This window comes from Myotis nattereri (genome assembly GCF_964212035.1).
Source record: "Myotis nattereri genome assembly, chromosome: 4".
NCBI classification, from domain to species: domain Eukaryota; kingdom Metazoa; phylum Chordata; class Mammalia; order Chiroptera; family Vespertilionidae; genus Myotis; species Myotis nattereri.
Window position 1 is genome coordinate 34769487 of NC_138079.1, and position 1153433 is coordinate 35922919.

The 1153433-nt window shown below is 41.6% G+C and overlaps 2 protein-coding genes across 2 annotated transcripts; one reads left to right on the forward strand and one right to left on the reverse strand.

The window, feature by feature from the left end:
• Positions 1 to 140634: 140634 nt before the first annotated feature.
• On the forward strand, positions 140635 to 653194 carry MAST4 (microtubule associated serine/threonine kinase family member 4; the record flags this gene model as incomplete). The annotated part of the gene is given in 32 exon segments (XM_081090007.1): positions 140635 to 140982; positions 280286 to 280439; positions 305369 to 305493; positions 404721 to 404752; positions 417777 to 417812; positions 550266 to 550354; positions 555462 to 555593; positions 575554 to 575623; positions 581000 to 581078; positions 587534 to 587691; positions 589597 to 589672; positions 591641 to 591850; positions 597197 to 597298; positions 599717 to 599849; positions 604876 to 604943; positions 607181 to 607266; positions 614242 to 614450; positions 616140 to 616278; positions 617623 to 617755; positions 618592 to 618757; positions 620587 to 620688; positions 626599 to 626721; positions 626908 to 627020; positions 629274 to 629401; positions 629784 to 630019; positions 634295 to 634495; positions 636865 to 637094; positions 637686 to 637808; positions 643960 to 644096; positions 646288 to 646345; positions 646349 to 646469; positions 646788 to 653194. Coding segments are annotated over 32 exon segments (8001 nt in total). The 3' UTR covers positions 650672 to 653194.
• Positions 653195 to 662968: 9774 nt separating this feature from the next.
• CD180 (CD180 molecule) lies at positions 662969 to 678768 on the reverse strand (the record flags this gene model as incomplete). Its single annotated transcript, XM_081090008.1, has 3 exons — positions 662969 to 665314; positions 667406 to 667572; positions 678679 to 678768. 3 exons carry the CDS (start codon positions 678766 to 678768, stop codon positions 663589 to 663591), a joined length of 1983 nt encoding a protein of 660 aa, XP_080946134.1. The 3' UTR covers positions 662969 to 663588.
• Between the last annotated feature and the right edge of the window lie 474665 nt (positions 678769 to 1153433).

Consider the following 1153433-nt stretch of genomic DNA (forward strand, 5'->3'; position numbering starts at 1 on the left):
TGGGCAGATCTGGGTAGATCTGTCCTCTTTCCCCAACCTCGTGAGCTCTCAGGATAGTGGGGAGCTGGGCTGATGCACTAGCCATGGGCCCCAGTGCGTGAAGATGAGCAGACCAGGGATGGGGCATCTCCAAGGACACATGTTGGTGATGAGCTTTGGCTGTTCTTGGTGAGCAGAACCATGGAACATAGAACCAGAAACCAGACAAGGTTCAGAGGTTCTGCCAAATTCCTGCCTTAGCATTATAGAATGTTAGCAGAGGGAAAGACTGCAGAGAGCGAGACCCCGTCTTCTACTCCGTGTTCCACATTCCTGACCTGCTCGCTCAGCATCTGCTTGCACACTTCTAGTGGTGGCTATCTCACTGCCTAGGAAGGAAGTCCATTTCATTTTGGGTCCCCCTACTACTGTCACCTAAATTGATCTCCTTGTGACTTCTAGTTAATCCAGGGTCTACTCATGAATAACACAGAATAATTTATTTTCCAGATGATAAGCCTTTAAATATTAAAAAGGAGAAACCAGGTTCCTCCCTATTCCTATAGGCTCTGCATCTTTAGTTTCCTAGACACTCTCATTTGGACACACTCTATTTTATCAAGAGAGTATTAAAAAGTGGACAAAGCATAGGTTTTGGAGTTAAACAATGGTTCATACCTAGGCTCTGCTTGTACATTCACCTTGGAACCTCAGCACCGTCATCTGAAAATGGAGATAAAGCACTATAATGGGACAGTCATTACTGTGTAAGCTCAGGCATTCTTGACTGGTTCAGATTAATCCCCATCTGTACAGGCATATGTGGGCTCAATGGTTCCAGTATGAATCAGAAGAAAACCAAGAATGATCTTGATCACATGTTGGGTGGCTTCCAGTGAAGTGAAGTTCCCCTTGGCTCTTTCTCAAGGACTGGCTAGCATAGTCTCTCAGGATAGTGATGGGTATGCTTTCTTGAGTGGAGGTTCCCACTCTGAATGCTCAACTGGTCGTTTTCACAATGCTCCGTCCCCCCACTCTTCCTGAGTAGAGATCTCTTTGTTTCCTTGGACAACTCCTCTTTGCTCAGCTCCCAGCCTCCTGGGCACAAGAGTTCAAGTCATTGGAAAGATAGGTTACCTCCTCTCAGTGAGTGGAATGGGATGGGCTTAAACTTCAAATCTAGCTGGTGTAGTAAAGAAAGGAAAGAAAAACAAAAGTTATGTTTCTATATTAAAATAGTCTGAAGTTTAATCACCACCACAGCAGCCACCTTAGCAGGTTATTAGGAGGGTCAGTGATGTGGTGCCAGAAATGCCCAGCACATGCTCTGGCCTGGCCATGGAGGATGCTCAGTGAGTGACAGCCATTATCCTCCCTAGCAGTAGTTCTTTGCCTGGGCAAAGTGAGGTGGAAATATAATTTCCCTTAATTAGAGCACTCTTCTTTCACTGAATCATGTGGAGGCTGCAAAACCATTGTTGGGACCTGCATCAAGCTATTAACTGACAGTGAGCTGTCATAAACTAAACTCCCTAGAGTTATATTTGTATATGAACCACATGCAGTTTAGTCAGGTCTCTCCTGTTCATACTTCTATGATTACATTTAAAACTTGTGGTGCATAATTTTATTTTTAACCCTTATGTAATTTTGTTTCAGAACTCTCTAAACCAGGGGTCCTCAAACTACGGCCCACGGGCCACATGCAAATACAAATATTGTATTTGTTTCCGTTTTGTTTTTTTACTTCAAAATAAGATATGTGCAGTGTGCATAGGAATTTGTTCATAGTTTTTTTTAAAACTATAGTCCGGCCCTCCAACCGTCTGAGGGACAGTGAACTGGCCCCCTGTTTAAAAAGTTTGAGGACCCCTGCTCTAAACCTTAGCTTTCTTATCTGAAAAATGAAAAGTCTGGGCTTAATGATTCTGAAGGCCTTGTCCAGCTCATATTTCAAAAGTCTGTGTTCATCCTTAGACTCTTTCAGAAATTTAACAAATCTCTCACATTCAACTTGTTTTTCAGGTCTGCCTCCTCAGTGAAGTGGGGACTTTATGCTTATCTGGCAATTTCCAGCCCTAGGATCAAGGACAGAACTTTGCCAGAGGTGACATTTAATTTTATGTGTCAACTTGATTGGGCAGCAAGGTACCCAGATATTTGGTCAAATACTATTCTGGGTATTTCTGTGAGGGTGTTTGGGGAAGAGATTAACATTTAAATCTATAGATTGAGAAAAGCAGATTGCCTTCTCAGTGTGGGTGGGCCTCATCCAATCAGTTGAAGGCCTGAATAGAAAAAAAAGGCTGGCCCTCCCTGAGTAAGAAACTTTTTTTGCCTAATTGCATTTAGATTGGGATGTTGGCTTTTTCCTGCCTTTGTACTCCAATTGGAATATTGGCATTTTGGGGTTGCAAGCCTGTGAAGTTATAGACTGAAACCACACCAATGGTTCTCTTGGTTTTCAGGCCTTCAGACTTTGATGAAGCTAACTTATCAGTTCTCCTGGGTCTCCAGCTTGCTGATTCACCCTGAAGATCTTGGGGCTTGTTACTTCCACAATGACATGTGCCAATTCCTCATAATAAATCTGTGTGTGTATGTCTGTGTATGTGTTGTGCAGGCAGAGTGATAAAAAGTAGGTTTACAGCTGTATGTGAAACACATAATTTATTCTTGTATTAGAATTTATTAATTACTGTATTTTCCATACAAACAACTGTAACCTACTTTTGCCCACCCCTGCATACATTTATCTCCCATTGGCTCTGTTACTCTGGAGAATCCTGACTAACACACCAGGTGAGGTTGTCACCTATATTGACTGAATCTCATCAATCAACACACTAAAACAGGGTCAGCAAACTATGCCCCCCTGGCCTGCTTTTGTAAATAAGTTTTACTGGAACACAGGTAGCTATGCCCATATGCTTATGTACTGTCTGTGCTGCTTTCACAGCCTTCACACTCTAATGAAGGCATGAGTAGTTATGGCAGAGACCATCCATCCTGCAAAGCCTGAAATATTTACTATCTGTTTTCTTTTTGTTATTGTTCTTCAGAAAAATGCTGGCTGACTTCTGCTCTACAATGAAGTTGTCCGCTCTATCTCACCCACTTATGCTTTTTTTCTTCTTGATTTCCTTTTTTCTTTATTGCCTGTGTAGAAAATGTGGGCCGTATCCATCTCTGAACTGGGAGCCTTTAGCTCCAAGCTGGTTCCTGAGACGCTACCTAGAAATTGCTGTAGTAGATGAGAGGGACTATTTCTAGAACCACTCATGGAGCCAGCTAGATTTCCTAGCTCTGCCACTACCAACTACAGATCGAAATATAAGGAAACAGACCCAGCGTGAGTGAGAGATTGAAGCGAGATGTCAGAAAGAACTTCTCAATGATACTGGTACCCACAGACATTGCTCCCCTTAGAATTGTTGGAACTTTACCCAGAGCAGCTTGGGAATGGCACAGGAGCAACCTATGGCATGCAGTTCAGGTGGGACTCTGTTCTGAGCTGGGAGGATACCTGAGGTCTGTGTTTTCTAAAACACAGTATGGTTTGCATTCAACAGAGAGCGTATGGCATTTTTAGGGACTATGTGAATCAACATTTCTTATTTTAATGTTAATTTCTTAATTTTAACGAATGAAATAAATATTCCAATTTCAATATTTATTAGAAAAAATAATAACTAGCACACCTAAGCTCTAATTTTCTGGTCATTATTGCCTAGAATAGGGTTACACAAAAGTGAATCAATAGACAGTTGATTTAAACTATTAAATGAATAAAAATTACAGGTATTGCACAGAAATGGCAAACATCTCAAAGGTAGAGCAAGACCACGGAGGCTGGGGAAACGCGGGGCTCAATTACAGGGCTCCTGCCCTTGCCTCTTGCTCCCATGACCTTTGTAAGGGATCTAACACAATTTAGATCTTTGAGGTCTCTTTCTCTCACCCACTGTCAGTGTGACAGGAGCCTTCGGCCTGGCTAATGTGATTTCAGGTATGCGGTGAGGAGGCCCCATGGCCCGCCTGCGTAATGAAGAGTTCATCTCCCCGCAGCGGTGCAGCGAGAGGCGCGTGCCCCTGATGAAGATGGAATGGCCAGGCCTGCGGCGTTATTAATGCCAGCGCCGGGTCTGTGAGCATCTGCAAGTGAAACAAAGTGGGATGCCCTTCACTTAAGCCCACGAGGACAATGAAAGCCAGCGTGCCGCTTGGATGGGAGCCAGAATTGGGCCTGTTGTCAGAGGAAAGAAATTCATTAGAGGAGATCTCAGACCAAGGACTGAAGAGAGAAAGAAAGCGAGGGAGGGGTTGGTCGGGCGACGGCAAATTAAAACTTTGCCTCTTGCTCCAGGGTGCACTGAGGTCCCTGCTTCTTGAACAGATTTATCACACAGAGGTCTGAGATCATCTGGCCACACCATGGGCGCATTTGCTTTCTGGAGGCAGAAGAAAGGGCTGTCCTGACGTCTGAGTGCAGATGGTGGAATTATGGATGGGAGGATGCGCTGCCAACAGAAGGTCTCTAAAGTCCAGGGACAGAGAGCAAAATGAGAGTTTGGGATCCAGATGTTACTACGATACTTGGTATACTGGTACATTTTGCAAATTTAAAGGGGGCAAGGCAGGTCACCTTGAAGAGGGCCAGGAGTCTGTGGTAATAGAATGTGGTGGAGCCCATGGCACCCTTTTAAAGGAGGAAGCCATGCTTGGCACCAGCCCATGTTTAGATGAGGAAATCAGGCTCTTCTTCGATCTCCTGAGGTTTCCAGAGAAGCTATATTAAGAATATATAAAATCTCCCAATTTAAACACATGTAACTTAGTTAAAAATTTTTAAATATTTAAAAAAAAAGAGGAAAGAAAACACCAGGCTGATGAAACAAAACATGTCCATGGCCTGGGGTTGGTCTGTGGGTCTCTATAGTAAGCAGAATAATGGCCTCCCAAAGATGTACATTCCCAGGACCCGTGACTGTTATGTTACATGGCAAAGGAGGATTAAGTTGCAGATGGAATTGAGTGGCTGACCTGTAGATGGGGAGATGGTCTTGTATTATCTTCTCTCAGTGTAATCACCGTGGTCCTTAGAAGTGGACAAGGGAGACAGAAGTGTCAGTGTCAAAGTGATAAGATGTGAGAAAGAATCAGTGCAACACTGCTGGCTTTGCAGGGAGGCCATGAGCCAAGGAAGGTGGGCAGCTTCCGGAAGCTGGAAATGGCAGGGAAATGTATTATCTCCGAGAGTCTCCAGAAAGAAAAACAGCCATGCTGATATTTTGTTTTTAGTCCAAAAAGACCTATTTTGGACTTCTCAGCTACAGAATTGTGAGATGATACATTTATGTTGTTTAAGCCATTACATTTGTGGTAATTTATTACAGCAGCAAAAGGAAACTAATAGAGTCTCTAGTTTCAAACTTCAATCTAAACATAAAACTGGGATAAGTTATGTACATACAGTGAAAGTAGAAAACACTGGAGAACTCTATTTACCCGTTATAATAATGAGGGACACATGGAGAGAATGAATACAAAGCTTGGCTGCTTGAATTCCTTAGAGACCATTTTGATAAAAATACTTGTCCAGTTAAGCAGATACATCTGATCTTTTAATTCTGAGATACCCAGCCCTGTCTCAGGGGCAGTTTTGGAGCAATGTCCTAGGGGATCTGTAGGTCATTAATGCCTAGTGCAGGGGTGGGCCACCTTTTTATGAGTGTATGCCAAAACCCGCAAAATCTCTGACTCAAAATTCTTCTGCGTGCCAAACCTAATTTTTTGAGAACATGTTACGCCTACTTGATATCTCTTAAGGTGTACGTATGTGAAGAACCTTGAAGAAATAATAAAATTCATTCGAGCAACAAAAACACAGTATATGATGATGAAAAATACATTTATTTTTTAATGTATACATGTACACTGATAGTCCAACAGAAAACTTTATGACTCTGTTTGATATTATCAGTGGGAATTTTGCTGCTGCATCATTGATGACAGAGATTTTACATCAGGTTTATATTTCGTGACCTTCAGAGATATGCACGAGCTACTACTTTCATCCGTCAGGCTACTGCTATTACAAGACTTAACAAAATTCATCACTGAGAACAAAGATTCACAAGCGTATGTGGATGAAAACATGAAGAGTAACGCTGTTGCAAAGTTTTTTAAACAGAAAAAATTTTCTGGAATGGCATTCCAAGTCCTCAATAGTTTGTTTTCGACACTTCTCTCTGGTACTCCTGTCTCTAATCGCTTTTTTATAATGTTTTCCAAGTCAACTCTAAGGTCAATAAATTTCTGCTTCCAAATTGAGCTACTCTGAAATTCAATCAACTGCATTTCAAAGTCAGCCATGTCTCTCCATGAAAACATTTGTAAGTTTAGTTCCTCCAGTTTCATGTTGTCTGGAAACCTCATGAATTTTGTTGTCTCTTCCAGTTCTCTGAATTTTGCAAATCTTGAGAAGAACTGCTCAATAGTTGACTCGATGATGTTTAAAAACAGTTTTTGAAGGCTTTGACAGTCTGTTCTATCATCTTTTGGGAGGTCTTTGATGTGCTTCTTGAGGTTTGGAAAATATCTAAAGCTCTCACCATCCACATCCCTCTTAAAGACTTCCAGTTTCTTTTCAAAAGCCTTTATGTAACCAAACATAACATCAAGTGTCTTGCCATTTCCTTGTAATTTAACATTTAAGTCATTCAAATGTTCACAAAAATTGTAAATGGAATATTATAAGAGAGGGTTTCGCGTGCCAGCAAAAGTTACTGGCGTGCCATGTTTGGCACGTGTGCCAGGGGTGGGCAACCTAGTGTATCATGATGGAGACCCTCAATGCTTACCAGTATCTATGGGATTGGCTGTATTTCTCAACCTCCCTTGCATTTGGGTTGGTGCTACTTGGCCAATGGGGTGTGAGCAGAAGTGACATAGGCTACTTCCAGGCCTAGCCCTTCAAGAGGCCCATATGATCTCCGGCTCTTTTCTCTTTGCCCACCATGGTGACTCTGGAGACCTTGAGTTCCAGATGATTTAGATACAAGAGGAGGATGGCTGTCCCAGCTGTGCACAAGCAGGAAATAAACTTTATTTTGTTGAGATATTTAGACTTGTCTGTGGCAGCATTACTTACTCATCAGTTACTGAGTCCAAAAAAGGACAAAACAAGATGGGGAAGTGATTGTGAAAAGATCAGTGAGTTGGGAACCCAGGAAAGAAGATATCTCTGAAGTTCAGAGTAGGACCATGTTTTTTTCCAAGTGTTATTGGTAAACCACTAATGGGAATAGACAGAAGAACACTTTAAACATTTTATAGGCATGCATTGATTTGACTACATATCAGAAAAAATTTTACCCTGCATGTATGACTACCCTCTAATTTCACAGATTTTTTTTGGCTTAGAAGTCAATTGGGAATAGACTTAAAGAAAAATATTAAAGAAGTATACAAGTAGTACATAGAAATGGAATAAAATGTGAATAACTAAAATTTAGGGGCATGAAAGTAGGTCACAGGGAAATAAAGAAGGTTTGAAGTATATCTCTAAAAGGAACAGATAGCTGATATGGGTAAGCTACATATTTAGTTCTAAAATTATATAACTTAAGGGAAACCTAAAATTACCAACTTTTGTTGCCTTTATAAAGATGACCAATTTCCTCAGCCTGGCATTTAAGATCTTCTAGATGTCTAGCATGTAAGAGTAATTCACCCAGCCAGTTTGATTTCTGTTGGCCTCTGTACATGGTTCTACCACTAATTCTACCCAACTTATAAGCCACAGCTCAAATCTTGTTTCCTTTATAAAACTTTACCTTATTGCCCCCCAGATAAAAATAATCTCACTCTCTTTAAAAATCTTAGGAGTACCTATTCCTGGTATCAACCAGACATATCGTCTTGAAGTTGAAGTTATTTGTATAAGCACATTGCCTTCCCATTTAACAAATTCCCTTTTCTTGTCTGGGAAGCTCTTTATTTCTCCTTCAATTTTAAATGATAGCCTTGCTGGGTGAAGAAACCTTGGATGTAGGCTACCTTCCCATATAAGGTGGACAAGACCAATCTTATATTTACAATATTTCTTTAAATCTTTCATACCTCCTGAGAATTTTCAGTGACATACAATCAACATATTTGTTGTAGCTTTTCATTGTAGAACATCTGTGTCTCATGCTTCAGAGCTTTTTAAAGCATAGACAAGAATTGCTGGATATCGCAGAATTGAACTGTCCTATGACCTGAGGGTAATTGAATAAGCTTTTTGAAGAAACTTCTAGGCTGTAATGAAGATGTTTATTAGAAGTCTCATGAGGTTTGCCATTACCTGGTTTATTAAAATGAACATATTGGTGAAATGTTTTCAGGCAGGATGCTGGAACAAATCTCAAAATTTAATAATAAAAATTTATTTCTCATTTATATAATAGTCAAGGCAAGTTAGCTTTCTTCAACATGGTTATCTGTCCACTGGATGGCTCAGCTCTTCTCTAAGCCATGCCACCATCTGCATCCAGCTGGAAGAAGATAAAACAGAATGTGAAGCATTCTCCCACTTTTAAAAAACTCTGGTCAGGAAATGACAGACATGATTCCAACTCATAGTCTATGGGTGAAAACTGGTCACATGGTCACATCTGGATGTCAAGGGGCCCAGTAATGTGATCCGTAAGTGCTTCCCATCACAATGTTTAATTATAAATTGAGAGTGTGGACTGTGTGTGGGTGCATGGCTAACCAGCTCCGGTGCACAGCTAGGGTCAGCCCACCAGCTGTCTTCCAAATTTAGCCACCACTTAATTTGATTCATAAGGAAATGTGGAAGAGTTCTGGAAGTAATTGGAACAACAGAGGAAAACAGTGGAATAAGATAATCTGAGATATAAGTGAAACATAAACAAAGCCCATCTGACTCCCTAAATTACTGTTTTAATCTTCCAGGAGATGAAGAAAGGCCTCGCATAGGTCCTGGAGCCCAGGTATGCCGAATTCTGGAATGGGGAAGCATGGTTGGAGTGTGGCTCTTCGAATCTATGTGCTTTTAAGAGTTGTTTTCAAATTCCAGCAGGTGGAGGAGTAAATTTGCCAGACACTTCCACCAGGACTGCTGGCCAGGTTGTGCAGCTTCTGTGAGGACTGGATATGGGAGAGAAGAAGCAAGAGCACTGCCTTTTAGGTAGAACATTATCTTTTTTTTATTGCATGTGTACCTGTTCTCTAATTTGAACTTTAGAATAATTTTGTGTAATAGGGAATGTTACCATCTAACAGACTGGAAGAGTGAGGCATGGAAATGACTGAAGAACTCACATGAGTGTCTGAGTCGGGAATAGACCCTAAGTTCCCTGAGTCTACATTCAAGGCCCATTCCATTACAATGCAATCTCCCCTCTGGGAAATAGTTGGCTTTAGGTAAAAATGAAAAGCTGGTCAATTCTGTCCTAAAATCTTCCAGGTTCTCTCTTCTATAACCTTTTGCCCCTCAGATAGCAGTTCCTTGATTTCAATCAAAACTTACTCTTATCCCGTTGGTAGTGCTTACTTGTGCCTCTCCTAGAGATGTTGGCATTTTCTCCTAGGCTAAGTACAGGGCAGGACAAAGGGAGGTTTACAGTTGTTTGAAAATAATCCAATAATCCTATATAATGAAAGGCTAATATGCAAATTGACTGAAAGGCGGAATGACCTGTTACTATGATGCACACTGACCACCAGGGGGCAGACGCTCAACACAGGAACTTCCCCCTGGTGGTCAGTGTGCTCCCACAAGGGGAGCACCGCTCAGCCAGAAGCCGGGCTCATAGCTGGCATATGCAGTGGCTGTGGCCGCAGTGCTAAGGATGTCCTACTGCTGGCTTAGGCCCACTCCCTGTCAGTCAGACATCCTCCGAGGGCTCCTGGACTGTGAGAGGGTGCAGGCTGGGCTGAGGGACACGCCCCCCACCAATTGCACGAATCTTGTGCACCAGGCCTCTAATCTATAATAATAAAAGTGTAATATGCTAATTAGATTGGACGTCCTTTCGGATGAAGCAGGGGCTTTGAGGGAAGCCCAGGTCCTGGGTGCCAGAGGGAAGCTGGTGTTGGCAGCCGGGGGAAGGAAGGCCTACTCTTGCATGAATTTCATGCATTGGGCCTCTAGTTAATAAATAATAATAGGAGAATAAACTCTGTGGTTTGCATGAGAGTCCATTCCAGCACCTGTGAAACATAATGAAACAATCACATGCTCCACATGCCAGTTTTGACTTCAGCCAGCATTGTGGTAACCATTACTTCTTGCCAGAGCATAAACCACACAAATCAAATTTATAGCTACAAAGGATTTTAGAAATCACATGTTTGCATAATAAATATATGAGCACTTGAAAAGATGCTCACTCTCACTAGTGATCAGAGAAATTCAAATAAAACACAAAGACAGAGTTCTCCCGTCAGGCTGGCAAACACAAAAACATATCCAGGTTTGCAGGGATGTGAGAAATCTGTTTATCTCATACTCTTGTAGGATTGCAGGTTAGTAACAACCTTTTGGGGCCACTTTGGCAAATTTCAAAGCAAAACTGGAAACAGCAAAAAATTAAACAGTAATTTAATCAGCAAATATTTAAATAGCAAAAAAATTTAAAAAGTAAAAAAATAAATTGACATAGCAATTTCACATGGAAGAATCCTTATACCTATGGAGGGGTGGAGGGGTACAAAATTAGGTGTTTATGAATGATCATGATGAGTTGTGATCATGAAAAAATGGAGACAACCTAAACGTGTTTAATAGAGAAAGTGTTACGTTAATTATAGGACATCCATATTGCTATATTGTGGAATTTTGTGTAGCCATTAAGAAGAGTGAATTAGAAAGTTAAATGGCACAGCTCCTTGTAAAACACTTCACAGTTGCTCAAAAAATTAAATAAGGAGTTACCATATGACCCAGCAGGATATAACCAAGAGTAGTGAAAATATATGTCCACAGAAACACTTGCACACAAATGTTCATAGCAGGATTTTTCATAATAGTCAAAAAGTGAAAATAGACGGAATGCCCATTTGAATGGATAAGCAGAAAGTGGCATATTCATATGATGGAATATTATTTAGCCATAATCTTTATAACGTTGATGAGAAAAAGAAATTGATTCCCAGTGAGGGCCACTGTCTGTGTGGAGTTTGCAGGTTCTTCCCATGTCTGCGTGGGTTTTCTCCTGGAACCCCGGTTTCCTCCCACACCTCAAAGATGTGCACATGAATTGGCGTGTCTACATTGTCCCAGTCTGAGTGAGTGGGGGTGTGTGTGGGACAGTGCCCTGTGATGGAATAGCGTTCTGTCGAGGGTTGGTTCCCAGAGCTGCTGGGATAGGTTCCAGCTACTTGAGACCCTGACCTGCAACAAGCAGGTTGTAAAAAGCTTATCTTACTTGTTTATCTTGCTTGCAGCTCACATTATTTCAATGTTTAATATTAGACGTGTTTTGGGTCTTTATTTAGAAGTTTGGTGATATTTTTGTGATCATGCCCAAAAAGTTTAATGTTTGTTTATATTAATTAGGCCATGGTAAAATTGATTTCGTTAACATCATTTCATTAAAGTTGCAGTTTCTAAGAACCATCAATGACGTTCAGTGAGAACTCTGTGTATAAAGTGTCCAGAAGAGGCAAATCCATAAAAACAAAAAGTATATTGATAGCTTCCGGTAACTGGGGGAAAGGCAAAGAATGGGGAGTGATTGCTAATGAATACAGGCTTTCTTAGGGCAGAAATGAACATATTCTGGAATTAGATGGCGGTGATGGTGCCACAACTTTGTGAACAATATACTAACACCCATTGAATTGTAAACTTTAACAGGGTGAAATTTGTGGTATGTGAATTAGATCTAAAAAAAGAGATCTGTCTGGCTGAAATAGCAAGGTGTCCTTGACACAATGTAGGGTTAAAGAACAAGTTGTTGAACAATATATAGCCAATTTTTATATCATAACAGAACAAACTGTATTAGTGATGGTCTAACCAGAAAAATAAAAAGCCCTAGAAATATTTAAATGAGAGGGAATTTAACACAGGGGCCTGATTACAAAGGTGAGAAGCAACCCTGCACTGGAGAAAGTGAGGAAGACCGTGTTACCAGCGCCCAGTTGGGAGTTCACTTACTTGCATGGAGGGCGTGTCCCATGGGAGCTGAAGCCTGGAGGCATTGCAGCCACCACAGAGATGCCGGAAGAAGAGGGTGAGGAAAAGGGGAGAAATACCCGTCTTCTCCCTTCTTGCCACCCTCCAAATCTTCCCCCATCATAGCCTATTGGCCATATCTATTCAGAAGCTCCGGGTACAGAGAAGCTGAGAAATGTAGTTCCCTGAATAGAGAATAGAGCAAAAGAGGAGCAGAGTGAATATCAGAACTAACAGGCAGTTGACCTACACAGTGTATCCCCTTTGCAGCCTGGTATTTATTCTCCTCTGCCTGACATGAGGCATGTGTCATCTAAGCCCAAACTGTTCTCACCTCCTCAACAAGGGGAGACCCAAAGTCCCATCAGTTGTTATTATCCATTTTAACACATAATTTCCAGTTGATATGATCCTTCCCAAAGGTATGGATGTGGCTTCTCATAATTTTGTGGTCTATTGACTTAATTATAAAGTCAAACACCACTGATACTTATCATAAAAAATAAGGGAAGAGGAAAGAAACAAGCAAGAATTAGCAAGTGGCATATGACCCACATTATGGGTCATAATATGCACATAGCAAAATAATGTATTCACGAGAGCACAGTTGATATTTATCACTTCCTCCTTCCACCATCCATTTCCTGTCACTTTCCTAGCCAGCTCTCCACTTGGTTGGGTTCTCCATCATGTGAGGTGACTGAAATCACAATTCCTAGAGGCTCTGAGTCTTTAGTGGCCATGTCTTTATTGGATTGTTATATTATTCTACTGAATTTTATTTGGAGGTAATGAGAGACACCTGAGATTATCCCCTAAGATCCAGTGATGGCCTCAGCCTCCACCATGTGGTAGTAACCCAATTTCCCCTTGATTATTTAAATCAAGATTCTCTGTCTGTTTTTCCAGTGACCCAAGGAAATCCAGATAACTAGCTGGCGGCCTCCCTTTCATCTTCCCCATGGAAGCAGTCATTCCTTGGGAACAACTCCAAGATTATAGGGACAGAAAGCAAATCTCTGAGAATGGAGCCAGTCCTTACCCTTTGTTTCCCAGGTACTATGTCTACAGGATAAAGAGCACCAACCATTTTTTGCAGTTAAAATCATATATTGCATCCTATAGGACAGTACCCAATCTGGCAGGGTGTTGTCTCTCATCTGGCACTGTGACTGGGGCTGTACAAGCCATTCTATCAGGCTAGCTTCTTCTGGGCAGTTGAGGTATATGGTAAGGTCAGTGAATTCCATAGTGTGAAGCCACTGCTGTACCTCTGTATTATAAAATGTATCACCTGCTTAGAATGTTGTGATAGATCCATCTAGGCCCTCTAGATCCATCAGCAGTGGATGACAGAGGTATGCAAAGCTCATTATACCCAGGAAGTTTTGGCATCTTGATGCAATTGATTGTAGGCAGTTGAATCCAAGGTTCAGTCAGCCAATCAAGGAAACTCTCGGAATGATTTCCAACTGCATGAGCTAGAACATTGTCTGGAGTCTTGAGTAAGTGTACCCTTAGTGACATATGCAGCCTAACTTAATGTGATCTTCTATTCTTGGGCTGCCACCCTTGGGCTTGCCCAGCTGCTCTCCAGGCTCATGCCCATTCGAAGAGCAAGATCTTACATTTCCTTTGGGGTAGAAGATACCTTTTCCTAGAGCACACTTTGCATCCCCCCCCCCCCCGAGTATAGTGGGATTGGATTCTATTTATGGGTCCAGAGACAACAAGAACTAGTAACAGTGGGTCTTGAGGATAATAGTATTCTATTGCAAGAAGCTGCCTAGAGTAAGATTATGACATTACAGAGACTTAAGCTGGGGAAGGCTAGTTTACTGAGAGAAGGAAAGATGGATTGCTCCACGGGAAAGGGGGGCTCAAGAGTTTGTGGGTTTAAGATTCTGAACATTGTCAAACCACCCAAATGTCCCCCTTTCAAGGCTCAAGATCCCACTCCTTCTCAACATATAAAACATAGCTAGGTTTTGTATTCAGCTCATGATGTTATTCTGTAAAGGACACCATTAGACTTTGGGCCAAATCTTCAGACGTGTTTATCCAGGGCTACTAGAAATAAGAGATTCTTTAAAGACACCGAAACAGCTCAGTGGTTCTGTACCTGTGTCCAAGCATATAGTTTCCTGTCTGTGAGCTCTCAGCCAGCATGATTAGAAGCAGTTGGCCACATAACAGCTTATACTAGCTGCGTGCGGGAGGTGTATGCGTTTCCAATGCCTTGTCTGAACTGGCACATTGTGCTGGGCAACCTTCAGGTAATAATTAAAGATGTGGCCACTGCATGCCACCTATTACTTCCATTTGTGAGATCGCCACGCTATTCATGCTCTAAACTGTGAGCAACCAAAACCAGAATTCTGTTTTGAGACTCTGTTTTGTAAGACCACTCCAAGAGCCACATCAACCCGAAGAATAGAGATTTCTCTAGTTTTAAAGTACATAGAATGAATCTATAATAAGGTGAATGTACTCAACACCACTGAACTGTGCACTTAGAAATGGTTAAGATTATTTTATGAGTGAATCAAGTACAGAGAATTGGTTTCATTAGATGGAAGAAGAGGGAAGCAAAGAGAAGAGCTGAGGACACCTAGTGATTAGCAAAGTGGGAAGCTGCTACCATCCTTCTGAGAGGGACAGAGAAGACCATATTGACAAGCCTTCAGAATCAAGGTCATAGCCCTGGAACTGAACCTGGTGGCCTGTCACATGGGTCCTGAAGCTGTGGAGAAGATGCCATAGGAAGCAGAGAAAGGCTTCTTTCCTTATACCTTCCAATCTTCCACCAGTGCCTTACATGGTCAGAGCTGACCAGGAGCCCATAGCTACGGAAATAGATATGTAGAAGTGCACAGAAAGGAGTCTGGACGCATACTCCCCATCAACAACCAGGCTGCATCTCCCAGGAAGGCCCAGAGACTTCCAGGCAGCCCCTCAGTGGAGCAACTCATGCCCTTGAAGAGAGCGCCAGAGGCCAGAGCAGAGGCAACTCTGGGCAGGCCGATGGGCCCAGCAAGAGGAAGTGGTGAGGGGCCACTGGACTCTCCAGCCCAAGTGGTCATGACACCCTGTCTCCTGCCCCAGGAGGAGCAGAGCGGCAGTGCTGGCAAGGCTGAAGGCAGAGGAGGAAGGTGGCTCTGCTGCGTGGGCGGAAGTGGCTCCCCAGGAACAGAGGTGGGGAAGGAGGTGGGAAGTAGGGAACAGCCGGACACAGACCCACCACTGGCTGTGTGTCAGATCCCACCCCACCTGCACCCCTCAGGAGAAGGCAGGAGGGGGAGGCGGGGCGGGATGCAAGCCTCAGACTCTTTTGGCCATCCTTATATTTGACTATGTCAGGCAGTCAGTGCCTTTACAGCCACACAAATCAAATATTCCATCGGGTCGATGCAGAGCAGTCATTAAGCGGCCTGTCCGGGGGGAACTGGATGATCACTGGCGTCAAACGCGTGCTTTCCTGTCAAGCAGGCACAAGTCCGGCCAGGAAGGCATGGTTAGGTCATGACGCAGACTCCACCAGAGGAGCAGTGGCGGGCGGAGGCCCCTGTAAACCCCAGGCTTCATCCTGCCACCATCAGCACGCTGCCCTCATGGAATTATGTAAATATTCAGATTTTAATGTAACAATGAGGCAATTGCTTAAACAGAATACATATATTTGTGTGTGTGTGTGGCTCTTTCTCCCCAGTATTTAAAGTGTCAGGGCAAGGCAGTCCTCAGCACTTTGCAATCCTGGGAGTGCCAGCAGGGCAGGGAGGAGGCCCAGCTTCCACAGGCCTGAGATTCCCCCGGGGCTTACTTACCCCGTCCTGGGTTCCTCTGCTGCCGGCCAGGAGCCAGCGGGGGAGGCATGGACAGCCGCTTGCATCGTCTGAGCGTGCTCCTTCCCATCCTGGCCCCAGCTCCAAGGGGGAGCGGCTGGCTCCTGGGCCCCAGGAGGACCAGGGGAGGCATGGTCCAGCCTTCCCCACACCAATGTTGGTGGCCACTGAGGCGGGCCACTGAGGCCTGCCATCTGCCACGCTGCCTTGGGCTTAAGGAAAACTCCACGTGCTGCCGCTCATTCCTAATTATCGGCACTGGCCTGGCTGGCTGGTGTGTTTATTCTGTGGCTGCCAGGCTGGTGGAGGTGTTTTTCATAAAGAATCACACCCCAGTAAAATAAAATTATAGTTCTCCCAGGTCAAAAAAAGAAAAAAGAAGAAAAAGAATCACACCCCTTTTAAGCGGAGTTTTCCTTCTGCCCACCTTTGGTTTCGCAAACATTTCAGGATTAATTGAACACTCTTCCCCTCTCCAACCAAAACACGTGCTCGCCTTCCCTGCGCAATCCGGCAATCTTGGCATCTGGGCGTCGGCACCCTCATCTCTGCTGACAAAGGGCTGGTCTCCAGTCACCTCAGGCTGCTGCGGTGGAGAAAATTGAGTTTCATTTCTGATTAGCCTCTTCAGCTTCTGTCTCTGAAAAGCTCATTTTCTGTAAATCTAGGTTTGGATATCTTTAGGCCCACCTGGAGCATGTGACTGCATATCTTTTGCTCATCTTTTTAATTACAACCACGGTTTGGAAGCTTCATACGATGTGTCATGTTTTGAGTACGGGGATAAGGGGAAAAGAGGCAGCTCCAGGCAGGCTTTAGAAAGTGCCAACTAAAAATTGTTCTTCTCTAACATAATCTCACCAGTTAGACTCCCCTGGAAAAAAGAGAGGGAACTGAAATGATTGTCTTCCTTATTTCTACTATTGCCCACCTCATTTTAGAGAGCAAAACAAAACCAAAAACCTCTCTGGCAACTCCATTATCATTCTTTTTCTCTGTTTGGGTAGCCTAATTCTGGCTGCTCAGAAGAATCATGTGGGGTGTTTAAAACCTTACCCCTGTGGAGTCATCAGAATAACGACCTCCTAATGATGTCCATGTCCTAATCCGGCGTACCTGTTCCCTTCCCTGGGATTAAGTTAGCAGTGGCTCTCAACCTTGGCTGCACATTAGAATCACCTGGGAATCCTTTTAAAATCCTGATTTCTGGGCCTCATCCTCCGGATATTCTGTTTCTTTGTTACTAATGTTGTGGCCCCAACCCATAACAAAGAAACAGAATTTCCAGAGGATGAGGCCCAGAAACCAGGATTTTAAAAAGTGATTCTAATGTGCAGCCAAGGATGAGAACCACTGAGTTAGAGGGCTTGAGGTTTGGAGATTGCCTTGGATTATCCAAGTGGAGCCTAAATGTAATCACCAGGATCCTTAAAAGTGGAAGAGGGAGGCAGGAGAGAACAGGGGGAGATGTAATCACGGGAGAAAGGAATGCAAAGATTAAACATTGCTGATTTTGAAGATGGACACAGGGGGCCTCTAGACAGTGAGCAAGACAAGAAGACAGATTTTCCCCTGGAGTCTCTAGAAAGGAGCAGAACTCTGCTGACACCTCCCATTCACTCAGTATTGTCCTGGTTCAGGCTACTTTCACATCTCCCTGAATTACTGTGATGGCCAAAGCCATCTCAAAAATGATACTGTTATAACTCTATGTAAAACACTGACATCTCCCTCAGCCTCAGGAGTGAACTCCAAGCTTTTCGCCATGTTCCAGACACAGTGTCACCTTGTTCCTGTTTTCTGTTTAACATCGTCTCCTCCCACTCTTGGCCTCTTGATCCCCACCGCACCCTCTCCCCAACTCTATGCCCCAGCCATAAGGAACTACGTTACTCTCAATTCACCACTCTTCCTCTTGCTATTTGCAACATCATGAATGGATCTTGAAGGCATAATGCTAAGGGAAATCAGTCAAAGAAAGACAAATACTGTATTTGTCTCACTTAGTTATAAAATCTGAAAAACCAAGTTCATAGAAATAGAAATCAGATTTGTGGTTGTCCAGTTTGGGGGTGGGATAGTTGGAAGGTTGTCAAAAGGTAGAACCTTCCAGTTATAAGATAAATTCTAGGGAAATAATGTACAATCGAATGACTAGTTAACCAGAAAAAGATATATAGTTAAAGAGTATTCTCTATTTGGAAGTTATGGAGAGAATAAATCTTAAAAATTCTTATCACAAGGAAAATGAATTTGTAAATATAGAAAGTGATTGATGTTAACTGGACTTATTATATAGTAGTCATTTCACAACATATACATATAACAAATCATTACATTGTGCACCCTAAAATTATAGCATGTTATATGCTAATTATATCCCAATAGAACTGGAAAAAAGAAAATTATAAAATAATTTTTGGATTATGAAATAACCATAAAAATATAAGAGTTTACATTCAAAATAATGTGTAATTAGTCATCAGGGAAGTGCAAAACCACAGTGCAACACTGCTACACACCCACCACAATGGCCAGAAGGGAACAGTGCTGGTGAGGAACTAACTCGCATGCATTTCTGGTGAGTGTAAATTAGGACAACCACCATGGAAAACAGCTGAGCTTTTACATACACTGTGACTCTAGTCTAGATAAATGGAGGGGTTTACTGTGTTTGTGGATTGGAAAAGTCAACATAATAAAGATGTCAATTATCCTCAAATTGATATATAGGTTCCACACAATTCCTATCAAAATTCCAGAAGAACATTTGGAGATATAGACAAAATCATTCTAAAATTTATATGTCAAGGGAAAGAGTCTAGAATAGGAAAACATGATCTCAAGATTTAGATAACTACAGTAAGCAAGATTGTGGTATTGGTGGGAGGTTTGACCCGTAGATCTATGGAACAGAGTAATAGAGAACCCAGAATTAGGCTCGTAAATATGCTTACAGACTTGACAAAGTTTCAGTAGTAATTTACCAAAGGAGATATAGCTTTTCCAAAAAAAAAAAAAATGACATTGGCGTCTGGATATTCATACCCTTTTCCCCTCCCCCTCACCCCCCTCTAAGAAAGGAAGAAAGAAAGAAAGAAAAGCCTTGATTTAACTCTCATAACTTAATATCAAACTTAAGTCAAAATGGATCATGGATGTAAATGTAATATGTAAAACTGTAAAACATTTAGAAAACAATATACCCCAAAGCCAATATATAAATTAAAATGAAATATTAAAAATATTGAAATAATCCAAAGAAGGTTGGAAAGGAAGAACAGAGCAACAAAATAAAATGAGAGACCTAAATTCAAGCATATCAATAATTAGATAAAGTAAAAATTTTCTGAACACATGAAGAGACCCACTTGAACTATAAAGACATAAATACACGAAAAGTGAAAGAATAGAAAAAGATATATTGTGCAGACAGTATCAAAAGAAAGCTGGTGGCTATATTACTATCAGACAAAGCAGATCTGAGAACAAGATATATTACCAGCAGTAAAGGGATATTATACCATGATAAAAGTATCAATTCACCAAGAAGATATAACAATTCTAAATGTGTGTTCAGAATTAGTTGTAGTTTGACAAAATAATAGTTGGTTAATTTTTTATTATTATTTTTAACAGCTCTGGGATTGTAGGCAGAGCCTTAAAAAAATTAGATACTCATTATTATCAGAAATAAAAAGTCACATTTTTTTGTATCCTGTAATAGCTTTCAAAACAAACTCCTAGTTGTTTCTGTCACAAAACAGCCCTTGGAAATGTGTGTCCTCTGCCATTATACAGGGTAGGAATTTTGAGCAAATATGGCCAATGGCTTCTGATAGGCTGGCTTCTGATTTCTGACCAAAAAATGTGAGTGTCTGAAGTTGTAACTCAGGCCTGGAGTGAGCAATTCTAGATGACCTCGCACTTATTGCCCAGAGTCCCAGTTTGCAGCACTTTCTGCCTTCTTTTTTATTTTAAAAAAACACCCTTGGAAACCAAAACAATAGCTGTAGAGATTCTCTCAGGTCCCACCTGACATTTCACTAGGAAGTATTTCTTCAGTGTTCTTCCTTCATGGCACGGAGGGTCATTACCTGATTCTGAATTCTATATTTTCTTACAAGGTAAGGCGAGGATATAGGCTCATGGCTTTTGACACAACTGCCAACTGTTTTTCTTTTTTTAATATCTCCCTTAAGTTTATTTTCCCTATATTCTTTTTTAAAAACCCAAGGATACATTTTTTTTAAAAATTGATTTTAGAGAAGGATGGGGTGGGGAAAGAGAGAGAAATGTGAAAGACACACATCCATCGATTGCCTCTTGCACATGTCCCAACCAGGGTCAGGGATCAAACCTGCAACCCAGGAATGTACCCTTGACTGGGAATTGAACCTGAGACCCTTTGGTGTTCAGGTTGACACACTAACCACTGAGCTCACTGGCCAGAGCTCCTGTATTATTTTTTGAAAATTATTTTGAAAAAATTTTCAATTACAGTTTACATTCAATATTATTTTCATTAGTTTCAGGTGTATAGCATAGTGGTTGGATAGTCAGATACTTTACCAAGTGTTCCCCCTTATATTTCCAGTACCCACCAAGCACCACATAGTTATTACAGCTGCCAACTGTTTTTCAAATTGCAGAGTAGAATATATGGAGGGAAGTGAGGAATCAAAAAGATATTGGTAGATTGCTGCAATAAAATCAAACCATAAGATGAACTTATCGAGGAATAAACATCAAGTCCAATATTTATGTTTAAAAAATCAATTTTATTGAAATCAACCTCTAGGTGGCCACCGAAAGGAACCCCAATGACACTGGAACAAGGTCACTCTCTGAGAGTGAAGCTAGTAAAATCACCTTAAAATGGATGAGGACAGAAAGCACATATGTGCCCACAGGTACACACAAATCTACAGGCCAGTTTCACTCATGACAATCAGGGCAACAACACTAAATAAAAGATAGCATATTAAAAGATTAATATTACATGACCAAAGGGATTTATTCTATGAATGCAAGGATATTTCAATATTTGTAAATTTGGTAATATATTTCACATTAATAGATATAAATAGAAAAATAATATGATTATTTCTATAAATGTTATAAAGGCTTTTGAGAAAATTCAACACGTATTCTTGATTTTTATGAAGAGTTTCAATAAAGTTGGAATCAAGAAGTATTACTTTATTATGCAAAACCCTAGAATTATGTGTAAGTGGAAGAGTGGAAGATTCCTATTAAAATCAGAACAAGGGAAGACACACTCTCATGAGTGTTATTTATCATGGTCTGGTGGTGTTCTTCAGCCAAGTAGAGGAGAAAAACGAGTGGTTTAAAGCTGAAATAGAGGACATAAAGTTATAGTTATTAGCAGATGACTATTTGCCTCAAGAAACCAAGGGAGAGTAAATTGAAATACTGTTTCAATCAGGGAATTCAATGAGACGAGTAAACAAAGATCATATATTGAAATCAATAGCTTTCATATATGTGGGTGATAATTAGAACAAGAGGCCCCCAGAGCAATTACAAAATACATGAAATACTTATGAATAAAGAAGAAATGTGCAAGATCTGTAGAAAAAAAATTTGAAATACTAGTGAGGATCACAAAAGGAGAATTGAACAAGTGCATTACATACTGAATTAATATATAGGAATGTGTAATACCGTAGAGATATTAATTCTCTTTAAGATATGCTAAATTATAATATACCTTCAAATAAAATACAAACTGGAGCTTTTAGAATTAAGCAAAATTTATTTGGAAAAACAAATAATCTGGGAAAGCTATAATAATTCTAATAATGAAAGGTAGTGAGAGGAGACTGTCTCTACTAGATATAAAAATATAATATTCAAAACAGTGCAACACTGAACTTTAAATAGACTAATAGAAAAAACCCCCAGAAAGTCAGAAATAGAGCCTCATGCATAGAGAAATTTACTGTGTGATAACCATCGCTTTTCAGATCAGTGGGTGGGCTGACTGTTAGCACTCAGCTGCACGCTTAGCCTTCCAGGCTCTCCTGTGTTAGGAAAGTGCTGGCTGGAAGACTGCACTGCATTTTCAGGTTCCTGCACCGGCGTTCTTTGCTTAGGTTCTGTGAATGGGAGGCGTTGGTTGGAATTGAGGGGCAATTCCTATCACCTGCAAGAAGAAGCCATTCTATGTGTCCGGTGCCTCTTCTGGCAGCAGTAGTAGCATTCATGGCAGGCAATTTGGGCTCTGCCAGCATTAAGGAGAGTGGTAGTAGTTTCCACAGAATCATTCAAGTTTAAGTTCCTGGGACCCTGCTCAGTGTCCGCAGAGAGATTCCACAGGAATCAGTGACCAGGCTACCAGCAGGAAGCACCAACTGGTGGTTTCTAGCCGGGGGCACTAGCAGCTTCATGGTCACTGAGTAGTAAGTAACATCCCTTTCTTCCTTTGCTTATTTTGCCCACCTGTGTCTTTGTCACTAATTCATTGCATTCAATGCCCTCTGCTTACAATAGCTAAAGTGCTTTCAGATTTTCTGATAGGACACTAACTGATACAAGGAGAAAATAACAATTATTCAATAAATGATACTGGTGAGTCTAGTAGTCAGCCTTTGGGGGAAAAATATGGGTTCTCCACATCACACCTTATACCAAAACACATTTTAGATAAATCAAAGATTTGAATGTAGAAAACATAATAAAAACAGAAGGAACCATAGCATATTTAAAAATACCTCAGAGGGAAGGTGTTTCTGAGATGTTCTAGATAAGTAACATTTGAACAGTTTAATTCCATAAAAAATGTTGACATGACCAAAAAAAAAAAAAAAAAAGTGCCAGCACAAAGGAAATCAGCAAACAGAAAGATATTTGCAGTGCATATCCGTGACACCAAAACCCCGGTAGAATAATCAACAAAGTTTATAGAAAGGATACATAAATGATTCTTTTAAAAAATACTCAGAATTTGCCGAAACCGGTTTGGCTCAGTGGATAGAGCGTCGGCCTGCGGACTGAAGGGTCCCAGGTACGATTCCGGTCAAGGGCATGTACCTTGGTTGCGGGCGCATCCCCGGTGGGGAGTGTGCAGGAGGCAGCTGGTCGATGTTTCTTTCTCATCAATGTTTCTAACTCTCTATCTCTCTCCCTTCCTCTCTGTAAAAACACAATAAAATATATTTTTTAAAAAAATACTCAGAATTCAGTAGTGAAACATCCGGTCCTGGGCTTTTCATTGCTGCGAGGTTTTGATAATGGATTCAGTCTCCTTGCTCGTTATCGGTCTGTTGAGATCTTCCATTTCTTCATGATCCAGTTTTGGTAGGTTGTATGTATCTAGGAATTTATCCATTTCTCCTAGGTCAGTGGTCGGCAAACTGCGGCTCGCAAGCCACATGCGGCTCTTTGGCCCCTTGAGTGTGGCTCTTCCACAAAATACCACGTGCGGGTGTGCACGTACAGTGCGATTGAAATTTCTCGGCCCATGCGCAGAAGTTGGTATTTTGTGGAAGAGCCACACTCAAGGGGCCAAAGAGCCGCATGTGGCTCGTGAGCCGCAGTTTGCCGACCACTGTCCTAGGTTATCCAGTTTGTTGGCATATAATTGTTCATAGTAGTTTCTTATAATTCTTTTTATTTCTCTGGTATCAGTTGTAATGTGTTATCTTTCATTTCTGGTTTTATTGATTTGAGTCTTCTTTTTTTCTTAGTTATTCTAGCTAAAGGTTTGTCAATTTTGTTCATCTTGGAAAGTGTTGGGTATGTCTATTACCTTGATTGTGGTAATGATATCATGGGTGTTTGCCTGTGTCCAAACTCATCAAATTGTACACATTAGATATGTGCGGTCTCTTTTTATATATTAATTATACTTCAATTAAGTTGTTAAAAATACTTAGTCTTACTCATAATAAGGAAATGCACATTAAAATCACAATAGATACCATTTCTACCTATCAGAATGGCAAGAAAAAGTTTGATTAATACTGTGGTAGTTTGAAAATATATCCACAAATTCTTTGATATTCCTCTTCTTCAAGAGAGAGAACGTAATCTCCCTCTGAGTGTGGGCTAGACTAGTGACTCACTTTTAATGGATGAAAATAGTAGACATGATGGTTTGTGACATCTGAGACAAGATCATGGAAGTTCATGAATGGCATCACTGTTTCCTCACTTGCTCTGGGGAAAGCCAATTGCTATGTCATTAAGACACTCAAGGAGTCCTATGGAGAAGTCCACACAGCGAGAAACTGAGGCGTCCTGCCAGCAGTCAGCAAGGAAGTGAGGCTTTCTGCTAACAGTCATGTGAGCGAGACGCTGTGGAAGTGGATCACCAGCCCCACGTAAGACTCGTGAGACGGTCAGGCAGAACCACCTACCTACACTCTAAAATCGCTGTCTCACAGCAACTATGAGACAGCACATGTTGGTTTTAGCTATGAAGTGTGGTGCTAACTTGTTACTCAGCAATAGATAACAAGAACTTGCTCTGTGCTGAGTGTGTGGGACTACTAGGCACTGCATAAATTCCTGGTGGGAATATAAATTGGACCGATGCTTTGGAGACATATTAGGCAATACCTATTACAGTAAAAATGTAATTCCACACGTGGAAATACATCTGAAGATATACTTGCACTGGTGTGAAATATTAATTAAACAATTTTGTTTATTGCAGCATTGTTTATTATGGCAGACTAGAAACAATCTAAATGTGCTACTGGGACTAGTTAAATAAATATACATTCATTTAATGGAATTCTATGCAGCTGTTAAAAAGAATAATGTAATGCTATAAACAAGGAACAAAGCAATGCTCATAGTATACTACCATTTGTGTAACACAAAATGAGAGAGTATATATAGATGATTTTTTTAACAAATATATTTTTATTGATTTCAGAGAGGAAGGGAGAGGGAAAGAGAGAGAAACATCAGTAATAGAGAATCATTGATCAGCTGGCTCCTGCATGCCCCCTACTGGGGGCTGAGCCCATGCCCGGGTGTGTGTCCTGACCAGGGATCAAACCATGACCTCCTGGTTTATGGGTCGATGTTCAACCACTGAGCCAGGCTGTAAAGATTATCTTTAGATGGATACATAAGACACTGGTAACAGTGGAGGAGAATGGGGATCAGCAGAGGGAGAAAACTTTTTATTATATATCCTTTTTTGGTATCTTCTGAAAAAAATGTCTTTTACCAAGTGCAATTTAAAAAATTAAACAATTGGAAAACTAAAATAGATGCAAAGTCATCTGTGTTAAAAGATGGTTTCTAAGTGTGTAGCTGATGTGTGGAAAACTTCCTAGTACAACTGTGATAGCAAGGAGAATATCCTCATGCCTGGAATATAACTTAGGAAAGTTATAAGTCATTGTATTTTCTTCTGCATAGAGAAAGAATAGGTTTCTAGGAGGTGAGTGGTCTGTTTAGAGCCGGGATAAAGTGAATTAGTAAGGGTTTGTCAGTGTTTACCCGAACCAAGGAGAAAGGCAGCAGCTAGCAGACGTGAGCACTTTAATACTAGGAGTATTTATATGACTCAAGAGCATTCAGTTTCCTTGGGTTAGATTCTGTGCTCAATTGAGCAAGCTTTTAATGACTAATTAAGCTTCTGTAGATTTTTTACTAGCAATCTCTTTCATATTAGAAACAGTATTGTAGTCACTGTAATACTGGAGACCCCATTAGAAATTTAAAAAGGGCATTTCAGTTTACAGATAAGCCTTCCAGGAGGTAGATTTCTGGGAATCGAGTCTGAGAGCCTGACTGCACTGATGCCACGTAGTTTCTCTACACAAAACTGAGGAACAGTGTCTACTAGTAGGTCCCACCCCCTGGGACGCCAGCAGAGCAGTCAGCCAGTCTCTCTCCCTTAGGCAGCTGAGCCTCCTATTTTAAATGCGATAAGCATAAGCAAAGCAAAAAGGGGAGCATGCTGAGCAGAAGTTCCTATGAAAAATTCCGGTGTGATCTGATGGTGTCACCCAACTAAGAAAAGAAGGCTAATGAAAGCACGGGTTCCACAGTTATCATGGGAACTCATCAGCGCATGGATTTTTTTTTGTTAGTTTCCACTTGGAAAATCTTTCACCTTCATAATTCAAGAAGAATATGACTGAAGACCCTTGCCAATTCCTAGCATTTCGGATGCCATGTTAGACTATCATTTGTCCTATAAGACACACACATAATACAAGTGAGATTGAGGTTTGGATGTTGGAGCATCAGCTAGGTTCACTCACTAGCAAAGTGATTCAGATGACAGATGTCACACCAACCTGGTGGTAGCCATTCAAAATATTTTTTTTGCCATAACCAAATGACAAATTACTACAAGGCATAGGCCTTCGAAGTCAGTCACTCACGAAGAGTTAAAACAGCAAATGTTAACTTGGTGATTGTGATAAGTCAGGTGTACTGAGCCTGGGTCTGGGCACCCCACTTAAAGAGGACAGCCTGAAAGGGTGGGAAGGTTAATATCTGTGACCACCCAGGCATTTTCTACCTATGCACTTATTCATTTATTTCACTGACATTTATTGAATGTCTCCTATGTGCCAATAGCTATAGTGTGTTTTGGGGTAATCTGCTATGAGAAACAGCTGAGGGAATGTCTGACATGCTTCTAAAAGAGAAGATTTAAAAGGACAGGACAGCTGTTTTCAAGTGTGTGAAGAGGGAGGAGGCTTATCTGTGTTTTTCCAGAGGGCACAGCTAGGGAAAGTGAGTAGATGATAAAGGGTGTCAGATGTGGGTGTAAATTACGGAAGACTCTTTTGACTTTGGAATGAGCTGACCAACGGTGGAATCCGCTGCCTTGCAGAACTGTGATCTTTCGGCCAGTCGGGGGAACTGCAAAGCACAGATAAGGGAGACGGGGTGCAGACAGGTGAAATGATGGAGTGCAGAAAGGTGAAAAGAGTGCGTGGCCAGATAGTGTGGGGTCTGGCTTGGCACCCCGAATTCGAATCAGCCTATCACCCCCTGGCATGTAATGATTTAACTTTTGTTCTGTCAACCTTAAGGCATCATGCTACATTGTAATTTATAATTTTGGTGAAACACATGCTGCAAGGCTAGGGTGTGGGAGTGAATCCCTGAGCTAGCGAGCAAATACCCACATCTCAAACAGATTCTGACTTTCTATACCTGTGGAATACAGTCCTTCTTGTGATGTATTACAACTTTTTTTTCTATTATGAAAAGTAATTAATGTTTAGGGTCATGAGCAAAAAAAGTAAAGATACAATATTTAAGAAAGTGAAGGTTCCTATCAGAAATATAGTTTCAGATAAATTAGAGTGGCATGTTAAAGTCAGTAGCAACGTAGATCTGTGACATGAAGATTCCACAGTTATTTTATTTATTTATTTATTTATTTATGTAACTTTGTTTTAATCTTTGTTGTTGAAAGTATTACATATGTCCCCCCTTTTCCCCCAATGATTCCTTCTAGTCCACCCCTACCACTACCCTAGGCCTTCACCACCCTATTGTCTGTGTCCATGGGTTATGTGTATATGCATACAAGTTCTTTACTGATCTCTTCCCACCTACCCACCCACCCCCACCTTCCCTTTGAGATTTGACAGTCCGTTTCACAGTTTTGACAATCTGCCACCAAGGTTAAGGGAAATGTTCAAGAAGAGCAAGCAGATTCTGTACTCAGACAACTATATTCCACCCTCTCCCTTGATCTTTTGCTCTAAACAATTTGAACAACATTGGTTCTGAGGAAGGAGAAAAGATTCCTAGTCAAATCTTAGTATTTGTAAGAAGTGTAGGGAAAGGAATTGAGGAGTGTCTCTTGGTCTGTGGTTTCCCCGTTGGTCTATGCAGGTAATGGGAGAACCTGGCTCTACAGAACTTGTGTTCCAGGTTGGTGTGATACCAAAAACAATCCCACAAGTCCGAGATGTTTCTGCCTTTCCCTTTAAGGAATGATGTGCCTGTCAGCGCTAGGCCCGAGGGCCCCGTTTCAGAGGCAACCACTCTTTCCCCTTTCCCCGGGATACCACAGGCAGTTCAGACTTAACTACTGAAGACAGAGCAGGAGTTTCAGGGGGCAATCCCAGCTCCCCAGGTTTCCCTGAGGTAGAAGTTTTCAAGGTGCAATCCCTGGACTGGTGAATCTGCACCACTTGAGAACCTGTTAGAAATGCAAATTTCCAATCTTCCCTCCCCCGAGGCACTGAATGGAAAACTCTGGGAGGTGGAAGGGGTCTGTGCAACTAGTGGACAAGCCCTGCCAGTGACACCCATACCTGCTGAGTCAGGAAAGATAGAAGACATCAGGAGCAGGAGAGCGAGTTGGGTCTTACGGTTGGTTTCATGCCCAACCTTGACTCTTCTCCGCTGAAGAGAGTGCCCGGGAAGCCAACAGTGGTCTCTTTCTGCGTCCAGAACCAACAGGGAGCCTGGGAGTTCCTAGAACACAGTGGTAAGTGAAAATGCTGTTAGATGCTTTGTCTGGCTCCCAGTGGCCTTGCCAAGGCCTAAGTGGCACCCAGATTTTCATAAACGGAAAATAGAGATGTCAGCACACCCATGATAGGCCACGAACAGTGAGTCCGTTTGCAGAAAGCGTGCAGAGACCCCCAAACCAGCTGCTTTTTGCATCTTCCTACCTGCCAAGCTGTCAACGCAGCACATTTGCCAGCTCCGGTTTTACGTGAGAAAACTACAGCCCTACCATTTATGAGTCATGCCTGTTACCACTAGAACTTTGCCAGATGAAATGTTTAATAACTAAACTAACAAATTCTCTGCGCGTGTATGTGTGTATGCTGATCGCCTAGTAAATACTTCAATCTCAGTCACTTCCCCCCTCCCTTCACCAGTCGGCTCTTGTTTGTCTTCTTTATGGCGGGCTGTTCATGTGACAGCTGTTTTATACTGATATAAGCAAGCACCCCACTCAGACTGAATAAACGTCAGGAGAACAGCAGGAAGCCCACTGCTTCCTGTTACCACCTACCCATGCTTCAAATGTGTGCGCTCACTAATGACAAGCAACATCCACAGAGTCCACACCTGGAGGCTGAGAGGTTGTCCACGGTCCAGGAGGAGCCACGCGGTGGGAGGTCTGGGTTAGAAGCCAAGGCGGGTAAACACAGGCTGCTGGAGGGAGGGGAGACGCCAGGAAAGGTGTGGGAGAAGAGTTCACATGAACAGCCTGGTAGCCACCTCCCTCATGGAGCAGTTTGTGATTCTGGGGGGATGTCGCTAGCACAGCGGTTCTCAACCTGTGGGTCGGACCCCTTTGGGGGTTGAACGACCCTTTCACAGGGGTCGCCTAAGACCATCGGAAAACACATCCATAATTACATATTGTTTTTGTGATTAATCACTATACTTTAATTATGTTCAATTTGTAACAATGAAATTGGGGGTCACCACAACATGAGGAACTGTATTAAAGGGTCTTGGCATTAGGAAGGTTGAGAACCACTGCTCTAGCAGTTGTGGATCTCACCTGCATAAAAACCTATCCATTAGCTCTGATGGGTGGCATCCCAGGTGGTGCCCTGGTTAGCAGATGGTTAACCGTTTAATGAAGTTTGTTTCTCTCTTCATGAATGGCAGCTGATGGCCGACCTTCACCCTGAGATCTCTGCTCATTTTCCTGTGTCCTGCAGGAAGGAAAGAGGGAAAGAAGGGGGGAAAAATACCACCATTTAGATGTTATGTTGAGGAATTCTACTCATGGGGTCTTGAATGTAGGTTCTCCTTGGAAAATGAAATGTGAAAGTTGGAGATGTGGTTCCCTCTGGCTGGAAAGGGGTAAGGGAGGCTCCTGGCGTGCTCCCCTCTTTGCTCCTGGCCAGAGGCCTGGGGGACAGATGAGGACCTGCCCTTGTCTGCTGCTGACAGTCTCCAAGAAGTAATTCTGGGATTGTGGACGGAAGTAGGCCTCTTCCTATAACCCTCCCTCTAGTGGTTAAAGAAAGGGCAGTCTTTTGTGAGCCGGCCAATCGGGGCTGGCCTTCGCTTGGCTGGCAGAATTCAATTTGGTGGCATGTGTGTTTTTATACAAAACCTCTGTGTGCTCAAGAAAGGTCAGCGAACAGCGGGCAGCCGACTGCATCCCATTATTCCTTGTCTCGTCACAACCCGGTCTAGCTTCCAAACCTTCCTGACAATACGAGGCTTTGACGGGGGCGGGGCTGTCCCGCTGTTCTATTGACAGCCATTTTCCTGAACAGCATTCAGGATCCTGGTGGGAGCTGGGGCGGGTGAGATTGTAGCTAAATCATGGGGCAGGAACCAACTGAAGTTCTCGGAGGGTCTCTTGTGCCCCGGCAGGTATCCCTGATGTGGAAACTGCCCCCTCCCATGCAAAATGTCAGGGGGAGGGGAGTTGGGAGGAAGTTGGCTGGAGGAAAGTTCCATGAGGGTATCTGGGTTATGAAACAGACATTCCTAAAGAAATGGGGGCCTCAGGCAAATCAGCATGTTACTGTCCAACCATCTCACCATGTAAAGTCACATGAGAATGAATTACAGGAGCTGCCTGAAGGTAACAGGTAATGAGCGCTTGCTACTCGGTAGGCACTGTTCATGATATATTGTGTGAAGTGTCTCTCCTTCTGCTTAATCCTCCTAATAATCCTCTGATGCAGACCGTCTTATTGTCTCTAATTCCCCGGATGAGTGAAGGAACGTGCCTGGGGTCACATGGTGCTTTGTGTGGCGGACCAGGGAGTTTAATTCATGTGCTAGAAATCCAGCTCTAAACTTAACCACGTCAGGGTGAGTCTCAAATTTACTGTGCATGCAAGTCACCTAGAGATCTTGTTAACGGCAGAAGCTGATTCTGTGGGTCTCAGGTGGGGCCCGGGATTCTGTATTTCTACCAGGCTCCCAGGTGCAGCTGGAGCTGGTGGGCTGCTCCCGGCCCCTGGCTGCCTCTGGGCAGGAGGTAAACGATTTGCCCAGGGCCTGGTTTCCCCACTCTGATTGGAGCTGCTGCTTCTCATTGTGTTACCCTGGCCACCCCCCTCCCTGTTAACCCAGGAGGCGGACAGAGGAAGGGGCTTCCAGGATTTCCACTGTGACTCCCACGTGGGGAGCAGGCCTTTGCTTCCAGGACTGTGCAGTCACCAGCTTCCTGTCTTCATGACCCAGGGGCCCCCCCCCCCGTGTGCAGGAGCAAGAAGATAACGGCCATGCTGCTTAGCGCGTAGGTGCACACCCTGCATCCCTCCCTCCCCGGCTCTGTCCTCAGAGTCTCAACCCCATCTCACAGCCACAGAGACATTTTTGTACATTTTCCACTTGTTCTAGTGAAATAGAAACAGCCCTGGAGTGGAAGGCAGGGGCCGTGAGTTCCATCCCCAATTTACATCTTCATTTGCTTGGTGACTGGAGGCTAGAAACTTGGACTTTCTAAGCCCTCATTTTCTCTGTCTCCAAATGGAGCTAATAAAACGAATCCCCATTTTGTAGTTTAGGAATACTTCCAAGATGAAGGAACTCGCATTTATAAAACAATTTGAGCTCCTTTGGAAATAAGTTCTTATTATGGAAATGTATAAATAATAATATAATTATGGCTCAAGTCCATGAATGCCTCCTATGGCACTCAGCCACTCGTTAGGGTTAATGACCAACTCTCCTTTTTGGGTTTAAAAAGCTCTCCTTATTACAGCGTTTCCCTGAAGTAGTCAAAGGAAATGGCCTGCTTGAAATTCACACTCGATTTCGCCATCAGTCAAACCCCACTTAAGTGCCAAGATAGTTGTGGGGAGAGAACGCCACATCAAAACCCAGGCTGGAGCAGTGAGTGGCTGGGAGGCAGTCAAAGATGGGACAGTTCCACCAGATGCACTCCTTGCAAATGCGCTGCAGTGGAACCCAAAGTATTTCTTTGTTTTTCTAAGAATCGTCAGTCTTTTGGCGACTGCCAGGCAGGTTCATTTTCGCATCACCAGTTTGGGGGGACTGGGTCAGTTGGAACAAGAAGAGAGAATCTGGAAAGACAGCAGGCAGCGCGAAGATGTCTGACAGGCACTTTCCATCCCTGATCCAAAGCGCCACTTCTCGCTTCCTCGGCAATATGCAGGGAAATTGTTCTTGTCTTAGGGCAAGATTGCTCTATTTGGAGAGGGAGAAGTTTGCCTGGAGTATTGTCTGCTAGGGAATCAGGCAATCGCATTGTTGAAACCATGATTTATCTTGTACACGGGATGTCTTAACAATCTTTCAATCACTTCATTGCAAGGTTATGTTTTTGCTTCCCCTGGCTCTTGACACGCAGCATGGAGTTCTCCTGCCTTTTCCCATTTGATTTTCATTTGTTCCCCTGCCGCCTGCGAGGGGTTCACATTGCACGTGACAAGGCTGAGGGCTCAGAAATCATTTATAAGTAGCTGGGGCAGGGCTGCCCAAATCCAAGTGCACTCACAGACCCAGAGGATTGGTTTCTTTGTTTCCTGCCAAAGAGATTATCAGTCACTCTCTCATAAAGAGAGAAAATGGTAAATGGAGTCCACAATTCTCCAAACAGCCCTCAATCTAATTAGGTGCCCCTCACACACACCATCTCCTGCGGCTGGCTGCTCAGTCCATTTTCTCATTTGTAGTTTTAGTTACTCTGGGTCCCCCCTGCTTCCCCCTTTCCCCACTTTCTTCTTTTGTTCTTCTTCCAGACCTTATTTTGTATCTGGGACAGCCTCGCATTTTCCCTGTCACCTTAAAATTCTTGTTTCCAATTTCCCCCACCTCCAATCTTACAAATAAATCTAGATGTAATCCACTCTGCAATCTTAGCATGATCACCTCAATTTCCCTTTCCCCTTTAGTTTCCAAAATTACCTTTAAAAGTCAGCATTGACTATTACTTTTCTTGGTAAGTTTGAATCCATCATAGTGCCTGAAATATGAAAAGATGGCTATGGATGCTGTGAAAACAAAACGGCCCCCTTATAAAGTGCACACGTCTCCTCTGCACCTGATTGCGTTCTGGTTCTGCCTGAATGGACCAGTGCTCTCTTCTAGGAGCAGGACAATCAAGGGCCCGGGGAACTGGCTTACTCCAAAGTTAGGGATGGCCCATTTTTTAAAAGCTTTGATGTACAATTATTTGACATGTTACCTATTTATTAAACTAGATTAGCAAAATATGCCATATTTTTTTTATTATAGTTGACATACATTATATTAGTTTCAGGTGTACAACATAGCAGTTAGACATTCATAAAACTTACAAAGTGATCACCTCAAGAAGCCCAGTAAGCATCTGATACCATAGTTATTACAATATTATCTATCCTATATATTAACACATTGTATGCGGAAAACGTGTTTACACGTTTTACGTATTTATACGTTCTACCAGTGTAGTAGAGCGCGGGACACATATTAATACGTTTTTTATAGACTAGCGGTAGAATGCGGGTAACATATAAATACGTAAACTAAAGTTATCATAATTTTACTGAATGTTGCCATTTGCGCAAAAAATTAGCAAAAATGGCCCATGCCACCTGTTAGCGCGCGATAAAAACTATCTGCAAACAATGTGTTAACAGCCCAGCAACCAAGTGGCAGAATGACTGGAACGACCGGAACAACTGCGCCCCCTCACTCCAGCTGGCCCTGCCCCCAATCGGCCCCCATCAGGGCATGCCAACTGGACCCCACCAGTGCATGAATTCATGCACTTGGCCTCTAGTATATATATAAAAGCCTAAGCGACCGTTCGACCATTTGACTGGTAGCTATCCTATATAATAAAAGGCTAATATGCAAATTATCCCCTTGGCTGGGAATTCAACCAGGAGGAGGGGCTGGCCAACTGCCCGCGGCCCCTCCCCCTGGCCAGCCCAGCCGGATCAGCCCCAATCCGTGTGGGCCAGCGGGACTCCACCCGTGCATGAATTCATGCACCAGGCCTCTAGTCTATATATATAAAAGCCTAAGGGACCGCTTGACCATTCAACTGGTAGCTATGATGCGCACTGACCACCAGGGGGCAGATGCTCAATGCACAGGCATGGAAACATGAAACAGACTGATGAATCTCAGAGGGAAGTGGGGAGGGAGCAGGGTGGGAAGAGATTAACCAAAGATCTTATATGCATACTAGAGGCCCGGTGCATCCGTGCACCGGTGGGGTCCCTCGGCCTGGCCTGTGGGGATCAAGCCAAAACTGGCCTAGTGCATGGATTTGTGCACCGGTGGGGTTCCTTGGCCTGGCCTGTGGGGATCGGGCTGAAACTGGCAGTCCGACATCCCCCTAGGAGTCCCGTATTGTGAGAGAGAAGAGGAAGATACAGATAAATGGAAGGCTATATTATTTACAATATCTTGGCTATTGTAAATAATGCTGCAATGAACACAGGGATGCATGTATCTTTTGGAACTCGTGTTTTGATTTCTTTGGCTGACTACCTAGAAGTGGGATAACAGGGTCATTTGGTGGCTCTATTTTTAATGTTTTGAAGAACCTCCATACTGTTTTCCATAGTGACTGTACCAATTTATAATCCCACCAGCACTTGTTGCTGTTTACTGATGATAGCCATTGTGACAAGTGTGAGGCGATATCTCATTGTGGTTTTAATTTGCATTTCTCTGATGATTAAACATCTTTTCATATGCCTATTATATATTTTGGATATTAACCCTTTACAGGATGTATCATTGGCAAATATCTTCTCCTGTTCAGTAGGTTGTCTTTTTGTTTTTGTTGATGGTTTCCTTCACTGTGCAAAACCTTTTTTAGTTTGATGTAGTCCCATTTGTTTTTCTTTTGTTTTCCTTGCTCAAGGAGACATAAAAAAAAATATTGCTAAAAGCTATGTCAGAATTTATTACCTATGTTTTCCTCTAGGAGTTTTATGGTTTCAGGTGATATATTTAAGTCTTTAATCCATTTTGAGTTTATTCTGGTATATATGTAAAAAAGTGGTCTGGTTTCATTTTTTTTTTTTTTGCATGTATCTGTCCAGTATTCTCAGCACTATCTATTGAAGAGACTGACTTTACCCCATTGTATATTCTTGCCTCCTTTGTCATAGATTGACCATACAGATGTGGATTTGTTTCTGGGCTCTATTCTGTTCCATTGAGCTATGTGCCTGTTTTTATACCAGTTCCATGCTATTTTGATTACTTGTAATATAGTTTGATATCAGGTAGTATGATACCTCCAACTTTGTTCTTCTTTCTTACAATTGCTGTGGCTATTTGGGATCTTTTGTGGTTCCATACAAATTTTATGATTACTTGTTCTAGTTCTGCGAAAAATGCCATCGGTATTTTGATAGGCATCGTGTGGAATCTGTAATTGCTTTGGGCGGCGTGGACATTTTAATGATGTTAATTCTTCGTATCTGAGCATGGTATAGCCATCCATTTATTTGTATCTTCCTCAGTTTCTTTCTTCAATGACTTATCGTTTTTTGAGTACAAGTCTTTTACCTCCTTGGATAAATTAATTCCTAGGTATTTTATTCTTTTTGATGCTGTTTTAAATGGGATTGTTTCATAACATCTCTTTCTGATAGTTTGTTACTGCTGTATGAAAGCACAACCAATTTATGAATATCTATTTTGTATTCTGCTACTTTACTGAATTCATTCATTACTTCTACTAGTTTTTGGTGGAATCTTTAGGGTTCTCTCTACATAGTATCATAAAATCTGCAAACAATGACAGTTTTACATCTTTTTTTTTCTAATTCAGATGTCTTTTATTTCTTCTTCTTGTCTGATTGCTGTGACTAGGACTTCTAATACTATGTTGAATAGAAGTGGTAAAAGAGGGCACCGTTGTCTTATTGCTAATTTTTTTTTAAAAAAAGCTTTCAGCTTTTCACCGTTGAGTGTGATGCTAACTGCAGGTTTGTCATATGTGGCCTTTATTATGTTGAAGTATGTTCCCTCTATCACTCTTGGCTGAGACTTTTTATCATAAATGGGTGCTGGATTTTGTCCGATGCTTTTTCTGCATCTAATAATATGATTATATGATTTTTATCCTTTCTTTTGTTTATGTGGTATATCATGTCCATTGATTTGCAGGTTTTGTACTAACCTTTCATCCCTGAAATAAATCCCACTTGATCATGGTGTATGATCTTTTTAATCCTGGATTTGTTATGCTGATATTTTGTTTAGGATTTTTGCATCAATGTTTATCAGGAATATTGGCCTATAATTTTCTTTTTCTGTAATGTCTTTGTCTGGTTTTGGTATCAGGGTAACACTGGCCTGATAAAATGAGCTTGGGAGCCTCCGGATAGTCCATGCTTGATGGTAGGCCAGAATCTGCCTCTTTCTGGAGAAATCTTCTTGAGGTACTGGCTATGCCTGGGAACATGAGTGTCACCATCAGCTGCCTCTATTCGTAATGATTTTGAGCTTAGTATCCCTATCTGTAGCACAGGAATAATACATACCACGTGGGGTTGTTGTGAGACTAAAACAAAATAATTTATGTGAGATAGTTAATACAAAGCCGGGCATATATTATGAAAATGATAATATATTAATGCTTTCAGTCACCAAAATACCTATAAAGCATGGAAAGGAGTTCCATTTATGGCATAAAGTACCCCACCCCACCCCAGTCTTTCATCACTCTATACTGAACCATTTGAACGAATCAATTCACAAGTCAATTCTCCCTTCTCCACCTCCAGCTTTTGTTTCTGACCCTGGATGCTCATCATTTTTAGCAACCTGGAGAGAGCTGGCATTGACTCTATACAACCTAACCAACCCCTAGAAGAAAATATCTTTTTCCTCAACAGAATATTTTTCTGACAGTGCAGAACCATAATAATCATCATCTTTATTATATGAACAAAAGCCCCCACAGGGCTTTTGGGGAGGGCTTTGGAATGCTCCGTTTTCACATTTATAACCACAAAGGCATCAAGCAAACAAAATAGGTCACATTTCTTATTATTAAGGAACCTCTCTCACCTAATTCAATGCATTTGGTAAAATATATTTTCGAGATAAAGTTTTCCTCTGGTGGAGCCAGCTGCTACATCATTTATATTTCTTCCTAATAACTCAGGAAACTGGCCTGGTCCTCATTTATATGTTTCTGCTGGTAATATACGTTAGAGGCACCATTTCATTTTCATTGTAAGTGCTTTGGATTTTAGGGAATTGAATTTTGTTTTGTTTTGCTTTGTTTTAGATGTGGAGTGTGTGTGTGTTTTGCTGTCCTCGTTCGTCCCTCCCTCCTTCCCTTCTTTCTCTCTGTCTTTTCCTAAAGCTTCTTTTCCCAAACGAGTGAATGGTACCTACATGCTTCTCAAACACTCAGTAATATTCAGCACTGAACAAACTCTAGAAAGTCCTTATTTACTTAAAATAATTATGCAGAGAGCATGGTCTAGTCCAGGGGTGGGCAAACTTTTTGACTCGAGGGCCACAGTGGGTTCTTAAACTGGACCGGAGGGCCGGAACAAAAGCATGGATGGAGTGTTTGTGTGAACTAATATAAATTCAAAGTAAACATCATTACATAAAAGGGTACGGTCTTTTTTTTCAATAGTTTTATTCATTTCAAATGGGCCGGATCCGGCCCGCGGGCCGTAGTTTGCCCACGGCTGGTCTAGTCACTAGTGTCATGAGCCCTGTCCAAACTCTAAATTAGGTGATTCAGCGGTCAATATACTGACTGCATACAGGTCAATTGCTCCACAATCACTAAGCCCTTGATTTGATCTGACTTGCCTGCATCAGCCATTTTGCCTCAACGACTTAATTGTTCTGCATTTTAACATATTGTTTGTTTTTCTGTTATTAGTTATGTCTGTGGAAGCAACCAGTTAGAGAATAAAATTGAGTAAGTCTACCAGGAGGACACTGTTAAACCTCTGTCACCATCTGAACAGGTCTAAACTAAGGCTGGAAGTGAAATTCCTGAGTTGGTTGGTCATTCTTTGATTCATTTGACTGCTTAATTTGACAAAAATGTCTATCAAAATGATCACATGACCAATTTGACTGCTAATGTATAAAAGGCACGGAATTTATGCAACAGTTTATTCAAAATGGTCACCATAGCAACTACAATCATTCATTCATTTTCACATTCATTCATCACAAACAATTGAGCATCCTGCTGTGTTCTGGGAACTGGGGATAAACAGTCCCTGCCCTCATGGAGTTACATTCTACTGGACAGACAGACGATTAGCAAGAAAGCAAATAAGCTGTTTAGTCATTTAAACAGAGAGCAAAGCTCTACAGAGAAAGGAAGTGATTGGGAAACAATAAAGGGATCATTAGTATAGAGTGATAAGAGCGAGCCAGCTTGCAAAGGTGATGTTTGAGCTCCTTGCCTTTAACTATGGTGAACCCCCCGTGCTGTTCTCCCTCTCTCAGTCTGCCTTGATGCTTCCCAGTGTTCCAGTCTCAACCTACTTCTCTACTCAAAGAATACATTCAAATACATTCTTCTAGTTTTCAACTGACTTCACTTCATTTACCACGGACACATCAATGATCTATATCTGTTTCCCCCCCAAAAATATTGACCTTTATTTCAAGCTGTTTATTGCCTCAATGGCTCAAGCTCAACATATCCAAAAATAAAACCCATTATCTTCCCCCCAAATCTAATCTTCCTCCAGTATCCTTCCTCCATAAACCCTGTCTTGGTTACTGCCAGCATTATCAACCCAGCATTTCAAATTCCATGACTCCTGTCTCTCTTGCTCATGTTCTATTACTTATAAAGCCTTGTTGATTTTCTTTTGAAACCTCTCAAATCTGACTTCTCTGTGCCCCAACGTTAATGTACATTTCCTTATCTCTCTCTTGGATTTTTTAAAACACTGAGTTGCAGTATAATGAGCATACAGTGAAGCGCACACATCGTTAGTGTACGACTGAACTCACCCATGTGACCATCACCCGGGACAAGAAGCATAGTGTTACTTGGAGCCTCGTCTTCTCCATTACTGGGTCTAAATTCCACTGCTGATGGTTTGTGACGTTAAGGCTCTAATACTTACCAAAATTCAAGTATCCAAGGAGGCCTATCATTTTAAGCCATAGTCAGTATGTCTAGCTAAGTGTGTGTGAATGATTTAAGAACAAGGTGCAGTAAATGTGGGAGGAAGGGCATGGGCCACTGAGCAACTGAGAGATGGAAATTTACCAAACAGGGCGGAGAGTTCTGAGAGATACGGTTGGGGATGTTGACCTTTGACTGCCAAAGACAAACTGCCTGCAGCACAGCTTTGTAGAGGACAGGCTGCCATGGGAACTCGATAGGGTCATAAGACCCTCTTTTCTGGAATGTTCTGCTCCCTATTTGGATTCAGTTATTTGTTATAAATAATAATAATAATGGGAACAAAAGTCAGGGTGAAATTCATGAGGCTTTCAAGGTTAGAGTAGGTGACACCAAGGAATTGAAAACCCACTTATGTGAATTTGCCTAATTCATGTTATATGACATTCATTCTCAGCCTTATAATAAATCAAAGTAAAAATTCTCCGAATGGAACTACATTGAAGGAGAGATTCTGAATAGCACATTCCTTACCCATAATTAGGTCCACTGGGAAGAAACTGTCTCAGAACAGCCTCTGTAGTTCCTCCTTCCTCTTCTGGAGGGCCTCCTCCTCCTCCTCCTCCTCCTCCTCCTCCTCCTCCTCCTCCTCCTCCTCCTCCTCCTCCTCCTCTTCCTCTGCCTTAGGATTGCCATTTCCACCCTCAACTAGATGTATGCTTTTGGCAACTACTATTTAAATAACTATTTGTTTAAAAAAACCCTGTTTAGCTTTCTTTATAGCCATTAAAAGAATATTCTGATTTATTTTTGATGACTAGAAAATAGATTAATATTAGTGGTCAAAATATTGTTTAGAAGGGCCTCCCCTAGGCTGGCTTTCATGCAGAGAACACTGTTACAAGTGTTACATGTTATGGAGTTATGCCATAATAATTTTTAAGCTCAATTGAACAGTGAGAAGAAATTTTCAAATGCAATTGGGTTGCTCCCAACTCTGTCAGACACCGTTCAGCTGCCTCTGAAGAGATCGACAAGCAACTCAGTTGCATCCATTTTCTTCAGGAACAATTGGATTGCTTCTGAGAACCCAGATGACTCTCACCTTACCTGGGTAGAGCTTGGTTGTATAAAAAATGAAGGGTATGTGGTTGAAGGAATACTCAGTGGATGTGAGCTAAGAATTCATCAGATGCCTTTTGTACTGTGAAAGCTGTTGGGCCAGAGCAAGGAAAGGAAACTCTAAGGATGCTGCAACACTTATGTACCTCACATTATTCTTTTCTCAAACAGTTCACACTATGCCAGACACTGTACTAGGTGTTAGAACTATAGACACTAGGTAAAAAGACCCTAGTCACCTCCCCAGCTCAATTCTTTTTCTGCTTATGAGTCTCTGAGTGTAGGAGCAGGGAATTCACCCTCCATACTGGATCTACACAGTCTGAGAGGCCTTCACCCCAAGATTTAGGGGTGAAAACATGATTGCCCTTTAAGCCAATTACTAGATCACATTCCCACTACATCACAATGGTTGATTTAAGAGATGTGAGTGGCTTAACCCGGTCCACTCAGCATGAACCTCAGACTTTTAAGAGAGCTTTTCAAAAAGACTCTTGCTTTTTCTGCTTTCTAAGAAGACTCTCGCTCTTTTGTCCACCTGAGTGGTTTTAGTTGCTACATGCATTTAGCTTCCATGGTGAGAGAGCCCAAGCTGTCAGGGTCACCGTGGACTTTGAGCACTAAGCTTGTGTAGCAGGAGGCTCAGTCAAGGAATAATGAAAAGACAGTTACAGCGAATTACTTTATCTCTGACTCTAATTGCACCTGGATCCAGCCCTCTACCCCATAGATCTTCTAGCCCCATATGCAAGTTTTCAGTTTAATAGATATGGGTAAAATGCTCAGTGTATTTATATGGAAAGAAAGGCTGAGCTGAGTGTGACTTCAATATGAATTAGCTCAGGATCAAGAAAATTGAGGCTGGTAGAAAGAAAGCAATGAAATAGAACAATATTTATGGATAAAGAGTGGTTGGATTCTTTTGTTTCTATATGTGCTCTCCACCTTCAGGTTGGTACTGACCCAACTGGATGAAAAGTAAAGAAAACAAAAAATAGTCAAGATTTTCCGATTGCATTGACCCCTAGTGACCAATGCAGCTTCTGTGTTTTTTGTTTTTTCTTCTTCAGTGAATTGATTTTCTGTGAGAGTGACCTGGCCAAACCAAGTAGAAATAGCCCTAGGATAAGCCTAAAGAACGCAAAATACATAGAAGGTAACCAACAATAACATATCGAGGATTTCATGTAAAGCTATAAAACAGAATGGAATAGAGAACCCTCTTGATTTTTTCCAAAATGCTTTCTTGTCCTAACAAAAAATTAGAGCAAGAACTCTTACATACAACTTGAAGCAGAACCGCAAAGGACTTGGCTTCTCAGAACAGCCTGGAGACACCGTGAGGGGTGGATGTGATTTGAGGGCCTCAGAGAAAGCCACTTCTTTGACCTTAGGATTTATTCCAGTGGGAACCTTGTGAGTCTTCACCTTCCTGGCTGAGACAGGACTAGCAACTCCCCTTGATGCCTGGGACTACAACATTCTCGGAGGCCCAGCACCTACCCCTCTAGTCCAGCTTTTCTTGTAAATTTGCAAACATCTATGCCGTCTATTAAACCTGTCTCCACCGAAAATAGCTAGAGACAATTCTGTTTGCTGCTACTGAAATTTGATTGATGTAATCACCATGAACAAAAGTGTTTATAAAAAAGGGCTCTAGTTTTGAGTACTACAAGAAGAGAAACAAAACCTTTTGTCCTTCCTTTGTGAAGCTTATGCTCTAAGACAATAAATGTATGCAGATTTATCTAGGATGAAGAGAAAAATTGAAATATTATGTGTATGTCAAGGAAGTAGAGAATCAGTGAGGCGGGCAGGGAGAGAATGCGGAAAGTGTGACTGAGTTTGGTGCCCAGACTGAGTGGAGTGAGAAGTAAGTAAAACCAGGAAATCCACAGGAAAAAAAAATGAAGTAGGATTCTTCTTACCTTATAGTATAAAAAAGTTAAATGGATCAAAATTCTACACATAAGAACTATAAAATTCTTAGGGAAAAAACAGGTGAAAAATTTCACATTGGATTGGACAAGGATTTGTTACATATAACACCAAAAAGACAGATAACAAAATTAAAAATAGATAAGTTGGATTTCATCAAAATTAAACACTATTGTGTATTAATGGACAATATCACTGGAGTGAAAAGGCAACCTACAGAATGGAAGAAAATATCTGCAAACCATATATCTGAGATGGGATTGGTGCCTATAATATAGATATATATCCTAAATATATATACTTATTTAGGATATATATATATCCTAAAACTCAACTACAAAGAAAACCATTTAAAAATAGGTAAAGAACTACTTGACATTTCTCCAGAGAAGATATATAGATAGCTAATAACTACATGAAATTGATGCTCAACATCACTAGTCATTAGGAAAATATGAATCAAAACAACAATGAGACACAATTTTTTACCCATTACAATGACTATTATAAAGAACAAACAAACAGAAAATAAGTAGTGAGATGGATATGGAAAACTGGAACTTTGGGGCATTGTTGGTGGGAATGTAAAATGGTGCAAACCCTGTGGAAGACAGTATGGTGATTACGCAAACCATTTAACAAAGGATTCCCATATAATCCAGCAATCCCACTTCTGGGTAATACTCAAAATATAGTGAAAGAAGCAGATGTTGGGGTATTATGTGGAGAAAGGAAGAATTAAAGGTGAAAAAACCCCAAAATAATGGGAGAGATTCTTGGGTAATTTAGAGAATGGTTTCATTATTTGAGTCACCTTATTTGAGAGTTAACTCTAAACTTAAAAAGAGCAATATGTGTATATACTTAAGTTAGTATTTCTTTTTAAAATGAGAATACATATGCACACTGTTGATGTATGCTACACTCAAGGCAGAGTTTCTAGATCCCATATATCCATGTTTAAGTCTCAGGCCTAATTCCACAGTAGGACATTTCAAATTCAACTTTACAATAAGAAAAAGGGTAAGAATAGCATTTGAAAACTGGCATGGAGTAATCGTCCAGGTTGATTTGTAGTGCCTCGCCATGTATTTTTATTGCTCTAATTCTTCTCTCTGATGTCACGGTGAAAATTTGATTCAATTATGGAAGATAATCTGTTGGGAAGAAGTGCCAATGATGTTTTTAAAAGGACCTGTGAGTTCAGGAATACTTTGATTTCAAAGTAATTAAGTCCAAGGGGAACCTTTCTGAGATGAAATAGTGAGGTTATTTGGTCATGAGAGCTTTCACAGTCATGAAGAAAAAAAGAAGCACAATTCTTTTATTAAATTGACATTACATCATGAAAAAGAGCTAAAAATGATTGATTGCGAATATAATGTAAAGGATAGAAGCATCTGGTTCAGGCATAAATAACAAAGGCTCTTCAACATATGGCACTAATTCGCGTTTATGCCTCTATAATCTCACCTTTTCAAATTGCAATGCCTTTCGCAAGATGGGCCGTCCTGGGTACCAGTGTGGAATGTCACCACAGGGGAGAGTATCTTCTGGCCCGTTTCTGTAAGGAAAAGGTGTGCAGTATGAATCTAGGGCCTGGGCAGGTGTGTGTTTCTGGCTCTAATTCACCCACCATCACAGCTGCAAACCCAATGATGGACCGACATTAAGTCTAGAGGCCTTGATTAGAAACCGGACTCAAAGTGCTGAGAGCAGAAGCCCTTCAAAGGTTTAACTGAGACTTAAATTCTCCTCATTTCTAATGCAAAATCGAAAACCGGGTTTTGGCAAAGCACGAAAAGATGAGATTGTTTAGGCTGCCTCTCCATACCAAGGGGTGTTTGACTGTAGTTAGCTCTCAGGATGCAGCAGAGGACTAAACAGCTCCTTCAGATGGTGGCCTGAGGTGAGTTTTCCTTTCCCTGGAGGCTCATAAAGAAGAGGGCAGCCAGGTTCCTTCTCCCCTCCTCTGGTAGTTGGCTGGTCATTAGGCATTCCTAACCCCCAGGCAGCCACGCAGGCCTTGCGCCTCTGCACTCTGCTCCTCACTGAATAAGAAGCCAGGAGAAATATATTCGCAGAGAGGACTGTGCGTATCCAGTATAGCTGAGATAACAGAGGATAATATTTCCGTTAGATTGAACTATTGAGAAATACGTCCCCTCCCTCTTTCAGGAAATGCCACTATTAAACCAGCCTTCTCTCAATTTTCTAAGGGCAGTTCTCTAACCCACAGCAAGGTCTAGAGAGCTTCAGCCTGACCCTGACTCAAGGTAGCTCAGTTACTCAGCCCTTGCCGGCGGCAGCCGTGACCTTGGCCATGATTTCAGGTTGCATCCTTGAGAATAACAGTCTTTTGAAAATAACAAGTCCTGTTCTTGTACATAGCTGTTCTGTCTTGTCCTTGGAGAAACTGCTCACATTTTCATGACCCTTTCTTATAAATCTAATTTTTAAATTAAAAAATTTTTTTTAAAACAGAACAATAAAAAAAGAGTTGCTCTCTGTGCTGACTGGTTTCTGTTTCCCGCTGGCCAGCTACCCACAATTCCCTGGAGCAGAAGTCTGACTCAGTGTCCCCAGTGTCAAGTAAACACCTTTACATAGATTACTTCTAAGTTTTAAAATGAATATTTGTTTTTTAGTTTTATAGCTTTATTGCTGACACATCCAAATTTTCCTGACAAAAATACTTCGTCTTATCTCTTTGCTGGGGCAGAAACTTCTGTTTCATGTTCTGATCTAAGGAAACACAGCAAATGATTTAAATAGAATTTTCTCTCTCAGAAACAGCTTAAGTGGGTGGTTTAAGGTTGTGTAGACATAGCATATAGTTCCTCCACTTTTTTCATCCTTGAGAAGCCTCACTTTTCTGTCTAATAAACTTTAAAATACTGCGTTCAGGTTAGCTTTTTCTAATTATGAAATTCATCTCATATTTTAAACTTATCTTCCAAAGATTTATAATTTCTATGAATATCCATCAGCTGAATAGTAAGTGAAAATATGTTTTGACCCATAATAATTTTCTACTGCAGGGAAAATAAACAACCAACTGAAGTATAAACAACTTTATTAGGCCCAGTTAATTTTTTCCTGTTAGTGTGATGGTTGCCAAAACACTTTTATTCCTCCAGGAAATGCCCTTCTCAAAGAGCTGCACCCAATCGAGTGAGAAGGACGGTGGATAATTTAGAGGACCAAAGATGAATTAAAGAGTAGCTATGTTTGCCCTGGCCAGTTTGGCTCAGTGGATAGAGTATCAGCCTGCAGACTGAAGGGTCCTGGGTTCAATTCTTGGTTTCAGGCTCGATCCCTGGCCCTGGTAGGGGAGAGTGCAACTTTGTGTGACTGGTCTTACTCTGGAAACTGAATGATATTTACCCAAATTATAGAAACTGATTGTTTACACGCATTTCTGACAAAGCGTTGGAAATGCAAAATTACAGCAGCAAGGACTTGTAGGCTGAAAATACAGTCACATGTATTTGGTAAACATAAAGCCACCGTTGTCTCTGAGGCAGCAAAGGCTCTGGCGAAATCTGCCAGGAGAAGGGGACGAGAGGCTCTGGGCACCAAGTGCCTTTGGAATGGAGTCAGGCTCTGTGTCACAGTCCAGAAAGTCGGCAGGGCAAGGGGGAAAGTACATGAAATACACTCAGTCTGAGCTGCTTTCATTGTGATGCTTCATCGTGGTGGGTGCTAAATCTTTGATTAAACCTAATGGAAGGAATTTAAAAAAATCTCTGCCCTGGCCGGTGTGGCTCAGTTGGTTGGGCATTGTGCCATGCACAGAAAGGTTGCCGGTTCAGTTACCAGTCAGAGCACATGGCTGGGTTGCAGGCTCCATCCTTGGTAGGGGGCGTGCAGGAGGCAGCTGATCAATGCTTCTTTCTCTCCCTCTTCCTTCCTCTCTCTGTAAAAATCAATAAAAAAAAAATCTTAAAAATAAATCTCTATGTGTATTAGCAGAAGTTGTTATAAAGGATATCTATACCAATGATGGTTACTCATTCATTTAGTATTTTGAGGGACATTGCATGTTTGCTAGGAGACAGAGAAAGCAGCCTTATTTCCAAAAGCATCCCACTCTACAACTTTTCTCCCAAGCTTTCTGTTTCATCTATCACTTGCTCCAACTGTTATTCATTACATTGGGTAGTAAGGACTAAAACATTTGCCTATCAGTGTTTTTGACAAGGAGTCCTTGTTCCCACATAACTTTAGCACAGATGAGCTCCAACCAGGTGAGATGAAGACAAGCCTTATGGAAAGTTCCTCCAGAGAGCCACGGGACAGATCAGCTGGGAACAATGTGTAGGTGATATCTGTTCTGCTCTCTGCTCTTCCTACGTCAGGAATACAGGCTGTTATTTCCCAGGCTACTGGTGAGCTGGAAAATGGGGAATGGGATTACTGTACCTTTAAGAGGCCACAATGATCACTGTTTTTACTGTAAATAAACACTCCTCAGGCTGCTGCCAGCTTTGGGTTAGTTTTAAAAGTCGATTCTTACCGTTTTTGGAGTTTTGTATCCCACATTTTGTCTCAGCAATGAACTTTTTAAGAGCACACATTATGTTTAGTAAAAAAAAATAAGACTGACTTTTTAATTTCTCAGTACAATCAATGGTGAACGTATACTCTGAGCAAATATTTTTTTTTCAATTTTACTATTCACCATAGAGTCAGTGGTGACATCTCTGACCACTTGAAATAGGAGATAAAAATTTGCCGAAGAACTATCAACATCTGCTTGAAAAGGTGGTAGTCATTCTAAGAATACTTGCTGTGTTTAAACACAATTTAGCATGTAAGGCTGGACAAAGTGTGCTTACACATCACTCAGTGAAGTATGACTTTTCTTTGGATAAAAAGAACAGTGTTTTAAATTATTTTCACTCATTTTAAATCCCAAGCTCTCTTGTGCTTGCACAAAAAATGAAGTGATAACTGTCCATGTGCCATCTCCATTAGCAAAGGAAGACTTTGCAAAAGATAACTGATGTCTGTTTTATGTCTGTGACATCAGATGCTTCAGACAGCTATCAGTCAAGTTCATATCAATAATGGTTTATTTAAAAAAAATCAAATTCATGGAGTCAAAGTAAAGCTTTTGGAAGTTCATTGTGTTGAATTTGAAATATATGACATTACAGTGAATTTCATGGTACATATAGTTCAAAAGTTTAACATTAAAGATAAAATGATTTGTTTTTGTATTCATAATACAAATACAAATTGTGGTAAGGCACAGAATCAGAGCAATAACAATGTTCTTACTAAATTAGGAAACTATGAAGCAGAACTGTATTTGGAATTGGTTGTGTGCATGCATAATTCACAACTGTGTGTTCAAACAAGCTGCAGCTCCACCAGTCAAAATAGAGTTGTACTTGCTAAGATTTACTAATGTTTTTATATGTGCATAGAGTAACTGAACTACAGAAATCTAATGCTGAATTCAGAAAGATATTCCAGTCTGGCCAGATGTGTATTCTCTTTTTATTGTCCATCATTAGTTGGAATTTAGAAAAATTTGAGCCTTTGAAGAACTACGAATCCACCTAACTGGCCTGCAATGGTATATGATTTTGTAAATGAGCTCTTTAAATCTTGGTTGCAATTTTTTTTTTTTTGAGAAAATAGCATCCTATATAATAAAAGGCTAATACGCAAATTGACTGAATGGCAGAACGACCGGTCTCTATAACACGCACTGACCAACAGGGGGCAGATGCTCAATGCAGGAGCTGCCCCCTGGTGGTCAGTGTGCTCCACAGGGGGAGCGCCGCTCAGCCAGAGCGGGCTCATGGCTGGAAAGTGCAGCGGCAGTGGCGGGAGCCTCTCCTGCCTCCGTGGCAGTCGGACATCCTCTGAGGGCTCCTGAACTGTGAGAGGGTGCAAGCTGCCTTGAGTGCATGAATTTTGTGCACCGGGCCTCTAGTTTAATAATAAACTGAGACAACATATTGACAAATTTTATTCTATAAATGTAGTTGCCAAAGAATATTACTTTGAATAGAGGCCAAAGACAGTACTCGTAAAAATACTGGGCTCAAAAATATACACACATTTCAATTTGAAAATGTAAAATGGAGAATATCTTCCATTTATTAGGATTTGCTCCAAGCTTTCCATGTACCTCAGCCCCTTTCCAGAGTGTACTTTCTTGTGTAAATATTATGGTCTACAGAGAAATTATTTGAAGGTGTCAGCAGTTTCAAATTTAGCAACTGTAAATAGAACGTTGAAAATATTATAGTAAATTTTATGAAATATTAAGAATAATTAACTAAATAATTATGCTTATAAATGTATGTTATTCAGAAAAGTAACAGTGACATGCTGTTAGAAACAGGTACAACCAAAAAACTCATTAAAATATATGAACATATTCCAGGAATGATTATTCTGTTTTATAATGTTTAGACTAATTTTTGAAATTTTTAGTGTTTAAGGAATTTTTGAAATTTTTACTTTCATCTATGGATATGTCATTTTAGTTGTAAATACATTAATATAATTTTCTAGAAAGGTTTTATATCTAAAAATAGTTTGAGTACAACTTTTTTTGTAGATCCACTAGTATCATAATACCAATTTTTTAGTTAATAGAAAAAAGTTTGTAAAATTATATAATTGTAATTATTTTAAGTGCCCCTTTTACTCTCAGCGATGTCCTCATTTGGCTGCTCAATTACATAACCCTACTTAAAAGTATTAGTCATGTATCCAAATAACTGGACATCTGGGTTATCGTGGTAAATCGATACACTCCTATAAACCCTACCAAAATGACTGTAAGGGAATAAAATGCTTTAAACTCGTAAAGCTGGAGTAGAAGCATGGAGACAAAGAATGCGCAGTGGCAACAAATTGCTCTAATGGCTAAGGCAGATGGATGGTGGTAACTGATGAAGCAGAGTCCGGAGGCGTCAACCTAAGTGTCTGCAGAGGGCAAGCCCATCAGCTGCAGAACACCAACAGCTTCAGGACTCATAGGAAGATGGGGTGCGGTGTGGGCTGAAATCAAGGGGAGAGTCTGAGGGTCTGGACATGCAGCCATTACCAGCCTTTCTCAACCAGGATTCTGCAGAGTGAAGCCCTACAGACAATGGTGTAAGTGACTGTCCTCTCAATTCTCCCAAGGATGGCACAACGTCAGTGCTACTCTCAAAGCATAAGAGTGAAATTCCTTTATCACTTGCGGTGGATGCCTTAGTGCATTAGAACCAAACCCCTTTGCAGGCTCCAGCAGAGAAGGAACAGCTGGACACACCAGGGCATCTGTAACCTTCAACCACTATTGAAAATACTGATTTCTGAGACCCTCCGGCCCTTTCCCCGACGGACCAAACATATTTATACCCTTGGAAGCACAAGATTAGGAGATGCTTCCTTGGGGAGATTGAAACGCTTAAAAAAAAAAAAAAAAAAAAAAAGGCCTACAAGCATTGTCCAAGAAACCCTCTAGTCAACAAGCCCTGCCCAGATCCAGCGTTTTCAAATCAACATTGTACTGTCTCTCTCTCACAAATAAAAAATTGCATTGGCCAGGGTTCTCTAGAGAAATAGAACCAGTAGTATGTGTATGTGTATTAATTTTAAAATTAATTATTTCAAAGGATTGGCTTGCATCATCGTAGAGGTGGGCAAGTCCCAGGATCTGCAGGGTGAGTTGGAGCTGGACACCCAGGAAAGGCCATGGGTTAGTTCCATTCTGAATCTGAAGACCTGAGCACTAGGAGATCCAGGTACAGTTCCCACCCAGAGGCCAGCAAGACTGGGAAGAACCCATGTTTCTGTTTCAGTCCAAAGGCTGGAAAAATTTCCCTCTTGCTTGGGGGAGGGACAGTCATTTTGTTCCCATTCAAGCTTTCACCTGGTGATGGGGCCCACCCACATTGGGAGGGCCACTGCTTTACTCCACCTACCCATTCAGACGCCTATCTCCCCCAGAAACACCCTCACAGACACACCCAGAGTAATGTTTGACCACATGCCTGGGCACCTCCTGGCTCAGGTAAATTGACACAAAAGTTACCCATCACATCAGACAACAAGCCTTGTGTGTGAAAGACAAAGGCCAATATAAACAAATAGAAGAAGGAACCCTGAGGAAACAGAGGCAAATTTAACTCTTAATTGATAGCCTCAGAGAGGTAAGAGAAAATACTGCATTCACAAAACCCAAGGAGCCATAAGTATAGCAGAACTTGAGACAAAATAGCAGACATCATTTGAGAAGAACATTTGGAAGATAAAGTTGATGAAATCTCCTAGGAAGTAGTAAAAAAGAAAGAAAGAAAAGTGAGAGAAAAATAAGAAAGGCAATGAATTAAGAGATCTTATACCTAGCTAAGAAGAATTATAGAAAGATAAAACAGCTAAAATGGAGAGGAAATTGTTAAAGCATATAATAATTTCCGGGGATGAAGAACCTCACATCTCCAGACATAAAATTCCTTGCCCAAAGAATAATAATGTTGTGTTTTTTTTTAATTCACATTAATGCACATTAAAGAGAGGGAGAAGCACATGTCAAATGATAAAACTAAAAGCATTTAATAAGGAGTTTGCTGTCCTGATTCAAGGGAAACCAGCCCGGGATTGGGGAGGGAGTAGCTCACAAGCAGGGGACACTGTTCCCCAGGGATTCGGGCAAGAGCGAGTTTTATAGAGAAGAGGTAGCAGAAACAGAGCAGGGTTGGCTAGGAGAGCAGGGGTTTCCTTATGAGTCCAGCAGGTCCTGTTTTCTTGGGAAAGGTAGTCTAAGTAAAGGTGAGCTGAAGGACAGGGATTGCTGTTAGGTTTCCTTGACAGTGAAGCCTTTCCCTTAAGTGCAGGCTAAGTTGGGTTTGGACTTGTGACATGGGCTAGGACATGGGGTGGCCTCCATTTCGGGTCCCAGTATATGAGTTAAGTCACATACGAAAGATCCGAAATCAAATGACATCAGGCTTCTTATCAGCACCTAGAGAGCTTGAAGACAGTGGAGCAAGGCCTTCAAAATCTGAGTCACAGTGATTGCCAACCTAAATCCTAAACCAGCCGAAGCAGGAATCAAATGTGAGGGCAGAATAATTTTCAGACACTTAACATCTCATGCACCTTTTCTTAAAAAACAACAGCGACAAAGAAAAAACCTAGGAAATGTTCTCCAGCAAAACAAGGGAGTAAATCAAGACAGGAAAGGACAAGAGTCCAGGAAGTGGGTCCCAGGAGAGCAGCTAAAGAGAAACCCGAGGACAGCATCACAGCAGCCTCATGTGAACCAGGTCCAGGAGGGAGGGATCCCAGAGAGAAATGGCCCAATAGAAGGTACCAAGTTGGACCTAATGTAGAAAAGTATGGGACCTGCAGAGGTGTTAGAACTGTAGAAAGGATCAGTGAAAGGTACATGGAAAATAAAGACATGGGAAGACAGTGAGGTCAGTGAAAGTAAGTCATACACATTACTTGGCTCAGCAACACACAATGTTTGTACAACCATAATCATGTAAACCTTCGTATTAATTAAGCCAAAACCTGTGGTTTAATTATGTTGGGAAGATGACAGCAGAGAGGAACCATGGATATAAATGAATCTGTTTGTGAAAACTTTCCTGGCTCCTGTGCTGTGTCCGGCTCCAGATGGCCAGTGATGAAGACGTGCCTGCAAGGCTTGCGCAGTCTGAAGGCAGAGATTGAGAAGTAATTTGTGTTCATGGGATGCTTCCAGCAAACTCCCTGGGGCCTTGCTTACAGGTATGCCCTGTTCCTTCCCGAAAGCCTTGATCCTTAAATTTGTGATCTTTTCACTCCATGATTTTTTTAAAACTGTGAACTTTCATTCTTTACCTATTTGTTTATGCTCCATTAAGTGAGGTTTATGCATAAAGTGAGGTTTCTTGAGGAATTCTAAGTTTCTTCTAATGAGAGAGCAGTCATGCCTTGTTTAAGGAAGGGTATATGTTCTGAGAAATGTGCTGTTAGGCAGTTTCATCATTTCCTGTGAACATCATAGAGTGCATGCACACAAACCTAGATGGTCCAGCCTACTACATGCCTAGGCTACAAGCCTGCACAGCATGATACTGTACCAAATACTGTAGGCAATTATAACATAATGCTAAGTATTTGTATATCTAAACATACCTAAAACATAGAAAAGATACAGTAAAAATATGGTATAAAAGATAAAAAAATGGCACACCTGTATAGGGCACTTACATGAATGAAATTTGTAGGACTGGGAGTTGTTCTGGGGGAGTCAGTGAGTGAATGCCGAGTGACTGTGAAGTCGTACGTGCGTGACTGTAGACTTTATAAACTGTCCCACAAGCCCTTTCCCTGCTTCCTTCTGACAGGGTCAGAAATAGAACGTCAAAGCTGTCAGTGCTGCTCCGTGAACAGGGATATGGGCTGACTGATTAGAAATATGGAGGAGAAACTGGCTGGGTAAGGAGTGGATCATCATGATAGTGACCGCAGGAGGGAGGAAGAGGGGAGCAGAGGACCAGTAGAAATAAGAAATTGAGATGGAGACATAAGGAACATAGGGGTTGTCATGACAATGTGGTTTTGGCTATGGCATGCTGGAGCAGAGGGCAGATTAAGGAACTTTGTGGTATTTGTTTTTAAAAGGTGTTTAACATAGAGAGGATCGGGAACTGATGATTCAATATTTTGACTTTGGAAATTTGTGTTTGGTTCCCTTTACCCTGTCTGGCACAAAGGGCTCTCTCCGGCATTGAACTGATGGAAGAAATAGAACTCACCTGTGCTCTACATCATTATGACCTGAAAATATTTCCAAAGTACAGGGACAGGCTGGCTCCACCCTGCACAAAAAGCTTTTACTCAGTGGTACTTATACTTGTTAAGGGAGCTCCTGAGGACCTGTGTCCTTGTACGGGGTCTTAGGTGCTCAGAATTTACAGCAATGTTCTTTGAAGACCGTCAAGCTCGATCTGGGGGGCTGTAGCATCCTCTGAACATGTTTGCTGGGGGCTGGCAAGCCCCTCTGTTGAAGCAGGTCAGTGGCTGGCTGGGATGTAACCTGTGCCCTCAATATTGAGGTGCTGTGAGTGAGGGAATCTATGGCCAACCCCACAGATATTGCTCCCATCAGAGGAAAAAGAAATTCCTCCTGAGCCACATATCCTTTCATTTCTTACAGGAAATTCAGCTCCATTAAATCTAAAGGGATCAGGGTCATACATGTGGTCTGTTGTTGACTGAAACGTCATGTGGTGTATGACTGTACTGTACCTTTGGATCTTAAATATGCTCCCTGAATTGCTTCACTGTCTCTTCCCTGCTCTATTCATATCTTCTGGAAATCATATCTTCTTGCTGATTTCCTAGGGGCTCTCTGGGCACTAGAGTTTCCATACGATTCATTCCTATGGAGCGCCTATGATGGCCTCTCACCGAAGCATCTGCAATCCACTTGATTCAGAAAGAGAATAACTGTCCTGCTTGAGCAGGAGGAGGTCTGGTGAGGCCTGAAGGTGTGTGACCTCCTCAACAAGAGAGAGGGCATTTGCTGAGAGGCAAAATGATCGAATAAAAGCACTTGGCCTCTCCTTCAGAGAAGGTGATCTTGATAATACCCTGTTCAATAGAACTTTCTGTGATGATGGGAATAGTTTGTGTCATCCAGTATTTTAGCTGTGGCTGCTGAATACTTGAGATGTGGTCAGTGAGACCAAGGAACTGGCATTTTAATTTCATTTAATTTTAATTTTTTTAAATTGACATTTAAATGGCCACATGTGACGACTGGCTACCATTTTGGATGAATCAGGTTTAGAAAGAAGCTGTAAATGTTTCTTGCTCAATAATTTATGGATATAGCTTTTGAAGATTTTCTGAACCCATTATTTCCTTCCATTTAGGGACTAATAACAAGAACATAGAATTACAAGAGATAGATTAATTATTTTAGGGAGAATGAAGAGAAGAATAGAATAGGCTTAGGGAATAAAATAACCCAGGGGGAAGCTATAATCGCAGCTAGAAATAACTAACTATCTTTGGAAAAAGAGAGAGGGCAGAAGGAAGGATGGGAATTTGGAAAATCTGTCAGGGATAAATGACCGAGCCTGGGGACTGCAGGCTGCCCATGGCGTGGGAGCCCAGCTACTGAGAGATCACACTGCAAATGGAAGGAAGTCAATTCTTCTATTCATTTTATTAAAGTTAACCACTCATTTATTTTAAGTAATATCTTCCCATTTAAATATTTAAGTTACCATGATTAAATACAATGTGTTTCACCTTGCTTAGTATATCAAGGCTGTAATTCTTCTTTTTATTTTTTTAAAATATATTTTATTAATTTTATTTATTTATTTATTTACAGAAAGGAAGGGAGAGAGATAGAGAGTTAGAACATCGATGAGAGAGAAACATTGATCAGCTGCCTCCTGCACACCCCCTCCTGGGGATGTGCCCGCAACCAAGGTACATGCCCTTGACTGGAATCGAACCTGGGACCTTTCAGTCCACAGGCCAACGCTCTATCCACTGAGCCAAACCAGTTACAGCAAGGCTGTAATTCTTTTTAAAATTAAAAGGTAAAGTCTAATGCATGCATTTACTAATTAATGATTTGAACACTAAAACGTGCACAATGGCACATTTGTGCACACATATGGACAGTCTTAACTGATGTTTTTTGGGTAAATTATTTGGATCCTTCTTTAATTTATTGACTGAATAAATAAGAAGATTTCAAGGAAACTCCTGTCATTTCCCTGGAATGCATGATGTCCTTTCCTCAGCTTGGCAGTAAGGGGCCCTGACCTGCAGTGTACAACTTGGACATATTTTACACACACACACACACACACACACACACACATGTGCTGCTCAGTTTTTTCATAAACCTTGAATAACTTGAGTCTTCTGGGAGCTTACTTTCACTCAGAAGAAATATCACATTTCTTTGGTCCAGATTCAGCCAAATGACTTTTGTCTTCAGAAAAGTATCAACACGTACTGTAAACTATCATAGATCTGTAATTCCAGGACCTGAAAGGTACTCGCTTTGGAAAGTAAACGTTAATAAAAATGTAAACAATTCCAATTTGATTCACAACATTATTACCAGGGCTCATTGCCTCAGAGAAACCATTACGATATCACGGGGGACTGTGGTAAGAATGCGTAACAACTCTACAGGTTGATGAAATGGTGTTTGCTTACAAAAAACAAACAAAAAACCCCACAAATAGCTACAGCCATACTCAAAGCAATATACTTTATTACATTTAGGACTGTAAATTGGGTTCTGAAAAGTCAAAACTCCCTCCACAAGTCTTTATTTAAACAGCTCAAAGATTGGCAGGTTAGCAAATTTCTGCAGATTAGGGAGGAAAAACAAAAAAAGAGCACCATTCAGGAAAAGAAAAACCGACCCTTGGGATAAAATGTTCTTCAGAGAGGCTAGACATGTTAGCATCTTTCCTTCCTCAGCTCTTTCAGTTCTCATACTAGAAAATTACAGGAGTCCAGGCACACACAGTCACAGACATTTGTCAGTGACATGTATTGGGTCTGTCCTCTGCGTGGAAGTGGGAACGGGTGGTGGGAGAGATTCAAAAGAATGGCAAGGTCAGCTCTTCCTCTCAGACTATTGATGAAGAGAAATAAACATCCTCATAGAATAACACAGCAAGAACACATGATAGAGTAAAATCTCTAGGTACATAATTAATGAGGGCTCATTGAGTAAAGGAATTAAGAGAACTGGGCCAAGTTAATCAGGGAACGTTCCTATGAAGTGATTCTGAAGACAGACTTGAAAGGTGAGCGAGAGTTTAATGGATCTGTGTGAGCAACCACATCCCTCATTGCTTGCCCATCCTGCTGGAGAACAGGTGTGATATGGGCTGTGTGTGTATCCAATGTTACTTGTATTGGCTAATGGTCTGACTGAAGGGAGATGGCATTATACCGCAGATGCTGTTGAAATATCCGCAGTCTGAGGGGAACCGGGGGATGTTTTGTTCCACAGGGGACAGGGGGTTCTCTCTGATCCTTCTCTTCGAAAGCCAAATTCCAAGCCAACTGCAGATCCCATGATGGTGCAGATCCTTCTCAAGAAGAGGCAGCCGAGAGCAGCAAAGTTTGCTGGGCAATTGGAAACAGGAGTTTCTTAAGAGAAACCTTGGGGGCACCAGGAAAGGAAGAAAGGCCCTTTAGGGGAACACCCCCTGTGGACCGTGAAGGTGAGGAAGTGATAGGAACCAGGTGTTCCCTACAAGGTGGGATGGAAGGACATTGCCCACACCTGCATCCACTCAGATACTATGGTCACTGCTAAGGAGCAGGCACGTACGTGGTGGGAAAGCTGGGTGCTGGGAAAATCCCTGATAGGGTGTAGCGAGTGCTGTGACAGCGAGGACTGAGAACACGATGGGGACCTGGCGGCGTAATCTGCCTAGGAGACCTAGGAAGATGTCACAGACTTGGTGAGTGACCTTTGACTTTCGAAGGGGGTCCTGAAGACCGAGTAGTCGTTTTATGGGTAGAGAAAGCAGGGTGGGCGTTTCAGGTGGTGGGACAAGCTGGTAAGAAAATATAGAAGCACGAAATGGGGGAGGTGTCCCAAAAGGCTGAATCTGCACCTTGGAGGGAGAGCCCCTGCCTCCTGGGTGGCGGAGAGAGAAGGAAGAAAATTTGGCTCCCAGACTTGTTAAAGCCAAGCAATAGAATGAATCCAGCTTCTAATTTGTGGAAAATCCCACGGGCAGGAGGACGTGTTGGATGCACCATCAATGTGCCATCAGCAAAATCCAGACTGTTCAAGCTATTGACCCACCTTCCCGAGGAAAAGAAAAGGGCCAAGGGGGTATTTGCAGGTTTAATGAGACCTAAAACACATACTTTAAATAGGTAAGAGTAACCTATAGTTTTTATCACTTGGGTAAAAAACTGTAAAGGAACATAAGAAAGACTTCTATACAATTCAGAATGATAATCACTTCGAGAGGAAGGAAAGGGCTCCTGGGGTTGCTGGCAAAATCATTATTAACCTGAATGATAGTTATAAGGGTGTTTGCCTTAATCATTCATTAGCTATAAATTTATTTTATGAGGTTTTTTGCATTTCTGTATAAAAAGTTTTTAAAATCAGGTATCGACTGATGCTTTTCTAAGAGTGAACTGACTTTCATGCAGAGATGGGTAGTACATATGGAAGAGATCTTGCTGGAGCCAAACTGAGCACCAGGTTCTTTTTTTAAAAATAGAGTTTATTGAGGTGACATCGCTTCACAAAACCATACAGGTTTCAACACAACATCATCTGCACACTGATTTGTGCACCCATCGCCCCAAGCAAAGTCTTTTTCCATCCCATTTCCGCGCCCCACCCCCCCTTTGCCCACCTCCACCTACTCTCACCTCCTTTCCCTCTGGCTATCACCACACTGTTGTCTGTGTCTATATGTTGTATATATATGTGTTTTGCTTAATCCCTTAATTTAGCCCCCTAATCCTCTTCCCCTCTGACAGCTGTCAGTCTGTTCCATGTATCCATGCCTCTGGTTCTTTTTTGTTCATCAGTTTATTTTGTTCATTAGATTCCACATATAAGTGAGATCATATGGTATTTGTCTTTCTCTGATTGGCTTATTTCACTTGGCATAATAATCTCCAGGTCTTTCCATGTTGTCACAAAAGTTATCTTTTTTTTAGTAGCCAAGTAGTATTCCACTGTGTAAATGTACCACAGCTTTTTACCCACTCATCTACTGATGGGCACCTGGGCTGTTTCCAGATCTAGGCTATTGTACCAAACAGCACTGCCAGAATCATGTTAACTGAGCCAGAGTGACAGTGGCAGGAAAGACCAAACACCGAAGGCGGAGACCAGTTCTGCCTCTCCCTGGCTGCTTGGAGCTCCAGCGCTGAGGGTACAGTGTGCTCTGCCTACTGAACCATCCAGCTTCCTCACTTGCCTTTTCAAAAGCAGAAAATTGTATTAAAAAACAAATATATAACAAACAATATCTTTGACCCCAGGTTCCCCTGACCAGAAAGCCTCAGATCTTTACATCCTTCTTTGGTCCAGTAAGTTAATTTTAGGTAACTGAGCGGAAAGTATATTCATTAACTCTTCAGTTTGCCTAAGATGAGGATCAGGGTCTAGGGCAGAAAACAAGCAGGTGCAGGGAACCCCATGTCTTTCTCACTAACCATCATCTCGGCGTTGAGCTGCAGATCACATCTCCCAGTTCCTCAGACAGTCACGCACGTTTGTTCTGTAGTAAGAAGTTAAGTATCTCAAACTGTGGATGACAGAGCTGGATGTACATGAGTGCAGTCAGATGTCAAGCAGGAATAATAAGAAAGCAATAAGTAATGTGGTTAAATAAATGCGTTCCCAACTCCCTTCGTCTTCTTCAAACATCGAATGCAGGTGTATTCTGTCCTTATTAGCCAAGCATTTGCTCCTCTCTCGCACCTCCCCTGGCACTGACGGAAGGAGCAGCATGTCTTGAAGAGTGCTTTCCCATAAACAGGCTGTCAGACTCTCTTAAATATAAACAAGTAAAAGTAACTAAGGACTGCTTACGTACGTTTATGCTTTTGATACTGGTCTCTGTAGAAATTCTGGTGCGCTCATTTTAATGAATAGGGTGCGGGCCTTGCTGTCCTTTACTCCTCACGCAAAGGCAGGAGGATATGGTGTGAATAACAAATCTAGGATCGGATGCTTGCAGTCAACAGAGCCTTTACAATGAACACTGTTCAATGTCATAGACAAGGTCAATTTGAAATTGTAATACCACTTGTCAGAGGAAGAAGAGACCGAGAAAGAGCCTTCAAACTTTGAAGGGGATTAGCCATCAAGAGTTAACCAGTATGTGTTAACTATTTTTATAAAAGAAGGCTCACTTTGAATGGTTCTCATGCTGAAAATCTGGGCAAGTAATATCTCAGCTTTCTAGTACCCTTTTGAAATGAACAGGCCATTCCAAATAGCCAGACATTCTGGATAGCCAGAAATTCATCTAATTCAACACAAAATATTTTTAAAACAATGTTGAGTGAAAAACTTTCTGGAAAATGTTTTACACACTCCCCTGAATGTCCAATAGAAAGATTCCAGACTTTGGAGGGCAAGAGGGCGGGAATACCTACAGCCCTATTTACTAGTTGAGTGCCCTTTCTTACTATCTTTATTGAGCCTCAGTTTCCTAATTTGTAAATTGGGCATAATTGCAGTATATAGTAAGTCTTGGTTAATTGTAACAAACAGTAAGTACTCCTTACTATTGGGTTTTCTTAGGCCACCAGTCTGTTCCCACCTTCTATATGTTAGACATGGTCTGGGGAAACACCAATACCTGGAAGGATCATAGAAAGGATAGAAGGATACACTTGACTAAGTTGGAGGGTCCCTGATTTGAGAGGAGAGGGAATCAGGGGGGTTGGGTAGGGCTGGCTCTGAGGGCTGAGTAGGCAGCATTATGTGTGTGATTGAGAAGGTTCTCCTGGCCCCACTCTTTCCCATCTACCTACTGTAATCAGGATGCCTCCCTGGAGGTCAGACCTTAATTCTTTAGAAATTCCCTCTTAAACAGGGTCTTGGAAGATGTGGCAGATACCCATACGGATCCCCCTTTGAGGAAGGTCTCACTGCCCAGCTTCAAGTAGTGTTGCAGACTCCAGTTCTTTCCTCGGGGTCAGCTGCAGCTTTGGAGCCAAGATCATAGTCTTTCCGGGGCCAATGCCTGAGCAAGTGGATGGTAGTTGAGGGCATACTGTTTTCGAGGTGGCCCCCAGCCAATGACTGAGGAAGACGATGGAGCCAGGGCCTGGGGATTTCTGCCCAAGGTTATTCTGCCCAAGGTTGTAGTTCTTTAACAGCAGCTTCCTGCTGGGATGCAGAGAGCTGGTCATATCTGCATCACAGTCTGAGAGTTCTCTTTGCCTAATCCTGTTTCGTTCCTTTCCCTTTCATAGGTGTTACTCCCTAGTAAACCTTTTGTACTTACTCCTCTTTCTCAGAATCTGTCTCCTTCCTGGTACAGAGGGAAGTCACACATCATCTGGGAAAGGGAGGGACTAGCACAGCTTAGACTAGTGAGTCAATGACCAAGTGCTATGATCTGAATGTTTGTGTCTCCCCCACATTCATATATTGAAATCCTCACCCTCAATGTGATGGTATTAGGAGGTGAGGGCTGTGGGATCTTTGCCCTTATGAATGACATTAGCGTCCTACAAAAGAGGCCCACGAGAGCTCTCTTGTCCCTTCTACTATGTGAGGATACCACCAGAAGTTGATAGTCTGCAACCCGGAAGAGGGCCTTCAGCCTCTGGAAATGGTCTGTCAATCATGTAGTCCTGCCTTTCCCATCATGGGGGTGGGGATAGGAAGGAGGTTGCATGATTCAGGCTGGCCAATCAGATTTCTCAGAATCCCTGGGTTTAGTGAATTCTCTGGGAAAGCATGTAACCCAAGGTGTGTGTGTGTTCGGGGGGGGGGGGGGGGCGCGAAGGGAGGGAGGCGGGTTGTGTGTGTCAGGGGTGGTGGTGGGAAGGGAGTATATTCAGGGATAAATATGGATGCTGGGGGAGAGGGTTATCTTTTTTCTACTGGGATTGGAAGCCAAAGGGTGGTGTAAACCCAAAGCCTCTGAGGGCATCTTTCCTACAATTTAGAGAGAGCCTGTCTGAGGATGAAGCCACTGTGATGAGATAACTTGAGGACACTTTAGATCCATAGGAAAACTGAATTCTTATGTATCTGAAATGTGTAAGGGAGGTGTAAGGACAAGTCTTTTCTGTTTCCTTGAGCTATTTGGACTTGGGTCCCCGCTATTCATTATCTATGTGTAATTTAACTCAAATGATACCCAAATTTATCCTGGTGCTAAAACTGATATTGCATCTGAAAAGTGTTCAGCTGCTAATCAAAAGCTAATGTGATTCTTTTGAAAAATAAAACATTTTGTTTTTAATAGGGATGGCCTAATACTGCATACTCAACATTTCTTAACAAGAAACCAAAAAATAACTTTTCTTAGATTTGTCAAGTTCTATAATACCTTATTCTGACACAGAGTTAAGATATCCTGTCTGGGAAATATCTAAATTTTATAAAGAGTTGAGCATGAAAAGAAAATAACTAAAATATGGCCATTGGGTAGCAACACTGAGCTGGGTTTCTCAGGGTCTGAAAGAAATGGTGAATGAAGATGTTTTAGATCGTAATCCTCTGTCTAAAATGATGGACTTCTTTCTGTCAAGGTAAAAGAATGTCCCCTGTTGAAATTGCTCATTAAAGATAGGTCCGAGTAGACATTTGAAAAAGCATCCCAGGAGTTAGTTCAACTGTGAAGTAATTTGTTAGTGCAATGCTGCTGAGACGAGGATGTTTACGAATGTCCAGAAAGGGGTTTTAGGTGACTCGCTTAAAAGAAAACCATCAACTTAAGCACAATTACTGTGCCCACAGATACCCTATATTCTTGGAAACAGGGAGGTGCAGGGACAAGTCTTAATGATTCAATATAGAATATTGAAAAAGGAAGATTGTTGAGTAATAATCCAGACCTGTTCATGGGATAAAGATACTGTCTCAGCCTGAAATCCCAGACTCGAATAACTGGCTTACCACACCTCTCCCGGCTTCTTTAGACTCCACTGAGCTGCTGCTGCATTTTTCGTTGGCTTGATAAGACAGTTGCATTAGCTGGTGGTTAAGGTGGCTTCACTCTCCCAAAGTGTGGCTTCATCCTCCCTGGTTCTACGTTAATATGTCCAAAAGCGTCCTTGGAAGGGCCCTCTAGCACTTCTTGTTGAAAGATTGTGGTTTCTACTGTAAACAGCTCCTCCCTCCCCCCAACCTTGCCACCGAGGTTTGATTGGAGAGAAGCAGTCAGCCCTTGAGCTCACTTGTAAAGTCCCATTACCTGATTGTTAACTTCCTTAAGCTCTCTGTTCCACTGTCTCCCACTCTCTGTCACATCACAGCATTCAACAGCTCAGTTAACACATTAACAAGTAATTACTGTACATTTACATGTACCTGATACTGTTTTAGATACTGAGGATATAATGGTGATAAAATAGGCAATTATCTGATTTTTTAGAGTTCATATTCTCTGGATAACTTAAAAGCAAATATAGATGACAGGGGATTCCCCTCAACTAATTGCCCCACCCTATTCCATAAATAAACACCTCTATATTCACATGTATCCTTCCCCACTTCTTAGTGGAGAAGCTGTCCCTCTACCTGCGTAAGGCTAATCTCACTACCGTAGATATTTCCTATTGTTTCCTGGTCCCTTAATCAATTTCTCACTCATAAACCTTTGCCTTTTCTACTTTACTCCCTAGTTTCCCTTTGCATATAAATATAATGCAATTACAAGTAAAGGCCTCATACAGTTCTGTCTTTGGGTGGTGGTAGACTATAAAAACAGGTAACGCAATACAGGTGGTGATTGCAATAATAGCAAATACACTGGTACTAACCACTGTACGCGAAGGCCTGTTATTTGTGCTTGTGCATTATTAATCAGTTTCATAGCACCCTTCTTGAACCGAAAAAAATTAAATTCTTGACCAACAGTGATCCCATGAAGACACTATCAATTGGTCAAGTTTTTCTGAAATAATTAGCTCTTTCTAGCTATCTTAGTTTAGGCTGCTATGATAAAATACCAGACTGGGCGGCTTAACCGATACTTAATTTTATTTCACAGTTCTGGAGGGGAGGAGCCCACGATTGAGATGCTACTTTTTACTGGTTTTGAAAGTTAAACATTTTATTTTCATTGTCATTTATTAATTTTTAAATTTTAGACATGTATACCCGACTTAACAAAATCTAAATTGTTGTTGCCTAGTATTATAGTCTCATTTTATTTTTATGACTGTCAACATCAGTTATTGTTATTAAAGCATATTTAATTTACCCACAGGAAATGGGTCTCTTTGCTCAGCAGTGCACTCAACTTCTTCCTTTGGGTTGAATTTCCTTCTTTGTGAAGTATATGAGTTGAATCTTTCAGTATTTGTTTCAAAATGTCTTTATTTTGGCCTCACTCTTGAATGATAATTTTTCAGGGTATAGAATTATGGGCTGCCTTGTTATTTTCCTTCAGCCCTGTGAAAATTTGATTGTATCATTTCTTTTTTTTTTTTTTTTCATTCTATTTGTTGCCAATGAGAGATGTGCTATCAGCTATTCCTTTATAGATACTCTGTTCTCTCTGGTTGTTTATAAAATTTTTCTCTTGATTTTGGCATTCTGAAGTTTCATTAAAATGTGACTCAGGGTGCTGTATTTATAATTATCTTGCTTGAGATTCAGTATGCTTCTTCAACCTAAGGATTAAATATTTTAAAATTCAGAAAAATTCTCTTCTCTTTTCTCAAATATTGACTTCTATTATCTCTGGACCAGGGGTCAGTAAACTATGGCCAGTGTCTGGTTTTGCAAATAAAGTTTTATTGAACACAGCCATGTCCATTTGTTTATGTACCTGTCTATGGCTGCTTCTGCACTACTTCTGCTTCTGTACTACAACTGCAGAGCTGAGTACTTGTGAAAGATTATATATCCCACAAAACCTAATAGATTTACTATTTGTTTCTTTGTAGATAAAACTTGCCAATCTCTGTCCTAGACTTTCATTCTGGAGCTTCTATTAAACATAAGTGGATTTTCATTCTATCCCTTGTGTCTATTAATCTCTAGTTCTAGTTTTCTATAATTTTATTTCTCTGTGCTGCATTCTTGGTAATTTTTTTTAAGTTTGGCATTTTTCTGTTATGTTTTGTGTAGCATTTTTATACAGATTTATCAGAAGTTGGGGGTGGTTAACTCAGTTTGTCATGTTTTCAGAACCAGAGGTCTGATCTGTCTATTCCTTTCACACATCATCCTAACCAAAACACTTATCGTAGCTATTAACACATGATATGATCATCTGTTAGTTGGAGTTCTCCTAATAAACAGAACCAATAGGATATCCATGTTTACTTTAAGGAATTGGCTCCCACAATTATGGAGGTTGGTAAGTCCAAACTCTGCAGGTTGGAGTCTGGATACCTAGGAAAGAGCTAATGTTGCAGTTCAAGTCCAAAGGCAATCTGCGACAGAATTTCCTCTTGCTCAAGAGACATCAGTATTTTGTTCTATTCAGGCTTTTAACTGGTATGATAAGGCCCACCCATATTATGGTGGGCAATTTGCTTTCCTCAAAGTTCACTAATTTAAAATATTCATCTCGTCCCAGAATAATGTTGACCAGCTATCTGGGCACTGCAGTACAACCAGTTGCCACATAAACTTAACCATCACAAGTTCACCCCCTGTCAACTTGACACCTATATTCACCTCCTTAAATCATGCTTAATTTCCAAATAAAGATAACAAGGTCATACTTATGCTTAACATGATACAACTATCCCGCAGACAACCAAAATGCACTAATGCTTTCCACAGAAAAAGATGTAAAGTCCTTGGTGATGTTTTTTCTTCTTGATATCCTGTAACTGAAATATTATGATGTAAATTTAACAATACTTAAAAATGATAAGATATGATATGATATAATGTCAATACATCTTATGCTGCATTATTAGGGAATAAGAGGAAGGAGAAAACAAGACATTTGCTGTATACATGCAAACATATTCATAACAAAATAAAGAAGAAATACTCATGACAATTACATTGCTTGTTCTTATAACTGGTCATGTGGTTGTAGCTAGTATTTATAACTATTGTTTTCCACTGTCTATTCCATATTCCTTTCTCTCTCAGCAAGCACCTCATATGGTCATGGTTCTTTCTTTGCCTTGTGGGTTTACCTAAACCTTCTTTCTTGAGGAGCTGGGCCATTAGTAGTACTTCTTGAATTGGGCTATAGTAGTTTTTTAATTGACTTTAATCATAGGACCTGGTAATACTAAGAGATGTCCTAAGAGATTTCCTGTATTGCAGACACTCTTCCTTACCTTCAGTGTAGCCTAGCAGTCCAATTTCTCCTTGGTGGTCAGGATTAATTACCCCAGCCAACATGGTTACTCCTTTTTGCCTATTGATTTAGAGGTATAAGGAGCCCAGAGTGACTAGGTGGCAGTCTTCACTCCTCCTTCAATGGAATCATTGTTGTGTCTCCTGGTAGAGGTATTCCTCATTTTGGAGCTAAGACCTCTAGGCCACCAGAGGATAAGGTCTCAGGGATAGGAAACAAACATTTTGCTAGTCAGTCACTAAGGGTAATAGTGAGTGGTGCCAATCCCATTTCCACCCCTTGATTCCTGGACCCCTGAGTGCTGGCTGGAGGAGAAAAGGGGCCATATATTGGACACTGATTCAGAGCATATACCATCTCCTGGAGAACTCTGCCCACTCCCACTAGACATTGCCATCTAGCTGGTGCTGCAACTGAGTCTTCAAAAGACCATTCCATTGTCCTATCAAGCCAGTTGTTTCAGGAAGGTGAGGAACATGGTAAGACCAGTAAATTCTATGAGTATGGGCCCATTGCTGCACTTCATTTGCTGTGAAGTGATTTCCTTGATCAGTAGCAAGTCTGTGTAGACCAACACGACCATGGATAAGGCATTCTATAAGTGCCTGGATGATAGTTTTGGCAAAAAAAAAAAGGAAAAAAAAGGACTGCATTCAGGAAAGGCAAATCTGTACCCAGAGTGTTTTTATTTTTTTCTGGCACACAATGTACTAAGTCAGTTCTCTTTTCTAAAGCGGTATATAATCATAAACATAGCTAATTAACTTGTTGCAGTTACCAGAAATAAACTGAAACTGGAGAAAGCCTATGAAAGAATTAACAGTGTTTAAAACCAGGAAAAATGTAATAAATAACACCATTGAGTCCGCAGGAGTATTGGAGCATTCATATTCCAGAAATCAACCAGAGCACAGAAATGATTGAGTTAAACATGTACAATATATACTCATTTCCCCTTGTATGAAACACAGATGACCCATATTTTAAACTATTACACACACTGCTTTTAGTAAAAAAGCAAAGTCATTTAAAGCAGCTAATTAAAATCCACTTGAGCAATTACAGTGGGTAACAGGATCATAAGATCATTAACAGAATAGAAGCTTGCCTCTGAAACTTCCATATGGTCTCATGGACTAGAGGTTGGCTGGTCCGGCTCCGCAGACATCAGATAGCTGAAGCTGCTAAACTCCATTAAGTCCTCAAATTTCAGTGTCCTAGTTTTTTTCTGCGAAGAACTAGAGCAAAAAAGAAAAAGCTATGGTAAGGCAAACATACCATGACCTGTGGTAAGAACTGGCCTGAAGTTTTAGGCATAAAAGCTTAGTGTTGGTTCTATATATATAGACACCATCTAGGTCAAGTACGTACTGAATGCTACATGTTTGTGCTTTGCTGGCTACTCTGGGGAAGGGCAAGAGAGGGATTGAATACTGTGAGATGCTTCCACCTAGTTGAAAAGACTTAGATATGTGACAATTAAAGCCCAGGACAGTGTGCATCACAGGGCTAAATCAAGAGCACCAACTACTAAGGAATGAGTGCCTTCTGCGTGACAGAGCACCGATTAGCTGAGAGGCAGTCAATACTGGGGAACTGTGAGATGCTGACCGACAGGGTTCCCCACCCTTTAGTTGTTATTGACACCAGGGATGAACTCACATCCGGAAATATTATGTATATTGGATTCTCATTTATAAAGATAAAGACTTTTTATAATTTAAAGCACCGAGTTGTTTGTGTTGCCTGAAGTAAGAACTCCCGAGGAGCCCTGGCACTCCTTCCCGGCTTCAGTAATAAATTACACGCCTCAGGGGGCTCCTCTTCTTTCTCTGGCTATAAGTACATGCCTTAAAGGCCTGGACCCGGCAGCCCAGAGCAGGTGATACAAAGTGTGAAAGGACAGCATGGCAGGCAGCTTTGCCTCTGCCTGCCCTGGGAGCAGCATGCATCTTGGTGCACCCTCCTTGCCAGGGCTCTCCTCCCTAACTCTGGCCCCCAGACTCCCTGTGCCTAGACCTTTCAGCTGTGCCGGATCCTTTCTGTCTTTCCTGGTCTTCTGCACGCTACTTGCCAGACTGCTGAGGTTAATCCCCTGCTTCCAATTCTGTTTACTTCCCTTAATGGCCTTCATGGTTTCTCTGACCTGAGATACCAAGAGATCCTTCCTGTTGGTGGGACTCTGAGTCCTAAACATCACAGAACTCTGAATCCACTCTGCTCTGGGTCACTTCACTATGATGAACTGATATAAGAAGATAATTCTTTAAGGGATTGATTCCTTCGGGGCACATTGTTGGCATTCTGCTCTGCTCTGCCTTTAAATGAGGCTATTCCTCAGAGTCCTGTCCTCAGCCTACTTCTCTTTTCACCCCCACATGCTCTCCCTGGACAATCTTATTCACCCCTTCCCACCTTCATCTCCTCTCTGCTGACCTCCCAAGTCCCTCTTCCAGGCTTCAGAGTATGTGCTGGTGTGAGGAAGTCTGTGCAAGCCTTGAGCAGCAGTGCAAATGATCAAAGAGAAAATGGGTAGCTCTTAGAATTGTTGGAAAACAAGACTTGGAGAATGTGCTGGAAGAAGGGGAGGTCAAAGCTCAGCTCAGCCGTAGTCCAGAGAGGTCCCTGCTGCCACAAGCATTGGACCCTGCAGTTTGCATTATTGGTGTTGTTCTTTGGAAAATGGGAGTTGTGGCTACCTTCAGAATGGACCCTCCACTGTCCTTGCTTCTTTGAGTCAGTCACTCATTCCTAATTCAAAGTCTCAGAAGGGTGCATTTGACTGGTCAACCCTAGATTATGCGTACGTATCCTTGTTATAAGGGGCTAGGAAAGTAAACATCTAGCCTTTTAAGATTTTGCACTGGGAGGTGGGCTGTCTCTTATCAGGAATACTGCAGTATGAAATTCCCCATCTACACAAAGCAGGAGACACGGACAGTGGAAATGAATCAGGGAAAAAGGGAGAGAGTCAACTGAAAGGAACAGATGAGAGGCCAAGTCCATCACATTTCCTATCACTTCAGCCTTCTCTTCTAGACCTTGACTATGGAGTGGTGCTTATTCTTACTGTTGAGAGAGAGAGGTGTGGTAATAGCTTCTTAGATGGTATCCAGTGGGCCATACCTTCTAGTATACATCCATTGAACTTGGGATGGACTGGGTCTCACTTTAACTATAGAATTTGGCAGAAATGACCTTATGCTAATCATGGGACTAAGTCTTGGGAGGACTTGGCAGCTTCCACTTCTGTGCTTTGGGGAATCCTGAGCTGCCATATTAGACGTGTGGCTACTCTGTTGGAGAGACCACAGGGAGAGGCCACAGGGAGAGGCCACAGGGAGAGGGAGAGGCTTCTGGCACTAGAGACAGAAAGCACCCAACTGTCCTAGTGTCCCAGCTGCACCCATCTTCTGGCTGTCTCCCGAAAGGCACCCATCTTATGCGAGAGCTAACCTGAATGTTCCAGTCCGATCAGGCCCCCGAAGACTGTGGCCCCGCTGATGTCAAGTAGAGCAGAACTGCCCAGAGGAGCCCAGCCATGGACCCAACATGGTTGTTGTTTAAAGTCACTGTTTGGACATCGTTTCTTACATAGTGAGGGAGAACTGAAACAGGGGCCATTGATTGTGTGTGTGGTCTTGTTCAATTATTCATTTGGCTGAATTCCACTCCCAGGCATTTAGTATGTTTTCCTGTGAGTTAATATTAGCCATTGAATGCAGAACCCTTCTAGTTCACAACCAGTACAAGGCTTTGATTTTTTAAAAAAAAGATGGGCTCATTTGCTGGCCCTTATCAATATTTGAAGCACAGACAAGCACATACATAAAACCATAAGCTTCAGGCTATGCATTGAACTGGTTAGAGTCCTCCTGGTCTTTTCTCCATCAGACTCAGCATAGCACAATTACCTTTGCCCATGAAGATAGTTGTTAAAGACTCTGAAATAGAGTGATCTGAAATTCCTTTGGCAAGAAATACAGACAATGATAGGTAAGAGAAATGAAGTTTTAATTTGAAGAAATTTTATGAAATAAGGAAATAACAGAAACCCGCAAAATCAAACAATGTCCCTCACCTTTACAGATGCTGTCATTTGATTCACTGACAGGAGGGAATAAACCCTGTGTTATGTTGACATCGTATCCCCTTACATAGAATCTAGTTGTTGTTGAGAAGCAGCTGCCTGGCTAAGGGACTATATTTCCCAGCACCCCTGCATCTAGATGTGGCCACGTGACTAGTTCTCATCAATGACGGTCAGTAAAAGTGACGTCTGATGAGCCAAGGCTTTTCAGAGGTCATTCTACCTCTTCGTGCTCTCCCTCCCCTTGTGCTAGCTAGATAGAAATGATTCCCAGGCCTTGGATAGCAGAACTCCCAGATGGAAGAAACCTTGATGTCTGAGTCACAGCAAAGAGAGTCATTTGACAACTAGGAACACCCACCGTGAAAAGTGATATGAAAGAAATAAATTTCTGTTGTATTTGAGCTTTTTAAAAACTTGAGGTTTATTTGTTACAGCAGTTAGCATCCCCCTAATAAATATAGTTGTTCGTTCATTTGAAAATTCACTTATTTATTTTTTACTGATGAGATCACTAGTTTTGAAATTGTGGAGGCGAAAGATTCATTTTTCTTAGCTTTTGTCATATATATATAATGGGGCTAACTCTATATGTCATAGGATTGTTGTTATATTAAATGAGATATTACAGCATCACATGTATTGAATGTTGCCGTGTGCCAGACCCTGTGCTAAATCCCATTGAGTCATCTCAATAGCCCTGTGAAGGAAGTTCTGTTAATATTTCTGTTTCACAGACATGAAAATGGAAGCTTAGTGAGGCTAAGTACCCATCCGATGTTATACAGCTAGTAATGGCAGGTCAGGATTTCAACCAAAGCCGCCTAACTTCAGAGGCCACGTGCCTAAGCACTTGGCTGCTTTGATTGGGACCAGCACAAAGCCTGACACACACAAAATGCACAATAAACATCAATTTTGTTTTCCTTCCACTTTAAAGAAAGAGGCAATATAAAACATAACTATAAATGTATGCTAAGTGCAACACACACACACACACACACACACACACACACACGGCCTTACCTTTATTCATACTCCTATTCAGCTTGGTGTGTTTAAACTAGAAGTAAACTAGACTTTACTCGTGTTCACTGTTACTACACAGCATAACAGGTCTTCTCTGCTGGGAATGTCAGTATTTTGTGCTTACAGCCCAACAGCAATCACATGATCCGAAGGAGCAGTAGAAACACAGAAGAAATGAATCCCAAAATGATTAAAGCATTTTGGAGTTGCTTGTGCAACATTCATGTTATCGACCTGCTGGGTGAAAATTGACAGAAAACCCACCTCAGGATGGACTTACCACAGGAAGGGCCGGAATGCTGGGTCCCTGAAGTCTTTTTCATTTCATTTAATATAACACATATTTTTTGAAACAAACTAGGTTAACACATTCAGTCAGAGGCATGTCTTGGAAATAGACTGACCTTTATATGCGGCATTTTATACACCCGAAGTACTTTTTTAAAAAACTTATAAACCATCATAGGACTGCTAGTGCTTCCTCTAAAATCACATCAGCGATCATTAGATTGTCTACAGAACTAAGCTCAGAGTGCAAATTTTGCAAAAGGTGCAGCAATTTGCCTCATTCTCATTGCTACACCAAGAGCAATTTGTCTTCTGGGCTACAGAGCTGCTGAACCACTTTCTTCTTTCGCCTGAAGTTTCATCAAGGCAATATGCTTAATCAATGTTTGCTGATGTTTATGGTCTAATGCTTCCTGACAGCAGGTGCAAAAAAAGGACTAAATTCCCATCTGCATAAACATCTTCCTTAAACCCCCCAGCATGCTGTTTTGCTGTAATTTTAGGAGACAGGTGATTTTTCACGGCACCTTCATGAGTGGCGTCGCCCCATAGCTGGCTCCCGTTCCCTACCTGCTGTTCTCAGAAGCTGTGCTTTTGTTGCACCGCTGCGGGCGGCTCCTCCAGGCTGTCTGCTTGGCTTGCGGATGAACTCTCCTCAGTGCTCAGTGTCTACACTCTGGTCCAGGAAATGGACTCTATTCCTCAGCGATTTAGAAGTTGTTGTTACTCCATCAGTTAAGCCAAGCCTGACATGGGCTATGGGGTTGCACCTTTTGGATATCAGCAGAGATCCGAAAATAGCTTCATTGACCCAAAGGATCTATTTCCAACCGTCTACAATGGACGGGAATTTAACCGGGGGAAGTCAATTACCCTTAATGTAGTCACTTGGCTAATTACCCATCGAGAACCCTGGAAATGTGCATCTCACTACAGCTTTCTCCTCATTATTTGTTTACTGACGCAAAAGAGGTGGCTCACCTTTCTGCTCCCCACTAGGGAAGGGTGGTTTGTAAACTGAAGACGGCAGTCCAGGCTCCAGGCGGGCTTTTCTTTTTTTCACTGTGGCTTCTTCACTTCAGTTCATCTTCGATTCCTTCAGGCAAAGGGAACAGTTCACCATCCCTTTCTGCGGAGGAGGGAAGGAAAGGAGGAGGTCCTGGCTTCCTGGAGAAACTCGTGTTGACCCCCGTAGGTTATCAGTGTTTCCATGTAAATTCCTGACCCCCTCATGTGCAGTGTTGTGCTAAAATCGTGTGAGCTCCAATGCACATCTTAAATTTTAAAATATTATACAAAGTTGAGGCACTATTTAATTCTGTAGAACTAAAATTTTGCACCAAACCTGGACAGCAGTCTTCTTTGAATGTCAGGCAGCCCAAATAAAGGCAGCAGAACTAAACCACAACATTCGAAGACTTTTATTTGCTTGCTCTCAAGATGAGGAAAATAAACAACCTCCCTCATCAGAAACCTTTAAAGACTTTGTGAAGATATAATGCACATTTAAAAGTGTAACTGAGTGATGAATACACCACTGTTTTTACTCATGCAGCTTTCCTCCTACCACCCGTAATTTCTAAAACACCACATGAAAATCTTGCTGAATCAGCTTAAAAATAAGAAACAAAAGAAAATGGGATGGGGGTGGGACTCAAGACCCTGCCGGGGGGAGGGAGGGCAGGGAGGGGGTTCAAAGGCCAGACATAAAACGACAAGCTAGAGAGAATGAAACAAAACCCGTGAGAGAAATCTCAAAAGAAGATGCATCAGAACCAATAGAAATTCAAGATCAATTATGTCAGCAGATCAAAGACCAGACCTCGCCTGGTGAAGGGCATTAACGATCATCAGGGGAGATGCATCCTACTTCCCAGAGTGAAACAGACACTTTGCTTCTTTATGGCGATCAGGCTGGCTTTTGAGGAGATAACAAAACTGGGCAAAGCAGGTACACTTACCCATAGACTGGGGTTAGAAATGGAGGGAAAGGTATATTAGCGTTGTAAAAGGTGTTAGAGCTCAGGTACTAGAGATCTTAGAGCAGTGATGGTGAACCTTTTGAGCTCAGTGTGTCAGCATTTTGAAAAACCCTAACTTAACTCTGGTGCTGTGTCACATATAGAAATTTTTTGATCTTTGCAACCATAGTAAAACAAAGACTTATATTTTTGATATTTATTTTATAGATTTAAATGCCATTTAACAAAGAAAAATCAACCAAAAAAATGAGTTCGCATGTCACCTCTGACACGCGTGTCATAGGTTCGCCATCTCTGTCTTAGAGGCCAGGGTTCACTGTCCCATCAGAGGAGCTGTTCTACCCAACGGGATCTCTATCCCATTGGCAAGTACTGTGCAGGAAGAATTCCTCTGCCTTGCCTTCATTGAATAACCCTTGCTGCTTATCTGGCAGATAAGCAAGAAACCTGTTCCTCCATTTTAATGTAGCAGACTTAAATAAATGTATTGTTGGCGGAGAATCAAGACTGTGGAGCAATGGTAGCAATCATGGTAGAAAGACTTGGCAAAAGCAACTGCACAGATTTGTCCAGACTCTATTTAGAGACCTGCATGAGATGAGAGTGATAGACTGCCAGTACTCTGCCTCACTGCCAGGAGTCTATATTCATCTCAGTACTGGAACATTACAACAATGCTCAAAATGAGCACTACTGTTCTTGCAGTATGGGTGTTATGCATACCTGGCAAAAGCTTACCCAAGTGTGACTATAAAATGGAAGTCAGTTCTCTCTTACCTCAATAAGACAAGGGCCCATGTTCCTGATGGCCCACAGTCAACAGTAAAATAATCCTTGATTCCTAAGGAACAGAATGGTGTAAACAGCTAAAACATCATGAACAAGTGGGATTAAGCAGGTAATTCAAAACACAACTGAACTGTCATATAGTGGTTATCAATAAGGAGAATAGGGGACAATCGGACAGTTTATCTGTTAATTGAGTATTTTTGTAAGCTCTGTAATGATTATTATTGGAAACTAAACGATCATTGGGGTTAAAGGAGAAAACTGAGCCACAGAGGGTAAGATCAGCCAATCTGCTCTACAGAATGGGTAGGTGTGTCTTGGCTGATGATGATTGTAACATAGTGCCACACTCCTGCTAAGTACATACAGTATTAGGAATTTTTTTTACAGAGATAGTCCCAATAAGTCCACAAATAGGTTTATGTGGGAAATTATCTCCATGAGACTGAGCTAAACCTTCCCCAACCCCTCCAAATACCTATCAGTTAATAAAGGTTAGGCAGAAGAGGGGTGAGAAATCTTAAAATTTGAGATTAAACTTGGGCTCCCTTAATTTCTTTGGCTTGAACAAAAAGAGAATAGTGAATCATCACTTAGAATAATTTCTTCAATAGAGAACGTGTAACATCCACAGCAATCATCTAGCACCCTTCTTACTTGTTGAATGAGGATTCAAAAGAGAGAATAAATGAGCTAATTTATTTTCAAAGTATTTTAAAATCTCCCAATCTGAGTGTGGACTCATCTATTGCTCCATGAAATACTTTACATTTTTGCTTTATATATTTTAACACTATTTTATTATATGCAGGCACCTTTTAAATAATTTTTCTTTCGGATGAATTGAACATTTTATCATTATAAAGTGAATGCCTTTATTCTTTTTTTTTCTTTTTTTTAATATTTTTATTGATTTTTTACAGAGAGGAAGGGAGAGAGATAGAGAGTTAGAAACATCGATGAGAGAGAAACATCGATCAGCTGGCTCCTGCGCATCTCCTACTGGGGATGTGCCCACAACCCTGGTACATGCCCTTGACTGGAATCGAACCTGGGACCTTTCAGTCCGCAGGCTGACGCTCTATCCACTGAGCCAAACCGGTTTCAGCGATGCCTTTATTCTTAATAATACTTTTTGCCTTAAGTTTGACTTTATCTGATATTAAAAGTTCACCGTTTTTAAAAAAATTATGGTCAGTGTTTATCAGTGGTTCTCAACCTTCTGGCCCTTTAAATACAGTTCCTCATGTTGTGACCCAACCATAAAATCATTTTTGTTGCTACTTCATAACTGTAATGCTGCTACTGTTATGAATCGTAATGTAAATATCTGATATGCAGGATGGTCTTAGGTGACCCCTGTGAAAGGATCATTCGACCGCCAAAGGGGTCGCAACCCACAGGTTGAGAACTGCTGGTTTAGATGCTATATATTTTTCTATTATAGTTTCAATCTTTTTATCTCTTTATATATATATATATTTAAATATATTTTATTGATTTTTTACAGAGAGGAAGGGAGAGAGATAGAGAGTTAGAACCATCGATCAGCTGTCTCCTGCACATCCCCCACTGGGGAAATGCCCGCAACCCAGGTACATGCCCTTGACCGGAATCGAACCCAGGACCTTTCAGTCCACAATGTGACTGAGGCTCTATCCACTGAGCCAAACCGGTTTCGGCATATCTCTTTATATTTTTAATGGTATCTCTCATAAGCATCCAATGTGTTTTTGTTTTATTTATTTTTTTACATCTTGGCTGATGATCTTTGTCGCTGAGACATTTAGTTCATTTAATGTAATTGCTGGTATATGGAGATTTAAATCTACCATTTTACTATATTCTTTCTATTCTCATCTTTCTTGCCACTTTTGGCATTGAGTAGTTTTCATTATTCCATGTCTCACCTACCTCCTAGCTTGGGAGCTATTCTGATGATTTATTGTTACATAACAAACCAACCCAAACATAATAACTTATAATAACAGTTTTAGTTTGGTCATAATTTTGTTAGTCAGGATCTCAGGAAGGACTTAACTGGGCAGCTCATTTCTAATTCACGTGATATGGCTGTAGGATCAACTTGTAAGATGACTTCTTGACTCTTATATCCAATGCCATGGTGCTCCTTGGCCTCTTTTCTTTCTTTCTCTCTTTCTTTCTTTCTTTCTTTCTTTCTTTCTTTCTTTCTTTCTTTCTTTCTTTCTTTCTTTCTTTCTTTCTCTCTCTCTCTCTCTCTCTCTCTCTCTCTCTCTCTCTCTCTCTCTCTCTCTCTCTTTCCTTCTCTCTCATGGGTTCTCATTCTCTAGTCTCTTCACTTTGCTTGTGCTTCGATAGCATAATTGTTCAGGATATCTCACTTCTTACATGAAGACTGGCTTCTAGGTGGAAGCTGTCAGGCTAGTTCACAGCTTTCCCAGAATTGACACATTATCACTTCTGTCATATCCTACTAGTCAAAGGAGTCACAAGCCCACCCAGATTCAAGGGCGTGGAGAAGTAGAGCCTATCATGTATGAGAGAAGGGGCAGGGTCACATTGCCAAAAAATCATGTGGTCAGACAGATATTGCTGTGGCCATCGTTAGAAAATACAATTTGCTACAGATTATACACAGATGTACATGTTTTACTGCTTTTGTTTGTTTTAGTGCTTACTCAGAAATGAAAACATATATACTGACTTATATAGTTAAGAAATTAATGCTTTTACTTCTTCCTGGCTAATGAAAAGAAATTAGAGCACTTTAAATGCCTCCATTCTTACATATATGCTATTGTTGTCATGTATTTTAATTCTATATCTACTTTAATCACACCAGAAATTATTATCACTGTTTTATATATTCTGTGTTCATTTATATTTTGCCCCATATTTCCTCTTTTGTTACTTTTCATTCCTTCCTATATCTTCCAATTGCTAGTTGAGATAATTTTCATTGTATGTCTTTTAGTGGTCCCTATAATATGTTTCTGCCAGTAACAAATCCTTTCTCTCTCTCATATGAAAATGTCTATATTTCACTTTTATTCTTGAAAGATATTTTTTTTTATATAGAATTCTATTTTGCAGGTATTTTCTTTGAAGATATCAGTCCATTGTGTTTTAGCTTTCATTGATTCTAGATATGTGTGATGTCAATCTATTTGTTGCTTCTTTAAAGATTATATGACTCTTTGGCTGCTTTTAGGATATTTATTTTTATTTTTTGTTTGCTTGCTTTTAGCAATTCTATCATGCTGTACCTTGTTGTGATTTTCTTTTTCAAATCCTCACCTGAGGATATATTTATTGATTTTAGAGAGAGGAAAGGAGAGAGAGAGAGAGAGAGAGAGAGAGAGAGAGAGAGAGAGAGAAACTTCAATGTGAGAGAAAAACATTGATCATTTGCCCGTTGTACTGACCCCGGCTGGGAATCAACCCCAAAACCTAGATATGTGTCCTGACTGGGAATCAAACCCACAACCTTTTGGTGTATAAGACAGTGTTCCAACCAACTGAGCTACCTGGCCAGGGCTTGTTGTGATTTTCTAATGAAGTCTTATGCTTCACATTTGTAGAGCTTCTTGAAAAGGAGGACTAATGGTTTTCATTATTTGGGGGGGGGGGGTGTTAGCCATTATCTGCTTAAATATTGCTATTGTCTTTTTATCTTTATTTTATCCTCTGGTGCTTCCACTACATGTACATTAGATATTTTTCACTAAACTCCTATGTCTCTCACACTCTTTCCTAGTTTCTTCATCTTTTGTGTGTGTATGTGTATGTGTGTGTGTGTATGTGTATGTGTGTGTATGTGTGTGTGTATGTGTGTGTATGTGTGTATGTGTGTGTGTGTGTGTGTGTGTCATGAATTCTTTCCTCAACAGTATCTAACATGCAATAAGTTTATTATTTCAGCCATTACATTTTTTTTCAGTTTTAGAATTTACATCTTGTTCTTCTAAAATATAGTGTCCAGATTTCACATGGAATAATGACTATTGTTTATCTTGGTTTGAGATTACATTGTCTTGTCTGTTCATTATGTTTCTGATTATGATTTTTTTATCTTTTACTTTTTAAAAATGTAGAAATAATTTGAAGCATGAGGAGATTTACATTTAGTTTTGGTGGGCAATAAGGAACGTGGCTATCCCAGATCACTTTACTACTAATGTAGGTATTGGTATTAGTTACAGCTAGCTCAGTCCAAGGGAGGGTGAGGCTATTCTAGTCCACTGTTATTCCTAAGGTGTAGCCCTTAGGGGTTCCAACCAAAAGCATGGGAGTTCATCAGGGTTCCCCCTCCTTGGGGGGGTCTTAGACTTAAATTTTTATTCTCTTGGAGAGGCTGACAAAAATCTGTATTTAATCTCTCAACTTCTCAGATGATTCTTTTAAGTGCCAGATGCTCCTAGGGGAGACGCAGTTTTAAATGCTGAGCTGTTTCTTCTTCTTTTCTTGTATCTTCGTCTCACAATTTTTCATGGTCTTATTAGGTCCTCTATGCTCTCTAAGTTCCTCAAAAAGAGGGTTGTTCTGCATTACTCAGTCCAATACTAACCAAAGCAGGAGTCCTATTCTCAAAATATTTAATATTTATAAAATAAACTGAATTTTATTTCATTCTCACTAGAACTGGAATTGATTCAGAAAAAATACTAATAGTAATGAAGTATTTTCCAGCTTCAAGTTACTTTTTAAACATGATAGAATGTGTCTTATTTTCACAAAATTTAAAGCAACCAAAAACTGTTAAACAATAAATGGACTGACTCATTTTAAGTTCTATACCACTGGCACTCACCCATGTAAAATCTACATGACAAATTAAGCCTACTTTTCAAAATGAACTTTTATGCTTGAAGATAGAAGCAGAAAGTCAGTTTCCCAATCCAGAAAGGATAAATTCAGCACTGCCAATGGAATGGGCAATAGTTGATAACTATATAACTGTCTGTGATGTTCACAGGCCAAGTGAATAGCAAGATCCAAAGAACACAATTTACTGTATGTGATCTATATATATAAAATTCTAATATGCAAATTTTCCCCTTGGGAGTTTGACCGGGAGACTGGGAGTCCAATCGCTCACTATGACATGCAGTGACCACCAGGGGGTGGTGTGGAATGAAGGGAGGCCCCGGCTGCAGCCGGAAGGCCCTGATCAGCCCTGATCACCGGCCATTAGGGACGCTACCCGTGCAGGAATTTCGTGCACTGGGCCTCTAGTCTATAATAATTATTGAGCAACACCTGGCTCTAAGACAGTACAGGCATATCTCATATTGCACTTTGCTTTATTATACCTTGTAGTGGTTGCATTCTTTTTTTTATTTTTTTATTTTTTACAAATTGAAGGTTTGTGTCAATCCTGCATTGAGCAAGTCTATTAGTGCCATTTTTCCAACAGGCGTAGATGATGATTAGCATTTTTTAGCAATACAGTATTTTTTAATTAAGGTAGCTATATCTTTTTAGACGTAATGCTATTTCACATTTAATAGCCTACAGTATAATATAAACATACTTTTATATGCATTGGGAAACCAAAAATTTATGTGAGTTGCTTTATTGTGATATTCACTTTATTGAAGTGGTCTGGAGCTAGGCCTGCAATAGCTTCAAGGTATACCTCTATCCTAAGTCCCACAGGAGTAATTATCTGTTATCCAAATCAGATTGCTACCTGACATAACGTTTTATATGACTTGGTATATCTATAGTACAATATGACAAAGGTGTGATGATTGTCAGAACAGGCAAATACCCCAATGAAACAAAAAGGAAGCCTAATAAAAGACTCCTAAGTACCCGAAAACTTGGTATATAATGAGGTGACATCTAAGTAATTTTGGGACTAATGGCTTTCTGTTTGAAAAATGAAAATTGATCCTCCACATCAAGTAGAGTAAAAACCTAAGTGTAAAAGGTAAAGTTATAAAGTTAATGGAAGAAAATGGTGGAGAATATCTTTGTCACCCTGAATAAGAATTTAACTCAAAAAAGCACAAATCATAAACGGAAAAAATGGCGAGTTACATAAATATTAAAGACTGCCTAATAACAAAGGGAACCATGATTAAAGTTAACAGATGAGTAACCTTCCAGGAAAATATATTTACAACATCTAAAACAGAAAGAATACATAGTGGACACAGCGTGTAACTACCTCTAAGAGGATTTCCTGGACTGTCTGTCTAAAATACTACTGCCTCCTTACTATTTATTCCTTTAACTTACTTTATTTTTCTTCATAACACTTATCAAAACCCAACATTATTTGATTACTAGAGGCCAGGTGCATGAATTCGTGTACCAGTGGGGTCTCTCGGCCTGGCCTGTGGGATCAGGTTGAAACTGGCTCTCCGACATCCCCTGAGGGGTCCTGGATTGCGAGAGGGCTCAGGCCAGGTCGGGGGATCCCACTGGTGCACGATCAGGGCCAGGGAGGGACGTGGGAGGTTGGCCAGCCAGGGAGGGATTGCAGGAGAGCTCCGGGGCGTGTCCAGCCCAGCTTGCTCAGTCCCCATCAGCCAGACCCTAGCAGCAAGCTAACTACCCGTTGGAGCATCTGCTCTCTGATGGTCAGTGCACATCATAGCAACTGGTCAACTGGTTGACTGTCTGCCCCATGGTGGTCAGTGCACGTCATAGTGAGAGATTGAGGGGATTTAGCATATCATTAGCATATTATGCTTTGATTGGTTGAACAGCCAACCAGACAACTGGACACTTAGCATATTAGGCTTTTATTATATAGGATTTGTTCAATGTTCTTTTCCTAAATATATTCTAAGCTCTATGAAATCAGGACTTCTTTTGCTTACTTTACTGTCTTAGTATCTAGAATAGTAGATGTTCAATAAAAATTTGTTACGTGAATGAATGACTAAAAGAACTCCTCCAAATGGACATGAAAAACACCAGAATCCCATAGAAGAGTATCAAAGGAGATGAGTAGGCAATTATCAGAAAGAGAAAACTTAATGGCTAATAAATACATAAAGACATGGTTAATCTCACATCAGAAGGGTATAAATGAAAAAAGTATGAAATAACATTCTATGTCTATTAGATTGGAAAAAATTTGACAGTCAGAAAACTAGGGAAGTAGAAACCTTCAAGCCCTGCTGGTGGGAGTGTAAATTGGTGCAGCCATTCTGGAGAGCCATCTGAAAGTAGTCAGTGAAATTAAGTATGCATGTATCCTACTACTCCCGTGATCCCACTCCTGGATGTATACCCAAATAACTCCCACACTGATCCAAAAAAGGAAATGTCTGTAGATATCCATTGAAGCATTGTTTGTGGTTGCAAAGAGTAGAAAACATCCTTTATGTCCTTCACTAAAGAACTTGATCACTCTAGTGTTACATGCATACCATGAAATATGCAACAGTCAGACATAAAAAACTAAACTTAAATATAGCAACATGGAAAGAGTTTTTATTTCCTTTTTCCTCATTAAAATAAAGTAATAGAATATTTAAAACTCTACATGTGTGTGGCTTGAGTGGTATCATCAATGTTTTTGTAAATACTATGTTTTCCTATTTAGCTTAATTCCAACAATTTTATACTTTAATAGAACATTCTAAAGATTGCCAAAAAACCTCAAAAGTTATCTATAAGCAGGTAGACAAAATCAGACAAAATAAGTGACTCTCTGTTGATTACATATTTCCTCTGAGTCTGTGGCTCTTGATAGGAAAAGATCCCCCAACTAAAAAAAAAACCTTCTCCCCCTAGCAATTTTAGGATCCTAAAACCACCAGGTCTAATCAATTTGCTTATATACTTATTTTAAATTGAGGAGAATCATTTTCATTAGCAGTCTCTGGTTAGTTTTAGATGCTGTTCAATATCTACTTTGGGAAATTATGGGATACCTGGTGTTGTTCCCAGGTCTTAATTTGTGTCATATCTTTCAGATTGGATGGCATTCACTAGATAAGTGCTTCTCCAACTGGGAATCTTATTAAAATGCAGATTTGGATTCAGTAGGTTTGGAAAGAACCTGAGAATCTGTATTTTGGCAAAATCCCAGATGTGGCCAACACTCTGGATCCTCAGACCACACTTTGGGTAGCGAGGCTCACCTGGAACACCCATGGAAGGAGTTATTCTTAGGGTATCTGAGAGCTCATCCTGGGCCCAGTACAATCCTTGGATCCACACATTTATCAAAAGATTGATGAGAAGACAGCTGCACTCTGTGGTATTGCAAGGGCTTGCTCCTCAGTGCTATCCTGGAGAAAGGTGAACATGGTCCTCCAAAGAGCTCAGGCTCTAATCTCTGCTTATTACACATCTGAGCCGTGTTTAATAACATAATGTTGATAGCTTGAAATCAGCCTTGGTGGTAATATTTCCACCATGGAAATCGGCACCATGGAAATTGGCAACTGCTACCAATCAGGGCTTTTCCTCCTGAGCATACCACTCTGACCCCAGTGCTCAGCAGGGAGACTCTGCAGGTCCCTTTGAGGGACTGATCCAGGGATGGAAGTGTAAGTCCCAACCATGGTTTCTGGTTGGAATAAGAGTCTAATTGTAGAGAAAACACATAGTAACTGGTCCACCTAGAAGGATATAACAGAAAAAGAGAGAGTGTTACATGGAAAAATAGGAAATAGGGCTTTAAAAATACAACTAATTTCCCCTACACCCCTTTCATTCCTTTAGATCTATTGGGACTCATCAGTCCTCTCTCTAGTCATATACAGGCCAACATTAAAAGAACATTATGCCTGCAGTGAGGGGTCTGTAGTCGACACTGATGAACACTTAGGAACAACTATATCATTTTAAGTATTCATAGAAATTAAAAACAGGGAAGAAAAAATAGAGAAAATATATTATTTAAAACAGGAACACTTTCATTAAAGAATTAGTAAGTCTTTAGTTAGCTAGGAGCACAGCGGAATCCGTGCAGTAACTAGGGAGTTGAGTTCTTATTAAGAGAGCATTATATGGGCTTATTTAATGGCTTTAGAGAAGTTCTATACATTTTTTTTTTTTGGCCACAATTTCCTAACATGTAAAATATGGGAGGCTATTTTCCAAATTACTTCTATGATTATCTTCAGGGCAGTGGGATTATGATACTAATTTATTGTACATGTTAATATATATTAATACCTATATTAATGTCTTATATGTTAAAAATGAAGATATATTATAAAAAGAATAACACACACACATATACATATATATTTTTTGTTTTCTGTGTTTAAGCCTGTCACTTTCAACACTATAAGACCTCAGAGTCATAAGACAACGTATACAGAAAAGAGAATTAAGGGATGAATTTGATTGTCCTTCAGTATTGCTGTAGAACTTCGTATCTGAAATGTATTTGGAATGCAACTACTAAATAAGACTTCTCACAGTTCCACCAGGCTTCCCTTAGATGACACATTGAAGTTTCAGGGTGAGCCGATTCATGGAGTCTGTTGAAAGTGAAGTTTTCCTATCTCACTGTCCAGTACTTCATTCCTGGTTTATGCTGCTTCTGTCAGTCCTTAAAACCCTGTAACTTTCACAGGAACAGGGCTTGCCAGCTGGATCCAGGGTTACAGCAAACTAAGTATTGACATCACCGGGCCAAACACAGAGCCAAGGAAATGAACATGCCTGATATATGTGTGTCCTGATTTACTTTGGAACCTATTCCATGGCTCACAAGAAGTCTGTTGTACTTTTTCCATTTTGCATCCCAAAACCCACATACTGGCCCAAGGCTAGAGTGTTATAAATGGTGAGGAAGGACAGGAAAGCCCGTCATAGCCTATGTACTTTGAGCTGTCTGATTAGGGAGAGATTATATATTTGGTGTTATGCTTTGAATATTTTAACTCCAGGATTTCCATGCTTGACTGTGTGACTTCACCTGGCTATAATTTGCATTTTACTGAAAGAGTCCACAGAGCACGAACCCCTTTGGAGACATTACCTCATCAGTCCTCCCTGTGGTCCTTTGGGAGACATGGGGTCAGGCGTTTTGGGGACGAGAAAGCGGAAAGCAGGCTTTTCAAAAAGAAACTCAACTCAGAGATGTGGGCCCCAATTCAGAAAGGAACGTGGTGTCCATTGTGAGACACCGGCAGGAGGGTAACCCCTTCATTTCAGTTCACCCCCCGTTTCTGATCCACACAGTGGGTCCAAGATACTTTGTGGTGGGCATTCTGCTCTTTGTCTTTTTCTTTCCCCACAATTTCTTTCACTCCCCAGCGTATCCCAATGTTTTTTTGACTTCAGCTCAAACATAGAAACTATCTGATTGGTCCCCTAAATGTCAACCTGTGGTGTTTAATCTCTTTGTCCAAATTGTAAACTTTTAGTCACAGAGATGGTATTTCATGATTTAAGCCATTACTCAGAGCACGGGCCTGGAAGAGCACAGCGCATGCCCACCTCTGTCCACTTCATCCCTCACGATCCCTTTGCCCAGCATTGTTTTTCTAATCTCTGCTTATTGCTCAGCATGTCTTCCCTATTAGAATGTAAGCTTCTTAAAGACAGGAACTTTTTCTGTTTTGTTCATTGCTGTCTCCCAAGTGCCTACTATAGGGTCTGGCACATAGGAGACCCTCAGTAAGTATTCATTGAAGAAAAGAATTAATGTTTCTAGGAAAAGCTTAGTAAATGCCTGGATATATCTTTTTATTATTACTGATTGTTGGGGCTGGTTCTCCAATTATTCTGTTCTGTTTCTTTTCTCTTCTCCTCAGAGTGGCCAAACAAGAGAGCACAAGTGATGACTTTTGGGTTTACAGAGATGATGAGTTCATCCTAAATGGCTTAAGAAAATGTACCAACTAATAATGGGTCCAGGGAGGGTGGCACTGAAATGCAAATAGGGACTAGAGTGCGTGGCATTTCCTTGGACTTGGCACAAGCAAGATTCTAGTTAGGGAACCTGGGGTGCAGAGATGAAATAATCTAGTCAGAAGTGCACAGCTAAGTGATGTCTGAGCCGCCTTCTAGTGGGTGCAGAGTCATCTTTAAGAAGTATTTACTTAAAATAGATCTACTGGGACTCACATTGACTAAGCTTCCATAGCTTCGCAGAATCCCAAGAGTATCTGAGCTAGTTTTACAGTTGGTGATCACAGAGAATCACAGCATTTTGTACAGATTCTGGTCACAGTTGCTTAAACCAGGTTACACCTGGGTTTAGATTCGTGAAGGAAACATTTCAGGAAGACAAAGTCTCTAATATCATGGGGCACGGAGGTACAGATCCACCTGTTCCGGTAGATACTAGGATCGCCAGGGCCTGTGCGTCCACGAATCATCCCCGTGGCCAGTGCTCTTTAGGACCCACACTTTGCAGCTCTCTTTTGGAAAGCTGAGCAGGGATAGAGTCAGACACTAGCCACCAGGTTGACAGTTCGAGTGCTGCTTCTTGACAAGGAGCAAGGCAGGAACGCTGTGCACGTCACCCAAGTGCGCTCTGAACTAAGGTCAATGCTCTCCTCTACTCGGACTCGTGGTAACCCCTGCCTGTGGACGGCTTTCTGGGCCTCATCTCCTCTGAGGCTGGGCATGGGGACAGAAAGAACACTGGAGTGAATCCAAGAGGTCTAGAGACAAATGAAAACCTTCGTTCCAACTTGAATCAAATTAATACTCTTTGAGGGTATGGTATTATGGACATATTAACTTTGACATTATAAGTCCATTCAGGAATAGGCTACTTAGCAACATATGTCTTTCTAGCAGAAAGAAAGATACTGTAATGGCAAGGTACTGCTCGTTACTACCTGTATGCTAGCCTTTCTCTCCCCTCTGCATTCACTCTTTAATCCATCCTTTTCTCTTGATCCCACCTTCTTCTTTGCCTCCTCCCCCTCCCTCCCTCTCGCCTTCCTTTCTCCCTTTTCCCTCTTTCTTTCTTGGATCTTAGGACTGCCAGGGTCACTCACAATCATCTTAGTTGTCTCACCAACAGGCAGGACTGAAAGAAGTTCCTGGCCTCTCCACTAATATAGTTGTCAAGATATTCTTCAATGTGGTAATTTCTCTTTATTCAAAGAAAGAGAATATCCAAGGCTGTACTTTCTTGTTTCTGTAAAAAATTACCACAAACTCAGTGGTTTAAAACAACACAAACTTATTATCTTATTTTTGGAAGTGAAGAAGTCCTAAAAATCAAGGAATCAGCAGGGTTGAGTTCCATCTGGAGAATCCATTCTCTTGCCTTTTCCAGCTTCCAGAGGCTGTCTGCATTCCATGGCTGATGGTATCCTCCATCCATCTTCAAAGCCAATAGCATAGCATCTTCAAATCTCTCTCTCTCTCTCTCTCTCTCTCTCTCTCTCTCTCTCTCTCTCACACACACACACACACACACACACACACACACACACACACACCCTCTGCTTTAATCATAATATCTCCTTCTCCGGCTCCAACCCCTCTGCCCCATTCTTATACGGACCTTGGTGATTACAGTGGGACTACTTGGGTAATTCAGGTTAATCTCCCCTTGCCAAGCTCCTAAGCTTAATCACATCTGAAAAGTCTCTTTTGCCATTTCACATGGACATCTTTGGGAGCTGTTATTCTTCCTACCACAGCCGGGAAGCCAGTGATCCCAGAAGTAAGTTATTGGCTTGAGCATTCTCATTCAAAGGACAAGCAGCTTGAGGACCTCTTGTGGGAAGGAGCTCAGTTTCCAAAAATAAAACTAATAAAACACACAGGCAGGGTCATGCCTAGAGATAGGATTTTAGTTGCTTCTGGGTGAGTTTCAGTCTCACAGTGGTTTGGTTTGGGGAAAGCTGTGGCAGCAGCATGGTCAAGCAGATCTTCAGAATAAACCAGACTCAGGGTTTGAAGTTCAACTCTGGCACTTGGGACGGGACCTTGGGTATATTTGCTTAATTAGTAGCAAATCTTTTTTTGCTTAACTATAACATGGGGATGATAATTCTTCCCTATAGAGTTAGAAGACTGAAAAGAATGTTGCATACTAATATGCATACTATTGTGCCTGGCACATAGAGGATGCTTCATAAACATTATTTCTTTCAATCTTTTCTTAGTGATTAGACCAAAGGTCAAGAATAGAAATGCTAGTGTGGCCAAAAGTAATTAGGTTGGGAGTATCAAACAGATGTTGAGCAATGGAGTTTAAAATAAACTCAGAGGATTCATCAACACAATCCAATGGGAACTGACAAAATCTATTTCTTCTCATGTAGCTTTAGTCTAATTACATTTTATGTCTCTAAATTGAATGAGGATGTGTAAGGGAAGGCTTGACCTGTCTCATGCCTATGCCTGAAGAATTGTAGAAACCAAAGAGAATTTTGGTCATTTTTAAATTAGACAGAAACATATTCTTTAGGATTCAGTGGGTCTTTAGGTACCACCCAGAACATCCTCCTAGTAAATGTCAGCATATTATACTTGTCTTTGCTTAAACACTTCCCACATGAGAAGTTCACCATGTTTTGAAGTAATTCATTGCATTATTGGCTTGTTCTAATTAGAAAGTTCCTCCTTCTTTTAAGCCAGGAAACTGATTTCCACTTTTGATTTGAATTCTGTCCTCTAAACTTATAAAAACCTAATATAATTTTCATAACAATTCTACAGCTACACCCACCTTGAGTCTCCCTTCCTCCTTCCTTTCCCTTCTTCCCTCCTTCTTTCCTTTCTTCCTTCCTTCCTTCCTTCCTTCCTTCCTTCCTTCCTTCCTTCCTTCCATCTTTTCTAAATTAGAATTGCAAAGTTTCTCCAACCATTTGTTATTTACCACTCTTCAGATCTTTCAAAATCTTCAAGCTGTTGTTCTTTTATTGTACTCTAGTTTATCAATGTTTCCCATAGAAGATATCACCTAGAACTAAACATAATAGTTCAGATGTGCTTGGATTCATGCACGGTATGCTTAGACTTATATTTCTGTTGGATCTGGATTCTATTGCCACAGATGAAGTCTGATTTCATCAGTTTTTTAAAAAGTAGCCTCATAACACTGGCATTTGGCTTATTCTGAGCCTGCAGTCAATCAAATCACCAGGTGCTTTGTAAACAACCTTTATTTTCCCCATCCTTACCTGTCCAATTGATGTATCATAATGTTTGTCCTACAAACAATATCATAAAATGATAGATGAAAATTAAATAGGTGACCCAAGGTCTTACTGCTCTGACATCAGCAATTTTCAGTTGTCCATGTTCCTTTTTAGTCCTTACTCATCAGTTTTCATAAATTTTATATAGTTTTCAATGTAATCTAGATAATTTTTCACATCTTGACTTTAAAGGCTAACATATGAATATTTTCCTAAGTGACTACATTATTTTTTATAATTACAGTTATGTGTCACTTAATGACAGGAATACCTTCTGAGAAATAAGTTGTTAGGCAATTTCATTGTTGTCTGAACATCATAGAGTACACTTACACAAACCTAGATGGTACTGCCTACTACACACATAGACTACCTGGCACAGCCTATAAGCCTGTGTAGCATGTTACTGTATAAAACAACATGAGATTGAATCAAGCACAAGAGAAAATTTTTTTCATAAACAGAAAAAATATACTCCAAAATAATAAAAAGTATAGTAAGTACATAGACCAGTAACAGTCATTTATTATTAACTAGAGCAGCTGTGGGCAAACTACGGCCCGTGGGCCAGATCGGGCCTGTTTGAAATGAATAAAACTAAAAAAAAAAAAATGACCGTACCCTTTTATGTAATGATGTTTACTTTGAATTTATATTAATTCACACAAACACTCCATCCATGCTTTTGTTCCGGCCCTCCGGTCCAGTTTAAGAACCCATTGTGGCCTTTGAGTCAAAAAGTTTGCCCACCCCTGAACTAGAGGCCCAGTGCATAAATTCGTGCACAGGTGGGGTCCAGCTGGCTCGCCCCAATGGGGGCCTATCGGGCTGGGACGGCGGGGGGAGGGGCTTCAGGCAGTTGGTTGGCCAGTCCCGCCCCCATCAGGGTGTTGGGGGCTGATCGGGGGCGGGGCTGGCCAGGGGGAGGGACCGATTGGGGCCCGGATCAGGCTGGTTGGCTGCCACAGTGTGTGCCATAGCCACCAGTCGTTCTGGTTGTTCTGGTCATCCTGCCATTCCAGTTGTTGGGCTTTTATATATATAGATGGGACCACTGTCACATATACAGTCCTTTGTTATGTGTGCATGACTATATACATTTCAATAGCTGCATTAGATTCCATAGTAAGATGAACCATATTTATTCAACCAGTTCCTATCTCAGAATTTATAGAGAAAATGTTTTCTTTTGGGGGATTTTTATATAGTCCCTGAAATCAAGTGACTTTTTGGACCTAAATCAGGGTTTTATATTTCTCTATTTTAGATTTCTTCCTTTTTAGTTTTATTCCTGCTTCCAACTTTTATGAGTCCACTCTCTAATTCCCCATCCCTTTGCTCTTAACATATCTCAATTCATAGCAAATGAAGAAGTAGACAAGACTCTGTGACTTTAAGCTCTACTTTCCATAATAATTCCTACATTGAGTTCATAACTGTATCAGCCTGACACAATAGCCCCTCTCAGCGTCAGCCTATGAGCTCCTATTTCAGGAGCAGTTAGGAAATCCATCCCCACCCCCAAACACTCCTTTTTGGCTGATGTCTGCAATTAATGGAGGCCACATTCTGTAAGTTCCTTGGGGCAGCCTCTGTGTCACTTTCACTTACTGTATTTCTACTTCCTCAGGAAGGTTCTCAGCGAATGCTTATTAGTAGAAAGAATGAAAGAATATAATTAAAGATAAGACTTAACAACTAAAATCAGCCTGGGGGAGAGACCACTTCATTCACACTAATGAGTAAATTGCTGGTATTAGATATTTCCCCGGGCATTGGCTTTACTATGAGGAAGAGGGGGTGGGAGGCACTCAGGTCCTGTTTAGGAAAAGACAGTGATAGACTTGGGACACCTAAAATAGGTAACTCATAATTTTGCCCAGGGTCAGCCTTGGACTTTATAAACCCAGACTATTAGTGCTGTGACTAACCACAGAGACCTGGAACTTATAGAGCTCATAGATTCTGCATTCAAATGTGTGGGGTGCTTTGTGGCCTCTTTATCTTGGGCTAATGCTACCGAACAACAAAAGTTGCCTTTGATATGACTACAGAAATGTTGGTGGGGGTGGGGGGGGGGGTGCTGAGGGGGGGGGTAAGAGAGGGAGTAAGGAAAAATGGGAAATAGTAAAAACTGATAGTATAAATACTGAGCGCTACTACTTCTTTACTGAAAAGCTAGTAGGGTACAGATGGTAGATCAATACCCTCTCCTGGTATACCTCACTCAAGTCAGGGCCTGATGTAGGTGAGAAGGTATGTTAGAATGACCAACTATCTGAGTTAGCCTATTAGCCTAGGATTCTCATGGTTTAAAGACCAAAAGTTTCATAACCCAGGTGCCCTGCAGTTCTGGGAAAACTGAGACAGCTACTCACCCTTCTCCAAAAACTGCCAGCAGTCTTCGTTGAATTGTCTGAGAATTAAATTGAGAAAGGGTAAAATAGCCCCAGCTCCCTGGCCTATGGAGAGTAAAGGGAGGTCTCCTCTCTGCCTTCCTTATTGGAGCTGAATCAAAGTTCTATATGGAATGCTCTGAGAAGTCATGCCCGGAGAACTTCCCTGTCCAACCTTGTCTCCCCCATGGACTCATCAACTTGCCTGAGACACCTTTGGAGCCTGAATAGCTACTCCTAGAAAATCATCTTTAAATATAAGTGCCACTGCAGGTGAACTCACTAGTACTCCCATCCCCATTTGTGTGGGTGAGTTTACCAAACCCTCACTTAGAAACGTGTTCTGAAATTAGAAGACAGCAGACAGGAGAATCTAATGGGGCCATGGCAGTAAGTGTATCTGGGAGTGGTACTTCACTGGACGCCTCAGTGGTACCTGCTGTCCAGCCAGGGCAGTGAAGAGACTCCAGGTACCCTGGAAGAGACTCACCAATTATTTATAATCCAACTTGGATATATGTTGACTCTTCTTTGGATTCCAGAATAGAGACACTCTCCCAGTTACCATCTTAGACCTTGAACATTTGGATGATTAGCTGGAATCTGATTTCCCTCTTGCCACTGCACGACTGCACTGCCCTGTGTTTGCTCTCATTTATTCGACCACCACCAAGCATCTCCTGGAGGCAGACTTATCTTTATTGTCCTTTCTTTCCCCCTTCTGCTTTGCTATTCACAGATCAATTCATTCCTTCTATACACACACGCTCTTTTTAACTCCTTTCCCCTTATTTATAGTTTCTCGGAAAGATCTTTTTGCCATGTTATCCTCTCTTTCCCTTCCTGTGCTCCTTTTTTGAGTACATGTATTCATCTGTGTGTGTTCATACATGTGCACATCTGCATCGATATCCTTCCAGTCTACTTATATACACCTGTTTCAAGCAAAAAGGAGGGGCAGAGACTTGAAGTTAAACATAAAGACTCAGAGCCCCCACATTTTAGAGAATTTAAAGGTGCTCAGAAGATTTCCTTCATAATTTTTATAAAAATCTTCATCTGCCCCTATATTCTCCACAAATTCAGCCAGCTTTTCTTAGACGCTGCTATTCAATATAAACAGGAGAAAAAAATTTCCTACTAATTTTCCCCATTTTGTTTTGTTTTGTTTTTGCGTGTTGTTTTTTTTTTTTAATGAGAGCTAGCATTGTAGTAGTACACTTTCCTATTTTTCATTATAAGTCTAAGGCACATGCAGCAATATTATATGTTAAATAAGGTTTTGTGGCCAGTGTGAAAATGTAAGGCACCAATTTATTAGGAATGATCAGAGACAGAGAAAAAGCAGGTGTGAGGTGCTTTCTAGGATGAGACTAGATGTTTGAGACCATAAAAGAGACAAGCACATCTGGCTTTTGAGCTTTGGCCCTTGGTTATGGGAGGAGCCTCAGAAATCTTTAGGAGAGACCTGAAACCAGGCATGTGCTTAAAAAAGAGCAGCGGGCTCCAGTATGCTCTCGCAAGTTCCAGCCTGGGACCATCACTGAGGGTTGGACTGAGAGAATATAAACCCTGTTTAACAGGAAGTGCTGAGAATTGTGGGTCTATGTGCAATCTCGACGTGTCCCAGACCATATGGAAAGAGCATTCGTTGGTCTCACCTTTCCAGCAGATCTGCTTCCCAGGGGTCTGACTGCTGGGATGCGGGGGGCGGTGGTGGGCCATTGGAGTTTCAAACAACGGATTTAAGTTGCATTTGTATGCGGAGACTTCTTGTGTTTTACAAAGATCTTTTTATTAATTCACACGGCAAACCTGTAAAACATAGCTATTGCCATATTTTATAGATGCTAAGTAATTTGCCAGAGTTAATAGCATATTTGACTTCTCCCCCTCTCCCTCAGCTTCAAAGAATCAAAGCCCTGCTGAATTTTCCTTCAACATGCTACTCACACTCACTGTTCCCTTTTCATTCCACTGCTACCCACTCTACTCCGTCCCTGCGTCACTTCCCCCTCCACCCCTGCACACACTCCTGTCTCCAGCCTGCCTCGGCCTCAGTATATCCAAATATCCAAATATCGCGGCTAGGGCTCAATGCGAGATTCATTGTCATAGCACTGCTCTAGCTCAGTTCCCCATTAAAATCATCCAGGGACACTCCCATCCCGCTACAGGATAAGGACCAGGCCCTTCCGCCTGCCCTTCGGGGTCTGTGGTGGCATTTCTCAGCCTTCCCTAGGAGTTTCCCTCACCCTGCACCACAGGCAAACGCTTACATTCGTTGCATTTCAAGTAACACTCGCAGTCCATATTCGCACTTCTGCTTGTCATGGTTCCCACCTGACATTCCACCCTCTTCTCCCCTCTCTCCAACTAAGCCTGTGCGGCTGGGACCTCTCCTTCCTGTGAGAATCCACACCTGGCGTCCACAGCAGCCCCCGGCTATTAATAATGCAGACCCGGCGACACCTCTTTCATAGCTGTTTAATATTGTTGCTTCGCTCTTTATGGTTATTAACTTTTCATGAATTTCCCCATTTTTCATGTTCTCGCGGTTGTGTAGGCAAGAATCATGCTTTCGCCTATTTTGATGTAGCAGGATAATATCGTGAAATATTCATCTCTGCGCCTGTGTTTCCCTCTTGTCCTTGCCCGTGACTTTCCTCCTCTCAGCAGAGGCATCTATGTCGCCTCGGGAAGGAAAACAAGAGCAAGAGAAAAAGCAAGAAACCCTTAAAGGTCCAGGTTTCCACCTTTAGCTTTCCAAACAGATTTTCTGGTCATCCAAAGGGGAAGTCTGAGGGCTTTCTCCCATACCCAGGATTTATACTGTAACCATGGAATTGGAAAGTGAATGTGACATTTTGCCCATGGTCCACTCAGCCCATGGAAGCCAGCATCTGCCTCAAGATTTTCTGAGACCCAGTCAAAATGACCCACATGGCACCTTCAGCCAATAACATGGTCCAGGGAACGCATAACAAACACCAGCCCTGAAAGAGGGTGGAGGCCTTTGATCCCCGGGGGAGAGGGAAGCGGGAAAGGAGAATCCCAGCTGGAACACTTGGGAGGACAGGCAATGGGACCCCCCCCCCCCCCCGTAGTCCCTTACATCCTGGATCGGTGCTGGCCAAGATGGTGGCCGCTGGCCACCTGTGACTAGTAAGTACTGGACATGTAGCAAGCGACCACGGAATTGAATTTCAGTAGCTGCACGTGGCCAGTGGCTATTGTACTGGAGAGAGCAGCTCTAAAGCACCTGACCACAGTCTGACTGATTCCATGACTCACAGTGTCTCCACCATTTCTGGCACATAATAGGCGCTCAATAAATATTTCTAGAATGAATTCATGACACACATTCTAAAAGCAATAAATACGTATTGACCACTTGTTCAAAATAGACCTGAAGCCTCTTAGCTTCACTGCTCTCTGTTCTACTGATCATATAGAAGCCACTGCAGCTTATTCCATTTAAAAAAATGTTATAGGAATTGATTTTTCTCAGGTGCATAATTCCCAGGCCATCAACATCAACAGATAGGCAGCTATTGAGCCTGACAATCACAGTGCTGCTTGGAATTTGAAAGCACCTAGATCAAGTTGCCAAGGTTTCAAATCACTCCCTATGTAACACACTGAAGGGAGCTCCCGGTTACCTGCTTCCTCGCTTCTCCCAGTGTGGTTTCGTGTTGGTTTATGTTACATTTGTAACCTGATGGTCCCAGGCCTGACCAACCTGTGGATAAAGAGATACAGTCATATTGATATTCAAATCACAGCAGCCTCAGTAGAGCTTCAGTCCCTCTCTGGGTCTTTGGTGCTCTTACCATTATTGCTGCTGCTGCTGCCTTGTAAGACATCACACAGGAACTAGGCACGGCTGCTTCCCCCGGGAGCTGCTCGAAGCCCCGGGATGCCCAGGCTCCCTGGTGGCCCAGGGCTGACCTCCACGTTTCTTCCTGGAGCAGCTGCTTATGTTCTGAGTCCCATCACAGTTTTCATTTTGTTTTATTTTGTTTCAATGAACATAAATCTTTCAGATTCTCGCCCTCCGCACTCCTTTGGGGGATCAAAACCAGTTCATTAGGCAGAAGGACTAAGCTGAATGAAATGATCAACAAATACTTGTGGATTCTATTATGTGTAAAGCTTTTATTTTTTTGAAATCAATGTATATTGAATATATACCATAACATTTAATATCCAGACATTTTGCTACACTCCCATCTTCGATGTCTCTTTCCTTCATCTAGAAATTCTGAAACTTCTGTGCATGGAGCGCGATACGCATAAGGATCACCAGTTACACAGGCAGCCAGACACTGAAACCAAACTTGGGCTCAGCTGGGAAAAATGATAAATCATTCCTTTAATCCAGGGGTTGTCAGACCTGTACCGAATTACCTGGAGGGCTGACTGAAACACAGCTTTCTGGGCTCTACCTGCAGAGTTTCTGATTTAGCAAGTCTTGGGTGGAACCCAAGAATTTGCATTTCCAACAAGTTCCCAGGTAATGCCGATGCTGGTCTGGAAAACACACTTGAGAACCATTAGCTCTTTGGGAAAACAATTTACAGATTCATGATAGTCCTCCGACTTCATGTCACCTTTGTTTTTACATGCCCTGAAACATCAGTTGGTAAAGACCTTTCTTGCCTGAAGCCAACCAGATGATGAGTTTGAAACATGAGGAGAATTCTCAACACCTTCATTCATAGTTCTAAACAGATGATCGGTTTAAGGTTCTTACACGCTTTTGGATGGCTTAGTGTAGAGGTGGCAGAAAGCAGTGATTCACGGAGGAGTCAAGGCACTGAGGGCTTTCAGTAAGCCTCACTGTCATCGAGGTGAAACACTTGACTAATTAGGTGGAGCTCTGTCTGCTGCAGGAACCCACAGGAGATTGTTGTCCTAATTATATAACATAAATTATCCCCAAACAAGGTCAGACAGAATATGACTCCTTTGCTTTTCATTATTTAGGTGAAATTTTCCCAAAGCCACAAAACATTGACTCAGTTCAATTAATTCATTAAGAAATCCAGTTATCTTACAGATGTTTTATCCACAGTTCAAAGGTCAGATGGATGAAATTTTAAACATCAACAGATACTTTGCTGTCAGGAAAAGACAGCTTCACTCGAAACATTTTAGGAACCTAGAGTTTTCTGTGTTTAATCACCCTTCTAATCAATAAATTCTTTGTTTAGTGGCCAAACTTCACTATCGCAATTTAAACTAATTTCTTCTTGTTTCTATCTTGTGTAGGGAATGAACAATGCTGGTAATTATCTTTTGGTAATTACTCTTAATTTATTTGAAGACAGCCACTCTTTATCTTTTTCTTTTTCATGCAAAATTACCTCTGACCCTATTTAAAGCTTCCCTCATAGATCCTACTTTTAATCTTCTTAATTTGTTCATAACTGTCCTATAGAACCTATTTTTTTTTCCTCCTCAGGCCCTTCTTTTAAGGCCCTCACCCAAACTCTGAATCCCTGGCTCCCACAGATGTGCCCACATCACCTGGGCCCCCAGCTGTGAGAGCCCCTAGCCCTGTGATTCCTGGGTCCCCAGCCTTGTTCTGCTAAGTCTCCAACCTGTGAAGTACCACACCCACATCTTTTCAGGTTTGGAATATGCTCATGTTGTAGAGTTTTATTTTTAATAATTATTTTTTAAAAATATATGAATTAAAAGAAGCCATTAGATTTATAGAAATTGACTCAGTTCACAGTTAAGTAAAATGTGTACTGGGTTTGATTAATGAATGCAGTTCTGGTTCATATTTTTTTGGGCTCACTCTGATTTGTTTTATATTTTACATAAACAAAAGTTAAGGCAGCTCTCATGGGTGTGTGATAAAAATACTTTTTAAAAAATCATGAGAAATCTCTAGCTCTAGGCTACCCCTAGGGAAACATCAGGATATAGCTAACAATTGCAGTGTCCTTTGACCTGCGGTCTCTCAGCCTCCTTTCTTCCAGTGGGTTCTTTGTGGCTCAAGCCCTTGACAGCATCACCATGTGTTCATCTCATAGTGATGATGGTACTTGAAGAAGAGGTCTTTTCTCACAAATCACACTTGCATCAGCATATGTTATAAGAAACTTACACCTGGCACTTTCATTTCTGCCTGCTTCTCTTCTATGATATTGTTTAAATTTTACTCCTTCGTATGCTATCTTTTGCATTTCCAGAAAATGTTGTTTTTATTTTAAACAATTACTTCTTAAAAGAGAAAAATCATTTCTATACATCCACATAATTACATTTCTGGCTCTCTTTATTATTTTATGCATTCCATCTGGTATGACTTCCCTAGTGCCTGAAGAGCTTCCTGTAACATTGCTTATCATTCACATTGGCCAGCAGTGAGTTTTGTTTGAAATATCTTTAGTGCACTTTCAAATTTGAAAGTTATTTTTTAAATAGGTAAGAATTTATGGTTGCTGTTTATTTTCCTTTTCATATTTTAAAGATGACTTTTCACTGTTTTCTGATTGAATAGGTTCTGATAAGAAGCTTGTTATAATTCTTGTCATTATTGCTCTGTACCTACAGTATCATTTTCCTCTGACTTCTTTAACATTCTTTTCTCTTTATCACTGGCTTTAGTGATTTAATTACAATGTGTGTTTTTTAATACTTATTTTGCTCAAATTCATTGAGTTTCTTGAATCTGTGAGTGTACAGATTTTATGAAATTTGGAAAATTTTGACCATTATTTCCTTACATATTTTTGTTCCCTTCCCCCTTTTTTTCTGAACCTCCAATTAGCTCACTTGATAGTGTTCCATGGGTCACTGATGCTCTCTTCATATTATTTTAGTTGCTTTTCTGTTTCATTTTGGATATTTTTATTATTATACCTTCACGATCATTGAATTTTCCTCTGGTCTTCTGTTAATCCCATGCAGCGTATTTTCATTTCGCATGCTGGATTTTTTTTTTTTAGTAGTTCATTTTGGTCTTTTAATATCTTCCATTTTTCTTCACATCATGATCGTGTTCTTCTTTACCTTCTTAAACATATGGAACATATTTATAATAGCTCTTCTTCTTCTTTTTTTTTTTTTTAGATTCTTGTCTGCCAGTTCCACTCCCTTTGTCATTTTTGGATCTGTTTCTATCAATCAAGTTCTCTCCTGACTTTAGGTCTTATTTTCCTACCTCTTTGCATGCCTGCTAATTTGTTATTAGATGCTAGTTGTTGCAAATTTTTGGAATTAGTTGAAAACTTTATAGACTTCCTTTTAAATTTGGTTAGGACAATTCCAGACTGGCCTTTAGTAGAGGTTAAAGAATAGGGGAGGATTCTACTCTGTCTTGTAGATTATTATGACTTTCTATGCTTGCCCTGAGTGAACTCTGGAAGTCATTTTGCTTACTCCTCCTTGATGATTATTTTTCTGGATTCAGGTAGTTTCTGCTCAGACATGCACAGATCAGTACTCAGCCAAAGGCTCAAGGCAGAAATGCCCTCCTGGCAGTAAGCTTGTACAATCGTTCAGTCAACTTCGCTTGTTTTCATTCTGTTAGAAGCCACCGTTCCTTGCTATCTGTTGTTCAATGTCTGAGTGTGAGACAGATTGTAAGACAACCCTCAATGATCTCACCTTGGGGCATCCACATTTTGTGTAACTCTCCTCTCTCTCTTTTTTATTCTTTACCCAGGGGTATTTTTCCATTGATTTTAGACAGAGTGGAAGGGAGGGAGGGAGAGAGAGAGAAAGATCAGCACTGTGAAAGAGACACATTGGCTGCCTCCCACTTGCGCTCTGACTGGGACCAGGGATCGAACCTACAACCAAGGAATTGAACCTGAGACCCTTTGGTCCTCAGTCTGACATTCTAACCACTGAGCAAACCAGCCAGGGTGTAACTCTCTTCTCTTGAGTGGGAGTTGGATCTAGTGACTAGCAAGTAGGACATTGCAAATGTGATAAAATATCACTTCCATTTTACAGAAGGCTACAGAAGACTATGACTTCCATCCACTAGCAGACTCTTACTGGTTTTGATGAAGCAAGCTGCCATGTTACACAGGCCTACATGGCAAGGAACTCAGATCAGCCTCCGGCTAACTCGCAGAGAATAGCGGAAGCCCTTGGTCCAACTGCCCATAAAGAGCTGAGTCTTGCAACATGAGTGAGGGCCCAGTAGAGCATTCAGATGAGACCATGGCACTGGCCAACACCTCAGCTGCAGCCTTGGGAGAAACCCTGAGCTAGAGGATCATTCTTGACATTGATGATCTTGTAATTTTGTAATTTTGTAATAGGTAACCGCGCCTGAACTCCTGAACCATAAAACTGTAAGATAATAAATGTGTGTTGTTTTAAGCTGCTAAAATTTGGGGTAACTTGTTACTCAGTCCTTGATAACTAAAACATTCTGAAAATAATCACCTCACATATAATGTCTGTTTTTGTACTGTCATTTAGGGCAGGAGGATAAATTAAGTCTCTTTTACCCCATCTTCGTCAGAAAGAAGTCCCAGACCATTCAAATTAGAACCCAGATATTAATATTTTGTAAAGCTTCTAGATCAGCTGTGGGCAAACTACGGCCCGCTGGCCGGATCCGGCCCGTTTGAAATGAATAAAACTAAAAAAAAAAAAAGACCGTACCCTTTTATTTAATGATGTTTACTTTGAATTTATATTAGTTCACACAAACACTCCATCCATGCTTTTGTTCCGGCCCTTCGGTCCAGTTTAAGAACCCATTGTGGCCCTTGAGTCAAAAAGTTTGCCCACCCCTGTTCTAGATAGTATCAATATACAAACAACTATGAAAGCCAATACCTTAGATCAGTGATTCTTGGCCTTTCATGTGCATTGAATCACCAAAGGATCTTATTAAAATCAAGATTCTGATTCAGTAATTCTGAAGCAAGACCTGGGATTGTGGATTTGCAACAAACTCCCACATCATGCTGATGCTGCTGGTTTGTGGACCACACTTTGAATAGCAAGGACTTAGATTATTGGGCGCCTTCTGTTTTTCAATCTATTGAAAAATTTGTAACAATTTTTCCTTAGTATCTGTACCAAAAGATATTTGAATAGCTCCACTCTGTCTTATTCACTCTCCATTAACTGATGTCTGATTCATTAATTCAGCAAATATTTATTTTAAAGCTCTTGTGTGATAGATGAAGTAGCTAAATGAATGAGACATAGCCCCTCTATCCCTTGCAATCTGAAGCCATTCTCCCTTTGGTGGAACAAGCAGATGTGTGAGGAAATACATTGTAAAGCAGGCTAATAAGTGCAAAAGTAGAAGCACAAATGAATTACAAATCCTCTTAGGGTGCAGTGGTCAAGAAGGCTTCTAGCAGAGAGGATGCTTGAGTTGAGTTTGGAGAGGTGGATGGCCTCCCCGGGGTGTAAGTTGGAGAGAATGGAATACTGGAACTTTACCTCTCACTACTTGAGCACCTTAATCCTGGTGGCTCATTCCCTCATGCAATTGATTCCTGGTGGTCTGCTCTGAGGTCTCCGAACCCTGAGATCAGTATGCAGATTAGGTCCCTTCCTCTGTAGCCCTCGCTGTCTTCACCCTCTGTGTTTAAGCAAACAAACTTAAGAAATAACTTTTTATTTTTAGCCCCAAGTTAGTTTTATTACAGAAAAGTTACAGATGTCCAAAATTACCATTCTTCATCCTTATCTCTACTCATTTTTCTCACGGTGGGATGGGGAAGAGAGCAGATAGACAATAGCATGCTTCACACGTATTGTATCCATAGTCCCATCCCTGACTTTACCTTGAGGAGAATTATTTGTTCTGAAATCCCTTTCAGCACTTTTCCAAAATATCTCAGTTGGGCGAATGAAAGTAACAGGTGAACTTTATGTAGAAACAAAGCAGAAAAATTTTAAGCTTTGCTCTGTTAGGATCATAAGTAAGAGACTATTAATTTCCTTTGTAGAACAGCCAGTGCAATATAGGCTTATGAGTCTACAATAACCCAAAGGTTTTTTTTCCCTTGAGGTGGAAAAATCAGCCCTTCAATATCTCTCAAAAATTTTCTTGATAATAATTGGAGAGTAGAGCAAGACTCACTCCTCCTCATAGTTAGACTACGAGGCTCATTTGCTGTTATTATACATCTGAGGCTAACCCCAACTCAGTCCCCAGAAAAGGTGTGGTTAGAGACCAGAGAGCTGGTAAGTAGTCCAGCAAAATCCTTGCACCTGCTCACATATTATAAGGGCACTGAAATCGTAGAATCAAACAGGGGTTTGGCATCCATCTTTGGTAGATTAATTTTCTTCTCATCATTAAGGACTCACTGGTTTACCCTCCCAAAGTCTAAGGAAAGAATCCAAGTGAATAATTGCTGTTTGATGTTCATCACCCTGATTGTGACCATAATGAAGAGAGTAAGTAGGGCAGTGTATTAGTGAGCTTTTGCTGTGTAGCACACCGCTCCAAATTTGGTGGCCTAAAGCAATACCATGTATAATTTCTCACCATTCTGTGGATTTTATGAGCATTTCTTATCTAAACCGGATTATCTGGGGCTGCATGCTTTAGGTTGGTGTCACTCAGCTGTCTGGATGACTTAGGAGTGGCTGGAATAGAGCCTCTACCTATTAGGTCACTCAGCTTCCAGAAGGCCAGCCTGGACTTGGTCACACAGTGGTGGAAGAGTTCCCAGACAACATCAAGAGATGTAAACTCCAGTCCTAGAGGGTTTGGCTCAGTGGATAGAGCATCGGCCTGCAGACCGAAGGATCCAGGTTCCCTCGGTTGCGGGCTTGGTCCAACATGCAGGAGGCAGCCAATCAATGATTCCCTCTCATCATTGATGTTTCTATCTCTCTCTTCCTCTCCCTTCCTCTCTGAAATCAATAAAATATTTTTAAAAAATAAAAAAGAGATGTACACTCCAGTGTGCAAGCAGTTTGCAAGCTTCTGCTGGCATCACATTTGCTGGTGATCATTTGCCAACGTGAGTCACATGGCCATGCTCAGATTCAAGTAATGAAGAAACAGACCCACCTCTTGATGGGAAGAGCAGCAAAGTCACATTGGAAAGAGCATGCATGTGAGGAATTGCAATCCTTAGCAGCCACAGCTTGCTTCTCCTGTTCTCAACAGCCTGGGCACATCATCTCACACACCAGTTACTACAGGCAGCAAGTAAGTACAGACTGGTCATTAATGGTAATTTTCAGAATTACTTGCTATCAGTCTCCAACCAAGTACCACTAGGTTTCCACTCTGCCTACACCACTCTTGTCTTTTACCCCAAACACCCAACATCTCCGGCCTCTGTATGTGCAGTTTCATCAGGCCTGAAGGCCCATCTACAGTGCCTCATCTAATGAACTCTTAGGTGTATGTTAATCGCTAGCTGAAGCATCACTGCTATTGAAGCCTTTCGTGCCCTCCATAGTCGATTTTCCTGAGCTCCTACTGCTGTTCTCTCAGATCACAGAGTTTATCAAAAATCCTTCACCAATCATTCCCACTGGGCTATGGATCTCAAAGGTCAGGAAAGGCATTTTGTTTTATTCATCTCTGTATTCCTGGAGCCTAGCCCAAGGTCTGGCTCACAGTAGACGCCCAGTAATTGTTGCTTATGTGATACATAGCATAAATAATGCTGCACTCAGCTCATTTGCAGTCTGTTTGGAAAGAGAAACATTCACATGTGAGTCATCTAGAGAACAATAGAAATTATTTGCTATAAGAATCAAGAGGAGGGAAGCATATCTCCTGATTCAATTTACCCACCTTAAGTCCTTTGCTTTCCATTATTTCTTTGTGTCTCTCTCTACCCCCAAACCTAATCTGTCATCATTTTTCATGGCTCTGGAAACAAACACTTTGTGTTCTAATTTCACTCACGTACTGCCTTTGCACAAGTTATTTAACCTCTGAAAGTTGCAGTGTCCTCATCTATTTTCTGGGGATCTATGAGGATCGAATAAGTTAAGAGACCTACAAGTACTTAGCAAGGTGCTCAATAAATGTTAGTTTTTATTGATGCTTATAATATTATTGTAATTATTAGATTTCCAAATGTACCTACCCTTCCTGCTTTTGTCCCAGCCCTTATCATTCCTTTCTTGGGCCATTGCAATCACCTTCTCAGGACTATTCCCCCTAAACCATCCTCCAACTTTTACCTGATTGTCTTTTCTGAAGAACAAACCCGACCACTTCTTTTACATGCTTCAAAACCTCCCTTGGCTGCCCTTTGCCTGAAGAGTCAAGTTTAAATTGCTCAGCATTCCTCCAGCAATACCAGACAATCTGCAGTTCCCCGAATGTGCCCTGCTATTTTAAACATCCTTGCTTTGCACAGAGGCAGTTTACAATGATGACATGAGGCTTATGAGACAGGGTCCCTCATTTGCACATGCACCTCCAAATGCTTGACATCTTCTCCAGGACTTAGAGAAAGTAGCAGCTCAGCTGGGCATCTGAGCCAAAGAGCATTGTGGAACCCAGGGATGGCAGTCCCAAAGGTTCAGATGGGGCCAGTGGGCTTCCAGCACTGCCTCCCCTTCTGTCCAGCCCTCAGTGACGCCCTGCCCCTGCAACCCCATTGTGCACCCAGGCCTTGTCTTTGATCCCCAGAGAAGATTTGAACTAGAAGTGTCTCCACCCCTGCTTGGGGACCACTGTGACTACAATCCCACCCCCAACCCAGGGCCACCAGCAGAGGATGGGGAACCTCTCAGGCTTCCCTCTGGCTGGGAAAGAGGCTGCAGAGGAAGTTACAGAGGAGTCATGGCTGATAACAAAGTTGTGAATCCAAAACAAACTTCTAAAACTCTCAGTAACAACAGCCAGATTTCTCCTGAGCATACCAGAGGAGAGATGGAATCATCTTCCTAGTCTCTCCCCAGAAAAAGATATTACAAAAGCAGTGAAAGAGCAGGAGGCCGAAATGTAGGGGGGAAGGATCACAGCGGTGGTTCAGGCAGTTAATTCACTGATCATAGTAACAACATCAGCAATCATAACAATATGTTGTTCTTCTGGAATTTGTGGTGCTCCTGGTACTTAGCAGCTTTTGAAATTTTTAAATTTTGCCTAACTCCATAGTTGTAACATTGCATTTTTTCTAAGTCATGGACCCCAAATGGTATTAGGTTCAGGCTCCACACACTGAATCTGTTGCTATAGCACATGGGGCTCCTTCTTTGCAGGGCACTCATTTCCCCTGAAGACACAGACCCCCTTTCCTGGCTGATCACTGTACATCGTGCACGCACCATTCCTGCTGCGTGGAGCACTCCATCAGAAATCGTTGACCACCGCCCGCTCTGGACTTGCTCAGGACAGACGGCGCTTTGGCCCAGCTTTGTAGTCCCTCTACCTAACTTCTGTCTGCTCCATCACAGGGGCTTCACAAATGTTTCTTGAATACATGAATGAATACATAAGAGGATGAAGTAAACAGCTGGATATAATGGACAGTGAATGGGCATAATCAGAGACAGTTTCATGGAGACATGGAATCTGATACCTTAGAAGATGATTATTGTATGACTTGGAAGAGAAGAGGTGCGTGGACATGCTTGGTAATGAGATCAGCACAAACAGAAGGCAGGTCAGGTTGTCAGGGTGATGGTGGAAAGAAGGGGTGACACTAAAGGGATAGCACTATACAGGGAACTTTCTGGAATGATGAAACTGTTTTGTATCTTGACTTTGGTGGTGGTTACATGAACCTATCTATGTGTTAACATTTGTAAAACTGCACGTCAAAAGAAAAAATAAACTTTACTGTATGATAATTTTAAACAAAATGTGTATAGAAACTACCAGGATAAGAAAGACATTCACTTTAGGATATTAATCAGGGACAACAGTGGGCTCTCTGCCCTCACCAAAGCCAAGGCTGAGTGAAGCAGGGAGTCACATCCATGGTGATCAAAATGTTTTCTGGACATTTTTGCAAGGGAACCCACAGAAGATTGTGTTTCCATTCTTTTAGCTGATCCTTCTTACACAGACCAACATCAGAGCAAAGGGCTGTGCGTCACTTGGAAATGACGAACAATGGCCTCAGGTAGAGAAAGGGGTATGATAGATGTGTGGCTTTTCTAAACCTAAAATATTTGCTTTTAGTGCACTCAGCAGGGTTATAATTCCAGGGTGTTAAACCCTTGGAAGTGTCATGCCTGCTCAGCACTCCCCTTGATAATCATTAAAAAAAACAACAGCTTTATTGAGATATAATTTACATAGTCCCCAAGTATGCTATCATAACCACTAATCTAATTTCAGAAGATTGTCATACCCAATAAGAAACCCAGTATACATTAGCTGCGACTTTCCATACCGCTCTCCTTCAGCCCCTGGCAACCACGAATCTACTTTTTGTTTCTATGGAGTTGCCTATTCTCGACATTTCATATAAGTGGAATCATATGACACATGGTCTTTTGTAACTGGCTTCTTTTACTTAGCATCATGTTTTCAAGGACCATCTGTGTTGAAGCATGTATCAATACTGCAGTCCTTTTTATGGCTGAATAGTATTCCATTGTTTATCCATTCATTAGTTGACAGACACCTGATTTGTTTCAACTTTTTGGCTATTATGAATAATGCTTCAGTGAACACTCATGTATAGTCTTTTATGTGGAAAGATGTTTTCAAGTATCTTGGATACATACCTAGGACAGGTATTGTTGGGTCATATAGTAATTCTATGTTTAGCTGTCTGAGAAACTGCTAGACCATTTTCCAAAGTGGCTGCACCATTTTACATGCTCACCAACAGTATGGAGGGCTCTCCGAATAAGAACTGAAAAATATATGTAAGTGTAAGGATGCTATAGACTACCTGGGAGAATATCCTATTCCTACTAACAACCCTGACAAGTCTGAAACCCTGTGTTATTTTTGGAATTATTATATTGAACTTCGAGCTGGTAGGTCTATTTTTTAGGGCCGCAGCTGTATCGAACGGAAGGAATAGCATGCTGTGCGTGCAGCCCTGGGTTCTGGTTCTTCTGCTGCAGTTCGCTTTAGCTTGGTTCGTGTAAGCTGCTTGAGGTCTCAGGGCCTGAGCTGAAGAGATTGGACTGAAGAACCCCTGCAACCTCTGATCCTGTGAGATCCTGTGAATGAGAAGGGCTCTGTGCAAGCCAAATACCCTGCCTTTGCAAGAAGTACGGACACAACTTTCGGAAAGCGCAGTGTACATGCAGTGTAGTCACAGCTACCAGGCCACCAGGGCCTCCTGATGGAGGACACGCGTGGGGTTTGATTTTAAATTCCTACTTACGAGCTTGTATGGTCTTGGTCTTCAAAGATCACGGAGGGGAGGGTGATCATATGACAAGATGTTGTACTGGAGCATGTGTTCTGGATGAGGATTGGTTTTTCCAGATAATTCATCAGAGCAGAGGTAATATAAACTCACCATCTCCTGCATATTGCTGACACACAGCCTAGGGAGCTTCTCCTTTAGGCTCCTCCTTCCCCAGCCTCATGACTATCCTGAAGTAGGCTGGGGAAGGCCCCCTGAAAGGCCTGTAGCTATGGGCTCAGAGCCTCTGCTTAGCAGCAGGTGACTGCACATCTTGACTTGCCCATGACAGAGTCTGTTTATACATGTTATTCAAGACCAATTATTAATGGGCCCTTTTCCTCTCTTAACTCCCCTGGCTTAGATAGTACATTATATACAGTAAACCCTTGCTTGGTTAGGGGTTTTTTAGTTAGGTTCTGTGGCTTTAGACAAAACAAAGTATGGTGAAACCAGTTTTTCCATAGGCTGATTGATATAAACAAGAGTTAAGTGCCTACAGCATTTCATCAACCTTATAATAAAACAAAATTAAATGAAATGACATATTTTAGGACCTGGTGTAATCACTATAAGAGCATATTATTCCTAGGTCCTTTATCCCAATGTTGTTGTTTTTTTTGGTAGTAAAATAATTTAAAATGTTATTTAATTAAGTCCCCTCACTTGCTTCATTTTCTTGCCTTAATAACATATTAGCTTTCATTTATTTCATACCCACATGCAGCATACTCTGGGCCAAGATTTTATATATGAAATCTTGTTCACAGCCCCTTGTTAACCCCCCTTTAAAGATGGAGAAACTGAGGCTCTGAGAGGAAAAGTAGCAGATCCAGAACTTGAACACAGGTCTATTGGCAACAGTAATCTTTTATCAGTGTGCCTCTATGTGTTCAAAAACAAAACGAAGTATTTTAAACCTTCAGGAAATGAAATTTGTCTTATTTGTGATTCATAGTGTGCTGAAAACAAAATTAATGAAGCACTTTAAATCCTTGCATGGACACCCATTGTGCATTCTCTCAGTTCCTCAGTCCTCTCTTCGGAAAAATGGGGCTATTAATAGTCCCTCTCCCTGTAGGGTATTGTTGGGATTAAGAGCTAATATGTGTAAAGTGTTTACTTAGAACAGTGCCCGGCACATTGAAATCCCTCCATAAACATTAGTGTTACCATTGCCATCACCGTCACCATCATCATTCATACTTGGCTTAAGTTCCACCGTTGTGTGCGATGCTCAGATAAAGCTGCTCCAACTGCTCTCTGCCATGATTAGCTGTTCCCGACTGCCACACCCTCCCCTGCCTGCCACTTTCCCCTTACTTCGCCATCTGTCTCTGGTTATATTAACTTTTCATTAACATCCCTTTGCTGTTATAATTTCCGTGAGCACAAAATATGTAGGACATTTGTGTCTTTACTGTAGAAGCATGTTTTTGCTTTATCTACCCACTGATTTACCCAACTTTGTAAAACTGGAGGGTTCTGTGGTAACACCTGAAACATAACTTGGAAAAGGAAACTAAGGGATCCAAGACAATTTCTCAATTTTGCAGTAATTCAAAGTATCATTTCACCCCTCAGTTTCTCTCTATATAAAACAGATAGAACAATGGTTTCAGGATTCTTATGTGGACATTATAGTCTTAAGATGAAGGAATGGTATTTAACTATTGACTTGATTTAGGCATCACAATGGTTGAGAAACTTGAAAAGTTATTGAGACTCATATAGAAAACATTTTTAAAGTTAAAAATAACTTTTCCCTATGACCCCAAAGAATAACATGTTCGTTGTTATATGAATTGTTTGTGTGTATTTTTATGTGTATTTATACATATGCATATATGCAAAAACAAAAGTGAGATGAAACTGAAGTAGTTTTGCTGCCTTTTTTCTACTCTACAAAGTATTCTAAAGCTCTTTCTGTTTCAATAATATTCAACCCATTTCCAATTATTTTTGGCAGCAGAACTAATTTTCCAAACAGAACCACCCTATATGAAACGCATAAAGCTGAAGCTTTTGAGGTTGGAGCAGAAATGTGAGATCCAGGCACCACCCACTCAGGCTTCCACTGGGTTTCTTTCTTCTTCACCCTTCACCCCGTTGCCCCTGAGACAATATCAAGGAACCTTGTGGATCCAATCAACAGTCATGATGGATGTGCCATAATATATTTAACCAATCTCTCTTCATTTAGATTATGTCTAATTTTCCCCTGTTATAAACAACACTGCAATGAACATCTTTATAGCTTATCTTGGCACATACACTTCTTGGCATATATGCTTTTTTATATATTTATTTATTCCTTTGGACATTTTTTAAAAGCAGAAATTCTAGTTCATATTTTAAGTGTTTTTTTTTAAATAATAGTGTGAAAATTGTCCTTTAGAAAGTCTGTATAAATTAACTTCCTAACCCTAGGTTTTTTTCATTAAAAATAAAATCCTGGCCAATGTGTTGGTTAATAGTGAAATCAGAACACTTAGAACCCACACTGACACCATTAAACTAAGAGAGGAAGAGACAGGACCTCCCACCCCAAAAGGATTTTGTTTTTAATGCTTGCACACAACTTCAAAGCAAAAGTTCTACCCTCAAAGAGCTTGCATTTTACAGTTAAAAAAAGAAAAATGTGGAGAAAATCCTGCATATTTTATGAACTGGACGCAGAACAGGTCTAACATAGCAAACACTCTTTTTTAAAAAATGTTTTTATTGATTTTAGAGAGAGAGAAAGGGAGTAGAATAGATAGAAACATCGACGAAAGTGTAACATCGACCCACTGCCTCCTGTACACCCTCTATTGGGGATTGAGCCCTAAAACCCAGGCATATGCCCTGACCAGGAATCAAACCTATAACCTCTTGATTCACGGGTCAATGTGCAACTATTGAGCCACGTTTGCTGGGCAGCAAATAATCTTGGAGTAGGAATCAAGAGTCAACTTGGCTTTAATGATGTTGGCACTTCTGTAGGTATTGCTGGTAAGAACAGATACAACTTGATAATAATGTAGCTTTACTCACCATCATGATCATACATTTGGCCCAGTGGGCACTGGGCCTATCAGTTTAGTGGTCTCACTTCAATGTGAGGAAGAGTCCTTGAAAAAGCCACACAGGACACCCTCCACTGAATCACTACGGTTACCCAGAGGTCATCTGTCATATCACCAGCCCTCTAATCTTGAGATACTATAGTGTCAATAAAGTCACACTAGATGGGGACAGCAGCCTTGGATGCTATAGAAGGGAAACGTCATCTCCTTCAAGTTGGGTAGAATTTTTCTTCCCTTTTTTCCTCTTAAAGAAGAGATCAGCTTAATTTTCTAAGGAGGTTCTGTGTTCTTTGCATTAACTGTATTGAGAAGTTTGTGAGGTCTCTACAGATTTCTCTGCAGAGAGAAACTAACTTGATGAAATAGTTGGTGTTGAGAACCTTGGGTACATAGCAATTCTTTACTTTTTATTTGCTTCTTCCTGTTATAGTAGGTCACCAAGGGTCCCTATACTAGTATTGTGCATGAATTTGAAAAGGCTTTTTAATTAAACCCAGTAAAAGTCTTTCCATAGATGATTTCCTAAATATAAATCATCCTAAGTTTCCTTTATACCATAAGTTGCAAGAGACTCCTATCTCCCAGCCCAATGCTATACCTGGCAGGGCAATTAAACTAACCGCTCTTTTGATGACCCAAAGCACACCTCATCCAATTGACTAACTGTCCTGAAGATTCTCAACATTAGCTGCACACTGGACTCTTTTGGAGAAAATTAGAAACAGATACCTGGGCCCAGCCCCAGGTCTTCTGACATAACTGGCCTGGGGGGTGGGGAGGGGCCTGGACATAGGGTTGTTTTGAGAGCTCCCCATGTGGTCCTATGTGGAGCCAGGATTGAGAATCCAGACTTAACCCAGCACTTCTCTGACTTCATATTTTTGTCTAAGAGTTGGGTTGAATATAAAGTAGCCACTTTAAGGAGGCTAGGAAAAATAAAGAAAGTGATTGGAGGAGAAATTTTTTCTGTATTTTAAGAATGTCTGTTTCACTCAACTAAAATGAAGCATAAATATTGGGATAGGTCAGGGTTCTCTGTCATTGACTTACCTGGAGGAAAGTTGAGCATTGGGCGAGGACGTGGGCAGTGTGGGAGGAGACAATATGAAATTCATGTCAGTTTAACATACGTAACGCCTCCTTACAGCAGTATTGCTAAGTGGCCAGAGTGGTTAGAGCAATCATCCAAGCTAAGTAGTTCTTGGCACTTCAGGAGAAGGCCTTACTTTTTCCTCAATCAAGCGCTTAATTGCTTAATTTGTCTGGAATCTCATTGTGGAACTCATTACTAAATCCATCAGGGCCCAGAGGGTGTCAGAATGATTTAGCAGTCTTATAAATTTCTCTATATTCTCTAGTAATTCTCATTGTCTGTTAAATGCTTTAGAATGACAGGAAGATATAACTTATCAAAATGACTGGGAATGACATTGAAAACATCTTTAAAAAAAAAAAAAAAGAGGAAAGAGCTTTGAAAAGAGCCTTTTAAACACCCCAAATTAATATTTAACTAAGTTAGCACAAACCTGTTCTTATTCAAACCCTTGATTGTATTATTAGAAGCAATTGCTTATCTGGGTTTCCGAAGCTTGGTTCAGGCAGGTTACTCACTTCCATGTCTCATTCATATAAACTTTATATTAAGTTATATTAATTGCATTGTAACTGTTAAGGTTTTGCAAATTAGACAGGAACCTTCAGAAAGGAGAGGTATGCTCCTTTTTTATTTTTCATCTTCAAATATATTAGTCCTATTAAAAACATCATTCTCACTAATGTCAAATGGTCTTTTGGTACCTAATGATCTTGACAAGAACAAAAACAACCATGTGGATTTGGAACCAGGAGAGAATAGGGTCATTTATCTGCGGTGCTGTGGGAGAGACATTTTCTTTTTCAATTTTCTTCCTCCTTTTTCATATTACAATTACTGTTTGGGTTCATAATGACAAGTCCCATCATTATGACTTTTCCAGCTCACAAGCTGGAGAAAGATTAATGGTAGAAGAAAATACAGTCTTTGAGCATTAGCGCTACATCGAGCAGAAGTACATGAAATCCATTTATAAGATTTATGCTTGTGATGGAGAAAAAGTGGCACAAGGTATAAAATGTTAAGATGTAGAACCTGAAATGTTTGCAGGTGACATGCAAATTTCATTCATTCACTCATTCAACAAATCTCGAGCATCAATACTGTGTGCATGTCACACATGAAAATAAAAATAAACCCTGGTAAGACCCCATCTGAAAGGACAAGGGGTGGAGAGCATGCATAGGGTGCTAGAGGAATGGGGGAGGTACTAACTTGGTTTTACCTATCCTAAAAGCTAGAATTTTAATTCTAATTATCTTTGTTTACCCTACATAATAAAAGCCTAATATGCTAAGTGTCTGGTCGTCTGTTCAACCAATCAAAGCTTAACATGCTAATGATATGCTAATGCTGCTCAACGGCTTGCTATGAGATGCACTGACCACCAGGGGGCAGACAGTTGACCGGTTGACCAGTCACTATGACATGCACTGACCACCAGGGGGCAGATGCTCCTACCAGTAGGTTACCTTGCTGCTGGGGTCTGGCCCATCAGGACTAAGCAAGACAGGCCAGACATGCCCTGGAGCCCTCCTGTGGTCCCTCCCCGGCTGGCCAACCTCTCGTGTCCCTCTCCGGTCCCAATTGTGCACTGGTAGGGTCCCTAGGCCTGGCCTGTATCCTCTCGCAATCCGGGACCCCTTGGGGATGTCAGAGAGCTGGTTTCGGCCCCATCCCGCAGGCCAGGCCGAGGGACCCCACTGGTGCATGAATTCATGCACTGGGCCTCTAGTGTGTTTATTATAATGGTAGCTAAAGGTTGTTTACCACAAATCTTTGTTGAGAATAAATGAATCTATAAATGAGAACTGTATATTTACTAATTCATTGTAGTACACAATGAGTCTAATATAAGCCTTTAATTTCTTCACACTAAAAAAAAATAGGTAAGCCTTCTTTAACTATTATAACAAAGAACACGTTTGGATTTTTCCCAAAGTGATTGTGTGCCTCTGTGGTATCCTCCTATGATGGGTTTAGAGGTGCCTCCTGGCTGCAGGTCTCTTATTACTGCGCCAGAGAATTATTAGACTTTGTCTGTTCACCTTGGGACGGCCTGCTCTACCTCTGGTTTACTAGGGCTCTCTAAATGTCTCCGTGGGATTTTTTCTCTCAGCCTTGTAGCTTTGGGTGGGGCATTTAAAAAACCCTTTGAAGCAAAAGAGTCATTTCCTGCTTGGAGGTCTAACAATTATAAAGAGCTTTGTCATTGCTCAGAAATAGGGAGTCCATGACAATTGTGCAACATCATTTAATACTATCCCAGGTAGAAGGAGGTTAGAAGTAGCTTAGAGGTGTTGCCCTTTAATCACTTCTTGCTCAATATCATTTGGAAGACAGTCAACACTGTGCTAATCACTGGAGACGCAACAATTCAGAGCAGTAGCCCTGTCCCCAAAGACTCACAGTCTGGTAAGGCAGTCAGGTGGTGACTATAATAGAGGAATGCAGATGGTGGTGGTGGTGGGGAGGGGGATTTGCTATAGGATCACAAAAAAAGGTTACATAACCCAGAAAGGCTAAAAGCATTTAAAATTTTGCTAAATAGCACAATTTTAGAAAATTGATCACTCCAAAATAAGCTGGGAACTTTCTCCAAAAATGTTTAATTCTATATTAAAATATAAACTGGTAAATCTTGTGCTCTGTTTGTCATAGTGGTTTCCTGTTATTATTTAATTTCATGAACCCTTAAAATGTGAAGTATATGATTAGAAGGATATTAGGAAAGATTTCCCACAAAGATCCTATCAGAGCTGGGGCGTAAGGAACCAATGACAGCAAGCCAAAGAAAGCCAAGAAGCAGAGAGGGAGTGTTCTTTGCAAAGGAAATAGCACTCACAAAGGCTGGGACACCAGCGGTGGTGGGTTAGGAAAGTTGGGTGGATGCTTTCTATCAGGCACTGGGGAGAGGAAGGCATAGGAGTGAGAGGGAATGAGGCTGGAAATGTAATCAGGGGTGTGGTCATGGAGAAACTTATGTGCTCAGTAAGGAGTTAGAGTTTATCTTGAGGACATTGGAGGAAGAAGAGATGATAAAGTCCTTTCAGGAATGGGATAAGACCAGGTTTGTATTTAAGAACAGCCCAACTGGTATGGCTCAGTGGTTGAGGGCAACCTATGAACCAGGAGGTCACAGTTTGGTTCCCAGTTAGGGCACATGTCTGGGTTGCGGGCTCAGTCCCCAGTGGGGCCGTGCAGGACTCAGCCGATCAATGATTCTCTCTCATCATTGATGTTTCTCTTTCTCCCTTTCTCTCTGAAATCAATCTATATATATATATATATATATATATATATATATATATATATATATATATATAATTTTAAAAATAAAATAAAATAAGAACACTCTACCTGCAACTTGGAGGACGACTGGGGGGGCTAATACTGGAGAAAGACCAAGGGAAGGCTGATGCAATAAACCAAGGAAGGGAAGCTGGTGGCCTGACCTTAGGCTAGGAGAAGAGTAGAAGATAAAAAGAAATAATGGGCTGGATTGATAATTACTTGGGCTCGATTTGGTGACCAGCCAATGAAGGAACGAGGGAGAGGGGGAAATCTCATTCAGCCTTGGCCATCAGCCTATGAGTACTCAATCTGATAGACCAACAGTAAGGAAAGAAATGATAACACTGGAAGGAAAGAAGTGATAACAAACTGAGTAAACAGATACATTCCCCTCCTTTGTCATCAATACCACATTTTGAGTATTTTTATATCTTTTTCTCCCTCAAAATTTTATTATTTGTTCTGAACAAGTAATATATGCACATAGCTCAAAGCTCTAAAAATCTGAACAAGGTATACATTGAGAAGCCTCACTCCTTGCCATTGACTTGTTTCTTGTGTACCTTTCCAGGGTCTCTATGCAGATGCCCACGTACAAAGGTTTCTCCTTTGGCCAGCTCCAGCCCATAGAGGGAACAGTTTGTAGTTCTGGAACCCAGAGCGCCCAGCTTAAGCAAGTTGACACAGCACATTCCAACCTAGGATTGTATGGTTTGATGCATTTTCATCTGGCTTCCCTTCCAATGGCAAGAGCATTTTCCTATATCATTGAATATTCTTCCAAATTAACTTAGAAGAAATTCTGATGAACCATTATTTATTTAACCATCCCTCTAGTATTGGTAAGTTAGGATATTTTTCTGTTTTTCCATATTACAGATAGTGCTGTAGGAACTCTATGCATGCAAACATTTGTCATGCATAGAGTTTCCTGGAAATGGATTCCTAGAAGGGTAGTGCTGAGTTAAAGGAAGTGAAATTCTACAGATCCCAGTGGTTCCTGCCAAACTGCTTTTCAGAAATGATGTGTCAGCTTTCATTCCCATTAACACTAGGTCCTGGCCAATACTGAATACTATGCCTTAAATCTTTCCAAAGAGGCACTTACTATTTCTGATGTTAGGGATCATGGTTGCTTGAGAACGGATATGAGGTGAGCTTGCTGCAACCCTCACCTCGGCTGGCTGGCTGGGCTGGTGACACCTTCCTTCCTTTATCTCCATGGTGCCTGCACCTTCAGAAGCTGCGCTCTTGCCAAAAGGGGACTGCCTCCTCTGAGCGGGAATCCAGCATTTTCCAGTCAAAAACTTTGGGGAATATATTGCTTAAAATTAAATATGTCCTCACTTGTGTACAAGGAAAACTGAGAAACATATAGAGAAACAGAACCGAAATGAGAGCAAGGAACTTTTCCAATTATAACCAGCAAGTTCCTAGCAGCATCTCCATTAGCATTTCAATCATGACTGAAGGCTTTTCAAAGTATCTACATTGTACCAAAAACTAGATTCTGCATCAAACATAGCAAAGGCATGATCTTTGACTTACTGCTAAAACACTAAAACACATTACCTGGCTAATTCCCGTTGCAAATCTTTGAATTAATCAGGATCTCTTTATGGCACACTATTTTAAATCATCTTCTTGATTCTCAGCTTTATTGCAGAGCTTAACCAGCAAGAGTACCCACCTCTGTGGCACAGCCAACCAACACTTCACATAGATGAATGAACTATTACTACACCTCTCGATCAGATATATTAATCATAAGCATTTGGGAATGTTCTAGATTGAGATCACAACCGTTCTCATAGAGGTCTGTAGGAATTCTACCCACTTATTCATTTGATAAAACATTAAAAAACTGTGTAGCTCTACTCCTTTTGGGGAATTACCTTGTTGGAATAACTTTGTTCATTGAGGGCAGGGGGGGCAAGTGGGCAAGTTTTTCTGAATTACAACCACACAGTTTCTCTCTATGATCTCCAACCAAATAGAACTTCTCTATTTCTAAAGGGAAGCTCTTGCAGAATGGCAATGAAAAGAGAATTTGGTGTAAATGATGTTTGTAGTTTATTAAGAATCTCATAGATGATAAAAAAATCTAGTCATCTCTAACTCATATTGTGACCTTATTAAATAATTAAGTTTCTCTTCATTTAATCAAGTCGTATATCACCAGATGGAAGAAGGGATTTATTTGATTGAACTTTTTTCAAGGACATCTTGAGTCTTATAAGTACCGAGGATACGATACTTCTATTTTAACAGTTTCCCAGTTCAGCAAGGAGCAAATGATCCATGGGGCATTGTCTTTACTAAAATATAGGTCTGTCTGTACAACGTAAACACGTAGCTAAAACACGAAAGACATTGGCACTTGAAGTTGTGGACATGATCGATGCTTTAAGAGAGGCTTGTAGCAAATACCTTTGGAATTAGCATATAAATTCAAGGATACTGTAATATGTCACAGTGACATTTCTGGAAAACTAGGATGAGACCGTGGGCAGAGCATTAAAGTCAACCCAATAGAAATAGAATGTGAACCACATATGTAACAAAATTTTCTAGTAGCCACATCATAAAAAAGTACAAAGAAACAAGTGGAATTAATTTAATAAGTTTTTATTTATCCCACTATATCCAAAATATTATCATTTCAACATGTAATCAGTATAAAAATTATTAATGAGAATTTACTACTTATTCCTGTATTAATTAATTATTTGAAATACAGTGTGCATTTTATACTTACATACATCTCAGTTTGACAAGTTACATTCCCAGTGTTCAATAGCCTTTGATAGCACAAGGATAGACTTACTAGTAAACTGAACATATTTCTAGATGCCTCCCTAGCCTATCTTCACCCCAATCTTAAATTTCAAATGGTCAGCCTTACCCTCACATCTCTATAAGTAACTCTTTTGCAATGCCTCCGGGTCTCATTCTTTTATTATTATTATTATTTTTCCTCTCCTTTTTTCCCCCTTTATTGAATAAGATATTACAAATGTGTCCTTATCCCCCCAATGTCCCCTCATCCCCCCCAATCCTGCCCCCCCTCCCCCCCCTGTTGTCCACATCCATCACTTAGGCTTATATGTATGCATACAAGTCCTTTGGTTGATCTTTCCCCCTCATCCCCACCCTCCCCTGCTTTCCCATCCGAGTTTTGAGCATCTGATCAATGCTTCTCTGTCTCTACATCTGTTTTTGTTCATCGGTTTACGTTGTTCATTATAATCCCCAAATGAGTGAGAGCATGTGATATTTATCTTCCTCTGACTAACTTATTTCACTTAGCATAATGCTCTCCAGCTCCATCCATGCTGTTGCAAATGGTAGGAGTTCCTTCCTTTTTTTACCCTATTCTTTTTTTCTCCACTTTCTCTCCTTAGGTCTTAAGGCTTTATTTAAGTGCTGATGCCTCCCAAATTTATGCCTCCAGCCCAAACCTCTCCTCTGATCTCTAGACCAGTTGTTCTCAACCTTCCTAATGCCTCGACCCTTTAATACAGTTCCTCATGTTGTGGTGAGCCCAACCATAAAATTATTTTTGTTGCTACTTCATAACTGTAATTTTGCTACTGTTATGTAATGTAAATATCTGATATACAGGATGTATTTTCATTGTTACAAATTGAACATAATTAAAGCATAGTGATTAATCACAAAAACAATATGTAATTATAGATGTGTTTTCCAATGGTCTTAGGCGACACCTGTGACAGGGTCATTTGACCTCCAAAGGGGTCACGACCCACAGGTTGAGAACCACTGCTCTAGACCCTCATATCCAATTAAATACTCAACATTTCCTCTTGGACCTATAACAAACACCAAAAATATAATGTGACCAAAATAAGTATTGATTAGCAACTCCCAGCATAATCACCATATTTGCTCTCCCATAGCCTTCTTAATTGTACCACTGCCTACACCAGTGATGGCGAACCTATGACATGCGTGTCAGAGGTGACACGTGAACTCATTTTTTTGGTTGATAGTTCTTTGTTAAATGGCATTTAAATATATAAAATAAATATCAAAAATATACATCTTTGTTTTACTATGGTTGCAAATATCAAAAAATTTCTATATGTGACACAGCACCAGAGTTAAGTTAGAGTTTTTCGAAATGCTGACACGCCAAGCTCACAAGGTTCGCCATCACTGGCCTACACAGTTGTTCAGCTTAATACTTCTCTTTCCCACTCACCCACACCTAGTCCATCAGCCACCTCTGTTGACTTCCTCCATAATGTATCTGTTTTCAAACTCCTCTCACCTCCACTATCATAACCCGAGTCCAGAATGCCATCATCTCCCTCTGGATTACTACAGCCATCTCTTCACTAGTCAGTTGCCCATGGCCTAGTCTCCATTTATCAGCCAGATTGAGCTTTAAAACATAAGTCATCATATCTCTCCCTTGCTAATAAGGCAGCGGTTCTCAACCTGTGGGTCGTGAACAATGAAAATACATCCTGCTTATCAAATATTTACATTACGATTCATAACAGTAGCAAAATTACAGTTATGAAGTAGCAACGAAAATAATTTTATGATTTGGGGTCACCACAACATGAGGAACTGTATTAAAGGGTCACGGCATTAGGAAGGCTGAGGTCTCCATTGGTAATAGGACATGAAAAGATACTCAACATCATTAGTCATTAAAGACATGCAAATGAAGTCCACAATGAGATACCATTTTACACCCACTAGAATGGCTTTCCTAAATAACACACAACCACAAATGGTGAGTATGTTGAGTAATGGGAACCCTCATACACTGCTGGTGGGAATGTAAAATGGTGCAGCCACTTTGGAAAACAGTTTGGCAGTTTCTCATAAAACTACCATACCACCTAGCTTTTCCACTTTTAGATATCTACCCAAGAGGAATGAAAACATAACCACATAGAGACTTGCATGCAAGTGTTCATAGCACCATCATTCACAGTAGCCAAACTCTGGAGCAACCTTGATGTTGGTGTTTATCCATTCATCAATAGGTAAATGGATAAACAAATAGTGGTACAGCCACACAATGGAACACTATTCCCCAATAAAAAGGAACAACCTACTGGCATGCTATGGAACCTCAAAAACATTATGCTGAGTGAAAAAAGCCAGAAATAGGAGACCATGTATTGGGTGATCCCATTTATATGAGATGCCCAGAAAAGACAAATTTAAAGAGGCAAAAAATAGGTTAGCATTTGCATGGGGCTGAAGGTGGGAATGGGGAATACCTTACCTGGAAGTGGGCATGAGCGGTCTTATTGGGAGGATGGAAATGTTCTAAAACTGATTCATGCTGATGGTTGCACCCCTCTGTTAAGTTATTAAAAAAACACATGTTGAATTGCTCACTTGAAATAGATTAATTTTATGATATGTAAAATATCCCTTAATGAAGATTTTTATTTATTTTTTTTCATTTCACTTATTTTTTTACAATATACAAAATGAATCTATTACCAGATTGTAGCTACAAAATAATTAGCCATTTACATGCATGCAATAAACATTAATATTTCAAGAAAAACAATTTTAAATATAATAATGTTACATGCAATAAACATTAATTGAATTGCTCACTTGAAACAGATTAATTTTATGATATGTAAAATAGCCCTTAAAAAGATTTTTAAAAAAACACACAAAAACCTCCATTATGCTTAGAATAAAACTCAGACTCCTTACCGTGGTCCACATGCCCTATCCGTGGTTGGCAAACTGCGGCTCGCGAGCCACATGTGGCTCTTTGGCCCCTTGAGTGTGGCTCTTCCTAAGCCTTAGGAGTACCCTAATTAAGTTAATAACAATGTACCTACCTATATAGTTTAAGTTTAAAAAATTTGGCTCTCAAAAGAAATTTCAATCATTGTGCTGTTGATACTTGGCTCTGTTGACTAATGAGTTTGCCGACCACTGCGTGGTTGACCTTTATCTATCACTCAGACCTCGTTTTCTGCTGGCCTCTTTGCTCATAGCGCCAGCAGCTGCAATGTTCCTTTAGTCTACTCCTCGAACATGCCAAGTGCATTTCTGTTTTTAGGCATTTGTTCCTTTGCTAGGATTGCTGGTCCCTCAGATTTTCACAGGCTTGCCTCCTTTTCAACGTTCAGGACTCAATTCAGAAATCAACCCCAACTCCATGTGAGCCGAAGCAGCCACCTACCCGCCGGAGTCCAATTCATCCTGTCAATGCTACTTGCTTATTCTCTTTATGTCAGTGCCTGAAATTTTTTCAAACTTTTCTTCTGAAAAAATAATAAAGAATAATTATGTCTGTCCTTTTGCCTGCTGGGGCTGTCTTTGAGGGCCGGTTCAGAATTTATGTGGAATCACTTTGAACACCGAGCTTACTGCTATTATTTTTCTAAGAGGATTACCTCATGGTTCCTTGGGACCATCCTTCTGTTTACACATGCTGGGGTCAAGAAAATACTATAAATTAACGACTGAGTTGTACACTCTGTATACACTGAGATAAGTGAGACAAAGCAGAGAATGGTGGTGGTTCAAGGAAACCAACGCTCCACTGCTGTGTAAGGCACACAGGGTCTCTGCTTCTGTAAGTGAAAGAGGACCTCATGCAGCCTCATAGGAAACCATCTATTCTTCTGGTGACAATGAGCAATCTGTAGGGAAGTAGATCTGTTTGTTTGTCTGTTGCCCTTGCTATGGGAAGTGGGACAAGGCCAGAGCACTTGCTATATTTGCTGAGAGAATAAAACCCCAAATTCCAAATACAAGAAAGTGGACTTCAGAACTGGATTATTTCACGTAAGTTGCTAAATGAATATCCAGAGGGTTAACAACTTTTCATGGCCCTTAACTAAGCTGCTGAATAAGAAGTTATCCTCACCTCTTTTTTTTCTTGCTCTCTCTCCCTCCCTCCCTCTCTCTCTCTCCCTTCTCTTTCTTTCTTTCTTTCTTTCTTTCTTTCTTTCTTTCTTTCTTTCTTTCTTTCTTTCCTTTCTTTCTTTTCTTTCTTTCTTTCCTTCTTTTCCTCCCTCCCTTCCTTCCTTCCTTCCTTCCTTCCTTCCTTCCTTCCTTCCTTCCTTCCTTCCTTCCTTCCTTCCTTCCATAATATAATTTTTAAGACAATTTATTCAGAGTAGTTTTATTTTTACAGAAAAACTTAAAGGGAGATTTCCCCTATAATCCGTACACCCACTCATGCATAGCCTACCCTATTATCAACATCAGAATTTGAACCTGCATTTGAACACATTATAATCACCCCAAGTCCATAGTTTACATTAGGATTCACTCTTGGTGTTGATATTCTATGGGTTGAGACAAATGTCTAATGACCTGTATCCATCATTGAAGTGACACACAGAGAATTTGCACTGTTCTAAAAATCCTCTGTACTCTGTCTGTTTATCTCCTCTGATCTTTTTACTGTCTTCATAGTTTTGTCTTTTCCAGAATGTCATATAGATGGAATTATATATAGTATGTAACCTTTTCAGATGAGCTTCTTTTGCATTTAACACTCCTACTCCTCATTTTATGGCTGGATAGCTCCTTTTTTTTTTTTTTTTTTTTTTAGCACTGAATAATATTTCATTGTGTGAATGCACCACAGTTTATTTATCTGTTCATATATTCAAGGACATCTTTGTTGCTCCCAAGTTTTGCCAATTATGAAAAAAGTGCAGTAAACTTTTAAGTACAGGTTTTTTTTGGACATAAGTTTTCAACTCCTCTGAGTGCAATAGCTGGATATGTGGTAAGAGTATGTTTAGTTTTGTTTAAAACAACCAAACTGTCTTCCAAAGTATCTGTACCATTTTGCATTCCCACCAGCAGTAAATCAGCGATTCTGTTACTCCACAGCCTCACCAGCATTTGATATCAGTGCTCTGAATTTTAGCCCTTCTGATAGGTATGAGTTGTATCACACTATTGTTTTCATTTGGATTTCCCTGATGACCTATGATGTGAAACATCTTTTCAAATGCTTATTTGCCTTCTGTATAGCTTCTTTGCTGAAATTAACAAAATCTGGATGTCTTTCTAGGTTCAGGTCTCTGGCTCATTTTAAAATCTTGTTTTCCTTCTTGTTGAGTTTTAAGAGTTCTTTGTATATTTGCAAAAGACACATCTAGTCATATACTATGTCTAGATGTGTCTTTTGCAAATACTTTCTCCCAGTCTGCAGCTTGTCTTCTCTTTCTCTTGGTATTATCTTTCACGGAGCAGAAGTTTTTAATTTTAATGAAGTTCAGCTAATCAATTGTTTCTTTCATGGATTGCACCTTTGGTGTTGTATCTAAAAAGTTATCACAATACCCAGGGTCATTTGGGGTTTTATCTATGTTCTAGGAGTTTTATAGTTTTGCATTTTACATTTAGGCCTATGATTTATTTTGAGTTAATTTTTGTGAAGGTATAAGGTCTGTGTATAGATTCTTTTTTTTTTTTTTTTTGCATGTGGATGTTGAAGTTGTTTCAGCGCCATTTGTTGAAAAGACTATCTATTCTTTATTCTTTTTCTTTTTAAAATGTACACCTTTAGCAACTATGCTGGATGTTCTCTTGGTAATTTTTTCAAAGGAATCAAAATCCTCTCCTTCTCAAACTAAAATACAATTTCTCAACTGCCTCAACATTGTAAAACTTTAATTCCCTTAAAAATTCAATAATGTGACAAGTGTGTCTTGTACTTAAAATTGTAGTTTCTTGTTACCCTTTAACTTGGATATTATTTTTTCCAGAAAAAAAATACTCCATTCAAAATGTTCCTCCGTTACAGCATTGGGAATATAGTCAATAATATTGTAATAACTATGTGAGGTGTCAGATGGTACTAGATTTATCAGGGTGATCACTTTGTAAGGTATATAAATGTCTGATCACTATGCTGTACACCTGAAACTAATATAATGTTGTATGTCAACTGTAATTGAAAAATAAAAAAAATATTTTCCCCTTAAAATTTTGAGGAGGTTTCCTAGTGTTTGTTAGTATCCAGTGTTTCTGATAAGAAGTCTGATGCCAAATTGATTCTCATTCTGAGTCATCTTTTCTCTCTTTCTCTCAATGGAAACTTTCTCTTTATCCTTGGTATTTTGCAATTTTGTTAAGATCTGCTTGGCGTTCTGTGGGTTCTTTCAATCTGAAACATGTGTCATTTTTTGGCTTTGAGAATTTTTCTTGTATTATTTCTTTGATTTCTGCCTCTTCATTTTTATTATTCTCCCATTCTGGAGATCCTCTTAAACCATTCCCACTCCCATGTATTTTTTCTACTTGATTTTGGCTATGGTTTTTGTTACCAATGTGATCACATCATCTTTGATTATTACAGGGTTTCTTCAAAATTTCTGGGTTGCTGATAACACACTAACTTTTCGAGGACAGACAGTGTGTATGTGAGTGAATTTGTTTCTTGTGATTTGAAGCTGGGATTAGAACTATGTGACTAATATGCCATATTGATCCAGGTTCCCAGGTGACCATTTCTTTAAGGCTGGATCCTGTCTGTCTCACATGTGGAAGCTCCATATTTTAGGATTTTGGAATGCCTCCCTCAGATAAACTTTATGAAGAAGTATGATTTTTATGGACATAGAATGAAAAAAATTATTCTTTTATTGCATTGGTTCCATTCTAGTCTGCCATGTTGCTTTTGGGGTTCTACTTTCTGTTAATAGTTGTGACTGTTCTTAATATTCCATTATTTTATATGGAATATACATATAGTCTTCATCAGGTTCAAGTTTTCATTCTGTAATTTTTCAAAATCTTGAAATGAAATGTTCCTTTTATGCAGTTCAGGCCTGGAGGCAGGGGCTTTTTAAAACATGCTGCCTGGAGACTTAACCTTATGTCAGCAGCACCTTTATAACTTCTGAACATATTAGGGGGAGAGAGAACATTAAAGAAAGAAAGAGGTCATGCGTCTCAACTCTATAGTCCTGGGAACCAGTCAAAGGAATAATTATGTTCCAGCCAGAGTAATCAGAGCAGATATGGCTAATAGGTTTCAACTTGAGTTGAAATAAATGATTGATAGGGGCTGCCTGGAGCACAGCTGTGTTGGAAAAGATTTTGAGGCCACATCTGGGTTCACAGGACAAAGTGTGATTAATGATGTCTGCCATGGCTGTGAGAGGGGGCAGCAATGGTAGCCATGCCATGTATTTCTAATCCCTGAATAAGAATCTCCTGGCGAATAGAACTGTTCATCCATAAGGCTGCCAGATTTTACTTGGGAGAGTATGGGCATATTCTTCTGACAGCATTGAGATAAGATGCTAATGGTATTTGGGCTGATTTTATTCAACTAGTCGTCAGAATGATTTGCTGACTTGCCGGAGCCAATACGTTGAAGAATAAAGTATGTCGGATCTGTGCATCTACTGCTTGATTCCAATATAAGCATAGAACCGTAATGCCTCCCAGTGCAGGCACAAACAGGATTTTATTCAGAAAAAAATGGACTATTAGATGGTCTGAATTATCAGTCTAATAAAAATTGTCCTGTGCCTTCGAAGGCAATTTTTCACTTGCTTGATTTTATACTTTGTTCAGTCAATATACAAAGGTATGAAGAAGAGAGTAGTATTGACTTATAATACTTCCCTAGATGATATTGCTGTAGAATCTTCTAGTCTCTTTTCCATGTACACGTTCAAATTTAATGGGATCAGACTATGCATCCTATTTTTCACTTAAATTTTTCATTTAACAAAATATCGACCTCTTTCTAAGTTAAAAATAAATATGACTGATTATAGTATTTAATGACTAATATATTACCATATAAACATACACCATCATTTATTTAATCAAACTTCATAGGTTGTTTCTCATACTTTGGCATTATAAACAACACTTTGGTGAGTACCGTTGTACATAAATATTTGCGCACTGATTATTTCCTTATAATAATTTTCTAGAAGAGCATTTGCTAGGTCAAATATATAAATTTATGTTTTCATTTTAAGAGTTTTGATGCTGTCTTCAGAAGGTATTAACAAGATGTGTAATAAATCTTAAAGAGAGTGACATAGCACAATAACATTTTTAAGATCACCACGCTGAGTGAAGAGCCTGAACTATTATTCCCCACCCACCACTGACAGTCTCTTTTCCTCCTTCATAATGTTGTGTATCTTGATTGTGGAAATCATTACAACTCAGAAGTACAGCTATGCACTTGGGGCCTATGGAGTGGAGCCAGGTAGAATCGCAGCTGTTTGACCAAACAGCTTCCCAGGGCCAGCTGTCCCCAGACCGCTGGGCTCCAGGGAGGGACTGGGCATTCTTCCTTGTACTTTCTAGGACATGAGAGGCTCATGTTGACAGAGTGTGCAGGCCCCCAGTTCCATCCAGTCTCTGAGGTTCCTGCAGGGCTCTGTTTGGAAGGCTGGGGAATGGAGGGTGGTGAAGTCTGGAAGAATCTAGGGTACAGCTTCAAAATTTTCATTCTCCCCATTAATTTTTGTGTTGTTGCCTTTGAAACACTGGTAACCAAAGCAACTAGGATAACTACCTCTGCACATTGGAATGCACAGTGAGCTATCATGAAGGCGTGATGAAAGACTGTTAGCACACATGATTTACAGGGCGAGTTTCCAAACACACCCAGTCTGAGCAGGTGAAATGAATGGACAGTCATTATCAGTGATAACTGAATTTAGTTTCCAACCTAGAAAATCTTAGTGGTAAATACACACACACACACACACACACACACACACATCTCCCAATAGATGAGAAAAGTACAATTTTTCACATTCCATTTATTTTTTTAAAAATGTTGATAGTAGAAAATTATTTTTACAAATTCTCAATATAAAACTTCAGGTAAAAAATTTCCAGAAATAAATTTCAATATATTTCTAAATTCCCAATTGTGTATGGGGTTTTTTGTTTGTCTCTCTCCACCCCCAAGCCCCCCACCCCCGCCTCCCCAGCTCCCCACCCAGTCTGGTCCTCTATAAAGTCAGTAAGGGTTTGTAGAGGGTGGTGTGCCATAGACCCACCCACTTTGAGCATGAGCAGGAGACTAAAGCTGCAAACACATCCCTAAAATACTTAGGTAGTCATAAATCAGGTATCAGTAACAGACACTCCCCTTCTTGTAAACCATCTGCATTATCTCATACAGAAAACTGTCAGCTACTCCCTCATCTGCACTCTCCCACTCCATCTAAGAACCTCTTTTCCTACCTTTTGTTAGTCAACAAACATGTATTCATTTCTCACAGGGGACCCAACAAGGTATTAGGCATTTGCTATTAAGTCCTTTCACTCACCATAAGTATTACATCAAAATTATTTTTTTCTGACCATAGGACCAATTATTTCCTCTGTTCTGTTTTTTTCTTACCCGTTTTGTTCTTTCCTCTTTCATTGACTTGAAGCACCCCAATTTGAAGCAATCAGTTTAGCCTTCTTTTTTTCTCTTGTTTTCTTTAGTAGCTTTTTAATTTCTTATTTATTTCTCTCACCATTTATTTATTTTCAACAATTTTATTTTCCCAACTTTGCTGCATTCCCAGATCGCCACATAAGATTTGATTGGTTCTTACCTTCCAATCAATCTCTCTACCTTCCTTGTGAAAACAAAACAGAAACTCTGTCAGGGGCCAGTATTTACCTCTAGATTAACGCTTTCCTTTCCTACAAGTGGAATATTCACCCAATAAGGTGACATCATTCTCTATTTCTTTTTCAAAACCATCTGTTCTAACTAGAAAGGGTAGCTTTTGATACGCTTTGCTTTGTAACCTTAGCCCATTTAAAGCAGTTTTACATGAAATCATGCTGGATTGATTGCTGAATGGGAGAGTCAGGTTTCCTCCAAAGAGAAAGACAGAGTTGGAGAGGTGGTAGAATGGACACTTCCAGTTCAGGGCAGGGTGTTCCAGGGTACTCATGCTGTGATTGCAGAGCTGCTACATGTCTATATTCTCTCTCTCTCTCTCTCTCTCTCTCTCTCTCTCTCTCTCTCTCTCAATTTCCACTAAGATTTCTAAAAAAAGAAAAGAACAGAACAGAAAAAAAGAACAAGAGTGTGCTATAAACAGAAAAGAGTTAGAACTTGTGGAAAACTGCTTTTGCAGTAGCCTGGGAAAATATCCAATTAGAAGAATATTCCTTAATCAGAAATAGCCGAAGGTGTGTCAGTTATGGAAGGTGGTCCAGAAACATGGGGTTTGATTCTTGGGAAGGTAAAGAGTAATTAATTCTATTTAAACTCAGGATAAACCAGGGATTATATTAAGCAGTGATTAACAACAAAAATGATGGGAAAGAAGGACGTAATTGTATCAAGAATCTTACATTTCCTTAATTACATCCTAATTATATGTCATTTTTAAACAGAGCAATTAGTAATGTGGGCTTGTCTGTTTTAGTAAAGAGTTGTACTTTCTTTTAAAGAAGCATAAAGTCAGGGGACACATACTAATCTTTATTTATTATTTAATAATGCCTATGGGACACCATTTTGGGAGGAAGCAAAGTCATAACCAATAATAACACTCTGACAACTGAAACTATTTATAGTTTAAATGTTTATAGTTTAAGTTCTAGTCATGGAATAAAGAGTCCTTTAAGAGTTGACCTTGGAAACCCAAATTTGGAAAATGGTAGCAAATCTTAGGCCAACTAAGTTGCCTTTTTAGTAACAAAAATTCATAGCAATGTTTTAAATTATATATGATTTTATTATTAACTCTGTGCATAACCAACACAGGGTGGGTCAAAGTAGGTTTAATCTTATATATTACTATTTATTCTTATATATTACTATTTATCAATCTGTATTATTTTCCATATGAACAACTGTAAACCTACTTTTGACCAACCCTGTGTAATTAATTGTATAATAGTTTTGAAATATTATTTGATTTTTTTTGTTGTTGTTCCTGGAAAATCTTAATTGTCCTGATTTCTCCCCATTGTATCAATGGCATTTAGAAATGGCAAGGACAATCTAAAATAAAGCAATTTGCACTTTCAAAAAACTTATTGAAGTGCAGAGTAAAGAAAGTAGTCTGAAAGCAAAATCAGGTTTGATTTTCAAGAGCTCTTAAGGCTCTTAAGAGAGAGTAGATTTAGATTCTGAAAACTTGGCTTCATGTATGAGAGTCTATGCCCTGCCTTGGTGTTGTGACATAATAAGAAATCTATAAGTGTTTTTCTTTTTGTGTGTGTAAATTTAGAGGATTTATACCATGAGCTCTGAAGAAGCTCCGTGTCTACTTTGGCCAGTGGGTAGTAGAGTGGCGTGACTGAGGGAGCTGTGCAGGGGCCCAGGATCCTGCCCACCAGAGCGGAGAATAAGGTGAGCAGCTGAGAGGAGGGAAAAGGAGTGACTAGCAGAACAGTTGTGACCTTAGAAAGAACAGTTGGGCATGAGCATGAGATTTGTGGAGGGAGGCCTAGGAGGTGGCCCTGGAAAGATAGAGGGGCCTTGCGTGCTAAGCTAAGAGTTTTGGCCTTTGTCTATTGACATGCAGGGGAATGGCATGATCAGGGCAGTATTTTTGGAAGGTTAATCTGACACAGGATGCAAGATGAATGGGAAGGGCTGGACTATCAACTAGGAACTCATTTAGAGGGCTGTTGCAGTAATCTTGGAGGTGATGAAACTTAGGGAAGCCGAATTTGACATGGAAAAGAAGGGACAAATGGGAGAGTTATGTGAAGGAAAAGCAACAAGACTTGATGACCAACGGGGTAGGGAAGGGATCATGAGAGCTGGTGCGTTGTCTGCTTCCTACAGAGGAAAAACAATATAGAGCAGGTTTCCTGTGCCAGTGGCAAGCTGAAGAATTGTTTAACTCCCAGGGTGGGAGGTAGTATCTGATTGAGCAGGTAAAATTAATCTTCATCCACGCAATCTAATGTGTAAAAAAAACTAGTTTGGAATTAGAAGTGGCTATAGTTGGAAGAAACATCATGGGAAAAGCAGTTTTCAAAATTTTCCCTTGGTCTCTCCCCCATGCCACCTGCTTAATAAATATCACATGTTGAATTCTCTTATCATAGATACCACCATAATTGTTCACTTCTTTATACTTTTCTTTATGAAAACCACTCAAGAAAAAAACAACAACAGCACAACTATAACATCAAGAACAACCATCAATAATTGAACTTCACACTACCTCAAGTTTCACCCTATTTGAGAAGTGCTCTCTGCTTCCCTTGTTGATAATCCATATTTCCATTGGTATGAACAGCCTGAGCTATGGAAATTACTCAATGGTTTTTTTTATGGCCTATTCCACAGCTTTGAAATTAAGTTTACATCCGGTGTTAGTAGCTATTCATTACCTTTCTAAAATGCCATTTTAAAAACTGATTGCTTGGGGACTAGATGGCAAAGAAGGGGACATTTCACACACAGATGGTTGGCCCTGTTCATAAAATGCTACATTTAGACATTCTTCTATATTTATGGTGTGTACTGCTACTTCTCCTAGAGGGCCAGTAAACTCTCCTGGGTTTCTTTGCATCTCCTTGTTTTAAAACAGTCGTTATCTTGTTTCTGGAGTAAAGCTTTTGTGTTCTGTAAAAATAATATGCATGTTGACAGCAAGACATAAATAATGAACCATCTAAAGCAACATTCCAGCTAGCTAACACAATTTGAGAGACTTATCTATACTGGAATTTAAAAAAAAATGGAAAGGGGAAAGAAGCAACCTACTAGAAATGAAAAACTAAGAAATAAACATGTTTTTCACAAAGAACATCCTGTGTATGGATGCCTGTGAGCTTCAAAAATCACTCAGTCCTAGAAGCTGTAAACCTAGTCTTGGCTGAGGTGCTTTCCTTTTCCCCGAAGAGGTCATAACAGGTGTATATACAGATCTATGGAGCCTTTCTGTTGGAGAAATGAAAGTACTTCCAAAACAATCTTATAACATTGTGATGGAGGAAATGATGGCAGGTTTTATATTACTCCCATCACACAGGTGATGGAGGCCCGGATAAATGGTGCTGGTGACAAAGTCACAAATAGATGCTAGGCCTTCTGATATATGGCTAATACTTCAGTAGTTAAATGAAAAATATGTTCCTATTTTGCTCAGCCCTTTCTCATCTTTCAGAAAGCAACTTTTTAACTCTTGCTCATTCCTACACAGACATGTATTTCCCCTGCCTGGAAATAGGTCTTTTGACTTATATTTAAAATTTGAATCTTATATTGAAAATGATATCATAGTCAATAAGTGCAAATATCCAAAATAAAAACAATTAACTGGTGTACAAACCCCTTCCCAACAACAGCTTTATGATTATAAACTGATCTGGAACTTTGGGTAGTACAGTTGTCCACTAGTGCTTGGGGGTCATATATGCCCCTTTGGGACTGATAAAAGCTATATATAGATGACCTCCCCAGAGAGATTCACATCCATAATTACAAGGGCTTCTGAAGCCAGTACTACCTTCAGCAGGTCCATGAAGGCCCTGGTTAAGAATCCAATAGAGTAGAAAGAACATAACTTGGGAGAGAACTTAGATAAAATCCGAGCCCCACCTTCCTATTGACTTTAAGAAAAAGGATTTCTTCATCTATAAAATGGGAATTGTACCCTTGAATTGGGATTGAGGAAATGAAATACTTAGTGCATGTAAAGCACTTAGCACAGTGTCTAGCATAGGTAATGTGCTCCATACATGAGAGTTCTTTTCTCTTATGAGATATTTAGCAGGGAATGACTGATGCTGGCACAGGCATCCTGAAGCTGGCACTCTGGCCCACTTCTACCTGATGGCTGCAAATATTATGCCAGGGGGCAGATTAATGCAATGAATCAAGAGTTGGAGCCTTTTAAAGTCTAAATCATCCTGGTTGACCCTGTTAGTCAAATCTTTTGACACTCTTTCTACATTGCGATGGTTCCCCATGGTGTGAATCCCATCTGCCCAAGATAGAACACAAAACTCCCACGTTTCTCACTTTCCGTCGCCTCCCTGATGCAGCCATGTGACTCAAGTTCTGCTAATCAGATGCACATACAGGGATGTAGATACAGAAGTGATTTATGTGAGGAAGCAGGTGGGATGCAGGGCATCCGTTCTGCAGGCACAGATGGTGGGAAGAGGCAGTGTGGTTCTGGAATCATCAGGAGCAGAGAATTCCTTCCCAGCCAGTTCTGCACGGAGGTTCTGGGGATTGTTCTTGGAGGCTCACTTCAGAGCCTGTTTCTTCAGTTCTTCCAAAGATTGTGAATATTCTTAATCTTTATTAAATTACTTCCTATTCTAACTGGATAGAATAGGTTCTGTGGTTGGCAACTAAGAACCCTGACTTTAGCAATGCTGAAATGTCTGTTTCATTTCATCTTCCTCCCTGCCACAACAATTTCTTTGCATTAATTTTGCAGCATAACCTAATGTAATAAAGGACCCTAATTTCTTTCCATAAGAATAGAATTGCCATAAGAATGGGGCTTTCTATAAATAAGGCACAGACTCTTCTCACCCTGACTAGGATCCTGAGTGGTGCCTCTGGGCTGCCCGCAGGGAGGTTCTTGTAGCTCACAATAGCATCTCAAGAGGCTGGACCAAATTGTCTCAATGACTCCTCAAGTTGTTTGTTTATTTGTTTCGTTTTTTTTCCACCCTATTCTCATTACATGCAGACAGTTCTTACTCTTTTGGCTGTTTTAGGAAGGCAAAGAATTGGGAAGAAACTTCTGTGAGCATGGCAGAAATAGTGGTTTGAGCTGAAGATTTTTAAGGCAATTATTATTTTATTAAAATGAGGGACTCTTCAGGAATGAGGCCACCTTGTTACATAAACAGATTTTTCCTCCTAAAATATTTTTTGATGGTTTTAATCAACCTATACATGTTTTAGACTAAGCAAACGTCAGATACATAGAGTTTTAGTAAAGCTGGTTTAATGTCATATGGTGGCACCTGGGCCGGTGTTGCTCACTTGGTTGGAGCGCCATTCCATATACCAAAAGGTGGCAGGTTCAATTCCCAATCAGGTTGTGTGTTCGATCCCTAATTGGGGCACATGCAGTACACAACTGAATGATGTTTCTATCTCTCTCTTTCTGGAACCAATAAAAAAAATTTTTTTTAAGTCATGTGGTGGTAATGTCTTATGCATTCATTCAGTAAGTATCATGAACTATACTCTATGTCAGAGATTGTGCTAGGTTTTAGCAAAATAAGGTGCTAGATAAATAAGATTAGGTATGCTTCTACCCTTAAGAATCTCATAACTTAGTATAAAGACAGACTGATAATTCCAACAGAGTGTGGTGCTAGAATCTGTTTCTGCCATAACTGCAAATAGGGTGTTTTGTTTTTTTTGTTTTTTACCAGGGCACTCTTTTTCTCAAATATTTTAGTAAGAGTGATCCCTACTTATAACTGAAACAATAATGATTTTGTAAAATGTGATGGAAGCAGCACTGTTATTGAGGTCAGGAATACTGTATCTTTCTGTTTAGTATCACTGATAGCTTTTGGATGGCATTCAGATGTCTTTTTCCCACCTGGTCTGGGTGACCAGGGGATTCAGGACAGCACACATGTTTCTTAAGGTTCCTTGGTGGCAAGCAATAGCTGATTTTAACTAATTCAATCAGAAGGAAATTTTACTGGTAGCTCAGAAAATCAAAGGGAAAGCCCAAGAATGCAAGTTGGAATAGTACTGGAACCACAGTAGCTCTGGATCTAGTCAATGGGTGCTAATCAATAGCTCTGTCCAGACACCCCGTCCCTGTATTTTCTCAAGATTCAGAGTTCAAGGATAGCCCACTCCTGGATGAAGGTCATCAAGATTACTCAAAAGGAAATAAGTAACTCCTTAAAAATAAATTCTGCTTTTACCAAAAGAAGGCAGAATGAATATAGGAAATCCAGATACCAAATATGTCTACCATGATGTTTATGCTCCAAGTGTATGGTCCCCATGGATGTTTTCCTGGATGTAGCATTGATGTTGTTACAGCATTGCTCCTTATTCAACCACCTTAAGCTATTCCACTTGATGAGGGAAAGATAAGAAAAACTGATTTTCCTTGAGTAAGAAGAAAGGAGGGAAGGAGTCCAACCACTGACTTCTGGAATAGTAGTTTTCAACCTTGGCTACCATTAGATTCACCTAGGAACTTCTGCTTTTTAACTATTCATTTTATTTTGAACTAATTTTAGATTTTCAGAAAGTTTGAAAAATAGCACAAAGAGTTTCCTAATATCCCTTCCCCTGCTTCCCCTGATTATAACATCTTATATAACCACTAGAGGCCTGGTGCATGAATTTGTGCACGGGTGGGATCCAGCCGACTCGCTCTGATGGGGGCCCATCGGGCTGGGCCAGTGGGGAAGAGGGGTTATGGGTGGTTGGCTGGCTGGATCTGCCCCCAATAGGGGTGTTGGGGGCCTATCAGGGGTCAGGCCGGCTTGGGGGGTGGTGGTGATCAGGGCCTGGATCAGGCTGGTTGGCTGCCGCAGTGCACATCATAGCCACCGGTCGTTCTGGTTGTCCTGCCATTCTGGTCACTGGATATCTACACTAATAAAAGAGAAACATGGTAATTGGCATACAACTGCTACCCTTTTCATTGGCTAATCAGTGAGATATGCAAATTAACTGTCAGCCAAGATGGCGGCCAGCAGCCAGGCAGCTTGAAATTAACATGAGGCTTGCTTGCCTCAGTGACGGAGGAAACCAATGTTCCCCACCTGCAGCTGCAGGCCTCTGAGCGGGCAGTTTAAGAAACTCTGTAACAAATACCTCCGGACTTCAGCCAGCAGATTCGCAACATTGTAAGCAAAGCCCAGAAACCTACTTTCAGCCTAAGAGCTGGAGCCAAGCCTCAAGCTAAAGCTGGCCCAGAATAAAAAAGAAAAAAGGAGCAGTTGGGAGCTTCAGTCACCCCCAGCCTGAAAACAGCTCTCAGCCCCTCATCCAGACTGGCCAGGCACCCCAGTGGGGACCCCCACCCTGAAGGGTGTGTGACCAGCTGCAAACAGCCATCATCCCCTCACCCAGGCTGGCCAGGCACCCCAGTGGGGACCCCCACCCTGATCCGGGACACCCTTCAGGGCAAACCAGCCGGCACCCACCCATGCACCAGGCCTCTACCCTATATAGTAAAAGGGCAATATGCCTCCCAGCACCAGCATCAGTGGAGCCGCGAGGTCTCCTGGCACCAGGATCAGCGTGACAGGGGTCAGCGCCCAAACCCCCTGATCGCCCTGCGGCTCTGTGTGTGACAGGGTGCGGTGCCCCAACCCCCCCCCCCACCCCCCCATGGGCCCTGCTCTGTGTGTGACAGGGTAGAGCCATAACCTCCCCATCGGCCCTGCCCTGAGTGTGAGAGTGGCGGCACCCCAACCCCCTGATTGGCCCTGTTCTGTGGGTGATAGAGGGCGGCGCCCCAACCCCCTGATGGGCCCTGCTCTGTGCGTGACAGGGGGCTGCGCCCCAACCCCCCGATTGGCCCTGCTCTGTGCGTGACAGGGGGTGGCGCCGCAACCTCCCCATCGACCCTGCCTTGAGTGTGACAGGGGACGGTGCCCCAACCCCCCAATTGGCCCTACCCTGAGCGTGACTGAGGGTGGCATCACAACCTCCCGATCGCCCTGCTCTGTGTATGACAGGGGGCAGCGTTCCAACTCCCCAATCGGCAGGCCTAAGCCAGCAGGTCGTTATCTCCCGAGGGGTCCCAGACTGCGAGAGGGCACAGGCCGGGCTGAGGGACCCCCCTCCCCTCCCGAGTGCACAAATTTTTGTGCACCGGGCCTCTGGTATATATACATATATATGAATTATCAAGAACAGTCTTTAATATTGGTATAATATTATTAACCAAGCTATTGATTTTATTCAAATTTCACCATTCCCCTCCCCCCTGACCACTAACATATTTTTTGTTCCAGGATACTATTTAGGATCCCACATTGTATCTAGTTTATTTAGTTGTGACTTTTTAGTTTCTGAAACAGTTTTTCCCACTTTCTTCATCTTTCATAACCTTGATTTTGTTGAAGAGTACTGATCAGTAATATTGTACAATGTCCCACAATTTGGGTTTCTTGTGTTTTGTTACAGTTGGAGTGAGGTTATGCATTTTTATCAAGAATGCCACAAAAATAATGTTGTACATCGTAGCAAGAGATTCAGGATGTTGAGATGTTTTATTACCAGTGATATTTACATTGTTAAGTTGGTGTCTGCAGGGTTTCTTTGCTGTAAAATTACTGTATCTTACTCTATATTGGTAAGTTTCATGGGAAGAGTACTTTTTGAATCTATGTAAATCCCTTTTCTCCTCTTCTGCTTGCTAATTTGAGCATACATTTTTGGGTGTTGTCTGCAACAGTTATTCCTTTGATGTTTGCCTAATTCTCTATTTCCCTCTTTCTTTCTACATTTATTAATTGGAATTAGTTGTGAGGAAGAGTTATCTCTGCTCCTCCATTTACTTTTTTATTTCACTATTTGTATGAGTTTGGACTTATGGATTTTATTTTATTCTATGGTTGAAAAGCCAACACTACCATGATTTCTTTTGTTTCTAAGATTGTTCTAGCTTTGACCATTGGGAGTTCCTCTAGGTTGCACCTGTGTTCTTCTGACGAGTCCTACCTTTCTTTGAGAATTTCCTTAACAAGTTGTTCCAGGCTCATCCCTGCCCTGACCCTAAAATACACCTTTTCCCAGCTGGGGAATTTGTTAAATCCTAGTGTGGAGGCCCCAACCCAAACCAGTAAAATCAAAAGATCTGGGGATGGAACACCAGTATATCTTAAAGTTCCACAGGTAATTCCAATGCAGCGCCAAGTTTGAGAACCAAATTAGAGCAGCGCTTTACTAACTTCAATGTGGCTATGGGTTCCTGGGAATTTTGTTAAGGATCTGGCAGAGTAAGTGTGGGATGGGGACTGAGATTCTGCATTTCTAAGAAGCTCTTAGGACGGCTTACTGGCAAACCACTCTTTGAGGGGTAAGGGACTAGAAGACACGATTTCCTTAAGAACAACAACAGCAACAACAACAACAACAACAACAAAACACCTTCAAATTACCCCTAGGGCTACAAACTGGCTGATGGTTGTGGAGAGAGTTGCTACTTGCTAGGTTACTATTCAGCATCATGTTATTTTCTAATGACTTGGTGTTAGTGGTGAAAGGAACTGCTTGCCATGCAGTGTGGACAGGGTCATGGAGATTGCTCTAAGAACTGGACATGGAAGAGGAAGCCACTCTACTCTGAAAGCAAACCACTAGAATGAATGAAAATGAGTGAAAGTGTTTGCTTGTCTTCTATTTCCCAAACAGGCAGAGAGTACTGAATAAATCTTTTTGAAAAATGAAGAGTGATAATAAAAGAACATTTCATGCTGGAGGCATAACAAAAAAAAAAAATCCCAGATGTGAATATCCATCTTACCCATCTTGGGAGGACAAATACAAAAGACTGTAGTCTTCTGTGGGAAATAGGTCACCATTTTGGATTTTGTTTAAACAGAATCCTCGAGGGAACATTATCCTCAGTTCTTTTTGTGTATTAGTTCAGTTTTTCCAGCTGTTTTCAGTGCATATTCCTGTCCAGCTGCTAAGCCGCCTTGGTCTTCCCTAGGTAGCTGTTCTCTGGGAGATAAGAACAAAGGGCCCTGAAGAGACATAAACTACAGTCAGCCAAGCTCCTTTAGTCCCCTTCTATAGGGCCATGCACATTTGCTTCATACAATGGCTCTTTGATCTCCAACTTAGGATCATCTTTAGTAATCCTCAAGTTTTAGTATAATTGGCACTTACTTATGGGGCTTAAAATATACTGATTCCCAAATCTTTGGGTTGGACCAGGAACCAGCACCCCATCTTCCCTTGCTTGCATCCTGGTGATCTGATGAGGTGTTCCACATACAGAACTTTGAGAAACGTTGATCTAAGAGATGAGATCAGCAGCATTCTCCCCTTTGGCCCATTGTAGGCTTATTTTAATTTGCTAACATAGCTTAGTTTCCCATTCTTTTTAACCTTTACGTCAAAGACTCCAACAGCTGCAAATCGCATTATTACTCTCCTGCCCTATCCTTTTAAATAATCATTTTAAAATCCTTCTACTTTCCTTCTGGAACCTTGTCCTGTAACCCTTCCTTTCGTAGAGCCTCAGACAAACAAAAGCTATGAGGGCGTTTCCTCCTGGCTGGCTGCTGGTCAGAACTGCCATGGTCTGCAGCGTGCTACACCCTCTCGTGCAAATCAGAAACCCCCATCTAGGTAGCTCAGGGGCCACCTTTTCATCAGTGCTCATTTTCTCTCGAAATTGTACTTCATTGGTCATGGACAGCAGGCAAATCCAGCACTGATAATAATAATAAAAAGCCTACCAAGGATGAATAATTTCATCATCGTCATAAACCAAGATAATATATTTAGGACATTTTAAATGTATTTCATAGGAACATATTTACTTATAATTTTGCAGAAATGCTCATTCTGAGTTTTGATGTTCTAATTTTAAGTATGTAAGAAAGAAAGGTAATTTTATTTCAATCGTATTAATTCCCAAACCTAAGTAAGCCTTGGGAGAAAGGCCATGACACTGGAAATAGACTAAGGGTGTGATGACTTGTCTTTGAACACCCTCCATCTCTCAGAGAGGAGCTTGCCATTCTCTCTGAGCTGCACACACATAGTAGAGACAACAGAGACTCCCCAAGGCAATGTCTCCCATCACTTAGGACAGTGGTTGGCAAACTGCGGCTCGGCAAACCGCGGCTTGTGAGCCACATGAGGCTCTTTGGCCCCTTCAGTGTGGCTCTTACACAAAATACCGGCTCTTCCACAGAATACCAACTTCTGCACATGGGCCACGAAGTTTCAATCACACTGTATGTGCGCGCCCGCACGTAGTATTTTGTGGAAGAGACACACTCAAGGGGCCTAAGAGCCACATGTGGCTCTCGAGCCGCAGTTTGACGACCGTGGACTTAGGAGAACTGAGGCAAGTGATCACACAAAACACAGCAAGCACTTTGTCAGTGCCCAGGGGTGCACGTCCCTGAACCAAAGGACTGGGAGTATGTCTGAAAGAAAGTCTGGACCCCATTACCTTGGAGTAAGCTGACCTGTCCTTCCTTGTCTGTAGGCGAATCTGGTTCTGCCATATAAAGCTACACTATCGGCTTCCCAGGAGTTATGACTAAGTCCTTTTTATTCTTCTGACTCTTGTCTACAGTGACACTGCAGGAAAAAAGGCCATGCTATTATACCCATCTCTGGTCCCAAAGTCTCCAACATTAGGGACATTTATGAGAAGTTCTCTTGGCGGATGCTTGCCTAGCCATGGAAAAAGATGTTTATAACTTAATTACAGTAATAAGAAAGGTGAGCTGTAGGATTTAGATAAAAACTGATTTGGATCTAGTGGTCTGGCTGTACCCCAGTATTTGTCTGTAGGTATAATCAGGATACAGTTGGGGAACTAGTCTGACCTTCTGATCATCTTCTATTTAAGAGTCTATACAAAAGACTGGAGTCTTCTGTGGGAAATAGGCCACCATTTTTGAGTTTGCCCAGTTCTGGTCTAGAAAATCTCGCCTAAACCATAGTCATACTTTCCTCCTGGGTCAGCTGTGGAGATGATCAAGTACTGGTACACTGCTTTTGCTTATGTGTCAAAGTGGAGTGTGACATACATTTAGCTGATAGTAACCAGCAGTTTTATTTTCCATTAAACTATCACAAAAATGTTAGATTGCAATGCTTATAGGAAGGGTAAGTATTGTTTCATGGAATTTCAATTTTTAAATCTATTTTATTGATTTTTTACAGAGAGGAAGGGAGGGAGATAGAGAGTTAGAAACATCGATGAGAGAGAAACATCGATCAGCTGCCTCCTGCACATCTCCCACTGGGGATGTGCCCGCAACCCAGGTACATGCCCTTGACCGGAATCGAACCTGGGACCCTTCAGTCCGCAGGCCGACGCTCCATCCACTGAGCCAAACCAGCTTCGGCGTCATGGAATTTCATTTATATTTGTATATATGTATATATGTCATGAAGTGCAATGTCAAATATATTGCTTATTTGGAGTTAACATTTAAAAAGTTCAAGAAATATTGAGCTAGGACTTGACTTTGATCTGTAGGGATTAAAAGCATGAATGCTGGGGCCTAACTGTTTAAATTTGAATCCTGGCTCCATCTCTTGCCAGCTGTGTGACTTTGGGAAAATTACTTAACTTCTCTGTGCCATAGTTTTCACACATTTCACATATGTGTATGTGAAAATAATAATAGCTGAGTCCCCAGTAGTGGATTGTGTGAGAGGCAACCGATTGTTGTTTCTCATCTCTCTTTCTCTCTCTCAAAAAGAAATCAATAAAAACATATCTTCAGGCGAGGATTAAAAAAAAGAAAATTAACATTTGTATAGTGCTTAAACTCTTGCCTGGCACATAATAAGTGCCTTGTAAATTGCATGTGTGTGGGGGGGGTGGGAGGGGGCAAATCTGTTCCTTTTATATTCTTTTACATACTGAATCAAGACAACAAAGTCCCTGCCTACGGATATTTATAATTAACATTATGCATATGTACTCAAAAAAGTTTTATGTTCTGAGTGGCATTATACTGGAATGTTTTAGAAAGTGTGCTTCAGAATGAGACTGCTGGGTTCAAACCACGGTCCTACCACTCGCTTGCTGTGTGACCATTGGCAAGTTATTTGACTTTGCAGACCCTCGGTTTCCCAATCTATAAAGTAGGGCTAATAGACTCTAATAAGGTTGTTGCCACGATTACATGAGACCATCCATAGACGATGCTTAGGGCTCAGACTATAATCGCTATGATCATTCCTCCGGTTAGTAGTTCAGATCATGTCATTGCTTCTTACTCCCCTCCTGCTCTTTCCCGTGCATGGCTTGCTTAAGTCATCATTTCACTTAGGCTGCGGTGAATCGGCCACATAGGGGCTCAGATAAAGACCTGTACTGCTGACTGGAAAAGTGACTGTGAAGCCTAGGGTTGACTCAGACTGCCCCACTGTGCTCTCTCTTCAGCCTTGCTCTCACAAGTAATTCAAGTCACTTAGAATCATCCTTTTGCCTCAGCAGGTCTTCACAGCCCCGCAGATAATTCTGAAGTGTCACAAAGCAAGCCTGAGAGCCCAAGTCCATTTTGCAGTATGACTACTGTGGCCATGGGGTCACGCCCTATTTCCTCCCCCTTCATCTCTGGGGAGGACACTGATCAGGGCAAAGCATGCTGTCTAACATGATGAAGCGTTCTGTATGATGTATCACGTTTAAATACCGTGATAGCATAAAAGGGCTCATTAGCCGAAAGGGATTTCAACTCGAGTCCTTCAGTTCTTAAGGACCTTTGGGAAAACTGTTCTGACAAAGAGAAATCTAAGATTCTCGGGCACCCAGCTTGAGGAGCTGGTGACTGTTTTGCTGTAACTCTCTCCTCTTCTCCATGGCACATTGTTCCTATAGCACTACCCAGCTTTCAAAAATTGAAAATGGAGCTATATTATGCAGCATCAATCTCTTGCTTGACCATAAGCTCCTCAAGGGCAGAGAACCTGCCTTATTCATCTTTGTAGCCCCTGCAAGCACCTGGCACACATCTCAATCAACGTCTGTGGAATTGAATCTGTTTGAATTTATATCCCGGGTCACACTGCCAGAGCTCAGGATAGAACCGGAGCTGAAAGCAAGTGAGGAATCATTTATTTCCCACTGCTGAGCCAAGGGCTCGCCTCTGAGTAATTCAAGTCATCCCATCACCCCCAAAGCTGCCTTCTCCAGCCCCAGAAAGGGCCTTAACATGATTCTATTGGTGCCTTTGGTGAGAGTTCTTTCTCCTAATTGTGAGAAGTAAGGAAAATGAAGCACCCAGTTCTTCATCTTGCTGATTGATAATCCAGGGCTAGGAGAAAGAAGACGGGAAATGTGAACCTTTTCCATCCTCTGCTTCGCTGATGTGGGGGTGACAGGCCATGGGAAGCCACGGAGCCCGTTCTCGTTCAGCTCTGTCTAGTACTGGGTGCACTCGTGGTCCTAATTAAATATAGGAGCATAACCGGTTATTTCCCTCCCTTTCCAAAGGTACAAGTCTTGGACTTAACTTTTTATTCTGTAAACAGAAATAAAGACAGGAAGATGTCTTTTTGAAAACTCTCCATGTGTCTAAGCCAGGCCGCCTGCTGAAGCTTTATATATATTTGCTCTAATTCTGCCCATAGTCAGACAAGTATCAATGTCTCCATTTCCAGTTGAGGAAACTGAGGTCCAAGGAACTTAAATGAAGAATCCGGGACTGGAGATCAGCTCTGATTGGACCCACTCCCTATACCATGTAGTTTCCCCCCTTTCTCCTCCAAAATGCGGTTGGATGCGTGTGTGCGCGTGACCGTGTGTGTGTGTGTGTGTGTGTGTGTGTGTGTGCTTCCTTTTCTCGTCAAAGTCGCGCTACTTCTCCTTCTGGTCAGTTTCCTCGGATCTACTTCTTCTAAACAAAGTCCAGTTCTCCAAGGTCTCACCGCCTCCGCGGCCATCTCCCGGTGGCGTTCCGAGGGCCGCCCGCCACTCCTGCGCTAAGTTCGGAACCCCAGCCTTTGGCTCGCACCCGGGAGGCGCGCGCCTCGCCCAGCAGCCGCGGCCCCGGCGAGCCAACCGGACCCGGCGCTCCCGCCGGACCCCGCCGCCTCCGCCTCGGCCCCGCCCCGCTACCTGACGCCCGTGCGGCCCGGGCGCCGCAGCCCCCGCCCCCCGGCGCGCCCGCCCTGCCATTGGCTTCCCCGGCTGCCCGTCTCCCCGCCCCGCGCGGTCCCGCAGGCAGGTTTGCTGGGGAAGCCGCAGTCCCGGCGGCTGGGGCGCAGCGCGGGAGGACTGTTCGGCGCGGAGCGCGGACACCAGCCGGCATGTCCCCGCGCGCGGGAACCCCCACCGGCCCGTGGGCCCGGGCGGCCGCTAACTTGGCGGCGGGCTCCGGCGACCGTGCCGGGGCCATGTAGTCGCCGGCGGGGCTCCCCGCAGCCCGGGAGCGACCACGACCGCGAGCCGGAGCCGAGCAGCCCGCGGCTTTCCCCAGAGGCGCTGAGTGCGCGCCGCGCCCCCGCCGCCCCTCCGGTGGCACTTTGGGCCGGAGCGGGAGATGGGGGAGAAAGTTTCCGAGGCGCCCGAGCCGGTGCCCCGCGGCTGCAGCGGCTACGGCGCCCGGACTCCCGCCCCTGCGGCGACCGCCGCGTCCTCGCAGGGCGCTTCCTCGGCCGAGTCCTCGTCGGGCTCAGAAACTCTGTCGGAGGAAGGGGAGCCCGGCGGCTTCTCCTGCCAGCGGCCGCCGCCGCCGCCGCCGGGCGGCGCCCTGGGCACCCGGCCGCCCGCCGCGTGGGCTCCCACCCGCGCGCTGCTGGAGCTCGGAGTCTCCGCGCCGCCGCCCGGAGGAGCCGTGCCGCCCGCGCCCCGAGGCAGCAGCGCGTCCCAGGAGGAGCAAGACGAGGAGGTGGGCGCCGCCTCCCCCCTCAGCCCTCGGGGTCCCGGCTGCCCGGCGGACCCTGTTCTCCGCTCCGCACGCGGGTGGTGGGCTGGGCTCACTGGGGCATGGAGAGGGGAGGGACCCCAGGCGCTCTGTCCCGAGCGGGGCTGTACCAGGAGCCTCCCGGTGGGCCGGTGCTGCCGGACGGTGTGCTTTGAAAACGGCCGAGCAGCAAACTTCTCACCTTCTGTGTTTGCTGTCGAGGCTCTGTGAATGGATGTGATCTGCAGACCGGGCTTGTCCCCACAACTAACATCTCAGTCTCCGAGTGGGTGTGGCTTTCCACCGGAGCGCTTGGGTGGAGGGGGAGTGTGTTGACGCGATGGGTGTGAGAGGGAGAGATGGGGTGTTGCGGGTGGAGGGCGGGTGGAGCCGTCCCCGCGGTGCGTTTCAGCGGCGCCTCCTTCCCGGGATCGCCCCGGGGTGGTTTTGGCTGGTCCCCGCGGCGGCCCTCCTGCGGACTCCCAGCCCTTGGCCCGCGGCGCCGAGGGGAGGGGCGCATCGGCAGCTTCCATTTGGACTTGTTTCAGGGTGCCCAGATGTGTGCTGGTCGCCAAACTAAATAGGGACCACCTTCCCGGGACAGTGCCATCCTAGTTTCCTGGGAAGGATGTTCCTCCAAAACTTGTGGGTTGCATCCTAGACATTGAAATGCACGTGACTGGTGTCTTCTGCCTGCTTTCTCTGGCCTCCTCTCCCCAGGCCTCCCACCCTCCCCTCCCCCTTTGGAGGGAAGACACTTCAGGAAGCATAAGGTTCTTCATGCCTTGAAGATTGTTTGCTTTGGACGTTTCTTGCGGGGAAGTCATCTTGATTAGGCAGAGCCATAAATAAAACATCACACTAACACAGCCTCCTTGTGAAGTTAATTCCTCAGTGCCAGAGTGGTATTTTCCTTCTCTCCGATGGGATTAGCTGTAGTAAATGTCTTTTTTTTTCTCTCAGAGATTCTGCAAGCTGAGGCCATTGCCCTGACAGTAGCCCCCTGAGACCTCAGCCTGGAGGCAAAAACTAGATCTGGCACAAGGTGAGGAGTCCAGGTCCTAGCCTGGCAGGGAGGGGGCAAACCCTAGCCGGTGCTGGGTCCAGCCCAGTCTCTGGCAGTAACCATGACCCATCCCCCATTCCCCTGGAGGAGGGCAAGGATGCTGGTGTGGAGGCTGCTTTCTAGAACTGCCTCTGCTCCTGAGCTGTGACATTTTGGGCGAGTTGTTTCCTTCCCCTGAAGTTCAGTTCAATAATTTTTGACCAATGAACTTCAAGGTAAAAATCATTTATATGTGTCCACGTCTCCATGGTCTGATCAGGAATTTAATTTGGATCCAGAGTTCAGGTTGGTTCTTGGGACCAGATGGCAGGAGTTAGGCTGAGCGCCACACCCACCATGGAGCTACCTGAGCAGACCGTGGACTCAACCAGGGTTCCTTAGTGGTTGCATCTCCTTTTGAAGATGCCAGGCTTGTGTTTTTCACGCTTTTTGTATTTGTTTGCCCTGCGACACCTGCCTCAGTTTTCAGAAATGTGCACGCTTGTCACTGGCAGCTGGCGGTATGCCGTGACGTTGATTTACCGCGAGATTCTAGTAACTATTGTCATGGGTAGAGAAGGTGGTAGAGTTAGTTGCGCTATGTTTTCTGTGTAGCTAGGAAGGTGCTCCTTGGTACACGCCATGGTCTTGCAGATCCTAGGCAGGGGATGCTGGGAACTTCTCACTTTTGACCTGGATTCTGTAGCTGATGTATTGCCTGGCCCCAGGGTGACAGTGTTTTACTTTTCCGGAAGTGAACGTAATGACAGCTTATTTCACAGGCAATGCAGGTGAGGATTGGTTGATGGAATCACATTTTGGAAAGTGGAACGGCAAAATGACATTGGTCAGTATTTGTGAGATCTCAGAATTGGATGTAAACTGACACACTGTTGCAATTTATTGTGTAACTTCTGGTAACCTGTAGCAGGGGGTTCGGGAATTGTCCAGAAGTGGGAATCTTGATTTGCTTTGAGAATTTTAAAGTGAAAAAACTGAGGTTCCCCACCTCCATCTCCCTCAGGTTTAGGGAAGTGATAGTCGTGGTGAAAGGGGTTGAAGTGCAGTGCACATTTGTGGGTTCGTACACTGGTGATGGTATGGTGCAGGGGTTCTTAACCTTTTGGGAGGAGGGCCTTCGGGAATCTGATGAAAGCTCTCCACTCTCTGCTCAGAAAACACACTATTCTAGAGGTTTCACTTTCAGGTTTCAGTTCAGTGAAAGACCTGAGCTTGATTCTCAGCTCTACCACCTTAACTAGATGTGGGGTTGTGGATCATTCAACTAACATAAGCCCCAGTTTTTTGCCTCTTATGTGGGAATAATAGCAATAGAGTTGCTACACATTTTATACACACCATCTAATTTAATCCTAGCATAGTATCTAGCATATAGCATTGGGTGCTAGGTAAATAGTAATTTTTCAAGTTCATTTGTGATAAAATTTGTGAAATGGAAGTATAAGCTTGGGCAGGCTTATTTATGCATAATTAATCTACCGTATACTTTCAGAGACCCTGAGGTTGTCTATTCAGTTTATTTCCATTTTATTAGCATGAGGTGGGGAACAGTTTTTATTTGTATCCGGTTGTATTATAGCAAGGCACAGAGTATGCAGCACTAAAAGGTTTAAGTACAGTCAATAAAATGCAAAGAGGTTCATTTAGATTTTTAAAATCGTTATGTCTAACTTGGGAGAGTCATTGTTTTTCCAAAGTTATTTTTACACTAACTTACTGCATGAATTTTATAAAGCCACAAAATTAAAGTTTCTAGCATATTAGTACAGTCCTAGCTTTTTTTGACAACTTTGTTAAAGCTGTTTTCAATAAATCTAGTAATGTTAACAGTGTTTGATCAATTTTATATATTATTTTACTGTTACTATTTGTGTAAATTTACAAAGTCTTGTAGACTTCAATCAGCCCTTTAAGCTTTTGGTGCTTAAAACAATACCAGTACTAGTGTCTTGGTGCACAGATTTGTGCACATTGAAAGGAAATTAATTAGAATAAATATTTTAATATCGTTATTTGCCCTTTCTCTACAATAGAAGTGTCAACCAAATTCACGGGCGACAATGACAGATTGAAACACATGCGTGCGATTGGCGCCAGTGAGAGCTTTATATGTATTGTGCATGTGCGAGTCAACTTAGCCTTTTATATAGAGAGAATAAACTTGCTTAATTAGACCTGCTTTCTGATGTAGCTAAACTTTTTTCAGCCAAGTGAAGCAACCCAACTTCTCTTTCAGGTAATTGTCAGCAACACAGCAGTAAATATCAACATGAAGCACATTATTATTGTAGTTCAAGTAGGGAGAACAAAGGGTAAATATTTAACTGCAGCAGTGTTTGACTATATTCTGCGCAGTGAGAAAACCTGAAGTCATTTTCAAGGTCCACCATTTCTTCTTTTTAGTTGGGTCAAGTTTCTAAACTTTGTAAATCTCTGTTTTCTGGCTAATGAAAACAGAATTCAACTGAGTCTCCTATCTACCTACTCCAGGACTTCTGTGAGGACCAAATGAGATGAGGCATGTGAAAACGCTTCACAAACATTTGGTTAAAGTATAAAATGTTTGCACCTGGCTGTAAAGCAAGTTGTGTTCCTGAGCTGAAGAGACTGCAAGGACGCTAGTGGTAGCTAGAAAGAGGAAGCCAGGCATTGCTACGTGATGTCATTACCCCGTGCCCACAGTGACCGTTTCTGGGCTGGGCTGGACTGTGGTCCGCATTTTGCGCCATGGGGTCTTGGCAGCGTTGGCTATGATTTCGTGGGGTGTCGCTCCAGGGTGGTGATGGGTCCTGTGTCCCACTTGGGGTTTGTCTGCACCAGGCCCGTGGTGCTGTTTATTTTTAAATGGCCAGTGTGCACCATGGCAGCTTCTGCATTGAGCATCTGCTCCCTGGTGGTCAGTGCACATTATAGGTACCGGTTGGATGGACACTTAGCCTTTTATGTATATAGATAGGTAGACCTGGGAGATTTTACAAGGACAGTTCCAGACCTCCACAATAAAGCAAGTGGTAATCTTTTTGCTGGTGGAGGGTCTTGTCTTCAACTTGTAAAACAATGCAGTATCTGTGAAGTGCAATAAAGTAAAGCCAAATAAAAGGAGGCGATAGTTTTATGTGCTTAATTAGTGTCAAACACATGAGAGTTAGCGATGGCACATGATTTTTTGTTTAAATAAACTTCATCTGACTTTAGCACTTCTTCCTGAAGCCTGCGGATTTGGGGTTTGTGGGTGTTGAGGGGTGGTAGGCTGCGTTTCTGACAGTTAGACAATCTGGATTGGACTGTTGTTCCTCTGACCACATCTCTGAGCTTTGCTCTAGGCATCCTGCCCTGTCCCTTCCCAAAGAACCCTGTGATGACTAATAAAATCCTCGGTGCCGTTTGCTGTGTGTCAGTGAGCGTGGGGCCGTTTCTGTATGCCTGGCACAGTGCCTCTAATATATTAGTGGGGGCTCAGTAACTGTCTCCTGAATGATGAGGAGAAAGCGACATCTTTGAAAATAGTTACACATTTGATGGAAGGGTGACTGTGTGTGTATTTAATTGCTTTGCCCATTGTGATTTTTGTTTAAGTTTCTTGATCTTTATATATATATATATATATATACACACACACACATATATATATATATATATATATATTTTAAAAACCCACCTCAATCATAGTGAAAATGTGTGAACAGTTTTTCTAGGTAATTTTTGAACACAGTTAAATCCCCGAGGATCCACTCAGAATGCCTGTGAAGGGACTTGTGTGTTATCTTTGCTTTCCACTGTGTATTCGAACTTGAAACTTTCAGGGATTCTTAGAATGGCAGAAAAAAAGGCTTAGTAGTTGAAAGGATTTACAACTCAATATAGAGTGTCTCCTGTACCCTCTGCTACACTAAAGGGTTTATTTTATTGGCTTACGTTTGGAAACAGTGTCCCTTATTAACAATAGGCACAATCATGGGTTGTCTTGTAACTGTTCTAGTAAAAGGAGTTTGAGGACTGTTTCTAATATCATTTTGGATGTGTGTGGGTCCCTCACGTGATAGTAATGCAGTAGATGAATTTCTAGTGCTCACTGGTTAAGAGAATAAATAGCAAAAAACAACCATCAATTTAGTAAAGCTTCTTATTGAATTTGAGTTTTATTAATCACAGCAGCTACATGCTTTGAGAAAAAAAAAGTAGTGCATAGATCTTGGCATATTTATTATTATTTTTTATTTATTTATTTATTTTTTTTTTATTGCTTAAAGTATTACAAAGGGTATTACATATGTGTCCATTTTATCCCCCCGCCCTAGACAGTCCCCCAGCCTCCCCTATCATATTATTTAGTCTGCTTTTTGACTCATTACTTCCATAAGAGTTACGAGTTCAGAAAATCAGTCACTGAGCTCTGAGCACTGAGGACACGAAGGCAGGCAAGACGGAGATGGTTTTGACCTCACAAAGCTTCCAGTGTAGTGGAAGTGATGGCACTAAGCACACGGTTATTAATTAATGGGGTTCAAAGGTCTTCACTGGTGCATGGGGAACAGGCTGTGAGGGGTGTATGTGTGACGGTCCTGTGTAACTCATGTAGTCCGGGGGAACTGCCTCCCTGAGGATGCTGACATTTGAGTTGAGACCTAAAGGACAAGGAGGAGTTAGGTGGGAGAAGGGGCGAGATAGGACTGATGCAGGTAGCAGGAGGCTCCAAACCAGAAGAGAGGATGGTGGGTCTGCTTGGCATGGTGGAGAAGAGAGCATGGCGTCAAGTGATGCTGTAAAGAGAAGCAGCCCCTAGGTCAGTGATGGCGAACCTTTTGAGCTCGGCGTGTCAGCATTTTGAAAAACCCTAACTTCACTCTGGTGCCGTGTCACATATAGAAATTTTTTGATATTTGCAACCATAGTAAAACAAAGATTTATTGTTTTGATATTTATTTTATATATTTAAATGCCATTTAACAAAGAAAAATCAACCAAAAACATGAGTTCACGTGTCACCTCTGACACGCGTGTCATAGGTTTGCCATCACTGCCCTAGGTCTAAGGGCATGGGGAGCCACGGAAGGATTTGAAGCAAGGCAGTGCCATGACCGGATTTGCATGTTGGAAAGGCCAGGCAGCATGAAGGCCTCCTGTTGGGAGCTGCTGGTGTAGCCTGTTTAAACGTCCCAGGGTCGGAATGGATAACCTGAGGAGGTGGCATGGTACTAAATGCTTTGTGGAGGGTACAGGGGGCTCCTTCCTGGTAGTTCAGGCACTCCAGGGAAACACATGGGAAATACAACAGGAAAAGAATTTAGGTCTGTTCAAGAGACTATCTTAGTGTGAACACTAATTCTACTTTCCATTGTGATATTGCGCTGAACCTAGTATTTTCTTGAAGGAAAACTAGTATATTAACATGAATGGACTTGAGAAGAGGGCCTCGAAAGAGGGTTCATTTCCATAGGTAAATTGCAGGGGAACGTTTACTTGAGGTGAGCAGCGTGGAGATGGCTCTGAACTTGTGTGGGAGTCTCCGGTGACAGGAAGGGTGATGTTCTAGGCCAGCACACATGACCAGGGTGTGCTTGTTGGCTTGGATTCTCCTAGAGAAGGAAGGGTCAGCATCAAAGAACTAAGGCTTTTCACTCTTACCCCCTTCTGGCCTGAGCTGTTCTCAGAAGCGTCAACTGTTTCTATTTGCCAGTGCTTTGGGGCCAGTGACAAAGGCTGTCTATCCCCTCAGACTTAGTGGGTACTGGATGTGAGTGCAGTTGATTTTAAGTTTGTCCCTGTGAGGAAGGGTGTGGAATCGGTGCCATGCATGGTGCAGAGCACAAATAGTGGGAAGAATCCTGCTCTAAAATGTCTCCCAGTGAGAAGGGTCCTTAACCAGGTGGCCTGGCATGAGAGAGAACTGAGTACTGTGTGTGTGTGCGTGCGTGTATGTGTGTGGTGTGCACACATGCACAACATGTAGAAGAGATGATTGTACTTTTTAGATGAAAGACACCCCATGCCATTGATAATCACATTCTCACATCTGTAGTGTTGCCTGAAGAGGGCTTGTGCTCCTCCCTTCATCCCTTCAGAGCCGCAGCCAGTGTTTCCCTGCTCTGGGATCAGGGTCTGTGGAGAGAGCCAAAGGGTACAGACTAATGACCTTGGTTCAGCCACGTATAGGCCATGTGACTTTGCAAAGGTTATTACTACTGAGACTGTCCCCTCATTTGTAAATGGGCATGCCAATATTTATTACAGGGCTTGTTATGAGAATTAATGGAATTTGCTATTGTTACGGAGTGTGGCCATGCTGGTTAATGCAGAATATCAGTGCCATAGGCAGGACTCGCCAGAGCCCAGAGGTCCCTTCGCTGAGGGAGCATGCTCCCAGCATGTTTGTTGGTAGTCCTGGCAGGTCCTTTCATTCATGAGTAGGTCGTGTAAGTTATCACTTTTAATTTCATGGACAGAGCATTCTTACGATGCACTCACAAGCAAAGTTTTATGGTGTATGGTTCATTAACCCGTTTATTAAGACACTATCTCTCCTTTGCTCATGGAACCTGCTCTTAGGGATCATTTATTAAATAATGCCCTAAAAGACTCTATGAACATTTTCATTACTAGCTACACCCCTGGAATTAGTCGGAAGGCAGCATGTCAGCCATGTGGTGAGGCCGGTGAGAAGACCATGTACTTCACTTAAGCTTCTAAGGTAATGATTTAGAGGCTGAGAAGAAAGTAACAAGGAAATTCAGTGATTTTCTGGAAGCCAACCTTGGTTCATATAAGCATTGCAGGCGGAACTGGGGCGGGGGGGGGGGGGGCGCGGTTAGGCAGGTGGTCCAGGGGCCACCCTAACCTTGCAGAGGGGAAATATGTTAGAAGTGCAATAGATCATAAAAATGCAAGAACTCATGTATGTAAATTGCCTCCCCCCAAAATTCTGTTTTGTCCCTTTGAGACAGTGTAAACAATTCACATTTTAAGGCAAATATGCAAATCACCCAGGAGCACTTTTGATATAACTCAAATGCTGGCACCTCCTGAGACTGCAATTCATTTCCCTTCTGCCAGCCCTGTGCTCTGCCTCCACACCTGTTCAGTTGATATTTACACAACTTTGCATTGTTTAGTTCAAAGATTCTTGCTCTCTTTTATGTCTCCGATATTTTGTCTGGTTTCTTATCTGGCAATGTTATTTTGGGGTGAAGCGTAACACAAAATATGATTCAGCAGAAATCTCATTCTCTGGCAGCTGCTGTGTACTTGTTTCCTTTCCTCTCTTTGCCCTTCTCGTTAGTTCTCTCATCTGGTTCAGAATTCCTAAGAGAGATTGGACAGTAGTCACCTGTGCTTCCAGGGTTGGAGAGAAAACTTCCCTAAATGTGTACTGTTGGTTCAGGACCGTGGTCAGCAGTGCACCCCTGAAAGTCACATTTAAATGTATAGAACTTGTGTGACATTCCTGATGGCTCCTCCACCTTCTCTTATCGAAAAGCTTCACTCTTATTCAATGATTTGAATTCATAACCAGACACATGTCTTTGAGACAGCTTATAAATTTGTACCCCAAGCCTGTACTCCTTTGCTAGCCCATCAATTCCCCTCTTGGACACAGTCGATATAATTTTGATTATGGTACTTACTTCCAGTGAATCTGTCAGCCTAAATGTTTTGAACTGATATTGGGGAAAGGAAGAGGTGGGGAGGTGGGAAGGAGACTCGCAAGACTGACATATTGGCTTTCTTTTCTTAAATTTCATAGGCTATCATGTGGACAATGAAATTTTTGTAATTTTGCAGTATTTTTGGTGAGTGGCAAGCTCACAGGTGTTTTGGCTTCTGCTGTAGAACTTGATCAGCTGCTTTTCTAATAAGCTGAGAAGTTAGGTATGTAGTTCAACCCTGGATGATGATTTTTTGCCTTTCTATGTTTATTTGAAAAATAATACTATCATTTCTCGGGCTTCTGGTGTTAACATTTGTCTTTTCGGGTGTTTCTTTATGCGGAGATGCCACACCTTCAATGAGTGATACAGCACGGGCCCCAGTGCCTCATCAGTGGTAGGGAAATAGAGTAAAATTGGGTTAGAATTGTGGTTTAACATCTTCTGTCACTGTACACTGCCATTGAAACATATTCACAGAAATTGCAAATTTAAAATGGCTTCTTAAGGCAAACAATACTGGCCAAACTATATTAAGGTATTGAAATAGACTGCAGTGTGGGGAAATCCATTTTGTGTAGATGGTTAAGTGATGGTTTTTACCAACAGGCTCTTTATGAATACGTTGGTTCCATAGGAATCTGTCTGGCTCCCATACACAGAAACTCGTAAGATTTGTTTTGTCGCTCTCTGAGTTGTAGCCGCAGTGCTTAATTGAAATCACCTGAGGTTTAGTTTTAGCCATCACCCCAGGCTTCGTTTTAAAAGGGCAGCTCAGAGGAGCCTCACTTAGAGGCTGCCACGACGGGGAGCACTGCTCCAGAGAAGAGGGCAGCTTGTTTGGAGAGAAAGGACCACTGAATAAGACGAGAACTTCAGACTCACCTCAGGTGGGTAACGCACCTATGGGGAAGACCCAAGAAAATGCCGACCTTCCTGTTCCTGTGGCTTTTATCAGAGTAGTAAGTAGAAGCGCCCTGCTGTCTGTGCCACCTTAGTTTAAAGACTGAGCAGGTGTGTGAGCCCGAGAGTGAAGGAGATTGAGAAGGAAAGTATTTGTCAAGTAAGGAAGATAGTCATCACTTTGCCCTAGGTTCCGCTACTTTAACTTATTTATCTATTGTTTGAAATTTTACCCTTGTCAACTTTATTTAATGTACCACCTTATTTCCTTGGCAATTATTGGGTCTTATTTCTCCCTAATAAGCGACCCCAGTTCTCTTTCATCGTGGGCATGGGTGAGTCCTAGCCATGGTGCCCATTCTCTAGCAATAGGAGGAAAAGAGATAAAATGGAAATTACTTTGAACTCCCTTGGTTTTCTCTTCTAAAACGTCAGTATCACTTTTGTTTTCAAGAGTTCTGCTTTTGAAATTAAAACATTTCTCCCTGGAGAACACTGAAGGATACAGTTTTAGGATTTTGGAATAAGACAGATCGGCTAGTAGAGTAGTGACATGATACTTTGGTAACCTGCTAACATCATAGTTTTTTAAATTCCCTTAGAATTATTTCCCAGTCATCACTTTCTGTGTATTAGGTTACCTGTCACTCCTTGTTCTAATTCATCCATGTTTCCTTCCACCCCTTCTATAGCTGGGTCATCGGAATTTTAAAAAGAAAGGCGGAACCACTTTGGTGGGGAATTGTAATAAAACGTTTGTTACACAGAATGTTTGGGGGAAAGGCCTTTTGGTTACTGAATTTTATGATTTCACCAAAATGGGAATTTTATGATTCACTAAAAATTAATTTGAAAGCTCTTTTTGTTCTCACTTTGTTGCTTACCCTTTTGCCTTAGAATGTCGTGGCACGGTGTTCCTGCCTTATTATTCTGTGCTGAACAAGCTAGATTTTAAAAACATGATTGGACATCTTGTAGTGCTTTAGGGCTCTCCCTTTGCACATCAATCATCTTTGAAGACCATCGAAGACATAAAAGTGTGTATGCAGAGGTAGAAAGTGAGTATGAAATGGCATGTGCTATTAACAAGAGTAGACAATCTTGATTGCTTTTTTTAACTTTAAAAGTTGAAACTAGCAGGGTTTTGCTGCATTACCTTTGTTCCTGGGATATGCCACATCATGTATGTATTGTTAGTATTTGTATGGTGTTTAATAGTTTGTACAGCCTTTTCTGATACTATTTCAACTGTTGTCTCATTCCCCTTTTGTACACATTTCTTTTTGTAGTAGAGTCAATAGTAATCTCTCTCTCTCTCACTACACTGTGGGCTCCTCAAGTGGGAGCAATGTCCTATCAACTCAGATCTCTGCAGCAGGGAGAGTGTGTGGCATATAGTGGGAATTAATCCATTGCACCAAATGGCAGTTGAGGCATATTGTGTGTGAAGACAGCTTTCTGAGTGTTTTACATGCATTTGCTCATTTAATTACCATGCTGTAGCTAAGTCATCTTCTCAATGTTATATAAACGAGGAGGAGAATAGTGGGAAGAGATTGGGAGAGGACAGGTTTACAAAGACCATTGCGGGAACTGTGCATTCCCCAAGGCCCCAGCCTCTTGGCCATCTTAGTATCTCAGATCTGAACATAGATGTGGCACGCAGTAGATGATGGTTGAATGCATGATCGTTGAGGAATGAAAACACCACTTGCAGATAGGTCCCTGTGCACTTGGAATCTAAGAGCTTGAATTAAGTGTCTGTAGAACATTCGTTGAGGTCCCGGCTAAGATTTAACAGGCCTCCGATCTGGGTTTCAGATGGTCAGTTTAATGGGTTGAGTGGGTTTGTTCAAATGAAAGGTTTTGACTATAAATCAATACTTATTTTCCTGTTAACTTTGGTAAACTGTTTTCTGTTTAGGTAATTTTTGATTATCCATTATAATCATGCTTGTAGCAGTAAGCCATTTTGGCTACATGTTTAAAGGAATTAATTTGTGATGATATGTTAACAGCTAACCTTAAAATATTAGCAGTAACACTGGGTTGTACTCATTAGTGCTCAGGATAAAACTGCTGTCAGTGGACATGGGTTAGGATTTCTGGCAATTTTATGGGGAGAGTTGGCGTAGGAGTTAGGAGGCCTGAACTTTGCCTTGGCTTCTTGCTGGGCAAATTATCAGCCCCCACGGTCTTCACAGGTGATGAAGTAAGAGGTCCTTTCCACTTCAGTGCCAGTGGGATTCCCTCTTACTATAGAAACATCAATTTAAAAACTTAAAGTTCTATTGGTATGTCATTTGTTATAGAACTGTTCAGTCACATGTTTCTTTTGACAAACCTGATAGTTGTGTTTTCTGATTTGTGAATGGAAACATATAGTTAAAGGAATTCTCTCAAGGACACTTACTCATGGATTCTTCCTTTTAGCTTATGCTGATGTGAACATGCAGAAGAAATATGGTTTACTTGTATGTTCCATTTCTATTCATCTTTTAAAGTGATTTGTATGTTCCTGTCAGTCATCAGAATACACGTGGAGGGTACCTGCTAGTCCCTGCAAGGGAATTTTATTGTGGATGACGTGCATACTCTTGACAATACACCTTTCTGTTGGGGGCACCAGGCATTATTATTATTATTGTTCCAGGAAACTAGGAAGCATGGTTCTTGGTGCTAGCTCCTGGAGACTGCAGAACTAGATCTTTCCTCAGAACCACCTGCCAATCCTTCGGTCCTTGGCAGAACCTGCTTTCTTACTACAGGCTCCAAACAGAAAACACGTGGGTTTGTGATCTGCTTGCTGCCTGGAATTGCTCTAGTGGCCACATCACAGGTCTGTCATTCCCGTGTGCCGGACCAACAGCTTCTGATGTTTAACAATCATTCTTTCATTTCAAAGATTTGTATGGTCTCTGCTCCCCCAGGCAGCAGGGCCCTCCTATACTGTTCTGGACCCTCACTGCTCAGGCCTGGAAGTGGATTAAAGTTTGTTTGCAAAGTTAAATCTGAATCTGTCATATAGAGAACATTGTGATGGTTGCCAGATGGTGGTGGTAGGGGCGGGGGGCGCGGGGGGCTGGGTGGAAAAGGTGAAAGGAATTAAGATGCATAAATTATCAGTTATAAAAACAGTCACGGGGACGTAAAGTACAGCATCAGGAACATAGTCAATAATATTCTAATAACTGTATGATGTGAGATGGGTAATTCTAATAACTATGTGTGGTGTCAGGCGGGTAATAGACTTATGAAGGTGGTCACTTTGTATGCTTTGTAAATGTCTAATCACTATGCTCTACACTTGAAACTCATATTATATGTCAACCATAATTGAAAAATAAAGATTTAAAAAATCAGAATCTATCAGGAAAAGTTGCTTTTTTCAGTCAACTGATTTTTATTATTATGTATTACTATTGTCTTAACCAGAGGCTGGTGGCTCCATCCTAAGCTGTTAGCATGAGCTTTCAGAGTTGTCTTCCGTTTGTTTGAGAGTCAGTTGTGTGCAACATGGAGCGTGGAGTCTCATAGAGGTAGATTTAAATAGTGATTCCGCTTCCAAATCAGCCTACAAAAGCCTACTTAACCTCCAGAATGGGTGATAAAGTCCTAGTAATGCGATGATGGTGCTGGACATGGTGAAGAAAGTGTTTTAGGTCTGGAAGGTCAAGGCTGCTTTGCACCCTGCCTTAAGTTGCCCTTGGCCAGATTGGGAGCAGAGCCTGGGCCTCTGGCTCTGTCAGTGCTCCTGCCCGCTGGGCAGTGCTGCTGCTGGCTTTCTGCTTACCGTAGGTTCCTTGTCGTGGGCGAGTCTTTCTTTTCTACAGTGTTGGGGGCACTGGAAGTGGCACTACAATGTGGCACGAGTACATTGGCTGGTAATTCTCAACATTGGCACACCTGGATGAGCTGGACCTGCCTCCCAGGTGTTTTGGGTTAGGGAACAGGTGAGTTGGCGGAAAGGGAACCCACACACCAAGTCTTCAAGCCAGCCACATAGTGGCTCTGGGTGAATGCCTGGAGATATGGCAGTGCCCTTTCTTAGTCTTTAGGACACCGTTATGGGTGCCCAAGACTCCTTCCTATTTGGGGCAAATCCTTTTAACCTAAAGCAATATCTCCTGCCACTTTCCTGTTCATTTCTAAGTCGTGAGGATGTATTGTACAGCTTAATGACTATAGTTAATACTGTATCACATATTCAAAAGTTGCTGGGAGAGATTTTTTTTTTAAATTTTATTTTATTGTTTAAAGTATTACAAATAGAAGTACATATGTCTCCTTTTTCCCCCATTGACCTTCCCCTGACCTCTCTTACCACCCCCTCCCCACCCCCCCACATGCCCTCCCCCTCACCCCCAGTGTCTTGTGTCCATTGGTTATGCTTATATGCATGCATACAAGACCTTCGGTTGATCTCCTACCTCCCCCCTCCCAACCCTGCTGGGAGAGATTTTAAAGGTTCTCATCACATGAAAGTAAGTTTGTAACTAGGTATGATGATGGATGTTAACTAGACTGATTGTGATGACTATTTCACAATATACATGAATAGCAAATCATGTACACCTGAAACGAATATAAAGTTATATGTCAGTTATACTCAATTAAAACATAATGTAGAAGGTGGTGATCTCAGAAAACCCATCAGAATGCCTTAAATTAACCAAGTACTATTAATGTAGGGCCCATTTATGTCCAAAACATTTTTTTGTGTGTTATAAAATTTGTTCATAGAACACATGAAGTTCTAATTTGCAAGGTCTTGTCTCTTGTCTCTCCCTCACCAGCAGACATTACATTCTCCCATGCTTTTTCTTTTAGTTTAACTCAGATGGCAGGATAGTTCCTGTAGATCAGTGGTTCTCAACCTTCCTAATGCCGCGACCCTTTAATACAGTTCCTCATGTTGTGATGGCCCCCAACCATAAAATTATTTTCATTGCTACTTCATAACTGTAATTTTGCTACTGTTAGGAATCGTAATGTAAATATCTGATATGCAGGATGTATTTTCATTGTTACAAATTGAACATAATTAAAGCATAGTGATTAACCACAAAAACAATATGTAATTATATATGTGTTTTCCGATGGTCTTAGGCGACCCCCGTGAAAGGGTCATTTGACCCCCAAAGGGGTCACGACCCACAGGCTGAGAACCGCTGCTGTAGATGAAGGTTTAAGTAATTGCCACGTCCTCATGCCACTGGGGACCTGTCACTTACATGTGTGTTTTTAGGGACCCCGTTCTCTTCTGAACCTTAACCCACAGTCTGAGGATGGGTGGCCTCCTCACTCTAACCAGAGGATGTTTTTATTCATTATGCCAGGAGCTGCTTGTTTTCTTTTTTCTTCTTGCTTCCTGTTTTACCCTGCCCTCCTCTGGGTAGATGGTTAAGGCTGTGTGGGATTAGTGTAATTTGTTCTTTTAAAGAGATGGGGAAGGGCCATCAAGATTGTTTATAGCATTTCCAGCAATGGGGCTGACTCCAGCAGAGCCCCGCTCAGTGTCTCCTTAGAGATTGTCTGTGGTAATTAAAAAGAAAGCAAAACAGATTTTTAAAATGATAAATACAGGCTTACCAAGTGATTCCATAATGGTAGGTGTGAGCCCTGCTGAGAAACACCAGGCGTGCTCACTTTCTGCTCCTGAAAAACCTGTAATCAGATGGGTACTTTCTCCAATTGTTCAGATACCATTACCTGCAGTTTTTAGAAATTATTTTGACACTTAAGGACATCTAAGGATGTAAATTTAATTACCACTGCTGCTTTCTCTGTGGGCTTGGATGGAAAGTGGCAGATTCTGTAATAGAATTGCCACTGAAATGTAGTGTTTGGTTTTTTTAAAATATATTTTTATTGATTTCAGAGAGGAAGAGAGAGCTAGAAGCATCAGTGATGAGAGAGAATCATTGATTGGCTGCCTCCTGTGCACCCCCTACTGGGGATCGAGCTGGTAATCCAGGCATGTGCCCTTGACCAGAATCGAACCTGGGAGCCTTCAGTCCCCAGGTGGATGCTCTATCCGCTGAGCCAAACCAGCTAGGGCTGAAATGTCATTTTTTTTTTAAAGTTAAATTTCAGGAGTGTTCTGAATTTTTTTCTAAACTGGCAATACGGACTGATGACTTTGAAGCATCACCGCCTTACGGTCTGGGGCAGGCAGAGTAATTTGGCTTTTGAAGGAGTAACTTTCAGTTGTGTTAAATCAGCTGCTTGCTTATGATACCATACAAAACTAGGGCTTTATTGCAGTGGGATTTTGGGTGTGGGGCTCATTTTAACCTACATGTGCAGGCTGGAGCGACGTATCTGGCATTATTGCAGTTCAGGGTGGTGAGTGAGCTGAGCGAAGACACCTTCCTGGATTTCTTTTTTGAAGTACTTATCTTTCTTCCCTTGCCTGTTGGCCTACACATTTGAAGGCAGAAAGGGAGGAAATATTATGGAGTACTGGGTGGGTGGACATGGGATACTGGGATGTAAGGGCGTTACCTTAGCATGCTGTTTCAATAAGAAGTGCGGGTCAAGATGGCCTTGTTGGAGGTGAGATCCTATTCATCCTTCTTGCTGTGGGCACAGCTGGTGTGAAAGTGCACATTGTTCTCCTTTGGCACATCAGTAGGTATGTATTGAACCTTCCTGCTTGCAAGGCTCTGTAGGAGTTGGAGGCTTGGAGGGAAGGGAGATGCAAAAGAAATAAAAAATCTGGTCAGTGCCTAAAGCAACGGGCTAGCAGTCAGAGTGCACACAGAGCGAGTTGGCCTGAATGTGCACAGTGCCTTGTCAACAAGTGAAAATGGGATTCAGACTGAAGTACAGAATCATCGACCTGACGGGCTTCATCTGGAAGCGGTTTTCCTGGTGGCTTGAAGGTGTAAGCACTGGACAGGAGAAAAGAACATTGTACCAGATGAAATGATTGGCCCTCTCAGAATATTCCTTCTATATATCTGCAGTTTTAGGAACGTCTCCTTTTTTCTCTTTAAAAGTAATAATATTTAGAAGCAATAGTAATTGGCAGGTTGGTTTTTCTACATGCGTATGGTTAACTCTTTGTGCCTGTGGAATTTAAAATGGTACAAAAATGTATTACCAGGATGTAGAATTTTCTAAAACCAGCTTACTCATGGCTGCATAATTTCTAATCAAGAATATTTTTTAAAGGTTCTTATTTCCCTAGATACTTAAGCAATGTTTACAACGAATATTTTCTTAGCCACTGTCTTAAGTAACTTTTTGGTTTTGTCTGTGGGGGTAGAGTCTGGGGAGAGAGTATGTTTGGTGAGAATTGACCAGGTAAGCCATTTTTGGTAGCATCTCTTGAGGCCAGCCCTTTTCCTGCTTTGGGATATCTTTCGGTTACTCATTACTTGAAATTTGCCAAGTTTAGGGCAATGATGTTTTTGGCCCAGCTGGAATTTAAAACACTCCATCTTTTTTTTTTCTTCTTCCTCCTCCTCAAAGTGCATTTGAAACACTTCTTAGAGATGCTCTCACCATCTGGGTCTTTGGCAGAATCATGGCCTCTGCCAGGGATGTGCCCCCACCGCTGAGGACTTACCCTGTGCCCGAGGCAGCCCCTGACCCGAGCTCCCCAGGCCTCTGAGCCATGTGGAGTGACTGTAAGTCCTCTGCTTCCACAGACTGGATTTTATGAGGCACATCCTGTGATTTTATAAGGCAGTTTCTCCAGGGTTCAAACCTGTCAGGGTAGCTCATTCCCAGTGTTTGCAGGCGGGGAGGGAAGTGAGCCAGCTGACAATAAAGCCTACTCTTTACAAAATTCTCAGGGTGTTATCTGTCTCCTTCAAGTTTCTGCAAGCGTGGGGGGAAATTCCTTCACCAAAGCATTAGTGATTGCCAATCATGGTCTACCAGTGTGGGGGGCCCTGTGTGACATGCAGTCCTTGTGTGGCATGGGGTCCCCTGTGATATGGGAGCCACTTCTGAAAGCCACACAAAATTACAAAGCAAGACAGCAGGGGTTCTGGGGGAAATGAGTTTATAGCATGAGCGGGGACAATGCAGAGGAGATGATGCTACTTATAGGCGTCCAAGCCAAGGTGGAATGATTAGGGCAGCTCTGCTCTTATAATTAACATCAGTCTCCCAAATGAACTCACGTGGAGCTTCATTCTCTTCCCTGGCCCAGCACACCTTATCCTTCCCTCTTCCCTCAGGAAAAAGAACGAAGCAGGCAGTCTGGGAGGCCCTAGGCGAGGGCCTGGCTGGTTCCTCTACTTCTTCAAAGAGTCTCTGTCCCAGTTATTTTTATTATAACCACAGTGCGCACTCTGGACTCCTGAAATTGACAGTTACAGCTGTGCTGTTCACCTCACCTTGGAAAAGGAAATATTCTGCCTCTCCACATATTTCTTGCAGACAGCTGGGGAACGCAGGAATTGGCAGGGGAGAAGCTGTTCTATAAGACTTATCTTCTCGCAGGTGGAGTTTAAGGTGTCTGTGTCCCTTCTTGACATGTATTTGGGGTCTGGATTCTTTGACTCATGAGGAGGCAATGAGATCCCACTTTTAGATTAAGCGTTGAAACAAGTCTTATTGGCACGTTTCCATGTTGCAGAGCAGAAGACCATTCAAAGGGCCCCGTTTTTTCCATCCCTTGGAGAGCAAGTTCCTCCTATTTTTGGAGCTGACAGATCACTTTTGTGCCAAAAAGACTTGGTACTTTGCACACCTCCCAGCGTGAAGGGGCTGCGAGGACAGTGGTTTGGGGAGAGCAGGAGCCTCATGGTGCCCACGCAGGGAGAGGCCAGGGTCTCTTCTGCTGGAAGTGGTGGGGTTGCCTCCATGAGGGGTGGGTTTATTTGCATCTACAGGCAGGGCCTCCTTTCTGATGCTGTGTTCAGGGGGCTCATGTGGCAGAATAATTTTTTTAAGTGATTGAAGCTGTGCCTTGCTCTTTGCTTTTTCTCCTCTCTGGTTTTTAAGCAGGAACTGTGACGGTTGTAATTCCTTGCCTTGGGGATATTTGCTTTGCAGAAAACTGAAGCAGTGAGAAGCAGAGGTTCTTCTCCATCTCTTTATAAAACGCCTAAAGCCTTAGAAGAGAGACCGCCATGCCTCCTGGAGTGCAGGCTGGTTTCTCTTTGAGTGCAGGGAGAGAAAGGGAGCAGGTTCCCGGAAGGGGTTAAGGTTGGTGTGGGTTCTGAAAACAGGGTTTGGGATTCGGTAAACATCTCTGGTGGCAGCATGAGGCGAGGAGGAGGCCACTGGCCACTTCCTGGGAAGGCTTGATTTTAGGTACCTGGGCTGCTTGCCTTGGCAAGGATTCCAGTGCCATGTGGGGGGCCTGGGAGCACAGCTGTGCTGGATTTCTAGGGCCTTTGGGGTCTGGTAGACCAGAAGGCTCAACAGTGGGCATGCTAGGCTTTCCTTTGAGTGACATCCAGGAGTAACTGCATGCCTTACTATGGGCCTTAGAATCAGAATTAATTTGATTTCAAGAAAAGAGTGATTTTTTTTTTGTACTCCTGACTTTGTGAATTGAGGTTTCAGACCTCCTCTACTCATGAACATACCTAGAGGAGGTGTGATGATAGCCCATAAACTTAATCTGGGTCCTGCCCTCCTGTGTCCTGTTACTAAAAATTATAGTATGGTGATCCAGACAAATCAGAAGAAGGCACCAAGGGCTCAGCTTCTCCTAGCTTAGAGGCCTTGCCTCCACCCTTCCCTCCCCTTGTTTGGCCCCCAGCAAACACTGACTTCTTGCTTTGGGCATCGCCCTGCCTGTTAGTGCACTGACCTTGTAGTGTTGGGATGTCTTTTCCCCTCGCTCGACTACAAGCTACACACTAGCAGAGACGCTGTCTTATTTATCTTGGTAGCCACAGCAGCTCAGCGTGCAATAAATCTTTGTTGAATAAATAAATGCACAGAGGAAACTTGATACCGTAGTAAGGGAGGTTGAGGCTCTAAGACAAGTGCCAGGCTGATGCAGGTGGAACAGGATCCAGGCAGGGACAGAATTTCCCCCACTCATCTTTCCCCCACTGTCAAGGTGAGTGACTCAGAGTGGGATTCAAAGGAGAGATGACTTAAATTTTTTTGTTTGCTTTAAGTATTATGTATTCAGTTATATGTAAGAATCAGTGACTAGGAGTCTGCACTGCTGGCTGGCCAGTTCACCAGTTAGGCAGAACTGCCTGGAACAAGACCAGTTCAGGCTGGCTGGACATCAAGGGAGATATACAGGGCTCCTGGTTCTCCTACCTTAACTGCTGCGAGTGCTGGTCCAGGCGAGGGTGAAGCCCACAGCCCCCACGTGGCCTCCTTGGAAGTGAAGGGTGTCCTTCCTGGATTGCCAAGTTCCCAGAGGCCCTTGGGGGCCAGGGTTTTGCTTTCTCAGGCTCCCATGAGGAGCAGCTGACAGGGGCCTCTGTGTGAGTGAACGTGGGCTCTGTGTACCTCATCCCAGGAAGGGGCAAACGCTTAAAAATGCTTGCAAAAGCAAATTCTGAAAAGACCAAGACTTCCTTGTGTAAATAGTTGGTAAGTAGCTCCTTTTTCTTTCCTGTTACTGATTAATTTCCCGAACAGCATTGCTGGTGGCTCTTCTTCACAATTGGTTGCTGAATTGCAGCGTTGAATTGTCTGTGTAATTCGGCACTATAACAACATATAAAGCCAGAAAAAAATGGTTTATACCCGGGCAGCTGAGCCTTGAAAACTGACACCTTGCACTTTCACATCTGGGCTGAAGGAAGAGCATTAAATGTCTTTAATGATCTGATCGAATTTCTTCCTGAAGGTAAATGAACACATTCAAGTTGAGCATGAGGCACTGAAATTATCAACTGCGACCAGGGGCAGTACCTCACTAAAAGATTTGGGTTTTCTGATGCTGTTAATTAGATGTAACTCTCTGGCTATCTAGCTTTTGAAAATGTTTGTAAAGCATTTCGGCATATGCCTTATTGAGGGCCTACTATGTGCTGGGCACCGTGCTCATGCTTTGTGTACATTATAACTTTAAAACTTACCTGTGATCTTGCAAGGCAGGATCTCCATTTCACAGTTATGGAAAGGGAAGCTCACAGAGATTAGATAACTTGCTCACGGTTTGTCTGTTTCCAAAACCAGGGTTCTTTCCCACGGTGGGTCAGAAAGAGCAGAAAGGAGTTGACTTTTTCCCTAAAGTTATTCATGAACAGCTTTACCCATTTACTGTCAGTGACTTAAAAAAAAAATGTTACAAACTACGTAGAGCAGAATTGCAGAGGCCTGCCTGCATTCCTGGCTCCCAGAAGTGTGCGGGAAAATGAGATGGTGTTTGTTGGAAGCCACTAAGTTTGGGATAGCATGTCCCACACAATGGATAACCAGCTCAGGTGGCCCTTGTTCTTTCTGGCCCTTTTGCCTGGGGTGCTCACCCTCTCCCCCCACAGTACCACCGTGAGGGGAGCATACCCAGGAAGCACGGAGGAGCATTGGCCAGGACCATTAACAAAATAAACACCAGTGCAAACTACTAAAGGGAGAAAGACAAAGGCAGGAGCACAATCAGCAGGATATTTGGCATGTCTTTTTGGCAGCTGGGGTTGAGAGGGAAATAGGTGCCACGGCAGTGTTTTGGTGTCGGCTTTGAGCACAGTTGGTTCGCGATGGCGCTTTGACCCGTGCCTGTGCCTGCCAAAGGCTGGCCAGTGGTTCTGGGAGGGGCCCACGGTGAAGAAGCATTGGCCTGTGGAGGAAGACTGTTTACTGCCCAGTGCCATCCACTGAGGGCTTTTATGAGCAGGAGCTGTGCCAGATGCTTTTTCTGCACGTGTCATCCTTTCCATCCTCACTGCAGGTTCCTGAGGTGCAGCCCCGAGTAAGTGAAATACATTCCCACTTTACAGGCCAGGAAACAGGTGTTTCAGGGAACTCAGGTATGGAGTTGGTACCTGGTCTTCTGGTTAGTGACAGGGATAGGATCTGAACTCTTCTGTTTGTCTTTCCAGATTTCTGCCCTTGCTAAACGTAACATTTGGACAGACATTAACGTCTCATTACAGAAACAAACAGTTTTGTCTGTATTGCCATTTAAAAGACTTCAGAGTTACTAGTTATGACTTCTGATGTTTACCCCCATCATTTTTGATGGATCTTCAACTAACAAGGCGGTTATTAAAAAGTGTCATTTCATTAGGAGTATTGTGTCTTCCTTTAGTAGTATGAGGTTTGCTGGTGCACATTTTACAAAAAGAGAAGGGTTGATTTTTGACTCAATTTTGCTGAACTGAAGGGTACTAGAATTGGGGGATGTGAGGACAGAGAAATGGAGAAGGAAGCCTACCTCTCACCCTTCCTAGGGCATCCATGTCTTTCTGTGGTTTGTAAGCCAGCAAAGTTCAACTAAGTTCCATTTATGAGTACAATATTCTCTTCATGGCAATGCTCTAAATGCCAGCCTGCCACCCCAAGGCAGGCCGATAGCCTATGTAGAGGATGGTGTGGATAGTGCAAACAGTGGCAAGAGATCAGTGGGTGAACAGACTAACACTCAACCCAATATACTTTTGTCATCATTTATTAGTATTTTGATCCTCAAATAGAAGTGTGACCAATAGCGAGAATAACTTTCACAGGAGTGACTGTAGTAGATGGTTTGTGACACTTGATAGGGTTCCTGTGCCTGAACCTGGATTCCCTAAACACGACAGGGCCTCCCTGGCGCTGAGTTACAGCCTCCCCACCTGTGAAGAGGGGATTCGGTGAGTGAGAGCCTGCGGGTGAATGTATTTCACTTACTCTGGGCTGTCAGGTCTTATCAACCTTTTGTTAGAAATATTTCTTCTCCCTGAAAACTCATAAAAATTCATGTTGTAATATCAATGCCTGCAGGATCCTGTAGAATTTTGTTGAGCTGCTTATACCCTTTTCTCCCTAATAGATATATCATCCTCCTCATATATGGGCATACAAATGTGTGCTTGTGAATTGATAGAGGCAGCTCATGTCTATGCCAAAGTGGGTTTGCTGAGGGAAATGAATAAACTAATTTCCCCCCCACTGGTTCAGTGTGACTAAGATAATTCTATGTATATTCTCAGGAGATTCCATTCTGGCAAATATTTTAAATTTCATTAACCTTGTATACATTTCACCAGATGCCTTTTCAGCACATCTGTGTATTTTGTTATCATAATAATGCTTTGCTGGTGTATCAGGAACAGTACAAAAGTGATTAATGGAGTTAACATTTTGTTATGATTAATATATTTAGCGAGGTCACCTTTCGTGATATTAGAAACAACAGATTTGTCAATTCTTACCAACACTGTGCATATTCTTATGCCCTTAAAAAGAAAGTATGGTCTTAGCCTAATGCATTATACCAGAATTTTAGTGTTTTAAATATAGGTCTTTAACTGAGAGAAACATTTAGGTTACTCTTTCCTTTTTTGTTTTAAACAAACAAAGAAAAATTGATTTGTTGGCATTTCCCCCCTGTTTGGTAGAGGAGAGGGGTAAATATTTAAAAATAACGGTGACTCACTAATTGTAGTGCATCATTACCAAAACATTCTGTGGGGAGAACTATGTCCCATTATGCTTAACTATGTAAGATAGAACCTTGATATGTGTAGGGTGCATAGCTAGTCCTTTTCTCCAGCACTTTTATTATGCAGCAATTGTCCAGTATTGTGTGGGTATATTTGTGAATGGGGAACATATGTAGATCTCTACTCTTTTTCTATCTTAAAACCATATAGAGCTATGCCTGGAAACTAATATGTTTTAAAACCTCAGTACAATTTCAAATTTCAAGTACAGTTATGTAGGACTTACCTCTTATTAAGAACAAAGAAGCTATCTTGTAAAACAAAACCAATGTGTAGCATTTCTGGTAGTGGAGAAGAATTTAGCTCAGTGGACAGTAGTCTCATTTATGGAATGTTAATTACACATTGTGACTTAAAGTTTTTTATGAGTTTTATAAGAAAATATTTCTGGTACTTATTTCTTATGTCCTTGCGTTCCCTGCTTCTGTGTGTCCTTCTTTTCTCCCACCTGCTACGAGGACAGTTCTGTTTTTACAGGTCCTGATTTTTTCCTCTGTCTCACCAGAAATGATAACTCATTTTGTTAGAATGGTAGTGATCTCAAAAGTGGAGGATTATGACTCCAGTTGGGGCTTGATCAGCCTGAGCAGGTGCATTCTAAGTAAGAGAGATACTGTTTTAATGCAAATGTCCCCCCTAATTCAGAGGAAGGGAGACATGGATAGGAATTGACATAGCAGTTAAGTCAGAATTGTTTCTAAATAGATTGTTTTTTTTTTCCTGAATTCTCAGGGTACCAGCAGCAGTATCTGTTAATAAATGAAAGAAAAATCTAAAGGAAGAGAAGTTGAGGGTAGCTGTCTTAATTTCTTGCTCTGAGGGATCACAAATGCTTAAGATAAAGGAAGTCAGAGGCTCACATGAGAACTTGGGAGCCTCCGTGGTACAGTGCTCATTTTAGAGGGGAATTGGATTCTGGGACCCAAGATAAAGAGCAGATGATTACATTAAAATACCCCAAGCCCCACTATATGGTGACGGAACATGAGCCTTACCAGGGCTTTAGAGTGAGCCTTCAGAATTTTCCCTGCTCTTTCTTTGTTGACGTGTGCTAGTGGGTGGAAAGCAGGAAAATGTTTAGTGGTGTCTGAGGATCACAGCATGCAGAGTAAACCAGCACTTCTTGTTCAGTGAATAGAATCTTTGTGGCAAGTAAAATTGTACTTTGAATTTTAGTTAATTTTGGATTTTAGACAAATACTGGTGTAGTGTTGTGATTGAAAAAAGCATTAGCCATATTCTCCTTCCTGGGTGGTTACTTGAGTGTGTGTAATTATTTATTATATTTATTATAATAATAATTATTATATTTTATGTTTCAGGTGTTTTTCTATACATTTAAAAATAAAAATGGTTTAAAGAAAAGCCACCAATGAGTCCCAGATCTTCTAGCAGCTAGAATCTAGCTCAACCATATGAATGCATTATTCATTCCTCCATCTGTTCAACAATATTTACTGAGCACCTACTATGCACCAGCCACTGTTACTGACTCTGGGAATATGGTAATGAGCAAAAGAAGTAAAAGTCCCTGATCTCATTGAATGGAGACAATATGTTAAACAATGTGTTAGAGTCAGGGAGGGAGTCCAGCAAACTTTTTCTGTAAAGGGCCGGACAGTAAACATCTTAGGTGCTGTGGGCCAGGGGTTTCTGTCACAGCTGTTCAACTCTGCCATTGTAGTGTGAAAACAGCCACAGACAACATGTACATAAATGAATATGGCTGTGTTCCAACAAAGCAATATTTACAAAATCAGGTGGTGTGGCCACAGCCCATAGTTTTCAGATGGTAGTATGCCCTAAGGAGAAAAGAAAATGAAAAGCCGTTTGGACCAATGGGGTATGGGGTAAGGGGTGTTGCAATTTTTGACTGGAAAGGCCTCACTGAGAAGATGATTTATGTAAAGATCTGAAAAAAAAAAAATGATGTGTTCAGCCATGTGTATATCCTGGGAAAAGAATGAGGGAATAGCAAGTGCAAAGGCCCTGAGGTAGAACATACCTGGAGAACTGAAGGAATGGTAAGGCCCCAGGGTGTTTGGAGCAGAGCAAGTGTGTGTGTGTGTGGGGGGTGGGGTGGGGTGGGAGTGGTAGGAGATGAGATCACAGACAAAGGCTGAAGATGAGGGACAAGGTCCCATCATGTCACCTTGTAAGGCATTTAAAAAAATTGTAAGTCAGTTGGGTATTCCTGGAGGGTTTTGAGTAGAAGAGTAATATGATCTAATTGTTAACAAGATCACTGCTTCTGTATGGAAAACAGACTATTGGAGAGTTAGAGTGAAAACCCAGACAATCAATAAGAGGTAATTAAGGAAATCATGGTGGTGCTGGAGTGGGCTCCCGGAAGTGGAGGTGCTGAGAAGCAACCAGGCTCTGCATGTACATTGATCATAAACTCCACAGGGTTTGCTCATGGAGTAGAAGTGGGATATGAGACCTGGCGGAGTCAAAGAGGACCCCAACGTTTTTGGCCAGGTAAACTGGATGGGTGGGGTGCGATTTACTGAGTGGCAAAAATGGTTGGGCAGATAGCCCAATAGCCAGCAATCTTACTGCACAGAACCCCTGGCCCAATAAAGCACACAGCCTGAGGTTCAAGACTAAGCATGTATGTCATCTCCTGGATTTGCGTGGGCCGAGGTCAGTGATGGCGAACCTATGACACGCGTGTCAAAGGTGACACGCGAACTCATTTTTTTGGTTGATTTTTCTTTGTTAAATGGCATTTAAATACATAAAATAAATATCAAAAATATACGTCTTTGTTTTACTATGGTTGTAAAGATCAAAAAATTTCTATATGTGACATGGCACCAGAGTTAAGTTAGGGTTTTTCAAAATGCTGACACGCCGAGCTCAAAAGGTTCGCCATCACTGGTCTAGGTGGCCATAAGTGCCCTGTTCCTAAAGCTGCAGTCCATACTGTCCATGCTGGGACTTATTCACAGGTCCCAGACTGTTGCTGAAGTTCATGCTTTGTGCTACTGTGGGTTTCCAAGAGTCCTGAGCTCTTATGGGGTAGGGGAAGATTCCATATACAAATCTTTGCGTGAGTCCTTTTTGATCTATAAAGTTATCCTGATATTCATTGGGTCACCAAGTGATCCCTCAAACTTAGGGAGATGTGTGGACTGACATCTGGTGGCTACAAGAGCCAAAGGTCTTATATGAATCATGGATTTCACACACTATTGATGGTTCTGACTGTGTTGAAGAAGGTGCAATATTCTCCCACTCCACTGTTACTGTGCGTGTGAATAACATGTAAAATTCAGTGCCAATAAGCAATTTAGGACAGTCTTGTCTGCTTAGAGCAGTGATCGGCAAACTCATTAGTCAACAGAGCCAAATATCAACAGTACTTCAAAATAGACTGGCCCAGGCTGAAAACTGACTTCTGCGCATGGGCCACGAAGTGTCAATCACACTGTACGTGCGCCTGCACATGGTATTTTGTGGAAGAGCCACACTCAAGGGGCCAAAGAACCTCATGTGGCTCGCGAGCCGCAGTTTGCCGACCACGGGCTTAGAGCATTCTGTAAGTTGTCTGCTAAAATATCTGCAGGGTATTTCACGAGTACTTGCTCAATTTATGGCAGTTAAAGTGCAATACTGATTTGAAGGCAGTGAGTGGTGGTTCTTGCTTCGAATAAGACAGATGCTTTGGTCTTACCTTTATCTCATTAGGGAATTGTCTGTCGGTGTTCATAATGCTCTGCTGTATGGTATAGAAGGAATTAAGTCCTCTCAAGAGGTGGTGGTTGAGATTTCTATTAGTCATGGAAGTGGAGAAGTGAAGAAGGTAGTATAAATGAATCTGGAGGTGAGGAAAGACTTTCAGGCTAGAGAGAGACATTCAGGGAGTCATTGGTGGTAGATAAAGTAGTGGGTCAGTGCGATCAGCAAGGGAATTAGCGTAGGTAGAAGAGAATGAAATGCTGGGGTACATTGGAGCTTATAGTTCAGGGAGATGAGCAACTGGCAAAGGAGATCAGGATGGGTGGCCAAAGAGTAGATTTAAGAAGAAATCCAGTGGTGTGCTGGAGGCCCAGTAAGGATGATGTTTGAGGAGGATGATGGGTCGCCATGTCCAGGGCTGCTGAAAGGTCAAGGAAGGCCAGGCTGAGAGGTGAGTCTTTACCAGGGCACAAGTCTTCGATGACCTCAGAGCAGTGTGGATCGAGTGGTGTGTTCATGAAGAATTTTTAGATCAGTGGCTGCAAATAATGAAAACTTGGCACATATGATTTGGGCATCTGTGACCTGCCATTTTTCTTCTCACCACTTAGCAGCATCATTACTTTGTATTAATGGATAAAGAACAGATAACCTTCTGTAGTACAGTTCAGAGCCTGTCCACTAAGGAGGCTGAAATGGGAAGAGGTGAAGCTTCTTTTCACAAACTTGCGTTGGTCTTTCCCGTTTCAGCCGTGTGACTTTGGGGCCCTGCTGTTGTCAGTACAGGTTCAGTGGGTTCTCATCACGCTCTTTCAGAGTTGTTAGAAATCTGGACAGATTTATTAAAAACCCTCACGTCCCCTCGGGGCACAGTGCCAGCTGTGCTCCCTGTGTTTTTTGTTTGTTTTTTTCCAAGTAGTAGATCACAGAGCTATGAGACAAGGAACAAGGAAGGCTCTTGTCAGTAGCTCAGAGGTGTAGGGGACATTGTAACCCACCTGTTTAGCCAGAATCACATGCTGCTTATGTAAAGATTACTTCACCTAACAGGGGCAGGTTGAACTTCTCCCTGTCGATTGTACAGGGAGTTTTCACTTGTGCTTAGAGGATAAATAACTAGATCAGGAAATTGGAGCAAAGGGAAACTTAAAGGTAGAAGGGGGAAAAAGTCATAGGGAGTCCTGCCTGGGTGGTTCTCGTTCTCAAGCATATCCTTGGTGAGGATTTACAAAAGAAAAAGTCACGGAGAAGTTAGTGCACAAGAATATATGGGAGCAGGTCCTAAGTAGTTGCTGGAAGAGGGCCAAGACTCAGTTATGAAATTCATAGATTTAAGCAGCCTGGGCTTGGAAGGAAACGCGATTGTGAAGTGACTCAGTAAGCTGAAGGCAGAAACAAAACAGTTACTCAGGCGAAACAGAGCTTTGCTTGGTATGAGACATTTTCCTACGACATAGGGAATGTTGAATTATGAGTCTACAATCTCCTCCACAGTGTCTCTACTATCGATATTCCAGAGTTACCCAGAATTATATCTTACACTGATGGATAATGCGAAAGCATGATTATATTCAGGATCCAAACAATTCTATTGTGTGTGTGTGGTTTTTTTTGGGTGTGTGTGTGTGTGTGTGTGTGTGTGTTTGAGAAAACCTTCATTACTGATATTCGAGGTTGTCAATTTGTCATCTCCATGTGTTTTGACAGTTGAGTGAGTGGAGTGCAAGCTGAGGGCTTCTTGGGTTATTAAGAAGCCTCGTGGGGCTGTGCGCCTGCATGGATGACCACCATGATGGGGAGGGGAGGCAAGGGAGGGCTGTGTTGCTTTCTCACTGGAATCCCTTGACACCAACAAAAACATACTTGGCACAGAAAACTATCTTCTCTTGGCCCCAGAGTCCTTTAGAAGCCCCTTTGTAAGTTCTGGTTTTGACACTGATGGCTTTAGTGAAAACTAGGAAAGGGGAGGTTGGAAGAAACACACTTCCAGGGAGGCCCTACATCTGATACCTGCGTGGTTAGCTCTGTGATGAGCCTGCCAGAACTCTGACTGCCACACCCACCCGTGCACCAGCCTTTTCCTTTGTTAGCGTTTTTCTCTTCAGTCCCACCTCTCTTACTCTTTTTAAGTTTTAGCAAATTACTTAGAGCATTTCATATTAACATTATGAACCATTTCCACCTGGGCCCATCCACATCTCCATTTATCTCTGTGCAAGGATTTCAGATAAAGCTTCAGTATGTTTTACAGCATATACAGCTGCAGTCTGCCTGTCTCTCATTGGTTTCCTTTGGTATAACACAGTATTTAGTGAAACACTCGGAGGTATTGTCAGACCGCTAAGAATTGCCTGGGGGCTGGGCAGGAATGACTGAGAATGTGTGGACTAACATTAAAGCAACTTACTAAAAAGCTAGAACTTACTAATTTTAACTGTAAGGAATGCCTATGAGTCATTCATATTCACATTTGAATAGGAATGTGTTTTTATTTTGAAACTTTAAAATATTGGAGCCCTGGCCAGAGTGGCTCAGTTGGTTGAGCATCGGCCTATGCACCAAAAGGTCTCTGGTTCAATTCCCAGTCAGGGCACATGCCCAGGTTCCGGGTTCAGTCCCCAGTTGGGGTGTTTATGGGAGGCAACACATCGATGTTCTCTTTCTCCCATTCCCTTCCTTTCTCTCTAGAAATAAATAAAAACATATTTTAAAAATATTTGAGTTAACTATTTTATTCACTTTCAAGTAACAAGGATGGAATGGTGGGCTTTTTCAGAATGAGGTGAAGGTTAGATCACCCATTTTTAACTCATGTTAGGGCAGCGGATCTCACTCCTGGTTGCCATTTGAGTTTGGGGGTAAAAAAATTCCCTGGCCCTACCCCAGACCAATTAAGTCCCTCTCTCTGGGTTGGAGCCTGGGTATTGCTTCCGTTCCCAAGGGACTGGAAAGTGCAGCAGGGCTGAGAATAGCTGTTCAAGGATGTCACAAACTCTGGCCATCGGAATGCAGATTCAAACGGTAGTTGGATGTAAAGCGTAAATGGAACCTCCAGATGATCCATTTTGTTCTACAGAGTTATGCTCAATCCACATTCTGTGTTCATGGGTGTATTTAGGAAAAGTATGACCTTTTGACATGTGCAGTGGGTAATAGTAATAATTTGGATTTTATGCTGGGAGTTGGTTTGGGTAACAGCTGGACTGAAGTTTGTCCCTGTTCTACCTTGAAGAAGACTTATAAGCAACATAAACAAGGTTGGGCAGGGAGTTGAATATAGTTGATAAAACCAACTCATACGCACTTCACAGCATATATAAAATTCAAACTATTTGTGCGTTAATTATATGTCACTTTCTCTAAAGGTTCCTGGAGACTCTGCCTGGAAAACCTCGTCAGTGAGTTTTTGTCACAGTGTCTGTACAGTTAAACTTGGCTACTGGAGCTGTTTCAGGTGATTCAGTTTTCCCAGCTAGCTCAGAGTTTACCTGTGAGAGAGCATCAGACTTAAGAAAAGGAGGAAGAAGAGGTGGCTGCAGAGAGCACTCTCTGCATCTCTGCTGCCTTAGAGATTTCTAAGGATAATTCAGCTGCGTCCTGCTGACTCAGACCAGCGTTGCGGACAGTAACCTGGCCGGGTGGCGAAGGTGCTGCGCCCAGGAGCGCGGGGAGGGGGGGAGGGCTGCTGTCCTTTCACTCGGTGCCCTCAGACTGCTGTGCTTTGTATTCCGTCGTATTTCCATCGTTTGTCTATAGTTGGCCCATTTTTCCTTTTAATGTATTCCTTCTAATCTGCCCTGGACCTGGAAACCAAGTAATTATTAGTTAGAGTTGTGGGCCAAATAAGAATAAATAGGCTGTCAGTAAAGAAGACCTTTTAAAGAATAAAATCTATTAATTGCAGTGAATAGACTTACTTTTTTTTGTTTGTTTGTTTACTTCTGTTTCTGCAGCCATGTGCTAGGAAGGTGGGCAATTTCTAAATTGGGGGTAAAAACCTACTATATGTTAAAATAAAGGCAATGAAGCAGGGCCTTAAAATGAAAAATATTCTGGAATTTGGATTTTTATGTTTTATATACCCATTTATCTTGAAATCTGAATCCTGCATTTCAGAATGTGAACTTGCTGAGGAGATATACATGGACACAGAAGAAGGGGAGAAGCCAAAAGGGGACCCAGCCCCCACCGGTGTGGCTCAGTGGTTGAGCGCTGACCTATGTATGAATCAGGAGGTCATGGTTGGATTTCGGGTCAAGGCATGTGAATGGGTTGCAGGCTCGATCCCCAATGTGGGGCATGCAGGAGGCAGCCAGTCAGCGATTCTCTCTCATCATTGATGTTTCTATCTTTCTCTCACTCTCCCTTCCTCTCTGAAATCAATAAAAATATATTTAAAAACCAAATAAACCAAAATGGGACCCAGTGCCACAGTGAGCTAGCTGTGGGAGACCAGGGTTAGGAGAGTGAGTTTGAAGGATTTATTTCATGTCCGTTCTGTGATAGGCAGTGTTCTAAGTGCTTTACATGTGTTATAAGCCCCTCAATAACATGCTCTAAGATGGTAACTTTAGCTCTACAGCTATTGGTGATTCTTGGGCATCGTGGAGCTAGTCAATGGCAAAAGCTTGCCCTATACATAATTCCACAATAACAATATTTTGTATTTTTACGTGATTTAATGTTTGGACCCTCCTAATAATGCTGTGGTGGGATTTTATTGTATTGATTAATTTAATTCTTGAGATAGCCTGTGAGGTAGGTTATAACACCATCCCATTGTATAGATGAGGAAACTGAAGCAAAGGGAATTTAAGTAACTCCCCCAGAGTCTCTCAGTTAAGATTTGGCAGTGGGGGTTTGAACCGAATTTAGGCAGTCTCATGACCCTGTGCTTTCACAAGCTATCTCTATTGCCTTGAGAAATGTGTGGGGGTGTTATATTTACTAGGAACCCAATTCGGAGTTTTTATTAACAAACAACAATATACTAAACCTTTCCATGAATAAAATTTTCTTCTTTGAATTGTTTTCCTGGGAAAAAAAACTCCCATAAACAGAATCGTAGGTGTTATAGGTAGAATTGTAACTACCAAAAATTTGTATGTTGAAGTCTGAACCCCCATACCTCAGAATGTGACCTTATTTGAAAATAGATATTGCTGATGTAATTAGCTAAGGATGAGGCCATCCTGAGGTAGAGTGGGCTCCTAATCCATTATCACTGGCATCTTGATAAAAAGGGGAAATTTGGCCACAAGTGCCCCGGAGGAGAATGCTGTGAGGGTTGGAGGTATGCTGCCACAAGCAAAGAATCACCAAAAGCAAGGAGGGAGGCCTGGAACAGAGCCTTCCCCAGTGCTTCTGTGGTAGCTCAGTTCTGCTCACACCCCGACCTCAGACTCTAGCTTCCAGAACTTTGAACAATAAATTTCTGATGTTTAAGCCACCGTTTTGTGGTGATTTGTTACATCAGCCATAGGAAACTAATACAGATTCCTGGAAAAAAATTCTCCTAGGTCAAAGAGTAATCCTAAACTCACTGCTATGCAGTATCTCTCCAAAGCTCTGATTGAGAAACTAGTAGAGATGCCTATCATTTCCTCATGGCCCATACCCTTCCCACAGTCGGTCAGTGGTAGCTTTCAGTACCATGTGACCAGCCCCACAGCTGATTGGACTAGGCTGGGCATCTGGCCCCAGGAAAGACAATCAGTTAGACTTTTCAAATGTTCTGCAATCAGGATCTGAAGAGTTGTTAGGGAGCTGAGAGGAAAGGTCATGAGAATATGAGGATTAAGGCCACTATTTGGCAGGAGCCTTGAAGTGGTTGCTTGTAAACAGGTGAATGAATAGAGAAGCTAAGATTTTGGCAGCAGAGGAGAGTGAAGCAGACATGGGACATTTATAGAGACCGATGGCTGCTGGGTATGCAAGAGAATTGTAGAGCTGATGCCTTGATTGTTGATGGTGTACAATTTTGGGGTTGTGTTTTTCTTGGTGCCCAGTTGTCCTTATTGCATTTGAACTTGGAGAGATGCCTCTATTGGCTTTGATTAAATTCCTTGTGCGTTTCAATTCTGATAGCCAAATGAACCCAGACTAAAATAGGAAAGTGATGTGTGGAAGGTTGCCTGAAGGATAGGTAGTATATATGACCTTGTGTAATTTCCAAAACCTATCCCTGGATAGAGCCCAAAGAGCTGTGTATCCGGCCACATCATATTGGCATTCTTAGAGTTATATTGACACATTTGTCTTTGGTTGTCATGAATGCCCTCAGTATTCTTGTGGCTCTGATCAGTATTGTCAAACGATTTTTTAAAAGGGATGTATCACTGCATCTTACAAAGTTTGAGCGTAACTGTTTTACTGCAATTTACCATCAGTGAATAATGTAATGCTTTAAAATTGTTGATAATTTTAAGTGTAAAATTAAGTCTATTTTTCAGTATGTATTTTTTTTTTCATACAAGCAGTTTTATGTTTTTTCCCCCCTTTCTATTTGCTAACCAATAGTTTATATTAATTTCCTTTGTAGCCTACTAATCACTTATCTTTTAATAGTTGGGTCTGTGTCTTGCATATTTGTGGATTTGACTTAAGAGATCCATAGAATCCCTTCCCCCAAAGCAATTATTCGCACATTTATCCAGAGGGCACACTTAACTTCTGGTTGTTTTATATGAGGAATTGTGTTTTGGCCAGTGGCATTCCACAAATCCGGAAGGAAAGGTAGGAAGGAGTTGACACCTGCCCTGGGACTGTCCCCCAAAGCCTGGCCTTGGGAACACCGTAGTAGCTTTGGATCTCTCAAGGGGCAAACCGGTTTGAATAAGTTGTGTCCAATTGGAGAGCATTTTCAAAATAAACATCCCTACAACTCTCCTCCCTTAGTCTTTAGAATCATTTTCTGGGGGTGAATGTGATTTTCATAACAGTTACATTCACTTCCGAGGGTGTTTGTGCTTTTTCTAATTGGATATGTGTCTTACAGGCTGATTTTTAATTTTTATCCTGCATTTCTTACACAGAACCTTACATAGAGTAAAAAATGACAATGATCCATTGACTCCTTCCAATCTGGGGAGATTTACTGCTCTGTTCTCTCCCGAAGAGACTGCTCTTACTTTACTCAAGGAAATGTGTGATAGCTGCCTTATTTTTAAGTTGTAAACCTGGTTATCTTAGGCTCGTGTTAAGGAGAAGGCAGGTTTGAGGCATAGCCATGCTGCTATCAATAGTTCTGTTGTTGATTGCTTTCTGAAGAAAGCTGTAGGAAAAAATGCAGAATTATTTCCTTAGCGCTTTCCATTTATTCTTCTGTAAAGTACACCTCCTGGGTGTTAGAGAGCTTGGAGTATTTTAAAAATACCAACCTTAATGATGCCATAATTAGTACATATGATGGTAATATTACTGGGAGACACCATAGTGGTTGAACAGGGACTTTGCAGCAAGCTGACCTACTATGAAGTGGGGGTGGGATATCTCTCTCAGAAGGTGTTTCTTGAATAGAGGGAAGCTGTTAACTATTTTATACTCCCCTACATCGGTCTGGCATAGATCTTATCCCCAGGTGCACATGTGTGCAACCTAGTCATCTCTTTTCTGAATAGTGTATCCAGGTAGTTTGTTTAAAAGTTCTATTGCTTAACTTATACTAGTAGTTTCATAGAATTCAAACACTATTCAAGTAGTGTTTATTGGAGACTTGGTTAGTTTTTGTCTGCAACCGGGGTGCCTGCCTTTGTTTTTTAATTAACTTTTTTATATACATGCATATCATCTAATTTCTTAGATATTTAAAAAATTTGTTGCTGGAGCAGTTCAACTCCCCAGATGGCCGAGTTCCTGAAAACCTAGCTTTAGACCTGTGACAGTCAGTCTTATCCAAAAGGCCAGGAAGTGATTTTAGACTCTTGAAATGAATTCTTCGGAATGGTGCTTGGTTGGAGGCCGCTAGCTTCCGCCATGGCACACTCCCGGGAAAAGTCCCCTAAAACCTTTCTTTGCTGGGAGGATCCTGTTACACAGTCTCCTGTTAGGAAGACATAGGGAAGAAGTTTCCCCTGAGAGCTGAGTAAGCAGTTTGTTCTGAGGAACATTGTTTTTCATGCAATGGAGCCTGTTTCTTTCCCATGCTGCCTATGAGCATGCTAAAGAGCCTAATTTCTGGCCTGCCTATCTATAGAGCACAGAACCTTAAATCATATGTTTTTATTTATTTTTTTAAAAAAAACTTAAACTGTTTCAGCCTCATCTTTTTAAAATCTAAAAAAAAAAAATAATAATTTGTCCATTGTCCCCCTTAACTTTCTAGTAGAAAATTGTCCATTTCCCCCCTTCTTCCTAGTAGAAAAATGCACACATTTTATGCACTGCTTTAAGTGCTTTTGTGGACATAACCAGGGAAAAATAATTGTAAGAGGCCCTAGTGCCTGTGGAAGCACATTCACTGCAGCCTCCTGAGCATGATCAGCAATGCCCGGTGGAAGGTGTTGCCCCTGGGTGCAGCCGCCTCACCCCCGGTGTGAATGCGCAGGGAAACCAAGCGGAGCCTCTCTGCTTCCCTGCCCTGGGATAGCCCTCACTGCTCCCTGTCCCCAGCGCCTGCTGGTCCTGCCCTATCAGGTCCCATCTGGGCCATTTCCGAAGTGCTGAGCTCCGAGTCAGCCTCCAGACCCAACCCTGTCATCCCAGGGTTTACTTTGGAAAGCTGAGGGTCTGGGTTCACAAGTGAGAGAGGCGTACGGTGTCTCGTTTTTGTACATCAGGTCCATCGATCCACATCGGCTAGGCTGTACTGCAGATACAAACACCACCACATTTTCCTGGCATAACACACCAGCATGATACCTGGCTGTCGCAGGTCCACAGGGGCGTTGTGGTCACCTGGGGAACCAGACTCCCTGAGCAGCCTCCCTGTCTAACCTTGCTGGGAACGGTGCCGGAGGTAAAGGACTCTGGGGATTTCCATCAGCAGTTAAATGTGCTGCCCTGGAAACGGCACTGCCACTTCTGCTCACAACTTGGCTGGTACTTGTTACGTGCCCTACAACCAGGAAGTGCAGTGCTGTTCTGTGCCTGGAGAAGGAGAGAACTAGAAATATGTGGTCAGTGACACCAGTAAGTATCACACTAATGAATGGGTTTTGAAATTAGCATGATGGTTTGTTGTTTATACTCTTCTCCTTAGCTTTGTCTCCTCCCCCACAGATTAATATCCCAGGATATGTAAACTTCAGCAAAACAATACATGAAAAGGTTGGGGTAGAAATTAGTACACAGATGTAAAGTGGAACCAGGTATGCAAGTATTGCAGAATGCATGTCAAAATGAACAGTGTAGCCCTGACCGGTTTGGCTCAGTGGATAGAGCGTTGGCCTGTGGACTGAAGGGTCCCAGGTTCGATTCCGATCAAGGGCATGTACCTTGATTGTGGACACATCCCCAGTGGGCAGTGTGCAGGAGGCAGCTGATTGATGTTTCTCTCTCATCGATGTTTCTAACTCTCTATCCCTCTTCCTTCCTATAGTTTATGTAAAAAATCAATAAACTATATTAAAAAACAAACAAAAAAACCCCAAACAGTGTATTTGTTAAAGAAGTGAATTATATGGGAAGTTAAACTTTCTCACAGCCCATGTGAATGGAGACGCGTGAGAAGGAAACTTGGACCATAAGATGGGAGTTCTCAACCCAGATTATGAGAAGTTGTATCTGAAGTCCTTGAGATTGTTTGTAAAGTGGAGGGTGTGCATGGGCAGAGAGGAGCTATGGCTTTCATCAGATTCTCAGGGGCCTATGTGATCAGACCCCAAGATTAGAAACCACAGTCATAAGGTAAAGGTAGGCCAATTAATTAGAAGAAACACTACCGATATCTGATCTAAGCCCAGGCAAGGATTCGTCCCAGGAATAGTAGCGATTCCCCTCCCTTACAGCAGACACCGTGATGAATTTTATAGGCATGTTTATGACAGCATGCCACAGTATATAGACTGATGGATGTCCATGGAAGCGAATCCAGGAAGAGCAAGCTTCTAAGGGGCAGTAGGTTTGATACCCAGTGGTGGTGGTGGTGGTGGTTGGGGCCAGATTGGTCTCTGCTGATCTGGCCTATTGTAGACGCAGAATCCAAAAGAAAATGTGGATTCCATAACCTTACTTTGTTTCAGCCAGCGTTTGATAAGTATTCAGTGGTTATGACAGTGAGATTATAGTTACTAATAGAACCTGGGGTATAGCTTTCCTTGTGTTGCATATTTAATATGGACATACGGCCAGGATATATACCAAAGAGAAGGGCTTGCCATCTCTATCGGGAGAGAGCTAAAGGTGTATCACTTAAGAGGATGCTTAGTTTTCATCTTATTCTATAACCCAGAACATTTTAACATGGGAATTGCACTTTTAAAAGATAAAAACTTTTTTATAATTATACAAGTAACATGTTATTTTTGTTAAAAATATTAGAGCTGTGGCCAGTGTGGCTCAATTAATTGAGCATCTTTCCATCCACTGAAGGGTCCCCAGTTTGACCCCCATTTGGGGCATGTGTCCAGTTGTGGGTTGTCCCTGGTTAGGGTGCATTGGGGAGGCAGCTGATTGATGCTTCTCTCTCTCTCTCTCTCTCTCTCTCTCTCTCTCTCTCTCTCTCATACCTTTTCCCTTCCTCTCTCTAGAAAAATCAGTAAAAACATTAAAAAATTAAAAAATGAGACTATAAAAATAAAAGTTATTTGTATGCAACCTAGAGGTGACACTATTGTGGAAATGTTGGTAGCCTTCTAGATATTATGTACATATACATACTTAAAAAAAACAACACAACAAGACGTGCTCAGCTGGAGTAGCTCAGTTGATTGAGCTTTGTCCTGTGCACCAAAAGGTTGCCAGTTCGATTCCCAGGCGGGGCACATACAGAAGGCAACCAAGTGATGTTTCTCTCTCACATGGATGTTTCTCCCTCTCTCTAAGCATGTCCGTGGGTGAGGGTTAAACAAAAAAGCAAACAAACAAAAAACAAGGTGTGGCTTCATAAAAGGCTCATAAAATACAGACATGTTAGTAGTCTAGTTTTTCCACTTAATACATCTTAAGTATTTCCAGAAAAAAGTATTTTCAGAAAAAAGTAGACGTTTGTTTTAAATGATTTTACATTGTATGGATGTACCATAATTTAACTTACTTCCTTTAGGATGTGTGGATTATTTTCATTCATTAAAAGAATGACAGTTGTAAACAATGTTTTATTCATACGCTTTGTGTAAATTATTGCACACTTGTGTTATCTTCCTTTTAGGATAAATTTTCAGATGTTGAATTGCTGGGACAAAGAGTAGATATATTTTTTTAAGATGTTGGATATGTATACTACATTGTTCTTCAGAAAAGCAATATAATGTATATTAGTATTTCTCTCACACTTTTACTTATATTAAGTGGTATTATCTTTTCTTAAAGTGTGTTTATCTGATAGATGACATTGTTTCAATTTGCAGTTCTTTGATTACTAGTGAAGCTGTAAATTGTCTTATATTTCTGGGCAGTTTATTTTTTCCCCTCTAACTTGCTTATCTGTGTCCTTTGACATTTTTCTATTGGGTCTCTTTCTTAGTAATTTGTAGGAGTTCCGTGTATTTTTAGAGTACTGAGCTCTTTCTGTGAATTTTAGTAAGCGATATATTAATGGGGGGATTTAGCCATTTTATTGTAGCTTGAAAGTTTTAGCTTTTATGTTCAAACTTTCTTTCATGCCTATTGACATATTTTCTCTGTTTTCTTGATTAAATTTGTATTGATTTTGTTTCTGTTTCACTCTAAGAATCTTCCAGGGTGCCTTTCCTTGTGGAAGCTCCTGCTCAGGGATTCTTTAACTTTCCACGTGTTCTGAGCCCGTTGGCAGTCTGGGAGGCCGGGGGTGGTCCAGGCAGTGGAGTTCCAAGGAAGGGGTGGTGGGAGCAATCCACTCTGGGTGTAGGCAAAATCGGGATGCATGGCCTGGAGAGAATTTTAAAATAATACTAAAAGTGACAAAAGGGCAGCCTCCTCTTCATTGTCACCATGTGCTGTGAATTCTTAACAAGTCAGTGATAGAATTCTTCTCCCAACTGGATGAGTTTCTTCCACTTTTTTTTTTTTTTAAATTTCTGAGAGGAAGGGAGAGGGAGAGAGAGATAGAAACATCAATGATGAGAAAGGATCATTGATTGGCTGCCTCTTGCACGCCCCCCCACTGGTGATCGAGCCTGCAACCCCGGCATGTGCCCTTGACTGGAATCTAACCCCGGACCCCTCAGTCTGCAGGCCGGTGCTCTATCCACTGAGCCAAACTGGCCAGGGCTCTTCCACCTTTTACCTCTTCATTATAGTCACTCATAGTATGTGGGTCCTTGCACATTCATGACCCCCTGAATTTTATCTTTGGATTGTTTGGGGGTCCATGAACCAAAGGGCCCTTTATAAATAGAACATTTCAATATTAGTCATATGTAAAGTTCAAGGCAGCAAAAGGAATTAAAAGGAGTGAGAATCTAAAACGGAAACTAAACAACATGGAGATTTGAAGGGTTTTAGTGTCTTCTGTGTTAATTTATTGGTGTTCGGATATGCCATCACCATCAGACACGGCAGCAGGCTGTATCTTTACATTTGTTTTTGGCTTCAGCTGCTTTTTTATACCAGGTTTTCCCTTTTGACATTCTGTTTTTGTTCTACTAGTCAAATGAGTTTTTCCTTTTTTATTTTTTTAAGAACATATTCCTCTGGGTTCACTCTGTCTCCAAAAAAATGAAGCTGTTTTCCTTCTGTTTAAGTCATCATTAAGTATAAATGCAAATGGAAAATCCATTCACATTCCTAACTTGTTGCTGATGCTTCTAAGGGATTTATTGGGAAGGAAAGAAGAGCAGGGTTTGATTTGTATCATAGTCAAGTGACCCAAGTAGTTTTCAGAAGTAGAAAATGAATTTTGACCAAGAGTTGTGATATTTTTTGCAGTTATGCATTTCTTAATAGCGGGGATATGTTCCGAGAAATGCCTCATTAGGCAATTTTGTCATTGTGTGAACAGCACCGTACGCGCACACAAACCTAGCCAGCAGTCGCCAGCCTTTCGGACCTCACGGACCACCAGTGGTGACCGCTGGACAGACTACTACACACCTAGGCTATATGCTGCAGCCTGTTGCTCCTGGGCAACAAGCCTGGGCAGTGTGTGACTGTACTGAATTCTGTAGGAAATGATAACCTAATGGTAAGTATTTGTGTATCTACACATAGGAAAGGCACAGTAAAAAATGCAGTATAAAAGATAAAAACCGGTACACCTGTATGGAGCACCAACCATGACTGTAGACCACAGGACTAGAAGCTGCTCTGGTGAGTCAGTGAGTGAGTGGTGAGTGATGTAAAGGCCTAGAATATTCCTGTACACAACTGTAGACTTCATAAACTCTGCACACTAAGGCTACACTAAATTTATAAAAAAAGTATTCTTTGATAATTAACCTTAGCTTACTGTAACTCTTACGCTACAAACTTGAAATTTTTTAAAAAACTTTTTGACTCTTTTGTAACAACACTTAGTTTAAAACACAAACACATTGAATTGCGGCACAAAAATATTTTTATATCCTTATTCTATAACCTTTTACCTGTATTTTTTTTACTTTTAAAACATTTCTGTTAAAAACTAAGACACTAACACACATTAGCCTAGGTTAGGATCGCCACTGTCACTATCTTTCGTTTCTCCGTCTTGTTCCACTGGAAGGCCTGCTGGGGCACGGAGCTGTCATCTCCTGTGATAACAATGCCTTCTTCTGCAGCACGTCCGGAAGGCCCTGTTAAGGTGACTGTTATCGAGAAGATAAAAAATAGCATGTTGGAGAGGATGTGGAGAAAAGGGAACCCTCTTACACTGTTGGTGGGATTGTAAAGTGGTACAGACATTATGGAAAATAGTATGGAGTTTCCCCAAAAATGTAAACTAGAACCACCATATGATCTAGCAATTTCTGTTTTAATGAGATAAACACTGAGCTGGGGCTTCAGGGAGGTGGCAGTGGTGGGCAGTCTAGAGTTATAAAATATTTGTTTGTTTTTTTATCAACTACATATGTTCACCATTCACAACTGGTGGAACATGGTTAGAGAAGTTGTTTTAATGGTTTAACTAATTTAGAGAATGCCTGCATGTAAAGAGAGACTTTACTTAACAAAGGTTTTTCTCCCGAGTAAAATGTCTTAAAAGCACTATTATAGTATTTGCTTAGCTGCCTGTTTGTTATTAAAAGAAGTACAGGCAAATTAAAGCTGAAGTTATATGCTTTTATGATAATAAGCCATTTTGAACTGCTTGGAATTCTCTGACAGAGTTTGTAATTTTATTTTGAATTTTTACTTTTCAAACATTGAAAACTTATTTTGTCCTTTAAATTTTAGTTCATTTCACATTTCTTTCTCTTTCCTTTTTCTTTGGTAGGATATTCTTCACAGATTTGAAATTTTTTCCATTTTTACCTGGTAGTTTTAAAACATTTTACAGAGAAATATTTTCTTTATTCATGTAAGACTTAAAATAGTTGTACCTTTTGTTCCATATTGCTCGTACTCTGATTTTACTATAACAGGCTAAAATGTTCTGGAATGAAGATTGATAGCATAGGCAATTATAAGGCATTTTCTAACAGTGGAAACAGTGTCCTTTTTTTGTACATCTCCTCCACCCCCAATTGTTTCATATCATTCCCTCCACAATGGGCAGTGGATAAATGTTATAAACCCTTCTTTTTGTCATTCAGTCAGATAACTGGTTGAGGAAACTTTATCATCGATAAAGGATATACTTAAAAATATTTTGTGATAAATCATTTTGATTGTTTTCAGAGCTCTACTTTTAATAAGGGATGCTACTGGTTATAGTAGACATCAGAAATTGAATTGTGACAGCAACATATATTTTAAATCTCAATTATAGACTCTGATTTTAATTCTTCTTGCTGAGCTTTGAGCTTCTCTAAGTGCTAAAAATTCCTTCAATTGCTAGCTTTTAAAAAGTGACATTCTGTGGCTACTTAACTTGTCATTTTTGCTCATGTAGGAGTAACAAAAACATGGTGATAATGTGTAAATCTAATGTAATTTTTCCAGAAAGCTATTATTATTATTTTAGGGAAGAATACAGCATTCATTATCTTTGTTCATAGAGATACTATTAATTTCTTTATTAATCTGTTTTAACACCAAGTATTAGAAAATCATTGTACCCTTTATTTTCTATTTAACTCTAATTCATGTCTCACTCACTCCTCGGCTTCAGTGGGGGATGATGTCAGATGTGCCACGAGCACTTTCTGAAACCATTTATCACGACTGTGGAATACAGCTCAATAACTCAAGAATGCGATCGCCCCAAGCAGCTACCCGAGCTGACAGAAGTGCATGTCAGGCTCCAGGCTGCCGTCATGTTTCTTTGCAATGCCCAGGCTTGCAGCCTATAACTTTTAAAAGCCTATTGTTATCAATGTGACCGAAAATTTAAATGACTCAAAATAACCTTTAAATAAGGTGTCCAACTTAGCTATTTGTCTAAGTCATTGCTGTGAATTTCAAGCATGGAGCTTTGCCCCATGCTTCCAAATGGAGTATAACACCGATTGGCTTTCCCAGTGCATGCAACTGCCACTGTAGGACTAAAATCTGGGATTATGAATGTCAGGACTTCATGAACAAATTTCCAAATGACCTTCATATACAGAATTGCTGGCCAAGTAAGCTGCCTGTTCATAACCTGTGTCCCATTCTCTTCTGAAAAACTTGGGAGTTTTTCAAAAGTTGGCTCCAGGATCACTGATGGAGACATCATTGAAATATTTTGTCCTCCCAAAACAAATTATAAAATCTTTAAAGAAATGGTTATTTAAAACTGCATATTTTGGCCTCTGGTTCACCCCTTCCTCCCACTCCCAAGTGGCTGCTCTGTGTCTGTCCTTGAGTCCAACTAAAGAATTAATTTCAAAATATCTGGTAGGATGCTTTTACCAAATGACTTAAGATATTGAATAAAAAACCGATAGGAACAAGAGCTATGTATGTGTTTACCATATACTGAAGGTTGAAGGTGATCATCCAATGTTTTGCATAGATCAACTAATTCTTAAAAAGAAAAATTATCTGTAATGTTTGCATTGCTTCAAATTAGGAAAAAATGATTTGAATAATCCAATAGAACTGGCCCAAGTTGTTTGCAGTTTGATTGAAGACTTAGTGTCTGCAGAATCAAGCAGAATTCTTGAGGCATGGGGGGATGGGTTCCAGGCTCCCTGGATGAGGTGTAGGAAGGAAAGGCCCATTATATACTCACACACTACGGCGTCTCTCGCCACAGGCAGGCTATAATTGCTTCTTGAGAATTTACTGAACCATTCAGAGAATTTACTGGACCATTCAGTTTTCATGCCTCCACCTTTGCTGTCTCCAACATAAGGGAAAAGACTGAGTTTTTGAGTTGCAGTTTAGAAATATAGGAGTCAGGTAGGAATTAGACCTACCTCTAATAACCTGCAGTTTAATTATATGTGATAAATCATTTGCATATTGATATTCTACAATTTGCGAGAAATTCCTAATTTTGAGTGGTGAATGTAGCCAGTGAGTGTGTGCATGTGTATGTGTGTAGTTGCACTCAGTATTTACATGCTATTTCAGGTTTTGTGGCCATGTGGTGACTTTGGCCATAATATTTTTAAAAAATCTGAATTCAGAAGCTGCTTTTTGTGATAGGTCCTAGTCATTTTAAGGAAGCCTCACTCAGTTATTTTATTTTATTTATTTTTTACCCAAGTTTGCTGTGCCGTGATTAGAACACGAAGATTTGGGAAAGTTTAACTTGATATGGCAGAGATTCTGCTGCGGAAAGAACTATTTGGTGAAAAAGAATCAAGTGCACAGGATGCTCACGAGTGAAGTTGAGCCGTAGCAGGAAAATGAAATGGGGTGCCTATTTTATGTGTCTCCAACAGCTTATATTTTAGATTGTATGCCGGAAATGCGTTAGGTGCATATTTAACAATAGCAGAAAAAGACAGTAATGACTTAGTGATTTAACTTACTTTTTTTTTTTTTTTTAATTAAATGATTCTATCCTGTCTGGCATTTCTACTGAGTTTTTTTTTTTTATAATTTATTTTTTATCCAAGTCTCTGAAGAGAATGGGCCTATTAATTTTAATATTTCATTGCAGGCTAACAATCTCAGAAGGACAGACTCATGCTCGATTGAACTGTACCCCGAGATATTTCTACATGAAAGCCTTGTCAAATATATTTTCCTCCTGTGTTTCAATATTTGAATTGTCATCTAGTAAGAATGACTTTAGTTGGCTGGATTTACAGTGTGGCCAAAAATGAAGTTTGTTTTTACATTATTTGCAGGGTAGTCATATTTATAGAATTAATTATTGAATCAAAAATCTTAGATTAAGACTTGTTGTTTTGTGATTGTGATCATCCACTACCAATTGGGACTGTTTAAATTAAAAGAGCCAATTTTAGAATAGCTTGACATTTCATTTTTCTACTTTAAATTGCTTGTTTTAGCTGGCTGGTTTTGGACATACCTTTGTAAGTGTAAGTAATAGGCTTACACTTTGGATTTTCAAAAGTCTATAAAGGAAGTGGTATCCTCCACCAGTGTGTCCTCTCCCTTGGTTGGGAGCACAGGGCAATCCTGCTTTTGTGATGCAACGCTTCCTAGAAGTCCTGGGCCAAATGCTGAATTAACCCACTTGGATGTCCTCCTGCATAGACAGTACTTGTGCATAAATGCTCTTCCGAAATGCAAACTGAATTTGAGCTGCTGAGTTTTGCTTCTGGGACATGTTCAGGGTTGTCTGGCAGGTGAATGGATAAAGCTGCAAATGAGAGGTGAGAACAATGGCAGTAATCAGTGTCTGAGCACAGATGTTGGACAGTCTCTAGGCTTTGTGCCTGGGTTGCATAGATGAATAGGACCTCTTCCTGTGAACAGCCCCCACCTGATACAGGGGGAGCAGAATGGGCTGTTTCCTGGCCCAGCTGGTGTTCCAAGCCAGCTATGATGCCTTGTGATCCAATCACCTGTCAAATCCTGCTCATTGTTCCTGTAGATTTTTTTTTTTTAAATTATAGCAGCCTTCCTCATCACTTCAGTTGAATTTTTGGGAGTATTCTCTGCTTAGAGATCCCATGAACGCCCCAAGGGGCCTTTCCTTTGTGCTTGTGTACACCCTGCCACTGGCCTTTCGCTGGCCCCTCAGCACCAGGGATTACATAATAGCCCCTAGAGCAGTGGTTCTCAACCTTCCTAATGCTGCGACCCTTTAATACAGTTCCTCATGTTGTGGTGACCCCCAACCATAAAATTATTTTCGTTGCTACTTCATAACTGTAATTTTGCTACTGTTATGAATCGTAATGTAAATATCTGATAGGCAGGATGTGTTTTCATTGTTCGCGACCCACAGGTTGAGAACTGCTGCGAGTCTAGAGTTACATATTTATTCTCCTAGTCTGTAAATACGTGGACTGCATCTCTCCTTTCATTGCTGAATCCATGGTGCCTGACACTGTGCCTGGTGCGTGGTAAGGCTAAATAAGTTCTTGTTGCGTTCCCTGCGCAGGCCACCCTTCTGTAACATCACATTTGGTCCTTAGTACTGCTATTTCACTATCCTTCTCTTTAAAAATTAAATTTATTACCCTGGCTCTTTTGGCCCCGTTGATTGGAGCGTCATCTTGTATGTCAATGGGTGGCAGTTTTGATTCCTGGCCAGGGCACATGCCCATGTTGCGGGTTCAGCCCCCGGTCGGGGTGCATGTGGGGGGACAGCTGATTTTTGTTTCTCTCTCCCCCCTCCCTCTCTCTCCCCTCCCTCTCTCCTCCCCCTCTCTCCCCCGTCCCTCTCTCCCCCTAAGGAAAAAATTTAAATTTATTGAGGTGACATTGGTTAATAAGTTTCAAGTGTACAATTCTATAATACATCATCTATATATTGCATTGTGTACTCACCACCCAAGTTTGGTTCATTACACTCTTTGAGAATGGCATTGATATTATTCTCTGTGGGTGCCCATCAGCTTCTCACTTCCAGGGCCTAGACCACTTCACCTGTTTTTTTTTCTGTCCCACCTTTTCAGATAGACTAATTGACCAAACCCCAATTTACCATGTGTTTCAGTCAGCCATTGCCACAAAAATGTTGAGTAACTAACTCTCTCCTTAATCTGCTCATTCAATCAGGATTTGTTCTCAGACTCAGGTTCTCTTGGTTGCCTGTGAATTGGCTGATCGAGGCTGGGCTCAGCTAGTGGCTCTGCTTCTGATTGTGGTCTGGCTGGACTTGCCTCCTTGCTGTGAGCTGGGCTCAGATCTGCTGCATATGTGTTCTTTCTGGGGCCCCAGCTGAAAGGGTGGACGCTTCCAGGAATCACTTCTGGTGATAAGAAGCTTAACCAGCTGTCCAGAAGAAGAGATCTGCCCATTCCTGTGGTGCATGTATTCTTCTCATGACTGATTTCAGACTACCTGTATGACATCACTGGGAAGAGCTGCACAGTAGCACACCATTATATAGTATTTTTCATCACGCAGGTTCAACAGATAACTTCAAAAGCACATTTAGCAGTAAAATGTCATAGAATAATTAGGAAGTTATGAATTTGAGTACCTTTTAAAATATAATTTATCTTTAACTCTTGGTAATTTAATTCTTATTAATGGAGGTTTTTAACAATAATCTGTAAATCCCTGAAGACTTAATCAGCTTTCCTGAACTGGTATAAGCTGGCTCCAGTACATCACTGGGTAACCCACACGATGTGCAAGAAAGCCTAGGCCTAGGACCTCCACATTGTCACTTCTGTTCACACTTCATTGGTCATAGCAAGTCCTATGGCAGAGCTCAAAGTAACTGGGTGGGGAAGCACCCTGCCTCCAGAGGGGGGCCTGCAGTCTCATGACAAAGGGTGTGGCTAAATGGAGGGAACAATGGGGGCCAGTGAGTCAGTCTACTAAACATGTTGCCTGCTGGCCATGGCTACCTGTTGAAACAATATCTGTACTATGTTAATTGCTCTTAACCCTGTTTTTGAAATGCTTAAGTCATACTTCTTATGGGAGCACCTTTGAATATCAATTCTGTTAGCAGATCTGCTTCTGACAATTTTTTGAAGTGTGTCTCATACAGTGTAATTTGGGAAAGATTTAGGGTTAAAAATTGAAGTCTGAATTTTTGCTTTGTATGTTTATAATTTTGCCAGGCAGTGTCTGGCAGCTATAGAGGCAGGATTGTCATTTTCTAGTATGCTGCTCCTTTATCATTCAGTATATTCTTATGCTAATTTTTCTCTCTAAAGTCTTTTGTCTGATATTAATGTTTAGTCTTGCTCTCCCTTTATGTTTTTGCCCTCTGTGTCCTAAGTAACACTGATAGCTTCATAAAATTTGCCAAAAAGTTTTTTTGATGGTTGATTCAATTCTAATGTTTTTGATGGTTGATTGACTTCTAATTTACTTTTTTGATGGTTGATTTACTTATAAACACTACTAATGATAGTATTCATAATGATTGGTACTATTGATGTGTTCATTGGATAAATTTCAGATATATTAGATAACAGTAGATAAACAGATTACTTTTATTCAAGACAAGGAAGGTCTTAAAAGTACTTTTAAAAAATCCCTACTTAGAATTGTCCAAGATATAATTTTTTAAAACCATATATAGTATATTCCGTTTTACAAATTGCATTTATATTATTATGTATATATTTTTTCCACAATTCCCCCAAAATTAGTGGCTTAAAAACAACAAACATTTCTTACCTCCTAGATTCTGGTGATCAGGAGCCTAGCTGTGGGTTAGCTAGGTGCCTTGATGTTTTCATACGACTAGACTCCTCAAAGTGTCAGCCAGGCCTGACGTCTCCTCTGAGTCCTCAGCTGGGAGAGGAGCCACTTCCTTGCTCACTCACAGACTTGTTGGCGGGATTCCGTTCTTGGCAGCTGTTTGAGCACCTCAGTTCCTCACAGGCTGCTGGCCAGAGAACTCCCTCAGTTCCTTGCTGTGTGGGGTATCCATAGGGCAGGCAAGACAAAAGCCACTGTCTTTTCATAACCTGACCTTGGAAGTGATATCCATAGCTTGCCTGGCTCTGTTCATTAGCAACAAGTCACTAGGTCCAGCCCACAGTTAAGGGGCAGGAAGCATTACTGAAAGGCATGGATGTGAGGAGACGGTGATTGTTGGGGGCTACGTTAGCAGTTCCCCACCACAGTGGGAAATCCCTATTTTTCAGGCTAGGAAGTGAGTGACTGGAGAGGTTAAATTATTTGTTTCAAGGTCAGGATGCAACAAATATTGTAACTGGTTCTTCAGGTTGGAATCTTCTCCATCCCAGAAAACAATTTGAATCACTGCAGTCAAAGCTAATGCTGGGATGTTAATTGCAAGAAGGAGGTGTTCATTGTACCACATCACCCTCTACAGTGCCAGAAATGTAGTCAGTATTCCAAAAATACTTGCACTGATGAATGATTAAATGGCAGTGTAGTATGACTTTCTTAAATGTTCTGTCCCTGTAGTTTTCTTTGTGTTTAGTTCTTTAACTACAGACAAAGATATCTTATAACAAATTCACTTAAATATTTTTCAAGCTTTTAAAAACTGCTTGCTCTCCATTGCCCGAGTCTGAAGACTAAAGTAATATAACTAATTTGTTGACAAAGCAGTTTCAGTTAGAATTTTGTGTTTATTTCAGAATAAGGTATAAAGAACAACTTGTGATTTTCCATAAATATCCACTTATCTACCTACTATCCATATTGCCTAAGAAATCGAATTCAATCTTTAATGCCACCTAAGAGATAGTAACATAGTTTTTCTGTCCTTTGACAGCTAGTTCTTTGGTCATAATTTGTCTTAAGAATCCAGTGTTTTTCTTTTTAGTAATAAGGATGGCTTTTGGGATTTGGGCGTAAACGAGTATTACCTTTAATTTTCTTTAGGTTCTTTTTTTGTTTAAGGAAAATATATTGTTTTATTTTAGGCAAGTACCCCCATTGCTTGCTTCTCTGCTTTAAGTACCAGCCTAGAACATTTGGATTCATGTGATTTTGAGCTTTGCCTTGTTAGTGTGGATCCTGGTGCCTTTGAGAGGCCACGTGGCTCTGTTCTTTTGCGCGTCTTTAGGGAATAGTTTGTGTAGGAGTCTGTGGCTGTTCAAAGGGGCAGAGCTGTGACAGGTTTTCAGTGGTTCTTTCTTGTGATCAGCCTCATTTACCTAGTGTGCAGTGTTACTGGTTGGTAGAAGGATTTAACATTTGTCATTAACAGTAAGTACTATGTTGTTCTCATCTCCCAGGCATGTAGTGTATATTCATCGAGGCAAAGAAAACATGTTTTATAATTATTCCCACTGAAACCACATAATTTCTCCCTTTGGCTTTTCTTCTTTTCCAACGTAGAAAGGGCCGTTGTGGGCACTTGCACAGTTGTCAGTATTTGTTACTTCTCTCTTCTCCCTTGTGACCGCCGCCGCCTCTTTGTTGGCCTCCAGTCTTGTGTTACTTGGTTGATTGTAACTACGAGGCTGATATTAACCAGTGCCACCAGCATACTCCCCACTGACCCTGTGGAGGTTTTCTTTTGACAATGGCATCGAATGGAAAGGCTTCCTTCTTGTGTTCAAGGCTCTTCCTAATTTGGCCTCTCATTTAATAATCTGTTTCCAGGCTGCCCAGCCGGTTCTCTTCAACAGCGTGAGTCTTGCATGTGTCATTTCCGCATAGGCCAGGCTTATTCACATCTCCTTCCTTGGCATATGCTCTGTCAGCTTCCTCCATTGGGGAATGCCATCTGGGCTGTTCTCTAGCCTAATTTAATTCATCCACCAAAGACCAGCACAAGTCTCACTTTGTCCATGTAACTTTCTCTGGTGGCTGCTTTCATCCATCCATTCATCCATCCATTCATTCATCTCTCTCAACCCTGATTCCTTTCCTGTTAGGTGCTTGTAATTGATACTATGCCTTTTTAGTGTATTGTGTCTTGTTTCCCAAATAGATGGTAAGTTCCATACAATTATAAGTTTCCCGAACAAAATTGTTGGTGTTAAATTATAATTCCATATGGAGGACCATGTCTGTTGTTCCCCCATGGAGCCTGACACTATGTGGAAGCACATAAACATCCCAAATTTCATTGATTAATTCAACGCATATATATTGAGTACTTAGTGTTTTATGAGACACTGCACTAGATATTTGGCCTCCATTGAAGAATGACTAAATAAAGTCTCTGTCCTCCTGTGGCTGGAAGACTGGTGAAGGAGACAGATATTAAATAAATAATGTTGTGCTACTGCTATGAAGGAAGCAGTGTGCTGTGATAAAGAAGGGACTTTAGATGGTACAGTCAGGGGTGACCTCTCTGCGAGATAATGTTTAATAAAGTACTGATGGTAAAGCTTTGTGCCTGAAAAAACAAACAAAACAACAAAAAAAGAAGAAATACCAGGTAATTCTCCACTAAGTATCCTGAAGGGAAAGTGGTATCCATCAAGCATCCTATATTCTTGGTCTCTGTTGTAGGACAACCAGAGATGGTTTGGTTTTGAAGGACTGTGGTTGCTATGGAGTAGATAAATCTCTTTAGGAGCTTCATGAAGGGACTGGGGCTCCAGATGGTGATGGGCCATCAGAGAAGAGACGGGAAGGGAGTTTGAGGGGAGGAAGTCGAGGATGCCAACAGTGGCAATTGTTGATTCAGAGAAGGCATGAGGAGGTGAGGGCATGGTTCAGATGGACAGGGTAGGTAGGAAAAAATGGAAGGTTTAACTGTTACTGAAGTCTTTTTTGAATACAAATTAAGTATCAAAGATAAAAATGAAGTTTAGAGAAATGAACAATTTAATCACTGTATGCTCATACAGTGATTAAATAGAACAAATAAACGTTTTCACTTTATTGATTGGTGGCTTTATTCAGAATTATATTCAGACTAGAGGCCCAGTGCATGAATTTGTGCACTGGTGGGGTCCAGCCAGCCCACCCCGATGGGGTCTATCAGGGGCAGTCTGGCTGGGGCAAGGGGCCATGGTCAGGGTCGGCCAGGGTGAGGGACTGTGGGCAGTTTGCCGGCCAGCCCCACCTCCGATTGGGTGGGGGTGCCCACTCAGGGGCGGGGCCTCCAGGGTGAGGGGCCACAGGCATCCCAGTTGTTCTGCCGTTTGGTCAATTTGCATATTACCCTTTTATTATATAGGATTATTTTTTTAGCAGGAAACAAGATTCAGCAAAAAGATGAGAGAATCACCCAAAATTAAATAGGAAGGTTCTGGGTTGCTGGGATGTGCTTTCTCTTTATTCTATGATGCTTAGTGGCCAAGTGAACATGTCATGATTTTTTTTAAAATTTAAATTATTTATTGTTTGAAGTTTTACATATGTCTCCTTTTTCCTCCATTATCCTCTCCCTGGCAGCTTCCACCCCCCAGCACATGCCCTCAGCCGTCCCCCAACCCCTACTGTCTGTCCGTTGGTTATGCTTATATGCATGCATACAAGTCCTTTGGAATTTCTAAACAGATTCAGTTTGTCAACTTGCTGACACTGAAATTGGGACATTTGATGAGAAATCTATAGAACTAGTTCTAATTATAATTATTTCAATATTAATAATAACAGCTAATATTTATTTAGGGCTTGACTAAATGTCAGGCATGGAGCTAAATGATTTTTATATTCATTACTTGATTTAACCGTAACCACTCACAGCAACATTCTGAGGTAGACACTGCCTTTAGTGCTGTATCAGGTCAGGCATGTTGCATTGTAATTGGAGTCTTAGAACTTAGGTATTAAACGCTTCAAAACTGTCTTTAGGGTATTAATGTTTTCATTAGAAGATTGCTACCTTTTAAACAATGTTTTAAATTTAGAATCGAGGAACTCTTCCTAGAAGGATAGTCCTTAAGCACTTTGTAGCGGAGGGAGCTGAAGGACAGAGATGTGAACTTCAGTCAGTCACTAGGAGGTGGCAGAACTGGCACCGGCCCAGTTACTTAGTTCCCAGTCAGGAATAAAAGGAGGCAAAGAATCCTTTTTGGAAATGAAGTCACTAGAAAGAGTAGTAATCTGTAGGTCAGTGAATTTGCCAAAGACCAATAATCTTGATGCTGAGGTAACCTTTTGTCACAAGCTTCTTTTTCAGGAAACCAATAGGGTTCCAGGCTGCCTTGCAGCAAATACCCACTCTGAGGGTGCTCTGAGGAGAGAAGGCAAAGGGAACACTCAATAGAGTTCTCTCAAGGTGTTTACACCTCAATTTGGGAATCAAGATGCATCACTTGGTGATTATGCTGTAGTTAGTCATGTATCACAGTCCAGTGTAAAGTGCCTGTGTGTTAACGTGCAGGTGTTAACAGTGGCAATGTGGAAATTGGCTCATGAATAAACAGGCCCACCCAGCTGACACATGATAATGCCTTTTCTGAGTGCAAAGAATGGCGTGATTCGGAACTTTTACTGTGCTAACAAAAAATGAAATTCACAAACCATTAGCAATATGTCTCCCCCCTTTTTTTTTGAACTTGAAAATGTTTGTTGAAAATTTCAGCCCTTGGAAATACAGGATTGCAAAAGTTGGTTTACAGTTCGTATGGAAAAAAGACATGCAGGTTATGATTAGTACAACAGCTTTAGTAACTTTTGTGAACTCACAACTGTCAACCTACTTTTGCCTACCCTGTATAAAGGCTTTCAAAGATCAAGAGAGGTTTATGAAAGTTGGGAATGGCATCTTCAAATAGATGAGCCAAGAACCTTGTCATGAAAAAAGTGGTGCATGTGACTTAGCAGAAGAGGCAAGCAAGGCAGGCTTGCTGGAGGCGGCCGCACATGGGCCCAGGTGTGGAGGTGGAAACTCTGTAGGGCAGTGGTTCTCAACCTTCCTAATGCTGCGACCCTTTAATACAGTTCCTCATGTTGTGGTGACCCCCAACCATAAAATTATTTTCGTTGCTGCTTCATAACTGTAATTTTGCTACTGTTATGAATCGTAATGTAAATATCTGATCTGCAGGATGTATTTTCATTGTTACAAATTGAACATAATTAAAGCATAGTGATTAATCACAAAAACAATATGTAATTATAGATGTTTTCCGATGGTCTTAGGCGACCCCTGTGAAAGGGTCGTTCGACCCCCAAAGGGGTCGTGACCCACAGGTTGAGAACCGCTGCTGTAGGGGCTATGTGAGGGCAGAGACCTTTCTGCTTTGTGCTTGTCTTAACAACGGGCCACTGCATGTCAGTTATTGTTCAGGGTTTGGTTTTTGTGTGTGTTTTTAATAACTCTGACATATGAATGCTATCTCTGTATTATTTTTTTATAAGATTTATCTTCTCTAGCATATTTTCTACAAAAATTGCCTGTTTACTTGCTGATGTGGTTGGGAATGTTGTTGAATCCTGTTCCATTAAATTCCACATTTAACCCTTTTCCATTTATTCAGTAATTGAAATAGCTTCTCTAGGTATGTTAACTCTGTTTCAAACAGTGGAAAATAAGCTTGTGTGCATACCCATCAGTCACAGGGTTATCTGGTCCTTTGTAATTGGAGAAGAGGAAGCCTTGAGGAATATTGATGAGATGACAGTGTGGGTGGGACTCTACATTCGATTAAAGGAACTCTGATAACCTCAGTTGATTAGGTTCATTGGTTTCCCCATGTAATGGGGAGACAATTCTAAGATAGCGTGCGTTATTGGCTAAAAGAATGCTTTTTGCATTGCATGTACATTTCCTTGCTTATGTGACTTGACTTTATGGAAAAAGAGTATCTCCCAGTTTAAAAATACTCTAAAGTGTTAGGCTTACGTATATTTTGAAAATTGCTAAATGCAATGTTATCTATTTCTACTGCCTTGGGAAGGAAAAATGCCTTTGTTTATACCTGTGAGACCTAATTCTTGGGCATATAGTGTATGTCAGTTCAAATATTGTGTATATTGGTTTCATTTTCCCAAGCAAAATTGTGTTTTGAGAGCGTGCATGCCCTACTTTGCCCAGTAGTATCCAAGATCTCTTTCTTTTTATGTATTTATTTATTTTGCAGTTGTTGAGTATTATATATGATGTCTTTTTCTTAATTTTTAAAATCACTTTTAAATTATAGTTGATATATGATATTATATTAATTTCAGGTGTACAACATAGTGATTAGACATTTATATACCTTATGAATGAACACCCCGATAAGTCTGGTACCCATTTGGCACCGGATATGGTTATTACAATATTATTGACTGTATTCCTCATGCTCTGCTTTACACCCCTGTGACTGTTTTTATAACTGGCAGTTTGTACATTTTAATCCCTTCTCCCTTTTCATCCACCCTCCCAACCCTCCTCCCATCTGGCAACTATCAAAATGTTCTCTGTATCTATGAGTTTGTGTCTGTTTTATTTGTTTATTTTGTTTTGTGTTTTAGATTCCACATATAAGTGAAACCAGATGATATTTGTCTCTCTATCTGTTTCACTTGGCAAATTATTTACCATATTTCTGAGAAGATTTAGTAAAGGTAGGAAACATAAATAAAACTTCCAGGGGTTTTTTGTTATTTCTACTTTATAGAGCGATTTCTGATCGGCTACACAAAGCTGATCTGTCTTTGCCTTCTATGAACAACTGAATTTATTCACCGTTCATTGTTGTTGGATGTTTGGATGTCCAACCTAAATCAATAGCCTATCTAGTTTACTGGGTGACAAGCATAGATAAAAAATTATCATTGTTTTAACAGAGGACATTGTCTTATCACCAAGGAGAATATCTGCAGCATCTCTAATAGGCTAGAAACCTGCCACCTGATCAGAATTGGACAATGCTCGGAGACCCCTTAACATTCTAATTGTATCCTCATAAAATAAATGTAACGCTACCCCAATTTTGCTTAGAGAAGAAATTGCACGTTCTGTATTCATGTGCTGATATTCCATCCCCCCCTTGATTCAGTAGCAATATTTTTCTTCAGCATTTTATACCAAAGTGAAATCCGTATTAGTAATATAATTCCCCATATACATTTTCAGCTAATCGAATTTTGCTTTTGTAAATGCATGGCCCTGAATGAAAGATGTGTGTGTGTGTGTGTGTGTGTGTGTGTGTGAGTATTATCAGCAAGGGAAGTTTAATTTCCATTCAGCTTGAGTTCTGCTTATTTCTATATGCTCTTTCTTCCTACTTTGCTGCCTGTCATTTTCCTTGTTAACCATGAAGACGACTGGAAAATGTGCCTTGGTTACTAATGGGTATGAAGGTTCTTCAGTTCTATTCCAGTGTGATAAAACATAGAAACAGTTAAAAAATGGAACCTACCCACACAGGAGGTGGCAAAGGAGGAAGGTTAAAAAGTTGAAAGATGCTTTCTTAAAATCTTCTATGTGCTTCTTTATGGAGGTCAATGTTTGTGTTAAATTATACAAAGAACGATGGTATACAAATTTAGTGTCTGCATAGAAACATTTATTTTATGGATACTAGTAGGCTTTGGATTATCCGTTTGCATTTCCAGTATAAGGTGCTGCCACTTCATTACCCGCTGACCGCTTGTGAAAAGAAGCACTAATAGGAATGTGTATGATGTATGAAGAGAGCTGAGGAATAGCAGTAACTGCAGGCTGCATTATCCTGCTTTTTAAATTTGCATCATGAAAATACATAGGTTAAGTAGATGGTTTTTAGGCTTAATTGTGAATGTACCACCTTGATTCCCCAGCTAAACAGTTTAGGTTGGCCTGTCTGGGCTAACTAGGGGTGCAGTTCCTTTCTAGAAAAGACAGTGTCACAAAGACCAGCCTGTTATGTAAGTGAAACTGTTAATTGTAGAATGGATATAGATACCCCACCTTTCTTTCCTTTTAAATCAATATCAACTTAAATATAAGCAAGTGGAATTGTCAAGGCAACAACTGGCATATAGGCTTTCATGAGAACACTGTACTGAGCAGAGAACCAGTAAGCGATATTTTTAACTGAACTTGTAAAAAAGTGGTATTTTCTAATGAAGCATTATGAGCCTGCCAGGTGTGGTGGGAAAAGGCCTGGTCTCTGAGTCCAGACACCAAGTCTTCTTTGGGTCATTCACGCAGTGACAGTTGCATGCCATTAGGTGCCAGATACTGGGCTCTAGCTCAGGGGTCAGCAGCAAAGAAGTTGTATTCTCAGAGCAGCCTGCAAGATAGGTGGAAAAGCTCTTGCTGTCTAGTGCTGGGAAGTAGCCAGGCTGGGACTTGAACTTGGTCATCTGATTTCTAATCTGCCATCTCTGATACACCATATTGCCATACAATACCCACCTCATGTGGATGCTATAGTTTAATCAAACAATGCATGTGCAAACAAATGCTGAACTACGTGTTAAAGTGCTTTTCCTATGTAGAGTGGCCTTGGTATCCAGGATTGAAAGATTTCTAGGCATGTGGTGACTAAAACAACCCTTTGCTTTCCTCTAAAGATTTTATTTAAAGTCAACTTGGCTTTGTGTATAAGCTATGCAGTAAATTTTGATGCATTTTCTATAATATTGGTAATAGTGAATGCCATCGTATATTCATTGAATCATTCATTTAATCATTAGCAAACATTGGTCGATATATTTTTCATGTCTCTCATAGACTCTAGGGATGCAAAGATGAAGAAAGCTTAGGCAACATGGATGGTTTATAGCCATGCAAGAGATACATGGACAGCGCATGATGAGGCTGCGTAGAGCATGATGTTGTACAGATGTGGCTGGAGCACTGAGGGGCTAACCTTCTCTGAGAGGTGAACCCCTGGTCTGGGTCTTCTATGGTCAGTGGGTGTTTGCTGGGTAGGATAGTGGTGGAAGGACTGCCTCAGCGTATGGCAGAGTGCTCGGGAAGGCAGAGCTGTGGTTCACCTCGTGCAGTACCCAGGGCTGGGGAATCTGCACAAACATGACACCCATGAGCAGTAGCCTCTCTTTCCTCCAAAACCAGAGGGCCATGGGATTGTGCAGGTCAAGCCTCAAAGCATCTCCAACCCTACAGTGAGTAGGGTTTAGTAAAACTTGATTGTTGTCTGCAGTAACCCCAAATCTGAGAGAAATACAATAAGGCTGGTCTGGCTTGCTGACCGTGGTGTAGGAAACATTGTCTTCACGTTACAAGTCAATGTTTTTTTGCAAGTTTTGGGAGGGTTTTTAATTTCTGAGATTCAACTATTTTTTTTATTTTTGCAAATATTTTAGAAGTATTATCCTATACTAATAAAAGGCAAACATGCAAATTGACTATACTTTTGCTATGCCTTAAGCCACACCCACCAGCCAATCAGAGCGACTATATGCAAATTAACTCAACCAAGATGGCGGCCGGCAGCCACGGAGCTGGGAGCTGGAGCGAGCAGGAGGCTTGCTTGCTCTAGTGATAGAGGAAGCCAAGGTTCCCCGCCTGCCGCGGCCCAGCTCTGAGCTCCACTGAAAGCAACAAAGTTTCAATTATAGAAGGTAAATAAACCCCAGATACCTGCTTTCAGCCAGCCGTGGCCAGGGAGCTGGAGCGAGCAGGAGTGGGTTGCCCCTGGCGATGGAGGAAGCCAAGCTTTCCGCAGGCCTCCGCTAAAGGCAACAAAGTTTCAATTATAGAAGGTAAATAAATCCTAGAATAAAAAAAGAAAAGAAAAAAAGGAGGGGCTGGGAGCTTACATCGCCAGGGTGCTTGGCCAGCCTGAAAACGGCCCTCAGCCCCTCACCCAGACTGGCCAGGCACCCCAGTGGGGACCCCCCCACCCTAAAGGGGGTGTGGCCAGCCTGAAAACAGCCATCAGCCCCTCACCCAGGCTGGCCAAACCTCCATGGGGTGAGGGTCCCCACTGGGGTAGACATCCTCTGAGGTCCCACACTGCAAGAGGGCATAGGCTGGGCTGAGGGACCCCCTGAGTGCACAAATTTTTGTGCACTGGGCCTCTAGTTTATATGTAAATAACTAACTTATTAAATACCAGGTTGAAAGGAATACAATTAAATTCTATAATTCAGACTTTTTATTAGTGATGTTTGAATTTTGCAAACCTCGTATGAATTTTTTTTAGCTAATTTTATTTACTAAAAGAATGTGTCATCTTTAAAGTTTAATCTCTCTTTGCATCAGACAGTAATTTGTCTTGCAGAACTGCTGCCTTGCTAAAATGCGTGAAAAATCAGAGATGAGCATGCATTTGTTTTTGTTTTTATAAATATGCCAGGTTAATAAGTTGAGGGAAAGCACTATCGAAATTGGTTATTTCCTTGCATCCACTTATCCTCACTAACAACTGTATCAATTGAGGGTTTGATTTGGCATCAGGAAATGCAACCTAAAAACAGTGGCTTTCATCTAGTGAGAGTCTGTTTCTCTCCCTGAAGGAAACTGAGGAAGGCAGTGCATACCTGAGGAGCTGGCTCTGGGGTTGGCGTTCCCTCTGACCCAGACCTTTCTCCCCTTATTGTCAGCTGCCCTTGGGGTGTGCCTGTCTACCTCACGATGGCTGCCCTGCTACCGGCATTGCCTCTACATTCCAGGCAGGACGAAGGGGATGGGTAAAACTCATGCTCCTAAGCCTGCCGACTAGAACTCCACTTAACCACTGTTTTATTCATGTCACTGGGTGGAACTGTTATGTGGCCATTCCTAGTTGTATAGGAGACCAGAGAATGTTGATTTTTTTTCCTTTAGCTGGACATCTTGCTGTTCTGAAATAAATCAGGGCTCTGCTAGTGAGAAAGAAGGAGAAAAGGATATTTGGTAGGCAACTATAATGTGTGTCACCATACCCAATCGAAGGATCTTCAGATACGCCTGTTCAGATCTTTCATGCATTTGCCGCATCACCTTGGAGATGGAATGAATATTCCCTTTGGTGAGAAGATGGGCTGAAAAAGAAAATATAAATAAAGCCAAAGCAGATATTTGTCTTTTCTATTAATAAATTGGGAAATAAAATAGGCTACACAAATACTTTTTTTGAGTTTTTTATTGTTGATACTATTAGATGTCCCCCACTGCCCATCTCCTTTCCCACCTCCACCTGCCCCCCTTGCCCTTCCCTTTCTTAACATTTTAAACTGAAGGGTGTATTCTGAAATATTGAGCAAGATGGCATTCCAAGAGCTACGGTCAATTTTAGGTCCACCTCAGCTTTTATTTTGCAGGAAACGGCAGGATGTAATAATATTCTCCATTACAAGCTTGCTTTTTGTCCTATAAATAGCACTTTCTGGATGCTAACCAAACCCAAAGGAAGGCATGCATTATAGGTGGCATTTTTTTAGTGGTGGTGGTAATCAAAACAGGTAGGTTTTCCCTATACCGTGCCTAGTATTCAGGGTGGTGTTTAGCTTTTAATTTTTTTTAAGAGCACCTAACATGTGTCCGGGCTGTTCTAGGCTTCGGGGATACAGCAGTGAGGAAAGCAGACCAACATCTCTATCCTCACAGAACTTGCAATCTAGAGTGTTAAATGAGCTCTCCATTACCTAGTAATTGAGGTTGTTAAAAATTCTTTGGACTGTGACTGCCCTTCAGTTTTGCTTTTGTATCTTTGAAACTTTTGTTGGCTATATGTGAGACATAATGGCTAATTGATTAAGCTATAGTTTTGGATTTCAGAGAGGTGGCACACAGGCAATCAAAAGTTGTGAGCAGAAAGAACACTTTAGAGTCTGTCAGATTATTTCATTTTAAGCTCTGCATTTCACATTTCCATCATGTAAAGTGCCTTAATTACAGAATCCTCTTCTTTTCCTAATTAAATATTATAATACAGTCATGGATTTTAGTTCTGTAGGCACTTCTTTAATGTGTTGAAGAGCACTTAATAGTCTGAACTTGGGCCCTGTAAATAGTTTATTTAAAATTAAGGGGACAGTAGTATTACAAAAGATCTATAGTCAGGTCATTAGAAGGCTAGGCATGCTGGATGTCTCTTACTGCTTCCCCTTGTTTAAAGACAATGAAAAGAAGTACTTGGAAAAAATTCTTCTAGACTGTAGATCGTTAGCAGAGAATGTAATTTTTATAAAGAAATATTTGGGTGATCTCTGAAAGATATTTATGCCTCAGCCAGGTGGCTCAGTTGGTTGGAGCTTCATCCCATACACCAAAAGGATGCAGGTTCAATTCCCATTCAGGGCATCGAACCTGCCTAGGTTGCATTTCAATCCCCCCAGTGGATGGATATGGGAGGCAACTGATTGATGTTTCTCTCTCTCACATAAATGTTTTTCTCTCTCTCTCCCTCTCTCTCTCTCTCTAAAAAATAAAATAAACACATCCTCAGATGAGGATTTTAAAAAAGATATTTATTCAGCTATGCTTCTTTGATAGTTTTGATCTTTGATTGCCGAACCCTCAGTTTTGTATGCTGCTTTGGGCGTGCATGTTTAGTATTTAACAAATTCTATATTCTAAGAAAGATATACATTTTAGGAATGATTTTCACCTGTTCATCTAAGTCAGACAGATACAAATTAATCAGTTAACTTGGTTCCCCTCCCTCCCTTTCTCCCTCCCTCCTTCCCTCTTTCCCTCCTTCCCTCCCCACCTTCCTCCCTCCCTCCCTCCCTCCTTTCCCCCCTCTTTCCTTCCTTAATAGTTATTTGAATACCTTCACAGACCAGGCTCTGATTTCTCAGCACTGAGCCAAGCAGATAAAATTCTTGCTTACAAGGAGCTTGAAGTCTAGAAGGGGAGACAGTTAAACAAAATTAATAAAACATATACTTAGTGCCAATTGGTGATAACTGCCATGGAGAAAGCAAAGCAGGGCAGGAGGGATAAGAACTGATGGAAGGAGTTGCTGGGTTTTTTTTATTGGTCACTTATGGGGAGCCTCCTTGAGAAGGTGACATTTGGATAAAGACCTAAAGGGAGTGAGGGAGGGAGTCCCATGGCTGTCGGGGGAGCATGTTTAGAATAGAAGGCACTGAAGATGCACATCCTGAAATGACAGTGTGTCTGACTTCTTACTGTGGCTGGAGTGGAGTGAGCACGTGACAGGAATTGGGGGATGAGCTCAGAGAGATAACCGGAAGAACGTAGGGCGCCCTGTGGACTATTTTAAAAACTTGGCTTTTTATACCAGTTGAGAAAAGAGGCCGATGGAAAGTTTTGAACAAAGGAGCAAAAGGTATTTCTTTAGTCTTAAAGCCAAGATCATGCTGGCTACTGTGTGAACAGATTGTGAGAAGCCAAGGTAGGAGTAGGAAGGCCCAGCTGGGAAGTTAGTGCAGTAATACAGGTGAGAGGGGGTGGTGCCTGGGCCAGCCAGGTGGCGGAAGCAAGGGCTGTGAGAAGTGGCTGCATCCTGGCTATATTTTGAAAGTAGATCCAAGGATTTGCTGATGGGCCGGATGTAGGGTGTAAGGAAGAAAGGAGACAAGGAGAAGTTCTAAGCTTCTGATCCAAGGAGAATTGAATTGGCATGTACTAGGATGTGGAAAATTGCTAGAGGAGAGGGTGATAAAATTAAGAGTCTGGTTGCAGACATATTACCTTTGATACCCTTATGAGATGGTCAACTGTAGATATCCAGTAGGCAGTGGGGTATAAGAATTTGAAGTTAAGGGGAGATCAGAGCTGGAAATACTGATTTAGAAGTTATTATCATAGAGGACATATTTAAGGACATGGGACTGGATGAGGATATGAAAGCAGTGAGTGTAGTTAGGAGAGAGAAAAACAAAGAAAAGACTTGTCTAAATATTAAGAAGAGGAAAGAAATAGAAACAAATCAGCAGGGAATTCAGAAAATGAAACTTTAAAATGACTAAGTATCTTTAAAGTGTTAAAGGATGAGATTGAGAATTTTGTCAGAGTGCCAGAAATTAGAAAAACAAGAGGAAATGTTATAACCAAAGAATGAAATAATAAAAAATAAAGAACTTAATGGATGGTTTTAATAGAAGATGGTACTCATTTGAAAAGTTAGTCAGGTAAGCATATTCTTAACATATGATCCAGCAATAGGGCTCCAATACCAATCCCTGGGGTTTACCCCTTGAAGTTCTGACTTAATCGGTCTAGGTTCAGATCCCTAGACCATTAGTACTTTATTAAAAACAAACACACTTCACCCTGCCAGTGTGGCTCAGTGGTTGACATTGACCCATGAACCAGGAGGTTGAGGTTTGATTCCCGGTCAGGGCACATGCCCGGGTTGTGGGCTCCAATCTGGTAGGGGGCATGCAGGAGCCAGCCGATCGAGGATTCTCTCTCATCATTAAAGTCTCTCTCTCTCTCTCTCTCCCTTCCTCTCTCTGAAATCAATAAAAACATTTTAAAAAACAAACAGACAAACAAAAATAAACAAACAAACAAACAAACATACTTCAATTATTCCAACTTGTAGCCGAGGTTGCCCTGGCTTTTAAGAAGGTGAGATGAATTCAGCCACTCCGTATTCCCTCCCTTGAGAAGCTTCGTTCTAGGCTTCAGTTTGCCGAGACCATGTTTACAAATGTGCCTTGGGTTGTGCCTTTAAGACTTGGCTCATATTTTCATCCTAGATGACTTTGAAATGTGGGTGATGGTAATGATGTTTATCTCTACAGACCCCTAACCAGCTGAACAAAGTATGTATCGTTCTTGTTTCCCATGCCATATCTGGTCATCTATATTCTGCTGTGTGATTCGCTCTTATGGAACTTTGTAGTCTGGGAAAAAATTGCACAAATCACAACAAATGAATTGCGAGGCCTGCCAAAATCAAATGGAATATTCATTCCTGCACATTTGCTTTTTATGTGACATAAAATGTACAGCCTTTGGGACAGTTGCTCTCACACTGACTGTGTTATGGCAAGGAAAGCTAATTTAGCAGAGAAATTGGCTGGAGTGTCTCCTCTAATAGAAATAAACACAAAACCACTTGAGTGTCTCTTCTTTTCAAGGACTGCTGTTTTTCCATAAAATTTACAAGCCTACAGATCAATACAGAAGCCCCTGTAATTCCTGTGGCTGTGACTTTATAATTTTAAATATTATTTCCCCATAAACGAATAGGACTGCGAACTATGAGGCCATTTTAAAATCACAGCATGCAAATGAAATTTAGGAATCAACTTTTGGCATCGTTAGTCAGGGGCCAAATGAGTGAAGAGACATTTATTGCGGTGTGGCAAGTGCTGGGGTTGCATGAAGGGAACACTACCTGTCTGCTCCGTACTTTTAGTCCAGGGAATGGGGCTGCTGCTACTAATAGCGAATCCGACAAATGATAATTGAATTTCTGTCCTCCAGCAAGTGGTGAAAGGATTTGGTATTCACATTGTCAAAATGCAATTCATTTCCACCTATTCATCTGAATTTGAAAATGGTCAGGGCCAGCTCCATGATTGATCAACAGTGAGACTAGCTTTTAAAACCGTTTCATTTTGGAGTTTTCGTTAACAATTGATGACTTAATTTTTGCCTCATGCATTGAACTTTAGATTGCTTCATTCATGGAATCACTTTCTATTCATTCCGTATTAAGGAAAATCTCCCACTGGAATTCCAACGAGGGGGAAGAGGTTCTTTGGCCTCAGTGAACTGGCTCCTGGCTTTGCACCAAACCTGGCCACTTAGAGTGCAGTCACAGTTGTGCTAATCTGCAACGATTTTATTTTGTATTGACCGCAATTTGAGATGCAAGGAAAGAACAAGAGTTATAGTTTTATTTTTGGTTTTTATATTCTGTAAATTAGACATCAGTACCCATGGTCAGGAAACTTAATGTAGTTAACTCTAAATTTTAAGTGGGATTTATGTATAGTTTGTATCCTGAGAAAGTCTCCTTTACTGCCCTTTTGAGTATTAGCATTACCTTTGTTTAATGACTTGCTTTGACATTTTAGGTTTCTCACTTGTGGCAAGTACTCCAGATGTTTGAAACCCCATCTCCAACCTTTTCTTCCCCCTTTTTGGAAAGGGTTTGAAAGATGGCTTTTTGGGAAGGGTTTGAAGATGGCTTTTCTGCGTAGGTGGGTCGTTTGTACCCATGCAAGAAAGGGCTGGTGTGGGTTGCGGGAGATGCCGAGGGGGGATTCTTAGGGAGAACTAAGCAGCTTTACCACCCATCCTACTACTTAGTCTCCCAAGACGGCCAGTCTCCTCTGTGAAATGGGACAGTAATAGTACATGCCCCACAAGGGTGTTGTGAGGCCTGAATGTTAATTCATGTAAGAGCTTGGAAGAGTGCCTGGCATGTAGGAAGTGTGGACATGTTAACTGCTTTTGGTTTGATTTCATTTTGTTTAAGAGAATCTTCAGGAATCTAGACTTACTATATTAAGAAAGCTGCCCATGCCTGTAAAATATGGTTTGCTTAATATTCAGAGGTAGTCGGAGGAAGAAGCTGGGGGAGGAGGAAACGTAGCCTTGGCCAGATTTAATCACCAGCTGCTGGTTGCTCAGAGACTAGGAATGGGAGACGTTAGCCGGGCTGTTGTGGCAGAGAGGTGAGGAATCCCGTGGGAAAGATATCTGAAAGCTACCCTAGACTTGCAGAGGAAGAAAAGGCAGGAAGTGTCTGAAAGCCCTAGGAATTAAGAACTCAGTGGCTATAGTGAGAATGCAGCATCCATAGAATAATTTCCTTTACGTAAATCTTATTCTAGTGCCTGTATAAAAATTGTTAGAGGAAAACTGGAGAACCAGCATGAGAGAATGTTTCTCTCTCCAGCATCTGTTAATCTGCTGAGTTTTCAGAGAAGCTAGTCTTGAAGAGATAAAGGGTAGTCTTCTCAGATAATCTCTAACTGGTGTGCCCTGGGGCTGAGTTGCTGCCTGCAGACTCACATGCTAGCATTCTAGAAAAATGCTGCTAGAATGGGTGCTCCTGGTGGGGAGAGGGAGTCACATGGATCAGTTGTTAACGTGAAAAGTGTCCGTTTTCACACAGTCTTTGTTTCTTTGTGAGGCTGCCTGGCTAAAGCGGGGCTGGGCTGCTTGGGGTGGGTCCCGAGTTGGGAACGGTGGTTGAGAGAGGGAGCTGGTGAGGTTGCGTACAAAGGATTGTAGAGTGTCGTATTAGTTTGGAGATTCTCTCCTTGGGCTCAGCAGTGGTGGGGGGATAGGGAGCAAAGACCCAGAGAGCAGGAGTGAGCCAAGGCTGGCAGCTGCCTGGGTTGGGCACGCTGACAGGTGAGGGGAGTGTGGACCTGATGTCATTGTGTGGAGAAGGTGTTGGAAGTGATTCTGCACAGTGCCCATCGGGAGGACAGGAACTTGTTGAGGGCTTGAGAGCTCTGCAGGCACCAAGAAGAACGATTCTTGGAATGAGTGAGCTAGTGCAGTGGGGAGCATGAGGGAAGAATTATACTTTTGGCCTCGGTTACTGGGGTTGGCATTTGAAAGAGGGTGACATTGGAGTTGCGCCCCGAATGAAGAATAGAAGTTTGCCAGGAGACAAGGGGGCAAAGGCAGAGGTAGAGAACACAAGCTTATCTCCCGAGTATGGGCTTGCATGTCTGCCCAGCATTTAGGGAGCAAGGAGAAGTGATCAGAGATGAGCCTGGGAAGCCAGGCGACTGCTGGGATGTGCGGGGCTTTGCAGTGCCTTGTTCGGGGTTTGCTCGTTTACACTGCGGAATTGGGGTGATTCCCAGGGAAGGTGTGGCAATTAACCTTCTGCACTATGTGGTTATAATTTCTGTGAAGCTATTACAGAAGTTGACAGTCCTGTGTGTCCTGATCTTACTCAAAAGCAAGTATAAGAACAATTGCTCCAAGGTCAGATATAAATGGCTGTTGGAACAACTGTTATTTAGAATTACTCATGGCTCCCTGGATTCTTCTCCAGTGTGTCTGCTTGGCCATGTGCGGGTCTCAGTTTTAAGAAACATATAATTAAAATCTTCAATTTTTTAAATACAGTCATATTAATTTAATAATTTACCAAGCCCTAATCTTTGCTTTACTTTGTCCTGGGGGGAGAGGGGGATCACTTCTAACAGAGTTTGTTGTAAATCAGGACTCTGGAAGCCACTTAATTATGCTACCTGCTGCACATAATCTGTCATCTTATTACCATATTTTGGATAAAACATGCTAACTAATGAGAAAGTTTTGGCTGGAGAAATCTCAGAAAAACTTTGAATTGAAGGGGTATAGAAAATTAAGCGAAGTATTTTTTATTTTTCATTGAGGCTTGCACCCAGCCGATGTCACTAGAACTATTTTGTACTGCTGATCTCCTAATAAGGAGAGGCACAGGATCCCTTCCAAAGAAGATGAAGGGCTACTCTTAGAGAAGGGATTATGCATTTTTTTTTGCTCGTTTGAAATGGAAAAGGTGACATAAAGATGTTAACTTGAAATTTTTGAACAAACCCCAAACATTACTCATGTACTGCGCTTGCCTGGGACAGTCCCCATTTTCACTTGTCTCAGCATAATTATTAATAGCGCCCCTTTCACTCTAAAATGTCCCAGTTTGGAAAGATAAATTATTTGGTCACTTTATCCATACACAGGCCTACCTCCCTGGCACAACTATTTTTACTTTGTTTGTTGTTATTTATACTTTGACCAAATGCATTGCTCTCATAGTGTGCATACCATCTCATAGTCTTTGCCACCTAATACTGTCTTATAAATATTTTTCTATATTGCTGCATAGTTCCTGTGTATTCTCATTGCTATTGTATCATTTAGGAACACAGTTAGCCAGAACTCAACTCATAGTTTCTTACCCAGTAAGGATTTTGTTTATTTTACTCAACAAAAATGTAGACATAGATGGTCTCGGGCTGCTTAAGGACGTTAGAGACACTGTCTTCCCATTCCGCCTTCTTTAGGGTAAGGTTTTTATCTTGCCTCATTTCAGTCATTGCCTCTATTTCCAGTGGGAAGATGGAAGGAACAAAAGAGGCCCTGCCAGCTAAGTCTGTTCCCTAGGGCACTCCTGTGAATGTCTCATTGGCCAGTAATAGATCCCATGCTCACCCCTACCCACAAGAGTTTCTGGGAAACTTTGAAAGGCTATGTTAAAGGATGACAAGGAAGAAGGGGCTATAAATGGTCACCAGTCCACAGTCTACCACAGCTGTAAAAATTCTCTTGTTTGATGGGGAAATGTGGTTTTTGGAATAATAATTTTCTTTCAAGAGTTAACCATGCCACACTGCTAATAACCCTGTAACATCCATGACTGAGCAAGAATTATGAAAAGTTAAATTGAGTTTCCTCAAGTGTGGTCCAGTGGATTTTACATAATGTCCAACTTAATTTCCCCCCTAATTTCATTCTGAAAAGAAAGCTAACTGATTCAGCAACTGTTTCAAGGGTGTGTGTTTCATTAGCTTAGATTGTGTTAAGCATGACCAACTCTACAAGGTACTTAATGTCATTAAAATTTGGAAAACATGCTGTTTAATTTTTAAAAGCATCTTATAATCTCAAATATCTACGTTGGCAAACCGATTTTAATTTCTCCCATTTTTAGCTGAACTAGAAACTCACCAAAGATGTGCATGAATATTTTAATTCTTTCATCTCCTTTTAAGTGCCTTAATTTTGTTTGATGTAAATACACAATGTGTTTTATGATACCTGATGCTGCTGTGAATCCAAACCATGTTCTGTTGATGTTGGCTGCAAGTCATGAAATATAATTGAATTACATAGACCTGGGTTTTAGCTTGTGTATATTTGTGCATAGCCTTCCCTAGCTCCCTCTCTCATTCCCAAGGGAAGATTGCCCCTAACCATGGACGCCTGGGAAATAGAGTATTTTTGCAAGTTGAAAGTTTTATTAGATGATATGTTCTTCCTTTTTTCTTCGTCCTCCTTTTATCCCACGGTCAATTCTTATTTTCTCCTATCCCCTACAGGCTATCACTTTCACTTTAATGTGCATCTTTTTTAGTTCAATAAGCTATTGTAAAATAACTATCATAAAAATAATGCATCTGGATTTTATGTTTTATTATACTTTATATTGCACCTATTTATATTATTTGCATCTTTAAATAGTCTATGTCCCCAAGGATGATGGAATAAAGTAGGAAAGAGAAAGGATACATAATATTTTAAACTTCGTATAATATAAATCTTTTCTACTTTTTTTCCACCCCATACAGTTTTTCTAAGATCAGTTCCTTGTTGCTCTGTGTATACGGAGTCTGTGTTTCCAGCTGTGCCTGGGCTGCATCTACCATAGTTTACCTCTCTACTTATCACAGATGGGCACTGAGGCGGCCTCCTGACCACGCCCAGCATTTTCCTCCTGATTCCTGTAGCCCTGTAATGGTATGGCGGTCTTTCCCCCAGGCCTCTCTCATGTGCCCTGGGCACGCCTTCACATTTTGTTATTTCCTTGCTCATTTGACCTTGGGAGAGGTGCACTTGCCAGTGTCAGGGGCCAGCTTTATCAGAGCAGCCTCACCCGAGGCCAGGGGCCTCCACGAACAATGCTCCAATGGGCATCCCTGTCCATGTTGCCTTATGGGTCTGGGAGAGAATTTCCATGGGACTTACATATAGAAGGGGAATGGTTGGGTCATGGGCTAATGCTACACATCTTTTTATTCAGTAGGGTCTGAGTGCTCTCTGTGGTGGTCACACAGGCACAGTTCCCCTGGCAGTTACATGAAGTTTCCCCAGTCCCCACATACCTGTCTGCACCTGATATCTTCCAGCTTTCTGATATACGCCAATCTGATAGGTATAAAATAGTAACTCTTTGTTCTAATGGGCTTTTCTCTGACTAATAATGTGTTGAGCATGGCATCAAATGCAATATTTCGTGTGTGTGTCTCTTCAGTAAATTGCTGGCTCATATCCTTTGCTCTTTTTTCTATTGGAGTTATCTTTCTTTTGTTAATTTGTAGAGGTGTTTTTTTTTATATATTGTAGAAATGAGTCCTTTGTTATTTTTCTTTTTTTTTTTTTAATATATTTTATTGATTTTTTACAGAGAGGAAGGGAGAGCGATAGAGAGTTAGAAACATCGATGAGAGAGAAACATCGATCAGCTGCCTCCTGCACATCTCCTACTGGGGATGTGCCCGCAACCCAGGTACATGCCCCCGACCGGAATCGAACCTGGGACCTTTTCAGTCCCCAAGCTGACGCTCTATCCACTGAGCCAAACCGGTTTCGGCTATTTTTCTACATTAAGAATATCTGCTTACATTTTCTCAGCTGTTTATTAAATTTGTCCATATGTCCTTCTTTAGACAGAAATTCTCATTTTTTGGTGTTTTCATTGTTTTTTCTGTTGCTTTTGTTTTTGTAGATTCCTAGGCCACCAACCTTGTTCATTTCTTTTTATGGTGTTAGATTTTCTAAAAGCATTTATTATATCTTAAGTTTGAAGAAACATCATTTTTACTTGGCACCTTTGGAAGTCACTGTGCCTCTCTGATGTATAAATTTTATTATTTTTTAAAATATATTTTATTGATTTTTTTACAGAGAGGAAGGGAGAGGGACAGAGAGTTAGAAACCTTGATGAGAGAGAAACATCAATCAGCTGCCTCATGCACACTCCCCACCGGGGATGTGCCCGCAACCAAGGTACATGCCCTTGACCGGAATTGAACCTGGGACCTTTTAGTCCACAGGCCGACGCTCTATCCACTGAGCCAAACCGGTTAGGGCTAAATTGTTATATTTTATCTGTTGGAACTATAATGGTCTAGATTTTTTTAAGATCTGCAGGCAGAGTATTTTAAACCTAATTGAAATAGAAGTTGAAAGTTTTAGCTTGTCTTATGGTTTTTGAGCCTCCATCTTTCATTAGCATAACAAAGTGGTCATCTACATGAAACTGTACCTTGCATTTTTATGTTCAGTTAGAATTTTAAAAACAGCATTATATAGTGGAAGGCTCTCTAGATTACATAAAGTCTGAAAAAGTCATGAGATAGAAAAGTATATTAATTTAGCCTTGCTTTCCCAGAAAAGAACTTAGGTATATAATGTGAAAGCTAAAACTTGACAAGAATGTGGCTAGCAATCAAGTCATAGAATCTGATGTTCTCTTAAAAACAGGAATAGATATACTGCTGGGAGTTTTGAGAGTCTAAACTTGGGAAGGATGACTGGGGAATACAATGTTTTATTGACTGTGCTGGAACAAAGTGTCATGATGAATTTTAGGTGGGGAGGGGAGAGATGAGAGGTTTTAAGAGAGTGTCTTCTTTTTTACTACATCCAGAGGGCAACTACCTGCCTAGTTTGTTGTGAGAGAGTTTTTGGACCCTTGTGGTCTAAGACCACTTAGCTTATTCCAAGAAAGAGCACGGAGATACAAGCCTATTTCTTGGAGTGTCTAAATTTTTGGTTTGCTTGTGCTTTATTACAGAGAATGATAGGGTGGAAAGGGCAAGAACAAACTTTGTAAGAGGGATTAGAAACCTAAGATGAGTGAGGAACTTGGACAAAAGCACCTTTTGGTATAAATGAGTCTAGATTCTCTGTTTTGGATGAATTACATCCCAGTGTCCCGAAAAAACCTGGAGATGGAATTTCTAAACTTAGATGCGACCTATTTTTCCTGCTGGGGAGTGAGAACGGTGCCAGGAGTGGAGATAGTGGTGTCTAATTTTTAAAAGGGATAAGAAGGGAATTTTTCCACATTGGTATTGTCTCTAGGCAGAATCCTAGACTGATTCATTGATATATCGTGAGGCTGTTATCAGTAAAGCATTCTTGGCCGTGGCCCACAGAATCTGATTCTGAATAACTTTTTCAAAAAAGTGTTGGGCATGTTGATGGGAAGACTGGAAGCCTGTCTCAGGAAATGGCAGACACCCGGGGAGGCCAGGTTGCTAAACACACAGCCAGCCTATGCTGAGGGAAAGGGACTGTCAGAAAGCTGCCCCTGGGGCCCGCTACTAGACATCCACTGCTGGGCTCTGCCAGCAGTACGCATTCTGAACCGCCCTGGCTTCTCTGTGCTCCAAGCAGAGTCCTGGATAGACACAGCTGCTTGCTGAGCTTCAGTAAGTCAATGCTCTAGTTGCCGGTGGGAGAATATGCATAGATTTAGCTTCGTTTTACCTTTCTTAGAAGAAGGTGAAGTTTCCCCATCTCTCCTAAGTCTCTCTCACTTGGTAGAACCCTCAAACACAGGACGCGTGTTCAGAAATTGGAGAGCCCATGGGAACTGTAAGTGGTCACTATGGTGGTCAGAGGAAAAGAAGAATGCCAGTGAGAAATGGCATGGCTAACGGGCCATTCATATCCCATGAAACTCATCCTTATGGATGGGATTGCTTAGTTAGAATGGTACAAAACAGTTACTCCTGAATTTTAGAAAGGCCTTTGCTAAACTTCCTGACAAAAGTCTCATGTACAGGTCATGCTGATCGGACATTGACCTCAAAAAGCATTGGGTAATGTGAGCAATGCCTTGAGGCAAATCAAGTTGGGGAGCCTGTGCTCCTTACTGACCTGGCCAAGAATATCAGGGGAGAGCACATCTGGGGACGCTCGTCAAGTCTGCTCTTGAAGTTAAGTGGGAAGGGATAGTGAGTGCACTGGGAACAGAGTGAATCTAACAGGATGAAATGTAATGGGGAATAAATATCACATCTTGTTCTGAGGTTCTGAGCAGCAGCTTCATTTTGTGATGGATGGGGAAGTCCCCTCTGCGCAGCATCAAAGCGAAGATGTCACTAACCTTTAGTTGAATGGGAGCACTATTTACGTCGGTAGTTCGATGTCTTAAAAAACACTCCTCAGGTGACCTACTGTGTGTTAGTGAAAATAGAGTGTCTATCCCAGGGGAGAGATTTTCCCGATTTTCTGTGTGGAACAGATGACATAGGTGGTCATCAATTCTGGCCACACTCAAGAATGCCTTTTTTTTTTTTTTTTTTTGGTAGAGAGTGACCATAATGCAAGCTGATATAAAAGCCTGGCTTCTGAAGGGCAGAGGAAGGACTGATTGTTCCCTTGGAGACCTGGGAGACGGGGTAGGGTTGCTATTTGCAGATACAGGCAGGTATCTGGAAGCAGCAGCAGGTGGCATAGAGGGTGAACTAAAGGCAGTGGATGTTAGTTCCAAAGCTGGAGTTTTCTCACACCAAGAGCTGGCTGCAGCTTGAAGGGCAATAGTAAGTTGCATGTCACTTGTGTCCACTCACTGTGACCAACGAGGCGTTTCACGAGCATTTTTGCCCATATTACTCTCGCAGGCCTTAAGATTCCCTGATTGTTGAAGCTTCCCAAAGCGCTTTCTTCACAAGGCTATTGAAAATTTTATTATCTGCATGAGGCTGGTGAAAGACTCAGAATAGCTTTCAGATCTGGGAATATTAATTCATTATAAAGCTGGAAGGGAAGGTCTAAATAAAGAGTGACATGAGATGATAAATATTTGATTTGAAGAGGTAGGATCCTAAACCAATCGGCAGAGCACTTGCTGAGAAGGAAGTTTTTTCTTAATTGGTACCAGGCTGCCATTACACAAGTGGCAGCTCTTCAGGAGGCTCGTAGTTTTCACATTAACGGTGTTTTACTTTCAACTTACTTCCATCCTTTAAGATGTCAGTGTGTTGGAATTGCCTGGCTGATGAAGTAAATTCTGAAGATAATTGTTATGGGAGTTTAACTTGCCAGAGACCTAGACAAGTCTCTTTCATACTTTAAAACATATAAACAAGTTGCAAAATAATGGCTCTGTCAAGAAAATTACATCTTGATTCATCATCCAGTGTTGGGAGTTGGGCTAAAGAGTTTGCTCATAAGACATCTCCTTTTTGAAGGTCATTTAGTGGTGGAGCAGCTTGTAGGGTTTTGTATGCTTTATACCTGCGTTGCTCGTGATGCTCTGAATGAACATCCATGAGTGCCTCCTGCACCCATTATTGTGGCTGAGGACTTCTGGCTCAGATACCCAGAATGGGAATAAAAATTTTTTAAAGTGGTGGTGTTTTTAAGGTTTTGGGCCTTGACGATGCAAACAAGTGCCTGTGTCTTCTCCAGCAGTAATATTTATTGAGAGAGATTAACATAAAAATAGCTAGCTTGCAGCATGATTTGAAAATTACAGCCTTGTCAAGGATCCCCAAGTTATAACGGCTGGAGATGTGCAGACACTGCATTGGAGAAGTCGGTACTCAGCCCTGTATTAATTTCACTCCTTTGACATTTCTCCTTCCCATTCTGTAATCTCTCTTTTAGGTTATTGTTCCTGGATAATGAAAGACCATCTGAAGATAAACACTGCTGGTTCTCCATTTGGGGTTTGCTCAAAGTGTATGCATTTGTTCATTTATTCAAAATGTGGTCAGTATTTGAGTGCCTACTGTGTGTCAGGGCAGCAGTGGTGATTAAAAAAATAATTTATATCTCGAGGCTAGTAAAATTAGAAAAGGAATTCTGATCTCTGTTTTAGCTGCTTTGCAAAGGGAGCTTGGGATGCCCAGAGGAAGGGTGTCTGTCTGGGGAGATCTTCCAAGGAAGGCTGTTTGAGCCCAGTCTGGAAAGGTGGGTAGAAACGAGCCAGGCACACTTAAGAAAGGGTAACCCAGTGGAGAGATCAGAGCAGCATCTGCAGAGGTTTGGAGGAGGAGGAGAAGGAGGGGGAGGGGGAGGGGGAGGGGGAGTGGAGGGGGAGGGGGAGGAGGAGGAGGAGGAGGAGGAAGAGGAAGAGGGAGAGTCAGGAGATGCCACTGGCAAGGATACAGTTTAAACTTGAGGGTGGGGCTCTTGCAATGTAGTTCAGTCAGAATCACCCAATGAACTTGTTGAAAGTGTAGGTTCCTGGACCCCCCCCCCCCCCCCAACTCCCGCCTTCCCTCAGATAAGACTCTCTGGAGGTGTGGCCAGGTGTATCTGATTGTGACATCTGACAGTTTTCGAGCCCTCTTCTGTGGGAGTTGGGGCATTGAACAATGTAAAGCAGGTGAGTGCCATGGTCAGAGTAGATTTTAGGAAGGTTACGCTGACAGTGGAAATAGATGAAAGTGATTGAGACTCCAGGCAGACTGGATATTGTGATAGCTCAGGAGACAGAGGAGGGCAGGAATTAAAGCAGCAGTGGCTTCAGAGAGGAGGGGGCAGATCTACAGAGTATGTAGGAGCTAGAGTTGGCCAGATGCAGTGATCAAATAGTGGAGTGGGGTGAGCTCCTGGTTTCTGGTAGATATCAGGGGGCCTTTGGGTTCAGAGAGATGCTCCAGGAGCCCTATGGCAGGAGCCGTGCTGGGGCAGGCGGGCTCTGAGCATCTTCTGGGTGAGGTTTGCCCTCTCTGCTTTCCTAACTGAGGAGAGAAGCAGTTAGAAGGCCTGTGTGTAGACCCCACAGAAGAGGAGGCTTGGTGAGGTTTTTTCTTTCCAGTTGCCTTAACCTCTTACCCCTCTTCCTTCACCACTGCTGAAGTTTGATAAACATGTCAATCTTAAAGCAAACGTGTTGTAGGAAATGCACCCAAAGTTACACCGGTCCAGTGATTCTAAAGACAGGGGAGTGGTAGGCGTCTAGGCAGGGTTGCTGACTTTCCAGTGTTGGGGAGGCCATTAACTCCGCACGTTGGAGCGTGTACGCTCTCCCTGTGGCCCTGCAGCAGGTGCGCGGGCGGCTCTGTGCAGGACTGTCCTTTGGGTCTCACCTTGACTGATGCTGCTGTTGGAATTCATTGTACTCCAAAGCCCATATTCTGACTCACTAAGCTCAGTGTGGGCTATTTTCTTCACGTTATTTTATGTTTTATTATGTCCTCAGGATTTAATGTTTGATATTACTTCCATATTATTTTTCTATTACACACAAATTTACGAATTCCCTGAGTCCCCTTTGGTAATGACTGATCATGTGCACCTTGAGGAAGGAAGCACCTTCCATCCTTAACAGAGAGCCAGGCTTAATGGTTTGGATCGGGCCTCTGGCATCAGTCGGAAACGGTGTGTTTACATTGAAGGCTGGGCCGGGAATGCACTTTGCTGTGAACCCGGGTGTATGAGTTCTTGACCCCTTTCATACTGGAGAGATGCACTAAATTGAGGCAGAGTTCTGTTGACTTTTTTTGGTAGGATTCACTGGTTTGTAATCAAACGTAATTGGTTGTCTGAGAAGGAAACAAGGGAAGAGCGAGGTAGCAGATGCTAAACCTGTGTGTGGGCTGTCATTCACTGTCCTCCAGGGTGCCCCTGATCGAATTGACAGTCCCCTCCATGCCTGCTGCCTGCGCCCTCCCTCGGGAATTAAAGAGGGAATGAGAATGTCAGTTCAGCATCTCGCTGAGAGCTGGTGCTAACCACAGATCTTATTTTAGGGCAAGGCCTTTCCCCTCCAGCTTCCCGAGTCCCTATTAATTCAGACACTTTATTTACTGAGCAAACAGCTGTGCTTTCACAGAGAACACTGAACGGGTGCTGTGCTCCGGGGGGTGGGGGGGCAGCTCTTAGGTTTTCCTCCATTTTTGTGGTGTCACACCCCCACCGCCCCTCAGAGGCTAAATCTGAAGTAGAAAAAAAATCAAGACCACAGTGATTCAGTGGTCTTGATGGAAGCTCTTTTCACCTGAAAGGTCTCCCAGGAGCCTTCTGCAGAGAAGGAGTGCCCTTGACCTGGAGCAAGTGCACTGGAAGCTAAATGCTCAGTCTGAGGAGCCTAAGGGCATGGGCCCTGCCACCTGGGCCAGGTGTTGACACCCTCTGTGCGGGGAGCTTGCACCTCCAACCTCCCAGTCAAGGTGCCAATGCCTTTGGCCACGGGGTTCATGGCAGAGTATGTTTTCTTCAATTCCATGAGGTACGAACAACCTGATACTCCCCAATCCAGTTCTCCCTTATCTCTTCATGAAGAGGCCCACACATATGCATAGCAAAGGTGCTGACTTTGAGAGTTCATGACGCTAAAGGTACAGGTCTATTGGGCTTACTATCAAAAGCACATTCCACAGTCACAGTATTTCCAAGCTAGAAGGGACCCTCAGAGATCACTTCCAGTCTTCTCATTTCACAGAAAAAGAAAGACCCAGAGAGTTCAATTGACTTGCCCAGGTACTGTCACTTCTCAACAAGAGAGTCAGGACTTAAACCCAGGTCTCCAGCTCTTCATCGAAAATTGCTTCCCCAGCCGCTGGACAGGGTGACTCATGTCCGTGTTTGGTCCGGTGTGGCCTGAGCTGCCTGCAGCAGATCACCTGGGACCCACTGAGAATGCAGGTTTCTGGGCCCCGCTCAGGAATGACTGAGTCAGCATCCGGAAGGGTTGGGCTCGGCGACCTGCATCTGAAACAGACTTCCCAAGTGACTTTTGCCACGCTGATGTTTGAAAACTGCTGACAGAAGACCCTGGGATTTAACTTTGGCTCTGACCTTCCCGTGTTCAGTCGAAGACTTAATCCTGAACGTGCTTCTTTGGCCCTAATTGCTTTATATTTGTGCTTCTCATACTAAGGGGCCAAGCTTTGCTGATGGTAGGGAATTGCAGGTGGGGTCTGGATGCTTCAGGAATGGACTGTGGTGGTGACAGTGCAGTCATTTGACGCTGATCTCCCTGTACCTCTGTCTTCTCTCTTCTTCCAAATTGCCTCTTCATGAAGCGACAACAGCAAACTTATTTTCAATTGTCACTGCTTTCCTGTATGTCTCTTCCTCTTAATGGCATTCTGTACCCACCCTTACTCTACACCCCCAAATAATGTTACCATCATCAACTCCTCCACTTGGGATTGTTCCAGGGGATGGGTGATGTCGGGTGAAGCCTCAGTTAAGGCAACTGGTAATTCAGGATAATATGGGAGGCTGGGATAGCGGGACAGTCGTGTGTGTGTGTGTGTGTGTGTGTGTGTGTGTGTGTGTGTGTATTTTAATTGTGTTTATGTGTAGACAGGTGTCAAGGCTTCACTACAGATCATAACCATGCTTGTTCCCTGACCTGTATGAAAGCATCTGGGTTGGACCGGTCTGTGCTGCTCCCTACTTATGCAGGGACAGAAGTTTTCAGGGTGCCCAATAGATACATCAAAGCCAAGAGTGGGTATGAGTGGACCCACAGTCTAGGAAAGGATTAGAAGGTGTTAGGACGTGCCTGGCCTGGGGAGCTTGGTGCCTAAACTGTGGGGTCACAGAGGTTAATTTCACCAGCATTTTCATTAATCCAAGTTATAGTTTAAGTGCTTTGATAGGCTATGAGTTCCAAAAGGACAATGTGAGGAATCACCTGGACAGGAAAAGCTTTCACACGTGAAAGGTGCTATGTCACTGCTGATGCTATAGCAGTGAATTACATCAAGAGAGAAGCTAAAAATAAAGGTGAGTTCTGTTTAGTTTGGGCTCTGGAGTCAGACCTGGTATGAATTTCAGACCGCTGTTTGACTAACATTATAACTGGGAATAGAGAACTTTAGTGGGCCTATCTCTTAGAATTGTTAAATTAGACAGTACGGAAAAGAATTGGGTATAGTGACTGGCGCAGAGTCACAAGGGAATAGATGCTACGCATTATTATTGCCCAGGGGGGAGCGAGTGCCTTTGGTAATAACCTGCTTATCTGAAGAGGTAAAAGGCATTGGGGGGCCAATAATTGCAAAGGAAACAAAACCATCTGGTCTTATTCCCTCAAAAGCCAACCTTTCAAGAGGTTTTGTTTGTTGGATTCTAGCTTGTTCGTTGGCTGTTGGTAATGGATGGAGTGAAAGATGGAGAAGGGAGGGTGGGGCCTTTGGGGGGAAAGGAGGAACCCCTAGCAGAGACCCAGCAGCCGAGGCTCACCTTGATTGGAAAACGAGATCCCGAGTCTTAGAAATGGGCCTTCACTTCCTTCTCATGATGAGCAGCTGCCTCACTGTCCCAGCACACAAGCTGCTCTTCTCCAGGGTCTTAGCACCTTCATTCTGGCTGCCATGTAAGAGATTAAACTCCCTAATATCCACCCAACTCTAGCTATGAAGTTAACCCTTTGGTGTCACGTAGGCTGAAGCAAGAAGACTATCACCATGAGAACTGACATTTGGATGTCCCTTTTTTATTTCTTTTGACCATTATTCTGGTACTTTGGAGCCTTAGATACTTTCTGCTAGCGGGGAGCATTGGTATTTAAAATGTGTAGGTATCCAGAGACATAGAAGCATGGAAGAGACTGACAAATTTCAGAGAGAAGGCAGGGGTGGTGGGGTGGTGGGGCATGATTAACCTGGGAACTTACGTGTGTTTATGCATTGCCCATGGATACAGCAGTAGAGCGGTGAAGGCCTGGGATGGGCGGTTGTGGGGTCAATGGGAAAAACCCCCAAACAAACAAAGGGGACATCTGTAATATTTTCAACAATAAAGATTAAGAAAAAGGTGCAGGTAGTAGTGTTTGCCAGATTAACCTGTCTTCAAACTGCTGTTCTACGTGTACTGTCCTGTTCTCTCTCAGTTGACTAGCCTTCGCGCCTTTCATCTGGGATCAGTGCTGATGGGTCCCTAAAAGCAATAAAAGAAGATTGTTCCCAGGGAGACTTGCTTAGCATGCTAGCAGGCCTTGGCAGACTTCCCTGGTCAGCTGTGCATACCTAAAGGCCATGTGCCAAATATGTGTTAGGTGGCCTGCCTTGGGGCCTCTAAAGGTTACCTGCCTCCCAGAGGCTTACCTGAGGCTGGGATGTGGATTGCCCCAGAGCGAGCTGGACCCCTGGAGCACATCCTCCAGCTCCCTATCTGGCTCTGAGATAACAGGTGGGTCAAGATTGAATGTCATCTTCCCCTTGGCACTGTGAGGTGTACTGACCTTTGATGCAGAACCTGGTATCACATTGGCTGGGAACTGAGCATGCTCTTCATGATGAAAGAAAAGTTGGAGTGGAGCCAGGGGTGTGAGCTGGGAAGACAGATATTACACTTGGGAATCGCGGTATCCGAGCACACAAGTCTTGAGTGGTTTTCATCCTAATCTCTTGGATTTTGGAGAAGAGGCTTGGCTGCCTTAAGCACTAATGCGGCGGCCTGTTTGAGAAGGAAGTGGGTCAGTGGGTTCTGTGCCTCATCTGACGAAAGTGAGGCGCTTGCTCTGCAGAGACTGTTTCAACATCTTTCCATCTAAATAGGGCACAGATCAGAGTGACCAGCCTGCCTGTCGCACTTGAGTCTAATGATGAAACTGGAGGAAAGGGGAGGAGTCTGGTTCACAAGCACTGTGGGGAAAATGGAGTCATTTCTTGAATATTTCAGCTATACCGGGAGCTTTTTTGTTTTGTTTTGTTTTGTTTTTTATGTTCTGCTCTCAAAGAGCACTGATTAATTATTCACAGACAGTTAAAAATTAAGAATTTCATTTGAAACAATGGTGAGTTCAATTTAACTGTGTTTGGAAATCAGATGTATACATTTCTGTGGAAGGAATTGAAAAATACATGTATGCATACATATACACGTGAATGTGGGTGTGGGTGCATGTGTATGTTTTATACACACACATTTGGCCAAAAGACAAGGTTGAAGAAGTTGCCTAAAGGGCTAGTTGCCAGTAGGATGTCTAATTAGTCGTGCATATAAAATTTAAAAAAGGCTTTTTCAATTGTGAGCAGAAGGAGTTTTCATTTCCATGCTGGTGTTCCTGAAAAGAGTAAGGGCTGGCAACGTTGAGGGTTTCTAGAAGAAGAGGGAGAGGAAGAGCTATGCACAGGGGCCACTTTCTTGACGGTTTAGAAAAGCTGCAGAGAACCAGTATTTGTGGGTGTTGAGTCAGCACCAGCTGATTCTTGCTGGAGATAAAGGCCATGAAGCTGGCCTCTGGGACTCCACTAGTTCTTATAGTGTAAGAACAAGAACAAATGGGTGTGGGCATGTGTCCTTAACTAAATAATAGCTACACACATGGGTAAGCAAGTCTACACAGATAATCTGGTAAATGATAAAGCAGTGATGGCGAACCTTTTGAGCTCGGCGTGTCAGCATTTTGAAAAACCCTAACTTAACTCTGGTGCCGTGTCACATATAGAAATTTTTTGATATTTGCAATCATAGTAAAACAAAGACTTATGTTTTTGATATTTATTTTATATATTTAAATGCCATTTAACAAAGAAAAATCAACCAAAAAAATGAGTTCGCATGTCACCTCTGACACGCGTGTCATAGGTTCGCCAACCTTTAGCAGCTAAAGGTTCAGAGAAGATGAAATGGGAGGAACTGGAAGCAGGGTATAAGAACTAGGAAATAAAACATTTGCATAGTCATTTTCATGGAGACAAGCATAATTGACCACTTTGTTTTTCTTCTTAGAGATTTTTTTTTTTCTAAAAGAAATCATTTGTAGCCCTAGCTGGTTTGGCTCAGTGCATAGAGCGTTGGCCTGCGGACTGACTGAAGGGTCCTGGGTTTGATTCTGGTCAAGGGCACGTACCTTGGTTGCAGGCTCCTCCCCAGCCCCGGCCCTGGTCGATGTGTTTCTCTCACATCAATATTTCTGTCTTTCACTCTTCCACTCTCCTTAAAAATCAATGGAAAAATATCCTTGGGTGAGGATTAACAAAAAGAAAAAAGAAAAATCATTGATAAAATAAGACAGTGGATAGTGAAGAAAAATTCCCCTACAGAATGGCCATAGGTGAGTGCATCATAGAAACAGCGAGATTTGTCCTTTGTTTCATCGTGGAGAACCGTGTTTGGGAGAGGGATCTGATCTCTGTGTCCATCACTACAGAGGGAGAATGTCCTTTCTACTGAAGGTTTCTGTAGAGGAAAGGGTGATGCTTGATTCCATCAAAGCACAGAGGTTAAAAATGTGGGCACTAGAGCCAGACCACCTGGGCTAAAGTCTTGGCCCAGCAGTTTTGTGATCTGGGGGGTACTACTAAACTCTCTAAGCCTCAGTTTCCTTACCAGTAAAATGGGATTAATCATGTTACTTAACCTTATAGTGTGGTTATAAGATTAACTGAATTAATATGTTTAAGTGCTTAGAACAGTACCCAGCAGAATAATCTGAATTTAACAAATGTTAGCCATGAGTCATTACTACTGCTATTATTATTGTTATTACGTTATTTTTATAGCTGTGTGCACTTTCAAAAGTATATGAAATTTTTATAATAATGTCTTTTTCTGAGTAAGCAACATGAAGATTTGTAATGAATTTACTAATTTGGAGATTTAAAAATTTGTCATGAAAGTAAAGCTATTTTAATAAGATTTCAAGGAAGGCCTCCGGTTTATAGTTCTTTCACAACCCCCCCCCCCCCCCCCCCGCCCCAGGAGTTTTCCCCCTATTAGCTCTGCTGATAGTCAGGGACTTAACAGCAGCACATTTCACAACATCAGAATTCCAGTTGCATGCTTCAAGTTGGGCAGCTTCCTCGTTAGCCCGTATTCAACTCTTCCCTATGAGTCTTTCCCCCTCCCACCCTTCTTTTATGTACTTTATTTAAAAATTATTTTGCATACCCCAGTTTCTCCCCACTTCATTTAAATAGTCTCCCCTATCCCAGCCTTGTAGGAGCTTTTCGTGGTCAAGAATTACAGCATCTATATTTTTTTATATTGCCAAATAACTTAATTTGGTACCTTATACATAGACAGTGTTTATACAAAGTAATGTATAAGCATTTCAGCTAAACTTTTTCTTTTATTGCTAGAGGTTTTAAATCAGTTGCTTTTTGTAAGATTAAAGTCAAGTGTGCAAAGAATGTTCTTTCCTAAAAATATCAATTTTTTAGCAGATTGGTGGAAATCCTAACTTCAGTTACCTACCTGAAGTTGATTTTGTAACTTTCTAGTTTTCTAGCAGCTATTTTTTTCAAAGGCAAAACTGACTTTAAAACAATGATACTAAATTCAATTGATATTCTAATTCAAATGAAAACCCTTTTGCTTATAACATCTGTCATTTTTGAAGGCCATGCAGCAGTTTTCCGGGTGCATTTGTGTGGCACCAAACATTAGCTTGTGAGTATACTGCATAACTAGCCACACGACCCTCATGTCCAAATCTTATGTCCACCAGGATTGTCAGACTTTTCTAATGTGGTGCCAACCTCTGGTTTGGTTGGACGTTAATGCAGCATGACTCACTCCCCAGTTAAGTTCATACGAGCTTCACATTCATTTTTTAGCACAGTTTCCACTAGGTGCAGATGTCTCTGCCTCGGAGCATGTCCATGCCAAGTAGACTAAAGGGGAGGACCTATTTCCAAGAGCATTATAATATCAGTGACACTGGCCACATCAGTAAGGGTGACTGCAGCTTTGACATGCCCACTCCTATGGGTATGAAGTAACCTTAGGAATGTTCTGGCAGTCCTATCTCCTGAAGTACCATTACTGTTCATGGTTTCAGACCAAGTTTGGATAAGCTGAGCCTTCCTGGCCAGGCCAATTCCCAGTTTGTAGGGCTGAGTTCTGCAGAGGTTGAACCTGTAGCGATGGCTGGGATTCTTTGTTATGGTGCGAGGGTAAGAATAAAAGGGATTGCTGGCTCTTTATACTTTACTAGAGGCCTGGTGCACGAATTCGTGCATGGTGGGATCCCTCAGTCTGGCTGTCAATCAGGGCCAATCGTGGCCAGCTGGCCAGGGGAGAGGGACTGCGGGAGGTTGGCCAGCTGGCCAGGGGAGAGGGACTGTGGGAGGTTGGCCAGTCGGGGGGAGGGGCCACGGGAGGTTGGCCGGCCACAGGAGGTTGGCTGTGGGAGTGCACTGACCACCAGGGGGCAGCTCCTGTGTTGAGCATCTGCCCCCTGGTGGTCAGTGCATGTCATAGCGAATGGTTGACCAGTCGTTCGGTCAACTGGTCGTAAAGATCGCTTAGGCTTTTATATATATAGATTCTATTTTCTCAGACAAGAAAAGTACCAGTCTTTCCATAGATGCTCTCAGATGGTTAGTGAAAAGAGTGATATCTTTTCTAGAACTCTGGAATGAGACAAGAAGGAAAGTATGATTGCTCTATTGTACATGATTAACTCGTGGGGAAATTATTCACATTCAAGGTTCATCGATTTTAGAGGCTGAGACATAAGAGATGGGGAAGAACCTTTCTTGGCCCAAGACTGGCCACTAAGAACAACAGTACCACCCAGTGAGAGTCTTCCCATGGTAGCCCCTCTAGCATCAGTGGACCAGGGATGGAATTAACTGAAGAGGAACAGTTTGTAAAATTTGGTATAAAAGATCTACTTTTAAATTCGTATTCCTAACTTCTCTTCATCAGAATGGAACCACAAAAGGGCCTCTTCCAGACTGAGTAAGTAGTTTATTTTAAGCATTTTATACTAACCTTGGAAAATAAATTATAAAGGAGGATGTGAGGGTCTTTAGTAACATTGTTTTAAGAGTCGGCAATGGCTCTGCTTAAACGGTTTAAGCTTTTTGCAATTTAAGCTTTAGTGAAAATGAAATGTTGGTTACTTTGATCTTCATAAAAATTCTTCATATTCTTGAAGACCATTAATTGCTGCTCAGTATTCTTTCCTTTAGGCTATCCAATCTCATGTTGCATTATTCTTTTATCTTAGGTCTCCTCTGAAACATCTGTGAGCTCTTAGAAGAGAGACCAGGGCCAGATTTAGTCAGTTCTGCCTCCTGATCAGGGCTTCTTCAATCCCAAGGAGAGGGGGTGACCGTTCTCCAGGAGCACCCACAGTTACCATACCCCAGTGACAGCTGTGCTTGTGTCCATTCTCTTCACTTCTGTACACTGACTCTTCTTATTGCTTTTAGTTAAGTGTTCCCTTTCCAGAGCCTTCACGTCCTCTTACTTCGCTTTCTTCCTAGACCTGCCACTGCTCTATCTTTCCTGTTAAACTTCAGCCTAGCACCTTATAGTTTGTTTGACCTACCTTGGTCTTGAAATCCACTGGCTTCCAAGTCCTTGGGAATGCCAAGCCTGCCCTGGTCCAGCGTAGGCTGGTTACCTTCAGGTTTGTCTGTCCCTGAGGTTGATGAATAACATCTGCAGTGACTACATAACCTTAGCTCTGCATTTCAGATTAAACAGTTTACTTTTTATCCTAGCAATCATTAAAGGGACAGTGCCTGGTCATGTAGTATATTGTACAGTACTATCCTCATGGAAAGCATATGTGTTACGAGGTCTCAAATTGCATTCTATAGAGCCACTGAGTAACATAGATCTTTCAAGTTTTTGTTTTTTCACGTGATCTCAAATTACATTCTGTAGAGCTCACTAACATAGATCTTTCAGGCTTTGTTTTTTCACGTGATTTGGGTGCACCTAGAATTGGCCTTGTCAGTTGGAAAGCGTTAAGTGCGTTATGGTCGTGTCCTGTGGAACCTTTTTGGAGCAGTTAGAGCCCTTGCAGTTGCATTAATCATTATAAGTAATAATTAATCTGTGTGGGGCTATGAGAAAGCTCTGATTTAGGGAAACTCTGTTCCCCCACTTGCTGGGCATGTGTGACCTTGGGCAAATCACTGAGCTTTTAATGTCTCAGTTTCTTTGTAAAATGAGAACCATGCTAACCTGCCTTGTCCACCTCAAAGGATCTCTTCTCTAATTTGAGAATAAATAATGAATAAAGAAGTAGTTACAGAACTTGGAATATTTTCTCTGTGTAAGGTATTTAGTGCTGCTATTTAATAAGTATTTATAGAATTGAAGTCTGGGCAGGAGATGAATTTTTACGATTCTCATATTATTTTAGGAACCACATAATCTTACTGAGGAATTACATGAGTTTGTTTTCGTTGTCCAAGGTTAGAAAGCATTTGCTGTAATTTTCCTTTAGTTACTGCTCCCCAGCCGTGAGCTAAGACTTCACATGCCCTTGGGTATCAGTTTTCAGGTGTCCCCACTCCTTCTCTCTTTCTTTAAATCTTAGAATGACACTACGTTGCTTCCTTCGTTTGTCTTGATTATGAGTTGTTCATTCCAGAAGTTGACCCTTTATGGGCCTTTTTTTGTGTACTTGTTTGAGTTCTGAGAGAAGAAAACACCATTGCTTAAATAACTTTTAAAACTAGCACTGTTGAAAATGTGAGGAGGTGACTTTTAAGAGAGCTCGAGCAATAGAACTTATGGTGAAGGTGTTGCCTCTACTTTACCGACCTTATTCTTGTTGTTATGGAAGTGGGACTGTGTCCATGGGTGGCTCTGCTGACAGTATTTTATGCAGGATGGCTGCATTTTCTCCAGCATCATGAGAGCTGATGGCTACTCTTTCTCCAGCATCTGAGGGCTGATGGCTACTCTTTCTCCAGCATCTGAGGGCTGTGGGATGTCTTGAAGAGGAATATTGAGTAGCTGCTTTCAATTTAGGCTAGTAAATATGAACTGGGCATTTTTCAATAACTTATTGTGTGACTCTTATTGGGTGCACTTTGCAAAATGACTTATATAGTATTGTTTCATTGAACTTTATTTTATGCTCCCAATAACTTACCCAGAGTGACAGTCACTTAGAAGGTAATTTAGGTTAACAACTTGCCTAGGGCCCCAAAACAGGAACTGCAATTATTATTATTGTTGTCAAGCATTAGAATTGAGTTGGTTTTCTCTTCTCATAAATTTTATATCCTAAGAAGTTTTTAATAATTAAAAATTACTTTTGGAAAAAGTAGGGAATTTCAGATTCCTTTGCAGGAAAATTCTTAATTAAGAAATCATTTTAAATCACAGCTTTTCCCAACTATCTTAACTCCCCTAGGGTTTTTGTTAATGACAAAGAAATATATGATGTTGAGACTATTTTTAGCGCGTAAGATTAAATTAAATAATTTTTTCCAGATAGGTGGGTTACAATAGGTAAAATAAAAAAGTCTAGCCCTAGCCCGTTTGGCTCAGAGGATAGACTGAGTGTCAGCCCGCAGAGGAAGGGTCCCAAATTCGATTCCTGTCACGAGCACATACCTCGGTTGCAGGCTCGATCCCCGGCCCTGGTTGGGGCATGTACGGGAAGCAACCAACCTATGTGTCTCTATCACATCAACGTTTCTCTCTCTATTTCTTCCTCTCCCTTTCACACTCTCTAAAAGTCAATGGAAAAAAAATATCTTCAGTGAGGAAAAACCAAAACCAAAGCAAACGACCTCCCCCAAAGTTTACTTAGAAATTGAGTTTGACAACAGCCACCTTTTAGTTATTCATGATGATGATTGTGATGTCCCGGATTGAGGGTCTATTGGTAATGTACAATTAATGGTACCCAATTTTATTTTTACTCAGATCAAGGGAGAAATTTTATGTGTGTGTATATGTGTTTGTATGTGTATATATACATATAACAAAATTATTACATGTAAAATTATATATAATTTTTGTTATAGGAACCCAAGGACATATACAGAATATCCCTAGTTGAAAGCCTTATTTTAGTGTAGCTTTGAAAGATATTGAATGTTATGCTATACCCTTAGGTACATTAAAAGATAACTCATTTTCTCTCTCTCTCTCTCTCTCTCTCTCTCTCTCTCTCTCTCTCTCTCTCCTTTCTCTCTCATTTTCTCTGTTGAGAATTCAGTCCCACAGAAAGAGAATCCCAAAGAGTTATAATACTAACTTAGCTGTAACTGAACCAGAGACTCAGGCACAGTTATTCTTTTCATTGCTTTTTCACATCCGCCTTTTCCTATATAAACACTTTTGTGCTCAGAATCTTTTTTTTTTTTTTCTTTTTTGTTCAAGCCCACCTTTCTTTTGCTGTATCTCTTGTTTGCCCTTATTTTAGGCCTATCCTGAATCACATAGGCAAGACCTGGCTTGCAGTTTAGCTCATGTTCATCTTCCATCCCTGGTAGGTGTTCTTTGTGTAAGGCATTGGGTGTGTTTTACCATGAGAACACTTAAACTTGCCTTTTCCTGCTTGCGGAGAGTGGAGTCATTAAATTATTTTGCTGGAGATTCTATTATATAAAACAATCACCTTGTTAGTAATTCAGTCATCATCTTTTGATTCTTAGCCATTCCAATAGCTGAACTCTCTCCATCCGAATCCTATACAATTTTTGTTGTCTCTCTTTTTTTTAGTATTCGAAGTGTCTTTAACCTTGGTAAAACTCTCTAAGCCTTAAACTTTGATGTGATATGCATACACATTTTGAATTTTGTGGTAATCTTATTAGGCTATCCAATTTTAACAGATTTCTTCAGAATTTTAGAAGGCAGAAAGTCAGACAGAAGCCAAGAAGAACTGCTTATTGGAAGGCTCTATCAATAGTAAAAATATTTATTACTTTATTTTTCTTTTTAAGCTTGCCAGTGTATTCTTGTGTGGTACACTTAGCACACTTAGAAGCCTGCCTTTCTAGCTGGTTCATCCTGGATTAAGATTCTCCTGCTTGGAATGAAGTGTCTCCTCTCTGTGGCCTTTGCCTCTGAATATTCATCAGTTGTGACATGAAGCACAATAGGCTATGAGGACTTGCATTCCCTGTGAAATCTCTTTTAAAAGTGTATACATTAGTGTATTAGAATTTCTGGATAACATGTTCAAATGTCCTTTCATTTTTATATAATGGATTGCTTAATTTATAGCCTTTTAGGTCTTTAAATATTAACATACTGAGAAGTAGAACTTGGTTATGACTTAAGACTGAGACAAGCAAATGAAATGTTTTTAATCTTTTGTGTTGCATTATAAATGCTGTTTACATTAGCTATTTTTAATATAATGAAGTACACTTATTACTATATAACTCATTAAAAAACAATATAATGAATAATTAAAATATAGTTTATCATTAACTACTAATACTATTGAAGTCACTACTGGTACGTATTTTAACTATGATTTTAACAAGTACTGATTAGCTGAAGTTTGAGTTTTAGTAACCGAACAACCTTGGCAGAGATTGGATATCTTTCCAATGATCCTTATAACCTTTGAGATAAGTTATACAACTTGCTTCTCTGTAAATTTATCTGAAACACAATCTGAGAGATTATGGCACTGATGCTTGCTGTCTTATAGCACCTGGCTGGGTTTTCTTTTGTGTTGTTTGCCCCTGGTCCATTTCATCATTCGTACAACCTCTGTACCTCTTAGAACTAATTTTCTCTTTCACTTGACTTTCCTGTTGCTCTGCGTCTCATGCCAGCAAAGCCAGCATTGGTTTTGCTTTTCTAGTTCTTCGTGGTCCATTAGACCTTGATTTTCTGACCTGGCTCCATGAGCTTCTCACGGGCTTAAGGCCACCGCTATTTGAACTTAGATGTTTCTTTAGTTAGGGCTTCATTTCAAAGATCATTTTCCCTTTTTTTAGAACTTGGTTTTCAGTCAACACAACATAAATAATGGAAAAAGAAGTGGAATAAGGTCAAGTCCTAATGCTGGAATTTCACGGCCTTGAGCAAGGCACTTAACCTTTCTTAACCTCTGTCTGCTCTTTCACCAAATGGAAATGGCGATCATACCTACCTTTTAAGGCTGTTGTTAAAGTGAAAATGTCCTATGAGTATTATTGCCTTTCAGAGGACTCTGATTTACCAAAACTATGGACTTTTCAAGGTAAAACTTTCCTTAAAAAATATATATATTTTTTTATTGATTTCAGAGAGGAAAGGAGAGGGAGAGAGAGATAGAAACATCAGTGATGTGAGGGAATCATCAATTAGCTGCCTCCTGCACACATCCCACTTGGGACTGAGCCCATAACCAGGGCATGTGCCCTGACCAGGAATCAAACTATGACCTCCAGGTTCATAGGTCAATGCTCAACCATTGAGCCACACCAGCCGGGCTCAAGGTAAAACTTTTTTAAAAATTAAATTCACACACAATTCAAATTTTACTAGACTTTCATATTCATTTTTATTTTATTTTCATTCACTTTTATATTCACTTTTATTATTTTGTGTATTTTTTTCTGCTACTAAAAAATATTTCTCACCTTGGAAGTGTTCTGAAAGAGGACTGTTTTTGCTCTGATCATTGAGGGTCCTGAATGAGTAGGCTAAGTAGACTGAGCTTTGATGATTGGAAAAGTCCCTGATGTTGATTTGCTCCTTGGCCCTTTCCTCTTTCTTCCATAAGGAGATGGAGCGTGCGACTGTGGACCTGCTGGGAGTGTGTAACGCCCGCAAGTAAAGCAGAGCATCTTCACCCCAAGCGGTCTCTCACCTTTCTGACATAGGATTCACTCTTTTCTTTTTTTAATTCACTCACTACCACCCAGAATTTTTTTGAGACCCATCTGTGGTCCAGACTCTGAAGGTAGCCTTCTTCTCATGGAGCTGACATAGAGGTATAGGAATGAAGATGGACAACACACAAACAATAACAGTCAGTGTTCAGGGGTGTCAGTGCCAGGATACACATTGAAGCAGGGTAGAAGGGGCAGAGGGACACTGTGTGTGTGTGTGTGTGTGTGTGGGGGGGGGGGTGATATGTTAGAAAAATTGGTCAGAAAAGGCCTTTCAGGTAGGGTGACATCTGCATAGAGGCCAGAATGAAGTGATTGGGCCAGCTGTTTTGATATCTGTGGCAGGAGCCCCCCAGGCAAAGGAACAGCCAGTGCAAAGGCCCTGAGGTGGGTCTGTGTTTGATGCGTGTGAAGAAAACAAGGTTAGTGTGGATCAAATGAACTGCGCAGGAGGGATCTGATGGTAGGAAAGGAGATCAGTGACTGCATGAGGCAGGGCTTTGAGGCTATTGTCAAGAATTTGGACTTCTATACTGAGAAGAGGTGAAGCAAATGGAGGGTTTGGTCAGAGGACTGTTGTGATAAGGCTTACATTTTATTTTATTTTTTAAAAATATATTTTATTGATTTTTTACAGAGAGGAAGGGAGAGGGATAGAGAGTTAGAAACATCGATGAGAGAGAAACATCAATCAGCTGCCTCCTGCACACTCCCCACTAGGGATGTGCCCGCAACCAAGGTACATGCCCTTGACTGGAATCGAACCTGGGACCCTTGAGTCCACAGGCCAATGCTCTATCCACTGAGCCAAACCGGTTAGGGCAAGGCTTACATTTTAGCAGGATCTCTCTGGCTACTGTGCTGAGAATAGACTACAGGGAAGATGGACGGAAGCAGGGAGATCAGTGAAGAGTCTGTTGTAACTCTTGAGAAGGAAGACGACCATGACTTTGACCAGGAAGCAGTGACATGGGACCAGAAACTGGACATATTTAAAGTTAGATCTGTCAGGATTGGTTATGGACTGAATGCACGGCCTTGTGGCTCCCCGCTTCCTGGCCGAGTGGCTGGCGTAGCACACATCACCTCACTTCTCCCACCCTTTATCATAGGTGGGCTGGGTGGTGAAGGAGGGAGAGTAAGTTCTCAGCTTTGCAAAAATGTCTTCGGTACTTGGAGAAAGGCTCATTTTCCAGCAAACTGATCCAGGAAGAAGATGACACTGAATTGATAAGAGTTCTTCATTTTACGCTCACTTTGCACAGCATTTATGACATAAGCAACCTTAAATTCTTTAAAAAAAAGTCACTAAAGCACTAGCCAGATGGCTCAGTTGGTTGGAGTATTGTCCCTTGCACCAAGAGGGGTTTATTTCTCGTCAGGGCTCATGCATATGTTGTGGGTTTGATCCCTGGTCGCAATATGTGTGGGAGGCAACCTATCTCTCTCTCTGTCTCTGTCTCTCTCTCTCTCTCTCTCTCTCTCTCTCTCTCTCTCTCTCTCCCCCCCCCCTCCCCCTTCCTCTCTCTTTAAAATAAATAAAAGTATATCCTCAGGTGAGAATTAAAAAAAAAATGAAGTCATTTTAAAAAGTCAAGATAATATTGGAAGTAGTACATGGTATCTGAAAGAAGTGTGATCATTCTTATAAAAATGGCTCTACAATTTGAGGAATATCTGGGTTTATTAGTTAGACCTCTGGTGGGAATGGGGTGCAGGATAAGGAATGGAAGCAGCAAGGTTAAAGCTTTCTTTTTTTTGACAGTAAACCTGCTTTCTTGGGGTGAACTCTACAGGTATGTACTAATGGTGTGTGGTTGTTGTTTTAACAGCTTTATTGGGGTATAATTCACATACCATAAAATACACCCATTTTTAGTGTATAATTCAATAATTTTTAGTAGATACATATACAGAGTTGTGCAACCATCCCCCTAATCTAATTTTAGATCATTTCTCAAAGATCCTTTGCGCCCATTTGCAATAATTTTCTGTTCCATCTATGCAGTGGAGTGGTTATGTTCTTTTGAGGAGTGTTCGAAGTTCAGAAATATCCGTTTAATTTGTACATAAAAGATCAAATCAGGAAAAAAAATTGTGTTTGTGCTCCAGTTTGAACTCTTGAGGCAATCAGAAAATGTGAGCTGTCTCGAAAAACAAAGATTGTAGTATTTTTAGTCACAACTTTTATGGGAACCTGAAGCATTAATGCCTGTGAACACCATCGGGACGTCCATATCTCATGTAAAGTGCCAGAATACTGCAGATGGATGAAGTTGGTTGGTGAGGTTTTAGTGATTGCCAGAGTGGAAGAGGCCAGAGGCTCGAATGGACTAATTTTCATCAACAATATAATTTTGTTCCAGGACTAGAATGTTCCAGAGTTTATTATTGAGACACAGACTTCTTGAGTACCCGATTTTTCCCCTGTAAATATTTATCTCATTTTATTATGCTACTAGAGGCCCGGTGCATGAATTCGTGCACCGGGTGGTCCCTCGGTTTGGCCAGAAGGATCGGGCCAAAAGTTGCTCTCTGACATCCCCTGAGGGGTCCCAGATTGCGAGAGGGCACAGGCCAGGCCAAGGAACCCACCGGTGCACGATCAGGGCTGGGGAGGGATGCGGGATGTTGGCCAGCTGGGGAGGGGCCATGGGAGGGCTCCAGGGGATGTCCGGCCTGTCTTGCTCAGTCTTGATTGGCTGGACCCCAGTAGCAAGCTAACCTACAGGTCAGAGCATCTGCCCCCTGGTGGTCAGTGCACATCATAGCGAGCGGTTGAGTGGCCTTAGCATATCATTAGCATATTGCCCTTTGATTGGTTGAACGGTTGAACGTTCGACCGGACACTTAGCATATTAGGCTTTTATTATATAGGATATGTTCGGAGTATCAAAGTCAACCTTCTTAAAGTACATTCAGTTGGGTTAACTAGTTTGCTTATCAGAAATGAGCTGTAGTATACTGAGTACTTACTAAGTGCTAAGTGTTCAACCTCAGTTTCCTCACTTGTGAAATGGGGATCCTCCCAACTATGTCATGGCTTGTTATAAAGACTATATTACGTAATGTATGCAAAGCACTTAGTCATGGCTATAAACAAATAACTGTTTAATAATCAGTGGCCATTATTATGCCATTATTATAATTAATAACTGTTACTCTTGTCTATAGTGTTGGGCCCCAGTTTTGAACTACAGGCTAGACTTTGTATACCCTGAAGCTGCTGTGCCAGCCTTCTGCCTTCTCCCCATGCTTGCTGCTCTACTGTCCCATTCTTCAGAGCCTGCTACTGATCACGACTGTTTCCGCTTCTCCACTTGCTTCTTTTGTGTCTTTTCTTCCCATGTGCTAGAGCTCACTGTCTTCCAGGGAAACAGTGAGAGAGAAGATATATATATATATGTTAGGGTGCTGGGTGCTCTGAAAGAGGGCTCATCTAATCCAGATCCAGAGCTTCCTGGTCTGGGATCAAGCATAAATGTTGGTTGCCCACCATACCACAGAAACTGCCCTGCCACAGTCATGACTCCTCTGGGAATCTAGTTCTTGGATGGGGATTCATTCCAGAAATGCTCTGGAAGCCATCTCTGGAGAGCAGGTATTGGAGGGGCAGGTTTGGTGCTTTTTATTGACATGTAGTCATTTGGAATTCTGCTTGCACAGATACATTTGAGATTATCTAAAGATTAAACTTCCTGTGTGCTGTCTGCATGTCCCTGTAGCTTTCTTTTTTTCTGTTTTTCATGGGTATAGCATGAGCATGTTTAGAATGATAATGCCAGAAACCTCACCATAATTAAATACACGTGCTGCTTCAGGTCTATAGAAGTCCCAGGTGTGTTTCTAATCTCTGCCTTACTAGTACACAGGGATTTTTTAAAAGATAAAAACAAAAGATATAAATGATAAAAAAAATATCTGAGCCAAATACGTAATTATCCAGGCAAATGCTGTGGTTGTGCTACTGGATGGCACAGTCAGATGTTTCATAGGAGCGGTTTCAGGTTCCCCCAAGTCGGCTCTGACAGCTCCATTTAGGATGCTGTAAAATGAAAGCCCAGTTGACTGTAGAACTGCATTTTCAGAATGCATTCTTATAGCCATACTAGAGGCCCAATGCACAAAATTCATGCAAGGAGCTCAGCCCTCCCACCCCCAGCTGCCTTGGCTGGCCCTCGCAGCCCTGACTTCATCCAGAAGGTCATCCGGACAGTCGGTTGTTCGGATGGTCATTCTGTTCAGTCTAATTAACATATTAGCTCTTTATTATATAGGATGCCTGCCATTTGCCATTAGATATTGTTTAAAATCCAAGCACTCATACTTTTCTATTTTCAATCAGAAGACATGTTTCTAGGGTTCCTTTAAAATTTTTACTTTGCTGTAATGAAGGGTCAATCAGTCACTCAACCAAATGTAATCAGAAAATTAAAAGTTCTTTTACATATAGTAATAATAATAGCTAGCATTTTAAAATATTTGCAGTGGGTTGGGCAGTGTGTTGAAAGCTTTATGTAGATTATTCTGTGTTGTTCTCCAATACTCTTGGAGGTAGGTACTGTTGTCTCTATAATACAGGTAGGGAATCAAGACTCTGGAAGGTGAAGTAACTTTATTATGGTCACACACGCTACAATGGCAGTGCCAGATTCCAAAACCCTGTGGCATTCACAGATACACATGTTACTTTGGGTCTTAAACTGTACACAATTTGAGAATCAGTTAAGGCCCTGGCCCATGCGGCTCACTTGGTTGGGTGTTGTCCTGTGCACCCAAAGGTTGCTGGTTTGATTCCTAGTTAGGGCATATGCCTGGGTTGTGGGATCAGTCAGCTGATTGCTGTTCCAAGCTTACATCAGTATTTCTCTCTTTCTCCCTCTCTCTCTAAAAATCAATTAAAAATCATAAAACAAGTAGCATCAGTGAAGGAGTTTGATTAATCGGAAGATGCCTGGGCAGTACTCTAAGATTCAATTAGTAAATCTAGGTGTGGCCCAGGAATCTGCATCTTTACCCCCCACCCCCATGCTAGTTGAGTTGATCCAGACTTCTCTAAGAAATATAGCTATGCTCTCCCCGGTGTCTTTTTCATCTTCAGTAGCACAAAGGACTTTAGGGGGACACAGAGACCTTCATGATCTAATCTATGTATGTGATGATGACTGTAAATCCATGCCTGGGTCAGAGAGGACTCAATAAATATCACAAGGTGAGTTGGAGGACAGAGTGAAGCCCTAAACCCACCCTTTATTTGTGAAACTATGTGACATAGAAAGACAATTTATAATTTTAATTCATTGCAAAAGGAAGCAGCCTTTGAGCTTAATAAGACATGTTATCTATATGTTCTTTTCAGGAATGTTTATTACTTGTCATAATGAATCTTATCATAACCTTCTGTTACTGAATGACATTCCACAAAAATGTAGAATTTTCAAGGAAAATGTGTTCTGAGTAATAATGGAAGAGAGAAAGAATAATTTTTTTTTGTTCCTTAAAATGATCAGATAAAACCCTCAAACTAATGATTCATAAACATTCTTCATCTTTGATTAGTCCATTTCATTCTTCAAGACAGGCATTTTGAATAATTGCCATTATGTAAAAAGGGAATTTAATTCTCTGGGTTTGATTCACAGAGTTTGACTTAGATTTATAAATATCTAAAGCTGAATTACTTATTGTCTATTACATGTTTTGACCACAAGAAACTTTTCTCTTAGGCCTCATTTGAATACATAATAATAATAATAATAATAATAATAATAATAGTAATACAATAGCTTTATGGTAAGTTGTAAAACAAGAAACTACAATGCAGTGCTAGCCTTTCAAAGCTATTGTAATTTTTTTACTTGTAATTATTCTGACTGTAATTCTGAAAGCTTTGAATTATAGAAACCATGTGATTTTGCTTTCAGATTCATTCTGATATGATTTGCCAGAGGAAGCAATGGTTGATTTAAAAACAAACAAACAGGGAAATATTGTATGTTTGTTTTAACCTCTACCATGATATATGTTGGTTATCCTATATAATAAAAGTATAGTATGCCAATTGTCCCCTCAACCGGGACTTCGTCTGGGAGTTCGACCAGGGGGCGGGCTGACCAGGGGAAAGGAGGGAATATCCAGCTGGCAGCCACTAGGGACTCTACCAGTGCACAAATTTCATGCACTGGGCCTCTAGTGTTTTATAATATATACTGGGTCAAGGTTAAAGTATTTATACTTTTTATTCTTTCATTTGATAAGAGAACAAAAGAAAGGATACAGTAGTAGCATCATGACCTTGTTGGCTGGGCAGGGCTTTCCTCAGTGGTCATTGTCTTTCCCATCATCTTCTCTAGATGGGAGTCTACAGGCTCACCTGCATCTTCCTTAGTCCAGTGGAGTCACTAGAACATCTCTAGTAAATTCTTACTCTCCTTTTGTTACTATAAAATAATAGAATGGATTTTTAGAAAAAAAGGGAGTCTAGCTCTAGAGTCCTTTTATTTGTAAACACATATTATATTCTTTCTGTTAGAAACATTGATTTATTTTTGTTTGCCAGAGACCTAAATCTTCCTGTTTCCTTATCGACTGTTTGGGTGCCGCCAGGGCCTCCTTATCTTTGTTTCTTTCCCTCACTGTGTGAGAACACAGGCTCTGGGATTGCTCCCAGCCAGTACTTCCCTGAGAGGGGTTTATTTTATGAGTCATTTGGATCTAATGCTTAAAGAGAAAAAACAACATGTAGTTCTTTTTTTTGAGCAGAACTCTTGTTGATATATAATATTTGGAGAGAAAAGTATACACATTATATGGGTATAATTTGCTGAATTTTCTTAGAGTACGTGATAGCCCTGTAATCAGGACCCATAATAAGAAAGAGACTATTATCCAAATGTCCCCTTACCTCCCTTCAAGTCAGTGCCACCTCCTGGAGACACTTGCTGTTCTAACCGTGTGCATTAGTTTGGCCTGTTTTTGAGCTTTTGTAAATGTCATTATACAGTATGTCCCATTGAGTCTTGCTGTGTTTACCAAATGCTATCTATGCCTGTACGAAACTTGCTTATATGCTCTATTCTTTCTCATTTCTGTATAGCATCCCATTGCATTCGTTTCCTAATGCTGTTGTAAATTATCACAAAGTTAATGGTTTAAACCAGCACAGCTTAATCCTTTTGCAGGTCAGAATTCTGACATCGGTTTTCCTGGGCTAGGGTGGAGGGATTGGCAGGCTCCTCCCTTTTTTGGATTCTGAGGAGTGAATTTGTTCCTTTGTCTTTTCCAACTTCTAGAGGCTGCTTATTCTCCCTGGCTTGACATTGCTTCTTCATCTTCCAACCATGGCACTCCAGCATCTGTGTCCTCTTCGCATCCCCTCTTTTCTTCCTTCTTCAAATTTCTTTTGCTCTCTTTTAAGAACACTTTTGACTATATTTAGGCCAATCTAGATAACCTCTACATCTCAAGATTCTTAACTTTATCACACCCCCACAATCATTTTGCCATGTAAGGTAGCATTTACAGGCCCCAGGGATTAGGATGTGGAATTTTGGAAGGAGGGCATTCTTCTGAATACCACACCCGTTTGTGAAGGTACTGTCATTTATTTATCCATTCTACCATTACTGGGCATTTGTGTTGTTTTCAATTTGGAGCTATTATGAGCCCTGTTGCCATGAGCATTATTTTACATAACTTATAACCGTGTGTGTGTGTGTGTGTGTGTGTGTGTGTGCGTGCGCGTGTACACATGCACTCACACTCATTTCATGGTGTATATATCTGGGAGTTGGTCATATAGTAATGTGTAAGTTCAACCATAGGAGTTAGTGCCAAAAGTGTTGTACCAACTTATACCCTTCTTAGCAGCATAAGAGATGCTGAATATCCCATAAAGAATAGAGCATAGTTTGGACCTGGAAGCTTGTTCCAGAATTTTTCCCATTGATATAGCCCCATTTTAGACCATTTGTTTATAATCCAGGATTTTCTGAAGTTTGTTTTGTGAACAGGGACCTGAGAGGTACGGTCAGAGAAAAGGCCTCTTTATCTAATGACTTGGGGAAATGTTGAATCCTGCTGGGATGTTCTCTTTGCAGATGGACATGTTAAAGGTTTTAAGCTTGTATTGTTTGTGTTTGACTTACGTTTTCCAAGTGGATTTAACTTTGACTCAGTTTCCCTTCATTGAGGTCTAAGAAAAAAAAAGAGTTCCAATAAATACTCTTTGAAAATTCTAAAATAACCTATAACTCAGAGTGATTTCTTATTTTTGAAAAAGAAGTTTTAGGTTCATAGAAAAATTAGGAGGAAGTTACAGAGATTTCTTATATATTCCCTGCCCCCACACATGAATAACCTCCCCATCATCAACATCCCCCACCTGAGTGGTATATTTGTTAAAATTGATGAACCTACAATGACACATCATAATCACCCACGCTCCATTTTGTACCAGGGTTCATTCTAGAATTTAGAATAGATGTTGTACATTCTCTGGGTTTGGACAAATGTGGAATGACCGGCATTCACCATTACAGTATCATGCAGAGTACTTTCACTGCCCTGAAAATTCTCTGTGTTCCACCTACTCATCCCTTACTTCAACCCCTGGCAACCACTGATCTTTTTACTATCTTCCTACTTTTGTCTTTTCCAGAATGTCATGGAGTTAGAATCATAAAGTATACAGCCTTTTCAGATTGGCTTCTTTTACTTGGTAATATATATTTAAGGCTCCTCCATGTCTTTTTCATGGCTTGATAGCCCATTTCTTTTTAGTGCTGAATAATGTTGCATTGTCTGGATGTGCAAAGTTAATTTCTCCATTCACCTGGATATTGCAGGACATCTTGGTTGCTTCCAAATTTGGCAATTATGAATAAAGCTATAATAAGCGTCCACATCCAGGTCGTTGTGCGGTCATAAGTTTTCAACTCCTTTGTATAAATACGCGGGAGCATGATTGCTGGATCATATGGTAAAAGTATGCTTAGTTTTGTAAGAAATTACCAGACTTCCTACCGAAGTGGCCGTACCGTTTTGCACTCCTGCCAGCAGTGAGTGAGAGCCCCTGTTGTCCCACATCCTTGCCAGAATTTGCTTTGTTAGCATTTTGGATTGTAGCCACTCTGATAGGTATGTATGGCATTTCATTGTTGTTTTTTTAATTTACATTTCCCAGGTGACATAGGACGTGCAGTATTTTTTTCTGTTTGCCATCTGTATGTCTTCGATTCATTTTTTAATTGGGTTGTTTGTTTTGTTTCATTGAGTTTTAAGAGTTCTTTGTATATTTTGGATAACAATTCTTGATCAGATGTGTCTTTTGCAAATATTTACTCCCAGTCCGTGGCCTGTCTTCTCATTCTCTTAACAGCATCTTTCTCAGAGTAGAAGTTTTTAATTTTAGTGAAGTGCATGCAGCTTACCAATAGTTTCTTTCATGGATCATGTGTTTGGTGTTGTATTTTAAAAGTCATTGCCATATTCAAGGTCATCTAGGTTTTCGCCTGTGTTCTAGGAGTTTTATAGTTTTGGTTTCACTTTCAGGTCTATGATCCAATTTGAGTTTATTTTTACAAAGGTTCTAAGGTGTGTGTCTAGATTCATTTTCTTGTACGGGGATGATGTTCCAGCACCCTTTGTTGAAAAGACTATCTTTGTCCCATTGTATTGCCTTAGCTCCATTGTTAAAGATCAGTTGACTGTATTTATGTGAGTCTATTTCTGGGCTCTAGGTTCTGTTCCATGGATTTATCTGTCTGTTCTTTCATTAATAGCATACGATCTTGATTACTGTAGCTTTGTAGTGAGTCTTAAAGTCAGGTAGTGTCATTCTTCCAACTTTGTTCTTCTCTGTAAAGTGTGTTGATTATTCTGGGTTTTTTTTGCCTCCCTGTAACACTTTAGAATCAGTCTGTCAATATCTAAAAAAATTCTTGCTGTGATTTTAATTGGGATTGCATTGAATCTGTAGATGAAATTGGGAAGAACTGACATCTTGGCAATAATGATTCACAATAAAAACTTAATGGAAAGTTTTACAGCTTTCTTTTATAAGGTAAAAACTCGAGTTATGTCTTTGACTATTCTCTCCATGATGTAAAGATCTACCTATAGAAAATTAGAAGCCATCAGAAAATGGGTTGAATTTGCTTCTATTTAGTTTTCTTTTAGTGAGGCCTATACTTTTGGCACTGATTTGCATTACTGTAATATTAAATTTTGTACCAAGTATAAAAATGATTTCTGTTCACTTAGAGCAGCGTTGGTGGGATTCGTCCAAAAGTATCTGCTCCTGGTGTACTTTGTCTTCATACCTGATCTCACCTCTACCTGTTTCTCTTCTCTAAACCAGCCTGTGGTGGAGGGACCATCTTGCCTTTGTCTGTTCTTCCTCTTGGTCTGTTTTGTTTTGATCCTTTTTCTTGTTCGTGTTTGGATTGCCCTCCTTGTACCACTTTTAATGTTTTTAAATATGTTTTTTATTGATTTTAGATAGAGAGGAAGGGAGTGGGAGAGAGAGAGAAACATCAATTGGTTGGACCTCATGAGCCCTGACCAGGAATTGAACCAGCGACCTTTTGGTGCATGGGATGATGCTCAACCAACTGATCCACACTGGTCAGGGCAAAAAAAAAAAAATCTGTTTTAGATGGTGCATTCTTGCTTTGATGCACTTTGAGTGGGAGGCCTGGCTCACTGGGTCACCTGTGCACTCAGGTTGGGTTGCTGTACTTTGTGGTGGCGGTTATCCCCGTGTCTCTGCTGGGCTTGTTTTTTCTTCTCCACTAAAGAGATGAGGGAGAGGCTTCTCTGTTATGCATTCTCCCTCCCCTTCTGCCTGTATTTGAATGTTTCCTCTACCTCAGGACAGGCTTCTGGCGCACTTGGCCCTTGAAGTCAGCAAACTTGGGCCGGGTGTTACTTCTGAGGTACTTGGAGACTTTCCAAGATGTTCTAAGCCCATGAAGAATTATAAGGAAACTCTTTCAGATCTTCACCTTCTCTGTGCATTCTTTCCTAAAATGGATCTGCCCAGGAACAAACATATACTAACGGGTGGCCTGACTTTACCTCTCGCCAGTCTCATCGAGGTGTATTGTCACAGGAAATAACCTGCCCCACCCCAAGGTGCTGGACAAAAGAACCATTAGAATATTGGCTTGACCTTGAGAAAGAGAATGAATTTATCTATTTGGAAATTAATCCTTTTACAAATAAAGTGGCTTCTAATATTTTTAAAAAATATATTTTATTGATTTTTTACAGAGAGGAAGGGAGAGGGATAGAGAGCCAGAAACATCGATGAGAGAGAAACATCCATCAGCTGCCTTCTGCACACCTCCCACTGGAGACGTGCCCACAACCAAGGTACATGCCCTTGACTGGAATCAAACCTGGGACCTTTCAGTCCACAGGCCGACACTCTATCCACTGAGCCAAACTGGTCAGGGCTCTAATTTTTTTTTAAACTGAAGATGACCCTAAATAATTTATTCAGGAACAGGGATTACTATATAAAATTTTGTTTAATTATTTATGATTAGGGGGCCTAAATCTTAGAAGGTGCTCAAAGAATTAAGTGCTGCTGGTATAATAAAACTTCCATTCCCATCAACTTACTTACATGAATAACTTTTTTAAATTTATATTTCTAATACAAAGAAATGGAATAGAATGGCTATTGAAAACTTCTTATTCTAATCATAAAAAATAGTCATGGTTACATGAAATACTTGGAGAAAAACCTATCACCATTTATCTCATTGAGAAATGTGTTTCCAATAAAAAGTCTTTATTTTTTAATTATAAAATTAGACATTTGTTAAAATACATTCTATTAGATACATTCTTTAATTATAAAATTAGACATTTGTTAAAATACATTCCAGTTGTGATAATTGGATAAAATGAAATTAGAACCATTTAGAATCATTTAGTCACAGTGAACAAAAATATTTGCTTTTTATAACTATTTTTGTTGTGCAGAAGTATGATAGTGTAATTAATAAAAAAACTAAAAGCATAGATGTGTTACATTAGGATAAACTTATGTTGAGGAAATGCAAGTTAAAGGAAAACAGGAACTATAAATATAGGTGTCAAATCAGTATGGTATTTTAGATAAGAATGGACACATTTGCACTCTTGAAATGAAAGCAGTTTCATTTTAAATGTCAATATTTATGAAATGCTAGAAATTAGATCCATGCCATTATTTAAACCTAGGGTGAACAAGTTTATATGTCTACTTTAAATTATGTTAGGACATAATTCCTTGCATGCGTTTGGAAACAAAGATGTTTGTAGACTACTTCTGCAAGGAACTTAACCTGGGCAGGTAGGACTCATGACACTCCTTGTTCTGTTTTTCTGGCCCATCACCTTGACCACTTTAATCAGTGTAGTGGAGCCCCATTACCAGAACTGATGTCTCGTTTATCAGTTATATCTTTCCCTTCTGTTTTGACTCAGTCGCCAATAAGTCAACATTCATTCAGTGATCACCTGCCTCTTATGTGCTCAGTATGGGTCTCTGAGATGGAGAGGAAAGAGTTCTCTCTTAAAGAACTTTGTCTGTCAGGGGAGACTGGCCGTCCGACCGTTGGCTATGACCACTCAACTAGAGGGAAGCAGAGGTTCCCGTGGTGCAAAGGATCCTAGAGGAGGGCTTCCTAGGGGAGTTTGGACTTCATCTTAAGCCAAGTCCTCAAGGATTAGGACCCAGGACTGGACCAGGACTATTAGCCAGGTTGAGGAGGATGGAGAGGAAAGCTTCACTTCTGGTGGAAATGCTGCTATTGAGGTAGAAAGATGGCCAACATTCCTGCCCCATTCTCTACCTCCCCCCAAAAGGAATGCCTATTTTTGTAGCCTTTTAAACATTTCCTCTTGAAAAATGTTTCTTATCTAGGCAAAGGACAAAGTATTTTTAACATTATAAAGTCATAGTTTATGCTCCTATCCATAAAAAAATGACTCCTTTGGCACTTTTATTTTTGACTATTTTCTAGCAAATTGTGGGTGAGGAGCATATCCAATGTATTAGTTTTGACATATGGTTACACCCAGTCAGCCTCAGCCGAGCTGTCTCTGGGGACTGCAGAGGCAGAGCTAAATTTCCCAAGTTGGAAAAGAAGCTTTCAGAAATGAATTTCTCGCTTCATTCTGAGTGACTTTGCTGCTATTTCCCGGGGGAAGTTGCTAGGCATTTAATAGATCTCCATGTTAGGAAAATTCTTCCGAGCACTCAGTCTTAGGTGTTTTTCCCCCTCTGTTGGCCACAGTTTTGTGTTATGGAGCCTGTATCTAATTTCCTTTAAGTTCATTTTTGTAAAATGTTCCTAGAAGATGATCTCTACCCATTATCGTTGGGGTAGCACTCAGGTATTAGTTGTCTTATCATTCCCAGTTAGAGAAAGTCCTGCCACCTGGTCCAAGGAAGGGAAGAGGCCATGTGACAAGGGCTCCAGGCCTGGTTCCCACCACTCTGCACAGCTCTCAGCCTTCCTCCCTCCCTGAGCTCTTGCCGGGACATGAGAGCCTTCCTTTCAGCTGTGACAGTGTGTTGTTGCTCTTGGCCATTGTATAGCAGCTCATATCCTGTGTGTTTCCAAAATGTCCTTCTTTCAGAGACTCTCTTCAGTATCTATGGGCTTTATATGGAGTGACCAATATGTATATTTAAAACTAGTGTTTTGTTAGCTTTTCTAGGAAAATAAAGCATAAGCAAAATGAAAGGCGCTATATTGGGTAGCTTTTTTTAAAAAAAAACCCTTAAAGCTAGCCTTTAAATACAAGTTGTTTAATTATCATGCCTTCTTGCTCATAAAATCAGACACATGGCCTGTTTTATGTGCTGGTATTTTGTTAGTTCAGTAGGGGCTTTTCTCAGCCAAGGCTCTTTGGTATCTATTAAACCTGGCAGTCCTGTGAGGGCTGGGAGCCGGTTCAGAGGTATGACTGGCTGAGGGTGTGGAGGTGGCAACCTCAGGGCCACTGGCTCTGCCCTGGTCACCTGGGACAGGTATGGCTGCTGCATCTCTCAGGAGGCTATTTTCAGAGAAAGGAGCTCTGGGCTTGTTGGAAAACTTCAGATATATCCATTACTGGGTGGTTGTGTATGTTTGAAAATAATACATTGGGTTGTTTCAAGAAATATTAATGTTTGGGTTTTTCACTATTCCCTAATCTCCCCAAATTTATCTGCATTGTGTCCAGTACGTATGCAGCCTGCATGTGATGTCACGCTCCCTCTTGGTTACACTCTCTGCTGCTCCATTTCTCTCCTGTGACTCTTGCTTGACTTGCAGTTGAGTTCTTCAGTGAAGCCTTGCAGTTTGGAAGAGTGCATTTACCTTATTCTTAGGAATACCTTTGTGTATATTCGTGTGCTTAACTGTTTGGCTCTGAACTCCCTCTTCTTTTAGTGGTTTACACCAATTACAGTTATATCCTGGCATTTTTTTTAAAAAGAAACATCAAATTTCCTGAATTCCCTGGAGGAGAAGCAGAGGATATTTTAGACATAAAACGGTTGAAGTGAGTTACAGAAGTGAGCTGCATGTTATTTTGGAAATTATTTTCCTTTAGGAAAGCGAAGAATCCAGCCACCGTGGATGACATACAGTTGCCTTGCATTAGGGTTAATTATTACCAAGGGACACCACCGTGGTTACTGCCCGGTGGTAGGCGGTTTAAAAAGCTTTCTCAAAGCTCAAGAGTTGCAATCAAGGATGCAACTAAATTCTTTCTGGAGGGTAATGAATTCAACTCCTAATGAGCCTTCTTCCCCATAAGCAAAGCTGGAAAGGGAAAACAAGAGTTTTGAACTTTTATTTTTTTCTCCTTAAGCTGAAGAATTTCCTATTTGGAAACTATCAGCTGAGCAAACATTAAGACCAAATGTTTAATGGGTTACACATTATCCTGAATTGTTTACAAAATGAGATGAAATATTCTTGCTTTACTGTTTAGTGTTTTACAGATTGGCTATTCTTAATTCATTGGAATTTAGGCAAACATCAAGATCTATTACATTGTCAGAACAAAATGCAATTAAAGCAGATTTTTTTTTCTTAGAGTGTTTGTGTTTTGTGTTACATTTCAGAAAGGTTTGTGATCAACCTTCCTGAATTTATCTTCAAGTGTTTTGAAGCATTGGCTGTAGTCATTGGGCGATTACCTCCCCTGAGGACAGGAAAGAGTTACTTTTATAGAAATATTAAGTGTCAGAGTCAGGAACACACATCCGCATTTTAATGTAGTACTACCAATAATATAGCAGTTAAAGTTTATTCAGCACTTACTATGTGTTTCTAAAGTTAATGGCAGGCCTTCAGTAGTTCATTGTGAAATAAAATCTCAGATGTTGGTTAGTAATAAATATTTTTATGTGAATTTATTACATTTTTTAAAATCAGGAATAATTTTTAAAAGTTTTTCAAATGCAGTTTTACACCTAACTATATTATCCATTCTAGCTATGTGTGATTCGGTAATTTTTTAGAATTTTTATTTATAAATAAGATGAATTTATATTGTCATATTTTTTGAAGTTTTAATGTCATTATACTGAGTTTTATACAACGAAGTGGGAAACTTCCTTTGATTTTTTTAAATACCCTGTAACATTGTAAATTGTATGTAAAAATTATCTTAAAGGTTTTATATTGCTTTCCTGTAAAATCATTGTCAACATCATCTCTTTCTGTATTGTTATTGAAGTGTTCAGTCTACATCAGGAGTCAAGTTTGATAATTTATGTTTTCTTAGGAATAATTTCATTTACTGTTTCAAATTTTCAGCATAAAATTGTATATATTCCCTTATACTTGTATTAAGTTTCCTTTGTCTCTTTGGCGATACATATCCCTTTTTTTTTTTTTTTATTTCCAGTGTTGTGAATTGTATTTTCTCTTTCTTGATGAGCTTTGCAAGAGGTTTGTATATTTTATTGATCTTTTCAAAGAACCAGCTGTTCTACTGTTTATATTCTAATCCCTTCATGCTTTTATCTTTTAATAATTCTTCCTTTTGCTTCCCTTAGGTTTATTTGATTGGGGTTTTTTTAAGCTTATTGAGTTGAATGATTTAATTTTTTTGATTAATAATGAAAATGCCTTTTTTTAAGGTGACATTTTCTGACCTTCTCTCTCCTCAAGCTTTAAACATATCTCCTCTATTTTCACTCTTAGCTGATAAACAGGTTCCTACATTGGGAGAAAATTGAAACAGTCAGAAGGGAGCTTCTGGAGATTCCCAGACCCATGTCCGAACCCCACATCTGCATCCCTGTCTTCTCTCTTTCTGCTTATTGCATAGATAACAATTCATGCTATTCATAAAATAGTCATAGTTAACTATTCATGCTCCTGTTTAAAGCCAGTTCCTCTGCAAGTGCCTCCATCCTGTCTCCTCTAGTGTGGTAAAAAAAAAACTACCCCACAAGGGGTAACATTTAGCGTCTTGAGACGCTGTTTAAGGGTATAAAACTGTAACTAGTAGCCCAGCTGGTGTGGCTCAGAGGTTGAGTGTCAACCCAGGAACCAAGAGGTCACCGGTTCGATTACCAGTCAAGGCACATGCCCGGGTTGCAAGCTTGATTCCCAGGAGGGTGGGTGCAGGAGGCAGCTGATTGATGAAGTTCTCTCTCATCGATGTTTCCATCTCTCTATCCCTCTCCTTTCCTGTCTCTCTAAAAATCAATAAAAATATATTTTAAAAAATTGAAACTAGTAGATAAATAAATCCTGGAGATCTAATGTACAGCCTAGTGATTATAGTAAACAATACTGCATTATATACCTCAAAGTTGCTAAGAGACTGGATCTCAATTGTTCTCACCACAAAAAGAAATGATAATTATGTAAGGTGATAGAGGTATTATCTAATGCTATGGTACCGATCTTATCAAATCAATACATTGTACACCTTAAATTTATGCAATATGTCAATTAACCTCAAAGATAGAAACCACCGAGATATTCTCTTACAACTCAGATTTTCCTTCTCCTAGATTATGCCTGTATTTACCAAGCATGCCTTTATGGCTCCATCTCTCATAAACCTTCTCTTGCTCTCACTTTTCTATCAGATACCCACAATTTTATTGCTCTACTGAGCAGACTATGCCAACGAGTTATTTCTACTCACTGTCACAGATTCATCTTTCTCTAGTCTGTCTTGAACCTACTTTATAAGGCCTTCATCCCCTCACTCCATAGAAACCACTCTTGTTGAGGTTGTCAAGAACCTCCATTGGTCATTGAACTAGAGTGGTGATTACTTTTCAGACCTCATATAACACAGTCCTTCCTCTTTTGTCCTCTTGTGGTCTTCACTTGGCCTCTAGGGCACCTCAAACTTTCGGTTGTCTTGCAACCATATTGGTTGCTCCTTGTCACTCTCCTTTGTTGGTGCCTCCTTTGTTCTCCGACCTCTTAATATTGGAGTGCTGGAGCACCCCAGAATATATTCTTAGCCCTCCTCTTTTGTCTTCTACAATGGCTACCATCTAAGTACTCGTGGTCCCTGCATTTATATCTCTAGTCCTGAACTCTCTCCCACATTCCAGAGGAGCATGTCCAACTGCCTGCTCTTTATCTCTACTTGAATGTTTAATAGGCATCTCCAACTTAGTGTGTCCCAACTGAACTTTTTACCCATTTCCAGTCTTCTCTATCTTAGTACATGGCTACTGCATCTTTCTGGTTGCTCATGCTATGCTGAAACCATCCTTCATTGTTTATTTTCTCTTATACCATGTCCAGGTCATTGGACAATTCTCTTGGTTTTTACCTTCATATACATCTAGAATCTGGTTACTTCTTACCTTTTCTACTGCCTCTACACTGGTCTGTGTCACCACTGTCTCTCACTGTACTGCTGTAATCTCCTAAGCGGTCTCCCTGCCTGCATCGCTGCCCGCTTTGGTCTGTGCTCAGCCCAAGTGACCCTTCAACAATCTTGGCGAGCCCACCTTTCCGCTCAAAACTTTGCTGTTGGTCTACATGGCAGAGTGAATGCCAAAGTCCTTACACATGACTCACCTTCTCTTTCTTCTCAGACCTTACCCACTCCTACTTTTCCCTCCCTCACTCCACTCCACCCACCTGGCTTCCTTGATGTTCTTTGGATGTGCCAGACCTACTGTTGCCTCAGGACCTCTGCTATGATTGTTTCAAGGCTCTGTTAGAAATTCTCCTCTAGCTATTCAGGAAGCTAGTTCCCTCAACCCCATAACTTTTCTCCAAACACCATCTTCTCCTTGAGGCTTATGCTGACCACTCTTTAAAACTGCAGCCCCCTGCCCTCAACTCCCAGCACCATTTATCTTACTCTTTTTATTGTCTACCAAATTCTGTAACTTACTGTTTTTATTTATTGCCTAACTTCCTCATTAGAATGTAAATTCTAGGAGGGCAGGGATCTTTGTCTCTGTTTTTCATTAATGTGTCCCAAGCACATAGAATAGTGCTCAGCACATGGAGGAAACTCAATGATTATTTGTCAAACACATGATGAACAGGGGCTGTGATTTCGCTGTGAGAAATATTGGCCACAGCTCATAAATTTTGATGTTCAACATACTCATTGTCTAGAGTTTCTAAATAGTTTTTTGGTATTTATAGTCTCTTTCTGAATGGAGAGAGATGACCATTTAGGGAGGCAGTCACAGTTGTGGTAGCAAGGACAAGGTGTTCGGGAGCAATGCCCTTCTTACTTCCCCAGGGTGGAGAATAGGACAACTGCTATATATTTTAGTGGAAAAGGGATGTGCTTGAGTCAGGGACATGGTAGAAAAATGATGAAGCACTGTCCCACCTTTTAAAATGAAATCCATTAGTGAAGTGAAGTGAGGGTGCGCTCTAAAGCAGAAGCATGGGTGTATTTCTGTCTTATTACAGTGGGTACTTTCCAGATTCTGGCAGTGGTGTGTGTTTGCAGCAGGCTTTGCTTTTGGAGGTGCTGGGAATAGTCACTCCTTTCTACATCTTCAGTGACATTTTAGCAAGAAGTTGGGAGAGACAGCACTAGCAACTTAGACACACACCATTTTTAATCAGAAATCTCATGTGAGTTCATGGATAAGCCTTTGTCCAGAATGTTGGTCAACCATGTTTAGGTCCTTAAAGTGTCTTCTTCCTGTTGCTTAGTCAAATGGTTATTCTCAAAAACCATGAGGACTGTTTTTAGAATCCTTGACTTTAGCTCTGCCATTAAGTCCTGAGCAAGGGCCCAGACCTGCGCTTGTTTCATGACTGTAGAAAGGGCAGTGCTGCAGGCTGATTGGCTGACAGGAGGCTTGGCTATGGCTCTGCTGACATTGCCTTTTCAGAGGACTTCTTCCTAGAATTCTCCAGAAAGTACGTAGAACTTTAGTGATATGAAAAAGGCTAATTATTTTTCATTTTGGATATTGAAGAAAAGTGTAAAGAATACGATAAATTAAAGGAAAGTGGTTATTCGCTTAGGAAAACATTGAGCTTTCTTTGTGGCTCTGTGACTATAGGACAATGGAAATCTTCAGAGGTGATCCTTGTGTACTTTTCCCAAGAATAATCTCAAATTGATTGTTTCTTCTTCTTTCAAATCAGATCACATATTATTTTTCTCACTTAACCAGGTCATTTAAGAGGAAAGACCAAATTACTCACTACCAAATCACTTTTTATATTAAAACATTATTCTTCATGAAGCTGACATCTCTTAGTTAGTCTCCTCTTAAAAAAATGAAAATGCTTTAGGAAGAACATTTGGTGCTGGTGAAATTTACACCAGGCATAGTCTTCCCTAAGCAGTTGGTGGAACACCTCCGCCTTCTCCTTTTGCCAAATACATGGTCAGGATATTTCTGGGGATGGTGAGGTGGAGGGAAACAAGAGAGATATTTTGAAAGATTGACTCAGGGATATAAAGTATGAAATTGTCCCTTTTAGTGGAATTATTCTCATTTCCAATCCGACATGGCAACTCCACATTGACACACCTTCCTAAGCAGGGTATTAATTTTCTTCCTTGTGGAGGAAAGAATTCTTATTCATTCTTTTCTCTTTCATTTTACAACAGTTACATCAATATTTAATCCTCCATATTTTGGTTGTAAGTTGTTGATTCAAAAATATGCTTATAAGATGTGGAACACAAAAATATAGGCAGGTTTTGTGTATTGAACTGTATTCCTGGTTAACCAAGATGTCACAGTGAGAGCACATTTTAAACTCAGATAGAGTCAACTAGACAGGTGGACTTTTGACTGTTAGTGATGAGTTCTGGATTTGGGTGTGGGTCGTTCTAACTTAGTAACTGGCAGCTATATTTGTGTATTATGAAATGTAAAAGCCTTCCAACTAGTGTTATCTTAATGGTCCTTCTGTAGGCTACAACCATCCATTTGCTTCTCTTTAAATGTTCAATTGTTTTTCTTTTTGAGAACAATGAAAAATGGTTGTTTTCTTAGTTTCACCTAAATCTTCCTTGTGCTTAATGAAATATTATGTCATTTTTAAGAAATACTGGTATTTTTTTAGTCATGTGTTTTTACAGAGTTTTTTTTCTCTCTTTAAGTTTCTGCCAGTTTTGTTTAATTTATATCTTCAGGATGAAGTGATATACTTTTCTTATTAGGGCATCTGTATTAATCTTTTATTTGATCAGAAGAAATATTTTTTATATGGCTTCATTTCTTTGCTGGGTTCTAGTATTGTTTACAAATTTGTGTTTAACAGAAATTGCTGTAGTACATGTGTGAGATTTAGTTTTAAGCTTCAAGAACATATGCATATTTTATCATTCTCTTTACATTCTTAATCTGATTTTTAAAATGATTATAAATATTGGATGTGTCCATGACTTGTTATCAAGCAAAAGCCCCTTCCTTCAGAAAATAAGATGCCAGATAATTCATTTGCTTCAAATGCCTGCAGAGTTTTAATGGTTCTAATGTCAACAAATACGAATGCTGAAAATGTGGATATTCAAAGCTCTTTATATTGTCATAGCAAATTAGCTCTTTATATCTTCATAGAAAATTAATAGTATTCACTTCCAAAAGACAACAGATACCTAAAAAATTTTTAAATGGCCTGCCCATAACACAGATATAGTGATCTAAAATTTCTGCTTTCCTTTTGCTTGGTTAATTGGTCTGTTGAGCCTTATGTCTTTGTGTCCTTGTGTCTACTAAAAGGAGGAAAGTATAAGGCAAAAATTAGAATGCGTTATATGTGAGTTTCTAACCTCAATTCTTAAAATGCAAACAGTTATTGTGTACCAACGCTGCAGCAGAGACAATGATATGTGCTAGAGACTCAAAGTAGAATTACTTGCAGCCTCTGATCTTGATGATATTCACTCATTTATTCATTAAACAAGTATTTATTGATTGCCTCTTCTGTGTCAGGTACTGGAATATAGCAGGAATAAAACAGAACAGAAATGGAACTGACGTTCCTCTTTGGTGGAGACAGACATTAAACAAGATTTAAGTTAAAAATATGCATACATTTACTAACATTGTACATGTATATGCATATATATAATATATCAGGGGTCCTCAAACTACGGCCTGCGGGCCACATGCGGCCCGCTGAAAACATTTGTTTTTTTACTTCAAAATAAGATATGTGCAGTGTGCATAGGAATTTGTTCATAGTTTTTTTAAAAACTATAGTCCGGCCCTCCAACGGTCTGAGGGACAGTGAACTGGGCCCCTGTTTAAAAAGTTTGAGGACCCCTGCAATATATGTTTACATATAACTAACATATATGTAAATGTATATATACATAAATATAAGCTAGGAAGTGGCTGGTGATAAGGAGAAAAAAAAGAAGCCCATGAAGAGAGCTGGGAAAGGGGTGGGGAAGCAATGGTAGGTTGAAAATTTAGTTAGTTAAGGTGGTCAGGTCAGGTCTCATTGAGAAGGTGACATTTGAATAAAGACCTAGCAGAAGGAGATTAAAACTTTCCCTAGTGGAAGAGATAGGCATTCAGGAAATCTAATCTTCATGAGGTAAGAGATCAGACAGGGTGTGCCAGGTGCCAGAAGCCCAGAGAGTCACATAACCACATGCAGGATTCCGGGAAGACTCTGAGTGCGGTTCTAGAGGTAGCACATGACCACAGGTACGGAGGTGAGAGACCGCAGGTTACACAGGACACGATAGCTGCTTGGTGTTTCTGCTGAGTAGTGATTGAGGCTGGCGTTGTAGATGAATTCGGAAGGTGCTTGGGGTTGGTTTGTGGGGTGCCTTGCACACCATGCTGAGGGAGCTTTGCTTTGATTCTGTAGGCAATGAAGACTTTTAAGCTACAGATTGAAAGGGTCAGGTCTGCCTATTGAATCGATCATTCTGGCAAAGGAGTGGAGGTTGATGTAAGGAGACATGTTAGTATAATGGAGATCTGTTTGGAGGCTGTTCTAATGGTGCTGGTGAGAGATGTTGACCTAGGAAGGGGTGTACAGGGGGTCGGGATTTGGGGGTATAGAGATCAGGATATTTAGGAAGTAATCTCAGCAGACCTTGGCAGTTTCACGTAAAGGTGAGAGGAGTCAAGTACCTTTTCTAACCTACAGTAAGAAATACATTTTGTATCACAACTTAGTACACATGCTACAGATATACATCTAACTGGTAATAGAATATGTTGCTGAAACAAATGGTTAATAAACCTTTTTTTTTTTTTGCCTCACTATATGTAGTATACTCTGATATTTTTTCTTCTCCTTCAATGTCTTTGAAATGCTGGCCTTGACTTGCTAAATTGATTGTACTGATGGGCCCTGACCCGTAATATGGAAAACGCCTACACAGATCTCTTCAGGTTATCTTCAGTAGACAGGATATTTCCCCCCGCCTCCCCACCCCCCCCACCCCCTCAGTTCTTTGTGGTCTCATATCTCCAGACGCCTTCCAGCCTTCCACTCTGAGCAGGGGGAGAGGGAGGAGGCAGTAAAAAGTGTTGTTTCCAAGTTCAGGGCACTGTGGAAACATTCATTTGAGGAAATAGTGTGTGAAATCAACTGATACCGCCTTAGTAGGACAGTTACAGAGGTGCGCACAGTGTGTCCTTGCCAGTTGCCTACATAAGTTCTCCCTGCTGCAAGGGTGGTTCATTGTGCTGGAAACATTGTTTACGTGGATTTTTTGCGGGGAGGGGATGGGGGAAAAGGGGATGTCCTCTTTCTTTTTCTCCTCTGTTTGTTGCTAAAATGTAGATTCAGAATGGCAGCAGTTGGGGTCCTGGAATATGATATTTGCCTATGGTACTCTGGTTGGACTCATGAAAACATTGTTGGTTTTCTCTGACCGCATAACTCAGGTTTTTCAACTATTTGTGGGAGATATAATGCCACTGCATAGGAAGCATTTTTAATAAATGGCTATTGTCGTTTTCCTCATTAATGTGTTTTGGGCACCAAAATACTTTCACTTTAATTAGCACTAGGACAGATGTGGAATCTTTCTGTGCTTAGTAGATAGAATAAGCTAAAATTAAAGTTATCCTGTTGGTGTGTACGGGAATTTTTACCGGAGTATAAATTTCCATGAAAAATAAAGATGCATTTGAATTCAGGAAGAAAGATACTAAAATACATCCCAGTTGAGATGTTTCTAGAGGTGGCTTCTGAAGGACCTTGGTTCTGAATATGCTTAGTGTGAGCAAAGCTTTTAACCAGTACTGGCTTTCTGCCCCCTAATTGACATACATTTACATATCATATTGAATATCTTTGCGTAGTCCTTTGCATAGGTTTCCAGTGAATTTTGGGTGATTAAGGTTAAATTTTATAATATACAATTTCTTTAAATGATGGGAAAATCATGGACATACAAGATGGGTTTTTATTGAAAAGTGAAAGACTTTAGCTCAAAGAAATTACTGGTAGAAGTCTATGGAAATAGGTAGCAGAGGACATCTTCATCAGAAGAATTTTACTGAGACCAATTTTCACTTTCCCTTTAAGTAAAATGTAGAAAAATGGTTGAAGGAACCTCGTTTTATTTTGGAAGGGGTTAGCAAAGTGCTCCTTAATGAATGCCATGATGTCTTTCTTTACCCCAATAGATGCTAAACATAACTTTCTAAAGAATAAAGTGGAGGGGATGGAGGTGTAAGCTAAGAGAGGAGGAAGGAGAGGGGATTGCTGAGTGTTCGGTGGTCCCTGGGTTTTCTTCAGTACCATTTGCTATTTGGTAGTTTTTGTTCTGTCTGCTTTATAAATACAATACCATATTTTCAGTGGAGTTAAATGAAGCAAAAACATATTTAGCTCTTCAATTTGCTTTTTGGAAAAGGGAAAGACGTGGAGCAGCACTTAATTGACCCATTGAAAAGGAAGGATAAGATAAACGTGTGTTTTATTCCAGTGAATACAATGATTATGCAATTAGGGATATTTAGTTATGGATTTTGCGCTGCAATCTGAGTGAGAATAGAATGGTTTTTATTGATGCCGGGCTCTTACGGGGAGGGCTGCCAATTAAATGGTGGAGTACCTTAGGAACTGTGTGTGTATGTTTGTGTGTGTGTGTGTGTGTGTGAATGTGAGCATTTAAATTACAAATAAAATAATTTGAAGAAGCTTTGTTTCAGTGAAATTAAAGAAATGATGGTGTTGATTAGCTTAGTTAGACTTCTATATATTTACACAATTTGGTACTTGTCTTGCTTCTGTTATACTGCACGCCCAAGCACTTGGCCTGACTGTAGTGCTCTTTTTTCATAATGAAATGTGTATTAACTATGCAGGCCCTTTATAGAGCAGCGTTTTAATCATTCTCTATTGATTTATACGTCACTTCATGCTGGTAGGAAGGGGTTCTCATCCTAAGTCTGCTTTGCTGGCTTCTCACTCTCTCTGCCTGACTTGCATAATGCTTTGGGACTCTTAAAATTTTCCTCCTGTGGGAAACAGTCATGATTAGGAAGCCACCAAAGGTCAGCTGTGTTGTTGCTTTCTCTCAGCTTTCTGTGGAACAGAAGGCAAATAATGAGCTTAGAGAAATATTGTCATTGTCCATAAGGGATAATGGGATCAGAACTTATTTTAAATTAATAAATGCTGAGTTTCCAGCTTTGGCATGAGCCTGAATGATTTATTGCAAGCCCAATGCCAAGAGAATGTTTTGCATTTACCAAAGGAGTTGGGGTAATGACGAGAGGACTCTCAGTGGTGCCTGAATTTCCTGTTGGAAGAGCACTGTAGCCAGGGCCCAGCAGCCTGTGAACAGAGGTTGGTCTTTGAACTTAGGGTTGTTGCTACAAGCAGGCCCATACAACTGGGAATATTTTATTTTTGGTCTTTTGTCTTAATATTAACTTGAGTGAGAGGATATGTGCATCTGGTTGATGTGGATGAAGGAGGCCTACATGGACTTGAATAAATAAACTGAATCCCTTGCCTTCCACCTGCAACTTTGAGAATCTCATTTGGATTGAAAGGCTAGAGCTAGATTTTGCATATGGAGAAAACTCTGCTCACTTCGTTGTTATTCATAGTCAAATCCCCAAATCTCCTCCCTGAAGAGATGTATTCTTCCCAGCAAATTAAAACATCCTTGGTTTTAGAGGCCAAATGATGATGGTGTCAACTACGGATGAAGACAAATAGGTAATTCTTTTCTCAATTTATACAGTCCTCCCCACTTCTGTTCAGAGTGGGGGAGTTTGCTCATTGAAAAGGAGTCCCAGTGTTTCATTCCTCTCCTCTCCGTAGGTTATAGCACTGTGTTAATCTCCTGGTGAGGTAATGGAGGGAAATGTTTGAAAATGTGATAGCTCATTATAAGGGCATTTGACATAAGCATATTTGCTGATGACGGATTGCCCGTCTGTTGTAATTTAAAGGGATTCTGAGCATTAGTTAAGGCAGTCATTTTCCTCACATTAATCAGTTAGGATCAGGGTGGCCTAAATTACAAATATCTTTCAAAGTCTCTAAGTAAAATGTAGATTTTGGAAGCTGGTTATCATATGAAAATACTTATACCTTATTCTTATCTACTGTGGTTTTTTTTTTCTTTTCGCTTAATTGAATTCTTATGGAAAAAGACATGGGTTAACAATATGCCATTTTATTTCATGTACCCAAATATACCCTCAAAATGGTAAAAACAGTATTTTTGGACACATTTTAGGAAGTAAAAACAGGGGCTAGAACAGAATATTGACTTAAGATTTCCAAGATATTGTCAGTAGAAGCAGCTATCAAAATCCTAATCTAAATAGGTATTGGAACTTTAATCAAGTAAGTCTTTAGTGAGACCTAGTTACACAAATGCCTTAAAATAGACACTAGCCTACCTGTGAAAATGATTGGAGTAGTTATGTTTTCATTTATGGAAAAACATCATGGATGTGCCCCAGGCGAGTAATTGTTGTTTAGAGGCATTTTGGAGCTCCCAAAGAGTTGCACAATTGCATAATAACACTTCAGTTTCCTCGTGACATGCTTTATGATAAAGCAGCATTGGGTGCAGCTTAGCAATATCCAAAGATCAGAACAGCTGTTATGTGCAGAGCCACTGGGGTGTATCTGTCAGATGTTTGCATATAGAACAAGGTGTTGCAGTTAACGTGTCATGATAGTTTAATTACATCACCTTTCTTGGGAGTTCGCTTGATTCCTGGTTCCAGAGCATCCAGTGAGACGGAAACTTATCAATTTTTCTCTATGTAGTAGCATTTGCTTCCATTATTGTTTGGCTAGGTTAGAGCTGCTCATTTCTAAAACATACACAGAAAAAAAAATAAGAAAAAATATGCACAACATTCAGCTCACCTTCTCTATGGCATTTGCTTTCCAACCACTCTGTCCTTTTTTTCTTCCAACTTTTCTTTTTAAAAAGAGTCAGCTTAGCCTGGCTGGTGTAACTCAGTGGCTGAATGTAGACCTATGAACCAGGAGGTCACGATTTGATTCCTGGTCAGGGCACATGCTTGGGTTGCGGGCTCAGTCCCCAGTTGGGGGTGTGCAGGAGGAAGCTGATCAATGACCCTCTCAACATTGATGTTTCTATCTCTCGTTCTCTCTCCCTTCCTCTGAAATAAATAAGAATATAGTATATTTATATAACAGATTCAGCTTTTCCTCTGGTTATAGTCTTCTCGTCATCCTGCTCCTGACTGTTGGTGGCCTCGTCATTGTCTATACTCTCATTTTACTTATTTCTGTATTGCCAACTCCCAAATGGATTGCTTCTACCAGATTTCTTTCCCTGCTCCTCACAGCTGGATTTATCCCCGCTTTCTTGACTTAGCCATTAGGGTATCCTAGAGACAACTTCAATACACCTTGTTGAAGAATGATTTTCTTATTTTTTTTCTTAAGCCCACCACACCTGCGCTGCCCATGAGAAGCCCATAGGGTAAGGACCCCCCCAGGGATCTGTGACTTTCTGTTTCCTGTTGCCTTCTGTCCCCTCAGGCACAAAGACGTGTCACTCTACTTTAAAAACATCTGCCTGTCTGCTCTTCCCCTTCCTCACACCGACTCTGCTTTCTCAACAGCCTTCCTCACTGTCCCCTCTCCTGCTTCCTCCACTGTCCAGTTCACCCCTACACAGCTGCTCTGTCTTCTTTCCAAGGTGTGTGACTAATTTGTTCTATGTCCTGGCTCAATAGTGTTCAGTTCCCCATTGTTTTCAAGATGCAGCTTGCCCTTGTCAGCACCGTGTGCAGGACCCTTCACAAGCCGGTCTTCCCTTCTTATCCAGCGGCGGCTCCCTCCCTCTCCATCTCTCTCCCAGCCCTCACACTGAGGCCCCACTGTCTTCACCATCCATCCCTCTGCGCCCCACTCATGCCAGGCGTCCTTGCTTTGCACGCATTGTTGCCCTGAAGGAAAAGCTCCCTGATGTTGCCTTGTCTTCCTTGAAGCTTCGCTGACCTGGGCCCTCTTTGTTCTCTAGCACATTGTATGTATCTCTCTCCTAGCACATCACTCTGTGCTGTAGTTACTTACCTAGGAAGCTGACTTTTGACTGGTTTCTTGAAGTCAGAGGCTGTGCTTAATGAGCTTTGTACCTGGTACAGGATGGATAGGCAACATTTGATTCATTGAATGAAAAACACCTGCAGATGGCTCAGCATCTGGATGTGTTGGGCATGGGAATGGAGATCGTCCCTTTTCAGGGCCATGGTCTGTTCTAGCTCACTAGGAAAGAAGTGGATCGGGGTGGAACCAGTGTAGTTTGTGGACTGGGTTGTTGATCAGCTTCCTTCTTTCTCCTCCCCAACTACATCTTCTCTTTAGTACTTATGTCATTCAGTTTCTAAAGGCCCTCTTCTTTTTAAAAATGTGAAATTCATTCTTATGTTCCCATTGGGAAGGCCTGCTGTTCTCCACAGTCCCCCCCCCCCTTTCTTACCATCATATTCAGGTCATTTTATTATGTTTATGTTTTTTATGCTTCATAAGCAGCCATGGATGGCCTTCTAAGACAGTATTTTCTGTACCACAAGTCTTCAGGTTCACTTTCTACAGAGCTACCGACTTTTGTTTTCACCAAATACAAGTGGTTTCCTCTTGTCGGGCAAACCTAGAAATCACATATTACATTCTCTTTCTCTCTCTTACACACACACATATACACACACATACACAACCCCTCCACACGCACACATACACAGAGTTGTCTAATTCTGTGTTTTCTAGTTCTATATTTACAAATATAATTCCATATAATTCTCTTTCTTCAAGCAGACCATTTATTTCCCAATTTCTACCATCTGAAGTTCTTATCCCTTATGGCAAGGGATATCCCTTATCCCTTATCCCTTATTTTTCTTGGAACCCATTATAGGTAATAAAGTATATGTTTATTTTTTGTTAGTTTTATTAGTTTAATGGGTTTAGTTTATTGGGTTATGATTATATCTTTGTTAAAAATGAAGTCATAATAGGGAATATTCAAAAATGCATATTGAAGTAAGGCTGAATTATTGCCTTGTGAAATGTTTCAGGTATATGCCTACTGGAAAATTATCTAAAATACTAGAGGCCTGGTGCACGAATTGGTGCATGGGTGGGGTCCCTCAGCTTGGCCTGCGCCCTCTCGCAATCTGGGACCCCTGGGGGGGATGTAGCAGTGCCGAAGCGGCAGGCGGCCGGGAGGAGCCCCAGCTGGGGCCGGGCACAGCTCCTCTGCTGCTCATCCGGCCCTGCTATTTCTATTGCCGCCATCGCCTCTGCCCGGTAGCGCTGCCAAGAAGGCAGGAAAGGCTCCCGCCACAGCTGTGCTCACCAGCTGTGAGCCCTGCTTCTGGCTGAGCGGCACTCCTGCTGTGGGAGCGCACTGACCACTAGGGGGAAGCTCCTTCATTGAGCGTCTGCTCCCTGGTGGTCAGTGTGCATAATAGCAACTGGTCGACTGGTCATTCCGGTCATTCTAGTTGTTTGGTTGTAATGGTCGCTTAGGCTTTTATATATATAGATCTTAGTATCACTTGTGGTCAAATAATTTTGAAAGTTACTGACATATAGTAATAGAAAACAATTGGTATCTTTAGTATATATTTCATAGCTTACTTCCTTCTTGTCACAAAATAATAAACTGATGCATAACTCCACCATACAAGCGTTTGCCATCACCTTCCTTTTTACCAAATCTCTTGAAAAATTATGGCTTAAACTTTGCTTTTTTCTGTACATTCTTTATGAAAAGTTGTTGCCCTGCTTTGATTATTTAATCACATATATTTTGTAATATATGGGAATATTTTAATCACATTATTTAATCACATATATTTTGTAATTCTTCTATATTTCCTGTGTAAGTCTTAAAATTCTCCAATTTCTCAAATTACAAGCTTTTTTTGGATTTTTTTTAGAGCATTCTGAGCAACAAATACAATAATAGAACTTAGAGGACCAAAAGGAGAAATGAACTTAGATGATTTGTCCAATCCCTTAACTTTCCAGGTGAAGAAAGTGGAGCTTTCCAGAAAGGTCATATTTTCAAGTAGACCTAATTTCCAGTGATGAGCCAAAAGGAATTAGGAAGCATATAATGAACTGAGTCTCTGGGAAAAATAATATGAGAATGAAAATCGAAATTATATCTCATTGCAGTAATGGTATGACTTTTCCACAATACTTATGACTATGTGCAGCATGACTTCATGTGTGACTATGGAAAATAGGTGGGCCATAAATATAAATAAATAGGTCTCTCTTCTAGAGATAATTTTTTACTGTGTTACTCCACTGAATTCTTCAAGGCTAAAGCATGCCTTATTATGTTAGTACTCTTTCTCTGAAGAGCGTATATACATATTAGGAATTCAGTATAAGTTATCTTTGGTATTATGGGCTGTATTATGTGGTGTGGGGCCATTTATCCATTGTGCTCAAAATTCTTAATTTAACTGTTTCCTATTTGCTTAGTGTCAATTTCTGTTCTTTTATAAGTAGGAGAACTTAGCTGAAAATAGTTCACCTCTGAACCTATGTGCTTTCTGTTCAGGACTAATGAGATTCTCAGTGTTTCCTGGGTTCTCACTTCCTGAGTAGAGCTGTCCATTGGAACTCTCTGAGATGACAGAAACGTTCTGTATTCTGCAATCTCCAGTATGGCAGCCATAGGCATAGATGGCCTTTAAACTCGTAGAAGGAGGCTAGTACAAGTGAGGAACTGGGTTTTCAGTTCCATCAATTTAGACTGGAATAGCCACATGTGGGTAGTGGCTACTCCATTGGACAGCACTGTGCTGGAAGCTTGGAAACATATCACTGTATGTTTCTTTCTTTCCTGTTTTCTAGCCCTGTCCTAACTCTCCTCTCCACTACGGTGTCAGTCTGTCTCTCTGTTCTCATTATTCCTCACTTCTCCCACCTGACACCACCTCTTGGCATCCATGCTCCACCCTAAGGTACCTGGTCTGCCCTGGGTCTGAGAACATGTTTCCTGGAAGACATTGCAGAAATGAGATGAGAAAGAATTTTTTAAAATCTCTGGTGCCTAATGCACTTGTCATTTATGTTTGCTTTTTGACAGCATAAATACAGTGTATGTAGGGAAACTGAGCTTTAAAAAAAAAAATTCACACGAACTGTTTTCTACTAAGAGCAAAGCCTAAAATTTTTTAAACCATTGTAACTAATGAGGAGTGCTCAGCTTGCTATTTTGGAGCTACAGAAAAATTTTTATATTCAGAATTAATCATACACAATAACTGCACCTCATATAAGGATGAGGTTGAAAATGTGGATCTTTCAAATTTAGCTTTTGTGCAAATTTCATTTCAGTTCACTTATTATTACCTGTAAACAGTGATGCCAGAAATCTTAGTAAATGTTACTTTTATATGAATGTATTTTGTCTTCTGTAGTATCTGGTGTTTGATAAGAGCAAAGGTTTTTTTTTGGTGTTGTTTTTTTTTTTTCTGCTTGGAAGAGAGGTTAGGTTAATATCTAATGTTATATTATTTAGTAAATTTATTAAATAATATTCTGCATGCTTTTTTCCTAGTAGATCAAGAAATGCTTACCTAAAATCCTTGACCTTGAGGATTTACAGATAGCCTGAGATTGTTAGCAAAATTATGTATTTACTTGTATGTGTATTTATGGGGGAGAAGAGCTCTAATTTTTGAAGAAGCTGGGACCTCAAAGGTTAAGAGGCCCTTGTGCAGTGAGCTGTTGGTGGTTGCGGGGCTATGTGCACTGTCACTCTGTCCTGCCATCCCAGGTCCAGGGCCTTCAGAGAGACAGTAAGCACTCAGGAGGTACCTTCAGAATAGAAGCGGGAACCACTTCTTTCATTGCGGATACACTGCTTTTCTTTTAATCGAGGCCAGAGGAATTGATGATAACTTTTACTTTTCAGTGCTTCTGATGTTAGGTTTTCGTTGTTCTTGGTACCATGATAGGAACATTTAATCCTAGAGGAAATAGCTATGGGATTTGGGGGATCTGCAGAAGTTAATTTTCCCATTTCCACGGCCTACGGCTGGCTTTCTGGTGAAGCTAATTCCTCTATAAACCTCAGCACCATCTTGTTTTAACCTCACCTGATCCTCATCTCATTGTCCTGTCCTCATCCAGGCTGGGACTCAGTGAACCTTTTTCCCAGAAATTAGACCTCAGACTGTTTAATGACCATCTCCTGCTCTCACTTACACCCTGAGCTAGGACAGAGACAGAAGATGCAAAATGCCAGAAGGTGGAGAATACTTTGGTAACCACCGGTTTTATTTTCTTTGCTTTTGTCCTTTTGTGTGTATGCCTTGGCTTATATGTGCTTCCTGCTGGGACACACACACAATTGGAGCTGGGTTTTTATTTAACAAGATAGTAAATTATCTAGAAATCAAATGCAAGTTCTGAGGAGAAATAGAAAGTCAACAACTATATTTAGCTGCTGAAGAAGGCAATGGCTTAGGGCCAGAAAAAGGGATTCCTGCTAGAGTTATTCTGCTACATTCTTTAAGTCTTTTTTGGAAATAGAATAGGAATGAAGAAAGATACAGGTCATCATTACACAGTTCTATGTTTGGGTACTGTTACTTGTGGCCCAGACATCTTTTTAATTTAATTTTTAATTTTCTGGTTTGCCGTTCTTCAAGAGTTTCTTGAGCCATGCGTAGTGAAAGGCCTATCATAGATGGTGTGATACAAAGACATGAAACTGGCTTTCTCATGTGATACATGGAAGGCTATTTTCAACATATCACGACAGCAATGAAGGGAAGTACTATCTTACACTTCAATGACAAACAAGAACCCTGAGGATTAGGGACCCCAGGAGTGCTGTATGTGATTGAGCATGTGTGTGGTTGCTCACTTATTTCCAGACCATCAGGGTCAGTGTGTCATCCATCCCATGTAGTACTGTGAACATGCCATTCACACAACATACACACACCTGCACACACTCAGGCCAGAGGACGTTTAATATATTTGTTACATTTTTCTATGTAAGGGATTATCCCCCAAATTTAGCAGCTTAAAAAAAAAAGTAAAATCAAACCTAGTGAATTATCATCGCAAAACTTAGAAAAAAAATAGCTTATTGATTTATAGAAAGAGAGGAAGAGAGATGGCGATTAAGAGAAACATCAGTGGGAGAGGGTAACGTCGATTGACTGCCCCCTACCTGGGATCAAGCCTACAACTGGGGCAGACTGGGAATTGAACAGTCAACTTTTCAATTCACTGGATGATGCCACATCATTCAGGGTGAAAAGCTTTTTGTGTGAGTAAATCAGGGGCAGCTTAGCTGGTTGGTTCTTGCTCTAGGTCATTCATTAGGTCGATATCTAGCACAGTTACTGTTCTAGCCTTCCGGTGTTCACCAGAACAAAACATACCCTAAACTCTCCCTTTCTGAAATTTATATTCTAATGGGAGAGGGAAACAATAAGCAAACAAATAAAATGCACAGTGTGTTAGATGACAGGTGCGGAGGGGCGGGGGGGGGGATATAAAGCAGAAGGGTAAAGTGTGTGGGTTGGGGAAGGTGTTTCTCTATATGGTTTTCTTGTTATTTTATTTATTTATTTTTGTTTCTATATTTTAAAGGTATTTTGGGGAGGCCAGAGTAGGTAGTTGTGATGTTTCCTTTCAGTGTGAAGATGATGTGGCTCAGATCTGCCTTCTTACTTTTGATGGTGGTGAATATTTAGCTACTGCAGGCCTTCTGCACTACCAGCCCCATCATACTCTTAAGCTTCAGGCAGGTTCCTTTCATCTCCCCTCTTTGACCTTTTATTTCTACCAGTAACTCGATCATATACCCTTGTTGATGATTAAATTCTGGTTATGAGATATGTAACGACATAAGATTCTGAAATGTAAGACTCCACGAGAGATTTTAGGTAGATTGCTTCCCTCTCTCAGGGCAGTTATTGAAGTCTTGAATTATTGATACTTTCCTTGTCATTTTCCTACAGATCTTATTTTTTTCCTTGGTGTTAATTAGCTGCAGAGATGAAGGGTGCTTTATTATCAAGTGAAAAAAGTCACTTAATTATGTTGCTGTGATTTGTATAAAGTCTTTCCTGAATTTTCAAAAATGATTCTCAGAGTTGACTTTCCTGTTTTTTTCCTATATTCTTATTCCTTTGGGAAATGTGGAAATAAGACATAAATGCCCAGTTTTTAGTGAAATGTTATTTATGTAACAACATGTAAAATTATTTTACGCTTCCAGATAGTCCTGTGGTTACGCCTCCCTCCCTAGGTAGAGGGCACCCACCTGTTTCACCTCATCTTTCTCCAGTTGCTGGAATAGAAGCTATTCTTGTTTACCCTCCTGACCTCGCCACCCCTGATGGCAGGGCTTCTTGGGGGAAAAGAGGAGATGGGAGAGACTGGTTCGCCTAATCAGAAGGGAATAGCAACAGCGTGTACAGAATGACAGGGCCCCTTCCTCATCCAGCTCCAGGGAATGTTCTTACATCGCTAATCGTAATCCCCCTCTCATTTTACATGAATGGAGCGATTTTAACCTTCTTTCAGTCTTTTCATTCCCTGTCAGTGGTGCATCTCTTAACCTGTTAGTGATACCTGCCACCTAATAATATTCTCAAGTATAAGCAGACATTCATTTTTGTGACATATGTATTAAATGTTGATTATGTCAGCTCTTTTGCTAAACTTTGGGAGGCACAGATAAGAGATTAGAATTCACAGGGGGCAGCAAACATACTAACCAAAAATGGGATTATGTTTTCCCCTTAAACACTAAAATGGGGGAATCAGCAAAGTATTTTTATACTTTTTCCCCACTGAACAGAGAAAGTTATTTTCCATCACTCTTTCCATTTTTCCATTCCAATTTCTGTGTGCTTCTTGCTCACTAGTACATGTTAGAATTTTGTTGTAAATGATTTTTATAGGTTCCTTAGTATTATTATATATTGAGGTCTACACTGGGGAAATGACTCCGTCTACCTGTTTTGGGAATGCTTGAGAAATTGTGGTGGCAAACCAAGAATCCAACTGCCTGAGGACTCCTCAATCTCTGGGAAGAACTAACTCTGTATCCATGTAAATGGTTGCTTTAGGACTAACCAGTTGTGCTCAGGAAACCATCTTTACTTGTGAGCAAAGCAGGAAAAGCTGATACAAACTCTTGAAAGAGAGAGAAGACTGATGAGGGCACCAGAGCTGTGTTGAGGCAGGAAAGAATAGGAAGTCGCTGTATACCTTGTCTCAGGACGTTGGCTAAAGATTGATCCTGAGGAACCCAGGGCAGTAGTACATGGTTTCTCTTAACTTGATATCGTGCCTGCTGTGGAAACTCCTCAAGCAGCTCCTGCGTTGTGCCATGCGGAAAGCCACATGGGAGATGGAGTATTTTTCTACTTCATCTTCTCACTAAGTTTCCTCTCCCAGCAATAGAGTGTGCAGAGTGTTTGTGTCAGAGCCTGGCATGCAGAAGACCTTCTGTAAATATTAGTTCCCTTTCTCCTTTTCCTTTTGCAAGCTATTTCCCTCCATCGGTGAGTCTTCCATAGCTCAGTGATATTTTTTGGGGGGAGGTAATCTTTGGAGGCTATGTATGTTAGGGATGGTGGTCCACATACAGAGTGAAACAGGAAGCAGGCCCCATGCAGCCTCTCTCATCCATCCAGGTGGCCTGCACCTGGGACCAGGTATAACAGTGACATAAAGCTGTGTGTATAGCTGGGTGCTAGTGCTAGTGCTGCCTGCATGGAGGATGGAATGAGAAACATGGTCTGACAGATAACCATGGGTCACAATCTGTATTGCTCATTAGCTCTGATACCCTGGGCAAGTCACTTAAGCGAGTGCTGTGCCTATCTGGGGAGGGTCTGGTGGATTGAGACCCTGGGGAAAGGGGCCATTGTCCTGCCACCTTGCTGGCTTTTCCTGGAAGCTCTTTCCCCTGCCCAGCTCTTTCCCTCCTTCTAGGTCTCTTCAAATGGCCCTGTTTCAGAGAGCTGACCTCTGACGACCCTATAACGGAGTGGCCCTCATTCTCTGTCCCATATCCTGCACTGCTGTTTCACAGCACTCACTACCACTGAAAGAAAGGGATGTTGCTTTGATCACCGCTCTCTTCGTAGTGCTTGGCAAATAGTAGATGCTCAGTGAATTTACTGAGGACATCAAGCTCTGGCAAACTTGTTCAGTAAAGGTCCAGACAGTAAATATTTTAGGTTTTGCAGACCATGCAGAACGGCTCAGCTGTGCTGTTGTAGGCAGAGTGTGGACAGTATGTAAATGAATGAGCATGGCTGTGGTCCGTTATTTTATTTGACATGCGGTCCCAGGAATATCAATAAATGGTGAAGACCAGGGATGGACCTTTAGTGGCTGTGGTGGTTTGAGCTTGTGGGAACGGGGCCTCTTAGCAGTAGAGGTGATGATAACCATTGGAGGAATATGCCGAAATAGAGGACAAAGAAAATCCACAGTCCTGATGGGGAGGCCATCTGGCTTCTGAAAGCCGTGATGATACAGTTAGTTGGGGGATCGTGTGCATCACCAGCCAGACCAGTCAGTGGGCATGGCCGTGTCAGTGAAAGTTACGCTTTCATATACTGTGACTTGCTTTTTGTTAATCTTTAAATAAACACTTACATGGCAGAGGGAGGAATTCATTGTTTACAATCCCCTTAAATGGAGAAGAAATCTAACTCACCTACCTGGAAGTACAGGTTCTGACATACGACAGTCCTAGATTTATTGAAAGGAAGACAGACTGTTGTACACCCATCATTCTCTGTTCTCCAGCAGATTTCAAGCTCACACTTGAAACTTTCACAGTAATTCAGTGTGTCTCTTGATTCCAGCCTTTAGAGTCGATGTTTTCAATGCACAGCCTTTTCCACTGTGAGTCTCAGGCAAGAATGGGCAGACAAAGGCCTGGGCGTGGGAGCTGGGCCTGGGTCAGATGCTCACTGTCAGGTTGCTTTCTGGGTCATCTGCCTGAGTCTGTTTTAGACGGCTGGGAACATCGTGGTTTGTCCTTCGGTAACCTGGAGAACGTTTTCTTCCTGCCAGATGGGGAAGGCGGTGGGGGTCACAGCAGAGGGCTCTTGGTTGGAGCCACGTCCTTTCATGAGGAATAGGTAAAAACACGTGAGGAGGTTCCTGTAAAGCAGTGGTTCTCAACCTTCTGGCCCTTTAAATGCAGTTCCTCATGTTGTGACCCAACCATAAAATTATTTTCGTTGCTACTTCATAACTGTAATGTTGCTACTGTTATGAATCGTAATGTAAATATCTGACATGCAGGATGGTCTTAGGCGACCCCTGTGAAAGGGTCGTTCGACCGCCAAAGGGGTCGCGACCCACAGGTTGAGAACCGCTTATGTAAAGGGTGATCAGCCAATCCGACCTTTAGTTGACAGTGTAATCAGTGATCAGAGTGATTAAGTTACTCACGTGCTCTTGACCCAAGTGAATAGTAGAACATGAAGAAAGTTAAGATGGGTTCATTTTCTGCAGAATCTAACGAGCTATTAATTGCTCTCCTTTCCCCTTTTTCTTCTGTCTTCCTCATTGCCTTCCCCACCTCCTTCTTCCTTCCTCTTATATGTTTTTGTGTGTCATTTTCTCTTTCCATGTTTCTGTAGTTCATGTTCTCCTGGGGCCTGGCAGTTTAAATTTGGCCTGACAGTTGGGGCCTGGGAGCCTGGTGGTGGATGATGACTTGGATTCAGCCCTGGGACGGTGTGAACTGAACACAGGAATGCTGGGATATTAGTACCATTACCCGAAGCTCTAAAGCAAGCCCTCAGCCCAGGTGTGACTCCCAGTGGCGGCAGGGCAGGTGTGTGGCAGTTCCCTGGGCAGGCAGGTAACACTGGCCCTTAGGAGGCTCCGTCTCAGAGGCAGGAAGCAGTCAGTGCAAGACCCTGGGCACAAGGCAGCCCCCAGACCTCGAGTTCTGAGAGTACAGGTCAGGGAGACTAGTCATCAAGACGCAGAGGGCACAGCCCAGGGAAATGTAGACACCAGGGTGGGAACCAGGTCAGGTAGAAATCCAGGCGTCAGATGGATTTAGTGCTGAGCCGGGAGCTACTGACTTAAGGTCTCAGAATTGATTTATTATTATGGAATATATTTATTTATAATTATTTAATGATGCATTTATGATTTAGTATAGTTATTTATTTATTATTGGTTATTTTTGCTAAGAGAGATTGGTCGTAGGCTGTATGGTGGGACACAACCCGGAATGGACGGAGGAGATGACATGGGGACAGGAGCCAGGCAGGCATTCACTTCCTTGAAGAGCTCTTGTTCATTGCATTCACCTCATCCTCTCCCTCCCCTTTCTCCCTCGGCCCTTTCCTTCTCTTTCTTCTCTGGTCCCTTCATGCTCTCTGGTTATTTTTTCCCTCTTTAAGAAGTCAGAGTAGATAATTACATGGCCCTGCACCCCTTTGCCCCTAGCTCTCCTTTTAGTTTGCTTACTATCTGCCAATTTCTCAGTGATTGTTTTTCCTGTTCTTCTAAGTTATTTCCATTTTAACCAGGTGAGGCCCTTAAGCTGCTGAGAACTCGTGACTCACAGTTCTTAAGAAAGCTTTTCTTAAGAACATTTATTTTGCCTCTTGGGTCAGAGTTCAGTTTGTTCCTGCTACCCACGGGAATCTTGCTCAACAGCCCGTTTTTCCTCTTAGTGTAAAATCATGAGATGAATATTCATTTATATGTTTGTCCAGTTGAGGAGTTTAACATTATTTTACAAGAAGAGTGTATTTGGAAGTTTTTCCCAGAACCTTGTATAAAGATTATTTTTAGCTTTCATGGATGTTATTGAACAGAAGTTTCAGCCCTTGACTGTTTTCTTTCATGGTTCTGATAAAATGAGCTAGGCTAAGAAAGGCTAGGGAAGGGGAAGAAATAAACATTTGAGTGCCTTTTCAGTTAATCCATCAGAAGCCTGTGAGGAGAGTGTAATTATCCTTATTTTATAGTGAAAATGTAATTTGTTCCCTTTATATGATAAGTGGCTGGATTCGAACCCAGCTGTGGGCCTGTCTGACGCCACGGCCTTCCTCCCCTGTACTGCTTCTGGTTCCCTCAGGACACGGGATGTGATGCCCTGCACTTCTCCAAGAGCCCCTGGCCCTGCTCAGAGAGTTGGTGTCAAAGAGCAGTAGGTGGTTAGGATCATAGAGGCCCAGTCATGCCACATGGTGCCGATGGTGGGAGAAACTCTGCTCTCCCTCTTACACCTTAAGACAAGGTGGGGGCCTTTGAAAAGCCCCAAACCAGAAGGCATATTAGCAACTGTTTACACACCACTCTGTGCCCTCTCTGGACTGGCTTCTGGATACCTGAGAAGATCATAGTCTATGTGGGTACATGCAAGTCAACCCCTTCTACATTTCAGCCATTAATCCCAGCATTGCTCAGCTAACCCAGCAAGGAAAAGAAATCAACTAGGTGTTGGCCACAACGCTGCTCAAAGCCGCTGTAGTCCCAATACCTGGCTCTACCCCTGCATTTGCCATATTGTGTTATGGTTGCATTGGTGTGTCTGTCTCCTACATGCCTGAGGACATGCCCTGAGGAAAGTGCTGTATCTACTCTGTTCTCTGTTCTCTGCAGCCCTTAACACAGTATTCAGTCCACAGTAGATAATTGGCTAAAAATTGTTTAAAAAACAACTCTGAGTGGAAGGCGTGTATGAATGAAAACTCACAGAAAAATCATACAAGTTGATGATAATAGAGTGATGGGTGTCAATGGGCTGCAGAGGCAAGGTGAGTAAGGAAGCAGGGGTGATAGGCAGCAGACTGTAGGTCTGGAAATGTGGGTCCTGGCCTGGATTTATGCACCAGGCGTCTTTGTAAATGTGGGCAGTTCATGGGCCTCCATCTTCCCCCAAACAGCAAGTCAGACTATAGGTGATTTTTAGGTCTTTTCCACTGCTAGTATTTTGTGATTCTATAATTCCAATTTAAGGATTGCAGCTATAGAAGCCCTGGAAACTGGTAGTGTAGGCTGTCAATTAGGACTGAAATGGACCATTTGAATTGATTGACCCAGCGTCCATGACCCACCCAGTCTTCTCTGGGGAGTCTTCCCATTCCGTGATGGAAGAGGAAATTAAGGTTAACTTTCTGGGGCTTCAACTGTAGAGCAGTTTAACAGTGGCTTTGATGTGCTTCACCACTGAGAGCCCCTCTCTAGGAGACCGTTGGGGACAGTGGAAGGAACTCGGGCTATAGAGTTAGGAATCTTGGGCTTGATTCCTTTTGCGCCACCTATGGAACTGATAGCTGTGGAGGGTTCATCTTTCTGAATCTGCTTTCTCACTGGTGAAATGGAAATAATGCCACTACCTAACTGGGGGTCTATCCTCTGCCAGAGGGAGAGGTGGACGCATTTTCCCCTCTGACTTTCAATGGAAGGACGATGGCTGGTGAGGAGTATTCTCTTCCTGCTTTGTAAACCGTGGCCAGAATCTTTACTTATGTCACTGATGGGGACATGACGGTACCAGGGAAATTTAATGAGTTCAGATAAGTAAACAACTCCAGGCATAGATTAGATCCCTATATAAAGGTCAGGGAAACATCTAGAATATTAAAGCGACAGAAAACAGGTGATGCGTGTGTAAAGTCAAATCTGTACACCCTCCGAGCCTTCCCCAGTGTCATTGTTCCTAAACTAAACTTTGAGAAGTGCTGCGTCTTAAAAAAACTGTAATATAATGTTTTAAAACTGTAGCTCTATTTTTTTTTTTACATCTGTAGACTATTGAACTTATTGCTTAATGTAAACACCACAGTAACAATTAAACGCCTGCTGTGTGGTGCTCTGTCCTTGGGACTGTGATGATATTGCTGGGGGTGGACGTGTGTGTAGAGATGTTCATAAGCAAAGGAATTGACTTTCTTGAAGTTGGGTTGACAGACAAAAGTGAGATACTGATATCAAAGTGCTAATTTACATATTTCTCAGGGAAGGGAAGAAAGAAAATCAATTCTCTTAAGGAATGAAGTGTGATGCAGCTCTGTTTAGGTGAATGCAATTGTAGTTTGCTCTAATAATGTGTATTAGGATGTTTCTGAAACACTTTTTGTATTGTGAATTGAAGTTTGTGATTCAAAGAATTAATTACAAAACTAAAGATGGAAAATGATATTGGTATCTAGTACATCTAGTTTAAACACATTCTATTGATGTGTTAATTTTTCAAAACATGGATTCGTTGAGAAAGTGAATTGCAATAAACTCTTAATAGGTTGGGTAAATTAATGTGGCTCAGGAAATTATTCGCCTAACAAATCTTGTTGACATTGAACATTTTTTGCTAAGATTCTATCTGTGCTCTTCCTCTGTCCCCCTTCTTGTTCTCAAAGGGTTTTAGGACGACCTGCAATAACAGATAACTCAGCAAGAATCACTTAAAAATAGGTGAAGATAGACAAAAAGAAAAGTAAGCATAGAGCAGTTTCTTAACATGGCTTTGCTGGCATTTGGCGACAGATAGGTCTTTGTTATTGGGGGCTGTCTTGGCCACTGCAGATTGTTCAGTAGCGTCTGTGGTCTCTAGCCAGTAGGTACTGGCAGCATCCCCTGTCACTGCTAAGTTGTGACAACTAAGGATGGCTTCAGACATCTGGGTGACAAAATTACCACAAGTTGTATAGAAAGTGTCTTAGTTGAAGCTGTGTAACAGACTACCACAGACTGGTGGCTTATAAACAACAGAAGTTTATTTCGCACAGTCCTGGAGCCTTGAAGTCCATGATCAAGGCACTGGAAAGTTGGATATCTGGTGAGGGCTCGCTTCCTGACTCATGGACAGTCATCTTCTCACTGTGTCCTCACACGGGGGATGGTGGAAGGCACAGGGAGTTTTCTGGGGTCTCCTTTACAAGGGCACTAATCCCATTCATGTGGGCTCCCCCTCATGAACTAATCACCTTCCAAAGCCCCTATCTCCAAATAGCATCACCTTGAGGGTTAGGGTTCAAAATATGAATTTGGGGGTGGGAACATGGCATTCAGTTCATAGCAGAGGGTGAGGTGAAGCCAGAGTGAAGGTAGTGCAGGAACCAGACCCATGAAGTCTTGATAGAGGTTGGCCATGCCACACTCACCAGGGTGGTGGACTGCAAGTGATTTCCAGCGACTGAATTGGAAAAGCCTGATGAATTATGTGGCTTATGGGGTCCCCAGGATGAAATATACCATAACCCAGCAGAAGCACATCTATTTCTAATGTGGACACTGACAGCATTTTCTCCAGGTTTCTGTCTCCCTGAGAATGAAGCTCCAGAACGGTGGAATTTTTGCCTATTTTCTCCCCTTCTGTGCCCAGAGGAATACCTGGCACAAAGTTGCTTAATAAATATTTTTAGAAAGAGATAAATATTGACAAGGAAGATCCTATTTAATAAAGGCCCTTCCTTACATGTTTATAGAACAGAATGGCAAGACTTATAGGGCTAAATATTACAGTATCATTAAATGGAAGCATGCTTTCTGGGTGGCGTGATCTAAAGTGAATGTTGGCAAAAATCAATTAAATGGGTCCCAGCACAATGTGGTCCAGGATTGTAGTAGCTCTCTCAGTGTCTGACTCAATCCGTAGTTAGGTTCTAAGATGCTGGGGGCCAGGAGCTGGCATGTTCTTCAGGTAGTGGTGAGACTTAAATGTTAGTTAAGACTAAGGGAGGAGGAGACTCGAGCTGAGCTATGGTGACAGTTATCACCAGCATTATTAGCTATTGAGTGCTTATATGTGCTGAATGCTGTGTCAAGCCCCTTTTGTCCATCATCCCGCTGCATCCTCACCGCCTCTGTGGTCTGTACTTCAGAGAGGCGGGAACTGGCTTGCCCAAGGCATGGCCCTGCGATTCTGTCCCTGACAATTCAAATTTGGACCGGACTCCTCACCTCTCTACCTCTCTGTCTCATGCCTACTGCAAACCTCCTAGCGCTGGGTGATCAAGCCCCAGGGGTTCGTGCTCTTGAACATGGTGTGAGAGGTACAGACAGAAATAATTCTAAAGCAGTTCAAACCATGTTCTCATTTGAGCCATAAAGGGAAAAATGAAAACTCCGTACAATTGTAATCAGTTTAATTTTCTTGGAAACAATTTATGATGAAATACACCTGCAGTGATGTTTGTGGATGAGGGGACTTCCTCTATAGAAATGTCATAACCAGCACAACTAACATCCATTGTGTGCTTACTGTACATCACACACTGTTTTAAGTGCTTTACACATATGAATTCCTTTCATTTTTAAAACAATCTCAGGATATAGGTAGCATTATTACTAACATTTTGTGAATGAGAAAATAGGCTTAGAGATAATTATGTCTTAATTACGATAGTAAGTGTTGGTGTTTCTAACTGTGGAGTTAGTATGAATCCAGTAATGACTGTCTTAACTATATAACCTTATTGCATCAAGTTTTAAATGTTGTTTATAGGCTTTGGTTTAAAAGTAAATATAATCCACATATAAGTGAAATCATATGGTATTTGTCTTTCCCTGACTGGCTTAGTTGACTTAGCATAATACTCTCCAGGTCTATCCATGGTGTCGCAAAAGATAAGAAATAATTTTTTTAAAAAAGTAAATATAATCCAATTTTGAAATAGTCACTTCAGATTGCCAGTTTCACTCAATTTTGGATGTTGGTGATGGAGCAGTTCATTAATTATAAACATTGTCTATGCAGTTTTATAATTATTCCTATACTTTCATATCTTTGGTTTCTTAGAATATTTAATATCAAGAAACAGAATAACTGAACAATGTCTTTGTAACCCTATGGTGAGGCTCTTTCTCTCTCCCATTTTTAATCATAAAAAAAGACTTTACTGGTGAGCCCTCATTATGTATGCGGATGACATTGTGATCCCTTTGAACTAATGAACTTTGGCCTTAGGGCACATGCATTCTGAATGGGTCTTTAAAATGCATGTGCCACACCATGAGAGTAAGTGAGGAATTACAGAAAGGAGGACTGGGGGTAGGAAAAGGCTTGGATTGATAGACACAAGTGAATATGCTAGTTAGGAGATAGTTAAAAGGTCGAATAATTAATTATTTAGGAATCACCTTCAAAGGTAGCAGTGTTCAAAAATTAGCATATTAGTTTGTATATGGAAAAGATTCTTTGAAAAGATGTCATTTGCTATAACCTAAGGGTCTTTTCTTATACCTGACATGTTCGATTTTGTCAGAATACTATAGATTTCACTTTAGCCTTTTCACCTTGAGTAACATTTAATACAACTTTATTCTGATTTTTCCAACAGTAAAAACCCTTTGTGGCATGTGTTCCTTATTTATCTGTTGTTATATCTTTTACTAAATACTAGATATTTGCAATTCATTTTTTTCTTAAAACAAGTTTTTAAAATTCTTTATTGTCTAAAGTATTACATAAGTCTCCTTTTCCCCCATTGACCTCTCCCCGGCCGCCCCCAACCCCCTACTGTCTGTGTCCATTGGTATGCTCATATGCATACATACAAGTCCTTTGGTTCATCTCTTACCCCCTCATACCCCCCTATTCCCTTGTAGGTTGGACAGTCTGTTCAATGCTTCTATGACTCTGGTTCTATTTTTGTTCATCAGTTTATGTGTTCATTATATTCCACAAATGAGTGAGATCATGTGATATTTATCTTTCTCTGACTGGCTTATTTCCCTTAGCATAATTCTCTCCAGTTCCATCAATGCTGTTGCAAATGGTAAGAATTCCTTCTTTTTTACAGCAGCATAGTATTCCATTGTGTAGATGTACCACAGTTTTCTAAACTACTCATCTGTTGATGGGCACTTAGGCTGTTTCCAAATCTTAGCTATTGTAAATTGTGCTGCTATGAACATAGGGGTGCATAAATCCTTTCTGATTGGTGTTTCTGTTTTCTTGGGACATAGTCCTAGAAGTTGGCTTTTTTTCCCCAAAAAATATTTACAGGGTGCCTTTTATGAAGAGCAGTGGACCTAATAGAGCTGTGGACAAAACAGACTAGTGTATTATTTCATGTAATCTGCATGCTAGTGGGAGGAGGATAATGAACAAATAGAAAAGATCTAGCATATCATGTGGTGATAGATGCTCTGAAGAAAAACAGAGAAGGGAATAAAGTGGTGGGTGTGCTGTTTCATGTGGGGTGATCAGAGGAGGTCCCCCTGAATGTGTCACAATGGAATAGAGACCTGGAGGTTGCAGGGAGCACAGTAGCTAATCTCTGGAGTGTGTGCCAGGCAATGATCAGTGGATGGGACCTGGGTAGGAAGATGCCTGGACCATCTGAGGTCTGGCAACAGACCGAGGTGGATTGAGTGGAGCAGTAGGGGTGAGGATCAGAGAGGTAGGGGAGGTAGGACTTTCAGGGCATCATCAGGACTTCGGAGCCCAACCAGTGTGGCTCAGTTGGTTGAGTGTTGTCCCATGCGCCAAGAGGTCACTGATTCAATTCTTGGTCAAGGCACATGCCAGGGGTCCCAGCTTAATCCCCAGGAGGGAGCATGTGGGAGGCAGGTGATTGATGTTTAAGGCTTTGCATTTTGTTGTGGGTAAAGGAGAAGCCATGGGGGACTCCTGCAGAGGATTTGGAACCTCTGCCTGGTGCTCTCCAAGGGCCTTGGCTGCTGTGCTGAGACTAGGGTGGAGGCTATTGCAAGAGAGATACCCTGATGGCAGGACAGAGTGGTAGCAAGAAGTGATTGGATTCTGGATATATTTTGGAGGTTGCGTTAGAGGATTTGCTGATTGGATATGGAGTAAGAAGAGAAGTTTCCAAGAACTGTAAGGTTGTGATGGGTGTAGCTAGAAAAAAGGAGCTCCCATTAATTGAAATTGGAGAAGCTTGCCAGAGGGGGAGGGAAGGAAGGGGGGTGGTTGGGCGACTGGGTGAAAAAGGTGAAGGGATTGAGAAGTACAAATTGGTAGTTACAGAATAGTCACAGGGATGTAAAGTACAGCCTAGGAAATAAAGTCAATACTTTTGTAATAACTGTGTACGGTGCCAGTTGGGTACTGGAGGTATCGGGGGATCCCTTTGTAAAGTATATGATTGTCTAACCACTATGCTGTACCCCTGAGACTAATTCAAAATAATATTGAATGCAAACTGAAATTCTGAAAAGAGTTAAATTAAAAATATGTTTATGTTCATATCAACATTGTTAATATTTAGAAACGATAAATTAGAGAACTCATGTACTTGGGCATGAACGTGTCTGGAGATAAGGTTGGAGAAGTTGTCAGTTAAGAAGGCTGCAGGTTCAATAGTCATTGAAAATTACTACATGCCTTTAAGAAGAAAATTACTATGTGCCTTTTACTAGGGAATAGCCATAGAATAAGAAACCCCTGGACCCTGGTTGGAGATGGTGGTGGTGGTGATGGCAGAGACACTCAACAAAAATAGGGGCCAGTCTCGTGAACCATGTACTTTGCTTTTCATTTATCTTCACCGATGGCAGAAGCTACAGTGTAATGGCGGTGAATTCTTCTGTGTTTTTTTTTTGTGTTTTTTTTTCCTAGCCTGATACTTTGTAAAGCAGAAGACAGTGGGTGGAGATGTAGAAAACTGTAGACATTGAATTGTGGTGATTATTATTTCTATAGGACTGATAATTTTAGAAACCTTCCCCCAAACCTGCGTTAGACTTAGCTGTGCACCTTTCGTTCTCTAAGATGCTTATATGTTTCCTGTGATAAATGGCTAGCAAGAGCAGTTGTGTAACACTCACATGTAAGTGATATGTTAGGTCCCTAGCTGTCTGACTTCTAAATTTATTAATATGCCTCTTCCAGTGGTTTTGTGGCTCTTGGAACTACAGGAAACTGACATAGGAAGTGAGGACCAAATCTAGCACACCACGAAGCAATATTTGCGATTGGTGAGTGAGGTAAGGACCCATTTCTGGAGAATGCACGCCAATCCAGGACACTTTGTGGCTCTCGAAGCCTGCTAGGGAAGCACACGACCAAGGAGTCCGTCTGGCGCCGTGGAGTCCACTGTCTGCTTAGTGCGGGGAATTAGAAGTGTTTGAAGCAAGAATGACCATCTCATGCTTGGATGTCCTTGAACATCAGCGAAAGTTCAAAGACAACCTCTGTCTTTATAGTTGAGCTCCTTGTAGTATGAAGACTTTGGAAAAGTTGAAGAAGATTAAACGGAAATCATTTAAAGAGCAGTGTGTAAAGTGATAGGTTTGATGTAACCTAAAAGCTGTAGGGTGTGATGGAACGTTTTTAGAGGGATCCTGAGTGTTTGAATCAGGACAAAGCATGAAAAATAAATTGCAGGGCTGCAGTAGACCATTGTGAGAAGCTTTGACAAACTGTAGAAAGAAAAGCAGAGCCAGTGACAACGCGGCAAATTTGGAAAAATGATCTATTTAGAGAGAGCCCTGTTGGGAGAGGGATTGGATGTGAAGAAGGAAGTGGATCCTGGAACATTGCACTATATTTATAGTTTTTTCTGCTTGTATTGTGTTTGGAACATTGGCAGCCTGCACAGGTCACTGCCTCAGTTTTTCCAGATTTAAAACTCTACTCCACTCTTGGGGTTGTGATTCTGATGAAAAACGCTGGCTTATTAATAGTTTTTGGCAACATATATGTGAGCAAACATTTTCTTTTTTCTTTTTCTACATTTTCTCCTTCATCTCTTTCTCTTCTTTCTACATGTGTTTCACATTTTTTATGGCTTTTTTTGGAAATATGTAAGGAAGGCTCATAATTCCTAGTTAGGGATTATCTTTTTTTTTTTTTTCTCTGCTGGTTTTTCCACCACTGTTAATTTGTGATATAACAATCTTCCCTAGAGTCATTCATTGTAATTTTGCAAGCTAATTTTAACGTCAGGTGAAAAATATGTGATAGAAGTTGATGAACCTTAAACAATAAATATTTGTATTTTATGCTGCTGCAACTAGTAATTAAAAGAAAATAACTGAGTAGAATGGACCTTAACATGCTTGATTGCTCTGAGGGGTTCTTGATGCATTTACAGAGTGAGTAGCTATTATGGAACATTTTGCTGAATGTCTATAACACATTGCCACCTTGTGGCTGCAAGTTTTCTTTCTACATGTAAGAGCACATTTTTAATATGAAGTGTATCTGATATAATCTTATATTTTTCCTAGTATTTATACTTTACTTTGATAAAATATTTGAGGCATAGAGTATAGGGAGGGAGCACTTAAGAGCACATCCTTGTTCTTAGAAGAGGCATGATTAAGTATCTAGAAGTGAAGATCTACAATGTCTGCATCTAACTGTGTGCTTGGGATAGGGACAGAAAAAGAATGAGAGAGCTAAATCAATATGGGAAAACTTAGCAATTCACCTTTGGTAAAGGGAATATGGGTGTTCATTGTATTACTCATGACTTTTCTATTTTTGCAAAAGTTCTTCTGAAATTTAAAAAAAAATTGATAGTTTAAAAAAATTGGGGTAAGGATATAAATGGAGCCCAGAAGGAGACAAAAAGAACCTCTGCATTGTGTAATGACCTGCTATGTCTGGACCACTGACTGGGCTCTACTCTTTCTAGTAGCTGATATCACTGTTCGGGTTCCCTTGTTACAATTCATTGTCCAGGGGGCTTCAGGGCAAAAGTGTGTAAGACTAGATAGAAATTCCTCCTTGTAGGACGCTTCATGCAGTGAACAGCAGCCTCAAACCAATACCTTCCAGAAGTGCAACCTGGAATCCCTTTGTCCTGATATGGCTTGATCCTGAAGTGACTACACTGCTAGCTTTCTGGATACCTCTCAACAAAATACCAAGTGGCGATGAAATACAGTAAAATACTGACTTGCAATGAATTCGAGATTGTACTTACTGACAAGTTCTTGAAATCCAGCGGTTCCAGTGGAGCCTGAGGGAGAGTTGACATCTGGTAATAGCTGATCCAATACGGTCTCTTCCATCTCAACCAGCTTGGGAGGAGTCACTCATAGGCAGGGCCACATTTCTTTGTGTGCCATGGATTTGAATGTGCTGCGGTGCATAGACGGGCAAATGGATGACTTTATTCCTGAATGTATTCCTCCAATAAATACATCCGTGATAATATCAGTCGAAAACAGTGCAGACAGATATAACCAGATGACTATCTCTATCATGAAAACAAAACATATCACAATCAAACACCCCTAAAAATGCCTGGTCTTATGTGCTGTTACCCAGTCCTTTCCTATTTTTAAATTTCTACAAAGTTGGCCCTCTTCTGTGGCCATTTAAATTTCCATGAGTATCTTTTGCACTTCCTTTAAATTTCTTAATAACTATCTGGATATATAGTATGTGCACATGAATATTTCTGTCCTTAGTAACTGCCTAGACACATATATATGCACATAGGCTTACTTGAAGGTGATCATTTAAGGAGATAAGGCCCTATTCACCTGTGAAAGGTTTTCTTATAAAAGTAGGACAGATCTTGAAGTAAGTGTTGTGACACAGGGGACTCTTGTAGAAAGCTGTCTCTTGAAGGGATGTTGGTTTCTCTGATTCTTGTGACAGGTTTTCTTTTAAAAGCAATAAAGTGATATAGGGATGTATTGATTTCCATTATGGGCTGTGGTGCTAGAAATTTCCCTCCCCTATGTCTATGAGCATCAAAAGCTTGTGAATTTTTGTGGGAACAACTAAATTAGTAATCTATTGATTCTCTGTAGACTAATATTCTTTATTTTGGTGGGGGCGGGGGATCAAGGCCCACAGAAAGATACATATTTTACATAGTGACTCAGGACACACATATATACATGGGTAACTTAAGAAAAAAATGTCATGAAACAAAACTTCCCCTTCCTTCACTGGATTTTGATAATTTCTGTTCTGTTGTGTTAAAAATACTGATCACAATCTACTAAACCTGCTTTCATGATCCACTAAGGCAGCAATTTGAAACATGCAATACCTGACTATTTAGTCAGGGCCTTGACCTCTTTCACCGTAGATTGTCAAATAAAAAGAAATCACAGCAGCCAACACAATAGCCGTCTGGTGTGAATGAATCAAAATTATACCCTTTTTAAAAATCAGATCGGCAAAAAATATTTTTTTTGTGTGTGTGTGCCACAGAAATTTAGTAATTAGTATATGTGTCATGAGTTGAAGAAGGTTGAGAATCGCTGCACGAATGCTTTGTGACCCACCGCTTGAAAAGCCCTACTAGTGAGGTTTTGAGCCAGCCAGACTCTGTCAGATGGAAGACACACAGTGAAATCCTGAATGCTCTCAACTGGCCAAATTAAAAACAGGGCCAGGAAGGAAGGACTTAGAGAAGGAAAAGGAAGGAGGAAGGTGTGCCTGGTTGGTCTCTCATTCTGGTGGCGTTGGGAGCGTCCCCAGCGAGTGATGCCCTGTCTTTCTCTCTGCAGCTTGACCACATACTGTCCCCACCACCCATGCCATGTCGGAAGTGCAGCAACCCGGACCTGGCCGTGGGCCCTGGAAAGTCCCTGAAGTTCAAAAGCCAGCTGAGCGAGGATGGACGACAGCTGCGGCGGGGGAGCCTGGGAGGTGCGCTGACAGGTGAGTCACCAGTGATATGTGTAGGAGGGATTTTGTTTATACCCTGGAGGGTCCTGAACGGTGCCCATGTCGTTCCAGGTGCAAACATCAGCCTGCTTAAGAATGGTCTTGCCTCTCTGCAGACCATGTGGTAAAATCTAGTCCAAACCAGAGAGCAGTTAAATTGAGGATCTTATTAGTAAGCTTTACTGAAATATAATTTACATGCAGTAATATAAACTCATTTTCACTGTATGTGTGGGTGGGTTCTGGTGAATTTATATGCCAGACCACCACCAAAACCCAGACAATAAATATTCTCTGTGCCCCTTCCTAGTCATCCCCTCCCCCTCCCCCCCAATCCTTGACCTCAGGCAACCATAGCTGTGAGTTCTGTCACTATAAATTAGATTGACAGTATCTTAAGAATTTCATATGGATGGAGTCACACAGGCCATGCTCTTTTGTCCCTGGCTTCATGGGCTCAGTATAATGTTTTTAAGATTCATCCACGTTGTGAATGTCAGTGGTGTATGTTGAACTGTATAAGGAACTGCCAAACTGCTTCCAAAACTGTGACATTTTACATCCCCAACAACAGGCAAGTGATCTAATTGCTCAGCATCCTTGCCAACCTGTGGTGTGGCCAGTCTTTTTGTATTTTAGCCATTGTAATGGGTAGATAGTCATATCACATTGTGGTCTTAATTTATATTTTCTTGACAACTAAATGTGGTCAAACATCTTTCCATATGCTTATTGGACATCATATATCTTCTTTTGTAAAGTGTCTTTTCAAATCTTTCACCTGTTTTTCAATCCTGTTGTTAAAATTAAATTAATTAAAAATTTCAAATCTAGAAAACCCACAAGACACTATTATTGACTTGAAAGATAGCCAAATTAATATAACTTGGGTTTTTAATAACTAACTCATCATGTAAATTTCATGTTATTAAACTTAACTTTAAATCACTAAAGGTTAGATACTAAAGATTATTGGTCTAATCCAGCCGTGGGCAAACTATGGCCCACGGGCCGGATCTGGCCCGTTTGAAATGAATAAAACTAAAAAAAAAAAAAAGACCGTACCCTTTTATGTAATGATGTTTACTTTGAATTTATATTAGTTCACACAAACACTCCATTCATGCTTTTGTTCCGGCCCTCCGGTCCAGTTTAAGAACCCATTGTGGCCCTCGAGTCAAAAAGTTTGCCCACCCCTGGTCTAATCCTTATTTTATGGGTGGGAAATTAAATCTTAAAAGGTAAAAGGCTCATTCATCCCTATGCTTATTAATTTCACTTAAGAAATTTACTTACTTTGCTTAAACTTTTTTTGTTACCAATAGGAGGGGCAGGAACGGTTCTTTCCAATTTTCGCTAAAGCAGTTTATTTAAAGTTTTAAGATAATGCGAGGGCATAACTCTTGATGCAGACATATGGCCTGGAACATGAAATTGTCTTTAGCTTTAAGCGGGGGAAAAGCTGGACTTGATTATCATTTCATAATTTACGCAGCTCTGGCAATTCCATACTTATGTAATTTAGCTTGCTATATAATTACTTTAGGTAGTTAAGTCTTTGGTCAGAGAATTTTAAAAAAAATATTCAGTAGTATTTGGAAGAACTTAGATGCATTGGATATCAGCCTGTTTATCAACATAGTTGTTTGAAAATTTTTTTAAAAAATATACTTCTTTATTGATTTCAGGGAAGAAGGGAGAAGGAGAGAGATAGAAACATCAATGATGAGAGAGAATCATTGATTGGCTGCCTCCTGCACACCCCACACTGGGGATGGAGCCCGCAACCCAGGCATGTGCCCTTGGCCAGAATCGAACCTGGGACCCTTCAGTCCACAGGCTGATGCTCTATCCACTGAGCCAAGCCAGCTAGGGCTGTTTGAAAGTTTTATTGAAATATAAAGAAAACATTCTTAATTGGTCATCAATACATTAATGAAATAATGTATGCAAAGCATTTAGCCCAGGGATGGGTGGATACTAGCATTCTGTGTATAACTAATTGAATTTGGGGTATTTGCAGTTGCTAGAGAACTTGGGCTTGTGGACATCACTGTGGAATCCTCATCCACTGAGTTTCTCCTTGGAGTCAGGCACCGTGCCAGTGTCAGGAGTGAGCAGGGGAAAGGAAGCATCATCTCTGATCTTTAAGAAACATAGTTTCCACTTGTTTTAGGCAACTATTAATAATCACATAAGATCTTACCTTGGGACATACCCTACTTAAATCAAGTCAAACTGATTTTGCCATAAAAAATGTATCCCTGATATATTCTGTTACTTAAAGACCAGCTACCTTCCTATTGCGAAACTTTGTTTTAATCGAAGGATCTTCTCTTTGGCAGTTTTCTACTGGTTCCTTAGAACAAAGACTTTGTGAAGGACTAGTTCACAGTTTGAAAATTTTGCCACCTAATTATCCTAAGTTATGATAAGTTTCCTTAAACTCTTAACTCTTTGAAAGGAAGATCTGTGATCTTTTCATCTACTATCCCTAATAACATTGACAGCTAACATCAAGAACTTAACTATGCAGAAGGCACTGTTCTTAGGAGGTTACATGTATTGACTTACTTGATCTTTACTACATCTCTATGCATTTATGAGGGAGGAACTCCTACCCCCCTTTTGTAGATGACAACACTGAGGCCCAAACCAGTTGAGTCAATTGCACAAGATCAAGGTTTGAGTCCAGGCATTGTGGCTCCGGGGCCCATGCTTGTAACCATCACTCTGTTCTTAGCGCAGTAAACACTCACGAGGTTCTCAGTAAATTCCAGCAGGATTAATTGGAGTGAATCCTAGGTGGGAAAATGTTTGCTCAGTTGGAATCTGGGGCTGACTCAATCTGTAGGTCCCCTACTCCCTTATTTGCAAAAGTAAATTAAAACTAGGCAATTAATACATATTAAAAACCTTAAAATTTATACATTTGTTAACCCAGCAAATCTAATTCTCAGATTTCATTCCCGGGAAAATAGTCATGAATATATGCAGAAAATGAACTCTAGTTATATTTAGAGCAGCACCATTTATAATAATAAAAAATGCATATCATCTACATAACTAGCAAAAGAATATTGGTTAACCATAATATGGTATACACATAAAATGAAAAGTAATCGTAAACATTTAAAACCGTGTTGTAAAATAATATGTTTTAACATTGAAAGAGCCTCACTACATTTTTTATGTGAAATCCCATTATTGAATGGTCATGTAGTAACTCTTGCTTCATAGGACTGACTGTAATTGTAGTGAAATAATTTTATATTTCATAAGAGAAGGGGAAACAACCTCTGCCTGCTGAAGAGTTTTCTCAAACTGGATGATGGTTGACTGGTTCCCGTTATAAATGGGCATGTGGGGAATGCTATGGCCTTTTTCCAGCCCGCAATTCAGTCCATGACACACTTTTTCTTCCTGATTTTTTTGTGTGGCACTTGGTAGTGCATCAATTGGTGACATGAATGCTGTATAACCACAGAATTTCAGTGGTAGACAACAATAAGTGTTTTTTGCTCACGTGGCTGCAGGTCAGCTGGGTTTGGGGTGATTTAGCCTGAGTTCTGCTGGGGTTGGTTTTAGATTGCAGTTTGGGTTCAGCTCTCCTCCGTGTCTGATTTCCTTGGGCATCACGTTCTCCTGCTAAAAAACAGGAGCATGCGGGTGCACATCCTCCTGCATAGGCATGTTTAAAGCTGGCATCATAGCTGCTAATTTTCTATTGGCCAAAGCAAGTCATATGGTCAAGCCCAGAGTCAAAGGGTAGAAGCATGCTCCACCCACCTTGACACCTTGGCAAAGATACAGATGTAGAATGCAACTAACTAGAGGGGAGGGAAAAATTGGGACTCATAAGTCCGTCTGTCATAGTTAGCCTCTCACTCTCTTATTTAAACGTCTTTTACAGTATAAATACTTACATTTTCCTATTTTTAATGATAAATATAATATGTGTTCAATGTGGAAAATTTCAAAAAAGACAGAGCACTATAAAGAAAAAAGCCCATCATCTCAGCATGCATACAAACTGGTTGAACTCTGACATTTTCTAACTTAACTAAAGTTTTGAATCAATCTCTTAAGGGTATTAGATGAAAAGAAAAAGCAACCAGTACCTTTTTTGCAGGACTGGCATTTAAACAACAGACCCAGAGTTGATGGTGCCCATCACTGCTTACCTATATTTTTTGTTGTTGTCAGCTGATGGTGCTTTCTGCCTTGCTGGCCTGCAGCATGCTAAATAGGCCCCAGGAAGCATCCTGTAAACATTGACTGAGCTCTGGAGCCCCCTGATGAGGAAGGCAGCATTATTCTAGTCATTATTCAAGCCCTTCCAGTCTGGGCATGGGCATGTGGTAATGCACCTGACAGTTCACAGCAAGGGAGCTGCAGCATGAAGGGCAGAACCTCAGGATCCAGAGTCCTGGCTTGTTGATATGCAAATATGCCCTGAATCCTAGTCTTGCCTTCCATGCTGTGGTATACGGATGTGGCAGCCCTAACAGTCAGAAAAGGAGGGCTTCTCTTCCTCGGGAAGAGTTGTATTTTTCAAAACACGTTTGAGCTGTTTGGAATGTAAAACAAAGAGGGATCTATGTATGTGTGTGTAACTTGCATATAATAAGGAATCAACTCTGCTGACAGTATAAAGTAGAATTATGGTGCTCTGTCTTGGGAGGAAAATTGAGAAATTTTCTCTTTTGGACTATGGAAATCAGTTTGGAATAAGATTTGGAAATACAAAAAAAAAAAGAAAAAGGCATTTCAGAGTGAATTTTGTTTCAAGAGGGAAAGTAAAAACAACACAACCTCAGAAAACATCCTTTTCTTTAAAATTAACCTGGGGGACATAGGGTTTGCATGCAGTGTAGAGTTGAACAGGTTTCTCAGGCTAAAAGTCTCCCTAGCTTAGCGGGCAAGTCTGGAAGAATTCAGATTAAAGCAAATTTACATAAAATGTGACTGTTTTATGGGTAGACTTGGTATTTAGTAAATATTGCCGTAAATACCTCCCATGCTGACTAGATTTCTTTACTTTTGTAATAATACCGATGGAAAAATGGTGTGTTGTTACATTACATGCCATAACAAGCAAAGCCTCCCAAATCAATGTCTTAACACAGCAGTCATTTATTTCTTTCCTATGTAAATGTTTTGGGTTGCTGACAGCTCTCTTTCTCCTGGTGAGTGAGGGACCCACACTCCTTCCATCTTCTGATTTTGCTCTTTATGGCCTTAAGATACTCTACTTCCAACTGGTGGAAGTGGAAAGAGAGAGGAGAAACCTTTTTAACTTCTTAAAAGTCCCAGCCTGGAAGAGCCATACTTTTTATCCATTTACATTCTTTTGGCAAGATCCCAGCACATGGTCACAGTGGAATGCAAGGCTGTTGTGGGGCTACTAGGATGGTCCCTGCTGGGGTGTTGCCGCTGAGTTCACTGACATAAGAGGCAGGGGCAACATAACATTTACTAAAGGAAAACCAGGTGAAATAGGTTTCAATAAAGAAATAGGAGGTGATGAACTTCGTCTTTAGTGTGTTAAGTTTGAAATGCTTACGAAATATAGTAAATAGATACTTCAAGTAGGACTGTGGAATCACAGCAATAGAGAGAGTCATATTTGGAGGAGAAAGGATTGGCTTCATCTGAGAGTGGTGTGAGAAAAGAACTCACCCTTGGCTTTAGCAGGGTAGTCACTGGTTACCGTATGAGAGTAGTGAAGTGTGGGTGGGTGAAGAGCAATGGTAATGAAAGAATTAGAGGTAGCTGATGTGTTGGTGGTTAGGTCTGTAGATGGCTCTTTTGAGAAGTCATGCTGTGAAAGGGACAAGAGAAATAGAGTATGAGCTGAAAGGGCGTGAGGCTCAGAGGGAGGCATCGTAGCATCAGGGTCATGCAGGCATGTGTGTAAGTTCGGAAGACAGAGATGGTAGCCAAAAAGTGAAGTGGTTTGGAGGAACCCAGCAGGGTATCCAGGGAACATGTGATAAGAAGAGAACCTTTTGTAGGAAGAGAGCCACTTCCTCTATTGTGACGGGGGAAGGAGGAGAAAACGATGCAAAAGCAGGTAGTTTAGGTACCTCCACACCATGGAATACTGCTCGGCAATAAAAAGGAACAAACTATTGATGCCTCTGGCAACCTGGGTGAATCTCCAGAGAACTATGCTATTTGAAAAAAAAAAAAAAAAAGCCTATCCTAGGGGGTCCCGCACTCTATAATTCCATTTGTATATAACACTCTTGGAACGACAAAATTATCGAAGTGGGGAACTCACTAATGGTTGCCAGGATTTAAGGAGGGCAGTGGGAGGGAAGCAGGTGTGACTGTAAGTGGGAAGCATGAGTGGTTCTGTGGTGTTGGAAATGTTCTGTAACTTGGCTGTATCAATGTCATTGTTCTGGTCGTGATAGTGAACTATAGTTTTGCAAGATGTTACCATCAAGAGAAACTGGTAAAGGGTACCTGGGCCTCTCTGCATTATGTCTTACAACTGCAAGTGAATCTACACTCCTCTCAAAATAAATTTTATTTTTAATAGGGAATATAGTCAGTGATATTGTAATAGCTATATATGCTGTCAGGTGGGTACTATACTTAATCTGGGTGATCACTTTGCCTGTTATATAAATGTCTAATCAATATGTTGTACTCCTGAAACTAATATATATTGAATATCAACTGTAATCGAAAAATATTCAAGATATCCTATTTTTAAAATGTCCCCTTTCTAGATCACCGATTTTAATAAATTTGCCTTTAATAAAAAGCAGGTATTTTAATAGATGGCCAGTATTGCCCCAATACATTTAATTTTAAAAATAAATGTGGTGGCTTCACTTTTCTCAATGCATGATGAGACCCCTGGGTGTGGTGGGGAGGGTCAGGTAGGAGTTGAGTAGAGAAGGAAGTTGAATAATCTTGGAGGACAGGGCGGATTTCTTGGATGCACTGACCAGCCATCGAAGGTCTGAGACTATAAAAGTGAAAAGTCTGTCTCCATATTTGAGGAAAGCATTAAGAGACCAGGGAAATCTGTGTACCAGAAACAGTGGTTTCACAGAATATAACAGAGAGGCCTGGTCAGGGGTCATCGAGACAAAGGTGGGGAGGGTGGAGCTGAGCTACATAAGCATGAGCAGAGTTTGGTGTCTCTGGTGGGAGTTCTCAGGGGTAGAGCTAGAGCCCCTGGGAATGTGGAAGGAGAGTGGAAGCAGGGACCTGGGTATGTGGTGGGGTTGGGGCCTGAGCAGTCACTACCCAATTTTCCGAGTCACCAAGGGATCAAGAAGCAAATCCATTTGCATCTTCTTCCTGGTTTGGGTGTAGGATTTTAAGTAGCCTTTAAAACCACTTGCTGTCTTCACCACTCCTATGTCAGTTTGTGTCGAGAGATTTTGCTCTCTAGGTGTTCTAATTTGAAGATGACTCTTTTGGCATATTTTTATGTTTGCAGTTTCTCCCAGTCAGGGCAGGAAGATCTTGGGAGACTTAGTCTTAATGGGGCTCACATCTGTTGGCCAGTTCCTTTGGCAGATGCTGCCTCCCAGTGGCTTCCTGTCAGGGAGCCTTCTGTTTAGCTCCTCTCCCCTGCAGATGGCCTACCAATGAGCCATTGCTCCCTCTAAAAGGGCAGTCACATGGTGTTTCCCAGGTTCCTGGTTACCTGCTGTCTAGGAACTGCCCAGCTCACCTTGCTCAGAGCCAAGGTACAAAGTCCTAACGGAAGTTCAGATCTCTCCTTCAGGCATTTTACACCAATGAAACCTACCCAAGAAGTGATGATGTCTAGCATGATGAGAGAATTAATTAAGGAAAGAATCTAAATGAGGACTTGAAAATCATTGAGTGCATTTCTCTTGTACTGGGAATCAGATGAGAGACTGGGCTGTTTGCTTTGATGTGTGTGTGAGCTCCAGAGAGTGCTGGGAGCCAAGCTAGATCAGCAAATCTGGCTCTCTAGAAAACTGTTTTACAGTTCTGGACCAGGTCAGGCTTAAAAGACTTAAAAATTAGTCCAGAGTGTTAAGATGTTGTTGATAGAAGGCCCAGTTTCTCTTAAGAATGCTGAAGTACCTTCTGCAGAGCAAAAGGTAACTCGGGTCTTAAATCGTTGTTTACAGAATTTTAGAATTGCTAGGACCGGAAAGCATTTGCATATTGAGACTCAGCTAAACCGTTAACACCTGCAAAATAAGTGTGCCTTCTTGATCTTTGACCCAGTATGTTGGATGTGGCAAATCAAATATAGTAATGGAAATTCTTCAAAATACACCAAAGATGAAAGTGTTTAATGGTCATTGATAGTTTTGCTGGCATTATTTTAAGTGGTTTATATCTAAACATATTTATACTAGAGGCCCAGTGCATGAAATTTGTGCATGGGTAGGGTCCCTAGGCCTGGCCTCGATCAGGGCCGGCTGGGGCCTTCCTTTGTTCCGCATCGCCCCCTGGTGGTCAGCACATGTCATAGCAGGTAGTCAAACTCCCGAGGGGACAGTTTGCATATTAGCCTTTTATTATATAGGACAGCGGTTCTCAACCTGTGGGTCGCGACCCCTTTGGGGGTCGAACTACCCTTTCACAGGGGTCGCCTAAGACCATCGCAAAACACATATATAATTACATATTTTTTTGTGATTAATCACCATGCTTTAATTATGTTCAATTTGTAACAATGAAAATACATTCTGCCTATCAGATATTTACATTATGATTCCTAACAGTAGCAAAATTACAGTTATGAAGTAGCAATGAAAATAATTTTATGGTTGGGGGTCACCACAACATGAGGAACTGTATTAAAGGGTCACATCATTAGGAAGGTTGAGAACCACTGATATAGGATAAGGAGGCTGTCTTTACTAATTAGGTTGATGAAGAAGCTTTACAGAAACAAACCAAAGATGTATGAATATTTTTAGGATCCACAAAGCACTAGATATTCCTCTTTCTTTCCCAGTTTCTCCCAATCTCTTCCAATATCCATCTCTTTCCCTCTTTTCCTCTCCCTTCATATTTCTTATGGTCTAGAATGATTCTATAAATAATGGATTTCAGTTATTCCTGAGAGACAAATGAATTTATTGAATCCATATATGAAAAATTTAAGTTGTTCTTAAAATTCCCTTTATAATAGAAAATTGATTTCAGGTGCCTTAAAAAATTTTTTTTTTAGCATTTTATCAAGGGGTTGAATTTTTTAAAGGGGTATAATCATGTTCCTTTTTGTTTTCACTCCACTGGTGGTTTTTTCTACTTCCCTGAAAATATGTTTTGTTCTGATAGGATGTACTGAGGCCTACTCACGGCTGGACATGGTTTTCCTATCTTGCATGCACTGTGTATTTTTAGGTTCTGAAAAGCATGCGGATTCAAAGCTTATCTTCTCAGTTCCTCATATATGTAATTTACAAGAAATAAAGTGCTTTTAGCTTGCTGTGACTCTTTAGCATATGTGAGGAAGCCACAAAAATGCAAATGATTATATTACAGTTAGTGTGAAATATAAATAATGAAAAATTAGTATTGACTATTAAATTGCACACACCACACTCCTTTAGTTATGATTGGGGAGAGGGAGATAAGGCTGGGGCAGGCAAAGCAGATGGTAGGTGCTATCATTTCACGTCACCCTGGACCCCACATACGCAGTTGGATATAATAACTGGCTCTTCTGCTGCCATTTTCTTACGTGCAAACTGCAGTGCAGTGCAGCGGTGCAGGGGAGGCGCTGAGGTGCTTGTGCTGGAATTGGTAAATTAGACCTATGTCATTCCTCCGGTCAACACCCACGTGGAGGTGGTGTGTGAAGTAGCAGCTGGGGTGGGGGGCAGGAGGAGAAGTAGATCAGAGAGAGAATGGGGTGTACAGATAGGAAGCCAGTGGCTTGGCTGAGTGGAAATAGCATCCCGACGTCTCCTACACCACCGTTTCAAGAGGTGATGGGAAGGACAGGAAATGGGGAGCTGAGGCCCAGATTCTGGCCCCAAGTCCACCGCTGAGTAGCCATACCCTTGTTTCTGGTTCTCAGTTTTCTCATCTGTAAAATGAGTGGGTGGGGCCAGATACTCTCAAGGCCCCTTGTTGGAATAGTAAATTTTCAGCTGCCAAGAAGAGAGGGAAAGTCTGTGCAGGCTGGTTTCCCTTCATTTCCTTCCATTTACACGCCCATTCTTTCACTGTGGGTGGGTGAACACCCCCAGGGCCTCCCTCCCAGGAGGCTGGCTGTGATGTCCTGTGGCTGTCCTCTGAAGCTGGGCACACCAGCACCCATCTCTGTTTAAAACTTATTTTCAGTGGCTGATCAAAGGTCAGGAATGGAGACTTTTTTTAAACTTCCTGGATGGAGACTGATAATGAAGCTGAGTTTATGTCAACTCCCCAGAAAAAAAGAGGAGGCCAAGAAATGCAAATGCCACCAACGGGATTTTAAAGATTTATAACAATTAGTGTTTCTGATACAGTAATGACGCTGGTGGTGGTAGCGGCATTTGTCTTTGTCAAACTCCATTGTCATTCAAGCACTTAATCTCCGCATACTGCCAGGACTAAATTCATTTCCTTGTGTCTGCCTAGTGGATAATTTTTCTGCCCTTTGACAGTCCTGTCTCAGGTGCCTGCCTCACACCAGGGCCTGAAGGGAGAGCTGAGGGTAAGTCCCCTCCTGGCCTTTAACTCATTGCTGACGTGCTCGCTGGGTGTGTGTGTTGGGGCGGGGGTGGGGGGAGGGGGGGAGGGGAGTAAAACTTTTGAAAAGAGAGAACACTGGCATTTAAATGTCTCTTTCCCTCTTTTTGAATAAGAACACAGGTGGAATCAGGACCGCTATAAATGATGAACCTGGCACCAAATTAGACTTGAAGATGGGTTTTGCTTAAGGTAGCACAGCTTCCAGCCTCCAAGTCCCTGTACAGGGAAGGCGTGTACTTACGTTAAGTAACATACTTGGAGATTCACATACATGGAGATTCGTATGTGTTTACATGTATGCATGCATACATGGCACTGTGCCCTTGGTTTTTATTTCCTGTCCTCTAAGCAGATGTGCCTGCATTGTTGTCATAAATTACTCTAGAGTAACAATTGTGTCATTTCCCTTTTATTAAAATCCTGAAATGAATTTCTCTGAGCTCAGGAGAAGGAAATGAATTGGCTTGGTCTAATAAATTTGAATTCTTTCTTTTAAGTAAAGAGAGCTGGGCATCGCACTGTGTATCTGTCTTTGCTTCGGTTACCACAAACCTCTGTTCAAAAGAACTCTGCTGTTAAGTCTTTGCTCCATTTTACTAGCTGTGGCTGTACAAACCCAGAGCGGCGAGACCCCACAGTGGGAGTGTAATACAGGGAAAGAATCTCTAACATCCCTTATCACATTCCCATTCCATTCCAAACACCTTCATTTCACTTTTGCTGATTGCTTCTCAGGAATGCTTTAGGATTTCCACCCCACTACCCTCTTATATTGTTCTCTTATTACAAGATGGATCACTTTTAACTTCCTATTACTTATGTATCTATCATCCCTTTTACTCGTTTATAAATTCTTTGAAGACCCATTCTTTACATCTTAAAGCAATACCCCCTGCTTTGCAAACTCTGAATGATCTGTAAATGGAGTTGCCATGCAACCTAGAGGGTAAACCTTTTGAAAAGAGAGAACAGTATCATTTAAATATATGTTTCCCTCTTTTTGAGTAAGTGAAATAAGTCAGACAGAGAGAGATGAATACCATATAATTTCACTTACATGTGGAATCTAAAGAACAAAATAAGCACAACAAAGAGAAACAAACTCATAGATACAGGGAACATTTGGATGGTTGCCAGGTGGGAGAAGGTTTGTGGGGGAGGGAGGGAGGTAAAAAAGGGGAAGGGGTTGAGATGTACAAATTGCCAGTTAGAAAGGCGATCTCTTTGTGAGTTATATCCGTGTCTAATCACTCTGTTGTACACCTGAAACTAATATAATATTGTATGCCATCTGTAATTGAAAAGAAATAAAAAAAATGGGGGGAAATGGTATTGCTTATAAAATACATGGCATCTAATTAAATGTTAATTTCAGATAAACAGCTAATATTTTTAGTATACTTATGTCCAATGTAACATTTGGGGCATGTGTATTAGAATTTGTTTGAATTCAAGTTTATTCAGGTGTCCTGTATTTTTACTTGTAAAATCCGGCCACTCTATCAGTAAATGCTGGGCTGGTTCTGGACGTGGGCATTATCACATGTCCTCTCACAGGTGTGGGTAGGAATGATGTGGCAGGCAGGCGGTCAGAGCCCCTGCACATGGGCATTAGGACAGTGTCCTTTTCTTAATTCCCCCCATCGGGAGGGGGGTCACCTGGGTGGTCCAGGTCATCAGGGAGTTGCTGGCCAAGGCTGGGTCTCACTGCAGAATGGGGGAGTGTGCTGGGTGCTGGTCTGCTGAAAGGCAGCTGTTACAATCCCTGCAATATCGAGGCTTCCCAAGCTCCCGTTCAGATGTGAACTCCCGGGGCCCTCATCTCCGCCCTTATTGGAATTTGACTGGGAGAGGTAATCTCATTGGATAAGAAGAAATATTTCTTTTCTAAGAACAAGTGAAGAGGAAAGAAAAGAAAGGAAAGGCCAGATGCACCTTGGAGAAGGACCATCTGTGAAGTTGACCCTGAGCAGATCTGATATATGATATACACTTTGATGTGGAAAACTGGGTGCATAAGCCCCACTGCCATGTGATCTACAGTCACAGTGCTCTCTGTGGATTCAAATAGTAGGAGATTAAGTGCATTTAATGGGATGGCTAGAAAAAATAACAACCAGGCTCTCCGTCTTGAGAGATGGCCATTTGGAGGGTGATTGGAATCACCAAAAGACCATTCCCCCACCTGAGCACCGTAACACACTGCTTCCCCATAAGCATGGCTACAGTCTCTAAAAAGGAATGTTGGGCAGCCTAGTAGCCTAGTGATACTGTTACTTTAAGACAGAGGTTGGCCCTGGACTTTGTGGCTGCTTGATGTCATCCGAGCTTTCAGAAGAAGCCAGTGGCTGAACGATAGACCAGAAATGGAAACGTTGAATTCCAACCCTACACTGGTCATTACTCTCCAAGCAGTGCTGAGGCAATCGTCACCCTGATCTTGGCTTTGATTTTTCTCTTAAAAACAAGGGCAGCCCTAGCCGGTTTGGCTCAGTGGATAGAGCGTTGGCCTGCGAACTGAAAGGTCCCAGGTTCGATTCTGGTCAAGGGCACATGCCCCGGTTGTGGGCTCGATCGCCAGTGGGGGACTTGCAGGAGGCAGCTGATCCATGATTCTCTCTCATCATGGATGTTTCTCTCTCTCTCTCCTTCTTCCTTCCTCTCTGAAAAAGAAATATATTAAAAACAACAACAATAAAAAACAAGGACAATGTTCTGTTCTGTTTTGGAGAGCACTTAGTGATTTGTTAGAATTTCATTCAGAGCACGGGGTTGCAGTTGGGATGACAGTGGTCACTAGATTCTGTTGCTTTTAAACCAGGTCGAGTGAACATTAGGCTTTTAGTGAGGGAGGAAGGAGAACGGGGGAACAGTCCCTGATTGCGCTCTCTCACCCCCAAAATTGGGGCCTGTAATACGCTACCATTGGAGACGCTAGAGGCGATCTATACAGTATTTTTAAAGAGACATTTTATAGTTGTTCTAGATTCTTTGCTTATTCAACCATCAGTATCAACAAACATTTCTTAAGGCAAAAATATTAGATTTTTTTTTAGGGAGCATACACAGACGTTGTTATTGAGGAGGAAGAATTTGAAATCTGTTTGGATTAAAAGCCAGCATGGAACAAAAACTGTTCCAAATAAATACATGTGGAAATACACTGTTAAGTGAATTAGATTTATATAGATGTTTCCTTGCAAAAATAGAGGACTTGTTGGGAAATTTGGACTTGTGTAGAAATTCCTGTGTAGATGGGAAATGTATTTTATCTCCTCTGTGGCTACCTTGGTTCTTTTTGTTTCTTTTATGAAACTCCTGATCCCAGCTCCTCCGTGGCCTCTGTCACAACTGTTTAGATGTAGGGCAGTTGTCAGAAATGTTTAGCATCTCACTGCTGCCAGTGACATTTCCGCGTGTCAGTGAAAGCATCTTAGTGTGCAAAAGGACATTATTGAGTAGGATTCGTAATTTCTCCAAAAAGTGAGATGCTAAATACAAATTGTCCTCTAGTATCCCGACAGTTAGTCAGCTTACTTTGAAAATACACAGTACTTTGTGGATGTGTTGGACTCTTTTGGAGATGGGTTTTGGAAGAGAAAAATCGAAGGCAGAGGTGATGTGATGTTCTCTGTATCGAGTTTAAGGACGCTGACTCTTTTTCATAATTGTTATTGTTACAAAACAAACAACTGAACCAAAATTGAATACTCTTCCAGGCAGACTGGAACTAAACAATGGAAAAATGGGAGCCCTGGTAGAAATACAAATGAGAGACAGAATGGAGAGTTAATATGCACAGATCTAAGTATGTGGTTCTGTAAAAGTACAGGCGGTTCTGTGTGCGGGCTGTGATGGAGGGGTGCAAGGGCAGATGACTTCGGTCCCAGGTGACACAGTTGACAGCGCGGAAGAGCATGCTGTGCACAGAAGTAAATGTCACTCTGTACACATGCAGGCGCATGGAAGCAGATGGCTGTGGATTTCATGCCCGTGATGCCAAGATGGGCAAAGCATCCTGGATGGGGACCTGAACCCACCAATGGTGTGTTCACAGGGATCTGGGGCACTTGACCTGTGCTACCCCTGCCTTTATCACTAGGGATTTGGAAGCTCTGAGGGGAAAATAATGTATCCAGGGTTCCCTAGCGAATACATGGTGAAACCAGGATGCAAACTCGTGTCTTGACTGGTTTCCCACTCGGTGCTGCCGTGTCCATTTGCCAAATGGAATGAGAGCCAGTTTTCCCCGAAGTGCCCTGGGTGGAGAGGTGCTGAGCAACGGAAAGTCGAGGGGATAAAAAGCCCTTGTTTATTGCTGGCCTTCTATTTGCCAAATGGTAGGATAGCCTCCCTATTTATATTCTAAATTAGTCCTCACAATCGCCCTATGAGGTTGACCAGTGCTCTCCACTTTACAGAATGTCTGTGGGAAACTGAGGCTTAGGAGGCTAAGAAGCCGGACCAAAGTCGCACAGCTACCCCATGATGGTAGTTAGCCTTTGAATTTTGCATCTGAACCTCGTGACGGGTTGTCGGATGGACTTGAATTTAACAGTGTCATTCCATGGGTTTAAAAATTGAATGTATTTCCAGGATCCAGAGGAACCCATGAACATGTTGGGTGGCATGACATTTTGGAAAGGATTTGACTAAATGGGCTGAGAAGTACAAGTATCACAGGGGAGGAGGAGATTAGTCTTACTGTTTTGAAGAGGGCAAGATACCAGTCCTCAGGGAGGTTTTAGGAAGGTGGAGAGGAGGCAGATGGGGGAGCAGAAGGAGAAAGAGGAAGAGAGGACGGGAAGCTGACAAGGAGTTTAGCAGCTGCTCCCCTTATCTGCAGCTGACTCTGAGAAAAAATGGTTCTATTTATTTGCCGTTTCCTTCCATATATCTTCCCAGCAGCATTCATCAATATCTGTCATTTCCCAGGGGGTTTGGACATGTCTAGCAATTCATTCTGCTGCATTATATTTCAATACGCGGATGGAGGCAGCCGGATTGCAGATGTTAACTCTGACCTGTGCCCAGCCTCACTTAGATACCGCCAGCACCCAGCCCAGCGTCTGGGTGCCCTCACTTAGACATTCTGAGCAACACTGCTTGATGCCCATCCTTGTTACCATGTTCTCATTAGAGTTGGCTCTATTTACTACTTCCTCAGAAATCAATTTGAAGTTGTCACGTTAGCCTTTGGTCTCTACAGCTAGAGTTTTACAGCCAAATCATTATGTTTCATGTGGGGTTTCTTTTTGGTAAGAATGTTAAATCCAGAGACTCGCCATCGGAGGGGAGGCCACCTGGGTGGTCCAGGTCATCAGGGAGTTGCCGGCCAAGGCTGAGGCTCACTGCAGAATGGGGGAGTGTGCTGGGTGCTGGTCTGCTGAAAGGCAGCGGTGATAATCCTAGCAACATCGAGGCTTCCCAAGCTCCCGTTCAGATATGAACTCCCTGGGCCCTCATCTCCGCCCTTATTGGAATTTGGGAGAGGTAATCTCATTGGATGAGAAGAAATATTTCTTTTCTAAGAACAAGTGAAGAGGAAAGAAAAGAAAGGAAAGGCCAAATGCATTTCTCTATAAGTATGGATTCAAATTGGGTCCCTTTAAAACAGTGTGTTGGTATCGTTGTCTTTTTGTCATAAAATGGCAAGAGTGACAGGGTGGCTCTCTGTGACTGAGGGTGACAAGACCTCTGCTCCTTTGCACCATCTTTCCACGTCACCCACGCCGAGTCTCATTTTAACTGAAAGCTGCAGCCACAGTGGCAGTGGCAGTGGCAGTGGCAGTGGCAGCACAAGATACAGCTCACTGCCTCATGTTTGTCCAAAGGCTTTGATTGCTGTGGTGGACACGTGTGTTTGCCATTTTCCCATAGTCGCCAGCTCTCTCACAGGAGAGCATTGGGTGTTAGTAACTCTTGAAATATTGGCCATGTACCCAGTCAGTCTGGGACAGCCCTAACTTACGTTCTGCTACCTGCCCTGCTTGCAGTAAGCCTCCTTTTATTTTTTTTAATTTTTTTAAAAAATATATTTTATTGATTTTTTACAGAGAGGAAGGGAGAGGGATAGAGAGTTAGAAACATCGATGAGAGAGAAACATCGATCAGCTGCCTCCCGCACACTCCCCACTGGGGATGTGCCCGCAACCAAGGTACATGCCCTTGACCGGAATCGAACCTGAGACCCTTGAGTCCGCAGGCCGACGCTCCATCCACTGAGCCAAACCAGTCAGGGCAGTAAGCCTCCTTTTAAAGTGGCCTCCTAACTCTGTCGCCAGGCCTGCGGTTGGTACTGTTACCTTGCCATTTAATATTAAACACAGAATGCTGGTGATGAGTGCGCTTGGGCATCTCTGTGGGATTGGTAAACAAAACAAAAGGAGTTCAGAGACTGCTGCGGTGGGCGGTGAATTTGATTCAGGACTTGAGGCCCCATTGGCATCACCCTATGCCCTGACTACCAACCTCCCAAAATACATGCATGCCCTCTCCCTTCACCTTGCGGTTTCCTTGTGAAGTGGGGAACCTCTGGCTGGTAGGCAGTGGTAACTTCAAGGTCTCAGGGTCCAAGCTCTGCTTTGGACTTTTCTTGTGTGAGTAAACACAGACCACTTTTTTTTTTTTTTTTATTTTAAGGATAGAACAGCAGCACAATATAGAAGTCAGTGAACGTCAGCACCCACTGGTCACAGGTCTGTTGGTTTCTCAAATTATATTTATTTATGCCATTAAGAAGAATGATTTAGCAGCATTATTGATGCTGTCTAGGTATAGTTATTCTTTTGCAACGGGGACAAGAAATTGGAAGCCAGTCATCCATGTGAGAGGGAGATGAAAGGAGCCATGTCTCTGTGGTAGTAGCACACTGAGGATGAATAAGGGGGCTGTAATTGCCTGTGGGCGTGACAGCCGCGATGATGAGGGACCCAGTGTTTAGGAGTGAGCAATGGGGCGTAGAAGAGGAATATCTTGATGATGATGGAGTGCACTCGAGGGCAGTGGCTGCTGACTCATGGATTCCATCCACATTCAGCCAGTGACTTACCATGGTCTTTAACCTTCCTCCATGGAGGGTTCTTAAAACACACAGTTCCTCTGACTTGTAAATGATCCAAAGGACTTAAGTCATTAAGTGTGATTTGTAAGAGCAGTTGCTGATGTAGTTTAATGTGGATAACTCCTTTTGGACCACAAAAAGGACCCCCTGATTTTTTCCTCTGTAAGGTGCAGTATTTTGGGCTAAGCCAGAGATGGTGGCTTTGTGTGTGGTAAAATATACATAACAAAATTTATCATTTTAACCATTTTTATGTGTACATTCAGTACATTCACAGTGTTGTGCAACCGTCACCATTATCTACCTCCAGAACTTTTCATCATCCCAAACTGAAACTCAGTACCATTTAAACAATGACCCCCTCATTCCCTCCTCTCCCCAGTGCCCAGTAAACACTTATACTTTTTGACTCAATGAATTTGATTATTCCAGGAACCTCATGTAAGTGAAATGTTAACAACATTTGTCTTTTGTTGTCTGACTTATTTCATTCAGCATGTCTTAGGGGTTCATCCATGTCGTAGCGTGTGTCAGAATTTCCTTCCTTCTAAAGGCTGAAGCACATTCCGTTGTATGTATATACCACATTTTGTCTGTCCATTCATCCATCAATGGACATTTGGGTTGTTTCCACATTTTGGCTATTATGAATGATGCTGCTATGAATATGGGTGTACAGGTATCTGTTGAAGTCACTGCTTTCAACTCGTGTGTGTATTCGCAGAAGTGGAATTAAGCAAGGGAGGTGTTAGTTAGCAATGGAGAGGATGAAACGGTGGGACTGTCCCTCCTCCCAACTTAGTGGTAGAGGTGAACTTTCTGTGAGAGCTTCAGTTATTTACCCAGGTGGGCAGCATAGGGTGAGAGCTGTGAGCATGTGGCCCCATCTTCCTGCTCATGGTTCCAGCACAGGGCTAGCTTCCCATTGCTTTTTGTCCCAGCCCCTTCATCTCTGTAATGCTACCCCCATTCTCCTTCCCTCCCTATGTGTAGCTCCCCCACCTCACCAAAACCCTCAAGAGCAACGCAGTCGTCCCCTGAGCTTCCCTTTGCTCCTGGTTGGTACCTTGGAGGGATGCCAAACCTTTTCTGAGTTCTGTGTGGAGCTGAGCACCAAAGCCTTAGGCTGCTTTGTGATGTGGCCACCAGGTCTTACTTTCCCTTGAATGTCCTGTTTGTGCTCCAAGGTAAATAACCGGCAATGTAAGACTGTGGACTGACTGATACTGGTAGATCTATGTTGTAGTTCAGGTGCTATGGAACTTCTTTACTGGAAGCTTTTAAATCTAGTCAGGCACCATTATTCCTTGGTGGTAAAATACATCTCCAGAGGCTATATTTAATTCTTTATACAGCCATTCTGCTAAAATTATTGCTGGCCTGATATTTTTGTACTTCAGAGGGATACTTTAAGCTTAGGGGTGCTTTGAAAGCATGGGTATATCTCCTGTTTGAAAACATGCATTTATGGAGGATTTGCTTCTTGTTTCTTGGAATTCAGGATGGCAACAAAGGAAAACACATTTTAGAAAAGAAGCTATGAGTAGCCTAGGCACAATCTGGGTCTAGGCTCAGTAACCTACTTATTTTTATGTATAATCTTAAAAGGCTCCGGACCTTCTTACTCACTCTGTTAAGTAGAGGCCCCGTGACCAAACAGTAACACACGCCAGTACAAAAAGGCCATTCAAAGAACCCACACCTCTGTGGTTGAAACCTGACCAGTTCTTCTGTCACTCTGGCCAACTGACTCCAGCTCTAATACGGACTCTGTTATTGCCTCTAAAGTTCTTGTTATGCCAGTAGAACATATTTATTAAGTGTTTCAATAAACTCACAGGAGTTTTAGAGCTGTATTTCCGAAAATCACAGAGCTGATCAAAGTTACAGCTGTAACAACAGGCCCCATTCGGTATTAAAACATAGCTGCCAGATTGCCAGGGAAGCTCACCTCTCATACAACTAATTGGGAATGGTGTTATCCATTAATTTCCACCCTGTGCAGCTGAATAATGTGGTTGACAGATGCTAATTTTCTTAAATTGTAGGCAGCAAATGATGCATGAATACAACAGCAACACACTTTTTTAGAGGCTCTTGGTAGTCATCAGAAAGGGAATTTATATAAAGTTTGATGTAATCACTACCAACTATGGCACAATGTTAGTGCCTTCTAATGACTGCCTTAGATCCATCTGTTGTCCTTTCTTCCCTAACAACACTAATGGGGGTCTAGGCAGGAATAAAACATCCCATGTGTTAGGCTAACCAACCCTCCAATTTGTAACATTCATATGATTCCTAAGGACAAGGCTCATACAAGAATAATGACATCTAAAATCTAGCCCGCGATGGCATTATAAACATTTCATTATAGATGTGTATACACGCTTCCTCATTGAATTGTTTTTTCCAGTGGCTTAACACCATTTTATTTCTTGCTCACCTTATAATTCATTGTGTGTTGGGTAGCCCTTTGTATTTCTTATTTATTTCAAAGTTTACATTTATTGAATGTTCCTTGTGTAAAAATCCTTTCTGTTTTGATTTACAACCACTGCATAAATGTACCCCTATTTTACAGCTGAGGAGCCTGGGGCTTGGAGAAGTCTATGAATATGTGATGGAGTCTGTGTTGGGGCAGAATTGGCACTCAGAAGTCTGACTCTAGAGTCCACCATGACTTAGAGACATTAATTTTACTGTTAACTGCCAAGGACCTCTATGTCCTATTAAACTTAGTTCAAACTCTGTTCTAAAATTGATCAACTATTGACCATCTAAAGGTCTCCTTGTGGGTTAGGATCTGTTAAGTCACAAAGACTGAAAGGCTGATAAGTCTCTCCTCGACCAAATTCTAGCCATGCATTTTCAAGCCCTCTTTCTCCACTAGCCCTTAACCTTGACCATTAAAGATTTGAACACACACATAGTTTCTAACAGCTCAAGGCTACATCCTCAGGATGACCCTAACTCCCTTATAGTGCCTACCTGAGAAAACTCAAGGCTGCCAAAAATTTGCTGCTTGTTCTGGCCACCAGGTAGGATCTGTGTCTCCCTGACTCTGTGGGAGGGTGGAATCCTAACTTCCATGATCGCCAGCTAGCAGACAGAGCTGGCTCGATCGCAGTTGCACTGACTAACCCTTTGCAAATTTTCCCTTCCCTGACTCAGCTGAGCCTCCACTGGCTCCCTGCCCTCTTCCCTGCTTCTCCTGTTAAAGCACCCAGTTACTTCTGTATAAATTGAAGGTGAATTCAGTTCACACTGGACTCTTTTTTCCTGTGGCAGTAGTTCTTACTGATTAAAATCTGTCCTTACCACTTCAAGTAGTGTCCAGCTTTGCTTATCTTTGACAAGGCACACCTATGGTCCTTTTACCAAGATGAGACTCATGCAAGAGGTAGCAGCAAATGAAATGTATGTGTCGTGTTGGCCTGAGGGATTTCAGAGGAGAGGATGGCATGTGTGTCCTGTTAGCGAGGGTCTCTGCTTGCTGTAAACTGCCCTGTGAGAGCTAGCAACAGTGAAGTGTTCAAAGTATGGTTTGAGTCTATAGAGAGAACAAAGTGGCCCTGGTTCCTGGTGCCCCCTCCCCTAGGGCTTTTTCTAGGTCTGTCCACAGCAAGCATGTCAAACTTGTGGGCTGCAAGTCGCATGCCTTGTTTATTTGGCCCGTGTTAGCCTTTGAGTTTGACATGCTTGGTCCAGAGTCTGACCTCCCACCTGAACATGCCGGGCTCATTGAGCTTGGATCCTAGCAGATGAATTTCTTGCACTGAGGATATATTCAGAAACTGTGCCTGCTCCTGTCCTGCTTTCCCACTGGGAGAGAGGGAGCCTTACCCAGTCATAGCTGCCATGACTCTCAGGTTGGGGCCATAATGAGGGTCCTCATTCTCCTTAGAACTTCTCCCCTGCTTCTTGCTTCCTCACTCCACCCAGACCCCGTGGAGAGCCACGGCCATCACCCACGCCCCTCCCTGATGTGGCCTCAGGAACTGCCATTATGAGGAGTGTGAGGAATATGCTCTTGGCTTGTTTGCCATGTTAGATTTTGGAGCATTTTTTTATAGGAATCACTAAAAGCAGTATTATACAGGGTATCCCCAAAAGTGTATACACACTTTTCCTTGATAGCTCAATTGATATTTCTTTCTTTTCAGATTTAACCCGTTGGAATTAATAACTATTCAAAGTATGCATACATTTTTTGGGACACCCTTTATAATGTCATATAAAGAATTAGTAGAGAATAATTTAATACAACTGCATATACCTGCCAGCCAGCTCTTTCAAAGCTTAATATTTGCCACATTCTTTAGCTACATTAGAAAAACTTAATATTAAATTTATTAAAACCACAAGTGAAAACTTATTATTCCCTGCAGATAATTTTTAAAACAATGAAATATTATAGCATACTTCTCCCTGGACTCAGTTCCCATTTTCCCTGCCAGAGAGAACAACAGTTTTGCAAGAAATACTGTTCTTTATTGCAATATTGTTCAATAGTTTTCTCCAGTTCTTTTGTGATCTGGCCAAGGAGTCCATTGCCATGGTTTATTTTGTTGCTGTGGTGGTGAGGGTGTATCGGTGGAGTTGTAAAGCTCTTATGAGCATGTGAGTAGTAATAGTATATTGGCTGCCTTCCATGTCCCAGGCTGATTGCCTTAAGTGCATTATCTCATTTAATCCCATCTGCATGTTATTTTCTTTTAAATATAAAGTTATCCTTTCTTATACCTAGTTTTTCACCTTAGCATATGTGATGAATATTTTCCTGTGATAGGATTTGGGCTTCAAAGTAAGAATCCAGGTTTTGCTCACTTATCAGCTATGTGCCCTGGTCTAATTACGTAACCTCTCTGTGCTTTAAAGTGGAGATAATATTACCTGGTACCCCATAGGGTTGCTAAGACGTGGCAGTGTCTGGCATATAGTAATGTCTCAATATATTTTAACTATTATGCTATAATACAAATTAAATTTAAGAAGATAATCTGGTTAGTTTTATGTTTCCCATTTAAGTGCATTTTAGTCAACAAATGTTTATTGAGCACTTACTATATGCCAGGCACTGTGCCAGGGACTATGCCAGGTACTAGGAATACAGAAATGAATACCTATTTCTTCATCTTGGGGATTATAGGGAGATAGTCTAATAGTTATTTTCTAGTAAAAGAGAAAAGGACTGAATTACAGAATTTTTTAGTGACTTACAATATTTAGCCTTTACACTTTTTATGATGATGTTACATTCTTCAAGTGTTCTTGTATCTACCTTGCTTGGTTTTAAAATGAAGCATCTGAGCCAGAACAGTGATGAGGTTAGACTCTCTCCATCATATAAACTTTGACTTTAGGTAGCTTCTATACCTCCTATCAGGCCTCTCTCTGAAATGTGTACAAAGAAAATACAAAGCATAGAATACAGGAAAAGACACAGGAAGGACCAGAAGGAAAAAAAAAACCACCAAAAATGTATGGGTTCTGATTACTGGAGGTTGCTATATTTTTAACATATGATGCTTTTCAAAAACTGAGAGTTAATTCTCTGTTAAAGAAACCATTTATTTATGTAATAATGGTTAGCATTCCTAAATGCAGGCGGGGCAGATTTCCCAAAGCCCCTATTAGTCTAGCTTTTAGTTCACGTTTCAAACTAAGGCAAGAAAAAAAAAATCCTATCACAGGAAAATATTCATCACATATGCTAAGGTGAAAAACTAGGTATAAGAAAGGATGTCTTTATATTTAAAAAGTCCATGTCCTTGTCCATGTAGAGGTCTAATCTATATATATAAAAGCCTAAGTGACCGTCACCACTGAAACAACCAAACGGACGGCCAAACAGGCTGCATGGGGCGACCAGGCCAGCGGGGGGGTTAGTGAGATATATGTTGTGTAAGATATGTTACATTAAAGTCTAGATTTTTTGGGGGGGGAGCTTCCCCTAGCTCCTATACTTTGATATTGTTGGTAGTTAGAATGGATACTAATAGCTAACTAGCTAATATATTGCAATATTTATTAACCAGTGGGACATGCCTGTGAAGTGTATGCCACAGGTACGGAGTGAGCCTCTTTTACAAGGAACAGATCTGTTGGGGGAGAATCCAAGGAACAAATGTCACCTCTGCTCCAGGACTACTAGCCACACATGTGGCTGCAGTCCCTCCTGATTCTGAGTGGTATGAAGCTGGAGTCCCCACAGACACAGCCCTTGGATGCGACACCACAGACTACCTGCCATCTTATTGTCCCTATATGTTTTATGGGAAAGAAGTGCCCACTTGTTCTTTTATCACCCAAGAAATATTTAATGAGCACTGACTACGGCCAGTCATTGTGCTAGTATTGGAACAAAGCAGATAAAAATCAAACATGGCCTCTGCTTTTACTGAGCTTCATTACTATGTGAATACTCATAACTACATCCCAACTTCCTGAAGTCAAAAAGCCTTATTTCTTGTGCATTGATAACTGGTCCTGTCCCTGTACTTAGAAATTAATACAGTGTGAATTGGTTTAACTGTTTGACTTTCAAAGGCATACATATATATTAGAGTTCAAGGTTGATGTGAGTTGCTCAGTGAAGCTCAACTGACATTGATGTCCTGATTTATGCAAATGGATACAATTATGTGTCCTGTGGACATGGTTGGATGACCAACCAGTACTTCAGAGAGAGAAGCACCAGCCCCATTTCACTGAAAGAATTCCAACTCTTCCTTTTGTTGGTCATGATCTCCACTTTGAGGACTCTTTTCCAGATGAATCCTCAATCACTTTTCATATTAGACATTTTAAAAGTACAGTTATAACTGCATAAGCTTATTTCTAAGATGCTAGGAATGCTTTGTGTATTATATTCATCCTCAGCACATTTGGTGGAATAGGCAGCAGTAACAAGATACTTCATTCTGCCTTGGCTGAAAGCTACAGATGCTGGGGATGAAGAGGTACTCTTGGGTTTATGTGGGAAATCAGGGTCGGAACTTGTCTTAATTAAAACAATTTGCCTCCGGTTGCTTTTGGTAAATGTAATTATTGGCAAACGTTATATAGAAGAATGGTCAAGAAGAGATCTCCCGTTTCCATGGAGGTGTTACTGTTCTGCCTGTCACTTACATTGTCTTCTCTTTAACCCCGACAGGAAGGTACCTCCTTCCTAACCCCACCGCAGGACAGACCTGGTCAGCATCTGCGGAGACGTCCAACCTCGTGCGCATGCGCAGCCAGGCCTTGGGCCAGTCGGCACCCTCGCTCACGGCCAGTCTGGTAAGTGTGTCTGTGGGCTCTGTCTGTGGTGGGTTGGGTTTTACCCGTCTTGCCACCTCGCTAGGGACTATTTTAAGTTTATTGACTTTAACTAGATTTGAACCTACATTTAACATTGAGCACAGATTTGGCAATGTGAAATACCTTGCTTTCAGTGTGCTCATTTTTCCAAGCACCAACCCCTAACCCCCCAACCTAATTTGGAGTATTTCTTTCAATTTTTCTCTGTCTGCACTCTTCCCTCAAAAGAAAGGAAGATGTTTCTAAGCTTTAAAACAATTCAAAGTAACAGAGAAGTGGCAAGAGTAAGAAAAATAATAGAACACCAACTGATCCTTTACTAGATTCAACTATTAACCTCTTGCCCAACTTGCTTTATCATTTGCTTTCTCTCCCTCTATATAGACACAGGCATATACATATATGTATACATGCACACATACTTTTTTAAACTGTTTGGGAGTAGCTTGTATATATTATAGCCTTTTGTTATCAGTTTTCAACTTTAGTAAATTTATGGCTGATAAAAGCCCTTTATCTACTCTTCCATCTGCATTTCAGTTTTATCAATTGGCTCAATAATGTCCTCTATAACATTATCCCTCCCCCAGAACAGGATCCAGTCCAGAATCATGCATTGAATTTAATTGTCATATCTACTTAGTTCCCTTTAATCTGGAATTATTTCCAGAGCCTTTATTTACCACTTTGACATCAAGATCTTTGAGGACTATATACTCCCATCCATGTGTTTTAATAGAATATTTCGCATATTACATGTTGCTTATATGTTTGATATTTCCTCATGGTGAGATTTATGTCTTTGCATCCCAATCTAGAATATCCCATTGGGTCTGCCATCTGCAGACACATATGTCTATCTGTCCCTCATTGTGAAGTTAATTTTTCCCCCTAGTCAAGGTTTTGACAGATGTCTCCACTGTAGTTAGACTTTTGCTCTTGTATTCAATAAGCATTCTGTGGGGAGATACTTTCAGGCCATGCAAACATGTTTCTCCTCATCAAAAATTACCCCTAGATTTCCAGAACATGGTGGTTCTTGCCAGGCCCCTTCTTTTCTGTGATAATTGAAAATGGTCATTATTACAACTCTAGCACTTTCTCCATATTTACCAGTTGGCACATGATACAAATATTTGCATATTTTTTGGCAGCATGGACTCCCACATTCCTTTTATTTTTTTCAATGTACACCTTTATTTTTAACCATGATCCTTCCTAGAATTTTGTGTTCTAGTGGGCTCATTACTTTTCTACTTTAACCTTTGGCCTAGGAGTGTTTACAAGTTATTTTTGCATTGGTGGGAGGGGTTGTATGGTATGGGAATAGATTTTTAAACATATTTTACTGATGATGCAAATAATATGTAAGTCGGTGCATTATGATGCCTTTTAATTTGATGTATTGATAATAGGTTATTTTGGATATATGGGAATCATTCAATAATGCAGAGAGATGTGAGTTAGGTCCTGATTTTGCCATTAGATAGTGTGTACACTTGAGCAAGTCACTGAGTTTCTCAGATTTTATCATCTCATCTGCAACTGCCAGATGAAAAGAGGCATAAACAGTCTCTGGAATTCAACTTTGGAATTCCCGAATCTACTTTTCAAATAATAAAGATTCTGAATGGTATTGAATAATTATCCATAAAAAGTTTCTTTCAGGATATATTATGATTTCAAAATTGACTATGATCTTTAAGCCAAAGTTTACTGTCTTCCTTTTATGAAAAATTTGGGACTTATTTTAAATGTGCACTTAAAGTGATGATCACATTTTCCTCCGTCTCATCCCCAAGTTCAAAGTTACTTTTTCTTCTTGGGGAATTTTATCAAAAGCTTATTTTACTGTAAGTATTTACTTTTTAAGGAACATTTCTCACAATTAGTGATTTTTTTTAAAAAAGTGTCTTTTGGGGTCAATGCAATATTATTCTTAAGACTTTAAAATAGTAATCTTGTATGTTTGTTGCCAAGAAAATCATTCTGATTAAAGCAACACTGTTAAAAGTAAGATATATACTGGTATATACAGTATGTCTCATTCCGAAGTTTCATGATTTCCGAGTTGTAGTTTAAGGAAAACTATTTGTGAGCCGTTTGACCAAGTCTCTGTCCTCCAACCTGAGAGCAGCCGCTGGAGGAGGGCTGCCGGGCTGAGACCCTCCTGTTTCCCTCGTTGTTCTGCTTGAATTGGTCGAGGTTTCTCTGCCATATCATTTATTCCCGTGTGTCACCGTATGTACCCTTTGCAGAAGTGTTATTAGTTAACCCCTAGAGTGCCAGGGAGCGCGATCGAGCACCTCCTGCAGTGTCACTATTAGATGCTAGTAGTTCACTCTTTATTGACAGATGGCACCTCAGTGCAGATTGCTTATGATGCCAAATGTTTGTAGTTCTACAATTGACCACTGGCATTTATCTGCCTAATTTTTTACAGGTACTACGATTTTATGAAGTTTACTCAGATTTTGTAGCCCTAAAGCTTCGAAATGGCGTCCAGTTATAAGTCTGCTTTTATTAGTGATGATGATATTGCTAAAAATGTCAATTCTTGCTGTGAAGATGACGATTTTGTGGAAGATATTGGAGAAGGGCGTCCCTCTATTTTAACATTATATGTTTTGTTCAAATTTTTTTTTCTACTACTAGTATTTTATAATACAATCAGCAAACAATATATGTCAAAGATGAAAACAAATGTAGTAAAGGTTTCCTTAAGTTTTTGAATATGTAACTTCACTTACTTGTGATTCATAATTTTTTTCCCTAAACTGCTATAAAATCAGCAAAAATGCCTTGGCAATTTTAGCATAGTTCCTAGGATATTGGTTGGCACTCAAAGGGTTAATGTTTTTGGATTGGATTATGTTTAAAGTGCCTCTGCTGATTACAACTAACAGATTTAGTAATGATGCTGAGAGGTGGAAATATACACCTGTTAGAATTTACTTTCTTTTTCTTTTTTTTGGGGGGGGGGGTAACATCCTATATAATAAAGAGCTAATATGCTAATTAGACTGAACAGCAGAACAACCGTCCAGATGACCTTCTGGATGAAGCTGGGGCTGCGAGGGCAAACCCTTGCACTAATTTCGTGCATTGGGCTTTTAGTTGTTTAATAAAATTATATAGGTTTCAGGTATAGAATTCTATAATAGATCATCTGTATATTGTATTGTGTGTTCACCAGCTCAAGTCAAGTCTCCTTCCATCACCACTTATCTCCCCTTTACCCTCTTCTATCCCCTTTCCCTCTGCTAATCATCCTACTGATGTCTGTGTCTGTGAGTTTTGTCTTTCCTTTGCTGAATCCCTTCACCTTTTTCATCCAGCCCCCAACCCACTCACCTATGACAGCTGTCAGTCCTCTGATATCTATGAGTCTGTTTCTGTTTTGTTTGTTAGTTCATTTTGTTCATTAGATTCCACCTATAAGTGAAATCATATGATACTTGTCTTTCTCTGACTGGCCTTTTCTCTCTTCTTCCTCCTCCTCGTTTCTTTTTTTATTTTCTAAACAAGCTGATGTTTTTGGAGGTGCTCTGTACAATAGAACATGATTCTCTTGGACCCTCTCCTGGCTACGACTCTCACCCCTAGCCCCCCATCTTAGAGCTGTAAGCCAGCCTTCTCCTCCTGACTCTCCTTGGTGTGTATCATGGCGCACCGTTGTTTTAATTCTTTGTGTTTACGCCTCACATCCCCCTGCTAGACTGCAAGCTCCTTCAGGGTAGAATTCCTGTCTGGTTGGCTTTCTGCTCCTCACTGCTCCTAGCACAAAGCCTTGCGTATAGGAGGCATTCAATAAATAATGCCGATGGGACAAATAATTATTCCTAGGAAGTGACAGATTCCTTTACTTGCAAGGCGAGAGTGATGGTGCGATTCTCTCTGCTGTAATGGGTGGCCTAATAAGATCATCCATCTAAAACCTCTTTGGTTTTGTTGTTCACGGCATCTTACAATTGTGATTAGCCTTAAAGTCCATGTAATGGGCCAAATCCCATTTAGTTCTACATCAGCCGTTCAAAAATTAGGCTGACAAAATTATGAAGAGATTACAGTGTCCACATTCAAGGAGATTTTATTAATCTGCCTGTAAGCAGTCATGTAGCAGATTGGCTTAAATATTTTGTTGATTCACTGAAAAAGTGAGTCGAAGCAAAGTGTGTGTTCAAGTGTGTAAAAATGGGAAAAATAGGGATCAATGCGGCATATGTCCAAATAACGGCATTGCAAGTTGATTTAACAAAATTTTATGTTCAGCACAACATACATTTCAGAAAAGTAGAGACCTGAGAGGGATTCGTATGTTAATAAGATATAAATGAAGGCCCCGTGGCTGGTAGGTATTCATATGTTAGTAAGATATAAATGAAGGCCCCATGGTTTGGTCGGTATGAATTTTAGTAAATGCATGACCTATAGTGATTTAAATGCCATAGGCAAGCTTGAAGGTAATACTAACTACCTTCTCAAAAAGGAGATTAATTCCTAGCCCAAAGTATCTAGTTTTCCTTGGCGATGCTAAATGTAGCTGTGCTCCCTCTCCCAGACATTTGGGGCATTTCAGATAAATGACATGTTGCCAATTCATCCTAAGTAGCCTGGTTGCTGGCAGAATACATGCTCAGCCAGTGTCCGCCTGCTGGGACACCAGCCGGGAGTGCTGATGAAGTGTCAGATGTATACTTCATATACATTAATCTGGAGAGGGGAAAACTCATTTCCCCATTTGCTTCCTCCATCTTTCTGTCCCTCCACACACACATGGGTAGTTTATCAAAGAAGTCATAGTCGTCAAAAGCAGGGGGGTTTAGACAGATGCTGCTTTCCGGCAACACATGGGCATTTCAGGAGGCAAAAGCAGGACCAGTGTGACTTACTTTTCTTTAGGAAAATAGGGTTGTGAGCTCGGATGGTTCAAGTTTAGAAATGGTGTATGTGGTCATCCACTTCTTTTGTACTTTGGGTAATAGATAGGTGGCAGAAACACAGTGAAAATTAGTTTTCAGTTTTCCCCTCCAGTTTTCTGTGTGTTTTGAATCATGAGACTGATGTTTTGTTTGTGTGAACATCCTGTCACATTCTTTCTTATTGGGTCTTTCTTGACCATCCTATTTGAAACTGTTCCCACATTGTATGCCCCCCCTCCCCGTGTTACTCATTCACATTTCTCCATAGCTTTAGCTCCTTCCAATAGTCTACATAATTTACCTTATTGTATAGCTCTTAATATTTAATGAGAAATTCATGAGGGTGAAGATATTTTTTTTTGTTTTCCCAGTTACTTCTTCAGGTGCTCAATGAAGACTTATTAAATGCTTGAGCATGTATATTTCCTTTCTATAAATTTTTTGTACCCTAAATGGACTCCTGTTTATTTTTTGTTGTTTTGATCTGTGATTAACTTTTGGGGTTTATATTATTTATTCCACTGAAGAAGCTATTGTTCAAGCCCAAGAGCAGTTCACTATGCAAACTGAATTCAGGAATTAAACTATAGTTGTTCAGTTGGAAAATGAGAATGGGGGCGGAGAGGGGCGGAAAGCAGTGTGGTTAAGAGATCAACTCTAGTTTCTGCTACTTGTTAGCTGTGCGAACCTCAGTGTCTTCATCTGTGTAGTGGGTCTAATGGTTGTGGTAACCTCATAACGTTATTGCGAGGATTAAATGAATGAGCTTTTATGTGCTACTTTGCACAGTGCCTGTCACTCAAATGCTGGAGTCAGTGTTCCTGGGGTTGGTAGGAAAAATGTTTCTTGGGGGTTATCAGCTGGGCGTGGCTGAGATGGTATTATCAGAAGGGAGGGAGACAAGCACTTACCTCTCAGATCATTTGATTTCATTTTTGTCCTTATCCCTTGCATCATGGTGGATTACTTTGTTTCTTTCTTCCTCATTTTCTCTCAAAATTCATCAACCCAACCAACTGGAAGATATCTTTCTAGAAGAGTTAACTGTATTGAAGCAAGGGTGTGCTTTTAAATATTGTTTTTCAACTTTTGATATTAGGTTAAATGATATAATTTTGTTTCTTCAGTGACCCTCTTTTGACATTGTATCCATTCCTTTTAATGGAAAATTTATGTTTCATGATGTACAATAAATATTAAAACCAAGCTATTTAAAGTAATCTATTCAAAGAGCCTTGATGAATATTCATCTTTTCCATTTTCAAAAATGCATTATGAAGAGCCAGGGCAAATTCACTAAATGTATGCAAAAGTGCATTTTTCTTTTTTAATTCATTCAGAATGTACTGACATAATGTCAGCATTTATTTAGGCTAGAGACTTTATTTGCAGCCATTTAATATTATATCAATACTTCATTAGCCTTATAGCTCAAAAACAAAAACCTGAGCTGAAGTCCAATTAGTGAACTCAGAGAGAGCACCTGCTAAATATTGATGTTGGGACAATTTGAATGCCCTTGGATAAATTGCTTAACAAAAGTTGCAGAATACAACTATGAATTAACATCTCTCCTTAGCCATTATGACTCAATTGAAAGGCTGCATAATATTCTAATGTATGGATTTCTCCCAGTTTATAAAGCTATGTCACCCTTTCGGTTATTTCCAAGTTTTCCCTCTTGCAAATAATGGTGATGAGCAGGCTTTTAATAAGTCCTTGTCACCTCTAATTATTTTTTCAGGGTATATTCTTGGAGCAGGATTACTATGGTAAAGGATGTGAGGATGATGGAGCTTCCTCGGACTTTGGCTGAATCGTTTCTTGGAATGCTCTGCACATTTATATTTCCATACATTGAAAAAGTGTGTCTCCCCTATACTCTGGCCAGCAGTCAGTATTGCCTTCTTAATAAAAGGTAACCTTGCTAGTTCACTAGGTGAAAATAATCTTTTTTACATCTATTGTTGATTTCGAGTGAAGTCGATATGTTAATTGGACACGTTGAACTCGTAACACCAAAGCCCTCAGATAAAGCAAATATGAAACTGGGCTTATCCACACTTCCTCCTATAACGTCTTCCTTCCGTGCCGGGGTCCAACCCCAGCAGGTCCAGGGGTTCCCAAAGGTGTGGACGGAGTCGGCGAAGAAGGAAGGACACGGAGACAGCGTTCAGTTGATCAGCAGCCTAGCCAGGATCTCCAGCCAAGTTCTGGTCTCGATCTCCAGAGAGGTACTGCTTAGGATCTCCAGGTTCTCCAGTGAAGTTCTGGTTAGGAGCTCCAGCCAAGTTCTGGTCTGGATCTCCAGAGAGGTTCTGCTTAGGATCTCCAGCGAAGTTCTGGTTAGGATCTCCAGCCAGGTTCTGTGGCCATGTTCCCTCGCTAGGTTCTCCAGCCACGTTCTGTCCAGGTTCTCAAGCCAGGTTCAGTCACCAGGTTCTAGTCAGGTTCTCTTGCCAATTTCTGTAGTCAGGTTCAGTCCAGGATCTTTTGCCATGTTCCCTCGCTAGGTTCTGTCTCTAGGTTCTGAGGCCAGTTTCTGTCCAGGATCTTTTGCCATGTTCTCTCCAGCGAAGTTCTTCTGTCTCTAGTGAACGTTCTGTGTAGGTTCTGTGCCAATTTCTGTCTCTCTCTGTGTCTCTTAAGTTCTGACTTGTTACATCTGTATTTATACCAGTTGATTCCAATCCTATCAATCTCTATTTCAAAGGTTAGGGCGTTTCTTATCTCCATTCCAGGGAGTAAAGATTATGTAGCTTAAGCATGATTATTCATAGTTAAAGTGATTAATTACCCACCTGGCACTTAGTTAAGGGGTTTTATTCCCTCCCTAACTTCAGGGGAAAATCCCTACCTGGGGAAACAACCTTTCTCAGAGACCTTGGTTAAAACACATAGTGCCAAGAAGGTGAGCAAACATATTAAGAACAGTATGCCATATATGCCGGGTCCCTTGAAACAGCAAGGATGGACCGGCTCCCGGCAAATTCCCCCTTTTTTATTTTTTAAAAGGAGGTATTAAAAAGAAAAAAAAACACAAATGCTCTCTTGTATCCATTTTAAGAGTAGGATTGGCGCTTTCCACTATTACCTGAGGCCTGATCTATCACCCCAGGGAGAGCTTGCCAATCCTGCACTTTCCCGGGGTGGAAAGGCTGCAGTGGGGTTAAGGATAAGGCTCCTTGGGCCTACCTCCTCCCATGCCTTTACATTTACCTTTCCTTCCTCAGAAAAGCATGGACATACTTCTTGTATAAAACCTTCTGTCTGACTAGGAGTAACCTTAATTCCTCTGCTAGCAAGCATATGTGTTAAAAGATCAATACAGAGTCTTATTTCTTTAGACTCAGTATGGCACATCTTCTTAATCTAAAGATCAATACAGAGTCTTCTTTCTTTGGATTCAGTATGGCACATCTTCTCAATCTAAGAATCAATACAAAGTCTTCTTTCTTTGGACTCAGTATGGCACATCTTCTCAATCTAAGTTCTGTACTATCCACCTTCTTACCCTACTTATCCCCTATAGGGGGGTCTGAAGTACCCTGGTGGAGTCCTATCCGTCCCGAATGTGGGGGTTCTCAATGGGGGGGGCTTACCTAGGGGAATCCTGTTCTAGGGGTTCCCAAAGGTGTGGACAGAGTCGGCGAAGACTATCCACCCTCTTCCTATGGTGGAGTCCGATCCGTCCCGAGTGAGGGGCGCTTACCTACGGGTCCCTGTTCGGGCGCCAGATGCTGGGGTCCAACCCCAGCGGGTCCAGGGGTCCCCAAAGGTGTGGACGGAGTCGGCGAAGAATGAATGACACGGAGATAGCGTTCAGTTGATCAGCAGCCTAGCCAGGATCTCTAGCCAGGATCTCCAGCCAAGTTCTGGTCTGGATCTCCAGCAAAGTTCTGGTTAGGATCTCCAGAGAGGTTCTGCTTTGGATCTCCAGCCAGGTTCTGTGTCCATGTTCTCTTGCTAGGTTCTCCAGGTTCTCCAGCCAGGTTCTGTAGCCATGTTCCCTCGCTAGGTTCTTCAGCCAGGTTCTGTGTCCATGTTCTCTTGCTAGGTTCTCCAGGTTCTCCAGCCAGGTTCTGTAGCCATGTTCCCTCGCTAGGTTCTCCAGCCAGGTTCTGTCCAGGTTCTCCAGCCAAGTTCAGTCACCAGGTTCTAGTCAGGTTCTCTTGCCAATTTCTGTAGTCAGGTTCAGTCCAGGATCTTTTGCCATGTTCTCTCGCTAGGTTCTGTCTGTAGGTTCTGAGGCCAGTTTCTGTCCAGGATCTTTTGCCATGTTCTCTCCAGCGAAGTTCTTCTGTCTCTAGAGAACGTTCTGTGTAGGTTCTGTGCCTAGGTTCTGTCTCTCTCTCTGTGTCTCTTGCTGTCTTGTTACATCTGTATTTATACCAGTTGATTCAATCCTATCAATCTCTATTACAAAGGTTAGGGCGTTTCTTATCTCCATTCCAGGGAGTAAAGATTATGTAGCTTAAGCATGATTGTTCATAGTTAAAGTGATTAATTACCCGCCTGGCACTTAGTTAAGAGGTTTTATTCCCTCCCTAACTTCAGGGGGAAATCCCTACCTGGGGAAACAACCTTTCTCAGAGACCTTGGTTAAAACACATAGTGCCAAGAAGGTGAGCAAACATATTAAGAACAGTATGCCATATATGCCAGGTCCCTTGAAACAGCAAGCATGGACCGGCTCCTGGCACTTCCGTTTCCTAAACCAGCTTACTATAGCAACTGTGGGTATCCTCTCCGGCTCTTGGGATTCAGGAACAGCTGAGTGTGATTATAATGTATGTAGCTGATGGCATTATTCCACAGTTCAACATTTTTTTTCATCTGGAAAGTAGTAATCTCAATTGTGAAGTAGTGCCTTCAGCTGTGGACATTATACTTGGAGTCTCAGGGGTGCTTGTATTCCAGGAGCAATACATCTTTGAATTATTACCCTCTGTGCTAGGTTCTGTTTATAGTGAAGGGATGAATTTTCATAACTCAGCTCCAAAATAGCGAAAGGGAGCCCTGAGCAGATTATTACAGGGCAGGCCTAATCCATGAAGATAAATCTCATTATAGGCTCACCTGGGCCCAGCCACAGAGTAGTTGGTTTAACCGAGTCTGTAAATCAAAGATAGGCTTAAAAACAAACTATAAAATGCTCACTGTAATCTAACTACTGCCTCTATGAAGAGATACTCTAAATGTGCATCCTTACTCTATACATGCTTGACTGTCATGAGAATAATGAGCAGAAAACATGTGAAGTATGCTGTGATTCAGACTATGAATGAATAAACTACTTATTTGGGAGGAGAGATTTCTTTTAATGGAAATCCACCCAGAAAAAGTCACTTAAAAGTTCCCATCCCAATTTTCTCTTTCTCACATTTTGCAAAGATTAAAAATATTCATTACCTTATGTATGGGTCATCCTTCCTGGGAAGGATGGGGTGCCTGCCGGAATAGCTCTGTGTGTTTGGGGGCCTAGACAGACTGGTTGAGTGAAGACTTACTGTTATCAAAGGCCATAAATATTCTATGAGATTTAAAGAGAAAAGATGCATGCCCTCTTTTCATTGTTTACAATCATAGAGGGGAATGAAACAAATTTATTACTGCAATACCATGTGTCTGTGTGTGTGTGTGTGTGTGTGTGTGCGCATTACCCAAATGCGGACCTATTTTAAAAGTGGCCAACCTGTTCGCCAAGCATTATGAGTTGTTGCTGGCACTTATTCCTCACTGTGACTTTAGCATCAAGGACAGTGCCTGGTATGCCTTTGGTACTCACATTTTGGTTGTTTTTTTTAACAAACTAGAGGCCCGATGTATGAAATTCATGCACAGGTAGGGTCCCAGGCCTGGCCGGCAATCAGGGCTGATCTGCGGGGCAACCTGCAGCGCAGTTGGGCGGCCCTTGCTGGCACCTGCCTTGGCTGGCCTGGCGCTGCCCACTCCCCAGCCCTGCCCCCCACCGCCACCAGTTGTGTCCCTCTGCTGGCAACTGCCTTGGCTGGCCTGGGACATGTGGGCTGGGGGCAGCTCCTGTGTTGAGTGTCTGCCCCCTGGTGGTCAGTGCATGTCATAGCGACTGGTCATTCCTCAGGTTATTCTGCCATTAGGTCGATTTGCATATTAGGCTTTTATTATATAGGATGTTTGAGGAGGTCTTGATTCCAAGTTTCAATAGTTTTCTGAGGTTCCTGTTGTTCTGCTTCCAAGCCCAGACTAGTTGAGTGGTTGGGATATCAAGGATTTGATTGGGTTGTGTGTGGGGGGGGGGCGTGCTTGGGATCAAGGTGATGAAGCAGTCATGGCAGCCATCATGGAAGTGTCTCTTGGTGTAGTGATGATCAGGTACCACTCTGGTGGACTCCTGGTGTGACACAGCTTGTCCTTTCTGGTGTCCCTTGGCCTCCATGGTAAAGTATCAGCACTTGCCTATTTGCTATCTTATTGCCAAAAGGATTCTACAGCTTAGGAGAAACCAAGAAACCCATAGTAATTAGACAGTGGCTTGTGGGAGGGAAGATATTAAGATGGAACATTTCCCTTCTTGGAAAAAATGAAAAATTATTTTAATTCATAGACTTCTTGAGCTTCCTGGTTATTATGGATCTGGAAAAGCCAACATACTTCAACATCTTATTTTTTTTAGATATACTTTGGTGGTTAGTGGAATGAGCATTAGTGGTAATTGTACTTATTCCTTGTATCTAGTGTTGGATTCTGAATCAGTGTATTTGTTCATAAACAGTGGCTGCTAAGTAGCAGAGAATATGTTTACAAATAATATGCAGAGGCATAAAGCCCTTGCTTAAGTCTAACCTCACACCTGGACTGATCATCATTCCAATTTGCTTTCTACGAGCCTTACCTTCTGTTCCTTCTTTCATTTACCTATTTTCTTTATTTCTATACCTTTCTTTCTATCCAAGATGATTCTCTACTAAAACTTAAATTGTTCTCTGGGTGGTGTATATCCTAACAATTTAGGAATCTAAGATACTACATTATTGTTTGTACTGTAGAATTCTGCATTCACTAAGTAATAATAGGGTTTTAACATGTCATGGGTATATATATCCCCAAGAAAAGAGGAGTATATATTTAATGCTCTTTTTGCAAGAATGAATGCTTCTTCTAGAATTCGTGTGAAGTATCTCTTCATTGCATGAAACCAACTTGTTTTTCTTTCGTCTTAGATGTCCCTGGCTTGCTTATATAGGTGCTCTTAAGTATTTGTATTTCTTTCTTTGTTTCTTTGTATAAGTGTGTTTTTGTTTGTTTGTTTTGGTTCCTAGACACAAGCATTGATGTTTTAATCTGATAAATAATATGAACCAGTGATATAATTTTGTCCCCCTCTCTTTACATAGCTCTGATCGAAAATCACTAATTAAACTTTAAGGAACTTCTGTGTTTTCCCCATTTGCTAGAAAACATCCATGCCCGTGACAGGTTCCCTTGATGGAGAGTCGAGGGTTTCTCATCTTAAATGCTTCTAAAGTTTGGCAAAATAACTTGGGCAATAGTGAACCACCTGCCATTCCTCTAAGGGCCTCGGATTCCTCGTCTCATGCCCTTCCTTGTTCTGGAAAGAAAATGCCTTTGTATGCAACTCCCTTCTTTTTGCCTGGCCAATGCCTGTGTGCAGTTTAGAATAACGCTTCTTCCAGGAAGTCTTCCTTGACATCCCTGCCCACCCCCACCCCCACCTGGGTTATGAATTGTGCATATCTGAGCCAAAGCATTTATCATATAGGACTGTAATTGTCACTTTACTTGCCTTCTCCCCCTTCCCTCCTCATTCCCCAAACGTCTGATTGCCTGGAGAGCACAGGAAAATGATCTGAGCTGATGAAGATGTGAGCCTGGAATATTAAATTGGATGGGCTCTTAGAAATGACACTGGATGAACTATCATGGGCTTATAGGAGTTGTGCCCATAGCACGTCTGTGCATTTTAATTGACCTGTGAGAGCCTTGCTTCTGAAAATGAATCCTGGAATTGGAGAATTTTATGGGAGGAACAGACCTCTCTCCTTGCCTAGAGAGATTGTGTGTTGCCATGGCCTTTATCTAATTGTGAGCATTTTTTCACAAGCCTCGATTTAGAATTTAACGATTGTTGGTAGTTAGAGTGATGTTTAAGAGCATGGGCCCCAGAGCCAGGCTGCCTGGGTTGGAGTCTGGAATTTACCATGTACTAGATGTGTAACCTTGACCTTCCGAGAAACATAGCCTCTGAAAAATGGGACTATTACTGTTACCTACCTGACAGGGTTGTTGCTGGAATCAAGTGAGATGGTACACGTAAGGCCCTTGGAACCCACAGGAAGAGCCCAGTAATGTGGACTGTTGTTATCTTGTTCAAGAGCAGTAAGCTTATGTATTTATTAAACCAGGGAACTTTAGTTTTATTAAATTAATATCTGAAGTGTATGGATTAAAGAATGGATGAAACTGGCTTTGTAAATATGAGTTTCTCTATGATTATTTTCCAATAAATATAGTTCTACTATGTTTTCTGCAGGATAATTTGTAAGGCATGAAGCTTGTTTGAAATGAAAAGTTATGGGGGAAAAGATAATGCGGTATTTTTAACATGTAATAAACTTTCAGGGTTGATGGCATTAAATAGTAAAAAGCAAAAAATGCAACCAGAAAAAGGACACCTCAACTCCTTTCTTTACATTCCTTTCATTGGATTACATCAAAGACTAGGGTCTTCTTTTTGTATCGAATATATGACTTGCTTTCTTTTCAGTTGACATTTTGTAAACCACTTATCACAGTGCCTGTATATTTGGACATTTATAATATGAGCATCTATTTTACTGAGAATATTAATATTGCCTTTTTTTTGCCATTGCTAAATGTTGCTATTGTTCATCCAGGTGTAACAAAGGATACCTGTTTGGCTTCTAACATTTCTGCTGGCTGACCCCATCAATGAAACATTTTTTAGTATGCATGCCTAATATGTGACTATATTTTAAAGTGATTTACATGTATTTAGTGGTGGTATTTAAAGATATTTTAACAGATAGAGAACGTTTATTATAGGGTTCCAGCATTGGCCTGAAGGCAGCTTCGTTTGCCAGGTGTTAACCATTTAGTTGCCACATCATGGATAGGTCCTGGGGAAGGAAATGGCACTCACACTGCCAACCTGTAAGGAGGTGTTTGAGCCATCAGAACTGGTGTGTATCAGCTGATTATCAATGTGAATATCAACTTATGAATGTACTAAATCCCACACAAAGAGGAGACGGAGAAAATGGAAATGGAACCCGGCCGGCATGGCTCAGTGGTTGAGCGTTGACCTATGAACAAGGAGATCACGGTTTGATTCCCGGTCAGGGGGTACATGCCCGGGTTGCGGGCTCAATCCCCAGTGTGGGGCATGCAGGAGGCAGCTAGCTGATCAATGATTCTCTTTCATCATTGATGTTTCTATCTCTTTCTCCCTCTTGTTTCCTCTCTGAAATCAATAAGAATATATTTTAAAAAATAATGGAAATGGAAACTGATAATCTAATTTTTCCTAAATCCCATTTGGGAATATTGTGTACCCTTCTGGTACCCATATTCCAATTTATGTATCCTTAGAATACTCTACAAGGTCTGCCTTCTGAACCTACCACAATAGAGCTTTATTGATTAAAAAGAGTTTTGAGCCAAAACCAGTTTGGCTCAGTGGATAGAGCATCAGCCTGCGGACTGAAAGGTCCCAGGTTCGATTCCGGTCAAGGGCATGTACCTGGGTTGCGGGCACATCCCCAGTAGGGGGTGTGCAGGAGGCAGCTGATCGATGTTTCTCTCTCATCGATGTTTCTAACTCTCTATCGCTCTCCCTTCCTCTCTTTAAAAAATCAATAAAATATATTTAAAAAAAAAAGAGTTTTGAATATTCATTGAGGCTGTCTCTTCTTTTTTGGAAAGGTTTATTTATTTTACTTGTAAGAGGAAGGAATAGCAGATCTTTGCTACACATCATTAACTGCCACTAAATTGACACAAATGTTAACAGTTATTACAAGAACTGTTTCAAAGCTAATTATGTTAATTAGAATGTAACATGCCAGTAATTGCATGTATTCAAATATCATACCATCACTTTTTGTATTTTCTTCTCCAGATGTAAGACAATCATTCATTTGTTGTGTGAAAAGCTGTAGAATTATAGCTAAGATAACAAATAATTGCCAGCAAATCAAATTGGTTCTTTAGAAATATGCTCTAATTGGTTAGCTGTGTAAAAAACAGAAACAAATGTTAGCATGTTAAGCATATAAAATAGGAACATTGCTTATGAAATCCTTAGTTTAGGCTTTTCATTTAAATATTTCTTCTTATTGCAATTAATATTATCATTTGGTTTATGACCCCTAAAAATATATTTCCTTTCAGCATTTCTTGGAGTTTTAATTTAGCTTCCTTATACATGTTAGTGGATTTGCAATTTAGATTTTAATTTGATTTCCATTCTTTAAAATGCCATTTTTCTTGTATTTCATTTTTATTTAAAGTATGCTTCTCTCTGTATTCCTGGAAGCTAGACATAAACAAACTACTAGAAAAATCAGGTTTTTAAGTGAGCTGAGAATATAAAACATTTTAATAGGCATTTCACATAACTAAACTAAGTATTTGAGAGCCCAACTAGAGAATAATGGCTCTTTGGAAACAAACTTTATGGGATGTAGTGTTCCTAATTTACCCTCTGTTACAGTTCCTTAAAGATAGCATTTCTGTGGTTGATTTTAAATCCTTGCTACTTCTTGTATGTGTAGAGTGTTTACTATGCCTCTATCTGATGATTTTGGTTGGAGTCATATCTACTTGAAGACAAAGTTTTAGTCTCTGGTTTTCTTAGAGTTTTGAGTATATATATGTTTTTATTAATTTTAGAGAGGAAGGAAGGCAAAGGGAGAGAAACATTGATGAGAGAGAAAGACATGGATCAGCTGCCTGCCACACCCCCCTTACTGGGGAATGGAGCCCACAACCCAGGCGTGTGCCCGCCCTGACTGGGAATTGAACTGCCCCTCTCTCGGTGCATGGGATGATGCCCAACCACTGAACCACAGTGGCCAGGACAAGTATATATTTTTTGATGTGTTTCCTCCTCTAATTTGAGTGCCTGGGGGTGTGTTTTCCATTTGTGATCCACATAAATCGGCATAACTCTTTTCATGTCATGGCTTTAATCTCTAGGATTTGCAGCATACCTCTCTCAATGAACTCATGGTCTGGCCCCAGCATGATGTGCTCAGAAGAGAAGAGCATTTTTTCTTAATGCCGCCTACAACCATCACTGTGTAATTCTGCTGGCAGATGCTGTGTTCTGCCTATTTTTCTGCTAAGGTTTTTGTTCAGCATTTATAGAGCTCTTGTCATCCTTTGCGTATAGGCCCTTTGTCTTGCTTTCTTAATAACGGTTCTTCAAAACATGGCAGATGATGAAAACACGGGCCTGTTGGAGTTGGGAAACCTAGGACTGAATAGTGACATTTCTTGGCTCAGTAATTTTGGATGGTTGTCACATAAGCTCCATGAGCCCTGGTTGTCTTCATTAGTAAAATGGGAATGGTTAAACCTGACAGCACTGTTGTACCAATTAAAGAACATAACATGTCAGAGGTGATTGCTAAGTATTAGGCATTCTTTGTGTGTTTCTCTGTTTCTGGACTCTGTACCCTGAAATTGGTCAGTTTGTCTATCTGTGCCAATATCACTGTTTTCTTAATTATTGTAACTTCATAACAAGTCTTAATAACTGGTCAAGAAAGTTCCCTTATGTCATTGTTATTCTTCAAGAGTGTTGGCTATATTGGACATGTTTATCTTCTGTATAAATTCACTTGTAAAGTTCTGCAAGCTGATTGAGATTTTGATTAGAATTACATTAAATCCGGAGATCAATTTGGGAAATTGACATTTTTATGATGAAGTTTTACTATTGGACAGCATAGTATATTGCTTCATTTACTTAGGACTTCTTTAATGTTTTGTAATAAGTTTTTATTATTTTGTGTAGGAAGAATTTGTGTATTTTTTGTTAGATTTATTCTTAAGAGTTTTAAATAACATCCCTTAAAAATAAATATGTATACCTGTTTGCTAGTGTATGGAAATTCAATTGGCTTTTGTATATAAATTTTTAAATTAATGAACCTTGCTAATCCTTATTGATTCTTATCTGTAAACTATGGGAATGGGAATATTTTGTAGACAATGGAAATCTGCAAATGGCAGCTTTCTTTCTTTTCCTATCTTTGTGTCTTTTATTTATTTATTTTGCATTAATCCACTAACTGGGACGTCTCGAATGATGTTGTATAGAAGGATGATACTATGCATTTTTTTTTAAAAAAAAATACATTTGTATTGATTTCAGAGAGGAAGGAAGAAGAAGGGAGAGAGAGATAGAAACATCAGTGATGAGAGAGAATCAGTGTTGGCTGCCTCCAGCATGCCCCCGACTGGGGATTAAGCCCCCAACTGGTCATGTACCCTGACCAAGAGTTGAATCATGACCTCCTGATTCATAGGTCGACGCTCAATCACTGAGCCACGCCAGATGGGGTGATACCATGCATTCTTGTCTTGTTCTTAAACATAAAGAGAATATTTTGGACGTTTCAGGTTAAGTATGATGAATCCTATGGTGCCTTTTTTGGGGGAGGGGTACTCTGTATCACCTGAAGAATGCCTTTTTTTGTTTGCTTAAATTATTTTTCATATCAAATGCTTCCTCTGTGTTTGTTGATGGCCATTATTAATCTTATACTTTTGAAGAATTACAATGTCATGGCAACTTAAAAAATACATGCCTGTATTCAGTTTACTAGTATTTTGTTTAGGATTTACCATCTATGTTTGTAAGTAGTATTAGCTTATAGTTTTCTTTCATTGTGTTTCCTTTGTTAGATTATGTGAACTCAACAAAATGAATTAGGAATGTATCAGCCATTCCTATGATCCTACAGTAATTGGCTTTTTCAGTGGCTCTTGTCAGTGATGTTATTTCCTGCTATGGTTGTGTGGGGTGGCTGGGGTGGCTGCTTTTGGGCTGTGATTCTGTGGGTTGGGCTGGCTTACTTGCAGACTGCTGGTCAGAGTCCTGCCTGCTCTACATGTCTTGCTCTGGGACCCAGGACGAGGGGCAGCACTTACCTGTGGTGTGGTGTTCTCATGCTGCAGGTTGGAAACCCCTAGAGGGAAGAGCAGAAACACTGACTGATTCTTAAGACCTGTTTTGCTGTGGCCATTGGTGAAAGCAAGCCACATGGTTAAATGCAGCATCCGTGAGGGGGAGAGTGGGAACAATGGGGTATTTGCTAAACAGTGATTTTTTTTTCCTACCACAGGGGAAAGTTCCTTCTCTTTCGAATCTCTGTAAAAGTCTGTGTAAGAATCATTGATTTGGTTCTTGACGATTCCCAATGTTACCTATCTGGACCTGGTCATTTCTTTGCAGAGGCACTTTTGACGGATCCAAGTTTTTAAATGATTATAAGGCTATTCAGATTTTTTAATTTCTTCTCAAATCAACTTTGTATTTTGTAATTTTGTGTGTTTATTTAATCTCTAAGTCTGCAAATTATGTTTATTGTGTGTGACATCTGCAGTTTTAACTTCCTTTTTAAATATTGTTTAGTAGTGTCTTCTCTCCCTTTTTTTCTCATGATTAATTTTACCAGAGGTTTATTTTATTAATATTGGGTGGCTTTTAGATTTCAGGTCATGCTTAAAAAGATTCTGTTTTCCTTCTCAGATTCTAAAAATGTTTTCTTCTCATATTTTTATGGGCTCACCAGTTATTCCAGCACTGTTATTAACATCTCTTAACCCCTCACCTAAAACATCACTTTTGTTGTAAATGCAAAATACATATGGGCCTCTTTCTTGACTCTGTTCTATTCCTTTGATTTGTCTCCCTGTATGTATAGCCTATAATCTAATTCTTAAAAAAATTTATACACACACACACATTTCAGAGAGGAAGGGAGAGGGAGAGAGAGAGATAGAAACATCAACGATGAGAGGGAATCATTGATTGGCTGCCACCTACATGTCTCCTATTGGGGACTGAGCCTACAACCCGGGCATGTGCCCTGACTGGGAATCGAACCCGTGACCTCCTGGTTCATACGTTGATGCTAAACCACTAAGCCACGCCAGGTTGGCTAATTCTTATAGTTTTGTGCTATTTTTAATATCTAGAAGGCCTGGTAGAAGAGCTTCATAACTCTTGTAGTAAAATTTATCTTCAGTTACATTTAGAGAACTGCCCCTCATTTTAATATTTTTCTATCTCTGGAAATAACTACAGTATTTTCTTTGAAAATCAGTGAGAGAGAGAAAAAAAATCATCCCTTGTGAAACTATTAAGCATTCCCTGCTTTATAAAATTCACTAGAGGCCCGGTGCACAAAATGTGTGCACTTGGGGTGGAGGGGTGGGGGGTCCCTCAGCCTGGATTGTGAGAGGTTGCAAGCCAGGCCGGTGCACTATCGGGGCAGGGGAGGGACGCGGGAGGTTGGCCAGCTGTGGAGGGACCATGGGAGGGCTCCAGAGTGTGTCCGGCCCGTCTTGCTCAGTCCTGACCGGCCAGACCCCAGTAGCAAGCTAACCTGCAGGTTGGAGCATCTGCCCCCTGGTGGTCAGTGCATGTCATAGTGATTGATTGATTGGTCGACTGTCTGCCCCCTGGTGCTCAGTACACATCATAGCAAGTGGTTGAGCAGCCTTAGCACATCATTAGCATATTACGCTAATCTGCCAGGGACAGGAGCTGGGATTGCAAGGTCCGGGCCTCCCTCTGCACGTGCAGATTTGTCTCCTTGGCCAGCATCCGGGGCTGCCACTGAGATTTCATGAAGGGAGTGACGAGCTTCATTATCCCTTGCAGTTGTGAAATCATAGATGCCACCCACGGCTACGCTAGCCGTAGAGATCCTCTGCTAGAGAAAGGTTTTCTTGGTGGCAGTGTCACAAGAGCCAACAGAAGGAGAAGTGAAAAGTTAATGACCGCACCACTTTGCTGGCATGAGCTGTTTTCTCAGACTGCGTTTATTCTGAGTTATTCAGAACATCCCCTGCCTCTGGCTGACATGAAGGCTGTGTGCAGAGGGGGATGGGCACTGACAGCGCACAAGGAATAATTCCCTCATCCATCAGGCCTGACAAGCCTTGGACTCGACTTCTTGTCAGAGACCTGAGCGGGATGGAACAGCCTCCACTTGTCTGGCATTTTCAACTAATCTGAATCTGATATGAAATTAACTAGATGCCACTGAAGTTGCTGGTGGCAACAGTTCTCACTGAAGTTCTATGCTTACAACCTGTCTGCCCAGCTGGAGGATGTGACAAATGGGCGTCTGAATTAGCGCCCATCCTCTGAGCCTGTCAGAAAGCTCTTCATTACAAGGCAAAGATTGGGGATCCGATATCAGGGCCCATGACCCCACACCTTTGCGCAGGTAGAACTTTATTTGGCTTTCTGTCTCAGGAATCTTCGATCCAGCTGGTCAAGTGGGAAATTCAGGATTAGATAACTTCTGTGCTCTTTATTTTTTATATTGAAAAGTTAAGTTTAGCCCTAACCAGTTTGGCTCAGCGGATAGAGCGTCGGCCTGCGTACTCAGGGTCCCGAGTTTGATTCCAGTCAAGGGCATGTATCTTGGTTGCGGGCACATCCCCAGTGGGGAGTGTGCAGGAGGCAGCTGATCGATGTTTCTCTCTCATCGATGTTTCTAACTCTCTATCCCTCTCCCTTCCTCTCTGTAAAAAATCAATAAAATATATTAAAAATATATTTAAAAAAGAAAAGTTAAGTTTATTCTTCTATGATAAGATGGTACCTTCCCATAGGAAATTTTTTAGCAGTAGGGATAAAAATCATGCATAATACACAGCCATTCTTAACATCTCTAAATGTAGATTTTCTTTCTCTTTCAGTGCCTCCCAGTAACTTGTGACAGCACAGACGCACTTTTTATTGCTCAGATCTCCTGTTTCTCCCAGGACACCAGTCTCAGGCTGATTACCTGTCTGAATTACCTTCCCCCTCGGCTTTTTTTCTGCCCACTTTCCTGGTCTGTAGTTCATACCTCAGGAACTCAAGGGGTTTCCTTCTCTCAGCAGGTGCTAACCTTGTCCGAAGGCATGTGGCCATTCCTACCCATATTTTATTCATGTCATTTCTTCCCTCTCATTCTCGTAATTCCTTGCGCCCACATTTCCTGTCACAAAGGAGTTTACATTCTTCTGCTTATGGGAATTGTGCTGCTGAGCGAGCTCTGGGTGGTCGGGCATTTCCTTCCTGTATGCCCTCTCCTCAAACCAGTAGGGACCTGGCTCCTGAAAGCGTGTCCCTGGGGCAGCTCTTTTCCTAAGGCTGCAAAGTGCTCCACTTCCACTGCCTTTAGCCCTTTTGCATCGGCTGCATTATCATCAAAGGCGATATCCCTTAGGTATCTCTAGATGGCAGCATCTACCTCTCTCTGCCTCCAGGCGAGGCTAGAAAAGAATAGTAGACTCTAGTCCCAAGGATGATGTATAGTGTCGCCCTGTTCTTTACAGCGCGTGCCTCCCTTTGCCTTTTCTCCCGTTTCTAAGTGCGTGTTGAACTTCGCAGTCATGGAGTGGGGGTGTCCAGTGCGTCATTTTCCTGGGTTCTTCAACAGTCTCCTACTTCTGCAGCCAGAGAGAGACATGCATTGAATTATTCAGTCGTGTTTAATTCAGTGGGATCTAACTGTGAGGAGTGTTGCTTGAAAATGGAGGTGTTTTGGTAGTAACTTCTTTAAGGAATGCTCCCGAGGGCTGGTGGGGATACCGGTGGAAGGTGGCCGCAATGCCCAGTGCTGGGCCCTTTCCCCTCACAATCTGGGACCGCTGGCTCCTAACCGCTCACCTGCCTGCCTGCTTGGTTGCCCCTTAACCACTCTGTCTGCCGGCCTTCTCGCCCCCAACTGCCCCCCCCCCCCCTTGCTGGCCTGATCGCTCCCAACTACTGCCCGTCCCCCCTTCCCCTGCCGGCCTGCTCGTCCCCAACTGCCACCCTGCTGGCCTGCTTTCCCCCAACTGCCCTCCCCTCCTGGCCTGATCGCCCCTAACCGCCTCTGTCTTGGCCCTGCCACCATGGCTTTGTCCAGAAGGATGCCTGGAAGGTCTCCCAGTCTAATTAGCATATTACCCTTTTATTAGTATAGATATATATTATTATGCTAGACCAAGCATGTCAAACTTGTGGCGGGCGGGTGATAGACTATTTGGCTAGTTGTAATTTTTTTACCCGTCTGCTCCCCCATGAAACTCTGGACTCTCGGCAGTCCGGCAGGGCCGTGTTTTGTGTCTTCCCTTGGCCTAGATCAGGCCTGACACCAAAGGTGCCCTGGAAACCATGCTTACACTTACAGCATCCTCCTTGCCCTACATTTGATTGTGGTGCCTGACACCATAGCACAAACCTTTAGCTCAGAATATTTACACACACATTCTCCCTGCCTTAACTTCTGTGTTCCGGTGGAATTGTGTTTAGTTGATTTAAACAAAATATCAGACAGCTCAGCAGGTGCCTGCCTTGCATTGGATGTGGTGGCTGCGTCCCAGGTCAGCCTTTTCTCCGCTGCTGTGCAAATTAAACCCCAGCCAAAGAGGTGAGCCAGACTCTGACTCGGAAGATGCCTCTTTGTACTTTATTGGGAAATGTGCAGGTTGAAGGGGAACTTCTTTCTGAAGGATATCTTTGAGATGAGACCCGGGATTTCTCCCAGGGTTAGGAGAGATCATTGCTAACTGCAGACCCACTAGAGCCTGCCTGTAGGCCTGCATATGCCTGTTTACCCTGCGTTTTTCTTATTTAGTGCCTTTCTCCAGACTTTGAAACTGATGTGCACACAAACTGCGGCATTTAGACAAAGAGCTTTGGGCTCAGAGGGAAAGGCGTATTAATTTATCTGGGAGAGAACGTCCATGGAGCTGGCTCTTCAGGCATCTCTCCAGTGATTGCTAATCAGAAATGCTTTTGCCACGTCACTTTTCTAATAAACCGGGGAGCTCCAAGTTTCAAATAAACAAAAGAGAGAGCCTTTGGTCATTCGTGATATTAATACAAATTCGGCACTGTATCGCCCTGATTGGCAATTGATCAGCAACAACCTCACAGTGTCCTCATTTGGGGGCTAATCTGCCTGGGAGGAGAGAACAAAGCTCATTCATTCCACCGATACGATCCTTCCTTCAGTGCTGCCTGGCTTATATTGTAACCATAACTATTTTTTAATACAAGGATGTAGGAAAAGGGAAAAATTAATTAGCCCACAGTGTTGCTACCCCCTGTGACATTTTTTTATAAAAAGTAATACCTATGCAATATTAGGACATTCCAAGAATACAGAAAGGTATAAAATGCAATTCATTGCTCTTCCTGGTCCTTCTCCACAAAGGTAGTCCATTGTTACTTGTTTCTTGTCAGTCATTGCAGGAAAAATAAGTATGTGTCTGACTCCATAAATATACACAAGAAAAAATGTATACACTGTTTGAGCCTTACTTTTTAATTTAATATGGAAATCCCTCATGCTGGAATATACAACTCTTCTGGTCCCTTTTAATGGTCGTATTTCATCCTGTGGAGACACCAGCAGACTCTCCCCCTGGTGGGAAAGCCCTGTGACCGGGCCCACCTGACCTCTGCTGTGAGAATGCTCGCACACAGTTATTTTTAGTTGTAGGATGATATGTGGTTGTTGGTGAGGTCAACTTCCCAGTGTCTAATCAGGATGACTCAGGGTGCATTGCGTTGTGTTAAAGAAATGCTAAGCTGTCATTACAGATACACTCAGAGCTCTCACTGGCTTAGAAGTGTATTTGCTGCTGTCATTGTTTACTTCAATAACCAGTAGAAGTTCATTTCTTCTTCACCTACAGGCCATGCTGGCAGAGATGTGTTCTGCTCCATGCAGTCATTCAGGGATTCAGGCCGACGTGATTTCTGCCATCTTTATGTCCCTTCCAAGGTTCCCCTGGGTATTGACACTCAGAGAGTAATAGTTTTTGGCGAGGGATTTCATGGCAAGTGCTAATGGTCCACATCTTGTTGAGTGGCACACATCTACCCCATGGTCTGTTGTCCTGAGCTCAGTCTTGTGACCACACCCAACTGCCAGAGAGGCTGGGAAATGAATTCTAGCTGCGTGTCTGTAGGCCAAAGGAAAAGGTTTGACGAGCAAGTAAATTGCCAGTGAGCATGGCCAAAAACATGGCTGGGAATGCCACCAAAGGCTCTGTTGTCGCCAGAAGTGGTGCCTCTGGCTGCCTGTCTTCTTCGCTGTTCCCGGCATTGAGTCTATGGGCAGTAATCCTAGAAAGGGTGCTTTCTCTCTGTTCTGCAGCTCCTCCACCCACCCTCACCCCGCACAGTTCTTTAAGGACTGGGATGGAGTACTGGCTGTATGCAGAGATCTTAATCCAAACAGCTGGCTGAACCTGGGAAGATAAGAGAGGAAGCAAAATGAGATGGGAGGGGTTTTCTGAGTCCCCCAAAGGCCTTTCCCATGAAAGAGACATTCAGGGAAGGCTGCTCTCAGTCCATGGAGCAACTGTGTTCATTCCCTAAGTGCTCCTGTTGCAGGAAACACAGCCGGGGGTTTTCCAGGTGATGAATTTCTGGAAAAGAGTAGAGCTGAGCCTGGACAGGAGCCCGGCAGAGGCCCAGAGACTGCTCCGGGCAGCGTGGTGCATGCTTGGTCTCTCTGTGCTGCCACCCGGCTCCCTGGCAGCTGGTCCCTGAGCACTGGAGAGAGGTATCAGCTATGCTCCGCTGCCCTCGCCTCTGCTGCCCAGAAACCCCGTCCGGTTGTGGCAGAGAGGCATGGTTACGGCCACGTGCAGCCTGAGTACTTAGAGCTAGGAAAGACAATATATTGCTCTGTATCAGCACTCTGTTTTTTTTTTTCTTTAATGATAGCATTTTAGGGTGGCGGTGAAAAATAAAAAACTGCCAGCGCTAGTCTTGGTGTATGGGTATGTTTTCAGAGTGAGGAACACTTAAAAGACAGACTCGTCTAAACATGTTCAAACGTTAACTGAGAAAATGATCCAGGAAATGTTGGAAAATAGGTATTTTGTTCCTTGACACACCCCCTTCCTTTGCCACATTTTCTTGTGTTGACTCAGATAAGTTGGATGCATATCAAGGCTGGGGAAAGCCTCAGAGTATTTCTGATGTCTTCATAGAACATGTGCCACATTGTGAGTAGGTTAACACCCGCTATCTTAAGCCTTTTAGTAGTCAGTTCTGTCAAGAAAACATAATCTGCTCAGCATCTTGGTTTAGTCCTGTGTTGGGTCCTAGAGCAGGTGTTTGTAAAGGAGGCAAATGGACACATTAAGAAGCTTATAAAGACCTTTCCTGTTACACTTAAATGATGAAGGCACTGCACACTCCTTAAATAATGGTGCCTGCCAGGTTTTTGGACACTTTTCTAAGAAAGGAGAAAAGATATTTAAAAGATAGCTGCAAATGCAACAGGCCCTGACAGGGAACCTGGTGACTTCAGGAATCAATACCGTAATTGTGCACCGGTGCTATAATTTATCAAAGTACTTCAAAGTATTCTGCAAAGGAGTTCAGGGGCGCTCTGATTTTACAAATGAAGCCACTGATGGCTGACGGTAGACTGCCTCTTAGCCACAGCGTAGGTCTGTGTTAGAGTCAGGAGGCAGAGAACAGCTAACAACAACATAAAAGGCCAGAGAAGGCCAGTTGGGTAAACGTGTGGCCTTCTGCATCAGCCTACCGTCGATAAGTAAGATGACATCACAGCCAGGGGGTGCCGAGCTGACCACACCAGACCAGGAAGTATGCCAGGAGTCAATCGATAGAAGATGTATTACTGAAAATTAATATTCTGCTGCTGAATTATCCTCATTGATTCAGGGATTTTGAAAGTGGCCGTAGATAATTTCATGAACAAAAGCATTCGTGTTTCTTGAGCAGAAGACCAAAATAACAGCGGAAATCCCATCTCTCACACAGCACCTTGATCCTTGGAAACAAAGCTTGCACTGCGCATCCCCAGGAGGGCCTGCCCGGGTTTGCCAGGAGATGTGGCCATCTCGCAAAGCCACTGTGGTCAAGCTTCGTTTGCCGTGGTCGATCTTCGCTCTGATAGAGCCTGTGTTTACTCATTACTCAGAAGAAGCATCATCTACACAGAGGAAGAGTAGATGTGCTGGCCATGCGGTAGGAAGCAGGGCCAGACCTTCTGCGTAGAGTGATGCAATGCTGGGGGCGGAAAGGGGAATTCTGAGAGTTTGGGATTCGAAGATTCCCCCACATTGCCCCTGGGAGGGAGTGATGCTGAGTGGCTGCTGATGTGTCCGTGGGTTTAGGGAGCCGCTGCCCTTGGCCATGCATGGCTACTCCTCATACTCCCCCCGCCCCCCCGCCCCCCTCCCCCCCAGCCCCGTCCCCGTCTTCCCTGTTCTGTCATTTTCCTTCTGAGGTCTCCCCCTCTCTCGTAGGGAAGTGTACTGTTAGAGTCCCTACAGGGAGAATGGTGCTGAGAGGCAGCACCACAGGGTCTGGTGCTCACATCTCTCAAGGAAGGGTCTGCAGTGGGTGGTCTCCTGGAGCGATTCCAGGGCTTGGCTGGGACTGACCGCCCTTGCCGAAGCATTTTCTGGGAAATGTCAATGAGAACAACCCTTTTGCTGGTTTCAGTTTTTAAAGAGGCCAATTTCTGATAAAAATATTCTTGGGAAATCTTGCTCAATATATAGTTATTGACTGTTTACCACCTCAGGGAGCTTTTTATCTCATAATTTTTCTACTAAGTTGAAAAAAAACATTTTTGTTTGCGCTGTATTTTCATAAATATCTATAGTAAGAATTTTAGAGACATGTTCACAATTGGTGAATTAAGATGGAGTCTGTTTGTTTTTGTATTCTTTTAACTTTTCTGTAGGTTTGAAAAATTTCAAAATAAAATATTGGAGGGTTAAAACAGGCAGGTGTATTTTCTCGCTAGTGGAAACTAAGACAGATGAAATGATTTATTAAATGACTTTCCTGAGGGCAATCAAGAGTTCATGGAAGCACCTAGAATAGATCTCAGTTGCTCAGAAGCCATCCTTGTGCTTTTTAGGCTATATCTCCTCCCGAAAGGAAGGGCAGGTGTGGGAAGGCTTTTCCTCCAGGTTCTGCTTCTGAACAAAGTGTCTCTGAGCCTGGTGACATTGCTGTGTGTTTCCACAGACAAATCAGCCAAGTGGGCAAAGCAGGAGGCAGGTACCTGTCAGCTTTATAAACTGCTATTTGAATGGCATTAGGTGGGTATTTCATCCATTGAGAAGAAACGGGTCGTTCTAGTTCTGAACCGAGAGAATTTTCATTTCGGACCTTCTTAAATAGAAAAAGGAGTTCATGATAAGCAGTATTTAGCAGAGGAGCAAGGAATGTTCGCTACAAATCTGATAGTCTGAAGGGGAGACAAAATCAGAATCGCACAGTGAACCCCTCCCTTGTTTTTGGAATGGAGGGTTTCCTTGGAAGGGCATCAGGAACAGTAGACAGAGCTGAGAAGGTCTTTAATCATCGTCCTTGTCTAGCACCCCTGGGGCTTTAGGACAGGGACGTTGAACATGTTCTGTGCTCCGCCCGATCCCGGGCCTGTGTGGGTTTCCAGGGCAGCTTCACATGAACCGGCAGTCCTACTTGCCTGGTGCACCCCCCATCCTGCCCCCCATCTCAGATCTCTCCACGGAGCCTCAGAGAACAAGGGCCCCCAGACATTTTTCAGAGTTTGGTGGTGTTACCTGGCCTAGTAAGCAAGCGGAAATGAAAGTATCTGAGTACGGTTGGTGTGCGCCTCATTGACGTCACGGCATTTGTAAAAAGCTGAGATTCCATTACTCTGTGTAGTCAGTGCTAGGTGAGCCTCTGGGTGGACCCTCAGCTTGGAAGGGAAGCAGTCACTTGCGTCCTAGTTTCAAGCAAGCAGCGTCCTCTTGTGGGTCTTTCGTGACCTTTGGTTGCCTGCCTTTAGCCTCACCAAGCATGGCGAGCAGCCATAAGTATGCGACAGAGGACCGCACTCTGCTCAGTATCGTTCGTAGCATCACTCCTACCACACCCTTGAGGGGACAGACTCTGCTTCTTGTTAGATTATCCTCCTTTGGAAAACATTTTTGCTGATCTTAATCTCCATTAACTCAGAAAATCAAGTTTTTTTCTTTACTTTTCCCCCATCATCATTTACCTCCTCCCCTGCAATCGCCACACAGTTATCTGTGTCTATGAGTTCTTTATCTTATTTGCTCAGTTCATCCACCCCATCCCCACTCCCTGACCAGCGCTGTCTGCCTGCTGTCTATCTATGAGTCTGTCTCTATTAGAAAATCAAGTTTTAAAAGCTAGAACAAGGTGAAGTGCGCTGATGCAAATTGCATTTTGTCCAGTAGGTGGCGCATCAGCAAATCTCGTTGGCCAGGAATAGAAGTCAGTATGTTGAGGATTCTGTGAGAGAAAGGTACACCCTGTGTGCAAGGTGGTTCACTAAGTCAATGGGACCAACAGTTGGGTTATTTAAAACTAATTTTCTTGTAAAAAAAACTCTCAGGAAGAACCTTTTTAAAGCTAATTTCCAGTTGAAACTAAAATGTATTATCATGTCCTTTGGAGATATTTTCCAGGACATTTGGCTGCAGATTACAGCTGGAAGTAAAAGAATGCTGTTAATCTTCATAGCATTTTGAGTTTTAGAGAAAAATCCATGGTAGACGTTTGGCATCCTAAATTTATGTATTTGAATTATGTTCACAAAGTGGTGCATACTTGAGCTGAAGAAAGTCCTTCCAGTGACTTTAAAAAAAAAAATGTAGTGGAACTTGTTAGGTGTAACTTCCTGAAGGAATGGGCTTCATGTCTCGGGAATGCATTATTAGTAACTCTTACTGCACCGAGCTCAGTCAGTGACTTCATGCTGAGAGTGTACGAGTTATGGGTCTTATACTCCAAGATGGCTGCAAACGCTTCTTTGGAAGGAAGCAGCATGCTCACTCCTTAATACAAATGTCCCCTCTAAACACGGAGTAGTGAACTTAGTAACCTGTAAAACAGAGGCAAATAAAGATTTACAAAAACAACAACAACACAAAAAAACCTGCCTTCCAGTAAAGTATCAGAATTTCATTATATTCCCCCCCCCCCCCCCAAAGATATGTATATTTTTCCTGATGGGATTTAGGCTCAGGAATCTATGTGTATTATTTCACAAAAATAGAATCAGATTTAATCTATTAATTTAGTCTGTAGCTAAAACAATCAGGATACAAACATCCTATTGTATCGGGTTTTCTGTAGAGGACAGTGAAAGCACACAATTAGCGGGCTCCTCACACGTGTCCTTTCTACAGTCTCCGAGGAGAGTGGTGACAGGCTTTCGGGGTTGTCAGGCGAGGTATGAAATCATTACCAGAGTTCCGGTGGCATTGGACAAACCGTGAGAAGGAAAAGATGAAGGGTCCTGTCTGCTTTTAATGATTGAGTTGTGTAATGTGTTTAGAGAGACTAAGGCAGCAGGGACTCATCCAGTTCACTGAACTTCAGTTTTAGAAGAAGAGTGTACAAAAAGTGCCTGTCTTTCCGTGACAGTGCTAGTCTGTGGTGAAAGGGAGACTACCAATCCTTCCTTTGCCTTGCTATTTCCCATGACCCTTTTCTCAAGTCGTATACTAATCCCCCAAAGGGAAGATAACAGGACCTCAGGGGTAAGAAGTTCTCTACTACTAGCCCTGTTAGATCAGTGGTTCTCAAACTTGTCGGCAAGGTGGAATCATCACCTGGGGAGCTTCAGGAACTTCTGGCGCCTGGGCCCACCCTGGAGATTGTGATTTAATTGGTCTGGGTGTGATTGCAGCTTTTGGAATTTCTAAAAGACCTTCCAGTGATTCTAATATGCAGATAAACTTTAGAGGCCACCTTTACCTCCTCTCCCAAAGCCTGCTTTATTCTTGGCCCATCTTCTGAGTCCATCCTTCCTGGGAGTACCAGGACCTTGAGTGTGTGTATGTGTGTGTGTCCCAGTGTCTCCACCAAGCTCCCTGTATTTTGTTTATATGCTCATGGGTCTTGGGATCCTGGTGAGACTGAGTCATTTTTCTCTTTCTATTCTCAGCATCCATCTTAATGCCTGGCTCACAGTAGATGTTCAGCGATTGGTTTTTGAATCAAGGGTATATTGTTTCTTCGAAACACATTGTGCATTAAGGGTGCATAGTAATATAATGACATATATATATAATAATACTAGAGGCCCGTTACAGGAAGATTCCTGCAAGAATAGGGCTTCCTGAGACCGGAGCGAAGCAGAGAAGGGAGTGAAGCCCACCGAGGCGGCCTCTGCTCCCTTCCCCGCCGCCTCGGCTCCCTCCTGTGTCCGCCGCCTCACTCACGTCCTTCTCCGCCACTTCGCTCCCTCCCGTGTCCGCTGCCTCAGCTCTGCTCCCGTCTCTGCTACCTCTGATCCGTTCCCTTCTCTGCTGCTTGGCTCCCTTCTGCAGTGCTTGGCTTCCTTCTACACTGTCTTCAGTCTTTTCTGGGTGCCTGTGTATGCAAATTAACCGCCATCTTTGTTGGGTTAATTTGCATACGCTTCTGATTGGCTGGTGGGCATAGCGAAGGTATGGTCAATTAGCATCTTTGTCTTTTATTAGTGTGTGTATATATATATATATATATATATATTAATATAATGATTTAAACAAATTGATTCATGCACTTCTGACTCAAGGCATTTTTATTACGCAGGCAGGTATTTCTTCTTTCTTTGCAGAGTATAGATTTCCTAATCTCCTATCTTTTCCTAAGGCAGTGAAAAGTATATAAAATAAAAGAGGAATACATTCTGTTGTGTAGCATTAGCTTGAGTCACAAAAGCCAGCATTAGATAAGGGACAGAGGTCAATTAAGACTGTGTTCAATAAAGCTCAAGGAATTGGCTGTTAAGTTTGTCGATTTCTAGCAGAATGATTTCCCATTGCCTTACTTAAAGAATATTAATTTATCTAATTGGTAATAATGTGGTCAATTTATTGTAGCTTTAAAAATGCAAATCAACTACCATATCAGAATATTCACTGACATGCCGGAGACTTTTAAATTTTTATTTTATTTTTATTAGGTGATAATGGGAGGCAAATTGTTAATGTTTGATTCTGGCAAAATACAATTAGTTTCTGTGAAACACATTGTGCATTAATGATATCGTTAAAATTAATGAATATAAATGAGTAAGCTGGGGATTTCAAATAGGAAATAGTGACTTTATATCAGTCTGTGAAACTTGAGATAGATTCCCTTGATTTTTAAGGATAATGTGCTGGAGCCCTGGTACGTTTGTGTATAGACTAGAGAGAAATTAAATCAGCTACCAGAAGCATCAAAGTTTTTAAACATTCACTGTCGTTTTTGGTAAGACTGTGGTGTATTGATTTCAGTTAAAGAAAGCCACCCACTAATTTTACATTAAGAACTATTTTAAAGACAGCTTTTAATAGAAATTTCCAGGTCCTGTATGCATAAAAGTGCATGTAAATTTTGGTGTTTAAAAAAATAAGGGTAATAAATCACTGTTCATTAAAATTAGATATTGATTTTAATGGTATTGTAGATTCCAGATGTCCTCTAATAAACATCTGTTACATTTATAATTTTAAAATATTATTACAAAAGCTAGACAAGTATTTATTTTCCTTGCTCTAGAAAGGTGATGGCACAGGAAAAACAGAAAGAGGTCTTAGGGAAGAGTTGTGGACTAAATGTATAACATGACCCCAAGAACCATATGGTATTTTGGGTATTAAAGGCTGACATAAGTTCTTGTAGTATAGAGAGAAACTTTGTCACTAAGACCCAGAACCAAAACACAGATTTACCTACAGTCTGCGCACTTGTAAGTTAAGTGCTGTGTTTTCAACCTCCTCCTGCTGAGCTGGACAGATGAAAATCCCGTGTCTTCAGGGAGTGCTGAACGTGACTGCTTCATAAGTAAGCATCCTTGGTCTGACCTTCATTCACTGTTTCTTTTGCTCCCTTTATATGCATATGGACGTGTGGTACCCACACATTTGGGTTTTATTATGTGTGTCTATTGGCAAGTTTTGCAGGACATCCTTGCCCTCGAGGTGCTCGGAGTTGGGTGCGATGGGTGAGGACTGTCAGAGGAAAGGGGGTATGTGGGCACATGGCTGCTGTCTGCGCTCTGGGACCCAGCTTGAGAAGCCTGAGTTCTTTTGCTAGCTCTGCCTTTTTGCTGTTTTCATGACCTTGGGCTCTTCTTCTAACCTCGTTGCTTCACTTTCCTTGTTGGTAAATTGGACCAGTCTCTTCCCTTTCCACTTCACAAGACTGATGAGGATTAATGAGGTAGAATCCGGAGCACATTTTGTGTTTCTCCGAAGAGCACATTTATGGGAAGGTAGGAGAGAGGGTTAATATCATAGGGAGTGGGGGGCACACACTACTTGCCGTGTTATATGGCAGGGTCTCAAGGGGTCCTGGCTCTCCATCGGCTGAGAATGAGTGGCAGGCAGCAGCCCCATTTCTGTTCACTTCGAAGTTGAAGGACGTATTAGCTCAGGATGATGGAGAAAAAGCCCAACCAAATGTGGGAGTAGGGGAATGACAAGCAGGGCCCAGGCAACATCTGACTTCTGCATGCTTGCCTGAAAGAAACCTGGATGTTTTTTTAAAACTATTTTATGTTTATAAACTCACCTGTCAGACCTGTTTGGCTCTCCAATATGTATAGAGAGTCACCAGAAATGCTTGACTGTGTGCGCATAGTGCAAACAAGGCCAGCATGAGGCTCCCAGCCCAAACCTCCACGTTCGTCTAACCTAATGCCTTGGGGTAGAAAGAGGCTGCAGGTATGACCGCAGGGTGTAAACGGTCGGCTTGCATGAGTCTCTGCAGACCTATATTGTGATGCCTATGAATGCAAGCATGTGGACATGGACAGAATGATTGATGACTTCACGTATGGAATCCCATCCGAATTTCATTTAGCCTGCTGCCTTTGGCCAATCAGGTTTTTAATTTCAAGGTGACTTGCTTTTTTGTCTCCTTAGAAGATTTTCCACATTTTCCCCACCCACCTTGTGCTTACTTTTTTTTGAGAACTTTAGCTACGTAACAGTGCCTTTAACTTAGAACATAGCTGCTTGCCACTGCAGGATTACAAATAGGAGTTTAATATGTGTGTAGCCTGAAAGTGCTTTTATAATCCCTGACTCAGTAGCTAGACTTGGACTACCCATGACGGAGTTCAAGCTTTAAAAAAATAATCCTTCTTCATCTTTATCTCTAGGTATATCTTGTCACTTTAGGAATACTTTTAGGAATATCACTCCGTTTAAAAAACTCAAAAATGCTTAATTAATTCCAGGAGTTTTATCACCATATATGCATATTGACATCTCTGTTTCTAAAGCTCATGTCCTTGATGCGCCTCTTACAGTGGCAATACTGTCAACATCGCTTCACTCATCTCCCATCTTCATCTGTAGATTAATACGAATATAAGGGTTTGCTAAATATTAGCTCATGGTCCCAGTGTTAGCTGTGTATCCTTTAGAGGTAAAGGGCCATAATTGAAAAAAATATATTGGCGCTATTTCCAATAGTCAGATCTTCATAAATGCTCTTGTATGAGAAAAATGAAGTTGTATTACCCAGCTTTATTAGAAATGCTATATTTTGTTGGATCTGTGTGTTCTCAAAGTAGAGAATATTTTCCTGCTGTGATTGATGTTAGGGCATTTATGAGATAGTCTGCTATATTTCATATGTATATGAGAGTGTCATTGTTAAAATGTTCAAAGGAAAATTATGTATGTGGTTTATATTTTATTATTTCCTCCTAGGATGTAATTTTTCCAGTACCATGATTCCTGTCACGTTGTCAGTAGTGATTTGATGGCTAATATGCCAGAAATAATTAGATAAAAAAGGTGATGCAAACGTCAAGGCAGTATAGCTTCCTTGTGAAACGCCTTAGCAAAACCATGCATGCTACATTGTAGAAATCGCCAATTGCATACATTTAAAAAGTCTCCAGGATTACAGGCAGGATGGAAAATGGAACTAGATGCAGGAAGTGTGGGCTGCGGCATATTTTATAGGTACAGTTTTGCTACTGACCCCACCTGCAATTTTTGCTAAATGAAATGTGCTTTAGAAAATCCCTGTCTTTGGATGAATTCAGACTTTGGTGTATTGTCAGTGGGAAGGTTTTAGATCTTCTCTTTCCTGTTTGAGTGGGAAAAATTCCACTTTCCCCTGGTAGGCAGCCTGCCTTTGTTTTAGTCTTCTTTCCTGACAGGTTTAAATTTTGTCTTCTTTGGGGACAAAAAGACATATGATAGGAACTGCTATTTCTTTAACCTTGTCGACCTTAGAGATTGGACTTTTACTTTACATTTTCTAATGACTGTTTAAAAAATATAGGTGATTCGTGCTTTCAATGTTTGTTCCTGAGTGTAAGTCCCTGACTTTAATAAAATGGAACCTACTTCCAGGCGTCTTTTTACTTTTGAGTATTGATGACACTGGCGATAAGTATCTGGTTCATTTGTGTGTGACTTTGATAAATAGTAGTATTTCTAAAGATTAGACATAATGACATTGGACAGTAATATTGTAATATTACGGCATTGCTGTTAGGAATGAAGATGAGTGTCAACCGTAGCCAAGTGTTTAACCTACTGTCGGAATTGACATGAGGATGGCTATGTTCCCGCCTCGGCTCAGCACATTCCTGGTGTCAGAGGGCAGCTTTCTGACGTAGCAGAGAGGCTGTGAGGAGAGAATGCTGGGAGCTCAACCCAGCCCTCGGCCTCTCTGTGTTTCTGGGCTGGCAAAGGAGCCTCAGTCCAGGAAGGTCGCTGAGTGGCATGGGAAGCAGATGCGTGGAGGGATGATAATGGCCTGGAAGGGAGGGGAGTTTGGAGACATGCCGGTGGGGTCATCGGGAGGGACCAGGTGTCCAGAGTGAGTGGTGTGGGCTGCTCTTACCTGGAGGCAGTGGGACTAAATTCCCAGCAGGCGGCTTCTTCCTCTTGCCCAGCTTCCTGATCCTCAGCCCATAGTAATACCTTCACTTCACATGGGAGGGAAGGGACTTGCCCCAAGCTTCCCGAGTTTCTTCTTTGCAGAGCCTGACCAGGGACTTGGTGTTAGGGTAGGGTTCTTTTTTCTAAGGAGGCTGCAGAGTCATGACTTACAGAAAACAAAGGGGAAATGTCAGGGTTGGGAATTCCCTTGCCTTTCTTCTTCTCAGCACTGCTCAGAACGGGGCGAGCCGCCTGGCCTGAGTCATTTCACCTGAAAGGAAAGTCATGTAAGGAGTGCCCTCGATGGTAGCTTCCAGAAAAGATGAAGAGTGTCAGGCTGGCAAATGAAGAGCTGCTCGGAGCCCCACAGGTTCATGGGATGTGTATCATGCCTGGAAGAATATGAAAGGGTGCCCTTGGTTTCATGGAATTCCCATGATTGTGAATAAATATATGTTATATTTAGAACTGCGTGATTTTGGAGCAAGAGGGTGAAGGGTTGTTCACAGTCAGAGTGGAGCCCCTGAAGGCTCAGAGACATTTAAGAAGGAAGTAGAGAACTTGTCCCTGGCCACCCTCTTCTACCCGCTCCTGCCCTGGGGGTGGGGGTGGGGGGCTCTCTGGTTTCTGCCCTAAAGCAGCTGAGACCTGGTTGCTTATCTCTTTTAGAGATACATGTCCCATGGAAGCTGGGATTCCAAATGCTCTTTCTGGTATGTTCGGATCATTGACATCTTAGAGTACGATAATTTACCCTTAGAAGCTAAAGACTATGACACTTTTCATGTGATCCTTCACCTCGAAAGCATGTTTCCTTTCTCTGTTTAAACACTAAGAGGCAGTAGAGTGGTTACAGCAGGGGTTCCCGACCTTTCTTTGGCCATGCCCCACCCAAGCATCCCTAAAATCCTGATGCCTACCCCCCTTCACCCCCATGACATGTAATTCTTATTATTCAAAAAGTGAACTCCTATTCACATGGAAGAAGCCTAAAAGGCCATTAATTTGGTCTAAACAAGCTTTCAAAGAACATGGCATCCATGAGAGAGAGAAATAAAAGAACGAAAGGACAGTTGAAGTACTGAGGAAGAAATCACTAAGAAATTGTTAAAAAAGTAATAAAAATATGAAGTGATATGAAAAAATAGTAAATAAAGTTTCAAAACATACAGAGAACTGAAATGCACAAATATGTCACAATATATATTTACACACTGTATATGAGGCCCCTAGAACCATAAGAAATGCCAGAAATTCACTGTTAATAACTCATTCTCAGATTGCCCCCCTGTGGGGCATGTGCCGCACATTGGGAACCACTGAGTTAGAGTTGGCCTGTCAGGGTTTGTATTCCAGTTCTGCCTTTCCTTGGCTGTTTGATCTGAGGAAGTTACTTACCTCTCTGAGTGCCAGTTTCCTCATCTGTAAAATGCATGTAATCACATGCCTAATGAAGATCAAATGAGATGACTTGTATAAACTAGTTAGAGTAGTTATTGGCACGTAGTATGTGATCAGTAAATGTTGGTTATTATTATTAATATTTAGAAGTGAAACATGGAGGAAAATAAAGTACACCAATTAAGAAGGAATTTAAGTGTAAACCCTGAAATGTGTATTTGAACAAATATCACAGGTGCATTGGTCACTGACATCCAGGGTTCTCTTTACTTCTTAAATTGACACAGAGGCAAGATTATGTTGACATTCTCATGAACAGTCTGTTTCTCCTCTGTAACTTTTAATGACCTTTATATTACCTTTTAAAAATATAACACACTCATTGGCCACTGGCATCTGTCCTATGAGTGGAAGAAGTAATCAATAAATGAGTGGAGGGATTTATCCACTTGGCCATACTGGCTTTCCTTGTAAATGAACACACATAGAGACATATGAACCTTTTGGTCTATTGTCTAAAAGCAATAGACAGGATGTGGTAGTTAATGCATTTTGTGGCTGTCTACCCTGCTAAGAAGCAGTGATTGCTGCCACACATACATGGGAAAACATTAGGGGAAATCCCACCACAAACTGTGGCGATGACTTTGGAAATCACATTCCCAGCACGCTGAGGACTGATTTGTGGGAGGCGGGGTGGGTAACAGCAGTGCCCTTCTGACTCACCTTCCTCTGGCTAATACGGAGGGAAAAGCCTCCTCCCCAGCAGGAAAGGGTCCTAGCCCTGCCCTCACCTTCAGCTTGGCTTCAGCATGGGCCGTCCAGGAGCAGGAGGCTGAGCACTGCGGGCGGGGAGTGGATTCTGCTGTGGAGGGCAGTGGGCAAGGCTAAGTTCGCAGACATCCCCCATCTCTGTGTTCTCACAGCAGCTCCCCGGTGAGCTGGAGAGTGGGTAAAATTGGAAGGTACCTTTGCTTTAGAGTAACCAACGTGGAACTAGTGAAGAGAATCAACTTGTTTCTAAATTTGTGAGAAATAGCTGGCCATGTAAATCAGGTGACAACTTGATCCTTGAGCCAACGGATACTACTCTGGATGACGATCACAAAATCTCATTCTAACCCTTTGCGAAAATATGTGCAAACAAATGCTTCCCTCCCCTTCCCTGATTTTTCTGTTGGGGTTTGGTATTGTTTTTGTTTCCATGAGTCATTTATTGTAATAATTAATAAAATTACATTGACCTACATTAAAGTGTTCCTAGATTTTGAGTATCCTATGAAGTAAATCATGCCTACCATAGAGTAGGCATATAGTGTACCCATGCAAATAATTTTAAAAAATCAAGTACCAGGAAGCCACTGGTGTCAGCTTATAAGGAATGAGAAGGCCTACCAGATTTTATTTGAATACACATGTAAAAGGTTGGCACTTTGTGAATTGACTCGAAATAGTGTGAGCCTATTCCATGAAGGTATAAAATTGCAGGAAAAAATGAGTTTATTAATGGAAATTAGGCCAGATCCTAATTATTACCTGTGAATAGTGTCATCATTTGAAGTTTTTATTGCATTTTAACACATGGTTTATCTTGATGAGCGAATATATAGCGAAGGGTAAATGTAGCAATTTTCCTTTTACTATTCCCTCTGCTAAGCCATTATTGCTTGATGTTATTTTTCAGCAGCCTTTCATTTTTGTCCCAAATGTTTTTGCCTCTGGCTGGTTTTATTTCTTTAAAATGTATGTGTATCACTTCTCAAAGTGATACATTTTGACAGGTAATCGATATTTTTTCATGCCAGATTTGCTGGTGCAATGGCTGTAATCCCCATCTTAGACTTAGTTAATGGTTGAATATGAACCTAGATTTTTATCTCAAAATATTCCTGTTAAGAAACACACTTTTCAGCCTTTGCCGAATTCCTTTCTTGCACTCCCACCCACCGGCCACCGCTCACTGCCAAGCGCCTGAGATGCAGAGCGTGCCCTCCTCTGGACACACATTGCCTGGCTTTTTGGCAATGTGTCCTCGAAATGTCTTCTGATGGCCTGTCCAACCCTTACTCGACTGGTCACAGAAAAGATACTTTTTCTTTTCCTCCTGGCTACCTAGGATCTTTATTTGAAGAGGGAACTGCCCCCCTCCTTTTCTGTAGTGAGAACCTGATGTCCTCCATTAGACCCCACGCTTTCTGGAAGGACCAGCTCAATGAAGACCACAGTCCTCAGAGCACATGCGTAGATACGGACACCCTGCTTGGTTTTTGCTTTTAAAAGTTCAGCCTCTTTGGTCAAGACATTTTGTTTTTTAACCTCAGGACGTCCTCATGCCCCTATGTGTAGGTGCCAGTGCCATCCTAAGTGGGTAGATGTGCTCTGCCCTCTGCCAAGGCTGTTTGTCTGAGATGGCACTTCACACTCAGGGGACTGTCTCTGGTCCTCTCTCAGGCAGGTGACCTGAGGAAGCAAGGGCAACAACTGTCATTTCTTTTGTTTTTATGGAGGAGAAAGGTATTCTTTCTTCAGGAAAAGATGAAAGTGCATGTGGGCCTGTCAAGGATGGGACCACGAGTTTACAGGTTTCCCACAGGTAGCTGCCCCTCTCTCCCTCCCTGCCCATAGAGCTGCCTTTTTTTTACCCCCTTCCCTTCCCTTCCCTTCCCTTCCCTTCCCTTCCCTTCCCTTCCCTTCCCTTCCCTTCCCTTCCCTTCCCTCCCCTCCCCTCCCCTCCCCTCCCCTCCCCTCCCCTCCCCTCCCCTCCCCTCCCCTGCCCTTCCCTTTTGCTTTTCACTTTAAAGGAAAATGTATCATTTTTTAAAATCTGTTTTAAACAATTGTTTCTGCTAGTTTGTTGGTTTCATATCAGCTTGAGCGAGGGCCAGTCTGGTGCTGCCTCTTTGCTTTGGAGGTGGCATTGCTTCTCCACATGTGAATGAGAACGAAAGGTGCTCTCTCTCTCTGTGGTGTTCTTCCTTAAGTGGTATTGAATGAGACTCCTCAGAGGAAGAACACACTGACACCCTTCTCCACTGATGCCTCTGCCAGTCAGTGGTACATTTTTTGACAGGGTTTCTCGTTGTATGTCTGGAGACATATGCAAAGATCGTTAGGGAACGTAAAACGCAATCAACTTCCTTAGTGGTTAGATTCATAAATCCCTGAGCTATTTTTAATGACATAATCTAATCAATTGATAGCAGGCCTAATAGTGTGTTGACAGCCAGAAAGAGACAAAAAGCTGGTATAATAGCAGGTGGATGGGTAAGGAACCATTGCACACATCCCTCTCCACCCCCACATTTAGAAATCTCTAGATAGCTGCATTAAGTAAAATCTAGGAATTACTGATTTTTTAAAAAAATTATGCCTGCCTTTCTGACTATTTTTCTTTCAAGAAAAAGACTTTTGTCTAATGGGATGTGGTTCCCAGGAAAACTGCAGATATCTGCCTCTCGGAACCAAACTGTTCTCTCAATTTAAATATCTTTAGAATGAAAATCAAGGGGGAATAATTTGTTATAAATTGGTAGTATTATATATTGTCCCTCCTGTGCCAGGCCAGTAATGAAAACTTAATATTCATCTCTTGGTTGCTTTGAATTGAAATAAGATGGGGATGCGCGGGGTAAACAAGCTGAAACAGACTGTGAAATTGCACATGATGGGAATCTTTTTTTTTTTTTTAGCTGCTTATAGACTATAAATAGATTAATATTCCAACTAATGATAGCTCTTAGAATTTCTTCTCCCTTTTTACATTTTGGTCAGGTGGCAAAAGAACTAAGTTGTTATCGCTAGGGAAATGAAAATCTAAAATGTTACTATCTTTGGGCTAGGAATTGACTGACCAGGTATTGATGTAAATGAATGGGCTTTCGCCAGGGAGGTGTAAAGTGTTCCTCCATGGCTGCGGAGCTGCCTCCCTGAGCCCTCCGTTTTCAGGATTTTAGGCAGCCTGTGAGTGTGTGTGTGTGTGTGTGTGTGTGTGTGTGTGTGCATGCGCGCGCGATCTGCTACATTTTTTTTCATTGATGCCATCAGAAGGGATGGGCGCCAGGCATGGTGGTGCTGCTTGGCTGACCAGCTGTGCCCAGGTTCCCCACCGTCCCAGTCAGCGGCTGCCTTTTCCAGAGGTGTCTGTCACCGCTGATTTACTTCGCCACTTTGACCTTATAGTTGCTTCCGAAGGGGCTTGACCCACAGCCACTGCTGAGAGCCATTCACGGGTCGCCGTGATTGCCCGAGCCTGCATTTGCAGAAGAACATACAGGGACTCCACGATTTCCTGTCTAATAGAAGAAGAGCCTCCTCCGCCCGGGTGAATGCACTGGGTGCCGAGCCCACTTGCTGCGCGCTCCCACCGAACTGCAAGCCTCCGCGATCTCCGAAGTTGCTGGAGTGAATAACTAAGCGGGACCAGCTGACCGCCGGCGCCAATCAGCTAGAGCGTGATGTAAGTGCTCCCGCTGCCGGCTCGGAATTCGCGTGCAGAGTAGAGGTAGCGCAGCATGGCTAGACTGTTGTGAGGCTCAGAGCAAGCGGAGGGGGAGATGGATGAGTCCAGCATTCTAAGACGAAGAGGGCTCCAGGTAGGAGATCCTTCCCTTCCTGAAATGTAGTACCGTCACCGGCCAGCCATGGAGGATTTCAAAGTTCCCTTTGCGTTCCTCTCCTGGGCACAAATATGTGCACCTTTCTTGGTATCCACTTGGCAACGTGATACGCGAAGTCTCTAGTTACCGGGCTCAGTGACACATCCCAGGGTCCAATGAGGAAGGCTCTTTTGTCAGAGGCAGTAGATGCAACTTTTAGTGTGCTACTTTGTTGGCTGGTTGTTTTTCTGCGGGTTGTTCAAGAATAGTTCAATCGTGGCTGGCAGTGACAGCTGATGAGCCGATCTGGCGTTCTCTCAAGTGCGGGGAAGTCTGTGGAGGGTGGCAACTCCGTTCAGTTCTGGAAACACAGGGCTCAGTTTTGTGTGGGGATCGACCCCAGTGCCGGGCAGCATCTGTCTGGTCGCCTTACAGATGTGTGCAGCTGGGGAGTGTTCCTCCTGTCAGTAAGATGAAAGTTTCTGCTGGCAGCTCCATCCCCGTTCTCTGTCATTTGTTTATGTTGAGATGAGGAAAAGATATGTTGTATCTTATTTCCTTGCTTTTTGTGCCCAAGTTTCTCTAATTAAATTACTCTGACTTTAGTGTTCAGATGTATTCCAAGTTAAAACTTGGCAAATTGGAAAACTTGGAAAAAAACATCTGTTGGCAGTTTGTAAGTTTAAGGAAGCCAAGACATAAGTATGTTCAAAATTAGTATGTTTAACTCCTTGGTAACTCTTTTTTCTTCTGTGTAAGTCATATTTTCCTCTATGAAAGAATCTAATCACTGGCCATTGTTAAACTCTCACTTATTATTTTTGAAAATTTTAAAAAATTTCATGCTGAGGGTACAGAATATACAGCACATTTAGAAATGTTTTCACATGTTCCTTAATGGTCTTTGACAGCTGGTCTGGTTGTCTGCTTTTTGTTCTTAACATCAATTGCTAATATTATTCATATTATTCTAATATTATGTTGTAGGTAAACAAAGGCGTATTTGCAGGTAAACAAAAGAGGGATTGAAGAAGTTTGGGTTAAATGTCATCTATTGTTACAAACCCAAGTAAACAGCCTGTCTCTTTAATGATTTCAGTGTGGTCATTGTTTTGAACGCACCGTGCGGTTAGTCACTCACTGCCTTGGGTTTCCTTTTCTTTGTTTTCATCACGTCTGTAAAGTTCTCGCAATGCACAGCTGTTTGTGCGGGGCCACATCCTCTTTGGGTCACCGGTTAAATATGAAAAGGCCCTTTGTTATGAAGATGATAAACTCTATTCATCTTCTAATGGTTCTGATGATTCGCAGATTGATGGCAGTTCTGAGAGTTTTCTCCTTCCTTTAATTCACTTGAGTTTTTAAATGTATTTTCAATAAGGCACTCTTTTTTGTGGTTTGTTTCTGTAATACATATTATCACAGCTTCAGAGGACATAGTTGAAATGTGGTGCTCATGAAGAGTACAGATTTCATAGACCTTTAATTTTAGAAAAAGTCATTATTGTTGCTATTTAAAGTAATAGCTATTTTCTATCTAAGAGCTTTGCAACATAACAAAGGAAGCATTGCTTGTTATGGATGTAGTGCTTATAGTGTTAGATCTTTGTTGTACTTAACATACTTTTACTACACTTGCTATCATCTATATAATGTATAAAGCATGTCTGCTTTCTATTATGAGTAAAATAAATGTCTTCACTTTGTGAAAGATAACAATATAAAAGTGCTTAAAAGTTCTGCCATCTCATTATGACTTTCCTTTTGCTTAAACAAAGCCTGTTTTGTTTTCCACTCCCATTATATCGAATTTTGTTTAAAAAGTCATCATATATGCAGAATAGCTTTGGCAGAAATTTCAATATAAGAAAACTATTTACAAAATACAAGGGCATAGTATTTATTTGTATTACAAAAGCTGCCACTGTATAGTTCACAGGAGTAACGCCACCTAGTGAGTTTAAGAATTAAGTTAATTTACAGATGCATACCCTGTGAAACATTTCTGCATGCAAATGAGGTGCACCTGTCGTGAAGGTAGGCTAACACCTACACCTTATATTCCTGTTCTGCTAGGCCATCTTGAGCAAGTCACATCCGCCCTCAGTGTCTGTTATTCTGTAAAATGCACACCGTAACATGTGACTTTTGAATGGACTACATAGGAGGTGGGTATAATGAGTTTTTAAAGTTAAAGGCCACATAATAAATACACTAACATATAATAGGTACTCAATAAATATCATGTTCTTGAAAAGTGAGGGATGATTTCTATTCTTTATAACATCCATATTATTACTAGTGAGATGAAATTGTTATTTGAATTTGTCTTTAAGTTAGAAGAATCACTAGTAAAGACAGCATTCTTTATTTATAGGGGTTATTATGACAGGCTATATAGGCTTTATATAATAAGAGTCTGTTGATCTGTCACACTGAATAATGCTTAGTATGAAATGCTTAGAGCTGGAACTGACCAGTTGTTTATATAACTTAAAGTCGAGTGTGAAAAATCTGGAGTACACAAATATTCCAATTCTCTGGAATCTAACTTGATAATAATGCAGCACGTTCAGCATAAAACAATGCAGTATATGTGTAGAACCTATTTTTAGAATTCTGGTACCTCTAGTTCTTAAGGCATGCTAGTGGTGTTTTAAAAAATTTGGACTTTGAAATATTGTTTTTAGTCAGAACATAGAATTCCTCAAGGCATGACTACCTCATAGAATCGCAACACAGCTGAGTTGTTCATTGGAGGTGACTGCGCTTTTCCATCTTTTCTGTGGTCTGTTAATATTTCCAGGACCGCTGATAGCGTCTCAGTCCCTGCCTTGGAAATGAGAACGAGAGAAAGAGGCCCCATTGGCTCCCTCTGTTAGAATCTGGGAAACTTTTCATATTGCATCTCCAAACATGGGACATTCTGAGGGATGGATAGGCTCGGGCAGACCTTGGACTTGGGCAATTTGAATTTCTCGACAGGTCTCATTCGTCCAAGGATAACTGGCTCCTTTCGGGCCTCATGTCCCTCAAGACGTGGGACATATTTTTTAACTGTCAGGGAAAATTGTTTTAGTGATTTCTGTTACATGTTTCCCTTTTATTTGTTTTAATGAACGTGTCCCTATCCCTAATGTGATGGATCCAAAGGCGAGAAAAGCATGAACAACAGGCATCACTGAAGTGGGGAGGAGACACCACAGAGGGAGGTGCCCAGAGAGGCCTCCTGTGAGCTCCTTCCTGCGTCCTCTTGTGATTTGTTTCCCTGGTGTCACCTTCTATTGATCTCCCCACTCCCTAAGTAAATATCACCATTGCAGTCCACTTTTAGACCATCACAGGCGGCTAGAATATTAAACAAATGTTTCCTATATAATGCAGTCAGTTAACAACTGAATTTTTATACTTTAAACTTCTGGATTTGTGTTCAGGTTTTTGTTTGTTTGTTTGTTTGTTTTTTTTCCTTCCTTTTGCTTCTTTTCCTGTCATGCATGACCGCCCCGTCCCCCCCCCCCCCCCTTAACCCCCGCTTTCTTATTTGAAACAGCAGCATCCTTAGCTTGGCCTAGGCTCTGATTTTCCACTGGCCTTGCTCTGGCATCCAGTGTAGAAAGCAGAGAAGCAGGTAGATGCTCACACCTGACTGGGTGTCACACTACCTGTGCCGAATGCCTGAATGTAGGTCATGGAACTCACAGTGTCTCAGCGTTCCTCTGCGGAGGTTCCGGGTGTGGTTGCCCTCTACCTGAGCTTTAAGAGCAGGGTCATTGCATGGGAGCGTTCCTCTGTCCTTATTCATCTGAAGACTCTGAGTGGTTGTAAGGAAGAAGTCTAGCTAGAGTCTGACCACAGAAACACTTATGATAATCAGACTTTGGGGTAAGGTGCTTCTGGTCTTCAGAGGTCCCCAAAAAGGTATATAGATACTTGTTTGGGACAGAAAAGAATCAAGATGCTAAGTGAACTTTTGGTAGCTGTGAGAACCTGGCTCCTCGGGCCAGTTGTGGCCACATCTCAGTGGTGTTTCTTATCCATCCTAGTTCAGTTTCTGTCTCTGAGATGGAAATAAGATACTCTAGTTTTAGTTTCCTGATCCACAGGGGATAAGGATGGAGTGCCCTCAGAATCTTATGTTCCCTCACATTTTTATTTTGCAACTCTAAGAATTCTAAGAATTAGTTTTCGTAACATACTCCCCTCCCCATAGTGTAAAATAAACAAATTTAAAAGGAAAACAGTTGGAGATGAGACCAGAAACGTAGACAGGCTGAATTAGGGACAATCTGTGCATTTTTACTCAGTCCCACGGGAGCTAATGGACAGCCACATGGGCATTTTAAACCCGGGACTGAGGTGGGGATCGAGGCTCACAGGCAGGCAGGTTGCAGAAGGGACTGTTGTGTGATGCATTACTTTAAATTCCTGAACTGATGAGTGTCTTCCTCTGAAACTATAGAGTCAGGTATGTGTCCAGTGACAACGAATGGCTCTGGGACAGTAGACCAGTTTCTTAACCCTCTGATCTCTGTGCCCACCTCTATAGGAGATTTAACACTGAGGTGTTGAGAGATGGAAGATTAAACATCTTCTAGTGCAGTATCTGGCACATAGTACTTATTCAGTTAACCCTAATTCATTTCCTTCTGTATTGCTACAGGGTCTCCCATAGTGTGGTTTTAAAGAATTAGATATGGCTACCAGGCAGGGTTCAGGAAATAAAAAAGGTGACATGCCTGAATTGGGTAATCTAAGGAGCGTTTAATAAAAGAACTGTTTAAAATGTGTAGGGTGAGTTTAAGGAATGGTGCAATACCAAGGGCTGGAAGCAACAGGAGGCCACTGACATCGCTAGGCCTGAAGGAGGGAGGGACACAGCAGTTCCAGAACCTGGGGACAGAAAAGGCAGGTGGCAGGTACCTTAGGTGAAGGGACACAAGCCACTTATGGTGACTCCACAGGGAGGTGACAGGGAGACATCTCAACCTTCCTTTCCTTCATCCTCCTAACTCCCGCTGGTGCTCCCCATTAGCAAACACACCCAGAAGCCCGCGGGGCAAGGGAGCCTGCAGGTGTCATCAAGTAGGCAACTCCAAGGCCCAGCACAGGGTGGAGAGCAGGTCTGGATGGGCAGGGGAAGTGCGTGCAGCTTGGCTTGTAATGAACTTTCGTTGAACTGCCCCCTGGCTCTTAGCGTTTTACCAGCCAGAGTCAGTGTGCAGACTTCCTAGTGTAGATCTCTGGGGCCTGAGTTGAGTTCAAGTGACTGAACAGATTCAGAGCTACTTTTTTGTGTGTGTGTGTGTGAAAATTCATGGCCCCCAGTGGGTTCCCATTTTGTGTAATGATGTCTTTCCAATTAGGCTCTTACTCCTCCTGGGACATGTTAGTTTGCCCCCTGCCCCTTTAGTATCTGCAGCACATGGGTCTCCTTTGAATCAGTGAGCAGGGCACCTGCACTTTAGGTCCCGCAAGCAGCCTCACTTCTGCTTTGCTCTGCTCTGCGGATCCTGAGTGACTTGTGAGAGGGATAGCCCAAAAGACCTCTTGCCATTCATTTCCCAGATTCCCTGAAGTCTGCCTATCGCAGGTCCTATTGCACTTAGACCGTCCATCTCTGCTCCCCTCGGAGTCCCTTTACAGAATTACAAGTTCACATTATGTCCTTGGCTTTTATTGAAGGTTTCTGAAAGCAATGGCTGTGAGAGAACACTCTGCACTTTGTGTAAATCTCCCCTGGAAGCTCTATCCATTATGTTGTGTGTTGTCTCTTAGAGCAGGCCCACCTGAGAAATTGGCTTGGAGTTCAGTGCTCAGGAACTTTCTTTCCCCCTCGGTGCACCGGCTTGCTTCTCAGAATCAGATAGACAGCTGGCTGTGTGCTTCTGCTGCTCGTCGCTGATTAGAACAGGATCTCATAGCCAGTTGTGATAGTTTTCGAGATAAAACGAGACACCGCTTCTTCACTGTTTAGCTCTTAGTTCCTTCTCTTAAGAATTGTGTGGTTTTATGTATTATGTATTTTTTTAAGTTTTAAGTGGCCTAAGAGATCTTTCTAGCCTAAGATCCAAAAATGTAATACTGTTGCATTTAAAACAGTGAAATTTAAATGAATAATTTTTGAAGAAGACAAAAGGAGACTAAAAGACCAGCTAATCAACCAACTAGATAAACTATAAAAATTGAGAATTACATGAATTTACAAAGATCAATATGCACACAGCCACCAGTCAAATTATTGTTGGCACTGGAGACTAATGAAATCAATTAAAGTATTTGAGTTTACTTGAAACACATTTCAAATAAATTATGAGTAACAATAAAGCTTTCCATAGTGTCTTAGAAGTCATATTACTTGTCTTGAAAGCAACCAAAAGCATGGAGACTGGCAAATAGCTTGTGAGACACTCAGGCTAGAAGACAGCGTTGCCATTAAAAGCATGCTTCGGACAAATATTCCATAAGGAGGAACGCTGGCAATAATGCCAAGTAAAAAAAAGAACAGGTTACTCAGTTGTATACATAATATATGTACAATTCCAAAAAAATGGGTAGCATGCATATACATACATACACATACATATGTGTGCGAGGCAAGGGAGAGGGAGAGGGAGAGGGAGAGAGAGAGAGAGAGAGAGAGAGAGAGAGAGAGAGAGAGAGAGAGAAACAAACATAGCCCCAGGGGACAGAAGGAAAAAACATGCATGAGCTTTGGAGCGTTCAAGGCCATCCTTGCTGGTTGATGTTGGCCAGGTTAGTTAGTTCCTAACCAATAAAATACCCTTAGTTCCAGAGGTGCTGAGGATGAATTAAAATGAGGTATAAAATGGCTAAAAAATATCCATCATATCTGACGATTATTAAGAATCTATTTTCTTTTTATTTGTTATTATCATTAAAATAACCAGAAGAAAATGCACTAACATGTTAATTCATTATATCTTGATGGTGGAATCATAAGACTTACTTTTCTTTGAACTGTTCTATTATAAGCATTTGTTACCTTTATAATCAGTTGAAGAAGTAGATTTGGGGGCGCTATTTTTTAATGTTTTTGTTTCATTGTCTAAGAAAAACTTTATATTCCTCACCACCATCAGTGAAATGCTCTTAAAGACAGTTCTTTGTTTGGGGCATTTTTTTTTAGAATTGAGAAAGGTAAATCAATTCAGGTTACGCATAGCTCCAAACCTTAGGACAGTGATTCAACGGAGACTGCCCTTTTGCACCACCTGAGAACTTTCTGAAGCCTAAGGCCTAGGAATCTATGTCATTTCGATTCGCATCTCTCAGTGGGGTGCAGTCAAGGTTGAGACCTGCTAATCCTGCGGGATTTCAGGTCCAAGGAACTCTCAGATTAGGGAACGTACCACTTCTATTTCTCCAAACATAAGGTTTGGCCTCCTTTCTTCCAGTGAGAGCTGGGTTTATTTTATTTTTAAAACATTTTTATTGATTTTTTTTTAGAGAGAAGGGAGAGGGAGAGAGAGAAAACCATCGACGTGAAAGGGAAATATTGATTGGATGCCTCTTGCATGCCCCTTACTGGGGATTGAGCCCACAAACCATGGGTTTATTTTTATGGAGCAGTGGATGAAGGGTATTCACTCTTTTTTTAAAATATATTTTATTGATTTTTTACAGAGAGGAATAGAGAGTTAGAAACATCAATGAGATTGAAACATCTATCAGCTGCCTCCTGCACACCACCCCCTACCGGGGATGTGCCCGCAACCAAGGTACATGTCCTTGACTGGAATCGAACCCGGGACCCTTTAGTCCGCAGGCCGATGCTCTAGCCACTGAGCCAAACCAGTTAGGACAGGGTATTCACTCTTGACTCCCCACATAATGGCAGTAGTAGTAATGAGAGAGCTCAATCATTAGCCAACACACCTTCAAGGGGCAATTACAGCGGTGTGACTGGAGGCAGCCCTAGACCATTACCCTGAAAGGACCCAGGGCACTGGTGGCTGTCGAGGTGCAATTTTACCTGTTTTAAATTGCTAGCACATGCTCAATGGTTCATGTCAGGAAACCACCTCGAAGGCATGGTGAGATAGTTGCTTTACCCCTTAGAGCATTCTCCTAATGCTAGAGATAACGAACGCCTGTGATTTGGAACCCGTACCATAGATACTCTTCAGTAATGTACATGCTTGAGTTCTCCAAACATTTGCTCTTCTACTTAACTGTGAGTGTGAATGCTTTTGATTCAAGCTCTCAGGGACAGACTCCATCCCGGCCCTTTCTTTCAATGAATGTTTAATAATAAGAATAGCAACAGCAACGTATATTGAACAGGGTTATGTCTTATAAATATATTCCAGGCTCCAACAGTACAAAATTGAGTGGAATATGGTAGCGACCTGTGAGGGGTTTATAGCATGGTGGGGAGACCGACAGCAGTTTCTGAAAAGCTATTGACGAAACTCATGTCAGCCACAGTGCCTGCCGATGTGCCCGCCGATGTGCCCAGCTCTGCGGCGGGCGGCTGGGAGGCTTCGTGGAGGTGGGGATATTTCTGCTTGTTGGAGAGGGATGAACAGGTGCTGCTTAGGCAGGAAGGGCGTTTCAGGCAGTGGAAACAGCAGGGTTTGTGAAGGTGTGATGACTACACAGGGTGCACCCTTTTCAGGTAGTCACAAGCAGAGTCCCGAGAATGATGCCATATTGAAGGGTTTGGATTTTCATCTAACAATAGGAAGCCACTTGGAAGATTTTAAGCAGGGCACAGAAATATTTTACCAACGGTCAACGGTTCTGTCGACCATTCCTGACAAATGCCTGAGAAGAGGCTGAGAAGCGAGGAGGTGAGAGGTGATACTGCTGGACTGAGATGCTGACAGTGAAGTGGAGAGAAGCCCACGGAGGGAAGAATTAGCGGACCTGGTGACGTGTTAGGATGGTTGGCAAAGGGATGGACGAAGCTGTAGATGACGCCCAGGTTCCAGGTGTTAGAATTAGAAACAAATAAGAGCGAGGCAGAAAACTGATTTGGATGGTGAGAATATGCTTGTTGGCTGTGTATCTTGATTTTGAAGCACCCATGGTGCCTGCAAGGTAGAGATTTCAGCAAACAGTTGGATATACGGACTTACACTTCCAGCGAGAGGTCATGCCTGAATATAGATTCTGAAGTCATCTGCTTCAAGTAATTAATTGAAATAGACTGAATAAAGAGAGAGTTTCTCCCAGACTGATAGATTTGTGTTAGAATAGTTTTCAAAAAATTACTATGAAGTGTATTTTAACACTTATTTTGTAGGACTGGTTAAAATTACATAGAGAGCAAAGTAGTTTTATGCTTTAGTATCAGGCCTTGAAAATAATGTATCCAATTTTGAAGATACATTTTTTTTTTTTTGCAAATTGCTTCCAACTTTGACAACTTGCCTACAAGTTTCATCACAATACAATTTTGAAGAGGCACAATGAAACATCTCAAACTAGAGACTGTAATGGAAAAAGCAATTCATTCTTAAATGAGGATGATGAGGTTGGTACTGTATTGCTTGAAACAGTGAGTGAATTTAAAACCTGAGTGAGATTACATCAAACTCAGCCAAGATTTTTGTTCCATTTGAATGGAGTATCTGTAATTGAAGATAGGGGTGCAACCAAGAAAGGCACATGATATAAATAAATTTTATCAATTTTCTGACATACTGTTTCTAATTGGTTTATGTCTGTTCAAAGACATTAAATCAGATTGGTAAAACCAACTGAACTTTCCCTCCCTCCCTCCCTCCCTCCCTCCCTCCCTCCCTCCCTCCCTTCCTTCCTTCCTTCCTTCCTTCCTTCCTTCCTTCCTTCCATAACAAATGAGGATCAAAGCTTAACTTCATTAGCTGCAACACTTTCTGAGTTCCTGCCTGGTAATTGAGTATGTTGAGGACATGTAAATCCTTAGGAAAGTGATGGGGAGTTGAAGATAGAGTGTATTACAATGGTCTTGAAATGATTATAGAAAACATTAAGTATTTTTAAGGGATTTTTTTTTAGCTTAGCACCCAAAGTTAGTGAGATATCAGCTAAGTCTAGAAATACTTTATATCATTTTCATCTTAATGATACTTTTCATGATGAGATAGTGCTAGTTTTATATTTTCTAGTTGTCCAGTTTCTTAATTTTAGCATTGTTGTGATGGTGAAGATGGAATAATACTATTGACTTGACTTTGGTTCTCAACTTTCTGGCCCTTTAAGTACAGTTCCTCATGTTTTGACCCCCCAACCATAAAATTATTTTCGTTTCTACTTCATAACTGTAATGTTGCTACTGTTATGATTCGTAATGTAAATATCTGATATGCAGGATAGTCTCAGGCGACCCAAAGGGGTCGCGACCCACAGGTTGAGAACTGCTGGTTTACACTTTTCTATTAAAACTTTATTTCAAATATACATTGTTAAGCTCACAGATTCATTCCCCACTAACTGATTAGCAATCCAACTTAAAGACATTATGGTAAATACATATCAAATTTGGATACCCTGATAGATTCAATTATTTTCTTAAATTTTCAGTCCTCTGTGATAGAAGCACACATTTACTCTCATGCTGGCCAGAGACCCTTTTCCCCACTTGACTCTGGCTCAGCTGTGGATTGGCTTTGGCCAATGAGCTGTTAGTGAATGTGTCACAAGCAGAGACTTGACATATGCTTGTGCAGTTGAACTTGCCATCTTGTACTTTGGTAATCTACCATGAGAAGAACATGCCCTGGTAGCCACTGCCCATTTAGTCTGGTCCTAGAACAAACCCCTGTGGTGCTGACCTGTATAAACCTGCAGCCAGGAACCAAGCCCAGCAGACCTACCATCTACCTGCAAATGTGAGAATAAAGCTATTGTCGTAAACCACTCCTTTTGTGGTGGGTGCTGCCCAGCATTATGATGACAGCGATGACTGATAGCGAGGCCAGCTTGTGTTGTGATGAAGAGCAGTGGCATCGACGTCTGCGAGACTGATGTGTGAATGTGGGTCCACCATCTACTGGCTTCAAGATTCTGGGCATGCTACTCTCTTCTAAACTGTAGTTTTGCCATCAGGAATCTGCTTACCCCTCAGGAATGTTGTAAAAAGCAATAAGATGTAGGCATGTAAGTCACTTTGAACAGTGTCAGCGGACAGTAAGAACACAGGACGTAGTCATGGCTGCTCTTGCTGTTCCTCGACAGCAGAGCCTGCCTCTTCCTCTGCTCTCCTGGCACCTTGTAGCTTTGCCACATCCTGGTGCTGTGACTGGAGCAAATCACCATTTTCCTGAGGCTTAGTTTTTTTTGTGTTTTTTTTCTATGAAATGATGACCCTGCCTTGGCTGGTGTGGCTCATTTGGTTGGAGCTTCATCCTGTGCACTAAAGGGTCACTGGTTCAATTCCCAGTCAGGGCACATACTCAGGTTGCAGGCTTGATCCCTGGTTGGCATTTATAGGAGGCAACCAATCGATGTTTCTCCCCCACATGGATCGTTCTCTCTCTCCCTCTCCCTTCCTCTCTCTCTCTAAAGAATTAATTTTAAAAAGTCAATAAATATATATCCTCCTTGAGAATTAAAAAAATAAAATAATAAATAAAAAATAAATACATGAATGAATGAGTGAGTGAATGAATGAATGAATAAATAAATAAATAAATAAATAGATAAATAAATAAAATGACACTGACACTTGGCTGGCAGGATTGTTATGAGGACTACAGCAAAGGTAGGCGAATATCTAACTGTCCTAGTCAGTTCAAGCTGCTATAACAAAATAACCCAGATGGGGTGGCTTAAAAATAACCATGTGTTTCTCCTAGTTTTGCAGGCTGGGAAGTCCAAGGTCAAGGTACCACAGATTCCAAATCTGGTGAGATCCCACTACCTGGTTTGTGGATGCCACTTCCTGGCTGTATGTTCAGATGGTGCAGACAGAGATCTCATGGATCTTCCTCTTTTTTATAAGCACATCAGTTCCATCATGAGAACCCCACACTCATGACCTCATGACTTCTTCACATGCTGATTACCTCCCAACGGCCCCATCTCCACACACAATCAGGATCAGGGCTTCCATATATGCATTGGGGTGGGGAGGGCACAAACATTCAGTCCATAGCACTGACCATGGTGAGGTGAGTGGGCTCTTAGTAAAAGCAGCTTTACTATTATGTTCCCTATCCATGTATTTCCTCCTTCCTTTATTTCTTTCAGCTGAAGCCTCCATTCCTAGTTTTTGAGTGCCTACTCTGAGCCAAGCATAACACCTTCCACTTCTTACTTTCCTATTAGTTTCTAGATTCCCTGCTTTTATGAAAAGGAAAGGCAAAGACGGTCAAAGGCAGAAAATGAAAGAATAAAAGTGCCGCAATTGGAAAGGCACGATATGTAATATTTGTGTATTAAATATATTTATGCTTCTGTGCACATGAGACAGTAACTTTTTTGGAATAAGGGCATTTCTAAAGGGCACAGAGTGGCTAACGTGGAGCCAGTAAAGGCTTTCAACCACAGGATTGAAAATGCTACTGAGGAGAGAGTCAGTGTCAGAGTGCATGAAGGGGCTGAGGAGTGGAGTGACGGGGGGCTCGTATTCATAGCATGTCTGTATTAATCAGGGTAGTGGAGCTGGCATAGACAATTTTGCCTCTGTTTAAAAGCACAAAAAACTGCTAAACTTACCTTTTTGCCGGCAATTACAGTGTTTAGATGTGGTCTGGCTTTTGCCTGTTTTCTCCTTTTGTGCGAGTCTTTTATTCTTTCTTGTCTATTTCATTTCCCTGTGTGTGCTCACTCCCCACATCACCTCTTAGCTCCTGGAGTTGTACGCTTCCTATCCAGAGTTTGTTTCCTAGAAAACCTGTGTCCTCAACATACTTGCTTTGAAATTATTTCGATCTGTGTCCGCTGGAATAGGTTCAGAGATGTGGCTATTAACTTCTATTTGCCACTTTCTCTAGAAGCTAATTGACTGATTTGGGGTGGAGGAGAGATGAGAGTCTATACATTTGACCAATTTCACAGAGCTTACCTTGCAAGCGATTGAAATGCAAATACAGGCAACTCAAAGAAGAATTCACACATTCAGTTCTTTGTTTTCTTCCAGAAAAAAAAATAAGCATTCAAAATTCATGCACATTCTATTATTCATGTGCTTTATATTTAGGTTCCACTTGTATGTCTAGATAAATCTTATCGCCATTATTTAAAATTTCATGAACGAAACTTTGCATCTCTAATGCCACCCTAGCATAGACAACTTGAAGCCATCAAAATTATTTGGAATGTAGCACTTAAATGAGATCTTGTGTGTTTCTGTGGAGATGCATTTACATATATACACCTATGCTGTGGCGTTATCCACAGCTGTTTATATTTAAATCTACTCTGTGTAAAATGGGCAAGAATTCCAAAGCTCCTCCTGTTGTTTTATCCCAGAAAAACCTGAATTGTTAGTATGTGGAAGTGGCAAGGCTTCTGTGAGACGGAGCGTTGATGTCGACACAGGTTTTCTTTGTTTCATAGTTGTCATGTTAGTGGTCCTGACACGGGTCCTCTTACCTGTGCTGTCATCCACCCCTTCCCATTTGTCAAGTACTTTAAAAGAATACTGTGTGTCAGCAAGGAGGTTCCTCGGTTCTTTGATCTTCTCTCCAGTCTGGCCTCCTGGAGCAGCTAATGATTTCAAGAATTCCCTTTTCCTGAGCTGTGGTCACCTCACCAGAGCAGAGCGGGGAATGTTTCCCAGCCACATCCAGAGCCCTCCCAAGCCAGCTTCCTGCGGCTGCCACTTGGTGATGGGATTAACTTTCTCTGATATAGCCTTCCGTTGTGAGAGGCCCACTGTCCGGCGTTATGTTTGGAAGAAGGGACATCGTCTTACATGAAATCCCTTGTTAAGCCTTGTGTCCTCCTGGAGGAGTATTGGGGATGCTTTGAATTAAGCTTTCTGTCACCTTCTGGGAGCCATATGACAATGGACTCAAGGGTTCTGTAACTTCCAAGTAGGGTCAGGTCTGGGAAACGAACACATATCCATGTTCGGAATTGGGCCAGAGTACATCCGTGCCCATGCTTGGAGCAGAAAGGAGTTGCACCAGTTCTGTGATTGGGCACTGTCTCTTGCTTTTAGCAGTTATCTCAGTCCTCAGCTGCTCTGTCAGGCCCTCAGATTTGCTCCAGTGGTTATGATGGGTGGGGGTGGCGGTGAGGATATGCTGGGGTGGGGAGGGGTGGTGGTGAACAGTGGCTGCATCATTTCCTGTCTGCTCACATGAGGAGGGTGTCCTTGATTACAGTACTCCTTCCTGTCATTGTCAGATGCTTTCCTTAAGTTGTTCTCAACTAAAAACTGGTGTGAAGTCCGGCATTCATCTTTAACAACTGGACCCAGCCAGCTGTGTGTGTGTGTGTGTGTGTGTGTGTGTGTGTGTGTGTGTGTGTGTCTTGGGGCTGTTGAGGCTGTTGATTTCTGCTTTCCACAGTTTGCCCCCTAGGTTTCCTCTGTTATGGACTGTAACTGGAAACCTTCAGGCACATACTTATTTAATGTTCTTTCTGTCTTTATTAAAGACAGCATTGCTTTGGACATTGCCTAAGAATATTGCTTTGATTTGAGAAAGCATCTTTGGATTTTATCACCCAACAGGTATTTGTCATGTGGTTTTAATTTGTGTGCAAGGTTTGGGGATACAAGGGCACACACGATCCAAAAACTTTCATCTCTGGGAGCTTATGGCCCAAAAGTGGAGAAGGCAGACTAGTAACTAGACAATTACACGCAGAGTGGTAAGTGTTATGATGGTGAGCCTGTCACATAGTAGCTATTTAATAAATAGATGGGTGAGGAATAGGGTGAGTATATTGGATGCCAGGGCACATAAGAGGACACTTACCCCACCATGGGATTATCAGAAGCATAACATCAATGATGGAGAGTGGCAATTGATTTCTGTTCTGTTCTGTTAAGTTTCAGGAAGTTCAAGGAGAGATAGCTAGTAGACAAGAAGGCTCAGTATGAGCTTGGAGAGATAAGGACAAAAATGTCCTGGAGATAGAGATCGAGGGGGCATTATCCTATGGGTGTGTACTGAGGCCTTGGATATGCATGAAATCACCCAGTGAGAGAGTCTGAGAAAAAAGGAGAACCTAGAGCCCTAGTAGGCGTGGTCAGTGGTTAGAGCATCACCCTGTGCACCCCAGGGTCATGGGTTCCATTCCTGGTCCTGGGCACGTACCTGGATTGCAGGTTTGATTCCCAGTAGGGGCACGTGCAGAAGGCAACAAATTGATGTGTCTCTCTTACATCAGTGCTACTCTCTCTCTCCTCTCTCCCTCCCTCCCTCCCCCTCTCTCTCCCTTCTACTCTCTCTGAAAATCAATGAAGAAAATATCCTCAGGCGAGCATTAGAGAGAAAAAAAAAAGGACCTAGAAAGTAACCCTGACCAATTAGGGTCAGTAGTATTTAGGAGCACTTTATTAAGGACCAAATTAATAAGTTAAAAAAATAGAGAGATGGGTTCATTGACAGCGTATATTGGCTCCTACTTTGTGCTGGGACCTAAGGGTGGTGTTCCGATAGCTATGGTGATCCTCATAAACACGAACACTCGTTGAGCTCCTACGTGCCAGCCACCATTCTGTGTGCTTTACACATGACAGCTCATTTCACTTCTGCAACCACCCCTTGAGAAAGGTACTGTTACCCTCCACTTTCTGAGGTGAAAGTTGAGGAGTTAACTTTCTGGGTCTCAAAGGTTATACACTTATTAAATGCCAGAGCCTGACTTCAAAAACTAGATGCCACGATTCAAGTCCTGGCAGTGTGACCACATTCTTAAGGGCCTTATGTGTGTTTTTTGCCTGTCCGAGGTGGGAAAGGCAGAGAGCCCAACTGATAATTCTCATCTGGGACAAGTTCCGTAGAGGTTGTGTCTAGGATAAGATGGATAAGATGGGTGTGGCAGGATGCTCCTGTGAAGGGAGGAGCTGCATAGAAGCAGTCTGAGCTCCCTTCATCCACACTCTCCCAGTCACTTTGAGGCGTACAAGTGATATATTTGTGCAACACTATGCTTAGATACCAGCGCTAGGTATTTTATCCAATGGGAAGCAGGATGAAACCTACTGCCCTAAGAGGCAGGCTGTGTTGTGTTGGTCTATGGAAGGTCCTCTAGTTTGTTGCTAGAAAATAACAACTTGGGCTCTAGAGAAAATATGGCTAATCTATGATTGTAAATTATGTAATTGTGTCAGAAGAGATATATTATAGTTTTAAATCTCTGAGACATCCTCTTGAAGCCTGGAGGGACTTCATAAACTACTTGGTGTATGGAGAGCCATGCTATTAAACAGGAAGAAGTGAATAACTCAGAGCAAAAACGTGGAAGGTTTTAAATTGTCGTTGCTATTTAAGGTACTCCTCCTTCTTTAAAGATAGTGTGAAAGACCTCCAAAGAGATCCGGAGATAAAATGGTGTCTAGGAACAGTTCTTGCTTTTATTATGGAAAGTAATTTTGAGTTGGAGCCTATAGCTTTGTATGACTTAACCAGACTGAGACCTTACCGAGTTAGAAGCCATGGTCCTCCGATGCGGAATACTTGTGTGGCATCCATTCCTTTCTTCTTCCTTCTTAGTGGCTCCTGATTTGCATCTGGTTGTGGGAGAGCTAACTCTTGTCCAGATCTACGGGAGCATGTGATATAAACTGGGACAACCTGCATATTCTATCCCATGGACCACAGTGATTGCAGGGATGGCATGGGACTTAAATGGAGTCTGTGTCGCTTTATTGGGAACGTTGAGGCAAAGATGCTTTTTCTTTCTTTTCTTTTTTTTTTAAAGACTAGTTTATTGATTTTTTTTTTTTGAGAGAGAGAGAGAGAGAAAGGGAGAGAAACATCTGTGTGAGAGCACAACATCTATCAGCTGCTCCTACACGCCCGCTACTGGAGGGGGGGTGGTGGATCTCCTAACCTGGGCAGGCATGTGCCCTTGACTGGGAATTGAACCAGCAATCTCCTGGTGCACAGGATGGCTGAGCCACACTGACCAGGGCACAGATGATTTTTATTCTTGGGGGTTAATTTAGAGAGACATACCCTGAGAGTAGTTCAAAGCTATGTTGGGTGTATGAAGAATGCTTGCTTAGAGAGATGGCAGTGCCATGAAAAGTAGGGCCAAGAGATGCAAAGAAACCTGGTCCTCAATAATGTAAGGCTGCTGAATCAACTTTTAAATTAAAACAGTGGGTATCTCTTATATTGTGTAAGCTGCTCTGTGTTGGGTAGTTTGTGACTTGGAACAAAAAGACTCTTACTTTGTGGTTTTTATTTAGTTACTATTTGCTTAAGGTGGTGAGTTTTCCTTTTGACTATTCAGAAATTTTTAGTTTAATGCCAAAGTAAATTTAGTATGTTTCTCCCTTAAAATATGTTGAAGATGCCCTAACCAGTTTGGCTCAGTGAATAGAGCTTCAGCCTGCGGGCTGAAGGGTCCCAGGTTCGATTCCGGTCAAAGGCATGTACCTTGGTTGCGGGCACATCTCCAGTAGGGGGTGTGCAGGAGGCAGCTGATCGATGTTTCTCTCTCATCGATGTTTCTAATTCTCTATCCCTCTCCCTTCCTCTCTGTAAAAAAAAAATCAATAAAAATATATTAAAAAAAATATGTTGAAGAGTATGTTTGTGCTTTTACTCTGTTAACCTCGTAAAAGCAGGCAGCTATTTTGTTTGTTTAGCAAGTAAAGAATTATTAGGCATGACTCCTCTAGCGATCAGTTAGCCTCAGTTGTTATAATTTTTATCCTAAATGGTTTGGCAGTGATAAATAGCTGAAGTGGCAAGTCCGCATAAAACTTTATATCGTTATTGTCTTTTATTATTGCTACTCTAAACAGATTGTTCACATCTGTTGGCGCTTAGCTGCAGTGTGTGAGGGGTAGGAAGTGTGGAAGGAGGCTGTTCTGGCTAGCGATTTTTTCTTAATCCTCCATTTCTTTTTCATCTTTTCTTCTCTGTTTTCCTCTTCTTTCTGGTACATTGACTTTATGAAACATTCTCAAATTTGTGGTCTGTGGTGCTGCTCACAATGGAAAATTCAGTTCCTAAAGTGCTCTTGCCAAACCACATGTTTGTCCGTAGCTGCAGCGTTTGTACACAGGGCACAGGCTGGGCCGTGGCTGGTGTGCTCCGAGCAGAGAGCTGTGTCACTCACGTGCAGGCGGTTGGCTTTCATGCCGCCCACCCCACCTTCATGTTCCTTTCACATCATCAGTTGATGAGGTGGAATCTTGGTGAAGGTCCAAGTCTCTGCAAAATAGGAAACCTATTTGACTCAGTGAAAGTAATCGGGATAATTGGGGGTGTCTTGATGTGGGTTCTCTTGATTCTTTTGGACATCTTTGAGTTGTGATGTAGCCAAACTGGTGTTCTACGCCTTAGAGGTTGACCAGGAAGCATTCTGTGCAGAGCTGATAGAGATTTTGAAGGTTCTGTCTAACTTTGCCCTGTTTACTCCATTCTGCTTCCTACCCCCTGGGAGCTTGAGGAGGCAGCAGAGCCTGAATCTGTTATCTGATCTTCACCAAGGAAACACCCTGCCCTCTTCTTGGAGCTGTCTGCCTCTCCAGACCCCTCCCTTTGCTGCCTCCCTCTCTCTCCTGCATCCTACTTCGCTGCCCATCTTGGTCCTCCTCCTGGCCTTTCCCTCCTTCCTCTTCCCCACCTTCCTTTTCTCTTCCCCTGTATTTTTATTTACTCCACCTCCTCCTTTTTCGGAAATTATTTGGACTATTTCCCCCCTAGAGAAGCAATTTTTTACTCTAAACACCCAAGCCAGCGTAAGGTGTCCCCTCTGCAGGTCCCTAGCACCTGCCCCGGTCCTATCACAATTGCCCATTCTCTTGTCTCTCTCCACACCCAGAGTCTGTAAACTTCTTGAGATTAACAAAGTGTCCTGTCCCCTGTTATATCCCAAATACATGGTCAGACATGTGGTAAATGATTAATAAAATTTATTTTCAAAGTTTAAGTTTCAGGTGATTTTGATTCTCTTTGTGTCTTTGAGTTGTTCTATTGTGAACCTGTCATGTATTATTTTTTTACAATCAGAACAGAAAGTTTAGAAAGAAATATAATTTGATAAAAGCTGTGTGTGAAATAAAGGAGAATCTGTCAAGGTCCATTCGGATGTTAATGGGGTCCTTGGCACAAAGCATATTACCTCACAGGCATAAGGCAATTACTTACAGTGGTTGCATCAGCCAGCATAAAGATGATGAGTTCTGGATCCCTGCCCTGCACATCCTCTGACTCACTGCAGCATCCCAGGTAAAGACTCAGTCTGAGTTGCCTTTGACTCTGTGACTCCTCCAGGGTCGAGGTGTGGAGGTTTTCTGTCAAAAAGTGTTAGTGTTCCTCCAACAACTCAGGCCTGGGGTGCTTAGAAATAGAGAATCATAGAATTTTAAGTCCAAGAGAGAAACCTTAGATGTAATCTAGCTTAATTCCTCCATCTTTCGGCTAACAACCCCGCGTTTCAGAGAAATGAAGTGACTGACCTGAAGTTATCGAAGTAGCAACTATCAGGATCAAGGTGCTTTCATTCCTAGTCTGTGCACTCTGCCACCCTGTGCATAGCAAATGCTGAAGTTCTTTTCTGTGGCTGTGCTTGAACTTTTAAATACAGTCATACCTTGGAGATAGTGTGGGTGCTGTTCCAGATCACCACAGTGAAGCGAGCCATAATCTTTTTGCTGGTAGGCGCTCTTGCCATCAAGTTATAAAAAGCGCAACATCTGTGAAGTGCAATAAAATGAGGTGTGCTTGCTGTAACTTTTAAATAAGAAAGTGGTTCATGCCTAACGAAATGATCCCATTTCAAAAAGTTCACCAATATCCTAGAGTGAGTGAGTCTTCTGATTTAATGTAATTGTAGAAGCCTGTCCTAAGTTGGGCCTCCCCTCACTTTCTAGCCTTTGAATAAATATGTATTCTTTTAACTGTTTAATATACAGTTTAGGAAAGTGAAGCAAACGAAAACATCCTCAGGGACTAGAAACATAAGATACACGTATAAAGCCTACTAGGAGCCAATAAGGAATGGTGGGGCCTGCGGTCAAACGGGAGAGCACATGCCCTGGCCAAAGTCATCAAATTGCATTTTTACTTGGAAATCCTAATAGGACTTATCTGTAGTCTTGGATACTTGTGTCTGTGTTTCCTTTCAAATCTAGACCCTCAAATATACATATGGAGGGAGGGAAGGAGAGAGGGAGGGAGGGAGGTGTGGGAGTGGGGGGGGGGGAGAGAGAGAGAGAGAGAGAGAGAGAGAGAGAGAGAGAGAGAGAATAAACCCATTTTAAGCCTTTTTTTTTTTTTTTTACATTGCTTCCAAGTGGGAAGAATTTTCTCTTGGAATGGGGAGAGGGTTCCTCTTGCCAGTAGAGGTTGCTTAGGCAGTATTTGTACTCAGTGCAGGCTGAGCATTTCCCCATAGATGGTAATCTCAGTCTTTTACCATTTAGAATGGTTAAAGTCATTCTAAAAAGAAAGGAGATTTTAGCACAGTAGTCCATCTTGACCTTGCTGTGTGTGTGTGCGTCTGTATGTGTGAGTGTGTGAGTGTGTGAGTGTGTGTGTGTGTGTGTGTGTGTGTGTAAGAACCACAATCTTAGCTATTATTTATCTCACTATCTATATTCATGTATCGATGGAAAGACTTAGCAGATAGGCTCTGAGAAGGGAAAAAGAAGCCAGTAGGGCAACCCCTTAACTAGGGTTTAATGAGAGAGTAGGCAGGGGCAGCCCGTCTAATTGATTAGTCTGCTAGGCAATTTGAACCAACCCTTAGTTACAAATTTTTGTTACGCAAAATTTAACACCCGTGACAAGAGCCACGCGGATGCTGCGAGTGGCCTCCGATGCGTGCTCTCTGCGCTGGCCGTTGCTCTTACAGGACAGTTTAATTTGTGTGAGATGCTGTTTCAGCTTGCTGTCTCTTTCATTCCTTGGGACATGACTCATTAGAGTCACCCTGTTCTTACTGTTTAAAACCTGTGCTCCATGGCCAGAACCCTCTGTGTGTTTATTGGCACAGCGTATCCCTGGGCTGTTACGGAGTGTGCGCTCCTCTCTGTCGAGTCTCTTCATATCATGTATCTTGCTGCATACTTCCTCCTGCACGTGGGCATGAATTATTGCAGAAAAATTCTTTTCAAGAGCAGTTTCCATATAGACCCTCCCTTTGGACTGTTTTAAGATTTTCGAAGGGGAACTTAATTTCATTGTATTGTTTATTTTTAGAGCTACAGAGGTTCTGGAGAATAACCTGGTTTGAATGGCCTTGTTGTGTAGCCCAAAGAGGTTATCCAACAACTAGCTAAACTATTATTTTTAGTGGATAATGATTTCCATGAACAGTTTTAGTATTGGGTTCAATACAGTGAAATACTTTGAAAATGCATAATAATAACCTTCCATAGAGTAATGGATACCAACTAAATATTAGATGCTCTGCTAGACTCTTTATGTATATTAGCTCTAATCCTCAAAATGATCTGGATAGATATTATTGACCCCATTTTATAGAAGAGGAAACCGAGGCTCAGAGATGTTCAATAAATTGCCAGGACATCATATGGCTTGTCTTTGTGGACACAAACCTGTAGTTCTTTGGCTTCACAATTTATACTTTTATCCCCTGTATAATGGTCTGGCCTTTCCTTATTCCAAAGTGGTTGGGCTGTAAAACATTTTGCATAGCTAAAATCCATTTATTTATGCTATTCCCCCCCCCCAAAAAAAAATTAAACACAGCTAAATTTGTATATAGACGTTATCATTCCAGTGCAAATTCCCAAAGCTCATTTGTGCGCTGTGAATTTACAAAAGTTGCAGGGATATGTGTTAGCATTCTCCAGAGGACACCCTAATAAGGTATAAACGATCTTCTTCCCACCCTAAATAGAATTCCCATTATATTCCTTTTGGTGAGGGAGGAAAGGAATATGTGGAAAATGTGCTGAGATGCAGAGGAAGAGTCCAGTGTCATTGCATCTGAAACTCGAAAACAAATTGGATGACATCTTCTTCTTCACAGTGTCTAGTAGGTGGCATCCCCTGGTTGAAGGCAAAAGGGAGTCTAAGAGAGGGTGGTTAATACATCTCAAGTTCTTTTGTGATCCCCCCACCTCTGTTCTGAATCTTATATTCCATGGCCTTACGCCATGACTGGTGGACGTCAAGGTATTGCTACTAATGAAAGTTGACATTTGCTCAAGTCATGGCTGGTTAAAGACGATCGTAGGAATGGGAGGAGAACAGAGGCCTGTTGAAAAGGCTTCATAGCCAGTGTGATAATTTAGTTAACTTCTCCCTGGGATGTTTAATTATTCTACTCATACAGTTTTGTTAGTACAAGTGTGACTATGTATGATTCTGTATATAACTGAAGAATCATTTCCCTTATCTTTCTTTTTGTATGTACTCCAATGGTCATACTTCTTTTATATTTTCCTTGAACTGTGTGAGATACTGTGGGAAAGCTGATGTTATTTTTTAAAATAAACAAATAGCACGAAAGCAATATTTTATGAATAAGCAAGAGAATGCCCCTGCTTTTATCTGTTTGTTCTTCCCAATTAGTGTCATGCGAAAAGGAAAAGATCTGTCACAAAAGATGGAAGTGACACTTAGGTATTATTGTTCAGTGATGTTTAGGTGCTTATCCTGCATTTGCACAATGGTTACCGAGTCTCATCGGAGAGTAAGAGGAGAATGTAGACTTCCAAGTAGTTAAGTTGGAAAATATTACATAATGTTTGGACATAAAGTTTTCCAAATCACTGCTTCATGGGTTTTCTGCCTGTGGGAATCGTTTTTTGAATGAATGGAAGGAAAAGGCCCAATTCCTGTAAGAATTTTTGTGGTGAAGAAAATCAGAATTCATTTCTAAATATGTAAGTTATGTTTTGAGTAGATGGAACAAACCTTTAGGTATCTTGCATTGAACACAAAATGTATTAATATAGCAAAGACATTTAGTTATATATTTAATAAACTACTTATAAAGTCAGCAGACATTAAACATTTGTAATAAGTCATAGTTTAAAATAAGGTAGTGAGGTTGCATAAACAGGTTAGACAAAAATGTTGCAAGCTTGCCTTTTCCAAAGAAGGTAGGGGCAGTGTCTCCTTGAGGTTAGCTTTTGTATCTATACCACCTAGCACGTAGTATATGTTTATTGAATGAGTTCATGAAAGAATTAGAATTACACATCAGATATGCTGTTTGGCACTTAGGTATTAAAAAATAGTAGAATCCGTGAATTAGAAAAAAAATCACTCTGAGCTGGATTAGGTGGCGTTTGTCTCTTAGTCTTCTTCTGCAAGCAGAGCTGGAGACAAGGACCTGGGGCAAGTAGGAGGCATGTGGAAGGGAAGCCATGAAAGACTGTTGCAGTGGTGTCACTTCACAGGGTCCTGCTGAGACACATCAAAAGGAACCCTCCCAGAACTGTCCGTCTGAAGGACTTCTTACAGGAAGGCTGAGCTTACCCACCACCATCTCTTGTCCCCCAGTAGTTGAAGGTTGTCCACGAGGCATTATGGTCTCGGAGAATGCCTGCAGCGAAGTATAAAAATGCATGTGGCTGTGATTGAAATGGGACACTGTTAGCACCAGCTTGGTCTGAGCTTGCTGCAGCTGAGGCTGATGTCAGGGTTGGGGAATGAGATTTATGTTATTTTCTTTATTTTTCCCTCTTGAAGGAAAGGCAAGTGAGATATTGATCTCAGTTTTGAAGAGTTACTAATTGCCCTCACATGTGCCAGTCAAAGTCAGTGCTGTCTGGAGGACAAGATTAGAAATTCCTGTGTGTTGTCTTCATCAGGAAGACACATACTGGCTGATTCCCTTCCTGATTTTAAGTCTCATTTTCTTTGTATCTGATTTTGAATCAAACACTATGCATTTGCACAAAAATGGCCCTTATGCCCATGTTATTGCAGGACGATCTTTGGATTGTGCTTCAAGTGTTGATCTAGACAAGAGTCATGGTAACACGTTACAATGACCAGCTGTTAAATGCGGTCTTTTAAAAATGTGAAACTTTCATAACAATACTGGAAAGTATAGGGAATGATAAACCAAACACCTGTATACCTGACATCTAGAGTTAGGAAACGTTTTGTCATTTTTCTTCAGACAATATTTTTTAATGAAAGCAATTGGACATAGTAACAAGGGTGTGTGTGTGTGTGTGTTTTAACATAAGAAATATAACATGACTGAAAACTCATCCTAGAACTTTGTTTCCTCATCCATGTTCCCTCCCATGTTTTTGGCTCTCCGAGAATTAGACAGTCGTGCAATAAGGTTATGCATGTTTTTTATAAAATATCTCGGCTCGCCCTGGCCAGTGTGGCTCAGTTGGTTGAGCATTGTTCTGTGCATCAAAAAGGTTCGATTCCCAGTCAAAGCATGTACCCTGGTTATGGGCTCAATTCCGGAGGGGGTGTGCAGAAGGCAGCTGATTGATGTGTTTTTCTCGCATTGGTGTTTCTCTGCATACACCCCCCTCTCCCTTCTTCTCTCCTTAAAATTAATAAGAAAATATTTAAAAATAAATAAAATATCTCAGCACATTGAGGTCACTGAACTTAAAAAGCCAAGTTGATCAGCTACCTTGAAAAAGTGGTTCAGTATATATTATTATTGCTTAATTAAGACCAGTGAGAGGCTCTTTGGGGTAGTGGTTGAAAGCACAGACTCTGTGGCTAGTCTTGCCTGGATTTGAATCTCAGCTCCACTTCTTACCTGTTCTGTGACTTATGACACATTTTTTTAATGACTTTATACCTTTATTTTCTCATCTGTAAAATGGGGATAATAATAGTGCTCATTTCATAAAGCTGTTATGAGGATTAACATAGATAATGCATGTAATGTGTACTAGAGCCTAGCATACAGTAAGGGTATATACAACTGTTTCTTATTTAAAAACTTATTCACAAGAACATTTACTCTCCTCTAAGGACCTTGCAACTTGATTGAGACAATAACATCTGCTACCCTGCTTTGTTGCTGTTATTCAAGGAAAGAGGTTCATCTGCCTTAGACCCAGCAATTCCACTTCTGGTTATATATCTGAAGAAACCCAAAATACTAATTCAAAAGAATATATGCACCCCTATGTTCATTGCAGCATTATTTACAATAGTCAAGCTCTAGAAGCAACCCAAGTTCCCACCAGTAGACAAGTGGATAAAAAGTGGTGGTACAAATGTACAATGGAATATTACTTGACTGCAAAAAAAAAAAATGAAATCTTACAATTTGTGACAGCGTGGATGAACCTCGACGGTATTATGCTAGTGAAATAAGTCTGTCAGAGAAACAAGTATCATAAGATTTCACTTATATGTGAATCTAAAGAACAATATAAATGAACAACAACAACAAAAAAGACTGAAACAGACTCATAGATACAGAGAACAGACTGATGGGTGCCAGAGGGGAGTGCAGTTGGTGGACTGGGTGAAAAAGGTGACAGGACTGAGAAGCAATTGGTAGTTACAGAATAGTCATGGGGATGTAAAGAACAGCATAGGGAATGTAGTCAGTAATATTGCAATAACTATATATGGTGCCAGGTAGGTACTGGAAATATTTGGGGAACACTTTGTAAAGTATATGATTGTATGGACACTGTGCTATACACCTGAAACGAATACAAAATAAAATATATATAAAAGCTCAGTGACCGAAATGACAGAAAGACCAGTTGTTATAATGTGTACTGCAGCAGCCAACTGGCTCAACTGAGGCCCCGATCGCCCCCTCCCTCCCGGGGCCCCTCCCCTTGGCCAGCCTGGTCCCCAATCAGCCCCCTGCCCTGACTGGGAGCAGGGCTGGCCGGCCAACCGCCTGTTGCCTCTTCTCTCCCCTGCAGCTGGCCTGACCCTAATTGGCCCCCATAGGGGCGGGCCAGCCAGACCCCACCCATGCATGAATTCGTGCACCGGGCCTCTAGTATTGAATATAAACAAAAAGTGTGTAAGCTGCAGGACAAAAAGAAATAAATGGGATAAAAGAAAAAAGAGGTTCACGTTTATAGAAGTGTGGCTCATAGCGGGAAGTCACAGAGTACCTCTCATTCCCCTGGGAGTGTTTAGGCTGAAGTAGTCCTTCAAGATTACGTATGAAAGAGTTAAAGACAAAAGTCTTACGAGGTTTCTTTAAATATCTGTCTCAGCTGCATAAGATTAGCACATTTTCTCTTGGCAAGGGGCACCTTTTCCTTCTCTGCTGGAGTAGCTTTTCGTCAGCAGCCTTTCTTGTTTTTCTTCCCCACACTTCCTCTGCTTCTCTCTGTCATCTGTCTTCCTTCCATGCCCCACGCTTCCGCACTTCCCTCCCACCACTTCCCCATCCTCTGACAAAACACATAAAAATAAAAAATCCCTAGTTCGCTGATTGTGGAGCCCGCTTCCTTCCTATTTTGCATTCCCCTGGGCAGACGTCTGGGACAATCGCCTGGGAGGCACAGCAGCCTGGGAAAGTCACTGTGTCACTGGAAGGCCGAGCTCCATCGTGCGGTCAGATGCAGGGCCGGCTCACTGAGGCAGTGCTGGGCCTGGCCTGCTGCTGCGGGGTGGCTATGCGGCCAAGTGCCTCCAGTCTGTTGTCACTGCTCAGTTCTTTTCAGAGAGCTTAGTTAGCCCAGGATTTGCTTTACAACTAGAGGTACCTCTTGGATGCTTTTGTTACATGGGATTTTTTTTTCAGTGTTAGAACAGAGGATCTGAGCCATGGGTCGCCCCCACACGACCTGGGACTCCCGGGTCGGATCTCGGCTCCATTGCTATGTTCATTCACAGATGTAGAAAATGGTCTAAGTCCTCACGAAGTCAGCTCTGTGGCGTCTGTAACGACCAGTGTGAAGTGGGTCAGTGTCAGAGGCGCTATGTATAAATCAGCAGTTACTGTGAGCCACCTCCTTACTGCGGGCCTGTGCTGAATATGCTATAGGTGTCCTTTTTTCTTACAACCCTACAGAGGTAGCTGTTCTACCCATTTCACAGATGCAAACATCTGTGGGTCTTTTGGACCTTTTCCATGATGATAGCATGCCTTCATGCTGTGTGTACTCCACAGGGCAGAGCCCAGCAGTGGAACTACTGTGGAGAGACCAGAGTGCAATGTTGCACAGTCTCCAGATTACAGGTCTGTCTTGGTGAGACTGGAAGATGAAATTATAGGATTGGCAGCCTGAACGTGAGGATGGTTCTGTTTGTACCTGCCTAACAGGGTCATGTCCTCTAAGCATCTAGAGCAGTGGCTCTCAACCTTCTGGCCCTTTAAATACAGCTCCTCCTGTTGTGACCCAACCATAAAATTACTTTCGTTGCTACTTCATAACTGTAATGTTGCTACTGTTATGAATCATAATGTAAATATCTGTTATGCAGGATGGTCTTAGGCGACCCCTGTGAAAGGGTCATTCGACCACCAAAGGGGTCGTGACCCACAGGTTGAGAACCACTCATCTAGAGCCTTATTGAGAGGGAGTCACAAGACAGCCTTTCATCTGCATACCCCACCCAGGAATGTACAGTGATCATGCTTGTGGAAAGGACAGCACTGTCATTGTCCTATGGGCTAGCAGTGTTGTATCAGGTGTTCGTTGTTGTCATTATGATTGGGGTGTGTTTGTCGGACTTTATCGGTTTCACAACTGCGAGGTGACAGAGAGGCCATTTGACAACATCCTGCCCATATCTGCAGAGCCAGGCTTCCCCCCATTCTGGCACCCTGGCCATTTCCCCCAGTGCCTGCTGGGATAGGTGAAACTAAGAACAGCTTGGAGGGCGGTAGTGCAGCCCTAGCTGCGTTTGAACCCCAAGAAGTCTAATTATTAGAGCCATATTACTTGCTGGCAATAATTTGCTTTGGGTACATCTCGGAGTTATGTTGAAAATTTTATTTTGTCTTCAGAAAATTAGTAAAACTAAATTCCACCCTCCCCCAGATTTCCCTGTGGAGACTTGGTTTTCTTAATTTAGCTATCTTGTAATTTTCCTCATTAAAATATGTGTGGCGTGTGATATCATTAGATTTTTTTTCTAAATTGGAGTGACTTAAGTGGGCTGACATATGTGCTGCAGTATAATTGTGCTGTGTTTTTGGAGCCCAAGTCAGTAATTACATCCATAAACTTATTGTCTATGGTAAAATATGTTAACTGGTCTCTGACATAAAATTCATTAATTTGAATCAATATATAATGTTCTGAAATGCTCTAACAAAGGATCAATGACTGATGGGTATGATATAGTCCAAGACCCAAACTTACTTTATGAACAGCAGTAAACATAAACATTGTCTAATAGGAAGTCAATACTATGATTCCCAAAACACACATACTATGGAGCCTACAAGAAATTTGAACTATGACATGAGCTCAGTAATTGAATTCACTCATTTTTAAAACTGGGTATCCTGAATATGCTTCATCTTTGCAATTCTGGGCTACCTTTCAGAAAGGGTCTTGGAACTTTAACCTTGAAAATGCAGCATGCTAAATGTGGATGCTGAGGTCTGGGAGGTTGGGGTGAGGAGGAGCCTGGCCCTCGGTTAGGTCTCCTTTGCTCCCTAAACCTCAGGACCTTCTCCATGGAATCATGGTGGACTCCATGCAGACTGGCTTTCTACCTTCCTCATGTGGACCAAACACCTGTAAAAGGCAGATTGAAATGTACCTGGGTTGAGAAGTAAATTTGAATTCAAAGTAAGAATTTCATCAGGAATCCAACCCCAGGATTTTATTTTGACTTGAGATTGCAAAGCTACCCAAATTACATTAAAGCGAAACCTTGAAGAAAGGAAACCCCATCATTAGCTAAGTGGTGCTTCACAGATGATCTCTAGCTCACCCCCTCAGCACTTCTGGGAAGCGGGATCCAGAGAAGAAAAGTCCTTTGTGGCCTCTCCTCTCATCATACGAATGCATGGGTCCTACTCGGTGGGCAAGGGCAGGTTTCAGGTGGAACAGCACATGCTGTTTCAGAAGTGGGACTGAGCAGAGAAGGGAAAAGGGAAGCCGATCCTGTGGTTGCTGCTGTTAACTTTGGCTCAGTGATCTGTGGGCACCTAATATCTCCTTTGTGACCTCCAGTCACTTTGCACCTTTCCCCATACCTCCCTCTCCCTGTCCCTCTTTCCCCTCTTCCTCTCCTTCCTGGCCTTCCTCCCTCCCTCCCCTCCCCTCCCCTCCCTCTCCCTTCATCACCTCTCTTCACTCCCCTGTCTTCCCCTCCCTGGGTGAAAGGTGCTGCCCTTTCCTGGAGAACACTGAAGAAGGCAGATTTAGGGGACAGAGGTCAAGAATTGGGTCATGGACGTGTGACGTTTGCAGTCTCTGTTTGACATCTCAGAGGAGACAGTGGAATTGACGGGGAGATGTTATGGTAGAATCATAAATACCAGGTTATGGAGACCCCTCCTCTCCCCGCCAAAGAAAAACCAACCAAACAAGCAAAACAAAACTGCAGAGCCTGGGCTGCTCACTCCCACCGTCTGCCACTGGCATGGCATGGGCACCACTGGTTGCCACGGGTAACTCCAGTCAGCACACAGATACTTGTATAGCATTTAACATATAAACATGTAAGTGGCACAACAAAGCCATGATTTCAAGATGTCATCATTAAAATGGAAGTATTTGAGTTTAAAAAAATGGAGAAATCTTTTAAAATAAATTAAGAGAAGAATCGTATACATAGTAGATGTAATAGTTCACATAGTATATGGATATAGGGAAATGAATAGGCAATGACTGAAGTTTGGGACACAACTTGGAGCATTTGTAAGGGGTTTCTAGGTGACTCCTATGTCATCACAATTAAGAACCATTCCCTTGGTGTGGTTTTATAGCTGCACATTAAATCATCCATTTTTCGGGGAAGACCAGCATTTGTTTAAGGAGGAACTGGACTGTATTAGAATATAGAGTGCATTGATGGCAGTATTGGCAACTACTGTTTCACGATGTGGAAAATGTGAGAGCATCCGCCTGAGAAAAGCTAGGAAGCCACTGTCTCAGAGTTTGCACTCAGAGGTAGGTGTCCCTTCCAGGCCCACCTGACTCTCCTTTGAGACAACTTGAAAAACCTGGGTTTGAGAGGAGACAAGAAAAAATTATGTACTTGCATCTTTACAATGTTATTAATTATGAAGGTTTCCTAAATTACTGTATTAGTTCCATGGGTTTTAGAAGCCTATGGTGTTATGCCCGAAAATGTGCTCTACCTTCCAAATGGCACATTTCTTCCTTATTCATTTGGGTTTCTGATTCCTGTTTTGATATGCTTGGTAATTGTTAAGTCTCCTCAGCTTGTGAATATTTTCAGTTTATTTTGGCTTTGCATGGTCCTAGATTGCTTTACGGATGCACAGGGGGCCGGCCCCTTTACTCGGCCTATTTAAGTATAGTATTTACTAAGGGCTTCAATAGGGGGTGAAATATATATGATAGGTAAAAGTATGTCTAAGAGTTGGGTGAAAAGCTGTATTTTTATCTGAGAATGCGTGTGATTCTTTTCAGAATTAAAACTCTTCTCTCTCTCTCTCTCTCTCTCTCTCTCTCTCTCTCTCTCTCTCTTTCCTTTTGTTAAAATCTCTAGACTGGAAAGGTCTAATGGCAGATTTAAAAATAATAATGGGACCAGTGCCAAAATTATGGATAAACTTAGTTTTAAATTTTCCTTGTGACTCTGATTTTGAAATAAAGTAATTTATACCTGGTTTAAAGAATTAGGCTTTTAAATAATATGATGTCAGCCACTAAAGTTATTGGGCACCCATTATTTCACACCTGATATATTGTTTTCCACAAGGTATTCTTGTAAATATGCTTATAGGATGCAAATTAGGCTAAAGGACTATGCTTTCAGATCTGTAATGTTTAGGGAGCCATAATTTCTTTAAAAAGTATGATCTGTAGTGGTAAGGGATGTTTATAGTTTCTAAAGTGACTTACTTAACAGGAGAGGGCTTGATGAAAGCACTTAGCATGGGGATGAAATATGTCTCATTAAATTTCCAGATCTGCACATGTCAACACTCCTTTTGTCATCTTTTAATAGTTTATTTACATAACTGAAGGCTGCCACTTTTATTAGTGGGGGTTATCACAGCAAAATGATTTTGGTTGAGTTGACCTAAGCAATATAATGTGCTTCCTTTTCCACAAAAGTAATGGTGAGAAATCCAACCCTCCTTGTCCCACCCCCACCTCTAGTAGTAAAGGAGCCCTATTTGCATATGTAAATAAGCTGTTCAGTTGAGAGCCCAGTGGGGGCCCACCCAGGTCTTTAATCTGTTTTTTGCTGATGTTGATGGCATTAGCCTGGAGGTAACTGGTACCTGGAGACTGATGTCTCAGTCTGGAATGACAGATACCACAATCTGAAGGCTAGCTGTCATTTAGGAGGAGAAATGGATTCTTGTCACTAAGAATTTGGGTAAAGAAATTGAAGGCACAAATTTTTTCTTTAATGTTGGCCTGAGTGATAGAATTTAATGTTTTTCTTGAACATGGAAAAGTATACGTAGAAATTTGTTTTATAGGGACCTTGGTTTCCTGCAATACCATGTATGAGAGCTCTGTTTGCTTTTCTAAAGCTGTAAAGGATTTCATAATTGAGCTGATGGAGCTGACTATGTATGCTCAGAGATGCATTGTTTGTCCTCCCCGCTCCCTGTCCATGACCTGTCAGGGAATCTGGCTGCTAACAAGACAGGTAAGGGAAAGGAAAAGCTTTTAATAAATTAAGATCTCTCTAAAGTGAAGAAGCAGGCGTGTTCAACTTCTAATGAATTAAATTCTTCTCCAAGGTTTCTATCTGGGACCTCGCTGTGTACGCCTTTGCCTCAGCAGCATCAAACTAAGTACAATACCTGAGCCACGGACCACCACCACCTTTTTTTTCCTACCATAAAATACAATGTGACTATTTTATTTACAATTAAGATTAATTTAAGAAATGAGTCATATGGAGAAAAGCTTGCTGTGAGCTGTTCCCAGTTCCTTTATTTTCACTCCATAGGCAATTCATTAAAATGACATTAATCTTCCAGGCTGTTCTTTGGTTTCTATTAAGATGTATTACTGGAATCTGTGTATATATATTGATTATTTCATATACCTATTTGTTCATCAAAAGCTGACGATTACAGATTTATTGTACTTGATAGTAAATGAGATGAAATGGAGACCAGGTTTCAAAAACCCGCCTACACCCTCTCCTCCCCTGAAGGGTGTGCTGCTCTCATTACCCAGCCTTCCACATGCTGGGGGTTGGAGAGTCAGATTCTAGGTTTAATATCAACATCTGTCCCCTGCTGAGTTCATGGTGCAATTAGCTAATTAAAATAAGATAACATTTTCACCTTGGAGTCTGAAAAAGAGCAATAAACCACAGGCCCAGGATTTAGTTAATTTGCGCATTGACTGTAATTGTGTATTTAACGCCGAAATTAATTTTTTTTCCTGAAGAGCGGGAGCCTGGCACTGTGCATTGGAACTCTTACATGGGTTGTAATCATTCCAGAGGGACTTAATAAGGGTGGATAGTTCTCCAGATACGTTTAATGAGGATAATTATTTATTTACATCTCACTTTTTTTAGGGAGTAAAAAGCACTAAAACCACTTTCTGATAGACCATAAAGTTTAAAGGAGAATTTTCAGATCAAGCCAAATAATCTGTGATTTCTTTTTTTTTGAGAAACTATTTCTTATGTAAAAGACAATTGATTGTATTGATTGGGAAGTCATCCTCCCTTTTTTCTTGGTTTTGTTTGGCCAGGTATTCAGTGAATTAATGAGCATCATTTCTGCCATTAAAGCTCTGATACATTTTCTAGGTCAGCTGAATTTTAAGACTCTTTTCTGGCTTTTTTTCTTTTTCTTTCCTTTTTTTTTTTTTCAGAAGAGGGTAGGGAAAGAATGCATGTTGGCAGGACAGTTACTAGGAAAATATAATACTGACTTGCAATCTGCTACTTATGACATTTCCTTTTCGAAAGGTAAGCATTATACTTTGGACAGCGAAGCAGTGATTGTTGGCAGTTCAAGTAGGTGTGATTGATCCATGTCTTAAAAGTAATAGAGCTGTTATTCTAGCAGAGGAAAAGAATTCTTAGTATTATAATATAGACATTGCATTTTTACCTGAGTAGAAGGTCTTCTTACTGTCTTTCAGCACACAGCCAAGCAGATGCTAAGCTCATCTGAAGGCCATTTGGCTCCCTGTGTTGTTTCTCAGTTGGTCCATAGGTTTAAGCCCCCAAGGGATTTCTGAAATATCTCTGTTGCTTCATCTCCCCATCCCTGGAGTTGATGCTCACAGTGGACAGTGCTTGCTTCTTAAATCCTTGTTTACTATTGTCCAACTTTGAAAGATGGAGAAATGAAACACTCTATCATTTATGGAGACCCCAAATTTCCCCTTCAAAATATAATTTCTTGTGTGTGGAGTTTTCTTTTTCTTTTTTCTGTGTGTGTATGTGTGTGTGTCTTTGACATGGAGTGAGTAGTGGGGAGGTGTTAAATCTTTCTTTGTGATCTATTTGTCACACATAGAGAAATTAGCAGGATTGGACTAACCTTCTATAGTTTAAGTTATGAACTTAATGCTAAATCTCTGTTTGAACCAGTAAAATTTAATTGCATTTAGGGGCAGAGGTTTTGGCGGCTGCCCGACAGCAGGAATTCTTCCAGGATGCTGGAGAAAGGAACTTCCAAGACAGGAGATTTCTTTTCATGGCTTTAGGGAAAACTGTGATTTATTTTTTTGATGTCCAAATGCGTGACAAGTCTAACTCTACGAATGCCCCCTCATGCTTTCTGTGATTCTTGGAAGATGGACTTCATGTTCAGGCAAATCATGTTCCAGTTTTCCCTTATCCTTGAAACATCATTAGAGACACTATCAGAAGAGAGAAAAATGAAGATTTGGTGGGACCTGCCTTATTGCTGGGCTGTGTCCATGGCTTTATCACACACCTACACATGCAAGGCTGTTTTCAACAAAATGACTACACATGGCATGTGCTTTGCGGGGGGTGGGGGGCTATCATGTGTTTTTATGATGAGATTTTAGCTAAACAAAGTACAGTGCTCTTAAACGCTGTCCCTCTCCCTTTTCTGGCCATTTCCCATCATCCCCCACCCGCCCACTCCCTCCCACCTGTCACTCATCCCCATCGTCACTCACTGTCAGGAAGGGCAGCCTCCGAAGAACCATTTCAGCTCAGCCCGGCATCGCCAGAGACTAGTGGACCCTGCAGCTTCAAAAGTGAGTGTGTCCCGCGCCCGGCGGCGGGGGTGCATGGCCACGCGGTCCCTCTGCGGAAAATGGGGATGCAGCTTTATTGACGTTCATGTCTGTGGAGGCCTCAAATGAGGCCGAGTCTTCTCTGTTAACTCAAGACCATCCGCACCAGTGGAGTTCTGGTAAATAGGTATCAACCGGCTCTGAAAACCAAGGAAACCCTGCTAGTGGTCACCTTTGCTGGTTTCTGTGGTGTAAGGACTCCACCAGGGCCAACTTCAAGGAGCAGTGGGAGGACTCTGAATCGGAGCTGGGAAGAGATGCTCAGCAGAGCGCCATTCATACTTCCCCCATATAGATACAGCTGATGTAAACACCAGTGAAATGTAGCAAAATAACTAAATGAATACATTTTGACTATTACTTTTGATTGCAACATAATGTATTTAATTGTAAGTGTAGGTATTTTTAATCAAGAATAATGACTGTGTTTAACAACTGGCTAGTAAAAATACCCCCAAGGTTTACCGAGCTGGGGTGGGTCGGCTCCCGTGCAGCTGCGGTGTGTGTTACCTATCCGTTACGTATTTGTTGAGAATAGTCTTAAGCCAGTTTGGTCACGTCCACACTTTCATTCTGTTTGACAAGCAGCAATAGCCACAGAAAGGTTTGGGGCAAGGTTCTGCTCCATGCGGACTTTTATGAAGCAAACATTTGTTAGCAAACAGGCACAACGCATTCCTGCAGCCTGTCCCTAAACTCCCTGACATTCCTGCTCTCTGGCCTTGGAAGTGCTCTAGTCCAGCCGTCGCCAAGCGGTGGTCCGTGGACCACGGGTGGTCCGTGAGGTCCGAAAGGTTGGCGACCGCTGCAGTCTAGTCAGACCTTTTGGGAAAGTTCCCCTCCAGGTGGATCACCTGGCAACTCTCAAAGGCAGGGCTCTCACCGTTGAAGTGAGTGCATCACGCGGCAGCTCTGCTCTGACCCAAGGACCTTTGGACCGTGGGTGCCCGTCCACATTACAGGCCTCCCTAGAACCATAGGCCCTTCTTCATTCAAGGGTGAAGGATGTCTATAAAGTGATTTTGCCAGTTCGCTTACCTTAAATACCACTCGTTTCAACAGTGAAATCCTGTTTTTAATATCCATCATGCTGACTATGAAGCCACAGATTCTGATTTCAGCAAAGAAAATTCATTTCAGTATGTCAGTTAGACTCTCTGGCGTTGACTGAGAGATAGCTTCATCTGAGGTAAGGCTGGTTGACTCCCCTAGGGGAGTAAATTCTGATTGAGCCCCCTGACTGTGTACAGAATATCCTTTTAACTAATACATAGTGCAGTTGACCCTTGAACAATGCAAGGGTTAGGGGCACTGACCCCATTCCCTCCAGTCAAAAATCCATATATAACTTCAGACTCTGCAGAACTTAACTACTAATAGCCTACTGTTGACTGGAATCCTTATTCATAACATAAACAGTTTATTAACACATGTTTTGCATGTTGTATGTATCAAATACTATATATTACAATAAAGTAATATAGAGAAAAGAAAATGTTATTAAAATCATAAGGAAGAGAAAATATATTTATGGTATTTATTGAAAAAAATCTATAAAAAAGTGGACCCACGCAGTTTAAACCCCTGTTGTCCAAGGGTTAAATGCATCCTATTCCCTGTGCTGAGTACTTGAAAATGGACTCCAGACATCATAGCCCCTTGTTACACTGCGTTAGTGCTGAGGCTGTCTCTCCTCCACGTCCCAAGCTCACTCACTTGGGCTCAGGATCCTGGTGACGAAGTCATGGGTGTTTTGTTGGTATGTGAGGGGCAAAAAGGAACGAACCAGCTTTGAATAGGTCAGATGGTATCTTCATGTAAGATGCGAACTTGGCCAGGGGAGAGCATGGCTCAGAGCGCAGCAGGTCCCTCTGGGGCCCCACCTAAGAGTTCGGCCAGTGCAGCACTAACACGTGATGTGACGTAGCTCATCCACAGTCCTCCCCAGCAGGCACCTCTTGGTCAGTGCTGTCGTAGGGCCGCACTCAGCATATGCCTTTGCTCCTCCTTTCTCTTTTTTCTGTATTCATTCCATTCTGCCTTGGCATTTCCAGAACCGCGCCACACCATGCGAAGTGCTGTATATTACACTGTAAGTCAGCTCGTTTCCTCCTGTTGCTGGTGAGAGTCTTTTTGTTGTCCCGGTTTGTTGTGGCTGAGAATCATGGCTTCTTTTCTTAGACAGAAACTCTAAGAGGAACTCATTAAACCGCTATAAAGATGTCGGGTGCCTTAATGTGCTGTGTAAATAGGTTCAGCCGTGTTACCAAATAAAATTTAAAGGTCAGAGTCTTTGCTCCCCAAAATAGTGCCATTGTAGAAATTTGAGAAGGGCCTGAAAACCTTTTCTCCATTAAGAAGTGACGGGGAAGCCACGGTTTGCTAGGCGGATGTGTTACCTGGACAGTAAATAGAAAATGGAAATGTGCACGTGTGTCACCGGTGACCTTTCCGTCTCAGCACATTGGTTTGGAATTTGCACTATATTATTTTCAACTCAGTAACCTGAACTGTAGCAAATTGTAACTCTTGCAAATTACAGGCACCCATGTTCTGGGGGTCTGTGACACGTTATGGCAAACCAGCTACCAAATCTTTTGAGAACATTGATTTCATTGTGAGTCTGCATCACATAATCTTAGAAGAAATGTGAGCAAGTAGACACATTTAGTTTCCCAGCAGCCACAGGGAGGGATGGAAAAAATACACTCAATTGGGCTGGACATGGGGCTTTGTCATAAACCAGCTCTGGCCTTGCGGAGCCACATTACACTGAGCCTCCATTGCTCTAGGTTTTCCCGCCCAGAAAATGAGGAGAGTTTATGAAATGTTCTCTTAATTAAATTATGGAATTATTTTTCTTTTCCATCAAAGCTATTTATAGCGAGCTACTTTACCATTTAATCTGAGATTTTTGAATGGTATTTCTCAATCCTAAAATCCTTCTACAAATGGCATCATTTGTCATTACTTGCAAAGCACGATTATTAAGCAGTCTTCTATCAGCATCTTCAGTGGAAGTTAATTGTTTAAAAATATGTTTTTATTTATTTTTTTGAGAGGAAGGGAGAGAAATAGAGAGAAATATCTATGAGACAGAGACACCAATCGGCTGTCTCCTGAACGCCTTCTACTGGGGATTGAGCCCACAACCTGGGACTTCTTGGTGCATGGGAAGATGCTCAATTGCACAGCCACACCAGCCAGGCAGAAGTTAATTTTTAAAACAGAATTACTTTAAAGGTATGGTGAAAATATATAAACCAGAAATAAGGGGCTTGTTTGCTCAAGGAGTAGCTTTTTTTTTTTCACCCTGAATTTTTTTCTTTAGTCTCAGAAAGCCTTTTGTGCTTTCTGAGTATAGGAAAGCAAGCTTTTAAAACTGTTTTATTTGAATAAGAGTAAAGGGTTAGGGGGAAATGAAAGGTACCTAATGTACCTCTAATTGCCTATGCTTGTCCACTGGGAATTTTTAAAGTGTCTTTCACTTTCAAACTCTGCTTACCTGTCTGTGCTCCAGTATGAACGCTGTAACATAGCAAATGAACAAAGAATGAAGCAAAACAGGCAATAGAAATAACAGTTCAAAGACCACAGAGCCGTTATTTGTGAAGCTGGTAAAGGCCTCTGTTAAATAAAAATCAATTTGATGTGGGCGCATCAAGGACACGACCTGGGGAGACAGGAGGTGGGCAGAAAAGGACCTGGGTGTACAAAGGATTAGTTTTCAAATCTCCTGACATTTCAGCACAAAAGGATGATGAAGATTTCTTCTAGATGAGCTGTCATTTTCCATTGGAAGCTTTGCTAATCCAGAAAAACATAGGTTCATAAAGATTGTATTGAAATTTTGAGCGTGTGAGAGTAAATAGTGGTAGGCAGAGCATCTAATAAATTTCAAACCCAGAAAGTGTTGTAACATTCTATTCTTGTTTAAAAAGGCAAACCAAACTACCCACGTGCACAGATAATCCAACTACCAAAAACCTGCGTATAATTCTAAAACACACTGTTTCAGTCTGCTGGAGGGCTTGAAAAATCCTTTCTACTAATTCTCAGTGATTTCTTTATCTTTTACTAATGAGAACAAGGTTTATAAAACCCGGCCTCCCCTGCTGGGAATATAAGCCCAGAGCTATCTCAGAGCAGATGGTTTTCTTTTCTCACTGCCATAAACCTTTTAGGATTGATCCTTTTTTCATTTTTACCTATCTGAGGAGTAAATGTCTTTGAGACCTTAGAAACCCAGTGTTCAGAGGGGACAAGAAGCTGCATTGACCTGAGTTCATAGTTGCAAAGATGATGGAGAATAAAGGCAATGAAATCCTGGAATTGTGTTTCTGTCTGTAATAGCAAAAGAAAATAGGTTGATTTTTAAGCATGAAGGGGATAGGCTTTAAAATAACTACATTTTTGAGCCTTATTATGCAGTGAGTTTCTGGATGGTAATTAACACCTTCCTAGTCCCAGGAATTTCAAGTGTTAAAGAATAATTTCTTCCATTTTGGAGGATGTACTGCTTGTTACTATATTTAAAGATGTAGAAAGATGGGGAAGGGGTTGGGAAGACTGGTTGCCATAATTATTCTGGGAGTATTTAAGTCACTTAGATGTTGTACTATGTAAACTTTTTTTACAAAGACTTCTAGGGGGCGATCCATCTCTATTAGAAAATTTTGAAGTCGCTTACAGTTTTTGTTTGTTTTTACATCAGCCATCTATCTACCAATTACCTTTGGTCCCAGTGAAAATGGGCATGAATCTCCTATCTGAGACTTATTAGCTGTGACTTTGGGCCAATTACTTACTCACCCTGAGAAAGCCTCAGTTTCCTCATCTGAAAAATGGGGAAGAAGAAAATAATATCTATCTCATCAGATTGTTTTGAGGAATCAATGAGATAATGCATGAATAGTTTCTACGGCTCAGTCGGGCAGTTAACGAGTACCAAATTGTAGCTATCCTTTAAGTTGTGGTTGCTTTCATCATGGTTATTAGGTTATCATTATTCAAATTTCCCAGGGTATTTTTCCCCCCATTTTGTAAGTTAAGAGGTCAGGACCAGATGATCTTTGAGATAGAATGTCTGCATTGTTGTATGTCTGTACAGTTCCATTTGTTTTTGATTATCTAACGCGTATTCAGCCGTAGGTTAGGCACAGCGGAATATAACTTGGAGGATTTGGTTCTTACCTTCAGGAATGTGATAATTAGCAGAGAAATAAAGCAGAGACGATAGGAAATTGTATGGTAACGATATTGTATGGTTATAGTGTTTATTTGGAACTGAGGGAGATCTGTGAATGGCTGTGGGGAAAGGCTTCCTGGAGCTGCCAGGTTTCCATCTGGGCCTTGAAAACAGGGCTAGACTTTCTAAGCAGCGTGAGTGTGGGCAGGAACATTATAGAATGTGTGTGGCCAAGTTATCTGCAGAAGCAGAATGGAGGGAACATGACTTGATGTGGATATGGAAGGCAAGCTTGTGTCATGCACCGCCCCCTAATGGTGGAACCTGTGTGTGCCTGGAGATCATGCAGGCCTGCTTCCTAACTCCGTATCCCAGCTCTGTGCCGAGGGAAAGTCTCCTGTGTCTTCATCAGTACAGTGGGCGGATGACACTATCTACCTCATTAAGAATGTTGTTATAATTAAATGGCCTGGTGCAGCCATCCCACAGAGTAATGGCTTTAAGGAGCAATAAAATGGCAGGACTTAAGTTAAATTAGACGTAGTCTGCTCTATGACCCAGCAGTCCCCAACCGAAAGGTGGCCTCTGTCCAAGGAGACAGCTTGTTCTTGCAGCATTGTTGTGTCAGAAAGTTTGGGGATGCTGTGGGCGTAGACAGTTGAGAGAGTGATGGGGAAAATAGGGTGGTTACTGTCACATAACACCCAGCAATTAGAAGCAACAACCTGAAGGACACACAGCAATATGGATGAAGCCTGAAACACTGTTGCTGTGTGAAAACAAGTAAAAAAATAAGAATTCTCTGGTACCATACCTTTAATGTCAATGAAAAATACATGCCCAGCATGCAATTTACCTTTTCTAGGAGCTCATACAAAGAACTGAATATCCATGAGGCACATTTAGAAAGGTTGCTTGGAAGCAGAGAAAGGCCATAGGAGCGGAAAAGTAAATAAGTAAGTAAACTAATGGGTGATGATCATGTACAGAGAGGCACAGACAACTTACGAAGGGAAGCAGAAAAGCTTTCAATGAGTTTAAGGCAACTTCCTGTTATCAATAGATAAAGCAGATTGAGCTTTGGGCTTGTGATAGACAAAAGCAAATAAGTAGATAAACACCTACATGGTTTGATTGTAAGAAACACCTTGCCATGGCAGATGGATGACATTTTCATTTCTCCTCTAGTCATTCTTTAACTCTTCTGGACAACTACCTTTGTTGTTCAATAGCTCCTACAGGCCACGTGTGCCTGTGAGCAGAACAAAGCTATGACAGTGCACATCACACTACAAGGATAATGTTTTCCCACATCTCAAATGGTCAGTTCCCTTCTTCATGTCCAAGAAGTCTCATGTTGCAATTTTTGGGCTACACCTTTAATGTGATCTGGCAAACTTATGCACAGTTCACTGCCTTTGGCAAGACAGCACAGAGAGGTTAAATAACTTGCACAAGGTCCCAGAGACAGTAAAGCTAGAATCCAGACCCAGTTTGTCCCTGTACTGAGCCACGATGCCATGCTCCTTGCCACTGTCAACTACTGTTACCTATTGGGGTTACCAGCTGGGACCTCGGTTCTTCTTGTCGATTCAGTAAAGATTTTAAGGTCAACAAAAATGAAAGTAAAGCAAATCGGGATTTACTGAAGCTACACCCCAAGTGAGGAACAGACCAGTTGAGACAGACAATGGCCCTGAACTCCTGTGTTATATGGTTTAATAGTTTATATGGATGGAGACTTTTATTTGCATTCAGGACGATTGACAGAAAAGAGTTATATAACTGTATTTCTTCTGCACATGCCCTTACCCATAATGCATACAGAAAAAACCACAGGGGGGGCACTAAACGGGGAGGTCAAAACTGCAATGCAAATCCTATCTAATAATAGACAAACATGGTAATTGACCATACCTCCGCTACGCTTCCCATTGGCTAATCAGCAGGATATGCAAATTAACTGCTAACAAAGATGGCGGCCGGCAGCCATGCAGCTGAAGTGAACATGAGGTTTGCTTGCTCCAGTGATGGAGGAAGCCAAGGTTCCCCGCCTGCCGTGGCCTAGCTCTGAGCTCTGGAAGCAACAATGTTTCAATTATAGAAGCTAAACAAACCCAGATACCTGCTTTCAGCCAGCCATGGCCTCAGAGCTGGAGCGAGCAGGACAGCAACAATGTTTCAATTATAGAAGCCAAACAAACCCCAGATACCTGCTTTCAGCCAGCCACGGCCTCAGAGCTGGAGCCAGGCCTCAGAGCTAGAGCTGGCTCTCAGCTCCAGTGACAGCTATAGAAGGTAAATAAATCCCAGAGGAAAAAAGAAAAAAAGAAAAAAAAAGGCTGGGAGCTTCAGTCGCCCGCCAGCCTGAAAACGGCCCTCAGCCCCTCACCCAGACTGGCCAGGCACCCCAGTGGGGACCCCCACCCTGAAGGGGGTGTGACCAGCTGCAAACAGCCATCAGCCCATCATCCAGGCTGGCCAGGCACCCAAGCGGGACCCCCACCCTGATCCGGGACACCCTTCAGGGCTAACCAGCTGGCCCCCACCCATGCACCAGGCCTCTATCCTATATAGTAAAAGGGTAATATGCAAACTGACCCTAACAGCAGAAAGACTGGGAATGGCTGGTCACTATGACACACACTGACCACCAGGGGGCAGACACTCAATGCAGGAGCTGCCCTCTGGTGGTCAGTGTGCTCCCACAGTGGGAGCTCTGCTCAGCCACAAGCCAGGCTGATGGCTGCCAGTATAGTGGTGGTGGTGGGAGCCTCTCCTGCCTCCTCAGCAGCACCAAGGATGTCTGACTGAAGTTTAGGCCTGCTCCCCGCTGGCAAATGGACATCCCCTGAGGGCTGCTGGGCTGCCAGAGGGATATCTGATTGCCATCTTAGGCCCAATCCCCCGGTGAGCAGGCCTAAGCCAACAAGTGGTCACCCCTGAGGGGTCCCAGACTGCGAGAGGGCACAGGCTGGGCTGAGGGACTCCCTACCCCCGAGTGCACAAATTTTTGTGCACCAGGCCTCTAGTTTTATTATAATTAGCCCAGGACCCTAGTAAGATCGCATTGAGGTCATGCATGTCCTTTTCCGCTGAGATTGTGCCAAGAAACAGCTTGTTCAGAACCTGCCCACCGGTGGTCTTCTGGCTGCTGGGCTGCCCATAGAGAGGGTATCTGAAGGTAATGTTGGTCTGACCCCTGGGTGGGCCCCACCCCAGCTGCTCCTGACGAACTTCCTACCTAGCCTACCGGGGATCGGCCTCTTTCCCAGGGACGTCCTGTGCAGTGCAGGGTTTTCCAGGCTCAGAAGGAAGGCGCCCACTATGCCCAAGGTGAAGCCCTTTCAGCCTCAAATGCAGAGACGTCCTTGGACCCAGGTATGACTCTCATGCCACTGACTCCACATCGCTGTGGACCTACATCCTGTTGCCAAGCTGTCTGAAAAATGTCTATTCTCCTTAATGTGTCCGTCCCAATTTACGAGACTTCTTGTCTCTTTTGGCTTTACCAGAACTTCAGATCCCAAGCAGTTCAATCGAAAAATGAACAGAGAACACCCCAATTTCTTTCAGCCTATTATCGCTCAGACACATACAAGTCATTTTCAGGGAAGTGGACTCTAATTTATTTCCCATGAGGCTGTCTATACAGCGAGTATCAACACAGTACTAAAACATTCAGAATTACAGGGCTGAGGCGTGTCCTTTTGGAGTCCAGTTCAATAACCAGGGGGTCCTAGAGCAAATGAAGCCTGGAACTTGCTGGAGGCAAAAATGGCAAAACCAAAGCTGCCCTACTTTGGACACATCAGGAGAAGGCAGGGTTCCCAGGAAAACACAGCAGTGCAGGGAAAACAGAAGGCAGCAGGGAAAGAGGTGATCGTGGGAGATGGTTGACTCCATAAAAGAGCTATAGGCCTGCATCTACAGGAGCTTGAAGACCGGATGTTGTGGGCGTCACTTGTTCATAGGGTTGCCAGGAGTTGGACTGACTCAATGGCATGTAACAATAAGCACAGCCCTCAGTACACACATCCATTTGGTGGCCAAGCACTGTGGGATTTAGTGCTTAGAGTTAAAGATGAGTATAGCAGGCTCCCTAATCTCTTTATAAACATCTTTTTATTGAATTATAACATATACACAGATACTGTCCTACAGACCTGAGACACAAATTGTTTTTTCTGTAAGAGTAACACATATTTAAACAGTGCAGATACCAATGTGTTTTCACACACTGACCATAGCCATGTAACTCAGCAATAAAAAATAATAAAAGGACAGCATTAGCAGCACCCAAAGACCCCTTCATGATCCTTCTAGCAATATTTAGAATGTTTTAAATTTCTATTGTTTGTCTTCAAAGTCTTATGTCTTTCCTGATACTGCTTTCCAACATCCTGATTTATTATTCAGTAAAATGATATTTGTTTGGTTTCCCTTTGTTTTTAAGAAAAGGGTGTAATTTGGCTTCAAAATACTGGTAAGATAAAGAACAAGTGTATAGATCACAGTCATTATGGCTTTTAATATTTCAGTTGCTGAAATTTCTATTTTAAGTTCATTTGAATGTTGTGACCTACACCATTAAGGAGAAAAAACTAGTTTGGCCTGTTTCTCTTTCCTAATCGATTTTGCAGCAGTTTTCTTCCGAGCACCCCCTTTTCCCCAGCTAGTCAAGGTTAATTTGCATAGATGACTTGGAACAGCCCCACCCCTGTTGTCCTTATGTGGATTACTTTTTCCCAAGGGCTTTGAAAAGCTGGTGAGTTACATTTGTTGACTTTTCTCAGTCATCAGAGTTGTGCTTGCCAAAGACTTGTGTAACACGCAATTGGCCAAGATGAGATTAGCAATTTATTTGGAGGAAGGGTATAGGAAACCTTTTAAATTTAGAGGTGAAAAGATCACAGACTGGGTTAAGTACAAGTTACCCAATTTGGCTCTAGATTTATGAAGAATTACGGAAATCATCCCTTTGCCTTCAAGGACTTCTGTGTCCTGTTTGCCCGTATATCCCTCTACCCCTCAGGCAAAAAGAAAAAAAAAATCAAAACATAACCAGCAACTCTAAAAAAGTAATTGAGACTTTTAGCCAGGCAGGTGTTGTCTTGCCTGGGGATTCTGTGGCTTCTAATAGGGATTTGGAAGGATTTTGTTTCCAACAGCACATGAGGAGAGCAGCCTGATCAGCTCAGACACATTTGTTGGCCATGCTCAGAGGCCATGGTGCTTTCTGTAACTGGCTTGAGTATCTTGCTAACTCCATAGCTTGTTTTAACATAGTTTTCACAGTAATTTTTAAAAATATATATGTATATATATTCTTGATTATAGAGAGAGGAAGGGAGAGAGATAGGTGGAAACATTGATGAGAGGGAAACATCGATTGGCTGCCTCCTGCACACCCCTACTGGGGATTGAACCCGCACTGGGCATGTGCCCTGACTGGGAACCAAACTGGTGACCCCTTGTTTCATGGGTTGGTGCTCACTGATCCACACCAGTAGGGCTCTTGTTAATTTTTTGTAGGTGCTTGCCTCCCATTACTTCATACACATTTACCTACTTCCTGCCTGAAAAGAGATTTGCTTATGATGTGCCCAAGGATGTTTTCTTGCTGATTATTCTGCTCAGGATACACTGAGCCTCATGCATATGTGGGTTGATGCCCTTCTTTACTTTTTGGGAAATCCTTGACTATTATCTTTTCAGCTATATCTTCTACCTCATTTTCTCTCCTCTCCTTCTGGGACTCCACTTATACCTGCATTAGGCAGTTTGATGTTATCCTACATGTCTTAGGCATTCTTTTTGTTTTGTTTTTATTGTTAGCTTTATTCTTTTGGTGATTTGTTTTGATAACTTCTATCATTTTAACTTCAACTTTGCTCAGTCAGCTGCTAAGTCCCTTTCATTCTGGTATCTTTCAGTCCAGTGTTCCCCTTTTGTTCTTTACTATTATTAAAATTTCTACCTCTGCACTGAAATTTCTCATGTCGTCACTCATGTCATCATATGTGTTTGCCACTATATCATTTAGCATAATTATTTTTGAGTCTTTGATGATGATGATGCTATCTCTGCATCTGCATGTATTGCCTGTTTCTTTTCTTGACCATAAGTCATAAAGAATACTTAGACCCCGCTCAAGTAGAGAGCAGCATGACTCAGCACCACATTCAGGTAGAAAGCAGCATGACTCAGCACCCTGTTCAAGTGGTGTCACAGAGGAGAAATACCCCTTTTTCTGACGCTATTATTTACCTCAATTTCTACTGGGCTTCTATTTAAAATGTTTGGCTTGTACTCAAAATTATAGACACATGAAGAAGCAAAGTCTCCTCTATTTCTGGACTTCCCCTTTCACTTAGGATGTAGACACCATTATCATTACCTTAACAATAAAAACAAGCTGGGTAAGTTATATATTCATAGTTTGAAAAATCATTTCAAAAGCTAAGGTCATCAGTACACCTAGAAAAGGTAAGTTACAGCAAGTGGTAAACTCTTGAAAGGAAGAAAGAGGCCCACAGCCAGCTTTCCGCCTGGTGGAGTGGCAGGAGGAGGGGGAACTGGCCATGGAGGGCTGGGAGGAGCCAGACAAACCAGTAACATGCGTTCATTTCTTGCTTTCCTTCATAGCTCCATTCATGTTGTTGGGAGAGGTGGTCGTTTGTGCTTGTCTGCATCCTTAGTGGAAGCAGAAGTCTCAGAAATAGGAAATTTGTCCAAGGAGATCAGGAAGTTTGCCAGTAGGGGAAAGAGAACAAAGATAAGCCTTGGCCATTGATAAATAGGGACCCAGCTTTGTTATTCTGCCAGTTCTAAACACATGGGCATGGTAACGGCCCTTACTTCCTGGCGTTATCTTTCTAATGAATGGCGGGCCTGTGGCATGCTAGTCATGTGCTTGTATGCTTTGTGTTCATTTCTTTGTAGATTGAATCACTGGGATGCACAGGAATTTGTTGGTAGTCCTCATTTTCGGTGTTCTCTTGGATTTGTTGTGCAGTGCAAGGTATGCTGGGGCTACCTGATTGAATTACAGTGTAGGGTGCCTACATCTTTCATCAGAGTGCAATACAGGACTGTGAAATTCAAAGTTACTAAGGGCAGTCACTGGTGAAGTGCATGGAAATAGTTTGCTATTTGTTTTTTTTTGTGGTCATCGTATCATTGTACTAAAATAAAGGTTTAGTTAAACCTACATCTCTCTCTCAAAGCATGTGTGTGTGCCTAAGGGGTAATCAATCCATGGTCCCATTCATTGGGGGAATACTGTATATCGTGCCTGTTGCTCTTGTTAAACAAAATGCTAATAATGCCCCACTGACGTGGCTCAATGGTTGAGTGTGAACCAGGAGGTCACAGTTAGATTCCAAGTCAGGGCACATACCCAGATTGTGGTCTCAATCCCCAGTAAGGGGCATGCAGGAGGCAGCCGATCAATGATTCTCTCTCATCATTGATGCTTCTATCTCTCTGTCCCTCTCCCTTCCTCTCTGAAATCAATAAAATAAATATATTTTTTAAAATGCTAATAATGGTAAAAATCTCAGAGAAATCTTACACTAAGTAAGTTTTCTGAGCTCTATTTAACTAGGTGTTTCTGAGTCTTTGAATACAAAACATTTTCCCAGGAACTTGAAGTTTTTCCTGTCAAGTAAAAACCATTGACAAAGTTCTTTAGGAAATGTGGAGTTAAGTGGACCCTGTTGCTCTTTATTTCAGGGGAGATGAATAATTCATCCTGGCTGCCATTCGGAAACCTAGGAAACATCTTCCCCACTGCTTTCCGATAAGGAAGCTTGAATTTTTGGAGGAAGAAAGAGCTCTGACCCATCAGGTCCCAGTATTCTTGCCTCGGGTCTCCTACTTAGAACAGCGTAATGTTAAGGGTGCGATGCCGTTGTAGGTGTACACCAGTCTTGGCTGCCTAACTTGTCCAAGGACTATCCTGGTTTGCTAGCCCCGGAAAATAAGCCAGGTCAGCTGTCATTTCCCTGCAAATGAAAAAAGACAGCTCGCTGCCTGGACTGCGGTCCGAAGGAAAGGTCAATCAATACATTACCTTTCCTCCGTGTGTTCCTTGCCTGCCGGCTGAGTTGTGCCTTCTCACTAGTGGTGGTAATCTCTTCTGCTAAATTTTGTTTTAACCTTGCAAATAGGTTAAAGGAAGGACACGGTTAATAACGTCTTCTCTCATATACCTCTGAGCATATATTGGGGCAGAACCTTGCTGCACCCCTCCCACCCCCCTCCCAGCCATGCATACTCCTGCTTGAATGGGGAGTTATGCAAGTAGCTGACTTTATTTATTATGGGACTTTCTCCTAGAGCTCTGTCATGCTCTCACATAGAATGCAAACATTTTTGTGATTTTTATTTGATAGTAGCAGGGATCTGTGTGGAATAGGTTTTTTTGTTTGTTTGTTTTTAAACATTTCTCAGTCAATATGTTTACTGGACTTCGCCAGCCATGCAGTGTGATACGGCGCATCACCAATACTTGAATAGTCTGCAACAGGAGGTCAGAATGGAGCATAGATTTTCTAACACAGCATGTTAGATGAAATGATTTTGTGTACTTTGAAGTGGAAAATTCAATCAGAATTTTCCACACTTTTTAGTTAAAGCAACACTGTTATTTATTGATGAAAGGTGGACTGAGAAAAAATACAGAATGCAAACACAGTAGACAACACATCTAGCATTATTCCTGGTCATAGAAAGAAATACTTTCTCTCATATAAATATAATGAAAGCTACACAAGATAAAAAGGGTCTGCTTAAAGTACATACTATAGCGTGCTGGGAACATATGCCAACTTGGTTAGCATGTGTGCAGATAAAAACGGAATCTTTTTAAGAGGTTTGTTTTTCATTGAGATGGACACCATGCTTAATAAAAGGCAATTACAACTGCCCAGGTCAGCTATTTTGGCTTAGTTTTAAAGTAGCAGAGCTCATTTAAAAAGCACCTGAGCATATCAGTAAGAAACTCCAGGATAAATTCCCTAAGCTTTCATTCAAGTAGGCTTAGAGAATATTTAAACATATTATTAGTTTTCATCTGTCTTTTGGTGCATGGGAGATACATCAGCATAACTACCTATTATGTAGATGAACACTTTATACTTTCAAATTGTAAAACTTCAGGGTTGCAATGTCAGATTTGTGCATGAATATTTAAGATAGAATAATAACCTAATATTAGTGTGCTCAATGTGTACCAGTCACTTTTCTAGACACTTTGTGTGTATTATTTAATCCACATCAAAACTGTGAGCTCTTCCTATCTATAATTTCCCGTGAGGATAAGTAATTTGTTCAGGGCTATACGCCTAAGCCAGTCTCCTTCTGGGCCACTGTGCTTGGTGGCCTCCTTGTGGCTCTGCCCCCTCAATGCATTCATTGGTGGGCCAAAGGACTCCATGGGTTAGCAACTTAATTCAGTTAGCTAGCGTATAGCACATTGGATTTTTATATTTAGATAAAAGAGACATATACCTCTTACATGTGGAATCTAAAATAATTGAACTTGAGAACAACAGTACAGAGGAATGGTGGTCTCCAGGAGTGAGTTGGGGGACCAGGAGAGGTGTTGTTTAAGGGAACATACTTGTAACTAGTAGATAAATAAGTCCTGGAAATCGAATTCACAGCACAGTGATTATAGATCCCAAACCTGTATTAAAAACGTTAAGCTTGCTAAGAGACTAGATCTTAATTGTCCCTACTACTGGAGGAAATGATAATTATGTGACACAGTAGAAGTGTCACATATGCTACAGCGGCAGTCATATTGCAATATAAATGAGTCCTATCATTATGTTGTACACCTTAAACTTGTACAATGTTATATGCCAATTATATCTCAAAAAAGACATAATTCTTTAGCAGTCTGTTTTACTTGGTTACTGTTTTTATTCTGATTGATATATAATTCAATTCAGTGTAATTCCATTTATCTTTTCGAACTAGCATTTAAAGCAATAGAACCATTTAAAAGTGTTAGGGAAAATTCATCAGCTTGTCTAGAGTGTGGCTTTGAGAGGCTGCCTATGACTGTATGCTTCGGTGTTCTGAAGTTGATTTCCCTCTTTGTTCATACTATTTTATAGTAGTGTCAGGTCTTACTTTCTTTCTTTCTTTTTTTTACTTATATTCTATAGGCAGCGAGTCCAGACTCAACTATCAATTCCAGGTTCCCAAGGCAATCCAGTGTAATTCAGTGAGAGGACACACCGCTTCTGTGACACACAGTAATCGTGTCAGTACAATAAGGCCCAGTGTGCCTTTTATTTCTCAAAGGAAGAACCTAAAACCAAAGTGGAAGCCACCCAATTTCCCCCCTGAATTACAGGTGGAAGCATTCACATATTTTAAGGGGGAAATCTTCCTGCTTGTTAACGTATTTTTTTAGTTAACAAAAATAAGAGGCCATCTTATCAAAAAGTCCTTAGGTCTCAAATGTAAATGTCCACCCTTGTTGTAGTCCTTGTGATCAGAAAACATCTCCAGACTTTGGGAACATCATTTTGACTTTGGGAGGATTCTGTATTTGCGGTGAGAACAGAAGTTAATCTTTGGGAAGAAGCAATTAAAAAAAAAATCTAAAACTTCACCCAGTTATAATATTTTCTGCTAATTAACAGCCACAAATGTGATGCCATTAAATTTGAAGTCTCTTTGGTTAACTTCAAAGTTATTAACACACACGGTGCAGCTCTCCCAAATCTATTTTGGAAAAAGGAACCACACCGGCAGATCTATAATCAATGCTTCCAGGGCTTTTGTTTCTCAAAGAACCTAATCCTAATTTAAGGAGCATTTGGTCACTTTCTTTGGGTAACCAGCCCTGCTAATGCTGAGAGCTGATGGCACCAGGGTTGTCTTGGTGCCCTGGTGTGCCCTGGGAGACACTGCTCCGAAGCTGACTTGCACAGCTCAGTACTATTTTTGGAGAGTATCAGAAATGTTTTTAGCTGCAAATAACAAAACATTCAGCTAATAGCAGCTTAAATAACTAAGGATTTATTATTTGCCACTTAAAAATTTCTGTTGGTTGAGTGTCCAGATTGGTGTGGAATGGACACTGTCATCAAGGCTACTTTGGTCTTTGCTCGGCTGTCCTTAAGGTGAGGCCTCTGACCTTGAGCAAATCACAGCCCAATTTTTCCAAGATTCAGCTTCTGCAGCAGAAAAAAAAAATGGTGGTAAGCCTTCCTGTAATCGCAGGGTCGGGGAAAGGCTGAAATATGTCCTGTGGGAGAAAATGTGTACGCAGTGCCTGGGGCTTCCTAGAGCAAGGCTGATTTTTGATGCCGTGGCAGCAGCCAGGGCAGCACCTGTTTCCGCAGTGGTGAGGGAGGGAAGGTGAGAAGTAGGGAGTAGGGGAGCCTATCTATCCTGGGTTCTTCAGTCTTGGTGTTGCCAGTGCCAGCCAGCATACGTTCAGCTGATGTTACTTCAAATAGAACATTGGAAGAAATACTTTATAAAAAGTCAGATACCGTACCCTTTCACAAATAGAACCTATTATTACTAAGTAAAATATATCCTGTAGAAGCCAATTGTTTATTTTATTCTGTGACCTCTTTACAATAAATTTCACTACCATTAACGGCTTAAGTCACATTATTGATTATTTGAATATGTGTGCCATTAATCTTCCATCGCCCTCTCATACATTTTATTATGTACATTTTAAGTGTCGTCTTTTGCATTTAGATGGAGAAGAATGGTCAGGCAAAAGCAGACTTGTGGGTATTAGCTTCATACAGCACTTCAAGAGCTCCCTAGAGTTGATTTGCCTGTAAATTTCTGTGCTAAAATGGGCTTTCAGAATAGTGACTGCTGAACTACGAGGTGTCCTTAGTAAATAAAAATGATTAATCTCAGCTGAATAAATCCACTTTCACTGGTCAGATAGTCTCATCCAATTCTCTTCCCCAGCTCTATAAAAAGCCTTTTTCTTTTTTGTATTAAGGTTGTCTGTAATTTTAATGGGACCTTTGAATTATCTGATTTTTAAAAATTGGTTCATAAAAGGATATTGATTTTTTAAATTGGGGTGATTGAAATATTGTTTATGGGCAAACTGGTTTTCATTGAAACCACTGTCAAGAAAACTCATGTAAACCTGCATTAAGATACACTTAAAAGTGATTACAACTTTTTCTTTTTTTTTTAAACTCCTAATGCTGGACTCTGGATTGCTCAGTGATGTTGGTGTGGAAATACGAGGGAACTGAAAGTTAAAAGTGAAAATCGGCTGAGTAGGATTCTTTCTAGTTGCTTAATTTTATTCCCAGTCATTGATGTTTACTTCTTTCCAAGGGCATTTTCCTGGGCAATGAGAAAATTCTAAACTCAAATAAGGCTTTCGAACATTGAAGAAGTTTGCTGCTGTTCTGTTGAAGAATCTTACAGATTTATAGTGATCCTAAGAGGTGTCTCATATCCACTATATTAACTAGCTTTTTAGAAGCTTATGAACATTGTAGCTTTTATTGATCCTAGGGAATTGTACCCACGATAAGCAATAAAAGTCGATGGTAACTTTCTTCCCATATAGGGGTGTGCGGATCAATATTTTGAATTTACTGTAATTTGCTGGTAATGGATGGAAGGACTGAAGAAATTGCGGAGCCTTGTGTGGCACAGCTGTGTAGTGTTGCCTTGTTATCTGAGCTCACTGTAGGTCACAGGCTTTCCCAAGCAACAAGAAACACAGCTAAGTGGCAGGGCTGATATGCGTATTTATCAAGAGCCTTCACATGTCTCTTCTAAGGGAAAAAAGAAAATCACAAAACTTGTCCATGATGACCTTAATTTTATAGTCCTGAAGGACCTCTAAATGGGCACTGCCTTAAAGATGATTAAAATCCTAAGTATCCAGCATCTGTGTTTGACCTCCTTCTGCCCGAGGAACTTTCCTGCTGATGAGTAATGGTGTGTGAGTTCACCGAAGCCTCATTTGTTTTGAATCTTCCAGTTGCTTCACAGACTGTGCCCAGGTTCTGCCCTGAGAGAGGAGGGCGGGGCCTGGGCACTTGCTCTTTGATTCCACCCAAGCTCTCTCTATCAGAGCCCTTGCTTGTGCTCTAGGGTGTCTCTCCTACTGTGAGAGATGTCTGGGGTGCTCTCCTGTTCAAATGTAGGCCAGGAGTTTTCATGAATCTTCTCAACACCTTATGACATAAACTGTAGTGGCTTCATTTTATAATTTAGGAAACTGAGAAGTTAAGGGAAGCTTTCAAGGGCACTTTCAGCATTAGCTAAGATTAGACTATAGGTAGGTCTGAATCTAGGTTTTGTGCATGAATCACTGTGAAGTATACAATTCGCTTAAATAGGGATTTTTTTTTTTTTTTTTTTTTTTTTTTTTAGTGTAATGTTTGGTTAGTCTTGTTTAGCTTCATTTGTTGTGAAGCATTGTGGCTTCCTAATGTGATCAAAACTGGTTTCCTTAATTTCAAAAATGACATACGTTTGCTTGAAAGAAATAGTTCTTCTGTTCTTTGAGCACAAAATAAGCACAGAAAATACAATATGACTGTGAGGTAGAAGCTAACAACTTGGAGTAAATAAGTGCATTTCCCTTATTATGTAATAGGCACTCAATAAACTGGGGATGTTGTTAATATACTAGAGGCCTGATACATGAAATTTGTGCAAGAGTAGGCCTTCGCAGCCCCGGCTGCCTTGGCCTTTGCAGCCCCGGCTTCGTCCGGAAGGTCTTCCAGATGGTTGTTCCGCTGTTCGGTTGATTTGCATATTACGTTTTTATTATTATAGATGTTCTAGTTGTTATTTGGCAAACCCTGCAGGGAAACATGGAAACTTTTGACTTAGGAGGCAGATATCCCTTATAGAATACTGAGTTGGAAGGCAGTAGGTATATAAATATCTCGTAACCAAGCTTAATTTATTGACGTCCAGGGTATAACATGTTAGGAAGCATCAAAAACCACAGTAATTGACTGGAAAGGAAGCTTGTTTCGTTTGCTCATTTACTTTGGGGTTAGCTGATTATTTGACTTGTTACGCTTTTCTCCTTTAAAAGGCCTGTGTTAAAAGTAATGTATCTGCAAGGCTTTGCTCCAAGTAAAATCAGAATCTATAAAAATAATTTAAGTGTGAAATTTGCTTAGAAAGAGCTGCAAAGATCTTTTGTGTCCCTCCCTCCTGAGGGTGATTGCCAGCCAGTGTGTTATCAACTATGAATGCAGCTTGGTGCCCTTCATGAGGGGAGTCCACAGTACAAATACACCGGGTCTTACTTGGTGATGAAAAGTAATTAAACTGCCCAGCACTAAGGCTGATATGGATTCAAGGACAAGCTAAGCCATTTACCCAGCTCCGTGACCTTGTGTAAGCTGCTTAACCTGCCTCCGCCTCAGTTCCCTAAAGTGGAGATAATAGTGAAGATTCAATAAGATAATGTATGTTACTCCGCTGGAAATGCTGGGCACTGCTGTTCAGCACACGAAGGCAGATGCATTTAGTAAAGAAAAACAGTTTCCACCATTTGTGTAAAAATTTAAAGTGGGAAAGGGGTTTGGTGTTTAACTTCCATGCAAGAAAGACCTGGAATGGCAACCTTTGCTTTTATCTTAATTTTGCAACTTGCTCTCATGTTCCTGACCATCACTGAGCTAACTTGAGTGGTTTCTGCCATCCCCTCATTTACATTCAGATTGCCATTATTTAACTTCTGGGAGGCCCCCAGTGCGCGAGGACGTCCCCTTTTCCCTAATCTCTGCATGGCGCACCTTGTCTTTAGCTCCAGAAGTTAAGCATTCCTGCTCTTCTCCTGCAGGTTCTGTGCACACGTTTGTCTCTTGAATTTGCCCCTCACCACCCTCCCCACTGCCTCTTTCTTTGGTCTTGGCACTTGGTCCTGAATCCTGGACAGTGGAATAAGCCCCTAATTCCTTTCCCATTTGTTCCCAGTGAGCCCTTTGGCACCCTGATGCCAGAGTGATCCCCTTGAACGTGCTGATTCGGCCATGTTCTCTCCTGTTTAAAGTGTCCCATGAGTTCCCCTTGTCCATAGGACAAAGGCAGACCCTTTCAAAAACCTTCTATGACTTGGCCCTGTCCCTGCATCCATACTCACGTCCTGGTGGTGGTTACTTTCCCCTCCTGTCCCAGCCATTCCAGTCTTCCCAGGAGCTGTGTACAGTTTCACTCCACCCGACCTTGCCACATCTGTGCCCACTTCTGGGATGCCCCTCTCCTCGCCCACACCTGAGGCTGCCTAGCCAGCTCCCAGACGACGCTTAATAAAGCCGAGGCTCAAGTATTGTGTCACCTGGGAAGATTTGAATCCCAAGGAACAGAAAACACAAGTTAAACTACTTTAAACAATAAAGGAACTTGATTGGCTGGTGTAACTGAGAAATCCAGGTAATTGGCAAGGCTCGAACCATTGTCTCAAAGATAGCACCCAACACCCAGTTTCTGTCTGTTTCTTTTATGCCACCTTTCATGTCTGTCAAATAGTGGCCATTAGATTCCTAGGGTGAATGATGCCCCTTCTTTCCTGCTAGTTCTCTTGGAAAAAGAAAGGGAGTTCTTTCCCGGGAATCCCCAGCAAACATTGTTTTGCATCTTGTTTTCCCAGACTGAATCTCCGACCGTCTTTGAACCAATTGCTTTGTCCAAGCATGAGTGTTGCCATTAGCTTAATTTAACCTGCGCTTACTCTTGAGGTTGAGCATAATGTCAGTTCCGCCGATTTTGTCATCATGAATAATGGGGACCATCACTGGGCGAGAATCAGTCCTGACCCTCCGCCCTTCATACTCCTGCGTACTTTTAAAAGACCTCTGTTCCAGGCCTTTCCACACTACACTAGTATTTTATAGCGAGTATAGTCCTTTATCCCCAGTGCCTCTAATGTTTACCTGATGCTAAATTTTTAACCCATATTTCAAATATATATGCACAAACTTTGGTTTATGACTGTGACCGATACCAAATGTCTGATCTGACTAGGTATTTGTTAGTGGCCTTATCATGACATTAGGAAAGTAACACAAGGACACACACACCGAGTACCACAGGGACCTGGGCAGTAAATGCCTTGACGCTGCTCACTTAGATTGAGTGGTACAGACCTTATCAGCATGTGGTCCCCACGTATCAGGGCAGCCGCACTCCTCGCTCTGCCTGCAATTGCTTCGCCTGCCTGGTATTTGCAGCTCCTGTTCACAAGGTCTTGGCCACAGCACAGTCATTCCTCTCACTTTATTACCATCACATCTGATTCCAATTTGCTACCAAATTGAGTTTCCAGTCCCGAGCCTGACATTCAAGCCGTCAGGTGGATTAGCTCCTCCGGCTCGGTTAGCTTGGAAGCGTCAGGTCAGCTGACAGCGGCCTATTGAATGTCCTTGCGCCTCATCTCTGAGCCCGGGCTGCTGTCCTGCAGAGCCGCAGTGCTGGGCTGCACACTGTAACCTTTCTTCTTGTTTAGAACTCATAATTCTAGACGAACTCGAAAGACTGATTAAAAACAGAGCTGGTGTTTATCCCCTATCTTGCTGTTTCAGCATTTCCCCCCCTACCCAGAGCAGAGCAGCCAGTGGATGGTGGAGTCATTTGGTGAAATATGATTGATCCAACTCTTTGGGATCACTCATTATGCCTTTTCCCTTTTACAGTGATCTATTTGCATATAAAGTTGAAGTGACGTCTGACATTTTCTTTCTGTTATTAATGCTAACATCTCAGGTACCCTTCCTTTTCTTTAATCTGCTGAATCCAGTAAGAGTCAACTTACTGCACAGAGTAGTGTTTCTTTATTGGACCCCTTGGCGTCTTGCTGTGCAGTGGGTCTCAAAGTCCTTTCTACAAGGAACAGTCCGGTGAACAAGTACTTCTAGGAAGGTCTCTCATTTCTTTTTAAAATCTGAATACAAAACTAATTTCTCAGGGCTTGTCAGAGCCAAAATGCACAAATAGAAAGTTACTCATTGGTTTTGCATTTCCATTGCAGTTCTGAAGGAAAACTGTCATAGTCAGAGGCTTTAGTCAGTGAAGGTATATTTACGTTTCAGAATCAGGGAGCCAAGTTCAGCAAACACTATAATTTCATGGAGCTAATCAAGGCTTAAGCAATAAAGCAAAACAAAACAGCAACAAAAGCATTTCACCACTGACCCCTACAGACCTTGAAAGAAAGTTTGCTATTGGAAGAAGGAAAAGGATACCCTGTTCCTAAAATTGTTGATTGTTTCCTCTTGCAATTAAACAGTGATGTGATTATTATAACCCTGTATCAAAATACATTTGCCACTTAATCGGTCCGGCATCATATCTACAGCAGTTGTCCTCCCCTCCAGCCTGCGACACTCAGGCCACGTTCTGTGGAGCGAACTGCATTGTCTGGAAGTGAGATCGCAGGCCGCTGTCCTGGTAGGCACTGAAGGAGCCCATAAACATAGGGAACAGGAAAGGTGAGTTTGAAGCTGAGGGGAAAACACTTTTGAAAAGATAATGCTTGAGCTCCTGCAAGGCAAAGACATAAACTGTAGTTACGGGAATGGAAAACCAAATTCGCCGAGCCTTTACCGTTTACAGTGTGTCCTTTGTGAATTTAAATAGTCCAGTAACTCATTGCTTCCTATTCTTTAATTATTGTCATCAGGGAATCCTTCTTGAGTCCCGTGGATTTAAAAACCTCATTAATGGGCGGAGGTACTCCTGTGTCCCTTTGTGTTTGTTTGCTTGTTGTTGTTTTCCCACAGCCCCTCTGTAGTTAGGTTCAGAATGGTCTTAATTAGAGATAAGTGTGAGAGCACCTTTTAAAGCTAGAAAGTGCTCTATCGATTGGTGTTGCTGTCTAATTACCTTTTCAGAGGTTCATTAACCTACTTCAAATATCCCAAGTCATAATTCACATTCATTTAAAAAATAACACCAGAAAGAAGTCTTTTGATTTATTTTTGAAAATAAAGTGTAATTTGGGTATGCACAATGTTTTGACATGAGTCTGTTTCTGTTGGGGACAACTTGTCTGACTTAACTGTTCTTTTCATTTCACAAGAGTAGCCCTTTGCAGCCCCCGCTGCCTGGGCCGGCCCTCACTGCCCCGGCTTCGGGCTTCATCAGGAATGTCGTCAGGACGGTCGTTCCAACTGTTTGGCTGTTCAGTTGATTTGCATATTACGCTTTTATTATTATAGATAATCCCACAAGACTTTTCCTCCTTATGTCTGTTTCTTCTTTGGATAAGGCCTTTGGTTCATCAGATTTGTCTTATGCTCAATTATAGGGCCAGGTAACTCAACTCAGTATTTTACTGTCATTGCTTTGGGAGGAGTGGTGTCTCCTGCTCTGGAATTTAGGTAAACAGTGTTTGTATCTTGAACACAATAGATAAAAAGAACAATATAAGGAGGGATCCAGCATAAAATTATGACATTAAAATTTCTTATGTATAGCAAATGTCAAATTACGCATAAGGAAGGACAATACATTTCTTATTATCATTTCCTGTCCCAGTGGTCTGAGGGAATGTAGCTTCTCATATATATCTTTGTGTGTTTTTTCTGTTGCAGAAGGAGCTAAGTCTTCCCAGGAGAGGAAGTTTGTAAGTAGCACGATTCTGTTCCTTTTTTGGGGGGTGTTGGGGGTGGGGGAGGTACAGTTTATAAAGTGATTATTCTCTGACTTGTTAGATTTTCAGGGGCAAATGGAAAATAAATGATAATCAACCAAATTAGGAAAACCAAAAAGTGCGTTTCTTTATAAATGTTCAATATTAGTGATTTCAAAGTAACTTGAAAGTTTTCAGGTTGTTTTTAATTTCCTTACTGGCATTGTAAACCAAAATGCATATTTATTCCTAGAAGAATCTTAATTTAAATTATAAAATTCTATGTAAACAAGCAAAAACATTATTTGGTCTGCAGATGGTATAAATTGGTCTGAATCAAGAATTATGATCTGGAAATCTCTGATTGTTCTTTATACTATGGATTTCATGCAGAGTAAATAATGCAGTTTATATTTGAATTAAGGAAGACTTTGAATGAACTGAGCTCTCTACTGTTAGATCTAGGTCTTAATGAACTGATCCTTGTAAGGCTTTTGTATTTAAAATAGCAGATTTATAACTCTTGACCTGATTTCTTCATAGTGGTTTTCAACCTTTTTTTTTGCATACATCTTCCTTTTAGCCTTTAATAGCTCACACTTCTTTTTTTCTGTTTCTGAATTAGTATGTTTTCTACAAACTATTAAAGTAATGTTAATTAGCAAATTACATTCCCCATATCTGTTTAAGGGCCAAATCTCTTTTAATATTTGTGTAAGTCTCAATTCTGTTAATGTTAACATGAGTTGATAGGGGGAATATAAAGAAAATATTAAATGTCTCTACTTGAGAGTATGAATCTTTAATAAAAAATTAAAAATGATGGCCTAGATTTGTTTGGAGTCTATGCTGTGACTACTCAATAAAAGAAAGTTAGAATTACACTTAAGCCATTTAAAATCCCCTTCCTAATAAAAATCAGTGATCAGTCAGAATATGGGAATAAAGCACGGTACATATCTCAACAGAAATCTACACTTTTTATTATTAGAGAAATTAATACTTCTAAGTGAAGCAAACCAAAAATAAGCATGTTATTTTGAGTTTTCAATTAAATCCAAATATCCTCCAAAGAATTAATGATGTATGATATAGATGTTCTGGGACTTACCGTCACTCAGCATTTTCTGTGACCATCAGACAGATGCCAGTAATTACTCTTCTCATGCAAGGTTCTTTTATGACTTTGAGAAAACAAAATACTTTTAAAAATAAATGCTACAGTGGTTTAAATACAAATCGAATGAAGAAGGGCACAAGTGTGTCTTTTTAAAAAAATATATTTTATTGATTTTTTACAGAGAGGAAGGGAGAGGGATAGAAAGTTAGAAACATCGATGAGAGAGAAACATCGATCAGCTGCCTCCTGCACACCCCCTATTGGAAATGTGCCCGCAACCAAGGTACTTGCCCTTGACTGGAATCGAACCTGGGACCCTTCTATCTGCAGGCCGATGCTCTATCCACTGAGCCAAACCAGTTAGGGCAAGTGTGTCTTTATTAGGTATTGATGCTTGTCAACATAATGGTACCTGATTATTAAACCTGCTACCACTTTCTCAGTTTATTTACTGCATAAATGCTTTCAGATCTCTTAGCACCTTCTCCCAGAAAGAATAGGGATTTGATCCCAATGTGCTGTGGAATCTTCTTTCTATGGGAACAGTGAGCAGTGGCATGGTGTGCTGTATTCCTCATTGCCTCTGATTACACAGAGATGGGACTGAACCTGTCGGGGTGTGCACCTTCAGACAGCCTGCGCTCTCCCAAAGGGCTTTTGTTGTATCTGCCACTTCTGATTTGTATGTTTTGAAAGATAATATTTAAAAAAATGCATTTACATCATTGAGACACATGAAAACATGATTTTAAGTAAGCTTGAAGATAATTTTATGTCTAGAATCATAGGAACATAATATTTAGATATATATTGTTTTTATAAATAAAAGACAGAAAATAGGCTTTTTAAATTACGAATCCTATATAATAAAGCCTAATTGCAAATTGACCAAACAGCAGAATGACTGGTCACTGTGATGCACACTGACCACCAGGGGGCAGACGCTCAATACCGGAGCTGCCCCCTGGTGGTCAGTGCGCTCCCACAGCGGGAGAAGGGGGGAGCACTGCTCAGTCAGAAGCCAGAGTCACAGCTGGCGAGTGCAGTGGCAGTGGCAGGAGCCTCTCCTGACTCCGCTGCAGGCGGGCAGTAAGGAGCAAGGGGTCCCAGACTGCAAGAGCCCCGGATTGTGAGAGGGATGTCTGACTGCCGGCAGGCGGACATCCCCCGATGGGTCCCAGACTGTGAGAGAGTGCAGGCCAGGCTGAGGGAAACCCCCCTCCCCCAATGCACAAATTTTGTGCACCGGCCCTCTAGTTTAAAAAAAACAAACCATATTCTGTTTAAGAAAAAAGAAATTTAGATCCTCATTAGTTTGTAATTTATTATCATTTTCTCAAAAACTATCTGAAGTCTGCACTGATTCATATATGACTTAAAAGGTTGCAAAGGCAATGACTCTGAACTTTTTTTTTTTTTTTTTTTTTTTATGGTGCAAAGGGCAACAGACCAGAGAAGTCAAGGGAATTAACTTTCTGGATGAGATGTTACTAAATAATCAAGTGATCCCAGATCAATCTTCCAGAGACTTTTCCAGCCCATTACCAACTTCAAGGCTGCAGATTCCATCTCTGTTCTGGCCCCTGGGGTAGCTGGATTTGCATTCGTCCTCTTCTTCCTTTCAAAGAGGAATTTAGCCATTTGCCAAGGCTCTTAATCCCAGATTCTTCCAGCACTTTTCCTCTTTTTCAGTGGAACTGAAGTTGCCATACTCTTTGCTAGCCTGCCTCTCAAAAGCTATGCATTCTTTAAGTAGATCATGATATAGTTATATAATGAAATACTATACAGCAGGCAGAATGAATGATCTAGAGCAGTGGTTCTCAACCTTGGCTGCACATTAAAATCACCTGGGAGTTTTTTTAAAATCCTGATTTCTGGGCCTCATCCTCCAGAAATTCTGTTTCTTTGTTACTAATGTTGTGGCCCCACCCCATAACAAAGAAATGGAATTTCCAGAGGATGAGGCCCAGAAATCAGGATTTTAAAAAGATTCCCAGGTGATTCTAATGTGCAGCCAAGGTTGAGAACCACTGCTCTAGAGTATATGTATCAATGAATGTAACTATCAAAAACAGAATGCTGAGCAGAGTTAAAAGCACATTCGAGGTATAAGATAGTATTTTCATTGTAAAATTTAAACATATGCAAAGCAAGATAGACTGTTATTTCTGGATACAAACACCTACAGTCAAAGTCTAAAAACATTTATGGGAAGCATTTTTACAATACAGCTTACTTATCAGTGCAGGGAGTGAAAGAAATGGAATTTGAGAAAGCCCTACAGAAAGTTTCATGTGTATCATTAATGTGGTGGTGTGTTCGTGGGTGTTTGTAATCTTCCCTCTACATTTTGATATTCTTGGAGTATGTTATTTAAAATTTTCAGTAATTATATGCAGGTGGAATTCTAACTGCTTTACCCAAATACTTATGGAGACTTAAAGATAATTTGGAGAAAAATTTTGCAGTGATTAGAATAGCTGCTGTGGCCGTACCTGTTGGTTAATGCCAAAATCCTAGGGAGAGTTATGATGATAAATTTTGGTACTTGAAATACTTTATGGTAGACTGACTAACCTAGAAGTTGAAGGGGTAAGGCAAATGAGATGATGGCATATATAATGTACAGGTGACATTTCACTGCAGACCTAGATTTGTTGTTTTGATTTAGTCTTTTAAGAGAAATGACTCTAATAATTCTTTGTTTTCCACAAGCAGGCCTGCAGGGTAAGGTACACAGTGTAGATGTTTGTAGATCGTTTCCAGGTCTGTCTCCCCTTGCTAGACTGTGAGCTTCCCAGCCCATTGAATCACCTGCTTTTTCACTCTAGTTTAGTGATGGTGAACCTTTTGAGCTCGGTGTGTCAGCATTTTGAAAAACCCTAACTTACCTCTGGTGCCGTGTCACATATAGAAATTTTTTGATATTTGCAACCATAGTAAAACAAAGACTTATATTTTCGATATTTATTTTATATATTTAAATGCCATTTAACAAAGAAAAATCAGCCAAAAAAATGAGTTCGCGTGTCACCTCTGACACACGTGTCAACAGGTTTGCCATCACTGCTCTAGTTCTTCACAGTATCCGCTACCTGAGGGCCAGGAGCTGCAAGCTCAGTCCTTCTTGATTTAAATTCAGTGTGCAACACATAGGCCCTCCTGACATTCTTTTGATTTTTCTCATAACGCACATCTAAACTGTCCATATTTATGAAGGTGCCAGTAGAGCTGTGGGCCTGTCTCATATTTAGAACATGGGTCCTGAAAGGATGTTTCTAAGTGGGAAAACTCTCTGGGAGGTGTTTTCAGGCAGGGAAAGTGGAAATAGGCTAAAAGCCTAAGGTGTGAGTTAATGGATGGTTCAGGGGCAAAACTGTTGTGTTCCTGGCAGCTACCCTTCATTTACAAAGGACCCCTTTGTGTTTGTTAATTGCCCAAGTCAACAGCTCTCCAAGATACAGAGAGCTTCACTTTTCATGGCATTCCCTGGAGAGAGGAGCAGGAATGGCTGGGCCGGCTCCCTTGCCTCCTCCAATCTTGTTTTGTAATGGACTTTCAGATTTCCCTACACAGAGAAGGAAACTTGCTCTGTCTATTCTCAGCAAGTAAATTCTCCTTCCTACTTAAACTAGCCTTTCTTCTCCACCTTTCCATCGTGAGCACTGTTTCATGGAGCCCCTCAGGGCTGGATTCATGCAACTCTCTGCAATTATCTATTCTAGTAGAAATGGTGGCTGACACTTGGCCAGTTTCTTGACTGGGTGGGTTTTGGCCATATCCAGTTGACAGGGGTGTCCAGTAGCAGAGACCCAGAGAGAAGCAGCCCCTAGGTGCTCAGAAGCCCTGGAAAAGTGTGTTCTGCCTGCTGAGGAATTGCTGGGAGTATTGCAGTTACTAGAATGCAGCTTAGCAATCCTTTTTGGCTTAGTTTAATTTATTGCTGCAGCCACAGTACTAGCATCTAGTAACTCTCGCTCTCTCTCTCTATGGATTTGTGCTCCTTCTTCGTCACCCTTCCCTTTCATCATGGTTCTGGAAGTGGCAGGGCTCTTGCAGGGCTGGCCATGGAATCGGTAGTGCAGGTGTGTACTGTCGTACTCTATTTCCAGGTCTGCGAGGACATTCGCCTCCCTCTCCACAACAAAGTCAGGCGTCTGAAACACACCTACCACAGTGCTGGACGTCCCAGGACTAGAAACCCATTCACTTGCATCTCAGTGTCTCACTGGAGTGCATGTACCTTGGGGCGGGGTGTCTGTGAGCTGCGTTTAGCACAGCGGAAGACCATTCATTAAAGGATGACTACAGAGGGACAGGTGACTGAGAGGGGAGCAGCTGTCGGGAACCTTTTTGCCACATGTAAGTGAAGAAATGTATGAAAGGGTGAGGGACTTCTTTCAGTTCTTTCTGATTTTGTCTTTCTTGGGCAGGGGCAGGACAGGGTGTCCAAGTATGGGGTGGAAAATGAGAGTGAGCAGAAGGAGAGGGTTTTGTCACAGTGGATAGGACCGCAGAGGCAAAGGACCTGATTGCTCCTAGAAACTTCTGGGTGAGCTGGGCCTGCTGGCCTGAGGAGATAGTTTGTCTCATATTGATGTATTGAAAGGAGTAATGGACATATTTAGGTTTGTGTACTTTTTAAAAAGAAGACATTCAGGCCGATTGTGTTTCAGCCAGAATATACTGCCTGGACGGACCCTTTGGGAAAGTAGTTTGAATAAAATGAGGCTATTCCAGAATACAAGGAGAGGAAATCACCTTGGCTTTACAACTGAGTTGAGTTAGATTTATCAGATTTTCAGCAAGGTGAAGGCAACATTTCCTGAAAGAGAGGGAAAGAGCTTAATTCAAATAAAATAAAGAACATGTAAACCATATTTGGATGAGTTTTAAAATAAATTTAGTTTTCTTCATTGCACTTTCTTCTCTCCCATCCCCACAAATATTGAAGCAAGAATTTCAAAATATCTAATGTTGAAGCCAAATGGAAGTCCAATGTCGTTTTGAATGTTAGAAACCCAGAAACAAAAGAAAAACATGGAGTGTTGCATCTGAATTAGCATTTAAAGTGGCATATTTATATAAAGAGAGCACGGTGTAATATATCCTGGGAGTAAAGAGAGGATTTCAGACTGTGAAGGAATGTCAATTGCATTTATATATTCATCGAATAGGCAGTTGGGTATTTGTATGTTTTGGCAGCATCCCTCATCACGCCTGCGTTCGTCTTCTGTGAAGTGGGTAGGAGAGCGGACCTGGGAGATAGAAACAGTGTAGGATTGATCATCTTCCCTTTGACAAGTGTAGGAAGACCTTAGCTTTGCTTCGGGAGCTTTATCAGAATATGTGCTTTGCAAACACACTTGGGAATGCACAGCAGGATCTGTGTGTGTGTGTTTGTTTGGGTGGAGGCAGGGGAAGCCGGAGGCTTGTGATTCTCAAGGTGAATCCAAAATGTCACCCCAATTAAGAACTATTGTTCTTAGGCGAGCTTTAGGGTGTAACAAAGGCACGAGGGGAAGTTTTCTATTTCATATTTACTAGAATAACTTTTAGCAAACCTGAGTCAGATGGGAATTAGGAAAAGTTTTTAGTGAGCACTCCTTTTCAGCAAGGCATGGACAGGTGCCACTGAAGCAGGCAGATGTCTGTGTTTTCTCACTGGTGCCACCTCCCAGGTCTGCTACTCCATGGGCATTTCAGAGCATGAACGCAGTAGCCACACTACCTGGGTTCCAACCATCTATCTGTCATTGAGCCAGCCGTGTGACCTTCAGAAAGTTATTTCACCTCTATGCGTTTTTAGTATTTCCCTCTGTAAAATGGGAATACTGTTCTCTTCTGGAGTGTTTTGAAGATTGTTAATCTGTTAATATTTATAAAGTGTTTATAACAGTGTTCGGCATGCATTATTTTATTAATAAATAAAACATATTGCAAGTGTTTTATTAAATAAATAAAATACATTGGGAATGAAGCTTTCCCCCAATCACTTATTTTTGTCCTGTAGAGTTAGACCACAATATAGGCTATATATATAGATTGACTTTTTACAGAGAGGAAGGGAGAGGGATAGAGAGTTAGAAACATCGATGAGAGAGAAACATCAATCAGCTGCCTCCTGCACGCCCCCTACTGGGGATGTGCACACAGCGAAGGTACAAGCCCTTGACTGGAACTGAACCTGGGACCCTTGAGTCCGCAGGCTGATGCTCTATCCACTGAGCCAAACCGGTTAGGGCTGAGGAAGTTCCTTTAAAGCCAGATCATCTGGGCCGCATTTCCTGATGGGCTGTTTACAAATCTTCTGTCGGTGAAGGTGTGTTGAAGAGGTCAGTTGACCCCATATTTGTGGGAATCCACATTTACCCATGAAGGTCCACCTTGGTTACAAGTTTCCTCGGTGCCCTGTGGGGACAGACCCCCGGTGTTCTGTCCTGCATCATCAGGCTGTGAAGGAACAGGCTGTGCTAGCGGCCCCTCCTCCAGGGCAATTCATCCTGTCTACCTGCCCATCCTCAGCACGAAGACAGGTCACTTCTTGACACTGTGCGTTGGGACAGACAGGCTTTGAGGAAAGTGAAGTAGGATGTTATAGATGTCCATGTGGAGACTTTTAATCCTAAGATGGCAAAGCTGGAAGAAACCTTAACAGAAATCTGATGAGAATACTTCTGTTTGGTAAGTGAGGGACCAGCGCCGAGGATTCGGAATTCGCTTGTGCTCAGAGAGCTCCTTGGCTATGAGCTGGGACTAGGATTTGGGGTTCCTACCCACCAGGAACTGGGAAGCACCCTTTGCTTCTTAAGGGCAAGTCTATTTTGTTAGAAGTAAGAGAACATCCGCAAGGATGTGGCTGCATTTTGTACTGTAAGATGTGAGTTTTAGCACTGACATCCACAGCGTGGACCAAATAAAGGGGGCACTTCACAGACATGCTTGACTTCACCCGCTTGTCACGATTTCTTTGAACATTTTACAAAGCATGGCCTCAACCTCTTCTTAAGAGTTTACTCTTAAAACTGCAACCAAAGGGAAGACCTCAGAGTCTCACACCAGCACCACCAGGATGCTGTTTGCTCAGACAAATAAGAGACGTGTGACAGTCACACTGGTGGGATGTGGCATTCCCAGCTGCAGGAACTGGCAGTCCCCAAATGGGTGCATACCTAATGAGACATTTGAGCTGGGCAGCTGCATTCTGTATTGTTCTCTGTGCCCCATTGTGCTGCCTGGGCCTCTGGCTAACTGTGGGGAGGTGGGTGGTACCTGGAAGAGCTCATTGTGTCTTGGAGTTTCTCCTTACCCTCTCTGCCCTTTTGACTCCGGACAGTTCAGCTCCCTGCTCTTTGCTCTTGCTGGCAGCCCACTGTCGGACCTGACCAGCCGGGTCAAGTTATTTCAGGGTTTCCTTCTCTGCTTTCTGCACAGAATTCCCTCTGGGAATTCGGGAGGGACATTTCTTTCACCTGAATTCACATGCATTGTCTTTACCATGTTGTTCAGTAAAGTCACCACTTCCGGAATGAGGTTGAGGACTTCTCCGTGCAGGTGTGGGAACCTAAGACATGCACATAGCACACGCCGACAATGCACACTCCTCTTCCCAGGGGCCTTCTGGTACAGCTTCACCTCCTACATCACCCAGGTAAATTTTGACCAAAGGACTTGTAGGCAGATAACTCTCTAAGCACAATTGCAGGAGAGAGAAAGACGTTTTATTTAGCATATTCTCTGAATTTTATTTGCAAGTGAACATGGGTGGCATCCATTCGACCAAGCACAGAAGGATAAATTTTACTGTTTTAAGAATGAAAATCCTAAGAAGAAAATCAAATATGCATATTCTATTCCAGGAAAAATTTTTAAATGCCTTTATTCTAGGAATATAAATTTTTCTTTCAAGAACTACTTGTAGATGTAGTAGATGCTTATGTGAAGGTGTTCTTACCCTGTTGGAAAATATTCACTTGGCATATGCTTTGAGCTCTTCATGGTGCAGGAAAAATGATTTTTGACTTCCGTGGTGCCATAGAGACCAACAGGATTAACCTTATGGTGACACTAGCACTGAATGCCGGACTCTCACTAAACCCTGATTTTCCAGTGCAGTCTTTATTGTCATCGGTGGTGGTGGGACGTGCTTTTACTTAGGAGGTTAGCTTAAGACAGAGGTTATCTTTTGGATTTCTTTTGATTTTTCAAAAGCTGAGGGCGGTATTTGCTTTGAGGAGTTGGCACCTCATGACATCCTCCTGTAGCTGCTGTGGAACAAATGATGTTTACTGCGGGGGCAGTGGGGACCTTGGCGCTGGCAGGAGGAGAAGGGAGGGAGCGTGCTGCTCCTCTCCTCCGCTCTCCTTGGCCTCGCTGCAGAGGCACTGAACAGCATTTGCTCTGCATGGGGCACATGAGCGAGTTCACCAGGGGTTTTGTGTTGCAGGGTAAAAAGCATCATGTTTAGAAACTTAACAAATCAAGTATCAATTATCTGGGAGAATAAGCAGAAGGTTCTTTACGTCTAGGGCACATTAGTTTAAACTGCTAAAACCAGTCCTTGTGGATTAAAGAAGCACTTGGAAGCAATGGAGTATATTTTACAAATGCACTTGACATTGTATACTGAAATGAAATGAATAGATCTGTGCACGGGTTCCACGTCTTAGGGGAACAGTGGTGGCTTTCCTAGGTGGGATTCCAAGGTATTACCAATTTGTATGTAAATGCACTTGCTCTGGATAGAGTCACAGGAAAAGCTATTGTCATCAAACATCTGGTTAAAAGCATGGTACTTAATTATTATCTTTGAGGGTTCAGGCCACTTGGCTCTATTCTAATTTCTTCCCCCCCAGAAAGCTGTTGGTCAGACAGTATCTTTAAGATCACAGTAGGATGGTGATGGCGATGTTTGTCTTGGGAAACAGTTAAAGGGGAAATTAAAGCAAAGATCATTTAAATTGATACTTAACTGCCCAACATGCACCTTTTATCTACTATTTAACATCGCCTAGGCTGAGTACCCAAGAATTGTGAATTCTATGTGTCATAAACCCCAGCAGATTTTAAAACAACAAAACAAACAAAAAAGTGCATCATGAAATTCCACGTAGCATGAGCCAATTTCAGCTGTCCCAGGAGCGGCAGAACCCTGCATGGTCTAGTAGTTAATGTTCCCCAGCAGCTAACAATGCTTCCCACACCGCACCCCCCTCCCACGCTCCCCCTTTTTTAAATAGCGGTATTGAAGCGTAATTGACTACAATAAACTGCACCCAGAGTACAAGTTTATAAATAGATGTATGTATATATCTGAAACTACCATCACAACCAAGGTAGTGGAGTACCCACCTTCCCCAGAAGTTTCCTCTTACCAGTTTATAATCGCTCCTTCCACCCTCACATGCCCAGTCAGTTACTAATACTTTCCATACCTAAAGATCAGTTTGCATTTTCTAAAATTTTAAATAAATGAAAGAGTACTGTTTGCACGTTTTTATGGTCTGGTTTATTTTATTCAGCACAATCATTTTGAAATTATGTTTGTATTGCTAAGTAATATCCTATTAAGTGGGTACAGCATCGTTGGATTATCCATTTACTTGCTGATGGACATTTGAGTGGCTTATAGGTTTTGGCTGTTATAAATAAGCTACTATTCATTGGTGGATTTCCTCTCAGCCTGTGGCTTTTATTTTCAGTCTCTTTATAGCATTTATTGAAAAGCAAAGTTTTAAATTTTGATGAAGTCTAATTTATCTCCTGAGTTTTTTCCTCAGAAGATTTCTAGTTTTCAACTTTACATTTAGGTCTGTGATTCATTCTGAGTTAATGTTGTATACAGGGTGAAGTATGGCTTGAAGGTCATGTTCTTAAGTATAGTACATATTTGTTCCAACGTCATTTGTGGGACAGACTGTCCTTTCTCCACTGCGTCACTTTGTACCTTGTTGAAAATAACTGTCCATATATTTGTGTGTTTAGTTACAGACTTTCTTTTCTGTTCCATTGGCCTATTTGTCTTCATAGCAACACCACACTATTTTATTTTTATAGCCTTATAAGGACTTTAGATAGCAGATATTGTTAGTTCTTCAACTTTGTTCATTTTTTTTAAGGTTTTTTTTTTTGCTAATTTAGATTTTTAATTTTGGAATCATTTTCTACAAAAATGGTCTGTTGAGACTTTTATTGGAATTGCATTACATGTATAGATCAATTGAGGAAACTGTGAAGAGTTTTCCAGTGGTATAATAACACTCTAGTCTTAGAGATAAATTAGGGAGAATCATGTGTGAGTTGATACAGTGTGGAGACACTGGGGTAAAACTGTCCCCCAATATGTGTTGTTGGAAGAGATGGGTTACCCAGCTGGGGGAGACTGAGTTGAGAAATGAGTGACTACAAATGAGCAAATACTTGGTCAGAAAAAGTCCCCTCAGGGAAGCCCAAGAGAAATGGTTGGATGCGTAGTTCTGGGAGCAGCGCAGGTAAAGATTTCAAGCTGAAGTCAGAGGGGAATAGCCACATTTCTTCTGGAAAGAACTGCAGCGGACAGCTCAGGCTCAGCATAGTCGGGGAATTGAGGAGGAAGCATGTGACCAGATGAGCTTCAGGTGTGTAAGCTCAGGTGTTCACCTCTAGTGGGTGAGAGGGCCACACAGTCTAGAACGGTGGTGATCAGGGAATAGTTAGGGAGGGTTGGCCTTAGGCTTTAACAGTCCCCGCAGTGACTGAGTCTTAGAAAAACAAGGAAGGTCGATTGTACATTTCAACTGATTGTTGGTCTAAAGCAGTGGTTCCCAACCAGAGGTGATTTTGTCCCCTCAGGGAAGATTTGACAATGTCTAGAGACATTTTTAATGGTCACAGCTACTGGGGAGTGTGGCTTCTCCTATCATCTAGAAAGCAGAGGCCAGGGATGTTGTTAAACACCCTACGGAGCACAGGACAACAGCAACTCTCTGCAATAAAGACTTATCTACCCAAAATGTCAATAGTGCCAGAGTTGGGGAACCTGATCCCGAGAGGGTGGACCGGTAAAGATGGCGGCAGGAGAGTGGAAGTCATTGATTGCTCTGATGCCTCAGGCCTGTGTTGTCTGGAGGAGGAACACTGTCTGTGTGGTGACCGTGGAAAGGTACCCTGCATGACCAGGAGGTAGTTTGTGGAAATCTTCTTTGGGCATAGTTCGAAAAGATGTCTAAAGATATTATCATCAAATAAAACTAGTTTACAAAAGCATGCCTTGACTACAAATGATTGAAATCAGTGTTCACCAACCATCTGCATTAATTCACTTCAGGAGAATGTTTGTTTGTTTATTTACTATTTTACTAAGAGATGAATGTCTGGAAACACTGCTGCTCTACTACCAGTAAGAAACGCTAATGATTTTTCTTAAATATATTTTTTAAATTAGGAAACTAATGTGGTGCTATAGTAACTAGTGAAACAGCACTAAGATACACTAAGAGAAATAAGTAATCCTCATCTCTTCCAGTCCCCGTGTCCATTCACAACCCCAGGTGGCCACTGTCTGCCTTCAGCGTTTCTCTGTATTCTTCCGTCCCTTATACAGTGCACGAGTGCGTGCCCACCCATCATTTTCTTGCCCTTGTTGCTGCTCTCTTCAGAATGAGATTGTAGCACTCACTCTTCAATTTGCTTTTCTCCCAATGTTAGTCTTCCAAGTTAGATTTATCTCATTCTTCTTTATAATTATATACTATTCTTTATTACAGATATATCACATTTTATTTAACCATTTTCCTATTGGCGGTCATTCATGTTATTACCAGCCCTTTCCTTCCTCTGCCCCACCATAAACAATGCTGCAATAAACATCTTGGTACCTATGTCCTTACATACTGGTCCTTTTTTTTTTCCCTATAGGATAGATTCCCAGAAGTGGAATTGCTTGGTCAAACGGTATGTGTATTTTTAATTTTAATAGATATTGTTAGATTATTTTCCGCAAAGGACTAGCAAGTCACATTTGCACATAAGAGCACCCATTTCCTACATTCTCACCAGCACTGGATGCTACCATTCCTTTTAATTCGTGCCAATCTTATCTCCGACCATTACTTTAATTTGCGTTTTCTGCAGTACCATTGATGTGGAGCATATTTTCATATGTTTATTGTCCATTTGAATTTCTCTTTGTTTCATTTCATGTTCATTTCCACTGCCCATTTATTTGTTTTGAGTGTTTTTGTTTCACAGTTCCGAAAAGGTATTTATTGTGTTTTAGAAATGTTAATACCCTGTTGTATTTTTGCAAATATATCTTTACAGTTTTTGTCTCTGTGTATATGCTTTTTGCCAAATGAAAATTGTTTATTATTATTCAATCAAATATGTTCGTCTTTTTTTTTATTGTTTCTTAATCTGTTTTGTGCAAGGTGGTGTCGTCCATCACAAGGTCATACAAATATTCTCATAAATTTTCTTCCCAACTTTTTTAAACATTAAGTCTTACTCCAGTTTTAAATTTTATACATGATATGAGGTAGGAGTCTTTCTTTGCTTTTTTTCCAGTTACTTAAGTCCTAGTTATAACAAGAAATTTAATTTTTCATGGGACTAAAATGTTACCTTTGTCACATAAATATTTGGATCATTTCTGGACTCTCTCTTCTGATCTCTATGTCTGTTACTGTTCCAAAACCATTCTGTTTTGAATGCTATGGCTTTCTATTGAATTGTAATGTCTGGTAAGTTCTCCTTAACTGGCCTTTTTAAAAATACTTTTCATGGTTGTTTTTAAACCATTTATTTTTCTGGCCAAGTTAAATTTAAAATTTTGGGACTTTTTTCTTAAGTGTTTTCAATATAAAAGATAATATAACAATGAATATGATAAATATAACAAAAATTACTATTTTGTAGTTTGTGGAATCTTAAAGACAATACTTAATTTTAAATTCATGTAAATGTGAATAGTAACTTATTTGGGTTCACTGATGTTCTTAATTGCTTTTGGAAACTTTAGTTGTTATAATATTAAGTATTATACCTTTCTGTTTTTCTAATGGCATTTGAAATATTGGAGATAAACACTAAAACTGCCTGTGATAAGAAATAATAGTAATATGGTCCTATAAATGAACACATATACAAATACATATGAGGTTTGTATTTTGCTTATGAAAGGAAAGAGACATCCCTTGTAAGTTCTATCCATGTTCACTTGGTTATAAAGAAAAAACACAAAACCATTAGTTTGTTCTATAGCCAAAAGTGTAATGATGAAATAATTAATGTATTGTGATTATTATTGAATAGTATACTTGGAAAAATTACAACTATGTTTTAAAAAATGAGATTCCTAGTACTTTCAATATTATAATTTAAATAAATGGATTGCTATGGCAATTTTTGCATGTGTATAAATATTAAAGATGAAAATTTAAAAAGAGGAGGATATTAATGAAAATTATTCACATAAGGAAAAAAAGGACTTAGTAAATTTAGAGTTACATTTAAACCTATATGAACTTACAATCTTTAAAAAATTTATCTATTTATTTGCTTATGTATTTTTAGGTATATTTTTATTGGTTTCAGAGAGGAAGGGAGAAGGATAGAGAGATAGAAACATCAATGATGAGGGAGAATCACTGATCAGCTGCCTCCTGCATGTCCCACACTGAGGATCTAGCCTGCAACCCAGACATGTGCCCTGACCGGGAATCGAACCGTGACCTCCTGGATCATATGTCTCATGTGGCTCACTCAATCACTGAGCCACGCTGGTCAGGCTGTTTATTTATTTTTTAATCCTCACCCAAGGATATGCATATTGATTTTTAGAGAGAGAGGGAGAGAGAAAGGGGCAGAGAGAACTGGTAGGTGGGAAGAGAGAGAGAGAGGGAGAGAGAGAGAGAGAGAGAGAAACATCAATGTGAGAGAATAACATTGATCGGCTGCTTCCCATACAGGCCCTCACCTGGGATCAAACTTGAAACCTAGGCATCTGCCTTAACTGGGAATGAATCGCAGCCCTTCTAGTGCACGGGATGATGCTCCAGCCAACTGAGCCACCTGGACCATGCTGAACTTAGAATCTTTATTAAATGAAAATCAAATACAATTTTCTGCTCTGTTCTAAAGAAGGTAATGAACAGTTACCTTCCAGCTTCTATTCCATACTCATATGAAACATCATACTAGGTACTCCCTCCCTGCACCCCAATTTTTGTTTCTAATATTACTTTCCACTAAAGTGCATCAAGACTCTTTCTGGAACTTAGGGAAAAATTACTGGTTTGGAATAGGTGTTTTGTTTGTTTGGTTGGGTTTTTTGTTTTTGCTAAAGAACAGGCATGCTTTCAATGGTGTGTGGAGGTTGAGCTATAAAGGACAGATGAGCCAAATTGAAGGCACTTCTGCTGGCCAATAGTGGACATCTAAGTGACAGAGGGAATGGTAATTATAAGGCCTTGAACAAGTTAAGCCTTGCAAAAGCCAGCAGTCAATCATGTTATATCAAAGGTGACAAATGGCATAAATTGTGCTAATTAAAAGCCATATCATGTGTCGAAATAAGCTGTATTTCGGTCAATTCAAATTGTGTTTGCTGCACTCAAGTTTTAATCATCATCAAAATTGACAGATGTGACAAATATAAAAAGATATAACTAGAGTATATTTTAAATGTAATTATGCATGTGTGTTAAGCATCTGTAGCCTATCACTGGAACTTAAAATCACAGTAAAAACAATAAAATAAGGGTATCATAAAATTACTAATAAAACAATGTTGCCTTTATAATACTGTCAAATATTTAAACCTTTAATTTGCTCCGGGCTGCCCAGTTCTAAAGACTCTGAAAGGATAGAGTTTAAATTAGGGTAGAGAACTTCTCTGCTTTTATACAACAAAGAAACATAAGCAACCACCTGTGAATGGGGTTGGAGTGACTACAGGCGTCCACAGGCAATAAACAGAGTAGTTTTTATTCCTGAAGCCAGAACATCTTGGCAGTGTTGTTGCAGTGTTTCAATGTATTCAAAAAGTCGCCATAATTAGGGGATGTGAAGCGATAAACTAGGAAGACATAAGCACTAGAATAATTAAAATGGTGCTCACAGGACTTGAGGAATGAGGAGAGGGCGATGCCCCAACGTTGAGTAAAAATAACCATGTGTTGATTCATATGTGTGAACTGTCATGAAGAGCCCCTCTGCCTCACATAAAGATACTAGACAAGTGATGATATTACTGAGCTGACCGAGAAACAATGATGTACCTCCAAAAACATTTCAGGTATTATGTTCTGACAGGCCAGGGCTATCTTTTCTGGACCTATTAAACTGGAACCCATCTTCATTCATAGGTATCCTTAATCTACATCAAACTAAAATAAAACAACTTTATGTGATGATACTTTTAAAAGATGAAAAAAATTTTACAACTGAAAACAAAACAACCAACTAAACAAAAGCTGAGCCAAATGCATGTTTTCTACACATTAATTATCAGTTTAAGACTTGCAAAAGTTGCCTACAAGTGGCCAAGGGAAAATGGGAACTTTACTTGACGTTGTTCTCACTTCATACTATCCTCTTGTTCTTGTTAAAATGTTACCCTCCTTAAATATTACCTTTGTGTGTTTGGTGCTTTCTTAAAATGTTCTCAACATAAAATCTCACCAGTTTCCCATCTTTAGTTTGTCTGGATCCACCACTGGAATATGTTAAGCCTCCTACACATAGGATGTAGAGCAAAGCATTGAAGAGACACGAGATCCCATGCAAGCGTGAGACTCCCAGATTGCTTCCATTTTACACAGGTTTGCCGGCAGTAGAGTGTTGTCACCAGAGAAGATGTAGTTCCTTGGGAGTGAGGACTCACTCTCCCTGGGCTCATCCTAGAGATTACAAATCAGCTCTAAGTGTGACCTAAGCACTTGGTTGTTCTGCTGCTGGGGCTTCTGGCCATTAGGAAAGGTGTTAAGTCTGTTCCATATATTCAGATGCAACCGCTGGTCAGTAGTCATTGACCTTTGTTCACCGTGCCTTAAGGAGGATGGCTGCCTTTTCAGGGAAACCTGCTGTGAGCTGGGACATGTGCTGCAGCTGCATTGCACTTCCAGGTTGTTATGTCAAAGGATGACTTTTTACCAGAAAACTTACGTACTTACTAGAGGCCCGGTGCACGAAATTTGTGCGGGGGGGGGGGGTGTTCCTCAGCCCAGCCTGCACCCTCTCCAATCTGGGATCCCTCGAGGGATGTCCGACTGCCGGTTTAGGCCTGATCCCCGGGATTGAACCTAAATGAGCAGTCAGACATCCCTCTCACAATCCTGGACCACTGGCTCCTAATCACTCACCTGCCTGCCTGCCTGGTTGCCCCTAACTGCCCCCCCCCCCCCCCAGAGCCAGCCTGATCACCCCTCACTGCCTCTGCATGCTGCATATAGCCCCTAACTGCCCCCTGGTGGCCTGGTCGCCCCTAACTGTCCTCTGCTGCTGGCCAGGTCGCCCCCAACTGCCCCCTCACTGCCGGCCTGGTTGCTCCTAACTGCTTTCCCCCCACTAGCCTGGTCACCCCTTACTGCCCTCCCTACTGGCCTGGTCACCCCCAACTGCTCCCTCTGCCAGCCTTGTTGCCCCTAACTGTCCCCCCCACCCCCCGCCAGCCTGGTCACCCCCAACTACCCCCCTGTCGGCCTGTTCGCCCCATGCAGCCTGCTGTTCAGTTGTTTGGTCATCCCTCACTAAACCCCCTGCTGGCCTGGTCGCCCCATGCAGCCTGTTTGTTCAGTTGTGTGGTCATCCCTCACTAACCTCCCTTGCCAGCCTGTTTGTAGGCAGCCATCTTGTGGGGGTGTGAGGGTTAATTTGCATATTACCTCTTTATTCTATAGGAGGATATGCATAGCCCTGGACATGGGCAGTAGGGTAGTAAAGAACTGGGGAGGGTGGGTATGGGCTGGGAGGAGGGGGCTAAATGGGGGGAGTGGGAAAAAATGGGAAAAAAAGGATGACTTTTTAAAATGACAATTAAATTTGGCCCCTAGGTATTAATTCCTACAATATTTTTATACATCTAAATATTTAAATGTGAATCTCCTTGAGTTTTCTGTTGTCATTTCTGCTAACATTGAAATTCTAATGAATGAAATAACTATTTGCAAAGAAACGTTAAAAAAAAATACATTGGTCTCTTCTAGTATTGGCTTGGTTAGGGGTCAGCTTACTATTTCTTAGAAAGAGATCGGACTATTGAAATGTATTGAATAGAAACTTCACAAGTGAAGAGGGCCTGTCAAAGAGATGGAAAGTACAGATATTTTAAATATAATTGCAGTTGTATTCAGTAGTGGGGAAAAAAAAAGTCAAAGCGTTTCTTTTGAATGCCATCCTGAAGTGCAGAATATTTTGTAAGAATGAGTAGAATAGCCGCAGGCTGGAGGGCACCTCAGCCTTCTCCAATTTAGGACAGCACACATCCCCGAGCCCCAGTTTATCTGACCAGGCCTCCGCCAGCTCTGTGAAGGCCCCTCCATTTCATCTTCTTAGACCTCCAGCCATGGAGCGTAAGAGCACACCTGCAGGGGCACGGTGACAGAACAAATATTTTCTTTTCCGTGGCGCTTTCAGAAGAAGCCTTTGATCTCCTCGACGGCTAGGCTCCTTGGATGTCTGAACAACGACGAATCTGAGGGAGCTATGTCTACAGCTGAACCCTGGGAGCCGCACAGGCTTTGAAATGGATGACTGCACGTTGCCGGGCCACAGAAAGGGGGGCTTCTCATAGTTTCTGCATTGATGTCAGCCAGTCAGATGGCTTTGTAAAAGGGGCCCAAAGCATTGCAACTGATTAAAAGAAATGCCAGATAGTCGAAGGCTTTCATACCCAACGTGAGCCTGGCAGAGAGAATTGCTCTCTTGGGGTACGTTAATGTGGGGGAATCTCACTCTCTGGTCTTTAGGGGTCAGCTAGTGACCCCTGAGGCAGGTGTTGGCAGCGGGAACCTTCAGAATGGAGGCTGAAAAAAACCTCTCCAGCAGCCATTGGCAGAACGGCCTCGAGAAGAGATGAAGCCGCTTGTGGGAGAGGGCTTTGGCGGTTGTGGGCACTCTGAGGTTGTGGCTCACACACTTCACGTTACCCTCTCATTCTTGGCCTTTTTTGGCTGTGGCCCCGGATCTGCCTGTCCTGAAACCCCAGAGATCCCATTGCCTCACACCTCAGGGCAACTCTCAGCCCTCTTCCCTGTAGCCTGTAAATGACTCTATTGAGGACTTCGTAGCTCTTGCTCTTTTTGTTGCCTGTGTACAAATCCCTCTGCCCATGTTTGTAGCCCTGAGCACTGACCTTAGCCTAAGAACGCAGTCCTATATTTCAAGTTGTTGGTGGGGAGGTTGGGCGGGGGGGTGTGGATGAAACTTGGCCTTGTAGTTAGAGGGATTCAGAGTTGTAACAAATTGTTGTCTGGCTCCATAACCTACCATCCAGTTATTGGGAAATGGGGTTTGGAGCAGAACGAAGAAAAATCTCATCTTCAGATGAGCTTTACAAACCTGCCGTAAAAGAGGTAGCTGGCTCCGGGTTCAGTTGTTTTTCCATCATCAGGAGACACTCAGATCCTTCAGTGTATGTGGTGTGATAGAGGTTTAAAAACCAAGCCCCCTCCAGCCCATTTTCTCCCTGTCGCCATCTCCTCTGATGGACTCATGAGATCTGGTGGTGCTTTGCTGTCAGAGCCGCGGTGGCCACGGACCAGGACCTGTGTCTCATTGAAATAGCTCATTTCACAAGAGTTTGTGCATTTTGACCTCTCTGAACTGCTATGGTTCCTCTCAAAGAGGGAAGTAATTCAAACCAGGATGCATTTCCAAGAATTGTTTTTGGAGAATAAACTGATATGTGTATCCCTATTATTATGGTCTTTTAAAATTTTTTTACTAATAATGTAGAATTCGTAGTGTCTTAATAAGTTAGGCAGTAATTGGTCTTTGTAGAAAATAATAATTTGAATAATACTCCTGTCAGTCACACAGGTGGTCACCAGAAACCACAGACAGGAAAAAAAAAAAAAAGTACATTGCCAATTATCACTTAAAGAAAAGGTAGCTTAAAAAGCAGGGAACTGAGATTTCACTTGTATCTCTCGATGTATCAAATAACTTTTTCCTTTAAGTATTTTCAGCTTTACCGCCTCTTAGCATTAAAGAAATGGGGTAGCATTTTATTTTACCGTAAAAATTCTTCTAACATAAAGCATTAATCATTTTTCCTATTTCCGTTGTAGAAATACATAGAAGTATGAAGAATAAGAGTTTGTATCCATGATCTCATCTCACGAGCCTTTTATTGTGTTTTTTCAGGCTGTGTCCTAAATCCTGTTACTTGATGATTATTGATTCTCGGTGAGCGTTTTCTTTCCAGCTGGGAAATGCTTTCTCGAGCTGACAGGCCTGTGTGAGTGCAGTGCCCTTCTTACCCACAGAACGGGCTGTCTCTTTAAGCAGAAGCAGCCCGGGGAGGGAAGTGCCAGACTGTTTCGAATGGCCACCTATAGTTGTGTAGGGCACCGAGGCAGTTCCTTACTTTCAGTAATTCATTTTTTAAAATTCCAAACGGTCCCATTTTTCCAACAGCTGTTGGTGATATTTGTTTAGGATGAGGGAAGCTTGCACTTTTTATGTGCCAGAAATCACTCTGAACAACACATTTTAATAGGTTCCAGTAGTCAACAAAGAGATGCTATGTTCATTTAGGGAATAGAACAGATTTTTCTTTGTTTTGCTTTAACACTTGGGGCTTTCTAAGATTTCCCCAGAAACCAGCGCTGCAGCCGTTCTTAGCCACGCTGTGATTTGGAGAGTGATTTATCGATCAGGGAGGGTTTCCCAGAGTGCCTCAGGGTATATCCTTAGTGGAACTTAGTTCGCACTGCACTGCTGGAGTGGAGGCTCCTGGGGCCGGGGAGTGTGGTTCCAGCCCCATTCTCCATGCCTGGAATCATGCCTGGCATGCAACAGTTCCATAAATATTCGTAGAATATTGCTTTGTGTGTTTTAAAATCACGTATCTTCCTTGCTGCTTAACACTCTCAGGGGCTAGCCGATTAGTTGATTGAGCAGTTATTGAATTCCTCCTTTACGTTGTTGAAACTTTTGTTAAGGGTGTGCTGAACTCCAAATATGATGGTGGATGTTGGTTTCTCCACTTAACATATTTGATTTTAGTGCAATTTCATTTGATTTTTTGCATTTATGTCTTTTCTGAAAACAGATAAGAGTGAAGGATTTATTATTGACTAATATTTTAATGTTCTCTAGTCCTTTACTAGTAATATAAAGGAGTGCAGTTTAAATGTAATGTTATCCTAAGTTCTGATTTGTCTATCTGGGGATTTTGCCAAAGAGCATTTTAAGTATGAGTGATGCAGGCTTCCGTTTATCAACCTGATTTGAGTGCCAGAAGTAGCTAGCCATTCACAATGTACTTCTCATTGACCTGGCTTGAATTCCTTACATCACAGCATTACTGGGAGAAAGGAGGCAAGTGACACAGATGAATAAAATAGATATTAGTTGATAGGAATAAAATTAAGCTCTTTGCAGTTACTCCCATGATATGAATTACTCTCATGGTATGGATACACTTATCTGATAACTATTCTTTTGCTAGAGGAGGGAAATAAAGGAAAGAGATGAGGGGTTTTTAAAAAGTAACCAGTGGGACCCAGATGGATGAGCACCATTATTTTAAACTAGGGGCCCAGTGCACGAAATTCGTGCACTGGGTGTGTGTGTGTGGGGGGAGTGTCCCTCAGCCCAGCCTGCCCCCTCTCACATACTGGGAGCCCTCAGGCATTGACCCCCATCACCCTCCAATCGCAGGATCGGCCCCTTGCGTCAGGCCTGGGCAGGGGACCCCCAACTCCCCGCGGTTTCAGGCTCCGCCCCTGCCCAGGCCTAACGCCTCTGGCCTAGGCGTCCAGCCCGGGCAGCGGGGACCTGCAGTGGCAGCGGGGGCGCGCCGCGATTGCGCGGGCTCCGCCCCTGCCCCTGCAGGACGCCTCTGGCTGAGGCGTCCGGCCTGGGCAGCAGGGACCCGCAGCTGCAGCGGCCCCGCGATCGTGGGCTTTGCTTTAGGCCCAGGCAAGGGACCCCTAGCTCCCGGGACTGCCAGCTTCGACCATGCCCAGCTCCCATTGCTGGCTCCACCCCTACTTCCTGCTATCACTGGCCAGGGCGGCAAAGGCGCCTGATTCTCCAATCATGGCTGCCCCCCAGGTCTTAGCTCCCCCCTGGGTTTCTGATCACTGTCAGTGGCAGGGGACTTCTTCCTGCTTTCCCTTTCGCCTCCCTGCAGTGTGCCTACATATGCAAATTAACCGCCATCTTGTTGGCAGTTAACTGCCAATCTTAGTTGGCAGTTAATTTGCATATAGCCCTGATTAGCCAATGAAAAGGGTAGTGCCGTACGCCAATTACCATTTTTCTCTTTTATTAGTGTAGATGGTTGTTTTTATTGTAGAAGTATACAGGCATGCACAAGAATACTACTAGTAAACACCGCATTCATATTGTAGGTTACCTCAGGAGGAAGAAGGGAGCTGAGGTCAGGGGCAGATGCTGGGGGCCTCAACAGAGCTTTGATGTATGAAGTTGAGTAGTTGATCTTTAGGCAGATGTTCATTATGTTATTCCCTCCCTAGATTGTTTTAAATCAAAAAGTGAAAATAAAAAAAATGGAGAGTGGATGCGCATGAAGTGAGAGGTCCTCTAGCTCGCTTTTGGCATTAAAAGGTTCAGCTTTCTGTACCAGCTTTTTCAGCCTCTGCACTTTCCAGTGCTTTCCGGACGGATCCTGTGTCCAAAGGCCCAGGAGAGGGAAAGAATGGAGAGGCGTCATAGAGCACGAACACATGCCTAAGAGATACTGACAGATAGAATACACTTAGATACTGGGACTTGTTAAGTCCTCAGAGGTGTGATTACAATGCCTCCCAATACATACTCATTTACTCTTATTCCTCTTTCACTCAGTTCTGCTTCTACAGAAGCTTTCGGCAGCTCCATGTGCAGTTCTGTTACCTGCACAGACTTTGAAACATAGGTACCCAATTTAGCAGCGCCTGGCTTCTCATCATCTTGGTCATAGTGATAGATGATCTTTTTCAGAGTAGAAGGTCCTGTTTTGCCCCCCCCCCCCCAAACTCCGCCCTCAGTGAATGTTCCTGGAGCCACTCTGGAACCTGCATGTAAATGATGGGGGCTGAAAGTGATGGGTGTTGAGAGTCCCCGGGGGCACACACAGGTGTGGACACCTGAGAGAAAGGGAGCATTGTGCTGGGTCCTGGGAGGTGGGTGAAGATGTCCCAGCCACCCCGTGTGTTAGTGCTAGGGCTGCTGTAACAAAGTGCCACAAACTGGGGCTTAAACAACAGGAATGTATTGTCTCGCAGTTTCTGAGGCTGAAGTCCAAGATCGAGGTGTCTGCAGGGTTGGGTGCCCATGAGGACTGTGAGGGAGAATCGGTTCCAGGTCTTTCTCCTGGCTCCTGGTGGTTTGCTGGCACTCTTTGCTGCTTCTGGGCTTGCATAGGCATCACCTCAATCTCTGTCTTCATTGAACCATGTGGCATTTTCCTTATGTGCATCTGCGTCCTAATTTCCCCCTTTTATAAGGACACAATCTTACTGGACTAGGGACCACCCTTATGACCTCATCCTAACTTTGTCATCTGCAAAGACCCTCTTTCTAACTAAGGTCACATTCACAGGGACTGGGGGTTAGGACTTCAACATCTGGCGGGGGTAGACACAGTCCAATCCATAACCCCTGCCCCTCCATTCTCATCGCACTCGTCACATCTGGAAGGCAGATTCCACCTGCCTGTAGGCATTGTGCAGCTCTCGCTTGTGATCTGTGGAATTTCTCCTCCTTTTCTCACCAAATTCCTCTGAATGGGCACCATAGCCCTGCTGGCAGTGAAAGGACTGTGGAAAATGCAGGGATAAGACAAGTTACTTGTTAGATAACAATTGAAGGTGCATTTGCCAGAGAACAAAGCCAGGAAGAAATATGAGCTGCTCCTTGCTACTGACTCTTTTTCCTTCTATCCAGGCTCTTACACACGCCTCATTAGAGCAAAGACTAATCTATCGAAATCCAATCAATTCCACTTTCGATGATGGCAGATGAATACTATTTCTACTACATTCCCTGTGAAATAGGGCCCTGTGGATAAACCTGGAAGCCTCCTCCCTCCCCCTACCTACTTATAACATGTTTCTTCAAGAATGTGGTCTGGAGTCCTAACCTTAAGGCTGCACCGTCAGACCACAGCCCATTGTGCTGCTGAGAGGAGCAGGGGAAGTGGGGTTGGGTGGGACCAGAGTGCATGGAGCTTTCTCCCTCCCGCATCAGGGGGAGGTGCAGAGGGACACTCGAGCAAGTGTGCTTCTGTACAGGAGGTTGTCACCTCCCTGGGCAGTGATGTCATTTTGGTGAACAAGATTGACCTTTATGTCCAGAATTAAAACTGGCTGAGGCACTAGCAGGGACATCCAGCTGTGTACCTGGTATCCACGATCCCTGCTGCTCTACTGATCAAACTCTGGGTTTTATCAGGGTGGTAAAGTGCTCAGCTAAAAACCTGTAACTACCAGCCTCCTTCCCTCACAGCTGTTACAGTCACGGGAGTACATTTGGCCAATGGGACATAAAGAGAAGTTGCCCAAGGGTGAGGACCCTTTTTCTACTCTTCACTGCCGCCTTCTGACGTGGAATGCATTTGTGTTGGCTGGAGCTCCAGCAGCCATATTGGCCTATGAGGTGAACGCTAGGGTAGACTACCTGCTAAGGATGATAGAACTGAAAGGTAGAAGTGGTTTGAGTGTGATGATTGGTAGCCAGCACAGCAGCCCTGGGTTCCTGCTTCTGAAACTGTTTTATACAAGAGAGCTATTTTGGTTAAGCCACACATTTGAGTTGCCAGTTATATGCAGCTGCAGTTACACCTAATCCTAATTTGATCCAAAGACCCTGCCCACAGGAACCCAAATCACTGCCCTTTAGAGACTTCCTTATATCAGAAAGGAAAGGCCCATCCAAGGAGAATGAAGAAAAGAGGATTTCTTTCTGAGGCGTGAAGAGCAGCCTGCTGTGTGCCATGACATCTTTTGCCAGGACATTGTCTATCTGAGGTGGAAGAGAAGCTCCAGCTCTGCGTTCCCTTTAGCTGATTCCTTTACTAGTATTTGTTCAACACTCTGTTTCCTAGTAGCACAGAAGGCGTTCGTCTTTACCATTTTCTGCCAACTAACATTTAGTTTCACTAGCATCGCCGTCTTGGCAGTGCAGCACTGTTTGGAGTACCTCGTTGCTTTTTACTGTTGTTTCAGAAAGTTGGCGAGAAAACAGAAAAGAACGTGCTGATATCAGTGACTAGAAGTGTAGCTCTCCTAAACTTAATAGCTGACACCAGAGGGAGATTATTTGACTCTGCAAAAAAAGGATGACTCGCTTCCATCAGGCATGCATTGCAGGCGGGCCGGTGATGAGTGTAGTTGACTCTAAATGAAAAGCATAAAATTAAAGGGTGTGGACAGACTGGAAGTATATCGGAGATGGGGGTATGAGGGATAATTAAGAAATTTGAATTTTTCAGTCTCTCAAGGAGAAAAAAATTCCCTGATAATATGTATTGGACTCTGACATGTTTTCAGGAATGGGTGAAGCAGGGAAGTAGAGACTTGCCTTTATGGGTGGGTTCACAGTTTTTAGCCCCCGAATCTCTGATGTGCTGTAGTGAATTGGGAGGAAACATGTGGGGGTGAGCTGCTGGGACAGCAGTGTGGAGGACGGTTACGACGTGGTTGCGGCAGAGCTAAGGTTGTATGCTTGGTGCTGTGGTGGGGCCCCCTCCCCACAGCTGTGTTGGCTAAATAAGGGTTATCCCAAAGCTTTCTTGTTCCATCCTGAATTATTCATGTTTCTCCACATCGCATCTCTGGATTCACCGCTAGTCCTCAGACAAGCATTTTCATGGAGGTCCAGATTTAGAGGCAACATATTCTTTAGAACCAATTTTATCTGTAATGAGGTGAAGTCATTTTCTAAGTGTTTCATTTAAAGTCACAATGATGTGAGGCCCTAAAAAGTATCTGTTGCTTGAGGAATTTAGAAGGCAATTAATACTGTCCATTTAAAGTATGTAAAATATATTTTCTTACTGAGTTTGTTTTTCTTTATTTTATTTTTAAGGGATTTCAAATATTCACTAAGGCTTTTAAAGGTCCCTTCTAACCTCAGTTCCTATTACACTATTTCCCCCAAGCTATCAATTTTATCAACTGCATGTTGGCCTTCCTCGGTGCTTATCAGGATCCTAATTCTTCGTGGCGGGAGAGGAATTTCTCCACTGATTTGGATAAATGTCTTTTTTCCTTTCCTTTCTTTTTGGAGGGGGTCAGGGAGTGATGAGGTGGATCAAAAGAGCCCAGCTCACTCTAATCCAAACAGTTTTCTTACCACATTCCTAATGTGGTAATTTTCTTACCACATTCCTAATAACTGAAGTTATTATTAGTTATCACTTGTAGATAAGATTGGATTACTTATAGATAAGATTACTTTGGATTTCAGTGGTTAATTTCTAGTTGTTAATCTGCAGCCATCTAGAAGGTTTGCAAATTGTTTTGTTTATCCATAGTCTCGCCTGGCCTCCATCACCAAAAATATTCAGATTGTACTGAAGACAGTGCTGCTGCCTGGAAGGCATGCACATATTAAGGTACTGTGAAAAGTGATGGCCTCTGGTTTCTCAAGTGTAGGTCTCTGGTAGGTGCCCACTGGAATTCCGTCCACTGTGGGGATGCTGGCACCTGGCCATCCTGTTGGATGGTCTCACCAGTCTGTCAAGTGGCTGGAAGGAGCCCTGGAGCCGTGTCATCTTCCAGAAATTAGGGGGACACTATCCCAAGAGGTTAGTATCCGGCTTTATTCTTTCAGAGATGGTGGTGGAAGCTACCTTTAAACAATAACAAAGCTGGTAAGAAATAACATACTGCCCACCTTCCATGAACTACGCCTCCGGAATTGCTGTGTGTAAAATCTTAATCGAGGCTTTTTATAGGTAAGTCTGTTTTTCAAACTTTACTTTGGATTATTTGAGAGGCTTCTGGAGCTGACTAGGTAAGAAGTCTTCACCAGGAAAAGCTCTGTCACCTTTCCTGGGAGAGATGCCAAAACCTCCTCAGTTTCATAAGAGATCGGCCTTTTCACTGGGAATTCTTGGGCAGGGAGAGAGGGCTCAGCCTGAGAAATGAATGTCTTGTTTTAATCTCTGCTTTGCTTATTCACCTAGTAATTTACAATGCCACGTCCACAGAAGACTTCGGTTTCATTCTTTTTGTCAGAGGTGGATGGTGTGATTTCAGAAGTGGAGGTGACTGAGAACTCTAGGCCACCCACAGCTTGTGTCTTTCAAGAAATAACATGGTTGGTTTTGTTATGAAAAGAAAAAGTGTTGAGTGTGTTTCCTTCCACGACTCGCGTGGAGTAGGGTTCGGTATCTGAAAGAGGAGCCGCACAGCAAATGAGAGAAAAAGACACAAGATAATTTTGCAATATTGGGGGACCAGGCGGCAAGTCCGAAGGACTTCTCCTCCCTGTGCTCAGGCCTCACCAAGCTTTTATTGATCTGGAATGCACCCATAGCATCACCCTAGGCAGGTGACCCCCTAGTAACAAGCAGACTAGCCCATCAGCAAGGATTTACATAATAATAAATGGGGGAGTAGTTTCAGCTACCACTGTCTGGACAAACAGAGGTGGCGCCTAGCTCCGGGCTTTTCTAGGGCTTCAAAGGCACCCAGCCTTCGGGGGGGTTTCGGGGAGTGCTCTGTCTATGCTTATCAGATAGTGAAGGCAATAAACAGTTTCCCACAAAAAGGAAAAGGGAGAGGAAAAAGGAGATGAAATAAACTTGTGTTAAAATTGTGCTTGCAGTTTGAATTTAATTCCCTGCATGGCTGGTTCTTACTTAAGGCCAGAAATGATGAAACCTTCACCTGAAAGCTGCAGTCTAAATGGAACAGGCGATATTGGGGTTGGTAATTAGCTATGCATGGGTCATGGGTTGGCGATTAGTTCTGTTTCTTAGAGCATGTCTGCAATCTTTGATATCTGCTTAAGTTATGTAAATAATTTGCAGTTTTTATTATGATTTTTCTATTAATCTTTGGCAGAGTGAAATTTCATATTTTCTCTATGACAAACCATGAAATTTAGCAATTAAATCCTTTTACTTATTCAGAGTCTACATTTAAATAAATAAACTTCAACAAAACATTGTATTGGGGCTTTTATAATTTTACGTAGTGATTCTTTTGCAACCAGTTAATGTAAAGGACTCTTCATAATTATTTCTAATCTGATGGTCATATTCTTTAATTCTCACCTACCAAGGAATCATATTTGAAACTCTTGGACACTGAAGCCAGAGGTCTTTGTGGCCTTTCAAAGGCTAATATGTCTAACCTTTTGCATATATCAAGTTTATTATCCTTTTATTACCACATTTAACCCTCCATAGATTCTGTCCATATCTTTCATTGGAGTAAATTAAGTACTTACATTTCTGATAAATCCCTCTGCCTACATTGCACTTATATGCCCTTCTTATGTAGAAAAATTTCTGATAAAAAAATATTTTGGTGGTGATGATCTATTTTTGTAATTTGACTCTTTACACGTGAAATCATAAGGTTTGGAATTGTGTATACTTGTATTTGGGCAAAATTTCCTCACCAACCCTATATAAATAGTTGTTCCTAACCCTTTTACTGATCTAACAAGGTATTTTCAAACTTAGTCCCTACTTATTTCTTAGCTGGTTGTATGTCATTATCTCATTTCCACTTATTAATTAAATAGAATAAGTCACCTCTTATGAACTATTCTTATTCTCTAATTATTTAGGTGCTCTCATCCTGGGATCTGTGGACAGTTTTCTGGAATCTATGAACTGCCTGAAATTGTATATCAGTGTGTTGTGTGTGTGTGTGTATGTGTGTGTTGTGTGTGTGTTGTATAGCTTTCCTCTGGTTTTCAAAAGCCTGCTTGACTGCCCATAGTTAAGGACTATTTTTTTTCCCTCAGATAGGCCTCTTTTGTCTACCTAGACCAGTGATGGTGAACCTTTTGAGCTCGGCGTGTCAGCATTTTGAAAAACCCTAACTTAATTCTGGTGCCGTGTCACATATAGAAATTTTTTGATATTTGCAACCATAGTAAAACAAAGATTTATATTTTTGATATTTATTTTATATATTTAAATACCATTTAACAAAGAAAAATCAACCAAAAAAATGAGTTCGCGTGTCACCTCTGACACGCATGTCGTAGGTTCGCCATCACTGCTCTAGATGTTAAGCTTCGGAAGTCATGTATATGCTTGCATTGAATAGTTTTACCACTACAACTAAAACAACACAACAAAACTGTAAAGAGAAATGTTTAAAATAGCAATATCATTTAATATTACATATGAATGATGATGCTTTGCTGAAAAGAAATATCCTTAGATACATGAATGTGCTGTTGTCTGCTACAGCACTGCTTCCTTTATTAGTTTGTTTTTGGAAATGATATTTATTTTGTGCAATGGGAAACTATGTTCTTCTCTGACTTTTCTGATAAGAACCTTGAGTAGTGGTTCCCTAGTGCCCCATGATATCATGTGGCCCTCACGTTGAGTTTTTAGTATTTAGGCCTCTGATCTTTTCTCATTCCCTCAGGGCAAGTGAAATGGTAACACTTGTCCGTAACTTGATCATTAACACAGTGGAAATATGGCACTGAAATAATGGAGCAATCTGAAATTAAGGGTAGTCATTACACAGTTCTTATTCCTTAAGACTATCAATGAAATGTCAACAAAACTTTTTAAGAATGTATTAAATATTCATATTTCCCTGAGAATCATTTTTAGATTCCTGCTTGAGGAGCACTGGCATAGAGTACATGATGGGCCAGAATTGGTGTAATTGCTTTTAGTGCATTAATGGATGTGACTTGATTTATAAGTAGACTGATTTAATATTTATACTTAAAATAGGCGAGCCTACGTTTAATTAATCCTTGTCTTCACTCTCTTTACTGAAATAGTTACTTGTACCTAAGCTTTGTATTTTTTTTTAACTTGGCCTTGATTGTCTCTTATTCAAAACCCAGCCTTGCTTTTAGCTGTCTCACCTGCTGTAGGTACACTAACCTGGCAGCAAAGGAGGGGTCCCAAGGACAGGTGGGGAAGAACGTTGGCGAACCCGAGTATTAGTGAGTTCAAAGGTGGTGGACCTCTGCAGTGAGTGGCAAAGTGCTCCTTTCTACTTGGTAATTCCATATTTCTTGAAGATATTTTTCCAAAACATCTGTATTGGGTAGCAGTAACTACTATAGTTAAGATCATATGCTTATTTCCAGAGGCAAGGCTGTCTTCTAGTCCATTTCTCCCACCTCGTAGCTACGTGCCTTTGCCTTCCTTAAAATAGCCATGATGGAAGTAGGACTAGCATGAGGATTCAGTGACATAGTGCATCAAAAATGCCCTGCACAGTGCTCGACATTAAATGTTTGCTGACTCCTACTAGGACTACTGGTACTATAAGAAAAATATTCAAAGTATTTGATTTTTTGATTCATTTTACAGACTGCATGGACCAGTAAAGGTCTGGGAAGAGGCTCTCCCATTTCTCAGTGAGATGTTGATATTGTGTAGTGTGGTGTTTTTAGCCTAGCAGCAGTTGATGTACTCATATTATTATTAGCTCCTTTATCAGAGGGATTGCTTATCTCCCAAGGCCAGTTGTATGGTGACCTTGCAGCCTCCTTGCTATCCACGGAATCTGCCCTTTTGCCCTTTTCCAACCTAGTTATCCCTCAACTGCTTTAAATTCTCTGAGCTATTTGTCCAGCTCTGTTCTTTCTTCCCTCTCTATCCTGAGGGACCCCACGGTGAGCTTTGCCAGGTCAGTACTCAGTGTGATGCTTAGTCCTACTGCAGCTGTAGCTACATTTGCTGCTGCTGCTGCCAAGTGCTTCCCCCATAGACATTTTCCTCTGAGTCCTCAGTTGTAGGCTAGGTCGTATTATCTCTGTATTATCTCCTCTTAACTGATGTGAAATCCAAGGCCCAGAGGTGGTAAGTCACTTGCCTGGGTCTTCATCACTCCTTTAACTACCCGCTTTATCTCTTGTTGTTCTGCTATGCCCATCTTAAAAGTAAGTGTTACTTTGGGGGTTATGCATTTGGGGTGAATTGCATCGATGGGAACTTACATGTAACAGCCTGAATTTAAATCCTGGCTTTACCACTTAATAGCTACATGACCTTCGGCAGTTGCTTCATTATACAGTAGACATGGTCATAATGGCACCTGAATCTTGAATTATTATAAGGATTAAATGAAATAATATTTGTAAAAGTTCTTGAACAATTCCTGGTATATATTAAGCATTGTGTAGGTTTGTTCAATAAATAAAATGACTTCATAATGTAAGTCAGTGACAAAGTCTTTTACATTTTCTTGGACTTTATATATTTACTAGAGGCCTGGTGCACGAATTTGTGCATGGGTGGGGTCCCTCTGCCTGGCTGGTGATCAGGGCCGATCGGGGCCATCTAGCCCAGTCCTCATGGGAGGTTGGCTGAGGAGGGACCGTGGGAGAGCTCCAGGGCATGTCCAGTCCGTCTCGCTCAGTCCCGATCAGCTGGACCCCAGCAGCAAGCTAACCTACCGGTCAGAGCATCTACCCCCTGGTGGTTAGTGCATTTCATAGCGAGCGGTTGAGCAGTCGACTGTCCCCTGGTGGCCAGTGCATGTCATAGCGAGCGGTTGAGCAGCCTTAGCATATCATTAGCATATTATGCTTTGATTGGTTGAGCAGACAACTGGATGACTGGGCACTTAGCATATTAGGCTTTTATTATATAGGATGTTTGAACTGTTCAGGCTACTTAACTCTTTTGTTAACTCCAGTAATTTTTCAATTGATTCTATTTGGCTTTCTAAATATCTATATAAAAAGCCTAAGCGACTGAAGGAGTGGTCGACTGGTCGCTATGACACGCACTGACCACTAGGGGGCAGACACTCAATGCAGGAGCTGCCCCCTGGTGGTCAGTGCACTCCCACAGCCAACCTCCCACAGCCCCAATCAGCCCACATCGCCAGCCAGGCCAAGTGACCCCGCCCATGCACAGATTCGTGCACCGGACCTCTAGTAAAATTATATCATGTACAAATAACAGTATGTATTCTTTTTTCCAATATTTTTACCTGATATTTAACTGACATATTGCATTGAACCCTATTACCAAGTAAGCACTATACAACATAATTCTAAATTACATTCACAAAAATAATGTCATTATTTTTTATATTCCAGACTGTCACATATATGTTTGTACGTGAATATATCTTATAATTACCCTTGTATATAGCTTGTTTGACAAAATCTCTTGGAGATAGCTTTGTGTCCTCAGTTAAGTTTCTTCTTGGACTTGGTTTAATTATGTCAGGGCACTTGATGCCCAGAAATTAATTAATGTATCCATTGTCTGATTTGCAAGTTAAGCATTTATTTAGGTATAATTAAGTAGCCAGCAGCTTTTATGCAATTTGAGGTCATCACTCTGTTGATTCTAATATGAGAGTATATTTGGGTGAGAGTGAGAGAGAGCAAGTGTGGTGTTTCCTTAAAGATCTAAAATTGTTCGATTATCGGCATACATATGTGCAAAATATTTTCAATGATTTCTCCCTATTGTGGTAGAGCAGCCATGATGGATAGCATGCCTCTGTTTGGTTAAGGCTAATTATGTCATGGAAGGTCGTTCCCCTAAGGACTACTTATTTTGGCTTTGGAGACTGACCATCCTAGTTCTACCACTTACCAACCCACTTAACTCTGGACAAGTTAAGTAAGCTTTCTAGGTCTTCATTTCATTACCAATGAAATGAGGTTGATGATAGTATCTCCTTCCTAGAATTAAACGTGAAAATGCATGTCGAGGGCAGGCACGGATAAATGAAAGCAGTGCTTAGCATTCTAGTAAAACGTGCCGGTTCACATTGTGGTGAAAAGTGCAGAGTGGTGAGAAAATAGCGACCAAACATGAACATGCAGAGGCCACACCCTGAGATGAAGGAGCACTGGGAGAGTCTTCCCTGTTTTCTAAAGTTATTACTGCTTTTAAAACGTAAGCAGTGACTGCAGGGAAGTTTCAGGTGTCAATATAGCTCTTGTTGTACATTATCTTGTGGAATCTGCAGCGCAACAGTGGAAAGAGATTTATAACAAATTAAGATAGTAGCAAATTCCAACAGGCTCATTTGTTTAACGAATTGCACTTTCTCAAGTTTTGTCTTTAGGCAAAAATTTTAACTAATAGTATTTAAAACTTTTTAAAAATATGTTTTTATTGATTTCAGAGAGGAAGGGAGAGGGAGATACAGATAGAAACATCAATGATGAGGGAGAATCACTGATTGGCTGCCTCCCACACACCCTGCATAGGGGATCCAGCCTGGGCTGTATTGAAAACTTTCTAGTATTTATTTGAATATTTCCATTCTATCTCCTGAAACAGGGGGCTATCAATTAGAGTGCTGAAAAATATATGCTTATAAAAACCATATGCTGTCTTTTCCCTATGGTAGCATTCTGAAATGTTTTGAGGCTATGCTTGATGCATATGCTTTTCTTTTTTAATAATCAAAGTTAGAACATGATAAAATGATAGAAATTTCAAAATAATTCTGAAGCAGCAAAAGTATGCTTTGTATTCACTGGTCTTCTCTAAGTCAGTTTCAGATTTCAGGTAACCCCAAGGTTTCTTGTAAAGTTAATCTTACATAGATGTCAAGACTTTTCAAAATATAGGTAACACTCTCCCTACTTTTTGCTTTATGGCTTTGTTAGAGTTGATGTGTAGAATTCCTATTTCTAAAACACTGTGGGGATATTTTCAGATTTGCTGTTTTAAAAAAATAGGTCACAATTTTGTATTTTATTCTGAATGTCTTTGGTGTAGCTAATTGCTTTCTGCCTCGCCGCTGCGCAGGTTATGTTGCAGATTTGGTTACTAAAATATGCTTTTTTCCCCGTCAATAGAGAAAATTGGTTCTGAATAGCCTACATGAGAAGCAGTAACTTTCATTGAATACCAGTATAGGTGTTTCAAAGGTCACTGACTGTTTTAAAAGTAAAAATCTTTAAATGCCACTTTTAGATTATACTCTTTTGCTAATTAAAAGATTCCATCATCATAGTAAAGTTAAAACTTTTATTAAGTTGGTATAATTTGGCTTTAAATTAAAACTTTGTATTAGAGTAATAGAAGGCACTAGAACTTTCTAAATAAAATTGTTTCTTTCCAGGAGGTAACGTTTGTAAAGCATCTATCAGAGTGCACAATGCATCTCGCATCTCTCCCCTGTCTTTTCCTTTCTCCTTCCCATAGGTGTATACTGTGTTAACTTCTGATGCCTCTTTCCCCAAGAAGTATAGAAACATAAATTTATAGCTACCTTCTGTATTTTTTTCTATTGCTGTGTAGTAAATTATCATAAACCTAATGGCTTAAAACAACACTCATTTATTGTCTCACAGTGATGAAGTCTGAACAGGGCTCAGCTGGATTCTTTCCCCAGCTCACAGGTTGTCAGAATTCAGTTTCTCACCATTGCAGAGTTCAGAGAGACTTCCATCTTCTCCAGGGCAGGCAGGAGAAGCCATTCTGACATTTCACCTTCTTTTAAAGGACTTACCTGAGTAGGTCAGGCCCACCTGGGGTAATCTCATTTTTATTGACTCAGCTGCTTAATAACCAAATCATGGGAATGGTGTTCCATCATCTTCACAGGTCTGCCCACTGTGGACACAGGGAAGGGGAGTGTATAAGAGTGTAATTTAGTGGGGGCCTTAGAAATCTGCCTCCTGGGATTTTTCCACTTTTCTGTGGGAAGGCGAATACATGAGCATCTGTTGACAACCTCCTGGTTGCTAGGCACAGTGTTATGACCTGCATTATACAAATGAGTAAACTTAGACTCAGGGAGACTGAATCACTGGCACAAGGTCTCACTGACTTCAAGAGCCAAACAAAACCTTGGAGCCAAAATCTCCAAGTGAATGAGAGCTTCATTTTTAGATGCTCTTTCATAAACAGTCTTGGGTTTTCAAATGAGCTTTTGTTTTTAACAGTCCACATTCAGATTGGTTGTTTAAAACCTATGAACCCATTTCTCCAGGGATGCCGTGCTATAAATGATGGTGAGTTCCCATCTACAGAATCCAACTTAACCCACACTCTCAGGAAAATTGTCTTTGGATAATCCAGAACTTGGGTCTTAATCCCCGAACCCCATGGAGGCAAGCAAAGCCCCTGGCCCCGTGGAGCTGCCGCAGCAGCCTTGTGTGGACAGCCCCTGAGAGATGGCAGTCCGCAAGGCCCAGGCCACCCAAGGGGGACAGGAGCAGGTGCTGCCCTCAGTGACAGGAGAATCTCCCAGCATGTGACATTGGGAGATTATTTTGTAAAGTTAATCTTACATAGATTTATTTTGTCAATTAGGTAATTATGTTATACTCTATTACAGAATTGTATTAGAGCTGAATTATCTTTTACATAGAATCAGTTGTCTTAACTATATCAGGTGCTGATATGGTGCCATTCAGCTTCCATAAGAGGTTGTGTTTGAAACTTTGTGACCATGATTTTTATTGATTTTTTTTTTTTTAGAGAGGAAGGGAGAGGGAGAGAGAGATAGAAATATCAATGATGATAGACAGTCATTGTTCTGCTACCTCCTGCATGGCCCCTACTGGGGATCAAGCTCACAACCCAGGCATGCATCCTGACCAGGAATTGAACCAGTGACCTCTTGGTTCATGGGTCGTCACTCAACCACAGAGCCACACTGGCTGGGCTGACTACCATTTTTATTCTTCGGTTACTTTTCTTCAGCCATGTTGTTTTAAATCTGTATCAAAAGGTGACTTATAGTGCTTATATCCAACTGATATCTACATGTTAGGTAGAATTGTTTCAAAATAATGTAGCTGCAGCTTCTCTTTTTCTCTCCTTCCCACCTTGAGTCCCATCTACTTCTTCCTGTCTTTAATATGTGTTGAGAGAAGAGGGGGGCATGAACGACTAGCTGGGCACCCCCTCAGCAAGCAGGAAGCACTCTCAGGCTGGAATGATTGAGGAGGCGCACGTGACCGGAACCCAGGAGGACCGGTGTCTGTGGGAGGTCAGATGGAAAGTGGCTGGGAAGGAAAAATGAGCGAAGGAATGTCTGCGGTTACTTCTTTTTAACCCTTTTTGTTGTGCTGGCTTTTCTTTTATGCCTCAGTGTCATGCTTGGGGGCTTCGATGCAATTATTGAACCGTATGGATGTGAAGAACTAAGAATGGACTTTGGCCTAAATTTAAACTTTTTTTAACATCCTGAATTTTACTTTCTTTTCATTCACTGCCTCCGGTACAATAAATGAATGAATGAGTTCTATTCCCTTTTGATCTTCATTTCAGGCTATTCAAAACGTATGGCTGACAGCCTTCAAAGGAAGGGTGCAGTGAGATATTTTATTCAGCGTATCGCTGCTCGGCCCTTCACCGCAGCAATTCCAATAGCTGTGAGGTGCCGAGAGGCTGTCGGGGATTAGCCACCCGTGGGTGACAGGTGGTACCATGTGGTACCTGTTCCAGGTGGAGTGGAAATGACTGCGGCAGTCTCTGGTTCATGGAAGTTTGTGTGCTCCCCACGTCGTGCTCAAAGTTCCATCTAAGTCAGTGGTTCTCAACCTTGGCTGCACATTAGAATCACCTGGGGATCTTTTTAAAATCCTGATTTCTGGGCCTCATCCTCCGGAAATTCTGTTTCTTTGTTATGGGGTGAGGCCACAACAAAGACGGGCTTCCATGCTCAAAGGCTGAGCTCCCAAGTCTGCTGAGCAGACAGAAAGGAAGGTGAAGTCAAGAATCTTCCTGATTCTGACCTGCTATGGGGTGAGGCCACAACAATAGTAACAAAGAAACAGAATATCTGGAGGATGAGGCCCAGAAATCAGGATTTTTAAAAAGATCCCCAGGTGATTCTAATGTGCAGCCAAGGTTGAGAACCACTGGTCTAAATTCTTTAGTCAGATTCCCGTCTTCCCTCATGGAGTAAAAATGACCTACAACGCAATTAACAGTGAGAAATGCATAAAAGTACAGAGTAGCTTCTAAAGCAGATTGTTTTAAATAATTCTGTGCCTTTGGAACCAACGGCACCTCCTTTTGCCCTCCTCCTTGAGGCTGTCCACCTCCTCTCACTGGCTGCAGGATCGTTCCCTTAGTGCCCCCTAATGACATGTAAATAACATGAATGATTACAGCTTGATTATGGGTCCAGTATTTATGAGGCTCCTGGTAACTTGCTGCATAAATTTAAGTCTGTGAGTAAATTCTCTTAGGGACAGTCAATGTGAGAGGATTTTATTTTTCTTCCCTGTTTTTTATGACGTACTAATTCTTTTCACCTCTGAATTCTTTATTGTTGTTTCTGCCCTGGAAGAAGTAGGGCCCTGGAAAATGGATATATTTTTTTCTGAATGACTTTTATGGTCCCTGTAGGGTTCAGAGCAGATCTGAGTTTCTGCCTGATCCTGACCTGTCAAAGGAACGTTGAAATGAAGGAACATAGTATCCATTTCCGCATGAACTAAAATGTGGGAACATTTCTCTCTCCTGCCTCTTCTCATAAAGCACGTCCAATTTCCAGTCTGTGCTTTTATGAAAATCACAGGGGAACAGGTTTACACTGTTTTCTGATTGCTGAGGTGTTTCAGTGTTTTAAGCGTTCTGCTTTGGCATCTAGATTTTGGGAGGTAGCCTCCCGCTCGTTGCACTACATCCTGCAGACTTTTCTTTCTAGAAGAATTTATTATAGCAAAACTTCCATAGGACATCTCTTCTCTGCCATAGTCCTTGTTAATCCTGCAAAGCATGCTCTATGGCAAGAGACAGACCAACCCTTTAAGCTTACACATTGTTACCAAAGCCTAGTTGGCCCACAGGAAAAGAAAGTGAAATTGTAATATGGGTTTGAGACCAGTGGGTACATTTCACATTTTAATGTTGAATTGCAAGAATTGCACCCTTAGAGGCAATAGCCTATGATATGAGGAGGCAGCTTGGGACTGACATTGGTAAACACACATTAGCATTTATTTAATTACTAGAGGCCCGGTGCACAAAAATTCGTGCACTCGGGGCGAGGAGGCGGGGGGGTCCCTCAGCCCGGCCTATGCCCTCTTGCAGTCTGGGATCCCTCAGAGGATGTCCACCTGCTGGCTTAGTGCTGCTCCCTGGGGGGATCGGGCCCAAGTTGGCAGTCAGACATTCCTCTGGCAGCCTGGCAGCCTTCGGGGTATTTCCACTTGCCAGGAGGGAGCAGACCTAAGCTGCAGTCGGACATTCTTAGTGCTTCCGAGGAGGCGGGAGAGGCTCCCACCACCAACGCTGTGCTGACAGCCATCAGCCTGGCTGTGGCTGAGCAGAGCTCCCCCTGTGGGAGCGCACTGACCACCAGGGGGCAGCTCCTGCACTGAGCATCTGCCCCCTGGTGGTCACTGTGTGTCATAGTGAACAGTCATTCCCAGTCATTCTGTTTTTAGGGTCAATTGGCATATTACCCTTTTATTATATAGAATAGAGGCCTGGTGCATGGGTGGGGGCTGACTGGTTTGCCCTGAAGGATGTCCTGGATCAGGGTGGGGGTCCTGCTGGGGTACCTGGCCAGCCTGGGTGAGTGGCTGATGGCTGTTAGCAGGCTGGTCAAGCCCCCCAGTGGGGACCCTCACCCCATGGGGGTTTGGCCAGCCTGGGTGAGGGGCTGATGGCTGTTTTCAGGCTGGCCACAGCCCCTTCAGGGTGGGGGTCCCCACTGGGCTGCCTGGCCAGCCTGGGTGAGGGGCTGATGGCTATTTTCAGACTGACCAAGTGCCCCAGTGACCAAAGCTTCCATCCTTTCCTTTTTTTGTTTTTGTTTTTTATTCGCTCCAGCTCTGTGGCCATGGCGACTGGAAGCAGGTATCTGGGGTTTATTTACCTTCTATAATTGAAACTTTGTTGCCTTGAGAGGAGCCAGCAGCTGCCCGGAAAGCTTGGCTTCTTCCATCACTGGGGCAACCAAGCCTCCTGCTTGCTCCAGCTCCGTGGCTGCCGGCTGCCATCTTGGTTGGGTTAATTTGCATATAGTCGCTCTGATTGGCTGGTGGGTGTGGTTGGGGCGTAGCAAAGGTACGGTCAATTTGCATGTTTGTCTATTAGGTAAGAGTAGAGGCCTGGTGCATGAAAATTTGTGCACTTGGGGGCAGTGGGGGGCTCCCTCAGCTTGGCCTGCACCCTCTGGCAGCCCAGGAGCCCCCGGGGGATGCCCAGCTGAGGCTTAGGGCCGCTCCCCGTGGAGAGCACAGGCCTAAGCCACAGTCAGACATCCTTAGCACTGCCAAGGAGGTGGGAGAGGCTCCCGCCACTTTTACTGCACTCGGAGCTGTCAGCCTGGCTTGTGGCTGAGCGGAGGTCCCCCTGTGGGAGCACACTGACCACCAGGGGGCAGCTCCTGCATTGAGCATCTGTCCCCAGGTGGTCAGTGTGCATCATAGCGACTGGTTATTCCTGGTCGTTCCGCTGTTATGATCAATTTGCATATTACCCTTATATTATATAGGGTCTCATGTAGTATAGGGACTTAAAAAATTGTCTTCCCTGCAAGATATGCAGGAAAATAGAGTGTCTAGTTGACCGCCTTCTCATACAAAGTGACTATTTGTCTTATCCACAAGGTTCATGTCCCAGGTCCTGTCCCTTTCTCAGAACCACCTTTGTAAAGAAGGGGGCCAGGTGATGAAGGAGATGGGCTTCCAGGCTCAAAGGCTGACTCCCAAGTCTGCTGAGCAGACAGAAAGGAAGGTGAAGTCAAGAACCCAGGTCATGTTTGGAATTGGGCTGTCTGTCACAAAATCAAAGCCTGAGCCCTGTGGAAATGATGAGCGATATATACGGTCTGATTCCCAGTTTTAGGTTGTCTGAGAAGGGGTGCAGCATCACTGGTATCCAGATATAAACTCTCTGTCACTAGAGATTCCTCTTGGGTTCTTTGCTCTTTGGCATAATCTAACTACATAAAAGGCTAATATGCTAAGTGTCTGACCGTCTGATTGGTCACTGTGTCGCGCATTGACCACCAGGGGGAAGACACTCAACGCAGGAGCTGCTATGATGCGCACTGGCCATTTACAGAGAAACAGTGGCTGTGAGCACCAGGTAATGACGTCACATAGCAACACCCAGCTTCCTCTTCCTGGTAATAGGCCATTTAACAATAAACAGCACCACGGACCTGGCACCCACAAAGCAACACTCGGCTTCCTCCATGTGGGACACAGGCCCCGCCACCAAACCCGGAGCGACAGCCCACCAAATCGCAGAAGACGCTGCTGAGACCCCATGGTGCAAAATGCGGCCCACAGCCCAGCCCAGCCCGGAAACGGTGACTGTGGGCATTGGGTAACGATGTCACGTAGCAATGCCCAGCTTCCTCTCTCTAGCGACTAGCCTCCTGCTAGGGTCCAACCCCAGCAGGTCCAGGGGTTCCCAAAGGCGTAGACGGAGTTGGTGAAGAAGGAAGGACACGGAGACAGTGTTCATTTGATTAGCAGCCTAGCCAGGATCTCCAGCCAGGATCTCCAGCCAAGTTCTGGTCTGGATCTCCAGAGAGGTTCTGCTGTTTATTGTCTTGTTATATCCGTATTTATACCAGTTGATTTTAATTCTGTCAATTTCTATTACAAAGGTTAAGGCGTTTCTTATCTCCATTCCAGGGAGTAAAGATTATGTAGCTTAAGCATGATTGTTTGTAGTTAAAGTGATTAACTACCCGCCTGGCACTTAGTTAAGGAGTTTCATCCCCTCCCTAACTTCAGGGAAAAATCCCTACCTGGGGAAACAACCTTTCTTGGAGAGGTGACCTTGGTTAAAACACACAGCGCTAAGGGGAGCAAACATATTAAGAACAGTATGCTATATACGCCAGGTCCCTTGAAACATATGCTGTGCAGATGTTTCTATCCTGCAGCGACTGTGTCAAGCAGCAAAGATGGACTGGCTTCCGGCAGCCTCCTTGGAGTTTCTTCAGCTCAGGAACATGACTTGGTTTATAGCCAGGTGGAAACATTTTACCCTTTAACCAAATGTCTGTGAAGCATTTTCCCATGCCTCATCTTATTTGATCCTCAGAGAAGTCCTGGAGTAGGTAGATAGGAGACTCAGTAGAATCCTATTTTCTTTTCATTAGCTAGAAAACAGAGATTTAGAAAGCTTAGAAACTTAACCCAACTGAAAAGGTGGACCTTGAAAATGACTTCAGGTTTTCTCACTGCACAGAATATAGTCAAACACTGCTGCAGTTAAATATTTTACCCTCTGTTCTCCCTGTGTGATCTACAATAATAATCTGCTTTGTGTTGATATTTGCTGCTGTGTTGCTGACAATTATCTGAAAGAGAAGTTGGGGTGCTTCACTGGGCTGGAAAAAGTTTAGCAAAATCAGAAAGCAGGTCTAATTAAGCAATTTATCTATATATATAAAGCTCTCGCTGGTGCCAATTGCACGTGTGTGTTTTGATCTGTCATTGTCAATCATGAATTTGGTTGACATTTCTATTAAGAGAAAGGGTGAATAGTGATATTAAAATATTTCTTCTAATTAATTTTCTTTCAATGTGCACGAATTTGTCCACCAGGCCTCTAGTTACCAATATTTGTGGTTTGACACTTCTTCTTTCCCACATCCTGAAACCCAAAGCCGTTTTGTTGCCTCTGCCCTGGTCCAGGATAGGGCAAAGCACTTGAGCCTCTCTCACTCAAGGTCACTCTTGGCTTACCTTCAGAGCAGTGACATGACTGTTGTTGCTATTCACAGATGATACCATTTGCATCAGGAGCTTGGACAGAGTTAAGTAAGGCACGTTGGGCTTCTCAAGATAGCCCAGAGAAATTCTGGTTTCTCTTGCCCAAGATGATAACCAAGCCTTCTAGAACTAATGTCCCAGTTAAATGTAATGCCTTCACCCACTGTGACTATACTTTCAGTAATCTTGGTTAACTATTAATGAAGTCTTTGCTTTGTCAAGCATTTATGGGATGCCTCCCATGTGTGAGCATTGTGCTAATTAAGCAGCTAGTATAAAATGGTAAACAGAAAAGGCATGATCCCTGCCCTTTATGGGGTTTATATTAATATTTATTATTTTAAATGTACCTTGATTGTGATAGATGCTCTGAAGAAAAAGAGTAGAATGTTCTAGGTGAGGATAATTGTGGGTCTAATTTAAAATGGGAGGTCAGGGAACATTGCTTTGAGCAAGTGATACTTATGCTGAGGTCAATATTTTAGTTTACTAGTAGTAGAATAGAAGAAGGAATTTTTTTAATGTGAAATTTGGGTAGTTCTGTTCTATTACAGGGTTCTTTCAGCAGTTGAAATTATAGAACCTTTAGTTATATTTAAACCTCACAGTGCTACTCAAGAAATAAACTTTAGTTATTACCAAAAATAAAACAAAAACAAAAAAAGCCCCAAACCAAGTAGAATAATTTAAATTGTATACAATTTTTATGAATAATAATTTATGTTAAGGGAAAGAACATTGAAAACTGATTGAATATGGAAATAATGGGAGTTAGAAACAAATGTACTAATAGAGAATGAAGAAAATTATTTTCTTTGGAAATAGGGAAGGTCTGAGTTCAAACTAATAAACTATGAGTAAGTAATCTGAGACAGAGAGTCTTCAGAGATGAGTAAGATTCCAACCCTCTGCAAGTATACCTTTTAGTTCACAAACAAATGCTGCGCTTCTACATTCCTTGAAACCAAAAGCATTCGATATATTGTGCAAGGGGCACTTGCTGTTTCAGAGGGAGCAGGTGTTTTAACACAGTCTTATCAGTTTGAGGTCAAGTAAATACAAATAAAGTTAATTAGGACTTGAATGCATCTATACTGAATGTTATATGCTATAAATGAAGAATATATCTTCCCACTTCACCTTCTAATACTTAAGGAACATTCGTGCAATCGATCCTTCATTAGGCTGTAGAAAACAATCTCAATAAATTATCAAAGCATGCTATTAAAGCTTCTCTTCTTTTCCCAGCTGGGTGACCTTGGACAGGTTAATTACTACCTCTCTACCTCCCTTTCCTTGCTTGTAAAATGGGAATAAGAATGCCAATAGGTAGAAGTATATGAAATTGACACATCAGTGTGAAATGTTATAGCACAGTACTAGAAATTCATAATGTTAACATTTTCAAGTTTTGGAAATACATTCTCCTGGAGAAAATTGGACTAAAAGAAAAACATAAAAATTCCAACTAGAAAGTCTATAGAAGATAATAATAATGGTTAAGCCAAATGTTACACATTTAATAATTTATTCATGTTCTGCTCAAGATAAAATGAAAAATTGGAAATATGTTTTTAGCCTATTCCTGCAGCATGCATTCTGTGTGTTCAGGTGACCCACCTCGATGTATGGCTCAGTGATCACTTGATAGTCTTGCTAATTTCTTTGATCTTTAGGATTTATGAGTTGCATATTTCAGCAATTCTTAGTGTTCCTGGAAAGGTGATATATTTGCATGGAAAGATTATAATTTTATTTGACTATTTCTTGAAGAGATACACTTGGAGAAGAATTTTCAGGAAAAAGTGATATTTGTATTTCGGATTGCATTCTCTTTTGATTTTCTTCTTTGTACTTGGGAGCAGCTTATACAAGCTGAAAACAATAGTTGAATGTGAGGGAGATGAGACAGAGTATACTCTTTAAAATCTTTAAAAAATGCATAATGAAAAATATGTGAAAATATCACATTAACAGCATGTACTTCTCTTTGCATTGCTTGGCTAATGGAAATAAACAGGAATAAGGCCTCTTCTTCTTTGCTCACATAAAAATGCCTGATGTCCAAGCATGTATGGTGACCACAAAGCCAACATTAGTCTTTCCATTTTAATTGCACCTCTTATTGTTTAATAGAACTTGGAATGTGAGGATAAAAATCAATAGAAAGATTGTCATTAAGGCTGTTGAGTAGTAAACTTGTTCCTCTCTCTCTTCCGTCCTCCCCTCCCTTTCTTTTCCCAGAATATAGCCAATAAAATCGTTTTCATAAAATTCTATTTTAAGCCAGGAAAACATTTTATAATAAAATAAGGAAAGATTAATATTTTTATTGTCTCCAGTATTTGAACATGCAGTCTAAAGAAATCACATGTGTTTTCCATCGCTCTGCTAGTCTCCACAGCATTGCATCCAGTTATCTAAGTCTGCTTTGTTGTTGCCATTACTTCCAGTGGGTCATCTATTATGGATTGTTAAGTCATCATAGTATTTCATAACTAAAGGGTATGCTTCACTTGGAATTATGTAAGATATGGTGTATGGGGGAAAATTTTCAAAACATGAGCATTTTTTAAAGAAAAATGTAGACCTTCGGTTATGATGCAAACATTGGTGCCCCTTCCTCACTCATTGTCTTTCTCAGGTTTCAAAACACGCTACCAAAAATGTTGATGGCGTTTCCCTAAAAGAGCTAAACCGTTGCATGTGGCCTTTTATGTTTATAATTCATCTGAATTCTTCTTTCTATCACCTGCTCTAAATGTACCATTCCACCTTTCTATATAAAAGGTCATATTTTTCTTTCATTTGTGAATCTGCCCTTTTAGTTTTCTAGAATTCTAACTCACCTGACCACTCTCGGTCTTAGACTGAAAACAGAAATCCTCGTCTGTGACTTGTTCTTAAGACTCTGTGCTCTGGATCAATAAAGAGACCTTTTCCTTCCCTGATCTCAGAAATGCTGTCTGCTTTCTCTCCTTTTTCTCTGTAAAGGGGAGAAGGGGCAGCTCTCAGCCCTAACCCACCCCACAGATGTCTCTCACACTAAGGATTCAGGATGTGTGTGCTGTTGAGGAACACAGCTATGCTCAGGGCATGGAGACACCACTCTGCGTTCAGTGGGGCAACCAGAATCCTGGAAGTGGAGAGACTTTGCATCTATGTATACAATTCTCATGGAGCTTCAATTGTGAAAAAGTCTTAGCTGTATAATTAACAACTTGAGAAATCAAAAAAATACTAAAAATCAGACAGACATTATTAGGATAGCCTATTAAAGATGGGCCTTTCTCTAATAAGGAACTCTGCTACTGTGGGCTGAGCTCTTGAAAGAAGGTGCAGCTGATAATAGATCAGCCACAGGTAATTCAGCAGGCGACAAAAAATGGGAAATAGTAAGGATGGCGCTATCCTCCGCAGCCCGGATAGTGTGTTGGAATAGGAGATAACCCTGGTGTTGCTGAGTGTGGAAATAGAAGAATTCTTTATCAGTTATCACCTCTAAAGAGTGCTTTGTCGTTTGTGAAGCATCTTCACAGGTCCTGTGTCATTTAATTTAATATTTTTGTTGGCCATTTTTGACATTCAGAGTTTTTCAACAAGCATCTGTGCTCCACAATGCTATTGAAAATCCTTTTTGGTGAATTAAATGTGTTGAATATGTCACCTAGAAAATTCTCCTAGGATATTTTTTTTTTTTTTTAAATAACTCAATGCTTATACTTTATGATCTGGAAAGTATAGTGTACTGTAATAAAAAGAACGAAGCAATTGGGTTCAGAAAATCTGATTTATAATCCTGGCTTAATCCCTTACTCACTGGGCAACTTACTAACTTGGGCAAGTAATAATTATTTTGGTCCCAGGTAATGCCATAAACTTTACCCATTTATTTTAGGATTCTGTGTTTTCTATATGTTTGTGTTCCTATTTTCCCATGGATTGTCATTTTATTCCATTTTCTTTTTCCTCTGGTTCTGATTCAGTTTACTTTTACTTTGCTTCATTTGTTACTTAAATGAATAATTATTGAGTATTACATGTTTGTGTATTTATGTGTTGCCTCAAATTCTGCCTGGAGTGATACAGTATATAAACAACTTTTTTAAAAGAGGGAGTTTATTTGAGAAGTGTTTGAGGAAGCTGTCAAACCTTTAAAATAGATTCTTCGCTTTCCTGAGAGATAGATGTAACTTGAGACTATGAGGAATCCCCAATTCACAAGCTGGAGTGATTCTCACACACTGGGCACCTCCATGTAACTAGCTCGTTGGTCAAGAGCTGGAACATTATTTCTGCCTCAGAAATCCTTCCTGCCACTACCGTCCAGACACCACCCCACCCCATGACCATTGTCCTGACTTCTCATTGTATAGTGTGGTTTCTCTTGATTTTGAATTCCATGTAAGTGGAGTCATAGGATAGCTGCACTTTCTTGCACGTTCTTTTTTTTTTTTAATTATGGTAAAATATACATAACAAAATTTACTATTTTAACCTTTTTAAATGTACCGTTCTGTGGCATTAAGCACCTTCACATTGTTGCAACCATCCCCACTGGGCATCCACAGAACGTTTTCATCCTTCCAAACACTAACTCTCCACGTCTCTCTCCCCCAGCTCTTGGCAACCACCACTCTACTTTTTGTCTATGGATTTGTCTACTTAGGTACCTAATTTAAGTGCAGTTATACAATATTTGTCCAGTCGTGGCTGTCTTATTTTACCTAGCATGGTATCTTCAGAGTTCATCAATGTTACAGTGTATGTCAAAATTCCCTTCCCTTTGAAGGCTCAGTGACATTCTGTTTTTACATATATCCTGTTTTGTTTATTTATTCATCTGTTGAAGGACACCTCGTTTGCTTCCACCTTTTGGCTATTGTGAAAATACTAGGAAGATGATTGTACAAATATCTGTTCAAGTCTTTGCTTTTACAAGTTGTGTGTATTCCCAGGAGTGGATTGCTAGACCATACGGTAATTTTTAATTTTGGGGAAGAACCACTGTATCGTTTTTCCACACTGGTGGCCTCATTTTATGTTCCCACAGTTAAGGGTTCCATTTAACTTTCCTCCACATTCTGTATGTAAGATCCGTCGACATTGGTGTGTCGTTGTAGGTCATTTTTCTCATTGCTGTGTAGCATTCCATATGTAAACGAGCCACTGTATTTCTAACCATTCTCCTGTTGATGGGCATTTAGGTGATCTCATACTACTATTGCAGGGCATGTGACCATGAGGTCTCGGAGTCCTGTCGTTTTGTTTAGTTGTTTTACTTTCTTGCATAATGGAAAGGAAAGTGGTTATCAAGAAATATTTTGTGCACCTGACAAAACTTCCTAATTGTGGCACTTGGTAATCTTTAGTATCACAAGTGGCAATGTCCAGCCCAGATTAGCCTGCGAGAAGGAGCTTGCTGGGTCACTTACCCGGAAGGTTTAGGTGTCCAGCTTCAGGTATGGCTTGGTCCATGGCCCCAACAATTTCGTTTATACTCAGCTCTGCTTTTGCCTGTGTTGCTTCCATAGTAGACAACCAATACCTGGAAATTGGACAAAATTCCCATAAGAGTGAGTAAAGCAACATCCAAACATACAGCGAGGGATTACTGGTGTCTGGCAGTTTGTCTTTTCTTTCTTTTTAATACTAATCTTATTCTTGTCAACATAATGTATATACCTAATTTTGAAAGTTGCTACGAGGCTTATGAAAAGCTAGAGAGGCCTGCCTCTCCCTCTCACCCTGTAGTTCTGCTTATGTGAGTGGACTGCTTCAAATCTCAGGGCTCTTTAACGGTGTTCTCCAAAGTGCAAAATAATGCATTTGTGCTGCTCTTTCTCATTTGTCAATTGCGTACACTACATGCTGACTTCCTGTTATGGACCATGAGAATTGAACTCTTGGTCTATCTCCTCTACCTCATTTTTGCATTTTCCAACTGCCCAAAATAGTTATGTCACTATTGTACTATGAGTTTTGTTTACAACAATATTCACTGTTCATATTTGTTTATCTACATATTAGTTTCCTATTGCTCCTGTGACAGATTACCACAAACTTAGTATTTTAAAGCAACACACACTTATTATCGTACATTTTTGGGGGCCAGAGGTCCTGAACAGAGCCTCTGGGGCTAAAATCAAAGGCTGCTTTCCTCCCGGAGGCTTGAGGCGGGAGTCGGGTCTTTCCCTCCTGCAGCCTCTGGAGGCTTCATCCTTCTGACCTCTGCTCGCATCACTGACATCGGCTTCTCTGACTGGACATTGACTTCTCCTGCCCTCCCCCCCCCCCCCGATTTTCCTTATAAGGACCCTCGTGATCACATTGGATCCACAGGTAAATCCAAACCACTCTTCTTAAGACCCTTAATTTAATCAGACCAGTGAACCCCTTTTGCCATGTAATCTATTCCCAGATTCTGGGGATTATGACATCTTTAGAGGCGTCCGTATTCTGCCTACCACATGCACACACACACACACACACACACATACACGTATATGTATATGTATATATATATATGTGTATATATATATATATATATATATATATATATATATTCTTCTGCTTCTCCACCTCCTGCTCTGTGAGCACCTTTAAGAATATATAAATAATTGAACATTCAAGGAGAGTGATGCTCACTATCACTCTTGCCTTAGGGTTTTATATATTCCTTGTGGAAGCCTTGAATCTAGAGAGGAGAAAAAAATGAGAAAATATGGGCTTGGAGAGATCTGTTCTTTGAATTTTATAGAAGAAGTCAAAACCCTTATGTTTAAATTCTATCTGCCCTTGTGCCTCAGATCCAGGTACATGGCTGGTCTTGTGAGCCCGTCCCTTCCACCTTGGCCCCGAGCAGCTGTAGAGCTCATTTTGTATGTAGTTTGGGTCATCTTTGCGGGATCCCATATCTAGGTTACTGTTCAGGTCTGGCATGGAGAGCCTGGTAATTGGGTTTCTGTGACTTAGAGACACTTTTGGGCTCTGGCTATAAAAAGCCATTTCCCCTGAAGACAGAAAGAAGCATATAGATACACTAAGGTTAGTAGCATTGCCGAGAGAGGAAATATGGAATGAGAAATAAAACAATAGGACTGCTCTTTATTTTTCCTGAGCCGAGTGCAATGAAATCAGAACCAGAAATGCTTAGAATTGGTGAATGATGCAGACATTGGCCCTTGTCTTTAAAGCAGGTTTTCTAGATTGGGGATGGGGTTGGATAATCCTTCCTTGTTGAAGACTGTCCTGTGCATTGCAGGCTATTGAGCGATATCCCTACCCTTTGCCCACCAGATGCCAGTGGCAGCAACCCCCACTCCCCCTGCCCCCCAGGCTCCCAGTTGCGACAGCCAGACATGTCTCCAGATGCGGCCAACCCAGGTTGAGAGCTGCTACTCTAGAGAATACCTCGAAGGAACCAGCGGTCGGCTGTGCCACTGGGTTTTGTACAACTCTGTTTTGTCACCATTAATGTGACTGTGGCGTTCCCTTCCTGTGAGGGCAGAAGGTTGTTTACCTTCAGCCTTGTTGTATGCTTTCTTAGTCATACCAGAGTGCTTTAAATCAGTGCTCTCCCCACCCACCCGCTAACATGGGGCATACTGCTCTAGTGTAATCCTGGGTTCCTCCTCTGGCGCATGCCTTCCAGCCAGCAGGGCCTTTCTGGGTTTTCCTGTAGCAGCTGAACAGGTCCCAGTTCTCTAGTTCTTGGAGGTCAGTGGCTGAGGTGGTTGTTGTGACACTCTTTAGTTACCTAACACTGTGGAGAGCTGTAATTATGAGGAAAAGGAGGGTGGGTCTCTTAGGTTGGTGGTTTCAGCAATATAGGGTGGGTCATTCATTCATTTTTCAGCAAATTCATTGAATACCGTGTGGGCTGTTCCTGGAACTGGAGATATACACAATGCACTTCCCTTCTTGGAGCCTCCTCTTATTGAGGCAGAGACCCTGTGTAGTCAAGGCTGGTATGTGTTTGATTTACAGTTTGAATGACATCAGGACCTCAGAACTTTGTATGTTACAATTAGTTGAAGTGACTCTTAAGTCTCTTTTAATCTTTAGGTTCTCCCTCTATCTCTCTTATTTCCCTACTTTGACAATTTTTGATTGAGAAGCCAGGTTGCTGTTAGAGGGGCAGTGTGTCACAGTCTAGCTCAGCCGTGGGCAAACTACGGCCCGCGGGCCGGATCCGGCGCGTTTGAAATGAATAAAACTAAAAAAAAAAAAAGACCGTACCCTTTTATGTAATGATGTTTACTTTGAATTTATATTAGTTCACACAAACACTCCATCCATGCTTTTGTTCCGGCCCTCCGGTCCAGTTTAAGAACCCATTGTGGCCCTCGAGTCAAAAAGTGTGCCCACCCCTGGTCTGGCTATTGCTGGTCATCTCGGTGATACTGTTTCCCAGGTTCCTTTGTCCCTGAATTTCCTGTAAGCTGATGTTTTGATGGAGAGGCTTGGCCGTGGCCCTGGGGACGTGGCTTTTCGGGTAAGACCACGCCACAGGCGTTTCATCGTGAGGCACATGATGAGCCGTCCTCTTTCTCTTCCAGGGCCAGCCGTCAGTGATGGTCGTAGCCTGGACCCATCGACTTATTAGGGTTTGAAATATGTGATTTTCTAATTCTGTCTTTCCTCCTTTACTTACCAGTTGGAGTACATCTATAAAGAGAACCATTTTCCAAACTAGGAGTTTCAATTCATAGGGAAATCAGGATAAGTGCTTGATTTTTTTTTTTTCTTTTCCTTTACCAGTTTTCAGAGTTAATGGAGTAGTTCCCTGGTATCTCCCAAAGGTGACCCTGGCTGGCTGGCTTGCTTTCCTCCATCCTTTCTTCCTTCTCTTAAACATTGGTATTTTTTAAAAAAATATATTTTATTGATTTTTTACAGAGAGGAAGGGAGAGAGATAGAGAGTTAGAAACATCGATGAGAGAGAAACATCGATCAGCTGCCTCCTGCACATCTCCTATGGGGATATGCCCGCAACCCAGGTACATGCCCTTGACCAGAATCGAACCTGGGACCTTTCAGTCCGCAGGCCAACGCTCTATCCACTGAGCCAAACCGGTTTCGGCAACATTGGTATTTTTAATATATTACTGTTACCATTCCTACTGATGCTTGATTATCCTTTTTATTTTTTGGCCAAGTTTGCTAAGTTTTTGGCTTTTACTGAGAGTAAGAGGAAAGCTGTTGGAGGGTTTTGAGCACAGGAGTGGTATGTTCTAGAAGAGATGATTCTGGAGTTTGTGTGGCCGACGGAAGTGTAGAAGGTACCAGGGAGGAAGTAGAGAGCCTAGTTACCAGGAAGTTACAGTAATCCAGTCATGACATGGTGTATCTTGGATCAGGCTGTTCAGGTGGAAAGAATGGTGAGATTCTGGATATTTTCCATTTCAGAGAAGCTTGTTTGGGGAGGAGGGGAGGATGTGGAGCAAAGTTGATCCCTCCTCATGTTCCATTTAATCTTTATTATTCCTTACTGCTATGCCTTTATATGAATTAAATTCTTCATTTATGTTACTGTCTGCCTCCCTGTTGTCACTAACCAGTGACTGTGTTCCTAGTGTGGATTCGTTACCTCTAAAGGGAGGGGGTGGTTAGTTCTGTGAGCTCACCTAGGAGAAGCGGGCTCCTGGTTGAAATGCCCAGAGCAAGCTGGCAGCTGAGGGTTTAGAGAGGGGTTGTAGGAGTCTCCTGGGCACTTCCTCTCGCCCACATGTACCTCCGTAGAGTTACATACAAGGGAACCCACTAAGTGGTGCAGAGCTGAAGGGGATTTTGTGAAAATGAGGGAAAAGTGGGGTCGAAGCTGCCCAGAGCCATGATGCAGGCTTGGGTTTCAGCACTCAGCATGCCCAGGGTCCCTGAGGCAAAGGCCCAGGGATAGAAGTGAGCACACCAGAATCTTATCCCAGCCCTGTGCCAGCTGTGTGCCCTCAGTGCCTTCCTCTGTGAAGCGGTGGGGTTTGCAAGTACTTATCACTTCTTTCACCCCAGCTTGGCCCTGTGTGTGGGGACTTGAGGTGCTGGAACATGAGAATTCTTGCTAACATAAAATTCTAATTTGTTCTAGTATTTCTTCTCAACAAGTCCGTGGTTGCCAGATTTTAAAATGCATTAGAGGAAGTGAGTCAGATACCTTCTTCATACATGACAATGAAAGTACACTCAGTCCCAAGTTCTGAATGCTGTGAAAAATTGTGTTCTTTAAATAAATAAACACAGGATGAAGCTCTCAGGCTTCAGAATACACATTCCCCCTTTCCTGCCTCATTCGTGTTTGGTTCCTTTCCTAAAGTGTGTAGCACTGTGATGTTCTTCAAAATCAGCTTGCAGATAGAAAACTGCGGGCTCCTATCGCTTGCATTTCCAGTTGGTATTTCCCTACCGCAGGGCGCTGCCGGTCACAGAAGTCTTTGCCTCGGAGTTCAGCTTCCCCCCAATTAGTGCAGTTAGTTTATTCCTCTTTCTGAGGATTGCCATATATAGAAAAAAAATCTAATTATGTTCACTGGGCAGTCATTCCCATGTCTCTCTTGAGGAACATGAGTGATTTTGTTACTCCCACCAGGAGTAAGCGGAACTTCCTCGGGGCGTCTGGCTTCCATCGGAGAGCATCCCTGGAAGGTGGGGAGTAGTTGAGATTCGCTGAGATAAACTCTTTTACAAGTATGATACTGTGGCTTTATTTTTCTTCCCAGCCTGCCTGGTGCCAAGGACTCTGCATTTCACTGAGGTGAAAACTGGGTCTGTGAGTGGAGTGACTTTCTTTAAAAAAAAAAAAAAAAAAAAAAAATCAGAAACCAATTACTTGATATGCAGAGCTGAAAGCCTCATTCCCTTAACGAAATCAGTGCAGTGTGCACTGCCGGGAACCTGAGCCGGGCGGCTGACATCTCTTGATTACAGCTGGAGGTGGAAGGACCCAAACTTGCAGGCTCTCCCTCCCCCTCGAGAGATTGTTAGTCCAGTCCTTCACAGAGGTTCGCTTTGGCTCTCTGTCATCACCCGGACGCTGGCGGGGGCTGAGTGTCATGGTTACAATAGAGTGTGCTAACATATCACAACCATGAAAGCCCAGCGGGAAAGGCTGCAGATTCCGGGGCTGACCTTGGAGTAAGTATTGTCTGTCTTTAATATTTTAATGCTTTCTGCATGGCACTCGCTTTCCTGCCACCAATAGCTCTTTAGCATTTGTTGGTACTGACAGCCTCGGAGCACTGCAGTGCGAGGTGGAGGAACATGTCTTAAACGCATGGCATTCCGTTTCAGCTGATGGGGAAACCCAGACCCTGCGTTTTTTGCATTGCAGTGTGAGGAAAAGCATTGCTGCATTATTGAAAGTTACTAAACCTCAGTGCTGGAAACATCTTAACAGCTCATTTGGAAAGAATGTGTCAGCAGGCCATGGTGTCTCTGTCTTTCTCTCTTTCTCTCTACTGTTTGTTTATCCCCGTGCTGTCTTTTCCTAAAGAAAGGCCTCTGTCTGCATTGAATGATAGGAGACATGGCAAGGGATTAGAGTGAAGAGAAGGGCTATTTGTGACATTCATTAGATGCCATCCATGTTTTATCTATGCAACAGAATATTAATGAACTGTAGTACATTTTGAATCCTTTCTGCAGATTCTTCAGCCACTGCTTACAGTGTGTTTACCTAGTTGAGCTCTGTGTTTGCTTAGCTGTTTTGTTTTGTTTTTAACCCATTAACTCATCTGACCACCTTCTGAGTGGATGTCACCTCCTGAAAATGTCCACATCTTATCTGTGGCGCAGAAGTTAAACATCTGTGTAGCAGGAAGTGTCAGCAAATTTTTATTTTAAATCTGTTAGTCAAAGATGCAGAAGCCTGAGTTCGTCTGTGCTGGCACACTTAAAATAATAACTGGTAAAATGTAAATCGGTAGAAAAGCATAAATATCCTTTTTTCTAACTTACAACATAGATACGAAATTACATTTTGGTTGAAATCTGTACAACCCAAATTATCTCATACTGGACTGCTTCTAGAAAAGAGGATGATGCCCAGTTCCTAATATTAATTATTTCTCTTGAATTCTATAGATGTGTCATGCAAGAGAAATTATTTCCTTCATTAGTAAATTAATAAAACTAGGACATTTCTGAAGTGATTGGAACACTTTTCTAATCAGTTCTTGTTCTAAAATTGTATACCAATTTAATACTAACGAGACTCACTTATAAAAAGTTAGAGGGCTCTTCCAACCTTCTTGCTAGATGTGGTATTTTTCATAATAGAGATATAAACAGTATTTACCTATCATCCTAGTATTTTGCCCCCATCTCCATCCATCCCAAAATTCAGCCCTCACCATGGATGGTGAGTATTTTAATGGCATACATGGACTTTCCTACTTAACCCTCCTCTCTCCAGCATTCTGGAAATCTCAGCTGAAATACCTATAGCTCTGTGCTTAAGACCCAGATTTTGCTTTTACCTGCTTCTGGTTGTGCTGCTTCCTTGTTTTCTTTGGACTCAATATGTATCATTTCATACGATGCCTTCCTTCCCTCCCTCCCTCCCCCTCCATCCCCCCTCCTTTCCTCCTTCTTTCCTTCTTTCCTTTCTTTCTTTTTCAGCATCTTAACCACATCAAGAGACACTTCAAAGTAACTTTTAAAAATACAGACTCTGTTGTATCAAGTGTTCTGTTTATAATTTGGAAGGCCAAGGTATGCCACCTCAGTCCTGATGATTTGGCCAAGGGTGGCACAGGGCATGTGGGTCAGCGGCACAGGGGATGCCCTGGGTTGTGTTTTGGTTTCAGGCCACACCCTCAGTAGAGCCTCTACCCTCCTAAATACTAATGTGCCTTTAAAATAGGCGACTCCTCCGCTTCGGCTTGAGGTAAGAGAACATAGTATCACCCTTAAATGCCATTGCAGTGTGAGCCTGGAGTTTGATTTGAACCTTTTATTCAACTGGAGAGGTAAAGTTACTCTTAGGTAAGCACAGCTAATTTTATATTCACTCATGGAGGACGCTAGTTCTGCCGTGTTGGGTAAAGTCAGTTTCCAAACACTGCAGAGAAAGGTTATAATGGGAAGCCTTCCCGTAGATTTTACTGAAGGAAGATTTAATGTATATAATTTTCATTATTTGGGGCCCTTATGGCAGACCATATGTGTAGAAGACTTTTTGGATGTTCTCTCATGAGACATTATTATTGTTCTTTCAGGAAAGTTTATTCCATAGGTACTGCAGCCAGGAACTACGCTACTAGCAGATTGTGTACCCTGTAGATTCAATTTAGAGTCTTCCATGTCTCTTGTCAGTAGCATGGGACGTTTTTTGATTGGAGTTTCAGAAATTGAGATGCTGGCTGTGAGACACCAAATAGGTACATATTTCAGAAATTAGTGGGCCATTTATGTAGAGGTTTATGACCTGTAGCTAGCCTCACCGTGGCTTTCCAGTTTCTGGGGAAGAAAGTGGCTTGCTTTTCTTCTTTCTCTTTTTTGATTACGTGTGGAATTACATCCATGGACACCGGGTAGCACAGCGATGGCGAACCTTGTGTGCTCATCAGCATTTTGAAAAACCCTAACTTAACCCTGGTGCCGTGTCACATATAGAAATTTTTTGATATTTGCAACCACAGTAAAACAAAGATTTATATTTTTGATATTTATTTTAGATATTTAAATGCCATTTAACAAAGAAAAATCAACCAAAAAAATGAGTTCGCGTGTCACCTCTGACACGCGTGTCGTAGGTTTGCCATCACTGGAGTAGCACATCGTACAGGCCTCAGCTTGGAGACCTGGGGTGGTGTCGGTGCCTAACCATGTTTATTTTAGGCCTGGAAGGTGGCAGATAAGACTGGCCTAGATACCTTGATGGCTTTATCAGCTGGCATTCCTGAGAGCTTTCCAGTGAGCTGCTAAGTTCGAGTACAGTATGCTTAAGGGCGGTAGCTTTCGAAGGTGCTCTGAATATATGAGGACACCTGTTTCTTGGTTTACCAAGAGCTGGCACCAAACCAGAGAATGGTTTTAGAAGCTATAAAACATTTTATTTAATAAATTGGAGCATTTTGAGCAATAATTTTATATTTCAGTAAGACAAATACAGCCAGTTCTCAACTATCCATGTAATGGGAAACAGCGATGGCGAAAAGAATTGGGGCGGCCCAAATCTGACTTCTTAGTAGCTGTTGCCACTGCTCCATTCAGTGAAGAGGCACAACCAGCCTGAATTAACCAGTAGACAGCTCTGTTCCAAAACCGCTTTCTCGGAGTAGGAACGCAGGGTGTGGCGTAGTCATGGTCCGTGGAGAGGCAGAATGTTCTAGAAGAGATCCATTGCGCTGTAGCGGGAGGACCTCGTGCTCGCTGCAGCTTTAGAACCTGGGCTAGAATCCCACATTAATTCTTATTTTGATTTTGCCATGTAAACGTAATTGGGAGTTGACTAGTATTAACTTCATACTTTGATAGATCTGTTGGCAAAATTCTTATAAGTAAGATATCTGACAAACTTAAGTTTTCTTTCTTCTCTGAAAGAGACAGGAGTCCAAAAGAGGGGAAAAGATAAAGGCACTAGCAACTTATCACCCCAAGATGGATATTTGAGAGTTGGCTAGTACATGCATTTGGTGGTGTGGATGGGATGGAGCGGGGTGGGGATTACTGTAGTCCATTGATATATGCACTTGAAAAAAATCTCTATGTAAGATTTAGTTTATAGCTCAATGTAAGAGATTTTGAAGATATTTATTATGAATATAAGTATATTAGATCATTGCCCCTGAGGATCAGAGAAATGTTTTGGGGTGCTTTTCCTATGATTTAAAGGCATCTCTTCCTATATGGAAGGGTTTGTCACTTTGCTATTTAAAAACTACAGTATTTAACCTGAGTTTTCTATTATGTGATAACCACTTCCCTTTGGTGCTCTAAAATTTTGCCATTGATTCTAAATCAGAAATAAAATGTGCTCCATATAAAACAGCACTGCGTTTTCCTTGCAAAAATCACATGTCAAAAATATCTGCCAGGTTGCTTTGTGACAAAGGACAGGCACAAATGAAAATGGCAGCAGTGGTGTTGAGCATGTAGATTTCAGCAGGAAGCCTTGTACTGGTTCTGCGTTTAAAAGCTGCAAAAGGACAAGTGATGAGATGATTGCCCAGTGGTATTGATAGGCACGCTGGAGCGGTTTCTGGCCTAAAGGGAACACCGTCCGTCCCTTAAATGAGCTATGCTATTTTTGCTGCCACCATTTCTCCCACTTGGAATGACATTGTTTTAACTTTCAGTCTCACTCCACGGAGCCTGAGTCCAACCCCATCCAGCCCAGGCAGTCCCTGTAGTCCTCTCTTCGCTTTTCACTTCTGGAGGTAAGCACGCTCAGTGCCTGCCGAGGCTGCTGTCTCTCCCCCCCCCCCCCCATCGTCTTTGCGCACTTTGGACTCTGCGATGCACAATAAACAGTTTCTTCTTGATTGTTGTCCTCGCCGTAACGGGAGGGTGAGGAGACCGGTTGAGCTGTTTGCTGGATGACTTATAGGCGCACAGAGCGGGCACTGTGCTTGCTCCATTTAGCATCTCTTGCCGATACGTCACTCAGTGTCTGATGATTAGTTGTTTGTTGGACTCCTGTGTGACTATTACAGTGTTGCCTATTGCTTTCTCAGCAAATGATCTGCACTAAATTCCACAACTTTTTATGAATCTTGCATAATGGTGCAATTTATTATAATTTCTAGAAAACATTTTCTAACCCATGTTAGAGTGTCCTAATATCTGTTGCCACAAATGATTTTATATTCTGTTATTTACAGGACAAAGTATTTAACTTGTGTAAATGGATTATATTTTTAAGTGGTTTTATTTTTTTAGGACACCCAGTTACATACACGCCCACCCCCTCACTCATCAGGTGATACATAAATTCTTTAGGAACTCTACTTGTATTTTATCCCAGTTTGTTACAGAACACATGATAGAAAATACTGATGGTATTGTATGTATAGTACATGTGTTCTAATGGAGTTTTCATCCTTAATTCAATATCAATGAGTATAGTGTGTCTCCTGGTATCTAATAAGAGACACATAAAGTACCCAGCATTCCTTATTCCTTCCTTCCTTCCTTTTTTTTTTTTTTTAATTATAAGGGATAAAGTAGAATCAAACTCTCAGTTGATGGAAAGAATAATTTAAATTCTTTATTAACGTATATGTTTTATTTCATATATGTAAGCAAATAAAGAATTTGCCACTCATGGCCAGTGCGTTAAAAATAGGAACTTAGAAGCTTTATGCTTAGTTGATATCAGTACCATAATTTAACAATTTATTCCTCTCATTTTTTCTAAAATAAGATTTAACTAAAATCTGTGAAGAAGAATTGAATAGGGAAATGAATTAATGGCTTTGAACTTTGGTTCTACTCTTTTGCTGATAGGATTATATTTATTATTATAAAAATGACTTTCAACCTGGAAGTTCCATGCGATAACTTTTATGAAGCTCTGAATAGAATAGGTCCTAAAACACAGGAAAGTTTTTGGCAATCCAGAGAATTGCATGGCACATGTAATTTGTCTATTTTTGGTGACCCAACCACAGGTAATTGGACTGTCTTCTGAACTTTCTTCTTCAGTATAGCATGTCTTCATCAAATGCTCACATTTGCTTTTCTTTTTTACTTCTTAAAGACAATGGACTATTCAAAATGAAGCTGCTCTCACTAGTGGAGGAGGAAAGGGTCAGACTACAGGCCGGGGCAGTACAGAGGATGATGAGGCTCTGAAGAGTCTTTTTGGAGGAAGGGTTTTTGGACCTGATGATATTTGAGCTGGACCTGGACAGATCTTGGGGTTTCAGTGGGGAGAGATGGTGGTGAAGGACAAAACCAGACAAAGACTAAAAGAGAGGCAAGGAGCTGAGAGAGTGTGGCACGTTGTAGCAAAGGTGTGTGCAGCTAGAACACAGGGCGGACGGAACAGAGAAAAGCGTGGAGTTGTACACAGTTTGATGTGGACTTAAAAATGGATTTGGAAAGATGCTATGTAGGGCCTTGAATACTGAGCTAAAAAGTTTGACTTCCATTATGCTAAGATTCAAGTGTACTGGAAGATTTATTTTTTGAATAAGGAAATAACCAATCTGAACTCAGACTGAGAAAATTTACCTTTACTAGCATTAAGAATCGGTTGAATTGTAGGCAGAAACTGCAGTGAGGATGCTGGCACAATATGCCATGAGTCAATTGCAATGAATTAAATTGACATTTACAAAATACAGTTGACCAAATGTTTCTAGCTACATTATCGCATTCAGTTTAATCCACCTGACACCACTACGAGGCAGGAAAGCATATTGCTTCTGTTTATGGATGAGGATGCTAACACACTTAGAATTTAAGTCACTTAATTAGCCTGCGATTCACAATGAAGTCTCGGATCTTCCCACTGCGGCTACCTTAAGACATACCTATTGCTATGAGATCATGAATATGGAGTTTTAGTTACTGGTTTAGGTAGACCTTGTGACCTCCTTGAGTCATTTCTGTTTTCCCCAGTGCCTCTCTCAATGCCTGGCATATAGTAAGTGTTTGAGGAATGTTTATTAAAGAAGGAATAAATGAATTGAAAATAGAAGCTATATGAACAGTGCTCTTCAGAAATCAACCACCGGGTAAATATACAGTAATATAATTGTGATTCTCACTCACAGACCCAGAGTGTGGGAGAGGACCTGCTCCACGCAGTCATGGAGGGATTCAGGGAATCTTCAACAGCTGGCCTTTGAGGTTGGCTGATGGTCCCAGACCCTGTGCACCCTGTTAGAAGACATGAACATCCAGCTGGTGGTGCGAGGGAAAAGAGAGTGGGACGTGGTGCAATGCCAGACGTGAAGGAGATTGCCCAGAACTTAGTATTCTGACTACACCTAAGGACAAGGAAGGCCAGAACGTATAGCTCACCTAGCAATCTTTGTCACAGAAATTGATGGAAAAAAGGTGTCCATAGTAGGCGTTCAGTCAATATTTTTAAATGCATGATTGACACTGAGATTTCTAGCCTTCACTGAGTGGAACCCAAGAAAGCAGAGTTGGAGAGAGAGGCAAATCTAGTGATGATGAGCAATGAAGTCATCTCTAGGCAGAGATATGTGGTTGGCAGCCTGGAATCGGGTTTATCTGATAGTGGGCCCTAAAATGATTGCCTAATATGAATTGGAGAGATTCCAAATACGTTCATGATGTTATCACAGAAGAGCATGCATGCATTGCATCCCTGAAGAGGATTTTCTTTTTCTTCCATCGATTGTGATGGAGCAGATTTCTCTTTTGTTTCTTCTCTGTGAGGGGGTTTGGAGGTCTGAGGGAGACTGGTGGTGGCGAGCATAACGTGTCTGTGCCCTTTGGAGGCGCTGACACAGAGTTTCTAAATAGGCCAATGAAGACTGCTCCTTTCATAGAAAAGCCCGGAGCAGGCTGTGCTGAGAGGTGAGAGGCTCTCCTCTTCCCAGGCGTCTCCGGCTCAGGCCTCCAGAAGGTATGCAGGGAGAAGAGATCTGCAGCTTCCCTGGCAGCTCAGTGTTGCTAAGTGAAAGTTAAGTTTAGTTTGTTTTGTCCGGGGAATGCAACTTCGCACTGCCGCTGAGAGGTTCCAGCCAGGCAAAGCTTGGCTGAGTATGAGGGGTAGAATGTTCTAAGCAAGCTTTCTGCATGTAGAATGGGCTGCCACATCAGACCATCCATTTCGTGCCACCGGAAATTTTCACTGGAAGGCCAAGTTCCCACCCACCTGGGAAGAGGCAGGGGTCATTCCTGCACTGAGCAGAGAATTAGACCACATTTTCCCCAAAGGATCTTCCATCCTGAAATTCCAGTGTTTTCATGGTCTTCCTGCAGAACTGGAGCGAGAGAGGCAAAAAACACAATTTATCCACAAGTTAAAAAAAAAAAGAAAAAGAAAAAAGGCCCAAATATCAGTTTATTGTACCAACGTGACAGAGAACATTTTTAGAACCTTAAGTGGAATCTCTGTATTTCTTCCCTTTCCTCCTTCTGAAGCAACCGTAGCCACTCAGGATTTCCATGGTCTGCACTACTCCCATGGACCACCCTTTGGTGGGGGTGCATATAAGGATGCTGTCAGTGCCTGTGAGTGATGTGGGTGTGCCCTGTGCCAGCTGGTCATCGGGACTGTGATTAGAGAGCAGGATTGCAAAGGAGCTCCCTCAGGTTACGCTCTCAGTATCTTTCCTGGCACTGAGCATGCCTTCCCCTCAGTAGGGACCCAGGAAGTAGTGGGGGCCCGCCACCATGGCTCAGTGACATTCTATCACAACACAGGGATGTACTCTCGTTTTTCCACTTCACACCCCACCTTCTGAGTGGATGGCAACCATCAGAGCATCTGCTGCACTTCCCGTACTCCTTCTATTTCACTTCTTCCCACCTTTTATTGGCCTTCTGTTTGGTTCCTGGAGTTGGTAGACAAACAGTCAGCTCTGCCGAGTGGCAGTAGAGCGGGTATTCCATTCCTTCTCCCAAGGCACCCCCTCCCTGTTTCAGCAGAGAACACACACGCCACATGGCTAGTAGGACACAGTACGAGTGTCTGAGAATATTGTCACTGTGCTATAACTTCATGGTGACAATCATTTTGGTCTGCTGTTTTTTTTTCAAATGTGTAACCACACACCGAAAATAGTGCCTGACACTCGAGTATGTATGAATGGAATGAATGACTGTTATTCGCTGGAACTCAAGCCTAGTCTCATGTTTTCACATATGTGGTACGTAAGCCCTGAGAATGGTGCCGGCACCTTGGGAAGTAGGGCATGCATTTTGATTCTTCCGTAAATATTCAATGATGGCTGTCAAAATGTGAAGACTGAGTATCTGTTATAAATGAAGGTTCAAGGACAAAGGAGAAAGTCTTTATTAAAGAAAGGTAAACCTCAGGGTGTATTGGAGAACGTGTCTGGATATGATATGGGGCAGAGAAAATGATCTAGAAGTCACGGCAGACCACATGCCGAAGAGGATCAATCACCAGAAAGAACAGGTGGTTAGAATGTAAGCTCTGAGGGATGGAGGCCTGTCTCCCTACCACAGCACTGGGCATACAGTGGATAGCTAACAAAATTAAATAGTTGTGGCCATTAAATGTGCTTTGAACCAGACAGTTTGACTTGGGGATGTTAGGGGGCTACTTTGAAGAAACAGAAGTCCTTCAGTTCTTCAGTGAAGTTCATATCCCTCTTGGGGTGAGTCTGGCCTAGTCTACAGCTGGGTCACTGCTGCCCTTTTTGATGGTGACCCTGTTCTCCAGGGCACCGCAGACCCCATCCAGCCGGCTTCCTTCATCCCCATTACCTGCCAGGCCCTGGAGGAACTGAGTGTGGGAGCCCAACAGACCAGGAGGCGGTGCCTGGGTCCTGGTCACTGCCCCCACCACATCCAAGCCTCCTGACCTTGCCCAAGTGATGAACTTCATGGACCTTCATTGTCTTCATCTACAAATCCCCAACCTCACTGACAATGTAAGAGCAAGGATCATAGCTTAGAATCTGTATTAGCAAGAATGGGACCTGTGAGGGTCCTCAGGGTAGTGGGTGGGAGAGGCAGGCAGTATCTTAACAGAGGAGGCATCCGGGACCATTGTCCGTTTTTCTAGGAGCTTGTCCGCTTGTTCTGATGCTGTTGGAATGGCTACCAAGCATCCACAGCTGCCTGAATTCCCCTCACTTCACTTGTTGCCATGGTGAGGGGCAGACATAATAAGCATTTACCAAATACCTGGCAATATGTTATGATTCTGTGTCTCCTTTTCACAGGGAACCTGTACGTGTGGGAAAGTCACCTGGCTGCTAACCCTTTTTAGTTTCATTTACTTTGTAGGATGAGCAGGACCATTTGTCTTTTTTTATTCTCTCTCCTTTTTCCTTCTTTCACTTCATGAAGAACATTGTGAAAATATGAAGAAACTGGTACCAGATGGCAAATTTTTCCCGTGCTTGTGTGAATGTGATGGTTTAATGAATTGTCTTCTGCATCCCTGAGTTTTATTTCTGGGTTGTGATGGAGGACCGGGTCTGCTTTGTGCAGACACTCAGAGGAGCAGCTACCAAGCAGAGATGAGCTTGACTGTGAGCACTCCGCTGGTCCTGTGGGTGTGGGCTGGGCTGACATCACCACAGGGCAGCGGAAGCAGTGTGGCAGACAGGTGGTACTCCTCTGGGCCTCGTCGGGTTCCTGCCACCCCCTGGGGGCTTCTGTTGCTTGTAAGAATCCAAAGAAGGGAGAATGAGATGCTGTGCCTTTGATACGAAGGGGATGGGAGTGGGAGGATAACAGACTCATGTGTTAGCATTAATGAGTACAAGTGAGTATAAACATTTACTGTGGAAAGATGCTTAGGTGGTTTCCTTAAATCTTTTTGGAGCACATTATTTTTTGAACCGATATTATAAATCACCTGCTATAAAGAGCCAGAGGATGACGTCTTGTGAGATCAGAGAGAAACAGAGCTTCCTAGTCCACTGGGACCCAGGAGCACATAGTCCTTCAGAGCCTTGCGCAGGCCCGTGGAGGAGCCTGCGTGTGCCTCGCCCCAGAGCTGTGCGGGGCTTCCGTTTTCATTATGATGATTCTCAAGTTGTTATTGTGTGTCCACTTTTTCATGTTGACATTCCTATTTGGTCTACTGACTTGAGTAGGAGGCCAGAATGACTAGCTCAGGTATTTGCATGTGCTGTGGCTTAGTGCTCCAGGAATTCCCTGCTCTACATGGAGTTCCCTACTGTGGGGCGGGGAACCCTACAAGTTTGGACCAAAAATTATACCCACGTATCAATGTCTAGAAAGTGGCCTGGCCTGGTTCACACTTGAGCACCCGTGGAGAGAGCCCGCACTCTTATTCTGTGGCATAAACCTGCGCCGTCTACATTTCCCTTCCACGCGTTTCAGTTTGCAGTCACTTACGTCCGCATTCGGAATAGGCTATCCCTTTCCAGGGGAGGGGATTTTGGTTGCTCCCTCTGCTTAGTGCATTGCACTGTGCGCATACATTTTCAGGGCTCTGCTGAGAGTGTAATTTCGGGGTTGGGGAACATGTTTTAAGTTGTGGTGCCCTATATTCCTATTTTTATTAAATTTATTTTAGATGAGGCCCAGAATGATGCAATGAGGTGTAAATCGGTCTCATTTGGAAATCAGGCCATGGGCCCCAGCGGCTCTGATGTCTGCCGCTGCTCTGACCTGAGCAGTCTGTGCTGGGTCCCCTCAGCCCGGGACCTGCTGCTGGGGGGTGATGGTGTCTTGTCCTGCCGTGATGGTCCCAGGCCCTGTGCGCCCTGTTAGAAGACAAGCCTCTTCAGGCCGGGAAAGGAACCTCACCCCATGGGCAAGGAGCCAGGACACTTCCCTTCTAGCACCTGCCATCCAACACTCCTTGGGGGTCTAATCACTCCAGCATGTTCATGATTACACAGGCTTTCTCCACCAAATATTGTGATGACTTTATTTAACCAGCTTTTGGAATTTTGGTTTCTGAATACATTAGAATGACTATATAGACCCTCAGTAGTTATCTCTTATTTACCAGATTATCTTGGGGTAAATGAAACAGTTACTTTGGTGTGTGTGGGCCAGGGGGAGGTTCTGCCCTATATTTCATTTTGTTACTGCATTACTTTGGAACCAGGAAAAAAGACATGTCACATCGTTTTTAAAAACTGATTTCCTACATTTAAAATGTGGCTCCAGCCATTAACACCCGCCCTGTTGGTATGAGAATCAGTTGTGATATTCTTTGGAAGCACGAGATGGTGATGATCCTGTGAAGCGCAGAGGTGCCTTAGTACGAGGAGTAATGCAAATGCAGAATTAAAAAAAGAAATTCTCAAGCTTCTCCAGCAGAGACATGGGGGCAATAATACTACTTGGAGGTGTTACAAGAATTAATTAGGTTACGCCTGTGAAACGTTCTAAGATGTGTTCTGTTTTATTATCATTAGCTTACTTTTGTTCTTGGAAACTCAGCATTCACAATGAACTGTAACACCTGACTTTTGTATCAAAGATGTTGCATTTTCTAATTGAACATGAGCGTGCATGATGAGATATTATGAAACTGGGATAAACGTACGAATGGTCCCGGGTGAAAAGGAGATGAGAAGAATTTCGTGGGTTTGTAGGCTTCTCTGTAACTTTTCCCATGACAATATACTCAGCTGAATTATTACTGAACCCCCAAATGGGCAAGGATATGCCTATTTTCTTCATCACTGGGTCCCTGGTGTCCTTTACATAGTACATTCTCAACAAATACTTGTTGGAAAAGTGAATGAATGAATTTTCCCCCATCTGGAGGCTACATCGAGCTCTTTCAGATAAGCCACTGCTTTCCTGTTTCTTGTGCTGAGATGAATCAGGCTGCAGGGGTTCATGCTCCTTGGTCAGGAGTCCACTGCAAGTTGCTTCTAGTCATTTCCCTGCCTTTGGCTTCTGGTCGGAGTTGCAACTGTAACTAACAGTGCATCGCACGTGACGGTCCCTGCAAGGCGCTTGGCAAGGGTAGTGGAAGCATGTGTGGTGTAGTCTCTCCTCCAGCTTCCCGAACAGAAGGGCTGGCTATTTTAGAATTTAAAAACGAAGCACTTGACACTATGTTAGAGTTTTTACATGGGATCGCATGCTGGGAACTAGAATTGAGTAAAGGTTTTGTTTTTCTGAATGAGCAAATAAGTAAATAGTACCTTAAAATGCCTTTGTGGGACTAGGAGAGTATGAGAGTTGTTCTTATCCTCAGAGAGTTTCTAGCATAGCTGGGATGATGAGAATTAAGAAAAGAATACAGGGCAGGATTTGGGTGTTCACACCCAATGCAGTTGATGGGTGTGGTGGACAAGCTGTCAGATCCCAATCCCTGGAACTTGTAAGCGTTATCTTATTTGGAAAAACAGTCTGTGCATATGTGATGAGGGATTTTGAATGAGGGGAATATGCTGGATTGTCCCGGTGGTTCCTAAGTCCAAACAGGTCTCCTTGTAAGAGGAACAGAGGGAGAGGAACCACAGAGAAGCTGGAAGAAGCAAGGAGCAGGTTCTCCCCTGGCATCTCCGGAGGAAACGTGGCCTCGGTTTTGACCCACTGATGCCGATCTTGGACTTCCGGCCACGAGAGCTGAGAGAGAATGTATTTTTTTAAATATATTTTTAATTTTTTATTTTATTATTGATTTCAGAGAAGAAGAGAGAGGGAGAGAGAGAGATAAACATCAATGAGGAGAGAGAATTATTGATCGGCCGCCTCCTGCACAGTCCCTACTGGGGATCAAGCCCACAGCCCAGACATGTACCCTGATCCGGAATTAATTGTGACTTCCTGGTTCATGGGTCGATGCTCAACCACTGAGCCATGCCAGCTGGGCGAGAATGTGTTTTTGTTGTTTTAAGACACCAAGCGTGTGGTAATTTATTACAGCAGCTATAGAAACCAAGTATAATAGTGAATTGTGCATTCGTTTTTACTGTGACTGTCTCATGCCCCTGTGAGAGGCATGTGATGGGCACTTTTACCTCCATCTCATAGAAGAAGCCACAAGGACCAAGGGTCACGTGGCTCGATCCAGCTTTTCTGATTCTTGGTCCAGTTCTCCTCTTACTTTACTTAGTACCATGCCTCCTCCCAAAAGCTAAAGACAGTGAACAGCACAGACTGCTCATAAAGTTGTTCATAAAGGAGACCGACCACCGCAGCCAGAAGGATTGGGGCAGACATGAGAGAGATGGAACCCCCAGGGCATCCAACAGGATAAAGACATTTAAAGCTGGAAGGTGATGAACTCTGGTTCCCACAGCCCAGGGAACTTAATCCCTCGTCGGGTGCTGTTTCGCCTTGCAGATTTTGGGTGCCTTTGAGCATGTGTGTGTCCATGTGTCTGTGTATTCTTGGAGGAGAGAGTCCCTTGTAGGATAGATGGTGGTAGATTCTGCTCCCATCTCATGAAATGATCGCCTCTTCCATGTGACGGCGCCTCCTGACACTGGGGCCCTGATGATGGAGACCCAGGCTGGGTGAGCCTGCACATGGCCCCAGGTAAAAGCTGAGGATGTAACTGCGGTTCCAGCCTGTGGGGCCTTAACCCTTGTAGGAAAGTGCTTGGTGTGGCTCACTCCTCTCCGGCAGCCACTGAGGTCCTCCTGCCGCAGACCCTGCTGCGGATCTATGCTCTCGGCCTCATGGCTCCCGCTACCTATGCCAGGGATGGGGCTTCCTGTTCTCTAATTCATTCAACCACTGTCTTGCTTCTGTGAGCCAGGGGTGCTGCTGGGGAGATGGAGATAACATCTCTCCCCTCAGGGAGCTTTCAAAAGTGTATGGGTAACAGACAAAGAAGCAGCGTGACTGAAGTGTGATCCCAATAACAGAGCGATGCTGACCCCATGCTGCTCCCTCTGCACCGGCCCTGGGAGAATGAAGTCCTATTTATGGAGGGGACTCTGCAGGCTCTGCCTGAGCCAGGGCGTGGAAGAGGTCCGAGGCTGTGGCGTCTGGAGGGAGGGCTGGACAGTTAACCTCCCCACGTGCAGGTCTGCGTATTTTTTGTGCGATGATTAGAATGTGCTTTGGTTTACCCAGCCTTTACCTGCTACTTTTCTGGAACTTTCAGCACTAGCTAGGAGCCATGCTCATATGGGCTTTCTATTTAACTCAGTCTGAGATAGAGTAAGGATAACTCGGTGCCCTTTTTATCCTTTTAATAGCCAATGACTACCATCCTAAACTCCTTTTTATCTCTATTCTTCTGATGATGAGAAGAATAAAAGGAGCTCAATTTTATAGAAATTGTACAAAGACCAGCATCTGAGAGCTTGAACAAACCCCAGAACTATATGACATTGAATGATGTATGGGGTCAGCATCAAGGATGTGACATAGACCATCTCTCACTTTTGTTACTTGGGGGATTCTTTTTAATGGCATGCATCTTCTAGAATACCCGACATGATCTCTCTCTCTGTCTCTCTCTTTCTTTTTAATCCTCACTCGGGATGTGTTTTTATTGATTTTTAAAGAGAGGAGTGGGGAGAAAGAGAGAGAGAAGCATCGATGTGAGAAACATCTGATGAGGGATTAAATCCACAACTTGGGTATACACCCTGACCAGGAATCAAACCCACAACCCTTTGGTGTATGGGATGATGCTCCAACCAACTGAGCCACACGGCCAGGGCCCCCACATGATCTTTTGATTGAATATATCTCTTGATTGAGAAAAGACGGGAATCAGAAAAGGACCGTGAATTCTAGAACATTCACAATTTTCTAATTCATTGATCGCAATAGCAGCTATAGACATTTGGGAAAAAATGCTACTGCCTCTATGTGTGTGACTTTGTTTATTCAGGCAATTGGCAGTGTTTGGGATCACAGATTCTTCATCATAGCTTCCGGGGAGTGAGTCACTGTCCTCCACCTTAGTAGCCCATCAGGCTGTACTCTGAGCTTACACTGGCCATTGTTTCCTTCCCAAAGGAAGAAAGATTATAAATCACCAAAGTTAGAGAAAATGTGAGATTCCATTTGATGCCATATTATTTTATGAAAATGGAACTGAAATAGTTAAACAGTGGCTCTTGGCTAACACAGCAGTGACTGCAGAGGATTTGAACTCAGTGCTCGGAGCGCTGTGATTATTCTGTCTCCTAAGGTGTTTTCATTTCTTTCCTCTGCTTCTTTGGAGCCTCAAGGTAGATTTCATTTTTCAGTGCAGAACCCATAGCCTAAAGTAGTGTTGTCATTTATTGGGGTGATCACTATGTAAGTTATAGAAATTTCTAATTATTATGTTGTACATGTGAAACTAATATAATATTGTATGTCAACTGTAGTTGAAAAATAAAATAGTGTTGTCATAAAATTACACACATAAAATTATATTGCTTGCTTTATTTTGAGCACTATTTTATAATATGCACAAGTTTGAGTTTGGTTATGAATGAATATGAGAGGGTATATTTTGAAGGTATTGTGATCATTTTAACACAGTATTAAAATCAGAAACAATCTTTTCAGCCAAGTAAAATGAATTCCTTTATTCTTCTTTTCTCTCTAAACAGTGTAGAGTTTCTTAAGAGCGTCCAAGGTTGGTGACCCTTGGGTGGGTTGTGGTAATGAGAGTAATGTACCAAAAAAGGCAAGACCTAATATGTGCCTCTTTTTCTTTACTCCGTGTAACAGTCAGTCTCCTTAGAAAGTCATCTGAAGACTATCTGTAAATTGGAGCATACCAGTCAGCAAATACAACCACCTCTGGCTGGTTTGCGCTACTGATGCGTGGAGGTATCCAGAAGAAAAGGGGTTCTGATTTTCTTGTTTTAAGTAACCATTTGGTTAGGCCCGGCTACCTGAAAAAATAAATTGTAAAGGTTATAGTATGAAGGCTACAAAATGGTAAAACCAGAGGATTGGGTATTTAAAAGCAGAATTTGAATTGGACTATGAAGGTTGATTAGGGGCAAAGTAAGTGAGAGGAGGAAGGAAAGCCAGCAGGGGTGAGCAGATAGGTAGGAAAGGAAGGAATGAGGGGACATGTTCAGGGGTGGGGAGGAGCCACCTTCCCGGGAGCTTCAGGAACATTAGACTGTAGGTGGAGAAGGGGGTTTCCTGGGAAAGAAAGGTGGGGAACAAACTGTAGAGTATCTCACAAGCCAGTCTACGAACCTTGGATTTTATTTTTCAGTGTGGGACATGTCTGAGGTTTTAAACCAGGAAAATGGTAGTTTTAGCAGGAATTGGAGCAACATAGTGCTCATGGAGTGGAGAGAAGCGAAGTGCAGAAGAGCAACAGTGAAGAACAGAACTGGGAAGCTGGCAGAGAAGGAGAAGGAAGGCCGGGAAGGATGCTGGGAAGCTGGCAGAGAAGGAGAAGGAAGGCCGGGAAGGATGCTGGAAAGAAGCGTCCACAGGACCTGCTGAAGGTGGGAGGCGTTCTGAAGGTCAGAGGAGTTGCAGTATCTCAGAGACAAATAGGGGAGTTGGAGAAGCATCCGTTTGGGAGATAACGATTTCACTTTGAATTACGTTTGGAAATGTCCAATCTGAACTTGATGGCATAGTGGCCGAGTGGCAGCACCCAGCATGCCGCTGGCAATGCATTGCCAGAATGGAGAAGTTTCCAGGACGTCGGTATAATGTGGATGAAGGTGTGGGAGGTAGCAACAGAGACAGTAAGGCCTCTTTCAAATTGAGAGTGGGAGGCAGATGCTCTGCAAAATCCACCTTGCTCATTATTCTTGTGGTTTGTGTCTAGACGAAGGATAAACAGTGAACAGTTTCCAGTCCAGGGAACAGGGGCGAGCCTTGAGGAGGCGTGTTTAGTTGCGACCTGCAACTGAGCTTTCCTGAGTCCATTTAACTGGGGAATAAGCCTAGTGCTCTGATTGGAGAAACACCTGAATAGCCTGAAGTTCCAATTTGGGCCCACAGCCTCCAGGCCCCCTAGCGATGCCCCAGAAACCAGGCAGAAGAACCTCTTCTACTTATGATGCCAGCAAGGGGCCTGGGAGTTCTAGCGGTAGCGAAAGTCTCGGTATTGTGGAGGTGGCCTGCAGGGGTGGCTGTTAGTCAGGCCACTGTTCTTTTCTCAAGAAAGAATGAGGAGAACCCTGCTAAAGAAAAAAAAAGAATAGCACTGGACCCAGGTCCCAAAGCTCTGTGCATTTGACTGTGGGAGAGATCATTTGGGCACAAAAACTTTAAAGGTAGAATTTTGTAATCTGCTGTCATTCCCATGTTACCTCATGATAAAATAGAATGTGTGACTTTGTGAAGCATTGCTTACTTTTAAGGCTTCCACTGTCAGGTACTTGCCAAATGTTAGCTAGAATATATTGATTTGATGAAAGAAAATATTTAATATTGATGCTTTTATTTATTGGAACTTTTCTGCCTAACGTAGAAATCTTCATTTTGGAAAGTTATCTAATCTAATAAAAGAGAAACATGCAAATTGACCACACCTCTTCTATGCACCAAGCCACGCCCACCAGCCTATCAGAGCGACTATATGCAAATTAACCCAACCAAGATGGCGGCTGGCAGCCACAGAGCTGGAGCAAGCAGGAGGCTTGGTTGCCCTGGCGATGGAGAAGCCAAGCTTCCCACCTGCCCTGGCCCCTGTGTCCTCCGCTAAAGGCAACAAAGTTTCAATTATAGAAGATAAATAAATCCCAGATACCTGCTTCCAGCCAGCCTCCGCTGGGAGCTTGGGCGGATGGGGGCCATGGCCAGCCTGCAAACAGCCACCAGCCTCTCACCCAGACTGGCCAGGCACCCCAGCAGGACCCCCAACCCTGAAGGGGGTGTGGCCAGCCTGAAAACGGCCCTCAGCCCCTCACCCAGGCTGGCCAGGCACCCCAGCGGGACTCCCACCCTGATCCGGGACACCCTTCAGGGCAAACCAGCTGGCCCCCACCCGTGCACCAGGCCTCTATCCTATAAAATAAAAGGGTAATATGCAAATTGGCCCTAACAGCAGAACGACTGGGAATGACTGGTCACTGTGACACATACTGACTACCAGGGGGCAGATGCTCAATGCAGGAGCTGCCCCCTGGTGGTCAGTGTGCTCCTACAGGGGGAGCTCTGCTCAGCCACAAGCCAGGCTGATGGCTGCCAGTACAGTGGTGGTGGCAGGAGCCTCTCCTGCCTCCTCAGCAGCGCTAAGGATGTCCACCTGCAGCTTAGGCCTGCTCCCTGCTGGCAAGTGGACATCCCCCGAGGGCTCCCGGGCTGCCAGAGGGATGTCTGACTGCCAGCTTAGGCCCAAACCCCCGGGGAGCAGGCCTAAGCCAGCAGGTGGTCATCCCCTGAGGGGTCCCAGACTGCGAGAGGGCATAGGCCGGGCTGAGGGACCCCCCACCCCCCCAGGGCACAAATTTTTGTGCACCAGGCCTCTAGTTCAACTATAAGTCAATTGCTCGTTTCTCTATTCTCAGGATGGGTAATAACAGATACTTCTTTCCAACTACTCTCTTGTAAGATCCACTCAGAAGTCTGCATTGAGAAGGATTCTGAAGGAAGTTAGTGGCAAAAAACAAAAACAAAACCTATATGTGTGGTCAGCAGTACTTACTGTGGTTATGGTAGGGATAAGAATGGGGGTAGATTTGCCAGTGGAAATTGTGTTCTGGAATTGGCATAGTTGCATTGAATTTGTTTTGCAGAAATTGGCCAGGAGCTTCAGGTGCTTTTGAAAAAACAAAGTCCTAGTTGGTTATCTTTGGGGACCATGCATGTCATCGCCCTATAAATTGATTTGGGTTGGTGAGAGATAAGGAAGGCTGGGGTCAGCCTTATTTGTGCTCCACTTAATTTTTTGATTTCATTTTTGAAGAGATTCTCTGACCCACTTTGATTCTGAGCATGGTGCAGTGGTATTGCTTCTGAAGAAGCATTAAAAATGCAGCCTGTCTGCCAAGATCAGTCTGGCTCAGTAATTGTAAGTGCTCCCCAGTTTAGGGACACGTCTCACAAACTCTAACTGATTCCTAACAGCCCAATGAGGTCATTCTTCCTGTTTACTTATTGGAACTTCATCCCATCATTTATTTCTGTATAATGCGTGAGTGTGTGAGGCCTCCACGTGGTGGGAGTAGGTAGAAGACGTAGTTCGTCAGCAGTGTGATTCCCATTTTATGGGTGAGGAAATCGAGATTTACAGAGATGAAGTTACTAATCCAGAGTGTCACAAAATAGAAAGTGGCAAAGCCAGGACCCCGCTTCTCCAGTATGATGGCCTTGCTCATCTTAGCTTTCTGTGGGTGATAACTTCCTTTCCCTTTAACATCCTCAGCCTTATTCCATTCTGAACCATGGCTTCAGTTTGTGTGCATGTGCGTGTGCGTGTGCGTATGAGTGTGCGTGTGCGTGCATATGTGTGTCTGTACTCACTCATCTTTAACTTCTTCATTTTTCCTTACTTTAGGGAGACTGGAATTGATTCTAATCCCCACTTATCCACCGTCTCACTTTCTAATGTTTCAGTTACCTGCAGCCAACTGCAGCCCAAAAATATGAAATGGAAAATTCCAAAAATAAACAAGTCATAAATGTTCAATTACATGTTGTTCTAAGTAGCATGATGAAATCTCACGCCATCCACTCCATCCTGTCTGGGACATGAATTATCCCTTTGTCCAGTGTATCCATGCTGTATGTGCAGTACAATGAAATGTTGTGAGAGAGAGGCCACATTCAAATAACTTTTATTATTATCTTGTTATAATTGCTCTATTTTATTGTTCTTGTTATTAATCTCTTACTGTGCCTAACTTATAAATTTAACTTTTTCATGGATATGTCTATACAGGAGAAAACATAGTTTATATAGGTTTGGTACTATCCATAATTTCAGGTGTCCACTGGGGATCTTGGAATGCTTCCCCCACAGGTAAGGGGGAGCACTGCAATTATTTGGTACATCGTCTCAGGTGGTGTGGAGGGTCACTCAGAAATGTAATCGAGTGATATGAATGTGTCTGGACACAGTTACCTGCATAGGAAGGAAAATTATGTCATAAAAGAGTATTTAAGGATGACGGGAAATTTTTGTTATTTATCAAAGGGCATATATCTGCAGCCATCATGACAATCTGTTGGAATCTCCTGTTGATAGTCAGGGAAAAGCGAGTCCTAAAAAAATGACATCAATAAAAATCACCTAAAGAGCTGACATTAGAAACAAAACTCATGTTTCCCGTGAGGCCATCATGCTGCAGCTTCAGCCCCAACCCGGGCTGTCTCGGCTTTGGAAACGGCATCTTGCTCTGACAGCCTTGTGTTCTCCTCACTGAAATTTTGGCAGCCGATATCAGCACATCAGTTACTGTCCTTTCCCTCCTATAGGAAATGATAGGACTGCAGCTATGTTAGCTCATATTTTCTCCCTCATTAAAGTGCCTATCTGCAGTTTCTTCCAAGGAGGTTGCCAGTGTTGGAGTGTGGTGCCCTTTTGCTGGTGATTAATTTGCTCAATTCCTTAGGGTTCATTGTCTAGTTAAATTTAGTTTCAATATCAATCTAAAGTACACTAAACTATGTATCAGGGAATGCTACCCCACTGATCAGAGAGTTATAGTTTTGATTTAGCACAGAGCATTCATGCAGCATTTTTATTTAAGGAGCTCAGTGGTGAGTATTGCTTTGACTGTGTAGTCAGTTTCATTTCTCAGGGGTGGCTGGACAGGTTTAAAGTTCCAGCCTTTGGCTGCCAGTGTGCATTTCTTATGCTCTCAACAACGAAGTGTAGCTTCTTCATTAGGAGGATCTGAAATGTCACTAGCGCCATTACAAATGGCAGCACCTGTGGCTGAGACCTCATGTCAAATTGTGGTAGAGTATAGTTCTGGAGACACTAGTTGATGTCAGCTATCTTTGTGGGACTTCTTCTCCATGATCACAGATGGCTGCTAGTTAGCTCTGTTCTGGAAATCCGAATGTGTGACTCTGGCTTGGGATTTTGACAGAAGCTGGGATTTGGGATGCTAATTTAAAGGTGAATAGACAGTTATTCAATTAAATATCTCTAGGCACGCATGGCTTTGCCACTTGCTGTAAGGGACTTGGGGCTAGTTTCATAGTATCTCTGAGCCTCACTTTTCCTTATCTACATAATGGGGTTGCTAATACATATCTTTGAGTATCGACGATGACTGAGTACTAGGCCCAGTTTCTATCAAACTGTCGATGAGGAGGGGGCTTGGGGTTATTTACTTATGTAATGTGACATTGTCAGAGGGTCTGTTCCAGTGGCATGCCTTTTACACAGTCTAATTAAAGATAGAAATTCTGGAACAGTACAACGATGTATTCTACAACATCAGACTATGGAGCATGGAGTCCGGAATGTCATTACATGTAAAGAGAGAGAGGACAGAGAGATTTTGGACCATACATCTCAAAGTCTTTTGGCCAAAAATGTTAAGGAATACACAGGGAGACAAAAACGTTGGGCCTGAACTTTGTTCATACCACCCTCATTCAATTTGAGCATCAACTACTGACAAGGCTGTGTCTAGTCCCTGAGGATACAGCAATGAACAGGATGGAGAATGTCTCTGTTCTCATGTAACTTATGTCCTGGTGGGGGGTGGGAAGAGGTAGAAAGCAGACCTACCATACAGGAAAACACCAGAGAGTAATAAGTGATATGCGGAGAAATTAAGCACATTGGCCTGGTGGCTTCTTTCCCTCAGAAGGAGTGGTGTGGCATGCGAGTTGGACCTAATGAACAGAAGAAGACAGCCAAGAGAATACCTGAGCAAAGGCATCCAGGGAGAAAGAGCAGCCTAAAGAAGACAGGCCTGGGCAAGGGGAAGGTGTGAATGAGGTGGGAGGTGGGCAGGGCCAGGTCTGAAGTTTGAGTCTGGAATGGGCTTTTCCCTAAGCCTGATGGGGAAGCCCTGGAGGTTTTGAAATGGGGCAATAACATGATATGATTTGCATTTTTAAAGTTTCCTCTCATCGCTTTTGTAGTGGATGTGCTAAACTCAATTTCGAGGTTTAGGAAGTAGTCTAGATGAGAGGTAATGGCGGCTGGACCACAAGGTAAACGATGAAGGCAGTATTCTGAAAGGAGGATACCCAGCAGGGCTCACCAGGGAATGAGTGGCAGGAGTGGGTTCTGGGGAAACCCCTTCAAGGTCAACCCCTAGACTGTGGGCTGGAGAAACAGAGTAGATGGTGGGTCTGTTTCCCAAGTTGGGGAAGACTTGGGGAAGAGCAGCTTGTGTAGAATATCAAGAGTGTGGTTTTGTTCATGTTAAATTTGAGATACCTGCATGATACCCGTGTGGAGTCTGGAATTCCAAAGAAAGGTTAGTCTGGAGAAGCAAATGTGAGATGTGTAGGCAAGTAGGTGGTACCTACAGCCAGGAGTCTGTATGAAATGAGCTAGTGAGAAGTGGCTCCCGGAAAGACCCTGAGAGGCCACAAATACAGATGTCAGGCTGAGGGCCTGGAGATATGGCCAGGGAGTAGAAGGAAAACCAGGCAAGCAGTTTCACAGAAGTGAAAGCAAGTTTCAAGCAGGAGAGCGGTCCCCTGTGCAGAACAATGAGAGGTCAGTGCTGGTCTGTGCATAGGCCATGGAATTAGGCTGGGGGTAGGGGTGGGGAGAAGCAGGTGGGTGGAGGGGGGGGGGGGTAGAATAATGCAGGTGCTAGAAGAAACACTTAATAAAGGACAAAGGCCCTTATGATACTTTATTTTTTTTTAAAAAAAAAAAATTTTTATTGATTTCAGAGAGGGAGAGGGAGAGGCAGAGATAGAAACATCAATGATGAAAATCAGTGATTGGTTGCCTCCTGCACGCCCCCTACTGGGGATCGAGCTCACAACCTGGGCATGCGCCCTTGACTGGAATCGAACCAGGGACCCTTCAGTCCACAGGCTGATGCTCTATCCACTGAGCCAAACCAGCTAAGGCATGATACTTTATTTTCACTTATGTTGACCATCCTCGAATTATTTCTAGCTTGAGGGGCTTTAGATTCTCCTCCTGGAAAATTGGAAGAGACCTCACAACTGTCCTTTCCGAGGTGTTTGTCCCCCCCTGTGGCCAAATCAGGTTTATCTTCCGGGCCAACCTTATGTGAGCAGTAGGTCTGGGGTGGTTTTAAAACTTTACCTAGTTCTCTTCCTCCCACCAGTAGCATGTCTGTGTAGGTAAAATCCTTGAGGGAGGTACCATAAAAGTCAGGCTGGGAGGAAGGATAAGATTTCTGGAGGTGGAATGAGGGTGTGGAGGTAGGAAGGGGAACCGAAACAATTCAGTTGCGAGCGGGGGTGGGGAAGTCAGGAATGTATTTAACACGATAGTGAAAACTCCAATAAGCAGCACATTGACAGTGGAAACCTGGGCTTCACTATTCCTTGCACACCGCCCACCTCTAAAAGAGATCTGACCTTGTAGAACCCCTCGGTCATCTTACAAACATGTATCGATTGCCAATGATGACCCCACAGTAGAGGCGGGGCTACCCAGATGGGTGACCCATGACCTTCCCTCAGGGAAGATGGACATGAAAACAGTTCACTGTAATATACTAACAGAAAAGGAGAGAGGGGATTAACTCTGTCTGATTTAGTTCCAACAGGGGAGATGCTAGTTGCCTGTAGGATGAAAAGATGTCAATCAGGAAGCAGCCCCTCCTGGACAGAGAGCACAGCAGGTGCGGCCAGTCTGAGGGCACATGATGTGGTTGCAGCAAAGAGAGCGGAGCCCTGTGAGCTCTGCTCAGTGAGCACAGTGGTGGGGACTTAACCGAAAGGACATGTGTGAAATGCTGAGGCTAGACAGGGAGGCTGGGACCAAACGGGGCTTTATTTCTGTAGGCAGGAGTGATCATAGGTTTGTTTTTTTGTGTGTGTGGTTTTTTTTGTGTGTGTGTGTGTTTTTTTTAAGGATAATTCAGTAATTACAGATTTCCTTTGGCTTAAAAATATAGTTCTTTTTTTTTTTTTAAAGAACATACACTCTTTTAAAATTACCTTAATTTTTAGAGCAGTGTTAGGTTTACAACAAAATTAGGAAGATAGAGATTTGCCACATATACCGTATGCCACTGTCCCCATACATGTGGCATAGCCTCCCCCATTATCAGCATTTCCCACCAGAGTGGTACTTTGGTTAAAATGGATAAACCTTCATTCACACATTATTCTCACTCAAAGTCCATAATCTACACTAGGCTTTACTCTTGGTGTACATTCTGTGGGCTTTAACAAATGTATAATGACATGTATTCATCATTATGCTATCATACAGAGTATTTTCAATACCCTAAAAATCCTCTGTACCCTGTCTATCCATCCTTCCCTCCACCTCAAACCCCTGGAAACTACCAGTCTTTTTACTATCTCCATAGTTTTGCCTTTATCCAGAATGTCATTTGGTTGGAATTATACAGTATGTAGCTTCGTCAGATTGGCTCCTTTCACTTAGTAATATGCATTTAAGATTCCTCCTTGGCTTTTCATAACTTGACTAGAGGCCTGGTGCACAAAATTTGTGCACAGTGGGTGCGGTGTCCCTCAGCCCGGCCTATACCCTCTTCAATCTGGGACCCCTTGGGGGATGTCCGACTGCTGGTTTAGGCCCGATCCCACAGGCAGTCAGGCATCCCTCTCACAATCCAGGACTGCTGGCTCCTAACCATTCACCTCCCTGCCTGCCTGATTGCCCCTAACCTCTTCTGCCTGCCAGCCTGATCGCCCCCTAACCACTCCCATGCCAGCCTGATTGACGCCTAACCCTTCTCCTGTCAGCCTGATCACCTCCAACTGCCTACCCCTGCTGGCCCGATGGCCCCCAACTGCCCTCCCCTGCAGGCCTGATCATGCCCCCAACTGTCCTCCCCTGCCAGCCTGATGACCCCCAACTGCCCTCCCCTGCTGGCCTGGTTGCACCAACTGCCCTCCCCTGCTGGTCTTTTCACCCCCAACTGCATTCCCCTGCTGGCCTGATCACCCCCAACTGCCTTCCCCTGCTGGCCTGATCACCCCCAACTGCCTTCCCCTGCTGGCCTGATCGCCCACAACTGCCCTCCCCTGCCGGCCATCTTGTGGTGACCATCTTCTGGCAGCCATCTTGTGATGATATCACACGATGGCACCTAGGCTTTTGTTATATAGGATAGTTCACTTCTTTTTAGCACTAAATAACATTTCTTTGTCTGGGTGTACCACAGTTTATCCATTCGCCAATGAAAGACATCTTGGTTGCTTCCACGTTTCAGCAATTATGAATATAGCTGCTCTAAACATCTGCATGCAGGTTTTTGTGTGGACACAAGTTTCCAGGTCTTTTGTGTAAATTCCAAGGAGTGCAGTTGCTGGGTCATATGGTAATAGTATGTTTAGTCTTGTGGAGATCATAGGGTTCTAAACAGAGAAATAATTCATCTTTGTTACAGAAAATTTGTAAATATAGATGTCAGTCTGTCTATTCCTCTGCTTATTTCTAGCCCTGTGTGTCCAAAGGCTGAGAGAACTTTATCCCCTTCGATGAATTGCCACCACATCAAATAAAATGTCTAAAACTGATATTTTTCCCTATCTGTTTTGTTTCACACAAATATTAATATGCATGTGTATACTCTTATATACTGCTAATATCCTAAGTATGAAATTATGTAGATTTACTAGATTTTTCATATGCTCGAAAAATATTTCTTTTCTTTTTTGTCCTGTTTCTTTTTAAAAAATATATACTTTTTATTGTTGATAATATTACAGATATCTCCCCTTCCTCCCCTCTCCATCCCCCCTTCCCAGCAGAAAATATTTATTGTCTTTTGTATATTTAATAGCATGAAAGAATAAAATATAATCTTTAGGGGGTGTATTTTATAAGGGGCTTTTTAAGTTACATGTGTATATATATGTGTGTATAAAGTTTATGTGAAAAAAGATAGGAGAGCCTTAGTTTAGGAAGATCTTCTGCCTTGTAGGTGACTATTGTTTAGCCTTAAATGAATGTATAAATGAACAATGTCACATGTTTACGTGTATTTTACAGCACATAGTCTATGCCAGTGATGGCGAACCTATAACACGCGTGTCAGAGGTGACACGCGAACTCATTTTTTTGGTTGATTTTTCTTTGTTAAATGGCATTTAAATCTATAAAATAAATATAAAAAATATACGTCTTTGTTTTACTATGGTTGCAAAGATCAAAAAATTTCTATATGTGACATGGCACCAGAGTTAAGTTAGGGTTTTTCAAAATGCTGACACGCCGAGCTCAAAAGGTATGCCATCACTGGTCTTTGCTGATAAATCATGTGCAGTGTGTTCTTAAAATCAGAACCTTTCAGAAGAGCTGGATGCCCGAGTGGCTGAAATGGAGGAGGACATAAACTGCTAAAAAAAATGATTTCAGTACTCTTAAAGAAGATATAGTTTCTTTGGTATATATTCCGTATGTAACCAGGTGTAGTAAGAGAGGTGGTATTTTTTCTCCTTTCGTTTCTGTCTCCCGTACCCCTGAGAAGTTAAATGTTTTAAGGAAAACACTCCAATGGATCATGTCAAATATTTGGTTTGGTAGGATTAATATTTTACTGCAGAGCGACAGTGGGAGTACTGTCCTAGTTTTAGAGACGATTATGTAAACTAATGAGCCCCATCCATTAAAAAACTTAGGGGAAGGAAGGCTATTTATCATGTGGATTGCACTGACTGTACTTTGAGGACATGGAAGTAGGCATTAAATACTTACAGTGGGGTTACATTTAATTAACAGTGCTCTTTTTGTGATAGTAAGGTTAATAATTATCACAGTGCGTACATGTTTCGTATTGCTTTATTTTAAAAACGAAAACCTCAGTGGTTTGTTCTTCTGTGCCAACTGGCTTAAAATTGACTTTTCACTTAAGTTGACTATTCTCTGAATTATTTCCAGTACAACAGACCTAAGGAGTTACAGTTGCCTGGGGGAGTTGTAACTGCATATCTCAGCCACTAGAGGGAAGTGACACTAGTATTTATTCTGAGGAGAGGTGTTTAATCTCTCCAATCCTTTGCCTACTCATTGACCCTTAACCTGGAAGGGGGTTACCTTTAGCATTGGGATCATCCCTGCTCATGTTCTACAGAAGAATCTCTGGGAAGGAGGAGGCAGCATTAAGGGCTTTGGTCTAGGACTTGGTGTATGGATATGTCTGCCTGAAATGTGGGGTCCATCCAATTCCTTCAAGACGGTTTTGCTGGGGAAAGTGGGTTATTCTTCCAGAATCATTTCATCCGTTGGGTTTGAAAGAACAGCATGAGTAATACTTTCTAGGTTATCAGGCACTATTCTCAACACTTAAGAAATACTAACATTCCTGACAACTGTCCTATGAGGAAAAACCTCTTATTTTCATTTTACAGAACAGGAAACTAAGGCACTTAGACATTAATAACTCACCCAAGATCACAGAACTAATTAGTGTTGATGCTGCAATTACAAACCCAGGCAGTGGCTCTAATCTATGTTCTCAACCACTGTGTGATATTGTCTATTCATACACACCCAGTTTTCCAGTAATGAAGAGGCATTCATAGAATTATGACGGATTTGAGTCTGCAAAGTGAAAAGATATTTTGGCTAAAAAAAAAAATACAAAAAAGAAAATTGCAGAATCAAAATCTATACTATATTTTAGATAAAGCATATATTTTTTACATTTGAACATGTCTGAAATCAAGCTATGGCTTATAGTTTTGTTTGAGAAAATAAGATATTTGTCTATAAACATAACAACTTCATTAATTGCTACATTTATCCATAACGGAAGTGTAATATTTGAAAACAACTTGTATTTTAGATCTTTACACTTCATGAGAATTTCCAAGTATGTGCGATGACTGCTTACATATGAAGCAAAAATATAAAGTACACATTTCATAGGAAAAAAGGTTTAATGTGGGACGTGTTAATGTTTGACAGTCTGTCAGGTAAGGGTTCCAAGAACCTTGATATTTTTTTAAAATATATTTTATTGATTTTTTACAGAGAGGAAGGGAGAGGGATAGAGAGCTAGAAACATCGATGAGAGAGAAACATCAATCATCTGCCTCCTGCACACCCTCTACTGGGGATGTGCCCGCAACCAAGGTACATGCCCTTGACTGGAATCGAACCTGGGACCTTTCAGTCCGCAGGCCGATGCTCTATCCACTGAGCAAAACCGGTCAGGGCACCTTGACATTTTTATATGGCCCTGAATTCTGCCTCTTCTCAGATTCTCAGAAGCATCTTGTGACCATGATTGTCTCTCTTGACCTCTCCGTATGCATAGTCTGTTAAGGCTGCTTATGTTTCCTTTAGGAAGCCTGTTGTTCTCTCAAGACTTCAAAAATAGTAACATTATAGAACATCTGGGGAGAGCTGTTTGTCTTCAGAGTGATTTTGCCCTGTCACTGATCAGTTAAAGTTCTCACTGTCTCACTGAAGTACGTGACAGCCCAGAGTTATTCAGACAAATGGGGCAGAGTCTGTGGCATTTGGAAACAGAGGCACAAGAGTAGTGCCTGTGTGTGTTTGGCCAAAACTCATATTGGCACACACGTGTAGCCCTGTGAAAAACGCTAAAGTGGTATTCCCCCCACCACTGACATTTTGAAACCAGCTCTCTCAGGAAAGAAAAATACTTTCAGGTACATTTTTAAGGAAGTTCCCAAGAATCTGCAATTAAACACATATTCATACTTTTCTCAAGGAAGAAGGGAACATTTTTCTAGAATAAGTAAAACACTTTTCTTTAGTTCAAACATAAAATAATTTTTAGACCATCTAGCTTAAACCTCCCTTTTAAATGTTATTTGATTCCATGTCTCATTTTCATTAATTTTTAAAACCTGTATCAATTCCAGAATAGTCAAAGACTATATGTATATATACACACTGAGAATTTTGATTTTGTAGCTTCAGCCCAGACCTCTCCCTGAGGGCATTGCTCTCCTGCAAGCCCACACAGGTTTCAGAGGGAAATGCAGACATGAAATTCAGACATAGGGTTTGCCAGTTGTTGACAACTCTATGGAAGGTTCAGTGTGATAAGAAGTCAAAAGAATTTCATAAGGTGAAATTCATTACTCATGCCTTGCTTATTCTCTTTACCAAAGAAATAAAAATATATTTTATATGGCCTTAGAAAACTGATAATAAACTTTAATTAGAACTATATCCTATTTATGAAGTCAGTTTTCATACCCAAATTTAAAGAGCCATAGGGCCACAACCATTGTATGCTATTTCATCTCTCAGTGGATGACTCATTTATCTGGCCATATTTCTCTATGAGGTTGTTTGTTTGTTGTTATTACCTAACTAATCTTGCACACTTCTAAATATGAATCGATTCTAGAGTTTCCTGTAATCTGGAAACTTTACTCAACAGGAAGATTAGATGTGATTTCCTTGGGGGCAAGCAAATTTTTAAAATTCTATTGGGCTTTTTCTAGGAAAATAGCATGTTATGACTTTAGTTATTTCCTGAAATGCTGATTCTTTGACTGAAAAGTAAAAATAATCAAGATTCAGAATTGTGTTAGTGGAAGTGTCTCAGACATGACTGAAATATAGGACCTTAAATTCTGACTTTATTCAAAGATGCAGTTACGCCCTAATCTACTCTGAGGTAGCAGTGGGGTGGAAGAAGACCTGTTATGACTCTAGGCATAGATATTATTCTGAGACTTATTATTCATTTATAAAAAGTAGCTGTTTCAGTTGCATACTCTGGCCTATTCATCCGTTTATTATTTTCCACTTGTTCTTTGATTCTCTTGGAAGTAGTACATTGAAAAAAGTTAGGTAATTTATTGCATGGCTCAGATTTATGAGACATCACAAAGACTTCGTTTCCCCTTTCCCTCCAAATTGTTCTTGTTTCAATACTTATGTTAACCAATAGGCTCAAACCGTAGATCACTTGTTGACTGGTGGGTATTACCTGTCTTAGATTTTGCATACATATACTAAAATAACCTTTGTGATTTGGGAGACTGGGCCAGAGCTCTCCAATCGTTTTGAAAATTACATGCAACAGGATTTGTTCCCCAGTATAGCTGAAAGTGACAAATAATCCCTCCAGTTTTAGCTACCCTAAAGATACCTGGAAGCTCAATGAAATGAATCTGCCCCTATTTCTGGGGTAGAAGTTCTGACAGAATCTTTTAGCCATGAATTCTACAGTACTGTTTTAAAACTGTGGTGTACTAGGCAATGACAAAGGATAAATAGAAGAAATGGTTATTTTCCAAGGGAGAGAGAGCACTTTGAGAATGTCAGATGCCACCCAGGTGTTCAGTGATGATTATGTTTATCCTTTAGCCCCCGGCAATTTATCATTTAGTGTTTCTGAACAATTGAAGGTTGTCTCTCCCTGAGCCCCCATCGATAGCCTGGATCCTCCCATTTTTTTCCTGTGTATTTCTGTATCAAGTGGTGTTGTTTGAAGGTAGTTGGAATTGCTTCAGGGAAGACAAATTGGCAGCAAGTCAAATGAATATCATCATGGAGTATGTTACCAAAGATCAGGAAATAACTGTTAAAATATATAATGTGCTATGGTATATATTAAAACAACAGCAGCAGAAATGAAAGAGTAGAGTAAATCACTTAGGTTGAACTGTTTTCAGGCTGCCTATAAATTTGCTATATACATATGTTGACCTCAAACAAATAGCCAGATATTTCTCTAGCAAAATGGGTTTATTCAGAACCACAAAGAATTGCAATTCCGGACATGCAGGTTAATGGTGATCTATGTGCAAATCAAGAGAGCAAAGGAGAGAGAATGTGTTTTCATAGAGGAAAGGGGATAGTTGGGGGCGGGGGCGGGGGGGGGGGCGGTGGTTGTAAACAGAGTCCAGTGGAGGAAAGTGGGAGATTGAAGTGTCATGGCTTTTTATTGGCCGAGTTGTAACAGTCTTTCATTGACTGAGAGGTTGCTGGGTTGGAAAAGATCCTCCTTCTTCCCACTGGAGTAATAGAGTAGTAAAACATTCCTGTTGGAGATGGAAGGTACCTCTCTTCCTGTTTGAGGTAATTGACAATGAGTGGTAGGTTGTGAGAGCTCCCACTACAGGACAACTCCAGTTTAAATGAGGTTTCTGTCTATTCATTATTACACATATATGATTTTATATGCTTGTAATTATACCATAGCTATACATTTTTATGTTTTTTTAATGCAACATTACCATGCTATTATATAATCTTCTAGAGGCCTGGTGCATGAAATTCGTGCACGGGGTGGGGGGAGAGGATACTTCAGCCCAGCCTGCACTCTCTCCAATCTGGGACCCCTCAAGGGATGTCTGACTGCAGGGTTAGGTCTGTGGGATCGGGCCTAAACCGGCAGTCGGACATTCCTCTTGCAATCCGGGACCACTGGCTCCTAATCACTCATCAGCTGCCTGCCTAATCGCCCCTAACCACTTAACCTGCCTGCCTGATGCCCTCAACTACTCTCCTGCTGACCTGATTGCCCCTAACCGCCTCTGCCTGCTTGCCTGATCGCCCCTAACTGCTCTCCCCTGCAGGCCTGATCCTTTTAACTGCTCTCCCCTGCTGGCCTGATCCCCCTAACTGCTCTCCCCTGCCGGCCTGATCACCCCTAACCACCTCTGCCTCGGCCCCACCACCATGGCTTTGTCTGGAACGATGTCCGGCAGATGTGCAGTCTAATTAGCATATTACCCTTTTATTAGTATAGATAATGATTATTTTTGGTATCTTTATAATTCATAAATAAGTCATCTACCTATGATGCCTGGGTGGAAAATAAAAAAGACAGTAGTATCTACACCTGGTCCTGACAATGGTTCCAATGCAAGGTTTTGCATTTCCACTTCTGTTTTTCGGCCACCACTCTTTGGGAAGCCCGCCTCCATATTCTGATGCTTAGCATCCTCCATTAAACTCAGACTCCTGCAGTTGTGGGTGAACTCTGCCCAACACCTACTCCTTATACCTTTTCCCAAAACTTTCAGTCCTCTTTAAAATGTAAACCCAGCTGGGCGGTCACTTCTTCAGCATTATCAACTAAAACTTTAATTCTTAGTTAACCCTTTACATGGGATTGGTTGGCTACAGAATGAGAGCAAGAGCAAGATGTAGGAATGGGCATCTGCCAAAGAGAAGAGAGGTATTAGGAGAGGTGATGGACAGAGGAGGCTGATTGTCAAGCATCGCTCACATTGGCTAGCTGTTCATTTTTGCAGTTCTTCCTATATGGGATAGAAGGTTTTGCTGTGGAAGCTGGCGTATCTGAGCCCTGAGCCCTGGGCTGGGTAACCTGCAGACCACAAACCTGGAGCACTCCTGCTGTGGCCCTCCCAATTCTCATCTGTTCCCTGCGGTGTGGGGCTTGTCAGTCATGTCCCCAGTAGGACTGAGTTTCCAACCTTGGAAAAAGGTCACCCTGCCCTAGTTCCTGTTTTCAGTCCTCTTTACAGAGGAAACAAGGTGACACTTTACTTCAGCCATACTTGTTGTGAAGGAAAGTAAAAAGCTAGTAGTATTTTAAAATCTGCCTAAAAATCATAGGCTTGCGTTTTTATTATCTTTCTTCTTAATCATCATGAAGATCAATAATGACCTTGCTTTAAAAGAAAATGCATCCAACCAATTGACAAAAGCAGCGTGGTTGCAGAAGCATCCCCTCTAGGGCTTGTATATAAAAGCTGGAAAAATACAAACATAACCGTGTGTGTGTTGTTGTTTTTTTTTAACTAACCTTAGAAAATAATGAGTGTACATCCATACATTCTGCTGAGTTTCTGCTGTGTATTTTGAGGCATACACAGATGAAAAGAAATTGTCCTTGCGCTCCGAGAGCTTAAAGCCTAGTGGAGAACTGGACCCATAAGCACCCCATGGGGCTACTGGAGAATGACTGCTATACAAGAGGCAGGGGCAAGCCTAAAACTCATTGGAGATCCAGGAAAGAAAACACTTCTGTTTGCAAGAGAAAGTCAGGCAGACTTTGCTGGAGAGGTAACCCTACACCTCAAATGTGAAAGATGAACAGAAGTTTTGCAGGCAAAGGAGGTGGGAATTCTAGAAACGGGTGTGCAGAGGCAATGAGGTGTGGCCCAGCTACTGTGTCCGGGGATCTTAAAGTCATTCGATATTTTTGACAAGTGCATAATTTATTACTATTGGAGCATAAACCACAAGGAGATGTGTCAAAGGATGAGGAAGGAGAGGTAACAAGGGATTCCATCATAAAGTATTCTCTTTGGAGAGGTTTTGATTTTCCTATGAAAAACCTCTCATGCTTTAGTGTGCTTAAGGATACCCTGGGCATTTTGGTAGAATGCAGATTCTTGGGCTTTACTCTGAGAAAAGCTGGATCAACAGTGTGGAGAAGCCTCACATAGTCTGTATTTCTGACAAGCACTCCAGATAGTTTCATGGTGGGAGGGCAGACACCATACTTGAAGAAATATTGCTGGCACAGTGGGTGCCATGAGCTGGGTTTCCTGGGAGAGTGAAGAGCTTGCACAGCCCACACACAGTGGAGCTGGGCAGCTGTGGGAGAACAGTTTGGGTGGGAGCCATAAGGGTGCGGTACCAATCCAGGCAAGAGGTCATGGAGGCATGACCGGGGTGTGGCCAGTTGTTCTTTTATCATCTTATATACAGCAAAAACTTCCCCAGTTCACTTTTCTTCTAGTATCTAATTTTGCAAACTGGCGTACAGTAAAACCTCGATATAACAGACTAATTTGGGTGAGGGGTGTATCCGTTAAAGCAGGAAATCCGTTATATAATAAAGTAGGTTTTCCAAATGTGTATGTTAAAAAAATTGACAAATTAGTTAGCTTGTGTAATTAAAATCGAGTATGTATGAAAAGTTTAATTTCGTGGAAAAGTTTTTATATGTATTATCATAATTTTAAAGTTATACTGAGTAGGTCTAGTAAATGCATGCATTCACAAGTCATCGCAAGTAAACAAATGCACACGCTGGGCGTGGCTTAGCGCATGTGGAACATTTACCACGTGTGTTAAAACTGCTGGAGAGAGTCACGCCTTGAGACAGCAGAGCCAATCACGGCTGGAAATGTGGTGTGATCACCTGCTAATCATTCCCCAAACATCGTTTACTCGTGGTGACTCTTGGATGTAAATATGTAGACTATAGTTGTAGATATGTAATATTTATTTATGTCAGCGAAATTACTAGTTTTTTTTTCCAACATATGGACTACAATACACAAAAAAACCCCTGTTAATTTAGTACTATAAGCAAATCTTGGATAAAAGCATTTAAAAATTAACAGGGTATTAATTTTCACATATGACACAGGGACCCAAAATTTTGTCTGTTAAATCTGAAATTTTTGCCTGCAAAATCGAGAGTTTACTGTCTTTTTCTGCCACTTCTAAGTAAGGATTGCTCTACTCTCTTTAGTTTTCTATGCCTGCTTTTGTTTTTCTTTATCCTTGGTGTTTTAGCATTCTTTGTAACTCTGTATGTAGTTCATTCCCTAAGAGCCACCTATAGAGACAATTCTTCACAATAGATATTAATCCATCACCCATCTGCCACTATATTGGATGACATGATTATAACTCTTAATGACTGGAATGACTTTTTCTTTAAGTTTCTGGTAACTATGAACTTTAATATGGTTGTCGTCTGTGACATGTATGACAATACATTGGTTCAAGACATATTTCTCTGGTTGGTGCCAGAAACTTGGTCTTTGCTTTTCAGTCCTAACAGTATAGCTAAACAAAGACAGTAACATCTGAATTATCTAACCTCATGGAAAATAACAAGGTTTTGTATATTGCAGAGAGGGTAGAGGCAATCCCAAATTATAGCTAATATAATTTTGAAATTAAGCACATCATTTTTTACCTTATACATATTTGGTTGATGTTAAAAGTGAGCTTTTCAAAAGTACATGATTTTTCTGAGCAATGAAGGAAGAAAGCTTTCATGTACAGTACAATGGAGTGAAGTAGGTCTGAAATTCAAAACTTCTCGGGTAAAATGTACAGCCAGACCAATCTATAAATAATAACATATATATTCAACCTAAAGCAAGCCACCATACGGATTTATAACCCAGTAAGCTTTAAAAACACCAATTTCCCTAGTTGCCATAAACAGGTAAAGATTTATGTGTAAAAAACAGGTACTTTTTCATTTTTATATTTTAAAATTCCAAGGAGTTGGAAAGATTTCTTTGAAAGCAATTTTAGTAGTTATGTCTAAGGTTTGGATAGCTTGCATATATGCATTTTATTTTATTTGTCAAAAGCTATCAATCAAATTTTATAAAAATTCCTGAGTAAAACTGTGTATTCCTAAGTTTATAAACTCTTGAAAAATATTCAAAAATCATCAGGAACATGAACTTTCAGGTCATGAAACAAAGACTCTTTCAGATGTGTGGCTTCTGGAAATTAAGGTTTTCAATCTTAATTAAAAATAATATAGAATCATAAAAAATATAAAAGTATAAAGAGGAATAAAATCAACCATAATCCCACACTCATAGATGTTCACTAAGAATACTTTGTTTAGTTCCAACTTTTAAACTGATATATATTATAAACAATTTATTATCATGGAAGTGCTCCACTTTTTTCTGTTTTTTAAAGATATTTCAGAAGCATTTATCATTTATTAGATAATTTTTTAAAACATTGTTTTTGTTTCCTATGGCCACTTGACAAATTACTATTGTAATAAATTATAAACAAAGTTTATATAATTATAATAAACAAAGTTGTTTAAAACAACATATATTTTGTTCTCTGAGAGTTCTAGAGATCAGAAGTCTCCAATCAGTTGTCCTGGGCCAATATCAAAGTCTCAGCAGGGTTAAGCTTCTTAGCAACCCTAGGATGGAGGCTTTCTGGCTTTTCTCAGCTTCTAGAGCTGCATGCTGCATTCCTTGGCTCAGGGCCCCTTCCTCCATCTTCAAAACCAGCAGCGCAGACAGCATCTTGCTTCAGTGTCACATTGTTTTCTTTCCTTGTCCAGTATTCTTCTGCTTCCTCTTATAAAGACGTATGATTACATCTAAGGCCCACCCAAGTTTTCTAGGATAACCTCCTGGTCTCCAAATCCTTAATTTAATCATGTCTGCAAAATTCCTCTTTACATGTAAGATACCATATTCATAAGTTCCAGGGTTCAGAAGCTGGATAGCTTTAGAATATATTATTCTGTCTACCATAATGGTCTTTTATTGGTTTTATCATTTCATTTGTTGGCTATTTATTAACAATTGTCCTTGTTTTATACCTTTGGATCCCCCCCCTCCCCCAGTATTTTGCTATTATAAGGAATTGTGAGATTAATTTCCATATGAATAAATTTTTGTGCACATACTTGATTATATTTGTGTAAATCTTAGGATATCAACTTATATATACTATATGTATACATGTGTATATTAGATATATATGCATATATGCACACAACACATAGGTATATGTCTGTGTATAAGTGTTCTCATTCTCCAGGTTGCTTTCCAGAAAATCGGTAGAGAGAGCTTATCTCCTTGCACTTTTTTTTAAATATATATTTTATTGATTTTTTACAGAGAGGAAGGGAGAGGGATAGAGAGTTAGAAACATTGATGAGAAAGAAACATCGATCAGCTGCCTCCTACACACCTCCCACTGGGGATGTGCCCGCAACCAAGTTACATGCCCTTGACCAGAATCAAACCTGGGACCTTTCAGTCCTCAGGCCGATTCTCTATCCATTGAGCCAAACCAGTCAGGGCATCTCCTTGCACTTTTGCTAGCACTGAGTATTGTCTTTTTTTAATCTTTGCCAGTTAAATGGGTAATAATATCTGATTGATGCTTTAATTGCATTTCTATGATAGACTGAACACTTTTTATGCCTAACATATTTATTCTCCTATGAATTAATATTTCTCTTAAATTTTTTGTTGGTATAAAAATGGCATAACTTAATAGATAGATATACTAAAGCTTTTTTGAGAACTCCTTGGCTAAAAATATTTTGTCTTCCCTGACATATTGTCCTCAATTTGTGTAATAATTTGAGTAAACTTTAACAATGGAATAAAATTCTGATTGCTATGGAAGCACATGGTTTCTACCTCTGCATATGTTCCCTTTATGGTACATTCATGGAAATTCTCACCTCTTATTTTAATGGGATAATTTCCCATAACTTAAGATGTGTGACCTGGAAAAATATCCAAAAAAAGAACTGATAAATTAACCTTAATCCTATATTACAGAAAGGTCTTAGTGTACTTACTATAGGGCTTAATATAACTTACACTGGCCCACTTGAACCAAATTGGCACTTCTTATAATTGTCTTGTTAATTCATGCTCAGGAGCTGGATGACAAACGATTTATCTTAGACCTAAGCTTCTAGAACAAGAAATACCATGTCCTTGAAGTTCACGCCAGACTGAGATCTTAGGCAGTTATTAATAGCAGAGGGTCACTGTTACAGCCAAAAAAACATTTGGCATTTCTTACAAACCAGTTTATACATATTCATGTATACATACAGCTATATATATATATGTGATCTATATTTTCTGAGATTTTGAAATTTGAGATAATAGACCTGCCTAACAGGTGCAGCATAGATAGATAATGGAACAGCAGACTCATGAAACTCCAAGAGGAAGAGACAGAAAATATCTTGTGAAGACATATTCAACATGTGTCTTCAAAATACCAGGATTCTAGACCTAACTTTGCTATCAGGCATCTTTCTAACCCTGTGCAAAGCCTTTCTCCCTTGCCCTAACATTCCTTCTAATGCTTGTATTGAGGGTTTAAAAATGAGGGAGAGCCGAAACCGGTTTGGCTCAGTGGATAGAGCATCGGCCTGTGGACTGAAAGGTCCCAGGTTCGATTCCGGTCAAGGGCATGTACCTGGGTTGCGGGCATATCCCCAGTAGGAGATGTGCAGGAGGCAGCTGATAGATGTTTCTCTCTCATCGATGTTTCTAACTCTCTATCCCTCTCCCTTCCTCTCTGTAAAAAATCAATAAAATATATTAAAAAACAAAATGAGGGAGATACAGCCCCTGCCCTCAAGGGTCTCTCACTCCAAGGAGGACTAAGCTACAAACAAGCAGAGCCCAGTAGAGGAATACCTAACCCAATGGGGATCAGGAGGCTCCCAGGAAGGCTGACTAGAATAAGTGGCAACAAGTTTGGTATTCAAGCAAGAGAGCAGTTAGCCCTCCATTTGTCAGATGAGGGTGCTGATCTCCAAGCCTTGTTTGGATAGCTTACAAGGCTTTGTTTGGTCCATGATTGGATAGCTTAGCTCCATTGGAAGCCAGGCCTCAGTGTGGTCAATGGATGGGCCTTTCAGAAGGCGGGTTTAGATGGAAAGAGACATTCCTCACTGGCTGTCTCTCAGTGTCACCTTCCTACGGGATGACCCCTCCAGCCCTGTAAGGATGATATACCTTTTCTGTCCCTTTCCTCTTTCAGGGAGTGGAATTCTGTAAGACTAAGTGCTGGGGCTTCTCCCAAGGCCTTTCCCTACTTGAAAGTCAGAAGAGTGTTGGGTGATATGCTTAGAAGCAGTGATTATGAAACCCTCCCGGCCCCTCATGCTGGGCCACCTTCACGCATGCTCTATGCTACTTCTCTATCACACAAGCCAAGGAGTCAGTCATTTGGGAGAGAAGTACTTCACTTCCCATATCTATCTGCTCTCTCCTCTTAGATTTTGTAAAGTTATTGGTTATTTGTTACATTTTCTGAGCTTATTATTCTCCCGGGATCCAGGGAATACATGAGGAAAATGTTACATTCTCTCCCCATTTTGGCCAGTCTTTGGCTTGTTCTTTCTGATCTTGGATCTTATCCTTCAACCTGCTCTTGGAGATTATATAGTTCTCTGTTCAACCCATCTCTGTTTAACTGGTTTAAAAATATAAATCAATTAAAAAATATTTTTATTGATTTCAAAGAGAAAGGAAGTGGGAGAGAGAGATAGAAACAATGATTGGCTGCCTCTTGCACATCCCCTACTGGGGATTGAGCCGCAACCCAGGTGTGTGCCCTGACTGGGAATCAAACTGTAACCTCCTTCCTCGTTCATAGGTGGATACTCAACCACTGAGCCTCATTAGCCATTTTACTTTGTTTCATTTTTTTTTAATCTATTCACTCTAGAAATCTTAATCTTTCTACCTTGTGATATTACTTAAAAAGTAGTTTTAATATGCCAAGGATGATACAACCTTAATTATTCATCTCTTGTTTTTTAATATTTAGATCTATCCCACAAGTTAATTTTATTTAACTTTTTATCTTCCTTTATATTTTAGTAATGTGAGAGAAAGAAATTCTTTACTAATAACACTAGAAGAGCTTTCTTTCAATCTGCCTCCATTGATACAACTTTCTTCAGATTTCTAGCCCAGTCCTGAAAGCTTATTTCTCAAGATGTACAGTGATTACAAGGATTGCTCATTCAAGATGGGCCATTTTGTATTTGCCCTCTGACCTTCACCTCTCAAGACAACATTTGGAAGGTGACCAATGTAGACCTGTCTTGGGTCTACTTTGGACAACTTTGGGGAGGTGGTCCTTGTAGGTGCTTTGAAGATGGTGGTATATGGAAATCAATATTAATTTCTAGCAGAATCCCTAGATGAGGCCAAGATCAGGTAGAATATGTTTGGAAACTCAGTATGAACCCCACTTTCCTTAACGTCTTCTCATTGGACATGGCCTTGTGGCCTGAGGGGAGCTGACAGCTTCTCAGGCCTCACACCTATAATAGTAAACTTAGTCTCCCATGGTGTCTAAGTTCAAGGCGAGGCCCCAGGGATATTTAACACTGTTCTGTGTAGGATGGGGGGAAACCCTACGGAGTGGGGCAGAGGGTGATAAGTAGAGAAAATTGAAATCAGTGGAAAGGATCTGGATTTTTTTTATATGTAGGACTAGGGTACATAATGAAGAACTTGCCCATTTCTGAAATACTCATTGAGTCCTAAGCTAGTATTTCAGTAGCGTGCAAGCTTGTTTTTTAATCTTATTTACCTTTCTCATAAAAACAATCTCAGGTAATAACATCCTGATGAAATGAATGAGCGTCCAGGATCACAAAGCTTGCCCATTGCTGTGTAGGCTTAGTTCTTGTGCAATAAGTAGAAAATCTTGCTAAATATCTGTATATTGACCTAGATCAACTATTGTCTTAAGAATTTCCAATAATCTCAATTCCCTCTTAGTTCTATAGCCAGAGTTTTACCACGGTTGCAAGTAAACTATACTCTAGTTTCTGCCAATATAATTATTTTATCTGTAGGAAAATGTCAGTAGTTCTGACAATTTTAATTCTTGTGTTTACTGACTACATTACCTTCTGAATCATAGGTTCCCCAAGCAAGTCAAACAGGTTAAAAGACAAGTCACACCTACTCTTAATCTTAAATGAGTGTGGGAATGTATCAGCCACTTTCACTGTATTAACTAGTTCATTTCTGGATCCTCATTACTTTACCTATTTTTATTTTTTCATTTTTGATACAACCCAAATTCTCCCAAGCCCTTTAAGTATAAAAAACATATAAAGTTACATAGCTAAAAATACTCATGCATGTCCTTCCTTGCCCATCCTTCGAGAATCTGCATGATGGGCTCCCCAAAATATACAGAGTGGAGATAGTAATGACATCTGCCGACCACAGGTTAGGATATGCATCATTCAATCAAGAGAAGAAATAAATATTTTCTGTCATTGATTTATCCATCTTAGGTGCTGCCCAAATGCATGGGCTTTTCTAGAAGGAACATAAAGAGTACAAGAGTTCAGAGGTACAGAATTATCAGGTCTTAAAATCATCCAGAACTTGAGTCCCACCCACGTCATCTCCTTCAAGTTACCTCTGCTCAGACACCTTATAGGAAGTCCTCTCTTGTTTCAGCCATTTTCACCCCTGAATCCAAAGATTCTTCCACATAGTAGTTATTTCACTATTTAGGGACCTCTCTCACTTGTTCTCTAAATTTTCTCTTCTTCACTTCAACACAGAGTTCCTTCAACCCATAATTCATATAGCACACGTTCAAGTCCCCTTTCTCCTTCTTGATTATTCTTTTCTGGGAAGCTTCAGATATGTAATTATTCCTCTTAAACTCAGATACCTAAAAGTGAGCACAAAAATGATTCCCTGGGCTTGCCTTTGGGGATAGGGATGGGGGGAATTCAAAGAATTTCCCTTAGATTGGACTTGGTTGTGACATTTCTTAGAGCCATGTGACATTTCTGAGGAATGTTAGCACATCTGTTTTCAGTTACAGAATGTATATAAAAGTGAGTCAATCAGAGAAAGTCTTTAGAATTTAAAAATATCCTCATGGGTTTCTTAAGAATTTAGGATTGTTTGAGAAAATCAACTGACCTGCTAATACTGATAATTTCAGGACATCCTGAGAGAAAGAATAGATAACTGAGCATCTGAAGCATCTCCATTCAAAGAGCATTCATTAAATGCTTCTGTAGCTCAGGAACTGTCAGATTTTGGAAATACAAAGATCAATAAAACATGATTTTACCCTTGAGGAACTAGCAGGCTACTAGGGAAGACAGCAGTAAACAGTCAATTGTAATTCATTGTGACCAGCACATGAAAGCAGAGGGTGGTGGTGGTGGTGTGGGGTGGGGTGGGGGGAGTTCCTTTGTTTCAGCCTTACATCTCTCAGCATAGTATTCTCTTAGCTTCTGCATATTGCCAACGTTTACGTGAAATGTGTTTTAGACACTGCTGGAAGGGACTTACGTATATCATTTCATTTACGTAGGTCAGCCTCATAGAGGTTGGTCCTATCATGGACCCCATAAAAACAGGGAAAATAGGCAGAGATTGTCAGCCTTTTAAAAATAACTTTTTAAATACTTACAAACATTTTCCTAAGAATAAATGGCTTAGTATGGGGCAAAAATACTGGACTAAGCCCATAAGTATCTGGTGAAGTGTATTTTGTCACTTGTGAAGTTGAGAAAATATTGCCTTATTGGTCTACCTTTGTGTGTTTCAAGGATCTTAAGAGGCTCTGTAAGCATTTGAGGAGATAATGCATAAGAAAGACCTGTACAAGAGTTATCATCAGAAATCCTTAGAGTCCTTGGGGTGGAAATACTTCTGTGGGTTACAAGAATTGGATACAGAGTCCCCACGTGGACTCCTGTACTTTGTTTACCCTGTCTTCCTTGTCAGCTGCCCCACCCCTTCTTGTAACCCTCCTATTGCTATTAGCAAGTTTGTTCCCAGTATTTACTGGGTAAACGAAACCATTTTACAAGCTACTTTTGCTTAATTAAAAAAAGTAGCATCTCTTGCAATATTACACCAGATTTAAGACAGCTAATTTAAATTCCTTTTTTTCTTCTTTATAGACTTTTATACAAACCTTTGTCAGTTTGGGGAGTTATTTGAATACCACACCCTTCTTCAAAATGAATAACAGTGACATCTATTCAACCTCCCCTTCATTCCTTCCATTCAAGCTGTAATGCACTGGGAAGGGAAATAATCCTAGAATTTGTTAAATAAATGCAGGCAGTGTCTTGAATCATGGCGGTTGGCCATTTTCTAGATAAGTCCTTGCAGTCTGAAGCCAAACAGGTGTGCACTGTGGTAATTCAGCTGCATAAAACTCATAAATGTAGTTTACTGAGGTGAGGGTGGAAGCTCGTTGGCGTGGTTTTCCTACCCAACAAACAGCGTCTCCGCAGGTCATGACTGACTTCCTTGGAGTATGTTCATGGTGACCCATTCTGCAGTGAATCACAGATTAGCCTTCAGGTGCGGGAGCCCACACCTCCCCGCTCCTGGAGCAGCTGGATTTATTTATTTATTTGGGGGGAATGATCCATTTGGGGCTCGGGGCGGGGGGCGCAGCGGAGGCGGAGATGCTCGGGTGTCCTGGCTCCTTGGTCTGGGCTTTCACCGAGGTCCCCGCTGCTCCCTTTCCCACGAGGCCCCGCTCTGCTCCCCCAGGGGTGTCCGTGGGTGGGGAGGGGTCCCCGCAGCCCACGCCCTCCCAGCGCCAGGCTGGGAGGCCACACAAAGGTGTCCCGCTCAAGTGGGCCAGGACACCAGTTTTGTAAAAGTGCTTGTAAGTTTCCTTTTTGGGGGGAGGGGGAGCAAAAGAGGAGCTTTTTCCATGGGAGTTCTTTTCCTTGTATGAAGATACCAAAAGGAAACTCAACACTGGGCATGTTCGGATGTTGAATGGTTTCCTGATAAGCAACAGCCTCCCGGAACCGAAGACTTAAAATAGCAGTCTTCCCCGACCCCCCCGCGGGCGCTGCAAATGGTATCTGCCAAAGAGATGACAAAGTACCTTGGACCGAATCGCACACAGACAGCATTTGGAGCAGAACGCAGGGCCCAACTCTTGTACTTACGGTGCAGAGCCGGCGAGGCTGCCCAGGAGGGGGCAGACCCGAGAGGAGATAAGTTTCCCGAACCCCGGAGAAATGGCTGTGTGTGCTTGAAAGGCTGGGGCGGCACAGCTCCGAGTTGTTCCGGAGAGCCCAGGTCGCAGCACGCTCCTCGGCAGGGAGTGAGTAGGTCGAGGGGAGCGTCCCCTCTCCCCTCCCCGTTTTGATCCCATAGCCTTGAACCCGCAGCGGATTCAAGAAAGGAATGGATATGTCTGACCCCAATTTTTGGACTGTGCTCTCAAACTTTACCTTGCCTCATTTGAGGAGTGGGAACAGGCTGCGGCGAACGCAAAGGTAAAAACGCGGGGTCCTTGGCCAGGAGAGGGAATGCCCTGTTCATTGGGTGACAGTTTGAAAAGTTAATTCCCTGCCTACGGGGGGCCCTGATTCAGGTATTCTCTCCTCCTCCTGGATTTCGGGGGGCGGGGAATCCTGATGAATGCACTTCTCGGGGTTCTTTGAAAATGTGGATGGCATGAGGTTGAATTGTGAGTGGTGAGGAGAGAAAGGGAGAAGAGACTTTGAGTCTATCTCTTTGGTCTGATCATGTTTGTCCATTTCATCCACCCAGACGTCAGGGCTTCTGCTTCTCTTCGGAGAGCCTGTCATATGCCCCTTTTAATTAAATATTTGACCTTTATAAGATGCACACGTACTATTCAAAGATAGTTCAGGTTATCCTGTTTTGAATTGTCTGCTTAAAGAGACAGGTCTGTATAACTTTGCCATTTGTTTTTTGTGTTTTGTTTTGTTTTAATACGGGGCTGGCCTTTTCATTTGGTAACATATAGTTTATGGAATAGGTGGGAGGGAAAAAGACTCAATAAAAAGCAAGATGAAGCTCATGCCATAAGTGGAAGGCAGGTTGCTGTGGTTGCTGACACTTGGATTGAGAGAGCGTGATTTTAAAGGAGCCGTTTCTCCTCTCTCCCCGTTCGTGTCTAGCACAGAAAGGGGCATTATTGTGGTTTTGGGGGAGCACACCCTCTGAGTTGTGTAAATACAGGCTCTTTGTTTTTCTTCAAAACTTGCCTTGCGCATACACGTGAACATGCATGGGAGCAATGGTGCAGTCGGATCAACAGGATGCAGGCTATCAGATCTGGAGCTTCATAATCTTTGTTCTGCAGTGTTTAAAGAACACACCAAAAAGTGGCTCGTTCTGTCTGGTTATGCCTGTGACCTTTTGTAGCATAAATGCAGATAGTTAATACTTTGGAGAACTTAGTTGTTTGTTTTATTTTTAAATTTCCCCATGGTATTTTGTACATTTCAGAAGCATCTGGAATCTCACATAGATGCTGTTTATACATACGCATATACAGTATATTGATCAAGCCAAACGCAAGCGTATGTCTGTGTGTGTGTAAGAGAGAGAGAGATCCTTAGGTCAAATTTACCTTCTAATGCAGCTTGAACAGTGTTGGTACCACTAAGCCATGTTAGATTCTAAAGTGGTGCCTTTTAAACAGGGTGACTATGTTCTTCTCATTATAGTAATGTTCAGGGACACTCTTGGGATTGGTCATTTTTGTTCAAGCTGTGTCATCCATGCACCAACCCCCCCAAACAACAAATCAGTTGAAGAGAATCACGCTGTACACGAACAAGGCCACTACTCCTCAAGACTGTAAACCTTGTAACTTCTTACCTTTTCCGTTTGCCAGGAGCCCTTACTATGTGTAAGTGGTGTAGTCCTGGCTGTGAGGCAGGCTCTCCTCTCTCCACAGTCAGTTCTCCCAGAGATAAGTCTGCACTGGCATCCGGCCTGTGTGTGTAAACCTGAAAAGCAGTTGGCGCCTTTCTTCCTTCTACCTACCTGTTGATAGTATTATTGACAGTCAAATGCATGAGGAATTCTCAGGCTTGTCTTATCTCAGCTTTAGGGAAATATCTCTCCTGTCCAGAACACTCCAATTCAGACAGCTCACGCTGGCAGGGAGCCTGGGTTTGAAAGTCACCTGGGTTCTTTCCAGCAAAACGGGAGAGTGGGGGTTGGGGGGTGGAGGGGCGGGCTGTCTCCACTCCCCTTTCTGCAATTGAGGAAGAAGGGGATTTTCTTCTCTACCTTCCAACAGTAGTGGTTGTCACAGCCTGTTTGTGACCGGGGTTTTCTAAGATTCACAGTCTGGAAATATGTGTCCTGAAGATCATCTGTACGTATCTCTACTTATCGTTGGTCTCCAAAGGCCAGCATTGCTTTATATTTATTATGTAGATTCAGAGAGATGCAGGCAGATGTCCTCTTCCCCAGGGCAGTGTGTGTAGCTGTTGCATTCCCTTATGATACAGAGATCCATTCCTGCGCGGTGACCTTCCCTGAGGACAGGGAGCATATGCTTACAGTGTGACTCTTTCCCTCCCGTGACCTCCCTTGACTGCTGTAAGTCCTGTGTCGTCTCCAAGGCCCACAGGAACCCTGCTCCTGGTTGACCAGATTCCCGAAAGCTGCCCTTTCAAAAGGATCTTTTCATGCCCAAGGTGTCTTTTCCTTCTCCAGCTTCTCGGAGGGCATGCCTGTGTCCGGGGGAGGATGCCTTGCCCTTGCCCTTGCCTGCAGTTGGATGTGCGTTATTCCTTGGAATATCTCTCCTGCCCAAGCCTAGCTTCTTTTCTGCACATGCACTGACTTTCATTAATCTTGCATGTTTTATCCCAGGGACTTGTTCTGATTAACATTGTAATTTAGAGGGCTTCATCTTAACCTTTTTTTTTTAATATCAGTGTCTATGTCTATCAAAGAGCGTAATCTGGCTTTGAGCCTCTGAATGAGCATCTTAGAGCTTCTAGGGACAGGATGCGTGTACCACTTACCTTAGAAAAGAGAGCTTGAATGGGTTCAGACTCTCCTTAAATCTGTGTTTGGAAGGAATTGCCATCATGGAAGACCTTCGGTTTGCTCCATCGCTTCCGCCTGGCCAGTTCAGCATGACACTGGTTTGTTGGCTTGTCCTCTCACAGGAAAACTTTAAAGGTCTCTCTTCCACCTCAGCACCCCACCTGGGCCTATAACTCCCTGGATTCTTGGGGAAAGATGCCTACAGACTTACTCCCAGGCTTAGACTCTTGAACGTAAAGCCTGGGTTCCTGTGCTGTGTCCCAAAGGTGATACATTGTTCGCATCATTTTCTGCCTTGACCTTGGCAGACATTGGTGACTTTGCTGGTTTTGTTCTAAAGCTCACATGCTCCATTGGAAACAGTTTCTTGTTTTTTATGACTGGCTTTGCACTTCTCTCCCCCTCTCTTTTCCTCAAGGCAGTCACCGTGCAACCATTTATTTACCTGCTGCTTTGGGGGACAGAAATCTAGGCTGAATGGATAGATTATTTTAACCAAAATGTATTATTTTAAACTGAAGTAATAATTGCATGCTTTAGAAACTGTAAATTTCGTAGGTCTGTGATAGTCTATTCACTTGAAGAACCCATCACATCTTAGAATGGAAATGAGTTTGCCTGCTTTATTTATGTTACCACTTATGTTTATAACATCTTTTCCCGTTGGATTCAAAATGTTGTGGGAAAGGAATCGAGCTTCTTTTCCTTATTATCTCTCTATGTCACACCATAGAGAAAGGGCTACCACTGATTTCTAAATGCTGCTGCTCCGATGAGGTTCACCTTTGCTAAAGTACAGTCTGGTGAGTCTAGGAGATGCTTGATTTTTAATTTTGATTGTCAGAAATCTGCATGTTCTCATTGGGCGTAAGTGATAACCTTCAAACCTCAATGACCTAAATCAGTAAAACCCTTATCCATGCCTATGGGCAGTGTGACTCAGTAAGTAACTTTGAGCAAGTTTCCAAATATATGTTTCTGAGAACCCATGGGATAAAAGTTTTTTTGTTTTTTTTTTCTTTTTTGCTGAATTCACATTACTCAGCAGTTGCTATGAACAGCAGGTATATTCAGGGATCTTCAATTAACTGCTGTAGTTGTCAGAATGCATTGCATTTTTATGTACACTGCATCTTCTCTTCACTAACATCTGTAGTGTTAGTTTTATAAGTTTTTCTTTTTGTTTTGCTCATTAATATATATCTTTAAAAAGTATGGCAAATACACTTCTCTCCTGACCTGACATGTCAAGTATTAGTGAACTTGTACTCACCCCTTTTATGAAAAGCCCAGGTAAACCCATATTTCTGGAGCATCTATTATGTGCCTGGGCACTGTGACCCAAAGCTGCCTTCAGTGAAAATATGCAAATGAATCATTTGCAAACTAGACTACAGAGAAGTATTTACAAGGTACGCATAAACCGTAGGAGTGGTCAGTAGGTAAGACAGACTTTGGTCTCAAGGAGACACACCACATGGAACAGGCAACACCTCAGGGTCACAGGATAGGTTGGTATTTATCAGATAAGGACTGGGCCTTCAAAGGGGCAAAAGAAACAGTGTGTCCAAAGGCATGGTGGCCTTGGCAGCACGAAGTTCAAGGGACTATACAGTATTGCTGGAGCATAAAGAACCAGAAGCATAATTCAGTCTTACTGAAGCGTGAAGTTTGAGGCGGTAATATAACGTAGCACAAGGGTTAAGGGGGTTGATCTGAAGCCAGTTCACCCTGGTTTGAATGATATGGGTAAGCTAATGTCTTTGGACTTCAGTTGCTCCATCTATAAAATAGGGACAAGTAAATTACTTATCCCATAAGATGGTTGTAAAGATTAAAATGTGTTCATAGGTATCAAATGCCCAATGCAATGACTGGCATATAAAAACTCTCAATAAATTCTAACTATTAATATTGTTACTCTCGGTGCAACAAGGAGATGAGTGGTGGGCAAGGAGGCTGAGGTGAGTTGAAACACTTGGTATTTGTGGGAGCTTGCCCTTTATCCTTGGGAGAGAGACATGTCTAGCTGCACTGAGAGCTTAAGTCTGGTAGTGGAGGGTGAGACCTAGAAACCAGTTAATACGTTATTGCTGTAGCCCATATAAAGGGTTCTGCAGGCCTGAGCAAAGGATATGGTGAGATTATGCCTCTGAGAGATACTAAAGATATAAAATTGACAGAAGTTGATGAGCCATTGGCTCTGAGGGATGAAGAAAGATTTCACAATGGCCCTGGGATTTTTGACTTGAGGAACCAGGGAGATGGAGCAACCAGCTATCTATGTAAATAGATACATAGGAGGGGAAGCCGTAAGAACTTGTACTGGCCCCTTTCATCCTCAGAAGCGCAGTTAATCCACATGATTGAGCACCTGTTGTGTGCCGATTACCATGGTGTGTTGATTCTTTCATTCAGCTAATATCTGTAGCACCAATGCCCGGCACTGGGCAAAGGACATAGTAATGAACAAGACAGAGTGCTTGGGTCGCACAAATGAACCAACATCTAAGTAAGTCAGTTTCCAAATGGTGGTCAGTATTTGAAGGCAATACGAGCTGAGAACTAACAGTGTGGGAGGCTCCTTTAGATAATGTGCTCAGGGAACGCCTTTGAGGAGGTATTATTTAAGGGGAGACTGGAAGGATGAGAAAGAGCTCTCTGTGGGAAGAGTTTGGGGGCAGGCATCTGAGAATACTCAAGCCTCTGAGGCAGGAAAGAAAGAGCCCCAGGCAGGCAGTTGGATGTGTCGGTCCAGGCACTCTGGGAGGCTGGACCAGAAATAATAGACTTGGGAGTCATCATTAGGACTGTCTGAGACATACGTCAGATTAATCTGTGGGAGAACTAGAGATGCCCCACTTAAGGACTGGGCGGAGATGCAGGTAGGCACAGAAAGACGACTGGGAGGAGAGTCCTGTAGAAAGGAAGGAAGCCAGCAGAGTGTTCGCACGGAGAGTCCAAGAGGAGAATTGTCAACACTCACTCCACAGGGAGATGAGCACATGCACCCTATCTGACAACTGGGAAGTTACGATGACTTCAGCGAGAACACCAGCAGCAGCAATGGGGTGGGCGTGGGGTGGTAAGGAGCCAGAAAACAGGAGTGAAGTGCGGAATTGGAGACCGTGGCTGGTAACCACTCTCTGTGGGTAGTTAAATGCAGCACTGACACGTCATTGTGTCCTACAGCCTCTGCATATTCACAGCTGGCCGGGCAGCCCTCTTCCCTGAATCATATCCCCTTACTCACTGCTGCTCACTTGCTTCATCGCCCAAATAGGCTATGACAGTTTCCTTCTCACCTCCTGTCTGGAAGCTCCGATTGTTTCCACAGCCTGATGAGTACCTGCTTTCTCATGTGTTTACCGTTGAAGTTTCTCTTTCTCTAAAGCCCTGCCTCTGAGCTTCTCTGGCCTCCACCCACCGCCACTCTGTCTCCTCCTCAGCCCGGGCAGTGTACCCTGCCTGCCCCTCCAGCCTCTTCCGCAGGTGGCTGAAGCTGCAGCCCTCGCCGCCCCTCCCTCATCCCCTCCACGCCTGACCTGCAGGCTCTGCCCCTCCCCGAGTCTCTGTGCCCATTTGCTCCCACTCCTTGCTTTGCCCAGGCCTGTTTCATGCAGTTCCTTTCATCCTTTTCCTTTTTTCATGCCCCGGACTGTACTTTCCATGGGCTCGCCCTTTAATCCTTGTGTCACAGTCCCGGCCCACTCCAGAGCAGGGTGTCTTCGCAGACTCTGTGCACCACAAACTATTGAAGCTCAGATACAAAGGACCCGAGCAGGCAAATGCACATTTTGAAAATGTTGCGTTTCGCCTCTAGTGTGCAGCTTACTAGAGATTGCAGATTGTTTGTTTTGCCCCTTGACTATGTAGGTCTTTTGTGGGGACAAGGGAGGCAGAAAGGAAGGGAGGAGGAATGAGAGATAATGATAGATAGAGAGACAGAGAGAGAAAAAGAGAGAGAGGTGAGAGTGCAAAAAGCAGATTTCAAAAGTTTGTTAAATACATCTCATATGCCCCATGGCAGGCCTGGGCTATCCATTGCTCTAATTTGTCAATACTGGGGAAGGGGGCGTGTCAGTGAGTTCACAGTGAGTGGGTGTAACATTATATGCTTTTATGGCTTTGCTTGCTTCTCTTTACACATCTATCCTGGTATCAGAAGCCTAAGTAATTCTTTTGAAACAGGGGAACCCTAAGCCTTAAGATAGAGACCATCTGCCTCTGGACTGAAACTGACAGGTGTTGGCAGTGAGAAGTCATTGAGCCCCTGTGTGAAGAAGGAGATGGCCCCTAGAGAGGAGCTTGGCATAGGACTCCTGAATAATTTGGGAGATTCTTCCTTGTGTTGGTTGAAAAGGAAATAGGCTGGTGTCTCAGGGAGATTAAGACTGGAGGCCCTGAACCCCCACTTCCCCCAAACACACCCATCTCCAGTGTGGGTGAGCACCCACCAAGCTATTTAATCTGAGCTGTCTTTACTACCTTCAGCCTAGTCATTTGGGAGTGACATCATGGTAACTGAGTAATCCCTTTGAAAGTTAAGTAGTCGAGACAAGATATTAAAATGGTCCTGGGGCTACCTGGATGAAAGTAGTAGGCACAGGATGTGATTAATATCATTTATTAAAAGCAAAGTCACTCTCAAGCAGTAGAAGTCCTAAGTCCTGGCTGTAGAGTAGCAAATTTGGTTTTTGTGATAAGGGGCACATTGTGTAACCAGAGATCTCTAAGTAAGAGTTCACTCTGGTTGTTAATACTTGCAGTCCTGGCGCTTTATTCTCCTTTTCTCTACCTTGGTAATGAGGAAAGCTCCCTTGTGAACTTGGCTGTAAATTCTGAAAATGTTGACCTTAAACCTGACTAACAGAATGAGAGGACCTATGGGAGTTTTAGCTACACTAGTGGCTATTGGACATGCTTATTAGAGGAGGTAATTATGCCAATATCAAACTGAAGCATCATGTTGTTTTGTTTTAAAGAGAAAAGGCCCAAGGAGGGAATTTAGGCTTTGATCTGCTTTTGAAGGTAAAATAGATTGGTAAGAAGAGTAGATAGACCATCAGTAATGTTTATCTCTTATCTTAAGTTCCCCCGTTGCTTGCTTTATTATAGAATCCTGGGACTTTCTCCATTCCGCTGATCTTGTGGTTTTACATTTGTTAGAGTTGGGGGTCTCTTAGGAAACTGTAGTTGCAGGCAAAAGTAAGGGCAAAGTCTAGAGCTTGACATACGATAGGGCCACCACCATGTGCGTTCTGAAATTCTCAAATAGCTTTTAGCTCTTGGCAGGTGAGAACAAGCTCCATGTCCCTGGAACTTTCAAACCTGACAGGAAGTTCCCACTGCAGGTATCTCTGGAAGGGTGATGTCTTAGGTCTGAGTGAATCACATGGGCGGAGGGAATGAAGAACTAATGAAACCTGCTGGCATCTCTTAGGGTCACAGAATCAGAGGGAGGAAATCTGAGGCGAAGTCACCAGGCTCATCTTGCCTGATGAATGAGGAGTTGCTGAAGCTGTCTTTGCTGTGCTTTATTCTAATTTTAAACATTGCAGTGCATGTTGATGTCTCAGGACCCCGACTTTGACCTTACCGCATTTCTCTCGTGGGAGTCTCTATTAGAATATTCTCTAGCCACTGCCGGGTTTCTTAGCTACTCAATCTAAAGAAAATCACTGAATCTGTAGCTTGCATAAAACTCACCTATCTCCCTTTCACATTCATATCTTTTAAAATGTTATATGGTGGGTATCTTTAAATTAGAATTTATAATTATGCATGTGTTCTTTTTACGGATGTGTGGAGGGGTTAAGGGAAAAAAGTATGTTTGTCATGGGAATAAAGCACTCTAGGAAATATGGTAAATGAAACCTTTGTTACCGTAAAACAATAGCTATTAAGTGACTATTATGTAATGTTATTTCTTACATCTGATCTGGAATGGCTTGTTGATCTTGGAACTCAAGATATAATTCCTGTAAAAATACTACTTTCACTTGGCTTATCTCAAGATTTTTGATACAGAATCAAAGACTTCCAAGTATATTACCTAGGGTAGGCACCTAGCACTGGGAATAGATTTATTTATTTATTTTTTTTGCATGGAGGATTAGTGTTATCCATTTGTCATTCTCCATTCTGGTACCCACTCAATTAACACAAATTATTTGCCAATCCAAAAATTAGTCCATTGTAAAATTGACCTATGCCTGCTCATCCACTCCAAAGGGCAGGCAGGTGGCAAAATACTAGTAGCTGATTGGCACACTCACCAGACTTGGCAGGGTGAATGGATGAATATGAATTTACATTTTTCATAAATGACAGGTCCTTTAGCAATGGAATTTTAAAAAATCTTTGATCTCAAATGTCCATAGTGGCCAGTGGTGGGGGCAGATAGAGTATACGATAGTTCAGGGTATTTTAGGTCCTAGTTCCTAGTATGCATTCTGCAAAATGAGCTTTACGCTTATGAATTATAATTCCCTGTATGTTTTCGGATTTGATGTCAGGGGTTAGGTGTTTGTACCACAAAGTTAGTAAGGAATAAGAGTTGCCATATTTTTACTGTGTGAACTTTGTCCGTGGCAGTCTTTCTCAATATATGTCTTCCTCCTGTCAGTTTCAGATAAGCTAGCCTTGGAAATCTGGGGCTTTTAAGGTGAAAAGTTAGGAGTGGTTTTGAAAAGCCTTCTTACCATAGGAATCAGGCACAAGATCCGAGTGCTGCTCTCCTCAGTCCAGTTCTTGGATCTTAGCGTCTTTTATGTCTTGTGACCAACAGGGCCATTGTCAAGACGCCCTTGTGAGAAGTAGACTTCAGTTTTCTTTGCAATTGTGATTGATTAGTTATCATTTGATGGCTTCTTAACGGAAACTCTTTAGACAAGAGAAATTGTGGTTCGTTTTACCTTTTGAGTATTAACCTTACAATCAGTCTACCATCTCACAGCAAACCTTTTGGAGGTCAAAAAGTACAGATAATTGAGCTGGTTAAATACTCATATGAAGCAGCTTTTTTATGCCATTCCTAGGAAATGCAAACATTCCATGGAGCGGGTGCCAGGTTAAAAATCCATGAAGAAAAGGGTCTGACTTTTGGCACTGAGAGACATATTCAAAAATGTTGTGTTCAAGCCAGAGTAAATATATGTGCCCTTTACTCTTTCTTTCAGTTAGCAGAAGTCACTTCTAAACACTTATTTTGGCATTAAGGAAGCTCGTCATGACCTATTGTTCCAGAAAGATTATAGTTCTCATTTTAAGCCAGTTTTCTAGTTCCCATGTGAGCTGCATGCCCAGCCTGGAGCAGAGGAAATAAGCTTCGCCTTTCAAACCTTCCATTCTTTTAGGTGTGTCCAGCAGGCAGTGGCTTGTAGCTGTTCCTTCAGCCACTTAACAGGTTTGATTTCAAATCTCTTTCCTAAGAAACTAACATGTTTGGAGGGGATTCATGGCCCAGCATTTATGGATTTTGTTGGGAAGTTCCAGGTGTGTATCTATCTTAAACTCTATGCTAAGGCCTACGGGACTACAATGATTTTGGTTTTGTTTCGCTTTGGTTTGGTTTTGCCTTCACTTTGTAGCATTTCTTATGATGCCTTAGGGATCGGATTGGGAGGGGATAGACCCCAGTCCTGAAGGCCAGGTAGCTCCTCTTCCAAGTCCTTTTCTTTGGCTGCCTTACAGGCACTGAAGGGGAGTCAGATGATTACAAACTGGGCCAAAAGGTAGAGAAACCATCAGCCAAGATCTGGGGGTTTAATCTCAGAAATAGGGGAAGTTGGTTAAAGATCCTTGGAGAGGTTATATATGAGTTACACACCTCTGGGTGACCCTTTTCCTGCTTCGTGGCTTGTGGTGGAACTTGAATCACCTTCTGAAACCTGGTAGCCTAGTAACCTAGTTTGACTATGTTTGACTTGTGTGGACAAGGTCTGGGAATTTATTGAATCATCTCATTTATTCATTTACGTACCAAATATTTATCAAGTACCTTTTATGTGACCAGAGCTATGATTATCACCTGGGCAAGAAAGATATGTACGCATGATCCTTTTCTTCAAGTAGCTCAGTCTAATAGGTTTAGAAAGCAACATAGACAGAATTACAATAATGTGTAATAACCAGTAATTCTACCAGTATCAGCAGAGGAGGAGGTAGAAGGACAATATCTGCTGAGGCAGTTTGGTGTATGTTGCCTCATTTGCTCCTATCTGTAGTATCTGTGATACAGATGGAAAAAATTGAGGCACAGAGAAATGAATTGTCTCCAGATCTCACTGGTAGTAAGTGGTAAAACTGGATAAAAACACTTTAGTATCCTGTCTCCAAAGGAAATAGAGCTCCAACAATATTCTAATTATTAAAAGTCATATTTGTAAAGTAAGATTTGAGTCTCTTAATTCTTATAGTACAGTAGCCTCCCGGCAATTCAAGGATAATTTTTAACTTTGCTATAGAAATGTCTCCACTGTCTGAGGAAAGAGGGTGACAAATAGAATTGGGTTTACTTCGTTTTAAAGTTGCCACCTGCTGATTCTCTTTCCCATTAATGGAAATTGCATATGTTTTCTCCTATAATTCTCTCATCTTAAAGCATCACAGTTTATAATAGTATTTGAGTGGGCTTGTGCTTTTAAAATTGAGGTTTTACTTACAGTGGAGCTCTGAACAGCTGCTATCTTACAGGCCTGCTGAATGAATAGCACCCCACAGCACACACACTTTTTCTGAGATTTCCCTGTGTTTATTATAAAACCCTGTGCATTCACATGAGAGTATATATTATGCACACATCTCAAAACCCTGGTCTTGTAATAGTGCATGCAGGTCATTTCGTAGAAGGGCTAACAGTTCTTGCATCTTAGATGGCATTGTAGTGTGATTGCCACAACAGATCTGTTGGGACATTTTAGAGATGAATTACTTACAGGTAGGCTCCTTCTTTACCTTTTAAAAATATAATAATTCCTGTTGAATTATGTTAATGTTAACTAAGTTTTTAAAGGGGTGAGTTGGTGGCACTTAAATATATCTTTTCCTTTGGGAAAATCATTGTAGAGAACTAAGAAATAATTGCTTTGTTATGCACAAAACAATTGTATGAGAAGCAAGTATACACAATATACAATACGCAAAATGGCACAAGCATTGTGTTCAGAATTCCCTACTCTGCAGAGACCCTTCGCACGCCATCTCTTGGCTCCTAGTGGTACAGTATGTGAGCTGCTTGCTAAAGTGAAAGAAGCCTTCCTTTCAGGTGCTTTTTAAATGTGAAAGAGGTGTTTTTCATGGCCACTCATCCAGGCCCCAGACTTCTTCACATTCCTGCTAATGAGGGTTTATCACTTCGGTTTACTCACTTAGAAAAAGGAAGTCCAGGCAGCTAGGTCTGCTTTATTTTCTAAATATAGTTAATGAGATACAATTTACATACACAGTAAAACCTTCCTTTTTAGGTGTGCATTCTTATGAATTCTGGCAAATACAGTCATATGACTATCATTACAATTAAGATACAGAATGTTTGTATCACCTCAAAAAGTTTCAGTTGTTTTTAATTATTTGATAATGCTAATATAAGATGAGAATAATATGTTTTATTTTGCTCACTCCTGGTCCCCCTTTTTAAAAAAAATTAGTTCCATATTCATTAAGATTTGTTTTTTTTATCTAGTGTCCTTTTTCTGTCCCAGGATCCCAGCTAGGATACCTTGTTACACTGTGTTCATCCTTTTTAAAAAGCGGTTTGATTAGGAAGATGATTAACACATAGTTTGATTACATGGTTGATAATGTCAAGTGGGTACCAGGGAAATGCATCAGACTGAGATATTTGAAAGAAAAGCACAAACTACATCAATTATGTGGCCCATCATTAATATATAATAGCCCCTTTGATGCTACATAGGTGAAGAAGTTATAAGACAACAGATCAACAAATTTGACCAGCAGAAAATTGTTAAAAATAATTTGGAGTTGTTTATTGGTGAAGGAAACGGGGCCATGAAGTGGAAGATTTGGAAGACAGAGTTGAAAACATAGATTATGGTTGTTGGAAAATGAATATAGAGCGCTGGAAGGAATCTTGGAGTTTTAAATGCAAGTGAAGACAGAACAAAACATGCATTTTACAAAAGATAAATGCACGATACCTTAATTTGCTTTATAAAATAATTTGTTGTTGTTGTTAATCCTCACCCAAGGATATTTCTCCCATTGATTTATAGAGAGAGTTGAAGGGAGGGAGGTAGAAACAGCAATGTGAGAGAGACACATGGATTGGTTGCCTCCCCATGTGCCCCAACTGGGGCTGAGGATCAAACCTGCAACCCAGGTATGTGCCCTTGACTGGGAATCAAACCCGAGACCCTTTGGTTGCGTGGGTCAGCACTCGAATCACTGAGCAACACTGGCCAGGGCACTTTGTAAAAATAGTTTATCATGACTTTCCACTATTTTTATTATATTTTAATTTCAGTGAAATGTAGATCGCTTTCAAAATAAAATTAACCTTAAAACATGCTCAAGAATGGAGAAAATATAACAACCATAAAGAAAAAAAAACACCCAAAGTCTAGAACTCAAGCATAACCACTATTAAAAATGTGAGGTTATCCTTCCAAGGTTTTTATCTGGGCACCTGTATGCACAAAACTCATATTTTATTGTACCTCCTGTTTTATAAACTGCTTTTTCTCCTTAAAGAGATTCTTTAAATACCTAGCTTTACAATAGTATAATTTCCAGAAAATTTGATAACTATCTGTAATGTACAAGAAGGTATAGGACATTTACCTGTAAAGTCGTGGGGAAGCACTCACACCTGTGCTCTGAGAGCCCCTGAACCAAGGCATGACCTCACCTGCCGTGGGCGTGGCCACCGCCGCTCACTGGTAGCATTGAGGGCGAGGCCCTTGGCACGAGCGATGTCGCCTTGGAGGGTCTCACACTCCAGGCCTTGTTTTTCTCCACCTGTCTTCAAATCACTCTTGAAAGGTTCCCTTTAAAAATACTATTGCTAACTTAGAGAGATCCCAATTACCATCTCCCCACAGGTTTAAATGTTAAACCTCAAGATCTAAACTTTATCCCTTATGTATATGAGCAGGTTTGCCAGATGGCGGGCCAATTAATATATTTTTGCAAGGTGTAGAAATGTTTTTTTCTCCATTGGGGAACAATGAATCCATCTGCTGCACATCTTCCTTTCCCTGGTGTCCTTTGGGAAAAATCATCATTTAATTTTCATAAGTAATGTGCAGCTCTCTAAGTGATACTTTCTGCTTTTTAAGGGAGCTGGTTTTAATAGTTGCAACTTTTTATTACTCTAAGGATTTAAAAAAGAAACCCCTATGTTATATATTAAGATATGTGGGCATCTAAGTTTCATCCAGAATATTATTTTTGAACATCGGGCATACAGAATCATGGGTTAAAAACTGATTCATAGAAGGCTTAACTTGGAAGAGACTTTCAGAAACATCTAGTTGAACCCCCTTATTGTAAGATGAGGAAATTAATGTTTAGGTACCAAAGTTTCAAGCCGGTAAACTACTTGGAACCTGGATGAACTTGGAACCTGGTTTTCAGGTTCCAAATGAGGACAACACTGGTGAAAATAAACCTTTGATCTCTCAAGGGGAATAAAAGGAATGAGAACCTTGGATAAGGTTCACACACGTATTTATTGCTTATTCTCCCTTGAGTTTCAGGCACTGAACTCTACCCATTACCCCTGTAGTTTCTTTTCATAGTCAAGTGGCATTTCAGATCAGAGGGTAATTAGTTGTCTATGTGTTGCCTCCAATTCTGCTAAAGTTCCTGAAGGACAAGTGCCACATCCTTTATTTTTATTTTTAAATGTTTTCATTATTAATTTTAAAGAGAGAGAAAGGAAGAGGGAAAGAGAGAAATATGTATCTGAGAGGGTCACATTGATCGATTGCCTCCTGTAGGCCCCCCACTGGGCATCTAGCCCATAAAAGGTATGTGCCCTGACTGGGAATCGAACTGGCGACCTCTCAGTGCATGGGATGATGCTCAACCAACTGAGCCACACTGTCCAGGGTGCCACATCCTTTATTAAGCTTTTATATAGTGTGCTGTCTGGGCATGGAAAGAATGAATTGCTGAATATATGAATGTTAGTGGGTTGTTTTGCCAAATCCTCTCAGGGAGTATTGGAATTCTAGGAGAGTGATCACATGATAGTTTTGCCATAATCTGACACTTTGCAATACAGAATTTGGTTCCCTTTCCCTTATGGTATGGATGAGTTCAGTACTGAATATTCCAAAGCTTTTGGGAGGAGTGGTTTACCTGTAGCCCTGTTTACCAGCATTTTTGCTGTCTCCCCTATTTTGTCATAGATAGGTATAGATTTAAATAAGAGGAAGGATTTAGACTTTTTTTTTCTTTCGCTCAAGTTGACTTCTCTTTGTCATCTGTAGTCAACAATGTGTATTCAGTTCATTTAGTAGAAAAACTTCAGATTTTGGATTTAGGCAAACTGTGACTGGAATCCTGGCTCTGAAGCAAATGAGACAGGTGACCATGGCAGGTCCCCTTACTGCTGATACTTGTTTTTCCATCTTTAAGTAGGAAAAATAACCATTGTATCTTTTTTGTGCCTTAAGTAAGATACCTTGTGAAGCCCTTAGGTCAGAGGTAGACATACTGCAGCCAGCAGGCCAAATCTAGCATGCTGCCTGTTTTTGTACATAAAGCTTTAGTAGAACCCAGCCACACAAGTGCATTTAGGAGTTGTCTATGGCTACTTGTGCTACAGTAGCAGAATCCAGGAGTTGTACCTTGAGACTCTGGCCTTCCAAACCCCAAATATGTACCATATGGCCCTTTTCAGAAAGACTTTGCCAATCTAGGACCTAGTACAATGCCTAGCAAATATAGATACTCCATAAATGTTCATTTTGCCTTCTTCTCATTGATTAGTTCAGGTTCAATTTTACTCTTTAGGCACTCTTTAAAGAAAAATAGTTCAGGTGTGGCCTTCTCTCATAATTCTTCTAAAGCCCCTGCCCACTTCTGGAGTATGGCCAAAGCCTTGAGCCATGACACAAGACAGAACACACTGAAAGAGGCCTCTCCATGGGGCCGACACCCTGATATGCAGCATGTCTTGGCTTGTATTGGGTGCTGTGCATGTTGTAGGAATAGAACTTCCTCTAATCCATGTGTAAATACAGGCATGCTCTGTCGTTTGCAACATGTCTCAATTTAGTTTAGATTATATCTCTCTATGTAGTACGGGGTATGTCTAATCTATACTTCTTCAAAAGCTTCTCAGTATAACCCCTAAAACTGGATTATTTTTCCATTTCTAAATACACTAAAAAATTATGATTGCACATTCTGTACTGTGTTCAGCAAAGGCCTTTCTGTAATCTTAAAGCAGGAGTTTTCTGAAGTGGCTCCAGGCTATTTGAAAGAGAAAGTTCTCAAAGGAGTGATACCTTTTTTGTTTGTTTGTGTTGTGTTTTAAGCAAAACATACTCAGAGTTCCTCAACATGAGTTTTGATTAGGGACACCCTGGTGTCTAGTAGAAAGTGAAGACCCAAGTCGGCTGGTGGATGTGCCCAATGAGGACTTGATTGCTGGCTCCGCTCCACCTTCCACAGGGAGTAGAGAGAAAGGCTGAGACTTCTGAGAGCTGTTAAAGGACAATTATGTTTGCTTGTTATTTAATTATTTAATTCATGCACCAGTGGGGTCCCTTGGCCTGGCCTGCGGGATCTGGCCAAAACCAGCTCTCCCCAACATCCCCTGAGGGGGCCCGGATTGTGAGAGGGTGCAGGCCAGGCCGAGGGACCCCACCTGTGCACGATCAGGGCTCGGGAGGTTCGCAGAGGTTGGCCAGCCGGGGAGGGACCACGGAAGGGCTCCAGGGCGTATCCGGCCCCTCTCGCTCAGTCCCCATCAGCTGGACCCCAGCAGCAACCTAACCTACCGGTCTAAGCGTCTGCCCCCTGACTGTCAGTACATGTCATAGCAACTGGTTGACCAGTTGACTGTCTGCCCCCTGATGGTCAGTGCACATCATTGCGAGCGGTTGAGTGGCCTTAGTATATCATTAGCATATTATGCTTTAATTGGTTGAACGAACGACCGGACACTTAGCATATTAGGTAGGCTTTTATTATATAGTATGGTATTGAGGAATGTTTTCTCAGAATAATAAAGGGATTTAAAACAATATTTTAACATGACCTGTGTCTTTAAAAAGAATGTCATGAAGAAGGTTTCTCTTCCAGCACTTTTCAGTGTCTCTAGTGCTTTCTCTACAGGCCTGTTAGCATTTATCCCAACATGTTGAAATTCTGTGTGCACTTGTCTGAATTCCCAGCTGATTGTGAATGTCTTGAGGCAGAGACTCTGTGCCAGCATAGTGCCTGGCACATAATAGACACTTAATAAAGGTTTATTGAATGAAAGCACTCCCCAGTGAGCATATTCATGCATATAGCTTTTTCTGTCTTTTGGAACTATTTCCTTAGGATTAATTCCCAGAATAGAGATTTCTAGGCCAAAGTGACGTGAACATGTTTATGAATCTTGATACATAAATGCCAAGTCGCTCTTATGTCTACTTGAGGTTCCTTCCAAGTTTGTGACGCTCATATTGCATGGTACATTATTGCTAGATTGTCAGTCTGGTGTTCCATATTTTCTCTAGCAAAAGAAAAAAAAGAAGAAGCAGAAAATGATAGGAGAGTACATCCTCGCCAGATTCAAGTCTGGAATGAACATTGCATGTGCTTTAGGATGAAAATCTTCTAAAAGAATAGAAATCCTTCCTGTGGAACTTGGGAAATGGAGGGAAGTAGGAAGCAGATATAGGATAAAAGCTATTGTTATTCGGGCAAATAACTCCTAGAGTTTTATGACTGCTCTGAACTTTTACTGTACTGTTACCAATATTTCAGGAAAACAATTGAATGACTTTTACTTGCTTTTTCCCTTCAACACATTTAATGTTCACATATGAAACATTACTAAATGCAAATTGCTATTCATGCACATTCCAAGGTCTGCTTTTTATCAAGCTTTGGAACTGTTTGTCTAATGTATTATGCATTTCCATTTTCAATTGATCTGATTTGTGTGTGTGAAATAAGATTGAACCTCCTTGTTGTGACCTTGGGTGACACTAGCTTTTTTTGAGTTTGTTGTTATTTCCCTCCCTCATCTAGTACTTGGCAGGCTTATAAGTTACCAACGATAAATGGCCATATCTACCCATTGTTGCAAGTAAGCTATTGATGAACACACTGAGTCATCTGAATGCCACCTTATAGATAGCACAGAAAGTTTGTGGAGAGTGAGGATTCTACCGAATAGCTTTCTTTGAATAAGGTTCAATAGGTATTCTAAAAAATTTATCAGTCTTTTGTGTTATATGTTCCATTGCATATAAATTCTTTTCTACACATACCAATAGCAATGAGTGAGTGAGTATAAGAAGGGAAGGGATGATGGATTTAAGAGCCCAGCTCTTTAAACAGTGCCTAGAATATGCTTACATTACATGCTCTTTCTTTAGTGGATCCTCTACATTTTTTCTTTGCAAGGGTCAGTAAAGCCATGAAATATAATGAAAGGAGCCCTGAAGTGTGACCAGGGGATCTGGTTTCTGGTCACACTTCTGTTACTAACTAGTTGTGTGACATTGGCAAGACTTCCTGGGCCCTCCACTGCTTGCCTGTTCATTTTAAAACCATGGATTCCATTGGGCGTGTGGTGAAGCCTGTGGACCACTTTTGAGAATAATGTTTTAAAATGCATAAAATAAAATATGCAGTAGGATGATAAGGGAAATCAGTCATATTGAAATAGCCACTTAGACTATTTTAAAAATTTTGATATATGTGATGCATTATTAGCACATCAGATCAAGATCTCTAGAGGCAGGTGCAGTAACTACCATAATTTTGAAATGATAATGAGAATATGTGGTTTATTATTATTATTTAAATTCTTTATTGTTTAAAGTATTACATGTTTCCTTTTTCCCCCATTGACCTCTCCCCAACCGTTCCCACCCCCCAGCACATGCCCTTACCCTACTGTCTGTGTTCATGCATTATACTTATATGCATGCACACAAGTCCTTTGGTGTCTCATAAATGATTTTTTATTATACTTGCAGTAAGTATAACATCATACAAAATATGTGATTTCCATTGGTGACAGAATTAAAAGGTCTGTTAATACTGAGAATGTACATAAAGGGAATGATACATTTTGATATATTTCCGTTTGTGATTAGTGGAAAACCACAAAACAATCCAAGTTCATAGACCCAATAAATTCTGTTCATAGTCCCCTTAGAAGTCCATGGACTCTAGGTTAGGAATGGCTGGATCAGCAGCTGCCATCCCTGGCAGCTTAGACACTGTATTACAGAGAAAGGCTAACCCAGATGGCCTCTTCAGTTTGTCAGAACACCAACTTTAGGCCTGGCAGAGTTAAGCAGATCTTATGCCAGAAAAATAACCTTTGGTTCACCTGGGAGTCAAGCTGGGAATTAAGCAGTGAGAAATGTGCTGGGTTTTCATCAGTTACTTTTATAGCATGTACCTGGAAAGCCCAGGAGTGTATTAAAACAAACACCAGCAGCATGAGTGTGTTGATCGTCACCCTGACCATTTGCCTTTGGAGGGACCTAAAGATCAGGGCTTGTGGGAATGTGGTCCTGTCCCTGCTCTGTGTGTAGTAAGTTGTGTCCTTTACTCAGAGGAGCCTGTGTCTCAGCATCTTGCTATCAGAGCATCACCATCTCTTTGTCATAACCACATATTCCTCTAATTAAATAGGGCCATGAAGTTACAAAATCGTGTGCTACCTACTACCAGCATGATCGTATTGTGCAGCTGGAAAGGAATATCTTTGTCATACAAAGACATTAGGGAATAATGGTGATAAAGCTCTTCTCATGCACTAGTGTTGAAGGCATTTTCAAGAGGTTATAAGCACGCCAGTAATGAATGTCGGCATATGTTCTGAATGAGAAGAATGACAAGCAAAACTGACCCTCAGACTTTCAGAAATGGAAGCCATTCCTTTTCATTACCTACCTGCCCACCTTCAACTTTGCATTTTCGGGAGAATATTTTTTTTGGAAGAGAGAATGCTTTTACTGGTAAATGTCACACCACTTGCCCATTATGGCATCATCTCGCAATATTAGTTTCTAATAGAAAGGAGGGTTCTTTTTGGCTTTGCAGTTGCATTGGAAAATGCCTCCATGTTAATCTGGGTGCAAACTTTTAGCCTAATAGACCTGGAAGTGGAGCAAATTGCTGAGGTTTGACTTGTCCATATGTTTGGGAAAGGTAATTCATGCAACCGTAAGAATGCTTTGTAAACATGGAATTATTTTCAGGTTAAAAGATCCTCTACCAAATTAGATAGGAAGCTTGAAGCAGAGGCTGTCAGCAGTTTTTCCTCCTTTAGTTGCTGCTATGGATCAATATCTTTTATTGACTTTTTAAGGGTTTGCATGCAATTTTCTATCATGGTCGTTTATGCTAATCAGTATGAAACAGAATAATTGTAAATCATAGCCCCTTAGGCACATATTTCCCTCCTGTTATACTTGAGACCACGGAATTCTGTTCAAAAGAGATGAAAAAACAATCCATCATTTTTGAGTGACTCAGGAGCTGACACATGTGGATGGCAAGGACTTTTTCCTTCTTTATCTTTGGGCTTCACCATATATTTTAATTTAAATGCAAGTGAAACTGAAACTCCCTATGAAAAGAAATCAGGTTTCAATTAGCCAGTTACTTTTATTTGTGAAAATCCAAATATATCATGTTAAATAAACTATATCTTATTTTAATGTTTTTACATAAGAGTATTAAAAGTTATCTTCATCAGGTAAGCATATTTATGTAATTATTTTAAGTTATCAGAGTTATAACTCGAAGATGTATAAGGATATTTATTTATTTTTATTGAATTTATTTGGGTGACATTGCTTAATAAAATTATATAGATTTCGGGTGTACATTTCTATAATACATCATCGGTATATTGTATTACGTGTTTACTACCCCAAGTCAAGTCTCCTTCCATCACCATTTATCCCCTTTACCTCTAACATCTCCCTCTACCCCTTACCCTCTGGTAATCACCTCAGAGTTGTTGATGAATATGAGTTGTTTCCCTTTTTTTACTTAATTCCTTCACCTTTTCACCCAGCCCTGCAAACCCCTCCCCTCTGACAGTTGTCAGTGTGTATATTTATTATTTACATATTTAATAATACAATTCAAATAGTTAGTGTAGAAGACTGCCATTTTTACTTTAATGTTGTACTCAGACAGTTTGACTACTGTTCACATTTATTTGAGATGCAGAACTCATTGAAATATACAGTTTTTACAAAAGCAAAGTAAAGTATATCTGTCTTAACCAGTAGCTCAGACATGCGTGCTTTGTTCTCATCAGAGTCCCAACTATGCTGTGGGAGCAAAGTCGACTCCAGCTGTATTCCATGAATGTCAGTGTGTTGAGCGTAGAAGGGTCTGAAGGGGCTAATGGGACCTCATGGAACACTCCAGAAGAAACCCCATTTAGTGATGGTCTTGGACATGGTCCCTGGATGTCACTACCCATAGAACTGCATGAAGATGGGAAAGCTTTTTTTCTAGTTTTCTTTAGATCATTCCAAATAAAAATTTGACTATCGGCATGAAAAGTGGAATCTCCATTCCTTAAGGATGATAAACCTTTTCCCCAGGAGAGTTTTCAGTCTAGAAAAGGTTTGTGATTGTCAGTGAATAGAGAGTTGGATAAGGAAGGGGTGATTTGGCTCTTAGTCTGTTTTTAAGCAATTTATGTATGAAACATTCTTACTTCCTGGAAGCCAACCCTTACGGTTGGATCTGTTGCTATGGCCACCTCTGAGTTTAAGAGAATAGCCCTAAAGCAGGGGAAATTCCACTTGGGAGATATGAGGAAGGTGCAGCCTGCTCCCATCCTCTGCATCTATTAGTGCATGAATTCAGTAAGTATTACTTGAGCCCCTTTCTTACATTAGGCATTGTGCAGAGGAGGCAGTGGCAAGGGAGACAGATAGTTCCTGCCCACTTGAAAGCTTGCGGTTTCATGGGGCATGTGGTGTGGGTGGGTATCGGGGGAGGAAGACACAAAGGATTAACAAGAATTTATAACATTGCCTGTGATTATATGTCTGTGCTTACCTCCTCTTAGCCGTGTTGTAGAGGGGCGAATAAATAGGGTTCTGAAGGCATTCCAGAGACATGTAACAAAAAGTGGCTGTCAGGGAAATAAACCAGGTTGGTTGGTGGGTAAGAGAGGAGTCAATGAAAGGTGGAAGAGAATAGTCCAGGCAAAGAGACAAATGCCCCAACGAGCCTGTAGAGTAAGAGTTGAGGAGAAACTGATTACAGTGATAAGCAGAGGCCTGGAATTTACTCTGCGGGCAGCAGGAACCACTGATGGGTTTTACACAGGGCAATGATGCGATCACACCTTCCCATTGAAAAAATTGTTGACAGTTGGAGGTAGAGTTGGAATTGGGCAAGCTTCATTCAGTAGGCTTCCCGGCCAGAGATGATGGTGATACCACAACCAGGCTGGTGGCTGTGAGGGTAAAGGGACATGTTCAGGAAATGGAATCCATGGGACTGGATCATCAGTTAGATGACTAGAGTGAGGAGGGAAAACAAGTTTGTTCCTGTTTTCTGCTATAGGCTGTTGGATAATGGTGCCCATCACTTGGAGCTGGACAGGTTGGGTATAGATGATAAGTTCAGTTGGGGACTCATTGAATTGGAGTCTCTGTAGACACATGGGTGGAGATGTGCAGCTGACTGTTGGATGCAGAGTTTGGAACGTAGCAAAGAGTTCCAGGTTGGGGATTAAGATTAATGAAGGGTCCCAGAGTTAATGTTGATTATTCCCCTTCCAGGGGTCTCAGGTTTCAGGGCTGCCTGGACTTAGGGACTGAATCTAATCTTTCGGGCCCTCTGTGTTTCCAAGTGAAATGAAGGTGGGGGTGGGGAGATGATGTGCACGTGGTATAAATAGTATTTCTGAGACAGGACAAGCCACAGAACTATATACTTATCTTTCTGTAGGCATGTGTGCTTTCCTTCACTTTGATTAGTGTTTGGGATTTAAGCATCTTTTATTATAGGAGAATTTGATTGCTACTGTAGGTTCATGGTATCATTGGCCTTTTCATTGTAGTTAAAAGTAAATTGGAACCTCACCATCCTGTTTATTTTATTTCTATGGAAAAAGAATTAAGGATTGAGAGATGATAGGAGTTGAGTAGGAAATTGGGTTGAAAAGTTCTGTGACATAGTGTTAGTGTTTTCTGATTGTTGCGTTTTGTTTATTTTGCGTTTTCTCTCTTCACAAGAACAAAAAGCATTTTCTATTTACAAGTCCTCCGTTAACAGCCTTGCTTTTGGGTCCACGTAGAAGAAAAGGGAACAGTAGGAGTTTTAAAAGGAAAGCATATGGAGTAAAGAGTAGGAGGGGGAAAAAAAACAAGTTCATTTTTGTTGAGTTTATAATTTGATGCTAACCACATCATTGAAATAGCTGTCTGTGACCTTGAAAAATTTGTGCCATGTGTAGGTCTATACAAAGTTGATCTGAAAATAAGTTTTATACATTTTGGACGCCTCTGAATTACATACTATAGAATTTCATTTAATGAAATTTTAAATTTAAATTAAAGAATGTAGACATGTTTAAATTTGAAATTTACTTTGATTTCATGATTCAATGTGAAATGTATATTTAGGAACATCTAGAGATTTACAAATCCACATTTCTAATTAAGTATATATTTTTATTATCTAAATGCTTTATATACATGTGGCTAGATATCATTCATTCACATTCTTCATATCCTTAAATGTGTTCATTTAACAAAGAATTTCCCAGAGTAATACAGCATAAAAGCTTTGTAATTTAGTAATTCCATTAAATAATACCTCTATTTCATATTCTTTTGCTTCACAGTCTCAAGGGCAGTATTTAATGGTTTAGGGTTGTTTTAAACTTTGGCTTGAACCAGGTTAGTACTGAGTGTAAGATCTGAGGTGACCAACTGATGGCTATTGGATAGCTATTGTTAAAGACGTTTTCATAAGTTTGGTTCTTGAAGAGGTAACCATAGCCCCAGTGGCCAAAATAGATCATCGCAGTGACATTTTTACTCAGGGAAAACAACAACAAGAAGAATCTTTTGATTTCTGTAAATTGTCATTCCAGAGCAGTCTTAAGGCAAATTGTCAGAGGCCTGGGGCTGAGTTTTGGAATAAAACCTGTTTTATATATAGTAATGAGACTGTGGTTTTAAACCCTTTCATTCTATTTTGCAGTTTCAAGTAGCTTTAGTTTAAAACATTGAAACCATATGAGCTTTATATATTTGGAGCGCCTACAGTCCTGTAAATGTTCTTTGCCTTAGCACTTGCCTATCCTGAGTATTGTGTCATTCATAATGTCTCATTGTATAGAGCCGTGGGTATATTTTTATTTAGTATCTTGGTTCAGTAGTGCATTGAGCTAAAGAGGCCAAGGTCACGAGGGTTGCCCTCATGCCAGTCAGCTCTTACAGTGAAAAGTATGTTTCCTATAGCTTCAGAACTGGCTATAATATTTGACTAATTTTGTTTCAAGCATGGATGAGGCTACCTAACTCATTAACTGTACTGGGAAAAAAAAATAAAACTGCTGTCCATTGGGTGGAATCTTTCCAAATGGGGACAATAGGTTTTCCTGTGTGAAGGAAAGCATTTACTTTCATCTCTGAATGCTCCCCCACTGGAGTAAAATGCATGCATTATTTCAACAGGCTTACTTTAATGAAAGGTCCTGGTGGATAGAGACCGTGGGTCTGCATAGCACCGCCCCACCTGGGGTCCTGCATTGACCTCACTGGCTCCTCCAGGAGAAAGCAGGAGGCATTTCCCAGAGTAGATGGCAGAGGAGGGTCATCTCTTGTCACCTCTTTAACCTGATTTATTGCCTTTGAATTTTTAAATAAGGACATATTTTAAGTTCTGTCTGGGGACTGAGAGCTCTGATCATTCATGCAGTGAACTTTGAATAAGTTGGTAAGATTGGCTGGACCCTATTATCATAATAGATGGTGACTATCTGACATTTGCAATGGTATGCCCCATTTGCACGAAAATAAATGAATTTGTATTTAAAAATAATTTACCAGATTTTTTTTTCTATCGGCGCTAAAATAGAGGTTATTTGCATGCAAAGTTAACAACTGAAAAACTGCATGCAGACTTAGTGAAGATTTGTTGAATATATGTTAATTGGTGCAACCCCGTTAAACCTGATTGCATCGATCTGTTAGCTGGAGAAAGGGCAGGAATCACTTTACTCTTGTGGACCTGCAGTCTGAGTGGCTAGATTTTCTAAATACACAAGGATTTTTATGAAGTGCATATTATTTGTCAGGCCTGTTGACCTGCCTGCTCGCTGATCATTTTGTAGGCCAGGATGGTGGTTCTCGCTCTGAGTCAGTTCTAAGTCAATCTTAATTCTAGCTCCTTTCCTTAGAGAACTAATTTGTAGCACTCTTCTAGGTGGAGAATTAGATCACTGGTCTCCTTTGCTGCCCATGATACACGTGGAAATGAGTCAGTGGAAAATTCACTTACTCATCGTGACCTACTTCTGTCACTTGCATTGAAGGTGTGCTTATTTGTCAGAAGCCATCTGTCCCCCTTCCAGAAACTCTTGCTCCGTTGCTATTTTAACCCCTGAGCCTATAGGTTCTTCGAGAATATTTAGTTACCTGGATCTGCCCATCAATTACTCTGTTGTACTTATAATCCTTTTAGATTGAGTCCCGGAGGCAAGGGCTAGAGTCTGACTTTGTGTAACTCTCAGCACATCCTGACCCACGATCACTGCTTTCTGATGAAGATTCTAGGCTTTTGGGGAGAAACTTTAAATAGGAATTATCACTGATTTAGGAAAGGAAGATTAGGCCAGGGTTTAGTATGACCAGATTCTTCCCTCCCCCATTTTAGCAAAACTTTCCTTTTCTCATTTTTATTAGCTTATTCAGTCATTCATTTATTCAACAAGGTTTAATCTCATGTGCCGTTGGGGTCAGGTATTGCGACTGGGGTCACGAACAGAATAAGTTGATACTTGCTGGCAAGGAGTTTATAAGAGTAAGACCAGTTTGAAACAGCATTTTAAACATGGGGATGTGCAGACTATTCCACACCAAGATCAAAATGAGGACTATTTCTTGCCTGGCTTTGTTCCTCTCCGCACCAGCCCTGTTTCTCTTGGGCGAGAATTTGCCTGCTCCACAGGCCATGCATGTCAGATTGTGAAACGGTTACCAGAGCACTTTATGCAAATGCTGAGAAGGTTCATTGAAAATAACAGAATTCTCTACTCCAGAAAAAGCAAATATATATTTTATTATGTACAAATACACAGACACATATGTATAGAAACTACAAACAACATGTAGTAGTTCAGACTTATTGCTGCTTATTTTATGTCCAATATTATACATTCCTCAAAGTATTAGACATTGTGTACCATTTTAACACATTAAACAGGATAAATTTCAATTGGGCATTGTTTAAGATACCTAGTTTATGTCTTAGAATAATCTGGAAATGCTTATTGCCCTGGTCTAACCATATTTACAAACTCGGATTAGGAATGGATAGCGTTACTTACAGTAAATGTGTAGAGAAAGTAAGCTAGAAACCCACATTTGATGAATAGAATAGTATTCTTTTTGAAACCCATCTCTTTCTTGGCAGTTAAATAGTTCTTACTGTAAATAAGTCACTCTTTTTTTTATTTTTAAAATAATATTTTCCATCACCATTTATTCCCCCTATACCGTCCTCCACCTGCCCCCCACCTCCCTCTGCATTCACCACACTGTTGTCCATGAGTTCTTTCTCCTCTTTTTTCCTTTTTGCTCAATCCCTCCCCCAGCTGTCAGCCTGCTCTCTATCTATGAGTCCACCTCTAGATTACACACACACACATACACACACACACACACACACACACACACAAAGAAAGAAAAAACTTGCTGACTTTATAGCACTTTTAAAAAGTGTCAACTATTAACATTAAATTAACAGAGTGGAATGTTGTTCTCTGCTGACTGATGGAGTTGTGAACATTACTTTATTTGGGTCTTAATTTCTTTGTGCTTCTTACAGATTGTAAGATCCCTCTCCTTTTTGGGAAGAATGTGTAGAGAAGAAATTCAGGATCAGGCTGAGTTTGCTTGTCATGATACGATGCAGTGTAGGCATGGCTTATAGTTTAGAAAATGTTCTGTGCTTTTCGACCAAGACCCAGAAGCTTCTGGTCAAAGTCCTAGTGAAGCTGCCAGTGCCAAAGTAACTGAGAACTAAACTAGTTCAGCAGAGTGAGTGCCCTATGAATGGGTCACATTAGCATGATCTAGATTTTGCAATATGATCGCTGATTAACTTTGACTCTACTGTGGGAAGACAGTCTGCCTGTGTTCATTTTCTCATTACAGTTTCACCTTTATCCTTGCTTTTGCAACCACTTTCTGTGATAAGCAAAGTTCAAGTTTCAAAGGAAAGTATCAGGTTATTGTCAAGTAATATGGCTTTGTGAATTCGCATCTACATACGCCATCCATCTGGAGATGCATACAAACAATGAAGTCCAAGAACAGGTCTTTACACGATATTACATTTCATTATAGGTATGACCTTGTTTATCTGTTTGGTTCTCCATGAAAGAGGCCCTTCATGGCAGTTTACTTTTCACACCAGACCACATTTCAAACAAGAGATTAGAGCATAAGCCAGTTGGCCAGTGACTTAGGTATAAAAGGTCTTATCTGGCTTTGTGCAATCTCTTCATTCAAAACAACTTACCTAAAAGGCTTTTATCTTTTGTTGTAGTGTCATCACCAGCCACACCTAGATATTTAGAATTATTCTTTAGAGCTTATTCAGATGTTTTCTGCTAAGCTGCTTTATGTAAGGTGTTGAAAGCAACATATTCTTTCTGGGCCATGAACTCCTAGGTGATTGATGTGCTTTCTATCACCACAAAAGTATGACATCTCTGCAACCTTTGGGAAAGGCTCAGGCAGTAAGTGGATGGGGTTCCTGCCAAGCAGTACTTGTGGGCATTTGGAAGTGTGTGTGGAGGGTACATCACAATGATTCCCAAACCACATGTTGCTTCCTTCTACCTGCGGTGCCAGATTCCTAACTTATATCTCTCCATTGATTCTATAGCCAGGAGTTCTATGGTAAGGATCAGGTGACCTTCCCCCAATCTCGGGCTGTGCAGTAACACATGGTTCATTCTAACCCAGTGGTTCTCAACCTTCTGGCCCTTTAAATACAGTTCCTCATGTTGTGACCCCCAACCATAAAATTATTTTCATTGCTACTTCATAACTGTAATTTTGCTAGTTATGAATGTAATGTAAATATCTGATATGCAGGATGGTCTTAGGTGACCCCTGTGAAAGGGTCGTTCCACCCCCAAAGAGGTTGCGACCCACAGGTTGAGAACCACTGTTAACCCCTCTACTGGGAGCTTTATCCTTTCTTCACACGTGACAGTGATCCCACTTAGGTTTGGCTTTGCTGCTTCAACTGTATAAGTTTCCAAAAATTGAATGTGAGACACTTTACTGGTATATTCCAATGCCATGTGGTAATCGCCACCCGAATATAAATCGTGTAATTAAGGCTCTAAAAAGAGTGAGTATATTTAACAACAGATGCTGGGGAAAGACGCACATAGAGTTCTTGATTAGTTTAGAGTAGCTGCTGATGTCTAGCGCTGTGCAGATAGTGTGCTCTATGTGGATGTTCTAAGAGGTAGTCTTCGTTTATGAGTGCCCTCGTGTGACTCGGGGGTTAATTTATAAACAGAATTCTAAGGACTGCTCCTCCCGAGTGCACCATTGAGATCGCCCATCTTCGCTTTCAGACCTCTGCAGCTCCGGGAGTGCATACCGGGTTTTTACTGGCATTTTCAGTCAAGGAGGCCGTTTTCCTTTGGTTTTGCTATGTGTCGAGTTGACCAAGCTGCCGAAGTCTGCTATGTCTCCCTCGCATCATTAATAACTATTAGAACTAGGCTGGCCCGGCTTTGATTAGCAATATGGTGCCTCACAACCAGCAGCAAAGCCAAACCTAAGCGGAATCACTGCCACGTGTGAAGAAAGCATAATTAAAGGACTCGGGCGAGTCCTTCCATTAGCAAATTGTACGGTCAACATTCTGTGCTTTGTTTTTCATTTTAAATCGGGTTCTGAGTAGGGATAGGCTTCTGCTATAATAACTAAATGACATTTTTTGATGATGTCTTCAGAGGCAGTTTGCCGATATTCACTGAGTGAGTTGAGGCTGGCTGGTACTTCTCAAGCAAGAGAGATTACTTTACTGGGGTAAGGTTGACATACAAAAAGCTGTACATGTTAATGTATACAACTTAGTTAGGTGGAAGATAGTGTACAGGCGTACAACCATCATCATAGTCTACACTGTCATGTAGCTGCTGGCTGTAACCTTTCTGATGGGGCCAGGTGACATGGACACCAGCACTTGCTCTCTACATACCTGAGTTGCTTGTAGTCGAAGCCCACTGGGAACGGGGAGGCCTGTCCTAAGCGGGTACCTGGCACTTCTGGACGCCTACAGGGGGCACGCACATCTGTAACTGGCACTTGCAGAGCAAGCGTGGCTCCTGTTCTTATTCTTTCCTGCTCACCTTTATCCCCAGCCACATGCACGTCGAGCACGAGGCCGCGTCCTGTGCCTCTTGGAGCCCTGCGCTGGAAGGGAGTGGGCACAGGTCCTGGTCGTTCACACAGTCAGCGCCACAGCCAGACTCCTCTGCCTTCTCTCCATCCCCCACCCCAGCAGGACAGCTCACCACACCTGTTTCTCCCTTCCATCCCCTGTGGGGGATCACTCTGGCAGCTCTGTCCTGAGCGAGGGCAGGGTGAGCTCCCCTCAGCTACCTCCTCACTCCTGCTTTCGCTCCTGAAACAGAGCCACTGAACCCCTCTGCAGGCCCGGGACCCAGGCCCTGAACACACAGACCTCTTGGAATGAGGGAAGGAAAACATACTGTTCATTCTCTTCCAGGAGAAAGAGTGCCGCAAATGAGTATCTCAAATTATCTTGTCACAGGATACATTTGTCATCACTCCCTCCTTGCCTCCATTCCTCTTGGGACTGGTGGCTAGCAGTATTAAACTGACATCTGCTTTTCTCTGTAAAACAAACACATATTTTCCCAGACTAAGAGGTTATAGGATTCATGATTAAAATATGTTGAAAACTAAAGCACAAGTGCACACACATTTAGACTCCCATCTTCCCGCCACAGGGAAGTAATCGCCATTATGACTTAGTGCCTTTCCTTCCAGCGCGTTTCCTTTGCATTCTTTGTGTTTTAGTTATGTTTGCTATCTGGCTTTGGACCCGACGTTTTTCACCGATGTCTTTGTAAGCATTTTTGGAATCATAGCCCATCTTGGGATGGTAGCACAGCTTAGTTACCTATTTCATTCAGGGTTTTTAGGAGAACAAGATTGATGATTCAGAATCATCCTTTGTTCTCTATCACCTCAGAAAGAGTTATGGGTAGGCGGGGGCTGGTAAATTGGCTTGATTAAAAACAAACAAACAAAAACTTCCAGAGAGAGGGCCCAGGCAGGCGTAGGTGGTCTAAAGAGAGGAGAAACGTGTGTGGGAAAGCAGAGAGGTTTGGTTGCAGACTCGAGCTTTTCGGTTGGGGGTGGTGAGGAGTCAGTTCTCGGCCAGCCTCAGTCCCTGAGCCTCTCAGGATGACCCTTTCCTCCGTCAGTCCTGGGCTTTCTCATCACTGGACCTCAGGCGAGTGTGGCTCAGGCAGAGACAGGTCTTTATCATGGGGTAGGCGTGTAAGTACATGCACTTCATTCCGAAGATAAAAAAGCATTTGGAGGACGGAATGACCAAAAAATGAGCTATCCTACCCAAAGTTGCCAACCCTATTTCTATTCCTGAATCTTATCAATTTTTAAAAAAGCATTTTAAAAAAGGGTAGGGAAGTAGTTACAAATTGATTAACTCTTTCTCATAGATGAGTTAGAGATTAATCTTTTGGAGGTACAATCATTCCTTGCAAGGAGGTAGAAAACTAATCAAAGTTCTCTCTCTAAGAGGAAGTTTCAGCAATTCAGAAATGACTGATCTCAGAAGGAAGGCAGTGACAGTGAAGGCCGGGGGGCTTGGGGCATAGAGTTATCATTTATAATTAATATATTTAATATACCATTCATGCTATGGTGCCAGACTCATTGCCAGTATTTTTTTTTAACTAGAATACAAACATTAATTATTGGTTCTGCTGGCATTTGCTATAATGCAATAATTGGAAAACTTATAAAACTTATTCACAGATGGAGTTATATGTTTTTGTTGAATAATGTATTGTGGACACATTCGGTAATCTTCCTGGCATCTCCCCCAACCCTTCATTCTCTATTTCCTGTTTCTCAGTGATACCAAGGTTCTTGTGCTAAGGGTCTCTATTCTGTAGCAGTTACTTGAGAAAATGCCCTCCCCTGACTAAGATGGGAACAATTTGCCTACCCAGATGTGAAACCTTTCTTTAGCAGGTGCATTTCTCATTTAGATGATTACATGTTAGTTTATTTCATTTCGTTTTGGTCTTCAGTGTGTGTGGTGTGTGTTTTATAACGTGACTGCCTTGTTTCCGTCAAACCTTGGGTAGACAGATTTTTCTTTGTCTTCTCAAATACACAATGTCCCCTAACCGAACAATGAAACTATTTAAAAATGCAGGGAAATGTCTCCCTGCCCAGATTTCCTGATTGCAGACGCATAAGCACATCTCCTGGGTCCTGTACCCTTGCTCCCTCTCCCTGGGACAGAGCTACTCTGGAAAAAATGTTGGGGACTTTTGGTGGTGCGCCTCAGAAACACAAGTTAAGACAGAAAACCAAATTGGTGGAGATACCTTTGTCTGATGACACTTTTTATCACCAGGTGCTCGTCTCCAATTTGCTCAAAGCTGACATGACCTATTGCTTTCTTTTAAATTATTTTAAAATATTGAGTCTTTCAGATAAAAAAAAAATGGGAGTGATTTTCCCCCTAACTAAAATGAGAAATAATTTTTGTCATCTGAAGAACATAGCACCACACTTTGGTGTATTGTGTGTGAGAGGCAGATTAGCTAACAGCACAAATGGTTTTGCTCTTACTGTGTAATTATGTGAGTTCAGAAACTTTGGTGCCTACTCGAATAAACAGTCATAGCGGATGAAAGCTGAAGACCGAGGCAGAAAACACTCTGTTCTATGTCAGCCCTCCAGTTTTGTTATTAACTGAGAGTGAAAATATTATGTGGCCACAAAGCCCCAGGAATGGCTCACTTGTCAGCTATGGACAGATTTTATTTTCAAGATCCCTGCATTGCACTGTTGTCTTCATATGTCTCTTGATCTTTCAATAGGATTTAGGGTCTATTTTAAAAATAATAAGCAAAAGTAGCCTGTGGAAGATTCCCCATTCATTTCTTTCTTAGTATCAATGATTTGTTTTATTAAAGTGAAATACCCTAATTCTAGTCTTGATATGCAGTATGATTTCCTATGAGTGAGTTACTCAGAATCCTTCTCTTTTTTTTTAAAATTCGTATTGTTGAAAGTGTTACGTAGGTCCTCCTTTTCCCCCCAAATATGGAAATTTTATAGAGCAGGGTGCTATCTCTCTATACCATTGAACTTCTACTTAGACCTGTTTTCCCTGAGAAGGCCGGGGATCCCATAACTTTAATAAACAGGAATGCAGGAACACAGTGAGCAGGAACTCTCTGAGTCACGCGGGGAAAGTCCAGTGCGTGCAGGTTGGGTGCCTGGTGACTTGCGTGAAGAGGAGGAGTTGGTGTGTTAGTCTGGAGCCCCAGGTTCTTACTTATAAGGGCCAAACCCCGGGCAAGGGACAAATGACCTCACCTCTTTCAACACAGCCTGGGCCTATGAGGAATAGATGGCCACGCCCCTGCAAGGCAGGCCCGTGCTTTGAAGGGAGTGAAGCATGAAGCTTTTCCTTAGCAACTGACGCTTCTCTGACTTGGCACTGGGACTTGTCCCAGCTCCTCCATAGATTTATGTAATTCACACAACGTAGAGACACCTTTTTCTACACACAGACACATTCCTATACGAGTTCCCTTAAGAGTCTGGAAGGTCTCTGCGGAGCAAGAATGGGGGAAGATGCCAGACTAAAGGAATGATACCTTGAAAGACTAAGGTACAACAGAAGTATCCAAGATTTGGGGTCACAAGATTATAGAAGTTGTAGATTTTGTGTTGCATTTGTTTTATGTTGAGATGTTTCATTTCTAAGTACTTCAACTTAAAGAAAAACAGCGTGTCTCAATAATAGTCAATGTGTTTATTATATGCTTTAGATCTTCTGCTGGACAGATTCGATTCCTAATGCATTTAGTCCTTTTCTTCAAAGCCAGTGCATGTAAAGATATTTCACATCACAAATTTGACTCCTATGTTCTCTAGTAAAGAGCCAGATCTAGAAATAGAGAAGCAAAAAATAGCCATGTTAAAGGGGGCATGATCCAGAAATGTGGATTTAATTTTGAAATCTATTGAGAAACAGGGGAATAAAAAAATCTGATTTACACATGGTTGTGTCTGACTAGGCCAGCTGGCCCGGACAGGGATAAGGAAGAGCAGCCTGCTTGCCATGATAACCCATGTGTTGGGTCATCTGCCTTTGTTTCCTTGAGAATCCTCTGTGAAGGAGGGATTGTCCAAATCATGACATCTCACCTGTCTGTCTACCACGAGCCTGAAAACTGTCTACAAGTATATTCCAGGATAAACAGCACGCCCTGTGGTGACATGGAGGGGTCTGTCCATCGGGGTCAGGCTTGCTGCCTCTAGAAAATCTCTCAGTCTGATGTGAAGCTTTACAGCTTGACCCACCTCCTGTATTGGACCATCAGGCTGCAGGCTCAGAACTCTGGTTTGCTTTGTACCCAAGAGCAGCTCCATGTCTTAGGCATGGATCCATAGTCATCACGCTCACCAAGTGCTGTCTGGGACCAGAATGCTAAGGTTAATTTACAAGGATATAGACAGTTAATATTGGGCTTAGGCCCCTTAATGTTCTTATTCTTCACCTTATAGACATTTAACAGAATGGTTAAAGCACAGGCTCTGAATGAATGCAGATTGCCTGGGTTTGGATTCCAATTCTACCCCTTACGTGTGTGTCATCTTAAACAGTTTCTAAACTTCTCAGTTCTTCAGTTTTCGCACCTATAAGGTACAGATCAAAATAAGTCTTGCCTCCTAAGGTTATCATGAACATTAAGCCTTTGCTTGGCATGTGTTAAATAAACACTTGGTCAAAGTGAGCAGTTGTTGTTGCTGCTCCTGTGAGTCACATTGGGACAGAACTCTCCATGAAGCTGGTCAGAAGCTTGTTTGGGCAGGATGGTAGCAGAGCGAGGCACGTTCGATGGCTTAAATGCTTAATGCCGTTGGGCAAAGGTGGACAGATGCACATGGTTTGGGCAGTTGATCTGCAACACTGAAGTCTGGTGGGTGCAGTCCTTGCTTGTCCCTCTACCTTAACGTTGCCGGTTTGAAGCCCTTGGCCAGTGCTTCTTTGGACTCTTGAACCTGTGGTTCTACAGCTTTTGTCTTTCTGTTTCTAAAGCCAACCAGTCATATATTTTTTTACTATTAAATTCTTTCTGTACTGCGATAACATTTACATTTACTATCAAGCTTAGCTGCCTTAGAACCAGTCTCTTTAGCTTTTACATAATTCAGTGTATTAATTTTAGAAGTTAATTCTGTGGGAAGTCTTATGCTACTTGTTCCAAGATCCTTGAAGGAAAGCTTTGGTGTAACACTCTAAGAATGAAGACATATATGCATGAAAGAATGTATGCAAAAGAGAAAGACCAAAATACTTTCTTTTGACACCTAATATTTTGAAGCACTTGCTGTGTGCCAAGCACTAGGATAGTATCTTTACATTCTTTATCTCATTTAATTTCCCCATAGCCCTCTGAGGTAGCTTATATTCTTAAACCCATTGTACAGAGCAGTAAATTGAGGCTCAAGGGAGTTAGAATTTGAAGTCAGATCTACCAGTGACGTTTCATAACTGTACTCCCCTAAGAAATAGCCAAGTGAAATCTAAAAGAACTGTCTCTTCCTTTGTGGACTTGAATCCTTATGCATTTGCATGAGAAGTAGTTAGATTTATCTTCACATCTAATGCAGATCTCTAACTTTGAATGTGCCCTGGTTGTGGCCCCTGTGCTCTAGCTGGTGGTGCTGCCTTGGCAGTCAGTGCCTCATCTTCCGAAGCTAAAATTCTGTTCCCTCGCTCACAAATGGCAAGAGCGAGGAACAGTCATGACCCAGGCTGAATACTGAGCAACTTCAAGTATCTTCTGGTATCTCCCCAGCCCAACTGTCTTCAGCAACAGAATTGGTTCCTTGTGGCCAATTTCATCTTTGCAAAATGAGACCAACTAAGAAAACATCAGTGGATGCAAATGAGGAAAGAAAAGACATCTGCCAAGTTAATTAAGAGGAAACATTCCTGTGACCTCTTGTTTTCTTGTTTCTTTTTTTCCTGTGTGTTCTGCCAAGGTGGGGTGGTCTCCCCTCCTCGGAGGGCTGCATCCTTTTCGTGTTGTAAACAAATAGTGGGGGTGGGGGTGGGGTGGGGAGAGGGGCTGAGTGCTTCAGTGTGGGATGAGCACAAAGTAATTTTAATATCCATTTGGCAGTTTTCCTGTTGTTTCTCCAGTTAGGAAACATTTTCTTCTACTTCTGCCCATTATCACAGCTTTGACATTCATGTCATTAACAGAATGTCATTTTGCAAGATACCAAATTAGGCGCAGCTAGCAACAAAACATACTGAGCAGGAAGATAATGGCTTTTTGCCCACGTCTCTTTCTCCCCGAAAAGAACAGAGTGGAGCTCTGAGTCGGCCGTGTGTGTGTGTGTGTGTGTGTGTGTGATGCTTTAGAGCTGGAAGGGTGTAAATAAATAGTCGTGCTGTTCACTCTGGGCTTGACATACATTTCTGATGAGTGTCAGAAAAGGAGACCTGGTAGTTCTGGAAGTGAAGTCCCCTCCCTTTTGTGGGTGAGAGAGGAGTGGCCTCAGATTCCTCTGAACCCGAGAGAAGGAGCAGAGTTTTGCTTTTTTTGGGTAGTGCTTAGCTATGTAGCTAAATTCCTCTCCTAGACTAAAATATAGCCACAGAGTCCAATGTTTGTAGCTATAGCAAGTTAAGCTGAGGTGTGATTTCTGTATGGGGAAGCCTGTATGTAAAACATTATATTAGTTTAGCTGATACACACACACACACACACACACACACACACGATTTGGATAGAAGAAAACCTTCTAATCCACCTTCACGAAGCTGTGCACCATCTCTTAAAAGCAATAAACATAGGAGATAATAAGTACAGGGGAAAGGAGTTCATAGTAAAATTTTATTATGGTCTTTCCAAAAAGGCAGGTCAGAACATCAGAGTTAAGGTGTTGCATTTACTCTGATTTGGCACTGCTACCACTTTCTATGGCTTTTTAAAGGTATATTTCCTTACCACTGGCTAACAGAGAATAATCCAGTGCTATTAAATTAAATTGATTCAAAGTAATTTTTATAGTTGGATTTTGGACATGGTTTTGTTTTTGTTTTTTTGCTACTTAAAAATAACGTATCCAGTTGTGACTTTTACCCATGTTAAGCATGAAAATGGGAGTTTTAAAATAATGTGTCTCATACATCCCCCTCCACACACACACACACACACACACACACAGTGGAAGTTTAAAAAAAAACTTGGTTTGTATTTTCTTTGGCTCCCCAACATACCTATAGGCTTATCGTTGGTCCCTGACCACAAATGCCCTGAGGACAACCAAAGTCTTGGGTGTTTGACCCTGACCCTTTTACCCAGGTTTAAAATTGGGGCCCTGCCCCCACCCCTCCCAGCGGTCCTCATTGCCAATTTGGTAGCCCAACCGCAGGCAGGCTCATTGGTGGGTACCAGCTCTTTACCCTTCCAGGACAGGTCAGACACAGTTTTGAAGGACTCCACACAGTGTTTGGGCCAGATCGACCTTTGAAGCAGTTTCCCAAGATACAGCACATGCCTTTCAACTATTAGATCAGAATTAATTACATTGGCTTCTCAGCACTCTTCACTCCCTCAGCCCAAGGAGGAACAGTCTGTGCTGTGTCTGTTTCAGGTGGGGTTTGATCTCTTATCCTCTTGAGTAATCATAAGCCCAGAAGTCATCTCCTCGTTGACTCTCTCCCCTCTAAGTGTCCTCATCCAAACAGATAACCTGCCCTGATGTTTTAGGGTTCCTCAGCAGGCACACAGGCTTGGTACCTCCTCTGATTTGGGTTACAGATAAATCACACTAAAAAAAATTCACAGGTGTTCAGGCCCCTGCTCACTTGAATTACTTTTTACTTCAGACATTTTTATCAGTTGAACTTAGCCTGCTACTATAAATCTCACATCATTTCCAAACTCCTACTTGACTTTGGCCATTGTATTATGTCCCTCTTTTAATTCCACTGATTGTCCTACTATAATTTTATTCAGGGTGACATGTTTATAGGTTTTCCCGGTAAGGTGTTTCATACCATATACCCAGCGCCACAAACCTGTCAGCTCTGTGTGTTTGCTTAGTCTAACCTAATATCATTAGGCTATATTATAATACCATCTTGGGTCAGTTTAGTCTTGTAAATTAGACTATGTTTGTCCTCCATGTTAAATTATAAACTTCCTAGAGGCAGGAAACATATTTAATTAGTCATTGCAAAATATTTATTGATTCTATATTCAAATCATTTTTATTTTCTGTATTTTTCTGGGTATCCAGAGATTTGCTGTAATATAGATAATAATCTTTGATCTTAAGGTATTTATCCCCCCCTTCTAGATTGTAATCTCCTTGTGGAATTTTTGGTTATGTTTGTTCACCAAATGGGTGATGACAGTGTAATGTTCTGCCTGCCAGGATCACGGTGGTGCAACATGGTGAATGTCAGCTACCTATCAGTCACATGCTAACATGACATCAGAGCTCACTGTGCCAGCCACATGGAAATTGCTCCATTGGTGTGTCTCGCTTTGAAATAGGATCAAAATGGAATAACCAAGAAGAAATCAGATTAAAAAATGTTTACTGTGTCAGGCGGATCTCTGAAATTAAGGGCTTATTTAGGGAAGACCAGTGAAGTGGAAGGACAGTTTGCCATAGTATCTGTCTATATATATAAAACCTGAGTATGCAAATAGACTGAACGGCAGAACAACTGAACAACCGGTCGCTATGACATGTGCTCACCACCAAGGGGTGCGTGCGAAACATGGCGGGCGTCAGCAGCAGGCAGCAGAATGCAGAACATGGTGGGCTTTGGCCACAGTGAGATGGTGGAGCAGGTGAGCAAGGGCGCCAGACCAAGGCGGGGCGAGCCTCTGGTGGTTACTGAAAATTCTTTGATCCCATGCACTGTGGTCCTGCCTGGTGCTCGCACCTGCTGCTAGCGCCGGCCCCGCTCACACACCCAGCCAGCTTTGGAGCTGCCACTAGCACCCGCTGACGGCATCCTGTGCGGGTCCCAATTGCTCGGTGCTGTCAGCAGGTGTGAGCAGCGACTGCTGGCCCGATCGCCCCTGAGGGCTTCTCCACCTCCCCCTGCTCCTGAGGGGCCATGGGGCAGCAGCTGCCGCTTGCACCCACTGACGGCGCCGGCCCCGCTCGCACCTGCTGCTGGCACTGGCTCCAGTCGCTCCACGCTGTCAGCGGGTGTGAGCGGGCTGGTGCCATCAGCGCGTGGGAGCGGGGCTGCTGGCAGACAGAGGACAAGGGGCTGTGGCAGGAGGGGGCAGGGCAGGGTCGCGGAGGATGGGCCGAGACCCACCCCTGTGCCCACTGTAGCCTCGCGGCCCACAGTTCCTTTCCAGGTGCACGAGACTAGTATACTATAAAGTTATAGTGTTTATTATTTATGAAAACACTAGAGGCCCGGTGCACGAAATTCGTGCATGGTGGGGGTATCCCTCAACCCAGCCTGCACCCTCTCCAATCTGGGATCCCTCTCACAATCCAGGACTGCTGGCACCCAACTGCTCGCCTGCCTATCTGCTTGCTGCCTGATTGTCCCTAACCACTTCTGCCTGCCAGCCTGATCACCCCCTAACCACTCCCCTGCCAGCCTGAACAATGCCTAACTGCTCCCCTGCCGGCCCGATTGCCCCTAACTGCCCTCCCTGCCAGCCTGGTCACCCCTAACTGCCCTCCCCTGCTGGCCTGGTCACCCCCAACTGCCCTCCCTTTCAGGCCTGGTCCCTCCCAACTGCCCTCCCTTGCTGACCTGATCACCTACAACTGCCCTCACCTGCAGGCCATCTTGTGGCCACTTGGGGGCAGCCATCTTGTGTGTTGGAGTGACGGTCAATTTGTATATTACCTCTTTATTAGGTAGGATGTTTCCAAGATGAATGGGGTTTTATCTCACATTTTAGATGGCAACAGATTAGTGTATGTACCTCTCTTCCAGATTCTGCCTTATCTGTGAATCAATCTTCTCTCTTCTTTTAGACCTCAAACACTCTGAGAATGTCTTCTTCATTTTCTTATCTGCCAATAATATTTTGTACAAAGGAGTAGATGTTCCAGAAAATTTGTTTCCTTGAATACTTTCTTGTTATTATCTGTATGTTCAGCCATCTCCCTCTTTGTCTATGAATACAGCAAATTGAGCCAGACCTCACTACAGGCTTATCTTAATAGATTAGATATAATTCTAAGAAATATTGTATATAATAATATATATATTGATTTTTCTCAGAATTTTTGAAAGCCTGGAGACCTATCCCTTTATCCAGGCATATAATTAGCCTAAAGTTTTTGCTCCTAGATGAAAATAGTATGAGCAACCATTCATTTCCATTATAATCAATGCCTTCAAAAAGGAATTTTTCTACTAATGGAAAAGTTAAGTTCAAGTATCCAGCTGATAATATCAATAATAAGCATTCATAATTACAAACCCCAGGACCTATGAACTAGGTCATTACATTGATGCATGTATGCAAAAGCCTGAAGTGCTCAGACTTGGTAGTCAGTTATCAGCACTGCTATTTTCCCAGTTTTGTGGGGAAGAGCATGGACTGGGCCTGGCGGTGTGGTGCAATGGTTACGCATCAACCTATGCACTGAAAGGTCACCAGTTCGAATCCTTCTCAGGGCACTTGTTTGGGTTTCAGCCTCAGTCCCCAGTAGGGGCGTGCAGGAGGCAACCTATTGATGTTACTCTCTTTCTTCCTCTCTAAAAATTAATAAAAACATATTTTTTTTAAAAAAGAGTTACAGACTGGTATAATACTTGCCTTGAATTTGGGGGCCTTTTTTGGGAGTATGAATTAATTTTAAAATAAAATGCTTTATTTTAAAGTAGGATTACAGGAGATGTCTGTGATTAGGGCTGCACATCAACTTCACGTCCTCACTGATCTCCCTACGTCCTTTTATGGTTATTTCAATTCAGCAGCCAAAATGGTTCTCCTAAAAGTCAGATTATGTTCAAACCTTCCAAAGGCTTCCCTCTTCACTGAGACTAAAAACCAGTGCTCATACTGTGGCCTGGAACTGCCAGAGATCTGTGCCCTGTCCTCTCCGCTGTCCACTTTTGCTGCTTGTCTCTGGCCCACTTCACTCCGGCCACTCTGGTCTGCTTGCTGTTCCTGGGCACACCTGCCTCCGGGCCTTTGCTCCTATGGACGCTCACTCCACTCAACCTTCTGGTCTTATTCAGATTTCACCTCTCCAGTGAGACCTTTCCTGACCACCTATTTAAAATGGTGATTTTTCACATCTGCACTCCTTGTCTTACTTTCCGCATTATTTCTCTCTATCACCATCTCCCATACTCTAAATTAGACTAGTTTATTGTATTTGTTATCTGTTTCCTCCTGCAGAATGGGATCACCTTGAGGGCAGCAGGGATTCTGTGTGTTTAGAATAGTACCTAGCATATATTAGGGACTCAAAAACTGATTTGTGGAATGGATTAATGAAAGCCAGCATGGAGCCTTGATTTCATGGGTCATAGGGAAGACACCGGCATTGCCTTAACTTCACATAAGTCACAAAGTATGTCTCAGAGACAGAAACATTAATGCTTTGTTCTCTGCGCCTTATAAAGAGAACTGAGCAAGATTTGGGCGGGGAAGTGTCCAAATAAGATTTTAAGGAAGATTTGCTTTATGTTGTATAATATATTTTTTCCTTTCAAATATATCCTCAGATATTTTTCAAGGCTTTTGCGATCACATTTGCAGATGCATAAAGGTCTAGATATTTCATGTTGCAAAAAGGAAAAAGAAATCTATAATGTACTTTTAGTACATTTAAAACCCTAAAATTTATTTCAAATGAATAATCTAAAAAAGGAATGAATTAGACTCATTTTTATGTTGCCATGGTTAAATCTCAAAAAAATATTATGTCAAGTGGAAAAAAATATATAGTTACAGAATCTATAATGTATAGAGTGTGAAAGTATAGTTTATACAAAAACCAAAAGCATGACTGTCATTGAAGTACAAAGTGAACATGTGTCAAAGATTTTATTTCAATTATTAATGACAGTAGCAGTAACATATTAAAATGGGTTCAAAGAAGATTTTAAAAACCAGACATATGTATATTTTTCAATTAGGAATGATGAAATGGATTTGCTAGTAGATGCAAAACTGATTCATATCTTGTAGTACATGATATTAAATGTTTGGGTTTATCTTTCCATGGAGTGAATATTGATTATACCTGTACCATACAAAGTTAATTTATACTAGTAATATCATGGACAAGAATCATTTGTATTACTACCAGTTTTCCACAACTTAACTTCTATCCCTTCAGAGTTTTTAAATAGCCTAATCAATAGAAAGATAATGAAAGATACTCTTATGGGCTCACTACCCCGGGGGTTCACTATAGTTCTCAACCTTCCTAATGCCGTGACCCTTTAATACAGTTCCTCATGTTGTGGTGGCCCCCAATTTCATTGTTACAAATTGAACATAATTAAAGCATAGTGATTAATCACAAAAACAGTATGTAATTATATATGTGTTTTCCGATGGTCTTAGGCGACCCCTGTGAAAGGGTCGTTCGACCCCCAAAGGGGTTGCGACCCACAGGTTGAGAACCGCTGCTATGGAGCCTAAGCCACTGAAAGGAAAGCCACTCATCTCTTTTGCGTAGTCCCGGGCCTTTGCCAGTTGTTCCTGATATGCGATACTACTAGTGAAAATGTGAACACGCATACAGATGTTGTTCGTAGGTATCCATGCATCTACAAAGGACCAGCAATGGATGGGAAAGCTGTAAGCCACAGTTCCTTTAGTAGTTGCATAGTTGGGGACTGGAAAGTTGGTTTTGATGTCAGAGGCACATTTCTCCCTATCATATGTATACTAGAGGCCTGGTGCATGAATTCATGCATGGGTGGGGTCCGGCCAGCCTGCCCCGATTGGGGCCTGTCAGGGTAGGCTGGGGCTGCAGGCAGTTGGCTGGCTGGCCCTGCCCCCGATTGGGGTGGGGGTGGGGGGTCAATCGGGGGCGGGGCTGGCCAGGGGGGCAGGCAGTTGGGGCCCAGATCAGGCTAATTGGCTACTGCAGTATGTGTCATAGCCACTGGTCATTCTGGTTGTTCTGGTCGTTCCACCATTCTGGTCTCTGGGCATTTATAAATATATATATATATAATAGGTGTTTATTCCAGGTGGTGGGATAATTACTACATTATGTTTATATATTTTCTATATTTTTAAAATTTCATTGACCAAAAAGTATATATACTAGTATGTTTACAACTGTTTCTCTAATCTGATCCAGCCCTGTCATTGTAAAGACAAGGAAACAGAAGCCCGCTGGGCTTATAACCTGTACGCAGCAGCCCTGCATTGGCTGGACAAGTCCTGGCTCCTGGTCTTGCCCAGCTTTTCTCCACATGAGCCTTCTTTGTTTAAGGAATATTCAAATGTTCATATTCTATTAAGGTATTAGGAAATAGTTAGCAGATGTTCATATCCAGCTAAGCTTTGGTGTGTAATTGGCCTCTTGTGCAAATTTATCAAATTTTTCATCAAGATGAATTAATAAATTATAACCTCGCCTCTGAGAATTCCTGGGGCTGTTCTTATGCAGTTCACGGTGTGATCACTGCCCCTCAGTTGCGGTCAGTCGGATTCCATAATGAGCGTTGACCTTTCAAGTCAGCCAGGAATGTTAGAAACCACTGCCTGTTGGGGCTGCCTCTCCTCGGCTTGTCTTGCCATGATCAGACACGATTGGTATTCATGTCTCAAAATGAATGTAATTTAAAATTAAGCTGGGGTTCAGCTACTCTGAACAGTTGCTAAAGGCCACAGCCTGGTGGGCCTCACGGCTTTCACAGCCCTGGTTGGGGATAATTAGCAGGTTTTTCTGCCAGGAGAGATGTGACAAAGCCAGATGTGAAACGTTTACAGGTCCCTGCAAGCCCTTCCTGTGGAACCCTGAGCATGAGAACCACCTAGGCGGAAATAGAGTGTGGGTGCTTTGGACCAAACATGTGGTCACCACATTACCCCCCACGCCCTTCCTCAGCCTGGCAGCCCTCTTTGTCCTTCACACTGAGTCAGGCCTGACTTAGAGGATGAAATGCGTGCTCCGTCTCTATCTTCCTAGCGAAGGGAAGGCACTGTTGGCAATAGTTAGGAGATCATGAAACTGCTTTGGTGGATGGGAACAGTGAACTCAAGGAGCAGGCGTGGTGCGCTGTTCAATCCTCGCTTCACCTGCCTGAGCCAAAAGAACATGCAAATAAAGCACTTCCTTCTGATAGCCACCCATCACTAAGTGCTATTTCCACCTGAGTGCCTGCCCCGCTGTGTGGTTCTCAATGAGTGTTGTCTCTGCTTGCTTTGCCTCCCAGCCCGCAGGGGCCAACCAGCCCTGCTCACTCAAAAGTACTGCTGTTGCCCTGGTAGGTGTGGCTCAGTTGGTTGGGTGTTGTCCCATGCACCGAAAGGTCGTTAGTTCGATTCCAGGTCAGGGCACATGTACAGGTTGCCAGCTTGATCCCCCATGGGGAGCATGAAGGAGATGAAGGAGGCAGCTGATCAATGTTTGGCTCTCGTGTCAATCTCTCTCTCTCTCTCTCTCTCTCTCTCTCTCTCTCTCTCTCTCTCTCTCTCTCTCTCTTCTCTTTCTTAAAAAAAAAAATCAATTAATGAAAGTACTGCCATAGTCTTTCCACCTTCCCATTCTTCTCAGATCACTGGTCCACACTATATGCTTTCTGGCACTTTAAGGCAAAACAGGAACATCACTTCTGTAGCAGAAAGCTCTTAACTTTTTAAAAACTTATCCTCACCCTAGCATTTGAGCTTGCACAGCTTTATCTCCAGTTTTTAGCCTTAGGAACAAAGGTGTATAATTCCCAAGTGAAACTGAAGGACAGATGGACTCAAGTTTCTGCTCAAGTTCATTCCCAAAAGCCTTCTTTCTCCTCCACCCTTTAAGAAGAAAGGGAAGCCCCTCACCCTGAAAGCCAAAGGCAGGGTGTCCACTTCCCACAAAGCACCTCCTCGTCCTCCTCAGTTCTCCAGTTGAAGCAACACACAGAGACACCTACTCTGCCTGCGATCACAGGCTCCGTTTGTTCTCTCAGTGTGGAAGGTTGCACAGTGATGGCACAGTTCTCTACTTGCAAAATCTAATTTAGCCAGAGCGGACAGCCATCTAAACTTGGGACAAAGGCAAAGTGGTCTTTGCATCAAGTTGGGCTGATGGTGCCAGTAAGCATTTCTTTTGTTTTGTTGCGGAGCAAGGAGGGGGGGGGGCGGGGGGGCAGGGGGGGCAGGGGAGAGGAGGAGGGGGCACGTGACAGTGCCTGAGAGAAAGCAAGGCTGAATCAACTTAGTCATGCTGCTGAAAGGGAAGGGACCTTGATTTTGCCCAAGTGGCGATGTTTCCACTGTTTTATCATTTTATGGATCAAATGAGTGTAGTGTAGTCACCAGCACCTGAAGGGCTGCCTCACACTGCCATAGGCGTCTCCTTTCATCAGCAGAAAAGAGTGTGACACCTGGATGAATAAATAATGGCAGTAGAGGTCAGCTCAGCATCTTGCACCTGTGTCATTACTAATGTGGGCAGTGTCATGTGCTGAGACAATCCAGGTAGTAAATACTCATAGGTCCTGCCTACCCAGAGTTTTCTTACTGTGGGATTAAATGTAGATTTCAATTCATTTATTGGGAGTCAGGTACCTAGACAATAAGATTAGGTGGCTCTCAGAGACATCAGACACAGGTAGTATTGAGATCAAATGACCACCCTTCTCCTCCAACCTTGCAAAGTTATCTACAGAATATCTTAGTAGGGTCCTAGAATTTTGAAAGTAATTATATATCAAGATCTAGGTATTTTGAGGTTAAATACAGTATAAAATGCCCCATTACCTTTAAGAATGTTAGCAACAACTAAATTAATTGTTGAGGCCAAGACCCTACTTGATGAGCGTAGAGATTTATTTTGTGTATTTATGGAAATGTATCTTGACCTGTATTTTATCAAGTTTTGGTTTGCCACACTGAGGAGTATTTCATGTTTAACATGTTCCTGTTTGATTGTTGAGAGATTCAAGAAAGTTCCAAGTCTGTTATCTGGGAACTTTTTTAATACTCTCTAGCAACATGCTTAAGATCCATATGAGGTTAGAGAAGACACTCCCAGCTCTGATTGTTAAAGCATTTGTCAGTAACATTTGCCAGTTATTTAAGGTTTAGTGTAACAGACTACCAGTACCTTAAATGTGGTAAACTGTTAAAATTCTGAAAGCAGTTTGTTTTTAACTTCTTTTAACTTTCTCTTGTATTCATAGATAAAGAATCCTTTTTTTTTTTCACTCTAAATTGCATTTATAGTCGTCTGGTTGTAACAATTACAAACCTTTATAGAGAGAAGGCAAACACAGGATGAATATAATATAAAGTTTTTTCATATTTTATATTTTCATATTGACCAAGCAAGTATATTCCATTTTCTGGTTTTGTTTAGACATTTCTTTTTGAGATTTTTTTAAAATCACATTTTTGAAATCAATACTTTTCTACCTTTTAATGATAGACTTTTAAATAACTGATTAAAATGTTAGATTTTTTTGTTTGTGTTTTCTTTGTTATAAATCTAAATTTTTGGTTATTTATTTTGTTCGTTGTGGTAGTGTACTAGTCATTCTATATCTCTTAATGAAATTTCAATTTTTTAAAGTTTTCTTTAAGAAATATTTTCTAAATATTAGGTTTACATCAGCATATTTCACTAATATCCCTTTTTAAGATATTCATAAGATTACTATTTCTATTTATTTACATTTTAATTTGATTTACATATATAAACAATAATTGAATATCAAGAGAAAATTGTCATAAATGATGTAGAACAAATACTAAATATAAAAAATAATACCAATAGCCAGTTTTTGGATAGCTAACCCTTGTTTCAATTAATTTGCTCAAATTAACAAATAACTTGGCTGAGATTTGCAGGGTATAAATCTGTCTTTTTAAATTTATTAACACCAGCAAGTTGGTATACTTAAAATATCTGTATTAAAATGAAAGAAGACATTAATTTGAATTAACACTAAGTATAGTATACAGTTTATTTGTAAAACAATCACACTATCTGATTTAATAATTATGAATGTAATAGGTTGAATACAGTTCTTGATAGATGAGTTGGTAATAACACAATCCACCTTCATAATTAAGTATCAAGGGTCTATTCTTATTCAACAGCTTCTTTAAGGCTGAGTAAACATGATCTTAATTATACTCACAGATTATGCTACAGGATGTTGATTGCTCCAGTAAGGAAAATAAAATGATGCAGCCTCACCTTAAGAAATTATAAATATGGGCATGTTAACAAATGATGACAAGCAGCAAACATCTAAGAGAGAGGATTGGTTTGCAAGCCAATATTGCTGAGAGAAATTGTGCTTGGTTTAGAAATGTATTATTTGAATATTTAGAAATGTCCCTTTCAAACATCTTCTACACACTCTCAAATATATCTAATTTAGAAGTCAGGTGCAAATTCCTGTTTCAAGAACCTGCTCTAACAGGTATATTTTTTTTCTTTTTTTATTGCTTAAAGTATTACAAAGAGTATTACATATGTCTCCTTTTTTTCCCCCCCCCGCCCTTGACAATCCCCTGGCCTCCCCTACCCCCCAGTGTCTTATGTCCATTGGTTATGCTTATATGCATGCATACAAGTCCTTCGGTATATTCTTAATTAAAAAGACATTACAGTAAACCTTTAATGAAGGCAGCCCACAGGTAGGAGATGGAACCAGAGTGCCCTGAAACTTATTATAGGTGAATTCATTTATTATCTTTCTAACGTCGGCGCTGATAGTAAAGAATGAAGTGCCAACCTGTAGCAAAGGAAAGCAAATGGAAATAACACCCACTTCACCATCAGCCAGCTTTGCATGTGTCGTATTCTTTGAGGCTTGTGAAAGTTACATTGGAATAAGATTGGCTATTTTATAATTTTCTGCTAGCAGAAACAGGAAAAGATAGTTGCCCTATGTCCATATGTAGCAACTTATTTCCATTCATGGAGTACCAGGATAAAAACGGTTGGGAGTGTGCCTGTGAAAATAGGCCTTCACTGTTATTTACATGCAAACAGGAATCTGTTTTTATAATTCCAAAATATGTACCTTAATTAGGAATTTGAATGCTGTATACAAGATGAAAAATGAATGAGTAGTGAAATACATTTATCTTAGGCATCGGCTGTTGTATTGACAAAAGGCACAAATGTGAAATTTGTCTAAATAATTAGATTTTTAATTAGTGCATCATTGTAAGATTAATGTCATTGCGCTTCATTGCATGTAATTTTGTATTAGAAATTTCATGTCAACAAAGATGCTACCTGTGGTTTGCTGATTTGAAGCCCTAATTTATCACTTGCATGTGTGGCATGTCACATATTTGCAGTCAAGACCTGAAAGAAGGCTTTTGATTATAGCTTCACTGGTGGTGAGGAATATTGATGATGTGATACTACATGAATACTTTATATTTTCTAATATTCAAGAGGCAGACACCCCTCAAATATTAGTGAGTACATATCGACTTGCAAAAATGTTGTTAATAGTATGAGCTGATAGGTAGTTTAACCTCTAGTCTGTGCCTGTATAGAATATGCCTGAATTATTATTATTACTATTATTTTTATTATTATTAATCTAATGCTATATTATATTTTTAAAACTTCGTTTTTTTTCCTTTCCTTCTGACAGTTGCCGAACAAGCAACCGAAAAAGCTTAATAGGCAATGGGCAGTCAACAGCATTGCCCCGACCACACTCACCTCTCTCGGCTCATGCAGGTAATTAGTTCTCTTTCCTGGAGTTTTGTTTTACTTCTTTTTGATAGTTGTTTTGTGTGGGGGTTGTGGGTGTGTGTGTGTATGTGTGTGTGTGTGTGTGTGTGTGGGTGTGTGTCTTTCAAAATAATCTGGGCATTTTGAAACTCAGGTGTGTCTTCATGTCTTTTTAGCCTGGTTTTCCTGGTGGTTTCTCACTAAGTTGTTCTTTCTGATGTTAGCCCAAACATCACAGTGTTTGGACTCTAAAATTGAGAATTTCTTTTTATATAGGGTCCTTTTTCAATTATTTATTTCTCAGTTTCCCAATGTGTGGATGATGCAAGGCATGTTTGCACATTAGGGTTATCTTTGAGAAGCGCAGACATGTTAGTTCACATGAAGAGGATTTGTGTTAAGAACTTTAGGGGAAGAAAAATATCTTTCATCTATCCTTCCAAGTTCTCCACTGGGAGCCCCATAACCAGAAACAGACTGACAACAGGAACGCATACCAACTTACGTAATGTAAGCTTTACGTAACACGGGAGCCTTCACAAGGAAGTGAAGACCCAAAGAAACAGTTAAACTGAGTGTTTGTATGCTAGGTTTAATGAAGAGTGGAAAGCTTTACAAAAAACGTGATAGGGCAGAGGTAATTTCAGTTAACTGTGATAAACTGAAATTAGCAAGGCCGATTCACATTCCTCTATTTCCCTTATCTTTAGAGATGATAAGGTTTCTTTACTCCAGGCATAGGACAGTACCTTCCACAGGAGGGTTTTATGACTTGCTTTAGGGCAGGTCTTCTTGCACACACCCTTTCTCACATTCCTTCAGCTTGAAATAGTCAGTATGCCAAGATGACGTATTTTGGGGTTACATGTCCTATAGTCTGTCAGAACTAGCCAGCATTTTTTTCCTGCTAAAGTTGAACTAAGATATATATATATATACACACACACACACACACACACACATACATACCTATACATACACATATATATATATACACACATATACATATATACATACACACACATATGTGCTATTACAAACAATGCTGCTACAAGCAGTCTAGAACAGCTGTGGGCAAACTACGGCCCGCGGGCCAGATCCGGCCCGTTTGAAATGAATAAAACTAAAAAAAAAAAAAAGACCGTACCCTTTTATGTAATGATGTTTACTTTGAATTTATATTAGTTCACACAAACACTCCATCCATGCTTTTGTTCCGGCCCTCCTGTCCAGTTTAAGAACCCATTGTGGCCCTCGAGTCAAAAAGTTTGCCCACCCCTGAGCTAGAACATGCCTCCTCTTGTATGTGTGCATTGTGTTCTCTAAAGTTATACCTGTTGGCGGCATATATAATTATTTCTTTCATCCAGAACCATTGTAGGACAATAAAGATTCAAGAGATGAGGCCCTTGGGCTCAGGTACTAATTATAAGGAAGATAGAGCCATATTACAAAAACTTCAATGAAAACTGCTGTATGTTTAAAGTTCTATCCAAGATGGTACAAAGAAGAGAAGGGTTAATTCCAATCAGGAAAGTCCGGGAGAGTTTGAAGGAACTACTTGCTTAAGATGTTGAAAGATGAGTAAGACTTTGACAGGAAAAAACGGGAATTCCCAGTGTGTGGCTAGAGCTGGGGAGGTGTATGCTTGATTGTAACAGAAGATAAAGGTGGAAAGAGAAACGAAAGGCAGAGAGGAGAAGGAATTTTGACCTTGAATGCCTTTCAAGGATTTTGAGGAAGATCCGTGTTTTAGGAAGATGTCTTCAGGATTGTGAAGAATGAGGGGTTGACAGTATGAGCACTTCCTCTATTATACTATTGTGAAAACTCTGACTTCACACTGAGGGGCTTTCAGATGATGATTTCACATTTGAAAGCAGGGCTGTGACTCTTCCTCAGAAGTCCTTTTGCTTGGGCAGGCGGTACTCAACCTGAGAGTGGGTGTTATCCATGAGGTATTTGGGGAGAAGGGGGAGATAGAGGTAGCTGCCTCGGTGGAGTAACATTTTGTTTTATTCATAGTAACAAATAAAAGATGGTAAAGTAGAAAAGGTAAAATTGTGGTACTGTAGCAAGACCGCTAAAGTTCAGAAATGCCACTCGCGGGTAAAACTGGAGAGAATCGTAGGAAAGCATGCTCTAGGCTGCTCATAGCAGTGTTCTATGTAATAGCTGACCATTCGAAGCAACCTAAACATTTATCAGTTGGAAAATGGAGAAATAAATTGTGGCATAGTCATCCACAGAACACTGTGCACATAGCAGAAAATGAACTAGCCCTGCACATCTCCACATGCGTGAAACTCGAAGGTAGTATTGGGCAACAAAAGCAAGGTACAAAAAGATATTATTTAAACCATTCATATAAGGCTAACATGATGCTACAAAGAATATTTTGTTTAGGGATACACACATACACATAAATATGTATGTTTATGTGCATATATGTTTATAGTAAGAGTATAAAGGAAAACAGTAATTTTAAAGGCCAATTTCATGAGAGCTGTGAGGGGGCTTTAATCGGGGAGAATGATAGCAGTTGGTAATATTGTGTTTCCAGAGCTGTGTGATGAATACACAGCTATAATGTTACCATTTATACTTTGGAGACTTATGTTATATCATCGTTATAAAATCAAAAGCTGACAGAGGGGCAAGCAAGGCCACATACCTTAGTGGAGGCTGAAATTCTTTTTTTCATCTTTATATTCCTCCATCACAGGGCCTGATGGTATATACTAGGTGCTGAGTAAATGATGAAGTCTATTTGTTACATATAATTCGATAGTGATTAAAATAAATTAACCTTACTCCTCTTTATAGTGTTCTGTAGTAATTGTGCCACACTTTATGTGCCTTTTGATTATTCTTTATTACTGTGATTGTCTTCAATTCTCATACTGAGATTAGAGAAAATGTGGTTAAGACTTTAATGATCCTCTTAATTCTTTTCTGTATGTAGACTTGGGTTGAATTCCTTCCCCTTCAAACATCATTTTAGGATTTAATCAGAGGAGTGGGAAGAGAGGAGCCTTTCTTTCAGGTTCTGAGAGTACTTTTCCTTATGTTACAGAGCCCACAGGTTGTTATTCACCCAGAAGCTGTAGAAGTCTGTCAGACTTTTTGTGAGAAATGGCATTCATCACAGTCTGGTAGATTGCTATTTCTGTATAAAAAGAAGAAAATGTAAATTAAGGAAAGGACCATTCTCATGCCTTGATATGTGAAATGCCTCCCCACTCACCATGCCTCTTAGCTCTGACTGCCCATTGCTATCTTCTCTGTCGTGTATGTGATACACAGAAATGCCAGGGTTCCTAGAAGTCTCCAGGAAAACAAGAGGAAGGAAAACTGCCTTCTCTCAATGCTTATGCACCCAAAATATAGAGTTATGCTTTCTATTTTTCTTAGTTAGAGATAATATGTCAGGCCACTCATTGCTGACACATGACTTTACGCCCATCACGTGACTCAGTGGAGATGAGAACTTTATTTGTGTCCTGAGGAAAAGGAATACTGGCACAGTGTTCTGCAGCTTATCTCCACACACAAAGCAGTGCTTGTTGAAAGCCAGGGATTCCTCAAAGAACGATGAACAGGATAGTCCCATTTTAATAAAAAAGGGAAGGTTGAATATCCTAGGCTCCTATTTCCAGGAAGATTCTAAGCATGAAATTTAATCCAGAAGCCCCAAAGAAAAGACTGGTGTGCCTCTCCTACAATGAAAATTTCTGCGTAATAAACAAAATCAAAAGAAAAATTGTGAAATGCCTCATGCTTATAACTGACCAACATCGGATTGCCTTAATATAGAAAGAGCTTGTGTAAATTAATGTGAAAACTGATGAGTGCACCAAGAGAAAAATGAGCAAAAGATGTAAATGGCATGCCACAGGAAAAAAAATGAACAACAAAAACGTGTGAAATGTTCACTCATCGTAATCCCAAGAGAAATGTGAACCAGGATAATGAGATATTATGGTTCATCTAGCATATTGTCAAAAAAAGGTTAAAAATTGGTAGAATCCAACAAGAGCAAAGTTGTGGTGAAGCAGTTCCTCTCATATACTATCGCATTCATCATTGAGGTACTCCTGTGGAGGGGTTTTGCAGACGAAATTAAAAGTCCCAAGTCAGATAATCTTTTATACAGAGATTATTTGGGTGGGCCTGGCCCAACCGTATGAGCCCTTTAAAAGAAAGCATTTTCTCTGGTTAGGGCAGAGCAGTTAGAGATAGATGTGAGCCTGAGGCTGATTGGATGTGGCAATTGTGGACTTGGAGTTAGGAGAGGGCAGAGTCCAGAAGCGGGCAGCAAGCAGCCTTAGGCTGACAGCCAGGATGAAATGGAGACCTCAGTCCTGTCATCTCAGTGATCTGACTCTCCACAACCTGTATGACCTGGGAAGTGGATTCTTTCCCAGCCTCCAGATAAGAGCCCAGCCCTGCTGACACTGTGATTGTGGCCACATGATACCCTGAGAAGGAAAACTGGATGAGGGTTCCTAGGGAACTGGGAGCTGGTGGTTTTCTACCTTTCTTTGATTTTGGCTTTATGATCCATTGAGAGCCTTCTGAGCTCAAACAAGTGAAGCCTACCCAAGATTAATAAATAGGTTATCATTTTTTAAGCCATTAAATGTTTGTTAATTTATTACATAGCAATAGAAAACTAATATAGGTATTGTTTTGTTTATTGGTTTTATTTTTAGAGTCCTATTTTATTGCAAAGTCACTATATGCTTAGTTCATTACTTTCCTGTTCCCCACAGATAAGCATTTCTAAGTTGCTCCTTTCTCCTTCCAAAAATTTTTATGAATATGTGTAAATATATTTTCTTGAATAACCAAGGTACAGGGATCTTCAGGAGACCATTTTAAAATTCTGCCGACCACACTATTACTTCCATATTGTATTGGATTCTAATGGTAAAAGTATGAGCTCTAAAAGTAATTATGCTTATAGAGGGTGATCCACAGGCTAGATGTAGATAAATAACCGAGACCTACTGATGCTAGGCTTTTAAAGTCCTAAGAGCAAATATTGCCCTATTGGCCAAAATACCTAACCTTTTGTGTCTTCAAAAATTGTTTTACTGTGAATTTGCAGGTGATTACGTAGATTCATTTGTAAGAGGATTTTTGGAAGAAAAGATGGAAAGAAGTATCAATTTCCTATTGGACACCTCTGGAAATTACTCAAGACAGGAAATACCTTTAAAAAGTTCACATAACCTAGTAGGTTAGTATCTAGTATATATATCATTAGTCATCACTGTACTTGCTGCTTCTCTGTTCACCAAGCCCCTCTTCGAAGATGTAACTGACCTAAAATTGACATTTCTATCAATAGTGCAGCACAAGGGTTTCCTTTTCTCTAACCCTTACCAGTACTGATTATTTCTTGTGTCCTTGATAATAGCCATTGTAACAGGTATGACGTAAATTCTTTTTTTAAAATATATTTTATTGATTTTAGAGAGGAAGAGAGAGGGAGAGAGAGATAAAAATATCGATGATGAGAGAGAATCATTGATTGGCTGCCTCCTGCATGCCCGTGACTAGGGATCAAGCCTGTATCCCGGGCATGTGCCGTTGGCCGGAATCAAACCTGGGACCATTCAGTCCGCAGGCTGACGCTCTATCCATTGAGCCAAACCAGCTAGGGCTGAGGTAAATTCTTAGTATGTTTAATGTGCTTGTTTATTAATCTTTTGTAATGTCACTAATATCTTTTTGTAATACGCTGTTTGACTTTTTAAAATTAATTTAACTTTTAAATTATTTTTATTTTTTTAATTACAGTTGACATACACTATTATATTAGTTTTAGGTGTACACCCCAGTGGTTAGATGTTGCATAACTTAACTAAGTGATCATCCCAATAAATGTCCTATAAATCTGACATCACACATAGTTACTAGAATATTGTTGACTATATTCCCTATACTGTACTTTACATCCCCATGACTGTTCTGTAACTACCAGTTTGTACTTCTTAATCCCTTCACCTTTTCACCCATCCCCCAAACCCCTTCCCTTCTGACAAAATGTTCTCTCCATCTGAGCCTGTTTCTGCTCTGCTTATTTGCTTGTTTTATTTTTTAGATTCAATCGTTGATAAATATGTATTTATTGCCATTTTGTTGTTCAAATTTTTTTTATCTTTTTTTATTCTTCTTAAAGAAAAGCCTCTAACTTTTCATTTAATACTGGTTTGGTGGTGATGAACTCCTTTAGCTTTTTCTTGTTATTTTACTTTTTGATTAATGTAATATTTTTCTTTCATTCTTTTGTGGCACAGTTTGTCAGTATTTTTCTTTCTGATTTCTTCCGTTTTTGTTGTCATTGTGTCTAGCTGTAGAGTTTCATTTTATGGACGAGGCTGGGCTTGCTCTGAGCATCACCTGTTCTGACCTCGCTGCTTCCCTGCCCTCTTTGCTTAATAAGTTTGGTATCAGTGAAGCATTTCCTTACTCATACTCCTTAATATGTCATATGGGGTGGTGTTTTTTTCCAAGCAGTGACCAAGGTTTTCACTACAAGATTTTTCCTGAATCGTGCCTTCAAAGGTGAGACAATAGCAATAAAAAAAAAAAAAAGGCATCAAAACAGTTTCTCTCTACGCCCTAGACAACTAGGGGAGGTTATGCACTTACGCATTTCTGCTCAGATGTTTGCAGTACCATTAGGTTCACATGCCACACGCAGAGGGCAAGCTGTTACTCATGACTTTTAGTTTGCTGGTGGGAACAGCTTGGTCAATAGAGATGAATGATCTTCAGGTATCAGTGGAAGATTTCTCCTTGGCTAAGGTGAGACTGGGGACAGAGCCTTGAATGTAATAGTGCCTTTGTTTTATCTATTTTGTGACTTTCATTCAAAAGCTATTAGCAGGTTTTTCATGCTTGAAATATTATTTGCAAAACTGTTTAAATCTGCTTTGGAGATCTTTAACAAAAGTGTTCATTCAGCAAGGCAGTCACCTCCTTTGGCCAAGTAGACATGATGGTCGAAGACAAATGTATTCCTAGCTTCCTTCTATTTGGGTAATAGAACAAGGCTAATTGTGTGCCCATGGAGTCATGGCAAATTGATTGTTAGCTCTAGTAGGAATTAAGTGTCCTGATGCCCCATACAACCACTCTTTCTTTAAAAAGATAGAAACATCTTTTTCTACTCAAGAAAAAAGACATGGTCACTCATTGGCATTTTTTTTCTAATTATAAGCAGATTACAACAAAATCAACTTAACCGTATAAAACTTGTGTTCAGTTCAGAGCACCTTGAAGTATTCCTCAGAGGTTTCATTTCATGTAGGTTACAATCAGCAAATCATTTAGTCAGCCCTGGGTGGGACATCACCCGGGACTCATCTGGTTTTATTAAAACCTTCAGAAGGACCGAGACCCAGAGTTTCTTAATCTAGTGTGTGCGCCCAAGTTTTATAATTTTACAATGCAGCTGTTCTGTGATTTCAGTTATTTCATAAATCAGTTTCTGTGAATTATGGAGAATGCCATCTTTTTTATTCCCTGCTGCACACACAGTTTTATATTGTAATCCTTTAGCCTTTGTGTAACTGCCAATTGTTGGCCTGAGCAATGACACATCTTGCCCTTCCTGCTTAAGAAAAAGGATGATAAAATCAGACGGACTGACGTCAGCGTGTTTTCCTCGTTGGGGTATTGCTTTGTGTGGAATCAGTAATGACGGGTATATACCAGAATCATGAATATGTGTTAACTTTTTCATAAAGATCCCTCTGCCCTGTGACTTCCATTCATCATTTTGGTCCTTTGAGAAGACTGCAATGTTTATGTGTAATTTATTCCTAATAATAATTTAATGACTGACATCTTTCATATTCCCCTGCTCTCTAAATGTAGAATTTAACCTGAATGGCCTCTGAGTTAGCTTTTTAGCTTCTCCATTATAAACTGAAGCTTTTGGAAGCTGATGTCTAAATTTAATTTTAAAGCTTCTCTGTGTTAACAAAAGTGGTATTAGTTTGCGGGGTTTTGTTTTGTTTTAGTACATGGGTTTTTCATCCATAAGGAAAGACTCTTTATTCTTTTTTTAAATCAAAATGTTGCAGTTTTTTTTGTGTTTATGCATCAACTATGGATTTGCTTTGATTTGGTTTGATTGCTAAAGTAATAGATATATCATAATTGCGTGTTTTCCAAGTTAGAGTTGACAGTATTTAGTGATACATTGGATGTGGGGTGAGGGAGAGATCATCAAAGGTGGCTTCCAGCCGTCTTGCTGAGAATATGGATGGAGGGCAGAGGCATTTCCCAGGTCGGAGGAAAGGAGAACAGATAAGAGCTGAATGCTTAAGAGTTCATGTTGCTGCATAATGGATTGGAGATACCAGTGAGCTACCTAAGTGACAAACAGTGTTGCTCTATGGGTGTGGAACTGAAGGGGTTGAATCTGTGCTGGTGATACCAGTTTGTTCATAGACAGTGTTTAAAACCCTGGGAAAGGATGAAATCATTGAGAGAAAAGGTTTTGGAGTGAGAAGACAGAACCTGGGGTTGAGTCTAGTGCAAACACTTAGAGGTTCTGGAAGGACAAGTATCCAGCAAGAAACTGAGAAAAAAACGTGAGAGGCGGGAGGGCAAGAGGAGAATCCAAGGGAAGACAGGGCTCCAGGAAGAGCCAGTGGTTATCAAGTTGATAGAGTATGATTTATATTTCATTATTTTTAAAAGATATAAATGACATGTATTATGTCTTCTAAATACCTGATAGTTTATATTATTAACATTGCTCACCTCCCAAAAAAAAAAAAACCCTTCCTTTCTTATCTACTATTAGAAAAATGGGAGATTCCTTTATGTTGAGGATTGCTTTTATTCTAAGATCTATGATAAATGATCACCTGGAAAATAGAAGGTGCATTTAAAATCCTTGCTAAATCTATTCTCTCCTCACCCTCAAGGTTTCAGAGCCTGTTACTCTGAGACTGGACCGCGTTGGGGACTGTCACGTGACTGGTTTTTCTGGTACTGTGGTGCTTCTGCCACCCTCTTGACCAGCGTAGCCCGGGTTAGCTCTGAACTTGAGTTAGTAACCCTCAGCTGTACGTAAACACAGACTACCTGAAGCCCAGTCGCTGGCAAGAGTATGGATTCGGGTCACAGAAAAATGAACTGTTCCACAGAGCTAAAGAACTTGGGGCTTCTGTTCACATGGGGATCAGCCCTCCCGTCTTCATTAAGCGCCCAGTGCCCCTGATAGAAGGTTAAGCATAAGCAAAGTGGCCTTTACCTATTGGGCAACCTGCCAGAGAGGGTTAGCAATCTACATTTCCAGTTTAACTGCATATGCTAAAGAGCATTTTCTTAAATATCACGTATAGCAGTACCATCCCTATCTTCAAACTTACTCTGGCATCATTATAGTATCGGCTTAATGATGCTTTACTGCAAATTCGTGTATTTACTGCAGCAATATGTGAGTGCTTCTTTACAAAAGCCATGCAAATTGCAGGCTTGTCGAGTTCTAAGCTGTTATGTTAGGAGTACCAGTGGGTGAATTACAGAGCTTGTCCTGAGATGCTGGGTGTGCGTGCACTGTGGTAACCCTCACCAGTTCAGAGGGCTCAGCTACAGGGAAGAGCTACCATACACACCTCTGCTTTGGAGTTGCGAACCCAGTTGGTTTCCTTGGACTAGGGAAGAGAGAGGTGGAGAAAATGTAGAAGAGTGTACGTACAAGAAAAGTCATAGAGTTTAGGAAGAAAAGATGAGATTTGCTTTAAAAAAATCTGTATTATTTTAGGTTTCTAAAAATTGTATTTCAAACCCTTTTTTTCTATTTATAAAAGCTGTGCATATTTATTGTAGGTAATTTGGAAAATGAAAGAAAATATAAAAATCATCTATATTTCTTTCCATCAGAGCTAACTACTTAACATTTGGATTTTTTGTCTAAATGTGTACTTTTTATATATTGACATTTTTATAATATCTATTACATTTGTGTATACTACATAAATTTGTGCATGTAAACATAAATTAATATGTAAACATACATCTGTGTGTATATGTGTAAGTATGGGATCATAGATATAATTTTCTCTAGATCATTTTCTTTCTATATTATTTTGAGATTTTTACATATCATTAAATGTCTTTTCCCCCACAATGCTTGGTTTTAATGAGTACAAGATATTCCAGCTCATGAATGTGTGATAGTTACCTTCCCCTAATGAATATTTTGGCTGCTTCCAGTTTTTTATTCTTATAAGTAATGTTGTAGTGAATAGTATTATACAAAATTCTTTGTGACCAGCACTGATTAGTTTCTGAGTTTAATCTGGGAAGTTATTCATTAAAGGGCTGGCCTTCTATTGTCTTGTATTTGTATTGTTGGCCGTCCATTGTTGTCTGACTTCCATTTTTGCGGCCCTAAGAGTCAGAGATTGGGTCCACAGGAAATGCTCCTTAATGCTTGCTGCACATGACATTTAATAAGCATCAAGAATGTGTTGTGAAGGCACCAAAATATCTTGATGTGTATCTCAGTGCATCTCAAGTGTGTTCTCTCCGGGTGAAACAATAGTTAGTCCCATTAAACTTCCAGGAGCTCTGTGCCCAGTGACATGGTGGCCTGGCGAGTCGGTGAGGTAGATGAGGAAGGGACTATTAGAGGAAGCTGGAGAGCTGCTCACTTCACACTGTGTGCCTGCTTTCCCAGGCATGGAGCGCTAGACCCTTATGTAGAAAGCTCCAGCTACTGTGTAACTCCAGCATCCTGTCACCGAGCCCTGTTAATTCTGAGATCTCTCACAGCTGGTCGAGTACTAAATGGTGTATGTAATAAACACTGGGCCTCAGGGTCAGGGTCAGGGTCAGGGTCAGGGTCAGGGTCTGGGTTTTGCTCACCTCTGCCAGGTATCAGCGGTGCTCCTTTGAGCAGATCATTTCCTAGGTCTCAACCTTCTTTTCTCTAAAGTGGAAATAGTAGAACTGGCCCTTGCAGTCTCAAATGAAGGATTACATGTGACAATATTTGCAATATTATAAAGTGCCAAGCGGTGTGAGGTTTTAAGAAACGACTAAAGTATTATTATAACCAATCTGAATTCATGATGTGGTTCAAATGATAGGATACCATAGTGTGTAAATTCAAAGCAAATTCAAACATGGGCTTGTTAGAGTCTCCAGGTGGATAGGACAGTGGGATGTGGCATCCTTGTGACCGTCTGCTGGGACACACTTGGGGGAGCCTGTGGTATTTCATTTTGGTACACCGGCCTTTCAGGTCCCTCAGCTGGTGCACGTCCTCTGGCTTAGAGCTGATGTGGGAAATGAACAGCATTTTATAATAAGTCAACCCCAGTGGGTCAGACCACAACAGTTCCAGGAGTGCTGCCTCAGGGATAGGGAGTAGGGGGGGTGATTTGAGAGTGGGTTCACAGCCTCCCCAAGTCCACCTTTGCTTCAGCCAGAGAACATCAGCCTTTGTCACAGTTTGGGCTGAAGAGTAATTTTTTGCTTGAGTTGAAGATAAAGATCAGGACTAGGTCTGGAACCCTGCTCACTGCCTCTTGCCTCCTTCCCAGCGAGACCCTGGGGTCTGGCCCTGAAGGTGCTCTCTGGAGGGATCAGGAAAGATCTGGGATGTCCCCAGAGTGAGCTATGATTCACTCTTCACTCTGGGGCCCGAACACGGTGTCTGGATTAATGCTTTTCATGCATGTTTCTTCTGTCCCACTCTGTCAAAGAACGTGGGCCCCCACCTGAAGAGGGGGTGGGGGAGAGGTTACTTTTCCAAAAAGAGGCACATAGATTTATAGGTATTTAGTTGTTACAGTCACCATTTGCAATATTGATGTGTTTTAAGGATAGAGAATATTAGGAGTTTAAAATTCTGGAGTTAACACCATACACAAAATTAAGACACTAATAAATGAGAAAATATCTGCAATAAATATAATGGGCAGATGTTTACTATTATCTATATACTGGAGGCCTGGTGCACAGATTTGTGCACTGGTGGGGTCCCTCAGCCTGGCCTGCGGGGATCAGGCTGATACTGGCTCTCCGACATCTCCTGAGGGATCCCGGATTGCAAGAGGGCACAGGCCAGACCAAGGGACCCCACTGGTGCATGATCGGGGCCGAGGAGGGACCGCAGGAGGGCTTCAGGGCATGTCCAGCCCATCTCTCCCAGTCCCGATCGGTTGGACCCCAGCAGCAAGCTAACCTACGGGTCAGAGCATCTGCCCCCTGGTGGTCAGTGTGCATCATCATAACTGGTCAAACGGTTGGACACTTAGCATATTAGGCTTTTATTATATAGGATTGCCAGTGCGCGTCATACGTACTGGAGGGATGGATGGTCACTTAGCCTTTTATATATATAGACTAGAGGCCTGATGCATGAAAATCCATGCAAGAGTAGGCCTTCCTTCCCCCGGCTGCAGGCACCGGTTTCCCTCTGGAACCCGGGTTTCCCTCCTCCAGCCGCCCGCAGGCACCCGGGACCTGGGCTGGCTTCCCTTGGGCCACCCACAGGCACCCAGGACCCAGGCTGGCTTCCCTCTGGCCCCAGCTTCATCAGGAAGGATGTCTGGTCTAATTAGCATATTACTCTTTTATTATTATAGATATAAACGGCTAATATGCAAAGTGTCCCCTTGGGAGTTCATTCGGGAGTTCGATCATTCGCTATAATGTGCACTGACCCCCAGGAGGTGGCACGGAACAAAGGAAGGCCCCAGCTGGCAGCCGGCAACCAGGGAAGGAAGGCCCCGGCTAGCAGCCGGAAGGCCCTGATCGACCCTGATCACCGGCCTAGGGACCCTACCCGTCCATGAATTTCATGCACCATGCCTCTAGTGAAATTATAAAGAGATCTTTTAAATGGATGTAAGAAAAAATTCTAATGCCTCATTGAATAAACAGGCAAAGGACAAGAACTGGCAGCTCACCAACAGAAGTAGAAATGACCAGTAAACAAGTGAAAAGTTTAATCTCTCACTGAGCAAATAAATGCAAATCACAATAATGAAATGCCATTTTCACCTGATTTGCAAATATTAAAAAGCACACCTGGCAATAAATATTTTTGGTGCTGGTATAGTGAAATGGGTATTCTCAGTACATTATTTTAAGTTGACAATCTTTTTAGTAGGCACAGTGATAGTTTATGTCAAGAAACCTAAAAATAGTTCATATCACTTGAACTATTACTTGAACTTTATGGAATATAATTAAAGGAAATGATAACAAAAGTACTCAGAAGTATATTTCAGGTTGTTAAATGCAGCATTATTTGGAATAGTACAAAATTGGAAATAGCCTAAACTTTAAATAGAAAGAAGGGTGACTGTTGAATTGTGATCCATCTGTATAATGAGTAATTTGTAGCCGTTAAAATATCATCACAGTAAAAAATATTTAATGGCATAGGAAAATTATAATTACAATGTAACTATGAAGAGCAGGATACAAAAATGAATATGGTTTATGATCCTATTTAAAAGTATGCTTTGCATATACACATACACACTATCAAAAACAGACGGGAGAAACCACAGTATTACATTAGTAGGATTACCAATTTCACTGTTAAAACTTAATCTATTTTCCAAGTCCTTTATGTGTTACCTTTAGAATTAGGTTTTGAAGTTATTTCCAAAGTGAGCAGTTCTTTTTCTATGGATTTTAAACATTACACCCGCAAAATCCCAGGTGCACATTGCTCCCCCCTCTCCATCTGCCTCAGTTTAAAGCAGTTAAACAGCTTCATGTTTAGCATTTTCCAATATCGGTCACAGTACTAAAGTTAGCCCTCAGTCTAATTCATCCTTGGCCAGCCCCCGGTGGTGGTGGGCATATGCCACCACCTTCTACCTGCCACCACCTAGGAAGGCCTAAGTCTGCCAGGGGGAGTGTGGGGTCTGGGTGAGACTGGAGTGTTGTGACATAGATTGCTGAATAACAATCTTTTTTCTTTTTGTTCTGAATAATTGTGGTTGGAAAACATTATTCAAATTACTAAGCCATTTAGTAGAATGTTTTTGGTAAAAAAATAAAATAAAAGATGCTAGTTAAAAATGCCCTAAGACTCCAAGTTGTACCTCTATCCTGTAGGGGAAACATCAAATATTTGTTTTGCTGTGGCTTCATATCATAAACTGTAAAAACTAAGCCCTCACCGAGCCATTATCTAGTCCATTTTCCACCTGATAGCACATTTTTAATGTTAGGTTTTTAGATCATTCTATGAAATGATTAGCTGTTATAACACTTGCAGTTTCTTACCTTTACAATTACAATTTGATTAAATGGATAACCGAATGTAGATGTGGTTATCCATTATCTTTACGTTGTATCTCGGTCAAACAGCCAGCTATTCCTACTCCAGCCCCTGGGAAACCAGCTCAGGTCCACCCTTGGCTGAGACTTGCTGAGGAGGACTAAGGCGAGACGCTGCCCGCTGCCCGGCTCCACTGACGCCGTGGTCCTGGCCGGCCCAGCCCAGTGACTTCCTTGTGTTCAGCCTGAGCACCCCGCAGCATTTGGTGCCGGGAAGCATTTCCTGCTTCCTGGAAATTGCTCTTCCCTGGCTCCCTGTGACACTTCCTTCTGTGTGTCCATCCTCCTTGTGGGCTCCTTTCTGTTTCCTGCCCGTTTTAACTACTGGCATCCCTCTGTTTACACCCTTTACTCGTGACCAGCACTCTCTGCCCAAGGTCTGCTTCGCGCACGTGCTGGAGTCCACAGCTTTCCCTTCGACCTGGACATCCTCCTGAGCACGCCGATGCTGTTTACTGGACTCTTTCCGTCTGAGGATGCCCCAGCAGCACCTGTTGCCAACGCCGCGTTTGTCACCACCAGCGGTCTGTTAGAAGACAAACGCAGCAACTCAGTACAGTTACCCGCTGCTCCCCGAGCTGGCAACTCGGCCTCATATTCTGATACGCCCTCCCTGTTAACCCTTTGCGGTCGTATTAAATTTGGACATGGGTGTCGTACTGGTCGGAATTAATTTCCATTGACAGAGCAGTGATACATAACATGCAAGATTATGAAGGATAAACAAGATTTATTAATTCTTTTTTGGAACTACGTCACTACTAGTAGAATCACTACAAACGTTATCACTTTCTATGTCAGAGTCAGTATTCAAGGTGCCAAAATAAAACTCTTCATCGTTACTTTCAGATTCGCAGTACACTTCTTTCGGTAACTTGCTTTTTGCCATTTTGGAATATTATTTTGAAATATCTTAACAAGCGAGAATGCCTAATTACAGTTAAACGTAATTTGTAAAGCTTTATTTGAAATTCTGCGAAGTATCTCCGAAGCTTGTCGATTTCTTCACTCTCTAAAGGCGACTGACTCGCCACGGTGTTTTGCATGGCGAGTGTGGAACGACTACGTTTGTTTATATTGAGTTTCGATATCTCCGATTTGTCGGGGCAATGTTTTGGTTCGTGATAAGGTCGCTTAGACACTTAAGAGCTTTCAGAGAAATTATGAACTGATACATGAATGAATAGAGTTAAGATTCGTACGGTTCCTTGCTGTGGTGGCTGAGAGCAGACATACGACCGGAAGGGTAAAAAAGCCTTGGTGGCTGAGAGTAGATAAACGACCACAAAGGGTTAAGTCTGACTTTGCCTCTGATGCATTTCTGCACCTGGCTCCTCTCCCCAGCCCTGGCTCGGGACTTCTGTAGTAGAATGAGATGGGGCTCTCTCTCTGTGCCTCCTCTCCTTGCCTGTGACACTTCCATCAAATCCCTCATATTATTGAAGCTATTTTTTTAAAAGACATGCACTTAATTATGTCTTTTAACTAAAGAAACACATCCCGTGGGTTGCCTTGATATACATGAGTGTGGTGGTTCCCAGAGTGCGGTCACCAGACCCCCTGCAGCAGCAGCAGGAGACCCAGTTGGAAATACAAACTCTCGGGCTCCAACCCAGACCTACTGATTAAGTCACTTTTGGGGGTGCCCAGGAATCCATGGCCTAACAAATCCTCAAGGTGATTCTGATCCACTCTACAGTTGAAGAACCTACTACGGGTTCTAAAGCATGGCTGTGCATTAGAATCACCAGTGGAACTTAAAAAACACACACACACAAAAAAAAAACTCAGGCCTCAGACCAATTAAATCAGAAACGTCAAGTGTCTGGCCTGGCATCAGTATATAGCTTTCTAAAAGCTCCCCAGGGGATTCTGATACATAGGAAAGTTAGAGAACAACTTAATCGGTAAAATTCACTTTCTCAGCGGAATCTGAAGCATTCTTTCTCAGACTTGAATGCACATGGGAATCACCTGTGAAGCTTCACAAATGACTGACGCCTGCCCCCCACCACACCCCATTCTGATTTCCTTGGACTGGAGTGTGACTTGGCCATCGGGTTTTGTTTTATGTTCCCCAGACTATTATGTTATAAAGTGAAGCCAAAATTAAGAATCACCATCCTAAAGCTCAAATTCTGAAACTATAGTGTGCCTAAGAATCACCTGGTATATTTGATAAAAATAGAGACCTCAGGGTTCCACCCAGGTGATGACTCACCTGGAATACTGCCCTAAAGGTTATTTCCAAGGGGTCCTCAGACTTTTCTAGTTTGAGTTTTTTGTGTGTTTTTTTTTAAGAGAGAAAGAATGGGAAGGATGGAGGTAGAGAGAGGGGGTGGGGGAAAGAGGTTGGTTGCACATGCCCCTATCAGGGCCAGGGATCGAACCTGCAATCCTGGTATGTGCCCTTGACCAGGAATCCAGCCTGTGACCTTTGGTATGTGGGCCAGTGTTCCAACTACTGAGCCACACTGGCCAGAGTTCTAGTCTGTTCTTTATCTTCTATGCTCTCCACAAATCACTGCCCTGCCCTAATTGCATCAAATTAGTTCCTTAAATATTTGGAGAAAATGTGGATTATTCAAGCCGATAAACGGTCTTGAATCAATCGATTAGCAATTTGGAAAAAAAGTAGACTGCTATTTTACTGCTTACACCCAAAAAGTTTCACATAGTTAAAAAAAACTTAATTAAGAAAAGAACCCATAAAAGTACTATAAAAGTACGGTTGCTTTTAAAAAATAATTTGGAAGTAAAGAAACACAATAAAGGAAGACCACCAGGAGGCTCGGAAATGTTATAATTTCTTCTTACAAAACTATCGAAATTATGGTCAATATGAATGTCCCTATATACAAAAATGCTAAAAAAAAAAAATAATGGAAAGAGCAAAATTCAGACAATTTTCTAACTGTTGGCCAGAGTTTCTATATCAGAATATCTTTATCTTCCATATTCTTTATGTTTCAAAGCTCCAATTATACCTAATTTTTTATTCAGAGAGCCTTAAAGACCCTGTCTTGCTTTTTGAGAGAGTAATTACAACTTTTTTACACTGCCTGAATACACCCCGACATCTCTGAAGGGTTCAACACATTGTAATTAATAACTGTGGCTCCTTAAGGTAGTAATTCTCTAAAGGTTGATATTTGCACATACCGAATCTCAGAGAAGCTTGTTCTCAGGGTTGAAACAAGCTTCCTTCACCCCATCCATCAATTACTTAGGATCCCGCGCTAAAAATATTATGGACACATGTATAGAACTAAATAGAATAAGTCCTCAAATGGACAGGTCCCTGTCATGATTGAGGGCAAGTCATTTTCTGCAATGTGGAATGACTAGAATAGTTAGAGGGATCTCATGTTTGCTTCTAATAATCACTTGTTAAATTGAAACCCCATGCTCTGATTTTAACTGTCATAATAATTTTAAATGTTTTACTATTACATGGACCAAGTAATAGGCATTCTGCCTATGAAAAAAAATGAAAGCATGAGATGTGCAGTTTTAAATCCAATGTCTCATTCATTTATTTTTAGGTATTGAACAAAAGGAACAATGGATGTTTCAACTGAATAATCAAATGATTAAAGTTGGTACTAAACCTGTAAAAAAGATTTTGATTTATGGATGCTTTCTTTCCCATGTTTTTCTTTTATAGAGACTTTTACTCTTAACCCAAGAACATGGGAATGATATACAATTTAGGTTGAGGATGTTCCTGTTTTAGAGGAAGGGAGAAATTGTGGAAATGATTGCGTTTAGAGGAGTGGGTTGGGTAGGGTACCTGTAATAACTTACTTGATTAAGCTAAGAGCACACCCGTGGGCAGGTGGTGGCCATGTTTTCAGAGTGTCGACATGGTAGGCAGGTATTTGTTTGGGTTGATAGGGGAGGGATCTCAGGTCTTAGTCCTGTTTTGAGAAAACTTGGAAGTCAGAGAGCAGTGAATGTGTGAAAGGGGCGTTGAACTAGTTAGTATACCCGAGACAAGGAAGAGGGAAGTTGGCTTATAGAAGGAAATAGGAAAGTAGGAGGGGAAATCCAAGACTTCCTAGGTAAGAGCTCTAAAGGGCAAGTGGAAGTGTTGGAATAGGTTTGCAGTGTACCAGGAAATCCTAGGGCCATGGCTGTCCACCCGGCTGCATTTTAGAACCACCTCATTTAAAAGAGGGTGTAGTAGGGCCTGGCCATCAGCATTTTTAAAGCTTCCCTCGTGATTCTCCTATGCACCCCAGATTGGGAACTGTTTATTTAGCTAAGGAAATGAAAGAGGGAAGTAAGGCAAAAACATTAGAGGAGAAAGACCATGGATTTTCAAGATCTGTATGGTTTATGGAAGCTGAAAGTCAGAATTCAGACTTGTTAGATAACTGGCACCTTACATATTATTTTATTATGAAGCTGTAGAGTTGAGTGTCTTTTATTTTTATAAATCTGAACATACTAGTATTTCTGGAATTAGAAACTGAAAAAAAGGATTAACAATTTAAAAGAAAAAATACTTACACATTCTTGCTTCTTTCAGATAGAATTCCTCTATAGCAGAGGCCAGAGGAACATTTAGCGTGTGTTAAATGAGACCGCTTTACATTTACTATTCACTTTTTAACTGAGAGCAGCTGAAAGGAAGAGGCTTATAATAGAGAATACATTCAGATTACATTCTGTGCAGGTTATATGGACGTGCATTTCACTTACATACTTCCCCTTTGACTAGAAATTACTCAGCAATTGAAGCAAACACTCTGAGGAGAACCGATTTCCTGGTAGCATCCATCCCTCTTCTAGGTAAAAAGGGAAATTCTTTGTATCTAATTATGGTAAAGAATTGAAATCCCTTCATGCAAGACAGAAAAATATAACATTCATACCCCAGGTTATATTCTTTACCTCAATCTTTTATCCAGTTTGGAGACTAATTAACTATCTCAGACTAATAGACTGCATTGAGTTTCATAAAATTGCATGGAACTACTGTTACAGTGGCTATGGTCTCGCCTCACCTTCCTTGACCTTACAGCTGCTACTCGGTAACTTTAAGCAAAGGCTAAAATTAACCTCCTCCCTATTGCTGGGAAGATGAATTACTGTAGATGGGAAGAAAACATACAACTAAAAATCAACTTTCCTCATCACTCCTGACATTCGCCAGTCTTTACCCGGATCACCTTGAGATGTGACACCAATTCAGAGTAATAAGGAAAGGTCAACGGAAAGCTCAGACCTTCTCAAGAACCCATTATAACACATCTCCAAGGGATTCGAGTCAATGCCATAGCATTTCAAATACAGGACACAAATTCCAGGGAACGGCTTCATGAAATGAAGACAACAGGCATCGGTGAGAGCTGTATGACATAGAAATTGACCTGTTTGGGGAACTCTCCCTCACTCCCTACATCTTCTCCCCCCTGCAACTTCATCACCATTCCTTAGAAAGCTTACATGCACAGTTGTTAAGAGTGTTACAACACAGTGCACTGAGAGTATTTTAGTAAGTAGTTTTGATACATTAAGGGCTTCTGTTTAAGAAAGTTTCTTTTTCACAGGAATTAGGATCCAGAATTGGTTTCATAAAATGAGTCTAGAGTTGATGGGGTGTACAGATCTGCATCTTATCAGTAGATTTTTAGTTTTTTGGGTCCTGTTTGCCTATTTAATCTGTTCTACCAGGTAGTTCAAACCTCTGTGCATAAATAGAACTTAACACATAATTATTAAATCAGAAAACTATCATATGTTTCTAGTTTACTACATAACAGGGCTAGGTTAGGCACTGAGAAATCAAAATATACTTTTTGTTTGTCTACCCATATAACCAGAATTTCTCCCTCACCAGCATTTAGAATTACAAATTAGTGAGAGAAAGATAAAAATAGAATATAGTGCACATGTCATTATATTTCGTTTAGTTTTACCAATGGTGACAGGAGACAGAGTGATTGAAATGATCCGTACCCAAACTTCAGTACTTAGCCTATAGAATTGTCCTTCTCTGCAAACCTCTTCCGAGCACTATTGGCTGGTTTGAGCATCTGAAACCAGTTAGGACTGTTAACTCTGTCAGGCACTAAATAACATGAGCTGGAAAACTGTGCCATGCTCTCAAGTACAATTAAAAAAACTATAACCATTTGTAAGTGTTTAATTAAGTAAAATAAGTGTTACATATGAGAACTAGAACCGAATGTGACGTTTTTGTATATAATTGCACATAGTGTGTACTATGAGTACATTTTAGCATATTCGACATTATTTGTGGCGGTGCCTCCGTTAAGTAAAAGACTAAAGCCTACCCAGGTATTCAAGTTTTGCTCTTAATTCTCTCTCACACTCCCAAGCCCTATCCTCCCTCATTCTTCCCCATCTCAGTTAATTCACTACCTACCCCTTTGCTTAGTCCTCAAAACCAAAGAGGTTCCGAGATCCTGGAGTTTAAGAAAGCTTTGGTTCATTGTGTGTGATCCCCTCTACTTGAAAACCCAGGCAGATAAGCCTGCTTCTCTTGGCCTGCTGTGGACACTTCACAGCTTACCAGGGACAGTTCCACTGAAGGCCAGTCAAGGTTTTCCTGTGTCCACTTAGATTCTGAGCAGCTGTCCAGGTTTAATGAATATCCTGCCATGACATCTGGAAAGGAGCCAGTTTCTGAGACAGCTGTCTAAGTGAAAGGAAGATTTCTAACTCTGGCATCAGCCGGGTCTGGGAGGCAAACTTCTCAGGAGATTTGAACTGTTGTTTTTGAAAGTTCCTTCAGCCCGAGGTTCCCCCATAACTGGCATTCCTCCTGTAAGAAGATCCGCGGTTGGATCCGTGAAGTTAGGTCTGCAGGTTTTTAAGCAGTGCCAGTTGCCGAAAACCTCCAACACTCATTGTTAAGGTTTAAAACATCGCAAGTCATTTAGGTAGATCAGTCAACAATAGCAACAAGGATTCAAGTGGGGGCTTCTCTTTGATCCTCTGGGAATTTCACATGGCAGTTATCATTAATTCTTGGATTCCCTCAGTCCTGATAGAAAAATCAAGGCAACCAAAAACGATCATTTTGCGAACAGACAGCTATTAAAAGCGCATTAATAATCTATAGTGGGTATAGCATATGCCTTTTAAAAAGATGTGCAGCCTGTTTCTCTGTGGTGAAGACACAGGACTTCTCCAGCCTAATTACAAAGCAATCAAACAATTTAATTAATCTGGAAATCACTTTCTTAACAATAACTGCCTCGAAAATGAGGCACCCTGTGCAGCGCCATTAGGTAAAGTACCATTTTGATATATGCTTGTTTCTTAGCCTTACTAGTTCCCCCTGGGGATCACAGAGTTAATTACCTACCCAGCCGCCTGACCACTGCTAAGGTGTTCTTCACCAGGTCAGAAACATCTGCAGCGGTACCAGCAGTCGGTAAAGTGTCCTAGCTCTCAAACATCCGAGAGGCAGCAAATCCCCGGGAGCAGCAGGATTTGAGTTATAAGCAAGTGCAGCACATATGGGCAGAGAATTAACTGGCACCAGTTTTCATTTGAAGGCCTCTCAGGTATTGCTCTGCAGATGGGGGGATGAATTTGAAAAGCCGTGCTGTGAGGAGTGAAGGTCATGTATAGGACTTTGGTTTCGATCCTTCTTGCCTTCTCACCCCGGGGAAGCTCTGTGCTTGTCCACAGCAGTCTGGCCCTCACCTCTGAGATAGGAATATACAAGGTGTGCTTTATAATTTGATCTGTTCTAAATTAGCGGTTATTTTGATCACTATATAACTAAATAGTGTCCCTGAGTCTTCAAAGACTGAGTCGATAACAGAAATCAATGTTTATTTTAAGTAAGAACAAAAGACTTCAAAGATTGACTTCTACCTACCTGATCTGCTAACCTTGTAATTTCTCTCAAAGGAAATGTGAGGAATGTTTTTGGTAATAAAAGACAAAAATCTGCACAATACTCATCTGCCATTTTCTTCTGTGACCCGCCCACCCCACTTCTCTCAAAATTCTCTGTCAATGGGATAGCCATTCTCCCAATCTACCCACATTGGAAACAAGGGTCATTTGTAGTCTGTAACCCTTTTTCATCACTTATTTCTAGCTTATCACCAATTATACTTGGTTTGCTCACCTAACAGTTTTTCTATTGTCTTTTCATGTCTTAGCCTAGCTCCTCCTCAGCCATTCCCTTGCCCACCCACCCAGCGCAGTCATGCCAGGTTAAAATCTCTAGCATCTCTCTCTTGCCTCCATACATCTCTTTAGGCTTCCCACTAGCTAGTACCAGTACATGTAGTTGACAGTTCCCTGCTTCCAGGGAGCATGTCTCTCTTGCATCTGGGTTGTTTCTGTCCCCTTCCTGAGCCCTTCTATTTCATCTCTTACCTCCAGCTTGCTGAGCTGCCCTCAAATTAAGCTAGTCTCTTGACCTTAAGGAGTTGCCAGGTATTCTGTTCACAACACCCTCATTTTCTCTAATAGCTCACTATACTTAAGAGCCTTTGAAATAATGTGGTGTGTGTGTGTGTGTGTGTGTGTGTGAATTTCAGTTTAGTTTTTCAATCTGACATGAAACAAGAAGAAAGACCTATGAATAGTAAGACAGTACAGAAGGCTGTGTAGTTTTGAAGTTGAAGGGGTGGGAATTTGGGTTAGGTTTTACAGCAGTGTAGGAGTTCATGAGAAGAAAATGAGGAACATGTTCAATGAATGGGCCTAGAAAGGCAGCACAAGATGGAAAGGCAGAACCTGAAGGTTTTTCTTTCTTTTCTTTTTTTTTAAGCAGATTTAAGTTAACTTGCCTCTGTATTTCTATCTCTGCCCATTCATTCTCAAAGTGATAGGTCACTGTGTATTATAAAATGTTACAAGGCTTCCTGGGGACCACTCATTAAACTTCCTAAAAGTGAAAAGGGTTTTAAGCTAATTCTTTGTTTTTCCCTTCTTCCAACTCTTAAATATATTCACTAAGCACTCTGTAGTTAGTGTAGTTGATCTCAGATAATCTCCAGATACAGTGCTCTCTTTACAAAGAACACAGGGCTAGGAACTGGTGACAAGTTCCGTTGGCCTTATTATTTGTTCTGAGTGAATAGGCTCGCAGGGATTGTTCTGAAAGCGCCTTGGCTTCCAACAATCATTTTGTTTCTCCTAATAATTTACTGGCAGTGTGAGCAAAGTGAACATTTTTTCCCGAGTGGAAAACAAAATTTACATGAAGATTTCTGGCAGTAGATTGGTTTCTCTTTAAAAAAAAATTTTTCTTTTCTAGCCACCCTGAAATTATTGAGACCTTTTAAGGAATATGAAGAGTGATGTACCACCTAAGTTGGGGAGGGGGGCGAGGGGAACAAAGGCTGTTGAGAGAAGTTGAAAGCACTTAATTTAGCCATGTAGATAAATGGACAGAAATAGTCCTGGATTGCTGGATGGCAAAAACAGAATCCATTCTCCAGGGGCCCAAGGAACAGCAGATGCAAAGGCAGATACATTTGATTGCAGTGGGGGAAAATGCTTCTCGACTCTCTACCCACAAAGAAACGGGCTTTCCCGAGCTTCCCCGTTAATGGCCCTGATTGTGCTATCTGTCATAAAGTTAATGGCATCTGTTGAAGGCATCTCTGTGAAATTTGCAACCTTGAGTTAATTGAAAAATTTCAGTAGCGGTGTAGCCAATCCGAAACTCCTCAAGGTAACAGTAAACTTACCCTCTTTAGTGTGTCGGTCTATTCTTTTGGCACAGAGGTAATAAATTGTTTACCTCTACGAGGAGGTACTGACTTTAACGTGCAATCTTGTATTCCTTACACCTAATTACAATTGTCACTTCGATTGCAAAACCAGTAATGTGGCAACTGGCTTGCTGTTAAGGATTAAAAATACCTTCCTGATTATTTTCCCTGTTTCCAGAACGTACAGGATTAGTTTGCAGCCTTTCCTCACCTCCTTATTGAAACCAGCCTCAGTCCCATCGGGTCCTCAGATAATGCTGCCAATCTAATTAAACATGCGGAGGGAAGCAGGGTGGTCTGGAGTGTCCTCGGCTTCCCCACACCAGCTGCCTGCCAAGCTTTCTGAGTGATCAGCAGCCGGCTGCGTGTTCTCACGGCCCCCACGGAGCTGTCCTCCTTAGAGTGAGCTGTCCGTCTGTGCTCTGTCCCCCCAGAAGGTCTTGGGGAGGCCCCCTGTCAGCCTGTGTGTGACTGTGGCTTTTAAAGCCTGCCTGGCCAGTTACATCCCAGCTGCTTAGGAGCAGAGGGCTCTGTTGAAGAAAGTATTGGTAAGGGCGAATCCTACTGGGCCACTTTGGCCATGCTGAGATCGACCTGGGCTATTTGAGACATAGGCCTAGACTGCAGTATTTATGACTAGTTCTAACATATCCATCCACCTTTAAAATATATACTAGGGAATATGAGGATTTATTTTCCAGAACTCAGACTTTTATTCTGTTTACTACAAATTAAAGCCACTAAAGTTCCCTCTCTAAAATAGAAAGCCCATCCCACCCGGACCCCTTGAAGCAGACACTTCCACATCCGTCCTGCTGTTTGAAATGCTAGCACATCTGGGAGGGTGGAAACCCAAACATTCGTGTGTCCGTTATACTGTAGGACTGGAATATTTAGGTTATTAAAAATGTGGAGGGCTGCTGGCTGGTGATATAGGGGAATGAGGTGATTCATATACCTTGTGCACTTGGAATGCTGTGCTGGAACTCTGTCCTTCCCCCCAGATTCCTGCTGCAGGTAAAACTAAAGCATTTTGCAAAAGTGGACAGAAACTTAACTCCTAAAGAGAAGAAGATTCTGGATGTGGATAATGATGCAAAAACAAGATCATGTTGTAAACTTTGTCCTTCTTTCTCTCTGCAGGCAATAGCCCTCAAGATAGCCCAAGAAATTTCTCCCCCAGTGCCTCAGCCCATTTTTCATTTGCACGGAGGTAAGGACTTCTTGTGAGTTGAATAACAAAATGTTATGTAGAGAACCACACTCCCACTCCCCTCAATGTTCCCCTGAACCCCCTGCCTCCTTGCCCTCTGCCTTGTGAGGTCCTGCTTGTTACATACCGTAGGACCTTCTCTGAACTCCCCTGGCCAAAGATAGCATTGGCTATCGCAGAACTTTGCTATAGCTCTTGCTTTAATCGTTTTAGAGATGATTTCTGCCTTGTGTTAGAGTTCTCTCTACCTCTCGGTCCTTCACTCGATGGTGGGCTCCCACCGATAACAGGAAATGACCATTTCCATCTTTTCCCCCATGCTTAGTACATGCCTTATACATGCTTAATGCTCAACAGATTTTTAGTGAATTTTCTGAGCTTACAGTATAAGGACTTGATTCATCTATGTGTCCTGGGGCAATATTTTATTATTGTTGTTGTTTTTGAAATGCACTTTTTAAAAAATAAAAATGACTTTTGGGGGGTCACAAGGTATCAACTCTAAGATGTCCCTTTACTTGAGATCATCAAGCCATTGTTTGATCGATCCCCGTGAGATAAAGCCATGCAGAAGCCATAGGAAGGTTTATGTTTTCTATTGTAGTTAGAATTGGGCACCAATATTGAGGATATCTGCCTCATAGCTGGGTCGTTGAATCAAGAGCAGTGTTGCCCTCCAAGGACAGCAGGGCATATAATCTCACATAGAAACTTTCCAGGGCCAGATCTTCTATTATGATTTCGCCAAGTGAGAGGGGCCTACCCAGCCACCTTTCCTGTGTCTGTCCACGGAATTAGTGTACTTTACCCTGTCAGATTCAAACCTCCACCTTCCTGGCCCGATCGTCCCTCTCACATACGTACCCTGTCCTTTCCTGCCCAGAAATAACACACAGAAAACAAAATGCCCTTTCACTGAGGCCTCTGAATATTCAGGATAAATTCAGTTGATGGTCTGAATGTCCTAGATATTTGCTGAATTTTCCTCAGAGATCTAGCTATACCTTGAAGTGGATTAACGTAGCACTAAAAGACACATCCTAAGTTAAAGAACAGATTTGTTTTAATACTTGTTACTGACTGGCAAAACTGCAGTGTCCTTCCTCACTGCCATTTGTCAGCATGTAGTACATTTTATATTCCTGAATCCAGAGGAGAGGATCTGTTTGCAGTATTTTCAGACTTCTCTGTAAGTAAGATTCCCTTGTAAACATTGCCCCCCCCCCACACACACACACACACTGTGTGTTTAAATGTTCATGTGTGAGGCCTCGGCCCTCCACCGTGAGGAGGACACAGAGGAATTAAGACATGATCTCCCAGAACTTCCTGAGACCCATACCCTGATTTCCCCTAGTTCCAGCTTTTCTTCTTTGAGCTCCTTGTTTTAAGCACTGTAAGGAAAATGGGGAAATAAACTGGTCCCACAAGGCCTGCGTTTGCCCAGTGACTATTAATTCATGGCGGTGCTACTCCTATCAATGAAAACAAAAAAACTTTAAAAAATTGACAAACAGGAACCCACCATAGTCTTTAAAACACACATCTCTCTCTCTTTCTTCTTAAAGAGAATGCATTTAATTATTTTAAGTAATAAGAAAAATGCAATCTCATTACAGCATGCATTTAAACATGACAGAAATCATAGCCTCTTAATCCTGCCAGATTTATGAAAATGAAGAGAATCTAATAATTAAGTGGGTGACTGGAAGACAGATGAATCTGGTTTCTTAGCTATTAAAAAAAATACACAAACCCCCAGGCATGCTAATTTTTTTACAAATAAACCATAAACCGTGACAGGAGATTATCATGGGAGACCTCTAGTTCATTTTGCATGAATTTCCAGATGGAACTCTCGCCACACTCTTCAGAAAGTATTAATTTAGACAGGATATGAGTGATCATCTTTTTAAACTTTTATTCAAGTAAATAGAACCCATGTTTGCTGTGAAAACTCCAGTTGGCATATTTTTATTTACCTAGGGTCTGTCTCTTACATTTTAAAGCTCAGTTTCATTTAGAAAACATGGAAATTCCTCTCCGGGTCCTCCATTGGCTTCCATTCGGTATAAATTTCTGAGCCTAAAAGTAATGCCGTTCCCAGACTTCCACATTTTATTATTTTGTGTATTTGGTCCAACAGAGGAGAGATTGCCCTGTTTTTCAACTTACTCTTGGGTATAGGGATGAAGATCAGATGATTAATCGTTTCTGATCTTAAACCATGTGATAAATAATACTCCCCCTGTAGACATCCTCTGTAATGTCATAGTTTAATTTCAGACTCAAAAGTATGATGGACACCCTTGCTTTCCAAATTACCTAATACATATTTGAGAGTAAATTCATCTAGTTATTTTTTTTAATATCAAGTTAAAACAAAAGGATGAAAATAAGCATTGTAGTATAGTTGAGTTTGTCCAAAGCAAGGAAACACATGTTTACTTTGCTAACTACAGTACTGCTAACTACAGTCCATCTGATCGTGGAGTTACTTAACTTTTTTTCCTTGATGGGAAGAATAACATGGTTCTGCCTTTCCCAGAAGTTGTGGAGATTTATTCTTTATAAATTGCTTTCACTCTCGGGCTTATAAGCCCTGAATAAAGCCATGTGTGTCTCCTACTTGCCTTGTTGTTATTTACCAGGTTAAATATCAGGATATATTTCCACAGACAAATGACTAGAACAGACTTGCTTGCTGAGTTCAGGTTAAAAGGCACTTGTTGAGCGCCAGTGGGCAGAGCAACCTACTAGTTATGTTCTGAATTCTTTCTGGAGTGAACTTTAGTTGGCTATATTATATTAGCTTAGTCCAACTTCAACTAGAATATAAAATGCATCACCCACGTGACTATACCAATTAAACAAAGAAATCTGCTTCCTTTTCTTACAGTTATAGCAGCCAGGTTGATATGAGAACTTTTCATTCTTTCTTTGTTGTTCACCATAGTAATCTAAATTTTTGTGAGTGGTGTTGAGATGTTTTGTGGGGTTTTTTTGCCCATCTCTTTGTATCCCGTGTTCCCATCAGATGTTTTCTCCTTCTTACTTTTTCATTTAGCAGAACACTGAGATTTCCACCCACATAGAAAAAGCTTTTTTTCCAAAAAGCCTTGTTGTTTTGGCAAGAATATCATCTTGTCTTCAGATAGCATTTTATTGGTAGCTTCTGCAAAGAAAAGACAACATTGTTAGTGGGATCCAAATTGCACTTTTGAGATAGCTTTCTTGAAGAAAGGGGCATTCTCTCTGAAGTACTATATATAGCATCTATAGTAACTTCTGATGTGTGGTTGTCATGGTAATAAAAATGCAATGGTCCTGTGTGCTCCATTTGAGTAAATAGACACGGACAACTTAGGGAACTTTATGAGACATAAATTATTTCTGGTCCGTGTATGCACAAGGTCCCGAGCACATTTTTGTTTAAATATCTTTCTGGTTGTGTCTTTTCTGGAATAAGCAAATGCGATTTATGCTTCAGAACTAATAAGAACATGACTCCTCTTGGAATTGTTCATTCATCTGAAATAAGTTCATCGATACCTGAGGGAAAGGAGAGTTAATGAATCACAAAACAAAGTCATGGTGGGGGAAATTCCGTCCCTTACTCTTTCCAGAGACTAGTTTATGATAATTGCTATTAAATGTACTGAATAATCCTTTTAAAATCATAGCCTTTTCTTTTAAAAATTGGAGGTGTTTAAACTATAAAGTACAAGCATTGGTTTTTAAGTCTGTCATAAGTAGCCAAAGAAAACAGGACCACCTGTGTCCTTTTATTTGACAGTTGGGTATCTTTAGAAGCATGTTACTATAATTGTCTTCTTCTTAAGTCTTGAACATTTTCAATGGTTTAAAAATACTTTTAAAGAATATATGACTTAATTCTCCCCTGGTATATTTCCCTGAATTCTCCCCCTAATTCTTCTCTCTGGTATATTTACAAACATCTTATTTTGCTTCTTTCTCTTAAAACATTCTTGATTCAATTGTACTCCAATCATGGTCACAGAAATGACAGGTAAATGTTACTGAAATCTTCACATTGTAGTCCCGCTGTGATTTGTCCGCTTGGAACTCTCCATTTCGTCTTTGTGGACCATTTGCATTTCTCGGAGGCAGCATCCATGGTAGCCTAGGATTACATTTTCCCTTGAACGTAATTTAGGCTGAACTGTCAGGTTTTTTTACATGAACATTTAATTGTGACATTTGTCAAATTCAAGTCTAATGCTGTTAAATTCCCTGACTTCAACCTAATGGTGAATATGTCTGATAAACGTGGTCCTCCACTCTCATCTCTCATGTAGTAAATTAATATAATCATCAATTATAAAAAGTCTGTATTTGACACTCCATCTGAGGATGCAGTGTTGCTCTTTATAGAGTAATTTTTTCCTGTTTCCTCCTCACTAATAAAGCAATGGCTCTGGAAGGTCAGAGAGTTCAGAATATTTGCTTTCTGGTGTCTCCTCGCCTTAACAACAGTATTGTCTCTACTACTTCATTAACTCATCTGAGACCCTTGTAATGACGCTAATTCATTCAACCCAGAGAGCTACCCGTCCCATCACCATTTGGAAGTAAAACTACTCTCTTTAAGACTCCTGGCAGCTTTGGCTCTACGACTGGGGCAGACAACTCCACTCTTTGCATTGTTGGTCCCTAGCACAACATTTTTATTCTACCCCCCCGCTGTCGGTTAGAGCAGGCTGCATACTCATAAACTCTGCAAGAGGCTTTAGTTGAAACACTTTCTAAAGCCAGGTCATGTCAGAATGGAATCACTCTTAAGAGATTCTGAGCATAAGGTCAGACACTTTCTTAGTGCCAAAGTCATTTGCCACTTAAGGCTTGAGCCAGCCATGAGCCTGCTGATCCTTTCTTCCCCAGGCGGGATGAGTAGGACTGTTCACTGGGAAACAATAAGCGGAACTGTCTTTAGGATGTAAGGAAAGTCCCCATCGGCTTGCAGCACGCGAATCCAGGCCCTTCCAGATCACGGCCCCCGTTATCAGTTTCCAGATTAGAGTGTTTTCCTCCTCCCTTTCTGTTTTTATTCGTGTGAATCTGCTGAGTCTGACCATTGTAATTATCCCAGGTATTCATTTTGTCAAAGTGTATTAGTGAGAGATCAATAATATGGATCCACCCATTCACTTTCTCCTCGTTTGGGCATATTGATTCAGTTTAAATAAAAGTCAACCTGCTGTATAATTTTTGTTTATTCTGGCCCCTGCTGAACATTTCCACATCCTCACTGACCATGTTTGTGTCATTTGTTTGACTGAAGGTACTTGGTTTCCCTGGGATTCCCGGGTCACGGCACTCCACTGTTGGCCTAAACTAATCTCATATTCTCAACAGGACTGATGGACGCCGCTGGTCCCTGGCTTCTCTCCCCTCCTCTGGCTATGGGACAAACACGCCCAGCTCCACCGTCTCTGTAAGTGTCTGACGTTCCCCTCTCCCTCACCACCTACAGCTCTTACGCCGGCCATGTTTTCTCTGGGTGTTTCCGGGTTCGGAGGAGAGGATAAATGCTCTATGTCTGTCACTCTGAATAGGTTATGCATCAACTGATGAGCTAACAAACATAAAAAGGACATCCTTTTTGCAGCAAGCTTTATTTTATGCTATGGTGCACCAATTGAGTAAGTCCCAGGATCACAAGTTTGAAGATGAGGAGCTTTCCTTTTCATACCACTTGTAGTTTGGGGTGGAAAACACAATCTCGTTTTATTGCTTTGGTTCCACACCAGTGATAGTAATACTGACAATGCCATTTGATGGCTTGGGTCTTGTTTTCTTGTGGGGCTTAGATGCAGAGTATTTGTATGTTTGGGGTGTTTTTTGTTTTGTTTGTTTTTCTTCTTCAAAGAAAAAAAAATGGCCAGCCTTAAATTTATCTGTGCCTTCTGGATAAGAACTTCCTTTTAAGGAGAGATTAAAAGAACCTCCTAGTAACTTAAGATAAAGAAAGAGACAAGATGAAACCATGAAAAAGGATGGAGGAAGGAGGATGTTCTCTTGCTCCAAGCGCAATAGTATTTCAACAAGAGCCCTAATAATGCCTGGCAACGACTCGGCAGGTCAGATAGGTGCTGTCTCAGTTTAAATTAGTGATGCTGTGGGATCTCTGTGTCTGCAGAGCCTTAGCTGCTGGTCATTTATGAAGACATGGTGTGTTGTATGCGTTCAGTGAATACCCACGGGGTGGTCCGGATGCTCTGTCCCAGCCAGGAGTGCCACCTGGTGACTTTAGAACCGCTTTTGATTCATTTCCATTTTGTCAAAATTTGTGGTTTATTGAGGAGGGCTGTCCATCCACTTTTTTTTTTTTTTTCACAGACCTAAGTACCATGCTAGGCATTATAAAGTCAGCCACTTGATAACACTTAAATTGAAAAGAAACTACAATTAAATGTATAAAATCTAACTGGTATCATTACTATCTTATATGTTTCTGAATTCCAGATGCAAAATATGTGGGCTTTTGGAGCCCCTTTAAAAGTGACTTATTAAAATCTGTTGGATTATTTTTACCATTTCCTTATAGCATTTTATTGAGGGGAAGTCATTTATTTTCCTATCCATTGTTCCATTTTGTTGTGGTATATGAGTTTATTGTCCATTTAGGTCATGTTTGTGAAACATCTTGACAACCATGAGTAGTTTCAATGGCACATCCTTCTCACAGCAGAAGAGGATGCTTGAAACTCCTAAATGGCTCCAGTGGATAAAGAGGTCACTAAATGACAGTGAGGTCACCCTCGGTCAATGTGTCAGTAACTGTCGTTGGTTACTGGCTCATTTTTAGATGTTGAAAACATGGAGAACCACAGTGTGAAAATAAATGCCAAAATTTATTGACCAAAAAGAACAAAAGTGGAATTTTCTAAATTGTAAGTGCTCTTCTTCCCTAGACCCTTGGGCCTCTCCAATCAGAACCCAGTCACCAATAAACAGAATGCTTGGTTCTTTGGCGGCTTTCCCATACATATTCTCATTTAATCCTCCCCATGCCCTAAATGTATATCATGTCTTTTAACTCCACATCATTTTTTATTTCAACTATATTGCCTTGTTTTGCCCTTCAGTCAAATTTTATTATAATTGAGACATCAAAATTTCTCTTTTGCCAAAAAAATAGGAAAGAGTACAGGATCTTTCTTTTTCTATCTCCAACTAGTAAATCATACACCACTTTTAAAAGTGTACCTATTTTTTTTTGAAGGATGAGCTACGTAGAACCAGGCTGTGTTTCATAGAAATGATTTTTAAAAACAAGTTTTAAATAAATACTTATTATGTGCCTGGCACTAGCCTAATTTTTTGTAATGCATTTGCTCATTTAATCCTAGCAATATACCCTGTAATGTAGTTGCTGTTCTTTTTCTCCATTTTATGGATCAAAAATGTGAGGCACAGAGAATGAACTGAGGGGCTGTGTGTACCAACTCCCTTGTTTTAACAGTGAAAACACAGTAAATGAGCTAGACTCAGGCTCCTGGCTCCTTTTAAGGAATTTACATGGTGTTTCTTCAAACAAACCTTGTGATTTATAAACTTGACCTAGCCATCTGTCAGAATGGAGTCCCTGCTGTCCCTGACTTCCATATGTGCCTAAGGAAGAGCCCCCTGGGACAGTGGTTAGTCACACACATACTCTGTGTTTCTAACAGCTTCTGGCCAGAGGTAAGACAGCTTTTCTCTTGTGTGTATTTTATTGAAGTGCTGGCATATCACTGTTGACCTCCTATTCCTGTTTTGTCCTTCAAAATGAAATTTCAGCTTTCAGAATCACTCCGAAGGACGCAAGGCACTCTTTCATTGTGGAGTAGGTGCTGTCACACAGAGGTTCAGCTGCCTTTTCTCCCTGTTGGCTGTTGCTGAAAATTATGACTGAAAAGTTGAAGAGTTACTTCTCATTTTCCTGTTTCTTTGTGTTCTTGTATCTTAAATATTAGGGCAAAAACTTAGCAAAATTGCTTATGAGTCTCTTTTTCTTCTAAACTAATCTGAATCACTTTTAGATTCTCAATTTCTGGGTTTACTTATTTAGTCAATCAGAAATGCATTTTAGTTATTTTTTAAATAAAAATACAGAATATATACAAATAAAACTACAGACACTTTGAAAATACAGTGTAAGTTTTACAGAAAATTGTGTTGTTAGCTGAATTCCAGAACTTCTTAGGCTGGAATGTAAATATCATGTCTTTGTTGTTGGATATTATGGAAACTGCAAAACTGGCTAGTGTTAAAAATGCTGTGTTCCTAAATTGGAAAGATTTGATCATGTGAAGTTTAATCGGTCCTTCCAGAGAATACTTAGTGTTGCAACTTATTTTAACTTCAAATTTTGAAGTTAAAATTAATTTGTGGAATTTTTAAAGAATATTCAAATAACATTCATAATTTTTTTAAAAAAATATATTTTATTGAGTTTTTACAGAGAGGAAAGGAGAGAGATAGAGAGCTAGAAACATCGATGAGAGAGAAACATCGACCAGCTGCCTCCTGCACACTCCCCACTGGGGATGCGCCCACAACCAAGGTACATGCCCTTGACCGGAATCGAACCCGGAACCCTTCAGTCCGCAGGCCGATGCTCTATCCACTGAGCCAAACCGGTTTCGGCAATATAATTTTTAATTTTAAAATAAGTCATATGGAATTGCAGCAATGGGAGGATCCTTCCCTATATTTCTCACCAGATAAATTATTTTCTGCTGGGGGAAACAGGAAATCAGAAATGCCTTAAATATGAGATATGACTCTAAAATGATATTACTTGAAACAGATAACAAGTAAAAAATTATGCATACATTTGAACACTGTTCTCTGCAAAATGGTTATCTTGAGAGACTAAAGGCTTATTTGAATGACTAGAGGCCCGGTGCACGAATTCGTGCATGGGTGGGGCCAGGCCAGTTTAGGGGAGGGGCTGCAGGCGGTTGGCCAGCCGGCCCCGCCCCTGATTGTGGTAGGGGAGCCAATCGGGGGTGGGGCTGTCCAGGGTGGACTGGCAGGCTGTTGGCAGGCCACCCCTGCCCTCAATCAGGAGCGGGGCTGGTCAGGGGGAGGGGCCATGGTGGTTGGCCGTCCAGCCCCACCCCCTGGTTGAACTCCCCGTCAAACTCCTGGTCGAGGGGCCAATTTGCATATTAGCCTTTTATTATATAGGATATCATTACTAAGAACATTTTGGAGCGACTTCTTATTGCCTTGAGAACTAGCAGCTCAGTTTTTGTGTCAGTCTTCACTCTTTGAAAGTGGATTTGACTTATGATACAGTCAAAGGTCATATGCAAACTAGTTGGGTGAGACTCATTAGCACCACACTTAGAGAACATGCTAAAAATGTAAAGTAATGAGCTCAGCTAATTAAGAAAGTAATTCTTGAAATTCTTCTAAAAGTGGTGTTCCAAGGATGTTTTCACCAGTGGAGGTATCTTTTCAATGGGGTATGAGGTCTTGCGGGGGGGGGGGGGGGGGGCAGTATCTACACCCTCTGTTGTCTTGGACGCTCTCGCCACTGGCTTTGCATCTCTTACTGCTGAAACTGAGCCTTGCATTTCTCTATTGTCCCATATCCACTCACTGCTTGGGCCCCATTTGGTGCCTTTTGACTCCCCAGGGCATTTTGGGGGCCTACAGTTGTTCCCAGTGCTTGGACTCATCCTGTTGTCACCAGTTCCTATTCGCACCTCGCTTGCTCTCACTGAGATAAGGTTCTCTCCCCAGAGCAGCTCCAGGCTTCCATGCTTCTTTAATACTGTGGAGGTTACACGACTCACACCCCTGCACCATTGTTTTACATATTCCCCATCACACATTCCTTATGGAATTCAGTTATATGGCTGTATATGGTATAACCACATTATTTTCCTCTTAGCGTTAACTCCTGTTAATATTTTTGTTACCTTTGCTGCAACTGTTTTTAAAGACACATTTTTATTTTGTTTAACAAATAAAATGTTAATTATACCACAAAAGCCCCTCCCACCCAATCCCTTCCTTTCTCCTCCCGCCCTCCACAGAGGGAACCTCCCCATTGGAGTCTCTTGGGATCATTCTCATGCAAGTGCATAATATCTTATGTGAACTTCTGGAGCCTGCTACAAATTAATTTGGAATTAATGTTCACATTTTAGAAAGGTAACATGATCCCTGTACTGTACACAACAGCCCAGCAGCAACTGGCCCAGCAGCTCATAATCAAATATATTAAGTTTCTACAGCAACCTGAGTCAACATTCACACTAAGTGGATTAAATACATATTTTTAAGTAGCTTGCCATCCGTTCAGCTGATGCTTTGCCATCAAAGGGGATTACTATACACTTATGAATTAACTTATGGGTTTTGGGGTTTTGAAATCTTAGATACAGAATTATGGACCTGGATTTACCTTTGAGATATATGTACAGATTCTTAATTCTCTTTTTCTGTTTGTTAATTTCCTTATTTTTGCTTTTATCCCAGCTGCTTCTCTCCTGCGTGGGTTTTTATTCTTTTGCCTATTTCTTGAGTTGTTGTGTGTGGTTGTTTTTTCATAGTGAAGGGTTTAAAGGTTGTGCCTGTACTTTCTGAATGGAGTTATGGTTTATCTCATAAACCTGTCTTGTAGGGTTCTCATTTTAATGGTTTATAAAATGATCTCATTACATTAGAAAAATCTCTATCTCTGTACGTACTTGGTACAGTGGTCTATAATTTCCGGGTATCAGGATATTTTTAAGCTGTAGTCACTCATTTCTAGTGTCCCTGCATTGCGATTTCAGTGTTTATGAGGTGTGCTCTTAACCTAATGACTTTTTTAAATGAAAAATAGCCTATTATAACTGAATTTTTAAAAGAGTGGTATCTTTCCAAATATGTTTATTCTAACCATGTTTCTATTATTCAAAAATTTCTCAATCTCTTGTTAGAATTGCTTACAGAGTTCATCATCCAATAAAAACATCAGTCTCTGTTTTATAGTTTTATTCTTCAGATTGATTAAAAGCAGTGTGATTTAACCATTCACCTTTTCTACCTTTCCTTGCTCCAAGTATTGAATGAACATTTTCAAAGAGTAAATCTAGCCTCAAGGGATTTAAAACTCACCACCACTTAAACTATTAAAAAAAAAAATAATAGTCTTAGTCAAAGAAAAAAGGGGAAAAAAAATCCAGTTTTTAAAACAATGGCATTGTTGAGAAAAGAATCTTTCTTTGTTCCTTTTTTCACCCAGGACACATATCCGTGGTAGTTGCATCAAAGGGCAGCATGCTTTGTAAAGAGTTCTCAGTTCCTAATTTATGATCACACATCATACAAGTCACAGTCACAGTGCTTGATTATAAGCCACAGTAGACATAAGTGTACTGTACTCCATTGAGAGCTAATCTGTCACTTAATGCACCCAAATTCTCATTCCAATTGTTACTGTCTTGCTTTGGCTTTGACCCATTTTCAGAGCCTGGGTTTTCTCCAGAGAGAAAACTCTTTGGGGAAATCATGTTATAGACCAATGAGACGAAATATAGAAACCCTTTTGACCTCCCAGAGAAAGTATTAAGGTGTTATCATGTAGGCAGTAGTTATTTATAACGTGAAAAGGAAACAGTGTAAAATGATGGGATATCAAGCTTTAATGCTTATACACACACACACACACACACAGACACACACACACACACACATTGAAAGACATTTTTTAATTGAATTTATTTGGGCTTATGTTTGTTAATAACATTATATAAGTGTAAGGGCTATAATTCTATAGCACATTATCTGTATATTGTATTGTGTGTTCATCATCCCAAGTCATGTCTCCTTCCATCACCATTTATCCCCCCACCCCCTACTGTTCTTAAGGTAGTCACATAACTTGTCTCTGGTTTGTTTTAGTCATCCTGTTCCTCCCAGGAGAAGTTGCACCAGTTACCATACCAACCAACGCCAGATGAATTACACTTCTTATCGAAACATTTTTGTACTACCGAAAGCATCGCCACGGAGAACAGATGCAGGAACACCCCTATGCGTCCCCGTTCCCGAAGTCTGAGGTGTGTAGACCCAATTGAAAAATGTTGCTTAATTGGATTGCCTCTTTTCAATCCTTTCAAGGGAAGACTTTTGGTCCTGTAATTCATGTATGCATTCATTGATTTGTGAACTGCTCTAACTATAGTGTGATTTTCCCATCTGCACAGGATGTTGTTAATTACCATTGAAAAAGGTCGTATTATTTTTCTTTTAAATTCTTACAATTCCTACGAATTGCTATAGTAGCAGTAATTACAGTGGCTAAAGGATCTGTAAGACCTTCTAGCCTTTGGAAATTTCAAGATGATCGAATTATGGTGCAAGAGGAGTTAATAATTTAAGAGGGAGAAGTTGGGCTGAAAGGGAAGACAACACATTGAGATTCACATGTGATATTTAGATTCTACATTACAAAAGCCCTCCGAGATCTTTCGTTCTTTTCTCCAGGATTTTGAACAAACTGTTAGCAGTCTGTGTCCCTTGAATTTTGTGGATGCCCAATGTAGTTCAAATTTTTTGACAAAAAAAGTAGAGCCAGTTTTATTTTGACCTTATTTCAAAAGTCACAGTTTGATGGTTGAGGAAGCAGACTCTAAAGCAGAGATGGGGATGTTTATGAGGAGTGCTTGGGATCCACCCCTGCGGAAGGAGGGGAAGCAGCATGGCGCACAGGGAGATGTGTAGCTGCCACACAGGCCCACAGTGTAGCTGATCCCACAGGGAGCCCTGGGGTGATATGACCCATCGGAGTTGTACCTCCAGGCCCAATGGCCCTTCCTTTACATCTCCACCTCAGTCGCTCTGGACGTACTCCCCTGAAAAGGGCATGGCCTTGGGTGAGGTGACTCTGAAGCTGAGGCCATCGCTAAAGGGACCATCCCCTGTCCCAGCAACTGCAGGGGGATTTGGCAGCCATCTCTGGGTCCAGCAAGTACCAGATCTGATGGTATAGAATTGGTGCACTTTGACATATTAAGGTTTTATTATAAAAAAATATTTTGTCAGGAGTACAATTGAATAGTAAAGTTTACTCAGAAGGGTTTTTTTTCCCCCTCTGTATCCTTCATATTTAGTATCATAAACTGATAACAAATATCACCACATTTGGTAATTGTAGGATGTGTTAGACTATTTTGAGATACAGAATAAAAGACCAATTTTATGCCTGCATTTAATGACATTGCATGTTACTACACAGCTGCCCTTTCGTTTTATGAAAGGAGTCTCTAGGATCTCTAGTGCAAACAATGTCCTCCTGGGCATGTAAATACTCACACGGAAGTTGCACAACTACACACCACTAAGAAGGAACACAGACCTGCTACTGAAACAAAGAAAAACGACCACAGTTGTATGCCTGTTTCATATTGTACATAGCGCCCACCTCGGCATCCCAAATAAATGTTTGCTAGGCTAGAAAATGGATTTCAGTGCTGACACCTGTGCGGGGAAGGCTCCTAACCCTCTCCAGCGGGCCGTGGCGGAGCGCAGGTGTATGATGAAAGTGTGAAATCAGACACTTCTGCATGGGCTTGAGGTTGTTTCTGTGGCCGCCCTAACCGCTTTTATAGTGCAGGTCACTAACGGGTTTCCCGAACTCACGCTCAGGTGCAGGCTCCGTACAGAATATAAGCTCAATTTAAGGCTGTTTCCTCAGTTCTGCAGTGCAGCTGTAATTAATATGCGGCATTCCACTTCTCGAACTTGCTTGTCGGTTCCGCATGAGGGTGTCTCTATGTTTGTGGGCAGGTGTGTGTGCACTAATGAATGATTTTGTAGTTTAGTACCTAATACGTTTATTTGTGTTGTTGTTTTTTTACAAAGGTTGCATAGTACTTTTGATGCAACCAATTGTTTATAAATAAAAGGCTTATTTTCATTTCACGCTGTGGCAAGTTTAAAAGGGTAATTTGCTTTGCTTGCAGCCCTGGACGTTCTCCCGCCTGCTGTGACCATGAAATAATTATGATGAACCATGTCTACAAAGAAAGGTTCCCAAAGGTAATGAGTTGAATTGAAGGTGCCTGGCATTGGAACAAACAGGCACCGCAGGTTTAGTGTCCGTAAGGTGGTTGTAAGGGATGGAATGGTTCAGTCTAGAAATGACCTGCATACAACAGCACAGCCTCCTTAGAAAGATGGAATCACTAAACATGTTGACAAACTGCTGAGAGCTAGCCACACAGTCTGGTGCTGAACTGGCCCCAAGTGAGCCCTGCTGTTGTAGCACCACTGGGGCCTCTCGCCCCTGGTGCTCTCCGTGCCCATGCTCTGGGCCCGCAGTCTTGTTAAGCAGAGACTGTGTCCTTCCTTAGAAGCCTGGTATGTCATGGAAATCTTTTTTTTTTTTTTAGCCTAATGTTTTGTTTTTATGACTTCGTATCTCTTTACCAATTACTTATCTAACCTTAATAGTGCCATGTTCCCCATTAGAGTGGCTAAAGGAATTTTTTAAATAAAATGTGTTTGTTTGTTTTTCATTTTAGAGAGAGAGGAAGGGAGAGGGAGAGAGAAACATTGATGTGAGAGTAAAACATTGATCTGCTGCCTCCTGCACACCCCCTACTAGAGATCAACCATGCAACCGGGGCATGTGCCCTGACCAGCATCAAACCCGAAGCCTCTTGGTGTGTGGGACAGAGCTCAACCAACCGAGTCACACCGGCCAGGGCTTGCGAAAGGGATTTGAACTGAGCCTGAGAGGCCTGGATGAATGGTTGTTGCCAGGCACCCTGGCTGCAAGAAGCTGCTGTCCGGTAGTTTCTGACACCTCATTTCCACAGCTTTTCCACCAAAGTGTCCTGCACATGTGGGAGAAGGCAATTTCTCCGTTTTGTCACTTTTCCTTCCCCCCACCCCCTATCATTACAGCTCTGGGCAAGAGAACAAAAGGAAATCTTTGGTTTCATAGATCAAGAGTAGAGTACTTATTTTTGTAATGAACCCAACATGGATGCCATTGATTAAAGCCATTTCAGCTATTTATCACATGTCACTTGGTTCCCAGGGAAGCGGGTCCTGACTGTAGTTAATACGGGTTAGGATTTCAGAGGGGACAGGAGGCAGAGGGAACCTCCCTGATTAGGCAGCCAACAGTGAGGAGTATTGACTAGGCAATGGGGCATCACAGACAAGGAAATGGATGTTGGAAAGGACATTGTAGATTTACGTTACCAAGGGAACCCCCTTGGCCTTTTGCACATGTCACACAGCTTTTTGAGGAGAGGATCAAGGTGGTGTAAGATGCTGGTTCCTGGTACATGAAAACAGCTGAGGACACACTTGGCCTGCCCTATGGGGCTCCAGTGACAGTCCCGATGGTGGAATAGGTAGAAACAGAGCCATTCGATGCTTTTGACAGTGTCTTTAAAAGAACTGAAGATCTGAAATGAAAGCATAACATTTCATGGACAGTAAGTTACCTGAAGAAGGTTACATGGGCCATTTTACATGGGCATAGGAAAAAAGCAATTATTGCCCTGGGACGTTCAGTTTCCCTTCCATACCTCAGATCTTTCTTCCACGTGGTGTGACCTCTTTTTTTTGTTCAAATAGACTGTTTTTTTGGGCAGTTTTCAGTTCACTGCAAAATTGAGCAGAACGCACAGAGTTCCCAAATACTCCCTGACCCCACACATGCACAACCCCCTCCCATCAATATCCACCACCACAGTAGCCCCTTTGTTAGAAAGGATGAACCTGCAAGGTCACCTCATCATCACCTAAAGCCCATACTTTATGTCAGGGTTCACTCTCCGTGCTGTACATTCCACAGGCTTTGAGGAATGTATGGTGACGTGTGCACCAGTATAGTATCATTCAGAAACGAGGCTTCTTTCGAATTTAATTTCTAGAATTACGTTTAAAAACTTGAGGAAGTCTCTGAAAATGCGAGAGAAGCGTGCTGATAGAATTGTCCAGATGCGTGTTTCCTTGTTGCATCTGTGTGTGCACATCTTCTCTAAACAGGCCACCGCGCAGATGGAAGACCGTCTGACGGACATCATCACCAGCTACTCCCCTGACCACGTGCTCCCCCTGGCAGACGGGGTGCTCAGTTTCACTCACCACCAGGTTATTGAGCTGGCTCGAGATTGCTTGGATAAATCCCACCAGGGCCTCATCACCTCACGATACTTCCTTGAATTGCAGCACAAATTAGATAAGTTGCTACAGGAGGTAAGGACCATGCGGCATATAGAGTTTGCTGACTTATTTTGCCTTTCCCCTGAAAAAAAAATAATTTTTTTATGAGAGCATTTGCTTAAGTTTTAACCGTGTGATGGAGTTCATATTCCAGGGAAGCAAAAAAGAAGCAGGGAAAAAATACCACCTGATTGCTACTTCCCATAAATGGATTCCGCTCCTCATTTATAGTAATAGAAAGTTAATGTAATAACCTTTACAGAAACCTTGGGACCCAACAGCTCATGGCTCCAGGAGAAGTGGATTGTGAAGGATTTTGAAGCAATGATTCCCCGCCCATCCCTTAGCCATAACATTATAAATTGCCTGAGTGCATGTGTGTTATTTGATGATGCTATCTAGTTCTAATATCTGGAAAAGCTAAATGGAAAATTGCTGCCTTCTTCCAGGCCGTTGTGTCCTATTAATTAACCTGCATGTGGTATTGGGTGGTAAATGGCAGCTTAGATTTTCATTAGTGTCAGTTCTTCTTCTAACGAAATATCCAATTTCCGAAATGATAGGTAAACACAGGGCTTGTCTAGGTCTTACTCCTGCAGGCCTCACTCCTGATAATCCCCGGGACCGGAAGGGAGTGTGCACAGTGGAATGGCATTAGTGCTTAATGTTGCTATTCTGATTGAAATTGATAAGCCACAGCCTACAAGTAAAACCTATTTAGCCTATATAGTAGGGTATATTGTATTTCTGTATCTCATAGGGAATAAATTATGCCCATGTAAACATAATCGAAGATGGTTTTCTGTAAGTATGAATATGTGAATAATTGCATGAAGCTGAAGGAAAATATTAGCATCTTAGTTATCTAGAAATTCATCCGTCCTTGCCCCTACCAAATTTAGTTGTGGCAAGATGAGAGGATCCCTCTCTGTGTAGCAGCTATTTTATCCCCTCTCCCATCCTAATCTCCCAACTGAGTTTTCTGATCTCTGTTCCCATTTCTCACATTCCAACCTATTGCAACCACTAAGGCAGTGTTTCTCAGACTGACTTTGGGGATAAACACATTGTTTTATTTTATTTTTTAATTTTTGCTGTTAATTTCCAATTTGATATGGACCAATTCTCCTATAAATTAAAATGAAATTAATTTACAGGCAAATGATCATGCATTTGGGTTCCAGCCGTGGAGAATGGCTGTAAGGGTTGCTAAATGCTTGGTCTCAGTAATTGCACTTCTCTCATCACAGACTGATAACGGCTTGTGGCCTGCCCCCAGTCTTCAGGCCGTTTGCGTAGCACGCCACTAGGTCATCATGTCTGTGTGGGCAGAGATATTGTCTGTTACATTCACCGAGGATAAGGTGCTACACAGTGGGGACTCCGTCCACATGTGCAGAATACCTGGCTTCTGACTCACTCTCACTAAACTCACTGATATGAGTTCAAATCCTCCCTCCTGTTCTTTTACCAGGCTCAGGCCCTCGTCCTCACTGGTCTGCCCCCTTCTGTTCCTCACCCCTCAAATTCATACTCCTGTGCAACTGCAAGAACATCTATCTAACAACCTTTAGTGGCTCCATTCTGCCTACAAGTAAAAACCATAACGTGGCCTGTGTCACTCTCCTCATCTCAATACATTTAACTACAATACACTATATTGTTCTGTTTGGAGGCCTCAGTTCACCAGCATGCCGTGGGCTCTTTGAGGGACAAGGATCGCCCTCAAATCATCTCTAACTCCCTGGTACCTGCCCCCAGGCTTGATGTTTACTTGGCTCTTCAGTAACTGGGAGGGAGGCAGGTGAGAGGAAGAGGATGCATGTGTATGCATGCCAAAATATCCCATCCGTTCTGATCTGTTGTCAGGTAATCTAATTCTGCTGTTCCTTTTAATTAAGTCAACTTCTAGAAAATGCAGGAAACACTGTACATGTTACTTTTATGAGAATACCTTAAAAATTATATTTGTTGCCCTGACCAGTTTGGCTCAGTGGATAGAGCGTCAGCCTGCAGACTCAAGGGTCCCGGGTTCGATTCCAGTCAAGGGCATGTACCTTGGTTGCGGGCACATCCCCAGTAGGGAGTGTGCAGGAGGCAGCTGATCGATGTTTCTCTCTCATCGATGTTTCTAACTCCCTATCCCTCTCCCTTCCTCTCTGTAAAAAATCAATAAAATATATTAAAAAAATAAAAATAAATAAAATAAATAAAAATTATATTTGTTAAATGGAGACTTTCTAAACAGAAGAGACCTCTGCACGATACTCTTTCTAAATTCTATGTTCTGTCCCAGGAGGTTATTATAATTACTAGCTTAGTCCTGTTTTTCCTTCCTTCATGGACATTCCCCAAAAAGGGTACAATCAATACAAAAAGCAACTTACACTGAAATCTTTCACTTAATTTTGTTTCTGTATGAGAGATCTGACGGATTGTTTGTGACAATTAAAAAATCTTAGGGTTCCAAAAATCACCAGAATGGACCATATAATAAATAAAAAAATGTGGATTTTTAGAGAAATTTCTTTTTGAGGGCAGAGAAGCATGTGTACTTGTGGCATAAAGGGCATTGTTGGGTCTGAATAAGAATGTTTTCTTATTTATCTTGACAGATAAACATTTCCTTCAGTCCTTTTGTGAAAATCAGAACTATCTTCACAATCACATTCACAATGTCCTTTCAGAGTTTGGCGCTAAAAGGTCACAGGGAATTGTGGGACTTGCTTTGCCTTCCCCACGATGCACTGCTGTCAGTTCCCAGCTGTGACATTGTGTGCCCGCCTGGCTCGCCTCCCAGCCGCTTTTCCCATTGTCAGTCTCTTGCATACCCAAACCAGGTCTCCCTGGGCTTGGATAGCTTGATTAAACTGATGCCTTTTAAAGTACTGACATCTAGGTCAGTTCCTGATACATGCTTTTATGTCTCCATTCTTTATTTCTTTTTTTCACTTAGGTGTACTTAGCCAAAGAAAATGAAATACATAGGAAGCTATAACCTGCCCTCAAATCTGGGTCTCAGTATTTTTTACAGTGGCCAACACTTAAAATACAAACACAGGTATCAGTAAGCATTGGAGCTTGTTGTTGGCAGCCAAGAATATATTACTCTTCTCATGCTGTGTGTATGGTTCTGATTAGAGTTATTTTAACGAAGCTTCCCCATTCCTCCTCAATAATGTTAGGAGATAAAATATTACCTGAGTTAATATAACCCATTGTATGTTTTGGCCTTATTATGGCTGATAATTTTTGGAAGTAAGAATGAATGGATTATTACAGTTTTTAAAATGGAATTTATAATCTAAACTGAATATTTTTAAAAATTTTAAGATATAGAATTCTTATTTCTCTTTAAAGAGACTAACAAAATATGCAGACTTTTTAGATTTTTTTTTTTGCATTTCTGAATTTATAAAGCAGTAATTATTAGAGTATCTAGCCCAAATTGTCAATCAGAATGTTAGGTGGTGGCCCTAGCTGGTTTGGGTCAGTGGATAGAGTGTCAGCCTGCGGACTGAAGGGTCCTGGGTTCGATTCCAGTCAAAGGCACATGCCTGGGTTGTGAGCTCGATCCCCAGTAGAGGGCATGCAGGAGGCAGCCGATCAATGATTCTCTCTCATTGATGTTTCTAACTCTCCCTCTCCCTTCTTCTCTGAAGTCAATAAAATATATATATATATATTTTTAAAAAGTTAGGTGGGGCCCAGCTGGTATGGCTCAGTGGTTGAGTGTTTACCTATGAACCAGGAGGTCATGGTTCCATTCCCAGTCAGGGCATATGTCCAGGTTGTGAGCTTGATCCTCAGTGTGGGGCATGCAGGAAGCAACCAATCTATGGTTATCTCTCATCATTGATGATTCTCATTCTCTCTCTCTCTCTCTCTCTCTCTCTCTCTCTCTCTCTCTCTTCCCTTTTCTTACTCTCTGAAATCAATAAAAATACATTTTTTAAAAAGTTAGGTGGGAATGTTTTATTTTATCTTAAGGGTAAACTATAAAGAAGATGTATAACCACATTTCTTGGCACTCATTATATCTTCCAAAATCTTTTTTATTGTAAAACAAAAATTGGAAAGAAAACTTAAAGATAGCTTAAATATTATGTATATCTCCTTATGTATGTTTCAGCAGTCTTACTGGTTACCAGGACCTATAGTTATAGTTACTAGTTGGTTTGCTTTGAACACATTCTATTCTAACACTATTCACCAATGGTCTTTTTTGGGGGGAGGGAGGGTGTTGTTGTTTTTTTAATGTTAGCTGTTTTGCTTTTGCTGGTATATGATTTTTGTACCTACATTTTAGGAAGTTGCCTTTGATTTGGTGGCTTAAATTCAATAATCATATTACTGCTAAATAGAACCATTTTTCAAATATAACCAATTCTGTTTATGGGAAGGCTGATTCTTGTCAGAATTAAGCACCTTCAGTAATGATTTTAAATGCTTATTACTATGACTGTGCAATTATATTCTGTTGTACCAGCATCACCTTGATTTTTTAATCCTTACAAGAAAGTAAATCATAAAAATTTTTAAATAAAAAAAGCCTAAAAGTAAGCATGCACAGAAGTTTACATTTAAACTTTTTAAACTTTTGTTTTAGGTCTCCTTTGATACAAATTTACCTAATTTCTTCAAGAAAATGTCATTGAAAATTAAAATGATTCTAAATAAACAGAGTTTTGTCCTCAGGCTATTTGTTGTGCATTGACTGCTCATGTAGGCAACATGCATAATAAAATTTTAAAAGACTTTAAGTCAGTTAAATTTTATTGAGTTCCATGGCTAGGTACTATTTATTCAGTATGTGAAGTCGAAATCATATGTACGTATCCACCTAATATTGGAAAAAAGAAATGCACACTTTTTTACATGTTATGAAATAACTAATGTATAGACTAAACATATTGTGTATGTAAAATGTCCTTTGTGAATGTGTTAAATACCCATCGTCTGTGTTACAAAAGTAGTCCTTCATTCACTCTGTTAGCTGCTTCCTACACGTAAGATGTTACATCTGGAAAATCAGATTCCTTGGCAGCTGCCCACTCTACTTGTACCACAGACTTAATGTGTCATAAACTTTTAATGTCTCCTGCCTTCATGGTTCACATTAGGGGCCCTAATATTTGATTTTTAACAGAGAGAATTAATCAAAGCTTTGCAATTAAAATTTAGCTAATAGAGCCATTTTGGAGATATAGAAGTTTAATAGTGTCCATTTATGTAGAGCTAATGTCCACTTATCAATCTTTTAAAAGTATTTTCTAAATCGCTTAATGTTTGAATATTTGCAATTATCCAATTAGCATGCTTTGCTGAGTTTCTTTTCTGTTTAATGGAGCAACTCTGTGTCATCATTCTTTCTCATAGGCTCATGAACGTTCAGAAAGTAGTGAACTGGCTTTTATCAAACAACTAGTCCGAAAGATCCTGATCGTTATCGCCCGCCCCGCGCGGTTACTGGAGTGCCTGGTAAGTTGCCCCTAGAGGTGACTCCATTATTTATTGTTAACTGTGGAAGAGCCATGACCATCAGCTCCAATTCTCTTTGGCTCCAAAGACCAGCGCTGAACAGAGTCCATGGGAACTATAATTTATGATGACATCCATGTGTGACTTGTTTTCTGGCTCTAAGTAAGAATTCGAGGACTTGTGCTGTAGTAAGTGATAGTCACATTCTGACCAAACTTAACAGCTGAACGTGAAATATGTGCGTCACCCTATCTCAGTGTAATACTCCGTTACCGCTGATTTACATTCTTGCTGAGCCTCACTTTTTGGGTATTGCCCAGATGCAAAGAAACAGAAATGAGAGGTCTGATATACGGTAACCTGTGGTTATAATTATTATTTGTTTGTTAAAATTTGGCATGTTAGAAATATGTTCTAGTCAGCAGCCCATATGGGAGAACGCAGTAGGACCTCATCCAGATTTGAAGACATGACTTAGAGTTTAGTTCATTTTATCTGTTTGTTTTTTGTTTTTGTTTTTGTTTTGGTCAGTGATTATTTTTCTGTTTTAAAATTTCTGTTTTATGTAATTCTCATGGAGATTTTATGAAATACTGAACAAATACGAAGCTTTGAACATAAGAATGGTTTTTAAAAGAGCTTAGCATACTATGAACACTAACTTTTAATTGCACTAGCCATTAAAACATTTTATAACTCGGTGTACAATACAACTTTTCAGAATTATACATACCCCCTCACCACACACATATTAACATTCAAAGCTTTCTATAATAGTGACATGTTCACAGCCTCATTAATAAGTACAAATGCATAGTGAGACGTGGCAGAGAAGAAACCTTGAGAAAGGTGAGGGAATTGGGATGAGGCCTCTCCATCGATGGCCAGGAGCCTTAGAGCCACAGAATCAAAAGGACCACTTGGCATTGGGTGGTCCTTGGAAAGATAAAGGGGCAAAAAGACTGATGCCTCAGGAGAGGAGGAGCTTGTGTGACTGGCAAATGTGGTTGAAGAAAGACTTGTTATTCATTCTCCCGGTGAACCTTGTGCACCACATGCGTGTACCTCCTGCAGTGACTTAATCCGGGGGGAAATACCATTTAGCATAAAAACTCGTTTCTCTGGACAGCTGCAGATAGGCTCAGAGGAGATCTGGCCTTAGAAAGGAAATGAATCCTTTACAGTAATCACTCCTAACCAGAAGAGGGAGAGGAAAAGCATAGCCTCTCAAAGACAGAAACAAGTGAACGCAGAAGTAGATTTAAAAATGTTGCTCTCAGAATTGTTGAAAGTTCAGCTGAAACTGGAATTTCTGAATTTTCAGGATGTGTCTCTCACCAGTGGTCTTATCTGCCAGGGGCTCTCACCAATGGTCTTATCTGTCAGTGTCTGACGTGTGTCTAAGGCACCGAGTGTATACATTGGTTTGGCTAGACTCCATTTGCAGCAAGCTTTTTAATAGGGCCTTTATTTATTATTTTTCTTACTAACTTTCTCATTTTATTTTTTCCATCACCATTTATCTTAGAAACTCTTTAAGTAATTGTCAGGTGAAATTCTAAGATTCCAAAGTTGCATGCTTTTGGGACATTAATCAACATAGGAAAAATTCTGGAGGGAAAAAAATCCAGGAAGTATAACTGAAAATAGCAACTGTGCTTTAAATCTGTGAGCATAATTGTTTATAGCACATAAATCCTTCTAGAGTGATGTGATTCTAAAGCTTTTTACTTCGTGCTAGACACCACAGACACCAAGGAGAGTAAAAATACATAGGAAAAAATGTGCTACCGGTTTTTAAAAATAGGCAGAGGTAATTGGAAGCACTAAGTTCGCATTTTTCTTTCTTAACCTTCACATTATATGAATGTTAATGACTTAATTTTAGAGTTTACTGATAAAAAAAGTGGTAATTTTGAACTTTTTCCTTCTAATATCTTTGGACACTCCTGTACTAAGGGAGTTTCTGGCAAAACTTTTGACAAAATATGTTCTAATATTACTTGTTTGGTGTGTGGCTCTTTGTGGGGAGAGAGAAACTGGATCTTTTGGATGAGATTCCCAGAGTTTAAAACTTTGCTAAAGAGGCACAATTAAAAATTCAGACCTGTTTATTTTCAGTAAGATAGATATCTTAAAAGTGGAGATAGTACCTTCAAAGTTGCATTACAAGGACATTGGGAATGGTTATTCTATCTGGGTTACCAAGTACACAAATGTATTGTCTTAGAAAAATGAATAGTCTTTGAATATGAAGGGAGAATTATATACTTTTTAAAGCCATTTGCCTCCTTTCTGCATAAATAACCCACACCCATGTACACCCAGCAGTTGCTTGTGGATGGGACTTACATAATAAAACCTTTAACAGTTTTGACTCAAAGAAGTGTGTGTCCATCTGTGTTTGTCTTCTGCTAGGAATTTGATCCTGAAGAATTTTACTACCTACTGGAAGCAGCAGAGGGCCATGCAAAAGAAGGACAGGGTATTAAAACGGACATTCCCAGGTACATCATTAGCCAGCTGGGACTCAACAAGGACCCTCTGGAAGGTGAGTACCCTGGTGGGGCTGACCTTCCACTTGCTTATGCACTGTGAGCTCATGGAAGAACTTAGCGACAAATCTTTTCTTTTTCTTTTTTTGTTAAGTTTTGGCTCTGTCTATTGAAAAGTCCAAATTTGGGGACCAATTGTGATTGAAGGAAACAGATACAAGTTGAGCCCTGAGGAGCGAGTGAGCATGCCCCATACCTTTGTGTTTACCTAGGGTACGGGGCCTGCCCTGAAATCCTAGTGGCCTGTTGGCTGGACAGTGCCCGTGTCCCAGGAGGTTAGATTGCAGTCTTTCCAAGTATTTTTCTCTCGTGCAACGCTCAGTTGAGTTCTTCTCAAGGGTGCTTTTAATTTTGAAAATGTTGCTAAATAAATTAATTATAACTAATATAAAAGTGACATTTAAATTTAAAGTAATTTGGGGATAACTGATGATAGAGTACTTCAAATCAGGAACAGTGTTGGTAGACATATATTGCTAAAAAAGACTTGAATTTATCTATTTATCTATCTGTCTGTCTGTCTGTCTGTCTGTCTATCTATCTATCTATCTATAAGCCAAGTGACCAGAACAACCATAATGACCAGTTGCTACGACATGCACTGCAGCCGGACAACCCCCCCGGCCCCTCCCCCTGGCCACCTGGCCCCATCAGTCCTGATCAGGGCAGGCCAGCTGGCCCCCACCCATGCACGAATCCGTACACTGGGCCTCTAGTAGTAATATAGAAGAGAGCCAGGGGAGGTGTATCTTAAAGCTTACATAAGGATTTATGCTTGCTTCAGATAAAAAATACAGGTCTACTGCTATTAAATACAAAGAAGAGGAAGCATTCTCTTTGTGATTTTTTGAAAATCAAATATTAGGCAATAATTCCTCCCCTACCTTTTCCTGCTCTTTATTGTTTGGGATTGTCATTGAAAACATTTAGGTTATATACTGTCTAAAAAGACTCACAATCATAGACTCCTTCATTCAACATCACCTTCCAGGTTCATTACCTTGAATTTGCAAACAGTATGTGTCTTGCTAAATTGTCTGTAATGAAGGTAACTGTTAGCATAGGCATCTGTCCACGTGCAGCTGGGAAACCTGCTGCTCTCCACCCTGCTCCTCTGTATGCCCCTGCTTTGTTTGCACTTACGGCCATCGGATCTTTGCTTCCAGGGAAAGGATGTATGCGTTCCTGGGAGATAAAGCCAGGAAAACGTATACTGTACTGAAAGCAGTGCCACGACAGACTCAGCAGTTATCAGAGACTGGTGGCTGCTGCTCTGAAGCGTTCCCTGGGGAGAGATTTCCCCCATGGCTTTTAAATTACCATCGCTACCTTTTTGAATCATGAGTCTTCAGAAATGGTTTAAATCAATGAAATAAAAAGGGCAGATGTTTAATGGTATTTAGATGAGTTTTAAAAATCTCTTCAGGCATTACAAAATGATGCCTCAGGTTCCTGCTTCAAAAGCTGACTCTTGGTTCCATCCCATTACTACCTACTGCTTGCAAATAATATGTATTTCCCAGATAATAGTTATTTAGCAGAAATTCTATTTAAAACAGAGCCATTTTTTAATTTGTTTTTTTATGAAAATAATTGGAGTGGGGGAGGCTGTCAAAGTGAATTATAGTGACTCTTCACGCTGGAGAAGTTGTCTGTGTCAGCCCTTGAATTGTAGACTCAGAGCTCTCAGTTTGCTTAGCTAAAGAGCAGTAAATATCACTGTAGGCTCAACTTTGGTGGATAAATAATCTCAGGCCCATTTACATACCTTCAGAAAGTCTAAAAAATTAATAGTGATAGTTGACCAGTTTTAAGTTCAGTAATACAAATTGATCACTAGGAATTGTTTTTTTAACTCTTGATTCATATCTGAGGATAGTTTTTAATCTATTTGTTATCACTCAAAATGTGATTATTACAGACTGATCCACATTTTCTTCCCCTTCTTGTCTCTGTCTACACTAATATATCTGAAGCCTGACCTTTGATGGTGAGGAGTGAGGGTCTGGAGTGGGCCTGCCCAGAACTGGGCCCTGGCAGCCAGCCTTGCAGGCTGTGTGACCTTGACCATGCTAAAGAGCCTGCTTGTGCCTTGGTGTTCTTTCCATAAAAATGGGGTCATAGTGTTGCCTATTCAAAGAATTGTTTTCAGGGTTTATGAGTTTATCTCTGGACCCAAGAGGTAGTAATGCTTAATGAATGTGAGCTGCTGTTACCATTTTATTTAAACCATATTACAATCGCCTCTTTCCTGGAAAGCCCCTTCATCTGAATACATTTTAGTTCACCTCCTTGTTCATAAATCTGAAATGCTAGTCACATAGGATGTTGACAGCATTTGAATGACATCAAGAAAGCATACAGTTTGTACTGAGCTCATTTTTATCCTTTATTCTCAGTTTCTACAGGGAAACTGAGAAAGTGAGTGTCAGTCTCCAGTTATTGTCAAATCTGGAGTTTATTTTTATCCAGAGGCAACATTTCACTGTTGTTTTGCTTCATGTCTTTATGTGTAATCTTTCCCCCCAAAAGGGTAATTATATTTATAAGAACATAAATACATGAAATAAGAGCCTAAGAAATAATTTTAGATGCATACAGAAATATCCATCTAAAAACTGTAACTTTTTATTATACATGTTCAAGTTTGAAAATATTAGAAAATGCAAATTACCTGTGATCCTACCACTCAGAGATAACCCCTACCAAAGTTCGGGAGAAAATTCTTTCATGTCCTTTTTTTTTAATAAAACATGTTTTTTAAGTATAAAAATCTAAATGAACAGTAAACTGAATTAGATTTGAGTCTTCAAGGTTGCATCCCAGTGTAGGTTGAATAATTAGACAACTTTGTCTCTTTTAACTAGACCGCCATGGTAATAAGCTGGTGTCAAGCATGTGGCATCCAGCCCAGGATTAAGTACATAATATACTCAGTAATATTAAATAACCATCAACAGTCAGTGAGCACTTAATTTTTGTTACTCAACATTCTAAGAGCTTCACATGCATTATCATAAAAGTAATACTCATAAAGAGCTCATCTACTGATGGACATTTGGGGTGCTATTAAAAACAATGCTGCCATGAATGTAGGGGTCCATATATATAGTATTGTTGCCATCTTACAGAGAAAGACCCCAAGGTTAGAAGGTCACTAGTAAGTGTTGATAATGGTGGTAACCCACATCTTTGCATCCCCAAGTCCCTCTTAACCACTTAGTATTACTTTTCTTTCTGACAAACTGCAAATTCTTAGTGTACTAGGTGATCTATCTCTTAGTGGACATGAAGGAATGGAAGAAGGGATACTAATTACAACTTGAGAATCACCTCTGAGCTGTAGTCAGTGCTTCTTTGATGCCTGTCAGAGCCTGGGAAGACTTGCTTCTCTTGACTGTCTGATTATAAATAAGCACAGTCATTGACCCCCAAACCAGTTCTAAGCTGTGGTGGTTGTGTTAGGCCAGCGGCTCTCAACCTGTGGGTCGTGACCCCTTTGGGGGTCGAACGACCCTTTCACAGGGGTCGCCTAAGACCATCGGGAAACACATATATAATTATATATTGTTTTTGTGATTAATCACTATGCTTTAATTATGTTCAATTTGTAACAATGAAATTGGGGGTCACCACACCATGAGGAACTGTATTAAAGGGTCGCGGCATTAGGAAGGTTGAGAACCGCTGTGTCAGGCAGTGAATCCTGCTAGCTAAAGCAGAGGCCCAGATCTAACGTACCTATGTCTCGGTGTTCATAAGAAATGAGGTTCCATGGGACTACATCAAACTAAAAAGTTTGTGCCAAGCAAAGGAAACCATCAAAAAATGAAAAGAGAACCCACTGAATGGGAGAATATATTTGCCAATGATACATCTGATAAAGATTAACATCCCAAACTTATAAAGAACTTATAAAACTCAACACACACACACACACACACACACACACACACACACACACATCACACCAAACAATCCAATTAAAAAATGGGTGAAAGACCTGAAAAGACACTTCTCCAAAGAGGACATACAGATGGCCAATAGACATATGTAAAAAATGCAAATCAAAACGACAATGAGATATCTCCTCACACCTGTCAGAATGGCTGTCATCAATAAATCAACAAACAACATGTGTTGGCAAGGATATGGAGAAAAGGGAACCCTCATGTACTGCTGGTGGGAATGCAGGCTGGTGCAGCCACTGTGGAAAGCAGTATGGAATTTATTCAAAAAATTAAAAATGGAGCTGCTTTGTGACCCAGTGATCCTACTTCTAGGAATATACCTGAAGAAACCCGAAACACTGATTTGAAAAACTATATGAAGCCCTATGTTCATAGCAGCGTTGTTTTTAGTAGCACCCCAGGTGCCCATCAGTAGATGAGTGTATGAAATAGCCATGGAACATTTACACAATGGAATACTAGCTGGCCGGAAAATAAAAGGAAAAAAGAAGGAAATCTTACACTTTGTGATAGCACAGGTGGACTGGAGAGTGTTACACCAAGTGAAATAAGGCAGTCAGAGAAAGACAAGTACCTATGATTTCACTCATATGTGGAATCTAATGAACAAAATAAACTAACAAAACAGAAACAGACACAGATACAGAGAACAGACTGGCAGTTGTCAGAGGAGGGGGTTGGGAGGCCGTTTGAAAAAGGTGAAGGGATTAAGAAAAAATAAAGCAAATAAAACTTAATGACACAGACAACAGTTTGTGATTGAAGGAGAGTTGACTTGGGATGGTGAACACACAATACAGTATACAGATGATAAAAAAAAGAAAGAAAGAAATGAGGTTCCAGGGAAAGACTTGTAATGAATAATTTCCAAATGTCAGTTGTTGGCTCTTGCCATTTTGAAGATTTTTCTATGGGTTCATTAGAACATAGAGTAAATTTTTCTTTTTTTCATATTGGAAAAATTATTTTTCGGTTGTTTCAGCATGTATTCTTGTCTAAATGCAATTGTCCTATTTCTCTTAAACTTTGCTGTTTGTCTGTTTTATCTTAGAAATGGCTCAGTTGGGAAACTATAATAGCGGGACGGCAGAAACACCGGAAACAGATGAATCAGTGAGTGTAAGTATCTTTCTTGATGAAATATGATGTTAGTTTTTCTGTTTATGGCATCTGGAGATTTGGGCTGGGTTAATTACTTTATTTGTTCAACAAATATTTATTGTGCATTCCATGTGTAAGGCACTAGGCATAAAATTTTAGCCCCTCCCTTCAAAGAGAAAGGATCTTTGCTTCCAGTGAAGTGATGCATTCATTACTGGGAAATAATAAAATACAATTATGCAAAAACAGTTAAAATGATAAACTTGAATGAGATCTATGAAGAAAAAGGGCCATGTGCTACTAGAACATAACATGAAGAGATTTACCTTCGTCTTGAGCGTCCCAAAAGACACTTGCGCTTGAGATGTGAGGTGTTACTAGGATGAGAAAGGGCAGAGGGAACATGGCAGGCTGAGGGAAATCACAGGCAAAGACTGTGATGCAAGGGAGCAGAGTGCATCTGAGGACTAAGAGCAAGGGACACTGCAGAGACTGGAGAGGTTGGTTAAGAAGGGACTCAGAAGTCCTTGTTCATCTTCTGTCAATTTTTTTCTTTCAAAACAATGGGAAGTAATTGAGTTTTGGAGGAAATATATGGGTATGTGGGGTGGAGGGAGTCACAGGGAGATGACCCAATCTGAGTTCCAGCTTGAAAGAAATCACACGGATTGCAAGGAGCAGGCAGGGGTGACCATGGGAAGCCAGTGTAGAGGCTGATGCAGCGCCCAGGTGAGAGATCCCGGATGCTCTGCCGTTCTCCCTAAATTTGAGCACCAGAAGACGAATCAGGTGGAGCAGGCTGGGGTGATCAGGAAAGAGGAGCAGCCATGTAACCTAAGAATCAAGGCTCTGGAGTCAAACTGCTCGATTTGAAACCTGGCTCCACCTCTTACTAACTGTGGGTTCTCTCTGTGCATCAGGGTTTTTTTGTTTGTTTCTCTGCAAAATAGATAGAAAAGTTTAAAGGAGATAGTTTGTGTAAAATGGTTAGGACAGCAGCACTAAGTCAATGTTAAATGAATGGTAGCTTTTTCTGTTTATTATAACTGTCATAATTTTGAATGTGTTGAGGCTAAAGTCCCTCTGAGACCTCCAAGAAGAGCCTTCAAACTAGCAGCTATGTACAGGGTGTAGCTATGTACAGGGTGTAGTATCCTTTGGCACATGGAGGAGGGGTTTTAGGTAGAGGTTCGAATGACTTAGGAGACATTCATTGGCATAAATGAGGTCACTCTCGGGTAAGGAAGAGTTAATGAGACAAGTTGGCCCCAGTCTTGAATTATATTTTCTGAAATGGGGCATTGGCAGGTGATGGCTAGATCTAGGTCCTGTGGCCAGAGGCCAAGGGAAGATAGAGAAGAGAGCTGGTTGTTTGAGTTGAGGAGGTCAAGTAACCCAGAGGCCAGGATGCTATGTGAGTTACCTGTGTAGACACTGAAGGCACCCAGATGGTGAGAGAATGTGGGCAGAAAGATAGGTTGGAAGCTGAGTATCCAAGTCTTGCAAAGATGAGTGGATGACAGGGTCAGCGATGACAGCTCTGAATGGGGGAGGGTGGCGTTTCTTCCCAGACTATAGGAAAGGAAGTCTGGGCTCTGCAGTAGCAGCAAAGAGGCTGGTAACCCCCTCTCAATGCTAAGGATACATGGAGTATGAGAAAACAATTTTTTAGCAGCACTTTTTTTGTTCTTATCCTTTGAACTAAACTTTTAAAGAGCTCTCTTTTTGAACACTAAGATTAAACTATAGTAAGATTGATGGTATGGAATTAGAGAAAGGCAGACATCCTATGTTTGGGTGTCCCATTGGCTGCCGACTACCTTTTCCAAGCAAGAAAGGCTGCCACAGGAGTGAAATAGCCGTGCTCTGGTCTGGAACAGAGAAGACACAGCATCCGAGGCCCAAGGACAGCCGCTCTAACCAGCTCTTTCCGGCCAGCTGAAGCCAGAGGAACTTGAAATCTCAAACTTTAAAAGACTAGGATGAGGCTAACCTGAATAGTTAATAGAGGTGAATTAAAATTGGGAATTTTCAAACACTTGGTGCCTTCAGCTCCTGGAAATGTGGGTGCACTTAAGTGAAACTTAGACACTGCTCTAGAAAATTGATCTTGGAAGCTGTCCTTCAGGTTCCTGTGCTAGAATATGGCTCTTCGACATATTAAACAACAGAGCATGTAATTAAAAAATATTATTGATTTGGCTGTGGTGCTTGAATTCTCAACTATTTTTTAACTTCCGTATTTTGTTTCCAAGAGCTCAAATGCTTCCCTGAAACTTCGAAGGAAACCTCGGGAAAGTGATTTTGAAACGATTAAGCTGATTAGCAATGGAGCCTATGGGTAAGTAATTAAAGAAAACTCTGTTGTATTTTAACACACTAAAGTACTGTATTCTTCACCTTTATCTTATGTCAAATAGCTGTTGTATAGGGACTTTAGTTTTTACATCTCTGCTCATTCATTGATGGGTATAACATGTAGCCAAAATCATTTTTCACTGGATACTCCATCAGAAAACATATCAGGTGGCCTGAGAGTTATTTTAGAGGATCAGAGAGGATGAATTCAAAAGTAAAGGTTTATAAAGTAAAAGAAATTTTGTATATATGCCTATTTCTGCCTCCTTTACTCTGCCCTTTCGGGTTCAGAAGTAACTGTCTCTTGGTTGATATAGATATATGTATGAATATATGTTTAGATACTCACACACATACATACCCAGATATAGTATACTAGAGGCCTGGTGCACAAATTTGTGCACGGGTAGGGTCCAGCCAACCAGCCCCAGTCAGGGCTGATTGGGCCGGGCCGGCCAGGGTGAGGGGCTGCAGGTGGTTGGCAGGCCGGCCCCACCCCCTGGTTGAACTGCCAGTTGAGACGACAATTTGCATATTACCCTTTTATTATACAGGAGGATATGTATCTGAACATATATATTAGCATCTGAACAAGAATAAATATGTTTGAATATGTATAAATTCACATATAGCATTCCTGCTTGAGAATTAGCCAGTACTTCCTCCCTGACCAGCTCTCAACCTAGTAGAGAAGTATTTAGATAAAAAGGTTGGTTGAAAATTAAGAGCAGTACATTTCTTTGAGTCTTTATATTACACCAGGATTGTTTTTCAGTTGAACACTGTGTTATATAATCTGATGACATTAGTGGTCCCTCTTCCTTAATCCATTTTTATAGACACGAGACTTTACTCTCATGGCAAAGGGCCAATAGTGACAGGATCCTTCTGAGTTTCTAATAAATAGTTCAAAAGGGTAATTAATACACAAACTATGTCCTGATCCATTTTAGATGGCCCAAGAACTCTAGTTTAATTAAGTATTAATCCCAGTTCCATCTGTATATGGAAAGCAATAAACAATCTCCTAGACATTTATTGCCATTTATCACACAAGTGAGCAGATGAGATAAAAGTGATTTTTGTTGTGCCACAAGGGATGTTTCTCCTTACAATTTTTTTTTACCTCTAATATTTTCCACACCATTAATTTAGAGAAGAACTTAAATATTTGTGGTCTTTCCTATGCTTCACTGATTTGCTTTCAGGATATGTCAAGTGACATATTTCCTGATGTGGCTTATAAATGCTCTCTTGTGAGGTTTGTTTGTTTGGGGGATACTTTATGTCCTTCAAGAATCTCATTGAAACTTTTCATTTAAGAAGATTATTTTAGCATGCACTTATTTGTGGGTTTTGTTTATTATTTGTATTTCTTTTTAGTTTTGGAGACCCTATGAGGATTTCTTACTTCATTGGAGAGAAGGCTGGACTTTGATTTAATGGGCCGATGGTTTGAGCACTGCTAGGTTTAATTGGCAGTGGAATTCTGGAATAAGATGATCTGTGAAGCACCGTTTTTATAAAACGTGGGCATAGATCTTAGCAGTATTTGGAGTTCTAATTGGTTGAGTAAACTCATTTGTAATGCAGTTAAAGCACTGTATAGTAGATGAGGTATATCACACTTTGGGGAATGGCTGGGAATATACAAGAAGTTAAACAAGCTAGGAATCAGTAAACACCCAGGATGCAGGCCAAGTCGTTAATGGGCTCACAAGCTGCCTGCAGGAGCCTCTGCCAATCAACTGAAACGTTCTTTCCTCTTTGGCTCTTCTCAGATTTAATCTCTCATTACATTTTTGACAGATTTCCTTTAAGTAATAATTATTTCTCATTTGAATTTGAATGGAGCTATGCCCATTGGTCCACCCAGTCAAAGTGCTGGCTGCAGGCTTCCCTGGCTGCTGAACAAGTGGACCCTCTGTGGGAGGCTTTCGTAGGCAACTCTGTGACAGTGTTGCGTTCACGTCAGTGACTCGTGGTGACACTGATTTTGAGAACTGGTTGTGCTGAGAACTAATCCTCTCATTAGGATGAGCTTCTTCCTACATGTCATGCTAAAGCACGTCGTGGTTTTATCTGCATCCTGCTTACTGACAATTCATATCACAAAGCCAACTTGCTAATTTGATAAGCATCTGATTTCCTTCTCTATTTAACGTTGCGGATGCCTGACTGGAAATTAAACATCCCTTCATGCCAATGTGGCACTTTGTAGAAAGCTAACACTCAGTGTGTGCCTCATCGTCCAGTTACCTGATCTATGTTGTCTCCCACAGGAGCCTGTGGGCAGTTGATGTTACTTCCTCTTGGCTGGGGCGGGAGGGGCTCGGGCAAGGTCACGGGCACTGACCCCACACAGAGCTCTTTCCTGACAGGAGGTGTTCTTGTGCTATAACCTCTGGTCATCTTAATTGGGGTGTCGAGGTCTTCAGTTGAGCACTTGCACTTGGATTTTTAAATGACAACTTTGAATGTTTTTAAAGTGAAAGCATAAAATTGACTAAAAATTCTAAAGAGTAAAAAAAACATTAAACTTGAAAGGCACAACGTTTCTCCCCCATTTTGCTTTCCTTCTAGCCTTGACGCAGTTGTTCTCTTTTAACCTCAAAGGTCAGGAGATGTGCCCTGTGACAGGTGCCCCATTGCCGCACACTCTCTCCCCCAGCCTTTCCTCTCGGCTTCCCTCCAACACATGCACTTCCATTCCCATGTGCAGCTTTGTGCTGGGCTCTCGGATTCAGGCATAATTTTATACGCATCAAACATTCACACTCCCGATAGGACAGATTCATTCTGCTCCAGATCCTGTCAGCGTCTGATTCCACCCCCCACCCACCCCCCACACACCTCTCAGTTCTACACGGTGGCACGGAGCTTGGCGCAGCGAGAAACCAGGCCCCAGGCGCCCCTGCTCCCTGCATCACCTCCCACCCTTGAATTTTTCTATTTCACAGGGTGGTCAGTGTAGGAAAAGAGAGAGAGAAGCAGCCTTTTCAAGGAAAACCACCCTGGGGGCAGAAAGCAAAGAGGTGTGGGGCTGAATCACTTGACTCCAGTTTTATCATGTAGGGAGGTTTACAGCTCTGCTTAGCAGTGTTAGATGTCTGTCTATTGGCTGCTATCTGCCTCTCTTTGTTTCTCTTTTCAATCTCTCTCTCTCTCTCTCTCTCTCTCTCTCTCTCTCTCTCTCTCTCTCTCTCTCTCTCTCTCCTTACTTAGACTTGGAACCTTGATTAACGAGAAAGGTGTATGTGGAAGATAGCAATTATTACTAAATAAACAAATGTCAGCACTAAGAAATAATATTCCTAAAGCGGTACAAACATGTAAAAATGAAGAACGTAAGACAAAAGAAATTCTAATTAAGAAGTCTAGTTGACTTTTGCAACTTGATCAAGATATGTGTGTCCTGAGGCAGAGGTAGCTCAAGCTACCTAAAGGATTAATTTCACTTGGTTTACATCAATTTCCTAAGGATTAGCTGATCATTTTAAGCACATCATAGCAAGGGGAAAGCAGAAAGTCAAATCAAACGTTATGAACTCAAAATCTGAGAAGAAAGGTTGCAGCAGTTTTTCACACAGTGCCACCAAAAACCTAGTCTGGATGGTGGTCAAGTAGGGCCTAAGGCAGCATTCTCTTCTGTTCTTTCATAAAATTGTGTACAGCTCCATCCTTCTTCCCCTGCTTCCTGTTGCTCTCAGACATACTGCTGAACAGTTATTCATGTAAGAAATGGTGATGCTTGACAGAAAATCAAAATGGGAACCTTCTGAGAGGCCAGCAGTGGAGTTAGCGATGTCATTTGTCTGGGTCCTCAGCACCGAGCCTGCTCAGTATTAAATATTGGAAGGAGAGGTGGAAAGTAAGCGCTATTCCAATCACTCTCCTGGATAGGCAAGTGATAATATAAGGATACTATCTTTCTTTTAACATTTTGAGTTCCAAATTTCAGTAACTATTTCAAAAACTCCTCTTCATGGCAATGTTTGTTTACCGGTGCTTGTCTTACATCCAGGGGAAGGCCAAGTTATTTCCTAGGCTCCCATGCATCTGCCTGTCCTGCTCCCAGCATCTGTGTAGGAGAAACTCAGGTTTTCTTTGGATTTTGATTTTATTCAATCAGTAGTTGAAAAAAGAAAAGCCTTTAATCTGATTTAGAAAGAATGAGTAGTGGGTTGGTTAACTAAAAAGTTGGTCAAAGTAGGAAATCAGTAATAAATGATATGTACTTTAAACATTTTAATTTAAACTAAATATATGCAAATTTACTAGTCTTTTGATGTAAGGCCTTTTTACGACAGCCACTATAAACACTTATACATTGTCTCTGTTTTCCAACTTAAACTTCTTTAAAGATGAAGAACTTGAGCCATCTGAATGTAAGAATCTAGATTTTTATTGTTTTCTTAACTTTTGGAAATCTTTTCACCCATACTAAAACAATAGGAATTGTATTTAGTAACTCACTTTCCAAAACATTCTATTTAATCTATATAATAAAAGCCTAAATGACCATTATGGCGGAAGAACTGGAATAACTGGTCTCTATGATGCGCACTGGCCACCAGGGGGCAGACGCTCAACACAGGAGCTGCCCCCTGGTGGTCAGTGTGAGTGCCGCTCAGCCAGAAGCCGGGCTCACAGCTGGCAAGCGCACTACCCAGTGGTGGCAGCAGGCACAGCAGGTCAGGATGAGCATGAGCAGCACGGCACCCGGCCTTGACTCTGGCTCCTCCCTGGCCACCTGCCGGACTGCAAGGGGGATGTCCGACTGCCAGCTTAGGCCCGATCCCGGTGCCGTTCTCTGTAGAAGGCAGTCAGTCTGAACAACTCAGTGACTCAGGGAAGTGTAGGGAACTCAGGGTGAGCCTGCCTCCATGCTTGACTTACCCACTCGATGGTGTTCACAGGACAGACCATGGTGGCCCAGCCCATGCACGTGCAGCAGCTGCTGAAGCTCAAGCAGCAGGTCATGCAGCAGTAAAAGGTCATCCAGCCACAAACGGGTGGGCAGACATCCCCGAAGGGGCCCCAGACTGTGAGAGGACATAGGCCGGGGTGAGGGACCCCCCCCCCCCCGCCACGTGCATGAATTTTGTGCACCAGCCTCTAATTTTCTTATAAACAGCGATGCTTTTCCTTCTCACCCTCATGTTTCATCTGTCTAAATATTGTTTTACATTAGTTAATCATGATATCAAGCCTAGACAGAAAAACAGGTGTGGAAATCAGCTCAGCTGGTGGGAGCCTGGATTTGGAGGCCTCCTGACATGGTCCTAGCCCACGCAGAAAGCATGAGCACCCAGTGGGTCAGCTTCTGTGTCAGGGTGTTATGCTGTGGGAATAACAGCTCCAGGTTATGCCTTAACATAGTTATGTAGAGTGAGGTTAAGAGTGCTTTAAAGAAAGTAAAGGAAGAAGAATACCAAAGAAATGATGAGAAAGAAAAAAAGGAGTAAAGAAAAAAAAGTAATGTTTAAACAGAGACCCAAAAAAATGGGATTTTGTGAATGAAAGGAAAAGATGAATACAAAGAGAAGACAAAAATAGAGATACACATACTTGAAAGAAAAATGAATTCCTGGTTGAACAGTTAAGGGGAAAATGGGAGCTTTGATTAAACCTAAGTGCAATATACTTAAAATTTATGTCAGTGGACCATCCTGTTGTATGGGCTAAGCAGGAATATAGGGTGTCTTAGTCCCCCTATATTCATTTCTTGGACAGTGAAAATAACTAGTGGAAAATGGATCTCAGAACAGATGACCCCTAGTTTTAGGAGGCAGACCACTGGGTATATCTTACTGTGATTGATTGCTTTTAGGTAAATAACTACTTATTTGATCATTGCATTTGTTGCAGGGTAGCCTCATATAACCTATTACACAATTCTAATGACTGATGGCTCTTTGGGTAAATTATTACTTATCTGAGCATTACCTAACCTGGGAGTTCAAATCTGTTCTCCCACAATAATGACAAGTGAGGAGAAGCTAATGAGAAAAAAAGTTAGTCCAAGGCATTTTCCTCGTTGCTCACCATTTCCAGGTGGGATTTTAAGACTCCTCCTAATTATTCCTTTTCTCTACAACATTCAAAGCCTCAGGGAGTCCAGTGCAAGGTCGTGGAATATGGGGAAGGTCATTCAGTCCCTCCTGTGGAGTACTTAAGTGAGGCTTTTGGCACAGATTCAACGCAGCCTACAAATTTTACCATAAAATTGCCTGACACCTTGGCCAGAGGTTGGATGGGGCAGCAGTCAGCGTATTATGGCCTCCTTTTGTGCTGGGAAATGCATTTTCTGTTGAACCAGGCACAGGTGTTCCTCATGCCAAGAGTTGCAGTGAGGAAATATACTATTCTTTGCTGCCAAACAGCCTTAGTTGACCTATGATACACTCCTCATTTATCTGGAAATTTCATGGGAAGTAAATGTCTCTCAAGTTGGAAGGCAACTACTCTAAAAAGCGATGCTCCTTTTGCAGATTCCAAAGGTATCACATAGGAAATATTTGCTGTAGTCAGTGGAGGGAAATGCCTAACAGGTTTCTAATGTTAGGAAGGATCTTGCTCTCAAGGTCTGTATGCACTTCCGTTAATTCTCTCCTGTTCTGACTTCTGTATTGGATTTTGTTTTGTTTGTGGAACTGAAAACATCAGGTAGCTATTGGAAAACAGCCCACTCTGGAGACATTTTCTTCCTTCAGCAGTGAAGATGGATTTGATGTCTTATGTATGACCTGTGATCTTTATTGAAGGAATTTTCTTAAAAAAATCAATCTAGCCAAAGGCTCTTGGCCTGGGGCGGATGTTGGTAGCAGCCAGCGTAGCTTGTGTGAGTTGAACTCCGCCTGGCGTGTGAACTGAAACAGAGTACCTGATCACATGGTTACTGAACTCAGAAGCACCCCATCTTCCTGTGAACCCCAACTCTCATGCTCCTTTTCAGGGCAGTCTACTTTGTCCGGCATAAGGAGTCCCGGCAGCGCTTCGCCATGAAGAAGATCAATAAACAGAACCTCCTTCTCCGGAACCAGGTCCAGCAGGCCTTCGTGGAGCGGGACATCCTGACGTTTGCAGAGAACCCCTTTGTGGTCAGCATGTACTGCTCCTTTGAAACGAGGCGCCACTTGTGCATGGTCATGGAATATGTGGAAGGTAAGGCAGTCTGACACGGAGAACGGACCCCTGGCCCAGAGACGCCTCGCTCATTGGTGTGCCTGAAGCTCTCTGTATTTGGGTGACATTATAGCTGTGTTCATCCAGGAACCGGAGCCAGGCAAGGAGATGGATGCGTCCCTGTCATTATCTTGTGATAATTGCTTTTAAGGAGCCTGCTCTACTATAACAGGGGAAATTAGTGCTACTAGTATTTGGGAAAAGATTGTTGTTCTTTTTTAATAGCTTTTAATTCTTATTATCTCCTCTCAATTGGTCATTAAATTTAGAATATAGGTGATGAGATTGTTTCTACTTATTTTTACCATATATCATAACAGCATTCATCACAATTGATCTCTTAAAGAATTAATTAGAAGTACATCCTTTCTACACTCTCCCTCCAGAGAGCATACCCACACCTTTCCCTACAGGCCTGCCCCCGGAGACTTGCAACCAGGGAGCAATGGGCAGTGGCAGCTCATCCCAGATAACCCCTGGATCCTGTCTCCAACCCCCCTTTCCTCTGACTTCCCAGTGAGCTGACAGAAGCACAGCCTTGGATCACTTCTGTCACTGTGACCTTTTTAAAAAAATGTTTTTTATTGATTTTAGAGAGAGATAAAGTGAGGAGAGAGAGAAAAACAATTGACATGAGGGAAACATTGGTGTGAGAGAGAAACTTGGATCGGTTGCCTCATGCACACCCCACCTGGGATTGAACCCGCAACCTGGGTATCCACCCTTACTGGGAATTGAACCAGCAACCCTTTGGTACATGGGAGGATGCTCAACGAACTGAGCCGCACCAGCCAGTGTTGTCACTGTGACTTTCATTTCTCAGTAACTTGTTGACATAAACAGTTAATAAAATGAATTGATCGACAAGGGCCAAAACGATTTTTAAAGCATCTAATTTAAGCTCTTATAATAGTTTGAACAGAATCCCAAAACTATGAAACTGGAAGAAACCTTAAATATATTTTAGTCCAACCATTTCCTTTTGCAGATGAATGAACTGAAACCCAAGAAGCGGGGGGACTTACTAGATACTCAGTGTAGATATAAGACAAAAATATAGCTTGTCTGATTACTACCCATCAGTGTTTTCACCATACCAGTACTTTGCTTTATTAACCTTTGTTTGTGGTTATTTTAACAACTAACATTTATCCTGTGTTCAGTGTGTGTTGGCAATATCTTCAAATCTTTACATAGATTGCCTCACCTAATCTCCACAATAATCCTAGGAGGAATGACACTGTTACTATCCTATTACTGATGAGAGAACCAAGATGGGTTTCCCTAAGATCTGCCCACCTGTAACACTCAGAGGCTAGGATTGAACTCAGGCAGCCAGATTCCAAAATCTGTGGTTTTCACGGGCATATTTTAAATTGTCACCGTGTTCCTAAAGTTATGCTAGCAGTTTTTCAATTTTCAATTCCACATCAGAGCCAAACCTGCTCTCTTCGGAGTACTGCTTCTTGAATAAAAATCTATATTTTCTCCACACCACATCTTAATGAGAAGCATGATTCCTTAACACACAGTCTCCACGTATGAATATGATATGCTATGCCTGTGGGTAAAGGCCATTCTGCTTTGAAAATCTGAAGACTAAACTGCTGGCCTTCTTTAATCCTAGCCAATGCTATACCTGCCCAGTCTTTTCCTTGTGTTTCCTAGGGGGTGACTGTGCTACCTTAATGAAGAACATGGGTCCTCTCCCTGTTGATATGGCCCGGATGTACTTTGCTGAGACGGTCCTGGCCTTGGAATATCTGCACAATTATGGAATTGTCCACCGGGATTTGAAGCCAGACAAGTATGTGTACTGATGAAATATATCTTTTTTTTTTACACAATATAAAAGCTTTCTTAGGTCTATAAAACTATTTTCTTTTAATGCTGTTTTACACATTTTAAAATCTTCCCATAATGTGCCCAAGTGAGTTATTTTAAAGTATATATGGTAATTCTTTAAAGCTATGATGCTTATAATAATAGCTTATAGGGAACAAAAGAAAAGATGACTTTGAAGCCAGGGTTAGTTGTTCTTTAAAAGGCTTTATTCTATAAACTAGTGAACAGTTACATACACTGCTACTAGTTTTCTGGATAGTTTCTATCTATCATACTTACATAATCTTTTTCTACTGAAAGGTGATATGCTTGATATTCTATTCTGTTTTACTCATAATTTAATGTAAAAATTTTTAATCTATATAGAGTTCATTATGGTATTTGATTTGAGACACAGATAGACTATTTTTCTCCAAATGACTAGTTATTCATCTTGATGCCAGTTATTAAATGTTTCATGCTTTCTTCACATCTGAAAAGCCTCTAAATGCATTACCTGTTAGTATGTATAGCTTTTATGTATGCAGAGAATCGAATGATACATATAACTCATGTTCAATCCAGAAAATTTGGAAAGTGGAAAAAACCATTTTTCTTTATATATTTTTAGTAATGCACAACATTACTGAGCAAAGACAAGTATTAGAATTTTAGCATATTTCCTTTTAGTAGCTTTTTTTACCTCAACTCCTCTGTTCCTGTAATTGTTAATTAATTAACATTTTGATTTTCTTCTAAAATGAAAAATTTTAAAAATATAAACTCATAAAGCTGCCAAACGTGAATGTGTTGCATGTATAAGAAATGTAGGTTTTGTGCTAATGAGTAGAAATTTAAATTCAACCCAGAAGTTGAAATCTGAAACAATGCTACATTTTCCAGTCCACGTTCCTTATCTTGTGTCTCATTTGAGTCACAGATGGGTTGCTTATCTTAGTTCCTGATGTGTGACATGGTATATTATTGTAGCCCTTTCTCTTTTGTTTTCTTATTCCGAAAATAGATGTCAGAGTTTCACACTGGAATTTTCTGAGAGTTTCAGGTTGTAGATGATAGTGTATGTGGCTGCTCCAGCAAAGATCAGCCAGACTTGGTCTCTGGCCTTCCCTTGTGAATTACCCTCAGCTGCCAGATGCACGTATTTGACATCTTCCTGTGACTTTATCTCTTCCCGGGCTGGGTTTCTCATAAGGTTGACACGTGTATATACTAAAGAGTCTTACAGTTGACAAGAGAAGGGAGAGTGTTAAAAAAACAGAATGAGCTGCAAAGTGAGTGTTGTGATGTATGTCCTTCTGCCTCATAGTTTGTTGGTCACCTCCATGGGGCACATCAAGCTGACAGATTTTGGATTATCCAAGGTGGGACTGATGAGCATGACTACCAATCTTTATGAGGGTCATATTGAGAAGGATGCTCGCGAGTTCCTAGACAAACAGGTAAGCATGCGTGCTGTTCATGTCGACAGAGAAATACAAAGTGCGACATTGCCAGTGAATTTCGGATCAACATCAGTACCGAGGGTTTAGATGTCTATATAGGCCTTACATTTAATAAAGTGTAAATTGCCTCCATTTTTCTCCATGGGCCTCTTTGAACTGTCCATTCCTCCCCCAACATTATGGTCTATTAGCAAGATGAACGGCCTAATTGCACACAAGTAAGAGTGTGAGAGAGACAAATGGAAAACTGTTTTTGTAAGGAATTCAGGAGTCTCAGTAGAGTACTCGTGAAGCTCATGATGCATCGTGCAATCACGGGTGCTAAAATCCGAGCCATGGCCCATTTCCCTTTAAGCATGCCTCATTACCATGTGCCCACAATCTGTTCATTGTAAAGTTACTTACGGTAAACACATCTCAACTGTCATGCTTTTATAAAGTATCCAGGATGTGAATATATTTGGGCCATACAAATGCTAAAACTATCTCTGAGAGTGACAGATAAAAACGCATGATTTTAAATTTAAGGCTTACAGATGTTTTTAATACTGTAAAATAGGCAAAGCTACCAACAGGGTCAAGCGATTGGTTTGAAATGGCACGTTACAGATAGTTTGACATTAGGGTAGAATTGTAAACTTCCCTTCTTTGGTATTTACAGAATTTATTGCCTTTGGTATTAGGAATGCGAACTTATCAGTGCTGTTTTTACGTTCTTTGTCCATGTGGTTGAGCAGGTGCACTCTGGGCAAAATAATTGATGCTTGGCCCTGCTGCTCATTTTAATTTACGTCCAATATTCCAATTATTCTAATATTGCAATCATCTTTTAGGTCTGCGGCACACCTGAATACATTGCCCCAGAAGTGATTCTGAGGCAGGGCTATGGAAAGCCTGTGGACTGGTGGGCCATGGGCATTATCCTCTATGAATTTCTGGTTGGATGCGTGCCATTCTTTGGGGACACTCCAGAAGAGCTATTTGGACAAGTCATCAGTGGTAAATATCATCAGGCGTTATCTTTAAGCCCCTGTTGGGAAGCAGCCATTTAATGTCATTTTATGAAGTATCACTGAATTGACTACTAAAATGTTAACCTTTGTCAAACAATTTAGCCAACAGATTAAAAGAACTCACTCATCATCGCACATAACTGACTTTCATAATATCGAGAGAGCAATTTGGCTTGAAAATTGATCTGAGGAAGTTTTGTTAACATGGAATTTGGAAATATACTGGCAATGTAACTGATTTTTATGGTGTGCTTTTTCCGCAAAAGAAATTGGTGTGGGACTTGCAAATGAGTTCATTGCTGTCCAGTCTTCCTTTCCATAATAGCAAAGTTGCGCCCGGGAAGAGAAGGTTAATGTGGGTAACATTTACATAAATGGGAAAAATGGCTAAAGGCACAACAAAGAAATTAACAAAAATGTAATAAACCCTAAAACAAATGTCTACCAAAAAATAAATAATGAGAATGGGAAGGAAGCAAATTTAATCCACAGATTGTTAATGATTTCATTGGTAGTTATTATGGTGGAATGTTATTTCTGTAACAGCTGTTCATCTTTCATTTAAAATTCAATAACCTTTAGATCTTAACCTGCAAAGCTGACCCTAACTATTATGTGGCTCCTGGCAAAACTAAATGATAATTAAATAGGCTCTATTACTACCCTACCTGCTGTGTTTATAAATTTACCCTAAGCATAGATCAAAAAAGCCTCTTTTCTCAAAGTTTGTCAGTCATTACTAATATCCCCATCACCTTCCTCTGGTTCATTCTGGACTGCATTTATGGGATCCAACCATGGGAATGGGAGGGGATTCATTTTGGAGCCCTTTAACCACAGCATTATTTTCTGTCATTGACTTTGCAAGTCAGGCGTATTTGTAAACTTTAACAAAGTAGATTTGTGAGTTGCCTGCAGTGAATAACCCTTTTATACAATATCTGAGCTGTTTATGGATTTATAACTAGGCTGTTTTCTGACATTCCAAGGCCTGAATGGCAAGAGGAATCAACTGTTTAATTAACACAAGCAGCAAATGCTGGCTTTGTTCTCCATGCCTTACGGCTCAGATGCATATTCATGTTTTATTTTCCAAATCAGATTTAAACTGCAGCAGAGGAAGCTAGAGGCAGGCACACACAGAAATAACTCATGTTTTTATTGCATTTCCATACACACAAGCATGCATACCGATCTTTAGGCAAACGCCTTTAGAATGTAGAACATAGTCTAATATTTATGACAGATTTTAAATACTTCCATTACTATGATTACTTTGAACTTTTTTTTTTTCTTCTTTGGCATTAGCATTTGGACCTTTCCTTTGTCTCTGGAAATAGTTACATTTACGAAATTACTTTCTGCTTCTTGGAGCTGCAGAACTCTATAGTTGAGGATAGTAGGAGACAAAGCCTTACTCAGATGATCCCTGAATGGGTGACTACCTGAAATGCAGGTGTTTAGAGTTGCCACTCTATGATGTCATTTTCATAACTAGAAAGAGCAATTTGTTGTGAGCCATTTTCACCAAAGAAATATGAATCAACAAGGTGAAGGAAAGATACCGCTTATTGAGCAGTGTCTCCCTGCCTTGCTGAAAGCTGTGCTCTTTGTGTCTTATGAAACAGGCTTCTAAAACTTGCCTGAGCCTAGGAATCAACCGGAGAGCCTGTTAACATGCTCTCTCTGATTCAGTGGGTCTGGGGTGGGGCCTGAAAGCCTGCCTTTCTAACAAACTCCCAGGGCACGTCCATGTGTTGGGGCATGGACCACCATTTGAGCAATAAAGTTGTAAACGACTTCCCTTCCTTCTAGATGAGATCAACTGGCCGGAGAAGGATGAGGCACCACCGCCAGACGCCCAAGATCTGATCACCTTGCTGCTCAGGCAGAACCCCCTGGAGAGACTGGGAACAGGTTAGAGCACATGTGCTTTAATTTTGCTAATACGCAGGAAATAATGTCTGTGTGGAGCACTCAGAGGTTTGTGTTTGTCTCTCTCTCTCTCTCTCTCTTTTTTTTTTTTTTTTTTTTTGCATAGGAAACATCTGTTAGTTGATGTAGAGCATGACCACAACACATTATAACAATAGTATTTTGGATTTTTTTCTTTTTCTGACTCAGAGCAGTACACACACTAGGAGGATGGGGTGGTGTTGTTTGTTTGTCTTTGTTGTTGTTGTTGCAAAGCAGAAATTATTCTTAATTTGTTTCAATGAATAAAATTTCTCTGGAAGAAAAATCTCAAAGTCCATGTCACTCTTCGATCCTGCAAAGCATGGGTCTTAAATAATTCAAAACAGAGGATTAGAGATGTCCAGCTTTTTTGTTTGGAGTTTTTTTTAAAAAAAATCTGTATCCCCAGAAAGATTGGACCCAGCGTGTTATTAACTACAGGCTTTGAACTGATTACTGGGAAGGAGTGCCTGGGGTTGGACCACGCTGTGCCATTGTGGTGATCAGTGCCAAGGCCAAAGAAAGAGGACAGAGAACTCTGGACTTTCAGGATTAAGGCGATAATAGATTTGTTAGTTGCTGATTATTTTTCCTGACAGTTGTGCTACCAGTTTTTTATTTCTTCTTCCTCTTTTCCTTTTCTTCCTTATATTCTGGTATTCTGAATAAATAGACTAAGAGATCCCAAGATAGAGTTCCAGCCCACCTCACTATGCAGATTTTTATAGATGAAACTAAATACTAAATATAAACACATACAACACACACACAGTAGACAGTAGCCACAATTTCCAACAGTAAAAATTGGCTTGGTGGGTTGTTTACTGAGCCATTTCATTCTACTGCATTTTAATAGGAATATCAGAAAACATGGAAGAAATGAGTCTTTCCCTCCTTCTTTTCAGGACAAAAACCATTTGCAACAGCTCCAAATATTTATCTCACATCGTTCCCCACATTTGCCCATAGCTTCTCTAGTTGGAGAGTTCTGTTCTTGCTGAAGTAAGGAATGCTACACCGCCAGAGTTTATGATGATTCATTAAAACCCATGGGCCAAATCTTTATTTTGTAAATAAAGGTTTATTGAAACACAGTGATGCCATTCATTCACATTGTTTGTGGCTGCCTTCATGCTGTCGTGGCAAAGTTGAGTAGTCATGACAGACTGGATGGCCCATAAAGCCTAAAATGTTTCCTATTTGGCTCTTTGCAGAAAATCTTACAGACTGAGTTAGAGAATCAGAGTTTAACATCAGGGCTCAGTTGGGAAAACCGTTCTGAGTTGAGTCTCTCACTGGAGTCCCATGTGCTCCTCTGCTTTTTCTTAAAAAAAAAAAAAAAAATGTTTTTATTGATTCTGAGAGAGAGAGGAAGGGAGAGGGATAGAAAGATAGAATCATCAATGGGCTGCCTCCTGCACGCCCCCTGCTGAGGACTGAGTCTGCAACCCTGGCATGAGCCCTGATTGGGAATCGAACATGACCTCCTGGTTCATGGGTCGACGCTCCCCCGCTGAGCCACGTCGGCCGGGCCCCTTTGCCGTTTTCAGTGGATGAGTGTGCCTTAAACTAGGGGAGGTCGCATCAGTGAAGGTAAGGGCACAAAGGCTGGAGTCAGATTGAGTTTAAATCTCAGCTGTGGTCCTGGTCGGGTAGTCAGTTGGTTAGAGCATCATCCCGATATGCCAAGGTTTCGGGTTCAGTTCCCAGTCAGGGTGCATACAAGAATCAGTCAATAAGTGTATAAACAAGGGGAACAACAAATCAGTGTTTCTCTCTCCAAAAAAAAAACAACAAACAACAGCAACAAAAAACCCAATCAATCAATAAATAATTATAAATCTCAGCTGTGTGACCATGGGCCATTTGTTTCCCTTTCTGTGCCTCATGTCCTCACCTATAAAATGAAGCAGGTAGTAGCACCTCCCAGGATCATTGCGAGGATAATAATAGAACCACAAGGACACTGCCACTGCTGGCACGTCGTCTTCATTTTCTGCGTGTGTCATCTCATGCTTTCCCCTGTGGACTCGTGGGATAAAGAAATGGTGGTGCCCCTCCCCCACCTTGGAGCTGATTGAACTCCGTGAACCAAGTCCTTTACCTTTCTTCTCTCTCTGTCTGGTTTTCTCTTCGAAGTGACTAGCAAACTTGTTATTTCCCTGTGTGACCTGTAGTCAGATGTGCTTTATGGTTCAAAAAACAAGAGCAGCTGTCAAAGAACTGGTGTCAAGGCTCCGTGTGGGGCAGTTTTGAGGAGTGATTTTTACTCGCTGGAGAAGCAACGGCATTTTAACAGCGCCCTGCAACAATGCACATATCTATCTGTACGTCCCAAGCAAGTGCCCCAGAGAACCGTTGTCCTAGGTCTGACCAAAATCATATTATAATCAGCCCACCCTTTCTGAAGAGTCCCCTTCAGTGTTCATGTCAGGTTGGAGTTTTCCCCACTTTAATAGTTTTCCCATTTCCCTCTAAGCATACCTGGGTTCTTGATGGCCCTTGATTTAGCGAGACAGGGCCATGGTGATGGTCGGCACATCCATGTTTGTATGTCACATGCTGCAAGTTCTCTCTCTGCACATTTTCCCCTTGACTGCTACTTTCGGTCTATTCAGTTTGATAATTTGGGAAACAAATCTCCCAGCACAAGCTCGAAGGAGACATTTGAAAGCCCCTGCCCAAGCTCTCAGCATGGTCAAGAAGTGCTTCTAGTTGGGTTCGGAGGGAGAGGCTGAGAATCCCTCGGGCCTGCCATGCTGCCTCCAGTGACAGCATTTTGGATTTAATGCATATTTAGCGGGCAAAATAATGCACCGTGAAAATGTGCAAATGCACATTTGCCCCGAGAGACTAGAGAGGCTGAGAAAAGGAGTGTGAAGACCATAATGGATGTTTAAGAAACTTGCATGAAAGGAGAGAAGCGCTCAAGGGAGAACGTTAGTGCCAAGGCATAACCTGCAATTTGGGAACTTGTTGAACTTGAACTGGACTTTTGAACTTGTAGAGTATTGAGTGGCAGCCTGGCTCATTGGATTTTAGAGCTGCTCAGATGTGACCAACTTCTACCCATGTACCATGGACTCCCACTGTGTACTGGAGGTCTGGAGTGGTTTCTTCATTGCCCCAAATCTCAGTTTTCTAATCTATAAAAGGGGCATGTTATACACCTCACAGGGTTTTATGAGGACTAAATGCAAACGTGTTTGTGAAGGTATCTAATACATTAACCTAGTATAGCGGTTCTCAACCTGTGGGTCGCGACCCCTTTGGCGGTCGAGCGACCCTTTCACAGGGGTCGCCTAAGACCATCCTGCATATCAGATATTTACATTACAATTCATAACAGTAGCAACATTACAGTTACGAAGTAGCAACGAAAATAATTTTATGGTTGGGTCACAACATGAGGAACTGTATTTAAAGGGCCAGAAGGTTGAGAACCACTGACCTAGTACATAATAGGAGCTCAAGAAGTGATTGGTTTCACTTCTCTACCCGGCGAATTCTTATGAGAGCATCATTTGCATGAGTCCTGTGTCTGATGATTGCATTTGGCTCATCATGCCATCACCCTTATTGTGCCAACAGTTTAGCCGAGAGATAATTTTCCCCCGGTGTGTCCTTTTCACTGTTTTGTTCCCCATCTCTCCAAAAGTTCATGAGAAACAAGACCCAGGGATAAGCACCCTTCACTCAGCGGGGCACAAAGGCCAGAGGGTGAGGAGTGTGAGCTGGGTCAGCAGTTGGCTGACTCGCTGGGGAACACCTGTTTGTCATACACTCTCACCAGCTAGTGCGCCAAAGGGTGGCAGGCAGGGGAGTGAAAAGCAGACACTCTGGACGTGGATCAGAAGTGCCCTTTGAGCCCTTGGCTCAGGGAACTGTGCTGTTGCGGGTAAATCAGAGCTGCCGTTTGGTGTGGCCATATGAGCAGCAGCTGAAATGATGGTCGTTGCAGCATGATGTGTGGTGACCATTAAGTAGGGCTTGATTCTGTGGGCCACATGATGAGGAAGTTGTCCTTGACACAGTGAGGAAGTTGGATAGATAAATATTTAAGCCATTTAACTTCTCCGAGATGAGAGCACTAAAAGAAAATGTGGCTGGCAGCTGCGTTCGGGACGTTGATTGGATCAGAGCCGGGGTGCATGGAGGACTGGAGTTGGACTGTGCAAAGGTGCCGTGACAGCAGCCTCAGGAATAGGCTCTTCGGCTCCATTCCCCAGGATTGGCAATTGTGAATCCATCTGCAAAGAAGACAAGAAAGATGGCAGGGCAGGATCTGAACTAAAACACACCTCCCTTCTATGACCTATGGCTAATGGCACAGAAGGTGGACGTGGGTGTTTTCAGTCAGACCTCGCCCAGCCCTCTAAACCTTACTCTCAGGGTTTGTGGTCCAGTTTCTTGTTGCTTACTCTTAGTTCCCCTACCCAGAGATGGAGTTGGTAGTGCCTGCTGTGGGGGGTTACTTTCAGTGACGGGTTAAAGGAACCACAGTGCCTCTGGTCTCCAGTGCAGTACTTGTCAGGCCTCTGGTGACGCTGCCAGTACTTAGCTGTTGTCATCAGCATCCGACTTCAGCGTTGTGCTGTGAGCACGGGGAAGGCCTGCATGCGACCTGGATAAAGACTCTACTTAAATGCTTTGTAAAGTAGAACCCATTTCCGCTTCTGGGGGTGATTTCCCACTCTGCTCTTTTCTCTCAGAAGACTAGTTTCCCTGGCTGGGTTTAGAGGTCTGACCTGCACTGTGGACTGGAGGGGACTGCTGGGGACAGAGCCCCATTCGAACCATGCAGACAGCCCCACCCCTCCACTCCAAGACCCATACCCATTATTTATCCATCTTGCATTTCTCATTCTGTTCCTCCTGTGGCCCCCTGAGGACAGGAGGAGAAGCGTGGGTGACAAGTGCATTAGCAAAGCATTTACATCACACCCAGAGAGCATCTCCTGGCAGGGAGGCTGACTAGACCTTGGTATCAGTCTTGGGAGAATCTCTCTCTTCTGGGTGACTTCTCAGGGTCCATTCTACCTTATGTCCCTTACCAACAGTGTGTGTGTGTTTGTGGCAGGGCAGCGGCCTCATCCTCATACTCTGACTTTATAGCACGCGCACCTTCTCTTCACATGGGCACAGTCTGATATTTTGATGGGACCTGCCCTTCACAATCACTCTTTGAAATCATGAACTGAATTAAAAACATTATTTCACTGCATTGTTCTATCATTCTGAGTTGGGAAAAAGAAGCCTAAAACTTAGGAATGGTGATTGATTTTCATTCAGTGAACTATAAACCTATCAAATGGCTTTCCTGTTTCTTAGTTAAGAATTTGTAATCCACAGAATCTAATTCCTACCTATGTTAATGAGCAATCCAATAAAATTGAATGGTAACCATTATATACTATTTAGGGAAAAATTCATCTTTATTAACCCAACCTCCAGGGGAAATATTGCTGTGAACACATTTTGTGCCTTGTTAGAACTTTTGCGGGTTTGTAATGAACAACTGTGCTTGGGGCCAACGTGCGTCCATTTCCCCAGGTTCGGCTTAATGTGATTTTAAGTGGCCACATCATTAACCTTTGAAAAATGGAAAAAGCCCTGGAAAAGTTAACAATGAAGAACCATGCCAGGGCAGCTGCTTTTAGCAACATCAAATCTGCTGATAAAGTATGGGGGGAATATGGAGGTGTTTTGGTTGAGGAATGAGAAAGTGAGATTTCCATGACATTTTTCTCTCTGTGTTGGTTTTGGGGTTGGAGGGGGGTGAGTATTGTTCTTCAAAACACTTATTTCCCTTTACTTGGATGAGAATTTAACCCTTTTGCTTCTGTCCTTCCCCACGTCTCCCCACCCCAGGTGGCGCATATGAGGTCAAACAACATCGCTTCTTCCGGTCCTTAGACTGGAACAGTTTGCTGAGACAGAAGGCGGAATTTATTCCCCAACTGGAATCCGAAGATGACACGAGTTATTTTGATAGTACGTGCATTACCTGACATAAAACATGGCAGGAAATTATCTCTACTTTTCATAGGACCCTCCAAGTCTAGAACCCATGAGTTTGTAGACATACTGTTGCTTTGGTACAGAAAGGAATCATTAAAATACCGAAATTGAACCCTGAAATCCTGAGTAATCGGAACTGTTCCCAAACGTTCCTTGCAGCTCGGTCTGAGAAGTATCACCACATGGAGACGGAGGAAGAAGACGACACGAATGATGAAGACTTCAACGTGGAGATAAGGCAGTTTTCCTCGTGTTCACATAGGTTCTCAAAAGTAAGTGAAATATGGCACAAATACGCAGGCTCTGAGGGACGCTGCCACTGGCCAGATGTGTGGTACCCCTAAACAGTTGTCAAAACCACCCACAGTATTTTGGAGCTCGGGGTCTCCTGTACTTAAAATTCCTTTTTATTTAGCAAAAGTGACCCCACCATCTTGATAATCCAGAGTCCGTACCCCTCAGGAGTATATTTCCTAGTTTCATTCTCCACAAATTTATATCTTTTTTCTTGGAGACACAGACTTGCCACTTATAGTCATCAGTGGGGTACAGTATAGCTATATGTGTGCTGATTTCGCCTTGCGTGCCCTGGTGGGGCTCGGTGCCAGGCTGTGGAGGCACCCACCCCTTTATTTTATGTTGTAATGAAGAACGTTGGACTAGTGCCGTGGTCGGCAAACTGCGCCTCGCAAGCCACATGCGGCTCTTTGGCCCCTGAGTGTGGCTCTTCCACAAAATACCACGTGCGGGCGCGCACGTACAGTGAGATTGAAACTTCGTGGCCTATGTGCAGAAGTCGGCATTTTGTGGAAGACCCACACTCAAAAGGCCAAAGAGCCGCATGTGGCTTCCGAGCCGCGGTAGTTTGCCCACCACTGGGCTAGTGTATGCAGAGCCTTCACTCTGTATGGATTACAACTCATAAGAGAAGGCTTAGTCCTTGACATAAGCTAAGCCCCTTGGGGGTGGTTGATTGAAAGCCTGGTAACCAGTCATAGAAAATGTAAGTTATATTAAAGTGGCCGTTAAAAGTGAAGCTAGACTTTTGGAAATGATAAAACCGTGGTCGGCAAACTGCGGCTCGCGAGCCACATGCAGCTTTTTGGCCCCTTGAGTGTGGCTCTTCCACAAAATACCACGTGCGGGCGCACGTACAGTGTGATTGAAACTTCGTGGCCCATGCGAAGTTGGTTTTCAGCCTGGGCAAGTCTATTTTGAAGAAGTACTGTTGATATTTGGCTCTGTTGACTAATGAGTTTGCCGACCACTGTGATAGAAGATGATAAAATTGATGTTTGAGAAAGATGCTGCCTTTTTTCTGATAATGGTAAGATTAAAACAAGCAATCAAAACCAAGAAACCTGATATTTCCAACACAAGGCAGCGGGGCCCTGGGAAGATGGACAAGAGCCTAGAAGGCACCTGCCTCCCTTTGCTGTTTGCGGTAGCTGTGCCTTGGCCATGGCGTTGGCATTTTGCATGAATGCTGTTTAGCGATTCTGTAGCATGTAGTGATTTTAGTGTCCTGCACCTTTTTCTGAGTGACTACCAAGGCTGCACCGGCAAAGGGGCCAGCACAGCCCTCCCTGTTTGTAGGAAGGACGAGGAGAGGTGGGGATTTCCCTGGAGGGTATGGTGGCAGGTGTGCCCGAGCCAGGACCCGAGCGTTGACATCACTGAGTGCTGACTTTCCCCAGCACCTGTCCTCTGCCCATCAAAGCCAGTCCCTCCACTCTGTTTCCTTCCCGCGGTCTCCTGTTCTGGCCACTCTCCTCCTAACCCCAGTAAATGTACATGATGTAAGAGCCGTTCCCCGGAGAGTGGCGAAAGGCTGAGCTGGGCAGTAGGCAGTGCCTTCTGGGCTGGGCTCTCAGCTTCCTTGGTTACCTTCCATCTTCCCTGTGGGTCAGCAGAGGTCTCCGATTTCTCAGCTCTGATCCTCTGCAGAAATCCCAGTACCAACATAGGAAGCTGCCTGACTGTGCATGTAATTTATAAGCCAAACGAATATCTCTGACTCACAACCAAATATGGACTGAATCCGCCCACCCCCTCCCGCTCCACCCCACACATACCTGAAACAAGTCATTTATCCTTCTCTTCACACACAATTCCAATTCATTTTTCTTCTTCCCACCCCTACCTGGTGGTCATTAAATCTTTTCCTCTGGTTCTCTTTTGCCGATTGACTTCATGGTTAAAAAGTAATCTAAGGTGTGCATCGATCTCCAGGCCTAGAAACCCCAATGCATCTATGGATTTTGTTTGCAGCTACAAAATTCATTCCGGATATGGTGAGAGATTGATGCATTCATAGCTCCCTACTCCAAAAGAAAGAAAAAAAAAAGTTACACGTTGACCATTCATCTCAGGACCGAGTAAACAGCATTGGAAAGTACCTTCTGGATACAGTCCCAGTTCATGCTTTAGTCATGTTCTCAGGGTTTGCTCCCGAGATTTGGGTATTTTTTTCTGACAAACTCTTTCAGGACAATATTAGTAAGCACTGACTCTTTGCCCTCCAGGTTTTCAGCAGCATAGATCGAATAACTCAGAATGCAGGAGAAGAGAAGGAAGACCCTGGGGACAAAACCAAAAGCACCACTTTGCCATCCACGGAAACGTTAAGCTGGAGTTCGGAATATTCTGAAATGTATGTGAAATGCCTGTTAAGAAACATAAGCCTCAGCTACTAGAGCTGTGGTTCTTCAACCTGAGTGTGCAGCAGAGTCACCGGGAGGGAGGCCTGTGAAAACACCGGGTGCTGGGCCCGTCCTCCATATCTGATCCCCTAGACCCTGAGGGTGAGGGAGAAGGATAGGGGGACCTGAGAGTGAATCTGTGACCCGTTCCCAGGTGATGTCGGTGCTGCAGGCCTGGAGGCCAGACTTTGAGAACCACTGCACTAGACATGTCTTCGTTAGACTTATCTAACTTCCATGTGTACCTGGTTTCTTACAAATTCACCTTGAACAGTGTCCAGGTGTGTATGCATGACTTTGTGTGTGTTTTTTTGTTTGTTTTTTTCAATTAAGGCAACAGTTATCCACATCCACCTCTTCAGATACTGAAAGCAACAAACATAAGCTCAGTTCTGGCCTGCTTCCCAAACTGGCTATTTCAGCAGAGGCAGAACCAGATGAGGCCGCTCCCTGCCCCGGCGACCTCCGCGAGGAGCCAGAGAAGCCAGTCCTTCCTCCTGCTGAGTGTGCTCAGGAGGAGCCTGAGGTCACCACCCCAGCCAGCACCATCAGCAGCTCCACCCTGTCAGGTAAGCCCTGGGGTGGGGGCTGCCACCCAAACATCACGCCCTCATCCTGGGATTGGCCTAGCCAGGTAGTGTTTCATGCTGCTCCACTCCAACTTCTTGGGCTTGGTGGATGAGCTCTAAGAACTAAGATCAGATGTGTCAGACCCTCCTGAGTGCATGGCCCTGCAGCAAACCATCCTTGCTTCAGCTTCACCGGAGAGCCCACCTCAGCTTCCACAGCTGGGTCAGTGGGATCCTGTGGTGACGGTCAGGACATACCAAGGAAGCATGACCTCTGGTGTTGGTGCAAAGGCAGGTCTTAGGGAGCTGCATCTAACTCACAGTTAGGATAAGGGACAATATCAGATAGTCAAATGGTCAAAATTACCCTAAAAGATGCCGTAAATCACCCGTAAGGCAGTAGAGCAGAAGCCAGTTTTCCCCCTTGTGTTGCAATAGTGGTTTTGTGACGGGGCCAAACCCAATATTTAGCTCTCTGCACTAGACTCTGAGCCAGCGCAGCAGGGCACCTACAGCTGGGAGATGCAGGATGGCTTTACTGCTCCTGGGACCCAGAGGGCAGGGGAGTCAGAAATACCTACCAGATTGGTGCTTTATGTGCATAGGAAACAACCCCACTGCAGACAGAAGCTGCCTTCCCAGCCTGGTAACTGGAGTGAGGAACTCCTGAGGCAACTTGGACTGTGTGGGGGGCAGCCCGAGGGCCTGGGCCTTGTCTACGCACGCACTTGGCCACGTTGCTTTTGCGTGAAGTGAGCTCCCTGCCAACAGGAATGGCGGCTTCCTGTGTGTGTTTAATGTTTACTGTAGCATAGATACTTGCTGGCCCTTAAAAACGGAGGCGTTCTCATTAGATAATCAAACGTTCACTTCCCTCAGAGCAAACCCTTAGGTGAATTTAAAATATTATTTGGTTTATAAAAATTTTATGCATAGCGTATCCTTCCCCAGAGCAATGTGCATTTATTCTTTAAAAAACACACACACATGGATGTGGCTTAGGGTTGCTGTCATGTCATAAATATTTTCATTAAGCCATATTCAATATGTTATGTTGCTAGCCATAAATGATTCCAAGAGTTTCCATGAATATTTTTTTAAACTAACTAAATATTCATAGTGTAATTTTTTAAAAATCGCTTTAAGAAAACAAGTTTGTTTGGGTGGGTTTATTTTAGCCTCTTTAAAAAGTTTGGTTCTAGGAAGGAGACTTGACTTGGGGTGGAAAACACACAATACAATGTACAAATGATGTATTTCAGAATTGTACAGCTGATACCTATATTATTTTATTAACCAATGTCACTCCAATAATACCAATAAGTAAGTAAGAAAAAAAGTTTAGTTCTATAGAGGAACTTCATATGTACTTATAGTTTATCGTGGGTGGAAATAATGTGGGTTTTTTTTTCTTTCCCCCGGTCACCTTAGTTCTATTTCCATTAGAATAATTCCACTTGTCCAAATCCTATAAAGCCAAGAGAATAGCAGTGTATTAATAGTGTAGAAACAACATAGTAATCTAGGATCCCTGACCATTTTTAGTTCAACTTGGCGATCAAATCAGTAGTTTATATTTCTAGTTACTAAGGTCTGTATTTGTTTCTAAGTTTATTTTCTTGCTCTGAATAGAGTATATTTACCTCCATTTAAAACTTATTCTTAATATGGTGAATTGCTGATGATCTCAGTCTCTTCAGCCTACTCACTATCAGAAAGGTAGGAGGTGAAGGGAGGGGAATGGTGTCTAAGCATTTGATAGATGACTTTCATAATTAAAAAAAAAAAAAAGTCTGCCTAGGTCCTGCCATGCATTTTGATTAATAGATTCAAACCACCTTTCTCTCTGGCTCCCCCATACACTCACTAAAAATAACCAAAGACCTTGGGGGCTGCACAGAATAGAGAGATGAGCTGATTTGCTCATAGCCAAGGGTAATTAGGGAATCTGAAAGCCGTGACTGCAGGAAAATTAAATTTGTTGATTTTCATATTTCTCCACCATCAAGAAGAAAGAACCCTTGACATTTCTAGAACATTAAGGTGACATTATCCGCCATTGGCAGAGAGGAGGCACGTGCTCAGTGTAGTGCTGTGAAATGCGATGGCGAGGCGAGAGGAGAGCGGGTCAAGGGGACACTCTCTGTTCACACTCTGGCCTGTAGGGAAGGGTTTCTCTTTTTTCATGACCACATTGTATATGGATCAGAAAAAAGTAAAAGTCCTGAAGTAGTGCTCCATTGCATCCAACGGAGTATTCATTGTCAGGAGATTCAGCTTTTCGGTTTATACTCGTCAGTGGTCAGTGATCTTATCCAAACCAAATTAGAAAGGAGAAGGGAGTGTGTACCTTGCCCCGGAGTAAGCTTGAGGTTGTTGAGATGAGATTTTTGATTTGTGAAGCAGTTTTTTATCAAGTCCTTCAGCAATGGATTTCTTTATTTAGAATGAATGGAACTGGTATACTGTTAAGCAAGATTGAGTTTGGCATAAAGAAAGACTGTTGGTAGTGGCCTTAAGGTTGTCTTCCTTTGTCGGTCAGATGGGTGTTGCATACAAGTCCATGCGTCTTTTCCTGTACCCACGCAAGTAGGTGGCCACAGACAGCCCTAGCCCACTCTCTCAAATCCCAGGCTTGCCTTAGCTTGCACCCCCTTCTGGAGTCTGTGCCACCCCCCGTAACATAGGGCCAAACTTCAACTGTGCATTCGAGTGGTGTGTAGGAAGTGTTAGTTAAGTTGTGACAGGAGTGTTAGTTAAGTCTAATTAGGCACAGCACTTTTCAAGGCAAAGGATGTCCTATGGTCAGCACTTTAAAATGTGCTGGCTGGTCTTTCAAAAGATCATTTATAATGGTATTAAATTCTCTGTATGGATTAGATATCCTAAGGTGATGATAGTTTGGATGATTTATTAAAGCACAGGCTCATAATTTAGCATTTAGACGTAAAAATGAAATAAGCATTTATTTTTCTGGAAAAAAAAACCCCCACAAGATATAGTATCAGTAATTTTAAAAATAAAACAACAACAAAAAAGCAAAAAGCACTGGTAGCCTGTGAAAGAAAGAGAAGTAGAGGCCAGGGTGGCCACTTAACTTCCCTCTGGGGCCTCGGCACCTCACTCTAAGCAAGAACATTTTTACTTCTGGACTGTGCAGTCACCTGACCGACATCCGTGATTGTCCATCTCTGCACCCTCCCATGAGGTTATAATCTCTGATCATCCTCTGCTGAAGGCACTTCTCAGTTTAACTAAAAATATCTCCTCCAGTTAATAAGAAAGGTTAATAAGATTTAAAAACAGGCATGGCTGGCGTAGAGGGGAAGGGAGCCTCTTCCCACTGGTCTGTTAACTTGAGGGCAGATCAGCATGCAGCACACTGTCTAGTGCAGCGGTTCTCATCCTGTGGGTCGCAACCCCTTTGGGGGTCGAACGACCCTTTCACAGGGGTCGCCTAAGACCATCAGAAAACACATATATAATTACATATTGTTTTTGTGATTAATCACTATGCTTTAATTATGTTCAGTTTGTAACAATGAAATTGGGGATCACCACAACATGAGGAACTGTATTAAAGGGTCGTGGCATTAGGAAGGTTGAGAACCACTGGTCTAGAGTAAAAGCCAGGAAGGAGTAGTGAGCCACTGAGTAACGTAGCCAGTAATATCCTTTGTCTTGTCCTATGAAATTTATAGGGAGCTTAGAGAATGAAAGGGGTGAGGAGTCAAAGGAGACACTTAGGTACTTTACTTTTTGTAAGTTAACATACCTAAGCCTAGTGTGAGGTGTGTACTAGGAAGATGGTGGGAGATCACATGGGCTTACGTCTACGTGACATGATTAAATGACATCCAGATATCAAAAACCATCATGACCAGCATTCCTAGTGAGGATCATTGCTATCAGAGGACAGTATACAGTAGGAGGTCATGGTGTGCATAAAGGTGATGCTTGCTTCCTAGCATGGTGGAGGGGGCCAGACGAGGGTTGTAAAATATAGATTCTAGAAAGTAATTATTCTACTCAAACGTAGCCATTGATGTTAGCAGGCATATTCAAGTAGAATGAAACCCCTTTCATCTTTCCTCTCCACGTCACCTTTCTCAAACCAGTTGTGTTTTTGATGTTTGCTGACACCGTCCGGATCAAGAGCCACATGGGAGTATGTTTCCCAGCGTTTGTCCTTCCTTCTCTCTCTCTTTTTCCCTTTCCCCTCCTCTCCTACCCCAGTTTTTTCTTGAACGTGTTTATCCCTTCTTCTTTGTGCAGTTGGCAGTTTTTCAGAGCACTTGGATCAGATAAATGGACGAAGCGAGTGTGTGGACAATACAGATAATCCCTCCAAGCCACCCAGTGAACCCGCTTCTCACATGGCTCGGCAGCGCTTAGAAAGCACAGAAAAAAAGAAAATCGCGGGGAAAGTCACCAAGTCCCTTTCCGCCAGTGCTCTGTCCCTCATGATCCCAGGAGGTAGCGTGGCGTCTGCTCGCATGAACTCATGTGGTTTGTGCATGTACACCCCCCCCCCCAGCCCAGTGTGGAATGCTGACTGAGGTACAGGACTGCTTAGAGCAATAAGCAAGGGGTCCCAGCCCAGCTCGCTAGAGCTCCGCCTGCAGGCCCCCAAGCTCCCAGAGAGCAGTGGGCCTCACGTCTTCTCCCGTCTTCCTGCATCAGGAGATGAGGCAGCCTTCCCTCCCAACAAAGCCTTATTTCTTTTATTTGTTTTCTTTCCTTTTCTTTTCTTCCCCTTCCAGGTTAAGGGATAAATTTCCCTCCTGAATAATTTTTCTTCCCAACACTATGCCTCATTTATATACTTTACAGAGCTATTTACAGCATCTGTGTTGGAAAGCTGAGTCTAGTTTTTTCATCTAATTAATGAGGAAATAGACAGAGAAAACATACCTTTTTATTTCTGGGATGCAAAGAGTCACAGACAGCACTGAAATTATAAGTTTTCCCAGCCCTGTCTGTTGAGCTATGCTTCCTCCTACTGGTAGTCAAATCATTTTCTGCCCTATATTAGAAAACGGGGGTTAATTATGGTTTTATTGAATTGCAGTGTTTTTTCACAACTTGATTTTGCCTCTAATAGTCACTAAGTCGGCAGTAATTCCACTGGCAGAGATGAGCTATGCACCCTGGTGGTTGGTTGTGGCTTATCATTCAAGCGACAGCGTGGCAGAGTGAAAGAGGCAATTGGACTCCATGGCAGATGGCTTGCACGTGGAAGAATCCAGACCATGTATAAAAGAGATTACTTACATTTTTGAAATTGGTGCGGAAAGAAACCGGATATAAACAAATGCTCATTTGGGGGTAGCGCTCACCTTACCATGTTCTGTTTGCTGGGAGGCATCCATTTGGCATCATAAAGCAAACCCGTACCCCTTTAGCTTACGTGACTGTCCGTACCCAAAGGCAGTGGCCCCAGTCACTTCTGAAAGCTGGCGAGAAAGCCCGCATCTGGGTAAAGTAGGGCAACTATTTAACTTGGGGAGATAAGGGAAAACATCATGAGGTAAAGGACCCAAGGCAAGCATGTCAAACTCGTGGCCGGCGGGCCTTTCAAAGGAGGCGTGCGTCCCGCTGGCCGCAAGTTTGACATGCTTGATCCAAGTCCTGGCTTTCCATCAATTCGGATCGCATATCCACCCCGTCCTCTCCTCGCTTGCATGTTTTGAAGTCCCCCGCCCACCAGTGTATGTCTTCTGAATAGACAGAAGGTCGCCAGCAAAAGAACGCCGAGCGGCCGCATGAGGTCGGAGGGTGAAGGGGCATGGGCAGTGGCACATTTAGCTTACTGCTCTGCTTTGCACAGACATCAGAATGGGAACGAGCGAGGTACGGAAGCTCTCAGCTTCCTGTGGCCGCACAGCGACTCGCCACCTGCTGCGTCTTCCGCAGCGTGGCATTCTGTAGCCTCGCTCCCGCTGAGCTCACATTTCAACCGCAGCATCCTTTGTAGGTTATTCTTTTTCTCACATGCACAGTTTCACATGACCAGTGGAAATCTGTGTAGATTCACACGGCTGGAACAGTGATAGGAACTATATATTACAAGGCGTTTGCTTATAAAACAAGGAAAAGGGAGCAGAATCGGTGTTTTGGATTGTGAACCAAGTTCCTTTCAAATTTCTGTTTCACCTGCATTGTCCTCTCAGAAACCTTATTAGAAATGCAGGTGATACAGGAAGAGAATCATTTGTAACCATAGTAATAAGGAGTGATTCTTTTATAAAAAAAAAAAAAGTTACCATTTCAGTGCTTTCTTGATTCAATGTTTTAGTCAGTACTAATTCAATGATATGATGTAAAAACAGCGGGGAAATTACACCTTTCTTTCCTGGCCAGGGGTGTTTGAAAAGGACCACGTCAGAGTTGTTTAGGGCAAGAGTTGGAGCCTGAGAATCTTTCACTCTAGTCCACACGGTCTGCTCTGTGGGCGTGAACTTCAAATTCGTGCATCTATGAGTTGTTTCTTTAAGTGAAGTAAAATGCATTAAATAGCATCACAGCTAGAGAGTAGCTAAGTGTTGTGTGTGTTTTGATTAGCATAGAGAACTAAGCAATTATACCTTTAGTTTATGAAATGAAAGCTCGTTAAAATACAGACACTTTCGAAGTTTCCTTGGCAGACCTCTGTTTTGAAATCCATACTGCTTACCCATAGGGATATTTTTATATTATTTCTCCTTTACTTTTCTGCTCGAATGAATGCATTTGTTTTGCAACCACGCTTGCTCCCAATCCCAGCAGGCTGACGTGGTGAGGGCTGGCTGCATGCATGCGTGTGTGGCCAGCATGGGTGTTGATGACTGGCTTCTTTGTTGCAGATATGTTTGCCGTTTCCCCACTGGGGAGTCCAATGTCTCCCCACTCCCTGTCCTCGGACCCTTCTTCTTCACGGGATTCCTCTCCCAGCCGGGACTCGTCGGCAGCCTCTGCCAGTCCGCATCAGCCCGTGGTCATCCACAGTTCGGGGAAGAACTATGGGTTCACCATCCGAGCCATCCGGGTGTACGTGGGCGACAGTGACGTCTATACGGTGCACCACATCGTTTGGGTAAGACCAGCAGTCTCTTGTCCTTGTTGCTTTTTATTCCCAGCCAAACTGGGGAATGGGTGAGTTGGCTAAGACAGACATAACAGCGAATATATTTCCTGTGAAGCTGGTATTTGGGACCTGTTCCACTTTCCTTTCGTGCTCTTTCCCTTGATTTATAGGACACAATTGAATTTAGCAAAAAGAAATCCTTTCGCTTAGTTCTATCCAGATTTTACATTTGATTGTCTACTCTTTGTACCAAGCTGGTTGAAAGGGCCAAAGACAGTCCTATTTCCATCCTTCTTTATTCTCTTGTTCTTGTTTTTTTTCCTGTGTGTTTGTTTGTTTTTTCTTGACCGCCTTTAAAAAAAAACAACAACAAAAAACCCACAAAAACTACCTTCGTAATATCCTGAATTTTTTTAAGAAAACATAGAAATTACCCTGTTTTAGGATGATGACAGTAGAAGCAGGAAACATGCCTTTTTAATACTCTTAGGAGCTTAGGATCATTTGGTACTTAACTTGGAATAGTCTGGCACTAGAAGCAGTAGGCTTAGGGTTGTCATTGGTTTGCTTACTAATATGCCCTCTCCTCTTGGACTTCAGAACGTAGAAGAAGGAAGCCCAGCCTGCCAGGCGGGCCTGAAGGCCGGGGACCTGATCACACACATCAATGGAGAGCCGGTGCACGGACTCGTCCACACGGAAGTGATAGAGCTCTTGCTGAAGGTACTGTCTTTATGTCACGACCATGCAGACGGGCAGAGCCAGAAGGAACTGGTACCAAGAATTACATGCCTGGGTCCCAGGGTCCTTCTTCAGCACACGCCACACATGCAGGCTCATTACTGAGGACTTAGTCAGTAGTCTCGGGTTTATTGTCAAAGACAAAGATAGGAATTCTCTGGGTTTATATCATGAATATCTGCATAATCACCTCCTAATTTAAGTTTGCCTCTTATCCTAAATTATAAAGAAAAATTTGTTTTATGTACTTCACATAGAAAAATCTGGTTGGAAGTCAAGTCCAGTGATTTTGCTCAGGAACATTCAAGAGGTTTTATTCTAGTGGAGTAAGACAGACTGGTGTAAAGCTATGGGGTCTGATCTGAAAGTTGAGCCTGAGAGCTGGGTTTCCTCGGAAAGACAGAATTGTGAATGGAAACATGTCTACTACCAATTGTATACATAAGTGGTAATGGAAGAATGGGTTCTGGCAACCAGTAGCCATTTCCCTCCATGCAAATGACTTTGCATAGAGATCACTTTCTACTTAAAGCTGAATAAAGCCCAAGGAGGAGGAAGATCACGGGAAGCATGAAAGGAGAGGAGAGTGAATATTACGCGGATCCCCTTCCTTTTTCTGAGTTCTTTGCTTTGCCACCTGCTGACACCAGAATATAAAGTTTTAGCTCCAAACATAGATTTGATTAAAACAAATAAAGATGAATTTGAGATTGATGTTCCATTTTGTTAAGAAACAAAGGCTAATTTTCCTGCAACTAGAGTGCAGTGTCTCTAGTTGTAGGATTGCTTTACAGTTCAACAGATTTTCAGATGACCTCCTCCTTGCTCCCTGAGCACCGTAAGGAGCTGCCAGGCACCTGGTGTGAGCATGCACTGCAGCTCACCTGGGGCCTATGGAGAGGAAGCTTGTGCACATACCTGCCATTTAGATAGCATGCACTCAGACCATTCCTAGAGCACCGGCCCTGAGCAGGTACCATAAGAAAGTAGCAGCACAGGAATTAAGGTATAATTCTTGCCCTCAAGGAGTATGGAAGATATGTAAATGGATAAAATTCAACTAAACCATTCAGGGCTATAGCAGAGGGAGGAATCTCATACTTTTGGAGAAAACAGTCTGTGAGTGGAAGAGGCATCACAGAGAAATGATGTTTAACTGGAACTTGAAAGAAAACGAGGAACTTGGGAGGTATTACAGGGAAGTGGGTGTGGAAAGCCTTTCAGAGTAAATTCAGTTCAGTGACCTTGTTCCTCCTTCTTTGTCATTCCCTGAGTCTGGCCCAGGTACTGAGAGTAGAATAGCATGTATGTTCAAGGGTCCATTGTGAAGTAGCAGGTTGTAGAGAAGTTATTGCCATTGACTGATGCACAGCATTAATGAGATATTCGTCTTGGGCTCAGGTGTCCCGTGGGCTGGGGGCTAGACTCACTGGCATCCATGCTCACAGGGCATCCTCTAAGTCTAGATAGCTTTCTCACCTACACCAGGGAACAGGGCTGACTATGAGGAGAGCATTGCAGAGCCCTGGGCAGTGTTAGACATCAGCCGTGGGCATGCTGAACACACAGCAGACCGGACAGCAGCCTGTAGGAGAGATGCTGAGACATAATTGATTATTTTCATCGTCTATTTGATAAAGTATTCTAACAGGATTCTGTGTCTTAAAACCTCCCTTTATGCTTCGTTGAAACTTGGATGTCCATGTCTCTGGCAAGGTCTCTTGGCAGAATCACACGGTTCCATCTATAGCATCTGGTTACAGAGTGCTTCCATTCCTGCACCTAGTCAGTGTGTTCTCTGAAGCTGCCTGCTGCCTGCATAGACACGCTGGAGTGGCGAGCCATTGGCACCCTTCGGAGCCACGCACGCTGTCACAGATCCAAGCAGAGGATCCTGCCTCTTGTTCATAAAGGAAGCACTCAAGAGGAGTAGCCAGTGTAATGAAACAAAAAGGATACGAGGGATTTCATTATCTTCCCAGTGAACTGTGTAATCATGCAGCTTTTTTCCAAATTTACCCAGCCGTCTTCGACAGCATGCAAAGTGTCTAGTGTCAGCATGGGCTCCTCCGTGCCATCGCTGGCGGGGCGTTGGTTTGAGAGCTGTGTTTCAGCGTGCTTGGATGCTGCTTACGTGGGGTATTATACCCACAGACTACTTTACAAAAGCTCATGCACTCTTAGCAAAAGGAGGAAGAGCCATCACACAGGGCTGCATGTGTGTATTTAGAAACACACTACTTATGTATCGTTCCGACTGTGAGCATGGTTAGTGTATTCCATGTTTGTTTCATGGCCTCGCTGTAGTGGCCAGTGGAGGCCGTATTAACCCAGTCTTATCTCCTGCTCACGTGATAACCTGCCTGGCTTAGCCTCTCTAATCCAGGAAACTCTCTTCTCAACCAGGCTGCCTTCTTAGGATAGCGCTAGTTTAAATCCCCAGTGCATAAGACAAGCCCTATAAAGCACAATTTTCATTTGCATGAACTCTGGGGAACCTCTGGATGCTAAAGTGGGGACCATCAAATAGCCTCATTATTACCACCCTCACATAACTGCTGAGCCCCGAAATGTGCAGAGCATTGTGCTAAGGACTGCAAGGGTCCTCCAACAAATGGCACGCAAGCGTAATAGGAAATAGTGCTTTAGGTGACTAGGCTCAGGGAATCCTCACACCCTGGGAGGTAGGCACTTTGAGTATAAATGCCCCCTGTTACAGGTGAAGAGGTACAGCAGAGAGGTGTTAGCCAAGCAGCCCAAGCTTGTCTGCCAGGAAGGAGCAGAAGAGGATCTGCACCCGGCACTGCAGGCCTGAGCACCGTTCCAGAGTGCTCCTCCATTACGTTCTCCGATTGCCAGGAACTTAACGTCCGATGTTCCCAGGGGAGACAGTGGCAATTCCAGGCAACAGTCCAAGTGTTAAACATAAGCAACAGACTGTACCTATGGCCCGAGTTCCGAAGGAGTGACGGCCTTCCTCCAGGTGGACAGGTGTGAGGAGTTAGGGGTCATTGTGACGGGCTGTGAAGGCTGGTGTTTAGTATGTGGGAAGGGGAGGCAATACAAAGAGAGGGCATTAAATCACAAGGAGATTACATCACAGGAGAGCTCACGTGCTAGAGATGCATGAGTACACCAGTGTGGCTGGAGCCTGGGTTCAGAAAAGGGATGCAGTGGGCAGCTGGCTGGGGCCAGGTTGTGGAGGGTGCGGATCAGGGCAAGGACACGGCTGTGCAGGAAGATGCTCTTCCCCATGTGCACTTTGCAAAGAAATCAATGGGAGAACAGTCTAGCTCAAGGTACCCAAGGCCAACAGCTAACTAATGTGGAGCCAGATGGAGAGAAGAGATTGGGTAGATGACTTCTGCTCTGTGTTCAGTTCCATCAGCTGAAATAATTTCCCTCCCACTGTGCCCTAATCACACAAATGGTTTGAAGTAAAAGAGAACTAACTGAACATTTAACAGTCTGCTGGCCCCGTTTTTGTTATTTTTAAACAAGTACCCCAGAATTTCTCTGATGAGAGGTTGCTCATTCGCCAACAGAACGTCCAGTCCGAGTTTAGGCAGCACTCGCTATAGCTGATGCATCCACCAGGTGGCAGGCTTCCTACTTGTCACCTATTCTCTGGGAAGCTATCTTCTAGTCATTTATCATTTCCACAATCATTAATGTTTCTAACTAGCTATTGGTATTCTGCATCTTTGTATCTGGGGACATTGTCTCTTATTGTATTTCCATAAGTTGGGTGAATTGTCCTCTGGAATAGCCACATGTAGAAACAAGAAAGAGAAAACTGGGTTTGGTTTTCGTAGGCAAAGGGGACATTTGCATAGTCTAGTGATGTGTTCTGGTTTAGCATTCCTGGTTATAACTGTATTTATTTTCTAAAGTGTTTTGATATATCTCCTTAATTCCTTCTTGACAGTCTGATTCTATGATTGTTCAGGGCCTGTTCCATCACCACCACTTTTTCTCAAGTACAAGCCGTGCACTCTGCTGGGAACACGACAGATGGGAGGGCCAGGGCCTGCCTTGCCCATAAGGAGCGGGCAGTGAAGATGAGGGTCAGGACAGCCAGCTCTGGGCTCTTGGACTGGCGCTGTGGCCCTGGGAAGGACGAATGTCTGTGAATCCGCCTTCCTTTCCTATAATGCAAGGAAGGGTAACAATCTCTTCGCACCTCATAGGGTTGTAAAACAATAACCCTCGTGGCCTGGTAAAAGAACACATGTGAAAAATACTTCAATATCCATACGCGCTTTTAAAATACCAGGTGGCATCATTATCTTCTTCTAAAGACGTAGAAGTCGATGTTAATTATGATAGAAAAGTATAGATGGATTCGGTAGCCCATAAGACAGAACACCCCAGTGATCATTATGGCCCTGTGTGTCCACTCTGAGTGAGTGTGGAGAAAGATCGGAAAGCACTGCAATGAAAGATAAGCTCCAAACGCCACATTTTTGCCCTTATCCTTCACCTGAGGCATAGGAAAAAACAAAATTTTAGTATGTTTTCACTCAGTTTGTGAAGAGAAGGAATACTCCATCCCAAACAACCTTCATTGGTAGACCTTTCATATTTACAAGAATTTTCTATTTAAATATAAATAGAATGCCAGTCTCTACTATCAGATAAAGGTTTATTTTTAAAGTTTTGTCATTTTGCATATAGAATATATAATTTATTCTCTCATAATGAAAAATAATTTTTTCTCTTTCAATTTCAAATCCATTTCCATAAAACATTTTTATAATTATGGCATTAGGTATGGGACTATATATTCTTAACTATATAAAGAACTCTAAAATCAATAACAAAGTACTAAGACTCTCAGATACTAAATTAGATGTAAGATGCGAACAGAACATTTCCTAAAGAAACACAGATGACCAAAATCAGTGACACAACATTCAGCCTGTTAATTGTCAAGGAATGAAGATTAAAACTTGACATAACTTTTTCCTATAAAATTGGTAATTTGCTTAATGTCAATATTCAGTTCTGACAGGCCTGTGGTAAGATAGGTACCCGTGTGCTGCCGGCAGGAGTGTGAACTGACATAAACCCTCTGGGAAATAGTGTACCAGTCTGTACGGGGGTCTTTAAGAAGTTCGGATAGGCCGCGTGATTCAGTGCCTGGAGTCTAATTGCCCAGTTTAAGGGAAATGTCAGAGGTTAGGACAGTGATATGTAGACAAGGACATTTATTTCAACTCTTATATAAATTGAAAAGTAGAAAGCAGTAGCAGTAGCGAGATAGTTAAATTTTGATCCACCCATCTCACAGAATATTATAATACAGCCAATTAAAATGCATTCTTAAAGAATATTCAGTGATGAAGGCAAAGTGTTTCAAAGTTTTATAATGTGAAATGAGAAGGACAACAACATAAAACTAGATGTTAGAATAATTTAAGATTTAGATTGTTTATGAACCCCCTGCCCAGGACTGCGTGAAAGCGCACGAGGCCCACGGGATGACCTCACCACAGGTGCCTGGGTGGGGAGAGGCTGCTGCGTGCTCACTGGCATAAACTTTCCAGCTCGGCAGGTTTTATGGTGATAGAAAAGGAACCTTTTAAAATAATGAAAAAATAAGTCTCTTTCAGTTTTGTTACTCTTTGATTTCTAGGTCAAAGGAAAAGCACAAACATGAGAAAAAAGAAAAGTAAATCAACCACGGAGACAGCTCTGGGCACATTATTTATGCTTCATGCATGTGGGTGACGCTACCTATTATTTATAGAGCCTTTCCAGGGGTCCCCAGGGGGCTGAGGGCTTCACCGACGCTGTCCTTCATGTGGTCCTCAGAGGAGCCCTGGAGAAGGCGTGATTCAGCTGTGAGGTAGCACAGGAAGTGGAGGCGAGGGAGGAGGAGCAGCCGGCTCAGGTCTCAGAGCTCGGATTTGAACTCAGATCAGAGCCCACCCTCTTAAAGAAACCTTCCATTGTGTCTCCACCCAGTTTGCATTCTCCAGGACTTCCTAGTTTAAAGGGTTATTTAGAAATGGAGGTCCTTTTGTGTGTATATCCTTATGTATCTTTGTGTTTGAGCCTCCTATCTCTGTTCTCATCTTGTTTTATTACAGCATTTCCCTTTAATACCATCTCTTTTTTTTTTTCATAGAGTGGGAATAAGGTGTCAATCACTACGACCCCATTTGAAAACACATCAATCAAAACGGGACCAGCCAGGAGAAATAGCTATAAGAGCCGGATGGTGAGGCGGAGCAAGAAATCTAAGAAGAAAGAGAGTCTAGAACGGTTAGTTCAAGCAGTGTTATTCTTTGGGAGTTCAGTGGATACCCATGTGGGAGGAGAGTTACTCCCTACCTAATTTAAATGCTATAGATGAGCGATTTTTATGCTGTGGTTCACATATAGTTATACATGGAAGTTCATATTCATAATAGCATTATTTTTCATAGTGGAAAGGTTTATGTAGCTATGTTGTAAACCTCACCGTTGTGATTCAGGTTGCTTTATCTCACGTATTAGAGCTGTGAAAAGCTCTTGGGTGTTTCCTAAGCCTCTAGACTTCATTCCATGTGAGCTGGATTTGAGGAACTGGACCCTCAAGCAGTTCTTAACATTAAATCTACATTTAATAATGTCCTTTGCACTATCGAAAAACAGCTGGTATTTTTTAAATGCCAGGTATTCGGAAATAACTGCATCTTAAGAGCATCCAAATAATCCTAGAAATAAAAGGGCTTTGTCTTACTGACTGGAAGTTTGGCCAGGCTACCGTGGGCTGTCTGGGAGGCATCGTGGGTACCCCTCTGCTGCATGCAAGATGCGGTAGACGTCCCTGGCGGGGCATTTCTTGACAGGCAGCTGTTGGGATGTGCTCCCTGCAGGATGCTGCAGGAGCTCTCCCTTCCCCTCTTGAATCTGATGTGTCTGATCATAGTCAGAGGGTTTTTTGTGATTGAAATGTAGGAGGAAAAGGCAAATGTAAAAGGGATGCTCATCAACTCCTGGAAAGACAAAGCTGTACAAGAAAGGAAATAGAATTAAGCTTCCCATGGCCCAGCTGTGAACAATACTTACAACAAAGAAAACACCAGCCTTTTTTTTTTAAAAAAAAAAATATATTTTATTGATTTTTTTACAGAGAGGAAGGGAGAGAGATAGAAACATCGATGAGAGAGAAACATCCATCAGCTGCCTCCTGCACATCTCCTACTGGGGATGTGCCCGCAACCAAGGTGCATGCCCTTGACCGGAATCAAACCCGGGACCCTTCAGTCCACAGGCTGACGCTCTATCCACTGAGCCAAACCAGTTTCGGCCCAGCCTTTTTTTTGTTTAACCAAAAAAATTTTTTTTATCTATTGAGAGGAATAAAAAAAAAGGGGAAGTGTATTTGGTCAGAAGGTGGAAGGGGGTTGCAGAAGAGGTTAGTTCTCATCTTCTGTGGTAGGACAGCAGCAGATACTTTCTGAGACAGAAAAACTAAAAAGTAATGTAAGCTCACTGCTTAGCAGTGTGCAGACTGATGAGATGGGCGAAGACACACTCCTTGTCTCTGGAGAGGGGGCAAAAGAAGGCCGAGGATGGGGGTGGTGATTTTTCACTCTAAGTTTATAAAATGGTTTGGCTTTTTAACCCACATGGCCTCATTACTTTTATTAAAATTACACACGCATGCAGCACAACACATACATTCTGAGAGGCTCCCTTTTTTATGTGTGCCTTCTATTTCGTTTGTGCTGTAAGTCAGATAGAGCACGCTGTTCCCAGGGGTAGCAGTGTTTGCCCTTCTTGCTTACGCTCCCCGCTCCCCGGGGTGGGTCGGGCTCGCACAGCCGCCTGCACCTCGGAGCCGCAGGAGGCTGCCCCTTCTGCTCGAGGCTGTGCTTGTTGGGCACTGAGTACACATTTGCTTCTGCTGCAGCGAGGCGGCTGCTGCCCTGCTGATAGGATAAGCTTCAGTTCACCTTTCCCGCGTGTCTATGGAAATGTGCAGCCTGCACTGTCATTAGGCATATCCAGGAGCCCACAGCGGGATAAGCCCAGCAAACAGCCCCTCACAGATAAAGCCTCTGCCCAGTGTGTCCCCACTAAAGAATCCTACATCCGAGGTGGTTTTTCCTCTGGGTATTATCTCTTAGTGAAGGTGTGTCAGCATCTGGGGGCACGTACTCAGAAGCCTTCAAGGCAAAGAACACCCTCCTCATAAACCTGACAGTAAATAAACGAATATATACTTAATGTATTTCCCCAGCTCGTCTTAAAGGGTTTGGAATTCAGAGAGCTCCCATAGTGTGCTATCTTCCTTTCTAAGTCATCCAAACATTTTTAATAGAACAGTGGGATCCTACTCTTTAATAGGATCTGCCATCATATCATGCCCCCGGCACAGAGGTGTGACTGGAACGCAGGAATTGTGCGGAGGCAGGAGCAGCTCTGGACAGGGAATCTGATCCGTTTTCTCTTGTTTTCACTCTAGGAGGAGATCCCTTTTCAAAAAACTAGCTAAGCAGCCTTCTCCTCTACTCCACACCAGCTGAAGTTTCTCCTGCTTGAACCGATCGCTGTCGTCGGGGGAGAGCCTCCCGGGGTCCCCCACACACAGCCTGTCTCCCCGATCTCCCACGCCCAGCTACCGCTCCACCCCTGACTTCCCATCCGGTGAGTGAGTCTCCTGGCCAGGACAGCAAGGGGGAGTTGGGAGAGATCAAAGTCACCGTCTTAAATCCCGAAACCCCTGAGGATTATTCCTGCCTGGAGGTCATTAGATAGGGCTCTTCGGACCATTAAAATAAGACAGGAAGTGTTGGGTTAAAACTTAGTGTAGGGAGGTTTATCCAAAAAGCGTTCATTCATTAGAGTTGGATGCTGACAGCTTGCTGACCTTGGCCTGACCTCTGCCTGAAGCAGTTTGGGCTGGAGGGTGGGAAGGGGAGGGAAGGTGGCCGTTGCTCACAGCATTCTGTTTTCTACCCCCAGGCACTAACTCCTCGCAGAGCAGCTCCCCAAGTTCTAGTGCCCCCAACTCCCCAGCGGGGTCAGGACACATCCGGCCCAGCACGCTCCACGGTCTGGCCCCCAAACTCAGCGGACAGCGCTACCGGTCGGGAAGGCGTAAGTCCGCTGGCAACATCCCGCTCTCCCCGCTGGCCCGGACCCCGTCTCCAACACCACAGCCCACCTCCCCGCAGCGGTCCCCGTCCCCTCTGCTGGGACCCCCCCTGGGCAGTGCCAAGATCGTGCAGGCCTTTCCCAGCAAAATGCACTCCCCTCCCACCATCGTCAGACACATCGTGAGGCCCAAGAGCGCCGAGCCGCCACGGTCCCCGCTGCTCAAGCGCGTGCAGTCCGAGGAGAAGCTCTCCCCCGCCTACGGCAGCGACAAGAAGCACCTGTGCTCCCGCAAGCACAGCCTGGAGGTGACCCAGGAGGAGGTGCAGCGGGAGCCCTCCCAGCGGGAAGTGACCCTGCAGAGCCTGGAGGAGACCGCGTGCGACACGCCCGCCCTCAGCCGGGCCAGGCCCGTGGAGCAGGGCTGCCTGAAGCGCCCCGCCTCCCGGAAGCTGGGCCGGCAGGAGTCCGTGGACGACCTGGACCGAGAGAAGCTGAAGGCCAAGGTGGTGGTGAAGAAACCAGACGGCTTCCCGGAGAAACCCGAACCCCATCCGAAGTCCCACGCACTCGGGAGCGACTCGGAAAACCACTCTGCGGTGAGGCGAGAGGAGCGGGAGAAGAAAATGTACCCGAAGACGATGGAAAGGTCCAGTCATTTTGAGAACAAAGCAGCCGGGCAGGAGGCCCCGGCCCCGGGTGGCCTGCTGAAGGGTGCGCTCCACAAGCCGGCCGGCGCCTCGGGCGGGGCGGCAGCGGGCCGGGGCCAGGCCCCTGCGGACCACAGCCAGGGCACCTGCGACTGCAAACCAGCCTCTGTGCCCAGCACCCTTCAAGACGGCCCCTGTCCCTCCCCCGACAGGTCCGCCTCCGGGAGGGGGGACGCTGTGGAGAAGGCTCCCCAGGCCAAGGAGTGTCTCCGATGTGAAAAGTTAGACAGCAAGCTGGCCAGCATGGACTACCTCCGCAAGAAAGTGTCCCTCGAAGACAAAGATGACAACCTCTGTCTCATGCTCAAGCCCAAGATGACCTCCAGTGCCCATGAGTGCCTGCCCGGGAACGCGGCCCGGCCCACGGGCGGGCAGCAGGAGGCGCCGGCCTCCGAGAGCCGGGCATTCAGCAGCAGCGCCCATGCAGCTCCGATGGGCGGTGTGGTGTTCGTCCCTCTCAAGGCCTTGGCCGGCCGGGTGGACGGTGGGGCAGAGAAGCCGGGCCCGGTGGCTCCCGAGCCCCCTGTCCGGAAAAGCCCCTCCGAGTACAAGCTGGAAGGTAGGTCTGTATCCTGCCTGAAGCCCATCGAGGGCACGTTGGACATTGCTCTCCTGTCTGGACCTCAGGCCTCCAAGATGGAGCTGCCTTCCCCCGAACCCACGCAGAGCCCCGGCCCCGGCCCGGGCGGTGCCCTGGGGCCCGCTGCGCCGCCCGCCCTTCCCAGCGATGGGAGGAAGGGAGATGCTGCTGGTCAGAGGGAGTCCTCCCCTGCTGGCTTCAAGGTGAACAAGTCCTACCTGCTCGAGCCTCGGTTCCTGCCACCCAGCCGGGGTCTCCAGAATTCGCCATCGGCTCCCCAGCCTGACCCAGCGCTGAAGCAGGACAGGAACGTTTCCCAGGCCACCAGGAGCCCCGCAACAGACACGGAAAATGATCCCCAGCGGAGAGAGGGCGGGCCCAGCAAACGCCAAGATCCCAGCTCCAACACGAAATGCCTGCCCGCGCTGGGTCAAACCCTGCGTGGTGCCGACCCAACCAGGGCACCGGGCCCACCCCCACCCGAAGGTGTCCCCTCACGGGAGAAGCCGAGTGGGAGGGAACCGACGGAGAGGGGCCCTTCCACAGCCAGAACAGAGCCGCAGGCTGCAAGGGCCGCTGTCCGCAGAGAGCCCTCGGAGCCGAGCCCTCCACAAGCTGCTAAAACCAGTGACAACAGAAATCTCCCGTCTGTGGGAGGAGCCCGCTCCGATGTCCACACACAGACCCTGGCCACGGAGAAAGCCCGGGGGCCTTGCGGGAAACCAAGCCACAGGGATGGCCGAGAGGAGCTGAGGCCGCTGGCCAGAGAGGACCCCTCTTTGCACACCGTGGGGACGGGGACGCCTTGTGAGCGGGAGCTGGGCAAGGGAAGGAGCGGCCCGGAACCCACATCGCAAGCCCCGCCTGCCAGGCAGTCTCTGCAGCCTCCAGAGGGTGGGAAGAGTGACAGGCTCCGCAGTTTCCCTTCTTTGCAGAGAGATGATCCCCGGGAACCGGAGAGGAAAGAACAGCTGCAGCAGCGGCTCAGCAGCGGCTCTCAGCCCCCACCCGTCACCAAGGACCTGCCCAGCCCGGCTCGGCAGCCCTGTGGCGCACCCAGCCCCTCCTCAGACAGAGAGCTGGGTAGCAAGCCCTGGGCTGCAGAGCCCAGCCTGGGCCTCCCAGACCCGCCCCGGCCCGCTGCTGTGCATGGTGAGAGCAGCCACAAGCCCGGGCCTGCCCCCGACCCGAGCCCTGCAAAGTCCAAGCACCCAGACCGGCCCCTCGCCTCCCAGAGGCTGGGCATGGGGGCTGCGGTGGCCAAAGAGCCTGGCACACAGCCTCCCATTGGCCCCAGCTCCCCCAGCAGCCCCAGCCGAGATGGGAAGGGCAGCAGTAAGGGCGTGTCGAATGTGTACCCTGCCCTCCCAGGTTCCCAGCACACAGCCAGCCATGTGATCGGCCAGGGAGGAAGTGGGCCCTCAGGCTCACTGCCCCCCAGAGCGGGTCCCCTGGACACCAAGCTGAAGCCCACTGAAGGCGGGCGTGCCCCGGAGGCGCTGGAGAGGCCCGTGCATCCGCCACGGCAAGGACACCCCGGGGTCAGCAAGTCTGTAGACCAGAAACTTCCCACTGTCAGTGAAAAGCTAAACCTGTCTCCAAAGCACCCCAAACCACCCACTGTGAGAGACGGCCCCCCGCCGTGCAGACAGACAGACAAGAGCCCTAGTCCCCTGGCCGCCACCGCAGACAGGAAGTCTGAAGGGAAGAAATGCATGGAAGCACTTTATGGTCCCCCGGACGGCAGGAAGCTGGAGGCCAGCCTGCCCCTGGCACAGGGCGAGGCCAGGCTGAGGGGCACGGAGAGGCCGGCAGGGGCCGCGGGGAAGGGCCTGCCAGACGCCAAGGGGAGAGGGCTCAGTGCCCAGAAGCCACCGCCCGAGGCAGGCAAGCCCAGCGGCATGAAGCGGTCACCCTCGGCCATCGGGCAGAGTTCCTTCCGGCCCGCTGCCCTCCCGGAGAAGTGTCTGAGCACCTCCTCCAGCTTTCCCGAGGCCAGGCCAGGCGCTCGCGAGGCTCCCACCACCAGCAGCGACCCCGCCTCGGCCAAGACCAGCGGGCCCACGGCCGAGCCCACAGCCCCCAGCAGCAGGGACCAGAGGAAACCCCCCTCTGGGGGCGATGGCGGGAGCCACATGACAAAGAGCGACTCCCTGCCCTCCTTCAGGAGCTCCTCCATCACGGTGGAGTTACAGCACCCCAACCCAACCACGGCGTGGGGCGCCGGGCCCCGGGACAGGGCCCTCTCAGTAACTGCCCCCCCAGGAGAAACCAAAGAGAGAGAGCCTGCCCCGGCCCAGCCTCAGACCAGGAAACAGAACGCGGGCAGAGAGGTGACCAAGCCGTCCCCCGCGCCCGGCACAGACCGCCCCGTCGCCCTTTCTTCCGAGAAGGACTCTGTGGTCCGGCAGAGGCGGGGGAAAGAGGGTTTGCGGAGCAGCCCTCACAAAAAGGCCTCCTAAGGGGGCAGGCCCTAGGGGACCCTCCCGGAACGTGTCACTGAGTCCTGACTACCTTTCGAAACCAGCACTGTGGGAGCATCGCAGGCCGAGCCTGGAGTCTCGCCGAAGGAGGGGAGAGGGAGAGAAGGTGGAAAGAAAGGGACCTTCTTCCAAATGCCTGCCCCGTGGTCACCGGTATAGCTGTTACCAGATAGTGTTTGTACAAGAAACAATAAACACCTTCACAGCCGAGGGTTGTTGAGGAAAGGATTTTCTCTGTAAATATCTGGCCATGTGTTGGGTTTGGGATGTAGAGTCTGTACCTTGCTGCTGATTGTGTCATTTATGACAGCTTTTCTTTTAAAAAAAAGAAAAAAGAAGATTTTTGCTTTACCACTTACCATGATGTAGTACTGAAGCAAAAGGTTAAAACCGATGTATGTGAAAGTAGAGATCCACCCATGTTCGTGTATATACACGCATCCACCACATGTGTTTGTCTGTGGTTTGAGAGACTGTTTCAAGACTACATGTTCCTAAGTTAAAACACCCTAAGTAGAGGTAAAGATGCAAGAAAGCCCTACCCACCGTAGCTTGTGAGTTTTTATGTGCATTTGTAACCAGAGATGTTGATAGGACTGTATCTGGCTGCCCATGTTTCCAGATCCAAAGCAAGAGGTTCTCTAATTGCTGCATTTAGATCCCTCCTCCATCAGGAAGGGCCAGACCGTGGAGGTAGCCACGTTCGTTTCACAGTCATCCTACCTAGTGGGCATTTCGCGCCCGGGTCCGCCTGTCTGAAGGCCAGCCGTCCTCGTCTGTGGCTGTGTGTCTGTCGGGTCTTCACCCCAGGGGGAGTGGGTCTATAAACACACATGATCTTGATGTCTGTTCTCCTGCATTTTCTCCTGCTCATGCTCTTAAACTCAGGCCTTTCTGCTGTGAGTCGCTAGTCAAGAAGCACACGTTTTGTAGTCCTGCACCAGCTCTGCTCTCAGACAAAAAGGGACATTACTGGCTGCACGCAACTCTGCCAGGACTTAGGTTGAGTTTTACTCGGTTGAGCATCAGGCACTGGAAGAGGTTTTAAATTTGCTTTTGGATGGGAAAGGGGGTGGGGGTAGATTTTGGCATCACAGCATATATATTAAGAAATAATCAGGACATCAAGATACCTTTTAATACATAGCTGGGGCCTTATGTTGTAGATGAAGCTTGCTGTTTTTAGCAAGTTCCTGGGTTTCACATTCATTTCGGACGCATCGAGTAGCTCCATACATTTCATAACACGATCTCTTTATTTGTATGCAAAAAAAAAAAAGACTGTATTAATAAAGAGCAGCATTTTTGTAACAAAAAGACCTGTTGGAGCTATTTTGGTGCTTGAATGTGACTGTCCTTTTTACTTTTGCTAAGCCTTATTTAAATTTTGTATACCATGGAATATGTAGAAGTTGTCCAATCATTTTAGTGCTGAAGGGGTTTTTCTGTTTGTTTTCCGTTGCAGTTTTCCTGGTGGTTTGTATTGTATTGTAAGATGTCGCTTGCTGACATAAGTACTAAGGCACTAAGTACTAAGAGAAAATACACACAGATAAGTATTTATAAGATGCTTGGGATCTATAGCAGGAATGTTTGTTTTGTTTTTGTAAGAGGAAAAAAAAATTACCAATGAATACTAACTCAGCACCCAAGCCCCCTCGGGGATGTCTTAGTATCTTTAGGCTATAAAATTCTTCATCTAAGCACAGCATCATCCTGTGGCCCTGTGGATTGTAAATCATTTATCGGGGCCGTAAACTCCACTCCAAAAACAAAGGCATAATTTAACTGACTTGGTTGTCCTTCACTGTAAAATGAGTTGGCAATGACAAAAGGAAAACAAAAAAAAAGAGTAGGAAAAGTCTCCTTGCCCCTATCTTTTCCCATGTAGTTTTAGCCATTCCCCATCAGTTGTAGAAGAAACAAATATTTTATAAGAACTTAAGTGGGTTTCAAAAGTGGTCTCAACATTTATAATTCATATCTGTGTCTGTTGGTTGTCATAACCCAAGGCTTCTGCACTCAGACATCAAGACAGGGCTTTCGGGGAGGCAGGTCATGGTTTACAGCCGTTGCTTCTTAACTGTCCAGTTTCCTTTAAAGCACAGCTAGGTGCTTGTTTACAAACGACATATCTATGTATATTTTGTATAGTATATTACCATTTTTGCCAAATACGTTTTTGCATTTTGGTTGAGTAAAGAGTGCTAAGGTTGCGTTCACGTGATAACTGTCTGTTGTTGGTAACCTCTCCGGTCAGCTGGTAGAAACCCTCCTGTGTTCCCTCTGGTCCATCTCCTGTGATTGTAAGACGTGCCCCTCAGTAGTGCTCCCAACGATAGATTTACCAGCTTAACGTTTGTTAGGATCTGTGCAATAAAGTGTTTGCAGTCTTATTTTCTCTAAGAAATTCCCTATGGATGTCCTAATTGTTGTATATTGAAATATTTATACTTATGCGGTCGCATAACATTGAAATAAAAATTTAGCATGAAAAGATAATGGCTAATAAGGTGTGGTTTTTTTGCATAGACACACATACATACTATCTCTAAAGTGTTAGTGAATATAACTATATTATGGAAATCATGGGTTTTGGAGATTGCTCTGTTGAGTGGAAAGGTTTGCCATTTTTTTTTTTAACTTACACAAACATGTTCCATTCATTCTGCAAGATTAAGTCTCCTTTAACTCCTTCCTGTTTTCTAACAACCTTCTTCCTTGCCTGCAAAACTTTTCAGCTGCCACATTCACCATCTCCCTACGGTCTCGGGAAAAGTTGTCCTTTCTCAGTGACACCACCTCCCTCGAGTCTCCGAGAACCTTGCTCCATCAATCACCATTTGTCCTCTCATCTTTCCTTTTCTTCCCTCCTGTCTCCTCATAATTAAAAACCATTGAAGCCATAAGGAAGGAGAGAAGCAACCCAACACTTATTGTCTACCTATAATAGATAGATAGATGGTAGAATTATATATATTACAAGAGGCCCATTGCACAAAGATTCGTGCAAGAATAGGCCTTCCTTCCCCTGGCTGCTGGCACCGGTTTCCCTCCGGCACCTAGGACCCGGGCCTTCACTCTGGCCGCCACCTCCCGCCTTTGTTCCGGGCTGGCCACCGCCATCTTTGTTGCATTGATTTGCATATTCCCTCCTTATTGGCTGTGGGCACTGCCATCTTTGTTGTGAAGTGATGGTCAATTTGCATATTCCATCCTTATTACATAGGAAATATCAGACATTTTATATATATATAATGTCTAATATATATGTGCTTAGTCCTGGGCAAGATAGATGCTTTTCATCAACCATCTCATTTGAGCCCAAACACAATCCTCAGACCAGATGGTGGTGGCACCCCATTTTACAGGTGAGGAAACAGACCCAGACAGGCTATGTAATTTCTTAACGTACAGCCTGTAAAGAGGTTGGGTTAGAATCTAGATTTTTTCTGGTCCGAAAGCTCTTGACCTTTATAAGCATTACCAGATGTCATGTAATTTAATTCAGATCCAGGGACCTCTGGGAATGAGGTACACCACTTCATCTTTTTTACATGCTGAAAAAAATTCAGCAACTGAATTTTTGGTGCAAAATTACTAATGTGATGATTGGTGGGAAATTATGAGCCAAGGAAGCTATTCGTTCTAGGTAATAGGCTCCTTTATTAATTCTAAATTAATCAGTAGGCAATTTCCCATCTAGGATTTTCAGTTCACAAATGTAACATAAAAAAGTGTCGCTGTATTAACTGCAGAAATATGCTTCCTTCAGTATAGACCTGCTACTAAGGAACTTAGTGGTAAGACAGTTCTCAAATTTAACTTCCCTCCTGCCATATGTTTTTTTAATTGTTGACACTATTACAGATGTCTTTCATTTCCTCCCCCCCTTTTAATTCATTCCTCCACGCAGTCATTTTGTGCCCCTAAGCCCAGTTAATACTGAACACACCTTCTATATTATGACCACAGCTTTGTTGAATCTCAGTTTCATTGCTGTTTGAATGTCAGTCAGTGTAGCCCAGGTTCAAGTTCTATGGCCCTTCAACTCTAGCCTGGAGTCATCAGCACCAGCCCTCAGAGGAAGACATCTCACGGATCCCGGCACCACATGTTCCGAAAGACAAGAGCGTTGTTTCCTAACGTCACGGGCTGGCGGCGGGCTGTCAATTCCAATATGTGGATGCAGGCAAGCACTTCCAAAAGGGGATTTGCTCCCAAGACTGCAGTTCCCTGAACACTCCCTTACATGCCAGTCAAGGCTGCTCAGATGTGGGAAGAGAAAGATCTGTTGCATTTGGTTACTCTTTGTTGCCCCACACAGCTTTACAAAAAGTTGATTAATTGTAAAGCTGAAAGCCTTGAACAGATTTCATTAAGTGCTGCCTGGAGATGGCTGTCAGCAGCCGGGAGGCGAAGGACGAAGAGTGTGCATGGCCTGAAGCCCGCAGCTGCGGCTTCCAACTCTTCCTGTCAGGCTGGCTTCACCAGGGCCGCCAGCCCTGACCTGTCTAAATCTTTGCCTGGAAGCTGTCCCTTCGGAACACACACACTGTGTAAACTGCTGTGCAGAAGTGGCTTTCATGGCCTGGAAACAGATTTACTCCTGTTGGGACCAAGGGCAGTTCATGTGGACACCCATCCACGTCCATCAGCGCAGCGCCATCCGTAATGCGAGTCCCAGCTCCCTGGACCGTTCAAGTGGACAGCCTTAGAATAAGTGGGGCTCCCTCTGTCCTCGAGGAAAAGGAAAGAGCAACCCCTAAAACTGGGGTCTGACTGTGTACATTGGAAAACAAAGCCTTAGGAAGAAGTCACCTTTTAGTACCAGTAAATTCTCATAGCCAGTGACCTCTTTATTATTATACTTCTGTAAAAGCAAAAATATTCTTAAGCCCTGGCTGGTTTTGCCCAGTGGATAGAGCGTCGGCCTGCGGACTAAAGGGTCCCAGGTTCGATTCTGGTCAAGGGCACATGCCCGGGTTACAGGTTCAATCCCCAGTGGGGGGCATGCAGGAGGCAGCCAGTCAGTGATTCTCTCTCATCATTGATGTTTCTATCTCTCCCTCTTCCTCCCTCTCTGAAATCAATAAAAGTATATAAAAAAATTGCCTTTAAGAGAGAACCTCTTATTTCCTCTTTATTGCATGGTGCATAGCTATTGAAGGCAAATTAGCAATACAGAAAAGCAAGAAGAAAAATGTTTGAATCACTGAAATCCCATCAGCCCTGTCATTCCCCCACTTACAGAGAATTTTTTTTATTTTTCCAAAAAAATGAAATAATAGATGGCGTGTTTGGTAACCTGCTCTTTTGCTTAGTATTAAATCACAACTGTATTTCAATATCTATAAATACAGGCCTGCAATATTACATGCAATGGCTGTATGGCATTTCATTTTATGGGTGTGCCATATTCGTGTTTTTCATGTGCACACATGCAGTAGAGACCCTCAGGGGCAAATGATTGAGGTCATCCTACTCCACAGTTCTGGCACATCGACCTTGGCTTATACCAAGGTTCATTTAATTGATCCCTACACTCCCTCCCATCTCCTCCTCCCACTCCATAGGCCACCATGCTACATGGGTGATCTTTCTGTGTTCTTACAAAATAGGTGTTATTTTGTGTGCATGTACTTTAATTTATAGAACTATTTATGTTAACATGCCATTTTGGGTTTGTTTTTCCATCAAGCCCTGCATGTTGGTTTGCAAACTGGCCCCCGTACTCGGAGGCCAAGGAGAGACCGAAGGACGAGGCAGACCACTCCAGCCTGGTAGGTAGCAGTTTTAATAAGCAAGAGAATGTACAAACAAGTCTGGTCTTGGGTGGCCACACAAGAGTAGATCTTCTCACCCGCCTGCCAGAATGTTAAAAGTTTATATAGAGGCCTTAATTGGGTTCAGTCATACATAGTGCCTAGATGGTCTCAACAACACCTTCCTTTCTCAGGCTGTGTCCTTGAACATGGCTCCCACTGTGGGACCACTGGGCAGAGTATACATTCTAAGGACAGGGGAGGGGGTGAGGCTCCTCCAGTTGTCAGGGTACAGCTTGTGGGTCAACTGGCGGTCACATCCCCTCAATGACTTCCCCCAACACTGTGTGTTTAAGATTCCATTACGCTGCTATAGCCATACTGAACCCATTGCTACTAACTACTCTTACACCCCATGGAGGGTGTCTTCCACATTCTACCTGTCCATTTTCCTAGTGATGAACACTCAAGTTGGAATTCCCCTCGCCATAAATAGTGCTGCACTGAATAGCATACTGTAAATGTGAAACTTTCTTGGGTATATGCCCTCAACAGAATTTGTGGATCATGAATTTAATTTGACTAATTATTGCTACGTGGTCTTAGTGGCTGCTCCAGTCTGTACCCAGAAGCAGTGCATGCAGTTCCTATACCCCCCACCACCCCTGCACTATTCCCCAGCTTTCTCTTTTTGCCAGGATAATAGATACAAAACTTTATCTCATTTTAACTTATATTTCCCTATTTTCTAGTAGAATCAACATGTTTATAATGTTATCCCACCTAAGAACATGGAATGTCTCCCCATTTGTTCAGAGTATCCCCTATTTATCTAACCATTGATCTATTGTTGGATATCAGGTTGTTCCCAAGGACAAGAGAAAGAGGAAAAGGGAGACCCAAGCTGCTTAGAAAGCCCATGACCAACATGAAGGGGAAAGGAAAAGACGGATGGATGCTCCAGCAGCCCCTGCCCTCTGCTCACCTTTGTAGGATGTCTTGAACAGTCAAGTACTTAAGGAATATTACCTAGAGAACGGGGGAGTCACAGGAGGATATTCAATGAAGTTCACTATGTAATCGCAAATGGGAAATGATGGCTTTTGAAAATAATCTGTACATGAGCTCTTCCCTTTTTCAAGACCCGCAGTATTTAATATATTATTTACAGTTGTGATGAGCTGGGCCGAAGGGGGAAGTGTGTGTGGCAGAGCGGGCCAGTTCAGGAGCAGAGCCTGTGGCCTGGCAGTGAGGCCAGGAGATGAGCAAACTACCGGCCCAGCAGGTCTCACCTTTGGGTTCCAAGGCTCCTCAGTCCTCTTGCCCCTTTTGTCAGGACATTTCCTCTTAGAGAATGTGGGTCTTCTTCAGCTCTTTTGGCTCAGGTAAGCCTAACACATGCTTCTGCTTTTTTTTGGATCAAATTCAGATTAGGGAAAGATATTACATGAAATCATTAGGCTGAGAGTCCCAGGCCAACCCCAGTCTAACGGAATCCCAAAATCTAGGGTGGGGCACGGGAATCTGTTTTGTAAAGGACCGGCCAGGTGATTCTGGTGATAAATCATTATCTGGGAGCCCCACTGTTTGGTCCATTCCCCTGCAGCCTTCCCAGTGATGGCGAACCTATGACACGCGTGTCAGAGGTGACACACGAACTCATTTTTGGGGGTTGATTTTTCTTTGTTAAATGGCATTTAAATATATAAAATAAATATCAAAAATATACATCTTTGTTTTACTATGGTTGCAAATATCAAAAAATTTCTATATGTGACACGGCACCAGAGTTAAGTTAGGGTTTTTCAAAATGCTGACACGCCGAGCTCAAAAGGGTCGCCATCGCTGAGTTAGACAGTCTAACTCTGAACTCATCAGGCACTTGTTTCCAGTCGACATCCAGCACCCCCAGCCATGTCTCGCTTAGAACTAATCACATCTTCTCTTGATGTAATTCAAGTTAATATTCCCTTCAGCATTCAGAGCAGATAGAAAACAGCATCAGCTACCCCTCCTGCATCATATACTAATATATATAAAACATTAAAAAGCCATTTCTGACATACTTTTGTAAACTTGAAAATTGGAAACAGCACTTATGGGAGAATTGAATCAGAAGGAATGATGCGACCATTTCCTGTGTTGAAGTTTCACAGGTCATGCCTGTGTTGGGTCGGCACTGTGTCCAGGTAGCAGCGATGGCTGCCAGCTTGGCAGGGGGAAAATTTGTGCCCAGATTGTGGGAGTCGCAGCCCACGCAGGGTCCTCTGTGGTGGAGGCCAGTCAGTTTTTATGGACTTCAATGCTATTTGCTTCAGCACACTTTGAAATGCAGGGTCAGCTCACTGAGCTACAACACGCAATAATAACACATTTTTATAGGACTGCCTTGTCAGAGCAGCAACAACACGCGATACATAAAACCAATAAACACGCCGTGTCTACAGATTCTATCCAGTAACCAGGATAAAGCAATAAAACTGACAGCAGCCATCAAAAAGCTCCCTTCCTGACTTTGTCAGGTGAATTTACTGTTGCTTAAAACAGAGTGTCACGGAGCCTCAGATCAGTGTGCAGTGGTGGAGCAGCAAGTTACACCACATGGAGGGGCGAGGGCCTGGTGAATGCAAGCAAGATGGGCAGGTGTGTTTGCTAGGGCTTGGGACCCTCTAGTCCAGTGGTTCTCAACCTTCCTAATGCCGCGACCCTTTAATACAGTTCCTCATGGTGTGGTGACCCCCAATTTCATTGTTACAAGTTGAACATAATTAAAGTATAGTGATTAATCACAAAAACAATATGTAATTATATATGTGTTTCCTGATGGTCTTAGGCGACCCCTGTGAAAGGGTCGTTCGACCCCCAAAGGGGTCGCGACCCACAGGTTGAGAACCGCTGCTCTAAGCTTTAAGGTGATGCAATTCACATTAGGGATAGTCTAAGGATGCTTTGGTTTTCCCAAGTTACACATTACATATCATGTGTGATGGTGGGCTATGGGGTGGCAGGTTAGCCAAGAGTATTTCCTGGCTGCTGCTTATAGCCTTGAGGCAGGAAAGAGCTTACATTTGCTGGAGTACACAGGGGACGCAGTGGGTTGGTGCAACCTTAGCCTGGATTCCTAGCGTGTGGACTTCTGTACTGTCTGATGGAAAGAAAGGGAATAACAAAGTAAGGAAGCACAGCGGGAGAGAAGGAGAAAAGGAAGGAAGGAGGGGAAGTGACATCAAGGAAAGAAAAACAAAGAAAAGAGAGGGAGGGAGGGAGCTGCCAGTGAGCATACCGTTTGCGTCTTCATGGTCACCACCAGAAATATTTCCCAGTTTCCAGAGCTCCTCATCTTACAAACAAATGAACATAACACAACGAAACAGCTATGAGTTGTACCGCATTCCTGCCTAGATACGCCAAGGTGAATGGCTCCTGCAGGAGAGTGGCAGCCGGGTGTTGTGCCTATCAGGAGGCTGTCTCCCACTTTGGAGAGTGAGAGGCCTGACCTTTCTAAACCAGTGCTGCCCCAGGGCCCAGAAGAAGAGACCTTCCCTCCCTGTGGCAGCAGCTGGGCAGCTGCCTAGAGGAGCCCCTGCTCTGCACACCTAGAGCCTGGCAGAGGCAGCCACGCCCACTTCCACATTAGGTCCCTCTGAGCCCGAAACTCAAGGACAACCTGCTTCAGGGGCTGCCAGACTTCAGACCCCTACCAACCTGGATGTGGCTCTGAGTGGCCCTCTCAGAAGGATGCCCCGCCATCCTAGGCCCCTGAAGAAATAAAGACGGCTCAGGCGTGTGTCTCAATGTCCTGATATCTTCAGGCACATTCTCCTTTGACACCCGTCCTTAAATAATTGCCTCTCAAATGCTTCCTGGGGAAGCTGAGGAAACCTCCCCTCTCAGACACCTGTTCTCCCAAATGCTGATATTCAAGATCATTAAAGCAGTTAATTGTGTGATGATTCATTTCATTGGCAGAGTATGCTGTGCTTGCCCACCCTCCTGGCACCTCCCCAGGCACCTGGGGCTCAGAGGGTTTGGTACCCATTTGTCTCTGCACCTGTCTTGGCTTTGATGGAGAGATGCCTTTGAACTCAGGAGTTAATGGAAGTTAGCTAAAGATGGAGGAACACGATGGGAGATCTTGAACACTTCTCTCTGCTTCCAGGATGTAAGGGGAAGGAGATGCACACTTTGGAGTAATACTGAGAGAGTGTGCCAGCTAGGCCCTCAGGAAACTGCAGCCTGGAGTTCCAAGGGAATCCCACTTCTCACCAATCCTCAGGCAGGAGTGGGGAGGTGAGTGAGGCACCCACCTTGTGCACAAAATTTAAGGGGGGCACCAAAAACTCAGTAATGAGGATAAATAATGTTTTAATGCAACATTAAAAAAATAAAAACTAATGCAAAGTATCCACAGTGAACAAAATATCGACATTTGAAACAAAGGCAAGACTGGTATTACTAATTTTTCCCTTTTCTTTTCATGGTTCATCATGGCACTGTTAGGATCCTGTCTTTGTTTAGGTTTTTTTTTTTAATTTTTATTTCTTGATTTTTTTTAGAGAGAGGGAGGGAGAGAGACATTGATTCATTATTCCACTTATTTATGTATTCATTGGTTGATTCTTTTTCTTCTTTTTTTATATTTTATTTATTTTTGCAGAGAAGAAGGGCGAGGGATAGAGAGTTAGAAACATCGATGAGAGAGAAACATCAATCAGCTGCCTCCTGCACAACCCCTACTGGGGATGTGCCTGCAACCAAGGTACATGCCCTTGACCGGACTTGAACCTGGGACCCTTCAGTCTGCAGGCAGATGCTCTATCCACTAAACCAAACTGGTTAGGGCTGGTTGATTCTTTTGTGTGCCCTGACTGGGGACTGAACCTGCAACTTGGCACATCGGGACGAAGCTCTAACCAACTGAGTTACCCGGCCAGGGCTTGTTTAAAATTTTAATGTTTTACCATCAATTATTTTTGCATTAACTTAAAGTTTTTAAAGTATTGTACTAATTTTTTTTGTCTTGATCACTGAGTTTTTTGGTTCTCCCTTATTTTTTTTTCCTTTATTAGATGTCTCTATTTTTGCCCCTTTGCCTGTTCCACCCAGCCCCTAGCCCCCTTCCCTCTGGCTGTCACTACACTGTTGTCTGTGCCTGTGGGTTATGCATATATGTTGTTTGGCTAATCCCTTCACCTTCCTTCATCTAGTCCTCCTCTCCCTGTCCCCTCTGACAGCATCAGTCTGTTCCACGTATCCATGACTCTGTTTTTATTTTGTTCATCAGTTTATTTTATTCATTAGATTGCACAAATGAGCGAGATCATATGGTACTTGTCTTTCTCTGACTGGCTTATTTCACTTAGCATAATAATCCCTAGGTCCATCCAGGCTGTTGCAAAAGGTAAGAGATCCTTCTTTTTTTACAGCCATGTGGTATTCCAGGGTATAAATGTTCTACAGCATTTTATCAGCTCATCTACTGATGGGCAGTTGGGCTGTTTCCAGATCGTGGCTATTCATGGTAAATAACTTGGTCCTCCCTTAAATTTTGCACCCAAGGCAAAGGCCTCACTCACCTTACCCTAGCTCCTGCCTTGTGTCCCTAACCAGGAACCAGAGGGAAAACTTGGCCTCCTCTCTAGTACAAAATACCCCCTAAGACTACTGAGGCTTTTCAGTGAAGATTTGTGACTTCACTTCACCATTCCCTTGTCTTTCCTGCTGTTTCTGGGCATGTACAAGTGAAAAGAAGTTAGTTCCCAAGTTTCTACTCTGTTATTGTGTCTCACTACTATGCCCTTAGCCTAAGGGCCAAACGATTCAGATTAGATATCAATCAAATTTTCCTCTGATATCCAATCAGAATTTCATAACTATAAGTTACCATTGCAAGCCTACAACTGGTTATAGAACTTAATCAAGGTCCTGTAAATGCAGCACCGGAGTACAAGGGCTACCCTGTCCATCCATGCAGACTTCAGAGAGCGAGCCCTGAAGGAGGGTGACTCTTTGGGCCTTGGGGAGGCCCAGGTCATCACTCTGCACCTTCCATGTCCTCTTTCTCTATCGTATTCAGTGGTCCTGTCCCCTCTGTGTCGCTGGTACTATCTTTACTGACACCCCAGCCTCAACAGAAACTACTCACTGAGCCAGCTTATTGTGCTCTTGACAGACAGCTGGCATACGGAGCTGCTTTCTCCCACTGGTCTTCATTGTAAATGTGTTATCTCAATTGCTGTCCCAGGTGAATCGGCATTTGAGAGCTGGCCTGGAAGGCAAACCACCATTTATCTCACGATTCCTGTGGGAAAGACTCTTTGAAGGACCGGCCTCCACATGAGAAGCGTACTTGCACCACAGCCCACCTGGGAGTTGGGCTCTGTAACCAAACAGTGAGGCACCTGGTTGGCTGCAGGGGCTTGCTTGCAGGTGAGCTGGCCAACGTAGCAAAAACCCTAAACCCTGGGGAAGGGAGGAGCCGGGGGAGGATGTCATTTTTTTTTTTCTGTAGCTATTTGCATCCTAGTGGCATTTGTAGAGACTGCAGACACCTAAGGATTAGGGAGATTAATGGAGTCCATTTGATGGTAAGGTTCAGTTCTCAGCCTCTTCTTCTAAATTCATTGTTTCCTCTTTTTCATTTAAAATGAACATTAAGACTTTATCCACAACAAGTTCCCCAAACAGCTACATTACTGGGAACTCAGACCCAAGCACAGTGCCCCAACGGTGCAAGAGAGAGTTGGGAGCTGGGGTCCTCAGAGCTGCCAGGTTGTGGGCGTTGGTGGTCTCCCTTTAGGGTCAAGGTGGGAGGTGCTCCGAAGGGTGTTCAGGAGTGGGAGGGAGGTGCCCCCCTTGTGGGTGACTGCCTGGGCCTTGCCCTGCCACAGGTCCTCCCTCTACTTCCACCCACTTCCATGTGAGGAGATGGCTGGGTGTTTCTCACAGCTGCATCTGTCCCTCATTTACTTTCCAGGGGGAGTGACATTAGTCACTCAGAAAAAACACAGAAAATCCCTGCCCAGCGCCAGGGACCAATCTGTCAAATCTGGTCCCTAACAGACAACAGTCTCTCTATTTGGGGCAATTCGGCCAAACACATTTATTTGCCATCTCTAGACATCTTCAGCACTAAATGTGCTGGTATTTCCACCTAAGGAGGAATTTAATTGCAAAAATGAGCAGGATGGTGAACAAGAATAAAAATACCACGAGAAAAAAAATGCCCACGGCCGTAATCCCACAGGACAGTTCGACCTCAGACAGCTTGACTCCCCTTAAAGATGGGGGGTTCGCACACACTGTCTCCTCCACGTCCTCGAGTTTGTGCAGGTTTTCTCTGTACCAGGTTATGAAACGAACATTTGAGCAAGTGCAGTACAGAGGGTTGTGACTTAACTTAATGGTGCTCTGCTGGGACAAGATGGGGAGGAGACGGGGTGGGATGATTTGAATGCTGTTGGTGGCCAGGTTGAGGTAGAGCCCCTTCAGGTGGCCAAGAGCATCGATGCTGTTTTCTGTCAGGCTGTTGTGGCTTAAGTCTATGTGAGTCACATTCCCAAGGCTGTGGAAGGCCTGCTGTTCTATAGAGAGGAGCTCACAGGAGGATAAAATCAGCACCTCCAAGCCGGCTACTGTCTGAAGAAGGTTGGTCTTGGAGAGTCTCCCATCTTGAAATCTATTTCCCTGTAAATTCAGGTGCCGGAGACCCTCCAGGCCTTCCAGCAGGTGCTGATTGCTGGCGTCGAGGAGGCAGTGGGAGAGATTCAGGACCTGCAGGAGAGGGAGGTTTTGGAAAGGACTTTGTGACGCCATAACAGTCAGGTGAGTAAATGCCAAATCCAGGACTTCCAGCTTAGGACTCTCTTGGAATGCCTGACGCCGGAGACCAATGGACACAGCGTAGCTCAGGTTTAGGTACTGCAAGTGGTGCAGGCTTTTGAGCGGCAGATTGCAGCAGTCAGAAGCCTTTATGCCATTGTGGCTTAAATCAAGTCTCTGGAGATTTGCTAGTTTTTCCAAACACCCAGCACCGAGGTCAAGTACCCCCAGGTTGCCTTTGATAGAGAGGTCTGTGAGGGCTGGGAAACTGGCAGCATTGATTTGACACAATTGCTCAAAATGATTTGCATTGAGAACTAATTTCCTGAGCGAGTTCATACCCTGAATCCCAGAGGGTAACTCTCTCAAGTGAGTTGCCGTCAGGTCCAATTCCCGGAGGGGCGTGAAGCACTGAAATGTGGTAGCTGACAAGTCAGAGAAACGGTACTTGCGCAGGCTGATGCTCTCCACAGACATTTCACAGAGTCCCTCGAGCATGGCTGGAGTCAGGTCCTGGCTCTCAGTGTCCTCATATGTCCCCAGCCAGAGAGACCGAGTAGTAGAGTTCTGTAGACCTTTCAGTATGACAGACACGTCAAGCGTCCCTCCGAATCGCAGACTTTGGAAGACTTTTGCATGGAAAGCCCCAGGCTCCATGCCTTTAATGTCATTGCTATCAAGGTTGAGGCTGAGGTTGGTGGCCCCCAGAGTGTTCAGGTCTTCACGAGAGAGGAAGTGGAGAGCATTATTCTGAAAATCCAGAACCTTCAGATTCTGTGTTGGGAAGTTTCCTGGGAACTTCATGGAGGAAATATGGTTGCTTCCAAGATACAAACTTTCCAAGTTTTCCAGATTGTGCACTGGGATAAACTCGAGATTGGATATTCCCGTTTGGATTAAGAAAAGGTGCTTCAACGCCCTGGGCCCGAGGAGGGATGTCTCGGCCATGAATATCAGGGGATTTCCAGTCAGCACAAGGGTGTCCAATTGGTGATGGCTTTGAAAAGTGTCTTCATGTATCCAATTGATCTGGCACCTTGTAAAGGTAATAGTATTTAACAATAACTAATTAGAAAAAAGCAGAAGACATTCTGTCACCATGAGCTACATTTAAAAAGTCATGGTTTGTGTATAGTAAAAACAGTATACATTGTCATTCAAAGTAAAACATGAAAAACATTCTTCAGTAGCTACAGGTGGCCTCTTGAATTAATGACTAGCCTCAATTCTAAACACACTAATTTAGATTCCCCCCCCCCCCCCTTAAATATCTTGCCCCTTTAGGTTAAACTGTAAGAAGTTTGTGTTTGGAACCTAGAGAACAATTAGTGGTTTGCTTGTTGGAAAAAAAATCAAACTATTATTTACTATTTTAAGTAATAGAAAATGTTACATATAAAGCATAATATATATGATATATATGTATGTGTGTGTGTGCACGTGTGTGTTATATAGGATGCATAGTGATGATATTTACATAGGAATCTGTATCATCCTGGTTAAGTTACAACTTTTTGCAACCTCTGATTTTTTAATCTATAAAGTATAGAAATAGTGATTACTTTGTAGAATGGTTGTGAGTGCATTTCTACTCCATAGATATATGCAACACTAGATCTGAAAAGACACCCCAACTGGTACTGAACCTAATGATATTGGACAGTACACACACATATACAACACACCTACCCTCAAGGTCAAGGGGAATTCCTTAGAAATGAATTGTGGAAAGGAAGCCTGAATCCATAGCAGCAAGTGAGCCCTAGAGCTAGCTTTGCCACATCTGCCAATATCTGTAAGTTCCTAGTAGCCTAGAGCCTGGCTTTTAATGAGCCACATGTGTCAGTGGCAGAAGACAAAGCTTGGGGATAGGCTAGGAGGTCCTCTCAAAAACCTGCTCATTACCATGACCCTCAAAAGGGATCCATCAGTGGGTGACCTTAAAAAAGAAGCTCACAGAGGGAGACCTCGGGATATGTGTTTGTCTTGGCCTTGGCTCTGAATGGAATAAGGACAACAATAACAAGGAAAGACTCTCCTCTGAGATCCCCTAACCATAAGCTTCTACTCAGGAGGACTGCGGCATGGTTTATGCCACCTCTGTAGACCTCCCCAAAGAAACCCAAGTGGAAAATTGGGTTTGAAAGTTTGAAGTTGTTCCAGGATGGCAGTAACTTCAGGTAACTGGCAGAAGGAAATAGAAAACTTTTCCAGATCGGTGTACTTACATTTTGATAAAGAAAACTTTCAACTTTACATAAAAGAAAAGAGAAAAATACAATAAACCTTCATACATCTATCACACAGATGCAGTAATTCTCAAGATTTTGCCACATATGCTCTCTGCTTCATCTAGTCCCAACTCTATCTCCTGAATTGTTTTAAAGCAAATTTTAGCTATCCCATACATATTTGAGTAGGCATCTGCAAAAAACATTGAGGCTTATTTTTCAATAGCCAAAATGCCATTGTCACATATAGAAATATTAACAATTCATTGGTATTATTTAATTCCAGGAAAGCATTTTAAACAAAGATTTACACGTATTTCCAAAAGATGAATGAGCTCAAAATAAAAATTCAATAAACACATAAGGGAAACACATTAGCCAAAGTCAGCAAAAAATAATAATAATTTAAAAATCTATGGAATTAGGTTAAAAAAGCTGATATAAGAATTATCATGTATTTGATAATATATATGATATATAAAGACTATAGAAAATGCATTATATAGTATCAGAACATATGATAAATATATTTATATCAAACAAGTTTCACATATTTAAAGAAAATAGTAAAAATCAACAGTCTGATGAAAGAAAAAATATTAAAACTGATCTGCTATATTTGTAAGCTTTGTTTTCAGTTTTATTATCATTATTCCTTAGAACTTAAGCAGCATGACTGAGCCAGTCTAGTTCGACAATTTCCTTTCTACTCCATTGTTTGTTTGTTTGTTTGTTTAATTACATTGCACCTGCATAAAACTATTTCATGGGAGAGGTACACACACAGGATAAGCTGATGGTCCCTGTGCCCCCAAAGGTCCTGGATGCACTTGGAATGCAAGCTGTGCTTTTCCCTAAGTAAAGCATCAGTGCATGTAGGGAACTCAGATACATACCTGGTTAAATCCAAAAAGATCAGATTTGTGAGTCTGCAGAAAGTTGTGTTCTGAATTGCAGGCAAGAAGTTAAAACTGAATTCCAAAAATTCTGTTGTGTTTGGTAGAGTGTCAGGAATCTCTCTGAGACCTAAATTTTCACAGTTGTATATTTTGTTGGCTTCTTTCTGATGAGATAAACAATGTAAATTAATATCAGACTTCATAATTTGATTGCAAATTTATGAATGTGGTATTTTTTTGAGCATCAATCCCACTTCTAGGAGTCTTTACCAAGTATATATTACATGCATAAGATGATTCATTTAAGCATTTTTTATATTAGAAGATTGACAATACCCAGCTTATCCATCACTATGGGGTTAATTGAACAAAACATGGTACAGTCACAAAAGGGAACCTTCAGCAGCTGAAAATGAAATGACTGAGATTTCCACACACTGATAGGGTGTGATATCCAGGTATATTGTGTGGTGAAAAAAGCAAGGTGTCAAATGTACATATGTAGTATAGATGGTAAATGGGATGTAGTATGTAATGTATTGTATACTATCTTTTCTGTAAGATATGTATGTATGTATTTTATTATATTTGCAGAAAGAAAACATGGGGGAAAAACTCAAAACTGGCTGTCTTGAAGGGGAGAGATGAACCAGGTAGAGGAGCAAGAATGGAAGCAAGACTTCTTTGAATATACTTTGTTTCATAGGTTTCATTTTGGATGCCTAAAAATGTTTTAAATCACTCTAGATTAGCATCAGCAAAATTAGACAACCAGACATCCACACTTTCTGATGTGATGTAAGGACACAGTACCACCTATGAGGTATTCTCGCCCCCCTCTCCCCCAGTTAAAGCTTGAACCCAACCATGACTTTAGGCTTAACTTCCATAAGTGATGTGGGGGATTTAAGTTCAATAGCACCACAAGGTAGCAATTACCCAAATGCAGGACATTCTGTAGAACAACTGACTTTGCTTTATGGGATGTGAATGCAGTGGGCAGAAATGGAGAGGGGAGGGCGTGGGAGGAGACAGAAAACTGTTCTTGTAAAAAAAGAGACATAAGTAAAAGCTATTTAAGAGACATAACCAACAAATAATAGAGTAGCCCTTGTTTAGATCCTGGTCCAAATAATGCACTTAGGAAAAGACTTTTATAGAGTATCGAGGAACTTTGAATGTAGACAGGATATTAGAACTACTAAAGAATTATAAATGTTGTTAATGATAAGAGAAACGTTCTTAATTTTTGAGATGCATTTTGAAGTATTTAGGGATAAAATGATATAATGTTTGAGATTTGCTTTCAAATACTCTGTCAAAAGGGGAGGAGAGGAATAGGTAGATGAGATCAGCAGGTAAAATGTTGATGGTTGTTGAATGTTGAGTGATACATACATAGAGATCCCTTGTAAGTAACTAGTTATGTATATGTGGTTAGAAATTTTCTAGCCCTAGCCACTTTGGCTCAGTGGATAGAGCATCGGCTGGAGGATCCCTGGTTCAATTCTGGTCAAGGGCACATACCTTGGTTGCAGGCTCCTCCCCGTCCAGGACCCTGGTCAGGGCTCATGCAGGAGGCAACCAATCCATGTGTTTCTCTCACATCAATGTTTCTCTCTGTCTTTCCCTCTCTCTTCCACACTCTCTAAAAATCAATGGAAAAATATCCTCAGGTGAGGATTTAAAAAAAGTGAAAAAAAAAATAAATTTTCTAAATATAACGTGTAAACGAGCTAGCAATGTGGCACAGACTTTAGGTCATGGGGCTGTGCAGCCTTGGAGTGTGAATTTATTTTGGATCTCAGGAGCCACAGACGGCTGTTTTTTGGGGTACAGCCCTGCACATAAGTCCAGAGCACTGCCTGATCCTGCGTCCCAAGTGAGTCAAGTATTCAGAAATCTGCCATTAACTGCTTGTTAGGTTCCCCAACTCAAGTTATAAATCTTGGACCAACTGGGTAAAAATGGGAAGGGGTTGGTTAGACGTCTATAGAATTACAGGGTCATGGTTTATTTGAATGATGCCTTAGGATAAAGCATAGTGGGCAGGTATAAAGACCTGATGGTGTCTATTATGAAATAATCTCCAAGGAAAATGCACTTGGGGGCCATTTTTCAGATCTTCTACGGCATCATGTGGTTTCACCCAACCTTCCAGACCCTGCCTTTCCCCCCGACCATCCCGTGGTCTCACTAGAGGCCCCTCGGAGACCGCCCTAGTCTGGGGAAGACCTGCCCATCAAACTGGAGACCAGCACCTTTCCTTACTGTGAGTAGCACACAGCCCTGCGTAGCTGGAAGCAGAAGAGTCCCCACATTCTCTTTGCTCTGAAGCGTGATGTTTTTTTTTATTATTATTTATTGCTTAAAGTATTACAAAGGGTATTACATATGTGTCCATTTTATCCCCCCGCCCTAGACAGTCCCCTAGCCTCCCCTATCCCCCCATGTCTTATGTCCACTGGTTATGCTTATATGCATGCATACAAGTCCTTTAGTTGATCTCTTACCCCTCTCCCTCCTGCCCCCCAACCCTCCCCGGCCTTCCTGCTGCAGTTTGACAATCTGTTTGAGGCAGCTCTGCCTCTGTATCTATTATTGTTCAAAAGTTTATAATGGTCTCTATTATCCATGAATGAGTGAGATCATGTAGTATTTTTCCTTCATTGACTGGCTTATTTCACTTAGCATAATGCTCTCCAGCCTAAGTGCCCATCAGTAGATGAATGGATTAGAAAACTGTGGTACATCTACACGATGGAATACTACGCTGCTATAAAAACGAAGGAACTCTTACCATTTGCAACGTCATGGATGGAACTGGAGAGCATTATGCTAAGTGAAGTGTGATGTTTTAGAGATGCCGCCACTTTAATTGCTTTTTGCTTTCTTGCTCCAGCCTCTGCTTGTGGTGTACATTTTGTAGTTGCAGTTAGCATGGTCACCTACTAGAAACCACCATGTCTTCCATATTGTGACAACATTATGAAGGTCACAGATGAACATGCTGTATTCGTATTTCTTTGTAATTCATTTTTCGTTTTATAGGCCCAAAGCCCTCCAGGCACTGCCACAAATCCCCCTAATGTCCTTGAAATGCATTCTTTGCGTTGATAACTTATATTTAGCTGACTAGTTATACATATGGGGAAAAGCACATGTTGCTAGACTCCTCTTTGGTGCCCATGAACATGGATGACTCAGAGAGGAGATGGATATGCAGCTTTTGCCCCAATAGCTGTTAAGATTCGATTAGCTTTGGGGGGGCATTTTTCTTTCCTGGTCTCCATTGGCCTAGCTGATGCCACATACACGTGGAGAAAGGGGCCTTTCCTCAATTCGTGCTGCTCTATTCTGGCCCCACAGCCAAGGCTCCACTCTGGCAATTTTCTCCTCCTGATTATAAACGTGCCTGCGACACCTGAACTGCTCCTCTTTGGAGCTTTACGAAGCACTTTATTGCATTAAAGCGATTGGAGAAGTTGAGGACTGAGTCGGAGCTCTATGAGCCGGTGGCCTGAGGGAGCTGCTAGCAAAAGGAGAGGCGCGTGGAGGAAGGAGCTCAGTTTGAACCCAGTGAGCGTCCAGGGAGCAGTGAATCTCACACTGTGGAGGCGTATTGGGAAGCCACCAGGAGCCCGGGCCATAACATTCCTCTCTAGTTAGGGAGACACTGCCTTTGATTCCTGGGACAAAGAGGCAAATGGCAAGAACTGTAGCTTATACGAGAATTTAAAAGGCAAACACATTTCAAGAATGCACGGACCTCTCTTTGGCTTTCATGTTCACTCTCCTGTACAGTCAGAATTACCATTGCAGATGTTACAGGTGGTGATGCCCAAACTCCTCCTGCTCTAAGGCAGTATACGCATGCACACACACGCACACTCATTCTTCTTTCTTTTTTTTAATCCTCACCAGAGGATATGTTTTTATTGATTTGAGAGAGAGAGGAAGGAAGAGAGAGAAAGAGTGAGAAACATCAATATGAGAGAGGAACATCGATCAGTTGCCTCCTGTGCATGCCCTGACCGGGGATGGGACCTGCAGCCTAGGTGTGAGTCCTGACTGGGAATTGAGCCCGAAACCCTTTAGTGCCTGGGATGATGCTCCAGCCTACCGAGCCACTTGGCCAGGGCTCATTCTTTTTGTTTTTGAGAGTAATTTGCAGATGCCATGACCCTTTTCCCCTAAATCTTTTAAGGAAAAGGATATTCTTATACAACCACAGTGCCATTACCAAAAATTCATAATATTTAACATTCATGTATATTATTATCAACACAGTTTATAATATTCAAATTATCTTCAAATTTTTCCAATAATCCTAATATTGTCTATTATAGTAATTTTTGCTTTTCCAATTCAGGATCACACATTGCATTTATTTTTCTTGTCTCTTTAGTCTCCTCTAATCTGAGACTACTCTTCAGCCTTTCATTAGCTCTCATGGCATTGATTTTTTTAAGAAAAACGAATACAGGCTCATAGTTTATAGGATGTCCCACATTTAGGGTTTTTTTTTGTTTTTGTTTTTGTTTTTACCTGTCCTCATAATTTGATTCAGGTTATACATTTTGGGCAGAAACACTACATCAGGGAAGTTATGTATTTCTGGCTGTCAGGATTCATATCAAAACTTTTTTTTAATCCTCACCTGAGGATATTTTTCTGATTGCTTTTCAAAGAGAATGGAAGGGAGGGATGGAGAGGGAAAGCAAGAGGGAGAGAGGGAATGGCGGGGGGGGGGGGGAGAGAGAGAGAGAGAGAGAGAGAGAGAGAGAGAGAGAGAGAGAATCATGAAACATCAATGTGAGAGAGAGACATTGACTGGTTGCCTCCTGCACAGGCCCAGACTGGGGGTGGGGAGTGAATCCACAACCCTTCCATGTGCAGGCTGATGCTCTAACCATTGAATAACACCAGCCAGGGCTCATATTAAAACTTTTTGAGAGCGCATTCTGAAAGCAGAGCAGAGGATTTCAGGACGGCAGAATGATAATGCAACAGAGAAGTAAAGGACAGAGTGCGGAGAAGAAATTCAGTGTGGCCACTGTCATTTTGCTCAGGGCCAGGCTGGCTACCAGGGCCACGTGTTCAGTTGCTTTTCCAGACAGATACCCACCACCACTCGGGACATGACCACTTCCTCTAAACCCAGCCTAATTCTCCAGATCTCCATATGAGGTCAGCTTCCAAAGTCGCTTTCTCACCCTTCTGCTTTGGTTGGTTCCACCTCAGATAGCGCCCTTCTGGATGTGAATGCAGTTAGCAGGCCCGTGCAAGGCTACATGGTGTTGAGGACAGCTGCCCCTGTCACCCCCGTTCCACAACATGGGCATCTACTCAGGACCACTGTGCACTGGGGCCTGCACCCACCACTTTGTCTCTGGCTTCAGGTCAGAGCCGTGCCTTGTGCGCCGAGCAGGGCTCCCAAGTGTTGTATCCGTGCTTGCAGTCCCTTTTCCCTGCAGGCATTCATTTGCATTTTTTCAATCAGGATCTTATTTTGCTTCTTTCTGCTGTATCTCCAACTCCCTGCCGGTCCCATTGTATTTTCTCTTCTCACAAGTGTTGAATTCATTTTCTAATTTAGATCCTTTGCGTTTCACTCTAGTGCCAATTCCCACCTTTACGGATGGCTCATCTGTGTACTTGGCACACACAGCAGCTAGGCCTCCCCCCAGCTCCCCCCATGCACAAGTCTGGGAGGCTGAACCCTGGCCCACCCCATTAACCACCCCTTTTTCCAGAGATAGTGATTTGGCTGAGCCAAATCCTAGAGTAACAATTACTCTCTGCAAATAAAAGAAAACATTCCCAAGAGGGCACCTAAAACATTGTTGTCAATCTGAGTCCTCTGAGCAAAGGGCATTCCCATTGTGTGCAGTTCATTTTCTCTTTGTCTGCAGTCAGACTGCCTGGGTTCAAGTCCAAGCTGTGTTCTCTGAGCTTCCTTTCCCTCCAACTGTAAATGGAGGACAATAACCCTCTTTGCAGGCCAACTCAGGATTAATTGAATAATGTATGTCTAGCACTCCCAAGAGGAGTTAGTATTTCACTGGATCATCACAGCAGCATGCCATTGTCTAGAGCAGTGGTTCTCAACCTTCTGGCCCTTTAAATACAGTTCCTCATGTTGTGACCCAACCATAAAATTATTTTTTTTTATCTTTTTTTTTTTAATATATTTTATTGATTTTTTACAGAGAGGAAGGGAGAGAGAGATAGAGAGTCAGAAACATCGATGGGAGAGAAACATCGATCAGCCGCCTCCTGCACATCTCCCACTGGGGATGTGCCCGCAACCCAGGTACATGACCTTGACTGGAATCGAACCTGGGACCTTTCAGTCCGCAGGCCGACGCTCTATCCACTGAGCCAAACCGGTTTCGGCCATAAAATTATATTTGTTGCTACTTCATAACTTTAATGTTGCTACTGTTATGAATCATAACATAAATATCTGATATGCAGGATGATCTTAGGCGACCCCTGTGAAAGGGTTGTTCGACCGCCAAAGGGGTCACGACCCACAGGTTGAGAACCGCTGATCTAGAGCTATTAGGAAGCCTTTGTATCTCTGAACTTGGAGTTCTCCTAAAAAGAAGCTCTACTAAGCACACACCCCTCCTTCTCATACCTAGGATTGAAGGACTGTCTCCTACCATGGTTCTGAATGCACAGAACAGCTAAGATGAGCCCATTTGGAATGAGGAGGTAGGCCCACACTCCCAAGCCTTTAGTCAAGAGCACACCTAAAATGTCACCAGAATCCAAGTCACAGAACACTGAATTCCAGCTACGCCTCACATATTTGTCAGCCTCCAAAGACTTGGTCATGGGTCTAATTTTGTTACTCATGTTACACACACACAGACACACACACACACACACACACAGAAAGAACATATAGTATTTAGCAATGGAAGATTCTACATGGAGTGTTGATAGGTGTTTACTGTATTATTTCTAGAACTTGTCTAAATTTGAAATGTTTTCAAACAAAAAAATTTATTAAAACTTTCACTTTGACTCTTCCCTCACTTCATATGTAAAAAATAATTTCAGATGGATCTTAGATCTAAATGTGAAACCTAGAAATAGAAGTAAATACAAAACAATAAAACTCCTAGAAAAAATCATAGGATAATAATATCTTCATGGCCTTGAGTAGGCAAAAATTTTTTAAACAGGACAGAAAGGCACTGAAAGAACAGCACCAATAATAAATCCAGCTACATTAAAATTAAGGATTTCTGTTCATCACTAGGAACCTGAAACCTATATAGTTTTATTAACCAATGTCACCACAATATATTCAGTTTAAAAAAAAAGAACTCTTGAAAAAGGAGAGTTTGATGAGCTTCCAAATCCCAGAGTAACAATTATTCTCTGCAAACAAGACAAAACATTCCCAAGAGGGCACAGTCCTCCCATACATTCATGCGGGAGGAGGGTGGTGTACCTCAGTTCCATGGGGACAGAAGATCCTGCTGTCCAGACCCTTTTGGACCCAGCTCTATATACCTCTTTATCTGTATCATTTATAATCCTATGCAATAAAGAGCTAATATGCAAATGGTGATCACGCTCTGGTGCCCTTGCGCTGGGGCCGGGGGACCTGAGGCCATGCCCCCTGCCCTGGCACCGGGACTGGGGGACCTGAGGCCTCACCCCCTGCCCAGTGCTGGGCTGGGGGACCTGATGCTGTGCCCCCCGCCCGGTGCCGGGCCAGGGGACCTGAGGCTGACGAGGGTGGGGCTGGCTGGGTCTGGGTCTCGCACAATTTTGAGGCACATGCGGATGGGCGGGGACTTGACTCTGGGTCCCTTGGCGTGCCCTAGACTCTGACAGGAGGGAGATTTTCATATACATTTTACTAATTTTCTTTCATCTTTGACACTTCTATTATAGAGAAAGGGCAAATAGCAATATTAAAATATTTCCTCTAATTAATTCCCTTTTAATGTACACAAATTTTGTGCACCGGGCCACTAGTATATTTTATAATAAGCTGATAAACATAAAAAGAGAGAGATCACTAGGAAATTGGAAAGGCAAGCCACAGAGTGGGAGAAGATATTTGCAATGTGATTAAGGACTTCTAGCCACAGTACATAAAAAACTCTTGCAACTCAATAAAAAAAAAAGACACTCAAAAGAATATGGGCAAAAGACTTGAAAAGGTACTTCACACATATAAGGATATGCAAATGACCAACAAAAGCATGAAAATGGAATCAATTTAATTGTTTGTCAGGAAAATAAAAATTAAATTCCAGTGAAATACCACTACCTATCCAACAGAATGGGTTTTTTAAACAAACATTTGCAAATATTAGTGAGGCTGTGGAAAAAACAGAACTCATAGACATTGCTGATGAATATAAATGTGTCTCAACAATTTGGAAACTGGCAATATCTGCTAAAGTTAAACATGTGTATACCCTATGAAGAAATGCATCCACTCCCTGGAATACACCTAATAAAGATTTGCATATTTGCTTACTAAAGACAGATAAGAATTCCAAAGCAGCAGCATTCGTAATAGCCAAAGTAATTGACAACAATTAAAACTCCATGAAAAGTCAATCTGTGGTGATGGAAGTTAAAGAACTGGACATCCTTGGGTGCGAGTGACTAGGAGGAGGTGGGAAGGGGCTCCGAGGTGCTGAGAAAGTTTTGTTTCTTCATCTGTGTGCTGGTCACACCGATGTATGTGCTGAGTGAAAACTCACTGAACTGTACACTTAGGAGTAGTGAACTTTTCCACATATATGCTTTACTTTAACAGAAAGTTTACTAAACTCAAAACAAAACCTTGTTTTTAAAATAGAGCTTGATGAGCTAATGGTGGTCACATGAACATATATACACAGCATGGTTAGTTATGCTCACGCTGGAGGGGAAGAACTAAAGAGGAAAGGGAAGCAAGGCGGGGGGAGAGGCTAATCGGGATCATTTGCGCTCGAAGAAGGGCCAAACCCTAAGTCAAAGTTTCCTCTCCCACCATTCCCACTTTATCCCATATGCCTGCAGCCTAGAAGTGCCTCACCTTCTCCAGGCCTGACCTAACGCTGCAGCAAGCTCTCCTTTTGCTGCTCAACAACTCTCACCCATCTTTGTATCTCCCAACAACCTCCCCAGTATTCACACAGAGTGAGGGCTCAATACACAGCCTTTGAACCCTGCAGCCAAGAACTCATACATGATAAGGAGGTCCAGGAAAATGTAGATCCAATGTTAATTGTATAGGTAGGTCCCAGGGCATTTAAAACCCAAGTTATTTCAGAGGGAGGGCTGTACAGAGGTCATTGTATTGGAAGGTTTCAATAGAAACTTGGCCAAAAAGGAAAGCTCGCTGCAGCACAGGGCCAGGCCTGGAGATCCTGGGACCCTCAGTATCACTCTTTCCACCTGACTATCTCAGAAGGCCCTGGAGCAGGCAGCAAAGGGACCAGGGTGCTCGCCTTGCCTCTTTCCCTTCCCTCTGCCAGGAAGGGGTCATTTGCAGAAAGGAACTGGCAGCTCTCGGCCTGATGTCCTCACTAGGAAGCTAGACTGGTCTAGTGCTTCCAAAGGCTTCCCAAATCTTCCGGGACTCCCTATGGGCTTCAGAAGGGCTGGTGAGGCTTTGCAGGAACGTGGGGATTTATGAGCTGAATGGGCAGCCTTAAGAGTGGTGGTTAAACACATCTGCTCCCCCATGAGCTGGAATGTAATGGTGATACTATCTTATGTGAGGATGTTGTCAGAGGTGGATGGCCTACCTCCCTGATCACTGAGGAGGTGGTGTCCCCACTCCCATCGTCTTACCATGCTACCTACATGTCTGTGTGAACCTGACCTTCCAACCGGAATGAGGAGGAGGCAGCTGGCAAGGCTTCTGGGGCTGATAAATCTTACTCCCTTCTGCTATGGGATGAATTGTGCACCTCCCTCCCCCAAGCAAATTTGTATGTTGAATCCCAACAAGGTCGCTCAGAATGTGACTTTATTTGGATATAGAATCTTGAAATAGGTAATTAAATTAAGATGAGATCACTAGTATGGGCCCTAATCCAATGTGACTGTTGTCTTTAGAAGAATAAATGTGGAGACAGGCATGTACAGAGGGAAGACTAGGTGAAGACACAGGTAGAAGTCAGCCATCAACAAGCCAAGGAGAGAGATCTTGGAAGAAATCAATCCTGCCAACACCTTGATGTTGGATTATTAGCTTTCAGAACTGTGAGAAAATTAGATTCTTTTGTTTAAGCCTCCCAGTCTATGGTACTTACATGCTACGGCATCCAGAACAGTCATCCACCTTCCCAGCCTTCATTTCCCCTGGGCATTGTGCCTCCTCTCAATCTTAGCGCATCCTGATTCCATCCTAATACCAGACTAACATGGTTGTTCCTTTCTGTCCCAGTCCTGACTGGATTCTTCCTCTTGCCTGGCAGGTATGTACCCTGTTCTCCCTTATCATTCTCCTGCCCATGGCTCCCAACCACCTTTCTGCTTCTCCTACCTCCACTTCTGCTTCTAGCCCCAGCCCTTGTCCGACAGGCCATGTGGTGCTGTGCACTTGCTGGGGTCAGAGGCAGTGAGGCAGCCTGAAACATTTTAGAAGATGGCAGGAGACTGAGGCCTTTCTTGCTCTCTCTCACCACCTCTTCCAAGAATTTCCCACAGGTTGATAAATACTGTGATGGTCCAAAACAGAAGGTGCGATTTGGCTCTGTTCTCCGATGCCACTCTGGTGGGTTAGGAAAGCAGATGGAAGGCGGTCCAACTCGGGGAGCATGCCAGACTCATCCAGAGTGATCCTCATATGCTCTGAAACCTGGCACGGATTAACCCTACTAATCCCCACCCGAGAGCCAGGAAACTGAAGGACTGTTTGGAGTAATGGCCGTGTGCTGGGATGTTGGACAAATAGCTCCTCTGTGCTGGGAACAGGTTCGTAAGTCTTCTCTTTGCACTGGGTCCCTGTCAATATTTTATGTCCCAATTAGGGTTATTTTGGGGGCATTGTTTGCAGAGGAGGAAGACTCTAACCTCTTCCTGCTAAGGATCTGTGAGATCATCCCCTGGCTGAGCTCTTGGCTCCTTCTTCACAATAAAAATAATAATAATAACAAATAAAAAAAATTCTACACCCCTCATTGCCCTTACAAAACAGTGGATATTGGGATGCCAAGGCTCAGATGGGACTGCAGGCTGAATCTCAGAATTTCCAGGCCAATTAATCTGGGTAAAGACAGAAAGTTTGGACTCACCTCCATGCACGTCTGATCCGAGGATGTGGTGGCTTTACAGCTGGCAGAAAACAGCATGGCCACCAGGAGGCAGCTGACAGGGGGTGCCATCACGGGACCGGTGCCACCGCAGCTGAGAAATCAGGCTGTGATGGCCTCGGTAAGCAGCAGCCAGAGAGGTGCTCAGAAGGGTGATCTGCGAACAAGAAATGCTCTGACTGCTCAGCGTTTGGTGGCTCTGTGCTGCAAAAAGGGAAGTCCCTTTACATAGCACCCACCCTCGCCAAAAATAGCTGAGGACCCAGCCCCACTGTGGCCCAGTGCGCTTCCTGGCAGACGCGAATCACTCGTGCAGCCCTCTCGAGCTGGTCACGCCGGCTCTCAGTGGGGTGGTTTCTATGGACTTTAGGCTGCCTTCAAGGGTTTGGCTAACTCCAGTGTCTTTGGGTCCCTTTTCCCCAGAGAGGCTGTGGACACAGGCAGCTGTCCTCTCGAAAGAGGCCACTGGGTTGGTTGCCCTAGGCGAGTGGCCAGGAGAGGTGCTATGGCATGCTGGATGAGTAAGGCACTCTGCAGGCCTGATAGAAGGACCGAGCCCAGGGGTGGTGCTGCTGGAGCTGGGATCTGGAGCAAGAGGGACAGGTCATCCTAGAAAGCGAGTGTAGCACTGCATGGCCACCTCACCAATACCCACCTCTGGTGCGAACAGAGGAGGACAAACCCATCCCTGACCTGGTGACTCAGGCCTGCTGTCGCAGTGGCAGTGGAGTCCCCTTGTGTTCCCTGCCAACCTGACCCAGCAGAGGACACTGCTGTGTGCCCAGCAGGCTGGCTAAGAGAGAGCAGAGCTGAGGATGTCAGCCTTGGCTCTGTTTCACCTTAGAAATTGCTTTGAAGCAGGATTGTAAAACCCCCTATTATGGTGCAATATGTGGTAGTGATTAAAGAAAGTGAAACTTCAAGCATTTCTCACTGGGCTGGATTTAGCTACCTCAAACCTTGTCTTTTCTCCAACCTTCTGGCCTATCCTATCTAATAAACAGGGAATATGCAAATTGACCATCACATCATCACAAAGATGGTGGCACCCATAGCCACAAGATGGCAGTGCCCAGTCCCCTCAGTCCCGCTGGAGTCCCCCAGTTCTTTCAGCCCAGCTGGGGGGTGGGGAGGCAGCATGCACATGGTGCAGCCGGACCCGCCCTCAGTCCCCCAGCCGCCCAGGGCCATCCCGAGGCACAGGCAAGCCTCAGATGGCGGCTACCCAGCCACCCAGGGCCACCCGAGGCTCAGGTAACCAGGGCCGGCAGAGGCTTGTGCTGTTGGCAGTGGCAGCAGCAGAGGTGTGATGGGGGCGTCGCCATCCCCTGATCGCCGGGTTGCCTCCTGCCCCTGAGGGCTCCCGGACTGTGAGAGGGGGCAGGCCAGTCTGAGGGACCCCCCTCCAGTGCATGAATTTTCATGCACCAGGCCTCTAGTAGGAGATATTTAGCATTACTGTTCTCCCATTATATTTCTGAGAGCCCAATTTTAGCATCAGAGTCACAGTGACTTGAGATGCTACTACTAATACTACCAGTACTGTGTTACTACCACTAGTACAATAATTTATGATAACTGCCATTTATTGAGCACTTACTATGTGTTAGTCACTGGGCCGGGGTATTGTTTTGTCCCCTTGTGTGTCTCTTTATCACATATTCTATCAAAGAGGTGTTTTTATGTATCCTATTATATAGATGCAGAAACAGATGCTTAAAGAAATGAAATGACATCTCCAAGCCCAACTAGAACATGGTGGATTAGGGCTTAGATCCAGTCTCACTGCAGAGAATGTGCTTTTACTCTCCAGAGTTTAAGAAAGCAAACGGTGCTTTTGGCAGAACATGGTCTAAGCAAACCCAGACTGATGACAAACAGCCTTGCTATAGGGAAGGCATGCATCGGGGTGTAATGGGAGGAGTCTGGACCAGAAGGAGACCCAGAGCCATCGCTTATCAACTGGGAGAACATGGGTAAGTCATTTACTGTTCTATTTCCCACCTGAAAAATAGAACAGGAATTCCAACTCCTGTTCAGCTGACATCACAGGGTAATTATGAGACTCAAAAGAGAGTTTACATGACAATGCTTTCTTAACCTTAAAGTCCTACATAAATAAGAAGAATGTGAGGAAAAGACTCCTCTGAGTAACCACTTCCAATGCCATGTAAATATCACTCTCAGGAAATTGTCTCCTGCCCCAGAGACATTGAAGAGGTGTATTACTTTCCTTCTTAGAGAAAGGTTTGATAGCTCAGTTAAGGTTTTGTCACTTTCTGAGGCCACTGTATTTGCATATGATTTGCATGCATTTGCATAATGAATTCAAAAGACTCACTGCAAGTCTATAAGAGTAAAAGAAAATAAATGAATACGAGTAACCTTCTGCCACAGCATTCAAATCAAATATTCAGGGCATAATACCCTGAAATAGGAAATAGATTAAAATTTAAACTATTGCAAACAGATAGGAAGATAGGTTTTAGAGTTCGGAGGCAAGAATGAAACCTTATTTGGTTCCAGGTTGTAAAGAATCACATACTCTTAAAGGTCACCCCATCCTAATGATTTTCATGCCTGAATTATCTCCTCCATACTCCTCACTCCACGCCTTCAAGTGGCCAAAAACACACACACTACATTACCTTCAGTCTTTTCTGAAGTGCCTCAGGTGACAGAAAGCTTACTCTTCCCCCAACAAATTGTTTTGGCAAATCTTGACTGTTTAAATAGTTTTATCTTATTCTGAACTGCTAGTCTTTCTAACTTTTCCAAGACCTTTCCTGTTTCCTCAGACCAACAGGACAAGGTCAAGCCATTTTCTACTCGCTAGTCCTCCATGTATTTGAAACTAGTTACTATGTCCCTAAATCATCCCCTTTCTGGGTTAAAAAGCTCTAGTTTCTTCACATGTGTTGTGAGTTCATGCATTATGGTCCCTAGCAGTCTGTTTATCTGAATATTTTCTAAATCTCTCATGAAAAGCTGACTTGAATTCTGGTCCTGGCTTTGCCATTAACCAGTCGTGTGTGCTTGGGAAGGTTTCCCTGGTCTTCCTTTGCTTATCTACAAAATTAGAGGCCTGGTGCATGAAATTTGTGCACTTTGGGGTGCCCTCGGCCCAGCCTGCACCCTCTTGCAGTCCGGGAGCCCTAAGGGGATGTCCAACTGATGGCTTAGGCCTGGGAAGCAGGCCGAAGCCGGCAGCCAGACATCCTTAGTGCTGCTGCAGAGGCGGTAGAGGCTCCCACCACTGCTGCTGCGCTTGCCAGCTGTGAGCCTGGCTTTTGGCTGCGTGGCACTCCCCCTGTGGGAGCACACTGACCACCAGGGGGCAGCTCGTGTGCTGAGCATCTTTCCCCTGGTGGTCAGTGTGCGTCATAGCAACCGGTCATTCCGCCGCTCGGTCAATTTGCATATTAGTCTTTTATTATATAGGATGATGGCATTGGACTAGTTCCATGGTCGGCAAACTGCGGCTCGCGAACCACATGTGGCTCTTTGGCCCCTTGAGTGTAGCTCTTCCACAAAATACACATGCGGGTGTGTACATACAGTGCGATTGAAACTTTGTGGCCCATGTGCAGAAGTTGGTTTTTGGCCTGGGCGAGTCTATTTTGAAGAAGTACTGTTGATATTTGGCTCTGTTGACTAATGAGTTTGGCGACCACTGGACTAGCTTATCTAAAAGGCACCTCTTCATTGAAAAACCCATTACTCTACTTCAGAACAATGATTTCCATTTTACTGATGTAACAGTCATTGACTTGAGCCAATAAAATGGAGTTACATTAGCTCTTTGCTGACAATTGCTCTTTCTTTCCTACTCTGGATGGTCTTACCTCTTCTTGGGAAGCAAAAATAGAGAGGTTTGGCTGGAGCAAAGGGCATCATGATTGTAACAATCCTGATTTAGTCACAGTGCCTTTAAGGGATGGCACTGCCCACACCCATTCTAAAAACAGTTCTTGCAGAGATAAGTAGAGGGAAAGAGAAAGTGAGGCAAGGCACCAGAAACTCACTTATTTCTATTGACCAGTAACCATGCCAGTGGAGGAAAAAAAGATTTGTGGACCCAAGACATTTTCATAAAATTTAAGACTCATATATTACACTAGAGGCCCAATGCATGAATTCGTGCATGGATTGGGTCCCTCAGGATGGCCTATAGGGATTGGGCCCCAGCTCGTGCCCCCAGCATCGCAGCCCCGCCTGGTACCCCGCCTTGGCCTGGTGCCACCCCCTCACCTCCACCATTCCACCTGCAGGGCAATCTATTGGGGCCAGGCTCCCGCACGGCTCCCTCAGTGCCTGGGAGCCTCTGGTTGCCCCACCCCCCACTGCTGCCACTGGTCACCATCTGCGGGGTGATCAGTGAGGTGATTGGGACCCTGCTCACACCTGCCTTGATCTGGCACTGCCCGCTCACCTGCTCCACCATCCCGCCATGGTCCCACTCTCGTCAGGGCCCATCGGGGCCAGCAGCGCCTCCACTGCCGCCCGCTGCTAGAGCCATGTTGTCGATGCCCGCCATGTTCCACACCACCCCCTGGTGGTCAGTGCACCTCATAGCGAGCGGTCAAACTCCTGGTCAAACAACTGCCCAAGGGGACAATTTGCATATTCGACTTTTATTATATAGGATACTTATACACATTCCACACCATTCTTTTTTGTTTCTGTTCTGCCTTTTAATCCACCAGGTTTCCGTGCAACTCATCCCTTGGGTTGCCACCCATGAGTGACTCCCTACAACTGCCCCCTTTTGGATCGGGGAGGCCTGTGCACTCACTTCCTTGTGTTTCTGGGTCATTGTGATCTGGGAGGGAGGTGGGGACCTGGGAGAGCTTGTTTGTTCTTCCAGCCCTTTCTTCACAATAACCTATGTCCTTTATTTCAAGGGTGAGCAAAACAAAATATGCTATTAGGATCTAATGTTAGCAAAGAACTAGATGTTTAATGTTCATTACAGCTGATGAGCACCTGTTGGCGTTCAGCTGTTCTATCTCTTCCCCCTTCTGTACATGTGGTTTTTGTTCTGCTTTTTGGTCATGCCTGCTTCCCCCTCCACCCCAGATGGGTTACATCTACTTGCATCTACATGTCTACTTTAACTTGAATGTTCTAATGCACTTTATTGTTACTTCTCCACATTTGTTTGTTGATTTTACCCAATTATTATGACACAAGATTCAGAGCCATAAAGGCTAGAAGCAAAGCCCTCTCAAGGTGGTCCTGCCCCCTCTCTGAGGGGTTCTCCCGCTGTGCTGCCTCCTGGGCACCTGGGGACAGAGCCCTCAGGCCTCGCACACTGCTACACTGCTGCCTCTGGGGTTGGTGGTTCTTGTGAAGTCACCAGGCTGGACGAGCAAGCGATGCTGTGCTCCATTCCCACTGGGGAGGGGACCTGGCTGTTCTCACATCCTGCATGAGTCCAGACTCAGTTTTATGTATGGCTTCACATCGTCACTCTTCATCCTGCCGCTCCAACACTGGCTACTTCTCTGCCCTGTTGTTGATGGCACCACCATCAACAAAGCAGGTGAAGTGTCTTCATATGGCATAGCCAGCTCCCCTCCACCACAAAAGTCACTCTGGCCTTGTCACATCTCAGAGCCCAAGCCTTCTGGGCTTCTGTCTGCATTTCCTGCCCAGGATTCATCTCTTTCCCGATGACTGAACTGTCTGATTTTTCCCAAACCTAGGTTTCACTATTATCTGTGGTCATCTGGTTACATATATATATATATTAGTATATATATTAGTATCTCTCTCTCTCTCTCTCTCTCTGAGAGAGCAAGAGAGAGAGAGAGATACTAATATATATACTAATATATATTAGTATTAATATATATATATATATATATATATATATATATATATATATATATTAGAGGCCCGGTGCATGAAATTAGTCCATGGGTAGAGTCCCTAGGCCTGGCTGGTGATCAGGGCCAATCAGGGCCTCTGGCTGCCTGCTGGGGCCTTCCTTCATTCTGCACAGCCCCCTGGTGGTCAGCGCACATCATAGCAAGTGATCGAACTCCCGGTCTCCCGGTCTCCTGGTCGAACTCACGAGGGGGACACTTTGCGTATTAACTATATATATATATATATATATATATATATATATATATATATATATATATATGGTTCTTGAAATAAATGTAACTTGTTAGAATATTTGTCAAGCTTTAATTTCTACTTAACCATTAGATCAGTGCCATTTACTAACTTCTCTTTCAAATGGTGTATTTCTATGTTAAAGGAACCCCTGGAGTTTTTTCTCCCAAGCTTTAAATGAATGTGATGTTAACAGGCAGTGGGATGTGGGAACTAGAGAACAGGGCTGGGGATTGAGATTCCCAAATAAACTCTCAACTCAGAAATAAAGTCATCCTAACAGCAATACATTAACATCAGAAATTTTAAAGCTAAAAATAAGATTCAAAATAATCTAATCCAACTCTGTCATTTTTTTGTTTCTTAAAGAATGTAAAAGAACAACCGTCTAACATTCCCTAGAGTTGAGATCCCTCATATTATTATCAAGCCGTTTACTTTTAGGCCCCGTGGGACCTTTTTCACATCCTGTTTCCTGCCCGGCTTTTTTCAGCGAGCACTGCATAGAGTAAATCTTGCAGCTCTTTGCAGTGAAGCGGGGAGGGAAGGATTTTCTGAACTAGCCAAGTGTAGGCAGCACCTTCTGTAAATGGCAACGTGACATCCTGTCCTCACCCAGGTGAACCCCAGACGCCCCGTGGGAGGACAGGACGCATCGGCGGGCTGGATGGTGGTGGTGTGAGGGGAGCCTATCCGTTCCTCTGCTCCATGCGGGGCGCTGACTCCCTGTGTGAGTGGGATTAGCAGCACACAGTTAAGCAACAGCCTCCACTGGTGTCCAGCTTCAGACACAGATTCTACCGATGTCGGACAAGTCGTTAGCCTCTCAGCATCTTAACTTCCATAAATGAGATGTTCTGTCTGCCCTGAGCCCTTGTGGAACAAGGGTAACCCACAAAGGACTACGGAGGAAGATTCATTATTTCTAATTTAAAGCGTGTGCCAGTGGCCAGGCTGGCCCCTTGTCCTCGGTTAGGTTTGTATTTTTTTTAATATTTTTTTATTTACTTCAGGGAGGATGGGAGAGGGAGAGAGAGATAGAAACATCAATGATGAGAAAGAATCATTGATCGACTGACTCCTGCACACCCCACACGGGGGATTGAGCCCGAAACCCGGGCATGTGCCCTGACCGGGAATCAAACCATGAGCTCCCGGTTCATGAGTCAATGCTCAACCACTGAGCAACACTGGCCAGGTAGGTTTGTAATTTTAAGGAGCAGCTCCTCGGAAGACAAAGTAAAGCTCAGGACAAAAATAAGCGGACTCCTAAGGAACAGGGGCAGGGAACCCTCACCAAGTGCCATGCACCCATGTGAGCACCTGACATGCATTATCTCGTATAACCCTCAGAACAGCTTGTTGAGGTAGGTCCTATTCTTACCCCAAATCTAGAGGTGAGTCACCTGAGCTCAGGGTGGTTCAGGGACATGCACAAGGCCACATTTCACAAAGTGGAAGGGTAGGATGCCCAGCTGGATTTGTCTGATCCCAGAGTCTTACCCCTCACCACACTGCCTCTCCAGAAACTCCCCGGCTTGTAGTGGGAAGGATCGCAGAGCCCTCCATGGAGGGCAGGCTTTGCATGGCGAGAGTGCCCCAGGCACGCAGGTTTCCAGTTTGCTATCCTCTGCAGGGACCCTTCCTGGCACTTATTGGACAACCACATTTTCATAGGATGAAGAGATGTCAGCCTTAGAAATGTAGTCAGCTGGACCGAAAGCAATCAAGATGCCATCTGGACAAACTCTGACTTCCTGCCCGGAAGATAAAGACATCTGGACTTAGGAAATGCCAAGGACATGCTGTCTTGGTCCCTGGGCCTGTGGGCTGCTCCTCGCTTCACTCAGACACATTTTCTTAATTGTGCAGCATCGACTGCTCTGAGTGACTGCGGGGGCCGCTGAGTGCCTGATTCGGCCGGCCACTAAATGCTTCCCTGCTCATGACCAGTGACCACCGTGAGCCGCAGGGACGCTCCAGTGCTAAGGAGATGGACTGGCTGCAAAGGCCACTGGAAATGGTCCTCGTTAATGATGGAGCAGGAGGTGGCCGCCCCAGGCCCAATTTATTGCTGTAATTAGGACACATCATGACTGCTGATCGTTAAGTAGGGATGAGAGGAAATATTTGTACATGCAAAGAAGCTAATTAAGGTGGCTCACCAGGTTTGCATAGCCGATCTGTGTTTACTGCTGCTCCTTCCTCCTGTGCGGGAGGCTCTCCGGCCACGTGAACTCTTGAGCACTCGGCCTGCGTGTGGGTGCCCTGGCCGGAGAACCAAAGAGCTTGGAGAAGAGCGGAGGGACTAGAAGTTTAGGGTTAAAAGACCCTGCACAGAGGGCTTTTACTGTGGCCACATCTGAACGTGTTTTCTGCACCCAATCCTAGAGAAGGCTTGACTATCACACACCAACTTCTATTTTAAAGCAGATCTTAGGTCCCTCCAACAAACGGCCAAAGCCACTGAATTTGGCAGGGTTGGAACCAAACTCTTTCCCCCTTGACTCTCCCCCACCCAGAAAGAGGTACTATTAGCCCCAAGTAGACTCCTGAAATCCCAGTCCCCATAAATGGCACTAATGAAACCTGATCCAAATACTCCTCTCAGCTCCTGCATAGTTGGAATAGATGGAAGGTGTTTGGTTTGGGGAAAGATTTGCTAGTCTGGGGCAATTTACATTTGAGAATCTTTTTATTTAAAAATCATGAAAAATATTGCATGTACAAGTGTTTTCCAAGTTACTATTATTTCTGACTTAAAAACGAAACCAAACCAACCTCAGTAGTGGGACTTCATCCGTTTAGGCAGAGCTGGATGGAGGGTGGCCAGACCTTGCCATCCCGCTGGCTCTGTGCTTAGGAAAAGGCCTCTTGGTTCTTCTCCTTTGCCTCTCTCATAGTTTGCACTTCTTTTCTTGCCTGTCTTCCATTTCACTTCCTTTTCTGAAAATCTTTTTCCTGTAAGGCCTATTGTGTTAGCATGTGGTTCTTGCTTCAGTTGTGTCTCTAATTTCCTTCCATTCGGATTTTTATAATCCTTTTTATTTTTGAACCTCACTTTTAGACATGGCTTTTCATCATCTCATCAACCCATTTGTCCTTTACTCATCTAAACATTTTTTCTGTGGGATCATCATGTTTCTTGGTCTCGGGAAGGCCCAGGGAGGACCCATTTGTTTTCTCTTCTTAGAACTTTTGTTTTATAGGCTCCCAGTCTTCTGAGGTTGCCCAGATGGATGATCAGGTCAGCAGCCGAAGTTGGAGAGGAAAGACGCCTCAGATCTCAGCTCGGAGTCTCCTCCACCTCCAGGCCTGGAACCCAGTGGTCCTCTGAGCCTGACCAATGGCATGTGCCTGGTTGGGGGTAAGTCAGGGAATGGTAGCCTGAGACCCCTGGGACACAGCCCTGACATTGACCAACACAATAGGCCGTTCACCTCTAAGATGGTAGAAATCTAATTCTTGGCATTTTTGTTTTTAAATCAGATGCAAGTATATGGAATATGTAGGGGAAAAAATAGGAGGCAAATAACAGTATGTCTTGGGATCCTCAAAAAGGAGAGAAAATTCATTTGTATTGCTGAATAAACATCTATTGTGATAAAACTAGCCATAAGTAGACGTTAAGGTAAGAGCAAAAGTCTTAACACAGAGATTCCCACAGTGGTCACGTATGGGAAAACAGTAAGATTGTAGCTTCAACTCTAGCATAGTCTTCCTCTTTGGAACATGATTTGTTCCTGTTGTAGTCTGTTATTAACAAACAAACAAAAAAAAAGAAGAAGAAGAAAGAGGAAATTCTAAGACTTCATCTTCTAAATATAGTTTAATTTGCTTTAAACAAATCTACATGGAAATTGAAATTTGTAGAACTGATAAAATACAATGGACTCTATGACTACATAGTATTGTAGGATTCCTTGAAACTGTAACCAAATCTACTGCAGTTTTTGATGATACGATTTTTCAAAATTTAGCTACACATGAAATCTGTTGCGCTAAGTGAGGCTGCCTTGTAGCTTTGAAATGTGCACATTAATATTCAAGAACCAATAAGAAACCAAACAGATGACCAAAAGTGTTTGCTTTGTGGGAGTCAGTAATGTCAAAAGCGGACTTTGAGCTGGCTGTCCCAGTGTCCTGGCTGTGGCTTTCTGCGGCAAAGGACCTCTCCTCCCCCCGCAACAACTTGGATGGGGCAATGCAGCTGTATAGTGCCTAGAGAGGGGGCCTGTGATGTCAAAATGGGGTGCTACTCTGGGAATGACTGAACTACCACCACTATTGAGACCTGCGGCAGGTTATGGCACACGCTAACGCTGGGCTTCAGGCTGTTTTTCTGCAGGAAATAGAGTGGGCAGCTGGACACCAGGGCAGGAGATGGCCCATCCCCCATCCAGGAAAACAGCCCGACCACAGGTCACAGTTCCAGAGCAGATGACCTTTTGTTGAGGTGTTACTTTTTTCTTTATAGTTTCATTGCAAAATTGGGATTGGGAGTCTTTTAAAAAATGACTTAGAATGCCAACCATTTACCATTTTCATAAGAAAATTGGGAAAAAATAGTTACCATTTTTTTTCTCTTGAGAAAATAATCATAATACCTAGCACACAGTGCTTACTATGGCCAGGTACTGTTCTAAGTACTTTTTACAAATACTAACTCATTTAATCTGTATGAGTAGTCATTTCTGGGTAAAGAAACAGAAAGAAGCTAAACAGGTTGCTCAAGGTCCTTCAGCTGTGTGGCTGAGACAGGGTGAGCCTGGGAGTCCACCACCACAGATAAAACAGAGGTGACAGGGAAGAAGGGAAAAGGCCAGCGCAATGACCAGTTTGGCCTATGCTCTGAAGAAACCTTTGAACCCTGTTCTCCATCCCCACCCGTCTCTGAAACTGACCCCAGGACAGGGTCTGAAGGGGCCAGCACCTGAGAGAGAGAGAGAGAGGTCTGGCTTGAGAAGCAAGGCATCCGTTGCATATGGAGAAGGCTCTGGGTGAAATGCCAGAGACCTGCCAAGCCACACTATCTTCCTAGGACTTGGATCCACTTTCCCGTTGGGCTAGTAATGAAAAATGCCCGTGTGGTCAGGGTCTCCTGGTCAAGAACAGAACAATGTTTGGAGAATGCCAGCCCACTGCTCTGTGGCCTCCAGGCCAGCCTCTTCCCTAGTCTTTTTTTTTTTTTTTTTGGTCCTACACCCAGTCTCCTGTTGTCTCATTAAAAATCCCATTGCCTAAACTAGCTGTTCTCTGTGCTGGTCATGGTGACACAGGAAACGGCAGGGAAGCCAGGAAGTTTGTGTTTTGGTCACTTAAATGGTACCAGTTTAGTTCCTAATAATATCCAGCTACTGGCAGTTATTTTGCAAATGTTAGCCCTGCCACCTAGTGACCACTTTCTGAATGTCACATGCAGATGACCATGTGGAAAATTCTGGGTTGACTTCACTGTTGCCTGTTGCTGGCAGCTCTGAGACTTCCCCTGCTCAGCCGCTGCGATGTCACTGCCTTTTCAGCGTTAGCCAGGCCCGTAGAATTATAGCTGAGCCGTATTTTCCCCACAATAGTAAGGTGCTCGGAGTCCAATGAACATGTCTCAAGAACATCCTATGTGCCAAGTACTATGCTGGGAGGAGATTTTTGTCCCCTCAGGGGTAAGAGTCCCGCTACCCCTTTGCACTTGCTTCTAGTATAGCTCCCGAATCTTCTGTGTACTTGTGTGACGCCCTGCTCCATTGAATTGTGAGATCTGTGAGCACAAGTCTTGCTTATGTTTTATCGCCACAGCCTCTTTATTGTCTGTCTGGCAAATGTCGGTTGAAAGGGTGGATGGTATAGCTATAAATTCACAGCCCTTTCCAGAACTCTCGCCACATTTCTCCAGGTGGGGCACCGTCCCTTCTCTACGCTCAGCGTGCACTGTCACCTTCTCTTCCCTTTCTTTAGCTCTCAGTCTCCCCTTCATCCCGTTATATGCTCAGAACATGCTTAGCTCGTGACCTTGTCTTGAACTTTGGAAATACAAAGGCAACGTTGGGAACTCCCTAACTTACACCCATCAAACTTCCAAACCTACTTCCCTTTGCCTACACCTGCTCTCCCTTGGACCCAATGCCATGCTTTCCAGATGTGCTCTGCATCCCCCAGACCATTCAATGGAACCCCCTGGGAAGCTTTAACAAGGACTGATGTCTGGGCCCCACCTCAGCAAATCTGACGTCATGGATCTTGGGTGCAGGCTGGGCATGGAGATTTTACAATTATCCCTGCGGATCTGAAACTACAGCCCGGATTGAGATCTGTTCTTCACGGCTCTCCTTTCAGCTTTCTCAGGCTTCAGCAGGCAATCCCACCCTCAGCCGCGTTTCCAATTGTTTCCACTCTATTGGGTCATTTCCAAGTTATGCACAATGCCCTCACCTCTCCTGCCTGAAAATGGGAACTAAAAAGCCTCCCTCAGTCCGGTATCCCCCACAACTCTCTGCTCTTTATGTGTTTTCTAAGCCAGACAAACTCCAAGAATAAGTTGCCTGCACAGGCTGTCTCTGCTTCCTCATTATCCCTTTCCTCTGAAATCTGTTCCAGGCCAGGTCCTGGCCGCCCTGTCATTCCAAAACACTCACCTCCCCCGTCCTCCAGGAACCTGCGCTTCCCTGCTCTTTCTCAGGAGACCTTTCTGCCTGACCTGTCAGTGTTGAGAGTTCCTCAGGATGCATGCTTGGCCATCTTTCTGTCTCACTACACTTCCCACGCTTTCCAGTCTCTGGGACCCGAGGACTCAATGCCTGCAGAGACCATTTCGCCAGTCCCACATCTGCACATCTGGACCCCTGTTTTGCCTGCCTCGCTATGAGGTGTGTGACAGGCATCTCTGATTTCATGTCCAAACTGAATTTTGATGCCCCCCTCCCAGCAACCCCCCACCTTAGCTGCTCCTCTTGCAGTGACTCCCAATGCCTCAGTTTCCTGTGGCTTCTGCAACAAATTACAGCAACAGGTTGGCTTAAAACAGCACATGTTTATGCTTTCACAGTCCTGGAGGCCAGAAATCGAAAACCAGTTCCACCGGACTGAAATCAAGGTGTCAGCAGGACTACACTTCCTCTGGAGTCTTCCAGGTGAATCTGTTCCTTTATTCTCAGTTTTTAGTGGCTGTCAGCATTCCTGGGGTAGCAGTGAGGGTTTTCCAGGGACACAAAACCAAGGGTGTGTGTATGTGTAGCTCTATTATAAGGAACTGGTTTGTGCAACTATGGAGAGTAAGAAGTCACAAGATCTGCAGTTGGCAAGCTAGAGACTCAGAGGGCCGAGGGTGTAAATGCCAGTCTGAGGGCAGGAGAAGATGGCCTCGTTCCAGCAGCCAAGCAGGAGGGCTTCCCTCACACTCAGCTTTTCGATTCAGGTGCTCAGTTGATTGGATGAGGCTCGCCCACATCAGGAAGGGCAATCTGCTTTACTCAGTCTACCAATCCAGATGTAAATCTCACCCACAGCACCCTCACAGACACACCCAGCATGGTGTCTGGCCAAATGTCTGGGCACCCCATGGCCCAGTCCAGTTGACACATAAAATCAACCATCACACTTGGCTGTGCCGAATTACTCCAATCTTCAAATCTCTCTCTGTTCTATTTTACACTGACTTGTTGTTGTTGTTTTGTGTGTGTGTGTGTGTGTGTGTGTGTGTGTGTGTGTAACTTTTAACCTCTCTCTGCTTCTCTCTTATAATACACTAGAGGCCCAGTGCACAAATTTTGTGCACTGGGGGAGGGGGATGTCCCTCAGCCCAATCTGCACCCTCTCCAATCTGGGGCCCCTCGGGGGATGTCCAACTGCCTGTTTAGGCTCGATCCCTCTCAAAATCGGGACTGCTGGCTCCCAACTGTTCACCTGCCTGCCTGCTTGCCCCTAACCGCTTCTGCCTGCCAGCCTGATCACCCCCTAATCACACCTCTGCCAGCCTGGTCGATGCCTAACTGCTCCCCTGCCAGCCCAATCTCCCCCAACTACCCTCCCCTGCTGGCCTGGTCACCCCCAATTGCCCTCCCCTGCCAGCCTGGTCACCCCTAACTGCCCTCCCCTGCAGGCCTGGTTGCCCCCAACTGCCCTCCCTTGCAGGCCTGGTCACCCCTAATTGCCCTCCCCTGCCAGCCATCTTGTGTCCACATGAGGGTGACCATCTTTGACCACATCGGGGCAGCCATCCTGTGTGTTGGAATGATGGTCAATTTGCATATCACCTCTTTATTATATAGAATGTATTTAGGGCCCACCCAGATAATCTCTGGATCTTTAAATTAATCACACCTGCAAATACACCTTTACCAGGTAAGGCAGCATTTACAGATACCACCTATTAGGACATAAGATATCTTTTGAGGGGCCATTATTCATCCTACTAATTCATACAAAGGACACTTTAATCTACCCAGTTGCTTAAACCAAAATTTGAGACTCACCTTTGTCATAAAATTCGCCCCAACCCTATCTAATCCATTAATGATTTCTGTATTTTCTATCTCTTAAATAATGGTGAATCTGCTCAGCTCTTTCCATCTCTGTCATCAACCCCACCCAAAACACAATGTCTTTCCTAGACTATTTACTAGTACACTTATGTCAGCGGTAATTATCTCCTTACCTGTGCAGTTATTTGTGAAGTATCTGTCTCCAGTCATTAAACTGTAAGCTCCATGATGCAGGGTCACTTATGTTTTGTTCACCATTATATTTTAGACCCCAGCACAGTGCTTGGTATCATGTAGGTGCTCAATAAACACTGACGATATGTATGAATGAATGGATGGCACATTTCCTGCCATTTGCTCATTTAAACTATGTGTATTGATAACTGCCTATAGGCCAGACATTCTAGTAGGCTCAAAGAATCCACCAATGAACAAATTACATACAACTCCTTGCTCTCATGAAACTTTGCATTTTAGTGTGGGGAAAGACAGGGAGCATAATATATGATAAGTGCATTCCATATATGTATATGTGCTAACATGTACCAATAGAAAGTGATACATGAGCCCTAACCAGTTTGGCTCAGAAGATAGAGCGTCAGCCTGCGGACTCAAGGGTCCCAGGTTTGATTCTGGTCAAGGGCATGTACCTTGGTTGTGGGCACATCCTCAGTAGGCGGTGTGCAGGAGGCAGCTGATCGATGTTTCTCTCTCATCGATGTTTCTAACTCTCTATCCCTCTCCCTTCCTCTTTGTAAAAAAAAAAATCAATAAAATATATTAAAAATATCAAAATATTAAAAAAATAAAGTGATACATGACATGGAAAAGAACAGAGCAGTCCCGAGGGAATTTGTATGCACTTGTGGATTTGGATGGGGTGGAGCTTTCTGAAATGGGGCATTTGAGAGGAGGCCTGAAGGAGCTGAGGGGGGTGAACCATGACTGTATCTGGGGAAAGAGCTTCCAGGCCAAGGACAATGCATTTGAGGAGGTTCTGGGACAGGAGAGGTCCCGGGCAGTTCATGGGGGAGGAGGCCGGTGTGGCTGGAGTGAGTGAGGGCCGAGAGGATCCTGTGTGAGAGCCTGTAAGACAAGGAATGACCTTGGCTTTTCCTCCGAGTGAGATGGGGATCCTTCGGGGGGGTTCTGGCAGAGAACAGACACTGTCTGACTTATACTTTATAAGTGTCCCTTGGCTGCTCTTTGGATTGTAGTGGAGCAAGCCGGGAACAAGAAACTCTGGGAAGTTATTTCAGTAATCAAGGCAGGAGGGGGCAGTGGCTTGGACCAGGTGGTGAGAAATAGGCAGAATTTGGATATATTTTGAAGATAGGGTCCTGATGGATTGGATGTTGGCGGAAAGAGAGAGGGAAGGACAGCTATCAAGAGTGATGCCAAGGTTTTTGGCTTGAGCAACTGGAAGCCAGACTAAACTCAGAGTTTTGTCTGGAACGTCTACCCCAAACATCTTAATTCCCTAAAGTCACTGGAACGGCTCAACAGCCCTGGACTTTGCAGACAGCTGCACATAGCTGTCATCCATCCTTCCCTGGAGAGTGTCTGACCCTTTCCTAAGCCTATGCCCCACTCCCCGCTCACATCTGTGCACGGGTTCTGGGTCAGGTCGCCTTCAGCACAATGCTCGGCCCACGGCCCACATTCCACCCGTGACTCCCAGCCACAGGGCATCCCTGGCCTTCGTCTCCAGGCCTGAGCCAAGACACCTGTGCAGGGTGCCCTTCCCGCCGGCGGCGTTGCGCTCACACCCAGGGCTCTCGGAGGTCGGGGCCAGAACAAGTGTCTCCTGCTCTGGTCCAGTGTGGTTGAAGTCATTCAGTAGCCCCCGGTCTCCGCCGGCCCAGGTGCCTGGCCCCGTGCCACTGGAGGTAATGTGCCGTTGACTCGCTTCCCCCTGGAGTTTTAATATCCTCGCTGACAGGGCCTCGGGGCGGGTCTGGGAGTCAGGCTCCATGGACGGCCATTCGGTTAAGAAGCTGCAGCTGTTAGGAAAGAGGCTCGTTTTCCCTCCAAGTGCATTATGCGGGAGGTATCGGGTGCTGCAGGGCTTTGGGAAATGTTTGGATCGCCAGTGGCAGGAACAGTTGTCTGGGACAGGCCCTGTTTTGACCCAGGTCCTCACCCACCTAAGCCTCTCTGCGAGGTACACACGAGGTCAAACAGCTCAAGTTCCTTCCCTAGCGAGGCTGGGGGCGCCGCTGTTTCCCCCAGTGCTCAGTGGCCAGGTGGGCCCTGCGTGTGAGCACAGATGTCTGTGAGCCCCAAACCCGTGTGTACGCGCAAAGAAAAGTCTCTAGGGCAGCGGTTCTCAACCTGTGGGTCGTGGCCCCTTTTGGGGTCAAACGACCCTTTCATAGGGGTCCCCTAAGACCATATGAAAACACATATATAATTACATATTGTTTTTGTGATTAATCACTATGCTTTAATTATGTTCATTTTGTAATAATGAAAATACATCCTGCATATCAGATATTTACATTACAATTCATAACAGCAGCAAAATTGCAGTTATGAAGTAGCAACGAAAAGAATTTTATGGTTGGGGGTCACCACAACATGAGGAACTGTATTAAAGGGTCGCGACATTAGAAGGTTGAGAACCACTGCTCTAGGGGGAATGATTTCAATAGACTCTACTATTTGTTCAGGAGTCCTCAGTGTTTGTTTATTTTTTTAGTTAAATATGTTTTTATTGATTTTTAGAGAGAGAGGACGTCAGAGGGTTAGAGAGATAGAAACATGAATGAGAGAGAAATATCATCCATCAGCAGCCTCCTGCACGGCCCCCTACTGGGTAGGGATCAAGCCCACAACCCGGGCATGTGCCCTGATGGGAATCAAACCAGTGACCTCCTGGTTCATGGGTTGATGCTCACCCACTGAGCCACACCTGCTGGATGGCCAGTGTTTATTGAGGTCACCAGCTTCCTTCCTAAATGCAGGGGCAGGCTCTCCCAAATTCCACAGACCTCCCTCTCCCCCTCCAAAAAACGAACTCTAATCCAAAAGCTCTGAGCCTGCCCTGAGCCTCCCCCTCCCCCGACTCCCCTCCCCCAACCTGGTTGTATCTGGCCTGGCGCATTCTGGGTGGATGGCTGTCAGCCTGGAAAGTGAAAGGCTCTGCAGGTCAGCAAACAACCCACAGGAAGTGCCGCAGCCCCCAGTTAGGGAACTGAGAATGGCTCAAGCAGACAGAGTATCTGAGCTGGAAGCTGATGGTGAGGGGGAACCGAGACTCCAGTGTCGCCCCACAAAGCCCTCGGAACACTCAGCCTTGCCCTCGCCCCAATCAGCTTCCTAATTCTCTCCTCCTGTGCGCTCGGAGGTGCGGGACCGAGCCAAAGGCGAGGACTTCACCTTTCCTTCCAGAAACACCCTGTGGCCAGTGCAGAGCCGAGCCAGCCTCTGCGAAGCGGGTTGGGTGCTGACTCCACAGGGCGCCGTGTAACGGGGGGATCTAGCTTTCAGTACCTTGTGTCCAAAGTGTGAGGAGGCATTTTTCTCCGTTTTCTTTATGGCACCTTTACCCGCCCACGTATTATTTAGACCCGGTGGGATGGGAAAGGGAGGTGGGGCTTCATTTAGGGGCGCTGTGGTGGCAGTGCTTCCTGCGAATGTCACACAAGGGGTGGGGGAGTGACAGCCACGTCTGCAGGCTGTCTCTGGGCATATGGGTGGGAAGGGGCATCTTTGCGCTCTGGTCCCGCAGAACCAGCATTTCCCCGAGTGCTCCTGGGTCCCCTGGGTGTACACGCCTGGATGCTGGGAGGTCCTCTGACAGACATGTGAAGAGCTGTCTATTTAGCATTTACTATGGGCCAGGCACCACCTTCCATGTGTTAACAGGTTTACAAGGCACTGAATGGCATTGAGAACAAAAACCAAGTAGCACAAGAGTGTGCATTGTGTTCTTTGTTCCTATAAAAACAATTATATTATATGTATATATTTGCAAGGGAGGAAACACTTCTGAAAAGGTACCCCAAATGGTATAGTGATTGCATTTCAAGGGGCTGCGAGAACCATGGTGGGGAGGGAGGCTTTTCATTCAGTACACTTTTATCTGCTTAACTTATTTTTAACCATGTGGGATGTGCTCCGGTTTCAATGATAAAAACACACAGACACACAAACCCACTGCATTTATTTTTAAGGCGAACGAAAATAGTCCAAGGCAACTGTGGGCATCCGAGGCCGTGGGCTGAATCCTGGAGGAGGCCAAGTCCAAGGTAATAAAGCGGCTAGAGTACCAGGGGACAGGATGGAGGGGCGAGTCTTTGAGGGAACAAAGGAGTTCAGCATTCTGGTGACTCGGCAGTATTTGCATCTCAAATTGGAAGAACTGGAAGTAGTAGTCAAAGTCAAAGCTAAAATGAGAACTGTGAGCTTGCACCTGTAACTTGTCCACTACGTATATATCATTCTTTTTCTTTTTTAGAAAAAAAGATATATGTATATATATTTATTGATTTCAGAGGGGAAGGGAGAGAGGGATAGAAACATCAATGATGAGAGAGAATCATTGATTGGCTGTCTCCTGCATGTCCCTTACTGGGGATTGAGCCTGCAACCTGTGCATGTGCCCTGACCTGGAATCGAACCATCACCTCCTGGTTCATAGTCCGACACTCAACCACTGAGCCATGCCAGCTGGGCCGTATATATCATTCTGATCCCAAGATCGCCTTGGCCTGAGAGACAAGCAGGCCTCACTTTCTCGTGCTACCAGACTCAGCTGGGGAACACCCATGACGCGATTATTATTACTATTACTGGTCCTGCCGTCTGGTCTTCAGATATGCGGACGGAAGCCACTGTGAAGGGTGATGAGGGGCCCAGGACAAATGCCTGCCACTCACAGAAACCCATTGTCTTACAGAAATAACACATGCACCACGAGCTCCAACGAGGCTCCTCTGTGATAAGTCCTGACAGAGCAAGAGATAGAAAAGGGTTACATTAGTCAGGGAGCAGTCGGGACATTTGAAAAGGGCTTTGCTTGCCATTTAGAATTTTAATAGAGGGAAGAGGATATTTCATGCAGGAGGCTGGCTTAAGCAAAGAGAAAGAGGTGTGTGCTCAGAAACAGGTAAGTAAGTTTGGTAGAAATGCAGGGGGTTGAGAAGGCAGTGGAAGGAGATCAGGCTGAAAGGTAGGAGGAGTCAGCCTACAGAGGGTCTTGAGATCCAATCTGAAGCCACTTAGCTGATCTGAGGACAGGAGGGCCAGGACTGGAGCCCTCCAGGACGATGCTTCTGGTGGCACAGTGGTGGTGAAGAAATGAAGGCCTGAGCCCGGGAGCGGGATCTGTAGGCTCTGTGAGTCATCTTCCAGCTGAGAGCTCCTGAGAGTCAAGGAGGAAGAAAGAGGAGGCGGAGCCATTCCTGACAGACCTGGAAGGGCACAGAGGAGAAGTGATGATGGATTGGGTGTTGGGAGAGAGGGAACAGTTGGTGATGTTTTGAGGCTGATTGGTTAAGAGGAAGAGAAATGGGATAAGTGAGTTCGGTGGCAACATGCTAAGGGAAGAGATGAGTCAGCACAGGGTTTTTTTTTGTTTTGTTTTTTTTGTGGGGGGTAGGAAGCGGGGTTCTTGTGCTCAAATACACAGAAGTTTGAGACTGGTGTTGAGGAGAGAAGCTGAGAGTTTGGGGGAGTGAGCTCTGTAGTGGGGATAGTTGAAGCCCAGAGATTAGATGAGTTCTGTAACTAGAGGTTTTTGAAAGAAAAAGAAGAAAATGATCAAGTAAGATAAGCCTAAGAAAGAGGAGACAAGACAGAACAGTGAAGAGAGGGCGGTGTCCCAGAATTTGTTAGGACAGTTCAGCACTAGAGTTTGAGATAAAATATGCTCCCCCGCCCTCACGCTTGAGGAAAGTGAGTTGAGAAAGGCCATTGCTTGTGGTAGCGAAGAGGGCCCCAATGGCTTGGATGAGAACTGGTTTTGGAGACTGTTGGGTAAAGGAAGCCACAGGTTTAAAGCATACTTTGCAAATTTCAGGGCCATAGCTAAAATCAGAAGAGGTATTTAATCTTCAATATTTAAAAAATCAAATTAAGTGATAATTGTTAAATTTCACATTTAAAAATTGTTAAATTTAAAAATTGTTAAATTTCACATGAAACGCTCATATTCCAAATCAAAGTGATCTGGCTCCCTAGGGCAGTGATGGCGAACCTATGACACGCGTGTCAGAGGTGACATGCGAACTCATTTTATTGGTTGATTTTTCTTTGTTAAATGGCATTTAAATATATAAAATAAATATCAAAAATATAAGTCTTTGTTTTACTATGGTTGCAAATATCAAAAAATTTCTATATGTGACACGGCACCAGAGTTAAGTTAGGGTTTTTCAAAATGCTGACACGCCAAGCTCAAAAGGTTCGCCATCATTGTCCTAGGGGCTGGGTGTTGGCCAGAGCCCCTGTCAGCAGTGTCATGGGAGGGGAATGGGGGATGGGGTCCCTCTGGGTTCCCTCCCTCCAGATTTCCTCCACTGCACCCAGCCTTCTCGCATTTCTACCACCTGTCTGTTTGCACTGTGGGTTAAGGCATGTGGGCATGGTGAAGAAATATAGGTCATTTACTCTTACAAGTAGATTTACTTGTTGAAAAGTTTGGAGATAATGTGCAGAAGAGAAAGAAGATGGTCAATCAGGGTGCTAGTGAAGAGGAGATGGGTGTGTCAGAGTAGAGGAGACTTGGGCTCCATTCAGTGTTGCCCAAGAGGAAGAATGTGAGTACAGAATAGGAGAGTAGAGAGGTGAGGGAGGAACTGATCAATGAAACCAAACTTATATGTGGAAGCTAAGGAAGAAAGACATATGGAGAAGAAGGGAATCTCTCTGCTTCTGAAACAGGAGAGAGAATCAACAGAAGGAGTAAGTGGGTGGACCAACTTTGCGATGGAGAGGAGGGAATGTGCTGGAAAAACTGGGATTGGTCTTATGTGGGGACATGCTAATAAAATAGGGCTAAGGTCATGGCGAGGCCTGGACATGTGGGTGGGATTCTGGGGCAAGGCAATAGTTGGCAGACTTCCAGTGGCTATTCTTTAAGGGTTTATTCAATGGTCATTTTGTGATGACAAGGAGAAGCCGACTTTCTCTTTAAAAAATTGCACACCTATGTTTCTATTTAAAAATTACAGTTTCTTACATGCACTGATTATAGCATAACATTCGGCCTTCAGTAAAATTGTCTTCCACCTCACATGTTTTCTGTAGTGATAAGTAACTCCTGTTTGCAAAGTGTAGGAAACACTACATGAACAGTAGTACAGTTTTGTTCAAAAAGGTATTTAAACATTTTTATTTCTGACTTTTATGATAACAAAATGTTTCCCATTTTTCTTTAGTTCTCTCTCAAAAAAATTTTTTCCCCCCTGAACTAGTCAACTTCATAGAAATCTTAGGTGAGGGCTTCCAATTGAGATAATGTGGATCGCTTGTTACGGATAAATAATATTACATTCTGCGGTGTTATGCATTGTGTTGGCCCCTCGGGCCTGACCTTGGCTGTTCTGTCAGCTGACGTTCAGATCTGTGACCGCCTTCGGGCCGCGCAGGCTGCTGGGTGCACACAGGGAGAAGGCAGTGCCTCGCAGGGTGCTTTTAAAGACACACATTGGGAGCCAGGACTGGATTACCCGGGTCCAGTGATGCCAAGTTTCATATGCAAAGCTGACTCCCTAGCAACATAGTGACGTGTCTTCTCCTGTTGGCGCACTGTATCGTCCTGAAAATGGGTACCTGTGGCAGTGCTTGGATGGCCATGCCCGTGTGTGGACTGGCGAGGTCTCAGGCTGTCCTGTGGGATGAGTTTGCGGTTGGTATTCCAGAGAATGCGAAAATCCATCTGCTCAAGGCAAACAGAAGGAGCACTAAGTCTCAGAGAGGGACATGCAGGTTTGTGGCAGGTGGACAAAGGAAGAGACCAGAGTGATTTTCTCAAGAGGCCACCAAGGCGAGCATGGGAATGACAGATCCCGAGAGCTCACGGTGGGCAAGCGGGGCCAGACCCAGTGTGGACTGGTGGGGGCTTGGAGGGTGAGGGGAAGGAGAAGAATTATCATCAGATTTAAGACTTCTAGTCATTTTAGTGAATTATTAATTTTAGTGAAATGTTTTTAAAGTTGCTTTTTAAATTTTACAGAGGAAAGAAGAGAGGGAGAGGGAGAGGGAGGGAGAGAGAGAGAGAGAGAGAGAGAGAGAGAGAGAGAGAGAGAGAGAGATTTGTTGTTCCACTAATTTATGCATTCATTGATTTATTCTTGTATTGCCCTAATGTGGTGGGGGGTGGGGTGGGGGAGGATAGAATCCACAACCTTAGTTAATTGGGCGGATGCTCTAAAAACAACTGAGTTACCCAGCCATGGCTGAAGTTGTCTTTTGTTTTTTTTAGTTCTCACCCGAGGATATATTTTTTAATTACTATTTTATAGAGAGAGCAAGAGGAGGGAAAAGTGAGAGAGAAAGAAACATCGATCAGCTGCCTCTCATACCCATCCTGCCTGGGGACTGAACTCAAAACTTGGGTATGTGCCCTGACTGGGAGGGGTTAGAACCCCTACCCTTTGGTGCATGGGATGATGCTCCAAACAACTGAGCCACACCGGCCAGGGCTAAAGTTACTTTTTTAAAAACAGCTCCGTATTAAAAAATCCTTCTCTGTGATGTGTGAATTGCTTGAAGGACTGTCACTATGAGCTTTATGCAACTAAAAACACTTCCTGTTTCCAAGTTGTCTTTGTCTGATATGAACATCCAAATTGTAATGCATTTGTGGCAATTTACAAACAAATAGATTTCTCACATCACTGAACATGACACAGCACTTTAACTTTCACTGCTGTCTTCCTGTCACTCAGTATGAGTGATAGAGTGACTGAGTAGCATCTGTCACTCATATATGCTGGGAGGTGGCAACTTATATTAATATAGTTAAATTTTGTTCAAGTTTTTTGTTCACGTTCATGGAGGGATAGACATTATCATCACTATGTCCATTTCTCAACTTCCCTGAGTCTTAGGTCCTTATTTTAATCAGTGACGGGTGATAGTGTGGGGGGTGGCGGGGGAGGTGGCCCAGATGGTCTCTAAAACATTTTCCTTTTTAAATGCCAGAGAACATGACAATAAGCTAGGATGGTATTTAGGACCAAGTTTGAATGTGCTATAAGATAAACTGAGGCATATTAAAATATTTAAGAGCTTATTTGCACAAAAATGGATTCTAATCAGGCAGAGACAGGCCAGAGGTAGTTAGAGAAGAGTTTTATAGAGAAGACTCAAAGCAAGTGAGAAAATTATGTGATTGGCTATAGCTTACCGTATTTTCCCATGTATAAGACGCTATTTTTTTTTTATCGTTAGTCTGAAAATCGAGGGGCGTCTTATACGTGGAAGTCAGATGAGGAGGGAGCTGCGGGTGCGTAGCTGCCCAGACCTTGTCAAACAGGCTTCCTCCAATCACCAGCTGTAATTGGAGGTGGAGGTGGAGAGTGCACAGATGCAACACGGACTGGAGCATCCTAAAGCCAAAAATAAAAAAATAAAAAGATAAATACCGGTAAGCGATTGTCGTACTCTGCAAAATTCACTGCTGTGAATGTAATCAGCTATGCAAAAGAGCATGGGAATAGAGCTGCAGAGAGACAATTTGGACCTCCTCCCACTGAGTGTATGATCAGACAGTGGAGAAAACAGGAAGAACAACTTAAGATGCCAAAAAAGAAGAAGGCCTTAAAAGGAAAACCAGCAAAATGTTTAGAATATTGATTTCTTAATTTTGGGTTGGAAAAGTGGGGGGTGTCTTATACATGGGTGGGGGGTCTTATACACAGAAAAATACTGTAAGCAGTTGCTTGTTGGGAAATCCTAGCTGGCTGCTTGTGATTGGATGTCCTTAGATTTTCTTTTCTTTTTTTAAAAATATATTTTATTGATTTTTTACAGAGAAGAAGGGAGAGAAATAGAGAGTTAGAAACATCAATGAGAGAGAAACATCGATCAGCTGCCCCCTGCACACCCCGCTACTGGGGATGTGCCCGCAACCCAGGTACATGCCCTTGACCGGAATCGAACCTGGGACCTTTCAGTCCGAAAGCCGACGCTCTATCCACTGAGCCAAACCGGTTAGGGCAGATTTTAATTTCTTAACCTTGAGGCATTTACAGGATTAGGTTTGGTTTGCTTATGTGGGCTGCCAAGACATTACAGCGAGCCCGGTCTAATGACCTCCGTGTTTAATTACTTTAACAAATGTGACTGGAATAGGAGGCAGCAGCACAAACTTCTCGGGTTGGAGCTCGTATTTGTTTGGTTTATGTAAGGAGAGCTAGGCCATATATAGCATTACTTCAAAAAACTCTTCTGAACTCCAACAAGGCAATTTTTGTCAATTACACGGGGAAAGCTCCTTCTAGCTGGAATATCCATCATTAGTCTTACATGCAGTAAAACTGTTTAGAGAACAGAGGGAGGCCTTGTGTAATCAGTGCGTAAGACATGTTTACTCTTGTTTTGTAGGATTCAGCATGGTAGTCCTACTTTAAATGATGTTGGAGCTTATGGGTTTTTCTTCCTTGTTTCCTTTGTGTTGTGGCTGCTGCTGCTGACCAGGACCCACAGGCAATCTGTCTTTCCTCAAATGCTCCAGCCCCTGCAGGACCTGAAACTCAGAGGGAAATTCTTAGGGCATGTCATGGGTCACAGTCGTTGTGGTTTTGCCTGTTTTCTCTGTTTTGTTTTTGGTGTGTGTGTGTGTGTGTTTGTGTGTATTTTATTTTGTTTTTGTGTAGTATTTTTAGTGTTCAGTCAGCCTCTAAGCAATGTCCTTCCAGAACTGACCACTGTTGAACATGGGAAAACTCTGGGAGAAAGAAAAACCTCACAGACTACCTGGATACCACCTTCCAATGGCCTCAGTCCCACTTCCCAAATCAGCATTTAATCTTCTCCACAGAAAGGGTCTGGTGCTGTTCCATCAGGTACACATGAATTTCTTGATCGGATGTTCTGCAATGCCGGTTTGGTAGCCCGGCTGTTTTTCTGTCCTGTTCCACCTGCGCCACTCCAGACTGGAGCCTCCTGAGGTGATAAGGTATAGCCAGTAAACTCTGGTTTCCTGATGTTTAGCTACCAGGTCCCCTCAAGCCTCATATCTGTGGGCACCTCAAAACATTATACATTGCCGGGAGCCGGTCCATCCTTGCTGTTTCAAGGGACCTGGCATATATGGCATACTGTTCTTAATATGTTTGCTCACCTTCTTGGCACTATGTGTTTTAACCAAGGTCTCCTCTCTGAGAAAGGTTGTTTCCCCAGGTAGGGATTTTCCCCTGAAGTTAGGGAGGGAATAAAACCCCTCAACTAAGTGCCAGGCGGGTAATTAATCATTTTAACTATGAACAATCATGCTTAAGCTACATAATCTTTACTCCCTGGAATGGAGATAAGAAACGCCCTAACCTTTGTAATAGAGATTGATAGGATTGAATCAACTGGTATAAATACAGATGTAACAAGACAGCAAGACACAGAACTTAGAAGACAGAACTTAGAAGACAGAACCTACACAGAACCTAGACTCAGAACCTAGACACAGAACCTACACAGAACCTAGAGACAGAAGAACTTCGCTGGAGAGAACATGGCAAAAGATCCTGGACAGAAACTGGCCACAGAACCTAGAGACAGAACCTAGAGACAGAACCTAGCGAGACAACCTGGCTGAAGAACCTAGAGACAGAACCTGGCTACAGAACCTGGATAGAACATGGCAAGAGAACCTGACTAGAACCTGGTGACTGAACCTGGCTGGAGAACCTGGACAGAACCTGGCTGGAGAACCTAGCAAGAGAACATGGACACAGAACCTGGCTGGAGATCCTAACCAGAACTTCGCTGGAGATCCTGACCAGAACTTGGCTAGAGATCCTGGCTAGGCTGCTGATTAACTGAACGCTGTCTCCGTGTCATTCCTTCTTCGCCGACTCCGTCCACACCTTTGGGGACCCCTGGACCTGCTGGGGTTGGACCCCAGCTATCCATAATATTCCAATATTATCCTTTACATTTTCTTCTTGGTTGATCTTGCTAGGGCTCCCAAAAAGATTGTTTTGCTTGTGTATTGTCTGTTGTTTGTTTTCTAGCTCTCATTTCGGCTGGCTAGTTGGATAGTTCTAGCAGTTCTAGTTTGTTTTGTTAGGGACCTGCTTCACACAGGTGTTGGGGGTTACAGTAGCTATTTAGTAGATGTCCCTGTGGACAGGGTGTTGTGTCATGCACTTTACGTAGATCATTTCTAATCTTCCATGTGAGGAATGTATTATTTTACCAGTGATGAGGTGGAGGTGTGGAAAGGTCATGTGCCTTGCTCAGGGTCACACAGCTTCTACTGCTGACCATGAACTTGGAAGCAGCTGGTTTCCAAACCCGTGAGGCCTCCACTCTCCCATGCTGTCTCCCCACAGGGCCTGCAGTATTTCCATTTGCATTGATGGATCGATTTCTCTTGTCCCCAGCCTTTTCCTGTCCTTCCAGTCTCACTCATTGCTGCTCATCAAAATGTCCTCTCCATCCCCTCGGTCAGAACACATCCCTCCTCACACCTCCATTAAACACAGCTTCCCTGCAAAGCTTGTGCTAAGTAAACCTCACCGGACTCATTTAAACTTCCCGTTGCAGGTGTTATCTGATTATCACCAGGCTCAAGATAAGGCCTGAGAGCGTGATTTCATCCTTAAAGATAGTACAATTAATAAACAATGATTAACTTTAAAAGCAGAGTTGTCATGGTTTTTAATGATTTAAACCCAATTCCCAAAAGAATACTAGGTGGCTCAAAACAGCATATGTAAAACTGTGCTGTCCACTGTACGTACATTAACCCTTTTCCCCATTAAACACCCATGAGATAAAGGTTGTTATTCTTTTCCAGGTTCACATAATGAGAAAGTAGCAGGTTTAAATTTGCCTCCTTTCTCCAATGCCCAAGCTCTTTCTACCCCATCTACCTGACTCTTTACTAAGTTATTATAATAATTACCAGATACCTCTGTTATATTAGTGTTTGGAGGTTAACATTAGCATAGAAATTTGCTCTGAGTTTCCTGGTAGAAAAGAAAAATACACACACACACACACACACACACACACACACACACACACATAGAGAGAGAGAGATGTTAGTGAAATATATATATTCTTACACATTTAAATATAAGTTTAAAATGCTACATTTGATGAGGAATTTTTTACTATATTAAAAAGTCAGGTTGTAATTTAAAAGATTGGAAGTCACTGCAATTCAATTTAAAAATGTTTTGAAATGTTTTAAAGGTAGACGATTTAAAGCACGGATTCAAATCCCACCTGCCTCTGCCCCTTCTAGGACCCATCTGAAGATCATCTCTCCCATTTGCAGAAAAACCTGTTGACCAAAGGCCCCTAATATGTGTGTACAATACAGTGATCCCATATCTCCTAGACCCGTGTCGGCAAACTGCGGCTCGCGAGCCACATGCGGCTCTTTGGCCCCTTGAGTGTGGCTCTTCCACAAAATACCACGTGCGGGCGTGCATACAGTGCAACTGAAACTTCGTGGCCCGTGCGCAGCAGTCGGTTTTCGGCCTGAGCGAGTCTATTTTGAAGAAGTGCTGTTGATATTTGGCTCTGTTGACTAATGCGTTTGCCAACCACTGTCCCAGACCATTTTGCATGCTGTTATATTTTTGTCTCCGCCTCTGCATTATAAATTCCTCATGGGTGGGGACCCTTGCCTAGTCCTCTCCCCTCTTTCCTGGGAACTGATCGGGGTCAGGCCTATCTGCTCACTAATTAGTGGGGGGCCGTCGGCAGTGCTCGGAGGCCTGAGAGCAGGGTCCATGAGAAGATGGGAAAGAGTGAGGAGGTCAGATGCCTCTCAGGAGAGCGTGGTTGTGCAGGAGGGAAATGGCTCCGTGGCCTCACCACCTGCTCGCAGGACCTCTGTGTAGGCTTTTTCCTGACTTCAGACGTGGAAGTCACAGCACTGCATGTCCTTGCCCCGGCCTCCACCTGGGCGGGGACACTTGCGGGGTCACAAGGTATCCGTGATCTGCCCTGACTCCAGGTTGGGGTGACTATTCAGGCAGATATTTGTTTTTTGAACAGCCAGACAGGCTGTCTCCTGAGATCTGACCCAAACTGGAATCTGGAGGAGATTCAGCTGGCTTCACACCAAACGGAAACAACACTCGCAGCCAGGGCAGGGAGTCTCAGGACCCCTCAAGAAATGCTGCCGTCACCCCTGAGTCTGCACGCTCTTAGCTGGGGCTCCTGTGCTCCCCCCTGCACCCCCCCCCCCCCCGCAACACAGTACCATGAATGGTTCTGTTATGGCAACCACAGTGGCTGAAGATTTACAAATAAGGGCATTCAGTGACATTGCAGTCATGTGAACATGTCATAGGTAGAAATGACAGAAGCGCATTCACAATATAGACAATATTTAGGTTGTAGAAAATTAGTGCAAACTCATGGAAATCCTAAAGCTGCTGGTTATTGGGTGTTGGCAATGACAAGACTGCAAGAATGTGAGGCACCTCTAATCGCCTGGATTCAGGGGCGGTGGGGAGGTGGTGGTGAAAAAGATAATGTCACTAAGAGCGAAGTAAAATGAAGCAGAGATTTAGCAAGGATGTTGTCCATCTTTGTCAATACTTTGGAAACAAGTGGTCTGCTAAGGCTAGCTGCGACGCACCATGGCCTTTCAGACCCGATGCCTCATCCCTTGTGTGTTATACAGTCTTCGTTTGGGGTCTGGGCATGTACGTTAGCTTGAAGCAGAGCAGCTTGGCTAATTTATCTCTCTCTCTCTCTCTCTCTCTCTCTCTCTCTCTCTCTCTCTCTCTCTCCTCTCCCTCTCCCTCTCCCTCTCCCTCCCCCCCACCCCCTCACACACACACACACACACAGCAAGCACACACGCTCACATTTCTATGAGGGAGGGCAAGATGGAACATAGAATGTAGTTTAACTTTCAGAGCTTTAAATGAGAGTCTCTTTGTTAGTAAAAAGCAAACTAAACCAACTGGCCACAAGGTCACCATTCTCTGGAATGCAGAGTTGTTTGTCGCCAGTCAAACTGCCGCCTGGCACTGGGTTTACATAATGTTTCAGCAAAAGGAAACAATGAGAACATTTACCATTAACCCGGGGCCTGAGCCATAAAATCAGAATGAGGAAGATCAGGGTCGCTAACTCTGGTCCTTAGGCCCTCGATAGACAGCCCTGCCCAGGACAGAACAGTGACTTAGACCAAGTTGTCCACGTGGGTTAGATGCCGAGTATGTTGCCAGAGACTTGATGGAGAGGAAGATGCAAGGACCCAAGCCCGTCACAGGGCCTGCCTCCCAGGACCAGGCTGAGGTCTAGCTGTCAGACAGGAGACAAGTCATTGCTAAAGTGTTCATTTCAGACACAGTGTCCTGTGTGAGTGTAGCAGATACAAGTGCCCAGTCCCAGAGGAGGTAGCATTTGAGGTGAAATGTGAGGAGGGTCGAAGGTTCCCAGGGCCACAAGCTGGAGGTGATGGGTGGACACAAGGAAAAGTAAGTGCAGGGCGTGAGGAGCATTGCTGTGCCAGGAATTGTTAAACATAACGTGAGGGGGTGGCAGGAGGTGGGGGTGGGAAGGGGGAGGGGGAGGGCATCGGGTTTGAGTGGCCTCTCTGACTGGGACCCACAGACAAGCTGTCAGGCCCAGGTGAGTTGTCAGAGACCCGCACAGGCATCTGGAGGATTCACTAGCGGCCGGTGGGACAGGGGTGCGGTGTGTGGTCAGCCCTGCTCTTCAGCGGGCTGCTGAGGGCCATTTCCAGTGCTGGGCAGCCAGGCTGTCGGCTCCCAGGGGTGCACCATGGCCTGCTGCTCTGCCAGTGTCTGCAGCACAGCAGGGGCTCTTACTAAATGTGTGCTGGATAGAGCTGGGCACTGATACAGGAGCTGGGTGCCGCAGTGAGCACATCACCCAGCACCCGGTCCTTGAGGAGCATGATTCCAGGGGAGAGACAAGCAATCAGCCAAAGAAATGAAAAGCGTGGAAAGCTCCACGTCGAAACACGCTGTCAGGAAAAATAAGCTGGGGGTGGGGGGTGGGTGCAGTTTTAAAGGAGATGGTCAAGGAAGGTTCACAGAGCAATGGCCTGCAGGAGTGGAGGGTGCCCTTTAGGACACGTGGGAGAAAAGCATTCTGGGAAGAGGGAAGAGTCAGGGCAGAAAGGTCGAGCTGAGTGTGTTGTGAGCGTGAGGAGAGCAGCAGGAGGCCAGGGTGCGGCGGTGAGGTGTGGAAGGTGGAGAAATGGGGCGAGGGCAGGGGTGTAGGGCTGAGGCCTTCGTCTTCACCCTGAGTGAGAGGGAAGGTCCTGTTTACTGCCCCTGCTACCCTGTGCCATGCACCTTTCCCTCTCCTGCCCCTTCCAATCACAACTCGCTGGGGCTCAATGTGAGCTGTTGTGTAGGCAGCTGGCCCAGATGCACGCAAAGGCCAGTGCCACTGAAAGAAGACGTAGAGGACCACGCTATAGTAAAAGGCCCTCAAGGGCTAGTAGCCAGCAAACGCAATGCTTTAATTCTTAGCCTAGGAGGGCGATTGGAATGTGGACTAATATTAGATGACCTTACGGAATTATTCTCCAGTTGTGTAGGTGTGAGCATTCTATTAAGGTGACAGAGGAGACTGTCCTCATTCTGAGGACACGCTGAAATAGTGAGGGGTGCAGTGCATGATGCCAGCAACTTTCAAATGATTCTATGACCCCCCCACACACACACACACAATCACACAGATACACACATACATACATAATGCTCACATATGAGCAATGGCTGCCTCTAGATGTAGACACTGGTTATACTACTCTAGCAACTTTCATTTTGGCAAAATTTCACATTTAAAAGACTGGCCAAACCCTCTCTGCTCTGGTGCGTTTCTTTTGGCTCTGCTCTTGGCTGCTGTTATTTATTCTCTGAGATTCCGCCCAGCCCCCTAGGCAGTTCATTTTCTCTGGGTCTGCAATGTTTTCTTCTGGAGACTTAAAGGAGACAGAGAGCATAGGGGCCTGGGTGGGAAGCTGGGTGAAGGGCATTCCAAACCCCCTTTGGCTGGGGGCGGGGGTAGCGGGGGTAGGAGGGCACCATTGTGACTCGAAGTATGGTGGATACCTCAGCGTTTTAACAGACGCTTCTAGGGCAAGGGAGGGCACAGGAGAAATGCATTCCTCTCTGGAGTGCGTGCTGTTCCCAGATGTGGAGGCTCTAAATTATTCCACTGTTCACCTGCGGCGGAGCTTGACAAAAGGGTAATGTGATTTAGAAACTCAGCGGTCACCCAGAAAGTCTATTTCCAGCCCGGTGGCTACCAGGCAGTGTCAGGGGATTGGGCTCTGGTGTGTTAAATCCCAGATTTAATCTCGGGGCCACCGTGTCTGTGAATATTAGGAAAGCTCCACTGCCCTTCGCACGGGTCACACCGATTCCTTACGGTGTTCTCCACCGGGAAGCAAGAAATCGTGCATCTAGAGAGCCGGGCCTGGCACCTTCGGGTCTCCTGATGAAATTTCAGCTTATGGTTAGGGAGGGAGCATTTCTACACACCCCCACGCTGCCAGCCACGAAAGACAGGAAACTGAAAAATAACCCTGGAAAAGTAACTCAGATCTAAGAGGAAAGAAGAGTGTAGGTGGTGATAGATAAAGGACTTTCTGAAGAGAAAGTTGTTCCCAGACTCTTATTTGTTTTCAAAAAGTCTTTTGTTTTGTTGCAGGAATAACAATGAAAGATACCAATCATTTGAAAGTATTGGAGGAGATAGAAAAATCATCACTGTTTGTAGATTTTTTTTTATTCTCAATAGAGATAATAATCATAGCCAATACAGCAAGAGCTAGCATTTATTGAGCACTTACTATGTGTCAGGCATAGTAAGCACTTTTTGCATTTAACTAATTTAATTCTCTATGAGGTAGTTACTATTATTATCTTCATTTCTAGGGAACCGTGGGGCAGGGAAGTTAAATGACTTGTATGAGGTCACATGACCAGTCGTTAACAGAGCGGGTCTTGAGGTAAGCTAAATAAAACTTGATTGTGTTTTCCTAGAGTCATAGTTTTATTTTTCTCCTCTCCCGGTGGTAAGGCGGTCCTGGTCCCTCTGCAGGACTATAGTATGTTGAAAATGCTGGTCCCATGCCTTCCTAGCAAACCAGGTCTCCGAGTAGCCTCTTTGGAGGAGTGGTCCCCAATTTGTGACTCTGTAACTTGAACCCCAATGATTTGCTGTAATTGCTAACAACAGCTTGCCTCTGCTATATACTTCACATGTTTGATTTCAGCATTTAAAACACTTTTTCATGACTCACAATTTAAAAAGTTGTGCTGCAAAGCAGGACTAAGTTGAACATACATATTTGGAATAGAAGTTTCCCCAAACAACACTTACTTTTATTATGTATGGTACACTTTGCTGTTTTCCATTTTATTCTATTTCATTTAAAGAATGTGACATGTTAATGGATTTTATGTTCTGCTAAATGGCTTATAACCCATTTTCTAGAAAAACACTTCTCTAGCTGATTTCACTTTTTACAGTAATCTAATGAACTCAGTATGACTTTAGTACCCATTTTACAGATTAGAAAACTGAGCTCATTTGTTCAAGGTCCCACAAAGAAACTGAAATCTGTGGTTTATATTCGGAATTACATTTCTTTTTAAAATGGACATCAGTTATGTTAGAAACAACTTTCCAAATTCTTATGTGCTGAGTGCATTGTCTGTCATCTGAATAAATACAAGTTCTTGCACGAGTGGCTATATGGGCACTGATCTAAGTCTAATACATGTAGATGGGGTTTTGACTTATAAAATTTAAATATTTCTAAGTAACTCTAAATTCATGGTAGCTTTTAGTTATTCAGTGTGTTTTCAATCAATTGATTTCTAATAACTTCTATTATATGGAGATCTGAGGAATTCTTTGAATTCGAGTTGCTTTTTTTTTCCAGGAAGAGGATTGAAACATGGAGGCCACACCTTCAGAAATGTGACCTGCAGGCTTAAGTGGGGATTTGTGAATTACATATTTAGTTTCACAGGCTAATTGAACTTTAGCACATGTGTCAGTTTTTAGCGGACAATAAACCATAGCAATATTCCCAGCACCAATGAGTTTGCCAAATAGAAATGACTGATATTTTCATGTCACCTCACAGTGTTGCAGATATTTCAGAATATCATTCATGTTCATCATGCCATTGAAATTGTGCCAGTTACCAGAGTCCCCATTAGATCTTAATATTGCTCACCAATAAAGGAGCACATGCATTAGAATATCACAGAATTTGTTCTGCAGTAGTTTGGTGATTATACTTCACTATAATTTTATTTTATGCACTCGAATACATTACTATTTAGAAAATAGAGATAGGAAAGGAGTCCCCGGGTCTGAGCAGACTGCCCAAATGGCCCATGGTTTGAAAATAGATGGTGGCCTTGTCTTCATGCGGTGGAGGGACTTCAACATAAGCAGAGGGACTCTGGATTGTTTTTCTAGAAATGGGTCACATTTCTAGCTGTCCAACATCAGCATCAATTATGAACAGTCTAGCAAAGGGAGAAATGGGGCACTTGCTCATTCTTGGCCATGTGGAAACTGGGGGAAGGAGGTTCTTTGCTCCTTTAAATCTTTCTCTCATGTCAGTATCTGGCCCTTAATGATCAATTTCACATCTTTGCCTTCTTCTTCCTCCATTGATATGTCCATATCTCTTGCATTTGCCGCTTATATTCACCTAAGGAGCCTTAGAATGAATCTGTTTTGCCAAACTTAAGCTCAGAAAGTCAACTTGCTTTTGGATGCCCATTGTTCATGGTCGTAATAAAAAGCCCAATAACTTGATTTTTCTTCTCAACAGGGTAGGAAAAACCTACCCTTCTGTACTGAGCCCTGGCATTAATCTTTCTAAATTATCGTTCTGTTTCTCAGAAGTAAAGGGCCAGGGAAATGACCCGGGATTTAAAGTGTTTCTAGGCCTGAGCTGTAAACTGCTGTGAGCACTAAATAATAAATAGCAGACACACACTCTCACAAAACTCTCCCCTTTGATGAAGCCTCGAGATGGTTTTCATTTAGTCTTGTGTTAAATTTAGCCACACTGTTCTGTACATTTACAGAAAAACCAATTCCTGTGTACTCTATGAATTGAAATGTTTGACAGAACTAAATTATTTTAATCTTGGGATCATCAAGATACAAGGGTTTAATTTACCTCTGGAATGCCTTTGAGATGGTATAAACTCCCTTCGATGTTATTGGCGTTATCTTCCTTAAGAGCAAATTGAATGACTCCCTTCCTTTTTAATAATCTTTCCATGTTCCCCTATTTTCAGTAAAATGGAGTTCAAGGTGCTCAGGATGGGACCCAGGGTTTCCTGGTCTGGGCTCTGTGACCTTTTCCTGGCTGACCATTCCCCGCACGTTATCAACGTTTTAACCTTTTAAGAGTCCTGGTATTCCCCTGCATGTGTTTTGGCTTCCCCAACTTCCATGACAGCATAGGTGATCTATTTTACTTCCTGAAAAATTCCTGTCAGTCCTTTGAAACCCCTCAGGCACCATCCTCTTTCTGAAGATTTCCCTTATATTGACCTCCGATCATGACTACCCATCATACAGCGGCAGGAGAGCCTGTCTGCGTTCACATATGAACTGATAGTGCTGAGCTGAGTGGATTAAAATAGTTTATGTACAGAGTGGTGTCCTCCTTCAAATTGGAATTCTCTTTGCACCCAAGAAAAGTGTCTTTGTTCCTTTATTCCTGGTGTCTACCGTGAGGCAGCCATTCTGATGTGGGATGAAGGGATCATGTAATCCTGTGACCCTAACGGATGGTGTGTTGGGAGGATGGTAGTAAAATTTAAGCATCACACTTTGGAGGGGTCACTTCTTGTGCCCTTTCTTATGTCCTCTTAGTCTGCCCTTTGCCTCCAGCCATAGCTGTGACAGCTACGTGCAGCTCTGACCCACTAGCTCTTGCTATCTGAGCTGGGGCTTCTCTGAGGCTGTTGCTTGCCAAGGCCTGGCCAGCCATCCTGCCGCATGGATGCCCTGGAAGTGGGCGTGAACAAAAACCCGAGGGGGCAATGATGGGAGTTGGTGGATAAATACTCTCCCTCTGGCAATTCTTAGGGAGACATGGGGGCCCATTCTACAGGGCCGCTCACAGCACCCCAGGGCCGTGGAGCTGCAGGTGCCCACACCAGAGACTGACGGGTGCTTGCATCGGCTTCGGCTTCTCCTCCTTCCCTGTTTCAATCTGCCTAATTCTCCACTCCGACTGCTTAAAATCACTTCCCAACGTAAATGATCTTATTTCAGACGGAGTGTTTGGAGAGAACCTAGACTAAGAAGCCTTGACTGAAAACCAGCCCCATTGTGTTATATTTTTTATTTGAGGAAGGCTTGGAAACTATTTGCAAGTCTCACCAAGAAGCCATTAAATAACAACGGTATGGGATACAGGTCAACACGATAGCATCCACTATGTTGTATATGAATGTGCTCTAAAGTACAACATGTTTTGGGAATTAGCCTCCTTTTTCAGTCAGGAGACAGACTCAGACAGTTGCTCACTTTTGAGAAACACTTCTCCATAATTCTACAGCTGTGTCCTAGGTGGTAACTGAATAGGGATGTTTTGATCACAGCTTTGCAGATGGTGAGGCCCTGGTCACAGCAGATTTCTCTGAGCAAGTGGTGAGGCCCTAGCATGCACGTCTTTCCCACGGGAGGTCAGAGCAGGAGCTTGCGTGTGAAATTCTATGCTGATACCGGAGGGCTGGACGGCTTGCTCTGGTGTACGCATATGTGGGTGTCTGTGTGCGTGTGTGCTTATTTTTAAAGAACTAGATATAGATACCAATCTAATGATTTAAAATATTACACTCCTTGGATTACACATAGAAAAATGACATTTTTTTTTGAGACTGGAAAGTATTTGGCAGTAAAATTGGCATCTGAAACCCTGTGCATTACCAAGTACTGAAATCACGGAAGTTTGTGTCTTTTGCCGCTAGGAGAGACATTGGAGGTCACTCAGGGCTAGAGACCAGGTGCTTTCTGCCAGGACCAGGGCTAGAACCCTGGCCTTTGGAGTCCCCTTCTCGTGGTCCTTCTGGTATACCACACTGCCTTCTCTGCATGGCCCTTCTTTAAACCAGGGCTTGGCAATCTTTGTAAAAGGGCAGATAGTAAATAATTCAGGCTCTGCAGGCCCATGGTTGCTGTTGCAGCCACTCAGCTCTGCCATTGTTGTGTCAGAGCAGCCGTAGAGGATGCTGACATGAATGAGGCTGGCTGGGTTCCAGGAAAACTTTGTTTATAGACACAGGTGGTAAGATTCAACCTGGGGGCTATAGCTTGTTGACCCGTGTTTTATACCATTGGAGTCATGGTGATTTCTGCTTTGTGGTCACCAAGAGGCTGCTGGGTCCTAGAGAGTTAAAGCCACCACCCAGCTTGGTGGGCAGCGGGGCCATTGCATCATGGCCCACACATGGTTGGGCTTCCTTCCAGGTCTGTATATGGTCAGACTCTGAGCCGGCAGCCAAGAGAGCGAGCCTGACACCCACAACACTCCAGTTTCCAGAAGGAATCACAAATTCCTTCCTGCGAAGATAAAGGAACAATTGTACCCCGGGAGGACTTACTGGAAAGTAATGCAGGGTCACCAGGAAGGGAAGGCATTCACTGCCCGGTGCCAGTCTCGGCCTGGGGGAGTCACTCAGACCTGGGAAGGTCAGCTGTCTGAATCGGGTAGGCCTCCAGGGCCCTGCGCTCATGGACAATGCATTGGGTTTGGGTGATTTCTGTGGCTTACTCGGAGCTTCCTGTGGCTGCTCCCGTCATCCCTTCCTCCTCAGAGTCGGGTATATAGTTCCCTCCACTATCTCACCCTCATTTGTCATCTGCTGATGCTAAGCTTTTGTTCCTGTTAACCAAAATCTCCAGTAGACAAAGGTTACTTCTCTGTCACTTTCATCTTGCACAGAAGTTGACAACTTGATTTTTGATTCCCCCATCCCATTCTGCCATTTTCGGGTCTTGGACCCAGGTCTGAGGTCTTAGATAGAAGGACCTTGGCTTAAACCCTATGCCTATGCCAATGAAATGGATGATTGTCCCAGTGTATATGTATTCATGCATGTGCATGTGTGCACATGTGTCCATGTGTGTGCCTATGTGTGCATATGTGTGTGTATCTGAACTTGACCTTTAAATCAGGAGGTCACCGTCCCCTTGGGCCTCACCATTAGAGAAGGTCCTTCAGCTGAGGACCTTGGTTTGACTCATGAGTGGATATTCTGTGGCCATTATTCATTTTTTTAAAAAATATATATTTATTGATTTCAGAGAGGAAGGGAGAGGGAGAGAGAGATAGAAACATCAATGATGAGAGAGAATCACTGATTGGCTGCCTCCTGCATGCCATCTACTGGGGATTGAGCCCATAACCTGGGCATGTGCCCTTGACTAGAATGGAACCTGGGACCCTTCAGTCCGCAGGCCAATGCTCCATCCACTGAGCCAACCAGCTAGGGTTCTGTGGCCATTATTCTTGAGTCTTCTCTCTAGTCTTCTATTCTCATTGTTCATTATGTGAATCCACATCATCACTTATGTTTCAAAGCTGAAAAGGTCAAGGACTTTCAAAGGCTACATGAAGTTTTCAATGGATTGAATGATCTCATCCTCCAAAAAGCCCATGCATTGCCTGCTTCTAATGAATGTGTAAACCCTTGCAGGTGTAGTGATTTAGGAAAAACAATTGTGTTATTATTATTTTACCCAAGTAGCCCTCTGGCCTTTGGAGAGAGGGATCCTGGTAGTTATTTGAGAGGGAGCAGAAACGAGGAAGAAGGAAGGAATATTTGATTATTTGTTCATAAACAAGCAATTCCTTTAGCACCTGGCTATGTTCCCTGCTGCTGTGAGGAGAATATCAATGGCTTTAATATTCCATTGTTTGTGCTGAGAAGCATTTGCTGGCTGGTCTGAGCTGCCTGGCTCTCAGAGTGGCAGCTCAGCAGGAAATGTGGCGCTATAAGGGGGAAACTCTCACCAAGATGCTCTAAATCAGGTTAGCTTTCTTTTAAAACCGACCTCTCCTTTTGCTTCTCCTTAATAAGTTTGGTTCATTTTAGCTACACTTCTTTCCCCTAAAGACAGACATTCATATACTATGTACAGGTTCTACTTGGGCTCACATTACTGCTTGTCTGTTAGGGTTTATTTTTTAATGGCCTCTTTGAGTTTTGATGAAGTCCTTATCTTCAGTAACACTAATATTGAGGAATGAGTAATGAATTCAAATGAAAAAAAAAAGCATAAAAAAGAAGCAAGGAAGGTGGGGCTTCTAGGTGATGGCGGATGGATGAATTTGAAATGGCTTACTACCACAAGGTGGCGCTGCTAAAACACCTCATTTTAAAGTCCTAAAAAAGATTGCAAAATTAAAGAGCCTTTTACAGAGAAAATACTTTATATCAAGAAAGTGGAGTGTGTGTGTGTGTGTGATGCTTATGTGTGTGCGCCTGTGTCTTTGTATTGAGGATGCGATTATTTTTGGAAAAGTAAATGTTATGGGGAGCAGTGATAGAATTGCATTGTTAATTTTGAGAGGGGTGTTTCACGATTGATACTCTTGTCATCCAAATATTAAATAATCTCATCGAATATTAAATATATTTAATCCCAAGCAGATCTTTCCTGGAATCTTCTGAGTGTGCCATTGCAGTCATGAGATGATGGGTTAAGTTAACCATTCCCTAACCCATTTTCATTCTCCATAGAGAGCTTGCACACCAGGGGCATTTATTTGAAAACAATTAGTGCCCCATTAGGGGAAACATGAAGCCTGCAGGGTCTCCGATGTCCTTGGCCACGTTGGGAACTTGGTGTGTGGAAAGCTGGCAAATTAATACTTGGACAATAATTCCTAAATTTAAAACATGTCTGTTAAGCGACTTCCTTGATGCCGGGGCCACTGTTCTTAAAAGTGAATGTTTTCATGTTTGTGCATTGTGCGTGTGCACAGGGCACCCATTTACTGAAGGGCAGAGAGATGAAGAGCTGATATTTTGCAAGTTTGTACATGATACGGGAGTGTTGATACAGTGGTTCCGATAAGCGTACGCTTGAAGAAAGGCCAGGAGTGGAAAGTGATCTAATGCAAGTGAGGAGAGGCGCCCAGAACTTCACATGGAGGCTTCCTTATTTCATCCCCATAGCAACCCTCAGTCAGATGATGTGAATATCTCTGCTCTTCAGGAGAGACTCTGAGAAGTTCAGTAACCTGTCAGCTGTCACAAAGCTGCTGTGTGGCAGAATCAGGAAATTATTCAAGGGAGAAAAATACAAGGAAGTGAAAGGGAAACGTCTAGGCTGTCTTGTACTTTGTATTTAGATAAAAACCTGGTGAAATAATGTGGATCTCTTTGGAAAAAAAAAAAAAGAGCTGCTCTCTTCCAATGCCTGCTTCCCCCACAGCCAGATGAGGGCTGCACATATAGTAACACCCATGGATAGACACACACACACACATTTTTGTCTATTTCTCTTGTGTAATTTCCTGTTAATTTCTATCTTAGCATAATATTGTTTTTTTATCATCCACAAAATAGGAGGCCTGGGATCATGGCTGGATTTTTGCTGTAGTTAAGGAAAGCAGTACAAGTCAATCATGAAAACTGTAGCTGTGCTATCTCTCAGGTAATTCATGCTGCAAGGACATTGATCCAGCTGAAAATATAACTCATGATATAAAAATCAAGTGGTTCCTGCTTCAGGAAAAATTATGTTGATGAAAATAGAGAACTCCAAGTATGGTGATACATACTAGATACTCAACATGTTGGCAGAATCTGAGCCTACAGCAAATGCTTTTAAAAGGTGCTTTTTGTTGTTTTGAAGTGTTTAAGAGGATTATACATCTAGTATTAGATTTTCTAATAGAATTCTATTTAGGGTAGTACGTTTTAGCCTATAATTAGCAGAGGTGCCTCTGTGTCATCTGGAAAGCCGTGTGGAGGGAACGATTGTGTGTGGGCTGGTGACTGTGTAGTGGGGTGAGGGGCTCTGGTTGCCAACCACCCTCGCCCCCCACTTCCTCTAGAGCAGAAGGCCAGCTACCTCCCATACATATAGAACTTTTGTGTATGTGGGCTAGTCAATTCTGATGTCAAGCCATCAGAATTGGGGATCTAAATGATTTATTTAGGACATTTCACCACACAGCCATACTTAAAAAATATTCAGATATTTTGGTGATTAAAAAAAAGTTAGAATAGATCCTATGGCAATTGGAATGCAATGTGGCACAATATAAGAGAAGAAAAGAAATATCCTTATAGATCTTAGAGAGCTGCATCACAAAAGAATTGAATTCCTAATTTGCATAAAAATGGCATCTCATTCTATGATGAAAAACCTTGATGTAAAAGTAAGAGCAACTGAGAACCATTCTGACTGCATTGGAAGACCCGAGGCTTATGTTGATGTTTCTGATTGCATCCTCTAGTGGTTCTGAGCCATTGGTAGGAGTGACATGCATTTCGTTGCTCCTTTGCTCATTTCTTCACTCACGTATATCATGAAGGGGTCTCCAAGGCCCGCTGTAGAGAAGTAGATTGGAAGACCTGGGTCACTGACAGTTGCAAGACTGCTTTGCTTATGGGAAAAGTGTTGTTTACATGGTAGCCTATTAGTTGTATTTTCAGGACATCTTTAGTGGAAAAAAAATGCCCCTGCTTATTGTTAAAATTGCACTATTGCCATTTGCCCCTTTTGCTCATGTTTTACTACAGTTGAAACTTGGTGTGCCTTGGTCTAGTTCCTAGTGCTTGAGGACCACAGGAAGCAGACAGGTAGGTACCTGCTTGATTCTTGACGCTATCGACATTCCTTGACATGTGGCATGGTACACGCTGCACTTCCTGGGTGATGCCCCGTCTAGCTGTCAGGCCCTCACCCAGAGGGCTGGGGGAGATACTTGGGAGAATTTCATTGATTTGGGCTCAAGGTCAAACAATCTGTTCTAGACCTTAGGAAACTTCGTTTAAGGAATCCTTCAGGGGCTCATAAAAGAGGTTTGGAGACTTGGCCCAGAGTTGGTTTGTTAATGAGACTTGAGTCATACCTTATCTTGGTATTTAATCACTTAATAAATTATTTCAATATGATATTTTTTTTCTTAAAGAGAAGTTTCTTCCTGACAGTAAAGTGTTGCCAAGAATATAGCAGAGTCTTAGGTAATTTCCTGTGGAATATGCCTCTTGCATTTATTTTTATGACATCCCACCCCTCCTCAGTATGAAGAAACAACAGAGGGGAAAGGAACATTTAGGGAAAATAACCAAATGCAGGGTCAGGAATCAAACTGAGATTCTGGGGTCCCAAGTTCAGTCCACCATTTTGGCAATATTCATAGCCGACCAAGTATTTAATAGCTGGTCAACAAAAGCTTTAGACAGTGGCTCCATTTTTGAGATTCACATACACTAAAAACCAACCATTAGGGAGCAACACCCAATGTGTGTAATAAATACATTTATTACTAATTTATTGACACAAAACCTCATCCCATAAAGGAAATGCAGTGGTCTGCAACAATAGACATACAATAAAGTAATGGTAAACTCCAAAATGAAGAGCTGAGAGATAGCTCAGGACAAGAGGCTGACACAGACCTAACCCAGGGACATGCTACATGAGGGCTCATAAGCTGTGATGATACAGCCTCTCACCTGGTAGTGAGCCCAACTGAATCAAAGTGTAAAAATTCCACAGACAGAAAGTAAGGAATTCAGACGCCTTTCCTGACAAAGATATCCTCTCTCAGTGTGTAAAACTCTCACTACTTATTTCACTACACGTTAGATACCAAGAAAGGTTCATCGGGTTAACTGCTCCCTACATTAAATCACTGTCTATTGTTAGAGAATGAGGAGGAAACAGGTATGTCTTGTTGCCGAAGGGGGTCAGGTCAGGAGCTTAGCAGCTGAGAAGCAGGTGGTCAATCCCAGGGCCTTGTCACAGGCAAGGGCTCTGGTGACAGGCGTGACCTACACCATAGATTTGTGTTTTCTCACATTAGTCCTAGTAGAACAAATAGATTACAACATAAAAGGCAGCAAAGGATTTATAGTCGTTTGTAGAGAAATATGTATGCTTCTTTTTATGAAAAGAGAGAAACCTGGCAAGGGATGCCGTCTTCTTCTAAGAACACAGAATGCTTTATTTAACATTAGCTCAAAGGATCATTCCAGAAAGGCCAATTAAGACACAGGGAAGCAAAGAATTTAGGTTACCATGATTTTATTTCAGTGTTGTGTAAACTTTTATGGGTCATGTTGTGCTGCAAAGAACAGGTGTCTGCAAGTGACCTCAGGTGCCCTAAGCTCAGCTTTTCATGCAAAGGGCGGCCTTTCTCCCGAGCAGGGAGGCCTGCGATCCAGGAGCCTCACGATTGCTAGATGCTGCGTGGCTGGCTGGCTTTCCTGGACAAGGTCTGAACGCAGCTGGCCTCTAAACCCAGCCTACCTGTAGCAGGAGTCTGCAAGTCCGGCAACAAACCCATTTTCTCCTTCACGGCCTTTGCACACACAGAGAGAAGAGGGGCTTGGTTTCCTTCCCTAGTAGGTGAGCCACACGGTGTGTCCAGCAGTTGCCCTGGCTTCCGCTCTATGGGGACAGTAGATGGCCCAGCCCCTCTGCTCTTGCTGAGCCTCGCTGTGCAGGCCTCCACTTTCTTCAATAAAGTGTTTTCCTTCAACCGTATCCTGTGACATTGGACTTCCCTCTAAGGTACACGCATGGCAGGGTGCAATCTATGAGACCCACCTTTAGAATAATTGTAAAGGCGACGCGAGGGATGATAGTCTTACATAGCCCAGGTTTCAATTGTGAGATTTAATAATACAGAGCAAAATGGCATGTTCTTCATGTTAAAAAATCCTCCTGTTCTAGAGTTAGCTCTCAACCCAGAGCCAATTGGCTCTTCTTCGGTACCATTATAGCCTCACAGGGTAAAATGCTCCCTTTGACTTAAAGTCTCATCTCTTTTTAAAAAAAAATACATTTTATTGATTTTTTATAGAGAGGAAGGGAGAAGGATAGAGAATTAGAAACATCGATGAGCGAGAAACATTGATCAGCTGCCTTCTGCACACCCCGTACTGGGCATGTGCCCACAACCAAGGTACATGCCCTTGGCTGGAATCGAACCCGGGACCCTTTGGTCCACAGGCCGACGCTCTATCCACTGAGCCAAACTGGTCAGGGCAAAGCCTCATCTCTTTACTGTTAGTCGGTTGCTCTCTGTAGGTGAGTATAAGCAGGCCATAACATGAAGGGTGCACAGTCAGATCTGGTGCTGACTCCTGAGGGAACGAGCAGAACAGTGGATGGTCCGGTCAGCGCCGTCACTGTTACTAGGATCATTCATCCGGCTGCACGGCGCTCTGCTCCTCCGGCAGCCTGGTAACAAATTCGGGCTCTAACATCATGAAAAATTCGTTAAGCCTTACGCAAGGGTAAAGTCATCACTCAGTTCCTCCTCTTTTTATTGTTGTTATGTTGTTGGGACATTGGTTAATTCAGTTCTGTCCTCAGAATTGAACTTTAACCATGATTCGTGTTTGTGACAACCAAGGACATTGCTCGTGAATGAGGGAACATAGCACTGAACTGGTTTTCACAAGTCTTCCTTTCAGGCCACGTGCATGAGTACAGTGGAAGCCTGTTGTTTTTTGTTTTCTTTCTTTCTTTAAACATAGTTTATTGTGTAGATGTGGGTAGGTCACAAGTCCATAATGTCCCTAAAACAGAACGTCTCTTTGTAATCAAAGCCTTGTACACATCAATGTTCAGCTCACTTCTGGATATTGAGAGCTGTCTATTGACCACTTTCCATATTAACAAAAGGTTTTATTAAACCTTAGACAAAATCTAAATCAGTAACTGAAATTGAACACTGGGTACTATTTAAGTTGAAGTGCTTTGCAAAGGTAGATAATTATAATAATAGGTTGAGAATTATATATTGTGAGATTTGCTCTCTTTAGTTCACTTTTAATCTCTAGCTACACAGAATTTTTTGATTATTGATTACATTCTTTGGTTCAATATTTTTAGTAGAATAATGAACACCCATGAATCCACTGCCCAATCTCAGAACAAGGACATCATCAAAAATAACGTCTCCTAGTACTATTACTCTTTATGGTAAATTAACCTGTAATGCCCCTTACTGGTTGTTTTGTTATCATTATTATCATCATTATTATTTCCTTGAGCTGAGCAACACTTGAGAAAATAAATTGTAAAGATACATTGGCTATTAAATTTTACCCCCACAGGCTATATAACTTGCATGGCATACGATAGAAGATTAAGCTAATATAGCCAATTCAGGATACCTCCATCAGGAATTCCTGTGCTCCTTTGGGAGTTCTCTATTCGAGATTGCAGCTTCAACTGTATATTTAATGAGAGTCATACTCCTAGCAGGTATCAACATCCCATGTTCCTGCGTCTCACTGGCCGTTTCGTTGCAATCTGTGGTTGTTAATTTGCTCATCTATTCATTTACTCACAGAACATTTCCTGAGAGCCAGGCACTGAGCTGGGGCTAGGGTTTTAAAGGCTGAGGGGCTGGGGCGGGGGTGGGGGGGGTGGGTGGGGTGGGGGGGGGAGGAGTTGCAGAGAGGTCATTGTCATGGGAAGTGATGCATTTGAGACCATCTCTGTCCTGGGAGGTGGTTTGGGCAGGAGAAGGTGAGGGCAGTGCTCTCTGTTCTGGGAGAGCCAGGGAAGACCACAGGGGGAGGGGAGCTTTGACATGGGGATCTTCCTGATGAAGAAGAGGTGGAGGGTTAAGGCAACATTGAATAAAGTTCCTCTAATGGAGAACCGGGAGGGAGATTTGAGACTACATCTTGGCTGCTGCTTCCTCCTCTGAAAGCCTGCTGACTCATCTGAGCTGTTTACACCTGCCACGCGCCAGAGACTGAGAAAGTGCAAAACTATGATGAGACCCCAAGCCTCAGCAGGGGTTGGTGCTGCGCAGATACTATTGGAGCAAAATTTTGTGAACAAACAGAATGATGTACTTATCCTGTCTCAGAATCTGCAATGGGCAGATAAAACGAGGAGAGAAGCACTCGATTGTGAGAAACCATTGCGGGTCTCACATCTTGATGAACTCCAAAGATAAAAAGTGTATTGCAATGCTAGTAATATTACAGTGGTTTCCCAGAAGCTATTGTCTTTCTGTCTGTTGTACAGGCACTCATTTCTGGGTCTTCTCTACAAGGGAAATGCAAAAGGCACTTGGAAAACCCAAGGACCTAATAGAATGCCATGTCCCTTGAGGTGGCTCCTTCATCTGTGAGCTAGAGATGATGGGAGAGAAGGGCCTGTAAACACAGACGAGAAAAGCATCGTCTGGGCATACAGTGCATGTACTGAGGCTGCAGCAGCGATTCTTCGTTTCTTACAGTAATTGAGTCACATGTTTCTAATATGATTCTGCAGCCAGAGCAGACAGCAGCTTTCTGCAGACCCGAGTCTCTCAATTAGATTTCTGGGGCTTAGTCACAGGAAGCTATCGGAGGTTAAAGACTTAATCTTTCTCAATGGTGTGTGTCCTAAGAAAAATGATCAGTATGCAGTTTTCCTAACTGCCTCTCCGTCTTTTAACATTTTATTTTCTCTGCTTTCTTCTGCCATCGCCATTAGGCTATTCATTATTGCAATTGTGATGAATGGGTGGACACTGTCTTTGTTCTCACTTTCTAGAATCATCCTCTAGAATTATCCTCTCATTAGGAGAGTCTGCCCTGGGTGCTGAGAAATCCACAGCTCACCTGGACTAACCCGAAATCCATGAACAGCCCTCTTAGGGGGACACCCAGATTAGGGTCACAAAATCCCTCTTCCTTCTCACAAACCTTGGTTTTAAAAAATTGCCCCCATGTAGTGGTAAGGAAGGCCATTCAGAAGTTTCATTTAAATTTCCTCTCAGGAGATGGGCTGCTCTCCGGGGCTGTGCTGAAAGTTATTTTCTGATTTCAGAGAGATCACTCAGTACGCAGGGGCAAAGGTAAGACAGCGAGCAGCGACGGTGAGCCCGGGGCACAGCCAAATTGACACCGAAGAGTGTGAAGCGTTCTTTCCTGCACGGAGGCTTCACATTCTCGGGAGCATTAGAGTGGTGCTGTCTTATTTACTTCTTTTGGCACCGTGGGCCCCTCTGCACATGGAGATTTTGAGATCTGCCCTTTGCCAAGCAAGTTCTCAGGGTCTGTGCTCTGAGAACAGGCCAGTGTTTGTAATGACACCTGCAGAAAGTGGCAGGCAGGACTGGAAACCCAAGGACCAGGGCTCAATTTCTGCATCGTCCTTTGAATATTAGGGTGAGTTGGATTGGATTTTTATCCATTTCACCTGTGTCAGTTTCTTCACAACTCATATTTACCTCTTCCACCTGCGGGACGAGGTAGGGGCAAGGTGCGGCCGGGTGAAGAGAGTCTCTGCCCATCATCCCACTCAGGGCAGGGTTTATCCCTTCCTTTCCCACTGAAGACACAAGGTCATGGAGCAGAACATTTTAAAAATCTCCCTTGAGTTAGAACTGAATTCCATAAAAGCTTTAATCAGCTTTACTTAGTTCCCTACAAATTCTAACTCCCCATTGGGTCCTCATTCTCACCCTGCAATGTAGGAACCGCTATTATCGTTCCATTGTGCAGACAAGAAGACTGGGGCACAGAAGGATGAAGTAACTTTGCCGAGGTCACCCAGGTAAAGATGTGAAACGGGAATTCAAACCCGGCAGCACCCTGGAGTGGGTGCTCTCAGTTTCCGTGCTGGGCTGGTGCTCCTGCCTGGTGCTGGCTGCATCCTCTCTCGCACCTCTTGGAAAAACACGTTGTGTGTTAAAACTAAACACAAACAAACAACAAGCTCATGCATTACCTCTTCATAATAGCACCTGTACTGTTGCTATTCAGTGACCCACTATTTTCCAGGTAATATTTCAACTAAAGAGAGCCCTGACCCTCAGTAAGGCTGCTCACGATTTGCAGGGTGCCACAGACTAAGATTGCTAGCCTTTTCGGTGACCTGCCTGCCCGTCCTAAGATTTAAGAAACTTGTACCCATGTGCTTACCTCTCAAAAATATAAATAAAAGGGAAACAAATTGAACTGGTTTCTCAATTATAAATTCCAAAGGAAGCAAAGAAAAATCAATGGTGGTGTTTTGATAGTCAAGGTCAAAGAATTCATTTCCTTTTTGAGAATGAACCACTTCTACTGTGTCAGACTTTATAGCCTTATGTAATTTATGTACTCCCCTGATGTTGGAGGCTCATGGAAACTCAGCGAAATTGCTTCAGGAAACCACCATCATCCATGTATTTGAAGTTTTAATAGTCCTCTGGGGATTATGGTTAATGCTACCTTTCATAATTCCAGTGTGCTATGTGACATCTGAGCAATGAGTATTTTTCCCTAGGGTAGTATTAAGATTAAGACCCAAATTGTGTTGATCTATAGCAAAATGAAGTTGTTTTGTTGTTGACTTGTTCGACTGTCCTTGTCTTTGACTCCATGTTCCAATTTAAGGTAGAAAATAATTTGCTGACATGCTTATTCTGAATTTCAGAAATAAATTGCAACAAGGAGCCATCCCAAATGGTAGCACTTCCTACTTTGTACTAATTTGAAAGTCTTACTTAATCTAATACCGAGGCTCTCTGAGCAATAAATTCCATAGCTCCCTGGTTGAAACTTAGGTAAAGATGCTAGTTGGTGAGTGAAATAGCTCAGGAATGAGCAAAAACTAACATATCTTGGTACCTATTCTATACCAGGAATTATGCTGGTGCTTTGTACATGTTTTCTCATGTAATTCTCCTATGAGGCAGTTACTACTCACCCCATTTTATGACTAAAGGAAGCAGTATTCCAAGGCTTTCAGTATTTTTCCTGAGGAATCAAATTAAATGAAGACTGGGACTGAGATGCAAACACAGGTCCTTCAGGTTGTAGAATATGACCTGCTTGCACCAACCAAGGTGTAAGCAGAAGACCTGACTTTATTCACTGAATTATTCATTTCATAGATGTTTACTGAGCATCTGCTCTGTGCCAGGTACTTACCTAGACCCTAGGGACTCAACAGTGTTCAAGACAGATTAAGACTGTTTCTGAGACCCTGCCTTCAGGATGGAGATGGGAGAGAGCCAGGTTGAGGGGAAATGATACACAATACACGAATAAATTAAAATTTTGTGCTAAATGTTTTTATAAAAATAAAACAGGAGGATGTGATAAGAGAGTAACAGGGTCTACTTTACCTTGGAAGATAGGAAGGACCTTGAGTAGGTGACACTTCAGATGAGCTTTGAAGGATCAGAAGGAGCAGCGGCCTGGACCAGCAAGAGCCCCGGGCAGAGGAAGAGCTTGCAGAAAGACCCCGAGGAAATGGTCATGTGTGGAGCACGCTGAGACGGGAGGGCAGGTAGGAGATATGGTTGGAAAGGTACCTGCAGCCCAGATCATGTAGTGTCCTGTGGGCTAGAGTAAGGCATTTGGATTTAAGAAGCCCATGGAAGGTTTTAAGCAAGGAAGTGATATAATTTGTTCATTTTTGAAATTCAAAGAATGGATTAAAGGAAGGAGTGTGGAATCAGGAGGACCATAGAGGGAGAGCAGGAAGATCATAATAATAATAGCCCAGGCATTGACCAGGGTGCTGGTGGTGGAGGGGGGGAGTGGATGTTGAGGGATGCATCCTGGAGGCAGAGTTGTCAGGACTAGCTGCCTCTACTTACTAAGTTGCGTGGCTGATGAAATGGGAGAGTTTTAAATGACAATTACTGTCTTTGGGCATCGAGTTTACCTTTGTAAGAATGAGGTCAGCTTGATTTTAGTTGTGTAAATCTAAGTTTCACAATAGCCAGTTGTAAAATATAACAGAGAGAAGATGATTTTATTTAAGTAATACTACACATTATAATACATATGAAAAAAGTTAATACATTAGTGAGAAAAATAAAAGAAAACTTGAATAAATAGATATGCCTTGCTTGTTCCTAGAAGGAACAAGATTGTAAGGTTATCAATTCTTCCCAAATTATTCTAGTTATGTAATCTAATTCTAACCATAATACCAGAATAATTCTTAAATGCATCTAAATGAATAAACTGTTGATAATACTGAAGGGATCATTGCCCTCTGAGGCATTAATATGGCTTATAAAGCTGTAATAACTAAAACAGATAATAGGGGTAGAGGAGTCAGGAGAAAAATCTATGGAATAGAGCAATAATTTTAGAAATGAGCATAAGTATATACAAAGTTTTTGTATAAAATAAATATGTAATTACAAATGAGTTATGAATTCATAGATTATTTAGCAAATGGTGTTTGGACATTTGGCTTAATATATTATAAGCAATAAAGTACATCTTACACCAATAAATTAATTATTAGATAAATTAAACATTTATTTCTAGATAAATTCAACATTTCAATATAAAAAATACTTTGAAGTACAAAAAGAAAATTTAGGTATTTTTTAAAATATATTTTATTGGTTTTTTACAGAGAGGAAGGGAGAGGGATAGAGAGTCAGAAACATCGATGAGGAGAAACATCTATCAGCTGCCTCCTGCACACTCCCTACTGGGGATGTGCCCGCAACCAAGGTACATGCCCTTGACCGGAATCAAACCTGGGACCCTTGAGTCTGCAGGCCGATGCTCTATCCACTGAGCCAAACCGGTTAGGGCAAATTTAGGTATTTTTATAGCCTTAAAGTTTTTTATAAGGATGATGTCAATGGCAGAAACCATAAAAAAGAGAAAAATACAAGGTTCTCTGCAATTAGAAGAACTCAGATTTATTTATGTGAATATTCTGTCCTCAAGGAGAGGGAGCATAAGTGCTTACTCCTAAATGTGGGTTTTTCATGGCACCTCCCCCCATTCCCTCTGCCAAGAACACAGGATAGAAAGGAGGGGAAATAAGAGTAAATGGAGAAACAACAAGCACTGCTTTGGCTGTTGATCAAGAGTCATGCTAATATATAGAATAAGCCATGTTAGTATACACTTGATACAATATGATGAAAATGGCACTTTACCTCTGGTCATCCACGCCAACCCCAAAATCTTTATCATGAGAAAAACATCAGATAAATCTCAATAGGGAATATTCTGCAAATTATCTGATTAGTACTCCACAAAACTGTCAAGATCAATAAAAGCAAGAAAAGTGTAAGACACGGCCACAGCCAAGAGGATTCAATAACGGTTCATTAACTGTAACGCACATACCACACTAAGTAAGGTAAGATGTAAATCATAGGGGAAACTTGGTACAGGGTACATGGAACCTCTGTGCTATCTTTGTAATTTTTATATACATCTTAAACTGTTCTAAGAAATAAAATTTTAGTTTTAAAAACTTAAAGAGATAAAGCTCTTTGCAATTAAAAAAAAAAAAAAGAAAACAAATGAAAAATTAGAGAAATACACTTGACACATTGTTTTGGCAAATGATTACTGTGTAAGGAGCCCTTTCAGAAAAATGAGCTATGGACATGAGTAGAGAGTTCACAAAAAATGATACAAATACCAATAACCATATGAAAAATGTTCTACACCAGCACTAATTAAGGAAGAGCAAGTTAAACATCAAGGAGATCTTATTATTTCCCCTTTCAAATGGGCAAAGGTGACAAAACGCTAATACCCAATGTTGGTAATGGTGTGGGGAAGAGGACGCTGTTTTACTATGCTGCTGACAGGAATGAAAATTCACACTTCCCAAGGCAATTTGGTAATATGTGAAAAATGAATATCTTGTTTCTAGGAATTTATCTTACAGATATAAAAATGTGTCTAAGAAGTTAGCTACTAGGTTATTTATCACAGCTCTCTCTAAAATGTCCAAAAAGAGGATGGATTATATACATTGTGGTGTAGGGATAACAATGGAAAAGGGCATCAAATATGATGGAGTAGAAGTGTACTTATTGATGTAGAAGACCTTCACGGTGCATTTCAAATGAAAACACAAAGCTTGTACAACAGCATGTTAAGCATGTCAAACCGTGAGTGTATATATAATGTGTCTTTGTTTGAGGAGGTTTTATCACATCTCTGAGTGAGTGTGGTTATAATTGGTCTTGTTCCCCTTTTTACATAACTAATTAAAAACCTTTCATTTTATCATGAGAATAATTTAAAGCATTGTAGCTAGGAGCATGGACTCTGGGCTTAGAGGGACCGGTGTGTATTTACCAAGTGTCCTTGGGCGCTGGTTAGCTAACGAAATCTCAGGTTCCTACCTACAAAACGTTCATCGTGACAACATCTATCTGACAGATAGTTGTGTTAAAATGCATAGAAAGTGCATAGCATATATTTGTCACAGCTGTTTGTTAATTATTTTATTTTTTACTGTTGATATTTTATCAGTTATAAAAAATACTTTTCTAAAACAATGGACTGACTCTATCATTTGATAAAAATTGGATAAAAGCATCAGCTTCTCTTCTTGGAGGGCCAAAACCAATAGCTTTTATTTCTTATTTCTCACACGTTCCCGATGTTATCTCTGCATTGCACAATGCAAGTTGCCGCCAGGCAGGGCAAGGCTGATGCCACTCCTTGCTGGGATTATAAAACGACCTCGGCAATATTGCTGAGTGCAGTACCCCAAGGTTCCCACGTGCTCTACAGTTTCAGTTGGTCAGCTGTGAAAATACTTGGTTTGGGAGGAGAAAATAGGCCGAGTACAGTGGCACCTGAAAAACCCTAAGTGGTCTGTTTCCCTGAATGATGGATAAGCAAGATGGAGCATATTAAAGCAATAGTGAGGGCCTCTAAAAGTTTGGTTTGGTGCAAAGGGTTTGTGGTTCCTTCTGAAATATGCCCAGAAAGGGGCAGGGGGCCCAGTCTCTGGTTTATTTTATCACCAAAGATGTCTTTGTTTACACCTGTGGTCATGCCATACACGTTTCAAGAAGCAAAATTTCCAAAGTGCCTCTTAGGCTCTTGTTCAGTTACATATAGGGTTACCTGGGGTTTAAGAGGAGGAGGGAGGATTAATTATGCCTTAGATGAGTGTCTGGTTATTGTTGTTGGACTCTTGATTCCCCACACGCCTTTTCTTCTCTTGCTCAATTACTTCTTCCTTCTTATCTGTGAAACACATCAACTGTTATAATTTCTTCATTCAGGAATGGGTAGATTTAACAGTTGTAAGAAGTTCTTTACCCATACTTATTTCATATTTTTGATATATTTAAACACATTGGCCCATCTGAAGACTGAAGGGAGTAGGTTGGTAATGAGTTACAGCACCTCTTTGCCTCGTTAAGGAATATCAACAGGCTTTTCATCTAGTCATTCAAGCTGTAAGTTAAGATAGTGAATAAATCCCTGGAACCGGGCGGTGGAATTGTTTTCCGCCAGGCATTCATTTGAGTCACAAAAGAAGAGCTGGATCCAATAAGATATATGCAGGCTGACAAGTGGCTTATTTAACTTAATATGGAAAAATATAAAATACTGGGAACTAGGTCAAAAATGGCAAAAAGGATTAGGGCTTAAATAGAGACAGGCTTCCAGACAATGAAGGGAAGAGAATCTGGCAGTAATAGCGTCTACAAAGCCCGACCCATCAGCTTCATGTCTGGCAGTAATTAGGAGGCCAAAGGAATACTGCGATGAATCAACTTGAGGAAGAATGAAAAAGAGAAAGGGTTGAGGGCTCTGTGGAGCTGGATGGCCTCACAGAGGAAGGGGAAGACTCACAGGAGGCAGTCCCGGCATTAGGAGAAGATAGCAGGGAGCCTCCTCTCCGGCCTCTTTGTGGGTGGTCGGGTGATTGACACACCGGAGAGGAGTGGAGACAGAGGAGTAGATGGAACGCATGGTGAGAGTGGCAGGAGGTTTCCTATCACGGTGACCTGTTGGGAATTCAGGTGCCACCACCCTGACTTCTTGAGGTTCTCCGGTTTGCTCCCTGTGGGTTTGTGGGCCACCTGTCCCTGCTGATTTCCATCCCTCTACTTGAAACTAGACTCCAATGGGAGTCAGCTATTTGGAGTCCTTTTTAGGTAGGACCCCTCCATCTTTCTTAACATCCTGCCACTGAGTCTTTTTGCCCCCAGCCCCGTGTCTCCCAGGGAGGCCAAGCACTCTCAGACATGTCAGCCTTTTGGACCGGGTTTCCCAAGGCTTGCCAGTTGATTCCCTTATTCAACCAGGACATAGACCAGCTGGGTTTAGAGTGCAGCTGTATGCCTGTCAAGGCTCATCTGAGCTTCAGCTGCAGTGTATTTTTTTTTTTTTTTTGCATTTTCTACATTAGGGATGCCAGTTCATGCTGGGAAGCCTAGCAGGGATCCCTTCTCTTCCATTTGCTCTGCAGAACACCATGTGCAAGGTGGTGTCTAGTCAACATGCTGCAGAAACAGGGGAATGAACTGTGCAGAAAGAGCCGTCAGTGCAAATGCACATACTGAGCTCTGAAATCTGAATTCAGATGTGGCTCTTCTTTGTCATTTGAAACACACACACTCTCCCAGGAGGACTGGAAACGCAGAGTCCACTCGGTGCCTTTGTTGAGTCAATGCTCAGCAGGGGTGGGTGGAGACACTGAGGCATGATAGGAAGCATCAGACAGCCTAGCTTAGCAAGGTCCACACTGAGGGAGGGAAATTAACTCTCATATCCTCTTCTGACTGCTCCTTCCAACCTGGCTCCTCCTCCAGAGTCTTGAATCTTTGAGGATTCCTTAGACCTCCCCTCCCACTCCCCACATGTTCAGAAATCTGCCCATTCTTCCGGCCTTTTATTCCAGTTGCCTCTAGGCCAATTCAGGACTCATGAACTCTGAACAAATCCTATATAACAAAGAGGTGATATGCAAATTGACCATCACACCCTCGCACAAGATGGCCGCCCCCATGTCATCACAAGATGGCCACCACAAGATGGCCAGCAGGGGAGGGCAGTTAGGGGTAACCAGGCCAGCAGGGGAGGGCAGTTGGGGATGATCAGGCTGGCAGGGGGAGGGAAGTTGGGTGCAATCGGGCCTTCAGGGGAGCAGTTGTCGATCAAGCTGGCAGGGGAGTGGTTAGGGGGTGATCAGGCAGGCAGGCAGAAGTGGTTAGGGGTAATCAGGTAGGCAGGCAGGCGAGTGGTTGGGAGCCAGCAGTCCCGGATTGTGAGAGGGATGTCCGACTGCTGGTTTAGGCCCGATCCCAGAGGAATCGGGCCAAAACCGGCAGTCAGACATCCCCCAAGGGGTCCCAGATTTGAGAGGATGCAGGCTGGGCTGAGGGACACTCCCCCCTCCCAGTGCATGAATTTCATGCACTGGGCCTCTAGTGTGTGGATAATTGTGATGGTCTCCTCTCTGATGATCTCAAGTTCTATTTCAATATTTTTCACTTTTTCAGCCTCTCCACCTCTGTGGGCACAAACCTATGCTCTAACCGGACCAACTGAAAGTTCCTTGAAAGTTTCCATTCTCTGCTGTGTATTTATTGCCCCTCTCCCCTCCCCACCCACCCAGTCTTCAGTGACAAGACCCAGACCCTCTTCTTTTTGTCCTCTCTAAATCTGACTCATTCATCAAGTTCTTGCTCAAATGCAGACTCATCAAATATAGGGTGCCAGATAAAATACAGAATGCCCTATTAAATATAAATTTCAGATAAATGAATACTTTTTACTGTATATCTGGAATATTGCATGGGACATTTATATTAAAATATTTATTGTTTATCTAAAATTCAAATTTAACTGTGCATCTTGTACTCTAACTTGCTAAATCTGGAAACTATACTCCAAGAAGCCTTCACTGGCTTCTCTGACTTTTGTTCTTCCCAGAGCTAGATGTCTGTGGAAGACCTATAGCATTTATTCACAACCTTGAATTTTTTTACAAAAGGGTACATATAACTTTTTAGAAGAGGGTAGTCAATTAAAACCCAGCACTATTTGTACTCTTTAATTCAGTGATTACTGAACATTTAAGGCAGCTTGGGTACAAAGATAAAAATAGTGCTTGTTCACTTGTCCATTTTGATCTTTAGAGTCCACATATAAGTGAAATCATATGGTATTTTTCCCTGATTGACTTATTTCACTTAACATAATACCCTCTAGGTCCATCCATGTCATTGCACATGGTAAGATTTCATTCTTTTTTATGGCCAAGTAATATTCCATTGTGGACTAGTTTATGTACCACAGGTTTTTTTTTAATCCACTTGTTTACTGATGGGCACTTAGAATAGGTATGTACGGTGCTAGGTAGGTATAGTACTTATCAGGGGGATCACTTTGTAAATTATGTAAATGTCTAACCTCTATGCTGTACACCTGAAGCTGATATAAATAATACTAAATGCCAAGTCTAATTGAAAAAAAAATAGTGCTTGTTCTTCATGGTGCCTGGTTAGAGCAGCAGGCCCCACCAGCGCACAATGACAGTGCAGCATTCTGGTGGACGTGACAGACAGTTCACTGTTGGTTACAGGGTCACTTCTTGGAGGAGCTGTGTCTTAAAGGAGTACTAGGTAAGTGGGAGGTGGAAAGAATCTCTTTTCTGGGCAAAGAGAGAAAGATTAAACAGAAGCCTGGGTGAGGGAGAGATAAGGGTGGGGCCAGGAAACTGGGAGAAGTTCATTGTTGTTTGAGGGGGAATTGTGGTATAAGATAGCACACTGTGCATCTGGAGGTTGGGTGGTTCAACATTTACCAGCACAATGTGGAAGATGAGGTTCAGAAAGAAGACAAAAACCAGATCGTATACATTTTGTACATCATACTCAGGAGGCTGAGCTTCATGCTGAAAGTTGTAGGAAGTCATTGGATCATTTAGAGAAGTGAAATGCTCAGCATTAAATTTCATAAAGATAACTCAGAGAATGGGTTCATGCAACAAGTCCAGTTCAAAGGTACTACAGTGATTCAGGCAAGAGATGTTGAGCTGGGTGGGATGGGGAGTTGGACATATTCAAGAGACTCAAAGGGCATAAAATCACCAGGACCTGGGGCCAAATGAGAAATGTGGGGTGACAGAAGGAGAGAAATAAACATTTCAGGTTTGGGCAGTGTCAGGGATGGCAGAGACATGCTTCAAGGTAGACATGCTTACAGGAAGGTAAGCAGGTTTTGGGCTGGGGATTAGGAGCACATCTGTCTGAATGTGTTTTATTTCACATGTGGCATCTATTATATCTAGTTGTATTTTGTTACTCATCTCTTCATGTGCTCTGTGCTCTCCCCAGGTGGACTCTGATCTTTCTGGGGTCCTGGGCCACATCATCCCACCTGGGTGTGCCCCGGCGCCTTTAACTCATTTCCGCTCCTTGCACGCTCCCCTGGCCACACGCAAGTAGCAAAGCCCATGCTCAGCTCAGCCTGCTGGCAGCTGCGGCCGATCTGGGCTGCACAGCTGAGCATGGCAGGAGCTCTGAGCCAGGACACAATTTCACCCCAAAGATGTGTTTCTCCTCTGAAGGAAGCTGAACACCCGAGGCGACCTTGCCCCCTCTGGGAGGGAGGACCCGTCTCCTAGTGGCAGCAGGAGGCAGTGGGTCAGTGCGGGTGATGACCAGCCCTCAGAGACGCTGCCCTCTCTCTGCAGAAGCCCATAAATCCATTCATCGGGAGCAATTCCCTCTGGATCAAGAGCCCTCTTGCATTCCTGAAATCAGCGAAGGCAAAATGTACAAGGATTTCTGAGAAAAGGGAATGTGGTGTGAGCGTGATCCCTGGGTGTTACTCTGCACAGAGAAAGCCTTTTCTTCCCTCCCCTGAATGCTGTTCTCTGCTCTCAAGTTAACTCATGCGCTGGACTGGGTCCAAGTACATTTTGTTTCTTGATTTCCAGCCAGGCTTCTCTCAGTTGTGGCACATTTCCCTTTTTGCACCCCTCCACCCCTGTCCTTTTTTTTTTTTTTAAATAATTATTTCGACTTTTCCACGTGACTGAACCGATACAGAGGAAAACCCAGGGGCTTGGGTAGGGCTTTCCCGGGAGTGAGGCCCCAGGGGCAGAATATCCAGCCCCTCCCTCCCTCAGCAATGGCCTGCAGGGCAAGGTATGCCTGAAAGCAGCTGAAGCAGAAAGCGTTTGAACTCTGCCCCCTGCAAATGACTTCCAGATGTGTCAACTCCAGCCTCCCCGTTGTCTGACTGTAGCCCTGCCAGCAAACATCTGCAGAGTCCTAGTGCACAGGAAACATGAAAGGGTATCTTTTACCGCATCTGCTCTCTCTCCCCAGCTCTCCTGTCTCCTCTGACGTGGCCCTCCATTTCATCTCCCCTCCAACAAGTTCATTAAAGAGTCGCCGCACACCTCTCCTCGGCCCACAGATGCCAGCTCACCTATCTCCTCCCAGAGCCTGCTCTTGGCTTTCTGGACAGCTGACCAAAGCCCCACAAGACTCACTAAAGATGCGTGTGGGACTTGCTGCCAGAGGAAAGAGCCGAGTTTCCTCTGCTGGGCTGGTGCCGGTTGGCTGGCTGCAAAGGCAGATTCTGGCCAGGAGGAGGGTGGGGCGAGCCCCGAAGGTGAAAAGGCAGGCCTCTGTGAAGAGGTGCCTGCTGCTCAGCCTTGGGGGAGGGAGGTCTTTCAGGCACACCTCTTTCCATGGATATTCTGTTCTTGGGGAGGAATAAACAAGGCAGGTTTCTTTGAGACTGGGGGTATTTAGGTGCAGTGTGCGTTCCATCCCCACACCCGTTCTTCATGTAACTCAGGGGGAGGAAAGAGTCTGAGATCCTGTTAGCAAAATAGAGCCAGAGATTTTTACTGAGGCATCAGCATCTGGAGGAAAAGGATTTCATTATTGTGGGAATAAATGCTTGACTTTCACTCTGCCCTTTATCCATATGGACCTTAAACTCTCTCTAGCTCAGCGGTTCTCAACCTGTGGGTCACGACCCCTTTGGCGGTCGAACGACCCTTTCACAGGGGTCGCCTAAGACCATCCTGCATATCAGATATTTACATTACGATTCATAACAGTAGCAACATGACAGTTATGAAGTAGCAACGAAAATAATTTTATGGTTGGGTCACAACATGAGGAACTGTATTTAAAGGGCCAGAAGGTTGAGAACCACTGCTCTAGCTCCAAACCAGGGCACATGGAATGGAGCCCAGGGACAGATCTGGGAGAGGGAGACAGTGGGTGCACCATCGAAGGACAGAGTTGAAAGAGCCTATGGGCTCAGGGGCTGAGAGAGGAAAGGTGAGAGGTCCCTGCTGACTCGGGACCCTGTCCAGCGTGCAGGCCCGCCTGGCAGGCAGCGAGCTCCCAGGGGTTAAGGAGAACTGCTTCTGATTATTCACCAGGTTTCTGGACCCTGAGTAGGACTGCCCTGCCTCTGACATGAAGGGCACAGTAGAGAGTGGTGACATTTACATTCTGCTTTCCTAGTCCCCAGCACCCAGTCTCTGGCTGTCAGGTGAAGCCCTAAGATTTGGCTGGGTTGTTGCCATAGTAGCCTGCCTCTCACAAACAAACAAACAGACAGACAGACAAACAAACAAACCCCCCCCCCCCAAAAAAAAAAAAACAAAACATGTCAGCCTCATGCTTCAAGCAGGGATTGCTCTAGAAAACAAGGGAGGAGGCCGAGCTGGCTCTGGAATTCCTCTCCTTTCACCCATATCTTTCCACGTGGCTCCCCCAAAGACATAGGAACAGTTGCGTCTTCCTAAAGAAGAACAGAATTTGTAGGTTCTTTCATATAACGATGGGTGGGTAAAGGGTAAACAAAGTTTTCCTTCTGAATGAGAACTTGACTTTAGGTTAGCCGTATAGCTCTGTTACTGGCAACCTCCTAAGGGTAGGTTACAAGCTGTATTTCCAGGTCACATTGGTCCTCATACAAATGACCCCTGACTGGTAAATTGCATCAGGAAGGGGAGGAACTATATAGAGTCATGCTTTGTTAAGGACACCGTACTTTGGGCTTCCCTGAGTGTGGTGACTGTTGTAAGAGGTGTTCCTTGAGGGCCAAGCAAGCTACTTGGGAGCTGTTATTGGCTCCTTTGGGAAGTGAGGATTTTAAGCCAGGTTAGCTCCCACACCTGGCCAGTGTGGCTCTCCTCCCTATACCTCAGCTGTCCCTCGGGAGAAGTTAGTGATGGGCAGCCGATGTGGGCTGATCTAGTGATGTAGGACTTTCAGAGGTGACCTCTAGTCCTGCCCCCACAGCCTTCAGAGTAGACCAGCTGTGGCCTATAACTACCTTGATTGGGAGTGTCTAGTTGAGGCTACGTAGAACCGCTATAGAGGATATATAACTGACCTCCTGTTAATGCAGTGGTTCTCAACCTTGGCTGCACATTAGAATCACCTGGGAATCTTTTTAATCCGGAATGAGGCCCAGAAATCAGGATTTAAAAAGATTCCCAGGTGATTCTAATGTGCAGCCAAGGTTGAGAACCACTGGAGTAGTGGGTGAAGGACAAACTCAGGAGTCCAGAAATCTGCCCAGGGTGCCTCAAAACCACGCTCACTAGGCACACATGGCTTTAGGACTTTTAGTCTCACCTCAAATGCCCAGGAAGAAAATCGGTCGTATCTGATTTTGCTTTGCATGTACCTATCACTCAAAGCTGTTAGAGCTAAAAAAAAATCACAATGGCCTTCCACTTAGGCCTTCTGACCATAAAGGCTCTAACTTCAGCATTCAGGGGACAAGTGTAAGGGATTTCCATCTTCTAAGTTTATGTATCCCAATTATAAACTCAGTTAGTAGAGAAATAACTGTTAGTCCCACCCTAAGGTGGACTTGGGCCAGGATTTCATTTACCCATCCTCCACACTTTTCTAACCAGAGAACCGTAGTAAATGCCATTTTTAATATCTTGGTAGTGTTTAAGGTTTAGAACCCACATGCACCATTTCTTGAAACATCTCTCTATTCTCCTTTTCCCAATACACAGTTATTCTGGTAAGTGACTATAGATTATTTGGGGAAGGACTGTGGGAATGCTTGTTGGATATACTTGTAATAGATTTACAGGGGTCTTCTTTAAGGAAACTCAGCCTCCCCTTCAATCAGTGGGGTTTGAGTCTAGGAACTCAATTGGGAACTCAGGCGAAGGCCATGATTTTTCCATTGTAGCATCTGACTTCAGCGTTCTGCCCTCTAGCGCTGTTTATTTTTAATTGTTTTGTTTTTGTTTAAAAAATAAAAGTCAAGCAACACTCCACTCTTGTCCATCTATGTTACTCCTCAGAATACTATCATCTACATTAGCCATCATCACAGGCTTGAAGCAAAGCTCTGTCAGTTGCACCTGTGTAAAGCTGCTCGCGACCTGGGGTTCTGCTTCAGCAGTAGATAGGAGGGGACACGGAAGATCCGATTTGAAATGGAGCACAGGTGTGTCTGATATGCCTAGGCCGGGGTCAGATTCCGTGTTGGACCCAGGTGATTGCTCCCGCCTGGCATTGTGTAAGCGCCACCTTCTAACCAATAGAGTGTGGCAATATTAACTAGCTTCTGACCAATAGAATAAGGCAGTGTTGAAGGATGTCACGTCTGTGATTAGGTTACCAAAATTGTGAGTTCTGTCTTCCTAGGAAATTCTCTTTTTTTGTGTTGGCTTTGATTAAGCCAGCTGCCATGTTAGGGAGGGCCATATAGCAAGGAACAAAGTACAGCCTCCAGCCCACAGCCAGCAGAGCTTTCATTCCAATCGCCCGAGGAACACAATTCTGCCAATAACCAGGTAAGTGAGTTGGGAAGCAGATCCTCTCCTATTAAGCCTCAGATGGGACCCCCACCCTGTCTGACACTTCGGCTGCAGTCTTGTGGGAGACTGAAGCGAGGTCCAGCTAAGCCATTTCTGGGTTCCTGACTCACAGAAACTGTGAATTTAAAAAAAAAAAAAGTATATTGCTTTAAGCTGCTAAATTTTAGGGCAATTTGTTACTAGGATGACCGACAATTCCTGTTTCCCTAGAAATGATGAGTGTCAGTAAACCCCACAAGCCCATATGTGTGATGCAGCAATAGGTAACTAATGCACTTATGCATATGTTATTTCTCACTTATGCAGGCGTATCTTCAAGATGTATTCCTAGAAGTGGGTTTTGGGGGATCTAAATGGTAAATTCATTTAGAATTTTATTAGATATTCCCAAATCCCCCCTTGTAGGGGTTGTACCGTTTTGTACTCATATTGAGAGTGCTTGTTTCTCCCTGCTCTCTTAACAGTTTGTTCCCATTATCTATTTATTTGACAATTAATTTAATATTTGATTGTAAGTGTAAGCTGGCTCAAATTATCTTAGAATAAGCAAATACATTTAAACAGCAATTAACAGTAATAGGATTAAAGTGCATGATTTATACTTCATTTATTCCTATGAACTATTTTTACTGAATTCACCAAGCAAAACAAATGAACCTAATTGAATAGAGTCAATCTATCATGGGTTGGGTTGGGGCATGTGTCTCTTTGACCTCCCTCCTCCATCACTTGGTTTCATGTAACTGGTTGACTAGACTTTCAGTTTCACATTCAATCTCTTGCTACATCATGAGTAGAGTTAGCCCAATGGCATGTTTATCTTGAGTATTGGACTGGGGCACCAGAGGAACATGTGATGCGGGAAAAAGAGATGGTGGTTTGAGTGGACCCCTTTGTGACTGCTAGCAGACTTGGCAGGTTACCAGGGAACAAGCACGGCTGTGTCAGGAAGCTGATGAGCTGGGTAACGTCCGCCCTGTCTAAACAAGCAACACTAGCAGTCACGTGACCAAAGGCACGATGTTAGCATTGCAGTTTTGCAAGATAAACGGAAACTGCAGTTTTAGGAAAATATTTTCTTGTGGCTACTTAAAATACAGAACACATAATATGGTAGCAAAGCTATGTCTGTGGGCCAGCTTTGGCCTGCAGGCTGTCAGTGTGGGGCTATGGGAATGTGTAGAAGTGAAAAATGAGTCAGAATTCACTGGGCACCTATGGCCATTGCTTTCCACCTCATCCTGGGATAAATGTATTGCCAACTGAACTTACTGATAAGGACACTGAAGCGCAAGGAGCCTGAGGAGCTAGAACAGGATTGTGGCAGAAGCACGCTCAAGTCCTTGGCTGCCTAAACCTCTCTTTTCCACCCTCCCAGACGGAGGCCAGTGTGCCCTGTGGTGTGAGTGAGCTTTCAGCTTTGCTCAGAGAATGTTCCCGAGCTGAAATTAAAGTGCAATTGAAGTGACCTCCTGTTCCTCTCCATTTGGTGACCCAGTGGTGTGAGCGGGACAGACACGTTGTGTTTACGCTTGTCTGGCAGCACCCTGGGGGCGGGTCGCTGGGCAGTGCTCCGCAGAGCCCCTCCTTTGTGTGTGGACAGTGGCCTCCTTTCACCTGGAAGCGCACAGCAAAACCTCGGCAGCTCGGGTGTCCCCTGGGCTGGTTTAACCCCCCTTTTAAGAAGCATTATTGGGGCTGAAGGAAACTCCAATGAGGGTAAATTAGATTAGGAGCCCAGTGTAGACGAACTGTCCTACCCTCCGTCCTGTACCTGGCAGAGCCTGCAATCTTGTTGAACGTGCCCTATGTGTATAGTCCTGGCACCCCCGATGATCACCCAGGACAGTCAGAGGGAGGGTGAATGGAGGTTTGTGACGGGCTGTGAATGGGCTCTTGTCAACAGAAATGAGGCTGAGCTTCCGGCCCCCAGCAACCACTCGTTGCAGTTGCTGGTCCTCTGAGGTTTTGAAACCTGCAGAGGCTCTTATTATTATTAATATTAATTATTATTATAATCATTCTTATGCTATTTTACGCATCTGCTTTTAGTCACTTGAATCATCAATTCTCCCTATTCTTTACCCTCATCTGGAACTTCACTTTTTAAATTTATTTTTATTGTCTAAAGTTTTACATATGTCTCCTTCTTCCCCAATTAACCCCCCACCCCCAGCCATTCCCACCCCGGGCAAGCCCCTACTGCTCCAGTGTCTGTGTCCATTGGATATGCTAATATGCATGCATACAAGTCCTTTGGTTGCTCTCTAACCACCCTCCCTCCCCTACCATTTGTCTCTGGATCTACTCTTGTTCATCAAATTATGTTGATCATTATATCCCACATTTGAGTGAGATCATGTGATATTTATTTTTCTCCGACTGGCTTATTTCGCTTAGCATAATGCTCTACAGTGGAACCTCACTTTTTAAAAAAGATTTTTAGAGTTCACACCTCCATACCTGTTTTGTAGATTTAATTGTGTTTTCAATGATCAAGAGAAAATTATCTGAATTCTTTAGAGTAAAAATAAGTTGGCCTCTGAAAAATGCAAAAGTACTGAGTTTAGTAAGGAAGTATTTCAATGCTCTTTGAGCACATTGAGAAGTAATATAAGAGAATGGAGAAATGAGTCATTTGGCTGCTAAGGTGACTTTTTCCTGATTTGTAACAAGTAACAGGGCTGGGGGTTCTTTTCACGCAGTTCTGGAATGTAGAATGGTGTGATTTACAAGTTATACATTTCTATTCATTTTCACTTTAACTGAAAAAGGAAAGATTGGGGATTAGCAGATTAAAATAAAAGAAATCTTGTTCTGAGAAAGCTAAACCAGGGCAGAAATCAAGCTATCATTTTAGACTTTTCATGTTCAGCTCGCTCTTTCAAGTTTTCAGTATCATTTTGTTATTGGATGAAGTGTGTGTGGGGTGGTCCTTTTCCCCACTGGGTGCTGGGCGTGGAGTCCCTACAATATCTTGAGAAAAAGAATTTTCTGAGACTCACCAGGGTGAATGAGTGATTTTTATTTGTGTTGAATTACATCCCTAGGTTCCTAAAGTCCCATTTCCCTTAGTCCAGTCATAGGCGAAGTGTAGCTGGGTTTCAGTAAAGCTAGAAGCAAAGCAAGTGTCCAGAGTTGGATTTAGCATAGCATGAGGCTAGTTACAGTCCATTAGTCCATTGTATGTGGGGATCTGCGGATCTGCATGGCCCTGGGCCACACAGGAGAATGCAGGAGAGCATGCCCCAAGCAACAGGAGTCCCAAGGGTCCCCGAAAGCACAAGAGAGCGGATTGTTCGGGGGATTAAATGTCCCCAATCTTGGTGTGCATGCAGTAGCCAAGCCCATTCTGGCCAATGACCTCTGCCCCCAGGTGTGCTTGACAGTATGCACCTTCCCTATATCACCCCAACTTTACAGGGCTTGCATCTATCTTCCCTTTGTCCAGTCCCAGGGGACATTCCTATAATGTCTTCGCTTTTCTTTGGTCCTTTGTTGTTATTAATAACTATGTTCCTTACAACAGTATCGATTCTATAAAGTTAATTAAGTCCTTCAATCAGGAATCACTTTTTAAAAAGTATATGTATACTAGAGGCCCTGTGCATGGGATGTGGGGGGTGTGGCCTGTGGGGATCGGCCCACTGTGGCAGCACCGCTCACCCCAGTCAAATGAGCAGCTGTGGAACATCAGAAAGAAGAAAAAGAGGTGGATTAGGGCACTTGAATACAAGTTGAACCAACTTTTAAAGGGCTTTCCCTGAAACGTTCCCCAGTAACTTCTGCTTAAATCTCGTTGGCCACCTGTGTCAGTAAAGGAGGCTTGGAAATGTGGTTTTTCAGCTGGCACGTTGCAGTGTCAAACTGTGTAGGAGTCTGTTGCTAGGGAAGAAAGGAGAATGGCTGCTGGGTGGGCAAGTAGCAGCCTCTGCAGCAGTCACTGTGTTTGACTTCCCCTCTGGGCAGGCCTACCACGTGGGTGTGATGGTGAGGGCATGGGGAGCAATCCAGGAAACAGGCTATGTTGGTCAGTATAATCCAACAATAAGCCACACAGGGCCTACTTCTGCTGTGAAGTTAAGCACATCTACCCATATCCTTGTATTACCGTATCATCATAATGTGGTGTATTGTTTTCCTACGGCTGCTGTAACATTATCATAAATTTAGTGGCTTAAGGCAACAGAAATTAATTTTTTTTTTTACAATTCTGGAGGTCAGAAATCCAAGACCGATTTCACTGAGCTGAAATCAAGGTGTTGACAGGGCCGTGCTCCTTCTGAGGGTTCCAGGGGAGAATCCAATTCTTGCCTTCTCTAGCTTCTGTTGGTTGCCAGCAGTCTTTGGCTTGCGGCTGCATCACTCCAGTCTCTGCCTCTGTCTTTACATCTGTGTGTCTCAAACTGCCTCCCTTATAAAGAAACATGCGACTGAACTTAGGACAGACTACCCAGGATAAGGGGCTCCTCTCAAGATCCTTAACTTAGTCACACCTTTTGCCGTATAAGGTAACATGCATAGGTTCTGAGAATTAGAGTCTACACTAATAAAAGAGAAAAATGGTAATTGGCGTATGGCCCTACCCTTTTCATTGTCTAATCAGGGCTATATGCAAATTAACTGCCAACTAAGATGGCAGTTAACTGCCAACAAGATGGCGGCTAATTTGCATATGTAGGCACAATGCAGGGAGGCGAAAGGGAAAGCAGGAAGAAGCCCCCTGCCACTGACAGTGATCTGAAACCCAGGGGGGAGCTAAGAGCTGGGGGGCAGGGCAAAGGCGGCCCCTGCCCCCCAGCCATGATCGGAGAATCAGGCGCTTTTTCCGCCCTGGCCAGTGATAGCAGGAAGTAGGGGTGGAGCTAGCGATGGGAGTTTGGCAAGGTCGAAGCTGGCAGTCCCGGGAGCTAGGGGTCACTTGCCTGGGCCTAAAGTGGAGCCCATGATCGCGGGGCCCTGCAGCTGCGGGTCCCCGCTGCCCGAGCCAGACGCCTAGGCCAGAGGCATTAGGCCTGGGCAGTGGCAGAGCGGGAGATCGTGGGGAGCTGGGAGTCCCCTGCCCAGGCCTGACACCTCTGCCGGAGGCCTCAGGCCTGGTCAAGGGGCCGATCGGTGATTGGTGATCGGAGGGTGATGAGGGTCAACTCCTCTGGCCGAGGCATCAGGCCTGGGCGGGAGGCTGGGGGTCCCCTGCCCAGGCCTGATGCCTGGGCCAGGGGCATCAGGCCTGGGAGGTGGGTGGAGCCGGGGATTGGGGGGATATGATGGTCCCCTTGCCCAGGCCTGAAGCCTGGGTCAGAGGCGTCAGGCTTGGGAGGGGGGTGGAGCAAGTGATCAGAGGGAGATGGGGGTCCCCTGTCCAAGCCTGACGCCTCTGGCGGAGGCGTCAGGCCTGGGCAAGGGGCTGATCAGGCGATCGGAGGGTGATGGGGGTCTACGCCTCTGGCCGAGGCATCAGGCCTGGGCAAGGGGCAGAGCCAGCAATCGGAGGGGTCTGGGGGTCCCTTGCCCAGGCCTGACGCCTGGGCCAGAGACATCAGGCCTGGGCTGGGGCCAGAACCAGTGATGGGGGGAAATGAGGATCCCCTGCCCAGGCCTGACGCCTCTGTCAGAGGCGTCAGGCCTGGGCAAGGGGCCGATCCTGCGACTGGAGGGTGATGGGGGTCAACACCTGAGGGCTCCCAGTATGTGAGAGGGGGCAGGCTGGGCTGAGGGACACTCCCCCCCCCCCACCCAGTGCACGAATTTCGTGCACCGGGCCCCTAGTGTGTACATATTTGGAGAAGAAATTGCCTTGTCTGGCACCTATTAAATTTTTTACTGGTTGATAACCCAGCTAAGACTAGTTGGTTTTTCCCAAATATATGAAAACATATTATATAAATATCAAAATCATAGAAAGAACCAGATATTTGCCTTCTCTTATACGTTGACATCAGCCAATGTTAAACTGACTTGTCACCTATTTGACTCATACTTCTGGGGGGTTTTGTATGTTTTTCAAGGTGAGAGTCTTTTTTTTTCTCATTTTTAAAAAGTAAGGTTAATTGAGATATAATTTACATGCTATAAAATTCATCCATTTCAGTTGTACAGTTCCATGACTTTTGACAAACATATATAGTCATGTAATCCCACCAAAGTCAAGTTATAGGAAATTTCTATAGCCTCCAAATTTCTGCCAGGCCCTTTGGTAATTAATCCCTTTCTGCCACCATACTTCCTAAAAGCAACTGATATGATTTTTCACTGCTTTAGATTTTGCTTTTTCAATAATGTCAGAAAAATAGAATCCTATAGTATAGAGCCTTTTATGTATCACATATTTTACTTAAAATAATGCTTTTGAGACTTACTCATGTTAAGTGTATCAGTAGTTTGTTCCTTTTTTACTGTAGAGTGGTATTTCAAAATATAGCTCTACCGCAATTTATCTCTCTCCGAGTTGATATTCACCTGGGTTATTTCCAGGTTTTTTTTTTATATATATAATTATAAATACAGATGCTATAAACATTTGCCTATAGTTTTTGTGTGTGAGTGTGTATTTTAATTTTTTTAAGATAAATACTGAGAAAAGAGTATTGCTGGGTTATATAGAAAATGTACATTTAATTTTCTAAGAAATGGCAGCATTTTCCAGCAGCTGCACCATTTTTTATGCCCACTTGACAATGCATAAGGGTTCCAGGGTTTGTTTTTTTTTTTGCATCCTCATCAGCCCTAGGAATTGCCAGTTTTTTATTTGTTTACATTCTAGCTGGTGTATTGTGGTATCTTAACATACATTTCCCTAATGACTAATGGTGTTGAAAGTCCTTTAATGTGCTCATTTGCCACCTGTATCTCTTTTATGAAGTTTCTCTTTAAATCTTTTGCCCATTTTTAATTAAGGCTGTTTGTTTTGTTTTGTTTTCTTTTTTTTTTGTTTTCTTATTAAGTTATGAGAGGTTTTTTGTATTCTGGATACCAGTCCATTATCATATATACATCTGTGCATACTTTCTCACAATATACAGCTTCCCTTTTCATTTTCACCACTGCTTCCGATGCTGCTGAAACTTCTAATTTTTATGAAATCCTGTTTTATCAGTTTTCTCATACTTTTAGCATCCAATCAAATAAATTTTTGTCTAACCCAATCTCTCAAAGATTTTCTCCATTGTTTTCTTCTACAAATTTTATAGATTTGGGATTTCACACTTAGGTTTATGATCTATTTAGAGTCAGTTTTTGTGTATAGTGTGAGTTGAGGTCCATTTTTTTGCATATGGATGTCCAGATTTTCCAACACTACTTGTTGAAGATTCTCCTTACCTTAGCGCCTTTATCAAAAATCAATTGATAACTTATGTGTGGATCTATTTCTGGACTCTGTTCTATTCTCTTGTGTGTGTTTATCCTTTCTCTAGTACCCCACTGTCTTGATCATTGTAGTTTTATAGAGAGAGGGACAGAGAGAGAGAAACATCAAAATGAGAGAGAAACATCTATTGGTTGTCTCCTGTACCAGTCCTGATGGGGGCTTGAATCTGAAACCTGGGTATGTACCCTGACTGAGAATTGAACCCACCACCTTCGGTGTACATGACGGTGCTCCAAACACCTGAGCCACACAACCCAGGGCCAGCCCCCTTTTCTATAACAACAAAATGGGGACCTTAATAGCACTTCCAATAAAGTGAGTACAGTCATAATTGCTTCTTTGCTTTCATTTTAAGGTACTTTTGCTGATTAAATGAAATAAAACATGTAAAAATACTTTATAAATCATAAAGCACCATCCCAGCCTACCAAGCCTGTCACATGAACTGTAATCCTTCTTCCCTGGGGGAGGAAGGATGTAAGGAATGCATGGAAGATAATTCATAAAACTGAAGAAATTTTAAAATCGGTGCTATTTTACATGTGGCTCCATTACAGCTACCATGTGTCCTGAATTTCCTGAAACTATTCTCCCTCCCCCTTAAATTCCATGTGTCAGATTGTGCCCTAATTTTTGGTTCAGAAATATATTAATCACAGATACAATGCCTGTTTTATAGCAAAGTTCCTAAGCCTCATTGAAACTAACAGGCTTCAGGATTATTTCTGTAATAATGTTAAGTTTTTTAGTTCTGAGAGATGTCGAAGGCTACTTGTGTGTATGTATTACTTCTTTTGCTTTTGATGAGCCTGAAACACCGGTGTGTGTGTGTGTGTGTGTGTGTGTGTGTGTGTGTGTGTGTGTGTAAATATATATGATATATATTTTTCATTGGTAAAAATGCTCTCCCTCTTTTTGGGAATAATATTCACATGATCAGTTTCATCCTTCCCTCCTTTGATATAAAGTTGATTTTGACTCAACTAAACACAAAGGAGTGCCTTGTCTCAAATCTTTTCTTTCTCTCTTTCTTAGCTTTCCAGAAACTGGATCCAGCTATGTGAAAATCTTCAATCGTAGCCAAAAGTTTGTTCCCAAATTGATATTATCCTATAGTCTAATCCCCAAAGAAATGGTTTTTGCTAAAGATTAAGGTTCTATTTTAAAAGGCAATTTCATAAAGGAAACATAAAAATATTGTCTCTGCAGTTACCTCTGAGCTGAGGAGCAGGCTGGACCCCACACAAGCAGGGACGCTGAAGAGACACACATTATGCTCAGTGTGCACCACCTCGGCTGCCACCCTGTGCTTTCTCAGATGCAGACCTTGGGGCTGATTTTGAAAGATTCTGTGTCTTCTCATACACAAGATTTTATTATTATTTTTAAAAATATATTTTTATTGATTTCAGAGAAGAAGGGAGAGGGAGAGATAGAAACATCAATGATGAAAGAGGATTACTGATCGGCTGCCTTCTGCACGCCCCCTGCTGGGGACCGAGCCCACAACCCAGGCATGTGCCCTGATCAGAAATCGAACTGTGACCTGCTTCATAGGTCAATGCTCAACGACTGGCTAGGGCTCATACGTAAGATTTTAAATTAGCGAGTCATTAACAATATACTACTTGTATGTCGGCTTCTTCCTGGCCATTTCTGAAGTCAACAATAAGCAGAAACCTCCCAAGTTACGTTTCCAAGGGCTTGTTGATCTGACTGCACTGACACAAACATAAAACCCAATAGGAGTTTCTAGCCTCAGGGACCACACCTGGATTCGGAGGCCTCCCTGGATGGGGATTCCGGATATTGGTGGGGAGGCTGAAAGAAATGAGTTCCTCCCCATCCCTGCCTACCCCTCTCCCTTCTTTCATCTCACTCCTCTTCGACCACTGAAGGGCCCTGCATCCTTCCCTAGGGAAGCTGAGGAGCCCAGGATGGGCTGGTGTTGAAAGCCGGACACCCCAACCCACATGCAACCTGTCCCTTCCTCTGACTCTGCCCGAGGCCAGGTGGGCCCCAGGTGAAGTAAATACAGAGAAAAGGTTTTCAACAGATGTTTTACTGAACATATAACTCAAATCGTATGCAAACGATGACAAATGATGTCCTGGTTATGCCTGGTCATTTCTATGCAGGTGCTGGAATTGGGGGGAACAGAGAAAGGCTTATGTTGAATCAAGGTCTGGTGGTCTGACCACTGCATCATTGCCAGGCCTGACAGTCTCCTACCTGGACACTCTTTTGGGTGAACAGGTTATCAAGGAAAGAAATGAGACCAGTGTGCCCCTCCTCTGCCAGAGCCCCTTGGTTAGAGGGATGCTCAGGTGAGCTGTGGGAGGAGAGCAGAACCTTAGGCCCACAAATCCTGGGGGGTGGGAGGGGGGTGCTTCTGTCTTAGTGGGGAAAACAAACCTCTTTCGTCTGGGTCTCAGGAAGAGACATAGAGAATGGTGCCTATTCTTTACTCTTTCCCTGAGTGATCTTAGAGCGAGAAGGGCAACTTTTCTGTCAAAAGCCAGATACTAAATATCTTAGGATTTGTGGGCCTAAGGTCTCTGTGGCAACTATTTAACCGTCCTTGTTACATAAAACTCAGCCACAGAGAACATGTAAATGAACACGTGGGGCTGTGTTCCAATAAAACTTTATTTATAAAAAATGGACAAGCCATGCTGAGGTTGTAGGTCATACTAAAACAGGCCGTAGGGTGGTGAACCTTGTCTTACAGCATCTTTGATGCCACCTGGGACTTGAAAGGGGAAGCACCTCTGTGGCTCCTTCCAGCCGCAAGAGCTTGGCTTTTGGTGAGAAGCCCTCGATCTGGCCAGCAATACCTCAGCCTCAGCTTTCCCACCCACTCTCGGGAGCCAGCTTCAGTTCCATAGCAGCCCAGTGTAGGAATGAATGAATGATGGAAGAGTCCTCAAAAAACCACGAATTTAATTTCAAGTAGTTTTATTTCAACCTCCATTTTTCTCATCGTCATTGCGGTTTTAAAACATTTTCTTCTTGCTTAGCCACCTGTGACGAGAGTCTTACTGATGTGGAGAAATGCAGTGGCTTCAATGAGAGAAGCTTGTCACTAGGTTTTGAAGTGAGAAGCCACTGAAAGGCAGCATGCTGAGGGAGCCCCTTGGGCTCTGCTGGGGCTCGTCAGCCGGCGGAGCGCTCTGTGAGTCCGTCTCCAAGCTCTGTCCGTCTGCTTCTCTGCTCTTGTCTCTGCACAGAAGAACACGTTTTCTCAGACGTCTTTTCACTTTTACTCTGATATATTGCTTTTGTGGAGCTTTAAATGGAAGAAATATTTTTGAACATTCATGTGCCAGACATGATTCTATACTTGAAAACATAATAAGCTCTTTAGACAACCTTCCTTGTGAGAATTGAACCACAACTTGTAATTTTTGTTTTCTTTTGGTCTGAACAATGTTTAACAGGCTTTTAATTTTGCTGCCTCTTCTTGGAGGATTTCAGGCCCATGACCTCAAATAAAAGACCAATATGGAGGAGCAAGAAAAAATAAGAGTGGGTCACAAAGGACCCCTCTTTGCCTTTGTCTGCACTGATCCGTCCTTACAAAGGAGCTGACAGATAAGCTGACAAAACGCTCTCCTCCGCTGGCAGAGAAGAGCACTACATCAGCACGGGCCCCACCCTGATTTTCTTTGGCAAAGGAAGGCAGCAGGCAATGGTTTTGCACTTTTAATGCATTGAGGTTTGAAAAGGATTTTGGAGTACCACTTAGAGGAAATTAGGTTGCAAATCATAGTGTCATTTTTCACTCAAAGGACACATGGCCTCTGAAAATTCTCAAAGGCTTTATCAGCCACATGCAAACCGTCAGCAAGCAAAGTCCTGTTCCTCAGCCTGCCCACTCAGGCACACGGCAGGGTCCAGGACCAGGCCGAGCTCCTGCAGATCAGAGGCATTCAGTGGGCCCAGAGAGGGTCAGCCCTCAGCCTGTCTACCTGGTAATGGTTGTTGCCTATTCAGGGTCAGTCTCAGCAAGGGAGCGGTTTTGGGCTGGGAAACTTTGTGCTTGAGTACAGCATAAATTGTTCCAGCCCAGAGGGAGGGAATATCAGTGGGGTTCAGGATTTCATAACAGTGGCTAACAATTTGCTCTTTTTCAATTTCACTATCATCTGCAAATGTGGCATAATGCCTCCTGCCAACATTGCCTGCCATGGGGGGACTCGGTGGCATAGGAATTGCAGCCCTAGGCCCACACTCCTGTTCTTTCTCACCACCTGCTGTCTCTACCTGCAAGAGTTAGTCATGTTTCTGCCTCTCCTCTCTCCAACACATGCACACACAAACACATGTGCATACACACACACACAATTTTGTAATTTCCCATACAAGACCAAGGGCAAGACATGGAGCTCATCCACAAATGACACAAAGGTCTTGACTACACCTAGATGTTCAGGTGACAGGAAAGACAACCTAGATATTAAGAAGATTGAGTACACCCTCAGAACCTTAAGCCCCAGGTAACTGTTCCTCTCATTTTCTGACCAAACAAATAATAATAAAGGTAGTTTGCATTTCTTTCCCTATCCCACCTCCCATCAAGAAATAGAATGATTGGTTCCATGTAAGATACAAAAAGAACTCATTTATTATATCAAATATGGATTGAGTGATTGTTACATCCTGGCCATGGAGCTAGAGATAAAGAATAGAGTGGTGAGGGGAAAAAATGATATTCCACTACCTAGGTGTGTCACTAATTAGCTGTGTGACCGTGGGCAAGTCACCGAACCTCTCTGGGACTAGAGTGAATCTCTAGTATTGGCTTTCTCTCTGATAGTCTAAGAATTCAACAGAAATGGGAGAGGGAGAGGGAAAGGACAGCTTTGGTGTCAGTGACAGAATTGACTCCTGGAAGGATGTTCTGTTCAGCGGCAATACCCTCCAGAGGGAAGAATAAGGAAAGAGTAAATAAGGCAACATCTACCCTCACACAAGGAGGAAGCAGCCCATTGGATGTGGAAGGCCCCTTCAAAAAAGGATCATTTGCTCCTTCAAAGGAAGGAGCTCGTCTGCTGTGTAGATCATTCACAGAAGAAGGGGGAGGATGAAGGAGTTCTCTTCGGTTGGTTGCTGCCTTGGTCCTAGGCCCCTTCATCGAATAGACAAAGGAATCTACGTCCTTTTCAGCAAGTCCATGCTCCCTGAATTTTGAGGATTTACAATGTAAGGAGTGAGGAGGAAAAGCAAAGGTCTTGAAGTCACTAAGTGTAGCTGTGTGTCACACACTTTAATGTCTTAGTGTGTCTCTGTTTCCTCATTCTTAGAATTCTTCATGTTTGGGTTGTGCTTTATACTTATCCGTGCCTATTTCACTCTACCAGGGAGGTAGGTGGTAGGAAGGCAGGAGCTAATTGGCACCAATCCTTTGATAGTGGGCTATCCTATGACCAGCCCATCTATGAGGAGCAATGTACCAGGACCCTGGTCTATCTAGCATGACTTCTGAATTGATGTTTTAGGAGCCCTTCAACCTTGAGGTCCATCATAGTTATGATAGTTACAAAGGCAGTCATTACAAGTGCCATTGGTCATACTCAGTGCAAGGTTCCAACCCCACATATGACATGAGCTGGACTTATCTCTAGGAACGTATCACTCTGTTTTCCACTACTAGCAGAGCAAGCTCTTGGAATTCCCAAGGCAGGCATGGCGGGTGGGTCCTAGATGCCTGGAGCTAGGACTTCCCAGGCGGTGGCTGTGTAGCTAGAGCACCAAGTGCAGAAGTCCTTGATTCTCCCATCTAGTTACCTGTAACCTTTCAGGATGGACTTCAGAGTGAAACAGCAATTTTTCCTTCTCCCTCCCAATAGGATTTTGAAGGATCCTTGCTGTATTGTGCAATGAAAGCCCCCATTAGCAATGCAAGCACTTCAGAAGGCAGTGAGCGACTCTGACAAAGTCCAGAAATAGTGCTGAGGAAAATTGCTTTTATGTCATTTTTGCTTAGAATGTCATGCTGTGAATAGTTATCATCTCAGCAGAAACATGGGGGAAAGATGGCATCTTTCTGGGCCTGTAGGGGCACTCTGCCTCCCGAAGTCACACCATGCCTGCCAGGCCTTCAGGAGCCACCAGCCACTCCAGGGAAGCTATTGGGGCACAACAGGGGAGTGAGCAAGTGACAGGAAGCCTGGGAAGGGACTTCTAGCTCAGTTTCAATAGTATCACAGTCAGCACATGTGCCCCAAGGAGGTGACACTGTTTTGTTTTTTCTTCCAAATAGACTCGTAAAACATTTTTAAATTGTGATGATATATATATATTTATATATTACATATATCTCACAACATTTATCCTTTTACCCATTTCAAGTATATATTTTAAGGACATTGAATCCATTCAGTGTATACAACCATTACCACAATCCATTTCCAGAACTCTCTCACCTTTTCAAACGGACACTGTACCTATTACACAATAACTCCCCATTGTCCTCTCCCCTGAGCCGCTGGGAGCCACCATTCTACTTTCCATCTCTGTGAATTTGACTACTCTAGGTTGAGTCATATAGTATTTCTTCTTTTGTGACTGGCTTATTGCAGTTAACATGTCTTCAAGGTTCATCCATGTTGTGGCATATGTAGAATTTCCTTCCTTTTGATGACTGGATAATATTCCATCGTATGTGTATACCACATTTTATTTATTCATTCATCTGTTGATGGACACTTGGGTTGATTCTACCTTTTGACTATTCTGAATAATGCTGCTAGGAATTTGGTTGTATAAATATCTGTTCTAGTTTCTGCTTTCAGTTCTTTTGGGTACATATCCAGAAGTGGAATTGCCAAAAATAGACTTTAAAAATGAAAAGGGGAAGTCCTCAGGGGAGTTGGTTGTACAATGTATACTGTATCAGCAGATTGGAAGAGCAGGGACAGAGGCAAATGATTCAGGACTCTGCATCTAGAGGGACTGATGGAGGCAGTTGCCTCGGCAGCATGGGCAGGTGAGAGGGACAAGCTTCATCTTAATGGAGGTCAAGCTGGGAGAGTGGGGGATGGGACCCTGAGGTTCTCCTTGGCGAGGCTGTAGCCAGCTTTGAGGGAGCTCCAGAAAGCGAAGCCAGGGCTGCCAGCACTTCAGGAGCCATTCAAATGCCCACCACCAGGCGTTCAGGAAGAGAAACTGCATCTCATCTCCCCTTTGCTGCTGGTGAGGCCCTGCCACGGACAGCCTGCCCCTTGCCCAGTGATGGCCCAGAGCCAGGCTGACTGCTGGTTCTCCCGTGTAGAAATGAGGATGACTCTGTGCCAGGCTTAAAGCTGATCTGGGGCTGTGAGGGGATGGGCACATTCCTGTAGCTTCCTGGATTCATTTGAGAGCCAAATCGACTCCAGAGTTTAACACAGAGCTCCTAGGGGGTCCCCCAAAGCTGGTTCACCTGTGTGCACCCTCCCAGCTGTAAGCCTTTGGGTAAGAGGGCAGATGAAGTGGGCACAAGCTTGGGAGTCATGGCAAAGTCTTAGAATGGTTGCCCTGCTTGGCCTGAAATGATCTCATCTGATACCAGTACTTCCCCTCCTTGGGCCAGGCCCAGCCAGTGCCCCAGGGATCTGCATTTTTGTTCCTGCTGCCTCCCAACAGGCAATGACTAAAGCACCCAAGATTATGACCAATCTTGGAAAGACTTGCATTCTACATACTTGGTTAAAAATTTTTTTATGCAACTAGTGTTCTACTTTTTCCTAGAATCTTTGCCTCTCTAAGGACTAATTCTTGGTCTTGCAAAGCGAAGGAAGCAAGGGATCCAAAAACATATTGGTCCACAGTAACTTTCAATTAGCCCCCCTAGCCAAGTGATAAAGATATATTGCATGTTCTAGGAGAGCCCACCCAAATCCTTGTTTGCTCTGTTGCCTAAAGGGGCCCCTAAAGGGGTTGTCCACTCCATAATAGCTTACACTTCAGGCCTGGATTTCAAGAGGATTCATTAGTCAGTGGCTGTGGTGGGGTGGGGAGGGGAGGGTTGGCCCCATGACAACTTGGATGGTTTGTTTGGAAAGAATGGCAGCCAGGTTCTGAATAGAGAGAGGGAATCGGGGACAGAGTTTTCAGTGAATGCTAAAGAGAATAAGATGAAATTGCTTCAGAAAGATGTCCAGCCAGCAGTAGACAAGCACATTTGTGCATGTGGTGGATGGTTCAGGCGCGGTCACATCCAGGAGCGGACACACAGGGATAAATGGGAACTCACTTTACGAGTAGTCAGGCAGCTCTCATCAGGACGTTCTTTTCCCAGATTTAAAAAAAAAATCGATCTGTATATAAAACAGGATGCTCTTGTTTAGTATTCCAGATCCTTTACATTTTGCCCTGTGGCCCCTTTAGAGTGAGTGGCTTCAGAAGATAACCGATTTTTATGTCAGTTATCTTTGGGGCAAGATCTAAACAAAACCAAACCAAACAAAAAAAACAAAACAAAAACAAAAAAAACAACAACAAAAAAAACACACAACAAAAAACAAAAAGAAAAGAAAGTTCTTTTAATGATTCACAAAGCACTGGAAAGAATCGTGCTTTAGGAATTGGAACTGGAACTCGCTTTGGCTCTGCTGCTATGCTGGCTACTCAAAACTACAGATATTATTTAGCCATTGGGCACTCAGCTTCCTCAGTTTATAATAGGGTAGGAGTGGGTCGGAGGCGGCTGGTTAGATGTCTTTTGCTCATGACCCACAGAGCTTCAGGGATCTTGTGAACCCTTCAAAATAGTTTGCAATGTTGTAGCTTTGTGCATATGAACATTTTTTTTTTTTTTCTGGAGAGAAGGCTCATTGCTTTTGTCATATTCCAAAAAGTGGTCCATTGCTCCCCAAATGTCAAGAACTCCAGAACTGGGTCCCTAAATGTCTTAACTTTCTCTGCACATCTGTGATCCTAAGAATATTCTGGTTTGTTCTGAGAGGGGCTGTGAGGGTGTTTTCCCTACATCTGTTATGTTTTCATTGCAACATGAGAACAGATGCAGGTACAGGCTCCTGCCCACTCTTGTTTCCTGGTCTTGGCAGGGCTCTCTGGGGGAAAAGCATTAAGAAGAAGGAAACAGGGGTCGTCACCCCTTTAATCTTCCCAGTTTCTGGCTGTGCCTGTTCATCCCACCCCTGCAGGGGCTCAGACGGCTGTGGGAAGCCTGCGCAGGTTGCTGCTCTACACACTTCGCTGCTGGGTCCCTTGGATCTTTGCTCGAACCCTTCACCCAAATATGCCTATTGGACATCCCCTCCCTCATATAATTGACTTTAATTGAAAAGTGGGGAGTGGACTTTTATGACCCCCTCTGCCTCTGGTAAAGGAGCATCTATTGCTGAATGATTAACCTCTGGACATGCAGAAAGAGGTGAGGTTGGGGGGCTGTGTTGTTTCTGAAGGGAGAGTTTCGGGGCTGATTCTAGGCCAACTGGCTGGGAACACCCCCGGAAGGGGCACATCAGACCATTCTGCCCCGAGTGCTTCCAAAAAGCAAAATCAAGTCAAGTGATCTTCTGTTCAACACACACAAAATCCACTGTTTCAAAACACTTTCAACGTGCAAAGGGGAGGAGACGGGACATCTGCGATAGTGTCAACAATAAAAATAAAGGAAACTATAAACTTTCATCGTGACTTTTGTTCCCGTAGCTTTCTTGTTCCAAGGACTTTGCAGGGGGTTACTGGGTGTTCTGCCTGTGTCTTCTGTCCCGAGTGTGACCCTCTCAGTGCAGTGCCGTGGCCAAAGCAGGATGGTCACAGGGGCAGCATGGGCCTCCTTACAGGAGTGGGCATGTGGGGGTGGGGAGATAATTTTGCCCGTATTTCCAACTGCTGCTCATCATGAACGGCTTTGCTTTCCTTGGACTGTGGGAAACTGTTCCCCAGAAGGGGCACCTGGCATTGTCTAACTCTGAGGCACAGGGCAAGGCAGTGGCTGGGCACTGCTGTCAGAGGCTCGCTGGTGTCTGCTTTGGGCCGGTGGCTCGTGCACCAGTGGGGGTGCAGTGATGAGATCTTCCTGGGTTTCCGGAACTCTCTGATTTTGTTTGCAGAGGGGAAAAAATTCAATTTAAGCCACTTGGAATTCTGGAAACCATGGAATTTCTTTTTCCTTTTTCTTTTTTAAAGAAAGCTCTCCTTCATCTAAGACATATCAAGTACACACTTTTTTTTTTAAGGAATTATTTTGTGGGTACAAATTCATGGATTTCATTTTACAGTTCTTACCCTTAATGTTTCAGGTGCAAAGCCACATGAATGAATGCCTCTCACCCCACACTTCAGTTTCCTATTTTTGTGCAAAATCCTTTTTCAGTGATTTTTGAAAGCCAGGACGGTTCATCATTTCCCTTCCACGAGTGATTCTTTTTTCTTTTCTTCTCTCTCTCTCTCTTTCTCTCTCTCTCTCTCTCTCTCTCTCTCTCTCTCTCTCTCTCTCTCTCTCTCTCTCTGGCAGCTTTAGTATTTTCTCTAGAATATTTTAAGAAAGAACATGTATAGAAACATTTTATTCACATCACATGTTCTCCAAGCCCTCTTGTGGGATGAGGTTTAACTCCTGAACAGGGGCCCTTTGATAGCTAAAAATTTGGTGTTCAGCAATTATTGTTTTCTGAGAACTCCAAGTACACCAGCATTGCAGTTTTTGAAACAATCGCCTTTTCTCTGGTTTCTCATCTCACTTGGCTCTCACGGAGACACGAGACAGGCCCTCTGTTTCTGTTTAAGTAGAACATCTGACAGTTATGGCCCAGCTGGAAGCAGAGAGGTGGGCTTGCTCAACCAGAAGCTCTCTCTCTCTCTCTCTCTCTCTCTCTCTCTCTCTCTCTCTCTCTCTTCCTTTCTTTCTTTTCAGCTTAAAATGTGATATGGGCTTGTTACATGTTTGTTTAATCTTAATTCAGGCTCCTGTATAAAAATCCTGATGGGAGAAAGAAAGCAAAACTTCAACATAAGTGTTGAACTTGGAATAAGAAACTTTAATCCTTGGAAAGACGATATTATGTAAATTGCAGATGGCAATGAATCACAGTCTATTCAGACAGTGGCAGGAACATTGTATTTCCCACTCTAATATTCAGTTCACACAATCATACCTTAAAGTGACCTTCGAGTGCATATTTTTCCTAAGTTTTCTTTAGGCCTATGTTTATTTGATTTGACTGAAACCCTAGTGGCCTGTATAAAGGGAGCCAGATGTTTCCCTTTTACAGGAGGTGCACCTGATGGCCAGAGCCTGCGCAGGCTTGCTGGTGGCCAGCTGTTTGCTCGTGCTCTCAGCATCAGTATATATTTTAACTGCAGAGAACAAATAAAAGGCTCCATTTATTGGGCACTTTTGTGCTGGGCCCAGTGCTGGGTGCTTTCGGTTCATTGGCTGCTTTATGACATCATCTCATGAGGTTGGTCTTACTGGCCCGTTACTTTATTGAAGAGAAACCGAGGATCAGCGAAGAGGACTTTTCCAAGGTCACAGAAATAGAAATTAGGAAGCAAACCTGGGGTGTCTGCCAACAAATCATGACCGTCTCGTATCACTTTGACCCAAATGTCAGTTGTGCCCTCCTGCCACTTGGTGTGAATACATAAGATTGCTGTGAAACTCACTCCCATCCAAAAGGGGAGAAAGTCCAATAGCGCCTTGTGAGTTTCTGGGGACATATCCTCTGTGTAGGAGAGGTGGCTCATCTTAGCGATTAGGAGCATGAGCCCCGGGGGAGCGTGAGCAACCTGTCTGTGCCTTGCTGCCCTCATCTACAGCGTGGAGATCAGAATGGTTTCTACTTCACAGGGCTGCTGTGAGGTTGGAACTAATTCATCCATGCTCAGCCCTAATGATTGCTATGGACGTTGCTTCTGGACCTGGGCTCCCGCTTCTGCTAAATGAATTCCCTTTATGAGGGTCTCTAGTTCTTGAATATCTGGGCCCCACTCCCAGCATAGAATTCAGTCCTTTTGATTTCCATAAACTACCCATATTTCTCCAGATCCCTATGTGTGTCCTTAGTAGGTTTTACCAAGTGTTTGAGAGAATCAGAGAGGAATTACCTTTTCATTTCTCAGGAAAGCACATAGTTTCAGTTGAAAATCAGATGTTCTTATTTCTAAAGTCCATGTTATTCATGTCATAGCTTAATTGCCTTGTCTTCTGCTAATCCCTGTGCTCAAAGCCTCACACTCTACTTTATTAAGATGTTTCCATAAAGAAACAGTTTCCTAAAGAAAATTCAGGAGCTGGCTGTCAAGATAATTTCTTTTTAATTCTTGGTACTGATTTCAAGAAAAGGAAACTAATTTTGTTGTTGGTCCTTCTTCCCTCCTTTTCTTTCCTTTTTCCTTCCTTCTTTCCTTCCTCCCTTCTTCCTTCCTTCCTTCCTTCCTTCCTTCCTTCCTTCCTTCCTTCCTTCGTTTCAAAACATAAGAAAAATATAAAATTCACCCGATGGGTATTTTCTAATATCAATAGAAATACGTGCCTTGAAGTATTGTTTTGTCCCTTTCCAGTGCTATTGAATTTCCAGAGAATCCTTTCTTTTCCTCCCAGTTGCCTCTTGGAGGAGTCTATGGGTGGAATTCACCTCCTAGTTCTTGTGCAGACTGAGCATGAAGCCCCTGGGGAGCCATTACCTGAGAGCAAGCTGTTCCCCTAAGCAGGACATGCTTAGAGTGCCCCTCACTTGGGGTGCCTCTCCCATCCTGGCTCTGTGGCCATGGGGGCAGGACCACTGGCTAGGCGAGGATGTCCTCTAAACTGCATCCCTCCCTTCAAGCTAGGAGCTCACTCCCCTGGGGAAGAGAAGCTGGTACAAGCAGAAAGGTGGCAGGTGGCTAGAGGGAGGAGAGCCTGGCTGAAAGAGGAGATGACTGAAGCTGGCTGACTCAGCAGGAGTAAGCTTAGTATGCTGTGTGTGTGAGTGTGTGTGCACAAACACATCACATACATGTTTACGTACTTCTTTTTCTAATTATATAATTAATGCATATAAATAATTTTGGTTAGGAAATTTGGAAACTATGGAAAAACCCAAAGGAGATAATTATAAATAATCACAATTTCACCATGTAGAGAAATCCCTACTTAGTATTGCCACATTTATTTCCAGTTATCTTTTTGTGACTACACATATGCATAAATAACACATATATTTCAGGTAAAAAATGACCTTACGCCTGCTCGTTATTGATAACTCTATTTAGGCCAAAATAGAATAAATATGGTTTTTGCCTGACACAGAGAACTTACTCATTGGCCTTTTCTGATTTTTCTAATATCCTTAGAGCTTCTAAACTCACCATTTAGTTTAATCTGCTCATCTCAATCATGTGCTTCTCAATGTTTGCATTCCTGCTCACCCTATTTCAGAATGCTTTCTGGACTCTAAAGTCAAGTCTGAGTAGCCTCAGTTCTCTGTACCCCAGCTGTCCCCATCTTGAGTTTCACAAACAGGAGCGCCTCCTTCACAGTTGCCTGCGAAATAGATCATTTCAACATTCAAAAGCAAATTGGTGCAATATTAGACTTGGAGGTATAAGTCCACATTCAGATCCATTTGTTTAGACACAGTTATTTTTTTTTAATATATACTTATTTATTTCAGAGAGTAAGGGAGAGGGAGAGAGAGAGATAGAATCATCAATGATGAGAGAGAATCATTGATCAGTCGCCTCCTGCACACCCCCCATTGGGGATTGAGCCTGCAACCCAGGCATGTGCCCTTGACTGGAATCGAACTCAGGACCCTTCAGTCCCCAGGCTGACGCTCTATCCACTGAGCAAAACCAGCTAGGGAGACACAGTTTTATCATCTGCCAAATGGGATATTAAGAGTGAGTGGTGGGCCCAGGATTATTGTAAGGATTCAATGAGATAACTTGGGCAATGTGCTCAGCACAATGGGCATGATATGGAGCACATTCAATTTATGAAAATCATGGTTCACCAACTGCGTGGCTGGAGAACAAGTAATATGCAGCATTCAAGTGATATTTTCCCAAGGTGAGCCATACAAGATGCAGCTCTTGGAAGGAGAGGTGAAATGGAAGTGTCGGAACAGTACACTTCCTACCTGCTTGAGCATTGACTACCTTCCAAGCACTTCACAGGGGTTTGTTTAATTTTCACTGCAATCTTATGAAGTGGATACCACCACTCTATCAGTTAGAATATTTGAAATTGCCCGGGCAAAGCGGCTTAAACGATGAGAAAATTCATTCTCTCTCACAACAGGAAGTCCAGACTTAGAGCGGTCTGCAGAGTTGGATGATTAGCAATCCAAATTGTCAAGTGCAGCTCTGTTTCTTTCCCTCGCATCTGTCGTCCCTCCACTGGCTTCTCTCTCAAGCCAGAAGCACGATGGTGGCGGTAGTTCCAGACGTCAATGCCAGGCACAGCGAAGTCCAGAGTGAGGTCATCTCTCCATGGGGCGCTCTCTTACAAGTGAGAAACATTCCCCCAAATGTCTGCAGCAGACTTTCCTTTACACTTCCGTGTTCAGAATGCGGCCTATTTCTGAACCAGTCATTAGAAAAGCGAACATCGTTACCCTTAGATCAATGAGGTCCACTGGCCTGAGGCTTATGACACCATGAGAGGAAGTGGGTATCTAGCAAAACTGGGGTCTTGTTAAGAAAGAAGAATGGGTGCTGGGTTGGCACCCATTAGCAGCCGATTAAAGGATCAACCCTATTTTTCCAGAGGAGAAAACTGTCAATCAAAGAGCTTAATAAGTGAAGTGATGTCCTGTGGCTGGTGAGGGGCAGAGACAAAAATGTAACCCATGTTTCATCTAACTAATGATAACACATCTCTAAAAACAGATAACTGTAGAGCTGTCCTGTGTCATTTGCAAATACTCAGAGCATGAGAGTGCATTGGCAGCAAGATTCCTTTAGGAGCTTGTAAAGGCTTATGGACTGACTAAAGCTGAAGACTTGGCAATGTGGAAGGCAGAGAATGCTGCGTGGAGCCAGCATGACCTGGCAAGGAGCCAGAAGTGGGGTGGTGCCACTGAAGACACAGTGGGGGAAAGAGGCTAATCCTTCAACAGTGACAGGTCATAGTAAGAACATGTGTAGTCCCATGCGGTGTCCAAGCTGCTGAATAGATAGCGAGACAAAGTGGTGTCCCCGTCGTACACCAATGCTATTTTCAGTGCCAGCTTCCAGGTTCTGCGTTCTTTACAGATGTTTACTTAGCTGTTCATTATGAGATCAAATAGAGGTAAGCTCTCTTCTCATCAGTGTACATGGTGGAAAGGAGAATTTGAGGAGTCTAAGTTTAACCTGAGGCCCCAAAGTTAGAACCTGAGTTCTTCCATGACCAGGAGTCATGTTCCTCTCTTTCCAGCATCTCTGTCACTTGCCCCACTTTATGTGCCCATGGGTTCCATCCTTGACTTTCCCCTCATGTTCCATGTTCCATTCAACCCTGTCTTCAAAGAAAGCCTGAAGGCCTGTGATGCTTAGGTCTAGGTTTCAAACTCCTGTCTTTTGCCTCCATTCCAGGACTTGGTCCCAAGTACCTATGGACACCTTCACCTAATCACCCGAGAGGCTCTTCCAACTCAGTATGTGCAAAACCCTCACGGAAACCAAAATAAGAGCATTTGTTTCTATCCCATAGCTTTTCCTTCAAATAGGGTACCACCATCCAGCTGACAATGCAAGATGGAGTCCTCCCCTCATCTTGACTCCTGACTCCTAACTGATGTTTAAGTATTGGCCATGTTCTGCTAGTTCTAGTTCTCCTATCCAGCCACCCATATCTCTTCATTCCTATCGACTCTGTCCTAGTTTGGGTTTGCATTGTTTCATGCTCAGGCTATTTCAGTAGTCCTTGCCTATTCTCCCTCACTGTATCTCTCCCCCCTTCAACCCATTCTCCACACCGCCACTGACGGTATCTTTCTGAAGCACACACTTCACCTAATGTTCACCAAGTAAGCTCTTAACAGGTCTCCCAGTGTCTACAGGATAAACCCCCTTACCAGTCTGTTCCAATTTGTCTCTAGAGGACATTCTTATTCCTTAGACCAGTGATTTGCAACCTTTGCCATCTCATGGCATGCATAAACTAATCCTAAAATTCTGTGGCACACTAATATATATGTGTGTGTGTGTGTATATATTTTTATATATATATATATATATATTTTTTGTCATATATATATATAGTCGATCTGACAAAAAATAGGAATAATTTAGACTCATTCACACCAAACAGCTATTGTGTTGGCTGTTGTCATTTTTTGATAATCTAAGGGGAAACAAATTAGTGCCTCTGACTAAATAGTGAGATGTTGCATACTTTAAAAATTCTTGTCACACACTGGTTGAAAATCACTGCCTTAGACCACTAATGCATATCTTTTAAGACCCAGCACACATATGCCTCCTGGATTCCCCAGATGGAGCCAATAATTTCCTCTTCTTTGCCCTTCTGGCATTTTGTGCATCCCCTGAGACATGCGTGCAGCATTACATTGCAGTGCATCTTTTTTTATTAGGTGTGCCCTCTAAACTGTGAGGATCATGGCCTCTTTACACTGTATTTGTAGCTCTCATTTAGTTAGTAAGGCCTGGAAGATAAGTGTTGTTGGATATAAAATAACTTCTTTCAGCTATGTATCTATGTAAGGCGAACATTTGTGGTTAAACACCAAACTAATCAATGCCTATGATTCAGTTGTTAACTTAAAAAAAAAAATTGATTTCAGAGAGGAAGGGAGAGGGAGAGAGAGAGATAGAAACATCAACGATGAGAGAGAATCATTGATTGGCTGCCTCCTGCGTACTCCACACCGGGGATCGAGCTGAGGTCATAGTTGACGCTCAACTACTGAGCCACACCGGCCGGGCAGTTGATCTTAACTTTAAAATAAAAACCAAAAAACTTCATACTGCTCACATAGGCAACACATATCCCTTGTAAGAATTCTTCTTTTGAGTTGTGGGCCCTTTCCTTAAACAAATGGTGTTGTCCATTTGTCCTCCATGTTCCTGGGAAATCACTGTCCTATCCCAGGATAGATGTTTGACATCATGAGAGTATCTGTTTCAAGTCTATATTTAATGCCAGGCCTTGTTCCTCATGACTGTACTTGTATTAAGTCATTTCTTTGAATTATTTCAATAACTCAGGGATCTTGGTATTGCTGTGCTGTTTCTCTAATTTACAAATGAGGAAACTGAAGCACAGAGAGGCTAAGTCACTTGCCCTCAGTGAGTGATGGGGCGGGGAGAGGACCCAGGCTGTCCTGTTCCAGAGCCAGTGCTCTTGGACACACATGGAGCCACTAAGGAGGGCCTCGTTTTCATCTTTGAGTCACTGTTAATCATTTGTTTTTACAAAAGATTTTGCACCTCAATAAAAGCATGAGTGGTGAGGAGCAAATATGAATGTGTTTGAATGTCCTGCTCTGGCATCTGCTGGCTGGGACTCAATTCTAATCAACACATTCTTCCACTGATGCTTGGAATCAAATATTTGATCTCACACTCACCTACATTAACAAACAATTACTCCTCATGAAGAGAGAGAACAGATCTGAGTCCTTAATTTGCTGAAGTATTTTCCTGTTGTGCACGTTAGTTCATTTCCTCACTTGCCCTCTTAAGAACTCACACGCATCTTCGTTCTATCTACCCTCGTAAATGGCACGGAATCTTGCTGCAGACTGGAAATTCATCCACTTGGGCCTCGAGGAAGACAGTAAACAGACTACAACCCCCAACCAGCAGGCGTTAAAGGAGGAAGGCTTTAATTATTCTGCTAGAATTTGAACCTGGGGTGCCAGGGAGTCTGAGCATTTCAAACCCTTGGGCTAAAAATAAAATCGGGAAACTTTCTGCTCTGTGTGTGTATGGAGGGGAGGGGTGGAGGCAGGTAGTGTAGAAGGAAAGGAATAAAATCAAATCCGCTCTCAACATCAAGGTTAACCATCCCTCTGCTCACACTTTGGAGAGAAGCAAAAGGATTCTGTAACTTCAGATATAACATAAGTTGCCCTAGAGGTCATGTTATAGACATTAGCATTCCTATTCTTCTCCTTTCTCCCTCTCCCTCCCCTTCTTTTTATATGGAGTTAGCCCATTGTTCATTCCTCGTCAGTCCTATTGAACAGTTCACTGTTCCTTTGTATTTGTTCTGGGATCTTTTTGTGCTTTTGTGTGATCTCTCCTCACTAAGAAGGCCCACCCCTGGCCTTGGCACCTGCTTATTTTCTCTGCGCAGGACCCACTTAGGGCACAAGGTGGGGGGCTTGGGGGCAGGCTCCCTCTGTGGTTGGGGAAGTGCTGTTTTCCGGGTCAGCCCTCCATAGCTTCCGGTCTGTACGGGGTGACCCCGCTCTTCCCTATTTGTGGGTTTGCCCTTTATCCTTCAGTCAGGTGTCCGTGCTTGGAATCAGGGACACCGAGTCAGGGCTGCTCCGGAGAAGCAGGAGACACTGGATGGAAGGAGTCATGAATTGGTGGGGCTGGGCGGCCTAGGCCTGGTCTGTTCAGGTCACATAATCTGATTTGATGAGCCCCATGGAGCGCTTAGAAGAGAGTTTGGCATAGTTAGGCACTAACCAGTGATCTCTCCCTTGTTTTAGTTGCCCTCCTCCCTCCCCAAACACTTAAAACCTTCTCAGGCTTCTCAGTGGAGGGATGGTGCAGGGAGGGAGCTAGAAGTGTCCACTCAAACTCATTAGAATCCACTTGGTGATAGAATATTGTTTGCTAGATTCTACACTGGCATGTCCTCATTTTACTATGCATAATGACTGCTATTGGGATGCTTAAGTCTCATTGTCTCTCTTTGTGTAAGGCAGAGAGGGACAGGGTCCTAACACACACACACACACACACACACACACACACACACACACACACCAGGCCCCCTGATGATTTTCTGTTCCTGGAATGTGAAGGGGATAAAGTCCCACCTTTTGAATTCCAAGCCCAGTGGACCTGTGTTCCTCTGCGCTGAGTTGCACCAACCTGCCCTCGCCAGTCCAGGCCTTTTGTGTGATTCCAAGTGTGGGGAGGCCTTCCCGCTGCTGCAGGAGAGAGAAGCCCTGCTGCAGGCTAACTCCCCAAGGCCAGGCATGGAACTTCCCTGGCAACTCAAACAGGGAATGATTCATTTCCTGTCATTAGGGCAAAAAAGATGTCATTCACAGAGTTCTCTAAGCTGGAAAAGCACATTATGCTTTAGCTCCATTATATTTATACTCCATTTCCTGATGGATGGCATCAGCCCTCCTAATTTCCTTTCAGTGGTGGTTCTCTTTGGGCTGATTCCAGATCGGGCATCAGCCCTCCTAATTTCCTTTCAGTGGTGGTTCTCTCTGGGCTGGTTCCAGATCGGGAGGGAGGCTGATGGAGCACATGTCGGGCTATCCAGGTGCCCGTGTGCCATTTGGGGGGAGAGCGGAGATGACACTAACTCAGCCCCGGATTACAGCAGTGGCACCTGCTTTCTCCTCAGTGGTGATGTGTTCATGGTTAATCCTCAAGTTGCTATAGAACCTTTCTAAATATTTAGGTATTGGGTTTCAGGTTAAAGCTGTCATGTTCAGGCTCACCTGGGCATATATCAGCTAAAACAAAAGACAAGACAAATAAAAACCCAGAACCCAACCGCCCACTTAGATTGCAGTGGGTATTGTTTGTAGATTATTCCTTTTTGGGAAATAAATCTTTCCCAAGAAAAACAAGTTTGCATCAAATGGTCTCTTGAGTTCACTTTTTGATATTGCAGAATTATGTAATCATAGGTTTGAATTTACGGAATGCTCCCTTTCAAGGAGCTCCAAGAACTTAATATTTTTTATTTGTTTGCAGAATGCACTCAGGAGAAACATGACAGTACTAAATTGCCCTTCTTAGAGATGGCAAAGGGCCTAGAGTCACAGAGAGGTTTGATGACTTGCCTAGGGTCACACAGCTAGAGTTGGGATCTGGTGTAAAAAACACATGCTCACTGGGCATTGAATGCTGCCAGCGCTTGACATGGACACTGTATCTAGCAGGGGTGGGCAAACTTTTTGACTCGAGGGCCACAATGGGTTCTTAAACTGGACCGGAGGGCCGGAACAAAAGCATGGATGGAGTGTTTGTGTGAACTAATATAAATTCAAAGTAAACATCATTACATAAAAGGGTACGGTCTTGTTTTTTTTTTTAGTTTTATTCATTTCAAATGGGCCGGATCTGGCCCGCGGGCCGTAGTTTGCCCACGGCTGATCTAGAGTGACTAATAATCTCTGTGTATGGGGTACCTGGCAAGTGCACCCCAGGCTGAAGACCGGAGTTCAGCCCTGTCAGTGCCAGGGCAGCCACACGACTCACCTCATTTCACCACCAGAAGCGCTTTATGAGGTTGGCTTTGGTACCACAAATGGGAAAATTGGGACTCTCAGGGTCACAGAGCTGGCAGAGAGAGGGACAGGGTTTGTACTCATATCTGTCTGGCCCCACTCTATTGGCTGCCAGTGGATCATAGAAAAGCAAAGGTCTCTGGACATGGAAGAGGTATGGCAGGCAGGAGGTTCATGACATCTGGGAGCCGATGCTAAGAGCAACTGAAGAGTAAACATTTCAGATAAAATTTGACTTGCTAGTTTCTATTTACATTAAAATTAGTGTGTCTTTCCCTTTGGTACCCCCTCCCCCATCCCACCCCTTCCCGTTAAGGAAGTGAAAGTTATTACCAGGGTTTTGCTACAAGTGGGAAAGGGAAGGAGCAGAGCGGAAGGAGTCTGGTTAAAGAAGACTGCCCCACAGTGTGGCTGTTTGGCGTTGGAGGCATATGATTTTGGGCAAGGACACTGGGCAGCGAGAGAGAAGGGTGTGAAAGGCAGCCATTAACAAGATGTAATTAGCCTTGAAGAGCCCAGCAACTTCTTCACTTCAGTCAGAGAGATAGCAAATATCACCTAATGCCAACATGAACATTTCAGAGAGGAACATAAACATGAGAGAGAGAGAGAGAGAGAGAGAGAGAGAGAGAGAGAGAGTATATTTATGCAATTGTTTAATAGCCATGTGCCATACTAGGCTATAAGTTCAGACTGTGTGTCAGAAGTGTCTAGAATGCTTACCAATCTTGTTTACTATTATGGTCACACAGGAAGACTACATTTCCCAGCGTCCCTTGCAGGTAGATTGGTCACATGACTGGGCCCTGGCCAATGTAATAGCATGGAAGTGAGGTAATCGTTGTTAAAGTCTGGGTCCTGACAGGTGTACTGCCAGCCTGTACAGGACGTTGAGGCATAACATTTTATTGTATTAAGCAATTAAGATTTTGGGGTCATCTCTCACAGCAGCTTCTATTAATTTCTCTGGTTGATACAGAAGGTAAGTAAAAAGAGGACAAAGACCAGTTTAGTTTTTGCCCACAATTTTATCCAGGGGTGATATTCAAAATGTTAACAGATGCTAGAATACTGGGACCAGTCGGTCCACACAAATACTTACTGCAGTACTGAGGAGGGTCCTGGAGGCCCTCTGCATAACCAGGTGTTAACCCTTTAGCTGATGGATTTTGGGGAACTCTAGGGATACCAGAAGGAGAGACATTGGTAGTATGGAAGAACTTCAATACTGTAACAGCCCACACTGCAGTACCTGTGCATGCCAATTTTATCCCTAATGCTTAGCACAGTCCTGGCACAAATAGGTGTCCAGTACCAATTGTTTTGAATTGAAGCCAGATCATTTGAATATGTGTAAATAGTGTCCTGATTGAGGACTGAGGGTACAAATTGCAGACATCTGGTGGGAGTCCTTCCTGGTGATCGTGCATGGAATCTGGAGATATCCATGTGGGCTCTATTTGACCTACAATTGACCCTGGAAGAACATGGGTTTGAATTGCATGATCCACTTATATGTGGACTTTAAATAAAAAAAATAATATATACAACCGGCCCTTCACATCCATAGATTCAACAACCACAGATAAAAAACACACACAGTATTTCCCAATTCTCAATCATGATTTTCCAATGGTGGGCCAAGAATACAATTTTTGATTTGCAGTCGGTTGAATTCCTGGATGTAAAGGGCCGACTGTAGAATCAAGTTATACAGTAGGGCCTTGACTTACGAGTTTAATTCATTCCGAGACCGAGCTCATTAAGGAGCTCGTTAACTCAAATTACTCTGTCAACTCAATGCAAAAAATCAGCTGATAGACAGCTGGTATCTCAAAAACTCGTTAGTCGGGACACTCGTAAGTCAAAGCCCCACTGTATTTGAATTGTTGATTGCAAGGGATTGCACCCCTCACCTGTGTTGTTCAAAGATCAACTGTAGTTTTTTACCTTGAAAGATGGATGAGGCCCTCCGATTACAATGGTGAGTCTTTAACCTTTGTTGGGTTTCTGAGTCCTTTTGGAGCTTGGTGAAATGTATGTGTTCCCTTCCTAAAGGAATGCACATAGACACATAAATACAAGGATGTAGATATTAGGGTGTAGGGGTTCATGTGTCCTTTGAACTCCGCTTCCAGGAACGAAAAGTAACACAAGGAGGAAAGCAATTCCTGGAAGTGGCTCAGTGTGCGCCAGGACTGTTTGCCTTTGAGCAAAGAATACATGTGCCTCATAAACATAGAACTTGGGAGGTTTCTATGACACCTGTAACTTCACTTCCACAATATTTTATTTTTCTACATTTCCACCTTCTTGCCTGTAGTGAATAGCAGCATAATCTAAAAAAAAAAAAAAGAGAGGGGGGAGGTTTGCAGCTTTATATAGCAATGAGTATTAGCATTTATGTCATAATTTTAAAATTGAGTTTGACTTACACACTAGGGCAGTATAAAAACCTGCATGTTATGACCATGTACTTCCTTCTGTGTCTCAGCTGCTTCTTAGAGAAACAAGAGGTTCTTCATGCTGCCAGAGCCTGTTTATTTTAACACCCACCCTCGAGGGGCCCGCCTTCCTGTTCCCCACTGGATCTGAAAACTGTTGGATGGTGAATCCTGCAGATCTAAAGGGAGGAATTTCTGGCGGTTGGAAGATGGAGTGATTCACTTCCTGACGTGAGAAAAATCTCATTCATAAATGTTCTCTCACTTGTAGCAACTTTAGCTTTAGTGGGTTTTTATTACCAGATCATTCCAGACCCTGACAAGTCTTTGGCACAGTCTGCAGGGATGTGAGGACACTTGTCATGTCATTCCACAGTGGCCTGACTGTAGAGTGAGCTGGGGCCACTCCAGGGACTAAAGATAGTCAGTCATTTTGAAGCAGAGGTCAAGGTGATGCTGGACAAAATGAAGTGGTAGGTTTTTTGTTTGTTTTTTTTTTCCCCCAAGGTACTGGGAACTAAAAAATAACTCCCACTATGGTTAAAAGAATGTGTCTGTCTAGTCCTTTTGCTGTCAAATGAACCCCTATTTCCTCAAGGCTGAGAATTGCATGTTTGGGGGCAAAGGCTTTAGATATCCTTTGCAATTAGCAGTGACCCTGATGTCCTGGAAGATGAGTCCTGGACAGGGGCGGGCAGTGCTTCTGGGTGGCCAGAGCAGGGTTTCTGTGGAGAGCAGTAGTGAGAATAGAGCCCAGGGTTGGTCAAAGGAAAGGGTGGGGTGGGATTGAAATGCCTCAGTGAGAACTTGTGCTTAAATTTGTGATCCATAAGATACTCCTCACAATCTTTTGTGTATGAGAGTGAGGGAATGAGTGTTGAGGAGAGGACAGAAGAGGCACATTTGGTGGGCGTGCTGAAAAAAAATCACCTACTTCATGATTTCACCTTCAACGAATTTGCTGCTCAAACACATGGCCGTCCTCACCCTTGTGCCTGGTGGAGCCCCCAATACAGGTGGGGGGCCGAGCCCCGAGGCAGGGTTGGATCAGATAAGGAGGACCTGGTCCGGAATAGAGAGGTGAAGTGGAGGTCAGGCGTGAGGTGATAAAAAAAATACCTGGAACCAGAGAGAATGTCAAAGGCCATAGAATCAGGATTTGTCTGCAGCCGAGGAGCCTGTGGGATTTGGGGATCTCAGCAATGCAGCTGCCTAAAGTCAGTCCATCTCCAGAGAAAGAACCAAGTCTATTGGACCTGCATGATAGGTGTTGGGCCTCAGGCCACCTGATTCTGTGCAGGGCTGTGGCAGCCCCATCTCCATGTAATGAGTCTCAGAGAGCTTTGGGTATTGACTCACCTCCTATGTCCTGACTCTCAATGCAGGAATGAAGTCAGTCCTGATCTAGTCAGTGGCCTCCAGGCTAGTGCTGGCCAGGGAGAGGACCTGCTTTTCATCCTGTTATAGAGTAACTAGTGTCTCGGGTGGCAAGCCTACCTACATGCTAAATGGAGACCCCAACGTGTGCCAGAGGAGCCCATGGCTGTGCAAGCTGAGGGTGTGTCTGCCTTCCTTTCTCCTACATGGAGGCTGGAAATCTGATAACCAGACTACGTGTGGAACTGAGGCCTGTGTGCTGGGCTTGAGGCTGTGCCCCGGCTCCCTCACTGAGATCCCTGTCGCTCCACAAGGTGAGGGTTTCCTCTGTTCTTCAGGAGAACAGAGAAGAGAGCAGCAAAGGGGTAGGAACAGGTCCTGAGAGCACACTGTGCTGGGGAAACAACCTTTTATGTTTGTCTATGGGTCGCGTGGGGAGACTGCTAAGAGAATAAGCAGAGTCAGATGTCTGAGATCTTATCTGGGCTCGGCCACTACCTGACCTTGGGCAGGTTATTGACTCTTCCTTGAACCTGTGTCCTCCTCTCTAAAATGGGGAGAGGAAGCTTTCCCCTCATGCATTTGTTTTTAGTATTGAATGACATGGTATAGAAGAGGAATAGGTTAGTGTCTGACATAGAGTAAGCCCTCAGAAATGGTAGCTGCAACCATGATGGTACAATGACCTTGTTGCCAATACCGGTAACCCACTGCTGCCTCTTTTCGCATTAGCAAAGAATCATTTCTCATATTAACCTGGGAGGTGACACTGAGTAGGGATATTTTGGTTAAGTTACTAAAGAGAGAGGATTTTGGCAGGTTGCCTGGGGGAGTGAGGGTGTACCGCTCCTGAAAAATGACTTCTTAGCTGGTGAAACCAATGTTCTTGGATGACTCAGTGGAGGAAGTGAGCTAAACACTTGATGATGAGGGAGAATTTCCTCCCCAGCTGTAACTGGTGAAACTATAGATCCAATGCCAGTGGTGAAGGTGGTAAGGGGTGAGGTGGAGGGAGAAAGGAGGGGGTGGGTGGGAGAGATCACTATTGGCTAGAAGCCAACCCAGAACCTCTACTCAAACTGGAGACAGCTCAGATCATGAATCAGCATTAAAAGTCCCTTGTAAATACCATGTGTGCGGCCCCATGAAAAAGTCTATCCTTCAGATGTGACATTTTAATACGATTAAAACTAGCCTTGACAAAATAGAGCCAGATGGGGGGTGGGGGTGGCAGTCTGTGAACTCCTGCAGACTCTTTGTGAGGTGCAGAAAATATATAGGAATTCTCTCAATGGTCTCAGCAGACCAGTAATTGCAGATTTCGTGTAGTTCGAATGAGAAAACATTTTAGTTTGGCAAACACTTCGGTGCTGTGTGTCCCCAAAGCCCCGTGGTACTTGCCTGCTTGGCTTTTGACCTCTGCGAAGTGGCACAGCAATCTGCAGTAATCACAGGAGATTCCAAATTGCCTATGGCTTAGTACCAGAAACATCTTAGCTCAGGGCTTAAGAAAACCTCACACACGAATTATGTGCTGAAAAAGGTCATTGGATGGAATTTCCTTAAGGAGGATTCCAGGGTCTTAGAGAGGCCAGCAGCCCAAGGCCATTTTGACATCCTGCAGGGAACCCAGATTTTTCTGCATAATTTCCATGGAAAAGTGGGGAAGAATTCTGTAGCCAGGAAGTCTATGTGATTTTGGATTGCTTCCCCTCCTGACAGGGGGGCTTTGGTCAGGGGGATTCTAAGAGAGTGATGTAGATGGAAAAAGTGGGCAGATTTTGAGGATTTAAAAATAACCATCACATTCTTGGGGTTCATGTGACTGGAACTCTACTGTGCGGTTTCTTTGAAGTACTGGGTCCTTGGCCTGAATTCTTAAATCCATCTCACTGTGGCCTTTGGGAACAGAGCACTCAACTTCTGCCCTGGACATTTATGGTGGAGCAAAAGAGAACAGAAGAGAATTCCATCCCTCAGTATTCACACTGTGTTTGCATTAGGCAGGGGGAGCTCTCACGTGAGACGGTCTGTGCATGTCTTTGAGTTTGTGACATTGTCCTGGGTGCAGCCATAGTGCCATACTCACAAGGATGCACAAGATCACTCAGGCCAGGAGAGGCAGAAGATGGGAATTCCAGGGGCCTTCAGGTGCCCAAGGCAGGCAGCAAATCTGCATGTGCCTATTTCTAAGGCAAGGTCGAGGTGGTATGCCACGTGGCTGGGTCTTACTGGCAGGGAAATAGCCCTAGAAGGTTTGAGGTGAACAGATTCTGTCAGAGTCAAGACTCTTTCTGAGCCAGTTCACCATTGAAGATGTCTTCTAAAATAACATCAGAACTTCCTACTCACTGGGCATTAAGACACATTTTACGGTATCAATTCCTAATAGGATAGAACTTCTTAGATCTAGGTTTTAGACTCCGAGAACCTAGGAACTGATATCCAGATGTTAGCATAGCATTCTCCCTCCTGAGCTGCCCCTCTCCACATTGACAGTAACAATGAATGATCAGCCATTAGGGATTTCTCTCATCATGTTTTCTGGTTACTTTATTCCTGGTAATGCCTCCACTTTTCTAGGATAGAAAATGAAGGCCTGTTCTTTGGTCCTGTGGAGGGTTTTACATTTGCTGGTACAACCTATAGAGTATAGAACTTACTGTTGGTCATAAGTATAATTTGCCAAATACTTCTAGTTCTTCTGTGTCCTTTATGCACGTATAAGCTGCATATCCTAGCCCTCTTGTATTTGTGAGGGTCCATTTAAATAGCCCTGGCCAAGGAGTTGTGAGCGAAGTGGCATGCCTTACTTCTGAGCTGGAATATCTCGTTGCCCATGTGAGGCCCTCCAGAGCGCTCCCTTTCCTCTGGGGAATGCTCACAATAGTGACTTGACCATGATAAACAGACCCTTTATGCTGACCCAGGATAAGCCATCTACATTGCTTTTAAGTCACTAAGATTTTGGAGTCATTTGTTTTGGCAGCATAACCTGGCATATCCTGACTAATTTAGGCAGTTACCTTTTATGAGAATTGGGTCTGCTTTCCCTGTGGTGGAGTAAACTACTATGATTGTAGAGTTTTCAGAAAGGCTATGCTACCTTAAAATATCCCCACTGCCTTATAACCCCCACCCCACCCCTGAACTTGCCACACCTACCTGAAACCATGTGACTTAGGGAAAACCTCTTTTGTCTTTCTGAGCCTTTGCTTTCTGACCTTAAAATAAGGGGCTGGATGAGATGACCTCCAGGGCCACAGCTGGCTCTCTGCCATATGTCTCCATGGTACACTGGTCTCCTAGACACCTCTCTGGTAAGGCTAACAGCCTGCGATGGCAGAGTCCATAAATCTCTCTCTAAGGCCTCAAATGCTGTGCCCTTTGCCCTATCTCCAAGGTCTCTGCAAGTTTTCATTTAACTTCATCATTCAGTCGTGAGGAGTTCAACTGTCACCTCCCCAGATGGGACTCCTTTGAAACCCCAAGGGAACACAAGTCACTCACTCTCATGTCATCCAATTTCATTTTTACTAAGGCCCGACCAGTGCTTGCAGTGGTCACATCTAATTATTATTTTATTGTTTATTGTCTGTTTCCCTTTCTAGAAAATACACTGCACTGGGGCATGAACCTTGCCTTTTCGTTCAGTGCTATAAACCCCGCACTTAAACCCGAGCCTGGCACGTGTAGCCTCTAAGTTAATCCTGGCTGAATTCTTGCCTCCTTTGCGGGGGCTCTGGAAACAAAATGAAACAGCAGCCCCAGCCATCTGTGAGCGGCCCTGGGTGTCACAGTGAGCGAGCTGCCACCATAGCCTGCCCTTCCGGGCAGAGCATGCACACAAGAGCCAAGAGCTGGTTGGTGGGGACCCAATGAAAGCAGAGGCACTTCCCCTGGTGCTTCCTACAGCTGGGGAATGAAACCCACAGTGCGTCCCTGTCACGGTAAAGTCTGGGGACTTGCCAGCAGCAAATGCAGCCTGCCTGCCTGAGAGGAGCAGGGCCGCAAATGGGGACAGGGAGAGTGGCCAGGGACCCTGGGAGCACCGGGGGCTTTTGTAGCTCTCTGCCTCTGGCTGCAGACAAGGTCTGGAGTTAATGCTGCTTTACTTATTTGCTCAGAATGATCATCACACTTTGGGAGAAGGGCTTTTAAAGCCATGTCTTCATTCCCAAGACTCCCACTGTATACATTTGGCAGTGAATTTCCAAGGGGGTGCATAAACATTGCTCTCATAAAATCTTGGTCTTCTTTTTGTGATCCACTATCTCATAAAGTGAAATAAAACCATGACAACAGAAGCACATTTGGTTCTGTACGGGAGGACAGACTAGCCCTTTAAGTAGGATCCAAATTTTCATGCAATGAGTTAGAAAGGGTCAATTTGGAAGCAGACATATCTGCCTTCTCTCACTTCCAGGTGATATGAAATAGAAAAGCCAGAATATTGAAGAACTTGTTTTTACAGTGTCTGGCTTTATTTTTAGATATATTTTTGTTGATTTCAGAGAGGAAGGGAGAGGGAGAGAGAGAAAGAAATAGAAACATCAAAGAGAGAGAATCATTGATTGGCTGTCTCCTGCACGCCCCCAACTGGGGATTGAGCCCACAACCTGGGTAGGTGCCCTTGACCGGAATCCAACCCGGGACCCTTCAATCTGCAGGCCAATGCTCTATCCACTGAGCCAAACCAGCTAGGGTGGAGCCTGACTTTTTTAGAAAAATTAATTGCTAAAGATCTGGTCTGTTGAGTATCAATAACGTGGTCCTAAAACCTACATGGATGTTGGGCCAAAGCTGCCTGAGCAACTTGGAGGGCAATTAAGTTGATCTGGTGTTTTGATATTGTCTTTAAGTCTATGGAGAGGCAATAGAATCAAATTTCTAATTAAGAAACTAGGATTGATTTACTTAAAAAAATTAGCTTTAGGCGTTGTGCATTTTTTATTTTCTTCGTCAAGAACATGGAGGGAATGACCAAGTCACTGGCACTCACTTTTATACCCAAGCCACCTCAGGCTGCAGGAGAGGACTTCCAACCGCCCAGGGCACTTGGCTTGCATATGATATGACTGGTGAGCTGGGGCTGCTCTCCGCTCAGTGCAGAGAATTGGGATCCAAGAACTCTCAGCATAGGGCCAGTCTATTCAGGGCCCACTGTTGGCAGAGTGGCAAACTGCTCTTTTGTGGGAAGTAGGGGAAGTCACAGTTGGTGGTCTGTTCCTTGATGGACACAATGAAGAGGCAAGATGGTCCCTTTTCACCAGCCCAGGGCAAGAATTTAGGCTTTGCCTCTTGCCTCCAGGTATTCCACTAACGGGCCCTGGCCTCCAAGTCAGCCTGCCAACCCTCTGTGACTCAGCTCTTTCCTTTGTCATAGGGGTGCTCAGATTAATTCAGGGGCTGTGAGGCATGTCTAAAGAGGCCTTTGAAAATGCTGGCTCATGTAGAATGGCTGGCTGTAGTCTGTGTTTTGGGAACTGGCACAAAGGTTGGGGAATTTCCCCTTCTTGGGTGGCGGTCTGTGGCTTTCTGTACAGAACGTAGGGCTGGCATAGCATAGAGTTTCCTGATCTTGTCCCCTTTCTTTTGGGACCTGGTCCCCATGGTTAGGATCCCTCCTCCCCCGCACTCCCTGGCAGCCATAGCGCATAAGCCCTACCATGTCCCAAGTCTCTTCTTACCTCCTTCTATTTCTCACATAAAGTCACTTTTGCATGTGTCAAAGGATTTGAACAGATGGTTTACATCAAAGGAAATGCAGGAAGGAAAACATGTAGAATAAATACATGGCTTTGAAATAATTGAGGAAATGAGAATGAAAACAACTTGATTCAGCAGAATTAGCTTAACTGATCAAACCTAGTGGGCTAAGGGGACTCTTATACTTGAATTGCTCTGTAAGTGGTTCTCCATTGTTCTAGTCCTTCTGGGCAGTGATCTGGGATGGCACAGCAACAGTCACACACTCACCGTGAGGAATATACCCCCAAAGAAAGAGGATGATTTATTAGAAATGTCCATAGCAGTGAAGTGTGCCCATTACTCTACACCAAAGAGAACAATCACCCAAGTGATGATGAGTAAAGCAGTGTTTATGTAAACTCGGATTCTGCATTGCTATGGAATGGTATGTATTGGTGAGTCTCAGAATAGGGGGCAGTAGTGAGAGGGGTACTTGACTACGACTCTACAAGATGTTGTCACTGGTAGAAGGTTGTCACTTTTGTTAGGTATCTTTGAACAGAAAGAAGGATAAAAATTACTGTTATATATAATTTTCTAAATGTTAACATTTAAGTTCATGCAAGGACATGATATATGTGACATGATGTTTATTTAAAAATACTTTGTAAGCAATGATTATAATTGTGTGAAAAGGCATTTATTGGTCCATATGACTCTCCAAAATGCACTTGGAGTGATGGACACTAATATGGATTTGTTTCCATATTTGTTTATTATGAAACATGAGGTTTTATAATAAAACTAGAGGCCTGGTGCACAAAAATTTGTGCATGCGGCGGGGGGGGGGGGAGGGGGGGGAGGAGGGGGTCCCTCAGCCCGGCCTGTGCTCTCTCACAGTCTGGGACCCCTTGGGAGATAACGACCTGCTGGCTTAGGCCTGCTCCCGGGTGGCAGAGGGCAGGCCCAATCCCTAGGTGCAGCCCCTGGTTGGGCTCAGAGCAGGGCCGATCAGGGGGTTGGGGCGCCGCCACTGTCACACTCAGGGCAGGGCCAATGGGGAGGTTATGGCTCTACCCCATCACAGAGCAGGGCCCGTGGGCGGGGTTGGGGCGCTGCACCCTGTCACACACACACCTGCAGGGTGATCAGGGGGTTGGGGAGCTCCCCCGTATCAAGCACAGAGCAGGGCTGATCAGGGGGCTCGGGCGCCTTCCCCTGTCACAAACAGGGCAGGGCGGATAGGGAGGTTGTGGCCCCGCCCCCTGTCACGCACAGAGCCGCAGGGCGATCAGGGGGTTTGGTCCCTGCCCCCTGTCACGCTGCTCCAGGGGCCAGGAGTCCTCGAAGCTCCGCTGATCCTGGTGCTGAGTGGCATATTACCCTTTTACTATATAGAGGCCTGGTGCATGGGTGGGGGCCGGCTGGTTTGCCCTGAAGGGTGTCCTGGATCAGGGTGGGGGTCCCCACTGGGGTGCCTGGCCAGCCTGGATGAGGGGATGATGGCTGTTTGCAGCTGGTCACACCCCCTTCAGGGTAGGGGTCCCCACTGGGGTGCCTGGCTAGTCTGGGTAAGGGGCTGAGGGCCGTTTTCAGGCTGGTGGGTGACTGAAGATCACAACCTGTCCTTTTTTTCTTTTCTTTTTTATTCTGGGCCAGATTTTGCTCTGAGGCTTGGCTCCAGCTCTGAGGCCTCGGCTGCTGAAAGCAGGTATCTGGTTTGTTTGGGTTCTATAATTGTAACACTGTTGCAGTCCTGCTCATTCCAGCTCTGAGATTCCAGCTGGCTGAAAGCAGGGATCTGCATTTGTTCTATAATTGAAACAATGTTGAGGTCCTGCTGGCTGAAGCCCGGCTGGCTGAAAGCAGGTTTCTGGGGTTTTGTTTAGCTTCTATATTTGTAACAATGTTTCTTAAACTGCAAGCTCAGAGGCCGGCAAGGCAGGCGGGGAACGTTAGCTTCCTCTGTCACTGAAGCAAGCAAGCCTCCTGTTCACTTCAAGCTGCCTGGCTGCCGGCCGCCATCTTGGTTGGCAGTTAATTTGCATATCCTGCTGATTAGCCAATTGGAAGGGTAGCGGAGGTATGGCTAATTACCATGTTTCTCTATTATTAGATAGGATGATAATAACAAGGCAAACAGAACAAGTCCCAACCATTTTGCAGTGTGTCTCTTCAGGGCAGAGAGAGGGAATTTGGTTCTTTTTTCCTAGCACCTGGCAAAATGCCTGGCATACAGTATGTGCTCAGTTGGCTGAAAGTTGCAAGTGATATGCAATTGCATTAGAACCAGGCTTGCTGTCCATGGATCTGGGCAAGTATATTGACTGGCTAATATATAACCATTCCCTGTCCTGTCTTTCCCACTTAATTTCTTAAAAAAGGAATTCATTGCCAGAAATTAAAATAACCTGTCAGTGAGGGAAGAAGGGACTAGATGATTTGGGGGAGAAAGACCTTTATTTGCCATTAAAATGACAGAGTAAAGATAGCTGAATAACCTCCTAGTAGGCCTGGTCCTGGCTGAACAGTAATGGGTCAGAATGCTACCTCCCTGCCATGATCCACCTTATGATGTCCTAGCGTGACCCACTAGGCCCATTATATGAGGCAGAGTGAGCCATACAAGGAGTCTGACTGAAGGGACTTCTGTATGGTCATGCTTTTATCATCGCCTCATATAATAAGCTGAGACTTTCCCTGAAACAAAATTCAGGAAATAGTGTGGCTCTTCAGGCTAGAAGAGGGAGATGCTTCCTCTTCTACTCTCAAAGGCAACACTAATGTCATGGGTTGGAGGGGAGTGAGTTTCTGAACACAGTACGGTTAAGGATAGAGGCTCCTTCTGTCCTAGCTTCTCTGGCACTGGGGTGGAGCTGTGATATTTTCTTATAAGTACCGCGCACTAACTGATTGCGCCACTGGAGCTTCTGAGCTGTGATATTTTCATGGAGATGTGTGTGTGTGTGTGTGTGTGTGTGTGTGTACTGCAAGTACACTGTAACTTAGTGTAGTAGCATTCGGACCCAGCTACAATGATATAAATAGAGCTGCATGTAACATGTATGGAGGGAGATTTCCTCCATTTTCTGGGAACCTGAGATGTCTCAGTTTAATCAGCAGAGGTGGAGCCTTAGCTCAGACTTACTAGAAAATAGCCCGAGGGAGAAGCTTAGGTGCTTCCCTAGGTTTTAGAGGGGGGTATCATTCCAGGGAAGCAAGAGGCAGCAGAAAGAAGGATGTGAAGCAGGGAGGGAGGGAGGAAGGGAGGGAGAGAAAGTATAAGGGGATGTGTTACAGAGCAGACCACAGCTTTATGCACAGCTGACTTCTCTGTTATTTGGGGGATATCTTCACAGAGGCCTTATGAAGAGGTGTCTCAGAACTGCCCCCCAACCCCCGCACTCTGGGGTGTGTAACTGGCCACTCTGGGAAATGGTTGGGGAGCCAGGGCCTCTGTTAGTCCAGCCAGCCAGTGCACAGGTCTCTCCTTGTCATCTGTGGCATGGGGTCCTGTTGTCGTGGTGATGGCAATAGCACCAACAGCAGATGTTCGAACTGTGGGGACATCTTGAGCTATTGCAAGTGCTTCCATGTTTAGGAAGCAAGGAATGAGGCACCTGTTTAAGGCTTAAAGGCCCAAGCAGCACAAACTTGGTCCAGTGCATGTGGGCCTCAAGGCCTTCATTCTGCATCAAGCTGAGGTGCTCACTAGGACTGTTTCTTGCTGAGTCAGCATTATTGGAGTCAAATAAGGGAAGACAAATAGTCACTCGTTCTTGATAAAGGAGCTTGAGGTCATTTAATTAGAATACTTAATAATAAATGGCCTATTTTTTATATCCCATCTTAGTGAAAATGGAGCTATCCAAGAGCTGTAAGTATTCGCAAAACTTGATTAAGTTTCTAGTTATGAATGAATTCCTTTTCAGAGTAAAAAGAGGGAACACAGAAGGTGGAAGAATAAAAAAGGGTATTTATTATTAGAATGTTCCTTGGTAGTGATTTTGTTTAAGTCAGTGCCAATGTGATGGCACAAATAATGGTACAAGTTGGGAGGGCTCAGCACATGTATAGAGACATATGCATTCCAAGTTTCCAGCTTTGCGCAGCCCTGGAGTTAAGAGCACTGGGATCCATACCCTTCCCATCTGTAATGCCTTGCCTCATATGTGCCATGCTGTTCCGGGGAGTAAGTAATAATTGGTTGTGGAAAACCTGAATGCTGACATATATGATGTGAATGCTATTTGTATTCTCTCATTCAATGACCAATGAATATTTACTAAGTACTAAATTGGGTTTTAAATGATCTTTGGTTGAGGCTCAACCCATGGGTTTTATCTTGATGTTATGTATTTTTAAACTTTGAGGTTAAGTTCAATCAATGAACTTTCCATTTAGAATGTCTGGCATTTCTCCCATGAGCACCATCAGTTAAATATAAGATAGCAAGATTAAATTCTCATATGTCAGATATTTCCCATCTTGAAGATTTAGTTTGCCTTCTGGGTTTATGATGAACATCTCATTTGTAATCTGTTTAACTGGCCTCATCATCTTTGTGAATGTATAGCCATGGCTATTTGAGAAGGTAATAGCATTAGGCCACAAAAGGAATAATTGGTTTGATATGTGAATTGATTAGGACATAATCAATGAAGGCTAAGAAAATTTATGTTTCTGTGTGGGTAAAAGGAGTTTCATATTATTTGGAGATGAAATAGTAGATCTCTGGGTCTTTTTTATTTTCCCGGTGGTTTTATTTATTTTTATTTTTGTGGCTGGACAAGATTGGTATTTATTTTCTGCAGTATTTTGTGGCATTAACCCATTGTACACCATAAGTGTCTGTAGATGCAAGCGGCAGACCTTCCCCACACGCCACGCGTGTCTATAAAAAAATGTTTTCCCTAAGTGACAGCCCTGACCAACTTTAAAATCACTTTTCATGAGAATTTTCAGCTGAAAATATTCAAGAACACCCGAACTGTGAATAATATGTTTATTTTTATAATATTCATTGCAAATTCATTTTTTAATTAAATTCAAAATATCGTGGCGTGTGGGGATGGTTTTTGTTTTGGACGTGTGGTAGTTAACTGGTTAATCACATCCTGTTTCATTTTAGGGCTATTCATTTCACATTACTCACTTTCCACCTGGTTTTAAGGTCCTACAAGGACCTTATCTTAATTTCTGTTGTGTCCCTCATAGGGTTTTTAATTTCATAATTCTTGCATCTTGATTGTATACAAACTGAAAATTCTAGTGAATAATCCAGAATTAGCTAAAGGTGTGTTTCAATCACTTCAGAACTCTACAACTTTTCAGAAGTATCCTTGATTCACACCTTAATAAAGATTCTTATAAATCATGTGTGAGGAACCATCTGAAAGTAGCAGTCACTCTGACTTCTCAGTGACACTAAAGATGCATTCCAAGGGTGCCTGATGACAGAGCCCATCAATTATGTCTGCTGATGTCCTTGACCTTCTAGAAACCATAACCATCTGCATACCTGCTTCCTCTGAGCAGATTCCTTTAATTGCTTGGCAAACACTGATTCATGGGATACCCTGAAAACCAGGCTGATCCCAGGAAACTGACAGACAGGATTCAGATGGGCTTTTGCAAAGAAGAGCAGGGTGTCTAAATTCCCATGGAGCCAAGTTTCCCATGGAGAAGGATGACTATTCATTTGGTCCTGCATAGTCACACCTGAGTTTCTATGGGAGGATCATGGCAGAGGTCCTAGTAGTTGTGAACACCTGCGACTTTCCAAAGTCATGTCAAGAGACAAGGCTTAGCAGACAGTGCTCTGGAACTCACATGGAAGGCTTTTTGAGCAGTTTGTACATATTCTGGTCAGTCATCTTTGTGTCGGTCTTTTTTCCTGGTTGCTTTGAGCCACAAGGTCCCATATACTCAGCTGAGCTTTGAAGGTTAGACTGGACACTGATAATCAACTCTTAGCCCAACGGGTCTTGAATGTAGAAGGGCCAGGGAGCTGTATTTCCCCAACATACCCAGCCTTTAGGGCATGGCAGTGTAGGAATATATGCGACCACGTGGAACTGCTTTTCTTCTTTGAATTTTGAACCCCCAAACCTTTCTGAAGCGTATCCCAATGAGTCTATGCTGCCTGATACCACTTCCCGGGACCTTCTCCAGGGTTTTGAGAAAAGTTTCCCTGGGGAAACTATGTACTCCTAACATCCGAATGGAGGAGAGAAGAGTGGACCCTTCAGCCATGTCACGGGGTGTCATAAGCACTCAGAACAGCAGTATTTTCAGGGGGCTTACTTAGCGCTCTCCTTTAGAGGGACCTGCCTGTGCAGGTAGGCTCCTAATGTGTGTGAATTTCCCTCCTCCCCTCCCTGTCATGAATATGCATGAATTTGGCTATAATTAGGTCACAGAACAGATGCTATTAATCATGTCATTACCAGGGGAGATGGTATATGGCACCGCATAAGCACAGGTACAAGGTTTTATCGACATGTGGAACTTCTTGCTTTCATTTATCATGAGTTTGTAAAGGAAGGCCTAGTATAAAACTTAAATACCTGCTATCTGTGTAAAATGGGGGCTCTCTCAAGAACAGCTGCTATCTGGCCTGGGAGGACTTGACTTCTTGGGCCCATCATGATTAAATAACAGCAACTCGAAAATAGCCTTGGTACTCAGTACCCCTTGCCATTCCTCATTATTGTCTGAATGTCTTTGATTGCCCAAGCGTGTATTTTTCCTTGCTGTTATTGGTTTAGTTATGGCAATGCCATCCTATGGGAGAGAACTAATTAACCTTCTGTCAAGAAATCAACTCTGCCATATTGCCTGTGACATTAATGGCTCTGTGTGTTTTGGGTAAGTTTTTAAAGGCACTTTTCTGTTTTGTTATTATTGTGGACACCTTGAGAGAAAACCAGCTTCTAGCAAATGCAGATGCGTGCAACCCTCTGAGGTTGATATGGGTATTGGACTGCTATTGATTATTATCCTATCTAATAAAGAGGGAATATGCTAAATGACCCTCATGCCATCCTAAAGATGGCAGCACCCACAGCCAATAAGGAAGGAATATGCTAATTGACTGCTACGCCCTCAAAGATAGCAGCACCCACAGCCACAAGATAGGGGTGGCAGGAGCAGCAAGGCCAGGCCTGCCCCTAGATGGGCCTGGCTGCTCCCTGTGCCTGTCTTCGGAGACCCCCAGTCCCCTCTGCCCCCCAGCCACCCAGGGCTGCCCAAGGCTCAGGTAACCAGGGCCTGCTGAGGCTTGCACTGTTGGCAGTGGCAGCTGCAGAGGTGTAATGGGGCATCGCCTTCCCCTGATTGCTGGGTTGCCTCCTGCCCCTGAGGGCTGCCGGACTATGAGAGTGGGCAGGCCGGGCTGAGGGACCCCTGCCTCCAGTGCATGAATTTTCATACACCGGGCCTCTAGTTATAAATAAAGTGATGATAAACAGAGGGCAGTTTAGTGAAATACAAAAACATTCTCACAGGAGGAGTGTTTGCTTTCTGAAGTAAGTAGAAAGGAGATATCAAAGTCAGGAGGGAGAAGGAGGGAGAGGAAGGGGCAGGAAGCTAACATTCATTGAATGCCTACCATGTACAAGGCCATTCATACCTTCACAACCCTGCAAAATGGGATTTATTCTCCTTGCTGTGCAGATGACAAAATTTGAGGTTCTGAGAGGTTGTAAAAGTAAAACACAGAGCCAGTGTGTTTTGCTCAGTGGTTACACTGAGATTGGCATGATTTTCACAAACAATTATATAGTGCTTGATTTCTGGATTTTTTAGTTAATTGATCTAAAAATTTTTGATCAATTGATTTCTGTTAATTGCATCTGAAGTCATTGTAAAATTGAAGGGATGATTTTCAAAACAGGAAAGTTTGGATGAGGGGAGAAAAGGAGAGCAAAGCAAATCTTCAGAGCATGGCCAGATACATAGAAACTTAATTTGCTTCAAGATTTATCTACAGCCGATCTCTCTCTCGCTCACTCTTTCTCTCTCCCTCTTTCTCATGATCTCTCTTTCCCTTTCCCTATCCCTTTCTCTTTCTCTTTTCCTTTCTCTGTCTCTGTCTCTGTCTTTCCATCTCTGTCTTCCATAGTATTTCAGTATGGGCTTCTAGCAATATCATTCACTTTGAGTTCAAATCCCTTTTGGTTATCTGACAAAGGAAGGTTTAACAATTAAGTCTTAGATGGATGTTGAAACATCTATTCAAAAGTAGTTAATCCTATGTAAATGGTACTTCTAAATTGCTGCTAAATGTTATAAGGCCTACAGTTTCATATAATTAATCACTCTTAAAACAACTACTCAGCAGCAAGAATCCCCATGAGAGGGCAAAATGTAGCTTTTTAAAGAGGTGCTAGTGAATTTCCTGATATTCTTTTCTCCATTGGAACAGTTATGGTGCAGTTACATGATTTTACTCCCCTGAAACATAGTGGGGCTGATTTGAAGATACCTAAATTAATTAGAAAAGATATTATTCTTGCCTGGAGCAAATGTATAACTACAGAAAATACTTGCAGTTGCGTGTATTAGTCACTATCAAATGCTATATGCTTATGAGACTCTCCAAGTTTTCGCCTGGTTGTCTGAGTGAATGGAAGCTGGTGCATGGCTAGACCAAGGTCTTCTGCTACTTTCCCATGATAACCCAAATGCTTATCTTAAAAACAGCTGATCTATCGAGTTTAATGTGGACTCCCAGTGTCCCCTCTTTAACAATAGATGCAGGTGATGGCCTCTGTTTACAAATAATTTCATTCTGAGTCAGTTTTGTGGAGTGCCTACTGTGTGCTCTCTAAAAGGAGGTTTTAGAGTGGATCGCTGTTCCAGAGTGACATGGTCTCTGTGGTCTGTTTAATGATTCCTCCTCAAGTTTATTACCAGAGTTTTATATATGTCATTTGTTTCCTATTTTATGCTGTTCCAAATTGTAAACATGCCACAAGTAATTTCCCCTTCTCTTCTTCTTCTAAACCTTATTTATTTTCTTTGGAATGCTTACAGACACGTCTTGATGTTCTGAGGCTCTGTCACTTGTGTGCCCCTCTGGGATCAGACTGAGCTTGCCTGTGAAAATTGGCATCTTTGAGATCTCATGCAAAAGGTCTCCAAACCAGCATGCCAGACCTGGGAAATGGCATCCCATTGTTCCATCGAGTGAATGTGGGCCATGATGAGAGAGAGTGATGGATAGACTGTGATTCTTTGATGCTGTGGATGAACATTTTTTTAAAAATAACTTTTAACTTGGGAATAATGTGAGATCTGTAGAAAAGTGACCAAGCGAATACAGAGAGTTTCCATACACTGTTCACCCAGTTGTCTCCATTGCTAATATCTTACGTTACCATAGTACATTTGTCAAAACTAACAAGCCAACATTGCTGCAGTATTATTAAGCAGACTCCACATTTTATTTGTATTTTGCAAGTTTCCACATGAATGTCTCTTTTCTGTGCCAGGATGCAGCCCAGGGTTCCACACTGCATTTTGTTTTCATGTCTCCGCAGTCTCTGCTGTCTGATAGTATCTCAGTTTTTCTTGTTTTGTTTTTGTCTTTTATTTTGTTTTTAGGACTTTGACAGTCTTAAAAGGTCTGGCCAGGTATTTTGTAAATGTTCCTATTTTGGATGTGTCTGATGTTTCTCTCATGGTTAGACTGGGGTTATAGGTTTTGGGGAAGAAAACCACAGAGTATGTCCCTCCTTATCAACATGAGATACAGTGGGGCCTTGACTTACGAGTGTCCCAACTAACGAGTTTTTTGAGATACCAGCTGTCTCTCAGCCGATTTTTTGCATTGAGTTGATAGAGTAATTTGAGTTAATGAGCTCGGTCCCGGAACGAATTAAACTCATAAGTCAAGGCCCCACTGTATTATTATTTGGGGGAGTGGTACACGATATCAACATGATTTTTCACTGATGAGGCTGACCTTGATCATTTGGTGAAGGTAGTATTTGCCTGGTTTCTTCACTGTCAAGTTATTATTTTTCATTTTCTAGTCTCTCTATTCTCTCTCAGTGACGCAAATCACTGACTCTAGCCCATGTTCAAGAGAGAGTGGATTAGGCTCCACTTCCCAGAGCGGGGATATCTACTTAGAGTTTTTGGAATTCTTCTTTTAAAAAGATTGGTCTTCTCTCTCCTGAATGACTTTTTTTAAGATGCTGACGTAATGGAAACCTTCTGAATCGGTAACATATCCAGTGCTGTTTGTTTGGGAGAAGTATAAACTTTGATTTCCCCACCTGTTTCCTTGGGAGCATTAGGAGACATGAGAAAATTTCTGGGGCAGTCATTTCTGCCTCAAACCAGGAAAGATCTTTAGATCCTCTCTGGATTTGTCCAAGCATGTTTTCCCCATATGCCCACCTGGAGCTGCACCAGTTCTTCAAGGTCATGCCCCTGGTCCCAGGACCCTGGAATTCTCTGCCCAATGGATCTCCATGGTCCTCTTCTCCAGGTCTGTCTTCAGAAGGCAGACTGGGCCACTGGTGTATGAACTTCATGGCCTTTGGGGTGGTCAAACGGCTTCTGTGGACAGAAGTCTGGGTGTCCACATAGGTGTAGGTAAAGGGGCAGGATAGAGCTGGGTTTGGGAAGACAAGGCAGCAACAATTCACATGTCAGAGACTGAATATCATTCTCTGATATCACATTTTGATTCAAATTCTGAGAATTCTATTTTGGAATCTGGCCTCCAGGTTGTAGAAAAATTATATCCATTAAGATAGGGGAATAGAATAAATTTTATTTAATAGTTTGTTTGGTTGGGTTATAATTTAGACATGAGGCATGTGGACCTCCATTTACACTCCTTCCCAAAGCTCTGAAATTATTTCAGTCAGGTCTGCTTATGTACAATGTTAAGTGGAGAAAATGTCCAGGCTATTGGCCATAATCTGCTCCCAGCTCCAGCAACCGGGGATGCACACCCCACAGACAACAGCAGTCACTGTGGCTTGGGGACCTTCCCTTGGGACACAATTCCCTTGTGAAGCATGAGGGGAGGGCTTCTCTGCTGTCATAATACAGGCTTGTCTTTGCTTTAGTCTAATCCCCTTTATCCACCTAAATCCCATTCTCACTCTTCTCCACCTATCCAACGCTCCACTATTTGAAATTCTTTTTTCATGAAGTTTTTCTTCATTTTACAAATCCCATTTTCAGAAATGTGATATTGTAACTCATTTGTTGCTGTGGGTTTTAATAGGTTACTGCCCTTTTCCCTTGGGTACTTTGAATGCAGTTCTGATATAAGCCACTAGGTAAACAGTGGCTCCTGGACTAGGGGGTCTTTGTGGTCCCCCACTCTAGGTTCTCACAAAGCAGAGTTAACTGAGAACTCAGCATAGTTTCACACACAATGTGGCTAAGTATAGCCATTTTATTCTAAAATCTATTTAAATAAGGTCCATCTATCATCTATCTATCTATCTATCTATCTATCTATCTATCTATCTATGCCTGGTGCACTGGTGGGATCCCTCAGCCTGGCCTGTGGGATCAGGCCGAAACCAGCTCTCTGACATCCCCCAAGGGCCCTGGATTGCACAGGCCAGGCAGAGGGGCCCCACCGGTGCACGATTGGGGCCAGGGGAAGAGACATGGGAGGTTAGCCAGCTGGGGAGGGACCACAGGAGAGCTCCAGGGTGTGTCCGGCCCATCTTGCTCAGTCCCAATTGGCCAAACCCCAGCAGCAAGCTAACCTACCAGTTGGAGCGTCTTCCCCCTGGTGGTCAGTGCACGTCAGAGCAACTGGTCAACCGGTCAACTGTCTGCCCCCTGGTGGTCACTGCACCTCATAGCGAGCAGTTGAGCGACCTTAGCATATCAATAGCATATTATGCTTTGATTGGTTGAATGGCCGACTGGTCAACTGGACACTTAGCATATTAGGCTTTTATTATATAGGATATATATATATATATATATATATATATATATATATATATATATATATATATGCCTGATAGAAATGTTATGAGTACGTACAAGATAGATGGTTAGTCACTGATCATTATTGACTCCCTGATAAAATCATGATTTTCTGTTAGGTTTATTAGAGTGGTTTCTCTAATTCATCTGCAATCACTTATCTGAATCAAAGGCTTTTTTGAGGGAATATGAAGAACTCTAGGATTTCAAGTAACCCTAGGAGGGGCTAAAATCCTGTAGTTGTATCCTAATCAAAGAGACTTATTGGCTTATAATGGCCATTTTCCCTTTCCAATCATGCATGGGGCCTCAGTTCTCCTCTCTCATGACCTCTTCTTCTCATTTTTGGGGCTGAGCCAAAATCCACAGGAGGTAAATTAACCAAAGAATGTCCAGGTTGGAAGGACTCTTTCCCCTTTCTTGGCCCTGCTAACACTGTCTTTTTTCAGTAAATTATTAAAGGTATATTGTTATTACTAGTTTTTTATAGGTTTGCTCTGAGGAATTAATGTCATCCCTCTTTAAAGCTGCTACACATATATAAAAGTCAGAATCCATAACATCATCCATTTCCACCTACTAATAGTTTTCTGATTCAAATTGTTCCTTCAGCACCAACTGTCAAATTGAATAAACTCCGTGTGGATTACATTTAACATTGTTGCTGTTGATTAGTATTATAGGAGTATGGCTTCCTACTCTGGGGCTCCAGTCTGGCAACAGAAGGAATGGAAGGGATTTTGGGGGGATAATACACTAGAGGTTCCAATAAATGACTTTGAAATGGACTCTTGGGAAGCAACTTCTAAGCTGGTGACAGCATCTGCTTTTTATGATTGACTTATAACATAGAGTCGGCGCACAGAGGCAGGCAGTGAGCTCTGTTGAACTGAGGGTGTTCCAATGTGGCTTTAAAACAATTTTGTTTCTAGCTCATGAGATGGAGAATTGAGATGAACAGTGCTGAGAATGGTTCCTGGCATCACCCAGAAGCATCCATTATATTTTTTTAGAAGAGACAAGTTGCTGCCCTGACCAGTTTGGCTCAGTGGATAGAGCATCGGCCTGCGGACTGAAGGGTCTCAGGTTCGAATTCCAGTCAAGGGCATGTACCTTGGTTGTGGGCACATCCCCAGTAGGGAGTGTGCAGGAGGCAGCTGATTGATGTTTCTCTCTCATTGATGTTTCTAACTCTCTACCCCCCTCCCTTTCTCTCTGTAAAAAATCAGTAAAATATATTTTTAAAAAAGAGAGACAAATTGCTGAGAAAATAAATGCTATTTGGCTAGGTATTGCGAGGAGTTAAAAAGGCAGTCATGGTCCATAGGTAATGTTCTGTCTAGAGAGGCAGGTAAGAAAAATAGAAAATGCAAACATGTATAACTGCATCTACATGTCCATCATCCTGAGAGCTAAATAATTGTTGCTGGTGGAAACAGAATGAATAACGAGTCCGAGTGGGGTCAGTCAATAACCACCCAGAATAAATTGCTAATCAGAAACGGAGTTAGCACAGGCTGATAAATAACAAGGTTAGTTGATCTGAAGAAGGAACCTGCTTCCCCTCATGTCGGTAATTATATCAATACAGAGAAAGACAACTTGGCTTTCACTTCGTTACAGCCAGATGATGTTGTAAATCAATTACAGTTCGCAGGCACCCTCTCCTGAAGTCGCCTGCCTGGCGGGGTATACGCGGCAGCTGATCCCAGCTTGCATTGCTGGAGCAGTTTAATTATCGTCTTGCTATCTAGCATGTATCGGCGCAAGAGAGCTTGAGCTCAAGTCTCCATACAGCTATGCTTTCAGACTTCACTGTGTACACTCATTACCTGGGGATCTTGTTAAAATGCAGATACTGATTCAATAGGTTGGGGGAGGGGCTTACAATTGTTTCTAATAAGCTCCTAGGTGACACTGACATTGCTGGTCCATGGAACACACTTTAAACAGAAGAACACTGGGAGAAGGGGAGTCTATCAATGGGACCGAGAGGCCGTGGGATAGAAGGAAGAAATGCGTGTATGTACTCCTTCTCCGTAGTCCCTCTTGTTTTGAGTTTTTCTCTTCCCTCCCTTCAGGGCTGTCTACCTGTTTCCTTCCACCCCCCACCTCCTGTGCATACACTAGGCCCAGAGATTCGGGTTCAGCCGCTGTGAGCTGGGTCTTGGCATTGGTGTTTTAAACTGCTTCGAGATGATTGTCACATGCAGGCCAAGTGGAAAGACACTGATTTGCCATCTTTTAAAAATAACATTTATTTTTGAACCTGTCTTAATTCAACACATAGAATTGCTCTATGTAATCATCAATGCTACCTTTGTTGGTGGTAAACTACATCTAATATGTAACCGACTTTATCTTTGCCCCACTTTGGATATTCTCAGAGAAGTGGAGTGGTATTGCTTGTTACCTGGACACCTGGGTGCTCCTCACGGCCGCCTAAGTGGACCCGCCTTCCTGTTGGTCCTCGCACTGCACTGGTTCTCTAGCTTCGTCTGTCCTGTCACCAGGAGCTTGTTCCAGGTGCCTAACTCTAGGCCCCATCCTGGAATCTGCTTTCCAATAAGACCCCATTTTCACACTTGAGCGCGTTGCTCTCTGAGTAGCACCTTCATCTGCTCCTGACTGTGCAGGGAGGGCCCCTCAGCTCAGGGCTCCCAAGTCTGCTGAGAGGGCGGAGCCTGCTTCCATTCACCGCTTCCTCCCTGTGCCCACACTGCGCTTGCCGGTCAATCAGAGGCTGGTGCAGCATCTTTCATCTTGTGAAACCAGGCATTTGTTGTGTGGAAATGTTTCTTTTAAGAAGTCAAGTCTGGTTAAATGCATTTGCTTTTGGGTCCGCACTGCTTCCAGAATGCCAGGGTAGGTGTGTATGTGGGGCAGGGCGGCACTGACATTCACCCTTGGCGGTTGGTTCCCTGTCTGGTGGAGCATCTTGCATTCTATTTGTAGGGCTTCTGCTCAAATTGCATAATGACAACACTCTGGGGCTCCTTTGCCTCTTTCTAGAATATCACGTTGACAGCCCAGGTTTCATAAATGTCCCCACTGATGAATGGAGATATCTTTACTCAAAAACGAGCATGCCAAAGGCAGTCAGACTATTTTCCCCTGCAGCTTCCTGTCATTTGTGGTGTTCTCTCCATAAACCACAGGGTTCAGCACTGACTGGCGGCTGTTTACAGAGCTCCGGAGATAATTAAGTCGAATTGGATCTGCTCTCTTAGTATGGTGAGGAAATACACTGACATCCATTATGTACAAGCTGGAGGGGTGGAGGGTGTGTGATTCTTGTCAGTTTTGATACATGCTCAGGCCTGGGAGCTTGTGAAGGGGAAAATGTCTGTGGGTGAATACAGGCGCTAGGTCAGAAGCAGAACTGCTGCTGGACCCCCAGGCACTGAGGTTTGGAAGAGAGGAGGGGGGGTGGGGTGGGCATATCTCCGTGGCTGGGCTGAGAGGAACTCACGGAGTGGAAGGGAGCACTGTCTGGAGAGTCCCGGCTGGGCGGGGAGTCAGTGGGGAGTACCAACACTCTGGGTGTGAACGTGGCAGAAATATCCTCTCTACAAGGCCATGTTGCCACACCTTCCACCACCACCTTCCCCCCCTCCCGTCAGCTCTACCCATGACTGTTTTATTTTGCTTTTTCCTAAAATCGATCACATTCTGAAGTAATCCTATTTATTTGGTTACTTGCTTATTATTTGTTTTCTCCCCTTGAATTTCAGGTCAATGAGAACGGGACTTTACCTGTCTGCTCATTGCTACACATTTAGTGCTTGGTACAGTGACTAGAAAATATTAGCAGTTGCATTAGTTTCCTGTGGCTGCCACAACAAATCATCACAAACTGAGTGGCTTAAAACAACAGAAATTTTCTCTCTCACATTCAGGAGTGCAGAAGTCAGAAATCTAGGTGCTGGCAGTGGAGGCTCTTCTGGAAGCTCCAAGGCACAATCTGTCCCATGCCTCTCAGCCGCTGGTGGTTCCTGGAAGTCCTTGGAGTTAGTTCCTTGACTTGTATCTGCATCACTGTAATCTCTGTCTTCATCGTCACCTGGCCTTCTTCCCATGTTTATCTCTGCATGTCCTCTCCACTTCTCCTTTTTATTTTAAAAAAAATTTTTTATTGAATTTTAGAGAGAAAGGGAGAGGAAGAGAGAAACCTTGAGGGTGTTAATGCTCAGGAAGACATAGTTCAGGGAAAAAGACAACAGCCCCAGCAACTAGTTGTGAGCCTTCAAGTAATGACCCACAGAAGAGACAAGTTGCTGAGAAAAAAGATGTCTGATTGAGGTGGTGGGTGGCAGTCAGGAGAGACTTTTGTGCTGTGTAAGTATCTGCATCAAGATTCAGCAATAGTTAAGGGAGGACAATTCCCCAAAGACTGGACTTCTTGAAGTTCTGCAGAATGGGTTTTCAGACCATGGCGTTAAAGGCAAGAATGACTCAAGGCAATTAGGGAGCCTGGCCCCTGAATTGCACTCTTATTCATATTCTTCCAGAGTCGCTGGCTTTTCACTTTTGATATATTCTGAGTCAAATTGTGTGCTGCTGTTGCACTTTTTATCACATCGTTATTCACTGACCACGGCTAATTTGCTTCTCCCATTGATCTGCTTGTTGCTTCTGAAGTGCCACATCAACACCCCCTGCCCCAGCGAAGTGCGGTTGCGTGGCCAAGCCAAGGCCGAGGCCTGGCAGCCAGCTTGAGTAGCACTGTGTGTGGGACCGTGTGGGACTGGGGCTTTGCCAGGTCCTGAAAGGCAGTCAATCATGTTCCCTCAAAAGGGCCGGCTGTGGTTAGGCATTGCATGGAAGAATAATTAGCATGTGATTTTAAAGTGTTCCTTAATTCAGAGTAGCTGTATTTGTTTTTATGTAAGTAACTGACAGTGTCCTGGTGAGCGGACTCTGGAAATGAATGTTTCAAAACAAGGGTCCTCTTAGAAAATGACTGGATATTTGCACATGTTTGCATTGTGTGAGCATCACACTTGTGAGTAAAGAGAAACGTAGTCAACTGTATGACTGATCTGTATCTGCCTCTGACTGCGAGGAGGTTTGCTCTGCTCCAGAGTGAGGGAGGCCCAGGGTTGACTGAGGTGCTTGCACGTGCAAAGGCGCCCGCGGTCACCTAGTTCAGCCCAAGGACCCCTTCTGCTTCAGAGTCAATGACATCTTCTGCTCCGCAGCAGAAGGCTGGATTTGAACTTTTTATGGGCTCTGATAACAGCTGGCAATTCATTTCCCCTTCCGTTTCCCTGCCACCCACAGCCTCCCAAGAGGCAGGATGAAAGAGAATGTCATTGCTCTTCCTTTCTTCTCTGGCTTTGATTTCCTCCTCTTCCTCTGTGTTTCTGAAACTTTAAAGCAAGCAAATAAATAAAAACACACTTCATCCTCATTCTAAGCCTTGCTCTCCTTTCTGGGACCCTCCCAACCCCCAACCCCAATTGTGCTACACGATCTCCCTGCTCACTCTCTTCTCAGTCCCTCCTTCTCTTTCTCTCTTTGTATTATTTAGGATTTGGTTTGGCTGCTTCCGAGTAGAACAAATAACAATGGCTCAAATTAGATAAATGTTTAACCCTCAGATGACAATGTGTGCATGTGTGTGATCAGGGGCACTGGGCAAATCGGCTGTTTGGGCGTCTAGGGACCCAGGCTTCTTGTCCTGCCTTCCAAGGGTGTCCATCCTCATGCTTCTGGTCACTGTTGATACTCCATGGCCCCCAGCATCTGAGTTCTCTCCCAGAGGAAGGGAGGAGGAAGATGTGGAAGGGAAGCACAACCTGGTCGTTCCTGAAATTGCCCTCGGCAGGTCCACTGACATGCTTTTGGCCACATCTAGTTGCAAGACAGGCTGGAAGAGGACGTCTCTAGCTGACAGCCACGTGTTCAGTTATAACTAAGGGGCTTTATGGTCACAGGAAGAAAGTGGAGAATGATGTGAGGGGACAAATATCTGTCTGTGCCATACTCTCATGCCTTAAACTTTGTATTGAAAATGACTGAAGATTGGAGTAAAGCAGATTAGACGGAAGTTGCTGATGGGAAAGAATTAGGAAAAAGTGATAAACTGTGTCAGTAAGTCCAAATATTTTAGCCACTCAACCATGTTCTATAAATATACAAACTCCAGAACTGCTACTCAGCAGGTTTTATGGGGATCATAAGGAATTCAACTTCATGGGCATTGATGCCAAGCTGACATGGGTTCCAACCCAGCTCTCCCTCTCACTTGCTCTGTTAGACTTTGGCACATGACCTAACTTCCCTAAACTTAGACTTCCACATCTGTGGGGTTAATAATGATACCTACTTTATTGTGATGGTTATAGATAGTACAAGAGAATTGATTCTTATGATGCTTGGTAGAAGGTGAGATCTCAAGGGATCTTGGCTAGTATTGTTTCCCATAAGGTAGACATTGTTTTGGAAGCTTTATATGCTATCCCTAAATTAGAAATCCACAATGGAAATAGCACTCACAATAATGCCCAGGTGGAAGGGATGGGGATGCAGCTCTGTGATGAGCTGAGGGAGCTTCTTATGTAGGCCAAAGGAAGGGCCTTTTTGGGTGTGGATGGTGGGTCTTTCTAGAAGGAGATCCTGAAGACAAGGATCTGGGAGGTGGTCCCAGGAAATACTAGTGGTAAAGGGGGAAGGGAGAGAGGGAAGGGAAGGAAGCTGACAGTGGCATTATTGAGCAGATAACCACTATACTACGCAGGCAGGGCTCCACCCTGCTGGGAGTTCTAAGGGACAGTGTAGAAATGTCTCAGCTTATCCCACCCAGCTAGCAACTCACTAACTTCCATGAGTTATATGTAGAGGTCTGCTCCAGGGGATATTAACTCCCTAGCATTTCTGCCCTCCCACCATCCAGCTAAGAGGGCCAAAGAAAGCCCTCAGGCAAAGAGACAGGGGCATGCAGGTGGCAGCCATTGGCTGGGTTGCTGCTAAGGGGGCATAGGTCAGGAACCCATAGGCTGGCCTCTGTTACCCTGGATGGCCTCACCCAGGGCATAGACTTTCCCCCGGTGGTCTGGGGGTGCTGCCTGTTAAGGTGGAAGAGAATGCCTGTGCGCTGTCATTTGCCAGCTATGCTGTGACTCTGTGTGTTTGAGGATAATTCGGCCATTTGCAGTGTTTAATAACAACCAGATTTTCTTGGTAAGTGCTATGAATCAATGCCCAAGACCTTCTATTTTTTTTTTTTCTGAAATACAGGTTGAGTGGTGAGTGGCCTTGTACCTCCTGGATCAAGATAATGTGGCAGTTTATCTTGCAGACTTAAGGTAACATTCCTACTCTGCTTAATCATAATGATGATCATAATTGATTGCGTGCTCTTGTGGTACCAGGAACTGTGCTAATCACATTACGATGTGACCTCATTTAGTGCTCATGACTTCCCCAGCATATATGCATTATTCCCATTTTACAGAGGAAGGAATTGAGGTTTAAGGGTTAGGACAGTATGGCAGATGATTGTTTCTTTGCTTGTATGAGGTGATGAATGATTATGCCATGAATATACTAAGGAGTCTAGGTGAGTTTGTGTAAGCCTTAAACTCCCTGAAGAAAGATGTCACATCTACCCACATCAAGACCTTATCTTGTCCTGCTTACCCTCTAATTTTGTGTCATCACCTCTTTTCCTTCTCTCTCTCTCTCTCTCTCTCTCTCTCTCTCTCTCTCTCTCTCTCTTTCTCTCTTTCCCTCCCTCCCTCCCTCCCTCCCTCCCTCCCTCCCTCCCTCCCTCCCTCCTTCTCAAATCTATGAAGCCTGACAAAGGAAAGAAAAATCACTGGAGGTTAGCCTGTCAAATGCTTACATATGCTGTAAAAATGAGAGCAGAAAGAAACAGGCTATTTGTGAAGGATGCTTCAACGAAACTGTGCCCATCTTAGTGTGTGGCAGTCGTAAGACAAGCTCTGTAATTTACACACAGGATGCTCTGTGTAGAAGACCAGCCTTTCAATTTACTTTCAAAAATAAATCCAGTACTTCCAAAAGGTCTTCTTCCTGTTGAGAAGACTCAGAGGGCGCACATTCAGGATGGCTTTCTGGTGGGTCTGCCTTAACACTGTCAGAGCTGGCCCACCTGGGAAGCTGCTAAGTAGATGCGATGTGTTTTACATTCCTGGCCCTTTTTCCAGGCTGCCATTCTGAGTGCCAGTGGGAAGAGCAAGTCCTGTTACGTGGACATATTTCCAATCTGTTAGCTCAACAACTTTTTTTTATATACAGACTAATAAATAGCCCTCAGATGGCAATGCATTCTAATTGTCGCCGAGGAGGAGAAACAAATCATGGAGCCAGTTACTTAGGTGCACAGAGCTCCACTCCCTGCGACCCCTGGGGGCAATTTGGTCCTTCAGATAAATACTTTTCCAAAGAAAGGTCTGATTGAATTTGTGCTGGGCAGCTCCCGTGGTGAATATTGGTAAAAACTCTTGGATGTCCTAGCAGATGCTTGTTAGCCACTAGATACTCCGTGAGGTTTCTCTCCCATAAATGTGCACAGCAGGCTGGCGTGAGGAGTGTAACCTTCTTTTGAGGTGTGAAAATGCATGAACTTGTGCTATTATTTTGAAGTCACGACTAATGCTGGAGTGAGCAATATGGAATAAATACACACATGCCAGTCTGCACTATGAACAGCTTTTATAACCTCTTCTCTTTTCCCTGCTGTTGAAAGCACTCTTGCAATGGCTTCCTTTTAGGCTTTAAAGAATAAGTTTATATGGCAATTTATATGTCAACACATATACATTTAAAAATAAAGCACCAACCTTCTGTTTTAATTACACCCATTTGTTCATTACCATTACCTGAGCAGTGACTGTGCTGGGCCCAGTGCTTGAGTCCGAGGTACATAAAGACAAAGATGACATAAACCCTGACCTCAAGAAACTCACAGCATTACTCATAAAGTAAATTAATGTTATTGTATTGCAGGACCTCTTGGGTGTAAATAAAGAGTGAAGAGACACCTTATAATTCATACAACTTATCCAGATTTAAATGATAACCCCTTCAAAAGCAGTAATTGTATATAAGGCCTTTTACTAGCACATGGGCTTGTTTTGCACAGTAATGATATTAAAGAGAGACCATGTTTTCATCATGAATGTCAGTATTCAAACTCTAAATCACTCTGCTATAGGCCTGCAGCATAGAATTTGATTATACTTTTTTTTTTTATTGCATCGAGGGAAATTTCAAAAGCCTAAGGTACTGGTGTGTGTTATTGATAGCAACCCTACAGATGGACCTGGGTTGCCTTAACTCTTTCCTTTTCACACTCCTTTGCAGAGAGAGAGGTGCCTCGTTTGTCCCAGGTTAATTCCTGTATCTTTTCTCCGCGTCCAATCCCTTGCTACCCCTCTGAGAGGTCTATCTCAAGTCCCTGCCCCCCTTCCTGCTTGGAAATAAGGTGAATTCCTTCAAGATGTCAAAGGGTTCTAAACTCTCCAGATTAAGACTTCCTGAACCCATGCCCTGTCAGGTAACTGTCCTATGGTTTCCTGAACCCACGCCCAGTCAGGTAACTGTCCTATGGTTCTCTTTATCACCAACCTTCTAGAATGAGTTAGCCAGAGTTTTTCCATTTCAATGCACCATCATGACACTGAAAAGATTTCCATCAATGTGCTAATGACCTCTTTGTTGCAAAGCTAATGAATAGTTTTCATTTTTATTTACTTTATTTCTCTGCACCATTTACTCTTGGTCTCATTAACTTTTTCATTAACTTAAAAATATGTACAAATGTAATACACATTTAATATTCCATCAATACTGGGTCACACTAAGTGGTAATTTACACTCCCCTTCTCCTCTCTATGATTCTTCAGTCTCACTTGTTAAGGCCCACTTTTTGACAGTCTCTTGCATATCCTAGAAATACTCAGTTCAGATTCAACATTAAAAAAAAATACAACGAGATCATACCACACATTGTTCTTCAACCTGCTCTTTTTATGTAATGTGTGTTGAACATCTTTACACATTGGCATGTATACATTCAGTTTTTTATAACAGCAGCACATTATTGTGAAGTCCATCCCTTTGAAAAGACTGCCCTGCAGTCCACAGCAGTGCTCCCCCTTCCTCTGTAGGCACTTCTCAGCCTCTTCTGCAACAGTAGTTTCTGGACTCTGTTTTAGAGCTTCAGAGCCACAGCTCCAGCCTTCAAGGTAGATGTCACCTCTTCCCACTCACTGTCACATGCTGACATGCCATTTACTCTCTAAGCTTTCCCTCCTATCCACATTTCCTTTCTAATTTTCACACTTAATTGCCCGCTGCATACTTCCACTTGAATACAAGAATGCAACACACCAGGAATTTAGCTTATTATCTCTCTTTGTTCCCATTCCCTAAACCTGCTTCTTCTCCCTAGTTTTCTATCATAGTCAATGCTATTCCCAGCAGACAAATCCCTAAGGTCAAATACTTGGGGTTATTTATTTTTTTTTAAATCAAAAGGCTTATTTATTTATTTTTAATTTATTAAATTTATCTTCATTGTTGAAAGTAATAGATGTATCCCCCCCCCATTGACCCCTTCTTGCCCACCCCATTGATATTTTTTTAAAAGTCATTTTATATAATATTCACAGCTGTTTTAATAAGGGTATGTCCTGATAGTCTCTATAAATAAACAACCAAGTCGAAATGTCCTTTTTTGCTAAAAATGATCCAAGTACATGTTGTATTGCTTTCTATTGGCAATTGGAGAAGGACTGCGAAGTAGGATGAGATAGGACAGAGAGTAGCAGCAGTTCTGTCAATTGTGGAATAGTCATTTCAGCTGCTGGTGGCCGTGTTTCAGGGCAGTGGAAGGGACTGAGTATCAGGCATTGTTTTGGGTGCTTCCTACGCACATATTAGTGTATAGATATTATTATCCTCATTTTGCCTGGGAAGGAATGAATGATCAGGGAAAATAACTTGTTCAAGGCTGTATTGTGTAGGTTGCAGACATTCACAACTCATAAAGCCCCCAATGCAGGAAGATTTCTTAAGAAAAAGATGAGGCATACACATGATTTGGGGAACACAATGCCTTTATCATAGTGGGGTGTTTTTTTTTTTTCAGTGCCAATAATCACAATATTTTTCCAGCAAGATACTTATGTTTTGTCTTTTTTCTCCACTTGCTCAAATGAGCCAGAGACTTTTAAAAGCTTAAAAAGGTAATTGGATAAACTGTCCTTATAAAAGCGCACAGGGCTTAAGGAGGTTTGACTGTTCCAGCTCATGTTGAAGAGGAGAATTCTATTTTTAAGATAATTACATGTTACTTTTGATAAAGCAAAAACATTCACAAACACAGGCATAGATTGAGATTGGTCTGCTGAGCCTGCTGCTGCCTGAGATTAACTTGTAATGACTCTTGGGAGCAGTGAGTCCTGTAGGACGTAAATGAGTGAAGAAAGAGCAGACTAGCTCAGTGGGTCCCCCTTCACATGTAACTCAACACTGCCTTAACCTAGAAGGCCTGCTGTGAGTGATGACTATGTTGCTTATTGATGGTTAAGGAAGGTTATATAGGAGGCCCTGGGAAAGGTCAACTAAAGTTGTATAGCTACTTGCAATGTATTATTTCACCCTCTGAGTGCGTCCATAACTTGTATTGAATGGAAATTCATTGATTGCTCCTTCTCAGTGTTCTTTGCTGGTTTCTTCACATCTATACTCCAGACCTCTGCACTTCTCAGGGCCAGGACCCATCTGCATTCTCTCCATCTGCAGTCACTGTCCATGTTATCCCAGCTCATTAAGTACCATCTGGAAGGTGATGACTTCCAACGTGAAATCCTCAGTCCAACCTCCAAATACATTTCTAATGACCTCCTTGACATTTCCTCTTGATGTCTAATAGACTTTTTAAACTCATGTCCAAAGTGGATTAATCTGATCACTATTCTCCCACCTTCCATTAGCCCATCTTTTCCAGATCTTAAAAAAAACCCCACAAAACAAAACAAAACAAAAAAACAACGACAAAAAAACCTTTCTTTCCAGTTGCTCAGGCTAGAGAATTTTTAAGTCATCTCTGATTCCTCTTTCTCTCACTCTCTACATCTAAACTACCAACATCAAATCCTGTTGGCTCTACCTCCAAAATATATCTTGAAGCCAACCATTTCTCGTCATATGTATTTCTATCATCCTGGCCCAAGCCACTATCTCCTCTTATCACCATTGTACCTATTCTCAACACAGCAGTCACAGTGATTCTTTTCAATAGACTTAAAATGCTTTACGTTCTTCTGCTCAGAACCCTTTAATGGTTGTTGAACACAAGTTGAAATCCTTATAGTGGTCTTCGCCTCTCCGTGACCCGCACTCCTCTGCCACCCCAGCTCCTCTTACCTCCTTTATGATTCTCTTTATTCCAGCCACACTGATCTCTCTGCTAGTCATTAGACATACCAGGTACAACTCTCACCACAAGGGTTTGTTAAAACATGGATTTCTGGACCCCCTCTCCAGAGTTTGTGATTCATCAGGGCTCAGGGCCAGAAATATGACTGGTAATTTGCATTACTAAAAGGTTTCAAGTGCCGTTGTTTCTGGGATTTCAGGGACCATACCTTGAGAACCACGGGTAGTTTGCTGAGCAACCAGATCCCTGGGTGGGTGGGTGCAGGCCATGATTTACAGTGTCTGCTAATTTCTATGATATGAATACTTCCACCATGGCCAATTTCTGGCTCCCAGCATGCCATCAACTGGCTCACAAAATTTCTAAAACTTTAACAACTGGCTCTCACTAGCACATACTGGAATGGAACCACTGATCTAGAACAGCTCTCGGGCCTACTTGGGGGAGAGGGTTGAGGAGAAAGCTATTGCTTATTCTATACTTACGACATCCTAGTCACTGTTTTTTGGTCCTTGACATAAAATATTACATTTGGTCATCACGACAAATCTTTGAGATTACTTCTTGTTATTTCTATTTCTTAGACAAGGAAATTGAAAAGTCAAATTACTTCTCTGAGTCCCTCTCCTTTCAAATAAAAAAAAATATAGTACCTGAATTTTTGGGTTGGTACCATAGCATTGGGGCCATCATTGTAAGGCTAGGAGATGAAAAATGTGTGAAGCTAAAAGTAACCTATAAAAGATAGAGGTGTAGTTTGGCCTGAGATGACTAAATTCTCTTCAACTGGAGTTTTGGAAGGCAGCCCCAAAACATGTACAGAGGGTACATTAACTACGTGGGGGCTGCAGCTCTCAGAGCTGATCATAGCCCATGGGCCAAGTGCAGCTAGAGAGTATGTTTCTTCCCTTAGTTACTGCCTGATAATCCAGGAACTAGTAAATGCAGATCAAAGGAGACTGCAAAGCTCATATATTGAGAATTCTGGTGCCAGGTGCTAAAACAACCTTCCTTTGCGGGCAAGTGAATTCTCTCAATTGATGGAACAGAAGTTGCTCCAGGCAAAGGCCCCACTTTTCCCCCTGCTTAATTGCTTCACTATCCTCATTCTGGATTGAGCTTCAATCACTTTACTTTCTAAGCTTGGAACCCCTGGGACAGGTTTCCACTGGCATGCTTTGTAAGCAATGGGGGCGATTATCCAGGCATCAAAATTGCTTTTCTCAGGTCTTTTCTAGCCAAGCCCAGTCTCTGTTCCTTCAAATTGCCTGGAACACTGCACTCTACCTCACCATCCTGTGCCAGTGGAGACCTGAATGTTACAGACCTTATGCTGACCCCAAAGTTCAAGGCAATGCAAAGCAAAGTCCAGTGAGATGAAAATCAAGTTGCATATTCTAAGCTGCCTTGATCTTTTATTTTATTTAAAAATTTTTATTTTTCAATTACAGTCGACATACAATATTATATTGATTTTAGGTATATGACCTTGACATTATATATCTTATGAAGTGATCACCCCAATAAATCTAGTACCCACCTGACACCATATACAGTTGTTATACTAGATCTTCATACTTTTTTATTGGGCTATTAGATGGAGAGTTTCTGGACTCCTGCTGTTCCTGAGGCTTTTCAGTGGGGCTTAGAGTAGCAGAGAAGTAACCCTGAAGAAGGTCGGAAGGGCTCCATCTCTTCCACAGATGGGAAAGCAAAGGATACCTCATTTTTAAGAATCATTGCTCATTTATTCATTCAAATGCCATCAGAGCAAGTACAGGGCAGCTAGAGGAGGGAGATATCACTGAGGTAACACTTCTTGGAAAGCTTTAGGAAGGATTTTTGGAGATGTAGTTATGAGGTCATGGTATATGAAAGGAAGAGGGAGACCCAAGGCCTTTATGTAACGAAAACACCCGAATGTCAGAATGTTGTTTTTTTTACCTACCCTATAGGACAAAATCAACTTAAAGCCATCAAAAAGCAGAGTTTTCCTAACTTGTTCTGCCCCATCTCAGGGCTTTCTGATACCCTGAAGGTGGATTAAGAAGTGTGCCGCCATTTCCTTTTCTCCCACTATACCTCAAGACCAAAGAACAGAATGCAACAAAATCACTACTTCTCATCTGCAGGGTCACTTGAGTGGACCTTAAATATCAGATGAAGAAATAAAATGTCACCTTTACTATGATAAAACCTTAGCTTGAATGGTGGCCGTCTGACTCTAGGTAAGATGGCCTAGTGATGCTGAACCCAATCTTGCCTACCCGAGCCCTGGCAAAGAGAAACAGTGGTGTTGTGGTCCACAGAGTGAGAGAAACAAGATGCTGGGAGAAGTGGGCTCAGTTTATTTTTCTCATTACCCCTTCTCTTCCCTAGATATAGTGAGAAAAGGAGGGGAGATAGACTAGGATTGTTACCCCAGGAGAGCCCCCTCTACCTGGGACATTAGGAGTGAAGAAGAAGCAGTTAGCTCTACTGTCAGAAAAGGAAAAGGCAGCCAGGGCATGTGGCTGTGCAGAATGTCCTCAGTAGAGACCAGGCAAGTCTTCCACAAAACAGAACCATTAGGACACATTTCCAGCGGGCATTTCTTCTTCCCCCTTGTATGAGGTGTTGAGAGGGGAAAAACTTACCTCACAGAAACTTTAGTCCCTGGCAGGCCACCCTCTGAGGTTTCATTGACAGTCCTTTCTGGCAGTCATGAATGAGAAGAGGTAAAAGAGAAAGCTCCTGGCTCAGAGAGACAGGGTTCTGGGGCCTCTGAGGCTTTGGGGATAAAGCAGATTTTAACTTGCCTCCATCTCTCCAGGACTTTATTAAAAGAAGAAAGGATAATGGGGATTTTGTAGGGCGGGAGTAGAATAAGGCTGAGTTTGTGCTCTCTTATGCATTCAAGAGAGAGAGAGAGAGAGAGAGAGAGAGAGAGAGAGAGAGAGAGAGAGAGAGAGGAAAGGAGGACCAAATATGGAATTGGACTTCATTTCCAAGCGTGAACCTTCATCACTTTCATCAGTAGCCATCTGGCATGCCGTGTTCCGTGGCATTTCTGTAAAATGACTGGCAACCTCCAACAGTTTCCTTGGCACTCCACTGAGAAGCCTTCGTTCTTAGCAGTGTGCTAGAAATAGTCCAAGCACAACCCAGGCAGGTAATGATACTTATATAATCAGCACCTTATTCAATCCCAATACAATGAAACCCTCATCCCTGTGTAATGCTTCCAGATGCATATTTAGAACTTCTTTGTTTTGACTCTGTCTCATGAGACTTCTTAAAAGAGATGCCAATAATGGGGGGAAATAACTGCACACACACACACACACACACACACACACACATCCTCCCCTCCTTTGGATTCTACATCACTGTATTCATATACCCTTAGAGAACTTATTATATGGTGCTATAACTATCTGTTTATATATCTTCCCATAGATTTTAATGCTTAGAGGAGAGAAAACACACCCTTTTCATCTGTGTACCCTCATCATTGAGCACAGATGCTGAAGAAAGATTTGGATGGACAAATGTTTCAGCTTTATGCTCTGTATTCTTAGTACAATTGGCTCACAACAGGTTACCTAATCACTCTTTTTCAGAATGTAAGTGAAACTTACATTCAAGATCATTCTGAAGAGGATTCTGGCCCCCTACCTCTACCCCAAGAAGTATGGGTCTTTCTCAAGGTGCTATGTGGGGAAACAAACCAACAGCCCAAATGGACCAATAACCCCAATACACATTCCACAAGCACAAATGTGTTATTCTGATGCTAAAGCCAGTATTTAGAACTGACAATTTGATTGGATTGACTTAATCCAAGAATTTATTCAGACTTTCAAGAGACCAAAATGAATCTCTTAGCATTTTGGAAGAGGAAAGAATGTACATTTGAACAAAATAGCACACACACACACAATTTGAAATGCCCATCGAAGTATATGATAATAATGTCTAAGAAGTTTACTTTATGCTAGAGAGAAGAGGAAACACACAGGACCAAGATTTGGACAGAGCTAAGTTCTCTGAGGAAAGGAGCCTGTAGAGTGGTATGCCCCTCCGACATTCTATTAAAAATATTTCTGATTGAGCAGATAGTTTCCATTAATTTCATTTATATGTTAAAGAGAGCTCTATATACTTATTATATGGTAGACCTGGTTTCTAAATCCTCCATGTATATATACCTGTGGGTACACATGCATACCATCTACTCACTAATATCCAATGGTGTGGAATGCCATGCCAAACAAAATGAGAGCATGTGTAGACCCCAGATAATGGCTAAATTATATATAACAATGTTTGATATAGTAACTTCCTGGGCAAGTGAAGAACTTGAACTCCATTCTGGAGATTGTTATCATGGTTTTGACTTGTAATGGATTTTTTTTTTTTTTTTGTAAGAGTGTTCAGAGCATTAATGCTCTGATGTAGAGTGGCTTATCTAGTAGGCAGTGCTTCCTAACACTGTGTTGATTTTGATAATATTTGTTTGTGTTGGCATTTGGATATCCTCCGCCAGGATCTACCTTGCAGAAATTTCACTATTCAAATGCACATGTAAATACCAAGAAAATCTGGAATATCTGTATAGAGCATGCATTTTCAGCATTATTGCCTCCAACAAGGATGTTTGGTTTGTTAAACTAGCTAGATATCACCTTTGCAAAGCAGCGATTTTCCCAAGCTTAAAAACCACACAGGCTCCTTTTAAAAGCAAGAGCAGATTCTTCAAGATTCCCTTGGAGGCACTTGGCACCCTACTTGATTGACTTTGTCTAAAAAAATTGGGGTTTTAACTCATAAAACATCTTTAATAAGGAAATATCAAAGGCCCTTGCTTCTTCTGAAAGAAGGATATATAGCAATCATTTGGTAGATTTTTACAATCATGGTTATGAAGGAAGTTGAGAACAAAGAGTAAACCCATAAATGATTTCCATTGAACTCTACCCTCCAAAAATCTGGATATTTTGAATCTCAAGTAAATGATAAAAAAAAAGAAGAATTAATAGTTTCTCACTTTAAAGATCTAAAGACCAAAGAGAAGTAAGTTTTTGCATTGTGTACAGACAGTTATATTAAACCTCACTTTAAAAATTGCAGCTCTTTGCCAGGTCTCAAGCCTGCCAGACTCCCCCATCAGATTTTGGACTCACCCAATCTCCACAACCCATGAGCCAATTCTTTTACATATGGGATCTAGTTGTTGTCATTGGATGAGAGTATGTGGCAGATTCAAATTTAAAATATCACAAAATAACCTAAAGTAGAATTATTTTATTTAAGAGAAAAATACTAAGGAAATGTATGAAAATGCAAAAGAGAGTGGAAGGTAACCTTGAGGTTCATGGAGAAGAAACAGGTGTTTGAGAAGAACAGCAGGCAAAGACTGTATCCAGGGCCTGGTCTAGAAATGCGCCAGCAGGTATCAATGGAACACACATAATCCAATCTTTAATTCTCTCAAGGAAGGTGGGGGGAAGGAGGAGAAGGATGGACCATGTCTCTATTTTGTAATGCATAACACATGAGATATGTTTTTCATCAACACTATGCCAAAAAGATTTTGACCCACCTGGTTGTTAAGATGAGTGGGTTTTTGAAACAATTAGCATATGGAATAGATTATGAAGAAGGTCATCTTAGCATCTGGCTTACGAAATTCCACATTTCCTATGACTCTAGGACATAAGAAGAGCAGTTCTCATAACAGATTAAAGCCAATAACATTTGAAGAATGACTAATTTCCACCCAGGGTCACCCTTGTATTTATTAACATGGTATTGATTTCCTGTTTGCTTTTTTTCTGAGCCAATGTGAAAAATGATCTTCAACCCCTATAAAAGTCATGAGGACTAACTAGACAGACAAGTGAATATTGACGAAAGAACCTAATTCTTTCTATTCTTTTCAACTTTTTTGTGTGCTATTTATATGGGTTGATGAATTTCTTAGAGACAGAATCACTGGTTAAGTTAGAAGTGCTGACAAGTAGTAAAGTTTAGCTTAAGAAGCTCAGAAGCTCCATTTTCTCCCCCTTTTATATACAGAAATTTTTGGAAAAAGGACACCATGCAAAATCCTTGGAAGTTTAAACTACATAAGATATTTTTAAATAAAAGGGATTAGATTGACATATTTTACTCTTCATAAAAATATAGTCAAATTGCTTAGCATTTTTAGGCTGCAGGATATGTTAATTTAGAGACCTATATATTATAAATTTATTTTTAAAAACTTTTGAAAGAGAATTATGAAAAAGCAATAAAAATTATAATTGCTATTGAACAAACAAATAACACCACCTTCCCAAACACAATAAATAACCATAGCTGAACCTTGAACAGTGCAAGTGTTAGGGGCACCAAGCCCCCACACAGCCAAAAATCTGTGTGTAACTTTTGACTCCCCTGAAACAGTGCCCCTTGGTATCCATGGGGAATTGGTTTTATGAAATCCCACAGAGAAAAAACTGCTAATGCTCAAGTCCCTTATATGAGATGATGTAGATCAATGCATACAGTTGGCTTTCTGCATCCAGAGACTCCCAACCACTGATGGAAAACAGCATAGCTATTTGCTGTAAAAAAAAAAAAAATCAGCATGAACCCATGAAGTTCAAACCTGTGCTGTTCAAGGGTAAGCTATAGTTGTAAAGCATGAAGGCATTTTAAATTTTATCTGGTTCATAAGTCAGGTGAAAAATAAAATGCAATTAGCGAAAATGTTCTAGTCTAGGGGTTGATAAACTATGGCCGGTAGGCCAAATCCAGTCCAGCATGGAGCTAAGATTTTTATATTCTTAGAAGGTTGTGAGACATATAATAAAGAATATGCAACGGAAGCCATATGTGGCCTAAAAAGCATAAAATACTTACAATCATTCTCTTTTCAGAAAAAGTGTGCTGACTCCAATGTATTCTAAATAAGAAAGGGTTCCATCACCTCTGCAATCCCTAGAAAACTGCTCTGAGCCAGCTCCCTTATCTGTGACTTTGGAATCGTTAAACCTGATAATCTCACACACACACACACACACACACACACAAATGGGATGTTTGAAAACCATCACCTACAACTGGGCATTGCTAGGAAGTATCACCCAAAACTTGTAGCCTTTTTCCATTGAAAAAATATGCATTTTGATGGGACTGCTTTTAAATTGGGGGAGGGGGAAAAAGTAGACTCCTATTTTGTAGTGACTTTATTTTGAGGGAAAAATTTTAAATTGTTAGCTTTGAGTACATGTTGGACATTGCCATTAAATCAGACCCTAGTCTTTTGAACCACGTCTGAGCTCTGGCTTACCATTGTTGGGCACACAAAATCTACCTTCAAAGGTTGTGTCAATCATCATGAACAGAAGAGGACTATGTTTCTGAGTGTAGGAAGGGGAGATTATTTAAAATATCAGAAATCAAACTCCTTTTGAGACCATCACTTTGGAAGTGTGAAGATGGAACAGGGTCCTTTCCAGTTGGGAAATTATAAGGCTGAGACACATGGGAAATACCAGTGTCTGGAACAGGGGATCAGTAGAAATTAAGATCAACTTCCTCCTGAGAACTGAGAAAGATGAGAGGAGATCCAAAGTCTATGCAAATATGCTGAGGGTATCTGTTGGCATGAGGGAGCAGAGTGAGGCAATTAAATGACCAACAAATCAAAGTAATTAAAATGATCATGTATTAAACATGTAGCACACTTCAGATCTGGGCTGGCTAACCATGTATTTACATAATCTCATTTAATCTCCTGAACCACATTATGAGAAGGACATAATTCTATAGGTGAAGAAATGAGCAAGATTACAGTGATGTTAAGTAACTTGTATAAGGTCAAGCCTGATGAGAGGAACCAGGAGGGCTTCAGGAGGAGATGAAACAGGGACAGAGCAGGCAGGTAAACAGATAACTGGCTGAAGTTCTGAAACCACAATCTTGATAATAAAACATCTGTATTTTATCATGTGGATTGCATCTGTCACCCTGGTGATATCCTAACTAAAGTGATTTAAATCAAGAAAACTGCTGGTGGTTTAGTAGTGAATTAGTAGGCGAGAGGAGGATGCAGAATTTTAAAGCGTTGTTTTTTTTAATCCTCACAGAAGAATATGGGTTTTTGTTGTTGTTATTTTTAATTGATTTTGAGAGAGAGAGGAAGGGAGAGGGAGAGAGAGAAACATTGATTGGTTGCCTCCCATATGCACCCCAACAGAGGATGTATACTGGGTATGTGCCATGACCCCCTGACCAAGAATTGAACCCTCAAACTTTCAGTGTATGGGGAGATGCTCCAACCAACTGAGCCACACCAGCCAGGGTAAGAGGGTTATGTGTGTGTGTTTTAAACAATTGTCTCATGTGCAAATTAGTGAAATAATAAGTTTTCCTTACTTGATTAAAGTAGATTCTTTAGCCTAGTTTACTTGAATGTAATAAAGCCTCAAATATTTTATGATCTACTTTGTTGTGAATTCTGCCAATATAATTATCCACAGGAAATACTAATTTAAATAAATCAAGAATGGGCCCGCTGTGCATAGACTCAGAAGTTAGAAGAGCACCTCCACCTCTATTCAAGAAGATCTCAGATGCCCACTTCATAGTATTTCATAGTGTAGGACATGGGAGAAATTTTAGGGAATACTTAGTTCAGCTTCCCTTATTTATAAAAGCAGAGAGGCCCTGTGATTTGCTCAAGGTCAGACAGTGCATTTGGCAATGCAGATGGAGTGGTGGCTTTGAACTGTGCACCCTCAGATGTAGCTGCCTCTCAATGCTCTGTCTGTCAGAGAGCTCAGTCTGAGCCCATGTAGATATTCCACAAGGAGTCCAACTATCCCCTTGGTGGTAAAGTAGCAACATTGGGCCTGTCTTGAAAGGTCCAATGGCTCATCCTTACAGGCATAGATATATACTCTGTGTACATGTTTGTCTTTCCTGTCTGCTAAACATCATTCAGAGACTCACAGGATGCCTGACCCACAGACATGGGACCCATCATGTCTCTGACTTTATAGCAAAGAAGGAGTGGGGTCATGACCACAGGACCCACTGATCTTATCACACACCGCACCGCCACCATCCAAAAGGAGCTGACCTCAAAAAACAGCCACCTGAAGGCATGGCTGAAGCACTAGCTTGGAGGCAACTCTATGAAAGAGTAGAGTGCTATCACTCAAGATGCAATATATATGCATTAATTCAAGACCTTTCTATGACACTGTGTCCACAATAGAAAAAATACATGAATCTGGGAAATGAGGGGTGGTTGCAGGAGTGGCTCCACTTACCATCACTCCCAGTGACCCCTGGAAATGCTGTCCCTAGGCTTGCAGGTTTTAAGCAAATAACCTTCTGCCAAAGGATACAGTCAGGTCCCTCTGAAGTCCAAGTTACCCCTGTTGCCAAAGCACTTTGAACATCTTGTGTTCACGGGCCAGTAGGCACAAAGAACAGTCATATTCTGGCAGGAAATGCTAACCAGCAGGGGTAGTAGGGCTGCATTTGCACAATGTGGGGAGGGAGAAATGTGCGCGCAACCTTTCTGATCTGCTTTGGCATCTGCTGGCACTCCGTTACCCCATTAGAGCTGTGAACAGGTATGTGCAGGAACCTCGGGGTCAGAAGGGTATGATTTCTCAGAAACAGTGGAAGTTCGGGTCTCACTACCAGATAAGCCACTCAAATCTGCTGAGGTGGTAGCAGGGGTGAGGGGATTTCGAATGGATGGTATGAGAGCTTGTTAGAGCCCTCTGACCAACTGACTTCCTTCAGTAAGAGATGCCCCCCAGCAACCATGGAGGAGCTGCTCCTAAGCCTGTGTGCAGAGTAAGCCCATGCAGCACAAGTGTAATATGGTGGCCATGGACATGAATGCTCAGATCTCCTGCTGCAGGAGCATAATTGACGGACAGCCCAGCTCTGTACTTCAGGATCCACCACCAGGTTCCCACTGCAGCCACACTTCCCACAGGCTTCTCTCAGTCAATGACTGAGCACAGCGAGGGACTAATTCAGGCCCTTCCCTGTGATATGTGGGACCCCTCTGATGGGCAACTTTGGCTAGAGGACTTTCCATAGGTCTGGCCAAGACGTTCTTGGAATAGCACTGCAGTCTGGGACTCTCCTGCCCCAAATCCTTTCATCCCCCTCTCCTCCACAGGACTCAGACCCACATCACAGTCTCAAGATTCTCCCCTACCTTCCCTGGCTCCTGTCCCTGTACCCTTCACAAGTATTTCCTCCACCAAATCTCCTATATAGCCAATCCTATCTTGGTCTCTGCTTCTCAGAAGCCCTGAACTAACACAGTGGTGCTCATTACCTTCATAACGAAGTTTCTGATTGCTGATACTGGATGTGACTACCTTCTGGGTTGTGTCTTCTTCCTCCCGCTCCCAACAGCAATTCTCAATTCTCCAAACCCCAAATTTATTCCCCATGGAGTGGATACCTCCCAAAGGCCCTTTGGTTCCTCCTTCTGCTAAGTTTGTAATGTCTAAAACCTGGAGTTAAAGTCCATCTTCAGTAGACTATTTGCTACCCTCAGCCTCTTTTCTTGAAGTGCCTTATTCTAGAACTCTGCTTCATAGTGAATCCCATCACTGAGGGTCATTCCCAAAGGGCAGTGACCAGGCCTGTCCTGCAGACATGTGAAGACCCAGACTTGTCATGGTCTCAAACTGTCCCTCCTAGGTTCAGCACTCTTTCCAGGTATTCAGTTAATCCGTACAACAGTCTCTGATGTATGAACTCTTACTCTCCACTTTTACAGATGAGAAAATAAGGGACAGATAATTTAAATAACTTGCCCATGAACCTAAGAGCTAGTAAACTCTATGGAAGAGGGAATTGAATGAAGACAAATTGTGAAAAAGAGAAAGGAGTTGATAATTAGAGGAAGAGATTAGGTCTAAAGAAGGCCTATTTTTTTTTCTTGTTTGTTTGTTTTAATAAAAGAGACTTGAGTTCCTCAGACCCCCCCTCCCGATTCTGGACTTACTTTTTTAAATCAGTAAAATACATATGTTAGACCAAATGATTTTCTGTTTATTTGTGTGTGGGTTTTTTTCTTGCTTATTTGTTTGTGTGATAACAGCAAGATACCCCCTGAGCTGTAGATTTCTCTGTGACTCTCAGTCTTTCCTGCCTTGTCTACTTTCAGCTCTTCTTGGGTTGACACTTAGAGCACCACAGACATTCTTAGTTTGCATATATACCAGCCCCAAACTGTAAACCCTGATGCTTCAAAATAACTGATTGCTTTCTCTCTCTTATTCTTTGTCTTTAAACAAAAAGAAAGAGAATATACAAACTCTTATAAGACCCTACATAATACAAAGCTGGAATAGATGGATAATTTTCTTATCTGAGTTTTTGGACACCATGTGTGAGCCCTCTGGCAATGTGTGCAGCGTAGGGATGGTGAGGGAACTTTCTCTGTAAAGTCCCTTCATGCCACCAGCCTGGGGCCCTCCTGACACCCGGCATCTTGCAGCAGAATTAGAGGGAGCCTTGAGGATTTGTGCAGGTGGGACAGAACAAAAGGACAGAAACAGCTGATCAGCTTTTAACGTCTAGGTGGCTAAATCAGGATTAACCTTTTTCTGGCTTTTGTGCTGATAAGATTTAGAGCCCTGCATGTCTCCCAGCTTAGAAGCAGTCTTTCTGCTAAATAAGATTTGTACTGTTTCATAAATATTAGCCTAGCTACACATCACTAGTTAAAAACTAATAATGCCCTTGACTTGAAATCTATAGGTTAACTTCCAATTCTGTTTGAATTAATTGGATTGCTATTAGGAGGACACAAATCTTTACCCATTTGTTTGAAGTCATACATTAATGGGAAAGGTAAAACACTGCAGACATATTCTCCAATCTCCTTTTCCAATGTACCTATGGATGATGTCATCTTTCTTCCCACACAATACTTAAGTACTTGATAGCACTTGTCTGTCCATTATTTAAACTGCAGCAAGAGCTTAAATGTATATGTCAAGGATGAATCGCTACAATCCTTCTAAATGTCTAAGGAACTTCATCTTGGGGGAAAGAAGATTTGTAAAGTTATACTACACTGCAGGCACTTTATTTCTATGTAAACCTATTAATTCTTAAAATAGCCTGTGTTAAAAAGAGGACTGCCATTCAAAGATGGCAAGTAAGTTGCCTATGGCAGGTGGAAGAGCCAGCTTTAGACTCATATTGTGACTCCATACCCAATACTTTATTCCCCCCATGTGTTAATGCATTTACTTTAAAGCCTCCATAGAAGAGCGTGAAGGACCCTGGACTCTTGAGGCAGAAATATCTGCCATCAAAAGATGTCTCTGCAGCTCCTGTAGTTGCATGACCCTTGGAAGTCATTGACTCTTAGCCTCTACTGCCTTATCTGTAACATGGTGATAATGTTCAGCACACAGCGGTTTCAGTGATGACATAAGCTAGTGCAGGTAAAACATTTAGCACGTTGTCTGGTGCATAGTTAGCTCTCATTCGGTGATACTGATTCCTAGGTCTCTTTTTGTTTCCTGTTTTAAGTCAGGCCAATTGGATGCTTTTGGCAGAGTAGCTCACGGGGAATACATTTTTAAAAATATATTTTTTGTAGTATGTTTCAAACCTCCCTGATGCTATGTTTTTCCACATCTCCTCTTGTAACAGAGTTCTATTATACACAAGCAACTTTTCACAAGAATAGAAATAAAGTTTCTGGACTAGTTGGATGCTGATCAATATCCACTAATTGGAGGGCACTGGCACTTGGTTAATGGCCTTGTATTATATCACCAGCTGGGTTCACCTACTCATTGCTCATTTATTTAAGGATTCTTTTTGTTCCAGTTTTCTGAAGACCAGACCAGGAGGCTTGAGTCAAAGTTGGAAACCCTGTAGTGTTATAATTTGGGCATTTGGAGAGTTAAGACGTGGGATGAGATCTCAAGGATCAGTTAAATGGACTGACTCCACCTCTGAGGACACACTCTGCGCTGTCAGAGAGAACCGCACCATCAGACAGGGCTGTGGGCCCTTCCCTGACCCACACTCTAGACGGCACCCTGCATGGACGCGTCGAATTCCTATCTGTAGGAAAAAAGGGTTAGAATTAGAGTTGTCCCACACTAAGGAAGCCATGTACAAGAGGAGTTGGTGAGTTTATAATTTGATGCATACCCTGCCTTTGATTATTGTTAACATCATTCTTTATTTTCTTCAGTTTTATCTTATTTTGATGGTTCTAGGTACCTATTGTCCCTGGATAAACTATAATTTTTATTTTCTGTAAAATAGTATTCCTTTTTACTTACATAATTTACTCTGTAGATGCATAAATAATGTGCATTGATTATGTAGAGAAAACGTGTGAATATATAACAACTATTTCCTGGCTTTGTAACATTGACATTTGACTTTAAGGGGAAAGTGTGCTTTAATGTCCTTTGTCCTCTGAATCAAGCCATATAATTTTCATCACTATCAATACTGCTCAGTTGTAGGTGGAGAAAGAAAAGACCAGAATGTGCTGATTTGATTGCATAAACGTTTGTTTCTATTCACACTGTGCGCAGACTGTCATGTGAAATATATACAAAGGCTTAGGCCTTCATAGCCTGCGCATTTATTCCATGCATCCACTTGATTCATCTTTGTTTTACTGCTTGGAGGCTGGCATTTGTGCACAGATTGCTGTGAAACTGCCCATTAGCAGGGAGTCTGAGAAATGGCTTGGGCAGATGTAGGCAGATGATGGGTTAACAGCCTCTTTGTGTCAATGTCCACATTCTGGAGCTGAGAGAAAACAGGATTGCTCCACCACTCATAACTTATCAGTTATGTGCATAAATATTTTTGTGTAAGTATATATGAACCTACAGAAAGATACAGACAGATACACAGTCAACTTTCAACATTGATTATCATAGGTGGTTAGGATGAAGTATTAACTTTTTACATATACTATTATATATCGTCTGAGTTGTTATATCAAACACATAGTACTTAAATACTCCAATCAAATGCAACAAAAGGCAAATCCCATCTAATAAAGAGGGAATATGCTAATTGACTGACATGCTTTCAAAGATAGTGGTGCCCAGTCCCTTCAGCCCTGCCAGGTGGCAGGTGTGTGGCATGGCTGGGCCCACCCCGCGTGCCTGCCTCTGGAGTCCCTCAGTCCCCTCAGCCCCCCAGCTGCCCAGGGCCAGCCTGAAGTGCAGACAAGCCTCAGATGGCGGCTGCCCAGCTGACGCCTGAGGCACAGGCAAGCCTCGGATGGTAGCTGCCCAGCCGCCCAGGGCTGGCCTGAGGTGCAGCCAAGCCTTGGATGTTGACTGCCCAGCTGCCCTTGGTGGGCAGCTTACCAAGGCTCAGGTAACCAGGGCTGGCTGAGGCTTGTGCTGCTGGCAGTGGCAGCAGCAGAGGTGTGATGGGGGCATCACCTTCCCCTGATCACCAGGTCGCCTCTTGTCCCTGAGGGCTCCCAGATTGTGAGAGGGGGCAGGCCGGGCTGAGGGACCCCCTGCTCCAGTGCATGAATTTTCATGCACTGGGCCTCTAGTATATAAAGAAAAAGAGTTTTGAACTAAATCACTGCTTAAAACTTAATGCACAAATAATGCATCTGTGGGTCTTATTAAGCTGCATGTTCTGATCCACTAAGTCTGGGGTGGAGCCTCTGTTGCTGTTGTGCTAACAGATCCCAAGTGATGCTAATGCCATGGACCACACCATGGACCACAAGGAATTAAGACTAGAAATAGTTAGCAGGACTTGTTGTTCATTGGGAAAATCAAGAAGGCAATAATGCTGTTGTTGATTTTTATTTCAGCATCAGTTCCTCCTACAAAACTAGAGAAGAGTCTAGTAATTACTCAACTCTAGATAAAATTTAAAATACTTCTTCAACTCAGGCCAGGGGCACAGCTTAACAGGCAGTTGATTCCTGCAGCACAGTTCTAGCATAGAGTAAGCATCCCATATAGACAGTTACATTTAAAACAACCCAGCATTTATTTGGTCTAAAAGAAATTGCTTTAGAAGAATTAGATGCAGCTTGTATCCTCAAAGAATTATCTTGTAGAAATAAGACATAAAAATAATTTGTGCCCAGCAGAAAGTAGGTGTGGTTCATAGGAAAGTGAGAGACAGGGCAACTTGAAGACAAGTATAAGGTAAGTACAAGGGCATGCAAAGAGGGCTGGGTGACCAGGCAGGAGGCTGAACCTGGACTAAACTTACAGACCTAGAAGGGTTGGATGGTGTGAAGAGCATAGGTTACCTCTTAGATGAAGTCATTATTCCAGAGGGTAACTCTTGGGTGCCTAAAAGAAGCTTAGAGTTTTTCTAAGCTTCACGTTTCATGCAACCAAAGTGGGATTAGCTACTGATTAGCTAGGACTTGCTGACTAGGATCAGCTCTGTTCAGCAAAATCTCATTCTCCTCATCCCATCCTTATATTCAATTACTTTGACTAAAATAAGTATTTGGGTTGTGAGTGCCAGATGGTCAGCTTTCATTTCTCTTGAAGAGCTGTTCATTAAAGTGGATTAGGGAAAAAAATACTTGGTAGGAAATGTATAAATAAGTGAATTACTTATTATACCTTTGTGCTGTGATTTGAAGATTCCATAAGGGAAATAGAAAAATACAGAAATACTGCTTAACTCAAATTCCCACTGCTCTCAAAGCTGATTAGGCAGACGGTGGGCCAGACTGGCTGCCTCTTCAGATGCAGTGCTGCAAGCAGGTAATGACTTGTTTGGACTATGGACTTGTTAGTAATGTTTTGTCCCTTGTTCTAATTCAAATGGGTAGCTTTTAATAAATATTACCATTCTCATGGATTTCACAACATGCATTTTGTTTGCACATGACTATTTCATTTAGACATCCAACCATTTTCTAATAAAAGACAAAATGAAATTTGAATGAAATCTAGTGAGGAGAAAAAACTTCCATGATGGAAATTGATCATTTTCTGTGATTGCTCATTAACTAAAAGGATTTCTGAGATTTTTCTGAACTTATGATTTTCTCAACTCTAAATTTCCATGAAGATGATAATATAAGCAGGTTCTACGTATGCAACACAATGGGGAAAACTATGTAATTTAGGCTGCTAACACATTTTTATTTGAAAAATGTTTATTTAAACTGACTAAGAGAATCTTTTTGCTTATTTTTGTAGTTAAAGATTTTTAATTTACAGTTGCGCATTTAACTGTAAAGAAAAAAATAGACTCATGAAATATCTATTTTTAGCATATATGTTAACTCAAGTAGAAATTATTTAGTCTGCCAAATGGTCTTTTAATGAAACCAGAGCTGGAATGCCTAAAATTAATCAATAGTGGTTCTTAGTCATAATAGCATGCAAACCATCTACTCTGAGGGGAAAAAAGTCAGAATTTATTTGGTTGGCCTTTCTCTTTTCAATGTGAAGAATTTTAGAAAATAGCACAGGTAACTTTTAAAATGTTTGCCTAGAAATATGACACCTGTGCTTTGGATGAAAAACAGTGCATTTTTGCTATGCCACAGTTATAAATAAACTTAGTTTTAAAACACCATTTTATTTAATTGCAAATACGTAGTGACAACAGAAACAAAACAACAAGAAACTATCTTTACCACCCAAATATCAACCAACAAAAATTCCTGTACCTTTCTTACACTGGTTTAGTTCTAATGTTTTCTAGAACTTCTCCATGGGGAAAGGGAAGTCAATGCTGTCTTAATTTTTAGCCAATTTCTCATTTCTTTCCTCCATCCAACTCTTATATGCACATAGATAGCACTCAGTGAGAAAGGAACCTTCGGAAGACTACTGGACATATGTCTGCAAATGTGATTCATTATTTTTTCACTATGTGGAAATTTTAACTACTTCTGCAGGATGTGTGAATCTCATGAGATTACAGACGGTGAATTCCTATGTCTATATAGTGGATAGCACACATGGCCTTTTGTGTCATGTAATTGAGCAAATCCTCAGGAAATCCAGGCTATCTTAGTGCCCTGAGTTTACATTCAAAAGAGAGGAATCATGTGGTAGAATCATTTCTGTCCAAGAAACTGATGCCTGGGTTGTACCTCAATCCCTCCCCTGACACAATTTTTACTAAAGTTACCAATAACTTCCCAAATTGCTAAATCTAATAGACATTTTACTCATTTTATGTGACCTCTCAGTGGTTAACTCTTCCCTCTCCGAAAAAGTGTATCGGTTTTCATGGTACCCCCCTTTTAAAATCCTTTTTTCTCTGATGGCTTTTCTCAGGCTCCTTTGAAGGTGTCTCCTTCCCTTATCAGTCAATAATTGTTGGAACTACAGGGCTCAGTCTTGGGTCCATTTCTAGTCTTACTTGACATCCTTCCTCTGGGCACTTTCATCTACATAATGGTTTCAATGCCAACTATATGACCAATTCCCAATTTCAATCTCAAGCTCACATGAAGACTAGAACCTAAAAGGATGTTCTAAAATTCACTTCAATGCATCATTGAAATCTCAGTCTTCATTGGTTTTCCTCCTCTCAGTAAATAGCACTTCTATCAATCCGCTTGTATGAGCCAGAAACTGGACTTCTACCTCTCTTCACTGCCCACATCCTGATGATACTTTCTTCTAGCATATCTTGAATCTCTGTTTCCCCATCTCTGCCTTCCCCTCCCTGGATGAATTCAAAATCACATTTCTTTCACAGCTTCCTGTTTTGAGCTTCCTAATTGTTCCTTATTATCTTAATAGCTCTTCAAATCTTACCTCTCTTCTTTTCCTAATGTTTGTATAAATACAGCGATTCTCTGATTGTGTACATCTCTTCTAAGCTGTCTGGTTAGTGAAATCATGTTGGTAGTTTGAAATCAGCCATGGTGAGAGTATTTACACCATAGAAATTAGTAAATAATCAGACACCTGTCTTCTCTGCTCATTGTTAGACATTTACTTCCAAACCACTGTATATTTACTGACCCATTGTGTTAGGCACCTTTTTGTTATCTGGTTTATGCTTTATCTCATTTGATATAATAATAATGTTGTAGATATTGTCATATCCTCATTTCAAAAGTAAGAAAGTAACTTTGGGATGGCTGAGTTCTCATCACCTGTAGCACATATGTAGCTTAGTTGGCACTTACATATTTTTATATGGTTAAAAAAATATCTTGGTGAAAATAGAACTAAAAAGAAACATTACCTTTTGTTAAGTTGTATGAGTTCCCTATAAATTGTGGAGGTTAAACCCTTATCAGAGGTACCATTGGCAAATATGTTCTCCCATGCAGTGGGCTTTCTTATTGTTTTGTTGATGGTTTCTTTTGCTGTGCAGAAGCTTTTTGTTTTTATGTAGTCCCATTTGTTTATTTTCTCCTTAGTTTCCATTGTCCTAGGAGCTGTATTAGTAAAGATATTGCTATGACATTTGTCTGCTATTTGGCTGCCTATGGATTCTTCTAAGATTTTTATGATTTCCCATCTTACATTTAAGTCCTTTATCCATTTTGAGTTTATTTTTGTATATGGTGTAAGTTGCAACCCAATAAAAAATGGGCAAAGAACCTAAATAGACACTTTTCAGAAGAGGACATACAGAAGGCTAAGGGACATATGAAAACATGCTCAAAGTCACTAATCATCCAAGAGATGCAGATCAAAACAACAATGAGATACCATCTCACACCTGTCAGAATGGCTATCATCAACAAATCAACAAACGACAAGTGTTGGAGAGGATGCAGAAAAAAAGGAACCCTTGTGCACTGCTGGTGGGAATGCAGACGGGTGCAGCCACAGTGGAAAACAGTATGGGGTTTCCTCAAAAAATTAAAAATGGAACTTCCATTTGACCCAGTAATCCCACTTCTAGGAATATATCCCAAGAAAACAGAAACTCCAATCAGAAAGGACATATGCACCCCTATGTTCATAGCAGCACAATTTACAATAGCTAAGATTTGGAATCAGCCTAAGTGCCCATCAGCAGATGAGTGGATTAGAAAACTGGTACATCCACACAATGGAATACTGCGCTGTTGTAAAAAAGAAGGAATTCTTACCATTTGCAACAGCATGGATGGAACTGGAGAGCATTATGCTAAGCAAAATGAACAAGTCAGAGAAAGATAAATATCACATGATCTCACTCATTTGTGGAATATAATGAACAACATAAACTGATGAATAAAAAATAGAACCAGTCATAGACACATTGAACAGACTGTCCAACCTATGAGGGAAGACAAAGGGTGAGGGGGTAAGAGATCAACCAAAGGACTTGTATGCATGCATATGAGCATAACCAATGGACACAGGTCGGCGGGGACGGGGGGGTGGGGGGGCGGTGAGGGCATGTGCTGGGGAGTGGGGGCCACTGGGGAGAGGTCAATGGGGGACGGGGAAGGAGACTTATGTAATACTTTAAAAAATAAATAATTTAAATAAAAAAGAAAAAGAAAAATACTGGCGAGGCATCCCAAGGCATGTCCTTGGAAAGCAAATGATATGATGTCCCCTTTTAGCCACCTTTGACTAATTATGCTAATTATAAAGCAAGCTTCAGGGATCAAAATTGTTTACTTAAATTTTACCCTAAGAATTAGTTTTGATTTGCTAAACAGAGGCACAGTATGGATATTAAACCATTTCTGTATCTGTAATGGGTATCTATGCAAATAGAAGAGAAAAATTGGTTGGATGTTTATGGGACTTGATCCTAAGAGTGATTCCTTTTATCAAAAGACTTTAGAAATAAGGCCTAAAACCAGTGTAAACTTTAGTTATACTTAATATATATGTATTTAAATTTATCTTTGTTGTTGAAAGTATTACAAATATCCCCCATTTGCCCCTAATTGACCCTCTCCCCTCCCCCTAGGCCTACTACACTATTGAAAGTGGTATGCCAATACTTTAAAAAATATTGTCCTCATTAATTGATAAATGGTACAATGTATCTCATTTTGCTCCATTTCCCCACACCGTACCCCTGTACTATTTTCCCCTTTCTCCAGTGCAACTGGCATGTAAAATTTTTCTTGGCAAGGAGTTAAAAAAAAAAGAAAATGTTAATTTATTTGAACTGGTTAGATAAAAACTGTCTGTGTGCTGGTGTGAATTTTCAACATGTTCTGACCCATAAAAAAACAAATAAAGAATTTTTGAGTGCTAGTGATCATGAAAAAGGTGGCATTTTGGGCTAGGATTGATCTTCTCTGGTTATAATGCTTTTTAAAAAAATATATTTTGATTTGTTTCAGAGAGAAAAGAAGAGGGATAGAGACAGAAACATCAATTGATGAGAAAGAATCATTGATCAGCTGCCTCCCACATTCCCCACACTGAGGATTGAGCCCATAACCCAGGCATATGCTCTGACTGGGAATTGAACCATGACCTCCTTGTCTACAGGTTGACACTCAACCACTGAGCCTGCCAGCTGGGCTGGTTGTAATGCTTGTAATTGTGGAGGTGCTTCTTGCCCCAATGACTACAAAATGCTTTTACTTTTCAAGGGAAATTTGTTCTATAATATTCTTTAACAATTTTTAATTGAATTTATCATGGTGACAGCTATAATAATAAAAGTATAATATGCAAATCGACCAAATGGCCAGACAGTGGAATGACTCAGGCTACCTGGCTGGCAGCACTGCCGTGGGTGGGCGGGGCCTCCCCCTGTTGGGTGATTGATTGTGGAGCTCCCGGACTGTGAGAGGATGCAGTCTGGGCTGAGGGACTCCCCCTCCCCCCCACCCCGAGTGCACAAATTTTGTGCACCAGGCCTCTAGTTGGTTAATAAAGTTATATAGGTTTCAAGTGTACAATTCTATAATACATCATCTTTATGTTGTATTATGTATTTGCCATCCTAAGTCAAATCTCCTTCCATCACCATTTATCCCCCCTTCATCCTCTTCTGCCTCTCCCTACCCCTACTTTCCCTCTGGTAATCACATGTTGTTGTGTCTATGAGTTTGTTGTGGTTTTTTTTTGTTGTTGTTTGTTTGTTTTTTGAATAATCCCTTTACCTTTTTCACCTAACTCCCAACCCCCTCATCTCTGATAGCTGTCAGTCTGTTCTCTGTATCTATGAGTCTGTTTTTATTTTGTTAGTTTATTTTGTTCATTAGATTCCATAAATGAGTGAAATTATATTGTCTTGTCTTTCTCTGACTGGCTTATCATAATGCTCTAAATCAGAAGCTTCTAAAGTGATCATCTTGGCCTTCTTGGTGTGGTTTTTCACTGCTTTTTACTGTAAACTATATCAGCTGCATTGTTTAAGAATGAATCTTTTGTGGACTATTCTAGAGACCTAACTATTATCTTTAACAATTATTTTAAGGGGAAAATTAACCCAACTTTCAAGTTTAAGTTTACAGATAAAATTTGGAACATAATACATTTAAAAGCTGTGGATTGCAAAAAAGGTAGAGTTGTTTATTTAATTTATGCTGAGCACCTATTATTAGCAACGTTTATTCAAAGGAAACAAAATTCTTACCCTGGTAGGAATATATAATCTGTCAGGGAACTTGTAATTTTGCGAAACCATTAATAAGATATAACGTGTATGTTTGAGTGCTAATAGGTGGTATCAAATGTCATTGAAGGTCAGAACCTATAAAATGACTCAACTGAAAGAATGTATTGCATTCTATCCAGACTTGCCTGTACTTAAACTACTTGCATTATTTAAGAATTACAGAAATTCTTAATTGCTAGAGAATTGCTGGAAGATAGAGGTAGAGCTCAGCCAGTGTGGCTCAGTGATTGAATGTCGACCTATGAAACAGGAGGTCAAGGTTCAATTCCTGGGTTGTGGGCTCGATCCCCAGTAGGGGTTGTGCAGGAAGCAGATGATGGATGATTCTCTTTCATCATTGATGTTCTTCTCTCTCTCTCCCTCTCCCTTTCTCTCTTCAAAATCAATAAAATATGTATATATATTTTAAAAAGATAGAGGTAAAGCAAGTGTAAGCAACCTTTTTTCATGTTAAAAGCCAGTTAATAATTATTTTAGGCTTTGAGACCATATGATCTGTGGCACAACCCCTCATGTCTCTTTTTGCAGCACAGAAGCAGCCACAGACATACATACAGGAATGGCTAAGGCTTTGTTTCAATAAAACTTTATTTACCAAAAAAAAAAAATGAAAAAAAAAAAAGAAAAAGCAGTAGGCCAGTTTTGGCCTGTGGGTTGTAGTTCCAAATCTTGAACTAGAACCCAGGTTGGTATGTATTATGATCTGTTTCTACACACACCACTTCTGACATCAAACAAGTGGGGGCTTGTCCTCACAACAACCAAATTCTCCAGCTCTTCAGACACTAACTAGGTGTCCCAATTCAAGTCTGACACTACCTACCAGAAGTTAGCACAGACCACAGGTTAGGGACTCAGTCCCAAAAGACTGCTACTCCTTTCCATGTCAGTCGCAAGTCCCAGATCACTAGTACTTCTGACTGACTGGCTATAATTCAGGGGTTCCCACAACCCCCTCCCCAGGTTCAGTAATTTGCTAAAATGACTAACAGGATTCAGGAAAATGCTTCACTTACTATTACAGATTTTCTGTAAAGGGTACGATTCAGGAACAGACAAATGGAAGAGACGCATAGGCCCAGGTGTGAGGGGAAGGGTTCATAGAGCTTCCTCCCCTTCCCAGGCATGCCATCTGAGTGTTGATGGGCTGCATTTTGAAGGGTTTACTTAGTAGCTGACAGGTAGGTTTCCCCCAAACTGATGACAAGAGAGAATGTAATGGAAACAATTCCAGGTCCCACTGTTACCAGAAAGGGGACTTGAGGGGGTCTGTCTAGGGCTGGCTGATAGTGTGTGGGTTCTTGACCTCCTTAAAACAGGGGGGTCCAGAATTCCAAGGGAACTCTCCCAGGTTCACTGGAAGCAAACTGAAGAGCTAGCGGGGTACAGTGGACCCCTGCTGGTACCTGGCAGGGCTCCAAGTCTGTGAGGTGGTCCTGGGTGGGCTTCTCTGGAATCCCACCACTCTATGCCACAATAGGACAATCCAATTCACAGCAAGTGAGCCAGCTGGGCTGCATGGGCTCTGGAAGATCCCATTTTTGGTGCCAGAAGATGTTACCAGGCAGAGGACCTCTCCCTGAGTGGGTCTGCCCAGGGCCAGCTGGTAGTGTGTAGGTTCTTAACTTCATGCAGGAAAGATTTCACAACTCAAGTCTGCAGACCTTTTTTGATGTGGATGCTCCTATTACCTTCTGTCATGGAAGATCTGAATATGACAGCTTGACCATTCCCATCAGGGTCACTCGTGAGCTTTCCAGCTTTTGAAAAAAAGTTAATGTTGAATGCTCCTCAGAAATGGCGAAGAAGGCTTCTGTGAGAGAGGACGCAAGTAGTTCCCCGAGGGAGAAGTAATTAAGATGCTCTGTGATTAAGCCTTTCCCGTCTTGGTCACTTCTTGCTTCTAGCCTTGGTGTAAATCTTCATAATGTAACTATGAAGTTTGTAATTAAATTATCCTGGCCACTTTGGAGTGTACCAGGAATGTTTTAATTACTTTTTATGGGTTATTGTCATGTATTTCCTCAGGGGGCTGTCTCCTTTGAGCAGTTCCATTCTTTTGAATTATATGTTGCTATTCTTAAAATAGACTTATATTTCTCTCCCTCCCATATTATGTTTTAACTAAACTGAGTGCAGAATCTCTTTGGGGATCATTGTGTAGGAGGTCCCAGTACTGTTAATTCTTTTGAAAAGGATGGAAGCTGGAAGTAAGGAAAGAGGACACACAAGAAAGAGAACTTAATGCGAGAGGCAATAAAAGAAAGCTGTTACAGCTTTCAAAACGCAAACAGCCTGCTGGAACGAACAGTCCGATGAACATACTGAGACCTCACCCAACAAATCTTAAGAGACAAGGTTAGCTCACTCAGCCCTCTGTACTTGGGACTGGACCTTGCACTCTAATTGCCCTGATCTGCTTGTGTGATCTACCTTTGTCCCCCAGGTATTCAGTTGAATTGTCTTTCTTGAATACAGTAGGTCTCAGTTGATTAAAAACAAAGTAAATGATGTTAGTATCTGTTTGTGGAGCACATCTCTATGATGATGATGATGCCATTTACCATGCCATCTCTTCTGTGGCCGTGAAATTGCAGCCAGCAGTTAGTTACTTCACAGCAATCACAAGAGGAATTCCATGAGAACCACTAGTTTATCTTTTCATGAAAGGAAGTCCTTGTGGGAGTCCTAAATAGACCCTTAGCAGTGAAATTTAGAATTTTTTCTGGATCATGTATCTGAAGTTTATCGTCTTCTCTGCTTGTGCTCACCCTAGAAACACATAGATTTTTGAGCTGACCAGGTAGAAGGGATAGTTTGCAGTCCAGGGTGTGACTCACAAATACAGAAACAAAAGCAAAAATTCAAATGTTATCCAAAACTTGACTCCATCTTTTTTTTTTTTTTAAATCCTCACCAGAGAATATTTTTTCCATTGACTTTTTTTTTTTATTTAGAAAAAGTGGAAGGGAGGGAGGGGGGAGGGAGAGAGAGAGAAACATCAATGTGAGGGAGACATAGATGGTTGCCTTCCACACGGGGTTCAAGCCTGCAACCAAAGTACATACTCTTGACCCGGAACCGAACCCATGACCCTTTGGTCCGAGGGCTGATGCTCTAACCATTGAGAAAACTGGCCCGGGCTTGACGCCATCTTTATATTTGCAGGGTAGTCTGCTTGATGAATTAGAGCTTAGTGAGTTTGAATTTGGTCTACATGTGGAAGGTGGAAAGCATAAAGGATCAAGTTAAATGTCAGAGAGCAGGAAGCAGCTTTGTGTGACAGCAAACTGTTTCCCTCCCAAAGACAAAGTATTGTTGAGATGCTGTCTCACTTGTAGGAATATCCAAGAAAGGGTCCTTCTGCTGTTGCTCTTTATTTTATGTTCTACTAGTTTCTGATGCTTCCAGGCCTAAGAGGTTTGAATTCATTGTACTGAGCGAAGAATAAAGAGGTTTTTGGCTCTTGGGATTTTTTTCTTAGAAATCAAAACATAAATTTTTGTCATTAGAGGCAGTGGTTATGTGAACAGTTTTGTTTTCTCTAAGCCCATGCAGCAGTGGAACTGGGGAGGGACAGGAAGGAGGTGGTGGTGGCCCAGCAGGTGTCCTTTACCAGAAGGGACATAATCTCTCTCAGCTTGATCCACAAAGGACAGCTCTCAATTACCCCTACCGACCCCCCTTTTTCTTGGTAAGCACAGAAGAATTTGGAGTGGAAGATTCTTTTTTTAATTATCTTAAGGAGAAGTATAATACCTTTTCCCTATTAATTAAAATCTTATTTTAGTACCCTTTGATGAGAGCTACAGAAATATTTGCCAGGATAAGGAGGTTTGTCTTCTAAAATCCCTTCCATTCCTTCATCTCCCAGTTTTCTGCTATTTCTCTCACCAAACATAGCAAAATGGAGGTACATTGTGTACCAGGAAAAGAGTTAGATATGTATATTGCATGGCACTTGATAATCTGATAAAATAGTTCTTGTTTGGATCCAAGACTGAGTTGAAATTATGTCCATTCCTGGGAGAAGTAAATCTCATTGTTGAAGATTTTCTCATGGGCCCTGGTTGGAAAATTCTGATTAGAGTGTAGGATGATAAAAAGAGGAGTGAGCCCCTCAGAGAACTGAGCCTGTTGCCCCTCCTTTAATATTGGTATTTTTCCATTTCCTCACTTCTTTCTTAATCGAAGGAGACTCCCTGGGCATTCTCACCCAATCCCATAGCCTAAGTTTTCTACTATATATACTTACAATTCCAAAATCTATACCTTCACCCAAGATCTCTTTCCTGAAATCATTACCTTTCTCCTTCAATCAGTTGTTCCTCCTATGTTCCTAAACACTGTTAATAGTAACACCATACACTGGCTGCCCAATTGCCCGCTCTCCCTCAGAAGAACAGCTCACATCCATCTATTCTCTTCATTCCTAACGTCACCTCTCTGGCTCTGGTCTTCATCATTTCTTCCTGCATCTATTATCATTAGTAGATCGATCCCTGCCTCTCTATATCTCAGTCCTGAACATCATTTTGTTTCCCAGGTTGAGTGAGCTATAATTGATGTACAATATATTGCACACACTTAAAGTATGCAACTTGAGGAATTTCAAAACCATCACTATAATAGAGGTAATGGACATAACCTGTGCTCCTGTGTAATCTCTCCCTCACTCCCCTCCCCAGAAACCTTCCATTCCTAGCCAGTAATGGATCTTCTTTATGCTATTACAGATCAGTTTGCATTTCCTAGAATGTGATATAAGTGGAATGTTCTCTCTCTTTCTGACTTCTTTCACTCAGCACAGTTATGTTTTCACACCCCCTGCCCCAGCCTCTTTTATGATCTTTTTGCTTATCACTGGTTTCTAACCAATTGGATTATGATAAAACTTAGGGTCATTACATGCATGCCTCTTGCACTTGGGGTTCATTTAACTCCTTGAGTCTGTGGATTTGTAGTATATATTCTGTTTGGAAAACTTTGCTTTCAAAAATTATTTTTTGAAATATTTTTCTGTCCAACATCATTATTTCTTTCTCTCTAGGACTGAATGCATACATATCAGGAAGCTTGAAGTTATCCCACAGCTCACTAACACTTATTTCCATTCTTGTTGAGATAAGGGGGCTTTTTTTTTTCTCTGTGTGTGTCATTTTGGATAGTTCCATTACTGTGTTTTCAGATGCATTGATGCTATTTTTCAGTAGTGTCAATTTTTTGTTAATCCTATCCAGTTTTTTTTTTCATCATAGACATTGTAGTATTATTTTTGTCTCTAGATGTTGAACTTAGGTGTTTTAAAAAAAATATCATTTATATCTCTCCTTAACATGCTCAAACATTACTTTGACTTTTGCATGTTTGGAATATATATATATATATATAAAAGCATAATATGCAAATTGACCAGGCAACAGAACGACCAGTTGCTATGATGTGCACTGAACACCACTGGGTAGATACTCAATGCAGGAGCTGCTCCCAGCCCGCAGGCCCTGATCACGTGATTGGGGCCTACTGGCCAACCTCTTAGTCCTTCCCCCTGGCCAACAGGCTCCCATTGCCCAATGGGAGTGTGGAACTGGGGATGGGTGTCGGTGGAGGCAGATGGCGCCAGGCCAAGGCTAGTGCGAGCGAGTGAGGCCCGATTACCCCCCCATTTTGCCCCCGCCCCCCCCACAGGGTGACTGGCGAGGGGGGGGGGCAGGGCCGGCTGCAGCCCTGATCACAGGCCAGGCCTAGAGACCATAGCCATGCTCAAATTCCGTGTGCTGGGCATCTAGAATAGTTATAACTTTTAATGTACTTGCCTACCAATTCTGAAATCTTTGTCATTTCTCAAAGTCTGTTTCTATTGATTGATTTTTCTCCTTATTATGAAGCCTAGAACCTTTCTCCACACAGGAATCTGGGCAATTTATTTCCCCCTTCTCTCTGGAGTCATGGACACTACCTGTTGTCAATGACTGAAAACCTTGTTTCATATATTGTGTCTAGGGTATTTTTGTTGTTGTTTTTTAATGTGTTTCAGGCCGAAGGTTAAATCTGATTCCTATTATTTCATCTTGGCCCCAACCAAAGCTTTTCTGTAATTTATTTATTTTTGTACTGTTGTCTGAATTATGGTTCTAAATCTCTAGTCTAATTTTATCACACTACTACTTAAAAACCTTTGGTGATAACTTTTCATCTGGAAATCAAAGTCCTAACCTTTACTAGAGTTTCTAAGGCTCTTCACATTACGGCTCTTTCTACACTCATCTCTGACTATTAACTCCTCCCTTCCTCATGCCACATCCTACACAAGCAGGTGCCCTAGAATCAAGCCACACTTGATGGAACCACAGTTCCTGGACTAAACCATCCTTGTGTTTTGGTCATTTTTTTTGTTTGTGCATCTTCCTATCCCTTCTCAGACTGATGTGATTTTACCTGCTCTGCAAATCTATATGTTCTAGTTCAAATATAACATCTTCTGTAAATCTTTCTGTGATTTTCTCCCTACTGTTTTTGGCAAGATTAATAAATAGCCTGGGGTTTTCTCACCAGAACAATTCAGCTCCACGTGGTGCTCTCACCATAGTGCTCACTAGTTTCCCCTACTAGACTGAAAGCTTCTCAGAGCAGGACTTAGAAAATTTATTCTGTGGAGGGACCGGTAGTAAATATTTTAGAGTTTGAGGGCTCTACAGGTATTTGTTGTATATTATTATTATTTTTATAACCCTTTGAAATATACAATTGATTCTTAGCATTGGGGCCAAGCAAAAACATGCTGCCGCAGGCTGCAGTCTGCTGACCTTGGCCTTAGAATAGAGAGGTTATATTTCATTCTTTCACTCAGTAGATTGCCTGACTCTGAGAAGAAGCTCAATAAAATTGTGCAGTTCTTTAATAATGAACATCAAGTAGCTTATAACATTTGAATATGTCATATGTGACAGTAATTCTTCCAAGAACTTCGTGTAGGTTATGTCATTTGGTTTGCACAAAATCAGGTCATATTGTCAGCACCATTTTATAGATGGAGCTGTCCCAGCATCCAGAAGCTGAGGGCCTTGCCAGAGACCATGCAGCTGCATGTCTTTAAGAAGTTAGAAAAGAAGTAGGACTGGATGAGGCAATTGTTTATGTTCTTCTTCTGCTGGGTTAGGCTCCCAAAGAGGACAGGATGTTCCTGCAATTGATGTATTCAGCATCCTTCTCTCTGAGGGAAAGCAAAGGTAGATCAGCATGGATCCATAGAGCCTTTAAATTAAAGATTGCATGAGGTTCAGGGATAGATAGCCACATCTGTTCACTTTTAGGTATACTATATAGTTTGGGTAAAATGACAAAATTGGGTTTGTAAGATAGGTATTACTTTTTAAAATATGAAAAATATTGTATGTATTACACTCATCATATATTTTTAAATTTAGAGAACTCCTGCTCCTCTTTAAATAGGTAATATCCTTCAAACAAAATACTTTGCCCAACTTAGTTGTCTTCAAAGCATATCTGGTTGAGTTAGAAGCTGAAGAAACATATTATTTGAAGCCACACACAAATGTTTTATTTTTTTTTAATTTGTTCCTTTTCCAAAAAGGAAAAGATAATTGCCTTTGTGTTTTATAAAGAAACGTTACCTCATGGCTGACAGTTGGCAACTGAGTGAACTAATATGAGCTGATATTAAGAATTTCGATGATATCTTTTGGAAATCCCAACAGACTAGACTCTTTAGCACAGAGGAATCAGAGCTGCAATAATCAATCAAACCACCATCAGGAACAGAAATGCCCTTCGAACAGCTGCGATTTACAATGAAGTGGTAATGATCTCTATAGGAAAAATTGCAGAGGCATAAAAAGCACCTGCTGTCAAAATCAACTTTTCAAAAAGCAGAAGCTGTTTCACTGCCATACTTTTAAGTAATAATAATTATTAGGACAATTGAAAGCAAATTAGCAGATGATTTGCAATTAAATATACAATATTTTTACATCAAGAGAAGTTTTGTGCAGACAGTTAATGTTCCCCCCTGGGAATTAATGTGCTTTATCAAATGGTAACTGTGTTCTTCCCTGTGCTGAATTCTGCCAGTTGGAAGACAGACGCCAGGGGGCCACCGGGGACCAGAGGCACTGGCCCCGAGGCTGCACCAAAGCAAGGGCCTCATCTTTGTAATTATGTAACTGGCATTTATTTTAGTTTCTAAATATGAATCTCTGACTTTTCATCACTGACATATCTCCTTCCTTCCAGCATTTTATGTCACTGATGTCATTGTATCCCTACATGCTGTTATTGACAGCCAAACAACCAAAAATCAATAAAGAAAACAAACAAAAAAATGGTATGGTAGCAGCATAAGATGGACTACAGATAGGTTGCTATGGCGTGCTCACTGCCTATTCTCGTAAATGTCAGGGTTACCTCCAAGAAGCAGGGAGAATTGGAGCTGTAAATGTGCTTCTACATTCCTTTATAATTGACTCCTGCTCTCTGTCCTTCTATGAGAACACATGATTCCTAATCACTGGTTCAGTTTAAGTTGGGTCTTGTGGCCGAAAGCTGAGAGGACTGGTACTGAGTCAGCTTGACTGGCCAGGGGAGAGTTGGGCGGGGTCAACTATTGAGCCCACATCCTTGGTTTACCTGGAATAAAGCCACACACCTCCCGGGGTAAAGTGAGCTGTCACACAATGAGGACAGGGCTGGGAGCCCGTTTCCCTTACAGAATTTAATAACAAACTTCTTCTATTTCATCTGGGGAGCAACAGTGTATGAAATAGCAGGTGGGGCTGAGAGGTCACAGCATGCTTCTCTGGTAAGTGAGGTCATGGGATACTTATTTGGTCAATAGAGTTGATTATTTAGTAATGCATTTCTAAAGAATTAAGCATATGGTATAGGTAAGTTGGGGATATTTATTTCACTTATTACATATTTTCTTTACCTGCTTATTACTTTGCTTGTTACATATACAAGCAGAGCTTCCCTGAAAGAATCAGAATCTAGGTAATGATTTGCTCATTTGTCCTTCATTAGCATGTGTTACATTCAATTAGGGGTCAGATTTTCTCATGCTCTTGATCATAGGGTGAGCCCCTGGGGAAATGACACTGACACTACTTCTCTGTGGCTAGGGTGACATATCAAATTTGCATGGGGCTTTCCTGCATGGCTCTCTCCTCCCTGATTCCACTGACATCTTCATTTTCGCCTCTTGGAGCCAGTTCTTAGTTTCCACAGTGTGTACTCTCCAATCTCATTCCCTTTCTACGTGGACAGGCTTTGTTTTTAACCCTTTCTAGTTCTTCTTTTCCATTTCATTGTTCCACCAGGGCCTGACCTCACGCTCCCCTCACCCACTCTGCTTGGGAAATGCCATGGCACCAACTTTCACCCTAACAAGTCTGTGTCACTAGCCCCAAACGCTCCCTCAAATACCTTTGTTCATGGGTTCTATTTCAAAGTAACAGGCCCTAAACTCATGATCTTTCTTCCAAACCTGCCCCACAATGTCCCTCCTCCATCCTTTGACAGTTGCCTCTGCATCTGTCTGGCAACCAGGCTTGGAGTCTCAGCATCCACTTTGACTCATCCTTCATCCTTGCTTCTCATCATTGGCTATGTCATGCCAATCTTATTTCTGAATGGTTAAGAAACAGGCTTCTGGAGCCAGAGGTTACGTCCCTTATTGGGTGACTTCAGGCAATTTTTAACCTTTCTATGCCTCCGTTTCTGCATATATAAAACTGAAAACTAGAACTTCTTTCATACCACTATTGTGAGGATTAAATGAGTTATTTACTTATTCTCTGAACCAGGGGGCACACTGAACACTCAGTAGATGTATTATTATAATTATTATTAGTTTTTACATGTGCTCCCCTTTCTCCATGCCTACTTGAATGATGCTAATCCAGGTACTTGTTAGTTGGATATTAAGGTAGTTCCTAATTGACCTTCCTAAGTATCTTCTTGGTCCAATGCACTGTATATGTTGCTGCCAGATTTATTGCAAAGACGGCAAAGATTTTTATTCTCCTGGTCAAAACGATTTACATCAGAAAACAAAGTCTTTAACTCCATTGCTTGGCACTGAAGATTCTGTACTATGTTCCATTGTCATTTACTTCTAGTCCTCTCCAAGGACCTTTCACTCCAGCCAGGGTGAGTGGTTTACATTTCTCCATATATGTTCTGCACCTGCCCACCTCCTTGTTGTTGCTCACAGTGGACCATCTACCAGGATCAGCTTCCTTTTCACACTCTTCTCTTATGTGACCAGGACATCCTTATTCTTGAGGGCCTGCTCACATGGCTCTGTCCTTGGAGACATCTTTTACCAGTTCCATGGCTCCATAAGAAGTACCATACCCTTCCTCTGACCTCCCCTAGCAACTTACCTGTATAATGTTTATTATTCTTTTTACTTTTTGCTATAAGTTTTAGTTACCAAAGTGTCTTTATCATTCATAAGTTTATAGCAAATTTATTCTTCATACAACTTTAGATTCTTCTCAAAACTACACAGTTTCTTATTTATAGTCAGTGGTCAGTAAACAACGGTTGAGTGAATGAGTGACCCTCCTTGGTCTCTGGGTCCTGCAAGGAGCTTACAGCTGGTAGATGCCCAATATGTCTTAAAATATCCGAAGTGATTTGACAAAAGAAACAAAGAAAAATTTATTCTTTATTCCCAGCCAACATTCTTTACTATTCATGGTAAAGCCTCTCTGACTCTTTCTAGTAAGAGTTGCACTTGAACTATTAGAAACCATAACATTTGGTTGTCAACAAAGATCTTAGAGGGGCTGCCAACCCTGTGTCAAGAAAATGGAGGCCCAGAGGGAAGGAGGGACTAATCAAGATGCAGATCAAGCCTGGCTAGTGTGGCTCAGTGGTTGAACCAGGAGGTCACAGTTCAATTCTCCATTGGGCCACATGCCTGGGTTTTGGGCTCAATCATCAGTAGGGGACGTGCAGGCGGCAGCCTATGAATGGTTCTCTCCCATCATTGATGTTTCTATCTCTCTCTCCCTCACCCTCTCTCTAAAATCAATGAAAATGTATTTTTTAAGAAAGATGCAGATCAAGTTATTGGTATCTGAGTATCTCTGAGTAGCTGAGACTGCTGATGAGTTCTGTATTCTTGGTCTAGTATGTTTTCCTTTTGATTGTTCTAAAATAACCTTTTCATGGCCTAGTACAGTGGTTCTCAACCTGTAGGTTGCGAACCCTTTGGGGGTCGAATGACCCTTTCACAGAGGTCGCCTTAGACCATCGGAAAACACATATATAATTACATATTGTTTTTGTGATTAATCACGATGCTTTAATTATGTTCAATTTGTAACAATGAAAATACATCCTGCATATCAGATATTTACATTACGATTCATAACAGTAGCAAAATTACAGTTATGAAGTAGCAATGAAAATAATTTTATGGTTTGGGGGTCACCACAACATGAGTAACTGTATTAAAGGGTCGCGGCATTAGGAAGGTTGAGAACCACTGGTCTAGTAGCAGTAATCAGAGAGCTTGAATCAAGTTTCTTTCAAACTCTAAAATAATTTCCAAAGAGAAAAATTATTCACCATTTATAAAGAAGATATAATTAGCATAACAGTACATCTTAAAGAATGAGACCATTTAGACTGATAAATATTTGTGATATTCAACTATAAGAAACATTAGGAACACTGGAAGCAATGGGAAAGGAAGACATTAATGAATATAGGTTCTTCTTGGATGACAACACCTGACACACACTTTCCACATTCGGACTGGTAATCTGCACGTTGCCTTCCCTTCCCTCTATCGCAAAGTCACGGTTTCTTCCCTCTTTCTCCCAGAGAATGATTTTCCTCATCTGTAAAATGTAGATTGTAATGTTAACCTCATTGGCTCCATGAGAAGTTAATAAGAGAATAGATATGAAGCACCTGATACAAAGTAAGCACAGAAATGGTCCCCATTTCTGCTTTGTCTTACAGCTAAAAGATGGCAAATGCATCACATGCATGTTACCATTCCCTAACTTATTCCCAAATTAGACATGTCAAAATCTTTCTAATGCTTTCTGGCTGAGCACAGGAGAGCCTTCAAATTCAGAACAATACTCCAGGCAGCTGCTATCAATCAGATGTTCACACATGAGATGAGACTTGTCATCTTGTCCTGGGTAAATGGGAGATAATGTTTTCCCATTTCTAGATATAGTTCAGCCACATCTGTCTGCTTAGTCTTCCCCTCCGCCCGTCAGTCTAGCACTTCGCCTTCACTTTGTTTTAGCTCAGGTCTTAGCCATGTTCTTGCATGATTATTTCTTTCTCATATTCTAAAACTGTTCCAAGAAATCAAAGCTATGATTTGCTAGGGTTTGGATATATAAAGTTATATTGTGCTGAATTGATTGTAGTAACTTTATGACTTTGGTTATTCCTCTATTTTTTTTTTCTTCAAAAGAAACAGCATTTCCCTTTTATCAAAAAATATGAAATATTTTAGTTCAAAGCACATTTTTTGAAAGTTTAAGACAAACCTGAAAAACAGAAAAATTAGATTCTGAAATTACATAGACACTTTCCTATAAATCATAGAAACCTTACTTTGACAATTTTGAGGGTTTGGGAATTCCTTTATTAATTTCTAGTTCTTAACTGTATAATCTGTAAAACCAGTATAAACATTTCTGCTTGCTGTGAGGACTTACAGGAGATATTTCATGAAGCGTGTTTATTGAACTCAGAGCCTGTTCCTGAGTTAGGATTTAAACAATCACAGAAATTATTAATTTATCCAAGTGTACTTTCAATGTGAAAAATGAGAAAAATAATTCCGTAAAATGCCCACTGGGAAAACAGCATCTCATTTTCTTTTTCTGAAAGAATTCATGACCTTTGATAAAAATCTAAAACTTAAGAAAATGTTGCTTAATGAGCTAGTGTGCCAGACTTGGAGATGTAATAAAAGGGTTTCTATATTTGAATCCCGTTTCTTTCTTTCTTTTTTTTAAAATAAAATAATTACCTTCTAATAGTCTACAGAAAGCTAAGACAATTTTTTGAAAAATAATTAACCCTAGTAAATGGTATAATGAAACTGATTGTAAAAGTTTTGGCTCAGTAAGCATTATAAGTATACTTTAAATTTAAATGTATCTCAATGGAAGGATATATACTAAACTAAAACTGATATATGGTTGATGGTGTTGAGGATAGAATTAGAGGTGAAGGGAAAGATTTTCTTTAATTATATATTAAAAAAATATAAATATATTTGTATTACTTGAAATATAGCAACAAGTATGTACTATTATTTTTGATAGTGAAACCTTAAAAGGCCATTAAATTTTTAATACCAGTCTCTTAGTTTTGGCCCTTGGTAAAATTGTGATGCAGCTGAAGTTTGTGGTCTGCCTCTTCATTCTGTAAGATTTGATTCCATTTCTCTCTCCCATTATTGAAACGTCCATGTTATTTTTCTATCAAAATTTACTGCCAAAAAGGGTAAAGTCATAATCTCTTAAATATAATTTCTAATAGCATACACTTTTACCTTTCTAAAATATGTTTATTATTCAACAAAGATCAAAATAATAAGGTCAGGCATTAAGATCCCCTTGCTCAAATTTCTATTATCAGCAAGAGGAGGGGTTTTAAGTGAGAGAGTCTTTCCAGCTTCACAAATTCATTTCCTTTAGATGTTACAAGTGGTCTGTTCTGCTTTGTGCATGAATCTGGACCTGGGTGCTGGACCATATGGGAGGATAATTGATTGACTGACGCTGGTGGTTCTGCACCAGAATACAAGGTGGGGCAAAAGTAGGTTTACAGTTGTGAGTACACAAAAAAATTTATTCTTGTATTGTTATTTATTAGTAACTGTATTATTTTTCATACAAACAAGTGTAAACCTACTTTTGCCCCACCCTGTGTGTAGATCATGTACACCTTTACGAGGACTTTAATTTTTCTCCCCTAGTAAAGTGAAAAGCCATTGCAGCACTTCGAGAAGATCAGTGACGATATCTGCCTTAGTTTTCAAACGGTTGCTCTGGGTGTCAGAGGTAAGGACTGAAAACAGAAAGAGCAGTTGGAGACTATTGCAACGCTATTACTCTAGTTGAGAGGTGACGGCAGCTTGAGTAGAGTAGGAGCACTGATGATAGTAAGAATTGGTCAGATTCTGGATATATTTGGAGGCAGAGCCAACAGGATTTCCTGGTGGATTGGCTATAAGATGCAAGAGTCTGTGCAAGTAGAAGGATGTTGTTGGCCAGGCAATTAGAAGGATAACGTTGTCATCATCTGTGATGCTAATTAGTATTTCATATCAATTCTTTTCAACAAGGCACAGGTGAAAATTTCATCTGGTCCTAGTCTTGATCATCCCTCCTTGTCCACCTCCTACATTTGAAACTGCAGGCTTCCTGTTTCTTCTGATTTGTATCTGATTTCGGTCAAAGGAATAACCTTATATCAGAAGTAAAAGACACTGAAAAGAGGGTTTTTTTAAATCATTCTCTTCCATTGCTGAAAGTTCAAATATAAGTTCAGAATCTTCATCAACTGTCTAAATAAAACTATTATGATGTATGTTCTGATTAGTATTCACACACCCGTATAGTACTAGAATTAAGGAGATGCAGTGCTCTCATATCTGCACTGCACATACATGCCTGCTGTAGAACTCTGGAGATTTTAGGAGTGCCTGTTTTTACCTCTGCAATGTATCAGCACTGCTGTATTAAATGCTACCCTAGGCCCAAAAGACATCAGTGTTGTGTTTTATTTTCATGTAAATATCTCCTGTCTCCTACCCATTTATGCATGGATGGCATCAGACAAATCAAGCCACTGTGAGAAACGCTGCTAGTCATACATCATCATTTATCTACATTTCCCATACCAAGAATATTACCTGTTTCTTATCCATCTAATTAAGAAGAAGACTAGAGAAGACATTTGTTCATTGCTCCTTTAAAAATATTTTCTATCTGGCCATGACTGTAGGACAAGTAAGGTTTCTGTTTTGTAAGAACATTATTATGTACTTTTTCTTTGATACCCCAATGGCATGAGAACATTTTGTAATCATATTTTCTGAGAACAGTTAAAGAAATCAATGGAAACCAGGCTGAATGGCTGTAAATGTTCTGGAACAACTGTTAAATGGAACCGAGGGACTAAAGAGAAGAGGGCTGGGGATGCTTTATGCTGCAGGCCTTTTTACAAAGGATATTGATAGAATATTTTTTCAAGGACTAGGATAAATCAGTTCCCTTTAACAAACTATTTTAGTCCTTGCATGATCATTCCTTCTTTTCTTCTTTGTCTGATTAGTATTCCCACTAATCACAATGAGGAACACAATCTTTAATAAAAAGATTCTTACTTTCATGCACCACACAATGCCCTTAATGGAGACAATACAACAAATAATGTAATTGACCTGCATAGGACCTACACACCATTTTTCCAGCTTTCCACAGAAAAAAAAGAGAAAGCAACTTAATGTGCCTATCAAGAAGAATGGCAACATGCATTTTCTCTTTATATATTTTCTCTCTCCCTCTCTTTATCCCCTCACACACTTGCACAGCATATACACAATGGCAGTTCCTGCAGTTAGAGTGAAGTGGTTTTTCAAAACATGACAGGAAATGTACTAAAGGAAAGGAAAGTGAGAACTGGCCACTTGAGACTAGTAGATCTGTAAACTTCTCAGACCTCTGTTTCCTCAGGGAGAAAAGTAAGTAACAGACTTTGCCATTTCATGCTGAGTGTAAGAGTTACAAGTAGTGTTAGAACCACCTTGCCTTCTTATCTCCACAGCTCCAGGCAGGAGACCATTCTGACTACCTCCTCATGAACACAATATAAGCAGCGTGACCATGTGTCCCAGTCATGGTGTATGACTCTTGTCCTTGCATATTTATTAAAACTGTCAGATTCCCAGTATGAACAATAAATAATCATTCTAGCCACAGAGAATCTGATCTCCAAAAGAAGTTGCGCTTTGACTCAATGAAGGGCCTAAATGTCACCTGAAAGGTTATCAGATGCGTAGAGATGATGATCATGCCCAAGAACAGATTTAGACTGGTCAGCAACCCAGGTGGTCAACTTCTGAGGTCCCATTCCCTATGAAGCCACCTTTCCAAGGTCTGGTTTGGTTTTATGCTTCTTCTAGTATTCTTAAAACAAAAAAGAAATGTTGCCACCAGTAAATGCCTGTTTTGGGCTGGGGTGGGGGGGAGGGGGTATAATTTAATCAGGATTAGAAGTGTATAGGTTCCAAATTTCAGATACTGGAAAGTTTTAGATATTTAAGAGTTTCTGTTGGTGTGTGTGTGTGTGTGTGTATTTTCCTTCTACTTGGAAAAAGAAACCTCTAGTGATGGTCTTAGAGTTCCATCCATGACATAGAAATTATCATCACATTTATCTTTCCTCCATTAACAAATATAAAACTGGATGAAATATTTGAAGCAGCTTTTTTAGGCATTGGCAAACAGCATGAGCCTGTGATCCTTGCGAGAAGAGAAATAAACAAGGTGAACTCCACATTTACCCTGGCTCTCTGAGTTGGGGTACTTGCCAAGTGACAACACATGGAAAAAGAGGCCACACAGAAAACAGCTCTCTTTCTGGACAAAGAAAATAGATTTCAAAGTTTGTGGGGTGTTGAACCTTGCAAGGTAGGGCATCAGAATACAGGATAATGTACAGAGAAGGAATTTCAGAAATCTGAAGATAGGTTTCTCTGCGTCTATAGCCGATTATGCATGTGAGACTGCCAGTCCTGGCAAAAATAGTTACTCTTAGATGAATGAGGATTCTGAAAGTAGCATAGGATTTGGAGATGTTGGAATTCCAACACTCAGAGGGGAGAGACCTCAATGAACATATTAAGTGTTTGGTTGAGATGCCAGAAGGCCATGCCTTAGGAGTGGGCTACGTTAGCCCTGCAATGAGGGTTACTCTAGCCCGTCCCAGCATTAGTTCTTTCATCCCTTTCATTATATACCCGGAAGAAATGAAAGCAACTTCCCCTAGAAATATTTCTTAAGGTATATTTAAGGCAGCTTTATTATTAACAGCCTCTAACTGAAAACAACCCAAATATTCATCAGCAGGATAATGAATAAACAATTGTGGTGTATTCATACAGTGTGATACTACTCAGCAGTAAAAAGGAATGATGTGCCAATACACCTACTAACATGGATAGCTCTCAAAAACATGCTGAGTGAAAGAAACCAGACCCACAGAAGAGTTTATATTGGAAGCCTCCATTTTTATGAAATTCTATTACAGGCAAAACTGTTTTATGGAGACAGAAATCAGTAGTGTTGTGGCCTCTTTTGGGGATAGACAGCAATTGACTGGAAGGGGCAATAGGAAAAATTCTCAGGTGATGAAAAAGTATATCTTGATAGGGGTAGTGGTTACACAGAATTATACATTTGTCAAAATTTATCAAACTGTACAATTAAGAATAAAACATAAATTAAAATGAACTAATAATAGAAAAAAAGAATGGCCACAAAAGAAGCATCTACTTTCTCCCCAGGGAGTATAGCAGAAGGAAGGGCACTTCCTCCATCTTGAGGGCTGGGAAGGGAGGGCTGAGGGAGTTTTCTGCTTCTCTACCTAGAAATTCATTGGTTTAGCATGAAAGACATAAGAACTATGAGATGTCTTGGCCCTCAGTCACTCTAAGTTGGAGGGTGTAGTGGCACTGAATGGAGGTGTTTTGGATCAGTTACAAGGTGACTCAGAGTTCATTTCCTTTCTGAATTATAGCTCATTTTCAGAAGTGTTGTCCAGAACTAGTTTGGAAATAGAATGGTGGATTGGGCACTGGGCCTTAAATCTAACTCTGTTTTCCCAAGTAAATATATTTGTGTCAGATTCTTAACCACTGTAGGCTTCAGCTATGGAATAATAAAAATTTTATCAGATGATACTTGTCAAGGATATTGAGAGAAAGGGATAAAAATGTGCTGAGGAAAATATTGGTCATTATTTTATAACTATAAAATGCTCCCTCCCTCTCTCTCCCAATGAAATTGGGCTAAAGTTTGCTAAAGTGACTGTGTAACTGTTGAAGCATTCACTAGACTCTGACCCTCCTTCCACATTTGTTCTTAGGATTTAGAGGGTTTTTTTCCTTTTTGGACAAGATGTACTTTTAATAAGCAATGCTTTTGTAAGCCTTATAGTTCAGATTGAAGGATGATTTTATTTAGAGAGAAACACTTAAAGCCCATAGTTAATGTATTTTCAGAATCTTACAAGACTCTTAGGATAAAAAGTCTTATTAAATTAATATGTCATAAAAAATTGTAATTCAACCAAGCTCTAAACATTCAAATTCCTTCATTATGCTTCCATATACCTCTGGGCTTTTTCCTTCAGCTGTTATTTCTGCCTTGGCATGCTAATGGCCACCTTTGGGGCCCAGTAATGGCTGCTGTCTTCCTCTAAGACCCACCTCCACGGGGCTGTAGTTAAGCTTTGGTTGTTGATCACTTCCTCTTCTGTGCTTTGATAACTAGGTTGCAGACACCTTGAGGTCAGGGACTATGCTTTATTTGTCTTTAACTCCAAGTGTAGTGTATAGCATGCCATGCCTAATGTGTGCTAAATACACAAACAAATGAGAGAATAAACTATGAATGAGTTTGCTTTTATATCTGGAATAAATGAATGACCAAGAATGCATATGAAATCTTTTGTTTATGTGACATAAAAGGAGTCACTTTCTTTTATTACTTGTCATCAGGGGGCTGTGTCCCAGCTGAATTTCTCAGCTACCCAATGTAAGGCTAGTTTCACCATCAAGCTTTGGGGCTTGGTATAAAACATAATATGATTATCTAGCTTTTGTGAAGAGGATTATCATGTCTGATTGAGAAACATTGCCCAGTAATTAGTCTTAGGCTGCATTCTGGTTAGTTGAAGGACCAACATATGTTTGACTGCCCTAATTCTCACTAGAGACTGGGTCCTTTGGAGATTAAAAACACCAATATTGTCTGTGATCCATAAATGGATCTTTTGTATCATAGCTAGAAATTTTCAACCCCACAGTCACTTTCCTGGGCTTCCTGGCTGGGAAAGGGGAAGCACAAGGATATCTTGTGGGGGATGGGGAGGAGGAAGGAAGACTGTCTGGATATTGTAAAGTTTCAAGATCCAGCGCATTGTTTTGGCGATTCTCAGTGTTCTTGCAATTACTTATGTAGCATGCGCTTTCCTGATGAGATACTAAGCTACAAAGGGACTGGATTACTACATGTTTTGTCACTCTGTATTCCCCACATCCACTCAATTCAATTTGTGAGCAAGTATTAAGTAACAGTGAAATAAAGGAATGAATTGGGATATGCAATGCAGATAAAATGCTACTTAAGAGTAATCTTCGATCCTGATACTAATAAAGCTAAACATGTATTTTTTATCTGGACAGTTCTTACATCACTTATTTTCCACTTATATTGTATTTATTTAAGTAAATACTACTAGATTGTCAAATCTTGGTCCAGAGGAAATACTTCCAACTTACCTTTACATTTCCTACATTGCCTATGCATGTTCAGCAGTAAATTAGATCACTCTCGGAATGAGTGGATGAATCCTAAGAAGCCCTGTGATGTTTACTGGTACCTTCCTGTTAATATTGAGAAAGCAAGGGATTTTACCTCTATCTGTATCAAATCAATCAAACATTTAGTCAATGGCCACTGCTTTTTTTCCTGGGCATGAGACATGTGGGGGCTCTGCGGGAGACATTGTTTAAGTAGGATACACTGTGGGCAAGCACATCCCTCAGTGAGTTCCTAATTCCATTATTCACAACTTCTAAAATTACATCGCCCTTCTATTAGAAAAGTGTGCTGATTCCCATGGAGCGCTGACAGGCCAAAGATGCTCTTAATTACATATCAGTTTAGCTTATGACTGATCAGCCACAGGATCACATTAAATGTGTGGCCCTTGAGCTATGGTCCTTGGCATTTGGCCTATAATTATGGGAGTAAAAAGGTTCACTATTTGCTCCCACCGTAGGGAAGACTTTGGCAGAGAGGTCTTTGAGCTTTCACTGACTCTTTGGACAACCTCATTTATCCTGAGGTTATATATGTCTCAACCCAAAGTCAATCCACCATGTCCCTGCCTTCTTGCAGAGTCTTTCCTGAGCTAAACTCTAAAAACACCTTATATTTTCAAGTAGGACCAAATGGCCTATTTCTCAGATTCACTGGGGGGGAGTGGGGGTGACACATAGGTTTTGAATCCTTTTTGTTTATTGGAGTGGGAAAATAGCAAACCAGAATGAGGGACAGAGATTAGCAGAACGTTCTCTAACGAGAACCAGAGAAGAAAAAGTACTAGGTGGAGAAACAGGGAAGAGCCAGAACTTGGTCTGTCTGAGAGGCCAAAGGCATGGAAAAGTTTTAAGAAGGGGAAATTAATAGGGTAAAGGGCCATGTAGAGAATGCAGACAACAGGGACTGAGTAAAGAAGCACTTGGCTTGCCAGGAAGGGGCTATTGGCGACTCTAAAGTGTGCCATTTCAGGAGAGTGGTAAGGAAAAAAGCTAATTAAAAAGAGAAGATGAAAAAAACAAGTGATGAAAAAAATTAAAGCCATGACCATAACCTGCTTATTCTAGAAATGTGGCCATGTTCTCTGGAAATCATTTTTCATGTCAGTTACCTTTACTTTTCCATTCTGTTGGCCCACTTTGAGTTATAAAAGCCTTTCATTGGAGTTAGGGAGGGAAAGGAATTTCCTGTAGCTGGGGAATTGGGCAGAGCTGGCAAGATCACCTCTTTGGCCATCTTCATACTCAACTTCTTCCTCTCTTTTAATAACATTGGATGATGATGAGTGGTTCTGTTTTGACATTAGAACTATCATGATTTCCACATGCAATAAAAGTAAGATGTGAGTTCCTAAAAGGGAGAATTTGTTGAAGTACCAAAGTGACAGAGGAGAGAGGGGAGAAAGGGGGAAGCTTGTGGGAGTTTGCTGAGAAGGCTAAGATTTGGGGGATGTGATGGTGGAGGCCAAGGGTAATGCATTTATTTTAGAGGCAGAGTTTAGGGGCATAGTGGTTGGCCTTGGCTTTGAGTTAGATGGATGGGCTTGTTTGTTGATACTCTCATAATGCAAGTCAAGAGAAAAGATTATTATGTTAATGGTTTTGCTCCTCTGAGTTCCTGTGGCTGTGTGCAGCTCTGATTTAGCCTGGAATGGGCCCAGGGGAGTTTTTGTAGAAACTAGTGTTATGTGAAGGAAGGCCTGTTCACCATTTGCCTCTTATATTGACTCAAGGGATGGAATAGGGAAGGTCACTGGATGACCTAGAAGGTCAGGAAGCCTAGGTTCTGGTAACCATTCTGTCTATGATTTCTATTATTTGCTTATGATCCTCATCAAACAACCCAACATCTGTAAATCTTAGTTTTCTAGTCTATAAGATGGCTTTAATAATACCTGCCTATATTTTAGGGTGTTGTAAGCTCAGATGAAATATGTTAAAAACACTTTGAAACCGAAGAGTGCATTATAAATAAAATGTAATATTATCAATCAAGAAAAGAAGAGAAGTGGAAGACAATGAAGAACCAAGGCAGAGACAAACATCCCACCCCTTCCCCATTGCCCTCCTCCCTATAAGAGTTGTGAACCTGTTTCCTTTGTGGGCCCCATAATTCACCTGAACTTATTTTACTCAGAGCCAGGAAGTAAAGGGGCGGGCTCTAAAGTAAGAAATTGAAGTTCTGGGATCAGGTAGAAGCTTTAGTTTGTACAAAATGCCTTTCATTAGACCTAGCATATATTTAGCACACAGCACATGTTTATATCATTCCGTTTTTTGACCTCCTCTCCTTCCAGCTATACTCTGGCCTTATTAATGCTACTCAACAATAGGTCCAGGTTTGTGGGATGAAAAGCATATACAACATTGGCCCATCTATTTTTTTTAAAATATATTTTTTATTGATTTTTTACAGAGAGGAAGGGAGAGGGATAGAGAGTTAGAAACATTGATGAGAGAGAAACATCGATCAGCTGCCACCTGCACACCCCCTAATGGTGATGTGCCCGCAACCAAGGTACATGCCCTTGACCAGAATCAAACCTGGGACCCTTCAGTTCGCAGGCCGACGCTCTATCCACTGAGCCAAACTGGTCAGGGCTTGGCCCATCTCTTTAAGCAGAAAATTACAATATCTTCTTTCACGACTCTGATCAGAGCATGATCCATTGAGAAGATCACTAGCAACAACTGAAGGCTTTGAAGGGGGTCTACACGAGTGAAGTTTCTTGAAGCTTAAATATTAGTCGCTTCATACAGAATCTGGCTCGGGTGGAGGTGAAATGCTCATTGCTATGTTCAGCAACTCCTGTTTGTTTTGTATGTGTGTGCGTGCGTGTTTATGCACACGTGTGTGAATTCACACATACCCAATCTCCCAAAAGAACTGCATGGTGTGTATATTTTTGACATTTAAAAAATTAAAGTAAGTTAAATATATTTTTGATTTGAGAATTTTGTGGCATCTATTGCAATCATTTAGGAACCTTGAACTTCTAAACTAATGTGAGTGAGATTCTCTGCCCACGTCATTTTGTACTTAAAATTGCCTGGAAATCCCAACTTATAAAATGTGTCACTTAGGTTACAAAGTATTTTGCTATTTTTGCTACTTATTGTGATAAAGCAGAAAATAATTCATTTTGTGCAGCCCACTGCCTTCAGCAGAGCACATAGAAATCATCGCTGACAGGCAAGGACAATCCCAGAGAGGAGCACTCCTCACCCTGCTTTGAGAGCTACTCCATTAGGACTTTCCACTTCTGACTAACCCACAGTCCCCAGGATGTAACCACATTACATGAGCTGCCATTCAGAATGCACTGGTTTATGAAAGCCAAGAAGATGTCTACTGTTTGCTAACATTGCTGACAGTTTAGGAAAACTCCTTCGAATTTCTCTAATCTGTTTCCCCATTTTGTTTGTTTGTTTTGTTTTTAGTAAAATTGACAGATCCCTCCAGCCTGTGTCAGACCATTGCCAGTTTCTAGTTAGTGAAATCATTGTCTATCATCTACCATGCACCACCTTTATGAGAAAGAGCCATAAAAAGGCTGTTTTCCTGGAAATTAATGGCAATGTTCTGTGTAATTGAAGAGAAAACTCAGTTTTTAGTTTGACTTTTATTTTTTATAATATATTTTTATAGATTCCAGAGAGGAAGGAAGGGAGAGAGAGAGAGAGAGAGAGAGAGAGAGAGAGAGAGAGATCAACAATGAGAGAGAATCATTGATTGGCTGCCTCCTGCACACCCCACACATGGAATGGAGCCTGCAACCCGGGCATGTGCTCTGACCAGGAATCCTCTTGGCTCAGCCACTGAGCCACACTGCTGAGCAGTTTTCGGTTTGGCTTTAAAGTATTTTTTTTTTTACTGTTATTATAAAATATACAGAAAACTTAGAAAGAAAATGAATGTAGAAAGAAAACAGAAGTCATCAATATTTTACAACCCAGATATAACCACTATTAATATTTTGATGTTTCTTCTATTTTCCTATTTAAAGATATACACAGATATTTGCATCAGAGAGAACATTTTACCCTCCCCTTTTTTCTACTTAGTAATATATAATGAACATTTTCCCATACCACTAAAATTCATTAAAAAACACTAATTTTAATAAACATATGATGCTTCATCTTCAGAATGTCCTTTTCCTCATTTCTATTTTTCGTCTACCTAGTTCTTATTTGTGTAGGGCTTGTAGAACATTAATAGTAGTTTTTATGTATTTTTAAAATTAATCAAGTAATACACCAATGTATTTTCATTTTAAAAGTCTCAAATAATTAGATTAAGTCCTTATCCTATCATCAGAAGCAACTGTTGTTATCAATTGTGCATGCACCTTTCCAGACGTTTTTCCATGCATTTGCTATAATATGTACCATTTAGAAAATAGTTTTTCATGGTTTATGCTTCCTTATAATTTATTTAACAAGCCATTTACTATTTATTATTTCTATTTTTTATTATCATAAATAATAACAAATAGATTTACATATGTTGAACACATCTCTGTTTATTTCTTTGAAATAAATTTATAGGATTAATGGGCCAAAGTATGTAGTTTTATGGATATTATTTTCAGAAGATAGTATATATTGACATATGTCTTTCATAATTGCCAACCTGGAAGTTGTTTTAAAAAATATATTTTATTGATTTTTTACAGAGAGGAAGGGAAAGGGATAGGGAGTTAGAAACATTGATGAGAGAGAAACATCCATCAGCTGCCTCCTGCACACTCCCTACTGGGCATGTGCCCGCAACCACGGTACATGCCCTTGACCAGAATTGAACCTGGGACCCTTCAGTCCACAGGCCAACGCTCTATCCACTGAGCCAAACCAGTCAGGGCCAACCTAGAAGTTGTTTGTAATGAATCAATGTACTCATCGGTCTAATAAACAAGAAAAAAAAAAAGGGAAAAAAAGCAATTGAAAATTTGGAGAGAAGGTTATAGAATAAAACTAGGGCACTTCTAAAACATAGTGTTGTTCTGAGTTACTGATTGTGTGTCAAGCATTAGTTGATGAAATCACCAAGTTAAATCTTCACTAGGCAGGTAATTCAGGAGGAAAGATACAGACTGATAATCTGAATACATGAGTAATTTCTCCATATTGAGAATTGCTGTAATCACTCCTAGATTTGGCATCTCATATCGCTTTTTCATTTTATATACTGTTTTGCTTTTAGCTTAGAATTCCATTATTACTTTTTTCTTGAAAACTCATTCTCTCAGTAAGCTTGTTCTGTGCATATAAAATATAGAATGGGATATTTGTGGTTATTTTATGAGTTTAATTAGACCCCTACTTTTCATCACTGAGTTGACTAAATTTTAGTACTTGAAAATTGAAATAGATGCTTGTTAATGGAAGCATATTAAAATACACATAGAGTCATAATAAACCCAGTTCATAATATTTTACCTAATCTTTTTAATTTGGAAAATCCTCTTGAGAAATTATATTGCTTGCTACAAAGAAATGCTTACCAGATAGTCAGCAATTCCTGCAATTTAAAGACAGTTATATTGTTTTGCTAGTTTCAAGGAAAACAGAATTAAATACTTTTATTTTAAAATCATGTATAATGTAATTTATTTTTTAAATTATTTTTTTCTGTTGATACGCATTTAAGAAAAACCTATAGTCTGAAATGTTTGCCATATATTAAGGGCTATTTCTGAGTAATACAATTTTTTTAAATCCTCACCTGAGGTTATTTTTTTCATTGAGTTTTAGAGAGAGTGGAAGGGAAGACGAGAGAGAGAGGAGAGAGAGAGAGAGAGAGAGAGAGAGAGAGAGAGAGAGAGAGAGAGAGAGATTGAGAGATTAATGAGACACCCAGGTACGTGCCCTTGAACTGAAATCTAACCTTTGACCCTTTGGTTGGCAGTCTGACTCTCTAACCACTGAGTAAAATGGGCCAGGGCAGGGATGATAGAATTTTAGATGATTCTTTGCATTCTTCTACTATCCTTATTTTTTTAATTTTAAATACCAAGCATGCATCATTTTTACAAAGCTATTAAGTGGCTTTAAAAGACTTATTGCATCAATTTATAATCCTAGTATCATTGTATGAAGCATAGGTCTTAATATACTTACCCATACCCTTTTGATTTTTATTAAATCTTTTTTTTAAAGGGAGAAAGAGATAGAGATAGAGAAAGACAGAAGAAGAAGCATTGATGTGAGAGAGAAGCATTGATTGGTTGCTTCCCATACTCCCCTGACAGGGAATCAAACCCACAACCTGAGTATGTGTCCTGACCATGAATTGAACCTGCCACCTTTTGGTGTATGGGATGATGCTTCAACTAATTGAGCCATGCCAGCGAGGGCTAATATTAACTCTTTCTTTTTGTAAAAATATATTTTATTGATTTTTTACAGAGAGGAAGGGAGAGGGATAGAGAGTTAGAAACACTGATGAGAGAAAAACATCGATCAGCCGCCTCTTGCACACTCCCTACTGGGGATGTGCCTGCAACAAAGGTACATGCCCTTGACCGGAATCGAACCTGGGACCCTTCAGTCCACAGGCCAACGCTCTATCCACTGAGCCAAACCGGCTAGGGCAATATTAACTCTTGATGGGTAAAAAAGATGTTTAACTATCATGGTTTCTATTTCTATAATTATTAGCTAAAATAATTTTTCATTGTTTTTTATTAAATATACCTCACTGGTAAAAATGCTTTGTCAACTTTTCTAGATTTGTCAGTATCAGTAGCACGAAGAACGTCTTAAAGTCTTTTCATTAATCACTTTTCTAAAATTAAATTTTTTATTTAGATAAGTTGTAAGAAAAAATACAGATCAATCCCCTGTACGTTTCGCCAAGTTTTCCCCAATGGTAATATTTTGAAAACGACAGTAACATATTATTACAACCAGGATATTGGCATTGATAGAATTCAGAAATCTTAATTCAGATTTTCCCAGTTTTACTCGCACCACTTGTGTGTGTATTAAGTTCAATAAATTTTATCACCTGTATAAGTTGGCATATTCACCACCACAGTCAAAATACTCAACAATGCCAACCAACAACACAAAGATTCCTTTTGTTGCCCTTTTATAATCACAACCACCTTCTTCTTGCACTTCCCCCACAAGCCTCTGCAACCACTAATCTACCCTTCATTTCTAAAATGTATCCTTTCAAAGATGTTACAAAAATAGAGTTTTATAGTATGTAACCTGAACATTTTGTAAGGTTGAAAAAACTTGAATGTCACGTGTCGGAATGGGTTTTCTTTCTTTTTTTTTCCCTCCCCTCATAACTGAGAGCAATTACCCAGACTCCTTGGCTTCACTTTTCTCTTCTAAAACTTTTGGCTTCTAGAACCCTACCGCTTGTCAAAGACTCTCATTCTCATTTCAAGTGATTTCTGGCTGTTAGAAATTGGTTTTGAAGAGTAGTAAGAGCATGAAATGGCTGTGGCCAATGTTGAAAAGGAAATGAAATAAAACCTTGTCTCAAGTTATGAGAGAGAGAAAAATCCCCCAGAGTAGTGAGGGCTAAATGAGTATTTCAAGACTGTCCTGACTCCTCTCCATCGTATGTGCCCACAGGGGACCTGTAGCCGAGGTCCAGAATTCTGCCAGAGGCTCTTTTTCAACAGGACATGGCAGTGTTGTCAGAAACTTGAAGGAAAGAAAAAGACTTCTTTTTCTCTGCTATCTTTCATCAAAGAAAGCCACACCAGGGAAACACATGTAGATTTCCTCATTTTCCTAGTGTGCCATGATGTCCAGATGTCTGGTATCCCTTGGGCTATCCAAGTCCTACTCTGGACTGTTCCTGGGAAAAGAGTTCCCTGCCTGTACTGCCCACACTGTAGATGGTTTATTTCAATATGACTGTCATATGTTGATAAATTAAACTATTTTTCCCTGCTAGAGTTGGAGCTTTTGAAATATAACCAAGCTTAAGTAAATTCATAAGAAATATTTGCAAAATGCATTTCAAATATATGTTTATAGGAGAAAAAGAAGATAGATGGATATTAAACTACTAGAGTAGATATTAACATTAGAGGAGTATTTTTATTATAGTGAGTAGCATCTCATATTTCAACATTGTTCAGGGGGTGAAATACAGCTTATTTTTTTCAAGTGATATCATTTATCATTGCAGCCCTTATATCTCTGGGAAATAAAAATATATACCAACCAATTCAGGTCCTTTGGTGCCCCCATTTTCCCTTAACCGAATCCAAGTTCCAGGTTTTATCTTGTGCCATGGGTGTGTCAGTTCAGGTGTTTAGGGGAGGTGGGGAGAAGTTAAGCATTGAGGAGACTTGATTAAGACCATAGGACCTGATTGTGGAATGTCAGAGGGAAGGCAGGGGTGGTTGGGTGTGTAGGAAGAGATCAACCAAAGAACTTGTATGCGTATATGCATAACCCATGGGCACATACAATAACGTGGTAAAGGCCTGGGGTGGAGGGGTGGGGTGGACTAGAAGGGGTCAGTGGGGAAAAAGGGGCCATCTGTAATACTTTCAACAATAAAGATTAAAAAAAAAAGACCTTAAGACCTGATCAACATTTAAGAAAGGGTTTTCCCTCCTCTTGTAGGGTTATCAAGACTGATCTTAAGTCAGACTAAGGTCAGCAAAGCATCCTTTGGAAACTGTGTAGTACACTTCCAGCAGGACTCCCTTCTGCAGGGGTCAGTTTTCTCTCAGAGCATGCATTTTAAAAACAGAAAATTCGCTTATGTTATACTGCTGAGTGAAAATGAAAATTCAGCATTATGTATATAATCTAGTTATAAATATATAAAAATTATGACAGAAAAATAAAAATAGAAGGATATATACCTGCCAATTAAGAGTGACTGTTTTAGATGGTGGGTCTAAGGCTTATTTTGATTATTGTTGTTTTTAGTCTTATGTGGTCAAATTTTATTCAAATGCATATTTTACTTTTAGAATAGAACATATAAAGCATACTTAACTAAAGTTGTATCCCTTTTTTCTTTTTATTAATAACTTGAGTTGCAAAAAAGCTACTATAAATTACAGAGAGAGTTTATAAGCAGCATTCCTTGATTCTTAGCTACTTTCATTTGAAAAGAAATATATACATTTAATTAAAATACTATCTATTTAGGATGTAATTTCACCTCTCTCTTAATACAAAGCACTATCGAGTACCGTATAAACAGTGTTAGACCAGAGCTGGGCAATGGAAACCTCGGCTGCACATGTGCCCCAATCTTCTACATGACCCTGGTGACAGCTCGCTCCCTGCTTCATTTGCCCACATGTGATACAGAAAAGACTGGGCCAGCTGATGCCTCCCGTCCTTTCTGCTTCTAAAATGCTCTTGCAGTGTCCTCTCTGCTTCTAAGGCTTTCTATCTTCTCTAGTGTCTCTCTGCCTCTCTCCTCTCTAATGATATAGATAGACAATGGTCCAAGATATTGTAGCCTCGGGATTTTAGCAGGCATGTGAGAAAAAATTTTTAACATAAGCAACACTACATATGAGAGTTTTTGTGACATTTGTGAGTCTGTGCTATGACTGTATTTTTGCTGATGGATCAGCACCATTTTAGTTCTGTTTTTTCAACTCGAAGAGCCAAAGATTTTAAAGTTCAGAAATATGTGTGTGTGTGTTTAAATCATTTTGAGGCCACCTACAAAGTGATTGGCCACGATCAGAAATGGTAGCATTTATACATTTACTGCTGCTTCCTGGGGGACATGTGATGGGGTTCTATAGGAAGAGTCGTGCTGTTGGGAATGTGCTCTTAGCTAATAATCCAAATAGTGAATCTTCTAACTTGTTGAAAGAATGTTCTGATACATCCTTGATAATGTCCTTTTGTGTTTTTGAGGCTTACTCTCATGGTCTTATTTGTTCTGCCAGTTTGACCACTGCTGATATACATGGAGTTCTGTTTGGCAATTGTTTTGAAGTTGAGGTATCTGAAACACCAGCATATTTACTGATAGGGACAATGCCATAAAGAGTGGTTAAATTTCCAGGCAAATCTATAGTCTATTTAAGCCATGAGATAACTAAATAGGCTCACTGGCAATAAAATAAGAGAAAAAGAGTAATGCTGTCACAATATTGGTAAAAAGAGAGGGTGGGATGTTATTACAACTTACTCTTAGATGACTGTGCTTAAGGGATAGGAGGATGAGGAAGTAGATAGAAACTTTGGAGAAAATTTTAGATTTGTGAGTGCCTTTAAGGCAGTGGTTCTCAACCTTCCTAATGCCGCGAACCTTTAATACAGTTCCTCATGTTGTGGTGACCCCCAACTTCATTGTTACAAATTGAACATAATTAAAGCATAGTGATTAATCACAAAAACAATATGTAATTATATATGTTTTCCTGATGGTCCTAGGCGACCCCTGTGAAAGGGTCGTTCGACCCCCAAAGGGGTCGCGACCCACAGGTTGAGAACCGCTACTTTAAGGGCTTAGCAGATACATGTTTTATTATATCTAATTTTTTAAAAAAAATATTTTTATTGATTTCAGAGAGGACGGGAGAGGAAGAGAGAGATAGTAACATCAGTGATGAGAGGAAATCATTGATTGGCTGCCTCCTGCACATTGGACCGAGCCCGCAACCCAGGCATGTGCCCTTGCCCGGAATTAAGCCTGGGACTCTTTGGTCCACAGTCCAACACTCTAGCCACTGGGCCAAACCGGCTAGGGCTATATCTAATTTTATTTAAAAGGTAAATGCTTCCCTTTTGTTTGATATGGTTGTGCTAATAGTTTTTATACTTCTAGAATTCCAAAACAACATGAACATTTTTGTTGTTGTTTGTATATACAATCAAAAGAGATGAGAGATTTTGCTGAAGAAATTAGGTAAGAGTTAGAGCAAAAGTGAGAGAAAAAAAAAAGGAGAAGAGGGAAATAAGCTATAGAGAAAATATATGTTTACTTTGTAAAATAGAGATCACTTGACCTATAATTACTTTAAAAAATGGGTTATTAGTAGCATGTGAGGAAATTTTTTTAACATAAGCAACAGCCTTGCAAGTGGAAAAAGCGATTGTGAGGAAAAGATTCTGAATGAGAGATTTTCTTCTGCCAGTCACCAGTGGCACCATTAACTCAGACCGACATGGTGTATGGGAGAAGGAAGAAACCATTTGACCAGCTACAAGCTAATGTGCCTGAAAGACACTGGGAATTTGACACATGCTTTGTATTCTTCTGATGTAAAGTCTATTTTTTTCCGGTGAAAAAATGGATTAGGCATGCTTTTGAGAAAATGACGTTAGAATGCTTTTGCAGAACACAAAAGTGAATGCCCTGTGTAATTATTATTAATTTTTTCACTCTTAGTGTTTCTCCTTTTCTGTCGTTTTCATGGCATTGCCAGTGTAACTCTGCAGGGCCTCTTCTCTTAGGTCTAGTTATTCCTGAAATCCCGTTATGCGGGGTGTAAGGAGCATTGCAAGGGTGGTTTTAAGTAACCCGCTGTTTACTGTGGCTCGGACAGCTTGCCCATTTATTTAGGCTCTGCCCTATGGCTGTTCCACCTTTCCTGTATTTTGCTTCTTTGTTTCATGACACAGTCAGTCACTGGGGTGACATACATTTGTTAGCCACCATAACAGAAAACTTGTTTCCTATTATCCATGGAGCTGGAATTTAAGTTCAACCTTGGCTGAAGTGAGGAGGAAGTCCTGGATTTGACACTGCTGAGGGACTTGGAAACACGGGTGTTTTCAAAATATGTCACCAGGTCATTAGTTAAACACTAAAGCACTTCCACTTTGACTCATATAAAATACACATGATTTAAATCTTCTTGAAAACTTCTAAGGGCTCTAATCTCAATAGTGAGAATAACAGAAAATAATATGTATGTTTTTCCAGTCTGTGAAAGAAGGAATAATAGACCTGAGAAAACTTTCATTGCCAGCTGATGATGCTGACATAATTGATTTAACATGCCCACTGATTGGAAGAGTTTGGCCGTATAAAGCTTTGTAAGTCCTGCCTATGGGATTCCCTTTGAATCACATTGGATTTGTTCTTAGTGGATGTTGAAGGAGCTCCAAAATAGACATTTGTTCCCCAGAGGGGGTAAAATCTGACTTGTCTAAAGTTCTTGGAGAAGTGAGAAATACCATGGCATCCTACTTATTTTGTACTTTCTACTTGGAACTGCAGCTCTGAAACACTTCAATGAAATTGTTCCATTGCATCACCCAACTCAAATCAGTGTATGCAAAGCTTTTTCTCCTGATTTCTGAATTTATGACTCCCACGTGAACTGAAACTGGTGATTTCTTTCTGCCCAGTAGCAATTTGGAGAGGGTGCTTGTGAAATGTTGTCCAAGTAGAATTTTAGAGGTGTTCTTTTTCCGGGGATATAGCAGCAGGGTGGGCAAACATGGCTAGCATCATAATCCCTTCATTGGATGCACATTAAACTACCCTAATTCCACACTGATGTTTCTGAACGTCTTTATATAAGAACCTTGAAAAATACGATATATGCGTACATGTCCTAATCCTTTTTAGCCTTGACACAGGATTGAACATGACCATGTATTTAAAGCTCATTAGTAAAGTATATTTTACTATTAAAAATTAATAAAGGCAATTTTTCTATTTTCTTTGTAATTTACCACCACCTTAGTGGCTATCGATGTAAAAAGGCAATTTGAAGTCACACAAAATAAAGTTTGTTTTTAAAAGTCTCTTTAATAACAATCATTTAATTATACTATATTAATTTCCACTAACTATTCCATTAGTACTTACTAGAGAAGCCACTTAAAGAGTAAGCTGTACTCTGCCAGGACCTTCACCATAGAGTAAAAGTGGTTCTGATGGCTAATGTGTGTTTTGCTTATATAGGGTATATCCTGTGGCAGGTAATATGGATATATTTTGATGAGTGGTCCAGTTGGGGGGAGAGCATCTGGTTAGGAGCACCACATCAATTTTTTAAGAAAAAAAGTAGAAACAACATAATTCAAGTGTAAATTAGCAGAGATGGAAGTGTGCAGAGAAAAGAGCTATAACTATACACTCAGATTCAGAATGGTTCCCTAAGCATGTGGTATAGAAATGCCTGAATTATCCAACATCTCTGAACCTGTTGTTTCAACTATAAAATGCAGACAATAACCATTTGCTGTAAAAATTGGATGAGGTATACTCTATGAAATGTTTGACAGACTGTAAGATCATGTATAATTGCAATATGCCTAGCAACTATTCTTAAACTTTGGTCAGACTGATACTGATTTCTTTAAGAGACTTTATTTGATAAAAATTTGACTTCTAGCCTGGCTGGTGTTGCTCAGTGGTTGAGTCAACCTATGAACTAGGAAATCATAGTTCAATTCCTGGTCAGGGCACATGGCACAGGCCTGGGTTGTGGGCCCGGTCCATAGTGTGGGGTGTTCAGGAGGCAGCTGATCAAATGATTCTCTCTCATCATTGATGTTTCTTTCTCTCCCTCCCTTCCTTTCTGAAATCAATAAAAAATATATTTTAAAAAAATTGACTTTTAAATGAATAATTATAAATTTGTAGAATTGAGGCCTAAAATATGGGTCTATATTTGTAAGGATAACAAACACATAACAGTCATGTTGACTTGTACTCCACCACTCTCTTTAGATGGAACTATTGAAGACACTTAGACCCACAGAGATTAGGCCAAAGCTTGATTGTGCCATTTATTATCTGTGTGATGTGAGGTTAACTCCTGGACTTCTCTGAGGCGCTTTTTTTTTTTCCTGAATGGTCAACCACAGTTGACCATTGGTAACTAAAACAGCAGAAATTGAAATTCGGATAAGGGGGAAGTACTGTACATGGTTTTGGCAAACTTGCAAGTGCAATCTACATGCAAGGATTTTAGTCTCAAGAGAGTTCCAGGATTTCATGTGATTGCTCATTAAAGTGCCTAGAGAGCTGGGATGTGAAATCCACATTTCATAATCCTTGGCCTTGGCCAGTCATCTGAGATATCACCCCATTGGGAGTACATAGGACTTTGACCACATTGCTTAACTGAGTGCCATGGGAGGTGTTGGCTCATCCAGCCAAATATTTCTATGAATCTGATAAGAGCTGGCCTAGTTGACTTCCATGGTCCCAATCCTGAGAATTTAGAATTCCAAAATTAAAACAAGAAAAGGTCTTCTGCAAATTAAATGAGCTTGAAAATAAAGTCTTCAAGGTTATTTAGTATTAGCATTTTATAGTAGAGCAGTTGCAAAGAAAGTCAAACACAATCACCACCAGTGTTTAGAGCAGGCTCCAATGTCCCACAAGAAATGGAGAACTCTTTTTCATTTTAACCATAGGAATTGGAATTGATTATTTCTTCATCCATATGGTTTGTGTCTGGAAATATCCCAGGATCCTCAAGCCGAGCAGGTCATTCTTACCCTATCCTGTTATTCCCTTGAAGTTTACTCTCATTCTCCTCTTCTTTTTATCTTTTCTACAGGCTCCCAACCATTCTCTTCCTCTTGGCATTCTTCCTCACATTCTCCTTGTCCCCATCTCCCAATACTCCCTGCTCTTTCTCATTTGCTGAGTATTAATTATGCACATCGAAAGTATTGAGAATTAGGGTCAGTAACTAATTCTTCCATATTATTTTCCAGCAGCAAACAAGTTTTACCTGGGAAGTGTGGGGAAAGGGGCCAGGAGGGCATGGTTCTGATGACAGCAGAGATCAACCATTTTGGATAAACAACTTTCTCTTTCGAACAGACTGCCTGCTCTTCATCTCTCTGGAAGAGCCTATCATGCTTTGGGGTTCCCTTCCCCCACCCTTTCCAGGCTGCCCTCTGGCTGTCCTTCAGCTGCCTTGCCTCCCTTCTCTTTAAGGCATCAGTGCTGGCTGCATAGCTCTCCCTGTGCCTTCCCAAATTCTTCACACTTCTGTTACCAGTTTGGGAATGATTCATGATGTCTGTATCCAAAAAATTAGTTCTAGAAAAAGATCTCCCTGATTTCCTTGTCTTGTTTGTTTGAGGTGTTCACTATCTTAACCGTAGGATGGGTCAGGAGAAAAGTTAAGATTCTTGCTGGCCCTTCCATTTCTTTGCTCCTGCTTTGTCATGTTTGCTGAGGTTTCCAAACCTGTTATGAAAGTCTTGGTCTAAAATATAAATATTCCCTCTGGGTTATTCTGTTCATTTCACATTCAAAATAAAGCAAATGTGTGCTATTGTTTATTTTGCAGTGTTCTTGCTTTCAGCTAAAAATTGCATTAATGATATTTGAGAAATTAAAATTCTTCATTTGGCCTCATCAGATTATTTTGTGTCGTTCCTTCACTTTTCTTTGGATAGTATCATAGTAGCTCTTGGTGTAGTTAGGAAAGTTGTTTTCTGCTCTCAGATTAAAGTCTGCCTTTCTTTCCCTTTGCTATGTCATTCTTAATTATGTCCCCTTCCTCCTTACAAGACCACCCAGAATAATTCTCCCTCTTGAGTGTTTACAACCTTCAAAATCTTGCACAACATAAATGAAAAACAGCTGAATATTTGAACTTTGCAAGTACAATCATTAAAGGACAGTCAATACAGTGCATGGCTATGATGAATAAAACTGTGGTTTTGACATGATTGTTCTGATAAATTTAAGTGGTTCTTGAGTCATTGGTTCTGCAGCCTGAACTCTCAGAAATCCCGTGAATATTTGATACTGGCACAGGTTGAATTCTCTCACATTTTTCGTAGGACTTCACTAATGTCCGTGACAGTAACAATACCTGGAATCTTTTATTCAAATTTGTGATTTTTTCCTCTGCTTGGTTTTTGACAAATGGACAAGGTGCTTCTATTGATAACATTGTATGGCAGGATTTGAAAGTTCTTATTTAAGCAAAGAACTTGGGAAACATGTTTCACAGAATATCACAGTTTGTTCAGATATAGTACAAGGGATGTAGGATGTATAATTTTACTTCAGTAAAGAAAATTAGTAAAGACAAGTTGGCGGAACTAGTGAATTATGTGACAGGGTGAGAATAATAAAACCCCATGTTAACATAAAACGTAAATAAATTTGTTTGTGTACTTTGGTATGTATTACCATTAGTTGTGTCAATAAACATTCCACATTTACTAGGTTTTATAAACATTTCTTAGTATCAGGGTTTCATGTGGAAAATAATAATAAAGCAACAGTGCTTTTCAAATGTTTACTGCATACCTGGCACTGTATTTAGCACCTACACATGTTACCTTATTTTATTCTCAGGATAACTCAGTGCAGTAGATATTATCATTGTCATTCTCATTCTATGTATCTGGGGCTCTGGTTAGAGAGACTGATAACTTGCTTACGTTACCCAGTAGGTGAAGGCAGAGTTACAGCCCCTGTGCACAAGCATATTGCTAACCTGAAGGAAAACTCACCCTTGAAGAAGCTGGGAGACTCCCACAGTGGGTGCCATGCTCACCTGGGGGAGGTGGATTTCTCTTCCTGTCAAAGCTATGAACCTGGATCCTTTTAGGGAGGGATGGAATGTCCTTTATACTTCTCTTGAATATCTCTTTTCCCTGAGCAGACTAGAATTTACCCCCCCCCCCGACTTTTTTCATAGTCTTAAATGGTTTAATTGTTCTTACTTTATATCCCAGTGAGACCCAATCAAATATGCTCCCTGGCTGAGAGTGAGAGTAAAAGATGGGCAGAGGGTCCAGTTTGGGTTAGCAGCCAGCGTGAGAGGAACGAAAGTGATGATATAAATGTGGAGTGGTGAAGCTACAGTGCTGTGTCAACATTCTGTTTATTTCAACACTTGGGGCTTAAGGAAAGCCAAAATGTTGGTGGACCACTCTGCTTATGTTGCTTGTGGAGCAGCTCTATGTGTAATGCAATAATTCTAAAAAACCAGGCTTCTGTTCTATAAAACTTTAAAGATTATGTTCAGTTCTCACACAGAGTTTGACAGGGCTCCCCGGGTAAATGTTGGTGTCCCTGGAGGAGAGCTGTGGGGTCTTTAAGGAGAAGAGAATTATTGAGGCCAGATCAGCCAGCGATTTCAGAGTGATTCGGCTCAGGGCAGCGGTTATCCGTGTGATTGATTACAGCAACACAACCCACATTAGGAGCGTTTTTCTGGTTAACTGCCTAATGTTATTTTATTTTATCCTCAGGAAACACAGTCTAGGATTACTTACACTGACAAAGAAAAGAGTTTTCACTTGCAAAAATTTTGGTAATTTACATATTTTCTGAACAGGACTAGTAATCATTTACTATGATTTGCAAAACCATGGGAAAGTAAAATGGTGTTTTGTTACATTGTGTACTATATGCAAAAATCATTATATTACTTTGCCGTCTATTAATGTACCATCGAATACTTTCTAATGCAGAAACTGTTGAAACCCATTTTGTTTCTTTGAAAAATACTCTTTGAACAGAGGGCATTAATGCAGCCACAAACTATAAGCTCAAAGTGTTGAAGAAAATTTCTTGCTAGTAAATGTCCTGCCCAGGTAACATTTTCTTGGATCAGCAGCATTAATAAATTCTGTTTGAGATTCATTTTCATTATATAAATGTTGACCTAAGATGTGTTATACGAGGATTAGTCTACTCTCTGTGGTGTTTTACTTTTAATCTCAAGGTGATGAGGGGAGGCACCCCCAAACTGATGAAATCTGAACTTCATGCAGCATGGGGCGTGGGGCGTGGGCATGGGCATGGGGCATGTAAGTCTCATCCAAGCAGTTCTCGGGTGTGGGCTGCCTGCAGAGTGAACTGATGTCCGAAGAGTTAAAGGGTCAGGCGTAGAGAAAAGGCACCGGTGAGCAGGGCCAGCCTCCCCGGCGCTGCTCCAGGCCTGGTCCCATGTGCTTTGCTTCCCTGTGGTACTTCTCAGTGCTCCTCTCTGCTTCAGCTCCAAACTGTAGCTGGCGTTTTCATTTCACCTGTGGAGGCCTAACGCCCGACTCACTCTCAGAACCAACCTGGGAACAAATACCCTTCAGTTTTACAAACTTGCCACTGGGTGAGGAGGTCTTCTGCTCCTGCACCACTGCACCCCTGAGGGTCCTGCCTTGGCAGGCAGGAGAGATCAGAGTTCTGGCTGGAAGCAGCCCACAGAGTCTCTGGAACCATCTCCTCCTAAGGGTGCATTGCTTAATAATGAGCTGGAACACAGGATCTATCAGTCAGGAGCTGAAACTAACAGCCCCCACACGCTATTTTAGATGCCTAACATGGATGCTCTGGTTCAGGGTGGGCCCTTCTTTCAGAGTTGGGAAAACCTGCCATGTGGGTGGTCTTGGGGGTTCCGCTTGAGGATGGAAAACTTGTCCGTTTATATTTCTATCAGAAATGTCCTTTGTTTCTCATTCTTATTTGGTCAGAACTGCGGCCTACATTTTTCTCTGATATTTCAGGCGTAGCCAGGCCTGAGACTCCAGAGCCATCTGAGATGTGAACGTGTGTTTACTACCATCTAGGGTATACATAAAAAAGGACAAAGCTCCCTTTACTAACCTTTTTGTAAACTTGCCTTCCAAAAAGCCCATGAATATGGTTTCTGACAGCTCACATGGAGCCATAATCCAACACAAATGATTTCAGTTCCTATTTGGTCCACAGGGTACATGTGATATTTTGCACTGTGCGTTTCAAATGTATGGGATTTATTTTCATGCTGCATAGGTGTAATCAAATGAAACACATTTCAGTGGCGCAGGGAAGGTAACCCAACAGCTGTCTAAATTCATTCTCTCGCCTCTGTTTCCATCCTTCTGGGTGGTTTCACCATGAGTGTAATGAGCTAACCAGTTGCTTGATTGACTGGCAAGAGAGTTCCTAGTTATCAGAACTAGTAGCTTTATAACCCTTTATTGAAAGTCAGCAGAGCCCTGTGGCCATCCAAATAACTCTGAAATTGAACAAACTCTCACACAAAGCTGTGTTCCTGTAGAAAATTGCAAGAGCAATATAAGAGAGCTGAGGCTTTTCTTGAAAGAATGAGGGTAATTAGGAACTTAAGCTCATATTTTGGAGGGTGATCATGTGTCTCAGGCTATACTATTGCCCTGACATAACCATTTGAGGTTCTTCTTATGACTCTCAAAAGTGCCTGGGTTTGGGCAATTAATTTTATGGTCACCATGATAATATGGTCACATGGGAACTTGGAGCTGGAGCACTGCCTATGTAATCATAATATGAATATTAGAGTCTACATGCAAGATGTAAACCTGATAACACACATGACTTGCAGAATCATTAACACTCTCATAAGTTCTGTACTAATACATGTTCTTTCTCAGGTGTCTAGTATCTGAGTATTATGTCCTTTGTACAGGCTTGAATTAATCACAGCTTAATGTTTATTATGTATGCCTATCCTCATTTTAAACAGAGTAGAGGTGTTTTCTAATAACAAGCCTAAAAAGAAAAAAAAACCTGAGGAAAATTTGTGAAAGAAAGAAATAAGGTTAATAAAAGTAAGATGAAACCTGGGCGTAGTTATTCCTCCAAATGTATGCTTTAAAGCCCAATTTTTGTTTTGGAGCTTCCCGGCAGCCAGTGAAAAGAAACATGATCAGTTGCATGATTCATAGGATCCACAGGGAAGAAAAAAGAATGGCATGGGTATGAGAGAGCTTTATGCTGTTCAATACAGATACTAAGTACAGTGGACACTTAAAGGTGCTTTGGAAACTCCAGCCCAGCCCCTTGTTCTCCTTCCTTTGGTAGACCTACCATGGCAATTCCCCTCAACTTGTTCCCCAAACTCCACTCTCACGATATTTCCTTGCACCATTTCCCCCCTGACCACCAACTATACTGGAGTGCAATGGGAAACTTCCTATGTAAGCCTCAGCAGTGACTGACTTAACTTATCAACCAGAGGTCCATTTGCTTTTAAATTAATCTGACTCAGTATATGTCATCCTTAGCCACTTCCCAAAACACCAGCTTCTCCAGGAATCCATCCTATTACTAATGTCTTTTATTGCCTTGTAAATTCTGCTCCTCATCCTTTTTTTTCCTACTGCCCTTTACCCCAATTCCTCATACCAGGCTTCCCTTCACCAATCTCTCCAATATCGTCTTTTCTGAATCTTCTTCCAGTGTATTGCCATCATAGAAACCTGGCTGGTTTCTGAAAACACCACTTTGTTTTATATTGTGATGCTCTCTCTGCCACATGCCACATACCAATAGAACAGATTTGGATTGGATTCCCCTAAATTTCTATTTCTGCTTCCAGGTCAATATATACCCATTCCTGTATAAAACAATGCTTATCCTTTGCGGTCCATACCATTGGAATCATCCTTCTTTTGACCCCACTCCTGCACACAAGTCACTCTCTTGCTTATCACTCCAATGTCTAGATGGCCCATACTCCTAGTGCCTTAGCCTCTACATTTCTTAATCTCCTAATTTCTTTTGCCTCCACTTTAGCAATTTACTCCCCTGGCCACATTCCAGAAGAATTTATCCTCTGAAATCCTAGCTTTTATCTCATACTATTCATCTATCAATCTTACCTCTTTGCCTCCCTCAACCTTCCCGTCCAGTTCAGGGAGACTTCAGTGTTTTGAATCCTCTGTTATATACAGGTCTATTACCACTTTAGAGTCTGTTTCCTCCTCTCTTTCAATACCTCCCGGCCTCGCAATACCTTACTTTCTAATTATTTCACCCCCTGGTCTTTCTACTACATCCTACTCACAATATCCAACTCAGGATCCCTTTAAGCATCTACTTCTACACTTAGACTTCTGGTCACAGCTAAAGAAAAGCTCACTCCATTCATGTGTTCATATTGATATTAATGAAGCTCGGCCTGGTTGGGGTGATCCTTTAGTCTGCAACCAGTCAGCTTTTGCTCAAATCCTTCTGATGGCCTTTCTAGGACTTCTTCCTGCCGTGCATCTACGAGCACCTTGAATTCAATTTCTGGCCCTGGCTGGTACAATATAGTAAGTGTTGAACTAAGTATCGAGTAAATGTTGTTGAATGAATGAAACCTTCATACTAATCTTATTTTTTTTTTAACTGTTGCAAATTTAATAATTGATCACAAGAAATTAAATACATTATAAATCTTGGTGAAAAAGTTCACAGACATTAATGTTTTAAATTTGTACCTTCCTTAGTCTCTTCAAAGGTTTTTAGACTTCATTATAATACACCAATATGGAAAAAAAGGTATATCTTTTTTTCTAGATGGGTAAGCTAATCTTATTTTTTTAATCTCACCTCCTCATTCACTGCCAACTGATAACCATGCCTACTTTTTCATGGAGAAGATAGAAGCCCATCCTAAGATCTCACTAAACTTTCTGCACCTCTCCTTTCCTTTATTTGTAACTCAATGAAAAAGCCAACCACTCACTTGTCCAGAGATAATCTCTTCAACTGTTCTCTGAACCCCTTTGTTGACTATACTTCCCAACTCCTTTGAACACGCACTCATTCTGTGAACTCTACTTTATAAGTGGTTTCTCCTTATTACTAGATCTTCAGTTATTTCATTTTTAATGATCTTTCCTCTCAGCACATACTCTCTTTGTTCTCTTTTGAAACTACTCTTGCCAAGGTTCCCAAATTGTCAAATCTAGTGGATAATCCTCCATGTTATTCTCTCAATCTTCTCTCTTGATTATTTCCTTTTTTTACACTATCCTGTTTCTATGACCCTTCGCTGCTGTGTCTTAATTGCCTCTTCTCAGATGCCGTTATTGATAGATAGATATCTCCCCATTAATTCATGCTTCTGGTGGACATATTTCCCAGAGTTCAATTCTCTTTCCTCTACTATACCCTCTCCTTCACTGACCTCAGCTACATTTACAGTTTTGATCATAGACACTGTGATGGTCCCAAGAGCACATCTCCATTTGGGACCTCCCACTTGGAGTCTGATTACAAAGAAATTACTTATTTCCGGATGATCTATAGATACTTCACCATGAAACATGTCTAAAACCAAACTAAAACCTCTAAATTCTTGTCATATTTGTTACTTGTAATTGATGCTCATTAAACCTGGAAATACCTAAGTCCCTCCTTTCTCTCTCCCCACAGCACCCAGTTCATCTTTAAATCCAGTTGATTCTGCCTCCTCATTACCTGTCATTTTCATGCTCTTCCTTCTATTTATATTGTCATTATCTTAGTTCAGGCTGTCATTATTTGTTATCTAAGTTACCATATCAGGTTCCTAACTGGTCTCATTGTCACTTAAATGCATCCATCATATAACTAACTGGTAGTGATTTTTCTGAAAGGAAAATATGAACACATTATGCCCATGCTTAAAATCCATCCACCTCTCCTATACCACTTGAGATCAAGTTAAACTTCCTAATAGGATGCCCAAGACCCATATGATGTGACCACTCCCCACTTTATAGCATCATCACTCAGACGTAGTAAAATCACATAATTTCTCCCAGTGCTCTTACATTTTGACTTGGTATAAGCTGCTTATTTGTCCAACCTGCTCTGTTCCTACTTCTCCCCCTGGCTCAGATCACATTTTCCAGAAAGCCTTTCCTAAACTTTCCAGAATATGTCAGGCCCCATAGCATATATTTTCAGGTGCTGCCATTTCTCATCTGCTGTAAGACTGTGGGCCCCGCCCTAACCGGTTTGGCTCAGTGAATAGAGCATCGGACTGCAGACTGAAAGGTCCCAGGTTCGATTCCGGTCAAGGGCATGTACCTTGATTGTGGGCACATCCCCAGTGGGGGGTGTGCAGGAGGCAGCTGATTGATGTTTCTAACTCTCTATCCCTCTCCCTTCCTCTCTGTAAAAAATCAATAAAATATATTTTTTAAAAAAAAGACTCTGGGCACCTCAAATAGGAATTTTCTCTCTTATCATTATTTGTAAGCCAACCCTACCTCTTGCCTCACTTATCGGAGTTTTCACAAATATAATTTTTTACTCTGTAAATACATTCTAGAGACCAGTGTAAATAGTATCCGATGAAAGCACAATCTTAAGGCAATAGCTTGTCACTGCTACGATGCATAAATATACTCAGTGATGCCAGGAGGGTGAAAGGACCACGTCCACGTAGCTTTCTGCCACCAGTGCACTATTGGAATACCGGTGTCATCTATGACCTTTTGCTGTATCCATGTGCAGCAACAGCTTAAAAGCAACTTTGGGCATACTGAAAGTGCATAAATTTAATGGTTCAATTATGCATTGCATATCGATAGGTAAAATATAACATTATGAATAGAGAGATACAGTGTGATACTTGACCACAAGTTTTCATTATTTCAGAAAATGTTTTCTACAGAAGCTTTGGTTAACTTTTCACACCATTACTGTACAACTCCTAGCAGTTTCATAATTCCCTGTATCATTAAATTCTGTTCAATTTCTCACTTCCTAAATGCATTTTGGCTCATGTGAGATGATATTTCCAGCTCCTCAGCACTTCAGTATTTACTGGGCCTACCTGTCATGAGAGGATGTGACCCAGGCAGATTAAAATCTTATTTCTAGGTCTGCAACAGGGCACCCCCACGCTGTTTAACTTTGGACTTATGACCTTCCCATCTGGGACTCCAGGACACCTGATTTGCATCAGCTATATACAATGTCAAGCTCCTTGGAAGCCCAGAATCACATACTTTTGAGGGAAGGAAATTTAGCAATATGCTAATTTTTCATTATGGATTATACCTATAGTGCGGAGTGTGCTCTAGCTTTCTCTTTCCTTTTTTCCTTTATTTGAAAAACGTTTCCTGTTTATATGAACTAGGGTGATCCAGGGGCCTCAACACACAATAAATCCTGCAGAGCAAAGGCAGACTAACATAGGAAAACATTTTCCCCCAGTGCAAGGAACCAGGCTGCTCTGAAGCCTGCAATATGGTTTTTATGTTTGTTTGTGGGGTTTTTTTTGTTTGTTTTCAATTTTTTTTCCAATTTCTTAGTGTGGGTTGTACACAAGGAAGCACCAAAAACTGCAGACTATTTTTTCTCCAATTCTCAAAAAAGCTCTAGGAAGCAGATCAGAGATTATGGATAGGAATAGAATCAGACATGACTTAATGACAGGTTTAACTATGAAGAGAATCAAAGGGAAAGTTATTTCTGCAGTCGTCCTTGCTTTCTATATCTGAGCTTTCCAAGATAAAATATAAGAAATTGTTTATGTTTGATCTATAAGATGAACTGCATTTGGAGAAGTGATTTTTCTCTGCCTTTTTGATTATTTGTTTATTAGAATGGTCCCAATAATAGAATATTATTGTGTTAGGCTTTCTACTCAAAACTTGTGTTTTATAGATGAAGAAACTGAGGCCGAGAGAGATGATAGGTCTTCTTTTTTTCTAATGTATGGTGGCTTTTTTCTTTCCCAATGATCTCTAATTCTTTTAAAGATACGTTCATACCCATTGCCTGCCACCCCACCCATCTCCCCAATCACACTTTCCTGTAGCCCATCCTGGTTTTAGTAGTAGCAGACTGGGGGTAATGCTGAGGTTCCTGAAGTGCCCTCCAATAGTAATTGTGCAACAACAAGTCAAATCTCTTTCTCTGCAGTCATTTCAGAAGAGGGTAAACTGCACAGGCTCATGCTCCTCAAGCTCTTCCTATGGTAGAAGGAGAAATTTACAAGAAAGCACATCTCACATATGTGAGACCATCCGTGATGCTCAATGAAGGGTATACAAGATCCAATTTCTGGAGAAAAATCCAGGAATTTCTAAGAAGAGTTTGTTTTATAGCAAGTAAAAGGGCAAGAGGAGGTACAAAGATGGAGACAAGAAAAAGCAAGTGTCTACAGAGAAGGGTTAAAAGATAGGCAACTCCCTGAGGCGACCAGATGGCCCAGATCTGGGTAATAAATCTCTTGACAGTTTTTCAGTGTCTAAGAAACCTGTGTTTATAAGTCACCAACAACACCTGCTCAAGTTTCACTTTTGGGTTACTTAGGTTCTGTAGAATTTAACTTGAGTTTTAAAGGGTGATGAGTGACTAGTGAAGTTGACCCCAATCCCTACTGGATTTTTCAAATTAAGTGAATTGTATTTTGCACAGATAATGTGTGTGGGTAAAGTATCTGGCATCAGCTTATTTGAGAAGGAATAAACGATGAAATGAACTCTTAATCTGTCCATTAGCTTTTTATTTTGAACTAATTATAGACTCACAATGAGTTGCGAAAAAATAATACCTGAAGGTCCCATGTGCTCTTCATCCAGCTACCTTTCACCTCCCATTATAGTAACATTCTACAGAACTAGAGTTCATTATTACAACGAGGAAATTGACATTGGCATAATGCAATTACCTAGACTACAGATCTTACTCAAATTTCACCAGTTTTTATAAGTACTCATTTTGTATGTGCGTAATACTAAGAAATTTTATCCCATGTATAGATTCATGCATAGATCCACCTCTACAACAAGATACAGACCATTCCATTCCATCACTACGAAAGGACCCCTTCACACTGCTTCTCAGTAGTTATCTTTCTTTAACTTTTTATCGGATCGAATGAACCATGGAGCCTTTTTTCTTTATTGTTCTTCATGAGCCAGTGAACATTTTTTTTCTTCTAGGGAAAAAGATAAAAATTGTTTTTTCTTTAAATAACATTGTAAAAAATTGAGATGAAACTTCCCATAAAATTATATGAAGTAGGTGATATAAACCATATGGTATATGGCATAGTTCAAACTCCTGATGTTATTCTTGAAATGCCAAAGAAACCCTTTGGCAGGTAGGAAGCCCCACTTTTCACAGGTGTGAGTGACAGGTTTGTAGAGTAAAAAGGTGCTGTGTCAAATGTAGTGAGAGCTGCTCTGTCTAGTTCTCTTGAGTGAGGATTTTGACCAAACCATGCAACTTTTTTCTATTTATAGAGGTAAAATTGATGTCCCAAATTCTACCTTTTCTATTACATAGCTTGGATAGACTGAAGAATGTCTTAAAGGTGCATACTTCCTTCAATACAGAAGGAAAAGACATTTTTGGAAGTTCTTAACCTAAAAGTTAGAAAGTTAAAAATCAGATGGTCTTTAGATTAAGTAGTTTAATGTAAATTTTTTAAAATATATTTTATTGATTTTTTTACAGAGAGGAAGGGAGAGAGATAGAGAGTTAGAAACATCGATGAGAGAGAAACATTGATCAGCTGCCTCCTGCACATCTCCCACTGGGGATGTGCCCGCAACCAAGTTACATGCCCTTGACCGGAATCGAACCTGGGACCCTTCAGTCCGCAGGCCGACGCTCCATCCACTGAGCCAAACCGGCTTCGGCATAATGTAAATTTTTGTATTGAGTTGGCATCAGAAATGTTTCTATAAACCCCCAAGAAGCAATAGAGCAAGTCACTCTATCCTGTTAATTAACTAGATTAACTTCTAGTTGGTGGGGTTTGTATTTAGCTGAGAACACACACATTCTTATTATGTTTCCTGGGGAAAGCTGTTACAGGGATGGACTATAAACACAGCCAGGCCTTACTCTCTTCAAGATTAGGGTTTGGTAGATGTGACTCTGTTTACCACTGGGGACACCTCCCCACACTCACTGTGCCACACTGTACCACAGAGGAAGGCGCCCCATTGCTCTGCCCAACAGTCTGAGGGGAAGTGTTGTATGAGGCAGAGTTGGGCCCACTGAGAACTTCTTCCTTAGAGAGGTTAGCTAAGAATGGCAAAGCTTGAATTACAGAAGTCCCTAAAATCAGAATATCATCAATTATTGTAGGATCAGTGGTTTTCAAGCTTTATCATAGATCATTATGGCTGAGATGCCTATTAAAAATGTCTCAAGCTAAATATTTCTGCATAGGGAGGCCTTGCAGATGTTCTTGCCCATAGGCCATATTCAGGGAAATGTGCCCCATATTTGAGTAGTCTGCCATCCTCATTTTGATTGCAATGGAAACTAAAAGAGAGAAGTGATTAAATGCCATCTAAAAATCACAGTGTTTTGCAACTTGTCTCCTGCCTTCCAAATTAACTGGTATTGGAATGATGACCAAGAACCTCACTTTTTTAAAGAGAAGGGAAAAAATGCATGATTACGGGCATAGGAAAATTTTCTCTTAAACGGAAAAAAGAAAAGTTGGTCTGGAAATTGTGAAATCTTGGAGCAGCATGTCAGACACTAAACAGAAAAAGCTGCCTATGTGGAAAGAATGCAGAGGCAACATGGCACTGGGAGCCACATGATTCCAAGGACAAGGTCTCCGAATTCAAATGATAAACTGTGTTTACACAGCTTCCCAGGAGTTCAAAGCATTTGGTAGACTATATTTTTATTGTGAATAATTCTTACACTAAACTCATTATTATTGATTCTATCTTGCTGCCATGGAGACTAAAACACAAAGAGACACGTCTGGTTTGCGGCAATGAAGACTACAGTGCACACAGCTAGTGGCCGGGTAACTACACCAGCCTTTCCTGGGTGGATACCCAGCATAATTAGACAAACCCAATGCTTCTTCATGGACCCACTTGGCATCAGAGAGTAACGCTCAATGTGATCTGAGAATACACCTCACAATATAGGCTTGAGATTCAGACCTTTTTTATTGTTTATAACTTCTTTTATTATTTATGGCGGCATGGTAGTCATTTGTGCATTTGGTGACTCTCGTAGCATAGAAAATAGTAGGAACTCCATTGGTAGGTTTACAAGGTGGACTGAAAGAGAATTGAGAAATTGGTGACATGTATAGACAACTATTCTGAGAAGTTTGACAGTGTAGAGAAGGGGTAATCAGAGAGGTGAATAGATGGGAAACATAGTTCCAGAGAGTAGTTTTCGTTGTGATTGATCTTCTTGTCATGATTGTATTTATGGCAAAGAGCCAGATTATTTTAAAATGCTGATAAGAATAACTCATCATGGACTGAAAATTTTAAGATACAGAAGAGACAAGGAATGATCACAAGTATGTGATTGTTTCAAGATATTCCTACAATATTTTTAAAAGACATGCTGTTTTAAGGATAGCTGTGAAACTGTCTGAAAACGCATGCAGATTGGCTGTATCCTAACAGTGCCCAGGGCTGGGAGTAGTGACAGTAGAGCGGAGAAGGAGAAGTGAGTTAATTCACTTTTTAACTTTACCTAATGCTGCTAGTGTGTAAAGTACAATGCGGCTAGTGTATAAAGTAACTACCTGTAGAACCATAGAAAAATGGTCTTGGATCCCTTATTTTCAGTATACAAATTCTTTCCTCTTTTTGTAAATTCATTCTCAGGTTTAAATTGAGCCCGAAAGTATGAGCCTTACTTTTCTTTTAGTTTTTGGTAGTTGGGGACAATAATAAAATCCCCAAAAAACTATCACATGATCTCACTCATTTATGGAATTTAATGAACAACATAAACTAATTAGCAAAAACAGATCCAGAGACAGAGAAGCATCGATCAGACTGTCAAACCCTGCCTAGAGGGAAGGTAGGAGAGGGTGGGGGTAAGGAGGAAAGATCAACCAAATGACATGTATGCATGCATATAAGCCTAACTAATGGACACAGACAACAGGGGGGCAAGGGCATGAGTTGGAGAGGTCGGGGGGTTATGGTGGGATAAGGACACATATGTAATACCTTAATCAATAAAGAAATTTAAAAATACAACAACTATATAGTACTATATAAGGCTAAAACAATCAATATGTTGCAGTACCCAAAAATAACTTTTTTTAATAAGATGCATGCTTTGCCAATGTGAGTTATAAATTTCTTGGATTTGTTTACTATTCTATAATCTTACAAGAAATTCCTACTATCCAATTATTTATTCAACCATTATTTATTGAACACCTACTATTATATGCTACCACTGTGCCAAGGGTCTAGGAAAACAACGGTGATATTGCTCAAAATGAATAACTTATTTCCCTGTTTTTAACAAAAAGTGTTATATGTTTACTTTTTCTATTTATATAAAATTAAGTGTTGCTTTACCTTATAACTATTAAGCAAATAGTCTCATTAGAAGAATTGACTTACCCACTATAAAGAATTAAAGCCAAATAGAAATTGTTTGATGAACTAAAGATGTGAACAATATTTGCCCAAATATTTTCTTGGTCTAAGGAATGAATCTTTTTTTATTTTGCCATAAATATATTTCTTTAGTCATGTGTTTTAATATTCGTGATCTTCAGTATTAGACTCGATTATCTCTCTAAGTGCAGCTTCTCTGTGTAATTTTATTTCTGTTATATTAGCCATGTAGTTTTTACTTCCCTAGAAGGAAGTATAAAATTGAAAATGATAACTTCTATTTATCATTAAAATGGAAAGAATTAATGCCATATTTGCTCCTGTCTTCAGCCTGAACTTTTTAATATAGTTTCCATGGGGGGAAATTTGTGCAACAATATTTCCATATTACATTATAAAATTATTTTTCTTAAAATGTACATAGAATATTTGTTTCATCAGAACAACTTTCCCTTCTTTCATTCCACCAAGTTGTTTGGTAGTTTAGATAATCCAATTTAGAAATGGAGAAATTCACATATAGAAAGATATGAAATGATATTCTCAAGTGAATACATTCAATTTGTAACTCAGATGTTACAGAATTGGTGGTGGTTTTTTTTTCACCAAGTCACATAAGCATTTGACTTATGAAATACAGCATATTTACAGTGCTGAAAAGTCCCCTCAATTTTATAATAATGCATGAGATGTGTGAAGACTTTGCAAGTCATACCATATGGAGATGCTACTTCCAGCAGACCATGAATATTTGTATGCATCTGAAATTAATAATAAGATATAACTTGCAGTGCTACATTTAAATCTATCCTGAATATCTATTTGCAGATTTATTGACTGAAAAATATTTACTTGTTCATTGCAACACCTCTTCAATCTGTCCATGTCTTATTAAAATTGCACGTCTAAGTACAAAGTGGTATCATTAAGTATCACCATTGGGTTGGTGAGGCAAGTTTAATTGGGTAAAGTTTATGTTTGAAACATGTGACACTAACTATCTTTTTAGGTTGAATTTTACTCATTTCAATAACAGGGTTGTTTTGATAATAGCTATTGAGTGTTTGTGTTGAATGATACCTGAACTTCACCCCATATATGTGGATTAATAGTGATATTAACTATTTGCATAGGACATTATTATTTTCAAAGGATTTTAACAGATGTCTCATAAACTGAGTGGACATATAATACTTATTAGGGAGGCAATAAGCACCAGGCATCCATACAGAGCTTAACTACTCAACTTAAGCAAATTCAAGCAGCTTTTTTTTTTTTTTTTAACCTAAGCCTTGATATTGTCCCTATTGGCGGCAGCTGGAAGACCTGGAAGTTTCCTTCATAAGCCTGTCCTCATTTTTTTTCAGCTTATCTCAGTCCTGACACTTTTTTCAGGTTTGAATTCAAACCAACCTTTTAAAAATAAATATTCCTGATTTTTCCAGTCCAATTACCTCTCTTATTTCTGGTTTCCCAGATCATTTATAGTCAGTATTCCATTATTTTTTAAAATTTATCTTTATTGTTGAAAGTATTACAGATGTTCTCTTTGTTTATTTATTTGTTTGTTTTCCTATCGACCCCTCCAGCCCCCACTTGCCCTTCCTAGGCCTTCACCACTCTATTGTCATTGTGCATGGGTTATGCATATATGCATATAAGTTCTCCAGTTAATCACTCCCCACCCCCACATTCCCTCTGAGATTTATTAGTCTATTTCAGGCTTCTATGTTTCTGAATCTATTTTATTCATCAGCTTATATTGTTCATTAGATTCCACATATAAATGAGATCATGTGATACTTGTCTTTCTCTGACTGGCTTATTTAACTTAGCATAATACTCTCCAGGTCCCTCCATGCTGTCTCAAAGGGTAAGCGATCATTTTTTACTGCTTCATAGTATTCCATGGTGTAAATGTACCACAGCTAAGTTTCTATGAAAATTGAGACTTTTGTTTTTGCAGCCACATAAACTTAAACCTTGTTATTTGGCCCATGTTAGCCTTGAGTTTGACATGCTTGATCTAGGATAAGTGTGCTTCTGGTCATGGCAGTAATACACTTTCTCTTCTCCTGTAAACAAGTAGAAATCTGGAAAAAATACAAAGCAACTCTGGTTTCGGACAATTGGAAAACAGGATTGTGTCCCATGAGAGAAGGGAACCAAGCAAGGTAAACTCTGACCCATCCTCTACCTGTAGGTGTTCAGTGGACCCTGGTCCAGAGAGAGGTTCCAGTAGAGCATTGGTGGTTTCACTGAATTGAAGTGACAGAGGCCAGAGTTTATATAAATGGAGGAAACTGATAGTGGTGGGGCAGAGTACCAGAGAGAGGAAGCTTCTCAGAGAGAGAGCCCCAGAACTCAGCAGGCGGGGTGGCGGGCAGAGGGGCCTCTTAAGTAGTCTCATGAAAACTAAACTGTGCAGGTACAGGGTGATACTCCAGAGGACAAAGAACGACCAAGAAGCTACGAGCCAAACAATATCAAGAGATCACATTGGTCTGGGAGACAATCTAGAATGGAGAGACTCAGGGGACACACAGGCATTGGGTAGAGATTCCCAAAAGGTCAAACTTCAGAACCCTGGCTGAATTAGTCCTGCCCTCACAACACCTAAAAACAAAGCTTAAAAGGAAAAAGCTGATCTTTTCTATTCAACTGCCCAAAATCAAAAGAGAACATTCTTCAAAGGAAGATAGTACAGTTTAGATAACAACATAGCATTCATAAGGCAGCAGCCAATCTAAAAGTACTAGCAATAAAAAGAAGCAAAAAACATGTGAACAACAATCAAAAGACAATTCAGGCATAAAAAATAGACCCAGAAGTGATAGAGATGATGGAATTAGATAAAATCAGAATGTCTACTATATTAATGTAAGCACCTAACAAGTGTGAAAGAGAATGACTTGAAAAGAGCTCTTTTAAATATTCTATAATTTAAAGTAAAACATAAACATATTGAGGAGAAAAATGGAACATATAAAACATACGTGTAGCTTCCAGAGCTGAAAAAATAAATATATGAGTTAAAAATTTCAAGGATAGGTTTATTATCTTAGACAATGAAGAAAAAATAGATCAGTGAACTTGAAGGAGCAATAATAGCTACTATCCAGAATGAAGTACTTGTATCTTATAAATACTCATGAAATGAGTTTTATAATTCAATAACAACAAGTTAAGCAAACCAATTGAAAATGGGCAAAATTTGAACAGACATTGCACAAAAGAAGATCTACAAATGGCCAATTAGACATGAAAAGATACTATTATTAGTCATCAGAAAAATGGAAGTTAAGATGACAGTGAAATACCACTCTATATCATTAGAAAGGCTATAACAAACTGACAGTGTTTCTGAGAATGTGCAGTAACTGGAATTCTCAGTCATCGCTGGTGATAGTATAAAATGGAACAGCCACTTTCGAAAATAATCTGCCAGTTCCTGGAAAAGTTAAAATACACTTACTCGATGACTGAGATAAATGGCTTTTAAACCTTTTTTGAAAAGCTATTGAACACTGAGAAAAAAACACACACAACACGCTCTTTCAGTCTATACCACTGTGCCTACCCTGCTTTGCTGAACTCCCATTCTCCCATTTCTTCCCGATTCTCCATCACAGAAGTCCGCTCAATAAAAAACCAAGGATACTAAACATTTTTAAGGGCTTATTTGAACAAAAATTTATTTGAATCAGGCAGCATCAAACCAAAAGTGATTAGAAGTGCTGTGCAGACAGGAGCTGGAGGAGAGATTTTTATGGGGCAAACACAGAAGCGAAGTAAGGAAATTAGTGATTGGCAAGAGTTTAAAGCCTAGATGGCTGACTGGGTTTGGTTCTCCTTGGGTTTGATTTCGTGACCTTGAGGCGTTTAGGTTTGGGTTTGCTCAGCACGCCATTACCATACAAGACACCCCACTCTAATGGCCTCCTGGGTTAATTTATTTAACAAATCCAAGCACTTAAGTGATTAAGCAGGAGCTTATTGCATTCGAGGAGGAGGCAAATCACAGGGTAGAACAAGCGGGAATCATGTCTAGCTATGAAAGAAGCAGAAAGCCAGGAAAACTCACGTGTCATCATTGCCTTTGTGCATAGTTGTAATGCTCCCATTGATTACTCAGGTTTTAAATTAGGCACAGTTTATCTCTGAAGGATTATTCAGTGTTATTAAGAAGGAAAAGTTGTATGGACAATGGCATCATAACAGTGTGTTATATGAGTTCATGTGTATTTCTGACAGAAGTGTTGACACTTTGATGTGCTCAGTCTTATTTCCCTAAGTTTTAAATCAGAGGGCAAGGATAACCTCTTCAGCATCTACTGTATTAATGTAAGCACCTCATCCAACGTGAAGGACAGAGATAGTGCTCCATCAGCTTAGATGATTGCTTGTTCAGTTTGTCAGTTAGGATTAGTCGTGGCAGAATTCCCTGAACAGAAAACCCAAAGGACTGTGGCATTAAATAGACACCGATTTCCCTTTTCTCTCCTGTAAGAGGTAGAAAGTTCAGAGCTGGCAGATCAGGGACGTAGCTGTCAGCGACCAGCCTCCTCTTTCTTCTGCTTCATCATCCTTTGCATCTTTCATGCATCTGCAAAATGGTCCACAGTGACTGCTGGAGTGTTCCTGTCCATCACGTGTGTATCTCAGTCACAAAGAAGTGGTTGCAGTGGTGGCGAGGGCTGCAAACAAGCACCTGCCTGGGGAGGCGGGTGCCTTTAAAGAGCTTTCCCAGGTACCCCGCCCAATTGTTTCCACTTTAGTCTCACTGGTCACTACTAGTTTTAGAAAGACTAGGAAATACACTCTTTTATCTGGGCAAATTGCCCTCTAAAATGAAATCAGATTCTGTAAGTAAGGATGAGAGAGGGGAATGCAAACTGGGTGGTCAAATAGCCACCTGTGCCAAGATCCATTTTTCAGAATCTCAGGTTTGTGAAGGCTAATGTGGCTATTGCCAGCCGGGTGACTATGTTTTCCCTTATTTCTAATTTATGTGTGTGTGTGTGAAATTATTGAGTCAACCATTAGGCATAGGAAACCCTTGACCTCCCAAACTGGCCACATCAAAGAAGGACCCTTTTTCAATAAGACTGCCAAGTAAACAATATTTCCCAAGAATGTGTCTTTTTGTAAAGTTCTTATGAATTCGATAATCTTCTGAACCGTCTTTTGGTTATATCAACTGGTTCTCTTCCCATGATAAAATATTCACAGTGGCAAGCCCTGGAGTTCTTGAGTTTCTGTGTGTACTTCTGTAGTGTTGCGATATTTTTCTTGGCATATAGGAGAAAGAGCTTCCCTTGTAAAGAAACATATTGAAACAGAGAAGCCTCCTTAATAAAGTCTCCTTAATAAAGATCTTATGGATGATGCAAAGGTACATGATTACAAATCAGCCTCCGGGATCCTTATGCCGAATGGTCAGTGCTGAAGGAGAGTTAGGAGTGCTTTGAAGTGCCTGGGAGAAGTGCCTGTAAGTCAGATAAGCCAGACTGGTCCTCTTCCAAAAAGTTAGAATGGGCCAAATAGCCTACAAAACACAAATAGACAACTGCTCTTTATTTAATTTAGAAGTGCTAGTTATACTGATGCCCAAATGACTAGAGATAATAATTAGCATTAGCTGCCAAGCTCCCAGCAAAACTGAGGAAATTGAATTATTACTTTCTTCCTCTCTCAAATAAAATAATTGGCTATTTTTCTAGATTCTTTTGATCTGCAGCAGGAGAAATGTTCTATTTGTAAGCACTGCTATTATCAACAATAATGGAAAGGACAGTAAATGGCACCCAGGCATCAGCTCTGTGGCAGGTGCTATGCTGAATGAAGTTTAAGTATGGTTTCTGCCCTGTGGCCTAGATCAATTTTGCAGCCATTATTGTGTTTCATGTAGTTTTGGGACTAAATGGGCAGTTGTGTAGTTAGGGTCTTGCCAGTGCATTTGTCCACAGCAGCATCCACTTTTGTGATGATTCATAAGTACGAAATTGAATGGGAAGAGGAAAAATAAATGAATCACAAAGCCTGTTAGAGGCCCTTGAAAGTCCAGCCCAAGTGCTAGTAAATGCTAAAGGGGAACATATTTACTATAGTAGAGATAGATTAAATGGACTAAATTGGTAGATAATTGGGAAAGGCATGTGGGAAAATTGAATGAGTGTAATGGGTAAATAGCATAGTACAAATGGACAAGTTTCTGAGGTCTAAATTGGGTACAGCTAAGGCCAGTGCTTACATCACCCAGATGAAGAGACTGCAGTTTGCTAGGGCCAGAATGTTTCTGCAAGCCAGGCACATCTGGTTTGAAGCGACTTTAACTTTTTGATGCCTTTCAGAGAAATGCTTTAATTAGGCACCGAGATGGGGGTGCATTGCCAGATAATGGGTCCATGAGATGCTAAGAGACCACAGACTCATCTGCTCATCCCAGAGGAAAGGTGCATGCCCTTAAACTGTGGCATGCTGGCTCTAATTAGCATCCCTTTTTACTGATTTTGTTCACACTAAGTCATTGTTGCAGTCATTTCTTCATTAATTGATTTATTTAACAATTATTTAACAATTGCTATCTACAAAATATAGAAAATAAATCAGATTTTAAATAAAAAGTCATTGTCACTGTCTGAAGGGTCAAGATATTTATATTATGCTTAGAAAGATAAAATATAAGGCACATTTATTATATAGGTCCTTCAAGAAAATTGGGGTGATAAATAACAGTTAGGTCACTGGTAGTATTAGCTATTTGAGTCATTTTTTCTAGGAGGTTTTTAACATTTTCTTTGAGGACTGTAACAAGGTATAGGATATTAAGATTAAGAATTGTACCCGGCTGGCATGATTCAGTAGTTGAGCATTGACCTATGAACCAGAAGGTCACAGTTCAATTCCCAGTCAGGGCACATGCCCAGGTTGTGGCTCAATCCCCAGTGTGGAGCATGCAGGAGGCAGCCAGATAATCAATGATCCTCTCTCATCATTGCTGTTTCTATCTCTCTCTATCTCTCCCTTCCTCTCTGAAATCAATGAAAACGTATTTTTTTAAAAAAACAAACCAACCATCAGCCTACTTTCTTTGTGGTTCATAGATACCAATTAATTTTTTTCTAATTATGTGGCTGACAAAGTAATGGTAACCGCATTGTATATTCTTTATGGTTTAGCACTAGTGGATTTGCCTCATTTTGCAAAAGGTTGTTTATCTCTAGTGAACTGACTTTTAGTTAAATTAATATTCTGATTAACTGAGCATTTTCATATATGAATTTGAATGTAATACAATACAGTTAGCAACAACACTATCCAGAAATGATTTAATCGTATTTAAATATGTAGGTACCTCAATAATTTTCAAACTTAAGCACAAAAACAAAAAACACTAGAATCAACCCAGATATTATTATGCAGGACTACACATATGGGAAGTGAAGCTGTGCCTATACTAAACCTAGGGCATCCAGTCTTACACAATTCCAGTGTTTGCATGTAGAAATGACTGTTTCCAAAACTAAATGCCATTTAACAGAAAGGGAGAGAATATATAGAAATAAGGGGAAAACATTCCTTCTTAGTGAGCCCTATCCCCTCTTGTAATTTCCAATATTTTGTTTCTAAACAACACTCAGTGAGATTTCTCCACTGAAGACTTGGGCTGCTCTGGGGACATCTCTCTAAGTTGATTCATGAAATCCCTTTAAAACTCTTTAATGTACACTAATAAGTGAGTGTAGCAAGATTGCAGGATATGAAGTCAATACACAAAAATAAATTGTATGTCTATATACAAGCAGTGAACATTTAGAAACCAAAATTTAAATGCATTACCATTTACAACAGAATTAAAATATGAAATATTTAAGTATACATCTTATACAATATGTACAAGGTCTCTATATTTAAAACTACAAAATATTGTGAAAAAATTTTTTCATAAAGACCTAAGGAATGGAAAGGCATACCATGTTTATGGACTAGAAATTTTAACACAGTAGAGATGTCAACTATCCCCCAAATTATCTATAGATTTAATAAAAATTCTACCCAGTAGGATTTTATGTACACATACACAAGTTGATTCTAGAACTTAAAGGGCAAAAAAATCTATAATAACTAAAACAATTTAGATGAAAAATTTGAAGCGTAAGAAGCTAATAACTTGCCCTTAGTCATTCAACTAGAAGAGCAGAATAGAAATTCAAGACTATGTTCATGATCTGACTACTTAAGCATCAACCTTTTTACCAGCAAACCTTTCATGCTCTGTAAAAATATAGCACAGAAATGCTTACTAAAACAGCACAAAGTGGATGTAAGAATGTCAGACTTTGTGTAGGAGTTCAAAAGTTGTCATAGTTAGTCTTCTAGAATCTTGGCATTTTTGTAATTCTTTCTTCATTTAATTCTACCTCATGACAGCCTTGTCCTTAGAAAGAAGCTAGTAATTTCTACAAACCATTCAGCTGCACTTTTGAGTGGAATGTTTATTGTCATTCTTTTCCCCTTTAATTTCCTCTTTGGCCAAGGTGTTATTCAGGAGAGCATTTTCTGTTTTCAAATATATTTATAAATTAACCTTTAATTATTGATTTCCATCTAAATTGCATTGTCTAGTATAGTCTTTGTTATACAGATTATGTAACACTTTGGAGACTTACTTTGTGGCCTGGTTTGTAGTCAACTTTTATAAAGTTTCCACATGATCTGAAAAAAATTATGTTAGTTGCATGATTGTTCTAAATATATCTATCAATATATATATATATATATATATATATATATATATATATCTTACTGATTTTTTATTTAAATCTCATATAGTTCAGGTAGTTTCTTTGCCTGATAGAGGAGTATTAAAAAATCCTACTCTGGTATTCTGAATTGGCTAATTCTTCATTATTATTCTATCTGCTTTTATTCAATTTATATTGAGACTCTCTCTGTTACTTATAGTAAAAACTTCATACTTGGTAGAATTCCTTGGTAGGGTAAGTCTTTTATTATAAGAAATTATTGATCCTTTGATCCTTATCTCTAGTAACAGTGAACAATTTTACCTTAAATTCTACATTGTCTCCATTATTTTTGCCATAGCAGCTATTTTCCCAGTAGAACTTTCCCATGCCTTTTCTTTCAGCATTTCTGAATGCTTTGTGTGTGTGTGTGTTTTGTGTGTGTGTGTGTGTTTTAGAGAGAGAATTTAACTGCATTTTAATATGCCTATGGCTAACTTTCTGCACTATCTTGGCTGGAAGTCCTCTGCTGGGCTTTTGTTGGGAGTTGGAAGTGAAGGTCGGAATGCTGGTATTCCATGTTACTGATCCCTGTGAACACTGGTGACCCTGTGGTCTCATGGTGTGGTTGAACAGAAGGAAGATTGCCCTAACTCTTCTTGGCATTTTGTTAGTAGAGGGCTCTGCGGGTAAAGCCAGGACTCTCTTGAAAATTCAGGGGACTTCTATTGTAAAGGGTGATTGAAAAAATGTAGCCAGTAAATTTTCTTCTGAATAAATATAAGGAAAACCAGTGACCTATAGTGAAAGGAAAACCCTCACTGATTATGCTACAACGAGTGATTTTTTAAATAATGAAGAATAATACAAACTGCAACGAGAGAGAGAACAAATAGATTATAGCCAGGAGTAACTTACCTCAGAAGACAATCTGAGATCATTTTAGGGACCTGTGCATTTTGTACTTTCCCTGGGAAGCACTGAAAGTAAATTTTAGTGGTTTCTCTAAGAGTTCTGCTTAATGGCTTGGCATCTTGGTAATTTACCCCAATGCCTGCTTGATAGAAGCTCTCCACACAGGTAATCATTTCTCTTTGACCTGCTTTGCCATGATTACCTTTTTAATACTTAAGAACATCTTCCTTCTAATTATACCCTTCTGGCTTGACTGATGCAAGAGTTGCAGCAGTAAATTAAGTCAGCATGATAACTCAATCCCAGTGCATGCGCAACTGAAACTACCTTGTGAAGGACACAGTGTTCTGTCTCGTGTGCAAAGGGGGCAACCACGGATGAGCTGAAAATGTCTTTATTAAATGAGTCTCATTTTAAATATGGAAACTGATCTGGGGGGTTTAGGTGTCCAATATTAATATCTTTTGTACATGATTGTATGGGAGTATTTCTGGGTCAAATTAGTACATTCAGAGTAAGATAGACATTGTTTATGCTCTAAAAACCAGTGTAAATGTCTGTAAATAAAACAGCAGTGAAGAAAAGGCATAGCTTTATGATGGATGGTTCTCAGTTGTCCAGACTGCTGATGTTGGTTTCTCCTTCTAATATCTTTTTCATCAAAATCTTTAAAGAAACAAAGTCTACCCACAACGAACCTTCCTATCTCTGTGCTATTTCTTCTTTAGCAGAATTTTATTTTATCCACACAGCTGCTGGGCAAGAGATACTACTTATATTTTAATTCTTCTATCCCAGGAGGAACGTATTTTTAACTTTTTACTGTTGTCCTAAGAATGACAAGACAAGCAGGAGAGATTTCTTTTTCTTGGAGGGATGGGGGCAGGGAGAGGGGGAGATGGTAGTCCTAACACCCTATAATTGTTTCCCTACAGATGATAATAAAATATTGATTAGACAATTACCATTTGAAAGCACGTTAGGGTATCACAAGCATAAATTTAAGGAACAGGCTCTACAACATTAGGATGACCTCAAAGTATGTTTACACACTAAATTGTCTGAGCCTAGCCTATGATCGCTTTATGCTTTTAATACTCATGGAAGTTTTGCTAGGTACTGTATTCACTTCTAGGAGGCTCATTGCAGAAGCTCCAAACCTTTGGGAAATAGTCACTGCTTAAACTCAGGAACTAGAAGTGTTTAGAGAAAGGCAGTTGATATCTGGTTGATAAAAGATATCAATATGGTCATTCAATATGGTCACATTTGCTCTCTGCCTGCCTATGCCATAGCTAGTTATTTTTTTAAAATATATTTTATTGATTTTTTTACAGAGAGGAAGGGAGAGGGATAGAGAGTTAGAAACATCGATGAGAGAGAAACATCGATCAGCTGCCTCCTGCACACCCCACACTGGGGATGTGCCCGCAACCAAGGTACATGCCCTTGACCGGAATCGAACCTGGGACCCTTCAGTCCGCAGGCCGACACTCCATCCACTGAGCCAAACTGGTTAGGGCAATAGCTAGTTATTTTTGACAGCTTTCACTGTTCCATAGTTATAAATTAATGAAGCCAATGAAAACTCTTTAGTTTAAGATTCTTGTATTTCATCTCAAAGTCACCTAAACTTGAACTTTTTGAGCAAGATTCTTTCAGAGATACACTAAGAAGAACCTTCACACTATGACCTTGCTCATGCTCACCTCCATGGCCTAGTTGAGCTGAGAGTAGCTGCAATGCTAGGAGAATAGGTTCAGCATCCCAGGCACCCTGTAGTTAAATCCATGGGTTTGCCTGCAAGGAGAGTTTGGGTTTAAGTCTACCCAGAACAGAACACAGGGGAACACAAGGCCACACCAGGCATAGCACTTTCCCCAACGCCTATGGCTCAAACCTCAAAACATTTTCCTCAGTTTGCTTTTATAAACTTTCGTTTTGGTCACTGTGACCAATACTGACATCTCTTCGTTAATGCTAGGTAATGAGGCAGAGGCCAGTTGTGGTAAGTCCTTTGGATTTGAGCACAGAGATTATGATGCCTGGAGAGCACCCTACTATTGCCCAAAGTCCGCTCCCTCTGTTGGAAGTTCACTTAATATGATGAATGTAGTAGGCTACTGGGAAGGGTCTGACTCACAGGAATGTTGCACCTTTTGTTTAAAAAGCCCTGTTTTTGTGAAAAGGGGAGAGGGGCTCCTTTATAAAAGCAAGTGGTGTTTTTGCCTCATAAAATATTGAGAGAATGGAGGTATCTATACCTACTCATATGCACATACAAGTCTACTCAATAGACTGGTGAGCAAGTCAGAGAATACATCTTATGAGCTTGGACATTTAGTGCTTTCCAGTTTATGGAGACTGATGAAAATGAAAGTAATCCCTAACGGAGAGACTTCAATCCCTAATGGATGGTTTTTAGACTTCAGAGACAAGAATTAACTCTCTGATCTTTTGGGTGTTCAGGGAGAACAGGAAAATCAGGCTCTGCTTTTATCTGTCATGTGATACATTCTTTATTTATAGCCTAGCCCAGAGCATTGGGGACCCCGTGTCTTCCCATGTGTGCAAAGTATGTGCTCCTTGGAGGTTAAAATCAAAGATCTTGGCTTTATTTTAAGAACAGCATGTGCTAGGCTACTTGTTTTAATGTTTCAGATTTTCCATATTGTAGTAATCGAGAGAGAGAGAGAGAGAGAGAGAGAGAGAGAGAGAGAGAGAGAGAGAAACATCAATGTGAGAGCAAAACATCAATTGGTTGCCTCCTGCATCAGATTGAATGTGCAACCCGAGTGTGCCCTGACCAGGAATCAAACCTGCAACCCTTCCTGCACAGGACAATGTTCCAACCAACTGAGCCACACCAGCCAGGGCTGTGGCTTTGCTTTTAATGAATAGTATGAAAGATTAAAGTATGATGGCTTAATTATCAAAGCCAATGTTCCTGTTAAAAAACTTATAAAAATGTTTTGATTAAATTTTGAATATTTTTTTGCAAGGCGACTGGGCTAGATAGAAGACAAATTTCCTTAATAACAGAAACTTGGGCAAAGACTTTCTTCCCATGGCTTCCTTGCATACTGTGATAAAGGAAGTATGCAATCCTGAGCAAGCAAATTAATTTTACAGAACACTTAGAAGCTGACTTTAAAGTATCAGTAGAAGCCATTGAAAAACTATGTTGAGTGCTTTTAGTGAAAATTCTACTTACTGCCCAGCTGTAACTAACAGATGTAGTGTTACAACTGGCAAGGAGTCAGATTGTTAAGAGGAGGACAGCTAACAGAGTGTAACATGATGAATCCAGGGCAAACATGATTCTCATGTCTTGAATCCAGATTGGGACTATCTGTTTGGATGTAAAGTACATTATCCAGATCCCCTCTCTTAGAAATTATTCCAGAAATTTGTCCAGAGATCATAATACATCCCACAAACCCATAAGTTATTTTCTGAGCACTTTACTTATGAGTATGATGGCCACATAAGTTATTGTAGAAAATTCTGTTTGGGAAGACTGTGAAATCAAATGGAATGATGAGACTCTACTGGGTGCAGGAGAAGTATGCCCACTGTACTTGTGAAGATGTAACTCGCCCGATGGGCTAGGTATCTGAGATAGAGTGACTTGTGGTTCCTCCACTACCTCTCACCACGAACAGAACAAGTTGCTTATTGATAATATTTCCATTTCTCATTCCTTTTATACATTCCTGTCCAGCCAGAAGCAAGCTACTGCAGGCGAATCTTCTTGAAAGACAGAAATAACTAAACTCAGGTTTTTGCATTCATTTGTTAATTTTGCAGACATTTGTTAAACTCTTTTAAAGCAGCATTTACCTTTAGCAGTGTCTAGGTGAGTGGCTTTTTATCTACATCTCGTTGTAACACAGTTGTGTGGTGTGTCAGAAGCAATAGGTGAGGTACCAAAATTTGTAAGATATTATTTTTGTCTAAAGTCAAGTGAATTCAGGGTTATTACTGTGATATAACTCCCACTTACTTGTATTTCAAAATGTTTTCTAGAGTAACAGAAGGAGTTAGAGCTTGAGAACCAGCCTATCTCTGATGCTATTGTGTCTCTTACCTGTGTTTAGCCAGTGAAAAAGTTGAGGATCCGTATTCCACTTATTGACTGCTGTATAACAAATCAGTCCAAACATAACGGCTTACAATAAAAACATTTATTTTGCTCATGAATCTGCAACTTAGGTAGGGCTCAGTGGGGTTAGCTTTCTTTTGCTATACTCAGAAAAGCTGGGTTGGCTCTAAGGCTAGAGGCTGGAAGCATCTGAGATCTTGCTCACTCTTATCTCTAGGGAAGAAATGTGAATTGTTATGGCCAGAGGACTGTGGCACACTGTATTTTGCAAAAGTGACCATAGCTATATTTCTGGTCCTACATTCTCTTCTAGAAATTTCACACTCATTCATCAATAAGTGCGGGTCTGTGTTCTTTTCCCTTGATTTTGGGGAAGATGGTGAGTGCTCTGACATAGAGTGCAGCAGACATCTTGCCAACTTTGACTTTCGAGGCTGGGCTACAAAAGGTATATGGCTTTCCACCTGTCTCTCTCAGAATGCACACCCTTAGAAGCCCAGGCCAAACAGAAGGAAGACATGGGTAAGTCTTTGGCCAGCAATCCCAGCTAAGTCCTCAACCAACAACTAGGTTCAATCATGAGACATCTGAGTCAGTGAGCCTTCATTCACTCTAGTTCCCAGGTTTCAAGCCATCCCAGCTGATGCTTTGTGGAGTAGAGACAAACTATCCCCCCATAGAGTCTTGTCCAAATTGCAGAAATAAATAGATAACAGCAACAGATTGATAAAACATTAAAGATGAAAGAAAGAAAGGATGTGTTCAACATTTTCAGAAGATCCCAGAGATTACCCTGAGACAAAAGTGGCTTTATTCATCATCCCTGCTGATATATTTTTCTTGTATGATTAGAAATGGACATGAATCTCTTGTCAAATCATACCCTTCCCCCAAAATGTATATACTCTGATTCTCTTCTCTTTTCTAGAAAGTATTCTTGCTGTAGAGTATAGACTCAACACAGCTAAATTGATAATTTGCAGACTTCGATTATTTTGAACAGTGTGTGCCACAAATTCTTCACCTCTATCCTTTAATATATTTCTGAGTTGCTAAAAGAGATAATCTTAAACTCTATTTTTAAGATATATAGTAATGATAGGATAATATTCTTATTTTATCAATGTTGGTGGGTGCTGAGATTTCAGGGTCTTTGTTTTAGTTTAATGAACACAAGGATATTATATGACAACATGTAACCTAGGTTCTTTCAGTGGGATCTGCTGTCTTCACCATATTCCATGTTAAGTAGGAACACATTGACATATGAATTTGCTTCTAAAATGTCACTATGTTTTTTATTCATCATAAGAATTCTGATGTCAGATTTTCACCTTTCAGAGATAATAAATGATAGATAATGCTGTACAATTTCAAAAAGATTCATCATGAAATCAAATTGTTCCTATAGAGGAAGCCATCATGCTTTTATCTTCTCTGCGAAGATTGCAAAGGACTTGCACAAAAGACCATCTAGAGCAATCATTCTCAAACTGTGTATGAATCACTGGATTCATTAGGTGACTTGTTCATAATTGATTATTGTGCCACAACACCTGAGTTTTTGATTCAGTAGTACAGTGGAGCCCAAGAATTTGCATTTCTAACAGTGCTGCTACTCCAGGGACTGTGCAGTGAATACTTGAAAACTACTCATCTAAAGAAACAAGATAAAGTCCTATTGTGTACAGAGCTTTTTCTAACCACCACTTTGTGAAATATACTCTAAATTTAAAACAGCTTTCAACTCACCACATGACAAATAGTTTTCATTCATTGATGGGTTAGATAAGCCATTTCTCTTATCCACATTTCTTCTCATATTGGCATACAGTTAGAAAAGAAACAAATTGGTTCCTTCAGTTTGAATGTCATCCAGTTCTAAATGGGTCCTAAAATTGAGGATGTGCCATGAGAAATGTAGGCATTTTTCACTAGTGTACAACCAGAAAATTTGGTTAGTTTTGCCAATTTGGTTATAAAATAGCCAGAATTCTGTCTCAGATATTTTGGTAATAAAAGATACAATGGGCAAAGTTAAATTATCCCTGGGGGCTCAAAGAACAAACTAGTTCTGGTCTAGATCACTTGGATGAGTCTTTAAGAAAACATCAGTGTTCTCAGGAAAAGTATGAAAGGGCCCCTCTGCTTAACTGCTAAGATAAAAATAGATCTGAGGATTTTCTTTTCTTTCTAAATATTTCCAATTAACTTAACCTAATAGGATTATTCAAAGAAATGGCCTGGTCAGCAATAGAATTATTTAGGCCCTTCAGTTCATGGATTTTCCATGGACTTTTCTTCATTTTTGTCCTTGCTTTAGTTTTTTCATTATAATTTAACTATTTCAAATATGAACAATTTTAATTAGCATTTTCCATGGTGGACTTCCTATTAGTACTTTTCTAAATTTCTCATTTACTTTAGAAATTTTTCTATATTATTTAAAAAGAAATATATGTATTTATTATAGAGAAGCATTCAAAACTGTTAAGGAAAATTAATATCCCAAAGGCTATCACTGCAGTAAAAATTACAGTAAATATTGTGATAATTTCCTTTATATTCATTTTATATATATATATATATATATATATATATATATATATATATATTTACTTAAATACATTTATAATTTTCAAAAATGTAAATTAAGGATCCTATAGATTTTTAAATAAATCAAATTGTTTTTAAAAATTAAACATGCAAATGGAAAAACTGAAGAAAATGATAACTTACTCATAATGCCCCATCCCCAGATATTTATTTTTCTGAAAATAGAATTTTCTGCACATAATGCTTTGCTACCTTTTTGTTTTTACTCAATAAATTTACTATAGTAAACATTTGTGCATATATTTTTTTCTTGGATATATTATAAATGAATTCATACATTAAAATGAACAATATTTTCAAAGCATTTGCAAATAAATATCCTTGTACCAATTTATTCTTTCACCAACAACATGTGAGAGAATTTTATTCCCTCACTTTTAAATATACTATTATCTCTTTAGAATCTTTAGCATTTTGATAAGCTAAAAATATTATGGTGTTATGTGTTGTAATGCTTTCCTTTTTTAATAAACACAATTTTCATAATATGTTGGTCATTTGTATTTTTTTTTCTCCAAATTTTCCGGCCATAGGTGATAACTATTTATTATTATATTTATTTGTAGGCAAATCATTATATCTTAAGGATAGTTGCAATTTTTGAAAAGCAGTGTATGATTTGCCTTGTCAATTATCCAGAGTATTTTTTTTTTTACATAGAAGTTTAAATTTTTATGACATTAAATGCAAAAGTATTTTTTTTAATTTATGTTCTCTGAAGAGGAACAGAAGATTTTTGTTATTATTTTTTACCTGTGAATAACACCATATGTCTTTTCATAGTTGATAGTCTTAATGAAACCATTCTCTTCCTTTTATGCATACATTTTTGTAATTAGATCAAGATATGCACAGTCCCAGCCTCTCCCAGAATCATCTCTATGCTTCTACTCAGGCATCTCCTCAATCCCAAAGGTAACCAGACTTTGATTTTTCACCAAAATAAACTAGTTTGCTTTTTTCCCCACTCCTTTTTTTATTATTGACACTATTTTTTTTAATATATATTTTTATTGATTTTTTACAGAGAGGAAGGGAGAGAGATAGAGAGCTAGAAACATCGATGAGAGAGAAACATCGATCAGCTGCCTCCTGCACATCTCCTACTGGGGATATGCCCGCAACCCAGGTACATGCCCTCAACCGGAATCGAACCTGGGACCCTTCAGTCCGCAGGCCGACGCTCTATCCACTGAGCCAAACCGGCTTCGGCGACACTATTTTTTTAAAAGTATATTTTTATCGATTTCAGAGATGAAGGGAGAGGGAGAGAGAGAGATAGAAACCTCAAGGATGAGAGAGAATCATCAATTGGCTGCCTCCTGCACACCTCCCACTGGGGACAGAGCCTGCAACCCAGGCGTGTGCCCTGACCAGGAATTGACCACGATCTCCTATGTCCTGTGTCTCCTATGTCTCAGATACCCCTTCTTCTACCCCCCTTCCCACCACCTCCCTCCCCGCTCCATTCTTCACCACACTGTTGTCTGTGTCCAAAATGATGAAGTTAATTTCAACTTTATCAATAATTAGATTTGGTATAAATGGTCTAACATTCCAATTAAAAGAAGTTAACAGAATGTATTAAAACATACTTGTGCTCACACATGCATGACCCAAATATGCACCACTAACAGCAGACACTTCAAATATAAAGACATAGGTAGTTTGAAAGCAAAAGAATGGGAAACGATAGATCATGCAGACACTTCCTCTTGAGGGCTCCCATGACTACTGTACTTTCCTTACAAAGATGGGATTTTCTTATAGAGCTCAAAAAGGGGAAGGCAAAAAAGAAATTAAAGGAGAAAAACAGAAAAGAAGAGATGGGAGAAAGAGCTAGGAAATAGTAGGAAGATTGGAAGAAAAGAAAATGGGAAATAGAGGAAGGGAAAGAGGGTTTAGAAATTTAAAGGAGAAAATAAAGGAGACAGGAGAGGGGGCAGAGTAGGGAGCAGAAAAGAATAGCGGAGGACACGATAAGATGGAGAAAGTTACTGCTATAACTTCCTCAGTAATTTCTCTTTGGGCCTCACGTTTCTGTGTAAGACCCAACTCTCAATTGCTGACAATCTCTTCTAGAATAGACCCCTGCCCAACCTGTACCTTTTCATTTTTTCTATACATTACTGAGGTTTTTTTAGGGCCTATAAAATGGGCCTCTGCTGGGTTAGGAGATACAGCAAAATGCTCCAAAATACAATTACCTCCATTGTCTTTAGCCACTTGTTGGAAATGTTAAATACTTAATTCCAGAACACAGGGCAACACTCAATCTGTGGAGGGAGAGATTTAATAGGTGACTTCTCCACTAGAGGGATTTGAAACCAACTTCATGAGCAGGTTTTATATTTAAAATGACTGAAACTAATATTGCTGGCAGCACCAAGTGCAAATACCTGTGATAAGTTTGGTAATATGAAGGGTCATGAAAGTTTGGAACCTACTGATTTTCAGCAACAATATACTAGATAGAAGCAAAGAGAATTCAGTGATTGTTTTCTTTATGACAAGATTTTTTCATAATAAGAAATAGGTAAAATATCTGAAGCTCAATATTAAAGGTTAGTATTAAATATTAATGTCTAATATTAGTAGATACATTTTAGGTCTCTGTTGCCTTTAATCATTTTTTACCTTGTTTTTCTCTCATACTTTTATTAAAGGAGGCAGCCCTTTCCTTTCCAAAGTTGTGGTCTTCTTAGTAGCAGCCAAAATCTTACTATGGGATGAACTTTGGGATTTTGGGACATCCAGGACATGATAATAAAAAATTATATATATTCTAGTACATGTTGACGTAAAGCTCTATATTCTTAAAAAATCTTTCACTTTCTGGTCCTGGAAAGTGATTTCTATAGTGGGATTTCTGTATAGACTGACAAGGAGTTGGATGCGACAAGCCCTGTACTGTGAGATCTTATCTGCAGAGCATAAACAGTCAAGCCTGGAAGATGTATCTGTGGTTCTTGGGTCTGCATCTGACCTGGTCCTTTTTAAGAAAAATCTGGGGAATGGAGCCCCAGACCAACATGAGAGCCTGGGTCAGACCTGCTCTGATATCTTATTTCCTTTCCTTCTCTTATAAGGCAACACCTTCTGACTGTGAAGCTGGCCTTTAGCATCCATCATTCAGATGCAAAATTTAACACATGGAGATAGAGGAGGCTGCGAAGCAAACTGAGAATATCTGACTATTAAGAAAGTTGTACAAAGCAGGGAAATATTCCTTTAAGGAAAAATAAATTCAGAAGGAAGACGTTTAGAAGAGGATATAATTCCATATCCAAACAAGTCTTGTCAAGTTTAAAAAGTACAATTTAGAAAATTAATGGTTAGGAATTCAGTGGGGCATGCTCATCAGCAAAATGCTGTCACGTTTGAAACAATATCCGCGGCTGGAGTCAGGCAGGGGCCTATCATTACCGGCCTAGAAGGGGATATTTTCTTAGCTATATTAATTCTCATAAAACAAAAATAATTCATTTTCCACTTTTGTTTTTATTTTCCCCATTGAAACTGAAAAGCCAGTAAATGGAAAATGAGTGGATTAAATTAACTTTATCTAGGAGAAAAGTCATTAGATATTATACAGTTTATAGTCATAATAAATAGCATATGTGACATGAGGAATCTTATATAATTATTGGTATTCCTCACTGTCTTCCAAGAGAACGCTGGCTCTTGAAATACAAAATATGTACAGTTAATAAGCCATTGGGGGAATTCTGCTGGAAGTATTTGCAGAGCTGACTGGAGTGACACTTATGGATCTGATTCATATACTGCACAGGGCAGGTAGCCTTGCCAAGTAAACCACAGTTGACCACACCAAGGACATTTGCAGGAGCCTGTTCCCTCTGTGCCAGCTCAGTCAATCCCCAGGGAGGCCCGTTTGTAGATGGCAGCAGCTCCCTCAGCACACAGACCCCAGACTCACCATCTGGCTTACAGGATTCCGGAGCCAGTGCAGCATGATTCTCCGCAGACGCACCAGCCAGTGACACTGAGCATGCGGACACCGACAGCTGTCTCTGGTCAGAGACCCTGGAGAGGCAGGAGGAGGAAGGGCCATCCCTGGGACATGGGTTCTCCACTATAGGAGCAGCTGTCTCCACCCGCACACGCCCAAACCATCCCCCCTGCTCAAGCAGGTGCCAATGCACCATTTATTCCTACACTCATGGCCAGTCCCCACCCCCCACCCCCCACCCCCCCACGGGGGCAGGGGGAGCATTTACTAAATTCTCTCACTTTCTACAGAGAATCTGAGACTTTCCCTATAATAGAAGAAGGAAAAATAGGGTTTTTGTCAGTTCTGGTTCAACCTTCGCCTCCAGTGACATCCACCACACAGATCTGGAAATCCCCCTCCCCCCGGCACCCCAAGCTCCTCCCAGTTGGCTTTGTTTTTTGTCCCACTGCCCAAGGTTGCATGCCAGCTCTGAGTTCATTGCATCTGGGTCAGACACCTTGGCCTTGAACCTGTCTGGCTGACAAGGTGACCTAGGAGTGAAATTCAGTGTCATGACCCACAGCGTCTACCTGTGATTTGTGAGTGGAAGGAAGATGCCAAGCATATGTGTAGGAAGTCTAATGAGTCATCCTTTTGTATTGTGCTGGTTGGGCCTTGTCTTGCCCAGCACCACTTAGAGCTTTGGTGGACCGCATTGCCTTCAATTGAACCTCATGATGTGCTTAAGGATCACTTATCCCAGCAACATGGCCTCTCTTCAGGAGGCAGCCAAGCTTCCTACATTTCAGTAACTTTCCTACTGCTGAAAACCAAGCCCTTCTGCAGGACCCGGGTCCTTAGAGCAGCGAGCCTGCTCTGTAGGCTCGGTGGCTCTGAGAGACCATTGGGGAGGGGGATGAAAAGGATCGGATGGTATTGTTTCTGGCCTTGGCACAGGCCCTGGCTGTAATGTGATAATCCCAGCAGGCCAGTCCATAGAGAGGAGGCTGCCAGCATGCTGTGCTCGGGGATAAACTTCTGACCTCCTAGCTTTTCTCCCTCCTCCCCCAAAACGACTTTGTTTAAAATGCTAGTTGTTCTGTCATAAATTTTTCTTTAGTGAAGAGTTTTGGCTCCCGTGTGAGTTAATGTGGTTTGAAAAGAAATAGGGGGAAAAAATCAGAACATATTGGTTTAGCCAAGATCCAATGCCTAACCAAGGAGAAGTGGAAAAAGGCTGGAGAAGGCAAAGTACGGGGTTCGGTAGAAGAGTTTTATTCACACATTCTTTTTAGCTGGGTAGCGCATTACTTGTTGATAATATAATGTTTTGGAAGTGTCTTTTTCTTTACCAGAATTTCTCCAGGGAGTGGGCTAGGAAGAATATGCATTTTGATGATAGTTAGCACTGTATTCTTTGGGTTTTCAAACCCATTTGTGAGATGCTTCTCGGACATCCCCCGGGCAATCCTGAATGCGTCTGCATGGCACAGTCAAGGATAAGCTTCTGATGTGTCTCTGTTTCTGTCCTCAGCGTGGGGAGAGGTCCTCCTGTGCTCTGGGATGCCTTCGGTAGTTTTCCATGAAAGTTTAAGATGAATGTAAAAATAAATGACATGCGGATTTGTACACTTTGAAAGGGTGAATTATGTAAATAGCAATGTCATTTTTAAAAAGAAAGAAAAAGACAAGCAATCATTCACATGCAGTATATTTTTCTCATTAAAAAAACAGGCATATCACATAAGCTTCTCTGAATCTTGATTTCCTTGCTGAACCATACACTAGAGAAAAGCCTCCAAATCAATTGGTGGCTGTCTAATGCAGCCGTGGGCAAACTACGGTCCGTGGGCCAGATCCGGCCCGTTTGAAATGAATAAAACTAAAAAAAAAAAAAAAAGACCGTACCCTTTTATGTAATGATGTTTACTTTGAATTTATATTAGTTCACACAAACACTCCATCCATGCTTTTGTTCCGGCCCTCCGGTCCAGTTTAAGAACCCATTGTGGCCCTCGAGTCAAAAAGTTTGCCCACCCCTGGTCTACTGCATTCTTTTTAATACTGCCAAATTCATTTTATGAATATAACGACATTTATTTAAGAATTCTTGCCTGGCTGGTGTGGCTCAGTGGTTGAGCATTGACCTATGAACCAGGAGGTCATAGTTCGATTTCCAGTCAAGGCACATGCTCAGGTTGTGGTGTTGATCTGCAGTGTGGGGCTTGCAGGAGGCAGCCAATCAATGATTCTCTCTCATCATTGATATTTCTATTTCTGTCTCCCTCTCCCTTTCTGAAATAAATAAAAATATATTAAAAAAAAAAAAGAATTCTGCCCTAGCCGGTTTGGGTCAGTGGATAGAGTGTCAGCCTGTGGACCGAAGGGTCCTGGGTTCAATTCTGGTCAAGGGATAATAACTTGGTTGGTGGCTCCTACCTGGCCCGGGCCCTGGTCAGAGCTCATGCAGAAGGTAACTAATCAATGTGTTTCTCTCACATTGACATTTCCCTCTGTCTTTCCCTCTCTCTTCCAGTCTCTTTAAAAATCAATGGAAAAATATCCTCAGAGCACCCAAATACATAAAAAAAAAACTCCTGGAAGATATCAAGGGAGAGATTGACAACAATACAATCATAGTAAGGGACTTTAATTCACCACTGACATCACTGGATAAATCCTCTAGACCAGGGGTCCTCAAACTTTTTAAACAGGGGGCCAGTTCACTGTCCCTCAGACCATTGGAGGGCCGGACTATAGTTTAAAAAAAAACTATGAACAAATTCCTATGCACACTGCACATATCTTATTTTGAAGTAAAAAAACAAAACAAGAACAAATATAATATTTGTATTTGCATGTGGCCCACGGGCCGTAGTTTGAGGACCCCTGCTCTAGACAGAAAATCAGCAAGGAAATAGAAATCCTAAATGACTGACTAGATCAGATGGACTTAATTGACATCTTCAGAACTTTTCACCCCAAAGCCGCGGAATATACATTCTTCTCAAGTGCACATGGGACATTTTCAAAAACAGACCACATATTGGGTCACAAGCAAAGTCTCCCCAAATTCAAGAAGATTGAAATCATACCAAGCATCTTCTCAGACCACAAATGGCATAATATTAGAAATAAACTATAATAAAAACAATCCAAAACACTCAAACATTTGGAAGCTGAATAGCATGTTATTAAATATTGATTGGGTTACCAATGAGATCAAAGAATAAATTAAAAACATCCTGGAAACTAATGACAATGAAAACACAACAATCCAATACCTATGGGACACAATGAACGCACTCCTGAGAGGGAAGTTTATAGCTCTACGGGCCTACCTCAAAAAATCTGAAAAAATGGTAGTAAATAATCTAACTCTACAACTCAAAGAATTAGAAAGAGATCAACAAGAAAAGCCCAGAGTGAGCAGAAGGAAGGAGATAATAAAGATTAGAGCAGAAATAAATGACATAGATACAAAAAAAAATACAAAAGATCAATGAAACCAAGAGCTGGTTCTTTGAAAGGATAAACAAGATTGATGAACTTCTAGCCAGGCTCACCAAGAAGCAAAGAGAGAGGACCCAAATAAACAAAATCAGAAATGATAGAGGCAAAATGACGACAGACCCCACAGAAATACAAATGATTGTTAAAAAATGCTATGAACAACTCTACTCCAACAAACTAGACAACCTGGAGGAAATGGACATATTCCTAGAAAAATATAACCTTCCAAAACTCAATCAGGAAGAATCTAAAAATCTCAATAGGCCAATAACTATGAAAGAACTTGAAGCAGTAATCAAAAAGCTTCCAGCAAACAAAAGCCCGAGGCCAGATGGCTTCACAGGGGAGTTTTACCAAACATTCAAGGAAGAACTAAAACCTATCCTCCTCAGATTATTCCAGAAAATTCAAGAGGAAGGAAGACTTCCAAGCTCATTCTATGAAGCCAGCATCACCCTAATACCAAAACCAGGTAAAGACAACACAATGAAAGAGAATTACAGGCCAATATCCCTCATGAACATAGATGCCAAAATCCTCCACAAAATCTTAGCAAATTGGATCCAGCAGTACATCAGAAAGATCATACACCATGACCGAGTAGGATTTTTCCCAGGGATGCAAGGATGGTACAATATCTGCAAATCAGTAAATGTGATACATCACATAAACAAATTGAGAGAAAAAAACCCACATAGTCATATCAATTGGTGCAGAAAAAGCATTTGAAAATCCAACACCCATTTTTGATAAAAACTCTCAACAAGGTGGGAATAGAAGGATCATACCTCAACATAATAAAAGCCATATATGACAAACCCACAGCAAACATCATACTCAATGGGCAAAAACTAAAACCATTTCCCTTGAGAACAGGAACAAGACAGGGGTGCCCACTCTCACCACTCCTGTTCGACATAGTACTGGAAGTATTAGCCATTGAGATTAGACAAGAAGAAGAAATAAAAGGCATCCAAATCGGAAAAGAAGTAAAACTGTCCTTATTTGCAGATGACATGATATTGTATATAAAAAACCCTAAAGACTCCATCAAAAAACTATTAGACTTAATAAATGAATTTGGCAATGTAGAATGATACAAAATTAATGCCAAGAAATCTGTGGCGTTTCTATACACCAATAGTTAACTTACAGAAAGAGAGACTAAAAAAAACAATCCCATTTACCATCATACCAAAAAAAATTAACATACCTAGGAATAAACTTAACTAAAGACGTAAAAGACCTCTACTCAGAAAACTACAGGATGTTGAAAAAAGAGATAGAGGAAGACATAAACAGATGAAAGAACATACCATGTTCATGGATTGGTAGAATCAACATCATTAAAATGTCCATACTACCCAAAGCAATCTATAAATTCAACACACTCCCCATTAAAATACTAACGGCATATTTCACAGACCTAGAACAAACTCTCTAAAAATTCATCTGGAATAACAAAAGACCCCGAATAGCTGCATTGATCCTGAGAAAGAAGAACAAAGTAGGTGGGATCTCAATACCAGATATCAAGCTGTATTACAAAGCCACTGTTCTCAAAACTGCCTGGTACTGGCACAAGAACAGACATATAGATCAATGGAATAGAATAGAGAATCCAGAAATTGACCCGAACCAATATGCTCAATTATTATTTGACAAAGGAGGCAAAAACATACATTGGAGTTAAGACAGTCTCTTCAATAAATGGTGTTGGGAAAATTGGACAGATACATGCAAAAAAATGAAACTAGACCACCAACTTACACCATACACAAAAATAAACTCAAAATGGATAAAGGACTTAAATGTAAGAGGGGAAACCATAAAAATATTAGAGGAATCCAAAGGCAACAAAATCTCAGACATATGCCAAAGCAATTTCTTCACTGATATAGCTCCTAGGGCATTGGAAACTAAAGAGAAAATAAGCAAATGGGACTACATCAAAATAAAAAGCTTCAGCACAGCAAAAGAAACCATCAACAAAACAACAAGAAAGCCCACTGCATGGGAGAACATATTTGCCAATGCTATCACTGATAAGGGTTTAATCTCCAACATTTATAGGGAACTCATACCACTTAACAAAAGGAAGATAAACAATCCAATAAAAAAATGGGCAAAGGACCTAAATAGACACTTTTCAAAAGAGGACATTCAGAAAGCCAAGAGACATATGAAAACATGTTCAAAGTCACTAATCATCTGAGAGATGCAAATCAAACAACAATGAGGTACCATCTCACACCTGTCAGAATGGCTTTCATCAACAAATCAACAAAGGACAAGTGCTAGAGAGGATGCAGAAAAAAAGGAACCCTCCTGCACTGCTGGTGGGAATGCAGACTGGTACAGCCACTATGAAAGACAGTATGGAGTTCCCTCAAAAAGTTAAAAATGGAACTTCCATTTGACCCAGTGATCCCACTTCTAGGAATATATCCCAAGAAACCAGAAACACCAATCAGAATAGGATATATGCATCCCTATATTCATAGCAGCACAATTTACCATAGCGAAGATCTGGAAACAGCCTAAGTGCCCATCAGCAGATGAATGGATTAGAAAACTGTGGTACATCTACACAATGGAATACTATGCTGCTGTAAAAAAGAGGGAATTCTTACCATTTGCAACAGCATGGATGGAACTGGAGAGCATTATGCTAAGTGAAATAAGCCAGTCAATGAAAGAAAAATACCACATGATCTCGCTCATTTATGGATAATAAAGACCATTATAAACTGATGAACAAAAATAGATACAGAGGCAGAGCAGCATCGAACAGACTGTCAAACTATAGTGGGAAGGCTGGGAAGGGTTGGGGGTAGGGTAAGAGATCAACCGAAGGACTTGTATGCATGCATATAAGCATAACCAATGGATACAAAGCACTGGGGGGTAGGGGAGGCCGGGGAAAGGTCAAGGGGAAAAAAAAAGGAGACGTATGTAATACTCTTTGTAATACTTTAAGGCAAGCAATAAAACAAAATTAAAGAAAAGAAAAATATCCTCAGGTGAGGATTAAAATAATAAATAAATAATAAAAAGAATTCCTCTTTTGATAAACATTCATTTTCTTTATATTTCTCATTAAATAATTCTCAATTTAAATGCTTTATAAATATATCCTTTTATAGATTAGTACTATTATTTCTATAAAATGTATTAATAGGAGTGGAATTGTGTGGATTATGGTATACATATTTTCAATTTAATAAATACTGTAGATTGCTTTCCAAAAAAGCTTTAGTAATTCACATTTCCACAAACAATATAGTAGAATTTTTTTTAATCCCCCCTAAAATAGATATTATTATTTTTGACAATCTGATGGATGTAAATTATTCACTCTTGCTTCAATAGGGTTGAATTTTTTTTTTGGTATTCTGCTTTAAATTGATTATATCTATTACTCCAACATTATAGGGTTGTTGCATTTTGTTGTTAATTTGTAAGAGCTATTTGTGTGCTAAAGATATTAATCATTTACCTGTCATGTGTGTTGTAAATATTTTTATCAATGTAGTCCCTTTTTCAAATAAAAATTTTAATTTTAAATATTTCTGTACATCTATATTTTCATTTTTGAGTGTGTGGTTCACAGAATTGGTAAAACAGTCTCCCTGTCTCTAGGATTGTACATATAGAAATTTTAAAGAATTATATTATTTTAATTTTTACACATAAATCTTTAATTCATTGTTGGGTCCAGCCCCAACAGGTTCAGGGGTTCCCAAAGGTATGGACGGAGTCGGCAAAGAAGGAATGACATGGAGGCAGCGTTCAGTTGATCAGCATAGCGAGGTTCTCTCTCCTTTTTCCTGTTACATCTGTATTTATACCAGTTGATTTTAATCCTATCCATTCTATTCCAAAGGTTAGGGCATTTTTTATCTCCATTCCAAAGTCACTACTCTATTGTTCTGTTAAGCTACAAGAAAGTAACTGAAGGAGATTATCCTAAGTAAAGATTGTGTAGCTTAAGCATAATTGTTCATAGTTAAAGTGATTAACTACCTACCTGGCACTTAGTTAAGGGGTTTTACTGATTTATTCCCTTCCTTAGTCCTGTTAATCCCTAACTCCAGGGAAAAATCCTTACCTGGGGAAACAACCTTTCTCAGAGAGGTGACCTTGGTTAAAACACATAGCGCTAAGAAGGGGAGCAAACATACTAAGAACAGTATGTCATATACCCCAGGTCCCTTGAAACATATGCTGTGCAGATGTTTCTTCCCTGCAGTGGCTGTGTCAAGCAGCAAGGATGGACCGGCTTCCGGCAAATTCCCCCTTTTTTATTTTTTAAATGATAGCACGTGTAAATCAGTGGCCACCTCTCAGATTGGGTTGTTTAAGATTCGGAAAACCTGTTTGTGACTTTGCCAACAGGTCAGTCCGAGGCTTAACCCTATATCGGCTCCCCACAATTCATCTGAAATTTATCTTTGCATTTGGTATGAATTAAGGGCTCAACTTCATTTTCCACCAGTTGTTCTAGCTCCATTTATGAAATAAACCATCTCTTCCCACTGATTTAAACATCACCTTCATCATGTATTATACTCCAGTTTATATTAAGTTTTATTTCTTTACACTTTCTTTTATTCCACTTACTTGTGAATTTCTATGCCAAGGCCATAGTCTTTTGTTAGCAGTAGCTTTCTAGAATGATTTAACTTTTGATAATGCAAGATCTCCCTTCAATATTTTAATGGCCAGGAAGAAACATAGGAAAAATACCCACTAGCTTATTTACATTAGCTCATGAGAGGCACCATTAGGAGGTATTGAAGTGGTTGTAAAGGGTAAAGATGGAGAGGGCAAAGAGAAGACAAGTTGAAAAAAAAAAAAAGACACAGGATAAAAGCTATCACATGGTAAAATAATCCTATATAATAAAAGAGTAATATGCAAATTGACCCTAACAGCGGAACAACTGGGAATGACTGGTCACTATGACACACACTAACCACCAGGGGGCAGACACTCAATGCTGGAGATGCCCCCTGGTGGTCAGTGCGCTCCCACAGGGGGAGCTCTGCTCAGCCACAAGCCAGGCTGCCAGCTGCCAGTGCAGTGGTGGTGGCGGGAGCCTCTCCTGCCTCCTCAGCAGCACTAAGGATGTCCAACTGCAGCTTAGGCCTGCTGCCCGCTGGCAAGTAGACATCACTTGAGGGCTCCCAGGCTGCCAGAGGGATGTCTGACTGCCAGGTTAGGCCCAATCACCTGGGGAGCAGGCCTAAGCCAGCAGGTGGACATCTCCCAAGGGGTCCCAGACTGTGAGAGGGCACAGGCTGGGCTGAGGGACCCCCCCCCCCCGAGTGCACAAATTTTTGTGCACTGGGCCTCTAGTATGTAAGATAAAATCTCACCCACCTCATGTTTTTCCCTTCTACTTCTTAGAGGATGATGGAATGAATATTAGCAGTGAGTACATTACCATCATCATGCTCATGTTCAAATGAGCATCGCTGCTGTGGTTTGTAAGGCCCATGAGAAAATGGCTAAAATCTCTGGCCTACTAGCTCGAAGCGAGTTTAAGCTCTGAATTCAGAGATGAATGCAGGTGGTAAAAAGTGGCCTTCTGAATGGAGAATCTTCTTTTCTCCAAAATAATCAATCATACTAAATTATTAACACAGACTTGGACATTGTTTTGAAAGGTTGAATATGTTGGTAGACTCAACTTATTATTGCACATTTGTATTGCATTCTTTATTAAAATAGTTAAATGCACAATAAGAATACTGTTTGATGAAAAAGCTTGGATTTTCCCCTTGTGTGAAAGGATCCTTTTTGTCTCACAAGCTTTTATTTACACCAGCTCTCCCAAGGGTCTCTCCATCTGCTTGTTCTTTCTCATGGTCTCAATCAGAAGTCTATGTTAAGAGTGCAAATTTACATAATTGGCTATTCCTAATTGGAATGGATGTATTTTAACTCCCGTTGGGAAGCATATAGTAAAACAACAGCAACAAAACAAAGAACTCCACATTGTAGATTTTCAGAAGCCTTATTATTAATTTGTTCTTTCACATCCTCTCTTTTTTCTATTTCTGAAGCTTCTTTAGTCTTTATGATTATTTTTCTTGTTTAGTTAATTTGGTTATATTCTCTAGGAACCCATTATGGATGTACCCTTTATGCTATTGTCAATGATAATATATGATGAGAGCCTTCATTTGATGTGTAGATTTTGTGTTAAAAAAATGGATGGAAAAATTTAATGAAGCAATTTTAGTGGAGCAATTAGTAATTGTATTGTATGTGAATCTTAATATGGGAAATTGGGAGTGATTTGTAGAAATAAGAAGATGTGGGAAAGTCCAAATGCCTACTTTCTTTTTTTTATGCTTCGCCTATTAATATATTTACATTCCTCCTACTAGGGTGGCATATATATACATATATATATGTATATATATATATATTTATCCTTGAACAAAAGTATATATCATAGACTGCATTTCTTTATATTGATTTTTTGAATGTTTAAGTCAGAATCATTGGGAAGATTTGCATGAACTGGAGCTCTAAATTGTTAATGTGAAAAAAATGTCAAGAATGATAAATGAGATGAAGGTTTCAAATGATAGATGTTCAGTTTTAAGTAGTGCTGCCATTGCCCTCTGAAACTACATCAAAAGAAATTTTTCAAACCCCCTTGCCCAGCTCCTCTGAGGAGTTTTTACACGACAGACTCTTAATTGGCTGTCAGTGGGCAACACCTAGTTCTTTTCCGTCCATTAGATGTGGGAGAAAAAAGAGAGGTATAAACTAAACAGTATAATATTGTTGGAAATTGTCTTATAAACATAAGCTTTGATTCCACATCTGTAGACTTGATACTAAGAAGAAGATTCTCCTCCCATTCCTTTCACCCGTTTTCTAAAGCTGGTTTCAATTTAAGATGAAAAGAAAGTTCTAAAATTTAAGATTATTTTAATATCAAAGGGAGACAATGAAAAATGCATTTTCATCAAAAGTGTAGTAAGGTTAGGTTTTCTTTTAAAATTAAGCTTAAAAGCCCTGCCCCCAAATTTTAGCACAGAAACTCAGAAAAGATAGGGGCAACATTTTTTAACCCAGGAAATTATGTTGTGTTAACCTGAAACTATTAATATTAATATGCAATATTAATATGCAAAAAGAATGTTACTATAAATAAAAAGGGGAAAATGTATTTCTAAAAATCTTAAAAATAAGAAATCAAAGAAAAAAGCAACCTTTTGAATTTAGTTCAAAATGTTTGGAGATGAGTAAGATAATGAGGAAGGGGAAAGACTATATAATAGGAACATATTTCTAAAATTATCCAACATTTTTCTCCAAATATTTTTCATTTCCTCTCCTGTCATTCAATTTGGTAGCCAAAGCTTATTGTTTCCTAGATGCTTTTTGGGTTGAATACGTTAAAGATCTAAGATTTAAGTGAAACAGGTGGCATGGATTTGAGGAGAGTGGAGCTCTCTCTGGACAATAGAAAGATTTCCTTGGGCTAAGAAAGAGAGAGGCTCTGCATCCTGGACAGTGGGGCCCTGGACCCTGCTTCCCGGACAGTCCCATGAAGGTAATGAACACTAGATGGACCTGAGAGACACTAGAAAACAGCTTGGTATCCATTATGGCAGCATTTCAACAAGATGCCAGGCTGCTACTTTCGCACAGATGCACCAGGATGGCCCCTGAGTCCTAGAGGAGAGATGTTTTAGAAGTAGTAGAGAAGACTCCGTCCTAAAAGAGCCAAGCAGAGAGCCAAGGGCTCTCTAAAGTATTCCAGGGATCAAATTGATGATCAAACATGATAATGCATAGATTAGTGCGTACTCGTGTGGACAGAAGAAGAATGTCCCTCACTCTGCCATGCCTTCAGACTTGGTCAGGCCCCTAGAACTTAGACTTGAAGATGAGAGGAAGCGAGGTCATGGTATAGTAATGGAAATTAACTTCTGTCATGTGACATGATGGGGGTTTATGTTGAAATTCAGTTGAGTTATAGACTATTAAGTTATAGTATTTTATTTAGCTAAGGGTGTGGATTGAGATTTAAAATCACTATATTTGGAAAAAAAGAGAATGAGTATTATAATGTGAGTTGACTTCTACTTTTTTACCTTTAGCTGAAGCTGTGAAGGAGGGTTCCTTTTCTTCAACAGGAACAGAATGTCCTTTGATGGCTGTTTTAAAGCATAATCTGTAACAATAGAATGGTAAGAATTAGAACGAGCTCCTAATGGCCGTCTCCATGGTCTGCAGTGAGATACTCTATAGCATGAAGCTTCCCTTCAGTGAGGTGGCACATTTTTTTCTTCTCCTTTTTTTTTGTTAATCGTCACCTGACAATATTTTTCCATTGATTTTTAGAGAATGGAAGGGAGGGGGGGGGGGAGAGAGAGAGAGAGAGAGAGAGAGAGAGAGAGAGAGAGAGAGATCAATGTGAGAGAGACACATCCATTGATTGGTTGCCTCCCGCATACACCCTGACTGGGCCAGAATGGAACCTGCGACCTAGGCACATGCCTTTGACCAGAATCGAACCTGTGACCCTTCAGTCTATGGACTGAGGCTCTATCCACTGAGCCAAACTGACAAGGGCTACATATTTTTTCCTTCTCTTTCACTTGATTTGTTCTGTTTGGTTATATATTAAGGGTGTCTTCTGTTTTATTGCAGAAAATAAGTAATATTTTATTTTATCATTTTTTTAATATATTTTTTATTGATTTTTTACAGAGAGGAAGGGAGAGAGATAGAGAGTTAGGAACATCGATGAGAGAGAAACATCGATCAGCCGCCTCCTGCACATCTACTGGGGATGTGCCCGCAACCCAGGTACATGCCCTCGACCGGAATCGAACCCAGGACCTTTCAGTCCTCAGGCCGAGGCTCTATCCACTGAGCCAAACCGGTTTCGGCATAAGTAATATTTTAATATGTATCTTTGCTCTGATATAGGCAAGTACTTTAAAACTTCTACTTTAGTTTACCTGCTTCTACAGCTTTAAATTTATTTTTATCTCTTACTTTGTTTTATTCTCATTACCTTAACACTATTGCCATTTAAATTTTTACTTATTTTTTTTTCTGTTTTAAATTGTTTTACTTTATTTGCTGCTGTTATCTTCTGTTATAACCCTTTTTTCCTTTCTGGCTTTGTGTTTTGAATATATTGTCATTCAAATATTTCCCCTTCAAGGAAGTGTGACTTATTTACGAACTATTGAACAAGAAGCAGGATAGAAGGATGGTGATAGCGGAGGTTATGAACAGAGAGGTTAAAGCTGAAAGAAGGTGATACTGTCTGGCCTAGTGCATGCTTGCTGATATTAACATCACATTTTTTTCAGGTTAAAATTATTTCAGCTTTGGCTTATGACTTAGAATTTTGAAAGTGCCCAGTTTTCTCTTTCTGAACTGGAGAGACCCTCGAATTGATTTCTGAGAAAAATCTTTGGCTTGCTTATGGGTTGACCTTCAACTCACTTCCATTCTACCATGGGGAGCACTGTGTACTTGTGGGGCTTTTCAACTCTTAGAGAAAAGTAGCAGGGCTCAGTGAAGAATATGCACCATTCTTACAACATCTTTGAAGAGCAATTTGAAAATTTATGCCAGAATTTGAAATAAAACAGAGCAATTCCACATTGAAGAATGTTAAAAAATGTGGAAATGCAAAAGTACACAAGAATATTATTAAACACTATAAGTCACAGCCATAAATTGAAAAGAGAAAATTTACATGCTCATTTGGTATGAGTTTCATTTTCTTTAAGTCCATACTAAAGTTTATTTTTATGAAGTAGATATTGCATTAAAGGCTAAGACAAGATTACACCAGAAAAGAAACAATAGCTTAATTTTATTTATAAATATTGATACAGAGGTCTTTTAAAAAGTGAAATGTTTATATACTTAATGATAAGCAGACTCCATTGGTACATTACAAAAGAAACATGTATAAGTGGAATTTATTTCAGTAATGCAAAGATGGTTTAATATTAAAAAATACATTAAAATGTATCATACTATTAGTGTTACATTTCATATGATCATTTTCAAGGATGCAGAAAAGGCCTAGGAAAAAAATCAACAACAAACAGTGTTTAAAACATTTAATAAAATGGAATAGATGACTTATTTCACTTAACATAATACTCTCAAGATCCATCCATGTGCTCTCAAATGGCAATATCTCATCATTTTTTATGGCTGAATAGTATTCCATTACATAAATATACCACATCTTCTTTATACACTCATCTATTAAAGAACCAGGTCTTGTTTTTGTGAATAAGGCTGTAATGAACATAGGGGAACATAGATCTTTATAAATAAGTGTTTCCAAAATGTTGGGAAGAAACCCAGAAGAAGAATTGCTGGGTTATATGATAGCTCTATGCTTACTTTTTTGAGGAACCTCTATACTATTTTTCACAGAGGCTGCACCAATTTACATTCCTAACAGCAGTATACAAGGGTTTCCTTTTCTCCACATCTTCTCCAACACTTGTTATTTCTTTTCTTCTTGATAATAGCCATTCTAACATGAATGAGGTGGTATTTCTTTGTGGTTTTGATTTGCATTTTCCTCATAGCTAGTGAAGTTGTCTTTTCATATACCTGTTGTTTATCTGTATGTCAGTTAAGGTCCTCTGCTCATCTTTAAATTGGATTTTTTTATTGTTATTGAGTTGTGTGAGTTCTTTATTTATTTTGGATATTAGCCCCTTTGCAGAGATATTGTTTGCAAATATCTTCTCCCATTCAGTTGGTTGCCTATTTGTTTTGCTGATGATTTCTTTTGCTGTGCAGAAGCTTTTTAGTTTGATAAGCGTCCCATTCATTAATTTTTGCTTTTGCTTCCTTTGCCTTTGGGGTCAACTTGACAAGAACCATATGCTTCCACTTGTTTGGGGGATGTAAAACAAAGCAACAAATGAGCAAAGCAAACTCAGACACAGACGGCAGTATGTGATTAGCAGAGGGGAAGGGGGTTGTAGGAGGATGGAGTGGGTTAAGGTGAACAAATACATGATGATGGAAGGAGACTAAACTTTGGGTGGTAAGCACAGAATACTTATGTTCAGATGATGTATTATCGACGTGTATACTTGGAACTTATCTGATGTTATTAACCAATGTTACCCCAATAAATTTAATTTTTTAAAAATCCACTTATACATTTACAGTACAGTGTTTCTGGGTAAATGAGTAACTTGTGGGAGATATCCATCATCTTTTATACTAAACTTAATATATTACAGAAAACACTTCTGTTATATTGTAACAAAACTTACACAGGATTTATCTTACCTTTTTTTCCCAAACATATGACAAAATCATATTGCTAGAAAAATTTACCGTATTTAAATAATATTTAAAATATTGTAGCCTCACAATGTGATTTATAAGCCACTATGAACAAATAATTCTATTGATTAAATAAATAAATAAAATGAAATTAATTGATATTTCTTAATAAGGATAAAATACATTTATAACAGAGACCACTTTATGATTCAGGAATTCCACTATAACAAACTCTTGCACATTAGCAGCATTGTTTATAGCACCAAAGAGCTGGAAATAAGCTAAATAATCTTCAACAAGTACTGCGATGTATTCATTCAATAGGCTAGCATACAATAGTTGATATGAATTAACTAGAGCTAAACAGATTGGCCGTGTACCTCTCTGTTAATTTCTATCTGTGTGAACTTGGCAAATCTGCTTAATGCCCCTGGGCTATCGGTGTTCCTATCTGTAAAGCAGAGGTAATAATAACTGCCCTGCCGTGTTGTAGTCAGAATTAGAGGTAATATAGGTATAGAGTTCTTTGCACGGTGTGAAACATGGCAGGCACTCAAATGATGATTATCTCCGAAGTGCACCAACACTGCCAAGCTTACTTAACTAGGTTATAGCATGTGAAAGAAATAGAGCTTTAGTAATAAGACAAGAGATACCAGATCCTTTTCATTATATTGCCTTAGCTGAGGTCCACATCTCTTATTGTTTGAATTACAGCAACAACGTCCTATCTGATCTCCCTGATTCCAGCCTGTTTCTTTTTATCCAGGGGTTTTCAAACCATGGGTCACATCCCAATAGAGGGTTGTAAAGTAAATTTAGTGGGCCAAGACCAGAATTTTAAAAACTGACACAGAGTAGAAAGTAGCAGTGTATCACATTTAGTACCACGTTATGTTGTTTTGTGAAATTATCCTTTAGTTCTCTTTCTGTGTTTAAGTGCACTAGGTTGCTATGTCAGAGCATTTACAATGGGTGACAAAGTTTGGGTATCTCTGCATGTGGTTCATTCTCTACACTTCAGCCGGAATCATCTGCTGTGATGCCAATCTGGTTATGTCACTTTCCCATCTCTTCTTTGATGTCTCTCAATGGCTTTCATGAAGAAGCCTAAATTCCTTACACCCAAGACCCTTCAAGGTCTCATCTTTAGGCATTTCTCATCCTGTCTCATCTCCACAGCCTCCAGATTACCCCAGCTGGCACCATAGTGATCTCTTTGCAGCTCCTTTAGATAGATTACCTGTGAATTTGATATAAATAAAATATATTGTTACTCTTCAAAGATGGATTTTATGGGTTTTATTTCACATTTTACCTGTCATTTCCTGTCTGTTGATCATCTTTTTTTTTTATGGCTAATGGCTTTGTTAATGGCTTTGTATAGTGAGAATGGGAAGACATCAAAACAAATGATAGTGGCGTTCTGTTCACCCCTCACTATCTGCCGAGCACTGTAAAAAGTGTTGTTACATGCACTATGCATCACCCCACTAAATCCTATACCAACTCTATGAGCCTTGATTGGGGAAATTGAAGTCTGACAAGGTAAAGCAAGCTTCCAGTTACATAATTAGAGGTAGTTTCTTATACTTTATATTTAAAAAATGGCAGAAATATGGTTGGAGAGAAGGTAGTAATGAGGAGCTAAAATGAGAATTTGAATTTATCTTTGTAGTTGATTTCGCCAAAGAAATACACTCTCTCTGTTCATGGATTATAGAGAGTATTTTGGACAATGGATGTCTTACTGTACTTCATAGAGCAGGGGTCCTCAAACTTTGGCCCGTGGGCCACATACAAATACAAATATTGTATTTGTTCCCATTTTTTTTTTTACTTCAAAATAAGATATGTGCAGTGAGCATAGGAATTTGTTCATAGTTTTATTTTTTAAACTATAGTCCAGCCCTCCAATGGTCTGAGGGACAGTGAACTGGCCCCTGTTTAAAAAGTTTGAGGACCCCTGTCATAGAGTTTTTGCTTGTTTGGTGCATTTTGCTGGACAATATATGAGTTACTAAAAATCAAGAAACTAATTTCATTCATTCATTTATTTATATTTTAGTGTCTGAAGACATAAACAAAAATAGGAAAATAACGATCAGTTAATCAAGGAGCTAGACATGTAAATAAAAGTTATAGCTTTGTAATCAGAGATATAACTGATATGAACATATGCAACAATAAAAAAAAAATAAAATGACTACTTAAGCATTTAACTCTCCCTGAAGATATCTGGGAAGACATTATAAAGAGGTGGCACTTGAACTGAGTACTGAAGGATGTGTAAGAGATTGCCAGTTTCTTTTTTTTAAAAAAATATAATTTTTATTGATTTCACAGAGGAAGAAAGAAGGAGAGAGAGATAGAAACATCAATGATGAGAGAGAATCATTGATCAGCTGCCTCCTGCATGCCCCACTCTGAGGGTCGAGCCTGCAACCTGAGCATGTGCCCTGACTGGAAATTGAACCCGTGACCTCCTGGTTCATAGGTCTACACTCAATCACTGAGCCAAACCAGCCAGGCGCCAGTTTATTTCTTAAAAACATGTTAAATAAATATGGAGCCTATGGCAGCAGTGGCTCAAGAAACTGCTGAAAAGAACAGATACCCAAAACGTTGATAGAAGCAATAGCCAAGTGATCAGAATTACTGCAGAACATTACAACTTCCTGCACATAACATATTCCCTAGGCTTTAAAATCTGCTGAAATGACAAGTAAGAAATAAACTTGTTTTATGAATTTTGATGGGAGTTGATGGTGGGGAATGATGGAAGTCTTGGGAGTGAAGAAGTTTGAAACAACTATTCTGAAGTAGGAGGTGCGTCATGATTTTCTTTGTTTTCAGATTTTCTTTCATTTTATGTTGCGTGAGGCACAGCCACAGCAGTGTTGTTGCCTTGATAAGGATTCTCATTCTTCTGTCCCTCACCCCCTCCTCACCTGCTTCAGAATCCTCCACAATAGCATTAGCCGGAAGACCCAAGGAATATCAGAAATAAACTGGGAACTTCTTAGAAGTACTAATTTGAGGGAAAACCCCAATGGATCTCTCAGCTTTTGTTTTTGCACATGTGAAATAATAGAAAAAGAGTAAAATCAAGAATAGAATGTGTTTTGCTTTTCCAGATCCGCTTGGTACAAGTGCGGAAGAGCCTGCAGATGGAGGCTCACAGATGGAAGCCCGCTGATCATACAGCTGTTTCTTTGTTGGTATGAAAACCCAATTGTGGGTGGGAGCACTGGAGGAAGAGACAATATTAGAATGCATTGGCGTTTTAATTATACCTACCATAATTCCAATGTTCTGTTCTGTGGTGAATTGTTTGGGGAGTTGTCTTGAAATTAGAATCCAATTTTGCAAACTTGAATCAATTAAAGTAGCACTGTTTGGAAATACACAGAGAAGCATGTTTGCAAAAGATTTTCCAGTAATCTTGCTTTGTGATGTTTAGAGTTCCTCTGGTGACTCTTGGGTTGGAGAGGAGAAGGAGGGGAGAAGGCCAAGATTGAAAGTGCCCCATTTCTGTTTCCTAGGGTCGTCCACTACAGAACATCCTTAACTCCTTGAACTATTGAAACTGTCTCTAAATACTTCTACCGGAAGCCAGGCTTGCCAGGCATGAATTCAAGTCGCTTGAAAGAGGTAATGTAACTCTAAGCTCATGCTACCATTTCTACTTTCTGGGAATGGAAAATTGACAGCCAAATAAGTATTCTACATACCAGCGCTCATATTTAATTTCATTTCACAAGTTATTATGAGCTTGCTGTGTTCCGGGCACAGGAGTGAGTGTAGGAGAGACACCGTTTTTGCCCTCCTAGAGCTTATGGTCTAGTAAAGGAAACATAGATTAAATGAATTAATTAAATATAGAGTGGTAAGTGTAGTAAATGCAAAATAAAGAGTAATATAAGCATATAGAAGTGTAGCCAGAAATAGATTAGGGTGTCAACAAGGGCTCTTCTGAGCAACCTAAGTTTGGCCTACTGAACAGTTATGTAGGTTAAGAAGGAGGGGGAAAGAGCTCCAATAGGGGAACGTAATGTGTGAGATTCTGTGGCTGAAGGAGGAGTGACTTGTTTGAGGAACTGAGAGAAGGCCGGTTTGGTTGGAGCACAGAGACTGAGGCCAGGAGACCTGGAAATGAGCAAGAAATTGAATGAAGAGAGCCTTGTAAGCAATACTAATGATATTTCCCTTTATTCTAAGAGCAATGGGAACCTAGAGATATTAAATAGGGGAGTGGCATGCTCCAATGTGAGCATATTTAAAAATCCATATGGTGACTGTGTGTTGGTTGATTTGGAAGGTGGCAAGACTGGAAGCAGATTTAGTCAAGAGGTGCTGGTGCCAGTGGTGATAGAGAGACTCTCACAGAACCTATAGAGATTTAAGAATCACATCAGCAAAGTTTGATGACCAATTAGATATTAATTATTAAAGAGGAAGTGGTATTGGATATATTTGCCATAGGCATACATGTACAAAATGTGGTTATCTGTATAAAGTCAAGAGATCTATCCATTGTTACTAACTCAACTTTGTATAACTAATTTTATAAGGAAAATGGAGCTACGAAAGGAGACATTAAATGGGCTATTTGATTGGATTCTTCTTCCTAGTAACTTAGAGTTGTGAGAAGTGGAAATTTTGCTCCTTCCATGTATATATCATTATACCAATCCTTAAAGAATAAAGTATACATGCTATTGTGCTCTATAAAATAAAGGTACTTTTTCATTATATTAAAAAAATAAGAGGAAGTGGTATTAAGGATAAACCCAAGTTTTCTCAATGAACAAATGGGTTATTGGGTTGTGTCTTTTGTTGACATTAAAACCCAAAAGAAGGGCCAGGCTTGGTGAGTGGGTACAAAGCAGGAAAATTGCAAGTTTAAGTTTGAAAGTTGAATTTGAGGTGCCTCTGAAGACACCAGGTGAAGTGACAGAATGAAAATGGAAGAGTGGAAGGGCTGAAGTGAGGTGAACCTGAATCTGTAATCCCTATTCTGCCACTTAGGAACCATGAGACCTTGGACTAGTTCTTAAATCTGGTTATGCATCAGTTTCCTCATCAATAAAATGGAGAGGACAAGAACAGTACCTATAGTAAGTTGTTGTAAAGATTAAGTGAAAACACACATCAAACTAACAGTAGACACTTGGTGGGGTGGGGGCATAAGATGAGGTTGTATAGGAAGGAGAACAGTAGATAGACTGAGATGACTCTTCATCTTTTATCATTTAATTTTTAAAAGAATGTATATGTTATCATATATATATATATATATATATATATATAAAAGAATTAAATATGAAAACATATGAAAGACCAAATTGAAAATATACATGCATACCTCTTGGTACAGCAGTTGCTGACTAGTCAATAACTATTAGCTGTCTATAGACATAGGGATGGGACCTGGAGCTCAGAGAGAGTTCTAGTCTAGTCTAGAGATGTGCCTTTAGCAGCCCTTGCATTGTGACAGTAACTAAAGCCATAGGAGTGGATGAAATCATTTGGAGAGAGATTGTTGGGTAAAAAAGGGCCAAGGGTTGAACTTTGAGGAATTCCAACTGTTAAAGATCAAGTAGAGGAAAATGAATCAGCAAAGGAGCCTTTGAAGGGTCAGTCAGCAAAGCAGGAGAGAAACTGCTCATCTGAGCAAGGTGAGCTTGCGTTCAAAGGAAGAGGTACACACTATGACATGTTGTTACAAGCTGTGATGAAAGGAAAACTACAAAGTATACCTTGGATAAACTGAACTGGAGACTTGAGCGGGCTCTTTAGATAATCAGGCAATCACGTTTTTGAGAAACTATCTGGTCCTTTAATTCAAATAAAATCTTGGCTTCTGTCCTGGAAACTGGGTCAGTTAGTTGGTCATCTGGAAGTTGGTTCCATATTTCTTATGAGATTCTCTGTCTCTAAAGAGGTGCTACTTAAAACTGAGTAAATGTATGTAAAATGAAAAATTATCACTGATGTCAGAGAGAAAATAAAAACGGTGCAAAGAAAGGAAATTTCATTCTGCTTATTCATAGTTCTGGCCAATGTATAACCTTTAATTTTTTAACAAAAATATATTTTATTTTCTTGAATCACAATTCTATAAACAAATATCTGTCATCCTAATTTTCTCTTTTATATAAGCTGGCAATTTTCCCCCTATATTTGGAAATAATGATGATTGTCCTACCTCATAGAAAAGAGATACATCTTCTTTATAAGATATATATACTAGAGGCCCGGTGCATGAAATTCTTGTACTGGGGAGGGGTGGGATCCCTCATTCCAGCCTGTGCTCTATCACAGTCCAGGAGCCCTCAGGGGATGTCTGAGGGGAGTGGGCCTAAGCCATCGGCTGGACATCCTTAGCACTGACACAGAGGCGGGAGAGGCTGCTGCCACCGCTGCTGCATTCACCAGCTGTGAGCCCACTTCAGGGCTTCTGGCTGAGTGGTGCTCCCCTTGTGGGAGCACACTGACCACCAGAGGGCAGCTTCTGCATTAAGCACCTGCCCCCTAGTGGTCAGTGCACATCATAGCGGTTGGTCATTCCACCATTTGGTTGATTTGCATATTAGCCTTTTATTACATAGGACTAGAGGCCCGGTACACAAAAATTTGTGCACTCGGGGGGTGGGGGGTGGGGGGTGGGGGCAGTCCCTCAGCCCAGCCTGCACCCATTTGCAGTCCAGGACCCCTTGTGGGATGTCCACCTGTTGACTTAGGCCCACTCCCCAGGGGATCAGGCCTAAGCTTGCAGTCAGACATCCTTCTGGCAGCCAGGGAGCCCTCGGGGGATGTCCGACTAAAGGCTTAGGTCCCAAAGGGATCGGGCCTAAACTGTTAGTTGGACATTCTTAGTGCTGCCACAGAGGTGGGAGAGGCTCCTACTACCACCTCTGCACTGGCCAGCTATGAGCCAGCTTCTGGCTGAGTGGCACTACTCCTCAGCCTGACCTAAACCCTAGAGATTAGTACTTCATTTTACAACTTTTTCTCAGTTTATAGGCAGCAGCAGCAAACTCAGACCACACAGTTGGGTATGCAAGAAATGTTGCTTTCTTTATTGTTTAGTAACCAAACCTAACTTCAACTTCAACCCCCATTCTGCCAAGTGAAAAAACAAAAACAAAATATTATTTAACCTAGGTTCCCCACCCCCTTCTCTGGAGCTGTGCTTCCATGTCAGACAGTTTGTATCTCAGGCAGAGGTGCCAAAGAACCGAGCAGGGTCAAGAACATCTGGACCTCACTCAGTCTTCTGTCTGGGCTGGCCCCCACCCAGCTGCCCTTGGCCCTCACCTCAGAGCTCAGTCCATGCTGATCTCGGGTATATTCTTCTCATCTGGGCCTTGAGGCCTCTGGAGTCCAATTCGCTCTCTCCCTCCCTCCCTGCCACCTTCTCTCTCTCACACAAAGAGCTATTGGGCTTTCTGGGGTGAGGTCCTCTGACACCTCCTCAGCCCCATTGCAAGGACACCATCTTGGTTGCCGGGAACTGGTCCATGCTTGCTGTTTCAAGGGACCTGGCATATATGGCATACTGTTCTTAATATGTTTGCTCACCTTCTTGGCACTATGTGTTTTAACCAAGGTCACCTCTCTGAGAAAGGTTGTTTCCCCAGGTAGGGATTTTCCCCTGAAGTTAGGGAGGGAATAAAACCTCTTAACTAAATGCCAGGTGGGTAATTAATCACTTTAACTATGAACAATCATGCTTAAGCTACATAATCTTTACTCCCTGGAATGGAGATAAGAAACGCCCTAACCTTTGAAATAGAGATTGATAGGATTGGAATCAACTGGTATAAATACAGATGTAAGAAGAAACAGAGAGAGAGACAGAGAGAGACAGAACCTAGGCACAGAACATTCTCTAGAGACAGAAGAACTTCGCTGGAGAGAACATGGCAAAAGATCCTGGACTGAACCCGACTACAGAAATTGGCAAGAGAACCTGACTAGAACCTGGTGACTGAACCTGGCTGGAGAACCTAGCGAGGGAACATGGCTACAGAGCCTGGCTGGAGAACCTGGAGAACCTAACAAGAGAACATGGACACAGAACCTGGCTGGAGATCCAAAGCAGAACCTCTCTGGAGATCCAAACCAGAACTTGGCTGGAGATCCTGGCTGGAGATCTTGGCTAGGCTGCTGATCAACTGAACACTGTCTCCGTGTCATTCCCTCTTCGCCGACTCCGTCCACACCTTTGGGGACCCCTGGACCCGCTGGGGTTGGACCCCTGCACTTGGTGCCTGGGTCACGGCCACAGAGCTGTGTGGCTGCTCTCAGACCCTCCGTCTCCTGCTGCCTTAGGGAGTGACTCAGCAGGAGGGGAGGGTCACAGTCCTTTTTACATGGCCGCCAGCAAACACTCAGCGTTCCTTCCCTCTAGTTCTCCTTCTCCTCCTCACCCCAGTCCAGGCACGTCTATGTGCAGGGCAGGGGAGGGTGGGAGGCAGGCGTGTCTCTGACCCAGCACACAGGCTTCCAGATCCACTGCTCCCCCAGGAGGCCTTCCATGCTCTGGACCTTGACACCCAGAACCTGTCCCCTCTCAGCTGCAGGTCTTTGCCTGCAGTGGTCATTTTGTTTAGAGCAGTGGCTCTCAACCTTGGCTGCACATTAGAATCACCTGGAAATATTTTTAAAATCATAATTTCTGGGCCTCATCCTCTGGAAATTCTGTTTCTTTGTTACTAATGTTGTGGCCTCACCCCATAACAAAGAAACAGAATTTCCAGAGGATGAGGCCCAGAAAGCAGGATTTTAAAAAGATTCCCAGGTGATTCTAATGTGCAGCCAAGGTTGAGAACCACTGGTTTAGAGGCTTGAAGTCAAGAAGTGGCTCTTTGTTCTCTGCTTTCTGGAGGCAGTCAGCGTGGAAAATTCCTGCCTGGACTGGGGAGGGGTCTCTGGGTGTTAAGAATACCAGGAGAGGGAGCACAGACTCCTCCAAGAGCTCCGAGAGGGGAAAGGCAGCACCCCCTCACCTCTAACCCCAGGATGTTTCTTTAGAAGCAGAAGCCTCGTCCTGTGCAGGGGCCTGTGCTGGCTGCCTCAGTTTCTCAGAGACAAAGAATTTGATGAACGTCTTTTCCCCACTGCAGTAGCTGCTTCATTTGTTCGTTCTCGCATTCTTCATTTTTCATTAAGCTGCTAAATCGCCCCTGTGGCTGCAAACCTGTTGTGCCTGACTCAGCCAGTGGGGGGCTATGGGAGCTGTGGAGGGACAGGGGGAGGGTCAGTGGTGCCTGCTGGGCTGTCTCAGAGGATGTGGCTTAGGTTAGGTCCTGTCCTTTGGCGACTTTAGGAGGGGAGGCCATGTCCTCCGCTCCCCACTTTGACTCAGGGGTGGAAGTTCTCCTTGCTCTCTGGCCTCATAACTCAGTGGATCATGGTGGGATGCGGCAGGCAGGCGGCTTCTGCGGCTGCACACGGGTACCGGCCTGTGGCCCAGGACCCGGATACCTGGATCTGGGTCCCGGACAGCAGGCAGGCGGCTTCTGGGGTCACACACAGGGGCCTGGATGGTGGCTCACACCAGCTCGTGCTGTTCTGCCCTGCCTGCAGTATGCAAATTAGCTGCTATCTTTGTTGGCAGGTAATTTGCATATCACGCTGATTAGCCCATGGGAGGTGTAGCGAAGGTACGGTCAATTACCATGTTTGTCTATTATTAGATAGGATACCACTTCATTTCAGATATGTGGAAATTTTCCAATGAGAGAAATAGGTTTAATTCTATTTTTTCAAGTAGATAGTATTTTACTTTTTAAGGCATTAAAATGCTACTTTTATTGGGAAATAAAGTTATTAACCCTAGTCACACCATGGAGAGACTGGGAAATGAAAGAAGTAAATGGGTTGTGATGACTTTGTAGTTTCAGATGGTATTCTAAAGGGCAAGGGCCCTAGCTCCACATTCTGCTTGGATTCTGAGCTAAGGCTGTTGAGAAAGTAAGAAGAGGACGCGTTAAAAAGCGCCTCCTACTTTCCATCAGTTCTGCACATTCAGGGTGCAGCAGAGCACCAAGCTCATGGTCCTGTGTTTTGCACCATAACTTCCTACTAGCCTAGTTTTGAATCCCAGGCAAGTCATTTACTGCTGTGAACACAACCCTTTCTGAATCTATGATTGGAAATAACAGTCCCACCATCCTCCTAAGTTTGTTAGGAGGAGTGAATAAGTTAATGCAGGCAAAGCACTTGGCATACCGGAAACTCTCATATAGAGCATGGCCAGTGCTCTGAAACATGAGAATTCCCTCAGTAGAACTGTTAATTTGTTCATTTTTACCTTTCCAAAATTTCTTTAGGAAATGTCTTTCTGTTCTCTCTAATTTGCTTTCTCCCAAACTTCAAATTATCTTTATAAACATTATAACTGAGTTATGGGAAAAATAAATTTTCTATTTTTTTAAAGCTCAACCTCAATTTTGAGACTTTATTCTGCTAGAGATAATGCCCATCATTTTGAGGATATCTCTCTGTCCTCTCCCCCATCCTTTCCTGAGAGTTATATGTAAATGTGTGACACATACATGATGCCAAAGTTTGGCAAGGAAGAACATTTGTTCTTTTTTTTTCTTCAAAGATTTGTATTGATTTTTTAGAGAGAGAGAGGAGGGGGGAGAGAGAGAGAGAGAGAGAGAGAGAGAGAGAGAGAGAGAGAGAGAGAGAGAAACATCAATGTGAGACTGAACAATGCAAGAGCTGACTGCTACATTCATTTTCTGCCTTGGTCCTGATCATCCATCATTACTAGTCCCACTGTGGTCCTGTGCGTGGCCCTATCTTGTCTGATGTCTCCCCTAATTGCCTGGGTTCCAGGACTTGGGATTCCTTCTCTAGGACAGGGAAGCTATGCTTTCTTCCCAGGTTCACCCAGTTATTTGGTCTGTATCCCAAGCTACTAATTTCTCTTGTGGGTTATTTCCACTCTCCCACTTGTCACATCCCTCATCTGTAACAATGATCATAGCCAGTTACCTACTTGGTAAGGAATAAAGGAAAGAAACCACCTCAGAGAAAAGAACCAAAGGCCAGTATCTCAAATGCACTGCTCTGCCCCTTGGGTTTACAGATATATTATGCAAGTCAGTGCTTTCAACCATGGAGCACACTGCGGTGATATGTAGAGAATGAAATGTCATGCAGAATTTATTGTGTATATTCCATTCAGCAGAAAGACATTTTAAAAGCGCAAGTTGCGTTTTTCTTAGAATGGACCATGACTGTACATAGTACTGACATTGAATTTTAAAATCTCTCATAAGTGATGCAAGAGGGCTCATTACACAACTTAGTGAGGGGAACCTTGAAGTCAAAATCATCACACCTATATCAAAGAGGCAGACAAGGCCTGAAACATTACACATGCTTTGAAAAATAAATCCGTTCTCTCTGGTGTTTGTGTTTTGACTAAAAGCCGACTTCATGCTTTTAGCTATTATAAGAACTTTCCTCGAATTCTTCTGAGCCCAATACTTCTGCAGAATTGAGCATGTGGAGGAAAAATGTCTACCTTCACCCACTATGGTCTCCTAGTAAATGTGGCTTTCCTTTTGGCTATTTCCTGCATTAACAGTATTTGATAGGAAAATAATTCAAAATTTAGTTTTCAAAGGGGGACAAAGAGCTTGGGAGGCATTATTTACCTACTAGACTGAAGCAGACCTGGGTGGCCATCTGGTGCACCATGTTTTTTGAGTAATTAGCATGCATCCACACTTTATTTTGTTTCCTTTCTGAAGTGAATCTGGAAATGTGTGCTAACAGACTTTAATAAAGGAGCCAATATTAAAAAATGATTACACTCTTCCCCTTGTGAAAAACAGTGGGGGGGGGGGGAACACAAAAAAACTTTGTTTTGCCACCAAAGGCAAAGCTGCCTTGATAACTGCCAAATACTCTGGGTCCCAGACGGAATTGCTTATTCTCTTTAGTCACCACATTTGGTGAACAACGTCGTAGGCCCAATATTCCCCCTTCCTTTCCATCAGGCTTGTCATTCAGAGCCTTCAGAGCATTTGCGTGAGCCAGTGTTCATGGCCACAGTGGTACAGCCCCATTTGTGGACTGGGTTTTGATTCTGGGATTAGTTCTGACTGGTTAATAGTTTGGGTTTGTTTTTGCAAATGACTTTATCATAACTATAAATTCAAGTGAGTCAGCCTACTGACTAGTGGCTCAGGGTGTCTGTGTGTTGGCAATATATATTCGATTTAATCTATAGGGAGAAGGAATTATTCTTCCTGGCATAAAGCCTTCCAGGGGAATTCAACAAATAGGTCACCTATGCAAGTTTAAACAATTTCTTTCTGGACGGTTTTACTTTATGATGTTAGTGCAATTGCTTCATCCACAAAATATCTGGACATATTTTAAGTCAACCTGAACAAATAGCTAAGAAAAGTCAAGCTTTCTTGATGAACATAAGTGAATACATTCAGTATATAAATAAAATTTGCAGCTGAAAAGAGTGGTTAAGGGGTGAGGACGAGACTTAAATAAAATTTTATTGTAGCACATTAATCTCACAGCATGAAAATTTAAAACTAAATGGATTACTCTTAACAAATTTATATTTAATATTTACTTTTTAAAAACGTAGAAACATTGGCTACTTTGGGTGAACACAAATCCTTTCTGATTTAAGAGCAATTCTAACAAGATATTATATAGAATTATATTCACTACACACATATTCTAAAGGCATTATTACATTCCACTTTTACAGATGAAAAAACTGAGGCTTAGAAACAAATTACTTGTCCATATTTACTTGGCTAGATAGATTTTAAACTTAAATGGACCCAAGATTCATTTAGTTCCTCCCGCTCTTCCTTTCTCCTTGAATTACTTATGCCTGCCATGATTCTGTCTGGGTACAAAGATGCATAAGGCATACAAAACCAAAATAGCCAAGCTAAAATGATTTTATTTAATGTGGGAAGAGTATAAGACAATATGAGTCATAGGGGTGTGGATATGGGGATGCCAAGAGTAGACTTCAAGTTTGTGTGTGATATGTGTGTCTGTGTATACACATATGTACATGTGTGATGTATTGGAGGACTGGGGTCTAGGGAGTTCTAAAGAATCACAGGAATAGATAATTTTGTAAATCTTTTCCCTAACAAAAATAAGATGTGATGATTGCATTGTTGTTCCCCATGGGCTCTCTTCTATTAATTCCAATGGCACCAGAGAAAAGCCACAGTTGGGGCTAATTCTGAGATCAAGATGTCTGCAAACAGAACTAAGAGTAGACATGGATGAGCAGGCTGCAATCATTCAGCCTGTGATGGAGGGTGAGAGAGATTCTTCAGGTCTCCTGCCCTTCTTATTCCTTCTTTTTTCTCTAATCTTATACAGAAGAAGGAAGGAAGGAATGGGGTGGAGTGAAAGGAACCCTTTCAAAAGTTTCCTGGCAAGGAGCCATTTGTGGGCAAGTTGAATTTTCCTAGACCAGTATGTTAATTTTTCTAGTTTGTTTCTTCCTAAATGCATTTACTATAATGGAGTAAACCAGCTTTCTTCTTCCCTGTAACTGCATAACTTGGTCTCCTTAGGAAAAGAGAGAGCGCAAGCTGAAGTGATCAGAGCTTCTATGCCCTGCTGTGTCCTTTGGGTCCTCCGAGCACCAAGATAGAATTCAGGGTGTCAGAGATATATTGAGGGTAATGCTCATGAAAAAGAAAATGAAGAAGAAGCTAGAATAAACAAGAAAAAGCTTTAGATCAGGATGTAGGTATGCTATCTATAAAAGGAGAAGAGAAGGTAAAGAGATTCTAGGTAGCAAATGCTTCAGACAGTAGTGCAGCTCTGCAGGCCAGTCCATTAGGTGCTGGGGAACAAATATTATCCATAGAGGCATTCCATATTGTCAGAAATGGTGCCCTAGTAGCTCTGCTGGGCTGAGGCGCTGGGTAGAAACTGCCCAGGAAGAGTGTAACCTTGGCTCAAACATTGCTGATCGCAGCTAAGGGGCAAGTTCTTTCTTGAAGGCAGATATGGACAGCACACCTCCTTGGCTGCCACACAAGGCTAGAAATAGGGTGAGGCTGACCCTGTGGCCACACCCCCAGGACAGCCTGAATCCTGTTGTCATGCATAAAATGCCACTGAAGAGTGTTTAGTCCTTCCAATTACTATAAAAATCCCACGGAGAGCTACCCTGTTTTACAAACTACCAGAGAAAATAATTTTAGAATGTTTTTTATTTTAAAGAGGTGATCATTTTACATCTACATTTAGCACTCATGGTATGAGAAAATTCTCCTGAAAGATAATGTTTTAAATCTCTTGCTCTTCTCTGTTCAACCCATTTCATGTGGCTTGACTTAGCGGGAAAGAGGCACAGCCGATTTTCATCTTCCCTGTAATGAATGCTTCCTTTTGCTTGTTTTTTTTTAATCAAGGTTAAAGTAGCCCAACTGATTTTAACTTTATATAGTGGTCTCATCTTTTTAGGATATATATATTTATATATATATATATGTATATTATAATATATAGTTATTAGTATATCTATAATATAGAGCAGGGGTCCTCAAACTACAGCCCGTGGGCCACATGCAAATACAAATATTGTATTTGTTCCCGTTATGTTTTTTTACTTCAAAGTAAAATATGTGCAGTGTGCATAGGAATTTGTTCATAGTTTTTTTTAAACTATAGTCCAGCCCTCCAACGGTCTAAGGGACAGTGAACTGGCCCCCTGTTTAAAAAGTTTGAGGACCCTTGATATAGAGCATAGATATGTATTTATTAATACACACATATATTTATCCCCAGATAATTTTTTGGCTATGCTTTGCTTTATTGCTAATGCATTGCTAATAGAGCTAATTGCCATAAAAAAAAATTCTGGAAGACATATTAGAAACTACAGATGAGTGATTCTCAATGCTACATTCATTGAAAAACTAAGCTGTGAAAATAAATACACTGCAAAAAATCAATCCTGGGTTTTAAGCCAACTCTGCCATTAACTAGCTGGATGACCTTGGACATGTCATAAAGCCTTCTCTGTAAGATGAGGAGCTTAAGTGAGGTGAAATCCAAGGTTTTTCCTGCTCCAACAGCCTCTAACAGTGTTTTCCAAACTGTTCATGCCTGGAGTTCTAGGATTTCATAAAAGTGTTACTGGATTGAGAGAAAGATGTCCAAGGGAGAGCTCTGAGTGAACCATGATCCAGGCCTCCCATCCCCCACTTCAAACAGAGCCCCTTAGGTTTGATCTGTTTTCCTTAGTTGAATTTCAGCATAAAATCCCCATTTGCAACAAAAACTTTAAATATTGCAAATGTCTCTCTCTGATAAGAGGCAGGATTAACTAAATCATGGGTAGATGTAATCTAATAGGGAAAAACAATGTGTTTGTTTACTGGTTAAAATACCCATATATATAAAAGAGTAATATGCAAATCAACTGAATCGCAGAACGACCAGAATGACCACTCGACCAGCCGTTATGAGGTGCACTGACCACCTCCCAGTTCCTCCCCCAGGCTGGCAGGCTCCGATCGCCTGATGGTGAACAGGGAACCAGGTGTGGATGGCGGCGGGGTGGGGTGGGGTGGGGGAGGTGTTGGCTGCCAGCAGCCAGGGAAGATGGCCCTGATCACAGGCCAGGCCTAGGGACCATACCTGTGCACGAATTTCATGTGCTGGGCCTCTAGTTTTTATTATCAAATGTGCTATTCAGAAAATTGCTTAATTAATTGTAGGTACATTTTAATATTTGTCTGTAAAGCAAACACCCATATAACTCTGCCAAGTCATGAAATAGAACATTAAGGAATCACAGAATTTCTCATACATTCTTTACTACTCTGTCATCACTACGTTATTATAAAGTAACTTAGGGCATTTAGGGCAACTCTGACCTTACTTTTCTAGCACTCATCTTATTCTTTAGATTTTATTTTTTACTGGTATATGCATCCTTAAAAATTAGATTAGTACTGCCTGTTCTTGAACTGTATGTAAATAGAGGACTGAAATTACTATTTTATGACTTTGTTTTTCCTGCACACACATTTATAAGTTTATCTACATATCTGTAATTTATTCAAATCTATTTTAATGTAGTATCTCACTGTAAGAACATAAAACATTTTACATATTTGTTCTAATAGTGAGCATATGGATTCTTTCAAAAAGTTTGTAATTATGAGTAATATTACTATGAACGTTTTAAAATGAGAATCTTGGTGCACATAAGCAAACATGTCTTTAAGGTACAATATGTACAGGAGTGGGATAGCTGGATTATTGTGTTTGCATATATTTCATTTTACCAGATAATGACTCACAGTTTTCTAACATTGCCATAAAAATGTTCACTCCTACCAGTAGAGTAGATTCTAATACTTACATAACTGCCTACTTTAAGCATTGTCAGACTTTTATTTTTTCCCAATTTGATGGGTGAGTAGTGGCATCTCCTCATGACTGTACTTTTTGTTTTTCTAATGTACCACCCCTTTTCTTTGTGTGACTGGCTACTTGAGTTTCTTCTTTTGTGATGTGCCTATAAATTATTTGCTCATTTTCCTACTGAGTTGCAAGACACAAGATCAATATATAAAAATAATGTAAACATTATTAAAAACAATCTGAACATAAAATTAAGAAAATAAGTCCACTCTCGATAGCACAAATATAAAAGTAAAATGTTGAGTAATAGAATTTTAAAAAGGACAAGACATACAACAACAAAACTTAATTTAAATAACTTAAGTAAGATATAAATAAATAGAAAAATATTCCATGTACCTGGATTGAAAGGCTTACTACTGTTAAAATGGCTATACTTTTCAAAATAATCTACATAGTCAATGCAATCCCTATCAAAACCTAAGTTGCATTTTTAACATTAATTGGTAAGCTTATTCTAAAATTCATATGGAGCCCTAGATGGTTTGGCTCAGTGGATAGAGCTTCAGCCTGCGGAGTGAAGTGTCTTGAGTTCGATTCCAGTCAAGGGCACATGCCCAGGTTGTGGGCTCAATCCCCAGTAGGGGGCATGCAGGAGGCAGCCAATCAATGATTCTCTATCATCATTGATGTTTCTATCTCTCTCTCCCTCTCCTTTCCTCTCTGAAATCAATAAAAATATATTAAAAGAAAAATATTCATATGGAATTTCAAGGAACCCAGAATAGCCAAACAATCTTGAGACAAAAGAACATAGGTGGAGGTCTGACACTTTCCAGTTTCAAAACTTGTTACAAAGTTACAATAATTGAGACAGTATAGTACTGCCATAAGAATAGGTACATTGATCACTGGAATAAAGTTGAGAATGCAGAAATAAATTCTTACACTTATGGTCAATTGATTTTTAACAAGGGTGCCAAGACCAATAAATAGGGGAAAGAACAGTCTTTTCAACAAAGGGTGCCGGGAAATTGAATATCCACATTCAAAATAAATAATAGTCTTGATGGAGGGATGTTTAGGGACAACGCATTTTTATTTGTGTGTTTGTTTATTTTTAATATGTTTTTTATTGATGTTAGGGAGAGAGGAAGGGAGATGGAGAGAGAGATAGAAACATGGATAAGAAACATCAACATTGATCAACTGCCTCCTGCACACTCCCTACTGGGGATTGAGCCAGCAACCTGGGCATGTGCCCTGACTGGGAATCCAGCCAGCAACCTCTTGGTGCATGGGTCAGTGCTCAACCACTGAGCCACACTGGCTGGGCAAGGCATGGCTTTTAATCTGCTGAACTATGTGGTGGAGAGGAAAGCAGCAGTAAGAGAAGTCCTCCAAAAAGGCCAGGATTAGCTCAAGGGTTTACATATTTAATCAGAAGAGATGGGAAACTATAATTTGCCCCACTGGGTACTTATAATCACTGAGAATTTTCCAGGCTTCTAATTCTCATCAAATTTAGAATATGGTTCAATCTCTGGAAATTAATAATTCATCACGATTTATCTTTAGAATCCTATAAAGCTACAATGGTTTTAGTAAAAAAAAATAAAATAAAATAAAGGAATGAATTTGAATTTCTACCTGAGACCGTACACAAAAAAGACTCAAGATAAATCATACTAGTAGTACTAAGTGTAAGAGCTAAAGCTATAAAAGTCTCAGAAGAAAGTGTGAGAGTAAATATTTGTAACCTTAGGTTAGGCAATGGTTTCTCAGATACAAAGCCAAAAGCACAAATGACACACACACAAAAAGATAAATTGGACTTCATCAAAATTAAAGACTTTTGTGCTTCAAAGGACACCATAATGAAAGTAGAAAGACAGTACAGAGAATGGGAGAAAAATCTTTGCAAATTATGTATTTGACATGACACTTTTATCCAGATACATAAAAGACTCATAAGTCAACAATATAAAAAAGCCCAATTAAAAAATACCAGCAAAGGGTTTTAATAAGACAGTTGTCTAGAGAAGATATAATAAATGGCCATTAAGCACTTGAAAATACGGTCAACATCATTAGTCATTACAAAAATGCAAATCTAAACCACCTTGGGAAACCACTTCACAATCACGAAGATGGCTAAAATAAAAAAAATTAAAAATTAAAAAAAAATGGCAGGCAATAACAAGGGCTAAAAGGTTTGTGGAGAAATTGAAAACTTCATATATTGCTGGTGAGAATGTAAAATGATACAGCCCCTATGGAAAACAGTTTGTCAGTTCTTCCAAATGTTAAACATTGCAAAGAAGTAGAGACAGCAGGGAACTTTGTCATATTCCTAACATCAAAAGGAAAATGCCCAACTTTTCACCATTATACATGATATTGGCTTTCCATAGCTACCCTTTAGGGGATCAAGGATGTTTCCCTCTGTAGCATATAGAATCGTTGATTTTAATATTTCACTCCCTCCTTATTTTATAATCATACTTTAGATACGCTGTCATATGGAGTAAATTCAAAATAACACACAGGGGGGATAAAGCGTAAGATTATTCTGGGCTCCTGATGTTTTCGGATAATGAAAATGGCGACATTGGGGCTTCTACTTTCTTTTTATTCCTGTCAGTGATATGCTCCACCTTCCACTTTCTGATTCACCATGAGCTACAAAATTAAAGATCCCTCCATTCCAGGACAGACCCTCCTTTCCATTGGGAATATAGTACAGGCAGTAAAAGAACCATCCCATCCACTGTGATTCACTATGAGCATCCATTAGAACATCTAAGGACGTCTAGGTACTCATCTAGCTTTTTCTTTTCTTTTTTTTAAATTTAAGTTGTTGACAATGACAGCAATCAGATCGTTCCAGAAAAAAACTGCCTAGGGCCACTGTGTAAGACAAAATACTGAGCTGAATAAATCTTGAGCCTCTCTGAGTATGCTATTTCTTATTAGAATCCAGCCAGGTAATTCCCGCCACAGCTGTCACATCCTTCTTCAAATAAAGACATCTCTTTCTCAGCACTGCTTGTCCTCCTGGCTGCATGGTTTGGCTTCCTAGTCTGGCTGTCAATTTGTACTTTCCCTTTCCCAAAGGGCTCCTATATGCTCCTGCCCTCTGCTTGCTAGAGGCTTTTCTCATGTCTGTACAGAGGCGGCTGTGATATTTGTGGCACGTGGTTTAACATTAAGAAGAAAGTAAACCAGTTTAATAAGCAGAGCTCCTAATAGATTGTAGAACCTTGGGAATTTCTCCTTTCCCCCTCACCCCACAGTCATGCCTGGAGGCACCTCCAAATAGCGATGATTCGGACTGATGGCATGGCAGCGCCTAAGGGCCCATCCGTCACAGGCACTCATTTCCGGGCTGCTTGTCCTGTGCCAGATGTGGCCTCTGAGACTAGAGTTTGGCTGGGCTCCAAGTGCCCTTTCTCGTTTCTGTCGTGGGGATTTTATATATGATCTGCAGGTGTTGCTGATATAATTTGTCTGGGAGTTGTATGTCATGTCATGCTTACTAACCTGGATTTTCTTGAGGTCAGTGTAGTACAAGGGAAAACCCTAGAAGTGGAATTACTGATGATTATATAATGAAATAGCATCCTAGAAATAGCTTTATGTGCCTATTACTGGGATGAGAGCATATGGTTATCTCTGATTTAGATTTGCTTTTGAAAATTAATTTAATTTGGAATGAGAGATCCAGGCCAACATTTAGAATCAAACATATGATTATAATTTTAGAATTATGAAGAGAGATGATCTGACCTCTTCTGCGGATTTTAGAGATAAAGGTTTGAAAGGGGGGAGGAGGTGCCCTAGCTGGTTTTGCTCAGTGGATAGAGCATCGGCCTGCAGACTGAAGGGTCCCAGGTTCGATTCCAGTCAAGGACACATGCCTGGGTTGTGGGCTCAATCCCCAGTAGGGGGCGTGCAGGAGGCAGCTAATCAATGATTCTCATCATTGATGTTTCTATCTCTCTCTCCCTCTCCCTTCTTCTCTGAAATTAACAAAAGTATTTTAAAAAAAAACAAAAGAAAGGGGGGAGGGGGTGATCTTGACTTGAGATGGTCTGGTAGGAGCAGATGCTGGGACTGAAATTCAGGCGGAGTTTTAATCACACTGACTGAACGTACATTTCCCATGGCTATTGTGTTGACTTGTGCAGTTCATTTCAAGCGCTTGAACATCTGTTTCCACATTTTCTCCTAAAACCCACGAGGTGACTAGAATATAATAAACCACATATCAGTAAAGAAGAGTGATTTCTTCTTTAATATGACTATAAAATGACTTCATTTCAGGATTTCAATATATCTAGGTTTATGATAAAAGAATGCCAATGAAAAATAGCACAGCTTTTTCTAATAATGTAGAGTATTCCTTCATCTGTTCTCACGAAACAGGATGTCACTATCTCAGTTAAGTCAGTGGCAATCCTTCTGAGGGTGTTCTGTTTTATGGTGAGAAATTAAGAAACCAAAGTCCAGAGAATGGAGCGATGTGCCCAAGTTTACTTGAAAGAAAGACATACCATTTGGACCTGAGTATAAATTATCTGGATCTTAATCCATCTTGCGTGTACTACTATACAAACTTAGCATAGCTGCAGGTTGGCAGGCAATGTTAGACATTAATGCAATCTCTAAGTAGTAAATGTCACTGTTCCTTCAAAAGAGATCCAAACAGCGAAAAGTATTACTTAACTGTTTCTTTGCAGTCAGGAGGATTTAAGTTTAATTTTTTGGCTCTAGTCAAGGAATCCCATTCATTGTCTGTTCAAGAAAGTCTTCCTAATGCCGCGACCCTTTAATACAGTTCCTCATGTTGTGGTGACACCCGACCATAAAATTATTTTTGTTGCTACTTTATAACTGTAATTTTGCTACTGTTATGAATCGTAATGTAAATATCTGATATGCTATATGTATTTTCCGATGGTCGCGACCCACAGATTGAGAACCGCTGGTAAATTCCTATAGCGATGAATTAGCAAAGAAGCAAACAAGAACATAGAAGAGTCCATGACACTAAAAAAAAAAAAAAAAAAAAAAAAGTTAAAAAGTCCTGGGATGCAGTATATAAAACCTGGAATAAATGCCTTTGAGTTTTGAAATTTAGCTTCTGAGAGAGATGGCATAACTACACAGGCTGTAACTGCAATGATTGGTATTTTGGGTTGAATAACAGTGGTGTGTGCAGTGAATGCTGTTCTACAGGATTCCTGCAGATGATCAGTACAGCCATAGATGTTTTATGGAGAATGAATGTTTATTATATGCCCAGAATTCTCTTAGTTCGATTATTGGTAATTGCGTGTAGGAAGACTGGGTGGAGAAAGAGAGAAAGAAAATGAACCGAGAGGAACTATGAATTGAAAAAGAGGAGAGCAAGACTTCTCAGAGGAGATTATATGCATTATTTGAGTTTACCTCCCATCCTTTCTCAACTTGTTGAAAATGCAAGGCCATTGTTAATGTACAAGCTGTCAAACTCAATCGCCACTTTGATTTCTCTGGAGCTTTTTTTAGAAAATATTTTTATTGATTTCAGAGAGGAAAGGAGGGAGCAGGAGAGAGACAAAAACATCAATGATGAGAGAGAAGAGAGAATCATTGATTGGCTGCTTCCTGCACCCCCCCCCCCCCCACTGGGGATTGAGCCCTCAACCTGGGCATGTGCCCCAACCAGGAACCAACTGTGACCTCCAGATTCATAGGTTGAGTAACACCGGCAGGGTCTCTCTGGAGCTTTTTGAGCTTGTTGACCATCTTTCATCTTTTGATAAAATGCTTTTTCTTTGGTTCCTTCATATCCTATTCCTTCATTTGTAATCCCCTATTCAGGCTACTTTAATCTACGTATTTCTTACCAGTAAATGTCCTAGTTTTCCCCCAAATAAATCAGCAATATAAAACACCCCTGCATCTTCATGATATAATATGTCCAAATGCTATTTGTCATAACAAATGTGAATGGAATGAACTCTCCTATTAAAAGTCAGATTCCCAAAATAAAATATAAAAAAACGTTAAAAATAAAGGGGATAAAATAAATAAAAATAAACATTAACTATTAGAACTAGGAATTGCCATGCTAGCATTAACAAAAAAATATTTAAGTATAAAGTATTATAAAAAACTAAAAAGATTATATTTCTTATATTGGTTGATGACAAAATTTATGTTGAAAATAAACACTGCTGACAAATACATTTTTGTGTATTTGCTTGTTTTATTGACCGGCAGTCTGATTGGAATGTAAGCTTCACAAAGGCAGGAACATTGTAGAGATTAAGGTGACATTGCCAAGCACAATGGAACACAGCTGTAGTGAAAGATTTTAACTCAGTCTTAGATTACATAGCCAAAAATCAAACAAAATATAAAGAAATAGAGGATAAACTGATGACCAAAGTAGATCCAAAAACATGTATGCAGAGAACAGACTGACAGATCTCAGAGGGAAGGGGCATGTGTGCGGTGGTGGGGGAGGAGAGATTAACCAAAGAATTTATATGCATATATGCATAGCCCATGGACACAGACCATCCTGTGGGGAAGGCCTGGGGTGGTGTGGGGGCTGGATGGAGGGGGGCAAAGGGGAAAAATGGGGGACATCTATAATACTGTCAATAATTAAAAATTTTAGAAAGGAGAAAGATGAACTAAATGATATAATTAACAAAGTTGGTTTATAGAAATATCCTGGATTATGTCTCTAGCAGCAGAAAATTAACTAATTTAACGAAAGTTTAGTTAGCACCTGCTAGCACTCATGACTCTTAACATCATCAAATTTGTGGGTTGTGGAATATAATGCAATAAAAGTATTTCCTTTCTTACCACTGTCTCAGACCACACTCTCTCTCTTTTTTTAAAAAATATATTTTTATTGATTTCAGAGAGGAAGGGAGAGGGAGAGAGATAGAAACATCAATGATGAAAGAGAAGCATTGATTGGCTGCCTCCTGCACACTCCACACTGGGGACAGAGCTGAGGTCATAGTCTACACTCAATCCATGGAGCCAAACCGGCTTGGGCACCACACACTCTCTGGAGGAGACTGAGTGTCTTAAAGGGTCCTCTGCACCCAGTCATAATCAGTCACTGCCAGAAGTGAGTTCTGACCACCACATTAACTGATCACTCGCTTCATATGTGAAAAATGGTAAAAATGAATAAACTTTAAAGTTTAGTAGCTGCATGCAGAAAATGTAAAGAAAAAAAAAAGTCTGAGACTTTACAAAATCTTAGAAAGGAGGGAGAGAAAAGAAACATTTTAAAATCAAACATTTAAAGGCTGTGGAAAAATGAGAAAACAGCATGAAATTATAAACCATTCACAAGAGAATAATTTCAGTAATCACTTCAGCACTTGACTGATTTGGCAAGATCCATTTTTTATAGAAATTTTAAGATTTTACATAATATGCACTTATATATATTCAAAATATATATATAAAGAAAGAAATATTTGGCTCATTGACTTGCATATTTTTGTAATGGCTATAGGATGAGTAAAATAGTTTCTAAATTAATTTGATTCAGTTTCATAATAAAATGTAGAAAGGAGAGACAAGGCAAACATAAAGTAACAGTAGCATTTGGTATAGACTTCTGTGACTCAAGTTAAACACTATTATGATAATAACCAATGAATTTTAGATCGCAGAATGTCATTTTCATTAGCAATGTTAAGTACCAACACATTTGTTGGATGATAAATACAATAAACATAGTTCACAAAAGCAGTTCTGAAATTATACAGAAGAAAAATTCATGACTCCAAAGAAACCACTTTACAGAGAAGGAACAATTTTACAAGGAATTTTTTTAATTACCAAAAAAGTTGAGTTAGAAATGATTTCTCATCTAATAGAAAGTGAGTTCCTAATTTATAATTTGATACTCTAGTCCCCAATCTGACATGAAATTCATTCATTTTTTTAGTTATGCAGTAAATCTCTATGTATAACGAACAATGCTTCAGGTAAGTTTAAATGCAGTGTGAATTATCAATAACTGTTTCACTAAGATCCTTAAAAAATATGCTCCCCCCCCCTTGGTCACAATTATTGTAGGAAATCTAAAACTATAGCCAATCGAGTAAAATAATTTTTTTTAAAAAAATAGCATATACCAGGGACCTAGTCTGCATTTAGATTTTATTTGAGAAAGTGACTTTTTAACATGAGATCTGAAGGATGAGTTAGAGCTTAAATGAAAAGTGAGATAAGATTCACAAATGGGGAATAGTGTGCACAAAGGCCCCAATATGGAAAGTAATTAGAGTATATTTTCATAAATTTAGGGGAAAGATCAAAAATGCTTCTTTATATCAAATTGTCAATACCAATTACCCTGGAGAGAGAGGTACTTTCATTTACTATTCTATATAATTGTTTAAGTGGTAAGATTATGGTACATTTAGGCATCATTCAAAGCAAAGAAAAACAAATTCCACTCAATACATATACGCCTGTAAGAGTGAAGTTAATGAAAGGTATCCATTTCAGAAGCCCTAATCTAGGGTGCTTCTCAAAAGTGGTTCTCCAAATGTAACAGACATGCAGATTTCCAGGAATTGTGTTAAAACATAGATTCGCAATCAGAAGGTCCAGACTGTGACTTGAATATCTGCACTTTGAACAAGCTCCCAACTGATGCCAATGCTCAGCATCCTTGAGGAGCCAAGTCCAAATGATTAAAATGGACTGTCAGAAATGAGAATCACCGAGCTAGAGAGATCAGATGTTAGGTCATCCTGTTCTTCCCTGGTTCCTCTTCTCCACCAGTCTCATCACTTCTCCAAGTCTCAGCCTAGGGAAGTCTTCCACAATCAGGTGTAGAGGTTCCTTTAATGTGTCAGTACCAGAGATTCTCAGACGAGTATCAAACAGAATCCCTGTGGGTGATTCAGATATGCAGCTTCCTGAGCCCCACTTCAGAGGAGAAGTGTCACCTTGGTCTAAAGTGGTCTCTGGAAATCCATGGCTTCCCAGAAGATGTAGGAGGTTCTGGGATCCACTTGAGAAATGTGCTATAGCTCCTCTATCATCAAGCATGGCATTCCCCAAACGTTTGGCATACAAATGAGTAAATGAGTGTAGGTTTCCTTTCTCCCTTTTCATTTGTGATTATAAGAGTGTAAATGTTCAATTTAGAAGATAAGGAGATACTAAAAAATATAGAGAAGTAGGAGAAAATCATTGTCATCTTGCCACTGAAAGGCAAACATTTTTTACTTTTAGCATCTTTTTTCCTGGTGTTCTTTTTTTCTATACATTTGCTTCACTGGGCTCAGAATATATTGTATATATTCTACCCTAAAAGTTTTTGGACTAAGAGAAGGTAAGGATGTGTTCCATGGCAGTCATTGTTCAATTGAATGCATTCTTTCAAAAGGTTGGGAAGAACCTTTCAAATGTTTACATATCTAATTACTGACTCATTCTTTTTAAATATATATATTCCAGAGAGGAAGAGAGAGATAGAAACATCAATGATGAGAGATAATCATTGATGGGCTGACTCCTGCACCACCCATACTAGGAATCGAGCTAGCTGGCAACCCAGGCATGTGCCCTGACTGGGAATCAAACCATGACCTCCTGGTTCATAAGTTGATGCTCAACCACTGAGCCATTTTGGCCAGGCCTGACTCATTCTTTGACAGCAGACTAATTTAACCTCCCCCAAAAAATTATTATCAGAATTTTGGGATTCTGTAATTCATATCTACAGTTCATATTTCATCTCTGAAAAGACCAATCCAAGTACAAAAATAATTTATTTCTCAGAAATTTGCAACTGAAGTGTTTCTAGAAGTAGACATTTTATTCCTATAGTTAAACCATGATGACTTCTATTTGTAAGTTATGTTCTTCTTTTTTACTTCTAGCCCAAACACTGGGACTTAATTATTAGCTTTTTAGTGACCTGCCATTTATTGGAAGATGTTGACATTTGCACAGCAGTATTACAAGAAAGGGACTTGCATATTGAGCACCCTAGCTTACCTCTTTGTCCTTGAAAATCCCAGGCAAAGGCATCATCTTACTTTTAATTGTTCAAATCATGTGGTCTTCTCTCACTTGGCAAAACAGAGAAGATGGATGAGTGAGATGTGATTTTTTTGTGCCAGCAGTACTCTATTTATTCCTGTTGATTCTTTTCTAAAAAGCATATTAGATAGCTTATGTCTTTATCCCTCTTTTCCCCTTACAAATAAGCATTACTTATTACTCTTCCTATTATATTCAGAGATAGATTTAAAACTATCAGTTTGTATTCTGTGTTGATGAACCAAAGCTGCTAATTTATAGAAAATACAAATTGGTTTTCTAAGAGACAATTTAACAATAATCTAGCCCTAAGTAGCCCAGAAGATTTCTATCAAATTTTTTTATTGATTTGGATTTACTTCCAAGAAGTAATTTAGCCTTTAGAAGAAAAATGACTCAATGGAATATCAATATAACAAATAGAAAATACCTCTCCCCATTCTCAGGGAAATTGGTTCAACCTTGTAATCATAGGCATTTGTTGTTTTTAAGCTTTGATAAGAGTGAGGATGCATTCTTCTGCACAAGGACAATTTGTAGAAAAAGGAATAATAAAAGATAACATATATTTGGGCTTTGTAATGCTCAGTTAGAACTCTGAGTGCTCTGAAATACTGTCATTTGTACATGGTCACAATAGCGTGGGGTAATCAATAAGTACAAACAAGACCTTGTGGGTGGTCGCTCTGGATGATTCATTCGGGTCCAGGTGGGAGGGAATGAGCATAAATAGTGTTTACTGAGCTTTATTCATCTCCAGGTATCACTGTGCCTGAGGACCTGAAATGACTTCTAACGCTACCCTAAACTCACCTCTCCACACTCAGAACTTTAATTTTCTTAACTTTATATGTCCAAACAGAGAGGAATGGAACATGATCATTGACATCAGTTGTGAACTAAGGCACAGAACATTATAATTTGTTTACAATTGATCTGCTCATGCAGATGAGCGTGTTTGGGATCATTAATTTATAATGTAGTAGCCAGATCGATCATCCCAATAATCATTTTAAAAAATATTATAGGTAGACAGATAGGTAATGTGCCTAAATACTTCTAGTAACTCTCAAGACAGAAACAAGTTAAAAAATTACTTTTCATAGTTAAACTTTACATTTTGGAAAATTGCATTTTATAGACTTTGGACTGACTTTTTTCTAAGAGTTCAAGGCTCATAAATATATTCAATTCCATAGCAAAAACTATATATTTCTCTAGGTTATACATTGCCTAGGAAAGTGTTTTCAAAAACTAAATATACTCGTCAACCTTCTCAATGTTTTGAAAATACTAACAGAGGAAATGTGTTTTTAATTTTTGTTGTTGTTCCTAAGAAGCAAAGACCCTTGGACTTCTCATTTCCAATTCCTTAGAAAGAGAATTTGGAGTCAATTCTTTCCAGAAACCAGTGATCTCTATTTTTAGCTTCTGCTGATTAAGACCATGTTATCTAAACAGGAAGAGAGTAAACTGCGTGTACCCTCTATTCCTGCACAGTGCTTGTGGGGTTTCCATGATACAGACAGGATGTCATCCTGGATAGATGCATGGACAGTAAATCACCCTTATTTGCGTTCACTGAGGAACATTATTGAGTCAGTTTGGGTCAACTTTTCTTTGACTCGTGCTTTTATTTCATGGTTTTTAAAGGGAAATATAGTTAAAGTCTTGTGTCATTAAGATTTCTTTTTGCTAGCATGGACCTTTAAAATTTATTTGAGTAGCAAGAGTGAGACAGAGATGGAAGTTCATTAAGGCTTTAAAAAGCCCCATGAAGCCGAAACCGGTTTGGCTCAGTGGATGGAGCGTCGGCCTGCGGACTGAAGGGTCCCAGGTTAGATTCCGGTCAAGGGCATGTACCTTGGTTGCGGGCACATCCCCAGTGGGGAGTGTGCAGGAGGCAGCTGATCGATGTTTCTCTCTCATCGATGTTTCTAACTCTCTATCTCTCTCCCTTCCTCTCTGTAAAAACTCAATAAAATATATTTAAAAAAAAAAAGCCCCATGAAATCATAACCTACATTGGTAGATATTGACATTATGGCCTAAGAGATGGGATTCGGGGAGTGAGAAGTAGTAAATATGGCAGGTGGATGCTGAAGAGGGAGACAGAAGGAGAGTAATGGTTAGACTCAAAACCAGAGCTTTGTGGAAATAGGAAGCAGAGGAGATGGAAGCAGAGGAACCTCTCCTTATAGGGAAGGGATCAAAAGCATAAATGTGCCAAACACGAGAAATAAAGAAGTTACCGTTAGTAAAAATGTTGATGTGTCATGATTTAGTAAGAGAGACTGGGAAGAATAAGGATTATCTGGTTGCAAATTCAGAACTAGGTTTGGCAATTTATGCTTAAAACAGTAGGAGAAAAATAAAGGAGAAACAGCTGTTGTTGTGTCGAGTTAAAGGACAAGATAGACTCACTGGAAATGAGAAGACCCCAGGCTTCTCACAGAGGAGGCAAAGCAGACTGTCACTTTCTCTGCATCAGGCAGGTGGTGCTCAGGGAGAAAGAACCACTTTAGGAGAGTGCAGCTGAGTCAGCAGGGAATGGGCAGGTAAGAGCCGAAGCACTTGGAGGGGACGGAACCTGGATTTCCCACAGCTGTTGGCTCTCTTAAATCTTATTTCTTCCTGAGACCCCAATGCTCTCCACTCTCTCTGCAGGTTCTGTAAAGAACGACAACTTTAAAACACTCCAGATGGCTTTGAAAAAATTTGAAAGTCATCCAAGGTGCACTATATGCCTTTGTAGATACTCCATGTGAAGCTCATTGGAAAACTCTATAGTTTCTCTGTTTGGATTATGTCTCAGGGATGAGCTGCAGTTGCCAGCACACACATACAATTTAAAAATTAAAAGGAAGCCAGCCATCGCCCATGTGTGCTCAGAAGAAAGAAGTCAACGTAAGTTCTTGCAGCCCGGTTGGCCTTGGTTTGCATCACTTTACCCTGCCTGGCCTTGTGAGCAGAAGCAGAGGACATAGAGATCAGCAGAATAACCCATTCTCTGCTTCTCAGATATCCATTTATAACGTATTCCTGCAGCAGACTTACTGTGCCTGCATAGGAAATTGAACGTAGCACGGCCTCATTGGGAATCTATTAGAAAGATTTATAGACTCAACCAATTTTGTCTAGTTTTTGGACAGTTATATAGAAATTCAATCTCAGGAGTGAACTATGTTGAAATGGCTGTAATGACAATCAACAAGTGAAGGCAGCTATGTACTTTTAGATAATGGAGAGATTGCGTAAAGCTAAATTTTAAATTCTGTTTTTCAAGGAACAAAGCGATTAGGAATCAAAGACTATTGTGTGTATCATTTGTATTCCCTGGTTTCTTGGAAGGAAATAATCCAAAGTTTTAAATTATAATGCAAGAACTTTGAAGGATAAGATACATTCACATGAGGATTTATGTTGTGGAAAAAGCAAAGGGTATGTGTGTGTGAATGAGAGAGAGAGAGAGAGAGAGAGAGAGAGAGAGAGAGAGAGAGAGAGAGAGGGAGAGAAGGAATAAAATGTTCTCTTGATATGTTGACTGATTTAAAACAAGATGATTTGTGCTAAAAATACATTTTTCAGGCTGTCCAGCCCTCCTGTCAGCAGACAGGTTGGCAGGGAGGAACATGTGGGTGCCTGTGGAGGGAAAGGGGGTGAATAGAAAAGTCCAGGTGTTACATGAGTGTTACTTTTGACCATGCTTAAACTTATGAGAAGATATTTTATTTTTAACACCATTGCCACATCGGTACATTCTGTATCCCATCTGTGGACATGAGGGATGGATGGGTACTTAGAGAAACTGGTTCAGTTGGCACAGTTGATCCAGCTGAAATATTCTTGCTTTGGGGGGAATTTTTATCTCCTTCCAGGATAATAATGACAGGTGTCAGGATTTTTATAATAACTCTAGCCATTTAGTGAAAAATTGCAATATCATCCTCCAGTCACCTGGGAGGCTCTTTGCACTCTAATTTCCGGTGTCGACAGAAATACTTGCAGCAGTCATCGGGTCATCAGGGAGGTACAGCGTGCTCGTGATCATTTAGTTTTCCCCAAACCCACAGGCAAGAAGATTTTCAAGGGATTCAAAGAAACTTATGGATTGGAAGAGGACTGAAATCACGCATTGGTTATTGATAGGACACTGTTATCATTAGGAAATTATTTAGACACGGGCAGAAATATGGAGCTAAAAATCCCCAGTAACTGGCTTTTTGAACTATCTAGTGATATGTAACTCTAAGAGCAAGAGGGAAATCCAGAAGTTTGCTGTTGGCTTTTTTGAGGCAAGAATCGTGTTTTCCTAACTTCAGTCACTCATGTTCCATCTTCACAATTTTTGCAACATCTAAAAACACCTGGACTGCTACTTGCTAAATATTTTATTTAAATCGGCTCACTTTTGCTTAAATACATTTGCTTGAAGCAATGTTAAATACAATGAAAGTAAATCAATGTCATTAAGTTAGGGCTGCATATTGTTATTGTCTAGGGCTCTGCCTCAGTTCTGTGTTCTTCCTGTTAAAAAAAGAAAGAAAGCCAGTAGTGTTAGAGGAGAGTGTCAGGGGTTGTTGCTGAGACTTCTCCTAGAAGGAATCAGAAAGATTAGGAGAAAACAAAAAGAAAATAACATTTAAGGCACAATTTCTGAATTTTCTGCAAGCATTTGCATGGAGTCCAAATCACCTTCCATACCTCCAGATTGGCCTCTCACCTTCAGGCAACTCTAGAATGAGGGGGAGTGGGCATGTCAGTGTAATCTCAAGATACATGTTCTGTTGAACCCCTGCCAAAGGCAGGCAGGTGACTCAGACTATGCAGCTGGACAGATGTCACCACAGCAGAATGGATAAAGGTAACTACTGGCAGAAGACTGCCACCCGAGACAGCCATCTTCCTCTGCTTTTCCAGCCTTCCTGCTTCCCAGAGAACTTTAGGGAATTACATTTAGGATGAGATGATGGTCAGAAGGTAAAGGAAACTTCTAGTTCTTTTACAAACATGTGATTGACAACTTTCCTACCACTAGCACTTAGGATCATATATATTTTACTACAAATGTACACATAATAATGATTTTATATATGTTTATTTGTATGCTTATTGATTACTTGATTGATTGTTTCCACTACTAGAACCTAAGTCTAGCATGTAGGTATCTTGGTCTGTTTTGTTCATAGCCATATCAAACATCTGGCATACAGTAGGTGCTAAATAAATATTTGTTTAGTGAATATAGATGAACAAAAGAACTTCCTTTCAGAAAGGAATTTGATCATAAAAATGGATTTTAATTCACCTATACACATTGATATTTGTAAGGGTCAGTTAAATTATGTTTGATATATGATCCAACGTGAAAAATGTGTGTTTGTTGCCAAAAAAAAAATTGGCATAGAGTTTGAGAAGATTTTTTTTTCAGGGATGGAAATATGGATCTGGTGTTTTACTCTGTCACAGCCTTGTAGCAGAAGCTTCCCAGCAAGTCTTACAATGTTGACTTTGTCGTGTCACAGTAACAATATTCTGAACTCTCTACAATGAAGTGATAAAATCAATCCACCCCCCAGCAATAGAGCTTTGCTTACCTGTGCTTAAGCAGAGCATGGGCCCTTTTTGGAAAGCTAAACTGAGGCAATGAGGTGGGCAGGATTCCCAAGGTGCAATCCATTGAATGTAACTCTGTGGAATAATAATGGGCATATGGAAAGAATAAAGGAGAGGGGAAACTGGTCGAACTAGGTGGAGGTAATGCTGGGTCCAACAAAGTCAGGCAGCCTATTTTCTGCACTGACAGGCTAATGTGCCCAAGTATATTTCATGACAGGATCCCACTCCACCTACCCACTCACCCCAGGATCCACCTACAGGACTGATGATGTAACAGGCTCACTCTGGAAGCCTTGGCGTGTTGCTGTGAGCTGCCAGGAAGTCCTTCCAGACAGCTTTCCTGGGATGAAGCACAGATTCATGGCTCTTTCTGAGCAAAGGCATAGAGTCAAAGAGGGAAGACAAGGGCTGTGTCTCCCTTCTCTGACAGGCTCAGCCAACACTACCTCCCTGCAGGGGAAGACGTCCTGTGTAAGAAGTGTAGTCTACTGCTGCTTGATACAATGACGGAGGGAGTGAGAAGAAAAACGAACCATGTCCCAAATCCTGCCTTTCCATGACCTTCAGTGGCTATGGATACTTTCTGGGTCCCAGGTTCCCTCTTTGTAAACAGAGGGAGTTAGATTAAGCCATCTTTGAAGTCCCTTCCCATCAACATTCAAAAGTTAAATGGCCTTTGGATGTCAGTGCCAGCTCTTATGGTTGTTTTATTCTAAAGGACAAACAGATAAGACCCAGATGAGGGAAGAATAGCTAATGATTTGAAGGTTGGAAGTTCCTGGCTGCATAATGATTTTCATACCTAGGGTGCAAAGCCTTTACAAAGCCACCTTCCCTAATGAGTGAGTCTGTCAATAGACATCTGCAGACAACATTCAAACACGAATCCTGTGCCCAGCAGGTAAGAGCAAAGCCCCATGATACTTATTTATAATGCTTTTTTATTTTTGTGGTCATTTTTTGGTTCTGTAGCAAGGACAAAAGTTAACTTTTAATGTTTCTCAAGTTAATGTTACTTGACATGACGTCCTTGACCTAAAGCCAAGAGGATTCTTGAATTTTAAATTGAAGCTCCCAGTGACTCAAACTTTAATTTGACACACCTCTTGGCTCAGACTACTGATAATTAGTCCACTAAACATTAAGGAACTATATACCCTCAAGCCTTCAAAATAAATATTGCAGCAGTGAAGATGTAATTTATTATGATAATTGCCGAAAGTTTCCCAAATACAGGGACAAGTTACAATGCTTTGCTCTCTGTCATCTGCTTGTGGCTTTTTAACCTGAGTCTCCCTATGATCCAAACTATAAAATTCCAAGGAAGTGAGGTGGGATAGTAAGCAAACTAGAGGTAAAATTAGAGTTGGTTTTTCTGACTCAAACTAAAATGGAATTTGGAGCTCTTGGTGCTAGTTCTGCATTTACCACTAATTAACTGGATATTACTTGCCTGCACTTCAGCTTCTGGTATAAGGGGGGTGGAGGGGTAGGGAATTAACCAAAGAATTTATATTCATGTATGCATAACCCATGGACACAGACAATAGTGCAGTGAAGGCCGGGGCAGGAGTGGGGTATATGGGGTGTAGGAGTGGGGGGAAAAGGAGGGACATCTGTAATACTTTCAACAATAAAGATAAATTAAAATAATAAAGGTGCTAGAGGAGAAAAATCTGAGACATTCCTGTTTTCTTTTTTTGGTTTTTTTTTTTTTAAAAGCATTTATTTTTATGTTCAGGGGATGAGATTAGGATAGGAAGGGAGGGGTTGGGTAAATATTCACAGGGAAGCAGGGAGGGGGAAGAATGTGGGCTTAGCCTGGGCTCAGCACTTTAAAGGTGATTTCTGAGCAGGAAGGCAAGGGCATGCCCCTGGGAGGGGCTTTCCAGGTGATAGTAACTTTCTTCTTCTTAAACCAGGTAAAGGAGCATTATTTGTTTTGTCATGATTTATAACTACTCCTATTTTTCATATTATTTTTATCTAGTCACTACCCAGCATTCAGTACACATTAAAACCAAAGTAAAAATATGTAAATATGAATAATAAAAAGACTTAAAAAAAAAAGAATGCCTTACCTTTATGAGTAATGTGAATATATTTTAGTTTTTTTCAATAGCTTTTACCACCATTATGACTTTTTCTTCCTGATCCCTTATGAAGTGGCTTTATGCCCCACCTCTCTTCCCCCAGCCATCCTCATAGCAATATCAGATTCTCTGTAGGCTCTCACACTCTCTAACACACGTATTCTGCCTGGAGTGCCTCCCCTAGCCTGCTCAAAGCATCTCTACTTAGTCTTTCCATGTGTAGCTCTAGGGCTTCTGTGAAGCTTTCTCCATCTCACCTGGCTGACTTAGGTGCTCCTTCGCCCCCATTGAATATGCATTGTGTGTCTGCACTGATGCAGGTGTATATTGTTCTGATTTACACACCTGGCTCCTGCTGGATTGTAAACTCCTTGAGGGCAGAGGTGGAATTTTTATTGTTCACAATCAACCTGATTTTCCATCTATCCACCTTCATCTATTCTAGCCTATTATTTATCTTTCTTCATGTATACTTCAGGTGTTTGTAAAACCTGGCTGGTAACTGAAAGTAGTCATAAAGACATAGACTATATCTTCATTAGTTCAAAGAGCAGAATGGCATGGAGGAGCTGAGCAGTGGCTAGGAAGGGTGTTGAATAAACAGAGGTGAAAGAAATTTTTGTTTATTTTATTGATTTATTTGGGTGGCCTTGGTTAATAAAATTATAAAGGTTTTCAAGTGTACAATTCTAAAATGCATCATCTGTATATTGTATTGTGTGTTCACCACCCCAAGTCAAGTCTCCTTCCATCATCATTTATCCCCCTTATACCCTCTCCTACCTCCCTCCACCACCTTTCCCTCTGGTAATCACACTATTGTTTGTGCCTATGAGGTGTTACATGGGCTTTTTTTTGCTTATTCCCTTCACCTTTTTCACCAGCCCCCCGCCCACTCGCTTCCATATCTTGGCCATTGTAAATAGCACTGCAATGAACAGAGGGGTACATATATTCTTTCGAATTAGTATTTCAGGTTCCTTCGAATATATTTCTAGAAGTGGAATCACTGAGTCATAAGATAGTTCCATTTTCAATTTTTGAAGAAACTCCAAACTGTTTTCCACAGTGACTGCATCAGTCTGCATTCCTGTTAACAGTGCATGAGAGTTCTCTTTTCTCCATATTTTCACCAATACTTGTTTGTTGATTTGTTGATGATAGCCATTTTGACAGGAGTGAGGTGATATCTCATCGTGGTTTTAATTTGTATCTCTCTGATGGTTAGTGAAGTGAGCATCTTTTCATTGTCCGTTGGCCAACTGCATGTCTTCTTTAGAGAAGTGTCTATTCAGTTTCTTTTAATTGGATTTTGGTTTTGTTTGTGTTGTTACATATGTTATTCATAAATTTTGGATATTAACCCCTTATCAGATGTATCATTGATTAATGTGTTCTCCCATTCAGTGGGTTGTCTTTTCATTTTGTTTATGGTTTTCTTTGCTGTGCAAAAAGTTTTTATGTTCCATTTGTTTATTTTTCTTTTGTTTTCCTTGCTCACAGAGATACATCAGAAAAAACATTGCTATGAGAAATGTTCAAGACTTACAGCTTATTTTTTTCTTCTAGGATTTTTATGGTTTTGAGACTTACAAATTAAGTCTTTAATCCATTTTGAGTTTATTTGTGTGTGAGGTGTAAGAAGGTGGTCTAGTTTTCTTTTCTTTTTTCTTTTTTTTTCTTTTTTTGCATCTATCTGTCCAATTTGCATGTAAATTCTGCCCAACAGAATTTATTGAATAGATTGTCTTTAACATATTGTATGCTTTTGCCTCCTTTGTCAAAATAGTAATTGGCCATAAAGGTGTGGGTTTAGTATTTCTGGGTACTCTATTCTGTTCCAGTGATATTTATGTCTGCTTTTATTTCAGTACTATAGTGTTTTGATTTCCATAGCCTTGCAATATAGTTTGATATTGAGTAGTGTGATTCCTCTAACTTTGTTCTTCTTTCTCAAGATTGCTATGGCTATAAGAGGTCTTTTATGGTTCCAAATAAATTTTTGAATTATTTGTTGTAGTTCTGTGAACTATGGCATTGGTGTCTTGAAAGTAATTATGTTGTCTAGAGATTGCTTTGTGTATTATGGACATTTTAATGATGTTAATTCCTCCTATCCTTGAACATGGTATATGCTTCCACTTATTTGTATCTTCTTCAGTTTCTTTCTTCAGTGAAATTTTGTTAATTGGACCTGGGCTTGACATTAAGAATGTTATGGGGGATGGTGTGGGCAGCAAGCTTAGTCACCAGCATTACTTGCTTATGACTAAGGAGGTTCAGAAAGTTTCTAGAAGTTGTGACCTGGGCACTTGGGCTTTAACTCTCAACCTCTTTTTAAAAAATATATTTATTGATTTTTTACAGAGAGGAAAGGAGAGGGATAGAGAGTTAGAAACATTGATGAGAGAGAAATATCGATCAGTTGCCTCCTGCACACCTCCTACTGGGGATGTGCCCGCAACCAAGGTATATGCCCTTCATCGGAATCGAACCTGGGACCTTTCAGTCCTCAGGCTGACGCTCTATCCACTGAGCCAAACTGGTTAGGGCTCAACCTCTTTTGATGCAGAAAATGCTTTTTATTGTTACTTTTTACAAATATGTTTTATTAATCTTTAGAGAGAGAGGAAGTGAGAGGGATAGAGAGATAGAGACATTGATGAGAGAGAAGCATCATGGATAGGCTGCCTCCTGCATGCCCCCTATAGGGAGATCAAGTCTGTAACCTGGGCATGTGCCCTGACTGGGAATTGAACCAGTGACCTCTTGGTTCATGTGTCAATGCTCAACCATTGAGCGATACTGACCATGCTATTGTTACATTTTCTTACACTGAGTCAAGTAAGTATAAGATTATTCATAAAGAATATGTTTAAGTCTAAATTTATCTAGAATATATATTTAAAGCATTTCAAGTTTCAGGGGAAATGTCATGCACATATACACATATGCACCAAACCCAAAAAATACACCTAATCATTTCTTTCCCAGAGGGTTTTATTCCTATTTTCTTTCCACACTGTGTGAAATGACTCTCTCTAATTACTTTTTACTGAGGTGTGACTTCTTGTCTTTGCTGGGGGACCCTGCACTTCTCTGGCTCTTTCATCTGACTACACCCTGTTCTCTGGCTGGCTTCTCTGAGATCCTACCCTTATGCGTCTGGATTAAATTTTGCTTGGTTAATCAAGACAGCAACCTTCCCATGTGGGTGGGAGCTGAAAATGGGTTTTCATCGTAAAGCATACACTTGGATACCATAGCATTTACCCCTCCTGTGACTTCTTGGGACCTGGGACACATGTCTACTGTCATAATCTCTTTAGTACCTCCCTCATCCACAGACTAAAGTACAAAGGTTGTGTTTTTTCTCATATCCACCCAGCTCCTTGCTCAGTGAGTATAAAATTTAGTTAAATTATTTGTTGTTAAGCTGTTGTCAAACCATTAAAATATTTACTTAGCTATTTCTGCTCAGCATTTTGCCCTTTAATCGCTTCATCTCTCTCTTGTGAATTATATTTAAAAATATTAAATATTGTCACAGTGCCAGGAATGAATTTTGGTGTGATTGTATCTTGACCAAGGACTGCTGTTGCTGATCTACATATAGAAACCGTGTTTTCATATCTTTTATTCAGGAACATTGTGTGACCATACTTTTTTTCAATTAGCAAATTTATTTCTATAAATACACTTACAAAGATATGAAGATCAATTCAAATTTGGATTTCCATTTCATGAGTGTTCACAACTAATTAAATACAGATAATACCATTAGGATTATATCAATAAAGATATATCAATAAAATGGATACAATTGTGCAGTGGCAATAAACAAACAAAACTAGTGCTTTAAAACAATGGGCTTTATTTCTCACTCATGCTACATGTGTATATGGGTTTCCAGAGCTCTGTCCCACATCGTTTCACTGAGGTTTGCAGGATGGTGGAGCCTCTGCTATCTGGAGCATCACGAATCTGTAAAGGGAGGCAGTGGTGCCGCACTCTAGTTACTAAAGGCTTCAATCAGGAAATGCAAAACGTTACTTCAGCTTATATTTTATTGCTCAAAGCAAGTCACTTGGTTTTCTGAACTCCAAAGGGGCATTGTAGTACAATTTCTATGCCAAAAAAAGAGAAGAAATATTCGGTGAACAGGACTAATGCCTCCGTCGGTCTGTATTCTGTGATCAAATATTCAGCTCACTTTCTGTCCCTTGGCCAAGTGACGTACGTAGTGGTACCAATTCCAGGGAAAGGAAGACTAGCCATGGAAGTACAGTGGGTCCTCGGGTTACGTCGGAGATCCGTTCCTACGGCGTGATGTAATGCGATTTTCGCCGAAAGTCGGAGCCCACCTACATAAGCACCTACGTCACTCACACGGAGCACATACACAGCAGGAATGAAGTGAAACGGTAAAGAAAATTTAAAAGAAAGGTAACAATTCCTGACCTTTACTTGTGGGAAATAAACAATAAAAAACATAAAGCCCATATGTACATATGTAGAAATGATGGAACTTTTTTTTTTAATAAATAAATGGGAGATGGCAACGTAACCACGAAACAACGTATGTCGAGTCCGACGTAACCTGAGGACTGTCTGTACTCATAATTTCACAAAGCAGGCATGAAAGCATGATAAATTAGAAAAAAAAAATTGATAAACTGGAACTCATGAAAATTTTTAAAAAATTTACACTGCAAAATGCCCTGTTAAGAAAATGAGAAGACAAGCTACAGATAGGGAGAAAACATTTACAAACCACATAGTCAACAAAAGACTCGTATCTAGAATACATGAAAGACTCTCAAAGTTTAACAATAGAAAAACAAAAATCTAAATGGGCAAAAGTCATGAAGAGGATGTATAGATGAAAAAATAAGCACAAGAAAAGGTATTTACGGTAAATAAAAGGTAATGACCTCACCAAATGCTAAAAGAGGTGCAGAGAAACTCATCACGCATACATTGCTTGCAGGAATGGCATTGCAGCTCTGGAAAACAGTTTGGCAGTTTCTTATAAAACGAGCCACATGCATTAGTTTGCTAGGGCTGCTGTAACAAATCACCACAGACTGGGTGGCTTAAACAACAGAAATATATTTTCTAGTAGTCCTGGAGTCTAGAAATCCAAGATCAAAGCGTTAGCCAGCCTTATTTTGAGGCCTCTCCCCTTGGCTTGCAGATGGCTGCCTTCTCAGTGTGTCTTCACATGGTAGCCTCTTGGTCTGTGAGTTGTCTGCATTTTAACACCATCTTCTTATAAAGACAACAGCCATAGGGGATTAAGGCCCACTCATATGACCTCATTTTACCGTAGTTACCTCCCTATTTCTGAAGTCTGGGGACTGAGGCTTTAAGACATGAATTTTGGGAAGACACAATTCATTCCGAGGCACCATGCCATGACCATATAACCTAACAATTGCATATAGTAAGCATTCATCCTAGAAAAAGTAAGATTTGCCTTTAAAAAATGATACACATAAATGTTCCAGTGTTTAGCTGTATTCCTACTAGCTAAACACTGGAAACAACCCAGGTGTCCTTTAAAGGGCAAATGGTTAAACAAACTGGTACAACCCATACCATCGACTACTATTCAGCAATAAAAAGAAATGAATTATTGATATACATGACAACTTGGATAAACCTCCAGGGTATTATATTGAGTGAAAAATCCTATATAATAAAAATCATACTATGTGATTTCTTGAAATCATACTATATATTATTCTTGAAAAGATAAAATAGAAGGGAGAACAGATTAGTGATTTCCAGGAATTAGGGTGTGAGGAGAGGGGGGTGGTTATAGCTATGAAAGGGCAATATAAGGGATACTTGTGGTGATAGAAATATTCTATATCTTGACTCTATCAACATCAAACATTTTTTTCTAAGTGTTTCATTTTGCTCTGTTTTTCTTCATGCATTTTGCTAGGTGTTTATTAATGTTTTTGATCTTTTAAAGAACCAATTTTTGTTTTTTTTGCTCTATTTTTTCCCATTGGTATCTGCTCTTCTTTATAACATTCTGTTGAAAGCCTGTCTCTGGAAGCAGACCCTGTGATGGAGTTTGGCACATAGTATATTTATTAAAGACTAGCTCCCATGGAAGAGAGGAGGCTGAAACTTCATTGTTTAGAGGGGAAAAATTGTGACTGAGCCTGAAAAAGCTCAGAGCTTGAGGGGCATTTAGGGATGTCCTGCACTGGTCTGAAGTGTCCGGGACTATCCACTTCCAATGCAATCACTCACTGCATATGAGCTGCCCGAGAAGAGCATGCCCTTGGGTGAGGAAGTTCTCTGCAACTGGGGCAAACCTTGGTGGAGCTGGGCAGCCAGGGGCTATCCACTAGATAGCTGGACAGTGGATCTTCTTTGATATTGAGGGAGCATCTGAGTGCACATCCTTGGATTCACCACCATTTTCCTTCTAGTACTCTCATGCCTGTATTTTGCGTGGAATGTACTCCTTTCAAGGATGATGACCCCCTAAGTCTCATCCAGTTAACGCATCCGGCTTTAAGTTCACTGTCTCTGGGAGAAGGCAGTTTTCTATATCATGTCTTGATTTAGCTCCTCAAGGTCAATTAATAAGCTAAAAGAAAAAGTTTTACTTCCTTCTGGCTTGCTGAGAGCACAAGCACAGTAACAGAGAAGGCTAAAGGAGGTTCAGCCCAGTTGCCATGGGCAGTGTTCTAGGGAATTAATAAAAAATTAATAAAGACCAGTAGTTATATAGATGCCCTAATCAACCTTAGAGATTCCTTTGATTAAAATACTCTTAGCTGGGAGCATATTTTATGTTAGCATAGGTCAGTGGTTCTCAACCTTCTGGCCCTTTAAATACAGTTCCTCATGTTGTGACCCAACCATAAAATTATTTTTGTTGCTACTTCATAACTGTCAGGTTGCTACTGTTATGAATCGTAATGCAAATGTCTGACATGCAGGATAGTCTTAGGCGACCCCTGTGAAAGGGTCGTTCGACCGCCAAAGGGGTCGCGACCCACAGGTTGAGAACCACTGGCATAGGTGCTATTCCAAATTAGTTCTACATTTACACATGCTTGAACAGAAAAATACAACTTTAATTTTCAAATTAATCTCAATAGACTTTAATGTTAGCTTGGTTCTAAAAAACCATTGTTAATTCAAGCTCTTCCACCATGCAATTTATTGCAAACACCCTTCAAGTGTCCAAAGGCAGACCACCTTTGCTTTTTGTAGGATGTAAGTTGGAAAAGGTATACCATGGGTTCATAATAAATATTGTTTACTGATGGCCTTAATCACCTTGATTGTATGAAACACTGAAATGATACAGAGTTTGATCCAAAGTACAAGAACATTGAAATGGCTGACTAATGACTAAAGCAATTCTTACGTGCACAATTACTATGGGTTAGGAATGAGTCATATGGGTAGAATTATAGAAAAATGCACATGTTTTTCCTGTCCATTTTACACCTGATCTGGAAAGCATAATGATGCCTTTCATTGCTCCATGGTTTTCAAGCCAACACATTTTCAAATCACTCACTCTTACTCTCAAAGTAAGTTATTTTTTTTTATGTGCCCCAGGCATGAAACAGCTCTGGCCACCAACCCAGGCATCAGGCTAGGATGAATTAGGGACTTTACATGTGCTTCACCCCTCACTGACATAAGAGCAACACCACCAATCAGGAGTCTCATTGCCCATTGCCAGGGGGTAAAGTAAAAATAAACAAACAAAAACTCAGATCTAAACAAGCTTAGTTCTATGGTGTGGGAGTGAAGTAAGAAGCTATTTCTACAGAGAATGCTGTCCATGCTCATCTCGCAGCATTGGGGAACTTGAAGGGAGCTCAAGAAAATCTGAAAACTTGTGAACATGAATTGGAAGTAAAAGTCATTCAATTTGAACCTCAGGTCCCCATGTTTCCATACTATAGTCATTGCTCACATTTATTTACTTAGTATTAAAATCAAATGAACATTGTTTTATTACAGCTGTTTAGGTTTTGATAAATGACAAACAGCATTTTTTCCTTCCAAACAGTGAAAGACATCAAATTCAGACATTAGAGGGGGGAAACAACAAAACAAAACAAAAAAACCCCCATGAGATTGAGAGAGACTAGCAGGAAGTGGGTTGATTCACTTCAGAATTCTATTTATAAACAGACCAAATCAGATGGACCTTAAGCCAGAGGGTGGCCACATCTTGCTCCCATAAACACACAGGCTCTAATCACCTTCAAATGACATCTTCCTGGCCTTTGTTTGGTTTTATGCAGAGTAAAGTCCATCAACTATTTATATTCCTGCCAGTTTAAAATGATGGGCCAGATTTCTGGGGCTTTTATTTTTAACAAAAATGTTGAAGTCAATTTATCTCACCCTGATCCTGTTGTCAAAAAGCTGTAACTACTGCAATGGCTGAGCGTATAAAGAGGTGACTGCCTTGGATTATTAGTGAGCCAGTGTCTTTGCTGCCTAAAAGTATATATAAAAAAAAGAAAGAAAGAAAAGAAAAAAAAGTATTTTAATTCCTTTATTAAAAGAAGTTTACATAAACACAAAATTTTTCAAAAAGGCACAATAAAGTATCCAAACTTTTCATATTTCAGCTATTTGATTTTTGTTAAGAGGAACAAATACAATTTTTTTTTCATTTATTATTGGAGAGGATGACACCTGTTTTCTAGTCATGTCAGGATTGCCACATCTTCTAGAAATGCCTCTTCTTCATACTAGTGAGTCATGTGTCCTCTCCTCTGCCCTGAGATCTGAGGTTTGAGCAGTTAAATTCCCTGCCCCTGTGCACGGATCTGAAACTGATAAACCAGAGACTTCTGGATTTCTGGAGAGTGAGCATAGATCAGCTCCTCTCAGGTGGTGGAGGTTGTCAGCTGTACAGCTTGGGTGCAGTCCATGTCCATGTCTCCATCTCTTTGCAGAAAAGCAGGCTCTGGTAAGAGAGATTAAAGCCAACATGTGGTGACAGGCTGAGCCAATTCTTTATGTTTGGGACCAACTGTGTTTTTAATGGTGCACAGACAAACCACATTATGTCCAAATTTGGGGGCTAATATCTTACAGTTATGGAGTGTCAGATCCCACAAGAGTATTTTAAAATCATTTCCACTTACTGTTATTGGAAAATGACTGTGAGTCATTTATAGAGTCATAAGTATAGAAAACCTATAAAGGGTATTATTGTTCCTTTAGCAAACATTTATTGACCCATGATCAGTATTCAGACTTTGTGGGAACAACAAACAACTCATAGGACAGTGTCAAGGAACTTACAATCTTAAAGGGGAGATAAGAAAAAAACAACTTTGCACCATTTAAATATGTGTATGTGATAACTGTCAATCCTGATGGATAAAATGATACATTATAAAGATCAAAGCATTAGGACCTTTAAGCCTCCAGTCAAGACAGCATTATGAGTTCAGAGTATAAAACTCTCTTTTCCACTCATAAGCTTACACAGTGATAACCGGAGGTGCTCTACTAGACCCAGTAACCGCAATGAGGTGGAGGCAACTGGGAGATGAGAAGCAGAATCCTCACCCAGGTCTATCTTACGGTAGACCTATTGAATCCATAGAGCTACCTGGTGGTACTCCATTTCCCAAATGCATAATCAGGGTGGACATACTGAGCAACTGAAAAAACTTCACATTTATTATTTGACCTGTGGAAAAGAGTAGAAAAGACCATTTTCTTGGAAGCCCCTGAAAATGTTCCCCTTCCCAGCCAAGACTGTAAATTTAAAAAATTTTCTAAAAAGATGCATCCTTGATGAAACAGCAGAAATTATTCTCTCTCTTTCTCTCTCTCGTATATAAATGAGTTATGTATAATCCTTCAAAATATGTGGGATTAAGAGAGAAAGCAGTGTTTAAGCAAAAAAGAAATATTTAAAAAATATGTTAGAAAAAAAGAAAGATTTAAAATCAATAATCTAACCTTTTACCATAGGGAACTAGAAAAACAAGAGCAAATTAAATTTAATACAAGCAGTAGAAAAGAAACAATAAAAAGTAGAGAAGAGCTTTGCTGGTGGAACTCAATGGGTAGAGTATCAGTATGCAAACCAAAGGGTTAGGGGCTCGACTCCTGGTTGAGGGCATGTACCTGGGTTGTAAGTTTGATTCCTAGCACTATCAGGGGTGTGTGCAGATGGCAACCAATCGATGTGTCTCTCTCACATCAATGTTTATCTTTCTCTCTCTGCCCCTCTCCTTCCTCCCTCCACTCTCTCTAAAATTCAGTGGAGAAAATATCCTTGGGGTGAGAATTAACAACAACAACAAAATGCCCTCTTAATTTAAAACAACAAATAAAATACTCCCATAAATTTTTAAAAAATGAAAATGGAAAGGCCAATGTTACTAGACACTACAAATTAAATACAGAATTTAAAACCACAATGAGAGACTATTATATATGTACCAGAATGGCTACATTTTAAAAAGCTAAAAATGCCTAGTGCTGACAAGGAGCTATCAAGACATAAATTATCTCATACATTCGTACTTTGCTGCTGAGAGTGCAAAAAGTACAGCTACTTTGGAAACCAGGTTCTTATAAAGGTCAACATATACTACCATATGGCACAATAATATGACTTCTATTTACCCAAGATAATTGAAAACATATGTACAAGAATGTTTATAGTAGTTTTATTCATAATTGCCCCAAACTGGAAACAACCCAGATGTTCATCATCTAGTGAATGGATAAATTATAGTCTATCAATACAATGGAATACTACTCAACAATAAACAGGAATGCAACAACCGGAAGGAACTTTCAAAGCCATGTATATACATCCCACGTTCAAAGGCTGTTAAATTGCATTGTTTACCCATATCTTCAGAAAAAAATCACTTCTACTGTCGTGGTAAACAACCTGCTTCCCTATTTATAATGGTCTGGCCCTCTAGCAACTTCAATGTGAAATTATAGCTAATTTGCCTACGAATGTCAGGTGGTCATAATAATCTGGCCACTCAGTGTACTATATGAAAGAAGTCAGATAAAACGCTATTAAAAAGACAATCCAATTGAAATGTGAATGAATGGTGTGGCCACTTTGAAAAACTGTGTATCAATAGCTCAAGAAGGTAAAACATAGTTTCCATATGAGCCAGAAAGTCCACTTGTAGGTATATAGACCCACAGAAATTTAAAACATATGTTCACACAAAAACTTTTACATAAACATTCATAGTAGCATTGTTCGTAATAGTCAAAAAGTAGAAACAACTCAAATGTTCATCAACTGATCAATGAATGAACAAATTGTGGTATATCCATACAGTGGAATGTTATTCAACTATGTAAAGGAATGGAGTACTGATACATCTTACCACATGGAGAAACCTTGAAAGCAGTGTGCTAAGTGAAAGAAGCCAATACAAAAGGCTTCTTTTGTAAAAAAAAAAAAAAAAAAAAAAAGAAAGCCGATACACATTGTATGATTCCATGTATAAGAAATGTTCAGAATAGGCAAATGCACAGTGATACAAAGTAGATTAGTGTTTCTAGGATCTAGGAGCGATGGGGAATGAGAAGGGACCGTTAATGGGCATTTTTGTTGTTGTTGTTTTGTTTTTAAACAGGTGAATTTGTTCTGGAGTCTGTCATTGCTGATAGTTGCACAACTTTCCAGATGTACTAAACACCATAAATTATACACTTAAAAGGGATGAATTTTAGGGTATGTGAATTAGATAGGTATTAACTTTTTAAAAATGCGGTACGCTATGTGATTTTATTTATATGATGCTCTATAAAAGACAAAAATCTTTTCATAGTAACAGAAATCAAATCCTAAGGCCTGAGAGTTGGGGGAAGGGATTCACTGAAAAGGGGCATGGAGACTGGAGTAATGGCAAATTCTGTATTTTCATTGTGTTGTTGGTTGTAGGACTGAACTTAACCAAACCAAAATGAAAACGAGAGAGAGAGAGAGAGAGAGAGAGAGAGAGAGAGAGAGAGAGAGAGAGAATGAAGAGACTGTCTAAACCATATATCACAGATAAACTTCTGGGTTTTTTTGGAACCAGTAGAAAAAAATAGGAGCTTAGGCTTCCCATAGTCCTAAATGTATCTCCTCAGACCAATACTTGTAGATCTGTGACTTTGGTGTGACTCTTAATCTCGATGAGCTTCAGTGTCTTCATCTGTAAATTGCTAGAGAAAGACATAAAAAAAGTGGTTAATGATGATGAAATACCCACTACTTATCAGAGATTAAGCTGAACACTTTTTAATAATATTTAATTCTAAAAAAAATATATAGGTAGGGCCAAAAAAATAAGGGCAGAACTTTTATAAAATGTTTAAGTTTAGAAAATGCAAGAATAGTTGATATACTGGTATGTACTCTATCCAAGCATTTGAAAGCATCATACAAAAAACATCTCAAAGGAGCCTGCTTGGGGTGAAGGGTAGTTAGTGACAAGTGTGGCTCCCAGAGAAACATTTTTCTGATGGAAAGATGACCTTTGCAAAGTTTCAGGAGGACTGTGAATAGTTAAGGAGGCTGACACCTGCTTATTTTCTGTTTTGACTGTGAAAGGCAAACAAAACTCATGCCAGGCAGAACTGATAGCAACTTAACACCCAATACCTAGTCAATTAATGAGAGCTGAGCTCAATTAGCAGCAACTCACGGGAGTGACTCCTTGGGTTTGGGAGCTGACAGAGCAGCCTGGATCAGCTTCCTGAGCTCACAGCCTGGATCAGCTCTCTGCACAACATGAGAACAAGGTAGATTTCTCCTTGGGCAGGAATAGGAGACTAGGATATGACTAGGCAGCAACTGGTTGAAATTTGGTCTGAAAGAACCCTTGCTCTCCTCCTTTTATTGAAATCCCAATGAGTTTTACAGGCTCCTCTGAGTGTCCTCTTCATTGCTGAAACTGAAGCCACTGCTCTGGCCGCTTGAATTCTTTCTGTCTGCCACATGGTTTTTCAGTTTGTAAATACACTGTCTTGACTGAGGTCTCTGATTCTTTTTATCCCAAGCTAATCGTGTCTAGTAGGTGAAATGTGTATTCCCGAGGGCAGGAGGATACCATCATGTACTTGCTCTTTATCCCTCTTGGCACCTGGCACATTGGCATCTAAACTAACTTCTGATGAATTGACCAGATTTATTTGAACTCTTGAAATACATAAACTTGTCTGACCCCTCAGATATCTGTCCCTAGAACTCTTATCAGGGCTGAAGTTATGACCCTTTTCCCATTTTTGTTGAGACAAAACCTCTGACTAAAGAGATAGGTGGGCTTTGGCCAGGCATAATTTCTCTGAGCCTCAGTTCCCCACTATAAAATGAGCTAAAACAGAGTTTCTTCCTGTATGGCTGTGAAAAGTGTTGATAATGTAGCACAGCACTGCGCAGTGGGTGCTCAACAAATGGTAGTGGTGATTGGCATTTTCTCTCCCGGATATGATTATTCGCAACTGTAACAAAAAGGACACGGGAAGTAAGTGGAAGAGGGAAGGGTCCTCTTTTGTGAAAATGTTGCCATGAAAACTTTGCAGCTGATTGTGGGGAATAGCTTGAATGAAGCATTCTGCAGAAGTCTTAGCAAAACAGTATTAAGCCAGAGGAGCCATTGATGGAGTCAGGCCATGCAGTGAGATATGAAAGGAGAAAGAGTCTCCTGTGTGTGCGCCTAAACAGCTCATTTTGTTTGGCATTTCTTTGTAAGCAATTGAAGTGTTTCTTCAAAATATATTATAGCACGGAAGAAGCTACTAATTAAAGATTCCTGCTTACAAAATTAGTTTAAAAGTACAATCAGTTTTCAGAGTTCTTTGCTTCGTGCATTACTTAATTTGCGAGTTTCAGGTTGGTATGGCCCCTGGAAGCAAAAGCAGGTGCTTTTCCTTCTGTGCCACCAAAGTGCTGGCATCATAAAGCACAGGAGGAAGCAGAACAATCGTACCATTGTTTTCAAACTCCTCAAAGAGGATTTCAGAGGACCGTAAGCTGTGAATAAATTTCTAGAGGCAGGTGCAACACATGCAATTACTTTTCCATTCCCATCCCTTTTTATTGGTTGAGAGCACTTACAGATTATTCACTGATTTTTCCTGGCAGAGGCTTTTTGTGAGAAAGAAATATATGCACTGGTACTATCAGAAAACAGCAATTAAACATTATTTGAGATTTCTCTAATCGGAAGGAAAAGAAATACAGTGAAAAAATAACAATCTCTCCAATTTAAAGAATTTCAAGTAGTTCTCATTAAAAGTTTTAAATGGTCACTGTATTCATTTTATAAAGATGCTGGATTACCAGGACTCATGACTCAGACTCAATACAGTCTTTCTCCAAGGAAATCTTGTTTCACTCCTGAAAGCCCATCTTATTGATCTGAACCTTAGTTGGCATTGCTTTGCTTTCATCCACTCCCTATTCCTTAGCCCTCCCACAGTCTTCCTCGAGTCCAGCTCCCTGGTACAGCACGTTTAGACCTTCACAGACAAGCGTAGACTGGGTGTGAAGGGCAATACTGAGAGAACCTAGGACTTGAGGAACAGAATCTCCTTATTTCGTCTGGTTGCAGTAGAGGGCATTTGTACAAGATGGAAATGGCTGCTTCTCATGGGGTCTCCTAAACATCCACCCTACCCCCTCCCTTCTGCCACAATAACTACTTTTGCTTTAACATCTTGAAGAATTAAAGGATACCACTGTTTAATTATAACAGGCTGTAGAAATGCTTTTCTCGTGGTCACAGAATTATGGCTAAGGCCAAAAGTGGATACCAAAATCACCAACAACCCAATTTATGAAGTCTAGAGAGCTGCCGGTATTTACAGGCATTCCCCCAGCCCAAAAGGCTTATCAAGAGACCCCGAATCAGCTCTGTCAATCCAACCACATTCCTTCTCCCCACCTGATCATGACAGGAAGGGGAATGGGGTGGAGGGAGCCTGGCCACCCTTAGGAGGTGTAGTGTTCTTACAGAGAAGTGCTCTCGTTTACATTGTGCCAGTGGCCTGGGGGCCTTGACTTCCCTGAAGCCCATGCAGGAAGGTCTCCAGAGAATCACCAGTTAAATTGGGGGTGCTGCCATTTCGTTAACCTATTAGGTAACTGCGTAAGTAGGGGAAGTGGAGAAAAGGAATTGGAGAGTAACTGTGGGCCAAGAGGAGAGATAGAGACCAAGCAGCCTATATTCCTACCTCATAGCATGGCAAGAATGTGTAAACTATTTTCAGATTGAGTGAACTGACAAAGGATAGGTTAGATGGGGAAACGAGGCTCAACAAAGCACATTTGGTGCACAGTTGTTTGAAAAAAAAAAAGATGTCACGTGTTGATATCCCAAGGAATTGAGACTGTTCAAAAAACTGTTTACTTCTTTTTATCAGCACATAGTCATATAATGGGCACAGGGTAGATCCCAGAAGGAAGGAAGTTCCATTAGGAAGAATCGCATTAGCAAGGACAAGGTAGGGAATGAGGCAGTCAGGGAAGCAAGAGGACACAGGATCATTTCACAGTTTTCTCCGTAAGCTAATCTTGCCCTCGTTGCTGAGAAACCAAGTCAACTCTTAGGGATTGTAAAAGAAAATCCCCACCATTCATCCTTCATCCCACAGTGACCTAATGAATACCACCTGCATACAAGATGCTAGCTGTGATGGAGGCACACACAACGGAGCTATGCAACTGCCCTGAGAGAGTCTGCTGGGAAAGATCTGCACATAAATTACAATGGCATGCTCTTGTATTTGCATAATGCTTTATAATTTACAAGGTGTTTTCACATGTTTGATTTCAGCACATTGCTCTCAGATAGGCCATTCTTTTTTAGATGAGGAAATTCAAATTCAGCAAGGTTAAGTAAAAAAGACTCACAGCTAGCAAGCAGAGATGTGAACCACGTCTTCTGAATTCCAAGTGTTATTTCCATGGCATTTCATTGCTTCCTAGCATTCATAAAATGCAGTGTGTGGTATGGAGTGAATATACAGTATTGTGCCAAAGAATGGGGGTTGTCAAAGTTTTTCTTAAAGATCCAGATAGTATTTTAGGCTTTGCAGACTATAGGGTCTCTGTTGCAACTACTTTATTCTGTCCATAGTGTGAAGGAATCTGTCAGTGACACATCAATGAATGGGTGTGGCTGTGTGCCAACAATACTTTTTATACAAAAAATAGGCAGCAGTTCAGATTTGTCCCATACTTTGTCTAGCTTTGTTGGAGGATCATAGAAGGACAGTGGTGTACTGGTAAATATTTACCAACGATCTCTGGGGGGGGGATACAAGCCTGATATGTAATGTTTGCCAGTGTCTGTGATGTAAATACTCTCAACATGGCTGATTTCAAGCTACCAGCATGAAATCACTGAATGATGAGTTGGGAAGAGGTATGGATAAGCCATCCCCAACACATCACTGCCTAAGAGTGTCACTGAAGACTTTCAGGCTATGGGTAGGATATCAACCGGTGAAAATAGAATATGGGTGGAGGAGAAAGAACAAGAGACACATCAAAAGATTGGACAAGTGCCAAGCATGTTCTGGAAATGATGGCCAGCTCAGTTGTTCTTAAGCACAGAGTGTGAATGGCGGGTAAATTGTTGCACAGGTCTAGAATGCAGACAGCCTTAACTGCCAGCTAAGGAAGCTGGATTTGTTGAGTAGGGTCCCTGTGGCCTGTGAAGTTTTTTAACCTGAGGACAGGTATGGTCAGAGCTGTATTTGTTAAGATGTCTCTAGCAGCCATCAGAAATTGGTACCAGGAAAACTGGAGGCACTGATGAAAGAAAGAACCTTTATTGAGATGCTATACAGGACAGTTAGAGATGATAAATTAAAACAATCAATCCAGTTTGGTCCGCAATCTAGGAGAAAGTAGGATAATCTCCCACCAAAGTAGTGCTGGTCTGGTATGTCCTTTTTCCTGTTTTCTCTCCTTTCCTCCAACCCTTTCTTCTTCTTATTCATCATAGATTGGCTATAGTCTAGTGGGTTCTCACCTTGGGAGTGCATCAGAATCACCTGGAAGCCTTGTTAAAGGGGGCCCTGTGACTCAAACCCACATCTTCTGAATCCCAAGTCCTGTTATTTCCATGACATGTCACTGCATCCTAGTGCTCACAGGAAGCAGTGTGTGATAAGTAGTGAATTTTACATAGAATGCTAAGATGCAGAGCAGGGGCCTCACCTCGAGAGTTGCTGCTTCAGTAGGTCTGAGATGAAGCCTGAAAATGTGCAGTTCTAACAAATTCCTACATGATATTAAAACTGCTGTCTCTGTAACCACACTTTGAGAACCACTGTTATAACAAACTAGAGGCCTGGTGCACAAAAATTTGTGCACTCGGGGGGAGGGGGGGTCCCTCAGCCCGGCCTGTGCCCTCTCGCAGTCTGGGACCCCTAGGGAGATAACAACCTGCTGGCTTAGGCCTGCTCCTGGGTGGCAGAGGGCAGGCCTAATCCTAGGTGCAGCCCCTGGTCGTGCTCAGAGCAGGGCGATCGGGAGGTTGCGATGCCACCCTCAGTCACGCTCAGGGTAGGGCCGATTGGGGGGTTGGGGCACCGTCCCCTGTCACACTCAAGGCAGGGTCGATGGGGAGGTTGCGGCGCCGCCCCCTGTCACGCACAGAGCAGGGCCAATCAGGGGGTTGGGGCGCCACCACTCTCACACTCAGGGCAGGGCCGATGGGGAGGTTATGGCTCTACCCCATCACACACAGAGCAGGGCCCGTGGGGGTGGGGGGGTTGGGGGAGCTCCCCCCTATCAGGCACAGAGCAGGGCTGCTCAGGGGGTTGGGGCCCCGCCCCCTGTCACACACAGAGCCATAGGGTGATCAGGGGGTTTGGGCGCTGCCCCCTGTCACGCTGATCCCGGTGCCAGGAGGCATATTACCCTTTTACTATATAGGGTAGAGGCCTGGTGCATGGGTGGGGCCGGCTGGCTTGCCCTGAAGGGTGTCCTGGATCAGGGTGGGGGTCCCCACTGGGGTGCCTGGCCAGTCTGGGTGAGGGGCTGAGGGCTGTTTTCAGGCTGGGAGTGACTGAAATTCCCAACTGCTCCTTTTTTTCTTTTTTTTTCTTTTTTTATTCTGGGCCAGCTTTACCTTGAGGCTTGGCTCCAGCTCTTAGGCCTCCGCGGCTGAAAGTAGGTTTCTGGCCTTTGCTTACAATGTTGCAAATCTGCTGGCTGAAGTCCCGCGGTATTTGTTACAATGTTTCTTAAACTGCCCGCTCAGAGGCCTGCAGCTGCAGGCGGGGAACGTTGGTTTCCTCCAACGATCCTCCATCACTGAGGCAAGCAAGCCTCATGTTAGTTTCAAGCTGCCTGGCTGCCGGCCGCCATCTTGGCTGACAGTTAATTTGCATATCTCGCTGATTAGCCAATGAAAAGCGTAGCGGTCGTAAGCCAATTACCATGTTTCTCTTTTATTAGTGTAGATACTATGACTCTTCAATATCGGTACTTTAGTCATCTCAAAACCAAGTATGGAGCACTGAACTCATTATCCACTCCCTGCCAAACTCCCCCCCACCCCCACTATAATAAGTGGAAGCACATTTCACCTACTTTTTCTAGCAAAAAGCCTCCAATTCTTTCTTTTCTCTTCTCTTTTACTCTCCCTCCTTAGCTAGTTAAGTCATCAAGCCCTGCTGCTTCTATTTACTAAGTCTCTCTTTAGTCCGTCTACCATTCTTCAGCTGTTGCCTCCTTCACTTAGGCACCATCACCTTCTGTGTGGGGTCCTAGATTCTATTCCCACTTGTCTTTCTCATTCTCTGCACCATGTGCCAGGTGATCTTATAAAACAAATCTGATCATGTCTCTCCTCACTGAGAAGCACTTGTTTTCACTTGCCCTTGGAATAAAGCTCCAAGTCGAACGTGGTCTGCAAGGCTGTGTCATGGACTGTGTGTTTCTTTACACTCACTTCAGAGCACACCTTTCGCTGTCTACACTCCCATCACACCGATATCCTGTCAGCTTTTTGAGACCATCATTCTTTTTCTGGAGGCAAGACCTTTGGCATGCAGCCTAGAACACTCTTCTTCACACTTTTCTGTACAAGTAGCCATCTCTCAAATATCAACTTAGGTGTCCCTTCCTCAAGGAAGTGTTAACTTACCCTCTAGATTAGGTTACATGGGTTCACTATACTTGTTTAAGGCAACTATGCTTCTCATCATAATACTCTCTTCAAAATGAAATGGCTGCTCTGAGTTATGAATTCTCTGCTAGAATCCAAGATCTCTTAAGAGAGAGGCTGTCTGCCTGTATACTAGCCTTTCCCTAGTACTTAGCTCTATGCTCATTGCATTATAGGAACTCAGTATTTGTTGAATCATAGTCCTTCCTTCATTACTTTCTCCCTCTATGTTTTTTTCCATCTCTTGAAGTCTACAGAAAACATTAGTAGTTCCTTATCCAATATTTATTTCCTAATCCTCTGCTAATAAAGCCCTGATTTTGTTCAAGTTTATGCCTGTAATGTGGCCAGAGACAGTGAGGAGATTCGGTGTGGAAAAAGTTATTTTATTTCTAGTACTGATGTAGAATTAAAAACAAAACAAAAAGATACTAAAGTTAAAAGCAACAAAACTATTGACTCTTCAGTATGAAAAACTCATCCATTCATCTATTCACCCATCCAACAAATATTACTCTATGTGAAACAGTGTACGCGGCTAATTAGATACCAATGGTGAGCAAAACAGATATGATTCCTTCCCTTATGAACAAGTTGGAGTTGCCAGGTAGTGTGTATGTGTTGAGAGTGGGCAGTGGTGTTTCAGACAGGGGCAGTATCATGTGTAAAAACCTGAAATTGAGAGTCTGAATGACTTGTTGGGGGAACTGAAAACAGTTGAGTTGGTTAGAGCAGAGAATGAGGCAGAAGTGAGTTATTTCGCCTAAAATGTACATAGAAGCAGATTGTGAAGGGCTTTATTAGCCACATTAAGGAATTTATTCTTAAAATAATGGGCAATTTTGGAAGGATTTGAACTAAAGCAGGGCATTTTATCAGGATCCACCTGGTAGTAGTGCAGAGATTAACCTGAAATGGTGAGAGAGAAAGCAGGGAAAATAAATCAATCTGGTTGTTCCAAATTTTCTCCCCATCGTGAAACACATGGGGGAAAAAAGATGATGTTTTTCTACATATTGTGTAAATTGGAGGAGTTTTGCAGCCCCTGACTAGGCTTTCAGCTGTTGGAGAGGACAGGCCTGGGGACCACTTCTTCCAGACCAGTAGGCTGCTCCAAGGGCTGAAGAGAATCAATAGCTAGACATGTCAGCATACCTGTAAACCATTTTCTACACATCTGTCAGAAAGAAGCTGTTATTTAATTCTATCTCTGGTGTTTACATTCTCTCTTTTAAGAACATCAATGGGAAATGCAAATAACCTCAAAGATAAGGAGGGCTTTTGGCTAAATTTCTATGGAGCCTCCCCCTTTCCAACCCCCTCCTATCCTCACCCCCCCCCGCCTAGTTCTCTCCTTGTGGCTTCTAGGTAACTCAAGGCTTCTAGGTAATTGGGGCTTCTAGATACATACCTTTTTCTACCTCCTTTCAACTCTACACAGCCACCCTTCCATGCAGGGTCTTGCAGGGCTCTACTTCAAGAACACTACAGTGAGTACAACAGCGATAAAGCCAATGACTTCAGGCACACCAATGTGTAAGTCAGCACAGGGTTATCCCACAGGAATAACACAAAGTGTCAAGAAGGTCATTAATGTGAAGTTACGCCAGTGGATTTTCTGATGGGAGCACACTAAACTGATGAGGTGAAAAGTGGAGAGGACTTGGGAGGAAGTAGCAAGGACACCCACAGAGCCCCAGCCTATAAAGCTTGCTGCTGGCTCAGTAATTTGCCAGGTAGATTAAGGTACTTAATTTGCATAAAAATGAGCTAGGCCTTGCTGGAGCCTGCAGTGCCTCCAGGATGCACCTCCATATTAAACAATACTTGGTAATTAAAGAGAGTTTGTTTCATCAAAAGGCTTCATGGAGAGCTTTAACAAGCATTTAGTAATTAAATTTCAAAACACCTCTCTGAAGCAAGAAGTGCCCTATTTTTCTGCCTTTTTCAGAAGGACACCTAGTGAGATATGAATAGGGCAAATGACTTGTGACAACTGCCGAAACTGGTTTGGCTCAGTGGATAGAGCGTCAGCCTGCGGACTGAGAGGTCCCAGGTTCGATTCCGGTCAAGGGCATGTACCTGGGTTGCGGGCACATCCCCGATGGGGGATGTGCAAGAGGCAGCTGATCGATGTTTCTCTCTCATCGATGTTTCTAACTCTCTCTATCTCTCTCCCTTCCTCTCTGTGAAAAATCAATAAAATATATTAAAAAAAAATGACTTGTGACAATGGACATCTTGGAAAAGCAAGTAAATTTCTGACTTTGGTGATATCAGATATATCACCAGCACTCTTTCCATTTTGTTTGTTTGTTTTTTATACTTACAGTTGGGGCCCTAATACCTGGACATTCTCATTCAGGGTTAGGACTTATCTTTCAATAAGTGTTTCTGAGTGTGTCTTTATGTAGACTGCATTTGTTCCCTAAGGCTGCCATAACAGAATCCCACAGACTGGGTGGCTTAAACAATAGAATTTTATTTTCCCACAGGTCTGGAGGCTAGAAGTTGGGGATCAAGGTGTTGGCAGGATTAGTTCCTCCTGAGGCTTCCTTCTCTCCTTGGCTTGTTGATGGCCATGTTTTCCTTGTGTCTTTACATGGTCTTCTTTCTGTACTTGTCTGTGTCCAGCATTCTTCTTTTTATAGGTACACCAGTCAGACTGGCTTAGGGTTCACCCTAGTAGCCTCATTTTAATTTAATCACATCTATAAAGACTCTGTTTCCAAATATGGTCATGTACTGAGAGTTAGAACTTCAACAGGACTCTTCTTTGGGGAGGAGGGGTGGCATAATTCAGCTAATAGCATAGACCAAAAGTTTTGTTCCACTGCTCTAGACTGACTTACCAATTGTGGATATTAAAGACTAGATGTTCCTGCCCTTTGTTTTATGATGAAAGAAGCCTAGTGACCAACAACTTTTGGAAGTAGAGTGGTGGTCAGCACCACACTTTCTCATTACAATGCAGTAGGGCAGGAGCATTCAGGTCTTATTCATTATCCATCCACAGAGCTGACAACAGTGCCAGGTGTTCAATCATTGTGGGTCAGATAAATGAATGAATGGATGGGTGGGAGAATGAGTGAATCCAGGGTTGTTTCCCCTCTGGCACTCTTTCTCACATTATCAGAAAAGGTTATTTTCAAGTTGTGAGAGGGAAAATGCAATGAGGATGCAGGAAATATACATGATCTTCCTGAGAGGCAGTTTGGATAAGCCTGGTGGAAGGTGAGAGGCATTTTCCCTCTGGAACAAATAGAGATAGTTTCCTCCATAAAAGTAGACAGGAAAACTTCTCTTGGCTAGAATCATCAGATGAGGGGAGTTTTTGCTCTTCTCAATTTTCTTAATATATATCTGCCAACTTATGCCACTGTCTTAATAAGCAATGTAGAATCAATCATGTATCTACCTACACAGCATTTATGGCTTTGTCCAGGGTCTGGGAAAGGTTCCTAATCCTATTTTACAGGAATGGGCAAAAGTAGATTTACAGTTGTAATGTAAATAAATAACAAAATAATCTCTCTATATCAAAGCCTAAGTGACTGGCTGACCGGCTGACTGTTTGACTATTCCACTGTCTGACTAGTAGCTCTGATATGCACTAGAGAGCAGACACTTGATGCAGGAGCAGAAACCACAGGCATGGAAACATGGAATAGACTGATGAATCTCAGAGGGAAGGGGGGAGGAGGGGAGGCGGGAAGAGATTAACCAAAGAACTTACAGGCATACTAGAGGCCCAGTGCATGGATTTGTGCACTGGTGGAGTCCCTCGGCCTGGCCTGCACCCTCTCGCAATCTGGGACCCCTTGGGGGATGTCAGAGAGCCAGTTTTGGCCTGATCCCAGTAGGCCAGGCCGAGGGACACCACTGGTGCACAAATCCATACACCAGGCCTCTAGTTAATAAATAAGATTAAACAAAAACTCTGTTTTGCATACTCACAGCTGTAAACCTACTTTTGCCCATCCCTATATGTATTATTGAGATGGGGGAACTATTTGTAGCTTTGCTACTGAAGATGACTAACTTGGAAGATGTGAGTGCCTTGTAGTTCTGCCACCATCATTGTGTAGAGGGGGACTAGAGATTAGGGGTAATTTGTATCCCTAAGCATCTACCTGTAAATGGTAAGCTTACTCTTCTTACCAGTTTGATTCAGAAGCAAGAGATTCTAGAATCTCTGGTTTATTTAACTCTGCCCATCTCTAGCCTATAGAACTAACTTCCCTGAGAACATGAGACTAATCAGACTTGCCCATAGCCTACCATATTTCCGGTGGCATTGGGGTTCTGAAGAGGCTATGAGGATCCACTGTATGCCAGGGTGGTCCCCCCTCTAGTCCATTCTGGTGAAGTTTTAGCAGTCAGTGGCTGCAATAATATATTATAAATGTCTCACAAGGTTTTTAAACCTAACGAATAGATGATGTCATTTTCCAAAAACTGAAGTGTGTCAACGACAAAGGGAGAGATGTTTTCCTGGTGGGATTTAGCCCCTCCCCCATCTTTTATACCACTGTCTCAGTGTTTACACCAGTGTCCTGCACACACACATTCCCATTTTACCACATGGACTCACCTATTTGAGGTTTGAAGCCCTCTGGAATATGGGAGCAGCTTCCTCACGTTGGTGCCTTCCACCAGTCTCCCTAACCCCGTGGTTCTCAACCAAGGGCAGTTTTGCCCCAGTCTCCCCAGAAGACATCAGTAATGTCTGGAGACCGTTTGGTTGTCACATCTGGAGGTTTGGACTGGCATCCAGTGGGTAGAGGTTGGGGATGCTGCTAGACACCCTGCACAGGAACCACCATCCCCAACAGAGAATGGCCTGGCCAACATGTTAACAGTGCTGAGGTGGAGAAGCCTTGCTATAAGCAATGGCTGCCTCTTTACTTTACCCCAAGTTCATGGTCTGGAATTCCATCGTGCTGTTCCTTTACTTCAGCTCTTTAAAAAAGAGGCGATCCCCTCACTCTCTGCCCACCTCCTGAGCCTTCCTTCTCCCTCCAGGACTCCACTCCAGCACACATCTCCTTCACTCCATCCCATGTAGCCCCTCTTTCTCTGACACCCTTTATTGTTCCTCCTGTAATTTCTTCTTTGTCTATAAATATGGCTCAGGTTTTCCTAACTTAGTAGGCATCCCCAAAATAGATATTAAATGACTGATGACTCAAAAACTCTTCTATAAATGTTGAAATGCACACTTTTTTTTTCTTCTGCAAAATTTCTCATATGAATAGAATTGTTTTCTTCCACTTTCCTTCCCCACCGCCACTCTTTATTCTGGCCTCACTTTGACTTCAGGCTTCACTGGACATTTAGTATTTTGGTCATTTGCTTTTCCTAAGGCTCTCTTCTTCCTTGCCTGCCAGGTATGCAATTCCCTACCTCTGAAGCTGCTCTGCTGTCTCTCTTTAATAATTGTTAATTGGTAACATTCAGAAGTTGTTGTTTTCTTTCAACTGAATTTTCTTGCCACATGGTGTGGATAACACCTCTCCCAGCATCTGATGTGTGAATAGTGCATTGGCAACAGGTTTTGGGCAGCAATGGAAATCTCTTTCAACAACATCTTTATAAATCACAAACTGCCATCTTTGCCTTTGAGCCCTGCCTCCAACAGGGACAGGTGAACGTTTACTGGGGTCTCCTCACCGTCCTCGATAGCCACGCTCCTTCTCCCCATGTGACTGGCTCATCTTATACTACACCTCACAGACTTCATTCACTAGCATGGGTTCAATTTTTACTTTTATGCACACAAACCTCTTATCTACATACCCAACAACATTTTCTCTTAGCATCATAGAACACTCCTATATTTTTCTCTGAACTTCTTAACATTATCTGGCCTAACTACGCATGTGGTGCAACCTTTGGATTTTTGCTGGCTTCTGCAGCAGGTGTGGCCAGACTGGTCTGCCCATTGGAACCATCCCTGCTAAGGTATGACTGGTTTTGTCTGACCATGAGGAGTCTTCTAATACACAAAGTCCACTCGCTGCCACCTTTAATTTCCTGCCCACAAAGGCATCTCCATCCTTCCCTGAGCCTTTGCTCAGGACCTTTGTGCCTCCTCATGAACAACAGAAGGATTTCTCGGGTTCCATCACATCCCGTGCAAAATGTAGTGGGCTGAGATGCTTGTGTATCCTCTCCTACTGCCGCTTTTCCCAATAATATCACTTGTGTATTACATTGGTCTTGCTGCCAAATTGCAGGCTTGGGTTCCTAAGGTGTTACAGGCTACTCTTCACGGTGACTAGGAGGTAGACCACTACCTCTCAGTGTCACGCATCTACTACTCATCTAATGTTTCTAAATTTCTTTCCCCCTACCTCCCTGTCACCTCCTCTCTCCCCACAAGATTGGGGCACAGACTGAAGATAGGAAGGATGAAATCCAAGTGTGTGTTCCATTTCTAATCTCACTCGCTCCTTTGCCCCACTATCCCTCAGATCAGAAGAACTGAACTTTAGGGTGTGTGTGTGTGTGTGTGTGTGTGTGTGTGTGTGTATGTTTTCCATCTGTCCCTAGCCTGGCATGGAGTAAGTATAATAACCTCCACACTCATTTTGGAGATTGGGTTGGCGCAGGCAATTCTAGCCCTTGGTGACTGAATCCTCTTTTATAAATGCCTGTACCACTTTTAGTCTTTAACCCTCAAAGATGATGCATTATTGTATTGTTCATTATATTATTATGTTTATGTCTTACCTCTACAACTTGATTGCATGACTCTCCAGGACTGTAGACCCTTAATGTGATATCATAGAAAGATATTTGGTCTTTGTTCCCAGAGAACTTTTAAAAACCTTGGCAAAGAATTTTTGAAAAACATTGGGATTTTCTAAGTGATAAGGCTGATGGGAGCATCTTTATTTTCTAAGGAGGTGACCCTTGGTAGACCTGTAGAAGGTTTCAGGATGGGAGTTGGTCATCAGAAAAACAAAGCCTTGAACTTTAATCAAAGTTTGTAATTTTCAGCCCCACTCCCTAACCTATAGGGAGGAGAAAGGAGCTAGAGATCAAGTTAATCACCAATGGTCAATACTTTTATTAATCTTGCCTATGTAAGGAAACCTCTTAAAAACCCCTAAATGATTCAGGGAACTTCTGGGTTAGTGAACACATCGATGTGCTGGAGGGTGGCACACCCTCCAATGCCTTCTCCTATACATCTGTCCCATTTGGTGGTTCCTGAGTTGTGTTCTTTATAATAAACTGGCAAATCTAAGTAAAGTGTATTCCTGAGTTCTATGAGCCATTCTAGCAAATTATCAAATCTGAGGTTGTGGGAAATCCCAGTGGATAGCCATTTGGTCAGAAGTGTGGAAGGCTGGGACTTGCAGCTGCCTTTTGAAGTCAGTGGGTCAGTCCCCTGGGACTGATCCCGAACCTGTCTGTGCTAACTCTGGGCAGTTGGTGTCAGAATTAAATTAAATTGTTGGACAACCAGTTAGTGTCTGGAGCATCTGAGAATCAGTTGCTGTAAGGGGGGAAAACCCTCTTGTTTGGTGTCAGAAGTGTTATGAGTGAAAACAGCTCACATTTATCTTTGCCTTTCCAAGGCTGGAGTATACCATCTATTTTAGTAGTTTCGATAGACTCTCTCCTAGTGGCAGAGAAAATGCTTTGAACCACCAGGGGTTAGTCAGGAGGGAAAGACATTGTGGTCATTTTGAGTTGAAACTCAAGAAAAGAGTCAGAAACTAGTCAAACTTTATTCTCACAGGGTATTTAAAATTTTTTAAATTTGATTTTAGAGAGAGAGGGAGAGAAACAGCAACATGAGAAGGAAACATCAATTGGTTACCACCCATACTCATCCCTACCACAGCCTGACTGGGAATCGAACCCATGACCTTATGGTGCATGGAACAATGCTCCAACCAACTGAGCTGCACTGGGCTTTCTTTTATAAATCCATGAATGGAGAGCATTGCATTTTGTTTAAGTCCAGGTGCTTAGCTATTTCAATTCCTTTATAAATAGAGGTCATGGAGCCTCAGATTGTGATAGTATTCTCAGCTTTATATTTGGCTTATGCAGTAACCATGAGTGAGGTCCAGGATCTCCATTTTGGGAGCCCAGTACCCCATGCATATGGAGTAGAAGTAGTACAAATGGGGAGATAGGAGGCATCCTAATAAAGTGTAAGTAATGATCCCAAACCAAGATTTTGAGTGAAACTCAATCTGATTGGTAAATTAAAATGGAACACTTTGTTCAAAGACTGTTATTGCCTTCCACCAATTTTATTTGCCTCACTTATGATGAAAGTCCTCCTAAAAGCTGTTGGCTGCTGATACATCAGGAAACACCCCCCCCCCCCATACACACACACACACACACACACACAAGTAAGTTGCAGTAAAGACACAATACTCAATGTCTGATGTGTGTCCAATGAACTAGCAATAAACTGAATGTCAATTGAAATCTTTCCTGTGGGAACCACATGAGCCACAGATTACTTACCTCTGCCATTCATCTAACATTCAGATATTTTCCTTTAATTTTCCAAAGACTAAAGTGTGGAGATAAATAGTCCTGTTCATTTACTGAGATGCAGAAAACTAATATTCTACCTTTCCTTCTTCTTGCTTCTGCCATCCAGCTACATGCTCCTGTGAGGTCTCCTCAGGGAACTCTCCAATAATTCCATGCATGGAAGGAAGATGGACAAAGGTAACTGGATTTGGTATAAGTAATTTCATTTCACTTTCTCCTCTGAGTCCAACTCTACTGTTGGATTTGAATGGGATATAAACTCTTGAATTCATTAGAAATGCCACATGGTGGCCATCTGTTGCAGATATAGCTGTTGGCTCACTCAACTTCTTTCCAACCCCCTTGAAGCATGCTTTGCATCAGGGGTGCTGTGGTCTCCAGAACAGCAGTTTCAGCATCACCTCAGAACTTGTTAGAAATTTAAATTCTCAGGCCCCACTCCAGAGCTACTGAATCAGAAATTCCAGAGGTGGGCCTTAGCAATCAGTGTTGTAACAAGCCCTCCAGGTGACTCTGATGCATGCTAAAATTTCAGAACCACCGCAGTACATCTCTGCTGCTCAAAGTGTCATCTGCATCTGCATCAGCACCACCTGAGAGCTTGTGACAACTGCAGAATCTTGCACCCCAACTCAGGCAAACTGAATTAGAATCTGCAGTTTTCCACAATACCAGATTATTCCAATGTACAATGAAGTTTGAGAAGCCATGCCTTATGTCTGACTTAACACTGGCTTCATATAGGAATCACCTGTAGTGTTAAAAAAAAAAAAAGAAGAAGCCATAGAGCTTTAAATTAACTTATAGCCTGGGATTTGAATTCTATAATCTGCTGAGATGGTTTTAATATGCAGCAACATTTGAGAACCACAGGCCTAGGTCATGCTAGAGACTGGGAATCTAAACATTATATTTTCACATCTTTTATGTTCAAAAGACCTAATATCCGTCAATAGACCCTTGAACAACATGGGTTTGAACTGCACAGATTCACTTAAACCCAGAGTTTGTACAATTGACCAATGCAGTTCAAACCTGCATTGTTCAAGGGCCAACTGGTGCTTGGGAGTCCATGTATGCTGAGGGCTGACTTCAATTATATGTGGATTTTTGAGTTCAGAGTAGTTGGCAACCTAACCCCACATTGTTCAAGGTAAATGTATCTGAGGATGATTTGCAAGGCATACCTGATGGTCATAAAATCTTGTGTTCTAACACTTGCCCCATTCAAGTCTTAAAAACCCTTCTCATTTGGAAAGGCAAGACTGATTTTTTTACCCCCTAGCTAAGAAATATGAAATGATTTTTTCCCCCCACTTACTTCAGGAGTCAAAACCAAGCATGGGTTTTATTCTATAAATTCATATATTTGCTTATATCTAGCTACCAAAGAAATAGAGCAAAATATAGTAAGAAATATTATTTGATTTTTTAAATAATGTTTGTGATGACTACGGTCTTTTATATTAGGCATTTTTTTTTTTTAATTTTTCAAAAGCATTTTCTGCACATACTAGTAAAGCAGTGGTTCTCAACCTTCTGGCCCTTTAAATACAGTTCCTCATGTTGTGACCCAACCATAAAATTATTTTTGTTGCTACTTCATAACTGTCATGTTGCTACTGTTATGAATCGTAATGTAAATATCTGATATGCAGGATGGTCTTAGGCGACCCCTGTGAAAGGGTCGTTCGATCGCCAAAGGGGTCGCGACCCACAGGTTGGGAACCGCTGTAGTAAAGGGTAAGGATGGCTTTTGGTGTCTTGTAAATTGATGATCTAGCCAGAGGACGAATAGGAAGAGAGAAAACAGGAAGAGGGAAGGGTGACAGGCAGACTGAGGAAGAGGGAATGCCCAACATCACCCAGGTAACCACCGATTCCCTGTTTGTGTGAGATAGAAGATGCCTGCAGGCTCCCACTCTGCATTTTAAATACAATCTTTAATTTCCCATGTGTTTTTGGATGTCCTCTTCCATGTTGGTGGCTAGAAGTTCTTAAAGCTTCCCCCAGAAGCTGTTTAGATGGAATCTCCTGCTCAGGGGTGAGTGACCCTTCGGTACAGCATTTTCTCACAGTGGCCATTTCCTAAAGAAACAGAGTAGCCAGAGTCAACGAGCCATCTTTTACAAGACCATCCCAAAAGCTTCTTGTAGATTATCTTAGTGCCTTTCCCAAACTGAGCTATGTTTACCGGCAAAGAAGGCAGGGTAAGTGACTGAAGACAATTTCTTATTTGGGCTCTCCCAAGTAAGGAGGTGCCCTTCCCCATTCCCTTTGATCTTTCTTTGAAATCATCTCAAAGAGTAGCCCCCCCTTGTGCAACAGCTTTATTCCCAGATGGAGCTGGAGTATGTGCAGTTAGACTTGAACTTATATAGGAGGTGGAAGGAGAGACCTGGCAGCCTAGATTGGACCGAGACAAATGTGATCTTTCTGAAGTCAGGTTCTCCAAATACATGAGCATTAAATTGTCTTTATCTACAATGAGTCAGAGGTAAATCCCACGTGGAGGTTGACATGGGCTTGGAGACACGAGTGTTACTTACACTCTCATACTGCATGTGTGTTTGCCATATTTAATTTGTTGTTGGTTTTATGCATTTTTATTTCACTAGTTGTGGAGGTTTGTGGCTTGTCTTTTAACTTTGGTACAAAGGAAATTTTAGAACACCAAAACATTTTCCAGATAATTTCTAAATGAACTGGGTCCCCAACTAATTTGATTTGTAGGAAATAAAGAACAAAGGCTTGTTAACAGAGGGCTTTAAATATAATTACTCACACGTGCAAACATGTTTTCAGCGTGGGCTCTCAATGAAGGCATATCGTGCAATACTTTCATGCTCTCACTGTTGCCCATTAAAAAAAAAAAAAAGCCCTGTGCCATATGCAGGTGTGATTATCCAGTCAACTGCCAATTCTGACTGGCTCAAGGATCCTTTTTAAAATGTCCAGATGGATATGAATGTCATATTTGGCAGTTAAATTATAGAGCCCAATATATCCCTTTTAAGTGCTAAGGCACTGAAGCAGAATATTGATATTTCCCCCCACCCCCCACCCCTGAATGGATTTCAAAGGGACAGTTTGGTTTTTAAGCTGGGAATTATATTTCCTTATTTCTTTTGAATCTCGGGATAAACTTTGTTCTGACTTTTATCTCTTATCTTCAGTCCAAATGTCTTATGAACCACATCAAAAAAATAATTTTTTTGGTGGATAAGCAAATTTAAGTCAGAAATTGACTTTGGGGGTGACATGGTATCTTTAAACAACTGAAAGGGAGAGCGATGGCACTTAGCTTGCCTGGGTAGCCAGCCAGAGCCTGCCATCTGCCCTCCAGAGACATGATTTACAGGAGAAGGGCATTAAAACAGAACAGAGGGACAGAGAGACGTCTCCTTGATTCTTGATGTTAGGATCACATACACGCACATCTGTGCTCCCAAAAGAACAAGACTCAGAGGCAACTTACTATCAGCACTGCTGTGGGAAAAGAATCATAAATATCATTGTTACTACTTCCTGTTGCCCAGATTTCAAGTCCTCGGTGGTAGTCAGGAAACTCGGGATGATCGGTCAACTTTTCCAACCACGTGCATAGCTGATAGAACATGGATTTGCCTTATCTAATGTGTGATGCAGGGCTTCCGTCTGGCAGATAGAAGCATCTGCAACACATCCGTAGAGCAATGCCCAGGGTGGGCCTCTCAACAAGATTGCTGAAGTGGGACCCTGTCCCTTATAGACCCGATATAGCATACATAGGTCCTTCCGGTATGGGGAGGGGTAGAAGAGAGGAAATGTTGTTTTAAAATAGTGCCTGACGCAGTCCCAGTGTAAGGCAACCATGTGATGTTATTTGTAGTGATGCCATGGGGGTGAGCTGTCAAGTGGTCCAAGATTCTCATTGTCCCCCAGTCAGATAATAGCCAAACCTCACTTATGCACCTATCATATTAGGAAATATGGTCAGAATAAACATTTTGATGAAATGTAATAGGAATAATAGAAAATCTGTGAGTCCTGTGACTTCATATAATTTTTTAAAATATTTTTAAGTGTAAACAGTGATAGCAGAGAAAGGAAGCAGGTTGTAGGGATGAGATTCAAGCAGTGACCTTACATTGTCCGGCTTGAAGGTGAGTCCTCTGTAGGCAGATGCTCTCTGAACCTTAGCATACCTGCTTCTTCCTTCCATAGGTACAGCTTAAGGACTCGTCCAGATAATACACTTTATTTCATATGAGCATCACAAAAATGAGTAGGCATGATGCATAGACATCTCAAGTGTAACATGCCTCAAATCGAATTCCTGATCTGGCCGAAAGCCCATGTTCTGTCTCACTGAGAGCAAGTCCAGCCTTCTCATTACTCAGGCCGCAAACCTTAACATCACCCTGATTCTTTACTTTCTCGTACACCTACATCCAGTCTGCCCCAAATCCTCCTGCTTCTATCTCCAAAATACTTTTCATCACTCCCACGATTACTGCCCTGGCTCTGAATTAGTATAATCCACCCCTGAATTATTATAATAACCTTTCTACTGACAACTTTGTGAACCCAGAGTTTGTTCTCAGCCAGAGGAGCTTTTCAAACATAAATTGGTTCAAGTCACTTTTCTTTTTTTCTTTTTTCTTTTTTTAAATATATTTTATTGATATTTTACAGAGAGGAAGGGAGAGGGATAAAGAGTTAGAAACATCGATGAGAGAGAAACATCGATCAGCTTCCTCCTGCACACCCCCTACTGGGGATGTGCCCACAACCAAGGTACATGCCCTTGACCGGAATCGAACCTGGGACCCTTGAGTCCTCAGGCTGACGCTCTATCCACTGAGCCAAACTGATTAGGGCTCAAGTCACTTTTCTATGCCAAACCCTCCAATGGTTTCCCATTTCATTCAGAGTAAAAACCCAAGTCCTTGTCAGGGGTACCTTATCAGGGCCCATGACCTCATCCCTTACAAGTCTTTTACTCCAATGAATTCTTTGTTGCTCTTTACACATTCTAGGCATGCTGCTGCCTGACTACCTTGCATTGCTGTTCCCTGTGCCTAGAATGATCTTCCCTCAGATGTGACTGCCTTGCTCTCTCTCACTCTTTTCTTATATGTTACCTTCTCAATGAGGCCTGCACTAACCACCACATTTATTATGATAATTGAGCCTCTTCAGCACTCCTAACTCCCCCTTAATATCTTACTTCCTCTATGTCTTTTCTCCTGACTATCACTTTAAATCATATCGTACCATTTACTCATTTATTATGTCCACTACCCCCAATAGACGATAGACACCGTGAAGGCAGGGATTTTACTGGTTGTTCACCTCAGGTAAACTGAGTGCCTGGAACAGTGTTGGCACATAGTGGGTGCTCAACATATTTGTTGAGTGAATGACGTCACCTCAGCCATAAAGACATCAGATTATACTTTCATATCTAGGCCTATTTATAAGGGGTTCACACATTTGTGTGGCATAATTTAAGCCACACAAAACCCTGTGTGTCAGGCATTATAATCATCCCAAGGTAAAGAATGAGAAAGGTTTGAGGGTGACAAACTTTAACACAACCAGGAAGTGGTAGGGCCAGAACTAAAACCCACCTCTCCTGCTGCAGAGCTCAGGTGCCTCACCCCTGTTCTGCTTCTCACTTACACGAATCTTCTAAACATGAGCCCTCCCACCTGCCACTTTCTCTCTTCTTTCCTTCCCCTCTGATTCCAGATGTTGCATGTTCTTTCCCACTGCTCGGGTCAGACTCTCTAGTTGCTGTATGGTTTTGAAAACGTCTTATATGAACCTAAAATAAAATCTTCCGGTTTTTGATCGAGTGTTCTTCTGTGGCACCAGGCTAACTTGACTACGTCAATACAGACTGATGATGTTTGAGCTTGCATGCAAAGAGATGCATGCCATAAACTTCCTGTAAGGAGCATGAGACTGCCTATGTTTTGAGAACAGGTGTGATTTAGTTCCAATCAGAATTATTTTTAACTCAACTTGTTTTTCATGGGGTACAATCATACAAAACACTGGGAAAAACAAATCAGTAATCAAGCTATGTTGGCTAGGAAATAAGTTCATGCTGGACCTGGGGCTTGTCTGTATTTGCTTAATCCTGATGTGCTTTTACTTCTTGCTGATGTCCAAAGGTTAGGTCAGGTTCGAGGAACCTAGGGACTGCAACTAAGAATTTGAGGCATATTTTAAATCTCACTGGTAGATAAAAAATGATTACTGTGAGTGGCAAAATGTAGTCTTTAGCATTGTGATTCAGGAATGTATTGGAGGGAGAAATCCATGATCAGCAGAGGAGTTGGATTGTGCTCATTTTCTTCCAGCTTGCCTGCACTGGTGCCCAGGTATGGAAATGGCAAATGCTCTTTGCCTATATCAAATTCCCCCAAAGACTGGAACAATGCTGGACCTTTCCGTAGAATTGACTTATATCTTGCCCTCACCTGCTGGTTCTACCCTTGCCCTAGTCATCTCCCTCTCTTAACTCTTTTGTTATTTTTTTAATTTTTCAATTTACTTTACAGTCAATCTTATTTTGTATTAGTTTAGGTGTATAGCATAGTGGTTAGACAATCATATACTTTATGAAGTGATCCCCCAAATATTTTAAGTACTCACCTGGTGATTACATAGTTATTACAATATGAAAGAACACCTAAGTAAATATTTTCTATGCTGTGCTTCACATCCCCATGACTATTTTGTAACTATCAATTCTTAATTTCTTTACCTTTTTCACCCAGTCCCCCAAACCCCCACCTCTCTGGAAACTATCACCCCTCTTAACCCTTTACTTGAATGATACTGACCACTTCTTACATTTCTCTTCTTTCTTTTTTAAGAACTGCTTTTAAAATGATCTATAGGTTCAACATCAGAAAGATATTAAGAACATCTGCTCTCACCATTCTATACAACATTGTATTGGAGGCTAGGCAGTGCAATTAGACCAATACTGAATGGATGAATGTATGTATGTATGTATGTATGTATGTATGTATGTATGTATGGTTGGTTGGATGGATGAATGAGTGGATGAATGAAAAAAAGGCATCTAAGCTGAAAAGGAAAAAGCAGAACTATCATTATTCAACAGACAACATAATCAACTATGTATAAAATCTGATGGAATCTATAAGAAAAACTACTATAACTAACAAATAAATTTAGAAAGATTGCAGGATACAAAATCAATATAAAATATTCTATTGTATTTCTATATACTAGCATGGAACAACAAAAAATTAAATAGATAATATCCAAAACATTAAATGCTTAGGAATAAATCTGACAAAAGATGAAAAAGATTTGTACATTAAAAACTATAATACTATGCTGAGAGAAATTAAAGAATGTCTAAGTAAATGGAGAGATATATTCATGAGCAAACTACTCAGTGTTGTTGAGATAACACCTTTTTTTCTAAATTTATCTATAGATTCAATGCAATTCCTATCAAACTCTCAGCAATTAGCAGGCTAACTCCAAAATTCACACGTAAATGCAAAGGATATAGGATAGTCAAAATAACTGACAAATGGAACAAAGTTGGAGGATTAACACAATCTACTTTATACACTATTATGAAACTAAGTAATCAAGACACTATGGAATTGGTATAAAGATTAACAAATAGATCAATGGAACAGCATAGAGAGAATGGAACTAGACCCACATATACAGGGGTGATATGTAAAATAATGTAATAACTAATAAATAATATTATAATAATAAACTGTATTTCACAACTGTAAACCCACTTTTGCCCCACCCCACATATGACAACTGATTTTTGATAAAGTATAATGGCAATTTAGTGTAAGAAGAATAGCCTTTTCAACAATTAGATATTTATTCACATGCAAAAAAACCCTTCAATTTACAACTCACACCATATGCAAACATAAATTCAAAATGGATTACAGATTTAACTAAAACCTAAAATTTTTAAACTTCTAATAGAAAACATAAGTGAAAACCTTTGTGACTTTGGGTTAGTCAAAGATTTTTAGCTATGACACCAAAACAGTCCATACAAAAATAAATAGATAAGTTGTATTTCATTCAAATGAAAAAGTTGTGCCCTTGTAAGACTATGTTAAAAAAAAATGAAAAACAAGCCACAGACTAAGGGAAAACATGTGCAAATCTATATCTGATGGAGGACTTCTGTGCAAAATATTTAAAAAACACAAAACTCTGTAAAGAGAAAACAACCCAGCTAAACAATGGACAAGAGATATGAGCAACACTTGGAGGTCAAGTAAGCACAAGAAAATATGTTTAGTATTATTTGTCATTGGGAAAACATAAATTAAAAACATAAGGCCCTTCCACTCTACAGCTATCAGAATGATTTAAATTAAAAAGACTAACAATACAAAGTGTTGACAAGGATGTGGAGCAACTGGAATCCTCAAATACCACTGGTGGGAATGTTAAATGGTACAACTACTTTAGAAAAATTTAATGGTTTCTTTAAAATTTAAACAAACATGTATCATATAGTCCACTGTTTACCCAAGAGAAATAAAATCATATGTTCTACAAAGATTTGAGCATGAGGAGTTATAACCAAAAACTGAATATGACAGGAATCCACTAATAGATAAATGGATAAATGAATGGTATATCTATACAATGAAATATTGTTCAGCAATAAAAAGATATGAAGCTACAGTATGAGTTATCATGTGGATGCATCTCAAAATAATTATGCTGAGTGAAAGAAGCCAGACAAAAACTGTATGTTCCATTTGTAGGAAAGTCTACAAAGTGCAAATTAGACCATATGACGGTAGAGTGGTTGCCTAGGTTGGGAGTAGAGAATATCGGGAGGGAGGGATTACAGAGAGACATGAATAGACTTTTGGTGGTGATGGATATGCTCATTATCTTGATTGCGGTGATGGTTTCATAGGTGAATACATCTGTCAGAACTTATCAGACTATGTACTTTACATATGTAAGTTTTACAGTATATCAATTATACTTCAATAAAACTGTTTAAAAGCAAAGGGTATTGAGGGAAAACCTCTTTCCACTTTCAGTTTCTTACCAACTCTTCATAATGTTTATAATGGCAACTGAGGATCTCACTTTCCCTATATGATAATCACTTCCTCTGAGAAATCTCATTTACGATTTTATAGTCTTCCAATTATTTCACCATTCTTACTTCTACCACAATGTTTTAATCTCCATCCTTTCTGTTTCCCTGGTAAGGATATCACTTTCTGCTCAATATGTTCATTCTGCTGGCTCCTTCCAGAAAGATAGTTGAATTTCCGTGTAATTTTATAAATGTGAGAGGAATTGCCTTTTCACAAAGTCATGAAATTTTCCTTGGGGAGTCACAGGAAGAAACAAAATGAATCAGATCCTGCTGAGCACTGAGCATGCCAAGGACAAATCCTCTAGGTTTTCCCTTCTTCTCCACAAAACTACTGGATTCAACATGTTTTTTGTTTTGTTTTGTTTTTTGAACAGAGCAAACAAAGTCTTTATTCTCTTTGAGGTTACATTCTCCTGGCGATGGGGAAGGAGACTGCCCACAAGCAGTCTAAACGCATGTAATGTAATGCCAGTTAATTATATATGCTATGAGGAAAAAAGAAAAAGCAGGCCCTACGACAGGAATAAGTGATAGTATATTCCAGAAACAGAAAGAAAGCCACTGAACTAAATTGAAGAAGAGGAGAGACGATCAGGCAGATGTTAGATGTTTAGTCAAGAACAGATTATGAAGAGTTTTGCAGGCTGTGGTAAGGTCATAGGTACATAGGCTTTTATTTTTTAATTCAAATCATTTTTTATTTTTCAATTATAGTTGACATACTTATATTAGTTTCAGAAGTACACCTGCTGTGATTGACATTACATAATTATATTCCTAAGTTATCATCCTGATAAATCTCATACCCACCTGGCACTGTACAGAGTTATTAGAATATTATTAACTACTAGAGGCCCGGTGCATGACATTCATGCACTGGAGGTGGGGGAGGTCCCTCAGCCCTGTCTGTGCCCTCTCACAGTCCAGGACCCCTCAGGGGACAGCCTAAGCCAGCAGGCGGACATCCCCAGAGGGGTCCTTAGCGCTGCCACAGAAGCAGGAGAGGCTCCTGCCACTGCCACTGCATGTGAGCCAGGCTTCTGGCTGAACAGTGCTCACTCTGTGGGACTGCACTGACCACCAGGGGGCATCTCCTGCATTGAGTGTCTGCCCCCTGGTGATCAGTGAGCGTCATAGCAACTGGTCGTTCCACCATTTGATCAATTTGCATTTTAGGGTTTTATTATATAGGATATTTCCTATGCTGTATTTACATCCCCATGACAATTCTGTAATTACCAATTTTACTTTATTTTTTTACTTTTCTTGTGAATGTCACTCGCACAGGTGGGCTGGTTTGGCTGGGGACCCTCATTCCAAGTGAGAAATTTTCCACTTATGAAATCTATTCTTGTTCTAGCTGAAGAGAAAATCCACTTATATCTCTATGTAGCAACCTTTCATTGTTTACCTCTGTGTGACAGGAAGATTAAACCAGATATAGAGATTAGCAAAATTACTTCAAAGGAAATTTCAGTTGACTGAATCTTTTCTCTCATTAAACTATGAAGCATGTTGAAGCTTCAAACATTCCTTTGACATTTTTCCTCTTAGTGTTCATCAGTCTTAGTGTATTGGAGTCCTGATTTCACATGGGAAGAGTGAAGGAAATTTTGGTAGGAACTCATTCTAAATATTTTCAGAACTTGGAAGACCACAGTTCTAAGCTCTGCCCAGTTTCTTATGGAAATGACCAAAGAGAGTCTCAAGGAAAAAAATCACTTACTACGAAAATTTTACGCTTGAGCTTCTTTGAAATATTATCTCTGCTAGTAGAAAGTTTACCCTGGCTTTTTTTCCCCTTCTCTCAAAATAAAACAGCTTAAACATTACCATTGGCTGGAAGAATGAGAGAAATAAAAAGTGGCATTTGCCCGTTGGGTAACTTCGGCAAATTAATTGGTTTCTCTATACCTTAGTTTTCTCATCTTTAAATCAGGGATACAGGCTTCTTGAAAAACTGTTTCATGTTGAAGACATTTGTATTCCACATCTGAGTTTTCACTTCTTCTACCATGGAACAATAGATAGCAAGGCTTCTAAGTATACAACTCATTCAAAACAAAACGGCGTTTAGTAATAAAATGTTGGCTACACGTTATATAATATTTGATTCATAGAGAAAAGTACATAACATATATGTACACCAGAAGCATAGCAAAAATTGACCATCTGTGAACCCACTACTATCTGTCAAAGTTGCACATGTGCTCCCCAATCCCATCATCCTGCCTATCCCATTGCCAAGAGGTAACTGCTGTCCTGAATTTGGGGCTTTCAGTCTTTTGTCTTTTTCCCCAATAATTTTACTCCATTTGTAAGATGAATAACACCTCCTGGTGCCTTCCTGCTCTTCGCACCTTCGGGCATGAAATGTTAATTTATCCTGTGGTGGTAGCTCCCTGTCCATGCTTTTCTTGGTAGCTGGGGGTGGGGGGGCGGGGGCGGCAGTGAGCATCATGTGTCCTACACTTGGCTTCTTCTAGAATGATATGCTACCTGCACACATTCCTGCCCATTGTTTCTTCCTTTTTGCTTAAACTTTTCATTTCTTTTGATAATGTAGATACTTGTTATGTTTTATGATTCTTTGAGCAATAGTTTTACTAATATCGAATTTAAGTCATTTATTTTGAATTTTATTTTTTAGTGTATCTTTGTTGTTGAAAGTATTACTAATGTCCCCTTCTTTTTCCCCCATTGACCCTCTTCACCCTGCTACCACCCTCTCCCCAGACCTTCACCATACTATTGTCTGTGTCCATGGGCTATGCATATATGCATATAAATTCTTCAGGTTAATCTCTTCCCAGCCTCCCCTCCCCCAAGTTCCCTGTGAAAGATGTCACTCTGTTGCATGCTTCAGTGCCTCTGGATCTATTTTGTTCATCAGTTTATTCTGAATGTAATTTTAATAATTACTTTTAATTTATATTTAACTCAATATTTATTTTTATGAAGTAACCCATAACCACATTATCTGATTAGTCATAAACAAAGACTTCCTGAATGTTTACATGTGCAGGGTACTGAACTAGGTGCTGTGGCTACAAAGATAAACACAGCGATTAGTGGACAGATGATAACCAGGTGCCTCCATTATGGCACGATGTGTTCTATGTAGAGATGTGAGGAAACACAGGCGAGAAAGGAACGGTCTCTGGTTGGAAGAGTCGAGAAAGGGGCCACAGAGGTGTGGTAATGACTCAGCTACACTTCAACAGATGACATTGCCAGCTGGAGAAATGGAAGAAAGGCAGATAGGGAGAGCCAACTGCTAATCCCAGATGTGTTTTGGTGGGAATGTACTGGGCTGCAGGAACATTCCCCTCGGGAGCCACAAGTCACCTGGTAGGCTGCATAGAGGTATGATGGGATTGAGAAAAATCTGATTGGACACCCCCACCCCCTTACCCCCTCCCTCCCTCCAACACACACACACTCTTCTACTTGTTTTCAGACAAGGAGGAATGTCCTACTCAGGAGACGCAAAAGCTGATTTGGCAGAAATTGTCTGGTGCTGTGGGTTGTCCTGACCTTGCGATTATAGAGCATGACCCAACTGAGTTGGTGTGTCCTGCTAGATAGAGCCCTTGCCCTTGGCTTTCTTATCCCCAGTGAGGCATGAACTGAGGTCGGAGGCTGTTCTCTTAGGGGCCTTTGGAGCATGTAACTGCCAACCCAATTCTTCAGTGCTAACAGACAATTTGCATGTGTAGGAAATGGAAATACCCAAGCTAGGCTCTCGCCAGTACTTTGACTGCCATCACCAGGAAACAGTTAATGAGCACTTTCACCAAGTTGAGCTGATTGGTTGGAATTTTTCCCCTTCCATTTCCTGGAGGGAAAAGGACAGGTGAAATCAGCAAGAAAAGTAACAAGTTCCTTGCCTGGCTGCCAAAAGCTAGACTCTGTCTAGGAAAGACACATCCTGGGAACATGTGACTTCCCTGCATGGTTGCCCCTCCTGTGAATTGAACCAGCTTGTCACCCTTGTCTGGTCACTGTTCTTAAAGCCTTGTATGTTTATGTCACCAATGGGTGAGGTAGTGTGACCAGGTGAGAATTAGCAATGTCTCCCATAGCAAATACAAAACGTCTCTGCAAAGTCCCCTGCCTCAGCTCACGGAGTGGTGAAGGAGTTAAGTGAAAGAGGTTTTGAAAGAGAAACTGACATTTAAAACCAAAGCCATGCTAAAGATGAAGACTAGGTTAGACTTTTATTTTAGGCACACGTTTTCCTTTCCTTCCCTGTCTAGACTGGGAAGAAGCTAACCAGTTCACACAGGTGGTACCATATCACACTAAGGAAACACATCAAATATTTCAAAGTCTGTTTAATGTGAGAGCCATTAAATAACACCTAATGTCAACTTTGCATATAAAATTTTACTAGTTTTTTTTTCCCAAATGGTTTTGTTTTATTTTTTTGCTCCAGAGTTAAATTATTTCTGACTGTGTGTGTGTGGGGGGGGGGGGGGGGGGGGGCGGGGGGGGGGAGGGGCAAATAGCTTGCAGTGGAATATTCTTTTATAGCTTAAGGAACCCAACAGTTATTATGTCTCATAATGTGTCTTAAAATAGTAGCACCATTTTTCACATCTCATCTTAGCTTGTAATATGCTATGTCACATGCATGACGTACTTTGGAGGAAGTTGGGGTCTTACTCCTTAAGTTCTGATTTGGAGAACTATAAAAAACATGGGCTATAAAGTTAGATAGACACATAATTATATCTTGACCCCGCCCATAAGTAGCTGAGTGACACTGAGATATTCTTAAATGTCCTCAGTCCTCATTTTCCTCATAGGTATCAAGCAAATCAGGAATTGGCAAATGTTGTCTGCACGGGTCCAAGTAATAGACAGTTCAGGCTTTGCAGGAAGAGTGGTCTCTGCTCAATGACTCATTCCTGCAGTTGTAGAAGGAAAGCAGCTCTAGACAATAAACAAACGAGCATGGCTGTGTCCCAATACAATTCTATTTAAAAAAAAAAAAAAAAAAAAAAGCTCTAGGCTGCATCTGGTCCATGGACTGTAGTGTGCTGACCCCTGATATAAATAATGATGCCTTCCTCCAAGAGGGGTTATGAGGACGCATGCTATATGTCCAGTGATCAGGACAGTGCCTGCCATGCCACCAGTTCCCTTATCCCGTGCCTCAGATTCCCTTCACTGCCCCTTCTGACCCAAGTTAGAATGTGCTTAGGTAATAGGATGTGTTTGTCAGCAGGGCACCAGACTGTTCTGGAGAAAATGTCTCTTTGCATTCTTCTTATTAAGTGTGAAAGTACTTTTAAAGCTCTGAGAAGAGTATGAATGCCAATTGTTGTATTTTTCCTTCCTGGTGTCAGGGCAAGGAAAGGGAAAAGCATTCCCAAAGGAAATGACCCCTTGGCCCAAGGCAGCCTCTTTATTAAATCTTGCTGCAGAGCTTGGAGAAAAAAGCAGAGCTGATTGGACAGTGTCCTTTTTCCCCTTCTGGATAAGTTTTCTGATTTTGTGATAAAGAAGGTCAGGGTACATGTAAAGATTTTAGCTTGAGAAAAATGTGGCATGGCTGAACAATTTCTGTTTCTAGGAAAATATCTGTTGCTGTTGAATTGATATCAAGAAATGAAAGCTACTCTCTCATTGGGATAGGGAATAGCTCTAAAATAACATTTATTAGGAGTATTTTATATTTACAAAGTAATACATTTCTACTCCAGAAAATTTGGAACAAGTAGGAAAGCCCTCCCTCTCCCAAGAAAGCAAAAACAAAACCCAGAAATTTTAACTCTCCCCATCTAATGTGGACATTAGGTCTTTTACCCCTTCTTGTCTTTTATACTAGATGGAGCCTCTTTCTATCTTTTTGTTTACAAAATTGGAATTATACCTGATATTCAAAAGGTTACATTTGTAAACTGCTCTTTTCACAGTAACAGAAGAGAGTGAACACATCCCCGTGTCTTTCAAAACCTTTTACGGCAACATTTTTAATGGCTGCAGAGGATTGTAAAGGTTGAGATAGCACACTTTGTCTTAATTAGGAAAGGAGAGAGAGAGAGAGAGAGAGAGAGAGAGAGAGAGAGAGAGAGAGAGAGAGAGAGAGAAAGGTTGATTAAGACTTCAATCTGTTTGTCTCCTTTTTAAAGTGGTGAAAGGCTTGATGCTGGAGAATCATAAGATTGTCCTTTCCAGCCGGGTCAGGCTGAAGTTGAGACAACTGAGCCCGAGTCCGATGTGGCAATAGGAAAACAGGGTGCTCACCCTGGCAACCAACCTGTTCTAGCTAGGCCATTGCTCTGCCACAAGGCTGCATGGTGACAGTTCAGGGGTTGACGGCATCTGCTCATGTTGCATAGTCAACACATGCATGCCCTATCTTGATTAATTAGGTTGTTTCATCTTAGACATTCTCCTGCCACAGAACATTCCGTGCTTGTTACCCCAGGGATAACCTCTGAGGACTAGTAAATCTGTAACTCTTAGAGTACTGAACACGTCTGTCCTCTCTAAAGACACAAAGCCATGCATTAATAACATGTAATAGTCTAACATTGGTGTTTGGTTAGGCATGAAACATTTTAGGTTAGCACTTAATCCTTTTTTGCAGCATTAATGAATAGGATTAGAGTTGGATTTAAGGATTTGTGAAATGACAAAGTCCAGTGACCTTAATTACTCTAATCTTATCTGACCTAGATGAATGAAATCTATTTCCAGCACATAAAACGATAAGCATTGTTACCTTATAATGTGTAAACTGCTGGTCAGATCTTTGATGTTTAAAAAAAAATGAGAAGTAATAAAATACAAACTAACTTATGCATAAATCTCCAAAAGCAAAATTAAGGGGACCTCAAGCCTGGGCACATAACATCTTCCTCCAATACTTTTCTAATTTTGAATTACAGTCACTTTCTTGCCCCTAATTATAAAAGTTTTACCTAGCCATTGTGAAAACAACAGGTAATGAAAACAAAACCTATAAATAGAGAAAGCATAACCACACAAATGTATGCAATGTTCACATTTTGACTTATAGCCTTCCAGGGAATTTTCTTCTACGCATATATACATAGAAATATATATTTATTTTCCTAACATGTAGGAACGGGATCATGCTATACATACTACTTAATAGCATTCCTTTTTCATGATAAAAAATAAATATGTCTTGGGCTGATATTGTCCTTCTTCCTCCCTTCAGACCATAAGGACTTAATTGCTTTTGATCCTCTCCCGAGCGGCCATTACCTCCCCAGCTTCTTGAGGTCTCTCCCAAGATAGGAGATAATGCCGCCTCCCCCAGATGTGCTTTCCTCACTGTCACGAAGCCCATGTACAGACCACTGTTAAGGATTTCACTGCTAATTGAGGAGGAAAACAGATGATAAAAAAAAAAAAAAACCACTATGGCAGATTCTAAAGATTTGACATAGTGGGACCTTCCTGGTTGCCTGGCCGGGTGGTCCCTGTACTGCCGGTCATCTTTAATCATGGGTAGAAAGCTCGTCAAACTCCCCCTCTCCTAGGCCTTTTTCTACCTGCAGCCTTAGAAGGTCAGTGATTCCCAAGCTATGTGTGGGCAAGATCCAGTTGCTGTTTTGTTTTTAAGTAATCTTCTTTTTGTGGTAAAATATATATATGCAAAATTCACCATTTTACCATTTGTAAGTGTAGACAGTTCAGAGGGATTAAGTGTGTTCACGTTATTGCGCAGCTATCACCATATCCTGAACTCGTTTCATTTTTCAAACTCTGTACTCACTAAACAATAACTCCCCATTTTCCTCTCCTTCCACCCCCAGACAGCCACCATTTTATTTTTGTTCTTATTTCATTTAATTTTTATTAAATTAATGCATTAGTCTTCAGGTAGCTTTCTTTTTCTTCTTTTTTCCCCCTTAATCTCCATCCAAGGATACATTCATTGATTTTAAAGAGAGAGGAAGGGAGACAGGGAGCGAGAAAAACATCAATGTGAAAGAGACATATTGATCGGTTGCCTCCCATATGTGCCCCAACTGGGACTCAAACCTGCAACTTAGGTATATGCCCTGACCAGCATACGGGACAATGCTCCAGCCAACTGAACCACCTGGCCAGGGCACCACTATTCCATTGTTTGGCTATTTCAATTTCACTATTCTAGGTACCACATGTAAGCAAAATCATACGATATTTGTCTTTTTATGAGTATTGGCTTATTTTAGTTACATAATATCTTTAAGGTTCATTCATACTATAGCATGTCAGAATTTCCTTTCTTTTTAAGGCTAAATAATATTCCATTGTATAAAATACAACTTTTTAAAAATCCATTCATTTGTCAATAAACAGTTGAGTTGCTTCCACCTTTTGGCTATTGTGAATAGTACTGCTATGAATATCAGTGTACAAATGTCTGAGTCCCTGCTTTCAATATGTATCCAGAAGTGAAATTGGTGGGACATAAGATAATTCTGTTGGTAATTTTTTGAGGAACCACCATACTGTTTTCTATAGAGGCTGAACCACTTTTTTTTTCCCCATTGGAGACCTGATGCATGAAATTTGTGCACTGGGGTGTGTGTGTGTTTGTGGGGGGGGGGGGGAGGTCCCTCAGCCCTGCCTGTGCCCTCTCATAGTCTAGAAGCCCCATGATCAACCCATGATCAATCGCACAAAAGAGGTAGGCCCTACTCACCTGACCAGGGCTCTGTGATGGATTGCCCCGCAGAGGGAGGCCCCACCCACCCACCACAGCACTCCGGGTGGTGGCCTGGGCCTTCCTCTGCAGGATGATCATGGGGCAATGGCCGGGCCCCCGACCAATTGCATTGCGCACCCACCTTGGCTGGCCTGGCACCAGTGGGTGTCGTAGCGTGGTTGTCTGGACAGTTGTTCTGCTGTTCGGTTGCTTGGTCAATTTGCATATTATGCTTTTAATATTATAGATTAATGATTCACAAAGGTTCCATTTTATCCCTCACCAGAACTTATTTTCTGGGGCTTGTTGTTGTGTCTAATAGCCATTCTAATGAGTATGAGGTGGCATCTTATTTTGGTTTTAATTTGCATTTCCCAAACGATTAGCTATTTAGAGCATGTTTTTATGTGCTTATTAGCCATTTGTATATTCTCTTTATTTAAGTCATTCTTCATTTTCTAATTGAGTTGTTTGGTTTTTGTTAATGTTTTGCTTTTTTTTTTTTTTTTTTAAAGCTTTTACTCTATTGTAGATTGATCCTTTATAAAATATAGTAAAATTACTAGCAGTGAATTGCTGGACATCAAGATCAAGGATGTTAAGATAAAATCCTAGAATATCTGTTTCTAGCCAAAATGAAATAAAGGAGAGTGATTCACTCTTCCACATTAAGCGATTAAGAAACCAGAAAAATATGGTTTTCAGATATTGGACAAAAGTCCTTCTGGGAGATTGATCCCTTCAGAGAAGGGAAACAAACAAACAAAGTAAGTTCTACTATTGTCTTAGCTTAGTGCTTGGCGGCAGCCTAAATGCACACCTTGAGAGGATCGCACGGAGCCCTGGTAACGGAACTGTGTGCCAGAACAAAGCCCACTGCTATGTGAAGAAACAAGCAAAAGCCAGCCCCCAACGGCGAGAATTCACACTCCCCACAATCCAACACAAAACATTACCAAGTATGAAAAGAAGAAAAAAAAATGGAAAAAAAAACTGTTAGAAGATAAATTATAATAAAAATGAAACAGGGGAAAAAAAAGAAAAAATATAAGACTCATTAAAAAAATTTTATCAGATTTAGCCCTGGCCAATTTTTCTCAGTGGTTAGAGCATCAGTCCATGGACCAAAGGGGGTTGCAGGTTCAATCCCTGGCCCGGTTGGGGCTGGATCAGGAGGCAACCAATCGATGTGTCTCTCTCACATCGATATTTCTCTCTCTCTCTCTCTCTCTCTCTCTCTCTCTCTCTCTCTCTCTCTCTCTCTCTCTCTTTTTTCTCTCTCTCCTCCTTTCTCCCTCTCCTCTATTCCCTATATTCCACTCTGTCTGATAATCAATAGAAAAAATATCCTCGGGTGAGGATGAAAAAATATATCAGATTTAATGGACATAGAACTATTACTCTGTCAAATTGCTATAAAAGTTTCTAAATGCTCACTTCTGATCTCTGTACTTATCACTGCATGGACTGGTAACAACTCACAGGCCATGTCCTGGCCTGTAGACCACACTTGGTGTAGCCCTGCTTATACCTCTTCTATGAGCCCCAGCAGTTTGACTTCAATATGTGGTTAGGGCAAAAAAAAAAAAAATAATAATCTCATTGGAATGTATGGCCATACAAGAGCCCTGTGTCCCTAAGTGAATTACACATTTCCAAGAATTTCGCACTGAGTGACTCCCACCTCAGTGGCATTTCAGTGCCATGCCAGAACCCGAGGGACACCTGAGGTGAAGACTGGAGCCCTCAGAGTGAAGTGTGGCAGGGAGATTCATGAGAAGCTTAATTGGCACAGTCATTTTCGACAAGCAGACACAGAAGGTTTTAGGTAAAGCCCTTCTGAGCCTAATAATTTCCTCTTTAGCCAAGACTTCAAAAGAAACTGCACTAAATCATTTTGGAAATAGGTCCTCGGTCCCAAGATTCTGAGAACTATTTACTTAATGCACTGAGTTACATACATATTGTAACCGCGAACTATGAAGACGTGATTGAAAGAGCCACCACAGAGCTGTGCACCAGCTAGCTACCCATCTGAGGCCAGTGTCCATGGACACAAGTTCCAGAGAGAATGGAGTGTGTTATGTCGTGTTCATTAGCAGCAGCTTTCCCTTGCAGTCCTGACTTTTGCTGCTCAGCTATCCAAGTCAAAACTGTGTTGTGTGATGAAGCTTGGAGGAGATAGGAAACAAATACAAAATAAATTGATAGAAACTGGTTGATATGCAGATATCATTGAATATATTTACATACAAGGGGCCCAGTGCACGAATTCATGCACCTTGAAAGGAATTGTGGCCACGAGGCTGCAGTGGGCACAGGGGTGGGTCTCGGCCCATCCTCTGCACCCCTGCCCGGCCCCTCCCGCCACGGTCTCCGGTCCCCTCTCTGCTGGCAGCCCTGCTCCTGCTGTCGTAGCTCTCACACACTGACAGCGACAGCCCTGCTTGCACCCGCTGTTGGCGCCAGCCCCAATAGCTCCACGCCTTTAGCAGGTGCAAGGGGCAGCTGCTGCCCCAATCGCCCCTTGGGAGCAGGAAGAGGTGGAGAAGCCCTCAGGGGTGATCAGGGCTGGCAACTGCCCTTCGCACTCGCTGACAGTGCTGAGCGATTGGGGCCAGTGCTGGGTGCCAGTAGCGATGCTGGCACCAGCAGAAGGTGCGAGCACCAGCAGGACTGCAGCGTGTGGAGGCAAAGAATTTTCAGTAACCACCAGAGGCTCGCCCTGATGACAGCAACTGGTGCTCTGTTTGGTCTGATGCCCCTGCTCACCTGCTCCACCATCCCACTGCAGACGACGCCTGCCATGTTCCGTGCTCTGCCGCCTGCTGCTGATGCCCACCAGTTCCACGCGTGCCCCCTGGTGGTCAGCACACGTCATAGCGACCGGTTGTTTGGTTGTTCCGCCATTCAGTCTATTTGCATATTTAGGGTTTTAGATAGAGAGATATTGGCACATGGTAAGTGTTCAATAAATGTTAACTATATCTAGGTCTGTGCATCTATAGATGTTTACTTATCCTTTCAGTCATTCAAATCTCCAAAAATATATAGTGCCCTAGTGATCACTTTAAAATTACACAATTGAGCTTTTTACATTAAAAGTTCTGATATAATTTTACAGAATGTAGCACTGTTGAACTCATGTTAGACAAGTTTCATTATTTTTTTTTTGTGGCAAAAGCCTATCTCCCCAAGAGCAAGGAGTTGAGTCCTTTGGGGTGGGTGCTAGAATCAATGAGCAAGGTCAGGTTGCCTTACATCTACCTCATGATCTGCAGAGGCCCATCATGCCCTTTGGTCCCCCGACAGAATCCATGTCCTGTGACTGGGTAATTTTTGTCTCTTGGTGAGAAAAACAATTATGTGGCGGAGCACTGAGCAATGCCTGCCTTGGTGGGGTGTCACCACATGGACCTAGAGTGCTCAGAAGAATGACAGTGGTGATGCGTTAACGAGGTGAGATCGACCGCAACATGTGGCAAATCATCTTTTCCTGTTTTAATTGCAAGTCCACGTCTCTTCATCTGCTGTGCAAAATAGAATCGCATGGTTATTATAATAAAGTCCTGGAGGATGTCCTGCTGAGATATGTGAAGAGGCGCCTCTGACTTGAGCATTCATATCTGAAACTCTTGGTGAGCACCTGACCTGGTTACAGACAACTGTAGCCAGTCTGAGAAATAGCACCTTTCCTGTTTTCAGTGGGAGACTGCCCTGTGGGTGGCTGAGTGACTATGTATTTCAGTGGGTACCCCCTGTATGAATGTGGAAACTTCTCATAAGGTGACAAGTGGCCACTAGGGATGAATGCTTTAATTACTTTTGGTGACAGAAAGTAAAATTATCTTGAAATAGATCAGAGGTCTTGTCCATAGAGAAAGAACTCTTTTTGTTATCCTTATACTTGGCCAAATTGGTTTTCTGAAATAAGAACATAATATTCCTGAGAGACTGGGTATTCATATTGAATTTTTTTCATTTAAAAATAATCATTTAAGGGTAGAGGTGAGGTCTTGTGCTAAACTAGGAGTGATAAAAATATAGATAATAATAAATTTAATTTTTGTTTTTTTGCTTCCTAACTTACTTTCTTGACATTCCCTACATTTCTATTATTGGTCACTTTTTTTTTTTGTGGTCTCTGTGTCCTCTTTTGACACCCTCAGCCAGTATCTTGGTTTCAAATATCACCACTGCTTTGTAGAAAACAATAGAATCTCTCTGTAGCCATGGGATTTCTTGTGTGAGATAATCTCTATCATCTAAGCCATTTTGGTTTAATATTCTCTTACTTGCATCTTGACTCTTTTCCCTCTAAACAATAATAGGAAAATGAATCATTCTAAAGCCAAGTCATGATCCTGTTATTCCCATGCTCAGAAATCTTCAGTAGTTTCCTACTGCCTACCAAAGAACTTCACTTTTGTGAGGCCTGTTTTCATTTAAGACTTTCCTAAATGTTGTCCCAACTTACCTTTCCAAGCTTATTTTTCAAGAGCTTCATTTACATGGTCCCTTCCAGTGATTAAAACAGTTGAAGAGCTGAAGCAAGGAAAGGGAAGATGAGGAGGTACCACCCAGCCTAGCAACTGGCTGGTCCTGGACCAAACCCTGCCCTGACTTCCCTGTCCCAGGAGAAGGTACACTTGGCCATCCCAACAACCCCCCTCAAAACTCAGCAGAGGTAGCATTTGCTAGGCTGGAGGCCCGAGGGGTTCAGACTCCTTCTCGGTGCTGGAAAATGCCATGCCTTCAGTGTTTATGGACGCAGAAGTGCCGGAGGTCATACCCGAGTTGGATCTGTTTTCTAGTCCTCCATTTGAGAAGCCTAGCCAAATACTAGAACAGTTCCCATAAGGGGAAGTCACAGGCCATATAAGCCTTGGGTTCCCAGACAAACCAGCCCCCAGAATGGCATTAGCATTGCTTGGCATTGGAAGTCCTGAGTCAGGGGAAACTCTGGACTTCCTTCCAGGTACAAGTCCACACAAGTCCATACTCCTCAGCCCAATGAGATCACTGGATTCTCTCAAGCAAGAGTGAAGTATTAATGATACATACTAAAGAGGGCAGGGGGACAGATAAAAGGGACTAACTTCAGCATAGGGTAGAGATAGCAAGGAGATCTTTTTTTAAAAAAATAAAGAAGTTTAGGACGTTTGCTTTTTTAGTTTAAGTGTTCCTCAGCTCTGTCTGTCTGTCTGTCTATACAAATCCATCTCCCTTACTCTTTGCCATTTCCTTTGCTTACTGTTTCCTTTCCCAATGTCCCTGTCCTCTCAGGCCCTGTTTCCCTCCCCTCATTTCCCCTCAGCTGCATTTTGGAGAGAGAAATCTAGGGAACCCTCAGCTTCCCTTCTGAGTGTCCTCCTTCTTTGGGGGAGGGTGAGTAAGTTCTGCTCTTGGGATACCCTGTGGCTCTTTTTCTTCACCAATATGCCCTCCTTCCCTCCTCCCCATTTCTGTTTTCTGTCCTTTTATTCAGAATTCCCAGGTGAATTTTATTACTTGGGGAGTGGAACAGATGCTAAAAGTTATCCAGGATTTTGTTTTCTTTTTCTTTTTTAAATTTGTGGTTACTTCCCTTTCTTTTTCTTCCCACGCAAATGGAGTTCTGTGGAACTTCCATTAAATTTGGTACAAAACCACTTGCTGGGGCTGTGACATCAAGAAAATGAAATCAACTTTCTTACAATTTTTAAAAGAATACTTTAAAGCTTAACCCCAAAACGACTTCCATGAGACTCTTCCTGATCCCCAGGAAGACCAAATGCCATTTTCCTTGGAACTTGCGACTGACCCCTAACACTTTCTTCTTATAAGATTATTTTTTTATGTTTTATGTTTCCTTCACGTTGAAACTACGTGAGAGTTGGGTCTAAGTCTGATTCAACGTTGGATGCTCCACAGTGTTTTGCAAATAGATACTCACTGAACGTTAGGCAGATGCATATGTTTTTTTCTCTAACCACTTCAAATGATCCCTAGTGTGGGGAATGGTGAAGGAGCAATGAAAACAAGCCTCACAAGTTAGGACCTGCCACTCAATTTATGAAATTAGAAAAAAAGTAGACTCAAGTAGGACACAACCCCAGCTATAAATAGCTTCAGAGAAACTCAGCAACAGATGACAGAGGGGTTTGTGTGAGTTTACAAGGTGCTAAGGGTAAAATGCTGGGGTTCCTGAAAAAGAAAGGGAAGTTTATAAAGTTTGCTCCTTACCAGCAGAGGCAGGCAATATCAGGCCTTACTCTGTCTTAGTTCAGGCTGCTATGAAAAATCTCAGAATAGACTGAGTGGCTTCAACAACAAACACTTACTTCTCACGGTGCTGGAGGTTGGAAGTCCAATCATTTGGTGCCAGGTGAGGGCCCTCGTCCTGGTTCATAGAAGGCTGTCTCCTCACGTGTCCTCACATGGTGGACCCCAATGGGGCTCTATGAGGTCGCTTATAGGGGCACTAATCCCATTCATTAGGGCTCCACCCTCTTGACCTAATCACTCCCTAAAGCCTCACCTCCAGATACCATGACATTGGAGAAGAAATGTCAACATGTGAATTGTCAAGAGACGCAAGCAGTCTGTCTCACTGTGGTTCCACATTGGCTCTGGCCTCCCTCCTCCGTCAGATAAGTGAAAGGCCGTACTGGTTACAGACTGGCACTGCCAGCAGTGCCTCTCGAAGCTGTGGAAACTGGGCATCTTAATAAAAATCTTCCTCACACTGGCCGTCAGGAACAGTTGGAGGTTAAAATGATCAGATTGGAGCCATTATAAAATAACTTTTATGTGGCATCCCCAAATAAGTTTCTTATTCAAAGACATTCCAGTCCCTGCATAATTAAATGAGGATTAGAAGTACAGAGTGAGTGTGGAGGAGAGAAAAAGGGCTCCAGTGTCTTTCCATTTCAGAAAATATTTTGAATATGTGTCAACATCTTAATTTGTTGCAGCCATCCTTTTTTTTTAAAAAAAAAAAGAAATATTTTTATTGATTTCAGAGAGGAAGGGAAAGGGCGAAAGAGAGATAGAAACATAAATGATGAGAGAATCATTGAATGGCTGCCTCCTACACATCCCCTACTAGGGGTCGAGCCTGCCACCCGGGCATGTGCCCTGACCAGGAATCAAACCAGGACCTCCTGGTTCATAGGTAGACACTCAACCACTGAGCCATGCCAGCAGCCAGGCCAGCCATTCTTTTTTTTAGTTACTATTTACTACACTTTATTTAGATTCAAGAATGAATCTTCTGAAGACTCTTTATTTTAAAATTGTTTCTGTGAAACCTGCTCCGGTATCATGATGATGGCACCCTGGAAGCAGTCAGACAAACTAGGACAATGAATATGTGCTTTTAAGAAAAGCCATTTCTGAGATTCTTAGCTTCTAAATGCAATGACAAGGAAAAAACCCATGGCATTGCTTCTAGGGGCACCCCATGCAAGCCCCAGCCAGTCCACCTGGAATTTTGTCACTCTGAAAGCGCTCTGTTTACTCACAGGCCTACTCACTTTAAAGGAACCCAACTTACAAAAATTTAGACTTCCCAGCTAGCAGAGTAGGCAGAGTGATTATCTGTGAAAGGGAAGGATTCTTTCTCATGCCAATACCTAAAAGAACAAGCTACTTCAGGACATTTTTGTTGTTGTTGTTGTTAATCCTCACCCCAGGATATTTTTTCATTGATTTTTAGAGAGAGTGGGAGGGAGGGGGAGAGAGAAAAACATCCATTGGTTGGCTCCCACACACACCCTAACTGGGCCAGTGATGGAGCCTGCAACCTAGGTACTTGCCCTTGACCTGAATCTAACCCATGACCCTTCAGTCCTCGGGTTCTTGGGCCGAAGCTCTAATCACTGAGTAACTGGCTAGTACCCCTTAGCACGTTTTAAAGGTTGAAAACATTTATTTCCCAGAGCTCTGGTTTGCTGGAAATGTGATACACATATCTTCTCTTCATTGTTCTAGCACAGACCTTGATAACTTCTGAAGCCAGTTTGAAGCAGGGTGAAGAGCTAATGGTCTGTGTGATGTACTGTGTGGCTCATGAGCCTAGAATAAGAGACCAAAGAACAAAATAACTATCTAGCATTGCTTTGCTACGAACCTCAAAAACAGTCATTTTGTTTTGCTCACAGGGCAATTGTATTAAGCAGCCTGCTCCATGGAAAGTAGTTTGGGTTTCTGCGAAGAAGGAAATTATAGTTTGGTTTGACAGAATAGCATATTACATAGGGAGAACATCAGATCATGAGAGAATATTGAAGCTTAACTGGTCCTTGGCATTCTCTTAATCAGTCCAAATCCTTCCTACTGTAGATGCAAAAAGTATGGCAAGGCATCTTAATTTTACCTGCCCAGCATCTCTTCTCCTCTTCCCAAGTGAGCCTTAAAAATGGGTTCGCTTCCAACAAAGAGTTCCAAAGGGGATGGCTTCATTAGTGCAGGCTCCCAGGTGGCTCCTCTGAGGGTTCCCAACCGAGGGCACTTGGCTGCATGCAATTTTCCATGTATGGTGGGTGCCAGGGAAAAGCGGTTTATCACTTAATTGAAAGAATGTCCCATATTTATTATTGTCATCAAATAAAGCAGGTTCGGGGCATTTGGGGTTTGGGTTTTTTGTCTTTGTGGGGGGTTTATTTTTTTGGTTTGGGTTTGGTTTGGTTTGGTTCATTTCCTTTGCTTTGGCCTGGGTAAGGTAGAACAGAGAATGGAATTAGAAATTATGAAGCATAATCATGCAGTCACAGGCACACACATTTAACTGTAGCTTTGAGTTTTAACTTGTCCGAGTAGTGTCTAAGCCACCCAGTTCTTCTATCTACAGCGCAACCTGAAAGATAAAGGGTGAAACGTCTCTGGGCTGAGCCCTCGCCCTGTACCCGTCTGGTGCTCTAATCAGTGGGGATGGCGAATGTGCTGCAGTAGCATGTTATAGAGACGTGTTCTGTCTTGGAAATAAGTGAGATACTTCTGGTAAAAATAGATACAGAGATTAGTGGTGGATAAATCTCATTCAGTGTGGAATCAGGGTTGCCTTCATCGGAGTGTTTCAGGAGTTCTGAAGATTAATCACAGATTACAGAACCATTTGAGGATTAAACAACTCATCAAATCCAGGAAAAAAAAGATGGTCTTTAAAGACTTTCCCTCCAACCCCCACCCCCGAATCCCAAATACAAATATATATCCCCTAAGGGCTCAGGCTACTCCTAATTCCCTCCAACAAATCTGAGAACAGAGTCAGCTTCCCTGAGCACATTAGGATGGTGAACGATGTAAAATCTGGGGACCTGCTAGGTGGTGCCGGTGAAATAGCTTCCACTAGAGAATAGATGTAAGATTTGTATGGTAGAGATGAACTTTAAATTTTCAATGACATAGCTTCTCCATTTCTTTGGGAGAAGAGAAGGCTCTTCACTTACCTTTTGCTCAGATATCTCACAAGTTCTTATTCATAGGCACATATTTATAGAACTCTAAAAGAAAGCTAAAAACCATCACATCTTAGTTCCTATAAACAGAATACATGGACATTGTTGTTAGTTGTCCCTTGTCCATTTCAGATTATTATATTAATAGAGGCCCAGTGCACAAAATTTGTGCATGGGTAGGATCCCTAGTGGCTGCCAGCTGCTGGCCAGGACCTCCCTTCCCCTGGCTGCAGGCCACCGGAGCCTTCCTTCATTCTGTGCCACCCCTGGTGGTCAGCGCATGTCATAGCAAGTGGTTGAATTCCTAGTCAGTCAAACTCTCGAGGGGACAATTTGCATATTATATAGGATCATCTTTAGACACAGGATAGATTGTCAGTAAGAAACGGTAGTTTGGATTCAAGCAGATAGAAGCTTATACCCTAGTTCAAGTACTTACTAGATTTCTGACCTTAAGAATATTGCTTAGGCTTTTAAAACCAAGCCTTTTCTTTTAAAATCAAATATTTTGTATTGTACATAATTGTTTGTGCTACCCTTTTAAAAAATTTTACCCATCCACCCCCGTTTGGCAACCATCAGCTTGTTTCTGTTTTATTTTGTGTATTCATTTGTTGTTGGGTTTTTTTAAAATTCCACATATAAGTGAAATCATATGGTATTTGTCTTTCTCTGTCTGACTTATTTCACTTGCTATAATACCCTCTAAGTCTACCCATGCTGCAAATGGCAGATTTAATTATTTTTTTATTGCTGAGTAATATTTCATTATATAAATGTACCACATCTTCTTTGAACTACAGGTGGTTTTCTTTTAATTTGTAAAATGGAAATAATATCTAATGAGTTTGTGTGAGAATGAGAATGCTGTGAAATTGTATATACACACATACACAAACAGTATTTAGTATAATATCTGACATAAAGTAAATAATCCACAAATGATCTTTAAAAAAAAAAATCCAACAGTGTGAGGTGCCCTCTTTTCACCTGTTACCCTCATGGATGTGATATTGAGAAACTACTCACTGATGCGGTCCTTTTCCACCTCCTTATTGACACATTCACAAACATCAAACTCTATAGCAAAAACTTTCAAAGGAAAAGTCACCCTTTGCAAAATTTGGCTTCCAAAGACAATCTATTCACTCTTTGATAATAAGTCTATGGCCTTAATATTATTCATCCTCATATTAAAGATAAAAAAAATATGACTCAGACGGGTTGAGTGATTTTTGGCTAAAACCATACAACTTATCCATGTCAAAGCCGGAACTCATGTCTCTGATTCCAAGTCCCTGGGGCTACATAGTTACGGAGGCCCAAGAAGTCCACGCAAGACTGGAAAAAACTTCCAAGTGATTAACCACGTTGGTTGCATTATGGGCCTCTCTCCTATTCGTGGATTTAACTTTCTCACCAAGGATTATTAAAGAAAGTCACCTAAGCCTCTTCACAAAGCTTAAAAATTCCTGGTTATGTGACAGATGATGAAGTACACAAGGCTTTCTTTTGAATGGATTCCAAAGGTCTGGAACTTAAACAGCTGTGATGGAGAGCAAGGCTCTGTGTTATAAGGCTCATGTGAACACTTGTCTGGATCTCTGCAGGGACAGGGACCTTGTCTTCTGCATCTTTGCATCCCAGGGCTTGGCCAGAGCCTGGCACACAGGGAACACCAGTTGGGGTTTGAGCGTGAGGGCTGAGCACAGTTACCATCAGGTCCGCCTTTGTGGCAGTGAGTAGACCAGCTAGCCAGTCATGAGAAAACATATCCCATGGCAATTTTTCAATTTTTACTTCTCAATCCAAGCCACTAACCCAGATAATGAGACAACAGAGCCCTCCAGCCTCTATATCTCCCATCAGTTCTTTCTTCCTGGTTCCCTTCTGGTTTCTTTGCAGGAAGAGTTGCTTTTGTAGATATGCCTGAGCTAGAGCTGCAGGTCTTGTTTGTCTCAACAGGGAAAAGAATTTTAAAATGAGGACATTAAATCGCCTTTTACTTTGAGTCACTTGAATAACAGTGTTGACTCAAAGCTTCGCCATTTAGAAGACCGGCACTGACCGGTGGAGCGGTGCGGTGGCCTTGGCACCAGCTGGGGAAGGAGCGACACCAGGCTGAAATCTCTGCCCTGTTATATAACCACGGCTGAACTTATTGACCAGTTAGTGTGCTGATCACTTTCCACACATTTAACTTTCAATGGAGGGTTCCTATTATCACTCTCATTTTCCAGTTGAGGAACTTGGAGCATGCCCAAGGTCACAGGGAGTAAGGGGCAGATCTGCAGTGAAACAAAGAAACTGGACTTCACAGTGTGTGTTCTTAACTAAACTACCTGACCTTGGGCAAGTGAAAGGACCTCTCAGCACCTCCATTTCTTCATCAGGGAAAAATGTATGAACAACTCCTTCCTTAGATTGATAAAAATAGACATTGAGATAATACACGAACAACACTTGACACTTAGTAGGTGTTTAGGGTATATCAGTTCTCTCCCCTCCCTCACATAATCTGAGGTTGAAGAGCATCACCTCTTGAGCAATCCTTTAAAAATACAAAGCTCAAATTACTCCAAACCACACCAGAGCCAATGACAATAAAGATGATTTTTTCAAACTTATTATTTTATTTCAATAAAAGACACGTCTCCAGTTTCCTCAGCAGACCCACAGAGCCAACCCAAACTGAAAACACACGCAGTGATTGCAAGACACTTTGAGAACCAGGAAATACCTTCCCAAAATGACTTGCTTCTTAGCCAAAGCAGACATGGTTGAACAATACAGCAGTGCAGCTGTGGCCTGCAGGGCGCACAGTGGGGCTTCATGCTTCAGGAGCAAATGGAAACACTGGGCCTCGCTTGCCAGCTGGCACCCACACTCCAGGGACAAGATATGCGTGGCCTTGCCTTCCAAGTTGAGAGCAATTGCTGGCAGTACACTGTGAGCTTGTCAAGTTAAGGGAATATTTTCTTTAAAGGCCCATCACTGTTTTTCTTTAAATGGTAGCCACCGAAAAGTTATGCAAACACTTCAGCTGTGGAATATTTAATCTGACATTTGGCATGGCTCCCTTGTTGATCCAAGACATGAAGTATGCAGTATATGCCTCACAGTTGTTTCATTACTTACTCTAAAAAGATAAACCAGATACAACAATTTAATTTTTCTTCTCCTTAATTTTAACTGGGTCCCTACCTGGATCCATTCTTGATTCCCAAGTAATGGGATGACAGTTATGAACCACAAGGCCATAAGATGGCTCATTTAATGGTGGTGGAGGGGGGTTGTGGGGGGGTGGATTTGATCCTTTTGGGGGCCTAATGAAAGCTTTGGAAGTCTCTGTGGTTGTGGTTTTCTCAAGTGTTCTGCATTTCTCCTTGGGCCTGGGTTTCATGTGTTCTCATGGAAACATTGCCAGCACTGTCTCCTCCTCTTCTTGGTTACTGGGTTTTTAGCAAGAGGAGAACAAGCCCCTGCCTGAGTCTCCCACCCATTCACATTGGACACACATCTGGTGCACGTGCTCTTTGCTCATACCTGGAGCTTTGCTCACCCTGGTCCTCCTTTAACCATCTCACTCAAATGTGTTTTCCTAAAAGGGGAATCTCCTGTGGGTTCTCTTTGAATATCAATCACATGGTTTCTCATCCTCTACAGGCAGAATACATTGCCACTCATCAAAAAACACGCCCATGCTAAAAGGCTGAGGTAGCGGGCAGTTCCCATTTCTTACCCTGTGGAGAAAGAATGCAGTCTTGGCCAACATTCCAAAGAGAAGGAGAACCTTGACTAATGTTCCTTCACCAAATAGGCCAGTTGCTTAATGTAAATAGACTTCATTCCTAACGTCCCATCCTTTCTGCAGGTGGGCCAGTAAGGCTAAAAAGCACTAGAAATCAGAGCAAAATGCAGACTACTTCTTCATCCTCCTCCTTCTATGCTCATTGTTATGACAACACTGATTCAAACGTCAGGTCGGTTGGCTCCAGGCAAGGGCATAATTCTGCTTCATAGAAATACTGAAACTGTTCATCCTTTAAAAAATGGTGGGTGGTGGAGAGAAGAGAATCCAATGGACATGTTAAGAACAGAACCAAAGAAAACAACAAAAAAACCAACCCTGAAACTGCTCAAGTGATCTTGAGACTGACAAATTTGGACGTTTTCTTAGCTCTGATTCAAGTTCCGTAGCTCTGATTCAAATAAAACAAACCATTTATTTCTTTCTCATGGAAAACTCAAAGGACACAAACCTGAGCATTAAGAGCCATGTCCCAGTTGGTTCTTTTATGGCTTTTTAGAGCTAGAGGGATTCAGGTAGGTAAGACATAATCTCCTCACCTCATAAAACTTTAGCCAATAGATGAAAATGTGCTTGAAGTCAGGGAAATGCTATAAGCATAGGCCTTTCTATCAGGTATAAAATGGAGTAAATATGTTCCTATTGTCAATTTGTATTAAAAATACCTGTGGATACTATTAATAGCAGTTTTTCACAGATAATGGGATAACAGGGAATTTCTACTTTCTCTTTCTAATCCTCAACCTCCTCTTTCTCTTTTATAGTTTTTGATGTGAATATTTGTTTCTTATATAAAAGAAAAAGTTGAAACTAAAGGTGCATTCTCCATCCAAGGACCTAGTCGCAAATGAGGCCTCTGTGACGGGCCTCCCTGGAATGTGGGATCCAGGTCAGGAGGCTTCTGTGGGAAGTTGCCAGCAGCCCTTCTACCCGGGGGCACCATCCTCCAGCTCTTCACCCACTCTCTCCAAGCCTTATCTGTGTAGAAAGGAATTCATCTCTTGTCCTCATCATGGACCAGTTGTAAGTGAAATCAGAGCTACCCTAAATCATAGGCCAAGACTATCTAATAGAAATCGCTTCCCTGAGTTTTCTCAAAGGGTTTTCAGTTGTAAATTGTCTTCAAGGAAGAGGCAGGGCATTTCTCAGTCAATAAATGATGAGTGGTATAAGGTATTACATGTTTCCTTAGGCTCCATAAACGGTAACCTACTATGGATATTGAGTAACTCTTTAGGATTTAGGATGGCAGAGTACTGGCATGTTGCATGCTGACCCTAGTTGACTGGGGGAAGTTTCTGGAATGCTCTGTGGAGAAGGAGTGGGAGGAGTGGGCTTGGTGGTAATGCTTGGACATGATGAGCAGTATCTGCCAAGTGTCTAAGGCACCAATATTGAGGTATAATTGGTTTTACATGGTCAAGCCTAGTCTAGTATTTGACTAAGCAAGTTTCCAGGGATTTGTGTAGTGATCAAAATATCTTTCCCACAATATTTGGTTGGACAATATCTAAGCATATCCTAGGAATGAAACTATTTCTATTTCTCTGCCTACTTGACTGCTTTCATGCATGTCCAGGAGCCTCAGGGTCACTGGCCAGAGCCATGTGATGATTTCATGATCTGTGCTGGAGGCTGCGATGTCTCGGTTATGGTCTTGGTGCACACGGTACCTTCCTTTAGAAAGCCAGAATCATGAGCCTCCATTCACAATTGATCTTAAAAGAAAGTGAAAGGGGATGGAAACAAGAGGTTTATAGATCATAAGAATGCTACTTTTAATAATTTTCCTTTATATTTGCATTTTCTCCAGCTTCATAACACTCTACCACATCAAAGGGAGTTTTAAACCAGGATAATTGTATGAGAGTAGCGTTAAAATATCTACATCATCTTTTGCCATTAGAGTTCAAAAGCTTTCTTATTTTTATATATAGATTGTGGTGTATTTAATACTCAGAGTGGAAAACTTAGAGAAATGAACTGAAATTATATTCCTATGGAAAAAAAAATACTTTTCTTTCTGCCATATTGCCGCAACAGAAATTTATCTGGCAAAGTAAATCGCAATATTGCTCCCAGCAGAAGAATTCTGCATATGTGAAAAAGAGTGTAATTGCCTTTTCAAAATCAAAAAAGAAAAAGAAAAAAGAGAGCAAACTGGAAAGTGTGTTGCCATAACCACAGTTAAGCTCCATATGTATGAAACCTAACTTATGAAAAGTCACATTTTTTTAAACAGATGAAGAAAGTAGTGAACTGTCTCAAGGTATTATACCCTATAAGGGTTAGGTACATACAGGACTCACTAAAAAGTAAATAAACAAAAAATAATAATAAGATCCAGAATGTCTAATATTGAAAACACAGGGATTTAGGAGGACTCCAGGTAGGGAAGAATATATAAGAAAATCATACCAACACTTAATCTTTGCAATACAGTCAATATGGCACTATAAAATTTCTGACATTTTCTATCAGAAAAAAAACACCCAAAAAACCTTTGAATCAAAGTGAAGACAGATTCAGTGAACTACTGTACAACTGAGAGAATACTGGGGCAGCATGAGTTGTGACAAGTAAGAAGAAAACATTATGGAAAATTCCTCTAAATATCCCTCAGTTTAAAAGGACAAGGACTGAAAGAGTTGGGAGACTATGGGAAAAACCTCTACAATTAGGACTGGCCTCTGTGCTGCATTTATATGTCATAGACCCCTTGAGAAAAGCAAGGGATCCACCCCCCTATATATTCTTTGTCTCTGAAGGTGATTAACAACGGTAATAGGGAAAAGCAACGTCTAGAATTTGGATCGTTGAAGAGACGTGACTCAACTCATTTGGAACTATTTTTGTGGCTCCATGTTACAATTACAGGCTCATGGTAATATGGTGATATGTGAAGGGGAGAAGCTGGTGATGGAGAAAAAAATATATATTTTCCTTTATGAAATAGAAAGAACATAATAGTGGGAATTTCTTGATGTTGAATTTATACAAGTATGGCTGAGTAAAACAATGTACTCCCAAGTCAGTGGGACTAAAACTTGGTGAAATAATTTCACAAATATATAGAAAAACCTTTCATTCATAAAATTATTTAATTATTAAGGCTCAGAATCCTCAGCTACCTCCTCCACCAAAGGCTGCTGAGTGACATTAAATGGGTGACCAGATTCCATTGGCTTGTCCAGCCAAGTATTTGGAGAGATTCAAAGAGGAGACAGGAAACTTACCCAAGTACATGAGGAAATGCAAGAAGAATCCATTTAGGCTATTTAGTGTTTGTTTGTTTATTTTAAAATGATAGTTAAAGATAGCCTTCTTTTTAACTGAAAAAGGGGAGAAATATGACTTGTGAAAAAATATGTAATAAAAAAAGGAAAATAAATACTACATTTCAAAATAAAGCATAATTTTTGAAAATATGTATTCTGGGAAACAAAAAAAAAACCTAGGTAATAAATGATGCCTTTTATAGGGATATCAGAAAAAAGAGAGAATCATGGATTCTAACAAAAAGGAGATAAAAGATGAAATGATAAGTAAATAGACTGAAATTTAAAAGTCTCAGCTTAACTATAAAAAGGAGTTATTTCAAAAATTTGAATAGTATTACAAGTCAAAAGAGAAAAGATAGAAGGAAATCGACAATGCACAAAGACAAACCAGTAACATGAAAAATGAGCCATAGGAAATTCTAAGCATGCAGAAGGAAAGACAGAAAGCTAGAAATAATTAGAAGGTAATACATACAAAATGCTAAAGCAAATCCTGCATATGGATATAACTTTGATACCAAAATCACATGAGAAAAGTATAAGTAAAAACATTGAGTCCAATCACTCTATGATGGTAGACGTGAGATACTAAAAACATTAGATAATTGAATCCAGTATGTGCATGTGAGTACATGAGTGTTGTGGTTTGTCTAACAGGATCTATTTACTAAAGTACCGGGATACTTCTAAAAGGTACAAGGTCTCTATTATGTGGACACTAAAGCCATCTGTCTAAGCAAGATTCTGCCTCATATAAGAGTCTTCCAATCTTGGAATACACTTTTCCAGCATTCTCTCTACCCATGGGTTTCTTGTTACAAGGGAAAGAGAATTAATGATACAAGATAAAATTATAAATATAATGTGCCTACTTTACTTCTAATGTAACCACTTTGATAAAAGATGCAGAAAAAGAAGTGTTTGGCCAAAAGAAGGCAGAGTCAGGATCCGATCTCCTTCAGCAGGAGGGAAGATTGGGAATCGGGTCTGTCCAGTTGATCCTTGGCCAGAAAACACATCAGCACTTTGGGGTGATGACTGCACTTCATGGTATAACTTCACATTTCATTAAAGTTACAAAATGTAATTCAATATGACTGAGGTAATGAGGCTTAATGTGTTGGCTTGGTACAAGTTAATAGATGCAAATCGCTAGTGGTGCTTAACCCAGCATTCTGGTCAGAGCCTACGTGACTGGGGAACCTTTTGGTTCTCATCTAAATTCCGAGATAGTGATTTTATTTCTTTGGACACATCATAAATTTCCAACTCTATATTTGCTGTGATAATTTATAATCATAAAAATAGCCAACTATTCTTCCATAGCCAGTCTTTTTTTAAAATCTTTATCAGATAGCTTGGTAGTTAAGAATGTGGTCTATGGAACCCTAACAGCAGGATTCAAATTTTGCCCTTGCCATTTTAAGCTGTGTGACTGACCTGGGGCAAAGCAATTACTTTTGGGTGAGCCTTATTTTTCTCAACTATAACGTTTTCTCATTGAATTAATTAAATGAACTAATTTATGTGAAGTACATAGATCAATATCTGGAGTTTGTTAGCTCTTACTAAATATTCATTCCTTTGGTAGCAGTCTCTGGAATAATCCTGTTTAGGGGCCAGGTCCCCTCAAAAAATACAACCTCATCTATACTAATAAAAGGGTAATATGCTAATTAGACTGGACATCTTCTGGACATCATTCTGGACATCCTTCCTGACAAAGCCAGGGCTGGAGGGAAGCCAGCTGGGTCCCGGGTGCCTGCGGGCAGCCAGGGGAGGGAAGCCAGCCAGGGTCCTGGTGCCGGAGGAAAGCCAGTGCCAGCAGCCAGGGGAAGGAAGGCCTACTCTTGCACAAATTTTTGTGCATCAGGCCTCCAGTTTCTAAATAAATGGAAATAAGTAGACTTTAAATATAAACTGGCTGACAAAAGTCAATTATAATATAGGAGTTTAAATGTAGCTTCTAACATTTTTGTTAAAGTGTAAAAATGGAAAATCTTTTACCATTATTTTTTAATAATCGATGGGTGACATGCGTTAACAGCTGAGCCTGTGGATAGCTGACCTGAATGGTGCCACTGTGGTTGGGCTTGCTGAGACCTGCCTGCCCGGGGAGTTACAGCTCCTTCCTGGACTGGACACAATAGGCCTTATGTCCTTGGGACCATGTAGGCTGACAAAAGAGCTCCACCCACCTCCTCAGCAAGCTCAGCAGCCCCATGCTGGCCTGAGGGGTGATAGGGTCTGTGGGTGAACACTTGGTCGTGCAGAAAAAAGAACTCTGGGAACCAAAAACTCGTGTTTAATTGAGCTGTTATATCATATGGATTTATTCAGATACATATTAAATATTTCATTACCAGACACTGTGTTAGATTTTAAATTCAATGATGGGCAGTACGTGATAGTGTTTCAAGGATCCATAAGATGAAGTCCTGAACTAAAAAGAAGTTTTATTATTTATTCCCAGTTTCATTGCCATATAATTCACCCTGTTTAAGATGTATTATTGATTTGATACACTTATATACTGCAAAATGATTACTATCATAGCTTAGCTAACACCTCCATCATGTCGCATAATTACCATTTCTGTTTTGTGTTAAGAACATTTAAGATGTACTCTTTTAGCTACTTTCAAGTATATAATATGAAGTATTGTTAACTGCCATCACCATGCTGTACCTTAGATCCCCAGAACTTAGTCTAAAAAGAATTTTTAATTTAAAAAAAAGGGGATAAGAGCTTTCCATTATAATTTTCATATAAAAATCTTTTAATTCAGTAAGTTCATAGATTGCTAATAAAGTTTTATATTATGTAATATATTTTTGCATTAAATATATCTCTATACCTATATATAGTTTCTACCATTATAATGTATCTTTATTACTTTGCTAAGGAAAAACAGGATCTCATTTCATTTTGCATTCTTTGATTACGAGTGAAAGTGAATATTTCAATGTATTTCTTCTTTTGTTGAGAGTATTACAGATGTCTCCTTTACCCCCCATTGCCCCTCTGTACCTGGTTCCTGCCTAGCACTAGGCCTTCCCCACCCTATTGTCTGTGTCGATAGGAAATGCACATATGCATATAAGTTATTTGGTTAATCTCTTCCCACCCCCCTTCTCTCTGAGATTCATCAGCCTGTTCCATGTTTCCATGTCTCTGGTTCTATTTTATTCATCAGTTTATTTTGTTCATTAGATTCTTTGTTCACTTATTTTGATTTTTAGATTCAATTGTTGATAGATATGTATTTATTGCCATTTTATTGTTCATATGTTTATCTTTTATTTTTCTTCTTCCTCTTTTTTTATTTTTATTTTTTCTTCCTCTTCTTAAACAATACCCTTCAACATTTCACATAATACTGTCTTGATATATCATGAACTCCTTTATCCTTTTCTTGTCTGTGAAGCTCTTTATCTGCCCTTCAATTCTACATGATAGCTTTGCTGGGTAGAGTAATCTTGGTTGTAGGTCCTTGCTATTCATCACTTTGAATATTTCTTGCCCTTCCCTCTGACCTGAAAAATCCCTGTTGATAAATCAGCTGTGCATTTCTTATTTATGGTTTTGCCCATTGTTATTGGCATCTCTTTTTTAAGTTAAAAAAACAACAACAACAACTGTATTTTATGTTATATGTTATTGATATGTATTTTGTTTTCTTTTTGTTTTTTATTGATGCTAAGAGTGTTGTTTCACATATAAAAATATATTTTATATTGACCAATCTATTACTTTTCCTTTTATGGCTCTGCCTTTGATGTAAGGCTTATTAATACTTCTCTCATCTAGTACATAATAAGCAAGTGTTATTTTCTTTGACTGTACTTATAGGATTTTTTTAAACATATGCTTTTAATCTAAAATATATTTTGAGATATGGTAGCTTGGAGAGAAAATCATTATTTTTTTAATTAGCCAGTCAACCTGATACTATATATTGAATAATATAACATTACATGAATTACATAAACTAAAAGTAGTTATTTTAACTTTTTAAATAAGATAACCTAATACTTATATGTGAATTAAAAAGAATATAAAGAAGCAGTAGAAATTTTAAAAACTGTTAAACTTCAGCCAAATTTTCTTTAAAATTAGAGCTGTTGGTTGGATACTAAAAGTTCATCCTGAGTTAAAAGAGATTATGAAAATTATTAAGATATTGGGGTTATTTTATTTTTTAAGCTACATATTCTTTACATGAGAGTAAGTTTAAATTTCCCAAAGGTAAATTTTGATCAGTTGTCTCTGAAAAAAAGTGTAGAAAAAAATGTCAGAAAATAACTTTATGTAAACCCTTTTATTTTTTATAAAAGAAAAACAATTTTTAAGATGCAAACACACTTTTAGATGATTTTTAAAATAAATAATTAAAAGGAAAAGACTGTTCTGTGAACAAATATGTTATCAAAATGTCAAATTACTGTCAGGAAAAGTACAAACCCATCACAAGGAAATGATTCCATTTTCTGTTATTGACCCAAAGCCATTCCATATGAATTCTGAGTGACTGTTGATTGTTTGCTCTCTCAATCAGTAGAGGTGTAGCTTTGTGTTTCCTTAGACATTCTTTGCTAAAGATCATGCCATATTTGGGTAATAATTTTTCGTATGTACTTTTTCTAATGACCTTTCTTTGTTCTTATTTATCAGAAGAGATACATGCCTTCATTTTACCAATATCACATTATACTTCTACATCACATGATTTGTGTAATGATACCTATTTTCTTACTGAAGATGTTCTTCCTGTAGCGCTGTTCGTTCTAATAGGTGCCAACACTGGTCAGCCTGCTGTGTAACTGTCACAGTGGACTTCTTGCATCACTTCTTGGTTGCATTGTAATTCTATCTTGTATCTTGAGTCTTTGTCTCTCTTCTGTCATGTTTTATAGTAGTTTCACTGAGACATAATTCACAACCCATACAATTCCCCCACTCAGTGGTTTTCAGTATAGTCAGAGATTATAACCATTGCTAAAATAATTTTAAAACACTTTCATCACCCCAGAAGAAACTACATACTCATTAGCAGTCATTCCTCATTTCTTCTCACCCAACACCCACCCCAGCCCTAGGCAACCACTAATCTACTTTCTACCTCTATATGGTTGCCTGTTCTGGACGTTTCATTTAAACAGTCATATATGTGGTATTTTGCATCTGGCATCTTTCACTTAATGTTTTCAAGTTTCATCCACACAGAAGCATGTATCAATACTCACTCATTTTTATTGCTGGACAAGACAGTAATGCATCACTTAATGACAGGGATACCTCTGAAAAAGGCATCATTAGGTGATTGCGTCGTTGTGAGAACATCACAGACTGCACTTACACAAACCTGGATGACAGGGTCCGTCTAGTACATACCTACGCTATATTGTACAGCCTATTGCTCCTAGACTACCAGCCTGTATGTCATATTACTAGACAAAGCAACATGAGATTGAATTAAGAAAAAAGGAAATGATGCAATTAAGATATGTGTTACACATGAGATGCATGAGGCTGCTGCATACTGTTTTTGTTTTGTAAATATATTTCTTCATTCTCGTGCTGTTTCTCTCTCCACCTTTTCTTTGTCTTTCAATATTATTCCTTCCTTATTGATTTTAGAGAGCGAAGAAGGGAGGGGGGAGAGAGAGAGAGAGAGAGAGAGAGAGAGAGAGAGAGAGAGAGAGATAAACATTGATGTAAGAAACATTGATCAGCTGCCCCCTGCATACTCCCTACTGAGAATCATGCCCATAATCCAGGCATGTTCCCTGACCAGGAATCAAACCAGCAACATTTTGGTGCATGGGACAATGTTCAACCAACTGAGCCACACCATCCAGGACATGACATACTGTTTTTGTTTTTTAAAATATATTTTATTGATATTTTACAGAGAGGAAGGGAGAGGGATAGAGAGTTAGAAGCATCGATGAGAGAGAAACATCGATCAGCTGCCTCCTACACCCCTCCCTCACCCCCCCCCCCCCCCCCGCCACTGGGGATGTGCCTGACCGGAATCAAACCTGGGACCTTTCAGTCCGCAGGCCGACGCTCTATCCACTGAGCCAAACCTGTTAGGGCATGACTTACTGTTTTATAGCAAACATTTTGTGTAAGTAGAAAGAGTACATTCTAAGATAATGATAAAAAATATAGTATATACGTAAGCCAGAAACAGTTGTTTATCATTATCAAATATTATGTACTGTACATAATTGTGTGTGCTGCACTTTTCTATGACTGGCAGTGCAGTAGATTTGTTTACCAGCATCATTTTAAAATCCCACCAGCAGTGTAGGAGGGTTCCAATTTCTTTACTTCCTCACTGACACTTGTTATTATAGTCATCCTAGTGGGTATAAAGTGATATTTCATTGTCATTTTGATTTGCATTTCTGTTACTTTTTAATTTTGCTAGAGTACATCCCAAAGTAATTTGTTTCTAAGAAAAATATTTGTATGTGCAAAATGCCATTTGGGGGAGGGTTTATATTTTACTACTTATTCTTATCAAAGTCATACATTTAATCCACTTTAGCCATTTCTTCTTAATTAGCGAACATACTCCCTGCAGAGTATTTTCTATTTGTTATTTGCTCTTTTTCGTTTCTCTATATAGTGTACTCACAAAGAAAATATTGATGGGTTTAGAGGGAAAGCATGGAGTGCATAAAACTGGCAGTACATTACAAATTTCTTTTTTCTGAAAAATTTAATTGTAATATTTTGGCAAAAAGAAAGACATGCTTACCAAAAAATGACTGGTGATTGAAGAAACAAATGTAGGTCCTGGAATATTCTACAAGCAGAAGAATAGCAACCGAAAATAACAACCCCAAAACGCCTAGTGGTTTAGTTTTATATAACGATTTTATTATGAGCTATATCAAAAAAAGATAGAATTTATAACTGAGCAGAATTTAAGTACATTACTGACCCAGACTTTTCCTGTTTGTAGTCATTAAGTAGTGGGTATTTCTAACATGCTTAGTGTATCAAAGTCTGGGTGCACGAGGAGGCCTGCCTCATTTATGTTTCTGAGCTACTCACAGGCATGTTAGAGCAAGAAAAATTAAGAGGTTCTGATCTAGTCCAACTTCTTATTTTAGAGGTGAGGAAATCAAGGTCTAGAAAGACAAGTCTAAAAACATGTTAGCAAGAGGAGGCTGAAGGAAGGTCTCACAAGTCTTCGTTCAGGACTCTCAACTACCCAATGTTTCTTGAGGTAGTGAAACACATCCCTTTTAATATAGCCACACACAGGCATCCATGTAGCTCCACACAATCTCCCCTGAAATGCTGAGTCCCAGTTATTGACCCCAAGTTAGAACATCCTCCTCATCGCCTCACCACACACTACTGAGAGTCCTGTGGTGCAGAGCAATAGAAGATCTTAGCGCCACTTAATGTTGCTTTATCATCTCATTTTTGCTTCTAGTTATGCTATTTTAAAAACTAGCTCAAATGAGAAAAATGTGTATGGGGGTGGGGGGGCGGAGAGAGAGGTTGCCTCGCTGAATGTTTCAAACAGCTTTGTATCTGATTGGAGTCAGCCACCATTGTCTGGCATTTCCAAAATACTACATCTCTGTTAGGCCCCTTCTTCTCTGCCTAGAACCCTGGCAGGCACTCTTCTGGGTGGATGCTCTCTGGGAAGTGTTAACAGCCAAGTATCGATCTTCACATTTTGTGCCTGCTCGCAGGTCCATTCTCGTGCTGTTTCTCTCTCCACCTTTTCTTTGTCTTTCAATATTATTCCTTCCAGACCTCTGCCCACCCAGTGAAACCACTCACTGCTGCCCAAGAATCCACATCTACTTTTTCCTTCAACCACTTCTCCTTCCACACTGGGTGGATATGCAGATGCATCCCCTTAAACTCTGCCCATCAGCAGGGGTTTTCCTCAGTACCCTTCCTTTTTCTGGACCTTCCCTGAGTAAGAATGTAGTACAGTAACAGACCATGTTCAGCTTGTACCCACATTTGAATGGACTCATCTATGGACAACCTCTGTCTTTTAATTTCTTCTTCAGCTGGCCTGACGGACTCCCATGCAGTCATAGGTGTGATCTAAAGGAAAGAAGTCAGTGGCAAGGTGGTTGATGATGACATGGTAGCCTGAGCCTCTTGGTTACTTATGTAACCAGCTTACTTGTGTCTGGCCTTGATCATTTTTGATCCTGGATGCACCATTTCCATTTAGGATGGGTTGCTATTGAGACTGTATGGCCATGGCCTGGTGGGCAGAACCCAGTTATAACAGACAGCTGTGGCTTCATAGTCACTTCATCGTTAGGAGCCCAATCTCTTTCAGGGCTCAGTAGCATAGCAGTGATTGTATTTTAAATGCCGTATGTGATTCTGGACTTCAGATGGCCTGGCTTGCTCCAGATCTGCAGCAGTCTACATTGCGATGTTCCTGTAAGGGCTGGCTAGACTAGAACCTGCACTGAATGTCTCTCTTTGCCTCAGGCACCTCTAGTACCCGAGTGTTAGCTGGATTTATGGTCTGCAGTACAGGGCCAATGATTCCATGGCCTGCATTTGCTACACTGAGTTCCACTCAAAGCTCTTAGTCTTCGTGTTACTTAGCAAAAGGATCAGAGCAATATTCCCAAGTGTGAAATATACTGCATCTAGAATCCATACTTCCCACTCAGCAGCAGGAGGGACATGATGCAATCATCTGTCCTACTTTAGAGGAATGCCTAAGCATGTCTAGTCCTCTGGATTATTCAGAGCTTCACCAGCGTGGAAGAAACTCAGATCTTCATAGAGTTTATCTCCCACCATCAGGAGCAAAAGTGTTTTACAATGGCCTCCCAACCCGAAGAAGATGTCATCAGTACAGTGGCCCCATGTGAGGGTCTGTGGAATGTCTGGATGGTTCTGGTCCCTTTACAGTGCATGTTGACACAGGGTTAGAGAACTGACAGAGCCCTGAGGCAAGATCTTAAATATTATCTTTCCTGCATGCGTGGAATGGCTTTTGAGCCTCATTCTTGATAGGAATGGAAAGAAGGCATTTGCCAGATTATGCTCCTGAGGCCATGACCATCTGCTAGGTCAGAATTACCACATCTGGTACAGCATCTACAATTGATTCTGGTGCTTGGCTGAGTTAGTGGTAGTCCACTCTCATCTAGCAGAATCCATGTAATTTTTGTAGGGGCCAGACTTGTGAATTAATTGGAGATAAGAAGGCGACCACCACCTTAGGTTTTAAGGTAACACTAACCGCAGACATTCTGCTCAGGATGTCAAAGTCTTTTTTGATTCGCTCTCTTGGACAGAGGAAGGGGCAATTTCATAAACTTCTGCTTTGCCTTACCCGCTATAATAGCTATTTTACCACAGGCCAAGGAACTAATGTAGAGTTCCTGGCAACTCCTAAGCATGACCCTTCAAAATGTATATTTGCCACATGGGGAAATGACCACCACTGGACCCTCGGTGAGCCAGACTTGGGACATGACTCCATTTATTACCTGGAATTCAGGTATCACAATTCTAACAAGGGCAATAATGATGCTTTAAGTCATCGATGTTAACATAAAACCTTTGCCAAAAGTCCTCAAGATGTCTGGCTATCTGTGTCTAGTATACGGTTATCCAAGGAAGTGGATGTTATTCCTTGCTGATTGGGAACCCAATCCTGTTCACCCTCTTTGCGGTGTAGCAGGGTTCTTTCTGATCAGAACATGGCTTCTCTTTCTGTCAGTGAGTTGGATCTGAGATACAGGCTCAAGTTTAGAAGTTTAGAAATTGATCTTTGTGAAGCAGATTGGTTGGGGTTGAGAATTCAACCTTCTCTCTCCCCTTACAGTTAAATTTTTCTGGTTCTCAAATTTTTCTGCCCTTCAGTTGCTTGAGATGAATCTTTCTCTCTCTTATGCTGCCAGTAAACCCCTCTAACTTTCACATTGTGTCTCATGTTGGGCATTAATCTTCCTCAGCATTTTGCTGTCTATCCCATCTGGTGCTGTCAGCACCAGAGTAGCCATCCAATTTCATAATCACTATGATTCCTACTTTCCCCATACTGCTCAGATTCTCCTCAGATATTGCACCAGCCAGTGCATTCTTTTTAGCTGTTATGACATCCCAGTTCATCACAGGTAATAACATGACAATCGCACCAATGCAGCACACCAGGGGCTGTTAGTTCTCTACTTACCAGTGACTGTGTTCTCATGGCCACCTGGCTGCATATCATTGAGTTCAAAGATTCCATTTTAGAGTCTGCCTCCTAGGACCACCCTTGGTATTAACTCTCTTTTGTCAGTCCCCCAGAAAATAATCTCTGGAGTAGAAATCTGTATGCAGAAAGCTTGCGGGGAAAGCAAGAGAATCAGGCTATGAGATGGAGACGTTGAACTACAATGTGGAAGCAACAGGCCTTAGCTGGTCCCATTGGGATCCGTGGTACCGCAATGATACTCCTATAAAGGTTGCTGGCGAGTGCTAGAGCTGTATTCAGGTAACTGTGTACTCACTGTTCTCCAGCAGACTTTTCAACTGTATTTGTCAAAATCAGAAATACTAGCACCACTGAGTTTGCCTATGTGGAGCATGGATTCACCATTTCGTTTCAGCCCTTTCCCACAAGCCATTCCATTCCATTGGGGAATTCCAACTTTCAAGCCTAGGAAAAAATATCAACATGGCTAACAAGAAAATTAGTAAATATAGGTTACAAGAGATTAAGTATGAACTATGTTGTTGTTTACCTAACCCTAAGGATGTGACCAAGAAAAATAAATAGTACCTTTGTTGTACAAGACCTCTTATGTAAAGCAATTAATTTGACTAATCACCCATACATGTGGTTAATAAATTAAACAATATATCAGCTAAAGAAAGACAATGCCCTCTAGATACCCATGTTGCAGGAGCCGCCACTTAATGACAAGTACTCTGTAGAACAAGTTGAAGAAGAATACATCATTGGAGTTCTTTTCCAAGTAAAGAAAATAAGACAAAACACTCACAAACAATTATAAACAAGTTTCTCTAAGTTGTGAGATTATTAGCGGGGGCCTATTAACCACAGGGAACTAGGGCAGCAATCACTTGGTAATTATACAAGGAACACTTTTATTAACTTAAAACCAATTCCCAGAACTAGTCATAAGAACAAGCATGATTAACATAAAACCAGAGAGCGATGCTTAGGAGGATGAACTCGGGAAACCCAAGCTCTGTTGGGTGGTGGAGACTTCGGAGAATTCGTGGTATCAGAACATTCCCAGGAGTTGCTTTTGAAGGCCTGAGTGCAGTTAAGCCGCTGGTGTTGTGTGTTGCAGACGTAGCATCAGGTCCCTGGCAGGCTGGACTGGAATGAAGGAAATGATTACCTTGAGACATTTGTCACACCATGTGGCAGGTGGAGATTTCTCAGGATGCCATCCAACTGCTCCTCAGCACGGGAACTCTTCTAGTGAGAGTCACTTGATACATGAAGCTTGTGAAGGAGATGACTATATTATCCAGATCAAAAGACGACAACCTGAGCACTTTGCAAGAGCCAAGCCAAGAAAAAAAAAAGTGCTACCTACAGTGAGGATAAACTAGGAATTTTATGTCCAACAAGAATCATAGAAACAATAGTCAATGGATTGATATTTACTGGCTAAAATGTAGGATCTAGGTTAGATTGGTATTGAATATTACTTCTGTCTCTGTTGTTATTTTCATCATAATTAGAACAAAATATTAATTGTGTTACTATGATAATGTGCTTATATGCCAAGGACTGTGTCTTCTGCTTTTCCTGCTTTAGGATGTTTGATGAACATTTGCTGAATGAAGGGGTGAGTTAATTCTCCCAGCCACCCTGCAAGGATTACAGATGAGAAGTTAAACATCTTGCTCAAGTTGCCAATAGGCAAAAGAGCTAAAAATCAATTACATATCTACCTCGTTAAAATCCCATGAATTTTTCCACTCGGATGGTTTGCCTATGAAGCTGAAGAAAGAGTTAAGTTATAAGCCATCAGTAACCACTCCAACAAGAGTATTGAAGTGGAATAAGAGAGAGAGTAGCTGAGAGGAGTTCACCAAGGAGAGTCTAAACAGTGGCTAGAGACATGGAAATGACAGGAGGGGGCAGGCAGACAGACGGAAGCCCAGTAAGATGGAATGTGCTGAACTTGACTTAGGTGCTCACTCTCTGACCTCAGACATCACACATCTGCCTGCCATGAGGCATGCATTGTCTCCCCTAGGTGCTGGCTTCGTATCTCTGGCTGCTGCTCTCTATAGGATATTCTATTTCTAGGGTTGAGAAGGTTGGGGAATGGATGAGAGGCTTGTGCAGTATGGCTGTGGTCCCGGGTGCAGGTCTTCCTTGACTCTGAATGCCTGTGCGGTAGTGGTTTGCATAAGGTCTTCTCTCACTTTATGCACGGAAAGGAGTGGTCTAAGCAGCCAGCACTTTTTACCTTTATGGACTTTCAATTATATCCAACTGTGGGAATAATGAGCTTGGCAAATGATGACCCCTTTGGCATTATGCCTACAACTCACCACCCCGACCCCCTTGCTTGAAGAACAATAGTCCAGCAAATGTTTATTCTCTAGGAGTGGGAGCTCTTTTTGTTCCAGCCAGATAGCATTTTGTCTCACCCCATGCCAGTAGACATCACTGCAGAGCTTCTAAGTTATTATATCAAGCAGCTATTCCATTAGACTATTAGGGTACAAGAATTAATCTGATACCAATGCCATCTTGCTGATGCCACCCAGTGTCGCACATGTGCAGGGAGATTTTGAAGCTCAGCCAGTGGACTTTGTTTTACAAATGCAGCTGATTCTCTGTTATCCTGGCTAATGAGGCACAGAAGCTGCCTGAGAATAATGATAGGTAAGTCTCAAGCTGCATTCAGCAAAGCATGTCACCTACAGGAGGGTTATAATAAGAGTATGTGTCTCTGGATATAAATGGACACCTAGGCTGCATTTTGAATGTACATTTCCAAATTCCTGTTCAACACATTATAGCACAAGCAGATGGACTTAACTCCAGAAAGCCAAGGAGAGCTGCCAGAGAGCCCAACCTAACAGATTGCTATAGCCATCTAAGCAGGTCAAGTAGGACCTCCTACAGGCTTCTGGGAAAGCGCTGAGATTTTATTATATAGTTTCACCAATCTCCAGTTCCGCACAAGTGTTGCTAGGGTTGTAGAGAAACAGTATGCTTTGACTCTAGAACACCAGAAAAGGAAAAGGCAACATGTTAAAACAATTCTGGGTAAAATTCCAACCATGGGCGCATTTCATGTACTTCATCATGGAAATCTGTTGCAATTATCACCAACAAAATCAAGTGTCTTCTATTAAGTCTGTTCCAGAGAAACATACATTGTTTCCAAATTACCATGGCTTCCTCCAGTCTTGTAACCGACTATAATTTTTTCCACAAGGGTTATTAAGTAATTTTGTTTGTCTAAAGCTGCCCAGCAAATGTCCCTTCCAAATATTATTCTTTTATATATTTGTGTTTAGAGTAGAGTGTGTTGAATGACGTCTCATTGTTAGGCCAGCTTTCTTAATCCCATGAAATAATAGGGGATGGTTGGGGCAGGGGTGGGGATGGGTGGCCAGACCTATGAAGAAGATTTCCAGATATTCATAGTGGAAGTGGATCGTTATGGCCTCTCCCAGAGAGGCAGGATCACATGCTGATTGTTGCCTTGGCACTGCCCAAAGTGACTCTTGATAGGCATCTGGGGTGTGTCACAAATTCTTTGTCTCTAGACTTTAGACTCACCTCACTCATGCCATCACCCCTGCCTTGGCCTCTACTCCAGCCCCCAGGGAAGCCCATGCTGGTCCAAGTTCCATTTCAGATCCTTAATACTTAACCCCTCAGATGGCACAGAAAAATCTTTATTGAGGAAGACCTGCTGGCCCAAAGCCCCAGTCAAGTCTCTCGTTCTGTGATTCTTCCCCTCCTCCCACGTCTTTCATTGTTCTCATTTTATTATTCCAAACTTGCAATATAAAGGTGAGAGTTCTGGAAATCCAACCTGAAGAGCCTTCTGAAAGGTTATGTGCAATTGAGCAGGGTAAGTTGTCTCGCCATTGCTTATTATTTTCTGTGCTGTGGCTTTCTAGATGCCAAAGTAGTCAAGCCTATGAGGAGCTGGCCATGGGATAAGCATCATAGTAGGTTAAAGCTCAGTGTTTGGGCGGTGGTGTGGGAGAAGGGTGTCTCTTTGTTCTGTATGATGAGTGATTATTATTTAGTACACAATGAAAAACTGGCCTAGCTTAGCCTTTTTTCTGCATTCCAAAACTATAAATTTTTCCTTAAATTATAGTCTATAGACAATTATTATCTCATGAAATAAAATTAACTTATTGGACCATGACCAGAGTTTTTAAATAATGAAATAGATCTGTAGTAAGCATAGATTCTTTCACATACACATATAGGAAATGAGTTTGTACTGAATCAAGATGTAGAATGCATCTCTTACCTTAGATTGAGTTAAACAAAACAAAACATAACATAAAAACAAGAGCCAGTGTTCTACATCAATACTCACATACTCGGAGACCTACCGGGAATAAGCAAGTAACATAAATTTTTGCTCAGGCCAGGGCCCATTCAGAACAAGGCTGTGAGCATTATAGATTACTGGGGAGTGCATGCCCCATCTGAAGGCAGGAACCATGAAATATTTTAAAACACAAAGTCCACTGTGCAGTCCTAAAAGAACACATCAGTATAGCAGCCCCTTACTTCCTACAGGGGTCTGCTTAGAAGGCATTTTTTCAGGGAAACCTTCTACAAACTAGATAAGGATCCCCTGTTATTCGGTATTCTAGCACTATATACTTTCCATTGAACCAGTCATCACAATCTTATCTAATGACCCCTGAGACTATGTGTTTCATGATTGATAATCTATAAAATCAGAGCCTGTGTCTGCCCAGGTCACTTCTCTGGCCCCAGTGCCCTATGCATGGCCTGACACATAATAGGCACATAGAGAATATGTGTGGGGTGTCTGGATAGACTCTTTAGGAGGAATATTAAGGAGTACATGTTTAGTTCTGCAGAGTAAAAATGTTATTCTTTGAAATCATTTTTAAAATTCATTTACTTGGCAAACACGTATTGGACATCTACCAGTTCCTAAGTCTTGCACTATACGTTGAAGATTAAAAAAAAAAAAATAGATGATGTGGCAGCCACTGGCCTCATGGAGATTCACAATCTAATTAGTCAATATATTTTTAAAATATTTTTAAACATTAAATATTACTGGATATTTAAACAATTATAATATTTTAACACTTAAATATTACAGAACTTATGAAGCTAATCAGAGTGCCTTTTTAAAATTAAAAAAAGCTTCCCAACAAATTTGTAAAATGCAGCATTTAGTTTGTTCTTATTCTGTTTATCATATTTACACGCACTACTATCATTAACATTTTATTTTCCATTGGCACAATCCCTTCTCCCCTCTGATGGGTTCATGGAGAAGAGAAAACACACACACACACACACACACACACACACACACAATCAGAACCATGCTTGTGCAGTACCTGCCAAATCAAAAGCAAAGAAGGAGCTAATTTGGGATTATGAAAATAGCAATGTATTGGCATTAAGTATAACAGATCTGAATCTTTTTTACCGATCAGTAAGTTCACTTGGGAAGGAGCCAGTAAGCCTGTTGTACAACTATATAATGTAGTTGGCCTCTGGAATAGGAACAAAAGGTAAAAGTGGAAATAGAAAATGAGAGTTTATGGCTACCAAGAATAGTCTGACTGTGACTCTTGATGGGCCCTATGGTATTACAGAAGCAAGGGAAGATTAGAGGAAACCATAGTCTCTGAGGTATCATTTTTCCTTGGCCTTAGGGGAAGAAGGTAGAATAAGTTTTAGTCTTAATTCCAATATTTCCTCATTTTTTATTGGACAAGTTACTTAAGTAATCCAAAACTCAATTTACTCCTTTGTAACTTGGGAATATTAATACTTATTTTATACTGAAGATTACAGATAATGTATTTAAATATACAACATATTGCATAGACCATAGTATTGAGGACTTTATCATTCTATGATCTCCACAAGTGTGCCATAATCTCAGCTAATTTTTTTTTTAAATTTCAATTACAGTTGCCATACAATTATATTCATTTCAGTTGTACATCTATATACCTTATGAAGTGATCAACCCAATAAATCTAGTACGCAGCTGACACTATACATAGTTATTATAATATTGTTGGCTATATTCCCTCTGCTGTGCTTTACATCCTCATAACTGTTTTTTTTATTATTGATTTTTTTACAGAGAGGCAGGGAGAGGGATAGAGAGTTAGAAACATTGACAAGAGAGAAACATTGATCAGCCGTCTCCTGCACACTCCCTACTGAGTATGTGCCTGCAACCAAGGTACATGCCCTTGACCGGAATCAAACCTAGGACCCTTGAGTCTGCAGGCTGACGCTCTATCCAATGAACCAAACTGGTTAGGGCCCCATAACTGTTTTTATAATTTCAGCTAATTTTAATGATTAACCAAATAAATTCAAAAAGGGAATAACAAAATATATTTTATTGTTAGCTTGGTTTTCTACAAATCCTTTGAATATTTTAAACAATTACATTATGGAAAGATATGTATTCTTTTGAGAGAACTATTTGACAATAATTATCCTGATATTAGGGAGAACCTTCTCCCATATATAAAGACAGCAATGTGTACAAAGCTATATTCTTTTTGTGTAACTCTTACCCATTCACTACAGTTCTCTTTTTTATATAATATATATATATATATATATATATATATATAGAGAGAGAGAGAGAGAGAGAGAGAGAGAGAGAGAGCCAGGAGCCGTCACATCTGAAACAGCCGAATAGACTGAACATGCTGCATGGGGTGACAAAACCAGCATAGGGGATTAGTGAGGGATGACCAAATAACTGAGCAACAGGCTGCTTGGGGCAACCAGGCCGGAAGGGGGGCAGTTGGGGGCAACTAGGCTGGCGGGGGGGGGGAGCTAGGGGAGACCAGGCCAGCAGGGAGGGCAGTAAGGGGCAACGATGCTGGTGGGGGAGGACAGTTAGGGGCAACCAGGCCGGCGGGGCAAGCAGTTGGGGGTGACCAGCTGGCAAAGGGGTAGTTAGGGGTGATCAGGTCGGCAGGCAGAGGCGGTTAGGGGTGATCAGGATGGAAGGGGGGCCAGTTCGGGGCAATCAGGCAGGCAGGTAGGTGAGCAGTTAAGAGTCAGCGGTCCTAGATTGTGAGAGGATGTCCGACTGCCGGTTTAGGCCTGATCCTGGCCTAAACTGGCAGTCAGACATCCCCTGAGGGGTCCCGGATTGGAGAGGGTGCAGGCTGGGCTGAGGGGACCCCCCTTCCCCCGTGCATGAATTTCGTACACCTGGCCTCTAGTATAAATATAATAAAAGTTGTTGACTTTTAAAATATTGCTAAAAATTACATGTAAAGCCTCAACAAATTTTTTAAAATTGAAATCATACAAAGTATGCCCCTTCCCAACCACAATAAAATAAAAAAAAATCAAAACAAGGAAATTTGGTAAATTCATAAAGATGTGGAAATTAAATAATATACTCCTAAATAATCAATGAATCAATGAGGAATCATAAAGATTAATATAAAACACATTGAGATGAATGAAAATGAAGACACAAAACACAAAAACTTATAAGATGCAGTTAAAGAAGTATTAGAGGGAAATTTATAGCTATGAAGACATATATTAAAAAAGAGGAAATAAGTCAATAACCTAAACATCCATCTGATGACACTGGAAAAATAAGAGCAAAGTAAATATAAAACAGGTGGAAGGAAGGAAATTCTAAGGATTAGAGTAGAAATTAATGAAATAAAGGATATATGAAAAATAGAGAAAATCAACAGTGTTCTAAAATTTATTGTGCTAATGACTACACAACTCAGAATATATGAAAACTATTTAATTGTATACTTTAAATGGCGAATTAAATCTCAAAGAAGCTGTGACCAAAAGAAAATTTGTAAAAACCTGCATTTGTTTTTCTATTTCAAAATCTGGATATCTGTCCTATAGAAACACTTACATATGTTCACTATTGAGTGAGTAAAAGAATATTCATTAAAAATAATTTTAATTTTACCAATGGGAAGGATAAATAATTTGTGGTAAATCCATACTATGAAATACTACACTGTCATTAAAGAATGAGATAGATATTTTTGTATTAACCCAGGTAAATCTACATTATTAAGTCAGAAAAGCAAGTTGTCAAAAAATATGTAAAGTATGATCCCATTCATGAACAAAACTTTCATATACACATTATGTATGTAAACACACAGAGGAAGGACTGATAAATGTATATCAAACTATTGAAGTAGTTTTTCCTGAGATAAGGGGATCAGTAGGTAGATGGGATGTAGAGCAGAGAAGTTGGACACAAAGGTGTACACTGGCCTCTGTAAGGAAAAGATATCTTCAGACAAAAAGGTAAAGCAGACAACTCCACAGAATATAACAGAATTTATTGTAGGGTTATTTACTTGTGGGAAGATTGGGTCATAGCAGAACAGTTTCACTTAGTTATCCAATCTCCTCATTCCCTCACTATTCATCACTGAGACTCACAAGAGGAGAAGCATGAAAGCAGAAATGGCATTTCCTTTTCTCCCTACTTGTAGTCAAGCTGAACCAATAATGGAATCACAAGTAAATCTGTAATTTAATTGGGAACATGAGAATTCAGGGATTTCAAAGCTTAACTTCTAGCTCATTAGAGCACTGATTGCCCATCAGAGTTTGGACTTCAGATTAACATGGCATTATCTCTATACAGTAGTAAGCTGATTTTTCTATCCACCTGTTCATGCTTCCTTCTTAGTGAGCTGTTTCTTGAATTCACATTTCTTTTTCCTTCACCGTTCATGGCAATATCTGAGCATGAAAGTGCTTCCTTCAATTTATAACTCCAACAAACCAAGATAAAGTATAGCAATGGGATGAATTCTTGGATCTTTCTTCATATGCAAGCATACTAAGCTTGAGGGCAGAAAAGGTTAAGCTGTTTTTGAAAGCACAATGCATTTTTAAATTTTATTTCTTTGTCCACAAGAGAACTATCTGGAAGACCAAACAGAGAACAAAGAGGCACCTAAAGAGGATTAGTAGCAAAAACACCTAAAGGAAGAGCACTATAGGTAGGATATGAGGTGTTCATTGGTTAAGAGTTGGGAAAATTACCATTTCCATGTTGCTCAGTGGTTAGAACATTGGCCCATGCACCAAGAGTCTTGGGTTCAATTCTAGTCAAGGACATGTACCTGGGTTGCAGGTTCGATCCTGCCTGTGGGAGGCAACCAATCAGTGTATCTCACATTAATGTTTCTCTCACTCCCCTTCCCTCTCTGCTCCCTCCCTTCCACTCTCTCTAAAAATCAATTATATATATAAATATCTATATCTATATCTATATCTATATATATAGATATAGATATATCTATATATATATAGATATAGATATAGATATATATCTATCTTCAGGTGAGGCTTAACAACAACAACAAAAAATTTAAAAAGAGTTGGAAAAACTAATTTCATCTTCATAAATCCAGAGGGATTTCGTAACAGAAAGGAACATAGACTCTAGTCCTAAATCTACGAGGCACCATTTAATTTTATGCACTTTAATATCTTCCAAGGTGAACTGAATTTAGGTATTAAAATAGGTGAAAGATAATTCTAATTTGCCATTGTTTAATACTCCCCAAGGAGATGCTGAATTAAGGTAGACATAACATTCTTATCATTTCAGAGCCCTAAGGTCTTCTAATCTCGTCCACATCTTTCTTGCTTCCATTTAAATGTTATGCCTCCTTTGTGGCGCTTGGAGGAAAGGAGAGGCCGCCCCTGCTTGGGAAGATTGAGGCTTCTGCTGCCCCCCAGCTCTGCACTGGGCTGCGGCAGGGCCTCACAGTGTGCTTTACTATCAGGTGCAAAACACAGCGTTCTGTAAACACTTCTAAGGACTATTATAAAGTACTCAGGCTGCCCGGCTAATCAGATCCTAGACGAGCTGAACACTCCTCACCCTGTCATAACAGCATACATGTTGCCTGCGGGTCTAGCTGTTAAAATGACAGAGCAATGCTCCTCAGCAGGTTGGGTGGTGCACAGGGGCCCGTGACTCACCCGTCAGTTAGTTCTAACAGACAGGTTTGGGAAATGTGCTGGTGAGGCTCCGGCTAGGTGGATACCACGTGCTGCTCTGTCCTGTCTGAATCGCTCAGAAGCAGTCTTAAGCCCTGTGTGTCTACTTGGCGTGGAGGTGGGGCGGATGAAGAACGTGGGGTCAGAATAGGGGTAGTGATTTCTAAAGTCCTTGTGTGGAACCAGGTATCTCAGTCAGTGCATGTAGTCTGAAGCCAAACTACCAGACCAAGTTGGGGAAGGTTACTTGTTGTTTGGGCAGGTTTTATTCTTTGGGTTTTATACAAATTCGAAGGCAACAAACAAGAAACCAGCATTTTTCTTTCATAGACTATCTCATCTCATTCCTGATTTCAGTAGATACCACTGTGTCAACTGAATGAAAGAAATATACTGTCTATCTGTCCATGTCCTGTATTTCCATAAACACATATTTTTAAAAATATATTTCTATTATTGACAATACTGCAGATATCTCCCATCCCCCTCCTCCGACCTTTACCTTCCTCTTCCCAGCCCCTAAACATGTAATTTTACTTATCCTGCAAGGTAGCAATTATCCCAATAAAACAATGATGAAATATTAATACAGATGAAACTCTGAAACTGACTCTACCGAGGGCAATATAAAGCTTATTTTTTTCTATTCCTGAAGCGGTTTGCATTACGTTTCCTAGGCCTCGGGGATAATTAAAATTCTTTCACTACACAAGTGTCGCATGAAATGTGTTAATGAGATTGTTTTCTGAAATGCAGAAGTGTCCTGGCATGGAGTTTAAGTGCATGCTGCACACTCCCAACCAATTATCATACAAAATGCCACTATTTCTCTTTGTCACACAGCACCTGAAGAGACAACATTAGACTCAACCGCATAATTCTGGCTTCGTTTTCATGTCTGATACTAGAGTAATGTTGTGAGGCATTGACTTAGCAAGGAGGGTAAACGTTTGTTTTAAATGTGCTTTCTTTTCTGTGGCCCTTTGGAAATATACCTAAATTAAGAAGCGCTCCATCGGTCTCTCCGGGAGAGCGAGCATGTGTTTGCACACACACACACTTTGGCTTGTTTCCTCTTCCTCCCTGTGGTGATTTTGATGAGGTGAGGGTTTGTGCTGGCAGAATTCTGAAGTGTGGACAAATTGTGCTGCACTTTTATCAATGCAGCATGGAAAGCATGACTGGACTATTGTAGAGAATGTGATTTATGTCTGCTCAAGCTTTGTGTTAGTGTGCAAGGGCTGCCATAACAAGGCACCACCAATTGGCTGGCTTGAACAACAGAAGTTTACTGTCTCGCGGTTCTGGAGGCTGGAAGTCTGAGATCCAGGTGTTGGCAGAGCTGGCTCCTCCTGAGGGCTATGAAGAAAAACCTGTTCCAGGCCTCTCTCTTCCCTTCAGGTGCTTTGCTGGCAACCTTGGGCATACCTTGGCTTGTGGATCTCTGCCTTTATCTTTACCGAGCGTTGTGTGTGTGTGTGTGTGTGTGTGTGTGTGTGTGTGTCCAAATATCCCCTTTAAGACATCAGTCATATTGGATTAGGAGCCCACCCACCCTACTCCAGTATGACCACCTCATCTTTACTAATTTCATCTGCAATGATCATATTTCCAGATAAGGCCCCATTCTGAGATACCGTACTAGGGATTAGGATTTCACCAAACGAATTCTGGAGGGACACAATTCAACCCATAAAAGCGTCAAATAAATAATAAAGTATGGAATTAAATGCATATATATCGAATTGTAAGCTCAAAATAATAGAGGAGTTGATTTTTTAAGAGTAGTGTACTGTTGTTGTTTTTTTAATTCCTAGTAACTCCTCCAAGACTCTTGTGTCTTCCTTTACCAAGCACTAGGAAAAAGAGTTATAACTAGCAGCAAAGGCCTTTCTGCCCACCAAACTTCGGCCCAATATTTCCCAGTACAGTATGTAAATAAAGGACTCTGATTTCCAAGTTCTCTTCACTCCAGTCACTGTTTCCTTCACCACTTCTGTTAATTTTATAAACATATGAGAGTATGCGCTTAACAGAAGAGCACAATCTTTATTGGTTATCTGACCCGGGTCAGGTATCTAATAAAATGAGCCCAGAGACTTCTTCAAATTCATATAGTGCATCGAGTCAGAGATTTAAAACTCAGAGCATGTAAGCTGTCTTTTTTCTGCCAAGGGCCATTTGGATATTTATAACATTATTTGTGGGCCACACACAAGTATCAACTTAAAAATTAGCCTGCTACACTTGGTCAAACATTGAATTAACTCACCCCCAATGCCCTGGCAGGGCCAGACCAAATGATTTTGTGGGCCTTATATGGCCCGCAGGCCAGACACTCCCCAATCCTGTCTAGACCCTAAAGAATGCTGTAAAGAATAAAGGATAGTAAGTTGGAATTTTTGTAGTAAATGTCATATTGAAAGGTATGGCTGACCAGAACTTCATTCATTATTGCAAGACACATAGCTAAGAGCTGTGGTCGGCAAACTGCGGTTCGCGAGCCACATGTGGCTCTTTGGCCCCTTGAGTGTGGCTCTTCCTAAGCCTTAGGAGTACCCTAATTAAGTTAATAACAATGTACCTACCTATATAGTTTAAGTTTAAAAAATTTGGCTCTCAAAAGAAATTTTAATCATTGTACTGTTGATATTTGGCTCTGTTGACTAATGAGTTTGCCGAACACTGGTTAGAGAAATCAGGGATTAGGACTAAAATGCATAAGAGATGGTAGGAAAGGAATGCATTTATTTGTAGGTGTTAGAGATAGTTCAGTCTAGCAGGCAGAATAGAGAATCTGAAAGGCCAGGCAGTAGGTAGCAGTGGCATGCCAGGCTGGCACAGCACTGGGGAGGCCCAACTTGAAGTCACAGGGATGGGTGGTGGAACTTGGCCTGAGGGAATCAAGAAGCAGGTGGTGAACAGAATCACAGGCAAGCAGTTGAAATTTGAGAAGTCAGACCCAAGCCACAATGCTTCTGGTAGGATTTTTCTCTCAAGCATGGTGGAAATTGACATTTTAACTTTTCACTCCATCTCTTTCTGGTGGAGTCCTGTCATTGTGGTATTGTTCTAATTCTCCCCAATTCTCCAGTTTGCTGTTCCTTCATTAAAACCCATTTGCCTTGCATTTCAAGAAAAGAATGGTGATCATACAGGGGCAGATTCAGTAGAGCAGTGGAACTAGAGGTCTAATGGAAGTGGGCTCAGGAGAGAATGGGAATAAGAAGTAGGGAATCTGAGAGGAGACAGACACATGAGTGGTCCCTAGAAGTGGACTGAACCATCCTCTGGACTCTGACTCTGCCCCCCGCCCCCCTCACTCTGGAAGTTAGCTCACCTAACTCCTTCCTTTCAATAGCATCCATACACCAATGACTCCTCGGGTGGTATCTTCTAGCCCCGTGGTCAACAAACTCATTAGTCAACAGAGCCAAATATCAACAGTACAACGATTGAAATTTCTTTTGAGAGCCAAATGTTTTAAACTTAAACTATATAGGTAGGTACATTGTTATTAACTTAATTAGGGTGCTCCTAAACTGGCCTTTGCTAAAAACGTCCTCAATCTGATTGAGGTACATTCGCTGAGGTCGACCCCTTCCAACTCTCCCATCCACACTGGTCTTGTATACTTGTTTCAGATAGACAAGTATGGATGGGAGAGTTGGAAGGGGTCGACCTCAGAGAACGTACCTCAAAACAATGTACCTCCCCCGCGCTACGTATCCTGCGGCCCACCTCCACCGTGTCTCCAGTCGCCCGGCTGACACCCCCCACTTCTTCTAAAGCCACTTCTTCAAAGTAGACTTGCCCAGGCCGAAAAATGACTTCTGTGCACAGGCCACGAAGTTTCAATCGCACTGTACGTACGCGCCCACACATGGTATTTTGTGGAAGAGCCACACTCAAGGGACCAAAGAGCCCCATGTGGCTCACGAGCCGTGGTTTGCCGACCACTGTTCTATCCTGACTCGCTCCTGAGCTTCAGGCTCATATTTGCAACTGTTCATGAGCTATCCCCGCATCTATCTACAACAGAATTGATCCTCTACACATTTGCCAGTGGGATTTTCTAAAACTGTAAAGTACCTGGTAGACCACGCCATTCCCTTATTTAAAGGTTCCCAGTGGCTTTGTAAGCTACTTGGAGTAAAATGCAAATTCCTTATGATGGACTTCCTCCTTATGAAGGTCCTGCACAATCTTCCTCCCTGACCTCACTGCCTACCACCTTCCACTTCTCACCCTGTGCTCCAGCCCCATTGCTGGACTTATCTGTGTGTTGAGCCAGCTCCCGAATGATGAACTTGCTGTTTATTCTACCTGGAATAATCACCCACCAGATCTGCACTTGGCTGCCTCCTTCTCATCATTCACGTCCAAGTCGATAGGTCCGTTCTTCCTCAGAGTGGCCTTTCCTGGACACACAATCTAAAGCAGCAGAGTCCATCCACCCAGGAACTCTCACAGTACACTGGTTAACTTGTTTCGTAATATCTTGCTTACTTGTTTATGACAATATTGCCTGTTTCTACTCCCACCCTCCCACCTCAAATTTTATCGTAACTCAAGAATAGAGACCAGGGTGGTTTGGTCTTTTTCTCTGGGAGAGAGGGGCTTTGTTTGGTTTTGATTCTTTGTAAGGCTTGGCACAGCATGGCCAGTATTCAAAATAGGACCAGATTTAGTAAACATTTGTTGAATAAGTGACTGAAAATATGTCTAGCACAGGGGTGGGCAAACTTTTTGACTCAAGGGCCACAATGGGTTCTTAAACTGGACCGGAGGGCCAGAACAAAAGCATGGATGGAGTGTTTGTGTGAACTAATATAAATTCAAAGTAAACATTATTACATAAAAGGGTACGGTCTTTTTTTTTTTTTAGTTTTATTCATTTCAAACGGGCCAGATCCGGCCCGCGGGCCGTAGTTTGCCCACGGCTGGCTAGCATCTATCCAGTTCTTACCACCTCCCTGCTTCTGTGCTGGTATAAGCTACCATCTTCTTGTCCCTCAGTTACTGAAATAGCCTTCTAATTTGTTTCCCTTCTTCTGAGTTTGCCTGCCTCAGTCTGATCTCAACACAGTAGTCAGAGTGAACTCATTAAAAAGGAAATAAACACTTCTCTGTTCAAAATCCTCCAATGACTTCTCATCTCAGAGTAAAAGGCAAAGTTCTTACTGTAGCTTGATCCTTTGCTACCTCAAATTTCATCACCTATTACTCTCTCCCTTCCTTAGTGCATTCCATTTATAGTGACCTCCTCAATGTTCCCCAAGGGCACCCAGCATGTTTCTGCTTCAGAAATGTTGCACTTGCTTTTTTTTTTTTTTTTTTTTTTTTCAGAATGGAAAGTTCTTTTCCCAGGTGGCTTGCTCTTTCACCTCCTTTAAGTCTTAGGTAAAATGTCACTTTAACATCAAGACTAGAGGCCCGGTGCATGAAATTTGTGCACACGAGGTGGGGTCCCTCAGCCCAGTCTGTGCCCTCTTGCGGTCTGAGAGCCCTCAGGAGATGTCCGACTGAAGGCTAAGCCATCAGTCAGACATCCTTATCGCTGTTGAGGAGGCAGGAGAGGCTCCTGGACCACTGCTGCACTCACAGCCATGCACCTGGCTTCTGGCTGAACAGTGCTCCCCCTATGGGAGAGCACTCACCAGCAGGGGGAAGCTCCTGTGTTGAGTAGGATTGGGTCAAATCTGGCTCTCCGACATCCTCCACTCCACGGGGTCCCGGATTGCAAGAGGGTTCAGGCCAGGCCGAGAGACCCCACTGGTGTGCACAGTTGGGGCTGGGGAGGGACTCAGAAAGCTGGGCAGTCAGGGAGGGACCATAGGAGGGCTCCAGAGCATGTCTGGCTTATCTTGCTTAGTCCCCATTGGCCGGACTCCAGCAGCAAACTAACCTACCAGTCGGAGTATCTGGCCCCTGGTGGTCAGTGCACATCATAGCAAGTGGTTGAGCAAACTTAGCATATCATTAGCATATTACCCTTTGATGGGTTGAACGGACAACCAGACACTTAGCATATTAGGTTTTTATTATATAGGATATGTATAGGCTGCCATAACATAAAGATTCAAAACCAGCCCCATCTTTAAAAACTACAGTATTGGTCAAGATTCAAACATTTAACTCAATTTGATCTTTATGAGAAATTCTGATATTATTTACGTTGCATTAAATATTATGCTATTTCAGCCCTAGCTGGTTTGGCTCAGTGGATAGAGCGTCGGCCTATGGATTGAGGTGTCCTGGGTTTGATTCAAATGAAGGCACATGTCTGGGTTGCAGGCTCAATCCCCAGTAGGGGGTATGCAGGAGGCAGCCAATCAATGATTCTTCCTCATCATTGATGTTTCTCTCTCTCTCTCCTTCTCCCTTCCTCTCTGAAATCAATAAAAATGTATATATTTTTAAATTATGTTATTTCAGCTCACAAGTAATGAGTCCAGTCTATTCAAGATATTGACTACAGTCTGAGATATGTCTCTTGAGCATTAATTCTTTTTTAAATTATTTTTATCGATTTGTTAGACACAAAGATAACGTTACTCCACTGTATATGTGCTTCATGATTCTCACAGATAAAGTGCCTCCCAAGTTGAGCTTTCATAAGTAAATGATGTAACATGGGTGAGAAACTAATGACACACAGGTAGCACATTAGAAAATCAATATTTTTACATTATAGCATATTCTAATAGAGAATATAAAATTGTGTTCAAATAATTAGGTAATAAATCAAATCTATAAGAAATTTATAAGAAACAAATAAATAAAATCCAAGCTGATTAACACAAGTTAAACAGAACTTCTAAAGTTAAGCAACAAACACTATCTTATGGGATATGTTAGAAACAGCTAAAGTAACAATATTGAACTAGAAGATAGATCTGAGGAAATTAATTAAAATGCAATTAAGGAGGATAAAAAAATAATAATAAACATGAAAAAGAGTTAGGGACATGAAGGAGAGAATGAGAAGGGATAATATATGGCTACTAAAAGTTCAAAAGTATAAAGAACAACAATGATGAGGAGTCAAATGTTAACAAGATGATGGCTGAGAATATTGTAAAACTGATGAAAAACATAAATCCTTAGATCCAAGAATAAAAAGTTTTAAATAAGACAAATAAAGGAAAAATATTGACAATAGATTTCCCATGGTAACAATAGAGGCCATAGTACAATTAAATTATATCTTCAAATTGCTGAGAGAATATAACTGTCAACCTAGAATTATAAACTAGACAAACTATCAATCAAGAGTGAAAACATAATAAGAACAATTTTAGACAAAAGGGACATAGGGACTTTGCCACCCATGTATCCTTACTAAAGCAATTATTAAAGGATTTATCCCAGAAAGAAGAAAATTGAACCCAGAAGGAAGAAGAGGGTTTCCAAAATCAATAGTGGGCAAAACAATTGGCAAACATAGGGTAAACAAAACGCATATTAGCAATATACAAAATAAAGTTAATTATGACAATATGAGGCTCATATAAAGAGAGTTGAAGTAAAAAATGTGACGTTAAAGAAGGAAGAGTGGGTAATCAGAGTTAATGTTTCTAAAGTCCTTGAACTGTTTAGAAATGTGGTAACATTATGGATTCAATTTTGACTTCGTTCGGACAGGCATGCATGTTCCAAATTAAAGGGTAAACCATAAAGATTAAATGTATAATTCCTTAACCAATGAAAGAAAGAATTAAGGAAAATAAGTAAGTCTAATATTAGTTCTGAAAGGAGAAAAAGAAAAATATGTGATTTAGAAAGCATAAAATAAAGTGTTAGCAATGAATACTATCAGGAATACAATAACTTCCAATGAATTAACCTCAACAGTTAAAAGACAAGGATTGTCAGATTGGATTAAGGAAAATCCTATTTGATATTTACAAAAGTTATACTTAGTCTTATTCTAGTCTAAGAATAGACTAGTCTGCTTGGGCTACCATAACAAAGTGCCAGACTTGGTGGCTTAACCAACAGAAATGTGTTTTCTCACAGTTCTGGAGGCTAGAGTCCAAGAGTAAGATGCTGTCAGGGTTAGTTTCCGGTGAGATCTCTCTTCTTAGCCTGTAGATGTTCACTTTCCTACTATTTGCTCATATGGCCTTTCATCAGTAAATACACAGAGACGGAAAGGAGGAGAGGAGGAAAGGGGGGCAGAGAAAGGGAGAGGAAAGTTTCTGGTGTCTCTTCTTAAAAGGACACTAATTCTATTGGACCAAAGCCTCACCCATATGACCTCATTTAAACTTAGTTACTTTCTTAAAGACCCATCTCCAAATACAGGCACATTGTAGGGTTTTAACATATGAATTTGGGGGGGGGGGGGCGGCCACAAATATTCAGTACATAACATTGGTCTTCCAGAAGACAGAACACAAGGCAAGGATTTCAACACTGACACTTTATTTGGTAGTGTAAGCAGGAGGGTGAGTGGGGGAGGGAAAACAAGTAAAGCACTAAAGACAGAGAACATAGTTAGAGGACTCCCAATACCTAAGTTCAAGATGTACTGTAAAGCTACGGTAATCAAGGCAATGTGGTATTGGTGAAACAATAAACAAACAGATTATTGAAACAAAATAGAGAGCCCAGAAAGAGACCCACAAAAGTATAATCAATTGATCTTTGACCAAAGAGGAAAGGCAATTCAGTAGAGAAAGGCTAGTCTTTTTAGCAGATAGTGCTGGATGGCAATAACTGGATGACCATAACACAAAATGAATCTAGCTAGGTACAGACCTTACTCCTGCCACAAAAATTAATTCAAAATGGGCCATAGAGCTAAATGTCAAATAAAAATTATAAAGCTTCTAGAAGGAAACATGGGAGGAAACCCTGTGAAATTGGGTTTGGAGATAACTACAACACTGCAAATACAACCCAAAAATAAACTTCAGTAAAACATAATTAAAATTTGAAACCTACTGCTCTGCAAAAGAGATGAATTGAAAACTCTTACTTGAAAAGCAAAACTTTAAATGTATAAGAAGAAAAGGTAATAGCATTATGAATTATTAAGGAATTATTTCTCAACTAAGATAGAGAAAAACAAACTAAAATGTGAAGAATGACAACTTTGACTACAGTATCATTAATAATAAATAAAAACTCTTTTAATAATAATAAAAGCTTCTTTGTGACAGAAATTCTTGTCACACATTGGGGGGAAAGTATTTGTAACTTACTAATCAGAAAAAGAATAAAGTTCTAGAGTACATTTTAAAACCTGAAAATCAGTAAGGAACATGCAATCAACCCAATAGAAAAATGGTCAACTTTTATCATGCAGATCACAAAGGGGAAAAAATAATGCACAGTAAACATGTGGAAAATCTGTTCACCCTCCCCAGTATTCAGGAAAACACAAAATAAAGCAACTTTAAACACTCCCAACATATAAAATGAAACTACCTTGATAACACCAACTCCTGGCAAGAATGTGGAGAAACAGGCACTTTTGCACATTGCTTGTGGGAGTTTCATTATGACAACCAACTGTAGAGTAAATAATTTGACAATATATAGTCAAGTTGAAGATGTGTTTGCCCCACTGTCTGCCTTTTCCTTTCTGGATTTCTTCTGTAGGGGAGTCTCAAACATGAGAGCAAAGAGATAGGTACAGTGACGTTCTCTGTAGTAATGTTTTTAATAGCAAAAATTGTGGAGACCATTTACCTGTCCTTCAGTAGGGGAATGGTTACTGAATTGGCTGTTCACACACTGAAGCTATATGTAGGAGTCTAAAGAAATAAATTTCATCTATACATTTCAACGTGGAAAGATCTAAGAAAATATGGAGTGATATATATAAATTGCAGAAGATAAATAGTGATATTCTACATGAAATTTAAAACCCAAAATATTAGACCAAATTTTTTACAAATGTTTACTATAAATATAGTAAAAGTACAAATATATGCATAGAAGTGGTTCACCAACTTTAAGATGCTGTATGCTCTAAGAATGGGGGGAACCCAGAGGGGGTAGATCTCTCACTACCTCTAAAATATTTTATTTCTTATAAAAATAGAGAAATACAAAGTAATTTTTTAAATGACAGAATTCTCTTCATCTTGGGTCCATAGGTGTTTGTTATATTATTTTCTATATAGTTTCATTTATTTCAAACATACTTCTTTATATTAAAGTATAACATGCTTTCTGAAATGACACAAATTTTGACCTTATATCGCTTCATGGATTATCACAGGGAGTGTGCCTGCAGCCGTGGGCAAACTACAGCCCGCAGGCCGGATCCAGCCCGTTTGAAATGAATAAAACTATTGAAAAAAAAGACCGTACCCTTTTATGTAATGATGTTTACTTTGAATTTATATTAGTTCACACAAACACTCCATCCATGCTTTTGTTCCGGCCCTCCGGTCCAGTTTAAGAACCCATTGTGGCCCTCGAGTCAAAAAGTTTGCCCACCCGTGGAGAGGGTACACTGCTTAGGTTCTCTTCAGAATCTACAGATGCCCTTAGGAGCAAAGCAAACCAAAATGTCTCAGCTTCCTTCTTCTCTTAGATACAGCCTCAGTATTTTTCACTGGCTTCTTTTCTGTGATAACTTCAAATATTTGAAATTTTTGGTCTAGCTTTTCTAATTGTTCTTCTAAATTACCAAGCCCATTCCCACCCCCAATAAAACAAAACTTTTATAAACTTTTACACACACACACACACACACACACACACACACTAATAGCAAATCCAAGGGACTGAGTATCATGCTAAATGTTGCAACAAGCAAAAATGACATAAAAGTTTAGCCTAACATCAGGGAGGAACTGACAAGGATGGACAACTAGTACCATTAGTTCAAGGTGCTTGTCTTTGGTGATTGATAAACAGACGGGAAGCATCCTGAACTTTACCAACACACATAAAGTGGTATCTGGAAGGAAGTTTTGTCCCTAAAATAATACGACCATTGACTGCCAGGTGAATCAGTAAGAGAATTAGGCATTAAAAATAAGAGAAGACCCATCAAGTTTTACCATGAGCACATAGCTTCCAGTTCAAAGACTACATTTCCAGCCTCCCTTTCAGCAGGGTATGGTCAAGAGACCAAGCTCAGCCCAAATGCATGTGAATCAAAGTGATGTGTAAAGATTCTGAAACCTGAAACCAGCCCTTAAAGAAAAGGGACAGGCCCTTTCTCACCTGAAGGCCGAGCTGCAGTAGCTATTATAGAGAACAAATACAAGATAAGGATTGAGATGGGCAGATCAGAAAACTGGGAGTCTGGGTCCCTGTCACCCTCGCCACAATTATATGAAAGAGGATTTCCCTTCTGTTGAGCCCTTGTTATTTTCGTATCTTTGTTACAGAAGCCAAGCTTGTAAGCTAACTATTACACCATCCGAAACACGATTCCCAAATGTCTTTTAGAGTCAAAATCCATTAGACCTTCTCCCTAGTGTTCTGTCATTTCACACTGATGCTCTGAGGACCCTGTTCCTGTCCAGTGCTTATTTGCACTGCTGGTATAACTATTTCCATTTTAATGAAGACACTGGAAATCTGCTTCCAAATGTTTTCATTTTTTACAGGCTATCTCTTCTTTTCCTTGTCTAGTCTATAATACAGTGAAGAAACTACAGCCTATTTTTGCCCCCAAGGTACTGGATATTATGACTTAGCTTTGGATCAGTTTAATGGTATTTTTTTTTCCTTTTTCCCCCAGATATGTCTTTACATATTAATCAGAAAAATCATTACAGTGATTTTTTTCACTGTGTATAGAAATAAGAAATCCTTTCTGCAGAAAGTTATCTGTAACTGTCTGTGTGATTCAGAGCCTGAATAGTGGTTTCATTAACTATAATTTGCAAATCCCATGGTCTGTCATTGGCTCCTGTTTTTCATTTTTCAGTTTATCCAAATTGACCAAGAGCTAATCATAACTTTTTTTGCTAATGGTCTTGGATTACTTCAGCCACTTGTCTGACAAGTTGAGGATGTGGAAAATACTATGCATTTCAAATCTGGCTAGACTCCCCCAGGGGAAAAAGAATCAAAAGGTCAGTCCACCCTGGCTGGGTGGCTCAGTTGGTTGGCACAATGTCTGGTACACCAAATGGCTACAGGGTTCGCTTTCAGGTCAGGGCACATACCCAGGTTTCAGGTTCCATCCCTGGTCTTGGTGCCCACGGGTGAAGATTTACTGGTAAAAAAAAAAGAAGAAAGAAAGAAATGGTCACCCCAGTGTAAAGAACACTTATTGTCATGAATGATGCTTTCTACTTAGTTGAATTCATTCCTTTTCAATACCCAGCACCTAGAAATTATCTGGGCATTAGGAGAATCAAGATATTTAAAAAATTCATCTGGGTTGACATGACATGTTCACTAAATGTATGAAGTTTTTCACGCTAAGATATTTTTACAATATGATCCTTTCCTCTAATATGTGTATTCAAGCCAAAAACTATATTATTCTTATAAACAAATTAAATGAAATGATTAGAAATTTGAGAAAATACTCATGTTTAAAAGCGACTGCCATTTAAATGTCCATGATTCCTTTTTTAATCTTCATTGAAGCACATGTCTAAACATCCTCAGTTGGAATAGTGCTTAACGACTCTAATGACTTTATAATTGTATGGAAACCATTAAAAAAACATACATGTGTTTGCTTTACCAGGGAAGAACACCAGAGTTCAAGAATCTAAAATTCTGAGATGCGGGTTTTGTGGTAAGAGGAAACTGTGCTTGGGTTATGTATTACACAAACCCTAATCATTTCATTCCCAAGCAGCACTGCTAGATTTTGGGGGAAAGAATTAAAGCTTATTCTCTCATTAGCACAGGCTTTACTGTCCTATGATGTCTTCTTTTATTTATTTTTTCATTATTCTTTTACCCTCAACCAAAGATATGTTTCCATTGATTTTTAGAGAGAGAGGAAAGGAGTGAAACAGAGACACAGAGAAACATCAATATGAGAGAGACACATTGATCAATTGCTTCCTGGACCCACCCCAACCAGGGATTGAATCCTCAACCTACGTATGTACACTGACTGGGAATCAAACCTGCAACCTTTTGGTGTATGGGGCAATGTTCCAATGAAATGAGCCACCCAGGGCTCTTTTCTTATTTCTTTACTTCTTTTTGTTAAATGATTCTCTAATTTACTGGAGCAGCATGAAATCCCATCCTTGTTTAATTTTTCCGTATTAATGGTTGGTATGAAAAAAATATTACCTCCCCAGATTTGAGTTGTGCTGCCAGTGTTGTTTGAACATTTACATTTTCATTGCTAAAATGAAGACAAATACTGTCACAAAAAAATATTCTCTTTCCTTCAGTTGCTGGTAAAAAAAAAAAAATGCAAAAGCAGCTATGAGCTGAGACAAAGTTTTGAAAGGAAAATAACATTCAAGAGCCCAAGCATTCCAGAATTTTAATTTTCCCTTAGTCAAAAGCAACATTGCAGAACAAACAGAAACACCCCCTCTTTAGATGCAATTAATCATTTTCTTAGACTTTAATTTTCATTGCTACCCTGACAAAGGATGGGCGCACATGTGTTTGCAGTCATACACATTTTCTTTTCTTGTCCACAGAACACTGAAACCACAACATAAGACCAAGAGTCTTCCTGTGAATTAGGAAGGATATATTTGCCACAGAATTATCCATGCAAAAGAACATTAGAGTTTCTGAAATAACCCTAGTGTCTTTAAAATCAATCAAGTAATCAGTGGGAATTTACTACGTGCCGTGAGCCACGATCATCTCTGTAGAGGAAAACACACAATCCTTTGTTCATGAAGGAAGTGAGGAGGAAATAGGGCACATATTAAAAATAAGAGAATAATGACAAGTCAAAGAGTCAAAGAGCTGTGGACCCAGAGAGCATTGTTTTGACCCAAATTACTTTCCTTGAATTAGATTCTGGAATGATGCCATCAGTGTGCTTTGAGGGATTTCTAAAAAACAACCTGAATGAAACTCGCTACAGTATTTATTGAAAGTTGTTGAGACTGCCGTATGCCTTAAATAGACAAATAAGCTAAAATTTCTGAAATAACAAGGAGTTGTGAGATAGAGATAAAAGTGTTAAAGGGATGAGAGAAAAACAGGGATACTCAGGAGCGTCCTCTTGGAGGAGGTAAGACCTGAGCTGAGCCTTGAAAATATAGCTGAGTTATGACCCTGAAAAAGGCACTAAAAGAGTCAAGGCTGGAATATCATTCATTAACTCAATAGATATTTCATACACATGCCATAGTGTGGACCAAACTCTGAAAAGACCACAACAAAATCAGGCAACTTTCTGCCCTTGGGGAGGTTATATTCTAGTGAAGAAGAGGCAAGATAAGGTCATAAAATATTTAACTTGGCCATTCCTTTTTTTCCTGCATTTCCTGATCATAACAACATCAGGCAGAACAATACAGAAAACCAGTTTTGTTATGGCATGGAGAGAATAAAATAAACAGAAAAGATTTCCTGTTCTTTTTCTTTTTTTTATTTCTCCCAAACCAGGAAAATCAGGATAGATCCTGAGGGGAGGAGTATCGGAGCTTATGACATGAACAATGTATACCACACACACACACACACACACACACACACACACACACACACACACATGAAAGAGAATAGAATATAGATGAGGTGTATCTGTGCTATAAAGAGAAAGATAGGTTGTGCCGAAACCGGTTTGGCTCAGTGGATAGAGCGTCGGCCTGCGGACTGAAAGGTCCCAGGTTCGATTCCGGTCAAGGGCATGTACCTGGGTTGCGGGCATATCCCCAGTAGGAGATGTGCAGGAGGCAGCTGATCGATGTTTCTCTCTCATCGATGTTTCTAACTCTCTATCTTTCTCCCTTCCTCTCTGTAAAAAATCAATAAAATATATTTAAAAAAAAATAAAGAGAAAGATAGGTTGTGAAGTGGTACCTTGGAGGAGGTAGTCAGGAAATTGGGGGAGTCAAGGAGAGAGGAAGCTTTAACAAAAAGAGAATTCCAGTAACTGCTCTGCAGTGGTCAGAAGCGGGGACCACGTGGAAGCTGAGCGAGTGCCCACATACCTGTGGCCTTGGCCTGGAAGTGCCTGTTGGCTCTGCAGAGGAGGCACCTGCTCTCATCATAGTGCCTAAAGGCCATCCCTCGGGCAGCTGCTTACCTGTCATGATCATACAACTAAAGGATGCCTGACTCTCACTTGAAAGTAGCTGAGACTCTGTGAACTGCTCAGGACACTTTAACTTCTTGCCACACACAGAAGAAGGTGTGAGTTCTGGAAACTGGAGGAAGGGTGGTGATAAGGAAGGGAAGAGCCATCACTAGTTCTTGGGTTGGCCGAATGGTAGACAACCTCTCCTTGTTACATGCTCCTACACGTGCATGAGCATGGGCCCACACACATGTGCAAGTACATACAGCTGCAGAAAGGGTTGTTCAGGTCAAATAAAACATAACTGTGAGAATTTTTTTGACACCTTAAAACCTGGGAGTGTATATGGGAGAAAGAATGGCTGCCCTCAGTGTTTTCCAAACTTACCTAATTGTGAAAATCACCTGAAGCCATTGTTGAAATGCCAGTTTCCAGGCACCTGTCCTTGCAGGTTCAGTAGCTTGGCCCTTACCTGGGAATCTGTGCTTTGGGCCAGAGTCCCCTGTGAGGCATAAGGTTTGGGAAACACTGCTTCATCCAGTGTGGCCAAAGGCTACACACTCTCCCCGGTCTAGCACTCACCAGGGACCTCACTAGTTGACCTTGGGGTTCCCTCCAGTTGAACCTTCATGTTGCCTCTGGATTCTCTGCAACAGTGTTCAAGGCGGTCACTACCAAGCTCTCATAGTCACTATATGAGAGACGACAGAAACAATCTAGCGCTCCATTGTAATGAAGGGTGAACGGCTCCTGATGTGAATTCACATTTTTTAACTGCTCATGGAAAGGATGGAATGAGTTACCACATGCCTGGTCTATGGGAAAAGACACACTCTTGCTTGTGCAGGCTCTAGTTTTCAAGATCTAGTGGGCCTCTGGCATTGACCTTATACATTCCCTCATGAATATGTTGAAAATAATAGCCTAAGATATGATGTGTCTGAGGCTATAAACAAAGTTTTACAATATGCTTGCCTACAAGACCACAGGGAACTTGTCTATAGCGCCAGGGGCTCCAGCTGATTCCTTAGTGAAACCACATTGTTTAAAAAGGGGGCTTATTAGCTAGCTAGCCAGCCTTGTAGCTTAAGAGGATAATTAGCTAGGACCCCACTGGATTTAAGCTGCCATAGTCTGTATTCCCTTTCCAGGAAGAGTTTTCACATAAGTGGGTGCTGCCTTTCCAGGTAGCCTGGCAAATTGGTTATGATGGCTCAGCTTGGAAGTCACACAGATTTACATTCAATCCCATTCAACTGATTTGCATCTCAGTGACCTTGGGCAAATGTCTCAACCTCCTGCCTCCTATTTTCCTTTCTGCAAAGTTGGGATAAAGATAGTACCTAGCTCATGGGTTGTTTGTTAGGACCTATCCAGATAATAAATATAGAGCATCTAATCTGGTTCGTACATATTGTGTCACCATATAGAAATTTCTATCATTATTCCTAGTCATAAAATTCCCCTTGCTGTCAAAACCTGACCAGGGAGTGTGTGTGTGTGTGTGTGTGTGTGTGTGTGTGTGTGTGTGTGTGTGAGAGAGAGAGAGAGAGAGAGAGAGAGAGAGAGAGAGAGAGAGAGAGAGACTTTCTTATTCTGGCTGTTTGTGTTATACTGTGATGCCTATATAAAGATTGGACCGTAGAATATTCCCTAGTTTACCCAATCTTAATATTATCTCCTTTCCTCTGATTCACTATTTAAAGGCTTTTCATTGGGTTTTTTTCGGACTTTGGGAATTACTTCAGGACACCTGAAAGTATGTAAATTGCTTTTACCTAGCAAAAACACTAACAACTACAATGTGGTTTTTCTTCATGTGGCCAGGAAACCAAATTGCTACATATTGAGTCATTTCCTTCAAAAAACATTTGTTGAACATAAGACTAAGTCAAGTCCCTCTAATAAATGTTCTCATAACATTTTTTTCAAAGTATTTATAGTTGTAATGTTCTATTCATTTGTGTGAATATTGGCTTATGAGTCTTTTTTTTTCAACCCCAGTTTAAACCTAACTCGAATGGGCAATAGATCTACTTGCCACCAACTTATCCCCAGCACAGAACAGGCACCCAATGAATGTTTAGAGCCAGAACACTGCTGGTGCTAACCACATGCCCTAGGGCCCATTTACTGTTTCTGTCTGTCCCTTTCCTGGCTTCTGTGGGCTTTTGCGTTTTTTTGTTTTTTGTTTTAATCTTTATTGTTGAGAATATTGCAAATGTTTTCCCTTTTCCCCCTTGTCCATCACCACCTGGTTCCCACCACCACCCTATTGTCATGTTCATGGGCAATATAAATATACATATAAGTTCTTTAGTTAATCTCTTCCCGGCCCCCTTCCCCCTTTCCTCTGAGATTCGTCAGTTTGTTCCATGTTTCCATGCCTCTGGTTCTATTTTATTCATCAGTTTATTCTGTTCATTAGATTCCACATATAAGTGACAATTGTCTTTCTCTGACTGGCTTATTTCACTCAGCATAATCATCTCCAGGTACCTGTATGCTGTCTCAAAGGATAATAGATCCTTCTTTTTTATAGCTGCATAGGATTCCACGGTGTAAATGTACTGCTTTTTTTTTCATCCACTCATCTAATGATGGGCATCTGGGCTGTTTCTAGATCTTAGCTGTTATAAATTATGCTGCTATGAACATAAGGGTGCATATATTTTTTCTGATTGGTGTTTCGTGATTCTTAGGTTAGATTCCTAGAAGTATGATCACTGTTGACCCAGCTTTTGCTTGTAATGTCCTGCACTTTGATTTGCTTTGAGGTAGTCCCTTGGGGACATCTAGAGCATCGTTGACAGAATATTTAGAGAGCTGGAAGTGCCTAGGGTTTTATATCTTCCCAACCAATCCTTAGCCAATGGCCCAGCCCCTGACCTCAAAGGTGAAAAACTTTGAGGTGTAAGTCATACTCCCAGGTTTTTGTACAGAATGAACTTGAAGCCTTCATGAAACTTTGCCTAAAGTCATACCCCTCTCCTGCTCTGCTGTCTGAATCCCCTTGTGAGTTTCTCCTGCATAGTTTCAATAAATCACTTGCGTACAAATCCTCAACTCTTATTTTGCTTGTGAAGATCCCAATTTAAGACATTAAGTAAACTCTTTTTTTAGTAACAAAGTGTCCCTGAAAAGTAGGAAGTTTTTTATTCACTTACTAGGTTTTTCCAGGGCTTATAAAGAATATTGGTACAGGGTTAAGGTTTGCATTGTGTATGTTCTATCAGACACTAGATATGCATCAGAGATTCATTAATAGGATAGGGAAGCTGGAATAGCTCTCTCTACAGGTAACAAATAACTGTGGGCAATAAGGGCAGAAGAAAGTGCGATGCTGATATGGGCTTTTGAATCTGTATCAAGAGCATCTTTGATTTGCTGATACATGGCACACGTGAGAGCACTGTTTTCTTGGTAAATGGGGATTAAAAAACCTTGGCTGTTAGCCAAGTCATGAAAAGAAATGCATATTTTTCTTAGGTGTGTCTAAGCCATTTTTAAAAAACCCTTTGAAAAGCTGAGCTATATAAACATGGAAGGAAATAGCCAAAGAAATTTCAGCTTTGTAACTGTGAAGGCCGCATGAAAAGGCAATAGAGATTTTTGCAAGCTGTCAGAAAAGACCTGGGGTGTGCATGAGTGTGATTACAAGTGTGAATGTTTGCAGGGGATTGTGCCCATGTTAGAGTAGTTTATTTTTGACAGCAAAGAAAAAAGAGAATTCTTTAATGTGACGACATTTCAAATAAGATCATGGAATATTTCAGAGGGATAAAGCATGAACTAAATTATAATAGAGCTATTCCCATTTCCAGAACCACAATAAGCAATAAGATGCCTACACATTCGTTTATAGATGGATAGGTATATACACATTCACTTAGTAAAAATTCCAAAAGTAACCCACTCCTGTAGGCATAACTAAAAGTACTCACTTTAACCCTTGAATTAGAAAACAAATTCTCCTGGCTTAAAACACTTCTTTACATATCCTAAAGAGTTTGGCACCATTCCAAATTTTAGTCAAGCAATAAAATATTCTGTGAGAATGTAACTTTCTAGATTGTCATGTCAAGATTGGTTTGATGCTAGCCCAGCTGTGGAATTAAGAAAGCTTGACTATAATATAGCCTCCTGTGACTTTGAGGATTTGTATTCTTCTGTAGACTTAGTGCCATATAAATGTCAGTGTGATTATCTACTGTGCAGATAAACTTTTATTTAGTTACATAATTTTGGTTTTTAATGCTATAAAATATATAAATAACTTTAAAACACTGGGGAGGGGGAGGGGAGAGGATGAAATAAAGGCAAATATCCACAAACTTTTTATCTAAAGAATTCTATTGGAACTACCAATAAACTGGAGAGTTATACTCGGGGCTCATACCTTGAGTTCTGTGCTTCAGAGGCCAGAAGTAGGCTATTGGTGTCTTGTTCCTTTTGGAGTAAAAGTCCTTTTCTAGTCATATTTGATCACTTTTATTCCATCACCGGCACAAACACTCCAGAATAGCCAATCAAACAGTAAGAAACTGAAGAGAATCCACTATCCATTATCCTTTTTATAAGATCCTCTGCCTTACTTTCTTTAGTTGTGTGTATGTGTTTTCTGAGAAAGGGAATTCAAAACCTTTTAGAGTAAAAATACATATTTCTGCTTTATTGAATAAATGAGGTCCAAGAAAGTGAACTTGTTTATCTGATTTCACAGACAGTGGTAGAGTGAGGACCACAATTCAAAACTCGTGAATCTCAGTCCTAGCTCCTTTTACCAACCAGCATTACCTCTTTCCAGGGCTTTGATATAGTGCTCTATCCTATCACTATATCACTATTTGTTTATTTATTACCTGTTGATTAACATTTGATTTATTTCCAGTTTTGGGCTATGAACATTTCTATACAAGTCTTTGTATGACTCATGCTTTTATTTATCTTATAACTACTGAGTAGTGAACTAGTATGTATTTAACTTTAAAAGAAATTGCCAAACTATATTCCCACTTGACTGTGCCATTTTACATTCCCATCAGTACTGTAAGAGTGCTCCCAGTTTCTTGAAGTTCTTTCCATGCTTGGTATGGCCAGACATTTTAATTTTAGCCATTATATTAGGTGTGTAATAGTATCTTATTGGTGTTTTAATTTGTGTTTTCCTATGGCTAATAATGCTGAACATGTTTTCATGTTCTTAATGGCCATCTATATATCTTCTTTGCCATCTAGATATCAAATTTTTGCCTATATTTTTAAAAACTAGATAATTTTTTTCTTATTACCTTTTGAGAATTCTTTATATAATCTAGATACAAATTCTTTGTCTAATACATGATTTGAAATATTTTCTTTACATCTATCTCTTATTTTTAATTTTCTAAGAGTATCTATCAAAAAGATCAAAGTTTTAAATTCCCTAAAGTCTAATATATAAATTTTTAATATTATGGATAACACTTTTGGTGTCATAGCTAAGAAATCATCAACCAACCCAAGATCACAAAGACATTTCCCTGTTTTCTTTCAAATGATGCTTTTTTATTATTTTATTTTACTTCAAGTCTATGATTCAATTGAGTTAATTTTTGTATATGATGCAAGGTATGGTTAAAAATTTATTCATTGTATTTGAATTAGCAACTTTTCCAGCACTACTGATTGAAAAGATAACCATTCACCATTGCATTACCTTTGCTGAAAATCAGTTTTCCATCTATGTGTGCGTCTATTTCTGTATTCAATTCTGTTCAATTTATATATTTATATATATAACTTTGTATATATTCTGTAGATTTAGTGCCATATAAATGTCAGTGTGATTATCTGCTGTGCAGATAAACTTTTATTTAGTTACATAATTTTGGTTTACTGCTATAAAATATACAAATAACTTTGAAACACTGGGAAGGGGGAGGAATGAAATAAAGGCAAATATCCAGTCAGCGCCACCCTGTCATGACTAATGAAGTTTTATAATAATCTTAAAATCAGGTAGTGTTATTCTCCAACTTTGTTCTTCTTTTTCAGAATCATTTTGGCTACAGTAGGTTCTTTACATTTCCATATGAATGTTAGTATCAGCTTGCCAATTTCTATTAAAAGAAGCCTAAAAATATTTGGGCCTTATTTTTATGTTCAATCTGACAATTACTCCCTTGTAATTAGGGTGTTTAGAGCATTCCCGTTTAATGTGATTATTGATGTGATTAGGTATATTCCATTATCATGTCATTTATTTTATATTTACTCCATTTAGTCTTTGTTCTTTTCCTCTTTTTCTTCTTTTCTAGGATCAGCTGAATATTTCTCGATTCCACTTTATCTCCTTTGTTGGCTAATTAGCTCTAAATCTTCATTTTGTTTTTTTAGAAGCTGCTTTAGGGTTTATAGTATACATTGCTAACTTATCACACTCTACATTTAAGTGATATTGTGCCACTTCATGTATATTTTAAGAAGTTTATAATAGTACACTTCAAATTTCCCAGACTTAATTTTGGCACCATTTGTGTGTTTCAATATTGTTTATCTGTTATAAACCCCATACTACATTGAAATAGCCAATTATCTATTAAAATTATTTAAGTCACAAGAAAACAATATTATATACTTACTCATATTGTTCCCCTTCTGGTGCTCTGCATTCCTTTGTGTAGATCCATAGTCCAGATGATAACATTGTTTTTGTGCTTTGAGAATTTCCCTCCACATTTCTTGTAGTGTGTTTCTGTTGGTGATGATTTCTTCCAGCTCTTGTATGATTGAATATGTCTTTTTTTCCCTTTGTGTTTGAAAAATGTTTAACTGGGGAATAAAATTTTAGGTTGACATTTTTTCTTTTGAATGTTGCTCACTATGTTTTTGCAGTTTCTTATTAAAAAAGAAAATCTGCTGTATTCTTTGTCTTTATTTCTCTGTATATAACACACCTATTTTTTCATTGTTTTTAATATTTTCTTTTATCACTGTTTTTTTAAAATATATTTTATTGATTTTTTACAGAGAGGAAGGGAGAGGGATAGAGAGTTAGAAACATTGATTACAGAGAAACATCTATCAGCTGCCTCCTGAACAGTCCCTGCTGGGGATGTGCCTGCAACCAAGGTACATGCCCTTGACCGGAATCGAACCTGGGACCCTTGAGTCCGCAGGCCGACGCTCTATCCACTGAGCCAAACCGGTTTGGGCTTTATCACTGTTTTTGAGAAATTTTATAATGTGCCTTAGTATAATCTTTTTTTCTCGCGTTTTTGTGGGTATATGTGTGTGTTTGTGCTGCGTTTTATGTAGCATTTTGGTTCTATGGGTTTATAGTTTTATCAAATCTTGGGGAAAATACTGTTATTTATTCAAATATTTTCTATCACCCCCTGTTTTTCAGAGACTTCAATTACACATCTATTAATCCACTTGAAATTGTTCCACAAGTCACTAATATTCATTTTACGTTGGGGGATTATTTTATCTCTTTGTGCTTAATTTTGAACGGTTTTCATGGCTATAACTTTAAGTCTACTATTCTCCACTTCTGCCATGTCTAATCTGAAGTTTATTTTTTCACTGAAGATATTGTAGTTTTCCTCTTTAAAATCTAGGTCTGAGCTTTTTTTATGTTTTCATGTCTCAACTTCTTGAATATATGGAATACCGTTATAATAACTGTTTGAAATCTTTGCTAATTCTAACATCTGTGTCAGTTGTGGGTCAGTTATGATTAAGTTTTCTTCTCATTATGAGTCATGTTTTCCTTCCTTTTTTAATACCTGGTAATATTGTATTGGATGTTAGGGATTATACATTTTTCTTTGCTAGCTATGGGATATTTTTGTCTGTCTATAAATATCCTTATGTTTTATTCTGGGACACACTTATTTGGAAACCATTTGATTTTTTCAAGTCTTCCTTTGAAGTTCCATTATGCAGTATTAGAGCTGTGTCCAGTGTAGATGTAATTATTCTCTGCTACTGAGGCAGACCCTTCTCAGTACTCTCCCAAGTTCATGTGATTTACAGTGTTTTCCACTCCGGCTATTACGAACGGGAACTTTCTGACTCTGTGCGTGGCAGGTACTGTTCCTTCCAGTCCTGTGGCTGAATTTTCCCCAATCTCAATTACTTTCATCACATGTGTAGGCTATCAATACTCTGTTGAACTTGAGGGGGACCCTCTGTAGTTCCCTGAAGTTCTCTTCCTATGTGACTCTCTTTTCTCTGTACTTTGTCTTATGAGCTCCAGCTGCCTCAGTGTCCCCAGACACTCAGCCCTATCTCTTCAACGCAGGGATTTTGCTGGACCTTCCCTGTTACCCCTCTCTGTTCCATGACCAAAAACCTGTCTCCAGGCAGTTAGCTGGGGCAGTCAGAGGACTCACCACATTCATTGCTCAGACCCCAGGAGTCACCAGCCATTGTCTAATACCCAGTATCTTAGAAGCCAATGCTTTATATATTTTATATTTTAATTTGTGTGGGACAAGAGAGAATACTCCATTTTGGCCTGAAGTGACAGTCCTAGCATGACATTTAATCCCGTTTTACTCCATGTTCCAGATACAAAAATTCAGGCTTGATGAGGGTAGATAACGTAATCAACATCGCACACCTGGTAAGGGCGGTGGCCAGCATGTGGAATCAGGCATGCTGTGGAGATCACAATGGAGATTTTGAATCTAGGCATGATGTGGAGATCACAATGGAGACTTCACTGCAACATATTTTTAAACAGAGGATGTAATTCTCTAACCATTCCAGCTAACAGAGTACTTACTGTAGCTACTTGAGTGACTTTTTAGTACTGAGCCCCCTGCAGGAGTTCATGATTTTAACTCATTTTCATATGTATTACTCTACAATGCATGATATCCTTTCCTAACTGACCTTTCAAAAGTAAAGAATCCACTATTCCTGTTATAAAAGCATTTTTTATCAAATCATTCCGCACTTCTCTTTGCTTTTCCATTGTACTGTGCATGAATGTGGCCAGAGGAAATTGTCCATCTGCAACATAACACATGGTTCCTTTCTCTACAGTGACTGGGGGACCACAGCTCTATCTCCAGATTTTAGAGAAAACAGTGCTTCTATGCAGACATTCAGAACCATGTGCTCAAGCATATTGGTTGCAAAATAGTATTGGTCCCTCAGCCTCTGCCAGCAAAGGCAAAAGCAAAGTTTCATCAAACAGTCTCACTTTTTTTTCAAACCCAAGGGTTCTATTATTTTACTGAAATTCATAAAAGTTTATTTTTCCCTGAAAATCCTAGCATTATATTTAACACAGATTAATTCAAAAGTTTGAATACCTTTAGGAGTATTTCTGATAGATACTGTATATAAATTATCTGCTGATTACATAGCTGAATTAAAATGAAGCAGCGAGTGAGCCAGTGGCCTTTCTATTGTTGATTAGTCCAGTTGGCAGGCTTTAGTGTCTATGAGAAATGAGCAAGACCTAGGAGAAGTGCAGCTGGGGAACGCAGAGGCTGTACATAACGAATAGAGTTGTGAACCGTCAGCATATTTATGAGGTTACCCTTGACATGGCTGCTTTTAAAAAGGCAGCATTGAAAGATTTTCTTATTCATCTGAAAAGAGTTGGATGTGTATTTCACACTCCTTGGAGGAGGAACTAAATCCCTCTTTGGAAAAGGGCTGGATGAGGCTCCTTTCTTGCCATGTGACTTCTTAAACATCTTCATTTATATATGCAAAGGGTTTGGAGGCTTGCTGTTTGGGGAGTATACCTGTGAAGCTGTTTATCTCCTTGACAAGCTGAGAAATTTCTACTTGGTTTGGCTTAATTGTGTGTTCTTTTATTTTATACATTATCCTCATTTTGAAAGACACTGAGCTGCTCTTGAATGCATTGATTGGGGGATTCATTTTCATCACTTTCTAAAAGAGAGATACATGTACCTGCTAGACTTTCTGGTACAGGGAAGATAATTCAATTTGAAATTCACTGAAGTAGACCCCGGAGTTCCCATCAACACTCAGTATCATCTTATGAAGCGTGCTGCATATCACTTGGGGTTGTTCTGTGTACTGAATTAATTTCAGGGACTTAACTGCATAGGTCAGTGAACACATAGAAAGCTCTTCATGTTCAAAAATAATCTGGTGTTATAAATTTGAAAATATAAGTCTACATTCCTAAAGGAGTTTACAATCCAGCTGGGGAAACAAAACAAGAATATATAGATCAATTAAGTGCTGAACTGTATGGTGCTCGTTTTATAGGCAATAAGAAATTAGGAGGAAAATTTATACTGTCAAGAGTAGTGGAAGGAAGCTTTATGTAAGAGATAAAAAATTCTGGGTAGACTGAGAAGAGAGAAGTTCTTACAAATGATGAAAAGCAGCAGAGGCAGAGGCAAGAAGCTGGAAATAAGAGCAGAATGTATGAAAGGAAGTGAGTGGTTAAGGAATCCTGGTGGGGAGTGCTGGGAAATAAAATTGCTATCATATGATGAATAGCTAAGAAAGCCAAACAAAGAATTTATAACTAATGCCAAAGATAACAGGAAGCAACTGTAGATTTTTGAACAGATGATAACTATAAGTACAGTTTTATGAAGATTAGCCTGGCAGTGATGTGCAAGGTGAATGAGGGAGAAGATGAATGAGAGAGACCAACGTAAGGCTAAGTGGAGTTATTCAATTTAGGACTATGTCAGGGATTTGAGAAAAGATGAAAAAGGTGGAAAGGACCAGTTAATACTCTGAAGGAATAAATACTCTGAAGGAGGCTTGAGCCCAGCTGGCATGGCTCAGTAGCTGAACACTGACCTATGAACCAGGAGGTCATGGTTCAATTCCTGGTCAGGGCACATTGCCCAGGCTCAATCCCCAGGGTGGGGCATGCAGGAGACAGCCGATCAATAGTTCTCTCTCATCACTGATATTTCTAACTCTCTCTCCCTTCTTCTCTGAAATCAATAAAAATATTTTTTTAAAAAAAAAGAAGGCTTCAATGTTCCACCTTTCATTGTTCTCCATAACCCTAAGTGGAGGTTTCAGAAGCAGGGCAAGTAGTGCCCAGTTCCCTCAGATCATCTTATGTAGATGTTTGGCGACTCACTGTCTTTGGGTGCCATCTCTGTGATAACTGAACTTTCCCCCAGAAGTGATAGAGTCTGGCATGCTCTTTAAATTCATGAGGATTAGAACATTGATTGTTTTTTCTTTCCTTCTGAGAATAGGATAAAAATTTTAAAAGGTAAAAGTGAGAAACTAGAAACAATAATGACAAAATAAAGGAAAAAGAATTTTCAGGAAGGAAAAGAAAGCAATGGGGAGTCATAGAGGAAATGAAGGAAAAGAAAAAAAGAAGAGAGAGGATAAGAAGCAAAGGACCCAGCTCTTGGAGGTTTGAATTACCTTGGCTAAGTTGTAGTCCCAGAGTAACATCTGTGTTCTGCCAGAAGAATGATAGCATTGTAGAGCTCAGAAATCTCTCCTTTCCCTTCTCGATTCTTGAAAAAACCACAAACACATCTAAACACACATTTTTAACTTCTAAGTATCTAAAAACATATAAAACTAATAAAGCAAAACATTTTTAAAAACCAAAAATATTCCTTCTTAATGGTTAATACCTTCAATATTTAAAATACTTCCCAAATATATATCATGCTTACAGAATTTGAGACTGGATATTATAAAAATATCCATTCTTCATAAGTTAATGCATAAGTTTAATAAAACATAAACATAAAAAATATATAATTCCAGAAGAATTTTTGAACTTAATAAAATGATTCTACAGTTCATCTGCAAACTTATGTGGGGTTGTGAATGATTTTGTCATTTAGGAGTTTTATTTTCCAAATTGTATCTAATGAGTGTATATCACATCTGAAAAATACTCAATAATAATATAAATGCTTAATGCCTATTTAATAAGTGCAGAATATGGTGTTTAGAATATGTGTAATCTCTTGTATATGTGGCTGTTTTGATGAGGAAAATACTAGAGGAATAAAACAAGTGTCACAGATCTCGAAGAAAGAGATTCCTCTAACGGGGCCTGGGAGTCAGGACAGTCACTGCTATCCATATGTGAAGTTCCACCTCAGTAACGCACTACAATCAGGATTATAATATGTTCACTTGAAATTGAGATGGTGCGCCTTCTGCCCTCTGGGAGACCTTTACCATTATTTATTATTAGAAGCTAATTGGAAACACCCCAAATTCATTGAGGCTTCATAGATCCCACTCTTCTGGAAACTGTTGCCTTTGGTGTCTAGCTTTGCACTCTCTCAGGGAAACCTCTGCTTTCAGCTTTGGGAGGCTGAAAAATAAAATGCCGGATAATAAATCATGAGAGCGGTTCCTAGTCATGAGGGTGGTGACAGTGCCTTAGGATTCCTGTCTAGATTCATTTATTTTTTCCTAGAATAAACATTGAAACCGAATGTAAGTTTTGTAATAGAGAAAACCTTGTGCACAGGAAACAGCATGAGATTTGAAATCCAAAGACCTGGTTCGGGTCACGCCTCCCCCTCTGCCGAATGGAGTGATGTGGAGTGAATCAGTTTATTACGCAGGTTCCTCTTATCATTCACTCATTCACTCAGTCAGCCAATATTTATTGCTTTCCTACCATGTATCAAGCACTGTCTTCATGTTAAAAATCAGTAAAGAAGAAAGAAAAAGCCCATGCCTATATAGATCTTACATTTTAGTTACAGACACAGAGAGCAACATCAAAATAACCAAGTAAGGAGTAATATAAATTTAAAATAGTTAAAATTGCTCCCAGAAAGATAAGACAGATAAGTGACAAAAAGTATAGGGAAGGAGGGGAGTGGATTAGAGGTTTGATGAGATGGTTGGAGAAAGAAAGCCTTTCTGAGGTTGGAATGTTCAAGCAGCATGAACGCAGGGAGTCAGCCCTGCAAAGGTGAGGAGATGTTTGAGGCAGGAAGTAATTGCAAGGGCCCAGGGCTTTGGAAAGAACATCAGAAAGGCCAGTGTAGCTAGTGCGAATGAGCAAAGGGAGGAGGTGCTAGGAGTTGAGATCAACGTGGTAACACCAACCTCACCACCAGAGATCTATCATGGGGATGAAATGAGGTGTGAGGACAGCCACAGGGTCCCTAACAACTCTCTACAAATGTTAGAGGGTAGCAAGGAAATGGAGCCCTGGTGTCCTTGTCATTGTCCATAGCCATCTGTTTCAAGCACGTAGTAGAGGTTTTGTGTTTGGATAGAGGGAATTTGGCAGCTGAGATTTTCCTTTGGAGATTTTACCAGCACCAGTCCACTTGGGGCTCAGCAGAGGCCACATTGTGTTCTGTACAAGGTGTTTATTTCCTGTGTGGAGCCGTCTAAGTCAGCAGCTGGCCAGCACCAACAGCTGGTTTTTCATGCATTAGGCATTTGGCACATAAGTATGCATGTCTGCCATTCACACTTGGGGTGTTATGTACAAGAACAAGAAATTCTTCTGGTAACACAAGAAATTATTAGCAACTCTTTCGTAATGCACGGCTTGGTATAAGGACAATGTCTGCAAGGAAAGTTTCATTTCCAAATATATGCAGTTATGCTAGGGCAACACTTACCATTTTACCTTTATCATGCCCTTTCCATCTGGGCTCAACTGCATGTGTAATCTTTCATCTGCTTACCATTTGGAGAGGTATGATCACTAGAGAATGATATGGGAAACCAGGCTCAGTCATAATCACCCTTTCCCACAGTCTGAAAGGGAGTAACACTCACTTGGTTTAGCATTTGACAACATAATACAGGGTTGTCAGACTTGCGTCTCTTTCCAGATCATCACCTCCCTTCTGCTACTCTGCTATTAGTCTTGACCTCTTTACTCTTTCTCCTGTCACTGCTACTCTGCCTACCCCTTCCTGCCGTCCCAGCTCACACTGTACTTTTCTGGGACCAGGAGTGTGGGAAAAGGCGGGAGAAACTGCTGTGCTCATTTTCCAAGGTGTTCATTGTCTCAGTGTCTTGGTATGGAAACACCTGCCAGTCCTCAGGCCTCTAGGAAGGCACTACAGTTCACCAATAGTCTCTCTCATAAACCTTGGGCTCACAGAGTGCATGTGAAACCCATCCAAGTTCAAGTGGGCTTGAGAGCTTTTCAAATATGCTTTCCCATTGTTAATCTGCACATTCATCTGCACATCTGGTTTGGAAAATCTCAAGCTACAAGATCAGCTCTTCTTAGGCTGACTAGTTTGCCACTGTCATAAAGCCGAGCGCAAATATGAGAGAAGGGGATATAAGGGGCAACTCCCCTTCCCACTCACTGCCCTCTGGACAGGAGTTCTTCATTATGGGGGTTTGTTGAGTTTCAGTCACTTAGATAACATTGAAAGTGGTATATCAGGAAAGTGATGAGATAAAACGTTAGTCACAATCCCTAGTCACTTAAAGCATGCACTGCCTAGTGTGTGTAAGTGAACTTAAAAGAAAGCCAACTTCGCCATTAGCCACTCATCTAGGCAAAGCCTTTGGTGCCGAGCCAGAAGCTAAGACTGCCAATTTGATCTTCCAGGTCCCACTGATCTTCCCAGATAGAAATGGACAGCTATCACACCGTGGGCCACAGGCAATGGTTGCCAATTGGGAATATCATCAGAACACTTTCTTAAAAGGGTCATTGGGTAAGTCATTTGGACGTTGCTTGCAACTCCGTCTGTTCTTCATCCCGAGAGTTGATGTGTTGGCTTCCTGAGGGCTGGCCCTTAAATCTACCAGATCTTGAACATATGAACATAATCAGATTTGTTTGAACTTTGGAAAATTATACTTCCAAACCCACAGTTGTTTTTATACAGGTGAAATCTGATAAAACAAAATTTTAAGGGTAGAATGAAATGTTCAGAGATGGAAAATATTCTAACAAGCCCACTGCTTCCTCTGGGGTAGGAGCAGAAGAGTAAAGGGCCCAGATTTCAACCTAATAATGTGGCCTCCCCAAGTTTTCACTGATTATGTAAGTCCCTCCCTTGAGGATTATTATTTATTTTATTTTTTGGGTCCCCAGCTTGTGACTACTTTCTCCTCTTACTCGCTTTCAGCCACTATGTTATTTTATTACTTTCTTTCCATTTCAGTCCCCTGGTTAACAGCGAGAGCACCAGGAGTCTAAGTTCTGACTTTAAACTTGTAGAGGTTCCATCCCCAATCCTTTATACACTTCCCCTTGATGAATTCATTCCAACAAATATTTACCGAAAGTCAGTTAATATTAGCAGTGAGATTACAAAGATGAGTATGTTCTGGTCCCCACTTTAGTGGATCTTAGAATCTAGCAGAAGAGACAGACATTGAGGAGATAATTTTAGTAATTTCAATATAACATAAATTTCTAGCACTGAACTAGAAATTTGCCTCCTGTTCTATGGGAACGCAGAATAGAGTGCCCCATGTAGCTCAGCCTAAACGCCCAGGAAAGACTTTCTGTGAGAGATAATAACTAAATTGGGTCTTAAAGGAAGGGTGATAATAAGAGATGGAGGGATGAATAGAAACAAAAGCAGAAAGTCATAAAACAGTATAGTGTCTACATAAAACAGTAGGTATTAGTTAATCATAAAGTGTGAGTCAAGAAGTAGCAAGCAATGGAGTTGTTGAGGTTGGTGGATAAGTGCTAGGCACTAAAAACCTGTAGGCCAGGCACAAGAACCTAAATTCTATAGGTGATGTGCAGTTCTTGAATGTATTTAAATGGGGAATAATATGGTATGATTTAAATTTTAGATAGATAGCTTTTGAAAGGTTTGAAGTATGAATTCCAAAAGGATAATATGGAAGACTGGAAGAGATGAGGTATGTGGCAATTGGAATTAGTATAGAGATGATGAATGGGGATGGAAAGAAAGGATAAAACTGAGAGATTCTGGATATGGTGATTGATTGGGTGTTGGGGAGGTAAGGAAGAATGATAAGTTAAAGTTAATTCACATTTCTATGTCGTGTTGGGGTGAATAATGAAGCTATCAATTAGATCAAGCACTGAGAGTGAATGTCAATGCCATGTGAGCAGCAGTGGAGCACAGGGCATCCAAGGTGGCAGAATTCATGATGCCACATCCAGTAGTGACTGGCAGGGCTGCTCTTAGAGATGTCATGTTTAAAGTTTTCTAAGACACAAACACAGCTCATCCTGGAGCTCTGCTGAGTCTTCTAAAAAAAGTGAAAATATCCAAAGACAAATTTCTGACTTGGAAATGTTATGAGTGGTATTCTCTCTCTGACCCCCACTCTCTCACCCCTAAACCTTGACATCCTGTAATTACCATATCATTAGAAATGTGTTTCCTTAAGTCCAAAGTTCCATTGACAATACCATGAAAATTTATTCTTGAAGCATCCCTCTCCCATTTCTAATTATTCCCATACAGTGTGATGGAAACCTGGTCAGAATGAAATTTCCTTCCCACCTTTGTTGTAAAGTCCACATCTTTAAATATCTCTGTGATATATATATATATATATATATATATATATATATATATATATCAAGAATTAGAACTTACAAATTTTGAGACTGCAGTAAAAAGCAGTTGCATTTGCTTGTTCATGGAGGAAGCTCATTGGTGATAGCCTTTTGTCTCTTGGCTTCTCTTCCTTCCTGACCCCAATTTCCTTTTGAAGATTTCAGTAATTCCATTTGAAAACAAAAAGCATGTTTTACAAAGAGGTATTAAAGTTTACTTGCCAAAGGTATGATTAGGCAGGTGGGTGAACTACAATAGTTTGATTTAAGTCAAAACTGCCCTTTGGACCAGCACTATCAAATGAAAATACAATGGGAGCCATAATATTTAATCTTAAATTTTCTAGTAGTCCCATTGAAAAAGTAAAAAGAAAGAAGTGAAATTAATTTTAATAATATATTTTATTCAACCCAATATATCCACAATATTATCATTTTCATAGTATTTAACCAATGCGAATATATATTAGCAAAGGCTGTGTTTTTCTTTCCTGTGAAATGTTAAGAATCTGGTGTGTTTTATGCTTAGAGTACATCTCAATTCAGATACTAAACTTTCATCAGAAATCCTTGATCTGTATTTAGAGTTCATAAAATTAAAGTTTAAATAGTATGTACCCATGTTGTTCCAAACATACTTAAGATTCCCTTTGTCTCACGGTCTGCATTTTAAGTTCTCATAGGCACCTGTAGCATTGTGTTGGCCAGAGCAGCTCTAGACCTTCTATCCTTCCTCTCTCCAACTCTCCCAATGCTGTAAATGAACTTGAGGCAACTAAATGTCTGGGAGATATTTATGAACGTTTTGCCAATCACCCCTGCCTTTGAGATCAAACCTGTGAGCTCTAGTTAATGGCGATATCAAAGGAGCTCAGTCAGGTTCCTGAGCGCCTCTGAAGGAAGGAGGAAAGGTCTTGAGATATTGAAATAACAGAAAACAAAAACCCTTGATCAAGACAAGCAGAGGTATCTGGTAGGTCTCCTATAAAATGAATTTGTGTTAAATTTAAAACATTGATTGTGTTGTGAAACCTTTTTATAATGTGAAAGGAGCCTCAAAGGTAAGTTTTTGCTGTTGTTGCTTGGTTGGTTGGTTGATTGTTTTACCTTGTATTCAAATGCATGATCTTAGAAATTTTACAAATTCCCATTTGAACTAAGAAAAATGCTCCAGTATAAACCTAGTTACTCTAAGAAGTTAAGAATTCTTATTATTACAATGAATCTGGATTCCACTACCAGCGAAAGTATATGGACCATAGTGTATGCTATACCTAGGTTTAGTAGTCAGAAAGATTGTTTCTTTGCCATCAAATATTTTTTTAATTTTGGCAGTGGTGAAGGAGTGAGTGGTGAAGAAGCAAGGAGTCATTCTTTTCTCCTTCTCACTCAGTGAACTCCAGTGGGATGAGCCTGACAAGACTTTAAGCTTGTCCCCTCACTGCCCTGTGAGTCAGCATACAGGGTGTGGAATGGGAGCCAAGGAGGAGAAGATGATGGTGGGCAATTCCAAGCTCCCGTAGGCACCTTCTGGTCTACTCCTTTCTTCTCTGTCTTTTGTGGCAAGGTTCTCCTCCTCTTGGTGATTATTTAACAAACTCTTGTCATATGACTCTTATGACATGTCCAGGAAACACTGGCCTTTCATTTGTTTTCCTTTTGAAATGTTTTGGACCAGTTCTCAGGAGTTTGCTATCTGCTGTCCTCTCTCCCATCCTCTAACTCATCATTTTCTAATCCCCTTTTTTGAGAGTTTGAGCTCACATTGTGTTTACCATTCACATTTAGACAAAGGAAAACATTTCAGCTTTTTGACTGTGGTTTTTCTGGTTCTGAGTACCAGTCCATTAAACTTAGTTAATAATCATTTATAGCACATCTGCTCTGTGCTAGGAGCCTTGCTGGCACTTTGATTTCAAGCATACAATATAACACTCAGGTGAGGAGAAAACAGAAATGCTGGGCTTTCTTCCATGCACAAACCAGAGTCATGTGAATACTGAATTGGCCAGATAACCCTAAAAGACAAATTGGGTGCAGTGTATATAAATATGCCTTTGTTCTCAAAAGGTACGTTGGTGATCTGGTTATTTGCACTCTGATCTTGTGACACACCAAGCGGACATTTTATGAGAACAAAGTCAAGAATGAATGGAAATTTTTAAAAAAAAGGTCTTGCCGGCTCGTTGCTTTGGACTTCTGACTGCTTAGTCTTATCATGATATCATGACAGCTGGGGTGAAGGCTTCATTTAAAGGCATTTCATTAAATGAATTCACTTATTTCTATCCAGTTGGAAACATGGATCCTGGGATTTAATATATCTTACTCCTAGAATGTATTTTTCCATTAAATACCTAGAAACAACCTAAGTGGGGAAAATGGAATGCATTGAAAATGCTACTATGTATGGTGGGAACTAGAATTGCCTGGGCATCACTTCATACGTTTTATGATTATCTGATCACTATGCTGTAGACCTCAAACTATTATAAAATAATATTGAATGTCAACTGTCATTGAAAAAATTTTTTAAAAGAAACTTATAAGAACAAAATGTAACTTGAGCGCGATGTCACATTAAATCAGAGATGGATTTTGGTACGTAGGTTGGGAAGTGGGAGTGGCTGACGAGCCTAAGGCAGAAAAGGGGAGAAGGAGCAAGAAGAAGGCCCGCCTGACTGGAGAAATCAACCCTAGAGAGGAAAACAGCCTCTGGAGGGACACACATCCATTTCCCCAGCCTCTGCGCCTGGCATCTCTACCCCCCTGTTCTAAATTCTCCTCTCCCACATATTCACGCCTCCGTCTGGTGTGAGGCTTCTGTGAGCGTGTGTTATTTTTACCTTCCTATTTTTACCCTCTGTGAGAACATTGTTTTACCTTGGGTGCCTCACACAACAGCTGTCAGTCCTTTGAAGGGGAAAGACACCTTCCATGGCAACATAAGTGCCCATCACCTCTGGCCACAGTTCTTTCCTGACCAAAAAATAAAAAATAATCACTGAGAGCTAACAAAGCAATCAGGGTAGAAGTCAAACAAAAGTGCGCACAAATTGGAGACAGTGTGGAGGGTGAGACTGACTTGCAGGACTTAAAGATAAGAAAAGGGGAGTATCTTTTGTGCTGGAGAACAGACATCAGCTGATTTCATCAGGACCTGTCTTGCGCCTGAGAGCAACGTGCAGCTGGTGAAGAAAAAATTATGTATGTGATGGTGTGAATCAGCCCTGCACATCAGCATTGAGAGAAGGGAAGGAATTGCAGCTGCATTGAGGGACAATACGGGATTCCAAAATAGGAGCACAGGTCCTAATGCGACTCCTTTCCCAGCGGAGTGATCCTGGGAACATCACTGAGCTCTCTGAGCTTCGCTGTCTTCGTGCATAAAATATTCTCAGGTTAGGTTTTTGACCTGTTAGGTTTTTCAGCTCTAAAACTTTTCTCTGTTCTTACCTATTATGTTCCTAAAACCTTAAAAAGAAGAGTTAGGAAATTATTCACTAAAACCTAAAATAAAAGGCTTGGATTTTCAACGTTTATATGGCTGGGGTGGGCAAAAGGGAGGTGAATCTATGGAATTAGTTTTGTTGATGCAGCGAACATTGGTGTGGGGGTAGGTAACCTATCAAGATCTTCAAAAATAGTCACATTGCCTTGTATTTATATTCCATGTTGTTCTTTACAAAATCATTGCAAATCTATTGCCTTGTTTGATATTTATTGCAGTTGGGAGAAATAGACAGGAAATTGTAAATCTGTTACCTTGTTTGATATTTACAGCAATTAGTAGAAATGGGTTGGAAAGTTATTCTTAACAGCAACATTAAACTCAGAAAGTTTAAATGATTTTCTGAGTCACAGGGCTGGTTAATGATAAGGCTGGGACTAGATTTCATTTCAGACCCTCCACAGGCACTGGCCTGTGTTTTTCGCAAGGCCTTCCCAGCAGTATGCTGCAACAGGGGGAAACTGCCTGAGTTGTCACATCCCTGAATGATGTCCAAAGGCGGGTACAGCTTCTTACATAGGAATGCACTTTTCTCTGGTCAACTCATGGCTGTCTTTTATTCAGGAACCTCCAGAATAGGGTGCAAACACCATAGGGAGTGTACAAGGTGATGCATTAGGGTGCAGGGGGGAACTATTAAGGAAAGTTCTATTTGTTTTGCATCACTCTTTTAATTTCTATTTTGTATGTTTTTAAGGAACATAATATGTTAGCACAAAATATCAACACGAGTAGTACAAGAATCCTATATAATAAAATACGAATACACTACGTGTCCAACCATTTGTTTGACTGTTCGACCAGTCACTATGATGTGCACTGGCCACCAGGGGGCAGACACTCCGACTGGTAGATTAGCTTGCTGCTGAGGTCCAGCTGATCGGGACTGGGCGAGAGGGGCCAGACACACCTGGAGCTCTCCCACGGTCCCTCCCCAGCACCATTGTGCATCGGTGGAGTCCCTCAGTCTGGCCTGCACCCTCTCACAATCCGGGACCCCGTAGGGGATGTCGGAGAGCCAGTTTCAGCTTGATCCCCACAGGCCAGGCCGAGGAACCCCACCGTTGCATGAATCCATGCACTGGGCCTCTACTATAATTTATAAGCAGGACCATATGCTTTACTGACTAAATCCATGATCAAAAATTTTGGACACTATGTTTTAGAAAAGTGCCAGAAAAGAGGATTAAATAAGCCATACTGCTATTCATAGGAGATCCTCCTTTTCTTATCTCTGACAATTACTGGGGGAAAGTGGGAAAGGTGGCGGCAAAGACCAGGTTCAATCAGCATCTTGAAGAAAATCCAGAAAAGAAGATTCACAAATGGAGCTGCTCTGGCCGACCTGGGGCAGCTGGTCACATGCTTCCCAGCAACACAAAGGTCTCTCTGTTTCTCCCTCACACACTGCAGCTCATTGTCCATCATAATCAACAATGCCTTTCAGCTGTTCTTGCCGCCACTTTCTCCTGTCTTTCTAGTCTACTAGGCAATAAATATAAGGTAAAAATTCACAAGCCTTTAAAAGATAAGATTGAAAGAGAGAAAAATACGTTCTGATCAAGGAACCTATAGGTCCTTTCTAACAGAAAGAAAAAAAAAATATCTAGGCTACCCAGAGAAAATAACTGTACAATTTTTATATTATTCATAACTTATAAAGTAATTGCCACTGGTTGTTATTGTTTTTTTAAAGATCCTTATACTATACAGGAAAAGTTTATAAAATAGGCAAGGAAGGTGCTTAGGAGGAGGTCAATTATTGCCTCTCCCCTTTGGGCTCCAGGAAGGTAGTGCACCCAGAATTATTGAATTACTAACACAGAAACTAAAAAGGAGTGGCCTGTGGTATGAAATAAATAAATACACTTATAATGGCAAGTTGAAGGTCATCTCTAAGGGTCCATATGTGGGACTATTTCAAGGAAAAATAGCTGTAGACGGGATGAAATGTTTCCTTTACATATTACAATAGTGCAGCACAAAGGGAGTCCATCTAGGGATCATGGTCACAGTACACCTGTGTCATTAAACTGCTTTCTTCCCCTGTAATTTTAGGTAGATATTAAAGACACCAGATCATTGTTATGGTATTTTATAGTCAGCAGAGGCCATAGATATCATCTTGTGCCAGCCTGGTTGGTATAACAGGGCCTTGCCAGGAAAGCACCTGAGTATGTCTGCTATGTATTTAGAGGGTGTGGTGCTCTGGGTGGGGGAGGGCAATGTCTTTGGTATCTCCTTCTACTTCTGTGTCTAAATTCCTTGTATAGACTTCTTAATTTCACTCTATAGAGAAAATGTATTGTCCCCTTTAGCACTTATTAATTAAGCAAACATTATTGTATTTACTAGATGCCCACACTACTTTAAGTGCTAGAGATCTAAGATTAATAAAATACTATCCCTCAAAGGGTGTACAGTCTGATTAAGATGAGACACTTAGAGTTAATGTTAATTATCAGTATTAAGCAACAGATGAACTAAGACAAGTGAGTGGTAACTTCAATAAGTGCTATTATGTTCCTTGGAGGGAAAGAAAAAGCTCTCTTGTCTTGCAAAAAAACAAACAAACAAAGGCATTATGGTTTCTCTGTGGTATCCATGTCTACTTTCCTTTGATCTGGATGCCCTCTGAGTATGGACGTATTGCCCAGGAGGTCACTATTCAATTCCTGGTCAGGATACTTGCTGGGTTGTAGGAACTATCCCCCATAGGCAGCGTGCAAGAGGCAGCCGATGGATGATTCTCTCTCATCGTGGATGTTTCTATTTCTCTCCCTCTCCCTTTCTCTCTGAAATCAATAAAAGTATATTTTTAAAAGACAGTGGGATAGAGTATACAGCCTAAAAGCACAGAGTTGTGACTTTTGTGTGTCTTCCCACCTCAGAGCTCGCAGCCATGCTTTCATTAGTGCACCTATAGAATCACACAGGGAGGGACTGAGATGCGGAGAACAAGGGTAAACACAAAAATTGGGAAAATGTGTTGTTGGCAAACCAAACTGAATACTGACGCTGACAAATGATAACCACTTGGGTGTGTGTTGTTTAAATGAAAAGAAGGTAGTTTAAACAAAACTGAAACTCGGTACCGTTAAAGAACAACTCCCCACTTCCTCTCCTGCAGCCCCTGGCAACCACCATCCTACTTTTTGTCTCTATGTTTTTGACTAGTCTGGGTACCTCATATAATTGGAACCATAAAAGTATTTGTCTTTCTGTGACTGGCTTATTTCAGTTAATATAATATTCTCAAGTTTTACCTACGTATGTTGTGGCACATGACAAGATTTCCTTTAAACGATGGAATTGTATGTATATATCACATTTTGTTTATCCAGTGGACACTTAGATTGCTTCCACATTTTAGATATTATAAATAATGCTATTAACATAGATGTATAATATCTCTTTGAAACTTTTAAAAAATTATTTTAAGTACATACACAATGTTAATTCTATTTTTTTTCTTCTGAAACTACTGTTCTATTCTCTACAGAAACTATACCATTTTACATTCCCACCGAGAGTGGGAAGGATTCCACCGGAAGTTGAAAGCCTTCAACAGACTCCAGACTTCCGAATAGTTGAATAGACAACTTCTGCCAGTACAATTGTTGTCTACGTGGGGAGACAGATTTATGTTGCTTCCTAATCTACCATCATCCCAGAACCCTCCTTTCCCATAGCTTTTTAACCTGCTTTCCTTCTAATTGTCATCTTTTCTATTTGGTAGCTTATAATTAATTTTTATTTTTTAAAATATATATATTTTTTATTGATTTCAGAGAGGAAATGAGAGGGAGAGAGAGAAAGAAACATCAATGATGAGAGAGAATCACTGATCGGCTGCCTCCTCACTCCCCCCAACTGGGGATGGAGCCTGCAACCCGGGCATGTGCCCTGACTGGGGATTGAACTGTGATCTACTGGTTCATAGGTCAACACTCAACCACTGAGCCATACTGGCCAGGCTTAATTATTTTAAAAAACTTGATGTATAAAATAATTTAATTTCTAAGTCTGGATTTATTTATTTGACTAAGTGCTGTGTGTGCACTTTAAATCTGAAAAATCAAGTGTTTCTTTAATTCTGGACCATACATTTTGCCATTCTTCCGTTGAATAGTGCTCTTCTCTCATTTCCCCTATTTTCCTTTCCTGGTTGCCCCTGTTGGAAATATTTTATCTTCCATCTTTATCAACTGTCCTTTTACATTTTAAAATCTATTTTTATCTCTGTACATGTTTTTGGATCAATTCCTTAGAACTGTCTTTTAATATACTAATTCTCTGCTTAATTGATTTTGTTTAGTATTTTAAGGAGGAGGTGCTCTTTGTTTATCAACTTGAGTATCCCCAAAACACTAATTTTAAATTAGTGTTCAGATTGCTGTATTGTTTCTGTCTTTGGGTAAACTCATCATCAGTTTGCTGATTTTATTGGTGTTTGTATTTCTCTTCTGTGTGGAACTTTTATTTGAAGGTTTATCTTGAGTAGCAGTGTTATTTTTCTTCTCTTTTGAAAACCAACTACCAGCTCCATCTACCAATTTTGTGGTTGCTTCCACCCTTTTCCGCAGGACTAATAATTCAGACTCGGGCCTTCTATTGGATATTCAGGGTATCTATGCTGAAGAATATTGAACATATTATACAATCAAACCCTAAGATAATAAACAGCTGGGCTAAACTGGCATTGAGATGATATTTCTCCCTCCTGTCTCCCAATACACATAGCTTTACAGAAATTTTGTAGCCCAAGGGAAAGGAAGCAAATAGTTTTTTCCAGCTCCTTTTACAGGGCAGGAATACGCCAGTCTCTAGGCTTGTGTTCCTCAGCCTTACCACAGGCAGTTTTAGTCCCTATTCTCCCACAGGCATCAATATCCTCAGCATCCACTGCCAGACCTAGAGCCCCCAAAGTCCCCAGCCCAATATCTCTCAGCTTCAGCCTATATTTTTGCTAGACAATTCATACTCCTCTCTGGTCCATGAAAATGTCTATCTTATTTTTATCATATCTGGGTGTTTTTTTTTCCTATTTTTAAAATACATCATTGTTATATGTTTGTAACATTTGGAGTGTCTAAGATTACGAATTCTCAATGCTATTATTAGGAATGCAAGTTGATCTTCAATGCTCTGTTTTAATTCATTATGTAACACCAAAGATAATACAAGTACATATCCAAGCAAACGAGAAGAGATGAAGGTCATGGAAGCAGTGCAAAGGCCAACATCTCAGTTATTTTATTCTATCTATACTGTCTCATAATAGCTGAAGTGGAAAAGAATTGCACAACATTCTTTAATTGATTATAGAATTCATCTGTCATACTAAATGCCTAGGAGAGCCCAATGACATAATGAGAGTCCATGTCTAACTGGTTCTCCTTCAGGCAAGGATTCTCTTTGGTACTAAGTACTTTCTTTTATTACAAATGCTTTTAATCCTTATACTCTATTTAGGGATTTTCTAAGTCCTTTCTGTTACAAATTACATAAGTGGAATAGGAAAAAAAATGGCAGAGACTGTGTAAATTCTTTAGGTACTAACAGGCTTAGTTTTCTCAATGTAAGAGATACTAAATATTTAGATTTCTTCTCTATTTTTTCTAAACTAAATGGAAAACTAGTATTATACATTTATTGCTTAGTATAAAAATGAGTTTCTGTGGGTTTTTTTCTATTTTTTAAGCAATAAATGAATGGGATTTTTTTAAATTATTAGTTAAGGTATTACAAATGTGTCCTCATCCCCCCCATTAACCCCCAACCTCCCCCCTCCACCCCGCACACTCATGCTCCCATCCCCCTATTGTCCATGTCCATTGGTCTGGCTTATATACATGTATACAAGTCCTTCAGTTGATCTCTTCCCCTTACCCCCGCCCTCCCCTACTTTCCTTCTGGGGATTGATAGCCTGATCGCTGTTTCTCAGTCTTTGGGTCTGTCCCTTTTCATCAGTCTATGTTGTTCTCTATAATCCACAAATGAGTGAGATAATGTGGTATTTATCTTTCTCTGACTGGCTTATTTCACTTAGCATAATGCTCTCCAGTTCCATCCATGCTGTTGCAAAAGGCAAGAGTTGCTTTTTTTTTTTTTTTTACCGCAGCATAGTATTCCATTGTGTATATGTACCACAGTTTTCTAATCCACTCATCTGCTGATGGGCACTTAGGCTGTTTCCAAATCTTAGCTATGGTGAATTGTGCTGCTATGAACATAGGGGTGCATATATCCTTTCTGATTGGCATTTCTGGTTTCTTGGGATATATTCCTAGTAGTGGGATCACTGGGTCAAATGGGAGTTCCATTTTTAGTTTCTTGAGGTAGCTCCATACTGTTCTCCACAGTAGCTGCACCAGTCTGCATTCCCACCAGCAGTGTAGAAGGGTTCCTTTTTCTCCACATCCTCTCCAACACTTGTTGTTTGTTGATTTGTTGATGATAGCCATTCTGACAGGTGTGAGATGGTAACGCATTGTCGTTTTGATTTGCATCTCTTGTATAATTAGTGACTTTGAGCATGTTTTCATATGTCTTTCGGCCTTCTGTATGTCCTCTTTCGAAAAGTGTCTATCTAGGTCTGTTGCCCATTTTTTTATTGGATTGTTTATCTTCCTTTTGTCAAGTTTCATGAGATCCCTGTAAATGTTGGAAATTAAACCTTTATCGGTGGTATCATTGGCAAATATGTTCTTCCATGTAGTGGGTCTTCTTGTTGTTTTCTTGATGGTTTCCTTTGATGTGCAAAGCTTTTTATTTTGATGTAGTCCCATTTGTTTATTTTCTCTTTAGTTTCCATTGCCCTAGGAGCATTATCAGAGAAGAAATTCCTTCGGCATATGTTTGCGATTTCGCTGCCTGTGGATTCCTCTAGTATTTTTATGGTTTCCCGTCTTACATTTAAGTCTTTTATCCATTTTGAGTTTATTTTTGTGTATGGTGTGAGTTGGTGATCTAGTTTCATCTTTTTGCATGTGTCTGTCCAATTTTCCCAACACCATTTATTGAAGAGACTGCCTTGACTCCATTGTATGCTCTTGCCTCCTTTGTCGAATATTAATTGGGCATAGTGGTTTGGGTCGATTTCTGGGGTCTCTATTCTATTCCATTGATCTATATGTCTGTTCTTGTGCCAGTACCAAGCTGTTTTAAGAACAGTGGCTTTGTAATACAGTTTGATATCTGGTATTGAGATTTTTTAAGCAATGGATAAATGGGATTTTTAAAAAATCAAACAGAAAAAATAGCTCATAGTTTGAAAAGCAAGTCACTCTCCCACCTCAGACAGCTATTTCTCTCCTTGGAGGTCACTTTTTTTCCCACATAAATAAGTATATGACATCCATATTTTGACACATTACTTTCCCATTTAATGTACTTGGAGATTTTTTTCAATATTAACATATATATATTGGCTTTCTTTTTAATAGCTGCAGAGCATTCTGTTTTAAGGGTACCTATAATTTATATAATCTGTCTCTTATTTATAGTTATTTAGGTTATTTCTAGACTCTTGTAACTATAAACCAGTATACAGTGAAAATCCTTGTAAATACAATTTTGCTCACATATACATGTATCTTATGTCCCATTGACTCTACTAGGGTAGAAAAGAGAATTGTAAAGACAGAGTTTGTTCCTGAAAATCTAGGAGAATTCTCATAATTAAGATAAGGAGTTCTTGTAACAGCCTCTACTTCCCCGCATTGTACTCTACTCACTTAATTGTGTGTGGCCTCATCGTCCATGTCCTATGAGAACTACATGAAGACAAGGCCCAAGTCTTGTCTGCATTTTGTTCAGCATGTTTATAGGTATTTGGTGGTGCTGAATGAGTGAGTTGGTGAATCAATGAATAAATGAATGAATGAAACCTGAGGATCTGGCGCTTAGTCGGTTCTTTCCTTGAACAACACAGGTACTCTAACCTCAACCTGTCTTAATAACAAAAAAAACTTTTTAGGCTGTTGGTTCCACATCTGATTTCCTGCATATTTTATCACTAATCTGAGCTTCTCTTTTATTTAATTACTCTACTCTTTTCTGCCTACACTGTGGTAGACATCCATGTAGGATAGACATCCACATGGGATTGTTTGTGAAATTTTCGTGTTAAAATAGGAGAGAGAGTTTGCTCTGAGGAACTTTTCAGTGTAAATTCTATTGTTGTTTATGTATTGGAAAGGCGGAAGGTAGCACTCTACTTGTGATGCTATAAAAGGCTTTATAGAGCATTCAATTTGCTTCATTGTTGATATGAAACCATTATGTCCTATCTATTTGGGGACCAGATATCATGTTTAAAAATGCTTCCCACAGAGCAATTCAGAGAAAAGTACACTGTATCATTGAAGTGCTAAATGTTGACTATTTCTATAATGAAAAAGTACAGAGAGTTCCATTTATGTTTATCCTTTTATTGCAAATTACCACAACCTGGTCAAAAAATTCTCTCTGTGGTGGCAGAATAACTGCCAGAAAGTGAGTCTGTTGAAAGGGCCACACCAAATCCAACATCATGGGCCAGCCCTGACCACAGCCGGGTAGTGTGAAGAGGGCTGACAGCCACACGGTCACCACCCAGGCTGGAGAGGAAGGCAGCGTGAGGTGCTAATGGAAAAATCCAACTTCCCTCTCTTCCAAAGATGATGAGCAAAACCAAAATGGAGTTTTCCCTGGTAAGTTTTAAATAACTCTCATTTTCAGAATTGGAGCTATTTACTAGGCTTTCGCATCTTTGAGTCTTTTTACATATTTCTTTCTGTACAATAAATCCCTTTTAAAAGGCTTGTGTTTGCCTAGTAATAATGACTTGATTCTATTGTTTTATGTGAGGGGTTTAGTTAGTGCTGTGTTAGTTTCCTATGGCTGCTATAACAATAGACCACACACTTCATGGCTCAAACAACAGAGACCTATTGTCTCACAGTTCTGGAGGCTAGAAGTCTGAGATCAAGGTATTGGCAGAGTTGGTTCCTTCTGAGGACTGTGTGGGAGAGTCTGTTCCATGCTCTTGCCCAGCTTCCGGTGGTTTGCTGGTGATCATTGGTATTGCCTGGATTGTAGAAGCATAACCCTGATCTCCGCCTTCATCTTCACATGGCATTTTCCTTGTCCTTGTTTTAGGTTCTAAATTTCCCCTATTTATCAGGACACCAGTCATACTGGGTTAGGGCTCACCCTAAAGACCTCATCTTAATGACATCTGCATTGATACTATTTCCAAATAAGGTCACATTCAGAGGTACTGAAGGCTAAGACTTCAACACAACAATGTGGATGAAACATAGTTCGACCCTTAACAGTCACCAATACTACATTGCACCATTCTGAAGGGCTGGATCTGTGTCATATGATTCCTGGGGTCATGCATAGGGAATGCATTGAACTTAGTAAGCATTCAATAAATTATGGCAGAATTCCTTAGAATTATGGCATAGAATCCCTCAACAGAGATCCCTGTGACCTAGAGCCAAAAAGTACTGTGAGGGTCAGTACTATGGGAAATATCTGTTGCAACTAAATTTCCTTTGTGAAGCCAAGGCCTTCTACTCGTGCAACTCTTGGCTGATCTTAAAGTTCTTAGATTCCAAATAAGTCTTTGTTTTCTTATAGAAATAAAGTAGGACTAAATAACTCCAAAGGAAAATGTAGGGGGAGGGAGGTGAAGAACAGGAAAAAGTAGGTAAGTATCTGCAAGGAAAATCTTTTGGAGCTTATGGGCACCTAAGACATCTCTACTTCATGCTAGCTTTAACTTAACACAAAACAGTCACAAGAAATTGGTAGAAGAAATGAAAAGAAAAATTAAGATAGGCAAAATGGATAAGCCAAACAAACAAAGTCAGCTTTGTTAATGGGCAAACAGTTAGCAACTATTAGGGATGTCCAGTAAGAATCAACTGGAAATTATGCCTTGACTTAAAGTCAAGGCAATGTCTCTTAATCTCCCTTTGCACATGGGGAGGCTGGTGTGCTGAGAAGAATCCATTAAGATGGGGATTACAGACTCACTTTTGCCAGGTCAACAACTGGAAAAGGAGTTTGAGGGCTTGGCCACTGAGCCGCACATGACTTTCAAGAACCTTAGGTCTTCTGTCTGTGTAGGCCCCTTCCTCTAAACCAGTGGTTGGCAAACTGCGACTCGAAAGCCACATGCGACTCTTTGGCCCCTTGAGTGTGGCTCTTTCACAAAATACCACGTGTGAGCGTGCACGTACAGTGCAATTGAAACTTTGTGGCCCATGTGCAGAAGTAGGTATTTTGTGGAAGAGCCACACTCAAGGGGCCAAAGAGCCGCATGTGGCTCGCGAGCCGCAGTTTGCCAACCACTGCTCTAAACAAACACAAAAATCAAGAATTATATTGATTGATAGTGTTGGTATAAAGATTAATAGTAATAATAATATAATCAAAGTATATATTAAAACATTATTTTTGACCTAAGTGTTTATTTTTTTTCTTCTGATTTTAAAAGCAATTAGAACATTTTCATGGGTCCCTGAGAGTATCTTGAGCCATAGGCACTGTGCCTAATGAATGAGCCAATCCTGCCTGCCCAGACCAGGCCTGCCTCTGGCCTTGGACTTCAACCCAGGTGTTATGATTTACATGGTGGCAGAAAATAGAAGAATGTCCATGACCTTTCATACCTGCTTCCGTGAGGTAGTCAGAGAAGACATAGGAATCATCTATGTCCTGCTTATGGGGGAAAGTAATTCCTCCCCTAGTGAGTGAGGCCCAGTGTAAGCCCTGTACTCTACCCAGTTCCATGAGAGTGGAGGAGAGGCGCCATTCCCACCACTTCTGTTGAATTCAGGCTGCATCCTTCTTCCCCCTAATCTGTTCTCTTCATTCCTACACACCACATATACAAGTCAAGCAAAGATGCAGCAGAGGTAGCCTGAGTAGGTCAGATGGATTTCAGAAGTAGGGAGAAGCAGAGCAGTGGGAAAGGATGAGTTTAGAGGGAGATTTTCCTAGGATCCTTCAAAAGAAAGTCTCAGTTGGGGGATAGAAAGTGAAAGGGAAGAGGAATCACATCTTTGAAGGGGGTTTAGTCTGTTCTGAGCATTTTACTACCCATTTTCCACTTATTATCATGTTTAATTCTATGAACAATATGGTCCAGAACATCATCACCTTCTCTCAAAGATGAAGGAGAAGGGGGCTGTTAAGTAGCAGAGTCTAGATCAAGGTTAGGCTTTTCTAGCTCTCACAATGAGATGTGGGATTTTACTATAACTTGGTTGAGATTTCAGTTCAAACAATTTGTAAAGAAGGCAAGACTGTGTAAAGGAGAAGTGAAAAAATATTCCCATGCAGGAGAGATTTGCCTTTGCAGAGAGAGCCTTAGAAGATTCAACTACTACTCTATGTATCTCTGCAGGTTCATTTACCCACAGGCTGCCATTGATGTCTCATAGAAAGCCGGAACCTCAGGTCAATATGGTGATTATCATAACTTTTTCTGCACTAAATAGCTGGATTAAGAAAAAGCCCTGTGTTTCCACCACTGAACCATGGTTCTCTTTAAATTTTTTATTTTTATTTAAATAACTTTGCTTCAAAAAATCTTCTTTGATACTTAATTTAACTTTTATAGTAACAAACACATAAACATTTTGTCTGGCTTTATGAATTAAATTAAGGACTCCTGAGTGCATTACTGCCTTTGTTAAAACAAAATAAAACAACGCAAAACCACTTGACAAGCTCCCTTTTCTCCAATATTCTATTTGCTATTTAGGCCTCAGAAAGCCCAGTGCTAGGCAGGCTCCTCTGGATGTCATGATTAACTAGTTATTCAGCACACAGTTACTGGATGTAATTTAGACAGTTTTTCATTATTTGTTTTTGTTATGGAAATGGCTTTACTAATTTTAAAGAATTTCTTCCTGACTCTTTTTCCTCCTTTAAAAACATAACTTCGGCCCTGGCCAGCGTGGTTCAGGTTCAGTCCCCAGGCAGCCAATGATATTCTCTCTCACATCGATGTATCTCCCTCTCTCTCCTTTCCCCTCTCTCTAAAATCAATGAACATATCCTTGGGTGAGAACTAAAAAAGAAAATCAAACATAAGTTTGATGATTCACCTCTGTGTAAACTGTGGGTTTCAGATACCTTCCTTTATCATAAAACACAATATACTTACTCTATGTTAGCAGTGAAAGTACCCATAAGAGTTTTGTAAGAGTTTATATTTTCCTTAAAAGTGAGACACTTCATGATTAGAAGATATTTGCAAACATAGGCCTCAACAGGAAAGAATGTTTAAAAATTAACCTATGAAACAGGTAGGAAGACTACATAGAAGAGAGAGATTTATCATAGCATAACATACGTGTGTTTTCTTCCTTCTGGCTTTAGGGAACCAACATGTGCACCACTGCGTCTCAGTAGATGCTTGTAACTTAAAAGCCCGATTCAGCTGTATAGATATTGCTGTGAGTATGGTTAACTGCTTCCCATTAAATTGTGGTGCTTTATATCATTTTGACTTAAAAGATTGATTACCTTTAGTTGAATAAACAAAGAACTTAAATGCATATATGTATAACCCATGGACATAGATAATAGTGCAGTGAAGGCCTGGGAGCTTATGGGATGGGGAGTGGAGGAGGTCATTGGGGTAAAGAGGGAGAGATCTGTAATATTTTCAACAATAACAATAAATTTTTAAAAATAAATATTAAATGTATAATATTAACATAACATAATATAATATTGTGATATTGTAATATATAATAAATATGTATTTGATCTTCATCCTATTTCTAGCACAGAGCTCCTAAAACTCTTATAGTTTCCTAAGCATAAGAGTAATGGGAGTGACTTTGTCTTTTGTCCTCAGTTCCAGAAATCACTTCAGACCATAAAGGTGAAAGTAGTATCTTGTTATTCATAACAAGCCACTTCAACCACATCTGAATTTATGTTAATGAGGTGACTTTTAGAAAGGCCCTAAGAATGGGGGCTGGTTGCCAGGGGAACAAACCATGAGTAGAGGGTTGTTACTTGCCCACCGTTCAACCTCCAGGGAGGGGAGGATTGGAGATTGAATCAAACAGTGGCCATGATTTAATCAGTCATGCCTGTATAATGCAGGCCCCCTAGACCCAGAAGGTCAGGGTTGAGAGAGCTTCTTCATTGGTGGACACACGGAGGTCCTAGGAGAGTAGTGGGCTCAGAGAGGGCATGGAAGCTCCGCGCCCCTTCCCACAGATCTTGCCCTATGGATCTCTTCCATCTGGCTGCTCCCGAGTTGCATTTTTTTATAATAATGAACATATGACATACGCACTAAATCCATAAATATTCTCATTACTTCCTTCATTAGCTTTGGTCTTTCTTTATTGACTGGCCCTAAGTGGCCTGGGTATTCTTGGGACTTTGGGCCAAGTTGGAACAAAGCTGAGCACCCAAGCCTCCATGGGCAGATACACCATTACCATTCTAGTCACAGATGAAGGTTCTGGAAACAGCATTCATAGCTATATCCCTGGCTATATCCCTTACATTAATCCTATTTAAAGTCTTGTAACTCAACCTATTTTTGGTTTGACTTTTTGACACTATCCTGACCTCTCCCCTTCACCTCATACAATATGTGGTAGGGCCTCTTTTATTGAAATGAATTAAAATTGTGTCTTGAGAGTGTTATGAATTATTGCTTAAGGTCATTAATAGTCTATTACATTTCTCTAACTCTCAGAGTCTTCGTCAGTGTCTATCTGGTATTTACCTATGGTGGCAGCAGTGTATGAAAGCTTACATTAGCTCAAAGGATGAGTCATCAACACATCCAAATGGTTAGTTAGAAATAGTTGATTGGCAGCAAGTCAGAGCTGAGTACTAGATTTGTACCACTACTCACATATGGAATTCACCTGCTTCCTCTCATGCCTCCCTCCTCAGCTCCACCCCTAGGGCTTTCTATTGCACATGGAAAAAAGGATGTGTTGTGTTTAGGAGCGCGTGGTCCCAACATCCTAGTGGATCACTTATTTTAACCAATCCCTTCCATCTCCTCACTGTTTTGTTCCTCACTCTTTTTAGAAGGGGTGCCTAATTGGGTAATCATTATTGTAGGTATGTAGATTTCTTGAAAGTGTTTTGTGTTTGGAATGGAGATGAACATTTATGGAGAAAATATATTTTTAAAATCAGGCAAACCTGAGACACCGAAGAGAAACCACCTGTTTATCTGAATCCCTCAGTTGAGAACCTTGAAAATAAGAAAAGAGAATTCATTATTGCCTGCGGCAAAAGAAGGACTGGAAAAAAAAAAAAAAAAGGGCTGAATTTTCCCAAAGACAATGATTTTTATGAAAAGCAGGCCTTGCAGAAAATGATGGGTGACTCCTGATTTCCATTTAATCCTAATCTTTTTGTTCTGTTATGCCTGGACATTTAGGTTTAAATTATTTCCATGACTAAATTAATAGCTATTTAAACACTTTAAGTTGATTCTCTTCAGAGATTGTTTACTCTCACAGCCTGTTTACATGTGGTAAGTCATTACTTCATTGTGTTCTTTTAATTTTTTGAGGACTGTTTTTTGACTAGGGTTACTTTTTTTAAACAAAGAAACAAAATCAAAAGTTTGAGCTTCTTTAGAAAAGAGCAGTGTAAATGGGGGCCTCCTCACTAGAATGTGGTGGTGGGAGGTTAAATGTTAGGCTCTCTGTCAATGTCAAAGCTGCAGCTGGGCATCATGATAAGATGGCATCTCACCTGGGGTCCACTCTACCCAGAGAGGATTGAAGTGCAGTTAACAAGAATCAAACTAATGGAAAACAGAATTTTGGTGTTGCTGGAATATGTAGAAAAATGTGGAGTCTAAAGAAATATTTCTCCCACTAAGCACTGAGGAAAATTATTATTTTCCATCTGCCTATTTCTTAGTCTCAGTGTGAAGTGAAAGCAAAGTTTTAAAACCTTTTCTTCACTCAAAATAAATATATTTCAAAAAATCCCTATGTAGAAAATAAAGCAATTAAGAACTATCTGACTGTGAGGATCTGGCCCCACTCCGCTTTAAAGCAACAACTTCCTTACTTTGCATCAAGATATGCATGAGAATCGGGCTCTGATCAGCCAACTTGCTGAGTGACCTGACATTTTTATAAATAAATATATAAATATTTAAGCCGGCATAAAATATCCTTTGTAATTATAAACACGGGAAACTGTATGAGGTGAAAGTGAGTGTTCTGCAAAGCAAGGCTTGAGCAGTCGGTATGCTTTGAAATTGGGAGACCTTAGGAAAATTAAATCTACTAAAACACCGTAACTAGTTTTTTCAAAGGCCTGGTGTTTCTTAAATTTCTTCAGCTTCCTAGTTTAGAAATACAAAGAGGCTTGAATTCATTGTATACAAGCAGCATGTGTAGGCTATCATCTAATATTATGGCACCTTTAAAAAAGTTTTTGAGCAAAAACAACTGATTAGAAAGTTTAACTTTTACTTTAAAAGGATATGTGAAAGTTCTTGATACCTATGTTAATGTGTGACACACAAGAAATTACTAATCACTAGTTAGTTTAATTTAACTAATTAGATATTTACTCAGCAGCTATAGATGCCTAGTCCCAGGCTATGGACTATTAGAAAAGTTAACACTGGGAAGCAAGATTTTGGAAATAATTTGATATGAAAACACTTTTTTGAAAGCATTAGACAGCATGTATTGAAGCCTCAAATTAATTTTATCAAATTCTAAATGTGATACAGATTAAGCAATAGAGATATTAGAAATTGAGATGTTCATGTTGTAAGAAAACATCAGTATAGGCAATATAGATGATTTAAGAATATTTATAGACCCCCTCAAAATTGGTAGAATTTTGGCAGGTAAAGGAAGATAGCTATAGCAGAGCGAGTTCATAGCAGAGAAGAACCACAAGTGAATTCATGAATTATATCCCTGGTTATTCTTTTTAAGAGCATAGTTAATATCTCTCAATGCTTTGTAAATAGTAGACGATTCTTTTTTTGATGCGTGTGTTATCCCAGTTGTTGGTTTGTTTAGTAAGCAGCTGTTTTTCTCACTGAGAGCTCTCAGCACATGCAGGTGATATTAGATGCTATTTCTTTACACTAGCTCTGTCTGTATTTTGGACAGGATTAGCTACATAATTTGCAGGGTGAAGTGCAAAATGAAAATGAGGTCTTCCTGTTCAAAAATTGTGAAGAGTTTCAAGATGAGGACAGCAGAACACTAAACTAAGCATGAGGCTTTCTAAGGAAGCGGCCCTGTACAACTATGCAAGCCTCACACACATGAAGCTAGTATGTATGTATGTGTGTGTGTGTATATATATATCTGACCCAGGGGGTCAACCTAAAGAAAAATTCCCTAGCTCATGCCATACCAGCAGCATCAAAAGCTAAACTGAAGGGTGTGTCCACTAAAGCGTGTATCCACTAAAGCCCAAGGACTTTGAGATGACAGTGGCCAAGGTCATGCGGAAGGATAGTGAGAAAAACATGTCCAATAGGACGCTAAGGAAGTGAGTTGGATGTCCCTCATGTGGATCTCTTAAATAAGCTCTGCAGGACAACCCAAAAATAAATTAATATATATGTATCTATATTTATAAAGTTACAACATATGTATAAATTTGTACAATATTTAGCCAACATAATTGCACAGACACATATATGACTTAATATGGAAAACAGAATTCTGAAACCTTTTGGAATGATAGTCTTGGGCAAATGAGCAGGTAAAAGATCAGTTGCCACTACCCATAAATTATATCATACAGCATGTTATGTATCATTCAACATATGTCCTCTGAGCATCTAGGCCAGGCCAGATACTTTTTGTGCTGCGGAGATACAACAGAGAACAAGATAAACAGAGTCCCTGCTCTCAGAGAGCTTTTGTGCTATTGAATTTCTGAAATCTTCACAAATTTGCTTAGCCTTCACTTTGCTTTCTTTGCTTTCATGTTGAAACCCCTGGCTCAGAAGCAAAACTTCGTATTCTTGACACTGTTTAGAACTGAGTAGAACCAGCACCCTCTGGAAAAGAATGTGCTGAAAGTCTGTCCTGCAGAGGTTTCCAAGCTGAAGACACTCCTCGGAGCACTTTCCATGAGGTCAAATGGCTCCTTCCCTGAGAGAGTTTAATGGGGAAGGAAGACAGCTCCCTTATCTTTGGTCAGAGGGCAACTACCACAACCCTAAGGGACACAAATGTGCCCTAAAAGTCAACAGCGTCCATCTTACAAAAATTAACAACCTTGCTTTTCACCCTCCCAAAGAATGTACTGGTCTGGTTTGGCCTTTCTGTGCCGCATTCCATTCCAGAACCCCAGTTAAAATGTTCTCAAGGGCCGACCAGAGATTCCTCCTCCTTTCTCCGGGCTGGTACAACTTGACCGCTGCTTGACATCAAGGTCAACTGGAGACTGGGAACAGTTATGTAAGTGCGTTGTAAATTGAATTAGGGCTGTTCATGAGCCCAGACCAAGTAACCAGGGCAGCTCCAGGCCAGAGCAGCAACGTGTCCCCAGGAGACAGCATTGGAAGAACCGCTTACTGGTGAAAGGAAATAATGTATCAGAGGCAAAGAAAAGCACAACCCATCTCTCCCCAGTCCCTGTGAAGTCTGGGCTTTTGCCTACCCTGTCCTGTGGAAAGGAAGGAAGAGGCATTCAGAGGGAGATGGTGTCAGTGTGTGTGGCAGGCGGGCATCGAAGAAACAGCAGCATGCAGTGTATACACACACAGAGAATGAGAATGAGAAAAAGAAATTATTTTTAAAATCAGAAAAGACACCACCCATAGAAGAGAAATACGCAGGCTTACTCATGGGAAAAGGACTCCTCTGGCAGTCTTCTGGGCATTGGAGAATGGGCGAGAGAGTCCACTGCAAGACCACACCCTTCTCCAATGACCAGTTGTTCTGGAGAGAATACATGCACACAGGTCTTAAGGGGGCGGGGGGGAGGGGGGGGCTGAAACATCTGTTGACACCTCTGATGACCCAGAACATTCTTTCCCAAAGTAAGATGCTATGCTACAGAGAGGGGGAAAATAGAATGTGGATTTTCTTCACAGGCAAATGAAGACAGAGGTAACTTTTGGATAGAAAAAAAGGTAACAAAACCATATCATGACCTTGGTCTATGCTGACATGACCATCTTTTTGTTTTCACTTATTTTTTTTTTCAATTACATAACATGACCATCCTTAGAAGCAGATGAGAGGCAGAATCATGTAAAGCCGAAAGCTTAGACTCTGTGGTCCACTGGGACCTAACCATAACTCCGCCTCTTACTAAGTGCTTGACGTGTGGCCAGGTTCTTAAACTCCTTCTGAGCTCTAGCTTTCTCATCTGTCAAAGGGGATCATTACAGTAGCTACCTGAAAAGGGCTCTTATGAGACTCAGTGAAGTCAATGGAAATAGTGTTTGAAAATTAGATACATAAAGACTTGCAAATACTAGTGCTAACAGCTAACAGTTATTGGAGTTCAGACACTGGTCATCCACCCAATGAAAAAGATGAACATAATTCACCTACAAACAGCCTGAGCTGCTTCTCCTGGCAAACACAATTTAAAGATATTGACACATCATTCTCAACCTCTCCTCTTTCTGCTCCTTTTCAAATCAGAATACTGTGCTGACCACTAGACATGATATAACAAGGTGAGCTCAGAGCTGGAGATTAGGAGAGTCAGGCTTTTGTACATGGCCTTCAGAAATGACAGAAAGTCCAGGATGTGTTATTTCACCCAAAGCAGCTTACAATCTAATACGTTCATAGTTCGGAGGCCTATTGAAGCCAACTCCTTGTGATGGGCTGTCCAGAGATAAATAGCAGTCTAATGGGGCCACATCACTCTCAGAGTTGGTTTTCTCATCTGTGAACTCATCAGGTCCTCAACTGAACTGAATCAATGAATTAATAATCATTTCTTACAGTACTTCCTCCCCTTCTGCCCCTGGTTTGGTATTTTTCCAAGTCTGTAGGCCCTTCCTGGCTCCAGACCGATAACCTTCTCTAAACCCCAGGAACGCCCCCAATACGCTGTCTAAATTCTACAGATCTCAGCTCTGAAGCCAAATAAGAAAAGCCAGGGACACATGTTAAAAGTTGCACTGCCACCTGAGACCTTTCTTGTTGTTGTTGTTGTTGTTATAAATTTTCAACAAGGATTAAATGCACGCTCAGAGCTTGATTGGACAACAACCTTTTTCCCCCTGAAGGACCCTGCCGGTGTTTTGAGCAATGAGAAGGCAGGTCATTGCCGGGTTTGTGCAGTGCATGGGGGGGTGGTGGGGGGGAATGGGAAAAGGGGAAGAAGGTCAGCTTTTGTAAGGTGTGATTTAATTTTTAAAATGCTTATGCTGCTCTTTATAAAATATCCATTTAGCTGGATTGCTTTCTTGCTGACAAAAGAAGCAATTGCTGCAAATAAAGTAAATCAGATTAAAACTCTCTCTCTGTGTTCCTGTCAAGGTAAAGGATGCAGACCCCAGGAACAGCACACATTTTGATTCCTAGTGTGTGCAAATGATTGTTTATGTGCTATCTGGTGCCAAGACCCACAGAAGGCTCTTGTGCTGCCCTGTAAAAGCAGAGAGAATGGAAAGCTTTTCTGTAGGCACAAAAAGTTATTTTTTTTTTATTTCTTATTCTCTTTCACAGTGGTAGCTATTACATTGTAATTTTCTTGACATTTTGTTGGCAGCCAAAAATGACAGAAATAATATCCCTTGCTTACAGTGTGCAGTTCCGATTCATTTTGTTTAGCTCAAGTCGCCTTGTGTAATAAAGGCAGCAGCTGCTAGACCTTATGCAGAGATATAAACTTGCAAGTTCTTTTAAGCAAGTCCTTAGTCAGAAAGGTAGAGCAAGTTCAAAACTTCTCTTTCCTTTTTCCTAGCAGGGTTTCTTGTACACAGCGAATAGCAAGAAATGAACACAGCTTTAGTAGTTATCATTGACATATCTTCTCTTCAGTGTATAATTGACTAAACAGCTTCCTTTGGGCCAGTCAAATACTGTTATCTGGACGGGAGATCATGAGTCCTAAACACAGGTCAAGGTATGGGGCCTGAGATGGCCACATACCTGAGAATAGATGGTTTCCCAGGGTCTGGAATGGGTGTGAGGAGCTGCCAGGAGCCAGGGACCATTAAGTCAATGGTTTCCAGTGGTCAGCAAACTCATTAGTCAACAGAGCCAAATATCAACAGTACAACGATTGAAATTTCTTTTGAGAGCCAAATTTTTAAAACTTAAACTATATAGGTAGGTACATTGTTATTAACTTAATTAGGGTACTCCTAAGGCTTAGGAAGAGCCACACTCAAGGGGCCAAAGAGCCGCATGTGGCTCGTGAGTTGCAGTTTGTTGACCACAGGTTTAGTCAAAGCATGAAGTCAAAAAGCCAGGCAGGCACACTAAGCTCTGGGCATGTGCAGACCCCAGTCTTCAAGGGAAGTGGTCACCTTGAGACCCCAACAGATAAGGTGGTTCAGGTTGCTATAAGTCCAAACAGATGGACAGGAATCAGGGGGCACGTTGTAGCCAAAAGAAAGAGCACAAGAAAGGCAAGGTGAGAGGGCTTGGTTTCTGTATCATTTTTCACTTGGTGGGAAGCCAGAGTGAGCAATTCCAATCATTGCCAATGTCCTCATTCCTACAAATCCGAGCACCTTGTAAGTACTCAGAGGCCTGCTAAAAAGCCTGGCTTGCCCTGAGGGTCCAAGAGTTGTGCTCAAGCCAGTTGGAGTTCCAGATGTCACGGGTGCTCCAGGAGTAGAGCAAGTGATAGAAATCGCCCCAGACACAGCATGTGCTGTCTGGACAACAGAGAGTAATAACAGATCAAGTTCCATAATTGGGTTCAGGGATTATGATTTTGCAAGATAGGCAGTTACAAGCATCTAAAGTACATTAGAGATCATTTGTGGGGGATACTGAATGATAAAATAATATTAATAGTGATGATGATATGATCATGACTATAAGAGTGGTAGTTTTAATTAGAGAAAGGAGGAGGAGAACGGGGAGGCATGCAGTAGCTCATTTATTTGTAATGGGCTAAATGAGCTCAAATTCATTTTGGCAAAGGAATGGATTAATTCATGAGGGCAGAGACCATGTCTATCTTTTTCCTTACTTCATGCTCAGTGTCTTGAATAGCACTGCCCCTAACCTTAGATGTGCTCTTAACATGATAGAATTGACTGATAGTGACCATGACCTATGACCGTGCCAGGGATGATGTGGATTGGTGTGAAGTGTGTCTCACTGGGTGACAACATCCATAGCACAGACTTGAGATAAATGGTGGTTTGGCCCTTGTCCATTCATACCTCATTTATTTTTTGAGGCAGGACATTTTGCCTCATTGATTTTCACTGTTCATCGAGTTCCATTAGCCTATTCATTAGTGATGGCTTCATTCCCTTCCCATATCATCTGCCTCCTGAATGACACTTCTTTGTGTCATTAGCACTGACCATGCTTGCTGGTTATCAGCGAAATGTGGTATTACCAACAGGGCCTGCTGGCTGGCAAGTAGCCCTTCTTGTGTGGATGTCACGTTGGCATCCACAGTAAGGAAACAGCAATTTCAATTACAAAGAGCTAAGAGCATTGGATTGTCTCACTGACATTATAGCATTATAGCTCTAGTCTCTCTCTCTCTCTCTCTCTCTCTCTCTCTCTCTCTCTCTCTCTCTCTTATTATGGGCTGGCACCTTTGAGTTACCTCAGGTATGTCAAACTCAGTTGCCTAAATATGAACAAATTATCATAACCCCAAGCCTGCTCTTGCTCCTGACTTCATTTTCCCACTGGAACTACTACCAACTATCAGCCCAAGTAGAATCATCTTGGACTCTTTGTTTTGCCCTTCCCCACATCTGATCAGGCCCCAAGGTTTGACCCTGCTTCCGGAGGAACAACTCTTGCACCCTCCCTTGTCTCCTTTGCCCTTGGCTATGCTTCAGTATTGCTCCTTGTTATCTCCCACCTGCTATTTCTGGACTCCAGATATTTCCATCCTTCCAACTCCTCTTCTCCAGGGCACAGCGAGGGTGCAGAGTGCCTGTGGAAAGGTTAAGGGAAGACAGACTTTCAGCATGCAAGAGAGTACTAATAGCAAACAGTTAGTGGGAACATGGATTGAGCACTTTCTATGTGCCAGACACTGATTTATTCATATTTCATTACCTTTGTTAATGCTCACAGAAACCCAAAGGTTGGTACCATTATCTTCATTTTATAGTAAGTATGAGTCATGTAGCTAGGAAGTGGCAGAACTGGGACTCCAACCCAGGTTTGTCTCATTCTAAAGTTCAAGTCTTTTCGCTATACCATTCTACTTTTCTAGTTGCTCTAGACCAGTGGTTCTCAACCTGTGGGTCACGACCCCTTTGGAGGTCGAACAACCCTTTCACAGGGGTCACCTAAGACCATCAGAAAACACATCTATAATTACATATTGTTTTTGTGATTAATCACTATGCTGTAATTATGCTCAATTTGTAACAATGAAAATACATCTTGCATATCAGATATTTACATTACGATTCATAACAGTAGCAAAATTACAGTTATGAAGTAGCAGCGAAAATAATTTTATGGTTGGGGTCACCACAACATGAGGAACTGTATTAAAAGGTCGCAGGATTAGGAAGGTTGAGAACCACTGCTCTAGACCAAGCATGTCAAACTCACGGCCTGTGGACCACATGCAGCCCACAATGAATATTTTTGTGGCCCAGCCAATATCACAGTATGAAGAAACATTTTAATAAAAATTTCGTAACTTAATTTTTACAACATATTGTTATATATAATTATTAATAACTAGAGGCCCAGTGCACAAATTCATGCATAGGTGGAGTCCAGCTGGCCCGACTCCACTCGGTGGATTGGGGCCAGGCCTGTCAGGAGGAGGAGATGGTGGCAGGTTGGCCGGCCAGCCCGCCCTGATCAGGGCCTGATCAGGGCCAGACCAGCTGTGGGGAGGGGCTGCAGGTGATTGGCCAGCCGGCCCTGCCCCCATTGGGGTGGGGGTGGGGGCTGATTGGGGGTGGGGCCAGCCATGGAGAGGGGCTGTGGGCAATGGGCCAGTCACCCCACTCCCGAATGGGGCGGGAGGGACTGATCGGGAGCCATCAGCCTAAGGGAGGGGCCATGGGTGGTTGGCTGGTCAGCCCTGCCCCTGATCAGAGTTGGGGAGCCGATCCAGGGTGGAGCTGGCTAGGGGGATGGGCTGCAGGTTGATCAGGATGGTGGGGGCCTATTGGGGGCAGGGCCAGCTTGTGGGGGAGCTGCAGGCAGTTGGCCAGCTGGCTGTGCCCCTGATCAGGATGAGGGGCCGATCTGGGGTGGGGCTGGGCAGGGGGAGGGGCTACAGGTTGGCCAGCCAGCCCTGCCCCCTATCGGGGTAGAGGGGGCAATCAGGGGCTGGCCCGGCTTGGGGGAGGGGCTGTGGGAGGTTGGCCGGCCAGTCCCACCCCCTGATCATGCCAGTTCGCTGGCCACAGTGGGCGTCATAGTGACCAGTCGTTCCGGTCATTAAGGTGTTCCGGTCGCTGGCTTTTTATATATATAGATGAACTACAACATTCGCTAATGACTGACTACTATAATCATGTTGCATTCATTTCCCTTAGCACCTTATGCGTAGGCATACCGTTTCTCGCCACTAATACTAGTAGTGAATATTTTAGCAGCCGATTGCCACATCATTAGTCTTGGACTGACTTGTTTGGTGTGTGCAACAGGAAATATTTCACTTTCAGAGAACAAGAAAAATAGGTTTATTTGCATTATGCTTATTTATGCAGTTATTCAGTGTCTGGTAAGTTAATGTTCAAGAAAAAATATTAATTTTTTATTAAAATGTTCTATTATTTTATGTTAATGATTACTCATTTATTTCAGCCCTTTGTATTCAGCATGTCTCTATCAGAATAAACCTAGGTTTCTATGAAAATTGAGGCCTTTGTTTTTTTTGCAGCCCACATAAGCTTAAACCTTGTTTATTTGGCCTTGTTTATATGCTTGCTCTAGACCAGAAGTTCCAAATCTCCCGGAGAGCTTGTTAAAACACTGATTGCTATCCCTCTTTCTTCCCCCAGTTTCTGATTTAGCAGGTCTAGTGCAGTGATGGCGAACCTATGACACGCGTGTCAGAGGTGACACGTGAACTCATTTTTTGGTTGATTTTTCTTTGTTAAATGGCATTTAAATATATAAAATAAATATCAAAAATATAAATCTTTGTTTTACTATGGTTGCAAATATCAAAAAATTTTCTATATGTGACACGGCACCAGAGTTAAGTTAGGGTTTTTCAAAATGCTGACACGCCGAGCTCAAAAGGTTCCCAATCACTGGTCTAGTGTGAAGAATTTGCATTTCTCACAAGTTCCCAGGAGATGCTGCTGCCCCTGACCCAGGGGCTACACTTGCACAGCCATCGCTCCAGGTGCCATTTGTTTACATCACTTTCTCCTTAGACACAGCACACCTGTTTCCGAACTCAGACATAGATTCAGACTGGTTTCAAATCCTGCATCTGCCACTCACTTGCTCTGTGTCTGTGGGCGATAAGATTTAACCTCACTAAACCTCAGTCCCAGCTTCCATAAAATGGGGATGTCTGAGGAGTCAAAATCATGTATATAAAGCTCTAGGCTTTGCAACTCGCAAAAAGTAGAACTTAATAAATGCCCACTGTTTACAAGTATCTGAAATGACCCATTTTAGTTATTTATGCCTTTTTGCTGTTTCTCTCCCTGCCACCCCCTCTCTCACCATCGTAATCACTTTGCACTCAATATTTTTTAGATTTGAACTGATGTTCTCCAGATCTTTGACAACTCACTCCTCACCACTCAGATTTCAATTGAAATCAACCACTTCAGAGAGACTTGGAGCCTAGAGGCGGGAGCCCCTGGGCACAGGAGCATTAAGTACTGATCTAATCTCTGGACTGATTATAGATCTAATCAAGTTTTCTTTTCTTTTTTCTACATTCTATTTTAACTTTTGGCTTTGAAGATAATTATCCACTGTCCCTAAGTTTTCACATTTATTGGCATAAACAAATTTATGGTATGTTATTAATATACTAGAGGCCCAATGCACGAAAATTCATTCAAGAGTAGGCCTTCCTCACCCCAGCTGCCAGCACTGGCTTCCCTCAGGCACTCAGGACCTGGGCTTCCCTCCTCTCCAGGACCCCAGCCAGCTTCCCTCGGGCCCTGTCCCCTGACAGGAAGGACATACGGACATTCGGACATTCAGAAAGTCGTTCAGCTGTCTGGTCTAATTACCATATTACCCTTTTATTATTATAGATTTTTAATCTTCTGCTATTAGTATTGTACCCCTTCACTCTAATACTTTTTATAACTTCTCTCTTTTTTTGTTGATCATTCTTGTCGAGATTTGTCTAATTAGTCCTTTAAAAGTCAACTTTCTGGTAATATCTTTGTTTTTCATTGATTTGTATGATTTATTTCATTTCTTCCTTCCTTGCTTCTTTCCTTCTCCCCCTAACTCCTTAAATTGGATACTCAGATCTTTATTCATATTTTTTTCTGCATTTCTTCTAAAAGCGTTTAAAGGTGTACATGTCCCTTGAATTTCACTTACCTCACTCTCATGGTGGTGTGTTTCCTATATGTCTCCCAATATTTTCGAACAATTTGAACAACCTAAATCTGTGGGAATTCAGGGGGCCTGTTTCAGACTCAGCAGAGGGCTATCCTTGGCTTTGGCCAGGCTCCCAGGGCACTGGACATTGTGTGTTAATTTCTCGGTTTGGGGTTTCCCAGGTCACACAGGTGGGATAGATTTAAACCTCAAACCCACACAAGGGCAGGGCTATGGCAAAGCATTCTCAGGAGAGACCCTTGTTTGCTTCCTCCTGGACATACGACAGAAGTTCTCTGTGGTCCCCTTCCAAGGGTAGGTGGAAGGATTTCTATCTCACCCTTCCACTCAGTGGGTAGCAGTTCAGAAGCCCAGGATTTGTGGGGCTTTTCAGTTCTCATGCTCCTCCCTGCAAGGGCTCTGCCTTCTTTGTCTCCTCAACCTTGTGAAGCCATGAAAGCACCATATTGGGTTATGTCCTCAGGGAGATGCTGGGCTCAGAATGATTCTAAATGATTGCATACGTGGTACTTCTTGTATTTGCTCTCTAGAAGTTTTCCTCACTCTCTTGCTAGTTTAGCTATGCATCCGAAAAGAAAAAAAATATATCTGTATTCTTTCCAAACTATGTGCCATATGTGGTTGGGGCATAAAAGAGAGGCTATTTTTGGATCAGTTTAATATATCACCAGAAATTGAAGTAGCTCTTTAGGATATCATTGCCTTTTATCTTCTCCATATTACTCATAGTACCTGAATGTACTTTATTTGCCTCTGTGTTTATTTCCTGTTCCTCATCTCCCAGTGAAATGCAAGAAATTTGATGACAAGGACTCTGTTTTGTCCGCTGGCCTGTCAGTGTGAGAGTAGTCGCTGCAGGTGGCAGGTGGCAGAGTGCTCTAAGGTGCCAGACGCAGCCTCTGCTTCCTTATACAAAACAGTTGCTGTCATTGAGTAAGACTCAATCAAAACTTCTTGATTGATTGACCTACAAGTAAGTTATGTATTAAAAATGCGTAAATCTGTAAGTTTAAGTATTCACATAGTGGACTGTATTCCATGAAAACTTTTCATCTAATTATTTGTATACATAGTCATTAATATGAAAAAATATCTATGAGATATTAAGATAGAAAATCAGATTATAAAATAGCATGTGTACCCCCATTATCAAATACACACATGCACACATGTTTATTGTATGTGTGTGTGAAAGACAGACACACAAAAATTAACTGTTCCTCACAGGTTAGTAGGATTTTACATAAAATAATAAAAACGTAATGTGCTAATTAGACCAGACATCCTTCTGGACATCCTTCCAGATGACTTTCCAGATGAAGCCAGGGCTGAGAGGGAAGCCATGGTCCCGGGTGCCAGAGGGAAGCCCTTGCCAGCAACCAGGGGAAGGAAGGCCTACTCTTGCATGAATTTCATGCATCAGGCCTCTAGTATTTTTATAATAAGAGGAGTGTAAAAAACACTTATTAGTGTCTAGGCTATTTGTTTCCTTATTTTGAGGCGCATCTTACAGGAAAAGTTTTATTTTTTTCTTTCTTCCTGAGGACTCAGCTTTATATTATGTGCATTTATTTCTCCTTTTCGTCAAAGCAAAAATAAGCCATTTTCAGGCTTCATCCCTAATATTATTCTGCTCAGTATGTTTTCTTTAACAACATTAGCATCTTTTAACTTAGCACTACACACACAAGATTTATGTAAAGATCTGCTGAAACTCAGCTCAAGTCTGTTCTAGATTTGGTACTTTGTCAACTTTAATTTTGTTACCCTTGTTTTGTGGGAAGACAGGACAGCACAATCTGTTCCAACTGACCTCATGGGAGGAAAGGAATACCATCAACCCTTTTTCTCCTCTGCCACGACAGCTTTTGTCAGCATAAATGTTCACTCTATTACATGGTTATGGTGGGTATCGCCTATCTTTAAGAATAGCCAGAAATACTGTTAAGAATCCTCTTCCTTCTCAACTGCCTACCATGCACATCAGTGGTAGAGTCGGGAGCTGGGGACACAAAGTGAGTAAAAATCACCTCCTGCCCTTCACTCCCACAGAGATGTTAAAAAATATACTAACAACATGGTGTCACCCATGCCATGTGTGAAATGCTTTAGGAATTCAGAGAAGGTGCTTGTGAGATGGATGAAGGTGAAGCAATCATCTGCCTACTGTTTATATTTCAGCCTTATTCACCACCATTACCACTTTTACTCTAGCAGCATTCTATTTCTCATAGTTTTTCACAGACACTAGGCTATGTTTATGTTATTATTTATACTGTACCCTCTGCCTGGAGTCTCTTTTTTTCTGTTTTCTAGTCAAATTCCTACTTATCCTTTGTAATTTTCCTTCATGAAACTCTTCCTAACCACCCATCCCCAGGCACATTGGTTCTACACATTCACTCATTCATTTAATAAGCATTTATGGAGTGCCTGCTATCTGCCAGCCACTGTGCTAGAGCTAGAGAGACAGCGGTGAAAAGAAATGCTGGGTCTTGTCCTTGGGGTTCTCATATCCGAATGAGGGAGACAGGTGGTAGACAAAAGCAAACAAGTCAACAAAAGACACAGTTGGTCATCATTGGTATGAAGAAAATAAGCATGAGAGAACACTTGATACGGGAGGTAGAGGGAAGCACAGTCATGCAAGTGTGTTCCTGGGGGAGGGAGAAGTCTATACAAAGTCCTCTTCTTGCTCTTGTAGTGCCCAATATTTCTCCTTAGTTTTTCCTTTATCTGTTGTAAGTATTGGCTGATAGGTCTCTCCTCTCAAACTGGACTCTGTGGTCCCTATGGAGAGAAGACAACATTCATCTTTGCATCTCTATTGCGTGGAGCCTGGCACATTGTCATGCTCAGTAAATACTCGCTGAATGAAGGGCTAGGTGGATAAATGGATGGATGAGGAAAATGCAAAAGATTGAGGAGATATTTAAGTGGCTTCATAAGTGGAGTGGCATTTAAATTGTTTCTTGAGGGAGAAGATGGATTGTTTTCTTTCAGAATAGCTAGGCTAAGGAAAGGCACCCCAGGTAGAGGCAAAAAAAATTTTTGCAAAGGTTAAAAAAAATTTAAATACATATTGAGTTTAGGAAACAACAAATACTTGCCTAATGAAGAGGAAGTGTAAGTGGTAGGAGAGAGTTAAAGATAGTCAAGGTTGGCCCCACAAGGAATGACTAGTATAATTTTTATGGCAGATAATGCTGAACCACCCAGGTACTGAGAAAAAACACACACATCTATTACTTGAATTGTTATACAAGTTAAGGTGACCCAACCTGCTAAACCCTCAACATCTTAGTCGCTTTAGACAACTTAAGTTCATTTCTGGATGATGAATACATGTATTTAAAAGACAGTCTTTAAGTTATTTGAAGAGCCAGTCTCCTTCCATCTTGTGGCTCCTCCAATCCACACAAATTCCATCCAGCCAACTGGGAAAGAGAAAAAGAGAAGAGGTATATTTGGACCAATCCTGAATGTGATCTGCATCACTTTTGCCCACATTCTGTTAGTATGAATTCTGTTGGCATGAATTCAGTCACAAGGTCACACCTAGCTGCAAGGAAGGCTGGGATATGTAGTCTAGCTATGTGCCCAGGAGAAAGAGGAAATGGGCTTGATGAATGCTTTGTCAGTCTCTGCCACATTCATCAAAGGAAAAATATGTTAACCTGGACCCACATGTAAGAAATAAAGTAAGTCTTAGGGCACATGGTAGCAGCAATTACAGGTAACTAATGCCTCAGCTTTCTCCTCTTCAGCCCACTGCTGAGGATAGTTATGTCACTTAAGAAATCAGCTCCTGTTTGACATATATTTCCTTGGGGAGGATTCACATACTTAAGTTGGTATTGTCACTCCTATATTGTGCATTCTTTTTGTATATGACCACATGGTTCCATTAACACCAATAGGGAGTTGGGAGTATAAACTCTGAAGTATTGGCAATCAGTATAATCCTTATTATAATAATACTAGAGGCCCAGTGCATGGATTTGTGTACCAGTGGCGTCCCTTGGCCTGGCCTGCACCCTCTCACAATCTGGGACCCCTCGGGGGATGTTGGATTGCTGGTTTCTGCCCAATCCCCACAGGCCAGGCCGAGGAACCCCACCAAGCAATGAATCCATGCACCAGGCCTCTAGCATGCATATAGGATCTTTGGTTAATCTCTTCCTGCCTCCTCCCCTTACCCCTGCCCCCTTTCCTTTGAGATTCATCAGTCTGTTCCATGTTTCCATGCCTGTGAGTTGAGTGTTTGCCCCCTGGTGGTTGTGCGCATCATAGCTACTGGCTGAATGAATGGTTGAATCATTGCTTAGGCTTTTAGATAGATAGATAGATAGATAGATAGATAGATAGATAGATAGATAGATGATAGATAGATAGATAGATAGATAGATAGATAGATATAGATATAGAACATATAGATATAGATGATATAGATATAGATACAGACATAGATATATAGATATAGATATAGATATAGATATAGATATAGATATAGATATAATTATAGCAATGTCAATAATCCTTAAGTGTATGTGCTTCTTTCTAACACATTTTACCACATAGGCAGAAATTACTACATATTTCATCAAATAACTATGGGGGTTATATTTATTTTGTTATTATTTTAAATTTTAACTAGATTTTAGAGGAACTAAACTTCTATTAGGAATCAGAGAGCCAATATAAGAGAAAAGAAGTACAAAAATACTAGATGGTGGTAATATTCCTGGACTCATAATTTATCAGTGTGAAACCAAGTTTTCACTACATCATAATTTGATCATCTGATGTTGTGTGGAGCATACCCTTTGAGTAATGAAATTTCCTAGCAAGGTAGAAATTTTTGTTTGTGTCATGTTCACCTAATACCTCCATACCCACAACCGTGCCCATATGGTCTCCCTTCTCTACCATTTCTTCTGCTATAATCTCATCTGCTAGCTCCGTCATAAGATAAAAACAATTAAATGGGTGAGGGGAAAGAATAAATAAAATTAGAACACCAATTTTACCCTGGCCAGTGTGGCCCAGTTGGTTGAGTGTCAACCTTTGCACCAAGAGGTCGCCAATTCGATTCCTGGTCAGGGCGCATGCCCGGGTTGCAAGTTTGGTCCCCAGTCAGGGTGCATACAGAAATTGGTGTTTCTCTCTTCCTCTCTCTTTCTCTCTAAGATCAATAAAACAGAAAGAAAACCAATTTTATTGTGGCTGTTGTGTCCCAACTCTACCTTCAACCCTTTTGTGAATATTTATCTCTTTATAAACTCCTCCTGAGCAGGACTATGTTATTCTCACTTGTGCTGTGGGTGCTGAGCGTGGTTCTTGACTGGAACTCTGTGACACAGGAGGGCAGAAAAAGGACAAGCGGGAAAGGAAATATTGAAAGGTCACATAGTGCAGTATGCCTAAACTGGCAGTGACTTCTAGATCTTAGAAAGTCAACTATAAGAACACTGATGAATTCTAGAAGTAAGGAGATTTTATCTTTGATATTAAAACCGCTTCTGCTGCATTATATACAGCTTGGACCTTCTTTTAATAAAATATGTGTAAATGCATATTAGTTCTATGTAAGTATAGAGAAATATTTAAAATAATATATAAACTAAATGTTAACAATGGTTTCATTTGGGTGATGGATTTAAGGCTGATATGTATTCTGTTCTTTATAATTTTCTACGTCTTCAAAAGGGATTTTACAATGAATATTTTCATCATCGCCATAAAAATGTACATGTCATTAAGGAAAGAAGTAGGAAATAAGGAAAAATAAAGGAATTCTCCTTCAAGTCTTCTTCAACTCTTTTTAAAACATGATCCTGATTTCTCTCTCCATACCTGAAGCAGCACTAACTCAACCTGACAATGTGTCTACCATGCCCATGTCTAGCCTTTTTTGTTGCCCATGTCAACAAACTGGGTCCTTCCTTGGAACCCCAACTCCCATAAGTATTCTTTTGGAACTGGGATGTATATTCCAGAGTTTATCAGTAGAATCTAAATTACCTGACATTTTGCAGTCATAATTAGCATACTTAATCATTTAACACCATTTTTGTGGCTTGTTCTAAACTCCATAGGTCATTTCATTGAATTCTGGCAAGCTCCTCTGCATAGAGGTAGACATCTAAGCTGGGTCTGAAAGTGACCGGTCTTGGTGAAAGTGAGGTGTCCAGGTAGCATCCCACGATGTTGTTTGCATAACTGAATAGGCAGTGTTGTCCTTCACTGAGATGTGGAACTCTGGAAGAAGACTAATTTTAAGCAGGATTGCTGGAGGTGGAGGTCATAAGTCCAAGTTTATGCATATTAAAGTTAAAATGTCTCTGGAAATTGGAGAGAGGATGTCAAATAGACAGATGGATATATGAGCTGAAGTATCTAGCCTGGATATACAAACTTGTGCTTCATTTGCCAATGGGGATAACTGAAGTTGTTAGCATAGATGATATCTGAGAGGAAGAAAATATTAAAGAATAGTGGAGGGCCTGGTACCAACCTAGAGAATCCCAATGTTTAATGGCAGGTTAGTAGGAAACAAGCCAGCAAAGGATACTGAAAAGAAGCACCTCAAGAAGTAGGACAAAAAAGCTATGAGAGCATTAGGTCCCGGGAGCCAACGTGAGAAAAATATATCAAGGAGTGTGTTGTTAAAACTTCAGAAGCCACTGACAAGCCGGCTAAGATAAGGAATAAAAAATAGTCTTTGGGTCTAGAAACAAGTAGTCACTGGTAACCAGAGCAAAACAAGAAAAAAAAAAGGAAGACAGAAAAATGGTGTGGCCAGAATTTATATTGGAGTGGACTGAAATATATAGAGGGGGAGGAAATAGAATGAATGAGAAACTACACAACTTACTTTGGCTGTGAAAGGGAGGGAGGGACCTGGGGAAGAGATGGATAGAGGAAAGGAATTCAGCAAGAAAAAAAAAGTAATTTGGGGGGGGCTGGGGGTTCTGAGAGACTCAAGATTTTGTCTGAGAAATTATTCAGTGTTGGAAAAGGATCTAACTGAGTATACTTTCAGTAGCATGCTGGGCTGTACTTTTTCCATTTTATTTTTTCCCAATTTACAGTTCTGTAGTGGCAGAGGTTAACATGGAGATCTTGATCTAGTAAAGATGCAAATATTACTGCCTGGAGTGAATAGATTACTAATGGAAACCAGGTTTATGGAGCCATTGGACATTAACTACTATTGTATCTGACCCAGAAATCCTATACTAATATTTCTTTGTTAAATTGACTCTATAGAAACATTTCAAGTGCTCTTTGCATTGGCCTAACATCTTATTTGCTCCTCCATTAGTTGCTGAGTTAAATAGAATCCTTGTTGGGTGTTTATGTGTGCCGGAGAACCATGATCTTCACCTTTTGGGAAATTATACTTTAACAATTGTCAAGCCAATTCAAAGAGGAAACTTGAGAGAGCAGATCTGGCAACAGCTTTGTGAAGGCAGAGGAGTAGATTCAGGACAGGGTAGGGCACAGAGCCGTATGAAGGCGGGAGAAGTCTGCAATCCTAGCTGAGAAAAATCCTAGGAGGAATGTGAACTTCCCAAACACAAAGCCATAACTATTTAGGGTTTTCCGTTTGAAGCATATGGAATTTGCATTATGAATTCATGAAGAATGGTTGGGCAATACTTATTTTAACTGCTAGAGTGAAGAGGTGAGAGGGCAAAGACTGAGCAAAGTAAGGGGCATTCAAACACATGTGTGAATGGGAATCCAAATGCCATAGATTGCTTGAACTCATAAAGTCTTTCAATTTCCAAATTGATCTGTTGATTTCTGGGCAGAGTTCAGCAAGCTTCACTGGAGCATCTCGCTAAGTTCAGAGCCTCGCCACCTCCTAATGACCCAGCACTAATGTGGGCCATGTTCCACGCAGCCCAGGAATGAAGTGGTCATGATGGAAATAGAGCAGATGTGGTTAAAGGCAGCAGCACAGCATACCCCGAGCTCCCAAAATAAACTTGCTTACATAACATGTGAAAACCTCCCAATCACTCCCTCGGCTTCTTTTGGCAGAACAGCTGATTTCCACCAGGAGGAAATATTCCACTCTCCAAGATAAGGGGCTCCGCTCACTAGCATTTCTGTCCCTCCCACAATCATTCCCTTTATGAACCTCCATCACAAAGGTGTTTTTTGGCCCCTTTTGCTACATGGAGATGGTAATTGTGGGGGTCAAATTAGTCAGCAAAAGCTACTCAGCTAACTCCCTGGCCGGCCTTTTCCCACCCAGGGTCTCATTATCTTGCAGAGTTCCTTCTAAGGAGCCACTGTAAGCTGCTTCTTGGGAATATGGTTTATTCACACCGGCCTACCTCTTGCTGTGATCTTTATGTTGTAAATTTATTCAAGGCAGGGATCTGACCACAAATTTTTTTCTACTGCAGTGCTCTTTCAAACAGAAAGCAAAATTGTTTTGGGGGAACAAGACTAATAATGATGATAAAGACAAGAAGGCACATAAATATGGGGGGAATGTCCTGCTGCCACCCAGGGGAGGAAGGCTGTAGACAATCCTGGCTAATGGCCTGACACCGTGTGGAAGCAGCACCAGATACAGTGCGTGGATTTGGGGTCCACTAACACTAGAAGGCAGGCTCTTCCGGGCTCTGAATTTCTGTGCATTGCAAATGACTAGTTAGGCTAGACATCTGGTTACAATGTCTGACTTTTTTCTTTTTTTTTTAAAGAGCATACTTTCTTCTTGGCCTTTCTCTTTCTCTGTATAAAATCCAGATTCCCTATCCTACTTTATCACTTGCGATTTGCAATAAATATAAGGAGGTCAAACAGTTGCATGTGTTGCTACATAAAACCAAGCGGGACGGGGGGCAGGGGGATGGTTAGCGGCAGCAGAATTAGACAGTTACCCAACATGTGCAGCTCAGGGAGAGGGAGGAGGAAACACTTAGTGGGAAGCCCAAATACTTTTACTTGCTGCAGAGGAAATGGATCATCCTCAGGCCATCATCTTTTGTGAAGCGAAGGAGGGAGCCAGGGAAGGGAGGTAAAGAGGTGGCTGGAGGCCCACTCTCACACATCCCACTGCCCTTGGTAATAATAACAATAACCACCATGTATAAACGATCCTGGTGTGCCAGCCTCGAGCTAAGTGCTTTCTGTACAGTGACAGTCTAATTTAATCAGCCCCTTATGAGGTAGGTCTCAGTAACTTATTTTTTTTTAAATCATTTATTGGTTGATTTTGTCTCTGCAAAGCACATTAGTCATTCATAATTTAAATATTGGACTCCATTAGGTACCATTTTTACACTTTTCCTCCCTCTTGCAGTAAAAATATAGTAAGTAATTTGCTTGGGGAAAAAAAATGATGAACAAGTGTTCTGGTTTCCTCTCATTTGGTTAATAAGTGTACCTCGGTGGTAGCAGTTTATAAATCCATAGATTGCCTGGCTAGTATGGCTTAGTGGTTAAGCACTATGAACCAGGAGGTCCTGGTTCGATTCCCAGTCAGGGCACATGCCAGGTTGCGGGCTATATCCCCAGTCTGGAGCGTGCCAGAGGCAGCTGGTCAATGAATCTCTTTCATCATTAATGTCTCTATCTCTTTTTCTCCCTCTTCCTTTCTCTTTGAAATCAATAAAAATATATTTTTAAAATATTAAAAAATCCATAGACAGTAGGCCAAAGACTGAGTTTCAATGGGTCTTCCATTGAAAAGTGCAAATAAGCTACGGAACCTACTCTCTCTATACCTCTCCTCTCTATATCCTAACCTATATGTCAAACTTTCTACTGGTTAAAAACTGAGACTTAGAGAAGTTAAGTAACTTGCCTCAAATCACCCAGTTGGCAGGAAGTGGAGTCCACATTCAAATCCCAGGCTTGACTCCATCACCTTACCCTTAATCATTAGGTTATTAGTGCCATAGAAAATTGGCAGTTATTCAGCCTCCTTTAGTCCAACTTGGGGTGGAAGCACAAATCCCCTTGATAACGGACCACATCCAGGGCCACCTGTGACTATAACCTCCAGAAAGGGAGTCCCACTGGGTGGCTTGGTATTTCTCAAACCGGACACCTGTACCCAGAGCATGTTCATCCTAACAGCCCTGCGTACCCAGGAGACAGTCAACGCCATCGTCTAAACATGCCTCCTCTTCCAGACAATTATACTTAAAGGGTTGGAAGAGAAGTTATATTTTTATATTAAAGTAAAACAAATACAGTATAAGGTTAATTGCAACATTGTGATTCGTTTTTTAAGGTAAAGCACAAGACCTTATTAATTAGCACTTGCATCACACAGCCTTATGCTGCAACACCATCCCTTGCCCAACTGCCTTCACCACCAGGGTCCTGTCCTTAGAAGGACTTCAAAGCAAAAGAGCTGGGTTAGCGGACTACGCATATTCTTTGGAACTCGAGTTCAAGGCTTATTCCCTATTGCTACTACTAATCTGTGACCAATCCCATCTCGAGCAAGTTACTTAGCCTCTCCGCACCTCATTTCCTTATCCGTAAAATAAGGCCAGGCCAACTTCTCAGCTGGGAAGAGGATGCAATGAAACAAGTGTGCAGCACAGTTCCTGATGTCATAGTCAGAACACTTTCCTTCCCACCTTCCCTGAAACCCTTCTCCTTAAGCAGAAACAATCTCCTGGCGTCACAAAGAGGCCCCCATTTGGTACTGAAGCTTCTTGAACCTCCACTTACGGTGCCCTTAACAGGCTCATTAATGCACCTCGCTAGAGAACAGGGAGTGTGAGGTTCAGCGCTGTCTGTTTCCTCCATGCCCCTCTGCCCCCACCCAGGTTTGCTCCTGGAGAGCTGGAATTCCTCCCACCTGTGAAACCTGCCTGCTGGCTGTGCACTACAAATGGCTTATCTGCTCACTCAGTCCACTCTTGCAGTCAGTAGGAATCCCAAAGCAAAAGGCCTCTTAGGTGCCTCAGGAGGAACACGGGAGACCTAAAGCGGCCAGGGATTGGGGTTTCTCTCGGAAGAGGACCTTACCATCTTAGTGGTAACTAACTTGTAAGTGTGTTCCAGTTGGAAGAAAGAGGTAGCTCCTGGATCCTAGAAACACCACCTTTATTTGGGGCTGTTGCAATTGATCACTGATTTAGGGTAGGAGCAGTCCATTGGTCAGTGTCAGAAATAAGAAACAGATTTGCAAACGAAGAGCCACACCTCCTCAGCAGGTGCCTCTAATGGACACTGCGTCCGTGTGCTGTGCGCTCTCCTTGCACAGACGGACGGAAGTGGCAACGGAAACAAAGGGCCCAGGTGGACCCCAGGCTGTACCCCTGTCACACAGCTGACGGCTCATGTCTCCGATCCCAGGGGATGGCCAGTTGGAGTGGAGTTACAGGGTTGGTGAGTTTAAAAAAAAAGATTTTATTATGATAACAGAATGTTTTTGTTTTTTAAAAAGAGGAGGTGAATGGCAGGTGCCCCCTTGGAAGCCACTTGACTGCATTGTTAGAGAAAGCATGTCCTTTTGCTCAAGAAACAGCCAGCTCCCCAGGTGGCGCATGGGTAAGGTTTCCCAGCGGGCACCTTTCTGACCTGCTGAGGAAGTCAGAACAATGTAGGTCTCTTTGTTTCTTCTAACAACCACATAGCTCACACCCGATCCAACTACCTCCCCTGGTGCCTTTCTCTGGAGTGCAGGGTCAGCATCCTTTGGACTCAGCTTCCCAGACTAGAAGGAGGAGGCCCAGCCAGGCTGCCACGGGGTGTCCTCGCCTGCTGCAGAGTCCACAGGGGCTTTTTCCTCGCCTCTTTGAGGATGAGGGCAGAGAGACAGTGAGCTGTGTGCCCAGGAGGGTCAGGGGAACAGCTCCTCATCCCTCAGCGTCACCACAGGTAGTTCGGTAAACTGGATGCCCGTATGTCTCTCTCACCTAAGCCCCCCCCACAGACCCCTATGAGATAGCTGATAAAACCCTCTCTCTCTATGACAAGGCTGGTGGTTCCTTCAGCCAGTGGATGGTTTGTAAACTCTTTTGAGGGGTAAAAATCTCAAGTCCTGAATATACACAGGTGGAGTTCATATGCCTTTAAAATTCTCTTATATGTGGATTTTACTCTTCAGCACATTATAGTAGCATAAACTCTTTGAAAACTATGCGTAAGTCCATGAACGCTGGGGAACAAAGGAAGGGATCTGCTGCTGGCCAAGGTCGGTGCTTCCAAAATACTCTTCCCTCTGTTTAATGAGCAAAAGCTCTGGATAACCCTGTGGAAGGGAGTGGTGCAACAGTGGGCATTATCTTCATTTTATCCATAAAGTGTCAAGAGATAAAGCAGTGTGCTGAAGTTCCTGGGGCCTCTGCTTGGACATGGGCCTTGCACCTTTCGACCTCCAAGCAGGAGGGTGGACCTATCCCCCTAGGCTTCGACCTCTAACCCAGTTACTCATCTGCTGAAGTGGGTTCTTCCCTTGACTGTGTCTGCCCACATTAACCATCTCTAATTTACACCTCTGTTTATTAAATCCTGTTTTAGAAGAGATGAGATGCAGAGAGAGAGAACTTAAGGAGAGAAAATATTCATATCATCAGTCATTATGTCCTCACCAGATGGAATGAAAATAAAGAAACATTTAGAAGTTCTTTCTTGCTCGGATGAGTTGAAGGAATGTCCCTATGTGGCTTGCATGGCCAGAGAAGGAAAATATTCCTCTTTCAATGGGTACTTCCTCCCCTTTAAGCTGGCACGAAATGCTTCAATAACAGGTTGTACTGAATGTTACTTCAAAGACCTGGGGTTGGCACATTGGATACTCTTGCCACAAACTGTATCCAAAAATGATTTAACTTCCCCAGTTAGTGATGTGTACAAATGGCACACACACCACTAACCACACATGCACACAATGTATGAACTCCCACATTCCTGACTTCTTATTCCAGCCAGAGACTTTTTTTTTCAGAGCTAAAGAGAAATGAATCAAGTTTGCAAAAGGGTATGTGTAAAAATGCCAAAGGAAAAATGAGAATCAGATGCTTTTAAAGTCAGGGCCTGAAGTCCTTTGCTGAGATGGTCTGTGTTCTTCCAGGCCTTCTCTCATTAGAAGTGATCAGGAAGCGGCCATCCGGTCCTGTAGACTGAGGGTGTATAGGATGTGGTAGGAGAAGAAGAGCTGCTGGGAATTCTTGAGAATGGTTATGAAATCGCTAAACCTTCCGAAGGAAAGGCATTCCAGGCTAATTCTTATGGGTGTAGCATCTAAGCAGCACAAAATATTATTCTGTATCACCGCTGTTCACTTCCCACCAGTGAGATTCTTGAAAAAAGAAGCCATTCCCCACCCAAATGAATCCCCTGTTAGCATGACTGAGACTAGGGGAAAATATATATCTTCTCATCCTAGTGCCTTAATAGACTCACAAAAAGATTTACTGGGGACATGGAGTGGTGGGAAGGTAATAGTTTGCACCGTGGTTTTTATTTTGATAAATCCCTGATGTGAGTTTCTGTGTTCTGAGCCAGCTTCTCACCAGCAGAGTTAACACGCTCTCTGCTGTTGCTGTCACAGCACAGTATGGATCACAGTGCAGAGCAAACTCAGCTGCCTTCTCTGGAAATCACTGTAGTGGGGCAACGTGGGTTCACTGACAAGATAGCCGGCCTTAGGAATATTCTGTCGATGGTGACTTGGCATGTTTTATATGTGCCACTGTTTATAAGTCCACGTATTGGATAACATTTAGAAAATCTATTATGAACTAGTGGGATATTAAAAACCTGGACCAAGTATTCATCCCTATAGAGTCCTTATACTTTTCTTTAAACCTTGATTTGAATGCTAAATACTTAACTAGGACCATGTGGGCTATTGTCATTTTTTTATTTGAATGGGACATTGTGATTATTCAAGGGAGAAACAGTTCTGAATAGTACCGTGGAGTAGGAAATGTGATAAGTAGCTAGAGAAATATGTCAGCCCCATAGGTACACAGTGCTCCCCATCTTTTCTAAGGAATGGCAGTGTTGACAGGTAGTAAGCCATGCTCTTTCCATGCTATGCATGGCAATAATCTCTGCTTGACTGTGATTAATTAAAGCAGAAATCACAACTTAGATAAATATGGGAACACAGGATTAAAAACACCTGATACCACACAAAAGGCTATCACTCCTGTCCTGGTGTCCCCAGAATCACAATACCAAATGTTGACAAGTCTAGTCCTGGTCAATAAAATACTCTTGTAGTGTGATTTCTGAGAGAAATATTGGGTTTGCAATGCATCATCGCTTTCAGTTATTTCAAATTGTTCTTGGAACTGCCTTTACCCACCATTATTCTTTAAAAAAAATAATACTGAGGGATTCCTAAAGCAACCATGATCCTCCCTGCTTTTCAAACAATCCCCTTTCTATCACATCTGGCATGAGAGAGCAGAATGTGGCCCGCTCTGAAGTTTGACATTACAAACCGTGGTAGGAATGAGAACGGTGAAATGGTTAGTCATGGTGTAGACCAGTGGTTCTCAACCTTCCTAATGCCTCGACCCTTTAATACAGTTCCTCATGTTGTGGTGACCCCCGATTTCATTGTTACAAATTGAACGTAATTAAAGCATAGTGATTAATCACAAAAACAATATGTAATTATATATGTGTTTTCCGATGGTCTTAGGCGACCCCTGTGAAAGGGGTCGCGACCCACAGGTTGAGAACCGCTGGTGTAGACAAATGAGAAACATCAATCATCAGTATTGGACCAAACGTGAAGATCTGGGTTTTGTGGGGTTTTTTTTAAAGAAATGTTAACTGTCTAAATTTTCGAGCAATGTCTAACTCCTTGCCATTGAGTTTGAGATTGAGGAAATAACAGGAGGCCCCTTGTGGTCTTTAGAGAGTTGCTGTAATGTCTTCATTTTGCAGATGAGAGCTCAATGTCCGAGAAGTGACTTGCTCAAGGAGTTGTAGAGGAGAGCTGGCCTCCTTCCTAGAGCCTTAACTCTCTGCTCCTTGCTCTGCCCCTTTCTGACATCTGGCCTGAGTTTTTGCCATCATCCTTTTGGTTGTCTAGGGAATTCTCATTAAGTGGGAGATTTTAAGCAGGATGCCCAACATATATTTTTCTGTAGAATTTGGGTAAACAAGTATACAAAACATACACATTATCTACAAACAAAAAGTGCTTCACAAGGCGATAATATATAAGGTGTTATAATCACCACATATCTTAATTTGTAAGATGCCATCAAATACAGAACACATCACTGATTAAATAACTTTTCAGGGTGGGGGAAAGAAATTCTATATAAAGGCACATATCCCTTCTCAGATGCATTCCACTGTAGGAAATGTGAAAATATGAAGCTTATATATGTTAGAATAAAAGAAAAAAAGGAATTGCCATTATATTTCCCCTACTAAAACATGTATTCTTTTCAAGCTATTCCATTTTCAGAGCAAAATATAATCTATAGCAGATAATTCATCATGTCTGTGTCTAGCACCCTTGCATTTCTGTAAAAGCCTTTGAAAATAAATTGAAATGAAATGTAAGGGGTGATGCCTCTGGGAGTTTGAGCCCCTCAGAAGTGGTGTCTTCCTGCCTTTAAAAGTACAAATGCAAAATTAGGTTCATCACCTTTCAGCAGGAAGGCAGAGATAAATTATGATTTCTTCCTACTCAAAAACTATTTTTTATTAAAATTAAGAAGAAAGTGAAAATGCTCCAATTGACATAACTGCTCAATAGTAGTAACAATAAAGCACTCCTGGGACCAGGACTCTTCCTCAAGAAATAAAGCAACACACTCAATAATCAAGTGAAATGAGTCTGGGAGAGAGGAGTGGATAGTAACTAAACCACCGTCTCCTGACTCATTATATTTAGTTCAATCACATTATGTAACCAACAGACTTTTTTGCTTAGTAATCCCATAAGAATTTTAAGGGCTTGCCTCGAATGGACAGAGGTCAAATCATAAGTCACCAATGATCAGTTCTGTGATAAAGAAATTTTGGCCTTGAAGCTACCAGGATTTTATTCATGTAAAAGTATTCATGTAATTGTCTGTAAAGTCAGATCCACGCTTAACATAGAGACAAAAGTAACAACAGCAACAACAATAATTATTATAATAATGAAAATGGGCACTAGAGAGCAGACACGTTGCTGAACTGGGAGAGCAATCTGGAGATGAACTTGTGGGAGAGCTCAACATCCCTCTCACCTGAAAGGCTTCAGCGGGGAAATGAGGGGAGCAGGCTTGCTGCAGGCCTGTGAGGGAAAAATATAGGTGCTCCCCTCCCCCTCTGGGGGGAGTGGGGTGGGTGCTCAGGCCTCCTGAAATGGCAAATTCTTTGCTTGCTGTGGAGATGTTAACTCTGACCTCACAATACCCGCCTGGGGCTCTGGCTTACTATTGGCCATGTTTCCTGGATGAAAATGAAAGAGTCATTTGCTTCTAGTTTAGAGCTTAATAGCATGCTGAAAAGATCAGATCTCCTTCGCTATTGGGGAAGATCCTTGAGGGTGGACCGGGAGAGAAGTGAAAAGAGAAAGAAAGAAGGCAACTCTGCCCCATCCAGTGCCTATCTGATCTGTAACTCTATGCCAGGGGTCCTCACACTGGGGTGCTGAAAGGATGTTCTCATTACCTAATGCAGGAGACCTGGCCATTGTCCTTGCTTCTGTAGCTGAAGCTTCCAGGTGCAAGCCAGAGAGCTGTCAGGTAGAGAGAGTGCCTTGTGGAACAGCGGAAGGCACTATGGAAATGAAGGTAACCTGGGCCTGTCAACTCCAATTACAGAGAGCACACACAAAAGTCACATCACATGGTATGTTTCCCTGCCACTGCTGCGTACTCCCAGGCATATGGAAAGCTTGAGTTCTCACTAGCCAGAAAACAAGAAGGACGAAAGATGTGCTCCCATCAGAATCAACTTGATCTTCTTGGAGTAATAGTAGAAAATGCCCCCCACCTTTCTTTTTTCTTTTTTCTTTTTTTCCAAAAAGTTGTTAAAGAGAACCTGGGGCATCTTTGTTAATACCAGCCAGAGAACTCTTGTTCAAAATAGACTGGTAGCTTTTGGCTTAAAATGTTTGGAAAAATCTAGGTGTTACCAGAGCTTCAGAGCCATTTCGTGAGGAGACTGATGGGGGAATGTAGAAGTTTGTCTTGTGCTGGCTGATTCATCTCTTACTCACTGGAACTGTGGACAGTTTTCGTAATCTTCTCGGGCCTGTGTTTGTATTTTTCCTGTTGAATTACTTGCTGTGGCTCCTAGAAGGGGAAAGAAGGGGTGAATTCAGTATGTACAACCAGGCTCAGATTGACTCCCAGTGCAGATTTGGTTCATTTTGAATGAAATAGATATAGAAGGAAAATAATTGGCATTATATGAGTATTAAGAGTCCTGCGGTCCTTCCCATTTCTGTCATGGCCTTTATGTACCTCACTGACTGACACTTTCTGAGCCTCCATCCATCATAAGACACAGGAGGGATCAGAAATCGCAACATTTAAGCTTCTTTGTTGTTCTAAGTCTCTGATTATTGGATTTATTAGCCTTCACCTTAATTGCCTAGGTGCTGGCACCTTTACCTTCTTTTGTAGAGAGTATTGTGTTGAATTTCCCCCTCCTCCTCTAGCACTGTACTCCAAATTCTCCTGCCTGTCTGCCCCAAACCATTTCTCTCTTTCAATGACTTTCTCTGCTCTTCTTTGCACTTTCCCAGTTCCATCCCAGAGTAGAGAGCAACACTGCGGAGTGGGCTCAAAGGAAAGCCTGACTGGGGCTGAGGTGGGAGAAGCACCCAGGGCCTCCATCTCCATGTTGGACAAACCCAAGCATTGGACGCCAGGTTAAGCTGACTGCCTAAGGCAGTGGTCGGCAAACTCATTAGTGAACAGAGCCAAATATCAACAGGACAACGACTGAAATTTCTTTTGAGAGCCAAATTTTAAAACTTAAACTATATAGGTAGGTACACTGTTATTAACTTAATTAGGGTACTCCTAAGGCTGAGGAAGAGCCACACTCAAGGGGCCAAAGAGCCACATGTGGTTCGCGAGCCGCAGTTTGCCGACCACTGGACTGGGGGAGGGAGCCCAGCCTGTCTTGGCCAGGCCACCGGGGTCAGTGCCTTTGCTCCAGCAATGTCCTTCACCTCAGCACCTTCCTAGCTAAAAAAAAAAAAAGAAAGAAAGAAAGAACTGGATCCACACTGGCTGAGTGCTCTGCCATCTGCAGGATAAATTCTTCTGAGAGGATCACATCCTTTAGGGCCGTGCTTGCTCCAGGCAATTCTGACTGCATTTCACACTTAGGCAGTTTGTTTTTATTCCGTCCTTTCATACAATACAAAGAAGCCTCTCCTTTCAGAGTCCATCTGAGGGGCCCTACTTCATTTAAAAACGTTTAACTTTGTATTTAAGTTGGCTTGTCCGGCTCCCTCTTCCATTAGCAGATCATTAATAGACCAGTTAATAAGTAACATCAGGCTAACACTGACTTCGTAGAATTCAGTATGTACAGCCAGGCTCATATTGACTCATTGATAAGTGCAGATTTGGTTTATTTTCAGTAAAATAGATTCAAAGGGAGGGAAAAATTAGTATTATTGTGTGGTGAGAATTGGCCAAGTTGAATCAGTGAAAAATCTGAATGAAGAAAGGTTTTTTCAATATTGATTTTTATTTCATGGATTAATAATTATTGTAATTATTATTATTGAGTATCTGTTCTGTGTCAGACACTAACCTAGGTTATATATATATATATATATATATATATATATATATATATATATATTTCATATGTCTTTTAACAGTGGATAAGTTAGAACAGGTGGCTAAAAAAATACCAAGTAGGAGGACTCCTTAACTATATTCCAATAAACAGATGGATTCTGTGACCTCTCCTGGAATCTTTGACAGGGATTAAAAGCGCACAGGCCTCCAGGATCAGGGCCATTCACATACGTGAGTGAAGAGAGGTGGGTGTGAGGCAACAGTGAGTGAAAGCGACTGTGGTGAACTGAAGAGTGCACACTCCAGCTGGTGGTTACCTTGCTGAAATGTAGTTGTTTTCCCTGATCTTCTGATGTTTTCTTCAGAAATGTCAATAGGTATGTGGTATCCCGTCTTTTTAAAAAATATATATTTTATTGATTTTTTACAGAGAGAAAGGGAGAGAGATAGAGAGTTGGAAACATCGATGAAAGAGAAACATCGAACAGCTGCCTCCTGCACACCCCCTACTGGGGATGTGCCCGCAACCAAGGTACATGTACTTGACTGGAATCGAACCTGGGACCCTTCAGTCTGCAGGCCGACGCTCTATCCCCTGAGCCAAACCGGTTAGGGCTGGTATCCCCTCTTGTTTCTGAAACACTGAACAGGCCAAACAAGAAACATCTGAGAGACAGATGTGTCTTCCTGGTCTCTAGTTCATGACCTTTGCCCTCTACTACTTATTTGACACATCACATACCACCATATTGTCACAGGTAATCTCCTAGACCAGTGGTTCTCAACCTGAGGTCGAGACCCCTTTGGGGATCGAACGACCCTTTCACAGGGGTCGCCTAAGACCATCGGAAAACACATATTGAATATATAATTACATATTGTTTTTGTGATTAATCACTATGTTTTAATTATGTTCAATTTGTAACAATGAAAATACATCCTGCATATCAGATATTTACAGTACAATTCATAACAGTAGCAAAATTACAGTTATGAAGTAACAACGAAAATAATTTTATGGTTGGGGGTCACCACAACATGAGGAACTGTATTAAAGGGTGGTGGCATTAGGAAGGTTGAGAACCACTGTCCTAGACACCTAGTGGTGTTCAGGGAGTCACCAGCTTTAGAGCACACGATATCACTTCTTAACAAATGACCACTCTGACAAGGGACTCATTTCCCTTCTCTGTGACTCTTCTCCTTCACGCCACCAGAACCTTCCATTATCAAGCATTCAGCTCTTCCATCTTCCTTGAGATGGTTTCCCTCCCTTATGTTTTTCTCGAATTGCCCCATGACCAGTAACGACAGAGGTCTGACAGGCTGTTCTTGGAGCTGCAGGTCCTTCATCCCTGGTTGAAAATGGGATAATGCAATGGATAGTCTTTTAAGCCTGGCTTATTTTACCTGCATAATATTTTTGAGGTTCATTGATGGTGTAGCAGGTATCAGTTTTATTTCTTTTTGTTCATGAAGAGTGTTATATTGTTTCCACATTTTGTTTATTGATTTGGATTATTTCCAGTTTGGGGCTACTATAATAAAGCTCTGATAAACATTTATGCACAAGTTTTTAGGAGGACATATGATTTTATGTAGATACTTTGGAGTGGAATTCCTGGGTTGTATGGTTTTTAAGAAACTGATTTTTAAAAAGTGGCTATGCCAGTTTATATTTTCACCAGGAATGTATAGCTGTCTCTCGATATCCTATCCAAGAGGATTGGTTATAGGATCCCATAGATGCCAAAATCCAAAAATGCTCAGTTCTCTTAAATAAAACTAGAGGCCCAGTGCATGAATCCCTCAGCCTGGCATGCACCCTCTCACAATCTGGGACCCCCCAGGGGATGTCAGACTGCTGGTTTCGGCCCGATCCCCACAGGCCAGACTGAGGGGCCCCATCGGTGCATGGATGGGCCTCCAGTATGCATATAAGATCTTTGGTTAATCTCTTCCCACCTTCCCTCCCCCCCCCTTCCCTCTGGGATTCATCAGTCTGTTCCATGTTTTCATGCCTGTGCATTGAGCGTCTGTCCCCTGGTGGCCAATGAGCATCATAGCTACCGGTCATATGGTCGAACAGTTGCTTAGGCTTATATATATACTAGAGGCCCGGTGCACAAAAATTTGTGCACTCAGGGGGGAGGGGGGATCCCTCAGCCCAGCCTGTGCCCTCTCGCAGTCTGGGACCCCTCGGGAGATAACGACCTGCTGGCTTAGGCCTGCTCCCAAGTGGCAGAGGGCAGGCCTAATCCCTAGGTGCAGCCCCTGGTCAGGCTCAGAGCAGGGCCGACTGGGGAGTTGGGGCGCCGCACCCTGTCATGCACAGAGCAGGGCGGATTGGGAGGTTGCGATGCCACCCTCAGTCACGCTCAGGGTAGGACCGATTGGGGGGTTGGGGCACCACCTCCTCTCACACTCAAGGCAGGGTCAATGGGGAGGTTGCAGCGCCACCCCCTGTCACGCACAGAGCAGGGCCAATCCGGGGGTTGGGGCACTGCCCCCTCTCATGCACAGAGCAGGGCCCATCAGGGGGTTGAGGAGCTCTCCCCTGTCACTCACAGAGTAGGGCCGATAGGGGAGTTGGGGCACCGCCCCCTGTCACATACAGAGCAGGGCGGATCAGGGGGTTGGGGCGCTGCCCTCTATCACCCACAGAGCAGGGCTGGTCAGGAGGTTGGGGCGCTGCCACTGTCACACTCAGAGCAGGGCCGATGGGGAGGTTATGGCTCTACCCCATCACACACAGAGTAGGGCCTGTGGGGGGGAGGGGCCACAGAGCAGGGCCGATTAGGGGGTTGGGGCACCGCCACTGTCACACTCAAGGCAGGGCTGATGGGGAAGTTATGGCTCTACCCCGTCACACACAGAGCAAGGCCCGTGGGGGAGGGGGGTTTGGGGCACCGCACCCTGTCACACACAGAGCCTCAGGGCGATCAGGGGGTTGGGGAGCTCCACTGTATCAGGCACAGAGCAGGGCCGATAGGGAGGTTGTGGCCCCACCCCCTGTCACACACAGAGCCGCAGGGCGATCAGGGGATTTGGGTGCTGCTCCCTGTCACGCTGATCCCGGTGCCGGGAGGCCTCACGGCTCCACTGATCCCGGTGCTGGGAGGCATATTACCCTTTTACTATATAGGATAGAGGCCTGGTGCATGTGTGGGGGCCGGCTGGTTTGCCCTGAAGGGTGTCCTGGATTAGGGTGGGGGTCCCCACTGGGATGCCTGGCCAGCCTGGGTGAGGGGCTGAGGGCTGTTAGCAGCTGGTCACACACCCTTCAGGGTGGGGGTCCCCACTGGGGTTCCTGGCCAGCCTGGGTGAGGGGATGATGGCTGTTTGCAGCTGGTCATACACTCTTCAGGGTGGGGGTCCCCACTGGGGTGCCTGGCCAGTCTGGGTGAGGGGCTGAGGGCTTTGTTCAGGCTGGCGGGTGACGGAAGCTCCCAACCGCTCCTTTTTTTTCTTTTTCTTTTTTTATTCTGGGCCAGCTTTAGCTCTGAGGCTCCAGCTCTTAGGCCTCTGCTCCTGAAAGCAGGTATCTGGTTTGTTTCGGTTCTATAATCGAAACTCTGTATCAACTCCAGCTCTGAGATCCTGGGCTCGCTGAAAGCAGGTTTCTGGGGTTTTGTTTAGTTTCTATGTTCATTACAATGTTTCTTAAACTGCAGGCTCAGAGGCCGGCAAGGCAGGCGGGGAACGTTGGAGTCCTCAGTCACTGAAGCAAGCAAGCCTCATGTTAGTTTCAAGCTGCCTGGCTGCCGGCCACCATCTTGGCTGGCAGTTAATTTGCATATCTTGATAATTAGCCAATGGGATTGGTAGCGGTCGTACACCAATTACCATGTTTCTCTTTTTTTAGATAGGATTAGTCATACAGACCAACCCTGAGACTGCATGGAAAAGGACTACACAGGGTGTGAGTAAATGAGGTAGGGATTGTTGAGAGCCATCTTAAAGGATAGCTACCTTAGCATAAACTTAACAAATCTGCTGACTTAACAAATATAGTTACTAAATTCACTTCATAGTTGTTAGCAGGCGATTTTTGTTTTTTTTGTACATTCCTTAGGATTTCTACCTGTACAACCATAATGTCTATGATAAAACATTTTATTTCTTTACTAGTCTTTACCAACGCAGGTGTTTTTTTCTTGTGTTATGGACTTTTCACAACCTTTACTACAATGATGAATACAAATAACGGGAGACTTTGTTACTGTCTTATTCCCAATCTTGGGGGTGGGGGGAAATGTTTTAAGTATGCATTAAGGTACTTTTGTGGATTACTTTATTGTCTTGTAAAGTTTTTTCTTCTATATTTAGCTTAATGACTTAAAATATATAAATGAATAGTGAATTTAGATCTATTGAGATGACCACATTTTATTCTTTTTCTTTAAAATTGTTGAGTGGGCCCAGCCAGCATGGCTCAGTGGTTGAGCATTGACCTATGAACCAGGAGGTCATGGTTTGATTCCTGATCAGGGCACATTCATTCATCTTTTCTTCAGTAGTGTTCAATCTGCTGTTACACCCATTCAGGAAATTTTTCATTTCAGTTTTTATATTTCTTATAATTTTTATTTAATTCTTTTCGCTACTTTCCTTTTATTGGCTGAGATTTTTCCATCTGTATAAATGTTTAAAAACCCTTGTACCAGTTTCAACATCTGTGTTATATCTGAGTCTGTTTCTATTCATTGCCTTTTCTCCTGATTATGGTGACATTTTCCTGCTCTTATTTATGCTTAGTAATTTTGATTGCCTGCTGGACATTGTGGGTGCCATTGTTAAGAGTCTAGATTTTGTTGTTTCTCTAAAGAATTTTTCTGGAAGGCAGCTAGTCTTTCATTGGATCTTAGTGAGGCTTGTTTTTAAGGCTATTTTGGGCTGAGTCTAGAGAGCCTTACTCTGAGGCATGGTTGTTTTGCTATTACAACTGAATGACCAGGGTATGTAGTGAGGTCTCCACATTGACTGAAATTCCAGTCTTACCCAGGCTAGTGTGATCTTTTGAGTCTCTGTTCAACTAACAGTTCCCTAGTAGTTTCCTTCTCAGGATTCATGGAACCTCATCCTGTGCATACCTGCCTTAGTATCCATCCAAAGACCCAGTCATCTCTATGGGCAGATTGTTTCTCTGTGTAGCTCCCTCACCTCCAATATCTTGCCCCAGAAATTGTAGGTGTCTTGTCTGTTACAAATGTTAATTTCTGTGTAGTGTTTTTTGTTTTGTTTTGTTTTTTAACTGATGATCTAAAGCTGAATGAGATCATTGTTCTTTGTTCAAGTTCCACTTCCTTGTGTCACAGTTCGAAAAGGACCTTCAGATGAGAAGCCCAAGTAAACATTTAGGTTATCTTGTGTGTTTCCCTTCTCTCAATATTACAGCTCTGTACCATGTGTTAATCAATGCCTGAAAATAGTTGCTATGTATAACCAGGTTTATAATTCTTTACAATTGAGGAGTGACATTAATACATATTGTACCCTATCATGGTTGGAACTAAAAGTTTTACATTTCTTTCTGTTTGTTGTTTTTCATTTTTGTCATGAACTTCCTATGTGCCCTTTTAATATTTTTCTCTTAAGGTTTTCGTAGTTTTCCTAATATGATATTAAGCAGTAATAATTTTCTTGAAATAACATTTTATAGTTTGCTATTGTTTTTTAATTTTGCTTATTTGAGAAAAGACATAGTTTTTAAATGTTTATGTAGTCAAATCTATCAATCTTTTCTTCTATGGTTTCTGCTTGGAGTTATGTAAAAAAGTCCTTCTTCGGCACCAAATTATTTAAACTCCTCTATTTCTCACAGCGCCTATGTAACCTTTAAAACCTTTAAATATTTAATTCAGCTGGAATTTATATGGGCGAAAAATATGAGATAAGGATTTAACTTCATTTTTGTTCACAAAGAATTAGGTAACTTTTGTAACAATTTTTGAACTAATCTATCCTTTCTATCATTGATTATAGATGTCAACTTTCCTACATGTTAATTTTTTTAATATGAAGGTATCTATTTCTACTCTGTCTATTCCAGTCTATTAATCTGTCTGCTTAGTTTTACACTACTATCACAATAAATGTAGTTGCATTATGGTATAATTCCTCCTCATATTTTTTGGTGTATATTTACCTAACTATCTGAACATAGTTTACTAAATTTGGATTATACTGTTTATGTAATGTGTTAGCCTTCATTTTTTTTAAGAAGTCATATTTCCAAAAATTAAATTATTTACACACATGAATTTAAGTGACTGAATATTCCATTATATACTAGTATGTTCAATACTTTAGCCCAGCGGTTCTCAACCTGTGGGTTGCGACCCCTTTGGCGGGGGTCCCGAATGACCCTTTCACAGGGATCGCCTAAGACCATCCTGCATATCAGATATTTACATTACCATTCAGAACAGTAACAACATTACAGTTATGAAGTAGCAACAAAAATAATTTTATGGTTGGGTCACAACATGAGGAACTGTATTTAAAGGGCCAGAAGGTTGAGAGCCACTGCTTTAGCCAATTCTTTATTTCCTTGTATTTCCTTTACATCTCCTTACGATATTTTAAAGGTTCTTGAAACATACATTCTGATTGCTTTCTAGAAGGTCTGTAACATATATATAAAGCCAGTGTCTGTGAAGACCAGGATGACCAAACAACCGGTCACCATGAGGTGCATTGAGCACCTCTCGGTCCCTCCCCCACAGCCCACAGGCTCCAATCACAGCAAGGCGGGCGGCGGGCAGGTGGGTGGGGCTGCAAGCAGCATTGGGCTACCACATGCGATTTTGTGTGCTGGGCCTCTAGTTTTAAAATATTACCAGATAGTATGAGGGTGGTTAAAAGATTAGAGTTGGGGAATTGCATGCATTTTATTAAATTACTTAAACTTCTCCTATGTGCCTAGGTCTGGGTTCATATATAAAATAAGTGTGTGACAGATGCAGTTGTTGCCTTTAAAAGGCTTTTAAGGAAATAAAGTATGATTCTAACTAAGCCTTTAGTGTAGGTAAGCAAAGCCTTGTGAAAGTCTCCATCCCAACATCTGCTTTCTTGAGATAACAGAAACAGAGAACAAAGACTAAAACAAAAGTTTTAAAAGTGTTATTGTTCTCAGAAATCACTTCACTTTACAAAAGTGCTTGCCAAAAAATCATTTCAGAATATTTTTGCTTTCAAATAAATATTTTATATCTTATGCTATTGCTTAATGCAGTAATAGTGTGCTTCAAAATCCATGAGACAATGTATTACCAGTAATACATTATTAAAATACATGAATACTTATATACTCATAAAATATAATTATAGATATATTAAAATGCAATTTATTTTAATAATATCATTATTAAATTTAATAAGCAATATTTTAAGATGTAAATACTATTTAATAAATTAATATTGTGAAACCTGAGAAAGAAGATACCTACTAAGAAGGGCTCCTGGTGGCTAACAGGGTTAAAAAAATTTTAAAAACAGAACCTAGCAGTCATTTCTACACTTGGGCCTGTCATGCAAACTGAATGTCCAGGAGAGACCTGCATTGAGCTGCCTTCCTCTGCAGTGAACTGCCTGCCTGCACTATTTCTGCCATCTGAGCCAGCCCTTATAAAAGAGCTCCTATTTCAACCAATAGGACTGAGGCTCTCCCTATCTAATGCAGCTATAACCAATCAGAATGGTTCTATTTTGACCAATCAGAACAGTACCTTTTGTACCAATCAAACTGTGAGGATTGAGTCTTCATTTGCATGAGGATGGACCAGTAAGGGACCAAAAGTGGGGACTTCTGTCATATGAGCCAGCTCTCCTCTGGCTTGAAGAGACTACTTTCCCTTTCCACTAGAGGCTGAAGACCGTCCCCCTGGCTGAGCTGAAACACTGAAAATGTTTCAGCAGAGCAGAGCCCACCATCAAGGACCAAAGTAGAGCTGTGGAGGTGGAAAGGGGCCTGGCCCCGAGCTGTTTTATAGCTGAGCTGTCTTTATAGCCATGTTGTATCACAATTGAGCTGTTTTGCACTAGATAAATTTTCCTTCTTCACTGTACTCCAATTTGCAGATTCCTATTGGCATTGAATTGGTTGACAGAATATAATACAATTAAATAGTATTCAATAAAATGTTTGTTAAAATATGGAAGTATAATAAGTTATCAAATATTTGATACCATTATAACAACCTGTGTCTTGTTGAGTTTTCAGTCTGACTGTTATCTGAAGCATTGCTTCTTTCACTCAGTATATAGTTTCAAGATTCATTTGTGTTGTAGCATATATCAGAACTTGATTTCTTTTCATTGCTGAGTAACATTTTATTTTATTGATATATAGTCTTTTATTTATTCATTCATCAATTGGTGGTCTAATGACCTTTTTTCCAAAAAGTAGTATAGGGGTCACTCTAATAAAAATTACAGTGTAGTGAACAATTGACACATTTGAACATGTTATATGTTTGGGGGAATTTCTCTACTTTTCTGTGCTTGTATCCATATGTGTAAAAGCAGGCAAATAGCCTTGGACTCGCTAGTGTAGCACTATGAATTGTCTGTTCATAAGCCAGTAACCCTGAAGAAGCAAGAGCCACAGAAAGACACTTGGCAATTGTACCAGACCCAGTTTCTATGCTCTCCCCACATTTATTCAGCTGTGCTGTAATATACTTTGCCCTGGTAGACACGTGACTACTCCGAGAGTTCCGGTTTTTTTGGCCTAGATCTTCAAAAACCCTTGGAATTTCCTGAGTGATAAAATGGACATTTTTGTTCATAATGAACCCTTTTGGACCACATCTGAGTTTATATTAGCAAGGTGACTCATGGCAGGCTGGGCCCTGAGATATGTTCAGGATGGGGGCTAGTTTCTTGAAAAATGAATGACATGATTAGAGGGTTGGAATTTCAGCCCTGCCCCCTACCCCTTAGAGAGGGAAGGATGACTAGAAATTAAGTTCAATCATAGGAACTCAATGATGGAATCAGGCATGCCTACACAATGAAACCTAGATTAAAAACTGAACAACATGCAGGGGGAAATTCCTGGTTAGTGGACATATTAAAGTACTGGGAGGGTGGCATACCCTGATGCCACAGGGACAATGCTTCCCCCAAACCTTGGATTATATGCCTCTTCTGTTTGGTTGCTCTTAAAGTGTATTCTTGATAATGAAACTATAATTGTAAGTATGGCACTTTCAGTGAGTCCTTCTAGAGAATTATCCAATCTCAAGGGGAATCACGGAAGCACTTAATTTACAGATGGACGGTCAGAGTGTTGGGTGGGCCCTGGATCGTCTGTCTGATGTCTCAGATGAGGACATTCCTGTAGGTCTGAGCCCCTTAACCTCTGGGATATGATGCTAATTCCCTGGTGGCTAGTGTTAGAATTGATACTTTGCCCTTAGCCTGTGGGATTTGCGCTAACTCTAGGTAGCTAGTATCAGACTTGAATTGAGCTGTGGCATATCCAGTTGGGGTTAGAGAATTGCTCTTGGAAAGTACATGCTTCCTCCAGGGTTTAGATTCTCGCCTTGCTTCCTGGCTAGAGCAGCACCAGTGAAGACATTGTTCCTGCTTTATCTAGTAACGCTGCTCGCTATCTCTGCTTTCCCAGTGGAGTATGGGCTCCAGCATGGCCTGCATTACCCGCACTTGGGTGAGGCTACAGCAGCTCTGGGACCCAGGTCCAAACCTACCAGACCCATAGAAACTTTGATTTCCTCAGTGGCTGCCTGGGAGATCCAGGTAGCACTACCCTAGTGTCCCGTAGGATGACCTTTCACCAGAGAAGAAAGCGCAAATCCGTCACTCATATTCCCTGCCACCAAGGAATTTTCTAAGACATGTTGTTGTTTACAATCTTTCCAGAGATATCCCATGTGCCTGAATAGCCACTGAGTTTTGAGTTTTGTTTGTGTGTTTGATTGTTTATTGTTGTTGTTTTTTGATGAATTGTAGCCATCTCAGTAATGCACTACTTTCCTGTTTTGCGTTGCCTTGGGGTCTGTTTTCTAGGGAACCTGGAATAGAACAGAAGTGTAGTTAGCAAAATCCTGTTGTTAAAAGAATCTGTGGCTGATGGCTCAGTGGCAGCGTCCCATGTTCGCTGTGTACAATGTAAACTGAAACACCTGTGCCGACCTCAGAGGCAGGATGGCTTCTGACGGAGTATATTTTGGCACTGTCCCCTGTTCTATAATCCACAAAGATGTTTTTAGTCCCCTCCTAGAGATGTATTTGTAGCTAAAACCCCCGTCTTATATAGAAAAATAAGAAAAATTACAATCATGATTAGCAATCGAAACCTTCCTATTCTAGAGTTATTGATATCTTTCCTTCTACTAATGATAGTGATTGCTGATGACCAGTATATTTGCTTTTAAAAATGTCTTTATCTGTCCAGCTGGTGTGGCTCAGTGGTTGAGTGTCAACCTATGAACCAGAGGTCACAGTTCGATACCCATTCAGGTCACATGCCCAGGTTGTGGGCTTGATCCTCAGTGGGGGGTATGCAGGAGGCAGCCAATCAATGATTGTCTCTTCTCATTGATGTTTCTATCTCTTTCTCCCTCTCCCTTCCTCTCTGAAATCAATAAAAATATATGTTTTTAAATGTCTTCATTTGGCAAAGTAAAAATTACCTCAATGCTCTAAAATAAAACAAAATAGACAAACAAAAGCAAAAATAAAAGACATGTTTACAAAATTCAAAACTCTTGGAACCACTGGGATTTCCCCACTAGAGGACAGGATCCAAGCTATCCATTCTGTGGCTTTTATTTGACCCAGCTATAAAACCTATTGAGGCTGTTCTTTCCTACAACTATGAAAAGAAGTAATTAATTGGGGGCACAGGGATTATTGGTGAACCAGGGAGGTGAACAAGTTTCTCTTGTTAGATGCCCATCCGGGATACAACAGGAATATTGCTCGCTAGATCGAGACTCTGAAAAAAAAAAATATAGAAACCATTTCTCTCACACAGTTTTAATCTCTTTTCCATGTAAAAGTCACTCACACTGCAATACATCAGGCAGTCAGGTCACCTGTATCTAGTGTGAGTAGGACAGTCATTACTGAATCCATATCCTCTGCTAACTGGGACTATAATTGTTGTGTGTTTTTAAAGGAAGTATTGGGAAACCAAATCAGAGATGATAGATTTAGGACTATAGTAAAATGAAGATATAAGCTAATACTCTACCCCACTAAAAACATTAATCTGAACAAAATCTTCAAAAAGACAACCATTTCAGTCATTGGAAATTGACTAAAGCATCAACCTATAAACCAAAAGATCACTGGATGGATTCCCAGTCAGGCGCATGCCTTGGTTGTGGACTCAGTCCCCGGTAGGGGGTGTGTTTTTCTCTCATTGATGTTTCTATCTCTCTCTCCCTCCCTCTCTCACTCAAATCAATAAAAACATATTTAAAAAAAATAAAGTAGGATCAAAAGAAGGAGGAGGAATAACATTTATTGAAAATTCACTAAGACTTTTATAAAAATTTAAAAAGGAAAGATACACTAGAAAATGTCAATTATATTTTTAATGTCAATCAGTTTCACAAATGTTTAAATATGAAATAAACGCTAATATTAGAATAGTAAACAAAGTACATGTCATATGCTCTTCAGAGTGATTTGAATTAGTTAACCCATTTAATCTTTTTCACTACTCTATGGAGAATCTTGATATTAGATGGCAGAAGGACTACTAGATTTGAGTCCTTGGTTCATTCCAGATTATGATGTCCTTGAAAAGCCAAATCCCCCAGGTATAATGATGGACCCTTTGGTAATCCTGGTAGAAACTGTTTCTGAAATTGCATAAGTATAGAGCTGATTAAAAGGACTTAAGAAAGAATAAATGGTCATGAGCCTAAAGACCATATTCTAGAAATCTAAATGGGGAAAAATAAATAAGCGGATATCTCATTCAAAAGTATTTCACAATGTTAATATAACCCACACATTGTGAGGCAGGAAACAGTTAAAACATTTTAAAGTTTTAAATTTTAAAGGTTTAAATTTAAAGCCACACCCGGTGTGGCTCAGTGGTTGAGCATTGACCTATGAAACAGGAGGTCACGGTTCAATTCCAGGTCAGGGCACTTGCCTGGGTTGTGGGCTCAATCCCCTGTGTGGGGCATGCAGGAGGCAGCCAACCAATGATTCTCTCTCATCATTGATGTTTCTGTTTCTCTTACTCTCCTTTCCTCTCTGAAATAAATAAAAATATATTAAAAAACAACAACATTTTAAGGTACAGAAAAGGCCTTCTGCACCAAGACAGTGGTTTGAATGCGCCATACTGTTTAAACACTAAGCCAAACCACTTTCCCTGTGCTCTACAGCTGTGCACAGAGGAGACGGGCATTTCTACAGGGAGGGGCGCGACGTGGGGAGAAGCATAGAGAAAGAGTTTGTTGTTTCTGAGAGGACAGACGTCTCAGCATGAAGTCTTTCCTTCCCTCCCCACCTCCACCCTACCCCAAGAGAGCTTGGGAACATCATGCTGAAAGGGGAGCCAACATGACAAAGAAGATTGTGGAGATGCAAGAGAGGAAGCAGACTAGGGCGATGTGACCATCCGAATGAGGAAACTGTGCGGGGTGATTATGAGTGTGGATCTGTAGCATGGCGGCTTGTATTTGAAGCCTGGCTCCATCGGTTCACCAGTTATAACTTGGGCTGCTACTTTGCCTCTCCAAGCTTAAGTCTTCTGATCTGTGAAGCATGGATGATAATACTATCTACTTCATTGGGATGATTGTAAGGATTGTTAACCTAGTGAAAGGCACAAAGTGCAAGGTAAGCATAAATTATCGTTATTCTGAGACTTAAAAATTACCATGCTTCTCGATAGCTAGCTAGCTAGATAAATATAAATATAAATATAAATATAAATATAAATATAAATATATGAAATTCTGTGTATGGCTGAGCAGTGGTCCATATAATCAAAGAAGGAAGATAGGTAGCTAGGTGCAAGAGAAGATATGAATAGGAAGTTTATTGGCATATGACCAAGAAGCCAGGGAAAGTCCCCTCGTTCATAGTTCTCACCCCTGTGACAGGACACAATGGCATAGCATGGATAGCAAGGGGCAGAATTACAACTGGCTCCTCACACAATTGCTTGTAACCTGCAGCAAGTGGCTATTACTTACAGGAATGCACTGCAAATACAAACATTATTCTTCAGTGTGTATCCACCAACAGAATTATCTGGGGTGTATTTAAAAATGTACAGAATTCTAGACCCCACTTCAGACCAAACTGAATTAGAATCTCTGGGAGATGCAGGTCACCCAGGACTGGGAGCTATTGCCTAAAAGCACTGATTTTCAAACTGAACTGTGTGTCATAATCACGAGAGCCTATTGAAATACAGGTTGTTGGACAACACTCCCTCTCGAGTTTGTGATTCAGTAGTTCTGAGATGGGGCCCTAGTGTCAATGTTCTTCAGCCAAAGACCACCAAGAATGCACCTGAAGTTGAACAAGTTGGTTTATTATTCTCTGCAACGAGGGGGAGCACCCACCTTGGGGAACCCTGAATGTGTCAGCATGTTAGGAACATCCTGCTATGGGCTTTGGCTGAGTGATCTGAAAGAAGGTTGAAGCAAGTGGGAGTTTGCTCTATATTTGATGCTTCCAGGGAAGGGGAGCAAGTCTATGATTGGATATCTTAATATATTTTATCTATAGGGAGGGGGGTCCAGCAAGGAGATAAGCTATAATTGGTAGAGAAGTAGCAGCCACTCATTTTGGCCAAGAGGGGGTGTGTTCAGGAATCTGTGGGCTGCACGATGACCTCGTTTTTGTCTGTGTTTAGATAAAATATGAAGTGGCCTTGTTTTGTCTCATTTTATCATGGTCTCAGAATAACCTTGCGTGGGCTTGGTGTTCTGTGGAACTGTTTATGTTCAATAGGAGAATAACACGGCCAACTGTGAATGCCATGCCAGCTTTCAAGTGTCAGGTATTGCCCCCTACCCTATTTTTCCCTTCTCGCCAATTCCAGGTGATGCTGATAATACTGGTGCAGAGACCACCAGACTTTGAGAACCACTGTCTAAGATCGTGAAGAGACCTGAGACCTATATTTGGAACAGGGGCAATAGAAAATATACATAAATACGGCTTTGGAAAGCAAGGGCACAGAGCTTCAAGGAGAGAAAAAAAACAACCCACACACATTAAGATTCACATAGCCTGGCAGATAATGTAGCTTGAGGAAACTGAGTCCAGCACTGATTAATGCAATACCGCAGCTGTAAAGATGGATAAGCTAGCATCATCTGGTTGTTCCTTCTTTAACCAGTTTCTAGCTTAGAGCCTTCATGTCTACCATTTCTTTTGCCTGGTAACTGGCCCATTTCTCACCTCATTCTTACTTAGTCTTTATGTATCCTCTTAAAATGTCCCTTCGTCAGAGAGGCCTTTTCAGACACCGCCCCCCTTGACCCCTCGCCACACACACACACACACACACACACACACACACTAAGTTAACTTCCCTCTTCAGCACTCTTATATCACCCTCTTCTTTTTCTTCAATATGCCAATCATGATTTATAATCAGATATTTGTTACTCTTATAGTTTTATTTTTCTGTCTCCCTCACTAAACGGTGCATTGCCTATGAATAGAGACTATGCTTAACTTGTCCATTGTCTCTTTCACATCTGGAAGAGTACTGGAAGGGAAGGACCCCCCTCCTTCTCCAGCCTGCACTGAAACACAGATGAGTCCCCATTTCCCTGTATCCAGTCCAATCCACACTGTAGCTTTAAAAATATTTATTGCTTTGGCTTGACAACGACACTCTTCTCTGGTTTTCATTGCTTATATAGATCCCGTAAAACACTTTATATCTTTATATGATTACTTCAATGAACAATATAAAGTGTTTGATGGAATATGCATGAGCAAAGAAACTTGAGCTCTCCATCCAAACAAATCATGATCTGTTATCACACTCGCCCTGTCTTGATTCAGTCGGATGGTTACTCTTTTCGTGTCCATTTTATAAGACCTATCAGGGACTAACTTTAAAATGAAATTTTTCCTTCGGACGTTTTATTTGTTTGAGACATTTCTTGGGTTTGTTGTTTCAGTTAGATGTTCTGACACACTTCCTTTAAACCTTCATCTGGGGCTGGGCTTGCTACAGCAGCTTCTTGGCTGTGGATGTGGCCAGGGAGAAGAGATTTTGCCAAGAATGAGATCCAGCAGAGCCTCAAGAGTTTTACATTTCAAGCCAAACTGGGTCCTGTTCAGATCTGGTTTAGCTGGCTCCTGGACTCTGAATGCAAACACTTCAAAACGCTTATAAAATGGTAACAGAAGACTGTGGACATCACATGGCACTTACTGAACATCACTTTGAACAGTTAAATGTAAATGAAACAGGAACATATGGATTCCATTGTCCTAAAAATACACAGGGGTTTAAAATAAAGGCAAATAAAGAAGTTCCTTGGTGACATGTGTTTTGGGGTTTGCTAAACCAAAGATGTTGGAAAGTTCTCCAAGACATTTATCAAGTCTAAAATGCATCTGGCTTCACCCACTCCCTCATGTGTGGTCAATGGGTTTGGTATGCCCACTCTTCCCTTGTGCTCTCCAAGCCATTTGCTCTTCTCCTCAGATGGAGCCAAGCTCACTGGCATTAGTATACACACATGTGAACAAAGCCCCGTGCTCCCCGAGCCTCAGGGAACATGTGTTCCCCAAGCAGAGCGAGGAGAGGCACTTCCTTTTCTCTCTGCCCCAATCCATCCCTCCGTCCTTTGTCCTACACGTTCTTTTAGAGCCTTGCCTTTTCCCTCCTCAGGAGCAGAGGAGCCATCCAGGACGGGCCTGCCAGTCTCAAAACGTGAACTGGGTTGATTGTGCTGATTCCTACTTGGCACAGTAGAATACAGACCCCTAGGTGTTCCTTAACTTTAGACCCTTCCAGCCACCTACACACACTGCTGCCACCAGAGCCCCTCCTGTGTGCTTCTGCCTCCTGGGACCCAGACTTGGAAATGAGAGAAGGGCTTCCTTCTATAATCACTCATGGGCTCAGAGGCTTCCTGAGTGGGAGAAGTCGCTAAACTCTCATGTTGCCTTTGACGCGGCTCTTCTTTTAAGCTGTTTGTGTCCGCATGGGCTTTGTTTCCTGTGGTATGGAAGAAATACACTTTACCACAACAATAAAAAACGGTTCTGCAGCCTTGGTCCCAGGCACTTTGTCCATATTCTGTCGGCGGTGAAAATCACTGGCCTCCAAGGACCTTCAGGAAAACCATAGCCACCTCTTTTCAACAGCTAAAGTGGACATTTGGGTATCCCTGGAGCAGTGATTCTCAACCTTCCTAATGCCGCGACCCTTCGATACAGTTTCTCATGTTGTGGTGACCCCCAACCATAAAATTATTTTCGTTGCTACTTCATAACTGTAATTTTGCTACTGTTATGAATCGTAATGTAAATATCTGATATGCAGGATGTATTTAGGCGACCCCGTTCGACCCCCAAAGGGTTCGCGACCCACAGGCTGAGAACTGCTGCCCTAGAGGCTTCTAAGAACCTGCTTCCTCTTGACTCTTCAGCTCCTCCCAACTCCAGCAAACACCTGTGCACAGTGTGGCCCCATAGGAGCCTCAGGGCCCAGGGTCACCTGCTTTGCTTTCTTCCAGGTGAATGACCCAAACAAGCCAGGGAGCTTCCCTTACTTCGGTGAAGTGACTGTGTTGAGGCATTTAATGAGCATTGGGATGTCATGTACAATTTGTTTTGCTCGTCTGATGTGAAAGAAGTGGCTTAGAATCCTGTTTTGTTTGGTTCTGGCTTTTCCTGCTTGAATGGTTTCTCCTTTTGCACAACTATTTCTTGTTTCCGAGTGTTTTGTGGCTCATTTTAAGAAACCTGTCAGGATTTTCTTGGGTCAAGGGAATGCGGGTATGGAGGAAAGAATATCAAAGTGTGGGATAAGCAATAAAATGTCAGTTCAGATGGATAAGAAAAAGCCAGTTTCCACTCAAGGGAAAGTCAAGAATGAATCGTTGGTGCTAGAGTCCTGACCAGTCAGTGGAATGAGACTCTTGCTCTGTTCTTGTCAGAAAGGATTATAAAATGGATCAAGAATGCATAAAACGCAGAATATGTTTTCCTTACTGTTCCCTGGAGCTTCCTTGTTCCAGTGTCAGTTCTTGTTCAGCAGGTAGGAGGGATTTGAATGCTGGGAGTAAAAGGGAAGCCTGCTCCTGTCTATCTGATATATTGGAAGAAAGAGTCAAGGGCATCTTCCTTGATAGAACATGATCCCTATCAGGCTCCTAGTGAGCAAGATGGGGTGAGATCTCCTGGTGCAAAGCCCTGCCACACGCAGAACTGTGTCCAGAGGCTCCGTCCATCGTCTCCATGCACTTCCATGCTTTCCGAGATTCCTGAAGATTTCAGAGGGACATTTGCATTGTCTACACCTTCTTGCTATTTGCAGTCATTTGCTGGTGTGTACAACCACAGCAACTCCCTCCCTTTCTCCCTCATCTCCAGTTGTGTGTTATGCTCATGGCCATTACCAAATTCAATTATTGTGAAAAATGAGGGGAAAACTGAAATTAAATTAATCCAGACAAATGATTGGATTTAAGACTACAAAAAGCAGGCAACCTTGTGCACAGCCCTGTGTACAATCTGAGAAAGCTCTAAAATGTCATTTTTATTCCTATTCAAAGAATGACCAGACAAGATTAACCAGGGAACATTTGGGGGAGAGTTCTTTCCTGGTTGGCAGAAGGAAGGGGGAACGACCTCATAAATTTCTTCTATGTCTGATTTTTTACAATTCTGTATGAGAACATTGGCTGTGTAGGCTTTGCCCCATGGTAAGCTGGTGTTCTTTATGGGGAAATTCTTTACATACCCACATAGCCTCGTGGCTTAGTTGATTCAGCCACGCTGTATATGTGGTGAGTGAAAAAACTGACTCATTTTCTCACAGTTGCCTTCACAATGTGTCCTTTTGCCTTAGCTCTGCAACTGCAGAAAGTAGGATGGAAGGGTAGTCTTTATCTTTGTGTTTCTCATTGCCACCCCTGCCCCTTCCCTAGATAAGATGAACAAACTAGGTTTCACCAGCTGAAATCTATGAAAACATCGAGTCTGCTCCTAGCACCCTGCTACAACATTGACCATCTTGCTTAGTGTTTTTGGTGCATAGCATCAACATGTGTGTGGCAAGAACATAAACTCTCCAATCCAAAGAACACTGTGATAAAACAGAAATGTTACTGCTTCACCTTGATGCACCTGCCATCAAATCTTATCAAGCACTTCCTAGAATTTTCTCTACATAGTTTATCCCTAGATGACCATCATTTCTTCTTGTTTTGTCTACTTTGTCTGTCTTTTGTAAGTCCTCTTATCTATCTTATGTCTCTGTAGTAAATGCCTAGGTTTGTCTGACCAACCTAACCCATTCTGATGGCTGATTTAGGGGAACTGCTGTGGCTTCTCCAACAGCACAGTCATTCTCACAACAGGTGCAACTGGTCCGTGACCTTCCTCCAAACTCACCTCATCCCCTACTCCCGCTAGTAGACACTGCTGATTGGTCAGTGGTGGGCACCTGATTCAATCTGAGCCCATCAAAAGCTCTCTCCTAAGAGTTTACATTCCACCCTCTGTCATGCTGGTCTCCTAGACAAAGGAGATATGGCATTGCAAACCGTTGGCTATTGAGTTTTGCAGGGAGGAATAGAATTTCCCACTACATTGGGAAGAAGACAATGCTAATCTGTGAGTAAAAAATCAAGCATAGAGACTGGGAGAAATATAAATGAGGTGAAAGTTGGAGATTTTCAAGTTCCCAGCTCTGGTTCCAGTGCCTTTCGCAGCCTGGCTGCATAAATGCCTTGAGGTCCAATAAGTTAATACTGTATTATAATAATAATTTTCCTTTTTCTGATTACATTTCCCAGGGTTAGTTTCCATTATTGACAGCCCAAAGAATTCTACCCAATCCAATTTCCAAATAGCCTCTTAAAGCATACCTCCAGCTGCTTGAGCTAACCTGCCATCGCTCTGCCTGCAATGCCCACCTGCCCTTCTCTGATGAGCTAGTGCTCATTATCCTCCATAGATGCAGATGTTATCTGATGAACTTGGTAGCTCCTTGACTGTGGTCACTGTGTCTCATCCCTGGGACCTGGCACAGCAGGATTTTGCTAGAAGAGCACAATAAAATGTTGATTGGGTAGAATTATTCTGGGGTCGACTCTGCTGCCTAATTTTCAACTGCTGATCCATCCTCCTTTTGTGTGCTTCTCCTGTGTTTCTTCTCATTCAAGCACGGCCACTTTCCCAAAGCTAAGAAGAATCTATACTAAAAACCTGTGGCTTTCATTAGTCATTGCACTTTCTTCTGCCCCCACACCCCTTTTTTAACATCAGGTGAGCTCAATTCCAGTTAGTGTCTATCAGGCATTCATTTTTGGTTCTCTGAGCAATCCTGTGCTAATCTTCTCACTACATTGAGGCACTCCTGTGCTTGGAGTTACAGCTCAGAAAGAAAGAACACACACACTGCTTGTGGACAGCATAAATAGACAGGGGTATGCGGGATGCAAAGAAATGTTCCTGCACACATAGAAATTGATTTTCAGCATTGAGACTCTGAGAGTTCTCTTACGGTATCTTTCATTGGGTGTAAGTCACAGTTAATCAGTTTTTGTGACATAACCTGTCAGTGAATTCTTACTAATCTTGAAGAAAAGTCTTATTTGTCTTTGTGGTTATTAAAGGGTTCGTAAAATTGGATGGCAAGGTAAAATGAAGCCTGGAAACCTTACTTCTCCACGCTAGAGCAAAAAACAAAAACCACCTTGTCCCATACCATGGCTCATGGCTTGATCTATGGTTTTAGGATCTGTACACTTTAGGTGAGCAAAAAACCTGGTTTGTGAGGGGCCACCTTTCTCATCAGAGGGCTGACCACTTACCATAAAAATGGAAATGCTCAGTGATTAAAAAGAGACCAAAAACCATGCAGAATATACTCATATTTCTGAGCTTGTACGAGGCTGTGAGAATGTGATTTCCAAACACAAGTTCTCGTTTTCTCTGGCTACAAAGTGCCATTCAGTGTGTGAGAGTTCCATTCTCAGGGGTGAGTTCATCTTTTATTACCTTTTATCAGCGCAAAATTATGGGGCACCAGGTACTTTACTTCTCTATAACAGGGGGGGTCAAGTAGATAATTAATGAGAATTAATCTGTAAAAAGGAATACAATCTCCAATTCAAATCCTGGTTTATGATTTGGTTTATTATGCAAGTGTAAAACTTCAAAGGGAGCTAACGCAACACAGCACTTTAATTACATTTATTATATTTAAGAGCTCTATGGAAATTTTGCTTGCTGCCAAGAAATGGTTCTTGAGAACACTCTCCTCAGCAGGCTGCTGGGCCCCTGCTCCAGAGCACCTTCCCAGAGGAGCAGCTTGCATCTCCTTCATATCTGAGAAAGGTGCCAACAGCTGCAGTGGAACACTGGCTTGGGGAGTGGCCAGGGATATTTTCTCTTAACGAGGGTAAAAGCACAGCACCCAACAATCCCCCCTCCCCCCCCCCCATGCCTCTGAATCCACACATTCCCAAGGGCAAACTGGAAAGCTTGCGTTTAGGAACAGGCTTTTGAGGAACCCAAACCACGAGGTGTTGATTCTATGGTAACCTCAAAACTGGTCGCTTCCAGCACTTGGAAAACAAAACAAAACAGATAGAACACATGCATATATCTCCTTTTGTTGTAACTTCATTCAGAACTTTTTAAATTGTGCCAGGTTTGGCAGTAAGGATAGAGACCCTTTTTGAAGTAGCTGTATTGTTTCCCCACACTCTTATCTCCCTTAAAGCATGAAACTAAGGAAAAAGGATTCTTAGGTTAACATGACCTCGTGTCTGAATCCAGGGCTGAGGGCCAGGGTTCCTCCCATCTGATTTGAGCTCTGGTACCAACTTGTTCTACGGCCTTGGGCAAAGCTCCTCAGTCTCTGTGCTGGGTCTGTCCACTCCTTTCATGACAAGGATGATGCCATCACGCTGACCTCATTGGGACATTGTGAGGACAAGTTGAAAGCTCTTTTTCTTTCTTGCTTGCTTTCTTCCTTTCTTTCTTTCTCTTTCTTTTTTTTTTTTTTGTGTGTGTGTGTGTGTAAAAAAAAAGTTTTGTGTTTCTGATGAAGGCAAGCTGAAGGAATGCTTAAAAAGGGGAAAGGTTAGAAAATTGGTTTATTTGTCTGGCATTGTAAAGGACAGAACAATATGTCCAAAGGTGTTCCTGCAGAAGGAAATAAAGTTGTGATATTTAAAAGTGACTTTGTTCGGAGAGGAAATTGCCCTCCAGCTTGAATAGTTTACCTTTTTATTTTACTCTCATCAATGGATTAGCATCATCTTTTTATAAGCCAGTGGTTCTCAACCTTCCTAATGCCGCGACCCTTTAATACAGTTCCTCATGTTGTGGTAACCCCCGATTTCACTGTTACAAATTGAACATAATTAAAGCATAGTGATTAATCACTAAAAATGATATGTAATTATATATGTGTTTTCCGATGGTCTTAGGCGACCCCTGTGAAAGGGTCGTTCGACCCCCAAAGGGGTCGCGACCCACAGGTTGAGAACCGCTGTTATAAGCGGTAAAATCTAGAGGTCATTGGACTAAGTTTACTTGGAATGAAGGGAAGAAAAAATATATGCCATTTCCTAAAGGGTATAATCAGCATTGTGGAAAACAATAAAATATGGAGATTTAGATAAGACTGGGAAGTTGAGGGAATGTTATAATTTTCTAAGTGTTATTAAGAATTTTATTTATAGCATTGAAATTTGAGAGAGGAGAATCAACCTCATATCTAGTGCTGTGAGAGGATGGTGAGCATTATTGCTCATTTAATAATTCAATAAACATGCATTGAACACGTTTATTGGGACATAGTTCTTGCCTTCAAAGAGCTTCGAGTTTATGAGAAAACATACAGACACACAAAATTGTTGCAAAGTAAATAATTTTGATGAGCACCATAGAGGCATGTAATGGTACTATATGGGATAAGTAAGAGGAACATGTGGAAAACTCTTTGGAAGTCAGAATGTGTGGTACCTATTGAGATGATGAAACAATCACAGAATGCTTCTCAGATAAAGAAATGCGTAACAGTTTCCTGGGATTCAGAGGAGATTCAGAGAGGAAACACAGAGGAACCCACACGTGCAAAGGTATCAGGCATGAAGCGGTAATAAATTCAGAAAGTGGTGCTATGGAGATGGAATTTCAGCTGCAACAAATATGATGACACCAGAAAAGTTAGCAAGGGGCCACCAGGGAGAGAGAAGAACTCTAATCACCCTGTGTTTTCATTCTTACTCCATCACTCAGTGCACTCGGGTGCAAGTGCTTCAGTTCCTTCATAAGTCAAAGGGGAATGATAAGAGGGTTGTTGTGAGAACCAAATGAGATAATCTATAATAATGAAAGGGTAATATGCTAATTAGATGAGGTGTCATTCCGGACGAAGCTGGGCCAAAGGGAAGCCTGGGTCCCAGATGCCAGAGGGAAGCCAGTGCCGGCAACCAGGGGAAGGAAGGCCTACTCTTGCATGAATTCCATGCATTGGGCCTCTAGTAAATAAATAAATAACCACAGAATGTATGGTATGGTATTTGATAATAAGGTCCAAGCAAAAATTTTGCAAACATATATTGGAATTGTAATCAAGTATGCTTATCCAATTTTAAGAGTAATTAAAAACCCAGAACCAGTAAAGAAAAAAGACTATACATTTATCCATATTGATTTTTTAAAAAATTCAGCATGAAAGCAAACACCATAATAAGTAAAATCAAAACTTAGAAAAGTATTTACAATTTGTGTTACAGATGAAGAGTTGATCTCTCTAGTTATGCAAAGAGTATCTGGAAATCAAGGTAAAAAATTCCAGTGATAAAAATAAATGGGCATGCACAGTTCATACACACATAATAAAAATGTAAATTAAAACTGATATCATTTCACACTTATAAATTTAGGGGAAAACACCCCAATAGTACATTATATCTGTGAGACTGTTAGGAAATAAGCACTCTAATGCACTGCAGGTAAAAGTACAAAATTGAAATAACCTGAATAACCTTGAAGCTGGGAGATTTATCACAATTACAGATGCCTTTTTTCTTTGTTTCAGAAAACTCACTAAGAATCTTGCCCTCAGATCCCCTTTAGAAGTGCAAAATGACGTATAGAGAAAGTTATTCATTCTGACATTGTTTGTAATAGCAAAGGGTTCCTACTACAAGACAAGTGATAGCATTAGGGTATTTGGTTGAGTAAAATATGGTAGTAACATGCAACCAATAAAAAGGGTAAAGAAAGAAGCAGATAAGGTTGCTATATCCTAAGATGGAGATATCTCTAAGGCATAGTATGTTAAAAAATATGACAGAATGGTTATGTAGCTTGCTACTGTTTATGTAAGAAAGTGTGATGATCAGAATATATACATGTAATTGCTTATAATTACAAAAATTATCTTAGAATACAGCCCTCTCTGGTTGAATCCTTTATACTTTGGGAGTACAAACAAATACCTATGATGGGGTGGAATAAAATAGGGTAGAGGGTATATTTTTAATAGGATATATTCTGTACACAAAGGGTACAAATGAATTTTCAACTACATTCAGTAGTTTTATTTTATAATTTATTTTACATTTATTTTGTAATAATACTGGTATTGCTATTTTGAAATGATTTTCTTTAAATAAAGCAAATACTAACTTATTTTAATGTTAGAAGTAAAATTTTCTAATCGGAAAGAAAATTTCAGTTATATAACCAAAGTTAAATAAAAACAATATAACATTTAAAAGGGATTTGAAATATCAGTATGAACCAGTAATTTAAAAAGCATGTTGTTTATTATCTTGCACTGAAACTGCCTAGAAAGAAGGTCACCTTGGGAGCATCCACAGCCCTCATGCCCAGAGTAGTTTTTATACCATTTCCCCAGAAGGGAGCCAGGATTCTTTAAGAAATATCTGGCTTCTGTTTTAGGACAGGAAGGGTACAAAATGATGAGCCAAAAAGCTTTTGCACATTGAGGTGATTCTATCAAATCGTATATAATCCAGCTTGTTATTATCCAACTGACAAGAAATACCCAATTTGGGCATCAGAAAGAACACTGTTTATAACTGATATTGAATCTCTGAAAATCTGTAAGTCTACAAGAAGGCTCAAAGAGAAAGGCAGAAAAAATACACTGGTCACTATGTGAAGGGTCTGCTGAATCAAATTAATTTTAACAACTGGTCATTTAAAAGGAGGAAAAGAAGAATGTATTCTGTCTTTCTGGGAGAATTTGTATTTTGAGTTTGCCAAATAGTTTCAGTTGATAAGGGAGAGCTATTGATGTATATGAAAAGAACAATAGATTTAGAAAGTCATCATTATGCAACCACAAGTGATTTTTTTTTTTTTTTTTATCCAGACAGAGCAATAATTGCTAATCAGTTAGGACAGGTTTTCTCCCTTATCCTCTTGAGGTGAGTGGCTGATGAGACCGAGGCGTTGGTATGGTGCCCCATTACTCAAGGGAGAGAACCTCACAATGAAAGGATGAGGCCGTCACTGATCTTCAATCTAGCATCGTTAATCGTGGGGCAATCCATTTGGAGTGCTATATGAAGTAAATTATGCCACATGGGATGTACTGTGTCCTTAAATGTTTAATTTTAATCTATTAAAGCTCTTCTTGTTTATAGGAAATAAGGGAGATAGAACGATAAACTAAATGATGTCTTCAGAAAGTGGTCAGACAAGTCATGGGAAGGAAAGACAACTGGTCAGGTGGGAGCAAAGATAGAGTGGAGTCATCCCCTCTATTTCTTTTTTTTCATACAGCCATGTAAATTACCTACTAAAAATGTGAGAACTAAATCAATTACTTAATAAAGAGTGATTAGATATTTTTATTTTGTCTGCCACTTATGAAAAGGTTTGCTAATGAGTCAGAATGTGGTTTTTCCACTTTCCACTGTATCTCCAAGTCATGTTTACATAATTTAGCTCTAGCACTGGGCTGCTAAGAGTGACCTATTGCATAAAAACCTAACCCTGCCAGATAGGCAGGCTCAAGAGAAAGGAGAATAAGAAATTCCATTCTGGATGCCTAAGGAGAACATCAGCGAGCATAGGGACTGGATACTGATACTTCAGTTTCAATTTCTCATAAGGATCCATAGCTCTCCTCTGCAGTTTAGGTTGGCCTGACCTGCTTTTGCAGCAGCAGAGGCCTGGTAGGTCAGCTTTCTCTTTGCTGCTTACTGATATTAAACAACAATCATTAAGAAGGCCCTTAGAAAGGTAGATTATCCAAATACAGAACTTAGGGCAAGTTGCAAAGGGAAGATGCACATGCAGATCAGATGGCTCTGCCCTTTCCAACGGGGTTTGGGCTCTGACTGGCAATTCTCAGTGTTTCTGCTTCTGTGCACATGTCAGGGGAATTAGATGGACCCAACCATCTGGTTGCCTACTTGCGCATGGCACAGATTTAATTTTTAAGTCATTAAATAGAAGTGACTATTTAATCAATGTAAGTGAGATACCAGTGATGGTCTGAGAAGACTTTTTCCAGGGAAGCTAGTTTGAAATTCTTCCATCTCTTTGTCTGTCTCTGTGTTGTTCCTGTGGTCATTACTAGTCTTTATTTGGTTTACAAGAATCATTACAAATAAAATTCACTCACTGTCTTTTCCCCAGGACTCTAAGACTCAGGGAACAGAAGTTGCTGGTATTTGCAGGGATAAGAATTAAGAAAAAAAATATTCAAAGCCTGATATTTAACCTGGACAATCTCTTCTAGACAAAAACACCATTTCCTGAAGCAAATACAAAAAGAAAGTCAGGAAGCCAGAGAACATTTGAGTAAAGAGCTTTGAAGAAACCCCAAGTGAAATGTTCACAGACGTGAACAGTAGCAAAGAAGAGGGTGGATGTTGAAAAACAATATCTGGGGAGATTCTCAAGGGTGTCAAGACAACAACAAGGTAGATAGTTTCATGGGGAGCCTCATGAAGCCATTCATTCAACAAGTATTTTAATACCTTCTAAGTGTCAGGCACCATGCTAGTGCTAGGAATGCATGGTGAGATAAAGCAGACACAATCAGGGAGCTACTGGAGGAAAAGTGCATACATCACATAATAGCCCAAACATGGGGATCACAAGTGTGCTAATTACTACAGAGGAGAGTTGTTTAGTGCTCTGAGCGTGTTGGATAGTAAGGAGAACTGTCAAAAAGGTCAGTGAAGGTTTCTCCAGTAAGTGACATTCAAAATGAATCTTGAAGTGAAGGTGGGATGAAATTCAAGGCAGCAGAAAGGCATATGCAAAACTCCAGAGGTAAGAAGAGTATGGCTCAAGGGACAGAAAGAAGGCCAGAATGTGAGAGGACCTGGTACAAGATAAGAGTGATCATTCCCCATTGTTCTTTGTTAGGCATTGATGCTAACTGTGTTCCAAACATTTTCTCCCTTTATGTTAATTCAGGGACTACATTACAGTGACTGTATGCCAGCTCAGTATGTTCATGGTCCAAAGCTAACAAATCAGGGGTGTGCTTGTCAGTCATTCAACAAAGATTAACTGTTACTTTATGCTAGGTTCTGAGCTAAGAGCTAGTGCTTTAAGCTACTCATATTCCTTCGAGTCTCAAAGTTTTGATTGGCCAATATTAGTGAAATATATCATTTGCTGTATATTCTGATAACTTAATGTTGAGACGGGATCCACCAGAAAAAGGAAGCTCTCTTGTAACCAGAATTATCATACGTTATCATGAGTTGTGGAATACAGTTATAGCATGATGTTTTCCAGTTTGTTGAGATTCCTTGACATACACTCGTAGTAAAGTACAACCCTACTGAAAAAGAGACCCAGCTTCTTCCTCCTTATATTACTCATCCATTCATCTGTAGGACAGTCCTTTAACTCTCAAGCCCAGCTTATTTTTCCACGAATAGTAAACACTGGACCTTTAAATCTAGAACCCCCAGTAGGAATAAACAGATTTTCAGGTGAAAATGTTCCCCAATAAATGAGAGTTGTTTCATCCTTCTGAGGATAGTATTAAGAACAAGGTTCTTCAGCCCAATTTGGCTCAGTAGATAGAGTGTCAGCCTGCAGATTGAAGGGTCCCAGGTTCATTTCCAGTCAAGGGTATGTACCTAGGTTGTAGGCTCAATCCTTGGCCCTGGTCAGGAAGAGAGTGAAAGGCAACTAATCGATGTGTGTCTCACTTATATCGAAGTTTCTCTCTGTGTGTCTCTCCCCACTCCCTTCTACTCTTTCTGAAAAAATCAATGGAAAAATATCCTCAGGTAAGATTTAACAAAAATAAATAAATACATACATACATAAATAAATACATAAATAAATAAATAGTGAGGAAGAATTAAAAAAAAAATAACAAGGTCTTTCAGTGTTTTTTTGCCCTCTAGTCAGCCTTTTCTTTCCAGACAGAAAGAGTCTGGGCCCCGAAATGTTCGATCTTGAGGGAAATTCCAACTTGGTAATGGATTATCAATATCACAAGCGGTACCATAATGAGTAAAACAGGTTTATGACAGATGCAATTTCAATTCTAAAGTGATAAACCGTGATTGTGCCCTGTTTCTATTTCACTTCTAATTGGTTAATTTTTTAGATAAATTGGATTGGTACTGCTGCCTGCCTTCACAAATCAAAAGACAAACATCCTTAGGTAGTTTGGCTTTGCTAAGCAGTTATACTCCTGCCTGCCAACCTCCCATTTGCCTACATCATAGAATATTGACATAGAGTATCTAGAAAACCCTGTAGTCTTTAGAACCTCCTTGTAAATCATTTAAAGGTGACTTAGTTGGTTGCATGGCAAAACCAGTCTACTTTTTCCTCTACTTTATTTTGGGCTATACCTTTTCAAATTGTTGCCTGACATTAGTTTATAGACTCTGCATATGAATGGTCGTTCCCTCTTAGTTTGCCTGCATTGATCTGGTATGTTAATCTGGTGTATTAATACCACTATCGCTTGATTTCTAATTGTACAGTGTAATTCAAGGACTGGGAGCACCATTTTGTTCTAAGTCTGTAAAAGAGACAGAATATGATATAAAAAAGACCTGTTCAAGCATCTTAAAGTCTGTTGAAAAAGAAAATTAATGCACACAAACCAATTAGAGGACTGCACTTTTGTTGTTTAGGACCTTCCTGTTCTTAAAGGTTTTCACTGTACTTGCCTTGAGGCTACCAAATGAACATTCTTTCCTTATCCTTGTCTCTGTCTCTGCATTCCTCCAGCTTTGGTTGGTTTTGTCCCTGCACCATCACGAGGCATGAGGTATGCCCCTCCAGAGTCTGAAATTGACTCACATCTCTGGAGGTTAGTAACTTCCCAGAAGATTTCAGGAGTCATGGAAGAGTGGCATCATTTCGCCTTCATGTTTTGACTTCACACTGCTACCCCCTTCTTCCTTCCCCCTTCCTTCCCCTTCTGTCTTTTTACCTCAGCCTCTGGAGTAACCATTCTTTCCCCTTTCACACAAAATGGTTCACTGAACACTACTAACTTTCTAGGAGAAAAAGTCATGGAGGTGGAGTCTATCACTTCAGAAAAGCAGGGGCTAGGATTTAACTTGTCTTGGACCCATCCCCTTCTCCCCCGAGAAGATCCTGAGGTAAAGAACTATTTCTTTATATAATCCCAGGAAATTAGATAAGAGAATGAGAAAGTGCGATAAGAAAGGGAAGGAAAGTGACCGGAGCTCAGAGTGCTGGGAAGCTCTGGGTAGAAAGGGTATTGAAGAAAATGTTTCTAAAGGCAGAATCATGCTTCTTGTACAAACATAAAATGAACACGTGGCAAAGCCTTTTTTTTTTAGCTTGTCAATTATAAGGGAACGAGTAAGATGTTACAACAAGGTCAAATGAAAATTTGACTTATTCTCCGCTGGACAAAATCCATTGACTTTATCGTGAGCTGAAAACATTTACTTTGCCATCAATGCTCTATAACTTAGGTTCTCTCTCTACAGATTGGTAGAATATCTAGTCAAAGACAATCAAAGTTGTACCTTTTTATAGAGCAGATATGGCTCAAGAGTCACCAGACCAGAACTAGCATTTGCTTGAAAGAACAGCCAACTATCTCTGTTGCCCATTCCAAAATATTTCACAATTTTTTATTTTTATTTTTATTTTTATTGGACAGCAATGCAAAGCTTGCCTCAGAGTTGTCCCACCTGAATGGCCAGGAAGCTGGAGAATTTATGCATTGATTCCAATCTGTTATTGAGGAGCCCTTCCAGCTGGCTCTGTGCATGGGCCAGCAATGGTCTCCTGACCATGAAAAAAGCCCTCAGGCAGTCACAGTGTTGGCAGGAATCAGCTCTCTGTGTGTAGAGGTGACTACCAAGGGGAACTGGGGGGAAGGGGAGGGGAAAAAAGGAGAAAAGGAGCACCAATAGGCCAGTTATAGTCTTTTTCATTTACTGGTTGTTTTGTTGTTTTGTTTGTTTTACATTTTCCTTCAGAATGTAAGTTCCCTGAGGACCAGAAAATTTTCTGTCTTATTTTTCCCTGTCTCCCCAACACTTAGTCTAATGTCCATCCATGGTAGGTGACCAATAATTATCTGATGAATGTTGTTGAATACATATAGGCCTCAAACTGGGCCTTGAAAGCAGGTTGCAGTTCAGCCTTAGAGGAAGGGAGGATCTCTAAGAGGCTCATAAAGCCGGGGTTTGTGTAGTGTCCTTGGAACCAGTTACTTGCTCCATAGCCAGCCTCCACCCCACCCCAAGTCTTGTTCACATTAAGAACAGTGGAACACAAAGTACAGACTCTGCTTTCAACATACTTGAAAATGACCAGTAACACAATATTATACCTTCCACCCACTGTTAATGACTATGCACTTGATATGTTTATGCTCATACACACTAAGGCCCTTATACATACTTTCTAAGCCTCAGAGCAAAGAAAGTATAAAATAGCAGAAGGGCATTTTCTGTGGAGCACACAATGTGCATGTCAGGGCAGATAAAAGTCTGTGAAAAAACTAAACTGCATGTAGGCATCACTGAACAGACCCAAGGGATGTACTGGTTTATTAAGTAGCCAGATGGCCTTCCAGAGTAGCCAGAAGAGCAGACAGGCCCCAGATGACAAATGATGAAGGACCCTCCCTATGGGCATTTTTTGGAGACAACGTGTTGACATTAGGTAAGGAACAAATCCATAACCTGAACTGTTCATGCAAATTCTTAAGAAAAGCAGGTGCTATTCACTGACCTTACCCAAATGAAATTTTGCCAGAGAAAATAGCCCAACTCTCTTTTAAATTCAATAGTAGACTTCTCTCCCCCGAAAAAATAACCACTTCAAAATAAAATTCCAAACGAAAAACAAAGTTGCAGAAAAAAAATAACTTGAAAATTGCCCTCCATTTGAAATGGCTGACAGATGTCTTACAGAAATTTGGAGTATTGTCTGGCTGCTTAGAATCTACTCATTTTAAATGGAGTGCTCATGAAAACATCACCATTGTCAAATTATAAAATATCATTTTTTAAAGAACTATCAAATGGATATGTGGACTTTAAATAAATAAATAGCCAGATATTTCTTAAGCAAAATGGCATTGTTTGGGAACAAAAAAGAATTGTTCAGGATAAGAAGTCCAATGACAAACCACACGCAGGTCCAGAGAAACGAAAGAGAGGTAGCTTTTTTACTAATTTGAGAGGTGTTGAATGGGACGAGTCCCTTGAAGGAGACTGAAAGTTGGAAGTATGGTGACTTTTCATTGGCTGAATTATGGCAGTCTCCCATTGGCTGAGCTGTTACTGGGCAAAGATGAATCTTTTCTTCATCTAGAGGTAGTAATGTAGCATCTCTTCATGTAGGAAATGTAAGGTACATCTCTTTCTCTTGGGATCAATAATGTGCATTGAGTGGCATAAGCATGAAAGTTCTCTCTTCTAGCCTCCTGACTCCATCTTAAATGTGGTTTCTGTTCAATCATTTGCACAGATACATGAATTTATCTTGCTATCAATCCTATGTACCAGTGACATTAAGTGATTTAAAAATTCAGAGAGAACACTGTAGATTACATAGTACTTATTTCTCAGAAGAAATTTTAGAGTGTATCCCTGATGATGTAAATGTTCTTCGTGTGTGTGTGTGTGTGTGTGTGTGTGTGTGTGTGTGTGTGAGTGAGTTCTGTTTTAATAGACATAGCTGGGTTCTTCAGGAAGAAATGGCTCTGAGAACCTGAACACTCTTTCTCCAGCTGAGTAACCCTTAGAAGGCCACCAGATACCCATAGAAAAAGTGGCAATGGGTAGTAGGCTGTGCAATCTCCTCTTATAGGTCAAGAGTTTACACTTTGGGATTTCTTAGAAATTATCCAATCATTCACTCAGAAGAATTTTTTAAATTACTACTGTGTAACAGGCACTGATAAATTTTTTTAGAGAAGTGTGTTGCTTGTTTGTTTTTTTCATGGAACTTACCTATTTACTATGGAAAATAGTAGCCGAGGGATTAAAGACATACTTTACAAATCTCTAAGCAATGAATATACAAAATTTCTGAGCAAGGTTTTTACTGGGATATATGCTAGGAAAATAGAGAAATATATGAAGTAACTATGAAAATAGAATATGGGAACATGGTGAAGGGGATTGAAAAAAAAATTATGGGCATTTCAAGGAAGCCAGCAATCTATCACTTGTCAACAAGAGCTTCCAGGGCATCTTCAATGCTCGGGGAAGGAAAGAAGTTTTAAGTGTAATGTTTCCCAGTGGGACCCCAGATTAAAGTAAGGATGTAATCCTGCAGAGATATCAGAATTAGTGAACTCCTATACGCAATGAAAAAGAGAAAAGTTAGGATAGAGCAGGAAGGTTTCCCAGAAAAAGAGTGTACTTGAGGGAATCTGGAATAGAAAGCAGGAAGCTAGGTTTTACTCTGGTTTCTTCTACCCAAGAGGTCACTCAGATGGAGAGCCAGATCAGATTGCTTCAGGGCCTTGCAGGCTGTAAAAAATCAAGCTTCTTTACCACTAAGAGTGATTGCAGTGGGAATAATACAGTGCGTAGCAGTGTCCAGCGTTTAGTGTGAAAATAGGGATGTATGTGGCAAATAGAAAGTGGTGTTGAAATGTCCTATGACAATCAATTTCAGGAGGAGAAGCAGGAAATTGAGATTCTATCACCATTCCCTCTCTCTGAGTTATCACTGCCTGTCAGCAGATGTGAGGAATCTCTTCCTTAAAGCCCCACTTAGCAGACTGTTTTATTCCCTGCTGTTTACACTTGACGTCATGACATGTTCACCAGCTGCATCTGTTCAGGACCCAAATGTCCAGGAAGTGGATATTTTTTTTCTTCAGGTCCAGGTCAGCAAAAGCCTAATCTGGCAATTTGAGAACAAGGCCCATTCCACAATTATTCTCATTTCAGGGACATCTACATTGACAGAAATGACCCTGGACCCATGGTAAATGTGAAGCACATGCAGAATCCAGATAGCACGCACGGGTTGGGGGAGACATGGCAGATACACTGCAAGCTTTCCTGGGACCATAGGAATCCAGTACAGAAGAATTAGTGCCTGTTAATGTGCAGCTCCCAGGCTTGACAGTTGCAGCATCATGAGGAGCTTATGGGAAGGACAGACTCCGTGTCATCCAGGAGCAGGGGATGGCAGTATGGAAATGAGTGGCCAACACCTGGCTTCTATTTCCGACTCTGCCACAGACATCCTGGCACTTTCTCCAGAAACTTTCAAGCTGTGGGTTTTAAATGGTTGGGGAACGTTAGCATTGTGGCTTTCTTTGCCCGTGGGAACAGAGAGATAGTTTCACTACTTTTTCCCCCCTTCTTTCTGAAATTCTCATCACCATCTTCTCTTCTCATTTAGAATTTGATCAGGTGCTTTTGGGAAAATCTGGAACTTAGTAAAGAGGACTCCCACTTTGATGATGTGACACCAAGCTCTTCCTTCTGTGCTCAAAATCAGGTTAGAACAATGGTTACAAAGCACGATGCTACAGCTAAAGATTTCATGAGTTCTTTCTGCTTGGGGTGTGGACACTTGTCTAACAGAAAATGTCCCCTTTGAGAACAGACATCCTCTCCAATGATAATAGGAGAATTTAACTCTATAGAGAATTCATAGAGTTCTAGAAATGTAGATGATTCATAGTTAATATACCCAGTATCGGTCATTCAAGATATGTGGATACACAGAAAAGAATTCCAGCATAAGTAAAACTATTACCGTATAGGACTCTGTTCAGCATACATATTTTTAAAAAAATAATACAGTTGGGAGTAAGCCCCACCAATCTTTTAAAGTTCACTACCTATGTAAATAAGCTGGCCAGACTCTAGGAGACTTCACAGAGGCTCCCTGGCACAGAAGACTTCTCTAGGTAAACTGCCTGGAGAAAAATGGGAACAGAGAGTCTAGCTTGCAGAAATTAACTCCTTCTGGGCGCAGTCATGATGTTTTCAAAGGGAGTAACGGATTAGGTTTGGAGGGCAGCTCAGTAGAGAGGAAGGAGCAAGGGACTATGAGCAAGAAGTCCTGGTTCCAATTTACTTACACCCTCAGAGACTCATTTTCCTCATCTGTAAATGGGGTGAATAATATTCCTGCTTGCACATCTCCCAGGACCAGTGTGGGGTAAATACTAGTGAGGTCAAGAACTTCAATACTTTGAAAGACATTATGTCTTGATATATAACATTGTTATTGAGGTAGAAGAGAACGACTGTGGAAGAATTGGTTATTAGAGTGGGGTAGAAGCTTGAAGACCCAGGAAAAGAACACCAGTGTTACCCCAGGGCAAAGTACAGTTAAGGACATTTCAGCGCAAGAATCCGGGATCTGCCCTGGCTATTCTCAACCTTGTGTGACTGTTCAGTGGTGACTCTCAGCGTTCTTGGCACAGCAACCCCATGACGAAGATTAGCCAGGTGTTGGCTCTGCCTATATGCTGTGTCCAGCAATCCTGTTTACTACAAGGTCACCATATACACTATTTGAACCTCTCTTCTCTCCTGCCACTCCTGAGCTGAAGGCGGCAAATGGGACTAAAATGTCACCATTGCCATCCCATGCACATACTAGTAGTTGGGCCAGCAGAGCATCCACCTGCCACTGCTGAGCCCACTCCTGACTGCTCCAATTATAGCTTCTCCGTGGTTCCCTGTGTGTGTAGAAGGCATGAGAAGGAGTAGCTCACAATGGGGAGATCCTGAGGAAGGCCTGGACTGTGCTGGTTGTACAGCTTCGTTTCTCAGCTTCCTGAGGCTGTGGCTCCTCAAACCATGGACAGTCCTCCTTTGCCACCTGGCTCTATGTTAGGCTCTGCTGGTAGGGGTCTGGAAGAAGGCTGCAGGGCTTAGAGAAGGGACCTGCTCTTTCTCCTTTGTTACTTGTTCTTGTCTGTGTCTTTGCAGCATTTCTTCTTCCCCCAGTAGCAGCAGTTGAATTAAGTGCATGGCCACTCTTCAAAAGACTGAGTTCAGTTGCCATGGGCTCCTCTTCCAAGTCTCTACCTTATTTTATTTTTTAAAGCTACTTATGTATTTACTAGAAGCCTGGTGCACAGATTCATGCACTGGTGGGGTCTCTCGGCCTGGCCTCTGGAAATCGGGTCAAAACCAACTCTCTGACATCCTCCAAGGGGTCCTGGATTGCAAGGGGGCACAAGCCAGGCCGAGAGTCCCCACTGGTGCACAATTGGGGCCCGGGAGGGACTGTGAGAGGGATCCAGGGCACATCCAGACCATCTTGCCCAGTCCTAATCAGCTGGACACCAGCAGCAAGCTAACCTACCGGTCAGAGCACCTGCCCCCTGGTGGTCAGTGTTCATGATAGCGACTGGCTGAATGGTCCAATGAATGGTCAGACACTTAGCATAATAGGCTTTTATTATATAGGATTTTATTTATTTATTTATTTATTCATTTACTTATAGAGGGAGCTGTGATGTGAGAGCAAAACATTGATCAGCTGGCTCCTGCAAACCCCCTACTGGGGATCGAGCACACAATCCAGGTATGTTCCTTGACTGGGAATCCAACTGGTGACCTCTCGGTTCATGGAACAATGTCCAAACAACTGAGCCTCACCAGTCAGGGCTAAACTTTAAAAGCACCAAAATATCCCTTTATTCCTCATCTCTAGATGTAATAGCTGCCCCTGAAGTTACTGTCTGTGTGATATCCCAATACCCAATTCTTGCCTCTTCTAACACAGGCAGAACTTGCTTTGCACAATTTCAATATGCATGAATTTGTTACCACAATTTACTTAAATAACACTAGTTCCCCCACAACACAGTCAAATTTTAGTTGCCATGGTAGCTCATCTGTGAGTATAATTGCATAAAGCACAAACTTTGTTGCTAGCTCTTTAGTCCTCATTGGTGACCAATCACATCATCCTTTCTTGTTAAATCCAGCTCATTGGTTACTGTGCATCTGTCGTCCAATTCAGACACACAAACAAAGCATGTGGTTGCATTTTCTACTTGTCTTCCAGTAATAAACCCACAAGTAATTGAAAGAGGAAATTGGCCAGTGAAGATGAAAATGCAGCAAAGAAATGAAAAGTGATATCACTACAAGTGAAATTCAAATTGAACATAAATGGAGTTTTAGAAGAAATAGCTGAGCAGAGGAACATTAATATTTTGTTATGGTTTGAGAAATTGGATATCCAGAGGAACTTACTGGGGGTGGGGTCACGAACTTATCAGCATAAATGGCGTAAAGGGTGAAGATGTCCCAGAGGAAGGGACACTGGCAAGACATTCACATTAAATAACTTTAGAAGATGTTTTATGGCACTGAGAGCATGACAAATAAAATGTTAGAAACAAATATGACAATTTTCCAAGTCACAGAAAAGATCCTTCCTCAGTTTGGTAAATTATAAGACAAGAAGACAAGTCCTGTTCAAATAATTATTGAAAGATTTTTTTTATGAAGACATAAAATACTTTAAATCTCCATGTTTCTAATGTTTTAAATTATATGTACTAAATAAATGTTAGTTTTATTATTTCCTTATAGTAAAAGAAATGTTAGTTTTTCATTTCCTTATACATTCATGACTGACAGTAAGAAGAGACTTTTTAAAGTTTTGACCAAAAGATGTTATAGCTTATAGGACAATTATAGTTTTTGTCATTGACTATCAAGATTTCTTTGTATGGTTACAGCTTATGCAATCATTTTTTAAAATTATGTATTTTTATTGATTTCAAAGAGGAAGGGAGAGGGGGAGAGAGAGAAACATCAATTATGAAAATCATTGATTAGCTGCCTCCTGCACGCTACCGGTGATCAAGCCTGCAACCCGGCATGTGCCCTGACCAGGAATTGAACTGTGACCTCCTGGTTCATATATAGACACTCAACCACTGAGCCACACTGGCAAGGCCACAATCATTTTTATAGTCCTATATTGCCAGGTAAAGCAAAGGCTGCCTGTATCTGGTTAATAATAATCTATAGCAATCCTTTCTGTTTAAGGTATGGATTCTGTTCCTGGTCTGGATCTGGATCGATATGCCAGCCTATTGGGAAGCCCTGCTTCTCATAACATTTTCTTGGCTTTTTGCTGTTAGTAGGAAAGAGCAGTGAATGAAGAGGTGATAATACACTTAGATTGGAATCTAAGTTCTATTAATTTCCTGAACATACGTCACTTAACCTCTCTGAGTTCCTATTCCATCACATAAAAATGAAGTTCATAATAAAATCAGCTACTGTAAAAGTTACTCAGGGTCACAGACATGTGAAAGGTACATGTATCAGTGAGCTACTAGGGTAGGCTGGATAATGGCCTCCAAAGAAATTCACATCCTAATGCCAAGAACCTGTGACTATTACCCTATATGGCAAAGGGGACTTCACAGATGTAATTAAGTTAAAGATATCAATATGGGAATATTATTCCGGATTATCTAGGTGAGTCCTAAATATATTTTTTTAATTTTGGGGGTGAGTCCTAAATATAGTCACAAGTATCTTTTTTTTTAAATATATTTCTTTATTGATTTCAGAGAGGAAGGGAGAAGGAGAGAGAGATAGAAACATCAATGATGAGAGAGAATCATTGATCAGCTGCCTCCCGCACACCCCCCACTGGGGATTGAGCCCACAACCCAGGCATGTGCCCTTGGCCGGAATCGAACCTGGGACCATTCAGTCCACAGGCTGACACTCTATCCACTGACCCAAGCCGGCCAGGGCACAAGTATAAGAGCGAGCTTGAGGGGTATTTGACTACAGAAGAGGAGAAGATGAGGTAATGAAGGAAGCAGACACAGAATGATGCACTTTGAATGGAGGAAGTGCCCACAAGCCAACAAATACAAATGGCCATTAGAAATGGAAAAAAAGCAAGGAAATGGATTTTCCCCCATCCCCGGGGCTCCAGGAGGAACCAGCCCTGCGACACCTTAGCTTTAGCTCAATAAAACTGAGTTTGGAATTATGACCTCCAGATCTGTAAGATAACATATCTTATTTTAAGCAACTGAATGTGCGATCATTGGTTACAGCAGCAATGGGGACTAATGCAGCCACAAAGTACAGATATTACTACTACAATCAGTGAAAGTGCTGATGCCGCCCTTTCTCACTTGTCTTTCCCTTGGATCCATCCTACTCAAACTTGAGACTTTTAGGAATTACTGGAAATGCTAAGTTGGAGGAAGACAGACAGCTGTGTATGTTCACCATTTGTCAAGGAGAACCAAGGAGGGTAGAACCCCATCTTCTGTTGCATACGTTCACATGTCCTGAGAATCATACTTTGTCCTAGTGAATTCTCTCCAGTGGAATGAAATCTTCTGTTCTTTACATCTCTTGCCAAGACGATGGAAGTAGCCCAGTTGAACCTTTCCTCTTGGCTTCCATTTGAATGTGTTGTGCATAGTGAGAAGAACCTCTCTAGGCCTGCTCATTGGAACTGTCTCCAGAGAAAAGAGTGTTCTGGCAAAGTTTTATGCAGGCTGAGATTTGATGCCCATAAAACAAGCTTCTAGAACTCCCAGCTAAGAAGTTGGAATGGCATGTTTGCATCACTGGCAGTAAATGGGTTATATGTGTGCCTAGGGGGTCCATAGAATGTCAACTCCAACCATTGTCTATCATTTTGATCTCTGCCATTTAGTCATCTGGCTGCTTTAATTGTTGATTGACATATAAATGTTTTTAAAGAACAAAAACAAACAGTAATAACACTACAGTGGGTATGTCATTACCCACCTAGCCATGTCCAAAACAGGGCACTAGCCAGTACATAGCCTGCCATCTTTACAGGAAGAATCTAATATTATAGGGATGTTTTAGCATGTGCCATTCTGCTGGGTGGATCAGCTCAATCTGTCATTATGTACAAACCGGTGGCTCCAAAGGGAAGTTTCTCCAGCAGCACCCCAACTGATAATTCCTCGTGGCCTCAGCTGTTCCCCAGTGTTGTCAACTGGCTATGGCTCAGTGGAGAGCTATAGCAGGGCAGTGTGCTAAAAGGAATGGACAAAAGTGTTAGTGCGAATGCTCCCTAGAGTATTCTCTAAGATAGCTCAGCAAAATCCAATCTTACACTTATCACAGCTGCAAAGGGAGAGACAACCTAACATTTGGTGCCGCTCATATGAAGCAGTGAATCATACCCACCTTATGTCGTTTTTTTCTAAACATGTTGAAAACTAGTGTAATTATGAGAGGTTAATCAAGGAAATGCAGACTGTGGGAAACTCTATAAGTCAGCTCTTGGACTCTTCAAAAAAGCTAATATCATGAAAAAAAATAGCAGGAGTAGACAAGAATTTTCTAAGTTAAAAGGAAATAAAGAAACATAACAACCAAATATAGTGTGATAACTTGCTTGGATTATAGATTTTTAAAAACTCCTTTAAAATATGTCTAGGGGAACATTGGGGAAATTTAAATGTGGAGAGCACATTAGAAAATATAGAAATACAGAATAAATGTTAATTTTCCCTGGGTGAGATAATATTCAGTTAGAAAAATATCCATATTCTTAAGAGATATATGCTGAAATATTTAGAAGTGAGGTATCATGATAACAGCCGTCTACTTTCATATATATCAATAACAAATAAATATCAGTAAAAGAGAGACAGAGAGAGCACAAATGTGTTAATATGTTAATTGCAGAATCCTGGTAAAGAGTAAATAGGTGTTCATTATACTGTTTTTCATCTTTTCTATAGATGTGATATTTTTCAAAATAATTAATTGGGGGATTTAAAATATTTTTTATAAAAGTATTCAGAAGACTGTAGTAAATTATTCCTTCATTCTGAAAGCAGATAGACACAACCTTTAAATCATATTGCAAATTCTCTTGTCTACCCATTTTCAGTAAAATAATAATATTAACCATTAAGATAGATTTGATAGCCCCTTATGATACGCAGCTTTCTAGTGTTCAAGTATGTTAATGCATTTATCTCATTTTATATGACTTGGCCACTGAACACAAACGTCTTCATTATAGATGAAAACAAGTTGCCTGGCAAGTCCAGTTCTCTCCCCATTCCAAACTTGGCCCTGGTGATACCTGGCTTTCCTACGCAAACAGCCATCTATCATGGGAGCCCAGCCCTGGCTCAGTGAAGATCTGACTGTCCTGATTTAGCTCTGCTCCCCAGGTCCTAGGAGTTCTTATTCACAGATAATTTATGGATTATACCTGATGGGAAGGGGGCAACACTTTATCTGCTCAAATGAGACTGTTCTCCCAAACTAGTTAAATCAGCAAAAAGTATGCAGAGTAGGCACTGCAGTAATTGCAAAGCTGACTTTTTGTTGTCACATACCATTGAGCCAGCTCTGACTTTTGATGTCCCTATCACTGAGTTGATGTCCAATGTCCTGTCCTCAACAGCCCTCCTCAGTTCCTGTAGACCAGGGGTGGGCAAACTTTTTGACTCGAGGGCCACAATGGGTTCTTAAACTGGACCGGAGGGCCGGAACAAAAGCATGGATGGAGTGTTTGTGTGAACTAATATAAATTCAAAGTAAACATCATGACATAAAAGGGTACGGTCTTTTTTTTTTTTTCTTTTAGTTTTATTCATTTCAAACGGGCCGGATCCGGCCCGTGGGCCGTAGTTTGCCCACGGCTGCTGTAGACTCATACCTATGACTTCTCTTTTGTAGTCAATCAATCTCATATTTTGTCCTCCTCTTTTCCTGCTCCTTCTATTTTTCTCAGCACTATTGTCTTTTCCAAAGAACCCTGCCTTCTCATCATGTGCCCAAAGTAGGGCAGCTTCAGTTTCGTTATTTTTACCTACAAGGATGTTTCAGGCTTAACTTGCTCTAGGACTCACTTGTTTGTCTTTTGGATGGTCCAGTGTATCTGTAGACCTCTCCTCCAAAACCATATTTCAAATGAATCAAATATTTTCCTGTCAGCCTTCTTCACTGGTCAGCTTTCTCATCCATGCATAGTAATTGGGAATAAGGGTATGGATCATCTTAGCATTGGTCTCTAATAACACATCTTTGTCCTTGGTGATTTTTCCTAATTCTTCTATTGCTGCCCTTCCGAATCTCAGCCTTCTCTTGAATTTTTGGCTGCAGTCTCCATTTGAATTGATGATTGAACCAAGGTAAACAAAGTCTTTAACAATTTCAATGTCTTCTTTGTCTTCATTAAAGTTATGTGTTTCTCTGTGGATTTTTAGGGACTGGAAAAGAATATAACTTTAAAAAAAAGTAATAAGCTCTTTTAAGGACCTTTTTATTTTTACCATTGGAAAAATTAATGATCTAAGTTACAGAACTATGAAATCCTACAGTGTATAGAACTCCTTTAAAGTCAGAGAGAATTTCACCTGATTTTTCCTAATATTTGCAGAGCTTGGAGAGACATAAATGAGGGTTAGGACAAAGGAATGTCATAGTTGAATGGTGACTAGAGTCATGGCTTATTGGCAGCAGACTTAATGTAAAACATGTACAATAGGGGGATTGTTTTAACAAGGAACAAAAAAAAATCAGAAAACACTCAGTTCTCAAGCTTGCCATCAAAGGCTTGTGTTAATTTGCGTGGAGAAATTCTATACAGTGTACATACTAATGTAAAAAAAAAAATAGCAGCTCACTAAACTGTTAATTAGGTAATAATTATCCAAGGCAAAGTGTGGAATCCATAAAACACTCCAGAGACCTGTAGGTCAGCCCAAGAGTCTGATAACTCCCCCGAGTAGACTCTGACCCAAGATCTAAAATAATGGCATCAAATACGGTGTGATGTTAGAACAATGACACTAATCACTGTAACACTTCTGCAGGAACTTGTTACCATCCCGGGAATTTCAGTCAGCCTCAACCCTCCCATTAAAGCGGACAGACCCGCCACGCTTAGAGAAAGCCCTGTCTGAGCAGCCTGGGCTTCAGCTTCCAGAAAGCCTGGCAGTTTTTCTTACAACAGGAACCTGAGAAGGCCGATCAAATATTAATCAGTGATATTAATTGAGCACTTACTTCCTATGCACCAGGCCCTGTGTTAAGAGATTTATATGCAGACCTCCTCTAACACTGACAACAAACCAGTGGGATAGGTGCTATTATTTTATTTATTTTGCAAAGGAGGCTGAGTATTCAAAAAATCAGGCCACTTGCTCAAGTTCACACAAAGAGAGCAAGTAGCAAAGCCAGGGCTGGAACCTACTTCATCTGCTTCCAAGGCTTTTAAATATGCATGTTTACTCTTTCAAGCAGGAGATATAGCACACTAATTCTGTAATTTATAATAACCCCCTTTTTTATAGCTCTTCAGAGTTTATAAAAGTCATTGAAAATAGCATTTCGAATGTCCATCACAAGAATACAGTGGAATTGTCTGCATCTATAAAAAGAGGAACCTCACTGTGGGCAGGACCACCGGAGTAGCATGCAGGCCCAGGCTATCCAAGGCCACTGTCCCCCGTGACCCCACCCTGCGGCTGGCGCCAGCTCTTGCACAATTCTCACAAGTGCCCCGTGTTCTCCTTCGGCCCGTTCCTCAGGAATACAAATGAAAATGCAGGACTGGCCATCTCTTGGGAAGTTGCCTCATTTGCCATCTGTCTCCGACCTGCCCCTGCCCTGAAGCTCTTTGCCACACTCTGCTTTTCTGATCATCTTCCCTCTTTCTATGGATCCTCTTGGTGATTTCAGTCCGGTGGGATCATTGGCTCTTTGATTCCAGGCAATCTCTCTCCGCTTTAGCATTTATCAGCCCCCCTCCCCTAATTAGAACAGTGTAGACAGCAAAACATCCACAAAGCCTGTAGTGCAACACAAATGATCTGCAGCTTTCAAATGTTTATTTTACTAATTATCTGCCAAAAAGGGATTTCTTTTGCTGCCTGGCGGAAGGTTTTTGAATCCACTTTGGCAGACAAAATTGCTTGGTAAGGTTGATCGATGTCAGCAGTTCAGGGAGACTGGCCTTTGCTAAAACTTCATGGTCTTCTAGCAGGTATAGCAGAAGTCAAGCAAAGGCTCAAGGGGAGGGGACCCAACAAAGCCTTGTGCAGTGAAAAGAGAGCAGGATTTTATGACAGTGCTCAGCAGCTACAGACACATTCCGAAAGACATCATAACTCACTACAGAATGAACTGCCATGGACAAGGTGATAATTGGGTTGTGTTTATAGGGTACAGCAATGACTGAATGGGTGAGTGAACAAATGCGGAGACAAATATTAACAATGATGAGTGCTTTTTCATGTATATAAATTCAACCCGTGGCTCTGTGGGGTGATAACTGTTATTTCAGTTTCATAGACAAGGAAACTCAGGCTCAATGGTTGAGATACCTGCCTAAGATGATCTGGCCAGAAACTAGAGACTTCTGAATACAAATGTCTCTTACTTTGGATTGTTTAAAAATATACCTGTGATTGTTTTTATTCATATATAGGGAGGCCAACAGATCAGGAGACAGTTGCCATTGGAAAGATAGTTTGTTACTCAGTGTTTTCAAGAGGAGGGTGCGTGCCAGACCTCGCAGGCCACGGGGAGAAGCACCAGAGTAGGTCAGGAGGCAGAAGGAGAAAGCTCAGGCACAAGACTTCATTGTGGGTGTTGCAGGAAGGAATGGGCAAGGCAAGGTAAGTAGCAGAGTGGGCTTAGGACTGGATAGTTAGAATCTTTTTGGCAGGCTCTGGGCTACTGGGGTGGTCTCTAGTTGTCCTATACCTGACCCTGGAGTGATGCAACCCTAGGTCTGTCTGGTATCCATGCTAATGCTTTTTGCTATTAGTTATCCTGCCTTTTCAGTCGTCAATGTACATTTTCCTGCTAGGGCAAGGTACCACTTGTTTATAGCTGACATTGATGACTCGACAAATCCCCAAACCAAATGTGCTCTTTATTGAAGGGGTGGAATTCAGGGATAGAGCCTTAGGCTCTAAGAGAATGGGAAGGGAGGAAAGCTGAAGTGGGTGGAAGGAAGTGAGACGAGACCCTGGAGGAGCTAGAATATCTAGCAGACAGGATCTGAGTTCATCACGGAGACAGCAAACAAGGACTGTTTCTAAAAGTGAGAGGCCGGGTGGAGCTTGATAATAGAAGAACAAAGGAAAAGGCCAGCGCTGGAAGCTAGAATAAGGCCAGAGCAGGGTCAGCTGCTAGACCAGCGGGATGCAGAGCCTGGGAGCCCCTGAGGTGGAGTGTCTTCTGTTGGCTCATAAACCCAAAATGTTTCTGGGTCCTGGTTAAATCTATACCTCCGGGCAGGACCTAAGTATTCCACCCTCAGGAGTATATGCAGAGGCATAGCATCAGGGAAACCTCCAGAACATGCATTACAAATACTTGGTCATTAGTCTTCCAAGTCTACCATTAGGTCACCATTGACGTCAGAGCACCAACACCAAGGCTCAGCCCTGTGTGTTGAAGGAGGAGGAAGCCACCTGTATATGTGCTTTGCAGAGTGAATACCAAAAAAAGATCCCATACGTATCCACACATATTCTTAAATTAACACTCTGCTTTTCCTGGATGCCCCTCCATTATAGGCATTTCTTTGAATGAAGACACCATTTTTCTGAATGTTCTAGGTAAAATATTATGCTTACTGGGGTGGAATAAGAAGTTAACCCCATTGACAGCCATTTTTATGATCTGTGAGGATATACAGTGGAGAATTTTGGTTGGCCTACCTGCCAGAGATAGGGATCTAAAGACACAATCAAATCACAGTGCAGGTACATTTTAATTTTGAAGTACAGCTAAGTAGGGCCCAGGAAGCTGCTGTAAGGAGAGACTCCAGTAGCTGAGGAAAATGAGGGTAAGAAATGATACCCATTGTGAGCCTTTCACGTACTAGTAATGTTACATACTCCATATATTATTTAACACACAAAAAAAAATTGCAAAGTAGGTATCACAATTCCTTCTGTTAGCTCTGAAGAAATCAAGGTTTAGGGGGTTAAAATAATTGCCCAAGATCCCTCAGCTAATTAATGGTGAAGCTAGAGTGAAAATCCAGATCGGCCTAACTCCAAAGCCATGCTCTGTTCTTGTGCCACTGTACAGGAAATGCCAAAGATAAATCCGTCTTCCCTCATTTTCCCCAGAGTCACCCTAATGATAAACAGAATCGATGCACATCTGCAAAGTGGGTCTTTTAACATATGCCATGTCCACGGACTCTGACTCCCAGTCCCTGTAGACCAAGGGTATTTGATAAGGTTCCACGGGGCCAATACTCAGGGTCACTGTTTTGGAATGCTAAATGCTTCCCTTCATTTTCAAATTGCTTTTCTGTTTAAGAAGCAACATGAAAAGCTTTTGAAGTCTCAAAAGTGACCGCAGGGAGACTTGTACATGGCATTTTGAACTGTGACTGTTGAGAAACAAATGTCTGTTTTTATTTTTAAATGTTCTTCAACTCATGGAGACATTTAAGAAACAAGAATGGGGCTTTTTAAAACATCCTACTTATCCCTGGAGTGATCTGTTCTCTGGAGAGCAAGAGCCAAAGGGTAGGCAAAGAGCTGCTTGGACTGGGTTCCATGGCCCATGGAGGGATCTCAGGATTAGGAGGCACTTCTCAGGGTCTGCCTTTGGCATGAATCTACTGAGACCTTCAAATGAAGAGTGCTGGCCTCAGGACTAGCCCAGGTAATAAGTCCACATTATTATAGCCATGTATTGAGGGCTTACATTACAGTTCCACTGCTCCACACCCCAGAACTACTACTAGAAAAGTAGTTCTGATTATGTCTAGACTTTGAGATAATATTGTGTTCCCATTCCATCTGTTTTATATGGGAGCCACTGGAGAAATGATGACAGATGAATCTAAGAGGCAGTGAAAGATGCAAAGTAGGGTTGTAAGGTTGAAGATGACAGCACTATGCAAGGATTGAATCAGAAAACTGTTCGTAATCTGAACACTGCTTCTAAGTCAGGAAGAATTCTGAGTCATGAAGAATCTAAATGAAGCTTTTAAGCCAGTTGTTAACAAGTGTTTGGTAAACCTAATGGGATAGCTGTTTTTGTTTTGTTTCACAGCTTAAGTGAAATCCTTTCAGCCACTTTTGAACCCGAGATATTGGGGGGATAAGCTTTTCTTTGTTTACCATTAGGGCAAATAAGAAGTCATGTTTCCTGTACCGTGTAACTGTAGAAAATGAAACTTCAGTCCTGAAGTATTAACAAAAAGTACATTTTTTAAATCATGAGATTAAAGTTTAAAAGAAGAGTTGACTACTTCAAAAAATACATAGAGGTTGAAATTACAAGAATCAGTTTTTATAGCCTCAGATTCATTCAGGGTGCCAAACTCAAGCAGTCTGCCACTTTCATTTGTGTTTCATGGTGACCTTGAACACATCAGTGCCTCTATTTTTCTTTCTGCAAATATTTGTAAAAAGCTAAACTTCAGATTGAGGGATTTGATTATTTCAACAATACTGTTACAGGACAAAACCCCTCAAATGAAAAATGTCAATAGGACAGAAAATTAGAAAACAAATAACAAAAACCATGTTAGTCTGGATATTTTTTTCCTGTCTCACTCTTTTCTCCATTTAACTATTTAACTTATTCGGGTCTGTTTGCCTCTTGCAAACTCAGGGATACTGTCACAGGCAGGTGGGGATAGATTAGCTTAGTAGCAACAGAAAGGAGGAAAAGGGGGAGCAAGTGGACCCAGCTACAAAATGTCTTGGACTTTCAGCTAATAAAGAATGTTCTTGAAGGACAGATGAATGGCAAACACAAACAGAAGTGAATGAAGCTCTGAGGACTAGTGCGGCAAATAATACTGCCTACCCTATTCAGTTGGTAGAGCTGCCCACAGCTGTACCTTGAGACAGATTCTTTGTTTGCTCTGTGCTCCCTGTGGAAGTGTGCTGTGATGAATTAGTGATGCCTGACACAGACTTGGACAGGAGAGATGCTTCAAAAGAACTCTCTTAATTAAATATTATTCTCAAAACAACCCTGCGAGATAGATTCTATTAATCCCACTTTGTAGAAGATGAAAATGAGATTTAAAGAATTTAAGAAGATTTTCTAAGGAAATAATTGATGAGTGACAGGGCTGGGATTTGAACTTCCCTGTCTTTCTGCAAAGTTCATGTATCTCACACCGATTGAGATGACAGTCCCAGCATTGGCTACCTCATAGGGTTATAATAAGAAGGCTTTTGTGAGATGCTGTCTGGTAATATTCACAAAATATTATACTACAGAGAGTACTTATATGGCACCCATATACAGTGGGGCCTTGACTTACGAGTTTAATTCATTCCGTGATGGAGCTTGTAACTCAGATTACTCGTATGTCAAATCAAAAAGTGAGTGAGTGAGACACGTGATGCTGGGCTGATGTTGTGGCATTCACTGTGACATTCGCTGCGCCAACTAGTGGTGGGGTATCTGAAGCTGGCTCGTAACCCGAATTTTAGCTCGCAACTCAAAGCAAAAAATCGGCCGAGAGACCTCGAAAAACTTGTTAGTCAGGACACTCGTAAGTCAAGGCCCCACTGTATAATGTAAGGTTGGTCATCTTTCCATGTCTTGTCTCATGGGAATACTGCTGTCTGCCAATGACTCATTTTGGAACAGAGGCCAAGTTCCTATAAATCAATCAGTTCTGAGTATTTGCCTTCAAAGAGTTCTGTAAAATCACTTTTATAAAATTCCTCCTATTGAATGCTTCCCTCAGTTAAGTCTGTGAGAGAGCAATCGTTCTCCGTCGGCTGCTCTATAAAGTGCTGGAGTGGCCCGCTGGAGCTAATGTTCCTCTAGGGGCCTTAATAGATTGCTGAAATTCTGAACTTTAATGCTGCAATAACATTGGTTTTGCCTTAATATGCTATTTAAAAAGTTTTATAAAAATAAGCAACATTTCTATGCATACTTTCACATCCACAGCATATGTAGTTTTCTGTGAGCATTTTTCCATCCTTGAAATCATAAAAATGCAAAAATATGGAACTAATTTCATTGGAGACCATTACTAGAATGGTCTGGATTCCGACATTTGTCAATTAAATATGTTTTCAGAAGCGCCAGTGGACTGAATTGTGAAGGCTATTAACTCAAAGGAAATTGCTGAATGTCAGGTCATGAAAATATTATCATTCTCCCCCCCCACACTACTTTCGACTTCTGTATTATATCTTAACTTTTTTCAAAACTATACCTAGGCTGAGGACAGAGGTTTGCAAATAACAATAAATTTCTAATTTTTCACAGTTGAAGCGTATCAATTTAATAGTCAAATTTTATTCTCAAAGTTGAAAATATAACAAAAACCTAAATTTCATGCTATGAAAATACCACTGATTCACACCCATTAGGATGGCTATTATTAAAAACAAACAGTAACTAGTGCAGAATTTGGAACCCTTATATATTGCTGCTGTGGAAACAGTTTGTTATTTCCTCAAAAAGTTAACAGATTTTCTTATGACACAGCTATTCCACTTCAGGGATATGTCCAAAAGAATTGAAAGCACGGACTCAAAGACTTGTACACCAGTCTTCATAGCAGCATTATTCACGATAGCCAAAAGGTGGAAACAACCCAAATATCTATTAATAGAAGATTAGAGCCCGGTTGGCATGGCTCAGTGGATGAGCGTCAACCTATGAACCAACAGATGAGGTTCGATTTCTGGTAAGTACACATGCCCAGGTTGCAGGCTCCCCAGTAGGGGGTGTGCAGGAGGCAGCCAATCAATGATTCTCTCTCATCATTGATGTTTCTATCTCTCTCTCTCCCTGCCTCTCTGAAATCAATAAAAATATATTTTAAAAAATAGATGGATAGGCAAAATGTGGTATGTCCATACAATGGAATATTATTCAATCTTAAAAAGGAATGAAATTCTGATACATGCTATAACATGTATGAATCTTGAAAACATTATGCTAAGTGAAATAAGGCATTTACAAACTTTATACAAGGTACCTAGAATAGGCACATTTGTAGAAATTAGAAAAAAAGAGGGGTTGCTTGGGGGGGGGCAGGACAAAATGGAGAGTTATTGTTTAATGGGTACAGTATTTCTATTTGGGATGATGAAAAAGTTCTGGAAATGGAAATGGCGATGGTTGCACAGTTTTGTAAAGATATTTTATATCACTGAATTGTATACTCAAAATAGCTAAGATTGTAAATTTCATGTTAATATATACTTGACCACAACAAAAAAATAAAAGGAGATTAATGATTTCTGAAGGTAGACAGTGTACCAGGCAGCACTTAATAAGTGAAACCTGCAATAACCATCAGCACAATTTCTAATAACATCAAGATTTATAAGCCAAAATAAATATGTGATTTAAAAAAAAATAATGGCACTAATTCCGCAGTCCCCTTCTCAGTGTTCCTGACATGAAATATTTACCAGGTGTTGATTTTGCAGCAAACAGACTATCTGGTGCTAGGGACACAAAAGTGACTAAGCGATAGTACCTAAAGGTAATTATAAGGAACACAGTAGCAGGGAGCACAGACATACAAATCCACCATCCCAATATATTATAAAATGTTGATAGAATCATTTATGTAGAATTATGTGCCAAAATGAATGACCCAAATTTGGGGTGAGTCTAAGAAGACTTCCCAGAAGTAGTGACATTCTTTCTTAGTCTTGAAAGACAAGTAAGAGTTTTCCAAGAGAAGGGAGTTCTGGAGAAAATGTCCTGGGCAGAAAGGATGCATTAGCTAGGACAGCCGCAGTCCTGGTGCAGAAGGCACAAGGCTATGGCAGGTGAACCTGGAGACATGAGCAGGTGCCAGATCACACCAGCCCTTGAATAGCTTATTAAAGGATAAAGACTTTCTCCTGGACTGCTTGCATCCTTTGAAACATTTGAAAAGGAAAGTACTGTCATCAAGATTTGTTTTAGAAAGATTATCTTCAGAGTTGAAGGTACATTGCATACAAGTAAGATACAAGGCAGGGAGAGTGATTAGATAATATTGCAAGTCTAATCCATCGTTTCACTAAATACTTATTGCATGTCTGTGATGTGTCAGGCACTATTTCTAGCCTCTGGTAATACGGTAGTGAACAGAACAGAAAAAAATATCTTCCCTTATAGAGCTAGTAGAGAAAGAGAGAAAATAAAGTAAATCTAATGAGGCTATTAGACCTTTCTCTCAATTGGCTTGTGCTGCTTCCCAGACGATGACATGTGTTGCTCCTTTTAATCTGAATTTCCTCTTCCTTGTGCATGTCTTTCTCACACGGGGAATCACCAGAAGCTTTTCCTGCTCTTAGATTTCAAACCTGATTTTCTTTAGAGCTATTGGAAAGTCCCACCTTCAGCTAGAAGTTGTCCTGAGTAAAGGGAACTGAGTGAAGGACACCTCATCTGCATTCCAAGCAAACCCGTTGCCCTCTCTCCTCCTCAGAATGTGTGCGTTTAATCATGAAATGATGC